At 43.8% G+C, this 1,139,983-nt stretch overlaps 20 protein-coding genes and 4 long non-coding RNA genes across 84 annotated transcripts; 12 read left to right on the forward strand and 12 right to left on the reverse strand.

The window, feature by feature from the left end:
- Positions 1–4,963: 4,963 nt before the first annotated feature.
- DCP1B (decapping mRNA 1B) lies at positions 4,964–45,265 on the reverse strand. The gene is made up of 9 exons (XM_038153878.1): positions 44,984–45,265; positions 43,419–43,459; positions 41,095–41,222; positions 22,198–22,264; positions 20,266–20,401; positions 15,925–16,053; positions 14,334–15,173; positions 7,643–7,891; positions 4,964–5,915 (listed from the first exon to the last, which is right to left on the reverse strand). The coding sequence occupies exons 1-9, from the start codon at positions 45,116–45,118 to the stop codon at positions 5,835–5,837; spliced, it is 1,806 nt and encodes a 601-aa protein (XP_038009806.1). The 5' UTR covers positions 45,119–45,265; the 3' UTR covers positions 4,964–5,834.
- On the forward strand, positions 25,140–489,945 carry CACNA1C (calcium voltage-gated channel subunit alpha1 C). 24 transcript variants are annotated; one of them, XM_038153860.1, is made up of 51 exons: positions 25,143–32,716; positions 102,860–103,181; positions 107,075–107,180; positions 295,990–296,129; positions 303,065–303,204; positions 323,461–323,622; positions 325,254–325,450; positions 343,859–343,962; positions 350,421–350,593; positions 368,745–368,819; positions 370,816–370,906; positions 380,451–380,477; positions 382,417–382,577; positions 383,380–383,605; positions 389,496–389,703; positions 390,516–390,636; positions 392,429–392,543; positions 393,581–393,701; positions 393,829–393,898; positions 399,509–399,641; positions 401,227–401,356; positions 404,931–404,990; positions 408,420–408,526; positions 409,960–410,047; positions 411,097–411,204; positions 412,147–412,199; positions 412,307–412,453; positions 413,311–413,512; positions 414,025–414,183; positions 415,377–415,487; positions 433,155–433,238; positions 433,913–433,996; positions 453,554–453,586; positions 456,478–456,606; positions 460,607–460,672; positions 463,740–463,831; positions 464,597–464,762; positions 465,627–465,754; positions 467,830–467,926; positions 468,541–468,643; positions 470,240–470,341; positions 471,611–471,738; positions 472,778–472,927; positions 473,869–474,221; positions 475,092–475,118; positions 476,427–476,555; positions 477,003–477,112; positions 479,011–479,114; positions 482,120–482,437; positions 482,687–482,819; positions 483,049–489,945. In XM_038153860.1, the coding sequence occupies exons 1-51, from the start codon at positions 32,587–32,589 to the stop codon at positions 483,078–483,080; spliced, it is 6,555 nt and encodes a 2,184-aa protein (XP_038009788.1). In that variant the 5' UTR covers positions 25,143–32,586; the 3' UTR covers positions 483,081–489,945. The 24 variants fall into 24 exon arrangements, with proteins under 24 accessions (XP_038009775.1, XP_038009799.1, XP_038009776.1 ...); XM_038153847.1 differs by lacking the exon at positions 343,859–343,962 and adding an exon at positions 344,339–344,442 and having other exon boundaries at positions 25,140–32,716; positions 482,687–489,945; XM_038153871.1 differs by lacking the exon at positions 343,859–343,962 and adding an exon at positions 344,339–344,442 and having other exon boundaries at positions 25,140–32,716; positions 472,793–472,927; positions 482,687–489,945.
- A 1,705-nt stretch (positions 489,946–491,650) lies between these two features.
- Positions 491,651–514,441, forward strand: IL17RA (interleukin 17 receptor A). Of its 2 annotated transcripts, XM_038153876.1 has the most exons (13): positions 491,651–491,799; positions 498,276–498,300; positions 500,131–500,277; positions 501,127–501,251; positions 502,246–502,372; positions 503,748–503,795; positions 503,883–504,040; positions 505,235–505,312; positions 505,746–505,821; positions 505,906–505,920; positions 507,137–507,238; positions 508,312–508,353; positions 508,951–514,441. In XM_038153876.1, the coding sequence occupies exons 1-13, from the start codon at positions 491,668–491,670 to the stop codon at positions 510,447–510,449; spliced, it is 2,574 nt and encodes an 857-aa protein (XP_038009804.1). In that variant the 5' UTR covers positions 491,651–491,667; the 3' UTR covers positions 510,450–514,441. The 2 variants fall into 2 exon arrangements, with proteins under 2 accessions (XP_038009804.1, XP_038009805.1); XM_038153877.1 differs by lacking the exon at positions 507,137–507,238.
- Positions 512,500–517,460, reverse strand: TMEM121B (transmembrane protein 121B). The gene is made up of 2 exons (XM_038154934.1): positions 517,053–517,460; positions 512,500–516,989 (listed from the first exon to the last, which is right to left on the reverse strand). The coding sequence occupies exons 1-2, from the start codon at positions 517,364–517,366 to the stop codon at positions 515,840–515,842; spliced, it is 1,464 nt and encodes a 487-aa protein (XP_038010862.1). The 5' UTR covers positions 517,367–517,460; the 3' UTR covers positions 512,500–515,839.
- A 6,747-nt stretch (positions 517,461–524,207) lies between these two features.
- On the reverse strand, positions 524,208–530,894 carry HDHD5 (haloacid dehalogenase like hydrolase domain containing 5). The gene is made up of 8 exons (XM_038153882.1): positions 530,764–530,894; positions 530,481–530,681; positions 530,181–530,293; positions 529,460–529,553; positions 528,975–529,008; positions 528,433–528,607; positions 527,973–528,161; positions 524,208–527,366 (listed from the first exon to the last, which is right to left on the reverse strand). The coding sequence occupies exons 1-8, from the start codon at positions 530,842–530,844 to the stop codon at positions 527,009–527,011; spliced, it is 1,245 nt and encodes a 414-aa protein (XP_038009810.1). The 5' UTR covers positions 530,845–530,894; the 3' UTR covers positions 524,208–527,008.
- A 5,025-nt stretch (positions 530,895–535,919) lies between these two features.
- On the reverse strand, positions 535,920–558,018 carry ADA2 (adenosine deaminase 2). Of its 3 annotated transcripts, none has more exons than XM_038153879.1 (10): positions 557,430–558,018; positions 556,112–556,437; positions 553,565–553,790; positions 546,623–546,833; positions 543,350–543,477; positions 542,201–542,291; positions 541,802–541,910; positions 540,734–540,891; positions 539,703–539,905; positions 535,920–539,053 (listed from the first exon to the last, which is right to left on the reverse strand). In XM_038153879.1, exons 2-10 carry the CDS (start codon positions 556,422–556,424, stop codon positions 538,945–538,947), a joined length of 1,548 nt encoding a protein of 515 aa, XP_038009807.1. In that variant the 5' UTR covers positions 556,425–556,437; positions 557,430–558,018; the 3' UTR covers positions 535,920–538,944. The 3 variants fall into 3 exon arrangements, with proteins under 3 accessions (XP_038009807.1, XP_038009808.1, XP_038009809.1); XM_038153880.1 differs by having other exon boundaries at positions 557,426–558,018; XM_038153881.1 differs by lacking the exon at positions 556,112–556,437.
- LOC119708047 lies at positions 545,421–574,299 on the forward strand. Its single transcript, XR_005258946.1, has 4 exons — positions 545,421–545,775; positions 553,474–553,602; positions 565,555–565,683; positions 574,166–574,299. It is a non-coding gene; the product is annotated as an uncharacterized LOC119708047 (long non-coding RNA).
- Positions 574,300–585,457: 11,158 nt separating this feature from the next.
- On the forward strand, positions 585,458–678,394 carry LOC119708041 (cat eye syndrome critical region protein 2). 3 transcript variants are annotated; one of them, XM_038153872.1, is made up of 19 exons: positions 585,458–585,780; positions 634,708–634,802; positions 654,692–654,875; positions 655,563–655,702; positions 656,196–656,300; positions 656,906–656,955; positions 659,233–659,402; positions 660,130–660,207; positions 664,979–665,135; positions 668,875–669,004; positions 669,293–669,330; positions 669,415–669,506; positions 669,780–669,906; positions 671,293–671,726; positions 672,820–672,948; positions 673,033–673,849; positions 675,372–676,776; positions 677,621–677,726; positions 677,930–678,394. In XM_038153872.1, exons 1-19 carry the CDS (start codon positions 585,595–585,597, stop codon positions 677,933–677,935), a joined length of 4,449 nt encoding a protein of 1,482 aa, XP_038009800.1. In that variant the 5' UTR covers positions 585,458–585,594; the 3' UTR covers positions 677,936–678,394. The 3 variants fall into 3 exon arrangements, with proteins under 3 accessions (XP_038009800.1, XP_038009801.1, XP_038009803.1); XM_038153875.1 differs by lacking the exon at positions 585,458–585,780 and adding an exon at positions 610,505–610,523; XM_038153873.1 differs by lacking the exon at positions 660,130–660,207.
- Positions 678,395–696,171: 17,777 nt separating this feature from the next.
- ATP6V1E1 (ATPase H+ transporting V1 subunit E1) lies at positions 696,172–707,392 on the reverse strand. The gene is made up of 9 exons (XM_038153391.1): positions 707,228–707,392; positions 703,522–703,587; positions 702,581–702,690; positions 702,025–702,091; positions 700,155–700,244; positions 698,784–698,852; positions 698,314–698,408; positions 697,377–697,464; positions 696,172–696,793 (listed from the first exon to the last, which is right to left on the reverse strand). Exons 1-9 carry the CDS (start codon positions 707,258–707,260, stop codon positions 696,731–696,733), a joined length of 681 nt encoding a protein of 226 aa, XP_038009319.1. The 5' UTR covers positions 707,261–707,392; the 3' UTR covers positions 696,172–696,730.
- A 1,181-nt stretch (positions 707,393–708,573) lies between these two features.
- Positions 708,574–749,750, forward strand: BCL2L13 (BCL2 like 13). The gene is made up of 7 exons (XM_038153392.1): positions 708,574–708,733; positions 714,724–714,886; positions 723,537–723,647; positions 724,574–724,730; positions 726,717–726,786; positions 732,190–732,333; positions 742,752–749,750. The coding sequence occupies exons 2-7, from the start codon at positions 714,760–714,762 to the stop codon at positions 743,559–743,561; spliced, it is 1,419 nt and encodes a 472-aa protein (XP_038009320.1). The 5' UTR covers positions 708,574–708,733; positions 714,724–714,759; the 3' UTR covers positions 743,562–749,750.
- Positions 749,751–749,970: 220 nt separating this feature from the next.
- On the reverse strand, positions 749,971–768,138 carry BID (BH3 interacting domain death agonist). Of its 2 annotated transcripts, none has more exons than XM_038153393.1 (7): positions 768,067–768,138; positions 758,211–758,319; positions 756,839–756,906; positions 754,396–754,582; positions 752,963–753,105; positions 751,952–752,155; positions 749,971–750,811 (listed from the first exon to the last, which is right to left on the reverse strand). In XM_038153393.1, the coding sequence occupies exons 3-7, from the start codon at positions 756,845–756,847 to the stop codon at positions 750,800–750,802; spliced, it is 555 nt and encodes a 184-aa protein (XP_038009321.1). In that variant the 5' UTR covers positions 756,848–756,906; positions 758,211–758,319; positions 768,067–768,138; the 3' UTR covers positions 749,971–750,799. The 2 variants fall into 2 exon arrangements, with proteins under 2 accessions (XP_038009321.1, XP_038009322.1); XM_038153394.1 differs by lacking the exon at positions 768,067–768,138 and adding an exon at positions 767,421–767,957.
- Positions 768,139–771,460: 3,322 nt separating this feature from the next.
- On the reverse strand, positions 771,461–947,415 carry MICAL3 (microtubule associated monooxygenase, calponin and LIM domain containing 3). Of its 30 annotated transcripts, none has more exons than XM_038154658.1 (44): positions 947,136–947,415; positions 878,864–879,239; positions 873,206–873,413; positions 871,781–871,897; positions 870,983–871,084; positions 870,283–870,438; positions 869,648–869,748; positions 868,424–868,681; positions 867,732–867,847; positions 866,324–866,450; positions 865,715–865,808; positions 864,443–864,590; positions 863,001–863,197; positions 862,002–862,114; positions 861,456–861,518; positions 860,559–860,732; positions 859,482–859,574; positions 854,054–854,149; positions 851,974–852,030; positions 850,027–850,131; positions 847,481–847,588; positions 844,797–844,904; positions 843,972–844,158; positions 840,522–840,610; positions 839,329–839,416; positions 819,792–819,987; positions 814,663–814,889; positions 813,415–813,537; positions 810,221–810,358; positions 808,019–808,081; positions 805,161–805,265; positions 804,445–804,576; positions 803,947–804,038; positions 801,148–803,023; positions 800,139–800,233; positions 798,271–798,318; positions 796,442–796,492; positions 794,748–794,855; positions 793,511–793,604; positions 788,616–788,666; positions 780,036–780,101; positions 777,493–777,592; positions 776,440–776,513; positions 771,461–776,355 (listed from the first exon to the last, which is right to left on the reverse strand). In XM_038154658.1, the coding sequence occupies exons 2-44, from the start codon at positions 879,125–879,127 to the stop codon at positions 776,171–776,173; spliced, it is 6,993 nt and encodes a 2,330-aa protein (XP_038010586.1). In that variant the 5' UTR covers positions 879,128–879,239; positions 947,136–947,415; the 3' UTR covers positions 771,461–776,170. The 30 variants fall into 30 exon arrangements, with proteins under 30 accessions (XP_038010586.1, XP_038010589.1, XP_038010587.1 ...); XM_038154661.1 differs by having other exon boundaries at positions 813,448–813,537; positions 947,136–947,414; XM_038154659.1 differs by lacking the exon at positions 947,136–947,415 and adding an exon at positions 916,014–917,259.
- A 1,909-nt stretch (positions 947,416–949,324) lies between these two features.
- Positions 949,325–954,764, forward strand: PEX26 (peroxisomal biogenesis factor 26). The gene is made up of 5 exons (XM_038154879.1): positions 949,325–949,651; positions 950,033–950,173; positions 950,534–950,847; positions 951,497–951,643; positions 952,031–954,764. The coding sequence occupies exons 1-5, from the start codon at positions 949,473–949,475 to the stop codon at positions 952,132–952,134; spliced, it is 885 nt and encodes a 294-aa protein (XP_038010807.1). The 5' UTR covers positions 949,325–949,472; the 3' UTR covers positions 952,135–954,764.
- Positions 954,765–955,509: 745 nt separating this feature from the next.
- On the reverse strand, positions 955,510–967,906 carry LOC119708436. Its single transcript, XR_005259077.1, has 3 exons — positions 967,763–967,906; positions 955,778–955,831; positions 955,510–955,692 (listed from the first exon to the last, which is right to left on the reverse strand). It is a non-coding gene; the product is annotated as an uncharacterized LOC119708436 (long non-coding RNA).
- On the forward strand, positions 957,234–965,447 carry TUBA8 (tubulin alpha 8). Its single transcript, XM_038154878.1, has 5 exons — positions 957,234–957,441; positions 960,651–960,873; positions 961,952–962,100; positions 962,639–963,319; positions 965,127–965,447. The coding sequence occupies exons 1-5, from the start codon at positions 957,439–957,441 to the stop codon at positions 965,412–965,414; spliced, it is 1,344 nt and encodes a 447-aa protein (XP_038010806.1). The 5' UTR covers positions 957,234–957,438; the 3' UTR covers positions 965,415–965,447.
- Positions 967,907–970,760: 2,854 nt separating the features above from the next.
- Positions 970,761–984,785, forward strand: USP18 (ubiquitin specific peptidase 18). Its single transcript, XM_038155477.1, has 11 exons — positions 970,761–970,873; positions 973,734–973,910; positions 974,570–974,666; positions 976,697–976,842; positions 978,376–978,455; positions 979,238–979,384; positions 979,787–979,882; positions 980,402–980,572; positions 981,698–981,829; positions 982,632–982,681; positions 983,050–984,785. The coding sequence occupies exons 2-11, from the start codon at positions 973,742–973,744 to the stop codon at positions 983,126–983,128; spliced, it is 1,167 nt and encodes a 388-aa protein (XP_038011405.1). The 5' UTR covers positions 970,761–970,873; positions 973,734–973,741; the 3' UTR covers positions 983,129–984,785.
- A 2,573-nt stretch (positions 984,786–987,358) lies between these two features.
- On the forward strand, positions 987,359–998,188 carry LOC119707860 (aldo-keto reductase family 1 member B1-like). Of its 3 annotated transcripts, none has more exons than XM_038153435.1 (10): positions 987,359–987,469; positions 990,350–990,517; positions 991,787–991,903; positions 992,571–992,648; positions 994,027–994,149; positions 994,361–994,467; positions 995,248–995,329; positions 995,811–995,894; positions 996,303–996,385; positions 997,232–998,188. In XM_038153435.1, exons 1-10 carry the CDS (start codon positions 987,404–987,406, stop codon positions 997,269–997,271), a joined length of 948 nt encoding a protein of 315 aa, XP_038009363.1. In that variant the 5' UTR covers positions 987,359–987,403; the 3' UTR covers positions 997,272–998,188. The 3 variants fall into 3 exon arrangements, with proteins under 3 accessions (XP_038009363.1, XP_038009364.1, XP_038009365.1); XM_038153436.1 differs by having other exon boundaries at positions 994,388–994,467; XM_038153437.1 differs by lacking the exon at positions 992,571–992,648.
- A 5,480-nt stretch (positions 998,189–1,003,668) lies between these two features.
- Positions 1,003,669–1,013,050, reverse strand: LOC119707858 (aldo-keto reductase family 1 member B1-like). Its single transcript, XM_038153433.1, has 10 exons — positions 1,012,890–1,013,050; positions 1,012,471–1,012,638; positions 1,011,891–1,012,007; positions 1,010,516–1,010,593; positions 1,009,994–1,010,116; positions 1,006,718–1,006,824; positions 1,006,488–1,006,569; positions 1,005,888–1,005,971; positions 1,005,025–1,005,107; positions 1,003,669–1,004,292 (listed from the first exon to the last, which is right to left on the reverse strand). Exons 1-10 carry the CDS (start codon positions 1,012,953–1,012,955, stop codon positions 1,004,250–1,004,252), a joined length of 951 nt encoding a protein of 316 aa, XP_038009361.1. The 5' UTR covers positions 1,012,956–1,013,050; the 3' UTR covers positions 1,003,669–1,004,249.
- Positions 1,013,051–1,013,196: 146 nt separating this feature from the next.
- On the forward strand, positions 1,013,197–1,022,122 carry LOC119707864. Its single transcript, XR_005258896.1, has 3 exons — positions 1,013,197–1,013,835; positions 1,015,550–1,015,702; positions 1,022,004–1,022,122. It is a non-coding gene; the product is annotated as an uncharacterized LOC119707864 (long non-coding RNA).
- LOC119707863 (aldo-keto reductase family 1 member B1-like) lies at positions 1,018,314–1,026,283 on the reverse strand. The gene is made up of 10 exons (XM_038153439.1): positions 1,026,009–1,026,283; positions 1,024,541–1,024,708; positions 1,024,112–1,024,228; positions 1,022,728–1,022,805; positions 1,022,057–1,022,179; positions 1,020,788–1,020,894; positions 1,020,172–1,020,253; positions 1,019,622–1,019,705; positions 1,018,808–1,018,890; positions 1,018,314–1,018,530 (listed from the first exon to the last, which is right to left on the reverse strand). The coding sequence occupies exons 1-10, from the start codon at positions 1,026,072–1,026,074 to the stop codon at positions 1,018,488–1,018,490; spliced, it is 951 nt and encodes a 316-aa protein (XP_038009367.1). The 5' UTR covers positions 1,026,075–1,026,283; the 3' UTR covers positions 1,018,314–1,018,487.
- A 2,373-nt stretch (positions 1,026,284–1,028,656) lies between these two features.
- LOC119707857 (aldo-keto reductase family 1 member B1-like) lies at positions 1,028,657–1,034,924 on the reverse strand. Its single transcript, XM_038153432.1, has 10 exons — positions 1,034,831–1,034,924; positions 1,034,582–1,034,749; positions 1,034,177–1,034,293; positions 1,032,891–1,032,968; positions 1,032,300–1,032,422; positions 1,031,708–1,031,808; positions 1,031,480–1,031,561; positions 1,030,490–1,030,573; positions 1,029,995–1,030,077; positions 1,028,657–1,029,253 (listed from the first exon to the last, which is right to left on the reverse strand). Exons 1-10 carry the CDS (start codon positions 1,034,903–1,034,905, stop codon positions 1,029,211–1,029,213), a joined length of 954 nt encoding a protein of 317 aa, XP_038009360.1. The 5' UTR covers positions 1,034,906–1,034,924; the 3' UTR covers positions 1,028,657–1,029,210.
- Positions 1,034,925–1,035,042: 118 nt separating this feature from the next.
- On the forward strand, positions 1,035,043–1,052,653 carry LOC119707865. The gene is made up of 3 exons (XR_005258897.1): positions 1,035,043–1,035,318; positions 1,035,840–1,035,971; positions 1,050,319–1,052,653. It is a non-coding gene; the product is annotated as an uncharacterized LOC119707865 (long non-coding RNA).
- On the reverse strand, positions 1,036,600–1,043,873 carry LOC119707859 (aldo-keto reductase family 1 member B7-like). The gene is made up of 10 exons (XM_038153434.1): positions 1,043,683–1,043,873; positions 1,043,150–1,043,317; positions 1,042,074–1,042,190; positions 1,040,874–1,040,951; positions 1,040,069–1,040,191; positions 1,039,478–1,039,584; positions 1,039,240–1,039,321; positions 1,038,275–1,038,358; positions 1,037,344–1,037,426; positions 1,036,600–1,036,886 (listed from the first exon to the last, which is right to left on the reverse strand). Exons 1-10 carry the CDS (start codon positions 1,043,746–1,043,748, stop codon positions 1,036,844–1,036,846), a joined length of 951 nt encoding a protein of 316 aa, XP_038009362.1. The 5' UTR covers positions 1,043,749–1,043,873; the 3' UTR covers positions 1,036,600–1,036,843.
- Positions 1,052,654–1,053,628: 975 nt separating the features above from the next.
- Positions 1,053,629–1,068,779, forward strand: BPGM (bisphosphoglycerate mutase). The gene is made up of 4 exons (XM_038153438.1): positions 1,053,629–1,053,708; positions 1,054,661–1,054,753; positions 1,057,103–1,057,758; positions 1,065,670–1,068,779. Exons 3-4 carry the CDS (start codon positions 1,057,158–1,057,160, stop codon positions 1,065,861–1,065,863), a joined length of 795 nt encoding a protein of 264 aa, XP_038009366.1. The 5' UTR covers positions 1,053,629–1,053,708; positions 1,054,661–1,054,753; positions 1,057,103–1,057,157; the 3' UTR covers positions 1,065,864–1,068,779.
- Positions 1,068,780–1,139,983: the final 71,204 nt, after the last annotated feature.

The following is a 1,139,983-nucleotide window of genomic DNA, read 5'->3' on the forward strand; positions in this document are numbered from 1 at the left end:
TCCAGACCACACTCCAAAGCAGCAAACACAGGAGAAGCAAACAGATCATATTTTGTTTTCCTTTTTCTCTGAGGCTTCTCAGCTTCCCAGGAGAAAATCCTGGTCAAGGAGATTTTTCAGAAAACATGAAGGTGACAGCTCTGTGAGGAAAGGCAGGGGCTGACACTGGTGCCAGTGCAGGTTCAGCACAGGGTGCTGGTGCTGGGGAAGGTGCTGCCCGGGCTAACTTTAGCCCAGACACTCTAATCCCCCTGGCTAAATTAGGTTTGTGCTGAGAGCTGCCCTGGCCAGATCCCATCTTTCCACCGGGTCTGTGCTGAGATTAGGCTCGGGATCAGCAGCTGCCCTGTGGGAGGGGACCTGCAAACACTCCTGCATTCCCAGAGTCAGCCCAGGTCGGGGGTACAACAAAGTCACCTTTTGGTCCTTGTGGCATTTCCCAAGTCTTGATCCATGAGCCTCTGGATCCCAGTTTCCCCAACGCCCCAGGGTTGGGAAGGATGAAAGTTTGACAAGAAAGTCTCACAGCTACGTATGCTTGGCAGAAAGACTTTTGAATGTAGAATCTGAAGAAGGAATAGAGATGGAAGCAAGTTTTGACATAGAAGAAAAGAATTGTTGAGCCAATCTTACTGGGTAACCAAGGAGGCAAAGGGTGTGTTAGTTAGAGGGGGTTTTATGGCTTAGAGCAAAGGATAAACCCACCTCAAACCAGAAGTTTTTAGCAAGCAGAAAGATAGCACAGGCAAACAAGTCAGCAGATGTTGCAAGTAGAAAAAAAGGTCTCAGAATTTTCCACTGCAAGAAAACTGAAAAACAACTTCTAGCTTAAACTGCAATGTACAAACTTGTAGTGATTGGAGAATGGTAACATGAATATGGTAATTATAGTAGTTATGATAGGCTATAGACAAAAGTTAAGGTATAGATGGGTTCTACTGTATTAAGATGCTCAGCAAAGAAAAGTATATCATGTATTTGTAACCTAAGCTAAGGGTCTCCAGGCCTGCCTGCAGCTGGAGCTGACAGCTGTGGGCACAGGCTCTGTCCCCCACGACCCTGGACTGCTGTAACATCTTGGATACAATAAACTGCTTTGTGAAGAGCTGCTTGGAGTCCCACATCCCTCATTTCGGCTCTTACAGATCAGTTCAGTGCAGCTCCTGCCTCTCTCTGCCCTCCCTCCCCACACCCCAGCCCAGGGCTGCAGAACCCATCCATGTCCTGATGCAGTGCCTGGCCTTCCCTCCGAGCCCCACGACATCACACCCAGCCTCGGCATGCTGCATTCATCCTGCTGCAAGACATGGCACTGTGCAGCCATCTTTAAATAAAATAAGAGAAAAACGAAGGGAAAAGGCAGGAAAGACTGGTGTGGGAGCAGGGATGAGCAGCTGAAGGAAGTGGTTGGGATGGGCTTCCTCTCCAGCAGCAGAGCCTGTGGCATTCACATTTTCTGGAAAAATCCCTTTGCCCAGGATTTTCTCCTGGGAAGCTGAGAAGCCTCAGAGAAAAAGGAAAACAATTCTTATCTCATTTGATTCACCTCTGTTGTGCTCATGTGGAATGTGTTTGGAGATTGTTTACCCACAGGTGATTGTTGCATTGGATGCTGCTGTGAGTTGTTTTCACTCTTTGGCCAGTCAGGGCCAGGCTGTGTCAGGACTCTGGAGAGAGTCACGAGTTTTCATTATGATCTTTTTAGCATTCTGTCAGTATCCTTTCTGTATTCTTTAGTATAGTTTAGTTTAGTATTCTTTAATATAATATAGATCATAAAATAATAAATTACCTTTCTGAGAACATGGAGTCAGATCCATCATTCCTCCCTTTGCCTGGGGTACCCAGCAAATACAGTAAGAGCCAGCTCAAAGCATTTGTAAAGCCACAGCCTCTGTTTCCTCAGTGTCTTGCAGAACCCCATTTTCCACTGGCAGCTTGTACATGCCAAGCTCCCTGCTCCAGCATTCCCAGCTCAGCTGTGCACAGATTTACATCTGAAGGCCAGAACAAGCTTGTTAGAGATATTCACAGGAGTTTGGAAAAGGCAAAGACTTGGAAGAGTCTCTTAAAAGTCTTCAGCATTAGCAGTAAAGTTTACTGTAGGTTGACTGAGGATTAAATTTTTAGTGCATTATTCATCTCCAGGAGTGGAATTTTGCCTTTCTCTGGGTTTCATGGACGCCTCTGGGTAAAGCTGCCTTCTCATAACTTTTTTTTTTCATTAGAGCCTCCAATGCTTAATGAAAAATGTCTTTTAATTTTGCCTCTTCCTCAGCAAAGACTTCCAAGTTTGCTGAAATATTGAACTATGGTTTTAATGTCCTAAAGGGACACCGATATCTCCAGTACCCACTGCTTTTATGACTGAAGTTCAAAGCTCAACACATTCTAAACAGGCTGTCAGAAGAGGTGGAGCATCCTGCCTGTTCAGCTGCATCCCTGCTCCTGGGAAATTTTATTTTGCTGCACCATTTTAATTATCCCCATTGCAGCTACAACAAGCAGGAACAACAGAGAGCTAGTGAATAAAAATCAAATGAAGGAGTGGTATTTTCTGTGAGAAAATATTTGGGTGCTTTCAGTGAGTGTTGTGGATTTCCATGATAGACGTGGAGAGAAATGATGCTTCAGTGTTTCACTGACTTTTTACTCCTTGTATTCTCACTCTGGTTTAATAGGTGTGGGATTTTTTAAGGAAGTGGCCAGTGGTTAAGTGGAACTACACTGAAAACTAATATCAACTCAAGGCTGAGAATGGGATTAAGGCATAAAGCACTGCTGCAACTGCTTCTGGAATTCTTGCTGGTCCCAAATGTACAAGTTAGTTAATTCTGCTGGAAAAAAACAAAACAAAACAAACCACCAACCAAAAAAATCATAACTCAAAATGAGCAGTATCACAAGAAGTCTATAAACAATAAAATTACACATGCACACTGTGAAATCATCTAGAGTTGAGTTAATGTGATCCCTATATACTTTCTGATTTTCTGCTTGCTCTCTTTTTTCCCTATTCAGATCAAGAAAAAACAAAACATGCCCAAAGAAAGGAAATTCTAAACTGCTGCAGTCTTTTCTTCTCAAAAGGCCTCGTTAGCCTGAGAGTTCATAGTTCCAACAGTGTCTTAAAAAAAAAAACCTTAAAAAATTGTGAGGAATTCCAGTGTTTGCAACCACCATATTCAGAGGTGATCTACCAACCCCAAACCATCTTTTTTGGTATCATGCCCAGACCTGGCTGCATAGAGACACTCCCAGCTGATACAGAGCTGCTAAAACCCCACAATGCCAAAAGGCAGAGATGAAGTTTTCAGTATTCCACGAGAATCCTCCAGGTTTCCATGACACTCCAACTGTATTTCTGGATAAAGCCTTTTCTGAGATGGGTACTTCAGTCTGCAGTAGAAAGGGACATGGGTCAATTGTACACTCCAGTGTGACCCCAAGCTCCGTCTCCAATTCTCAAATGCACCTGATAAAGCAGATCCTGTCCTCTGAGATGGAAACCTAGACAAGAAGTTTGGCTTCATTTCTCCACAGATTTCTCTCACTACTTTTCCTCTTCTGCTCATTGTCATGAAACTCAGGGTTTCTTTCTGAGCTCGTTCCATCTTCCTACTACTGTTGTTCCTGGTAAGCAGGATAGACATTAAAACAGCACCTCCATTCTTTAGCAACAACTTTTCTTCACTCTACAAAAGGCAAGTTTATGCCTTCTAAATAATCCCGGAAATCCCTTACAGTGCAATACAGTGAGAGAAATCCAATTCTGCCAGCATTACTCGGTGTAGATGTAACCAGAAGAGAGGGCAGTGAAAAGAAACCCTGAATTACCTCAATCCTTGTCTGCTTTAAGATAAGCCTCAGCTTGTCAAGCATAATGCCAATACTACAGTTTCTGTAAGCATCCATATTGTAGAAAATATGCCTTAATTTCTGTAAATTGCTCTTCCAAATAAATAAATAAGAATGTATTCAAAACTTCTACTTACCTTTTTGTAAATAAACTATTTGCCCCATAACTAGAAAATCTATTATCAAGACAGCTTGAGATGCTTAAGGATTATTTTTACCCATCAATTACAGAAGTTTTACATGTCAAATGAGGTCTTAACTATGTGTCCTCATCCTCTTTAAATTGCACTCTCAGATAATCCAACATCACAGACACCAATTATCTATGTATTTAGTTTCAAACTCTTTTGTGTAGATTACAATTTCTTCCACACCAGCTCATTCTGAAATAATACCAATTAACTCAGTAGAATCCCATCAATTATAACGGCTACATAAATTATGAAGGCTTACAGGATTAGAATTTACTGTCTTTAAAGTCTGCTTTTCCCAGTATTGGCTCAACACTTTCATTTCACTGAATCTGCAAGAATCATGAACTAACAACACGCAACCAGAGTGTGACTTGCTGTCTACCAGTTACTTATTGTAGGGAAACTCCAGCAGTTTCTTGGGGTTATTTGCTTAAGTGAATACAGAAAGTACCTCTTGACTTTTTTTTTTTCCCTATACATTTAGAGCTTTAACCAAGAAATGGCAGCAAATCACATTAAAACATTACTGATTGAAAACATTACTACATTAAAACTCTACTGACTGAAACCTGCAGCCAAACTGGCACTGAAGAACTTCCACAGATGAGGCTACAGAGTTGTGCCTGCACCAATGCCCACAGTAGAGAAGACTGAATAATCATTCATGGATTACAGTTTGGGTTCTCTGTGCCCACAGAAGAAATGCCTCCTCAGCAACAACTGTGTATTCCTAAACTGAAGGAAACTGGCACTTCAGCAGCAGATGCTAATAAAAATATACATAAAAATCCTTTCAATCATTTATTCTAGTTGATTTAAAACCTCATGTGTTTTCTGCCAAGTGTAAAAACATTTTCGAGTCATACAAACTAAATATATAGCCCATGGTGCAATAAAATGAAATCAGCACATAGGAGGGATTATCCATTTTTATTTTCTTTAGAAATGGATCAATGAAATCACTGTGCTCCAGGAACACACTTAAAAAAATTACACCAGGTAGCATTTCCTTTAACAAATTTTCACATTGCTTATAATTATGCAGACTGGATCTGGGATAATAGAAAGATGAATCCAGTGTCACCCCAGAGTTCTGTGACAGCCAAGTACATTCACAAACCCACCCCCCTCACCCCCCCAATTCCTCCAACACCTGCGGAATCCCACTTCTACATCTAGCTAAAAATATTCTTGTCAAAATAGAAAAAGATTTTCCTACAAAAATTTTGGGGGAAGTCATGACACTTCATCTAAATTGCTTTGCAGACAGCTAAGTAGGGTGATCAGTCTTCCCGAAAAGCTCTTTTTTCCAAGATTTCAGCCGGATTTTGATGTTCCTAAAAATAGTCCAACATTGCCACCATGTGGTCAGGGACGGGCGCGCTCCCCGGGACAGCTGCGCAGGACGGCTCAGGGAAAAGCAGGGACGAACACCTCGGCAATGAGCGACCACGCTGCAAGTGGAAAAGGAAACTGGATCCTGAGAACTGAGTCCTTATGCCGGGAAACCAACTCGTAAGTATGGACCAGGGTAAGGAAAATAATTTAAGCTATTTTGTGGTGAATTCTTCAGCGTTGTGACGCTCCCCTCGCTAAAGGCACAATCCATTTCTGCTCGCTTTTTTTCTCAGTACAGCACGTATTTGCCAACAAGGAAAAAATCTAAGCGTATGCAAAATGCCTAAGACCATTCATTTCTTCAAATATAATCATACTTGAAAATGTCAACATCTTCTTCCTGGAGTTCAGGAAGCTGTGGAAATTGATTGAAGAGATGATCTTTCACAAAGGCTTCTTCATCGCCGCCTTCCTCACACTGAAGAGATATGCCTCATAAATAATGTTCAGGAAGTTGTCATCATTCTGAAAAACAAAACAGGCACTTGTTGGCAGGACAACTGGAGTAAAGAGATTAAAAGGTTTATTGCATTTTACAGACCTGACACTTTTTAGTCTCTTTTAAAAAAGAGAGCAACAGCAAAGCCCTTTCCTTCACTGAAGATCTGTTCTATTTCCCATTACTGCAACTCAGTAAGGAGCAAGGAGTACACAGCAAGAAGATTTTCTAAACTCACAGTGCATTTAAATGGAGTTATTGTTGCATAATAACTCAGTGACAATACTGAAGTTACAACCCTGCTATTTCTCTTCTTTGCCCTCCTTTATCTAGGGACTTCCTTAAGTTGTGTCCTCTATCAGGTCAGGGATGGTTCCAAGCATGTCTGAAGGAATAATGAAACACTCTGGATTGTGATCCTACACCAAAATCCTACACGGGAAAATCCTTGCATCTTGTTCAGCTCTTATAGGCTTAATGCTCCCTAAGGGATGCTGCTCCTTTTGCTGTGACGCTTAACTTTTTCCTTCTGGAGAACATTTTGCAAGAATGAGTCAGCCCACATTAAGAAAGAATGTTATAAGCAGCTCACATAAACATATGAGGATAATTACAATCAAGATAATATTTAAGGAAAATTAGGTGCATCCAAGATTGTAGTTTTATATAATGGAAAATGACAGCTGACAAATTGGCAGTGAATAATTTCAAGGTAACTCAGTTAATCCTAACTACCCCCAAGAACAGCAGGGTTAAATATATATTTTACAAGTACAAAGTTACAGAGGGTAAACCCCAATTTTCCTTGGCTAGTTTTTCTTCTTTAACTTCATGTATAGTTTCAATAGTATCCAGACACCCCAAGTATATAAAGACAAGATAATGTGATATTTTTTTAATCCCAAAATAAAAGTACAGGGAAAAATGAGAAAGCCCTCCAGCTTGTTAAAGGTAGTATTTATTTTCTGAATTTGTAACTTAAATGACATTTTAAGTAACTTACAATAATGAGTTTCAATTTTATTCCAAAGCCATACAGGCACATAGTTTTGACCTACAAACTGGTCGTGTTTCTCTGCCCCCTGTGTTCTGCAGGTTTTCAGTTATGTAATCTCTCCTCAACTTCAACTCTTCAGATATTAAGCAAGTTAAGGAAAAAAAAAAAATTATGCATCATGCCAAAGCAGTAAACAATCATCTCATACATAACATTGTTAATGCTTTGTCACAATTAAACCTGAAAAACTTCAGCAAAATGAATTTTATTCAATGTAATTCTCTATTTCAAATGCTAAACTGAATTAACATACATTCATGTTATCTAGCCCATATTTTAAAATTGCTCACACTCATCCTGCAATTTTAATCTCCCATCTGAATTCCTCTTACTGCTAACACACATCTCTGAAATATTTGGCAGCTAGGATAATCACCCATTATTTATCCTTGGCTAAAAATATAATAGATGTCTCTCTGGCTCAGAGGCTGACCTTACAATGCTTTCAGTCATCTTTGTTCTTTTCCACCACATTTATTACCTTTCCTGAACCCCAAACCAGATGCATTAATCAAAATGCAGTTGGGCCAGCAGCGTGCAAGGAGAACCTATCGCATCACCCTGGCACAAGCAGCCCAACTTCCAACATTTATTTAATTTCGTTTTGCCTTTTGACAGACACAACAAATACAGGGTGCTTGCATCAAAGCGGGCAGCAGGATTTTAAGCCAAGTGGGAGAACTGCTGGCACCGTACCTGGATGAGGTGTAGAAGCGTTTCCTGCAGCTGCAGCTTGGTGATGGAGGTGCTGCTGGCCACGGCCGCCTCCGGGGCTGGCAGGGGCAGGAGCAGGCTGGCAGAGCCGGCAGCGGGCTCGGGGTTTGCCGCTGCCAAGCGCCCGCTCTCAGCAGCTTTGGGTGGAGCAGGCGTGGGCTGGGTGAACACCATGGGGGACATCAGCAGGGTGGGGCTCACAGTGGCAGGAATGCGCTGAGGGGAGATGACCTGTCCAGATAGAAACACAGGCATCAGGTAAAGCTGTCTGCTTCGTTCTGTGGGAATGGAGCTGGTGAGAACCGCAGAGATTGGCAGTGGGCACAGCTGCTGGAGATCAATACTGGGATGTAAAACTCCAGCTCAACACCATCGACTTCCAGATGAAAAGGTCCTCCATCCAATTTGAGATTGCAGACATGGATTCAAGTGGGATAATTCTATCTGATAGGCAAATGATCTCAGGACAACATCGTTTTATTAGAGGAATCAGACTACTATTAAATATCAGCACTTAGAGAATGCAGGTGTAAAGTCTTCCACACAGGGACAGCAAGTCATGAAGTTTAATCTTTGAGAACATGAGACGTGCAAATATCACTGTTAAAGACTAACCCCTGTACCTCGTTATAACTTTCAAATAAATAAATAAACATATGTGTGTATTTTACCTTCTCATTTTACTTAAGGAGAGAGAAAACAAAACCACAGATTCAGTGATTTAGCTGACGATGCATATTGAGCTCATGGCACTGCCAGAAACAGAACAGACCCACAACCAGCCCACCCTTGACAGAATCTAATTAGCCCTCGAAGAGAACCTTGGTGCTGCAGCAGTACCCTCAGTATCCTAACCACGCTAATTTCACCTTCAAATTTCACAGTGAATCTTGGAACTGTAAAACATGCCTGATTAGCAAATACTATTGGATATAATATTAGCAAATACTATCACACGTAATATACAATATAGTAGAAAGTTAATTCATTCAGCTTGCAGACATCAGATCTCTCTCCAGGTAATTCCAGCAATAAATCTTATCCTGATCAGCCATCTTCTTGCCATTCAAGTAGCCAATCCTTTTAAAGTACATACAAAGGAATTGATACAAGCTCACCAAAGCTCCTCCCTTTTGCACTATTTAATTGCTACCATATTAAGGTGAAAGGCTACTGAATCACTTCACTCTGTGTCCTGGATTACATTTCAATTTTAAAGAAAAATTAAGGTTAAGAAAATAGAACTGAGGTTGATCTCCTAGGTATGCAAAAACACACAGATTAGCATTAAAGAACACATTTTTGTGGCCTGTTTCTCTCCTAGTCAATACTGTTCTACCCAAGACATTTCTGAACAATATTTGTGAGACCATGATATAAAGAGAAATAGAAACAAAGAGAAATAGAAACAAAGTGGACTGAGATTTCGTGCTGTTTTATGGAAAATTTAAGGAGGCAGAAAGACTAGGGGTCAGGAAAGAAAGCATGCAACATACACCTAATACAAAACTCTCGTTTTTTTCCTCCCAATATTTACCCAGTTAGGTAAATATTGTGTCTGTTTCCCAAACACAGAGTACTACAAAACTCTAGACTACAGCCTTCTTCCAACCCTACAGTATGTAATCAAAACAGCAATGGCCAGGTCCATGTTCCAAGCCTCTGACCGAGCAGAGGTATTACAAACTGACTGAAGCTTTGCACACCTATGCTTGAAAAACACCACTTATTTTAGAAGAAAACTAATGTGAGTCCAAAGTGACATCCCTCTGTAGAGTGAGACCTTCAGACTCTGCACGGATCTTGTCCTGCCTGTGGAACACCAACCACCCCCAGATACTCATCCCAATGCTTCTGCTTTACTCATCCACGCTGCTGCAGCAACCTCTCTTCAATTTACCTCCAGCAAAATTGGCAGGGCTTGCTTAAACAAGATGATTCTTCCTAATGGGATTTCAGGAATGCATATACAAAACTGCTCTACAAGGGCAGAAACCTCCTGCAACGGGAAGGTTGGGAGCAGCTGGAGGAGATACAGTGTCCCACTAACAGAGCTTAATCTACAGCAGACTCTGTCAGCCCCAGATAACACAGCCTTCCAAACCCAAAGACGTTTTGCCCAAGGCATACAAACAAAACCTGAGACAAACTGTGCCTTTAATAATACACAGCTCCTCCTGACAAGCACATGTTGTGGTTTAAAAGACTCATGAAGAATGCTTTGTCTTCTCTGGATAGCGAGGTCTGTTAGGTAGGACATGCCAAACATATGGAAACTATATGGGATGAGCAATATTGCCATCTGCTGGTGACACAGCCAACATCTACAGGGTCGTGCAGAACATCAAATACTGTGTCAGAAGAAGAAGGGAGAGTGCATGTGTCTTTTTTCAGTGCAGAGGATTTATGTCTGTCCTCAATGTTAGAATGTATTTTTGCTAACAGCTCAAGCTCAAAGCTTTTGCCATTGAACAAACCTTTACAGAAAAAGCATGGATTGTTTGGGTTTGTTTTCAAAATAAAGCAACGTTTTTATTTGAGATGGAGCTCAGATCACCTTGAGTCACTGGGACAACTGACACCCACCAGAAAACAGGATGCTGATCTTGGCATTACCAGTGCAATTCCTGTAACACCACGTTTTTTCAGAAGGCACTGTAAATGCTCTGTAAGGACACTACAGCCTTTGGACCAATCTTTTAGCTTTGAGTAACTTCTCACCAGTTGTAACAGCCCTTCCAAAATTCTGTTCATCAACCTCTTACCCACAGAAACGGAGCTGCTTCTTCATCCATTATCTCCAGCTGTCAGGTCAACACTTAAATCTCTGAGTCACTAATAACAGAGTAGGAGTCTGCCATCAGCTGTGCAGCAATGAAGAAAGAACAAGAAAAAATGTGCAGAATAACTGGTGCAGTATCTAACACCCTTCCCCTGAAGCCCAAATGCTCACTAAGATATCAGATTGGTGCTCTGTGTGGCTGTTGGCAGCTGGATGACACCACAGCTGGCAGATTCACGTAACACCACGAACCAAGGAGTGCCCTGGGTCTCCTGCAATGCAAACTGGCACCTTCTGTGGCTTCCTGTGTGAACAGACTCCCAGGTGGAGCAAGTGCTCCTCTGGAACATCAGCACCCAGCGTGTGCTGTGGACCTAAACAGGTTTCAGAGGCGTTGCTTAAAACTGAGAACATAATTCTAAGAATGGTTCAGGAATTTTAAAGGCAGTTAATTAAAACACAGCTGGCTACACTGCTAACATTGCTTTGTCTTTCAAGTTTAATTTAGAATATTTTAATTGATGTTTAGCTACAGAAGCTGAAATTACTTTTTGAAACAAGTTTAATGCACTTATTTGCATTATACAATTGCTGAAACTGCAGTCAGGACAACAGAGAAGCAGTGCTGTGATGCTCACACCATGGCCACTGGGGTTTCATGCACATACTCAGAAGATGTAACATTATGTAAAAAATATATTCTTGATGGAAAAAATGCTGCAAGAAATGCAAAAAATGAGCTGCAAGATATGTGGTCTTCTGAAGAAATGATAAATTTGTGTCTGGGTTATTGTAAGCACTTTTAAAGCCATAATTCTGATTAGCATAAACACTTAAGCATGCATGTACCTATAATCAGGATAACACATGCCAAACACTAAACATATTCCTAAAAGCCCATTGTAGATTAATGCTTTCTTATTGTCTCTTAAGCACATGTTACTCACTGTCTGCATAAGGAATATATCACAAAACAGGGCTGGCACCACACCAGGCTGAATGCTTCCAAGTATTATTCTCTGGCTTTTGCTTTTTTTCCTTTTTTTTTTTTTTTTCTCTTTTCCCATTTTTTTTTTGGTAGCTGGTCTCTTCCTTTTCATGTGGGAGATCACAGTTCTTGTACCATATGGAGATGCAGCAGAAGCCAATTTAAACTTGGACTTGTAATGTGTCAGTTGTGGAAAGGACTATTGCTTACATTTTCTTAGTGCTGCTGATGGATTTAGGGTGTTCCTTTAATCTGATTTTCCCAACAACAGACATTGCTCAGATATCTCTCTATTCCTGTCAGACTTTTGCTTTTTCTGTATGCTGAAGCGTAGTAGGAGAGGCAATACCAAAAGACAAATAATTACAGAGAGCAAACCTTTTGCTGCACTTGTTGTCAGAATCTGCTTTGATCAATTTTGCATGAGCATGTGCAGATATATTTGTGCCAATTCAATTTCACTCAAATATCTACTCTGCAGGCATGGCAGCACTTGAAGCCTCTGGTCTACCGCAAGGATAATATTATAAAAAGATTAATGTTGGTTTTAAAAGTTGGTTTTTATCTTCCAGGTTGTTTTTCAAAAGCAGGCATGTTTGGTGTGGCTAATTCATGGCTTCCAAAGGAACAGAGTTCTTCCTTCATTTTTAGCCTCCCTGCTTTTGCTTTTGTGGCAATCTGCTGCACGTGAAAGAGGCCACTCCTCCCAGAATGCACAGCTTCAGGTGTCCTAAGCCATCATTAGTGACACTTTTGTTATCATTTTTAGTCTATGCATTAAATCTCCAAATGTGAGGCATCTAATATTGTGTTGAGAGCAGCTGTGGCAGCCTGGGAAGCCACTCCTCGACAGCCTCAGTCTCCTTGTTCTGCTCACAGCCCTGCAAAGGAAGACTGAGAATCTCAGTTACTGCTTTTTTTTTTTTTTTTTTTTTTTTTAGGGAAACTTGCAGCAATAATCACAGTGAAGGAGTCTTGTTCCAGAGAAGACTTTTCTTTTCTCACAAGCTGCTCTTCTATCCATACTCAAGCAGTCAAACTGTTGCAATTGCCTTAGACCAGACCTCAGGAATTGCCCTTCCATACTGCAACTAATACTGGCACCACTGTCTTTTTCACATATACAAAATAAAGTCATTTGCCATAGGGGCGTCTGTAGGGATTTTTCATCTGAAAAATATATCAGCATATTTCCTTATTTTTTATTCATGCATACTGACTTACAATGTAGAGCCTGGACTTGCCTCGTTTCACTTTTACCTTCATTATGTCCTCCCTCATGCTATCAGTACATGTACCGGTGAATCACACAATTTCTTACATTTAGAGCAGGCAAGTTCCATTCCAAGTGAAAACAAATCAATTTGTTTGACTTTGGATCCTCCTTTTATTCTTTAGCTCTCCACCGGAAAGTCAAAGTTACCATCTGCAAGCAACTGATTCTGAATAATTTCAATGACTAATCCCCAAAAAACTCTTTCATACAGATTCAAATCCTACTGCATTAATTAAAAGAACAAAAATAATGATGGCTATTTGCTGTATCAAATTAATATTCCTCCCACCTCTCTCATGGAATTAGAAAACTTGACCTGTCACAAACTTAGTGACAGATGTGGCTCGTTTATTATTAAATGACTCTTTCAGCCTCTTAGTGTATAGAAGATCTTTCTAGGATGTTGAAATACCCTGTAGTCTTTCAATCAGGTTTTGACAGAATTAGAAAAATAGAATAAATGAGAAAAACAGAATAAAAGAGAAATACAAGAATAAAATAGTCACGATAGAAAAGCAACTTTTCAACTTTGCACTGGAAAGGGGAACACTTGGCATCAGTAACTTCTAGACTCCCATATAAATCAGACTCCAGTACCCCACAGCCTATCCTAAAAAGGAAGCTGAAAAGGGTTTAGATGCATTCTCAAGACAGGACATGTAAAGACATTCTAGTGTAGAAAATCCTACAGAAAATGAAGTTGTTAAAGACAGTAGTTGTTTTAGATGGGACATTTTGTAATGGCACATGTTGCTTTTCTGAAGAACATAAAAATATACTCATCAGAGAGATACAGTCTCTTAACATCTCCTGAATTTTTTAAGACACCAGTCTGACTTCTAGGATCAAATAAACAGAATTTTTTGATGTCATTCAGGCACGAGACCTTTTTTCAAAACAGTACACAGCAAATTAAAGAAAAATAGCTAACGAATATCTAGAAGTAGCAGGTGTGGTACAAGATAACTAACTGACCAATATAAAAATACTTCTAAAATCTGCTGTTAGAAACAAGGGACCTTTCAAGTATCTTTAGCAAATGGCATACAAAAGAATGCACATCTACACAGAGAAAGCTATGACTAATTTTGCAGAAAATAATTATTAAACCCAAAATATTACACTCAGTAGCAAGCAATTACATGTAACTGCCCAAGTATGGCAAGTGAAAACTAGGTGACTTTTCAAAGGGGCCCTGGGACAAACCAGCACTGCAGTATTTCTGGTCATCATTGATATGTAAGAGATGTGGCCTTCAGGATTTACAATATCACATTTGGTAAATCAGAACTTACTCAATGTTGGGAAAATATCACCTGCAAAATGAATCGTGTGCAACATGCAGCAGGACCACGAAGCCAAGTCTAACCTCAGAAAACACCAAGTTTAAAAGACTGCAGGATTTGTATTTATTTATGATGAAGTTCCCCATTTACCTGGAAGAAACTGCTCTGTTTTCTGACCTCAGAAAACACCAAGTTTAAAAGACTGATGGATTTGTATTTATTTATGATAAAGAAGTTCCCCATTTACCTGGAAGAGAGTGCTCTGTTTTCTGACCTCAGAAAACACCAAGTTTAAAAGATTGCAGGATTAGTATTTATTTATGATGAAGTTCCCCATTTACCTGGAAGAGAGTGCTCTGTTTTTCTGTGCCTGGAGCTTTTTCTATCCAGGAATCCAGTGGTTTCAGGGTGTTGGTGTTCTGGGTGACAACTGGGAACTTAGCTGCCAACGTTGGTCTGCTGGACACGTGGAGCTGCTGTTCTTGTTGCACTATCTGGAGTTTTTTCAATAATTCTTGAGGTGAAATCACCCCAGAATTGGCTGCTTGATTGCCAGAGAGAGGAAGCGGCTGTCTGGGAAGTTTGGATTGCTCTTTACCAAGTGTCTGAGCCTCTAAAGTCTGGCCTGGTAGGGACCCATTGAAATACACCAGAGGGGGCTGGCTCATGTTATTTACCGGCGCTGCCGGGGCTCCAACAGGAGCAGCAGTCCTGCTGAACACGGAGGCTGTCGAGTTCACAGGTCCTGTGGCACTGGGCTCCATTTTAGCCACCGACCCAGGCTGACTTTGCAGCTTCTGCAGCAGGCTCTGGGTGCCAGCAGCGTCCTGAGCTCCGTGAGGCGCGGCGATGCCGTGGGAAGCCACGGGCTGGAAGAGGCCCGTGAAAGTCTCCCCCACGGCGGGGACGCTGCCATTTTCACAGAGGCGGCTCTCGGGGAACTCGGCGAGCGGCTGGAGCTCCGTGCCCCGCACCATCAGCTTCTGGATGGCGGGGCACAGCTGCTTCTCGGCGCCGGGGGAGTGCCTGCCGGGCTCCTCGTAGGACAGCGAGCGCACCACACCCTGCCGGACGGGGAGGCTCTCCTGGTGCTGCTTACCGAGTGCTTCTGAGCCTTCCGCCTTGTCCTGTTTGCCAAACAGCGCTGTCAGAGATAAGTGCTGGGGCTCAGCATCCGCGTTCTGCGAGGGGACAGAGGAAAGGAGTTACATGAAGTGGTGACAATATTTAGCCAGCAGAATTCAATGAAAAGCTGAGAAAGCTGCTATGCTCTTTTTTTTTTTCCCCCATGAGGATTTTTAATAGTTTTGTCACATAGGAAGGGCAAGAAGACTGTTGTCAAGCTGCTAATGTGGGAGAAAATCAGCGAATCTGAGACTGAGCAGTGGCTTTGCTTTAAATAACATGAAAGAGCATCTTCTTTTACAGCCATCAGTACAATATTAGTACGAGACAGAAATCTGCCTGTGTATGAAGTAGAGCCACTTCTTGTGCATCTGCTGGTCACAGCTGAATTCAATTTTTAGGATTTTGCACTGTGATTTGGCTTGAAGATATACCAAGATACTTTTCTTTATTTCAATGACTTCCCCTGGGGAGGACACACACACACACACACACACACACACACACAAAAAGCCACAAAACCCCTCAAAAAGTGTGGTCCAGCAATTAACTAGATCAGCTTGTGATCAAAACAGCCCCTGAAATTTGAAAGACCAATATTTCTTTGTTGCATCAGCACAGGATGTCTGTAGTTTATGTGTTTCCACATCACACAGTGAGGGTTAGGGAGCTTTTACAAACCAGATTAGTTGTGCTTTAAAATCATTCCTTACAGTGGTTCCGTCTCAAATTCTTGCAGTGACCTCAAATCAATGTTCCTGTTACTCAGCGCAGCAGCAGCAGTCAGAAAACACCACAGATTTTTACCTTGCTCTGCTGGGAGATTCGCTGCTGCTGATTCTCACTCGGCTTCACTGGAATGGGTTTGATTAGGTTGGGATTGTTATAGATTGCAGAGGAACTGGTTATTTGTTTTGGCTCTGAGCAGGTCTTACACTGCAACAAAAAAAAAAGATTTCTTAGTATGTGTGACAATGTATTTTCGCCTAGTTCCCAACCACAGTAAAATACAGACATAAGCAGGTATTCAATAACCAAAAATACTAACTACAGCACTGATGATGAAGTATTATGCTATTAGAAGAACTGTAGCAACTGCAACCTGATTTTCTAAAACCACAAGACATATGTAAAACTGAACACTTGATTCCAAGATTTCCCTAGTATGAGACTTCCCTCTAATTTAAATCTCAGTTCTCTTCTTGGCCTTTTGCTTTTCCTGCACTTCAAAAACAAAAAATACCTTTTAAAAGCACCTTAAAAACCAAGCAACAAACATGCTTTTCCTGCATCCAACAGGCAGCTAGAAGTAGTTTAGATCCATGAAGGATTAATGTGCCCATAAAGATAATTTAAAATGCTTTTGTCAAAAGGTAGAATAATAACTCTTAGGTCTTTTACATAAATCTTCACATGGTAGGAACTTGCAGGATGCATATACATGTACAGAAAAGCAATTAAAGATTGAATCTACTTGTAGAATCAGTAGAATTTCTTGTTATGAAAAAGATGGTCAGAGACAGATTACTAAAAGTGATCAGGGACAAAAAATGTCATGTGGAGCTAGAAGGGTGTGACATAATTCAGAAAAAGCCACATAAAATGCTCCATGAAAGAGAAATAGTAAATGGAAAAGGAAAACGTGAATAAGATGCTATATATAAGAATATAGTCAATGAAACTAAAAAAGCATTGGGTATACATGGAACACTACTGTCAGTAGAAAAGAAGACAGTCTCTTTGAAGTCACTGTCACTTGATACAGTTGAAACCAAGAAACTGGAAAGATTTTTAAAAGAATTATTTAACAAGAAGTTAATTCTATTAATTCTTCTATTAATTCCAACCCCACTCTCAAATATACAAAGCTGATCACTTAACCCATTTCTGACAATAAACAAATAAACAAAGACATGCTGGTTCCAGGGCTGCCCAGTAAACCAGAACTGGAGCTTTTGTGGGGACTTAAGAGGCTTTAGTAGGTCCTCAGCACTTTCAGTTGTTTGTCAGATTGGACAGGTCCTACATGGACCAAAACTGCACTTCAGTAAGATTAAATAGCTTTTTTTGTTTTCCCCAAACAGCTCTCTTTCTAATGGCTCTGCCTTTTCTTCAATGTATCTTCTTCTCGTTGCTACTTTTCAGCCCAACCTTTTGGGCAAAACCACATAAACTTCTTCTTTAACACCATGGATAACATCCTCTTGAATATTTCCCAGTGAGTTCTGCAGAATTTAAATAATACCCTCATTTCCTCAGGATATTTTAATAGGCTGAATTCCTCAGAAAACTTAAGTACCTTAGATTCCACTGTCATACCCTGCATAATCACAGAACTAAGCCTATAAAAATGAGGTGAGAAGCAGTAGTGTTTAACAGAGTCATCACTATATGAGCATATTTTAGACCAAATTCCTCAGCCAAATGAGCATCAGTACACACAAGAATGACCTTGACCTGACTTGGTATCATTGCTGTGACTTGATAACAAGGCTAGTAGGTTGCTATCAAACACAGAAGCACATGGAAGAGAAAAGAAGCCTGTGGTGATTCCAGAGGCATCTGTAACTATTGGAGCTCAGAATTTAAAGCCATTTTGGCAGATGGGGAGCACAGCCTTGCTGAGGAGTAAGTCAGGAGCACTGGCATGGCATTTTAAGCAACTGTCAGGTAGCCAGGTAAAGAAGATATCAGGTGCTATTATCTACAAACAGCAAAAAGCAGCATGAAAGAAATCCCACCGTTCTCTTTAGTGACAGAACCAGAGAACATCTGGCAATTCCTAAGCCTTGCCTCACAGGTCTGTCCTTTAGTCAGGTGTCCTATTCAAAGCTCTGACGCTACAAAAGATTGCTAAGTAATCAAAAGGTTCTCAGATCAAGTCAAAGAAAGCCTCAGCAACACTGGAGCAAAACTAGACACATATGGTCCATGTGGATGAAAAAGTGCAAGAAAACCACTGGGGAGTTTTGGCAAGCTTGGTAGAGTCAGAGATACTGGAAGCAAACAACTGCTCTGTGCTGTGAGATTCATACTCCACCTGCACAATCTGAAGCTGGAAATGCTAAATGCTGGGAGAAGAACTGTGCAGCACAGAGTTCAACCCAGAGCTTGTGCTGCAGTACAAGACAAGGCACAATGGTTACGGAGAAACCCATTTTGTCATGCTATGTTCTGTACCCTTGCAACTCTTCAACTGCTTTTCTCCCTGGCTGTCAGTGAGGAAAGCTTTTTCGTACCAGAGGTCAAGAGAAGGCAAGTGAATAAGAAGCACATTTTAAAAAAATAACTCAGTGGTTTGGCATCTTAAAGCACCATCAATTAAAAAAGGAAGGGGAAGCTGTGTATTCTATTTTGCATGTAATGTAAGCTCCAAATGTATAACATAATTTGGGAATAAGGGACTTCAAAATTAGTTGCACTCTTAAAAATTGAGTAAAAGTCCTCAAAATTTTGAAAATTGATGCTCTTATTCTACAGCTTCCAACACTTTAGAACACTCTTCACTGAATAAACACAGAATTCAAAAAAGAGAGCAACATATTTCATAACTAATTTCAGCACATCAGACTGTAAGTAATAAAACATAACAGTGACAAGAAAGTAGATGTCATAAACCAGTCAAAAAGCATGACTGCTCTGAAACATATTGACAGTAAACAGAAAAATGGTTGTCATTGCCTTTATTTATCACACTCTTTAGAAATTTATACTACTAGCAATACAAGAAATCATACACATCCTGTTCATAAGAGGTCAGGCATTCCTAGCACTCATGTCCCAGATGAGGATGAAGTTTTTATGTTATTTTTTATGTCCTTGGCAATCCCTTAAATGCAGAAAGATTAAAGATAAAGTAAGAAGCGAATCTGCAAAAGATTCTAAAGGGAAAAGAGTCCAATAAGCTATTATTTAAACAACAGAATTTCCTCTCCTTTGTCTTGATTTCTGTGTGCTAATGCAGAAATGGAAGGTAACATCTTTTAGATTTATCACCCTCTTTTCACAGAATCTGAAGACAGCCTAATATTTCCCAGTTTTCCATTTGCAGCATTTTAAGGTTATCTAATCAAAACCTCATAAAACATTTCAGAACATCTCAAATCATATTCTCTGATGCCAAGATTAGATAGTGATTCAGTATTAAAAGATGGGAAAAATATCAAAAGGTTTTGGAAGTGTTTGTCCACTATAATACATTAAATCTCTACTACAGAAAATACCAAGGCCCCAAGCTTCAACAGAAACTATACACAATAAAAAAGGCTCCATTTCATCCGAGCTCCAACAGTTTGCCATCATCTTTCTGAGGATTTTATTAGTAGCTACATTTCAGAAAAAAATAAACACAAGAAATGTAAGGAGATAAAAAGTTAAGATATATGCACCTTTCCAGACTCTTATGGAACACTTAAGAGCTCTATTATTGCATGACAGCACATAAGCAATACAGGAAACAGCAGCAGGAACCTGCAGGCTCTGTAACCATTTGCAGCTTATATATGGATAGTTAAAATTATTAGATTTTTATTCCCCAAAGTAAAACGTTTTTGATTGCTCAATAATAGAGAACATTATTAGTCCATTAGTTACTTCTTTATTTAGAAGCCTCAGAAGACCAAAGCAGCACACGGGCTGAAATCATACTACATTTCAACCTTTTCATTTCCTTCCATTAGTGCCTGAAAGGAGCTAACAACCACAATTAAAAGCAGTAACTTCACTGTCAAAAGTCTCCTGAACCAAGTCCTTTGTACAAACCACAGAAACTATCACCAGGTAAACACTTCAGCCAGAAAGAGGGCACAGCTTGCAGGTGCTCCTCAACAGGCACAAGCTCTAAGGGTCAGAATGAAAGGTAATTTATACTTGCTCTGAGCCTCTACTATTCAACAAATAATCAACCATATCCACATTCTCCTGCCAGAAATTGTTATTGACAGCATTAATTTGTTTGAATTTTTAGCAAATTATGTCAAAATTTTAGCAAATGACATAATTTTAGCAAATTATGTCAAAATTTTTTTACCAGCTACTTCTCCACAAAATGAGAGAGCACATTGTCCAAAATCACTTTGACTAGAACTATTCAAAACCCAAAATCAAACCCTTTTATGTTTCATAATGTAAAGTGGGAGCAAGTCTCACCTTGGTGTACTCATCTTTGGCCTTGGTAAGCATCCTTAAGATATCCACTTCTTTGTTATTAGCAGAATTCATGATCATGGGGGACACCCCTGTTCCTGTGCCCTGCTGTGCTTTGAATTGTTCCTGCTGAGTTAGGCTGAAAGGTGGAGGATATATGAGAAGAAAAGTACAAATAAAAAATAAAAACTTAACCACAATTACTGTACAATACTTAATTGAAGCTCAAATATTTGTCTTTCCCCGTCTACATTAAAATGTGCCGTAAAAAACATCACTATTAAAAGATCTCTATAAAATCATAACTTGACATAAGATTAATTTTCTCCAAGCTACACTACACTAGACCATAGAATAAAATTTCCATAACTGAGTCACAATTTCTGTACTCAGAAGGAGCAGGGAATTTATAGTGTTATTCAGTTCTGCTGGTGGTGGAGGATGGCAAACACACACACAAATCAGGCATTAAGTACTAGCAAATGACCAATTTCCTGCCCCAGCTGTTTTATTATTATTGTAGAATGCTGAGAATTAAAACACGCAGCCAATTGGCTGAGCAACAGGGTATTTTTTATCTATATGAAATACTGCTATTATAAACCACTACACATGGTTTACATTTGCATGAATTCTCTGAAAACTAGGTTTTATTGTAGTAAATTACCAGTTTGAGAGCACCTAATCACCACCAACTGAAACTTGAGCTAGTTAACTAAAATGAGCTGTCAAAAACCTGGGTTTCCTAGGGTTCATTGTTTATTTCTGTAAATTCATCCCCATCAATTATTTCTTGGGTCACAGCTGACTCATTTTAGAGCTGTAGGATGTACAGCAAAACCAATAAACCCCCCTGAACAAAACCCCACCACTGTCACAGTCTGCATTTCACACTGTTTTGTCACTGCAAAATGAAAAGCAGCAGGTATTACTTCAAAAAAAGGATATATGGAGGAAAGATGGGACTACCTTCCTATCCAGTATTTTATCACAAATCCTATCTGGTATGTCTAACCCTATATAGCACAGGCAGCTGGAATAGCCAATCACTGCCTGTTCCTACCCAGTCCCTTTACTACATCCTCCACATTACAGCTCTAAAAAATGTAGATTGCATATGTTGATAAAATCTGTATGACTTCAGCTCCCTTGTTCTCCAAGCAAACATGAAAACTTGCAGGAGACAGTCCTTAAAAAAAGATTCCCTGCAAACAGTGCAGCAGAATGAGCCCTGTCCATCCTGGACACGAGAAGAGAAGAGTGATACTGAAAAAAAGCTACTCATATGACAGTCTTAGGTTAAAATACAGCTGAGAACACAGTTCTGTGTGAAATCCTCACCCCTGGCTGGACTGCAAAATTAAAGTTCAACATTTATATAAACACATTTTTATGTGCAGGAAATCAATGACTTAAATTGATTGAAGTCTTGCTTTAAATGCCGAAGACAAAGTGAATTTTGTATCTATTGCTAAGAAATGAGGAAGCAGGAATTCAGCCATGATGTACAAACAGGACAAAAGCCACAGAAATTGTATTAGTACAGCATGCCCTCATGATATCCTGCACTTACCTTGATATAAGGAAAAAAAAGAAAGGTAACAATAGTAAAAAATAAAATCTTCCCAAATTGAAAGATATATTAAACCCTCAAAGAATACAATTCTTCAAAATAGGTCTCTGAATCATCAGGAAATAAATCATATCAACTGGTACACTCTGATGTAGCTGGAGAGCTGCACTACAAATTAGGAAAAATTACTGCAATACAGTGACTTATTTATGATTTTATGAAATGCAGGCTTGACACTTGGCAATAAAGTTCGTAAGTTTAAAGTAGAAAGGTATAATAATCCTAAAAACATAAAATGTGCATATATGTACCAAAAACCATACAGTAAAAAAGCACAGAAGTCTTGTTTACCCATAACTTACTTTTTCATGAGCTCTGCAATTCTTTGGCATTCTTCCTTATCATAAAACCAAATCCCGTATATGGACACTGTAAATGCACATCAAACACAAACTATGAGCATCTTCTCAAACAGCAATTCTTCCTGGTAGATATTAAATGACCTGTAAATTAATCTTAAAATTTATTTTCATCTTCTGTTTTCTCCATCTAGAAACACAAAGTGACACCTCAGATCCTGTAAAATCAAAAAAGATCAAAGGCACATCTCTAAGCATTTAAATTACAAGCTCTTAAATATTCAATTAAGGCAAAGGTATTTGATCCTTTTCTTCAGAACACTAAACCAGTGGGGTTTATTCTTTAAAATCTTTTTCTCTGTCCTTTACTTCAGTTGTCATATCCATTTGACTCCACTAGCAGCGTGCTGCAGGGAGCATTGCATGCATATGGAAGTAGGAAAATCTGTTCAGTTTTCAAACAATGTTCAGGTCTATTTTACAGAGCATCAGAGCTGGGAGGAGTAGGATGAACATCTCTACCTCCCTGCTGTAATTCTACTCACTGTTTTCTACAGGAGATCCTGGGTTTCCTCCTCCTTCCCTCCCTACCCTACTGCAGCCAAGAGTTGTCTCTTGACCTTACCAGGAATTGGCAGTTCCTACCTTGTCTTCCAACACGGTGGTGGCTGCATTTCATTTGAAAATGCATTTCATTTGAAATGGGTTGAGCACCTGTTCAAAAACAATTGCAACACTGACCCTGATGATGTAATAATTCCCAATATTAGGAGAGTCCAAAAGCAATAACTCCTTCAATTCCACAGAGCCAAACCTGGGGCATATGAAGTGTACCTTGGCTTTGTTAATGTTTGGAAAGAAAATTAATGTACAGCTGCAAGAAATGAGTATATTATTTTCTCCATCCCCCCCAAATTTAAAGCTGTGTGTTGTCTTCTATAGAACTAAAAATGGTCCCAGCTGTTTAATACACAGCACATTGGCAAAAAGTCTAAAATATCTCACAAATCAGACATCCTGTAGACATACAAAGATGAACTTTTAAAATATGTACTGTCCTTTTTATGGCTATTGAGAAGTGTGATGATTTCTATTATTCACCTAAAAAAGGCAAGTAACATAATATGCACCAGTGGTTCTACAAATGTGCAATGTGAAAGCTGAACTGCACAAGTAATCTTGGGTTTTTTAACAGAAATATTAAAAGATGCATTTCAAAGCCACATTAATATTCTAGCATATTCCAATGGGTGTTCAATAATAAACTGAGGACCTGTAGAAAAGTGTGTGAACAACTCATAAGGTTCCAGAACATCGACCTGTTATTCAAAATTCCACATCCTTCTGATGAAACATACTTGAAAATTTGTCCAAATCACAAGCAACTCCATATTCTTCGATGCAACAGCACAGCAAGCAGACTGAGAATCCCAGACAAAGCAAATTTGTTTTAATCAAGATTCTTATTCTTTATAAAAGAATCTCCAGTGGAGAAGAGTATTGATGAAATTTTGGCCATCTGCTCCATCTTCCCAAATTTCTTTTATGTCTACCACAGCTGGTGGCACCATCAATTATGCAGCACAGGTTGGACAGCTTCACCTTTGGCCAACAGAACAGACATGTCACAGACTACTGATGAATATCTAATAAATCTGAAAGCTGACAGTCCCTTGGAAATGCCAAACTGCTTCTGGCCATTAGAAGCTGCAAGATGAACTGGCTTGCTTCTGCTGGTGATTTACCTCAACTCAGAGGCAAACACAAGTAAACTGATAACCAGAATAATGACTGAATGCAGATTTTACAGAACTAAAACTAATATTTTGAAATACAATTGCAACAAATACAAACCTATGTGGGTCACAGAACAAGGACACTGGGCCTGTGCCACCAAACCACACCACCACCCAACTCCATCTCAACTCCAGTTTTAAGTTAGGATACTGCAGATCCAGAGACCTTTAACCTAGAGTTCAGCTGAACTTCAAACCCACCCCCATTTACTTTCTCCCCTTGGTTAAATGGTATTTCCAACCCAAATTAGGAAGCACAGCTGAAAGCAAGCTAAGACCAAAGCCCAACACCCTCTGAGCTTTCAGCTCACCCAGTCAGTGGTGAAATCTTTCAGAAGTGGACAGTCCTACTGTTCTTCCTTCCACACTGCTCCCATCTGTCCAGAGGAGATGAACACTTGAAATATACTGAGAAACAATCCTTGAGCTTGTGGCAGCACAACACCAGACTCTTTTATGCATGTGAGAATGAGGGACCAGTGAGAACACAGCAACTTGTGGAAATCTGAGATACCTGAAGTAACCATGGCATAAATTCACACTACAGTACTATATCCTTCTATAATCTGTATTGAAGAGAAAAAAGTGTAGATAGTAGTAGTAAGAATGAGTATTGATGGCCTCCATCTTGATTAATGATGAAGACAAAATGAAAAAAAATACTTCTTATGTGTGTGGCAACACATAAAACCCCACAACCAGAATGAGAAGCTAAGCTGATAACAACCTGTAACTGTCTGGGAACCTGGTACACTCACAGACACACAATACAATTTCACTGCAAGCTTTCTACCAGCATGAAAACACTGCCTGTTTTATCAGGATTAAACATAAACAGATTACTTTTATCTGCCTTCCCACTCTGACAGACTGTTTGACAAAATAGAATTCCACATCTAAGTATCATGTGTAGAGTGGTAATTTCATGTTCATGTTAAAAATGAATCGTGAAACATCAGAGACACAAAGCAAATTTTCTACTGCCAAACAGAAGAGGAAATATTAAGGCACTTTAGGCCCAGCCTCAACCATAAAGTTATGTAAGAAGAGATCATTGTAAAAAACAGAAAAAAAAAATCAAAGTCAAGTAATGAATTGATTACATTAAAAGGAAAAAAGTGCCACAATTACAATGTTGTTAACAAGATTACACAAAACTATGACATAATGCAGCTATGAAATCAAGAAGATCCAATTAACAGTGAATGGAATGCTAAATAAATTACTTAAATAAACGGACTGAAATTATTAAGAGTATCAGTCTTTAGAATTTTTAGAATTTCTAAAAGACAGGCCACTCATAAACCAAAAGTGAAAAATTTTACCCAAATCTGTGAAGCTCCTTTAATAGCTCAGTGACTGAATTTCAGGAAGGACACTATTTAAGTTTGAAATCACGACTTCAGAGCCAATTCGAAAGCTTCCGCCTTACAATTTTCATTTTTTTGGCTACGGATTTCTCCTGTCCTCACAAACACTAGAACACTTGATACTATTTATAAGCAGAAGCTGACAGCTGCTATCTTCCAGAATTATAGATAACAATTTCTAACCTCTCAATATTTGAAACATTAATTTAGTTATTACGATAACACAGAATTTCTTATCAACTTCAATCATTCGTGTTAAGTATTCTATTGAAAAGAAAGGCATTCTCTGGAATTTTTTTATTTTTCCCTCTTCATTATTCCAGTGGATTAGATTTTTGTCTTTTGGATAGACATTTCCATTATGAAAGCTTTTGTTTCACTCTACCTGTAACATGTGATTTTTCAGCTGTTCCTCCACAGAGTGAATAAAGTCTTCAAGCTTGGTAAAAATGGATACAGAAATAACTACTGACTAGAGATTCCCCTGTACCTAGGAACTGTTTTATCCTTGCTGGTAATAAAAATAAATAAATAAACCCCAAGTCTGAAATTTTTGTGTTTTATTCTTGATTCCATGCTTGTTAAGGTATTTTGCTCTATGTATAGTCTAGACTCTTGCTCCTGAATATGTAAATCCACACTTGGCTACGTTAAAAAGAAGTTTCTGTATCCATGTCTTGCAAGGCAGGCAGACACCTTTACATGGCTATGTTTAGGACTGCAACAAGGGAAAAACATAAAAAAGCTGAGCACAGACAGCTGCACACTATCCTGGAAAGCTGAATTCCATCCCAGAGATGTTATGCAATGATACACAAGCTGTGAAATGTTATCTGAAGTGGCTGCACTGGCTGTGTGTGCTTCATTTCCCAGTGGCTGAGTCAAGATCCTAGACCTGGGTGCAAGACTTGAGTCTGTGACCTGCAAAAACACCAATCATCCCAATCCAAGTCTGTAAGAAGTGTTTTTGAACGTATGAATAATTAATACACTGGAAAAGCTTGGCTTGAGTAATTAAAGTCAGACACTCCATTCTAATTGTAACTACTCTGCCCTAGGATTTGTGAAACGAGAAGAATAATATTTATAACCTGAGCAAGGTAAAACAGTTCTGTTTGTTCATGAGTTACCAGCTTTTATAGTGATGATTATTGGAGAAAACATGAAAACCCAATAATTCTGACTCCAGTGCAGCACTCCAGTGGCATATAACAAAGGCCATGCATGAGTAATGAGGAAAAAACCAGAATACTGAGTAGCCTCTCAATGTGAACATCACTCCAACTGTTTGATAGCTGAAACAAAGTCCTTATTGCAAAAGAAGAAAACCACACAATATAAAAGTCCATAAACAGAGAGATTGCACAACCAGCCTTAACTTTGGTATTTCCTAGTTTAGGAGTCTTAAAGTTCTTTTAGCTCTAAGCAGGCTTTAAGTTCTTTCAAAAACATAATTTTGTTCTTTAGATACTTAAACCCAAAACACTAGAAAAAAGATTTCAATTGTATCCTGTTATACCATACTGAAAGAAATGTGGCTCATCAACAGGACTGGAATTTTTAGGCCTCTTGCTTCTCAAAACTGTGCAAAGCTGCACAATACAAAATATGTATTAGGTAAATGTATTTGTTTCTAAATAATGGAATTTTCTCTTGGGCTATATCCTGGTATTTCTGGAAGATTTTAAAGAGAAGTCCAAATTTTAATGATTCCTCAGGCATAAAAAATGTCAATAAATTGAAGCAAGGTAAGAGATTTTCAAACAACAAAAATGTGTATTTTGCTATGAGCTTAACCTAAATTCCTAAAAAGCTCTGAAAAGGCCCTACCTGTTAAATTATCAGACACTTGTTCTTTCATTTAAAGGTTGGTACAGCTCCTGATCCACTTATTTGGAGAACTCTTAACAAAGACAGGGAAAAGGATGACTTGGTATTTCCATTATCGCAAATGTTTAAAATATTATATATGAACAAGCAAGTGACAAAAAAAAAAAAAATCCCCTAAAAAACAACCAAACCAGTTGTTAAAGGAGAAAGAATCCTACTCAGAGACATGCCATTGCAAAGCAATGATTACCAGTGCAATTCAACTGAGGAGGGAACTGTTAAAGCAATTTTATCCTAAAATAAAATAACCACAAAATATGCAACAACAAAACCCCTGATAAAATGAAAAAGCCCCTCCAGACCCCTTTCCCCAAAAGCAAATGGTTTGAGAGTGGGCAGTGATTGGCAACATTACTGAAGTCAAGAATAAGTTCGTCACCACCATCTGTTTAATTGTTCTTGGAACTATGCCTTAAAAATCAAGACAAAATTTTTGTTCATAGAATGGACCCTGAAATATTCCTACCATCATCTATCGGTCGTGAAAGTTGGGGGACCAATTTGCAGACTTCCAGACAGAGCCAGTAATTATTTCTGGTTTCATGAGGGAAAAAAGGACAGCACAGACATGGTGCATGGTTTAATAAATCATGTCTGTGACTCTACTGTGCGAGACTGACTTCAGGCACATTCTTAATCCAAATTTATCAGAAATTTTTATGAAGAAAAATCAACTGTGTAGCTGTCAAACAAAATAGGGTCACTGGAAAGCCCCCTAAATGGCCTCAAAGCTGAAGTTCTGTTAGTACTGCAGGAAAATTTAAAGCCCATTGATGCCCTTATTTCCATAAAGCTCAGCAGATGTAAGAGTCCATCAGCAGGTTCTTTACTTTTTTTGGGAAAGAGCCCAAATGCAAACTGTATTTGCAAGATTTCCCTTAAATATGCCTTCTGTTGATGCTACAAGAAATTTTTAGTCCTGACACAGGAATAGCATCTATGTTATGATCCATCTGGCTTCAAGAATTTATTTTTTATCCCCACACCACTGGTTTTCCAGTCACACCTCTTGCCATTGCATCATCAGTTCCAAACAATTTTTAAATCATGATGGTGCATCACACTGAAATTAAGGCAGGAAGGCTGTGCATGCCAGGCTATCAATTTCTTAAATAACAAGTTGTTCTTGAGAAATATTTTTCCTTATAAATAGGCTCTCTTAAATAACAAATGGTTCCCGTTACTATTTCACAATAGACTTCCAAAATGTCCCCGTCAGACAAGAGTTCCATAAGCTAAAAACTACATCCAAATATTCTCATTCAACACAAGCAGGGCTCCAGTGAAATAAAAATCCATCAGAGAAAGGCTTACTGGAAAATAAATGCAACTCCTCAACACCTGGAAGGATTATTTTTTTTAGCTTACCTATATTCTCTGTTAACTTTCTAAAGCAAACAATAAAACATGTCTTCAACACACTGAAATGAAGCCAGGCCCTGATCTACAGAAATCACCTGAGCAGAACACAACAATGCCTTACACAAATCTAGGCTAAATATAAATCCATGCCTTCCATCAGCAGAAAGGCTGATACTAAAAGAAGACTGTCACAAGTGGAAGAGGTTAAACTAGAAGCCTTTTCTTCATTCTCTGCACTTTACTCCTACCTAGTAACAAAAAGCAAAGAGAACACTGCTCAATCAAGAAGGGGAGAACATGGCTTTGCCAACCTAGAGACAACAAAAAAAAATTGCTTTTATTGGGAAGAACAGAAAGGAGAGCTACCTTCAGTGTCTCAATTTCCAGCCTTTTTCTTTTCACTATGTCAAGAAAAGCAGCAGCTTCCTGTGTTTCTTGTGGAGTATCTGGGCTTCCAGTCCCACGGGGAAGAGCTGCTCTGCTGTCTGTGACACACACAGCTGGTAGAGGACTCACCAGGATTCTCACATCAAGGTTTTCATTTATAATTTAGTCCAATCTAAGAATATGTTCCCAATTATTTTTAAAGTGCATCTCTGAGGTACCTGCCAAAGGTACACCTCTAATTCCACAGCTATAGTTAAGTTCAAGGTCAAACTGTTTTCCAAACTCTGACAATGCCATTTCCCAGTATATTAGAAGAGAAGGGAAAAAAAAGAGAAGACTATTTTAACCTCAAATAGGTGTTCAATAGCATGTCATTTTTTCCTGAAACCTGAACTTTTACTATAATCAGTGTGATGAGCTGTCATTCCAAATGGTTTCACTCCCACAAAATAATGAACAACTTCAGAAAGGGCTTCATGAAGAAAATAAGCAACCTTAACTATACATGATGTTTCTAATTCTGACTGTTGTGATCTCATCTCTTATTTCTCCACTGCATACCTTCAGATCCTAAGTAATGGAAATACATTTGCAGATCTGGACTGAGTTCTTAGCCTGCAACAATAAAAGTCTGAGTTACTTGTATATCCTTGTTCTTGTAACAAGAAACACATAAGAAATACCCTAAGATCGAGAGAATTTAAATCCCTCATTTTTGTATTTTTCCATTTGTGTATTCTGTTCACAACATCATTTTGGACAGGCAGTTGTTTAATTTTTCCTACATCATCTCTAGTTCTAAAATGGTTAGAAAAATAATTTTAAAAATCCACACAGAAATAGGCAAAAGCCAACTACTCCTGAGATCTCAAACAGTTCATTGGTATTTACAGCACATCTTAATGCATTCCCTTTTGTTGCTTTGCCACAGCCTGTTAACAGGTTACAGTCCCCTCATTAAAGAGTTCTCTACTCTTCTGTAACCATTCCTTCTCTTGCAGTCAGCTGTTACACTGCCTTCAGTAACATCTGCTTGTCTGTAGGGCTGCAGACAGAAACTTTGCAGTACGATTTTCAGCAATATAATACCATTTCACCGGCACAGAAAGGACGTTCACTGTTCTCACAGAATGACAGGCAAACTGTGGGTAGGTTCACACTGTGTTCATGAGATAAATTTCACCCTGAACCCTTTATCATTCACATATGGTCACTGCATTTTTACATGCTTGAAAGCTGAAGGATCATTAAAGTATTAATATTGTTTCCCTTGCATTTTACTTGTGAAATTGCAATTTAGTAATTTCTTTCATGAAGACAGAAATACACCCCTTTGAAGTACCTTGTTGCTTTTTTTCTTGGATTACTGTAATTCTATTTTAATGTCTTTGTATCTGTTTTAAAATTTTATTTTAACAACTGAAGTTAGTGTTCAGATTATTCAGAAGTTTACTGATTTTCCTACAACAAGACATTCTGTGAGCAAGAATACAGAACATTCTGTGTATATGAACAAAGAGAGAAACAATGCACCCTCGAGATCAAGTTTGACACCAAGAAAATGTAATTTAAGTAGTAAACAGTTCCTTATTTAACCTGTAATTCAACTGAAAAAAACCCCAAACCCTCACATTTATCAAATTCATTTTATATTAGCAGCTAGATATTTCACAGCAGCAGCACTGGGAGGTACCCTGCAAGTCTGAATCCCTGATTATAGACTAGAGATACAGTCATATTTAAATAAAAATTTGGGATTATTGCATGGGACTATTTTCACTGCAGCAACTGTATTGTTTCCATACAAAGTAAAAATATGTATTTCATTTTGCTTCAAAAGTTAGCAGCTTTTTACTAGCTTATGCATAATCCTTCAGGAATAAAACTTAACAGTAATCATCATCTGCTTCCTCAGTCTCTCCTCTCCTTCAGATTTTAACTCTCAGTGTAAATTTGAACATCTACTTTGCTTTCTGTTAAAGAGTGTTAGAAAGAGAAATATTCACATGAGAGAAACCAGAGTAAAAACAACAGGTAACAATACAGAGAAGGCAGCAAAGCCCTGCAGGAAGACACAGCATACTCACAAAAAAATTCCCATGTTATTTCTCTCATTTTTCTAATTATTATGAAATTTCATGAACTTGTTAATTGAGAGATGCTACGCATGCCTGTATAGAGGATTTAACACTGTATGCTGTTTAGGAAGATATTGAAATTTTACAGAAAGGCAGTTTGTTAACAGAGCCAAAAGAATTGGCACAGCTCAAACAGAAAGTCCATATCCTGTGTAAGACAATGGGCAGCAGCAGATGATCCACGGAAAGAATCTTCTTATTCCCTTTATTGCTGACTTCTGACCTGAAGCTTGTGTGTTACAATACTTACTTTTCCCCCCCCCCCCAGCTACGGAATCTCTCTGGTTGGTTTAATGCATGTAAATAATACCTCTGTTATGCAAAAGGATTATTAAACCAGGCTCTAAAAGTCCTGGGCATATGTATGTCCAACATAACGATGCCAGCAGGAAAAACCCACCGGGGTATTTCCTGAGATTGATTTGAAGCAATGCATGATGAAGACTTTATACTTTATGAAAGGAGAAAACCCCACAACTGGGCTGCAGCCACAGCCATTGAAGCAGAGCAGGCAGCAGGCATTAAGCCCAGTGCTGTTACTGGTTTGGAAAGCAGTTAAGACAAAAAAGCAACACTGCCTTTGCAGCCTGAGTGAAATTCCACTGGAGCACTTGCACCATGTTTCTGTATATAACACATTCCTTGTCCTTTAAAGGGTATGATATCTTACACTTGGGAAGGGTTTCTTTCCTCTTCCCTCCTGTAATTGAAAAGTATTCTTTACTGCCGATTTAAGGTTTGTTTTGACAAAGAGAGCACTGATGAGGCACTCAAGAGCTTGTATTAAATCAAAGTTAGACAGAAGTGAGCAGCTTGTATATGTGCTGTGGGATACACTCGCTCACATATTTATCTTCCGTGTTTTGAGAGAAGGTTACAAATATTTTTATACATATACACACACATATAAAAGAGTGTGAGTAAGCAAGCTCACATTCCAAGAGAAGTTTTCTGGCTATGTCAGGAGTGTAGTCCACCCTCTGCTAAGCAAACCTATTTTTTTTCAAGCACAAGAGGATATTATCAGAGGAGCCCGTGTGGATATACAGAAACCAGAGATCGTCATGGCTCGCTGAGGTGATGAGCTGATGGGTGGATGGCGCCCATTATCTTCACTCCTCAATCCAAGTTTTCCTGAAAAACGGACAGGGGGAGGAGGAGGCTCCAACTGAGCATAAGGCACAGAGGACAAGCAAAGGATTAGGAGTGGACAGCAAGAAAGGGAAGGAGAATGCAAAAGATATTGAAAACGTTTCAAAGAGCTAGAAAATAGTTCCTAGATTAGAAGATCCAGTTGTCAGCAACTTAAAACAATATTCAGGTTTTAACTTCTGTACAAGGCTATTACATAACCCTGAAGCAAGGAATTTAACCAAAAGGAATGTGCCTTTACTATCTATAGAAAATACACTTAGCTTCAGCTGCTTCAACGCTCCTTGGAATTTTAAAATGTTTCAAGCCTTGGTTCGGCAAGCGTATCACCCCCTGCCCAGCCACCAGCCGGGGGAACCCGACGCCAAGTACAAGGGGAAGCTGGTGCATGAAACTCAGCTGAACTGCTTCTACATCAAACCTGGAGGTAAGACAGCATCACCCACTCGTGTGCACAGAAACTGTACTCAGAGCTGCTGTAAGTGTTGCCTTCCTGTTTAACTAGAGCAATCTGTGTAATGTAGGAGACTACCCTAATACCTCACAGCAGTATTTGGTGATAATGTACTGGGAAGCCCTGAATGTGTGATCACACCACCACAGGATTTAGATAATTCTAGTAATTCTCAAATCTGGGGAGTTGACTAGATGGACGGCTTCTCTTGGTTACAGATTGTATTTTCAGCATTTAATGAACATTGCTTTCCTGCTTCCACTGTGACATGATTGAAAAAAAGGATTGCAAGTATAAGGGAAATGAAAGAAATAGGTTTTTTTTTTTATTGTAGACAAAGAGGCTAAGAAGTTTAAAACATAGGAAAGCTGAAAATACTAAATACATGTGTGCGTATGTGAAGGGATTAAGCTGCAAAGGCGGTTACACAAGGGATTTGTGAAAAGCAACCAGCTCTGGAATATCCTCGTTTGCAGGGGAAATACACAGGCACTCAACACGCATTTCCCCTGCTCCTGAAACCCCTACCATTTTATGCTGTGCAAGGAGGGATGTGTGAAGCAGAGGGTATACAGGTAGTTACATGAAAATAACCCCTCTGAAAAAATAATCCTTATCTGCTGCAAGCCCAACTCTTGAGCCTTACTGCATCATATGCCTATCTTATCTTGAAAAGACGTCAGGAATGCCCAGCACTGGCACTGCACTCTCCACAGTAAACCTCCAGACAAGCTAATTTGTTGCTTATATGCTGACATCCATAAATGGGAAACAAAGACTGTGTCTAGCAGATATATGCAGCATTACTCTCCTGCCATCCCATACAGAAACTCATCCCCAAAGGTGGGATGTTTGATACATGGTTCTAACTCCATTCCATACCCTTTTCCTACTGATTTGTTTGCCCAAGTTGAGATACAGCTGCACCATGCAGAAAATAGTTACCAGCCATCTAAAAACTACACAGCTTTTTTGTCTCAGCTCCTTAGCCTGTTTCTTCTCACATGGCATACTCTGACTTCCAGATTGGGCTGAAACTGAAAACCTACATGAGCATTGCTGCACTTCTTTTCCTTACTGTTTTAAAGCACCTTCAACACACAACAGAAAAACATCATTCAAGCAAAAAGGTGGCTGCAGTCATCACAGTTACAGCTGCAAAAAGCCACCTGACAAACCAAAACCTGTTTGCTTTGCTCAGCCAAAGGCTTCCACAATTGGCACAAAATCTTCAGGGTAGGAAGGGTGAGGAAGAAACAACTAAAATGTCCTGTTTAGAAAGTCTGAAGAGAAAAGATCTGTGCTGAGTTGGGCGCCGCGACCGGGGACGTGGGGTTACGCATCAAAAATTAAAACTTAAGGCCTTCACGAGTGGTGTCTACAAATTCCACTGAAAAACATAAACTGTATTTAGTTTAAAGGAAAGTATGAATAATCAGGCAGCCCTGGAGAAACTAAATTTAGAAATACTCATTAGTACAAACAATTTTGCTTTAAAAACAACAAACAAAAAGGAATTCTGTAGTTCTTCCTCCTTTTTTTTTTTTTTAATATGAGCTGTAAAAACCTAAATCATAGAACATTTACTCTCCACAATACCCAGAAAAAAAACAAACCCCTAAACACCCTAAAGCTGAGTAATTAATAGCTGCTACACCTAGAGTCACAATAATAGTTTAGTTTGGCTGGGGCCTCTGCAGTTCACTTATTCCAGTGTTCTGCTCAGAATAGTGGCAGCTTCAGTATGGGGAAAGAAGAAATCATGATCAACTACAGGTTTCCATAAAAAACTATATTCTATGGCACTTTTTCAGTTGATTTATTTATAATTATTTTAAAATTTATTTTTATTATTTATTTTAATTATTTCAACTATTATTTTAATTATTATTTCATATTATTATTTTATTTTTATTATTTTAAAATTTATTTTTAATTCATTTTCATGTTCCCTTCCCTAGCTTAAAAATCCACTCCTCCTTCCATGGATTTAAGCAGAGTTTAGGTACAGGTTTCAAACCCTGTAGTTTGTGCACTCCAGAACAGGCAAGCCAAATAACCTGACTGCTAAACCATAATTACTGATGTTAAAACCCACTTTCCTTGAGACAGCACTGCTGCATGTCCATCTATCCCTGACTGCATTATTAACTTATGCCATCAAGTTATAATAATATTTTTATATCTCAGCAGGCAGGCATTAAAGATTTTCAGGTAGCCTCGAAAATTGAGACAGAAAGCATGAAAACCTAACATATAAATGCACATATTTTATGACTTTAGTGATAAAAATGTAAGTTGGTATCTATACTATTTCCAAGGGGCAGTTTATTATTTTCCTTGACATTCTGAAGTAATTTTTACCATTTTCTAAGCACATGAAAATCATTGGTTAGTTGAAGTACAGACCACAAAGGCAGGAGCTATATGGGAAATGCAGTAGAAAATTAGTAATGCCTTTATCTATGTTTTTATAAACTGGTTTATGAACAGGTAATTTGAGTGTAGGTACAAGGAAGTCAATAAACTGAGTGCCAGAGGCCATATTGCATGAAAAAAAAAATCAACACTATGCATCCAATAAATAGAGGCAGTAAGAAGGTTGCTTGCTTCTCTCCAGAAAATTCGGAGATTACAAACTATAAAACAGTTAAGTTGGACAGAAACTTAAATAGGCTTCTAAAAAAATGCATGCAACATGACAAAGTTCATGCTGCATCCTTCATTTTCTGGGTTTCGAATTAATTCTTAGAAAAACATTAATTATTTTCAGTATGTGTGTTTCCTTTGGAGATTTAAAAAAAGGAAAATAATGCCTATGCTCAAGAGTGTTAGTATTCCAACACTCTCAGCAAAACTGAGGTTTCACTTTAAGGCCAGGAACATCCAGGGAAGATAATCATGACCTCTGCTGTTGTTCTGTCTTGCTGGATACACAATGAATTTTTAAAATGCTGATCAAAGGAGAGAAGCTGGAATGGAAAAGAGGAGAGATTTGTTTGTATCTCTGAGACAAAGTGTCTCCAAGGACAGAACTCAGGTAAACCACAAACATTTGTATTCTGCAAAATGGCACTAGTCAGTCCAGGCAGACTTTACAAAAACAGCTTTACCCAAAACTGTTTAGCAAAAAAACAGGCTGAGAAGAATACATCCCTAAGAAGGGCAAGGCCCTCCTGCCAAAATGACTTAGCATTTCTACAGTTTGAGTTTGCACTTTTGTTTCAAATTGACAAACACTTTTCAAAGGGTTTTAAACCACAGAAGTATTTCCTTAAACAAAACATGCAGGCCAGAGTAATAGTTCTGCAAACAAACTAAAGCTCAAAAAGCCTGGTTTTAGGTTATTCAGTTGTGACAAAAACACTGCATTTTGTGTAATGATGCAGCAACAGAAAGCCATGCAATGTTTCTGAATCAACAGACCACTGATTTGGAGACATTTAGAGAAAAAATAATACAGAATGGACTAAGTTAAACACATTTACAGGTATTTGTTTCAAAATTCTGAATTTGGGGAATAATCAATTGAATACACATTTCTATTTTCTGCACTCATCCTGTTGGGGTTTTGATACTGGACCTGATACTGAACGTTGGCAGGACAGAGGCTGAGAAAGAAGGTTCTCTTTTCTAAACTGGTATTTCTTGCCCAAACCAAAAACATCAAACAGAAACTCTGCTACATCATAAAGACAAAGGCTGGAATATCTATTTTGCCTGTCTCAGTTGAGCAAGGAGTAGTTTATTGGTCAATATGCAGAAGGCCAAGTCTAAATATATACACAAGGAAATTTAACAACCAAATGCTGGTTTCATGCTCAAATTAAAAAAAAAATCATAAGAAAGAGGAGGTTTAAAATACTGTATTACACAATAATGTAGTGTAGACTATGAACACATTTCAAGGGGAAAAATGCACTATGGTAGCCAAAAGAGGATTGTTTTTCATCATATATCCTTTTTTTACATCTCACTCTGATTCTCTTCTTGTTGCTTCCTACCTTTTCCCTTCAGAAGTAAATTTGTAAAGTCTTCAAGCTAAGATGTTTTTTACAAGGGAAATGCTACTTGCAGGGTCACTGCAGAGGTGGGACACTCATAATCCATTTGTACTTTTATCAGGATCTATTTCCTTAGAAGGGTGAACTAAAATGTGCCACAATCAGTCTCAAAAGAAGAATGAGTTCTCTATTTGAGAGCGCTCATGGATGCTGTAGCAATCTAAGAATGAAAAATAATAGTTTGAGGAAAATATACACTGTTACCTTTTCCTAAACATTTTACAAGCACTTGCCCCCAGACATATATTTGGTAAAATTTTTATACATAATTATGAACTATGGGGGAAGGAAAAAACCCCAAACCCACAAACCACAGATAAAACCCACTACATTTCTTTAGACAGCTGGCAAACTTCCCTCTCCCTCCCATCCCATTTACCAGATGTCTCTGCAGTGTAGAAATCTGGGAAAATAATACAAAATGTTCAGGGTTCTGATAGACATATGGCAGCAGGTTAAAGTGAAAAACTGAAACAAGTGTAAGGTTATGTACAGACCACGCGTGTCTGGACAGCTCTGCCAAAACCAGGCATGTCTGCTCTGCTTTGGTACCACCTGCTGAACCTCTGCAGAAGCCCAAATTCAGCAGACACCTTTCACTAGGAAGGCTTTATTCCATTTCAGGCTGAGGAGATGACAGGAGCAAAGCCCTTGTTAGAGTGTGGCACAGAAGTGAAAAGTAACTTCTGTGTCCAAAGAGGTGCAGAAACTGTCAGAAATGCTGGTAGACATGTCACACAATTTCTTTCTCCACTCAATATAGCAGAAAAGCACCCAATTAACCTGTATCAGATCACTGTCACAATTAGCATACTATTTTAAGGTAGGATCTTGTGTTCTTGGCAGCTAAAATGCTCAAGGTGAAGCCAGTTCTGAGATAAGCAACTTAATATTCCCCAAACCCCCTGTTTCCTATAAGCATCAAAAGCAGAATTCAGTGATGAAAAGGTAAATGAGTGAAATCAGACATAATTCCCTGACCCAGTACACAGACAAAACACCTGGTACAGTAGAGTTGGGGAATAGCTGCAATTATTATATAGAGAGAAAATTAGGGTAATTTAATCAATAATTTACTGCTATATATTTCTTCTGAACTATCTCATATCAATCAGCATCAAGGCTTAAGCAGCAGGCTCTGACTATTGGTTTTCCCAATAACTATCAGGAAAAACTAATGAAAAAAGGTAATAATTATGTGGTAAAGATTAGTCAAATACCTAACTCATGAACATTTAAAAAATTGTTAGATCATCTAAACAAAACCAGGACTACTGTCCTGCTCTCAGAAAGCAAGCTTCTAAAATTGCAGTTAACTGCAGAAGTTTAAAGGTCACATTGAAAATTGCCTGTTAGAGCCATAAACCTTCTGTTCCTTGGTGGACAAAGATTTCTGCTGGCATTAAAAACTGTAATACGAGCTTCCCTCCTGGCTTTGAAATGAATAACCCCAGCTCTACCCTAAAAGATTTCCCAAAAAAAACTCTGCTGTGAAATAGTGGATCAGAGCAAACATTAACTGGCATGGATCCCAAACACAGCCTGAAAAGTCCTGGAATTAGACTGTGCCTCCCACATGGTGTTCAGACAATAATTCAACTTAAGATGACCAGGATCATATGAAACAATAAAAGAAATATGGAGAAAGAAAGTAAAAAGATTAAATACACCTTTTTCATTTTAAGCATTTCTTAAACTTACATTTATTGTGTACAATTTAGAATTTTTTTTTCCTATTGTGATCATATATTGGATACAAAGCAAGCTTTACAAAAGGATAGCTGCTACATCACAAAATGTTGTTGGGCTTGTCCAGTACACAAGCACCCCCTTTTGCTGCCAAAAAAAATTATTTTAGACTGTGTGATACAACCAGCCACAGATACTCGGCTGGACAAAATGAATTTTGAATATTGGAAGAAACAAAACACCAGCAGTGAAAAATGCAGAGGAAATTGTTCGTTTTGTTAGATGTAATAAGGAGACGTGTATGAAAAGCAGCCTAAGAAGTCACCAAGTCAAACAACATGTTAGAAAAAGATGATTTGTTTCCAGGTACTGTTAAGTATGACTGCCAAACTGTCCACTGTTCTTCAGAGTAAACAGCTATGACTGAGTACTCCCTGTTAGTAAGTGAAAGCAGGAGATAAAAATAATACTACAACATAAGGGCCTAAACACCCCAGTTTTGTAAACTTCATTTAACAATAAGCCTCAAGCCTTAGTTTTGCAAATAAACTATAAAGGCAAGTTGTACAAGAGCAAAAAATATTCATATAGAAAATTCAAGAGGATATTCAGAACTGTGTTGGGATGAGACTCTTGTGAAAACCCATACTTATTGTCAAGGAGATCCCTTTATTTCATGTTGCAAAGGCTCTGAAACACAAAATAAGGAAGAAAGGGCAAGAGGTGTGTGCAACTCAATGAAGAAATCGCTACATGAACTGTAGGGACCTAAAGAAAACCTGGACAACTCAAATGAGTTGGTAAAAATTGTCTTCCAATTTGCTCTGGAAACAGATGTCTTCATGAAAGTCTGAGAAAACAACAGCTTTTGCTTTGAAGTATCAAAATCTTCAGTTTTCTTGAAGAAATAATAATTAACCTATGTAAGAATACTTTAGGAAGGTAAGCAGCTAGGGGTAACATAACCTTAGACCAGAACTCACCTGATACTGATAGAATTTATAGGATATTTTTAGCAAAACCAAACATGAATCTGCTCTCAGACAACCAAAATCTCAATTCAATTAAGAGGTGCAGATTTAGCCATGGTTAGATCAAACAGCTAACCCTGGTAAAAATCAGATCCACAGACCCAGGCATCCTGCTCAGAAGCACAGGCTGCTACTTACATTTGAGACCCTACAAATTTTCATGTCTCTTGTGAAAAAAAGAGATTACACCCCCAACCCCTGATTTGTCTCGTAGTAAAAAAAGAAACAAATTACAATTTATGTGCAGTAATCAGACAAAAAACTTACTTTCTGTCACCACAGAATTATGACAACTTCTAATTACTCATTATACCACTTGTGTCAACAAAAATGGAAAATTAACAAATCAGCTTTCAAAAGGTAGATATTGGTATATACATACATAAACTCCTAATGAAGTTTCAAAATGAGATTAAACAAGATTACAGCTACATAAGAAAAAGCCTTCAAAATCAGATGGAATAAAGAGGGGTCACAGTACTAAAAATCCTAATGTTTGGCCCAGTCTAGGTTAGCTTGGAGATGTCTGCAAGTCTTTTCAGTTTCCCTCTGAATTCCAATTCTTTGTCAGCTTAGAAAATAGTCTCAAAATAGCAGTTTCATTTAGGCTGTTTAGAATGTTCTTCCTCTATTGCTTCTACCACATAGTGTGTGTGAACAACAGGATTCCCTCTTGACATATTTCCCAGCTCCAAATTAGTTTATGAAATAAGAAGGTCTAGCAGATTATCAAATGGGGCTACTTTGCAAGCCATGGATTGATTTTGCCTTTACTTCACCCAGAGGGAACACGAGCATCACAGTTCACATAAACCATTTCTGAAATCTGCATTTATGCATCAAGGACAGAGCCCAGATCAGGTACTACAGCTCTGCTTCCAAGCACAGCTACAACCTGAATTTACAACTGCTCCCTGCACATTGTAACAGTGTGTGCAGATCTGCACGCACAAATAAGCTTCCTCATGTCTTCCACTCATTTCTGAGCTTGCCTGACACTTGCTAATTCTTGTGCAAAGATAATCATGCAATATCAACAGAAAGCCCAAAGGAATAACTTTGTCTTTCAGCAGGGTTTAAATTAGACTCAGCATTATGTTGTCAAGAGTTATGCCTAATAGCTGAGAAGCAACCTGCCTTCCAACATGCTCTAAGAGCAGTGTTCTGGAGCTGGAGCAGAACACAAGGCTTGGATTGGCTGCATTTGTCTATTTTTATGCAGAAAATCAAGCCTACAAATATTACACTGAGACTTCCTAGCAGTGACTTGGGTTATTCAGAAAACACACACACACACACACACTCTTTCTTTCAGCCCATCACATACAGGCAACCACAGACATCCACAATTTGTCAGTTAAATGAGGAGATTACTCCTAATACTTTCTTTAGTGGCATTTTAGGGAATGCTGAGCAATTCTTCTCTTTCAGCACAACAAAAAAGCAAAATGCATTCCTCCAATTTCACCCCTTGAATGCTGCAGTCTAAGCACTTGGACTACCTTAACCCAGAACACACTGAAGAGAACCTGACTCCAGTATTTAAGCCAACGTGTCACATACTTACACCTGGCATTTCTGTAGAGCAGAAAAGGGTCCTGGAGCTGGAAATCGAGGTCTTTAGTAATGGGTTCCGTTCGGTTTTCCATGCTCAGTCTGTTCATGATTGTGAAACCATGCCTCGGAGAAGCTGATCTGAAAAGGAAAGAAGTAGAAATCACATCAAATTGAGAAAAAAAGAAAATCACAAGAATTTCTTTGTTGTGTAGTGCTCCAAATTCATTATTTATTTCTAAGAGATGCTACAAAAATCTAATTTTGTTGCCAAGGAAATAACAATTGACTCTTGCAGTTTTGGTAATCCTTTTAATCATGGCAAAGGCCTACATTATGTACGAGAAATAAACAGACCATCAGCATCACGGGATCCAATGCCACCATCTACCCTACAGCTCCTTGCTGGACTAGAAAGCAGCAATTAAAACAAGTCAGAGCAAGGCAAGTTCTCAGCACTCGGGTGAACAACTGCAGATACTAACAGTCATCAAAGAGAGAATTTTCTGTACCACCTAAAACGTAAGCATAACAGTCCCCCTGTGAGAAACTGGAACAGATAGCCTCAGAGCAGCTGTGAATCCTCCCCCATCCCTGAATAATCCCTGATAAATGATGAACCTAAACCATGCTATGACTCTAAGTCATTCTGCTCATTCATGGAGATTACACTTCAAGTCACTTAGATAAAACTGTTAAACCTGTCATGATCCTGACAGGAGACACTCCTTTCAAACCCAGTTTGGCAATAAAGGAAAAGATGATGGGTAAACATTTGGGAAAAGTGCCACCTCTGCTTAATTGCTGCTGTGTGGATTTCTCTACGAAACCAAAATACAGGAACCTGGATTACAGGATTGGAGTCAACCAAAAAATAAACAAAAGGGAAATCCTTGACAAGAATCCTTGTTTGCAAGGGTCAGTATTTCACTTCAAACAAACAAACAGTCCACTCCCGCTGGTGTTCATCCAGCTGGAAGTCTGACTTTTTGACTGTTCCTCAAATTCACAAAGATGAGCTGGGCAGCGAATGAGTCAGCCCAAGTAAAATGGTCACATCATTTTACATTGTGACTAAGATAATCAGAAGAAACAAAGGCAGCACCACTGGTCTCTAGACTGTCTGCTGGCAATGTGCTTTCCACAGGACTTCATAAATTTGCTTGAAGTCACAGAAAATTAAAGTTAAAACTGATGATGAGGGCAATGCATGCTGTTACTCACAGTTCACAACCTGTTCCAAACTGCTGCCTAAAGTGCAGCCAGGCAGCAAACCTTTCCCTAAATGGAAACTTCCTCGGGCAACAAAAACAACAGTGAAAGGTAACAAACACCAGAGAGACCAGGTTTCATGTTGGCAGTTCTTGAGCTTTGAAACCAACACACCAGGAAACACTGCTTGTGTTTTGCAGCACACAAGTCACCACATCCACCCAGTGCCAACACAACAACGGGCTGCTGCTTTCCTCTGGTGGTGGCAATTTGACAGCATCTGATCTCCACCTACCCGAGAGCAGCTTAGAAAAACTGCTGATGGCCACTGCCACTGCTGGTGCAAGAGAGCTGCAGGGACTGAAAGCAGCATTCCCACCTCCCACTACACTCGCAGGCTCTTGGGCCTCTCTGCCACCTCACACGCTTCTCAAAAGCCCCTCTTGCTTTCTCAGCTCTCCTACCAGCTCCTCTTTGACACAAAAGCTGAAAAGTAACTTTCTGCTTTGGTGTTCCGCCTCAGCAGCTACTGCAAGAGCTGCTGACTGCCTAACTTTCTGATTTGAATAGCAGCCACAGAGAAATGCTGGGGCACCAACGTGGAACCCTCCACAACAAAACAAACACATGTGCTAGAACAAATGGGGTAAAAATGATGCTCTGAAAGCCACAACCAGAGTTGCTGCTAAAAGAAAGCATGAAAACCATCCAAAATGTTGGATGAAATATGCATGAAAAATGAACAGACACAAGTAGTATGAAAGTTCCCTAACTTTAGGGACACAGTATTTCAAAAGCTCTGCCATTCCCCTCCTTTCAGCAATATAATTATTTATTTCACTCTTTTTTGCTCAGACAATTTTAAATTGAAAATCCTATTTAAACCATCACAGAAGATTCCTACAGTTTACCAACACTGGCATTTAAATCACATTTGGAACCCTTATCAAAATGCAAGGTCATGTCTCCTTCAGAGGGTTTTCCTTCCCACATTTTCTTCTGGCAGTTTCAGTTTCTTTTCGCCCTTAAACAAAGGGGAGCATTTTATTTCATTCAGCCGTGCTCCATCCCAGCCAGCGTATCCATATCCACAGATTTCACCTGTTCACGTCAAAAAGTGCTCACCTGGTGTAAACAAACAGCGTTCCCTCCACATCTGTCTTCTCCTGAAGAAAAGAAACATCAAGAAAGTTGAAAACAGGGCAGTGTTTTGGTCAGCATCAGTGTGCCCCCTTTTCTCTGTTTTACCAGTACCATCAGTTACACCTCGCTCACCCAAGCCAGGAAAAAAAATATTAAACCAAATTTCTTGGGTTGGTGGTGAGAGGTTGGTGCTAGCACAGCTCACCATGCAGCGGACCCAGGGTTTGAGGTTAGATATGGAAAGGCTGAAGGCACACCACCATGGCACCAAACATTGCACTGGGCTCATTCTAGGCTACACCCGAGCACAACACGCAGGCAAGAGGCAGAGAGAGGAGTTTTCAAAGGGCACCTGCCCTCTGGGGTGTTGTTTGGCACAGAAATGGGGGAAAACAACACAAAAGGCAGATTGGACAGGTTCTTCAAACGCAGGCCCTGAGTCTCACTGTTACAGCAAGCCAAGAACCACCTGCCAAGAGCCAAAATGTTCTATGACCTAGAGTTGCCCCAAGGTAATTGTGTTTGTACATTTTACAACAATGCTTTTAGCACTGGTAACTGCACCAATCTTTGGCACACATTTGGGTTCCATGAGAGGTGCTGGAAGGGCAGAGGAGTGCCTGAGGCCCAGAGCCTGGGTTAAACCCCAGCCTTCCATGGCCTTGGGATAAAAAACAGACCTGGGTTAAACCTTAGCCTTCTATGGCCTGGGATAAAAACCAGACCTGGGTTAAACCTTAGCCTTCCATGGTCTTGGGATAAAAAACAGACCTGGGTTAAACCCTAGTCTTCCATGGCCTTGGGATAAAAACCAGACCTGTGTTAAACCTTAGCCTTCCAGGGCCTAGGATAAAAAACAGACCTGGGTTAAACCTTAGTCTTCCACGGCCTTGGGATAAAAACCAGACTTGGGATAACTCCAGCCTCCACAGCCCTGGGTTAAACCCCAGCCTTCCATGGCCTTGGGATAAAAAACAGGCCTGGGTTAAACCCCAGTCTTCCATGGCCTTGGGATAAAAAACAGGCCTGGGTTAAACCCCAATCTTCCATGGCTTTGGGATAAAAACCAGTCTTGAGTTAAACTCCAGTCTCCACAGTCCTGGGTTAAACCCCAATCTTCCATGGTCTTGGGCTAAATTCCAGAGCTCTAAATTAAAACCCCAGCCTCCTCAGCTTTAGGTAAAACCTCAGTCTCCCATGGCCTCGGGCTAAACCCCAGCCTACACCCCAGATTAAACCACAGCCCCAGGTTAAACCCTCTTCTCCCACAACTCCAGCCTCCACTGCACGTAGCGGAACTCCTCCATCCTGCAGCCTCCCAGAGCTCGATTCCCGGGCTCGCCGGGGCTCCTCAGGGTGCCCAGGGTGGCTATCCGTGCCACACCGGGGACGCGGACAAGCGACACCGGCGGGCCCCTCCCGCTCCCCCACCCTCACACCTCGGCGGTGGGCGGGGCGTGCCGGCGGTGGGCGGGGCGTGCCGCGGGCGAGGCCCCGCCCCCCCGGCGGCGCGCGGTGGGCGGGGCGGGGCGGGCGCGCGCACGTACCCACTGGCTGGCGCGGTGGCCGAAGGTGTAGAGCGCCACCTGGCTGGCCACGTCCACGATGCCGCTGATGTAGGGGTCGTGCTGCCGCAGCGCCGCCAGGCTGATGTCCAGCCCCCGGCCCAGCGCCGCCGCCATCTTGCGCCCGCCGCGCAGCCCCCAGCAATCCACCGCCGAGCCGCGCCGCCCCGGGAGCAGCCGCCGCAATCGAGCGCCGAGCGGCCGGCGCTCAGGATGGCGGGCGGCGGCGAGGGGCGGGCCGGGGACGGGGTTGGATCGGCAGGGACGGAGGGACGCGGGGGTCGCTCGGTGTGTCCGCAGCAGCACGGGGACACGCCAATCCCACACACGACGCAGGGAGCCGGGCTGAGCCTCGTGGCTCCAGCTCCTCCCTGTCCTGCTGGGAGTGCTGTGGTGGTCCTGCTGCGGCTGGGCTCATCCCTTAGGAGGGGACATGCGGGAGCTGCGCCCATCTAGTCTCCAGCTTTAGGTCTCTGTAGGAAAGAGAAAGCTAAGGGGAATCTCATCAATACATGTAAAATTCGCCAAGGCAGGTGCCAAGGGGAAAGGGCCTCACTTCAGCAGTGCCCAGCGACAGGATGAAGAGCGGCGGGTACAAACTAAAACACAAGGAGTTCCATCTCAGCACGTAGAAGAACTTTACGCTGAGAGCAGCAGGACCCAGGGTGGCCATGGTGTCTCCCCGGAGACATTCGAAGCCCACCTGGAGGCCTTCCTGTGCCTGCTCCAGGTGGCCCTGCCTGGGCGGGGGTTGGACGGGATGATCCCCAGAGGTCCCTTCTGAACCGAACAGCTCAGGGAGTCTGTGTGGGTGCTCTGGTGTCCCTGCAGAGAGCGGGACCAAGCACATCCAGCCCATGTGCCTGCAAGCTCGGGGATCCATGAGGGGTTTGGGGATCCGTGAGGGGCTCAGGGATTTGTGAGGGGCTCAGGGATACATGAGGGGCTTGGCGATCCATGAAGGGCTCAGGGATCCGTGAGGAGCTCAGGTATCCATGAAGGGCTTGGCGATCCATGAAGGGCTCAGGGATCCGTGAGGAGCTCAGGTATCCGTGAGGGGCTTGGGGAGCTGTGAGGGGCTCAGGGATCCATGAGGGGCTTGGCTATCCATGAGGGGCTGAGGGATCCGTGAGGGGCTCAGGTATCCATGAAGGGCTCAGGGATCTGTGAGGAGCTCAGGTATCGGTGAGGAGCTCGTGATCCATGAAGGGCTCAGGGATCTGTGAGGAGCTCAGGTATCCGTGAGGGGCTCGGGGACCTGTGAGGGGCTCGGGGATCCATGAGGGGCTTGGCTATCCATGAGGGGCTGAGGGATCCGTGAGGGGCTCAGGTATCCATGAAGGGCTCAGGGATCTGTGAGGAGCTCAGGTATCGGTGAGGAGCTCGTGATCCATGAAGGGCTCAGGGATCTGTGAGGAGCTCAGGTATCCGTGAGGGGCTCGGGGACCTGTGAGGGGCTCGGGGATCCATGAGGGGCTTGGCTATCCATGAGGGGCTGAGGAATCCGTGAGGGGCTCACGGATACATGAAGGGCTCAGGGATCCGTGAGGAGCTCAGGTATCGGTGAGGAGCTCGTGATCCATGAAGGGCTCAGGGATCTGTGAGGAGCTCAGGTATCCGTGAGGGGCTCGGGGACCTGTGAGGGGCTCGGGGATCCATGAGGGGCTTGGCTATCCATGAGGGGCTGAGGAATCCATGAGGGGCTCATGGATCCGTGAGGGGCTCAGGTATCCATGAAGGGCTCAGGGATCCGTGAGGAGCTCAGGTATCTGTGAGAAGCTCGTGATCCATGAAGGGCTCAGGGATCTGTGAGAAGCTCAGGTATCCGTGAGGGGCTTGGGTACCTGTGAGGGGCTTGGGGATCCATGAGGGGCTTGGCAATCCGTGAGGGGCTGAGGGATCCGTGAGGGTCTCAGGGATCCGTGAGGGTCTCGGGGATCCATGAGGGACTCTGCCCGGCCCCAGCCCCCTGGGCCAGGGAGAGCAGTGGGCTCAGATTGCCGAGCTCACAGCCAGCCTGTGTGTGCTGGCACACCCTCACACACCCCTGCACCCAGCCGAAGGGAGCAGCATTGCAAGCTAAACCATCACACAGCCCTCGTGTGCATAAATATATGCACAAACACATACATATATGTATATATATATATATACACTCGTACGTGCGACAAGCAGCTGAAACCTAAACAAGCATGCTGTAATATGGAGTTATACAAACAGCGAGCAACAGATGGACAAGAGTGAGGATTCAGTTGCCACCTTTTCCCATCAGGCACACATGTTTATTACTAATCTGTTGGTACCGACAGTTTACAGCAAATACATGAGCTTTATGAGGCGTGCAGATAAGCTCAGTACATACTTCCATGGAAGAGTTGCTTAACCCTCCTGCCTGAACCCCCTGCAAGAGCAAATTCTTTTTACTTCATCACCTCAGCCATTCTGGAGGCAGTCACCACCTTCCCTGTACAGAAGCAGCAGGGTGATATATTTGCTTCCAGAGAACTTCCAGGATGCCCTGGAAGAACCCAGGTGGTGCTGTCTTAATTGTTTGCAATATTCCTGACACAGCATTTTCAGAAGGACAGTAGCTGGACAGAGGGGATGAGGTCTGCTCTTTTCTTCCCTTCTTCTTGCTCCAGGCCAGATGGAGCCAGTGGGAGAGAGAGAGCAGTAGCATCTGTTCCAAGAGCACATGGGCAAGCCTGGGTAAAAGATTCCCATTGTGTGAAGTGAGTATAGGAGAAAATTGAGAGTCAGCAAGCTGGGAATTCATAGAATTAAATGTATGGACGGTGAGTCTCTTTGAGTGGAGTTAGGAGTGGCCATGTTGTCAAAAAGGACAGAAAGAAAGGTTTTTGGGACTTAGGAGAGACTCTGTGGGTTTTATTGTATCCCAGAAGGCCGCCAAAAATTGCATCACTAAGAGTAAGGACCTACAGCTTGCTCTGCAAGCATCTATTAGGAGAGGAAACATCTGAATATACTCTGGTTATAATCTGTCTCACTCTCATTTCCTCCTTGTCTAAAGCCACCTTGTTTCATTTGGGGCTGTGATGAAATACAGCTTTAGAGTTTAGAATTCTGTGGGTTTTTGTGATGCTTGTGGTAGGAAAATGGCTCTAAGCAGTTCCACTGCAAAGCTCTGGCTGACCTGCAGATCCTGTAACAGCAAGGAAGAGACATGGGCTCATGGTGGACAAGGAAAACTGCTGTCCTTAGCATGACCCAGAGTGGAGAGGCAAAAAAAAAAACCCCAACAACCAAAAGAAAAAGTAATAAATAGGAAAGATAAGTCAGCTTTTGCTTAAATAATTAACAGATGCACATTAGTTTCTTTTTGCTGATTAAATAGCTCTCAATTCAGTTTCCAGGCACCCTTAAGCACATTCCTCCCCATGTGCTGGGGCTTCTCTTTACAATCATCTTCAATTCTTTGGCAATTCTCCTGCTTACACAAAGTCCAAACTTGTCACCCAGGATAGAAGTGTGAAACTCTTGGAATCTCACTCCTTGACTTTTCCTTTACAGATGCTTTTCCTGCCTTCAACAACAATACTTTGAGAAGAAAGTGCCCTGATTTTTTTTTTTTTTTCTTTTCTTTCCCTTCAAATCTCTTGAAGCAGACTGTCAGATATTTTGACTGCGTGTTTCTGTTTGTAGCTGCTTTTTAGCACCTCCCTCCCAGGTGCCCCTTTCTCACCCAGCTGGACGGACAGTTCCCTGACATTGTGTTTTGAGTCAGCGAACCTGTCAGGCTTCTGCCCAGGCCTTTTTGTATTTTCTGTTACATTCTGAGGTACCTTCAGCGGGTTCCAGCTGTTTTCCTGCATAAGTGGAATGTAATTGCTCCTTCCATTTAGCCTGAAGTAAATATACTTAATAAAGCCATTAGTTCTGCCCTGCTTTATGGGATCACTTGATAGCAGACTAAAAATTTTCCAATGCAACAAGATGCTGCTGAGAAGAGAAACACTGTGAATTCTCTGAAAAATTAAGGATGTTTTAGCAAAAATGTCACAGCTTAAAAACATTGATTACTTCAACTATGGTTCTTTTTGTTACAGTCAGTAATCCAGTAGTTCATGACAACTGTAAAATCAAGTCTGAATGATTTTGCTGTAATTTTATTTATGAAACAAAGTCATTTTCTAGCTTTCAAAATGTCATCATTTCATGCAGTATATAATTAGAATGGAACTTTTTTTTGTCTTCTACCTACCTGGATACTGTTTTGTTAAAAAAAACCCAAACCACATCTTGCTTTTGATATGGCAAGAAAAGGATTTTGTGTAGGTAATACTCAGGCCAATTTAAGGCAAAATCCATGCAGCATGACCTTTTGAAGGTCTCCTTTAATAACAAATGTGGACACGAATAGGCCGAACCTTTTCATGAGGGCTGTTCAAGCAGTTTGTAAACCTTCACATTCAGGATCTGTGACACTCTTAAAGATTCAGGCGTGCTTCCTCCAGCAAATTATTGGCACTGAGCATGTGATTTTCTGTGGATTTATTTGGGGGCACTGCTGAGCATGTGCAGGCCCTGCCCCAGGTCCCAGGCGTTCAGTCCTGCCCTTCTGGCACCTTGCTTCTGGCCTGGCACAGGTGCGTGCGTGGCCTCAGTGTGAACCAGACAGATGGGGGAAATGAACTGTGTGAGAAACAAGTGTTCACAGCCCTGCTGAGCTCACAGCCTCCCCTGGCTGCCTGCCTACCTGCCCACACTCACTCTTTCCTCTGAGCTGCACCTTTTTCTGATAAACAGCAGAAATCGCTTGAGCCAATGTAGTGCTGAGCACCTCATTTGCCTCACTTCCTCTTCTCCAGCCCCTTTGGAGCTGTTATTGCATGGTAGCTGCCTTTTCCTTTTTATTCCTTCCCAAAGGCTGCCGCAATTTTCCTCTCACCCTGGCTGGTGGCACCACTGCTGCCCCTGCTAGAGTGGCGAGTGCTGAGGCAGCGCTCCCGAGTTCCTCTTACTCATCCGGGGCCACTCAAATGCATTTGTGTGAAGCCTTCCAGCATGCTGCTTTCCTGGGAGCAGCAGGTTGCTCTGGTGGAGCCAGAATGATCCAGCAAGGCTTGATTACCCATGCTCCACGTACTCCTGGGCTTGTGCCTTCAGTGCTGCAGCATGGCAGCTCTCCCCCTTTGGCAACCAGTGCCCTGTGCTTTGTGCTGGAGCCTGGCTGCATCCCTTCCCAGGCACAACTGAAATAAGTGGGGTTTTCAGCCCCTCTCCCCTTTGGGAACCAGTGCCCTGTGCTTTCTACTGGAGCCTGGCTGCATCCTTTCCCAGGCACAACTGAAATAAGTGGGGTTTTCAGCCCCTCTCCCCTTTGGAAACCAGTGCCCTGTGCTTTCTACTGGAGCCTGGCTGCATCCCTTCCAGGCACAGATAATTTGAAATATATGCTCTTTTCAGCCCACATTTATTAAGGCTCTCAGTAGCTTTGCACTGGAGCACTTTCCTTGTGCTCAAAATTTGAAATTTTCTGTCGTGCCCTGAGACCACTTCTTAACTCCAGCCCTAATGGTTAAAACAATTTCAGTCTTTTTGTTAGTAATTTATTACTTGCTGGAGGTTCCTTCATGAAGATAGGGTCAGACTATTATGGTTTCATCTGTTGCTGTTATTAAAATACTCTCTCTCTGCACTAAAACTAAATCTGGCTGCTTTCATTCCAATTCTGAACAGCCCCCCTCCTGCCCCCAGATAAACCCCAGCACATTAGGTTCTTAGCAGGCACGTGCTTGTCTGCAGTGTGGCTCTCTGGTGAAGTTTATGACACTGTTTGAGATTTTCTGCAGTGTTAGTCCACACAGGAACGGGATAGTGTTCTTCAGCATTGTTGGATTTGGAATTCTGATATTACACATGCTGTGTATGAAATAATTAACTATAATTTACTGTGATTTGGAGGGTTGCATTTTTCCTGCATGTAAGAGCCTGGGTTTTTTACTAAAGGACTTTTTTTCTTTGACAGACTTACTATCATAATCACTTAGCAAAAATATAACCTTTACTTCTTTTTTGCTGTGCATTTATTTGCAAGGTACTGAGCTTTACCTTTGTATAGGCCCAGTTTCTGCCAGTGGCCTAGCTTGAGAAGGGCTAGAGCAAAGTTACCTACTGTCATTAGTAGAGCTACAATTTTTCCTTTCTAACCTCCTATGTACATATTATAATGGTGGAGAATTCTTTTAGATTAACCTTCAGTCACTTTTCAGAGGGCATTCTCTGAGCTGCAAAAATAAATTTAATGCAAGGAAAAGGCTTATTTCAGGAGGCAGAAGGTAGAGTTTTTACCAATATAATTGCATTTGATTCTAGAGTCATTCAGGAAAATAAAATAAAAAAAATCCTTCTCTACATTTAATCAGTAAAAACTTCTATTTTTTATCAGAGTTACATTTTCAATGTTTTAAGTGACTGTATGATTTCACTGTCTTGTCTTTAGGTTAGCAGAAATGAGAATATGATAAACCCAAAGAAGGTGCGTGGAATATTTTGTGTGTGGAAAATTTTTCCTTTCATGCGTTGCCTTTATCCCCAAAATTTGCCTGACTTCTATAGCTATACATTTGTGAGTATGATTCTGTCAGATCTCTTAATAAAATTCTAGATTTCATCCTCCAGTCTCTCTCTAATGCTGATAATATTCCAAACATATATTGTTGATTTCCCTGCTATAGCAAAGAAAAAATACTGTCAAAACTTACAGAAGGCTTTTTCCTCCTTCTTTATTTATTTAATGTAGCAGAATTCACTAACTGCAGTAACATTTCTCATAAGGTTTAACTTCGCAAATTCCTTTACTTCCACCCCCATGCTACTTTAATTAAAGTTAAAATTTAACACTAGATTTTATCCTGAGAAGGCAACCATTTGGAGCCAGTATGTGGGTTTTTTTCTGTGATTTTGTTACCACAACTGTCTGTGCTAAAGTTCAATAAAATATTATTGATAGCCGTTACCTTATCGCTGTCCTGATAAACTGACATAAACTGCTTTGAGCCATCAGTTTCATTTTTTCCTCGGTTGATTGGCTACACAAGCCACCAAAATATTGAAGAGGATCAGGCAGTCCTGCTATTTCCCATAGGTTAATAAGGTACAGTAGCAATTATATCTCCCCTAAGATGATGCCTTTCCAGCCACATCTCCCTGGTAATCACCATTTAATTTGGCAGAATCAAACACCTGTTGCTCTAAAAGAGGTATTTTCCAACCCGTTCCAGAGAAGATGCCCCTATTTAATTAATTCCTAGTATGGAAAGATTCATTAGATAATTACACTAAGTCAGGACCTTATTTTTATGCCTCACCTGGCAGAGCAGCTCTTGCTCTGTGAAGGGAATGGAGTCATCACGGAGCCACTGCTGCTGCAGAGAGAGCCACCGTGCTGGGGAGCTGTGCCTGTGGTGACAAAATATCTTTTTGCGAGTTCTGACCATTCCCACCAGCTTTTGTTTGAGCGAATTGAAGAAGTAGAAGCATAAAATCTGAATTACTTTATACTTTTAGCTGTTACAATGTTACTTTATTAAGATAATTTGCATTATTTCCTTCTCAACTGGCAGAAGTTGCATTATTTCCTTCTCTTGGGTTTTGTTGGCATGTTTGTTTTTTAAATGAAGACTCTTGGTGTTTGTTAAAGACTGATACAGCATTTCACAGCTTTAGATATAAGTGAATGAAGAGTGTTGCAACAATATTGACTTTTAGAGAGCTGATAAATATAAGAAAAGATCCTTAAAGAAATCGAGCAAATAAAGTGATATTTCTGTCTTAAATATTCCCCCAATGCTTTTGTGTTTTTGATAGCTGCCCATGGATATTGCTGTGGGGAAATTCTTGTGTTACTAATGGCTATTTCATCTCTGCTCCTCCAAGTGGGCAGAGCTGCTGAAGGCTCTCACAAATTCACCTTCTGTAGTTACAATTAGACTTAAAAGCTATTTTAAGTGTCTTTTAAGGTAAGATCACCTAACCTCTAATAGTGTGATTTTGCCACGACACCTTAGGAGACCATTTTTATTTGTTGCTGGCTTTATTTAATTAGAAAATATTTGTTTTAATGTAAGCTTCCTTTCAAACTGAAAGTAGACTTTTTTCCTCCCCTTTTGTTATGCAGCATGTTGCCATAATGATCCACAATTGCCTCTATGTTTTAAATGCAATTGCTTGCAGCTTCTGGAAGAGTAAAAATATTTCATTTTTCTTTTAAACCTACATTTTGGGCTTTATTTGTGTTGCTTTAGGGTTTGTGATAATGAGAAGAAAGGCCTGGGTAGAAAAAGGAGTTCAGATTTGTGTAACCGAACCAGAAAACAAAACTTGGTGACATTTGAATTGTTGCCCTTGGAAACAATAAATGCAGTCTATCCCTGGTTTTTCGAAGGGTTGGATTTAGGCAAAGGCACCTTCCATCAGGCAGCCAATACAAGATTTAAGCACTTTTGAATGAGATTTTGAAGTGGAAACTAAAGGTATTAGCACCACAAACCTCCAGTGAGTGTCTGAGTCTGGGTTTATTACAGTTGTGTGAATTTGTTTCCCTCGGTGGATTCTGAGAGCTGTGAAGGCATTTGGCTGTCCTTCTCTTACAATCTGATTTTGTCATTTTCTGCTGATGCTGTGCTGCATCTTCTGTCAGATTAAATTTACAGGCATATTACCTCGCCTGACAGAAACATGAACTGCATGGATTTTTCAAAGGAAAACTTCCATAAGGAGTAACAGGACAGGGGTTCTTTTTTTTTTTCCCTTATTTTTTTCCCCTCTTACTTTTCGTGCTGGTTTGCCTGAATCTGTTAATTTTATTATCATCCTAAATTAATCTTATCATACTGAGCTGAGCTTGCTTTCTTATCAACAATGAAATTGCTGTGTCATTGAAGCACTAGTAAACCTACCAAGACTGTGTAAAACTAAATCAGGTTCAGGACATTGTTGTTGTTGTTGGTGGTGGTGGTGGTTTTATTTTTTTTTAATTATTTTTTATTTACTTTTGACTTGCTACGCAGCTTTAAGGAAAGATCCTTCTGCAACTGTTTCACACAGCTTCTGAGGGAGTTCTGTTATTAAAAGGTCAGCTGATAACAGCATTTCATGGAGCTCTCAGAGTTGCAGGATTCAGGTTGAAAGGGGAATCTGAAGGTGCTGTTCAACATGAGTAAAAAGGAGAGGCAAGGATTGGAAGAAATCTCCTGAGAGTGTTGGTGCAATACAGAAACATCCAGACTGGGCAGGTGGGATGCACGAGTCACAGCTGGTGTCACGAGGGGACAGAAGGACCAGGAGGCTTGGGATGGACTGCAGGAGGCAGGGCTGAGGTGGAACAGGGCTCGATTGGGAAGGCAGGATTGGTATGCAAGCAGAACTGAAGGAGGTTTGCCACCAGAATGGGACACCTACCAGGAACAAAATTAAATGGAAAGGATAGACTTGGGTTGGAGGAAGGAAAATTCAGGCAGATAATGCAACTGGAAATAGAGTAAGAGGAGTGTTTTGATGGAAGGAAATGCTGAGCACAAGGATGGGTAAACGGTGTGCTGTCATTACCAAGAACTGTCCTGCCATGACCATTTTTTAGGTCACTTTAATCGCTGGTTGTGACGTGACCTAGTTGGAAGTGGCTGCTGCTACAGAACAGAACCTATGGAGAGTCTCCCCTCATGCAGCACTGAGCAATTGGAAAGCAGATACAGCATCACATAGATTTCCTGTCTCTTTGTCTCTGAGGGGTTTCTGAGCGATACAGACCAGCAGACATTTTCTCTCAAGCAAGAAAGAGATGTAGACTTAACAATTGTAGCAGAAGTTGATTTACGATCAAGGAAAATGTTGTAATGATTGAGGAAGCATTTATGAAATGATAAAGGCTGCTAGAAAGCATCTCTGTTTTCCCTACTACTTGGCAACAGTTGCCACAAGACATAGAAGCCCTCTGTATAGTTCCAAGAGAGATGATGTGGTCTAACATTTTCAAATGTCTAAGTATCATTAACTGGAGCTGACAAATAGCAGTTCCATTTTATCCTAAAAGTCGTACTTATCCTAAAAGTATGTCAATAGAGACAATGGTTTGAAATGTGGTTTAGGATATGGAGGGAGTTTGCAAAAATTATGTAAACCAAGCTTTTTTTTTGTCTGAGCTTTAGGTAGTATATGTATGTGTGATTGTAGTAAAAAAAAAAAAAAAAGGCCCAAAGGAGGCTCATTTTACTTATCACTAAAAATTTCAAGCAGTGAAATGATGTAAAGCTTCTCTGAAGTTTGCTTTCCTCTTATCTGCATTGACTCCATCAGTGATGACTCCATTTTCATTCAGTGCAAGTGAATAAGATTGCCTGACTTACGGGTTTTTCCTTCACATGGCAAATCCATCTTGCTATACTGGGAGAGAATGATAACCACATTAGTTTTGTAGTTGCATTGATTCTGAGCTGTCCTGTGGTACTGAGGAATATGATCTTTGTTCTGTGAATGAGAATTTTGTGCTTCAACTGCTTCGGTAACAAGAAAAAGATCCCAAATTTGCCTTTTCTGTAAAAGTGTTTCTTAACAGATCTTTGACTTAAACTAAAGTAGTAGCAACAGGAATGGAGATTCCACAGCATTTCTGGGCAGCCTATTCCAGTATTTTATTAGCTTCATATTAAAAAAAAAATTTCTTTGTGTCAAATTTAAATTCCCTCCTTTATGACTTGTCTGCTGCCTCTCATCCTTTTGCTGCGTACCTCTGATAAGAGACAGGCATCAACTGCTCTGTGCCCTCCTCTTGAACACCTGAAGATAGCAGAAAGGTCTATTTTAGTTGTCTCTTCTTCAGGCTTAGCAAGCCCAGTTCTCTCAGCCTGTGCTCATTCAGCCCCCTCATTCTCTTAGAGGCTCTGGACTTGTTCTTATTGCAGAGTCTCGTACTGAGCAGCCCAAAACTAGATGGGGCATTCCGTTCGTGGGCTCTTAGAATGACTCCCCCGTGACCTGCTGGCAACATTTTGGTGAGGGGGTCCAGGATGTGGTTGGCCTCCTTCACAGCCAGGGGCACGCTGCTTGCTCGTGTTTAGCTTTTTGTCTACCAGGACACCTGGCTCTCTTTTGCAAAGCTGCGTCCCGGCCTCTACTGATGCGTGGGATTGTTCCATCCCAGGTGCAGGGTTTGGCATCTGTCATTTGTGGCACTCCAGGGAAATTTTCATCTTTCTTCCGTGTCTAATCTACAGCTCTACAACTGAGCCACAAAGTTGTATGGGAAACTCTCAGAGGCCTTGCTAAAGTCAAGGTAAGTGTCACCCATTATCCTCCCCTTGTCCACAGAGCCAGTGATCTTGCCATAGAATAGTCAGGTGTGTGTGGCATTGTGTGCCTTTGGCAATGCCAACCTGGCTGTTCCTTTTTATCCTTTGTCTGCTTGGATATGGCTTCTAAGATGATCTTTCTGAGGTCAGGTTGACTGCCCTACAGGAGGAGATCCCTGTCTCCTCCTTCTTGGAGATGGATATGGTGTTTGTCTTGCTGCTCATCAAAAGCCTCACCTGACGGTCGTGACCTTTCAAAAATGAGAGGACAACTTTCCAGTGACATTGGCCACCTTTCTCCACACCTTCAGATACAGCTCGTGCTGTTCCAAGCATCTTGGTATGTCCCACTGGCTTACATGCACCACTCCCAGAGACTGACCCTGGGCTTGGAGACTTTGAAGGCCTAAAGGCAAACCTTACCAGGAACTAAACCCCTTCCCCCAAAACCCATCCCCACTCCAAAAACCAAAAATAAAGACCAGAAAAAGATGTAAGGCAAACCAGTCATTGAATGCCTGAGCCTTATCCATGTCCATTTTCGCTGCTTTTCCTGCCACATTGAGCAGTGGGGCCAAATCCTTCCCAGCCTTCCCTTTGCTGCCAATGTACTTACAGAAGCCCTTCTGCCCTTTAATCTCTCAATTTTCCAGCTACATCTGAGCTTTGGCACTGACCTTCCATCTCCATGTTCTTGAGCTGGGATGGGAGCTCCCTGTTCAAGCGTGCTGGCTTCCTGCCGTGCTGGCTTCCCTCCTGCCTGGCAGACTGACCTGTTCCTGTGCCCTCAAAAGAGGGTCCGTGAGGAGCAGCCACATGTCCGGGGTCACTTAGCCCTGCAGGGCAGGGTTCTGTGGGATCCCCCACAGCCTATGCCTAAACAAACTGAAATATAGTCTGAATTCCTAAGTTGTGACTCCAGTATTTCTCTTGCTCAGTTTCTTCCAGGATGTTGAACTGCAGAATGCTGTGTTTGCTGCAGCCTTGCTGCCTTTGACCTTCACATCTTCTAGCCCCTCAACCTTTTTTTATGAATACCGGGCTGCCTACCTCTCCTAGTCATCTTGTTGATAAGCCACATCAAGAAATTGTCATCAACATATTAACGTGATTATTCATGAGAAGGAATTGATTTCATGAAGTGTCCAGTTCAAAATTATACACTACAGAAGTTTGAATAAGTTTCCCAAACTACTGGGTAATTATCCAAACAGAACCATTTAAAGCTCTTCCACTCCTTGTATTAATAGGAGCCACAATATTCCCATGCTGACTATGAGAGGAAAAATCAATATCAGCAAACGTACATTCATATTGATTTATCTTCCCTTTTGGTTTTCTAATTTAGTAAAGGCTACTAATGCAACATTACATAAAGATTCTCAGGAGAGTAAAAAGGCTAATAGGAGCAGGTATTGCTGTTTGTTCAGGGGAAGTGAACTGACTGTACTGTTCAGAGTCAATTGCTGCCCAGTCTCTGATACATGGACTTCTGAGCTGTGTGTCAGAGAGCATTATTCCAGGAAAAGGGATTAGAAGGAGCCACCAAGATGACTTTTTGGAATGCAGGCCCAGCACACTGTAAGGATTTTTGAAAGTCCTCATATACATGTACAGAGCAGTTAGTAACCTTTGTTAAATGAGGCTAGAAAAGGGTTTTCAGATCACGTTCAATTCTTATGCATGCATTTGATTTTTAATAGATTATTTCATGTCTTGTATGAGAAAAAAAAAGGAATGTCTTATGAAAATGGTGATTTTGTTTCAGTTAATCATTCTAAACAAAGCAAAGGGAAGCAAATGAGGGGACGAAATATTTGGTGTGATTTGAAACCAGAAGTTTATGACTGTCCAGGGCATCAGAAAGTTGTCATATGGGAAAATGAGTCAGCTAGACACCTATATGTTACATCCTCAGAGATTAAATGGGGATGTGATCTAGTACAAACTGTTGCATGTTTCAACTGGTATAAAGCTTCAGAAAAAACCTTTTAATTAAAAAATACTCAATGTCATGTTACAAACATGGAAGTGCAACAGGTTATAAAATAAGTGCATTCTCTGTGCTCTTACTGTGCACCATCAATAGGCACAGGTTCATGATTGGAAGTTTTCCACATGGTTGGGTTTTTTTTTTTCCTCCCCTTTTGGAGGATATGGCACTCATGAGGACACTGGGAAAAAGTAGGACATTTCTTTATCCTACCAAAGGACAAGGAAAACAACAGATTACTGAAAAATAAGACAGAATAATTAGGTCATTGAAGGTCTGGGCTCATAGAGGTATTTAGTGTCCCAGAAGAACAGCTGATAATCTGCAGCTGAAAAATCACATTTTGAGGATGATTGTAAAAGTTGAGTTCTGTCTTCCAAGGCCCAAATTCCTAACTTTTTTTCAACTTTTCTTGAATTTGGCCATCAAGGCATTTTGTCAGAGAAGTAAATGCAAGAACAGCCTTTGTCCCACTCTGTTGGAGAATTAATTTTCCTTAGTCACCTTCATTGAACTGTCAAAAAGTTCTTTTCTTGCTTTGCTGGAATGAAGGAGCATTCCACCTTGATTTGGAGTACCAAATGACAGGGTGGCTGTCTCCAAATGGCCATGGCACCATAGTTAGGAAAACTATGTTCAGCCTGCTCTTTCCTATTGTCCATCAGCAAAGAATCTGACTCCTGCTGGGAGTTACAGTGATACCAGAGTGGTTCACTGTAGAGATCTGCCTTTTTTCCAGGGGAAGGGGTTTCACTGTAAATCCAACCTCTTTACCCAGTCTTTTAGTTCCAAAAGTAGAGAAGAGAAATCAATATCACAGAAGTAAGGGATTCCAGGGTTCTGTCGGGAAGTAGTACTTGAACATAATGTAAATATTATAATTCCATGGAAACAGAGTGATGGTGTTACTCACAGAGGCTTAATTCTTGTATCATTCACACAGTCTTTTCGATCTCACTTTCTTGGTATGCACCTCCTGAAACACATGCTTTCACCCACCCCAAAATTTGGATACACAAAATGGTTTTACTCCACAGTTTATTAGAACAGCTGAAAGATTTCAATTCATAACCCTTATTTTACCTGATAACAAGTGTAGGTGATCATACTCTTATGTCAGCCCTGAGGAGAAAAAACAGGGGCTACAGCTGCTGTAGAGATCCAGGGGTGAAGTTCCAGGTAGTTTTTAGGTTCAGTGCCTCCTGTGTTCTGGGGTGGTTCTGGCCCTATAGCTTGTTCTTTTTCCATACTGAGCATATGGAAGTCACAATTCTTTTATGGAACTTTAACTCGACAAGATTCAAGTCATGTACATGACAGAAGGCCTTGAAATCTGGGCAACATTGCTTGTCAGATTGCAAGTCCCGGCTCTGAAGCATTTATTACCCATTTTCATTGGGAATTTCTAGTGTGTGAATTTTTGAATATTGCAGGATAAAGCACTTCTTACCCTTCTTTTAAAAATGACTGATTTTTTTTTGCTCCAGAAACTTGCAGAATAAATTCAACCTCCACCCTGAGAAATTTCAATCCAAGCAGTTAAAACTTTGTAATCAAAATCTGAAAAGAATGTCTTGTAGTAGCGTTGCCTTGTACTTATGTTGTGCTAAAGAGGGGTTATTTTTAAATGAAAATCAAATGACAGGGTACCATTTAGTAACACTGCAGTTCATGTGGATTTTCAGTTCTTTCATTACAAGGTCTCATACAACTTCACAAATACCTCAGTGAGGTGCAGAAATACTATATTCATCTTATTTTAAATAAAAATAGGGTTGGAAAGGCTGCATTTGGTAAATGTGAGTGAAGAAGCAACACATGTTTGAGGTCAGAGGTTAAATAATTTACCAAGTCCTTCCTGGTAATCTTTGAAACTGCAGATTTAGGGAATACTTGGTAGTTCCATTTTGTTTAGGATGCCTGAGGTCAGCATGGCCCTGTGACTTCAGTAACTTTTAGGTCTCTTATTGTTTGTACAGTCACAAAAATCTTGCTTAGTGGCAAGATTTTTTTTTTTACCCTCCATATTCCTAGGTAATGCCTGTGCATGTCCTGCCCAGGTGTCTGGTAAGTGAATCAAGTAGTTTAGATATTCACTTCCATCACTTTGGTTTTGCCCTGGCTAGGGCAAAACCATGAACACCTGTGATATTTGGTCTAGAAAATGCTTCTCCAGGCAAAGATTAACTTGGAAATAATTATGGATAGTTTCTAATAGAGGACTCTCTTGTTGCCCTTTCTTTAAAGATTTGACTTTAAGTTAAATGGACACTCTCAAGAAAAATATTTTCAAGAGGAAAATTTTTAGTGTGTTTTATCTGTCAGCCTGTAGCTTTTAGAAATATTTTTAAAAAATCCATACTGATACTGTTTGTTTGTATTTTGCTTTGGATTTTTATTACAATGACCAAAAATCCAGTGTCATTCTGAATTTACAATCATTTTTACCTCTTACTTCTAATGGCCAGTAGTCTATCTCATGTGGCTTGGTGAGGCTATTACCCTCTTTACATTCACAGGTTTGCCCATATTAATGAAATACCTGTGAAGATACCTAATATATCCTGTATGGACAATTTTCTGCTGGTGAAAAAATAATGAGAATTCTTATTTCAGAAATATTTCCAGCATTTAGCAAGTTTCCCAGTTGAAATAGTGACAGTGTTGTATGCAAATGATGTAGTTTCCCTCATGGAGAATTTAGCAAGGACATGTCAAGTGTGTGGTCGTTTTTCTGTAAACTACAATAATAAATTACTCTGCACTTACAAATCTTCTCTTCCCACCCTTAACTGGGAGGACACCAGCTTACATGGTGCCACAGGAAGGAAAAGATGGGAAGATGTCAGTACAAACATCCTTACTAACTCTGCGTAGTGGCTGGGAAGTAAAGGGTGGAGGACGTGACAAAGAAACTGAAGAAATTATCTTTCTCTCTTTCTGGTACTTTAAATCTGATCTGAATCCAGAAAGCTAAGGAGGGATAAGAATGAAAAACCACAAGGAAAGTATGCAAAAATGCAATGAATCAATACCTTAAACTGTGTCAAGTATGGAAGAAACAGAAGGAAAATATGTTGCATGTTTTTTCCTTTTTTTTTTGGGGGGGGGCGGGGGGATGTGGAATGGGTTGGGAAGTTGGGACAGCTGTTAAATTTCTTATTTAAATATAGTGTATTTTAAGGTGTACTCTGGCTTATCCTTTGGAAATCAATGACAGCAAGTGTGCAATAGCAAAGGTTTTGAGTGTTTCAGAGGTCATTAATCTTTCTCTGAGGATTCAGCAGTCGTTGTCATTCAGGTATTCAGGGTGACAGCACTCTTTTCCTGGATATTTTGTTATTATGAGAGTCAATTTTTCAGGAGCACCTTCCTTATGTGCTTTAACTTTACTACGAGTTACTTGTAGTAACTTCCACGTGTTGGCCTCTCACAGGCTGACATTTTACCCATTGAGTTCATGGTGGCCACGTGGTTTTCCCCTGCATTTATGGGGGAGCACATGGCTCAGATCACTTGGGGAGTGAATTCCCTGTTCAGAGCTGAAGGGAGGTTATGTAGAGAGGGCCGTGCAGTGTGCTTTGGCTTTTTTTGGATATTCTGTGGCACACACAGCTGCAGGTAAGTGGTACCTTGATCTCTCTTGGAATCGCTTTTTACATTCAGAAGAAATAAGGTGGTGGGAAAGCAGCTTCATTCCCACCCTGCTGCATGTGTGTTTTCTGGTGGGAGAGGATAATTCAGCTGGCAATGCCTTCATGATGTGCACTGTAGTTTTTTGGGTCCAGCTCTGCCAAATGTGTAGATGGTAGCAGGCCAAATGGAGCCTTTTAGTTATGTCTACAAAGAGCTTAATTTGATCCTGGCATTAGTTCTGGTTGCTTAAAGCCACAAAGCAACTTTTTTTTCCTTTCTTTTAACCCTACACAAAGGAGACTGCCGCTAGTGTTGCAAAATAATTGAGCCAGAGCCTCTTGCAATCAAAAGATGATTAGCTTCTTGTGTTAGTGTGTGTTCTGATGTGAACCAATCTATTATGTCTGTTTTGTGTTCCTAGGGATGCACTATTTTTATGTGGAACTTGCAAAAGCAGGCACAGTTCACTGATGTTTGTTAGTGACCTTGTCGTGTCCTCTGAATTATGGACAGTCTGCTTTGAACATGGGGAAATGCTACTAGCAGTCATTAAGTGGATGTTAGGGTTTTTTGTAGTTGTTTAACCTCTCCAAGGCCCTGCTGCAATTCTAGATGTAAAAAAAAAAAAAAAGAGAAACTGAATTATGGGTGTTTAAAGCTGAAATATTTATAGAAGCAGTTTTTTATTTAAAAATAGCATTTGTGCCTGAGAAGATCAGATGTACCACTTCAGTATGAAAAGCCAAACCAGATTTTAGTTCATATTGTTAATAGAAATTGCATGAAGTTGGATAATGTAATTTAGCTGAAAATATTTTCTTCCAGTCTAGGTTTTGGAGTGGCTTTTTGTGTTACTAAATATTATAAAGAAAACTATTTTTAAAAAATTCTGTATTCTTTATAGTTATAGAATGCAAAGACTGGTAGTTTAACTACTGTTTATTAAAGAAGAGAATCACTAAATATCAGAACACAAGCCATAGAGATGAGGTCTCTCAAATTAAAACAAAGGCAAGTGGTACTAGAAAAATTATTTTGCTTACTAAGGGAAGATAGATGGGGATTCCATCACCAACAAAATACAATATATTGAAATGAAAGTGTATTCTCAAAGTAGATTACAATTAAAAGCTGGACTATTTAGGATCAAAAGTTACCTTGATTGCCTGTGAGGGAAACTTATGTGGACTTGAAAATCCATCCTTATTAGAAATGAAAAGCAGCAGTATGTGAAATCATGAAGTTCTTATTGATCAGAAGTCACTATTTAGTCACTATTTGATTTTGATTAACATTTTACCTGAATGAATGTAAGTCCTGCAGGATGTGGCCCGAGTGATTTGAAGGTGGTGGGAATTGTTAACGCTCCAGTATCAAAATTGTATCCAAATTTGGATTGTTTGGAAATGCTTCCTTATTTAAGAAATCCTATACTGATGGGATTGAAAGAGTAAGCAAATATCCCAAATTTCTCTTCTGAAGCTCAGGAAAAGAGTGTAACGTGTTGTGGTGTTTTTTCACCTCAATGAAAGGAACTTTTGCACTTTCTTTGTAAAGTGCTAAATTGTGTCAGGGAGCAAAAGAAATGACTTGTGAGTTGCTGCTTTGACTTTTCAAATATTATCTTAGAGCACAATTTGGGGGGAAGAGAAGCGCCCACGGAGCAATGATACACAACTCCAAATAATAAATGCAAATTGGAATGCATTTTGAAGACAGGTGTTCCCAGTACTGTGACAACTCTCTTAAACAAAAAGATAAAAGTCTGCCTAAAACTTTGGCTACTGACTATAAAAACCAAATCCTGTCTGAACAAGGAGAAATTCCTGCTTCATCTTTCCTTAGAATAACTGATCTCCTTGACTTGGCAGCCTTTCTCCCCAAACCAGCGTGAAGCAGCACTCCTGATTAGTCAAGAGAAGGTGCAAACATTAACATTAACTCCATCACATCACGCTATCTGGTTCCACCAGCTTGGAAAGGATGGCCTTAGTCGTGTAGCTTTCCTTGCTCGTGGCTTTAAGGAAACAGCAAATTGATTGGGAATCCAGTTGTGATTTACCTTTTACCCCTTACTCTAGATCTCCATGGTCTACCATTCATTTTGTCTTTGAAGGGCCTAACACTTCAAAGTGTCTTGTCTGATGTATTAAGAAGAGAGTATTTGTTGTATGCTGGAGCACTGAGTATATGAAGAAAGACAAAAAGTGGGTGGAAGCTGGTGTGGAGCTTAAGTTTTCTTTGAAAAAACCACAGAACTCTTTTTATGCTACAGAGTTGAAGCTACTGTTCTGTGAGGGTCCATTAAGCATTTATTCTCAGAGGTAATTCTGGACAGATAGGGACATGTTAACATCCAGGAATACTGCAAGGCAGCCACCTACTCACCTTTTAACTTCCTAGCACAGGATTGACCTGATACCCTGCTTTATTTGAAAACACATTGCATCTTGCCCCCAAAAGTATCACTTTGCTACAAGTTTCCAAGATCCCTGCAATTTACTCAGGTTGAATCCAAGCATAGAGAACAAGATCTTATTTTCTGTCTTCACGGACCCTCTAAGAATTAATTAGTCAATATTTTGCAATGCTTTAAAGAGTTAAAATTCTATATCAACATGGCAATTTGGTCCTTCATTCCAGTGTAGCCCAGCTTTTAGTTGTCCTACTTGCCATAGTACCAGCAATTGAGCTCTTGCAAAATCAGTTGATCAGTTGTAGTTACTAATCCAATGGGACTTCAAGAAGAAATTAGTGTAACAGCAGGTGTAGTAAAGCTGGTCAGCAGATTCCATTATTCTGGAAGGAGTACCGAGCTAACCAGACCATGGTTTGGGCCTCACTGTGCTGCCTGGTGTGCAACCTCTCTGTAATTGTAACGTACAACTGGTAGCTCAACAATTTATGGTCCTTCTACATCTCACTGAACCTTTTCATATTCATATTCGGACCAAGTTCTTACAACAGTAAATCATTTCCCATGGCATTTTTCAATTCTGGTTTCAAAGTGCGGTGCAGTGTTAATTCAAAACGAAGCTTTAACTCAAATGTCAATTGTGACTAGTAAAATTATTTTTAAACACTTTTTGTGTGCTCTGAAGAATTTTTTTTTTGATGTGAATATCATCAGTGACTGAATTTTATGCTGCTGCAAACTATGGGAGCTTCATCTCAAGGACTGAGGAAACTTAAAACACGGGGAGTCACGAGTGTGTTCTTAACTGGTGCCAGAGCATCAGCTCAAGCTGATTGCTCCTTTGTGTCACTCTTAGGGCAAGAGTGTGATTCATCACTTCCATTCTGCTGAATACTCAAGTGCAGATGCATCTTTATGGGTTAGATTTTACTTCCATTGACGACTAAATGGCATCGTGATCTCATTTGTAATAATGTAAGTTGGGAGTCATTTGGTAAAGGCAATTGACCTACATTGGTATGATTCTTGTGTGAAATCTTGTCAGATCCGACAGCTTCTCTGGAAACAGTTTTGAGCTTAGCAAATACATATGTTTAGTTCCTCAGGAAAGCATGTGGATTTCCCCTGCACTGGGAGCATCTGTGGGTTCTGCTTGTTATTCATCAGTAGAATATTTTAAAAATAAATTAAGACATTTAAACCTTGTGTTCTTCATGTGTGAAAGTTCAGGCATGATGTAGCTTTCAATGAATTATTAGACTTGACCACCAGCTCACTTCCATTTTGACAATAATACCATCTGCCATTCTTTCATAGTGTGCTTGTTCCTCTATCTTTGTAGCTCTCTTGATGACTACATTGTTTTGATATGCTAGGCCAGTTAAGCTGCAAAAATCTAGTTTAAAAATAGCTGTATGATTTTAAAATGATTTTTAAAAACTGGAGGAGCTTAGAAGAAAAAAATGTTTATATATGGTTATAGATCTATTTTTGTAGTTCTATTTCTGGTAAACTGAAGCTGATACACCAGCACAAAAAGGAAGATTTATGTAAGTATAGATATGGAGTCATTTCAGGCTGTGGTCAGGATCATCTTACTGGCATGTCTTTGGGTCACTGGGCCAAGCAGGGTTTGTTTAGGTTTTGTTGTGCATTTTTCTTTCTTGCTTTTGTGTTTTGTTTTTTTTTTCCCTCTCCGTAGCATTCTTCTTCTGTCAACCTATTTTATTTTGAGAGCAGAATTTCCTCCCTAGTTTCTTCCTTCTTCAACTAATTGATGTCTTTTGCTTGTAGACATCCGCTGGGCTGCAAAAACAGCAGTACAGTAGTGTAGAGCTAAATACAGATATTCAAAACATGAAATCTGTCAGTCCATCCCTTGGGCACAAGTCTATGCCTGTTCATGTTAGAACAGCAGACACATGCCTTATTAAATCAGGTGCTCTTTGTGCAGCCCGTGTTCAGTGTATTTTCTCTGCTCTGCTGTTGGGCTCATGCTGATAAGAGCTCCTTCCCCAGGCTGCAGTGCAACCAGCAGCCCCTGTTGTTTATGGTAGCAATTGCCACAAACACCACGGATTCAAATGGGAGAGAAATGGAATCAGAGGGATGTAAAGATCCCATATTATCGTTTTCTACATTCTCAGAATCTACCAGCCTGGAACTTTCAGGCTGCACTTTTCCTTTGGGACTGACAGGCAGCACTGGCCAGTAGAAAGCTCAGGATGTGGATATCTCCATTTCCCTGCCTCTCTCCAAAGTTCAAGCTGTGTTTCTTCAGGAGATGGCAGCAGATGATACAATAATTGTAAAAGTCAGACTCTTGTGACTGAAGAGGAAAGATGTCCAACAGTTACTCAGTTAAGTAAGGAAATGATCAAGCCTTTTGCATTGCAATGATACAGAGGGAACTGAGTAAGATTTTGAGCCTTTTGTGTTCCTTTGAGGTAAGAGAAGAACCCTTCAGACTAAAGAAAGATGGTCCAGTGCCTGACAGCTCACAGTGTGAAAAAAAGTTTTCATATCAAGTTGGATCATGCTGTGTTTTATTTTATGAGCACTCGTGCCTGTTTGTAAAGAGCATGGCTTTGTTTTGCTCTGGAAGTGTAGAAGAAGAAACTGAGGAACTGGATAGAGATTTCTTCTGGGATTTAGTTTGATTTAGATTTAGATTTTGTTAAGGAGCCAGGTCTGAAATGTTCATCTTGCTTTCACTCATCCTGTCTTCTTCTGAAGTCACAAGACTCACACTGTCTAATGGAAACACAGGTAAATGAGATATAGAGGACATCTGAAAAGGCAATCAGGGAATAAAGTGGGAAGTGGAGCTTCTTCTGTTCTCTTTACAGTCTGGTTCTTGTGCAACATTGGGTCAGGCATTTATTCAGTTTTCACCAATATGAAAGATTACCTATGAAAAGTACCATTATATTTTATCAGGATCGAGACCTTCTTTACAATTCCTGGGTTCTTTCTGATTTAAGAAAACAGTGCAAAAAGCTGAGAAGAAGGGGACAGAAAAGGATAGTAATATCAAAGAATGAAATGATGCAATTACATGAGCTTGCCACATGTGTAATTGGCATGAGCTTTCCATTATCTTTTTATTTTGTTTATTTGTTTTTGTTTATTCTTATTAAAAATCATTGGTTTCTCTTCCCATGGTGTAAAGCAAATATCAAATAAAGACTTAAAAATTCCACTGTGCTTTAAAAAAGGGTGAGTTATGAATGAAAGTTGAAGCAGTCTAAGCCAGTGATGTAACCTATTCTGAAAGCTACCTGTTTTCCCAGCACTGTAAAACTATTGCTATTTCAAGTTCAAGCAGAACAGGTCTTTCTCTATTTCTCTCTTACTCTCCCCTAAATCACAGAGGATAATAAACCTGATCTGGAAAACTTATTTCTGGTGATACATTACTTCCAGATAAAACTGTCCCTTCTTTCTCTTCTTCCTTCACTTCTTGTGTATGTTAGGAGCTTAGCTTGGTCATTCATGATCTCCTGGAGTTCTGGAAATGCAACTCTTATAAACTAGTGTACACATTGATGGCATTATGAAATAACTGAACTCTGAACCATTTCTCTTAAGGAAATATAAATAATTCCTTCAGAACATGTGGAATCAGTGAGCAAAGACTTTAAAGTTGTTTATTGTTTTATTTTGCTTGTCTGCATGTTTAGGCAAAGATGGGAGAATTAAAAGTGCAGACATAAATAGACTGTCCTGATTGTGTGTTTTAGAGGTAGTTTAAATAACAGTATAACATTTTTTCTCAGCTTCTACAGCTTCAGATTTTTTTTGAGAAACTGCAAACATAATGAACGTTTCTTATACTATGTCAATTCAAAACCTACTACCTTACTGCATTATCCTCCAAATCAAATAATGCTCCTGACTTTGCTGCCTGTCACTTCACCTATTTTTCTGCTTCTGTTCCACCAAGGTTCCACTGCAGCTGAGGAAGCTTTGGAGAGCTCATATTCAGGCAGCCACCCAGTATATATTGCTACAAGTATTTGGAATTATTTTCAGCAGTGTTGGAGTTCACAGTGACAGCCACACAACCATGTTGAAATTAAAGCTATTTGAATAACTGTTGTGTGCAAGCCCACATCTGTGCAACGGAAGCAGATTTAATTTATACAGTGTTCAGGAACCTTTTCAGGATACCTTAAATATCTCTCCAGCAAAAAGCACCTCTAAACGCTTTGTTTCATGCTTCCAGAACTTCTGTAACGTTTTAAAGTCCCACTAAATGAGTTTTTAGGATGTCCTAGCAGAGGGATTAGCCAAGATGGCACCTTAATGAAATGTACATTTTTTTAACACTGATGATGTTACCAATTTAATTAAGGTTTGTGTAGCATTTGCTTTTGGTGTTTTGACAATTATGTTTTTTGGAAATAAAGAGAGCTCTTTTGAGCAGTCTATTGGAATTGGAGCTAATTTTGTTTTAAAGGGCAGTTTGCAAAAAGTCTAACACAATGTTTAGGTGGTGCTGAGATAACTCTGGTTTGTCTATAGTCTGTAACCACACAATTCTGGAAAATGGGGTTGAAATCAAGAATTGATGTGTGTGGAAGTTGTTTCTGACTTAGTGCCCATTTTGAATTGACCACAATTCAAAATCATTATTCACCTAAACACAATTACCAGTCATCTTAACAGGAGGCATTAGGAGAACTGCAAGCTGTGGGACAGATTTTAAGATCACTCAGAGTTGCTGCAGTTGAAATAGAGGTGGATTGCTGGGTGAGTTGTGTTTTTCTTTATTTTGGAGAGAAATAATTGCGGGGGGAAAAAGCCAGAGGAATACCACAAAGATTGCATTATAACCAGATACACTTACTAAGCAGTGTAGCCCTTCGGCATAGAAAGAGTCGTTGAAGATGAAATGTTGACATTGTGTATCAGGCCAACATCACGGTAACTGACTATTCTAACAAATTAATCTAATCATCTTCCTTGCAGCTGATCCATAAGATGATGTATTTTTAGACTATTTTATCTCATTAGTGATTATTGCAAATCCTCCAAAATCTGTCAGAACTCCAAATTGCTGGCTTCCTTGAGTTTGTCAATAATTTTCTGTGTTGACAAAGCATATTTAAAAGTTTTGAATCTTTAAATTCCAGTAGACAAGGAAGGAACTTGGTCTTACAGCCCACCCCAACATCAATTTGTTTCTCTTTTTTAAACTCAGTTTATGAATTTTATACTTGGCATTGCTTTTCTTAGCTAAATATGTTTTTTCTGCATTGCCTTCTTATTTTCACTTTGTGTAGTTTTCATTGTTTGCTAATTAGGTCCACTGAGGTTTCCAAATGTCAGCATCATGTAATTCTTCTAGTCACTGTCAGGTCTTCCTCAGCAACTTGCAAACATTTATCCTTTGAAGAATCCCTCCCTTCCAAAATAGTCTCTTTGTGCTTGCCCTAAATCCAAAATTCTGTGTGGTTCTTAGTTAAGAACAAGCTACGAACTCCATATTCTGGAGTGTTTTCTAGAACTATGATGGAAGAGCAGAATGGTAGTAAGCTCTCAATTTTGTTGTGTAAGCTGTGGCAAGTATCTGAGATGCACTGTAGAGTTTGCATGATTATTTTCACCAATGTAGGCTGATTGGATTAAAATTTCATTTTTCTTTGTACATCTCCTTATAGACTTTATAAGTTCATGTCTTGTTTAACTCATGATTTCAGACCAGTATTAACAGCAACAATTTTGCTTTTTTCTCTATCACTTTCTCTCTCTCCTTTATTTTTTTTTTTAATTGGCAGAAGCTAATGAAACAATGCTGAGTTTCAATATCTTTGTATCAGTATGTAACCAATCCAGATAGACTCAATTATTTCTTGTTTAAAATAGACACAGTGCAACACTTTTTGTTAAGTTTGGGTCTTTCCCTTAAACTTTTTGGCAGAGCCACCAAATTTTTCCAGACCATACTTTTGTATTTAAATTCTGCAAAGGTGTTAAACCTTCCTCCTGGCCAGGTACCCATGATGATGATGGCATCATGAAAACTGCTAAAAGTTCTTTTCAAGTCTGATAAGCATAGCTGCATTTGTGATTTTACTTGGGACAAATGCCTGTTTTGTTTTTTAGAGTGTTCAAGCAGTTGTTTGCTGCTACACCTTAAAATTGTGCATGGATTCATGCAGTGCTGCACAGTAATCAGACATCAATCCCCTCTTTAAAGGGATAAGTGGTGACTGCTTCCATTCTACAGCTGGAATTAAAAAAAGCACTTCTGCCACCACCCATGGAGTCACAGATCACAGCTGACAGCTTGGATGGCCAGTGAGATTTTAATAAAATCACACTTTCAGACATCCAGGTTACTCTCTAGAGGCTTCTGCAGTCTAGAACACCAAAACCTACTTGAAGGCCATCAATTCATCTACTTCCTTCTCTTCTGTGTCTAATGACCATTTATTCTCCTTACTAGCTACTTTCCTACCCAGCAGTCAATTATTTCTTTCTTTCCTTTTCCCCCCTTAGATCTAACCTTTTCTGTCATTTACCAATACTAGGCTTTAATATGCTTTAGTGGGCCATACAACTACCTTGATAATCTTATCATTTCCCTTCTAACTTTTTATAGTTGCTTGACAACAGTTAAATGCAAATATAAAAGCAAATGACTGAAATTTCGAGGTCAAGTAACCACTTCTTTTAATTTGAATGTGAAAAAATACAGGTAAATTTCCCACCTTGACTTTGAAAATCAATCTTTTTCACTGTATAAAATTTCAAAAGTTCCTGTGTGTATGTAACTGTTCCAGATTTTAAGAAGTGAAATCACCTAGAAATCCTGATTGTTAATCTTCTGCTTCCCATCCATCCCAGACTTTTTTTATCTTGAGAAAGTCTCCTGTGTTCTAGCTAGCTGATAATTTTGAAATGTCCGCAGTTTCCTGACCACACTTTGAATATCTTTAGATAGGATCATCAATTGCTTTAAGTTCAATTAAAATTAAGCAACCAAGAAAAGTCAAATAATGGACATTTTAATAAATCTGTATTCATAGGTTCAAAAAGGTATTTTTTTCCTTAAGAAATAAGTGTGGAGAATGATGCAGTTTTAGATGATACATAGTTCAAAAGAATCAAAAATAACCATGAGAACAATTCTTGCCACAGCATTCCTGAAATACGAGAAAAATTTATTATCATCAATATTTCATTAAAAAAAATTTACATTGTAGTCATGCAATACCAGCTAATTCCCAATATTGATATTTTACTGTGTGTGGACCAACAACGCAGTCTTGTCAGAAATGACAGGAATTGTTAGGAGCATCATGTTGTTCATGCACAGTGATTCTTTAGTGTGCTCAGGCTATTGCTTTAGGCTGGAACGGTCATTTATCTAAAATAATATCCCATAGTCTTCAGTGCAAGAAAGTGCAGATTCTTATGGGAAGCCTTCTCTGTTTGTTGGCAGAGGAGCAAAACCTAAAATCTGCAGGGAAAAAAATACCTTTCAGCAGAGTAATACAGAGCTCTGGCACCATTTCTCTGAGCTGGCCCTGGAAGGAATCGCATTTGTATTGTGAACATTAGTACCATTTCTGGGATAAAATGCTTTTCTTTTCCACTTTTGAATAATTTACCCTTTTCTTTTAGAGTAGAAGGCATTGCTGCCAAAATAGTGTGAGCATAATCTACTGCAATTAGACAGCCTATGCAGTAGGCCCAGTGGAAACCTTACATCATTTTAGAAGTACTGAGACTGCTTGAAAGAACCTTACAAGTAATGTTATAAGTTGTAAAAATAGTTCAGTGCAGAGTTTTTGCACACTCTGGTCTGCCTTCATCCCATTGCTTTCTAGCCCCATAGTTCCAAACAACATGACAGTAACTCCTCCTTTTGGAAGCAGGGAAATGTTCTCCTGCACAACCTGTTCAGGTGATTTCTGTTCTGAAGATGGGTGCAGGTCCCATACTGGATTTTGAAGAAGTTGTTGTGCCCAGTATGCTCTTTATGAGGCTGGATAACAGGGAAGGGCTGCTACATTGCACACAGAACAAAACATTCCTGGCATGAAAAATGGACTCGCATGTTCACAGTGTGTACCCTGCAAGTCATTTTTTTGACACTTTACAACTTTAAATAGCAGTTCTTCAGGAATCTCTGACTCGGTGCTTTATATGGCCCTCATCACGATTGTTCTCAGAGCAACTGGAGAGCAATTATTCTTCTTGTGCTTTTGTGTGGGATAGAAAATTTGTATCTCCACCTTAGAGAGGCCTAAGGCTGATTATACATTGGTCATTTTTCCAGTTTGTCATCATGGGCTTAGGGGAAGTGCACAAGCACCGATGCAGGCCAGTGTGAGCTAGATACCCTTGTGTCTGATCTTTACATGGTCCATCTCACCTCCACGTCTGCTGGCTGCCATATGAGGCGAGGACTAAGAACTTCTGAATTGGTTTTGTATTGAAATAATGATTCTTTCATAATTTTCTTTAAAGCTGATCTCTCCCTTGTATACTCCTCTTTGGGTGTGTCTGTGGGGATTGAACTCTGAAGAAGGCTAATTTTCCTAGTTTTTATGAAGGTTAACACCTCAAGTCCTTACCTGATGGAATCCATATTAAATGTGCATTTCAGTAATCACATTAAGAAAAAAAATCTTAGGAGCAGCTTTACTTCAAATGCCACCTCTTTACCAAGCCTGTTTTCATGGGCTACATCTTTTTGTGTATTTGCACAGTGCAAATACTTTAGGGGAAGTTGTGGTGTTCACTCTTACACCACCTGATTGATTAGCAGGATCTTTCCATCTTAATCCTACAATCAGTTTCTTTCCACTTCTCTGTATGGAAAATTATTTTATTAGAATTGCTGAGTAAGGAAGCCTCAAATTATAGTAGAATTTTATTTATGCTGGAGAAATTAATGCCAGCTAATGGTGTTGTTTCTTGTTCTATTTTTCTTCGGTATTTGATTTTTGGTAATTGGCCCAACTTGTGTCCTACTGTGGGAGCTTGGCAGAGAGAGAGAGAGGGATAAAGAACGGAGGAAAAGATTTGTAGGTGTCAGAGACAGCTTGTGTATGTGCCTGCATACATATGTGAGCTGGCATAAAGCAGGGCTATGTGGATTTTGACTGTTTAAATAATACTGTACATTAATCTTCGGCTAGCTGAGGATGTGACCCAAGAAAGGCAAAAGAAACATTTACAGGTGCTCCAGCAGTGTTTGATTTCTGGGCAGGGGTGATCAGCGTGCGTTTACTTCCCAAGATACCTTGTCCATGCAAGGGTGAATCACGCAAGGCTCAGTTGACTCATGGATGGAAAAAATGGAGTTAGCTCAACTCAAAATGGCAAGGATTTGTGGTCACAAGAGAAAAACAAAATGTACATTTACACAACAAATGTAGGCAGTGAAGTTATCTTCTGTTCAGTCCTTTTTAAAATGGTGAAGGGAGGACTTTTTTTAATCAAAAGAAACTTGAACTGGAAATGAAAGCCAATGTATTGCCATTCTACCTCTAGCTAAGATCTTGCCTGATCTGGTAAATTAAATGGGTAAGTGCATGTGACATTATTAGAGAAAAACTAGGCAAGAGAGGACAGAGTATTTTAATTGCTCAGAGGAACTCTTCCTCCTGAGTCAGAAATAAAGCTGTGCCTGTACATGCTGTCAATGGCAATATGGTGTTGGTTAATTACCCTTTGAACAGCATCTAATGCAGAAGTTGTGATGATCAGTGGTTGTTAGAAACCAAAATGACCTTTATTTAGGACAAGTGATTTGGCTGCATCCAGTTTTCGGTAAGTGCTTTACATCTATTCTAGTTTTTCTTGTCGTTCCAAGTGGATATGTTGTGTGGTGGGGTTTTTTTTTTGGTTTTTTTTTGGTTTCTTTCCATGAATCTGTTAGCTGGTGGAGCTTTCTATAATGCTTTGAGTTCCATCCGAAAGACAGCTCAATTAAAGTGATGCGGAGAAAGCCTCACGAGGAGATGGATATTTGATACTAAAAGGCATCTGTAAAGAAGGCACTAAGTTTGTTCAAGAGTATTTCTTTTATAGGGATATTACAAATTGTAAACACTCTATTTTTTTCTAGTTAAAATGGAAAACCACTTGAAAGGAAATAACCACGGTGTTTTAAGCTCCACAAATACTATTGCACGCGTGTGATATTGGGTGGATACTGGGTTATGGTGAGAATCTACAGCCCTGGGTTTGCACCTAGGACCCGGTATTCCAGGCGTTCACCTCCGTGCATGTCAGAGTGCTTCAGTTCTTTGGGTTGTGGCAGTTTCTGCAGTGATTCTGAGGAGTGTTTTAGGACTCTGCATCTCTTGTTTAACATGGCAGCTCGGAGAGTCCAGATACGTTTAACATGTACTGCATTCGGTTCGCATTTCATTTTAAAGGAGTCGTTTTCGCTCTCCGCGGAGGCTTCAATTACAGAGGGCCAAGTGACAGGCGTAATTAAGGCAAGTGGCGGGATACCAGCGGAGCGCTTCGGCGTTTCCACCAAGGATTTTGCAAATCCTAGCTTGATTAATCTGTTTAAACATCTGTGCATCCTCTCGTCTGCGCAGCTCACCCCCGGCTATCTCTCCCTTGCGCTGCCTGCCTGCCGTGCCCGCTGGGCTCCAGCGGAGCCGCAGCCCCGCTCCGCCGCCTCGCCCGGCGCTCGCACCCCGGCTCCGTGCTCCTTGAAATGCAGCTCACACTCGCGTTCCGTAGCGGAACCGCAGGGCAGAGCCCGCGCCGTTGAGGGAGCGGAGCGCCGGTGCCGCGGATCGCCGCTGCCCGGCCCCTGCCCCGGCCCGGCCCCCGCCGCTCCCCGCTCCGTCCCCCGCTCCCCCAGGCAGCAGCCGGCTCCAGCTCGCCTCCTTGACGTCATGTCTGTGGCGAGGCTTCAGCAGGCGCAGTGGAGGCAGGCAGCGTGTTAAACTTTCAGATCAAGTCCGGCGTCTCCCAACGCCGTGCGCGGGGAGCTGCGTGCAGCCGCCGCAGCTGGAACATCTGGAAGCGTTCAGTGTGTCTGTCTGTCGGCGAGAGGCAGAGAGCGGGGAGCGAGCGCGCTGAGGGAGGGGAGGGAGTAAGGGGCTGGGACTGTGCTCTCTTCCTCTGCAGAAACAGCTCCCTGCCAACACAACGCGCTCAGAATGGCTTTGAAGAGGAGGAGCAGCAGCGTTTGAACATCTTCCCCCCCTTTTTTTTTTCCTCGTCCTCCTGTTGTTAATCTTATAGTTGGTGGATTTTAAAAAGACATTTAACCCTCAGAGGTTTGTCCTGGATGCTTTTGCTTTTTTTCCTTCCCCCCCCACCCCTCCTCTCGTTTCCCCCCTTCCTGTTCTTTTTTATGGTTTAACAGCCAGAGGTGCTGTGCTAAATTCTTGGAAGGGGCCCGGATGTACTGAGGATGCATTGCAATTTCACTAAAGGAGGCAGTAGTGGAAAGGATCAGTTTTTGGTGTTTGATGCAATAATGGGAATCAGGTAATAATAAAAGGGGAAATTCTGCAGCTCCATTCTTCCTTGAATTTTACCAAGCCGATTTTCGGAGGGATTATTCTGGACTCGTTTTAAATGGTCAATGAAAACAAGAGGATGTACATTCCAGAAGAAAACCATCAAGGTAAGCCTGAGATTTACCTCCGAGGACCTAGCAACCGTTCCCTCCCCTGCCCTTTGTCCCTTATCTCCCGGCTCAGCTCAGCCGCCGCCACAGGCAGAGGACAGCCTTTGACACCGGCTTCCATTCGGAGCACACAGCTCCCCTCGGCCGGGCGTGCTCCGCGGAGACCCCCGCAGCCCCTCGCTGAACGGCTGCTTCTTAGGAGAGCCCGGGCAAAGAAAAGTTGCTTTAAGTCGCCGTCGTCGCCTTCTCCGGCGAAGGGGCGAGGAGGGGCGGCCGGCGAGGGGGCTGCGCGCTGGGGCCGGGGGCTCGGGGGAGCCGCGGAGCGGCCGCTCCTCCGTGTCAGGCGAGGATGAGCTCGCAGGGCCGCCGGAATTAGGGGATCTTTCCCAATGAACGTCCTCCCGGTGCCCCTAACCTCCATCTGGGTACGGCTTCCCAAGGCACCGGGAGAGGAGCCCTTCCCTTCTCTTACGCTATTTCCAATCTCTCACACGAAAGGGGAGGGGAAGGGAGAATTATCTGTTTACACACATGTGCACCATACATGCGCTCATACGGAGAGAACGAGGGACACCGTGGGTGCCTGTATTAAAACGAAAGTTGGGTTTTACTTGGGGCAGTGGTTTCTCGCCGGGCTCCTCGCAGGATCGCCTGCATCATGGATACCAACCCGTGCTGTTGCTCCTCGGCATTAGCAAATGTCCCCCGCTATTCCCTGTAGTAAAACTTTGTTTGTCCAAACTCCTGGAGCCTTCCCCCGCCCCCGCCCAACCCCGACCTGCCGTTCCTGAAGTTATTTTTATCCCGTTACCTGCATGGTGTCACCCCCTCCCCTCCCTTGCCTCCAGCCCTGGCTGCACACACACGTCGGTGTTGCAGAGCAGGCAGAGCCATTTCCTCCCCTCGGCGAGGGAACAGCCTCAGCGCTCCGCCGGGAGCAGATGCCGGGGTGTCTCTCTCCCCACAGCAGAACCCCCCAGCCCCGGCCAACTTCTCCCTCATCGCCCCCGCCTGGTCCTCAGGGCAGCCCCTCCCCTCCCTTCCCTTCCCTCGGCCGGCGACAACTTCCCCGCTGCCAAACGTGCCCCCGCCCGCCGGCATCCAACACCTGCTCCGGGGGCGAGCGCGCCCCGCCGAGCCCCCCGGTACCCCCAGCGCCTTGGAGGGGCGGCTGGAGGTGCAGCCGGGGAGGGGCAGCAGCGCTGTGGCGGCCCTCAATGGTGGAAGGGTAGTGGGGGCTTGGAGATGACACCACCCTCCTTGCGATTAAATGTAGATTAAAAAGAAGAAAACCACCCGGCGCCCCCCAGCCCTAACCACTCCATCGAAATGAGGTGGGAGGGGAAAGGAAGCAGCCCCTGATCCGGAGTGCTTCTTCCAAGTGGGAGCGAGTCTGCGGCACATGCATTCAGCAGGCATAATTGGGCTGCTCTTCCTGGTCCAGCGCTGATAAAGTGGATGAAGAGCTCAGCCTCCATAGCAATATGCCAACGCTATGGCAACCTAAATCCAGCTCCCTCCTTATCAGCTGCAGTGATTATATAATTGGAGGAACAGTTTTGCATCTGTCTCTTGATGCGGATTGTCATTACTCCCAGGTGAAAGAGCAACTTCTAAAGCAAACAGAAAATCAGCCAGGTGGAAGAGAGTTCTGTTCCCTGATAGCTCTCGGGTTGCCGTTTATTTACAATCTATTTTTATTTCGTGCAAACAGCACCTGAAAGGTTAAATTGATCAGTAGTCAAGAAAACCTGGTGGTGAGGAGACGGGAGCAAACCAATCACAAGGTAGAATGGAGCCATTAAAGCAGCCACAGATTGCCAGTTGCAAGGTAGTGATAGGAGGGGGGTAGAAGATGAAGCCAGGTCTGGGATCCTGGTCTGCTCCTTGCTCCTGACCTGTAAGGCTGATTTGGATCAGTCCTTGTTCTTGCATCCTGCACAGTTGCTGGCAGCAAGGTGAATGTTCCAGGTTCTTGGTGGTGCAAGGCAAATTTTGATGTCTGTTCTTGAGATGTGAGTGATGTGAGCAGGCCTCACAGGTCTGATATCCGCCAGCCCCTTGTCAGCCCACCTGAGCTCACACTCAGCTACCTGGGCAGCAGGGGAGCTGCTCCAACAGGGCTCACTCAAGGTAAATAAATAAATAAAGAGTAGAGAGGCCATTAGTTACATTGTGAGGGCTGTGGGGACCAGGAATTGTATTTGAAAGGGCTTTGTTGGCTTCTTTACTGCTACTTTGGGTAGGTTTGTAATAATACTTGTTTTACACTTCTGGATGTGACTAGGTATCCTGAAAATATTTGGGCTTAAAGTAAGAATTTGCTTGGTTTTTTGGATGCTAAGCCTGCTGTGCTTCCATTACAGGCTCCTATTGCACGAAGGCAAGTAAATAGTGTGTTATTTGTTGATGCTGAGGAAAACGTTCATTTTTTTTGCTATACAATGGAGTATATTTTTTTAACAGTGATTATTCATTGATACAGCTCACGTTTGTCTAGAAAATGACAAAACCCCGCCCAAGAAGCGCCAGCAAAAGCTTCCAAAAACTAACTACACCACATCTAATGCACATGCGGGACTGGGCGGAATCTTAGACGGGCATCTTCAGTCCGTTCCTTCTTAACGCTGCTGAAAACTTGCTCTCTTGAAATAAAATTGAAAATGGGCTCGCAAGCCCACGTGTTGCAGCCCCCTCGAGGGAGGGAGCGAGCGGAACGAGCCCGGCCGGGGTGGCCGGCGCCGCTCGGGCTCGCATTAAATCGGCCTCTCGCCGCGCTCCGCGCCGGGCAGGTGAGGCAGGAGAGGAGCCCGAGGCCCCGCGGAGGTTTTGCTGTGGTTATCAGCCCCCGGGGTGGGCAGGGGAGCCGGGGTCCCGGTGCCTCTCCCGGAAGGTGGCACTGCAGGGCCGCGCAGCCCGGCGGCGCTGCCGGGGCTCGGCAGGCGGCACTGCCCGGGATGCTGCGGCCAGCCCGGCTCTCCGCACGGAGAGACACCGGAGCCTGTCCCGGGATAAAATTCATTAGGGTTGAAGAGCCCCTGGTAGGTCATTTATTCATGCAGTAATGATCCTCTGAGTGAAAAGCCATTTCTGCTGCCGCGTCTGAACTACCCTGCCTTCAATTTCAAAGAATGCCTTTGGGCTTTGTCCTTATTGCATATTTTGAACAGATTTCTACCTGCTGCTTGTAGAAAGAGAACCCCCTCAGGTATTTGTCAACCATAATTAGGTCTTCTTGCAACCTCCTTTCCTAACCTGCACATACCCTGTTCTTGAAATGTTTCCCTGTAAGACACTCTTTTCATAGTCCTTGTATCTCGTGTATCTGTTAAATTAAGAACTAATTAGTATCCCCTTTATTTCTCGGAAGCCTATTGATAGCGAGAGGGTCAAGTCACCAGCGTAGTCCCTAATGCATTTTCTGACCTGAAATGAGGGTCAAACCCACAAATATTCCTCTTAACTTTGCAGGTATAAATGGAGATGATTGTGTACACTTCACAGCTGATTTCAGCTGAAGAGTTGAAATCTGTCTCATGCTGTGCTACAAAACAAAGCCATTGGCTACAGGCGCTAGAATTTATTGGATGTTTGCTTTAATTTTCTGCTCTATTTTCAGAATACCAATTTTATTTCCTGTTTGTTTTGGGGCACTGCTTTCACGTGCAGGAGAAACCATGCTCTTTCCATGGTGACAAAGTGACCATATTAGTGAACTCAGTCGTCATTTTTGGGTATTTGCTCTTGTGCTCTTGCTTTGCTGTAAGGCTTGGTTAGAGTAGGCATTAGTCATGAGGCATAAAGAATACCTCTGTGTGGTCTGAAACAGCTTATCTTCAGGATTTTTGGAGAAAAAGAGTCTCAATCACTGTTTAAAGATGCAGCTCTAGAATTCCAACCTCCCCTGATTTAACAATAAACGCTTGTGTTTATGAGGTATTATCTTCTGCCTCAAAGTACTCGGAACTTCTGATTGGTGTAAACCACTTAATTCAGTATAATATGAGATAGCAGTGTAAAATAAAAATATTTGACATAGTGTTAAGTAACAGTACTTAAACATTCTGCACAATACAGTGCACTGCATTTATTTGTGAAAGTTGCCAGCAGAGCCTCCAGAAAGGTATTTCAGTGCTTTCAAGTATTTCCTATCCTTAAAAGGAGTATTTAAGTGTCCTGCAAAAGGCATGGAATTTAAAGCATATACTTTTGAAAGGTTTTCTTTGACATTATCTCCAGTCACAGAGACCAGCTTTGGTTAGGTCATCATCAGTGTTCCTGCTGGCTGGATCTTCCTGAAGTTTGCACTGCTGTCCCGAGCACTTACCTGGTGTGCTCTCTGCAGCCAAGGCACCTTCATGAACCCCCTCTTGCTTGCATCTCTAATGTGTTTTCAGGGTTACGTCTGAGTAATTCACTATAGCAGATGTGACACAGCCTTGCCATGTGGAATTAATTTATCCCACTGAGATATTTACTTTGAGTTCTTTGTCCTCATTGTTTTGTTTCCTCAAAACCCTTCAGAGAACATGTTCTGTAACTGCAGGGCTGCCATATGTACTCAGTTTTGGCTTACTTTCGTTCAGTTTTGTGGAAAATGGTTCGACGTCCATGCTTAAAATAGGGTTTACCTGAATGGCAGTCACTCTTAAATTTACTTTGTGTGTGTGTGAATTGTCAATGTGGCCATCAGCTTGCTGGGAAGTGTCTTGTTTAACCATTTCTGGGAAATAAGGGAAGGAACAGAGTCATTCAAGTTCAGCAACAGCAAATAAAAGAGCTCCTCTGAGCAAGTGTTCTCTAAATTTATTGACTATCAACCAGCATAACAGATGTGACTGCGTGCAGTAAAAGTCTCTCTTAAATTATTGAACGCAACAAATCAGATCAACACCAAAGAAAGCTTTTACCAGTGGCAGATATATGCTTTACAAAACATAATGTTATTAAATGGTTCAATTTGCTATATTTTTTTTGAGACTGTATACAAACCCAGTATATTTTTTGTCAATCATTTATCTGAAACTCTGGTTTTATTTAGATAGTGGGGGATAATAGGAATTTGAGAGCAAGTGTATTCATTAAAATGTTTATTACTGGATTTCAGCAGTAAATTCTTAATTTTAAAAAGAGAAAATGCTCTTAAGGGTTCAGACATGTCGGTGGCTACTGAACACTCTTCCTTTTTCTGATAGTTCCTCTATTACCTAAGATAAAATTGGCATTTCTTCTTAGTAATATTACCAGCGGAAGTTTAAAAATAAAAAAATATTACAATTTTTAGAAATTTTCTGTTTTACTGGAGTAAAAGCATCACTGTGCATTTAAGTTATGTCAAGTTTTCTTTTTTTTTTTTTCTCAGTCTTCTCTTTTTTTTCTTTTCCTAATGAGGGAGGGAGTGCCAGTAAGTATACAGTGCAGAGAGGGCAGTGGTGGGCTCGTGGTGCTCCTGCCAGAGAGCAGGTGTGGGTTCGGGTGGTGGATTGGTCCTGTTGGGATCCCTGATATCCAGCAGAGAGGTTTTGTGATGCAACTGTTGTGAAATACATCAGGGTGCAGTTGATAATACATATAAACCTAGAAGAATTTCTGTCAGTTTCTGTGGATGAGGCATAATCATGAGGGTGGAATAAACTTCTTTAAGGACTTGTGATTGTTTCAGGATAGGTCTATTCCAGCTGGAAGTGTCACAGGAGTCTCTGTACCGTGTTTGGAGATTTCCAGAACAAAAAAAAACCTGGCTGAATTTCCTCCAGAAACCCAAACACAATGTTAAAGATTGTATGGCTTGGATAGGTGCCTTTGCTGGTCCGTGAGAGATGTGGGAAGGCAAAAAGAAAAAAAAAAAGGAGAAAAGGTTAATATATGTGTTGTAGAAGGTGACAGAAGATTTGATAGAATCACGTTTTGTCTTTATTTGGTCAAATTGGCAGTTGTCCAGATAGCAAGGTTGAGTTATTGCAATCTAGAGCTGAGAGATTATTAGCACAGTTCATCCTCAGGAGGAGATGAGATTGAGGAGAAGTGACTGCTGATGGCTTTGAAGGTGGGCTGCTCTCTATGTCACCTTCCCAGGCATCCCTCCCAAAAACACAGTTCTGGGGGGTGCAGCTCTCCCTGGCTCAGGTTTCAGTGCAAAAATTGCATTTCTGGGAAGTGAGGATTAAACAAAATGGCCCTGTGTGATAGGAGGGAGCTGCTGAAGCTGGGCTGCTCAGCACCCCACTCCAAACAAGTTCAATTAAAGGGGTTGTTCAGGGCCATGCCCAGGCAAATCCTCAGTGTCTTTGAGGATGGAGCTTACCCAAACTCACTGCAGCCTTTAATTTGATTACCTTCATATCAAACAAACAAACTCACCATGTTGTTCCTGGTATCTGCTCTGTCTATTTCAGTCTGTATCCATGAGGATGGAGAGCTCATTTCCCAATGTCACCCAAGAGCTGAGCTGCTGCCACTTTTCTGTGCTTAATCAGACACAGAAGCTGTTTGAGGGGCTTTTGCCTCAGTGCATCACTCCAGCTTGGGAGCAGTTTGCTTTTTTGGGTATCTCTGGGTTGTTAGAAACTTGTACAGGAATGCTGAAATGGTGTTTGTAGAGGACTTCTGCAGTTTTCCTTTTTTTTCTTGTACTTGTCTGTGTTTTTTTCAGAAAATCCTAAATTTCAGTGGCTGTCTCAGCAGGCAAAACATTCAGAATCCATGAAATAACACCAGCAAGTTGAATGTCCTTAAACAGCTGGGAGACATTAGCAGAGTACCAGTTAAAGCCTTGTTCATGGGGAGGGAGGGGGGGAAGTTATTTAACCTGGCATCTGTCGAGAAATAAAATGAATCCACAAGTCTCACCTGGGCACCAAGAAACTCAACAAATTTAGGAGGGAGGGAAAATCTGCTTCTTTAATAGAAGACAGAAGATTAAAATAAAAGAATTATTAAGGGTGACTGGAAACGTAGTGGTTTTCAAACCAGAAAGAAATCTGATTGCCCAGGAACTCTTTTTGAATTTTGTACATAAACCTTAAAGTGTTAAATGTTGCAAGGAAAATAGTGTCTGAGAACCACCCAACCTTTAAGAATACTCTATGATATATTTAAAATATCCTCCTCTAAATGGCATTGTTATTTATCTGAAATATTCAGGTTTTTAACCCACTCTGAGTATGGTTGCCGTTGGGTATTTTGGAAAAAACAATTAAATATGACTGAACATGACATTATAATTACAAAGTAAATATGCTCTAATTGAGTAATTAACTCAACATTTCTTCCTAAAGGCATTGTAGGAACAAAGTCATGTTACTGATCAGATTTCAGATTCTTTATTCCAAGGGAGGAAAAAAAAGGCTCCCATTCTCCAATATGGCTGGCTGGATGTAAGACTTCTTAAGATGCCTCAGTTTTTAAATTTAATATGTAATTTTGGAAATTTAATATACATTATTATTACATCAGATATTCTTCTAACGCTTTTTGTCAGAAGAAATCATATTTTATATAGACAAAAATAATACTTGTGTCTCTTTGCTTGTAAGTCAGCCTAACTCTTTTAGGTAGCAACTTTTTTTGGTTTCACGTACTACTGGCAAAAATGATGATTTTGAAACTGCAGCTTGTGTGATACAGCTGTTAGTAGTAGAATTTTAGCTTCAGGAGTGCTTCATGAGTAGGAATTTTAGCTAAAATTCCTGAATTGTAGCTCCAGGAATGCAACAATGACCTGTGTGAGAAGCAAATGTAATCTGTATGAATACAGGAATTAAAATTGATATGTCTTGAGGCGAGAGGGAACAGTGAATTGTAAATACACTGCATAGAGGATTTATGTTGAAACTTATTTCTGACGCAGATTGACAAATATCAGGAAGCTGAAAGTTGAGGCTGCTTTGTAATGCCAAACTTTTCTGAGTTTTCCATCTTGTAGCTTCCATTTAGTTCACAAAAGAACATTTTTCATGCGGACCTTACATGTAAATATTAAACATTTGAATTAAGTACGAAGGGGTCTGATTTCCTTGGGATGAATTCGACATGTTGAAAGCAAAGTCAGCAAATGAAGTTGCATGGACCCAAGGGTCATTAAGAAAACAGAGGAAATCCATAGTATTCATCACTCTCTGGAGCTGTGAACAAGTAGACTCATGCAGGGAGGAAAGATTCACCTGTGTGCTGAAATTCATATATGATAATTAAATTGCCTATTATTGCTTTTATAAATTGTATATTGCCTGTTATTATTGCCTATTATAAATTGTGTAGATGCACAGAGTGTTTTCAGGTGTAATTTAAATTCAGACTGGTGTCTTTAGAGAGAAGTAAAAGGCGTTTATGGGGTGAAAATTGAAAGTGATCAGGTTTAATTGTGGGTTTAATGGAACTTTAGTGTGGCTGTATCCAGGAGCAATAGCTAGGAGTGGATTACATGGAATCTTTTACATCACTTTCACCTAAGTGAAAATTTTAAGTGAAAAGCCTGAGATTCGCAGGCATCAGTTATGTTTAGTGCCAGCAGCATCAGAAGTTGAATCATAAATCAGTGAATGGCTTTAGCTGTAGAACTGCAATATCTTGCCTGGCAGATTCTCACTGGCTTTGGCTCAATTGCACAAATTCTGAGTGTGAAATATTTGTTAGCAGGTGTTTGGGATGTGCTGGTCCTGCAGGTAGCAGCACACACTGACTTCTCAAAAAAAATTCTCCACAGTTTTCTTTGGGAATCGTTTGCTATTTGCTCAATGTGACAAAGCTTATTGCTTAAATCAGAAATGAACACATTCTTGAGGGTATAGGCTGGAGAAAAAAAATCCTTAATTTAGTGTTTTGGGTTTACATTATGACCAAGAAGGTAATAGTTTCATTTAAATTTGGAATTTGAAATGGATTTCAGTGAATTGGATTTGCAATGGCACAGTGATGACTGGAATGGAGTAACTCTGAGTATCTCTTGTCTTTTCAGCCATTATGGCAAAAGTGAGAAAAGCAGAGTGAAAGACTAAGGTGAGCATGACTTGAAGGCTTTTCTCTGCTTTAAGGCAAAGGGTGTCAAGAAAGATCATAAGAGATGAAAAATTGTGTCCCAGCTTGCATGCAGTGATAAACGATGTTCTGCATGCCAGGAAATCAGTCAAAAATGACAAGAGGGACTTGCTACTGGCAGTTCTTAAAGACAACCAAAGCATTTTGAAATAAAGTTTGAAAAAATTCAGACATCAAACTTTGGAAAAAAATTGAGCATGGAGCTTTACAGGTGCCTGGCAGAATCCCTGGGAATGTATCATGGCACACGGTCAAATGTGAAGTGCTTAAAAAAGGATCACATCTCCAAGTATGAATAATTCAACAAAACACTGCAGGAAGTTTTTAATGCTGAGAATGCAACTTCTGCTACTTTCTATGAAACGTTATGCTTGGACATCTCCTTAAGTGCTTTTAATTTGCAACGTGGTTTACGCAGCTTGGAGGATTTCTGTGGAGAGAGATGCATTTGACTGCAACATACATCCTGCTGTTTCAAGGCAAAGCTTGTATCTAAATAAGTACATATGGGTCAGCAGTTCTTTATCTATTTTTCCAGTACTTAGCATTCTTAGCGAGAGCTTTGCTGTTGTCTTTGCCTTCAGTTTGCTCTTATTTCACCAGAACACTTTTCTACATTTGTTTTGGGGTGTGCATTCTTGAGATTTTGTCTGTTGTGCTTTAAGGCAGTTTCTGATGGAGAATATCAGTGCCCAGAATACACTGAGTGTATTCCTAAGGATCTTGGTATGCATGCTGTAGGGCCAGAAATAATTTCTCATTATTTATGAGAAATACGGATGGGAAAGCCCCATGTGGAGTCAGCTCTACAAATATCAGAGGGAAGGAAATTTATTCTTTTAGCACGTATTGGTGGTGTTTGATACTTCAAAAGGAATGTGATGTAAGCTCAGCCAGATGGTTTAATACATTGGTGGATTTCATTACTCGTCTCCCTAAGTCGTGTTGGAACACTATTTTAGAATACTATTTAGAGATGGAATTACTGCAGAAGATGGAAAGCCCCACTTGTCATCGTAGGATTTAAACCTCTAGTTCATGTAGCTAGTTGTTCTGATAAAATCAGTAAAAAGTATCTAAACCTGATTCTGTAGCTACAACACGCTGAACAAAGATCTGACAGACTGTCAGGTGCTGTTTGGGAGATTAATATAAAGACTGGAGTATGGACATTTAGAGGATCATTCTAATTTTATTTTCTGTTCTGTTTATTTTCTGTTATATTCTGTATTCTAATTTATTCTCTGTTAGGATGTAGACTTTCATAAGGTCTCATACCTTCACAAAAGCTCTATTTCTTTGCTTTTGGGAGGTTGAAAAAGAAATATGTTCTCCGAAGTTATTTACTTCTCCTCTTATATATTTACATGGTCATGGTCCCTGTAATAAGAACATCTTCCAGCATTAAAAGCTCTCTTCATCTTCCCAATGTGCCAGGTCAATAGGCTTGGAGAATTAATTTTCTCTTTCTTCATCAGCTATGTTGTGTGTGCTTATGTGAAGATATCACCCTAGGAGGTGCATGCAAAGAAATTAATAAGTTATTTAATTTTAATAAGATCCATGTTATGAAATGGCGTTTAGTTACTGATATCATCAAGCCTGGGACAGACACAGCAGTACAGGGAAGTTTTATCCCTGTGTCTGGGTGTAAATCAGAGAGAAGAAACCCTGCCCTGGTCCTCCTGAGTGCAGAAGCAAGTTTGAGTCTTGTGGTACAATTAGAAGGTCAGGCTGGTTAATTTGTCCTGCTCCAGCTCTGGTGATCAAGGAGCAGAGCTCCTGATGGGTGCCCCCACACAACTGTGGTGCCATGATTTGTCTCTTTCCAGTTCTGCTGACCTGCTTTTTCTCTGCCTTTGTGTTTCCCTTGTCATTCCAGTCTTCTCCAGAATAAACAAGCCAACCTTTGTTTTTTTTTTTTTTTTTTGGTCCAACTGCACCAGCTTTTCTACCTCCATACCCAAATTTGATGTTTCTGGTTCTCAGTAATGCTGGCCTTATTTCATATTCCTAACACAGTTACCAGGGCACTGCTGTCTCTGGGATGCTTCCCTATAGGACTCCAGTGCTTTCCTCAACTGAGTGTGAAGTTTATTCCTCTCTGACAAGTCCCTCTAAGCTGTGTGTGGAATGTGGCCATTCCTCACAGTGCCACCTGCAGCTCCTGTCAGCTCCTCACTTTGTTGCCACTCCTGGGGATTTCTCATGTCATGGCCAGTAGTTTTCCATGTCCTGTTTGGTTACCCTGGCCAGGCTGAGTTGCCTGCCTGCAGCCCTAGCACCAGTTATTCTGAGCAGTCTTATCTCCAGTAATGAATGCTGTATATTAATAAGCAAAGAGGATTCTCCTCTTTGTCAGTGCAATCTTTCCCTGGTGATGGTCAGTTTTACAGTTGGGATGTCACAGCCAGGGAAGGGGGCTGATGTCTTGGTGAACAAATGGCCAGACAGGTTTATAAGGAGTCAGTGCACAGACTTGTGAATTTTGAACCGGATGCTTTATGTGTGTGGCTTCCCTCTTGGATGTAAATTGCAGAGACAAAGTCTGTTTCTCTTGAATGCAGATATTGCTGTGATCAAATGGGAATCTGATAGGAAAGGGGGCTGTTGTCTGGTCTCTCTCTGGGGACTGCACATGCTGCTGTGGGGTGTGCACACAGCATACTTGGATAGGAGGAATTAAACCTCTCTCTTCCTCCCAAACCTACACATCATTAGGCACCTCCAGGGCTTGACTAGTAACCTAGATACACAGATATTTCTGCTCTTTATCTGCCATATTTCCAGTGTGTGTATCACAAGGCATTTTTATTTTTTGTTTCCAAATAGCTGGGGAAAAAAATTATCTACTCTTGGGAACCTTTAGAATGTCTTGGAGATGTCTGCAGTTGCACAGTGCCTACACAGTTGTGTGTATATATAGGCAGAAGAATAATTTGCTTAGTGGACCAGAATGAATAAGTGACTGTGATTGGAAGGATCTAGCTGTGTTATGAAAGATTTTGAAAGGCATAGAATAGTATGAAATAGGAGAGAAATACTCTAAGTTTTCATTCTAAGAATTGTCATTGTTCATACAGTAAAGCTGATCATTTGGCATGGGTTTCATTTTACCTCACTGTAGGTGTTTAATTTGTCTCGTTAGAGCTAATCCTTTAGAGCTGCTGTGTAGTCAGTGGAGAGGAAGGCTGCCATGGCCAAAGAACATTGTAGACATATGAAACAGGTGGGGTAGGCTGCTTTTTTTTGGGAGCTACTTAACTCTGCCTTGACTATGTAGCTAAAGCTTTGGTGACTAAGTTAGACTAAATGTCAAAATTCAGATTGCTGGAACTACTGAACTGAATTCTACCTTGTGCATGTGTGTTGCTTCTAATTTTGGTTGTCAACAACAGAAGCATAGTGGGAAGAAAGGAGTTCTGTGACTCTTTTAGTTTTAAGTAACCTGTCTTTCAGGTGGCCTGTGTGAATGCAAATGCATTTAATGTATACTTCCTGCCTGGATGCATGCTGGTAAACAACAGAAATTGGCAAAGAAAAGCCTGATAAGGAAAATCCCAACTTGGGAAAAATCCCAGTTGGAAATTCATTGAGTTCTTGAGGAATATCCCTGCTAAATCCCTGTGTTGTGAGAACAATTCATTTTTCCTGAGATTATGCTTAGGAGTGAGAAACTTTGTGAATGCAGAACAGGCAGCTTCAGGAGGGAGATGGACTTTCCAGAGTCAGAGAGGAGTGTTTAGGGAGTGTCAGAGAGGGATGGCAAGTGTGGGAGAAGACACAGCATCAGAGGAATTATGCCATCAGTTCAGGCTTTGCTTCCTGCTAGTGAGTGTGGCCACGTGAGCTGGCTGGAATGTACCAAATTCACCAGGAAAGATGAATAGCTGGGTGACAGCAATGCAGAGAGGGTTCTCTGCAGTAACCCTTTGGTTTGTGTGGGCTGTGCTTTGGGGTGAGCAAAGGCAGTGTGCCTGGTTTTGGGAGTGCCATTTTTGAGTCACGGAGAACTCCTTTTCTAGCATGGTCTCAAAGAGAAGATAAACAGAGGTGTGACATTCATTTGGTCTTATGAACTTGGTGACTTTATTGGACCTTGGACATGCTGGCAAATGGGATTCTGCCTGCCAGAGCCTGGATTTCCAGGTGGGGCATGCTGGATCCCTGCTTTCAGCCAGAGGGAGAGCCCTTGTTCCCCAGGATGCGGGCGGGGGAGCAATGCTTCTGGTGACATCAGAAGAAAAGGGGAACCTGTCTTGGCAGAGAAAGTTTTTATTATCATAAATAAAGGGTAGCACACTCTTTCTTTATATCTGTGCTACTATATCACCTCAGAGAATGTGCATCTTTTCAAATTTCTCCCTCTCACTGCCACGAGCAGGGACACCAAGTCGTTCTGTATCATATGATCTCTTCAGGGCCTCTTTGCCCAGGATTTGCAGCTCTGGCTCTGCCATGCTGCCCTTTGCTCAAGCTCTGTAGTACCCAAATCCTGCTGTGCCCAGGGAGAAAGGCTGTGCCACAGCACGTAGGATTGGTGAAGCAGCTATTTCAGCTTCCTGGAGAGCACCAGCCAGAGATTCTCCTTGCAGAAACTGGCATCTGCAATGGGATAGACCAGCTCAAAGCAATGCTTGCCCTTCTCGTGAGGTGCTGGGGAAATCATTGAACTTCGTGAATTCAGCTGTGAAATCTGAATGTTGAAAATAGGAAGTAAGGGGATTTGTAAATTAAATAACAACCTTTAAATGAAGTATTTACCATCGGTGGCTTCCAGTTTAATCTTTCTGAAGAAATCACAAGCATATGTTTTGCCTCTTTGAAAAGCTTTTCTGTAATTTTGCATGGGGTTTTCTCTGATGTTTTCTGTCATCGTTTCACCATTTGCTTTTGAATGCTCATTTACTGTCTGTGCCTGGTAATGATACAATGACTCAAAACAAGAGAATGTTTCGGGAAATGTATGGATTTAAGTGGGAGTAATTTGCTTAAAATAATGTAACTGTTTTTGTAGCACTACTTTTCTGATTAAGCCATTGTACTGCAAATAACTTGAAATGAGGACAATGGGGATCCCCAGTCTACGTTTGTGAAAATGTTGCATTTATCCCACTGCAGGCCTCAACATGTTGCAAAAGACACATTTTTAGAGAGAGATTTCCAATTGGTGTACTTTAAAGATCATCCCGATAGCTCTGAGTTTCCTGCTGTCCTTGGGCTGTCTGTGGGTAACAGATTTTTGAGGATATCTGCCAGGCTGAAGAATCTCTACCAGCAGTTTCTGAATTCTGCTGTTTGATTACCAAAAGGGTTGGAAAATTAAGCAGACCTGACCTGGGGAGATAAAGTGGAATAATGTCAGGAAATGACCCCTGACATTTCACAGTCAAGTTTCCACTGGTTGTTGCTCCTCATTGTTACCAGTGAACACCTTATTGGACATCTGACTTTGCTTAGTTACAGCTACCAAATATTGAATATCATAAGGGTTATTCCATTAAGTTGAAAGGGTCGTGAGGTGTGTCAAAAACCTTTCACGTGCTCATTAATTCTGATCAATTTTTTATAACTCTATCTTTCTTACATAAGACTAGATGCTTCAGCTACTTTTAGTCTTCATTGAAGATATTGTCCTGCTCTGCATTTCTTATAGCTCTTTTTTTTTCAGTTCCCTGGACTTTCAGGCTTGCATGTAGGTTAGAAATCATCCAGGGCTGTGTTTGTGTGTTGGTTCGTTCTGTCCACAATGAAAAAAGCCAACAAGGGCAAAGCTGCTCAGTCATGGAAGAGGAGTTAATCTGCACCCACCCCCTTCCCCCAGACAGGGAGGGCACAATACTTATGGCAATTTTTAAACAGGCTGGATGGTTTGAGGCCTTCTGTTATGTTTTTGTTAGTTTGCTGGTTTGGGTTTTTGTGTTTTCCTCTTTTTTTGCTCTTTAACGCGCAGTAGAAACAGGGAATGTCTTGACCAGCATTCAGATGCTACAGGATGAATGGTTTATAGGAAATGTCTTGCTTCTTTTGTGATGCTGATCCCGCAAAGTGTGGCAGAAAGGAACACAAAAGCCTCAGCTTTCACCGTCTTTGGTGAGACCTGGAAATTCCAAAGGCAGAGCTGGAGCAGCAGCAGAGCCTTCTCCCCATGGCAGTGCTGACCCAGGGCCTCCTGGGCTCTCACCAAGTGCTCTGCAGACCTGGTGTGGATCTGCTCGTGCCACCTCTGCTCTGCTCTGTGTAAATTCAGTCATGATCAATGGATCTGCTTTTATACCAACAGGAGCTTTTATTTTTAGAAAGAATCTACAAAGACTGCCTCAAACATTTGTCTGCATCCACTGTAGAAAAGGTCACAGAGAAGAGGCTTAACTATCTTTGTGTAGTCACCCAGTGACTCAAGAACTATTTTGGGGTTACGTGTGACAGCGTTCAGCCTGGGATGTAAAGCAGATGCTGGTTTTCCTCATCCAGGTGCTTGCAAAGATTGTCCCCTGCTGATTTTCCCCACCCCTTATTATCTTTCACCCTCAGCTCCCCTCTTTGCTGCAGTCGCAATCTTCTGATTAGTGCCTTATTTAGGTTGGGAATGCTCACAACTAGCAGAGCAAGCCAAGAGTGCTTATTTTTGCATCTGTATATTACACACGCTTAATATTTAGACTTGGAACATTCAGCAAGAAGATACCAGGAGCTAAAAAAAAAAATATTAGAGAAAAGTCTGCATGCTGGAGATAGAACATATTACTTTAGGTACCAAACAAACCAGTGAAATTATTTTTTCCTCTATGCAAAGTGCTATAAAAATTTGACTCTAAATCTGTTAATGCTATAATACCTCTAGATCACAAAGGTCTAGTTTGAGTAAGTGAATGGTTTTGTTGGTTTTTTTTTTTAAGTTATCTTTTAATATCACCCAGAATATTAACCAAGCCACTGTTTCCCTTTGTTGTATAGCATGGTTTGCATTCATGTGGTTAGTAATTTTCTGTGGGTTTGTTTGAGGGAAAGTTCACAAGGACTTCCTTTTCCTTGGTTTGCAGAGCATGTTGTGTTTACAGCATCCTCCTGAGGATTTTGTGGATGAAAGGAAATAGAGAGAGAATGGAAGAAGCTTTTTCTTCTTTTTTTTTCTTCTTTTTATTCTTCCCTCAATTCAAATTTCACCTTTTTTTGCATGATCTCTTTCAAACACCTTAATGATGCCAAATTACAAAGAGCCCTCCTGTTTGAATACTTTGTCTAAAGTTATTAAAGAATGAGATAACATTATTTAGGTGACTGAAATTAGTAGAAACACCAAAATTTTCTATTTTTACTTACTTAATCCCTAGGATTTGATTGAACCTTTTGTACAGTTTGTTTCAAAACTTTCTTCTTCAGTTGGTTTTGGTGATGTTTTGTTGGTATAATTCTAAGCAGCAGGGGAAGAAAAAAAAATCAGATTTTAAAAATAGAAAAATGTGGTTTTTAGAACACTAAGATTAATAGCTGAAATAAAAGTCAGTTTTGACACTGAAGCATCTTATAAATACCTTCTCCTTTGAACCTGCCTGCATTTCAAGAAGGGAGTACATCTTTAATTTATTAGAACATTGCATGCATGATCTAAAATTAGGTAAATGTAGCTTAAAATAAATTTTTGCCTTTCTGGAAAGCAATAAATAGTTTCTAAGTGCCTGTTTTGCATGTGTGTGCTCATGTCTGGTTTTCACTGAGGATCATGTAGTAGATAGCTCTGGAAATGGGAGAGATTGTGTATTGAGGTGTATTTTTAAAATATATATATTTATATATATAATATGTATTTATAATTATATATATATATTCTCTTAAATTGCATGGCCACTACCTGAATGAATCTTTGATTTGGGTGAATTCTCACCACCCTGCACAGACTCAGAGACAGCAATAATGCTGCCAAGTGTGGGGCTGGAGAGCCAAAGAGGTCGATGAAATTTGACCACTTGGAAGGAGGGGGCTAAAAAAGGAGGAGGATGTGGAGCAGATGGCCTTCAGAGGTCCCTTTTAATCAGAGTTATTGTGTCATAATGCAGATTAATGACTTCCTGGTGTGGGTATGGCCACTGTGAGGGAGGGCTGGCAGCCAGGGCTAATGGCTGGTGTAGGGAGTTTGGATTTACACTCTCCTTCTGTCCACTTGCTGAGCTCTTCCCCACAAACTCTGCAGCTGTCAGGCTGACTCCATGAACAGCAAGAGGAAGCAAAAGCCCTCAGCCTGTCAGAAGTGCCACTGCCTATTGTCTGTCAGGGCTGATCTCCATCTAGATCTGGAGGCAAAAGTTTGATTTCTTGTTTTGTGTGTGCCTTTATTGAAATATCTGTTGTCTGTAACTCGGATACAGACCTACATAGAGATCCCTTTGTGCTTTTTAGCCATCATCTGCTGTAAATGGGAACAGACTGCTATTTCTGCACTGAGTCTACTATGAGTTGTGGAAGAACTGTGATTGATTTTTCTAGGATGAAGACTATTGAAATTGCAGGCTTTGAATTATTTAGATATCATATGCTTGTACATATTTTCCAAATTGTGTCACATGCTTAGGGCCAAAAGCAGCTCCAGAACTGGGCTAAAAGCAGCTGCAGAACTGCTCTCTACCTTGTGCACAAGCACATGTGCATGCATGTGCTCCCCACAAATAAATGGGAGTCATTTAATCTCATTTAATCCACCGAAATTTGTTGTGCAATTAAACTTATGTTTTAGATTACTTCTGCACAGTAAGAGAGATTGGCACTTTGAGCAGCTGCTTTCTCTTGTATTTCAGAAATCTGTCCTGAGGATGGAAGAAATTATCCTCTGCATTGACTGTGGAGGGGGTTTAGACAAAATCCCTTTTTTAAAATGGTTTGGGTAGGGTGAGGCAAATCAAATTAACAGGTTTGTGTATTGGTTTCTGTCCCACTCTGCATTTTCAGACAAGGAATCCGGAGACCATCTAATATGGCGAGGATCATTTTTGAAGTGTAAGGGCTTAATTTCTGTAAAGAAGTTATATTTAGATTGCTCACTAAGTGAAGAGTAATCATTCACCAATAAGAAAATGACAAGCAGTTAAGGTGACAGGTTTTTCAGAAGAATCCAATTTATTGAGTTACAGTTCATCTCCAGAGAAATTTCACTGAAGTCTAGGAAACCTTACCAAAGCTGTGCTTGCACCGAGGATCTGTAATGGTGGTAATGATAATTAGACAAACAGTGGGAAGAAAAATTGCATTTAAGCAAGAAAGCTCTCTCTTGGTGTCTCTGTTTGAGGATCTGTGCCTGGAGTTGGCCCAGCCAGCTTGGTGTCCTTCCAAGCAGCTCACCATGATGTGTGTGCATGTTGCTGCAAAGCTTTTGTGCTGACAGGTGCCCTAAAAATAAGTGTCCTACTTTAAAATGATGTACCAAAGCAATAAACCATGAGAGATGCATCTACAGCTGCCTCAAGGAGAGCAACTTTGGGGTTTATTTGCTTGCGCCTGTGCTCTGTGTTCTGCTGGAGATGGCGTTATCCCAGGAAAGCTGTGGCTTTCTGTAAAAACTACCCTCTCTAGCTGTTCCTGCAAACATGGGGCTAATTGTGTTCTCTCAGACAAATACAAATCCTCTTCTCAGCCAAGAGATGTTTGTCACTGTCCTCCGTTGCTGCTTTTGAGTTTCATGGATGTTTCACTGAGCTGTGGTCGAAGGAAAGCGTTCCCTGGCTTGATTTCTGGTGCCACCAGAAACTCATCTCAAGAAACCCAAAAAGGATTTTTTTTGTGAATTTCTCTGGCTTTTCTTGTAGCTTAAAAGTCACAAAATGTAAAAAATGCAAGTGTTTTGAGGGAAAGTACCCTCTTAACACCTCCTCACCCGAGTACATTTATCTCCTGATAGAATTTGTGATTCAGCTGAGTTTACCTCTCATCAATTACCAACACATCAGGCACTTGTCTCAGGTCCTATTATTTGGTAGGGTTCATGCCTTCCCCCCTCTTCCTTCTCTATAAAAATCCCCAAACCTCACCTCCCAGTCTGTTTCTTTTGAATCCATAGTTACAGAAGAGAATCACCCCAAGCTAGATGGATCTTTGTGTCTCCTGAGAATTTTCAAACTTTGAGCTTTCTAGATTCTCCTGGGCAAGGTTTGAGATGCCCCTCTGGTAAAGGGGCAGAACAGAGAGTTGCTTTAAACCCCAAATTTATCAGTAAATAGGAAAATAATTTGTTTTTACAACAAGTAAAAGATGGTGTCTTTTATTAAAAAAGCCCACAATGCAAAAAAAAAAAACAAAACAGTGCCCCTTCCTTTCTTCCCACCCTCCAAAACAAAAACCAAAACAAAACAAAAAAAAACCCCACAAAGCAAAAAAACTTCAAAAAACCCAAACCACCTTGAACACCTGAACTGTGTTCTTTGAAAATCACAGCATTTTCAAGCAGAGAAGTAAGGGAAATCCTAGAAATTTGTGTCTTGCTGTCTGGATCTTTTGTACATCCCAGATTTATGCATACAGAAGAATGGCCTTTTTTGCAACACCCTCTGAAATATGGCATTTTTGCATGGAGAGAACTGTTTATGTGGTGATTTTAAGCAAGAGCTGTCCCATGCTTTTTTTTTTTCAGTAGGGAATATATTGCCTAGGGAATTATTATTGCTTGTAGTCTTGTGCCTCATTCACGAGCCAGAAATCCATTGTGTTGCCTGTTCTACCAATGTGGAACCTTTCTCAGAAAATTCCAAACCTGAACAGTGTTGGCAAAATGACAATCATTTGCCACACAGTGTCACTAGTTAATTTTCAGGCATAAATATTGAACTTGGAGGCATTTGGTACTGGAAGTGAGGGCAGCTTGTGCACTTGTGCTCTTCATTGAGATGGACTTTTTTCCACATTGCTTGGAGCTCATTGCATCTTCTGTGAGTGGCATGCAGGAAAAAAAAGCCTTGCTTTTGAGGAGGGAAAGAAAGGAAAACCAAGATCTTATTTCAAGTGAAGCACAGTTCTTGAAAATTGAAAATAGTTCTTGAAAATATTAGATTTAAAAAAAAAAAAAGTTTAGTCTCAACTATGGCAAACAAACTGTCTTAAATCATGTATTTTCTATCTGCATGTATGTTCTGAAACCCTCAAACAATTTACAGGAGAAATTCTTAACTCTCTTATCTGGGCTAGAAACTACACTGAGTCTTGGCCTGATGTGATATTTAAAAGTGTATGTGTCAAATAACAAATTTTGTTACAGAAAAATCCCTAGTTCAAGTTGCAATCCAGCTTCCATTGTAATTCCTACCTGTACTTATAGAATGCCTTCAGAAAAACCTTCTATTTGAGGGGAAAAAAGCCCCCAGTATCACTTTAGCTGTTAGATATCAGAATTAATGTCTTGTCAACTTTTTAAAAAAGGCTAATAATGAAAAAAATACCCAAATCATGCTTAAAAGAAAGAGTTTTAGGTGAGTTCAGCCTTGCATTTACTGCAGGAAGGTTCAAGGCATGGCAACTGTGAAGTTACTAAAGATTCCTGGGTAAAAAACCTGCTTTCTCATATAAACAAGTGGGCTTCTTTTATGTCAAGATTTTAAATTTTGCATGCAGCTGGTCATTGTCCTGAGATACGAGGGTTAGTCTATGAGGCTTTTAAAATTTAGGCTTTAGAAAGTCCATTAGGCTAAGATTTAGGCTTTAGAAAGAGTATTAGGCTTTTAAAATTTGCAAAGTGAGGTTTTAAAACTTGAAGAAAGAGTTCCAGGTTGATGGTCCTGAGCATCCCCATCTTCCCCCCCGCAGTGGAGTGATGAACACAGTCATGGGAACAGGACCCTTAGGAGGTGCTGGTGTAGCTGATCCTCTAAAGGCTGGAGTGAAGCAGGGTTTACTCTGAAGAGTCTCTTTTGGTGGACTAACTGAGGAAATAAATACGTTGTCTTTCAGTGCACAGGCTTTTCTTCATGTCAAACTTGCTTTAAACGAGCAAAATAAACTACTGCTCACTAGAAACCTCACCTTGGGTGACTGCAGACAGATTTTTTGCTGGCCTGGACTGGCAGACTTGAGAGTGTGGAAGGTACAGCCTGAGTTTTTCTTACTGCAAAACCCATTGCTTATTGCCGGGAGTTCGGTGAGGGATATGACCTTTCTGTTCTTTGAAGTGCATATATATATGTCTAAAATATATATGTAATATATATTACATAAATAATATTTCATATTACATGCTTCAAGGCTGTTATCATGCCACCCTCCCACCGCCAGGAGCAGCAGGCTGAGTCCTGCCATTCTCATTCCTGTGACTTTGCCTCGTGGCTCATGTTTTCCAGGCTTTGGGTTGGTTTCCTTGGCCACTTCGGGCAGCCTGAGCTGAGCCAGTCTGTCTGGGGTGGGGAAGCCAAACCTGCAAACTCACTGCATTTCAGGTTTGATCCCTGTTTATGCACTCCATGGTTATGACTGCATTTTAGTGGGAAGAAGGCAGTGTGACAATATGAACTTGTGCTCTGTTGTGTGACAATATCAACTTCTCTTCTGTTGGGCATCCAATACAAACCCCCCAAGGCTTTTCAGAAAATAATTTGGGCAGATGATTCATTTTGCTTAAATACTTTGCATTTGTCCCCGCTGAACTCCATCCTATTTTAAAGACTTTTTCTTCAATTCATGAAGTTAATTTTAAATTCAGATCCTGTCCTTCAGTGTATTTGCTTTACCTCCCAGCTTCACAGTTACCTGCTTGTTTAATAACACCATTCACCATTTAATCATCCAGATCATTAATTGAGCAGAATCAAAACATGGAACAGAATCAGATCCTGGGCAGGCTCTTGGGTACCTCCCTGTGACACATCCTCCAGTTTAGATGTGCAGCAATGATAACTGCTCTAAACCATCCACTGGTTTCATATTCATGACATACCATTTTTTTCTTGCTTGTATGTTCCTAGAATTCTTCTGAAACTATCATACAAGACCTCATAGGACTATTAATAAAATCAGGAGACATGGACCTTACTGCTTCCACCTTGCCTGGGAATTCTGTTGCTCAGTTCTGGAAGAAACTGGTTTTCTTTGATGCAGTGTGTTCATGGCAGGTCCATGTCTCTTGCTCGTTTTCTACTTGTCCTGCAAGTACTTGCTGATTCATGTTTATTTTGCTTATTCTTTTTTTCTTTTTTGAAAGTGAAGTTAATCTGGATGTAAATTTGCCCTCCTTCTACTTTTTTTTTTTTTTAACTGGTGATTCTGCTTACCATTTCTGAGTCCTCTGAGATCTCTCCTGCCTTTCGTGAGTTCAAGCCAGCAGCTTGGAGGTTACTTCAGAAAGGGCTTTAAATATTCTAGGACATTCTAGGGTGCAAAGGAGCTGAAAGCATGGACATTATCCAATTACTTGTTTCCTTCTTACAGTTGGAAATGATGCCTGTTTCGATTTGGGGTTTATTTGTGCTAGTCAGCTCTTGATGGATTGTTTTTTTAGTAAAAATTGATGCAAAAATGTTATGTAATTCTTAATCCTTCTTGGAATCATATGCTCTCCCTTGTCCATGGGTTAATGGATCAATATTTTCCACATTCTTCCTCATTAACAGATGATCTCATACACTGACTTTTTTTTTTTTGGTGTTGTTCTTTGTGCATCTGATTTTGACACCTCTCTCTTCAATATTTGATAACATTTTTCCTGCGAGCTTGAACTGGTCTCACACATGATCTTAGCAATGTGACCAGTTTCCTACTTGCTGTTTGCTTTATTCTGAGAGCAGTTAAGACACTGAGTTAACCAATCTCATCTTTTACTGTACCCAGCTCTCCTCTGGGGGAAAACAGCAGTTTCAAGGTGTGCAATTTTAGGATCTGCTGTTTTTGAAGTGCTGGGGAGAAAAAAAAAGGCATTCCACGTCAGGATTGGTCTATTTTTCATTAAAATAATTAATCTAAGCACAGTTTTTTCTAAAATAAATGTATAGCTAGCTAGATGAAGGCAGAAACCCTCAGAAGCTGTGATTTCATTGTGTCATTAACTTGCCCATTTCTTGTACCAAATGATCACTGCATAGCTGGGGATTTTTTTATGATGCTTTTTTGACATAGTAATAGGTGGCATGACAGATGGTATTAGAATTCAAATGCCACCTAAAATGGTCATCACTGTGCATTTTAATAGAGTTTTTGGTAAGGACAATTTTGGTGATTGAGCTGTAAGCTTTCAGCATCAGGTACTTGGTGCAACATGATTCATTTCCTGTTGTAGAGCAACCTCACCTGTTACTTTTGTGACTTAACTCTGATTTTTGAGATTTGTGTTTCTGTTTCTGCATCTGTTTTAGTTCTACAGATCCCCATTTTTTTTTTCAGAAGTGAAAGTCTTTTCCAAAGACTTTGTAATCAAACTTGTTCATATATATGGAGTTTCTGTTTAATTATATTCAGATGCTTAAATTAATGATCCATAGCACAGAAGGGCTTGAGAGGGCAGAATTTTGTGCACCAGCTGGACACAGTCAACAGCACAAATTCTTGCTGAAGGGTGGTGGGGATTAGCAGGATGATGATGCTGTGGATCACAGTGCTTAGTGAGTTATTGCATTTGGGTGGGGGCTCAATCTCCGTTTCCTAGTTCTGGTCAACATCCAGCTTAATAATGGTGTATTTGGTAGTGTGAAATTGTATTTGTAGCGGGGAAATTGAGTAGAGTATTTCACTGCTACGCTGCAAAAAGAAAAAAATCCCAAATCCAGTAACTGCAGCTCTCAGGTTGCAGCAAAGTTTTGTGGTGGGGGAGAAATGATTGCTGTAGGTGAAATTTCAGCATGGTGCCTCACGAGTTCAATAGGGACTGTGTTCTCCTTACTTCCCAGGAATTAACCCTAAGCATTTAGATTATAGGGTGGAATTTAATTCTCCCTGAAACTTTGGCTATGCTGTCTTTGAAAATATTTTGCTCAGTTCTTGAATGCAGCTGCGGGAGCTTCACTCTTTTATTCGAGCTATTTCTGTAAAGTACCTCCAGAACAAGTCTTCTGTCACTGCCATTTCTCATTTGCTACAGATCCTGTCTGCAGCCTCTGAGCGTCATAAAACAGACAGATCCTTATCAGTAATCAATATTTGTAATATTTGTTAATATAAATCTGTCATTACAGACTCATTGTTTGAAATTAATTTGAGGCAAAGCACTTCATTATGGGTTTGCTGATCATATTAGAAGCAAAACCAAAAGCTGGATACCAAAGTATCCACCAAAAGCTGGATACTTAACTTTGCTGGCACATCAAAGTCAAAATGCATGGCTTGGATCCTCATGTGGAACCTAACTAATAAGAAGTAATAATGATGAAACTTGACACGTTCCCAAATTGCAGAAAAGTCTTCATTAAGAAGCAGCAGCTGTTTATTTACAGGAGCACATGGTCTAGTCAGCATGATAAGAACACTGTGGAGAGGGATCAGCAAGTTTGCTTTTACTGGAAAACGCATCTTTCTTCTGCACTCTAATGGGTCAGTATTAAAGAAAAGCTGGAGTTGGAGAATAATTAGAGTGATTGTCCATTTATTTTTCCTTTCCAGCATGCCTCAGGCTAGGGAGGTCGAAGAGATGCTAAGAGAAAAACTGCATCTGGAACAGGTCTGAAAATAAATACGTATCCCATGAGTGGTGCTGTGTACAATTTGCTTAGCCTTGGAAAACTAAGTTTGTCTGCCACTTGATTGCCTGCTTCATCGAGGAAATCTGCTTAGCCTGTAGGATTCTGAAAGCTCTTTTTCTTCATTTTCAAAATGCCAGGGATGTGAATTAACCATTTCCCATTTCTCGTTTCTTTCAGCTTTCCCTTTCACAAATCAGAGTCACATTACTCATCAGCTTCCTTCGGCTGGTTTGCAGCTAGGAGGTTTTTCAGTGAGCAGAGACAAGCTCTGGATTTCCCTGCTCTGTAATGAGACTGTAACAGCCTGAAAATCTCACAGCAATGCCTGACATAAAATAACATCTGACTCTATCATGTCCTTCCTTGTGATTCAGTGAGATGAATTTACAAATCTTGAGTGCTTTCTAGGTAGAGGCATATCCTGTTGCACTCCGTGTGTCAATGTAATTGTATTTATTCCACCTGCTTTCACTCATTTGCAGTGCAGTCAGTGCTGTGCTACCTCGGCACTGCACATCCAGCTATGAAATATGCATCTTGAGTAATTATTTCCATTCAAGAAGAGCTTTCCAAGTCCCTGGTTTTAAATGTCTTTCATCTGATAGTGTAAAAGAAACAGTGTTACAAGTGGTCTTCCCTTTGCTTTGTCTAACAGTCTGCAGGAGCCCATCTGTCCTATTTAATAACTCCATATTTGACACTAATCTCAAGTGGAACATGGTCAACAGGAGGCTTTGAGCTTGCTTTGAAATAGGTGATCTAACTCCTTGCCGGGGTTTCCACTCTCTGCCCGCTGTGTGTGCACTTTTTCTGAAGCGCAGTCTGCTGCTCAGATGTCAGTGGAAGCACCATCCAGGTTCTTCCTGAATCGGGAATGGGCAGTCTCAGGAGTGGGCTGGATTTTGAAGCTGAACTGTGGAGGAGTAAGACCTGTGGACCTCTCAGGCCTCCTTTTACTTGTATCTCAAATTATGGGCCACAGGCAAACCCAGAAGTCCACACAAACAGTCTCTTAAATGTGATACAGAATATGCCTAAACAAGGTGTTCTTCTTAATCCGAGTTTGCTGTTGTGACTTTGTGTAGTTTCTATGTTGCGCTCTTTTAACAGGGTTTACATTTTCTTCTGTAAAGTGTCAGGGATAAAATTCAGTTAATATTTCACAAGTTCTTGCAGAACTCCACTGAAGCATAGTCCAAAGAGTAAAGCAATCTGTTTTGAAATTTCAGAAGTCTTTCTTCATGAAGTGGTTGAGGTTTTAATTTGGGTCACTGGAAAAGCCTCATTGAAGAGGCACAGGTGACTTAGCTGTCTTTACTGAAACACTGGAACAACTGCACTGGCTTGAAAGAGTGACTTTATTTTTTGCACTGCTAAGACCATCTCAACATCAGCCACATGTCACCTGATGTGTATATTCCATTATTAGGATTGGGCAAATGCATATACTTCCTCACTTTTGGCTAAAGAAGCTGCAAAACCTGGGACTGCTAGGTTTTAGCATTGTTATTATTTTAAGCTTTTAAAATAAATGTCTCCATTGATTCAGTAGTTTATCAGGATATGGAATTAGTTCCAATTTCTAAACATGTAGTTGGCCTAAACTCTCTGCACAGGAACATACAGAGCACAAAAGCCACCAGCTGTGTCCTTGTGTGCTGGTTTCTGCTTCACTGTACCTTCTGCTCAAGCTGTCCTTAAACCTGTACATTTGTGTTTTTTGCAGGGAGAACTAAGCCTATGGGCAAAATTTCACCTTACTTTCACGTGATTTCCAAGAAGCATGAAGATTTTTGTGATAGGACTTGACAATTTCATTCGGGTCCTTTGCCATGTACCAGATAGCATGGTGCTGCATGTCTCAGTGAGAAGGTGATGAGGACTAGCCTCAGCTTTGAGCTTTCAGACAGTCCAACTTGCAAAATATGTGGGTGAAAAAGAAAGGATAGTTTCTTTCCTCTGAATGCCTGGAGGCTGCATTGATTGGAGGCACTTCTAACAGCCCAGCATCCATCAGTCTTATTGGGAATCTCTTGAAAGACAAAGGATTGCATAATAGTATTACTTTACAATGAATAATTTGAGTTATCTACAATACCCTACACTGAAGGTTTTGAAAAACCACTAGCTATCTCTTCCACAGTTTAAAAACCATCTTCACAAATTTCTCTGGCTTATTTTATTTTTAATTTTTTTTCCCCCCGCAGGTTCCAACTATGGGAGTCCCCGTCCAGCTCATGCCAACATGAATGCCAATGCAGCTGCAGGGCTTGCCCCAGAGCACATCCCCACCCCGGGGGCAGCTCTGTCCTGGCAGGCTGCCATCGATGCTGCCAGGCAAGCCAAGCTGATGGGCAGTGCCGGCAACGCCACGATATCCACGGCCAGCTCCACGCAGAGGAAACGGCAGCAGTATGGCAAGCAGAAGAAGCAGGGCACCACCACAGCCACCCGTCCTCCCCGGGCACTGCTGTGCCTCACGCTGAAGAATCCCATCCGGAGGGCGTGCATCAGCATCGTCGAATGGAAATATCCTTAACAGCCAACCAGGCCTCTGTGCACAGCAGCTCCTGTCCACGGGTGGGGGGAAATCCATGCATTGGTTTGAAATCGATGCATCGGGTGGAAATCAGTGGATCGGACTGAAATCCACGCGTTGGGTGGAAGTCAACACCTCAGGTGGAAATCCACGCGTTGGGTGGAAGTCAACACCTCAGATGGAAATCCACGCGTTGGGTGGAAGTCAACACCTCAGGTGGAAATCCACGCGTTGGGTGGAAGTCAACACCTCAGGTGGAAATCCACGCGTTGGGTGGAAGTCAACGCGTTGGGTTGAAAGTTCCACCACTGGAAACTTAAAGTACACAAATAATTTTTGATGTCTTAACTGAGGTGGTTTATGCTGAAGGGGGGGGGGGGGGGGGGTCAGGTGAGGAAAGAGGATTAGAAGTGAAATCTTAACTACACCCTGGTGTGAGAGACCACTAGGAGCTTGAATAGCTTGATGAGGCTTAGTGGTTGAATTCTGCTATTTGGAAAAAAGTATGGCCCAGGAAATGCATGGGAGATATTCAAGGTGTCTGAGGTCAGAACTATCAATCTATGGGATTGACAGCAGCTCCTGGCTTTCCCTTTTTTAAATTTTTATTATTTTTTTTTAGAGGTGTCACCAGTCCAAAGCTCTGCTACTTTGAACTGTATACCTTTTTGTTAAACATGTGACATCACACTTTCTACAGTATGGAGAAAAGAGTGGGGCAAAAGGACAAGGTAAAAACCCCCAAAGAGATGCAGTAAGACCCGGAGACAGGGCTGAGAACTGTTAATTACATTGGAACTCTGGTTAAAAGAATAAGGCTCAGTATTTTATGGTAAGGCATAATGGTTATCTAGAAAAAGGAAGAAAGAAATACAGTTAAAGTAACATGTCCAAATGCAGTGCAGAGCCAGATCTGACAGCCTGAACAAGAGACAGATGGTGTCACAGATGATGGATGATAGCCACTGACACAGAGCTGCAGAGTGAAGGGGTCAGTGCTGCTTCCCTGGAAAGTCAGGGAGAGTCTGATCATTGCTTTATTGTGTGCAAAGAGCAAAGCCTTTTCAGTCATCCAAGTCTGATCAGTGCAAGCTGGAATTTGAGTCTTTGGTGTGAAACTCAAACTGAAATGAAGTCTGCTTCCTTTGCATCCTCAAAGAGAAACCAGGATTAACCCTGAACAGTAATCACAAGCTAATGGGGTTCTTCAGGAAATACAAAAGAAAAAGAATGTTTTTAGGGGTAGATAAGCATGTCAAGGAAAGGCAGTGCAGAACTTGGCAGTAGTTAATATGATAAAAAAATGAATTAAGGCATTTAAGACAATGTGATAATATTATTCCCTTGGGTGTCTGGTGGGATGCTGGGTGAAAACAGAAAATGAGTATATCAGATATTGCTGACATGGACATACTTTTCAGATTAAGAACTTGTTAAAAATGCTCCTGTCAATCTTTCCATGTCCTTAAACTACCTGCCTGCCTGTTCCTTTCTTCTTCAGATGCTAATTTTTAATCCCCTGATTAAGTTTGCTACTTTTTATTGCTTCTGACATAAGTCTGATACTTGAAGCACAAGATGATGGGTGATGACTAACAGGATAAAACTGAATATTGGTTTGCTTAGCAGCACCCCAGTCACCACATGTCTTCAGAGTAACATTTGATAGATGAATAAGATCAGCAATAAATGATGGGAATGAGGTGCTGTAAAGCAGGGTACAGCACTGCTCAGATCAAGAGATGACCAAACAGTGCAGTTGAATTTTTACAACACAAAGATGCTGAAGCTTGCAGTTTGGGGTTTTGTTTGGTTTTAGGTGAGCTGATGGAAGTATTTTTTTTCCCCATCAGAACCTCTGATTGGACATCTGGAGTTTGTAAACATGAAACACTTCAATGACAACAAGCAATATCAAAGGGTTGTGACAGGGTTTAGTTTAATTCTATATTCTGACTTCTTCCGCTTGCTAAAAAACTACTGAGAAAGGCTTAGCCTAATTTGTTGTACCACTAAAGTTTAAGCTTAATAGATATTAAACAAATATCAAATAGTACTTCAGCAGTGTTTCTTACCCAAATGTTACAGTGTTAAGAGCCTGAATGAGCAATTGCATTCGAGAAAAAGTGAAATGAAGTAATTACCTTATTTTGCAAGGATTTAGCTGCGTGTTTAATTTTCTGCCTTTTGTGCAGTGTATTTGTAGATTTTATAGAATTTAATGTTTACAGTGCAAAAGGAGAATTGAAGTGAAAGGAAATATGTGTAAACAGTGATAAATTAATGGGTAATAATCCTGCCAAAAGAAACAAACAAAAATTTGGGGGGAAAAAAAGTGATTAAGAAAATGAAAGGCTGTGGAAATCCAGGTCTTTAAGCAATAAACATTATACAAACAGCCTGGGGTAGTACATACGTGAGAAGTCTTAATGATTTCTCATGTAGATTTCTCTTCCTGTCCTGATCTGCTCTTCTGCCTCTGTGGTACCATTTATCTCCTATTATTCAGAGGCTTAAGCACAGTAGTCTGGTGAGTCTGGAGCCCTCTGACTCTTCCATATGTGAAATGTAGAATGCGTGTGAGGATAAACAGCAGCCAGGTGCCTGGAATTTGTGTATCTCTTGCAGCTCAGCTTAACATTCAAAGATCTCCTGTTCTTTCTGCTCAAGCCTGCTGAGAACAGCAGTCTGCTGACCAAAATCATGCATGCTGTGCTGACATTTGGCAGCCCCATGGTAGATAAAGCCATGCTCAAATGCACTCTGTGGCACAGGTTATGCTTGGCATTCCCTCCTGCTCCTCATTCCCCTCCTGAGTCCTGGTGAGTTATCCCAGAAGTAGCCTCCAGGATATTCTTGCAGGCCAGTAAATGTAGACAGACCATAAATCTGGTCTCTAGTCTGAGTTGGGAGACACTCCACAGCAGCAGAGATTAGGGAGACCATTGAAGTGGATGAAGTGCAGTGCCAGGAGACCGGACAGTAGAAAAATGCCCTTTGGTTCCCCTGGACAGCCAGGGGGGCACTGAGCTTGTGCAGGATTTCTTTGTTGAACATTCCAAACATTTGGTTTCTCTCTCTCCCCAACAAAGCTGATGCAAGGTGGAAAGGCCTCTGAACTGTTTCTTTGTCAGAAGGGACTCTCAGCTTCCTGCTGTCCCTAAAATACTGACATTTTGTGCTCCCTCTGATGAAATTTTGCAAATGAAATGCAAATAAGAGAGAAATATATGCTCCCTCAAATGATTTTTAAGCAAAACCAGTATACACGGATTACCATGTGCAGTGTAAGCACATTTTGGACAAAGAGTTTTTTTACCTTAACAAAATTTATCTTTTTTTAAAACATCTTCTAACCATGGTTATTATTGCTTGAGCCCCCCACATTTAACTCCAAGACATGAGAGAGAAACTGAGAAAGGGGGGCAAGAATACACCAACAACAAAAGAAAAGAAGCCCCAAAATGTTTGTTTAAACAATCTGAGAATTTATAAGGGCAGATGAAAACAACCAAGAAAAATAATCATAAAAAGAGCAAGGGCAGTCATTATAGTACAGGTTTCTCTTCTTATCTTATTATGTAGTGCAACCACACTCAAAGGAAAATTGGGAAAATGCAATCTAAATAAGTAAAAGAAGAAAAAACTTTTAAGAAACCTTTGTTTACTCTGGCACGTGACTGGCCTACACTGCTTTTGACATATTAGGAAGAATTTTGGCTGGGAGCTCCTAAAAGCACTTAAAAAGGCATATGTTTCTTTTCAGAGTATAAGAGGCTTGGAATGCTTTCTTCAAACAGAGTTCTTATAAATATTATTTTTTAAATTTCTTTTTGTTTTTGTGTGCTCATTTTGGAACAATTTCCTTAACTCCATTCCTCAGACCATTTGAAATAATTATTTTACTGACTATTTTTGCCAATTGTGTGGCCTTAGCTATCTATATCCCCTTTCCAGAAGATGATTCCAATGCCACCAATTCCAATCTGGTAAGTCCTCATTGGTGTTTAGTCTTGCTATTTTGAAATTCCTTTTGAAAAGTGATTGTGGAGACTTGTGAAGGTAGGGAATGTAAATATATCCACCAAAGATAAGAACATCATAAAAACTGGTTTTGATTGCTATGTCTTGTCAATTCATTTCATGACCTGTCTCAGTGGAGCTGGTTTTAGAGAGGAATATTCCAAAAAGTCGCACAGGTGCTGTATGTGATGTTTAGGTTAACAAATTTCAGCATGCGGCAAAAGGGCTTGGTAAATTTTAACCTGCAGGTATTTGTGGGAGATATCTTTCAAGCAGTGATTATCTGGTGGCTTTTGTCTCACTGTGTGCCATTGTGAAAGTGGTTTTGTCCTCCTCTCAGGTGATTGATGACTGATTATTGCTTGCATTTCAGACACGTGCTTTGATTTGGCTGAACAGTATTTGTGCAGTTGGTGTTTTTTGTTTGGTTTGGTGGGTTTTTAGAAAATTTTTGGTTGTTTTTGTTTTTTTAATCATTCCCTCTTGTTGGGGGAATATAGCTTTTCATCTGTCACCACTGATGCCAGCGTTGGTACTTTGGGATTGAGCTGTCTGTATAAAAAGGAAGAGTGTTTACTTTTAGCTTAGCATGAAGCCATAGCAAAGAATTCTGTTCAGTAAGGGCAAAACACAAACCAGCTCTGGAACACAGTTCACTGAATTAGCAGAAAACATTTTTTTCCCCTCTCAAATATGTGAATAAATCTCTGACTTGTCAGGTTGAATCAGGATGAAAACTTACTCCCAGAGTTTAGGAGCAGGGATGCTATTTCCTGAATAAAATTTATTGAGACTTAAGAAATATTAGAGCAACAGTGGAGGAGAAGAAAAGCCATACTTCTAAAGCAGCAACAACTGGGGTGGCTGACAGACACTGTAATTAAAAAAGATTCATGCTGCTCTTGGAAGTCAGTCATCTGATTAAATCTCTCTTAAAGTTTTAGAAAACACATTGCAAACTTCAGGAATTGCTGAAGCAATACCTCTATGCTTAAAAAAAAAAAAAAGAGTAGTAAAAAACTTGTAGTGTGGTGCATTTGCACTGTAGCTCCTTAAAGAAGTACAGAAAGAGAAGCAGGAGGTGGTAAGTGATGTTAACTACTCTCTACGTGTACAGTACACATGAGTTGGTCTTGTGTCTCTTTGGCTGTTCTTTGTTAGTGTGACTTAGTGTTTAACAATGATGAGTTGTGGTGTGTGTATTTAAAAAAAACTTCAGTAGGGCACCTCTCAAAAATTACTGTGTTTTATTAAATAAAAAACACATCCAGTTGATCTCCTGGTGAGGAAAGCAGGTATGTTCATTGCATGTTGTGACTTGCAGGGTTCAAAGAGGAAAATGAAGCAGATTTGAAGGTTAGAGGACTCACAATTTGTTTTGAGTTTAATTGGGTTGTGGGGATGTGCCTCAATTCAGTGAGGAGACTGCTGGCTAAAACCAGGCTGGAAGTATCTTTGTAATTGAACAAGATTTATTGAAACTGTTCTGGTATCAAGAAATATGTGCACCTTGTGATTTGAGTTTCCACTCTGCATCTGTTTTCCAATACATCTTTTGCATAATTTAGAATGTCTATAGAAACTCTTGTGTTATTTGTTGGTGGAGTTTAAGAAAACCTAGCCAAGCAAGAGTTATCACCTCAGGGAAGTATGGAAACGTTACAGCCTTGAGGATGAGGAGGAATTGTTAATTTACCTAAACAGCTGTTTCACAGAAGTAGGGGAAGAAGAAAGTTAAATGAGTAATCTTCTTGTCTCCACTTTGTTCTTTGAGGCTTCATGGAAAAAATAATTAAATCTGGAAAATGGGATACTTGGTGTGGACTTGTGAAGTCAAGACCCTTCTACATCATCGATAAAAGTCTGGAGCTGTGGCTGCCCAGTAGGCTGTGCTCTCCTGTTAGTCTGTGTTTGCTGTTGTTGGGTTTTGTGTGTTTTGTAGCTGTTTTCTCAGTTCACATACTTATCCCTTGGCACGTGTACACTGCTATTGAGGGGCACGCTGAGTATACAGCATATGCTGCACTCTGTGAGTGAAGTCCAGAGCAAAAGGGAGAGGGGCAAATGGGTGAGATAAGGGTGAAAAAATGTGTTAGTTGTGTTTTGGAATGGAATGAAAGAATAGATCAGTTATTCCATCAGGCAGGAACTGTACAAGAGTGGGACCTTACTGTCAAAGAGCCAAACTGCACATGGAAGAGACTGGAAAGAAGCTGGGGTTAATAATATGTTCCTGTAAAAGCTCATGTGCTCGCTTAATCTTTGAATTTTTTCTACCTGTGAGCCTCTATTTCACAAATCAGATTTATTTTGTAGCCATGGAGTCGAGGGCTGCAAAGGCTGTAATGTGACACAGGCAAGGAGTTTCTGTGTGCAGGGTGTGCACGTGGGTCATGCAAGATGTGTGTACTGTGCAGAAAGGTGATTGATTTCATACAGAATTTTTCTGGCTGCCTGGAACTCTTGACCCATTTTTGTGTTGCAATTTAGCTGTTTTAGGGTTAAAGCTACCACAGGAGCTCCCACATCCCCGGTTTCCTGAGACATCTCTAACTTCTTGAGATACAAGAAACTGTCTACAGAAAACATCATGGGCAGTAGATGTTTTACAAGCTCTGAAAGTGCCAGAACACTTTTCCAATAAGCTGCCTGATTTGCCTTAGGCTCAGAGTATTCCTTCTCCAAAGTTTCATCATAACTTTTCAAATAATGTTTTCCTTGGTGACTGAGGTTAAAATTCAATCAATTGCCTTCTACAAACTAATGCAGTAGAGGGTGGTGAGGGAAGAGAAAGGAATCTTGGGTTATGTGAGTGCCTTCTTTCCTTCTCTCTATAAAAGTAGAAAAATGATGCCTAACTAATGCTTGGACAAAAAGAATTGCTCTCTGTGGATCTCCCAATTGACCAGCATAAGGCACAGGCAGTGCTGTGTGCCTTCCCCAGGTACCTGAACAAAACCAGTACCCTCTTCCAGTCTCCATTTGTCTTTAGTTGCAAGACCTATTTGATATGATGCCTCAGTGGTGGGCATTGAAAGTAGATACAGAAGAGTCCAGTAAATAATTCCTTCCCTTTTGCAGTAGCCAGGAATTGTGAGTAGCCAGGGTTGTGTATTACAAGTTTAGGTTTAACACCACATAGATATTCTGCCTATTTCTCTGCAATCTGTCTTCCTACAATAATAATAAATCTTCAGGCCTTTTTTTTTTTGTCTAGGGACAGCAACTTGGACTGTGAAGCCCTTTCAGTTTTGAAATGAACATTTATTCTGAACCCCACATTTCTTTTTTTTTTATTCTCACTGCAGTGTCTTTGTCACTGGCTTTAAGAAACATGCCAGGATAGTGTAATGTACTCATAAAAATTGCTTGAAATTGGTTCAGCAGTTTTTATGTGTTACTTTTGCAGTGTTACTGCAAAAGTAACTAAAAACTATTGTTACTGGAAAGTACTGGAAAACTATTGAACTTACACAGATGGAGGGCAGTTGTATTAGGTACATTTTTTTCTTTTTTTTTTTTTTTTGTGTTAATGAAATTGCTGAGACTCAGTTTAAATTCACAAATAAAATAAGCTCATGTATAATCCTGTGCAAAGAACAGTTGTGTGTTAATGAAACCAGAAAAATTGGAGCTGGTTTGAGGGGAATTAAAGTCAGTCTGCAGCAGAGGCTGTGACTGATACAGAGGCTTTCTGCTTGTTATCCCTGCAATTATGCATTAGGACAGAGATAACATACGTTTAGGAATAAAACTATAGACTGCCCAAGATAGGAAGCTGAGAGGAAAATGCTTCTGTCACTTTACTGGCAACTGCAAATGGCACAAGCCTGGTCAGTGTCACAGCACGGTGATAACATAATGAGGTTAAGACCAAGGTTTACAGCACGTTCCAGGGAAGGCAGCTCTGTTGGTTGTTTGTGCTTTGGGTAAAGAGCAGGGAAATCTTCCTTCTGTTGCTTTGATAGTTCTGCTTTCCCTTCCTTGTCCTTCTTACAGGAGGGGAAATCCTGTTGTACATTAGTTAAACATAAAGAAAGATCTCTTGTGTTTATGTGTGAGCTTATAATGGGATGTCACCTTCAGGCTAATTTATTAAACCTCAAATAAGAATCTGTGAAAAGAAAGATGGGATTTCTGCTTGCTTCTCAGCTCTTGTGCCAGCCAGTGTTTGTGTCTGCCTATGGAAAGGGGGCTTGCCTTTCGGGAAGTATGGCTGCTTTATTACCTGGGCATTATGGGAGTATCCTGTAGAGCAGGGGATTCCTTTATTAAAAAAAAGGAAGTTTTTTTATATTTTTTAAAAACTATCTATTGTGACTATTTATTACATTGGACTGTCTATCTATGACATAGATAGTCACACCCACATGTCTGTCTATTGCATTTCTATTCACTGGCATAACAAACTTCAGCAATTTTTGTATCAGAGAATTCTGGAGTGGAACAGGCTCAATTTTCCTTGTGTGAAATCAGGAAGCGTTAGAGAGCAAAGTTGGGGGTAAGGGGGTTGGGAAAAGAAAGGATGGCTTTTCTGGGTGAGGGTGGGGAAGAGCACTGCACAAAAGCTTTTGGTTCTGTTGTATCACTGCCCTCACCCTGGTGTGTGCCAGTTCCCAGCTAGTGAGTGAGCAGAGGATGACAACACGGGGGGTGAGGGACAGAGTGCACACCGAGCTAATGAGCTCTGATAGGTTCATTACCTTGGGCCTGATGCCAGCACCGCTGTGGCTGGGGGAGCTCACACAGTCACAGGGCTGGAGCAGGGAGGGCTGAGTGACAGGAGCTGGAGGAACGATGCTGAGGTGGCTGGAAAGGGGCTGGAGTCAGGATGAGAAGAAAGGAAATTGCGCCAAAAAATCCTTGAGGGTTTCTTCCAGAAAGATTGTGAATCACTGTGTGATTCTGAGGAAGCTGAATATAATGGAATTTAGGCTCAACATTTCCCAAAGTTCTCAGAAACCCTGCTTCTGACAGGGTTGGTACTCAGCACCCCTAGCTGCAGAGAAGCACAGGGTGGAAGAATAAGCATGGGGTTTAAGAGGGAGGCATGCAACTTGTGTTCTGGTCCTGGTATTGGCAAGCTGTGTGTGGCCTTGGATAAACTGCCATCTCGATTTTTCCATCACACCATTACAAGAAATGCTGCAGAAAAGACTGTAAAGAAGAAAATCCCTAGTAGTCAATTCCAAGATAGTAGTCACTAACTAGAAAAGAAATGTAACAAGTAGGTGTTTTGTTGTTGTTGCTGTTTTTAACATATTCATGTAATTTCCTAGGCTTTGTGAAGATGAAACTGGCCAAGCAGAGACTGACATAGGTATTACTGACAGGAACAAAACTGTTGGGTTCAGAGTCCTGACCAAATCCAAGCTTCTCTGTACCAGTGGCCCCAGAGTCCTCATCCAGTCTGTGCTTGTTGGTGTTTGCCATCTCTTTATGGGATCTGAGATCTCTCATGGCTGTGTCCCCCTTTTTTTTTTTTTTTTTTAAAATTCATAATCCTTGCCAAATAATTCTCCTTGTTCCAGTGCACATTCTTACAGACTTGTCCCTTTTCTGTTTTACTCCTAACTGCAGTCTCCCTTCCAGAGTGGTTTCATGTTTCCCACCTGTTTTCTCATTTGACCTCAGTGCTCTTACTCAGCTTCCTGACCACTTCTCTTGTTAATTTTACTCTTGAATTCCCTTTCTTTTCCTAAACCCAGACTCTGTGACCAAGTAATTAATCCCAGTGGACATTCCATCTCCTTATTTTTTTAGCTTCATTCTCTACCCATTGATCTCCTGGTCTGAGCCTTTTGCTTTTGAAATCAGTGCTCTTCCCAGTGGTGTAGAACACCAGCAGTAGACATGGACACTTATGCACTGGCAGTAGGGCTGTAAGCTGTGTAAAATGCAAAGACTCATAAACTGTTACGCAAACTAATCCAACTCCATGAAGAGAGCAACTTGAAATTTGTAGGCTGTATGTTTCTGTGTGAGTGATTTTGAAATTTTAGTTGTATGTTTTGGTTCTGATTGATGGCAAGTTTATTGAGGTAGTCCAAACATTAAACCATTTATCCCATTTTTGTAGACAGCTCTGATTACCGTTTTCCTTTTCTTTATGTGTAGGCTTTCTAAATCTTAACAAGCGGGGTTTTATTTCAGGTGGTAATTATTCTTGTTTATCAAGCATCAGGTTTGTGTGTTTCGTTTTGATTTCTTACCACTTATTTTGCCTGTTTAGGAAAGATAGAAAAAATCTGGAGGCAGGCCAAATAAGAGTATTGAAGCAGTGATGTTTTCACTGTAGTCTCATTCCTCCACCACAACAGTAACAGTCTTTTAAAAGCAGTGGAAATTTTCAAAATGGCAGGCCATTTTTGTATTGTTCTTTTTGACACAAGTATCCTTGTCTTTCTGTAGGTCTTTGGGATGTTTGACTTCTGTTCAGGAGCTCTTCAGAATCTTTTAATGACATTATGAAGGAAATAAGCATCTAGAAAATCTAGAAATTCAGTCAGGTGTTTTACATATCACTTTAAAATTCCTTTATATTCCTTTATCACCTTTATATTCCTTTATGTATCGTTTCTATTGTATCACATTCTTGGGTTTTAAGTCAGACAAGCTTCTCATTGACTCCACTGGAGTTTGACTGTCACCAAAAGCCATCCACTAATTCAGTGCATGCCATTGACAAACAATTGCTGGAACATTGGGCTTTGCTGACGTGTACAAAATCATTGACTCTAAAGGCAATGCTTCATGGACTCGTTCAAACTAGGAAAAAACTCTAGAACTTTTCATAGCTCCCTCAGAAGTAAAATAATGGATGTGCTGCTTGCCAAGGGACAGAATTGCCAAAAGGGAGGAATGTTTTGTGTGTTTGTCAGAGTTTTGACTGGCTGTTCCTCTCAAGACCATTCCTATTTTCTCCTATGCTTTCTAACTCCTAAAACATGAGGGTCTGTATGTCATAGCAGCTCTTCAGTCCTCCTGGCTGAATGACAGACAGCCTCAAAACAAAATGAGACCATTCTTGGATTTCACCTTCAAATATTCTGGACAATATATAATTGATGTTGTCTTATAACCTTATGGAATGATATTTCTTTTCCTGCTTGTACAATTCCCATGAAGAGCCTGTCCTTAGCAAAGATACTTCTTGATGAAGAGCATGATGTTGAGAAACCACTGCTTAGGGAAAGACTGTCAGCAAGCAGCAGGAAATATTCATTCATGTCTTTGCAGTGTGTTGCATTTCTGGCAGATGCTGGAGGGTTGGCTCAGCAGGTTATCTCCTGGAGAAGCCCTCAGCAAGTTCTGCTTCAGCTAAGCCTAGGCGAGGGAGCTGGACCATCTTTGGACAGCTGTGTTTGCTGCGACCTTAACAGCTTGGGATGATCTCTGGGGCACCAAGGACTGCATATTTTGCTCAGTGAAGGCACTTTAATGGTGGATAGCTGTAAAGTTTGGTAGTCACAAGATGCAAATTGATGTCTTGGTGCTCGTAGTGAGCTTACCCATACAGAGCACTGAGCAGCCAGAGGAGCACATGTGAAAGCTGCTACCTTCCTGGGGTTGCTGCTGGTGCGGTTCCTTTCCAGCCTCTCTAGCAGGGGTGCCAGCACCTTTAGCCCTGTGTGCTGAATTTGGCAATGGCACGTGTGAAGTGCCCAGCTCCCTCAGCAGAAGCTTTCCAGAGTGGAAGTGAGATGTGTGTGCTCCCCTGGCTAGCTGTGTTGGCAAGTGTGCAGCTGCTTTTCAGGCTGTCCTGATAAACTTGCACTGGTGGAGAGCTTGGGGGTTTTGGAATTCATCATCTTCTGCTGGTTTGTCGTTGTCTGTTGCTTGTAAAATTTATATTTAGGTAGCTTATATTAGGAACTGAAGCAAACGTCTTTTGCATATGGTTATCTTCATCTGGTATGTTGAAATGTTTTTCTACTTAGCAATAAATGTGCTTAATCTTTTACTACAACTCTTTGATCTGTAGCATGGTGAATGCTTTTTATGTGGACATTTTAAAATGTTTCAGTTCTATTACATGGTCTCAAATATAAAACCTCACACAAAAGCGGAACTTGCATGTAATTTTATTATTGTTATTTTTATCCATTGAAAACCTCTTACAGTGCTGTTATCCTTGTGTGGCCTTATTGTCTGAGTCACTTTTAAACAAGAATCCCTGTTTAGATGAGATTATGCAGGCAAACTATGTGGTCACAAAAGATTTTTTCAAGATTTCGTTGTATAATTGTTTCACAATCTAAACTTGTATTTAAAAATAAACAAGCAGAAAGCTTCTCCTCATTATGGTCATCAAGATAATGCCTGAATCTGTAAAAAAGGCACATCAATGCCCTTCAGGAGCAGTTGGCTGAGATGAAAAATATGAATTGAAATAACATCAAAGGCAATGCACAGCTTCTATAGCAGTGGCTAAATCATGACAATGACAAAGGAAGGTGTCACACACAGGACTGGTGTCACTGTGGGGACAGGTATTGGGGCATCTAATTGTTAAGGATTGTTTTGCTGTACAACAAGGAAATCTGCTGCTTCTGCTCTTTAAAATCTCTGCTGTACTCGCCACAAAGGGAAGGAAATGGTGGAATTCCAGCTTCCTGCTTCTGCTAAATGCCTCAGGTGCCTCCTGAGTCCAAGAACACAACTGGGCACTTGCTTGTGCAAATACTGAATAATCATGTACAAATCAATCAATACGGGTGATACTGGAGTTTCATCTGGGGTTTTCTGCAAAATCCAGTGCTGTGTCCACGTAGGGAGAGCAGTAGGTAAAAGCTGGCACCTCCATGGAGATGTCTGGGCTGGATGTGCAGCTGTGGTTTACAGCTTATGTTGTATTGATATGGACCAGCAAAAATCTGATAAATCTCCTTTCACCCAAACCACTTGTATGCTAATTGTCACAAATCATTAGCCGTGATATATTCCTCCCTTATTCAACCTGAACCAAGTTTTAGCTGTGAAACAAGTTAGTGGCTTTTTTATAGCTCTTCTTATTTAATGTTTTCATCGAATCCTGCATCTCATTTGACAATCACACAACCTTTATCCATCTCAGGGGTGTGATGCTTTCCTCCTGACATAGATAAATTCTTGTTTATAGCAGTTCATATTCCAGCATTGCCCTTTACTTACTCAAATTAAGTATTGACTACATTTTACATGCTTAAAAATTACATTCCAGTTCCAGCCTTTTTTTTTCAATAATATTGGATATAAATCTTGATGGCCAGATCAACTTGATCTCCAATTCCATTGTCCCTAGGATAAAACCAGCACTGCTGCTATTTTGTTTTCCTTTTGACACGTCAGGCTGTTGCATGCAAGTATTTGACAGCTCATAGGGGAAAAAGGAAGAAGCAGCTGAAGCAAAGTTGAGTGTTTCAGCCTTTCAGAGGCCATGAATATGATAATGTTTGAGTATTTTTTGATGCTTTTTCTGCACTGAAATCTTACAGAGTGAAAGAAAAAGAGGAGGAAAAATAAATGCAGAAATGTATTTGTAACTTTCAGAAGGTCTAGTTCTGCTAAATGTTGAGCTTGCACTTAACAGTCCTTGTACAGAGGATATGGCAATATGAGGGACTGAGCAGTGCAAAAGAGCAGGAGCTAATTTAGGGAAAATGCAGTGTGGTATTTGAGAGAAGTAACTGCTGATAAAATCCTGGAAATACTTCTGGTAAATAGGTCTTGAAATAAATGCAGTCCTGGCTGAGAGTTCCCTTTGGAAATGTTTACCTTTGCTTTCACATTTCAATATGTATTGAAAAAGGAGACTGAGACAGATCACAGCTTGTATTCAGGCTGCTGCTCATGGGTTTCCCTCAGTTCATCTTAGTTACTCCAGTCATTTTTCATGGTACACAGCTAGCACTTCTGGGCTCTGCTGTGAATTTAAGGAGTGTCTTTAAACCAGGGTTTTAACGGGTTTCAAACAGTGGTTCATTCCCTCCTTCCATCACCCACACATGAACCAGACACACCTGCCAGTTAGTGTGTCCACTGCTGCCCCTTAATCATACACAAAGAAAAGTTTCACTGGACGCAAACAATTCTTAAATAATTAGAAATTTCCCAAGTAGGATTTTTGTATCACCATTTCTTCAGTATGTCTTGGGCTTTATTTTAATATTTTTTTTATGTCTCTATTGAACCATTTCATTCTAGCAGAACTTATGAAGAGCATGGTTCTGCCTTTGCTGGGCTCCACTTCTGAGTTTTGCTGTGGGTGAAGCCTATGATGTTTCTGAGTGATGCTCATAGCAAGTCAGTCACACCACATCTCTCACTGAGAGGCTGTGTAATTATCTGAGCTAATTTCCCTGCAATTCCCAGTCTTTTCCAGAAGCACCCAGTGGTACTGACACAGAAGTTCAGGGCACAGGCACCAGGCTGGAGCTGCTCCCTTGCCTTTGATGCAGACGCAGCAGCAGCTGCATGTGCAGGAGGGGAGCCTCTCTCTGCCTCGCACCTTCCCTCCTGTCTCGCTGGGGTGGGCAGCAGGTCCTCTCTGCAGTCTGGGCAGGAGGGAAGGCTGTCCTTCCTCTGGAGCAGAGCAGGTGAGGCCTTGCCCTGCTCTCCCTTGGGCACTGTTTCAGCTTGGGGCAGGAGTGTTCAGAGCCGCCTCTGATCGATGCAGCTGCATGTGTGGCTCTGAGCACAGCTTAGTTCAGCGGCAGCCACGCTGCTCTGGGTGCCTCTGGCTACAGAAACTCATGTGCCTCTACTGTTCCAGCCCAGAAGGCAAACTGGGCTCTGCAGAGCCTTTGACCTTTTGAAAGCATGAAAATCCATAGGGAGCTGAAAATTATTCCTTTTTCATTGAACTGCTTAAAATAAAGTGGCCTATGACCTCTTGAAAGTATGTCTGACCCTGTGGGACTAGGGAGAGACCAAATGAGCTAGACCACAGCAGGACCCAGAGGTGAGCACAAATTCCAAGTTTTAGGCAAATTCCATAGATCAGACTATATTTTAAAGTGGGAGGTGATGATTTCAGGCCTCTAGTGCTGCTTTCTGCTGTTCATATAAATTCATTGTAACTGCTTTATAAAGAAAAGGAAGATGTTTATAATGTACTGGTAAGAGCAATCTTATTTCTTATTGAAAGCTGTTAAAGGATGATATAACCTGAAAAAATACAGAGGGCTTTTTCCTCCATACATTTCTTTACTTCTCTACAAATTTACACTGAGAATGGAAATTTGTTTCTTAACTCTGTGTAAATTCTGACAAGTTATGCTTGATTGTATAACAAGGGCTGTAACTTTTTCATTGGCTCTCACTATTTCCTGATGCTGATAATTATTTTTGTTCTTTCTCCTGAAAACACTCATCAGCTTCACGTTTGAAGGATAGCCACTGGAGGTAGATAAAGCTTTCGATTTTGCTGTCACCAACACAGCAAAGAAGTTAATAACTCATTGAACATCCTGGAATCTTATTAGCCATGTGATCCAAAAACTGTGTCCTGATGCTGGTGTTCAGTTGACCTTGGATGTGGTCTGGAAGCTGCCCTGAGAAACTGTTGCTCTCCAATGTGTAATAACAGTTTGATAAGCTTGACCTGTGCTCCTTGATCCCAAGCTCATGCCTTTGCTTTTGGTTATGCTGAGAATGATTGTTCAATAGATCCCAATTCTCTGATAAATACACTTTAAGCCTGCTCTGCTTTGGCAAAATTGGAAACATGCAGGTTGATCTCAGTGGGTGAGTGAGCGTCGCTTGAACAGCTTGTAAACAAAATGTTGTGTTTCCTTTGCTGTTTGGCTACTCCTGACATGTCTCTCCATCTTCTCTCCACTGTACCTGCTGGAGCCCTGTACTGCACACAAGTGATTATGGAGTTATTCTCTTCTTCTGTCAGCAAATATGCTTTAATTGGACTACAGAGCAAGAGACTGATTGTGAGCTTTGAGTCTGTTCTATTTGCTTGCCACGTTAAAACCTGTTATTTTAGATCCCCTGGCCTGATTCAGAAAAACAAGGTCTGAAAGCTTGTAAGCAAATCCAGATCTTGCTTGCTAAGACTCAGATAAGAACATATTCTCCCACATCATACATAAGTGAGTAAAGGGATGATGATTGTAAAGTAAACACTGAGCAGAAAATGGTTCACAGAATAATACACAGACAAAGCACTGAGTAAATTTTTTAAAAGCCCTCATGTTATGCTTGGCCATCAAAGATTGTACGACAATTTGTTCAGACACTTAATGCAAGGAAAATAAATTGTTGCTGCTTCAGGATATTTGCCATTTTCTCTACCATAGTGAAATAATGTATACAGGCCTAAATGTTTTGGAATCTAATCTCATCTTGCCCATCAGATGACCATGCTTGAGGTATTTATTGATGAGGCTGGATAAATCTGAGCTGAAGAGAACACCACTCGTCACGGAGTGAGTAAAATCCTGGGCATGATGCCAGACTGTCAGGGACAGTTTTGCCTTGATGGCATATAGTGATTTATACTTGTCTTTGCTTCCATCACTGAGTGCTAGAACAGGGAGAAGAGAGGCAGGAGGAAAACAAAACACTATATTCTCACATGGATGTTTTTTATTTAGAAATAAAAGTCTGCTCATTGCCTCATCATTTTCTGTTGAAAAAATACTCCTAGTTTTGTTCTAGATTATGGAGTCTGTGGTATTTTACAGATACGCTGGTTGTTGAGTCTTTCTCAACCTAAATAATTTTTTTTTGTTGAAATACTCATAATCCTGTGACAGCAAAAGTAGTTTGTTAAATAATCTTACCCTGAACTGCTGATAACTATGCTGGGTTCTGAGTAGGTTTTTTTCTTGTTACTTGGTGATGTTTTGTTTCAGTGAGCAAAAGTTCATTTTCCAGTCTGCTTTCAGTGAATTGGAGAAGTCTATAAGCTTTATGTGTTGGTCAGCTTCCATCTTTAAGCAGCCTTTTATGACTTTCAGTAAAACCTTTTGTTTTGATAGCTTATTAAAATGAGGTTTTGCACTTGGGAGCTGCATGACTGACTTATGCAAGGAGCAGTAGTTCCCACCTATTCCCTGTAGCCTCACAGAAAAATAGCATTCCCGGACGAAAGTTGAGTCAGGAGACAGGAATGACTCATTCTTCCTACTCTTGCCCTCTGACATTACTCCAAGAACAAGCAAGAGGTTCAGTTGGAAGTGTTACTGTTGTATAAAAATGCAGAAAGTTTACATTAACTCCAGAGGAGAGTGGAACAAGAATTTGGAAGGCAGGTCCATTGAGGATTAATAATTAGATAAACTGCATCCAGCTGAGGAAATCCCCTGAGCTGAAAATAATTGGAGGCTGGGAGAGGGATGAAGGAGAGGTACAAGCCTGTCTTGTCGTTGATCTCCCTTTGGCTTTTGACTTTGGTCGCTCCTGGAGGCACAGTTCTGAGTTAGATGAAGTCTTTTGGAGTGGTGGGGGAGCCTGAAAACCAGAATTTTGGGGCTCAAAATACAGAAAGAGTACAATGCTTTTTGCTTCATGGCTTAATGGCCAACCTTCAGTCGGCACGGAGGGGAAGAGAAGGAAAGGAACCAGTGTATTTTGAATATCTGTCTTTTAAGGTCAGCAGTCCTTGAATTTTCATAGAGGAAAAATAATTCGGGTTGGAAGAGGCCTTAAAGATCCTCTATTTCCAATGCCCCTGGGGTGGGCAGGGACACTGTCCATCAGAGCTGGTTGCTCAAAGGCCTGTCCAGCCTGGCCTTTTAGTTTGGCTTAAGAGACCGTAATTATAAGTGAAGCTGAAGGTTTGTGGCTTTTTACTGTAATTAAATCTGAGGAAAGAGGGGAAGGCTCAAGGTTGTCAGCTGAAATGTTCTCCCTGAGACAGTAATGTAGGAACCACCAAACTCACATGGACATCTGAAAATGCACTTTTATCTCAAACTGCTGATTTTGTTGGTAATAACGTTTGGTTTCATACGTATTATGGACTTAGATCTGAGTGAATTTGGGAAATGAAATCTGATTGTGACAGGTAAAACTCTTTACAGAGAATTTTCTACTTCTGCATCCCTTCACATGGGAGAATTCCTCCCAAGAACATGCCTTTAATTCCCTCTCAGTAGGTTTTTAATTAGGCTGGTCATCAAAGCCACATCTTGTGGCAAACCAATCACACCAGAGATTCCTGCCAATGACATTAGCACATTATTCATGCAATAATGCTGATCGTATGTGTATTACCTTGGCATTTCCAAGAGCAAAACTGAAGTCTGTGCTCTCCTGAATCTTTCAGGATGCTGTCATTTATTGTAAAAGTAGTCCTGTTAAATAGGGAAGTGTTTGTTTTGGGAGTTGAGTAATTGTGAAAGAATATTCAGCAAAAATTCTTCATCTCAGAAAGGTACAAAGACTTAAAAGAGTGATATTAAGCTGAAGTGGCACTCTCAGCTAGAATCTAAGGGGCAGTGAGACAGAATTCACTGTTGGTTTGTTCATTTGTGCTATAGCCCTATATTCAAAACATGTATTTTAAAATCTAATTTTGTTTTCGCACTGCAGTTAAGCAAGAGAAACTGGAAATCTGTGAAGTGGCACTGTGAACCCTGCTTCAGTCTTGGCAACGTAGGTTCACAAAGAAGCTGACAATTCAGCATCAGACTTGTGACACTTTGTTATATTCATGATGTCCTTCAGTAGCTTTATTTCAAGGAGCTTTTAGCAGAGAGTCGCACACAAGGACTGTAAAGGAGATGGCAGGACCCAAGACATTTCAGCCTCTCTCCAAGGAAAACAGACCTAGCAGCATGGTCTAGATACTGTCCCTATTTTCATCAATTCCCCAGCCACTCTGAATCCAGATATAAGTGTCCCAGATATCTGAAAAAATGGATCCCTCTAAGGCCTCAGAAACCTTGCTGGAATAGAATCCTCTCAGTCTTTCCAATAAAGTTCCTGACTGGGGAACTTCCTTAGAAGACAGCTTAGGAGAACAAGTTGTGCTCAGTGCTCACACACAGCACCAACAAGTGCCAGCTCTGGTCACACTGGGGTGTCATACCCTGTTCTTACAAGGTTCCTGCTTCCCTGTCAGTCCTGCCACTTCTGTGGAGAGGAAGCACAGCACCAGGCTGATGTTTTGGCAAGGTGGCCAAGCCAGTTTGCCACTGTGCAGAGATCGTACTGGAACCCACCCAAAGCTGACTAGAGCAGAACTTTGAGGGGACTGCATCCGCCCTCTGTATTAGCAATGAAAGGGAATTTCTCTGGGCCCAGGAACCGGCCTGGCATGAGCTCTGTGGCATCTAGGTCAGTCTGTAGTGTTGTCTGGGTGCTGACTCTTTAGGTTGGAAAATATCCTGCCGGTTTTGCATTAGTTTTTGGCAATTCTCAGATTTTCTAGGAAGACAGTTCAGCAAAACTATCCTGAAAGCTGGTAAAAATAACTTGAAAAATTGTTTTAGCCAGCTAATTTATCACCAGGATGCCTTTAGAGTCCAGACCCTGATGCATTTGCAAATGGAGACATTTTTCTCTGTACTTCTGTAAAATTTTGCTGTTAAATTCATCTTTTGTTGATAAGGTTTCTTTTATTGACTGCTATCAGTTGCTACTCATTTCCTGAGGATGTTAAAATACTCTAGTGCAGTTTGGAATTACAGTTGTGAATTTCTTAAGTTGGGTAAGCAAATCTGCTGTGTTACCCAATCTGTGATTGGATCTACTTGGCTTCCAATTGGCCATGGTGCCCTCTGTATCTGCAGACGTGGAGGATGATTAGCACAGGCCACTTGCTGGATCCTTGAACTTCTGGGAAACCTCACATTCAAAACAGGACAGCAATATAGGAACACATCCCACAGGATTAAGAGGGTCCTATAATGGTTCTTCAGGTCACCACATTCACTTGCACTTTACCTGAATTCAAACTCTGTGAAAATGGAAAATGTTGATGGAGCTGCCTTTTTTTTTTTTTTTTTTTTTTTTTTTTTTTTTTTTTTTTTTTACTTTTTATTTTACCAGGATCTTTCTTATAATATCATTCCTATTTTCACAACTTCTCTAAGAATAGAACTGTCATGGGAAAACAATAATCCAGTCACAGCCAATAAGGAAATAGTGATATGTTTGTTGTTTCTCTACATTTGCCTTCATTCCAGAGTCAGGTACTTGGAGTTAGGACAGGTGTCAGTTCCTGCCTGACACTTCTTAAAGACAGCAGTTTTAGCAATGTCACGAGAAGGTCACAGAACCCACATAAGTGTCATCCACGAGGGGTTATAATATTCTGCACTTGTAAATTATAAGTGTATGTATCATGACAATGCCTTTGTCATTTTAGTAATAGTTCATACAGTGATTCTATGAAAAGAAGTTCAGTTCTATTAGGAACACTAATTATACACTTCTGAAAAGACTCTGATAGTACATAGGACAAAGGAGTTATAAAATGGTTATAAAAATCCTTGAGTTGAAACTTTCCGGTAAGTGACTCAGGCTGATGGGCCTAATTCAACCAGCACAAATAAATCCAGTAAAAATATATGTGACCTAAATTAGGTGAATAGCACTATGGGCTCTGAGAAGGTTCTATGTGGTATCACTGACAGGCATTTTTTAAGAGACTAATTTAAAACTGGAGAAGTAAACATTTCTATATTTCTCTCCAAATCAAATTATGTTACTATCAGATAAATAGTCATTAGCAGTAAAATGATGCACTTGTTTCTTGAAAGAACTTTTTTGGAAAAGAGAAGGAAGCTGCCTTTGTTAATATTTATCTGAATTTTTTTTTAAGCAGCATTGAACTGTATCAAATAACACGAGCAAGATAATGTACAAATATGGATGTTGGAATTGTTAACAATTGTGAATCAGTTCACTGTTTGTACATTATGTTGATGCTCTGAGAGGTTCTATGTCCCTTCATTAATGATATGAACATTTTGTGGCTGGCAAAATGTGAGTTCTGCCTGTGGATCAGCGTTTGCTGTTTTGGATGTGCCTGGGAGGGTGGAGGAGGGTCTGTGGCCATCCCTGTTCGGGTGAAAGGAGTACAGCAGCAGCAGCAGGCTTTCTGAATTGAAGCAGCGCTTTGAATTTCAGTGGGCTGCAGCTGATTCTAGAAGCATTTTGTGTCTCCTGCTGAGAATACACAATATCTGTCTTCAATACAGATTGAAGTGAGTCTTGTCATCTCAGCTTTGCTCTCCGGAGTGAAATAACACCGCAGCAGCACAGAGCATTTGCCTCAGCAGTGTGGAGCGTGCACAGATTGATCTGTGTGTGCCATCCCTGCCATCAGCCTGCATGGAAATCATTTGAAGAGCCAAAGCTGCCAAGCCTCAGAGCCAGGCCCAACCCCATTGTGCTAAGCATTGCAGAGAAGAAAGGCTGATCCCTGCCCCAAATCTTCCAGTGCAGTGCTTGGAGAAGCAGTCCTGTGTGACTTGAGCAGTTTTCTCCAAGTTCTAGGTTCCTTTTCACAAGGAGAGCAGAGAATTTATCTGCCAATACAAGCTGTTATCTGAGTGAGCTTATCTGTGTATCAAGAGCTATCTTGAAGCTAGAGACATGTACCAAAGCCAGTGGCAGATATCATAGCAATTACTGCTTTACAAGCCTATTTTTAAGAATAGGCGAGGTTACAGAACATTTCCAGGTTCTTAAACTGTGTAAATTTACCAAAACAGAAGGAGAAGGCTTAGGATTACTCTGTCGTATCACTGTATCTGTCAGTGTAAAACTGAAGTTAATCTTTTTTTTTAAGGTACCTTTTCTGATGTGGTACAGCTGGAAGAAGAGGTGCCTTGTTGCTTCTTGCATGTCTAGAAGTGCAGTAAAGTACTACCTCTAAAGAAAGCATTTGAGAATATAAAAATGTCACTGGATTTTTTTTGTTCTTTACAAAAGTAGCTCAACTATGATAGTTAGGTCTTTCACCTGTATCTAATGAATACAAGACAAAAAAAAATCAGAAGTGGACAAAGTAAATTTAAAACAAGCTAAACCAATAAAAAAAAAAAAAAACAATCCCATGAAGTGAGATTTTGCCATCTTTATGGACCTTTTCCCTCTGCCTGGAAGAAATGTCGTGACTCTGTTGCATTGCTGGCAAGTGTTCAGAACCTGGGTGTTTAGGCCCATTCTGGCTCACTGAGGATTAGAAGGGAAGAAAACGCACCCTATAATTAACCAGTCCATTTTCTGTAACATTTCTGCTTACGTTCTGTGTTTAGGTTCTCCGTGTGCCCAAACCTCCTTAGTTTTTGTGATTTAATACCTTGAACTGATGAATCACCAAGGATCATGGGTGAAGCCACTGCATTTTGTGATTAATTTTTGGGTGATTGATTTGAGACTGTGGCTAAAGGGTTATATTTTTTTAATTTACAGAGTTTCCAATTTTGTGGTGTAGGAATTAAAAGTCAGTCAGGAAACAGAACTAAGTTGAGAGAAGGAGCAATAGACTTAAGGGAAGCCTATTCTCTCAAGGACTCTATCTCACCTCTACAGGTGGATAACAATTCAAGATTGAACGACACACAGTTTTTAAAGAATCACAAGTTATGATAAGTTTGTTTAAAAAAAAAAAAAAAGCTTTTAAGCTAGCAATCTGGAATGGAATAATCATGATAAGTTGCATCCTCATTTTGTGGCCTCTGCAGCTCTGTTTTCTTCTGCCTTTCTTGACCTCTTAAAGCAAGATGAGATACAGACACTAAATTCTTCATACCATTCCCCAAGTCTAAACCTTGGTGAGAGATTTGTTGTTACAGATTTACATGGTATCAAATGTTAGTTTGGGACCAGGATGGAGAAGGAGATTTTTCTTCTGGATCCAGAGAGATTCAAATCAAACAGTGTAATCGTTCAACGTCAGTCTTTGCAGTGAGTCACTGTCCTGAAGACTTTGTGGTGTGACACTGCAGTGGATTAAGACAGACTCTTGCATCTTTTCTTTGTGCATGACAAGTGATTTGGAGAAGCTGTGCAGCTGGCAGAGGAGAGACGTGACCATGTCTATCTCCTTGACAGGCCTGACACTCTTCCAGCTACATTAGGTAAAATTAACTTATTGACTGGGGGCAGCTTCTACTTTGTGCCAGCACAAGGAAGAAGACCTTGAACGTGATTTACCTTAATTCTGTTTTTCATAAACTTTATGGCATGTGATTGCATCAAGGGTAAACATATTTGCTAGGAACACAAGTGTTTTTGTTTTATTCACACATAACTGTGCATGGAAATTTTTGAAATGCTTATAAAGATGTTAATTTGCAGGACTTCTAATAAAACAATGTGATAGCTGGACTCCAGTGAGGGAAATTAATGATTATGCTAGCCTAATTATGCAACAGACTTTGACACAGGAGGTCCCACTGTCTGTGAAGTGGGAGCCAGTGAAGTTCCTCACATCTCTGTACTTTCCACGCGGTCACAACTTTCTAACCTTGTCCAAAGGTATGATGGAGGCTTTGTGTTTTTCTGTGGAATGCTGGAAACTGGCCACTACCCAATATAGATTAACTGACCAGATCAGTGATCTGGCTTATTGGGTGTGAGCTTGTAGGATAATTTTGATTATTATTATTTCTGACTTTTTTTTTTTTTTTACTTTTTTACTGTATCAGGGTAGCAAAACTTTGATCCCATGGTTGTGTTTGAAATTCACTAGGCTGGATATTGCTGTCTTTGATCTGGAATGTCAAAATTTATATTCTGGATAAACTCATGGCAGTGCATTTGTATTAAGACCAAAAAGGAAGACTAAAGCTATTTTTGTGTCCATGTATGAAGAATGTGGAAATGAATTCCAGTATTGATATAAAAGCTTTTATCTATTTAGTCAGGCTGTTCTGCTTTACCTGTTAAATTTCCTAGCTGTATCATGAAAAAGAAAAGAAAGCATGTCAAATAAACTTTGAAAAGCATACTTTCTTAAGGAAAAAATATAAGAACGTCTGTGGCTTTGATGCTTTGTTCTAAAAATTCAAGCAGAAGCAGTATGCTCAGCACTTTTGAGAATTAAACTACAGTTTTAGGTGCTGTAGAACAGGTGTAGAATGCCAGCTTCAAGCTGTTGCTTGACAAACTCTTGCTTTTTGTAACAAATATCAGTGACTACAGGTAATACCAGCAGCAGTATGGCACAACAGGCCAGAAGTTAAAAAATGAAAACTCTGTATGGTCATAGGTTAAAATCTATTTAAATTTCTGTTTCCTGGGCTGATTCTGCTGTGGTCTGGACCAAAGAACTCCTGAGAGGTGGAGATAGGAGGGAGATGACTATTTCATAGAATGATGGGACTTTCTTACCAGTTTATAATGGCTGAAATTCATAGCCCAGTCCTCTCCATAGAATGCTAGTAATATTTCAGTTTTTAAGGGGGGGAACGCAAATTTATTAGCAGAGGTGTTTTGAGACCAATTTGCATGGTTTCTTTTATGAAGCTTGAAGAAAAATAGTTCAAATATTGTTGAAAGTTAGATGGAAAAAAACCAAGAGAAAACTTAAACTGTAAAACTGGAGAAGGCCATTTATGTGCATTTTGCTACAAGAGTAAATTGAATAACAAAATAAAGGTATTAAGTTTGACACAATAAATCATGAAAAAGAACTAATTCATTAGAGCCTAACAAACCTTTAAAAAGTGGAAATTCTATCCAAACACCATTAGTAGATTGGAGTACAATTTATGACACAATCTCAAAATATATTTTTTAGAAGATGGTAAGATAAGTACAAAAAAAAAAAAGACTGAGGATGTGATGTAAGATAACTGAATATTTAAACAGAGGCTTCTGCTTCTAATATCAGATGCCCTAAAGAACTTTATTTTGCAGAAATTGTTCATTAAAACCATTTTTTAATAGAGAAATTTAGTATGGCCTCATGAAAATGAAACTTTTGGAACAGAGTTATGTCTCTGTATTTGTAGTTTGATGTAGTCTCATGTTCTGCTATACTTGCACAGGATTCTTTGGAGTTTTTTGGATTGGAGTGATGGCAATTTGTAGACTTTTTAAAAACTGCTTTTATTTAAGTGCCTATAGTAATAAGCAGAATATAAGGAGGAAATGAGAGCAGCAGAATCAAATTATGTCCAAACTAAACATTTTGAACAGACAGACAAAAACTGAGAAGTTAATATCAATGTTTCAAATCTGGAATGACTAAGGATATTATTTTATTCCCAGTCAGTTTCTAGATCTAAAGCATGAAGAGAAATGACAGATAAGGCTGAGGAAACATCATGTATCCACAAAACCCACTTTGATCAAAGAGCTGAACTTGCAAAAAAAAAAAAAAAAAAAGAAAAAAATCCCCAAATTGTGATAACTCAGAAACTAAATCTATTTAAGGACAGAACTGTTTAAAGATCTGAAGTCTGCTTTGTCTACACTGAGCCCAGAGCCTGGATTGGGTTGGATTACCCCCAGAGATCCCTTCCAACCTAGATTATTTACAGTTCCTTGTCTCTCTCTGCTCTGCTTAACAATAGCCACCAAGAGGTCCATGTTAGCCTGGGCTTGTGCCAGAGGAACTCACAGGGATTGCAGCTCCCTGGCAGTGCCTCGTGGTGTGGCACAACCTGGCACACAGAAATGTCCCTTCTGGGGGCTGTGCTGACTGGCAAGGATGAGTTAGGATTTGGATTCTCACCCTGCCACAGGTGCTTTGCAAGTGAACCACTGAACTCAAGCTCAGGAGGAGTCCTGAATGCAATTTAATCTTCCTTTCCTTGGCAGTTCAGTATGATGAGTGGTGTTTCAGCTGTCGCCGAGTTCACCTATCCGGGTATTGTATCTGTTTTTGAAGATCTGGCTAAGGTGAAATTATTTTGCTTTTTCAGTCTTCTGGTCAAAATTGTTTAAATCAGACCGTGGTTTTTAATGACACTCTATGTTTATTAGAACAATATCTAAATCTGCTTGAAGCTTGGCCAGTAGTAGTCCTCTCTGCTTTGCTCGGTGCCTAGCAACCATCATCAGGGCCAGTATTTTCATCCACTTTTCCTTTGAAGTGTTTTCCAGTTCCTTGTAGCTAGGGTATGAAATAAAAACAGCCTGAGAGACACTTACCTCTGTATGTAATGGCAATAGCTGATTTTATGTACTTCAGGGCAAGCTTCCTGCGGTAGGCAGCCCTCCAGATTATTCTTTATTATTCTAATATTATGATTTGGACTCCTTGAATTTAATCACTTGGAAACCCTTCCCGTGCATGTGGTGGGAAGATGCAAGAATTTGTGTGCTTTCTGTCACTTAAAAACAAAACAAAAGAATCACAGGTCATCTGTAGGGAGGAAAAGAAATAAAAAAACTCTTCCAAAAAAATCGCTTTTCCAAAGTTGCTCTACACATGTGTATCAAGAGGAAATGAATGCTTTCTAAATAAGCAGACAGCTTGCAGATACAAATAGTTTTTCATCTTTGTGCCGTTGAGACGATAATCCTATTTTCTCAATATTAATAACCACAATGTCTTTGGAGGTAAAGCTACTCTTGCAGCAGATGTTAAACCAAAACTGCATAGCCTGGGCCTTGTGTGCAGACTGCTTTCTTTCTTTGCCAGGCTTCAGTGGAAGGTACATTTTTCTGGTACCATCCTTATTTTTTTTATTCTGTAAGGAAGGATACTGTGCCTGCATCACTCGAACAGCATCACAAGACTTGTAAATGCGTTTGCAAGTGCCATTTGTCTGTTGCATAAGGCTACTTTCCCTTGTCCCGGCTTAGTATGATTATTTCTCTTGGCAGCAAAGTAAAAGAAGGAAATAAGGATGTTGCTTTCCTTTAAATCAAGTAGCTTTAAAGAGGCCTGTGTGCACTGCGAGCTGCAGCATTTTGTTTCTTAGGGTGTAATAGCTCAGCCAGAGCTTGTGATTCACAGAGGTTCTGCAGAGGCAGCTCAGGCCCTGCTGCAGAACTCACAGTTCACTTGCACAATAACAATACTTGCTCTAATGAAAACACAATTAAAACCAGGCAGGAGCCTCAGGACTCCTACTATAAGTTATTTAATTACAGCTCATGGATGGCCAGTGAGATGAGATCATTTGTGCCCATATGAGGCTCCTATGGTGAGGAGCTGTTTGTGAAGATGAAGCAGTTTACAATGAAATATCCCAAACAAACAGCGGTCTTAGAGCTGGTTCTTCAGACTGCGTAAATTGGTGTAACCACACAGATTTCAATGAGACTGGCTTTTAACTGCTTGAAAACAAACAGAATTTTCATGTTAAAAGACAAGCTTAACTGTGGTGAGGGTGGGGAACAACCAAAACCTATAAGCTCTTCTTCCCTGGGCATTTCCTTATTTTACTGCTTTCCTGCAGTCTTTCCACCTACAGCCATCTTTTATCTTTAACTGTCACACCAAGGAACAAAATCTATTTGTGCAGTTACAATACATTCTGGGAGACTGTCCTCAGGCACTGGTTGCTGTAGCACAAACATAAACTAAGGGTGTGTTGCTTGAGTCACACGAAGTTGGCTGTTTGAGTGAGAAAAGATGACCTGCAAATATTCCTGCAGATGGTGACTGACCTTTACCTAATGGACATTTGGGTTTTCTTATCTCGTTACCTCACTTTGCTGAAACATTGCACTCCAAACTGGGGCTCAGGATTTCTTTTTAGCAAATTTAATGCTTACAGCTGTGAAATCAAATGTTCTGGATTAAAGTCTAGCTGTCTTATCCAATGAGAAATACATGTCTCATCTCTTGCTGAGCCAAGGGTTGTTCTGTCTCTGATGCACAGACACTGTACTGCCAGGATGTATTTTTACTTCATTTTCTCACATTCACAGTCACGTTCCCAGTGAAATTTTAAAATACTACATTTTTCAGGTTCATTTATTTCCTTTGAAGTAGCAGTTCTGTTTCAGAAGCACCTTCAGATAATAAAAAACCATAGCTATGTATTGCATGTTATATAACGTGGGTAGTGATGTTCCTTAATTTGGTTGTCAAGCTTAGTTTTGGAATGTCCTACTGTCCTGGATTTGGCTGCAGGGGAGAAAGAATTTAACAATAGAGGGATTGGTTATTAATTTTTTTTTTCCTGGTTCTTTCATCTTTGGGCTCCTCAGTGCATGAGGAGAAAGAAGGCGAGGAACATGATCACCAGAGTGTGCTTGTTAAACTGTGTGGAAGGAAGGTGGTTAAACGCATCCAAGATGGCATTATCATATTTACCATCATATTGCTCATTTATGCCAGATCTTCACTTGAGTCATCCAGATTCCTGTGGTAGCCTGTTTACACAGAGATGGAGGAAGCAAGGCAGTGGGTGATATTTTTTTGATAGAAGCCCCATTTTTAATGACAGAGAACCCAGCAATTATGTCCTCTAATTCAGTACCAGTCATGTCATTGCATAAATCAGGCTGGAACATGTGTGTGTGTGTCACAATAGCCACTTTTTATAGCAGTGTACACCACCAGCTCCTGCAGGAAAAGCTAGTTAGTCTCAAAGAGGAATTTATAGTTAAGATGAGAAAACACAGAACCTGAAACAGCCACTGGCAGCTCCGTGTCCAGGGCCCTCACTCGGTGCAGTGGTTCAGATCCACATCTTCAAACAGCTCAGCAGCTTAAAGCAATGGCTTCTCTACCCAGCAAATGCCCTGACCACCAGGCTACAGAATCATTCATGACTTTTTTCCTGCCAGATATGTTCTTGGTGAGCCTAAATACAGTGTGGAACAAGTGAGTGGAGCTGAATCCATGTCCACGGTTAGGACAATCACTAGAGGTGTACAGCAGAGATTCAAGCCTGGTCTGCAGCAAGTTAATCACTTACACATAATGAGATCTCTCCAACAGGAAACTTTGGGAGGCAATGATTCTCTATCTATTTGCTAAGAAATTATTTTAAAAAATTAAGCTTCACCTCCTTAAATAAGTGGAGCAAAGATCTGTATTGGAATTTCCCCAAGCCCTAAAATGGATGCCATACTCAGCTGCAGAGAAGCTGCTTGATGCAGTGAGTAAGAACTCTGTTTTTCCTTCTAGGCTCCAGAATACCCTCACCTGTAAGAAAAACTCATTTCCAGCTCTTGCAGTAGGAACCTAGGGACTTGTTTCATGTCTAGATTCAGTTGTCTGGGTCACAGTCCCTCAGTGTTGAATATGATAGGTGGCTTCCATTTTATGTGTGTATTTTTCTGCTGCTGTTTCATTAGGACTCTCTGTGGACAGAGGGTGTCAATCTATGTGCCAAATTACTTGTAGCTGACTTCTTTGCAGTTCCCCATATAAATGGTCAGAAAGAATTATGAAAGCCAGTAATAAAGCAGTACCGTTTGTGTTATTAAACTGCCTTTGTTGTTTTGCAATGTCTCAAGAAAAACAGGAATAAATTTGGAAAAAGGCCTGTGTATGTTTTACCATGATGTTTACTTTAACCCTTATTCAATGAACTGTACTAAACTAAGTGCTTAAAAGGCTTATAAATTGTCACGAAATTTGGAAGCAGCTTTTTTTGAACCCAAAGCAGGCTAATGAGAAACACTGATTTAAAGGAACCAAATAACTTTGGCTCAAATTAGACATGAGACAAGAGAACATTTTACTTGCTTCAGTAGCTTGTGTGAAATGAATTGGTGGCCCCAGTCCAGTTTCTAGTACATGTTTCTCTGCCACAGTAATAGTCACTATAAATCATCAGTAGTGCCCACATTAGAAAATTCACCACTGGTATTTGACCATAATTGGCTGAGTGATCTTCCTCATGCAAGATCATCCTCAATGCCTTTCAGAGGAGTTCTGCTTTGCCAATGCTAAAAAGCACTGGCAGGGAATATGGAATGTGGGGAGGGAGAGAGGAGAGAAAGTTTGGTGATGTTGGTGCAGACGTTCTTTGGGTCAACCCCCTTGATTTCTAACTCTGTAAAAGTTTCCTTTTTCTCCAAACTAAAATTCAATGAAAATAAAAAGGAGGAACATAAAGAAAGGTATTGAACTATGCAGTCCTGTCTTTCTTCTGTTCTTATGACTGATGTTTCAGTTATTCTTATGCTGCTGCCTTTCCAGTGGCATGGAAAACAGTGTCAGTAGTAATTCAACTTTTGAGTGTTCACAGAAAATGTATTCTGCAATCTTTTACTTTGTTCTAACACTTGCTGCTGTTTTCTTCACCTTTAATGCAGTAAATCTGTTTTTATACTTTAATATTTGTTCTGAGTTGGCTGATAATTTGTTTTCCTTATGGGGTGTACTGCCTTGCCTGCTGTCCCATTGTTTGTCCTAGGGAATCTACACAATATGTGCCCCTTAATGGGAGCCAGTAAGATATGCTTGGTCAAGCTTCCAGTTTGTCAGCATAAAAACCTCTTCAGAGTCTTAAAAACCTGAAGCCTATGTCACAACATTGGTTTAAGATCCACAGGACTGTGTTATTAGAGCACGTAGGACAGCCATTACAAATAGGTGAATCAGCTCAGATAAAATTAGAACTGGCTCTGTCTTTACCAAGTCCTTGAACTAAACCTAGATCAGATTACTTTTGAAGTAACTGTGAAGTCTCTCACATGTTTTTAATTGAAATCACACAGTCAGGACTCTAATGTTTCCATTTTATTAAAGTTAATCCACTTTGGTTCACTTTTAAGAACGCTAAACTTTCCTTGTTCTGGTGAAGGCCTTTTGTTCATGATTTGCACCATGGAAGGGCAACGGTTCCAGGCAGGCCAGGCTTGGGAGGGACCAGAAACTTCCCATGGAATAATAATATTGAATCAACCAAATACAGCAAAGCAAGAAACACAAATTCCCATATCTGTTCTGGCCAGCCTTGTGTGTTAGAAGATCAAAGAGGTTTGGTAAAGGTTTGGGAAATCAGCCATTTGGTGTGCTTTAACAGAACCTCAAGCCTCCAATGGTTTGCATGTCACTGCTCAGAGTTAAAAAGGTTTTCCTTGACTGAGAGTACACTGCATATCTAACAGCCAGTCTCTTTCATGGTATGCTCCAGACACAGCAGCATGCTATTAGCATTAGCGGGCACCTCTCTTAAAGGTCAGATGAAGTCAGAGAAGCATATTCCTCAGTGATAATAAAATTAGGCCTAAGCTGACACTTCAGTAGCAACAAGGAAAATGCGGACTGTTTTTGTGTGCATGCATGCACAGGCATCTGAATCAGAAAGCCAGTTTCTGCATTCTTTTACACCACTACAATAAGTTCATAAGAGAAACAGAGAAACATGATATTGGCTCTCGTAATGAGATTTTTTTTTCTGTTTTCTTGAAATACTAATTAATAAGCATCAGTGAGCCACATGCTGTGGCTAGGAAACTGTGGCCCATCCCGTTTGCATTTGTATCTTTTTTGTTTGTGACAGATTAAAATAATATAATAATCGGAGATCTCTGAAGACTAATTCATTAGGAAGGATAAAATCATGATACTTTTTGTTTTACCTCATCCTACTTTATTTCCAGATGTTATTCAGGATAATCAGTAAGACTGTGGAGTGGCGTGACAGATGATGCTGGGAATGTTACTTTGATTAGGTTTTTTCAGTATTTACTCTACAAATGTATTTAGTCTAATTGGGGCAGTCAGGTAAAAAATCAGACCAAGCAGAGATAAACAAATGGCCCAAAGGCAAATAATTCACTGTTGGACTTTGGAAGGCTGTTTTCTTACTCAGCACTACGTATGAGAAGCCCAAATTGAAGTAAACCACAGCAATCTAACTCAGTCATGTCAACTGAGTTATACTAAAAAGAAAGTAAAAATTTTAGCAAAGCTGAAGACACCTTTGGTCCTCTGAGTGTAAATCATTCCTATCTTTTGTTAAAGGTGTCTCTTATCTCACATACTGCTTGTGAATGCCTCGGCTAGATTCAAACTCATGTTCCTCTGACTGCTGCCCCTACATATCTCCCATTTGAACCACAATGTGGAGATGAATGTTCTACTCCCCTTTGTGGTGCAGATACAAATGTCTGAATGAGACCCAAGCACAGAAGCTCCTGTTCAGAGTTGCACTGGGGTCCCTCCTCCTTCAGGACTCTGAGGTGTGTGAGAGGATGGATGCTCACAGAAAACCTTAGAGGGGCTGGAAATGTGTGCAGGTCTGAGTGATCACTGGCCAGGGTGAGGTGGTCACGCTCTTGCCAGGTTGGTTTTCAATGCTTTGAAACCAACCTGGTAAGAGAGCAGCAGGTGGGACTCTGTGAAGGATCATCACAGGAGTGTGATAACCTCAGCGTGTACTCGTGAGAGTTGTAGGATGCTTCTGTCCTCAACCTGGAAAGGCTGACCTTGGAGAAAAAGTCACAGAATAAATTAGGTTACTGGGGACTTCTCAGGGTCGTCTGGTCTAAGCCACCACTCAAATTAGAGCTAGCTTAGAGGTTACATTGAACTCATTGCTCAGTGTCGTGTCCAGGTGAGTTTTGATTGTCTTTAGGGATGGAGATTCCACAGCCTGTCAATTTGACCATATCTCTGATAGAGTGTTTTTGCTGATATCCTATCAGAAATGCTGTGGTAAGGTTTTATCTATATATAAAGTCTGCTCTGAGTTACATCCTGCCATCACAGAAAACTGATATATATGTAGTTGGATACTGCAATTTATTTTAATAATTCAGAACACTTCAATAATACTATTTTTTAAAAAAAAATAAATTCTATTTTTTTGTGGCAAACTGAATTTGCAAAAGTAAAGGAAATGCTTCCGTTCTAAATAATTTTGAGGCATGTAACACTGGGAGACAAAACAAATGAGAACTTGGAACTCTGAGCAACTAGATAGCTTTTTCTTTCATACTTAGTTTTCAACATTTGTGTGTTTCTTTGGGATACTAAAATGGCAGGCATTATTTCTTGAAGACAAGTTTGGTTCTTTTTCATTAGAATGAGTCTTTTATGAACATGTAAGGTCATGTGATTCCAAAATTGCACTAAAAAGATGAACAAAATCCAGAACACTTTGATGTAATATTTCTATGCTAATATACACCTGTGAAAATCATACTGCTTTCTGCAGCAACAAGGCCTATGTGGATAGAAAATTGCTATCTAAAAATCTTTTCAATGCTACAGGAATTAGATATCTGTGTGTTTAACTTTGTTATAGGCAATGAAGAACTAGAAATGAAATTTTCAATTTTCTATTTCAGACTATACCTATTTATTTGGTTTACAGTGAAGCTTTGAGAGGAACCTGTCAATTTCAGTTGCAATCACATATAGGTAAAAAAAATGCTAAAACATTTTTTTTTTATTTTGATGGTCTTTAACAACATAGCATGATGTCTGCCATTTTTTAAATGGTGTAAATATTACTACATATATGTAGGTATTTCTTCTGTGGTTTTGGTTTCTTCAATGAGACTCTTCTAACCAAACAGCTTTCTTTCCATCTTTTGCACCAGCTCCTTGATTTGACATTGGTTCATCTCTACTTCTCCTTAACCTGACTTAATTATGCTAAGATGTGCCTTCACATTTTGCCCTTCTGTTAGGAAACTAAATACTCGCTTCTTGTTAGTTTTCTTTCAGTTCAGCCCCACCACTGTTCTTGGATGGTGTCCACATCCAGACCATGCTGATCTCCTTTCTGTAAACCTTCTGAGTAGCAACAGTTTTTGTTTCCTGGGAATGGAACTGATTCTTGTTGTTGAAGTAATCCTGAAAGGGAGAACATAATGATGCTAAGTATCATTGCTTCAGGAATGAAGATGGAACAAACAGTGTGAAATAGAATATCTGAGATGATGGCATTTCAGTCATGTGAGGAAAGCTATTTCATAGCTAGGAACCGGCTTATAATCTTTGGCATAAATACATTCACAGCTTGAATATTCCTAGATCTTCCATCATTTCTGTCAGCTTCTTAAATCTCATTAGAGGCTGGGATAGATGTGTCCTGGAAAATCAGGGAGCATGTATATCATATCTAGATCTGATGAAATAGGAAGCATAATTAGAATGCTTTAACATGTTTGTAGTTGCCAGTACATCATCACTCAAAGATTTACCAGGAGTCTGTGGCCAGTAGAGATGGATGTGTGAAAGAGACCCAACCAAGTCTTTTTTAGTGTTTTTGCCTTTTGTAATTTTTTTTTTTTTTTTGAGTAGACAATGAAGAGAACATTAAGAGATTCAAAAATTCTGATTTGGAAATGTAAATTTTATCTTTCCTCGAGGTCTGACATTTTCTTAGGGAGCAGTCCTATTTTGGTCTAACCAAATGAGAATTTGGGTATTTTTTGTTTCCCACTCTGGAAATTCCCTGAATACTAACAATGTTTTTAAAAATATATTATTTATTGTTGTTGATTTTGAATAAAAAAGTTAATAACATGCTGATGGATGTTGCTGGTCACTCAAGTCATGAGACATTAAACTACTAAAGAAGATTTGATATATGAGAACAACTTGATGATTAGACCAAAGTAGCCAAAATCAGATGCAGTCTTGTAGCACAAAATGCCTTAAGGAACTAACAAGAAGAAATGCTGGTATCATCTGGGAGAGCATTTTGGAAAAAGCTGAGGTGGTTATAGTTTGGCTAGAGGGTGAGAGTGAATTTCCAGTGTAACTTAGCTGAGTAGGAGGTTAATGTGTTCCTTGTGACAAGAGAAGTCCAACAGATTGAAGGAGGTAATAACCCCGTTGTACATGATCTTTAATGTTAGATGTGAATGAACCCTAAGGGTGGGGAAAGTCATAACAGAAGGAGTAAGAGAATGAAAACTATTATCTATCAAGTTGATTGCAGTAGTTTCACTAGTCCTGCTTAGAAAACAAAGCTGAAGAGGAGGTACAGTTACTGCCTACAAGTTCTCCGGGAGTAAGAATTACATAGAAAAATACCATGTTTAAAGGATAATTTAGTGGCTTATAGAATAGCTGGGGAAATAGTTTAGCTTCATTTTAAATTTGCATTGATTTAATGTAGAAAAAAATAGAACTTTTTTTTTCATTCCTTACTACAACCCAAACAACCCCTGCATATTTTGAAGCAGAGAAGGTAATAACCACTCAGAGGCGTGAATAACACTGTCCACAGATACAAGTCCAAGTTATGCTTTTGGGCAAGATCCTTGCTGCAAGGCTTGGTGCTAAGTGAATGGTGGAGGTTGAGCTGAGTAAAGGCTGATCATGTTGGTGAAGTAAAAGGAGCTCAGGAATGTTTGGTGCAATCAAATGTTATTTACATTATTTCCACAGCCTATCCATGTTAAATTGATGTCTGTGTTTCTCTTTAGAGCAGCACAAAGACTGATAGTGTAACATCATATACCTGGAGTGTCCCATTCAAATAATGTGGACAGGACCACTGCTTTGGTGTTTTATCCTGATAGAGTCCAAAATCCATTGCATCTGCAGCTGTGAAGTAGGGTTGGCAGGTTTCTTAGGGGTTGGAATAAATGGAATATTGGTCGCAACTGAAATAAGCTCATCATCTAGTAGATGTTGGAGATTTATATATATCCACAAAACCAGCTTGAATATGTTCTCCTTCCCTGTGAGCAATGAAAGCATTCCTGAGGTGCTAAAATCCCATGGTCACTCTGAAAGTTTGAGGTTTTCCTGGTCCTTTCCCATTCACATCTCTTTGTGGAAAAATATGGCCGCAGTTTAACACCAGGAACAACAAAAAAAATCTAAACTTAGCAAAATACTGACTAATGCTTGATTTTGGGAGTCTGTTTTTTTCATAAGGGTCTGCAAATTCCTTAAAATGGTTGCATAACAACTGTGAATAGGGCTGGTAAGGGCTTCTTCTTTTTTTTTTTTTTTTTTCAACTAAATGATTCCATCTGATAGTGAGTTCACTGAAAAGAAAGCTTCTGTAGGAAACTAGTGCTTTTAACAGAACTTAAATCTGGAGGGGTTCTGAAATCTTGGATGAGATTCCTGGCTAGCAGCACTTCTAGCGTGGCCAGTGTTGTGGCTGATGAAGCACTGATTTGGGACGCAGGAAACTGGAGATTGAGTTCTCTTGTGATTCCTTCTGGGAATCTGGGACAGCTCTTCAGCTGGAATGGTTTGGTTGCTGGAAAAGTGTAGCTTTGTTCATTGCAGTGAGCAGGTGAGAGCTGGTTTTCCTCATCCCACAAGAGACTTAAACAGTGAGGGCTACATTTTTCTGTCCCTGTTGCAACTTATTCATACGGAACAGGATTATTACATCAGGAGGAAGTGCAACAGAACAGCTGTGGCTGAGTCTTCAGCTGAGTTTAGGTTGTCTAGGATTTGTTGTCCTGGATGTGGGAAAGGGTTTTAAGATTCCATGTTCTGCATGTCAGAGGCATTATCTGCCATGTACCTAGGCAGCTCTTTACAGTACAGCATTGGGATTCCTTTTAAATTAAAAAAAAAAAAGAAGTATTTTTCACTTTTGAGGCAAGCAGTTTTCCAAATCTTAAAATTTTCTGTGGGAGGAAAGAGATTTTATAAAATTTCTGTCATTCTTTTCAGATGAAGTGTTGCTTCTTGAGGAAGGAATATTTCCCTCTTGAGTCAGGGGAGGGAAATATTCTGCATGAAGCCTGTAGGGACAATAAGTAGTCCACAGGCCAGAGTTTGCAAGTCACAGGTTTCAGTACTGGTCATTGTAGACCTCTTACAGCTGGAGAATGTAACAAGGGAGGAGAGCAGAACCAGCCAGAAAACAGTCATGTACCTGAATAACAGAAATTAAAGCATGTAATACTGTGTCAGGGCTGTTAAAATAACACATTTTTTTCAGAAACTATGTATCTATTTATAATAATAACTATTTTCCACAGAAAATAAATCTCTGGAGCAATGAAAATAGAAGAGTATTTTCATCTATTGCGATTAATCTCTTTTGCATTTGATGTATATACAACAGAAACTTAAGAATAAGGTTGTGGACTGTTTTGCAAGAAGGGGCATAAAAAGTTATGACCTTCTTGTGTGGTTTCATTCAAGATCTGAGGTGCACTATATTCAATCAAAAGGGTCAGTGCTGCATGTTCTGTCTGTTGAAATAGGAGTCACTTATTTGGAAGAGGGAGCATTGTATTTATTTTTAACATTTTGCAGAAAGTTTTGATAGAAAACTGACAGTATTCTTGATTATTTATTAATGTTATAGTGGATTGTTAATCAATGCGTTTAAAGGCAAAATCTCATAGAAACAAAATGCTCCATAATTTTTAAGGGGGGAAAAATCCCATCAAAAATATTGCAGCAGCATTTCAGTCTTTTTAAAAGCTTTCCTTCTGCCACCCCTTGATGAACTGCCTTAATGATTAGAATGGAATACTTTTCAGGCAAGTTTGCCCTGATTTTTCCTGTGTGTTCTTAGATACCCTTCTTCTATAAAGAAGGTGTAGTTCACATCCTGTTAGAAGGACCAATACAAGGCCACACTTTGTTTTCCACCATTGAAAAAAAACCCAAATAGATGATTTTTGACATAGGAGGGAAGCAAGGGAGAGATTGAATATGGAAATAGAAACTAGAATCATCAAGGAATTTAGGCTGGAAAAGAATGTTAAGATAAGTAAGTCCAACTACTAATGTAGCTCTGACAAGGCCATCACTAAAGCAAGTCCCTAAGGGTCACCTCTACATGCCTTGAAAATACCAGCAGGGATGGTGATTCAAACCCTGCCCTGGGCAGCCTCTTCCAGAACTTGGCAACACTTTGGGGGAAGAACCTTTTCCTAATATCCAATCTAAACCTCTCATGGCACAACTTCAGGCCACTTGGACTCATTCTGTTACTTGGGAGAAGAGACTGACCCCCACCAAAACCACCACCTCCTTTCAGGTCTTTCTAAAGAGCAAAGAGGTCTCCCCTCATGCTCTTTCCTTGAGGCTTAATAATCTGGAGTGAGAGTGCAAGTTGTTTTGCAAAAAGCCACACAATTTCTCCCAACTCTGTATGAAACTCCAGCTGAGCTGGCCAAGGAAAAAAGTGTAATGTAAAAAAGGTTATACTGAAATCATATTAGTTATAGCAATCTGAGATGAGTTTTTTGACAAAAGAAAGAATAACACCGCAAATGACAGCTTTTTGAACCATGTTTTTGCATAGGTTCCTGAAGAAAAAAGCATGTGACAGCATTTTCTGTCAATCTCCTGCTAATAAGTTTTGAGTTTGTTGGCAAACTTTAATCAAAATTAGCATGTTGACAGATAACTCGGAGGTGTTGAGTTCCTAAAACAATTATCAAAAAGCATGGCAGGGAAATCCTGTTAATGGCCCCACTGACAGAATGGCAGAGAAAACTCGGCCATTGTCCGTGGAGTTTGGCAGGAGCTGGTCAGGCAGACAGCACAAGGGTGCCAGTCAAGCAACCTGCAGGGCAGGAGACATCACATCAGCAAAGAGCATGCACAGCTCTGGGCAAACTCCTGCCCTGCCTTGCCCAAACAAGGCAGGTCAAAGGGCTTTGGGGCAAATGAGGAATGTTGCTGCCAGGAGATGGGGTAAAGGAACGTGGAGAACAATGTGGAGTAATGATGCAAATTTGAGCATAAGCAGAAAGTGTTTTGGGGGTAGCTGTCATTGCAGGTGTCTGGGGAAGCCTGGAAATCTAATGGAAGTACAACAGGAAACATGGGGTGAGCTGAGCTTCTCATCATGAAAGTACAGGAGGCAGAAGATGTGGTGTAAATCTGCTGGAACAGCCTAAGGAGCCATTTTCCCCCTTTTATTTTGCATGTGTGTGTTTGTGCACTGTTCTTCCTTTTAGGTAGAGCTGAATTTAGTTGTGGTTCAGTGCTTGCATCTCTGCATAAGGATTCTCACCCCAAAGTCAGATTGGAATTGTAAAAATTTTACTTTAAATATTTGAAGACTCCATTATTGAGAAAGAAGATAATTGTTAGGTTCAATTTGACTCTTGGTTGTCACATTCAAGTTTTCTTTGAAAATTGTACATTAGACATTTGTGCTATGTCAGAGAACTTTCAAAAGAGTCAGAAATATCCATATTCAAGAACCTCATGTTCTTTGGATGCTGATCAACATCTCTGTTTTTCCTTTGTGTCTCTTACTAGTTGAAGCAAAAAGGATATGTCATGCTACCTTTCTTTTCTTTTTTTTTTTTTTTTTAAGTCATTGGGGCTATATTTGAAAGTCAGTGTTTAATTTATCATTTCATGTTGGTTTGTTCCTCACCTAAAGTCATAACTAAAGCTGATTAAATCTTTCCTTTTCTTCCCAAGAAGTAAGATGCTTCAGTTTTGATGGCAATTACATAAAATCTTGGTCAGAATTTCAACAAAACAGGTATGGATTAGTGTAAATTAGTGCATGCACAAGGCATGGGAGATGAATGATCAAGTCCTTCATTTCATCAAAAAACAAAAGAGATCAAAGCTTCAAAAGCACTCACTATGTAAATTTGTTGTTTTCCTGCCAGTCTTACCAATATTCCATATGGATATGTTTATTGTTTGAAGGTGATGAGTCTGTTTCAATGAGATGGGCTAGAATAATTAAAAAGTAATAAACTGTAGAAAATATAGATCACTTTCTGATCCAAGCCTTTCAGACGGTGCATCTGGTTTTCAAAATGCATTCTTCCCTCTCTGAGTTGTTTTGAGGAAAAAACCCAACAGTGGTGGATTGCTGTGGGTGTTGTGAAGCAATGAGGGTGGAGCAGCAGGGTGGAGAGACAGGCATGAGGCTGAGTGGAGGCTGACGGGTCTCATGGCCTCTCTTAGGAAGCCATTCTCAGGAAAGTGGTGCAGAACCACTTGAGTGGAGCACAGGATGACTTCTAGCCTGCTTTCCAGATCTTCCCAGGAGATGGGATCACTCATGAAGGACAAAGTTCTGTTCAGTTCTCCTGGCATCTCTGAGGGGAAGCCTCCCTACCAAGGGGCATGTGAAATGATTGATGCGAATCTAAAGGTACCTGCTGGAGCTCTGCATGTTCAGTATGCCCACTTTCAGCTTTCATAACTGACTCAGACCTCAAAACTTGAAAGACTCCTGAAATTGCAGCTCTTCTCAAAATGTGACTTTGTTTAAAAAGAAAAAAGGTGTGATAGGTTGTCATGTTTCTTTCTCTATAACTTCAGATCAAATATATTTAGATTATAGATATTTTTGCTGTCAGCCTTGCAGACTTAGCAAAGAAAGACAAGCCTGATTCCTTCCTACTTTGTGCATCATCACTGATAATATTCTGCAGCATAACTTGACTCTCAATGAAACTTATGCAAGCCCATGGTTTTACAGGTGCCATAAACTTCCAAATCTGGGGTCTCAATGGAAACTTATAAATTGATATATAAGTCCAAAATGAGCCTGTCTGACTTTGATCAACATTTTTTTTCCTCATTGATAGGAGGAAGAAAAGGAACTTAAAGCAGCTCCTGAGGCAATTAGGTATAAAAAAGTTGTGTAGCTCCTGTTCATGTTGATAGACTTGTATTTTTGGGCTGCTTTTTTGAAGAGAATCCTTAAAGAGATTTGTGAATCTTTCAAGCAGATTTGAGTCAATTGTAAGTTTTTAGTGCAAATTAGCTGCAACTCAGTGATTTTAGAGAAAATTTTACTCTACATTTTAGGTTTAAATAGAGTTACACTGGCAAAAAAAAAAAAAAAAAAATGTTCCCACCAAAATGGATATATGTTCATTTTAGGTGTGTATTTTTGAGTCAGAGATTTTGCAATTCTTACCCATTCAAGGGACAAAAGTAGAGAATCCTGTAACTACTGAATTAGCTACAACTGAGCAAAACCACAGAAGAGTCCAGTGAAGAAAAAGGATAAATATATATGTATTTAAGGATAAGGATAAATATATATAGATATATTTTTGTGCTCCTATACACTTGGAAGAAAAAAAAATATTCCCAGATGACAAACCACTTTTACAATGATATATTATGCTTTTACCTTCCAATTAAGGTGACATTTTCTCAAACTGAACAGTGGTCCGGTGGAACTGGGGAGATGAGATCTAGTGCTGCACTAGAATGAGATCTAAGCTCCTTTTGGCTACAGGTCTTATCAGCAGTTTTTTCTTTCACTGTACAACCTCTAAATTTTGGATAAATGGAGAGGTTTGCTGTGTCTTACAAGCTTCCTGCTGTGGAGCTCCAACCAGATGCATTTTCCCATTCCCCTCATTTGTTATTTGAACACAAAGCTTTTATTTCTGTGTTGCAAGGAAACGACTTAATGTTGTGAGAGCTTTCTCATTGTATTTCATGGGATAACTGTTGTTCTAACTATAAAATATAATGTGGATATGAAAGAAAAAAAAAAGGAAAAGAGAATAAGTACAAAAGTATTCTGGAGGCTAGAGGAAGAGACATATATTAAATTTTTCAAGTTAAATTCTATGTTAATTCCAATATTCTGAAGATAAATTAATAACCACTTTTTCTTGAGTGTGTTCTATTTAGCTGATGCTTCTGGGATTTAACTCTCTTCCCCAGCAGATTCATGTGAATGTATGACAATTATTTGTGTCTAAAATATCAATTTTCCTCTTCTATGGGAAATTTCAAAATTCAGGCAGTAAATAATTTCAAGTTGGAATACATTTTTGGGATTGAAATTCAAAATATAGCAATTACTTCAGTGGTATCAAAACATTTTGATTAATTGTACTTCCACTTTTTATTGCACTACCTCACTAAGAATAATATACATTATTTTTACATTTACAATTACAATTAATAGTTTAGTGTGAAAGTAGATTAATTGCTGTGTTCAACACCTGAAGTGGAAAGCTTTGACAATGTTCTATCAAAAAACTTAGTTGACATCAACGTGCTGCAAAAACCCTGCAATTTTGTAAGTTATTTTTATGCAAATTCTCTGCCATTGAGGGTTTTTTTTGGGGGGGGGGGGGTGGGGATTGATGTTTTTTTTAAGCATTAAAAGATGCCAAAAGAAAGACTTACTACTGGAAAGAGAAGCACAGGTAAAAGAAAGGCTCCTGGGGGCAGCACTGTGTCCCTGGCTTAGTTAAGCAGTGTTGGAGGCAAAGGGAGTCTCCAGCATGGCACAGGATAAAATGTCTTTATAAAGTCATCCCACTTGGTGCCCTTCCTCAGGAGAGCTGAGAACTGGCACCTCCATATATGCCAGAACTTGGCTTGGGCTGAGCAATCTCTAGTTGTGCTTTAGAAACAAAGCTCAGCAAGTCAGAGAGTTCAAAATAAACTCCTTTGAACTTCAGAGAACATTGCATCTCTGCAAACCATCCCTGGGATGGGTATTTGTCTTTGCCTAAGGGAGGGAACAAGAGGGAACAATCAAGTCAGATTTTTTTGATAGTCAAGCTTGTGGCTTCCTTAAAGATTATCACCACACTTGCAACTGCTTAGTGTTTTTGGAGGAGTTGAAGCTCATCTGGACAAAAATCAAATTCTAGCAGAGTTCTAAAATCAGCTGAGTTAACACACAGTTACATTAAGAGTTCTGTGTCTCTTCCTATATTTGTATAAATTGATCTTATCTGATACTCAGAAGGTCAAAATGTATAAAATTCAGTCATGGATGCCAGAACAAAAGGAAGAGGATAAGAATGAGTCTCATAACTAGAAGAGGCATTTTAATTTTCAGTCCTTTCTTAAAACAAACAGTCACTAGTAAGAAACACTGCTCTCATTGTTTTAGCTTCCTTTCTATTGTTCCTGTTCATTTTTGGGAGTAATTTTCCACTCAAATTTGGCCTTTTTATTTTTATTTATTTTTTTAATATTTGGTGCCTTTGTTTCTAAAATACACCATGCTGCTATTGAGCTTATTGTGACATTTTCCACTTCCCATTGATTCCTAATATGCACTGAAGAATATACATTATTCATTGAAACATGGAAAAGAAAAAAGTAAAAGTGAGGGAATCATTGTCCTTATAGTGCAATTTAGTGCTCTGCCTTTCTAAACATAGAGTCCCATACAGCTCAGAAGTTAGGGGGGAAATATTTTTCTGGGCTGGGTGCTTGAGATAGAAGAAGACTGAACATCTCCCCAGATTATACTGCTACTGAAACACAGATTTTCCAACATCCAAGATGTTTTAGAAATCACTTTTTTTGTTGCCAAGTTACTCATTTGAAGCAATAATGTTCGAAAACTACCAAATGTTTCATTTTAACATCTTAAGCATTGAAAGTTTACACTGTTCAAATATGAAGTTACTTTCAATTTCATAATTCCTGTTTTGGCTTATGTCATTGCATTTTGTTTTCAGCTTACAAAAAAAGGGAAGAAAACAGTGTTTCCTGATAGAAAGAATTAGTGTTCCATCAAATTGTCCTTACTTTAAATGAAGGGGGGGGGGGAAGTAAAATTCCTTTTTTTTTAGTCGAAAGGAATTGTTTATTTTGCACATTGAAATGGATTCAGACTCAATATTTCATTCATTGTCTAATTTTTTCTGTGAAAGGAGTCAGCCTGACAAGCAGTTTGGCCCAACCCTGCAGTATTTCTGCCATGGGCTTATCCCTTGAATCCTCTAAGGAACGGTTCCTGGGAATCCAGTAGCACAAACGCACGCAGATCTTGGAGTCAATAACTGTAAAACACAAGTGGTTACAATTAGCCTTGATTTCTGATATTTTAGTTTGCAGGGGCTCTTACAGCTTTCTCTCCTTTAAAATACTTGCTTCTGGGAAGAAAGATGATACAGATCTGTCTTTCCATGTGGCCTGTGGTGACCTGTGGTTAGATTTGAGTTTGGTTTATTTTTTTGTTGTTTGTTTGGTGGGTTTTTGTTTGTTTTTCTGTTTTTTTTTTCATTTGTTTGTTTGTTTTGTAATATATCCATGTAGTGACTAGGAAGAAGCAGGAAAGGCCACCTTTGCTCTTCTTTGTGACTTATGCTGAAAAATCTTTCTCTGCAACAGCCTTTCCTTCCTTGGGGATGAGCCTTTGTAACATTTGCTTTCACAAACCCTGTTGCAGTGAGACACAGCACATCCTGTATTCCCATCATCTCTTCGGTATGAGGATGCCAAAGCCCTTGATGTCCTCGGTTGCATAATCTCCTAAGTTGCATATTCTCCTATTTTATAGGGTCCATACGTATATGGAATGTTTAGGGATGAAAATTAAATCCATTTTCCCCCAACCCCTTAAGTACAGGACAGTTCCTGCATGGGTGATGTAAACCTGCAGAGCTGCCACGCTTTCTTACTCTGCTGATGCAGAGATTTAGAAAGGATTTAGTCTTTTATCTGTCAGTTTCTTTGAATATTCAGAACAGTTTATCTCCTTTCCTGCTTTTTAGTCTTATGTTTTCATTGATTTGGAATATCTTCCCACTGTCATGTTTTGGTTGTGTTCGTTGCTTAGAAAAATGTACTAATTTTAAAAGGTGATCAAAGCCTGTGGAATAGAAACACCCCGTAACTGCCGAGATCTTGAGGGAGTTTTATTATTATTTTGCCTGTTACATATGAGCATTTAGGGGAAAAAAAAAAAAACCAACCAAAAAACCCGACGCTTTTATTTTTAGGCCTTGCTAATTCTTACTCTACTCTTAGTTGCCGGCTACCTGGCAACAGCAGACTGCCATGGCAACGGTGCTGCTGCTCTGGGCTCGGCCTGGCCGGGGGCTGCAGGCCTGTGATGGCCACTCAGGGCTACAGCCCTGTAGTGGCCACTGAGGCCATAGCCCCCTGAGGGCCACTTAGGGCCACTGGCCTGTTATGGCCGCTAAGAACCACAGCCCCACAGCCCTGTGATGGCTGCTGTGATGGCCGCTGTGATGGCCACTGAGGGCCACAGTCCCATGATGGCCACTGAGGGCCACAGTCCCGTGATAGCCACTGAGGACTGCAGTCTCATGATGGCTGCTGAGGGCCACAGTCCTGTGAATGGCCACTAAGAGCCTCAGCTCCGTGATGGCCACTGAGAGCCTCAGACTCATCATGGCCGCTGAGGGCCAGAGCCCCTTGATTACCACTGAAGGCCACTGGCCCATGATGGCTGCTTGATTAGCACTGAGGGCCAGAGCCCCGTGATGGCCCCTGAAGGCCTCTGGCCCATGATGGCCACTGAGAGCCACAGCCCCATAATGGCCACCGAGGGTCGCAGCCCCCGGCTCGCTCCTGGTGCTGCCCTGTGCCAGGGCCTCCTATTTGCTGGGAGAGGGGGAAGAAAAAGGAAGAAATGAAGGAACTCATTGCCAGGGAATTTTTTTGCCAGGAAATAGAGATCTACTGCTGTTGAATTCATCTCATCTTTTGAATCATTATCCGGACTCTTGTGCACTCGTTATCTTTGTTCAGGTCACTGCTGCAGTTGCATTGGTACCTGGTTTTGTTCCTTTGCTTGCTGACAAAGCTTTTCCTTTAACTCTCTGTGAATTTTGCTCTCAGCCAGAGGCACCTAGCCCGTGCTGATGGAACATTTCCTGATTACATTCAGATGGTTCATGCCTGGAATTGCACCTTCTGCAGGACATCAGGAGTAGTTTTGTCACTGGTGTTACAGTTTTACCTGCAACTTTAGTGCCGAGGTTGTAAAACAGAGCAGAATTTTGAGCATTTAATGCATTGAGGTAAAACTAGTACAACAGGAGAAAGCTGTATGGCCTTTTGTAAATTAATGCAATGTGTAATGGTAGTTCAGATGTAAGAGTTTTTAAATTTTTGTGCTTATTCTACTTTCACTCAAAGCATAAAAATTTAGAGTTTTTGAGTTTCTAGAATCTTGGCATGAAAGTTTTTTACAGCAAGCTGTGGCAGAAAGACCGTTCTCTCCTCTGGGTGTTGGGACACATTGCTTTGCTCATAAGAGCTGAGAGAGCTGTCCCAGTCATCATGAGACCACTTTTGATTATTTTTTTAATTAGTTTTGATTGAAAGCATCAGTGTGTTATCAACATAATTCTGTACCTGGAACAACAACACTTCACCTGCTACTAAGAAAAAAGGAGCTGTATCCCAGCCAAAACCAGGACAGAGGTATGGCAACAGAGGGTTTCCTGCAGACTGCAGCGTGCTGTGGTTTTTCCCTTTGTAGTGTGAAAATGAAGTGATGCACTAATCATAATAATGGAAGAAAAAGTAAAGTCAGGAATGCCCTCAGACTGGGTATCAGAAGCTGAATTTTGCTTGGTTTTCAAAAAAATCACAACCTAATAAACATTGTATGTTAAAACTAAATCAGTATTATCTACAGAAAAGCAGGCTTGTTTTTCCTGGAAAGTTTTCCAGTTTCAAATTTGATTTTGCTCACAGAAGTTTCTGTGGGGATAGAAAGGCTGCTCTGAGTCATTCTTGTTTGGACATGATACCTGCTGGTTTGCCATTCTTTTTGGGTTGATGTTGATGTAAGGACAGCGGTCAATAAACAGCGTGTCATGAAGGTCTTTGATTTTGTCACTGCCTTTTTGAATATGTAAGGCAGCTCTGAACAAGATTCCTTAGAGCAAAGAAGCAGCCTTGGTGCGTGTGCTGATGGTCAAACACAGAAGGGATGAAGTGGCAGAGAGCAGATCCAGCACAAATGGAGATCTGGGACATCAGGCTCCCTCAAAACCATTTTCAAGGACAAATCCCTCTCAGGGCCTGCTTTCAGAACTGAGTGGGAGTCTCTGCCTTGTACTCATGAAGTGACTGACACCAGCATCTCTTGGGTCCTGCTGAGTTTCCACCAGCACTTTCAAATATTCTTACCTGGGAAAGAAGCATGAGGCTTGATACACTGTACTTGGCAGGTAGGTCACAGGACATTTGCCTTGGAATTTCTCATCTTAAAGATGAATTGGTAGGTCTGGGACTTTAAAAAAAATTGTTTGCATTTTAATGTCTAAGATTTTCTACGTGTTACTATATGTTGGTAAAGGTTTGAGGGTTTTGGTGAAGTAGAAGTGAAATGTTTTTCATTTTTACCCAACAGTACTCAAACATACGCTATTAAACCCCAGGTACACTTCCCTTTGGGGGCCTGTAGTTGCCCATAAAAACACTAATTTGATATACTCATTTCCCTTATCTTTAGGAGGAATAGAAAAGCACTAATTTGATATACTAATTTCCTTTATCTTTCAGAGGAATAGAATACTTTATGACTGGTCTGTTGTTTTAGTAGCTGTCATCTCATAACGTCTGTTAGCAGTAGTAAAATACCAAATGCTAATGCTCAATTCCATAGTTTTAAACTTGACTGAAATTCCTGTGTTACTGCAAACTACAGAAATAATGGATTTGTAGAATACACATCTTGATTTAGAAGAAGTCGGGGGAGATCTTGGATGTGAAGGTATATATATTACAAGGAATGGTGACATCTAGTATTTTTACCAGTTGCTTCTTTTCTGCAGCATTCCTCATTCATGGTTAAAATGCTGTATTATGTGCCATGTGAAATTATGTTGATTTCAAGCAGTTGCACTTATTAATTTGGATTGAGTTTAAAAAAATTGCTATAAAGCTCCAGATAAAATTCTGATTGATACTTTCTGATTGAGAGTATTCTGTTTAGTATCACTGGGACTTATACCAGCTTCTTGGTCTAGGACTCAGCAGTGTTGAACTCCATGACTTAAATGATTTTGTTGTCAAGATAGTGACCTCCATGTGGGAGATTACTTTTCAATTTTGTGAAGGCATGGAGTTATTTTAAATTCCTTAGCTATGTGAGATGACTATCAGTACAGTCTCGTTCCATCAGTAAATGGTCTTAACTCCAAGTCTAGATATCACTGTTAGATTGCTGAGGTTCTCATGCAAAGATTGGTCAAAAGCCTAATAAATATGAATTTTAGAAGAATTTAATTAGTACAAAATAATTTAAATGGGTCAATCTAATATTTATTAAGAGATTCGTTTTCATTTTGATCCAAAATCTACACTGTCATTTAGAGCTTTGAAATCTTTGGTCATAATTTTACAGTTTGTCAATCCTATTCAGGCCTCTGGAAAAGTTAAGTGTATCTTAGGTTAAAGACTTATTTTACTCATGACCTCCAAGAGTCTTACTTTAGCAACTTAAAGCTGAGGTTATGATCTTTGTTGCCTCTACTTCAGGTTCAGGGCTTTGTAATTCACCCTAAGGACTTAACACAAGGCTTGGGAACACTCTGAGTCTTTTTGGTATCTGTAGGAATTGTTAGTGGAAGCCTTAGGCAAACTTTGTAGTGGGAAAACATATGTCTTTTTTACTATTAAGAGTGAGGGAGCTATTGGAAAGAATACATAAACAAAAGAGAATCCTCTAATCACTCAACTGCTCTTCCAGGATAAGGAGTCGGCAGTGCTGGGCTGCACTGTGCTCACAGTGATAAGATAGAAGATGAGTGACACCTTTGGAAGATAGGGAGGAAACGATGGGGTGCTGGAAGCTTTGCAAGAGAAAATTCTTTTAAGGTTGAGGATATTTGTACAGACATCATTCTTATTTTAGCACGTGGCTCTGTTTTGGGGAGAGACTCTGAGCATTCATGTGGGGTTTTTTCCCAGATATAATTACCCTGCTGACACAGTAAACACTTTATTCTCTCAATAACATAATCTGTCGACCACGGTGTTGGCAGGATGGAAAATGCTTTAGAATACATCCAAGCTACAACTCTTTTTGCAATTACTGCATTGTTGCTGGTGGTTGCTTGTAGTTCATCATTCCTTTGGAAATAAAAGCCTTAAAAATTTATAGAAAAATACAGCTTTTACAAATAGGACTATCATCGAGGGGAAGGACTCTGTTTTTCTTGGTAGGCTCTTAAAAATATATACAGTATTGTAATTGTTAGTCGAGCTACAGTTTGTTGTCTTTTGGCACCTCAGTTGCTAAAGCTGGATGATTAAAAAGTAAAAATGCTGCTTCTCTCTCCTTTCTGTAGGTCTGGCAGCACCTTTGGGTCAGGTGTTGCCCCTGCCAGCCACGTGCAGCTTCCTACCAGTTCTTCCCAAATTCCTCTTTGCCCTACCCTCCCTCTCTTACCCTGAAGTTCCTTGCCCCACCTGTGGTGTAACTATATCTTACAAATATGCAGCACTTAAGAGTAGGGTATGGGAGAGTTTTGGGGAGAAACAAAACCTAAGGTGAATTCTAACAGCAGCTTTGAGGGTTGTGCTCGTAGTTTGCTTTAACTTTCTATCAATTGCCTGTAAGCAACAAAAGCAGAAAACAAGAACACTTCTGGAGCTGATCTTTTTTCTTGCTAATCCAATAAAGTTACTGTGTGTGTGTAACTTGCCTGAAGAGAGAAGTGGGATGATTCACAGCGCTAAAAAGAGGAATAAATACTGAAAAGCTTTAGGAGAATACGTCTATGCAACTCTTCATTGTAAATTACAATTATGAAGCAGAGTCTGAATGCTTTTATTTTTAGCTGTGAAGGGTTGACAGTGTGTTATGTAACTTCAAAATATTGCCCTCACGCTTTCCTTGAACATCTTACTTAAAATCCAGGAACAAAAGCATATAAAAAAAAAAAAGAAGTACTTTGTGTTGTGTGCTCTGTAAGCATCATCAGCCTGGGCTGAATATGCAATGCTGTGTAACGTTGATATCACAGATGCATTTCTGCAATCAAAATTTTTCCCTTTCACAAGATGAAAAGATATTTTCTTAATGTTCATTAGAGTGTATTAAGACATTAGAGCTCAGATCCTTTCAGTGCATTAGAGAGAGCATTGTCATTCTATTTTCTCATCAGATGAAATAATCGTTTATCTGAAATTACATTACCTTCAGAGAAAACAGGGAAGGATATGGGCTCAAGCTTTGACAATCAAGGCTTACTTTAGATAATGCAGTTAACCACTTGAAATAGCAGAGTGAGACATCTGAGCCATTGCCATGTAGCAAAACAGCAGAAGATGGGCAAGGCTCTTGACTTGTTCTACGACACTGCATGTCTATTTTAAGACAAAACCTAAAGCAAAGGTCAGTCTACTTGTGATAAACTTTCAGGCTGACTTTGCATTAATAGGTGAGAAAGACAAGAAACTGTTAGGGAAAAATAAGAACATGGTATTTTCATGACTTTAATTTTTTTTACAGAGCCACAGATGTTTGTGGCACTCTAGAGACAAATAAAACAACAGGTCCTGACACTGAGGAATTAATATTACAGTGAAATATTACACAAAGGGATAACAGTATTCACAGGGATATTGGAGGAAAATGTTTTCACTGCAGTGAAGTATCTTGAAATGTGTTTATTGCACACATTTTGATGTCTGTCCAATAAAATGTCCAAGCAAAGATACACTTAATACTGTAACTGGTGTCCCAGAATGAGGATTGAGTTGAAGGTCACTGATGGAAAGATGCCTGAAAAATTTAGAGCCATCAGGTGTCTGAGGATGGAGAGATGAAAGACGGGATCTCAGAGAAAATGACAAGCAATGGGCAGAGCATGGTAGGAAAAACATGGATTCTGCTAATGCCCAGCAAGTGATACTCAAACCATAGGTCTCTGAAGTTTTCATTGTGGTTGCCAACCTGTAGAAATAGATCTGTGCAAGACAAATCAAAGACCCCATTAACTTCCAGCTTCCTGTGAAAAAGTGTCTGTTTTCTCTCTCAGTTTTTTGTGAGTGAAGGGATGGTCTGGTGAAGGTGGTGGAAGTGACTGAGCAGTCAGTGCAGGAAAGCAAGGAGCAGGAGGCAGAGATGACCTGGGTTCAAGCAATCGATGGAGGGAGCATTTAGACCATTTAGCCTCTGTGGAAATGAGAAACGTAAGAAAAGTGGGGGAAGTTTGTAGAACCAACCTGCTCTGCTGATCGCATCTCACAAACTTCAGAGCACTCTGGATTGGGGAAAATGTGTTTTCTTCCAGACAATTTGTAATGGGGCTGTTCTCTGGGTGTTGTGGTGATAAACATGTGAAATTTTGTTGGAGATGTTCTGCTGAGCCCTCTGTGAGTTTCATGACTAGAATGTTCTTGCTACTTTTTGCTGTGAAACAAAACAACAGGGAAGGAATTTTCAAGGCAAGTTTGATTTTTACCTGTTCTCCAGGAACTGAAATAAACTGTGCTCATAGGAAAGAAAATCTTCTGCAAAGATCTGCTGTTTCTTGGAAACACCATTTCCTGTTTGATAGCTGTGGTGTTGAGTGTTTTAAAAGAGACTTCATGGTGATGTGTAGTTTGCTTATTTTCTTTTGAATCCAAATGCATGAAGATCAAAGATTGAATTCAATTTCTGAACGACTTCTAGAGTATTTGAACCTGGACAAAAAGAGAGTGGCATTATCAATTGGCAGAATTTTATGTACCATGAAATTGTTAGTGTTTGTCATCTGCTTAGCAGTAGCTCTGTATTGAAGTGGAGTAATGATTGCATGTTGAAAATAAAACTCTGAATTTAAGTGGACTATGAAAGGCTTTGGGAACTGTCTGCCAGATGTAGTACAGTCAAAATAAAGACATTCATCAGCTTTAGGGGGCTATCGTTCAGGTATGTGATTTTTCAGACAGGAGTGCTGAATTGAAAATAAAAACATTGTTATGGATGTGCTTTTTCCAATTGCATTTTGAACTCAGGAATATGTTAATCTTGATTTTTTGTTTGTTTTTTTTAGTTCTGTTTTATTTTGTTTCGTTTTTTAATCAATCTACCTAGAGAGGCTCCTGAAGATTTTGGGAATAAAACAATGTGCTTTGCTTCTTTGATAAGCTTACTTTTTTGAGTAAATAATTTTAGCTATTTTAAAACTTATCTGAATAAATTTAGCATGACAAATGAGAGCTGGAATGCATATTGTGTGATGCTGAGGTGTGTTTTTCTTAACTAAGAATAATAACAATGTACCAAATCTCCTTCACCATATTATAATAAAGATAAAGTCTAGGGAAGGTCAATTGCTTCCTCCTCCACGTGCATAGGAAAATGATACTTTCCTGATTCAATCCTGAATTCCTTAATCAGTTTTCACTCATTTATTATTTGAACAGACACTTTACCTACTTCACATTGACTGAAGAAAGAATGAATGAAAATGTTGGGAACTTGTAGCTCGAGGCGTTTTCGTGGTAATTTAATACAATGAAAGAATTGGGATTAGGAGAGAATTCCATTGGAAGAGATGATGTGTTTTTGAAGTGAAGAAAATACAGTTAGCTGCCACAGAGTCATTCTCAGCAACAATTTGCATAATAATAAATAGTTTACTCTTCTTTCTGATTCTTTCAGCCAAGAATCATGAAATGCTTTAAGAAAAGGCCACATATTATCCTCACCTTGCAGATAAGAACTTGAATTAAATAGTATTTGAAGTGCAGGCTGAAGGTCTCAAATGAAGCAGGCATGTCCAAGTTCATAAATAAACTTTCTTTTTAAACCACAAGGCCATCCTGCCAATCCTTGTGACACTTCTTTTTAGCATACAAACTTCAGCAGATTGCAGTGAGATTTTTCTAAACTGACAACCATTTGGGCTTTATGAGTGGCTGGTCTTAATTAAGCAAATTTGCAATCCTTGCACAAACTGAGATTTGGGTCTAGTTGGTAATTATATCTTTTCATTGATATCAGGGCAATCATCAATTCTTTCAGCTGACTGAACAGATTCACACTTGGCTGTTAACTTGACCTCTCTATGTGAGCTGATTTTTTCCCCTTTTTTTTTAGGTTTACTCATGAGTCTTTCAATACATATTTTATGAGTTTCATCTCTTCACACACAATTTAATTTAGTTAAATATTTCAGTTGCTAATTTCCACGCAAGAAAAATTGCAGAAATGATATTTAGGAATAGCTGAATCTGAATCTGTCAGAAAAGTTAAATTCTTGCTTCACACTTCCACTTTCCTTCTAAGCAATTGCACAGCACTGGATTTGAATGGACATTTTGACATTCAAGTCTGTGGTTCAATATTAAAGACAAGCACTCTAACTTCCCAAGCCAGCTGAAATTAGGAGTCAAAATTTAAGTCTAAAGTGGACAATATTGTGTATTTGAAGTCTATGGGAATGCATGAGAACAGATTGGCCTTCCCTTCCCCCTATTAGCATCCTTTAGCTCCACTCTTCCTTCTGAAAATCATAATATATATCTTGGGTTTGTGTTCTCCCAGCTCTCATTTTTTTGGTGGTTACTTGCTGTTACTTTTTTATTGCCCTCTGTTCTCTCACATTTTTCTTCCTTGTCCACGTAACATTATAATATCTTTGAGACATGGACTGTCTCAACTGATGTAGAAATATGATCCTAGAAGTGATGGGAATTGAACTGCCATAAGCACTCTCAGCAACAAAAAGATAAAGCTTCAGGTAAAATAATAATTCCTGCATCTTGGGGGATATGGAAATATATTAAACAGACAAAAAACTTTTGCAAAACCTATTCAGGAAAGTACTTAAGCATTAGTAAGACTGCTGCATATGTCTAAAGTTAATGATTTTCTTGAACACTCTTCTGTATCCAGGCCCTGAATTATATTCTGTAGCTGTGTGTTTTTTTTTTTTTTTTTCAAACAACAGCTGCATTAAAATGCAAGTTTTCATTACTGTTACTTGTTGTTATTTGGCAGGCTGCACAGAGAAGTCACTGGAGAAATTAAAGCCAAAGGGACAGGTAAAAGGGCATAATTGACAAACAGTGAGAGAATCCCACTGAGACTAAATGACTAAATCTCATTAACATTGTTGTAGGACTGAACTGGGTAATCTCTTTCCTGATTTCCATCTAGCACGGAGAGATAGTTGCCACTTACATTAGTAGAAGAGAAGAATCCCAGCTATGCAGCTTAAGTATTTTCTTTATTAACCTTTGAGAAAGTCTATTTATGCTCTCTATTGTTCATTTGTACCCAGCAAAGTAACAGCCAGGAAATTCCTTCTTAAAAACAATAAACTTCAAGCAGGAATCCCTCTTCATCCCTGTGGAGGTTTTTGAAGCTGGGGACAAACTTTGTTCTGAAGACAAACTGAGCTGTGTTGGACCTACACACCAGTAATGGCTCTTTGGTGTTACTTTTGCTGTCAGTTTTATGAACTTTGGAAATTAATTGTGGTGGCTACAGGCAGGCTGTAGGATGTGACCATGTGGTTTAGCTAATCTGCTGGTTGACATAATTCTCAATAGTTTTGCCATTCAGCAGTGTAAACAAGGACCCAGTGGTTTGAAATGTTGAAACAGATCAGTATGTAAAAGATCAATGGCACATCTGAATATCAAGTGGATATTGTTTATCACATAGATTTTGAATCTGTGTATGCACGAATATAAAATATGCATGAGACGTCCTCCAAGACTTGCAAACACGAATCACTTTGTCATTAGAGAAGCATTAGAAATCTGCATTCAATTCAGAGATCTCACATCAGATTAGGTTGTTCTTAGGGAGTTGATGGCATCTGGGATTAGGCATCCTTTTTCATTTGTAAAAAACTGAAAAGAAACACTCATTCTTTAGCAGCAAGTATGGCTTCTGTGGACCTGTATTATTATATAAACCTACCAGAAATTAATTCACAAAGGATGCCTGCAGAATACTGCCACAGGAAATGAGGACCAAGGAGACCTTCTGCATGGTTCTGTCAAGTTAGGGATGCCAAGAATCAAAACAACACACATCTCTGCTTGTTTTCATGCACACAAATAGAGAAGCTTCTAAACAGACCTTTAAGTTTTAACATGATCTCTGCCGGGTTTTATTTATCTGTTTCTCTCCAGTTTTCAGGTAGTGTGCTGAAGTGGCTGCTATGGCAACTCCAGATTGAAAGCCAGCATAAATTTTTTTAAAAATATTTCCTTTTGCCTTTGCCATTCTCTACATACATTTATCAGCATCATATTCCAGAATTCTATTAACAAATAGATAAAAATAATTCATTTAAATTTAAATAATGTTTGGGTTTTTTTTTTTTTAAGTGAGAATCAACTAGGCCAAGAAACAGCTGGATAAATTAGTCCAGAGGGAGGAAGGTGAGAGACAGAAATGCTCACTGTACACCTCCAGTGATGTGTTGTTGTGACATTATTGGAGAACAGTTCAAACAGGGTCCTTTCAAAGGTCTGCAGTGAAAAGATGACACTAAGAATCAAATTTGCAGATCACAAGGCTGTCAGTAGGGTCTGTATGGCACAAGCTCCAAATGGCAGCTTACAGGATTGATTTGGACTGACCTTTGTTAACTCAATAAGTTTAAAAGCAGTTGTGTTAGCATCTCCTCATTTGGAGCTATATAATAAATGAATAAATAAATAAATAAATTAAAATGCTCTTTGAAAGCTGATAAAACTGAGAGATTCAATAAAACAAAATTTTGCTAAAAGGGATTCCCTAAACAATTAGATTTTAGGGTGAACTGATCAAGAGGAATAATCCTAATAATATATTTGTTACTTGATAATTCAAAAATAGATGCTGATAAATTTAAACCTGCACTTTCCAGTACTATATGCTCAAATTAGCATGAAATTGAATTGCCTTTTTCCTGCCTCTATTTATTCTGTATTCTCTACAACAAGATTCTCTTAGTCAGATGTAACTTCTCTTATAATGTTTTCCTCTCTGTTGTACAAGTTCTACCCCACTTCACAATGAGGTAGAATTTGCTCGAGTTTTCATTTGGTACCAGAACTCTTACTGGAAGGATGAAGCCTATTTTATTCTGGTTTTGATATATCCATAAGATCAAGATAACTGTGTCCCCAGTCACATCAACTTCATTTATCTTTCTGCAAAACTTTCTGGATATTATTTGACCTGGACTTTAGACGCAATTAGTAGGAAAGGGCAGAAAGACTGTCTCCTGTCCCATGAGATGTCGCAACATTTAAAATATTGACTCAATATGTAGTTGGACAGCTGTTTCGAAGGAAGGAAAGATGCTCCTCCTAGAGCAGTAGGACAGGTATTCATTGTCCTTGATAAATTCTATGCTTACTGAAGCAGTTTTAAACCTCCAACTCTAGTTAGAATATGAGTCCTCTTTTACTTATTTAGATTCTCTCACTGCCAAACTGAGCTTGGTTAAACCATTCTCCTTTTTTTGGCTATCTGTCTTTGTTAATGCAGGCACAGGTGTTCATTTGAAGTCTTGACTTCAATTTATCAACATCTCTTAGGAAAAAGCCAATAGATATATAATTGAAAAATCTTTAGCCAGCTTTCAGAGATCCTATAGTTGAAACTTCTCTCTGGTGATTGGTGTCAGACTTTGGACAGGACTCTTCTCTCTGTAATGGATGTCATAACACCTACCTGCCTCATATAGAAGTTGTGGAGGTGAGGGACTTTATGTTTGTGCCTTGCTGGTTTTCTTCCTGAAGCTAAATGCTGCCTGAGAATGAGAGTCTTGACCTTGAAATTGGGTGTAGTACTGTTATAGGCAAAACTTATCACCGAGAAAATATGCCAACCCTCTATTTATCACTCACCCAGCTGTTCTGCTAAATTACAGCTCCTTTAAAATTACACTGTAATTCATCAATAATTCAGCACTGAAGTCTTATGAAGAAAACACTAGATGCCATTTTGAATAGCTCCACTATCAAATGATAAGCTATTCAGAGGGGGAATACTGCTGAGGTGCTGTGCCTCTGTTACCAGGGGAAATTCATTTTCCCTTAGAGACAGCTACAACACAACAGGGCTCAGGAGATTGTTTCACAACAGACCTTTGGTTGACACAGAGCAGAATGACAGGAGGGGAGAGGGAAGCCTGTGGGGTGAATATATCGATGTGATCTTCTTGCAGCTTTGCAGGCTTCTCTGGGTATTTAAAGCCCACACAAGCCAAGCAGATCAATGCCTCACCCGGCGCATCGCGCATGAGCGCGGGGCTGGGCATCGCTCCAGCCTCGCCAACGCTGCAGTCAGTCAGGGTGTGCTAAACAGATGTGTGTGTGCCGTCCCTGGCCCTGGCAGCCAGGGTTAACCCTTTTGGGGTGCCTGGCACAGCGCAGGGGGCTGCTCCTCTGTGCTTGTCTGCACCTCTGGCCTGTCTGCTGAGGACACCTGCTCATCCTGCAGTGCTGGAGAGGGGTGGGTGCAGCAGCATATCTGCTTTTTTCAGTTTTGCTGTGGCAGAGTCATTTCACCAGCACTCAGCATCTTGGAAGACTGTCCTCTCTGCTGCTCCCTTTTTCTCTGTGTGTTCTACTGTGTGGCAGAACGTTTGTAATGACAGATCCAGACAGAAGCTGGATGTATGCATTAGTGCTGTAGCAACCATGGGTGAGACAGTGCACGGTTGATTATGGTTAGATCAAATGGATTGTATCAGTGCAAATGAATTAACTTGTACAGTCATTTATCTGCCTTCATTTTTGCTTTACACTGAAGTTCTGATGGGCTTTTAAGCTTAAATATAGTTTTGAAAAACATCCCAATATGTTGTAAATTTTCTTCTAATGAAAATATATTTGTGAGATTGGGAGGACTTTGGTAAAAAACACTTTATGTTTGTAGCTCCAGCCTTTTGTATGATAGAAGATGAAGAAACCTTCTCACAAAACAGTTTTCTTGCAAAATATCTGACCCTTGGAACCCACTCAATTTCCTGCAACACTGAAAACTAGCACTGAGGTGGAAGCTGCACCATCCATGACCTGTACAGGTCTGGGTGCTCCCATACAAAATTTTGGGTCTATCAGAAAACAAAATTGTCTTCTGATTGTCCTGATTGTGCTTGCTTGTCCACTTAATCCTTTTCCATTTGATCCTTGATGATCTTCCATCAGGCATATTTTTCTCCATGCCCTCCCCATAGGTTCCTGAAGATTTTAGATTTATCTGCCTTCTCTCACCTTAGGCTTCCAGAGGATTTGCTTATTGTTCCATTCCTTGAAGGGAGCAGCCTTTAGAGTCCCTGGATTGGGTAACAGCTGTGCTTCTTTTTAATGGACTACCCTGTAACTCTAGAATGAGCTGCTCTGTGCAGGTGCTATTCATCTCTTGATTGGAAAAATTCACCTTTGCCTCAGAATCTTGGTCCACTACCAATGTTAGCTGTGGTTATTTATGTATGGTAATGCCTAAGAACAGCAGCCCTGTCCTGCCTAGACAATTGTTCTGAAGCCAGCAGAATTAGAACATCGATTTTACGTTTAAAGCACTCTCCATTTCTTGTTTTATTCTGTTTGTTTAAACAAGGAATCACTCATTTAAACATTAAAATTCAGTGATACTAAATAAATAACGTAGTTTTAAAATGCAAACAGATTAAAAACAAAGGCAGCATCCTACTATCCCTCTCTCTCTCTTACACATCTACTGGCTCAGAAGGGAAGCTGGGAAAGAAACTGCATTAATAAACATAAGGCCAGAAGTAATCATTAAATAAATATAATTTTAAAAATCCCCTTGATATTTCAAAAATGCTGAAGGCTTTTGTTTAATAAAAAATGGCTAGGAATATAAGATGAAATGGATACTGTAGAGCAGTGAATTCCACTACCAGGAAATCAGCCACAATAAAGTACATTTCAACAGGCAGCAACAGAATCCCTGGAACAAGGATGCTGCCAGGTCAGTAGAGAGGTTTCTGTGCTGTAAAGGGTCTTTCCAGCTGGGGTTTCATACCATAGAGACCTTCCAGACAAAATGCCAGTCTGAGCAGCCCCCAGAAAGCACTCAGGGCAGCCTAAATCTGCTGGCTCTTTGTGGAACAGAGGAGCAGATGGGCTAATCCATCCTGAACAAGCTGCGAGCCTGGGAGCTGCTGAATCTCAACCCTTCCGGCCACGTGGTGACCAGGGCACGTGTTGCTGCTGTGAGACTGCAATGAGTAAGGGCACCACAAATGTAAACTATGCAAAGGGAAAAACATTTTCAGTCATATATTCACATCCCTTTCCAGGGAGAGTCAGAATTGATGGCAGGATTCAGCTCAGCTTCTGTGAAATGTTGGGCCACAAAAGAGGGAGCCAGGAAGGGAAGTGGTAAATTGTCTATTTCCAAACTGATGTGTTGACCTCGTATGCTCAAATCATCAGATGTTGTAAAGAAAATAATATCTGTATTTAAAAAAAATAATGCCTTTTTTTTCCGTATACTGTAAGTTGTAGAGTGGGAAATATTTTCCAAATACACACAATGTGAAATCTTTTGGGAATTATAAGACTCAGAAGCAGCTCCTTATTCAATTGAAATAGCTGACAGATCAATGGGAACAATATATAACAGCAGCTTGTGCAAAAGTGGCAGAGCTAGCTTTAAAACTGAATATCTTGGCTAGCAGGAGCTCCTTAATCAGCGCAACAACTCAAGCTAACTGCCCCAGTGTTTTTGGAGCTTCTCATGGAAGCTTTGCAGTTTGTTTGGCACCCTGGGATTCCCAGCCCAGAACATCTGGAAGCTGTGTTCAGTCATAACTGTGGGAATGTGGCTGTTCATAGACTTTGCACCACTTGTGAGTGGGATCTCCAGATATTCAATCATCCCCTTCAGCAAATCCAAAGGAGTTTGTATCATTCATTTCTCCTCCTGTGACACATAAATTGGAATATTTTGCAGTTACCATGAGCTCAGTTGTAGTATTTGAGTTTGGGAATTCAAAGTTCTTCTAAGTGAATGTGTTGGTGGTATTCCTGGCATCATATAGGCAACACTTGATAATGAAGAGCATTTTTGCTCATAGATGGTGTGAATCCATCCATCCAACATTCATTTTTTATGGACCTTTTACATCTAATTGACTTTTATTGTATCTACAAAATGGAAATGCATTAAAGAGCATCTCCATTTCACTTATAAGACTAATAGCCAATTTTCCATTAAATGTCTTTTGAGAATTCTTAATTGTCTTCCATAATTAGGTATTGGGAGTGTAAACAATTATATGAGATCATAAGGGCTCTTTTTTAATACATATTATACTGTAAATATATGAATGTTACGTTGCTGCAGCAGTGTTTCCTTTTTTTCTTTTTGCAATAAATTTTACTGTTGCAGTTCTTGTTCCACGTTGAGTTCTGCATATTTTCTTAAAAGGTGAAGTATTAAAAAGTCTAACAGTTTCTAACACTTGTAAATTGTGTGGTCCCCAGAATTTTTTAAGGAATCCACAGAATATCAAAACACTCCAAAAGGATGTCCCAGTTTTTAATGTAGAATAGTTACTGTTCTGTAGCATCTGGAGACATCACAACCCATATTTTTCCTGGTTTTTGTCTTTTTGTCTTCCCCCCACCAAAAATTCCGCTAGCAAGTTCACACTGCTATACTTTGCAAAACATTACTGACCAGAAAGTTCTGCAAGTGGAGGTGATGCCTTAAGTTTTAGATTTCATATTTTTCAGATTCTGTACTGCCTTAGTGTGTAAATCTGGACTTCATATAAAGTGTTAGCAAGTTCTCTTCACCGCTTAGTCAGACAAAACAATCCTTTTCCAGCCTGATAACCAAGGACAAGGTTGCAGCTTTGGGCCCAAAATTGTAAACAGTGAATTGAGGAGAGCAATCTGGGAGGATGGGACTGCATAACCTGGAGCTGTAATTGGACAATTAACCCCAATATGGAAATGCACCAAAACTTATAAAAGTGTGAAAACTCATGACTAGTCATCCATCTTGGGTGGAGCCACAGCTGGGCTCTTGTACTGCCCCAGGTGTAACCTTTGAAGGCCTTTTAATAAATACTTCCTTTATTCCTTTAATTGTCTAGCCTCTGTTCCAGGTAGACTCTCTAGGCATCAGAGGAATATCTATTTTACGCCCCAGAGCAAAAGCAGGTAAAAGCAGAGCTATGTCAAGGTGTTTTTTATTGATTTGCAAGTTTAGTATTCTTTGGTCTATTTGAATTCATGTAATATTTGGCAAACAGAGAGGTTTACCTCGAGTATTTCATTTGGAATGACAGTGGTTCTCATTTCTGATGTTCATTATGCAGTTGGTGGGAATCATCATTTGGTATCCAACATCACCTGTATTCCTTGTATGAGTTATCAAGTGGAAAGCTTGGCTACCAATCTTATATTTGCAGTATTCATCTCTGCTCATCTTGAGGGACTAGTCAGTCCATCCAGCCTATCCCAATGAATAGATCATCTGAGCTTTGGAGCTGTAGAAAAGTTACTCACATAAATGATCAGATAATATTTGGACAGCCACATGATACCACTTGGTTCTGAAGGACGTACTCAGCTGTAGGAAGGAACTAATTAGCTCAAACAAGCCTTAAATTGGACTTGATGGGCCATAGAGACAGATTTTTGTCCCAAGGTACTTGAAATTGTTGCTGTTGCTTTATAACATTTGCTGAAACATGTGCTTTTGTCAAATTTCCCCTTGGTTCATGCTCCTCTTCCACCCCTGATTTCCATAGTAGTCATTAGGGCATGAACAGGGAATTCTTGGTGTCCCATGATGGATGGGCCTGTACAGTGTGCAAAGCACATGCTATAGATCACAATTCTCTTCCATTTTTTCCCCTCAAGTTCCTTCTTCCTGTAAGAGTTCGACCACTTTTCCCTACAGTTAGTAACACATTTTAAATGCAGCAAGCCCTGCTTGCATCAGGAATAAGACCTCCTTTTGGGTTTTGGCTCTTTTTTTTTTTTTTGGTTGAAAGAGCAGTTTTAATATCAGCAAGTGGCTACTCCTGTGATGTTTTTGATATGCTGCTAATCTTAAGTGGCTGAGGGCCTCCTGTGCCGTGGGTAGTGTGCTTAGCTTCCATTGATTATTGAGGATAATCAGAGCCCTGCAGGACAGGCTGCCAGAAATGCTCCAGAAAATGGGAGCTCACAAGAGCAATCACAGTGCTAATGAAAGCAATAGGTGGCTGTCTGTGAAATACAGTTTTTCCTACTGAGTTTGTCTTGAGAGATTAAAAAAAAAGGTTTTGCTCGAATTAAGTGTGTATAAACAAAAAAAAAAAAGAAAAGGAACAGGAGAGAAGATTATTCATATTTCAGGTTTTTATTCTTAATCTGCCATGCTAGGCCTGCTGAAAGAAGATATCACTGGAGTTCTTAGATAGAATATAGAGGAAAGAACCTTTTCCAGTTTCCTAATAGCACAATTATCTTTACTGAAATAATCCAAAAAATCCCCCAAACTCAGCTTGAAGTATGATGAAAATTTTCTGGCAAGATTTCTAGTATGTCACTAATAAGTAGTGGAAAAAATACATTTCAATATGGAACATTTAACAGCCTTAAACTCCATGTGCTGACAAGAGTTTTGCCACCTATGACAGCTTTTTTGCCCGATAGTAGAGAACAAGTGAGGACATGTTAGAATGGTGTAAATCTAACACTGAAGAGAACCTTTTATAGGGTGGATCTAGAGGGTTAAATAGAGTTAATGACAGGAAATTGTAACAAGTTAATTTTAGATCTGAGGAGAATAGATTGTGGAACAGAGAAATGGTGGGAACCCTAATGTTGACACATTTAAATATAGACTGGACAAAATGTTAATAAATGTACAATAGGGAACAATTTGACATTGTACTCAAGGAGATGGAAAGGATGCAGTAATGACTCTTAAAAAGAACTGTCAGGTTCTCAATATACTTCATTGTGAACCTTATTTCACTTTCAATGTGTTTTTATTTAATATAAGTACAACAATATTTCTACTACTTAATAAAGGAAGCTTTTCTATTTTTCCCTCCCTATTCAAATACTATACTTTTATATTCAACTTCCTGTCCTTGGTTGTCTTGTAGGGCACAGGGCTTTCTGCTGACTTTTACCTAGTGAGTGCATGGACAGTGGTAATTTATCTTTTTGAGTCTTAAAGGCACTAACCAGTTTAAGTAAATCATCCCAGAGAAGGGAATGGTGTTCAGATATGATCCTATGAATCTGAAAACCCACTGGAACAGTGGAAGGGAGGAATGGTTATATGGAAGCAGTCAAAGGATCTGTTAGATGCTGCTCTTTATATTTTCTGTGCCTCCTGTGAGTACCCCAAAGCCATGAATCACCAAGACTAAACTGCTGAAAACAATCAGCATTATCCAAAAAGTAATTTTTAATTTGCAGGCAACACACAGCACAGGAGTGGTGGAGCTGCCAGCTAAGGACCTCATACAGTCAAATGAATATGTCTTTTATATGACTGAGTTGTGTTAATTTAGTTCATCCTTTTAAACTCAAGCAAATCTTCAAAAAATGGTGTTTGCTTTAGTATAACATGTTGAAAGATAATTAATGGTTCTTGACATAAAAGTTCTAGGTCAAACATAAGAACTTACAAATCTAGGAAAAAGTGTCTTTCCAGTGACATATAAAAATTATTTACATTTACTGTAAATTATATTTACTGATTTTTACCCTGGAGGAGGTCCAGCTATTTGAAAGCTACCATATTTGTGGTAAGGTCTTCATTTCTCACTAATAGGAATTTATTGTCTATAAATTGTTGGTATACAGAATGTTCTCGACATTCTATAGATACAGGAGCAGTCAGTCATTGTCCAGAGGGTTTGCTTGCTAATAACACACATGGTGCAGCAAGGGAGACTCTCCAAAATGAAGCCAACCACTCTTAGGGTTATAACATTGTTGAGTGAAAGTGAAAGTCCAGTGAGAAAATATTTCTCTCTGCTATATTTGCCTCAGCTTTTACTAAAATGACTTTAACTTAAGGATATCCTGCTTATTAATTCTCCTGCTGATATTTCACTTCTCAGCACATTCTTTCTGCTTCTCCCTTTCCTTCTGCTGGCCACCAAGCTGGCCACTTCCCTTGGGGTGCAGCCCTTGTTGAGTAACACTACAGATAATATGTGAAATCCAAAATTGTGGAGTTTACAGCATTATAAAGTGTCCTTATTATTTTAATGTTCACCAGAATTCCTCTGCCTATCTGGAAATATATGGCTTTGGAGGTGGATGGGTTTATGAGCAAGCTAGTAAATTACAGATGATACCTCAGAACTTTATGGCAAATCAAAAAGAATTACCTTTCTGTGATATTGTATATTTTGAGATTCATAGTCACAGTTCTTGGGAGGAAAATGTGTTCTCCTGTTTATACATAATGTTCACTATCTCTTAATTATATATTTAGAGATAGTGAACATTATATATGAACTTAAACAGCAAAAACTTATTTTATATATGTCTTCTCTTTCTTAAAGGATTTAATTAGACTACATGATAGGAAACCTGCTTGAAATTCTTATCAGAGATTACATAGCATGATATTAAACCAAGAAGCAAAATAAAGAAACCTAGTATGACACTGAGCTTATCCTTGAAAGAAGAGACCACATACTCACGTAGTTCAGTTTTATAGTTGCACTTATAGACAATCCCCTGGAAGCAATGTAAACCTTATACTCAGTTTCATATTTAAATTTTTCTTTACAGCGCTCTGTACATTTAATATGATCATATTTTTTCATAAGAGGATATTAGATAAGATCCTGTGATTAAAAATAATGGTACCGAAGGGGTTTTACTTCTTTTAAACTGAGATGAACATTAAAACATGAGCTGGTCATCCTGAATGGAAGGTGAATATTCAGCTTTCCTCCCTACTCTGAAAGTGAGCATCCCATGCCTTAGTTCCACAGCAGAAGATAAAAACATTTTTTGTGTTGGAAAGGCTTTAGATCTATAAACACTTAATCTATATTCTGTTAAACAGCCAAGGCCCCATTGATGTCTGAGATAATGGCTCCGGTAGCTCTGTTTTCTCCTGGGGTATTTCAGCACCCAGGGCTGAAGGAGGATCTGCCTCACCCTTGTCTGGCCTGCCTGGTGTGATTGATGCCCTCAAGTGTGTGCTACCCCTGCAGCTATAAAAGCGCTTCTTTTGTGGGGTCGATGGGGTTTTCTACCTTGGCAAGCACGGAGGCTGAGGAGGGGATAGGGCAGGCGGTTTGACCTGCTCCTCAGCAGTCTGAGGGAGCTGACAGTGAGCCTGTGAGCACGTCCTGCAGTACATGCAATCCTTGGTATGGTTGTGATGAGTGAGTGCTGGTAGCTGTGGTTAGGAAGGGCAGGAAAATTGGGGACATCCCAAACTCACAGAACATTGTACCAAACAGGGCAAGACTGGACAGAAGGCTCTCTGTTGCTAAGTAGTGATTTGTGTAGCAGGGACAGAAGCAAGCTGAGAAAAGAGGAAACAAGATTAAATGTTTGTGGGTTTTTTTATTCTGTACTTTACATTCATTCTAAAACAGCATAAAAGCAACCACGCACTAGCCAGTTCCTTGTGTCACCTCCTGTTCACCTGCCCTAGAAATGTTTTCATTAAATGACCTAGATTTATTAATTAAAAGTAAAGAAAGGGAAACATGTGAATTCCTTAGCTGGCAGGATGAGAGGGACCAACAGACCTACAGTGGATACTCAGTTTTGTTTTCCTTTTGTACAAACTGCCATTTGTACAACCTTTTTTGAAAGAACCTCTGTTGCTCTTGAGAACCTTGTGCTAACAGGCTTTTTGTAGCTCAGCTTTGTTGCACTCACATTTGCAGGGTGGCTGACACCCAGTGGAAGGAGACAACCTCAGTCTGCCCGAGCAAAGCCACCACATCTCCCTCTCATTTGCATTCCACACTCCATGTTTCGATTTTCCCCCATTAAACGATAATTTGTAGCACTGTATAATCTTTTATTGGGGATCTCAGCAAGCTTTATGAATATTGTATGAATGAATGGAGCCTTGCAACACGCCTGTGAAGTACAACTAGGTAAGAGTCATTATCGCTGTTTTATGCAGGAGCAAGATAGGATGCTAAAGCTTGGGAAGATTAGGCTCTGAATTTCATCCCCAAATTGTGAAAGCACTATCTCATAGCAAAGCAGACACCTGTTGAACCAGTATGTTTGCAAAAGGCTGATATGGGCAAATGCAGGTAACTTGAGTGCAGCTTCAAACTAAAACCTTTTATCTTCAAGGTCATGTAGCGAGTTTAGTCAGAGGGAGGAAGAGAACTGATGTCTTTAGTCTCCCTGGTCTGTGTTTTAAACCCAGAGCTATTTATCCTCCTTGAAAGACCGAAATTAACAGGAAAGTTGATATATCCCAGTGGGGATTAATCCTCCCCGAAACTTCATGTGGGTTTCTCTTGTTTATTTTTTTGTGTTTGTGAAATACTTGTTGGTTTTTTTTCTTTTTCTCCTCACACTGTCTTTTCAGTCAGAGTGTTCCCCACTGAGTTAAAAATAAATGTCAAACAATATGACTTAAGGGAAAACCCGTGTGTTCCAGAACTGCTTTCCCTAGGAAACACTAGCCAATTAATAGAGTAGAATAAGGGATTTTGCCTAGGGAGCCATCCTGAAATAAGAAGTGTATATAAATACATGTACAAAGAGACACATACAAATACATTAAAAGAGCATTTCATTTGGACAGCATCTACTTATCAGCGTGGAGATTTATGAGGCACTGTAGAACATGGACAAGCAGAAATCACAGGGAGGATGCGATTTTGAAAGGCTAATGAAATTTTTCCTTGTATCTATTTTTTGGCGCTGCAGCAGGAATCATCATGAAGACCATGAAGCTGTTATTGGTTAAACCTCTGCTGCAGAAGCTCTTAAACAGATGTTTTTCCCCAAAACACTTAGGAGGATGTTATAATTCATCTATTTAAAACTACCATTTTCATGCTAGAAGAAATTTCCCTGTCATACAGCTTGAGTGTCTCTCTCTGACAACCTTCAGTAACCATTTTAACTCTCTCTGTGGAGACCTGCTGTAATACCAATTGCACTTAATATTATTTCCTTATAGCTAGTGAGATTTCTGGCTGGGTTTCAAACCCAGATTTTCTCTGTTGTCTTTGTACAAGTTGCCTGTGTTTTTTCTAAGTGATCTGTGCACATTACATACAATATAAATTCATCCTCAGATCACTCACACTTGTCTTAATCTTCCCCACTTAAAGGCTAGTGAATATTCTCATATGGAATTATCCCAGCCATGCCAGGTGGGAAAAAAGAATTCCTAATAAAAGACTCACTATTAAAAATGCCAGACTGTTAAAAGAAATAACTCACTTTCTGAAATCTTAGGGATTACTAGTGGCAGAAGCAATAAAAATCTTCTTTTAAAATCTTCTGTGAATTATTAAATACATTTCCTTCAAACTGCTTTATTACTCATAGGAATTGTATCAATCAACAGTGAGAGCTAAATTACTAGATCAGTCAGAAAATATTGTTGCAGCTAAAGAATCAATGCTAATTGAATCATTAAGGCATTATTACATGAAACACAAATACCTCAGGATGATAACTCTTCGCTCTGCTTGATCTATAGTCTACAAAGAAGACATAATACCAACAACTGTAATGCTTGATTGCCCTCCTAAGCATTGTATTTTCTCAATGCAGCATTTTTCTCTAGTGGTGTCCTTTTGCTTAGAAGTCTCTCACTAATAAATGAAAAAAGAAGAAAAAAAAATAAAAGATGACTTTAGATTAATGCAGTGCAAATTCTCTCTGCAGTTCAAAGGCCAAACTCACTTCAGCCATGCTCCCACTGACTGCAATAAAATTCAGAGCTGGGGGCATTTTTAGCTTGACCTATTTTTGCATTTTTGAAGGGCCTTGTCAGTGCTGCTCTTACTATGTGGGTTGAAGCAAGGTTGGGTCTGATGGAAACTTTTTATGACGTGTAGTAAAACTTATATTGATTAAGGGAACTCAGTGCCTTGTGTCTCCTCTACATGAGTGTTTTGCCCTGGTTCAGTCCTCACTGACAGCCAGACAAGTTGACTGTTACTGCAGGACAGGAAGGCTATGGATGTTGTCATTATCCCTGGATTTACCAGGTTCTGGATGGATTTACCAGGTAACACTGGATGAACAAAGATGATGTGGTACCCACTGAGTGCTGCACAAGCCACCCAGCACTAAACAACTCCATTCAGGTTGCTAGACTTTGTTCCCAGGAGACTCAATGAACATTTCTCTGTCTTCTGGCTGTGGTGACATCACTGTGTCATGGCTAAAGTGTAGTGACAGACCGACAGCCCATGGACTACTGATGTGTATGTGGGTGAGAAAGGGAGTTTATGTGAGTGCTGGTGCATAAGTGCCAGCAGTGGTGATGAGCATCCTATATAGGAGGCTTGCTGGGGTAGATGGGAACAAGAGCATCTATGTGAGAAAATGTGTGAATATGTAGGTTAGAGTAGGTTTGAGATGGTGTTTTTGTTTTGATCTTCCTACACCCTCTTTTTTTTTTCCCTATGAAAAAACAACTTTGGGTTTAACATATGTGCTTGCAGTCATAGCAGGATTTTGATGTATGGGTTATGCTTCTTTCCCATCTTCTCCCAAGAGTAAAACCTGCATACCGTCTGTCTAAGAAAACAGTGTTTCCAGCCTCTTGATCTATCATTTTCCTAGTCAAGGAATATCATCTTGGTGTATAAGATAATTTTTCTCTGCAAATCGACACCTTCCATTCTCATCAAAATTACTGAGTATTGTTTACATACAGTGATCAGCTAACAAGCTCTATGGAGCTGGGAAAAATAATTCAGGGGATCACAAAAGCAACAACATATTCTTTACTTCTAAAGTTCTTTGGCTGCATTAAGAAGATTAATGAATAAAAGGTCTTGGTGCCAGCAAAGGCCTGGAGTGCACCTTTTGAATTTGTGTTAATGTAGTTTAATGGGTAGAACAATATAGACATATAACTTCTTTTCTGGTTAGGGTTTGTTTTTTCTCGTCTATTAAATTAAACATTTTGTTTTGTATTTATGCCAATGGCTCTGCCACAATCTTTCCAGGTTGTTTGCCTGCCAATCCAATCTGGCAGCTGGGAAATTCACAAAGTACTTTCTTCTTTCCCCATTCCTTCCACATTTCTGCTCCTCATTGGTGTCCCAAGCAAGCAGTTGCTGAGTTTTGTAATCACAGGGCTGCAGAGGATCATCATCCCAGGCTGGTGTGTAATATGGAGCAAGATGCAGTGAGGGGAGGCAGGGGTGGCAGCAAAACATAATGAAATCCTTTTCATTCAAGTCATAATATCTCCAAAGATTTTTTTTCTTTCCCCTCCTCCACCATCCCCACCCCTCACCCCCTTCCTGCACTCCAGTTCCCAGGCCTTTGTAATCCAAGGCAATGCAGCACAATAGGCATCTCACCCAATGAAGTTCTTATCTTAACAGATAGCTGGGCAATAGCTAGGTTTTCCTGTTTGGCAAACAAACAAATCCATTAGAAGATCCCTCCATGTTGAAATAGAGCAATTGTGTTAAAATGTCCACAGTTACAGCATGATTTTTAATGAAACATTTCTAGTCATATCATAAAATTAAGAAATAATTCCATTGGTGGAAATTTATCTGGGGTACGAGGCTAACAAATGCACTCTGTGGCTATGTGGGTTTGAGGAGAGACAGAGATCTGATTCAAAGCTTCCTCCTGCTACTGAAAGTGGTCCCTACCTACAACCACAAAATGCTTCAAATGTAGCCAGATTCCAGAACTAATTCACTAACAATCCTTGCAGTCTGTTATTTTTTAGCTTTGGAAAGTCTTCATTTGGAAATGACCTATTCCCATATTGTAGTACCAAGGCACTACAAACTGACAGCAATATGGCTGAATCAGAAGATTCTCTGCCATTCAGGGGATTTAACAGAGATTTACTAGCTCATCTGTCTTGTGCATTTCTTTTTCTGTATTTCAATAAAGGCCTGTCAGCAATTTCTTCAGACCTCTGCAGTTTAGTTCATGGGGTCTGTGGCTAATCCTACTGATGTTATTGAGATTCATTCCATATTTTCAGTGAGAACAGGATTTGATGTATAAAGAGTGAAAGAAATATTCTAAAGGAAAAGGAAGGATCCTAAGAGCTCTTTCAGGTTAGTTAAAGGCAAAAAAAGCTCTAATATAGGGAAAAATGAGGCCAAGGATAAAATGGAAAAGATACTTTACTGCTGAATACTCTAAAAATACCAAGAACAGCATCTAAAACTAAGGATGCAGAAATCAACACAACCTTTTCAATCACCTCTGATTGTGACAAATCTCAAATCCCAAGTTTCTTTTCCAAGTATGGGCTCTAGAGCTTATTAATTTCTCTTCCTAAAATAAGTATATTTACCAGTTGATTTTAAGAGGTTTTATTCCCTCCTGCAGTGCTCCATGTTTGAATATCAGGGCTTAGAAATCAGATATGCTTACCAAGATCAGTGAAGCTAAATCATGTTTTCAATCTGCACCTTCAGAATATCACTCCATGCTCATATTTCAAATGTTGGCTCTTAAGCCACATTCTTAGTATCATCCACAAGAAGGCTGCTGGCAAGAGTCAGTCCTCAGGTACTGCTAGAGATGGTCTTGCCTCCTAATGAAGTCTAACCTCGTGAACTTAATTATCTTCCATTCTCTGTGCTGCCAGGCTTCTGTTCCAGGATACATCATCTGCTCATTCCTGCCTCTAGATGTGTACAGTCCATGAGAACTGGCTTTGGCACAGAGCTGGATGATGGCTAGCAGAGGACTTGGGAATCTAAGAAATGTTCAGAACAGAAAAAGGCCACTTATTTCTCTGTTTCTGTTTTTACCCCGCTTTCCGGATTTTACATTTTGTCCCCTGTTCTCCTCCAAAAATAAATCTGGACATTTCTTCAGTTTCTGAAATGCTTTGATTTTAAAGGCTTGTTCCAGCAAGTAAAGTTAGCTCCCTATAGTAAATCCTAAAGAAATTCTCAAAGAAAACAGATGATTAAATTTTTCAGTGTTGGATCCTCAGAACCTCTTAGACTATCAGCAGATCATCTAGGCCATGCAAATCAAATCTCACATGAATTCAAACCTAGTTTCTAGGTAGCCTGAAAATAGTTGTTGAATTTGCTCACCATTTTTATTTGGGTGGACAGCTTCTGGTCTGCAATTCCACGTGACTTCGCACGTTGACCTTCCCTGCAAATGTTTTCCTACTCTTAAAAAAGCTGTTGGCTGTTGGGATCAGCTGCAGGAACAGACTTCCTGCTCAGTCTGGTGCCAGTAATTGGCTGTGTTGGGATCTGATGGTGTTAAGAAAAGCACAGTGATATCTGTCTGGAAAGTGCCCTTTGGACCAGAGCTGTGACACTTGCTGGTGATATTTGAAGGGAAGGTTTTGAATGGATTGCAAATGAAAAGTAGATTTTCTGAACTGGACCTGATGTGAAATATTCAGGTCAACTTCACTCTTTGTGGAAAGACAGTAGGAAGCATGTTTCCCATGACCATCCCATTCTGGGTCCTGTAACCTGTGTGTGATCTGTGCAGCTTTTGCCCCTTCCTAGATGAGCTGTATTATAGGAGAAGATGTCAGTCCAGTTCCTCTCTGTTCTGCACCCAACTTCCCAGGCTTTGGGAGTCAAAGGGAAAAAGCATCACCTACATCATTCTTGGGGCAGTGACAATGTGCAGTACTTCTCCTCCAGAGACGCCTGGAGCAGCGCAGGATCAGGAAAAAGGAGAACAGGCTGATAATGTGAGATATTGAAAGCAGTTCAAGTGGGATTAGTCAGACCAAGAGTTGAAAAAGCAGCTGGTCTGTGAACAGTATGCTGAGTGTCCTCCCTTCTACTGCTGCTGGCCCCTGCCCAAGTGCTTGGGTGAGTAGGGAGCTCCTGTGTCCTCTGTGTGTGTCCCTGTAGGCTCCCTCTCCCCATCCCTTCCTCCCAAGCCAGATGATTCTGTGGTGGTCTCCATGCTCCTGACTCCCGGTGGCAATCTTGGTAGAGAGTAGCAGCTCTAATGTGACCCCATTAGCTGTGATTTGTAAGGGCTCACACACTGTGTGACCAACACCGCTCATTTCCTTCCCCTCTGCTTGCTGCACCTCAGAGCCCTGGCTGGCTGGATGCTGGCCAGGGTAGTTCTGGCCTGCTGGTGGTTTCCTTGTCTAAATCCTGCCCTGAGTAGAGGAGCAGCTTGGTGATCGAGGATCTGTCTCAAAGCATTTCCTGTGAGCTTTCCAAATCCATTCTGTTAATACTGGGAATTGATTGGCTTTTGCTTTTTTTGCAGGATGGTATGACAGTGCATCATATCGATGTTGGGATGCTTCATTATGCAGAGCTGCATTTGCTGTCTTTGTTGCTGAGCAAATGTGTGGCTGGATATTGGTCACAGTCCTCAAACCCTCCAATAGGTTTTGTTTTGCTTGACCATGAATCCTGTGACAGTATTAATTAAAACTTAGAGGTCCCAATAATTTAGGTCCAGATTCTGCCTTCAGCTATCTGTGTTCTCTCCACAAACAAGTAAGAGTTCTCTGTTTATTTTAGATTCATCTCTCCTCATCTTCCTTTGATTTTTTTCAGAAAGGCATTTGCTATTGAAATTCAGTGCAAAAATAAGGAACAGAAAAATATAGAAACCTTCTTTAAAATTCAGCTTTGAATAAGGCCCTGAGTTTTCTCCTCAGATTTTACTGGGGCATCCCTCACTCACAGAGGCTTGGTTCCTACAATCCTCTCCAAAAAATTCAGACTTAGACTTTAGCACTCCGGAGCTATTTTGAAACCTAAAAGCACCTAAAATGGCTCAGGCAGAGTCTCCATTTGGGGATAATCATCCACGCATTCTGCATTCCTCCTCAGATTGTTTATGCTGAGCATTCTTTTAATCTCACTCACTGTAGTGACATTCTCTTTGTATGAAATAATAATTCAGGCTCGTGGTGTTCTCTCCTCTGCCACCCACCTTTAGTCCAGGGCCCATGCTGAGTGAGCAGACCCAGCTTCAGTGATGGTGCAGGAATGCTTGGAATCTCTCTGATCTCTTTCCAGGGAACATTTCCCCGTGGTATGGCCAATGAGCAAGAGCATTTTCCTTTACCTTGCAACAAAGCTGGAGCCTTCCCTCTGCTCAGGCTCCCCCGTGCTCAGGTTGTGTCTCTGATCCCAGAACATTTCTGGAACATTTGTGGAAGTGCAATGATGGAAGGAGTAATAGCAGATGGTTTTTCTCATTCACTGCCATGTCCACAGAGAGGGAAAAGGCTAACTGGTTCATCTGTACCTCTCTGCAAAGTCAAATATTTGAGGTACACAGATGATGGAAAATTCAAGTGATATAATTAGAAGAATATCTAGGACCAGGCCTTAAGTAAAGTTTAAAGGTGTGATGAAAATTAGGCTTCTACATGTTTCATCATCCCAGGTGGGTATCTACTGAGATCTGTGCTTTTTAAAACCACACTGCCTTTCTAAATATTTAAACATGAGTCAGAAGCTTATTTTCAGAAATCTGGTTATGGAAACACGTAGCAGAGTCATACAAATATTTTTCTTAGTCTTCCTTTTAATGAAGATAGTACTGATTTGCAGCTCTTCAAATTATCTTTTAATGTCCAGCAGCTTGACTTCAAAAAATACTTCCTCAAGTACCACACTGTCTTTAATACAAAAAGCCATATCCCATCCTTGTCTGGCAAATTAATATAATTACTTCTATTTTGGGAATAAGGAGCAGAAGGATTAAAATGATTGGTGCTATCTGCTGAGAAAGTTGGTGGTAGTGCTTCAAAGAAGAAGAAATCTTGGCAATCAATTTTTTAAAGTCCTTGGCTTTTTCTGCCTTCAGGATATTTTGAAGGTAAAATTTTTTGACAAACTAGAATTTGTTTTGTTTGCAGAAATTAAAATGATTTCATTCCTTTGTTTTAAATTGAAATTCTAATTGTATTTACAAGTATAAAACCCAGGACTATTTATGGGTTTTCACCTTTTCCGTGTTGGCTACCAAAGATTCTTTTAGACTAAGAAACAGAAAATTAACTAGAAAATGAAGGTTAAGGATTTGGCAGCAGGGAAAGGTAACTCCCCAAACCTGGACAATGAAAAAAATCTAGGCAAAAATTTTAAAGCTGGGAAAATTAATTACTTTCTCTTCTTCAGTTTGCATTCTTCTGATGATGAAAGTTTGAAAGTTTCTTCTTTTTTTCTTTATATTAAAATTGTTTTTTCCTCACATGGAGGTTAATTCATGAAAAATAATGAAAATACATTTAAATTCTCTCTTTCCAAAAGTGAAGAACCTTTACCCTGCATCCACAAATATCTCCCTGCTACATGTCAGCTGTAGTAGTGGGTTTTCCAAATCTAGTCTCACCAGAGGAGAGAAGAAATGAAATAAATTATTGAAATCTGGGGCAGTAGCAACCCAAAACAATCTAGATTCAAATACTGGAAAATATAATAGTGCTGAATTCAGTAAATACTTCCAATTTTAAGAGGCCTTAAACCAGATTTTTTTGCCTTATCAGATCCCCATCTTCATTTTGTTGCCTGTTGTAGCCAGTCAGAACTTCCTGGTAAAGTCTGAGAACATCTTGCAATAAAAGCAGGTGCTGGTCCAAGAGCACAAACCACATTGATGGAATTGGAAGGGCCATTGCACACCCATAAAAAAACTGGGTTCTATTCAACAGAGAGCAGTGATGTAAAATGCACATTAAGAGACAATTAAAGACAATGTCATTATGAGCACTTTTCCTTTTGGGGAGCCAATGCAGCTCTCTTGACTCTTTCTTATCCTCTTATGTTGTGTTGGAGACCTGATTCTTCTGCTGCCAAAGGATAAAATGCTCGGGAAGTTAGTCTATTTTATCTTCTGTCTCAAGTGCCAGTGCCTGGTTGCCACTTCTCTTTTGATATTTAGGGTTCTGCATCTATGGACTGTTTCAGCATCAAAAGCATGCCCCCCACAATAACTGATAAAACAGGTCCTTGAGCTGGGTACTCTAAGCACTTTGCTAGCTCTAACAACAACATTCAAAAAGAGTTAATTAAAATGAGCTCCCAGTCATTTCCAAGAACCTGCATGCTCAGGGCACTGAGGCAGTGAAACCCACAGCTTCATACCTGGCCATGCTTATCCTCCTCTTTGAGCAAGAACTCAGCTCTCCCAGCTGCTAAAACCAAACCTTGACAAGGGATCTAGGACCCATGTGTTCCCTTGACATAAATTTTGTTTCACTTTTGTCTGTCTGAATTTACATCTGTGTTGCAAAAACTTTCTGGAAGAGCTTCCAGACAGGAGAATGGGGAAATGACATATTCAGGTTCCATCTCTGTCATCTTTAAGAACTGTGTACTTAAACCTGGCCTCATAGGTGTGTGACCTCTGTAATCACAAGGGTCACTGCAGGAAAGGGCTGTGCTCCATTCTAATCAGAGACCAACAAACAAAACAAAACAAAAAGAATAGGAGAAGCTTCCACTAAATGGAGTTTATACTTCCTAGCTGTCCTGGTTAGAAGATGGAAGAAAGTGTCTCATGATCTTAGAGAAGTTCACCTATGTTTAAACATGGTGTAGAAGTGATGTGGAGGGAAGATGATCAATACCTTCTGTCAACATCACAGGCTCTGTAGCTGTTTTGGTTCTCCAAAATGCAAAAGCATCTAAGAAATTTCAAATGCATTTTTAGTTCTGTAAGAAAGTTCCACTGTTTCTCTTAGGAGAAAGGAAAATATTTGGTCAGGACACAGAGAAATAGGAAGGGATATGGAGCCCTTTCCAGAGTCCAAAAATAAATATTTCTGTTCTTTCTGCTCTCAAAAGGTATGTGCTTGCACAAACTAACAAGCACTCCTTTGGGAGAGTTAGGACATGAGGACATTTTTGTGGCAAGCTTATATTTTTTGTCCCAGATTCTGCTTTGGCACCTGTTTGGCCTGGCAATTTAAGCTCCTTTCTGAAAAACAGGGTTTGTCTCTTACCTGTGCTGGAAATTGGAATCTCAGTGGGAATTTGTGATCCCAGCAACTTGTAAATAGCCTTTGTCCTTCTACATCTGTCCTCTTAACCCCTGCAGAATTTAAAATGTGCAGGAGCCTCCTAAGCAATGGCCATTTCACTGACTTCTATCACCATCAGTGACAATAAAAGCAGTGAAATGAAAGATGTAACAAGCTGCTGCTTTGGCATAATAGCTTGGAAGCACTTTATCCATAGTTAATATGCACCTGGTGCACTCCCAGATAAACACCCCAAGCAGGGACCAGATTAAAAATTATGCCCAATACATATCTGAAAACAGTACAAATTATCTTTGACATCTTTGACATCCTTACTACCCTGCATGTGTTTTCCCCACATCTGGAATGTGTTGTCTGTTGGTCATGTTGCATTGAATCTCATCTTTCTTAGACACTTGGAAAAAAAAGTTCTTCCTGCTCACTGGGAAATGTAAAGAGAAGTAGGGATGACTGTTTTTAGATGAACAATGACTGAATTCAATGCCAGGGATCTGTTTCTCCTATATCCTTTATGTTTTAATTTTCAATTACTTTGTAGGAATTGGGAACAATTTCTGAAGAACATAGGCAGGGTATGGCTGGATGAATCATGTCTAATACCCCAACTCCAGTACCTTTACCTTGGAGTGCTGATCATTAGTGGCCTCAGAAGAGCATAGCAAAACCCAAAAACCCCACAGCATTTAAGGCATGCAGAAATCTTTTGGAGTGAGCAGTGAGACTCTTATTCCCACAGAAGTGCATTTTGGACACCAGTAATAGCTTGTGTTGTTCCTGATGTCATTGATAAAGTTATGCAACTTATCTTGTCCTTTGGCTTCTCCGTGTGATGAATTAATTCCTCAAGTTTAGTATAGGAAGAGTAAGAAAAAAATAGATTTCACTTCAGAAATTCAGTTTCTCTTAAATTTACTGAATTTTAGTTTTCAGATGATGTTAGGAGTTGTATAGTTCCTTCTATTTTTATTCATGCCTGCAGTAAGTAATACCTGTGCATCCTCTACTTCAAAATGCAGCTAGTTGAGCTACAGATCTGAGTCCATTTGGATCAGAATTATGGATTTGGTTTAGAAACATTTCTTCCTTGTTTACTTGCATGCATTCTTGCAGGCTTCTCTTTTCACTGTGCCCTTCCTGGCTGCACATTTGAATAGGTCTGGCTTAAGAAATTATTAAATCTCATCATTTACTATAAAGGTATAATTTTGATAAGTAGATTTTTTTAATGTCTAGAGACCTTTAACCTCTTGGTACATTTGGTGTAGACCAGACAACTTAGATAAGAAAACCTCATCTGGAATGGAAACAGAGCCTTTTCTTTCACAGCTGGTACTCTGCAGTTTCCCTCTCTTTTCTCCCTCTTGGAAGGTCATGTTACAGTGTTAAGTGCAAATTTCCTTTTGGTGTTACTTTAATAAGGGTTTTCAAGCTGTTCTGTTTTCCATATTGTCCTTTGCTCGGTGATTTCGCTGTGCTCTGTAAACAGAATGACTCAGATGTGTTGTATTGAGTATAGGCTTGATGGCAAAGCTGAGAAGTTAAGCCATTTTTGAAAATACTGCTTTCAGGCTCTTGCAGGTTATTTGATGAGTCAAACAGAAGTGGAACTCTGACTTAGAGGATCTCCTCAGCCGGTGCTCACAGCCAGCCTGAGGCCCATGCATCACACCCACCCCACTTACAGCACTCACATTAGAGCTAAATATTAATAGCATTAATTATACGTATTAATAAAATAATAATGTATTAAGCCCAAGCCTTATGCTGGGCTTTCACACACAGAATTCATCTCATCCTCCCACTTAAAAGGAAATTTGCCTTGACACCTCCAGTAACCTTGTTAATGACATTACTGTGTGTGAGTTAATTTTAAAAGATTTTTTAAATGGTCGAATTTTCTGTTGAATTGTTTGAGTCTATGAAGGGCTGTGTTAAGCACCATATCAATTGAATTACATTTTCCTCATCCTGCAGAATCACTGCCAATCTTTGGAAAGTGTAAAAATACCACTTACATAAGCTTTTGTCCATTCATAAAATCTGATAACAGGAGTCTTGACTAACATTTTAATATACAAATAAAAGGCCAAGTTGACCTATTTTTTTTAACAATTGCTTGTTCATTTTGTTGCTGTGGTTATTTCTAAAAATAAATAATTGAATGTCTCTAAGGGTAAAAAGTTTTTTTTCAAGCAAGAATACTTTTTCAAATAAGAATATTTTTGATAGATACTCTTTTTATACAGACATCTCTTTAAAAATATTTTGGCAGTTAGTAATTCCCAGGACCACAAATCACTTCCAAAACTAAGCCAAATAATTTCGTTCTTACATACCACACTGTCTTAGCCCATCAGGGTTGAATGCCCTCAGCAAATATTATGGCTTTGTTGGACTGGAAAACAACAAGTTGGAAAACTAACAGGATTGAAAATTGCTGCACACCAGACTGGGAAAATAATATTCCCATTATCATAGGGCATTAGAACAGCTGGGTAGACTTTCAGGTTGTAGAAGTTTCTCTTTGCTGATCATAAAAAGATGCAGGATAAATATGTGTGCATCTCCTCAGGTAGTAAATTTTCAGATGAAAAAAATGTGACCAAAAAAAAAGAAAGTCTGAGTTCACTTTCTGCACTGTGACAGACAAAATAAGTGAACCACACCTTAGAATGAAGTGATGGGCCCTGTGTGACAAAAATACACCCATGCAGTCCTTGCAGTGCTCAGGCCTAGCCCCTTGTTTCCTAGCTCTATGCCTCTCTGTGTTCCACATCCATTCCAGACTCACTCCCATTGTTTAATTATTTATTTCAGTGTTACTTCTTTATTTTTAATTACCCCACTATAGCCCAAATGAAAGGTGGCTTTACCTTAGCATTTTGGTGCAGAGGAGTGGTGCAGTTTTGAAACAAATGCTCTGATTGCCCACACTTACCCCCTCTTGCTACATTTCTCATGTGTGGTTTCGGTTCATGTTAAATAGATTCTTCTGAGATCAGAAGCTCTGCTCTGCCTGTGTGTCCAGAGGATTTAAAATCCTAAAGGGAGGTGTGAACCAGGGATCTGTCTGCTAGAGCACTTTACATCATGTACAGAGTGGGGATGCTTTGATCCAGGAAAACAGATTAGATTTCATCTGAATTTACAGCAGAACATTGTATGGGGCTGAGGTAGGGGCCTGAGTATCAGGTGCTCTGACCTACTGATCCTCTTCTGTTTTGTTAGAAAAATTTCTTCTGTAGACATAGTAAAAATTATGTGGGTTTTGAACCATAGGTTCTCAGTGTTGTGATAAAACTATCACCATTCTTTTCCTCATTCTCCTTTCTACCTCCAAATGATGGGACACCGTACTGCGTTCTAGAGCTGCACTTGATGGAGGGAAATAAGGTGTGCCACAGAATAAAAAGGGAAATATTGTCACAGGACAATAGTTTTCCATTCTTCCAGCTCTGCAGGCAAAGAACAGATATTAGCTGCCACTGTGAAACAAAATTGAATGACACACAAAATGCTAACATGCTTTCCTAGTGGGAGTGCTTGTAGTGCTAGCAGGTAATTGCTCCTACTCCTGCTCTGGAAGGTCACTCTGGATTGAAACACAGATGCTCCCATCTTGTCCTTGCTGTAGGTACAGTTACAGAGAGAAGAAAAGGCAGCCTGCTTTAATGGGAGCCTGCTGCTGCCGAGCCTGCGAAAGGAAATTCAGGATGATATCTTTCTGAGGGTTCTGCTACTATGAAAAGAAGATTAAAGGATAAGTGGCTTATACTGTTACATTGACCCAAGCCTACAAAACAAAATGGCAGAATTTTTTTTCCTGTAGCAGTTTTGATATGCTGGTTGGCAGTAGTGGGATAGCTTCCATCAGCAAGTTAAAGGAACAGATGGGAAAATGTATTTTACTCTGCAGGGAGGAATTCTGTATTCCAGGGCAAGAAGTGTGAGAAACATAAAAATTGGTATTCTAACAAATTGCTCCACGAATTCAGGTAAGTCATACTTTCCAGTATTTTCAAAAAAAAACCTGCCTGAAATTAGGTCATTGCAGTATTGAAGCTTGCCTAACTATATGAAAGAAATGAAGAATGGCCAGAGCCCTGCACACGCATGGAACATTTTTCTGATTGAGAACTTTGCTTGTGGGGAGTCCTCACTATTAGGCAGAATTTGCTGCTTTCAGAAAAAGAAGTGTTCGAGTGCTGCTATCCTCTACGGAAAGGCTTTTAAATCAGCTGTTTGGAAATTCTGTTATAAACATGCAGCAAGTTTCCTATGCAGAAGAAACGTGAAGGAATACCAATTTCTAATCCAGCTTTGCCACCTAATATGAGTAGGGCACTACTGAGCCAGAGGGTAGAGGTACACCTAATTGCCCCAAATCACTGCTGATTTACCACACAGGTCAGGGGCATCATGCACAAATGACTTGTAAATGTCGGAGCTCAAAAGCTCTTTTGTGATGTGCATCAGCTTCTTCTTGCCAGGATACAGGCATGAAATTTCCTTTTCTGCCTGCCTAGTTCTACTCTGCTGGAATCCACTTACAAATCCCTTGCAGAGCCAAGGTGAATTCTTTCTGCTAAGCCACAAACAAGGACTCTCGAGGTTTCATTCTTTGAGATCCAAGCATGCTTTTACTCCCTTCCCGGAGAACTGACTACATATGTTTGCTGTCTTCACTTCTCTCACCAGGAACATAAACATAGATTTAATCCTGCAAAGGCACACAAACTTTATTTTTTTCCCCTATTGTCACTGACCAAAATGCTAAGTGAGTTTGGTGAGACTTGGCTTAAGTCTTCAAGCAAAATTGTCTTAGAGGGTAAGGGCAGCATAGAATTAAATGCTCGTGCACTGTCAAAACACTGACGGCTATGAAAGGCTCCAGCCAGTGACTCGTTGGAGAGCAAGCAATGAGCAAAATTACTTCAATATGCAGAAGAAATTTAGATGCCCTGAGGGAATACTAATTCAGAGAGATATTAATAGGGAATACTACTTGTTTTATGATGTGGCCTGAAAGAAATCAACCAGCCCAGACCTGCTGCCTGTGCATGCACTAAGCCATAGTCACAATTCAGAAAGGAAGATGTTAGCCATTCATCTTGGTTTCATACTGCCTCCTCCGACCTCTTCTGCCCCTCTTCTTTTCTTCCTCTAATTAAACAACTTTGTGACTTCATCTGTCCTTCCCATTTCCACCTTGTAACTTTCTCTGCCATGCCTGAAAACTTACTGAGTTAATAACCTGCAAGTGTTGCCCAGGTGCCTCCTCCTCCAGTCTGACAACCTGTCTGATAACCCACTCCCACCTGCCTTCTTTTTACTCGATTCTCTGATAACTGCCCTCATTAAGGCCTCGGGAAGTTTCTTTCTAGACAAATCTCCTGTCCTCTTTGCCACCCTGCACCCTTTTGCTCGGGTGTATCATTCCTAAGGAAGTTTTCCTCTGCTCTTTTTTCCATTCCCTCCTTCGCATCTTCCAGTTACTCAGAAGTTTCTTCTGGCCCACTCAACCTCCAGTTTGGAAAAGGAAATTGCACTTTGGCATGTTAGCCTGGAAATACTGCTGACCCCTCATTTAATTTCAGCTGTCTGACATGCTCAGCCCTCTGCTCTTTTGCTTTGCAATGTTTCTTCTGCCACATTTTATGGAAGAGAGTCAAAAGATGGAGGATAATCTGTGAGTCACTTGTGCAGTGACGGCTTGCAGATTTTCTTCTTTCTATCCTAATTTTTTTCTATCCTGCCAATCTTTTATTTTAGTTTCTTCTGTAAAGGGCTGAGAATTCATTTAAAAAGAACATTGAATGCCTCTTATTGCGAAGTATTTTTAAAATATTATCAATACTTACAGAAGAATTGCTCCACTTTCATCTGCAGAGTGTATCTAAAGGATTTTTCTTTTTGTCAGAAAACATAATCTTATCACAGAGATTTTAGAGCCCTATTCATGACAGCTCAGACAGGGAGATTATATACCCTTTGAGCTCTGCTTCTCTGATTAGAAGCTGACTTTTTCCTTATGTGCTTGTGCTTTTTCTGCTCTGCCCCATGCCTCCTTCTCCCTCACCCCCAACCATGTTGTTTAAACTCGGTTTGACCATGGAGATACTGTAATCTAATGATTTAGGATACTGAAAAAATATTCGTTTTTGGGGATATAGGATATCTTGGTGGTGGTTGAGTGGGGAGGTATAATTTAGTACTGCCCTGCACAATTTGGTTTTGAAATCACTAAGTACTCTGGAAGTCATCTGAAGTTTCTGCTTGTGGCATACACTTGCCTTGTCATGTGAGTCTATCAGTGACTGTCTAGGCAGAGAAGAGAAACTCTCAAAAGAGAAATGAGAGAGAATATTATATAGTTTTATTTTAATATATTTGCTGATAGCATTGTTTTGACTATATCTTTTGGGTTGATTTTTTTTTTTGATCTGCCCATGAATTAGTTATTGCCATATGTTCTATAAGTAGAATTTGTGTCATTGTTCAAAACTCATCATTGGACTATGAGACTTAACAACATTTTCAGTTTCTCCTCTTTGACATTTTTAGGATAAATATGTTTTTGCAGTGGCTTGGTTTATTATGCAGTCAAAGCTGCTGTCAGAGCTACCCAGGCAGCTCATCCTTGGTTTGTGACGTCTCAATAATTGAAAACCATAATTTAAAATAGGGATAAGGTCACTGATTAATGTAGTTATTAAAATAAAGTTGATTTTTTGCAGATAATATCAGAATTTAATGTGTAAAAGATCCTGTTTTTAAAAAGGTTAGAAAATGAGAAATATATTAAAATATGATTTCAGATTTAAAAATTGTTGGATGACTGATCAACTGACATTTTGTCATTCTTCCAGAGAATACTGCAGCTTTCACAGCTCTTAGAACATAAATCTGAAAGGCTGCACAAGGCTTCAAGATTTCTTTAAGAAAGCAAGCTATCAATAATAAAGGGCAGCCCCCTATTTTGATTTATTTCTGAAATGTAATATATTTAATGAAATTCCACAATACCTATTGCAATTGGAGTGAGTTAATTCTTCATTAGATTTTATTTTTTATAGACTAGAAGTGTTAGTCACTATAATAAAAATGAAATGTGTAATTTCTAACTGAAGAAGCTTAGCATGTTTATGTTGCTGGCAACCTGTGTTTGCATGGAAAAACTTGTTGAAAGCTGACCCCATACTGGAAAAACTGCTAATCTCCAAACAGAATCCTAAACAACTTAATACAAATATTTTACTGCATTTATTTGTGAGATCATCTTGCACGTTCTGAGACAGTATTTCATTGCATATTGGCAATGAGAATGGCTTGTGTGTCCAAAATGTTTTGTTTCCCAAGGAATCTTCTCATCCCTACACATGCCATGGTTGCCTCATTTAATATTTTGTCAAATGAACATGTCAAGTTCAGCCTTTCTTTTTTGGGTTTCTTTGTTGAATTGCAAGAGTCTCTTCCAGCCTTCCAGCACTGAGTGAAATCCTGGCTTTCATTGAAATTGGTGGCAGATGTACTGAGTTCAACACAGTCATGGCTTCCTCACCTGAATGTATTAATATTATATTCATTAACAATTCTAAAACCAATAATGATCTCTTATGTCTCAAAGATGTGATGGCTCAATTTATCATCTTTAAATACCTGAACAGTTTCGGTTGAAGTAGATGTGAAGTGTTATTCTTAATACTTAAGTACATATCTTAAAAATATGTCCCAATTTCTTTTGCATTTACCTAAAGGAGTGTGACAATAAAGTCTTGCAGCCATGGTGAACCTTCACTTATCCCATCTTCCCAAGACACTCTCCTGGAGAATCTGGCTGCCCATGTCTCCTTACTGGGTGAAAAACTGGCCGTATGGCTTACCCAATTCTATTTTCTTTCCTTTTTGTATTCCCTTGTTTTCATATTTTATGAATAGATTCTTTATAAAGAAACTCGATTCTGTGGTGTGTCGTGAAGTGTCTTGACTCCTGAATCTGAATCCAGGTGAGAACTTCATGTGCTGTTACTATAATTAGCAACAGCACATTTTACCAAACGCTTGTTTACTTCTATACTAGCATTTAACACTAGCTACATCATTGACATGGTATTTCTATGAAATTAGCTAAAAAAAAATACTACAGATATTTTTAGAAATGGGAAACACTCATGGTTATAAAATAATGCTCCACTGGCCTGGTGGTCTGCAGCTGGACATGGAGCTAAGCAGCTTTACCACACTGGGGTTGCAGTGGCTCTAGGGCTTATCCCCTTTCTGGTTAGAACATCAAGGCTGGCTGTAGATCTCACTCTTTAATTGTCTTTGAGCAGAGCTGTTTACATGAAGCCCCAAGATGGAATTGTTTTCATGTGCTTCTCCTTTGTTGCATATTAAGATTTAATTAGCAAAAAAGATCTTATTACTTCAACACTTAAAGTGAGACTAGCTAAGGGACCTCCTAAATATAAAATTAAATGCACAGTCAACCTTAAAGCTGGTCATAATGCTGTTACCTAAATATTGTTCTAGCTCCTATCGTAAACTCTGATTTGATTGATTTTGAAATGTTTTTACCCAGAGTGTCTGGCACAACTTGTTTTTGTGAGTACGCTGAAGTCAAAATATCTGAACTAAAGAGACAACTGCTCCCAACAAGCTTTATTTGGGGTTTTCTTTGGTTCAAGTGTCCTTTCTTCAGAATGGGAACTGAGCTGGAATCCAAGTTGAACTTAAACCAAGAAAAACAATTCTCTAAGAGTACTTTAATCACCCATAAATATTCTCATGGCTCTGAGGACTGTCTTTCAGAGGAATCTGTTTCTGAAGGAATAGAAGGCTTTCCCCCTATGGCCCTAGAAATTGTGGGTGCAGAACTAAAAGGGAGGTGCAGCACAGATATATACAGGGAAATAGATTATTTTATTCACTTTTTGTTTTGGGGTGAGAGGCACAAAGCCAAAATTAGATGGACATTTTCCCAGTGGGATACATAAGGAAAGGCAAATGAAAGGACTCTTGGTATATGCAGCTTTAAGCCATTTATTACAGCTATTGTCACAACAGTGAAAAAGGCTTTTGGTAATGTGCCCTCTGCAAAATCTCTTGACTATTTTTTCCACTTAGTTTTGGTTGCTAAGTCCTGTTTCTATACATGACATCTTTCTGGTTGGTTTCGTATTATGATGTCTCAGCAGCAATATTTCATCATGGACACTTGTTTTGATACTCATTTATTAATATAGCAATGGGCATCTCACACATCCCTGTTTGAAATTTGGTTCTCAAAGCAAGCTTTGAGAACACATACTAAGGTTGCTGGGATGTTATAAGGCACACATCTGAACTTTTCTGACAGAAAACAAAATAGATTTGATCCAGCTTACAGTAAAATTTGAGATATATAACGAAAATTTTGATTATGCTTGCTCTTCCAGCTTCCAATTCAGAAACTCTGTTTGTTAGAGAGAATCACACAAGTGATTTGTTTTTATGGTTTAGGAACAGGATATCTCTTGAGAGGATTAGGTTTTGCAACAGTTTCAAGCAGTTCACAAATGAAAGAGGATTTCTTTGGTCTGTGTTATTATTTATTGCAACATTTTCTAGAAACATTACTTGAAATACAACTTGTCTTTTGGAAAACTTAAATTTTCCTTCAAAAAACTGTTACCAGTGTTTTGTTTCTTTGGAAAAGAAAGAAAAATATTTAATTTTGAGTCTGCTTAATCTGAAACAAAATTTTTCATAGTGTTGAACCGTACAGGAACATCTTCCTTTTGCTGTTGATTTCCTGAGCTGATTTAATGCCTCACAAGAGAAATAGTTGAAGTGTCTGCTGCCTCTCTGCTCTGCAGGGATTAGCCTTGGTCTACAACACACTCACAGCCTGTTCTCTGTTTGTACACTGAGCATCCATCATGGGAGATCTGATCCCAGGAATGTGACATGAAACACCCCAAACACATCTAAGAAGCAACATCTCAGGTTGCAAGTGTTCCCACTAATATATTAAACTTTAAAAGTTTTCTTTTCAATGGATAGTGGCAAACATAAATAGTGCAACAATTGTGAACATTTTTTAGCATCTTCAGTCAATTGCTGGAAATATTTAATTATTAAAGCCATAACCTTCAGCATGTTTTAGGCACAACATGGCTGAAGAGATGGTTCTTGTTTGTCATTCTGAGTGAACAGGTATGGAAAAAAAATGCAAGAGGAATTGCATTTACTGGCATGAAATCTTGCAACATGGAATAGAATACTTATTAGAAGACTATAAATATAATTCAAATTCCTTTGACCACCACGCTTTGGCAGGTAGTCTGCAATTTCTGAAGCACACAATTGCTGTCAGTGTATTGATTTTTGTGGTTGGTTCACTGACTAGATACTCGTGGGACTTTTCTCTTTCCTCAGATATTTGCCAATATTATTTTTGTAGAGTATTAATTAGGTTCTCCCGTTTGTTTGAGTCTTTACCTGTGTTGCTGGGACAGCTCTAAAGCTTTTGCACTGGGCAAAAAGAGAAAGTTGATGGAAACTCCTCATTTGCTCTCTACAGCTCCCCGAAAGGAGCTGTAGCCAGATGGGGGTCAGGCTCTTATCCCAGGAAACAGCACCAGGACAGGAGGACAGAGCCTCAAGCTGTGCCAGGGGAAGCTCAGGCTGGATGTCAGGAGGAATAACTTCATGGGAAAAGCTTGTTAAATCTTGGAATGGACTTCCCAAGGAGGTGGTGTTGCCACCATCCCTGGAGGTGTTCAAAGAACAGCTGGATGTGGCACTCAGTGCCAAGGTCTTGTTGACAAAGGGGTACTTGAAGATTGGACTTGATCTCTAAGGTCTTTTCCAACATAAATGATTCTGTGATTCTGTAATTCCCTGAGAATACATTCTCCTCTGCATTTTAAGAGCTGTTTATTAGTTCTGGCCCAAAATGGGAAATGCTGCCCCAACCCTGGAAATGCATTCAAGATTTGCTTGGGGTTGAACCCATTTGATATGCAAGGGGGGGATGTTGAGCCTGCCATGATGCATTTTCCTGCTGTGTGCATCAACAGCTGGGGAAAGCTCACTGACCCTGACTCAAGTAAAGTTCATGTCTCAAGTAAGCCCATGTCTTCTGCCTGCTGTTGTCATGCTGCAGCACCGCTGTGCTGCTCATAAAGGGTGTCCTGTGGTCCTTTTCAAACAGGCCAGGCTCACCTGCTGCAGGGAAGATGGGATTAGTCAGCAGCCTTATTTGGGCACAAGGAGACAGATTTGAGGGAATATGTGACAGCTGCCAGCTGATCCCAGCACTAGCCAGCCCAGGTCCAGACATGCATAACCTTCACGTTTAAACACCAAAGGCTGCAAGTAGGATGGCTCCCCCCCTAAAGAAGATGAACCATTTTAAATGACTTTTGCACACTACAGTATTCCTGAGTTCTATATCTGTAAATATTGTTAGGTATTTGTCAGATTTCCTTATCTTTCTTTGGTCTTGTATGCATTTCACTGCTGCTTTAAATTTGTGCTGTGTTAGCTGTCCTGCTTCCTGCCAATACAAAGTATGTCCTGTGCACTTGTTTTAACACAGCTCTAGTGCAATGTAATTCTTTGCATAGAATTCTAATTTTCCAGTTCTCTTGTGTGAGGTCTTCTTCCGCTATCATGGTGACCTGATTTCACCCTCAGTGAACTAGATTTCTTTGCAAAACTAGAATTTGGGGCCCAGGACCATATTCTTTCCCAAATGGGTTATTTGGAAAAGAATAACTTCTTCTGCCTCCATAAAAACTTAAGAAAAGCAGAACAAACAAACAAAGAACCTCTTCAATCCACAGACAAGAAATTCGTTAGTGCTTGGATATGTTATGTAAAGATCAGATTTAATTTAGATATTTGGAATGAGAACATCATCTTTCAAATTAGTTTAGAAACAATGTCTACTTTGGTGTTACAGCTCTCCAAATGTTCAGATCGGGCAGGAACACCTGAGAGTGGATGCCAGCTTTTTAGTTTCTTTGAGCAAAAGAAGTTAAATTATTAGCCCTCCTCCTGAGAGGGACAATTGACATGTCTGTTAAACCAAGGAAAGCAGACAGCAAGAGGGAGATTTTTCAAGTTGCCTAAAAGATCTGGAGTTCCAGAATGTGTGGCTTTGAAAAACCCATCTTAAAAGATGTCAAAATAAAAAAGAAGAAGGGAAAGGAAAAATAATTGCATGAGCATCTCGTTAATCTAGTCCTTCAGGCTTCACCTTTATATTCCTGACATTCTTAACATATTTTCTGTCAGACCAGCTCTGCAGCAGGACAGTTGGCACTGGAGGTGAAGGAGAATCCCTCAGTGGGGCCTCTTCTGGCTCAGCCTCTCCCCCTCCTGTTTCCTTGCTGGGACCTGAGCTGTTGCATTGCAGAAGCTCCCTCACTGTTCCATTATTAATTTGTGTGCAGAGTTCTAATTACAATTTACCCAAATGTTTTTCCATTTTCCATCTATCATGTTCTGAGTCTATAAAAGAGTGGGTGAGAAGACTTGTCAGTAAGTCACACCTCTTCCATTTTTTAAGCTGTATTTTTAGTTGACTGACTCAGATGGACTTTTGCTGTCAGAACATCAAAAAAGCCTTACCCAGCATGTGTGTCTCCTTCCATGATCAGTCATTTGGAATTTGGGATTTGAGTTCATGAAGGGATGTATTTGTATCCTCAATTTACTGATTTATTTCAGCTTAGATGCTGTTTCAGTCTCCTGAAGGTTGAGGGAAGATTCCTGAGGCTATGAATGTGACTTACTAAAATCTCACCAGTTGTTTCTTCCAGTAGTTCCAGTAGTGAACATCTGCATTTTGTGGCCTGATTGCTGTTGATCCATAACCTGAAATTTAGTTCTAATTATATTGCACATACTGATGAGTCTGTGGTCTCTGCAATGGCAGTGAACTTTTTTATCTAGGATGGTAAAAGAACTTGGAGTGGCAATGGGATATGGAACAGATCCATTGCTGCTTGTTTGATTTCTCTCATGATTCCTCCATATCTAGCACTTTAAACACTTCTACTTGCTTTTAATTTTTTATTAGTATTGTGCTCTTAATAATGATATGTTATGGAAAAACATCTGTAAATTGTTTTTTTTCTAATAATAATTCTTTTTCTTATCTATTTCTTCCCTGCTTGCATATACCCACAGCACTGTGCATTTTTACACCCACAGCAATTGCACCTGCATAAGCACACACAATTCTTTTTGTGGAAGATGGAACTGCCAGAAATTCTTCCTTATCCTTTTTATGTCAGTCATTCCACATAACAGTCTACCATCTTTTCCCAAGATGTATTCTACAGAGCTGCTTCAAGTTCAAAGCCCAGCCTTGAACACCCTGGAGCTGCAAAAAGTCTGTTTCTGATCTGAAAATTTGCAGTTTTGTGTGGTCATCAACACAGAGGCTCAGGGTGAGTCTGTGGTGTGAGGAATTGCTGCTTCCCAAAGCGTCTGTCAGTCTTAATTTCAGTCACTTCCATTATGGTCAGAGTGCTTAGAATGTAAACTTCCCCAACAGGAAACATTTCATTCCTCATTGATCTTTCCTGGCAGCTTGCTTCCTCCCTCCAGTGGAGTGGAGCAGCGCACCTTTGGGTTTTCCTGCCACACAGCTGGCTATTTCAAGCCAGCCTTGTCTTTACTGAGCCTTTATGGAGCCTCTCCGCCGTGGGGAGTTAAGGCCTGAGTGTTTCATGTCTCCTCAGTGGTTGTCACAAAGAGGAACAAAACACTTCTTGAGAGATTGCAGGGACAGCCCTGACCCAGCTGTCCCAGAGAAGGCAACAGGAGCTGTGCAATATCACTGCACCAGCTTTGTTCCTTTGATCTAATCTTTTCAAGGCCTCTTATGGGAGCCAGTGAAATTCCCCCTTTCCTCTTGTTCTGGCTGTGTTGTCAAAGCTGTAGTGAATTTCTGCCCAGCTCTGTACTCTCTCCTCTATGTATGCTTTTTCTTGCATTCACATGTGCTAAGAAATGCCTGTTACTAAAACCTTTGAGGTTATCTTTGTTTCTTCAAGCACATCACCAGCTTTGATGTCCAGGAAAACATGAAAGTGCAAGTCCACTTGCTGCCTTCTGTGGCACAGTATGGAAAGTAGCAAAAGAACTGAAAACCAGGGTGAAGAAACCTGTTTTCAGTTCTCTGCTTCTAGGAATCACAGAAGATCACTGGAGCGACCTTGAGTGGGGTGTGTTACCTACAGAACCTGACTCATTGCTAAGCTGAAAAGGGCACAGGTGTTGATTTGGCCAGCACAGGTGTTGATTTGGCCAGCACAGGTTTCTCTCCTTAGAGCAAATCACCTCTAAGAGGCTACTCCTGTGCAGGACAGGGTGTTGTGGTGAGGATCAGAGGGCTGCCCAGGTGTCCCTCATTACCCCCCATTAGGGATGTGAACGAGCCCCTCTGTGCTCGGGGCAGAGTGGCACATAAAGAGGGGCTCCCTCGAAGAGGAAGGGTCTCCTCAAGGCTGAGCTTTCTTCCCTTCAGACTGGCACCTGCTGAGCAGCAGCTCCTGACCCCCTGCATGAGCAGCCACGTGAGTACAGCACCCAACTAGCCTGTATTTCTTTTATTGAGATTGCTGGTGCCTGTTAGCTATTGTTACATCATTTATGTGTTTCCTGGGCATGTGTGATTTGTGGAGAGCCTGTGTTTTTTCCTGTGTGGTGTTCCCTTTCTGACTGTTCCTTTGCACAGGCTGCACAGTGAATGCTGAGAGGACAGCCTGCCCATGCAGTGAATGCTTGGGGGAGAGGGCACTGCACATACTGCTGAACACACAGCTTGATTTGCTGCTACCTAGTGGCTCTTGCAGCCTGCGTTGAGTAAGATTTAGTGTGCTTGGTTGGGAGAGCTGTGACTGTCAAAAGGCAGCACTAATAGGTGCATCTGACCTGAAAATTGTACTATAAACTGCAGGGCAGTGCATGTAGTATAGCCAATTTTAATTAAATTCTGCTCAAAAGCTATGTAGCTTGTTAAAAAGATGGGATGCCAAATTGTCAACTCGCCAGTCAAGCTAAAAGGGTTTCCATCTAACAGAGTAGACTGGTTTGAAAAATAGAGTTTATTAAAGTTTGGCATCTTTGAATAATTATGCACTAAGTGTGTCTGCCCTGTAGAGCAACACCACAATGGATGGAGTTGTGCCTGGTAGACAGAATCTTCCTGGGCAAGAAAGAGGCTGGGAGATGAATACAGTTTGTGCATTAGGTGTGCTGAGGGCAGAGGGCAAGGAGGGGATACACAGTGGCTTGGCTGCAGGACCATCATTATGTGGGTGTCTGCTGGTTTAAAGAAGTCTTTTCAACCTGTAAGTTTTGTGATTTGTCATAGAAATCAGGGATTTCGGGCCATTTGAGATCACAACTATGTGATGTTTCTTGCTAAGTCACTGACGTGGCTAAATCTGTGTACAGCTAAGGTAATGAGATGCAGGTGTCTCTAGCTGGAGATGCAGCTTAATTGTGGTGTGAAACTGCAAGTTGAGTCCATTACCAAATATTTTAAGTTTGCTAATTGAGCTCCGAGCAAAATGCTGTTAAAACTGTTTTACAAAGAAGGCATTCAACACCATGTCTGAGCTAAATTAACCCATTAGTAAGTGAAAAAATATTTCTGTGTTGCTTTTCCAACATCAGGGTCATTTATAGGTTCTGTGTTAAAAGTGGTGTTCAGAATTCTAAACACTTTGATGTATTTTATCCTTACCTGATGAAGAATAATATTGATAATCTCAAGAGGAATGGGCTCTGGAATGCTCTTGATACCAATAACTCAGAAATAAAAGAGGAAAATGTCCTGTTGTATTTTGATAACAATTTATGCTGACAATGTTTTGTGTAAAGAATATTCTCAGGTTTGGATGATTCTGCTGTTCATTTGACTGAAAGGAAAGCAAATGAGCAGAGGTGAGCAGGAAGGCTCTGCTGCAGTAGAGAAATGCCTTTGGTGTCCTTGATTTCTACTGGCACCACAAGTGTTGGACCTGTTTTCTTCAACAGTACAAACACCAGCCTGTTTTCAGGGCTTTGGTCTGGAAGTGCTGCTCAAACAGCTTCAGCCTATGAAGAACATGTTAAAGATGTCAGCCCACTTGGCATAAGAAAGGTAGAGCCATCACAGCTCTGCAAATAATGAAATTTGGAACAAGCTAGGAGCAGTGTGTGTTGAATTTGCCTTGGCATTTCTTGGATCCATTGATTTCCTACTTGTGACAAGTAGGAGCAGGTTGTATTTTTCCATTAAAAAAATCTGCTATCTTTAAAAAAAAAAACAAAAACTGGGAATGCTTAAGGTAATGAAGCTGTTTCAATTTGCTAACTGCAGCATTTTCACCAATGTACACATTGGTTGCATAATATTGTTGGGTCTCACTCCTTGTGTTTGCAAGCTAAGTCAGATTCTCATATGAACTATGATCCTTGCATGAGCAATTCATGGCCATAAGGCAGTTCCTTTGCTCTCCAAGGTGTTGGAGACTTGTTACCATCTCTCAGAAATGAATATGTTGGTGCTCAACACGTGGGGAGAGCAACAGAGGTGGTCAGGTGTTTTTCTAGAACAGTGCAGCCACATAAGAGCGTGCTGCAATCTTGAAGAAATGCTGAACAAAAAATAATATTCAGGATGTTGGGGCTATGGAGAGGCTGAATATTGCAGGGCTTTTGTTTTCTTTGAAGATAATGGGCAAATAAAAGCAAAACTGTGGTTCAATTATCATTTGTGGACCTTGCCAAGGAGGTGCACTTGCATTTTTCTTGCCTTTAATTACATATTTCTGCACACTTCTTGTGCAGCACTGTGCTGAGGAAGATCAGGGTGAAGGATAAACCTGCAGGAGAGCCATGGCTGGTTTGCAGTGGAGCTGAGGTGGATGGGGAAGTGTCCAGGGATGAGGAGCTGAGTGAGCAGACTGCCCCTTTGGATCCCAGCATGTGCTTAAACATTGGCATTGAGCCCCATGAACGTAGCTGGAAAACTACAGCATTCAACCTATTTATGGTCATGAGTTGTGCTTCTTTGCAAGGTTTGGGATGTTAACCTCTCCAACTCTGGGAAATACATTCTTCTCTTCTAAATCACTCTTTTGGCTGGATAGGATCAGCTTCACATGTTGTCTTTCGATGTTGCTACAAATACTCTCTTCTCCCTGAACTGAGGTGGGGAAGGCTTCAGCAATGGGTGAAATAGACTTTTTATATTTTTTTTTGTCTTCCCTGCTTCTTATGCCAATGATTCAAAGATATTCAGGCACAGTTGAATCTAAAGCAGTGTAGGAAGCCAGAGTGCTCTTAAAAGATGCAAGAAACCTTAGCAATCAAATTTTTGTTTATTTGCCCGACAGAAAAATGGTGGTTGCCCTGCCACTTAGCAAAAATTCAACAGCAGAGTGCTGCGCTGAGGTCTTCTAAAAGCAAAGGAGTCTTAAGTAACAAAAATATGCCCAAGGGCATTTACTATTACCGTAATATTATCATAAATAACCAGCACTATAAATGGCATTTGGGAAATGAATTATCAAAGTACTTTGTGCAATGTGCATTGTGGCTGCTTTTGTGTTAGTGCCATTTGTTACTTAATAGACAAAATTCAAGAATTTCCCTCATTTCATGATGAAGAGCTGTGAAATGGCAATTTAATGTGTAAATTTAGTATCTGAAGGCTATAGTTTGGTCACAAAGACAAAAGTTCAGTGACTTCTGTGAAGTTGTACTTAGTTTCCAACTAATGTTGAAAACATGATAAAAATGGGAAAAATATGAAGAAGATTTTTTGCAATGTAAAAACCAGATGAAAAAGCAAAAATAAATGTTTTGGGACCTGAAAAAATGTTGAAATTTTAAATATGGCATTGCAGGTATTGAGTATTTAATAATTTTTTTTAATTAAATGGGGTTTTTTGAAATTTAATGACCGGCTGAAACATTCTGAATGCAAGTATTTGGACATCATTTTAAAAAATTCTTTCTGTCATCTAGGTTTGGGGTTGGTTGGTGTTTTAATCCAATTATTCATGGAGTATTTTGCCACAAACTGGCTCTACCTTGATCTTCTATCATCTCTTCCTCATCTCATAAAAACCGGAGTTAGTTTTCCTACTTGTGATACAGAGCTCACATGAAAATGCACCTTAGTCTTGGCCTTGTAGCTGAGTAAATATGAACTTTTCATCTCTTGAAGCGAAGATAAACATAATGAGAGAATATCCTAAAAATAGGTGATTTGGACCTAGTTTTCATATTTCATTTGCTCCTCAAGAAGCGAGTTCCTATGTTCAATAACATGTTACAATTGGATGATAAGAAAAAATCTGGTGGCTTGAAAGAGACTATCATATCACTCTGAAATTTGGTAGGAGTATTAAATTCCCTTTCACTTTAAGGAATATGGACATGCAAAATAGAGCAGAAATTTGAAAGCAGAATAGCTGGTCACTGGTGTCATGCAGCCACACACAAATTTGTGTTCTCAGATGCAGTTTTGATGAAAAAATTGAAAAATTAAATTCTCCAAAGAAATGCTATCATTTCAGAGGAGGGTATCGATCCCAAGATAGAAAATATAACTGTGCTTTGGAAATCTGCTGTTGCAGAATATTGGGTTTGGTTCTTCTAAGTGGGTTTTGGGGTATTTTTCTGACTTTTTTTTCCTTTTTTTAGAAATACTGATATCAGCTATTTAGATAACTGGAGACCTTGTTAGCACCACCTATTGGATGAGAAATTTTCCTTTAAATCTAAGTAGCTCCTGTACAAAAGAAAAAGCACAGTGTATCAATTTGAAGCTGAAATATCTCCAAGCAGTCAGCTTTCAAAAGGGCATTTTGTTTTGTCAGTGTTTCAATAAATACAGTAATTTAATAATTAGTTGCGGGAGTTGAGAAATTTCAGTGTTTTGTTGCTGCAGCATGAGGGCTTTTGTGTACTGGGAGAGTACCTAAAGCTGCTGATTGTTCAGAGGCTGAGCACACTAATACTACAGCTGTCACTCTGGGGACAGGAGGAAGTGCTGTGAGCTCCAGGCATCCATTATTTTTTATCAAAAATTGCTTTTTGTTCAACCATTTGTACTCATCTCCTCAATAAATAAAAGGTGTTCAAGGAGGGGTGGAACACACAAGACCACCCTCCTGCCTGAGCTGTTTTCTTTGACAAACCCTTACACTGAAGCGAAAGCTTCAGCTCTGCAGTAACTATATTTAAAGTAGAGCTATGCTTTTTGCTGCTTTTTAAAAATAGATTATTTATCCTTCCATATACACGAACACAACCGACTCGACAGGCAGAAAGAATAGTTACTTAATTCCACTCCTACTCTCTTGTTTCTTCCCTATTAACATTATCTCCTTGGTAACACATCCCATGAATTGTGTCTATGATATGCCAGCTACTGCAGTTTTAGTGTCTTGCTACTTAAATGTATTTGGATTTTCTCGCTGAGGTCCCACCCTAAATGGTAGAATTTTTTTATTGTCTTTCCTGAGTGTATTCTGGGGTATTCTTTGTGTCCATTGACCCCAGGTGTAACGTGACCCCTGCCACTGAAATGAATGACAGGAGCTTAACTGAGCCTGAATTTCTCAGGTTTTCTTTTTTTATAATCCTGTTGATCCTACTGCAATATCTACAACTGCTCAGATGCATATCTTGAGTACAGTAAGTAATATCTCACCCAAATTTCTATTTGTGTATAAACTTAAAAGGAAAGACTGTCATCTTTTTTTCCCCTGCATTGCTTTTGCACCAGAGCCTACAGCCTTTTGTTTTAAATATTTGATAATGTGTAATCAGAATCCATCTGAGCCTAAAGCATTACCACTTTTAGTATCAATTATATTCTCCTTTGAAGGGGGCTGATCAGATGTGTTTATATATAATTTTTTGAGAATTAGAGAGTGCTTTATTTCTTGAATGTGTACATTCTGTATGGGTCTCCCTACAGCTGCTGAAAAACTACTTAACTATCTGGGGTGGGATAATATTGATCTCTGCAAATCTCTGTTGACTTTGACACAAGGCTACTTGAAGTTACTGGTTTCAGTGTCAAAGAGAGAACCTCTTTAACTCCTATGGCTGGATAAAGTTAATTTGCATCCTGGAGATCTTTCTCTTTCACCTATTAAAATGATATTAAATGGCTTCCCAAAGAAATACAGGGACCTAGAAGTTATATCCAGGTGATTAAAATTCTCCGTTGGGAATGAGCTCCCTTTTCTATGAAAAATTCCTGTCTTCCTTCCTTTTATAGTAATGAACAAGGGAAGAGAAGTGAAGACCATTTGTCTTGGGCTCTTTGAAGCAGGAGCTCACCTCCTTGGGTGTGCCCTGTCCAGCCCTGCAAAGCGCAGGTCTCTGGAGCAGTTTAGGACATTTTTATACAATACAGTCCAAATGAGCTCCCAAAATCACTGGTACTGGCAGCAGCACTGTCTTGATGTTTTATAATAGAAAAATGAGATAATATGGAAGTCATCTATGTAAAATACATAAATATGAATAGTCACCAAGTGAAACTCTATGCTGGGCAGATTCCAGAAATGCCAAGTGCCCGAAATCCACAGCAGTGAGCTGGAGGCACCGCAGAGGGCAACTGCTGTAATTTAATGCAGAGATAATCCCGGTGAGATAACGGGGTAATAGCCGTGTTAGGGGAAAGGGCTTGGCAAGAATAACCTGCTAATAGCACTTGTAAGTCTCAGGTGCTAAAAGCAGCTTAACAACCCGCAGCTGAGCGTGTGTGCCCTTCTGTGTGGACGCATCCATGGACCCATGTGTCCTGGTGACAGCCGAGGCACCACAAACACAATCGAGGAGTCAAAGACCTTCTTTGGCATCAAGATGGCTAGGTTATGTTGAGCTGCTCCATTTGTCTTACTTGATTTATTCATTGGTGAGAAAAAAGACACTGTCTGTGGGTGAAGCATCCAGAAACTAGCAGTAGTTTCTTGGCAAATAGGTGAAGAAATCACTCCAGCGTTAAAAGGCTGGGAGTAGTGCTGTAGGAAGTAAAGATGTGCTTAAAAATATGATTTTGAAGGCTTGTGTTTATTTGCTTTGTCATTGTCAACATTTTCTATGCCAGATGGGGCTAAGATCCCTTATTCCAGTAACTTGCACACCTGTGGACGCTTTTCTTGAAGTAATCCTTATTTGCTTTTGAGTTAGTAGAGATATCCTCAAGATATGAGTGCTTTGGTTTGTAAGTCTGATATTCAACTGTCTTTATGTTTTGAGACTGCCAAGGTGGTCTCTGTACTTGGGAACTAGGGAAAGTGGACAGAGAGGAGATAATTTTTATATTTTTAAATAATTGGCTTAAAGAAGATTAATAAACCATCCTGGGGACAGGTATTTAAGAAACCCACGAACCTGCACCCCTGAATAGCTAGGGAGGCCACTATTTTGGCTGGGAAGAGGGATGTCAGATTCTTTTGTTCTCTGAAGGTTTTTGAGATGTATAAACCAGGCTCATGCAACTTGGCCACTCTGAACTTCGAGGAAGGAGTAGGATGCCTAAAAATGTGTCAGTGCTTCTCAGGAATGACTTATGAATGACCCTGTGATCTCGCAAGTAGGAAAGGAAGTGCAATGGAAGGAGAAAAAAATGTTGAAAATTCAATGCAAGTTGAATTTTGTCTGCAAATTTTCTGAACTCGCTTATTTGCTGTTGGTTGAGAAGTCTAAATTCCTGATGGCGATTACCCACAACGAGGAGGAAGGGGAGAAGGGGGAATTACCCCCCACCCCCGGTGCTCTCAGCACTGGGAGCTGCACCATTGACAAGGAGCATTTACCAGCTGTGTTTCAAGGCTGTTTCCTTCACCAGCCAGCTTGGCTGTGCTCTAAATGAGATACAGCAATCGTTCACACCAGCTCGACCTGACAAACACAAAGCCTTTGACGGAAACACGGTTCTAGGGTTACACATTGGTGGCAGGGTTTCCTCATGACGCCATCCCCTATTTGGAGAGCAGGAGGGCTGCCCAGCCCGGCTCAGGCTGTGCTGCCTGTCCCTGCCAGGGCAGGAAGGTGGGAGCAGAGCAAGCCCCCAGGAGCTGGGGTTTGGCTGAAGGGAGCACTGATGTAATGTGTTACTTCAGTCCACCTTCTGGGAACGAGGGGAAGCTGACCCCACAGCTCTGTAGGAGCCCTCTGCGTGGTTTTTTTCTCATTTTTTTGTTTTTTTTCCTAAGTATAAATTACCCTCAAATTGCAAGAGACCCTTTTGGTATAAGGTACAATTTTGGTTTTTATGATTAGCTGCAAGGGAAATCCCAAATGGGGCTTTCTAATTTCATGTGTGTAAAAGGTTTGCTGAGTTGTGTTATTTTCAAAAGTTCCCAGACTGGTCAGTGCTAGGTTTAATTTAAATCTCACCACAACCATTCCAGCTGAGCTGTTGGGCATTATCACAGGCACCACAAGTTTGACCTGTTATAATTTTGTCAGTGTCTAGTAGGAAATGTCCTGTGGACCCGGCAAACAACATTATATCCATACCTGCAGGGTTGAACCTGTGAGCACATCTAAATTTGGCAAGCTCTGTGTGAGTGTGTTATCCATGTGCATTTTGCATGTGTTTTTATGTTAGTCTGGAGCTGCTTGGACAAGTGGAAAAAGCAGAAGCCTGAGAGAGCTTACAGGGGTGCCACAAGATTATAGTTTGCTTGAGTGGCAAGTGAAAGGGCTCATCCAGGTGTCAAGGAGGATTTGAAGAGCATTAAGAGGAATGAAGAAATTGGGTCAGACAATCTGCAGCCCAGGCAACAAGGACAAGGCATTTTGCTGCATTCCAGCTTCAGGAACTATTCTGAAGGCAGTGCTTTTTGAATCAGGGATTTAATCTGGGAAATATAGTTGTTTTTCCTCAGGAGTCCCATCAACATGAATGTACAAACCTGTTCCCCTGGCAGAAATTGCAAGGAAATACTTGACAAAGGCTGACAATGGAAGCTTCAGAGGAACCTGCTGACAAAACTACTTAAGGGACAATTTGGGTCAAGTACAAAATTACAATTGAAAAAGGTCTATAAAAGAAGAAATATGTTAACTTGTACTAAGCCAGAATAAGTACAGTTTTCTTTTTTTGGTTTTAAGAAATTCCTATCCATGTACAGTAAAGCATTCCTTACTCCTGTGGTGCTCAATTCTCTGTTTGAGGGAATTCCCCTGTTAGGTGGCTGTGGCTGAACAGAAAAATAATTGCTTTTTATAAGTATTTTAAATACAAGCAGAAATTGCCCTTTGGTTTACAAATTGTCCCCAGATTACCATCAGCATATGTAAAATAAATGTCCAAAACATTCAGAAATTGTAAAGAATTCTTAAGGTATGCCATGGAGGGCAGTGCAGGCTGGCAATCAGTCCTCTTCAGCTGAATAAGAAAATGCTCAAGAATTTGATACCAAATTTTTCACTAGGGATAGCAAAATAAAATATTGCACTGTTCACCTCTCAGTGCATTGACTACAGATATGTCAGTGACAGGTTTCTAAGGTGCAAGTTAATATTGAATTATTGTCTCTTTGGAGCTCCTTGAGCAGCTGGAGACCTAACAGAACACGGGATCAATTTCTGGCTGTCGGCAATACCTCTGAGCAGTTCACAAGGGTAGGGATCCTGTACACACATGCACGTATATGCCAATCACATTCTAATTCAGGAAGTGATTTTTTTCCCTGTTTCATTTTGTGGCAAGTTACAGCTCTATTCAGTTCTAGTCCTAAAATGCTCTGCAGCACCTTTTCCTGGTGGTGGTTTGTTGCTCTGAGTCCATGCCCTTACTGGGAAGGTTCCCATGTGTAGAGCCCTGCAGTTCCCCTCTGCCCAGGCTCAGCACAATACAGCTGGTTTTGCTCCATTTCCCAAATTCACAAACTTTCTAATGCCACTGCTCATAATATGCTTCTTAAATGAAGATTTTATTTTAAAAAATGAAGTATCATGTAAGAGGAAGATGTTTTTAATAAATTAAGGTGTACTCAATGAACTTTCCAGTGTTCTTAAAGCCCCTTTTCCTAAAAGAAGGGCATGTTCCTCAAGAATTCTCATGAAATGTCTGGGGACATCAGACTGTCCCATGGGAATATGTGCTGGAAAATGCTGTCTGCCAAGATGGAGTTGTTTGTGTTAAACCTACAGCAGCTCTTGTTGGCTCTTTCTATTTCTTTTGGTAGCTGAGCAGGATGTAGGTTAGCTCCACTCAGGGTTAAACCATGACCATTTTGCATTATCGGGTATTTTTTGAGAGAATGTTTTCCACATCCTCCTTACCTGTATGCAGCTCAGTCTGCCTTGAACCAATTCCTTATTTACCTACAGTTAGTTCCTTTACCATGGTCACTTTGCACATCAGAGGGGATAGACTTCAATGAACAAGGCAAGGGTTTCTGGAACTATGTTTTGTTCGGTAATTAAAAAAACTTCTGAAGCAAAAGCTGCTGTTTTTGCAGCTGCAAATGTTACGAACATAAGCTATTAGAAAATTTTCTTTCTTTTCCTTCATAACTTTTCCTTCTGGGCATTACATCACATCAATTTGTAACCAATGCAATTACTGTTTTCTAGGGGAACATAAATTCCTCATATTATGTTTTTTGGTTTTGGTTTTTGGTTGGGTTTTTTTTAGTTTTGAGTACACTGCAAATCAATTCTGTATGAGCACTACTTATCTGAAAACAGGCAAAAATCTCTGAGAATATCTATAAATCCTCCTCTTCCCAGCACTGCTAGTGGGGCTAGAAATAGAAACTGAGAAGATGAGGAGTGTGGTCCGCTAATGCCTTTGTCACTTTGAGAATAGCCTGCTTTGATGAGCTCGAGGTGAGGCTGCATCCAAAAGCTCTTTGGAGGTTGCAGTGATTTGCAGGCAAGAAGAGCTTTTGTTATTTCTTTAATGAAAATGTTGGCCCTGTCCTCCTCAATCCAAACCCTCTTGTTCTTTGTTTGTTTTCTGGGCAAGCTTTCTCTAGTTTGGATCTACTCTTTGAGAAAGTTACTTTGATAACGTTTGAATATTATAGGTAGCAATGGTATATAAAGGAGGAGGGAGTGAGTAAGGGAAGAATCTTGGCTGGCCAGAATTTCTTAGGTCTCTTAATCTTTCTTCATTTGCTCAATTAATGCAGTAATGAGACAATAAGCAGATTATGTATATCTCCTACTCCAAGTGTAAAACACCTCCTTGTGGAGCTTATTTAACTTAATTGAGGTATGCTTTGATGGGGTTTTCTTATGGGCTTGGTTTTGTTTAAAATAAATGGCAATAATTCCATTACTGTTGAGTGACACGATAGACACTGAGGTGTAGATCCCTGACCTAGGATTCTGCTTAAATCCTTAGATATTGGTGTTTTACAGACTGTTGGAAGGGAACAAAAGCTGCAGGAAGGAGGCAAAGCACATAGCCTTTAAAAATAAAACTCAAAGAACTACGGTGAATTTGCTCACCAAAGTTTTTCAGACCTATTTTTGGCTGTTTGAACATGTTGACTCTTACATAAGGTTAATTCAGCATATACAAACTGTTCGGTAAATATTCCCAAATGTGAAAACTCAGATTTTTCACCCATTTTGTTCGTGTCTTTCCCATTTAAAAACAGGCCATGGTAGGATTTCAGATACATTTCTGCAATAGGTGCATGGAGCTCTAGCATGGATTCACAAGCATGTGTCATATATTAATAATGTTGCAGTGAAGTTAGGACTTGAGCAGGAAGAGAGAGATAATTTGTGTGTTTAAAAAAGCTCTGTATCTCGATAAATTCATGTGGTACTCTTATTTTTAATCTTTTTCGTGTCATGTCTGCCACACTGCAAAGCTGGGGCTGTGTTGATGAATTTTGCAATGCAGCTGCTTGATCACAGAGCTGCTTCACGATGTATTTAACCAAGGGTATGTCTGATTTCCTGCTCGTAGCTGTGCTTGGAGATCAGGCTTTGCACAGAGCAAAGCTGACTTTCAGCCAGCTGCCCAGAGTGGCAGAGGTTGCACTTGAGCCCAGCCTTATGTTCCTGAGTTTCTCTGCCAGTACAGGAAAAACCAGAATATGATTAAAACCTGTTGAGGAGCTCTGGTCTCAAGTGCAAGCCTGAGCTCTCTGGTACCATGAGATAACCACGTTATCTCTGTGTTGTTACAAGATGTTGAAGGTGTTTTTGATTGCATAAGTGCAGCTCAGGTCCCCTTGTGCAAGCAAAGTTACAACTTCCAAAAAAAAGAACTTTTTACCCCCCTCCCCACTGAAAACTACTCAATGCATAAAAATATAAATTGTCTTTTATTCAGTTTGCTACTTCTTGGCTCCTACAAATTTTAGGTATGAGTATACATATTGTTGAAGAGCAGGACTTCAGGAGAACCACAGGGGTGATTTGAGGAGGTTTGATGCTGGAGCAAGAGATTTCACTCTGTGGCATTTTATGTCTGAAACACTGCAGTGCAGTTAGGGCTAGCCTGGTCTATTTAGGTTAAAGAAATCTTTTGCTCTACTTTTTCCTATTAAAGTTTACATACCAAAATTTACTCTGGCTTCCTCTTGTTTATGAAAAAATTCTCCGGAACTATTTGGTGACAACCCCCACGAAGGATAAAATGAGTGCCCTGAGACCCATGACTTCCTTTGACAACTATCTACTTTAAAGTCCACTCATCTGGAGCACTGTGTAAGAGTTGTTGCTGTCTCCAGCAAGAAAAAGGAGATGAAATCTCAGGTGCTGTATGACTTGCCTCATGTTCTGCTTCCTCCATGCAGAATTAAGAGCCAGCCCAAGTGTTTCTGAGCATACAGTGAAGAAATGATAGGTAGGGGAAGTGCTGGAGAGGTTTAAAACAAAGCTTTTCCAGCCCTGCCAAGTTAAATAATTTTAAGTATTTTTCCTTTCAAGAAACAAAGTTGAAGATGAGCATTGCAAATAGTAAATATCTACCAAGTATTAATCCCTGCTCCCATTCAAGACTTGTTCAATCAGTGGGCTGATATGATCTAAGATCACTTAAAGGGATCATGACTGGGCAGAAAGCACTAAAGCTAACTCCAACATCAGAGGGTCAAGGCTCACAACCTCCTCTTTTGTAAGCTGTACAATCCAAACAAGTAGTGTCTTGCAGGTTTTCCACAGAAAACACACATGGAAAAATCTTCCTGGAGAAAAAAATGATTAAAAATCTTAAGGCCCAGGATAAATAGCATCTAGTGAAAGCAAGTGTTGAGCAAAAACAAGGCTTAGTGCTAACAGCAAACATCTGACACATGAGGCTTCTGGGTGACTCACAATATGCATCAGAGGAAGCCAATTCCAAGCCCACTTACTGGTGTCTGTTGTGGACTGTTTGAAAGATGATGATTTTGGCTGCAGCAGTTTTGCAGTCACACCCTGGGTAAAGGAGGGAGACACTTTTAGGGGAGATGCTGTGCCTGGAGCTGGCAGCAGCTGTGGTTTGGGTTAAGGATGCACAGTGATGCTCCTCTCCCCTGGAAGGTGAGTTGTTGGGCAACTCTGCAGGCAGGGAAAAGCAACAGCTCCCTTCATGTGCCAGCCCTGCTTGACCCTTCTCTGCCCCCTGCTTCCTTTGCAATCAGGAAAATGTTCTGCTCTGTAGGTTTTTGTGAAAATTATTATGCATGCAGATTATTATAAAATTCATATCAAATGTGTAAATATATATATGTATATACACACACTATTTTTTTCCTGAAGCATTAGCAATTTTCTAATAACATGTTTTCTCACAGAGGAAATTACAGTTTTGCCTATACCTTCTTGATTTTTCTTTTTGGAATGGAAAATGTCATTTTACTTTAGAGGTACAAGCTACTGAGCCAAAAAGTTTTAGGTCAATGTGATGTTAATCCTTGTTCACCTGAATTTCTGTGGTCCCATGTCATTGTTTCTATTGAGGTGGCGCATATCCCTGTCCCCTTCCTGGTTTAAGCCCTTCCTTTGTGCTTTTTCAGTTGTGATACCCTTTGTTTGACCGTTGCAGTGTATTACAAGACTCATAAATTCCATGCAAAACAGAATTGTTCAAAGTATGGCTTTGTGTTTCAATTTGACATTAATGACAAAAAAATTGCCTTTGAAATTTTCTGGTACTTCATGACCTACAAAATGTGCATGGTGTTTTGGCTTTTTGACTGAGTTTTGGCATACTACTTGGATAAAAAAGCCAGTGCTGAAATATCAAGTGACATGCTGAACTTTCCATTTTTGACTAGTTCTTGTCTGTTTATGCTATTCCAGCCTTGGTGTACTCAGTCTGCCCTGCAGCATTACACAACCCCATATTTCACACCAATCAAGGCTTCAGCATGCCAATAGTAATTTCTGTGTATTCCTAGCAGAACAGAAGGAAACCTGGATTGCCCAACTCGTAGTAAACAGTGAGTAGCACATGGCAGGTGCTGGTAGCAGTAGCATGAGATCATCCTCAGGGCAGGATCAGCAGTGGGCCTGAGTGCCTTGATCTCTCTCATCAGATCAGAGAACAAATAATTTCATAAATGTATTTGTTCAATCAGCTTTATCTGCACAATCTCAGCTATTAAAACAAACTGCTGCTGCTTTACCTTTCCCTTTTTTGTTTTTTTTTTTTTTTTTCCTCCCACCCACCTCATCTCACCAGTAGCCATGGCATCCCATTTTCTCTTAACCTCTGTGACTGTCACTCTATGTGACTTTCTAATACTTCTGTGCTGGACTCGTACATTTTCCTGAATATATTTTCCTGAAAGCTGTCAAATATTTCAGCCAAGGTCACGCATTTCTACATTAATTGGCACCCCCTTTTTTTTTTTGAGAAACACAAGTTCTGCCCAGATGGTGCTTTATTTTGTGTATTTGACTAGTACATTTTCTACCTTCCTAATGAGAATTTACTAGCAAAATAACATTCAGCTTCTAGGTTCCATGCAAAATACCCTTGAGACACAGCTGCACAAGCAATAAAATGAGAGATTCACATTGCATTCTTGGTTTCTACTGTATCTCTTTATACGCTGTCAGTTTTACTGCAGCACAGTTGAAAATTGAGATTTTTTTTTTCCTGTGGTCTTCATGCCATTTTATGAGCTTTAATTGAAATGTAACTTGAAAATCTAAACTGTCTGTTGATGCCAGTTCACCACTCAGTTGACCTAACTGTAATATAATGAGACCAGTTTGAAACAAACAAGATCCCAAGGTAATACCTCTGAAAGGTTTTATTCCTGATATTCTAGAAAATTAGTCTCACATGGAACACTTGTCCAGTAAGATAAGACACAAAAATTCAACTGTTCCACTGATCCACCTCAGTTTTTTTTCCTGAAGAATTCCTGAAATCTCAATTTTTTAGCAGCCTTGTTTAAACAAATGGCAGAGTTAAGCATGGATGCATCTCTAATCCAATGCCTCCACTCGTACTTCCTTGGCCAACTCCTTTAGGGTAGGATTGAGCAGTCTGTGTCTAAAATAAGACTCATCTACTTCAAGGTAGATGGCTCAAATAATTGGTGCAATCTTAGCTTAGAACTCTTTCTTATTTGGTGCCAACTTGGAAAATAATTTTTAAACAATCTCAGTGACTATTTCAGATGCAGACTTAATAAAGATTAATCCTTTCTCTTCTCTACCAAAATTCTGGGATTCTCATGATGCATTTCACGTAATCCCCGATGACAAAATACTAGAATACTTTTTCCTGGAGTAAAACATCTATGATCACCCATGCCAGCAGGCCTGAAAACACATCCATCCAACTTTATTAAATTTGACTCCAAGGAGGCAGGGAAACAGTGATGTGAGCAGAATGTTAGCTGAGCACTTCAATGCCTCTTTCTGCCTGAGTGTGCTGTCTGATAGTCCTGTTGCCATTTCTGCTGCAGCCTGGAAGATGCCACTAGGAGAAATGGCATCTCATGGTGTCACCAAGCATTCCTGACAATCCCCAGTGCTGGCAGAGTGACAAAGATCCGCAATGCTGTGGGAAGGAATATGTTTGATTTATGTGCTTGACACAGGGAAGAACAGTCTTGGGAAGGATGGGTTGGATGCTGTGGGGAGAGACTGTGGTTGGAGCAGGGGGTTGGTAAAGGTTGAAAAAGGTGGCTGGGTCTTTGCAGCTCAGTCAAGGAGAAGTTATCTTCCCATTAAGTGAAGCACAACAAATATTGACAGATTCCTGCAGGTTGTTTCTGCCCATTCCTGAGTGATGCTTGCATGTGGGAAAGCAGGGCTGCTTCCCTGCAATGACCTTTGACTGGTGACTAACTTCCCAAGGCATGGATTGATCCAACAGTCAGACACTTGAGGGAATTGTCCTCTTCAGCTGCTGCTGAAAGGATGAAGGCTTTCCTCCCCATCCAAGCATTGTTTTCTTAATCTGGTCAGAGACTTGTAGTTCCTACTGTACATTTGGGGGGTTTGTTAGTTATTAGAGTTTTTTAGGAATAGTTAAGGGGTGTTATTCAGCTGTATATATGTGAGGCTATAAAAGCTTGTGTTGGTGATGCAACAAGAAAAATGAAATTGTGAGTAATGTAGCCATGACCAGTGTTTTGAGTGTGTGCCAAGACTAAAATCCAGCCAACACAGCAAAGAATAACAGAACTCTCAAGGAAAGAAAATCTTTTTCTTACCTGTATTTTGTGCAGCTACTCTTATAGATTTTTCTCTTGGTTCAAGATAAAGATTATAGCTCTGACTTACACATTATATTACCTGTGACACCATTTTAAAAATCTCTTTATAAGCACCCTGTAACAAAGCAGACAACTTCTTTAAGTGCAGAATTGTAACAAAGCAAGACTGTACAGGCCCAGCCTTGAGTGGTAATTGTTTCTTGAAAGAAAATTATGGCCCTCAGGTTTTGAGTGTTAGCAGCCTAATTCTACTTTGACTGAAGTCCATTGCCATTTTTCCACTGAATTCTGTGCAAAAGCAACCAGACTCCAGGTGAATGAGAGCCTGAAGATGAAGAGAGGGGTTTTCTCTAGTGTGATTTCATGAGGGTTTCCTTTGCTTATTTTACAGCATTGTGGGGGTTTTGGCAGAACTCCATGCTGTCTGCTGCCTAACATAATTTTGTGCATTTTTTTTTTTAAAGAATGCATCATAGAAATTAATTTTCCCATGTCACCTAATGCTAATGTGACAGCACAAGCCTTTCATGTGTTTTGGGTTTTGTGGTGGATTTCTTTCTGACTGCAGGTTAGTTTTTCTAAGGGGCTTAAAGAGCAGACAAGCTAAAAAACATTTTGATAACATAGCTTGACAATAAATTTAATCCAATCTCCAGAGGTAACCATCACTTTTAGTAAAAAAAAAGATTTTAACAAGAAATTTATATTTTCTAATGTTAGATGATTAAGTATTTAAAGTTGAATTTGTTTCAGCAACAATTGAGAATTACTTAGTTTCTAAGTAGTTTTGTTATCCAGATAATTAGCTCATACTGTATCATTTATAGGTTATATCTGTACTATCACTGTCATGCTAATTACAGTAAAACTATTCATTCTTTCAGCACTGTCTCCTGCAAGTGAGAAATGCAGATTGGGCATAGGTATAACTTTAAAGTTTGATCATCAAGATGTGTTTTGGATTTGAGAGCTGAAAATATGCTATTTCAGTTTAAAATTAACACTGCTTAGAAGGCCCTGTTCTTTGAAGTCAGCAAATACTGCCACTTGTAACCCTACCCCTGGTTAGAAATAGGCTGTAAGGAAGAGGCTTGTGTGCTATTTAAATGTTTGCAGCTGTCTGGGGTGCAGAGGAGCCTGAGAGCTCCACAACAGCCCAAAGCCACCTCAGCAAAGAGTTTGGGCTGGGAGATGAGGCTGAAGCTGCATTGAGGATTTCAAATGATCAGCAGAGTGTGTGTGGTGACTGTGCTGTCACATACAGGAAATATTGCCACATCCTACACTGCCACCGCCAGCTGTGTCCTTTGAAGGATTCCCATTCAGCAGCTGACCCTGTGGGTGTGGCAGCGGCTGGAGGCTCCCAGGGTATGCTGAGATACCAGAATCTGCAGCAGGGGAGGTGCATGTCAGCTTTGCAATGAAAAACCTGTGCAGTTGTGTGGCTCGGGAGATGCAAGGTTTGCCAGGGCCCCTGCACATGTCCGAGGGGACAACAGAGAAGGAGCCCTTGGCCAATAAACACCGAGCACATTCCTTCTGAGACTGTTCTGCTGGTAGCCTTCATAATTTAGTATTGTTATTTTTGCAATTCATACCCACACAATCAAAAGTAGTTTCTTTTAATGCCGTAGAACATAATTATAGGCCTGACAGGCTCTGACAAGTTGGTTGAGACATTTATTCTTGCAGCCGGCAGATGCTTAAATGATTTTGTATTGGAAAATGCTGTCTGTGAAATGCTCTGTCTTCGGCGCTGTTACTAAACCCAGATTCATAATGAAGTCTAGCATCAAATATTTATGTAAAATTACTTTAATCCGTAAATAGTTTTAGTTATGAAAGATAAAAACAGCTGAGGAAATTAGTCAAGGGGGTTTCAGAAGTTTGTGTTGCAAAACAGTGATGTGTTTCTTTTCTGGTCTCTGAAAGTTGTTACCCAGCTGGCACTTTACAGAGAAAGAAGTCCACAGTATCCATTGCTACATGGAAGATGTTCATGTTCTAAGGTATTAACAGCACTGTAACCTATTCCTCTTGGGTCACTGTTATTAAAACCCTCTACAAGACCCATTTGGAAAAGCAGAAGACTTTATGTAATATCCATGGACCAGTCATAAATAAAACACTTTCCCACAGAGTTGTCCCCAGTCAGATCAGGTCTCACCAGGAAAAGCCAAAGTTGAATGCACTGATGTAATTCTACCTCTCCCTCCTACCTCTGAGTTTAAGCTGTGTTTAAGCAAGCAAACCCTCATTTGCTGTGAACCAACTTCAGTGCTTGTAAAGCCACAAGGAAAAGAGGGATGTCTTCAACTCCTTGAGCTCTTACTCAGAAGTTTTGACAGTGACTGATTTTCTTTTAATGAGTTGAGTCATTATTTGGAAGCTTCAGTAGCTGGCAGTTCATCTGCAGCATGGTTGAGTCTGAAAGTGGCTGCAGCCTGATCCTATGGAGTTGCATATTTTAATAGCAGCAAATATGCCTGGGTCCACTTTTTCTAGCTTGCACTCTCTGATGAAGAGCACTACAGAGGCTCTGCTGATCCCTACCACGAGGGAGGCATAAATCTCAACCACTGACTCTGCTTACAACTTTGTTTTTTATAAGGTTCCTAAAAGTAATCCCTTCCTAGCCACTAATCTGACCTAGTTACTATAAACTGGTTTCTCTAGGATGAAAGGGTCTGTCCTTCCTCTGGGACTACTGCAGTGGGACTCTCACATATTACTTAATGGTTTTTGTACTCTCATCTGTGGCTGTGGAATTTGGATACCATCCACTGAAGTGTTTGTATAGTCTGTGTAGCTGTTATATCTTCATATCTCAGAAATATTTTAAAATTGATGGTCTTGGTCAATTCCTTTCCAGTTTGGAGAAAGGAATTGTTTGTTTTTGTCACAGGGTTTTGTTGTTATTTGTTCTTTGTTTTTTCTTTTTTTTGTGTGCTTGGATAAAAGTGTGTAAAAATTTTTGTGCGAGTAAAAAAAAATTGTCAAGGGAAAGCTCAACAGAAAAAAACCAATGGATTTTGGTCTGAAACGAATGAAACTATGAACAGCTACTGCTCTTGTGAGTGTGATCTTGACTTAGCTGCTCTGAAAGTTGTGACATCATAAGCTGTGTCAGTGAAAATTGGGTGTTGTAGGAAGGCTTGGACAAGGGAAAATGGTAGTTCTACTTTGACCAAAAATAATCCCAGGAAAACTCTTTCTCCCAAGAAAACAGGAACTTTCAGCTCTGCATCAGGCAGAGGATTTTAGTAGGAAGCTGAGTATTGCAGGGAGTCCCTCTGGTTTGTGCCTCCAACTGCATAAATCTCTGAGATAACCATGGCAGCATCTGCAGGTGCTTAGGTGATACCCTCCTCTCTGGTCCTGTTTCTCTCTAGACATGCACAGGATTGGGCTTTCTTGCTACAGTGGCTATTTGGGTGATGTCTCAAGGAGTGCAGATGGGACTAAATAAACCCCAGTTAGAAAATCTGAGGACAAATGTCTCTGAGAAGAGAGAAAAAAAGCTGCTTCTTACTGTTACTCAGTGGTGTGTAGGTTGTTGAGCAGTAGGTAGGTTCTGTGCCTCCACATGCTGTTTTCATAGAGGCACTGAGAAAGCTGAGGGATGGTGCTGTTTACATGTGATAAAAAGCAGCCTTGGAGCTGTGGGCTGGCTCTCAGACTGCCAGCACCGCAGGGTTTGTTCTCTCACTGGCTCTCCCAGCAGCCTGGTGCAGACAGTGCCTACCGTGGAGGAAAGGCTGGATTCTTCAGGACTCCCCCAATGAGGACTCTGGAAGTGAAAGAGCAATTTCCCAGACTACTTCTGCTCAAGTGAAGCAAAACTGTTGCTATTGATCATTGCTCATTCTCCTCAGCAAAGGTCATAAAGTGTGAGATTCAGTGCTTTGATTTCTTTATTGAAGTCTTGGAAGGATTAAAGCCATCAGGTTCTCCTCTACTGAAAAATGTGTTAGAGAGAAGCCCAAACCTTTCCTCCAGAATAGTAACAGTTTTGATTGTTGGGTCTTTCATCTAGCTCTTATTATTCATACAGGTCTCATAAAGCTTTTGGTAAAAAATATATTTTTATATATTATTTTATATATATATATTATATTTATTTATATATAATATACCCCAAACTCACTCAATGGAAACAGTTCCAGCATAGTCCCTTGGATTATACAGGGGAAGAAGAAAGAGGCTTTCTTCTCAGGACTAAAATAAATATCAGAGACTTGAGAGCAGAATTGCAGAATACTTCTTGCAGACAGGAATCAAGCGTGCAACTGCCAGGTTTACTCTAGAGTGCATGTACACTGTAGAAAGGTGTTTCTTTTTATGCTTCATTGCTGTACCTGTGGGATATCTTGGAGTTCCTATATGTACATAGGCTTCATTGCTGTACCTATGGGATATCTCGGAGTTCTTATGTGTCCATAGGCACCTGTGAATTAGCTCATAAAGAATTCCTTTTTTCAGGCATCTGCTTCTAGTGTCTGTGGAATTCACTGACAGGAGTGGGACTGGCCAACCCAAGGAGGAGTTGTATAATTATTGTCATGTTTGCATATGGAATGCACAGCCTGGATTCCCACTGTTACTTGCCCCGTGTGGATGCCCTCAATGCCCCACACTGTTACTGAACTCCCATGGGAAAGCTTTCTTACCGTGCAACTCCTTAGTTCATTTCAGAAACTAAAAAATAATGATTTGGTCATCTCACTGGCTGTGTGTGCTGTATGAAAATTATTCTGGAGTCAGCAGTCATCCTAAAGGCTTGCTCAGGGCGATTGAAACATTTCCATGATGGGAGCTGCAGCTGAACCTCTTCATGTGATAAGGGACATAACAAATGTAAGAGGGCTCCAGCAGGTACTTAAAGCTTTGGAAGGTCTGATTTTACAGATCCATAATCCCATATTCAAAATGCTTAATTCCTCTAAATTAAAGATGTGATAAGCAAAGCAACAGCAACTTTTCATGGAAGTAAAGAGAAGGCAGCCTGCCTCAGCTGGGCAAGAGGCTGTATGGTTCAGAACAAGTCAGGAAAACACTATTTGCTCCTCCTTCTGGGAAACAAAAAGGGAAAGAACGGAGGAGAGAAAGATGTCAGGGAGCAGGGAAAAAAAAAGGAGAAGAATATCTATATCTTGCCAGAGCTCCTGATAAGATTCCATAATGGAATGCAGCAGGTGAGGAAATGTAGAAGTTGTCAATTATAACATCAAGCTCCCAGCACTGCACAGCCCAGGTACTACCTTGCATTTTTAACTAGCTTATCACTTAGCCAAAAAAAAGACACATGGTCTAGCTCAAATTCCCTTGAAATGATCAATGTCTGCATTTCCTAGCAAAATAATGTTTCATATTGAAAAGTAAGATTGTAGCATCCTAGATTTTTAAATTGAATTTTGTAAAAGAAAATGCAGAAGCACTAAGTGTAGCAAACACTTTAACAAGGTTTGCAGCAGGTTAGTCCTGGGAAGTTACACAATCATCATTCTGGCAGCTCTGTAGCCTCTATGCATTTGCCTTCTGTAGATATAAGAGTACAATGGACCCACAGCTGTGTGATTTACCATTTTATTTGCCTTGCAGCTATAGAAACACATTAGAGATTGTCGAGGTTTAATCCCAGCCACCAGCTATGTACCACGCAGCTGTTTGCTCACTTCCCCCCTCCCCAGCCGGTGGGATGGGGAGGAGAATCCAAAAAAAGGTAAAAGCTGTGGGTTGAAATAAGAAGAGTTTAATAATTGAAATAAAGCTAAATATTATAATAATAGGAAAGAGAGAGAGGAATAAACCCCAAGACAGGCAATGCACAATGCAATTGCTCACCACCCACAGATGGATGCCCAGCCTGTCCCCCCAGAGATCAGCAGCTCCCCCCAGTTCATGTGTGGAACCAAGAAGTGCTGTGGTGTGGAATACCCTTTTGGCCAGTTCAGGTCAGCTGTCCTGACCACACTCCTTCCCAGCTTCTTGTGCCTCTCCTCACTGCCAGAGCTGAGATTCTGAAAATCTCTTGACTTTTAGGGTAAGCACTGCTTAGCAACAATTAAAAACTCAGTGTGTTATCAATGTTATTCTCATCCTAAACCCAAACCACAGAGCTGTACCAGCTTCTAGGGAGAAAATTAACTATCCCAGTCAAGACCAGGACAGGAGTTAATGCATCTAGAATCCTGCTGGCTTTTCTGGTACCCAGTGTTAGGTCCTCCACTGCCTTCCAGCTATGCTTGCTTGGTGCTCTTGCAGGACACAGGTCTGTTACAGTGTAGGCTGGGAACTGCTCTGGTCCCAGCATAAGAAGCTCACAGCAGGACTAAATTATATCCCTGAGGATTGGAGCCCCAAATGGCTCTTCTGGCACCCAGGGGTTGTTGAGGCAAAGGCAAGATGCATCTCTGATAGGAAAAGCAAGGAAGTGATATTAGGAAGTCAGAACAAATAGCCCCTTATGGTCTTTTAAGGAGAGTAGATGCAATCTCTGGATGAGCAAGCAGGAAAACAGGATGCAGAAGGAAGGACAGAACCCTTCAATCCTACTGAGCATCGGCAAGGCTTTAGATGAAGCACTGAGGCAGTCCTGGGTAGGACATGTTAAGGGAGGTGTGCAACAGCTGCAGAGAGGGCAGAGGAAGAAGGATCAAAGCATGACTTGCAGCTTAGGAATGTTTAGTCTAGAGACAGGAAATACAGACTAGATATGAGGAAAGAGATTTGAACAATAAGGATGGTGAAGCTTTGAAATACATTGCCAAAGAAGGCTGTGAAGTCTTATTCATTGGAAGTTTTCCAAAAGACTAAGCAAACATCTGTTAAAAATGATGTAAGTGTATTTGATTCTCTCTTGGAACATGTAGAAGGAGTAAATTATGGTTAAAGAGATGAAATAAACTGGTGATTTTCAAACTGTGGGTCATGCTACTCTTGAATTCAAAGAACCTAAAAGTGTTAGCAGTGGTCATATCTAACAGCACTTGACCTTGATGTTTCTGGCCCCTATTCACATAATTGTTGCATGAAGATATATAACCCAAAAGGGAGTTGTGCTTTTCAGAAGATGAAAATCATTGTAATAAATGGCTTCTGAAGGTTCTTCCTGGCCTTCTGACTCTGTGCTCCCACAGTACTGCTGCTGGAGCAATGAAAAGCAAAGCGGGCAGAGCAGATCTGAAATTCAGATTTCAATTTACGTTAATCTCTATCACTTGCTCTTACTGGATCAACAAATATGATAGACTTTGCTGTCAAAAATTAAGCTAAATGGCCTCTGGTGTTTTAAGCTGTAGTAATGTTTTTATAGCTGCTCAAAATCTTTCTGCAGAAAGGCACATGAAAATATTCTATTTTTCTCTTCATATTATTTGTAAAAAGGGCAGAAATACTAGCTAAGTCCTGTGGACAAAGAATAGTTATAAAGTGCTCTCCCCTGCAGATATTTTTGGTAAAAAGGCATTTGTGTAAGACAGAGCATAGCAAAACACAGGAAGTTTTGAAGGTCGACCATGAACAAATCTCCCTTTTAGTTTCACTAATAGAGGAAGGCTGTTAATTCTGAAATTTGGACACAAATGAAAACATCTGTAGAAGTGCAAGAGTGAGCCATGAAGCAGTCAGTTTATTTAGTGGAACAATGCTGGAGTATGATCTACTGCCCATGACTTGGGAAGAGACCTTGTCTTTGCATCATTTACACTTGGGATTTGCAGTAACGGCTTATCTCTTAATGGCTTCTAATATATGCTCAGCAGAAGAAATATAATTTTCTGAGTAGAAAAGCAAAAATCACAACACCCCTGTCCATCCCCTAGTTAATACTGTTAGTTAATTATATGTTGTGCTTTGGTGTGTGTCCAGGTGATGTGTTAACAATTCTGTTTAGTTCTCAAAGTAGTTGAGGAGTGGCCAGGATTCTTTGTAGAGTTGCCTGTTCTTAGCAGCAAAGATCAATGCCTAGCTGTGAAATTTTACTGTGGCAAAAAGAATAGATGTTGAGAATCCATTCAGTCTCATCTCATGGTTAGCCACAAACAACTCCTGTTTTACACACGGTGCTTGGTTGTACTTCTGGCATTGTCAGAGATTTGGACTTTCAGAGGATGTAGTGACAAGCGTCTTCATAAAAGAAAGATGACATCACTACCCCCAACAATACAGAAGTTGTTCTTTCCATTTGGTTCATAGGGATATTCCTGAATATAGAGCTCACTATCTCCCCGTATCTGCCATCTGGTTACTAAGATCCAAAACCTCTAGTTTTATGCCCAAGGTCAGATTTTTGAGGATTTTTTTTCAGCACTTGGTGTTTGGATCCCCCATTATTATTTAAGCCTGTATATTGTACTTTCAAATGAGATTTAAAATCATGTTTTACCTTATTTTCATCGATTCTTTCTTTTCTCTGTTTAAGAAGTCTCTTGAATTTTAAAACTTTTTTCTTTTCCTAAGCCTGTCCTGTGTTTCCACAAGAGTGAGCGCAATCTGTGGTCTCTTATCTTAGATGCATTGGTTGAACATTGCTGTAGTCAGTATAATTAATTCATGGGGCTTTTTATATGTATTGATATACAAAATATCCCAGAGAAACCAGAAGAGATTTTGTATAGAGCTGTGGATGAAATTTTCCTCTCTAGAGGAAAAGAATACTCTCTAAAAAAGCTGATGTGGATAAAACTGAGTTGTTTTCCCCCCTTTTATGCATACCTATCACAAGGTATTTTTGCTTAGCATCTGTGCAAGATATTTAAATAAACTCAGACCCTAGTAATTCTTATTTTTTAACTTCTTCTAGGCAGAGAAAGAAAAACATTAAGTCCTAGTTGAATCAAAGTTTAAGAACAAGCTCTCTGTTTTATTGCAGGATGCTTTTTGTTGAGGTTTTTCCTAAATGTATGTAGATTTTCAGTATGTTTTTGTCCATGTTCTATTGCATTGATAGCTGGGGAAAATAGAACAAGCAAAATATTGCTGTGCTGCCTGGCTCAGCTCGCTCTTTGTGTGGGCTCCTATGTGCACATAGATACAGGAAAATCCAGTAATTAATTGCAGCTGGGGCTTTGCCCAAGATAATTATGGGTCAAAGTTTCTAATAGATGTGCCAGAGCAGGTGTGGAAGCTGCCCAGGGCCTGTCCCCAGTGGAGGGACTCGCTGAAGTGTGACATGTACTGGTGATGGGATCAGGGCTGTCTTCAGTGCAAAATTCAGGGGATTTTCCTCTGAAGCTGTAAAGACCTAATGATGTGAGATGGCAAAAAAATGATTATCACTTCAATGCCGTAAAATTGTGGTCCCAGTGAAGATAGCAGATGTTTTAATTGGCTTGGGACGTAGGAAAGTCTTAATCATTGCACGTGGAAATTCTGGTGTGTGACTAGGAACTGATTGTATTTCATATAGGACCAAGTTATAGCTGTCCAAGCAGGAGCACCTTGAGCTGCATTAGAATCCTGTCAAGAAGAGGTTCATAGTTTCATAGACACACATTTGAATCTTTATTGCTGAGAGTGTGCTTGGTGTAATTGTGTCTGGTTTGATTCTGTGGCAAAGAGGTTTTCTGGAAAATCTGCTCAACAGTTGGATTGTGTCATTACTTGGAGTTGTGCTCTAATACAGTGGTAAATACTGTGAAGACTTCATTATAAAGTGACTTTTTTTTAAAAAAAAAGTAGCCTGAAAGATTAAAATGCACTTGAATAATCTGTTCTGAATTATGCTTAGTATTACTGCTCTGCTTGAGCTTTTCACATTCAATCTATGCATTTGAGAGGATGAAGTATGCAATAGTAAAAGCTATAAATCACAAAGAAATTATCATTACTGGCCTAATAATTCTGTCTCTTGCCAGGACTGCCAGGAAGGTCATTTGGCAACAATGGTGCCTGTTACATGGATAAGGGTGTGGTGGGAACTGAAAGGAGAATAAGAATTCAGTTTATTTGATCATAGTAATATAAAGAGCCCTCAAGTATACTTGTGTGGGGAAATCCTATGTAACAGGTTAGATCTTGACACATCATCCTGACATAAATGATGACAGGAAGTAGCTCAAGTTCCTTCTTCCAAAAGCAGTACAAGTCATGTTAGAGAATGATGGTGCATCTTGCTGCTCCCAGCGTTCACTTTCTGTGCATCCACCAAGTAAGGATCTTCTGTGGACCTCTGCATCCACTTCTTTCATTTCATCTGATCACTTCTTTCAACCAATGTCAAATCAATAAATTTGACCTAGCACCTAGTAGTTTCTACGAGTTTTTTTTGTGGTTGTAGTTTCAGTGTACTCGGGAAACAAAACCTGAAGGGAAAGGAAGGGAAGAGAAAACAGAAATATTTCCAGGTCATTTGATTACCATGCCATGGAGGCTTCAAAACCTCTGAGTGTGTGCTCTCAAGTGTTAACAAGACTGCCAAAATAGGCAAGATTTAATTCCTGCATTTAATTCCACAACTCTATTAGAAAAATGTGTGTTAATTCAGAAGGATTACAGTTTCAACCTAAATTCCATCTAAAGATGATGGAAAGCTGATGTCCTAATAGAGCATGAATGCTCTTCATGACTGTGATATTCTTGCCCAGGGTAGACCAGAGGTTTAAGAACAAGCACCTCAGTTTTGTTACTTGTGACACAAATACAATAAGTTCTGCTCTTGTCAAAGGCTCCATGTCCGCATAGCTGTCTGCTTACATCTCTCCAGAGCCAGTTCAGTGGTGCATTCAATAGAAGCCATTTCAGTCTGTTAGTCAATCTTGGCTCATTTTTGGCAGCCACATTGGATTTTTACCACTCTGTTACAAAGCACTCTTGCTTAGACTTGACAGGAGTTAAGGAAGAAGTCAAACACTGGACAACTGGGGTTGCAGAGCTGTTTTCTGGCATTGAATCCCCGTAATCCTTGCTAATCTTATTTCTTTTTTTCAGAATTCTATGGATTTTTTCCCACTTTTCCTTCAATACCTGTTTTGCAGTTTTACTGGCTGCGCAAGACCACATCCTTTCTGTTTCACCCTGGCCTAGCCTCTTTTAAAATGCTCCTCCAGGGACCAGCAAAAATGGGTTGCTAGATGAAGCATTATCTCTAATTACAGCCAAAAAGTACTCCTTGAGTTAATGTGGAATATGTATTTTTAAAAGGTTGCCCAATGGAAGCAGTGGTGAGCACAAGTGCAAGTACTTAGGGTAAGAAAAATTTTTAAAGTGTTTAGAGACCTATTTTCTTCTCTACATGTTGGGTTGGGGTTTTTGGGCCTTTTTTTTTTTTTTTTTTTTTTTTAGTTCTATTTGGGTTGTTTTGTTGCTTTAGTTCTTTACTTTGTTTTGTTGGTTTTTTTTTTTTTTCCCAAGTTACATCTAGAACCTGATAAAAGCACTGCTGTCTGTTCAGTTCTGACAGTTTCTAAAATCTCTTTTTCAAGCCTAAAATTTTGCTTTCTGAAGCTGGCTGATAGGATTTTTTGGGAGTTCTTATATTTAATTTTTCTTTGAAGTTAGCAACTCCCTAACCTTCCCAGCCATTAAGTTGAGCAATCAGATGCTGTTTGGTATTGATAATCCTGGTTTCTAGGTAACTCACGTGGGGCCATTTTACAAGGCAGGAGTATTCAGACATTGTCAGGGATATTGAAGGTTCTGTGCAAGAAAATGTGCTGATGCAGGAGATCAGAAGTTTAAGTTTCAGGAGTTCTTTCTGGTCACATGTTTCAATTCTGTATTTGATCTGAATTCCTTCATGCTATCAACTCAGGAGACAGCTGGAATTTCAGTTCTGTGAGATTTTTTACCATAAAGGCCAATTAACTTTGTTGGTTTAAATGAATATAATTGAAACACTAATACAAATTCATCATGCTGATGAACAAGTGAGCTGTCAGTCTCAGCATCAACACAAGATCCAGGATAAAAGGCAATATGAATAATCTCTCTGCCTTTTGTGATGAATTTTCCAGGAAATTTTATAGGACTAGATACCAGATTAAGGTGTTTAGTTTACTTTTATACTGTATATCACGATGATCACACCACTTTAAAGAGTTAGCAACCACGTATGCAAAATTTTACAGATACATCATCTTTTTCAGTGTACCTTCATGAAATCTGTCCTGATTAATTCAAGAATGGCTAACTTGCTGGCACAAACCAAAAGCAAGGAAAAAATAAAGTTAACAAAAATACTTCTAACGTGTTTGGGCCTTGGAATGTGGGTCCTGAGGCCTATGAAATGTGCTGAGGTTGGGGTAGTGTGGTAAGGTATGACCCCATAACAGTGATGTTTGGAGATTACTTATTAAACATAACCAGGTTACTTCCAGGTGTACAGGTTGGAAAACACAATGTGGTTGTGGTTGAGATCTCCTTGCTGATGTTTGGAAACAGCAGCAGAGACAGCTTCAGACTCATTTCCCAACAAAACTGAATGCAATGCAAGTGAAGGAGCAGAATGCAAATGTTTGTTGTTTATGTTTCACTGCTTGCAGGTATTCAGAGGAAATGTGTTTATTTCTGCCCACGTTCAGTCCCAGGGTCTATGGCTCCTATTTTTAGTAGCCATGCACTATTATTAATCTGAGATTTTTGACTATCCAGTGAGTCAGAAGGTCTGACTGCCCAGAGATACGTGAGTCAGACAGGCAGGAATAGCCTGTTCTTCTTCAAGACACCAGGAGACATAGATTTTAAAAAGAGGTTTCATACTTAGTGAACAATACAAATGGAAACATTATATATAAATAGAAATCCTTTTACCCTTCACATTGGATTCTTTTCCCAGGAGACTCTTGTCCCAAAACTGTTACTTACTACACTATCTATTTGTATATGAAAATGGGAATCTTGTCACCCTTTTTATTCTTTTCATATCCCCTGTCTATTGGGTAGTTAATGCATTTCTAGGACAGACAATCCTCCCACTGTGACATATCTATTCCCACAGAAAAAAATGTAATATGTAAGAAGCTTAGAGAAGGGGTGTGGGTCAGGGAGGAGAATTTCATAATAATTTAATTTTATATTCTGAAATGGTTTCTCTGCAAAGGGCAAATTGCATTAAAATAGCAAAGACAGGGGTGTATGTGGTCCTGAAGCTTCTTTCTGCACTATATTTTGGATTTTATTTTCATATACTGATACCTTTCTGGGTCTCCCCATGACAGTGGAAAATTATTGGCAGCCATAGAGCTGCACATAACATGTAATCGAGGTATGTAAGAGTAGACTGTAAAAGGATGAATGTTACACATTGATGTTCAGCCCCAGCCTTTTCAGAATTTCCCTGTGGAATGCAGGAATGTCCAACCAGCTATAAAACTTCATGGATTCTGAGCTGGGGATCAAGTAAATGCAAGGTACAAACGCAGACTGGAATGCTTAGTAATGGAATAACAGTGCTTTGGCAGCTCAATGGTTCAGGAATGAAACAAGGATATTTTTACTCAAAGGTCATTGGTGTAAAAGCTAAATTATGGGAGACTAAAATGCAAGGCAGAATTCAGAGGGACAGACATTGGTGATCTTAGGTCTAATTAGAACAGATGGGTAGACAAACAGTTTTGGCTGGCTGCCTTTTGGTCACCTTCAGCAGGGAGACATTGGATAAAGTTTCAATTTATCTATTCTCAGGGTAAGAAAGCACATGAATCTCTAGGAATCCAGGAATAGGTTTTCAGAATGAGTTGCTATGGGATGCAAATAAAATGAATTTTTTTACATGGATATTTAGGGAGAAGTTCAAAAGGCCTCCATGGGCTTCTAAGTTGAGTGAGCTCCTAGTAAGCTCTTCTTTGGTTTTGGTTCAAGACAAAGTCCCATGATGGGATTTGGACAGCTAACTCGTGGAGCTTTTTAGATGTAGTGGCCTGTAAATGAAACAGGAGTAAAATATTTCCAGTTAGATTTTTTTTTAAATGAAAGCAATTGGTCTTTTATGTAGCCTTTATTTCGATGTCTGTAATATTTGTTAAGTTCTCCTAGAACTTGAAGTGGTACATGGATTCTTTAGAGCCAAATATCTTCCAAGTGGCCAGAAGGTTAGAGTAGAATAGAAGGGACCTGCAATTATCATCTAATCCAACTCTCTGACCACTTTAGGGCTGAGCAAAACCTCTTACTAGCCAGAAAACTTGTCTGAGCCACCTGCGTTCTTGGAGCTGTCTGTTCTTAACGCGTCTTCAAGAGCCACCTCTTTTTCTGCCACTTGGGTGCTACTTCCAGCAGCATTTTTAGCTCTGCAGTTGACTATGCAGGAATGTCCAAACTGAAAGGCTGCCTTAAAATGGACATTGTCTTGTAAATGCTAATGAGTACATCAGTTTTTCATTGCTGGAGGTATTAAGATGTATGACAAAATTCATGCAAGTTTAGTACTTTCCCACAAAACAGTAGGGAATACACATCCAGGCTACACTGGATGCCACTCATCTGAATTTCAGTTGTCTCTTCTCCCTCAGCAAAAGTTCTAGAAAGCATTGGCTTTGTTGAGATGACTGATCAGAGCCACCATTTCCATAAAGATGTTGCCGTGTGTGCCAAGTGTAGCAGAAAATCTGCACTGAGTTACTGATGTATGGTTTGTCTTCTCCCCAAAAATGGAACTTCTGTGCATTTTAATACATGCATGTTTTGGCACACTGTTTCATGAAAAGTGCCGTTAAAAATGGCAGTTGTTTGAGTCTTTGAGCAATGGATGCCAATTTTTGATGAGTGATCAAAGTGTGACATGCAGTGATTAATGAAGGGAAATCAAGTTTGTGTAATTGAATGCTCCTTTCTTCAAGTCAGTGATCAACCCATCTATCATCTTAGCATAAATGTCCTCTGACTTCACATTCCAATGAAATGGATAAAGGAAATATTAAAAGTTCCCTGCAGCTTTTGCACTAAGGCCAGTCCTTGTTTTGTCTAACATTTAATTATTTGGTCAATTTCAAAATTATTGCATTCATGTGACTTTCTGATTGATCTTCTCCTTTTTATCTGCTATTCAGTCTCAATCCAAAGCTACTGAAATCACAGCAATTCCCATATCAAAGCCAGGCTTAAGCAAAACCAGTCATTGAAGCTAGGAAAATAACAAGAAATAGTATCTGAAAGTTCTTCTGTGGAATCTATTTGATTTTGATTAGTGCAGTCTCTCTCCTAAACTGTACCTGCTTGTAAATTCATCAAACAACACTGATACTACTCTTTCAGTAGAGAAATGAGGCATCGCTGTCTTGCACTACACCTGAGTGAAAGAAACAATGTGGCCCCTTTGTTTTCTCAGGGGGAAAAATTCTTCCAGCTCCACATGAATGAAAGAAAACCCAAAACCACAAAAGAACCAAACAAACCAAAACCAGGGAAGGAGAATACATGTGAGAGGTAAAAAAGAGAAGGAATGTGTTCAGACCAGGCCTGGGAGAAAAAAAAAGGAAAAAAAAAAAAAAAATCAGGGACTCCAACTGAAGAAATGGAGGGAGGACTTGTGGTTAGAGCTCACTTCCCATCCCTTGGGATCCCATTAGTTGGATCCTTTGGTCTTCTCAGCTCTAGTGCATGACTGCTGCCTGCTCCTTCAGCCTGAATTCAATCCCGGACAAAACTCTTTTCCATCCCAAAGGAAGAAATTTGAATAGTGATAATAGCAGGAACCAATGCATCTGCTAAGGAAAAGATGACCTAATAGATTATTTTCAAATATTAGACAAGTAGAGGATTCCTTGCTATTAAATATTATCGCTTCCATCTCTTCTCTTCTGTCCATCAAGCATTACTTTGTGACAATCTGTAGCTCAGAGATAATTGTTAAGTTTTATTCAAATTACATTACTAACCCTGTAACTCATACTGTGCATAATCTTAGCTATCTAAAATGATTCTGTGGGAGGGCTGGCTTTCAATTTACGCCAACATTTTTAGCATTTCTTTCCCCTCCATTGTGCAAAAATTAGCAGCAAGTTCTAACAGAATGATATGAATTGTGATAATAAAAATTACTGCTAAAAAATGTTATACTTTTCCTCTTAAATATGCTGTGCTACTATTCTTTAGAGTTTGTTAACTAATTTCATTTGGCAAAAGCATCTTCTTGAGGTTTCATTATCCCTTGACTGATGTCAAGTCAGTCTTTCACTACAAAAGCGTCTCTTTTCCATAAGTTTTATCATGATAAAATTAATTTCTTTTCCATGCTAAAAGAGATGAAAGATTTTGGAATTTACAGTTTTGACCATTAATACTATTTTCTTTACTGGAGCTGCCGTCTGCAACATGAGCAAAAGAAACTGTTGCTAAATTTCTCTCACTATCTGCTTGCCAAAAAGTTACAGTCTCCAGCTGGAGTGACTCCAGATTTTCACTAACATGCATAGAATGAGAGCAAATTGCAAATTTTTCAAGATGGAAAAAGATCGTCAGACTTTAAACCTGAAATATAAGGTTCTTATTTTTATCTACAATGATGAAGATTAGGAACACTCCTAATAAAGCTAGCAGAATCAGCACTAGTGAAAAGTCAGTGCAAATGAGATTAGAATCAGGTGGAATGGAAATGATCTCCTCCTGTCAGGTTCAAAATCTGGTTCAGGTTAATTTTTGAGTGGGCTAGGGGCCAAGATGATCCCTCTCATGAACATACAGGCTTTGGTTATGGGTTAAGGGAAGTAGAGGCTTGGCTGTTGGCTGGCAGCAGCCACCTTAATCCTGAATAGTTGTGGTCAGTCTATTTCTTAAATTTGACCCAATAGGACAATTTCTATTGTGAAGGACAATGGGTATCCATCAATACGATTATTATTCAGTTGCTCATCCGGAGAGAAGAAGATGGAAGCTGCAGGCAATAAGGAGGGTATGAAAGACATTCCACATCACATTCAACCCTCACAGAGAGGGAGTTAAATGGGACCAACAAATACATAAAAATATGTAATGAAAGGAGCAGGATGAAACCTTTCAGCCCTCAAAACTGGATTGACTCTTGTTACTGAGGTTGGCTCTGCCGCTGATGATGTGAAAATCAGTGGAACAATTCTGGCTTCCATTTTCACTGTACAAAGGTAAATCACAGCATTGTTTTAAAAAATTAGCTTTTGTTGTAAGCCTTCGTAAATCTCAGCATGAAACAATGTCTAGAGCATTAAAATAATTGTATAGCAAAATCCCTTAGGGTAGTTTGATAAGGTGCTCTGATTCCAGAAGAGTGAAAGTCCTTTGCTTTAGTTCTTAGCTGGTCTTGAATAAAAATCTCAGAAAAAAGTCTGGGGAAGAATTTGTATGGGATGTATCTACCATGTTTTATTTTAGAATCCACTTCAGTGGCCTGACTTGCACACATTGTTCATAAATCCTGATAGCCACACAGTCTACATTTACAGAAGGATTGGTACCATATGGAGAAGATATAAAAGTGGGTGTTAAATGCATAGTCTCATATGATATTTCATAACAAAAAATGTAAAACTTTTCCAGGTAAAGTAGGAGCAGCACTACCCAAGGGTCTCTTAGAATATCTATATTTATATCTATATGCTTCTACTCCAGTCAGCAACTGGGTACCACTTTGATTGAAGTTATTCATTTGGGTGTTTTTAGGCTCATTTGAAGACCAAAATTGGTAAGAACTCTGAGATTCCACTTGGTTTTCCCTTCCCTCTTGTTTTTTTTCCTTACTAATGGGAATAATTGTATAAGATGTCTAATTTTAATTAATCTATTTTGGCTTATCTTCAATATCTAAAATTTGTGAGGTATTTACTGTAGCTTTTGAAATTAATTTGTCCCAAAATTTTTTGATTGTAGTGAGGATCAGCATGATTAAAAAAAGCTCCTAAAGAGGCAAATGAAAGTTTTTTTCAACAAATAATCTACATACAGTTCTCTCAAAGCCAATGTTGACAGTTGTCTGAAAATTTTATTTAAAGATGTTAATTTAAAATTGTATTGCAACCAGGAAATCCTAGTTGCCAGTTATGTAATTAATCCACTAGATCATGCTGCCACTTAGCTCTGCTATTAAGAAATGTGTGTCTATGTAGCCTCTCTGAAATGGGGCCTCCTGATGAGATAATGTATTAGGGAACAATGATGGGTTGTTATGTAATGAAACCAAACTCCTTATAATCTACGGCTGTGCTGGTTAAACAGGAAAAAAAAATACTGTTCAGCCTATTCTTTCAAGAGGTATTATTCTGTGCTTAGTCCCTCCTTTAAAAAACACCCCATAAAAAAACTTTCCAGGATCCTTTTTCCAAGGTCAGAAGCCTACTGCATCTTATGAGAACCTAGATGTAAAGAAGAATAGGCAAAAAAGCAGATAGAAAAGGTTGAATTGTAGAGGACAGAAACCAGAGTCTGAAAGCAGACAGGTATCTGAAGATGCAGATCGGTGCCTAATGAGATTTTCTGAAGTGCATAAGCAGGTTAGGGCTGGGGAGATGGATGCCTGACTTGGTTAGTTGTGCCTGAAAATCTCACTTGGCTCTATTAGTCCTTTTAGTCTTCTCAATAGCTTTGAACATTTGGCTAAGGGAACTGAAAAGCTGTTTTCTCTGTTCTATAAACCTGGCAAGTCCTGCTTGCCCTGGGTGTTGGCGAAGTTCCAGTGATTTCCAATGGACAGATTTTGTTATCTGTCCTCCTGGTTTATGGGCAATGTGTTCCAGACAGCGCAGGCAGTTCAGCAGCCAAGAATTCCTCTTTCTTTTGGGGGGGTTTTATAGTATCTGCTTGATGTGGTAAACTTATTTGTGAGGAACATGTGCTGCCATATGAACTCATCTGCCAGCACAACAAAATGAGGTGTGTTCTTTGTTCAGGAATGCTCAGCAAGTGTGATACACATGAGTTTGCTTTCACTTGAGCTGCACCTCAGCAATTCACAGGGAGTCTAAAACCTGGGCATTCCCAAGCTGTTCCTATGTTGGCTCCCACACACTCCAGGCAGCAAAGGCAATTGTGTTCCTTTGTTTGCCTTCTCCAGTTCTGAGGTTGCTACCTGGTATAAATGAGTTCTTTTTCTATTTTTTGCCTATTGCAGATTAAATTCCGTCCTTCATTCTTAGCACAGGTTTCTAGGTGTCTCTATGTCCTTATAGCTGAAGGAGACCACATTCTTTTCTATTTTAGTTTTTTTTTTCCCTCTATAAATTCTACCTGCAAATAAGAGTAGGCACTACAGGCTCCTAGTCTGGGAAAACCAGCCCAGGAATATCCCTTTGTAAAAGGGAATTACATAGGTGACACAAGTGCTTAATCATTTAAAATAAAAGCCACTAAATAGCGAATGAGAACTGGAAGATAACACAAAATCACTTTTTCTTGGACTTTCTACGAGTTTGCAAGTCAACAAATATAATGTAGCAACTGCAGAAGGCGCAGTGATAAGGCAAGGCTTCAAACCCCCCTTGCTGTTTCATTGTGCTCCGTTTCTCTGATGCTGAGGATGTGCTTCTCAATAAAATGTAACTGATCAAAGGAGACACAGGGAAAGACATGGAAGCTTATCCATAGCTGACCCTGCTTTATACAGGATTTTCTAGCTGATTGGATTCATAGTGAAGAGGCCTAGAAAAAGAAACCATTTAGTAGCAATTAAAAAAATGGGGAGGGAGAAATTGTTGAGGCGCTAACTCTATAAAATTCAAATAATAATAATAATAAAAAAATCTCCCCACCAAACTGAGCACAAGGCACTTGATTTGTTAGGGCTGAATGTAATTATAAAAATTCTGATCAATTCTAGCCCTGAGATGGTAATTGTGTTACCATGGATGCAGAGGCCTGAAGCCAGAAGGTAACAAGAAGAACATATCTGTTCTTTTACCCCATTTTTAAATCCAAACATGTGGCTTAAATAGGTCTTTGGTTGTTTATAATTAAATTTTCCTGAGAAATACATGAGTTGGCCATTTCTCAGCTGTCTGGGGCATCTGTTTTCACATGCTTCAAATACACTAAAGATTTTTGTTGTGTGTTGGGTTTTGGTGGTTTTTGTTTGTATTTTTATGTTTTGGACTTTCCTGTACAACAAAAGTAGGAATGGATGCAAACTTATAATTGGATATGCCTTGTTTGGTACAGACAGCTGGAATAAAAACTGCATGAACCCAATTTTGTCCTAGATAATCTTATGAAGCTTAAATTCTACAGGTGTAGAGGAGAGACAAAACTATTCTTAATTGTTCTTTGTGGAGCAGCTGTCCTCTAAGGAAACGCTACATTAACAATCCTTAACCAAAATCACCTGAGCTCAGAGTTTTTGGGTTTTTTTTCAGTCTGTCTCTGCTGTTTGTCAGAGCTGATGTCAAAATATTTGATTTGCATGTTTTATAATGCCTCTTCTGGAACCTGAAATTTTTGAACACTTTAATAAATTGCAAGTGGCTTTGGTAACATGAAAAACACCCACGATGTTGGGCCACTGGACCGTTAACTATCCAAGGAGCTAAAAGCTCTAAAACTTCTGTTACACATGAACTCATCCTGGCTTGGTGTCACAGGCCCTCTGATTTTTTTTTTTTTTTTCCTGCTGTTTTTCATGAACTTCTGGTGCTTGGAAATGAAGGCTGGTCATTCTTTTCTCAGTAAAGGCATTTAATATCAAGATGTTTATCTTCATTTTGCCAGTGAAATAGAGCTACATTTGTTGTCTATTTAAAATAACTCTGAGCTTCTGATGTTAAATCTATGGAGGAAAACCCTCATAATATTTTATTTAAAGCATTTCAGCAGTATTGTATCCTGCTTTTGTGGGGTTTTTTTTTCCCTCCTGTAATATTTTTATTTATCATATGACTTAAAAATGTATGTTCTGAATGAAGCAGATCTGTCACTATTTGAGAGAGAATGTCCAGTAGCAGCAGAATGCTACCACAGAGGTTTGGGTTTTCTTGTTTGGTTTTCTAAGTATCAGAAATGGTACAACTGTAGTAGGGTACAAGCAAATCATTCTTCAGTGTTACTTTTAAGTTTTAAAGTACTTGATTTTGTGGATTTTTTTTTCAGTTTTCATATTTTTAAATTTGTGCCATTATTTGATCTGTGGCTTCAAAAGGTAAATTTTAGATGCTAAAGTGAGAATTTTTTTACTTTGTTCCAAAAGAGTGAAAAACTGCACAGACTTGGGATGTACCTGCAACTCTCCACTCTACACAGCCAGACTTACCAGTAGGAAGATGCAAATTACATTATCTGTGTTTCATGTTTTTTTTCTTCAGACTTCTGACTTTTCCATATAAAATTTTGTTGGCTTTAGGCAAAGAATCAATTAAAGTCTCAGATTTTTTGAATTTTGTTTTGCCTTTTTTTTAAAGCAGTACAGCTCTTTTCAAAGAATGATTATATTCAGATAAACTTAGCAGGTCTTTCAGAAGAAATAAATGAAGAGTGTAAAGAAGAAACCAGAATAGATGAGTGAGTATATTTAACACTGGGCTAGTTAGTGCAAGGAATTAAATATTGTTTTTATAAACTCTTTGTGGCCCCACATACAATTTGTTCCTCTTTCACTGTGCCTTCATAGAGAGATTGTCTTTAGAAACACAATAATGGAATAATTTCATCTTTTCAGCAGAACTGGAGCAAAAAATAGATGGAAAGTTTTTATATCAGAAACTTTCTTAGGAGAAGGTGGTTGGGCCTGGTATGATCTCTTTTATCTCTTCTTTGCTTCAGTTCCCTGTTGCTTTTATTCCCCTGTTCATTCACATCATTGCTCCAGCTCTGGTTTGAAATTTCTCTTTATAATACAGAATTCTCCCTAGAACATAAACATCAATATTTCTGCCTGGGAGACCGATCTATCAGGATTAGAGACTTTGTTCCCCCATCACTTAAGTATCTGAACTGATAGTTATCTGTTCATCCTTTGCATAATCTTTTAGTTCATTTTGCAGATCCATGAGCACTGGCACAATTTTGATAAGCCATGGAAAAATAAGCCTGTGTTGTATGCTGCTGTGAAGCCTATTTTGCTCGCATGATGTTTTGAATATAGTCCAGTGAGTGAAATTTAGTACGTGAATGGTGCAATAAGTATGGTTAATATTTGCTTTTGTGTCTTTCTGTACTGAGATGTAGAATTATTATCTAGCTATTTCTAGTTTTCCTCATAATCAGATATTGTAGAGCATTGCATACAGTAGTGATTCTTTCCCTTGATTCACTGCTGTAAGACATTATTTCACTACACTGATCATTGTTTGTGACCACTTTCCCCGTCTTTTTCCCAAATCAGTGAAATCTCTGCCAGCACACAAAAATTAATGCAATTCTTCTTTGTTTTGCTGTATTAAAAAAAATGGTACCTAGGAGTTTTGAGATAACAGGTTGGAATATGATTAAGATAGTGTTTGTAGCTTAAAGGATTCGAAGAATTCCAAACAGTCCCGCCATGAAAGCTGTTTAGGGATACATAAGCCAGTTTAGATAAAATAACAGCTAACTGCAGTCCTCCCACAAACCTCAAATGGAGCTGTCTTTGTACTTCAGAAATGTTTGGCCACTTTTTTTCCCTTAATTTTTCACATTTTTCCCATCTCTGCACTTTGAGCAGAAGCATCAAGAAACCGCAATAAAGACTCTTTGGCAGACCCGAGGGATTATGATAAGCATCAGATATTGTAAATGCCCATCTGAACCTTCAAGGTATTTGAGCTTTGCCCATGACTAATTTCTGCCTGGCTCCAGAGGGAGCAGCTCAGGATGACAATTTTCCCCTGGTAATGTACCTGAAGATGTTCTATTTTCACCAAAGAGGCTTTTAAGAAAGTTTTCTTCCCTCTTTCAGGGCATCAGTTTGCAAAGCATTGCACTGATTTTTGTACCACAAGATTAAGGGTGAGGGGGGGGAAAAAAACTCCAACCTACAACCTCTGTAATTTCTTCTCTTTTGGTTGATGCTGCTTATCTGCTTGCTTCAAGTGCTGCTAAGGATTGCTAATGCATAACACAGGGTCTGCCAGTTGCCCTTTTGCTGTTGATACAGCTCTTAAAAGTGCATTTAGAGTAAACAGGTAAAATGTCAGGGTAGCTGGAAAGAAAAGAGCAGCAAATTCAGTTAATTTGATGAAGCACTATGAGTGGAGTTCTGCCCTTAGCCATACCTGACCAAGCTCCAGGGCAGGATTTAAGGTGGGAATGGTAGCAGACTTTACCTGGATGTGTTTTGTTGAAAAGTCAAATGGTAACAGCATTGGGGAGACTGCAGTTACAGGCTTCTGCTATTGGCACCATGATCAAAATCTCCAGGGAGAAAACTTCCCAGTAATAACTTGGGGAATTACCTCTTTGCAAGGAGTTTAGAGTGTTTTGACAAGAGGATTTTTCGTGATGTTTTGCGGAGTATGGAAGTGCAGAAACAAGTAGAATATTCTATGCAAGTAGAATAAACATTTAACTGTAGAATAAAATCAAACTAAACATCTGACTGATCAAAACCTAGGTGGAAAGTTTTGAGATTTACTTTCAATGAGAACAGAGGTGCAGATAATTTCTTTTGGTTGTGGATATACATGCCTATGCTGAAATGACAACTCTTGAAAATGAAATTTTTGTGTCTTCCAAGCGAGTACTATTTTCATCCAGCTTACAAACAATTAGCATTGCATTTAGTCAGGAAAAGAGGAAATGGAGCTGTGAATTCTTTATTGTTATTAATCTTGTTTGTCATTTCTCTTGTATCTGGGAAGCTTTTACTTCTAGAATATTCATAGTAGATGAACTATTTCCCCACATAGCCACAGCAATTCAGGATGCAGAATATTTTCAAAAAGTGTGTTTGACTTTGCAGCATGATAAAGAAGAATGGGTAGCTATTTTCAGAGACAGGCATGCTTCATCCATCTCCATCTGTAATTAAATTCTGAATCTCAAGAAATATAATCTACAGTAGAATACAAGACTTGGTTTCTGTCGGTTCATTAGTGAAGCACAGATCTGCCCTCCCAGCCAATGTTTCAATCTGTACTTCAGTCTGACATGTGCTTAAATCTCTTATTAATTGTCTGGTTTAAGACAAACTTCACTAGCATCCTAGGTAGATAAAAGGAAAGCCACCCAGGATGACAATGTAGTTTTCTTACAGAAGTGAGCATGTAGCTGCACATACCAGAGGATAAACCACTCAAAGTTGTCTCTGGAGTAGCAGAGTGCAAATCAAAGTTGAGATGAGACTGCATTGAAGTGTATTGAGGCATTGTGGTTAAATCCTGTCTTTAGAGCGCTTGTCTCTGCCATGTGGAACCTCTTTGACGAATCTGTTCAAGCACCAAATGCCTATTCCATGATTTTACTTGCAGTGAAGTGTTTAGAAAAGCTTTTCTAAATAAATTGTGCAGCAAATATGAGGCAGAACAGAATATGGGCAGGAGCTGGAAGTACATTCTTGGTTTGCTTTTTCTGCTGGCTTCTTTATAAATTTTCTCTGTAACATGTTGGGATTTTTCCTCTTTTGTTCTTGCTTCTCCTCAACTAGCTGGCTGGTTTGGCATCTTATACTTGTGGCTATTTTTATCATCTCTTGAAAAACTCAGAGATGGATTCCTGCTGCTGATCAGCCAAAGCTGTGTTCTCCAGTAGTTGCCATCAAAATATCTCTGATCTGCTTCCTTGGCACTCTTTATTCACCTATTTTTTTAATTCAATATCCATAATACGTATTTCCTAGCAAGTGTTCCCTCTTTTGAGGGAAGGAGACATATGGATTCTAGCTGCTACTCTGTATGTGAGTCTTTTGCTGAGACTCTTGACTTGCTGAGTAAATACCTGTCAAAAACTTTCTGGGTGTATTTCCATGGTGATTGCAACATGTTTACTGTAGTATCTGCCTTGTATTTTTTTGGCATAAGCAATCCCTCTTTGTCTTTGCATGGCTTTTTGTGATTCTGCAGAAATGTGCCTTACAGAAGTTCTGTCAAAATAACATTTCTTTGTATTTAATGCTATGGGCTTTTTTTATTATTATTGAAGAATAACAATGAGAGAGGAATTGTCTTCTGAACAAAGACTGTAGAGTTGGTTTTGATTTTTATTTTAGACCTACTGATGCAGTAGCTGCCTTATATAGAAACATGAGTTTGCTCACTCTGAGCTCAAAGAAAATGTTCTTAGTTATTACCAGCTGTTTATTAGCAATGGCAGTTTTCATATCAAAGCTTGCAGAATGAGTAGCCTTTTTCCTGGCCCCTCTCAGGACATGTGCTGGGAGCCTGGAGTGGCTGTGCAGTACTCGCTGCTGCATTCCAGAGACATTTCTTGCTGAAGCTTTTGCTAAGATAAAAATGAGTTTGAAATGCAGGCAAACAGGTAAAAGGCAAAACTGAAAGCAAGACAAGATTGGGTTCAGGTCTCCTCACCTGGAGTGCTGCGTGGCTGCCACTGCACCTGCCCAGGTCTCAGTCCACAGCACAGGTATCCTTTTACAACCGGGTCAAACAAGGACACTCTCTTACACTGTTTCAGTAGGAGAGCTCTGCCGCCTACACCACTAAAATGAACATGTTCTTTATTTCTTTTTAACTCTTCTCGCTTCCGAGGCCCAGATTTCCGACCCCCAAAATACACGAGCTGGATTCCAACCAGATTTCTGAATTAGCAGACTTTTCTGGGAGGTCCTGGAGGAGCCATGGGAACGTGGCTGTCTTGGTGAGCTCTCTCCACCTCATCTGACAAAGACAGCACTGCAAACAAGGCAGGTAGCACTGGCAGGTATTCCCCAGGTGTTGCTCAGCCTTTTCAGCATTACCCTGGAGAGTAGATTATTGTAGATTGATTAAGTCCCCTGTGCTGTCCACTTCCACTCTTTCCTACTCATGTGGTAAAGATTAAGCTGTGCTATATTTCTAGCCTGAAGCAGCAGCACCTACAGGCTGCACATTTGCCATCAGAGGATGGAGCAGCATCTTGGAAAACTCATGGTTTATCAGTAGCAGCCTCATGTGCAGAAAGCTCTGGATGTCAGGTTTCACAGAAAGGAGCATGTTTGTGATGCGTGTGCCCAAAGCAGGAAAAGAAGAGGTTTGAAATGCCTGCTGATGAAATCTGGGGGTTTTTAGTTCACAGGTATCACAGAATACTGTGAGGAGAGGGGAAAATCATGGCTCAGTCAAGTGGGGAAGCAGAGGTGCAGAGAAGCCAGGGCTGATTGAGAGTTTTCATTCTCACTGATCAGGGTCTGCATGTGGTTGCTTGCTGTGCCATATCCAGCTGCCATCACAGTTTTATTATGTTTATCTCAAAAATATTACTGAACCCTTATTTATTCTCATCTAGAAGCTCATTTCTTGTACATTTAAAACTTCCAGTGATGTCAGAGACTTGGACATGCAGGGACATACAAGCATGGAAGGGAGGCAGGCTTAGAGCTGCTCAGTCCTTTCCTTCTTATTTGGTATAAAAATATAAAGATGGAATTTCTTATGTGGCAAGATAAGGCTTTTGATTTTCAGAAACAATCAAATGAAGCTTGGTAATCTCCCTAAGGTTTTGTTTTCTTCTGTTTGGCTTGGAAAAAAAAAAAAAGACAGCAACTAATAAGTCTTACATTTTGACAGTGCCTTTCTTTAAACAGCAACTAATTTAACTGAACTCTCAGTTAATTGGTTTAAAAATACGAAACCGCTCAACTCGGGTGTGCAGTCAGCTTTTCATAGCACATCCTGGAGTCAGTTACCATGGCACTGGGAAAGATTTTTGGTCTCCATGGCAACCTCAGGTCGGCTTGTCGCACCTTTTATCTTATGCAGACTGAAAGCAGCAGCGTGTGTGTGGTATCTGGAGTTAATATGTCAAGGAGGAGGCAGATACCAGAGAGGTGTTGGGTTTTTTGGGTTAGTTTGGGGTTTTATTTTCCCCCGCTTTAAGCTCAGTAAGTCTGTTAATTACTGCTAATCAGGCCCATGGCAGGAGCAGCAGTAAGGGGCAGATGGAAATGGCACTGCCTTGTGGGTCCTTGGATAGACAGGGTGCTCCTGCAGCAGGTGAGAAGTTTCTCCTCCTTTCTTTCCCTCCTGGACGAGTAGCTGCAGAGCTGGAAAGTCACAGCTCAGTGGGATTTTTGGGACCCCTTTGCAGCTGGTTGTTCGGGGTGGCTCTTTGCTAACCCTGCCATGAGAGGAGTAGTGCCTCTTGTCCTCTGTACTCAGTGTTTTAGTCAGGTAGCTTCCACAGAATAGTTTGGGTGGGAAGGGACCTTTTAAAAGCTGTCTTGTTCAACCTTCCTGCCATGGGCAAGGACATCTTCTAGATGTCTAGAACTAGACCAGGCTCCTCAAAGCCCCATCCAACCTGGCCATGAACTCTTCCAGGGATTGGGCTTTGCTCTGGCCAGGGCTAATTCATGACCTGGGTGCTGCTGTGAGGTGCTCCAGTGAGAAGTTGTGTCTCCAGACATCAGTCCCTCCTCTTGCTGGTGGCACCAGCTCTTGCAGCATCTGTCATACAGTGCCATCGAGATCCTCTCCTGCTGCCTGCATGCAGCAAGAGGAGCAGGACAGCCCACCCCAGGGAAGGTTGTCATGGCCTTCAGGAATGAAGGAGGGTGAAGAAGGCACCAATTGGGCACTGGGAAATCATGCTTCAAGGTCACAATTTCTCAAACATCACATAAATGTTGGGTCTCCTTTAGCTTTCTGACTCACCTGTGCAGGCTGTCACATGTGCTCATGTGGGACTTTTTGCTTGTGTTTGCTTATCCCTGCTGAAGCTGTGGACGCTACTTGAGATACTACCATTAAAATTGGCCCTCTGCAGCTGTGACATCTGGGGCTGGAGGGAAATCTGCCTCCTTGGCCTTCTGGCAGGACTGCCTGCCAAAGCACAGTGCAGGAGCAAGCAGTGTCAGCACTCCTGACCTCCCTGGCTCTTCCTGTCTCCACTCACCCTTCCCAAGCTTTGCTGTGTCTCTCTGCTGCATTGCCATGGTCAGGGGGCTGTTGTTACAGGAGATAGGGTCAGGTCTGAGGCTCCAGTAATGATCCACCTCTATTATGAAATCACACTGGTGACGTTCAGGCCTTGTTGCTGGAAATCACCAAAAAGCTCCTGGAGCTACAAAAAGAAAAAAGGAATTGTAACTCTGGCAGCCTAATGCTTAGAGCTGCTTGAAGTGGTCTTCTGTACACTCACTACTTGTTTTCCTTGAAATTGTAATGGCTGGAGAGAGTAGGCTGGTTAGGGAGATGGCAATGGAAGCAGGACTTAAGGCACAATTTTCTGATTCCGGGGCAGATTGAAAACCCTTTCTGTTGATCTTGTCTGGGATTTTGTGTGCTCTCAGGGCAGAGGGGCACATCTGACCAGGAGATATCTGTTTAGCAGTGGGTGTATGTGGTGTGAGGTGAATCTTCTCCAGTTATGTTGCTGACTAAAAATAGCCAAGGCATAACCCATGTTCACAGTTATCTTGGAATGTTTGGTCTACCAGGAACCTCCTTAATATTCCAATATGGATCTTCCTCCTGCCTTTTTTTGAAGCAGAACATGCTACAAATAGCAGGAGCAAATAAGTTTTGCTTTCAAGGATAAGTAGACTGTGTTCACAGGAAAGTGGCAGCCCAGAAAAACTTCAGTTTTTCAGACAGACAAATGAGCATCACAATACATTTTAAATGCCCCTACATTTTTCACATATATTCACTTGCATTTACAATAATGCCTGTATTAGCTTTTCATGGAAAGGTTGTGGTAGCAGAGGGACTTCAGGGGTGGCTTCCATGAGAAGCTCCCAGAAGCTTGCCCATGCCCAACAGAGCTGATCCCAGCCCAGCCCTGAGACTGACCCTCTGCTCTGCAAGGCTGAGCACATCAGCAACAGGGGTAGCACCCCAGGGATAACAAATTTAAAAGTGGGGGGAAAATATTGCTGTGCAACAGTAATTGTAGCTGGCAAAAGGAGGGAAAATATGTGGCAGGAACAAATCTGCCAACATCAAGGTCATGGATGAAGGCGGGGGAAGAGAATGCTCCAGGTGCCAGAGCAGAAACTCCCCTGAGGCCGTTGTGCCCCTGAAGCCCTTGGAGGTCCACAGTGGAGCAGAAATCCACCTGCAGCCCACTGGGGACCCCACACCAGAGCAAGTGGATGCCTGAAGGAGGCTGTGACCCCATGGGAAACCCGTGCTGGAACGGGCTCCTGGGAGGATGTGTGATCCCATGGAGAGAGGAGCCCACATGGAGCAGGTTTGCTCACAGGAATTGTGACCCTACTGGGGACCCACGCTGGGGCAGCCTGTTCCTGAAGCATGGAGCTCATGTTGGAGCAGTTTGTGAAGACCTGCAGCCCCCTGTGGGGAAAGATGTGGGAGAACTGTCTTCTGTGGGGGGGACTCCATGCTGGAGCAGCAGAAGAGAGTGAGGAATCCTGTCCCCTAGGAAAAAGGAGTGGCAGGAACCACTGACTGCATCCCTTATTACCCATCCCCCTCTGTTGCTGGTGGGGAGGAGGTAGAGAAAAAGGGGGAATGACGTTAAGCCCGGAAGAAAGGAGGGGTGGGGGGAAGGTGTTTTTAAGATCTGGCTTTATTTCTCATTATCCTATTCTAATTTGATTGGTAGTAAATTAAACTAATTTCCCCAAGTCGAGTCTGTTTTGCCCGTGATGGTAATTGAATGATTTCTCCCTGTCCTAATCTCGACCCATGAGCCTTTTGTTATATTTTCTCTCCCCTGTCTGAGCAGGTGATGAAAAAACCCTCAGGAGGCCCACAGATTTATGCAGGAGGTTTTTGTTAAACCTCATTTGGGCTGTAGAGTTTTCTGCTCCCTTAATATGAAAAGGAAAAACTTTCCCTCCAAAATCAAATCTTTTCTCAATTTTGTTTCTAGTTCACGACCAATGGAATATTTTCAGGCCTCAAAATAGATTTGCATTTCATATGGACACAGGCTCTGGTTGAGTCTTATTTTATCATTTGCTCTTAACTTAATGATGAGGCCAAGGAGCAAAGTTTGGATCCAGTTTTGGAGGAGGAAAGTATGTGTTGCAATCAAGACTGTATTTGTGATGGTGTTAAGCTTTTTTGGCTAAATTTAGCAAGTCTACTTTAAGATTCAGAAATGACATTTTATGTATAAAGAATTGATACAAAAGTCTATATGCTTTTAAATATACGGATTTCATTTAGAAATCTGACAGCCAGAATTGAAAACACTTAGCTGTGACACAGAATTTCTCTGTTAAATATCAGGGAGAAGAATTAGCAAAGATGGGAACCAGATGCAAGAGCACGTTTTAGATCAATCCCAGCATTAGAGGGGAGTGCTCCTTCTCTCACCTGTGCAATGGCTGTTCTGCACTGGAGCTGATCAGCTTTCCTGCAGCTCTCCCAGCAGGCAGCTGCCCTGACAGCATCACACTCCTGCTGCCTCTGAGAAGGCAGAGCTGGAAAGATAAAGCTCCTGTTTACATTTTAAATGTTGCTCTGGCCAATACAGTGACAGAAAAACAGGCATGTTGAATTTGTAAAAATCCAGCAGCTTTTCAAGTTGGTTCTAACATTGGATGCCTCCTTGTTTATTTTCCTGTAGCACATGTGTTTGAGAAAAACCTCTTAGTGCTGCAAGGGGCAATTACTTGCTCTGACAGTGGTGGCTTTCAGTGCTTAAAACAAAGCTTAACAAGCACACAACATCCCTGTACGGTGTTTTCAGGAATTGCTCTGTAGCAACAGAGGGAAGGAACGAGCACAGGCAGAGCATGTTCTGCCTTCTGCCTGACTTGAGATAAATGACAGTAATCACATAGACAGTAATCTGGCCTTTTCTGCTCTGCCCACCTGCTGCTGCTGTTGTCATGCTCTGCACTCTGCTGCCATCCTCCGTGACAGCAGCGCCTCCAGCTTGGCACTGCTGGGAATAATTAGGGGTGGCACAGCTCTGCAGCTGCTGCGGCGGTACGGGGGGCACGGAGCTGGGCTGGAGCAAACCTGGCAGGAAATTGGCTGAGCTGTCATGCCTGCAGCAGTGAGGAGTTCAGCTCTAGCGTGATCTGAGGGCATCAAAGGGGAGTTTTTCCATCTGGGGAATGAGAGGCTGGAGGGCAGCCCTGCAGACAGAGATCTGGGGGTTCTGGTGAAGGATGAGCTAAATCTGAGTGAGCAGTGTGCTGGCAGCCAGGAGGGACATCCCTGTCCAGGGGGCATCAGGCACTGCATTGCTGGGTAAGGGAGAGGATTGTCCTGCTCTGCTCTGCACTGGGGCAGCATCACCTTGAATATTGTGTTTGGGGCAGTTTGGGGTGCCACAATGTTAAAGAGACATTGAGAGTGTCCAATGGAGGGCAGCAGAGGGGGTGAAGGGCCTTGAGGAGAAGTCGTATGAGGAGAGGCTGAGGGCACTTGTTCTGTTCAGCCTGGAGAAGAGGAGAATGAGGGGAGAACTTATGGTGATCTTAAACATCCTCACAAGGGGAAGAGGAGGGAGAGGCACTGACCTCCCTGGTGACAGTGACACAGGACTCGAGGGAATGGCCTGAAGCTGTGCCAGAGCCGTTTTAGGTTGGGTATTATGAAAAGGTTTTTCCTCCAAAGGGTGGTTGGGCACTGGAACAGCTCCCCAGAGCAGGGGGGCACAGCAACAGCCTGCCACAGCTCAAGGAGCATTTGGAGAATGCTCTTAGGTACAATGGGATTCCTGGGGATGATGCTGCACAGGAGCAGCAGTTGGCCTTGATGATCCTGATGGATCCCTTCTGATTTGGGCCATTCTATGAGTCCATCAAGTCCATGACTGTGTTACAGCAGAGAGAACAGGACATCATGAGAAGTCCAGTCACAGTCTGAAGTGTAGATTGCCAGAATGTAGCTCTGATGGTAGGCCTTGGCATCTTTAGGGACAGTCATGATCCTTTAAAATGACCTCTGCCCTGTGCAAGGCGAGCCCTTCACAGAGCAGTCATGGCTTCTGTGGAATTGTCCAGGACAGAAATCCTCTAGTTTGAAAGGGCAGGCACTGTCAGATTTCAACTTGAAGCAGATCTTAAAACTCTTCAATATATCCCAGCTGTAATTAATAAAGAAACACAAGCCTTTAAATGTGGAGTAGTATTTTTCAAAATAACTGTTAATAGGGGATTTAAGAATGCAAATCCTACTGGATGTAGCTAATTGAAAATGTGATTGGGATGTAGAGAATAGATAATGAAGGCGCTGCTAAGGAGGGCAGGGTAAAGAGTAGCAACTTGTAGGATATAGAGGTATCTCCAGGCTCTGAGTTCACAGGCTGAATATTGAAAGACATTTCTAAGAAATATAAATCTATATGCTTGTTCTGAGGATGTACTACACTGTTTTGTGTGTGTGTATATATGCATATCTTTATATGTATTTTTATATACGCACACTTTAACACACATTCAGTGTAAAATTGTACACTGCCATGACAGTGTCCAATCACTTTGGGCTGATGGACTGAAGCACATGTAACACAAAAGATTCATTTTCCAGAGCAGATAAGCTGGAACTGATCTTAAAATATGAAATAAATAGGGACAGTTCCCTTTCTGTATCTTTACTGAAAGTTACTGTTTGTGGACTTCTGACATGGAAGAGGCTTAGGATTTATCATCCATCAGTGCCAGTGCCATGGGTAGGCCTCTGTGGATCATGATTTTGAGTCCTCCCATCGTTTCTATTGCTCACTTTGGACTTGCTGTAATCAGTCCTTGTGTGGCATCCAGAAATGAGCACCCAGACCTGAAGCCTTCCATAGAATGGAGAGATGATTTTGCATGTTAATTTTCCTTATACAAATCAATATTTCAATATCAGTTATGATTTTATTGTGACATAATCTCTAAAACAGCGCTCCTACCAATTTAAACCCTTTTTCATCTAAGTCTAGTATTTGCAGCACATAAGAATGCCTTATGTATGATACTGAAGTTGAGTTGTACAGCTCTAGTCTTTTCTCTCTCTGCTACCAGGTCCTAAAAAGAAAATTAGATTGGTGTGAGAGGATTTTTTCCACAACAAATCTCTGTTGGATGTTGATAATTACCTTCTATATAGTTACAAACATCTCAGAATTTGTTCCAGAAATTAAAGTTAAACTGGCTGTTTCTAATTCATTTAATTCTCCTTTAATGTCTTTTAAGAAATAAAAACCTAGAGAATGGGTAAGATATTAGACATCACATCTACCCTTCTTGATGAGTTATCAAAAACACTCCTGAAAGCTGTATGTCTCATCAGTCAAGCCTTCAGGTTTGGTCTGGAATGATGCTCATTAGATCGAGGAAATTTGAAAACAATTGAATTTAACTAACACTTGTTAATTGGGGGAGGTTTTTTTCCATTCAAAGACTTGGCTCTTGCTCTTCTGTGACTGGAATCAGAGCTGATATCAGTCTGATGAAAGCTTGTCTTTTGTGATGATCAACACACAAAAAAACATTAACAACTTGACCCTTTTGACCTCATACATCAATGACTTTCACGCTCAGTTGCACGGCAGAATACTCTTGAGCCTTCCTTTATTGTTCATCCCTTTACTGAATGATTTCTTGATGTTTCTTGCTAGTTACATCCAACTTTGTACCCTGAACACTGTTAGTAACACTCTGTATTTTAATGTAATCTTGTTGGGCTTTGGTACATTTTTGTGGTAGTCTGATTTGGTTCTCACTGTTGATTTGCTTCCTTCTCATTTTTCAGGTCAGTGAAGAGCTCATGGTCTAGTCAGGGTTACTGTGTCACTTGTCTTTTCTCCATCATGAAACAGCTGGCACATAAGGCCATAAGAATTTTTTCATTAAAGAGCTTCCATCTCTCCTTAATGTCTTTTTTCCTTAGACCATCCTCCGGAGACCTTTCCTGCCAACCCTCTGGGATTGCTGAAGTGTATTCCCTTGAGGTCCATTCCTTTGACTTTCCTGTTGTGCTGCCTTCCTATTCTAGGTTGTTAAGAGTGGAAACAGGAAAAACTCTGAATACTTTTTTCCCTGTGAGCAGTGCCACCAGATTTTTCTGATATTGTCCCAGATTTTACATACAGGAGGATATTCATTCACATCCCCTCCCTTTCTCAGGTGCCCAAGTTCAGAGGTTAGCTTCTGTCAACTCTTGGAATAGTTGATGAGAAGCTATGGGATGTGTGTTTGTGTTAGCAGTGTGGACTCACTTCTTGCTTTGAGTTACAGTCTAGCAGAGCCCCTCGACTGAATGTACCTAATGTAGGGTTTTAAATTTGGTGCTCAGATTTTGACACTTTTCCATGGGATGCCTCTCTTTGTACCCTCCCCAAGTCCATTTCAGGTTTACGCTGCATTGCAATGTCTCTTTACGACAGAAATGGAAGACCTGAAGGCAAGAAATGTGACCTGGGAAGTCACAATGGACTGGGCAATTTTCTGATTTCTGGCTGATAAATTATCATGTCTTCAGTGTGTTCTGGCATGCAGTGCAATTTGTCCATGCAGCAGTGATGATAGGTTGTCCTGAGCTAATAATCAGGATTCCTTTGTTTAGACTCCTCAGCCTTTTAGGGAAGTCTTAAAAAAAAGAGTTCCTATCTCTTTGTCAGTTTTTATTAATGTTTTATCATAAATGGAGAAAGCTCTTAATCTTGAGAGTGATCACATCAAGGGTGATCATGTTAAGAGGCAATCCAAGAGAAGAAAAATAATCAGCGCCCTTTGCAGCAACAGATTGTCCTGTGCATCTCATGAAAACAGATAATGGAATGTTACAAAATGCTTAGAAAAGGAAAGCTGCCTCTCCTGTCATGTATCTGAGACCTTTGTGCCACCAAAAAGCAGCACCTCTGGCTTTGCACTGGAGTTCTCTCAGCCTTTCTGCATCAGTGTGCAATCTCACACTTTGTACCCTGTACCTTCCACCTTGCAGTCAGGACACCACCCAGAACAGGATTCCAGGCTGCTATCCTGTCTCCCACTCTCCATCTTCTACTGGTTCCTCACCAACTGAAAAAGGTTTCTTTCACTTTGAAAACTGGCTGGCAGGATCACAGGAGCAGTACAATTGCCTTGCAGAAAAACACTGAAGAGAACAAACTTATCTCTTCAGCTTTAGACTGGCATTTTTAACGATTTAAGTTTGATTATTTGCACCAAAACTATTGATGGGTAGCCTTGCATTCTTGAGGGACTGGGGCTGTTTTCTGGTGACAGGTGGAACAGGAATTGTTCCATGGCAAAATCAGAGGCTGGAGGTTGGTTGTTTCCTCTTGAATGTTTGTAGTTGTAAAATGTTTTCCATTTCTCAGTATGATCTGTCATCTTTCCCTGCAAAATGTAACGCTCCCTTATGGATGTTTTCATTCAATGTAAGAGTTTCCTTGACTTTGTTTAGTGGTAGGGGTGTTTGTGCTTCAAGATTCCCTTATTCTTGCTTTAGGGATTTGCTTCATCATGTTAGACTAACTTCATGACTGCTTCAAGATCAGTTTTAAGTAATCAAATTAATATAGATGCAGTAGAACATCTCACCTACCTAGAACTTTTAAAGAGGTTTTGCAGCTGATTTCAATGAAAGTACCTCTCAGTTTATTGGGAGAGGCCAATTTAGCAAAGACTTTTTTTCCCCTGATTTTTTTTTCCTGTGTCACTGTGTCAACAAGGTATAGCCCAGTGAGATTGGTGACTCCAGCTCTGAGACACTACAGCATGTTCTGTACTGCTGGGAGCTCCATGGAGCAAGTCATTAATATTTCCATGAAAATGATATTTTATAAATAAGTGGATTCATCAAAACTGAAACAGTTCATGTCACAAGTTAATTTTGATTAATTTTTTCAAGACAAATATTTTTGGGGGAGAAGAAATTTTCCAAATTTGCAATATATCTATTTTGACTTTTTTAGATTTAAAGAGTTCTTTTTCATTTCAAGATGACCTTTCCTTTAGAGAGCTAAGCTAGTTATCATTAAAAAGTTCAATATTTAATTGTTTGAGTAAGGTGAATGGATTTTTTTTTTAAATTCTTCTGGGACAGAAAATTACATTTCTGCACAGCCACAGATGTTGCCTGACACGGACTGGCTAGGGGAGCTAAGGGCCTGAATTGAAGCATAATACAGGGTTTAGTGGGGGTTTCATGGTAAGAAACTTCTTGCCTTTTTTTATTCAGTTACACAGTCTGGGAAAAAAGAGCCCCTTGCTACACAAGATAATTACTGTAGCCTTTTTATAGTTGTATTTATAGTTGTAGATCAGCCTCTCTTTTAGCACTGTTAGCAATTCCTTCAGAAACAAACCTGACCCTTAATTTGGGAATGATGCTTGCCACAACTGCAGCACATGCTTTCAATAAACTTTTTACTCCTCTTCCCCCCTTCTCATGAGATTTTCTTATGTGTTTTGTGAGTGCTTACCAGGCTGTGGACTGAAGTGGTGTACTATTATATTAATGTTTTGAACAATTCCTATGGGAGATCCAAAAGAAGGTCTTGTGTTCTGCTAAGTAAGTGTATCAGAAAGATGTGCAAGTGTTTATTGCAGAAAGAGCTTTTCTAAATGAACTCAGCTATCTAACAGCAAATGCCACAGCTATTTTTGTTAGGCTCTCCAAAATCTTCTATTTCTTAAGGAACATCTGCCAGGGCAAGAAGTGACTTGAGTTTTCCAAAGCACTCTGTCTAGAAAATATAAAATTTCTCCAGCCCATCAAACCATGGGTATTCCTTGTAAAAAAACTTTTATTTTCCTACCAAGCTATGATATCCATATTTGGTTTAAGGCTGCACTGTGTTGATCCCACCACTTAGAGCCCCTCTTTCTTGATACAGAGCTACTGAAGTTGTAAATTCTGCAATACTTAGTGGGTGGAAGTCCACTGTCAACTGATCCTCTTTGTAGCGTGCAATTCATTTGCCTTCTCTCTTCAAGATCAGTGCTGACTACTTATTCCCTACCCTCATCCCTGATGTTTTCTTCCTCTTGCTTATTGATGCCCTTTTCTGTAGCTCTACTTGTGACAAGTGTGGAAATTCACAAGGGGATTTCTGAGTGGCGCATAACGGAGGCACAGAGATTCTCACAGTATCTGTGGATTCTTCACTGTGGTTATCTGGTCTCCTTCTGCACAAACTATCCAGATTCCTCCTTTCTCAGCAAGCTTCTTAGCTCCATAAGGCCTCTGAGCACTAAATTCAGGTCCAGCTCTGCTCCAGAGTCTTTGAACCTCTTTGTTCCTTGCACTCCTCTCAATCTCTGTGACATGTAAGATAAAGGCCCAGTTTCTGCCCTCTTTGTCTCCTTGTGTGGATGTTCACCACTGTTCATGTCTCAGGCTTCTGCACAGTCTGTGAAAAGTTCCTTTTGGCCATCTCCTCAAGGGAAGCATTGAGGTTTAAAGAGTGCCCATTTTCCTTGACTGGGAGGTAGACAATGATTTGAGGGGATGCTCTTGTGTGCTGAAGCATCCCATGGATCACAAATTGAGGCATTTAATAATCTCTAGGTGCACAGATTCCACTTGGTGTTAAGCCTGAAGCTAAAAGTGATTATCAAATAGATAAGAGTCTAAATCTGTGTTTTGGAGGATCTTGGGAGTAGGAGGAAGAGATGGGGGTGCTGAGGAGTGACAATAAAGGTCAAAGCTTGTAAGGGAAAAATGGTGGAGAGGAAGAGGAGGAAGAAGCTGCTGTGAAGTCCCCCTTTCAGTAGCATAGTTAGAACTCATGGCTAGACATTCTAGCTTCTTGTTCCCTCACCCATGGCAGACAAGCCTGAATTAGGGAGCTTAGCCTGCATTTTCTTATCAGCTGTAGTACATTAGCACTTATCTTATAAAGTTAGGACAAAAGCAATGTCAAGTTACAACAGGACACACCAAGATTGAAAGTCAGTGTTTACTCTTCTGCATTTTTTGCATGTGGATGTCATTGAGGTCCATACTGTCCCAGCTGCCACTCTTCATTTCTCCAGCATTGTACCTTCACTCATCACCTTGACACACTTGTTATATAAGAAAGCTGAAGTCACACATTTTTTTCCTGTGTAATCCTTGCCAGTTGTTCCATTTAGGCCTCCCTGCACCTTCCCATGAGATGCTCTATACATTGAGGATCTTTGTGATGAGGCAGACACAACAGCAGATGAAGCCTTGATAATATTAAAGGAGCTATGGAAGTCTTTGAGATGCTTTTGGACAGTGAGGGCAGAGCAAAAGGAAGACCATATGCTTAAAGAAGCAACATGAAATAATCCAGTAGAAGTACATTATATCTTCTTGGGGAAGATACTTATTCTGAGCCACCTGACAGATAATTTAGGAAAAGAGGTAGAGGAAGACCTGCTGCAGTTTTACATCTAATTGCACAACAGCACATCCACCAACAGTGCTACTTGTGAAAGGTTCCTGTATTACTGAGGGGGATCATACAACTGAGCATGTCCAGAAATTATTTCATCACATTTTTATTTCCAGGGGACATGAGATGATTTTAGTGGCAAGAGTCTGGCGCTGAAACAATCGGGTGCCAGGTTTGCAATTAGTTGTGTTCTAGGATAAGACATCTAACTTCTCTGAGCCTATGTTTAACCATCCATGAATAAGAATAATTCTCACACATCTTCCAGGCTGCTGAAATGTTTAATTAATTAGTGTTTCAAAACTGTTCTGGATGATGCAGATAAGAGGCACAGTAAAGTACTGCTATTACTTCTTTACACTTATGTATACCTTCCTTCTATTCTATTTGTAACTGCAAAAAACCCCTTTGCTGCAAGGTGTTTTATTCTATCACCCTATACTGCCTTCCAGCCAGAAAAAAGAACTGAGCCAGACACTGAAACGTTTACAGACACTTTTTGGTAATTGCTGCAGTTAATAGAAACTCCAGTTGCTTTTAGAGAAGTTTCAGTTTATGGCTGTGCTTGAATTTAACATGCCATGAAACCATTCTGACAGGCACAGTGCCTGAAGCTTTTGCTGCTCAAACCTTTCTCCATGAAGCTGAGAATCCTAATGAGAAATGAAGGCCCTGAGCTAAAGATCTCACAACAGGCTGCTGCTGTAAACAGAGCAGAAAATGCCCCCCAAGGTGAGAAATTCTCTTTAAAAGGTTACTCTGCTGTGAAGAGGGTGCAAGGCCAGTGCTTTGGTTAGTGACCAAATCATTTGGAGCCAAGTAGGTGTTTGGCCAGCCACCACATGATAAAGAAGGAAAACCCCACAGCACTTTGGAATGCTTCTGCAGCAGTGCCCAGGCCACTATGAGAGCACCAAAGTAAAACTCCTCCACTGGATCTTCCCTTTCCTGAGAGTATATTTAATTCTTGCACCCACCAGCCTCTTTTTCCCCTCTGAAGCACACACTGTTGGTTGTTGGATGTATTCATCAACAGCGTTTTGCAGAGGAGAGATCACTGTTAACTCTGGTTCACTTCTGGCATCAGGGAACATTTGAGATAAAGGTCTGGCCTCCATTTCACCAGGGGAGTGCTAAGGGCCAGCATGGCCACAGCAGAACCCTGTCCTTCCTCTGCCTCCTGGGCAGGCAGGTGAATCCTGCCACTTGCACTCATCACATTCAGAGCAGCCGAGCTGCACTCAGTCAAAGTCTATTTCTGGTATTTGGGTTATTTACAAAGAGAGATGCAGTGCAATGCAGAAAATTTAGCCTGAATTCTTGGTTTGTTAAGCTCCTTCACAAAGTTGGCTGTGGTCTGCATAGGGCATTTTTAGAGGGGTGGCTGCCAGCAGCCAGATATTCTGGTGTGGCCATGAGCCACTACCCCAACAACACCCACTCTGTGTTTTCCACAGGGAGATCTTTGGACAGATTGAGGAGGAAGAGGGTTAGAAGCAAAAAACTGGTTTATAATAACCTCTGTTACTCTGCAAGATATTGTCCTGAAATGGAACTACATAGTAATACTGTGGAATTAAAAAATCATACATGGTTAGAACATGTCACTTCTCAAGGCAGTAGCAAAAAAATGTGGAATGGGTGCAATCTGATTAGTGCTAATTTAATGAGGGTGCAGAACCTCTAACTTACCCCTGCTGCTTTATGTCAGAAACATTGGGGATGATTCTGGTTTTGCTGAATGAAAACATTTAAAAAATACATGAACATTTATATATAAAATTGCACACAATTATGAACACACATAAATACATAATTTAACATGTACTAAATACATATGAAAGATCTGGAGAGAGACAATTATTTCATATTTGTGTTGTTGTTGCCAAAACTGAATGAACAGCAAATTAAACAATGCTCTCTGATCATTATTGTAATCAAATTGAGTGTAAATATTTTGGCAGACACTCTGATTTATGTCAACAATTATTAGTAAAAATATATTTGCTCTTTTACTGAAAAGCAATTTTCACGTATGTCATCAAATTTAGCTACCCCAGGGCATTTTTTCAGTGTTAGGGGTGTGTGTGCAGTACATCAACTGAAGAAGTCCCAGCTGTCTTTAATAAATTAATGTGAATTATTTCACAGCTGCTTGAATATTGGTACCTGCCTTACCTGGTTGCTCAATGTGGAAAGGTCCTTCTTGTTCCATAATCTTTTCAATTTTGTGCCAATTTGGTAGATTTGGGAGAAGAGAATGCCATACATAATTGTGTCTGTCTGGAAAAGGATTTGCAGTCTCTTGTGACTGCTTATTTGGGGGATTTATTTGTCCTATACACTCGTGTGCTATTTGCTTTGAATGCAGATGGCACAAGTGACAGAAAAAGTGCCCACTGACATTTTGGCTGATAGAAATTAAAATTTATTAATGGTGACCTGCAGCCAGAAACTGTCCCTCTACCTGGGGCCTTGGTCTCCCATTTTACCACACTGCCTGCTCCAGAGCTACACTGAGAATTTCCTCTGCCTGTCCTTGACTTTTCTTAGTGTTTAGATGGTTTAATTCAGCTGGCCATAACACATAATCTCCTCTTCTGTTCTCCTTGGCTCCCTCAGTTGCTTGTCAGGCCAAGAGAGCTCATCAAAGATGTTTGAATTCTTGCTGTCTGGTATAGCTGGCTTTTTGCAAATGGAAAGAAAAGGGTCCCCCAAAATGTTTGCAGCTATTTTTGACAAATGTGTGGCAGAAATACGTTCAAATCCCTTGATTTTTGTACTTATTTCTTGTCCACAAGGAAAGTTTACAGTTTGACAGTCAGTATTACCAGAGGCATTAGTAACACCTTTATGTTTCTGAGGAGGGAGAAATAAATTCAGAATATCAGATTACCCACTGGTTGTGTGGAAGGTCGGTTTTATAGGTTGTTTTTTTCACCCTTTCTCTCATAGAGGGAGAAGGGGGTTTGGAAGGTGGTAGCTTTGAATACCTAAGAAAAGAGTCATGACTCACCTTGTTATTGCTCCTGAGCAGGGCAGGTTGAGTGCTTCAGGAGTGTAACTTGGCAATCAGAAAGGATCTTCTCCTGTCAAGACCATTCTAGTAGCAGGACACTGTCCTGCATTTAGTGACACTGAGTGACAATTTGCCATAATTCCATAAATTCCATGTAATCGTGAGGATCCTTTCAGCCTCATTACAAGTGATAATAGAAGTTGCAGGAATTCTTTTGGAGGACTTCTGAGTTTCTTTGTGCTACAGTTTCTGGGAGTTGGCAGGGGCCTGGCCTATCAAGAAACTTTAAAGTGAGTAACATGACAACTGAAATGGAATGAAACTTTTCTGTTTAGCAATATGAGTTTCTCAACAGATGTGGCAGAGCTGTGCCACAGTTGAAGCTGGAAAGTTGCAGGAGTCTTTACAGGCAGAGCGTTTCTATTTTGGCATTCCTATTTTTTTTGTAAACAATATTAGTAGGACATCTCCGAGAGCAAATAAAGCAAACAATTTGACTTTCCATCACCTATCAATGGAAGTGGAAGGATGTTGTTTATTTGGAATACTGCATGGAGAAATCACTGAGCTCTAAACCCCTTTGTTAGCAACAAACACGAAGCAGATGCCACATTGTTTGTTACTGGTGACACCTTCAGAAAGCAGAGAATAGCAAACAGATTTTCTCTGTACCAGTGGGACCCACATAGCAAAGTGCATATTTGACACATATGAGAAGAGAAAGGAGTGCTCTCCATGTGCCATCACTGAGAAAGGCTGAGAGGGGCAGGGTGGAGTCTGTAAGGAGAAATGGAGGGGAGCACATGAGCCTGGGCTGTGGAAAGGAGCAAGTGGAAGAATTGTAAGGTAATTGCAGGAAAGGGGACTTGTTACAGGTGTAACAGAACGAATCAGAAGATGATAAGTAGTTGGGGAGATCAAATGTAAGCTGAAAAGTGCAGTGGAAAATAGAAATGTTGGGGCATCTCTAATTATTTGTATGACACAGACTGTGTCCTTGCTTGTGTGAGAGATTCCAGGGTAATCCTGAAATTTTATGTAATTTTCTAGGGTATCCTGAAAGAGCCCAGCAGTGAGGGTTTGGTTTGGAATCCTTTCTGCTTTGATTAATTTTAGCCCATTCTCTGGGCCCTGAAACACAGGCAGGCTGCCTGGAGCTTGTGGTATCACATGGCAGCATCCTCACTGGCAGTCTGAATGAAAAAATACGTGGTTTGGTGTCAGGCTCGAATTGGATGTCCTGGCTTAGTTGAAAGGAGTGAAATTTAACATGCTAAAGTAAGACATTTTTCTGTGCAACATGCAATTCAAGCTGTCTTGCAATGGGTAAATAGATTAGAAGACTGGACTTGTATTTGAATAAAAGTAGTGATTAGTCTGCTTTGCATAAAGGTATAAATGTCAGCTCCTTGTGTTTTAAGGAACTTGTAGCTGGCATCAGGAAGAAGTTGTGCATGTATGCAGCTGGTTTATGTTACCAAGAACTTCAAGGCTTTGTGGAGGTCAGGTACTGAGATTTAGGTTTTTCTATAGCTCTTTTTTGGCTTCTGCATAGGAATGTAGGTGACATTGTTGCTGAAGTGTTTCTGTTTGTATTAGTTGTGAAAAGGAAGGAAAGGAAAAGGGAAAGGAAAACTTAAAGGAGAAAAGTAGGGAATAATCCCTGAAGCCAAGTCTCCTAGTCCTGCAGTCAAACCACAGAGTAATCCCTTTTATAGGCTGGTCAAACCCCCATTTTGCAATAGCTCTCTCTTACTTGGGAGGCTCTCCTAGGATCTCCATTCTTTTCTGGTTAAAAATCTTTTTTCCAATTCCTGTTCGAGATCATCGGCACAAGCTCATTCTTGAGCCACGGTGTCCTTTTGGTTAAAAAGCTCTTTTCTCTCTCCTGTATATACCATGATTTGTGTAGAGGCAGCAATGGCATGGTGTGATGCTGTTGCTGGCTAGCCTCAGGTGAAGGGCTCACACAGCAAACCTGCCTTGGCATGGGTGGGCATGCATTCCCTTCCAAGAGAAAATGACGTAGCCTCATGTTTGGGAGCTGTTAGAAGGATTTGAAGCAGCACAACTTTGAGTGTTGATCAAGCCCATGTTTATTCCATTCCTCTAATCAGCAGGGATGAGTAACTCTGCTATGCAAACCCAGGCCTGGGGCCTGGCAGCAGCTCCAAGGAGAGAAGTGATGCTGAAGGGATAGCATCACTTGGGTCGTGCTGCTCGTCTTGCCCGATCCAAAAGCAGTTTCTGTTTGTGAAAGGATCTACACACTTGACAGGAAGATTGTGTCCACTGCGGATGTGAAGCCTCAGTCCTTGGTGGGATGCAGCAGTTTCTTAGCAGAACTTTTTTACTGCCACCATGAGAACAAAGGAGGTGAAGATCAAATTCATTTAAAACTGCAGAGTAGCCTGATGTGTGTTGAAGATGCTGGGCCAGCCAGAGAACTTGCCTTGGCATTGAGGCCTGGGAGCTTTTCTCTCTTTTTGTCATTTTTTCTATTAACTTTGCACTCCCTCAGTTGTGTCAGTTGTGTCTGTCATGTCTGTCATTCCTGGTGGAGCAGGAAAAGGCCTTAATGGCAGGGCTGGGCTTGCTTTCCTTTCCTTTTGATTAATTTAGGCTTTTTGATTAAATGGCAGCTTTCATCACTTTCAGCAGTCACTTTGTGACAAGGCAATTTATAGATGCATTGGCATTATATGATTAGGACAAGCACAGTAAATAACAAGTGAGAGCGGTGATTTATTTTGATATTTAAACAGATCCTCCTCCAAATTCAAAGTTCATGCTGTTTTCATATACAGAAATATCTTTTATTTGTTTGCTGGTCAATCTAATACTTGGTGCACCTTTCAAGGATAACTGCTGCCATGCAATTCTGAACACAAAAGGAAAAAACATTCAATATTTCTGTGAAATTTGGTCTGTATTTCTGCAAAACCCAAGCTAACTAGATAAAGGGAAGGAAAGGTTAGAGTACAAACAACTCTTTCGCTGTTTGCATCTCACACCAAATGTGCTGATAATTAAATGTCATGTTCTGGGTAATCAACAGCAGTTAATCTCCAGCTACCAGTGTAACCATCTCAAACTCAAGGTTTTCAGCCTCTCACTGGGCACATTAACCCAGTTGTGCAGATAGACAAGTGCCAGTGACTGACACAACTGCTGGAGTTGGTTAGACATGTTCTGGCAGTATTTCCCTTCTCCTAAAGTAATTTCAGCAAATTTGAAATACTTGACAGATGTGTGTTAAATTAGACAAAATAAATAAAACAGGGGAAGAACAGAAGCAGAACATCCTACCATTTTCTTTCCAGAGTTTTGGAACAGAATATTTTGATTCTTCATTATGAAACGTTTGTTTTGTTTTCAACAGCTGCATTGATGTTATAAAACAAAAAGATGGAATTCAGATGAAAGATTTTACTCCCTGTGAAGAGAAAAAGATTTGCTTCATTTTTTCTGGGGGAACATTCAAGAACTTTGGGCTTCCTTGCTTCTTTTGAGGGTGTGGTTAAGTGTTTCAGAGTTGGATTCCTCTGGGAGCCACAGGCCACAGCAGCCCTGGCTGCAGAGCAGTTTTGTGCAGTCCCACAGGAACAGCTGAAGGATGAGTAAGATGAGTGAGGAAACTCCTGACGTTATGTGACGTTACCTTCACAAATTCCCGTTTGGACACCTCCTCTGGACAGGCAGTCATGTGAAGCACACAGGCCCTGAAGTGGTACATGTTAATAGGGATGTTTTCAACCAAATGTTGGGAAGGCAGGACAAGAGAGTCACTTGAAGTGCTACAGGTAACAGAGCATAATCAGTGAATTGTCACCTTCAGGTGCCTGATAACAGGTTAGCTGCAGCTCTGGATACTTTCCAGCAGCTTCTTCTTTCTAGCAGCTCTCAAACTACCAACCCAGAACAAATGATAGCATTTAGAAGCTCGTGAAGTTGACAAGGCTGAAGGTAAAACATGTTCACCTACCTAAGAACATGCTATCTTCTCTGGGAATATTTTGAGCGGATCCTGCCCGTCCTCACTGAAACACCTCCCTCAAATGTGGGATTTCTTTGCCCTTTGATTTGTTTTGCATTTCCAGGGGTGCAAATATTGGAGCAGCGTGTTGTTCTCACTTTGTCATTGTCTATAAGAACAGTTCTTGGGTCTTCTCTTTCCTTGTGAGAGACTCTGCAGGAGTGTAATTTTTCTGCTCTCACTTTTGTTTTACGTGTCATACTAATTACCTCGGTTTTGAAAAAGGCTGGTTGGTCTATTAGTCTTCTGCTGGTTTATTTGTCTGAAACCTTTAAGGATGAGATAAAGAAGCAGGCTTCTCTATTTAATGTAATAAATGGGTGTAAGTTTGAACAAGGACTCAAATAGAAATAAAAGGTTAATGGCAGACTACTACCAATAAAAAAGGCAATTTTTAGTAGGGGTTTAAATATGCAAGAATGACTGAAATGTCATGAAAGGACTAAGACATCACACCCAGATGGCTGTACATGTTTGCCTGCAGATGTCTACAAAGGTCACCCAAACTGTCATGCAAAGATCTGGGGTTCTGTGATTCCAGTGTATTTATGCTGATTCATGGGTTAGAATAATGTCTCTGAAATTTCTTGAGATCCCTGCTAATGATAAATTCTTTCTTAAAAGCATTCTTTTCCTCCTAGAGAGCTCTGATGTAAGACTTTCTGGCAGACTGAGCAACATGACGTTTTAACCCTTGTTTGGATCGTTCTGATTTCTCCCCTCTTCAGTCCTGTTAATAATCTTTACTTGATTTGCAGCTATAAACTGGGCAGCAGAATTCATCTTGTTACAGGGAAGTGCACGGTGCACCCTGGGATTACTGAACTGGATACATGCAAATTCTGTGGATGGAGAAATAGCACTTTCTCTGCACTGGGCGGGGATCATGGTGGGGAAATTGACAGTTCCCTGTGGGATTTACCTCTGATTCCCTGAAGGTAAGGGGAGGAACAAAATCTGCCAAGTTAAAAAGTTCCCTGCTGGAGAAAAGGTAGACTTGATGGATAAACAACCTAAACCACACATATCAGGATTCAATAATGCTGTTAAAGATGGAATACTATGGATGTTAGTACCTGGCTTTCCCAGAGTTTAAATGTAAGGGATGGTGTTGAAACTTACCCCTTTTTTGGAACTTGTTGTTTTGTTTTGGTTTTTTTTGCAGATCTCTTCATTCTAAAGCATAAATTCCCTGACAGACTGGGTGATTTCTAGGGAAGATTTATGTAGATGCTTCTCTGTGGCTCACAGGGAAGGGACTAGGAGGTGCCAGGAGCCAGCAAAGCCCTGCAGTGTTCCTGCAGCTTCTGACTCAACAGCTCAGGCAGATAATCCTCCCTCCCTGCTGAGGTGAGGCTGTACCTTGGCTCAGAGCTCTGGCTGTGTCTCCATGAGTGCTTTTTTCCTCTAGCACACACTTTACTGAAGAACTCTGTGCTCCAAGAAGCAATAGTGAACCTCACACCCTGACCCTCAGGTTAGACACTGTAAGCAAAAGCCCTCCAGTTTTTCCTGGTAGCCCTAAGAGCTGGCATAGCTCTCCTGCTTGGAAATGTTAACCCCTGTGGGTTAAACATATGTTGATTCAAATTCTCAGGGAGCTGCAAGTTGAAGGATGCATTTTTGTCCTGGTTTCTGTCTGCCTGTTTAAGGATTTTGCTTCTGTGCTGCTGCTGGTGCTGTATGTGGTGGTTAGAGACACTCAGACACTGAGGCATCCGTGCTTGAGAGGAGAGTGTGGGTGTGTTGATGGAGCTATCAGGAGGTACTATACATGCTGAATCTCAGGAGGCTGGAATTAAAAGATTTTTATTACCACATGAGAGCAGATGAGTTGAAATGGGTGTGCTACTTACAGAGCTCATGCAAGGATTTCTTATTAACCCTTTTTTTACATTACTTGTTCCATTATGCCTGTTTCCTTTGTGAAGAGAACAATTAGGTACAGTTGTAAATATTAATTTTATAGTGGGCATGAATCAAAATCAAATCAGGTTTGAAAATGTGTGCAGGAGGGGTTTTGGATCCGTTGTTAACAGACAATTCTTTTCCCCTTAATGTATAACCACCCTCCCAAATTTAGACAAGCCAGGACTCAAAATAAGAGTGTGTGTAAATCTGGACATTTCCATCCAAGTTCATTTCTGCTTTTGGCACTGACTTGTAAAGTCAGATTTGCAGTAGCTGCCCAAACTATGCAGAATGTCAGTGGATGAACACGTCTGCAGAGCAATGCACAAATGCATTCAAGTGTACATTTGCTCATGAAGAGGCTTTAACTGTCTCTCCAGATACTGGGTAGGTGTAAACAAGTGACAATTTCTGCACACATGAACAGAGAGCATTTATAGGTAGTGCAAAAATGGGATTTTCTGGAGGCTGTAGGAAATGTGATCTTCGGATCCCTCCTTAAGGCAGCACCATCTCTAAGCTGAGTTGACATCTTTTATCTCTGTGAAACCTTACTCCAGGTTTCTGGATCTTTTTGCTTCTGCTTAGGAGGTTGCATTGAAAATCTTTCTCTGTTATCCTCAGTATTAATTATCCTTAGGTGTCAGCCAGAGCAGTGAGCTCTACATTTCCCCAGTTTCTGAGGAGAAGCAAGTCCTGGAGCAGGAATGTGCAGGCAAGAAGAAAGCAGAAACTTTGCCTTGGCTGCTTGATGAGAGGGCTGATCCCAGAGCCAAATCCAGTTCCTAACTCTTGGTTTCAGCCCTCCATTAGTAGCTGATAATCCCATGGACCTAATTTTCCCTAGCACTGACCAGTTTTAAAACACTTACTTTGGGTAGTATTCACATCTAAAGATGATTAAACGTTGCATTGTGTGGGTTTTATTCTGTCTCACAAGACAGTACTGTCTTCTCAAGATGTTTTGATCTGTAAGTGGAGAAATGTGTGAGGCTTTTCTGTAAACGTGATCTGGGAGCCAAGCTGGGCTGCTCTTGGTTCAAGCTGATGTATTGTTCTGAGGCACAGCTAGACTTTGATTAACAGCTTTATTGCTAGTGCTTATGATACAGAGGAATGCAAATAAATGTCCTCCTCTCTTGTATTTTAACTAAAATATTTAATTCAGACTCATCTAGTGTTTCTCATTATTAATACTATTATTATTATTATTTTTACTGCATTTCACTTTCAGGCAGCTGTTTTTCACAGTAGTTTGCTAGTCCAGCTAGCCTGTGGTATGGAGTGAGCCTCGCTGCAAGCAGCTGCTGTTGCTGAAGACACAATGACCCACAGATTTGTCATTGTCAAATGACATTTCTAAGCGCTTGGGGACATTGTAATCAGGCCTGGGATATTTCTTTTTCTGTTTTCTACCTGATCCGGTAGGTAGACTAGAACAGGCTTTGTCTGTTTTGGTCTTTAATTAGGCAGATTTCCTCCCATGGCTGGAAGCAGTCTAAGCAGCAGAGCCTCCAGCCCTGAGGCTCAGTTTTAGAGCAGCTGCAGGTCGCATGCTCCTTCCCTATCCAGGGAGCTGCTTGTCTCCTTGCCACACACAGAAACAGCACATTCCCACACGAGGCAATGCTTTCCTCACTTACAGGTCCTGCTCATGTCTGCAGCCAGCACCTGGCTTTTTATATTGCTGCAAAAGGAGGGAATCTGTACTTTGGGTAAGCAGCTGCCTTCAGTCACAGCTGAACTGTGCTTTTGATAGCTGCGCTGCAGAAGCTGCTGTGAGATTTCATAGATCCTGCAGGCAACCGAGTGGAAAATACGTTGCGTGTGTTTGTACTGTTTTCTGTACTTCTAGAGAAGTTTGGCTCTGTGCATTGACACTCTTGAAGAGAACATCCAGCAGTTTATCAACATCTGGAAAGGAACAGGTGCTCCTCAGGCTGATAACCCTATCCAGGGAGAGCTCTGACATGGTTTTCTACCAAAATAATGCTCATGGGTCGTGTAAGTTTGGCTGGTGCTGTATAGAGGAATAAACATTGTCCAAGAGCTGTATAGGAACAGCTCAGAGTGGGGAGAATCCTTTCCATCCTCACTCTTCTTGTGTCTATAGCTTGGTCTTTGAACCCATACCACCTGTGGTGGATTCATTTTTTCTTCTTGTCACAGCTGTTTTAAAGGAGGACTACTTAGAGCAAGCAGCAAGTCCAGATGGAGTGTACAGGTCTCTAAAAATAATGCCTGTGGAACTGAGCATGCTATTTTAGCCCAAACAAAAGAGGTTCAAATGCGAGTAGTTGTAGGTTAAGGGCTTCCATGGTAAAAATGTATCTTCAGGTACTTTTCTTCCTCACTCATATCTTCCACAAATTCCTCAGGTTTTTTGTATTGATTTTTACAAGGTCAGCAGCTTTACAAAAAGCCAATAAGCCACATCTTGCCACAACCATGTTTCTTGGCTTCTGTGCAGTCAAAATCTAAACTTTATGCCCACATGGGGTTTTTTTTAAGCAGTTACATACATATGCAATGATTTAAAAAGCTCTCCCACAGAGGGTTTCATGTCTGTATTATTGTTTTGTTTATAGTAGTAGTAGTAGCTGACTAAAGATATATATCACTGTCTTCTGGGGAGGTTTGTCCTTTCTGCACATATGTGTTTGTGGATGCATGACAATATACTTTTGTCTTATTTTATAACTCTTAGGCTATTTATGTCATTGCATCTTCAAACCCAGCCCTGGTTTAGAAGCATTAAAAATGATTTCCTATTAAAATTTTTCAAACTTTGAATATAGGTATGGAATTCTTGAAAGATAAAGCTCTTTTAAAAGAAGTGCTTTAAAATTGTGGATTTCTTTACCTAGTGGGGCAAAAAAAAAAAAAAAATCAGCTTTTGTAATCCCAAACAAGTCCAGATTCAGTTACAAAATCAGCAACTGTAACTTTGGCTCCAGTATGCTTCATACAGTTTGTTTCACAAAGAGATGGTTTTGCAGATGGAAATGATTAGCAATGAAATGTATTGCAATAATGGAGTGTGCTAAGGTTACATAAGTTCAAAAATACACAGTAAAAACAGATTGTCATTTGCCTTCTCAAGGAGCTGACCCAATTAAAAATGGTCACTGTGGTGCATCACATGAGCAGCTGTCCTCTCAGTTCTCTCCACTTATCTCCTTTTCTTCATTTCTCCATTATTTCTCTTCTCCCTGCTCGATCTATCAGTTCTTCCCACTTTGTGTTTGATATCCCATCTTAGCCTCCACTCTTGTGCTTCCACAGGAGGTTCTTTATTCCTTCTCTGTGGTTCTCTGCGAAGAGATGTGCAGAAAAGGCATAAAAGCCTGGTGTGATTCACCCCAAAGTGCAACCCACAGCACTTGAGGAGCAGTGCTGCTGTAGGGAGCTGGGAATTTGTGTTGATGTGCTGGTAGACATGAAGGTTGCCTTTTGTATTTCCTCCAGGAATGTCCAGACAGCAAATGAATCAGTGAGAGTAGAGGGCAGGCTCATTTAATGAGAAATCACACTTTTCCCTTCCCACCCAAGGCATGTAAAAGGACCTTTCTCCCACAGCAGGGGAGAGGCACGTGCAAATTTTGGGGCTAAGGAAGTTCTCCTGTGCCTGGCAGTGTTAGGAGCAGCTGTTCCCTTATCCTCTGCTCAGGATGGCTGCTGGGGACAGGAGCACACATGTGCCACCGACAGTGTATTGCATTACAGTTAGCCTGAAAAAGCCATTTTCAATTGGGCTGCATTAGTGAAGGATATAAAAGTCTGCGTGAGGCTGCTCAATGAGGTTTGCAGTTAACAAGGCAGGATCAGCCCACTGAGGAGGGGGAAGATGTAAGAAATTACATTTAGATTGCCTTCCCCCAGCTTGCTTCATCAAGTGTGATTATCTGACTACCCTCTGTCTTGTTAACCATGTACAATAACAAGTGTACAGAAGAAAAATAAAAGCCAACTTGCTCATTCGGGAAAGCACAAATAGGATAAACACAGAAGTTCAAGAAGGGCCTAATCCAAATATGCCTCTTGGTTTTAGTAACTCTGATCAGTCTGACCATCCTGTGATGGGTTGCTCTGCTTTGTACAGTAGTGGCTACAAATTTTCAAACAGCTCAGGGATTTTTTTAATCTGATGAGATTGTTGGAGAATGAGAACATTGACTCTGCCACTGTTCCTCATGGTCCTGGTTCTCTTCTTTTCTCATTGGGTATCTGTCTCTACCTTGTGGTCTTCCACATTTAGAGTGCAATTCAGCTGCTTAAGCTTAGGCGCGTGCCCTTTTAGGTACCCAGACTATCCTACCTGACCTGAGATTGCCTCTTCATTAGGGTCCATGGCAGATCTGCCAGCCCAGCATGGCTGCCTCAGAAAATTTTTCAGGTTTTTCAAAATGTCTCTGTTCAGAAAACTAAAACTTGTCCTTAAAACACATGTTTTGTTTAGCAGTTTTTAGTACATTTGCATTTGACTGTATGCTTCGAATTCCTTATTTCCTTCCTTCCCTCCTTCCCATTTTCCCTTCATTCCTTTTGTGAATTTCCCTTCTTTTCACTTCCTATCAATGTCACCTCCTCTTCATGCCCTGCCCCCTTCTCCAGCTCTGTTCATGTGGTTGTTCTCCATCAAAAAGGCATTTTGGAGTATGGGAGCTGCCTTCACTTTGTGAGCTGAGATGAGCCTGTGGATTGTGTAGCGAGCTCTGCGTGCGTGTGTGTGGCTAGAAACTGTGAACTGACACCTCCCAAAGAGCTAAATGACAGAACAAAAGAAAATCACTTCAGTTTTAGCCGATGACTTGGCCTTCCCACATGCCCACTAGCTAAACTGCAATTGGGATAATTCATTAATGAAATCATCTTCCAATAATACTTGTTTGGATTGAATCAACTGCATCTGTGTACCTTCCTTCTGTCTGCCTTGTGTTGGGAGTGTGACTCAAAGGCTGGACTGCCGGGGTTGCTCTGAGCACCTCGCTGGCCAGGCATGCAGTGCTGGTGGCTGTGGCAAATGCCAGCCCCACCAAGAGAGGTCAGGGCAGCCAGGAGCCCAATCCTTCTTCTGAGACATCCCCTTCCCCTCACTTGCCTGCCTTGTCTCCTCGACCCTGGGCACCAAAATGGCCAAGCACTTCCGAATGCGCGTCACCGAGGAACGGGTTAAAATGGTGAACAGAGAGTGGCTGTGTGTGTAATGCCTGCACAGCCACCCACGGCCTAAACCCCAAAGGGAAAGCCTCAGATCTCCTTATATGGGGATCTTTTTCCTGAAGAAAGTGGTCAGGATTTGGCTGTGCCTGTGCTCAGTGTCTGTGTCAGCACAGTGCTGTCACCTCCCGTGTCCCGGTGCCGCCTTCTCTGAGGCAGGAGGGAAGCTGTGGGGGTCAGGACGGCTCAAACCCTGCTGCTTTTAGTAGTGCAGTGCACTCACAAAGAAACCTGGTGGGTATGATCTTTACTTTTGCAGCCTTTTTTTGAGACCCATAGACCTTATTTGAATATTGTGCTGCTATAGGTTTCCTGCTCCAGCTCTCCTGTCCAAAATTATTCTTGTGTTCTTCTCTGATTTTTTTTCTCTTACTGCTTTCCAGGCATGGGCACGTTTGTGTGCACAACAATACCCACACATGCACTCAACCCAGTACAGCTGGCCTGCACATGAGCACAAGGGTGTCTGAATGTGCTGGGGGCTTGGGACGATTATTTACATTTCCTTTTATGGGGATCTCTGCAAGTGTAGTTTTCTGGTGATTCATGTTTTGGCCAAGGCTTGAGTCTTTTTCAGCTTTTTCATTAAAAAAGCTGTTGTGTTTAGTGATACTTTGCATTTTTTGTCCCGCTGGCTGCCTTGAGCTCTGTGCAGCGCTGCCTGGGGAGGAGAGAAGGAAAAGCAAGCTGGGACACAGGAGTGTCTGGGGAGTGCAGTCAGGGCTACAGACCTGGCCCAGTCATTTCCCAGTGTCCTTCCAGAGTGACAAAAACAGTGACTTCCATCTTCCCTGCCTGCCACCCAGAGCCTCCAGCTTCCTGTTTCATTTCAGTGCTGTAGCCAGGATGAGAGGGGCTGTGCACTACACACAGGCTCATCTCAGAGCCACAGCCACCCCTGCCCTTCTCTCATGGGTGAGTTCCCCTTCCTGCTGCCTGGAGTGGCCCTGGGGTGTATCCTGGCAGGAGCCCCAGGCTGAGCTGGAGTTTGGCTCTCCCAGTCAGGTGTGCACTGGAGGGAGGTTCCTGTGGCAGTGCATTTTGGTGCATGTTCTCAGACTGTGCCTTTCTAGCAGGCTCACCTTGGAGCAGCTGCATGGAATGACAGCAATGTGATGTTTGTCCATCAGGCTCAGCAGGGTGGGGGCAGCCAGGTCCCATGGCTTGTAAAGGATATGTATGGCTGCACGTACTGGGGAAACTGAGGATGAGCACAGGATAAGAGGGAAGTGCTGCCAAGCTGTGTGGCACAACTATCACCAGCCCTGGGCTCTGGTGTGTTATGACTCCAACACCTCAGTGCTTCTTTTTCTCTTTCTTTGATGCAGCAGCTGTAAGTCATGCTTCTCCCTCCACTCCCCATCCTTTCAGCTTACTCTAAGTCCTAAACTGAAGGAAAAGGCAGGTTTTGCACGGACCAGAAAACCTTTAAGCTCAAGCCCAGAGCTTCCTTCACTGGGAAACCTCAGTTCTCAAAGCAGAGAAATGGGCTCTGGAGCAAGGTTCAGCCAGTGCATCCCCACATTCCCCTGAGATCAGCCTCATGCTGGTACAGAGGAGCCAGGGAGCCCTGACTGCCCCTGAGATGGCAGTGTTCCCATCTCCCAGGTGTGAAGGAGTGGCACTGTCCCCTCCCTGGTGTTTTGACACCACAGAAAGCCTCATCTTGTGGCAGTGCATGTGCCACTCTGTGAGCAGGCAGTCACTGCTGCGTATCCACCTGCAGCAAGAACCCAGCTTCACTTTGCTCTTAGAGATGCAGTCACTAAGTTTTATTTCCTAAATCCAGATTGCAGCTGGATCCTGTCTGCCCTGCCTCATTTTCTTAGGATCCTGTGGTAAATTCTCTCTGCCTTAAGCTGAGAATAGCCATAACTTCAGTCTCAGCAGAGGTTTAAGCCACTGCATGAGAGCTGTGGGCAACTGCAAAGTGATCCAGTGGGGTCCAGCTGCTGCCCTTCAGTTCCATCAGTGAGCAGTAACTTACAGCTGATGCTTTCCTTTTCCACTGGTGATGCAATTGCTTCATCCCTTTAGAGGGACTTGAATTAATTTCCGAGGGATTGGACTCTTCTCATCAGGCTGTCTGTGACCCCTGACAGTACAAATACTGCAAACCCAGACTTGATTAATCATTAGGCTTTTAAAGAAGATTTCCAAGCCTAGCTGCCTGGATTATCTGCAGCCATTGCCAACACTGACATGACAACCTTTAGCAGAAAGGGACATGGTTGGTGTTCAGCTATGTAAACAAACAAGCATTGCTATTTCTTCTCTATGAGACTAAAGTTTGGGAAGGGCTTTTTAGTTGCATTGAGTCTGTTTTCAGGACCTCAGGGTAATTACCTCATTTAAGGTCAGAAAGGTCTCTCCTCAGTTCCCCAGTAGCTACAAAAATCACCCAAATATTTCAATGCCTGAATGAGAACATGATTTGTGGATTCAAACTTGGGCGTGTGTAACAGGTGCAATTCTTTTACTTTAGACCCTTCAGGCTAAAGCTAAAGCTTTTGACCCTTCAAGCCCCATTCATTTGAAAGATCCTTGTGGGTCCCTCCCAGCTCAGAATGCTCCGTGATCTGTGAAAAGTGTTGTTAGTAGCTTTAATATAAAAATGTTTGTGCTTCTGTTGTCACATTCCATTCATACAGCTAAATGCGTCCATTCCACTACGTGACTGCTTTGAGCTGAACACCTTTCATTTCCTGTGCTTGCTGCCAGGCTTCTTGGTACCTCTTAGATTAGCTTAGATTTACTGAAAGTACATTTTTTTAAAGAAGAAATGAGCTTTTAGTTGTGACATAAGCATGTACATGATCAAGGGAATCCTGAGTGTCCGTCTTGAAGATACCCCTGGAATCAATTCTTGGCTTCACCATTGCCTAGTCCTGGACTCTGAGGAGGTAATTTAAACTACCATTTCTTGAGTGTGTTTCTGTAGCTGATTCCTTGTGGTTTTTATCCTTCAAGTAGAAAAGAGATATGTCTGTTGAGTTCTCCTTCTTTGTCTCTTTGCCAAGGTCTGCATATTTATCTTTTCCTTCCTTTTAAACGGGTTACACTGAGTTTAGATGCAGTGATGTCAAATAGTATTCAATAAGTGATGTGTAATACTTGTGTAATTTGTGGGACCTCTTGAGCAAGAGAAGATAAATTGGCTTTTGCTATCTTTGTGAGCTAGAGAATCTTATGCTAATGGCTTGTTTCAAAATAGATACTCAGAAGTCAGAGTGAGGAAAAAACTTATTAAATCCTGAAACTTCTCTGGCTCCTAATATGGAATATTTTCCTTATAGAGCACTTTCAATTTTTGTCCAAAATCTTTCGAAATACCCTTAGCAATGGAGCTTTTGAACTTGCTGTTGGAAGACTGCTTGATGTCATACTAGAACTACTTATAAAGACAAATTGATGTTTCAAGGAAAGTTTATCTTTTCATAATTTATTGTCATTACTCATAGATTTACTACTTCTTGCACAACCCAAAATTCCTCTCCTTTCTTAGTGTTTATAGCCTTCAAGTATTTGTCATTTCTGGTTGGATTCTTTTTCTTTGTTGTCTTTGAGCCAAGGTCTGCGTATTTCACTTTCTTAACATCTTCTTTTAAATCAGCCCCTGGATGTTCTTATTTCTCTTCTGCTGCTGCTTTAGCTCCATTTTTGTTTAAGTTAATGAGATGTCTCAAAGTGAATGAAATATCCCTGAGTCTTCTAGAAAGAGGGGCAGAGTCTTGTAAAACCATTTTAATTCATGGGACTGTGAGGAGGTCACAAGATCCCTAAATCAGTGTGGGTATTCCCAGATATTCTGTTTATTACAGGATTTCCCATGTAAAGAGAACACCTCATAAAACAGATTTTTTTTTCCCCTCTGTCTCTGGGCAGCCAGCACTCACGGCTTGCAAAGGCTCCTAATGCACCTGAGCAGATAAATTGTGCAGGTAGAGCAAATCTGGTGGGTTGAATTGAGTGGGGAGGCTGATCTGAACCCTGCCACTTGCTGTGTGACCACAGTCAGACTTGCTGTCCTCATGTGCTTGGGGTTTCCATTTGTCATTCCAGCCTTTAAATCTACGTTCTCCTAACTTTCTGATTTCTGATCTAACTTTTCTAACCATTCTTTTTTTTTTTTTTTCTTTTAGTTTATAACCATGCCATTCTTTGTTAATAGACCCTTCACTTTTTCTGGAGCAGTGATGAAGATGTTGGGTAAAAAGCAGACTAACACACTTTCATATAATATTCCAGTAAGCTAAGTGTGCAAACTTGATGTAGAGCCAAAAACCCAGATTTTGTTTTCTGTCATTCAGCCTGCTTTTGCTTTGGTTGATTTTGTTCCCATCGAGATCCAAGCAAATTAATTCAGTGAGTAATGCTTCCTGAGATGCTTTGTCAAATGCTTGTGCTTCAGATACATCATGTATGCTACATTCCCTACAACCACAAATTTTACAATTCTGTAAAAGATACTCAGGTTTTTCTGGCAGCCTCTATTCTTTAGAACCTAGTACAGCTCAAGAATTTGCTCCATTATTGTGTAGTTTAGAGCTGACTGACTGTGGTCTGCAAACCCTAGTTTTGTGTTTCATGTGGTCTGCAGAGAATTGTCTGGTCACAAAGTGCAGTCTCTTCCCTTGGACACTAAATTTCATTATAGGCACTTAGAGTACATTAAACACATTTCTTAATACTAGTCACATGTATAAGCTGCACTTCTATTTGCTACAGGACTGTGATCACAAATAAAAGGAAAGTAATGTATATAATAGAATGAAGAAAGGGTGTTGTGTCTTAATTAGTTTGCATTAAGCAGTTGACCTCCCTCCAGAACAGAATATACTCTCTGGTAAGAAAGCTCAGCTTTCTTTGGCCTTGGAAGATGTCCACAGAGAGCTACAAAGGAGCTCCACACCTTTTATGTCCTCTGCTTTTGCTGGGAATCGTTGCAGTTCTCTTTATGCATAGAAGAACTACTCCATCAGTGTGCAGCCAGCCTTGACATATCCTTCTTTGGGTGCTGGGGAGTAGAGAAAATTGTAGCACAGACTGCTGTCCTGGCCTCTGGGTGGTTGGTCTGGAGTCCCCTCCCTCCTTGCAGCCCATCTCCTGGTGTTCCCTGGTGAGATGCCATCCTTGTCCTGGTGATTGTTGCTCCCTCCTTAATTTTAGACTTCCTGATTTGATCTGTTCTAATTTGTTGCCAAACAGAACAAACCAGAGTAATCATCAGTGCAGCTTCACATCTTGTGCTTTGGAGGTGTGTAAGGGCATTTGCACCTAAAGGCTTTCAGGCATTATTTTGTTTTCCTGCCCTGTTGAGCCTCCAGTTACTTGTCCATGTCCTGTGACATAGTTCCCCTCCTGCCATGGGCCCTGTGCATCTTTTTGCCCCTTTGCCTCTTATGTCTGTAGTTTTACACCCCTGGTTTTCCTTAGAAGCCAGGTTGTTCCCTTGTCTGTGCCAGGGCTCCAGGGTTTTCTCTCTTTTGTGAGGGGCCCACTGCTCCTTTTTTCCTTTTTCAGCTTCTTGTGCCCTCCATTCATCATGGAGAGGATCTTTTATCCTCCCAAATACTTATTTGCCTCACACCATTTTCCTCTTTCCTTTTCTATCGTGGAGACCAAAGTGGAGCCTTGCAAAGAGTCACTGTTATGATCCCTAGATTTGTCATTTCAGATACTGGAAGTTTTACTTTCTTATAACTTTCTACATGGCCTATACTTTCAGAATGTGTTTAAACCTTTGTCATCTTGACCAAAATTGCTCTTTGCATTCTCATATTGCAGAACATAAATATATTTTATTTTCTTCCTTCCTCTAATATTCATACTTACATTTAATATTTTATTCTATTTCCCCCAAGTGGGATGAGGTTTTTTTGCAAGGTCTATCTCCTGCAAATGAGAAAAATAAGATTTGTTTTACTTTGTAATCTTTAATTTTCTTCATTAAATATAATCACAAAACTGTGAGTGAAGCTTACTGTTGATGTTAGTTCTTTAAATCTCTTTTTAGGACAAATATCAGTACCTTATTGACCTAGGAAAGCCTGCAAAAATTTATTAGATCTGCAAAATAAAATTTTTTATCGTGATGATGAATTTTGGAGCAAAGAGAACTCTTTCTTACTCTGTATTGCATTACTACAAGTACTGCACAAATTCTTTCACAAGTGAAAGTAGATAAGAGAGCCACATAAAGAATATCTTCAGATGGCTCTGACCCAGTTAGCTCTCCTCAGCCAGGAACCAGAATACCTTTGTCTTATTTTTTGCTGACCTGTGTTTTTCTCAGTAAATTTTTCACCTGCTGGTGTCTCTAATTTTATATTATTGTTCCTATTACTGCAATCCTAAGAGATTTATCCAGTGCATATTAGTGTTCTCTCCTGCTGAACTTTTAACTCCTGCTGAATTCCCACTGATGGAAAGAGCCCCTACTTCCCTAGGTTTCATTTGGCTGACAGCTGCCCCATTTACTTAACTCCAGGATAGAAAGAAATCATCCTTACTGCTGTTTGTGCCCTGACAAGTGAATTTTCCCAGTTGTTTGATTATACAGCCTTTTCCCACTCTCCCCAGCTTTCCCTGTTCCACACACATTTCACTGCACAGAGTCAATGAAGTAGGGAGATGCTGGGCAGCTCTTCCAGCTGCCTGAAGCCACGGAGAAGGATATTGCAGTGAGGGTGTGGGATATTGTGGGAAGGACAGAGGGAGCAAACAAGAAGCAGATCAGCAGGATGACCTCAAAGCAAATGGACTTGGTTTTGTTTCTGTGCTACCTCACAGGGTACTTGTGCCCCTGTACCAGTCAGGATTTGGGGAAGAGGGGTAACTGATGCTTTCCAAAGTGCTCCTAAAAGCCTAGAAGGTTCTGATCTGGAACCTTCCAATGCTAGACACAGCCAAACTGGCTCAGGGGAGTCATGGAGGAGAAGGTCGCACACTGGCTTTGGGTCAGGCAAATGGGAGTTAAAAATCTTGGCTCATGAAATGTCCTAGATTTGTTTGAACAGTGCTGAGAAAATTCCCTCTGTTCACAAGATTGGCTGCACTCACCCAGCCACCTTGGGACAGCAAAAGGAGAACAGAGTGCCAGCGTGTTCTGCCAGTGCAGCTGGTGGGGTCTGCTAGCTCTGGTGAGTCCTGCCTTGGAGCTTTCCCAGGATTAAATTGCTGGCACTCCTTGCATCAGCAATGAGCCAGAGGAAAGTCCAGGTTGTCTCTGCTTGTGCTGCTTTGTTTAGATCAACTGAGCTCCCTCCCTCCAGGCTCTACCTTTTTTGTTCTAAAGTTAGAGAGACTTTGCATGTTGCATTTTGGTGTCCTTGCACCCAATTACTTTGTCCTTCCTCCTGCTGACGTAGGCGAAGGTTGAAGAGGAGCATGCCACTCTCCATGTGGGTCACTTCATGTCATCAGGACCTCTGATGATAGGATGGGGTATTAGAAATAATCTGTCTGCCTTTCAGCTGCCTATTAAGAAATGTTGGTACAAGTGTGCATGTTTGGGATTTTAGAGAGAACAGACATGCACTTGTAGCCTTAGGGAGGGATATCATCAGCTGTGAAAGCCCCAGAGGCAGCAGATCCCCCAACACACAAGTTTTTACCAGTGAGGGCCACCAAAGCACCTTCTGAAGCTGGTGAGACAGGTAAAGTGGATGCCTACTTGATGAATGAGTGTCCAGAACAGTCCATCTTGGAGGGGCTTAAGGCAAACCAAATAACTGAGCTTTACCCCTTTTTAATCTCCTCCCAGTCCAGGAGCAGCAGTTTCCAAGTCATAGTGGCTAGTTGTATGACTTTCTCTAATTCCAGAATCTCAAGGTTCCAAATTAAGTGGATTTACAATAAATTTATGACTGACAGCAGCATCTTTTATGGCCTGATGTCCTTTTTGTACAACCTGTGAGGTGCACGTACCTGAGACTGATTAAAATGTTGAAATGCTCCTGCTGCCCACCTCAGAGAATGTCACTTGTCTCCTCCAGACCCAGATTCCTGCAGTCTTTGAAGAGCAGGCTTCAGAAGGAAAAGGTCAATGTGCTTATGTGCAAACTACTGTTTTCATCTGTACATGAAAAAATTTTTATGTTAACACAATTTGTACATACAACAGTCTTCATCTGCAGCTTCATGTATTTTCCACTTAGACTAACCCAAAATAACAAGTTCTAAGTGTGCATTAGTAAAGAGAAATATTTTCTAGGGTAACCATTACTCCAGACTGCACAACAAGCCTTGACCCTGAGGACTCTTGTTCTCTTGGGAATGGAAGGGAGAAGGGAAGTGCACTGGGCAGAATCCCAGTCCTCAGGGCATTGCTTAATGCACATCCATCCTTGTGTTCACTCCAGATATAAACAAACAGTGAGGTCCGAGTGGGCTTTGCACTGTTTGGGTCTAAATGCATTTCCTGGCTGCTTCCAAATGCTGGGTCTGAAGGAGTGCAGTCCTTTCCTGAGCAGGAAATCAGGAATAATGGGGGGACCAGAAGGCTGAAGTGTGGTGCATTGCAATTTAGTTGGAGCCCAGTGATTAAGCCTTGTGTGCTGGCTCCAGGCTGCTCCTCCAGCCTGTCCTGATTGCAGCCCCGTGGCTGGAGGGTGCTCAGCTTCCTCCAGCTGCAGCAGCAAAACCACTTGTGTTTGTTTTGGTCTCGCTTATCCTGTTGCTGATTTCATCCCTACACCAGCTGATAAACCTGGAGCAAAGATGCAATCTGCAGCCTCGCTGCTTGGGCAGCACAGAGATCTTCCCTGGGAGTGTGTAATTGTGTAATTTGAAACAAGGTGACTTTATCACAGCCTACTTCACTTTTCAATTTCAGTTTTGCATACTCTGGGGATGAATCTGTACTCCCTTTCCTGCCCTGGCTTAAAATTTCTCTGATCCTATTTTAGTAGACTCTTCTTCCTAAGCCCTGAATAAAAAAGGGTTGATTTCTTAGTGCAGAAAAATGCAACACTTTTGCAACATACTCCCAAAAGACTCAAAAGAGAACTCCTTGGGTCTGGAAGCTGATTTGGAGAAAGGAGATAGAATAAAAACTAGTAGTATTTAACAAATAAAATGGTGGCTGAGGTATTAGGAAACATTCTGATTGTGAAGCTGTCTGACTTGGAGAAGAAGCTTGGAAATCTAGTGGAAGGTCCATCTGTATAATGTGAGCATAATGAAAGGATTGCAGGGGAGAATGTGCTGTAGAGCCCAGCCCTGTTTCTTCAACTGCCGCTGTTACAATTATTCTGTAATTCTACAATTATTCTGATTTTGCTGTCTGGGCTATTGGTAGCTTTGCTTCTGCCATAATAAGTATGTGTCTCTGTGTGGTATTAACCATCAAATGAGAAAAAAAGGAGGGGTCCTTCAAGGCCAGGGGTGAAAAAAATGAGTAAGTCTCTTTGTTTCTCTGATCATCTCTGAAGGCATTTTGCCTCCCCTTGCTCAGCCTCATTCTCCCCTACTCTTTGTCAACAATAGGAACAGAAATTTAAGTTTTATATATAGCATTTGTGAGGCCTCTGTGCTCGGCAGCACATTCTGTTGTGGTTTTAGGGCTGGAAAACAATTAATGGAATATTGTGGCATTTTTTTCCTATCCTTGGCAGTTATTATCTGCAAAAAAAAAAATAATTTGGGTGAACTGTGAAGTTCTTGGGTCCTAATGACTGTAATACCTGGGCTGAAACGTGAGGGACACTGTGCCTAAATTGATTAGGCATACTAGGACATTTTCCTAATGAAGATGGTGGCTTTGTAAATTTATATCATGAGACATAAGAGTTTTCTTAGCTCTTGCTTATATGCATATGTTACTGAGAGTTAGTAACATTTTTTCTGGCTCCAAAGTGATCTTTCTAAAGCATACAGGTAGCATTGCTGGTGCAGAGCCTGCATCAGGGACTATGTACAAGGCAAGTGTCATTATTTGATTCCAAGAATTTGAAATTTTGGAGCATTTTGCCCCAGCTGTGAACAAAGTTCTAGCTGTAAGCTTGCAGCAGTTGTCTGTGACTCTGCAGTCTGGCCAGCCCTGGAGTGAACAGAACTCCAAATTATTGGATATGCACGTGTGTTTCGCACCCTTGTCACACCGCTGTAGGTCTTTGTGATCTATGACCTCAAGATGCTTGAAAAAGTATTGGCCTTTAATATTAAATTAGTCAGTTCAGATGGGTCACATGACTGAGGGAAGAACAATTATTGATTATTAAAAATTAGATTAGGAAAATGATATAAACTAGATTTTTAAAGTGTTGAGGCAATAAAATGTTCATATAGGCAAGATATTAATTAACAATGAAATGCTGGACTGGGCTCTGCTCTCAATTTGCAATTCCACTCTAGTTTTAAAAAAATCATACTTGTGGGAAAATGATGTGAGGGCTTGGAGGCTTAAGGCTCTCACATCTAATTTCACTGCACACATGTCATTAATAAACTGTGAAGTTGTGAATTGCAATGATATGAATACCTGAGAGCAACTTTCTTCTCACATGACACCAAGACACTTGAAATTCCCCGGAATGCTCTGACAATGGCCTCAAGGTTAAGGCAGGATGAAGCTGATGGCAGGTTATATTTAGCCCAGGTCCTTGACTTCAGGATTCTGTCTCCTCCTGGTGCAGCTGGACCCATCTCCAATGACCTTCAGTTCACATTGTAAGATGGATTTAACTTGGGGGACCTTTGTAAATAGGAATTGGGTGTGAATGGATTCTGGAGTGCTGCAATGGGACGTTGCTTGCACATTTAGTCTAATCTTCATGTCTTGCTAAATCCCATTATTTTACCTTGAGTTTCACAGTAGTTGATTATTTTGTGATAGCCCAGCCCTCTGCAGTTACATTTCTTTCAGCTTTAGTTTTAAAAACATTAACATTCTAGCCTGCATAGTTTTTGCAGTTTGGAAACGTGTAGTAAAGCCTCAGAAATTATAAATCAAAGAAAAACATCTATAAACACAGTTCTGCTGTTCTTATTAGGCCCTTTTAAGGCAAATTCAGGATTTGTGTATTTAAGTGCTGTTTGTTATAGTATGTCCTGGTTTGAAACAGATTCAGGGTTCTTAGAAAAAAAATCATTTGAAAAGAGCAACCAGCAGTATACAAGAAAGTGCAAAAATGGAGTGTGGAAGAGCTGATTTATGGTTTACCCTAAAATTTGCTTGAAAAGGAACAGAATAGGGGACACATTACAAGGCAGGTTGGTTTGTTTATCCTTGTTATCCATTAATCATGCTGGGTGCTGTGCTGCTGAAAACCATAGGAGCTGTGCTGTTTTGTTTTTGTTTTTTTTTAATAAAGTCAGCCTTTGGGAGGGAACTGAAGTGTAGATATCCTACAGGCACCTCTCCTTTCCCGACGCTGTCACATAAAGTAGACTGGCAGGAACGTGTTGTTTCTCTCACCCCGAGACAGTGCACTGCACATTTTGCTCCTTGTTTTGCATTACCAAAGGCTAAAATGTCTTCTCAGCTGCCCCTGGAAATGGCAAATGGAGGTCTTAAAACCATACTCAGTTAAGCTGGAACGGCTGATTAATGTATGTTCCTCAAACTGAGTGCAGTGAGGAGGCCAAAGTCTTCCTGCTGTGTTGTTTCTGTATTATCCATCTCATTCCATGCTGACCCCCACTGGAAGGGAGGGATGAATGCCACAGGTGGCACCTGATCCTGGGAAATTATCACCAATATTCAAGGTACACCATGACCAGGTTTGCATGAGTTTCTTTAGCCCTGCTTCACAGCCTGTGCATTCTAAAACCTTCCTGGGATTGTACAAATGTGATTGCTTTCTGTTTGTGGCAGAGCAGAGCTGCGGCAGATGCGCTCCTGCCCGCCTCTCTCGGGATCCTGCTGGAAAAGAGACAGTCTTGGTGTGTCTGCCTGCACTGCTCCTGCTCGTTCCTTCCACCCAGGCCTGCTGGTGCTTGCTGGCAGCCTGTCTTGCTTGTTGGTGTCAGGAGAATCAGGCAGAGAGCAGCTCTGGGGTGCATGAGAGGAACGTGGGCTCTCAAACAGCTGCTGCAAGCAGCCCACAAGGACCATGGGGGACCACGGAGATGCTTCCTTTTGCCCACACCTTTATAGGGAGAGGAGGGAACTGGAAGCTGTTTGTGCTGGCTTTGATGGCAGACAGGGGAATTGGGTATTGTGCAAGGTGTCCAAAATGCATCATGTCTTTCTATCTGTAACTGGTCTCCTTTCTTGACTGCTCTTTCTGCATCCTAATAAGTAAATCCAGATTGGTTATACTAATAATAATCCACCAGAAGCCCAAAGCCTACAGTCATGGAAATTTACTTCTCCTTTCAGTGTACCAAGATATAAGCAAATAATTACGTTTTTAATATTTGGTAGCTCCACGCAGAAAAATAATATTCATAAATTTCCCAACACTAAAATCAAATGGAACCCACTTAATTACCAACAAGTAAACAATAATTCTTCCTCCTTAAAATACCCAAACACGTTCATAATTAGCTAATTAAACTACCACATAAATGATTATTCAATATAAAAGAGCGACGGAGAGGCGGGCAGAGGAGGAAAAGCAGTGGAATCATTACCCGCAGACACGTTTCTTTCTCCGAGGCAGCCAGCGAGTCGTTACAGGAGAGATGATGAGTAGAAAATAATAGGAACAGCAGCAATAATTAACGTGCTGGCAATAATTAACTTTTGCCAATATCTGCATCTTGAAGCCAGCCAGTGTGTTTGTTTTGCCCGGGGAAGACCACATGTGAGAAGATACTCACCTGTTTCTGAGCACTTTGCCATTTTCTGCAGGAGACAGAGGAGTTGCCCTAATCCAGTGCTGCTGAATGGCCCATGTAAACCATCACTGTGCCTGCTCAGCCTTTGCTTGTGGTGGCCCAGGATAGAAGAAATAGATTTCCCTTCTCTCCTTCTTATTGTAACTTGAGAAATCTGACAGGTTACAAAGATCTGAACATTAGAGAGGCCAATTAGAGAACTAGAATTTGATGTCTCTTCTGCAAATTGTAAGAATTTGATAAAAAAAAAGGAAAGGTCCCCTCTCCTTGGTGATTGGGTGTTGATGCAGAGTTTTTAATGACTCTGCTAACATCCATGCAAACCAGCAAACTCCTGCTGGCATATAATTTCATATAGACCAATAAATTCATTCATAAGGTAATGTTGACAAACCTAAACAAAAGTGTTTTGTAAGGAGCCCCATTGGCTTTTAAAAAAGTTATAGAAACATGGAATAGTTTGGTTGTAAGGGACCTTAAAGATCATCTAATTTAAACACCCCCCACCATGGGCAGAAAAACCTTCTACTAGACTGGGTTGTTCAGAGCCCATCCAGCCTGTACTTGAACACTTCCAAGGATGGGGCATTCACAGTTTCTCTAGGAAACTTGTGTCTCACCACCCACACAGTAAAGAAATTCTTTAACTAACTAATTTAAACCTGCCCTCTTTCAGTTTAAAGCCATGACCCCTTGTCCTGTCACTACATGTTCTTGTAAAAAGACCCTCCAATGCTCTTGAGGATCCACGTTGTATAGGTTAAATTCATATTTCCAAAAGCATAGCAAAGATATTCCTTAATTTCTGCATCTTTTCAGTGTTTCCACTGCCCTTGTCCCTTTTGTTCCTGAACCTTGTCTTTCAGCATCAAGGCAGTAGAGTTCCTCTTTCCCTGCAGGGATCAGGTTGAGAGGATTTGAGGATTTCAGTGTCTTCCCTCAATAATCTTCCCCACACAGCAAATATCCTACAGAGATATTCTGGGTTGTTTAATGTTTGGATTATTTTTTGCCTTTTTTTTCCTTAATTTTTTTTTTTTTTTGATTGAATAACAGTTAAAAAGCAACAAGACTAAAAAGGCTATTTGTTAACCAGGGAAAGAAAAAAAGCTGGGAATAGTGTTCAACAGGATGAAAAATGAAGTTGCCTACTGGGTTATGGAGAAAAATGTCCTTTAGTAATTGTGTGAGTCAGATTAATTCTTTTCCAATGTTGTAAATCAGTATACTTTAATCTTTTTTACTTTAGCAGATTGGTGAACAATACAGATCTGTTGGTTTTCTTTCCTCCTTTATACCTAAACAATTTTTAGAAGGCTCTTTTGTATTTTGCTTTCGGAGATGCTGTTTTTATGATCACTTGTGAACATTTCTGAACAAGCATTGCAGAGCTGAGGTATGAGTTTTGTGCCCTTCAGATTCTGTTTTCAGAGAGAACTGTGTGCATTGCTGGGGCCTTGATAACTTCAATTGGGCAATAAATTGAAGTGATATCTTAATCGCTCTGTGTTTGAGCTTTTCTGCCATGTCGCTGAGATGTTTGTGCTGTTGGAAGGGGAATTTTTGTTTAGAGGCTGCTTAACTAGAAAACTGCTGAGTGGCTAAGGGTAAAAAAAGAGAAAAAAACAAGAAATGAAGCCTAGGGAGAGTGACTAGACATGAGGGATCCCTGCAGAATTGATCAGTCTTGCCCAGAGTACCCAGCAAGAAGCAGCTTTTGGGCGGGTGAACAACTGGACTGAAAACCAAGTGGACCAATTTTGGACAGCTCCTGGCAGTTAAATGTGAAGGGAATTGAAAAGAGTAAGATGCTTATCTGCCACAAAGGCAGTGAATTTGAAATTGTGAAATTTTGTGTAAAAAAAGTACAAAGCTCCTGGCATAGCGGGAGAAGACAACTCTGTATCTTTTCCCATGAAACACAGAGGGTCCTGCTGAATTAGCTCAGGAAACATTGGTAGATGTTTTGATACAGACAGGGAGACTAGAATTTGGATGGATGGCTTTTAAAATATTGGCTCTAATTCACTGCTGTACCCTTTGCAGGACTAACAAAAGTGTGGAGAATGTGGCTGTGGAATTTTGGGGTTTTCTGGGAATTGCTAGGGAGTAATTTTGACCACAATACAGGTTGGAAGTTTAGCAGCTCTTGCCTTCAAAGGTCTGGACCAACAGTTGGGAATTTTTGTTCAGAGGCCACTTAACAAGAAAACAGCTGAGTGGCTAAGGGTGAAAAATGAGGAAAACCAGAAATGAACCAGCCTAGGGAGAAGGACTAGACATGAGGGATCCCTGCAGAATTGATCAGTCTTGCCCAGAGCACCCAGCAAGCATCAGCTTCTGATGTTGTCTCGTTTGGACTTCTCATGCCTCGTTGGCAGCTTCTGCTGATTCCCAAGGAACACATTTTTCTTGTAAGCTTCCATTAAAAAAAAAAAAAAAAACTGGCCTAGGGATTAAAAGCATTGTTACTATAGGGTAATGCAGTGTTTTATCAGGAGCTTGGAACTCTGTCAGAGTGTGACAGAAGTAAAAAAAAAAAATGTATCTAAATAGGGGTGATAAAGTGGGATGAAAATGGGAGAAGTCACAGGTAGGAGGACAAGAGACAAAAGCCATCAAGTGCAAGGAAGGAAAACAAAGGAGAATCGAAGTAACAAGCAATTAATTTGTAAAACAGTTTCCAAGTTAAGCTCTATTTCTGTGACTGTGCTTGCTGCAGTGCTCCATGTTGTCTTGTATCCACAGTGAGGATCCCTGGAGATAGCAAACCATCTCTCTAAAATGGGCATCTGTCCTGTGTGCCTTGCAGAATGCCATTGTCCTCTCTCCTGCCAAGCTGCCTTGACTCAGTCCCTGTGGTGAACTGCCTTCAGGCCTTTGAAAACCACGTTCAGCTGTCAAGTGCCTCCAGGAGAAGCTGGCCAAATCGAATTTTTTTAGATATTGCGTATTCCTTACCTTTCTTAAGTATTCTGAGTTCAAATATCCGTGCTCATATTGAGCATGTCTTATTTCTGTTCATTCCATCTTGTCTATGTAACTCTGTTATTCCTGGGTAAGCTTCACAGCCAAGTAATATTTTTTAGTTATTGTTTTTATCCATAAATAAAAGATACTCACTCTTTAGAGGGGAATCCTTGGGCTAAAATGTTTTCTCCACCATTCTTGGCCCTGAACGTGGTGCTGTGATCCTCAGCTTCACCTAGAGACAGCTTGGCCTCTTTCTGTGTGCTCTTTTGAAAGCTGATGTGCTGACTGAGAGATAAATGCTGCAATGAGGAAGGGAGAGGAGAAAAAAAAATATTTTTTGGATATAGGACATCCTTTTCCTTTCCTTAAGTGATTAGAGGCAGATGTCAACCCTTCAAAATAGGCAGTGAAAGTCATTATTTGGTGCACAGATGGCTTTCCTCATATCTGAAGGGGTTTTAGGGGCATTTGGGAGTTAGGTACTTATGAGGAAAATTTGGGGTATTGAGAGGTTGGCTGCTTTTAGGATAAAACCAGACATTCAGCAAGAAAAGAAAGATACCTTGACCTTAGATTGATGTAATTGAGAGAAGACCTACAAGTAGCCCAACGAAAAAAAAAAAAAGAATGTGAATTCTTTCTTCCCATGCCCTGGAAGTCTGTTTCTCATCGTGCTTTGGTTTATCTTTTCTTTCTCCTTCTTTATTTGCCTGTATCATTTTTGTTTATCGTTCTCTGTCCATTCCAGTTTTAACATCCCAAATTAGCATGGCACAATGTAAATATCATGCACAACTCTCTTACCTAGTAAACAAGTGTACATGTTAGATATTAGAACATGATTAAGCAACTCTGAACACATCCTGTGTCCTAGATCCTGCATGACTCATATGTCATGGCAGTTAATCAGCTATAATTGAGTATAGCAGGAAAAAAGGATAAAACCAAAAAAGAGGGGGCTTGGTTGATTTTTGTTTTCTTCTTTTTTTAAATAGTACAGGAATTCTTTTCTATTAATAAAAGAAAGGAGATTTTTTTGTGTTGCCTCCATTTAAAGATCTGGGAATGCTCTGTGTGTTCCTTGCAGGCAGATTGGGAGTATACAGAGGGATTAAGCAACTCTCCACAGGAATGCAGGCATGCTGAGCAGAGATACAGATTTTAAATGAGGCAAAGCCGCTGAAGAGCTCAGGGTACTGAGTGAAAAAAACCCTCACCAGTCAAATAAAAAGTGCAGAACATGGCAATTTCTCTAATCGAGGTAGACCTTATTTATCTAGCAGAAATTAGTCAAAACAAAGAGTGACACTTCTAATTCACGAGGGGGAAACTGTTGGGATGTTAATATCACATCATATTAAATTGTTCAGAAAGGAAGGTTTCCTAAGGAAACTTGGGGTTTTGTGTTATGGAGCAATACAGATGATGCAGTGCATTTTCAGGTCTCGCTCAGAGGTGGGAGAACTCAGAGGCTAGATATAAGAGAGAAGTGTATACATTAGGATATATGGATGCTCACAGGCTTGCATACATGGCAGCATTTCTCTTTTTCCTTCCGAATGGCTTGAATTTCAGAGAGTGGAAATCAGAAATTAATTGTACCTGTTATTCTTGGGTTCTTTTTTACCTAAATACAAGCATATTCTTAAACAGTTAAGAATAACTGCTAAAGCTGCTGTATTTCTCTCAGAAATTACTGCCTGGTAAAATGCAGATCCATAAAAATTATTTTAGAGGGCTGTAAAGCTCCTCTTGGGAGAGCACAGAGTAGGAGTCCTGGTGAAAGGAAGGGTGTTGTGGGCACAGCTGGGGCTGGAATAACACCACATCCCTCCTTCTGGGGTTCCAGCAGCCCACATCCCTCCTTCTGTGACTCCACCAGTCCATATCCCTTTTTCTGGGGCTCCAGCAGTCTTTCTGATTATCAGAGCCCTGATCTCCCTCCTTGGGAAGGGTTTCCTTGCTAACACTGCAATGCTCTAGAGCAGCACCACCTTGCCCAAAGTGGACCAGCAGGGATTTGTTGAGGAGTGTGGTGAGTTTGCAGGAGGCAAGAATGCTTACTGTCAATAGAAAGTCAATATTCTCTCTTTGTACTTATGACCTGTTCAGAATTTGAGCTGGAATCTCCATTTTCATCAGTAGACCCACAGCATGAATTCTCTTGATTGCCTTAAATGAGGAGTGCTGTTGCAGTGAGCTGTACTGTGCCTGTTTTACAAGAGATACCTCGAGATGTACCCCTTGTTGTGCACTCACTAGGTGCACCATCTTCTTAGATAGTTAGTTTTTATTCTGTTGTTCAAAGGGCAGAGGCTTTCTGCATTACTCTGTCACAGTCCTGGACAGTTCATCCTGTCAGCTGCTGTTTTACTCAAACAGAATCACAATCTTTACTCAAACAGAATCACAATCTTGTGAGGGAACTTTTGGTTCTGCAGAGAAAAGAAAGGATGGCAACAGGTAGGAGGACCAGCAGGTTGGTGCACAGAGTGTAACTAAACTTTACTGGGGCTCTGTCAACTGGTCCAAATCAGGGTTAATAGAGAACAGGAGAATTGTGTTTTGCAGGTAAGTATTGCAACTCCTCCTCTTGGTGGGTGCAGCCTGTCCCTGCTCTGCAAGGCAGCCTCTGCACCCCAGTCTGCAATCAGCTGTGGGTTTGACAGCTAAAACTCAGCTTTTAGCAAGTGAAAGTTCCTACCAGCTGCAATGCAAAGAATTCATCATGCTGTGATATACCGTATCTTCCTGTCAAAATGTTGCAACAAAAGGCTGCTCAACTGTTTTTGGTAACTTCTTGTTCAGATAATTTCCTGCTGAGAGAGAATTTTGGTGCTTCTGGTCCTCATTTGCACTGCAGTTGCATTTGTGAGGTCCTGGTGTCATTTTGATGTTACAGTGCAAATGTCACCAAACAATAGGTATATTCCTAGGGCGCTATGTATTAGATTGCAAAAGTGAGCCAAAAAACCATCCTTTGGGATAAAGAAGTTTCTTTGGCACCTCCCAAACATTGCCTGCTACGTATACCATATCTATGGTGTGGAATAGCAAACCCCCAGGATTCCACCATCCCTCTCCTGATTTTCTCATAAGGTGGTAATCAGGTAGGTCCAATTTCCAAACTTGTCTCTTAGTTTTGAACAGCTTGGTTTGGACGTGGAGATCCAGATGTGTGTGCTTTCAGCTGAACCTCTGGAATTCCCTGTAAAAAAAAAAGGAAAGTGGAGTGCAAAACAAAGCAACAAAAGAGACAGAAGGTTAGAGAGATGGCAGAAACATGAGGCAGGAGATGGAGTCTAAGCAACAAAGAGGGGCAGAGACAGCAACATCTCAGTTTTCATCCACCAGGAATTAATCAGATTTCTAAACATTTAGACAGGGTCTTTTCATGCTTGTCAGAGGTTTGTCTTCTGTAAATTGCTATTAGCTTGTTAGCTGGTTAAATCAGTCAAGTCACTGTGCCAAGCTCCTATCCCTAGAGGCATCATCACTCCAATTAGTCAACAAACCCCTTGGTGTCTCTGGAAATAAAAAGGAGTAAAATCAGGCTGTCATTGTCCTAAAATGGGTACTTATGAATTGGAAGACCTCAAACCTTCAAATACCTTCATCCTATGTATTTCTCAATTTTCCCAATTGTGAAATAGAGACAGTTTCTCTTTTGCCCATGGGTATGATTTGTATTTTAATTCATTCATTACTCTCTGTGGAGTCTTATTGCAACCTTTGGATGAGGGAAACTGTATTTATTCGAGCTGGTAGTATTGCTGCTTTGAAGACTTCTCTGATCTATGGAAATCAGTAGGTTCAGTGGCCTAAGCCAAATTCTGACTCTTTCTTTGCTGCTTGTAACAAGGAAACTCCAGCATTGCTCCAGAGACATAAGGAGTTCAGCAGTCCTCTAATCCCCACATTTCTCTAAGTCTAGGATTAATTACAAATATGCTCAGCAAATCTCATAGATTTCTGCTGCAGAGGCTCTGTGGACCTGAGGCAAAAGAGATCAAAAGAAGACTAAATATTCACGAGATCGTGTTCCTGATTGCCCTTCAGAACCAGATCCATTAAGGAAGAGAAACTCCTGTTATAATTATCACCAGTCTAGATGAGAATCAGTCAGAATGATGGTGCTTGAGAGTCCTTCCAGGGAGGGTAAAATCCTCCTCTTAACTTGGACTCTGCAGTGTAATCTTTGAAAACCCTGAAACTGCTACACAAGAACAGAAAATCTTACTCCATCCCAGCACAATTGCAGTGACATTTCCAAACTGATCAGCCCTGGGGAGAAGCCTGAATTCTGTTTCCCCCAGGAGAGATACTGAGCTCCTTTTTCAAATGATGACACATGGAAGCATTCCTTGAAATCCCAAATGACTAATAGATTTCTTGCCTCGATCTGCCTTAGCTGCATGGGTGTCAGAAACATGCTGAAAGGTTTTTCACTCGTGAATAGAGAAGGACTGTCCCCTGGAATCTTTCTGTCCAAGCCCAACAGACAGCTGCCTCCCTGATGAGACAAATCTGGCTGGACCTTGAGGCCATGGACATCTATTAGAGCCTCAGGAACACAAAAGTTAGGGCTAGAAGATACCCTGGTAGGCCATTTAGTCATCCTATCCCACAAGAGAATTTAACGTCCAGGGATGTAAAGTCTGCAACTTCCCAGCCAGTGTGCTCTGTGACAGCCCTCTCAACAATACTGGCATCCCAAGGAAAGGTTTCCTTGATGTCCATCCTGAACCTTATTTATGCCACTGTAAAGCCATTACTTCCTGCGGTATCCAAAGTGAAAGTGAGCAAATGAATTATTCACCACCTCTCTGCAGCAGTCTAGAGCCTTGTCTTGATTCACCTTCTCTGTGCTGAATGGTCTCACCACAGCTTTTCCTCTCAGGTAATTTTTGTACACCTCAGGACATCCCTGTTGATCTCTCTTGGATCATCCCCAGTCCATCCATGCATCCTTTCATTCACAGAATTTCAGCCAAGCTTTCACCCCCGCTGTGTGGAGCAGAAGGAATTTTTCTTGCATCTTGTGGCTTGTACATTTATTTACACATCCTAGTGTGGCGTTTGCTTTTTTTGTTTTGCGATAGCGCGCCATTGAGTCACATTCAGTGTGTGATTGACTATATAACCCCTGCAGCCTTCTCTGAAAATCTAAAGCACTTACATGATGAGACAAACTTATCCTTTCAGTCTGGCAATCTCATCCTTTCAGGCAGCTCCAGAAGACTTGTGGGATAATTCAGCCCTATTCCTTTCATATCTGGCAGGCTGTACAAGAGATTTCACCGTCAGTTCCCACTTCTGTGCAACAGCCCAGCTAACTCTAATATAGTGCAGTGAATCTAGCAGCACTAGTTCTTGGTAATTGAACTTTTCATGAAGGGAATGATTGCAGAGGGGAAGCTAATTAAAGAATTTCCCTTAATTATTTTATTTTATGGCATTTGCCATAGGCCGGTGGTTTCATAGCCCTCATTGCTTGTGGGGTTTTTTTATCTCCTTGTGAAAGCAAATTGGGTTTGAAATAAAGCAGGGTGAGACAGCATAGGAGAGCGAAACAGAGGACAGGCAAGTGACAGAGTTGTTTGGAATATAAGTTGTGGAAAGTTGCTTGTGGAATTGTGCTCAGGGGCTCAAGACAAGTCCAAGTTGCATGCTATCCCATGAATGTTTTTCTAATCTTCATGAATCCTGATGGATTCCATAAAGAAGAAATTTTTAGGAGAGAAGAAACTATTGTGGAAAATTTCAATTTAGACCAACTGACTAAAATGAGAAGAGTTCAGCAGAACACAAAAGTGTTTGTGAAAATTGAATCATTGGTTCCTTTTCCATTCATAAAATATTCTGTGAATGAATTTTAGGTTGCTGTGTTTGTTCTTGCAGTCTGTCAAAGGATAAGGATAAACTGTGGACTGAGCAATGCTTATTACCTGCAAAACTGGTTCCCCTTCCATCTGTGTGTTACTAACAGCAGCAAAGACAGTCAGAACAGAATGAAGGAGCAATAGCAACATTATTTTTTTCCATGTCTATGTTTGTTCTTTTCACACCCTTTTCACAGTTTCATAAATAATAACAGCTTACTCCATTTAATTATAGTTTTTAATTAGATCCCCCATTGAACTCAAACATTAGCACAGCACTGCCTTAGCACAGTTTGTAGACAACTAAAAGAAAATGCTAAATTCCCCCAAGTCTGTGCAATTTGATTTTGTTAGTGTAAAATATTTTTGCTGTCACTAGGCCAAAGTTTACTGTCCTCAGTTCTTGGTTGTACAGACCTTCTAGAAGTTGGTGGAAATTACATCCATATTAATTAAAAAATCTTAATTTAAAATCTTTGTCAAAATCAGGTCTTTGTTTCATGAGAAATTTCATCATGTTTGTCAAATTTATGGTTTTAGGGGTTTTTTTTCCTGTTCTGGGAGCTGGGTCTTGGCCAGCAGCAAGGCAAGTTATGTGTTTAGTGTGTTGCAGGTCAGTCAGAACAGCTAGTCGGGATGAAAAACTTGGAAGACGTCCATGACAGCAGCCTATAACATTAATAGCATTAAAAATAATTTTCAGACAGATCAATATGAATCCCGTTTGCTCTGAGCCTGAGGGTGATTGAAGAGCAAGGGAGCCTTGGGAACAGAGAGAGTGAAAACACAGAGTGTAACATCTTATTTTCATCAAGTGAACACGAAATCTTTGAAATTCAAGTCCATTTTGGCAGCATGCTTGCCAGCCCTGAGCAGAGCTCTGGCATAGAGGAAATCTGGCTGAATTCTTAGAGCTGTTTTCACCAGGATTGTTCCCCCTGAGTGATGGGTGCCTTAAGAATTTGACTTATATGATAAAGGGAATTCTGGTTGTGGGTGGGATTTAGATCTCCTTTTTTATTTTTTTTTCAGACAGGCTTGTTGAAATCTAATTTTCTCTTTATATATAGAGATCCCACAGCCTGCAATGCTTGCAGGAGACAGAGCTGCCCCTGCAGCCAGGGAATAAAGAAAGAATACACCTTTTTGCAAACCAGCCAGAAGCTAATCAAGCTGAGTTTAATTAAAGGACAATACAGGATATTAATAAGATTCTTGACCTCTCGTTGTCCAGACTGTAATATTTTTCTTAGTTTTTATTTTAAGTTTTTCTGCATGAGAATAAATATTTTCTTAAGGGTTTATCATAGTAAAAGAAAATACAGGTACTTGGGATGCCTCTCCTCTCTTCTGGCATGATAATTAGTGCTCACCACATTTATTTACAGAGTTTTCAATTGCAAAAAATGGCATGGGTGCAATCTCCATTCCTTATTAGTGTCTGAACTTAATTAGAAATCCTTCTTCCTTATTTTTAAATAATTAAATGCATGAGCGTGTATTAACCCATTTCATAGCTGTTTTTCTTTTTCTCCCAATTTTTGCTCCTGCTGGTTTGCCAGTCAGGCTGGTGGAAATCTAGGTATTGTCTGAAAAATTCCAGTATTTCAAAACTTGTTTTTTTTGAGTATTAGAAGGAAAAGTTGGAAGTAGTCTAAATGCAATATTCCCCTTGTCTGTAAAGGGACATTCTCAGAGAGTTTCAGAAAGCGCAGAAATAGCAGAGCCTCATGTTTAGACATTTTTATTGAACAAAAATGTTTTAACATTCCCAGTTCCGTGTGTTTGGCTTGTTTGAAGCAAATCCAATTTTTTTTTTTATGACACAACCTCGTGTTACTCTGCAGCCACCCCAGCACTGCCATGAGCTCTGTGGGGCTGGTGGAGTGTCCTGCAGGCTGGGGGTACCCCAGCCTGGCTGGGTAGGAGCTGCTGGCACCCACTAAGAGTACTAGTTTCTCTTCATCCCCACAATACACACACCTTGGAGGATGAGGCAAGACACACTTGTCTTACAAGAAATGAAAATTCCTGCCTTGGTTTGACTGGGGGAGGCCGGGCAAGAATCTGAATTCCATTTTCCAGCTTCTTGTCCCTGGGTCTATTTCAACATCAGTAGCAGCTGCAGTGAGGGTCAGCAGAGTGGCTCTTGGGAAGCAACCAAGGGACTGAAGAGCTGGCAAGTTTCTTTGGGTTTTTTTGTTTTGTTTTTTTTTTTTTTTTTTATTTCCCTAAATTAGCAAAACTTGCTAAAAACTAAAGCACTTCTTTCACTTCTCCTTGCATAGAAAGTCTTGCTGCTCTGCAGAGCTGCAGCCCTGTGAGCTTTATCTGTTTAAAATGAAATCAATTTCTATTCTCTGGGTACTGCACAGGTCACAGTCATGTTTTTAATTACCAATTAGCTTTCCATTAAGGAAATAAAATGAGTTTTATGTGCTGGTTGTCAGAGGTCCTTATATCTGCCTCATTTCATGCGTCCTGTCTGCTCAAGCAGCAAGAAGCCAAAGAGAAACTTACTCAGGGGTAGTAAACAAAACATGAAAACCTTTGTCCCACGAAAGGAAGGATGGAGCCTGAGATGAAGAAGCTGCAAGGACTTTTCATTTTTCATCCCCTTCAGTTTTGTTTTTCCTGTCTGCCTTGAGCACTGTGAACAGAATGTTAAATATGCTCTGAAGTTACTCATGGAGAGAAAAGTCACACACACGTGCACACTCTCTCCCTCTGTCCCTTTCCCTCTTCCTTTCATGCATGCACATTGTGTGTTTGTATGAATGTCTACAGAGAGACCCCAACCCTAGAAGACTGAGCTGTGGGACCAATTTATTTGCTGAGGAATTTCAAGAGAGAGAGGTTATAAATAGTCATAAATTCGATTTATTTATAAAGCATTCTCTGTCAGGCATCACTGCACAAACAATTATAAAAGAATTGTAGTAGATTAAAAACATAAATTAGAGCATCCTAAAATGTGCAAGAGTGATGGGAGTAAAATGCATTTGACAGAGAGGTTTCAAAAGTGGGATTTGGTGAGGTGTTCTGGGTGGTCAGTCAGAGCAAAGTCAAAAAACAGAGGTCCAGGGCCAGATTGCTTCAGGGGCTCACTTGCAACTCTGGCTCTTAGCTCAGTGGTGGAGAGTGATCCAGAGAGGGTCTAAATATTGCTGGGTGTGTCCATGGTTCATTGAGGAGCCCGTGTTTGCCGAGATCTCTTCCCAGGAGAGCTCCCAAATCCTCCTTCCTTTGGATGCTGCTCCCTTCTGGAAATGTTCTCTGTGTCAAGGGCTCCTGGGGAGGGGCAACACCAACCCTTCTGTCAGCTCAGCATGTGGGGGTGCAACTTTGGGTTCCCCTTGCACGGCAGTCTAGGGACAGGTTTTAGTTTTTTAGTGTTACCTGAGAAGTTGTAAAGACAAAGAAGTGGGCAATTCAGCCAACAGACAAAATTAGTAGCAAAATTCTCCCTGCTTAAGACTCTACTTTAGCCTAATTCTAGCATGAACTAGAATTATTCAAAACTTTGTAGGACCAGAGAATTTTTAAAATGTAAAAAAAAAAAAAAGAACAAAACCCCAAAAAAATCAAACAAAAAACCCCCCCCACAAAAACAAAATAAAAACAGCAACAATAAAACCCCACCAAAACCAACAAACCAAAAAAACACAACAAAAAACCCCAAAAAATCCAGCTTTCTGAGAGAAATGATTCTTCATTATATTAAGGGTATGGATTATAACTCTTCCATGCCTCTTATCTGTGAAGAGGTTGTAAAAATCCTTGGTACATAGAAAGTCTCATTACAGGTATATTTTCAAAAGAAATCACTATCCCCATGTTGAGCTCTGTTGGGAATTCAGTCCTTCTTTTTGGAGCCAAATTTTTGGTCATCTTTTTGGAAAGATGACTGAATACAACCACGAATTTTTCCCACTGTGCCTGTTGATGTGGCAAGTCTACATTTATAAGGCAGACAAACCATAGTTGCCATAAAGTTGATTGCAAGCAGTTAAATCATCAGCTCCTGAAATCATGTAAATTATTAGAAATTTATAAATCTCATGGGGGCAGGGTTATTTTTTTATTTTTTTTTTTTACCAGTCAAATGGTTGGGTTTCACCTTTGTTAAGCTTTGTGCCAACTACTAAGAATTTTGGGGACTCATTGAAAAAGGATGTACTGAAAGCACTGATTGTGTAGTGATAATCAGATTAAAGTGATATTGTGATAAGAACTCCAGACCTGCCCCTTTAGGACTGGGCTCATGTGTGGTGCAAAACAATAAAATCCTTAGAGCTGTTGTTGCTGAGGTCACGTAAGCTGTTTCCAAGAGCAAGTGTGCTGGTGTATCCTGCTTAGATGATGCACTCTCTCTTTTAGAAACTGTCCTAATGAATCATTATTTAATTAGACAGTTCTCTAGAATCCCTCCTTAAGTAGAGATAAATACACACGCACACAGAGCTCTGTCCGGCAACAAAACACTCAATATTTAACACTGGCATGTTTTTTTTTAAGATTAATAATGATTTTAAAAATTAATTAAGTGGGGCACTGAAATGCTTTGTGGCTGCTGGACTTGTGTATTTCTCGGTGTACGTGATTGAGTGCAGACACCTGAGCGTGGTGGGTAGCCAATTTCTCACTTATCTGAGTCATTTTTGGAGCTGGATGAGACACTTACACCTTGTGATGATCTATTAGATACAGCTGTTGTACTGGGGCTGCTCTGATTTAAATGGATGTTTCTGGTACTCTGGTCTGGACCAGTGGTTGGTACATGGAAAAATGATGGGGGTGCTTCTAATGGCTGTGTTAACCTTGGGAGAAGACACTGGGCTGCCTCACTGCCCCAAAAATGCATAAAGGAAACCAGTAAAAGCTTCTTTTCGGGTTGAATTTAATTCCTAGGCATGGTAACAACACCTTGCCACCTTTTAATTTCTATGCAGAGATCCTAAATGAGGGTTTCTCAGTCATAAACTTTATGCTGCCTTCCCTGATTTTGCTTTCTTCTAGAAGGGTAATTTCTTATTGGTCTGAGCAAAATACAAAGTGACAGTTAATTTCAGTTTAATCAGAGTAATGGACCAAAAAAAAAAAAAATTAGGATACAACCTTCTTTGCCTCTTCAGAGCTGTTCAGTTTGGAATATTTCTTCGTGGCCTTTTTGTATGGCTTCAATTCATGGTCATGCAAAAAAAAATCTGAACCCATAAGGAACATATTCTCTGGATTTGACTCATATATAGACAGCGTCCTATTGTTCTATTTCAGTAAAAAAAAAAAAAAATTAATCTTGAGCAACAACGCCCAAGAGATTTCTGCTATTGCTAGACAAAGACAGTAAAGAAATATCTTATAAGTGTTAGACATTGTCTAATTGGCAACAGAGTTCAAGTTTTAAGTTTGAATGGATCCATAATCCTTTACATGAGCCCAGAAAGGTGCATGCTTGACCATCGCTGTTATGAAGAATAAGCTATACCACTGGAAAGTATTGGTGCACAATGGAAAGGAAATATCAAGTTTGTTAGATTATTCTGAGGGCTAGAGGCACATTTAGAGTTATAAAACATGCATTTAGAGTCTCAGAAAAAATACAGGTTGAATAGGCATTTTTGTAGGTTGTCTAGTTCAAATTCTATCTCCAAGCACGACTGTCTTCAAAATTAATCAACCTGTTCACCCTTCTCTAGTATCAAGGTTTTAAAACAATATTCCTATTGTATTGCCATCCAAATGTTGTTGGCATGTCACCCCTTTCTGAAATTTAGGACTCCCAATAATTACATTATTATTACTTGGGGCTTGTTTTCCCACATTCTGTTTAGTCAAAAATGTAGGTGAAAGGATGATAAATCAGAACAGCAGTGGCATTCATCATCTGTGCTCTGGTTTTAGGAGCATGAGGCTGACTGGAAGGGAAAGTGTGTTTGCACTAGGGAAGGAGCACAGGGCATCGACCCCTGTCCTAGGGTGACTTTATGATGCTTGTATCCCCAGCTGTCTGTTCTGTTCATGCTGGATGTTAAGTTCTGCACCTTTAAAATTGGTTCTGAGAGTAAAGGGGTGGAAAAGAAGAGGGCAAAAGTCCACAAAAAGGACTTTCTGAGTTTGCCATCTCTTCAGAACAGCAAGAGGTTTTATTGTTTAATATTCATTTTTTTTATGCTTGTGAATATTTTGCTTGTTAAATAAACAGGTTTTTTCCACTTTTCTCCAAGGAAATCTTTTTCCAAACCAGTTGAGGGAGGCACTCCTTGAATCTGCTTTCTAGAGGGACCCCTTTGGAAGTTTCCTCCTAAACCAGGACAGCCCCCTTCTACCTCAGCTCTGCATTAGGATTGGACTCTGACACACAGCATAGTTCCACTAAACCTGTAAATAAATTCAACTTGACCCTTTCCAAAGTGCTCTAAGAAAAGCTAGGACCTTATAGACTAAATTGTGCAGATGAGTTCTGCATGAAGTATTCATTGATTTGCCAAGGAACCCCCGAATATAGGGCATGTGTATGAGGCCTGCAGTAATTTAAAACTATTTATGCTCTCTCTTCTATTCATTTCAGGGGAAGTTCTTTAAATACATTGTGGGCACGTTGAGTATTATCATAAAGTACTGAAGGCTGGCTTGCACTATATTCCTGTTTTATAATTGCTTCTTTCAGATTAGTGAGAATTCTTTCTTTCATTTATTCTTGTGTTGGCCACCTTTAAGGCAGATGTGAGCGAATCCCCCACTTACCAGGAGTTAATTAAAAGTTGGTGTTTCTGCAGTGCTTGGTATGAATTTAACTCTGCTCATTTGAAAGCCTGACACTGTCCTTGGCTGGAGTGGAGAGAAGGCAGTGCTGATCAAATTTGGAAGTCAAACCTTTAAGAAGCCCTCCTGACTTGTGTTTACCAAAATGGTGGGTTAATCTTTAGTTCAGTAGTAGTCACCCACTTTCTTCTTTGGGCTTGTTTTGTCAGGTAAAATCAGGCAGTGTTCTTCTGCTCTAATTTCGGGGACATTCCTTTTGGAGAACGTGTAGAAGGGATGCTGTGTTTTAGGACCAGAAATAGCAGCAAATGGTGTTATGTTTAGCAGTATGACATCTTATCATCCCTTTCTCTCTATTAAATGGATACAACCACTTGTTGCAGTGAGAGTAAGAAAGTGAGAAATTGAAAAAAAATCCAAACATGTTCTGTCTTTTAAGTTTTATTCCCTCAGGTGCTTGTATATTTTCATGTATACTTAGCTGAAAATGTCTTCTGAGTAACCCAATATATTCACAAGTAACTAATTGCCAACAAACCTTTCTGAACAACTTCTTTATTGAATTCATCCTCTGAGTGCACACATGTGGCTCTTCCTCACTGAAGGTCTCAGTTATTCATGTTAGCAGTAGCCTCCAGGCTAGCATATTGACACAGTGAGGATATCCATATCCTAGATGTGATGGTAACCTGTAATGCAAGAAGCATGAAACCTTTTTCACGGAGTCTCTGGGCCATCTTTCCCAGCACTGCAGCTCAGTCTCCTTCCTGACCATCAGAAAAGATTGTTTCCCCTACAAGGGGAAGGTCTGAGCGCTTCCACTCTGATTCATATCTTTCAGAGCCTATTTCCATAAGCATTGCCAAAACATCCTATATGACAGAGGCCCTTAAAATACTGCTGTTTTCCTTGGATATCTGGTATTTGCATTACTGAAGAGATTCTCTTATGTTTGAGGAAGCTTTAGGGAATAATAATGCAGGCTCAGATGTAGCTGAGGTCAAAGAGGCAGCCCCATAAATGTTCTAACTGCACAGTGCTTGTGACTCATTACTTCAAACATATAAACTGTAGTTTTTGAAACATGGTTTGTAGCAAGCTGGTCAGAGTGCAAGGAGAGAGAGACACAGCAAAGTCTGAGAAAACATTTAGTGACTGAATTTTAGATTGTAAGCTCTTTCGACTGGTGTGTATGAAATGCAAGAACCTGATTGTGATTTAATCTTTCTTGCAATGAAAATGTTAGAGCCAAGCAGGGCTGCTGGATGGATGGATGGAGTTTAGAGAGCTGGGATCAAGATACAGTGAATCATTCTGATGACCATTTCTCAGAAACAGCACTGGTCTACTCACTTTCTGACAGGAGAAAAGCCTTATGACAACCTAGAGTAATTTCCTTGGATTTCCTGTTTTCAGGCTCCTTTTATGAACCCAAGATGACATTAGCTACAGTTTAAAAATTATAAACAACCCCAAACCTATGACTTCTTCGGAAGACACAAGGCATTAGAGGGGTTTCATACATAATACAGTAATCCTCTTTGGGTAATATATCTTACAGCCTTAACAGTAAGTTAATATTTGTTTCTTTGTTATGAGTAAGATGATGTACAGGTTGCTTCTTGGCAGTGTTAGTACTGGCTGATCTATCAGCTAGAGTAGCTGATGCTCATGTCATAGATCTACAAAAAAACCCCAAAACAAAGTCGAGCAGGAGTACAGCCAGCCCCAGAACATGTGTGCTCCAGGGACTGTTCCACTTTCTAAAACTTTTATCCTTCCTCTTCTTCCAGTCATATTTTGTTGGTGTTTTTTCTTTGATTTTCAAAATATTTATGTCCCTATTGTCCAAGGAGGAAGCTCCTGCTTTGTAATTCTGCAGCCTGCAGTATGCTTCATATGCCTCAGCCACATGACCATAGCTCCCATTTCAAAGAGTCAAATAAAAAAATACTGTTCCTTCTTTCTTGCAGCTCCAAAGTTCCCTCTCTTTTGATGCTGTGGTTTGGATTAGTGTTCCAAGGGGCAGTGCTGTTGCTATCTCCTTTCAGTCCCACAAAAGCAGTGCTCAGCTCCCTCCTCCCTGTCAGCAGGGAACTCTCTCAGAGAGAAATACCAGTATTTTTCTAGCTTGGCTTCTTCTAAAATTGTACCAAATTAGCTTCTCAGAAGAGTTGGGATGATGGATACTTTGCAGCGCTGAGTCCCTTGGGAGATTGAAACACTGGGCCTTGGTCTACCTCATCTGTGAGAGCAAAGCTTCAAATGAGCAATCAAAGTGCAGATGCCCATTTAGCAGAGACAAATTCATTGTCCTGTGGCTGCTGAGGGTGAGAGACAATCCTGTCACTTCTAACCTGAGGCAGGGAGTGGCTGAGTCACATCTCTGCCCTCCCTGGGCAAGGTGGCATCAGAACTGGGACTGCAATCCACATTCCGGGGAGCTCGGTTTGGTTATGTCATTACTGAGTTATCCTCTGTTCATAAAGGCTCTTTAGTTTTATAGTATAGGAAGAAAAGGGGACACAAATTATTTGGTAGGCTTTTCAAATTCTTCTTGAGTCTGAGCAGGAGTGGCTTTCTGAAATGGTCTTGGAGCAGCTGCACTGTTTGATCTCAGCAGTATTTTTCCTTCAGTTTTACACCCTGAAATCATTAATTTAAGTGCAGAGGATCATAAAATCTACCCTCAGCTCAACATTCTGTATCTTATTTTAATTTCAGAACCTTTTATAGAACTTTATTTTTTTATGGCTCTTTCCACCTTAGCTGAAGAAATGTAAGGAATTTATTCAAACAGCTTTGTAGTTGCATATATGTGTATATCAGTGTACAGATGTATATGCATGCATGTGTGTGCAATACTTTGGCATATTATTACCCCCATAACATGGCTCAACAAGCAGCATTTATTACAATAACAAAAAGTGTCTGTATTCCCATAGGCATCTTTAGAGACAGAAAAGGTATGAGGCTCCTAAACCCAGCCAAATGGAACAAGTTAGTTGTTGATATATTGTCTGCTCTGTACAGCACTAAATATTTTTTAAATAGTAATTAAAAAAAAAAAAAGTTTCTCCAGAATTTTCCCAAGTCTTTTCTTTCATGGCCTCCTTCTGCTGGCACTAGCACAGGTATTTCAGTGAAATTCATGGAGTGGAAAGGCTGTGCTGGCCTGCAGAGTGCTGTGGCTGTGCCGCACAAAGCCAGACAGAGCTGGCAGCAGCATTTGTCCCTGGAGGCCAGTGACAGTGTCTGCTGTTAAATTGCTGGGCACGGGATCAGCCTTAGGCCTTCCCTTTCACCTGTTCTGCCCACCTGCTTCTAATGGGACCCAGAGCTGTTGAATGAGTGGGTGGGCTCCTCCACATCCCCTTGTACCATCTCAGCTGTGGCTACTAAAAGAGGTTTTAGGGCCTGCAACATTTTGTCACGAGCCTGGGCGTGTTTATGGAGGGAGATGGGCTGCGTGTGCAGGGCAGCCTCCAAGGCAGGGTGAGGAGTAGTTTGGCCCTTTTTGTGAGAGGGGAAAAAGAGCTCGCCCACAACTGTGCAAAGCCCCTGGTTGAAACAGGGAGTGAGAAAGATTAATTGTTGGGTTGGGTTGCCATAAGGGAAATCTTCACTTCCATCCTCAAAGGTGTTCATTTGGCACTAGTGGGGCCATGTCCACCTCAGGCCCAGCACTCCCTACTCCCATCCTCAGTTCAGGGCAGGTTCTTCCCCCTCACAGCTCATTTTCATCTTTCTTTAATCTCTACCCAGGCTTTACCTTGTCCTTGGGGCATTGCTCCATGAGGCAGAGCTCCCATGAGTCGTCTGTGTGGGCTTGGGCCTTGGGCCATTTTGGTAGAGCCATGAGGCAGCACAAAGGTGCAGGGCAGCTGGGAAGACCACATGGACTTCCCATCACGGGGTGATTTTGCATTTCTTTTTGGTTTTGTTTGAGAGATTCCACAATAGCCGGTCTGCTTTACAAATGTGTGCCTGGAGATGGATCATTTGGGTCTGCTTGGCTGTGATTTGTGTATCAGTACTCGTTCAGCCCTCAGCTGTAGTGGAAGGAGAAGGGCCGCTCTGTCAGTCCTTTCACGGAGCCATCATGGAGCTCTTTCCCGTGCTCAAGATCCTGGTTGGACTCCTGGTTGCAAGCACTTACTATTTGTAGAGCTGGGAACATAGTATTGTATGCTGTTGTTTCCTTTTCTGAGTTCAAGGGAAGGGAAATCCTTGGTGTGCTGCTGTGTCTCCATCTGGGACAATGACAGACAAATCCTCTGCTGTGGGTGTGTTCAAAAGCTTTACTACTGGATCAGATAACTGCAGAATGACACTTTTTCTTTTTTTAGGCATTCCTTGTGCTAAGCACTGGGGGATACTGCAGGCATTGGGAAAGCATTGTCTGAGGCAAACCAGCAATATTTTAAAGCACAAACATGTGCCTGCTACTGTCAGATTGAGTTTCTCAGTCTTTTAAAATATCACATTAATGTAAACATGCAGATGAACTAGCAATTGGGTTTTTTTTTATCTGCAGGCTTCTTGTGAGCTGTTAATTACCCAGAGCTGAATGGAAGATATTTGAATGGGCAGCTGTCAAATGATGGAACTAATTTTTTTTTTTTTTGTAATCCTGCTCATTCTATATTGCTGTATAATATGAAAATGTGACACACACATTCAGCTGGACAGAGGAACAGGGCAGTTGCAATTTGGAGCAGAAAAGAAAAATAGTGACCTGTCTGACTGTTGTGCTGGGTATCCTTTAAGATATGTCAGGAATGCCTAGGATGTTTTCATTTGTATTTATCTCAGATTCTATTTCTTCAGTGTGAACTTCTACTGACTTTGTAGTTTAACCTTGTAGGGACTTGGTCTCCTTTTGCTGTCATCTAGTTTTCATGTACTTACCTCCCACTCAGCTTGCCACGCAGCACTTGTGTAGTGATTACCTAATGCTGCAGTTTCCCTCCTACTTAGGTGGAGTTCCCTACCATTTCTGCAATACTGCCATCCTTATTCCACACTGGGGCTAAAAGCCTTGAGGATGAGAGATGGTGAGCCTGTGTAGTGACTCCAAAAGCCTGCTTTCTTGTCCTAAATCAGGCTCTACTGTAACTGCAAGTGCCTTTGTTTGGATATGCTTAATTGCAGCGTGCATTTTGCAGGGATATGTACAATTCTGACAGAATGACTAAAAGCCTCTAGTGTTAGTCAGCCTGATCTGTGAATCACTTATCACCAATATTCAGCCTACTTATTCCCCAGCAGCAGCAAAGGGAATCCCAAAGAAGGCTCAATTTGACACACACATCAGTCTCAGGTGGGCTCATTTAATTTTCCCCATCTCTCTCCACAGTATGGCATGCAGCAACGTTTCCTCTCCAGAGGCAGAAAAGGGCTGGATGCAGCTCATTCTTGATGGCTGACAATATTTGCCCTGAGGGCTGGGAACCTCCTGCCGACCCTCCCCCTTCCTGCTTTGCACAAGCCAGTTCGGGGGTCAGTCCCTGCCAAGAAAAGGGCAGCAAATTTCAGAATGGAACTAAAATTGACTGCCCCTTGTACTGTCAGAGTGACTGCAGGCCATGCAAGGCTGAGGAGCACAGCCCTCTGGCCAGCAAGCTGAGAGTGGGAGGTGTACCCTGGTGGCAGCCAGCGAGCTGGAGGCTGCAGGGATGGACCAGGACAGAAGAAAACATCCCGATTTGTGATTTGTCACTTACACTAACCAGTGTCTCTCTTGTTCTCTTGTCTTCCCCAGGAACGAGTGGAATATCTCTTTCTCATAATTTTTACAGTGGAAGCATTTTTAAAAGTAATAGCATACGGACTTCTCTTTCACCCCAACGCTTACCTCCGCAATGGCTGGAATTTACTAGATTTTATAATTGTGGTAGTAGGGTGAGTACCAACAGCTTGTTTTTCAAGGCACTGTCCACATGGGGATACTGGCAGCTTTTGGGACCATGACAGTGGGTCAATGCTTTGTTACATATGGGTGATATTAGACATTGCTGTCCATCCTGTTCCTCTGGCAAACACCATTTTAATGGTATGCAAAACAGGGAAATTAAGCTGCTCTTTGGGAACCAGAGGTAAAAAGAGAAAGCAGTCCAAAGCTGTTAGATAAAGTCAATTGCCTGAATCTGCTTAACTGCAAGAAAATGCATTTGTTTTTAATCTGTATGAATTATTTTTTTTAATATCTAGGTAATCCCTTAATTAAGATTAGTAGTTTGATGACAGATAAATTCTGCCATATTGTGAACTTTTGCTGATGTTTCTCATTCTGGAAGATGGAAGAAAAATTTAAATCCCAGGTTTTCCTGCTTACAAACAAAAATAAATTCCTCAGTTCAATTGCACTGCTCAGCTGGTGACTTCAACACTTTTAATTTTGACCCTTTTAATCTTTTCACCTTTTTAAAGCCTAGTTTTACTATTGTAGATCAAATTGCCACTTTGAGCTGCAACCTTTCTAATTCTCTTATTCATCTCCATATTTTGAAGTTTGGCATTTAATTTATTTGAATAAAAGCAAAATAATACGTCTTCTGCTTTTTCTGCCTAAGGGTTAGAGATAAGCAGAGAATTGGAATTGTGGTTGTTGAAGGGAAGAGGTGAAGGGTAAACTACCTCTGAATACAAAGGGAACAAGTATTTCTTTGCCTGAATAATTTGTCCCATCCTCCCACCACTCCATTGTTAGAGAGTTTCATCGCCCACAAAAATTTGTAGTCTTTTCACCCCTTTCCCAAGGAAACCCTGCATCAACTCCTAGGGAAAACGTCAAAAGGGACACTCCTAGTCATCAAAACCCCCTCACAATTTCTGCCCCAAACCAATCCGCCTCCCTGACCATTTTTGTGCCGGCCCCAAAATATTTAATCAGCAAAGTGCTGTGTGCTTCCCAATACCTCCCACTTCCTGTCACCATGGATAAGAGTGGGTGGAAGGAGAATTCCCAGTGAAAGAGAGGGAGAACAGGCTGAAGCCTATTCTTAGTCTCAAGACCTCTCTGCCTCCACGTGGGCATAAAGCTTCTCCTTACAGCAACACCCATTGTGCTTATCTTTTTCCTACCCACAGACAGAGGATGCCTTAGCATGTCAGTACCTGAAAACTGGAAAATCCCCACCCCCTCCCCTGGTACTGATGTCCAATTCTATCATTGGTTCTGCCATTGAGTGCCCTCAGATATCTCACCTATTTGGAAACTGCTGCCTAAGTTGAAGAAAGATTGAAGAACAAAACTCCTGTGGATGTGATTATTCCCTTTACATTTTTATGAGAAAGAGGCATTTTAAAGAGAGGACACATGACCTCCTCTTTTTCCAGTGGATGTAAGAGAGCAAGACTCCAGAAATCACAGAGCAGCATTATATCTAGTTTAAGTACAGTCCTTTTCAATTTTCCTACGAGGGCAGTTAATCAGCAAGATGATATTCAGGCTGAAATTAATTCCCTTGCCAATGACACAAGCTGCAGCTCTCAGCTCCTCTGTCTGCTTTTGCCTCCAGCAGCTCTTAGTCAGTAGATGGGGAACAAAAACTGTAACTGGGGAAGGACTACATGAGTATAATAAACATGGCCAAGACCCCAAGGTCTCTGTTAAATAGCAACAATCTCAAGTGACAGATTCCACTTCAAGGCCAGATGGGTTCCTTTGATGTTTATCTGTTTAAACTCACTGGTACAGTACCACAGCCTAGGCTGGTGTGCTGCTTTTCCTCTCCACAGCCCCTCTGCAAAATCTACTTGGTGATACCATCTGTTCCTCTCCTGCCCTGACTTCTTTTCCTAGGGGCTGTCTGAAATCCCTCAGTGACATTATGTTTAAACTTCAGTGTATTTGAATATTTTGCCAGGAAGGAAGCCCCATGGAAAAGGTTTAAAATAAATTTGGAAGAGAGAGAGGGTGGAGGAAGAAAGCAAGTGCTGATAACAACATTTCCTTGTGGTGCCTTTTTCTACCTATTGATGGAGCTATTGGAGAAAGCTGAGTAATTTGAACACTGGGGCAGAAGGCAGAGAGATTTATTTGGTGTGTGGGGCAAAGGATGGTGTGACTGTGGTAATTGCCATTTGTGTTTGCTCTGCCTTACTAATTATCTTCATTTTCAAAGATGACTGCCCTTGCTTCAAAACAGGCTAGGTGGGAAGCACTTCTTAAAGTACTGTTGCAAGTTAAAGGAGAAAAAAAAAAGACATATTTTAGATCTTTCAAATCCACCTATACTCAGTTGGCCACATATAACTTCAATAGAAAATAGCACATCTGGCTTCCTTTACCTTAAAATAAACTAGTCAGTAGAGTAAGAGGAAAATGGACATGTGTAGGAACAGGTATAAATTTTAGAGGGGAGTCACAGTTCCTGTAAAAATGTTTCTAACAATGTGCCTGTATACTTTCCCCTGCTTTCTGAAGATACATCCCCGGGTATCCAAAGGGATTTTAGAGTCAGTGATTCTAACAAGGCCATAGGAATATGCAACAGCAGCAGAGGGAAGCACTGAACACCACTGCTCTGTTTTCTGGTGAAAGGATGCATTTTAGACTGTAGGCTTGTAGCAGCTTATCATTCTTGAAGTGTGGGAGACCTGTTTATTCATCAGCTATGTCTTTTAGAGTTTGAATCTGACTTCTCTTTAAATAGCCTCTGACCTTGCTTTAGCAGCACTTTAAATGCTGCTTTGAAGAATGTCTGTGTGAGGATATCAATCAGAGGCTCTACCAACATTATTAATTGATAGTAGAAACCAGACCCCTAAGCCACTCAATGAGACACAACCCCCAAGCACTAATGGTTAGCCAAATTGTCTCCCACTTCCTTAGTTTTTGCTGTTCCTCTTTAAGAAAACACTAAAACTTTTAGATATCACTGTGATACCCCTTAATATTATGAAATTTCTCTTGAGAGAAGACCAGCTTGACAATATTGTGAGGAAATATCTGTCTTTCCTGGCAGTGCTGTGGTTTGTCTGCCAAGCACAGTCATTCTCCTAGGACCTGTAACTACTGCCAGAGAAAAAGGTGTTGTAATTTGAAAGGCAGTATTATAGTCTAACTTGGGAAGGGAAGCAGATATTTGGACAAAATCTGAAGTCAGAGCAGATGGGAAAATGTGGTCCCAGTTTTTGTCTTGCTGAAGACCTGTGGGGAGTTTCTAGGGGGAAGATCCAAACATTTCCACACTCACAAATCACAGGTGAACTGTAAAACACTCTGAAAAAAACCTTTGTGCTTTACTCTTTTTTATATACCCAAGAGGATTTTTTTTTTTCAGCTGTGTTTTTCTGCTGATTTTTTGCCTTAGAAAACAGAGGCCTTGGTATTTCTTTCTATATTTTGGAGGCCCTTGACAAGTTTTTTTTATGCTATGAAAATCACAGTGTGCTCCCCACAGAGGAAGAGATGAAGAGCAGGTTACAGCCTTATCATGCTGCTGTTGGGGTGGGTCATCTAGCAAAGTGAAAACCCTTTTGATATATCAAATGTCAAAAGGGAAATAGAAAAATACAAGGAAAAAAAAACCAGTGAAGCTAGCTTCTTACTTCACAGGTAAATGTAAAAAACCCAAAACAAAGCATGGAGCATGTCCATCCATGCATGTGATAAAAATTTGGTTTTCTGCTCTTATAGCTCATGTCTGTCAGATGAATTTATTTAAGGTGTAGTCATGTCACAAATGAAAATCAGAAATAAAGGTGATGTTAATTGTGCTTCATCAGTGGAAAGTATGATATCCAAATTAAAATGGGGCATGAATTTACACTGGCAGAAAGTAGTTAGGTGGAAGTAAATAAGGGGAGGAGGGGAAGTTTAATGGTGAGATTTCCAGTGGCCACACGAGATTAGCCTTCTTGCCTTTTTTGTACCACCCAAACTCTTATTTCTCTGTCAGCACAGTGTTCTCACCCTATGCTTGTAGCATGCTAACTCACCTACTGATAAAGAACTGCACCTCCCTCCACCATACCTACTGAAAACTTTCCCAAAAGGTTTTCTTCAAAGAGCAGAATTTCCTATATAAGATAGAGGGGCTCTGGCCTCATCTTTTGTATCAGTAGTTTAACATCCATCCAGCTCTTTTAGTCTCAGAAAACAATTAGCTGATAACCAAAGAACATCAGGTAGCTGGACATCATGAATGTCTGCCCATGCCTGATTAAGGGAGGTGCTGAGGTCAAAGAAAAATTGACAATATATTCTACAAACTTGATGAGTGGAGTAGAGATTCAGTAGGCCACACTGGGCACAGGCTAGGCCCTAATACAGAGAGCAAGGAGAGTGAAATAAATGGGAGAAATAAGAAGTTGTAATGCATTAGAAAAAAAAGCAGGATTAGTACAGGGGAGATATAAAGCATGGAGTAAATGCATTAAAGCAGGATTAGCAGGAGTAATACAATTCAAGTTTAAATGTAGGTTTTTAAATGAGGAGCAGCAGGAATTACTGCAAATTCTTCCTGAAGTGCAAAAGCAGATGACTGTGGGTACCCCAAAGGAGAACATTTAGCACACCAGTGCTGGAGCACAAAAATAAGGCCAGCTGGCCTGCAGTGGAGCTGCACTAGCCTGGGAAGGCAGGCTCTATCTCTAGAGGAGTGAGCTGTCCTACTGGTTGTGTTTCTGCTCCTCCTGAACTAATTTAGGACATTGCTTGGGCAGCAGAATTCTAGAGCAGTCTGGTTTGCTCACTGTACAAGTGGCAGCAGAAACAGCCCTGGTGCCAAGAGGTGCTCTTTGGGAAGACATGGGGCCAGTGAAAATGGAGATCAGGAAAATGGACCCCCAGTTTTGCACAATTTCTGACTCAAAGTTCCTTGAGATTCCTAGTGTTGGAGCTGAAAAACAGTATTAGAAGCCTTTTTGCAGTAAATCCTTTTTCCTTTAGAGGATCCCGGGAGACTGGGTCTGTTGTATAGGTGTGTCACTCATCACCTATTATGGGAATTCTGTGGACTAGAAAGATAGAAACGTTTGAATGTGAAACAGGGCACATTGCTAGAGCTTAATCAGTCACTTACTGAAAATACCTTGGGCCAAATTTGACCTACAGTGTTTCTATTATGAAGACCAGCAGATAATTGCAAGTGTCTAATTTGTGTACACAGCTTAAGAAATACATGCATTCCAATAATTCCCATTCTTTGCATCAACCCTAGTTTGGGTGTCTCTGTGATATCTGTAGTCAATGCAGTATTTCTCATAGGCTCTGCTTTTTCCTTCTCTGTATCCTGCTTCTGCAACACCTACAAACTCAGCATCCAACCTCCTCACACACAGTTTTTCCCATGCTTGTTACCTAGTTGTTAAATCTTTCTGCAGTGCTTGAAGTTGATGCTTTGAATAGATCAAGTTAGGAGTTTCTTGGTCACAGCTGACAAGTTTTATAAGACATTCAATATGAATAAAAAAAAAAAAAAAACAAACAAAACAAAAACCCAACGAAAACCTGCTTAAGAAAGGAATTTAGCATTTGCTGTTCCCTAATCCACGTTTTTGTGTGGATTTAGTGCTGGGGGAATCTGTTGATTTAGATGTTTCAGTAAATGAATCTTCATTTTAATATCCAGGACAAGCTCCCTGTGTTTGTGACCCTGTCAGTAAGATTTATCTGCAGGCTGCAGGCATTGGAGCTGCTTGTTAAGCCATCAGCCAGCTCAGTGTCTGCTTGACCCATGGGCTGGGGGCTCTCTGTGGAATGTGCCAATCAGGATATGGATGAGATCCTGACAGGGGCACCACAGACTACAAAGTCTGTGAGAGAAACCATTGCTGTATCCAGGCTCTCCATCTGGACTGGTTCTCTCATCCCAGGAAGTTTCTTTCAAGTTGTCTGTGGTACCTCCATGGCACCTGACAGACCAAGGGGTCTCTGCCACTCCCAGGCAAGCCTTATTTACAGAGCTCCAAACATCCATTTAGGCTGGAACAGCTTTTAACCTCTACTGAATTTGGCTGGGTTCAAGCTGAGGATTTCAAGGCTGAAAGCAATATCATTAGCAAATTCATGAGGAATCCGTTCTCCCCCAAATGTTCTAATGTTTTACCAGAAAAATGGAAGCTGCTTCCTGAAAGCTAATTTATTAAATCAAGTTCTTATTAACAGATAGGGTGAGCCTTCAGGTTTTTTACAGAAGAACATTGCCTTTTCTTCCTTGCTCTGCCTTTTTAAATGCATTCTGAGTGAGACATCTTCTCCTTAAAGCTTCTACTCCTATTAGCCAAGATAAAACATTAAGGCTGGTATAATAAAACATTCTAATAATAAGACTCCTACAGTTTTGCACTCTCCTTAGCCAGTGCATCAGGGGATTTACAAATGGATCCACAAGCGAGCGATGTGAGCATACACTCTAACTAAAAACTTGCCCCTTGAAGGGTGCTCAAGTTCACACCAAGTTCTACCTGCAGTACCATTGGTGCTTCTTAATTCTTTGTAAAATGGGTGGCAGATAATTAATGATTGGCTTAATTGAGGGTAATGATTTTCTCCCCCAAGGTGGATTGGTTAATAAAGACAGCAAAATGTTGGTAGCCCATAGCTGGCTGTAAGGAGCCATGGAGTAGCATGAAGGAGGAGCTTTTTTGTCGTGTTTATGTCTGCTCCAGAAACAAGTGTTTTGCAAATGTTGTAGACATCCCCAATAGGCTGTTGCATATGGGAAGAGTCTGTCTCTCCTCCACCATATGGGAATGTCGAGAGAGAGGTGTGACACCCTTCACAGGTCTGTGAGATACTTTGGGTGATATGATGGTGATGATCTCTGTTCTTGTGTAGCCCGAGCCTTGCTGCCTGCCTACAGATTGTTTCCTCTTTCTTTTTGCAGGCTTTTTAGTGCAATTTTAGAACAAGCAACCAAAGCAGATGGGGGGAATTCAATAGGAGGAAAAGGTGCCGGATTCGATGTTAAAGCACTGCGGGCTTTCCGAGTATTACGTCCACTACGGCTGGTGTCTGGAGTTCCTAGTAAGTAATGCCTTTGATTTCTTTTCAGCTGTGCCTGTGGTGTGACATGCAGCAGGGGTAATTTTCGTAACAATTTTGAAGACAGAGCATGATACAGGTTATTTTTGGTGTGTGGGGGAAGACTTTTTCCAAATGTACGTATTTCTGAGAAGCGTGATATTAATCAAAGGATGACCAAAGCAGAGCTGAAAAGGAAAGGAAGTCTCATGGTATGTCAGTCTGATTGTGCAACCTTTTTAAATAATGATCCAGGGGGAGTTTCAAGCATGAAATCCTTTAAATGGTGAAGTTTGGTATTATAAATTCTTGACTTTGATGGAAGTTCTGTATGGTCATGTGTGTGGATTTTGGAGGGAAAGGAAGATTTTCATTAAAATTGTATTTTCTTCTTTGTATGTGATGTTCAGATCAAAAGAACAGTTTAGAAGCAACAGAATACAGGAAAATTACATACTCACCCTCTCTGTTAGTCTGATTTGCTTAAACTATTTGTAATGCCTCTGACAAAGTCCTCAAGCAGCCTTTGATAGTCCTTCATCCCTTTTCTTGTTTGCAATGAAGCTATGAGTAACTAAGTCTGGTAGTTCCATTGTGGAGGTGGAATATGGACATGACAATGTGGGAAAATTATATCATTTGGCTTGAGAGTTTGTTATGCATGGGACCTGTTTACCTTATGGAGAGAGAAGTGGTTGAAAACTGTCATTTGTTTCCATGATTATAGCAAAGAGAGATGTAGTGAGCAGAAAATGAGTTAATCTTCTCCAGAATAGCTGTAGGGAGCATTTGGTTTATTTTTATTTTTATTTGAGGATCTTGCTAGACTGGTATCTTAAAGTACTTCTAACCTTAGTCATGCAAAAACCTTGAGTTGAGTTGCCATAAACTCTGTGGTATCAGTTGTTCTGACACAGACTGAGCTTGGCTGTGTGCTCGGTGCTCTTGGAAGCTGAGGGAGCCAAGCCTGACACTGTTCATATCCAATCTCAATCCCAACATAGACTATCTAACAGTCCATTTGTGAGTTTTCTCATCAAGGAGTATTTAATTTGCACCAGAACAGAGCCAGGGAGCCTGGTGCAGACTAGCAAACACTTGGTCCAAAACAGCAAAATGCTAGTGCAGTGTGAAGCAAGCATCAACTTCATCTGACAAGGTACCCTCTATTAATCTTTCTGGCTCTGACTAGGGACATATTTGTCAAACCAGGCTTCTTGGGAGCCAGTGTGGCTTTAAAGAGCCTACTGAGATCTGTAGCTAATGCAGCCTCAATCTTGACTGGGCATTTTTTAATTGTACAAATGCCTGTTGATTAGCCTAGAATAGATGTTATCACATCCATATGTATTAGAGCATAACTTTTCTCATGAGGCCTTTTAGATAAGATTGCCTAAGCTAACCATAAATAGCACATTACAGGATTACATTCTTACATAAGTTTAGTGCAGAGGTTTAGAAGTCAAGTCTCAGGTCCCATTAAAGTTCTGTCCCTGAGGCATCATAAGCACCAGTGGGTGAGTTATCAACATTGCGCTTGCAGTGTTTTGCCTTTTATAAAGAAATGCTTTTTTGCTTCCTTGCCCTTCCAAAATGCAGAAGGCTTTCCCCCTGTAAGGAAGAAAACCTGCACAGATTTGTCCTAAAATTACATGAATGTAACATACGCTGCAATTCCTTCTCACTTAACAGACTCTGTATGGAAGCAGCAGCTCTTTAGTAAGAGGGGATCCTCTGGGTCACTGGCAGCCGCCTTCTGCATGGAAATTCCAACATCTGCTGCTTGGCTTGAGGTCCAGATCTAACTACCACTATTTGGAAAAAAGTGTGTAAAGCACAATGATTCCTATAAAACAAATTTTTGAAACACATGGTGAATTTTTGCATGCAAATCTTAAACTCATTAGAACTGGTCTTGGGAAATAGTTTGTCTGAGGTGGAGAGACTGGCTTGCAGCATGGAATAATTTTTTCTGAGTCACAAGGAGTTTACGGGGATTTTTTTGTCTCTGGCTCAATCCATAGGAAATAATCCAATGTAAGAGGGACATGTTTTGTATTCAGGGTCGTGCATTTAAAGACCTGTCTCAGCATATAGAGAGTTTCCATATAAGTTTGATTTGAGGTGGGGGAAGACATATTAATTGCCCTCTGAAGTAAATCACTGGTGTCTGCATTTTGCAGATTGAGAGCTGGAAACAAAAGTTCAAGATTTAACACTTCCAGAAGTGGCTTCTAATTATTTATGTCTCCTATTGGCTAGCAATGCTAGACTTTTTGGTCAACACAACAATCCAACAGCTTCAGATAGATGGATAGAGGATATTAAGAGCTCACAGTCCCTTTTTTTCCAAGTTCCATGCATGCTTAATTCCTGGACTTGGCTGTCTCTTGCCAGTAAATAGCTCAACAAAGAAATAGGGGACTGTCCAAGCAGTAAGTGGTTCATGTGCAAGCAAAGTCAGTTCACCCATGGGCAGACAAGCAAAAAGGTACCTTTGACAGTCTTTGTTAGGATCAAACTGTCCAAGGCCCCTAATTACGTTAGTGCCTCCTAAAATCAAAAGGGTTTGAGGTCATGAATTCAACAAAGCCCGAAGACTACATCTGGATGACGGTTGTGGGCGCATCAAAATTTCATAATCTTTAGTAGAACAGATGACACTTTTATGCTTTGTGGTTATGTGGACATTCACAAGACCACTTGTCATAAGGAGGAAAACAGACATTTTGTTCAAAAGATAAGACAGACTTTTTTTATCCATGTCACAAAGAGCAACTGTACCATCACAGGAGAAGCCTTCAAAGGCACTGAATTCAAAGTCTTTGAGTTCCCCGTACAACTTTATAAAATAGTGTAAGTATTTACACATTTCCAAGAAATTCCATAGGAATCAATTGGGTTTGTTTTGAGGGATTTTTGTGTGTTAGATTCTTTTTTAAAACTAAAACTCTAGTTTGAGTTCTTTTTCAGAAAACTTTTTTTGAGCGAGAGGTACAGTTCTTATGTGTGACGTGTGTGGCAGAGCAGTAGATCAGATACTTCCCACAGCTGTCATCCCACTGCTGGCCATTGCTTTGTGTACAGAATAGAGTTTGAGCTAATTAAGCAAACTTTTTTTCCCCACAACTTTTTTTAAAGTCCTACTGCTTCTGGAAAAATGGTCCACACTGAGTCCTTCTAGCCTGGCATTAGTGTGTAGATGAACGGTGATTATTTTGCAAAGCACACACATTATTTAGGTTTCATTGTAGTAAAGTCACTTTTGTAAATGAGATCTAAGAACTTGATATCGTTGACACACAGGCCGGATTTCACCGCTCAACTACTCTGTTTTTGTCATATTAACAGAGTTCTTGCAGTGCACACTTTATTTTGGTTGCTGAAAGAACTGTACTGCTGGAGTACCAAAGAAGTCTCCTTGAAGGAAAACTTCACATGTGTTTTAGAGCACCTGTCTTGATGTGGGGCATTAAGATCATTGTAGTGGTTTGAGAAAGGAGAGAGAAGGAAAACAATTCCCTTGATGGACATAAGTAGACAAGTGCAAAATCAGCATGTCTACCAAAACTTAATCACTTTAGTGTCTTGGAAACTTACCCAGTATCTCCTTTGGCAGGAGTGTAAAGTATTGTAAAGCTTTCTAGGGACAGAATCAAGTCAGCCCTTTTGTGCTATGAGTTTTCTGTTGATTACTGTTCTCTCTTGGTTTTATGTTATTACAAATTTTAAAACTTGTTTTAAACACTTTGTGCTTCAGGAGGGCAAAAAGAAACATCCAATTGGGCAATGAAGAAGCATGATCCAATTAAAGAATAAAATCATTCCTGACTATTGGAAAGGGCAATGAGTTACTCCTACGCATGCTAGCTCATGCCCTTTTAATTTATAAAATTCCATTTCTATCACCTTTATTCATGCTGCTCAATTATACCACCTCATACATTCTGTTCATTCTCTTTATGTTGTACTTTGTCTTAATGTAACTGCATTTTTGCCACTGGTTATTGTCTGTCTGATATTTGCCAGACTTAATTGATAAGCTCTCCTAGACAATTTGGAAGTCATATGATTTGAGTAGCTGCTGTGCTCCATATTTGCGTTTTGAACAAGATCCTCTGCTGACGACACAGATTCATGTGGGCAGAAGACTCTGCTACTCTTAATGAAGCTAGAGAGGAAACTTGACTGTTCCACTGGAACAAAAACTTGCCATGATGTCTCTCTTATTTTTTTTTTGTTTTAAAACCACAGAAAGCTAAGCCTGTGATGTGTTCAAGCTTCACTGGAGTCTCGTAGCAGGAGAGTTACTCAAAGGCAGTGTAGGTACCTCTCTAGCACCACTACTTACATGGTCTGCTGGAGATGCAGCAATTGCACAACAGGGAAAGAGAAGGATGAGCAAAAGGACCTAAGCCAAACCTTCCCCATGACAATGCAATGTCCTTCTGTTAGTGACACAGCAGCCTGTAACTGGCAGAGTACATTTTTGAGTTAAATAAGACCAGAATTTTTCATGTGTGAATGCCTAGATATGACTACTTTTGTGTGTATTTAAATAATTCACTAGAACACATAGTTTTTCAAAATTATGCTTATGGTTAAGTCCATGATTACTTTGAGTTTATGAGCAAATTGGGCACCTTCAGACAAGGTGGATGAAAAATTTAGACATTTTTAGATTTTGGTCTGTCACATTGCAATTAGTAATCTGCCCTGAAATGCTCTATTAAATGTATAATACTTTCTCAGTCTCAGCAGTGTTCTCTACCCCATTTTTATTGCAGTGTTTTCTCATTGCCACAGTCATCTTCAATCCTTATCCCAAACTCTCTGGCATTAATCAAAATATTTCTTTGAGCTTTGTAACAGGTAGGAAAGTATTCTGCCTTTCCTTGCAATGTCCTGATAGATCTGAGCCATCCAGGTCTATATATTTGATGCCACATTCACCACAGCAATGAAGATGAGAAGTAAAATACACCCTGAGGGCTCTATGGGGAGAGTCATGCATTAGGAAAGGTTTTGCTCATTTGGGAGATGCTGGATTGGCAAAGTCACCCAGTTGTCTTTATTGTTAATTTGCTATACTATTGCATGTAGATGAAGCAAGGAAATCACAGGTGTGATAGGACTGGATGTTTTCCTGTCTAGGTGTTTTTGTGTGTGGGACTGCCTAAATATATTGTGTGTGCTAAATCACAATCAGGTTTTTGTGGAGAGGTAAGAGGAAAAGCTTTCAAATGCTTATAAGATATTGAGGTTATAGTCTGTATTTTCCAATGGTGACTCTTCCTAACACTAAGACTGGCAATATTTTTTCTCCCCCTTTTCAAGGGATATGTTCTAATCTCATAGTTTGAAATCACAGGGGAATTCTGTCTGTATAGGCTCATAATTCAGTGATACCTCCCCCTGAAAAAAAATATGGGGGGACATTTGTAGCAAAATACAGAGTAACTTAGAGAGTTTAAGACGGCAGAGACATGTCAGAACCATCATGGTCCATGGTCATCTTTCTAATGTAAGATTAAGCAACTGATCTAGCTCATCTTTGATTCCAGGACTTGGAATTTGCTATTGAGTGATTTATAGTAAAATGGATATTTGATGCTTGTTGCCCATAAGAAGAGTTCTTGATGCTGTGAGCTAGAAACTCATGCTATAGCACAGACTTTGTCTTCCACTACATCTGATTTAGAGGTAGTGTACTTAACTGGGGGGAACAGCTTCAAGATTTTCCGTCTTGCATAATCCTTGTACACCTGAATAATCTAGAAGCCAAATTGAACTTGTTTGTAGTTGAAACGTCCTCGGAGCCTCTTTGCTTGGTGTGTATAGAAGGCTGGGCCAGTTAGGAAGGATCAAGCACCATGCAGAGAGCCCAGCCCCTGCTGCAGGCACTCTGCCTCTGGAACCTTCCATTCTGCCTGGGCTGTGTAAAGCAGGGAGATCAAAATGGTGATGTTTAACCACCCTCAAATGTTCTTTCCCAGGGAAAATACACTACTCTCATCTGTACCACGTTTCCCACTGGGGTTTGCCAAACCACTTTGCTGGAGGGTGACAACAGCACCTAGAGCAGCCCTAGATGTTGTCAGCTCTCTCTCAGTATCTCAGTGTGCAGTGGTGACATTCACCCTAGTCCAGGCACTTGACTGTGTGGCCTGGGATTGCCCTCCTCCTTCCCAGCCACTGAGACAGCACAGCTCAACCCATTGCAATTATTCCATTTTGCAGCTGCTGAAACAAAGCACATCCAATGCAATTATCTGGTTTGCATTCGGGATCCTTTTTTTTTTGTCAGTGCCCAATCAAACTTTTCAACTATAATTTCTCCTTATTTTCTGTTCTGTGAGAGAAAATTAACACTATGGCATAGAGTTGAGGAAATAATGTAATTGAGGTAACAAACACAGAAAATTCAAGGAATCCAAACTGGCCCCTCTTTTGATGACCATGTGTTTTTGGCATATGGCAAAGAAATGTTGAGCCATTGACTGTTTCTACATGTTGAATAGCAGGTATTAAGTCTTAAGGAAATGCTCACTGGTGTAAGGAAGTCCACTTTCTTTTAAAACGTATATGCTTCTGGCAAAGTACAGTTGACAGGTGTGTCTTGTATGTGATTTGCATTTATTCACTGTCACTGGTGGAGCAAGGGACTTAAATCTGCTCCCCTGAGGTTATGCCATGACCTGCACACCAGGGCAGGATTGTGGCTTGTCTTCAGTGGGAGGAGATAGGAGAAGTGGCTGGTCAGAGCTCCCCAAGTGTGAAAGGTCTGGGTGTAGGAACTAGAGAATACAGTAAGCTGTATAAGGAGGAAATCCTCATTAGGATCCTTACTTAGCAGTTTACTGTCACCAGACTTACAAGATAAAGGTCCTTGACAACACAGGGAATCATTTCACATATATTTAGGCAAAATTTGGCTTCCAGATATTAGTTCTGCCTTAAATTTTGCTGTTGTTAAATTAAATAATGACAGTTTTTGCCAAAAAAACCCTCCTTTTCTCTTGAGGTCCAGAAGCTGTAGCAAACGTGCTCTCAGGCAGATCCCTGAAGTTCTCCTTCATTCTTGAACAAGACTTCTTAACCCTCTGTGCCATCTCTCCAGCACATACAGCACCGTGAGAGGACAAGTTGCACCACCTTTCCCATGTCCTTGCCTCGCTGTTTTTAATCTCAAGTGGCCAATTTGTTTTGCTTTCATTACAAATGGGGAGGGAGTGGATTAGAAAGGATAGAACAGTCTGAACTAAATGTCCTCATTAGGCTTGTTTTTTCGTGGTTAACTGCAAGCTCTACACATGCTTGAAAGTCCTTTATTTACTTAGGTCACTGTTACTCAAGGGAGTAATTTGATTCCAGTGTAGCATCTCCCTTAGGTAAGGATCATCCCTGTGAGTAGGGATTATGCAACCAGGAATCAAAGCCTGCTTCCCTGAGAGGTACAGCCTGCAGAATGATGTCATTTATGGCAGAAGAAATCAGGTTCTGTGTAGCAGTAGCAAAGAGGGGTTCATCTTGCTAAGGATGATTGCTCACAGAGCCATGTTGTTGCTCTCATAAAGATTTCTCTCACATTTAAGGAACGCCAATGAAAACAGGGGAATATTTATTTGATCTTGTCTATGCAGCTCTTTTAAAAATAACACTGACTACAAATCTACCCAATAAGTGCCTCAGCCTTTATCCTACGAGTTACTGTGCATGCTGGCATGATTATTCAGCATGTCTTCACAACAAAAAAAATCCCAATATCATAATGTGGGACCACATCAGGGTGTAGGCAGTTCCTTCAAAATGAAGAAAACAAACTGAATGCTGACATCAAAGAACAGACTGGGAGATAGTAAAAAATCTCTCTTGGCTTAGTAAGAGAATTTCCAGAAGGGTTCTGGATGGATCAAACATTTCTAGTACCTTTTTTCCATTATTCAAGCAATGCCCAAAGTTACTCAGATTGGGTGTAGGGCAGAGGTCTGAAAGTGAGGCCACGCCACCAAGATGCTTGTCCTGAAGCATCTAAAAATCTGAGAATGCCATCTGCTGTCTCCTCAGAACAGTTTGCATTGTATCTGTACAGGTTGTAGCTAACTGGTACAAACGGGAGCACATTGGGCTCCCAGTTGCTCACTTGTAATTTCGTGCTGCTGCTGTCACCACACTGGGGAGGGAAGATTTGGCTGTTCCACATCAAAGTAGGAAGGGCAAGATCTGCTTTGGGTGTTTCTTAGGTTCTCTCCCAGATGACACCTCTACTGCATCTTGATACTTGCATCTTACATCTGCACAAGTAAGCTTGTTGTCCCAAGCTTCCAACAAATGTCATTGCATACTTTGATTTCAGTTGGCTGAATTTTGCATTGCTTATTAATTTAAGATCTTGGAAGCAACGATTTGAAGTCCTTTGTTCATTTTCTCTAGTTACTGTGTGTCTATTAATGTGTTGCTGTCCTGATGGGACTTTTTAACTTTCTCTTTGTCATCTTGTCCCAAGGATGTGACTGGCACATACACTGGGTTGCAGTCAACTCAAAAGTGGGACACAGGAGAGTTCATAGGTTTTGCTCAGGATGCAAGATGGTACATGGATGTTCCACCACTCTGGCATCATGTCTGTCCAAGCCTTCCAAAAGCCTTGTTGGATGCCTGTGGTCCTTGTTGTGATTTTCACAGACCATTATCAAAATATCAGCAAAGCACAGAGCAGCAGACCAGTCAGACAGTGCTCTCAACCAGTGAATGCATTTTAAGCATACAGATATTTTCTTTTCCGTGATGGTCTGAATTTATAATAATATTGCATCTTGTTCAAGTGCTATAGTAGGGGGAAAAAACCAAACCCAAACCAAATCATGAATTAAGTGCAGGCAAAGATGAGGAAATAATATGTTTAAGTTTCAATGTCTACATAAATCTATAGGAGAACCACCCTCTTCTCTTTAATGTAGATTTCTCTGAAATTAGGTAGTGCCTTCTTCGTTGTGTTTGCTTGCTATTGCTGTGCTAGATGAGAGCACAGGCATGTTGGCTGGTATGAACAACTAATAAACTTTTCAGTGCTTAAGATGTTCACTAATGGAACAAATTTGCTGTTCTGATCATGGGGAAGTATGGAAATGACAGCCCACCTAACCTGCCCAGTCTCTTAACGCTTTATCTAAGTTTTCCTTGTGCTAAGGAATAGGGAAGGAGATCAGACATCTTCCTTAATCTCCCTTTTTTCCAGAAGCAAATCCAATTCCTGTTTAACACATGTAACAATAACTTATCCCATATGTGTTTTGCCCTTTGTTGCAACTATTTTTTATGAGTTGAGTAGCTTTGCCCTTTATTTTTTCAGTTTTAGATTATCTTCTGCTGGTTTGCCCTGCCACATCAATCACAATTCAGAAAACATCTGCTAACCCTCTGCAAAGAATCTTTTTTTCAATTTCTGTACTGCTGAAGCTGCTCAACAGTTTTACATCAGAAGCATTTTTGACAGAAAGTAGCTCACGGGATAAAAGAAATAGAAGAAATTATAAAAATTCTATTTTTGTCACTTCTTTCCATAGGCCTTACTAAATGTTGTTTTCTTTAGCAGTGGAAATGGCTATAGAAATTCAATTTCTTTCCAGGATTTCAAAACATCCTCTCTAAACTTTCTTCAAGCATCTCATCTTTCAACCACACACCCTCCTTGCAGAGGGCTAAGGCAGTGGTGTGAGAACTGGGGCATATCAAATGCTATACATCTTAGAAGTATAATCTGTTGGGGGTGGTTATTTTCTATTATTGCTCACATTAAGCTAGCAGCCTGTCTGACATTTCTCTCTTTTTTTTTTTTGCATTGGTTGATGGGTTTGGTGATTGGTTGGGGTTTTTTCCCCTGCAATAAGTTGTTCAGAACTTTTCTACAGTTGGCATTTTCTCAAAGGTTGTTGCTGTACATTGGCTTTTATTTGTACTGAAAATTACCAAAGGATAAATTTCCTTTTAATCACGTTCGATGTCTTGATCAGAAGTCAAATCAATACATACAGGCTTTACAAAGGCCTGTTCTAAATCTAACAGTTTTGGTTTTTAATGAAAAAACCAAAATGAAAGAATTTAGCATTGAGTCTCACCCTTCCCCTTGTGATATAGGTGAAAATTTAAAGCCTTTAGCCTTTAAAGCCTTTAGCCCACCTTTTGTTTTTTATATTCCAGTGCTGAGATTATTTCACTTTAAAAATTTACTTTGGAGGAAGTCAGATCACTCTCAGATTTACATTTGTAGATTTCTGTATCTGTTAAGAATTTTATTTAAGTGATCAGATTGCAGCAGGAGAGCCTGATGATTCCCCCTTGACAGCTTATTATATGTGAAAGGAAATTTTAAAAAATAAATGTTTAATTCCAGTGCATTCTAGCAACACATACACAATCTGTACAAAAAAGCCTTTGAACTTTGCAAATTGTAAAGAGACCTGCAAAGAAAGTAAATACTAATAAAGAACCATTCTTTCTTCTGAAAAATACAACTTTATGAAAATGGCAACCATTAATTTTTCTGTCCAAACATACTGGGGCTGCCTAGTGAGCTAAAGAATGTCTTGCTTATTATGTCAGAAAGCTTTTTCATCCCCCAAAGCATTTTATTATCTGATGTGTGCAAGAAGAGTTTTAAGTCTAATCAGGTTTATAAAAATCGAAAGCAACAGTCTCACTAATGTGGAAGAAGAAAGCAAGCTGGAGTTTTAGATAGATCTGAGAGGGGACTGATTAACCACTGAGTTGATAAGTCCCTAAATCCACTTTTTGTTCTTAAAACTAGGAGTCAGAGTTGCTCAGATTTGTCTGGCCGTGTCCTTTTTTTTCAATCATTTAGGAAGAGAAAACAAATCCCACATGTGCACCAAGACAGTAACACAGCAATGATCCCACATTGTGGGGTTTGCATCAGCTCTTTAATTACCTGATCAGGTAGCTTTCTACTGTTAGATTTTCAAAATTCTCCTAGAAACCCTCCATGACAGTGATTTGAAAATGCCACACTGTGTCTCTCCAGAGCTCAGTCCCATCTGTGCTCATTAAGCACTATCCCAACTTGAGAGCTTGGGTCAATTTTCCTCTCCAGGGCTATACAGCCTATTATTTGTCACATACAGTGCTGTACTTCTTCACAGTCATCTAAAGATAAAGTTTTATATTTTATCCAATATTTTGTTGTAACCTTTTCTATCATGAGAAGTTCAAACTTTGTGTTGCTCATAGTAAGCCACTTGTTGTTTGCTGGAGCATTTAACCTGCAAGAAGATCGATTTCTTTCATCAATATTATTTTCTCCATATAGTAAAAAAGCTGTAATCTTATCATCCCTGGCTGGACTTCTACATTTACTGAATCCCTGTTAACATTTGTTAACTTTTAAGCTTTTGCCTTTTCTAAACCTGTTCACAAGTGATGAGTTAGAACATCTGGAGAAGGACATCAAACAAATAAAACACTCTTTATTATTTATAGTAGAGAAAGGAGGCTAATGTCCACTTACCTGAGGAATTCTGTCAATAAACTGTAAAAAACGTTAACAATTTTATAAAGGTGTTTGTAACCCAAATGTCATTAATCTTCCACTCAAATGATTGAGACCCAATTGCTTTGAGCCCATTTCTGGTACCATGAAGCCTTAACACTTCCAGGTTTTCCAAGTTCCTTGTTTGCAAAACTATTTCCTTAGGACTTGTGTTAGGACATTTTTCAGAGTTGCATACAACAGCATTTGACACCCTCAAACAAAGCTTTTCCATCATTATCTCAGTTCAGAGGTTGTTTGACTCTTGGCTTGGGTTTTGTTTTTTATGTTCACCTGTCCAGATTGAAGAGAGTACATCGTGTTGACATATTCCTACCCAAGTTTTCTGGTTGAACCCAGTGGCATGGGACTGGACCAAAATTTCCCTCTGTAAATATTGTTCCCTGTCACAGCTGTGCTTGCGTATGAAGAAATTTGAAAAATAGAAATGTGATGGGTCATTTCACTGAGAACTGGGGCAGTCTTTGGGCCAGACTCTCTTTGGGTTTGGATAGCTCTGTAGGAAGAGGAGCCAAGAAAAATTCTTCCTTTCTGTGGTCCTTCACAGTGGTTAAGAACAGATAAAACCTTTACAGTGACCCCATGAATGGTTTTCTCAGTCCATGATCATCCTGTCAGCAGAAAATCAAAGCTATTTCCTGGGAAATAGTGACAGCTGATCCTTGCTGGCCTAGGAACTGCCAGAGCTCCTGAAGGCCTTTTACCTGCCTTAACTTTAATCCATCTTCAGAAGTCTCTGTCTGGCAGAGAGTATTTGACCTGAACCTCCCCACTCTGTGTAAGACTACTTGGCAGCACACTGTGGTCTTTGTTCAAAACAGCTTTGGAGTTTGCTCACTGAACTTCGTTTTGGTTTTGTTCAAGATGGCCTTTTTTCTGTAATGTGGAATTTTCTGTGGGCACTCAGTTGCTGCTTTTCTCTCCATGCTCTTCCTCTATCTTCAGGTAGCTGCATGGGAGGGACACCACATCATTTTTGGGTTTGATTTTTTTTACATTTAAAGTCTGAAGATCTTGTGTGGATCTCCTCCTCAGCTGAACTGGGCGAAAGTCAAATGGTTAGAGAGCAAGTCTGAATTTGCAGGAGCTACCTCTTATGTTGGAACTGGAAAGATGAAGAAAATATTTTTAGTCATCAAGCAACTTTATAAGAAAGTGTACACTTACATACTTTGAACAGAAGGCTACTAAAAAAGTTAAAGCCCCCCAGGAAGAGAGAGGGATGCTTCTGTGGGTGGTACTAGAGGTCTCTTCCAGCAGAGTCCAGGAGCCCAAGCCATGTGTACATTTATCCAGGCATCCTCCTCAAGCTGGGGCTGTGTGCCTCAGGACAAGCTGCATTGTGTGCCCAAGTCAGGTCACTCTGGCAGGCAGAGGATGCTCGAGCTGAACTGCTTCCCAAGAGAAAAGGATCCAGAAAGAAGAGCTGGGGTTTTGTTGTGGCTTTTGGTTTTGTTCTGCTGATCCTTTCTCAGCTCAAAGGATGAGGCAAGGGTGGTATTGCAAGACCTGGCAAACATAAAGCAATTGTGTTCACATCTACATGCCCATTTGCACAAATCCCCTTGTGTGTGACTATTTCAGTTTGAGAAGTCAATGAAGACATGGTTTGGAAATGCAGGAATGAGAACATCGTGAGCAATTGCCAAAACTTTCCTTTTTCTGTTTTTTACAGCACATGGTTTTGAATTGAGTGTTTGTATATGTTTAAAAGGCATTGCCTACTCAAAAGTAGTCACCCTGCAGCTTGAAAATTTTCTTTCCTATTTCTTTTCACATCAGCTAGTTTTCTGTCCTATGTTGTGTCTTTCCTTACTATTCCAAGACCTTCCTTATTATTGTTGAAATATAAATTATATCTGCAGCCCCAAGAATGCTGGGCTACACACACAGAATTTGCTTTATCTACCAATCTGCCTCTAACATTTTGAGAATCCAGCAAGACAGAAAAAGACTACCTCTCCAAACTGCTATTGTACAGCTGTCCTTAAATGAACTGTGTGATATGATTTCCCTTTGCAACACTGGTGAAAAAAGTCCTCAATATTTTTTCTCACAAATCATTGTAGATGTACTTATCTAAGATATCTTGCCATGAATGTGGACCTTTTTGCGCTAAAACTGCCTGTTGTTCTCCAGGCTTCCTTTGAAATTGCTATAAAACCTTTCATATTTATGAATATTTAATATTTTTCAATTTTCTTAGGCAACGTCTACATTTATTAAGTGATAAACATCCACTTTGGGGAATATTACTGGTTATATTGCTTGTGCTTTGGAAATAGAACTGTAGTGGCAGTCTCTCAGTGCATTGTCAGAAATAAATGTGATTTGTGGGTAGAGCTTGCTCGTGGCTGGGGATGGTGCATCAGCTCTACCACTTCAGAGTGGTTCCCAGAAGTGATCTGACTCAGGCCCTGTGCTGAGTCACAAATCCTCCCCTGCTTCCTCCTTGCTTGCACAAAGTAGTAGTTTTCTTCCGAGCTCTATTAGCAGGAAAAGAATTGCTTCCCACACCCCTGGAACTGCCTTAAGTATGAATTTTTTTTTTTTTTTTTTTACATGAGACTGTGCCTGCTCACACCCCTGGTTCAGGCACCCCGTGGGGCAGGCAAAATATATCCCTGAAAAACCAGTGGAAGAGTAGACTCAGGATACGCTTTCTCTGAAGACCTGAGCTACTACCATGATGGGAACAGGAAACTGCCCTGTCCAGGGCAATTTGATCCAAAATTGAAGAAACATGAAAATTGTGAGAGGACTCTGCTTGGCAAGGCCTGAATGTGAGTTCTGAGACCAACATCCTAAGAATGTTTCAAGCTTTGCCTGCGGAACTCAGTCATGACACGGCACTTCCAAAGCAGGCAGCAGGCAGAAGTCTGAGCCCAGAAAATGAGCTCAGATGAAGGGATGGCTCAAACTGAAAGGTGCAGTGTTTGAGTGCCCAAACACACTGCCCCTTGGACAAAAGCTGCTAGCTCCTGATGATTGCCATGGCACTCCTCATGTCCAAATAGCTCCAAAAAGTGCATTGACTGCTTCAAGAGCAGGGCTCCTGATCACTGAGTGGCCTTGCAAATAAAATATATCGTAATTTGATAGTCAGGATTGGATCTAAAAAGCCTTCGGGAAGTTAAGAAATCACAGCTCCAGGTGTGCTCAGTGAGGATGAGGAGGGATGAAGCAGCCCCCGGGGTGCTCAGTGAGGATGAGGAGGGGATGAAGCAGCCCCAGGTGTGGTCTGTGAGGATGAGGAGGGGCTGGCCCTGCTCAGGGCTGCTCTCAGGGGGGCTGCTGTGCCTGCTGGAGGGGGTGATCTCCGGGAATCTCTCAAAGGACAGCAGTGACAGCATTCCAGGGCAGGGGGAGCACCTGGGGGCTGCTGGGGCATTGCTCAGGCGTGCAAAGGGACCATCCCTGTGCCCCAGGGCAGCGCAGGAGAGGGGAGCAGCACACCTGAGCAGGTGGGGCTGCAGGGAAGATCCTTTTTCTTTCTCCTTTTGCTTTTAGCTGCCCAATCCCATCCCAGCATCTCTAGTCCCCTGCCCAGTGCCCCCAGTCCCTCTCTAGTGTGCCCCAGTGACCCCAGAGTTTGAGGGAAAAGTGATTTGAGGGGAAATTTCATTTTCCATTATTGTCTGTGTTTAAATTGCAGGGAATCCCCCTTCATCTGTGATTTTAAGGGTAACAGTTGAAAGAAAACCAACCTTTCCCATGATTTAAAGGTATTACTTGAGGAGGAATTGTTTTCTGGTTTAAATGGAAGGGGATAACCTTTCTGATGCCATTTTATGGATTTGAGTTGAGGGAAAATCTCCCATTTTTATCATCTTAAGGCTTAAATTGCAAAGGAATCTCTCTTCTCCCTTGGCTTTAAGGGTATAAATTCAGAGGAAATCCTCCTTTTCCAATATTTGAAGTATTTAAATAGAGTGGGAAAGGGAAGAAAAAGAGAGAGAAAAAAAATGGCAGGAAATGTGAGGTGAAAAAGGAGAGAAAAAAGGGCAGGAAATATGAAGGATACAAAAGGACAGGAAACCTAAGAGGAAAAGGGCAATATGAGGTAATCAACACTCATGCACTAATTAATTGGGAATTTATGAACACCACTGTGCAACAAAGAAGAGATATTATCTTTTTGAGAAAAAACCTGGCAGAATCAGTCTCAGAAAGAAGATCGGGTCTGAAAGTTCACAGTCTTGAGGAAAAAAAGGCAAGTGGGGTGTTTCTAAGAATTGTCTTACTTTTTATAGGCATGTCTTTCTTGAGAGGAATTCTTTATTGGCAAACCTACCATTAATTTCCTTGGATATGTTTCACAATGCAACAATGCCAAGTGTGTTTTAGCAGCTGGGTCTTTTTCTTGTGCCATCTTGCTAAACATTGGTTGAAATCCAAAAGAGCTTGTAAGTACACAAGGGGATGTGTAGGTAATCCCATTGCTTTAGGTGCAGACACTCACATGCTCACAGATAAAGCTCATTCTTCAATAACTGCCTGAATCAATGAGACAGCAACCAGCCCCTCTCATCATCTTCCTGAGAGAAAAACACAGCACCATACAATAGCTCTAAAACACCTGCAGCAGCCCTAAAAATGCATTTCCCATAGCTTTGAGAAAAATCAATTGGTATAACGTTTTTTCCTTCGTTCTTCCATAGTCCCTCTTCTTCCCAGCTGTATTCTAAATTTTTGGGTTAATGCAGAGGCTAAAAAGGACTTGACCTGGTATAAAAAGCAATGTTTTTCCCATGTAATAAATATTTAAAACGTTTTATCAGTGTAAATAAATGCTAAATTCTGTGAGCCCAGGGAACGGCATTAACATGTTTTGCTTGCTGAAACATTTATGGAATCAGTGTCAGCCAACAGAACAGAGCCAAAAGGATTTCTTTAAAGGTAAACTGAAGTGCTTTTAAAATAAATACCAAGAGTTGTTTAAGATCTTCAATTATTAACAGATGAAAAGTGTGAGCTGAAAAAGTGCAAACAATCCCTTTCGTTGCACTTTCCCTAATCCCTGTGCTGCTCTCTGTGTCCAGCCTGGAGTGAGCTCCTCAAGGCAGATGCTTTACCTTAACAGATGTCTGCAGAGAGTACAGCACACAAACAAGTAGATTTAGAATCCAAATATTTGAAAGCCCTTTATTTTTATATTTACTTCCCAGGACTTAAGTTCAAGACCCTGTGTTTATGGTTGGCCAGTGCTGACATTGCCAGCCTCGGCAAACAGCACTGTAAAATCTGGGCTCTGCTGTAGAAAGCAGTTATTGGCATCACCTCCTTTAAATCCAGAGGCCAGCTCTGCAGTCTGATCAGGTCACCAGGCCCTCTGATTTAATTGTGATTATCAGCTGCACTGATCATTGCTAGGAGTGCAAGCCTTACCTCCAGAAGTGAGAAAAAAATTGCCAAAGATATGCAGTGGTGTGAACACCCGTGTGGGGTGATGCCTATGTATTGCACCATGCAAAGATTAAGAGCACACATGAGCTGGGACAGAGAAATCATTCTTTTATAAGCTGAACTCTCTTTTCTTCCCCTGCATAGAGGAAGAGCCCACAAAACTGTGCAGAGTTCTCATCACTGGTTAGAAAAAATCTTTGTGGCTGCTTATAAGGGGGTGGTTCTCCTTGATTTACTCTGATCAGGAATGCATCTGCACCTCTGGAGTTTCAGAACACAGATTTGATGTGTTTGAAGTGTGTGAGGTCTTTATTAAAATAGTGGCTCTGTTCCACGTACCCATGGCTCCTCCCCTGTCCTTTAATCCCTCCTCATCTGCTCTCCCTGTTCTCCCCCTTGCCAGTACACGGAGTTTTCTGAGTGCCTGTGCATGGTTCTTTGTGCCATTCCTTGCAGCAGCTCTTTGTGCTGCAAGAGGCTGCCTGACAGAATAAAGCAATTTGCAGGCAGCAGCTGTGTTGCAGCAATGAGCTCAACAACAGTGTGGGGAACCTGGTGATGTGCATGGGTCTCTTGCCCCTCTGCAGATAGCATCCATTACATCTCCTGAGGGCATTTGTAAAGTTGCCACATAGTGGCTTTTAGATTTTAGAAACTCTCCGAATGCTTTGATGGTAACATATTTAAGTTTGCCAATTACTGGAATCATCTAGATTTAAAAACAGGCTATGCCCTAAAGGGATACTGCACAGCACACACATCATTTCATGCTAAAAGCATTCAGTACCTCATGTCCTCTTCAAAGTTGGCTTATTATCCTCAAGAAGATTTTCTCTAAGCTGGCTGAAGGTGCTGTACATTTTCTGGTGGTACATGTTCTCCTCAACCATCTAAACATCATCTCAAGTTTATGGTGCAAACCTTTGTTTTCACAAACACTGCTTTGCTAACAGAAAGGGCATTGCTTTGTGCAGATCTTATCTTCTCTGGACATCTGTAGTAGGCTGAAGCACTTTCATGCCATGGGTGTTAATGAAGCTGTTTTTAAAATGAGAGAGCTTTTTAGTTCATCTTTTTGTCTGTCCTCAGTACCCTCTCAAGAGTACTAGGTATAACCTAATTGAATGCTAAAATTAATTAATAATAATAATAATTAAGGGCAAATTACATAAAACCTGGTATTAGAACTCTTAACTTCATAAGCTTGGCTACATTTTGGATTAACAAGACTCCTAATGTAACTGAAAAGGGAGGCCTTTATTTGCTTTTGTGAAGATTTATTTGAAACAACAAATATTTCAGTCTGCAAAGTTTGTGGGGTTTTTGCAGCCATCTGTGTAGTCTTTTAACTTCCTTGCACTGTTGTACCTTGTTTGGGAGAAGGTGAGACATTGTTTTAATTTTCTGGGGAATGTAACATTTCTGACAGATGCAAAGAACTGGAGCAATGCTGCTGTTGACTGCACTTCATTTTCTGTGCATATTTAGAATTAGTAGACTGAAAGACGTGGGCATTTAGAGGAAAAGGTTGCCTGCCTCATGTAAACACAGCCATTTTTCTTCCCCAGAGATATTGCTAATTGAGAAAAGCACCCAGAGGCAACTGAGCAAGCAGAGTGGCCCACTCTGGCACAGGATGTTTTGATGCTGTCAGTAATGCAGTTCATGTAGGAGTCTCTGAGAAAGCCAGAATGTTTCATGCTGACTGGCACTACCTTTGGAGAGATAACTGAACCACCTGTAGACACCTGAAAAAGTGTTCTGACACCTGAGAGATGTTAGAATCCAGCCTATATTTGCCAGCAGCAGTGAGGGATGGTGCTGGCCAGGGCAGCTGATGCCACATTTGGTTGCTTCTGCTGTGTTCCATCCCAGCTGTGGAGCAAAGGCAGTCTCAGCCTTAGCTGTAAGCTGACAAGTGGATTGCTTACAAGGGAAAGTGCTTGTCAAGAGATGTGTCATCCTCATTAGAAAGTATTAAAATTAGTTTGGGAGAAAAAAAAAAGTCTAAGATCTTAGATGATAGATCTTAAAAGTTATTAGTTATCACAAGCTCTCTTGGCAGATGTATAACAGACATTTACAACTCATGAATCACATTTTTCAAAAATCACAGCTAATACCAACTTCTCTGAGGAGATGACAGCATTTGCAGGAGACATTAATGACTTCTGGCTCTCAGTCATTGCAAAATCATGAGCTTGTAATTGTTCTGATCTGGCTATTTGTAGACTATAGATTTCTAGAGGCCTCTCAATACCTCCATCATTAATAACTTGCCAGTGACAGTGATTGCCATCATTCCTACTCAAAGTGATAACTTTAAGATCTTTGTACATGCAAATCCTTACTAAAGGCTTATGAGGCTGGCTTTATTATTCTGGTTTTTCAAAATGAGGAGAAGGAGACAGAGGGAGGCACAGGAACCTGCAGCTTGAGTCAAGTGCATCTGAGGGTACAGCTGCTTAGTGATTTAGAAAACTTGTCTACAAGTCACCTTTCCTGGGCCATTCTGGGAATGTCTGGCTTGCTCATGATTAGGACTTTCAACATTAACAATCATGTAATCATATTTTGCTCATATCCATTTCTGGGCATCCTCTGTTAAAGGGTGATCCATAAATTTTGGGACAAAACCAGAACATCTGGCTCTGACTCTCCCTCTGTTGAGACTGAAGTTAGATGAGGTGGATGTGGAGCACAGGACGATCCAAAGAGGACTGGGAGCTCTCACTCAATATGGGTTTGGTGATTCTTGGGCATCTCAGGCTCTGCCTGGGAGTGGCTTGACTTCTGGAAGCCCCCAGCATCAGAGCAAGGACATGACTTCAGTTTGCCACCTCTCCCCATGCTCTGAAGTGCAGCTCTGAGCACCCCAGCGTTTGCCCCCTCGTGTGCATCATGGTTCTTGTCCCTCTTCAGGCCTGGTTGTTCCTTGTTTTTCCCCTGCTTTAACTGTCCTCAACACCATGTGTGCAACACCTTAGGTCTGCTTTTCAAGAACAAGCAAGCTGGCTGATATATTCCCTCCTCAGGATGGGGGTATTTTGGTGACAAATAAGGTAATACCTGTTTCACGTTGGTCCGGGATCTGGAAGCAGTGGTACATTCTTGAAATGCTGGGGATTTTCTGGAGGGAGGTAATCTGTGAATTTACATCTTTGCATCATCAAGATAATGAGTTCAGGTGAGGAGGAAAAATAAAACTGAAACGCTACTGTGCAATTTATAGCCCCTCTGAATTTTGTTCTCTTGCTGATAAGTGCTTCCTTCTGTTCTCTCTGCAGGTCTCCAGGTGGTTTTAAATTCAATCATCAAGGCCATGGTCCCTTTGTTGCATATTGCCCTGCTGGTGCTGTTTGTCATTATTATCTATGCCATCATTGGACTGGAGTTATTCATGGGGAAGATGCATAAGACCTGCTACCATGTGCAAGGGGGACTGATAGGTAAGGGGAACACACACAAGCATACAAGATGTTCAGAGGGAGGCTTTTCCCATGTGTAACAGGGCATTTCTTCTGGCACAGGAGATGGGTGGCTCTTGCTCACTGCTCATGTACTTCTTAGGGGTTTCACAGTTTCACCGCTGCAGATTGAGCTACACAGGAGATGGTGTCACAGAAATGAACACCTCATATATTTTATTATTAATGTCACACACAAATGCATCTTTGTTTTAAACCAGTATCATTGTAAAGGAATACATAATTCAGGACAGTACTTTTTTTTTTAAGTCACAGGCTGCAACTTTGGTTAGAAGTGCAACCAGAAAGAAAATTAAATCATATTAATGGGAAGAAACTTTTTTACATCAAATCCATCATGAAATTTATTTATTTCATATTATTTGCAGAAAGAAATATTCACATTTCAAAACAATTCAATTGCACTGTCACTCATGTAACCATCTGTTAATTTTTGTTTGATTTCTTGATCTTGAACAGCAGCTCTTTCTCATGTGATAGAGGGTATTAATGCCTAGTACCCAGTTCAGCTCATAACAAAACAGTGTACAGCAGAAAATTTTTTCAAAAGTTCTGCATTTTCTGCTTTTATAATGTTGGCAGATTTCATTTCCTGGACATGATGCTAGAACTATAATGAGCTGTCACTGTGGTTTGCATCTTTAAAGTGGGTGTATTTTTCTCCATTCTGTCTGGAAGTATTTACATTACAGCGTCTAATTCTGATATTACTGTTTCTGGCATTCTTTCGTGATCAGAATGTGATCACAATTTCGGAAAATTACACTGTTTACCATATAATAAGATGAGAAGCAAACATAATTACCCACTCCCCTACATGTACATACATACCTGCTTCTGTTAAAAATGCAGCACTAAGATCTGAAATCTGTATATTTTTTAAAATCACATTGCAGAAGTTACTGTGCTTATAAAGATGCTTTCTGGAGCATTCTTTATATACCAAAGCATTTAGTTTGCTTTGTTGTATAGGTTGTCAGGTCTTTGAAAACACCTGTACAGAATAAGGGGTGGATAATCAAGCAGCAGTCTTAAAGTTCCTGAGTGCCATCGGGCTACTGATAAAATGCCACAAATCATCTAAATGCCAAAAGAGCAGAGCCCCAGACACTCCCTGCTGTAATTCAGCAGTGGCCCAGTGCCACATCAGCCTGTCTCCAGAGCACTGAAGCCTGTCTGCTGCAGGGGCTCAGCCTCCTGCAGCAGTGCCAGTGCTGTGCCTCACAGATTAACCCAGATGCCAGGTGGCTGCAGTAGGAGAAAGCTGGCCATGACACACAGCCTAATGAAACATGATAGGCTTGATCTGATGTTCCCTGTCATGTTGAAAGGCATGAATTCTTCCTCGCAGGAGGGTATGCTTTGGGGGAAAAAAAAAGTTCATCTCTGTTTTGACTATAAAATTTGACAGCTTGGCTATTATTTTTTGCAAAAAGAAAGTGAAGCTCGACAGCGAGCAGTTGCCTGTGTATTCCTGAGAAATCTGTCAAACTCACTGTGAAATACATTTGTTGAAATCTGATATCCTTCACTTACTTATCAGTGTGGCAAACGGTTTCCTTCAGCTGTTTTCTCCCCTTCTCTCCCTCAAGATACACCTGCAGAAGACGATCCGTCTCCGTGCGCCCCCCAGTCTGCCCACGGGCGGCAGTGTCAGAACGGCACCGAGTGCAAGGCGGGCTGGGAGGGACCTAAGCATGGCATTACCAACTTTGACAATTTTGCTTTTGCCATGCTCACGGTGTTTCAGTGCATCACCATGGAGGGCTGGACAGATGTGCTCTACTGGGTACGTATCCGAAAATGACGGGCTGAGAGTCCTGCTCGTGCTCGCAGCTCTGTTGAAACTTGGGGGCTTTAGCTTTCTTGCTTGTTCTCTAGAGTGAAGGCATGGTTGCTAGCATGGAGCTTGAATTAACTCAGCTTACTGCTCAGTAAAGTGGAGGGGTTATCTGGTGCAATGAAACCAAATGTAAATGTTGACTTTCCATTGATATTTTAATTTTGAATTATGGCAGATGGCTTATTGATTTGAAGGTTTGCAATGTACCTTGGTTGAGGAGAAAGTCATTGAAAGACCCTCTCTGCAAGAGTGAAACATCTTGTACATCTCCAGATTACTGATGTAGGAGAACTTGTCACAGCCAACCATGTGCTCTACCCATGGCATTTGTGTTACAAAGGCATTACACTGATCAGCTCATAGGTTTTATAAGAAAGGCCTCACAAATTCCAGCAGTACTGCTGATTATGACTTTTGTCACAGAAGAATTTATTCTAATGCTATTAGCTCTGATACTGGTATCAATCATACTCATACACATGTTTAATCAAAATATGATATTACCTGTAATATAAATGGAGACTCATCTTGTCCTGTAGCCTAATTCTGGGCATTTCCTCAGCTTTAGTTTGTACCTTTTAATTCCTAATGTACTGGGAAATTCGCTACAATACAATTATACTGCTGGAGTTAATATCAGGTTTAACTTTCACCAGTAAATCATAGATAAATGTGTTTCTGGATGCAACTCTGGCCATCAGCTTTTGCAGCAGTATGTTATGACCTAGGGCTTTCATTCATACACAGCACAGTCTTGTCTGTGTAAGACTGACCCAGACTCACACCAACTTGTAAGTCTGGCATGTCATGACACACCTGGATCTCCAGATGGTCGGGTGTGTAAAATGCATGATGCAGTTTGACTCGAGAAGGCTCAAAGCACACAAAAGGATAATCTGGACTGAGGCAGCTTGCACTGTTAGTCAACAAGCTTCTCTCTTACACATGAGCCCAAAGCTGCCTTTTACCCACAAGTGATTTAGAGTTTGCAAGATTTCCCTTTGAAGATTTAGCTTATCTGCCAAGGATGGTCTCTGTGTGGAACAGCTAGAAGTTGTCTCTCTATCTTCTTAAGCTTAGATTAGAATAGTGACTATAGCTTCCTTTTAATGCCTGAGATAAAGGGCAGAGATCAAACCACAAGGGGAGTCTGGGTCTCAGAGAAAAAAAATGACATTACTAGAAAAGAGGGTATAAATTAATAAAATAATGAAGAGCAGAAGTTAAAGTCAGAAGAAAAACTGAGCAAAACTGCTCCACAGTTCAACTATGGCTACATATAACATGCCTGCCTTTTTACCACATTTAGCTCATATTTCTCCATATTGTGTGTGATGAAGAGGATTTATTTACAGGGAAAATGGGAGAGAGTAAATGATATCAGAAGAAGAAATTAAAGTGGTTTTGGCCCTGTATACTATTCAGAATTGTGAAACCTCTCCACAAGTTATAATCAGTTTCTCCAAAGACATGTGCTATGGAAGACCCTTCCAATTCCCACCCTTTAGGACCCATGTGTCATTTTCATGACTTGATATGAATCATGTTTAACTCATTAACAGTTACCTAATAACAGGAGCCAAAAGCACGTACTCACTTCCAAGAGATTTTCTACCATGACTGCAGCAGACAGTCTGATTTTATGGTGTCCCTGCAGCAAACTGGGTTTTACTTGATGGCTTTTGTTTGGTATTCAGCCAGCTTTTTTTTTTTTTCTCCCTAATTTTCTGAGCTGGATTTTTTTTTTCCCCTTTGGGGACAGAATGCTAAACTTAGACCTTAAAGTAATACAGATGGATGGTCATTATTTTTTGGGGCATGCATATAAGTGAGCCTTTTAGATGATGGTATTGTTAGAATGCTTGCTTTGGGAAGAGCAGAAATATTTGTTATCATCAGTTCCCAGTTATTCCTAGACAAGACTACAAAAAAGAGTTAGCACTGCAGAAAAAAAATGTCAGTAATTGAGGAGAAGGGAATTTATTTCATAAAGAAAAAAAAATATCACCTGTGTTTAAAGACCATGAAATAAAAGTTTGAGTAAATACCTGAACACCTGAGCTGGCAGACATTCTTGGTTAAGCTACTGGAAACAAGAATACTATTTCCCATTTGACTTTTGCCTCTTTGTGCTATATTGACAAAGCAGACAGAACTCAGCTCTGATCAGTGTTTGCCTTTTGGTAAGGGAGGTGCCTGAGGTGTTTCCTTCTGCAGAGGGGTCTGTGCCATGCTGGGGGCACCTACTGCAGGGCACACCTAGGAGAAACACTACTGCTTTTATATTTATATATAGAAACAGTCTCTAAACACTCACACTGTCATTTCATGTAATTTCCAGCCATATTTATTGTGGTTTATTCAGTCAGATTTAGAGTCCATGACAAGGTCATTCCAGCTTAATTTAGCCAGATCAAAAGGAAGAGTACTCTGGATAGTAAAGGATAGAAAAGATGCAACATTTCAGTTGCTGAAGGAAGAATTTTAGTGAGATAGGATACAAATACCTACCTTAAACTTACTGTGAGCCACTGTTTCCTCACTGCAGTCTGACTCATACACAACTTTATTCTCCAGTCTTTGCCTTTTTGGCTGAGGAAGAGTGGACTTGTCATAGACAACCCATTGGGAGCTGCATCTCCACAGGGTGCAGAGATAGGAGGCTATTCTCTTCTCAGCTCTGAAAAATCTCCTGAAACCACAGCGAGGTCACAAAAATTAAATTTTGCTTTATAAGGAAGTAAATCTGCACAGTTATTTAAATTAGAAATACAGAGTTTGTTGTCCAGTTTACTGAAAGTATACATAAAAAATCAGTGTAAGAAAATTTTGGCTGCAAATAGGATAGTTTTGCAGACAAAAATTTTAGGTGATGATTTTCAGAGGTCATTCATTATCCTTAGCAATGTAAGCTAATGAGCTAGTATTTAAAAGTGCTGAGAATTCAAGCACTTGAGACTGTGCAGACTGTCAAGTTCTTAGCTCCTCTGCAATTCCGGGTAGATAACAAGGTTTGAATCTGGGGTCCTGCTGGGGTCAATGGCAAAATTCCCATTAATTTCAAAAGGTCAGGATCTCACTTTGTATTTTGCAAAATCTTGATCATGCTGTTGAGATTTCTCACATGCAGTCATAGTACAATGTGAGGACTTACAGATGCTTAATCAGGGCCTTGGTATCTGTTGAGATTAGTCTTCCAAGGTCATATATGCAGATGCAGAGAGTTTTCTTTGCTCCCTTCTTAAACCTGAAAATGTGTGCCTGACCTAAAACTCAGCAGAACAACAGATGAAGCTCTGGGCTGAATGACTTGGCTGGAAGTGTTGTTGAGATGATGGAGGAATTCCCTTGCTTTGAGCTTTTCTATAAGTGCTTCTCAATTTTATCTTCTTATTTAAAAAAAAAAAAAAAAAAAGAACCCAAAAAAACCCCACAAAAACAACCAAACTTTTGACAGATTCCTAGACCTCTGCATTCCTCACAGTGGGAATGGAGGGAGCTAAGCACATTCCAGCATGTTGCCCTGAAAAATATAGTAGTCATTTCATGAAACCAGTGTCTCTTCTGTGCCACAGTTTGCAAGGTTAAAGCTGCATGTTTGAAAGTTAGAAAGCTGTGTGACCTTCCACAAGCCCTAGACTCCTAATTCACTTAATAGCTCTTCAAATTTTAACTTCAGTTTCCTGCTTCCTTCTTCATGCTTCCCAGTGCAGCCTCTCCACCTGTGCAGGGAAGCCTGTCTCCTCTCTCATGGAGTACTATTTCCCAGCTTGTGATCCACATCCTCACAAAAAGATAATCAGAGACAGGAGAGGAATAAACTTTTATTCCCTAGAAGGACTTGACATCACTAAGATCAATACACTTTCCAATCTCCTCTCTCTCTCTTAGCAGATAAGACTTGTGAGTAGATTGGTTTCTTTTGAAATGGGAAAGAAAAATGTCAGGGAAAACAGGTTGACACTGCTATCATGGAAGGTGGGATAATTACCTTAAAAGAGCCAAATTTTTAATGTGAAATAATGATATTGAACAGGATGAAAATCTGTGCAAAACAGCCTTGTTGACTCTTCACTGAAGAATTGATCTTTGTGGGAGGGAGTGTTAAGTGTTTGTAGAAACGCATCTCCTGTACTGCCTCAGTCTTACAAGTTTATTTTGTCCCATGCCAGGTGCCTTTGTCTCCAGGCAGTCAGTCCACAGAGCCACTGAGCAGACAGGCACCTCTTGTGATGTGTCACGTTATAACTTTTCCTATGCATTACAGAAGGATTTGAGGTTATTATTCTCAAAACTCTCCTTCATGTATGATCAGCCAGCATTAGCAGCTCGCTTGGTGCAAGCACCAAAGCCCATTTCTGAAGACCCATCCATCTTGGAAACTTCCAGCAGCAGATGAAAATCCAGATGTTGAAAATTGAATCATTTGCTATTTTGTAATCAGTCTCTGCTGCAGTCCATTATTTTGTATTGTCTTGTTGACTAAGGAGGAAAATTAATCTCTGAGCAGTTTATAACACAGTGTTTAAATATTTGTAGGCATTGTTTGTCTTCCCTTAATCTTTTTCTAATCTGAGGAGATTCAGTTCTTTCAACCTCCCCCAGTGGATCTTCTTTTTTAATTATTTTTAATCAGTTTGTTACTCTCCTTCAGGGGAAGCTTTGTTTCCTAGTTAAATACAATTCGGCCAGTGCCCTGTCTCTAGAAAGGTTTTCATCTTTGTGTGAAATGTGCTCTCTGCAGCTGGAGACCTGTGACACTGCATGCAAATCTATCCACTGCAGCCTCAGTTGTACATGCCTGGTCTCTCCACTGCCCTGCATCTAAGCAATTGTACATATAAATGAAAACAAAGCACAGAGAAATTGCAAAACACAACCATATGTTGTTGTATTGGGCTGTTCACATTGCTGGGTAGTGGAGAACCTGGTCCTGAATTGTTCTGCTTGCCCCTTACAGCTTGAATTCTAGGATTGAGTAATTCTGCTTGATCTGCTTGAAGATTATTAATCATCAGCAACCCTGAGCCTGCCATCAGTTTTGGAGTCTTGGCTCTGACCCATGTCATTTGGACAACACTTCAGAATACTTGGTGCAGTCTCTGAAAATAACATGCAGTGCCTCCAGGAACAATTTACCTCAAGGCTCTGAGTGTAAACTTAAGAGTGTGGTATTATTATAGATGAACTAAGGCCAAGCCTGGAAGACATCCAGGCCACTAACCTGTCCCTGGAAGATATGTCCAAACTGGCACATTATAAGTTGACTCCCTCAGATTTAAAAAATCCTTGTTAGTCTTCCCCAGCCCCTAGGCAAAAAAAATGAGTTAATAGTCTAAAACAGTGCAGAAGAGCCACCACACTGCAGCGAGAGACACAACTCGGTGAGATTAAATCCGTGTAAACCTTCAGGAGCATCACTTCCCCAGGGCAGCAAAGAGAAACACATATAGATATACATATAGGCCGTCCTGGAACTTCCCTCCACCTCTCAGTCTTTGAGATCATACTTTCAAGAGTCACTAAATCAGCTTGAAACACGGGCTTACAGTCACCCTTACAGTTCCCATCATGAAATCAGAATGGAACAAATTGAACAACAGATGTAATTTGCTTTGCTGACAGCATTGACAGATTCTGTGAGCTTTTCTCACCCCCCTCCTCCAGCCTGTTGCAGCCAATGAGGAAGACGTGAGAAATTCAGAGATATTGCCACAAAGTGGAAGACAGTAAACGCAGAGCTGCAACCCCCAATTTTCGCCAGCTGTGTTTTTCCTTCTAACCCTTTATTCTTGCAGCACTTAAGCTTGAATTAGTAAGGCTTTCCACAAAAGAGAATGATCTGATTCTAAGAATATATCTGTCTACATGTTTCCATGGTGTTTATTCCCCATCCACCTCCGCCCCTCCAAGAAAATACTGGGATTTTATTGTTGTGGGGTTGAGGTTTTTTTAATCATCTTTTTGGCAGGGGTTTGCATGAATGTGAAAAATTTACAAAGAATAAGCATGCAACTGTGAGCTGCCCATCACTGTGATTGCAGAGGTTGTTTCATCTGCATCTGCTGTAACAGTGGTGGGTAAGGGGAGAGGGGCCATAGTTCAGAGCACTGAAGGGCCACAGCATCAATGCACTGAAAAAGCAGTTTACACATTTAATTTGCATAAATGCTGACCTCAATCTGTTTTCCTTTTCCTCGTTAACAACTACACATGCAACTGTAATGGTTGCTGTTCCACTGGCTTGAAAGTGAGTAACAGCAGTGAGTAACTCATTGGCACCTGCCACAAAAACCTGCTGCTGAACATTTGTTCAATACACTTGTTGGGTGAAATGAAGTCTTTATGAGCCCTTCAGAACTCAACTTTGGACTTCTCAGCCCTCTTCCTCTATATGAAAAGAAACTCTCTATTAAAAATAAGCTTTTTTGGGTTGGTTATGGGAGGTGTTAATAGAGACCCTCTGCCCAGTGCTCCTGTGTAGGAAGGACCTTTTTAATAGCCCTGTCTTTCTGTTGCCCTTTCACTTTTCTTCCTTCTTTTGTTCTTCTTTAGACTGTATCCTAATTGCTGCTGTCTAATCACCACAGAGACTGTTCTCGTCTTTAATCTTTAATCTTTTGTCCCAGAGCTATAAAATCAAGAGCTAAACTACTGGGACATTTCTACACAATTTAGGATTTTGAGTGCTTCTGTTTGAGGGTGCACTTCTTGAGCCCTAGCACCAGTTTTATCAAGAAATGATGACTGATGCCTTCTGAAAAAAATATCATCAGATTTGTTAGCTGTGGACCCATATCTACTAGACAAAATCACAAATAACAGACTGGTTCATTACCTAGATCCTGGGAAAGAAAAAGACAAGGAAATAGGCCCAAGGTCAGGACACAAGTCATGGGTATAGAACCATTTATTAAATTATTGTTTATTTTGAGTTTAGCTTGTTTCAACATCTTGCTTTTAAGACAAAGGGTGATAAAATTAAATCTTCACCAGTCTTACTGTGAATATCAAGTCCTTCCTGCCTGCAAAGAGAATTGGTCTATTAATATTGGCTTTATTCATTGGTTCCAGAGGGATTTCTGCCTGGGCAGGATTTGAGGGCTCAGTATGATGAGTGGTCATAAGGGTGTAGTTTATCTGCACCCATGGCCCACTCTAGAACTGATATTGTACATTTTATTGAGAATTTTGGATCTGATATCACAACTGGAAACTGGATTAATTATCCAAAATGTAGAATTTTCCTAGGATTCCTAGATTCTGAACTGGATATGGAAGAACTTGGGATACACTGATCAAGTGCAAAAAAATAATTGACAGTCTTGCCTTCACTTTTTAAAGAAGGTAGTGATTATCTACATCTTACAGGGCTGTTTTTCATAATCTTTATTTTTAAGGACTTAATTAACTATGGAAATCAATGAATAGTGTGTGCTTTTATATTCCTGTGCATGCAGCAATCAGTACTGTTCTGATGTAGCTGTGGAAGAAATTGCTATCAGTCTGCACTGAGATAAACAGAAGCATTTATAAAACAGCAATACAGTTATACAGGCAGAAAATCCTTTCTGGATAATCAGCCATGCAAATGTAAACACAAAATAAACAGAGATAGGAAGGGATAGCCCAGAATTCTAAGATGAAATGAAATTTTTAGATTTGGAAACGCACTACCATAGGGGATATTTTTATGCTTGAATTGAGGACTTTATTCTTTTGGAGTGAATTTCCAAAGACTTTAAAGGGCAAAAAGGTTTTTACATAACTGAGTAGCAGTAAGAGACGGAACTGCTGCAGTGGCTGTAATGAAAGAACTGTGGCTAAATAGCCTTTGGGCTCTTGGATGACTTTTCCAAAGCCCAACCTTTTCTTTTAAAGAGAAAAAAAAAAAAGTTGTGGGACACAGATTATGTGGGAATAAGGCAACTCACATAAATCTCTGTGACTTTTACCTCTGGAGCTCTGAATTCAAATCCTGATTAAGTCACACGAGTCCAAACAATTTTTGGAGGTCACTCCATGGCATTTCTGTAAATTGCAAATTCACTCAACAAGCACCCATGTAATCAGTCACGGGAGAGAAAGGAGAGCCTTCATGGCCCCTCTGCTTTGGCAGAACACTGCAGGTGGACCGATGGCAGGAACCTCCTCTAAGCAGATCCCCTGTTCAGGAACCATGGAGAGAAGAGTGCTAAGCAGGCCAAAGTAATACCACTATTGATGGCAGCTGCTGAGTGCAGAAGAGGCAGGGAAAATGATCTGTCGGTCATTTGTATCAACAAGCAGAATGGATCAAGAGCAAGGGCTTGGCACAGCAGACTGCAGGATGTGTTTGTGGAAGGTCCTGAAGACCTGCTCAGTCTGGACCGCACATCTTCAAGAGCCCAGCCTGGGTCTGTGTCTGGCCTGTTCTTTCCACACTGGTCTGTGTGACCCAGACAGCTTCAGAGCACACAGAGTGACCTGAGCCACCAGTGAAAAAAACCAACTAACTTCTGAGGGAACAGTTTCAGGGGAATTTTTTACATCCTCAAAGTGCAGCTGTTTCAGCATGCTCTAGAATTTGAGTTGCTTTATCACTTTGCAGTAATTGAATTTCAATATTTCACTGTTGGTTAGCATGTTGCATGTTAAACTGAATTGAGATACATTCAATTTTTTTTCTCTCTTTTACATATTAAGCCTGGAGAAAGTGAGTGAGGTGGCAAAGCAAGAGTTTTATTGGAGCTTAGAATTTTTTCTTTGATGTAAGGATTTCTTGCTGTGTAACTGATGTTTTTAGTGGGAGTTCAGAATCCCTGTATTGCCCAAACATGCTGCAGAGATATCTAACACCCTCCAGTTTTCACAGAAAAACAGAGAAGTCCCTCAAGAAAGCACAAAATTACAGGTGGGATGGGAGGATGGTAGCTTCCTGATTATTTTTGTTTCCCCTCCCCTAGCTGACTAGAGGAATTTCCCAGAGGTATTGTCCTAACAAAATTTAACATGCTGAGATTTTGTCAGCAAATCCACTCTTGAGATAGCTGATTTGCCATGATGATGCATGTCCCTTTGGAGCACTACTAGCTGCTAATAAAAGTTGCCACTTTGTGAAAACAAAGGCCAGCAACACTGCTGGGATCTTTTAAGTGAAGGGAGAGCTTAATGTTTTTTTCCTCTGTCTTGAGAAGTGTGAAGTCAAATGGCCTTTGCCATCTGTTGAAGTTGTACAGTAAACTTGGGTGAAGGCCATTTGAAACCACAGATTTAACTAGGACACTGCTAAACACATTCAGCATTTCCCCTCTAGTGCTGAACAGGGTGTTGATTCTAGGTTGGTGGTTGGACTTGATCTTCAGAGGTCTTTTCCAGCCTTAATGGTTCTATCCTTCCCTACCTCTCCAGCAAGCACAAACTGCTGTGCTGGAGAAGTATGGGATCAGGAAGCATTTTCAACAGAAATAACTTGCAGTGGAAAGCAGCTCAGCTGAACCACTGTGTGCCACAGACATTTTGACCTGCTGGTATTTGAATGCAAGCTGTAATTCTCTTCCTTACCCTCAGACAGAGACCTTGTTTTTTTTTATAATGGCTGGGTCTGGTAAAGAACATCAGACTGTAAAAAACAATGTGCGCCCAAGCTGAAAACAGATGAAATATGAATGCAGAACTTTACTAATGAATGAAATAATGTTGTGGAGTTCAGTGCTTATATACTGAGAGCTGAAAAACACAGTGGAAGGACTCAGTGACAACATACAGTCAGTATCAGTCATCTGGGACCACATAGATGAAAGTCTGGTCTTTTTCTATGCTACTCTGACTTTATACAGTCTTTCCCAGCTGATAAAATGTGCATATCTGTGAAAAGGGGCCTGTATTTAATGAGTGATGAAAATGTGCTGCTACAAAAAATAAGTGTGGCAAATTCTACTGGTAGCAATGCACTTCCCTCAAACTGCATGGAACTAAAGCAAACATGGTTTGCTCCATGTAACACCAAAATGACTTTCCTGTATAACTTTAGAAAAGCTCATATGAGCTATTTTACATGTTTTCACTTTGCCATCGAGCAGTGACCTGGTTGTGAGGCAGAGCTGATCTCAGATCCCACCTTGCTCTTGAGCAGGTAGCAGCAGGTAGGACCCTCCTGTGGGACTCCTGCCTTTGCACAGTGACCCCAGAAAGCTCAAAGCAGTCAAGGTGGATCTCCTGCAGGAGTTCTCTCATGTTGTTCTGTCCCATGTTCTCTCACGGCTCTGGAGATTGAGCCCAGCACTGCTTCCATTTGTCTTCTGGGCAGGACTGTGTGGGGAAGCTTGGTCACTTCTGGAGACTGCACCCTCTTGTCAGGGAGATCAGGCAGTGTAGCCATGGACCATACCTATACCAAAAGCTTTTTAATTAATAAACCAGAAGTTATGCTTCATCTGGATCAGAGCAGGTGTATTTGGGTGAGGACATTTATAACAGATTCAACATCTTTGAACACCTTCTACCTTTGCTAGGAGAGGTGAAGAAGCAACCTCTGCAGACTTCCCATTCTCACATCTGTCTGCCACCTTGCCCTTCTCTCTTTTGGACTCATCTTCCATTGCTGCAGTTTCTTTGATTCTTTCTCAAAGGTTCTCTGTTGCAAATTAATCTTGATGCTTCTGTTGTCCTCATCAAGGCAGTTCTTTCTCAGTTAATGGCTCCATTTAGCTCCTGCAGAGAATTCTCTACAAATTGCCAATGTTTCTGCCTCAGAGTGAAATTTTAATTTGCTCTTTCCATCACTACAGAGTATACAGAACGATTGGGGAAAAAAAGCTAAACATTGGAGTCCTCTTATTTTTCCTACTGTCCTACTATTTTTCCAATATATGATGAATCTTGCCTAAATTATCCTACAGTGGCTCTATAACAGAATAACCTGTCTGGAGTATTCTCTGCCCTGGTTCATGATCCCTGTGCCCTTGTCTTCACCCAGCTCTGTCTTGCCTTTCTCATGCAGACATTAAAAAGTTATATGTACCTAGAGAATGCACATACAGAATTTGTAAAATTCCATCGTTGAGGTAACACAGTAAGTAGAGCTTTAAGAGCTTGGAGAAGACAACTGAGCTTAAAATTTCCTTTTTCCTTCAGTACTTCAAAACAAAAGAAATGTGATTGTCAAAACAGGACCAGCTGATCAAGTGCTGCTTGTTCTTTTGACTGTCATCTGTTCAAACTGAAGCTGGGTTGAACTCTTTGGTGTCCCCTTTGCATCCACCTGATAGCACCAGCTACAAAATGCAAATTTAGGAACAGTTTTAAGGAGTCCCTGTGGCTTAGAGTCCCTCTAAGATTATTAAGGTGTTGATGTTCAGCAAGAAATTCTACCCAGACTAAGAGCAAAGACATCTAGGAGCCTTTGTCTGTGTTTTCAGCCATTGCTCCTAAGTCATTAAAAGTAAGTTTAGTTTATTTTAGTTTTTATAGTTTTGCTTATTACAAAGTTAGGATTTTTTGTAATTTTTTACCCCCATCTCTCTCTCTCGAGTCAGCTCTGAGACCTTAATTTCCCACTCCTTTTCACCTGTCCTAAAGACTCAGAACATCTGAAAGACTATTCCAGGTCAACAAGATGATAATACTTTTCATGATGCACTAGAATTTATAGATGGAAATGCTTAAATGTTTTTTGTCATTTTTTAGTCACTATGTACATTAAGCTTCAATTTTTTTTCCTGAGAAATTTCTGAAGATTAACTCCTCATCATACATTCCTCCCAGTCCTGTGCCCCAGCCTATTCAAGCAAAGCACTTGTGCATATATCAGCTCATTTCCACTGGTAACAATAATATTGACCATTGGCCTCAATGGAATTATTCATTTATGTGCCTTGAATTATGCACACACACTGGATTAAAAACCAACCAAGCAAAGACAATTAATTAGATTTTAAATAATGGAGGATCTGCAAGGTGGAATCTGCATGCTTATGTAATAATGCACTAAATCCACTTTTCAGGATATGTGCTGGGCAATAGGAAATATGATCCTTTCCTTGCTCCTTCTCTGAATGGTGAGGTCAGATGAATGTGTGTTGTGTCCATAGACTTACTTGAAGTGTATGTGAGCAACCAGGAATTTATCAAGCAAAAGTATTCCTTTTTTCATGTCTTTATTGATTGATACACAGCAACCTCACACCATTCAGGCTCCAAACAAACCAGCAGGTTCAGGAGATGCAGGATTTCAGTGCTAAAGAAACAATCTCATAGTTTGCCCCACAGGTTGGAAAAAGTTGGCTTATTGAGCCTATCATACAGAGAAAGTCAATTTTAGTACTGTGTCCCTTGTAACTTAACCTTTAATTCTGTGTCACCTCATTGATATATTTCTGGGGCTTCTTTTAAGCATTTGCAGATTTGTAAAATTAGAAATTCTGAATAATAATAAGCAACTTCCTTGTTAAAAGCAGCAAGGTTTACAATACATTAAAAATTGCATAGTTAATATAATTACCACAAGTATTACATTAAAAAGTCCCATTATAACATAAGAAATGTACAGCTTAGAAATCAGATAAAAACACAATGTACAGGATTCATTACCAGAGCTAACACTAAATTTCTGCATATTTAGGGGTAGATTTATTTGTGTCACAGTCTCAATAGTCACAATCCCATTACCCACCTACAAGTTAAGACCAAATGAGACAATTCTCAGATGTCTCAGATCTCTAAGCAGAAGTTGAGAGAAAGACAGGAGTCAAACCTTCTCATCACACGTCCTCTGATACCTCCCAAGAGTTTTCAAGGCAAAGACTCAAAGTCTGCAGAGTCAAGGGTTTTAAGCCCAAATCTGGCCTGCAGTTGAGAAGTTAACCAGAAGATATTGTTTTGTTGAGCAAAAATATTTTTTTCCTCGCAAAGCAGCCTCAAAAATCCTGCCGTCACCAGTCATGTTTGTTAGCTGGATCTTGTTAGGAGCTGCCAGCAATATAATTTTTCTCATCTGGGACGAATATTTTCTTCTTCATCTGTTTCTGCTGATGCAATATATCTAGCATGAGGAAAGGTAGATCTTTCAAAGTTTTGCTTCTTCACTGGACAGATTTACAGAGACACTTTGTAGGAAATTCACCCTACCTTAATTATTTCTGAAGGTTCACTTGGATTTATGACATCATTTTTTTGTTCCCTGACATTATGAGTGCAAATTTCAAAACTAGTGAAGTTTCAGAAAAAAAAAAAAAAAAAGATTAAATGATGATGAAGTCAATGTGAAGATACAATGGAAGCCAAATAAAACAGGAGGAGTACTCTACTTCCCAGGTCACATAACCCTAGTCTGAGATGCAGGGTTTACCTCCTGTCAATGAGATAGATATTTTTTTCTTTAATATTGTTAACTCAACTATAGCTGTGAAGACTAAAGCACCATCATTTGTTTATTATATAATGGTATTATATCATAATATATTATATGTAATTATGATATTATAATTCTATATAATTATTATTGTATAACTATAATACTTATATAGAATATCTTATATATTTATTATGTTTATTTTATTTATTATTATTTGAGTTGGACCCAAGTTCTGACTAAAAAGTATGGAAGAGAACATTTTTCCCTTACAGTGCAAAACTGTGCATCATCCTATTAAAAAAAAAGGCAGAGTTTAAAGCTTTAGTTCCATGAGGTTATATGTGAATGAAATGCATTCACCCAAATATTCAGGGGAAGAGAAGGAAAATAGAGGTGGAAAAGGAAAATTTATGTTTGAAGCAAAAGCTCTTTGATAAATTTCCCAATCAATACCTGCATGGCCCTTTCTGCATCCCCTGAGCTCTGCCTGCCAGTAGCCTACCATGAGATCTTTGATCTGAGCTGAGGAAATGACTAGAGATCTTCCTACTGGCCATCACTGTTAGTTTTGGCTAGGTTATTTTCTGAGGCAGTAAATTCCAAAGATGGGTTACACAAAATAGCATTCCTATGCAAAATTTCCAAATTTGCTTCCCTTTAATTTTATTAAATGCGCTGCTCCTCTCAATGAATGTTACTCTGTGAAAGTATGGAATACTACACTTGTAGTACTAGTATTTTAAAAAGGTTATCACACCATTCTGTAGTCATTAGAAATCAATTAAAAATTTATTTGAGAAACAGAAGCCTAGCCCAGGTGCCCTAACTTACTTTCCATTAAGCTGCAACTCTTCAGCATTTCGGCATTTTCATTTTTTTATTTAGCCTGCTGCTTTCCCTTGACTGATTTCCAGCTGCCATTTTCTGTTGGATTAAACTTTTCCTGTGACCCTCTGTTGTTTTTGAAAGACATTCACCACAAAGGGTCACGGTGTGAGTGTGTGAATTGTAAAGTCAGCAGAATTCAGTGAATTGTGCCTACCCCTCCCATTAAGTGACTGAAAGCCTGTGCTTGGTGATGCTCAACCACGATGGTAATAGGTTATATTATATTGTCTTTGAACTATGGTGCCTGTGTAAGGAATGAGACACTTGCAAATGTGCCAGACTATTATCCCTGGGAAAGAAAAAAAAATGACCAAACAACTAATGCATGAATGTCTCCTGTGGCCTCACCAATGGGATTTCACCTGTGTCTCCTGAAGAACCAGAAGACAGAGGCACAAAGGTCTATTAAGAAAGACTTTTATTCCTTGGCCCCTACTGAAACTGCTGATAGTAATCGAGATCAGCAGAACACAGAATTAAAAACCCTGGTGTTATTTCTAGGTGATTACCTGGACCATTGAGAGAAAAGCCTTGGCTGAAATGCTACAGGCTTGATAGCAGTTAAGGGTGCTTGGCAAAGATGGAGCTCTTCCAGGAGACCTCATATGAGCTGAAATGACCTCCCTTTGTCATGAAACTGAGTGGTTGCTTTGACAGTACCCAGTGAGGCAGGGTAGTTTCCCACTTTGCAAATTGGAAAGCTGAGGCATAATGAGCCAAATGATGTCCCCACAGTGCCAGAGAGAGTATGTAGGAAATAATAATGAGAAGGAATCCTTATCTCCAAGCTCTCTGAGAGATGATGCATGAATGCTCTGTAATGTGCCAGCTTCCTCACTGTTGAGAATAGTGACATGTAAGTGCTGAGATGTGAGCTGTGATAGGTCGGGCAGTTTGACTCAGAAAGCAGAATTATTTCCATAAATGACAATCTGCAGCTTCCCACTCATTCTGAGCTTCCAGCTGATGTAACTGTTGTTCCATGCCTGCTTAAGTTGGCATCAGGTTGCAATCACCTGGACTGAAAGTTATAATTTGGACTTCAACTTGTTGATATTATAGTCTTTGTTTAGAACTGTGAATTTAGATGATGATCTACCTTTTCTGTTGGGATTCCTAGGGTTAGTAGTAAACACTCAGGGAGAAGTGTTGCACCAGAAAACTGAGCTGTGTACCAGGAGCTGTCCATCCTGGAGAGGCAACCTATAACTGAGTCAGTTCCTGTTCTCTGGGGGTAGCAGTACAAAATATATTTTTCAGACTTTATTTTCTGCACTCAGGAGGGTGCAAATGGCAACACTCCTGGCCTTGCTGTTACTGTTTTAAGTTTATTCCTATTCTTTCCTCCCCCCGCATTCACCAAACAACCAATTTCTCTGCATTTCTCCTGCAGCTGTTTTCCAGGAGCACACAGTAAGCTCATAGTGCACTGTTTCCTTATTGCAGGGAGGTTTTAACATAATTTAACAAACACTTAACATTGTATGATTATATAACCTACATTCCTGTCACCTGTGGGTCAGTCCCACAGGAATAATCTCACCTCATAATAATGGAATAATCTCACCTTCTACTAAAGAAAAAAAGACATGGGAGCACCAAACATAGGGAAGTCCAGCAAGAGACAGACTCAGCTGTCTGCCAAATACTGGCAGTTTCTCTCTGCTTGAGAAGCTCTCGCTGTCTCTGCCCCTCAGCTTCCCTGTTATGTATATAAATGTGCAATAAAAAGGAGAGGAAAAGCTGACCTCTGAAATTTTCGGTCTGAGAAGTCCCAAATGCTCTGCTGTACCAGAATGCAGGTCTGCTTTACAGGACTAATTTGTGCTGATGCTAGCTGGTGCAATTGTTATGCAATTGTGCAGGCATTGGGAATAACAGAGTACACTATATTCTAGTTATATACTTTACCAGGACATGGTGGAAGCTTCTTGCCATCTGGAAATTTCTTCATACCAGGGAAGGTTTATCCTTCTCCTGATGTGAATATGACCTCTGTACCTGGCACCCTGGCTTTTGCTCTTTACAATTCTCTTGTACCACAGCTTTGAGAAGTTCTACTTTTCCAGCTGACTTTCCCAGTTGACAAAAAATCCCAAACTGATGCTAGATAAATACCATGCAGCTCAGGCTTTTTTTATCACCATCTATCATAATTAGAGGGATGTCAATTCATCATTGTGCCCACAGTGGTAAATTCTTATGGTGGTTTTTCAATGTCATCCCTGCTCATTGTTTGTGCAGATTGCTTTAAATAGAATATTGGTGTTCTTTGTAGGAGAGAGAGGGTGTTAAATCTCATTTCTTGCTTAATTCCAACTTGGGCACTTACATTTTGGCCTCCTGTTTCCCAGCTGGGATCTCAGGTGAATTTTTGCTTCCATCTTTGTACTCGAGGATGCTTTGTTCTCATTAAAGCCCTGATGTGCAGTAGACATCAGGGGTGCTACTTTTTGGTCACATGGGATGAAATGTGGCTTGCAAGCATAAAGAGTAATTAGTATGATTTACAAACAAACTGATAAATTCTGCAAAACTATAAAAAGGGAAGAAGTTTGTTATGCTTAGGGAATGTTAGCAGCTCAGGTACTCTTCTGCCCACCAAATGTATATATCCTGTGAGGAAGGAGCTGATGAACTGTTTTCACAGAGGTAGCTTTTGAGCTTGTTTTTTATGAGTCTACTTCAGTTCAGTCACAGCTGAAGGAGCCCTGAGATGGAGTTCTAGATCAGTCCATTGACTGTGGACTACTGCCAGACAAGAACTTTAGTAACTCTACTTTGGAATAAAAATGGATAACGGGCTTCCATCCACAAAGAACTGATTATATTAGTGTTACGCTTCTGTCTTGTCTTATTGAAGGTCTGAAATTCCTTTCCTGAGTTGTTCTGAATCTTGAGTGAAATTACCTCCCCTGAAGTGTGTCTCATTGCCCATGTATGGAAGGATATTTCTCCTGTGATTCCAACAAATGTTTAGCTTGCAAAGGAAACAGCATTTTCCCGGAAAGAGAAGACAACATTTTCAAAAGAGTGGAAAACAAAGGAATGTAGACTTCTTTGTGCCTTTAGGTACTTTAAATTCTGCAATTTATGTTCATAAATCAATTTAGTGCTCCTGAAAATGTTAAACACCATCTGTTTCTTTAATGGTGCTATTTCTGGATTCAAAGATAATTGTTTATGAAGAGTAAAGAAGGGATTTGGGTATTTTTACAACCATTATGAAAGTGAGATTCTATTAAGGTATTCAGCAACTTTCCAAAATTTTGAACTTTGAAGGAGACTTCAAGATGAAATAGAGTTTATGCACTAGATGCTTTTAGAATATATACAAGATCTTATTATGGGCTACAACTGGACTCCATATAATACAGGTTCTGGTGCTAAGATAATTTTCCCTGCTTCATGTGCTTGAAGTAGTGTGAAATCCATGTCATTCAGTTTACACTCTCAGACTCTCTTAGTATTCTGTTGTGTGGGAATTATGTTTTGATAAATGAATCATCCTTCAAGACAAGAGAATGAAGCTTGTGAGGAAGCTTTAGGAAACACTTGACCAGGTCAGAACATGGTGGGCCTTGAAAAGACCTTCCTCAAGAGAACAAAGCTGCTGCCCTCACTGTGGTAAACTGTGAAGATTCCCAGAGCACTGCCAGGGAAAGATCAGTATTTGCCCAGTTCCCACCTGCTCCTCTCTGAGGTACCCATGCTACACGTGGGATGTAAATGTGATCTGACAGTACACTACCAAAAACTAGAAGTATTTTCCCTGGCAGCAGAGGGTCACATATGTGAGCAGCCAAGTTTAGTATTTGTGGGGTGGACCCTTTGGGGTGCTTTAAGTAAATTCCAAAAAGTAAGTCCATAATTTTGAGCATCCAAGGAAGTGCCAGTAGGGCACATCATTACATCTTAGGCTGTATTAGTCACTGACTAATAATAGGTCAGTGAGGAAATAGATGAAAAAAACAATCAAAGGAGTGGTCACATCAGAAAGAACACACAGAAACACTTGGTATAATTATGTGTAAACCAACCACAGGCTCTATTTACAAACCTTTCCATCTGTTCCTTTGCCTAATCATTTCTGCTTTCCCTCTCTGTCTTCTAACTTTCCTTCGTCTTTCCAGATGCAGGACGCTATGGGCTATGAGTTACCATGGGTGTATTTTGTCAGTCTGGTCATCTTTGGATCCTTTTTCGTTCTAAATCTGGTTCTTGGTGTGTTGAGCGGGTAAGCTGACAGTTTTGGTGTCCTTTTTCCAATGCTACAGGGCAAGACTCCATAATAAGGGTTCTTCCCTGTCACCAGGATACTTTCAGAGGGATTAAAAATCTGAATCCAAGGAAGCTTCACATCAGCTCTGAAATACTTTGACAAAATGTTCAAATATTGCAAATAACAATACAGGTAACAAAAGCGGTGTTATTCCCTGACAGAGAAATTCAACCTCAGGGCCTTCAAAATTATTTATGTCAACCTGTCATAAATTTCCAGAAAACTGGCTATTGAAGAACCTTACTGCTGGTGACTTGGGATCTCTTTGGCTGGAGCCTTGCAGTGCTCAGAATCTGAGCTTGTCTCACTAATTATCATTCCACTCTTCCAGGTCAATGATGCCATAGGAAGGGACTGGCCCTGGATCTATTTTGTTACACTAATCATCATAGGGTCATTTTTTGTACTTAACTTGGTTCTCGGTGTACTTAGCGGGTAAGCAGTACCAGGAAAATGTTTTATTATTGTTTATTTTTAAAAATTTGTATTTCTATTCCTACTCTCTGGTTACCAAAACAACGGTCAGTGGCGGGTTGATCTCAAGAACCTTAAGAGAGGGCCTAGGCTATTGCTGTGCCAATAGCAAAATACAGCATTCCTAGTATCACAGAAGGAGGCTTTTGATTAAATCAAAGGAATATAAGACAATTTTGTGTCTGTGAGACATTCCTCTACCTGTACACTGTGGGAAGAGGACAGTGCTGTGCTCTCCTGTGGGCAAAATAATCCACGCACCATAGAAGAGGATTATAGTAGAGTTTCTGGAAGAGTCAGTAGGACTGAAGGAGGAATGAGAGCATGAGACAAATCCCTTTACATCTGTAGGATGAGATTCCTGCCAAATTATGTCTTCTCACAGGAGAAATTTTCACATTGTTTAGAATATCTAAAGCACAGCCTACCAGGAGACTATTTTCCCTGGAGAGAGTCTTGGGCACATTTCTTCTTCAGTAAGCCCATCTTCTCTATTGTGCAGATTGCAAACTTGGCATGATGCAGGGAGAAAAGATCATTTCCCTCTGACCTTTTCCAGGGATGAACAAAGAAGCAGGAGAAGTCCTGTTAGTGTTTAAGCATTTTTAAGACATCCAGACATTTAGCTGTATGTCAGTTCTGCAAAGCAGAACCCTTGCTGCAAAGCATCATTTTAGTAGCTTTGATTAAAAACAATGGGTATTGTCCCCAGTAGTTAAAAACTTTACTACCCCTGGGGAGACACATAATTTAAGGAATCAAGCCAGCACACATTCCTTGCAAGATTAAAAAAAAAAATCTTCTAGGATTAGGCTTCTAGTACCATATTTGGGCATGACTGGGGGCTACAGACATTCTGTGTACATGGATAAATATGGTATGAGGACTTTTATGCATCCCCTTTTTGTTTGTACCATGCTGCCTCCTTTGATGAGCTCTAAATGAGTTTGATTAGGGCCTCTACCTGTTGCCTGAGTAGGAAGCCCTGAAGTCCTTTGTCTTTTGATAAAAAGAGAGGGAAAATGATCTCTGAGCAGGAGAGAGGAACGTGATGCCTCGTAGAAATGATCTCCTCGGTACTTGGGCCAACAAGTTAGGAAGGGCAGCAGCGAGACTGGGGAAAAAGACCCACCTTTAGCCATCTGGCAAAGAGACAGGTAATAGAAAGTCTGCAGGAGGTATTATTTCTGTCTTCATGACTCCACTGAAGGAGACTAGCCACTGTGACAGCTGCTGCAAGGAGAAGGGTTTCCATGCCATAATGGAAGTGTGGAGAAAATCCTTGGTTATGAAGTGTTGGGCAATAGTCTGTGTTTGCATGTCTGGAGAGTGATGCCCTGGTTCAGTTTTGAAACACAAACTCCTCGTTCCTCCTGGTGGATACTCTGCCCAGCAGGTAAGGATGTCAGCACCAGTGGGGGATGATGATCAGCTGACAGGGAAAGGGATCTGTTCTAGCAGAGGTGTACTCAAGGACCCTGTAGAAATGTTGTTAAAGATTATATGGTATCTGATTGGATAAAAAGTGCCTGTGAGCCCAGCCACGAGGAGCACATAGTATTGAAGCACTGCTGATTCCAATTTACCTGCACTTGGATTTGTACCTGTGCGTAATTAACAATTTGATTTCCTCTCTCTTTCATTTTCAACTCAAGAAAGTGATTTGAAGCCTAAATCTTCCACCTCCTGCCATACTGCAGCTAAACCACCACAGTTAGTGGTAGGAGATGGAAACAGTCTGTAGAGGGAACTGAAATCAAAGATGAAGTTCACCTTGTTTAAGCTGTGAGTCACTCTTTCTGGCTGTCTTCACAGTGTTATGACAGCTGCACTGTTTCTGCAAAAATGTCCCCAACTGGAGAAAAGTAAAAAAGAAACTTAAGAATTTGCATCCATGAAAAAACACAGAAATTATGGGAGAAATGTTCCAAATTTTCTTTGGTCTATATAAGCAGTTCTTAAACAATTAACTTTCTCAAGCAGTTCCAAATTCTGCTGAGTTACAAAGTCTTCACTTTGCAGATTCAGCTTTTTCTCTTGGAGACTTGCTACTGCTATTAGTCTGATCTATGTTGATGATCCACCTGTCTGTTCTAGATACAAAGCAGCATTCCTGGTTATCTCTGAATATCCATTCTGGGCATCTCTGATTTTTTCCTATTTATCTATTTCAGGAGCTTCAGCTGGCCTGTTGTGTAGGTAGACTTCACAAATGACAAATTAGCTTGGGGAGGGGTTTAATCACTTCTGAATACATAAGTGTAATTAATTGTACTCACAAAGATACCTTGATTGCACCTGCAAAATGAAATGCTGGATTCTGCTCTGCTGAAAGAGCTCTTTTGTAATTTGTTTTTCCTCAGGTATGTCATCCATTCATGGTCCTGCTGAATTTACTAATCACACACTATCCTAAATAGCATGTCAGAGTATTTATATGTGGAGCTGTAATCTCCTCCTGACTTGGCTGAGCACAGTATAAAATTCATGTACTCCAAAAGAATTTCCAGTCAGCAGATCACACAGTAGCCCTCCCCCAGCCCAGGCAAAACAATTCCCCATCACTGCTCTGAGCAATGATAAGAAGTCACTTGAGATCAGAGATGTTCACATCTGTGTCATCTGTTTCAGTTAATTAATGAGGAAAAAAAAGGCAGAGGGGGTTCAACCTTCAGACAAGTACACCTAAGACTATAGAGTCCCATTGCCTTTACATTTTGATCCAAATCCCACGACACGGGCCAAACAAGCAGTTGCCTAAGGCAAATGGAGGGCAGGAGAACAGAGGTTTCTTCTGCTTTGAGAGGATCCTCCAAAACACAATTGGCTGATTTTGATGCTTTTACTGCCAAGAAAGAGGTCAGAGTGAACAGGAGGCTGGCTATGGTTGTAGCTCCTCCTTGAGCAGTTTTTTGTGACCTTTCAGGTATTTTTTCTAATCTGTCCCCTCTTCCAACCCTTCCCATTCCTTGGTGTACTTCTCAGGGTGGATGAGATTTGGAGCCTTGTGCTCCACTTTGAGTAGTAAGCACGAGTTTTGAACTGTTAGAATTTTGCTGTTTTGCTCACTTTCCATCTCGCCTCTAAATGTGAGAAATCATATCAGCAAGAACAACCTAAATTCCATCATTGGGATAGGAAAGAGAAATTTTCTTCTGAAACAGCACATGATGCAGAGCTGGGTGTTTATGATCTTGACCCACTCTAACCTCACACAAAGAAAACATCTCTCCAGAATACTCTGCTCTCTGGTATTCCCATTGGCAGGCATTTCTATAATTTTCTGGGAGAAGTAAACCAAAGTGAAACAAACTGAATTGTGGTAAAAACAATCAGATTCACCCACTCTTATTCTGATGTTTTGGGTTCACTGAAAAGAGACAGATTGCTCACTAGTTCTGCAAGCCTTTGTTGACCTTACCCTGCCATGACCGTAAAGCCTTTTTTTATGAAAGCAATCTCTAGACTGAACATGGCATTTCCATCAAAAGCTTCTTTGGTCCTTGGCCTGCCTGCCGGAGCTGCAAACAGTGACCATTTATTGCCAGCTGTGCTGGAGGCAGCAGTAATGTGTGCACCTGCCTGCAATACACCCTGGGCTCAGGCCACCAGCTCCCTTACCACGGGATGGAAAATGGCCACTGATAAGAACTCTTGATTGTGAACTACGTGTGCCCAAGTACAGGCTGCCATTCCACGTGGGAGGTGGTTTGATTTGCAGTAGCAATTTCCTGAGCCACCTGTTCTCAGTGGTTTAGTGTTAGTAGAGCAAGAAATTAAGACCATTTGAACCAGTTGTCTTCTTTGGAGAATCATCTGAGATGTGGAGAGTCAAGTGTTGTACCAAGGGAAGAGACATGGAATTGCAGGTCATTTACACAAGGCAATCACAGTATTTTGCATTGTGTTAGAAAACTCTAGGTTCGGCCCATTTCAAAATTGGACCCATTTGTTTTAGATTCTAAAATAATACTTTATGAGTTAAAAACCTAAATATTGGAATTTGATTCAACAAACAGGCTTAATAATACATTGATTCATTCAGTGTTTATTTTTTTGAGACTTAATTCATTAATTTGGATATGGCAGTGTAGCAGACCCAGGGGAAAGGTGTTACTGAAGCAGAAAATATAACCACCACTGATGGATTTTTTTCCTAACAATCTTTGTGCAGTTTTTATTTATTGTTGGGGTTATTTGTTTCTTTTATATTGTAAATAGTAAAATATCGCTCCCAGTATGAGAAAGTTTCATTTTTCATTTTTTTCCATGCCTTGAGGCTGAGTTTGGACCCAGAGCTGACTGTGGACTAACTTCAGGCCAGAGAAGCCAGTGGTTCTCTTCCTCACCTCCACCTTTTTTATCACACTTCCTTGGGAGGACCTGAACCCTCAGCAGCACAACAGGGGTGCAGATGACACTGCCATACATTGTCACATATTTTGGCTAGAAATGAAGGGATCGTCCTGCTTTGATCCTGCTGCAGTGCTGGTTTCATGCACAGCTCAGAATTCTGAAAACCTGATCCAAAGCCTGTGAAGTTCATGAAAGTCTTTCACCAGGTTTTGGACCAGACAGGAGGAAAGTACCTCACCTTCACTGTTAGAAACCCACCTCCACTTCAGTCACATGGCACACACGAAATTCACATTCTGGCAAGGATTTTCATTATCCTCATATTTTGCCACCAAAATCAGTGGTAGATTTCCTATTCATTTTAGCAGGAGCAAACCTAAGCCAAATGCCAAGTGGAGTAGCAGTTTGTTAAATCCATTCATTGCTGACAGTCTTCAGCAACAGTAATGGATAATGCACTGGGGAGAGTGGCTTTACCTCTTTTCCTAGAAAGAGTGGTCTCTATTATCTGCTGTGTGTGTCTTGTGTAGTGATCTGCTTCAGCAGATAGAAGACTTAATGCTTACGTACTCTTGGTCCAGCAATTTTCACAATCATTAAACTTACTTTTTAAAATACAAGTGTTAAAACCTGGTTTAGAACCACATGAGTCTCTAAATAAGGGAGGTCAGCATTTCTTGAAAAAAATTATTGCTGAAAGAGGAGAAGAAACAGCACTGCAGCCAAAAGGAAGACAAAGCCAAGAACCCAGGATCATAACTAAGTGACAGGGAATTCTTGTTCTTATTCCCTGTTTTAAGTCTATACTCCCAACAGTGCTCTTTCATAAAACTATCATCAAATCTTATGCCCTGTCCACTTTCTGGCAGAATCTATTAGTTTTGTCTATCCATAATTTATCGTATTTGTCCGCCCAGTTTGACATTTTAAAAATATATTTCATGTCAGATAACACCCTCAAATGCTGAAAGTCTTCAGTAAAACTTTGAGGTCTGAGTTTTTAACTATATTTTGCCATACTGTGGATGAAATGGTCCATAATTAAATATGTACAGGATTGTGAGTACCATTAATTACACTTAAACTAGCCCAATTTAGTTGTGATGAAATATAAAATCTTAAACACACATTGAAACCTGGCTATAAATTAGAGCCACCAGCTCACTCTCCAGATGTCAGATTATTGTCAAACAGTTCATCTTTAACCATTATTCATATAGACATTTGTAGATAACTCTTGGAGAATACCAAGTGTTTACAGAATGTTAGAAAATGTCTGGTATTGTACATAAATGTTACATATATGCTTTATTTGAATTGTCAATCAAATGCTGAGAAGGAAATTTTTGAAAAAGGTATCAGTCTTTTCCTAAGTATTGATAGACATGTGGACACTCCAGCTGTTTTACACGTGTGTGCACAGCAAGGATGCTCCATACATGTTTGTCTGGAGAGAATAGAAACAGCTGGATGTGCTACACAGACTGAGGAGACTTTCCGGTGGAAATCAATCTAACCCATTGTTTTTCTTCCATCTCCTTCTTCTTTCTGCCCATGTCGTGTCCCTGCCTCCCTCTTGCTAGGGAGTTTTCCAAAGAAAGAGAAAAGGCAAAGGCTCGAGGCGATTTCCAGAAGCTACGGGAAAAGCAGCAGCTAGAGGAGGATCTGAAGGGATACTTAGACTGGATAACCCAAGCAGAAGATATTGATCCAGAAAATGAAGATGAAGGCATGGATGAGGAGAAGCCTCGAAACAGTAAGCAACTTTCTTCTCTCACTTTCTTTTTATTTTTCTCTCTCTTCTTCTCTGTCTCTCTCCATGTTTTTAGCCATAAAGCCTGTGCCCATCTGCTGTACTGCTGAGGTGGCTTCTAAGGAAGAACAAGTTCTTCCTGAGACATGCAATATGCTTATACATGATTCCAATTTAATACTTGTAGGAAACCATGGGAAGCAGAAACACGTGTACAATAATTGATATTCTGCAGATCAGTGTTTAGTCTGTGATAGGGGCATTAGATCCTGAAATTAAACAGATGAAAGGTTAATACTTGCTGGTAAAGTCCACTACTGAGAAAAGTTTTAAATTACAAGTGTGCCCTCCATTCATTCATTTAATTGTAGCTCAAGTGTTGCAGGCTCTTTGCACATGGTTGGTTCCTTTGAAAGCAAAGGTTTCTCAGGGAAAGCAGAGCTACAGTATGGGGGGACGGCCAAATCAGCTCTGTTGCACCTTAAGTGGGCCATCTGCAACTCCACTGAAATCAGTGGATTTGTGTTTGCTTTTGCCAGGATGGGTTAAGCTCTCAGACATTTCTTCTAAGGGTGTTATTTCTTACTCTTCTTTTTTGGAGTTGACAAGGTGTTTGTACAAAGTGAAAATTCACCAACAACCCCTAATTAGAAATCCTGAAGAAGGAGGGGCTTGAAGAAAGCACTGCTTCCCCAACATTTCATTACCATTATTGAATCTTCTGCCACCTTCTCTTTTACCATCATGGTCTGTGTAACACTTCAGAGCCACTCAGCAGTTGTCATTGCTGGCTGTGCACTTGGGAAATGTCAGACTTGGAACCTTTACACAGCCCATGGACAATGGCTCTACTCTTGGCTTTCATCATGGGAATGTGCATTTTCTTTGTTTGATTTTGGAAGACAAGACATGAAACATGTTCCTAGATGTCACCCTTCTTACCAAACAATCAAAATCTATGGAATGATCCCATCACAAACATATATTCCAGTAACAGGAGGATTGGACAGGGCAAAGTTGAGCTTTTCTGTCTTCAGCAAGATTTTTAATAGATGTTCATGACCTTTAGAATATTAGTAACCACTACTGCTGCCAAAACAATGAAGTTCTTTTAAAAAAAAATTGGTCATTAATATCAGGTTATCCCCACAATACTTGGGTATCTGGACTTGAAGGAGTCACTGTGGTGACTTGCTCAGACTTTTCCCAAATCAGATTATTTTGATTTTTATGCTGGTGTTTTCATAGCTCATATAGTTTACTTTCACAATTCAACCTCAGCAATCATTCAGAAATAACTGTATTAATCATGTCCAGAATTTGCTGCTCAGTGGCATAGCATACATGAATAAATCAGATGAGGATTCACTGCGTGTACTGTTGAGTGTGGTCAATCCATATTTGCAGCTAACAAGCTGCTTTTATGGGTGGTGATATTAAGAACTGAAAGGTAACACATCTCCAGCTTGTTACCAGTTCTTCCTGGTCAATTTGATAAGGTGAGTTTTGTAAGACATGGTTTATCAAAATTAGTCCTCTCACATCTGAGTCAGAAAAACTGAGAAGTAATAGTTTCAGATTAAGATAACATCACAGAAAAGGTACTGTGAGTAAGTGACAGGGCAGGGCATTTTGTTTAGGGTGAGGTTTATTTTTGGTGTGTTATCTCCTGGGTTGAATGTTTTGGCATTCCTGCCAGCAGTCAATCACCAGTAGGGTTAAATTGGAAGAGAAAGATGGCATTATTTCTCTTCCAAAAGCAATCTACAAAATAAGTAAAGGACAGATGGCACAGATGTCAATTCCCTCATGAATCCCTTTGGCTTGAGTGTTCCCAAGACATTTGAATCCCACCTACTCCCAGTCCAAGCTTACATCACCAAGACTCCAATGTCTTCCTTGTTTTCTTGTGTTTAGCTCAGTGGCCTCCTATGCACCTTCAGTGTCTTTTGTTCAAGTGCTCATCAAAGCTCGTCACCTTCTGTTTCCAGTACAGCATCTGAACTCCATGGCTGACTGTTACTGCCCTTTCAAGCACACTTCGTTCAGTGACTAATTAATGTTGACTTTTGAGGTATCAGCCCTGAGAATTTCAAATGACAGATGACTGAAACACGTAGGGCAGTTGACTGAAGCATGCAGGGCAGTTCAGACCTCCTCAAGCTGCTGTGTTAGCTCAATAAACTTCAGGTGTGGCCTTTGCATCAGTGGTGTTGTACTGATGCTCAGAGGACATGTGCTCCTGCCTGACCTCTGACAGTGATTCACACCAATACTTTAAAGAAGTCATGTCAGTTTTTGCTTCTTTGCTTTTCCCTTGGAGGTTGTTTGGGGGCTTGGCTTTTTTTCTTTTTTTTTTTTTTTTCTTTTTTTTTTTTTTTTTTTTTTTAATAAAGAGCATCAAAATAATTCAGAAGTTCAAATTAAAAGTACTTATTAATCTAGAGACTCAGCTAATGCAAGTTCTGAGACTCAGCAGTTTACACCATCTGGGCTCTGACCCAGGTAGTCTACCTAAACTGAATCATCCCAAACACAGAGAACATATGTTTCCTATCTTTTCTTTGTCCTTGGCAGCTACAGAGGCAGATTTTGCTGTCTTTTAACTTCGTAGAGAGTGCTGCCCACTTGTCAGCATGGGCACTGCCTCCTGTAAAACAGAGGACACAAGGTGGAAGGGAAGAGGAACTCACTTGCATCCCCTTTTGGTTTGACTGCCTGTGACAGTCCTTAGGGCATCAGCATCATATTTTGCACATGCTGCTGCTTTCCTGAGGCTCTCAAACGTTGCCCAAAGCCTCACTGGGTGTCTGCAGCCCTTAATGAAGTTACCAAGTCCAAGGATACAACAGAGAGCACCTTAGTGAAGGAAAGGGTAAAAAAGGAAGATAAATGCAACCAGAGTTGGACAGCCTGTGCAGTCTTTAGTCCTTGGTCTGCCAAGACCTCTTCTCTCCATAGCAGAGGTCTTGGCATTTTGCTAGGCAGCTCATCACCACTTGTAGCTCACATGGATTGAGAGATGTTCACAGAGCAGCCTGAGCTAATTCCCTGTCTTTTGAGGAAGCACCACATTTAAGGCAGTTTTTCCATGCTGTTTGCAAACACGGATTTGCCATTGTGACAGATGTGAGGTGGGAAATGTGAAAAGGCTTCTGGGGGCTGTTTGTGTTGATGGTTTTGTTCTGTGCTCTTTCCCTGACACGCCTTCCACACGGCAAGAAAGCTTTAATTTGGTGGAGGGGAGAAACACATCATGTCACAGAACAACTACTGAATTCAAAATTACATGATGGCAAAGAAAACTGCCCCTCCTGTTGCCACAGTTACTGGGAATTTGCACTTTTATTTTCCCTTCCTGAGAGTGGCCTCGAATGCCTCTGTTGCTGTGGTCAGAAGCAGGAAACTTCAGTCCAACCCAGATTCTCCTCCTATTGAAATTAATTGGCAAAACTCCCACAGACTGCAGCAGGGTAACAGATAATCTGTGAATGGGCAGGGTGAATTAATTTGATATTTCTGAGTGCTCAGATTTTGTCCTCTCTCCGTTTCCTCCTATTTCAGTTCTATTTGCTGCCACCATGTGCAGTGAGAGTATGACCTCACTGATGTCAACAGAGTCCATAAAAGTAAAAAAACCCACTGCTATGTAAAGGCATTCCATGATTCCAGACAATCAATCCTTCTTGTTAAGTCATATCCAACATAGTACTGTAAATTCAAGAACTGATTTGCAAGTCGCTTACCCTACTAAAATTAAAAGTCCAATCATTCTTCAAGGCCCTATTGTAATGGAACTGATGGCTGTAGATAATTTAAGTTTTCGTGTAGCACAGCAGAAAAAAACCCAGTACAAATCAATGTGTTGTCTATCAAAATCATATATTTCAGATGGTACATTAAATAATGAAAAGTGTGTGTCTGTACATGCAGATTTATGCCTCTGTTGAAGTGGGAATAGTGCACAATTGAAGACAAAAAGTACAGACGTACAGGCAGGTTTTAAAATATATATTAAAAAATTCATCCATTTAAAAAGAAATAGTACTCAATCTTCACCTTCAGAGCATTGCTGTAGTGCCTTAGTGACCTTTGGAAATGTTCATTAACATCTGAGTTCGCTGCCTCTAAGGAATCAATGACAACCTAACTTTTTGGTGAACTATAGGTTTTGTCTCACTCTTTCAACCACTGTTACTTTTGAACATCTCCGTAACTGGGAATTAGACTGCATTTAGTCACAGGTTTATGAGAGTCTTCCCTGGAAAAAAAATTGTTTTGAGACAAGGAAAGAAGTTTTCAGCAGAAAAAGCAAAATTCAGAAGGAATGGGTACCTCTTTGACCATTACACTTTTGGAAAATCTGTGTCTTTCATGGGAACAATTTGTGCTTCTGCCCATCAGGCCATAAATGAGAACAGGAGAGATGGTAGTTTAAATAGAAGGGAAGAGTTTGAGAACTCTAGAAATAGAAGCCTCAGTAATTTCAATCTAAACAGGGCTTTATTCCCAAGAACTCCAATAGTAGTTTGTCACTAAATTCTGTCAACCCTTTGGGAAAGTTAGTGATGTGGAGCTGTTGGATAGAGCGAGCTTTGTGTACAGATCTAGTCATGACACCAAGGTAAAAGCACACCAACTTCAGTTTGTACATCAGTTCAATTTGTATATATAGTAATTTCATATGTCAGTCTGCTCAGTGGCCTCCAAATCATGTGTTTAGTGAACAGGCTTTAGTGGCTTATTACTTTCAGCCTGAAATAAAAGATCATGGTGCTCTGTGATAATGTCTAAGGTAGGAAGGATTTTCAAAGACTGAGCTACAAGCTAAAATTTCAGGGTGGCCTAAAATACTCTTGGTTCATCTTCTGCAATGAAATTTAATGGGCAAGTGCACAGCTGGGGAATCAACAAGGAAGATGCAGAGGGGAAAATGAGAGAGTGGATATTTAAAAGATAACTATTTTACATCCAGTCTTGACCCTCACTGCCTTAAACCCCTGTCTTCTTACTGTATGAGCAAAAAGGTGCTGTTCTGAGTTAATTTCTGTTTAGCAGAGGACACTTTAACTTGTCTGTCAACAGCAAATTAGTTCATCCTGTATTATTCTAGATTCATCCACAAAATCTGTCCTGATGTATTTTACATACACATCGAAGGACACGGACAACCACCCCTTGACAGGCAGGTACAGATATTGTCAAAAAGCAATTTTAAAAACCCACATAGGGTTTGCATGGAATTTAAGATCATCTAAACAAAAGCTCTAAGAGGCACAGGCTGGAAAATGAAACCCTTATTAATTTAATCCCACCAGTGGTTTGAGAAAGGCATCATAGAATGTGGTTACATTTTACTTTCCATATTTAAATACAAGGAAATCAATGCCAGTCTTGTAAAATGATTTATTATCTGTCAACACCTCATCTAAAGAGGAAGAAAGCACAATCTCTTCTACTTTTATCATTGTCCACTGATGTGGAAAATAATCATCTGGTAACCAAGAAGAGATGAGCTGCAGTGCCAACAATTTGTAGGCATTTCACAAGGGCACCTGATAGGTACTTCACAAGCTTAGTAACTGGGATAGATCAATTATCTTTCCCCTGGAGACAGGGGGACAAAAGAAGTGTATACTGTGCCACCAGGTTGTTCTAGGGGGAAAAGAATCCATGTATTAATGTGCAGAGGTTCCAACATGTGGTTTGTTTGGACAGGAGTGACAGCAGCTCCCACCTGTGTGCTGTGCCCAATGGAAAATGAACCCAGTGGCATTTTCCTACCTTGTCATCTTTTGAAGTAGCTTATACATTGCTCTTAATATAAATACCAGGGTTTGAGGACACCTAATGAAAGGCCTTTGTAAATGATAAGTCAGCTTTGTTTTTGTTGTGTGGTTCTTCACAGAGAAGCTCAGGTTGCAAAATGCAGCATGGGTTTCTGCTACAGATGTCAAGCTTGAGTCTATAATTAGGATGCTGCCTAGAAAAAGCTTCTAGGACATTAGTTCTCACATTAGGCTGAATCACTCCTACAGTCCTCAGGCAAAAATTGTACTGAAATTCCTGGGGATTTTGCCTGGGTAAGGACTTGGGCCCCAACTGGATTAATCCAAGGTCAATAACAAAACATGCTCATGTCAGCACTCAAAAAGGTTGCTCAGTGTGAGGTCTTGGAGCACAGAGGCTTCTCAGTGCTCACACATCACTTCAATATTGTGTAACTGGCATTCACCAAGGGAGAGTGTGAGGTATCTGGGGTCTGAAATCACTTACAGCACTGGGCAGTCCACTGAGTACTGTTTGCCCAGTCTGGCATGGATATGATCCACAGTCACTACAAGCATGTGTTTCCCATAACTATACTGAAATAAATGTGTGATCAGATCCAGAAATCTCTGCTATCCTGAAAAGGAAAAGCTATACATATCAGGAATAATTTAAAAAAAATAATAAAAAATAAAAAGAGCATTTTGAGGCTTTATAGTGACCCTGCAGGTAGCTGTGGTAGCAGAGTACACAGGGCAATGATCTTCAGTGATGGAGGTGAAAGTAAAGTAAAGCTGCCATTTCCAAGCATAATTTTTATTGTGTTATTTCTGTGCAGCTCAAGTAACAAAGAAAAAGATCATTTAGGATAATTCTTCTTCCACCTATCCATCAGTGTCAAGAAAACTGTGATGTCAACATTTGACTTTTTCCTATTAGGATAAAATCAAAACTGAGAGTAGATTTTCTTCGTGACTCTCTTAATATGTTGCTGTCTTTTTTTTTTTTTTTTTTTTTTTTGTGAGTGAAAAAACAAGGAAGCAGTAGATCCTTATCCTTTATTGTTTTGTCCTTCTCCCTTTCCAAGAGGAAATACTTGGGAAAACAGTTAGTCTTCTCAACAAAGTGAAATTTAAAACTTGGGGGTTTAAAATATGCTTTAAAATGCTTCAGCTGCAACATTGGTTCTTGAAATATGTGTATGCAGGGCGATATTTGGAGAGGAATGAAATCTTTTTCTGGACTCCTTTGTCCAATTAAAAAAAAAAAAAAGACATGGGAAAGCTACATTATATTTTCAGGATCACCCACCCCCACAGTGCCAGTGGCACAGGCTCTCACACCATTTTCTACCCTCCACAGCAGAAAGAGCAGAATTTTGATCCTGGATTGCATCACATAAGGCATTTCCAAGTTTGATCAGGGTGGTTTTGAACTATTTTCCTTCTCTGGCAATTCACAGTAATCATACTAATCATTTTAAGAAATACAAGGGGGTTTTTGTTCCCCTGAATGTATGGATGGTTCACTCCATGTAAGTGAATCAAAAAGTCTGGTTTTCTGGTTTTTGTTAGCAATATAATTTAATAACCCAGCCTTTAGCAAAAGCAGCTTTTAGGTTCATTGTCCTGCAGATTTCACAACTTCCCAGTTTTTCTTTCTTTCTGTCTCAAAGGAAGATTTGAGCATAAAACAAAAAGCAAGCAACCATTTGAAAACCTTCTTCTTCCCCTTCTTTCTCTGCTGGTAAGTTACTGCTAGGATAGATAAATCCCACCTAACCCAACAAGATGTTAAAGCAGTTTAGCTCAAGCCTGTACTTTCTGTCAAAGCACAGCGTGGAGAAAACAATGTTTCCTTTGTTTGAACAGAAGGAGCTGCTGGTATTCAGGACAAAGCTGTGGCCAATGCAACAACCTATAATTCAGCAGTAATTTGTTCCAACAGAGGATCAGAAGGCCTGATATAATTTGGTGAAGAGGGAAAAGTGTTCCTAGGAATCAGGGAAATTCCCCCATTTTGGGAAGGTGGGCTACATTCAGGCACATGCCCAATTCCATCAGGCAGCTCACTGAGTGACAGCTCTGAGATAATGAGCTGATCCTAAGAGGGTCACTGTGATGAGCACCAAATCTCTGTGCCACTTCTGTATGGGAGAATGGAAGCCAGCATGGAGACCAAACTCAAAAACTGTGCTACTTTTTGCCCACAGGCTCATTTTTTTCTTCTTGCTGCCTTGCAGGCATCAAAGGTTACAGCAATTAGATAAGCTTCCAGGTTAATGTAGTTTACATCTTGGGAAAAAAACTCTTCCTATAATATCCTCTCTGACTGAAAAAGTTTTGTGGTGATCTCCAGTGCTCTTGCTCTCTTGCAGCTGAGAATTTGGCTTGTCTTGTTCAACTCACAGGTCCTTCCAGTTCCTCCTTTCCCTGGTTCTTGTGTCCTGAAGCACAAAGAACTTTATACTGAGAGCTGCTGGAGCACTGCTGTGTGACCAGCTATAGCATATAGAGACTGACATTAATGTTGATAGGGCATTAAGTTTATCCACTATAAAAGCTATTTCCCTAGCAAAGACTGACTGGTGAGATAACACCTCTGTTTCCCTGCTAGAAGAGAGACTTGTGTTGGTGTAGGAATTCTCTTATAGTACCAGTTTGTTACACAGAAATATCTTTGAAGGTAAGGCTTTAGAGGGAATCCATTGTTCATATAGCTGGCAAAGGCACCTGTGTGCAAATAATTTAATCTCTACCTGTTCTTGTTTCTTGAAGCTGTCAAGATTATCCATTGACACTGGTTCTACTCCTCAGGAGAGGACAGTAGTCTGTGAGAAAGCTGCCTTTGCCACACCTTCTGATTAATTGCTTTATGTCCCATGGTTAGAGAGGCATAGAAAACATTTGGTACCAGCATCTCCACAGAAAAGTTTCTGAAGAAATGCCACAAACCCCCAAGCTGAGTATTCACAGAGCAAGACCATTTCTTATTTCATTTTTTAGGCAGATGCCTAAAGTGTGCTCTTAAATCTTTGCAAGGACACTTACAAAGTGGTTTCAAAAACTGTGGAGTATTCAGCAGTTCCTGCTGAAGTCAGTGAGAATGACCCATGGTCAGTGTTTCAAAGTTACCATTGCAGATGTAGTCTCAAGAGCCTCTTCACTGAGAAGAAAGCCCTGGTGAGCAGGACTGATAGCTTAAATCCTGAGCATTGTTTTGATGTGGTATGAAGAGCTGTCAGGAGAGGGGCTGTGGTGCTCAGGAACGGTAGCTGAGGGACATGAAGCATGTGTTTTGAGTTAGAAACAACTGCTGGGGATGAGAACCAGTTTTATTACAGTAATGTCAGCCAAGATCAAAGCCACAGTGTGTCTGGCACTATATATACAGAAATTAAAAGTATGTTGTATGTATTTCCTTTTTACAGGAAATCAAAACTAGTAAAGATGGGGTTCAGCTGACTAAACACATTAATCTAATGCCAATTTAGACACCTCATTATACCCAAGACCTTCACTGTGCACTGACAAGTCAAGTACAGCAACTGAGGCTTGTACTCTTGTAGTGTGATAGCTGGAAGGAATATCCCAAATGGAGTGTCAAAAATGTCATCCAGTGCCTCAGAAAAGGCAATTGAGTGGTTAGTCCAAAGACATGTAGGAAAAGTTTAGTACAAGTAGAACCTTCAATACTGATCCTGTAAGCTGAATGTCTTAGAAGAGTGTGATGGAACCTGCTGTAACAGAAATTGTTCTGGTCTGATGGTTTTTTTCTTCCTTGTCTAAGTTTTTATTCATAATGACCTAACTTTTTGTCTTCCCTTATGTGCTTTATGTTATAACTTGAAGATTCCTGTGCAGAGAGGTAAATACTGAAGCCCAGACCAAGAGCTCTGTTTGGGAAGGATTCAGAGCAGGAAGTCTGGAAGAGCCCAGGACAGGCTGAGGGATGCAGGAGGTGCGTTAGCAGAGCTCTCCTGGGGAAAATCTCATTTCCTCCACCTTGCCCAGCCCTGACTGCCAGGCAGCTTGAGCAGTTCATCCCTTGTTTAAGTCAATTCACAAGCAAGCGCAGAAGAAGGCAAAGATAAAAGTATTTTGTTTTAAACACAAGTGGGGTTGGAATACTGACCCTGCTGTTGCACAGGCAGTGCAGTGGAGCTGTGCAATGAGCTGTGGCTGACGGGAGATTTGAGGCACAGCTCAGAGACAGGGAGTCTTGGTGACATTACACAGCTGAACTGGCACATATGTAACCAAACTGGCAGCCAGTGCTGAGCAGCTGACAGCTGTGAGTGGCACCCAGCCCTTTTCAGTGCTTTGGGAAGCCTGGGAAGCTTGCAGCAGGACCCTGGTGGAGGCACGGCTCCAAGGGAGCAGCAGTCACACCCTCACTCTGTGCCTGCTCCCTTCTGCTTACTGGGTATCCACTCAGTGCAGTCTGCTAGTGGGATAAAAATCTCTGCTGTGTCTCTTGTGTTTGCTCCTGGGGAGAAAAGCAGGTCTCTCCATGCCAGTTGTCTCATAGACAACATCAAGCCTGGAGAGGTGGCGGGGGAAGGAAAATGTTTCCAACTGAGGAACTGAACTGAAAATAGCTGAGGCACTGAGTCTGCCTGCTGATGACAGCAGCTCTTCAGTTAGCAGGACTGTGGAACAAGACAACAGGTTAGAGAACTGGCCTTTCAGATCTTGAGGCCTAAATTCAAATTCAGCTTTAGTGCCCACAGGTGTCCGTAGGGCTGCTCGCATCCTCACTCTCATTTACAAAGTTCACAAACCACAGCATGATGCATCTCTCTCCTTTTCTGTCAGCCCAGGTTCAAACTGAATTGTAAAAGGACTTGTAGTGAACCCAAGGATAGGAGTCCCTTTGGATCAGGGGGAGGATGTTACCAACTGCATTAAAATCCCTAGTCTGAAGTAGCAGAAGGGTTAAGCATCAGAACAAGGATGCAGTGGCAGAGCTGCTGGATCCTCACAGATGTGCAGATCAAAATGTAAGTGTATTATGTGGCCGCTGGAAGAACCAGAGCTGAATAACAGGGCTATGCCAGGTCATGAATGACTTGTTTTAACACAGCTGTGTGAGGGCAGCTTGCATAACACCTGCCCACACTAAGCTTAACACAAGCTGTTGTTATCAGTCCCTCATTCTCCTGCATGCTGGAAGTATTTGCAAACCAGGAATCTATTATTTCAAGGCCACTATAAAATACCTATTTCTTTGGCTCAGGGTAATTAGCCTATTCTCAATGCCTTGCTCAAGAGGTAGAAAAGCTTTAATCATATGTTTGACAAGCTGACTTTAGAGGCAGGGCTCTCTAACTTCAAGTTTTGCTTTTCTCCTGGCTGCACAGAAATACACAGCCTGCCCAGCTAGCACATCTCGTGCTTCTGACTCATGATATTGTGATGATAGTGTCTAGTATCAGACTAGTGAATATGTTAGTAAAAGTGTCTGAAATACCACATGCAGGAGCAGCACACAGAATCAAAAGCATTTTATTTACTAGGCACAGAAGAAATGTAGCAGGGCAGAGTTTCAAAACAAGAGTTTTATGCGCATTTGGGAGAGGTGAGCTTCATTTCAGGTCATGAGGCTGGACTGAATCTGTTCAGTGTGATGCAAGAACACACCTCCAAGGGGCTGCTGCTTTCACAGAGCCCTGGCTCTGGAGACACCTAAATCTCCTGTATGTGTTGCTGTGTCTGTTGATCAGTGAACTGAATTGCTGGATTGTTTGCCATCAAGGAAAGCATCATCCATAAGCCTTCTCACACATCCCACGTGAATCCTGCTATTAGAAAATGTCTCCACTTGCTGAGCACTCATCTTAAGTCAGGCACTGTCTGTTCAGATGGACAGGGCCTTGCTGCTGTTTTTTCTTCATAAGATTAATGCTTAAATATTTTAAACACTACTCCTAAATTGGGTTTCCCTATATTCAGGGAGCACACAGTACTCTTCCAGCTTGCAGAGCAGTATTCCAGATTAAAATTCTCACTTTTTCTTTCCTACCATCTCTTTGCCTGTGTCCCAGTCACTACCCAGTTGTTCTGCCTGTCCTTTGAAATAATATAGCCCAGTTTTTCCCTCACATCCTCACATTCACTTTTCCTTGTGTGATTTTTTTTGGTTGTGGTTTTTTTTGTTGGTTTTTTTTTTTTGGGGGGGGGGGGGGGCAGTGTTTTGGTTTTTGGGTGATTTTTTCAGGGTTTGGTTTGGGTTTTTTTGGTGTTTGGTTTTTAGGGTTTTTGGGTTTTTTTGTTTGGTTTTGTCTGCCAACAAGAGCCAGCCTCCTGGATAATACTTTCCTTCTTCTATACCAGAGAAGATACACTTTCTCATTGGCACAATTCCTGCCTAAAGTCCCTGGTTGTAGAGGCTTCCTCTGGGGGAAATGTCCATTGTGAACTATCAGGGCATGATTTCCCACCCACTGCACCACCCAAACAGTCTCTGCTGTCCTGACCCATCCTCTTATGTGCTGTAGATCACAAATTGTAGGCCACTCACCAAGTCCTCAGGCATCACCCACCTTGAAATGGCTTTTGACAGGCAGGAATGTCATAAAACAGCCAGAGTGCATCTCAGTCACTTTGAAGCTTAACAGTCCAGGTGTAAAGCAGACACCTAGACTCCCTGGAGAGTTTCTGATGACCTAAGCAGATCAGCTTGGAAGGAGCTTCTATATTTTTATTTTTTTTTTGCTTCTCCCAGCCTCTGCAGGGAAGATGGATTCACAGGGCTGTGCACTGCAAGAACAAAGATGCTGCTGCTGAAGTAGAGATCCTAATCAGAGTTACCACCCCATCATGCAGGTGTACATTTGTGTAGGTGGGCAGATGCAGAAGTTCCCCATGAACAGGAGCTGCAGAATGGGCTGCAGTTGCAGAACCCAGCACACGGGCTGCTTTGAAACCACATTTGTGCTTAAAATCTGTGTCCTGTCTATCTTCATTAATAACAATGCAAGTGAGAAATAGGAATAACTTCATGATTATTAGAGGCACAAAAGGCAGAGGGATTTTTGGCGGTTTTTACTGTCTCCAGGGCACTTCCTTTGCCATTAGTTATTTTGCTCATGATCAATGTTTGTATCACTTTCCAACACATTATCTGCAGGGTTTGCAGCTCTCATGCCCCCATTTCCGAGGCGCCTGCAAGACCAGCCTGCAATAATGGAATCCTTCTGTTTTTCTAGTGAGATGGTCCTGCTTTTTTGTGCCCACATGTAATTTTGTGGGGTTTTTTCAGGAGCATTTGATGGCACTACTGCCTCTGCTAAAAATCATAAAGAATGAGAGAAAGCTTGTAGAGCTTGTAGAACTCTTACAAATGGGCTGTTGTAATTTGTTCACAAAATGCTGCTGAAAGAGTCATAGATCCTCAGTAGTTTTGCCTTTCCTTCATTTTGTCTGTCCATCCTTGAGTTTCTTCAGAATTCTCTAGGGAACCATAGAGGTTGCTAAAAATATTATACTGGCACAAGAAACACTATAAACCATGTCCTGGCAAATAAATGTCTTGCACTTTGGCACCTTAGTTGTTGCTCCTAGCAAGGCAAACAATGCAAGTCATTTATCAGAGAAGAAAATCAGTTCAGGAGGTCATAGGAGGATCCAGATTCAGGAGAGGGACATCTTTCAAGGTGTGTTCTGGTAGCACCTCTGTCACCCCGTGACCCAGCCAATCTGTCCTCCTTCAGCCACAGGGATTGTGAGAGTTGCTTGCACTGCCCTTGCAGGCAGATTCTCTGCATGGAATGGGCTCCCACAGCAGACTCAGGTGTTTGCTCAGCAGCACAGCAGTTATCCAGGGACACTGCCCCTCTTGCCCTTTTCAGCAGAGAGTTAGACTTCTTTCTGCAAAGTCTACTTTTGGGTGAGTCCCATGCCCTGTGCTTATGAGGTATTTTGAGATACCACAGGTTATGCAAAGAAAAGCTTTGTCCTTCAGGCAGGAAATGCAAAGAGATTTTAAGTTCTTCCTTTCAAATCCAGAACAGAACATGTGTGCCACTGGCAAAGGCTGTCACTTGGCAGGGCCAGCAGTTCAACTGTGCCCATTACTTGGTCCTCTGTGCACGTGCATTCCAGTCACTGGCTGTAATGAACAAATATTTATGGAATCCAGCATATTACTGTCAATATTGCTATTTAAAAAAGGGAAATGGCAGCTGCTCAAACTGGCTGAGGAGTTTGTTACAGAAAAATAAGTCCCAGGAAGATTAATTAGCAGCAAGGTAATGCATTTATAGGTGTGCAGTAATCTGCATGTGGTAATGACAGATCTGTTAATCACAGGCCTGCACAATTAATACATTTCACTCTCTCTCCTCTTCCCCTTCTGTAAGATACAGATTTATGTAGCCCATAGCTACATCCCCTCAACATGTGTATGGACATATGGTGACTCTCTGGAAGGGGAGAAGGATGAGTTAAAACAAGCCTTTTATAAATAAAATATACACTTTGCAATTCATATTGTAAAACAGATAATCTATCTGTGAATGAAACATTTGATGATACAATACTCCATCTCAGTATTGGCAATGCTCCTGCTTTGTGCTGCTCCATTAAGTGGAGCAGTGTTACACTGCACCAGCCACTGTGCTGCAGTCCAGTGCCCAGCCTGGGCTTGGTGTAATCTCAGTTCCTGTCCCTACTCAGTGCCTTTCATGGGTGGAAAGATGTTTTCACCAAAAGCCTTTTCCTGTTTGACTGAAGTGGATGCAACTGGCAATGACTTCATGCCTCTTTATTGCTATCCTTGTGTTCTGTGGCTGACCTTGAGTGAGAGTGAGAATCCAGCTCGTTCTCCTTGCTGTATTCATCTGTGCATAATCCAAAATCAGGTTATGCAAAGTGTGTATGTTACATGTGTTTAATGTAATATAGTGTATAATACTGTCCATTATTAGTATTGGTCTCTGAGCCCTTAGAAAATACTTTTCTGAATATTTTCACAATTTTTTACTGTGGTATTTTTACTGTGCTAGATTTATTGACACGTTGTCTAAGTTTGGGAGGCACGCAACCACCAAGATCCTACACATAGTTCAAGTTCCCTTTCTTCTTCTCCTGTAAAAGCTTTTCTGCCACAGAGCTCCTTTTCAAAGCAGAAAACACTAAAGAATTCCCCAGTCACATCTACTATATTTTCCTGACAAAATCGGGACATCCATGGAAAACTAATGTCTTACCTCTGCAATTTACCTTCTGGATGCTGTTTGCATTTAAGAGCATAGCCACTGATTGTTCCCAAGGCACTGCAAGCATGGAGCAGAGTGAAAGCTGTATCTTATTTAAATTAATGAGTAAGATGAATGACTGCAGCATTTTCAAAACAGGCAGAAGAGGAAAGCTAGGCAATATTCACATATTAATTAAAATGAGAGCTCTCCACCAAAAAAAAAAAAAAATTAGTCAATTGATATTCTGCCCATAGACTCATTCATGAAATGATGGGCGTGAAAGGCACCACAGGAAGCAGGGTTTTACCAGAGACAAAGTCATTCACTTGATACACATACTGTTAAAGGAAGCAGCCTGGGTATTGCAATTTATTCATGTTGTGCTTGATGGGAAAAGAAATCTTAAATCCAGCTGGAGAACTCACAGGACTACTTTGCTCTTTAGGTTTGCTTTATAGTTGTGCAGAGTCCCACTTGGGAGACATTAGCATCAGTAATAACTGTAGAACTTAGCACTTACGTGTGTCACCTGCACCTCTCAGAGAGGCTGGCAGGGCAGCTGCAGAATTGCACCTCCCTGGCAGAGAAACTGAACAGGTATGTACAAAAGCTTGGCCATATGGCCAAGGTGACACAATAAAGTGACATGATGGGCATGTGGCCTCAGGTCTCTCTGACCTCAAATGCCAGTGTGGGCAAAAGGGGTTTTTTAGACCCATATTTTGCAAAGTAATTCATTACCAGTAGACTTTGGCATACTGGAGAAATTAGAGTCTGAGTGAGCATATTATCAAAGTCAATCAGATGTATTGCTGGCTTTTTTAAATCTAAAAACCCACTGCAAGGCTGTTTCACTATGAATACTGCTGGATAGTCCCACTGTTTCAAGTCAGGTGCCCAATCCAAGGATGTAAAATAAATGTCTTCTTTAACCAGTCCATACAACTGAGGGACACATCAGCATGGCATTCAGAAAACCTGTGGTTTCTATCTGCCTCTGTAGCCTAACTCAAACAGCTAAATCAGAGAGGGGAAGTCAGACAATGTGAATAGCCTCCAGTATACCCAGTTTTATAGTTAATGCCCAGATCTGCAAAGTCATGTGGTAACATATCCCACTAAAATCTGTGAAAAGTTTGTTTTGTCTGTGTTTCTGGAACCGGGCACCCTTTGCCCAAGCATGATTGCCTCTGAGTCTTAAAATGTCACAGTATAAAAGTGAGATTCAGCAAGAAGTGTGACAGCATTATATAATCCATGGAAAAAAATCTGAATATTAAAATTACTTCCACTGCCAAGATGACAAGAATTTCATAAATGCAAGATGCAACAGTGGAAACGATTTTTCTGAACTGGGAAGCAAATATTGTTCTCCAAGTGTGTGAAGGCAAAATCATCTCAGGACTGCACAGAAGGGTACTTGCTTGTGCCAGTTTTCTGTTTCAGTGGTTGGCTGTCTTTTGGCAACCTGCCATCCAATAATTCATTGCATGCCCATGGGGCATTTCATCGGGGGAGGGACATATGTTAGTGCGAGAGCAGAGCTGGTATCAGAGCTTGATGCCAGTGACATGGAACAGAGGCTCTCAAAGGGTCTTGCACATCTGTCTAGTCAGCCACAGATTGCAGACTCTGCTCTCATTTTTCTCTGTCTGTTAGGTCTCAGAGCTAGAATTAACATGACACAAAGCATTTTTTTCAGATTTGTTTCTAAGGAAGCTGCTGCACAGCTTTTGTTGGTGCTTTAACAGCTGCAGGAATGCTATGTAAGTGATGTGAAAATGGAGTTTAGGTAGTCCAGGAGAAAAGGTCTATGTTCAGTGATGAGCCACACTGTGGCAAGATGTAAGAAGTGCAAAGGCTTCAGAAGGAACTGGAGAGAAATCAAACCTACTGCTCCTATGCTTTGCACTCTGCTAAAACCATGAGATACTTGCCTGCCTTTAATAAGTTGTTTCACTTCCCTTTTAAAGAATTGCCATCTATGCTACCTAGAGAATATGTAACTAATGGGAGATTTCATCAACTCCAGTGGGTTATGGATACAATGATATATCTAAAAAAAGGAGATTCCCATGTAAGCAAAGCCACCATGATTTGTATCAGACTTTGCATATTTTTTGCCTTTGTCTCAATTCCCAAAATTACAGGGAGGAAATGGCCATTGAGACAGCATTGTCTGTATGCCATGGTCCTAAACACAACTCTGGTCTGGACTTGAGCCCACCATTTGGAAAAAACATCTCTTCCTGATTAAAACATTCCTGTGGTGGATTTACCACCAGCATTCTTGGTACATGGTTCCAGTAATTAATTACCCAGACTGCAAAAAATGCCTGCCTTGTTTCTAGACTGGAGCCAGGGTGTGGGCACAGGGTCTGGCTTCTCTGAGAACTGAGTCAGATAAGAAAGCCATCTGGGCTGTACTTGGTCTACTTCCTCTCATATTCAACCCCAGTTTATGCACAACTCTTCTGCAGCATCTTTATTTTCTGGTTGTGGTAACTGGCCTGAATGAACCTTGCAGCACTGCACAAGTGATTGTCCCCTGGCAGCGAAGGTGGTGTGAGCTGCCAGGTAAAGTTATTGTGCTTCTGAGAGCACATGGCATTGGGGAACTCAGCCCTAATGTCCCCTCTGTCCTGACCTTTATCCTCTATTCCTCTAGCACTTCATACCATGCTAATACTTTTGATTGTCCTTAACATTTTCCATCGGCGCAGTGTAATGAGGTGAGGTGTAAATCCTGTGAGGTGGTGCCAGCAAAGTGATCCATGGGGTCTCTTCAGCCCAAGTACCACTGCACCTGCACCTCTCACTTCACTGAAGTTTGACTTTCTGCAGCAGTAAGGTCAGGGAAATATGGGGCACACTCTAAGATGTCTCTGGGATATGACCCATAAACTTCAATTCATTAAGTTCATGTTCTCAAGAGCTGGATATAAAAAAGAGCAGAAAGCAAGTGAGAGTTATGGTCTGACAATCTGTTAGTGATATTTCATACCTCTGTATACCTTTGTTTTGCATTTTGCACTTTAACTCACATGATGAAGTTTTCAGACAGAAGTGGATATCAGGTGTAAGCTGAGTTCCTTGTTTTTGTCTTTTGCCTGTCACTGGCTGCATGTTCTCTGTTGATGTCTTGTTCCTGGTACTTGACACTGACCATCTTGTCTGTGAAAGGAAGCCCTCCAGCTGGTTTGCCTGATGAGAAGAAAGGAAAGTTTGCTTGGTTTAGTCACTCCACAGAAAGCCATGGTAATGTTCCACTGTGCTCTGTGTCCACCCTGCATGTGTGTGTGTGTCTGTGGATCTCTGTGCAGACTGGCCTATAAATCAGATTTGTGTTCTCCTGCATGTGACTGCCTGGCTTTGTCTGTTGCTTGTGCAGTGTCCTCTTCATGCACTCAGGATAACAAGCTGCTCTGCAAATCAATCTCGTGCTAATGTCTTCAGAATAGTTTTCCATTTGCAAATAAGCTCAAATACATCTTGAAAGTGTTTGACCTCATCTTCCAAACCGACTTATGAAATATCAGCATTTTGGTTTTATTCCTGCAAGGCTTACTTTGGACAAAAAAAAAAAAATTAATTACGAATGTTGTTCTTTTTCTTATAGCTTACTTGACTGTTTCATGTATATCAGAACATGAATTCAGTTTATTCCTTAATTTGTCTTTCCAAATAGACAAGATTATTAAAACATCTATCTTCATAAAGGAGCAGGCACCATTAGAGTACAATATTTTATAGTTCTGCCAAAAGTGCTAGAGAGTCCATTATTTCATGTGGTCCATAGAACACAGTACAAGAATTTTAGATTTCCCAGTAAGTGTGTTGGAGGTATGTGAATTGTTGTGATGGGATGAAGGAAAGATAGCTCATTTTGAGGGACATTTCCACCGTAACACTTTCAAAGCAGTAACCCAGAACATTTTTGAAAGAAAAAACATTTCTGATGTCTTTTTAGCCCCTGAAAGAAGACCATGGCCCCATGAACATCAGCCCAATTGAAATGCAGAACCTATTTCTTCTACATTGGCTCATTTTGCACCAATGACCCACAAATAGACATATTCTTACTATTGAGTTACATATTCCTGCAGGTTGTTAGAAATCTCTCCAAAGCTAACAGCACGTGCTCTCAAGCCTCATCTGAGATATGTATCCAACAGCTAATGCACGTCATGTTCTGAAGTTCTGCCAGGCTCCTGGGAGACCTGTTTAACTCCTCCATCATTCACTCTTAAGTATAATATTTTCTCCTTTTTTTTGTGTATTCCAAAATGGGTGAGGAAGGAAGAGGACAAATTTTGGATCCTATCCATTTTCCTACCTTTAAGATTATGTGTAAAGAGTGATTGGAGCTTCTGCAGGAGCTATGAGCAGCTGGGGAAATCAAAATGGTGTGGGTTTGGGGGATTTTTTTTTTTTTTTGGTCTGAAGAAGCAAATAAAATCTTGAGGTTTGAGTACAACTAGAAACAGGTTCTTGAATCTAGATGAGAGAGGTTCACACCTAAGGTTGCTTTCATTTGATGTTTGTTCCATGGTACTTCTGTAAAAGCCTAGAAGGTTCTGTCCAGCTCTTAGCTGTGAGAGTCAATATATACCTGCACCAGAGTCCATATTCCTTAGCTCATTTGTTGGTAATATCTGAGTGAGTCAGAGAGTCTGAATTTCTCTCTTATACCTCTAGGTCCAGTTTCTAGGTGTAAGGTTGAATCACATTTCATGGTCAGCAAATGATAGATGAGCCATCGTTATTCTTCATGTGGTATTTGCTATCAGGCTAACTTTATTTGCATGCATCTCAATCCTGGTACCTTTTATTTGTATTCTAATCATTGCACAAAAGATTGGGGAGGGCAGTGAGGTGGTTGGGCTGCTGCAGGTAAAGAGGCAAATTTTTTTTATATGTTCAGTGGAAACAAACAAAAGCTTCTTATTGGGTTTGTCAGAGTTTTTACTTTCCAGTGGTTCTCATTCATAAAATTTCCAGAAACTGACTCTGAAAGAAGGAGAGCTTCTTCCCATTTCTTTAGCATTTGAGTAACTTGTATGGTCCTGAAGTCTACTAGCCCAACCTGCTCTGTACAGGGAGGCACCAGACTTGCTCAGCAAATTGTTTAATCCTCAGGAGCTGCAGCTGAGGGTCCTTTCATGACGCCAGCTCCTTCAGTCAGGCACTCATTAAGAGGTGTGCCAGGTTCTAATGGCCATCCCTCTCTTTTTCTTCCCTTTGACCCTTGCAGTGAGCATGCCCACCAGTGAGACCGAGTCCGTGAACACCGACAACGTCCCTGGAGCGGATATGGAAGGCGAGAACTGCGGCGCAAGGCTGGCGTGAGTACCCACAGATCGTTCCAAGGAGCCCCCAACAAGGGAGTAACGTGCTCTGACTCCATGATTCAGGAGGCTGAACAACTGCTTCATTAAGCTATACTATACTACACTAATACTATACTAAATTACTTACTAAAGAGATCCTATACTAAAGAAAAACCCGTGACTGTCTGAGACAGTCAGGACACAGCTTTGACCCAACTGGCCAAGGAAACAAAACAACCTTCACCGGTGTCCAGTAACCAAGTCACTTTGGGTAAACAATCTCCATAGCACATCCCACATGTGCAAAACAACAGGAGCAGTGAAGAGAGATAAAAATTGTTTTCTCTTCTTCTCTGAGCTTCTTGCTGCCTTCCCCAGGAAAAATCCTGGGAGAGAGTTGTGCCTGCTACTGTCTGCGAAGAGAGCTGTGGCCACACCCGCACGCAGATCATGTGTCAGGGGCTGGGTTGGACTGGAGGGAAAAGCCAAGCAAGTGTCAGGCTTCTCAAGATGAACAAAACGCACAGGGGGTGAAAGGAGAGGCTGAAGAAGATCTATTGATCCAGGCTCTTATCTTATTTGTGATGCAAACTCACTCTGGACATTAGTGAAGAACTTCTTGTTTTACACAAAAGTAAATAAGGGACAGAGTGCCCAGAATAAGCAGATCTAGTTTTGTATAATATCTAAAAGAGAAACTGGTGGATAAGAGTGTTCTTATTTTAAAATTCCTCTTTTGTGATAGACTTTCAAAACCAGTATATGTAGACTGAAAAGTGGAAATGACTGGTCTGTTATAATTTTTCTTTACAAGAATTCTTGTACAAGAATCTAGAATAAAGATTCTTTCCAAGAATCTAAAAGATTCTTGTACACTTTACAGTGTCATGTAATAGAAACACATTGAGGGTAACTCCCATCCTGCAGACGGAGTTACACCCTTTAAATGCTGAACAGAGTACTGTAGTGAAAAAGAAATACAACAATTAGGAGGGATTAATGCCTCCTTGAAATTACACCATTGTAACAACTGGAGATGCTCAAGAATGTGTGAGATAGCAGTTTAGAAATGCCATAATATGTGGTGTATCTTTTAGCCTCACAGAGAGCAAGTGTAGGCAAGAGGAGTCCTTTATTCCCTTTTGCATTATTTAAACAAGAATGGACTTTATGCTGTGGGGCAATACGTTATTCCCTCCAAATTTCCTTGACACATGAGCTAAACACATCCACACTCATGCTGGAGTATTTTGAGGCCCTGTCCTATCCTGGGAGCTACCTTGGATGTTGCTTGAATGGACCAGATGGGATCCAACCTAGGGTGATGAGGGAGCTGGCAGAAGAACTCTCCAAGCCACTCTTCATCTTTTATCCTCAGTCCTGGCTCACCAGGGAGGTCCCAGATGACTGGAAGCTGGACAACGTGACACCCATCCCTAAAAAGCCAAAAGGAGGATCTGGGAAAGTACAGGATGGGGACAGAGTGGCTGGACAGTGGCCAGGCAGGAAGAGCCCTGGGGATTTGACTGACAGCAGCTGAACATGAGCCAGCAGAGTGCTCTGGTGGCAAGAAGGCCAATGGCTCCTGGCCTGGATCGGGAATGGTGTGGCCAGCAGGAGCAGGGCAGTGATTCTTCCCCTGTGCTTGGCACTGGTGAGGCTGCACCTCGAGTGCTGTGCCCAGTCCTGGGCCCCTCAGCTCAGGAGGGATGGTGAGGGGCTGCAGTGAGTCCAGAGAAGGACAGCAAGGCTGGGGAGGAGTCTGGAACACAAATCCTGCAAGGAGCAGCTGGGACAGTTCAGCCTGGAGAGCAGGAGCCTCAGGGCACACCTCATCACTCCACAAGTACCTGAAAGGAGGGAGTAGCCAGGAGGGGTCAGGCTCTTCTCCAAGGCAACAGCAACAGGACAGGATGACACAGCCTTAAGCTGTGCCAGGGGAGGTTTAGTTTGGACATTGGGAAAAAATTCTTCACAGAAAGGGCAGTTGGACTTTGGAATGGGCTGCAGGGAGCTGCTGGAGTCACCATCCTTGGAGGTGTTTCAGTAAAGACTGGATGTGGCACTCAGTGCCATGGTCTGTCTGAGTGACAAGGTGATGTAAGGCCATAAGTAGGACTTGATAATCTCAAAGATATTTTTCCATCCTGGTCAATTCTGTGTTTTTCTGTGATCTGCCTTAAAAGATGTGGTATGTGGAATATATTGTAATTTCAATTTCAATTGTAATTTCAATTTCAAGAGTCAGCCAGTGACTTACAGGCCCCAAGAGAAATTATTTGTGATCACTTTCCTCCACCTGCCTGCTGCTGGGAACCTGCTGAGTCTTTTAGTTTAGATTATGAGCCCTTTCCTGCAGGAACCAGGCTAGATGTAGTACAGCACTGGGGCAGTTGTAGCCCTTTCTTTGGCACCCCACCAAGCTGCTTGTGCTCTTGGCACTGTACAGGAAGCATCAGCTGGATCCACTCTGGAGAACCCTCTTTGTTCTGCAGCTGTGGTTCACAGAATGGTTCACAGGTCGGAAGGGACCACCCTGGCTCATCTGCTCCAGAGTGGCAGCGAAAGCTGACCCAAACCTTCACAACTCCAACAAGGCCTTCCCTGTTTGTTAGTTTGAGGTGGAGCAGCACATCATTCCTCGTGGGAACCTCCACAGCCTGTGTCAGAAAGCTGTCAGTGTTGCTTTCCAGGAACCTCCTGGACTGGTTGTGCTTTGCTGTGTTGCTTCTTCAGAGTATGTCAGAGTAGTAAGGTCCCTCATATGTGTGGACACAGTGCCAACAAGAATGGCAGCAGTTACTCTAAGGTTTCATGTATTTTTAATATTACAGCTTGCATTCATTTAATGTTCTTAATCCCAAAGGATCCTAAAGCACTTTATGAACTGTAAATGCAGGGATTGTTTTCACAGCATTAGAGTTCAGCCACCTTCAGGGTAAAATGTGACAGGTGTTTAAAAACAACAGGCACAAGTGTTTAAGGGGTTGTATGAGGGATAACTTGTTTTGTGCAGAAACTGCATTGGAAATTTTGGCAACCAGAACACAATTATCTTAGCTGGAATGTGGCCAGGAGGGCTGAAGTTAAACCCAACTCTAAATGTAATCATGGCTTAGGATGGAGTTTACTTAAAATAGCCCAGCGTGCTCACGGGAGAATGGCAGTACCCTGATTTGGCATTAGCAGAAGGGATGGTTAAGTCCAATATATTTTAGGGAAAAAGACATAGGAAAATTACAGGAAAACAGAGTTTCGTTTCTTCTTCTCATGTTGTAAATGTTAAAACAGAGCCCAAAGTTTCAGCAGAGCAGGACATGTATGATTCAGAGAGATAAGCAGTTTCCTTGCCACTTTTCACTTCATCTGGAAATGGGTGATGTATAGTAGGCAAATCAAGATCTGTTATTGAGAAGGGTTTGTTCAGTCCTTACCCAAGGACAGTTGAGAATCCTCAAGGCCTCCTCAGATTGCTTTTCATCTCTCAGAGATGGATAGGCTCCTTCCTCCATGAAAATGAATGGCTGTATCACTGATTATGAAATTGTGGAGTGAGATACAAATTTTGCCAATGCTGCCTGCTTTTGTAAAATATTTGTTTCAAACTTGTGGATTTACAAATGCCTTAGTTATTTGGGCCAATTCAGACCTTCCTCTGATTCGGAGGCTTTGAATCCTTTTTGGTTTCTTTATCACTGTATCACACACTTAGGCAGACAAAGAAACCAGCTGTCATTGTTTCAAGAAGTACTAAGTACTCTTCTTTTTACTGAGTCCTCATTCAAGCCCCCCATAGGTCAATATTCCTTCTGGAACATATAAAATACAAGCAAGGATTTATTTGAATGAGTGTATTCTTTTATTGGAACCTGACTAAGAATCAGAATTTGGCCCAGTGTTCAAGAACAGTGAAAATTCATGTGGGAAGTCAGTTGAGCTTTTAAAAAAGTTCCTCATCAAGCACTAGGTTTTGCATACTAGCATTAATAATATACTAGCACACAGTCATGCCATCCTGATTTGCTCTAGTTGAAGATTAGGCCTGGACTTTTGAGCAGTCTCCTACTCTCTCCTTCTGCAGTTGGAATGGTTAGCCAAGATTTTTGTTTGATTGTTGAGTTTTACCTATTGCAGATGAGTCTTAAGTGTTTCTACCAGCGTTCTAAACTCATCCTGTGAGTCCCCATTGCTTTGCTATGAACACACTCTTTCCCAGAGGGCAGAGGCTGCTCTGGGCAGGCTGCAGCCAGACATGACTGAAGCAATGTGGGGCTTTCAAGTCAAAGGCAATATATTTCTTTATTTATTGACGTCCAGCTGCCCAGAGTGTTTAACCACCCCAGCACCACCACTGCAGTTACAGGCTGAGCTTGCGATCAAAATGCACTCATGATAAAAGGAAAAAGATGCCCAGGAGACTGAAAGAAAATGCTTTTTCATTGAAGGCAACTTAGAATTACTCACTATTCTTTCTGTTCTTTTAAAATCTGTGGAGTTTTGAAGGGCTGGGTCTGTGAGTGACAGAAAGATCTGCTTAAAAAGCCAGGCTCAAATGTGCCTTTTGGAAAAGGAGATCTTCTCTGACAGCCTTTCTCAGCTCCGCAGAGACATATGCTATGTGAGATCAGGAGGGTACCTCTCAAACACAAACTATTGCCTTCTGATAAATTGTCTCAAAGAAGCTTTTACATCTCTAGTATCCATACTACAGAAACTGCCTCTGTCTACTGCCCTGTCTGGAGTAATGCCAGCCCTCAAACCAGCAGGAGTTTCAGGAGGACTCTAAGAATTTTAGACCTAATCTAAGAATTTTAGAACTAACAAAACAAAACACCAACAAAACAAAACAAAAACAAAACAAAAACCAACCAATTTAATTCATAATGATTTCTGGTGTAATTCTGCTGGCAATGGGAGTGCTGTGGCACAGCACTTCCTAAGGAAGTGCACTTTATCAGGCATCTGAATTTGAAAATGGTTTTGCAGGCTTCCCCAGGACTTTGAAAAGCATCCCACAACTTCCACAGTATATTATTCCTGTCATGGCATTGCCTTGTACTGGGCTGACATCTGCCCTGCAGTAGGAGCACAACAGCTTTTATCCTCAAGGACAGCGTTTGGGAGTGGAACTTATCTTATTTTGATGTGTCACAACTTTCACAACCTGTTGCCTCTGGGTACAAAGAAACACATTTCCTCTGCAGCAGGCACCAGTGGGACAAACCCAGACCCAGGAGCAGTGGGGTTCTGTTTGCAGGGTATTCTTACACCCAAAGCTTCCCAATAGCAAGTGATTTCCCTGAGCCTCTGGGGTTACTGCTGTGCAGGACTCAGATTCCTGAGGGCAGGCTATTGCTCACGAATAATCTGTTCTGTGCAGGGTGTCAGCATATATAATCTTCCAATACAAGCAGAATGTTAATTTTCTAATACAACCATACAGATCTGGAGTGCCACAGTGGAGCTTGCTTTTATACATATGCATTAGCTAAAAAAAAAGACCTTTGTGGAAGCTAATGCTCCATAGAGCCTCAATAGAAAAGTGAAGCACTTGAGCTCAAAGGGAAAGAGAGCTTAAAATTATCTGCTTTCATTGAAACAATAACCCACTTGGCATTTTTGCCTTAGCCAGGATTTCCATACATATGGGGGACAGTTCAATTGCTTTTCCACCAAAGACAGTTCAAACAATAAAACAGGATAAACAAAAACTAACAACTTACACTGGCTTTCCAACTGAAAACAGTGTGTCCTGAAAGTTTTGAGCAATGGAAGGTTTCCCTGGCAGCTGAATGATCAGTGATTTTTCCCTTGGTGCTTTTTCTGGCATGGAAATGAATTCCTGTGCAGTTAGCACAGGAGCCAGTGGTAGAGGGAAAGGTTTTCTTGCAGGTTTGCTGTAGTTGTCGCTGGTTTTTACCTTATGAGAAGATAGGCACCTTGAGATGTGATGGAACTGAATTTCCCATCACATCAGGAACAGTGGGAAGAGAAGTCTTCCAAAAGCTCTGAAACCGCTGCTGACTTCAGCAGGAAAACTCACAGGATCAGCCTTATGTGTCAGTCTCAGATACAGCTCTCCAACTTATTGCCAGCAAGGTGCTTTTAATATTCACAGCTAGCTCTAGGTGTGTGTCTAAAGGACAGTAGCATGCTCTTATGGAATAGGAATTTTCTTCCTGCCTCAGATTCTGTGACACGCCTTTCCTGTGACTTGCTACAAGGAGAGCAAGATTTTTTACTGAATGCTGAAATGCTGGCCTGTTTTCCCAGCCTGTAAGAAAGCCTGTTGAATAGCAAACCAACTCAATTTTATGTTAGACAGATCCAATTTTAAGGCTATTCTGTAGATTCTTACTGTGCCACCTTACCAGTTACTGGATAAATGCACCGCGTTGCCCCAAATCAGAATCCATGTCACACCAGGTCTGCCTTCTCTCAGTACTAAAATCTGTAAGATATGGCCAGAGAAGCTCTTTGGATGTTCCCCAAAGTTGTATATAACCTAGAAGCTTACTAAAGTCCAGTTCTGTGCTGCTGCTTTTCTGACAGCTTTTCCTGGTATCCAAAGGTTTTTAGGTGTCCTTATGAAGATGTGGTTGCCTCTAAGTTGGGATCTTACAATATAAAGTAGTTGTGACCAGAGAAATAGATAATGGTCATGTTTGATAATGTCCACACCCAGAAAACAACTGTAATGTGCTCCTTTGTGTCATGCTTGGTGACCTACAAGATTTTTCCAGAATTGGACTGTTGTGCCAATGCTAGAATTGTGTGTTGTGTGTACAATTCCACAGAACCCTCAATCCCTGTTACACAAAACTGTCACATCCTTCACAAATGCCTTCTCTGATGTCCACCATGAACAGGGAAATGAAGGCTTTATCTCTCAGAATGTGGGATATCTCATTAGAGTTATGCTGATTCTCCAGAGTTTATGTTGATAAAAACCTTTAAATTTCACCATCTTATCTGTGTGTTGTACGTAACAATGTAAGGTTGGAGGAGTTCTAGAGAACTTCAAAGTTAGCTAGTCCAACAGAGATCTGATTTTTTTGTGTTTGTTTTTCTAAAAGACAAGCTGAGTTACGTGGTTCCTGTGATAAAAGCACTCAGTAGTGATCTGAAGTGGTTTTCATTAGGCTCCTATACCATCATTTTAAACAAGAGTTTCTCAAGGCATTCCAGAGTTGGACAGAATTGGAGTCACCCTCTTTCTCCCACAAACAACATAAACCTCCCAGGACACCAGAGCTGCAAGAGATCCATGTTTAAACCCAGCAGAGAATCCGGCCCACTCTGAACCCATTCGGTGCCAGCTTGGAGTGTCACAGACACTGTGGCACAATTTCCAGACTAATTCACAGGCCCTAGTGATGCCATAAAAGCATTTTTTTATGTGACATTGGTAACCCAAGTTCTGAAAAAAAAATTTTAATCATAGAGTCATTTGAAAAACGTGTTTCAGATTCGTGCATAATGTTTTCAGAAACATTTATTATACAGTTTATTTCCAAAATTCCATTTCACTCTCTGATTCTACCTCTAAATATAAATCTAATCCTCCTTCCTTGTCCTCTTCCATATATATAGCACACCCACATGTGATAAAGCCTTCTGCCACAGCAGTAAGGCAAGGTGGAGGGAGGGGGATGAAGGCTGTAGGTAACCTGTGGGAGCATTGAATGCACTTGGCTGCTGCTCATAATGCTCCAAAGATATAATTATCACATGCATGATGAGTACTACACCTGCTGCATCTCTTTTGCTTAAATAAATAAAAGATTCCAGTGCTCCCTCACTGAGAAATCATTAAGCAGAGAGGTCACCAGAGGATTTCACACTCCCTGTCCATCCCCTTCCATCTCTCCCTCTTTTTCTCTCTTGCTCTCTCTCCCCCTCTGTCCCTGCCAAACTATTCCTATCAAAATCCTCACCACCTCCTTTCCAGTGCTCAGCTTTCTGCTTCGTTGTGATTTTTACATCTTTTCACTTCCCCTCTTTGAGCCCTCTTTCCTGTTGCCTGTAAATCTGCTCCATTACAGTTCGTAGGTAGTGATCATCAAGCCAGGATTCTCAGTGAGAAGTAGGAATAGCTTTAACAGTAAGGATGTGTTTTGTAGGTGCTTCACTTGGCATCCTTGTTAGAGCTTGCTTTGTCTCTGCAGCATAATTTAGCATTCTGCTCTGCCACTGCATTATTTCTTCTTCCTCAAGAGTCTTGCACGTGTCTGTACCCTCCCTGCTGCCCAGTGTGTGGCCTAGACAAGCTGCCTGTGACACAGCATGAATTTTGTATTTGGGTATTTGGTACAAAGGCTTTTTTCTTTTTTTTGGGCTCAGCCCATCTGCTGGAGAAATGTTCCCCTGACTAAAACCTCTTCCAGATAAGGAACCTGACCTATCACTGATTACTTGTCAGTAACTGATGTCCTCAAGCAGGGACAGGACCATTGTTAAGGCTGCTACAGTAAGAAGTGTGAGATGCTTGGAGAATTCCATCCTCCCCTCTCTACTAACAGTGAATCCAATTTTAGGGCAGTGCAGTAAGACCTCTGCTGACTGCTGTCAACACTGACCCACTTGCCTCTCATACAGGGAACCTTGAGGAATGCTTCAACCCAGCAGAAATTCTTTTTCCATAGTCACTCCCCAGAGTTTCATTTCTGCTGCTGTTGGTAGTAGATTTTGCAGCTCCCTAAGTCACCTCTGACTCACAGCATTGTATCCACATCCATTTATTTCTCTCTGTGCACCGTTATGGATTCACCCAAAGACAGCCCAAGTGTTTAAAGGCCTCACAGGACATGTGGCAAGCAGAGCAAGGTTGTGGTTTAAGAACTGGGGCTTATTTCTAGCTTTGCCTGTGACTTCTCAGAAAGGATTAATGAGATTATGTAGGTGAATAAATCCAAATGCATGGAATTAGATATTTAAACACATATATAGTGGGAATATGGCCAAATTTTCAGGAATGCTTACTTCTCAAAATTTCATTGCTAGCAACAGAATCTATTATTGTACAGACCCAGTGAATGCAAACTGATTTAGACAGATAACCAAGACAAATAAGTGTTAGTATCTAAGTTTGAAAATATTTGCCATGCTCTGTTTCCTTCAGTTACTGAAAAAAAGCATTATTTTTACCATTATTGTTTCATAATGTGTGTGTACATCCTGGAGTGACAGGTGATGTGTGAAAGCAACAAGTCTGTCTGTATAAAGTCATACATATTTTAATATAAGCAACAAATAGTGACAAAAAAAAGTCATACTTGAGAAATAAATTTGAGCAGTTGTAGAGTTCACTGATATCTATAGGTGATAGAATGCCACCATGACTTCTGCTTCATGAATCCCACCAAAACACAAGATTTGGTTATTGGGGAATTCTAGCCATGCCCAGTGCCTACCCTGACTCACAACAGATGGAAGGGAAAACAGCATGGGTTAAAAACTTTATTGAGTTTAACTTTGTTTCTTTCTATTGCTGTTTTCACAAAAGCCTGGGAGATGTGGGACAGCTTTAGAGACTCTAATGGTGATTCTTGTCTTTCAGGCATCGGATCTCAAAATCAAAATTTAGGTAAGTAAAACTGACTTTTGCTTTTCCTTCTTTCTGCCATTCTTGCTCTTTTCTGAAGTGGTTTACAGCAGCATCGCTGGGATGCAGTGGTGATTCTAGGACATCCTGCTAAATATGTCAGATTTTAGTCATAAATTTTTTCTTAGTTTTACTCTGAAATAAGGCACAGTGAGCACTGACTGCTGAAGTACCTATCTGTACCACCTTTGTATCTCAAACCATAAAAATACAAAATCAGAAATAAAACCCCAGTTCAACCACATAATTATACTACATCCATCAACATCAGCCCTGTCTGCTCAAGGCTCTCTGTTGAATTTCTCTGCTTTGCTTGATTGTAAAGATTTAAATGGATGAAGTTGGCATCTTACTTGTGAAATTCTCCCATTCAGCCTGGGACATGGGGAACTTCTCTGACGGTGTTTGGTTTTCTGTTGACTTAGAGCTTTTGGAAAAGTGAAGCAGTCCTAAGAAGGCTATTTCTGGGGTTTCACTTGAGAGGCTGACTGAACTCAAAGAACTTGGTTGTTAAGGTCCATTTCTACCCTTTTGGTAGGATCTCAGCTGCCTCCATAACCCTGAATTCAAAGTCAGGTTCATAAAATACTAAATGAATTTTCAGAATAACTGGAGCAAGCGTGTAACTGAATCCTTCTGCTTACCTAAGGAGCAAAGGGTAATGTCAATTTGGGAGGCACATATGTGACATCCCCATGTAAAGAGAGAAATAAAAGCACAGAAAACACCATACCTTGTCATGTGCATGCACATTTGTGCACAAGTGCACACAAAAGCATGTGAGATTGCAAATAGTTTAATGACAACATTAATGTCTAAGTGTGGTGCCCACTTTGGAAGTTGGGAAGATTATTTCCTGTCCCAAATCCACTGCAAAGCACACAATCTATCTGTTTGTGATAGACTGGGTGCCTTTGTAAATTGCAAAGGTAAAACATCCTCGATTTGACCACCTGTTAAAATACTGTTGCAAAATCCTTGTTCACATTGTGTTTACATGGTCTGGCTTTAGTTCCTATGGGTGAGAACCCTGATCTCAAGCACGGCTATAGTTTGCCCCTGAAAATTATGCACAGGGCAAGAGTAGCCAAGAGAAGTTCTTCCTCCTGTAACATGGTGTACGTGTGTGTCACTTCAGACACACACACATATGTATGTAGTATCTATATAAAACTATTAGATTTATTATACAGTGGCAAGTGTTGCCTGGAAACTGGTTGCTATGCAAGTTAAATTCTGAAGAGTAGGAGGTGTGTAATTAGCTTTAAATATCTTCTGTGGTTAGTAATTACCCTGAGAAATCAGTGACACAAGGGGATGTGTTCATGGAAGGCAAACTTTAAAAACTCTCTTGATTAGGAAATGGTACCCTTAGTTCCCAGCATGAAGGTGAGATGCTGAAGTCCCCTAAGTTTTGGGATTTTTTTCAGAACTAGCCCTTTTATTGGGCTTACTCCTGAATGTTGCTGAATGCTGGAAATGTTCTTTGGATTTTATTTGACCTCACCTCTCCAAAGACTTAATCCTTCAGCTCCATGTGATAGAGTATCTTTCTACTGACTGTCCTGAGGCTGGGCAAGGTGCCGTTGCAGGCCACAAGAATCAAGTACAAGGAGAATATTTATTTTTGTGGCAACTGAGCTAAAAAATCTCTTGAGGTTTCTGCAGTGGATGTCTTACTCAGATAAAAGTATTGCTTGAAGCTCTTGCAAATTGGTTTAGGACAAACTTTATTCCTATAGCTATAGGAGGGATATTCACAAGTGTCGATTTAGATGAGAGAGTGTTTCTCAGGGTGAACTTGAGTTACTCCCTACCATTCTTGAACAATAAATCAAGACTAGAGTCTCCCTTAACAGGGAGCTGCAATAGCCTAAAGATCCCTCTCTGAAAAGAACTTTCCCTTCTTCAATTTTTCAAGTCGCTACTGGCGCCGATGGAATCGATTCTGCAGAAGGAAGTGCCGTGCTGCTGTCAAGTCCAATGTTTTCTATTGGCTGGTGATCTTCCTCGTGTTTCTCAACACCCTCACCATTGCCTCTGAGCACTACAACCAGCCAGACTGGCTCACGGAGGTCCAAGGTGAGGAGGAGCTGCTGGTTCTGTTTATTACGGTCAGTGTCAAAAAAAGGGAGCTGAGAGAAGAGCTGATGCATTAAACCACACGGTGTAAAAGCAGTGTGCACAGCTCCAAGCAGTCCTGTGTCTGTGGAGGATCCTAAAAAATACAATAAACGTATCTGCCTGTGGTGGGAGAAGTTATAGAAAAGATATAAAAACCTCCTTTCCAGCCAAAGCAGTGTTCCATTGGGTGTAAGTGAAATCAGGAGCTTATGCTAAATTTATATTTGCAGCAACTGGATTCCCAATTTATGGGTAGCTACTGGGAACCCCACATTGTCCAAGGTTTCCCCTGAAATGGCATTTATGATAAATTCTAATTAGTAGGGAGGTGATGAAGAATGATTTGTAAAGTTTTTCTGTCTGCAGAACAACTGAATTCTCTCTGGAGGTGAGAGCAGCTGAAAAGGCTTAATTAAGCAACAGTAGGTAGCACAGCAGCTCTTCTATTCCCACTCTCCTCTGCAGATGACGGGTGTGAAGGCAGGTTGTGCAGGGAAGGCGTGTCCCTGCCATTGGAGGTTGTGTAATACATTGCAGCTGTATGTGCAGTACATGAGAATTGCTGTAACCCTCTTGCTAAAACATTTCTGTGAATGAGATGCCCACGCTTTTCTTTGTGCCCATTCTTTGACCCAAGCTATACGAAGTTAACTTTTAAGGCTGATCCTTAAAATGCTTTCTTAGAAGCAAGGGCAAATCATTAGTTGTGATGATCTTTTGACTAAGTTTCCTTAATCTGTTTCTTTTTGCTTTTCATGAGACACTGCCAATAAGGTGCTGCTAGCTCTTTTCACGGCAGAGATGCTGCTGAAGATGTACAGCCTTGGTCTCCAGGCCTACTTTGTGTCCCTCTTCAACCGCTTTGACTGTTTCATTGTGTGTGGAGGCATCCTGGAAACCATCCTGGTGGAGACAAAGATCATGTCACCCCTGGGCATTTCAGTCTTGAGATGTGTGAGACTCCTAAGAATATTTAAAATCACAAGGTACTTTTTGCTTCTTTGGGGCTGGAGGAGGGCTGCTGCTCGATGCACAACATGTATGGGTACAAGTCACTCACATCCCTGTTTACTTCCACTTTTTCTACCACTAATTAGGTAGTGAGAGTGCTAGATTAACAGTCCTCATCTTCTGAAGTCTGAAAGAGGGTGGGGAGGGCTGTACAGACTGGACATCTGTATCCAGTGTGAGTAGTGAGGAGTCTGGCACAGGCAGCTGGAGACACCTGATACCACGTAAAGTGTTACACTGAAATCTGGAATAATGTGAGCTCAGGCTCTTACAATTCTCTGCAAAAGACCAAGAAAATCAAAACAGCAGATAGCCGTGTGACCTCCTCTGACACGTTTTGATGACAGAGAGGAGCCTGAAAGGCTTTCAGCCAAAACTGCATTTGACTGAGGAGCCCATGCCAGCTCCAGTAGACTCAACAGTGACCTGAGTGGGAGGCTGTGTCAATACCAGCAGCTATAGGCAAAGGATGTTGCCAGCTATTCCCCTTCCAAGGAGTTCATCACAAAGCAGCAACTTTATGAAGAAACCAGACTTTTTCCAGCTTCCAATATCTCCTCTTTTCCCTTTTCATTCTTTCCCCTCTCCCTCTGCATAAAGGCACAGTGATATCTATTAAACAGTCACTGCTTGCTGAGCCAGGTACCTTCAAAACACCAGCTCGGTCTGGCAGGGCTTTCCCAGCATGAGGGGAGTTTGCAGGAGAGATCAGCTCCAAACTTACCCAGGGCTCTTGCAAGAAATCCATCCAAGCTCTTGCCCCAGGTAGCACAAGGTCTGCCTTTTCCTATGTGGGCACCAGCCAGCACCTTACAAAATGCTTGACTGAGGTGGTGAAAAGTTCTTTTTCTGCCTGCTCAGCCATTAAAATGTCCCTACAATTCCTATAAAACTTCTCTCCCCCCCCCCACCAGAGGAAATTTCTGACAAATTTGAGATAGAAAACACAGCACATGAGAAAAACAAGTCCAAAACTGGAAGATCGTCAAGATGGCTGAGCTGAGAGGCAGAAAAAAAAACAACAGACTTGGACTTGTGCATCACACAAGATTCGTCCTTAAAGCTTCTGAGGCTCAGATCTCTGGCAGGATGGATGGATCTCAGGGTCAGATGGCAGAGACAGAAAATTGGTTCACAGTCTCAGAGAGAGAGGCCAAAGCAAGCCTACAACTGTTCCAAAACAGGGGGGAAAAAAGTGTTTGAATGTGTGATCACAGAAGAGGGGAAAACCTTCCAGAGGGGAACGTTCCCTCCCAGAAAGGGGAAACAAGAGTTTCCAGCGAGAAAGGCATCTTTGCTCTGTCAGAAATAGTGGGGATCTCTGGTCTGGGGATTGTTTTTCCTGGATCCATCCATTACCAAGTCCCAGGCCTGGTTTCTGAGGAAAGCAGTAGCTGTTTCAGGCACTGGGTAATCAGATACACCCAGGGCAACATACCAATAGCTATAAAAGCATGAGCTTCAACATAGCATCCTGGAGAGGTCATTGTTTTTTCAAGACGTCTCCACTCCCACACGAAATATATAAGCTAGCTAAGAGAATTCTCTAATAGAAAGGCAAACACTGAGAGAATATCACTGAAACTTTAGAAAGCCTGAGCTGGTGGAGTACTCATATATTCCTAAAGCTTCTGGCAGAAATGTGATGATGGAGCCAATCAGCAGGAGGACTGGTTACATTTGCCTTCACTCTGCAGCACAATTAAAATATAATTTTGCCTGGGAAAAGTGTTACCTGGAATATGTCTCCTGTAATTTGTGCATGGGTCTGTGTGTAAAGCACAGAGCTAAGGAAGAACTCATGATGCATAATGTATTAATCAGATTTTTCTTTCTTTCTTTCCTGTTCCTAAAAGATTGACAAGTAGGCTGCAGTAGCTTCAAATTTATATGTTTTGTAATTATTCATAATTTTCTTCATAATTCTTCACTCTGTGGGTGAAGTTCACCCTCATGTGGAAGGCCCTAACACGAGCCTCCAAAGCAGTATTTTAGGCTCACTCATGCCTTACTGCAGGACAGAATACTTTGGCATTAAAGCCAAACTTTTGCTTTCTCTAGTAAATTACACACTTCTCTATTGTTCACTCAGCTCTTAATTAAATGAGGATTTATTAATGACATTATCAGCACTGGTGGAATACCCCACCTGAGTGCAATGATAATTCAGAAAGATACAACTGGAAAGCTGGGAGAGGCAGGAGGAATTATAGAATTATTTGTTTTATATCAAACAATAATTATAGAATTATTTGTTTTATATCAAACATACATTCATGAGCATATGGGGACATTCAGTAGAAGTGAGAATAGTGATAATCTAGAATATTAAAAAGGTACAAAGCAAGAAAATTACTCTGGTGGGAATATATCAGAAGGTAGACTATTCTTTATATATTTGCATAGATTTTCCATGGTAAACACCATGCACAAACAAATTCTGGGTCATCAAGGTGATACAATTCTACAAGAAACACAAATATTGCTCCGTAATAGAATAGAAATTAATAAAGATACCATCAGATGAACAATGCACCATTTTAGAAACAACATTTAGCATTTCAAGACCAAACATTACTTCCAAAATTATAAATACATTAGACAAGCAGACAATGTAATCAGTTTTATTCTCCCTAATTTTTAAAGTGCTGTGCAGAGCATTTCACTTTGCTATGAGAAGACAGATTACTTTCTCATTATAAATAATCCTTTACTGCTTTATATGTATTATAGTCCTTTGTATTTAAAAAAATAAGTCATATAATTTGTGACAGCAAACAGAAATTTGATGTTTTATACCTAATCCTGCCACTAGGTAAGTCACTTTTAATGGGAGGAGAGATGGGGTGCCCCATTTTTTGTACTTTCTGTCAAAAATCACTGTCAAAGTGGTTTTATATGGGATGAATAGGGTGGGAAGCTTTCCAATAATGAGTCTGCCAGCTGTTGCTGCTGCTTTAAACTCTGCATCTGTGATTGCCAGAGATGGGATCATAAAGCTATAGGGGAAGGCAACGGAGAGGGAGGGGAGGGAAGAGAGTAGAACACGTTGAGTTCTAATCCAGTTCTGCAATTGATTGTCGTGTGAGGTGTTGAATAAACCACTTGGCTTCTCTGCATCATTCCTCCACTTTGAACAGGGATCACAGTCAGTCCTGCTCACCTGGGGGTTTGCAGATCCTCGTTCACTGGCACCCTCAAGGGCCCAGGATCTGCACTGGGGCTGTTCACAGGCACATCCATTTCCCCATAAATCTGAGGCAGCAGCACTGCTTTCTGTCATACTTCCCACTGAAAGCTGCCTGGTCCAAACTCTCCTATTCCATCCAGCATCCAGTGCTGTTTTTTCCTTTGCAGTAAGGTGATAGCCAGAGGGGATGAAGTAGTGAGACCCTTCTTCTTTGTCTGGGCTTCAGCCATTGCTGACATGAAACCCTTGTGTTTCACTGAGTAATCCCAGATCTGACTTTGAGGGAGTTAATGTTAATTCTACAACCACCAAATGGGACAGATGCTAACCTCAGGTCAGGCTTTAGGACCCTGAGATAAGACTATTGTTATTTTCACATCCTGATCTGTCCAGCATTTCTTATCCTCTCCTTTTTTTCCTTTTTCTCCTTTTTTTTTTTTTTTCCCTGATTGGTTTATTTACTTTTCTAGTGGCACTGTATTTCTAGCTAGCACTGGGACACAGATAAAACAGCACTGATCTCACCACCAGGCCATCTCAGTTAATTGCTTGAAGCTTGATGCTTATATAAGAATCTGAATGCCAGGTATTGAGCCATTTGTAAGAAATGCAGAGCTGATAGAGTTCTGCATGGTTGTGAGCTGAGACAGCAAGGCCTTTAAGCTTAAACTGAGTCACTGGGACTGTTCAGATTTGTAACAACTTTACTACTTCTTAAGGGTAATGCTAGAAAGACCTAGAAAATGTGTGTCCTGGCTGACATTGGGAGACTTGGAGATATTCTGGAGCCTATCAACCTCTGCTTTAAACATGCTGAATTCATTTGACTTTCATCAGAATGAATTTTTCCCTTCTCCTGTGTCACTTTCCCTTCTTTCCAAAGTGTGAAAGTATGTGAGCTGTGAGCATAACTGCAAAAACAGGGAGCTGTTACATTGCACATTCCGTGTGGGTATTTGGTGGCACTGAGCCCACAGCTTCCATGCCCTTACCTTTGCTCTGTAGTTTTTCATTGCTCATCTCTTTAATTGCAGTTAAACTTTAAAGCATCCTAGTTTTCTCTGAAGTGCTGAAGCTGGGCTGGAGGGAAAACATCACAGCTCTCTTTGAAGCCCAGTCCTTGGAGATGAACCTGCTGCTGAACTTGAGAGGACACGGTGATGTCCCTCTGCAGATCAGATTGCTAATCTTCCTGAAGTGATTGGGCTGTCAGGCAGTCCTGCCTTCCACAGGACAAGAAAAGTATTCTTTTTAGATCAATATTTAAAAAATACTAATTTAACTAGGATTTTAAGAACTCTTTTCTCTAATGAGGATGTAGACTACCTTCAGGAAAAAAATGATGAGTTGAAGGATGAGGCTTCCACAGAAGAGCCAGAGCACCAGTCTGCCATCCTTTTTACCTGGAACTTTTGTATTCAAGGAAAGTATTGTTAGAAACAGAGTCCTCTGAGTGAAGAAAAGGTCAAAGTTGTGGACCTTGGGAGAAGGGACTAGAGGGACTCTGAAATCATGGTGGCAGGCCAGGTAGAACGAAGAGCCCAGGCAGACATTGCTGGCTTGCTGACCTGTGAAAGCTGTTGAGGCTTTGCTAATAATGTGCATCAAAATGATGTGATTGGAGGATGACAGCTAATCTTCAGCCCAGTCTGAAAGCTCTGCCAGCCTCAAAGCACAAAGGAGAAGAGCTCATGACCAGCTAAGCAGTAGATTAGGAGTGACTGAGCAGATGAAAGACCAAAGTGGAAGTTGCTTCATGGGTGATGTGGTGAATTCTTTAGAATTTTTTTTCTAAAGCCTCTTTCCAGCTTGTGACTACTCCGCAGGCTGACAAAGAATGCAAACTTACATGCTGCAGCAAACATGCTGCTGGCATCTCTCTGAACCCTAAAGTGGAACCACAAGGGCAAGAAGATCCTCTCCCAGCATCACACATGAGTCTGAACTGGGCACAAGCCTGAATACACCGAGAGAAAAGGTCTTAACCATCCTGTCTCTTGAATTAAGCCATTTGAAAATGTTCGGCAGCCTGTTTGAAGGAGTAGGTTTGAAAACCAAAAAACCAAGTGATGTTGTGCTCTTCCAAAAGAATCTGGAGTTTGCTTTAGGGTCCTTGTAAAAGGAGCACTGATATCTTTCTCATTCCTCCCAATCCCAGAGAGCTCAGAAACCCCTCAGTGAGTGAGCCCAAGTGCACACTCACACACTCCAAATTTTGGGCAAGTTTGTATTTGCATCCAAACAGTTTCCCCATCTGTTCTTGCTAGTTATTACAGGCCATTCTCTGGAGTGAGGTATTCTGGCTGCCACAACATCTGTGAGTGTTGTAATGAGGTTGGTTAGAATGTAACTCACTGAAGCAGCACGAACTAATCACTGTGTATTGATATAAGATGTGCAGAGCCTTAGATGGAGAGTGCTGTAATAATCTTCTGGGTGTGTGTGTGGAGTGGGGGGTGGAGGAAATTGTGTATGTACACGTGTGGTAGTAAAATTACTCATTAGCTGCAGTAGGTCTCGTTATCTTAGGGAGGCACATCAATGATTCACTGCTTAACAGGGTGTTTGGAAATGCCTGCTTTACACAGAAGGCAGCCTGAACCAACATCCTGTGCAGTCCACGAGCACCTGTCTCAAACTGAAGGAATTTTAACTGCTTCTATTTTCTCTCCCAGATATTGGAACTCCCTGAGTAATCTTGTGGCTTCACTCCTGAATTCAGTCCGCTCCATTGCCTCCCTGTTGCTGCTCCTCTTCCTCTTCATCATCATCTTCTCACTCCTGGGGATGCAGCTCTTTGGGGGCAAGTTTAACTTTGATGAGATGCAGACCAGGAGGAGTACATTTGACAACTTCCCTCAGTCCCTCCTGACTGTGTTTCAGGTAAGGGCACGAGTGCTCCCTGTGGGGCCAACGCGTTGTGTTTTCATGGGGCAAGACAGGTCCTGGCAGTCCCCAAGCTGGGGCTGGACCCTGACAGCTCCAGGAGCAGGGTGCCTGCTTGTGCTGCCCTTCCCAAAGTGGGAACCAAAGATGAAACCTCTGTGTGTTGCAAGGCTGCACACAAAGGGGTCTTTGCAGGGCAGGACAAGAGAGCGGCCATTGCCGTGTCCCAAGGCAGTACCCGCTGCCAAAGCCCAGCCCTGCTGCTGCCCTCCCTGCTCTGGGGAACAAATACCTGCTCGCAGCAGTAATCCCATGGCCTTTAGGCCCTCTGCAGCTTTGGGAGTGGCCCACCAAGAGCATCAGGATCATGATTTCACTGAGATGTGAGGAGAAGGGGAATGGCCTGGAGGGCTGTGCTGAGGGCAGTGCCAAAGGCTGTGCAGCCTGTCTGAAGCAACAGGCATGGGAGGGAAATGCTTGGAACCACGGGGAGACTTGAATGGATTTGTCTAGCAGAGCCATTGCCTTCAGCCATCATCTTCCAGAAGACACTGTTTGGGTTTTTTTCACACTTTGAGCACAGGCCTTCTTTGCATTTTCTTTGTTCTGTGGTTTGGGTTTGTTTGTTTGTTTTGTTTTGTTTTTGTTTTGTTTTGTGTTCTAGATGGACACTGCCAGAGTCTCCATCAGCTCCATGCTGGGGGAGGGGGTGTTCTCTAGGACAGTGGGTATCTTTGTGCTAATGGGGTTTTCAAATTCTCTGTGTGGTCTAACACTGTATCCCTTATTGGTGGGAATGTGTCATTTAGATCCTGACTGGGGAGGACTGGAATTCGGTGATGTATGATGGGATCATGGCTTATGGCGGCCCCTCTTTTCCAGGAATGTTGGTCTGTATTTACTTCATCATCCTCTTCATCTGTGGAAACTGTATCCTTTGATGCTACTCTTTTCTGCAAGAGGGGATGAATTAAAACCCTAATTTACTTTGTTATGTCAGAAAATAGTGAATTTCACACCTCACGTTTTTGCCTTTTCCCTTGGTCTGAATTTTAGCATTACACTGCCAAAAGTTCATTTTAAAAGTTCATTTTGTTTTAGCTGGTGCTAAGGCATATAAACAGTTGTAAGAGCCAGATAAATGCCAGTTCCACATGCTAGCTTTTATTTAGCATCTTCACACATTTAGTGTTTTTATTTTTCATTAACCTTAATTCTCTCATAGGTTTTTCTTTCCTGCCTTCTCCTCAAACTAATCTCTGGGTGTACTCTACTGTACTTACTGCATTTTTTTTATTTTACTTTAATGGCTTTTTTAGTAATTTATTCCATGTGCTTCCATCCAAGCCTTATGTGGAATAAAAATATGTATAATCTGCAATATGCTATATACAAATGCTGTAGTAGGAGTAACATATGTTTGACATAATTGATTTATGTGAGATCATGTATTAATTCATGTATAAACTAACAGGACCTGTGTTCCATTTCAGTCCCTGCAATCTGTGTGTTCTTCAAACAGAAAGTGTTGTGCTCTGTTATCTTCCAGCCTGTGCTGGTCTTGAATAACTTCAGTTCTGTCTGGCTTTAAGGTGAAGTGAGGGCACTGTACTTACCCCAGGAGGCACAAAGCACAGTGCAGGATTGTGCTGTGAGTGTCTCTTCACACGAATTTGCATATAACATAGAGCTGCCATTCTGTTCCCTATCTCAGTTTGCTCCAAATTTGTCCATGTTTAGTTTCTGCTTCCCTAATAAATGGCCCTCCTGTGTCAGAGGTGACATTTCCTTTTATACCGATGCTTCTATAAAGCCACCTTATAGACTCAGCCCAGCTCTTCTGGCCTTTGCCCATAATTCAGATCTCTCAAACCCTGTTATTTGACATTTTGGTTGACCTGTATGCCCTCACTTCAAAGTGAGGTGGTGCAATTCCACTTATCTGAAGGTCAAGGTAAGCAATCTGGCTGACAGCTTAAAAAAAAAGAAGCTACAACTTGGATCTCCTTGTGAAAATGTGAGCCAACTCTACAATGCTGGCTGACTTTGGAGCCTTTAGACCTTGGAGCCCAGGGAGGGGGGGATGTCTAGGTTTCCAGACTAAGCCTTGAACCAGGGTTTGCTTAAAAGTTATCATGGTATAATAAGATCTACACTCAAGAAATGTATAAAACAACCTTCTGGTCAGATTTGTAACATGAGATCTGAACACGGACTGGTAAGACAAGAAAACAGTTGTGATTCCTTGCCCTGCAGCTACATGGGCATGGCTGGCCATGCATGGACTCTCTGCTAGGAGATGGCAGAGTTGTCAGCTCAACCCTTCACTGTCCAAACTAAATTAACCTCAGAGATGCTCCCCAGAGTCCTATGCTTGCTGTCCATGAAATCCACTCGTGCAACCTAAACTGTCAAAAGATGCAAAGGATTCCATACTCCTCTTACTCTTGGGAAACTGGAAATTAAAATGTAAATCTGCAAATCTGCTGGTTTACATCAGCCATTCTGTTGTGAAATTTTGAAAACCCACAAAGTGTGTTATCTGTGTGGAAGGAAGGTGTAGGTTTGTGCATGATGGATATGCAGTTGTGTGAAATGGAAGTTTGGAAAATCCAAGAGATCTGATGACAGGTTGCTAAAAATTTTCAATTAAGAAACCTTTGGTACCATCTTTTTTTCTGCAGTTTTCAAAGCCTGTTTTCTTTAAGTAGCACACAAACAGATATCCTGCTGAATGTATTTTTGGCCATTGCTGTGGACAACCTTGCTGATGCTGAGAGTTTAACATCTGCACAGAAAGAGGAGGAAGAGGAAAAAGAAAGGAAAAAGCTAGCTAGGTAAATTCATTTGCATATACCTATCTGCAAACATTCCTGTAATTACACACAGCATGGATATATATGAATATGATGCCTATTCATACATGTGTGTATATGTAATATATATAATTATCTGTATGTGTATAGATTATATATGTGATTACTGTAATTATATTTGGAGTTACGTATATATAAATTTTTATGCAAAGGAACTCCAACTGTAAGACAAGAAAGTGTGAGCTAGGAGTCCCCCCCCCATTGCAGTGGTGTGAGCTGAGGAAAGGAAGTCTGGGTTACTCTTGAGCTTTCAGAGCAGAGAATGAGGGTGAAATGGTGTCAACTCCATTTGAATCTCCCTACTATCTTCTGATTGCTTTGGGCCATGAGGCATATTTTCTGTCATTTCCACGATGAGATTTAGCAGCTTCTTTTTCTTTTGATGCCACATGCTGTTCTTCCCTTGCCAGTTCTTTTGGTGTTTCCGCAGACACTTAAGGGGCACAAGCTGGATGAGGAGCTTCTCTGTCATTCCCAGCTGCCAACAGCAGGGAAGCCAATCCTTACTGGTTTTCCTATTCACTGTCTTCCAGGCTGCTTGGAGGGGATCTCCTATGCAGCTCTTTCTGCTTCATCCTACATGCAGCTCAGCAGATTTCCCTCTCTCTAGGGGTGCAGTGAGGGGCAAAACATTTGTAGACAATCCAGTTGGAAGTTCACAAGATATGGGTTGAAAATGGTCCATGCCTTTCTCGTTGGGTGAGCAGAGGGATCTCAGCTGACAGACCTAAAATATGCATTTTTACAAACACACACACACACACACGCCATTGAGAAAGCTACAAAATCAGGGACACCATATAAAAATAGATCAGAGCCTCTGCCTTTGCCTGCAGATGAGGACAAGATGGAGCCACTGGTATGGAAGCTGAACTCAGAATGGAGATGCCAGCCAGCTGATTGTTCTCATGGTGTGTGCTGTACTACATGAAGTCCCTGAAAGGGAAGCAGCTTTCCACCTTTGTAACTCTTGGGTTTTTATCTTGTAAAATTGCTAGGACTGCTAGTCCCGAAAAGAAACAGGAGATGGAGAAAACAACTGTGGAGGAAGAGACAAAGGAGGAGAAAATTGAGCTGAAATCGATCACTGCAGATGGAGAGTCCCCACCTGCTACCAAGGTAAGGTCTGCTGGCAGCCAGCACTCTCTGTGCAGGGATGGCTTGAGCAGCTTGGGTTTCTAAGGGAATGAAAACTGTCTGCCTTGTCTGATAAAGGCTTTGATGCTTCTCCTTCCATTTCTGTCAGATCAACGTGGATGATTATCAGCCCAATGAAAATGAAGAGAAGAGCCCTTATCCCACAACAGAAGCACCAGGTACACATCTCCTTCCTTGTATCCCTCACTCAACAAAGCTCCAATTGCAATGTGCACAAAGCCAAATTGTGGTAGCAGGTCTGCTGGAAATGCTTTCATGATGGGACAGGATGGTGTCCTCGCATCTGTTTGCACAGGTGTGCACTTGGCCCTTTGAAATCCCTATCCTGATCAGTCATATTTGATTTGGTTCTCTGTAAAGCTCCTTATTGGAAAATACAGAGTTTTACAGAGGATCAAATCATATAAAAACCTGTTTGAAAATATACATATGACACTGTTTTCAGTGTGCTTTATCAGTACTCAGTGGCCAGGGGAGTCTCACAACAAAAAGTCATGAAAGGGAAAGTGCTGAATGCGTTTTTGCACTGTTTTCTAATCAAACAGGACAATGTGACACAGCATAACTCTAAAGGCATAAGATCTCAGCCTAGAAGTGCAAGAAACAAGCTGTAGCATTAGTTAGGCTGGTTTTCAAGTCAGATGGGCCTAATTAACTTCATTCTCAGATACTTGAAAGATTGGTTGAAGAAATCTCAGAACTTTAAGCAGTGTTCAAGAGACTCAGAACGGGGGTGGGATTGGAGCTAGTCGGTTCAACTTCCATCCTTGGAAAAGTGCTGGAGCAAAGGATTAAACAAACTATATGACCACAAGATAAGGAGATGACCAGCAGCCAACACAATTTGCTAAGAGCAAATCACATCAAACCATCCTTGTTCTCTTCTGAAAGGGGCTGAAAACACTTGTAGACAGGAGAAAATAACTAGATGTTATTCTTTAACTTTGCTAAGGCTTCTCACCATCTCTTACAGTGTTCTCATAAACGGACTAGAAAAGTCTGGTGTAGATGATGGTGAGAGAAATGATCAGACCCTTTATAGGGAGGGTAGTGATAGCCCAAGTGAGTTTGTACAACCTAAAAGCCTGTCTAGAGTTCAGCTCAGTTCATTGTTAATGACCTGAATGATGGAAGAGGCAATATGCTTATTACATTTGTAGATGACATGAAGCTAGGAAGGACAAGAAGTGTGCTGGAGGGCAGCATTAGAATTCAAAGAGCTCCTGAGGTCCTGGATAAATGGTCTAAATAAAATTGAAAGTGCCAGGCTCTACGCATAGACAGGAATAAACAATTCACAAATAAAGGATCTTAGGTGACAGCTAGTTAGGTAACAGTCCTTGAGAAAAGGATTTCAATCTTATGACCACAAGCTCAACAGATGTCAGCAACAGTTTGCTGTCTTTGGAAAGGCAAGCAAGTAGTGAGATTTACAACACAGAGAAAGAATGAGCCTTTTGTCCAGTTATGGGTTTGTTTTAACTGGCCAATGGAAGCTAATCAGAGCAAAGCAATTGTTTTATTGTGCTCACCATTGATAAGACCTCTGAAATCTGGAATACCATATCTCTTTTTGGGGTTCTGATTAAGAGAAGTAGGGCTGAATTAGAAGGTGTATAGGAGAGAATGGTGAAAACAATGCTAGTAGGTAGCAAGAATTAAGACTGGATAAAATTTGCTCATTTGACCTAGGAAAGGCAGGAGAAATGTCTTCAAATGCATAAAAGCCTTCTACAAATAGGAGCAGAATTATGTCCATTATGAAGCAACAGATTTAAGAGGATTCACAGCAGAGAGAATTTTCTAATGTTGAGGCTGTAAAAGTTCACAGGCATGGTTGTGGAAGCCCAGCACCACTGAATGTTGTTAAGGACAGGTCAGAAAAATGCCTCCCAGAAAAGGCTTAGATATAATAATTAATTGAACCTGGCTTGGCAGAGGCATGAACCAGAGGGCCTTTTGTGATCCTTCCCTGCTCTGCTCTTCTGTGTTTCTGTGATTATGTAACAGGCTATAATAGGCTATAAACCACTTTCTCTTCTATTCCATGATTCCTAATAAATAAATGTCTGATAATAGGTTGATTTGATAGGGTACAAAAGAACACAAGAGTTCATTTTGAGTAGATGGACAAGAGCTTCAGACAAGCAAAATGGAAGACTGTTCCTTGCATTTGATTTTCAGTACAAGAAGTCCTCACATATGCTGTACTTGTATTCATAGCAAATTTATCAGGAGTAGAGTGTGGTTCTAACTTTGTGCAATACTATTTTAACACTGCCTGAGGCAGGTCACTCTGGATTTAATCTTTCCATCACCTCTGTAGGCACAGGCACTTACTGGACACACGTCCTCAGTTGCTACAGGGTTTTTGGGAATCTTTAGTAAGAAGCACAAATCAAAACAGCTTGATACAGTTTTGTTTCTGTTTCTCAACTGGCTTGGATTTGTAGAAAATTACATTTTTTTCAAGTGAAATAGCAGTCGTCTGAATGTCAATTTTAAGTCTACTGCTAATAGAATTGGGGTTTATTTACTTTCTGTAGACAGCTTAGAAAGAGTAGCTTATAAATTAAAAATATAGCAAAACACTACATCTACTTTTTTTGCCAGGCATAGAATTAGAGTGCAGAAAATCAATGCCTTTTAATGCCTGCCTCGGGGTGCCAATCCCTGTCTTAGCATACTTTTCAACCTAAAACTTGAATGGATTATCAGGTTTCTCCTGTCTCCTATTAGAAATGCAAAGACACACCATCTTGCTCGCTTGCCGTTGTGTGGCATCGATGCCATTTCTAAACACGCCTGTTCCCTGAATTGTTTATCAATTCTTTGTGAAGACTGAAGATTCAGTGTTCAGAAACCATTTGAACTGGTCGCTTCATTTATTTTTCTTAACAACCTAGGTCCTTTCCTAAGCTACCTTGCTCATTCTTTGATTTCTATCTGCTCCTTAAACCAGTTTTCTCAATAACCTCTCCTGACTGTGCTTGCTGCACAGTGCTGCTCCTCAGCCCCAGAATGGTTGCAACTCCTCAGGTCACCTGGTCTCTTTTTCGGAAGGACAGACTAGTTCTCCCAGAGATTTGTGTACACTAGAAGGATTATTATGATGATATGTTTATTATAGGAAGACAGGGAGCTAGCCTTGCAGTCTAGTACAGAAATAGACAAAGAATTCGGAACGTCAGCTGAAGGTAAAAGCTTGGGATGATTCATGGGAGCTTGAAGCAAAATAATGTCCTTATACGAGAGTTCTGGTCTTTGTACAGTAAAAAAAAACTCCACATCATTGAATTTCTCACTGATGCTGCCCTGTAGCCTGTTTGTGTTTGTCTCCACAGCCAAAGAACATTTGCTTCTACAAATGTGAGCAGCTTCTATATGGAGGTAGATAGCATGGGCAGTGACCTGGGATGGGCACAATCACGGTATTCTTTTTGAATTTGGCCCTCAATGTTTCCTTTCTTCTGTGCCCTAGACTCCAGGTGAAAAGTAGAACATTGCTCTTTATCTATGGCTGAGGAACTGAATGTGTTTTTCAGTCTGAAAGTACTTGGTTCCCAGAGTCATTAATCTATATTTCTTGCTGTATGGCAGACACGAGAAAAAGAGGAGAGGAACAACGTTCTTTATGGTCTTCATGGGGCTGATCCTTCTGCTGAGGGTCTGTTTTCCAGAGGCATTGCTCCATGCCCGTTTAAAAGTGTCTTTTAAGCATTCCTCTGAGTAATAAAAGAAGAATGAGCTTACATTGAAGGCACAGAGCAGGGACCCAGAATACTCTTCTTAAGTATGGGTTTCAAATATCCAGCATGATCCCAGGCATTGGTCTTCTGGCCTGTTAAAGAAGAAAAAGAATTTGCTTACCTCAGTCTTTGATGAGCCTCTTCTGAAGCCTGTAGATAAAAGGTGCACATGCAAAGTATGATTATATTACATAAACCTGCATATTAACCTTTACACCTATTTTACAAGTCCTATGTAAAAAAAGTACTTCTGAAAAATGTCCCTTTAACTAATAAAGCCTGTAGACAGAGTATTATGAAGTTATTACACATAAAATTGAGCTGTTAAAAAATAGACTGACTTAAAAAGTACAAACTCTATGTACCAGCTCAAACATTTATGCAAAGATCTATCAAGCGAATTTGAGCTGAACTCTTGGTACTGGAAGTGTAAAGAAAGAATCCTATTTACATGTAATAATGGCATGCCTTCAAAAAGGGCACTTTTCTCCTCTCTCTGATATCTAGATCAGGATCTGTGCTGATTCATCTGTTCTTTCTGATGTGTCCTGTAACCAGATCAAGTACAGTATCTCACCCTAAAGGAAGACCATTCCTGGAGCTTATCTCCCTTTATGGACTCAAGATGAACCTTTTAATTAGAGTATCCTCCTTTGCAATGCCTGGAAGATGAATCAGTTGTATCTAACATGTCAGGCTCCTTTCTTAAAGATTTTTTTTCCTATCTTGCTGATTAAGTCAGAGGATTGGGATCTTTAAAACAGCAAAACCCTGTCATGTCATTTACAAAACAACATCTGACTTCAGCAGGTAGAAGAAATCCTCAAAGGCAGAAACTTCTCTTTCAGGTACCACTTAGCCTTCATCTCTGCATTTTCTCTCTTGAAATAGAAAATCAGAAAATCTTGAAATCAGTGCCCACTGATCTGCCTGGAGATTACACAGGTTCAAGAGTCTCAGCCTCATTGCCATCTTTCTGACCTTCCCCTCCCCACTAAATTATAAAGGGGGACAATTTTAAGACTTTCTGATCAGTGTAAGTCAATGTGCATGTGCTCAGTGTTTGTTCTGGGGCATACATGTGCTCATCCAGACCCAGCTCCAGATGTAGCAGCAGCTCCATGGAGATGCTCACAAATAGAAGAAAAACAGTCTTGATAAACTGGAGGAATGGTCAAAAGAAAAAAAAAATATGCCCTTCAGTAAGGATGAGGTCTAAGTGCCACTTTTGGGAATAGTCAGCAGCAGAAATGCAGAGGGGGGAGTGACAGGCCAGATTGTTGCTCTGTGGTAAATAATCTGTGCTTTGTGCATAGCTGACACTGATGGCAAATTAATGCCAAAGTATAATGAAAAGTCTCCACGAAGGACATTTAACAGGAAGATAATATCACAAGATATAAGAAGTAATCTAGCTTTCATCTGAAGCAGTAAAACCTCAGCTGCAGGTTAATCCTGCAGACAATGTGGAAGCAAGTAGCAGGAGTGATCAGAGACCTGGGGAACACAGCACCTCAGGAAAGGCTGCTGCTGTTTGCTCTAGGAACCAGATATTCTCCCAGAGGCACAAGAGTGGTCCTCAAGTATGCAAAAGCTTTCTGCAAGAGGAAGGCGATTTTTAATTTTCTGTGTCCATGGAAAATAAGAAAACAAATAATGGATCTAGACCTCAGCGAGAAAGATTCAAATGAGCCATTAGAAGACAAACCTTAGAAATGCCATAAAAAACAAACCTTTCTGTTTGTTTTTTGCAGAAGGAACTGTGAGGCATCTGAGGAGAGTGTTGTGAGAATGTTGTAGGTTTACCAGCACTAATGGTTTTACAGGGAGATGAGGCCAATGTCTGCCAGGGTGAGCACTGGGTAAAGGGCACTGCCTCAAAGGAAGGAAGGGCAAGGAAACTCAAGGCTTCAACATCCTATTTTAATGGTTTTTAGCTCTAGTTATGACAGAGACAAATGCCTCAGCACTTTGGAACGGGTTGTGTTTTTCAATAAAAGACAAAAATGCTTCTTGCAGCAGAGGAAGATGAGGAAGAACCCGAGATGCCTGTCGGCCCTCGACCTCGCCCGATGTCTGAGCTGCACCTCAAGGAAAAGGCTGTGCCCATGCCTGATGCCAGTGCTTTTTTCATCTTCAGTCCTAACAACAGGTACTTAAGAGATTGCTTAGCCAGAAGAAGGAGGTGAAGGGCAGGTACCTCTTTCAAATTGGGCCCCAAAAGTTATGAGATGCAGAGCTCCCTTTCAGCAGTTCATACCAGAGCCCTCCTTTGGCCCACCTCTCCTTTAAGGCATGAAATCCTATGAAACCACAACTGTAGGGAGTACAGTGAAAATATTCAATGGGAGTTCATGGCACGTGCAAGGCTGGTTGAGGACACAAATCATGAAAGCTTCAGAAATAAGGGACAGAGAGGAGAGTCAGTAATTGGAATTTCCTGACACATTCAGGTCCAAACTGCAGGAGAGCCATCATGCAATCAATCAAGTAGGAGGTAGCAGCTTCCTGTCCTAAGGGCTGCCCAAAATCCACTCCCAGTAGGGAGTTCATGTGTCTCTGCTCATTGCTGCACATCAAGGATGAGCATAAAAGAAGAAATGAGAGGGAGAGGAGAGTCCATAGCTCTGAGAGGAGCCTAGGGAGCACAGTCCTTCTCTCACACTTCACCCATGGGCTCCTGCAATGCACCCTCATGCTGTCACACCTGCCTTTCCAAAAGAGATGTGCAGGAGCTGTGGGTGGAGGGCTTTAGGAGACAGGTGAGTTTATCTTTGCAAGGGTACAGCAGTGAGCTCCCTGCCCCATGGTCTGTGCAGCACCAGGTATTCCAGTGTCTGTCCTAAGGACTCAGCCTCAAACACAGCTCCAGAGGAAGGCAGGGCTGTTCCTGCACCACTGAATTCAGAGCCACTTTTGTCCCAGCAGAGCTTGTGCCACTCCTCCTTGGGTATGTGTAACAGGGAGGGACTGAGGATGGCTGGGGCTCGTGGACTGTAATGCTAGCTTTGCCACCCGCCCCCTGTCATTTGTAGAACTAAATTAACCTCTGCAGTCATCTGTAAAATTGCTATAATGGGGACGTGGAGCCCTAACAGCCAAGAGTAGAGCTAAACAGATTAATGAAGTGCCTGTAGAATTATGCACAGAGCTATTATGGGGTTTAACTCCTCACATCCTGCTACCAACATATGGAAAGTGGTGTAATGGTCTCCAGTAAGCAAGTTTGATGGGAGACTGCTCCTTCTTTACCACCTAGTTTCCACTAAGAGCACCAAGTGGGCCTATGTTTAGCATACAACCTGCATGGCATGATGTCTCTCAGAAGTCATTTGTTGCCCTATATCCAGAACCCCCTCAGCTCCTGTTAAGTGACACTCCAGTCCCAGCTCAGAAAGACTTTGGCACCCTAAAGCCTGTTTCTGCTGCCTTCCTCCTGAATGGTTCCATAAATGAAAGCAAGGGATATCATTCTAGGCTGGCAGGTTTCAGGCCCCATGGAAATCACAAAAAGCTCTGTCAGGAGGGAGTGATTGTTCTCCATCCAAGCACATCGAGTATGAGTCCTGTGTGGAGAGCCAGCATTGCCCTGCACACATTAATCCTGTGCTGGGGCAGAGGGAAGATGCTCTGCAGGGCAATCCTCCAGTCCTGCTGGCAAAAGAGGAGGGGGGAAATGTTTCCCAGGTCTTGCTGTTCTTTGAGAGATAAAGTTGTGCCTCTCCTCTCTCTTGCAGGTTTCGTGTGCACTGCCATCGAATCGTTAATGATAACATTTTCACCAACCTGATCCTGTTTTTCATCTTGCTCAGCAGCATCTCCCTGGCAGCCGAGGACCCCGTGCGACACCTCTCCTTTAGGAACCAAGTATGCTCCACATCCTCCTTCCCTCACTGGGTATTGCAAGTGTGGGACAAGCTGATCATGATTTGAAGCCAGGAAAGGCAGAAAAGGCTGCATCAGAGGCTTGGGAGTGCCTGTCTTCCATGAATTCTGCCTTTTGTAGGCTGTGTGTGAAATCATTAGGTTTTTTTGCAGGAAACATGAGTCAGTGCAGAATGTGGCCTCTAGTTCACTTCAGAAGTGCATGTAGGGAAAGGAAGAACAGGAGGCTGAAGCAAAATTATTGTTCCCTGGGATTAAAGCATTGAAATGAGCTTTAAAAACATTGATTGGGGATACAGATAATTCAATTTTGAGGGATTTTCAGGTTCCCTTTGGAACATTTGTTCTGCTGCCACATGCTGTCTTTTAAACTAAAAAGCCCAGGGCCTGATTTTCATTTTATTCACAGTGGTGTAAATCAGGAGTAATATTCCTGTGTTTAATGCTGTCACTCTGGGGGAAATTGATGTCATCATGGTTAGAATCAGACTTTTTGAACACAAGCTGCAAAGCTATCATTAAATTTGAGATAACCCTCAAAAAATATGCTGTGCTCCTCTCCTCACCTGCCTGGGGAGAGAAGAGGAAAGCATTCAGCGCAGAAATACATTCTCACCCTCTTTCCTGACCATTCTTATTTGACTTTTGAAATATTCAGTGCTCCTTAAACTTTGCCAGTGGTTGTTTCCATTAGTCAGGGATCATTGCAGGAATGAGGAGTCAGCAAGGCCTCTGATTTCTGGTGTCTGCAGTGGCATTTCGGTGCCTCGATGCCTGAAGAGTTTGCTAGGATTGAAGAGTGAGATGTTTTTTTCTTGTTTAATAATAAAACCTTAATTTAATGCTCCCTGAAATATCCTGGCCTGAGCATGCATTTGAACACATATGTGCATGCAGAGAAGGTGTTAATGGAAGTCTATTCCTGAGCACATCTCAGAGTGGTTTTGCATTTTGTCCTGAAGGAGGATGCTAAATAATCCAACCTGTGCCACCAAGAACCCACTTGTGCACAAGTGAGGGTGCACACCGTGTAGGGATAACTGAATGCCAATGTGTGTTAGTGCTGCAGCATGTCAGCTGGCAGATGGGCTCCTGACATGCCACAGAAACTGTCACAGAGTCTGTAGCAGAGAGATTTAAATGTGATGGGAAAAAAAAGAGTCAGAGCTGGTTGTCCTGGATTAAAGAGCTGAAGGTTTGAGGCAAAGCATTGTTTTGTGTATGTGAAGCCACTGGTGTTGCATGAAAATCTGTGTTTAATTTTTGCAGGTACAGATGTTTAAAGTGTATCATACAAGGGAACACTGGCAAGATGTTTGGGTTGCAAATGTGGCCTGCCTTGGCACTGTGACAGTAGAACAGTGAGATGGTGTCCTGCCCTGTGCCCACATGGAGGGCTGGGAAGAAAAGGAAGAAAGCAAGCTGAAATCAAGCTGAAGCAAAGCTGCCTCTGCCCTCACTCAGCATGAGCCTGTGCTCCAGGACTTGTGCAGACTGGGGATGCTGCTGGCACAGACCATCCCAGAGCAGGAAGACAGGGACAGAGAGCCCAGCAAGGGCTAGTGGAGAGGCTTGGGCTCTGTTCTTTCCTGGGGCAGGCTGTGTCCTTTTGTGTCACACAGCGCTCAGGCAGAGAGTACTTGGAAGTGCCAGCCCAGTCTGACCAAACAGCCCTTAAAGTCCAAGCGAGTGCTAAGACTGTGCTCACCTTATTCTCCTGTTAGCACCTCGGCAAGGTGCTCATTCATCTTAATATATTCTAGAGCAAGTTTATATTTAGATAATAACAAATATGCCAGCTGACAAATGGGACTGCCTGCACAGGTGGGGCAGTGACCATTTTCATTAGGCATGATTTTTTTTTTGCTAGCTGCACCTTTGGGGCCACTTTCACCAGTGTGTTCTAGATCCTTTGCAGGCCCCTGGTGAGGTAAAGCAGCAACAGGTACAGCTTAATCATTCACTTTAGTCAAGTTTGCAGCTTCTTTATGTTCGTGGAGTCATGCAAAGCAGTTAGAGAGTTCCCATGAATCTGGCCCGTTGATTATAAAATTCTTCCATTGATAAAGTAATCAAATGTCAGGACTTACAAAGCAGCAAGGCAAAAGGATATTTCCAATTGTAATGTATGTAAATTAATATAGGTTAAAATCAAGATCTGTCCCTTTGAAGTATCCCTTTCTTAATTCTCTAAGCTGCAAAAATTGATAGAGCCCCAGACAGCCTTGAGAAGAATTTGGGATTAAAAATTGAGCAGCGACCTGAAGAATTTTGAGTTATATGGGAGCAGTAAGTGATACATCCCCCCATTTGACATGCAGTGTCTACAAATCAGTCCAGATTTGGATTGTGCTTAAATAGTGCAATGTGAAACCCTGGAATTTGCAGTAGCTGCCCCTCTGCATACCAAGCTGTAAGAATTTAGCCACCTATAAATCTGAGTGAGGACACAGGCACTGAGATACAATAAACCCCTGTGGGATGGGAGCAGGCCGTTTCCTGGTTTATGTTTATTAGTGTTTTAGCAGCAAAGGTCTAAATTTCACAAATTATCAGTTTTCTACAGCTTCCATATATTTGCCTTCTGGTTTAAGACATGATTATGGTAAAACCACAGTAAACCATGGGCATGATACTTTTGATATTCAACATTTGTAGTGTAGATAGCACTAAAGTGGATTGGGATGTTAAAATATATTGGAAACAAAGAGTTTAATCCTGGTCCCATAAATCAGTGAGAAAGTTCCCATTTACTGTGGGATGCCAACCTAATGGCAGTGAAGGACACTCCTGTCCTTGATGCTGCTATTTTGAAAGCCCCTTTACACTTCTAGACTTCTCACTGCCTCCTGTGACACCACTTTTTGTGGTCTGCTGTGCATGCCATTTCTCCATCACCAGGCCTGGGTTCCTGGGAATGATGAGCACTTCAGCTGGCTGGTTATTCAGGATGCAAATAGAAAGCTGCAGGATCTAAGTTAGGCACCTTTAGCAAAAGACCAAATTCTGGTTGCAATACAAGGGCTGGGATTCTGTTCAATTGGCAGAGTCTTTGTTATTCATCCTAATCCAGAGCAATTCAGGACAGAGAAGAGAAATAGCTAGCGTGTGATTTTGCAGTTTGCTTTCCTTCCTTTGAGAGAGGCACAGGACAAGACTGAATGGAAGTTAATGAGAAGGAATCTCATGTTTTCCACTGAGGGACCAGGCATTCTTTGTATTCTCAGTTTGAAATCCTATTTGGGAAAACCCTTGAATGTTCTTTATGAGATTTTAAAAAAAAAAAAAAAAATCTATAACAACTGAAAAGTTATTTTGCCTCTATAGTGCTCATGGGATTGTAACTCAGGAAAGATTTCATGTGATGTGCTTCTTGTCCTCTGTGCCAGGACCTACACTGCATTCAACAGGACGTTGTTCCAAAACCATTCCCTGTAGAGTCATCCTCATTCCCTCGTGAAAAGATCTCGTGTATTTGATTTTAACTGTGATTTCCCACTCAAGTGATCAGTCACTGACCTACCCTCCCCGCTCCCTTCCCCTTTTGTTTTTACAGATTCTCTTTTATTTTGATATAGTTTTTACTGTCATTTTCACCATTGAAATTGCTCTGAAGGTAAAGTGCCCATCTTCTCTGCCATTACTTGTTCACAAGCTTTCTAGTTCTCTGCCAGTCTCTGTTGCTAACACACACGCCTGTTTGTTCCTGGGTCACGCTCAGTACCACTAACCCAACTGTGCTTATTTTTCAGATCCTAGGCAATGCAGACTATGTCTTCACTAGTATCTTTACATTAGAAATTATTCTTAAGGTAACCAATCTGAGAAATCCACTTGTTTTCTTCTTTTCTTTCTCTTTCTTTCTCTTTCTTTCTTTCACTCTCCTTTTTTTTCTTTTTTCTTTTTTTTTAACCCCGTTATTATCTCTACACAAAGGGTTGTTTTTCTTTTCATTTGATGTTTCTGTAGTTGCTTTAAAAGTTCCTGGGAAATTTTGATATTCAGACTTGTAATTGAGGGCCTATAGCAAAATAATGCTTTTTAGGGGAATTGCAATGAAAGGATGCAATGTTGGGAAATGTAAGAGAGGACCAAGAAAAAGGCCATCCCCTGATAAATTTCTCCCTCTACCCTGGCCAGTCTTTCCAAAACAGGATTTTTCTGCTCTGCAAGAAACTCTGAATGCACACACCTCTTATACAGGTCACACCTGAAAAGAAGGTCTGTATTCTGCAGAAACCAGCCCAAAGGGTGGCTGATGACTTCTGGGAGCTTACAGGGTGCACAGCGAAGTAGGAGGCAGGGAGCACAGTGCAAAACCTCACTTTTTAGGTGTAGAGAGAGAAGCAAGAGTACAAATCACTGAGACACCAAGGACAGTAGCTGCCAATGAAAATTTCTGCATCAAAACCCAGCTTCCCATTTCCCAGGAACGTGCCCTGTACCAAGGGGAATGCGCAGGAGAATGGTTTAGCTTGGAAGAAAAATAAAAATAGGCTGCCTTGTTCTTAACTCTAATTTTCCCAAATTGGTAGGCTAATAATTTAAATAACAGTAATTGAGCAAAGTTCTGGCTTTCTAAATGCTAGGTTCACTTGGCAGCTGGTTTTTTGTGGTTTTTTTATTTTTTCTCAGCAAGCTAGTTCTAAGTGCTGGCAGGCAGTGCCTTGGAGTTGCTCAAATTTTCAGCTCAAGACCCTAATAACAGTATCTATATGGAAGGCTGGCAAGCAGGGTGGCCCCTGCATATTTTTACAGAGAAACGTGCTTTTTTTGATATGACTGGAAATTACCAAAGCCATAATGTTCTCCAGGGAGATGTACACATTATGCCTGTGTGCAGTTTGCATCTGTGTTTACACAATAAATCTGAATGGGCACAGATCACATGGCAGATCCAAAAGACCTGTCGAGAAAAGGAAAATATCCTAACAGCAACGTTTAAAATGAAACAATAGTTCAAGGTTACCTGTTTGGACTCACAATTACTAATTCTGCTTGCTCTGAAGGAAGCGGTAACACTCCTAATGACTTCAGTGGAAGCAGAACTTAACCCAGCCTGGGCCTTCCCAAGGTCCTCCTGTTGACTTCAGTGATTTATGACAACATCCCTGGATAGTCTCAAAGTTCAAGTGGGAGAATAGTGCAAGGACCATAAGTTTAAGTCACTAAGAGCTTGGTTTCTCCGTGCCTGTTTCTCTGCTGCCTTCACTGAGCACATTGTTTTGCAAAACAACGAAATTAATGTAGGTGGTGAAAACAAAAGAGTGAATGGCCATGGGATGTTCAAGGCTGTAGAGAAACAAGCTTCATCTGCCCCCATATTGCTTATAACAACACCTGCATTCTGGTGAATGTCGGCAAGGTGGCTGCCAAGGATTTTTAACTGGCATCCTAAAAGGCTGTAACTTGGTTTATGCCTCAGGTGGGAGGCAGATATAGATTGTACACTCTCTGAGAGTCTCTTCTGAGATGACAAAACCCCTCAATAGGCTTGAGAGAGCCACAATTTGTACTGAACTTAAACTCAGCAGAGCTTCCCCTCCTGATTTCAATGGTGTCTTTCTTTCAAGATTGCCATACAAAATCTAACCAGTAAAGGGCATCTTTACCACCTTTGTTATGGCAAGAACCCCTCCTCCCTTCCCCAACTGAATGTGTCTACAAGTATAAATTCTAAGCCAAGACCAGAGTTTATACTTCCTCCCCCTCTAATTTCTGTCTGACTGATAGTCAGTTCCCTGATGTCATGGATGTTTGGTGAAGAAAAGAATCCAATATACCATGTGCCCTTCCACCTTGCTCTGAATAAAATTGTCACAGGCTGGAAACTTCCAGCCAGTACACCATCCTGAGCTACTGGTGGGAGCCAGAAAACTCCAGTTTGACTTTCCAGTTCACACTTCTCAGCTGGAAGTCTGGCTACAGCTCAGTCTCACGGTGTCCACCTCAGGTTACTTTAGACTCCTAACTTAGATGAGATTCAGAGGACCAAACTTAGAAGCCTGTAATCCTGGATGGGAATGAGAATTCCTCATGAAGGAACATTAGCACTTGTGGGGATGGGGTTTCTTCAAAGCAGCTACATTAGATCACTCACCAAATCTAAGGTAGGTGGTACAAATACCCCATCAGCTCACCCTCTTTAACTGTGCAGACTCATTCAGTCGCATTTGGTAAGAGAACTCTGTTTACACTGTCACTCAATCCGGCTCTGAAGCTGTGACATCCTCCTCAAATCCAGCTGGTTTTCAATACCCCATCACACCCAGGCAGGGCAGAGCCTCCCTTGCAAAATATGGAACTATTTTCCCTCCCTCTGCCCGGTGATGTTGATAATGGTTACCTCCACAAAGAAATTGCCCTGTTCCAAAGAGTGCAGTCTGGGCTTTGTAAGGAAAACTAAATGGAAAATGCAACTGCATCTAGAGTAAAAATTAGTGGGAAAAAGGGATGTGGGATTGAGCTGAACAGAAGGACCAAGCTGAAGAGGGCAATAATTCCTCCTGTTGTTTCAGTTCAGCTCTAAAGCATCTTATCCCTGAGGGATTCTGTTCTTTTTTCATGAAGGGAAGAGCAGTCAACTGTCCACTGCAGCTGGTCTAAGTACTGAAAAGCATTAGAGAAGAGCCCACTTTATTTTGTATTTTCTATTCAATTTTGCTAGAGAGGCCTTTATATAACACAAGTATCCTCTGTCACTGAAGAAAAAAGGGAAAAGCATATAATTGCAAAGAGTAGTTTTTGCAAACAGTCATTCTGCTGCTTTGCTAATTCTAAATGTTATGTACTCAGTGCACTTAAAGTGCATATTTTCCTCGCTTTCTTTAGTTAGGCCTTTCACAGTTATCTTGCTGTCTTTTTCACTCTCTTTTCTTTCCATTGGGGCTCAGCTTCTTCTTTGGGGTCTGCGGGTAAATTATCTGCCAACAATAGAAATAGAGCCCCCTCCCCAGTTATCCACTCTGAGCACAGCCAGGTGGGTTTGGCTGCTGAGCAGCTGCTGATGGCAAAGTGTGTTTGTGTCTCCGTGTGCCTCCTGCAGATGACCGCCTACGGGGCTTTCCTCCACAAGGGCTCCTTCTGCAGGAACTATTTCAACATCTTAGACCTGCTGGTGGTCAGCGTTTCTCTCATCTCCTTTGGGATCCAGTGAGTGAGCTATTTCCAGCTGGCTGGTTTTGGTGGGGTGGGAATTGTAGGGCTGGGCTGGGAGGGATGGCTCAGGCTTGTTTTATCTGGGTAAGATTTTCCTCCTGAGCCTGTTGGGGTGTTCATGAGGTGTTTTCCTCAGATGGTTCAAGGCCATTAAAATTCATCCTCAAGAGAGGAGGTAGTAACTGGAAAATGCTACTCTGGTGACCTGGAGGGGAAAATCTTTGAGAAAGAGCAAATGAGAACAAAAAATGGGTGTATTGGGAATCATGACACTTAGCTTTGTTCCAAGGCCTTTGTTTCACTGTATCAGTTCAGGACAGTTCAGTGACTTATGGTTCCCTCCTAGACTTCATAACCTCTGGAAAATGAGGTTGATAATGTTTTCCTACTTCCTAAGATGCTGTGAGTCTTAGTCAATGGAAGGCCAGCAAGCACTTGAAGAGTTTTGTGAGACTCTTCAGAGTGGTAGTGGCTGTTCTGTCGTGCTGTTTTCCTTTAGTTCATCTGTTAATTTACTTAGCAATTTATAGATTTACTCAACTATGTGTGGGGTAGGAAGTTCCCTTATTATTTTCATATCTGGTAAGAAACAAGCTCCCAGTTGTTGGCATCATAGGTTAGCAGCTCACTTAAGTTGCACATTAAGTCAAGTAGGACAATTTGTAAGGTCCATTGGACTTTGTCACAGTCTTAAGAATGGCACAGTTCTTGTTTTGACCTGCTGTTTCTTTCTTACAAACCTGAGTCAGACTCTTGGTGTGTTAACATTAAAACTGTTCCCAAAGTCAGTAGGAGAACGTGATGTCATTGAGCACGAGGAAGATTCTCAGTCAGGGTTTTAGTCTTGGAAGGTGCAGAGAGCTCTGCTGCAGAAGATAGTTGTGTTCAGTACTTGGAAGTGAGCACATAAGTCATCCTAATCAATTCAATGGGAGCTTCCACATCCTTAAATTTATGTACACACTTAAATGATTTGTAGGTTCAGGGGCCAGACACACTGTAGGATCAAACTCCAGGTGGACAGTCTGCCTTTAATGCTGGAGTCTCCTGCACTTTTCACTCTTCTACAAATGTTTCAGTGGAGTGCTTCTTTGAGCCTAATCTGAAAATGCCTTGGTAATGACTACATCTTGGCACAATTTCTATATCATAGATATCTACAGAATGTGTTTGCCCTGCTCTAAAAATACACCTTGCCCATGTTCCATTCCCCCTCCACTATTACAGCAGAGATTATGAAATCCAGAACGAGAAGCCAGACCTCTGAAAAAAACATCAGAAACTGGTTTCCTTACCCCTGAAGTGCCATGACAGATTTGAATAAATACCTTGTGCAGTCTCAGGCCATGCAGAATTTCAAAGGCCTGTCCTTGCTGCACACTCCCCACATTGCTGTATCTCTCAAACCTTGCAATACTTTCTTCCAGGTCCAGTGCCATTAATGTGGTGAAGATCCTGCGTGTTCTGCGGGTCCTTAGGCCACTGAGGGCCATCAACAGAGCCAAAGGACTAAAGGTTAGAAAAGTCCCAGTGCATTCGATGAACTATAAATTCAGATTATTTCAGGCTTCAAGGGCTTTGGCAGTGGTTCAAGTAATGTTTCAGCAGAATCACAGTATGGCTGAGTTTGGAAGGGACCTGCTCCAGGAGGGCCACTGAGAGCAGGTTGCCCAGGCTTTAGAGTACCTCCAAGGAGAAAAACCCCACAACCTCTCTGGATGACCTGTTCTAATCCTCAGTCACCCTGGCAGTAGAAGTGTTTCTCAATGTTCAGATAAACCTACTCTGTTTCAGTTTGTGCCTGTTGTCCTGTCAGTGGGAGCCACTGAAAAGAACCTGGCTCTGCCTCCTCTGCGTCCTCCCTTCAGCCATTAATACAAATTGACCAGATTCCCCTGAGCCTCCTCTCAGATGAGCAGACCCAGCTCTCTCAGCCTTTTCTCATGGGAGAGATGCTCCAATACCTTAAGTCATCTTTGTGGCTCTTTGCTGGACTGGACTTCTTCCAGTATGTCCATAGTTCTCCTGAGGAGCCCCCAGAACAAGACCCAGTACAGCAGGCATAGTCTCACCAATGCTGAGTAAAGGGGAGGAATCACCTCCTTCAACTTGTTAAAATCTTGCCTAATGCAGCCCAGGATAGCACTTGCCATCTTTGTAGTGAAAGCTCCACCAGCTCCTTTTCTGACAAGCTGTTTTTCAGCTGAATGGCCCCATCAGCCCAGAGGTAAAATGATGTGGTTTTCTAGGGTTACAGATGGGCCCACAACACTAAGCATAACCTTTTTGTATTAGATAAACTCCTTCCTATGTGCTGGTGGGTGTCCAACTATGCAGGAAGTTTCAGAGAGCTGAGTTCTGGTATTTTCCTACCCCTTTCTGCGTGCTTCTAAAAATACAGCAAGGAATGAAATAGGTTGATCCCCTTTCCTGAGACATTACTTGGGTAATAGGTACTGCTTAAATATTTTTTTCTTATTATTTTTATTCTTGGGCTTCTCCATTAGCCAGAACAGTTGAGAACAATCCCACAAGTGACTTTTGTTCCTCTCTTCATTTTGCAGCACGTGGTCCAGTGTGTGTTTGTCGCCATCCGAACCATCGGGAACATTGTGATTGTCACCACTTTGCTGCAGTTCATGTTTGCCTGCATTGGAGTTCAGCTGTTTAAGGTAAAACCATTGGACCCATTCCTTCCTCCATTACTTTGGGCTGTATTCAGGGATGGGGAGAAAAACAGGGATGGGGATAAAAATCCTGAGGAAGGGAAAATGGGGTCTTTTGTGTGTAACAGGCAAGACATTTGGGGCATTGTCGGTGTTACCTGGGCTTCTGCTACCAGCAGTTCTCCAAAACTGAACCAGGCATATGCAGAACTCTTGCCCATCATCTGCGATCAGAAGAAATGATGAGAAATGTTGTTCTTCCCTAAACAGCTTTACATTGGCATGATGTGGTCCCAGGAAGGTGAACGGGGCTGCTCAAAAGGATTGTTCCTTGCAGGCTCTCTACCTCCCATCTTGCAGAGGAAGGGGCATACCAGATGACCATGGGGGGATTGTTCATTCCCTTCTTTATGTCTGCTTTTATCTTCTTGCCTTTCACCACCCTCCTGACAAATGTTGAGGACAGACACAATTATGGTGTTTGTGAGGTGGCCCGGATGGAGGAGGAAATGAGAATCTGTATCCATGTTCTTAGAAAGCTAATTTATTATTTTATTATATTATATTTTATTAAAGAATGCTATACTAAACTATACTAAAGAATAGAGAAAGGATACAGCCAGAAGGCTACAAAGAATGATAATGAAAACCTGTGACTCCTTCCAGAGTCCTAACACAGCTGGACTGTGATTGGTCATTAAGTTAAAACAATTCACATGAAACCAATCAAACAATGACCAGTTGGTAAACAATGTCCAAACCACATTCCAAAGCAGCAAAACACAGGAGAAGCAAATCAGATAATTATTGTTTTCATTTTTCTCTGAGGCTTCTCAGCTTCCCAGGAGAAGAAATCCTGGCAAAGGGATTTTTCCAGAAAATATGATGGTGACACACATAAAAGTACTGTACAAGCAGAAGCTTCATTCCTCTTTCTTCCTTTCCTAGGGCAAGCTGTACAGCTGCACGGACAGCTCCAAGCAGACGGAAGCAGAATGCAGGTGGGTCTGAGCTTTTCCAACCCCTTCCCTTGGCCGGCCGCACGCCCGCAGCGCCTGGCGCCGGCGGTGCAGGTGTGCCACGTTGTGTCTGCACTCCTCACCCACAGAGGGTACTACATCACCTACAAGGATGGGGAGGTCAGCCAGCCCATGATACAGCCCCGGAGCTGGGAGAACAGCAAGTTCGACTTTGACAACGTCCTGACTGCCATGATGGCCCTCTTCACCGTCTCGACCTTTGAGGGCTGGCCAGAGTGAGTGTTTCTGGGACCAGTGCAACACTAGCAATGCCCTCATTCATTTCAAAGAGAAAATTCAAAGGCAGCGCATAGTCTTTCCCTTTCTAAGTATTTAAATAAGTCCAGAGCTTTAAATGTAGCAATAGTAGCGCTGTAGTATTTTGTACTTTGTAAATTCGTCAGGGCCTGCAGGGATTTCTGTTACTGTATTTGTAAATAGTGTAAAGCACTTCTCTAGTTCTTAAAAGATTATTTCCATTAGTAGCAGTGATACCAGTATTGTTACCATTATTATGTGTATAAATGAATGTAAAATGCATATCAGGTCTTTTCCAGCATTGCCAGGTTTCAGTCTCCCCGTGGAGCCAGCAGGGCAATATGAAACACTTCCTCTGCAGTACTGGCACACATGGGGTGTCTGTCCAGGTCCTGCTGTCTGTGCCACTGGAGCTGGGGACTCCCACAGAGTCACTCAGGGTGACATGGGCATGCAGGGGGCTGACCCTGACCTGTGTCACCAGGTGATGCCAACAGCAGTGTTAACAACTGTTGACTCCTGAGATCCCCTTGTCTCACAAAACTCAGTTCCCAATAACTCTGTTGGGACTTTCCTGTCTTTTGTTAACTGAAGAGCAGGATTTTGTTCAACTACAAAGACATTTCTCCCCGGAACAGGTTCAAATGTAGAATCAGTAAGAGCCAGGTCTTCTCCTTTGCAAGCTTTGCACTCAGATCAATGCAAGTCTGCACATCTCTGAGTGAATTAATTTTTATACAAGTAGAAGAAAATCACAAAGTTAAAATTTATATCACCTATAAGGCCTCAAGGCAGTTGCAGATTTTCTCTGCATTTGGCTCCTGTTTGCTTTCAGGTTGCTGTATAGGTCCATTGATTCCCACATGGAGGATGTGGGACCCATCTATAATCACAGGGTTGAGATCTCCATCTTCTTTATTATCTACATCATCATCATTGCTTTCTTCATGATGAACATCTTCGTTGGTTTCGTCATCGTCACATTTCAGGAACAAGGAGAACAAGAGTACAAGAACTGTGAGCTGGACAAAAACCAGGTAATTTTACAACACCCTTCTGTCAACAAAGCTAGAAAATGCATTGAGAATAAGCTTTTAATAGATAAATGCATACAGAGAGGAAAATGTTAAGCTTGCCAACAAATGCAAACAGAGAGGAAAATGTTAAGCTTGCCAACAAGATAAAACTGTAAGCTGGCTTTGCTGACATCTTTTAGGAGTCAGGTAATGAAAAAAAATCTTGCTGTAAGATTTGCTCAAGGGACAACAATTACTTAAAAATGTTTGCTGTACCATTTGTTTCACTGAGATTAGATGAGCACAACAGCAGTGTCTGGCCAAAGTAAATGGCCAAAGTAATTGCATGTAGAACTCTTTAACAGGTAGAATGTGCACATTCACATTGTGACCTCATAGAAATTCTTCTACTAAGCTTTTTCATTTCAGAAAAAAAAACTTGAAAGATATTGTATTTTTTATTACGTTTGAAGGTAGCTGACCACCCTGATATTTTGGGTTTGAGTTTTAAATGTACCCTGCCTCTCCCACAGCGCCAGTGTGTAGAGTATGCCCTGAAAGCCCGGCCTCTGCGGAGATACATCCCTAAAAACCAGTACCAGTACAAAGTTTGGTACGTGGTCAACTCCACCTATTTTGAATACCTGATGTTCGTTCTGATCCTGCTGAACACCATCTGCCTGGCCATGCAAGTAAGTGAGCAAGCAGAAAACCTCCAGGTGATGAAGTAGTAGACTTTGTTGGGGGAAATGCACAAATGGATGAGGTTGAGACCGACTCTCACCTTCACACCATGTATTGAGGGAGAGGGACAAGCACATTAAAAAAAAAAATTGTACCCTGTTAACTTCTGATGCTATCTAGTTGAAATAAGGAATCTAATTCTCACCCTCTTCCTGCTAATATCTGACACTTTCAACAATTATGTTTTTACTCCTTAAAAACAAACAAATTTCTCATTTCTAAACAGTCCTGCCAGTACTAGAGCCTTTCAGGAAAAATGTTGAAAATGTCTCCACACTGTATTTTTCTCGGCCTTGCATTCAGATGCAGCTGAATTGTTTTATCTGAAACTGCTTTGAATAAATCATACTGTGCCAATATAGATCATGAAAATCCATCCCAGCTGCTTGAAGTTATTAAAGTTAAGCAACTACAAAATGAGGTCTTCTAACATGAACTGGAAGCTGACCTTAGAATAAGGCAGTGCAATCAGTTCAAGTATCATGATCTAGAAACAGGCGTATGAAAAGTGAGGTGGCAACACTTGCAGAAGTCACTGCTTGAATTAATCAGTAGAAGGTGGAGAGCAACTTCATAAGATCTTAATAAAGTTAAGTGAATGGGCAGCATGATTGCAAATTTAATTCAGAATTGACAAATGCAAGATAGTGCATATTAGAAAGATATGATTTGAGCTGCTCATGTACTTTGAAGAATCCTGAATTTAGTGTAATTACTTGGGGGAAAGCTTGGTATCATCATGGACAGCTCAGTGAAACCCCTGATCGCTGTGCAGTCACAATCAAACAAAAAAAGTAATCCAAGTGTGAGGAAAGGCTGAGAAAGAAACACAATTGAAGATTGTATTGTAACATTGTGCAAATTTATCATGAGCCCTGAATTGGAGTGTATGATTTTGGTAGCCACTCCTCAAAAAGATTCTTCTAGAAAGAGGAGATCAAGAGCTAGGTGGCAAAAATGGATAGAGGCATTATGAATGCTTATGTATGAAGGGAAATGGGAATTCTCAATTGAAAAAATGAAACATGCTGGGGTCTTTCTTAGAGAACCTTGGCATGAAGGGAGACCAGGAGGGGTCCTGTGTATTCCTGGCTGCTGGCATGTCCTATCCTCACACTCCTGCTGGGATGCTATTTTTCAGCACTATGGTCAGAGCTGCATGTTCAAGGAAGCCATGAACATCCTCAACATGCTCTTCACTGGCCTCTTCACTGTGGAGATGGTCCTGAAATTAATCGCCTTCAAACCCAAGGTAGGTGCACGAGGAGTAGATTTCCCTGGCCTCTGTGTGCGTGTGCATGTGTGTGGGGCAGCTGTGAGGAGAAGGAGGAGGTGAACCTTTCTGATCTATTACCCCACCAAGAACTGAGCTGGACAGTTGCTCTCTGGATTGGAGTCTCACTTATATTTAATAACATTTTCGCTGGAGAGTAGACACACTTTAAAAAAAAAAAAAAACCTGAAAATAAGTAAAAAAAGGTGACACCTGCTAAGAGAGACAGTTCCTAGTTTTCATTAAGTTATCACAGTGACACTCTGCTAAGGCTGTAACATGTCTTCCATTCTGAATGTTATTCCAATGCTCTCTCTCTGACTTTCCTTATATAATTTAAAAATAGCATCTCATGATTAGTCTCCTGACCCAAGTGAAGGTAATCAAGCATGACTCATTTTGAGTTATGAGCTTTGGAAAAAAATGTTTCTTCTGGGAGGGCTACATCTCAGTGATGGTTCGGATTGCTCTGGTTTTGAATTTAAGACTTCATTGATAATATTCAGTACCCCAGCATGTCCTGTCTGAAAGCATTGTCCTGTGCATTGGGCCATGATATTATGCTAGTTTAGCTGCACTGTGGGGTATGATTAGAACCTCCAAACTCTTCTAGTTAAGTTCTCACAGCTGCTGCAGGACAAGGACAAAGATCCTGACCTCACAGAATTACCCAAGACTTTCTTCTGTGGGGTTTAAATTTGGTGATGTGTCATAAAAAGTTGAATCCAGATACCTAAATATAGGTCCCTCCTGTCATTTCTTATCTTCAGTGGTACCTTGACACATGGAGTTGTGTCTTGAAGGATGCTTTGAAACATTGTGGAGATGGTCAAGATGCTCTCTGAAGCATCAGTTATGAGTTGCTAAAAATGAGAACATTTATGTCTGGCAGTCGTGCTTGTCCTTCATGTTAAAGTTAGGGAATGACTGAATTTAGCTCCTCCTAGGTGTAATCTAACATCTTTCTCATCCTCAGTTCAGAAACTTTGCTCTCCATTTCTACTGAATTTGGCCTTTTTTTTTTTTTTTCAACTCCATGTTGACTTTATTCCCACCCAGTTTATCTCTTTCTTTCACACTTTCTAGGACTTCTTCTTGTAATAGTCACAATTTTATTTTTCACCCAAGCCCAATATCACTTTCCTATCTTGGATGTAGTTCTCTTGGAAGTTGGGAGCATCTTGGCAGTCCTGTTGAAGACTGGGTTTTGGAGGTTTTTTTGTGAGATCTCAAACACTGTCTTGGGAAATTTAGAAGCATTGTTATCTGTTTCAGCAGAGATTTTAATTTTCAGGAGAGATCTACCTTTGATTTTTGAGACTTCACCATGTCTGTTAGCAAGCAAATTTTCTCTCACTTCATAAAAGTTTTATCTGCACAACATGTACCCAGAAATGCATCTCACAGGCTTTATAATACTCTTCTGATTTTGCAGTTCTGCTTCACAGGAGATTCATTACTTTCAAGAAGATTTAAATCTCGGCAGAACTTGGTTTAGAACATTTAGGGGAGAAGTTCTACCAGGTCAAATACTGAGTTCTGTACATATGCAAGGAAGGCTTTACCTGACATGGTTGCTCCTAACAGTAAGGAAATGGCATTGATGATAGTGGAAGTCCTTTCTTCTTCCTGTGGTTTACTTTCCTCTGTTCAATCTCCTTTTCAAGTTCTACTGCAGAACAAAATATTAAAAAGAAAAAAATCAACCGAGGGTAAGCAAGTATCTCTGGATGGCAAAACATTGAAACAGATTTCCTAAAGTAATTGTGGAATCTTTATAGTTGGAGGATTTAGAATTAAGTTGGGGAAATCTTTAAATCAAGACAGTTTAGGAATTGATGATGTGTCTTGAGACAGGCAAATGGAATAGACCACAGGCCCCCTCTCAGCCCAATTTTCCATGATTCTGTAATCTCCAAACTAAATCCCCAGCTGCTCAACTATAGTAAAAGTGAGAGTTTGTCACAAGAACAGTAGAGTCTAAATGAAGTCTTTTGAGCTAGGACTCAGAAAACAACCTCAGGTGAAAGAATAGCCAGCAGTAACAATAAATGTTTTAAATCCTGGTCTGACCTGTATGCCAAGGATGGTACTAACTCATACCACTATTTTAATTAAATACCTTAATGAAAGAAACTCCAACATTTTAAAAATTGAAGCAAAGGCTTACAGGGAAGAAAAACAAGACTGGCCTTGTGAAAACAGCTAACACAGCAAAAACACTTTCCTCCTGCAGCATATTCACACTGAATTATGTTAAGTACCAGTTCAGTGACTCACTTTTGGAAACACCAAATTCCTTGTGCAACTTGTCATTGTTATGTGTGAGGATTTGGCTGCAGCCTTCATTCCCTGCTCTCCAAAGAAGGCAACCCTTTCTCCCACATGACCACTGGGACTGATGTGGACCAGCACTGGGGAGCACCATCTGCTTCTCTTTGGGTTGCACACCAGTACTGCAGATGAACTCGCCTAGAATCTTTTCTAAAGTGGGAGTTTCCAGCATGGAGAATTAAGGTAATTACCTTGGTCTTCTGCTTGGCTAGACCTTGTGGCCAATACCTGCTGGGAAAGTCCAAACGAATTTCTTTGTCACCTGGGCGAACATCATTACCAATGCCCTCTAACCAACCAAGTCCCCCCAACAAAGAAATGAGATGCTGAGTGTTATTAGTGTTTCCCAGATGGGAAATGGCAAGATGAAGTGCTCATCTCTGCTGCAGACAGATTTGCCTGTCATTTCCTGAGCAATAAAACACAAACCAGCCTTTGTTTAAGCTGCTTTGTCTCATTCTGAATTTGTGCCCAAACATCACTCTTTTCTGTGAGAAGAATACCCTAAAATAAAAGAGCTGTAAGCTTTATGACTGACAAAAGAAAGGAGGAAACTTGGTTAGATGAAGGTGTTGTATTCTAATGACAAGCCCCAGGAGAATGTGGCAGAACAGAACTGAGCACAGAATTGAAGCTGTCAACATTCAGTCTGTTTTCTCCTTTTTTTGGGTGCTTAACCCAGTCGTGGATGCTGCAGCTTAACCTTCAACTGCAGCAAGACAAGCAGGAACTGAGTTGTGACTCTGAAGCAGCCACCACAGAGCTCTCCCTTGCACAGCCACTTCCTAAAGGCACCTTGGAATGAAGGGGCTGCAGCAGCAGCAGCAACAGAGGAATGAGGATTTCTCCATCTGCACAAGGTGGAACCAGCTGCTGTTTATTCATACTTTCACAAGGGAAGGTTGGAAAGGGAGCTAGGACAGATCCCTAAGGCATTGGGAGCTGCTATTGTGCTACACAGAATCACAGAAGCACAGAATTTCTAGGTTGGAAGAGACCTTTAAGATCATCAAGTCCAACCCATGTTCTAACACCTCAACTAGATGATGGCACCAAGTGCCACATCCAGTCTATTTTTAAACACATCCAGGGATGGTGACTCCACCACCTCCCTGGGCAGATGATTCCAGTATTTGACCACTCTTTCTGGGAAAAACTTCCTCCTTAATTCTAGCCTGTATCTCCCTTGGCACAGCTTGAGACTGTGTCCTCTTGTTCTGTCTGTTGTTGCCCGGAGAAAGAGACTGACCCCCAGCTCACCACAGCCACCCTTCAGGAAGCTGAAGAGAGTGATAAGGTCACCTCTGAGTCTCCTTTTCTCCAGGCTAAACAACCCCAGCTCCCTCAGTCGTTCTTCATACGGCTTGTGTTCCAAGCCCCTCACCAGCCTCCTTGCTCTCCTTTGGACATGCTCAAGCATCTACCTTCTCGCAGAAGTCACCCCAGGGATGTGCCCATGTGGAGCAGCTGTAGGGGAAGCCCAATCTGCAGAGTTGCTGCTGCTGCCCATGGTGTGGCATCCACGATTACAGACACACAGATTCAGCTGGAAATGGGTTGGGAAATCATCAAGATCATTCAAGATCATCAAGTCCAACTGTTAACCTATCATTGCCAAGGTCCACTGAATACAATGCACACCAGTGCTACTGTGAATTACTTGCATAACAACAGGGTTTTTTTTCCTGTATCCCTTTTTTATTTCTTCATTTCCATTCTGTGAGATGTCCTCCTGACTTGCTACTCTTGATGCTAGAGGTGAAAAAAGCAAACACAACCAGTTGCACAGATAAGAAGCAGGTTCACACATGTGCCTGTCTACAAAGAACCAGCATGGATAACTCAGCTCTGCCCCTCTTTCTTGTGGTGGGAGCAAGGCTCTGCTTATTGAAAGGCCAGCTGTAGGAATAAGGAGCCAAGTCCAAGTCAGGGCTTGTCTCTTAACACTTACAGAAAATATGTGAAGGGAGTAGGAAGACAAGGGCTTTCCTAACTAAACATACTGTTACTGCTGAGATTGTTTGCTCTGATCAGCAAGTCCCTTTGAAACTTGTCCTTTTTGCTGGCCATCCTCTGGGAGCAGTGTTTTGGTCTGCCTGGTCTCCTGGGAGGCTGTAGAGAAGAGGGGTGCATCAGCTGGAGCAGCTGCTGCTGTGGCACAGTCAGTGCATGCCAGGCTGGGACAAGGCTTCTGAGAACCCTGTGGGTTTGTGAGACACTTCTTCTGGTGCAGAGGGTCACTTACCCCATTTTTTTGCAGGATTAATCTAAGCACTGTGTCAGACACAGCTCATCCATGTCTGCAGTTTTGTCAGGAGGGTGTGCTAACAGTGAGCTCGAGCAATTTGGGATGATTAGGGCTGCTGATAAAGAAAACATCCACTACATGCCCTGCATCTCCTTACAGAGTATTAATATGCTGCTCTGAAGCACAACTCTCAAATGGACCTCAGTGCTTGTTTTGGCTGATGCTCATAAACTGATTCAAGACTAGCTACTTCAAAGAGACAGACAGTCTAAAAGTAATGCTGTTGAGCCAAGGCCTTTTGCTGCTTTGTTTTTCTAATTTTATAAATTCTCCAGCCAGTCTGCTGAGCTATTTTCCAATTCCTGCATGGAGAAAGCTGCTGCTGCTGCTTCAGGCTTTTTCCAGAGAAAACTACTAAAGGGAATGAGGTGCTGTGCTGTCTGTGGTGCTCACAGCACTGTTCCAGCTTCTTAGAGAAGAAATCCCCACAAGAACCAGTCCAGGAAGGGCCAGCTGCTCTACAAAACCTGCCTGGGGTTTATCTTTTAAAGTTAAAGACAGTGACTTAAAATTCCTATTCATATGAAGCCTCACCATCTGTCAATGTACATGCTAATGTGAGGATGGATATTCCTCCAGGAATTTCAGATCTTCCCAGCTCCCTGGAATGGGCTGTTTTCCTGATGAGCCACATCTACTTTTTCTTTCAGGAAACACTTCATCTGTCCCCTTATTAGCTAGGGCAGGACCACTAATCCAAGAGCTATGAATTTTCTCCTGCTGTGCCTGTCATCTCGAACTAGGGAAGACATATCCATGGAACTACTGCTATGCATGAAGTAAAGCACATGATCATATATTTTGTCAAATCTGTGCCTGCGTGTGGAAAGGGAATCTTGGAGATTTCCTCTGTGGAATTATGACTATCAGAGAGACTGCAGATCACAAGTCTATTCCATTTACCAGACACTGTCAGCACCTTTCTTGCCTGGGTGTTTATGGATGTTACTTGTAAAGCAGCCTGTAACAAACGCCATCTGTCCTGCCTCAGAGAGTTCCTTCAGTCCCTCATTTATCACTCCTACTTTACTCTGCATTCTTGCCATTCTTACATCTCATTTTTGTGCAGCAGAGTTCGGACTTCAGTGGGCTGTTTCAAACAAGCTTCACACTCAGCACAAGGCACACAGTCCCATGTGATCCCAGGAAGAGCTGTGACCCTCTGTGCTGTGGAAGTCACAAGTGCCACCCATGGTTATTTCTCAGCCTCCATGTACTGATGGATCGACGTGTCCTCAGTGTTTCTTTCTCCCCTGATGCATTTGCACTTCTCTATTCCTCTTTAAGCTCCTCTCAGTCAGCGTTTATCATGCATTTGATGTACAGATATTTCTTCTAAAACCTGCAAAATGACTCATCTGTTTTTGTTCCCTTTTTACCAGTACATTTCTCATGCTTTTATGCCTATAAACAGATCTTTGAGCAGTCTCTCCTAAAGTTACACTGGCTGCTTCATACTACTCACATTCTTCTTTCTCACCAAAACCATAATCTGTTATTCCTTGGTCAGGATAGAGGCTTCAACATTTTCACAAACAGCTGAAATTTATATCCATCAAAACAATGCTGGTTGATTTTGGAAATCTAATGCTTTTTGTACTTCTTCATTCTAGTACATGTGGAAATACCTGTATAGCTTAGGATGCTACCCTGGCATCATTCATCACAGTGTTTTATTTCTCCACTTTATACAGAGAAAGGGAAGTAAAGACTTTCTGCACTGATAAAAAAACATCAGGAAAACTGAGTGTCTTTTGCTCCGAGCTAAATAACACTTCAGCTCCATCCAACAGGAATCATATTTAGTTAAAAATCACATGCTCTGGGATGCAGTATGGTGGCATAAATTAGTGGTTTGAGCTGTGTAAATGTGAGCCCGTGGTGCAGGCTCCCTCCATGGAGTGTGGCCACACGATGCTGTGTGGCCAAATGGGATGGCTGTCAAGTGGCTCTTCCTTTGCAGACTTCCTTTGCTGGTTTTGGCAGGTCCTTAACCTTGGTAGCCACCTAATTGTTTCCTCAGCTTCAGTATTATCATTTCTGTTTTGGAGGGGCAGACTCTACATGTGGAGTATTTGATGACTGAGTCATGTACCCCCTGCAAGAGGAAGGTCAGCCTCCAACCACCACCCTGGCTTTGGGTGAAAGAAATGCTTTAAAAGGCAAAAGAAAGCTCAAGAAAGCTGATTATGTGTCAAAACCTGCGAGTGGGGAATAATGTACATCATTTAACAAAAAGGAAGAGTGAGCTCTGCTTGATGTTGGGTAAGAAGCAGTGAGCATGGAGAGAGCTAGGAATGGTTAGGTAAGATAGTTTGTTAGCTGAAGAAATTACCAACAAAACCAAAAAGAACCAACAGGTCTGAGAGGAAAAGAGAGAAAACCCAAGTCCATGGAGGAAGGAAAGCCATACAGATAATGAAGAGTGAGAAAAGATAAAATATCCTTATAGGCAGAAAGAAAAAAATAAATTGAAGACCTTGAAACAGTAAAGTATTAATAAAATGGAGGAATATGTGATTGGACAAAAAGTGATGTAACTAAAAGAAAAACAGAAACAGGACTGAAAGAAAAAGTAAACATGGGAAGGGACTTTTAGGAAATTAAAAACTGCATTAAAACCCATACCTTTTAAGCTAATGAGCATCTTTTTGTGCTTCTAAAGTTCCCTGGCAGGCATCCCAGGCCTCCATGTTCAAACACATTAGAACCTCAGCCACAGAGCCTCCCTGTGTACTGTCTCATCAGAAGAAGTTGCAGTAGAAATTTGGTACAGTATGGTTTGCTGCCTCTGTGTATTAAACTCAGCCCAGTTTCAAAATGCATCATCAAGTTGCCTCAGAAAGGCTTTCCTTTTCACCCCAAATTTTGTTGTGGTGAAATCTGAATGTCTTGTATGTTCCTCTGGATCTTCTGTACCACCAGTAGCCCAGCTGGAATTAATCTCAGCTCTCCAGGGAGCCCAGCAGCTGCCATACACCCAGAAATCCCTGAAGCCTTTGTCATGCCCAGATAAAGATACCAGTGACCGCATTTTTTGTGAGGTCAGCCTGAGGGTCTCGAGGAATTGCTGAATCAGCCTCAGGGGTTTTGGAAATAAACTAGAAAAAGGGCGGGAAAAATCTTTTCCCTTCATTAATCACTCCTCTATTTTCTCTTTACTGTGATTACCTGCCTGCCAGGAGTCCCACGCATTTTGCACAGTATACACATCATGCAGAGACCTGAGCATGTTATCTTTCATGTCCACAGGTCTGGAAGGAAGAAGGAGCCTCTTTTCTAACCCTTTCTGAAAAAGTAAATACTAAAAGTACTGTGTGTCAGAGCAGCATGTTTAGGTGACTTTAGTGGGAAGAAATCCTTGGAATAATTATTGTGGACGTGGATGACCAGGTCATCCCAGTCCTTTCTGCACATCAGTGGGGTGACACAGTCAGCAGGTAGACCTGCTCCTGGAAGCTGCTTGCTTGACAGAATATCTACCTGCTCAAATGTCCAGGAAAAGGGAGGAAAGGAGAGGCTGAGAAAGAAAGTGAGCCTCTTGCAGCCCAGTCTGTGCCACAGCATTCTCCCAGCAGTTCAGCACTGGGGCTCTCTCACAGACCATGGAAGACCCCTCTAGCCAAGAGCCAAGAGCTGGATTTGTTATTTCAGGGACTTAATTGAAAATACTCAGGAGAGAGTGCTGCCAACATGCTACAAGGCAGTGAAATTTGAAGAAAGAGGAGCTACCTGCTGGTGCTTTAGACTGCTGGCCCATCAAGTAGGGCCTTGATTAATAAATCTTTAAATTTATATAAATAAATACAGAGAAAGGAAATTTGCAAGAGAATGCTCAGGGATGAGGTTGATTTAGTGACAGTTTCTACAAATGAGGAGTTAGCTAGCAGATAGCTGCCTTCTCTATCATGTGAAAGCACAGGGAATCCTCTTTGATGGCTTCTAGATTTCACTGAGCTCCTCACCAGTTCCTGGGTGTGTGTGGGAGAGGAAATCTGGCCCTTCCAAACACTTTAAAGGAGAAGAAAGTAGTGCCAGACTAAAGTTGTTCTATTGTGCATATGCTTATATTCTGAGATGGCATAGGCGTGACTGAGCCTAAACAAGTCATGCAGTGTGAAAAACACTTGCTAGGTGAATGTAACCGAAGAAACGAGATGGATGATGAGAAATGAAACTTTCACCCTAAATCCTAGCTCATAACTCTACTTGAATCTGGGTCAGGAAGCATCAAAGCCTTCCTTGTCAGCACTGGTTGACATCCTGTATAAAGTGGCTCTTTCCCATTTTATTGCAGAAAATAAATATATCTGGTACAAAGATATGAGCAGAGTGCACCTTATTTGGTTTCTTTGTTGCTGCCCCTAAGAAAGAGGCCAATAACAAAATAGTATCCAGAACAAACTTCCCTCTTCAGGAAAAGAACTTGTCCTTTCATATTGTGGTGGAAATAGTTGGTGAGGGACAGAAAGGCTGTTTGATCTGCTGCTCCCTGTGTTAGATCTGTTGTTTAAATGCAGGATGTTCTCCTTCCTGGAGGACAAGGCCAGCAATTTTCTGCAAACAGATCCTCTAATTACTGTAGAGAATGTGTGAAATCTCTAACAAGGATCAGCCAGAGCTGTGCAATCCTCTGACTTTCTGAAGGATCAGTGGAGAATTCAGAAGGCAGAAAAGGCTGTTAAAGGAGCTGTGTAAGAGCTGCAATGATAGAGGACCTTTTCCTTCCCAGCAAACATACCCAGAGAATTTGCATATTGCTGCAACATTATGACAGATGTATTTTCAGTCTGGCACTTGGGGGTTTTAATGTCGTTATAAATGATCAAAAATAATTATATGACTGCACAATGCAACAGTGTGGGAAGCACTGTATTAGCTATTGCACTTAATTATTTAATACAGAAAATTATCCACATGATGTTAAAAGCCCAGTGGGATGGTGAACCAGGGCCTCACTCACAGCAGCAGCAACAGCCTGGAAAGGGAACAGTGCCAGGGAAAAGCAACAGACAAAAAATCCCAGGCCTCTATCACTTCCTGTGAGGTTGTTTAAAAGGCTCCACAGCTCTCAGAGATGTGAATCTTCACTTAAGAAAGGTACCAGATAACAGGCCATGATACAGCACCTGTTAGGAACCATTTGTCATGTTAGAAATGGCAAATGGTCACCTGGCTGACATCTAAGAGAGGTGATCTCCCTTCTCTCATGCATCTGGCTTTTGGAGACCTTGGAAACTTTAGTTTTCTTTGGTTTTGCCTCCCCAAGAGTCGAATGAGAGTAATCATCCTCTTTCGGCAAGTTATGATTGATGGATTACATAAAAATAAGTATTATTTTACTACCTACTCCAATCCATGTAAAATTAAGCCTTTTATGAAGATGAAGTAACTTAAGTAAAAACCTACAGCTCATACCTGCTGTGCTGTTTCTGGAACATTGTGCCTTTGTGCCACTCAGTATCCACTGTCCACTCAACAGCCACACCAGGGCAGTCCACAGCCTCTCCCCATGCTTCATACAGGGCGAGGGAAGCTGTTCCAAGTCCAGCCCCATATTCAGAATGCTTCTGCACCCACTGCTTGCCCCTGTCTCATCCTCCCACAACTTGAAGTGACTCTTCACTCTGAGAGATGTGGCGCTTCTGTTCTTGTAGCCTGAGTTTTCCTTCTTTTGAATCATTCTTGCCTGGGCCGAGATGTCAGTCCTACTTTAGGAGACAGCCCATCTTAAACAATAAAACCCATCCTTTAGCTCTTCTCATAGGACTGTTTCATATTGCTGGGCTGGTTTATTGCCTTCAGGAGTTATTTATTGGCTCTCATCAAGACATGCTGCTTCTAGACCTTCCAAAGTCTTTGAGCACTTGCAGCTTCTTCCAAATGGAATTTGACAGCAAAGTTCTCATGGAATGCCCTTTGTGATGAAAGCTCTGTTCACCCATCACATTCATTTTTCAGTCTTTCTGGTAAAACTGGTGCTGATTTTGTTTCTCGTTGCTGAGAACAAGTCTGGTTTCTGGCTGCAGGGCAGTAATTGTTAACTGACTGCTGTGAGCTTATTGCTCATGAGAAAAAGGGCCTGACTCCTCTTGGGGTATTGCTGTGTCACAACATACCTGTGGGAAGGTCAAGAATGTTTATCTTATTTTCTAGGTGGACAGTAAAATTTATAAGAGAGCTTTCAGCTACTCTGCCACCATTTTCATGCATTTATATCAAGGAGGCCTTAGTCATTATTGTTCAGAGGCATTACTCACCCTTCCTTTAAAGGTACTTAAGAGCAATCCAGGCCAAAAATTACATCAGGATCAGCTAGTTGAATCATCTAGTTTCACCATGCTTTACTGGTATAGTTTCCTCAGGCCTTCTCAGCATATTGCCTAGAAATACACTCTTTGCTATGTCTAAGAGATGCTTTCATAATAGATGCTTCCATCTTGCCTTTTTTCATGCTTCTTTCCCAATCTTTGGAGGACCTGGGACCAGAGATTGCACTTCAAGCCTCCCCTGTGGCTGAGAGCCTGTGTATTTCAACCACTTTACAGTAAATGAAATAGAGGGAGATGTAAGATGACTGTGCCACCAAGTGCCTTCAGCACCTGGGGCCTGCAAGGGGGCTGAAGAGGGTCTTTTTGCAAGGACACATAGTGATAGGACAAGAGGGAATGGCCTCAAACTGAAAAAGGGCTGAGTTAGATTAGAAAAAAATTCTTTCCTGTGAGAGTGGTGAGGCCCTGGCACAGGCTGCCCAGAGAATTGTGGGTGCCACATCCCTGGAAGGGTTCAAGGCCAAGCAGGATTGGGCTTTGAGCATCCCGGGATGGTGGAATGTGTCTCTGACCACAGCAGGGATTGGAGCTGGATGATCTTTAAGGTCCCTTCTAGCCTAAACCATCCCCTGAGTCCATGTAGATGGGCACGGAGGCACTCACAGGGCTCTTTAGAAAATACAGTTCAGGTGAAATGAACTGGATTGCAAAATCTGGAGATGGAAATTCTCCATTCACAGATGTGATACAGTCTTTTCTAGTCATGTCCTCCAGATATTATCAATTATCATTAGGTGTGTAAAGCATAAAAAAGAGATTCTGTATTTCCAGCCTCCATAAATGTTAATAGCTTTGTCAAATAGTGGCTTGGGGACTTTGGTTCAGGCAGTGGGGGTTTTTGGGTTTTTTCCTGTGATGAAGATATTTGTTCCCCGGAAGCACAGGTGAGACCTGTAACTTGCTTTAGGACCTACAGGATCTCAAACAATAATCAGAAGGTGTCAAAGTGGTCAGAAACGAGGTACCTCTGTTTTCTACCAGCGACCTAGAAATAAACATCTGAGGTCTTTTTCCGGATCACAGAGCCATTCACGTCCTCCAACTCTTTTGTTTCTGTCAAGAAGAGTGTTCAAGATGTCCAAGCAGGCCCTCAGACCTCAAGGCACACCTGTCTGCTTTCACAGGGGCCCTCATTGTGAGAGAGAGCATGAAACAAGTGAGGGAGGATAAAGGGAAACATCAACATTTTTGAGTGTCCATCTTGGGCTATAAGTTGGTGTCCATCTTGGGCTATAAGTTGGTCTTGTTTCTTATGGAATAAGCAAAGAGTCATGAGGCTCCTTCAGAACTCACCAGAATAGTCTGGAGTGATGAAATGCTCCTCTTTTCTTTGCCTGTCTGTGAAAAGGTTTGAAGGAGTAGAAGGGAGCCTTGTTTAATTCCCTGCAGCAGTGACTCATTACAGTGACTGGTAGGTGAGCTGCAGGGACTCTGTCTCAGAATTAATCCATCAGTGGATGAGGGTTGATAGATAGTATGCAAATAGATGCTGTTTTCCTGCAGCCTGTCAGGAACTCCAAGCAGCTGCATCCTCCACTTGATTCCTTCTCTATTAACGTTCTGCTAATTTCCCTGATTGCTGTTATGGCTAAATGGGATCTTAGCACAACAGAATTTGCATCTGACACACATCTCTGTTCCATGTCAGGAGCTATTGTAGCTTTGTAAGATTGTTCAGGACACACATGAATCCCCCAAATCTGCTGTGAGAGCATGTGCCAAGAGCTGTGGAACTGTGTAAATGTTCTTTGACTCAGTACTGTCCCTTTTGCAAAAGTACTTTCAGGGAAAGCCTCTTTTAATGAAGTCTGAGAACTGACTCTCACAGCTCTAAAAAGCCTGCAGCATTTTCAAAAACGAGTGCTTGTACTAACTAAATATCAGCCAGACTAGCAGTTCATCTCATTTTGCAAATCCCCAGCAAACTCTGCTTTGCCCTTTACAATCAGCAGGAAATTTTCACTAAGAAATCCCACTGAGTAACAGGGTATCAACCCCTTTCTCTCCTTCCTATGTACTCTCTTCAGCTGATTTAGACTTGATGCTTCCTTTCATTGTTTTAGCATGCAGGATTATTTCAGAGAAGTGGTAGCAAGGTCATCCTGCAGTTTGCCCTCCTTTTAAGCTGTGCAGTTATCTCTTGGTTTCTCCTCAATGCTTTATTCCTACACAAACCTGCATGCATGAATGTCCTTCCCTTTTTTTGCTACAACACTGCACCATCACCTTCCACTGGGAACCATCCCACCTACATTCAGATCCCACCCAGTGAATAGCCTTGACCTTGCTGTGCTCCTCATCTTTAGAGACTTTTTTCTCAGAGGGGTTTGTTAAATTTTGCCAGCTGCCTTAGAAGAGGCAGAAATGAAAACCTGTGACTAAGCAGATAAAAAACTGCACATAAACTAACACACAAGTGAGCCTGCAGGTCCCAGAGGGCTCAAAACCCAGCCAGTTCCACAACTCAACAGCATCCTTCCCCTGAGGACTTCTGTGCTTCAGTGGGGATGCACAGCACTCCAGCTATCACATATTCTTGTTATGGGCTCCAGGTGACTCTGAGCTTCAGACAGACTCTCTTGGGCAATTTTCCCTCTTGTTATTATTGAGGCTTCTTAGATGTCCTATTTAGGATCTCATATTCACAAAAAGTAGAAGAAATGCTGTCCAGAGATGTCAATGCCTCCTAAATAAACCCTAGTTTATTTAACAGCTAATCTCAGCAACTAGGAAACCTAAAAATGATTGGCATGCTCATTTTGAAATGTCTGCTCCTCTCACACAAATGAGATTCCATTCCAGTCAGCTACTGCATATTTATGCTCAGCCTTTCATAAATTTATTGATCATGTGGTGATACACTATCATTTGCTACCTTTGGGGGGGAAAAAAAAAGGGAAAAAATGTGCTCTACTGGTGGGACTATTTCATGCTTCCTGAATATTCAATCCAATCCTCCTGGTCTCTCTCTGTCCTCTTTTCTCCCCAAAAGCTTCATGGATCTCCAAAGTCATACCACAAGAGAGGGTGACTACCATTCCCCAGTAAACCCCTGAGGATGCCATTATGTGGCATGCAATAATAGCTAAATCAGGGTCAAGCCTCTCCCTTTATGGGTAAAATATGGTATTACACTCTAAATTCCTGTACTGCAAAAACAAACAGTGCCATCAATTCATTTCCAGTCAGACCTCCACCCTCTTGGGAAAAGTATGCAGAACTTTCTGGTGGGAAAAAAATATTTTGGAAATACAACCTCTTTATTAGAGTGAAAGCTCTTCCCTCATTCCGTTCATCTTTCATGAGCCACCCTGGTACACCCCAGTGGGGAATGTGGCTTGAAGAGGTGCTTTGAGGTCACAAGAGGCAAGTCCTGGAGGGGTGTAGCTCACTCTCGTTACACACTCATAACTCGTGACCAAGTTAAGAGGTCTGATCCAAAGCCAAGTCCCACGGGGCCATTTGTAGGTAAATGTCTCAAAGGAGGGTGGGTGGCTTTTCAGGGAAGGATTCCATCACCTTGCACCCCAATGAAGCGTCTGTGCTCTCTGTTTCCTCGAGCTCTCTTCCTGTGAATAATATCTTCCTATTTTTCACCCTTCTGTTTGAAACACAGAGGGAGCAGGTGAGGAGGAAAGGAAGGTTTTAAAACCCATGTGTTTCATTAATCCAACACTGGCATTTTGGATGTGGGGTTGAGTAAAACTTCATTCATATCCATGGTTCCTCTCTATCACTCATCTAAGAGACACAGGAGGAAGAGAAGAGCTCTCTGTGGTCACCTTTCAGCCGCACAATAACAGACTGGGATAATGCTCTTTCTGGGATCCCAGAGCAGACCAGCCCGTGACTTTCAAGCAAGGATCTTGCTGCTGAGACTCAGTAGAGCATCCCAGGAGAAAGAACTTGCAGTGTAAATTTGGAGGAACACTGTTGAAGTCAGCAGAGTGACTCCAGATACACTGTGGTGTCTCAGAGGTCCAAAGCTGCTATTTTTGATGGCAATGAAAAAGGGACCTTTTCTTTCCAGGCCTGAATCCCTCCTGAGATGTTCCAGCTCTGTCAGTGCAGTGTCATTGCTTCCACTGAGGTTGTATTACTATTACTGGGAGCAATAAATCACTGACTGGCTTTGGTGGACATCTGAGGACAGGATTTGATGCCACTTTGTCACTTGGGTTCCGTATCAACATTGCTCTGTTTTACCAGAGCAATGATTATTGGGCTCTATGTAAGAAGCTGCTCAGAAAAAAGAAATTGTCAATTTGGTTACACCAAAAACATTCTTTGCAGTATGATGCCAATCATAGTAAAAATACCAAATGTCTGTCACTAGAGATTTGAAAATCATTAAAAGTCATAATCTAAACAACATGTTTTGGATCTTTACCCTCGAAGCTGCCCAAAATCAAACTCTTGGGTTTTTTTGAAGTTGTTTGGATTCTTGCTGAAATTCTTACTTATTCCTAAACTATGCAATTTGAGAGGAAATAGAAGAGAACCATGCTATTGAACACACGTATTCATTTGGCATGTGGGCAGTGCCATTGCCTTCTGCAGGACTGTGCCCACGGACAGGGGCAGGAGGATTGGGTCTGTTGTCTTCTACTCTCTGCTTTGATCCTGCAAGTGCACTGTCTGCCAAGGTCTCATCAGGCTGCAAAGGCACTTTGTGTAACTCTGTATGAACTGTGTCTATCCTTTATTTATTCAAAATGCGTTTGCCTCTACAATTTAATCTGCTGTTCTCTCCCTCCCCTTTCTCTTGGTGAAGTCTAATTACAGTTTTATTCCAGGTCCATCTGGTTGTTAATGATGCTGGACATCACCGCTGAATTCATTCTAATATTTGTTGTGTATTTCTAGGCTGGACGCTGAATAATAATATTTTCTGAATTTGCTTTTGCTCCTGTTTGCTTCCTCCCTGTTGTAGCTAATTGTGTAGTAATGTGTAGCCATGGGATGGTTGCTCCTTCCAGTGTAGATCTGCTAAGAGTTGCCTATTTCAGGCTGCAGAATAAAGGTGTTTTATTCTGGTTTTGAGGAGAAGATTTCAAAGTCCACTCTACCAGTTCCCTTCACTGGCGTGGAACCAGCTGGGCAGTGGCTTTTTCTTCTTCGTATTTTCTTTTTTTTTTCCCCCTGCCCGAAGTGTAATGTTGTTCATAAATGTGAGTCTCAAAGTCTCCTGGAGGCAGTGTTTCAGCAGATAGAAAGACACTTTTTGCCAGTGCCTGCTGCACGTGATGATTGAACCCACAGTAATCTGAGGTTCCCAAGCCTGACTTTGTGCAGTGCCAGTACTGGGATAATTTTTTTTTTTTCTTGTCTTTAATTTTTTTTTTCTTTTCTCCTTTTTGCTTTCTGCACTGCTGCCTGGGAACACAGGCTCACACTTTACCCATGACCTGACTCTTGGACTAAGAATAGCAGTCACAGTGCAGCTCGGGTTCAGTCTCACAGGAGACAAGCTGCAGCTGGGAAACGGGGAGGTCAGGTTAGCCCATGCTCACAAAACCAAACACATGAAAGGAGCACGGAGCATTTTGTATGTTTGCCTCCTTTGAGGGCTGCAGAACAAGGGCTGGAGATTGGCACAGGTGCTCAGGGAGCCAGGATGAATTTTCTTTGCTCGTGACATTGACTTGTTGAGGAAGTTTACATACAGGTTCATCTCCGAGGCTGAACAGGACCTTCTCCAAAAGGGTCCTGTGTCCTTGCAGCCTATCCACCAAAAAATTATGCAGGATAAGGACAGTAAGCAGTGCTGATTAGCATCTCCTGAGTTTTGCTTAGGACAGTGAGATGTTTGGGGTAGTGATCAGCCATCGCTTGTCCTGGACAGCCAAGGTGACAGCACTGCTGTGGCACTGTCCTTGGCAGGAATGAGCAACAGGTCTGGCTCTGAGCAATGCTAAAGCCAGATTTGATCCTGTTCTTCCCCTTCCTGCTGGGACAAGCCAGGCTACATTCACAGCTCCATTTTGTGGTGCAGATGTGCTTTCAGAGTAACAGAGATACCAGTCCTGCTCTGTATTATTGAGACAGGACCTAAAGCATTACTGAAAGAAACTGTGAGGCCAATGACTGAAATAATACTGACTGTGGCTGGCTGTAGAGAAAGGTGAGGTTTAGATAGCACATCCCCAGCTTGACTGTGCTCTCTCCTCCATGGCACAGCAGCCAGCTATTCCCTGTGCCAGCACAGAGCACAGAGCTGGCATGGACTAGGGGATTGATACTGACAATGGGGAGCTATTTTTTGAGGAAAGCACATCACATTGTTCCTGTACTCTCCCTGCTAAGTCAAATGGGAAGGGTGCTGCATTGCCAGGAATGGAGATGTCTGGAGGAGCTGGTCCTGCAAGCCCCATTCCTGCCAGCAGCCATGCTCAAAATGATCTGTGTGACTTCCCTTCATCCCCTGTCTCAGAGTTGGAGGGGAGGGGTGGCTTCTCTGGAATCGCATGAGCTGGAGAGGGGCTGCTCACACGAGTCAGGGAACGCAGGCCTAGGCTACAGCTTGAGACACAACAAGTAGACTTAAGAGGACAGAGTAGACTTCTGCCCCTTGAGGTGTCAGGGCAGAAATTCTAATGGTAATTTTGAACTGTTTTTGTCTGTCTAACATTCCTTTTTAATCCCCATCCTGCCTGCCCCTTCCTTATGTAGGGTTACTTTAGTGATCCTTGGAATGTTTTTGACTTCCTCATCGTAATTGGCAGCATTATAGACGTCATTCTCAGTGAAACTAATGTGAGTATTACTCTACCCTCCCCAGGATACCACCACCTCCTCCTCCTCTGCTGTTCCTTCTCTCTTTCTCTCTTTTTTTCTCTCTCTTTTTGTTTTCTGGTTTTTTTCCCTCTAGTCATGCTTTTATTGAACTTGCCGTCGTCCTTCTCCTTCTCCCAGGGAAAAAAAAAGGAGGGGGGGAAATGCCTCCTTCTTTTTCACTTGTCATAGCTGGCCCCAAGGCTGTGACTGGTGAAAGCGCACAGAGTTTGGGGTGTGTGTGCTTTTTTTCCCTCCAAAAGGTAGACATGCTTGAGTGTAACTTTCTGACTAACCAGGCTTTTGTTGATACCCTCCATCATGTGAAACGTTACAGAGGTTTGAGCAACCAATACTGTAGAGTGGTAAGAGACTATTTAATATGCCCACATAACCTCTTTCTTTTCTTATTTTTTTCCTCTTCTCTCCCTCTTTCATGCTTTTGTTTTGTTTTTATTTTCATTTTATTTTATTTTACTTTTTTACTTTTTTTCCCCTCTTTTCTCCCTTTCCCTCTTTCTCTCCCTCCTCTCTCTCTCTCTCATTCTTTCTTCCTGCTTTCCTCTCTCTCTTTCTCTCTCATTCTTTCTTCCTCTTCCTTCTTTCCTCTCTCTCTCTCTCTCTCTCTCTCTCCTTGGCTTCTCTGCCACATGCAGCACTATTTCTGTGATGCATGGAATACATTTGACGCCTTGATTGTTGTGGGTAGCATTGTTGATATAGCAATCACCGAGGTGAACGTAAGTAGCTGGCGTCTGTCCATGATCGTGCCTGCTCTAACATTCGTCTTTCCCGGGTTCTTTTATTTTTTTTTTTACCCTCCCCCTTCCTCCTTTCTTTTGAGTTTATTTTCAGAATTTTTTGTTTTGTTTCAAAGCTCTTTTTCTTTTTTTTTTTCTTCTTCTTTTTTTTTTTTTTTTGTTTGCATTTTATTTGGTTTGGTTTTCTTCTGTTTTAATTTTCTTTGGAACGACTTAAAGGACTTTTTGACTGTTGCATCATTTTCTTCCCTCCATAATCCGCCTGGCATGAATTAAACTGTATAGCAGGAAAAGTGATGATGGGAAACGTGGAGTGTAAGTGAAAAAGCTCCTTGTGCCATGGGAAGCTGCTCGAAGAGGACTTTGGTCTGCCCAGTGTTATGCTGTGCTTCCCATGGCAGCTCAATACTCTCCACCCCACAGAGAGATAAAGGTCAGTTCTTTCGAGGTGGAACTGAGGGAACCAAAGCAGGAATCCTCCCTGTGCCTCCTCACTCAGGCTTCCTCCAAAAGAAATAAAGATAAAATTGTCTCTGTTTAGAGGAACCTGCTCCTAATGTTCTGTTTCAAATGGGAAAATAATAATAAACAAAGGTAGATAAAATAAAAATAAAGCAGAAATCCCAAAGGAAAACAAAGCACCAGAGTTCCAACCCTTTTTTTTTTTTGTTTGTTTGTTTGCAACCTGATTTGCTCCATCTCCCAAACTGCAGCAGCCCAACTGGCACTGATTGGCCCCACTCGTGCCCATCTCAGCAGGCAGGTGAGGGACTGAGTGAGCCATGGAGACTGAAACGAGCACCTGGTGTGCAGGAAATAAATCACACCAGGCAATTCTTTTCCTACATCTCTTTTTTTGGAGGTAGATGGATATAGAATTATAGGATAAAGAGACAAAGGACAGGCAGGAAACAGATTTCCAAAAGAAAGACTGTGATGGGGTTATGAGCATGGACAAAAATTACACCGAGAAACGCAGCTTATAAAGGCCAGGAAAATAGGAAGATTGAAAGAAAATTGCTGTAAATATGTTAAAGAACAGCAAATCAGTCGCAAATGTTCAAAATTATGTGGCTGTTGAATAAACATCCCATCTTGGAATTGTGTGCTGTAAAGGCAACCCATTGCAAGCAGAAAAGTGACATCACAGTTTTCACTCAGTGCTGTGTTTAGAGAAAAATAAGCAGGCAGCGTTTTGAAAAATGAAAATGCCTCACTTGGAACTTTCCAAACAAAATATTTTTGTATTTTGGTTCTAGTTTAATTTCTGTTCAACTTTTTTTCTTTTTTTTTTTTTTTTTTTGGTTTTTTTTTTCCTTTTTGTTCTATAATTCCAAAACAGGGATATTTATTCAAGCTGTAACATTTTGATTTTGACTAAATGAATTTTTTTTAACTAATTTATTTTCCTTGTCTCTTGAAAGAATGGAAAATAGTTTTTAACTAAAAAGGAACTCTTATTTTGCATCTCTTTGTCCTACTTTCTGGACACAAAAAGCTGCTTACAACATTTCCCACGGAATGTTGTAAATTATTTTGGTTACCCTTTTACTAGGTAGATATCAGTATTAGTCCAGCTTTGTAGAGGGATGTTACAATGAGGCTGAAGTTAATTTCTAAGAGTAAAATTAAAACCTTTTCTCTGCTACACTTGTCACAAGCAAACTAAGTAGAGATCCTGGCAATAGCCTTCAGATTGTGGAAAAGTTCAATTCTCATCCCTGGAGGCAGAGCTGCATATGGCACTGGGGGGAATAAGCACAGTTAACTGGAAATGAATCATATTAAACATCAATAAGACTTCCCTAACTGAGGTCTTTGAATCCACACAAAAGTCTTCTAAGCAGAAAGGAAGGAAATCCTTTTGTTCTGGTACATAAATAGTCAGAAATCCTAGACTGCAGGAAAATCCGACGCGTCCTTTTGAAGAAATTCAGATTCATCTCCTCATTAGCTTCCATTGTCTGAGAGGAAGAGAGTCACAGCCAGGTGACCTCTTGCTGTTAGTGGTGAGGGATGCTCCCCTCCTGGACACATCTGTGACAGGGAAATAAATTGTTATTTGGAGGTGCCCACCGGTGACTGGTGAGTGTCTAGGTTTGTTAGGTTTGTCTAGACACCCAGCTGCCAGACATCAAATTTAAGCAGTATAAATCACATTCATTCCCAGCATCTCGTTGAGACAGTCATGTCTGCTGATGGTTGTTGTGATCTTCAGTCTCCAGGGCTGTCCGTGCTGGTGTGCTTAATTGCCAGCCACAAGGCTCTGTCTCAATTCGAGTTCATGTCAGGCAAGGCCCAGAATCCAGTTTTCAGTTACAGAAGCCTACAAAAAATGAGGGTATGCCTCTGTCCAAACAACCAGCAGCTGTCTTAGGTGAGGAGGCAGCAGGGCTGGCCCTGACTCTTTTAGTAAGGGCTGTGAAGAGCATTGTGTGATGGTCCCTCTGTTTCCTCTAAAGAATCCTTTCCTTCTATACAGTTTTACAGATCTCTGCACACATCTTTTTGTTACCTGGCATGTTTAAATCTTCTCTTTTTTTTATCTAGGCAAGTCCTTTGCTACTAGTTTCTAATGTTTGTTACTAAAAACTTGCACAACCTTTTGATGCACTGATAAATAAGCGGCAGCTATGGATTGAGTTTGTTCTGAAATGTTCTGAAATCCCTTTGCACTTATAACCCGTATTGAATAAGAGAATGTTTTGTATGTTGGTTTGTCCTGTCAGATTCCCTTCCTGCTAGCAGCACTTGATATGTTACATCTGTAGAAAATGGGCTTTGGAAGTAGCAGCCCATCTTGGACGGACGGTTGTCACCTTGCCAAGCAGTGTGAGGCAGTTTATCAGACACACTTCTCCCGTCTCCTCAGGGGCTTGTTGCTTCCTTGCTGTCTGTGGGTTTGAGCGAGCCCTGCCCTGTGTTTCTGTACACTGTCTTGTCTTGTTCTGAGAGACCTGGGGTCTGAAAAGGGCAGAAACAATAAACCCTAAAATGCCAATCAGCTCCACTGATAGGAGATGTTTAGACTGGTCAGGTACAGGTAAAATATTTCTGCTTAACTCCTTAGAAGACGAAGAGTGCTTGTGGTAGGATCTTGGAGGGTGCTGCTCTTGGAGTGAAGGGTCAGTTCTCATTGTGTTCAGTTAGAAGGGAAGATGGACACTCCTGGCCCAGGTCAGTTTGACCTGCAGCCTTTGACATAAGCCTCAAATCAGTGAGGTTCACCACACGTTTGCACTCAGAGGAAGCAAAGCCAGCAGGCACTGAGCTGTAGTTGTGAGGAGAGCCCTGACTGACTGGCAGCCTCCACAGGGTGTGTGTAGGTTTGTGCTTGCTCTTGTCTGTGCAGTTCCCCATACTCTGGTTTGTCTTTCATTTTTTTCCTTTTGCCATTTATTTTTGTTTCTTGAAAAGGAATTTCCCAGTCCAAAACCTTCATTAAAATATATGTGAGTGTGCATGGGTGGGTCTTTGTGTGCGCGCTCCATTAATGGTGCTCCATGTCCCTAAGTGTGTTTGGATGCCTGTATGGGCTACAAAGCCACAGGAGAGTGTCCAGACATAAATCCATGTGTGGGGGGAAAGGAGTGTGAATGGTGAATGCAAGCACAAGAACTCCACGTGTATTTCTGCAGTGAATGGCTGCTGGTGGATTCAGGGGTTGCTGTGTGTGTAGCTGAGCCCTTGTGACCGTCTCACTGTGAGAGCTGGACCTGGTTATGGATGAGTGTGCCTGGGAGGTCCCTGAATGCAGGAATGTTCCCCTGCATGCCCATGGGTGAGTGTGCACCTGGCATGCCCAGCTCATCAGCTCATGAGCATGGCTGTGCTTTCCAAAATAGTGGGAAGCCTTGTGCTTGCAAGGTAGGCCCCCCTCAGCATTTCTGAGTCCTTCAGGAGGCCTTCACATAAAACACCTCCATGGTGGGGAAATATGGCAAGCAATAAGTCAAATCATGTCAAGCAGTAAGTCCATCTTGCTTCCTGCATCCTGGGAACATCTCCCAAGTCCCCCCAAGGAGCTCCACAGACACCCAGAGGCATCTCACACAACTGAGGAAGTGCAAAGGGCACACAGAAGGTCAAAATCTGGTGGGTTTAAAAACTTCAGGGTGGCACAGTTTCTGCCAAATTCACCTTTAAATTACATCACTCTGAAAATGCATTTTCAGAGCTTTCCTCTCAGTGACTGCTATAGAACTAACTTTCTATCCACAAAATGAATTTTTTTTTTCCCAAAAGGTTTTTGAAATAGTCAGTGTTTCATTTTTGGGGCACTCCTATGCCACTTCTTAAGTAACTAAAGAGGCAGGAAAGGACTTTTTAATCTTTTGCTAAAAAAGAACTTCCAAGGCAGAGACCACCTCTACCATGTGTCAGCTCTCTTCAAGACAAAGAATGACTTTTGGGGAGTAAGATGAAAAATGGTATAATGTGTGAGGCCTGGGATGAAGGGCCTGTAGATTATATTCCTTGGATTTTTATTAGATCCCTGTAGCTCAGTCTTCCCAACAGTGGAGACTGTTATTATTCCTTATGTTAAAAAAGTATTGTTATTAGAAGTTACAAAACCCTTTAAGCTCCTTAGAAGAAAATTTTGAGGTGATAAAAATTATTACTCTCTATTATAATTGGAACTAAATTTGATATGAGTTGAATAAAACCCAGCAGGTTTGGACTATATCATCCCAGAAGTAGCTCCAAGCACAGAGTAGCACTTCCTTCCTTTCCACATCAGCAGACACAGCCTGGAGTTGAGTGCTGTAGAGGTGACAAACAGCCTGCTGTCCCCTCCTCCAGGCAAAGAAAGTTTCTCATTATTGTTTGTTGCTCAGTATCAAATAGGAAAATCAAGTTCCATTTGTGCTGTGCCACAGTGCCCAAAGTAATGAAAGAAACACAGTCAGACCCTGAGTCACTGGAAAAGCTGTCCATGTGACCTCCTTCCCCTTGGTCAGAGAGGAAAATTGACTTTTCCTTGGTCCACAGGGTCCTTTTTCCTTCATCCTTCCCCCTGCCAGTGTCAGACCAAGGAGATTTCATGGCTCAGTCCTCATTTGCCACCAAAGCAAGGCTCATATCAGTGCCCACGGAGCTGGAGCAGCCTCTGGGGGTTGCTCATCCAGCTGCAGAGGGCAGCTCATGGTCTGCAGGTGTGTGAGAGCTCCAGAGGCATGTCCAGATGGGAGCACCTGTGTCTCCAGAGCAGCACAGGGACTGTGGGGGTGTTGAGTGTTTGATTCCATCTGTCTGTCTGGAAAGGCTGTCAGGGAGGGAGGGTTTGTGGCTATCTGTGGGCCTGCCTGTGGGGCTGGTGCCTCTGAGCATGTCTGCATGTGCAGGTGCCCCTGTGTTTGTCAGCTGTGCTTGGGAGTGCATGAGGATGACTGAGAAAAACACCTGGCCTGGTCTCCACCCTGCCTGTTCATTCAGTGCCACAGCTGCACAGTGTCTGAGTGTGTCTGTGAACCCTGCAGGAGGCACAGGGGAGGAGGAGTTACCAGCACAGGTACACGAGGCCATGCAGCAGATGGGATGAGCCGGGGGGTCAGCATGGTTACAAGATGAGAACTGTCAGGGATAGGGAACTGGTGACTTGAGGGTTTTTGTGAAATAATGGAATATTTCCGTGCATAAAATGCCCTCCTGTCGCAGCAGCACACGTTTCCCTAAGAGTGAACATTTCAAGTGGTTTGAGATGGAAATGGTGGGGTTTTAATGGAAGAGATGACAGGAGGGGAGTGCAGTGCTGTGTGTGGGCATCTGGGAGACATAGGGTGCCTCAGGAAGCAGCCCCCCTGTGAAAAAGGTTAGGGAAACACAAACCCCACTTTGGTGTATTACTTCCCTCAAAAATGTTGGTCAGGTCTGTTTTGCCCCAGCCTTGTGGGTAATGGTTTGATGTTTGTCCATCAGGCGTTCAGGGGAGCTGAGTACTTTATACCTTGCACTTCTGGAAAGTTTTCCAAATTTTGTTAAGAAGTTGGCAGAGGGTTGCAGCTTGATTGAATCCTGAGTACTGGTGCAGTAAGGCCAGAGAAATACCAAAGCATTGAGCTCCCAAGACTTGGAGACTTGTGCAGTGATTTCTCATTTAGTCTATTTAATTTTTGCTGTAAAGCAGCTCAGGCTTAAACCAGGCGCATGAGGCCTTTTTTTACAATCATCTTGCTTTTGGTGTCAAGAGGCTTCATATTATTTGCCACGGGCTACTGCTCCCATTCTTCAGAATATCTGAAAGCCTATACCTAAATCTCCCTCTCACCCTCTCCTGCACTCCTCCCTTTTAACCCACACCCTGCCTTTCTTCCTTTTCTCCCTCGCTTTCCTCTCCCCCGTCTCCAGCCACACTAAACCCCACGAGTTCATTTGCACTCCCAACCAATGTGTCTGAAGGCAGAGAACCAGTGGCTGAGACCCTGCAGTCCTCGTCCAGGCGCCGCCGCCTGCGCAAGGACTGGAGCGCTCAGCCCTGCCGCGCCCTCCTGGGCACACACCCCTCCAAGGGAGCAAGGATCGCGGGAAGGACGACATGCATCCAGCCTGCACCTCACTTGGGACTGCCATTCATATCTCTCGCTCTGTCTGTCTGTCTGTCTTTCTCTGCCTGTCTGGTTCTCTCCGCTTCCACGCCCTTTGCTGCTCAGATTTTGGCCGTCGGCTGCCGCCACCGGACGCAAATCTTTGTGATTCCCACAACTCGCGAGCTCGTTTAGCCAAACCTTCGGGAAGAGGCAGAAAACATCTCCCCCCACCCTCCTTTTTCTCCCTCTCAAACGCCATCTGGGTAGCAGAGGCCTCCAAATTACGTAGCAAAGGGCTGGAGAAGCACAGTGGCTTCTTTTGACATCTTGTGTTGTCACACCCTTACTGCTGCCATCCCAGAAGTTGTCCGTAGTCCTGAGCTCTCCCTGTGTGCGTGTATATGTATGTGTATATGACTTGTTTTCTTTTTGGAAAAGCTACTGAATGGGGGGGAGGGGGAGGGCGGATTTAGTTTGGCTTCTTTTTTTTTCCCCCTCTTTTTTTTTTTAATCTGGTGGTGTTTTTATCACTGGAATAATTCAGGTAACACACCACGGTGGCCCCAGCTGTAGGAAGCCACGTTGAAGCATGGTTGTGAGCTGTAGCAGTGGCAAGTGTTTTATTTTGCCTTTGAAGAACTTCAGGAGAGCTGCCCTGGACTCTTCCACAGATTAGGCTTAGGTCAATTTGAATTTGATCACCTCCCATGCTTAATCAACAATTTTAGTGCATGTTTTTCACCCTGTATTGGTGAGAAAGAAGTATGGTATGACTATCCAACCACAACCATGTTTGAACAGGGTTATTTTTTGTTTTATTTATGTATATACTTGTCATGATAATGGGGTCTCTTTTTTTTTATTATTTATTTTAATCTCTTGCCTTTAAAATGTTGGTATTTTGAGTGCATTTCCAGAGTTCATAATGTGATTTGCTCTTTAAAAGAGGTGATTTTGGTAACTGCACAACTTTTTCTGTATGGAAATCTATATGAAATTTGGACAATCAGGAAAAAAGTATGTATTTTCTGCAAAAGAAGGGGATAGTAAATGCAAATGACTCCTTCCTCAGTTTACCTGAGCATTTGAGCTGTTGCTAGCAGTGCTAGAACCATAAGAAGAGGGCAGGTAGTTCCCACTTTGAAAGACTCTTCATACTACCCAATTTTAAGGATGTACCTCAATATTGTGATTTCCACAAAACTGTTATTCTTGGCTTCTGACATTGTTCCAGGCCCACAGAAAAAAATCAGAATGTATTTTAATGCAGGGAAGACTTAAGAGTAGCATAAAAATAAATTTGCCTTACTGGAAAAATTTAACCACACACATTCTCATTAATTAAAATAGGAGAAACCAAAGATAGAGAATCCAGGAGAACAAATTTTTAGAAGCTAAATGTGAAAGCAGCAAAAAGAAAGTTAGACAACCCTATGACTGTAAGACCTGATGCATAAACCTGTCTGGAGTCCTTCTGAGTGAAAATGTTTAAAATGGTGGCCCACAGCATCTCACTGACTGCCCCGAGGAGTGAATTGTGCTTTTAATTAGTGCAGGCTTGCACATACCCAAATCCTTGCTGGGTTTTAAGGCCTTTAGAGCAGAAGTCCTGTTTTCTTATTTGACTGTAAATTATTGTTACAATAACAGTAAAACTAATAGTAGAAACACAAAGAACCACAGACCTTGTCCTGTGTTGGTTCAATAGTGAAAACAAGTGTATGACATCTACATTTCAGTACAAAGAGCTCTTTAAAAAGCCTATATCCAGATTTTCTGACCAGTATTTCATTTACTTGTCATTTTTCTATCACAGCACTTTGAAGAAAAAACCCACTACAATATTCTGGCATCAACATCTGTGATATATTACAGTTATATTTCATTTTCCTTTAATTCCAAAGTGTTTTTCCACAAAGCTAGTTAAAACACTCAAATTAAAAAGAGCTACCCCAAGCTGATTATTTTTTTCCATTTGCTTGCTAGCCAGGATAAATCATTCCTTTTGCCTAGCAGAAGTTTCTTTTAACTTTCCCTGAACTCTAATAGAGATTGTATCTTTATATGAATCACAGGAAAATCTCTTGTTTTTTTCTTGACTCTTGATTCCTTAGATCATCTCTAAATATATTAATGTTAATTAACGATCTCTAAGCACCCTAAGTTAGATGGTCAAAAAGGTGCTTGGGTGAGTTCAAATCCAGCTGGTTCTCTCATCTTAGGCAGTTTCCTGAAGCAGTGAAAGATGTTTCTGGCATTTAATTCTCTTTTTTCTCAGACCTACCTTGCTGAGAATGCCCAAGGAATTTTCCAGTGTCGCTGTTCTCCATACACAGGCAGCAGTAACAGAGAGGGCACAAACTCCTGCATTTTATTCACTCAGTTTTGCTGCAAAAGCTCCTGCTCTTCATGCAAATCACAAGAGATTTTAGTATCAGTGCTACAAGACCTCACTGCGTGCACCATCTTGTACATATTTAGAGAAATTCTAGCTCATCCCAGGCTGCATTGCCTGTTGCAATGAAAGCAATGGAGGTGATGGAAGAAGGGAAGACACACACAAGCATTTTTTACTTGCTTTCCTCTTTAACTTGCTCTTCTCCCCCATCTTCTTTTCCCCAGTGATTTTGCTGAAATCTTGGGCAGCAGACATTTGCAGCAAGGCAGTAGGAAATCCCCTTCTATTTTATGTAGGGGTAGATTTTCCTCTCTGTCTTCAGCCAAGATCCCATCAGTCCAGGGGAAGAGCCGCTCCCCTTGGAGAGGGTTTTTGTGCAAGGCACTGGGCAGCCTTTCAGCACGGTGATGGTACCAGTCTGCAAACCCAAATGTACAGACCTCCCATCAAATACACATCCAGTTGTGGGGGCTTTGCTGCTCACCCAGATTTGTAATCAAAGATAAACACATATAAATTAATTCTACCCTTTCTAATATAGTCAATATAGCACCCTCATTTAGCTCTTGCCTTGCTTCCTCTACATTCTCAGGCACCAGCCAGGCAAACGCAAGAGGGGTGGTTCTTTTATTATCTCTTAATAGACATCTGGTTTTTAAATGGCTGTGCTCTTACCTTCACTCCCTGATGTGTTCTTTGAGGAGACTGTCTGGCACAACATGCCAACAAAACCACTTCTGCTTCATGTATCTCCCTGGGCATCTGCTAAATGGGACCCATTCCCTGCTGCAGCCAGATGACCAAGCTGTGAGGACTGGAATCAGCTTATGGTCAGCTGATTGATGGCCAAAAAATGTGACTTGGCTCTACTTGCTGTTGCAGAGTAATGGGACATCCCAGCTGGTCACACCCCAGTTGCTGTCTCCGGCTCCACTTTGAAGCTCTGAGACTCCAGCCAGCAGTGCTGCCTGCTGAGCCTTGTCTGAGTGGCTGGGAGAAAATCTTCTTCATCCAAAGCCAGACATCATTATATAAGATGAACAGGCATGAAGGCAAAGGTGCCTCAGCTGTAAAGAAACTCTTGTTAATAGGAAAACATCAAAACAAATTGATGTTTAGAGACAGAGAATTTGAGACTCAACTGTTTGACCATACTTGAACACAGTAAATCACAGAGTGAGCATTACATATCATCTAAACAGTCCCTACCCTTGTTTTTTGTTTTTTGTTTTTTTACCAAAGAATTCATCAAATCAATAATAATTTATTCTTGGAAAGGTGTGTAGAACAGAAAATGTTGCTCAGTAGCTTTGTAAGATCTATTCCCAGTCTCCATATGACCACTTTTAATGTTTTCTGATAATGCCTGTGATTGGCATTTCAAATCCCAGAATGACACGTACAGACTTTATTGTATCCCTTAATATCATACAAAAATCCAACGAGTCTGTAGGCTGTTTTTTTCCTAGGAAATGTTCTGCATCAACATTAAATAACTTTCTAATCTAAAAGGCAATGAAAAGACACCGATTGGGAATTAAACACTAGCTGCTACAAATCTCAGATGAAAATGGTCCATAACAATCTCTCTGTTTGGGCTGCTGGTATCTCTGGATATCCTCCCTTGAGCAAAGATTAATTCTACAAAACTGGCAGGGGCTGATAGTTCACCTACAGTCATCCAGAGTCTCTTGCAATCCACAGACCTTTGCTTTGAAACAGAGGTGGATTGGGTTTTCTCCTGCTTCCACCAGCATGTGCAGTTCCTTTAAGCACCTTCATCAAAGCAGAAGATGGCTCATCCATCTTCACACTGCCCCAGAGCCTTTGGGCTTCCCAAAGGACGGGTCTGGCAACACTGCATGTGGAATCTTTCATCTGGTAGCCTACCTGCCTCCCTTCCCAGGAAAACCTGCTCCTGGTCCAGTCTCTCTCTCTGGCTCCAATAGTCCCCAGAGTTGTACTGAGGAGTGGGGATTTTGCTGCAGACTACAAGCCTCCTTCCAACCTTAACACCCCCAGTGTAATTGGGACTTGTACAGTACAACAGAGATGCTACTGAAGTTTCCTTCTGGATTCATGTGCTTCTGGAACCCTACAAATTCCAAAGGTCTCCCTCCTCCTTTCAACCTGAGGCTGACCAGAGAAAACCCAGAAACACCCAATACACTGAGAGCGCCAAGTTTCACTCTGTTCTTCATTTTTTCCTTCTTCCTTTTCCTCTTCCCACACCATGAAATCCTAACGGTTAATTCTGAAATAATTAACAAATATCTGCAGAAGTGCTCAAACATCCAGTGCAGAGAGGACAAACACAGCCATGGCAGCAGAAGGACATGCCTCTGGGAGTTTGTTTAATTCCTCAAACCAGTCTACAGGGTTGTTTAATTCCTCAAACCAGTCTACAGAGAAGAAGAAGCCTGTAGATGTCACTCACCCTCTCAGTACCAATGGAGCATTGCAAGGTGTTGGACACAAAGTTCCTGCCTATCAATGGCTCAGGAAGTTCATCTCAGAGAAGAGCTCTGTTGCCATTCTCATTTCCAAGGCAGGCTACAAGAAATGGAAAAATCAGTTCTTACACAGTGCACAACAAAGTCATTTGGACTGGCATGGATGTTTTGAACAGTCTTTTTCTTCTATTCTATTTTGACAACAAAATCGGTGTCATGGTTTTAGTAGACAAGAGCCTGAGCGGGCCAAGTGTGTCGGAGAACATCTCCCAGCTTGCAGCCCTCCACAGCAGCTGTGCTTTCACAACACTGCTGCAGATAAGAAGTCAAGATGATGGATTTATTTGGGTGTTTGGGATGGGACAACCTGGATTTGAAAATAACTGTTACTCGGAATGAAAACCAGATACAGGCTGTGCTCCTTTTGGAAAACCTGTCCCACAGGTTTCTCTCCTTCTTCCCTCCCAGACAATGAGGAAAAAAAAAGGGGAAGAGAATAATGAACAATGTCATTCAGAACATAAATCTCTTTAAAGAAGTGGAGGAAAAGAAGACTGCCCTTTCCAGCACAGTGATAAATACACTGCTGAGTTAGATGTTTAAAAGCCATGTTAACTTTGCCTGAGGAAATGCAGTGAAGCACATTGGACTGCTCAGGAACACAAATGAGGACACTGCTGGCATGGATGGTAATAAAAGTGAGGAAAGCTGGAAAGCTGAATTCTCCCTCTTGCTCTTTCTTCTTGCTCAGTGGCCTGTTCTGTTCCCAAGGTCATCCCCCTCAGGCTGCTCCAGGCTGGGACATTTCCTTTGGGAGCCATTGCCCTGTGAATCAAGAACTGGTCAAATGAAAAGCCAAGTTTAATGCCAAAAAGTTCATCACACATGGCTCCTGGCAGAGGCATTCAAATCAGCAAAACCTCTCCTCTCTTACTCAAACAGAAGATCCTCAAAGTCACTCCACCCATAAAACAAAAAGCCCTGCACACATGTAGCCTTTCAACATTTATTTTCATGGCCTAATTTCTTTAGCACCTTCTCATCCAGATGTTCTAGGGCTTCTTCTGCCTGCCTGTCCCACAGAACTCAAATGATGAAGCACAGGCAGGCTGCACCTGCCTCCCTGAGTCAGAGCAGTAGCTGTACCTGAAGATGAGCACTACATCTCTGGTAGTGGTTAGTATCTGCTTCTTTCTCAGGAGCCCCCCAGGCTTGATTACCATAAGGCTTGATTTCCCAAAGCTAATGAGAAGGATTATTAAAACATCCTGAAAACTAAGAATAATTTGCATAGATATACTTTACCAATTGTTCTGCTTTTCTGAAAGTCATGGGGAAAAAAATAGAGCTTTTAGCTGTGTGAAAAAGCAGCCCTTTCATTACTTGCCCTCTAATTGTCAGTCTAGGGCTGATTACCCTGCATAACCAAATCTGCATAATCTGCATAACCAAATAAAAGCAATTGACTTTCCTTATATTTACCTTAAGCACTTGGATCTATAAGACTCCTGTCTGACAATTTCTTGGAGATATATATATATATATATATGTGTGTGTGTATGTATATATATATATATATATATATATATATATATATATATATAATTAATTAATTAATGAGCTATTCAAATTGCTATGATTTGCATATTAGAAGCCAATTAGAAAAGCAAGCTCCAGAATTTCAAAATCTTAGAATACATTGGAAATGAAGGGGAAAAAAACTGATAGCTGCAGGACTCATTTGCTTAAGAAGTTACCTTGCCCTTATTAACTGCATTCAAAACAGGCTTTTGTTGCATGGGGATATGGTAATGTTTCCCCTGAGGTCTGAGATCATGTGGGATCAGTGAGGTATAAATGCATATATCCTGCATTTGGACGAGCTGACACTCGGTGTCTCTTGGCCCCCATGAGTTAATGCAGGCAGAAATGCGATGGCAAACCTCATTGCAGATGTTGCATTTTCCCTAATCCCCCTCCTTGCAACAAATGAAATTTTAACTCCCTGCTGCAGGAGAGTTCAGTCTCCCCTGCAGAGCTGTCTGAGTATCAGCATTTTATATTGCACTGGAGCACCCTCACAGCTTTTTCCAGGGAAAATCCAGGGAAATCCACAAGGTGTTCACCATTTGCCCCAGTAAAGGCAGCATCACACCCCTCAAGTCCCTGTTTTCCTGTAGGATGGTGCCCTTTTCTAACAGGCATTAAATGATCCAAAAAAAAGCTTCCAGTGCTTCACCCAGATTAGAAAAGCAAGCTCCAGAATTTCAAAATCTGGATTAGAGCTATAGGGAGGCTCGATTTTTTTTTGTTTGTTTGTTTCCAAAAGCCCCTTGTAACATTTTTTTCTGTTTTAAAATAGAAGGAAAATTTAAAGTTGAAAAACTTTCAGAGAAAGATCATTTTTATTGAAATAATCAAGATTCAAGATATATGCTTAAGTAAAGTAAAAGTAGTTTATTCTGGCATTGTTTTTTTTTTCTCAGTTATATATGGTTTATAATGGAAATGTAAACCAAATTAAAATGTTTGAGGACAAAATGTGAGATTTCAACCTTACATTTCTGAAATGCCTGTTTCAGAATTGGCATGTTTCTACAGAACATTTGACTTTCTGCATCAGCATTCTTCTAACAGAAAATATATTTGCAGGAAAAAAAAAAAAGGTGAATTTTGGCTAGTTTTATTCAAAATGTTCCCAGACATTTTCAAAGAACTCCATACTTAAAGGAAGAATGCACAGTTTGAGAAACTTTTCTGATTTGTTGTTGTGGGGTGTTTTTTTTTTTTTGTGGTTTTGTTTTTTGGGGTTCTTTTTTGTGTTTTGTTTTTTATTTTTGGTGGGTTTTTTTGTTTGGTTGGGTTTTTTTGCCCTGCTAATAATTTGATAATTTTGCCCTGCTAATAATTTGATAATTTGATTTCACTGTAGCGTTGTGGGAATTTACAATTATGCCATCTGCAATCCAGTAGTATTCCCTGTCAGAGAAATACCAGATACATTTCTGCCTGGCCTCATAATAACCTCACAGACTTTTGGTGGCTGGGGGGTTATCTCCAGGGCTCTTGTGGTTAAAACCTCAGACAGCAGTGGCAGACAGATGCCTCTGGAAAGGGCTGTGTAACTCCCCAGTGGAATGGCAGACTATTACCTGCCAGCAGTCAGGTTGATTTGAAGCCCTGACTTTTTCCAGCTCTCCACAAAGACTTGTGCAACTCAGCCTCCTGAGCTCACTTCAGATTTTTGGCACTACGAATACAAGAGGATGTCTAGTGTCTTCTTTTACCATGTCTCTATGGCACAGATAACTTCTAAACCCCTTTTTTCCCCCCATACTTTGGTACATTCTTGTTCTTCTTGAAACTCACAACCTTGCAGATCCCATCTCAGTGTAACCACATGGGAAGGAAACATCTCCAGAAGAGCAGTGGGGTTTCTCATTGCCAAATGTGTGCTTTTAATTCCCCTCCCCATCTTACCTATGGCTTTGATGAGTTCATTTCCCCAGAATGTCTCTGGCCACACTTCACCTTGTGTCCAAAGTCACAGATGCAGCATGGCTGAAGTAGGACTCGTGGAGGAGACCTAAAGACCTTCACCTAGAAAAGACCAATATCCTACAAATGCAAAGGGACTACACAACACTTCAGCCTGCCCAGGCAAGCTCTGCAGAGCAGATTCTCAGAGGCACCCTTCCTGCAGTGAGGAGAAAAAAGCAAGAAGTGAACATGTATCACCCCCTTCCTCACGGGACAAGGCTGACAGACCAACTATCGAGTTTCCAACAGATATGGCATCTTCACAGGTAACTTTTCATTCTCCAAATTCAACAGTCAAGGAAATACCTTAGCAGACATCCATCAACCAGCTGCTCTCAGTGGGCTCCCAGAAGCTTCATCCATGAGCCATGATTTCCTCAGTGGAGAAAGGCCATTACAGATTGTTTGTCACATAAGGCAGCATAAGCACCTGACCACTCGTTCTCCTGAGAAGTATGAAGCTACTCTGTCATATTTTGGTGCCAGCATCTCAAACACACATTTCCTCTCATCTCTTCTAACCTCGGGCTATCAGGCATAACTAGGAGGCTGCAGTTGTACCTCTGCATTGACTGAGACAACTCCAGTGAAGCAATTAGAACATTGTGCATTCAGCTGCTTAAATGCTCTCCACAGCACAAAGGCTGAATTATCTCTTGCAAAAAAAGAGATTCCTCCCTATGAATGAAAGTGTTGTTAAAAAGTAAAAAGCTATCAGCAAGGAAGTTCTGCTCCTCAAACATCAGGAAAAAGATCAGTTTGGACTTCCTAGCAAAGGCTAGATCCACTCCAAGGGAGTTGGACTCATCTTCAGTGTGTCCTGTGGTGTGAAAGAATTGCTGCCATCAGCCATGGGAATGCTGCCTGCCTGTCCTGTCAACTCAGTGCAGTCAGGCTTCAACAGCTACTGAGCAGCTACTGATACTTACCCAGCAGTGGAGGAGCCTCCATGGATATATGGATTAAACTCACACTGTACAGACCTAATGAAGGTCCCTTTCAGGCGTTTCCAGGTGCTGCTTCTCTGGAGAGTGATTACAGCTGTCAGCAAACCAGCCAAAAGGAGCTCAAACCTCCCATCACAGTCCTCTGTCTCCAGTGTTCCACAAGGATGAGGTGGGATTAATATCTCTTCTCTGGAATTTCCTAGTGAAACTTTCATTTGAATCTGCCTATTAACACACTTTCTTTTTTTCTTCCAAATCTTTATCCATAAAATATTCTAAGCCATGGATATTTCAGGGAACTTTGTTACTACTGTGAATATACAAAGCTTTTTTGCTCATATTTTTGCTGCTGTCTTTACAGGCCTGAAAAGCCACATCATCCCTTCTCAGAATTTCAGAATGGATTGCATTACAGCATAAATATCCTGCTATATTGACTCTGTTACATATTGCTCTTGAAAGATTGAGACTGGTTCTTCTGGAGTGCAAACTTTATCCCCTCCTACCTTCCAAAGCACAACCCATTAGAAACTTTTTCCTTGACTTGATGGCAGTATCAGACACTAAGTTGGATTTGTGAAATTTTATGGAGGATCAACAGGACCTGGAGGGTTTGTGTTCTTCACAAGTAGTTCCCAGTAAACCTCACTGCCACCAACCCAGGCAGAGCACCATTACCAGGAGCACAGTTACCTTATCCAGTGCTGTGGCCTCTGAGATTTTCAGTATCTCTCCTTTGAATGAACCTGGCTTCTTTCCCAGAGGCTTCCTTACCTGGGATCCTGACTTCATGATGGGCACAAGCTTTGACTTCCTCTTTTGTGCCTGTAGGGGCTCTAAGAATGCTCACAGGTTTGCAGCAACTGAAGCAATTTACCTGTTTAAAAAGTTGGTGCTCTGCTACACACTGAACATGAACAAGATGTACGCAGGCAACAATATTCTGAGGAGGTTTTCATTCATGTTTCAGGGATCACTCAGTCTTTATCCTGCTGAATTTTTACTTCAGCTTCTAGAACCTTCTCTTCTCTTTCTTGTACTCTTCTGCTCCTTAACATCACTGTTGCCTTTTTTAATATAGTCGCATAAAAAGAAAGTACCCAAACAGTTCTCATTGCACTCATCCCCCTGAGTGTCTTTACACAGGTGCATCCTGCCTCAGATAGTTCTTTTCCCACTCAGCCTGCAGGTTCCCTTCTGTATCACTCTTAATATGGCCCTGCACTTGTGATTTATACTTCAGATCCCTTTTCTGTATGAGGGAAACTGCTGGGAACATCACCTCTGACTGATCTCCCTGCTGTGGACCTTTCCCATGCTGTATGTTCATGCTCAAGGAGAAGGGCAGGACAGAAGGCCTGAAGTTCCTTTGCAGGTTAAACCCCATGCAGGAGCAGAGACAGCTGCAAATTAAACACCACAGCCAAGAGTGCTTTCTGCTCAGTGGTGTAGCTTCTCCAAAAGCTCTTCCAGAGACATCAAACAGATGAGGGTTTGTTTTTCCACATTGTTCTGAGATTTGGAGAAATGAAATCCTGTCCACTTCAGATGGGCAATAGAGTCTGGCTTTAATTCCAAGTACTTGTCACCACGCCTCCATCTCTGGGAACTGCTGTGACCACTGCAGTCTCAGGTGCCACTTGCCTGTCCTTGTCCTAAAATTGGCATTCCACATCACTGGCAAGGCTGAAGATTCTTGGTTAATCTAGCAGTAGCTCTCTTAGCTTTAGAGCTTGGAATGGCCACACTTGAGAGTCCCAATAATGGATTCTCAGATAGCTGTGCTCAGGTCCATGGGGTGCCCCTTTGGCACAGGTTGGGAGATTCCCCTTTCTGAAACCTTTGGGGATATCCAAAAATGTATTCAGCAAGCCAAAGCTGGGGGTTGATTTCCCCCTCATGAGAACAGCAGGAATCTCAGCCCACAGTGCCACAGTTTGTACAAATCCCACTCCAGCATTAGCAGAACCTTCCCTGTGCTGCATTTGAGCCTCTACCAGAGGTAGTGATGTAATTTGGTACATTTTTGACCACAGCTTAAAACACAGCCCAGTTAGGAAATAGGAGAAGAAATGACAGTGAAAGCAAAATACCCCACAGCCCCTCAAAAGGCTTCTTCAGCCTGTCAGTCACAGATGCACAAACACCATCAGCCAGGAAGGATGGAGAATCATGGAAATTTTCAGGCCTCCTTCATTTATTTTGAAGGGCTTTTGTACCTTCTACCAGGAATGCAGCAAGCAGCAGAATAAGGGTCCTTCTGCTGTTAGAAAAGGTGATTTGCAGAACTAGAAAGAGGAAGGGGGATGGAACAGAGAAAAGCTTTGCTGGAAAGATGTTTGCCTAGCAACACAAAATCAAAATCTATGCCTGACCTGTAAGAAATGTCTCTGTGGGCACTGCTTCTTCATTTGGTATTCAAACCAACTTTTGCCTGTATGTGATCTGAAAACACAAGAGCAAACATGTGAAAGAGGAGGATGAAAGCAATGAAAGCTGATACTACCAAACCAATGAATTGACCCAAATTATTAAATGAGTTGGTGCACCTTGGGTTTTTAATTACTCTCATTTGCCCGTATCACCAAAATAGGCTGTGCATCCAAACTACAGGGGGTTTTTAGGTAATACAATGCCAGTTTGATTACTGCAGCATCCTTGGAGAGCAGGAGCATGCTGCAGGAGTCCTCCATGGCACTAGAGGGGAATTCTGACACTGGCAGAAGAAGAAATACATCAGTTCCCACTTAGCTAAAGTAGCAGACAGGTTTGGCATATGGTAGAGGTTAGGCCTGAAGGATTATGTTGCTATTGAACTGAAGGACTCCTAATAAAGACAGTTTCATTTAATTTACCATTCTGCTTCTTACATCTAAGGATACTTGCAGCCTTGGGTATATTTTAGAATTGCTCTCAGTATTGGAAATGGCCCCAGAGGTTAATCAAGGAATATCAGGCAGAGTGTCTGCAACAATTTGACTCTTCCAGGCGTGACCAAGGCTGGGCTCAGCTCAGCCTGGCCTCCAAGAACACATCCACTGAGTGCCTAGGGCTTTGCTGTGAGGTGGGTAAAGGTAGAGTGAGCTAATTAGCTGCACCAGCCCACATTCCACAGCTGGTGCTGGGTGTTGCAGGGCTGCCAAGAGCCAGTGAGACTCTCCCAACCCACTGCCTCACCCAGAACTGTGTGGAAGGGAATGGGGATCTATGAACAGAAAGTGTTGCTTTAGCACTGGGATATTATGGGTTTACAAATCAGATGGATGCACTGGAAGCTGGCTGGTCCCTGTGCAGACATGGCCTGGATCTGAGCTGGAGAGCCAAATCAGCCCTTGTACTGAACTCATAGTGCTGATACAAGAAACATTTTACCAGTACAGTACCTCCACTGCCAGGGTGTCCAGCACTCAGGAGACACTGGGTGTGACTCACATGTGATGGTAGTGGAGAGAGCTTACATCAAATTCAGAGGCAGTTGTACCCACTTCTGCCACGGCCAGCCTTGATCCTGGGCATCCTAGGGAATAAGCCCAGCCTCTTGTGCATTTCTTTCAAATTCCCTTTTGCCCTCTTCTGCCATTTTGTTGCTCCTGTGTTAGCCAAGACCTAGTTTACTAGGGCTCTTGATTGGAGACTTATTACAGCTTATTTCTGTCTGCCTTTCTTTAAAGCCAGCTGAACATACCCAATGCTCTTCCTCTATGGTAAGACCAAAAATACAGACCACCCTCCCAGCTTCTGTGACACTCTTTCTAACACACTCCTTTTTTCTCTTCTCCGTGGTCACAAGTTCTCTCTCCAAGCCCAGCCTAGTGATTTGTGCATGAAGCTGCCATGTCATGTATTGGTGTGAGTCTGGTGTTCACATGAGCTGTGAATATGCTGCACATGTGTATCTCTTGTGCATCCTGAGCTTTCCTTTGGTCAAGTTAACTGTTGTTCTGCCTTCTAATGAACCACCAAGAGAGAACTGGACCCGGTAAGATTTCTTGTTAGCCACAAACGATGTCCCTGTGTCACTATCAATGTGACAGTGAATGAGTTTGCAGCGTGACTTCATGTCCAAGCCTCCAGAAAAGAAAGGGTTGGGACTCTGAAGCTCCTCTTCAAAGAGGTGATTCATTATAACACTTGAGTTCATATTTTGCACAAAAAAAGAGTAACTGGTGCAATGGTGCACAAAACACTGCTGCCTTGGTGTGCGAGGCAGTTCCCACACCACCCCCACAGAGCTCCAGTTTCTGGATTGCCACTCTGCAGAACCTCCCTCCTCTGGCAAGGATATGCCTTCAAAAAGCTGGACGAAAGCCAGGGGGATGTAAGCAGGGCTACTCAAGCATCAGCTAATCTACAGCCACCTAGTTTTAAAATGACCGTAATCTTCTGAGGCATCGCTGAGTTTTTGGCTAAGTGGTTTGATGCCAGTAAGTTGCAGATTTGCGTCAGGGAGGGATTTGTTCTATTTTATCTGCTGCTTAGACTTTGCCTGCTGCAGGACACTAGGAGGGCAGAGATAAATTTCTGCCTACAGTAGCTGCCTCCTCTCAGCGAGGAAGGACAAAGGAATACTAAAACCTCTGTCCAGACCCACGTCCCAACTTGCTGCCACCTAAAGAGCCAAGCCATCCAGAAGAACAGCAGGTAGAATAAGAAAACACTGGTTTTTTAGTCACAACCACAGCATGATTGCTGTCCGTACAACCTCTAAATTTGGACCTCAGCTCTGCTTTAGATGGTATTAGAGCTTGGCTTGTACAGGACTGGAAGAGGTATTTGACCTAACAGTTATTCCTCTGGGTCTGTAGCACTGAGAGTATTCAGTGCCATGATTTTTGATTCCCTCCTTCACCTCAGAGCAATTCCCTCCAATCTGCTGAAGCCCACAGCCTGATGTCCAAGTAATCAAACAAGGATGATGTGAGGTGTAGGGAGCACTCAGGCTTTTCATGACACAGCCTGATTCCCTAATCTTTTTCACCCAGTTACTCCACGGGCAGTGAGTGTCAGCCTTTGGTACAGCCTGGAGGAAGTTACCTGGTGACAGACACACCACAGGCAGACAGACAGACAGACAATCTGCAGCTGGGTGCAATCCTGGTCTGTTGAACATGGTGCTGAGCTCTCTGTGTGAGCAGGGGTCACACCCAGCACACAGCTACGGCCCCTGTGTAGGGACAGGGACAGAGCTGAGCTGAGCTCACCGTGGCTCAGCAACAGGAGCACACCCAGGTACACATCTGCATCTGGACATTTCATCCCAGAAACATCCACCCAGGCTGCTCCTGTGCCTTGGGTTTTGTCAGAAGCAGACAGACAAGCAGCTGCTGTTTTCACTGCCCAGTGACAGGAAATCCAAAGGGTCTGTTCTCTCTTGGTTTACACAGTGGTGAGTAGTTAACAGCAGGGGTGATCTGCACTGTTTCTTCCTCCTAAATGCTGCTCTTTTGGTGGTGTTTAGACTCAAACTGCAGTCTTTGCAGCCTGGGTGGGGACAGAGAGGGGGTTTCCATGCACTGTGCTCCACAGCAGGTCAAGTGGCAGGGTGACAGTGTTATCTCCCCCGTGACAGGAGGTCACATTCCCACAGTGCTGCTACCGGAAGGCACCAGCTCCACGGGCTTGGCACAGTATTTTAGGGGGTTAGTAAACTGGAAAGCTTGGCATTTGCTGTGCCCTTGAGCAAGGCAGCAAGTCCTCTGCCAAGGCCAGGTGAGCCTGCTGCTACAGCAGCCTTCAGATGGATGTTGCCTTCACACATGTGAAGGCTGAGGAACGTCAGAGCTGGTTACAACCCCAGGGGAAAATGCTTAGGGACAAAGCAGATGCTGTGAGAAAAACCAGGCCAGAAGAAAGACTATTTTAAAATACTCCACGCTCGAACAGTAGCAGCGAAGCCAAAATAAAATGTTTTTTAAAAAACAAAAGTCAGTGAGCAGACTGTGGGAAATACAAAGGGGTCATGAGAAATGAGAAGGGCCCAGCAGTGGGAGTGAGTGACCAGGGGCCAGCCTGCAGGAGCACGGCCACAGCAGCACAGGGACAGCCAGGCTGGCAGTGGGGCCAGTGACACCAGCACACACCATGGAGTGCCCCCATGGGCTTTTGCAGCCAGGGGCAAATCTGGGACTTGCTCCTGTTTCCCAGCAGAGCAAGCAGCTCAGGGCTGGTGCCTGACACCAGATTCACCAGAACGGCTGGCTGAGACACCCACTGGGGTGAAACACTCAGGACAGGCCAAAAGGGAAAGTGTCTTTCTCCTCCAGTGCAAGGTCAAAGGGGAATTGCCTCTTTCTGATGTGAGGAGATGTATTGGAGGGGTATGAGCATATATCCCTAATCCCTAAAAGCCCAGGCAAATTGAAGGGAGAGGCTGATGGCTTTGAGAGGCCCCATGGAGCAGCCTCCCCACCACGGGAGACAGGGCAGGCTGGAGCAGCCTTGGCCTGTCCCTGGGGTGCCGGGGAGTGGAAGCCCAGGGAGCAGTGGCAGGACAAGGAACAGTGCAGTGAACCCTCGGCGTAGCCTCCTCTGTGGCCCAGGGCCCTCGTTTCTCTCGTGCTGTTGTAACTCCTGCCTCTGTGCCAATGGCTTCCAGAACGCAGAGGAAAACTCTCGCATCTCAATCACCTTCTTCCGACTCTTCCGCGTGATGCGCCTCGTGAAGCTCCTGAGCCGAGGGGAGGGCATCCGGACACTGCTTTGGACCTTCATCAAGTCCTTCCAGGTATTCCTTCACTTATCTCTAAGAAAGACCTGTCTCCTTTTGGTTTCCCTTGGTGGCCTCTGGGGGAGAGGTTTCACCCCAGTGCCTGAGCTCAGAGGTGCCCAGGGAGAGGTGGCACAAATGGGTCAAGTAAATGGAACTCGCAGGGAATGACTGCCTGGGTATGAGCTTCATTTTTAAAGCATGAGTAAGTGCTTGAGAACCTCCTGAACAGCCTCAGTAGTTCAGTTCAACTCAATTACTGCCTGTCTGTAACCCTTCGATCTCATCTTTTATTTTTTTACCTTATTTGAGCTGTATTTCATATGTGTAACTCTAAGTGAAATACACAGCTATGGGGGGAAGGCCTGTGTCTCAATTAAATTTCCTTTAAGCCTTGTTTTGAGGATTTCCAGTGAGTATTAGAGGTGTGTGGCCTCCATACTTTCATCCAGGAAGAATTCACCTTTTTAGCCCTACTCTTTTGAGCTGGTAACAATGGCAAGTTATTAAATTGCTGCTGCTTTTTTCCCTGGAGACAGGTTGCATTTCAGTGGTAGGTAAAGTTCCAGAGTAGATAGGAGGAAGTAAAGAATATCAGACTGGATAAGAATCATCACCTTTGGAGGAAAACAAACACCCCAGTTATTTGCTAGAAAAAAACCTAGCCACACATAGTAAAATAATAGTTAGAGATTAAGCATGGCATATTCCTGCATTCTAAAAGTACTTGACCTGGATTTACTGGACCAGCACAACCTGGATGTTAGCTGGGGCTTACCCAAAGGAATCAGCAGGGAAACACAGCACAGGAATACAAACGGTGGTCTAAACATGAGCAAATATGCAGAGCAAACCACTGGGCAAAAGCATGAAAGAGTAACTTGTGCAACACACAAGTCTTGAAACAGCACCTATAGAGTCCTCAGACTGAGGCTGTAAAGGGCCAATAGCTTTGGTATTGACTCAAATGGAAAAGGAACTGACCCATACTTTAAAACTTAAACCTCGCCAGCGACAACACAAGCTGGGACCAAAGCCTGCAGTGCTGCAGCTCATTGCAACTTCTGTCTCTTCTCAGCAGAAGCAGCACATGTGCACACCAGGGATCAGCACGGACTTATTCCAGTGCAGCTCTCAGGGGTCCCAGTAGCCAGACCACCAGGCTGATGCAAAGGACTCATTTTGCACACTCCTAGACTGCCAGAGGACCTAACCCTGCACAGCAGGTTTCTGGCACACCCACACCACAGTGACTTTTTCCATTGCTTGCAGAGCTGCCAACTTCCAGGTTGTTATTTGAGCAGTTCCACTGGGAACCATTTTGTCTGCATGCGTAGGAATGAGATTCCCTTGGCACAGCTCAGCCAGCCCTGATGCAGGGGACAGAGTCACACTTTCCAGTTCCTGCTTCTCTTCCCCTTGCCCCTGTGCCCCTCCAGCCTCTTTGGCAATAGCTCGCCCTGAGCTGAACTTGTCACAGCTCATGGCTGGAGAGGAGGAGATGGATGGGAAAGGGAGCACCTGGGACTTCCCTCCAGTGACCTCCGACCTCTTCAGCTGGAGAGTCCCTTCAGGCAGGGCTGTAGGGTGGTGGGAGAAAGGATGAAGGGAGGGATCTTCCACAGCAGGGGAGGGGAAAAAAACAGGCAGCATTTCCCTTGAAAGCCCTTAGCCATTTATAACATGGAATTCTCTGCTCCAAGCTCCTCCTCTTGCAACTACGGGGAGGCTCCTTTGGCAGCTAAGAATAGCCACTGTGCCGCTCTTGATTCAGCCACTCCCACCTTCAGAATGTGGGATCCCAGCAGACTTTGGCACAGGCTCTTCAGTGTCCCCACATGCTTCCAGGAAACATCTCTGCTCACACAGGGCAGCCCAATAAGCAGGGAACCCATGGAGTTTGGTCCCATGGTCACTTCCACGTGCCCTGGGCACGGCATGAAGCGCTGACGTACGAGCTGGGGCACCGGTCAGAGCAGTGGGAAAATGCTCCGCAGGGTTTCCGTCTGCAGAGACAGCGACGGGGTCAGCCTGGGGAGTGGGAGGAGTAGGAAGCGAGAGGGTGCTGAGGGCACAGCAGGGCCGTGGGAATGACAAGGACAAAGTGGTAACGCCAAGGAAGGACAGAGCCAGAGGAGGACAGAGACTGAAATGTGGAATATGGGAAGCTGAAGGAGCCATGGGGAACAGGGGGCAGGGATGAGGAGGAAGGTGTGTTAGTGAAGAAGAATGGACTGAGCAGAAGGACATGAAAAGGAAGTGAAGGGGCAGACAGACAGGACAGAAGACACTTTCCTGTCCCCATTTGGATGGGAAAAACAGAAGTGCTGTCGGAAAACAGAAGTACTGTTAAGGTTATACACCTCAGGTCCTGTCTGGACACTACCCCAGGAGCTCTTAGGTACTGTGAGTATCAAGTCCCAACTAAATCATCACAAAATGTTTGGAGCCCAGTTCTGAGCTGGTGGTCTCTTCAGTGACATTGTGAGGTAAACATACCAATTTGTCTGGTCCCCTAAAAAGCCAGAGGAATCTGTCCTGAGACTCAAGGTGATGATTACAGACATTGTCCAAAGGATTTGATTATTTTTTGCCATTTTAATATTCTGATCTGTTTGAGATGATTTATGCTGATCTTAGTAAATTTCCATGGCGGCCAGTGAAAACATTCCCTTGCTTTTTCCTGCAGGATTTAGTTGTTGAATTTAGTAGTTGATTTTAGGATTACACAAAGGTTTGGGTTAGAAGGAACTTTAAAGATCACCTAGTTCCAACCACTCTACCATGGGCAGGGACACCTACCACTAGACCAGATTGTTCAGAGCTCCACCCAACCTGGCCTTGAACACTCCCAGGGACGGGGTAGCCACAGCTTCTCTGGGCAACCTGTTCATGTCTCATCCACCCATATAGCAAATCATTTCTTCCTAATATTTAATCTAAACCTGCCCTCTCTCAGTTTAAAACCATCGCCCCTTCTCCTATCACTGCATGCCCTTGAAAAAAATCCCTCAATGTCTTTATTGTAGGCCCCCTTTAGGCATTGGAAGGTACTCTAGAGTCTCTCTGGAGCCTTCTCTTCTCCAGGCTCAGCAACTCCAGCTCTCTCAGCCTGTCTCCATAGCAGAGGTGCTGTAGCCCTCTGATAATGTTGTAAGCTCGTTATATTCTGTGAAACTGAGCGTTCAAAATCTAGATCAGGGACTGTGCTCACATTTTCAGAGTGAATGTGTCCATCTATTTCCTCTGAAGCAAAGTCTGAGAGTCTCTGGTCTGAGCACTAGATATTTCAAAAGGTTCCTGCTCAAAAAGCCTGAGCCCATGAGGTCCCGAGCCCTTGATTCCTGTCAGTGGAGGAGGAAACCAGGAGCACTCAGCACTTGGCTGATTGCACCAACCCCTTCCTTGGGAGGCAGCTCTGCCTGTCAGGGCTCTGCAGTTCCTCTTCAGCAGCTCATCACTGACACTCAGTGCATGGCAGACGCCATCAGGGACACCTAACACTCGACAGGAAGGTGCTGATGCTTTAGGTACTTCGGGTGGTACCAACCATTTAGGTACTTAGGGTGGTAGCAGAAGGTGCTGATGCTTTAGGTACTTAGGGTGGTACCAGCCATTGCAGCAGAAGCCTTGAATTAAGATTCCAGCAGCTGTTGCATCTTTTATTTCACCATTCTGGAGGCAGGGCAATATCACATTGCCATTAGTACCAGAGCAGCGCTGCCTGTGAGAGCTTTCTCCTCCTGGTAAGCAGGTGTAGACACTGGTTTTCGCTTTCCTGGTTCGGTCAAGGGCGGGAGCGACAGGAGGGCAGCGGAGCTCCATCCATCCATCCCCCATGGCACAGAGCCGAGCCGGCTGGGCTGGGCGGGCAACCAAGCGTGGGCTTGTAGAGGCATCTAGTGGCGTCCTGCCCGCACTACAGAGCCACGCTGGGGCCAGCCGCGCCCCGTGTCCCACAGCCAGCGACACGAACCAGGCACAGACACAGCGCTCTCTTCTTTTCTTTCGTTTCCAGGCTCTCCCCTATGTGGCTCTTTTAATAGTGATGTTGTTCTTCATCTACGCTGTGATTGGGATGCAGGTAAGTGATGCTTAAAAGAGCTCGGGTGTGTCTGTCTTCTCCTGCTAGAGCATGGGAACAGGCTGACAGGGTAACTGGATCAGTGTGTGGTTGTGGGGGTTTACAGCAATATTTTCACCCAGCAAGGTGAGATGGAAGCTAACCTTGGCTGGAGAACATTGTCTGACTGGGTACTTCCAACGTGGTCCATGAAAAAAAAGCAAGCAAATAAAAAAACTGACCCATTTAATGGCAGAACACAATATGCAAACAGTAAAAGGAGCATGCCTGCCCTCCACATTCTCGAAGGAATATCCACAAAGAAGATTTACTGCCTTGCTTGTTGGTTCAAAACAGTTTTTTAAGTGGGCTTATGGCCATGCTGCACTGAGCAAACCAAAATGTTCTATTGCATCTCTTTCACACTGGCACAACTTCCACTGAGTTGTAAAGAGCAGCTTTTGAGCTACACCCATGAAGGTAAATATGGGATCAGACCCAATGCACCAACACTCACATCAACACAACATCTTACTCAGTTTGCAAAATGCACTTGGACTCATCCTGAGCATTCACCTGTGCAAGGAACTGATGTTGCACAGACACCACTGAGGACAGCACGGGATATGGGCACGGTCTGTGACAGTCCCAGCCTCATTTGCTGTGCTGCTTTTCAAGCTAAGCTTCACTTTCCAGGTCCATGTTCATCAAAGTTCTCAGACAAGTCAGCCATCTGGGATCAGAGGCCACAGTATGGAAAGGCATGGCATAATTGTTTCCAGAGGTCTTCAAACATGACAGGCTTCTTGGTTTCACAATGACAACAGAATTTGTAATGAAATTCGTCTGACCTCTGTGACCTTGTTTTAATTTGCTTCCTGTTATTATAATCACATGTTTTCACAAACTCCATCTACCCTGACCCACCATGAAAGACAAAATTAACATTTTCTTGAATTATCACAGGTTATCTCAATAGCCCCAGTAATCACAGGTGTCATTTACTCTACTAAGCTCATACTGTAAACTTGCCAGTTTTGCCTTTAATGCCTAAGATGGCCAAGATCTTACAGAATTACCTGTGCTATAGAGAAAATCACTTCAGAGTATTAAGCTGGTATTACATCACTGCTACAAAGCATTATTAGTGACTTCCAAGCACCCACACAGATGGGGTCTACAGTGATCAGGGCACTGCCAGGGCCAGATGCTTTATTCTGTAATTCTACTCCTTTTTCTTTCAGCTAGTTCCAAGTTACCTTTTTAACCCTTGGCTTATATTCAAGCCTCTGTTTAAATCATCTCAGCAGCCTGAAGATCATACATCTGCCTTTCACATTGATCCAGATTACTAGGTCGCTTTGTGCCCTCATATCTTCCAATAAGAAAACCAACTTTTTTTAATTTTCCCTGTTTGCCCAGAATCACAGACCTGTGATTATCACTTTTTGTCCAAATGGCATCTCAGACATTTTCTGTGCAGCTCTCTTGAACGTGCTGACACACAGAGTTCCCTCACACACAGGGACACATAGGAAGGAGAACCATCCCTCACTCCATTAAGCAGCTACCATGAAAGACTGGATGTACCAGAACTGATAAAAATACCAGAATTGCCAATATAAAGGAGACCTACTACTTTATGTCAGCTACTGCCACAACCTGGAGCGTAACAACATTCAAGCCTCGCTACCTAAATGTGCTCAAGTGGAAAAAATCCAGGTTGATGCTGATGGATGAAGCTGCTCTAGGATGGCCCAGGAGGCACAGATAGGAGAGGCTGTGAGGGAGGAACCTCCACTTACAGCTCCTCCCAGGTGCCTAATGCAAAACACCCACAGCAGCTGCTGCCTCCTGTGTGAGGGAAGCTGTAGGGTCGAAAGGAAGATCATGGGAAGCTCCCTTATCTACATTTGCCTGAAATGATAAATATGGGCTGCCTCGGCTCAAGCTCAGTGCAGTCAGAGCTGCCTGTGGCATGGGGCTGGCCAGGCAGGGGAAGTTCCCCATGCATCCATGAGGAACCCCTGAGGAAAACTGCCATGTGCTGATCCTCCCTCCCTCTGGCAAAGCCATCCCACCATTGTCCCTGTGCTCCTTTCCGTGTCATTGTTTCTCTGGGGGTGCTAATTATCAGTGCCATTTCCTTGAAAAGAAGCCGGGTGTTCTCTCAGAGCTGCTCTGTTCCTGCTGCTTGTTTTGGCTACAGAGAGATTACAGCTCTCAGCCCCCGAGATCTCTGCCACCTTGTTATCAGTGGGGAATAAATAGTCCTGACTGTGCTGTGTAGAGACCTTTCTGCCACACAAGGTTTGTTTAAGCTCTCAATCTCACTGCCTGGAAGTACCACAGCTCTCCAAGATTTTTTTTAAAGAAGCGTGAAACTGCTGCACTGGGGACTTCACACCCCAAGACAGGCCCCTAAAAAGGTTTGCTGATGGTTGCAGGCTTCATGCCAGGGCTAGATGAACTAGTTGGTGTGGCATGGGAGGAAGCTCTAGGGCATCCTTGTCTGGGCAGATCTGGTCATCATCTTCATGCTGCTGCAATCTGGGAGGACCCCCTGAAACACCTGCTGCTGACAAGCATGACTATAGAAGGGCAGGCATTTAGACAATTCCAGATCCAAGGCAATGTATTTATATTGTTTTGTGAAGATCCAAGGCCCCCCACAGAGATGGAAGCTGAAGGCTTTGCAGCTGCTGGTCTTTTGCTATCGTTTCATCCTGACAAAGATAGATAAGCAATGAAGGAAAGAGCCTTTTCTTCTCTGTTACAGATTTCTTTCAGCTGGACTCCCTTCCCAGTTGAGTGCCTGTTAAAACAAGTCCCACATCGTGTATTCACTGTCTGAATAAGGAAGGACACCTTGTTTTGACACAAGATGCTTCTTATTGCAAAATTAGTGCTTTTCTGGTTATAAAGCAGAAGCCAGGGAAGCAACAACAAAGACACACAGAAAAAATTCTTCTAATAGAAGAGCAGATTCCATTAAATATCAGAGTCAGGGTGAGGCCAAAAGCTATGGGTGATGGGAGGTTTGAGGATTTTGCAGGGCTAATCTGAAAAGACCTCTGCTTTCTGCCAGGTGTTTGGTAAAATTGCGCTGAACGACACCACAGAAATCAACCGCAACAATAACTTCCAGACCTTCCCCCAGGCAGTGCTGCTGCTTTTCAGGTGGGTACACGACAGCTCTGCATTGTGTCAGTCTGGGAGCACCATCCCTCTGCTCTCGGGCACAGCTTATCTCCTCCCACTGTGTCATGTTCCCGGGGTGAGTACTACTTCAGTGGGGGAGCCTGGGAATGATGTCAGATGGAAGGACCAGTCCATGAAGTCTCTTGTAGGCCAGCAGCTCACCCTGGTAATGCTCTCAGTGCTGGAGACGCGAGTCTTCCTGCACAGAGGAAGGTAGCCAGTTTTCAGTGTTCTCCAAGGTTGATATGCATCAAAACCTTCTTTGGTTCAAATCTGGCCAGTGTGACTTCTAGCAGGGAAAGGGACATGATGAACTCATGCCTAGGCATGGCCATGCACAGCTCAGCTTAGCACATCATCCTACTCCAGCTGGGGCCAGGGAGGGGTGCTGAAAGGGTGGGAAGTTGGCACAAATTCAACACTGTCATAATTTTGAAGGACTTCTTTAGATGCAATCCACAGTCATGTCACACTTATCTCCATGATTCTGCTTGGAATGTGAGAGCCCCAAACCCACAGCAGCCGAAGCCAGTCAGAAATGATAAGCTGATGATGGCAACAAAACCAAACAGAGGAGCAGGATATGCCAGGGGATGTCCAAGCCACCGGCCTAACTTGCTCTTAATTGACCTCAGTGGCAAAACTCTCATTAGTGTTCATGGGATCAGGAACAGGTTGCTAGTGTGCCAGTCCCTGTCACAACCAAGGTCACTGCTGTCTCCCCCTGCCCTTTGCCTTGCCCAGGTGTGCCACAGGTGAGGCCTGGCAGGAAATCATGCTGGCATGTCTCCCGGACAAGAAGTGCGACCCGGAGTCGGAGCCGGCCAACTCCACGGAAGCCGATCACTCGTGTGGCAGCAGCTTCGCCGTCTTCTACTTCATCAGCTTCTACATGCTCTGTGCCTTCCTGGTGAGTCCTCCAGCCCAGACCTTCCCTCTGTCTGACAGCCTCTGCTTCCCCAGCAATGCACAGCACAAGATCTCAAACAGGGGAAATCTCCCCGTGGGTCCTTCCCAGCAGAGCCCTTTCCGTGACAACGCCCCTTCCCTGCCTCGCTGCAGCTCTGGGGGATGCTCTGCTTCCAATCCCTGCTTCCAATCCCTGTCTTTTGTGCACAGCAAAGGAGTGCTCTTCCCCCTCCCCCTAAATGAGAAAACCAAATTAGTCTGTTGTGGGCTGTGCTGAGGCTAGCAACGCCTCAGCCACACTTCCCACCTTCCCTCCTACCTTCCTTCTGGCTGCTGAGCAGGTTTTCCCTCCCCTGCCAGCAGCAATGACTGTGAGAATACACATATCCCACTTGCATCTGCTCCGTGTTGGCAGTGCAGCACTGCTCAGAGCGACAGCACACGCTCTGCAGCTGGCAGCAGTGCCCAAAACCCTCCCAGTGAACAGCAGCAACATTTTTAAAGTTTTGGTCTTGGGCCAGAAGAAAGGACTTTTATCTCAGCCCCACTGCCTATCAAAGACAAATCCCACCTCATTCTGCCAGGCAAAGAAACAAGTAAATAAAAAGCCACGACAGCACAAATAAGAATTCAGCAAATTTGTGCCTCATCCATTTAGTAGGAAGGAGGAAAATGTAACCAGCTGAGAATATTCCACCTCTGGGCTCTTCCCATTTAAACTGGGGGACTGGCATGGGGGAATAAAGAAGCTAACCCAAATGGCTTCCTAGTTTTGTGAGTCCAAATCCAGACCTTAAATGGAGAACCTGGTAAAATGTACTGTTCCTTGCCTCATCCATCACATCATCTCTGTCCTTGTTTGCAGATCATCAATCTCTTTGTAGCTGTTATAATGGATAACTTCGATTACTTGACACGGGACTGGTCCATTTTAGGACCACACCACCTGGATGAGTTTAAAAGGATCTGGGCAGAGTATGACCCTGAAGCTAAGTAAGTAACCCAGCCTGGATATCAGAGCTCCTGGGGAGAACAGGCCCATTATTTTCTGTTCTCTAGACTCAGTGCAGTAAGTGCCATGTTCCTCCTGCAGGAACACCTTTTTTTTTTTTTTTTTTTGGTACAAAACACCTAAAATAGATATCACCACCAGGTACTGCTGGTGAATCCATAAGCCCAAAATGCAAAGATACTCACAGAAATCTCAGCATTTAGGCTGCACTGTTCCCTGTCAGGCCATTGCTTTACTTTCTGTCAGGGAGATATAGACTTAGGGGAGCAGGAGACTGAGAAAAAGAGATTAGGGGATTGGTTTATTGTTGTATTTGTTTGTGATATTGAGCTGTGACTCTTCTGCTTGACTTTGTACTCACAGCAGAGCTGCTCTGCTCAAATCTCTGATTTTTCATATGTCACATATGCCCACCACAACCTGTGCATTCACATGGCTGCATTACATTGTCTGCAGGGTTATTCACAAGAGCAGACTTGCAGGGATATAAAATTACACTACAACAACTCACATGAGGGCTTAACTGGCATTCAGTATTATATGCTCTGTTTGACACATGCTTAGGCTTAAAGTGCATTTAGATCCCTGTGGCATTACTGTACAGTTGACAATTGTAATTGCAAAGCCCCCTGCATAATGCAAAAGCCATGGAAAGAGATTTGGGTATAAACTAAAAGCAGATCTCTTTAGGAGACATAGTGTTGAGATTAGTCTGGGTTTAGGTTCTGCCATACATGAGGATGTGTCACATTCTGGGAGTGATACATGAATTTAAACACTTCTTCACCTTCATGGTGACTTCCTGGGCTGGGGACTTTTAGTATGGATGGGGAAGAAGCACAGATTCTAATAAATACACCGTTTGTTAACAAAACAGATGCTGCTATTTGTGCTTCCTTGAAGGCCAGACTGCACTGTCTGCAGCCGTATAATAGACAGCCACTCAGTTCAGATGGCATCCTGCTCCTCCCTGTTTATAAATGGGAAGCTCTTTTATTCCTCTTCCCCATCCGTGTCCCATGCCCCTCCTCTGCCTCTGCTAACTTTCCCCCCTCCATGAGAGAATTCTTCTTTTGAGGTGCTATTTACCACACTTAAGAGAAACCCAACTGCTGCTGTGAAGGAAGTTCAGTATTTTCTTTTGTGCTCACTCTAGCCCAAAGCATAAACAAGTATTAAAAGGCAGTGGCTTGGGGCTATTTATGTGGGAGATAAACCACAAAGAAACAGACCCTTTACACCTCTCTGCCTGCTATAAGCCTCAGCCCAACAAGTAAATCAGCAGATATTTATTTTGAGCAGGTCAGTGATGGGAAGAGAACCCCAAATTATCTGTTCCACTAAGAAACTGCAAGGTTGAAAAGGCTGAGGTCAATTCTTGCTGGTATTGACTCAAGTATGACTGACAGCTGGGATTTCTGCACTAGTAGAAGTTATATGAGTGTTGTATTTTTGGGGTGCCCCATTGCAGGAAGGAATGATGAATCTGACTCCATGCTCTTAGAAGTCTAATTTATTATTTTTTGATCTATATTATATTAAAGAATACTAAACTAAACTATACTAAAAAATACAGCAAGGATACAGACAGAAGGCTAAAAAGATAATAATGAAAACTCGTGACTGCTTCCAGAGTCCCGACACAGCCTGGCCATGATTGGCCATTAAGTCAAAACAACTCACACCAGAAACCAATGCAACAATCACCTGTGGGTAAACAATCTCCAAACACATTCCAGACAAGCAAAACACAGGAGAAGCAAATGAGATAAGAATCGTTTTCCTTTTTCTCCGAGGCTTCTCAGCTTCCCAGGAGAAAATCCTGGGCAAGGAGATTTGTCCAGAAAATATGACTGTGACACAGGATGCCAGGCAAATCCTGCAGAAGGCACCAGAAGCAAGAGGCCTGAAACAATACTTTAGGCTATGCCTGGGCTACAGCTGGGAGCAGCAGCGTGAGGCTGGAGGGACCTTAGTGACACCGTTAGCTGATGCTGCACTCTGCAGGCAGGCCATCCTGGTCAGGATGTAGCCCTCACTGTGCTCTCTTCTTCAGGGGACGGATCAAGCACCTGGACGTGGTGACGCTGCTCCGGCGGATCCAGCCCCCGCTGGGCTTCGGGAAGCTCTGCCCTCACCGGGTGGCTTGCAAAGTAAGGCACGCTGCTGCTCTGGGAGGCTGGGCTCACAGCAGCTAAACCAGAGAATACAGAATGGTTTGGCCTGAAGGGCACCTTAAAGACCATCTAATTCCAGGCTCCGTGCTTGGGCAGGGCTGCCTTGCACCAGGCCAGTTGTTTTACACTAAACAGCCTGCCGTGGCATCTTCCAGCTGATCCTGCCTCACTCACTGGGCACAGACAGAGCCAGCAATAGCCTGTCTGAACAACCCCTGGGCTGCCCTGTGCCTCTCACCAGCTCCTCTGGGCTCCAACCACCCAGTCCAGGGCTGGAGGGTCACCAGCAGGCGGGTTGTGCACTACTCAGGGCCATCAGCCTTTTGTCTGGTTAGGAGAACACATCTGTGCTAAATACAACTCTCAAGTACCAGGAACACACCTCTGCTTGTACCATCAAACACCCATGCCCAGACAGATTAGGAGAGGTAGAAATAACAGGGCATTCTCGTTGTGTAAATAATCCACAGGCCATGGATAGTCACATGAGAGGGATGGCAGGTCTGGAGGGCATCAGGAGGACATAAGGAGGAGCATGCTTCAGTCCATGTGTGCCAGTGTGATTGTTCTTTCTCCTCTTCATCCCACAGCGCCTTGTCTCCATGAATATGCCACTGAACAGCGATGGGACCGTCATGTTCAATGCCACTCTCTTTGCACTGGTCAGAACAGCACTGAGGATCAAGACAGAAGGTGAGAAGCTTGCTGACTGCAAGGACACAGAGGTGTTCATGCCAAGATGTCCTGAGCTGGAATAAACCAACAGGGACAACTTGTTTAAAATGATCCAAATTACTCTTATGCAGCACGTGGGACAAAAAGCTATGTAAAGAGGTTTGGAGGAGTAATATCTTCTAGGGAAAGCACAGTGTTTTCCACTACCTAGGAAGCTGGTGCTGCCTGTAGTATCATCTCAAATTACTGATCGCATTCTTCACAGTGGTCTGAAAGTTTAAAGTTTTAGATCAATGCTGCTCACACAGCAATTAGAAGGGCAAAGAAGTCTCCTTTTTGTACCCTCTGAGCTGAGCCACTTCTTGACTGCTGTTGCCACTGATCTTCCAGTAAAAGGGAGAAAAAAGAGCTTGGACTCAAGGGTCTCTTCTCACAAAAACTCCTCCTGTGCTTCCATTAGCATGAGTGAACATTACATTATAGTAACAGTGGTGTTGTAAAGAGAGATGAGGAGTAAAGGGACTGTTAATAGCTTTGCATAGACAGCAGGTATATTTGAGGAAAGCAGACAAGATTTGGGGCTCAGCTTGTCCTCTTTGTTGCTCTCTGTCACCTGCTGTAATGAAAGATATTGGTCCTGAGTCAAAATCTGGCTTCATGTATTAATGAGATGCATTGAAAGAGAGTGTAGGTCTGTGATTCACAGCTAAACACCTCTGCCTCAGGAGTGGCTGCATTTCATTTCAGGCATGGGGAAGCAGGGACCAGCAGAACTCTTCCTTACAGTGCCAGCTGTATACTGCTGAGCCAAAAAATAGTGGCAAAAATGAAAAATTATATTAAGGCCTTGAAAATTGTGCTAAACAGAATTTGACTGTAGCACAAGAGACTCTCCTGAGGAAAAAACCACCCACAATCCCTGTAAGATGTCTTGTGTCTTATGAAACAGAGACCCAAAAATGATTCAATTTTGTCTGTCTGGGCCTCAAACTCTTGGAGTCATTGCCTGTGAACTCCTGGGAAACCATCTAAAGCCTCAAACTGCTTTCTTTCTTTCTTGCCTTAGCAGGAACTTTTAAGTGGTCAGGGCAGGAGTTTAGAATTAGCCCTGCTGAGTCAGATTTCTGCCTCTGATGCTGTCCATGTGTTGCATCCTCAGCAAGTTATTCCATGTCCCTATCTTCACTGCATCCTATTAGAAGAACTACTGCCATGCAACACCCTCAGAAGCCTCAGTGCTGGAGAGAAATAAGAAAAACTGCAGGAAAAAGACCTTTAGGAGGACAAGACACTGGTTTCAGACACCTAGAGAGAGAGAAAAGAGGGGTTTGAATGTACATAAATCAAGAAATAAAACTGAAGATGACTCCTTTGAGAGGAAATGGGTATCTAGAAGGAAAGTCACCTCCCTACCCAGAGATGACTATGCACATTTAGGACGAAGACCTCTTGCTGTGAGGAAGCTTTAGGAATGGTCTGAGCATCTCTTGGCCCAAAACTTTCCACTACTGTAAACACTCTGATCTTTACCTCCTGAGATTTCCGTGCCAGACATTAAATTGCTCCTCTGCAGGGTCTGCTTAATTCTTGTCTCTGATGATTTTCACCCTGCAGGTAACCTGGAGCAAGCCAACGAGGAGCTGAGAGCAATAATTAAGAAAATCTGGAAGCGCACCAGTATGAAGCTGCTGGACCAGGTGGTGCCTCCTGCAGGTGGTGAGTGCAGGATCTTGTCCCTGTCTCTAAATATCTCTGGGTTTTTTTCCCCCACCTGTCCTGTCCTACTGCACCTCATGGTCATCAGGTGGAATAGGGGGGACAGGCTTTCTTCTCAAAGCTATCTGTATTTCATCAGGCTGAGGTCTGTTCTGTATTAACGTGAATATGCTGTTCTTACTGCTGAGAAATCAGGGGAAGAAAAAAAAGTGCCTAAATAGGAGTTGGTGCGTAGGCATCCAGTGTGGCATTCAATGACTTTCCAGGTGGCCCCATGGGTACAAAACAGCCTTGGCAGTCAACCAACAGCAGCAGCCAGGTCCTGAGCCTTGTTCAGCCTGCTCTGAAGTCAGTGGACCATGTCTTCTAAAATTTCCAGTGAGTTTGCAGAAAGGAGGAGAGCTACCTGGAGGAAAACGTAGTGCACATTTTGGCTGGCTGACAGTTTTTATTGTGTGGGATCACAGCTGTGACTGCATTTCAGGGGAGAGGTGATCTTCTGTGTTCACTCACACCCATGGTAGGCACAAAGGGACAGACTTCCAGTGCAGAGAAGGGGATGGATGATCAGTCAGAGGCTGTTGGCAAGCCAGCCTGTGAATAAGTCTTACCCCAGGCTGTCACAAGACAGCAGCATGTGTTGACCCAGACTGGGAGGCTGCTGCTATAACGAGATCCTTTGTGGTTAACCAACACCAGAGACTGCAAAGGTTAGATATGTGTCACCCTTGTGTAGGGAATAACACAGGAAAAAGTAGGAGGTAGTATTGTAGAAAGAGTAAAGAAGGTTTTATTTAAGAGAATCCTGTGGTTTTTATAGAGTGATATGATAGATTTTATTTGATTGGCTAATTAACAAAAACATCTTTACACACTGTCTTTGAGAAGAACAGAAAGAAGATGTAGAAAAACACTACTTGCAGATTGTTTATACTTAACAAGTTATCACATCCTCACAACTCCCTAAAAATTCTCACAGCCACTGTGAGAAACGCTTGCCGTTTCTCTCTCTCTGTCCCGTGGCACCCACAGATGTGCTCCTGCTGCAGGTGCCAGCAGAGCCAGGCTGCCCCAATGCCACCTGCACCTCTGCTCCTGCCTGTTCACAGCAAGCTCTGGCCGCAGAGCAACCCCTTCCTTCAGCCCTGCATCCTGATGCCATAAACAGCAGAGATGAACTGCAATGCCCAGTGTTTCTGCAATACAAGAGCAAACACACCAATAAATCAGCAGCTGATTTAATTTATTTTTTCACCCTCCCCTTTGCAGATGACGAGGTGACCGTGGGGAAGTTCTACGCCACTTTCTTGATCCAGGAATATTTCCGGAAGTTCAAGAAGCGCAAAGAGCAGGGGCTGGTGGGGAAGCCCTCCCAGCGCAACGCGCTGTCCTTACAGGTGACAAGCGGGCCCCGAGAGGACAGGGGTGGTACAGTAGAGACAGGTGGCCCCACTTCCCTCTTCAACCATTCCGGGGGTTGGAATGGGCTATCCCTACTGGAAAGGAGTTTGTGGACTGCTTGAATTATCACACCAAGCCTTTTGGATAAATACCTGTGTACCTGCATAGTCACAAGTTATCAATCTGCCAGTAATATTTGAAATTTGGGGTCCTTTGAACTGGTATGAAGTGTCCTATGGACATTTGCTTACTCCCACATACATTTGACCCATTCTGAGTGCACGTTGCCAGGAGACAAAATCACTTAAAAAGCAAAAAGCATACCTGGATGCCAAGGCCATCCAGTGGACAGTAAGGACTGTAGGACTGGGATTTGTTCCCCACTGTGATACGTGTTCACTCAGCAGATTACCAGGCTGTGTGACAGAAAGAGAAAACCCTGTTGACTGTACAAGCAGTACTATTTATGTCCCTCGAGGATACTTGGAGAAAAAAGGGTGGCTCTGGAGTTTCAGCAAGCTGAAAAGTGCTGTGATGTGGGTACAAACACAGAACAAGGCCTCAGCACACCCACAGCTTACCACCCTGGATGGACTCTTTGGAACACACTCCAGTCAGTGAGAGATTTAGCAGGTCCAAATGCCAGAAGCTTAGTTATTAAATCCTTATTTAAACTGCTGATTAAAAATGAGAGATTTTCTGAGGAACCAGAGTACATGGTTCAGCCATGTGGCTGCTCTAGAGCTTCTGGTTGTGGGTCTGAGAACCCAGAGTTGAAAGCACGCAGACCTGCTTAGTGAAGCCTGTGGATTTATGTCTATGTCCTGCTGTGATGAAGCCAAGGACTAGCAACAAACATTCCTTGTTTGCATTGCCAAGAGTTCCTCTCTCCCTGAGGTGGAGATGACAGAACCGGGTTTGTTGGTGTTTCTCTAGGAGCTGGGGGTGTTAACTGAAGGGGGCCCACAGTGTTTAGGAAGCAATGGCAATGCTGCTGTCTCTCCAGTGCCCACTCGGAGATATGAAGCTCTATAGTTTGCTGTTTTGCAGGCTGGTCTGCGCACGCTCCACGACATCGGGCCCGAGATCCGGCGAGCCATTTCTGGAGACCTGACCGCTGAAGAGGAGCTGGACAAGGCCATGAAAGAAGCTGTTTCTGCTGCCTCTGAAGATGATATCTTCCGGGTAGGTTCTGAACAAGTTTGCAAGCTGAGGCTGAGCTCAGACTGCTACATTCTCTTTTGTTCATTCTGCATTTCAGCTGGGCCCTCCTTGTTAGGTGGATCTTACTAGAAAACAGTGGTGGACCTAGGTCCTAAGTGAAAGGTCCTAAGGTCTTTGCACAGTTTTATCCCAATTCCTTCTCTCTTTCTCTCAAGGGAAACTTCTCACTGGAAGATTCCCTCATGAAACCTAAATTAAAGAACAGATCAGTGCAGCCATCTTGCAATCTGCAGAGCAGCAGCCAGGCACACTTGAGTGTTTTGTTCAGTCCTTTCAGTGGCACTGGTAGTATCCTTCCAAAAAGTACACAAAGACACAATAGAGCTCCTATGGAAAGAGAAAATTTTCTGAGCAACTTAGCTAAAACATTTCTTTCTTATTTCATTCCTGTTTCTTATAATTGTTTTCTTGGTAACTTTTCCTCTCCTTTGGCATTTTCCTCCTTTCTTTACAGAAAGATGCTGTCAGTCCCTTTCATTACCCATCTAAACAGTACATAACTGGCTCATTAAATTTCTCTTCATTTCTTCCTCCAGGTGCTTAATAGTTTTTGGTGCTCTTCTCATATTCCTCCTCATACCTAAATGTTCCTTTGTAACTGCACTGGGAAAACCAGACAGCAGCTCCCTGGTTCTTGCATCCATACCCTGTCCTGGACTCCCAGGACTGGTGGGAGGGGTAGAGACATACACCTTCCAGCCCTCTGAAGTCCCAGCCTGTGTGTAGCTATTCTCTGTGACAGAGAAGTCCTCACACTGCCTTCTGGAAGAGAGAGCACCAGTGCCATCATGCTCACTTTGGTCCTCACTTTTTTTTCCCTCAAGAACAGTCTAAGCAGGAAAACACCGGGGCCCTCGCACATCTCACTCACAAAGGAAAAATCCTTTCTGTTTCTCTGACAGAGAGCTGGAGGCTTGTTTGGAAACCATGTGAGCTATTACCAAAGTGATGGCAGGAGTGGGTTCCCCCAGACATTCACCACCCAGAGACCTTTGCACATCAACAAGTCTGGCAACAACCACGGCGATACTGAGTCTCCATCTCACGAGAAGCTGGTGGACTCCACCTTCACTCCCAGCAGCTACTCATCTTCAGGCTCCAATGCCAACATCAACAATGCCAACAACACTGCTCTGTGTCGCTTCCCCAGCCCACCCAGCTACCCCAGCACTGTCAGCACGGTGGAAGGCCATGGTACCCCCTTGTCACCCACCATATGTGTGCAGGAGGCTCCCTGGAAACTCCCCTCCAAAAGGTAAGTGTCCCAGCAGAGAGGGTGCCAAGGGAGCAGGTGTTGGAAGGTGCATGCAAACACCAGAGCACTGCTGCCAAGCCAAAGTCACTCCTAGACATTGCCCAGCCTGCAGCCTGGATTGAGCCTTCTGGTTCTCCACTTGTGCCAGAGCCCACAGTGCAACAGATATGCACCAACTGGCCACTGCGAAGCACCAGCACTCTTACTGACCAGCACACTCGATTTCTTTGGGATTTATCAGGAAGAAGTCTTTGTAAGATCCAAAGGGAACCTTATTTATCCCTCCTTCACCACAGGGAGGTGTTTTATCAACTGGTAACTGAAGGAGAATGCTCTTCATGTCTTAATCACCCAGTAGGGAGCTCTGTTGAAGTCAGTGAGTTTTCATTCAGCAGGTCACATCCCTACAGAGGTCACCAAAGACATTCTGGGAGAAGGGAGGCAAGATTCTCAGAAACAAAGTGAAGAAAAACCCCTTCTCTGGACAGTTTTCAGGCTCTCTACACACAGATGACTAACACAAAAGGAATATAATTTTTCTCAGTGGGGGATTTCTTTTAATACTTTCAGAAACAGCAGGAAAGAGATGGATCTTTTTTTTCAGTGCAGAGAGTGAACAGTGTGAAAAGGTGGCCAAATGCTGCCCCCAGAAAGGAGAGAATAAGGCAGAGGAGCTTCAGTGGGTGCAGAATTGCCCAAGTGAAGAGTCCCATGGTTTTTCTATTTCATGCCTTCCTGAGGGAGGCCACTGGGAGTTACACAACATGTGTTCCCTTCTGCCCTGCTCCCCGCTGAACTCGTGCTGCTGTGACACTGCTAACGGGGTGTTCTTTTCTCTCCTTGCTTCCCTGGGCACGTTCCTTGAATTAGGACACATTACTACGAGACACTGGCACGGTACGTGTTCTCCATACCCCTCTCATGCTCCTGGCTGTAAGACCCACTATCTTCATCCTGTTCAAACTCCAAATTCCCATTAATGCTGAACTTGACCTCTCCTTTTTGGTGTCAGTAGGGCTGAAATAGAGATACTGATCACCATGACAGCTCCAGAAAATACTCCCCACTCGGGGCAAGTAGCGATCCATGTTCTGGCTATTTTCTAGATTTGGGGTTTTTTAGAGATTCTAGCTGGGCTCACACATTTCCACATCCTCTGAGTGAATGTAGTGAAGTGTAGTGAAGTACACCCTGGCATGTTCATGCAAAAATTCCGTATGGTTTTGGCTAAACACAGGAAATGCCAGGTACTGATTTTTTTTCCCTCTGCACCTTAGCAGTTTTACTTGCCTCCCATTTCAGAGGAAGGTCACTGCAGCACTGTCCTACAGGCTCTTTTACACAATGCATACCCACATTTCTCCCAATGGTTTTTGCTTTAACCACATAACAAGATAATGTTGCCCCTCCAGTCCCTAAAATATGAAAAAAGGGCACCCTGCTCTCTTCTGCAAATTCTAGTAAGAAACTGAAATAAGTTTCCACTACCTCCATGTCCATACCTCAAGGATTCAAGCCACTTCAGATTTTACTTTACTCCTCAGAAAAAGCAAAGTCAAAATTCAATGAAATACAAGTGCTGAAATGTGAAGCAGGGGGACAGAGAGGAGGCAAGCAGGGAATTAAGGGCTGGCACACCTAAGGCTTGGAACAGATCCTACTGAATTCGGTAGAAGCACTCTGCAGTTAAAAAAGGGACAAAAGGTGGAAAAGCCAGCAAGGATGAGAATATGAGCAGGAGGCAGAGGGCAGAGCTGGTGCACACTGAGGGATTTGGGAGGCAAAGGCCACACATCACAGAGATGAGAAGGTTACTGTGAGTGTCCAGGAGGCTTCTCTGAAATCCATAACCTTTTGCAACAAGGGAAAAAGCTTATTTCCGAGAGGCCATCCCAGATTTTCCTGTGAGTTCAGTGAGGTGTATGGCTGGAAATGATCAGTGTGAGGTGCACGTTCACAGAGTGCAGGTAGGCACAAAGGACAAAATACATTTACAGTTTAAGAAACTCATCCTGTGAAAGAGGACACAGACAAAGATTGTTGCCTTGTATTTGTGAACTCTGTAGCTCTGCTCAGTCATTGATTTTCCTATGAAGGCTCTTCAGCATTATAATAAACTGGGACAGATGGAGCCTGTCATTCTTGTCTTTGTAACAGGTTGTCTTTACCATCTCCATATCTTGACTTGTCTTTTTTGCTCATTAGCTCCAGTTCCAGAGACAGCCAGCTGGCAATTGTTTGCCAAGAGGAAGTGTCTCAGGATGAGACTTATGATGAAAATTTGAATGAAGACATTGAGTACTGTAGTGAACCAAGTCTGCTCTCTACCGAAATGTGAGCTTTGCAGCTTTAGTCAAGGTGTTTGGGTGGTTCTTTAATTAAGGGGGAGAGGTGGGAAGAGGTGACATTTTTCTACAAAAATTTCAATTTGTGGGAGAAGGTCAGAAAATTTTAGACAACTCAATATGAGAAAATAATTCCAGTTCAGCCCTTGAAGTAACATTGAAAAGGTTATTTTTCACCTAGGATTTTCCTTCTCTGAATGAGATATCTTCAGAGCTGCCCCCCACATTCACTTCTACCTCCTGATTTTCCCAGAGCTCATTTCTAGAGTTCTCTGTCTTGTGGTCTCTTGTTACTGCTCCTGGACCAATAATAGTTTGAACCTAGCTTGCTCTTGCATCCCTTTGCTAGCATGACCTTCCTGGCTTCCTTGCTGGAAGAGGGCTTTTTCTGCCCAACGTCAGCTGCTTTTCTAAATCCCTCTGCTCTCCTCCCCAGGCTTGCATACCAGGATGATGAAAACAGACAACTCACTCCACCAGAACACAGCAAAGGAGAGGACACCCGGCACTCTCCGAAGAAGGGGTTCCTGTGCTCCTCAGCTCTAGGTAACCTCCCAGCAGGGCTGGGCTGTGTTTCCTCCACCTTGATGGGTACCCACATCTCCCTGGAGGAATCCCAGCCTGTGTGGGCACGGGTGTTGGTGTTTGCTGCTCATGAGAGCAGGAATCCCAGAGCGTGCAGACAATCCTGATCAGGCACATGGCTCTGCTGGCTTCAGTCAGCAGATGAACCTGTGGCTGTTTGGACAGTCCCTGTGATCTGTTTGATCAAGCCTGCCTGCAAATTAGAGCAGTTTATTTGAGAGCTGTAGGTTCTCCAAACAGTCACCAGGGAGTCATGAAACAGGTGAGCCTTGAGCCTACAGTGTTCTGCTCTGTGTGTATTCAGCAAGGAGAAATGAGAGATTGTCTCCTTTGTCTGCTGCCAGGAGCACACTGGATGCCAGATTAAGTTAATACAACATGCATTTGCCTTCTGCTCTAATTGTACCTGGAGATTTTCAAGTGCTTCACTGGGAGATGAAACCCATGAATCAACAGGTTTAATGAAAGTATCAAGAGTCTGTGGCAAAATGAACTCTTAGGTATAGCATTTTTCAGCCTTTTTCTGAGTATTGCTGTGGTGGAAAAGGGCATTGAAGGGAGAAACTAAAAAGAATCATGTGTATAAAATACATTTTTACAGAATAACAGTGACAGACTAGGTAGTGTCACGTTTAAAGTGAGGCTACTGAGTCTTCACTGAAATCCTTCAGGATGCTTCACTGTTCTAACGGTGAACATTTACTTTATTTCAAATCTTTAAATATTAGGCAATGACAACTTCTTTATCTATCTGTAAGGCAGTCAGCCCTTGATTCAATGCTTCACTAACTACATTCTAGTGAATATTTATATACTGATGTCATACTCATTTTAGTAGTTGGGTTTTTTTCTCTTGAAAGAGGAAATACTTTTAACCTGTATTGTAACATTCATTCTCTGGGTTATAACATATTTTCTCCGACCCTGAGAGGGCTTTTTTCTCAACAATCCAATATTATAGATACTTACTATTTTCAGAATTCTAATTTTCTTTCCTTCTTTAGAAAAATGTCAACAAAATATTTTAGTATGCCATGAATCTTTAATACTGAATTTATCTGCTATTTTCAGAAGTAAAGCACTTGATAATAAGCATACTTTTCAGTAGTTTTTAAATCCTCATTGGGAGTACCTTTCTCATATTTAGAGAAGTAAAGTTTAATATAATTAAATATGTTAAAATATATAAAACCTTAATTATATATTATATAATATATAATTAAAGTTTTTATAGCAAGTAAACAACTGTGACTGTCTCAGCAGCTCCCTCTAAAATGTTTTTTCCTCTCTTCCCTTCCTTCCAAATTCCAAAAATGCTTCGTTTCTATCTAAATCACCTTCCATTCACCAGTAAATTCCCCATCGATGGATTCAGTTGCACTTGGCCTTGCTGTAGACACAGTCTCACAAAGTGTGGTGTGTCTGGCAGCTGAGGGACACAGATCACATGCAAGCAGGGTGCCAGTGTCACCTGAGCAGCACAATGTCCCTGCCCAGCGCCAGAGTCTCAGCTGTCAAATCCTGCTGAGGGCTCTGCCTCAGCCACAGAGGTCTGAGAGCACTGCCACTGCTGGGGAGGGAAATCAGCTGCATGTTTTAGAGGAGAAAAGTGTTCAGAATCCCACCTTGCAGCAATCCTACCTTGCAGCTTGCTTGGAAGGTGGGGTTGATTGGTTTGTGATGCCTGAGAGCTTGCTGTAAATACATTTGCTTTGGAAAGGGCACAGTGTTGAGGGGAAGAGCCTAAAGGATATGTGTCTTTGCTGTGTGTCCAGTGGGACTGCACTAAAAGAAACTGAAAACAGATTTCCTGTGGTGTGTTATGAGTGATGGACACGTTGTGTGTGTTGCTGTTTCAGGTCGAAGAGCATCTTTTCACTTAGAGTGTTTAAAAAGACAGAAAAACCAGGGTGTGGATGTCTCACAGAAGACAGTCCTGCCTTTGCATCTGGTCCATCATCAGGTGAGTGTTAATAACCAGACCTGGCCCTGGCCACCTGCAGTGCCCCCCGCAGCACCCAACCCACTGTTTAAAAACCATTTGGGATAGATTCTCACCCACACCAAAGGCCCAGGTTTTAGCCATCAGGATTTTTATCATTCCCAGATTGCTACAGGAATATGTCCCTTGGAGTCAGCCACAGTTATCATTGCACGATGCTCATGAAAGAATAAAATAAAATACCAGCAAAAAGATGAAAATAACTACCCAAATTGCATGCTGCAGTGCAATTACCCTGGCTTTGATGCACAGTGTGTGCAGTGCAATTACCCTGGCAGTATGCACATGAATAAAGTGTGCACAGTCTACTTCAATATTAATTAAAGGTAACCAGTAAGTGTAATTAACCATTTTAAAACAGAAACTGATTACGTGTCATCGATCAGCTTCTTAAGCCCTTTGTAACTGTGTTCAGCAGCAGCAAATGTATGCCTAAACACGTACCTGGATGATTAGCCAGCTGTCAGGCTCCAAAGGAGAGCTGTGCCTTCTGGTTTGACGATGCCACTTTTTGTCACCCGTAAAAGAAACAGGCGCAGATGGCAGTGCCAGCCTTGCAGGTGTGGCATCCTGCTCTGTGCAATCCCCCCAGGCAGGGCAGAATGGCCTTGCTGCTTCTTTAGGCTGCCACAAGGGCAGAAGATGCCACACAGCAAGAATAGGAGGAGTGAGAAATCAGAGTGGGGGGGGTGGGCTTGAGGCTCCCTGGCTTTTCTCACCTCCACTTCCAGAGAGTTATCCTTTAATTCTGGAGCTCCAGAAAGCAGTGGTCTGCAGAGAGTTACAGCTGTGGCAGGGACAACCAGAAAACGTGTTGGAGCAGGGAGGGTTGGTCAGGAAACAGATTCCCATGCTCACCACAGCATCAACAGCCCTCCTGAGACTTCCTGCCTTCCAGTGGCAGGCCAGGCAGAGGGAACACAGGCCTTCCAGCCCTCCAGCCCACACAACTGACAGAATCACCTCTCTCCAGCCTCTACAAATAAAGATGGAGCTACTTCACCCTTCCCCATCCCACCATTCAGCCCAAAACCTGGAGGGATGGGGCTCTGCCCACACAAGTGTCACTCAGGCAGACTGAAGGGCTGCCCTGAAAGAGGCATCTGGCTGCCAGCTGACAACACTCAGCAATGTTCCTGTTTACAAAAATGTTAACCAATAACAGTGCCTAAAATAAGACCACGGAATGGAAAGGTTGCCTCTGCCAAACCTAATGGATTCTGTTGCTGTGGAGGCCTGAAGAGGTGTTCTCATGGAATACCTGTACATCATGATATGTAAATGAGTTCAGCAGAAGCTCAAAGCAATCCTACAGAGCTTCCTTCAGCTTCCTCAGAACCTTACGTTTTTGATAAAACATTTTGTGTAAGTTTCTGTCAACAAGCTGGAAAATTGGTTCTGTTGTCCTGCCTGACAGATCCAGGTCTCTCCTTGAAGTCCTGGCAGTTTAAGGGATGTGCTGAGGCCATCATAGCCTGCAGGGTATGACTTATTCAGAAGTTTTAAGGGCTTTCTTCCTCATTGAAATTTGATACGAGTCTGACATCTAATTACTGAGAAAACCTTGGTGAACTTGCAGGTGACTAAGAATTAATTATTTTTTTTTTCAGAAGGAAAAAATTCTTTTTTTCTGACACTGAAGTCACCAGCACAACATAATTATCAGTTCCCAAGGATTTCAGTGGCAGATGGCCTGAGCTTCACTGAACATTAGATAGCTTTAAGTGAGCTGTCTAGTTTAAATTAGTCAGCTCAGTCCCACTGTGGTCAGTGGAGGGAAGGAGCCTAAACTTGCCAAAGGGCAAGTTTAAGTCTTGTGTAAGTCATGTCTTTGAGGCAGTGTTTTCAGGCAGGCACTGAAGAGGAGGGAGGCTTGCCAGGGCCTTTCTGCAGAGTTAGCTTGGGCTGAACACAGAGCCTTGCCCCAGCCTGAACACAACGCAGTCCACACCCTTTTGTAGTTTCTATGCATTTATTTCATTGCTCAGCCATGATCTCTGTGAGATGAGCTTATGACTCTGACAGTCTTGCTTATGGAACAAGGAAGCAGTCACCATCAATAAGGCATCAGATCAGCCCTGTGCAACAAAAGGCCTCTTGAGGAATTTGTTTTAAGAGGAGCTGAATGACTCAGAGGTTGTGTATATGATTACAGGAAGGACTGGATGGCTGAAAGTATAATCATCAGATATTGATCCTCCCACCAACAGCAGATGCCTTAAAATCCAGTGGTGGATTTCAAGTTATTGCCAGCTGCACACACATCTAAAATTCATATCTGGTATCTGTTCAGGTTCCTTGGCAGACACTTACAACAGCAACTGGCAATAAAATCCTGTGCTGTGTGTGGTGTCAGTGGTGGAAAAATGAGTAGCTGTCTCCCCCACTGGAGAAGAGGTGGTGTTTCTGGCAGAACCCTGGGGAATGGGACTGCATCCCTCCCAGCAGTGCCATGGGAATGGGGCTGCATCCCTCCTGGCAGTGCCATGGGAATGAGGCTGCATCCCTCCTGGCAGTGCCATGGGAGAATGAGGCTGCATCCCTCCAGGCAGTGCCATGGGAAAGGGGCTGCATCCCTCCAGGCAGTGCCATGGGAAAGGGGCCGCATCCCTCCTGGCAGTGCCATGGGAATGGGGCTGCATCCCTCCTGGCAGTGCCATGGGAATGGGGCTGCATCCCTCCAGGCAGTGCTGTGAGAATGGGGCTGCATCTTCCAGGCAGTGCTGTGGCTCCCAGGCTAAAGAGCTACGGTTCTGAAAATTTCCAATCCAGTGCTTGGCACTAGCACTGGATACACCATTTAAAGGGAAGCTTGCAAAATGAGTTTGCAGCACGCATCCAAACCCTTCAAGGAGCTGTGTTCACAAGCCGCGAGACTCTCCAGGCCTTTCTGGGATGGTTTCTCCAGCACCTCCTTGTTCCAGCCCTGCAAGCTCTCACTCACGTTGTCCCTCCTGTGTCCGCAGGCATTAGCAGTGGCCGGCCTGAGTCCCCTGCTCCAGCGAAGCCATTCCCCCACCATGTTCTCCCGGCTGTGCGCTACGCCCCCGGCTACGCCCTGCAACCGGGGCTGGCCGCAACAGACCATCCCAACGCTGCGCCTCGACGGGGCCGAGTCCTCGGAGAAGCTCAACAGCAGCTTGCCGTCGGTGCACTGCGGCTCCCGGTACCCCGAGAGCGGCGGCAGCCCCAGGAGAGCCCGGCCGGTGTCCCTGACCGTGCCCAGCCCCACCGCAGGGAGCAGCCGGCAGTTCCACGGCAGCGCCAGCAGCCTGGTGGAAGCGGTAAGAACGCACAGGCAGCGAGGATGCTGTGGCACGGCCAGCTAGAAACATGGCCCTGGAAGAGCGGGGCAGCAGATCCACTGCTGCCCGCAATGCCGGGAGTAGGAGAGCCCTTCTGCCAGGTTTAGAAGCATGAATGGGAGAAGGAAACACAGTGGTGGAGAGGGTTGTGTTGGAGGTGTGGCAGGGTTGGTGCTGCAGGGTACTAACACGTGTCTTTGTGTTCTGGTTCCCCACCTGCTTTTGAAGGTCTTGATTTCGGAAGGACTGATGCAGTTTGCTCAAGATCCAAAGTTCATTGAGGTCACAACCCAGGAGCTCGCAGACGCCTGCGACATGACGATAGAAGAGATGGAAAATGCAGCAGACAACATTCTCAATGGTAACAGCAAGCAGAGCCCCAATGGCAACCTCTTGCCTTTTGCTAACTGCAGGGACCCAGGGCAGGACAGTGCAGGAGAGGAAGAGGAAGAGGTGCAGAACCCGGATTGTAGGATAAGTCAGGAGGAGCTCAAGGACAGCAGGATTTATATCAGCAGCCTGTAGTTGCCAGGGCTGGAAGCGATGCTGGTTTTTTATTTGTTTCAATGTTCCTAATGGGTTTGTTTCAGAAGTGCCTCACTGTTCTCGTGACCTGGAGTAACCGGAACAGCGTTCTTCATTCATTTCTGTTGGGACGAGTCGCAGAGTTGGGTGGTGTAAGAAAGCTTTTCAGGAGCGGATATAACCCCAGCACGTGTCCATGAAGGAAGAGTGAGGAGGAGAAGAAGAGGAGGAGAGCCAGCTCCCTCTTTTTTTCAGTCCCTGTACAAGGAACGACAGCTGCCTCCGGAGCACGAAGGGGAACCTCAGCTTCCTGTGGATTGCCCTAGCCAAAAGGACCCTGCGCCAAACGGGTGTCTTTCAACCTTGCTTGTAAAAATCATTTTGCACATATTCTGTATGAGCCTCACCGTCTCCATAAAGCCAAGGCCCTTTGATTCGGAAGGAGAGGAAGACTTCTGCTGTGGATTCCCACACGGCCACGGGGAGGAGGAAGCAGGAGAAGCCCGAGGCGCGGCCCAGCCCTGCCGAGACTCCGGCAGCGGCCCCTGCCGGCCAATCAGAGCTCGGGCGGTCACTCGCCAGCCAATCCGAGTTTAGGCGGTTTCCTGCTGGCCAATCAGAGCTAGCGCGCCAACTGTGCCGGCCAATGGGAGAGCAGGCATGGCGGCGGGGCTGAGAGGCCGCCAGGCCTGTGCAGAGTTCTTGTTTTGCAGTTTGGTATTTTCTTGAAAGCATGTTGCAGTTTTTATTTTGACTATTTTATTATTATTATTATTATTATTATTATTATTTTGAGGGAGAAGGGAGTGTTTACAGCGTTTTGTAATCACCTACCTTTTTTGTTTTGGTTTATTTTCACCTTTGCAGATGTTAAATTGGTTTGATCATGTTGTATTATTATTTAAACTGGGGTGGGGGTGGTTTCTCCATTGGAATTTGGTAGAAGTATAACGATAGATGAGTTTTACCAACCATTATGTACACCGAGGATTTGTAATTTTATTTACTAGCAACTGAAACCTTTTGTTGTTGTTGTTTTATAATTTAAAGATAGTAGGCAATGCACTTGATATAGTCTTGCACATTTGAGTGATTGATTTGGGTTCTTTTTAGTGCTAAGTGTATCGGTGAGTGTGGGAGCGATAGGAGCGAGCGTGTGTGCACGTGTGTGTGCGTGTGTGTGTAAGAGCAGCTCTCCACGTCCTGGTTTGAGCTGCTGGAGATCTGTATCTGGGGCCATTCGAATGCAAAAACAAACCACTGTCTCTGCTTTCGAAAAGGGAATCAGTAACTTTGCATTTTCTGTTCCACAAGATATGCAAAAACAATGCAATAATGTTAATTTTAAAATAAAATTGTAAGTTGTGTCGGCATTAAAACTGTATAGAAAAAAGAAAAAATTTACGGGGGTGGGGGGAAACAAAAAAAGAAAAACAAACCAGAAGACGTTACGCTTCGATATATTCCGTGTGATGTTTTATTGCATTGATAATGTTTCTGTTGAAGAAACCGTTATACTTGAATTCAGGTCAGTTTCAGTATTTTTCAAATATTTTTTTAAAATGAATTGCAATTGTGCCAAGCAAAGATAATGAATTGAATTAAGTTTGTTTAAAAAAAAAAAGAAAAAAAAAGAATCACTTCTTGTATATTTTGCTGCATGTCAAGTGAGTCATTTCGTATTTGGAATGTGCCAAGCTTTACCTTTGAACTTTTAAGTGCTTTTTTACGTGTGGTTGGGGAAAGGGTACTACTTTATTTTTTTTTTTCCTTTTTTAATTTGTACGATGAACAAAGTGTACCTGGTGTAAGTAACTATTCTGCAATCCACTGACAGGTTGAACGTTACTGATTTTGCATATCTTGTGTTCATTTTCCTTCTTCCTCACTCCCTTCTAACGTGCACGATGACTTTATTGGTAGAGAATCTTTCTTCCCAAGACTGGGACGTTTTATTCAGGCTTGGTTTTCTTTCCTTTTGCTCAGTTCCTCTACAGGTCTTGTCCCACTCAAGGGTGACAAGACCCCCAAAGCCCATTTGGCAGATCCATCCTACACGTTCAGCTGGCACCAGCAATTTGAGGAGCGGGGCGGAAAAAAATCTGGCTTCAAAATTATTTTATTAAATTGCTGAACCCTGATCAGTTTTAGCAGGATCCTGGGATAAGAAATGTGAGAATCAGAACAGTTGGCAAAGTAAAGTTACCTAACCCTGGTCTGGGCTGAAAGCAGAGGGAGAGAGCTGTGGATCTTTATTAGGAGAATTGCTGCAGGCTGGTCAAGATGCAGGTGCCAAGTGGCGTTTTGGTGTTCCTATGCGTGGTCTCCATCCTCTTCCCAGACTTAAAGGAGGGTACTAAGTCACAAAACATCTGGCAGCACAGCATGTCCCAGCCACAATTCCTGACTAGTAGGTGTGAAACTCTCACACTGAGGGTTGGCCCTAACCCTGAGAGAGGCTGAAAAAACAGGCAGGTATTGTTAGATTTTATGCAACTGGTTTTTGTCTAGACTACTGCTGGTTTTTTTTTTTCCTCCTCAGGATGATTCACAAACTTGCAGATCAGTTCTGAGGTGTGATCTGACTCAGAGCTAAACTTTGATTCGAATCTTGAGCTTCTGCAGATGTCCAAGAACACCCTTCACTGCGTACATTGATTACATTATTTTTGTGACATTCTTGTTTTTCTTCTCAGTTCTCTGGGGCATAGAGGAGAAATAGCAAAGGGTATTTTTGTCCGTACTTTTTAAACTGGCCAGAATCAGCTCAAGATACCTTGGAAAAAAACAAATACTAGAGAAATATGAATCCATTTGTACAAGCATCTGTCATCAAAGTCATAATTCCAGGCTTCCCTGGAGAAAGTGACTAGCTGGTGTGGGTCAGTCTCATCCTTTCATCCCTGGTGCCTGTACAGAGATGGGCACACACGTGTGTCTCCCTGTGAGTTTGCTGCTGCTGCTGATGATGTGCTCCAAAGGGACTTGAGGGAGAATGCCCGTGCCTGGCTGTTCCTGAGAATGCTGTGTAAGGGCTCCCTAACTCATTTTCTTTCACTGCAAAGTCCATCTGACCCTGCCAATGGAAGACAGGGGTTCTTCACTCCTGAAAAACAGTGCTTACCTAAATTAGTGGTGACAATAAACATTTTGGATGCTTGACAGCACATCTGTTAGGATTTTTCTTGATGGGAAGGAAAATGGCAGGAAGCATAGTGCCCCAGGCAGTGAAAGCTGTTGCTCCCTCAGGGGTCAGAGCCTATGGCCAGGGGAAACCCCACTCTCTCCTGGAAGACCCTGTAGGTGCTACCGAGTGGAAAATGCATGGCTAGCAGACAATGCAAATTACTTCTGCAGTTTGAGGGGTCGCTGTTAAATTTAGTAATTGCTGGTGCCAGCTGTGCAAACTTCTCTTTCTGGGGAGGGTGGCTTTTTTTTCTATTTTTTTTCATTTGAGGTACTTCCAATGTGCACATTGTGACAGGCCTGAGCAAAGAGCTGCTGCCTCCTGTGAGTGAGGCAGATTCTGGGGGACAGTGGGAAGGAGGGGGCAGGTTTAGTTCCTGGAGTGTTTCCCTGTGTATGGGAGTGGATGGTGGGTACAATCCTTGTGCTGTGGATGGAAGCTTTGAAGGAACCGATGGCTGAGAAGCGGCGTGGAAGGAAAGAATGGGGAAAACGATCTGCTGTTTGCCTCCGAGCATCTCTGACTCGCGAGAGGACACTGCAGACTAAAGACATTTCCTATAAAACAACAAACCTCCTCCCTGTATCACTCCTGCTCATTAGTCCAGACAGTACTGGGTCAGCCACATCGGGTGCATTTCTTTTTTTCTTCCCTGTTTCTGTGTGGCTGACATGATGGGAAAGCAAGTGGAACTCATGATCCAGAGCTGGAGTTTCATTGTCCACAGACCTTTTGTGCATCATCTGCCTCTTCAGCTGGACATGTGGACGATGATGGTGTAGATGCTGCTGCTACTGCAGGGGTCCCGCCTGTTTTCTTGCCCTGCCCACCACACCCCAGCACGGAGGGACAACCAGAGAGGCGCCATGTACAGAACCGCATCTATTTCTGCTTTGTTTTCTGACTCACAACCCTGCCCCAGTGACTACGACGACAACAACAACAAAAAAAAAGGGCAAATGCATTTTTTACATTTCTTGATAATTTCCAAAGCAATGTATCATTGCTTTCTTTAGACTGACGCCAATATAACAGTTGTATGGGTCTCAGCCAGGCTCCTGTGTCTTTTCTGCCTGAGTTTCAGATTGCTGTATGAAATGTACGCGCGTTTGCACACAGACACAACCAGACGAGGTGGCAGCACCCCCAGCCCGTGGGGTTTGGTCACCTGTGTCACAGACGGAGTTGGAGGCCTTGCTTTGTGTGAGTAGATGAGAAACCCCAACCCACTGGTCCAGGGAGCTGAAGTGAAGCAGCCCTACTGAGACAGAACTGAGTATCCTGAGATACATCCATGGTCCTGCTGTGACTGTCCCCACAGCAGGGGCACTCGGGGGGAGAGGAACACTGAATGGGGAATTTGGAGCACAACAATATTGAAGTAGAATCCAGTCAGGGGTTTCTGGTAGCAGGGAGATTTTACCAGTTCTCATAATGAAAACTGTAGTGCATATAAAGAAAACATTCCAGGCCATCAGAAGCCTCGAGCCCCATCTTGCTAACATGAGGCCGGAGGGCATTAGAGGCCAAGGAGGTTGTATTGATGCACAGGATGTGGAAAACAGAATTGGGCCCTGAAAAATTTAATTACATCTTTCTGCCATTTATTTTCTTCTTCAAAGGAGTCTAAGAAATACAATTCTTAATAGCTGCACAGGGTTTCTTTTTTTCTTCTTTTGAATGTTGTGAAACTTTAAAGTTTTTTTCTGGGTGAGCAAGCCCGGGGGTCCAGAAAGTTTCCAGTGGGATCTCAGTCCATGGAGCTTTTATCTCTGTTCCTGCTTTGTTTCTGGAAAGCTGAAACCACTCTGGCCTTGCTGCTACAGCTCCCTGAGGTTGGGTGGGTGAGGGCAGAAGCAGAGCAGGAGATATGTCCTGTTCTGAAGACAGATTGGGCTCCAATTGCTTTTAGAAAACTCAGTAGCATGACACTGGAATGGAAAAAAAAAAAACCCTCATCTGATACAAACTTTAGTGTTCTAGTTAAATTCTCCATTCTTCTCCTCCCCCTTACGGGGAACTTCTCACTTGAGCATAAAAACCAGGCCTTCTTTAGGGGCACAGGGCTCGACTCAGTTGCCTAACCGTGGGTGTCCACTGTCATTTGAGATACCCTACAGAATCCTCTGCCAGGTCTGCTGCAGCTGCTGGGGAGAGGCACAGCTCTGGCCCAGGCAGGGCTGGTGTCACAGCCCCCAGCCCCAGAGGACGGCAGAGATCTCAGGTGGCAGGGGACAATTAGGCAACTTAATCAAGTCCCTTTCTAAAGGGCTAATTGAGAGGAGCAGCACCAATGACAGATGTAATGAGGGAATCTTCATTAGCATTACCAAGGGCTTAGTTAGGCAGGATCAGGAGCTTGTCTCCACAATCCCACGCTGTTGTTTTTCTAACCCATGTCAGGCACTCTGCCTCCACTCCTGCGGCCTGAAGTTGGCAGCGCTCTGCCTGGTCCTTTCCTTAGGCCAGGATTAGAGGCTGCACCCCAGGCCCAGGGGAGCTGGGACAGGCCCAGGCAAGAGCAGGCGTCACTCCACTCAACCACAGATTTTTCTGCCAGCGTTCCAACAGCCCCTTTCCAAAGCTTTTTTCCTATTTGAGACAGAACCACAAACTCAGACACCATCTGCTGGCATCATCGTTCAGGTGATTAAATACCTGTGTTTTTCTGTTAGTTCTTTCCCAATTAGGCTGAAATGCTTTCAGTATTTTAGGCATCCTAAGTCAGTCTGTTCCCATCTCAAGCACCGAGGTAGACTGGCAGCCAATACTATCTAAGCATCATCAACTTTATGATTGCTCATAGAAATGATTGTTTCAAGCTTATTTAGTCTTAACAGTTTGAATGTGGGAAGATTTTGGAGGAGGAGGAGTGACATTGTAAATATCTCTGACAAACATTGCTGCATCACACACAAAAAAAAGGGGGAGATACTTATAAAACTGCCTTAAAAATCAATTCCGAATGATGAATCTCCCTCCAAACAATTGCCGCTTGATAGAGCAAGGGATGAGTCACTTTGGGTGAATTCTGGCAAGAAGAGGTTGGAATCTAGTCCGGTTTCAGGAGCGAAAGCGTAATTTGGGAGCTGATCTCTCACTCAGTCTGAAATCACATCAGCACCAAGGACTGAGCACTGCAGGATCCAAAGGGTTTAAGGTCTGGGGGGTGCTGTCTGTGCATGGTTTGGGTCTGGCCCAGCAGGTACTGCATACCAGTGTCTCCCAGTGACTTCAGGGAAGATGGGGTTCCTCAGCACCTCTTAAGTTCAGGCCCTGGAGCACCACTTCCTGCTCTGATCATCAGCTATAAATGTTGATAAATATAAGTGTTTTGCCTTCATTTGAATTGCCCAGAGCTGTAAAATGACCTCTCTCAAGTATAAATCAGTCCAGATATGAACCTCCTCTCCTACTCTTCCCTACGCTCCCTGCCCACCTTCCCAGCCCTCCCTTGCACCTCCACCCAAGCCCTTCCCTGTCTCAATTCTTTACCTCCTTCCACACTTTTATATCTAGTTTTCATGAACCCACAGAAATGCTTTTGTAAATACTGCTGTACAGTTTGTAACCGTCATGTAAGCCTGTCATCAGTGCCAGAGTCCGTCTTGCCCTCTCGCACGTTTTAAAATCAACAGAGGAAAGTTAGAGCGAATGGCCCGCCAGTGAGCTATAGGGTCATCTCTGTGTGGGACAAATGTATATTCCTGTAAGATTGCATTTTTATCTAAGGAATGATGTTATTTTAAAATTGCTAATAAATTTCTAAACAATGTCCAGATTTGTTCAATATTGTAAATGGTATCAAAACTCCTTTGACGTTGCTCCCTCCTGCCAGCAGTGGCTGAAAATTAAAGACGGCTTCCTGCACCCCCTTATTTCCCATCAGTGGCCCTGCTGCCATTCGGGGGCTCTTGTCCCTGTTTAAGGGGCTGCAGGATGGTCTGGACAGCCACAGCCTGCCCCAGTAAACAGCAGCTTAGGAAATCCAACCGCTGTGTGCAGTGCCGTCACCACAGAAATTCTGCCGTGTCACGATGTCCAACGTGTGACTCATGTGCAACCACACGCTTAACATTTTCTCTACTGGATTCCTTCTTGCAAAGCACAGGCAGCAGAAGATGAATGCCCTCAGCTTAAATACAGTGCAATTAAGTATATACATAAGCCATGAAGCTAATGGGATGATAACAAGTAACGTTCCACACATTTGCTTGCCGATTGAGCAAATTTGTTCTACCACGGTTATCAGGAAATTAGACCGCAATGCCAGCTGAGCACTGTGTTTGTGTTGCAGCATTAGAAATCACAGCGTGCTCAGCCCAAGTACATCTGCCTCAGATTCAGTAAAATAATGCCTAAAGAAAAAAGAACCGGTTTTTTTTTTTTGGTTACACGTGTATATATAAATATTTTGCCCTGATTTGCACACAACTGTCAGAACTGCAGGCTCTGCTGCTGCTATTAAACAGTGGTGGCACAAAACGTTAAAAACCCAGGAGGTGATGAAAACCTGTAGGTGTCATCAGTGCAGGGCAGAAGGCTCACCAACAGAAACCTCATTATCTGCAGGCTCAGACTGGCCACCAGTTAGACATTTGCCACCGCAAAACCATAGGAAACCACCACGCTCACGGCTGTTGGTCAAAGCCCAGCAAAGGGCTCAGCTTTGCTGGAAAATCCCTGAGCTGGCAACTCAGCTGAGTTACAGCTCTGTGTGAGACCATTAGGTGAAATCCATGGCAAAGAACAGGTGAAAGTGGCTGTGGGCGTGCTGCAGTGTGAAAACAGTGAGAAACCTGGAGTGAAACCTGTGAGACAGCTGACACGGGGTGAGCCTCAGGAACGAGTAGCAGGTTTGCAGAGTCCCCTGTGAAGTGGACGCATTTAGAACAGCCCCTCAGCTGGAAGAGCAGAGCATACACCTGTAATGCTTGTTTGTTCGGCAGCTGCAGAGCGCTGCTGCGGTCAGTTTTTAATGCTCAGGGCGTTTGCCCGAAATCAGAGACGAGCACTGGGAGTTCCACCTCAACCCGAGGAAGAACTTCTTGACATCCAGGGCGGCAGAGCCCTGGGGCAGCTGCCCAGGGAGGCCGTGGAGTCTCCCTCTCTGGAGACATCCCGAACCCACCCGGACACGTTCCTGTGTCGCCTGCTCCAGGCGACTCTGCCTCGGCAGTGCTGCTGGCATGGATGATCTCCAGCGGTCCCTTCCAACCCCAGCGATTCTGTGACCAGCACGCAGACCTTCGCCGACCCGCGAACAGGAACACAACCCCCGGTTCCACGCAGGTTTGGCTCTTTAACCCCAGCCTCAGCCCACGGACGGCGCTGCCCCCGGCGGGGAGGAGCCGCTGGGCGCTCCGCGGCCCGGCCCAGCCGCGCTCCCGCCGGCCCCACACGGCGGGCGGGCCCCGCTCCGCGCCGCCCCGGCCCCTCCTCAGGTGCGGCCCCGCCCGGCCCGAGCCCGGAAGCGCCGGGCGGCGGTGCGGGGGCGATGGCGGCCGCGGGCCCGCGGCTGCTGCCTCTGCTGTTGTTCCTCCTGCCGCTCCTGCTGCCCCGGCCGCCCGCCGCCGCTGCCCTGCGGCTGCTGCTGGACGCCGCGCCGCCTTTCACCTGCTCGCAGCCGGTAAGCGGCGCCGGGAGCGCCGGGCCCGGGCGGGCGCGGGGAGCCGGCATGGTGGGACGGGGAGCGGCCGTCCCGCTGTGGGGCGCGGGGCCGGGCGGTGCGGCTGTCCCGGGGCGGTGCGGTTGTCCCCGGGCCGTGTGGCTGTCGCCGGGCCGTGCGGCTGTCCCGGGGAACGCCGCTCTCCTCGCCGGGCTGCCCCGGCCACGGGCACCTCCGAGCGGCCGGGGCTGAGCCGCGCTGGAAGCGCCGCCGTCCCCGAGCAGGATGTGAGTCTTTGCTCAGAGCTGGCGTTGCCCAATGTCCTAAAAGTTTTAACCGGTTCCTTGCAGAGGAGGGGGGTTTTTAGGAGTGCGCGGGGAATTGAACGTTACATGTGCCTGAGGTTTTTGAGCAGGCGGGTTTTGGTTGCCTGTTCTCCCTGAGAAACCGGCCAGACAGGAGCTGCCAATGCAGTGGCGCTGTAAAAAGAGAAACAACCAACCTGAGCGAACTTTGAGTGGGGACTCCTAGCTGGTCACTCTCTCTGGTGGCATTTGAGGATTGGTTTGGATTTGTTTTGTTGGTCGCTTTTTTGTTTTGGGGTGGTTTTTTTTTGTTGTTGTTTCAGATTCGTATAAAGAGCGTATAAGAGGGGAGGAGATCTGCTTTTGCTTTTCAATTCTGTTAACAATAGCAGTGGGACAGGAAAATGGGCAGTTGTTGTCTATGCTGGACAGCTTTATTTGCCGTGGTGCACTTTCAGCAGTCTGAAAAAGGTAGATAGTCAGGTACAGCTATAGAAAAATGTAAAACAAAATGTGTCCTTTGGGGTGAAAGCTTCTCTAATCTTTTCCTGTACACATTTCCTGTCTTTTGTCTAGTCTTACACTTCTCCTAATGTTTGACTATATCCTTACCTGTGTTTTACCAGACCTCTACTCTGCTGCCTTCTCTCCTATTTAAAGAGACCCGAGAAAACAGACCAGTTCTGCAATTTCATTGCAGAGTTACAAAATGTAAACTTTGGCAAAGGAAAAATTACAATATTGCTTAGGCATCTCACATAACCATGGTATCCCAAACCCTGTTAGTCACAGATTGACAGTCATATATTAAAGAGTCTCTGCAATTCTTGGATGGTTGGGCTCTGACTGACTTTGTCTTGCTGTCTGTCCCTCTTGTTTTAGGAAATGTGGCCACAGTAACTGAGTGAGGGGTTCACCAGAACACCACCAACTTTCACAGAGGAGCTGTGTTGCCCTGCACTCTGGCGTGCATGCATGAATGCTGGGCTCCTACATGCTGTGTGGAAGGGCTGCTATGCTGGCCCTTTCTATCAAAAAGCCAATTTCCAAAGCGCAGATAGACTTAAGAAAAAGGAGTCAGCTTAAGCCAGGAGCAGCCTCTTGAAGCATTTTGAAGCTGCTGACTCATGTAGGAAGAAGCCCCATCAACCGAAGCTGTGACAGTTGAAAACAGTTCCCTCTTCCCTTTCTGTGGGTTTTGCTGTTTTCAGAGGAGGAAAAGCAGAGCTGCAGCTGAGCAGGGTGGGTGAATCCCACTTCCTTTGTCTGACCCACCGTGCTCAGGCTGCTGTTGCTGAGCTTTGGAGCAGGACAGGCTGAGCCATGGCAGCTTCCTCAGCAAAACCCTCATGAGGCTGCTTGGGAGATGAAGTGGTGGAGGGAAAGTGTCATATCAGTATCGATAGACACCTGTAAGGAAAACCAAATGCTTGTTAACAGCTCATCTTATTAAAATGCACTTGATGGGCGTTATTCACCACCACTCCCTCCAGCGTGCTCAGCTGTAGGGCTGAGTAGCACAGCTGCAAATCCAGCTCTTACCACTAACCATTGCTTGTACATGTCATCTGCAGGGGCTTTTTTCCTATGTGCAGGGGAAAAAAACATCCCACAGCTTAAATACCCATCTGTTTTTTTCTCCATCAAGTGTTAAAGCACTGCGTTCAGTTGTTGTGCTGTAACTGTTCTGGGATGTGGCATGCCTGGGGGTCCTGGAGGAATGCAGTGGTTATAACCCTGTGTCTTGGAGGGGCTGGATAGCTGTAGTTTGCTCTCTGAAATTTATCTTGCCAGCTTGCCTCACTGGAAGCTTCTGGAGAAGAATTGATGTAACATCCCTCATGAAGATGAGCCATGGTGGTGCATTTGAGGACAGCTTTTCCCTGGTCTCCTTTGCAAATGTGTTCTTCTTGCCCTTGCTAGTGACTGAGTTCTGTAATTTCCTTCTGTGGCATCTTTCTGCTGTGTAGGATGTTAATAATAACCCATGATCAGCCCGTGAGTGCGGTTAAAATGATTCTGGACTCCTTAGCATGAAAAGGATTCATGATTAAAGCTACTGAATTTCAGCATAAAAAGGGTTACTGATCAAAACTATGAAAATGCTATAAAGACAGCTTTAAAACTGATTATTGTGAAGAAATTCTAACTTTTGAATTTGGATTTGGTTTTGCTGAGAATTATTTATACGAGGGCAAGATAAAAAGTTAAATGCTGTAGAGAAAAATGCTTTAAAAAATTAAAACAATTTTGTAAAAGATACAGCTTTCCTAAAAGCCTTAAACAAATCATCCTTCAGCATTTATTCCTGTAATGTGTTGATCTCTGCTTCCTTTTACTAAGGAGTTAGAAAAGGGAAACTGCAATGAACTTCAAATAATCCAAGCCTCAGAAGATACATAGAATGGTTCAAAGGTGAAGGGCAGATTTTGGAAAGCTGGAGCCCTTCCCATTCTCTTAAAGGAAAACTGGACACTTGCCTGGCTCACAATGGTTTCTTTAGTTACCACAGCATCCTGCTGGGAAATCTTTGCCTCCCATTACTTTAATTGAATTGTTATGGGATGGTGCTGTTAATCAGTTTCCCAGGTTTGTTTCAATCAGATTCTTAGAATTCTCCACGGCATATGGTCTGTTCTTTTTTTTTTTATGTCAAAAGCAAAACAAAAATCATTTCAAAAGAGTGAAACAGTTGCTTACCTTTTTGTGAAAATACAGCGAGTAGACAAGAGTTGACTGTGCCTGTCCTGCTGAGAATAGTTTCAGCACCACCTCAAAATCATCTGCTGCTCATATTTATGCCTCCCATGTCTGTAGCTTTGCTTTTCAGGCCTGTTTTAAGCTCACTTGGTAAGTAAGCCCCACATGGCCCCTCACTTCCCCTACCACGGGGATGGGGGAGAGAATCAGAAAGGTGAAAGTGAGAAACATTGTGGGTTGAGATAAAGACCATTTAATAAGTAAAGCAAAAGCCACGCATACAAGCAAAGGAAAACAAGGAGTTGTTTTGTAAAAGATACAGCTTTCCTAAAAGCCTTAAACAAATCATCCTTCAGCATTTATTCCTGTAATGTGTTGATCTCTGCTTCCTTTTACTAAGGAGTTAGAAAAGGGAAACTGCAATGAACTTCAAATAATCCAAGCCTCAGAAGATACATAGAATGGTTCACCACTTCCCCTGGGCAGGCAGGTGTTCAGCTGCCTCCAGGACAGCAGGGATCCATCGTGCATAACAATGACTCCTGAAGGCAAACGCCATCACTCTGAACATCCTCCTCCTCATCTTTCTTCCCCCAGCTTTATGTGCTGAGTTTGATGCCTCACAGTGTCCCTGTGGGTAGCAGGGGTCAGCAGTCCCAGCTGTGTCCCCTCCTGATTCCTGCACCCCCAGCCTGCTGGCTGGCAGGGGAGTTAGAGAAGCAGAGGTGGCCTGTGCAAGCCCTGCTCAGCAAGAACAAAAACATCTCTGTTATAAACAGTTTCCAGCCCAAATCCAAAAGACTGCCCCATACCAGCTGCTGGGAAGGAAAATAGCTCTGTTCCAGCCAAAACCAGCACACTCAAATAGGGAAACTAGGTTAAATACTTCTGCTGTCCAGAGCTTTGCTAATGTACTCTGGATGAGCCAATGCATCAAGTAAGGTTTTGTGTTGGTTGGACCTTTACAAGGAAAAACCAGCAAGCATTCCCTCGGGTGCTGAGGAGGGAGCCAGTGCAAATCTGACAGTGGTTAACTCACTGTGCTGCAAACCAAACTGGTCTTTTGCTCTAATTGCTTCCTGGCTGTTGAATGTCATGGTCTGGAGTTAACACTTTCTGCTGTAAAGTGTGCCCTCAGCTATGCCCAGACCTGTTCACCTGGGTACTCTGCAAAAAGGACATGGGGTTTTCATGGCAAGTGCTTTCTAGGACTTGCCTTTCCTTGAGCTTCTGACACCTCTGCCTGCAGTGTGGCTTTATCTTTGCTTCCTTATGCCAATAGTGAGGACGTCCTGTGTGGATGAGTTGTTCTTAAAAGCATTTTCAGCTCTTGGGTCATCCCTGTAGTGCTCTGGGGACTGGGAAGGGAGAGGACCAAGAAGTTAATTGTTGCCTTGTGGTGGGAGAATCTTTCCCCTCTCCTTGAGCAAACCTGCTAAATGCTTGACTAACTGATGGCAGCTTAAAACACTTCAGTATAGTCAGCTACACATAAAAAAAATTGCTGGCACAGCAAGTAAACAGGTTAGTGCAGGGTAGGAAAAACACATGTGTAGGTAGTCCCTTGAAAACTCTGAGTGGGGTTGGGGAAAGGTGATAAAATACTGTTGGTGATAAAATACCAGATAAAATACTCTTGTTTTTCTCCATAGAAACCCAGTGTTGAAAAGATAAGACAGGCTTTAATTACCAAGTGTCAGTGAATCCTCATCGCCAGACAGATGGCTCCTCATTGAGCTCTGGAGTTTTTAATAAATGTCAGAAAGGGCACAACAGCCTCATCAAAGCTGGGAACATCCTTGTGAACGCTTCACCTGGGATAATAGACCTGGAGGAAGAGAGGATCCCTTTGTGTGCTGTGCTGGATCAATATTCATATTGATCATGAAACAAAAAAGGGGAAATGCAGCATTTCCTCCCTCATGTTGTCAGCTATGACGCAGAGCACCAGCGCTCAAATGAAAGCAGATGTTGCTGCTCTTCAGGCTAATAATGCCTTATATCTTTTATAAGGGCTTTGTTGTGATGCCATGTGCAATAATTACTGATGACTGCAATAGAACAAGGACAAAATGACTGAATTTTAAGTGATAGGCTTTAGCAGAAATCATTACGTTAGAAAAAATCCCTACGGTTAGTTGCCAGTTATTTTTGTTTCCTCTTGAGGGTTCATCCCAGAGCAGCCACTCACTCTTTGCCCTCAGTGGAAAGCACCATAGCAGTTGCTGTGAGGAAAATTAACTCCATCTCAGATAAAACCACTGCACCTTTTTACATAAGGGGCTTTGTCAGGCCACATAATTTACCTTAAAAATTCTGATTAAGGGTTTGAAGTGTTAGGACGAATTTTTTTCATAGCTTAATCCGTTCTTCCATACAGGTATTCACAATTTTTATTTTTCTCTTTTTCAGTGTTTGTAGTTAGCCAGTTTGGGTTTGGTTTCATCAGCATTTGCCTCTTTTATTTTTAATTTTTTTTTGTCCATTAATGAAGGACAGGTTGCAGGTGCTATTTTTCAATATTCCTCTATCTTGGGTACATTTGTAGTACAGTAATTGGAGTGTGGATGTGTTTCTTGTGAAGAGTGCCTGAAGGCTGGATTAATACCTGTGTGTATTGTTGTGACTTGTGTAGCAAAAGCCTGGAAGAGATTTTCAGGTTTTATTCTTTATATAAGCATTGAGGAGCTTAATGCCAAATCTTCCTGCTTTCCTTCCAAGGAACAGATACGTGAGCTGAGACGTGAGCACTGATCTCTGAGGAATTTTCATTACCAAAAAGGCACAGCTGGCTTGTTCAAGCACCCTTCCCTAAAAATGTAGAAATACTTTTGTACACTAAGCCCCAAATGCATTTGCAGTTGACCTTAGGAAGAGAGTTTAAAAACCCAGCTGCCTTCCCTGCTCCACTGAAATTAATTATATTGTGGCAATGGTATGACAACAATATCCTGCTTTATTTATCACGGCATAGGAAATGAGTGAGAGCAAACCTAGCCCTCCTCTTGATTTTCCATGGCAGTGGCAGCTTCAGGCTTCCTTCTCACTGCCTTTTTCATCACACTGACCAAACAAGCTGACATGCTTCTCCCTGCTGACCCTGGGGGCTTCCAGTATAAACAAAACATACCTGGGAGAAGCCAGGCAGAGCCCACCTAACTTCTGCTTGCTTCTTTATGATCAGAACATCTTTATTCTTAATAAAGAAGTGTCTAATTCTAATTAATTTTTCTTTCCTCAGCGCAGTGGTGTTTGGTCATAGGTTGGACTGGATGATCTCAGAGTTGTCACATAAATTGTGCCCAGGTTTATGTGCCCTGTGTCTTTGTTTTTTTGATTAACAGCTCAGTCCAGTGTTTCCATCATGGTTCATTCTTCCAATTGGTGTGCATCACTGAAGTGCTTTTTTCTGCCCCTTTCCCAGCACTGAGCAGAAGCAAGTTGCTGTCAGTTTTATTCTGAGAGTAATATTCTTGTTTCTTTCCCCCACAGGATTTAAACTGTCTCGTAAGAAATAGTAAGTAATTTTTTTCTTTGTTGCAGTTTTCTCATCAGATCATAAGGGGTTTTTTTTCTTTTTTTTTTTTGTTGTTGTTCTTTTTTTAACTGGGTTCATACAGCATGTTTTTCCTGCTAGAATCAGAGAGTTGTAAAGGGAAACATGCCTTTCTTTGGGATTTTACAGTTTGATCCATTATAAGCTCCAAGTAGAAGGGGAATGGAAACTTAGGGTTTTTTGGGACAGAGTTTGGGGGTAGGCAGTGGCATGAGTAAAACCCAACCCAACTTGTCTAGTTTCTATTTAAAGCTGGGATCATCAGCTTTTAAAGAAATGGGAATTTAAGGACAAGTTTGCCAGTAAATGTTCATTACAAGCCAGTATGGCATTGATGAAAAATTAGTGTATGAACTAGAATTTAAAAAGGGGCACAGAGGGGTGCAATTGAGCGCAATTAATGTAAATTATTTGGTGTAAAGGGTCAAGTCTCAGCAATGGCATGCATCTGAAAGACCTTAATGTAATTATGGGTAATGCTGTGGAAAATGTTCTTTAAAAAAAAAAAAGGAAAGTGTTCTGAAATTATCCATTTGGAACCTGGAGGCAGCTGGGCAGCGCTGCAGAGCTCCATGGCTTTTCCTTGCAGCCCTTGTTCTAAGCAAGCTCATTCCTGCCTCAGTGCCCAGCCCTGTGCCATACTGACACAAGTGGTTTTGTACCCAGTAGTATTTTTTGCAATATTTTTGTTTGGTTTGCCTGATCGGGGGGAGGACTATGCTGAAAATAACCAGATTTAAAACTTCTTTGGCAGGAGAGGGTTTGGGTGGGATCAGGTTGGATATTTCCCACTGGCACACAGCCACTGGAATACAGCTTGACAACACGGCTAAGCCAAACTGCAGCACCACCACTAAAATGCTGCCTAAGTTAAATATTTGGTTTAAATTCTGCTTTATGGCTTTTGTTATGTTTTTCTGCTCTAGGGGAAATCTATTTTTTTTCAGTGTTTAGTACACTCTTTGCTGAAAGGTACTTCATTCTTGTCAGGCTTTTTGTAGATATTTTTTGTAAAATGAGCATTTGAGGATTGTGTAATTAGTCCTAAGCCCACTTTCCACTGTTTCTATCACATATCCATCAAAGTAGACCCAAAGTGTACTTCAGGGAGACCTGGCTGTGCTATTTTTAACATGCTCTGAGAAGTGAAATGTGTTACAAAAGCCTCAGTAGATCGTGTCTGTCTGATGCCTGTCATACCTGATTTCACTTTCTGATGACTTCACAGGACCAGTTCTCCCTAACACTCTGTTGACAAGCATAGTTTATTTTCCTGTCCAGGGAGCTCATTAATTTAGGCAAGGCATAACAGGCAGTTGTTGGAAGCTGAATTCAGATGGATATTCAAATTTGAGGAGAAGCAGTTTGGTAATTAACCAAGGTAATTAACTATTGGAAGGTAATTAACTATTGGAACAATTTCCCTGGGTATCTGACAGATTTCTTATCATTGGAAGGCTGGAAATTAGCACTAACATAGGTCTGCTTCAGCAGAAAGTTTAAGGAAATACTGAGCAATCTTCCTTGACCAGTTTAGCCTGACTACACTGATTGTGACAAGCACTAACAGATTTTAGGGAAAAGAGGAAGGGGGAATTATAAGAATAAGTTCAGATTATCACAGGCAATTTACAGAGTACTTCCATAGAGAAAACTGCCTTTTTGAGCTGGAAGCAGTCTGTCACCCAGTTTTCCCCTCAGAATAAACCTGACCCAAAGAGCAGATCATAATTGCAATTAAGCAGAGCTTCCTCAGCCCCACTCTAAATGTGGGTTTCATTTGCTGGGCAGGCACTTGCATGGAGTCGAGCTGGCTGAAGGTTGCTGCCTGGACTCCCTCTGCTCCAAGCAGTCTCCACGTTTCTTCTGATGTTTTCCGTAAGGAGGATGGAAAACTGGTCCCTGTGCTTCAGATAGAGTGGAAAGTGGCCACAGATGGTAAGTGGTGGTTGTTTAATTTGAGCATGGAGCAGAGGAAAAAGGCATGATCTAGTAAGGATAGAGAGAATTATGACTTCAAGTCATGAAAGCAGATCTTTGAAATTGGAGAGGTTGGCTGCTTAATTTTGTTTGGTGGGTGTAATCTCGTCTTTGTGCGCCTTGGTAAAGCAATAATTGTCTCATTGTTGGAGCCTAAATGACTACCAATAAGTCACATTTTCTCACTCCCCAAATATCTTTGATTGTTTGTCTGTAAACGATGCTTCCCTTGCATACTCGTGTCCAGAGTTTTGCACTGCTTTAAGAAAGGATTAAACTCATTCCTTTCTTCCTTCTGCAGGGGCTGTGTCTGAGGGCTGTAGAGTTGTGATCTCTAGCTATGGTAGTGTAGAAGCAGGTGTGACTCAGGTAACCCAGTCGTGGAACTCACCTGTGCTTGTCAGCTCTCTCGCTGGGGCTGTGTGTACCAAAATAAAGGCGTGTTTGCTTTGGCACCCACCCAGGCTGCAAGAGGCAGCTTTGAGAGACAGAGCTCAGCACCATACCCCATCTGTGCAACTGCCAGGGTGTGTGGAGAATGCAGTCACCTTCTCCTTTGCTCCTTCATTTGCACAGGTGTAGCTTTGCCATGCAGGACAGCCTTTAGGCCGAGAGCGCTGTCAGTCAACCCTGCATGCTCGCTTTTCCATGGCCAGTTGTCTTTATGTTGGGATCCTCAGCACCTCAAAGCAGTCAGACTGGGGCAAGGCTAGGCACAGCAGTGCTCTCTGTGGGGGCTGCAGCCTCTCCGTGTGCAGAGGAGAGGGGAAAGTGAACACTTTTGTCCCTGTGTCCCTGTGCCTGCAGCCAGCATCCGCTGTCTGGAAGGGGCCGAGCTCGCCGTCATGCAGGTCAGCAGCAACCAGCAGATCTGTGCCCAGTTTGACTTCCAGAACAATTTGCCTCTTCAGGTCCGTCCGGATGGAGGCCGGGTGAGTGCAGAGGGCTCCAAATTACCTTTTCTAGTCTGTGGAATTGTTTCTGCTCTCACTGTTTTATGGCAAGGTTATTGATTAAATAGTACGGACTGCTCAGAGTCCGTGTTGGACTTGGGATCTGCTGTCATTTCCCATTCCTCTTTCACTCTGCCCATCCTTCAGGTTTTAAGAATTGCTGCTTTTAGTTGCCTGGCATGTGTCATCCCTCGGGAGGTTGCTTAAAGCAAATAATTGTAGGGGTTCTTGCATTCTGCTTGAGAGCATGAGATTGTATAGCTTTTAAACTCAACTCTTACTATTGCTTCCAGTTCTTTCTTGTACTCTCTTGTTGTGGAGGAAAGCACCAACCTTGGGGGTGGTTCTTCAGCTTACACTTCTTCTAGGAAACTCATCAGAAAAGTGCTGAGCATCCACAGCAGTAAGGAATATAAACATTAAGGAGTTCATTCCTTAACCACACAGAATTTGGCCATAGTTAGCTCACCACTTACCAAATACCACTCTCCCAGAGTGCCTCTCCCAGAATTTCCACAGCATTGCTGATGCAGAAAACAGTATAGATTTAAGAATATATGTATTGAATGGCCAGGTACAGAACTGCATATGTATAAATGCAGTTCTAAATGCTTAGCACTTGCAAAGTCCTACAAAATTCATACTAGACTGAAATTTCCATCTTGAAACTGCATATTTTATTCTAGTCTCGTTTCAGTTCAGAATGTAGTTTGGTGAAAATTCCACACAATGGTTTGGCATAAAACTGTTGTATCAGCTCAAAGATCACAAGAAAAAACTAATTCTAAACAGAAAAATTGAGACAGACAAAGAGATGGGTATATTTAATACACTTGAGTTCCAATTTTTCACAGTCAAGCTTCAGTTAAAGGGTTACGTGGGATGAGGGAACACGGCCAAGTCAGGTGGTAATTTCAGTGCTTAAAGAACAACATTGTCCTTTAAAGTCCTTGTGGATGTGTTTTGTTTCCAGTGGAATTTCACTTTTGACCGTTTTGAAGTAGAACCTGGCCAGACTTACCAAGTGACTGTGTATCACCTGCCCAAACTGGGTGTAAATGGAGACTACAATTGCAAGTCCACGTCTCTCACAATGCCTGGTAAGAGGTGATTTAGTTCACTTAGACTTTGAGTGCAGGAATGTGGTGCTTTGTGGACCTCTGGCAGGAATTTGGGGGTTTGTGGACCTGACATCACTGCTGCTTTTATTTAATTTAGAATCTTTCAGAGCTGCCCCTCTGCTTGTGGCAGCTGGAAGTAAGGGCCAGAATTTCCAAATCAGAAGTTTGGCTTCTAGCACTAAATCCTAGACATGTGAAGTTCAATTTCAAAGGCACAGTTAGGCATAATTTACCAAGGAACTTGGTAGTGCTGGGTGCCTGACCCTTTCTTGTCAATGTGAAAATTTTCCCATGACTAAAAGAATTTTTACTGCGTTCCCCAAGGTTGCTGAGCATCTGCAATCCCTCTGGCTGCACTGACTGCTTCATAAATATTTGGTGCTTCATGCAGATCTTGAAAACTGGTTCTTAAATTTTTTCTTAACTTGCTTGTAGTTGTCAGCCTGACTTTGTAGTTTTAAAATGGCAAAGTGTGGAGTGTGTCAGTCAATGTGAACTCGAAAAAGAGAAGGGAGCACTTCATTTTCAGCCCTCATACCCTTTCTTCTGCCTGTTCACACCAAGACCTTCCTGGCTTTTATCTTCTACTGTTCTCCAGAAACCTCATGTATGGTGTTAAGCTCAGCAGCTGCAGGGAGCTTTGCTGTTTAGACCTTACACATGAATTACAGAGACACTGGAAATTCGTAGAGTTTAAATTGGTAACTTTGAAAGTTGGAAATTTGAGATATGAAATGTTTTATCTCAACTGTCTAAGCAGGGAGTTGTTCCTTTTTCTTTGTCCAAACCCTGGAGGAGAGACATAATTTAAGGCTGAGAGTTGTAAATCCCACATTGCTAGATGTTGAATATGTAACTCTGGATTTAACTCTGAAGGAAGTCCCAAAAAGCAGGGCCAATCTGCTAAATAAAGGGAATTAGAAATGTGGAAGAGTGTTTTAGATTAAGGAAGATTCCAGCCTCCTGATTTTCCTGTGTCAGAATGCCTTTGAAGGACTCTATTGCTGAGATAAAATTACAAGGTGTGGGGATGAATATGAGGATTTAATTCCACTATTGTGACCCTTTCTGCACCAGTGTTACATTATTGCTGTGCTATTAAGTGTGGTATGTTTTTAGTCCCATTCATTTTCTCTGTTCTGAGAAGAAAAAGAACCAAACACACCATGACATCAGTGAATGGACTGGAAACCAGTACTGTTCTTCTCCAGAATTTTGCCACTGCTTTAGAACAAAGGTGTCTGCTCATTTAGGAGAGCTTGGTTAGGTCTCTGACTTCTGATAAAAGAATGTGGTTTTTTTCCTAAGTGGAAGGACAATGTTTCTGACTGGCTGCTGATGGTCTTTCTTGCAGACTGCAGTGATTCTCTGATGAAAAGAACCATCCCATGTATAAAGACAGGTAAAAATCTTTAAGTCACATAGATGTGGGCGCTCTGTTGGAATATTTGACAGCTGAGAAACGTGGGAATATCTGCCCTACTTCCAGGCAGCTTGTGGGAACCCAGGATCCAGGGTGTCAGTCTAGATGATACAGCTCTGCTTGTGAGCTTCCAGCCATGGATGGAGCCAGCCCGGTACCGAATCCATGTGAGCAGTTACCTGAATGAGAAGAGGTGTAAAATGATCACACAGGATTTCACTGAGGTGAGTCCCTTCCCAAGTCATACCTGCTCTATAGATTTAGGCAAACATCTTAAATGCTTGCTAAACCAGGACATTTGAAAAACAATTTTCAAAGGATTACTTTTTTAATTGTCTTTGGAAAGAGGAATTTGATAGGTAAAAGATCAGAAAAGAGGTATTATAATGCATGAAGCAGTCTATAAACACCTGCAAAGTCAAATTTTATATTTGACTATCTGGGCTTTATTACCTTTTTCAAGCCAGTGCCTGGGGAGCTAAGACTGAGCAAATTAACCAAAACTGAGATGCAAAGTTTCCATAAATCATTGAAGTACTTTATCAAAGATGATCCCAGGAAGGTGTTAATTAAATCTTTTATATAAGAAATGAGTGATTTACTAACAGATGCTTCATTCAAGCTGAGAATCAATTTCTGTAGGTCTTGCAGTCTGTGTTGCTGAGAAGCTCAAAGTGTCCAGACTGTGCTCTGATATAAAAAATGTTTCCCTTCAGGCATTTGAGGGAGGAGAAATACGGAATATTTGGAATCACTCTCCACCCTTCCTTGGGTGAGGGCAGATATGTTAGCATTCAGTTTGTTTAATCTTTCTATTCCTTAACATTTAAAACCCTTAGTACTGCATGCACTGATCTGTTTGAGCTATTACTGACACAGGTGGGAGAGCTGTGTGAGTATTTCCCTGGTGGAAGGGAGTACACCTCATTTTGGAGTTTGTGTCTGCTAATCACTGCGAAGAATTAGGTTATCATGATTTTGATTGTGTACAGCAGGTAGCAAGGGCAGCTCACTTGCCTGTTCTAGTGTCAGAAGCAGTGTTGGCAGCTGCTTTTAATTAAACAAGGAAGCCTGTTAATGTTTACACATTAGAAAGCTGAAGACATCTACATTGTTAAGAAACTGTAAGTTTAGCTCCTTTGAAGTTGTACAAGGTACATCCCTAATTATTTCCAGTTACCTGTGCAATCTTGGCCTGCTGTCTTAACTGCAGTACCACGTCTGTCACACAGGACAGCTGCAGAGGTGGTGGCCAGGTCCTTTACACATTCTGTTCTCTGTGGGCTTCTTGTTCAAAAGGAAAAACCCAGCTTCTGCTTCTTTGGACCACTGCATTTTTTTCATGTCAGCTTTTTCCTTTTTTCCTGCTTTCATTCAGTTTTCTTCATTCCCTTATAACTTGCATCTGATTTCTGCAGGATGGACTACAACAGCAAGTGAATGTCACAATCAAATTAGAGAATAACATAAAAGCTTGCTGCAACTACAAAGTACAGGTGGGATCACACTGTTGTCCCTGTTGTCCCTGTGTCCTTCCTTCACAATCAAGGCTGTGAGCACCTTAGGAATGTCAGGGTTTTTTTCACACTGTTTTGTTCTGACATTGGCTAATCTGTAATTACCTGCATTGAAATATTATGGCTGAAAGAATTTTTATATAGGTATTCTCTGTAGTCAGGGGCTTTTCCTTAGTACAGGGCAGCCAAGTCAGAGATTCTGGGAGTGAGAATGGCAAATGTGCAACCTCAGGAGCTCACAGCCTTTGTCATGGTGTAAGAATTCGTGATTAATCTTGTTTTCTGAAGGGAAATGGGAACTCTGTGTCTCTGTCCTAAAATACAAGGAACATTGAGGCAGGGAGAAAGTAAATCAGGGAGCAAAATTTCTTTTAAGAATAACTTCTGTTTTCTGGATTCTTTTCAATTGCAGATTCAGCCATTCTTTGCAAACTGTGGCACAGACTGTCTGAGACACTCTGCTTCCATCCCATGTGAACCAGTTCCAAGTGAGAACCACTTTTCTGTAAATTAGATTCCCATTGTTTTACAGCTGAGAACTGAATTTTTAACATAATTCTTGTCTTTTGCAGGTACAGAACCATCGGGTAAGAAGTTCTTCAATATCCTGAAACTTTTTTTGCTGCTCTTCTCCTGTTGTGTAGAATGAGAAATTATCTTTCCTGCGAATGACCCAATGAGCAGGAAAATGTCCCTGTTGAAATTTTTTTATTATTTGAAAATAGTGGACAGCCCATAGGTGGTGCATGAACTGACCAACCATACTGGGAACCCACCAAAGCTCCCACTGGAACCTCAGAGGATGTGAAGATCAGCACGTGGCAGCCACTTGGTAGCAAAACACCAAACCAACAAAGAGCAAGGAAACCCCAGAGCCTAATAATGCTCTTGGTCTGGAACATCATGTGAGGGATGGAGAGTTTAGCTCATAAGGGTTTAATTGTTGAGAGATTTCTTTTTTCAGGGTCCCTCTTTGAGCCACCAAGCTCACCCAGCCAGGTATCAAAATCAATATGTGCAGTAAATCTCTCGGATGGAGATGAGAGCCTGGTGTCTAAAATTTCTTTAACAGTCCCCTTGTAACACTGAGTTCAGAATTAATTGTGCTAAGAATGACTTCACCATGATTTAATGAGGCAAGTATTTGTATGCAGTGTGAACCTTAAAGAGCAATTTTTTTGAGAGACACTTCACTTGCATAGAATTCTTTGAGAAGCAGTTTTGACAAGAAGAGTCTTAATATAAAATACTTTCTGTCACTTTGCTCAGTGTTAAAAAATTTGCATAATATAAAGCAGCTTTTGGAGAGAATAGCATGCATATATTCATTTTTATGAATGTCAAGATAACTTTTGCATAATGATTTGACATCTTTTTTTTGGCTGCAACACCTGTGAGGATCTTTTGTCCAAGATTAAAAAAAAATTTAAAAAAGGAAAAACACCTGTAAACTGAAATTCTTGACCCAAAATAGTGCCATTTTAATTTTTTTAAGCTAGATTACATGAACAGGCAGGACATGGGTGGCATGCCTGTCGAAGCTGGGTGAACATTGCTGTTTAGAGGAAGGTTCTTGATCTGTGTTTGCAGTGTGCTGCACGTTATGGTTCTTTGTGTGGAGCAAGTTCATGGTGTACAGCAGCACCATGCAAGCAGGAATTGGTTTGGAGAAGTGACTGTGGATTGCAAGGGGGAAGTACTGGTCTACTCAGCAAAGCCAGGGTCCTCCTCCCTTGGCTTCTGCTGCTCAGGGACCTTCTGCTCTTTGGTGAAACTCCGCGTCTGAGTGGTTTTGTTTTGCAGATGACATGATGATATGGCTCTACTGGTGTATCACTGGGATCTCTGTGTTGCTGGTGGGGTCAGTCATAACAGCTGTGCTGTGTATGACTAAAAAACAAGCAGGTGAGACTCATACCAGCCAGGAAGAAAAAAAATCCAGTGATAAAGAGTATTTTTTTTTCTCCTTCTGTATCTATTCCTGTTGTGGTTTTGTTCCTTGCTGCTTTGATACCTTGCCACTTAGATAATGCCTATGAAAACATCTTCTGTTTTTCCATTGTAGCTTGCAATGTCCTTATGCCATCCTCTAGATAAGTGAAGCCTTCCAGAGGTTATCCTCTCTGATGCTCTATGTTCATAGCACTTCAGAATTCCTAAGGGGAAAAAGGAATTTCGTAGTTCAGCCCTTTGTTTCCTGCAGATTGCTGCAGATTTTTGCACTTTTTTTTCCCCTGCATTGCATAAGAGTGTTGCAGAACAGAAGCTTCCTGTTTGTCCACACTGTAGTCTTCTCCCTGTTCCCCAAAGTCTCTGCAAAATTAATTTTATACTATTGTGAGATTAGATAAGGTTTTTCAATTGAAGTGGAAGGAAAAAAAAAAAAACACAGGACAGAGACTGACATCAAGCAACTTGGAAAATTGGGTATTTAAGGGATAACTCCTAGTTTTCTGTGCTGCAGCCATGAGGCAGTTATCTCAGGGAAGCTTGTAACTCACTCACTGCTTGTTTTGTTTTTACATGAATCTTTTGGAAAATTTCTTAACATCAAATTTGTCTGTCAGATGCAGCTAGGGACATTTTAGTCACCTCTTCAGAGGAGCTTGTTAAGAAAAAGACATATTTTAAAAGCCCCTTCTCCTTAAAGAGAGGTCACAGAACAGTTCTGGGATTCTGTACTTGAGACTGCCAGGATTTGGGGAAGATGCTGAAAGTTCATTTTGAGTGCATTGTCTCCTCTCAAAGGAAAAACACAGCAAGAACTGGCTGTAGAAGAGTTTAAATTGGTAACTTTTTCAGTATGCTTTTTTTATTAGGCTTCTCCCTCCTTACAGCTTTATCTCCCTATACAGTAGGGAGATAAAGTTAGTTAAAGATTTTTTTTTTTTAAGCTAATCTGTGGAAGGTGGTGTGATTTTTAAGCATTTAATCTTACTTCGTGTTTTCAGAACTGACAGTGACTATCTCTCTTCCAGGGCGCCGGCGAGGGAAATGCAACCACGAGAATTTGCAGGCTGGTAAGATGCCTCTGTGTTTTGTCAAGCACCCGTCATGCAGGTCTCACACAGTTGCCCAGAAGGGGCTTTTGTAGGCTCTAACTGCTCCATAGATGTTTCTTGAAACCAAAAGCTTAGCCTCAGGTTCTTCCTGTGTAGCTAAAAGAAGCTTTGTATGTGGAATTTGAAATGCTGTATTTGTGAGATGGGAGGTAATTGCTGTGGAATGTGGGGAGATGTTTGACCCAGCCAAGGCTGTACTAGCAGAGGAAGCTTTGCTAGTCACCCAGGCCATAGCAACAGCAGATTGGTTTGGGGTGGGTGCACTCAGCTCTCCACAAGAGAATACAGCAATATTTGCAAACCTCTTGAAGCTGCTGTAGTGTTTTTGTGAGGTGAAAGTTGATGAATCATCTGGGCATTACCATAAATCACAGCTTCACCATGTCTGTACTTTCATACTAAATTTACACAACGAGATGTTGTCCACATACGTTGCCAAAATAGCATTAAAGCTTAAAAGTTTTGTTAATACCCTCCTATGCTGATTAGTGCTGACTCACACCATTACAATTTGAGGAATGTGGCTGTAATTAATATTTTTCTGTCTTCCATCAGCACCGTACACCGAGCTGCCCCTGCCGCCCTTGAAGCTGCGGAAGGTTTGGATTGTGTACTCTGCCGATCACCTGCTCTACGTGGACGTGGTGCTGAAGTTTGCTGAGTTCCTGATGACAGTGTGTGGCACTGCGGTGGCCTTGGATCTGCTGGAAGACCACCACATCTCGGAGCTGGGGCCCTTACCCTGGCTCACGCGGCAGAAGAAGGAAATGGAAGAGCTGTCTTCAAAGATCATCATCTTGTGTTCTCGGGGCACCCAGGCCAAGTGGCAGGCCATGCTCGGGAGCGAGCCTGTGTGCCTCAAGCAAGATCAGCAAAAGCCAGTGGGAGACCTGTTCACCCCAGCCTTGAACCTGATCCTGCCAGATTTCAAGAAGCCAGCCTGTTTTGGAATGTACATAGTTTGCTACTTCGAGGGAATAAGTAGTGAGAGAGATATACCTGATCTGTTCAATGTCACATCCAGATACCAGCTGATGGACAAGTTTGAGGATATTTATTTTCGGATTCAGGATCTGGAGAAGTTTGAACCTGGGCGGATCCATCGAATCCAGGAAATCACAGCTGAAAATTACATCGAAACCCCCAGTGGCAGGAAGTTGAAAGAGGCCATAGAGAAGTTCAAGAACTGGCAGACTGAGCACCCCGACTGGTTTGAGAGTGAAACCATCTGCTTGGATAGTGATGAAGAGTTGCATTCCCTGAACAGAGAGAGCCAGGTGGATTCACTGCTGAGTGAGCCGGGTGGAATTGTGAAACACCAGCTGCACCTTCGTGAGCCCGACCCCGGCTGCTGTTACACCATCAGCCTCCACGTGCATGAAGGTGAAAGTACAGGCTGCAAGCTGCAGCCTCAGCTCAATCCATGCGGGGATCCCAATTCCCAGACTGTGGTCCTTCCTATGGATGTTCCTCCAGTTCAGGTGGTGGAGCCAGTCTCTTCCATGGAAGATAGAAATATACTCAGTCACCACGTGCTGAGCAACGAGGACTGTATGGAAGGAGTTCCTCTTCTGGAGACAAGCTTTCCAATGAGGAATAACCTCATCCTCCACGACGGCTCTGAAGCTGCAGTAGCTGACCAGAGTCCTGCAAACTTGTCAGATGACCTGAGTGACCATCTGAATGGACTCATGTACCCCCTTTATCAACAGAGTGTCATTCCTTCAGAGCCGTATCTCTGCCAGGGGGAGGCTGACCAGCAGCACCAGCTGGTCTTTGATGACCAGTGCAAAGACCAGAGACAGTCAGTGCAGTCAGACCAGGGCTACATCTCCAGGTGCTCCCCTCTGCCTCCTGAGGACCTTCTAGAGGAGGAAGAGGAGGAGGAAGAGGATCAGGAACAACAGGGGGGCTTCCATGAACTCTCTCCAGAGGTTTTGAACAGTCTGAAGAGCCTCCAGAAGCAGCTGTTTTTCCAGGACATTCAGAGGCACTCTAGCTGGAGCTATCCAGCAGATGTGATGGACATTGACCAATCTTTGGAGGACTGTTAGGCTCTGCCTGGGACCTGCCCTGTTTGAAATGCAGGGATGGAAGGTGGTCCCATGCAGAGTAGTACTGAGACTGCATTTCCAGCACTATCCTTGTCCTTGGATTGTAAATGGCTTAGTGTTGGGCCCTTCCTGTGCTGCTGGGATGCAGCACTGCCCAGCAGACGTGATATGTTGCTTCCAGGCTCTGTGGAGAGAAGCCAGGAGTATTGGCCACCCCTGTGAAAGAACAGGCAGTGGTTCTGTTCCTTGGGAAAAAGCATTACACTGAATTCTCACTGATGGATGGCAGAAAAATTACTGTGGCTCATCCACTCGTGCCTTCAAAATGCCCTCCAGCTGTGCTGATTCTATTGCACTGGATAAAAGTCACAGGCAAGGTTTAGAAAATAGGCTTAGATAGCATGGTGACATTTGCATTGCCATTCTAAGACACATTTCGAACATTTCCTTGTAAATACTGTATTAAAGATGTGTGCCTTAAATTTCAGCTAGATTAGGGCTGTCTCTACCTGGTTGATAAATGTGCCTAAAGGTTGGTTTTTTTTTCCCCCACTCATCATTCATGTGCAGCTGCATTTCCGTGGTCATTCAGAGATCAAGTGGAATAGCTGAGGATAAGTGGGATAAATGTTTAAATTGAGAGTGTCCATAACTCTTCCTGCCTCTCTAGTGGGAGAGAGCAGCAGCAGTGAAGGGGGAAGAGGAGACCAAGAAATGGAATCTGGGATTTTTTTACAGTTCTAAGAAATGTGGGGCTGAATACAGAATCACAGAGTCAGGGGAATCCGGTGTATTCTGTGACACACTGCTGCAGTGCTGTTTGCTTTTGGATATCTTAGCACCAGGAAGATGTGAACTGCAGACAGTGACACACAAGGAATTAAAGGACTAATTTGGAGGAGGAGAAAGTGTAGCCTCAGCAGATGCTGTTTTAGAGTGGCAGTTGTATCTGAGTTCAGGGAGGCTGAGTGAAAACGACTGTAAGATGTACTTGTGTGGGTTTAAGCTCAAGCACAGGTAGTTCAGGTTAACCACAGTGAAATGCTGAGCAGACTGAGGAATTCGTCTTCCAGCAGCAGCAGTGGTGAGGCTGGCATTTACCCTGTTTCTTATCACTGGATAACAACCTGTGAAATGTAAATACATCCAGGCCTTTCTCCTTTGTTGTCTTCCCATCCATCTGAGTTTACTTGTCAAAAAATCTTTTATCTCAGCTTTTTTTAAAATCTAACGTCTCAGAAAAGAATCTATTCTTTTATCTTGCAATTTATTTTGTATTGTGTGTATTTCATAATTTTGTGTCTAACCTGTGGGGTTTTTTCCTTAAATTAAAAATGAAGAATACTTTTTTATATATATATATATTCACTTAAATACTTCTGTGTCCTCAATTCTTCCTAACTCCTTATGTTATGTTGAGTTTGTTACAGAAATCTGAGGCAAAACTGAGCCAGAACTGAACTGGCTGACACAAATGTCAAAATATTCCTGCAAAGCACAGTATGGAGACAAGCTGGACAGAGCTGAGGGCCTGCAGCCATGGGAAGCATCCCTACATCCCTTCAAAAGGGTGGTAAAGGAATTGTTTGTAATTTCCATGCAGGACTCTTGGGACAGCTCAGTAACAAAGGGACAGTCCCTGCAGAGATCCAAGCTCAAGGCTGGGAGCCTTCCTGCTCCAGGAGGAACGCAGTCTAACCCAACGGGAGCTAAGCAAGAGGCAGCTGTGATCTCAATGCTTCTCCAGTGAGAACCCATTTCCCAGATTATGTCAGTAATTGCCATCTTGATGATCCCACTTCTAAAAGTTTCTTTTATCTTACAGCAATTAACATGTAAATCTGTTTTTTTTTCCTCACGAGTCTTTTTCAAGTGGTATAAATTCCTATAAATCACTTAAATAGGAAGCTCAGAAGTGTCATCTGAATTTCCTTGCCTTAGTCATTCCCTTCTCTAACTCCCTTGGTGTTACCAGCTCTTTGAATTTGCTTTCACTTACAAAAAGTTTGTGTGAAGGGAAAATCCAGACACTATTTTAGCAATCCAGCACGAGGAAAACAAGTAACTTTAACGCATCTGTTGGTCCCCATTCAATACAAAATTGAACAGCCCAGCAAGAATCGAGGAAAAAAAAAGGAACAAAATCAGTCACAAGTTTCTAATTTTATTTTAACAATCTTGCTTTTTAAAAAATACAAGTTCTGATTAATGCCAGGGGGATGCCAAGTGTCCATCAGCCACAGGCCTTATCTCTCACTTCCGTTTCCCCTCCTGGGAGTCAGGATAGCAAACAAAGAGCAGGAAAATGCTAAATAACTGAGTTGTGTAACAGAATCCCAAGGGACCTGTGTCTTAGTATGGCACAAATTCATTCAGCAAAGTGTTACTGACCTGGACCAGTAATTTAATGTTGGCACAATGTACAGGAGTTGTGCAAGGTGCATCAGGAGAGGTATTGTTTGCATTTCCGTGGTACCACCAGCTCTCTTCTGCAAGCAGAAAGGTTTAAGTGGAAGCAAGAGCTCAATTACCAAAGAGGAGGGAATTCAAGAGGAGGAGCAGGTTTATAAACAAGACATTGAAGATCTTTAAATGTTTTTTCATAGTAAGTAATTGCAGGAGCAGCAGAGCTGTCCTTTTAGTTGCAAGGGGGCTTCTGTATAGGCAACTACAAGAGCTTCAACACTCTCCAAACAGCACATTTCCTAACAACCTAGAAACCATGGCACCACAAAGAACAACTTTTTCTACAAAGGAATTCTATGCAACACAAGTGTCATTTTTGCAGGGTCACGTGTCCCGGGCAACCTTTTCATCCATGGAAAAATCTGAACTGTGAGTTCACTGCCAATGGGTTAAATATGCCACGGCCAGATAAATTTCAAATATGCCATTTTTCTCAATAACATCCTAACTGGAAAAAGGCACTCACTTTTGAAACAGCAACTTTGTTATGGGCTATGAAGGGGTACTGAAGTAAGACTCATTAATAATTGTGCTGTGATTCTTCTGATGTCTCAGCTATGCTCATGCTTCAGTGTATTAGGGATAAGCACTTTGGTGCTGTTGGGAACTTGGCCATAGGAGCAGCCAAACATAGTTGGTGATGAAAAGCAATTTTTTTTCCTTCAGCTTGTTTTTGGCAAAGTTGGTTGGGGATTTCTTTTTCCCTTCAGTGTTTTGACCGAAGAGTGGAGTAGTCCTAGGTTCAGGTATCACCTTATTCTCTCCTGAATATTTTTTTCTGAGCTTCTACTACCTATTTAATGCTGAAAAAGGAAGGTGCAAGGGAACAAATATCTCTACAAGCATAATATGCCTGTAATAACACCTCCTTTGGCCAGGAACTTAGCATCCCCTCAACACATTTCACATCACATAGGAAAAGTTCACAGTACCAAGTTTTACAATCACAGTCACTCACAGCACCAAGATTGTCCAGACAAGAAGAAGTTACCGAAGAGAAAGGCCACTGGCCAAAATTCACACAACTGCCCACGTGAGGGCTCAGGTTAAAAATAAAGCACTGGTGGGAAAGTTAAGCCTAGCTTTTGCCAACTCTCCGTTTGGCATGAGGAGAGCAGCGGGCCACCCATCCTAGCTGCACTTCTGAACAGAACAGCACGATTGACCCATCTTTTCTAGGGGCTTTTCCAGCCCCTCAAAACCCATCAGCCACCGAGAGCTGGGGGAGAAGAGCCCCATGGCAGCCCCACTTCTGCCTCTGGGAGCTGGAAGTTACCAGACTGTAAACATTTTGTTGTAGCAGTCCACCGGAGCAGGCAGTTGATCCCACTCTGTGACAAGGAAGGTGGGACAGAGGCTCTGAAGCCCGAGCCCTGAAGGAAAGAATGAATGTGTGTGCGGAAGAAGTCTGGGCTGCACCTGCAGTTCTGCTGTGGGTAGCAGTTGGTTGTGCTTTATTTCCCCTTCCCATCAGGACAGCTTGAAAAAAAAAAGAAAAAAAACCAAAAAAACAAAAACTTGTGACAGGAAACTGTTGTTTTTCGCAATTATTGCAGCCTTGCCCAGATAACAAAATATAAGCCTGGGAGGGGCAAAGTCCTTCCTCCAGACGTGGTCTGTGTGCTCCTCCTTCCATGGGGCTGGTTTCAGGAGCAGAGGCAGCCAGGCAGAAGAGCAGGCCTTAACCCCACCCAACATCCATGGAGCTTAAAACCAAAGAAAACGGTGTTCCTATGAGAGGTTACTAACAATTTTTCCCCACCTACCCTAAACCACATGCACACAGAGGACAGGATGCTGATACATGGGCTTTCACCAAAGCTCGGGAGCCCCTCTGCCTCGAGGGCTGCTTGCAGCACTTTGCTTTCTGTGCTGAAATGTTTGGTTCACCGAGCATGGAGCCCACCCCGAGCAGTGCCAGCGTCCTCTGCTCTGCTCTTGGAGAGGGGGCACTCTGCAGGCTTAGCCCCATCTCTGCTCTCTCAAGCAGGCATGGAAGGGGGCCAGAGGAAATTTTCCAGCCTTTCTGGCTGTGTAAAGGAAGACCCTACGCTCCGTGTGAAAGAAAACCAACGCTGATCCCATAAACATGCATATTCACAGAGAAATGAGAGCCCCAGCACCTGGGGATGCCAGCAGGAGGCTGCTGTAAACCCTGTTCTCACCAGAAATAAATGTCTTGGTGGTGATGAAATGGGGCCTAAGCCCTGCTTTGTGTCCATGCTGGACTGGTTTCTTTAGCATGTGAAGTCAATGTAAGATGCAAAGGGTTGAAGCACAGAGGTAGACATTTTGGCTAGGAGAAGGTGGCTCATGGGCTTGAAGTGACCGAGTGGCCAGCGTGCTTCCAGAGGTTCCTTAGCTGGTACACAAAGGCCTGGGAAACACAGGCAGCAGCTTTGCAAGACCTAGAGAAACCAAAGCATGCTTCCTTCTGTCCTTCCTGTCCCTGGAGGCAACATCTGCTGGTCAGGCCCCTCTTGCATCTCATTATTGTGGTCAGCAGGAGTTCTTAAAGGAGGGGACAAAATGCACTGGTCCCTGTTGAGGATGAAAAGGAAGAACTGAACCTTTTCGGTGACGAAGCAACACAATGTCCTGGGAGGTGGGGGAAGAGTGGGACCCTCCAGACAGTGGAGATGCAGAAGCACTAGAAGAAGTCTTGTCACGAAGGACCGGTGCGTTTTCTCGGGACAAGCGTCATCCGTAGGCTCCCGCAGGTAGTCGGGTTTGTGCGGAGCTTCCGCTGCTGGATTTGTCCGTAAGGAAGGGAGGAGAGGAACGGGAGTCTGACAGGGAAACCCACGTCCCCTTCCCCTGCTCGGCCACGGCGGAGGGAACCTGAGCAGAACGCAGAGACCGAGACTCTGCCGGGAGCGGGCCCGGAGGCGGCGGGAGCCCGTCCGGGGGGCGGCCGGGGGGGCTCAGCCCTGGGCGGTGACCGCCAAGGCGTTCACGTACCCGTGGGGACCCACGTCCACGTCGGAGAGCCCGTGGGCCAGCGGGGCGGCGGCGGGGGCGGCGGCGGCCGGGCCGTACTTGGCGGGCGGCGGGGCGGCGGCGGGGCGGAGGAGGCAGCAGGTCTCCAGCGCCTCCAGGCCGCGGCAGGTCAGGAAGAAGAGGTTCTTCAGCATGAAGAGGGACAGCGGCTGCTGGTAGCGCAGGAGCAGGAGGCAGCGCAGCGCCAGCAGCGGCGCGTCCAGCAGCCCGGCGGGCAGCAGGAGGTGCAGGGCGAGGCGGGCGGCGCCGGGCGGGCGGGCGGCGCTCAGCTCGTACAGCCACAGCACCGGCGAGGCCAGGCAGAGGAAGTAGACGGCGATGAGCAGGTAGCGCAGCGGGGCGGGCAGCGGCGCCGGCCGCCCGGGCTGCAGCACCAGCTCCAGCAGGGAGAAGCTGTCGAGCAGGTCGAGGCAGGTGGCGAGGAAGGCGGCGGCGGCGCGGTGCTGCGGCGGCGGCTGCGGCGGCAGGAGCAGCTGCCCGGCGCCCTCGGTGCCGATGGCCCGCAGCAGGCAGTACAGCAGCGGCGCGGACAGCGCCAGGGTGATGCGGAAGCCGGTGGTGCCCAGCGGCAGGCGCAGCTCGATCAGCTCCAGGATGGAGGTGCCCAGGATCAGCGCCGCCTTGGGCGTGAAGGCGATGGAGTAGATGAGCCAGGCGAGGTGCGCGTAGGCGAAGTCGCCGCCGCGGGGGGGGACCCCGGCCCCGCGGCCCCCGGCCCCGCGGCCGCCGGGGGGGCCGTGCAGCAGCAGCGGGTGCGGCGGCGGCGGCCCGGGGGGCGGCGGGGGCCGCTCCCGGCGGCGCGCCCGGCTGTTGCGGCAGAAGAAGATGCCCCAGCCGGCCGCCAGCACCAGGTCGGTGGCGATCCAGCTGCACCAGTACAGGTCGGTGACGGCGATCAGGTAGAGGTCCAGCAGCGCGCCCTGCCCCAGCAGCAGCACCAGGGACAGCGCCTGGAAGCCCCAGCGCCGCCCTCCCCCCGCCCCGCCGGGCCCCAGCAGCGCCCCCGCCGCCGCCCCGCCGCCCCCCGCCCCGCCGCCCGCCGCCGCCGCCCCGTACAGCTCCGCCGCCGTCATGCTGCGGCCCGGGCTCCCGCCGCCGCCGCCGCCGCCGCTGCTGATGCTGCTGCTGCTGCCGGGGAGCGGCGAGGCGGCGGCGGGCAGCGGGGTGGCGGGCGGCGGCACCAGGGGCTTGCTGATGCTGCTGCTGTCCTCCTCCTCTTCCTCCTCCTCCTCCTCCTCCTCTTCCTCGGCGCTGCTGCGGGGGCTGCGAGGGCGGCGGGCCCGCGCCGAGCCCGAGCTAGACCCCGAGCCCCGCCGGCTGCCGCCGCTGCTGGAGCCCCGCTGGAAGAGGGGCTGCCGGTCGGCGGCGTGCGGCGGCAGCGGCGGCGGCGGCGGCTGGAAGGAGCCCGAGGAGGAGGAGACCGAGCGCTGGTTGGAGGCAGCGCGGTGCATGGTCCTCCCCGGCCCCCGAGCCGGCGCGCCGGGCCCGACGGCCGCGCCGCGGCCCCCGGCCCGCCCCCGGCCCGCCCCCCGCGCCACCGCACCGGGCCCGGGCCCGGCGGCGGCAGCGGCAGCGGTGCGGAGAGCCCGAGCGGCGGCAGCCGGCGGGGGAGCCCGGGGGCGGCGCCGAGCAGCAGCCGCAGCAGCTGCCGGAGCCGGGGCGGGCGGCTGGCGGCGGTGGGTGGGCTGGGGCTGGGGGAGAGGCTGCGCGGCCGGGGAGGGGAGGAGGGGGGCGAGGACGGGAGGGTGAGGAAGGCGCCCCCGCCCTGTCCCCGGGGATGCTCCCCTTCCACATCTCGGGGAGCATCCTGCCTCCTGCCCCGCAGGAACCCCGCGAGTGGGGCCAGCCGCGCCTGGGCGAGTCGCCCACGGACGTGCCACAGCACTTCGGCACCCACTCCGTAACATCGGAAGTGCTTCAGCCTCCCCTGGTCTCTCAAGGCTGCCAAGACAAAGACCAGTTGGCCTGGCACAGAGCCTACAATGAAGCGCTCATTTGTGGCTCATCTGTGTTGCCGGACATTCACCTGCCCCTACATTTGGCTCTCGTGCTCATCAAAGTGTCTTTTATCCCGTCAGTTTTCTGAGTTGAGCCAATCCACATGCTGAGGGCCCTGCCGAGTTTGCCATGATGGGACAGAGCCTTTGAGCTGATATGAATAGCTCTGGAGTTCTTACTTCTACTGAAAGCAGCAATCGAGACCTTTATTGACCCACTATTAATGGCCTTGAATCGAGCTTAATAGCTGGCTGCATCTGTTTATCACCAGCAATAAGGGCTTGGCATGTCATGTTCCAAAGTGCCTTGGAGCTCAGCATCACCAGTTCCTCACCTGTGCCCACCAGTGATGAGCCAGGTGCTGCCTGGCAGTGATGTGGAGCACATCAAGTGAACTGTCTCCACAAACATCTGTATTAACTACACTTTGCCATAAAGATCCAAAATAGCTTCACGTTTTCAGCATGTTGCTGAATCAACACATGGCACTGAGCAAATGCTGCTTAGTGCTGCGAAAGGACATCCAGGACAGCAGTGACAACCGTCTAATACATGTTGTTGCAGGCTCCCTGAGGAGCCCTGCTCCAGTCAATGTCCCTGGCTGCTCTTGGCTACAAGGAGAAATCAGTCTGGGCTACAAGGAGAATTTACGCTTAAACTTGAAACAAAGAGATGACTGAGTAAGGGAAAGGGAGAACTTGGGGTGGATGGACACAAAGATTTCTTTGGGCACACAGCAACAATCAGGAGCACAAGCAGGGGAAGAGAAAGTCACAGCAAAAGCATTGCTGTCAGTGGAGACTGGAACAAGGGGGCGCAGATAAATTAGTTTTCTAAAAGCGTGGTCATAACAGAGGGGAAAGAAGGTAACTGGAGGCTGTGCAAGCTTTAATATGGTTATTTGGGCAGCATGGAAGTGAAGTGGTACCACATCTAGGGATGGCAGCAAGCACTCTTCCCATGCTCCCTTGCACAGGTTGCTACCCTGCTCCTAAGCCCATGCTGCTGCATCCCTGCTGCCACACCCTGCTTGGCTGGGCTGCAGCTCAGAGTGGGGACATCTATTTTCTGCTGCACTCACACTGTGTTTGCAGTGCTGGGATACACTTGCCAAGATTCAACCTTGTACCAGCACCACCTGTGTCACTGCCTGCCTCTCAGTCCCCTTGTCAGGGTCCCCGGCAGCAGATGAGACTGAACATGCCATTCCCTCCTTGCTGAGGGATTTCTCCCTAACTCCACGTTTCCATTAGCAAATAAAAACAATTAGGTTTAAGAAGAGCACCAATTTTAGCCCTCCAAAGAGGGCTGTTGCCATTTCTTTTCCAGCAGGTGACTGACTGCATGACAGCCTGAGGCTGAAGACCTCTCAGAGCAGCCCTGTCTGCTTTTAGTGCAGGCATCACACCTCTGGCACCCCCTCTGCCCTCTGCCTTCCCCAGGGGCTGCTCCCGTGAGCCACATCCCACATCAATGCCTCCCCATTGAATCTGGTGCTGCCAGGTTGCTGCAGCCACACAGGGGCCATCAGTCCCTCTGCGTTGTGGGGGCCCACAGCCACCCGTGACAGGAAAGTGGCACGGTTCTGTGTGCCTGAAGCAATGCTGCACAGTGAGCAGCATGGTCTGAGGTCATTCAAGATGCAGGAAGACAGAGAGCAGTGGTTCACTTCCCTTCCTCATCAGATACAGTCCCATCGTGTTGGCTTGGCTCTCCAGCCTCCAGAGTTGTGTGGATTGTCAGGAATGAGAGCCTGGGCAGGACTTTCTCTCTTTGACTCACTTTTCTGCCCAAGAAAAACTCATGGCCAAACAATTGCTTAGACTTTTGTCTACAATTTTTGTACAACCCCACAAAGACTTCACCGAAGGCTCTGTGGATGGGCTCTGTTTGAGGGAGCAGGAGGCTGGGGTCCGTGGCCAAGGAGGATGATTGCTCTCCCTGGTGCTCTCTCATGTTCCTTGGCAGGTGTTGGGAGTTGCCCAGCTCAGGACAGCTCAGAGTGGTGAATGACACCAGCTGTGCCTCCTCATTTGGTTTCCACAGAAAGGCTGGGTTGGATGGCAGTGTAAGCCTGTGTGGCCCATGGTAGAGGGTAAAACTACATCCTTATGTTCTGGATCCTGGCTTTTATCCAAGGTGGGTGGGTGCATTCACCTGACTCTTCGCAGGTAAGCCATGATTCATGCGTGGTCAGCCCTCAGCATTAGCTAAATTGGTCTTGCTCTTGCCACACTCTGCTGCAAGGGGAGTTTTCCACTTCTACAAGAGGAAGTGGAGTGAAAACCAAGCATCCATCAGGGCTGCTGAGGGCAACAGCCCTCATGCAGAGAGGGCTGCTCCTGCCCTACCTGGGCGGCCGACAGCGACAGCTTTGCCTCGTTGGCTGTCGTGCTCTGGGTTTCCTGAGCAATGCAATTCCCCGTGTGCCATGGGCTGGACACGCTCACGTGCTGCCCTGGCAGCCTGCCACAGGCACTCGTTTCACAAAGAAGCCCCACTCCCCCAAGCTTTGGGTGGCTGTGTGGTGTCCCACCTGCTGGGGTGAAAGGAATTGGGTGGGGATCCCTGGGCTTTGGGAGGGGGTGGGCTGTCACCCACAGCTGGTGTGCAGAGCTGGGAGATGGGCACCCTACAACCCAGGTGACGTGGGGAGCTGGGAGCAGAGAACTGAGGGAGCTGGGTGCTCAGGGGGCCTGCTGGGCTGAGGCTGTGTGAGCAGGGCACGAGCAGGCTCGTGGAAATGGTCCTCCAGACACCACAGGATACCTGCTGGGGCTGTGAAGGTTCCTGCGTCCAAGGTAGGTGGGTGGGATCAGGGAGAACCTGGGGTTGTAGGCAAGGGGAGCAATGACAAGGAATGGGGGAACACCAGGAAGGAGGGTGGAAGTTCAAGGGCTTCCTTGGGCTGAGCATGGGCTCCAGCAGTGCAAACACAACACAAACAAAGAGGTGAGGACAAGAAACGAGCTTATTTGTAGGAAAGGAAGCAGAAATTGTGCCTCTGCTTTAAAATGGGAATGAGGGGGAAAATGACTTCTACTTGAGAAAGCACTGAAGAGCTTTTTGTAGCACACTGTAGGATGGGATATGACAAGCTGATGCTTCCCATGTGATCCAGTTATTTAATGCAATGTGCAGTCCTCGGATGTGTTAGTGCTTAACCATTGCTGTTAAAACATTAAAAAGCTGAACTATAAATAGATTCTACTCTTTAGTAGCTCCCAAGCCATGTTTTTGGCTTTTTTATGTATTGATGTGTATGCATAGAGATGTGCGTGTATACATATATTTAAAGGCAAACAGCAGACAGAGTTGTGTGCAATAGTCATACTGAATATCTAAAATGCTACCATTTTTAGTTTACACTGCAAGTGGAAACAAGTGTGCCCTCAAAAATACCCCTGCTGGGGGAAGGCAAAACTTTCTTGAGGGCTAAACTTGGGAGAAAACAAAATAATGACTCAATTTCTTGGGGGGAGGAAAAAAAAAAAAAAAAAAAAGAAAAACAGGGCAGATATATGACTTAAAGAAAGACCAGAAACTAGATACCTAATTATACCCTGCAGTAAGCTGTCAGAAACTGGCAGCAGTGGGAGGGAAAGAGGCAAAGCTGATCTCAGGGAGTTCAAGCATAATCTGCTCCAACCATACTTAAAATGCCTTTTGTGTGGGAAAGGAAGCTTCTGGGATTCTCTGACACACACTTTGTGCTGCACTTATCTAACCCATTCAAATGGTCAGGGCTGAAGTGCCAGATAAGTGCAGACAAGTTTCACCTGACCAGCACCAAAATTCAACGATGCCTTGGCTTCCGAACGCAGCCTTTGTAACTGAACTGCTGATCCTGTGTTATGGTTCAGGGAATGCAGATCCTCTTCAGAAGGATATTGAAGTGTTAACAGTCTATTGCTTGTAATTACATTTCAGTTCAAAGAGCTTTCAGTACCAGCAGAAAGTGCCAAGACATTTCTTTTCTTGCTTGTAGTAGGGGAAGGGGCTTGGAGTGGATTTGGGGATCGCTTTGAGTATTTTGTCTTTACTCAGTCTTAGCATAGAGCATCTATTGATCTGACCTTGAGGAGAAAGTGAAAGCTCTTCATAGTTTAGATGACTGAAAAGAAGGTTTTATTATTGTGAATTAAGAGAAGTGTTTTCTTGATAGAGGTTTGGTTCCTAGAGAACACATTGCTGCCCTGCTGGTGCAGGGTTTTAAACTGTTGCAGGCTGAATCTATGAAGGTCTGTAAGTGCGTCGTGTTCATCGAATTAACTGCAGCAGTAAAAAAAAACCCATAAAGATTTGTGCTTTTATAATTGGGGTCAGGAAGGCCTGGCAACAGAAGGGTTTGGACAGGCCCCTAAAGGGACCAGGACAAGCAGGGACTGAGCACTTCCCAAGGGTTACCCTGGCAGGCATTTCTCACAGCATTCCCCTGGGAGCAAACTCCTCCAGGGCTCTCGATCCTTTTGTTCAAGTTGGTTCTTCAGTGTTTAACTCTGCACCTTAGGCTGGGTAAGGATTTCAGCCTCTCCTACAAGGGACACCTTAACCCTAGGCTGCCCCTGTGCTCTGACTATAGTGATTAAAAGCATGCACCTGGGAGTTTCAGGTTGTGACCTCTCCCTGCTTAACTAAACCTTGATTAGCCCCATCTTGGGTGAGTGCTCCAACTACCAGAGCACTGGATAAAAGGAGGAGGCTGATTAACACTTTTGATCATTATTTCTTAGAGCTTGGACCTGTAGGTCACTTCTCCAGGATGTAGAATATAATTCAGTTCCTCTCTCTGCTGAGATTGGGAATCCTCGTCCCCAGACTGCTTTATGATTGTTGCTTTCAACATCAAGTTCTCAGGGCTCTGCATCACTCTTGTTTTTTGCTGCCTAATGTGCCTCCTGTGAGCTGTGAGCTTTGTAGATGGGAAACTTTCTGATAAAATATAAAAACAATGCAAGTGGATTGGCTGCTAGATTATTAAAGATGATGGTTTCATCTAGCAGGATCTTGAATTTTCCGTTGAAATCAGGGGAAGCTTTTGGTTCTAGTCTGAAAGTTTGCCAGTTGATTGCTGAAGGGGTATCTTTCAGAGTGGTTCCCTCAAGAAAATCTGGTAATAGCTTGAAGAACAGGGAAAAAATTAAAAAAAAAAAAAAAAGAAAAGGCAAACAGAATTCGCCCTAATAATCTTCTAGGGCAAAGATGTGAAAGAGAGCAGGACAATACCCATTAAATGTACACACAGAAAGTTAAAATTAATTTCAAATAAAACATATTTTATTATTTTATTATTTTACATATGTGGTTGAACAAAGCAGCAACTCTGTAACTGCACTGAAATTAGTATGAAATCTAAAATAATCACAGTTTGTGATTTCTCTGAATGATATATAATCACTCTTCTACAGTGCACGTGACACAATCTGAAACATTACCATTTCTTGGAGGGGGAAAGACATGGCAGGATTAGGACTGGAAGGAAGGGGACAGTAGTGTTATCTGATGCCCTGAATGCCAGGTGAGCAGTTGCATGTGTCCTGTGGAATAAAGGAATTGACTTCTCTGGCCACCATGTTATTGCATGCCATAGCAGCTCTTGGCTTCAGATCCAAAACAAGATCTATCCCTTGGCTCCTTCCTGCTAGCCTCAGCTGCAAGCTCCCTTCTGGCTTGACTGAAACCTCTTCATCTTTGGAAGATGGAGTTGTTGGGATCAGGTCTTTGCCCTGTTTGTTGTACAGGGCAGTGCACCATGTAAGTATTAAGGTATTGGATCAGCAGTGAAGTCCCCTCTCCTGCTTGGTCCCACAGTCTGCACAGAAGGATGACAGCTCAAAGGACAGAAATACTGCTTTGGAGAAACCTCTTCTGAGCAATACATGAGACAAAGGAAGAGCTCCCTTCCAGCCACGCTGGAAGCTAATTCCAGGAAGCTGCAGTTCCAAGGAAAAAGGATTTCACTGAATCCTGGCAATAACAGATGTCCATAAATTAACTGGACATAAGCTACAAGCCTGTACAACACTCTAGCACAACTCATGGAACAGAGGAGACCTGCCAAGCAATGCCATTAACAGAAACCTTCCAGAATCAAGCCAGCGTCCAACAGCAGCTGGAGAAGCCAGATTTCCTACTCCATCCAGTGGGTCCACGCAATTCCCAGGCAGGGACTTGGACAAAGTGCACTGTTTCAAGGAGCTAAGAAGGGGAAGAGGGGAAAGGTCTTTGCATTGCTCAGACCAAGGGCAGCCCATCTGGCAAATTAGTGCAGAGAGCAACAAAGCAGAGTTTTTTATGCAATCTTACTTGGTACGGATTAGGCAAAGGGTACAAGATATTTCTAGATTCCTTCTCCTCCCTTCTGCTCAATTTCAACTCGCAAGCAAAGCATTTTTTTAAAATTCCTTATCACTGAAGTTCCTCCTACACATTTTTAAGACTGGTGGGGAAAAAAAAAACCCTAATCCAGAGCTAAAAGCAGATTTGGCATCTGAAGCAGATTCACATCAATCAGCTCACCTCCGCTGCTATTCCAAAGATGGAGAAGCCTGGCTCCCTCTCTGTGCAAATGCAAACCTCTTCCTTCCTTGGAAGAGGTGCCACAGCCCTCAGGGCACAGTGGTTCAGCAGCACCTTTTCTCTGAGTAACTGGCACCATGCTCCTAACAAGACAGAGCTCTGCCAAAGGCTGGCTGCAGATGGACAGACCTCAGCACTTCTGCAGGCAGCACTCACCACGCTGAAGGTGTGGCTCCTTCCTGCCCGCAACCAGCTCCCTGAGGTCTGTCTATGAGGACCATCCCAAGGAATCCCATGGAAGTTCCCACCCGAGTCAGCAAGCACTGCAAGCAAAGGGAGTGTTCCCCTTTCTGCAGTGGATGGCACCTCTGAAAAGGGACACTGGAGCCACCCTAGGAATAAATGGGGTTTGGGCTCCAGTTTCAGGCTTTGTATGCTGGGTGCACCGTGGAGAGGTGCTGCAGCTAAAGGATCTTCCCTGTGTTATATCCCAAGCCCTTCCCCGTGCCTGCTTTTCTGGGAACTGGAGACAAGCCCTTGTTTAGTGTAACGAGATGAAACGGTGATTTCCTTCTCTCCGCAGCGAAAGCAAAAGGATTCAAATCCGTGTTCCTCCCATTACAGCTGCTTTTAGAAGCAGCCAAGCAATTCTTGTCCTGATGAGACAAAGGAGAAGAACCCCAAGTAATGGCAAGAGAGGAAGAAACTGCTTCCCATTGTGGATTTCACTGAGGGAAACACATGCAAAGAGGTGTTTTTCTGCTCCTATTCATGAAGGGAAAGATAGAGAAGCAGAGAAGGAACTCCTTTGCCTGGATAACTGAAAGAGCACCTGATCTGCTTCACAAACAGAGCCTGGCACAACTTAAGAATTGAGCCTATGCTGCAGTGACCTTCCTAGGAAGATACATCAGTACTGAGAGGATGGAGAGCTGCTGGAGCAGAATTTCAGTGCACGTGGATGCTGAGATTTGAATCAAGAACTCAAACTTCTGTGCAGAACATCTCCTGTGTATGGAGCTGCCTGGTAAAGCAGCAAGGAGGAAAGAAGAGGCAGAGCAGACCCGTTTCTGATACTTCAGTGTGGTGTGAGCTGACTTTAATCAGGAAAATCAACTCGGTTGTGTTGGCTCCAAGGCTTTTCATCATATACACAGGCTGATTTATGCTTCTAAAATCACAGTGCTCCTCTGGAATTAAGACACTCCTTGCTAAGCCAAATCTTTCACATTAATTTCTCATGCAAAATTTGCTTATCTTCTTTGGAATGTCTATGGAGACACAAGTCTTATCTTTCTCTGGGCAGGAGAGCTAGGAGAACAGAGGCAATAGAAGGTGCATGTTGCTGGGGAAATGTTCCTGGGCAGGCAAGTCCCAGCTGCTAATTCAAGTCAGGGGGACTCTACCTGCATGGTAAAGAAAGAGGAGGGACCAGGGGTCAGACTGTATGGGGTATCCCTGAGCTGCAAACCACATGAGGGATGAGAGGAACGAAAGAACTGGAAGACACCGACATTTGAATTCTAAAAGATCAGGCCTGGGGATCTGGGGCTCTGGTACCATTCTGGCTTGACTGCCCTTCTCTTTGAATCTTTGCATGCAAGGAAGGAGCAAAGGTGGACTGTGGCTCTTTTTGTTTGGCCCTTGTTCCAGAGAAGGGCCCCTCTTGCAAGCTGTGCCAGCTGGAGCAGGTGGATGTTCCCTGCAACAGTTGGGATCAGAGTGGGTGCCAAAAAAGCCTCTTGCTGCAGCACTGAGTTCTGGGCACAGACAACTCTGCCAATTCAAACTCTGTGGTGGTTTCCTCTGCTGCTGAGCACAGGCTGCTGGCTCCCTAGTGGGATGTGAAAAGGCAGGGGTGTTCACAGAATGCTAAATAGGGGAGAGGGAACAATATAACTTTCACCTCAGCCCTGCAGCAAGTTGCTCTGGCTACTGAAGCTTCCTTTGAGGGGCCATGCCTCTCCACAGCTGCCAGATGACTGCAAAACAGAACTTTGTTTCAGGCTGACAGTGATGCAGTGGCAAATCCCCAGGCCAAGAGAATTTGTTAAAGTCTGTAGGCACTTACTCTTCACGAGGAGAATGTTAAGACTTAAAGCCTTCTCTTGGCACAGAGCCACCAGAGCCCAGCTTCTGGTGTGCTCGAGTCACAGCCGGGACAAACAGCACACTCTACAAATGGCTCCTTGTGTGGGGAAGAGCTTCATCCTCAAAGACCCCACAAAGAGGAGGGTGGGCTCCCCTGATCTTTGCACACAAAGTGTGGAAAAGAATGAGCTGTGAGAGCTGAACAAAACTGGGATTGCTGGGACAAGCCTACTGCTTATACCCTGTTTCCATTATGGCTCAATTATGGCTGGCAGCAATGTACAGTCACACTCGAAAGTCTGTGGGCAGCTGTCAGGATGGCAGATGAGTATCAATAAAATTAAGGGGCTTTTAGTGCTGCAACAGGGAGTTTTCTTTAAAGTTAGCTAGATTAGAAAATCACCCCAGGTCCCTCCCCATTCTTCCCCTCTTTCCAGTACATAAAACCCTTTACAGCAGATCTTTAGGCACACCTGTCTGAACCCCTAGCTCCAGTTTTCTTTTTTAAAAGCAAGTTGTACAGCATCATCCACATCCTGCACTATGTGAGATGCCTCCACCAGGCTGGGGTCGAAGCAGAAGTCCCGATGTCCATGGAACACCGTCTCCCCTGTTTTCTTGGGAACGGTGCCGTTGTGCTGGTAGACCCCAGTGCAGACCAGAATCGACTCGCAGCTCTCCACTGAGTTGTTGCAGTCATTGCCCAGCTCCAGGGAAACCTCAGCCTGGGGACTGGCTGCCTGTGGGCTCCTCTTCAGCCCAGCCTGGACCTGGCTCTGCTGAGCTGACTTGAGGTAGTTGTTGTAGAGGTTTGCCCCATAGATGTCAGACATAGGGTTATCCCTGGATAAGGTCACAGTGTGAAACAGAAAGCAGAAACAAGCCCATGAGAATGGGCTCAGAAATGAGAAATAAGCCCTCTGGTTCTGGGGGACTGAGATTAAGACAGCACTGAAGGAAGAAGGGGTGTGAGATAGTTGCTAACATCAAGAAGAGCAGCTGGAGTGGGCCAGTGAGTCCTGCCCAGGACACGTGCCCCTTTCAAAGGGGAGACAGCACATCCCAAGCACCCAGAGCAGTTTCAGCCACGACTGGATTATATCCCTGGATTATATTCCCAAAGTGTTTGGCCAAACTGAGCTAACAGTACTGCATCTGGATCTCTTCATTTTGTCTTTGAGTCACTCTATGTGCACTCTGCATCCTACAGTCCACAGCTTTGCTGTGTAGGGTAGAAAGAGCCAACAAGCCTCTGTTCCAGGATGCAAGGCTCCAGAGATACCATCGGAATTTTGGTATTAACTTTAGAAATACCCAGAGGGGGAAAAAAACCCAGCAAGTAAGCAAAAAAAAACCAACCAAACAAACAAAAGAAAAAAACCCTACCACCACTAAAGAGCAGTCAGTTTGCAACTCCCTAAGGAAACCAGCAGGAAAAAAATCTCTTACCCAACTGCATAGAGACGTCGGATGGGAGCCTTCCAGCCCTGCTTCTCTGCCTGCTGTTGGATCAGGTACTGGGCATAGCGGTAGGTGACTGGGCTGGGTTTGCCAATCAAGGCCTCATACTTCAGCTCCTTGCCTGTCACCTTCTTGTAGATGCTCTCCAAGCAGAGAAGGAAAGTGCCATGGCCAAACCTGCCCCAGAAAGGAGGGCATCAGCACCCCCAGGAACAGCAGTGAAGCAGCAAGCACTCCTACACACACCTCCACAGACAGTGGTCTGGCTTTTGCTGCTCCCCAAGTTTTAGCCTTTTTTTCTCCCGCAGTTTTCACGTCTCTGCTGCTAATTACATCGCACAATCAAGCTCTTAAAACATTCAAGTGCTAAAAAAACAAAGTAGGAAAAGATCATCTGCACGAGAGGAGTATGAAATTGGCTAAACCAAATACCACACGTGCTTTTCACCTGGGCATCTTGGCTTCAGCCATCCACAGGAGGTCCATGTTGCAGGCAAGGACAGGCAGATGAGGGTATGGCACATCCTGCCGCTCTGCCCCAGGGTTCCCATTGCTCAGGAGTACATCAGCAATGAGCTGCAGGCTCGTCTCCCACCTCACTGGCTCGCCAAACAGAATCACCCCTGCAAGATTTTGAGAGCTGTTTGGAAACTCATAGCATCCAAAAGCCACCTGCTAACAAAACCCCTCCTGTGCTGGGCTGCCCTGGCAAGTACAGCCACCAGTGAAACATGGCTGGTGCCGGGGCTCCAGCCTGCACATCTCTGCACCATGGGCACCTCTGGTTCCAGATACTGGCACACAGCACAGGGAAAATTCGCTTTTATCCAGCTTTTTCCAGCAGCGAGGCTGCCTCCTGGCTGTACCCTCTGAATGTGCTGCCCATGGACAGCATTGAGCTGACAGCACATCGTCAGCTCCCATCCCAGCTGGCCTGCCTTGCTCTCAGCCCTGCTTGCTGCCCATATGTAAACACAGGCCACTGCTTACCTTCTATAGTGGGGAAGCCAGTGGTAGGAGGAGGCTGCCAGAAAAAAAGGAAGTCTGGATTAGTAATGCAAAACTTAATGCCATCTCCAAAACAAAACTAAAAATGCCTCCTTTGAACCTGCCAAGGCAGTTCCATAATAAGGCAGGACAAAGCCACCTGGAATCCTGAAGGAATATTTTCCCCCCTCTCCCATGCCAGATGGGATTTCACAGATCTTGTACTCCTGTCTCAGAGCTGGAGATGTCAACCAAACCATCTTACCCCTCAGTGCAAGGAACAGCAATGGAAGGCAGAGAAAGGAGAGGGGAGAGTCATTGCCCTTCCTGCAGGAGCCAACACTGGGAAGAGCAGAGGGCCTGCCTGCTCAGTGTCAGTGCCAGGCTCCAGCTAAGGCACCTCACTGACAACTGCCCTGTCCCTTTGCTGTGTGCTGTGACCACCTCTGCACCACAACACCCCTTCTGCCGATGCTTCGGGAAATTACCAGTTCTTTCGGCCTCCGGCTCAGGTCCACCATGTCTAACAGGGGATATGCCTTCCTCAGGGCCTCTATGGTGACCACGTGCTTGAACCCCAGGCTAGTTCACACCATCAAGGAATGTTGTGGAGACTGGTTTGTTTGGGTTTTTTTTTTTTAAGTGACAGTTTTTCTGTAAGTTACTTGCAGAAGCATCTATAGGATTAAGGAATGCAAGTTCTAGTAACAAAGCAGTGTGGTAGAGCATAACCTCAAGGCTTTCAGCCAGACAGGGACACCTTCCACTAGACCAGACTGCTCAAAGCCCCATCATATTTGAGTTCCTTAAACTGCTGTCAGATTCTGGGGAAAACCTTATCCCTGAGACAGTTGGGAGTCATCTCTAATGGGCTTTGCCATGAAAGAATGGGAGGAGCACAACTTTATCTCAAAAAATGAGACACCTAAAGCTGCCGGAGTCCTCATGGTCACATCCCACCAAGAGAACAGCAATCACAGGAGAAGTCACGAGCGTGAGAAGCCAAACACTGAACAGGGGAGCCAGGAAGTGACCAACATGGAGATCAACAGCACCTGAGCCTGTCCTTAAGGACGCTGCCCCATAAGGTAAGCCCGGTGACCTTTGTGTCTCCTTGTGCTTCAGAAGCCGAGCAAGCGAGTGCCAGGGGCAGGGCCAGGGCAGGAGCAGCAGCGGGACGCACAGAGCACCCCGAGGCACAAAGGATACTTGTGGGCGTTCTCCTCCACGGGCCCCTGCCCGGCCACCAGCATGCACTTCTGGTGGAACTGGCTGAAGAGCTGCAGCGGGCTGTGCGACAGGATCACCTGCTCCGGAGACACCTGCGGGGCGGAGGAGAGGCCGGCTGGGACCCGCCGGTGGGATTTCGCCCCCTTCTCCCGGCGCCCGGGCGGCATCGCTGCCAGCTGCCCCTCGCCAGCCCCTCAGGCCGGGCACTCGCGGTGCCTCCCCGCCGGGGACCGCCCGGGCTCGCTCCTGCCGCTGCTCCCGCCGCCCCGTCACCATTACCTGCAGCCCCAGCGCCTGGGACAGCTCTCGGGCCTTGGCCGAGCGCAGGCAGTTCCCGGCGTTGGTCAGGAACACGACGGGCACCCGCAGCCGCCCGCCGCCGTCCGCCAGCCTCTGGAAAGCGCGGCGTGCGGCGGGCACGGGCTGGCTGCCCCGCACCAGCACGCCGTCCACATCGAACAGGAACCCGAAGGCCGGCGGCTGCAAGGCGAGCGGAGGGCACGGTCAGCCGGGAGCCTCCCCGCCCGCCCCGCGCCCGCCCCGCGCCCCTCCGCGCACGCACCCGGCTGCAGAGCCCCCGGGCGGGCGGCCCCGGGGCGCGCAGCAGCGCCCGGCCGGCCCGCAGCGAGCCGCGCAGCGCCATCCGCCCCGGCCGCCTCGGGCACGCCGCCGCGCCCGGACTACAGCTCCCGTCCGCCCCCGCGGCCTCGGGCACGCCGCCGCGCCCGGCCTGCCGCTCCCCGCGGGGCGGGGTGCTGCCCGCCCGCCCGCGCCGTGGCTCCGGGCGGTGGTGCTGCCAGGGCAGGGTGATGCTGCCCCTGCTTCGGGGAAAAGCGGGGCTGCGGTTTGGCGAGAGCTGGAGAGCGGAGCGGGTGTTGGCGGAGCCGGAGGGAAAGGGGGTGCGCTGGCCACAAGCAGCCCTGCCGCGGTAGAGGATCGCCGGCGAGGAGAGGTTTGGGCAGGAGGGACAGAAAGGCTTTGACCCCTACGGTGTAACCACAGCGGGTTTATCTCAGCCCTCCACGATGTCAAAGAGCGGGAGGCTCTCGCTGTGTGAGCGGAGCTGCTGTGTGGTGAGGCAGGCGTCGGGCCGGGCGCGGCCTGGCTGCGGTGTGGCCCCTGCCAGCCTGCCCTGCGTGCCGAGAATTGCACCGCAGCCTCTGCCGGCCGGACAGGGACTGTCCCTGTGTGCCAGGCACTGGGGAGATCCCGCCTCGAGTGCTGTGTCCAGTTCTGGGCTCCTCCCTACAAGAAATTGAGGTGTGGAGCGAGTCCTGAGAAGGGCAGCGAAGCTGGTGGAGGGTCTGGGGTACTATGAGGAGTAGCTGAGGGAGCTGGGGCTGGAAGAGGAGCTCAGAAGAGACCTTATCCCTCTCTTCAGCTCCCTGACAGGAGCGTGCAGCCAGGTGGGAGTCGGGCTCTTCTCCCAGGCAACAGCGACAGGACAAGGTGTGCCAGGCTGGACATCAGGAAAATTTCTTCACTGGAAGTGTGGTCAGGTATTGGAACGGACTGCCTGGGGGGGTGGTGGAACCAGCATCCCTGGAGGAGTTCAAGAAATGACTGGATGTGGCAATTACTGCCGTGGTCTGGTTGACGAGGTGGTGGTCGGTCAGTTTGGACTTGGTGACTTCGCAGATCTTTTTCAACCTTAAGAATTCTGTGAGTTGCTGCCCTGCCTTTGCTCAGCCTTTTCTGTGCAAACCCTTTTTCCTACAGATAAATAAGGTTCTCTAAAACTCTGGTCACTTTTTTTACTCTTTGACAGACTGCATCCCTCTTTCCTGCGCCCTGAAACAGAAATCTTGATGCTGAATTCAGCTGAGGCCCTTCCAAACCTGGGGAAAGTAAAAGGTTCATTTCACATCCATGAAGATAAAACAATGTTTGTTTGCTTTCTGACTGGGCTTAGGATCTCCTGCGTCCCTCGACAGGGCAGGTTTAACACGTATGACTTTAGGCATCAATTACACAGTGTAATTGTTTGTTTTTACGCTTCCATTGCCATGAACACCAACCTTAATTTGTTTTTGACCCACTTTAACACCCAGAGCCCTATTTGCAGAGCTATTAAAGCACTGGCAATTCAGAGATATACATTTGTACAGATGGTTATTCCTCCTTAAGTGCTTTTTGCCTTAACTGAATTACCTACTGTTTATTTTTTGTAATTTCCTCAATTTGCCAGGATCACTTTAATTTCTCAGAAGTGTTTGCAGCTCATCCTGCTCTGGCAAAATTTATGCTGGCCTTGGAGACATTACTGAAAATATTTAGCTCTGTGAAGAGCTGGGCTTCAAACTTTCTTCCGTCAGCACACTGCAGCTACTCTGAAGTGTGCTTCTCATCTATGTACAAACCAGAGGCCTCCAACCCTCACCATCCCTGGCTGTCGATGAAAAATTGTCAGAAAGAGAGGCAAAGACTTTTTGAAATTAATGACAAACACAGGAGCCTTGTCTCGAGTGCTTCTCCCCGTCCACCAAGGCGGTCCCTCCTGGCAGAGTGAAAATGTGATTGATTTGCTGTGATTTCTGCTTGGGGTGTTTGCTAACGTGGATTTATGGCCTTTTAATGATACAGCCACTTGCAAGTTAGACGGGTTGGGTTGTTTTGCTTGCTGGTTTCGGTGCCTCTAGACTGAACTGCATTGAGGGAGTCTCACAGTCCCTTTTATTTTAAGTGTGGGGATACTTTTGCCCCTTTCTTCCCGTTCCCAAGGTGTAAAAAAGAGCTGGGAGAGACATCCAGCCTGTTCTCTATTGCAGAGAAGATTTCATTGCTGAAAAAAGGAAAAAAAATCAGTATATTAAATATCCAGGAGTTATGGTGGGGAGGAGAGAGGGGGACAGGTTGGGGGTTTTGGGAGTGGGGGTATCGGAGGTGGGAGTTTTTGGGGGAGAAGGTTTTGGGGGTGGGGGTTTTTGGGGATGGGGGTTTTGGGGGTGAGCGATTTGGGGGTGAGGGTTTTGGGGGTGGATTTTTGGGGGGTGAGGGTTTTGCCAGTGGGGGTTTTTGGAGGTGGAGGGTTTTGGGGGTGGGGGTTTTGTGGGTGAAGGTTTTGGGGTTGGGTTTTTGGGGGTGAGGGGTTTGGGGGTAGGGGTTTTGGGGGTGAGGGTTTTGGGGTTGGATTTTGGGGGTCGGGTTTTTGGGGGTGAGGGTTTTGGGGGTAGGGGTTTTGGAGCTGGGGGTTTTGGGGATGGGGGTTTTTGGAGCTGGGGTTTTTGGGGCTGGGGGTTTTGGGGATAGGGTGATCCCCCCGATGCGGGTTGTTATCCCGGCGCATCCCTGCGGGAGGCGCTCCTGCTCCACGGCACGGGCGGGCCCGCAGCGCTCACCTGCGCCCGGGCTCGGGGGGCTCCGGGCACGGGGGATGCGGGTGGGGATGGGGGATCTGCCCGGAGGGAGGGAAAGGAACGCCTTGTTCTGCTCCCAAGGGGACTCTGGGGGTATCCGCCCTTGGAGAGCTGTCCCCAAAGTGTGCGTGTGCTTTCCCCTGGGGCTGCCAGCGCTGCCGTGTTTATTTTTCCAAGGAAGGCTGTCCAACAGGCTGGAGCGCTTATTTTTAAACCGACCGGGGGGGACTCTGCCAGCGGGCGGGCACAGGCTGAGCCTGGCACCGACAGCGGCAGGGCTGCCAAGCCCCGCGCTGTGCAGAGCCTGCTGAGCCCCAGCACCCGCAGGCAGGCTTTAGCCCGTCACCCCTGCGCTGAATGCTCGTTGTGTCTTTTTCCCTTCAAGCGCTGGGAATATCTCTGTGTCTGCTTGGAGCTTCCCATTCCGCATGCTGTACATCGATGGACCTCGTGATTTCCTCTGCAGGCACATCTGGGAACAGCTGTACCCCAAATACCCCCAGGGATCGTCTGTCTGCCCTTCTCACACCACCCACAGGAGACTCCCTCTTCTTCCCCTGTCCACGCCGTGCTTGGATGTCTCCCACCCCCTTTCACGGCTCACCACAAGGACAAGAAAAACAGGCAGTTACCCGCAGCCTTCTCCCGTGGGTCCCTGTGTAAACTTTGCAGCTCTGTTTTCCCTGGACTCACAGCCCTGTCATCACCCCCCTCCTCCTGACCTTCTCACACCCCCCTTGAATGCAGCCGTACCTTCCATCTCTTTCCTTACTGCAGAGGCTCTAATGGCCTGAACCAACCCTCCCCCCACAGTTTATCTCTCCTCTTCCCATGCTGCAGCCTGCTCGTGGAATGATGGACAAGCTAAAGGTTGAGAAAATACAGTAAAATGCCTTTCTTATCCTGTAATGACCAAGGGGGAGGACACAACCTGATAAAAATGACAAACCAGGAGAATTGAGAGCCAGACCCTTCACCTGCCTGTCCCTCAGTGCACAGAAAACACTTGATAGACCTGCTGTGATTGCAACTGCTGCAAGCCTGAAAAGAAAGGAATTAAGGACTGAGCCAATTAGAGCTACAGGTTTCTGACCAAAGAAATGTCCTTCTGCTACCTGTGAAGAGGCTAATTCAGAGACTTAGGTAGGAAGAAAACCTGAAGCAGGCTGATCATTTGGAGCTGGTGGAAAACACATCTGCAGCCCTGTGTTTTATGGCCAGAGGGCTTTGCTTAGCATCTGGCACCTGCAAAGTCCCACTGCAGTGATGGAGGCTCACATGACAGATAGATCCAGCTGCTTGCTTGGGCCTATCTCTGTTTTCAACCACTTACTTTGCTCCTCTGTTTTTATTGGCATGATTTTTGACAGCAACCACTAGTGCTGGATCAGCCATTCTGGCAGGCAGTGACCAGGAGGCAAACATTTCATCCTCTAAATTGCCCCAAAGGCAGTCTAAGATGCTCTGCAGCAAACACTTGTGCTGCAAACAAAGCTCCATCCACCTCCCATTTAAACAAATTGAACCTGAAGAGGCCACAGGGAGTGACAGATGGGGGAGATAACAGGCATAAGGCTTTAAGTATTGCTATGGCTGCTTGAAATAACTCCGATAGAAACTTCCATGGATTTTCTGCTCTCCTTCCTTGCTCCTGAGTCTGGATGGAGACTGAAGCAGGCTCTTTTTGCCTCTTTATGTTTGCTCTACTCAGCCTCCCACCATCCTTGTGGCTGCCTCCTCCTCTTTCAGTCTCAGATACTGAAGCTCTCTCAAGCTGGCACTGTCTTCCCATGCCCACCAGCAGTACTTAGGGCAAAGAGCCTCACCTCTTACCCTGTAGTCACCTGGTGCTCCACAAGGCAATTATTTGAAAAGAATTCACTTTCTTTTGAAAAGAATGGGCTGATCATTTAGTCTTCTCCTCACTTCCCTCTATTCTCTTCCTAAAATAATGCTAAAAGGAGGTTAAATGACCTTCAGTCATTCTTTTACTTTCCCATGCTGTAACCAGCACAGAGATGGCACAAAACTGTGGTGGGAGGAGAGGCAGCATGAGCAAATCCTGTCTGTCAGGTGGTCTCTGTATCAAAACACAGCCCTGAGCTGGATGCAGCTGCTGTGGGGCTTGGGGAAGGGGGGACAGGGGTCCTGTGTAGTGTCTTGGCCAGGTGACTCGGGCTTAACACTGTGTCAGCTCTACAGATCAAACTGCCCTTTGCAGCGTGCTGAGAAGGCATTTCAGGCTCCCTGATCACTCCAGGCTGAGTGATGTGAGACATCCCCATCAAATCTGGGTATCCGTTGTTCTTTTTAACAGGGAAATAAAAGGGAAAAAAAAAAAAAGGAAAAATAACCCCCACGATTAAGACAGGTTTGAAAATTTAATTATAGACTATGTTCTGAAAGAGACAGGCAAGAGAGAGCATTATATGTGATGTATTTGCCAACAAATGTGAGCAGGGAGCCAAGGTGCTGGGCAAAAGGGAGTAGACTGGCAGCAAAACCCTTGGAATTTTGCTACTAAAAGCTGAGTCTCAGTGAAGCCCTGAAGCCAAATTTACCCAAAGCTTGAATGGAGCTGAATGAATTGATCTTTTAGAACTGCTGTGGTCCAGCCTAAATTCCTCCTTTTTTGCACACCTGGAGTTAAGAGAGGTGAGGATGCAGCCTGGGCTTCTCAATTCGCACCTTTCTCCCAATTAAGACATGCTGTAAGGAAGAGCAGATTCCCAGCAGCAAGGCAGGCTGGCCCTCCCTCTGCCACACATTTTTGAGGGCTGGATGAGACCTGTGCCATTTTAAACCCCTGTGATTTTTGCAGAAACCTGATTCTGCTGTAATCCTGAGCGGCATCACACACCGGTGGCTCCAGGCACTTGGCCCCATCACAGCACAGCTGTGAAGTAGGCAAATAGCCAATGTGCACAGCAGGCTACTCCTAGGAAAGCAAGAACAAAGTGGACACAACAGGTAAACTGGTTCCAGCAAGCATTTGGCAAATGGAGGATCCAGCCCTGCAACTCCTGCAGGTAATGAGGAGAAAGGAGGACTTCAGGTAAGCAAAAAGTGGTTCAGGACCTCAAGAGACCATGTGCAGGAAGAGCTGAAAGCTTTCTGCTGTGGTGGAAAAGGAAGGGGCATGGGTCAACCTGTGTGTTGACGAGCTCAGCTCCTCCCACAATGGCTCTGTAATGATTAGCTTCACCTTGGCAGCAAAGAGGCTTATTTAAGGGAGAATCAACTCATGGCAAATAAAGATCTTCATCCATCCACATATAGCAAAGCTGAGAGATCAGGTTGCTGAGAGGGACAGGGCTTTGTGTTGCTGGTCAGCTGCCATTCTGCTTGTTTGCAGTGGTTCTACTCAGCAGCATTACAGGTAAAGCACTTCCCAAGTCAGCATTTATAACCTGGCCATGACAGAAGCCTACCCTGGGGACTTTAGTCTGAGCTCTGTATGCAACACCCATGCAGGAGGAGGGAGGGTGGCTCTGCTCTGGCTACTCCTCCAGTATAAAACTCCTTCCCAGGACCAAATCTGTATCAAGGCCCAGGAGAGGTCAGTCTGCAAAAAAAATAAAAAGCATCAGGATGCTTCAGAAGAAGATGCTGGGGGTGTGGGCAGAGAGAGCTGGAGTAGAGGTAGCTGTGGCTGGAAAGGGCTGGGGGCGTAAGACAACACTCCCCAGTTAGTGAGGGGTGTGAGTGGGTTCTCACTTTTTCATTTCTGTCGTTTGTGTGGCTGCCTTCTGCATTGCACACACGTGTGGTTTGCTGTGATTTTATTTGTGTTCTGTGATGGGGTCCATAGTGTCTTTGGTTTGGTTGGTTTTTACTTTCTCTGGGATAACCAGAGATGAAGTTGAAGCCTGTGAACTGTGGGCAATTTCACACAGGGCACACAGGCTGTGCAGCTTGCTCCACTTCTGTAAGAAGTGTGTTTGCCTCCTGCTAAGGTGTTCCAGCCAAGGTCAGTGGAAATAAACACTACAGCCAAGCTGCTTGAGACAATTAACAGAAAGCACAGAGAGAGTAAATTGGCCCAGGCTGGTCAGATTAGGAACAACAGCCTTTGCAAGTCTGTGTTTCAGAGGAGGGAGATGTCTTTCATTAGGAATTTTTGTCAATTCTCCCTTGACTGATGCAAAGCAGCATGATTGTACTGAAGTCAGGGAAAGATGCTCTTTGATCCTGACTGCATGCTTGGCATGTGTGTGCTGAAGGATTTTTCTGAATTTATTTAGCAACCTGCTTAAGATTTCTTTTATCTGGTTTGTTTCTTTGGTATTTTTTTTTTTAGTCTCCCTGCAACCAGTTCTCCTCCTGATATTTTTGATGATGTTAAGACAGGGAATCAGCTTGTCAAGAGACTATTTCTTGTGTAGGATTTTTTTTTTTTTTGCCAAGGAGCTGGAAACCACAGAGGTCCACATGAGCCGTGTGGATATCCACAGCAGTTCTGTACCAAGGTGAAAATCTCTCTGACAGGCTGAATAAGGCCACGTTTGCACGATGAGTGCAGCAACAAAGGCTGGTAGTGGAACTCCCTGAAACCAAAAGGTGTTTCCTATAAATGTCTGTATTAACACAGCCTTGTGCAGAGAGATCGTTTTAATCAAGCTGGGTCTGGGAAGCCAGGATGTTTTTGACTTAACCTGAAATGTGTTTTGTCTTCCTATTGACCAGACGACAGGAAAAGACTTTGTAGTAAAAAAACTGCTGGCAACTGAGGCACCTCTCTTCTGGCTTTATGATCACTGTGCAACCAGGCTTAAATGTTCTGGGAGCAAGTTCCACCAGCTTGTTTCCAGCCATGGAAGGTCCTGAAATAGCAGACATCAGACCTATGACTGGTTCCTCGACCTAGCAGTGCTATTTTGGCAGCAGGCCCACGGTTAAACATAACAAGAGTAATTTTCAGTCCTTGCTCTCTTGAAGGTCAGTGGCCCAAATGGTTGGATGTTTGTCTTAGCTGTTTCCGGACAAGGTCTGCATTTTGTAATGATAAAGCAAAATTCAGAGATCCTCCTGTTGGCAATCTCCTGCTGACTCTAATTGGAAAGCATGTTTTTCCTGAATATGGATGTCAGGATTTGGTCATTGGCAGTTTTTAATTGTGTTGACTCTTTTTAACAGGGTGACTTCTTGTGGTTGCTCTAAAGGCTCAGTGCTCCCTTTTACCTCCAGTCCATGAGTTTCACAGGATAGTGCAGCTCCTTCTTAGCTTTAAGCCCATCAAGCCTGGCTTAGCAGAGTCGCTGCTGCCAGGTGAGACTTTGACGTCCATTCATCTGCTCAGGTCACATGGAAGAAGCAGTCTCCCTCTTAGCAATCAGTCTGGCTCACTCTAGCTTGCCAAATGCCTTCTGAGATGAGCCTTGTCCTCTCTACAGCTCCCTTAGAAAGCTATCAGAGAGGTCAGCCACAAATTGGTCCCATTTTTTCTGCCAGAGCTCTTTGGCCTTGGCTTTCTCATCCGGTAGCATGGCACTGTATCTGTGAGGAGGAGGGAAGTCAGTGTCAGGCAGGAGACAAGGGGGCAGCTATTTCAAAAGCAGCACTGAAATGAAAAGGCAGGAGGCAGCAAGAGATTAACCCTTGCAGGACATGCCTGCACCACACGCAGTAACATGGTGTAAAACAGGCAGGAGCCGGGAAAAGTGCAGGAAGACCCTGGGCATCACATCCAAGCTATTTTTGGGCATTCAGAACTGTCCAGTTAATAGAAAAAGGGGTTAAACACACCCAAGCAAAATGCTAATTGTTTTCCTGTGTTTCCCAGATGGGTCATGGCAAACACTGCAGCAAGTCAAATTTTGGCAGAAATAGACAAGTGGTACAAAGACATACAATTTCTACCAAACCCAGAACCAGGTGGTGGAGGCAAGTTCCCAAAGAGTGGAAAAGGAGGAATCCACTGGAGCATGGAGTCAGAGAAAGGCACTTGAGAACACAGGCAGAGGAGCCTCTGGGCCCCCTGTGTCCTGCCTTTGGACAAGACACACAGAGGAGATTTTGGATTGACAGAAGCCCAGCTCACGTGGCAGAGGAGACTCCGGAGCCAAAACCCAAATGCAAGCAAGGGGGGAAAGCTGATAGTCTCCTTATGATTACTATGGCAAGGTGAGAGAGGTGATGAACTTACTTTATGGAGTTGAGTGCAAGCTGTTTTAGGGTCCTCAGGTCAGCATTCATCCCTCCAATGGCCATGAACACCTCATAGAAGTCATAAGAGACTCCCTTTGCCCCAAAGATGGGGGGATCATCGGGGCTGATCACAATGGGGTGCCCTTCAGCCATGAGGTCGGCTGCAGGGTGACTCCTCAAGTCAGCTACCAGCAGCAGGACCTGGGTGGGGAGGAGTGGGAGACAACACCTCAGCAGGTTATTGCTGCAGCCGTGTCACACTGACACCTGCCAGGGCTGCCTGTGACAGCAGGTAGGGAGGGGTCAGGGAGGGACAGGCTCCAGAGGACTGTTCAGAATGTTTTCTGCTCTGAACTGCTGCAGGAGGAAGCAGCTTGTCTCCACTGACGGTACAAGGAGATTAATCTCTTAAATAAATCACGTTAATCAAGTCCAGTGGGGTGAATAACTTGTGCTTATTAGAACAATTTGACTGTGAGCAATTCAGGAAGAGTCTTTTGGTCACACATTTGCTGTGGTGCTTAGCTTGAGGTGTCTGGAGATGGTATCAGGGTTCTCTCCCTTAAGGCTCACACCAGTAAATCTCCACCCAAAGTATCCTTTCTGCTGCACCCAGGGGACAATGGCACCACGCTAATGTGCTGCAAAAGAGTTCCCACTGGTTAAGAATTCTGCAAAACCAAGGACTTCCAGTTACAATCCCTGCTTCTCAGCCTCTGGCCCTCCTGGTTTTGAAGTATTTTCAATTATGTCTCTTAAGGCACCTCTGTGTCTCTGGGCCTCATCTCCACTAGGAAGGACTGCTTTCCCGAGTTCCTCTGGATAGGAAGTTAAATTATTTTTTTGCTGACTGGCACTACAAGCCTTATATCTATTCACAGTGTACATCTGCATAGCAAACTGCAGTCTAAGGTGCTGCGAAGGAAACTAAGCCATCTAAGTGTGTATCAAAACTTGTAGGTGCCCCCCAGCTGACCCTCACAGCAATAGTGAACCCCTTTACAGTGACCCAGCCACATAACAACATACCTGGTTGGAGATGGGACAGACTTCTACAGGAACATCCCTCTTCAGAGACAAATTTTTGGCTACTGGGTGTTTAATGAGAGCAAGTCCGTGGCCAATCCTGCTGGTATTCAGTAGCAATGCATCCAGAACATTATTGTCTACAGAGGTGCCCTGCCAGTCTGAGCGAAGACAGACAAGAGTTATTGCAGTGCTGTGAGGAAATGAAGCTTCTCAAACTGCCAGATGATTTTGTTAATAGATGTCCCAGTTGTGAGGTGAGAGGGTTGCTCATGCTCAGAGTTTCCACTTGCATTTTCAGTGGAACAGGGATCTAAATCTGCCCAGGATAGAGATACCCACTTATCTCACCTGGCTTTAGATGTTTACAGTACTGCTCTTGCAGCTGAGTTTATTATGCTGGACTCCATTACTTGTCAATGGAGAGAAGTAACAATTACTGGGGAGTGGCCTGTGCATTAGAATGAGATGTATTGTAGCTTAGAAGTGCTTGCTCCTGCCTGTGGCTATAAAGGGAGCCCAGGGTAACCACACTTTTTCTGTTGATGTCAACATGCAACACACAAGGCACAAGTTAGACAGACTCTCCTGGTTAGGATAAATCCCACCAGTGCAGGCTGAATTATATATTGCCAATAATAATGCACTGCCCCAGGAATGAAGGGTACATCAGTTACTTTGATGAGCCTGTTCAGTTAAGACTCAAGTCTGGCTCAAACATTATTTCACCTTCAAATGTAAAATGACGGCTGGGGGACTCTGCTGCTGTTGTGGATGGGAAGTGAATGCTGTTCCAAGGAAGAAACTCCTACACGTGACTCCTTGTCACACCAGGTCAAAGATGCTGAGCAATGTGGCACCTACAGCCCAAAGCTGGGAGGGGTCAGTGGGAATGCCACAGCCCCAAACTGATAAGGGGAGAAGCTTAGGGGAAACTGGTTATGTGCACATGTATGCACATACATCCTCTTGATACAGCCAGCAAGCAAGCCAGGCTTGCTGTTTCTGCTCTTTGCAAGATTTCAGTCTTGCCTCTGCAAGCAGTAACAAGCCTTGAGTCCTCATGCTCACCAGTCTCCCCAGCATGGAAGAAGTATGGCAAGTTGACCCCCATGGAATATGGGATGGTCAGGGCATCCTTCAGGTCCCATAAAGAATGACCTTTGTCCTCATCACCAACCTGGGGGAAAGCAGAAAGGTATTTTTGAGCGTGCTTGGGAAGATGGTGGGACTTACAGCTCTGTATAAATGAGGTGCCAGCTGTGCTGAAATTACAATGCTGTGGGGTAGGGAGCTGATTCTTTCAGGGGATTTTGTCAATTACCCTCAACAAAATCCTTAGCTGGAGGATTTGCAATTCATTAACACTGATTTCAGTACAGCAGCAGAGGTTCTGGCTCTGGTATACAACATATGCTAGGGGTTATATCAGCAGGGGTTAATGTGAAGCCCCAGAAGAAATACAGTTACCAGGTCGAAGCCTGACAGGGTGTCTGGGAAGCGGGCTCTGAGTGCCATGGCAGTGACGATGGCTTCTTTAATCTGGGAGACATTCAGCATCCTAGAGAGCAAGAAAGAGAAAGCGCTGCAGAAGCTGACTCCCACGGGCCTGCCTTCTCAGGGTTTGAGTTGTGAAGTGGGGTCCCCAGGGGTATTTCCAAAATGCAAGCTGCTCTTGAATCTGACAACCAGCTTCAGGTCTCTAGAGGAACAGCAGTAGAGAACTGATATTATGAAATGAAACCCATGAATGACCAAGAAATGCCTGGCTAGACCCTGCTGCCACTTGAGTTGAGGCATGCTTGTCTAACTCATTGCATTTCCCATTTACCAAGAGGGAAGAGAACACAACAGTGTGGAGAGAAAACGTATAATTATTTTTTTCTTTCCTCCTGGCTGTTTTGTTGTGAGGTGAGGCAGTAACTGCATTTCAAGAGAGTTTTCCATTTAGGTTTCTTCCAGCCCTATCAGACTTAAACTCCTTGGTGCATTCTGCAGACTGTGTCCATACTCAAGCCGGCCAGAGAGGCAAGCCAGTTCTGAACTGGAGAGGGCATTGTGCCAAACCAGAGCAAGTCAGTGCTGCTGAGGTCTGCTCTGCTTGCTGAGGATCACCTCACATGACTTCATGGCATCTGGCTGCCTTGGAGGGCAGCCTTGTGCCCGCCTGCCTGGGCAGCAGCACGAACATACCGTACACAGGCTGCGGGGAGCGGCGTGTGCTGGGTCCCAGGGGGACCTCTGACACACCGAGTGCCCATACTCGGGCACTACTGTCACTGCTTCAGTGTCTGCAGGGCTGGGGAGTGCATCCAGGCTCAGAGGAGAGCGGGCATGGCTTGGACACACACACAGGCAGCCCTGCCCGGGCTCATTCCTGCTCCCAGGGCTCACAGACACTCCTCTGGCGCTCGCCTCGCACGTAGGCAGACCCATATGGATTCTCATCCTCAGCTTTTCACACGTGCCAGGGAATGTCTCAGGAGTCAACACCCCGGCTCCAACAACCCATGTGGACATTGCCAACCAACCTTGGCACTCCAGCCCAGCATTGCCTCTCCCAGCCCTCTGCCCACCTCCGACGCGGCACGGCCGCTCTTAGCCCTGCTCAGCCTCTACCTGTGTGCTGCAAATATAATCTTGGCTCCAACAAAGTCTGGGTGTTCCTTCACGAACTGCCTGGTCACTTCCTGGTAGGCTGCCACAGACCACGATTTATTGTGCTTGGTGCCATCCAGTTCATACACCTGCAGCATGGAAAGCACGTGACAAGCAGTAGTTAGAAGAGGTGTTTTACTGGAAGGTGGGAGAAATGAAGTGACAAAAAGCTTGGGAGAAGCAGAGTGCTGTGGTCTGAGAACAAGGCAGGAAAACAAAAGTGGTAAAATCTGTGCAGAGCATTTCTTCAAGCCTTTACCAGCTGGCAAGAACCAAGGAGTGGGTTTCCCCCCTCCTATGTGATACAAGTTTCTCTGTGTTCAGACGTGGCAAGCAAATGCCCTTGAGAACCCCGAGGAGACCGTGACCTCTTACTCCTGTCTGTATCCAACACTGCAGCGTTTTGTCCAGCTGTCTGCAGCTCACACATGCTCTGTGCCTTGCAGTGGCAATCTGTCAGCCCAGGCAGCCCCAAGGCACAGGATGGCTGAGCTCCATAAGCTACCAGCTGAGCTGGGCTCCTGCTCCCCTCTGCCAGAGGTTTGCTTCATGACCTTGAGTCAGTCATTTAGTCTTGCCATGCTTTCCCAGGTCTCTGGCTGCAAACTGGGAAAAAAAAATCCTTTTGGCATGCTCTGTCTCTTCAGCTTTCTCTGGAGGTTCCCCATGACCAGGGCTGTTTTCAGGGCTTTGCCCTGATTTCAGCAGGGGTGGAGACCCTGAATCGATACTAAAGCACAAAGGCCCTGCCTGGAGTAGCTCACAGACAGCAGCTGAAACCACTCCATCAGTTCTCCTCTCACCCTTCTCACCATTCTTTTCTCCGTCAACTTTCTCCTCAGCCTTCAGCTGCTCCACCTCACCCCCTAACTCCCTCTCTGGTGCTGTCCCTGGCAGGGATGCCCCTGCAAAGCCCCACACCCCGTCACAATGCGGTGTCCCCCTTGCAGGCACCAGCAGCCCTGGGGCAGCTGCAGATGCTCAGAGGGAATTTTCCCCAGCTGCAGCCCATGGGAATGTGAGACTTTACACAGCTGAATCTGCAAACACAGCTGGGCTTAGGGGGCTTTTCCACAATGTTTGCTGTTTCACACTAAATCCCAGTTTCATTTACTTTACCTCGGGGCCGCTTCTGGCAGGCTTTGCTGCAAGGAGAGCTTTTGCAGCCTCAGCGCTGCTGCGGAGCCTTGTGGAGGATCTCCAGCCACACGAGCATCTTGCTATTCCAGTCACACCCTGCTCACCTTGACTTTCCCCATGAAGCCTTTCCCTGCCCTCTCACCCCAGCTTCACCCTGGCTGTCCCTTCGCTGCCCACGCTGCCCTTCCATCCCAGCATGGCTGCAGCTCCTGGCATTCCCTGCCATGGTACCCGGGCTGCAGGGAGCCTGCCTGCAGCTCACAGCTCTGGGGCTCAAAGCACTGGGGCTCACTGCATTTGGGCTCACAGCACTGGGGCTCACAGCTCTGGGGCTCACAGCTTGAGCTCACAGCTCTGGGGCTCACAGCACTGGGGCTCACTGCACTGGAGCTCACAGCACTGGGGCTCACAGCTCTGGGGCTCACAGCACTGGGGCTCACAGCTCTGGGGCTCACAGCTTGAGCTCACAGCTCTGGGGCTCACAGCACTGGGGCTCACTGCACTGGAGCTCACAGCACTGGGGCTCACAGAATTGGGGCTCACAGCTCTGGGGCTCACAGCACTGGGGCTCACAGCACTGGAGCTCACAGCTCTGGGGCTCACAGCTCTGGGGCTCACAGCACTGGGGCTCACAGCTTGAGCTCACAGCTCTGGGGCTCACAGCTCTGGGGCTCACAGCACTGGGGCTCACAGCTCGAGCTCACAGCTCTGGGGCTCACAGCACTGGGGCTCACAGCTCGAGCTCACAGCACTGGGGCTCACTGCATTTGGGCTCACAGCTCTGGGGCTCACAGCACTGGGGCGCACAGCACTAGGGCTCACTGCACTTGGGCACACTGCACTGGGGCTCACTGCACTGGGGCTCACAGCTCTGGGGCTCACTGCACTGGGGCTCACAGCTCACAGCTGCCGGCTGCGGGCGAGCCCCAGGGCTCTGCAGGCTCCCACGTCTGCCGCCAGCATCAGGAGCTGGATGGGAAGCAAATCTTCCCTGCCAAGCCTCTCTTCAAAAGGACTTACAACCGTGTCTAAGGGCTGATGGTAAAGACAGGGTATTTTCCAGGCAGGCCCACGCACTTGTATCATGGCAGATACTCTTGGCCTGGAAACCTGTGTGGCCTGGGGGGACGCCAGCGCTCAGGCTGCCTCACAGCACAGGCATTTTGACATTGCTGTTATTTTCTCTTTCCAGGTACTCCAAAGACAGGTGGTGGCTTAATTCAGCGCTTATGGCAACCCGCAGCAAAGTAAGACTCATGTAAACTTTGTGGACTTCTCCATGTCATTCTTTGGTTTTTCTCCCTTTTGCAATACATCCTTCTCCTCTCAGGCATGACAGACTGACAGAACTCCCAACCCCACAGAGTCCTGCATGGAGCTGGGCTGGAGAATTGCGTGGGAAAGGTGTGTCTGCCGTGACAATACTGTCACTGGGAAAGTGGGAACACTTAGGGTGGTGCGGTCTGCTGGTGCTTAGGGGGGCATTAGGGCAGAGTGGGCTTGGAGGACAACCAGACCAGCTCTGGGTGAAAGGCTGACCCATTACCAGATTTTGGTGTTAATAGCAATGAAAGGAGCAGTTTATACTTCATACACACAGCCAAAAATTTTAGGTTGTCTGCAAATTGTGGGAAGTTGTGTTTTGCCAATTGATTGACTCACCTATTCAGAGTAATCATTCTGAAATAAGCTGAGGATTTAAAATAACATAACTATTCCAGAATAAATCTCTATCCAAGACAGGAAATTTGTGCAGAGTAGCTGCCACAGAACAGGTGATTCTGGTGCAGACAAAACTGAGCTATCTCTTCCCAATGAGCAAGATTTTGACCCAGATCCCAGTCTGACTGTACAAGGTAGTTTTGTGCCCATGTCACAGCAGGTATCTCCCTTAGCCATTTAGAAAAAAGAATCTCTCAAGCCCTTGCCTATGCAAATCTCCAAGAAAGATGTTTGAATATGATCAAGGTTTTCCAGCATCCTTAGAAGAGGAGGTATGCAAACATCCAAAAACTAAATTCAAGATAGGGCTTGAGAAAAGCTATGGAGAAATAAGGATTTAAAAGACTACTAGAGAAGCCAAACCCCACGTACCGCAGGCAGGATAGCTCTTATCTCAACATACTGTATGTTATCTTCATAGAGCTCCAGCAGCCCCTGGTAGAAATAGGCCTTGAACACAGGTGCATAGCAGATAAGTCCAGAGGCAATGAGAAAGACTTCTTCAAATCTTTTCCAAATGAAAGTCTGAGAAGGGTAGGCCAGCTCAGGGGCATCTGTCACCAGGGTCAGGTTTCTCAGCAAGCTATAGAAAAGGAAGAAGAGAAGGAATGAGGAGAGCAAACAGAGCCTGTTGGCACTGCAGTACAGCAGTGACTGCTGCAACGAGGAAGCATGCAGGTCATTTTTCTGCCACCTGTATTTACTCCTCTAATGGCTGGCACAGAATTTGTATGATACATGTTGAGCTGTAAGCAGGGTAGGAGTAGGTGCTTAAAACCTGCCCCGTCCCTTTTTCAAGGGACAGAGTTACAAAAGCAAGTACAGTGCTTTGATATCAATTATACTCTGCTATTCAGGGTATCCCTAACCTGAAAATCTTTTATATCAATCTTACTCTGCTACCCAGGGTATTCCTAACCTGAAAATCTTTTATATCAATCTTACTCTGCTACCCAGGGTATTCCTAATCTGAAAGCAGGCATGCATTTTACTCCTGCAGACAATATGTTTTCCCAAGAATCTTCAATGCACATAAGATGTCACAACACTTGGCCTTTTGTTCAGTACCTGAAAGGCAGACTGAGTTTACAGGACATGCCATGTACTGGGCCAGCACCAGCCTGCTTGCTGAGCCCATAAGTTGTCCCGGTACCTTTGTATTGTCAAAATATGCCACCCAAAAAAAAAGCAAAGGGAAGACAGTTCTGAATCAGAAATCATTTTTCCCAGCCACTGAGAACAAACCTGCCTTGCTGATAGCTACTTCAGGGAAATAGCTGATAAGAATCTCAGTCCTGGCTTTTCCTTACTGTGATGGAAATGTATTTATTTCCTCCATCCACTCAGCTGGCATATAAACCTCTTTCAGAAATCCAGAGAGAGAGTGGGTAGTTTTATCAAGCAGACTTTAAGGGAGCCAGTAAATTGCAATATCCAATTGTGGGTGACAGCTTGCATTTAGGACAGGGTGAGCATTTGTGCCACACCACCATCCTCTGGCAAGCTGATAGCCTTCATCCCACCTGAAGCCCTGCCTCTGGCAACAGCCCTCCTTCTTCCACCTGAAGAGTAGCTCATAATAAATTTCTCCTACCAGTGGGCGAAGTCTAAATGGCAATGCAGGGGTGCTTATCTTCATTCCTGGGTGGACAAATGGAAGCCATCACAGAAACCTGCAGATGTTTTCTTGCTGGCCCAGTGCTTATCTCGTCAGGGGCTTAGTCAGGGCCTAAGCAGGTTCAGACAGAAATACCTTCAGCCATGCTTCAGCTTTCATCTGGGTATATTGTTTCCCCTGAGTAACAGCTACTGATCTTTAATAATGTTTCCTGTTTGATGTCTTGGCCCCCATCCTCGTGCAGTGCTCTGCTCTGTTATATTGGAGGTGTGGCTTTGATTTGTGATCTTATTATCTTCATCCAGGACACTTCTGTGGATGGAATTAAACCCCCACAGCCCCCCTACAGATGTAAAATGTGATCTGGTCCCAATTCATGAACTAAGACATCCTGGGCAGATATGCCTTTTGAATCCCTCCATCCTGCCCATAAAACAGAGCCCGTTTCCCCAGGATTCGCCTGCTGTTTCACTCTCTGAGGATTCTCTTCCAGGGCCTGCAGTTTCATTTCTTCCCCACTCTGTTAATTTCTTTGCCAGCAACAATTTTAGAAGCAAACCTGTACATAAAAGAGATGCTACTACTGTTAAGGATGAGACTTTAAATGCTCAGCAGTCTGGAAAATTCAGAGTTAAGGTTTCCACAGCAACTTGGGCTCTGCCCTCCCATGCATTACAATAGGGGCTTTGGTGGCATTATCGAAGGACACTGGGCAACCCCAGCTACTGTTCAGTAATCCATGCAGCCAGAGAAGACCGAGCTGGACCACGGAAGGGGCACGTCACCCTGATTTTTTAAGTTCTTCTAAGCCTTCTGATGTTTACATTCTTGTAATGAACTTTCTCACACGCTTTATGTAAATAACTTCTTGTTTTGCATTTTTTTATGGAGGAGGAGAAATTTGATGGACTGTTGGTTTGTCCAGTGTCACTGGGGAGGTGGCACTTTCACCCTCCAATCCACTGTCACTTTTAGAAATCTACAAATGTCAGAATCAGAATTAAACTTCCCTCTCTTTTTTTGCCTTAGAAAATCCAGTATCGGCGTCTTTCTGTGTCGTGTCCTAGAGTGACAGGGGCGGGCAGCGAGCAGACAGCCGGGCATCACCCTAGAAACCAGGAATGCAGGAGCCAGGAGCATCCCGATCCAGCTGCCCGAGCTGCGGAGGGGGGCAGCCGCCGGCAGAGAGGCTGTGCTGCTGCTCATCAGGGAGGTTTCGTGTGGGAAGAGCTGGGGGAAGGAGCATTTTCCCCTTCCCTCGTGGCCGAAGGGCAGCTCCCCTCCAGCTCGGCACCTGCCCGCAGCCGGGAGCCGAGCGGGGCTGTTCCCAGCGGCGCTGCGAGCGCTCCGGGAAAAACCTCCCCGTGGATCAAAAGGCCGTGCAAGCCCGTTCTCGCCGCTGCAGGCAGCTCCCTTTCAGATAAGGATGGGTGGTTAGCCGGGCTCCCACCACTTTCTCCCCTTGTCCTGTGAGAACTCGGCTCCTCCAGCGAGGAGCACACGCAGGGCTCCCTGCTCTAAACCGGGCTGTACAAACTCCTGCTTGTTTACTTAGCCTGTGCTCTTGGGCTAGAAACAGCAGTAAATCCCCACACCACCCTGCTCCTAAAAGCACATAAATCAAATTGTACTTCTCTTTATAATCCCCTTCCCTTTGAGACTGATTATTGATCCTTACAACTGTTGAAGATTTATTGCATAATAGTGATCCATCCTTGATAACCAGATAATCTCCTCAGGGTTCGGGGGCTTTTGCCATCAGAAGCTCATGCAGATGAAGCGAAGCTTCATAAAAACATTATTTTTTTGCTTCTTCTCTGGAATGGGCCTTTGCCAGTGATCAGGTGCAGACTACAAATAGCCTTCCATGTCATGTCATATATGCACTGAACAATGCTATTGCAATGCATATGCCCAAAGGGGCACAGCTAAAATGACCGGCCAAGGATTATTTATTTTCAACTGTGGGTTTGCTTTCTCTTTTCCTGGGTTTTTTTTCCCCTATTTTCCTTTCCTGTGCTATATAATACAGAAGTGAAAGGTTTTGTTGTTTGTTTTTAAAGGGATTCTTTTTCCTGCTCCTTTTTCTGTTCTCGATGGGTAATTATGCCCCTCTCCTCACCGTAGTATCTAAATGTCTTCCAGTGGTGCATTAAATAGTGTGACTAACATCTGTCACATGTGGTTCATTCGCTTTCTCTCGCTCTCTCTCATCCCCTCTTCTTCTCCCCAAGGGGAGACTTGTGGAGGGAGTGGAGTGCTTTGTTTCTGCAGTGGATTTTTATTTCTTTTTTTCTTCCTCTTACTGCACACACTGCCCTATTTTTCTGTGAGATAAGGCAGTCAGAAGACACAGAGGGGAAGGTGATGGCGGCCGGGGCAGCCGCCAGTGCCCAGGGGAGTTGTCCCTGAAGCCTTGGCCGTGGTGTCAGCTCCCTCACAGATGACTTCATCCTGGTGATAGAGAGCTCTGCTGGGCACGGCCTCAGTCCTTGTGCTGCTGGTGGGGGGTGTGCAGTGGTATTTTACAAATATCTGGAATGTCAGTGCTGCTTCCCTAAATATCTGGGGGCACGCTCTCGCTTTGGAGGTGGCAGCCATTATGTTGCCTCTTGAGGGAAAGAATGACATTCTCCTGTATCGTAATTGATTGTGAAGAATATAAGTGAGGATTGTTTTTCCTTTTAAGTATGAAAGCGAAATCCCCTTCCTTTCTCTGTCCCTTGGCCCGTGGTCTCCTGGCTCTCCTAAGAGCATCTTTTTGGACTCTCACCAGTAACACAATACTCCAGGGTCTTGGCCCACGAGATGTGTGCTTTGAATAGGAATGATTAGACCTTCTCTTGAGGGAAACAAACAAAAGGAGTCACTTCCAAAGCACACACCTAAAAATGCAAACAGCAAAAAAAATCTTGCAGATTCCCCTTTCTTCCACCCGTTCCTGGTCGGAAACGCTGTAAGGTGAAAGAGGTGCAGCTTCTCCGAAACATTTCCATTGTTCCTTCACATTTGCTGATCCACCCTGCCTTGCATGAGAGCCCTTCCCTGCTGCCATATTCCCTTGACACTTCCTTGAAACCACCCAACTATCCATCCGTTCTTTCCTCTGACATCTGCTTTCTCTCAGCTTGTCAGTGCTCAAGGGCAAAGAGGAGTGCAGGAGAGAGGTAGCCTGGGATGCACATGTTCAAGAGACTGGGAGAGGTTCCAGAAACTGAGAAGCAGAACAGATTGGGGCCTATTCCTGGCTAGAGACCTATTTCCAGACGGCCAAAAACATTCCTAACCCCCAGACTAGTGCCCAGGGATTAGATGAGAATAGGAGGGGAAGGGCCTCAAGTGTGGCTGTTGTTGGTGTGTTTGCACATTATGCCTAATGACTGCTCTGTGATTTTGTGGTGATGAGCACGGAAGGGCAAGAAATGAAGGACAACATACTCAAATAAGATAACTGAGCACCCAGAATGCCAGAGATCCAAGTTTGTTCTTGGCTCAGGCACATGTTTGCTGAGGAAAATCACTTCATTGGCCTCGGCCTCGGTTTCCCCTCCACATTTGGGGAGACCCTTGCAGCGAGGCTCTGTCTTGTGTCCCTGTGCAGTGCCTGCCACTCTGAAGTCCTGCTCTGACTTGTGGCCACTAAACACTGTCAGACAAGTACAAAAGGAGAGGAATGTGGCAGTACTGCTTCTGAAAACAAGTGTTTCCACACAGGAACAGAGGGAACCACACAAGGCACAGCCCCAGTCACCCAGGTGTACAGGGGGTACAGGATGCCCTGCCCTTCAGCCTCTGCCAGAAAGTGGCATCATGCCATGGAAACACAACTAAACACAAGTGCAGTGAAGGGTTGCTCCTGAGACACTTCTAAACGCCCAGTGCAATTGCTTGGGCTTTAAGGAAGTGAAGCTGTTTCAAAATCCAATCTCTTGCACGCTATTTATGGGTCTCCTGGTGTGGTTGAAGGGAGCTGGTGCTGTCATCTTTCCTTCCTCATCACTCCCAGCACAAATGGAAGGGAGCTAATGGGGAACCAGTTTTCTCTCTGGGAGACACAGATCAGTGACTTCTCACTGGATCTTGTTTTGTCCATCACACGTCAAGGCAGTTGAACCTCGGGATATAAAAGATCAAGAGCCCAGGGTCTGGCATCACTTTCTCCTTCCCTTCTGGACTTCCATAAGAGAGGGATGGTGGATGCCCTGGCGACTCAGACCCCTCTGCCCTGCCCATTGCTGTTTTTGGGGAGGAAAGGCAGTACCATGCCACAAGTCTGGAAGCTCCTCAGCTTCCCAACCTGCCCTCCTTCCCAGATCTGCAGGGTACAGAGCCCAGACAGCTTCCACGTGGAGGGGACACCAGCTCACTGAGAGTTAAAAGGCCTCTATTTAAGAGCACACAACCTCACTGAAGAGCACTGCAGCAAAACCCACCAAGTTTCACTTGGGAAATGCTGGAATTATCATCTGCACTGCCTCACTCCAGCCCTCTCCTTGTGTGTTGGCATGGCAATACTGTCTGTCATTACACGACACCCCACACGTTTTTTTTCTGCAGGACCCCAGCCCCCGGAGCGCCACGGACAGCGGTGCCCTCTGAATGGATGGCTACTCAATATTTTCCTTTGTCCTCATCGCTCAGTGTCTGACTTCATGCATTATTTAGCGCACTCTCTCCAGCCCCCCACACACCACGGCAGAGCTGCATGCTTCCTCTTGGCCTTTTCAGCAGGGCTTTGTCCCGGGATCAATGGCCCCTGGATGGGGAGATAGGACTCTGTGTTCCCATCACCACTGGCTAGAGGGGGAGCCAGGCTCTCCCCAGCCACCTGTAAGTGATTAAATGCCAGGTGGTTCAGACCAGCCCAGGCCTGATAAAAGGCTGCCAGCAGTGAAGGCAGGAGCTGCCTGCAGGGAGAGGAGCTCCTGCAGGAGGGTGAGTGATGCTCTGGGCAGCCAGCTGAGCTGTGAGCAGCTGGACAGCTGCAGGAGCCTCGCCTGTAAGGGCAGAAGCTCTGCTAGCAGGAGGGTGTTCGAGGGGAAGGAGCCCCCAAACCAGGCAGGGGTCCTGTCTGTGGGGTTCCTTGGCTCAGCCAGTGCCCAGGAGGGTGAGCCACAGCTCCTGGTGCCCTTTGGGAATGAGTGCCTCATGCTTCCAGGTGGTGGGTGTCAGTGGGGTTTCAAAGGCAGAAAACAAGTTTGGTGTTTGGAGGGACAGTGGGGTTTCATTTTGGGACGTTTGAGGGGTTTTGCTAGTGCAGTAATTAACATAAATAGTTTGCCCAACTTCTTGCTCCAAATCAATACAATGACTTTGCAAAGGACTTTTCTGCTGTTGGGGAGAGCCTGTTCATCATCTGCCTGGCTTCCTCATCCTGTTTTTGGATACCTCACAGGATGAGGCACCATGCAGCCCTGTCCCACACTGAGAGCCCCTTCAGCCTGAGTGCCGAGGAGAGCTGGGGCCAGGTCTCATCAATCTACTTCAGCTGCTGTCCTCAGCATTTTGTGCACAGAAAAAATCAGTTTTTATGGTCCCTGACTCTGCTGTACTCTATGCAGCAGCCTTCAAACTCTTACATTGTTATTTGCTTTTTCACACACAGCCTTAGACGGAATTCCTGACTCGCAGAACAGCGAGCAAACGGGAAAGCTGGACCACAACGGAGCACCACCAGGCCACCCCTCTCCACTCACCCTCTGTCAAACTCGGCCACGTCGCTCAGCTGTCGCCGGTAGGTGTCCAGCAGCAGCCACGGGGAGCAGGGGGCCGGTGGCGGGCGCGGCGGGCCCGGCCGGGAGAAGTGGAAGCGCACGGAGCCCACGGGGGTGAAGCAGATGTAGCAGTCGGGCAGGTAGGAGGCATTGAACACCAGCCAGCCCACGCTCAGCATGGCGAAGTCGTGCAGGTGGAGCACAGCACCTGGTGGGGGACAAGGATGTCCTGATGAGCCCAGGCAGCTGGGGAGGAGGTTTGATGGGGTAGCAGTGTGCTTGCCCGGGTTTGATGGGGTAGCAGTGTGCTTGCCCGGGTTTGATGGGGTAGCAGTGTGCTTGCCCATCCAGGGTGTCTGGAAATGCTCATAGAAGGCTGTCAGTGAATTCTCCCAGCAAGGACTGCACGGCTGCTCTGCCTCCCCCAGGCTGGAGGATGTGGCCCCCTCCTCATCAGACACTGGGCAGGCAGAGCGTGACAGCTCCCTGGGAGCACAGGGAGGGGGAAATCAATAGGGAGCTCTGCTGCTCCACTGGGATGGAAAATGCTCCGAGTTATTAAAGGTCTTTCAGGCAGAGTTTGCTGTGAGCTGGCTCAGGCCCCACTGTTTTAAAGAGAAACTTGCATAGGAGGCAGCAGATCACAAGGCATGCTGGCTAAAGCACACCTGAAGCAAAGCTCTGTATCTGAGATGTTTGGATCCCAGCTTCAATTTTTGTGTCTAGTCCATATCTCTTCTTTCAGCTCTCTGGAGCTCTGGCATACACCAAAATCCCAGACCACATTACTCTGGGGAATTGCACTCAGATGCAGAAGTTCGGTTTACTTCTGTGCCTTATCAAAAGCATGCTTGCTTACATTGTACATCTGCTGCTGGCCAGCACAGAGGGCCTCTGGGGCGCTCTGTTATTGTGCAGGATGTTGGCAGCTGCCAGTCTTCCTGGCACAGGAAGCATCCTCTGTATGCTCACCTTCCTTATCATTTCATGTTGCTGAAATCTCTCCTTTTCCAAAGACTCCTGGTGTTATTGGTGCTTGAACTAAGCCTCACCTTTGTAAAGGGAAGACACTGTGAGAGCTGAAGCCTTAGATATGTATTTTATTGGTCTAGGGGAGACCTCTTAGTCAAAATAGCTTTGATGCCCTCAAGGGTAAAGGGAGAACATGAATAGCAAGAACAAGATTGGTATGTATTTGACATTAGATTAAGTTCCAGACTATAATTTACAGTGGACTAATCTAATATAGACTCATGTCTATGATCTCCCTCTACAGAGGGCCTGGCTGTAAAGATGCTGAGGAGCTGAGGTTGCTGCTCTCAGCAGAGGGGGTGCACCAGACTGGGCATGCTGCAGCTCTCTGACCCTCCTCTGCCTGGCAATGTCACCTTCCTCCCTACGAGAGCAGCAACAGACATTACAGCAGTGCCTGAAACAACAGCAACTCCCAGGGGCTCTGAACAAATCCTACTCAAACAGCTACAAGGATGTGATCTTGGCCCTAAAAGCTTACAGCCCTTGCAAAGATTCCGAGAGCCCATTTAAACATTGCCAGGATTGAAAAGTGTTAATTATTTGTTTTGACTCCCACTTGGTATCAATGACACTGGAGGTGAAGAGGGGAGTACTTCTGAGTTTCTAACTGTTCAATTCAGCCATGAAAGGATAATGACATTTCTGACACACTAATTGTTTATGTTAATGGATTGGGATGCTGCAAGACTGGGATCTGCATCCCACAGCGGAGACTGGGAGGGAGAAGGTGGGAAGATTGCTCAGGGCCACATCCAATCTGGCTGTGAACACTTCCAGGGATGGGGCAGCCACAACTTCTCTGGGCAACCTGTTCCAGTGCCTCACCATCCTCTGAGTAGACTTACTAATATCTAATCTAAATCTCTCCTCTTCTAATTCAATACTGATCCCCCTGGTCCTGTCACTACCTGTCCCTGTGAAGTGTTGCTCTCTCTCCCTTTTATAAGCTCACTTTAAGTGCTGGAAGTGACAGGCTTTGACTTGTACACAACAAGCAAAGAACATAAAGATTTCAGTGTTAGAGGTAGCCCCTTCCTCCTCTAGTGCCCCCAGACTTTCCAGCACACTTCCAGGTCTGCTACCACCTGCAGAAACCCTTTTTGGGGGATGCCACACTTTTGCCTGAGATACAGAATAAGGTTGGTAGCCTGTTCATGGAATGTGTCTGGGGGAAAAAGAGAGGCCCTGGCTGGAACATGCTGAGTAAATGGGGATGTCTGTTATTTCTTGTTGTCTTTGCTTCCCCTGCCTCTTCTCCACTCTTGAAAGACTTAAGGATCCATATTGTAAGTTAAACCAACTGCCACAATTGCTGGAAATGTGTATTCACCCAATCCATCCCCCTCTTCCTCTCCTCAGGGCTTTTCCTGAAACCCAATGAGCACAATTTACAGCTCTCAGAAGCTTGTCTCCCACATCCTGTGTTTTGTCCCAGCTCAGAAAGCAAAAGATGAGAAAGGATGAGTAAGATGAGACTCCTTAAGCCAAGCCTACCTTTAGGCATGCGCTTTAAGATGCTGAACACCTTGCTCTGGTCAATGAGGCTTTTTGCCCTGAAGAAGTGCATGCTTGGAGGAAACTGTCCTGTAGTTATGGCTGCTTCCACTTCCTTCTTCTTGAGGTTTACGAGCTTTGTACTGAGCTGCTGCTCCTGCCTACTCAGCACCAAGTTGCCACCTGTCTGATGGGCTTTCTCCTCCTGCATCAGGGAGTCCCTGTCCTTCCAGAGAGGGCTGGGAAGGCAGGGAGCAGCCAGGCTCAGGAGGAGGTATGCCAGCCTGATGCCTTGCCCAGATGGAGCTTTCATCTTAGAGCTGCACCTGGACAGGGAGAAAAGACTGAGGCATTAGCAGAGGGCAGAAGGGAGCCCCTTGGCAGTGGGATGGGAAGTTGTTGGCCCGTCATGCAGAGGCAGGGGGTTAATGGGATGCTCAGAACTGGCAGGGACGCCTGGGACCAGTGTCCCCTGAGTGTAGGGCTAATGGAGCAGCACACTCCCTATGGCTGCTGACTACACACAGCAAGGCTGGGTAGGGTGAAGAGATGTTGCTCCTTGGATCAGACTGGCAGCATAGTAGGGCAAAGGGCCAGCTCTGGAATGGGGGATTGGTGGGGTCAGGATGCTGCTTCAAGCTGGGATGGAGCTCTCACTGAGTAAGGGCTGCTGCTGCCAAGGTGCTGGCTGTGCTGATGATGTCCAGCTAAGGGGCTTGGCTCAAGCTGATCAGATCCCCATTCCCTCCAGTTGAGAGAAACTCCTGTTGCACCCTTTTAGTATATTCCAGCTATCCCAAGGGTTAATTTACAGGCTGGATGCCCCAAGGCTTTCTCTGCAGTAACAGAGGTGTGTCCTTTCCTTGCAATCCCAGAGGAAAGGGGATGGAAGTGAGACCACGGGAGTAGTAAGAGATGACAGGAGGCAGGCACTTGTGAACTCTGAGCACTCTCCCTCCCCCCTAAAAAGCACAACTGCAATTTAATCCTTCAACACCAGGCTTTAGTGACCCTCCATGCCAATCTCTGCAGAGCAAAACAGGCTGGAGAAGAGCTCAATATTTTTCAAATAAGCCTATGTGAATTACATAGAAAGGTGCACAAGCAGGGCCTATCTTCTCCTTCCAGCCTCTCCTCCACCTGTAGGTCCAGGAAAACATCCCCAGCCCCTTGAGTGGGTCCCGGGGGTTGAAGGTGTGCTGGGGAGCAAACAGAGCAGTGGTGGCTGCAGCCCCACAGCAGGCCTGGATCTGAGCTTAGAAAAGGAAACATCCCGCAGAAAGTGTTATCTTACCCGTGCAGAGACTGACTCTGTTACTGTTAGCTCTCCTCCTCCTCCCGGCATCCAGAGCTGAGCGGGGAGCGGCGCTGCCTCCTGCGCCAGCGCTGTCCGAGCGCGGGGAGAGATAAAGGGAAAGATAAAGAGCAGGCTCCGTCCCGAGCGGGCACACGGAGTTCCTCTTCCTGTGCGGCCGTCCCGGCTCGCCCGGCTTTTATTTCACCCCAGCTGCACAGCTTCATGAATATATAAGGAGGAGGAGGCAGCCGAGGTTATGAGAAAGTGGGACACGGGAAGCGGGCTGCCAAAAAAAGCGGGGTCACTCGGGGAAACCCCCAGATCTTTAACCCCTCAGTGCCTGACAGCGAGGGCATCTCCGGGGGTTGGTGAGTGCGGCCGTGCCGCGTTCCCGGGCGCGCTCCTGCAGCTTTCCAACGCCCAGGGAGAAGCGCACGGGCGCGTTCCTGGCGCAGGGAGGCTCCGAGCCCCTGCTCGCTGTCCCGGGAATACACACGAGCTTGGCTAGCTAATCCTAATCTGCTGCGGAGCCTTTAATGCCGGCGACACTGCGAACTCTGCTCGCTAATGCTTTTACATCTGAGAAAGCAGCAACTTGTACCTCGGAATGGTCCTGCCCAGTCTGTGCCAGCTCTGGGAATGGGGCGGGCATCAATGCGGGCGGCTGCCCTCGAGCCTGGGAAGCAAGTCAGGTGGAGGGGGGATGGATTTATTTAAAAAAAAAAAAATCAGTAAACAAATACTTTAATTTCAGTATTTTATTTCATACAGTTCAACGGGCTGGAGTTTTAAACGACTTTAAATTTAGGAGTTTTAAACTGCTTAAAACAGATGTTACATAAACAGCTTCCAGGGGAGAACAAAGTCCATTTGGTTTAATTTAGTCCAAAAATTGAATCATTTTAAATATTAAAACAAAAAGAAATGTCTTGCGAGTTAAGAACTACTGAAAACAACCCACAGCGGTCACAAAGATTGTATTTGAGGCAGAGGCAGTAGAGTCTGGTCAATAATATGTTAAATTTCATTAGCTGGCACAATGGACTGAAAGCAGGGTGCTCAGGCTGCCCTCCCCGACTGTCCCAGCCAGACACCTGCCAGCTTCTCCTCCTCTCCTGGTCCCTTCACTCTCTGCTGTCACTAAGATCAGCCCCAGCATCCATGCAGGGATCAGCCAGGGATCCCAAATACTCCCTAAGCCCTGTCCATGGCAGCATGTCCAGAAGGTGGCTGTGCCCCCTCGCCTGCCCCTCAGCAGCATGGGTATCCCTTGAGTTCCTAGATGGTCCTGCTCCCAAAAAGGGAGATCAGTGGAGTGGGAAAATGACCCCAATATGCTCAGCAGCAACTATTGGTTGATGAAAGCAGCTCAAGGGTGGGAGGTGTGAGGAGGGAAGTGCATGGAGTGAAAAGGGATGGTTCCGTAGGGACAGGAGTTCTGCCTCCAAATACCTTCAAGGGAGCAATATCAGTGAAGGAAGGGAATTGCTTTAATTTTCTTGTTGTAGTAAAGCCTAGCATTAGTTCCATAGAACCAAATTCAGGCCAGGCAGTTGGAAAACTGGCTCTGCAGTGAGAAATCAAGTGCTAGAGACAGGTTCCCACTGTGGAGCACTGAGGGGGGTTAAAATGCTGTGTGAGGGATCTCAAACAGCTTACAGCCAGGCAGGGGTCTTGGGAATGCCTGCCAGAGGGCCTCAGAGGTTTGTAGTGGTTCATCCTTTCAAATCACATTTGAAAAACAAAACCAAAGTCCAATGCTCATACACTTCTTTGATGGAACTTTCCCACATAAACAATTGCAGACATTGCAAGGAGAGCTTTGTACAGATGTTGCAGGGGTTGGACTAGGAAATAAGCAGGTGTTTGAGAGGCTTTGCTCTCTATTGGAACATGGTGCATGCTCTGAAAATAAAAAATCCTGGTGAAATGGGACCACAGCTGCTTTTAGGTGGGATCTATGTGGACATGAAAGGTGGAAAGAGGCAGAAGAGGACAACCAGGAGGATTGGGTTTATCTAGTGCCTGCAGGCAGCCAAAACCCTGGCTTCAGACTTCCATGGGAACTGAGGCAGGGTAGAGGAAGGCTTGGCCTGTCTCAAGGACTAACAAGGAATGTTACAGTTGTCATTTCCACACCAACCCATCTCTCAGCTTCTTTGCATTCTTCCTGAGAACCAAGTAGCCTGTTTGGAGGTTTTGCAATAGTTCTGTGTCTGTCCACAGGAGCATGATTGCAGTTCCTGTCCAGTCTTGTGTGGCCCCTGGAATGGTCTTCAGCTCCCTGGCTCTGGTCCCACGTGCTGTTTAGCCAGGCATGGCTCCTTCATCAAACAGCCCAGCTCTTCCTTGGTTTCTGGGGTGGTTCCTAGCAGTGTTCCAAAGCCCCTGTCCTGGGTGTGTCTGTGCAAGCTGCAGTCGTGCCCCCTCTCTATACCCAGCTGCACCTCAGAGGCATCTGAAGCTTTAAATAGCTGGTGGCCAGCACCGAGTGCTCGCAGCCAGTTCCCCCTGCCTCAGTTTCAGTTCCACGTGTGAACCGCTTTCCTTCAAGCCTTTTGAGCCTCTTCAAGGTGACAGGTACCATTCCCGGAGTGTTTCCCCAGCTCTCCCTCCTGCCTCTCCCCTGCTGTGGCCACAGGCTCCCACCAGCCTGCTCCTGGCAGCAGCAGCAGCCCTGCACAGGGAGCCTGGGGGTGCAGCAGGGGGCAAGGACCACAGAGGCAGCAGCAGCAACAGGCTTGCAGATGTGTGGTTCTCACTTCATCTTTCAGCTCAGGTCCTGCAGAGTCCCTCCTGCTGCCGTGGAGGGTCAGCTTGCAGCGTGCCCCTGCAGCTCCCAGCCCCAGTTAAAGCCTGGCAGCGTGCAGGTGACAGCAAAAGCCACAGTGCTGAATCCAGCAGAGGCAAGACCTAGGGGTGCTGCAGACCTGGCTGTGTTTTCTGTGGGGGACACCCATTTTTTGTGTGTGCCAAATGCAAACCAAGGAGCATTTCTGAGAGCACAGAGGGTGGGGCTGCCTTTTAGCTTCCTAGCCTCTCTGAACATGTTGTAATCTAAGCTGCTTTCTGGAAATATCACTGTAAGGCCGGGAAGGGAAGACCGGAGCTGGGAAATGTGTTCCTAGCTCACCAGTTAGCTATTCTTTCTGTGCCAGCTGCCTCATTTGTGAAATGGAACCAATTCCCTGCCTAGCTGTGATGGTTATTTGCTGCTGGTGCAATAGCCATGGTCCCTGGGCCAGCAGCTGCTGTAAAGAAAGTGTGCCTAAGAGACAAAGTCTAGTTTGGAGAGGGAAACCATGAGTGGGACAAGGGGCAGGAAAACAGCCAGAGGTGGCAGGTGCACAGGGGAGTGAGGGCAGGCTGTGGAGAGTCCCTGCCTCTGCTGGGCCTGGGTGAGACCACAGTGCCAGTCCCTGCTCTGAAGCAGTCCCTGCCTCTGGTTCATGCCTGCAAAATGCTAAGAACATGTAACAGTGCTAAGTGCTATAAATTATTACTAAGAATAGACTGTCCTGGGATGTCTGGGATCATTAAAACCTCCCCACTGGACTGCTATATTACCCCTGCTTTGGTCTGGCTGGGCACAGGTTGGTATTTTTATTTCTTTCCACCCCACTTTGTGCCCGGCCAGGCAAAAACATGGACCATTCCCGAGCCCTGCAGCACAGAGAATGCTGGTGTGCCCTGGGTCTTGCTGGCAGCATTGCTCCCTAGTCTACAGCCAAGCTCTGCTGGCCCTCAAGGTGCCCCATGCCCCTTCAAAAACCATCCCCTTTGCTGCCTGACCATGTCTCAGTGCATCTGTCCTTCCACTCCTGCTCAGCCACATCCGTAACTATCCAATGATTTAAAGTGAATCAGACACTTGAGATGCCACGGGAGCTGCTGATGGAGAGAGCCAGGGAAAGGGCTAAATTCCCAGGTTAATGATGAATCACTCTGGGAGTGGAGTCATTGATTTGTAATCATCGCCTGGCTCCCAAATATAATAGCCATGAATTCCTCTGACCAGCAACCGAGACAAGGTGCTTTGGGCTATTCCCAGCACACCTGCAAAAGTTCAAATCTTGCTCACAATAGCAGGGCTCAGAGCTCCAGCAGCCACACAGCTCCATCAGCATTTGCCCTCTAACAAGGGGGGCTCAGCAGTCAGCACACACACACCTGGCTGTCACTGCTGCTGCTGGAGCTCAGCATGCAAACAGATCAGTGAAACTGCATCATTCCCTTCCAGCCCTCCACACGCGCCCACCTCAATTCCCTGCTGCTGCCACCCCACCCTGGAGGTCTGGGAAGGGGAAGCACAAAACCAAGGGAGCCGGTGTGTATTAACACCCCGCTGCTTTGGGGGCAAACAGCCTGCCAAGGGCTCCCAGGGCACGAGCTGAGAGCCTTGGGTATTTGGGAAAGGGGCTCAGTGCCATCCAAGGCAGGTCCCAAGCCATCACCCAGCTTTCTGTGCAAAGAGTCCCAGAGCCTCCAGTTTATTATTTGTGTTCTTGCATTGTCTTCCTCTCCTACCCACAGGGACAAAAACGAGAGCAGACTAGGCGACCAAAACATCCTGGATTAGCAAGTGAACTTGACTGTCTCTCTGGGGGATGGCTTTAGGGAGGGTGGAAGCCCAGTGCTACCATGGGAAGTGTTTTCTTGCTTTTTGTGTTAGTCACGTCAGGTTTCCTGCCTGACCTTTGGTGTCTGTCCATCCCTAGGCTGTGCTGGGGGATGGATACAGAGGGGTTAGTGTGCTTTTGGAGGGATTTGCCCTAGCACAAAAGCAGGCAAAATTCCTGTTCCTAGGAGCTATATTCCGTATAAACATCCTCCCCACTCCCAGCCTCCTACTCCACTCACCTGACTTCCCCAGACAGAACCAAAAGCCAACCACACCTCTGTCCTAATCCCTCCACCTCTGTCCCTGGGGTCCATCACACCTTGACACAGAGGATCTGAGTTCATCTGTGGTCACTCTGCAGCTGTGAGCATCCCCATGACCTCTGCCAGGACATCCTGTGTCTGCATGTCAGCCACCCTCTCATCTCCCTGCCTCTCCATCTCTCTGTGTCTGCGTCACCCACGCGGCTCCACCATCACACACGCTTCAGGCCCAGTCAGTAAAAAGGGCAAGGCCTTGCAGTGACACTGCACCATGTTTCTCTCTCTCTCTGACCCCAGCCTCTCATGGAAGTCTCACCAGAAGAGACATTCTACACTGCATCCCAGAGCTATGGGCTATGGCTCTGTCTTATACTCTAAGGCTCCAGAAATGTTTTGGAAGAGAGGATAGCAAGGGCTGGGGAGCACATCAGCAGATGCACCCAACCTTCAGCTGCTCAGGAGTCACCCCATTTTGTGCTATTTCTTTTCCTCCTGTGCATGGGACAAGCAAGTCAGCATTTAGAATGGGTTTATACTAAAAAATTAACAGTAGTGAGGAGCATTTGGGTTAAAACACGACTGGCCAAGAGTGCCTGTGTTGTAGCCAAGCTTCATCCTGCCTAGGCAAACATCCAAACTTTATTAAAGCCTTGAGATGTCAAAACAAGGCTTCTGCACGGTTCCCTTTAGAGGTACCTCCTTTTACCATGCTGCAAATGCAGACACTGGCTTCCAGCCAGTCAGCACTAGCAGCCCTGCCAGCAGAACCTCATTCCCCCAAGCTCCTTAGGCAGGGCTGTGCTCTGCAGGGATTTGTGTTGCTCTCAGCTGTGGCAACACCTGAGCAACAGAGTTTAAAGCAAGGTGAAGGGTGCTCATCCCAGCACCAGCACACCCTGAACAGCAGAGCCCAGCCACTTGTGGTGGTTACAGACAAATCTCAGGGCATTTCTGGCATGCCTAGACTTGTTCATCCTGTTCTTCAGAGGCATTTCAGCCCAGCCCAACACACTCCTGTCCCCTGGCACCTCCCAGCCTTACCCTGTACGTAGTGATAGGTACAGTCTTACCTTTGGCTAAATCCCTGCATCTCCCCGAGAGATGCTCTTCCCCTGAAGCACTGCAGCACTGTCTGCCTCACCACAGCAAGCAGCCAAGTCCCCAGGGCACCCACCCTGACAGGGGACAATGGCATGGAGCACATAGCCAGGGCCACTTTTACAAGGCCTTCAGCAGCAAGCTGCAATGAGATCACTGAACTCACAAAATTCAGGCACAGACAGAGACTTTAGGGAGGCTTCTGGGGGTCTTTTACCCAAAGAGCCCTTGTCATTTGGTAGCCATGAGAATGCAACTACTTTTCAGCCCACCCTAGGAACAAAGAGGTCAAGTCCACCTTCTTTTAGTGTTGGTGAGCAAGCCTTGTCTCTTGAAGCTCACTGCCAGCTCTGAGAGTGGCTCTGCGCTGCTGCAAGGCTCTCGTGGAACCTGAGCTGTGGGAGCCAGCTCAGCTGCAGGGCACAGCCCACCCTGGCACCCCAGCCCACACCTGGCACAGCCCCTCCAGAGTGGCACGCTGGGGAGCCATTGTTTACAGAATTCACTGAATGACCAGGTTGAAAGAGACCTCAAAGGTTATTGAGTCCAACCCCTGCCCTAACACCTCAACTGAACCCTGGCACCCAGTGCCACATCCAGGCTTTGTTAAACACACCCGGGGATGGTGACTGCACCACCTCCCCGGGCAGCCATTCCAGAACTTTATCACTCTTTCCATGAAAAACTTTTTCCTAATATCCAATCTGTATTTCCCTTAGCGCAACTTGAAGCTGTGTCCTCCGGTTCTGTCAGTGCTGCCTGGAGAAAGAGACCAACCCCACCTGACTACAAACACTTTTCAGGGAGCTGTAGGGAGTGATAAAGTCACCTCTGAGTCTCCTTTTCTCCAGGCTCACCATCTGCCTGAAATTCCCCTTTCCCATGGCCTCCTTCAGTTTCAGATCTTGGTATGTGGCACGTGGGTGCAGGAATGCTGCTGCCCGTTCCTGCTTCGAATTATAACATGGGAGAGCTTCTTCCTTTCTGTTCTGCCTGACCAATATGTCCTCTGCAGCCACAGGGTGACTGTTTCCAGCTCTGGTTTCACTCTGCTGGTGACAACCCAGGCAAAATTACAGGCACCATCAGTGATGCAGGCATCAATCAGGGTGTCACCTGCAAGGTTCCGTGGAGGAAGGTGAGCCTGGGGCTGGGGGTGGCAGAAGGCAGGCGTGGGGCAGTGGCCAAAGTGGCAGAGGTGCAGGCACACAGTACCCAAGCAAGAAGAGCAGAGCAGATCTGGGGATGGTAATCAGGTTCAGCCACGGCCCAGGGGCTGCCAGGCCAGTCCACAGTGACGAGACAGATCCGAGGGCAGCTCAGGGACTGAAGTCCACAGGCCAAGGTCCACCCAAACAGGGTGCATGGCACAGCTCTAGGTGCAAGGCAGCCCAGCTGGGCAGCAAGGGCAAGAGCCTCAGCCAGTGAGCAGCCTGACAGGCCCTCACCAGGGCTTTTTGCAGAGCTTTCTTGCACAGCTCTCTTGGACATCAGGCACTTGTGTGATCATCTAAGCCAGCCCTGAACCCAGGCAGTCAAACTCCCAGGGGATGATCTCAGAGCCCTGGCACAGCTACCATGCTGTGTGAGCCTTCTGAAGGCAGGTGGGGATGCAAGGCATGAATATAATCTGCTGCCAACCCCAGGCTGAAGCACCACAGCTCCTCAGATGCTGATGGTAACAGCAGTGGGCATTTTAAAGGGAAAGGTCTTTACCAGGCAACCCTCTGCCTTCTGCAGCAGTGAATATCTCCACTTTTATAATGATATAATTTCTCCACTTTTATAATGATGTAATTATAATGATATCATTATAATATTATATATCATAATGATAATTACATTGAAAGAATGTGGAAATTTGCTGTTAAGAAAGGGAGCAAATAGTGACATTGTAAACTGCTTAAAAATAACTGTTTTGACAAACTTTTGAAACTGAGCTGGGGACAGAAATCAGTGCAGTGCACAGGAGGGATCATTGTCTCAGGGATAACATGTGTGTACACAGACCTTCTTAAGCTAAAACAATATTCACATTTTCACTCTGGAGAGGGAGAACTATCAGCCAAACCAAGCTTCTAACTGAGCAGTGGTTCTGGTATCTTCTGTTTGTTCACCCTGCTAAGAGTTGACCTGAACCAGATCCTGTCTGCATCTCTTTCAGGTGTTCAAAATCCACTTCTGGGAGACAGCAGGAAAGATGAAACACTCGGCATCCTCACCAGTCCCTGAGGAGGAGAGATGGCTAGCAGCCACCAGCACCCTTTCTGGACCAAGATGACGATGTACCAAGGTACAAAAGTGTGCTAGGTTCACACTTTAGCCTAAATAGCTGTAATTCCCAGCACGGGATGGGGGGCAAAGGCAATTCACTGGCTCTCCAGCAGCCTGGCACCTTCTTGGTCCACAGTGGAAATTAATCACTGAACTCAGGGAAGCACACCTTAAATGAAAAAAAAAACAAACCCCACCAACTTTGCTGAGGCACCACCTTAAATGGAAAAATCAAACACCACAACTATGCACGTCCAGCCTGTTGAAATGACACTGTAATTAAAACTTAATGAAAAGCACCATTTATCAATGAGCTTTATTAACCTTGTCTAAAACCATTTGGACAAATTAAAACTCCTCTTGGTCTTTTCCTGCCACGCTAAAAGCAGCGAGTCAGGAAACAAATCAATAATGCTGGCCACATTGGTTCTTTGTTCAGGGCAGAAGAAAGCTTTGCTGCTGGAAAGCTTCAGCTGGCATGGCTTCAGCCACTGGGATGCTGCTCCTGGCCTCTGCCAGGGCCCCTGCTGGCAAGCCCCAAAAGAGATTGCCAGGGTACTTACATGGGCACATAAAGAATGCTCCCAAAAGCGCTACCGGGGACCAGCTGTCCCGCTCCAGGGGACACTTCCAGGTTATTTGCATGAGCAGATCTCAATCCATGCCCCAGAGAGCACTGCCAAGGCCCCTGCTGGCACACAGCAGGGGCTGCTGCCAGGGTACTCACCCCAGCACAAGGGCTGTCACACATCCTGTGTGTGCCCCTTGCAGGGTGCTTCGTGGCACTACCCCTCCCGGGATCAGAACCACACAGGGCCCTGCATCCCTGCTGGATCCCTTTCTGCTGTTCCTGTGCTGGCCACAGCTCTGTAAAGCAGAAGGACTGCCAGACCTTGAGCTCTTCCCTTCCCTCCCCTCACCCAGCTGTGTCTGTCCCTCTCCAGCCACACGACAGCTGAGCAGCTCAGCACTGTGCCACCTGCTCCCCAGGTCCAATATATCCCCCTGCAAATCCCAGGCACAGCCACCCCAGGGATGCTCAGAGCTTTGTCTCTAGCTCTTTGCCCTCCTCCTGCAAGGCTCCAGCCCCACAGCAGCCACAGGGCCACTCAAGCTGTGTGCAGTGGCCAGGAAAGAGGTGGAAACCTTGGAAGGAGCTAAATACACCTGGCTGAGGCAGGCTCACACGTGTTGTTTGGCTTGCTTAGGCTGCAACCTTTGTGCTTGCCCTGAGGTCCTGCTGTGGCTGGGGGCTGCTCTTCTCCCCTTTCACTCCTCTGTGTGGCATTCACATTCTCTGAAAAATCCCTTCGCCCAGGATTTTTCTCCTGGGAAGCTGAGAAGCCTCAGAGAAAAAGGAAAACAATTCTTATCTCATTTGCTTCTCCTGTGTTGGGCTCATGTGGAACGTGTGTGGAGATTGTTTACCCACAGGTCATTGTTGCATTGGTTTCATGTGAATTATTTTGACTCTTTGGCCAGTCAGTGCCAAGCTGTGTTGAGACTCTGGAGAGAGTCACGAGTTTTCATTATGATCTTTTTAGCATTCTGTAAGTATCTTTTCTGTATTCTTTAGTATAGTTTAGTTTAGTATAGTTTAATATAATATCGTATCATAAAATAATAAATTAGCCTTCTGAGAACATGGAGTCAGATTCATCAATCCTGCCCTTATCAAGGCAGGATACAATACCTCTGCTGTGCTTGGCAGCCCTTGCCACAGGACTTTACTTGTGTGGAAACCACTGAGAGCATGGATGTGGTGGGGTAACTCCAGTGGGTCTCACACAATCAAGCAGACACCAGGCTGGGCCCTTTTTGGGTGCTGACAAACCCTTAGTCTCCGTTCCAGCCCAGGGGAATTGTGTCACTGGGCCAGCAGCCCTTCAGCAAATGTACACACTGCAGGGGTGCTCAAACAGGTAAAGCACTTTTAGAGAGAAAACATTCAGGAGCTTTCTCTGTGGAAGTGCCACTGCTGCAACAGAGCCAGTGAAATCAACCTCTGGGAGAAATTAATAAGGAGAAGGTTTGCCTTTCTGCTTCCCACCTAAGTAGTTTAGCTGTGGAACTCGCTGCCCCAAGACATTCGTTTAAGGCAAAGAATTTTTTTGCACCTTTTCATAAGTGCCCAACACAAGCCCTTAAGGGGGTCAGGACTCGGGGGACACCACCCCTCCAGCATTGCATTGTCCTTAGGAGTGGTCAGGATTACAGTGATTTGATGCTCAGCAGTTCAAATAAAACAGAAAAACTGATTTGTGTTAGATAAGACTAACTCTTGCTCTCCTCTAGATCTTTGTTTTTTGCCAGGGATCAGCATCATGGGCAGGGACACAAAAATCTTCAGTAGGTACGAGCAGGAGAACATCCCTGCCGATGAAACACTTCCCAAACTCCCCAGGGAAAGGTTGAATTCAGCTTTGGCAAGCAGAGCTTACATCACTAGCAGCCTTTGTTACTTTAATTATAGCTTTTAATATTGCCTATAAAAATGTTTGAGACCTGCTGAACTCTTTTCTGAATCCTGCTGAGACCCCTGGGCTCCATCACACGTGGCAGAAGCACATTCCATAGGTAAATGTGCACAGTGTGAAAAGGGATTGCCTCCAATTGCCCTCATATGATTTCTAACGTAATTGAATATCTCTGGTTTCCACACAATGAAACACAGAGATGAGTTCCCAGCGAATCTTTTTGAGCTGCTCATTCTTTCATGGAGTTTTATCAAGCTGCAACCACAATGACTTTTACCCAACTCTGTCTGGGGACTCTGCTTTTGTTTTTACTGTGGGGTTCTGCTTCCTATTTGCATTCAGAATTATAAGTAAGTACTCTGTCTAGTTGCATTCAGAATTATAAGTACTCTGTCTAGTGTCAAAAGTGAGTTCTTCTGCTCTTACCTTTCCTGCACTTTGGGTTTGTCCAGTTTTATTGCAATAGCAACACCAGTGCAGGAGATTGATCTGAAGTGCTAGCGAGCAAAATTTGCCATGCTGATAAGTGCATATGAAGAAAAAAACCCCACTAAAGCCCCAGGCCTCCTGTTTAATTTGCAGGGTTGCAGAACATAAAAATCCCTCCCTGTTTAATAAATTGAGCCAACGTAGTCCAGAGCAACTAAGAGACAGATGTGGAACCCTATGATGCCAGCACTACAGACTGGCTTTTCAAGCTGGAACAATACTTTAAAATGAACAATTCATTACTCAGATCTGTGAAAAGCAAATGAAGCTCAGCCTTTCCTAACCTTGACATTTTCCAGACTACTGGCCAAATCCATGGGTAGAACATTTCATGTTGGTAAAATAGAGGAAATAAGGCAAGAACTGTTTTTCTGCTGTCAGTCATGGTTTAAAATATAATAGGATAAAAGCTTTATTTTATTTTAAGTGCTGGAGTCACCAAAGGAAGCAAATGCACATCTTGATTTTATACAGAACTTGCTCTGTAGGATGGCATTGTCTTTAAAGGTAGTTGAGCTTCCTGCTTTCTCCCTCTATTTGAGGTGGGTTTTTTAAAAACAGTAGTTTCAAGGAATTTGTTTGCGCTAATTCACTCTTCACAAACATTAAAGCCTTTCATTTATCTCTGAGATCCTTTGTCAAAGTTCTGTGGCTGTGAAGAGCATCAGAGCTTGCTCCTAACAGGAGAAAAGGTGTGCTGTTGTCTTGTCTGTGTGTCTCTGCAGGAAATGAGCCCAGGAGTTGAACTGTGGCCTGGGTCAGTGTTGGGTGTTCTCTTGAGTGCAAGGCTTCTCCATTAAAGATGTTCCTCTTTCTTCTAACATGGTTTGTTAGCTTTCTCAAAGGAGACCTAAGGGTGTGACTTAACCTTGCAGAAAGAAGGAAACCTCAAATTCAGGTTGTTCTCCCATTCTGAACTTACAGCAAATCTTTGCAGAGGGTTCAGTATTCTTGCTCAATCAATACAGAACCGCTGTAGTGTGTGTGGAAAATAGGGAAAGCCTGGCTGTGTGTGTATTTCCACGTCTGGGGTCACCATTTATTACCGTGGGTCTTCTGGGCAGTCTGGACTTGGTGAAGGGAAGGAGAGATCTTGACTCCATTTCAGAAGGCTGGTTTATTATATTATGATATATATTACATTAAAAAAGACCACACTATAACTATACTACAAAGAACAGAGAGAAAAGAATCATCGGAAGGTGAGTCAGGAATAGAAAGGAATGAATAACAAAGTTCTGTGACTCCCAGAGAGTCCGAGAGCTGCTGCCTCCTGGATTGGTCACCAAGTAGAAACATCCCACACTGACCAATGGAGGAAGCACCTGCTGCATTCCACAGCAGCAGATAACAAATTGTTTACACTTGAAGCTGAGGCCTTCTCAGCTTCTCAGGAGAAGAAAATCCTAGCAAAAGGATTTTCATAAAATATCACAACCACATGTGTGAGAGTTCCTTGCTTTATGGAAAAGACATTTGCTTAATGACATCTCGCATGGAAGTAAAACACAACAGCAACCTACATGATTTCCATCATTTCAGTCCAAAGGAGCACAAAATCCCCTTCTTCCCTCCCCACCTTTCTTAGGATGTGGGACAAAATCCTTGTTGATACACAATGGAAAATTGGTCCTTATGGCAGGTGGCTGCTAAGGACTCTGGGGTTGCTGCCTCTGGCCCTCTGATTGGGGTCCCCTGGGATGGAATGTAAGGCTCCCCATGTCCCAGCCTGGCCCCAACACCCTCCCTGACCCCTCAAGGGATGGAAAAAGGTTTGGGGGGCAGGGGGTGGCTGATGGCTGCTGGGGTTGGCAATGCCCTGGGCTGGAAGTTTTGGCCAGTTCCCAGAGCGGGGCTGTGGATGGCAGTGAGACTTGGGGGAATGAGGGCTGTGGAGGGTGATCAGCAGGACAGAACTCCTCTGCTCTAAGGAGCGACTGAATTGGGATTATTCAGCCTGGAGAAGGCTCTAGGGAGAAGATATTGTGGCCTTTTAGTACTGAAATAGGTTTTTATAAGAAAGATAAAGACACATTTTTTAGTGGGGTATGTTGTGATAGGACAAGCAGCACTGGTTTTAAACTAAGAGAGACAAGATTTAGACTAGATAATAAGGAGCAAATTTTTTTTTTATGGTGAGGGTGGTGAAACACTGGAACAGGTTGCACATAGAAGTTGTTGATTCCCCATCCCGGGAAACATTCAGGGCCAGACTGGATTGGGCTCTGAGCAATATGCTGAAGGTCTCCCTTCCCACCGCAGGGCAGCTGGAGCTAAATAACCTTTAAAGGCTCCTCCCAACACAAACCTTTCTGTGGCTCTGTGACCCATGCGTGCACATGCACACTCCCCCTTCAGAGGGCTGGCTGGTAGAGAATGCCTTTCTGACGTGACTGATCTCTGCTGAATGACACCACAGAGTCCCAGAGCATGAGGCATCTCTATTTTAATGACTAAAACTGGCCATGGGAAAGGCTTTATGGCTCTGAGTGTTCTCTTTTCTGATGCAGTCCCCAAAGACACAGACCAGAGGAAGACTGAGTGAAAGCAAAGTGCAACAATTAGTAAGTTCATTCACCAGAAGGCCATCTGCGTGTCCTATTGCAATTGCTGCTCCTCTTAGCCACTGCAGGCTGTCTGGGCTGCCAGGGTCTGCTCACTGGCATAGCTTAACATCCTGTTTGCTGTGTGCTTTGTCCCTGTCCTCCCCAGTTCTGCCTGTTACGTGACAGTTTCTGCCAAACTGTAAGTGCATCAGCCACTTTTCAAAGGATTGCTTCCCCATTGGGCAGGGTCTCTTCAGACAGGACGATGGAGACCACGAGCCTCTCAGTTCCAGAGAGATTTTGCCCCTCTCCAGTTAGTGGTATTCCCTGAGCCCTGCTGATGAAAGACACAGATGTGTCTGCAGAGGAGGAGCTCTCAGTGCCTGCCTCGTTCCCCAGAGTCCTCTTCAGCCAGTTTGATGTCTAAGTGGAAGGGAAGAAAATAAGCTGACAGTGGGGTTACCACCCAGATGATTCTCTGAATTGATTAGCTGCTTTTTCGCAGGTCTCAGAGCCACACAAACAGCCACCCTTGGATCTCCACAGCTAAGTAATGACCTGGGCTGGGAGAGCCCTAGAGAAAGACCAGCCATAATGATGTGCTGCTTCCTGTGAAAGAAACAAAGAAAAAGCCAGGGGAAAACAACATGAAGGGAGCTAAATAACAGCTAGAAAGAGGCAAGGGAAATGCAGCTTGCAAGAGTGAGGTGAAAAAGAAACACCTTTCAGCAGCAGCTGAAATTTGTAGGTGAAGGGCTGGGCAGGCAAGGAAAAGACAGCTCAGACCACAACTTTTTGAGGTCAAGCCTGTGAGCACAGGGCAGGCTCCTCAGCAGCTGAAGGCCTTCTTTGGGTGTGTTATGATAGAGGTGATGTTGTAATAAAACCCAGATCCCTTTGAGCTGTCACGTTCTGGCCAGCCCACTGCCACACGTGGGACAGCCAGGAGCAGCCTTAGAGCTCTGGCCATTATCTCCCTGACAAGCATCACCCCTGCTCCTGCACCCCAAAGCTTCCCTGACAAGCACCACTCCCTAACCTGCACCCCAAACCTTCCCTGACAAGAATCACTCCCTAACCTGCACCCCAGACCTTCCTGACAAGCATCACCCCTGCTCCTGCACCCCAAACCTTGCTGACAAGCAGCACCCCTGCCCTGGGCTGCTGCACCCCAAACCTTCCCTGACAAGTATCACCCCTGCTCCTGCACCCCAAAGCTTCCTGACAAGCATCACCCCTGCCCTGGGCTCCTGCACCCCAAAGCTTCCCGAGCGGGCGATTCCAGCCCTGCCGGGCATGGTCCATGATGCAGAACCTCCCACCAGCTCTGCCCTCCATTCCCAGTCTCTGCCCTGCTGTTGCAGGGTGGGAACACCATGCAGCAGCGCTGGCTCTCGGTTATCAGTCCGTCCGTCTGTCTGTCCGTCTGTCTGTCGGCGGTCTTGCACCCCAATGGCAAAAACCTCTGGGATGTGCAGACGGGAGGGCCAGAGCAGGGCAGGAGTGCCCAGCCCAGCAGCTGTATTTGCCCAGTTTCCCCCAACATTCCTGCTGAGGAAGGCTCTCCTTCAGCATCCTCGGGCAGCACCACTGAGAGGAAGATGCGTCGCAGGTGGGGAGGGAGGGTGAAGCCCCTGCAGAACACTTTGGGGTCCATAAGGGTCTCACAGAATGCCCCTGGGCAGAGTGCAGGCTGTGCTACACTCTGCTGAGGTCCGTGAGTTGTGCAAGTGGGGAGGCTTAGGCTGGCCTTTGAAGGATTTAGATCACACATTGGAAATCTGTCTTTGAAAGGGAACAAATGGTCCAGCCTTCCTTATCCTTTACTCCTGCCTCCTTCTCATACCACAGAATAATGCAGATTAGAAGAGTGCTCTGGAGCCTCCTCCCTCTGCTCTTTCCCATCTGTGCTGTGCTATCCTGCCAGAGGTTTTTAACTTGACCACAAGGAAAAAAAAAAACAAAAAAAAAAAACCCCTCAAAAAACCAACCAAAAAACAAACAAACAACAAACAAAAAACACCAAAAAACCCCAAAGCTAGAAATAAACCCCACAGCCTCGATATTTCCTCTGCAATATTTCCCAGCCCAGAGCTGCAGCCTGCTGCTCTCAGTGCCTCTAATTAGCTAAGCAAGGCAGGCACTCATCAGCCCCACCTGGGTCACTCTGCAACTGGGAAAGGGAGCCTTGACCCCCCCACAGCTCCAGAATAAAGAGGAGAGAGGTGGATTTGTGCCCTGTGCCAGCCCCTCCTGGCAGCCTGGCCCTGGGTGCCTTTGGGTGGTGGCGGTGGCGGTGCTGGCGGGGATGTCCTGCAGGGAGGCTGGGTGTGCTGACACCGCTCCTCTGCAGAGATTGGAGGTGCTATCAGCTCAGATTTGGAGAGGCACTTCGGGAGGGGCAGATGTTTGTTAGAACACTGCAGTTTTAGCTGTTCTCGTGCTGTGAGTGCCTTGCTGGTGGTGGCTCTGAGGGCAGATCTCTGTGGGGAGAGAGGGAGACTCTGGCACGGTGGGTATGACTGCAGTGATGGAGTTTGGCTTGATGCTGATCTGCTGTTTCACAGCCACAGCTTCAGGAACAGCTAAGCAAATCCATCTGCCAGCTTAATTTTAAAAATTAGATGTGGGGTTTTTTTTTTTGGTTTTTTTTTTGTTTGTTTGTTTTTTTTTTTCTGAAGTTATGGCATAAGGCATAAGTGAACACCAGAACTATTCCCTGAGCTATCACACAACTATTTCTGTCCTTCTAGATCAAGGTTTTTTCTCAGATCAGCTGTTTTATTCAGCTGTGGTTGTGCATCAAAGCCCAGTGTAGAGCCCAAGGTGATGGGTAAAACACATACATGTGGGACAAATCCATCAGTCTCAGGCAGTTTGTAGACTTTAAGTAAAAGCAGTTACAGGCTGGATTCACCCAAAATGGGCAGCTGGAATAAGTTTTAGAACAGAAATAAGTGTTTGGTTCCTTGTTTATTACTATTTTCAGGAAATTGGTGCTAAACCATAAAAGGCACCTGACTAGGAAAGGGCAGGAGAAGGATGGGAATATCTGCTCTGCCTGGAGTGGTGAAGAACACTGGTAAGTCCTCAAAAGAAAATCTGCCTCTGTCCTTCCCCCTCTGTTACAAACAAGCAGCACAGGGCACAGCAGCTGCAGCAGCCAACAGCAGGGAAAGGATGGGGGCTACCGAAAATACTTCTTGGCTCTGACCAGATCTTGGGACTCTGACTAAATCTTGGGACCTTCCTCTGTGTGCCCCACCCCAGAGGTGGGAGGAATTTGGTGCTGAGAAGGCCAGTGGTGGAGGCTGGCATGAAGGACACTTCTGTCAGAACTGGGATTTTGGGGCAGAATGATCACTGATACTAACAGCACTAAAAAACCCCCAAAGGATACTATTTTTGCTAGCTCTTTCCCTCCTGTATTTTTTTTTTCTCAGCTGGATCAAATGAATTAGTTTGGCCGGTTTCTCTTTTATTTCAAGTCGTCTTTGCTTTTCTTTCTGTTTGTTAATCTTCCCCAGAATGGTCTTCAAAGTTGGGGTTGGGAAGGCTGCAGGGGAATTTTGGTTGTCTGGTTGGTTCATAATTAATATCACTGTTGTAATGGTATCTGAATGTTTTGCTAAATGAGTTTTTGCTTTGTTTTGCTTTCAACTGGATTGCTGTGATGCTGCTTCAGACAAATGGTAGCCCTCTCTCATGGGAAAGAAAAATCAGTTGAACAAAGTACTTGGTCTGGAAAAATGAGGGTGGAGTTGTGATGGCTGTTCAGAGACTCTGCATCAGACTGATAAATCTGCACCATCAGACTGATAAATCTGCACCATCAGACTGATAAATCTGCACCAAACTGATAAATCCTGCACCATAAATCTCCCACCCGAGGTGGGTGAGAGCACTTCTCTGCCACATCTCTCACTGTGCCCAAACACCACCAAGGAGATTTTAACCACCAGGACTGGCTAAAATCTATGTACAACATTGCCTCTTAGAAGATAGGATCCCTGAAAACTCCATCCCCTTCCCTCCCCAAGTGCACATTTTCCCTGTGGAAACTGAGCTTTCCCCCCATAGACTCTAGGTGAGGTTGCACATTTTGTGCCACTGGTAGGAGCACAAACACCAGCTGGGTGTTGGTGGTGGCAAGAGGTGATGGGAGGATTTGCTGTTTGCCTGATGTGCTGGTTCTCTGATTGTAGTCTCTTGGCCTCCTCAGGCTCAGCTGGATTTGATCATATTTTCAGGACGGGATGAATTATGCTTTATTGCTTGTTCACATAACAGACCAGTATCATTTAGGTTGGAAAAGACCTTTATGATCATCATGCCCAAGCATTACCCAGCGCTGCCAAGCCGTGTCCCCAGTGCCACATCGACACGTCTTGAATATCTCCAGCGCTGGTGACACAGCCACTTCCCTGGGCAGCCTGTTCCAGTGCTTGACAAACCTTTTGGTGAAGAAATTTTTCCTCATATCCAATCTAAACCTCTTGAGGTACGACTTGAGGCCATTTCCTCTTGTTACATAGTTTGTTACCTGGTAAAAGAGACCAACACTCACCTTGCTACAACTTCCTTTCTGCTACTTGTGGAGGGTGAGAAGGTCCCCACTGAGTCTCCTTTTCTCCAGGCTGAATACCCTCAGCTACTCCTCATCAGGCCATTCTTTGGGGGAGGGAGGGGGTGTGCCCTGTAATTTAGTGACCATTCATTCTAAATGAGAAGGTTAATAGCTTGGCCACTTCATATTTTAACCCTAAGCTTTTTCCCTCTCTAATTGTAAAGCATAATAGGTTTTATTTCCATATGGCTGTTCCCTGTGGGGCTTTGTCTGGATGTATAAATCAAAGCCTTCCCGCCACATTTTGGGGCTTGGGGGCAGATTCTGTCCTCGGGAGAGCATAAAGTAGGGTCACCCAGCTGCCAGCAAAGTCACCCCGTTTTTCCTGCAGTGCCTGGGAGCAGGCAAGGCAAAGATGGCCACTCAGATAACTGCAGGCTGCCTGGGTGCTGAGGGCTTTGCAAGTCGGATTGTTGATCTGGGTGATTAACTCGGAGTGGTTGGGCTTTTCTGGTGCCACGGTCTAGCAGGGCAGGTGGTATCCTAGGGGCTGGGGCACCCAGACAGAGCTGCTGGCTCTCATCCCTCTCCTCCCAGCAGGAAAATGAGGCTTAAACATGAGGGCGAACCAGGAAGGGTGTGGGAAACCAAACCTCGAAAGCTATTAAGTGCAGAAGGAGGAATAAATCAGCTGCCCCTTCTCTTGCCAATTCCTCCTTTCTCCATTGCCCGTTTACTTGTATTTTCATGGGGTCACAGGTTTAAAACAAGCCAGTGCTTCCACGGTGCAGCCGTTCCACCACAGGCAGGTGGTTTGCAGCAGGATCCTCATCTTGAACTCAGGGAAAAGCAGAAGTGTACTGGCACAGCTCTCTGGGGAGCTGGGAACAGGAACCTAGAGGTTCTTCTGGCCAGGGCTGTGATGTGTTTATCAGATCTCTGTTCAGGAGCCTACAGCATCCTTCCTGCCTAACCGTAAGGAGCAGCAGCAGCTTGTATCGATATCCTGCCAGCATGGGAACCTCTGGAGCTGAGCCTCAGGTGTTTGGGGAGAGCTGCTGAAAGTGAGCCAGCTGCAGGAGTCAATGGATGTCACAGTGTCACAAGCAGGTCTCTTCTTTCCACCTCTGCACTGCTGGTTTAAACTGGGCTGGTGACCAAGAGAGCTGAGCGGCCACTGTCATTGTGTGGCTGCATCCAGCCCTGGGGAGGCACTGAGCTGATTTTCTGAGCTGAGTACAGGCTGAGGTACAGGGGTGCGCTTCTGGTGCCTTGGAGGATGAGAGCGGTACCTGCAAAGTGTCACCATTCCCCAGCCCCTGTGGAAAGGCAGTGGGAGGAGCAGCCTGCCCCTTCCAGGCCACTGTCAGCCCTTGGCTACCCAGGCCCCCTGACACAGCTGCTGGAGAGGCTGGGGTGAGAAGGGCTGCAGGCAGCCCCCTGTCCCACTTGCAGCATCTCAGGTCTTTCCAACAGCCCCTCAGTTCAAGACTGTGCTCCTGTGGGCATCCAGGCTCTCTCTTCACCCATGACAGAAAAAGCTGAGTATCTCAAAACTCCCCAGTTACAAGCAGGACTGCTCTGGAGATGACTCACTGGATTAGTCACTAGCTCTTTTATTTTGAGGCTGGGCACCTAAAATCCCTTCGGTCCATGAATCTGCCAGCCATCCCCATCTCGAGCTGCCTACAGTCACTTTCCTCCGAGTGATTTGACAGGTTTTAAAAGTCTTTATGGACCTTGTTCTGTTTCCCTGACACCGAAACCAACATTGTGTCTAAACCAGTTTAAATTACGTTTATCCCGGGTGAATTTATTTACACATACTGAATTAAGTAAACCAGTAATAGTGCAGCTTAACTGTTTCAAGAGCAACTACATTAGGAATCTGGAAATAAATAATTTTTGTTATATGTCAGGGAGATTTTTCTACAAGTAAGGCAGACATTACACTAAAACCAATACTGGGAATGTCAACTCCCTGCCCTTGGTATTTACAGAGAAACTGGATTAAGTCACTCCACCTCATGCAGAATAATAATGTTTAGCACGTAAGTAGCATTTTACAATTTCGGAGCGATAAACACAGATACCATGGTAATGAGAACTGACAAGGCACCAGCATTAACTAATTAAGTCTCACAGCTTCCCTGAGGTATCTAAATATGACCATTCCCATTTTATAGATGAGGAAAATATACCTGCATTGATTTACTCACAGTCACAGAGCAATTCAGTGAAAGAGCTGGCACCATGACTCAGTCCTGCTCATCTTTGGATGGCTGCTCAGCCCTCTGTGAGGCTCTGCCTTATCTCTACACCCATGCATCAGCACAGCCTGGTATCCCATCCTTAGCAAGATTTAGAGATCAATCTCTCTCAATTTCTGCTGACTGCTGTGGAAGGAATGGGATTTGAATATCTCTCTAGCCAAAGGCAGCAGCAAAGTGTGGAGGTATTGGTGATGTTGGAGATGGATGCTGCTGAAGCCACAACAAGTTAGCACTGGAGAGCTGCCCTCCCCACAGGAGCAGCACAGCAGGAAAAGCAAGTGGCAGGTGGGTGTCAAAGGAAGCTTTGGAAAGGCTGTGTTGGCTGAAACCACCACGGGCTTTGCCTTTCCAACCCAACCACAGCTGCAGGAACTGGTGTGCACACAGCCAGACCATTTCTGATCTGTATGGGCTTAGTGGTTTACACCAACACTGCATCTGGCCCAGAAACCTCTGTGGGGAGCACAGCCCTGGCACCAGCACTGAACGGGAGCCACGTTGCTCTGTGCAGAAGGTGCTCAGCACTTCTCACAGCCTGTGAGATCAGCAGTTTACACAAGAAACACAGCTTTCCCTCACATCACCTCTTCAGGTCCAGACTACAAAACCTGGGTACCACAAAGAGACTTTCAGCTGCTCTGCTCACACCCCACCAATCCCCCTCTAGGAAGGTGTTGAACAGAGAACTGAGTTGCCGTGGCTGGTAAGCAAAATGGAATTTAAATTCCCCTCTAGGAACATCCTCTGTCTGTGCTGGAGTGGCCGATGAGGACGCTGCTATGCATGGAGCGCTGCCCTGCTGTGCAGCATCCTCTGCGTTTGCCTGGGGCTGCTGCCTGTGCCTTCACTCCAGCACAGCGAGCTGCACCTGAGCTGGAGGAGCTCCACTGAGTCCCAGCGAGCCTCTCACTGCTATTCAAGGCAGGCTGCAGGAGCCAGTCCTGGAACACACAGCACACACAGCAGCACCACTAACTGCTGCTCTGGAAGCAATTAAACGTCTCCTTGTTTATGCCCAAATAGCTGCGGACAGCAGGAGCAGAGACAGCAGACCTGGGGAGGCACAGAAGCCTAGGGGGGTGTGTGTCTCCACTCTGCTTCCCAGTGAGGTTTCCAGGGCAGATCACTGGCTCCCCATCTTGTTTTGTGGCTGTTCAAGCCAGCCTGTGTCTGACTCATCTCTCTGCCAGATGTACCCAGCAAGAGCTGTGAGCATGGATGACCATAAACAAGCCCCTCTGCAGCAGCAGGCCCCTCTCTGCTGCTCTTTGGGGTAAGATCCACATTCCCTGGCTTTAAATCCGTTGCCACAAATTATCATTTGCCTGTTGATTGCTCTCTAGGGGACAAAACATCAAGTTACAACCTGTGGTTTTCAGCCCCAATGGGTTAGGAGGAGAAAATCTGTTGAGACCTAAGGCTTAGATCTCTTGGTTTGATATGTAGCTCAGTGAAGCACACAGGAGATGTGCCGTGATGGAGGGTGCTTTGCCACATCAGTGCTAGCCAAATTCCCAGGAGGGGGATGCTTTTCAAGGAAGAGAGTCCATGCAAGCTAAAGAGGCCCAATGCTGCTAGTTTTCTGCCTAAACCAACAGTGATGTGTGCAACTGCTGCTTTGCTTCATGGAAAGTGTGGCTCCACTTCAGTAATGTGAAATTACTTCTCCTTTCAGCTGAAAACAGTGTTCATTCAGCTGAAAACAGGGCTGTGGAGTAAATATCTGGGGTGTTGCAAAGAGAATCCATCAGATTCTGGGATGCGAGGCCAGGTTCTCAGAGTGGCTGCTTTCACATTGGACAAATGGGATGTGTACATCCAGGAGACAAAAGAAACAGATCTTTCACAACTGCAGCGTCCACAACGCAACAGCTGGGTCTGCACCTGAGGAGCTGGAGAGTGCATTGCAGCCAAGCAACAGGTTCTTCAGCAGATGGACCTCAAACCCACACTGCCCAGGATGCAGGCTGCAGGAATCATGGAAAACCTTCTGGTGACTCAAAGCTGGAGAGAATGTTTGTGTCCCAAACCTGCAGCCCTGTTGGTGGTAGCTGAAGTTTAAGTGTATTGATACCACATATCCAACTTCAGCACCAGACCTGTGCAAGCTGGTTCACTACACCACAATGCCAAAACCAGTGGGAATGCCACTTTTCTCTTGTTCTATTTCTGTTTCCAGTTCCTGTCTCCCATGCTTTCCAGCACTGTCCCTGTTCTCTCTCATGCCTCCATTTCACAGCTGCTGTCTGTGCCCACCCATCTCTTTTCTATTCTCTGCCTTAACAACTGGCTCTCCTCTTTATTGACTCCCTCATCTTTTCTCTTTATAACTTAAAACTTCGCATTGTTAGGCTGTTGAGACTGCACATTTTCTACCTTCCTCATCTCACCTTCTCATGCAGCCCTGCAGCATCCCACTCACCAGCAGACCTTGCCTTCACTGTGCATTTCTTGGTTTATTCAACTTATCCCTCCCTGACTGCCATCTCTCAGACATTTCCCCACTCTCTTTCTCTCCCTCACAGTATTCCAGCTTTTTCCATTCCACATGCATTAGTGACTGCAGACTTTTCCTTACTCCTTGCTAATCAGTGTTAGTATTTACTTCCCCCTCTCAGAGTATTTACCAGTTTCCCTCATCCCCTGCTTCCCTTGCGTCTCTCTCATCCTACACAGTCTCTTGACTGCAACCCTGTCCTCTATTTCAAATCTGTTTTGCTCTCTTTCAACCACTGCTCTTGGCTTTCATGCCTCTTATGTCAGCCCCTTGTGTGCTTTCCCTACTTCTTAGGAAATCGTAACTAGTGGCTCAAAAGAAGTAATTATCAAAATTATTCAACATGACTTTTTTTTCCTCTTGACTCTCCTGGTTTAGTTAAAATTTCTCATCTGCTTCCACACCTCTTCTGCGATCCCTCTGGCTGCCTCCATGACTCCAGCTCTACCACTACCCAGAAAAATCTGTGCCTCCATTTTCAGTGTGTGCCTCAGTTTCCTTGATTTGCTGCTTGAGAAGGAAAAGCAGATCCAGAGGTGAAAGCCAGACCTCGCAGTGCTAAATACTGCAGCCTCTGCTCTGTTCAGGAACACTTTTCCACTGTGCTATGGAAACCAAAAACCTCTCTGCTCAGGAGGCATTGAAAAGGGAACAAGGAACTTGAAGATGGATCAAAATATGAAGAATCCTAGAAGGTAGAAGTAGCTTGGGGAGAAAGTAGGTGGCTAAATCACATCTGTCTTCTACTTCATAACTCAGCAAAAAGAAGCAAAGGCAGTGAGATTTGCTGGTGTTAGATTGTTGAGGGAGGTCAGCATGAAGAAGGAAGCAGTAAAATTTGGACAGGCTAGGAAAGGGAGATGAAACTCTTCACAGCCAGAAGTGCAAAAGTTCTATTTTGAAGCAGCAGAAATTTTAGGCTTTATCTATTGTTAAATAATTTCCCCTGCATTAGGAAAGCTTGAACTTCTCAGAGCCAAGTCCTTCTGAGAATGTGGTGCCAGCAAGAACAGAATCTGAGGTTTGGTTGGTCCTTCTGCAAGTTTTCCTTCCTTTTGATTCCTTACAAGGGAAGACTGCAGTTCCTCCTGGACCTGGTTTATAGGAACATAGTCCACTGGGCTTTAGCTCAAAGCCAGCTGGGGGAAACGCAAGGAAGTTAAGAGTTCTTTTAAAAGAGCTCCTTATTAATGATAATATCACTTCAGCTGGTGAGGAACTGACCTGTGCCTGTCAGTAATCTATTCTCTTTCAGAAGCAGCCTACAGGAGATCTACCTGTCATCAACCTAGCATTACATTTAAGCTTTAGATCAGTGTTTCTGGAGAAAGTGGAAAACACTCCTCCCTTCTTTTTTCTTTCTAGATTAAATGATTTGCCATACAGAAATGGGGACGTGCAGTCCCTGCACTCTGCAACCTTTTTTAAAATTTGCTTTTGGCACTTTGAATTCGGTTTGTTGTTTGTTTGGTTTTTTTCTCCAGAAAGTGAGCTCACAAATCCAGAGATGACTGGAACAATGAAAACAAGAGGCTTTAATTTGGTCCAGCAGCCTCAGTGTGGCTCTACAGGGTACAAGGAGTCAACCTTCAGCCAGTTTGGGAAGAAAGGATGAGAAAAAGCACAGAAGACAGAGGAGGAGGGTAAGTATGGCAGGTAGTGAGCAGCCAGGACTGGATGTTGAGCTAAAAAATCAGTGATAGGGTAAGTCTTACCAGCAGCCTAGGGAAAAAAAAAAAATCAGAGCAAGAATATAGCATACTTGATACTTGGAAAGGACACTGGATGGAGCAGGCTTTGGTTTTGTTAGTTATGGACAGGGAACTCACAACCAAAGGTGGCTTGGAAAAGAAGGAGCACATGGATCAAAGAAGAGGAAATGCCACAGTGTATTCACCAAGTCTCTGCCTACTGTTGAATAGCAGTGGGAGAGCAGAGCTTTTTGTGCTTGAATAAGAAGTTTAAAGAAGTCTTTTAAGAAGAGTGTAAGAATCTAGAAAAAGGAAACAACCTGAAGTGATTGTGGGCACCCCTTAGCATCCTGGAATAACAAGAACAATGTAAGAGAAAGCACAGTCCAACAGAAATAATGGGGACGATAGAGGGAGCCAAATTAATTCAAAAAAACATTAGGCAAGATTGGTACCGTAGCTCTTCTGACAAAAAAAGAGAGATTAGGAGTCTTCATTTAAAGTTCACAAAGCTCTTAGCAGGGTAGAGAGTGGGGATACTACAAAGCTGTTTGACCCAGTGTCAAGAACAAGCAAAGATGCAGCAGGGAGATAAGCCACAGCTGGACATTACAGGGATTCCGGGAGGAATGTCAGCACAGAGCAAGACAGAAATGCAGCATGAACTCCCTTTCCACGGCCAGGGCACCAAAAGTTAGCTCCATGGAAGATCTGGGCATTAGGTAATCCTGTAGAATTCTGTAACTAGCCCAAAGGAAAGTGTGCCTGAGGATTTGTCACCTCTGGATCTTTCACACAGAACTGCTGGTACTTCATAGCGATCCTGCGTGTTGACAAAGTGCCCTGAGCTGGCCTGCCCTCTCCTCTCACAGTTTCTGCAGGGAGCTGGAGCTGGCTCAATCCAGCGCAGGCAGACACAATACACAAGAGATCAGATTCTGTCTTGCTCAAGACCAAGTCTTGCAGTCATTGTGCCTTGAAACACAGGCAGGGTTTCAGTATAGCGTGTTGGTCTCCTTCAGACAATAAATGAACCGAGTCAAAAGCTTTTAGGGAAAACAGATGCAAAGGCTGAACTTAGAAAGATAACTAATAAACCACTTAAAAATAGGGCACATTTTGGCAAAAACCTTGGTGAGGAAGGCATAAGAAATCTATTTTCTGTGTGAAATTTACAGTGAAGGAAAGCAAGGTCTGTGTCTGAAGAAAAATCAGGAGTCTGATGACACCTCCTGTGCCATCCTCTTTGCCATGCCATTTTTCAAGTGACCCTCTCAAACCCCCAAAAGCACAGCAGTTGCCACACCAGATGAGCCTGGTAGCCTTCCTAATCCAGTCTTCTCCCTCCAACAGTTGCTACCCTCTGATACTTCAAAGAAAGGTGCAAGAAACCCCATAGTGGACAATTATAGAACAACCCGCCCACAAGGGAAGTTTTTCCCTAATCCCTCGCCATCAGTTAGTGGTTATATTGTGCCTTGAAGCCTGACAGTTTATATCCCTTCTAAAATTTATTTATATCCTGTCTAATGTGACCATGAATGTTCTTGGTATCCATATAAATGTCTAATCCTTTTCTGAATCCTGCTAATCTCCTGGCCTCAATGAAACCTCGTGGTAACAAATGCCATGTGTTAATTACACATGGTACAAATATTTCCTTGCACCAGTTTAAATTCGCTTCCTTCCAATTTCACTGGGTATCCCTTGATCCTGCAATAGGAAAAAGGGCAATGAAATTAGAGCTTGTTCATTCTTGCTGAGCCGTGCTGCTGCTCCTTGATTTGTTTCTTCTCTAAACCAGCTTGCTCCCATCCTCAGCCAGTTTTCCTTGGTCAGGCTGTTAGGCAGTGGCCTGAGACACAGCACAGAGCTTTTACTTCACTTTACTCTCCGTTGATATGTTCATTTTGAGTGGGAAAAGGGAGAGGAAACCCTGGAGATCTCAAAAGGGCGTGCTGAAATCGGCCTGCTTTATGCCAGCAGGTGTTAGCAGCAATGCGATGGCACTGACTGATGCCACCAGCCTTTCCCTCCAAGTCACAGACAGAGCAGGGTATCTGCAGTATATTTTCCCCTTGGAGCTTCAGGCTGCTCCTGAGAGGGGATATTCCCCTCTCGCTCCAACCCAGGCATTTCACTGCTTCCTCGCATCCCCGCTAGTTGGGACCAGGCTGTGGATTAGTCCAGTTCGGAGGGAGTAGCCCTCGGGCACAGCCTGACCCTGCTCTGCCGTGGCTGTGGGGGAACTCCAGTGTCGCTGGAGCTGAGCCTAAGCTGAGGCAGCTGGGCACAGCGATCCTTTGTGGCTGTTTTGAAGCTGGCCTGCGGTGGCCACGGAGAGCTTGGCAGGTGCTGCAGTGACAGCACACGCAGCCACAGCTGCTCGGCGTTTCGCTGGAGCTCTGTCCCGTTAAGGCAGCTCTACAAGCAGGTAATTAATCCCTGTTTGTCGCCGAACGTTTTCCCGTAATACAATTCAAAACAGGGCAGCGTTGCTTCGTTTCCGAGCCAGGAGGAACGGGGGGACCGCGACTGTGGGCGGAGAGGTGGCACAGGAGCGTGTCCGGCTCCTCGTGGCAGCCGCATGCGGACAGCAAGAAGCGCCGCTTGGGCTCCCTCACTCAGAGCAGGAACCCTGGGGGATTCCCAGGGATCGCTGCACCAGGAGCCATCCCCGGCAGTTGCCGGAGCCAGCCAAGGGACCGGGACCGGGATCGGGATCGGGATCGGGATCGGGACCGGGACAAGCGGAGCCGCCGCGCGCGGGAGCGCCGCGCCCTCTGGCCCCGCCCCCTGAGCTGGCCCCGCCCTGGTGGGCGTGGCCGGGCGGGAGCCGGGGGCCTGTTGTTGTGATGAGCGCGGGCCCCGCCCCCTCCTCGTGCACGGCCGCGCGCCGCCCCGCCCTCACGCCTTTTGTCCCCTCCCCGCGCCCCGCCCCGCCGGGCACGCTCCGCCCCGCCCCCCGCCCCATCGCGCCTTCCCATTGGCGCTCCCTCCCCGAGACACGCCCCCCCCCGGCGCGGAGCCCCGCCCCGCCCCGCGCGGCCCCCCTCGCGCCCATCTGTTCCCGGCGGCGCGGGCGCTGCTGCGCGGGGCGCGGGCGGCGGCGGGGAGGCGGAGGGCGGTGAGGGCGGTGAGGATGGGCCCGCGCAGCGGCGGCCGCCCGCGGTAGGGGGGGCAGCGGCAGCAGCAGCGCCCCCGCCGGCCCTGAGCCGCCCCGTGCGCGGGCGGCAGCGAGGGGGCAGCGCGGGGCCGCCGGGGGGCGGCCGCTGAGCGGCGTGGCGCCGGGGGGCGGGCGGGGCCGCAGCGCCGAGCGGCGGCGGCACATGCAGCCGCCCGCGGAGTGAGGGAGGCAGCGACCGAGCGGGCGGACGGCGGCCGCGGGAGATGTGCCCGGAGGAGGACGGCGGCTGCGGCGGCGGCGGCGGCGGCAGCGTGGCCGGCACCGGTGGCCCCGAGGCGGCGGCTGCGGTGGCGCTGGACGAGCTCCGCTCCTGGTGGGAAGTCCCGGCCATCGCGCACTTTTGCTCGCTCTTCCGCACCGCCTTCCGCTTGCCCGACTTCGAGATCGAGGTGAGAACCCGGCGGACGCCGTGCCGCGTCCCGCCGGACAGCCCGCGGGCCGCGTCCGTGCCGCCGCTCTCGCTGCGACCCCCGCTGCCCGGCGGATCCCGCTCGCCTCTCCCGCTGCCCCGCGGTGCGGCGGGGGGCACCCTCGGCCCCCGGCGAGCCGCCGCGTTCCGCCGTGATGCGGCGCGGGGGGTTCGCTCCGCTGGCGGCGGAGCCGGCAACTTCCCCGTCGCTCCCGGGCGCGCTCGCAAACTTTCGGCGCGCCCGTCCCGGGCGGCGGCGGGCAGCAGCCCCCCGGCTCCGCGGGCGGCGGGGCGCACGGCGGGGGCGGCCGCGGGCGCACAGGGGCCGGGCCGCATTGTTCCGCCGGGCCGGTGTCCGCACACAAAGGTGGCGGGGGGACGGACGCGGCACGGAGCCCGCGGTGGGTTCCCCGTGCCCAAAATGGTGGCGGCGAGAGGCGGGCCCGGCCCGGTGACCCCCCAACTTCCCCCGGGGGTACCAGCCGCTGCTCTCGGGGGGTTCCCCCAGCCCGCTCCGCTGCGCCCGGGTTGGCTCCTTTTGTTGCGGGTGGGGGTCCCCACCTGGCCGGTGCCGCCGCGGGGCGGGGGGCGCGGAGGGTCCTGCCGAGCCTTTCTCCCGCATCCCGGCGAGGCCGGAGGGCTCCGCGGGGCACCGCGCCGCTCATTGTGCGGCTCGGCGGAGCCGCCGGGGGATCGTCGGTGCCTCCACCACCGCCCCTCTGCCCCACGGAGGGAACGCTCTCGGCTTTCGTGCCTCCCGACCCGTTTTTCCCTTGTAACTTTCTCGTGTGGCTTGTTCGGGTTTTAGTTTGCTTGGTTTTTGGGTTTTTTTTCCTACTTGATTTTAATTCTTATTTTCATGCGCGCCGCTAATGTCCCGTAAATATTTTGTGCGCCGGCTACAAATGTTACAAACAAAGTGTGTCCTGGTAGGAAATCTTTTGTGCTTGCTGTGAAAAGCTATTCTTGCCAGCGCGTTGGCAATAAACCGGGTGAATAACGTGGTGGCGTGTGTTTTTTAAAGACAGTAATTGCCCCGTGAATGCGAATTCCAAAGATGCTTAAAAGTTCAATGAGATGCGCGAAGCCCTAAAGAGCAAAACTCCTCGAGCAGGATGCGGATTTCTGAAGAGGGGGAATCCCTTATGCGGTACGAAATCTTGAAAGGGGATAAGATCTCTCAATGATGCAACTTCTTGCGAAAGAGAGCTCCCCTCCCCCTCCTATTGATGCCAAACCATTAAAGGGGGAGGCTCTCCGGGCCCGGCAGCGTAAAGTCTTGAAGGAACCTGAATTTACAATGATAAAAGGGCCAAGGCACTAGCCTTTCACCTTTGGAGGCAATTAGCATCTGGCTTGCTTCACAAATGAAGTAAATGTGGGCTCCCCTTTGGTTCCCGGAGCACGCTTAGGCTGGGGGAGTTAACATCATCACTCGGAACAAATTAACTCGCTTTTTTTTGGGGGGGGATGCCCGGGAGGAGGAGGAGGAGTTGCGGGCGCGTTGGTGCTGGGGGTGTTGCAGAGCAGAAGCAGCACACCGAAAAAACATCCTCCGAAAAAACTCCGTGCACGTGGATGGCCCGCAGCCCTTGGCAGACACGGGGTTTAAAGCATGGCGTTTGTCCCAGGGTCGGTGGAAATTGCGGTCGAAGTCGGGATGCTGTGAGAGGAGGGATGCGGCTGTCAGAACTCGGCTCCTTTCGGGCACGTGGAGTAAATCTCCTTCTCCGGCAGAGCGTGAGCAGCTCAGGCAGTTTCAAAAGTTGCTGTTCCTTGAAGCTCACCCGTCTCCCTGGTGTAGTTGTTCCACTCTCACCGCTGGTTTCGGGGATATCTGGGAACAGATCTTTGCACAAAGAGCTTGCTGAAAGAGTTCATGTTTTGAAACCAATGGCCAGCGATGGGAGCTGCACTTTTTTCTAAGAGTATTGCTCTATGTGTTTTTTTATTATTATTATTATTTTTTGTGCTTTATTTAGCTGCATAAAGAAGATTTCTTCCATGGTTTTGGACCTAATAATACCAGTGCCCCTTCTGGCTGTTCTCACTGCTACCTCTGTGACATGCTTGAGTTTCAGGGGTGTCTGAATAAAATTGAGGTGGCTATTCTTCTAGGGGTTTGTGGAGGTGATATGATTTAAAACACATTTTCGGGGCAAATAAAACCGTAGCTAGCCATCCAAAAATGAATCTGTGCTCACATGTGAATATTTTCTTGCTTTAGTTTTGGAAATTGTGGAGAGGTGTGCTTGGGGCTGAACAATGTCTAGGAGTATGCCCCTTCCCTCAAAAGTTACTGCCCCTCATGAGTAACCGTGGGGGATTGCCCCAGTCCATTTGGGCACAGAGTAAAACGGGTCCTTGGAGTGAATTTGAGAATGCAGAGGAAAAATGGAGATCTCAAGCTCAGAGGGTTTCAGCTGGAGGATGCTTCTGCTCAAACCCCTTGAGCTTCACAGCTCATGTTTGTCCAACTCTGCCCAGTATGTCTAAGGGATGGTCTTACACTGGATGCAGCTATCTCTTCTTGGATTTTCTCTTCTTCCTAGGAGGTGTGAGCTCCTCTGAGCTTAAATTCTGGCTGGTGGTGCTTTTCTTGCTGTTTTCCTGATACCAGTGTATCTCCGGGGGGGAGTCTGGTGCTAAGTCATACAATATCCTTACAAAAGGCAGAAGTTTTAAACAAGCCTTAATTCTGCTTGAAACAAATATCCCCTGCTCTCACTCTCCCTCCAATTTCAGCAGGCAGGTCAGGTTAAGGTTTCACTGCTGCCATCCCTGCAGTCCTCAAATGAGACAAGATCTTCCAACTTGTGGTGTTCTGTTGGTCATTTTTAAAAAGCTCTGGGTATTTTTTATTATTTTCTTCCCCTCATACCCCCCCTGCCCCTTCCCCTCTGTTATTTTTTTTCTTCTGGCAGGTTTCTCCATAGCTAGCTGGAAGGCTCTGTAATGATAGGCCATCTGGACCTATCCCTCCTGTGCCGAGCAGATTTGATGAGGGTATTTGAGAAGTTTGGGGCCTTTAGTAGTTTAGAGAGACAGAACAGAGCTCTTCTTTTTCTTTTTTTTTTCTTTTTTTTCTCCCCTTCCTTTTCACTTTTTAAATGCAAGCCCTTTACCCTCTACTTATTGGCTCGAAAGAAAGTGAAGCTTCCAGATGTGGGACTACCATCAGCAGCTGGATGGCAGAAACCTGGGAAGTAAACATGTTTTCATTTTCTTTTTGCTGGACCCGTGCATAGCAGAGACTGCAGGGGAAGGGATGTCCAACAAGAAAGAGGCACATCCATCAGGCTGGACTCTGGGCATTGTTTGGGGAGGGGGTGGGCACAGCTGGCCTTCAGGCTGGCTCTGGCAGATGCAGGCGCCTGGGTTCCTCTTTTTAAATCTCTGCTGCAGCAGCATCACCCGGCAATGGGCTCAGGAGGGGTTCAGCTACCGCCAGCAGGTCAAAAGTTCAGTGGGACAGAAGCGGGTGCTTCGGGACGTGTTCAGCTTCATGCTGTGTTTTTACACGGATCTGAGGATGGCAGAGAGCACTTCTGCCTTCTGGGGTGGGTTGGCTTTTTTTTTTCTTTTTTTTTTTTTTTTCTTCCTCCCCTTTTAAATGGCTGCCTTGTCAGCCATCTGCTGTACGAAACTTGCGTGCCACTTCAGAAGTGGTCTTTTGGTCATGTTGGCTTGGTTGTCACGGCGTATTTCTTGGTGGTTTGTAAAATCATAGAATCACAGGATGGGTAAGGTTGCAAGGGACCACACTGAGTCATCTGATCCAGCCTCCCTGCATCACACTAATCCGCATCAGGGAGTTTGTCCTTACCTACTCTAAGAGCACTGCAGCAGGAGGAGGTGTGGCTGTGTGGGGCATGTCATTTTTTTTGGTTGTCATTGCCTTGATGGACAGAGAGGATGCTTTCCACAGTCAAGTTAGTGCAGGTGATGATAGGTAGTGATTTATTTCCCTCTTCAAGATTGGACTGTAATGTGGGACACCTCTTGTATTAAAGTATCTCCTGGCCGTGTGCCCTCCCCCTCTGCAACTGAAATGTCCTCCTGGCAGCTGTGGGGATTGTTTGTATCAAAAATATTGGGAGAATATTTAACGTTTTCAACCGTATTTCAGCACAGCTTGAAAACGCTGGACAGGAGCCAGTGTGGCATGGCCACCCAGCTCTTTGGCATGTGCTCTCAGGAGCTGTGGACTCCAGCGTTTAGGAACTTCTACCTGGGTAGGTCGAGGGGTAGGGTTGACTTTCCAGGACGTGCTTGAAAATAGTCAAAACATTGTTGTTAACTTAGTTTATTTGGAAAAGGGGGAAAAGCCACATTACACGGGGAAAACATAAATCTTTTCCTGTGGTTTTTAAAAGCACCTTTGGGCAAATTGCCTCTGCTGTTAACTTCACTACAGCTTTAAAGATGCTTTTCCTTGCCTCTTGCCCCTTTCTAGCACTTCAGGCTCTGGCTCTGCCTTTAGGTACATTCCTCCCACCCACAGGCAGGGAGGGCACTGCTGCTCTTGCCTACCTTTTTCCTTCTCTAGTGTGGGATCTCCGTGCAGGTCCTTGAACAGGCTCCTTCTGTCAGGAATATTATGTGGCTGTTAGAAGCCAGCAGCTGCTGCTGCTCCCCCAGGTCCCCCAGGAGGAGGAAGAGTGTGGAGAGAGGGAGAGCTGGGGAAGGAGAGAGCAGAGAACAGGGTTTCTTCTATCTGTGCAAACTGGATACAGCTTTAAAAGAAAAAAAATTAATGTGTTAAACAGTGTGTTAGAATTTTAGTGCTTTGAAAGGAATTTTTCCTAGTGAGGGCAGGATGGCCAAATATGCTCTGACCTCCACTGTCGTATCATGTTAAGTCCTGCTGAAAATTCTCTGTGGATCCCCTTGCTCTGCCCTTTGGGTGTGTCCCTTGAGATCCATGACACCAAAATGGCACAACCTTCCTGTTCTGTCAGTGGCTTGATGGGGTTAGTTACACAGACAGTAGGGTTTGGTGCCCAGGTACAGCCTCCACCTCTCTGTAGCCATTCGGGTCTGGTGCTGCATTACGATTGGTATGACAGTAGCATATTCAATATCTACTGGTGCCTCGTCCTGCTCTGTGGTAGTTGAGATAGCCAGGTAGTTTCTGATCAGAAGAATTCAAAATCTAAGTAAGATCAATGCAGCCAGAAGGTGCTGCAAGCTGATGAAAGTGCTGGTGAATTCGTGTAGGTCAGCTGTGTTCATTGAGGGTAGTTCTGAGTTTAAATGTCTTTTCAGTAGAATAGTTCGGTCATTAGGATGTCCATCCCTCCTGCCATTTGTCTGATCACAGTAGGCAACATTAAAGTGGAAGGGAGTGGGCAGTGACTGAAGCAACAGCTAACAATAGATCTGCTGACTAAACTTCCCTCTCATGTGAAGCACCTTGCTTTAGAAAAAACCACATTGTCTGAGGAAAGGTAGAGTAGCTGGCAGTGCAGGGAGAGGTGCTGCACAGAGAGCAGACAGGGTTGGAAAATATCATGGAATTCACATGTACTAAAAAGCTAGTGTTGGTCCTGTTGTTTGGAAGGACCCATTTATGGACCACTGTGTGAATATGGGTTATACACTAAGGTCACTCTGATGGCTCTGCTTCCCCTGGGAAGCATCAGCTTCATCCGAGGGTGTGAGCTGGGTGTTTGTTGTTTAAAAAAACCAAACAAAATCAAAGGCCAGTGCTGGTTTCATTCTTCTTTCTACCTGTCCCATCTGCTGTTTGGTGCAGTTGCTGCAGTGCCCCATCCCTCTCCCCATGTTTGTTCCAGCACCACTCCTCGCATTGCTGCTTTTGCTAAGTTATTCTGTGTGTAATAGAATCATTAACACTCTACATGGCAGTGCTGGGCTCTAGAGCTCATTGAGATTAATGGAGGGGGGAGGCAGAGAGATTCTTCTCAGAGCTGTTGTTTCAAGTGGTCTGCAAATTGGAAAGCAGTTTCCATTTCAAATGCAGGTCACATCTTTCCCAACTGTAGATCTTAAACTTTTACACAAGATGTTTGCATTTTATATAATAATACTCTAGTGTAATCGGATACAAAAAATAAATTAAAAAACCCCAACAAACCACAAACACCAACAAAACCACACACCAAAAACAAACCAGAAAAACCCCAAAATAACAACACAACAACAACAACAAAAAAAAAGAATAGGTAATTCAGAGGCTGATACCTGAGTTAAAATGTTATCTTAAGCCTGTGAAAAGAAACAAGTAGTGACCGCACGGAGCCAAAGGGTGTCTGAACAATGGGTAAGGAAGGTTATTTTGACAGCAACATTTTGAATGGATCTGAGTTAGGTGACAGGGGAGTTGGGGAATGACTGTAGCAGTAGAAGGCAGAAGGGAAGGAGGAGCACGATAAGAATTTCAGAGATTTGATGGAGCACATGGAGCCTGATATTACAGATTTTATGTGGTGTTGGTATAGGCAATTCTTCTGCTGGCACAGCTGACACTGAAAATCATGCCTGGTGTTAGCTGAAGTGTTTGTGTACCCACAAGTTTAACAGTTTAAGCTGAGTTTATTTTAAGACCGATTTAAGATAATCAGGTACAAGTCTTTCCCCACTAGAAAAAAAACATAATAGCTTGGGCAGGAACTTAAATATGACTTTGCAGTTTGCTTTGTTTAAGAAGACCCAAATACCACAAACAAACCTGTGCCAATTCAATCAACCGGTTTAAACTTCTGCACAGCACATCTAAATCGGCCCTTAAAAGTTTTTTTTCGTTGTGGAATTTGCTCTAGCCAAACCAGCTAAAAGTAACACCTTTAAAGTGTTGCAGCTTTATATGTAGACCTGCTGTGGTCTTTCTCTCGCAGTGCATAATGCCGGCAGAGCTGTGCCATTCTGCCCCTGGCATCTGTTAAGTGCCTGCATGAAGGGTGAAGAATTAACTTTTGTAATGGCAATGGATGCTTTCATAGACTTCTTTCAGGCAAAAATCTCCTCCAGAAGAGAGCTATGGGTAGAAATGACAACAGCCAAGGAGTTAAAATTCCTGAATTAAAAGTTTATCATGTAAACATTATTGTAGGTATGTATGATTTAAAAAAAAAAAAAAAATTCCCCCCCCTCCTCGTTACCAGAAGCAACAGCATCTGCTGTGGTGGTGGGAACAATGCAGCCTAGTGATTCCTCCTTCCTTACAGTAGAGAATCCTGTTAAACACACAAGGCTGTGCCTCAGAGTGTATCCTTTCAGCAGGCTTGTTCCTTTTAATGGGTGCCCATTCCTGGGGTCTCCATTGTTTCACCAACAATAGCACTAGGGGCAGCTGATTTGGTTGACAGAAAATGCGTTAATTTAACAGATCTATTCCCTTTAGCCGGTCTCCTTCCTATTGTGCCCCAGTTCTCCCCCAGTTCCTGGGGAGGAGGGCCTCGGGAGCAGGGTCTGTTAGGTGGAAGGCTCCTGCAATTAGGAGGGGTTTGCAGCCTTTTGTGTGAGGAACAGAAAACAGCTGATGGGGAGAAGTGGGGAGAGTGCAGTTTGCTTCCTGCCAGAACACTCATTTTTCTGCTTTTTGGGGAGGGCTTTACAGACTGCCTTTACAGGGGATGGGGGAATAACTCGACACTAGGAGCTGATGGCAGTCAAGGTCTTTGCTGTGCTCAGAGGTGGTCTTGCAGCCCAATGCGGCAACGCCTTTCAGTGCTGGCTCAACTTCTTGACAAACTCTTAATATACTGTAAATGCCTAGCTAAAACACCAGCTTTCCGCTGAAAAAGCAAAGCTGCTGCTGGTATAATCCGTGGTAGGACTGCAGAGAGCTGGCTGGGGAAGGCAGTATGTAAAGTTAACACCAAATTACTCGAAACATGAGGGGTGTAATGGTCCTCAGGGCCCCCTACCCTGGGCTAGGCCACCAGTTTGGTGTGGTTTTAGGACTGGTCTGGTTTAAACAGCGCAGGCTCTTCACCCTTGGGTGCACTCAGACAGGTTCAGCTCTTCCCTGTAGTGACTCCTCAGTTCAGTAACAGAGGGGGTGTCCCTGCTGCTTTTTACATCAGTGTGGTCAAGCAGCCTCATCCAGCCTGGTGGGAAGGAGGGTGCATGCACTGCTGAGGGGGCAGTGAAACATGAAGCTCTTCTGCTCCTGGGGGCTGCCGGCTGCCAGAAAGATCTTGGCTGCCAGAAAGAAGATCTCGCTCCCTTTCAAGCCCTCGCTTCAGCCACGCTTCTGGCTCTGTGGTTTGCCCCTTTCCTGGCAGCATCCCAGCTGCTGGCTGGGTCCTGGCTGGCTTTTTTTTGTGGGGGTTGTTGGTCTGTGGTGGGAGCAGGACCTCCTGCTTTTGGTGGCTGGGAGCTGCTGGGTCAATCCACTGTGGCTCTTGAAACTCTAGCCGTAGTTTAGTTCTGGTTGCTGGGGCTGGTGATGTAAAAGGAGCTCTGGAGGGTCTTTTTCCTCCTCTTTGGCAAAGCTGTTAATTCTCTGGCTCTTTCTCTCTAGCTAAGCCTGCTGTAAAGGGACCAGAGCTTTGTATGGCCAAAGGGTTGGAAGGCAGACCTGGTATTCTCCTTTCTGGTGAGCCCTGTATGTAGGGAGTTGTGTGGCAGCAAAAATATTTATATATCCATAACACACGGCAAAGAGGGTTGGGGTTGGAGGGTTTTTAGGTTTTTTCTTGCTTGGTTTTTTTTTTGTTTGTTTTAGGAGGCAAAGGGTGAGAGTTCACTTAAAGAGCTTGACTCTTAATAGAGCTTGTCATTGTCGCTAATATAAAACAAATGATGAGCATGGGAGAGGAGTCAAAGGCTCCCTCTTCTGGTGTTCTGGGAAGGTTCAAATACTGAAAAATAAGCAAGGAAAAAGACCCCTTCTGTGCTTTCTTGTGGTATTTTGTAACCTCTCTTAGGCCTAACCCTTACTGGCCCACCGCATAAGTCTCTTCATGTCCCGTAAATCTGCAACCTTAATGGCTCTCTGTGGAAGTGAACTGCATTTTAAAATGCAAAATATGTTGCACTTGTAAGTAAAAGTGGGTCCTGGATTCAGAAGGGTTCCCGATCTGAGCATGGAAAATGGCAGCCCTGCATGTCCCTGCCTGTGACGTTTCTCCGTGCTTCCCTTTGCTTCTCCTCTTCACTGCACCTCCTCTTGTGATGATAATGTCATTTGTGTCCCGTGCCTTTCCCAGGTCACATGTGTGCACTGGCATGTAAACATGTTTGGGATGGTTGGAGTGGCCAAGTATGCTGAGCACTCCCTCCAGGAAAGCCTCTCCAAGGCTCTGGCACTGCTGTTGCTTTAGGTTGAGTCAGTGCAGAATTCAACACTTATTAGTGCTTGATTGATGGAGAAATGTGCACAAGGAGTAATAGTTTGTTGGGAATTTTAGATGAATTTTCTAAAAACCATTATATAAAGTGTAGTACCTCTGAAATTAACAGGATTTCAGAGCATTAGAGAAGGGACTTTTTTTCATATTTTTTTCTTCACTGGAGAGCTGGCTGTCATGAGGCTTATTTTTCCCCTGTGGTGTTAGTGTAAGCAGTGTCTGGTGGAACCTGAGGACATCAGTTCTCAGCCTGCCTTCCAGGGCAGCAGCTCCTGCCACTGTCACGGCCAGCAGTAAAACTGCTCACCCGGATTAAAAACTTCTCTCCAAAGTGAGCTGTGCCTCAGCAGAAGCAGTTCCCCCAGCCAGCTCCCTGCACAGCCCCAGAAAAGGGTTGTACCAGCACGACTGAAGCAGTGGCACAGGAATGGAAACAGGCAGCAGGGAGGGGAAGGGCTTTTTATAGCTGACACTTCTGCTGAAAGAAACGCTTATCTGCAGCCCTGGGTAGCAGGTGGAGTGAGCCTGCACAGGTAACAAAAGGTCATGCAGCAATGAGGGCACCTGGAGAAGAAACCTTATCAGTAAGACCCTCCCTGAAACTGTTTTGGGTTATATAATTTCTTTTTTTCAAGTGAACATTCTGGTTAGAAAAGTTTTAGTTTGGAGTTAGGTGGTGAGCCTTTAAATTTGTTGTTCTGCAGTCAGTCCTGAACGTGCAGCTGAATTGGGTTAAACTTCTCTGTAGCTGAGGGTCTTGCACAAAACCAGAGTAGTTTTCTCTTTTTGAGAAAATTCAGGCTTTCTATTAAAAAAAAAACCAAAACAAAACAAATTCCCACAGAGAAAAAGGTTTCTCTGTGGCTCTGGTCGCCCAGCAATGCAGATATCTATCCATCAGGATTTGTTTGCCTGTGCTGAAGAGGCTGGAGCAGATTGCCTTGTCGGACAGGGCAGCCATGTAGAATAAACAGGGAATAGCAGTCTCGATTTCCTTTCTTTCAGCCTGATACAAGGTGCAGAGGCACTGGAGACTATTTTGCCCTTAAGATAATTGTGAGTTGGAGAGGATCAAAGGGCTTGAGGGGGCTTTTTTGGTTGAAAGGGGATTTTCTCCATGGACAGCTGCAGTAGTGCATTAGTAGTGCAATGGATTATCTTTCCATGATCTGTAGGATCTCAACCAGCTATCGAGGGGCCCCGCTGAAGGCTGCTGCTTGGGGGAGGCAGAGTGAAAGTCTCCTCTAGCAGGGAGACCTGTAATGCCTGGCAGCTCGGACCACTTGACTCCCCCTGCCCCAGCAGGGTGGGTGGTGCTGGATATTCTTAGACTGCAGATAGTGCTGGGAGCAGGAGGAAAGGGAGCCCAGCTCTCAGCCATGACTAACTGCAGCTGATGCCCTGCATCCACCCTGCTCTCCAGTGGAAGTGCTTATTAAGGAATGTGAGAAGCGAGCTGATTCCAGCTGCTGTGGCATCCCGTAAAGGGAAATGTGTAATTTGGGAGGGTGTTGCGAGTCCCTTGGTGGAACAAACTGCTCTCTGTAGTAAACATCTGACCTGCCAAATGCCTGGACTTTGTCATTTTGGGAAGTTTTGGATGATGGCTGATCTGCAAATAGCTGTGCCATCGAGAGGGTGTCCCTGCACATGTCTGGATGGGGATCTGCATCCTTGCTCTGCGCTTTTCGTTCGCTGCGGGGAGGCAGCACATCTGGCCTGACTGTGGCGAGGGTGGCAAGAGGGGATGGGACGGGGCTTGGTGCTATCAGAGGTGGAGATCAGGTCACGCTGTGCCTCCCTGACCTGGTTTCAGGGCCCGGGGATGAGGGGGCTGGAATGTGCCAGAGCTGTCAAGGAATGCGGGTTCCCAGGTGGCCGGGTCCCCAGGTGGCCACTTGAGTGGCTTGTGCTTGGGCTCAAATTGCATCTGTGCTGGTTAATGAGTGCCGGGGCCCTGCCCCGCCAGGTCCTCCTGTGCACACCTCCTCAGGTAGTGAGTGGGATGCCAGCAAGAGAAGAGTGACCGTAGCATCTTGTGGTGTTAAACTTGCCCTCCCAGCACTTTCAGAATTCTCTGTTAACGTTAATGATGGAATAATGACGGCTTTTTGGTTGGTTGGGGTTTTTTGGGACTAGTGAAACACAAGGAGGGATGAACCCAGCCTTGGATTTCAGAGCTGAGGTTTTTTTGGGACAGGGAGTTAGAAAGCCTTGTCTTTATTTGTGAGCAGGACTGGTTTCAGAATTTAAGGGCCGCCATATGATGTTGTGTTGTTTTGCCTTGGAGTAGCAACTACAGTTTATAGTCATTGCCTAGTCCTTAGCCAGTTGGCAGGGAGACTGCTGTGAAGGAATTGAATATTAGTGGATGCTTCATTGTGCTGTCCAAGCCTGACTTTCTTGATCTAACCAGTTTCCTTCGGCTGGAATGGCTGTAGGCAGCAGAGGGAAGAGAGGGAGATGTGTCTCTTCCCTCTCAGCAGCGCTGTTTCTTGTTCATGGGATATGCTCAGGATAAGAAGGGTCAACAAAAAGTGTCAACACTCAAGCATTCTCATAGAAAGCCAGCTGGCCGGCTGGCTGCTGGGGACTGCTCGCAATTTTTCTGCTTCCTCTTGTGATTCTCTCAGTGTTTGTTTTTGGAGTGGTGACTTAAAAACTAGCGCTGTTTGGTGTGAGCATCCTGGAGGCTCTGCCCTTTCCTTGGGAGAGGCACGGACAGAGTGGAAACATAATCAGGAAGATGATCTGGGGCTCAGAAAGGCGAAGACAAGCTGGCAGCTGTGGCAATTGAAGATGAGTTAGTGTTTAAACTGGCAGTGAGGACGCACACAAGTACAGAGGCAGCAGAACAGGCTGGAGCTTGGGCAGCAACATCTGCCAGGCTCCTTGGATAGAAGCTGGGATGGTTTGGTCCTGCTGAACCACATCCTGCTGCAGCTCCTCTGATAAACCTGGGCTAGCTAATTAGAAGCTAGGATGTGTGCAGCTATGCACAAAGCAGCCGTGCTCTACTGGAGTAGCTGTTTGGGAATGGGCAGGGGTGGTTTGTGAGGAAGGGGAGGTGTGTGTCAGGCTTGGGCTTAGGCTGAACAGCAAGAACTGGAAGAGGACAGCTGAGCTAATGCCTAAAAGGCGGAGGGATGGAAGACTCCACCCCAGGTCTTGGAAGTTTGATCCTAACCCTATGCTTGTCTCCCGCTTTCCTCCCCCACTCCCAAAGCCCCTGTTGGGCTGTGTGGAAGTGTCCCAGTTCTTGCAGCTGTGTTAGTTGTAATGGGTCATTTAGTCCTGAAATCCCTGTTTGAAAGGGGCAAGTCCTTGCCTCGTGTGACAGCTGCCGCCTTGCACTTTTCCCCAGGCTGGAAATAACTGCATATGACACAGGAGCAGCTCGTGGCATGGGGGGAGGGAGGGAGTTTTCTGGCTTCCTCTTAGTGCTGTAATGGCTTTGCTGTGTGCCTCTTCTCCCATGTGGACCGTAGCAGAGCCATGCCCCACATATTTAGCAGATCTCTCAGCTGGCAGTGCTCAGGCAATACCTTAACAGCCTGGCACTCTGCAGGCTCTGTAGACTGGAGCTTTCCTGTGCATCTGGGAGCAGGACAGAAGGGATGTGAGGTGGTGGTGGTGGTGATGCTTGCCTGGAGCATCAGGGAGCCTCCCTGTTCTGTGCAGAGGCAGAGACAAGGAGAGGGAAGGTGGGAATGTTTCTGCTCCCTGCTTCTCTCTTCAAAATCCAGAGCCTTGAGCCCATGGAAACCTGGCCAGCTTTTCCTTCCAGCTGAAGGGCTGTCTCCTGATTGGAATGACAGCTTTGAACTGGAAGACATTATTTCATTAGCGTGCTAATCAGATACAGAGATTACCTGATTGGCTACTTAATAATTAAATGAAGTTGCCTGTAATTCTTTGAGCACACACAGAACTAATTAAATTAACCCTTCACTGCCCTGCATGCCTGGGATGCACTTGTGTGAAATGGAGAGGGCAGCTTCCCCAATGTGGGGACTGTGATCAGAAGGGGGTGGTGGTCATGAAGTAGACACTGCAGGACTGCCAGAGTGGTCTTATCAGGAGCCTGGAGAGGAGAAGATGATGCACTCTTATACCCTTTCACTTTAATTCGGCACACCTGGTATGTGATCAGTGTGTCTGGCAATGGGCTACCAACAGATCCTGTGTCCAAATAGCCAAAAGAATTGCACTGGGCTCATGGAGTTGACGCCAGGGCATGTGCTGTAACCCATCCCATCACCTAGGATCACCTGGTGAAAAGCAGAGGGAAGGAAAACCTGCACTTGACACTTCTTGAGGAGACAGTTAAAGAGAGACCTGAAGATGTTCTCCTGTCCTTTCGAAGCATTATTCTTCCCTGTCCTCACTGGCACGTAGGCACAAGCCAGGTTCTTTCCTTGCATTTGGCAGGATTCCACCAATTCAACTTCTTGTTGACCACATATTTCTCTACTCCTGCAGTGTCTGCTCCAGGAACTGCCCTTAGCCCATGCTCACAAGGGTGTATTTCCAACAGCTTGAGGAGGACACAGAAGTCATGTCAGTGCCATAACTTTCTTTTATTATAGATTGAAACAAAAATGTGAAAAGAGTAATAAACAGAAAGTCTCCTTGTGTTCTTCAGCCCCAGTGCTACGCCCAAGCTTTCAGCTTCTGTAATGCTAAGAGGTGTGGCATTTTGAAATTTATAGTGAAAGGCTGATTTTTATAATGTGTGAGAGAATTGTTACCATGTTGAAGACACTCTGTGTTTGATCATTTCATTGCTAGGGTGAGGAGTTAGCATCTATAATTTTTTTGTATCCATTTTTAGTGCTAAGCACTGGGTTGAGGCAACAGAAAAGCTACCTTATAATAATCCAACTCTCTTCCCTTGCTGCTGCCACTGTCTCCTTCTAGACTTTGCCCATACATGTTAAAATGAAACTGTCAAATTAAGCACATTTCACTGTCATCCAGAGCTAAACTTGGCAGAGAAGAGCCCTTGGACCTTCTGGCCTAAGTTAACCACGGCTGGCTTCAGCTACCCCAGTAAGGAATTGCTGTGGCATGCAGAACAGTTTTCCCCTTCCCCGTGGTCCATGTTGCTGACTCTGTCCTCTTTTTCCCTGAAGATTGGTTGTAGCAGCAGTGTCCTTGGAGCCAGCAGAGGGATAAATATCTCGAGCCACTGCTTTTGTCTTTAAAATCTGGCTTCCACATGACAGGCAGCCCAAAATGCTTTCGAAAACAGGTCAGGAGACAGAAAAAAACAGGGAGGATGGGAAACAAAAGGGCAGCTTTCAGGGTAATTAGATGGTTTCAGTGCTCCTTCTGGCAGGGAGAATTCGCTGGTGAGACATGACCCCCTGTGCTGCCTCCCTACAGATGTGGGTGTGCTGGCAGGGTTTGAAGGAAGAGCAGAGAGAACAGCCAGCGAGCCTTGGGATGTCCTTGTGTCCCTACTGATCTCTGAGATTTAGCATCTCCACTTTCAAGCCCATGGATCTGCTCTCCCCACCAGCCAACCTTCGCCATCCTTCCTCCAGTCCCCTCTGCCTCCCTGGGTCAGACCCAGGTCTGTGATTCCCACCTGTGATTCCCAGCCCGAGTCTCTGGGAAGGTGCTTGCCCCCATTTTATGAGCCGTGGGTCTTGAAATTGTGGGTTTGGAGGAGGCAGGGAAAGTGGGTACAATGCATGCGAGGTCAAGCTGGAGCCCAGATACAGCTAGGCTTTAGTGTCGTTAATATTTGATGGTGTCTGTTGTAAAAGGGCAGTAAGTAAGGGCTGGCAGATCTGTGTCTGGGCTGTTGCTGCAGTAGAAAGCTGTTCTCAGAGATTTCTGAAACAAAGGGTATTCCAGTGTGTGGTGGAAGTGGCCATTTAAAAACATCTGACCGTGAAGATGCTCCCTTCGAGCAATTTCGATATCAGAGCTTGTGGACTCACTCCTGTGGGCAAAATCCTGCTCCATCAGACAGAGCCTGAATGCTGGAGATTGGGTTTGGGGATGGAGTTCGGGGAGGCTTTTTACCTCTTGTGTCCTCCTCTTTGTTTTTGTTTATGGGTTTACAAAGTCAGATTAGCATTTCAATGTTGGAGGCAGAGCCCTTGGGCAGTGGTGGAAGGCAGCCTGGTTCAGCAGGTTTGGGATTACTGCTCCTTTCCCAGCAGCAGTCAGGAGCAAAGCCCGAGGCTTCTCCCTGCTGGGAATGCACCCAAGCTGCAGCTACCCCTCCAGCGTGTCTGAAGGTAGATGGGCAGTGTCACCGGGAAGGGTAATTAGCCTTCTTTTCAGGCAAGGATAATTGTTTTATTATTTTAAATAGTAGCACAAGTTCTGGGGGGATAAAAAAAAAAAATAACCCCCTAAGAGCTCTCAATCCAGAAGCTCTTCACTTTTTCTGGTTGTAGCTGCTGCTTTAATAGGTGTGTTGCCTGTCCACAAGCTTGGCTTTGCTGTAATCCTGGGAATCTCAGAATCCAGAGCCCTTTTGCTTTAGTAAAACAGTGTATTGAATAAAAGAGAAGTCCATGCCCCTTTCCTCTCCCTATCAGGCATAATGCTGTACTCAGTCGCACTGGTGCAAATTTAGGAGGCAGGTTCAGTGGCTTCAAGTCAATGCACTCCAGACTCATGTTTTAATTGCAGAAGGTAGTGTCTCTTCTGAAACCAGAATTTTCTCTTTGGGCTGTTCTGTGTTTGTGCACCAGAGCTGGCTGCTGCTCCATGCAGTACCCAATCCTTGTGCTGAGGATGCAGTGCATGGGAACAGGCTTGGGTACTCCTGCAGTGCAAGACTCTTGCATGTGGGTTGAGCTTGCAAACTTGCATTCACACAAGAAGCTTAAATAAGAGGTATATTAAGCATAAGAACTTACTTGTTTTTATTGCTTCTTTTAAAATGTGAAGATCTTTTTGTAATGTTCCCCCAGTTTGATTAAATTGTTCATGTGGCTTTTCTCCCCATGTGCAAAGATGGCACTGTGTTCTTTCTTGGAAGACTCTGAAAAAATCTTCTCAGCTTGTAGCTATTAACAAAAAGGGATGTTAGTCTATGTAAAAAAAAAAATCTTTAGATTTGTTCCACCTGCTCAGGTGCCTCAGGTCAAGTTGTGATTTCTTTTGTTCTGATATATTTTATAACCGCCAGTACTTTGTGCTGCCTCACTCATACTGGGACACTGTGCACACACCTTCATTCCTCACTCCCCTGCACATTGCTGTTTGTCTGCTGTCTGGGAGAGGAGTCGTTCAGGGTGCCAATATGTTAAGCTGTTGAGAGAATGGGGAGAGATGAGATGAGATGAAGGTATTGTTATGCTGGAAGGTGTTAATTGGTGCTATCAGCCACTTGTTTGATTTCTAGACCATTACAGCAGTCCTTGAAGTTGTGTCTGAGCCAAGCAAATGGCAGGGGCTCTGCAAGTCCCCAATCTTTTCTCTTTTTTTTAAATGCTTATTTCCCCACTGCCACTCACAAAAATTAGCAGGGCTCTCTCTGCACGCTTAAGCAGAGAGGATGTGCCTGGGTGTTGAGGAGCTGGCTGGGGGTACTGTACAGAACTTGTGAGCCCTGACCTGGCACCCTGGCTCGGCAGGGGATGGAGAGGAGATGCTGAATGGTGTGGGGATATTTCTGGGCTCCTTAGAAGCAGAGGAACTCGTGTACTTGGGGGATGTGGTGTTTCTGTGGTGTTTCCTGCTTTAGAGGCAGATGCTTGGTATTATTTAGGGCAGAGCCCTCCTGTAGGGCCAACACCCAGCTGCCAAATAGAGCCTCTTATTTGTAGTCCAGGATTTCTGCCCGGACAGAGGACAAGTGAGAGTCTCCTTTCCTCCCCTGTAGCAGGGACAAGATCTGCAGCAGAAGAGTGGCTGGCTCCTCTGCAGCCAGGGAAGAAATCCTCTTTACAGCTGCCCTTTCTCCCATAGATGGGAAATAAGGAATCATCCTGATTTATTTTTCTACTTTTTTTCCCGGGTGCAATTAGAAGAGGGATGGGGAATAGCACCTGCAGAAGCTTGGAGACAGGGTGTATTAATGCCTCCCTCTTCCATCCAAAGGTTCAAAGTATGTTGAACATTATTTAACCATAACTTTGTGGACCTCTTGGCATCCATAGAGACACACAAATCCAGCCCCAAGTGCCTGCTCCTGACATTCCTTTGGTCATGGTGTGTAGAGTACTGCCACCCTGGTGTCCTGCCCTGGTGTCATGGCTTTGCTTCCTGCTTTTCCTGGATGTTCGTGCTGTGCCCCTGGCTTTGTGTCACGTCATATGTGGAAAATGGAGTGAGAGGAGGCAGCTGAACAGAGAGGTGATGCTAAATGGAGGCTCAGAGCTTGAAGGTGTAAATGACCAATGAGGACCATTATGAGGGGAAAGTCAGTCAAGACTTGATTTCAGAAAAGACTGATAAGGAAACCCCAATATAGAATCACAACAATGTACAGTCAGAGTGGACCTCTGGAAGTCTCTTATCCAACTTCTTTGTTGGATTCAGGCTGTCACCAACGGTAGGTCAGGATAACCATGGTCTGAAGAGTGCATCATTTCTCTGTTCTTTTCTATTCTCTGAATGCTTTTCTTTCCCTTTTCCCATTCCCCCAAAAGAGAGCAAAATTGTGAAAAGAGTTTAGAGATTATTTAGCAATGCATGGTCTAAAACTGCTGAAATTCAGCTTGGGCAAAAGAGGAGCTTTTAGTTCTGAAGCAGGGATACACCTTTTGCTAGTGTTTTTTTGAAACCCCTTTTGAGCTGTGACTGACAATAAGTCAGGGTTGGAAACTGCCCGTTCTTTTTTCATTCTGTAGGGAATAGTTTGCCTTTGAGGGATGGTTGTTGCTTGTGCAGGAATACCTTACTTCGGGAGTCATTATGCAGGCACTCCAAATGGGACCTGTGGGTAAGCAGCACACAGAATAGCAGCTGTTGCCTTGAGAGAGGTGCCTTAGGCCAGACAGGAAGATTTTTATTTGTTTTATTGCTGAGAACAGATAGCCATGAGTTCTGGCCTTTGGTCTTTTAATACACAGCTTGTTTTCATCCACTCCTGCATGCCTGAAATCTGTGTGATTATCTAGTCTCTAAATCCCTATCAGCACCTCCACAGGTGTTCCAGTGCAACTCTTTCTGGGGCTGCATTGAAACAGGTCAGGCAGCTGATCTGGACAGTGGATAAAAAACCTAAACCACCTCAACTCCTATTCCCTCCAGTTATTTTTTGCCTGGATTAGTCTCATGAGCTGGCTTATAGAGTGGCCTGGCAAATAGTTGTGCCAGCCATACCGTGGTATGGAGTTTGGATAAGCAGTGGGGATGAGCAAAGGGGCAAGAATAATTTAGTGTTCAGAGTGGACTGTCATGTCAGACTGATCATGCGGGCATTTATCACTGTCAGTGGAAAGAAATTGAACTTGGAGAGATGAGAGGAGTCTATTTTAGAGTGACATGAATCACTCCGAAGGTGTTCCCCTCTTTTCTCCATGGATGATGATGGGGAACTGAGTGTACCAGCTCTGACAAGACATCAAACTTAAACCTCACTTTTTGACTCTTATATTTAATAATGAAAGTATTGGCATGCCTGATTATTGTTCATAATGCTTCACATTCAGCGCTGTTGTAAATACAGAAAATGTCAGCAGCTGGAAGCAGAATCCCAAACTTCCTAGCAGGGCAGTTGTGAGCAATAGTGATGCCATGAAAATCCAGCTGCTAATCAGATAAGTGGTTGAAGAGCTGAATATTAGCTTTAGGGGGGGAAAAAAAAGCACTTTAACCACTGCCCATTGCCTCACCTTTGGGTAAGGTTGCCCAGAAAATGGTGGTGTTCCTGCACACTTTTCAGCATTTCTGTCCTGCAGTGCCGCATTCAAAGACCAATATTGTCTGCTAATGTAATTTATATTTGAGCTCAAGTGGTGGTGATGGTACAGAAAGTGCCTGCTTCAAATCACCACTGTGACATGAGAGTGAAGGGTTTGTTGTACATTATTGGGGTTTTTTTTGGTGTTGAAACCGATGCTAAATGATTACAAATTCAGTTTCTTGACAGGAATCACTGCAACCCTCAATTCAGTGCCTTGTACCTGTAGATGATGATTGGTTTTAATTACAGGGTTGTTTGCTTTTTCCATGGGCTTGCTCTGTGTGGTAGGTGGTGCTGAGAGTACAAACCAAGGCTGTGCACTGAAGGAAGCTGCTGGCTGTTTGGTTCTCACCTTGTTTGCTAAAGAAGCTGGGAAGTGGGCAGGATGTGAGAGATGGAGGCTGCCACAGGGAAAGAAAGGATGTCTGTTGGTTACATGAGGGTGTAGTGCTTTATCTGTCTAGCCAGAGGCAAGGCAGATGTGAGGTCCAGGGCTTTCCCCTCTTCTGCCCTAAGAGATCCTGCTCCTTTTCATCCACCAGTTCAGCTTTGTGGGGCCGTGCCTGTGGAGGGAGGAGAGGGAATGATCTGAGCTTCAGAAGCTAAATTTTGAAGGGATTTTTGGTTTGTTTCTCTTTTCCAACTGAAATTACTTTGGTTCTCTGGCTTACAATAAAGCCCTAAAATGAGTGGAATAGGAATAGAGGAATAAGGTTAGGTTTTCCCATCTGAAACCTACTGATGTTAAGTTGCATTTTCAGTCTGAGCACTCATTCATTTGCAAACTTATGACACCAAGTGAGTTGCTTATGCCTCATTTCTCACAAGAAATCTTCGTTTATCTGGCTGGATAGTGGTGCTCTCCCCCAGAGCAGCTCAGGAGATGTTCCTCTCCTCAGATGTGGAAACAAAATGCTTCACAAACTATTGTAGGAGCTGGGAAAGAGCTTAGGTGAAGCCAAGGGAGGCTGGGATAAGTTACTACATCAGCTGAAGCACAGAGGGCAAGGGCTCCTTCACCCACCATTTGTGCTCCAGAGCTCCAGCTTGGGCCCTGGCTCCTTCCATGTGTCTCCATTCCCTGCAGCTGGTCATCCAGATGATCCAGTCAAGGACATGTTTTTCATTTGCTGAATTAGCCAGCTGAGGAGCAGCCGTGGGTATTGGCCAGCACAGGGAGCCAAAACAGGGAGATGTGTTAAAAATGGCAGAGTTGAGTTCGTGTCAGTACTGCTCTGGCATTTCTGGTTCAGCCTGAAACATCCTAACTGGCCAAACTTCAGCTTTAGGAAGTGTTGGCTGTTTGGTGCTGAAGGTGGGATTGGGAACAGTGCCTCAGGGATGAGCCAGCCTCTGTCACAGCTTCTCCGGGTGGCCTCGGATAAGGCACCACACTCCTCCTTGCTTTCCCTGCCTCTGGGGTGTATTGCTGCCTACCCACCTTCTCCCATCCCTGGGAAAAATAACAGTCGAGTCTCTGTTGTGTTTTAAATGCTGCCATAAAAATGCCAGGGATGGGGCTTGTGGGGTTATTTTTGAGGGTGGGGGGGACAATCTCAAATAGAGGTGCACCTCTTAAACAGAGAGGTGAATTTTGCTGGTGTCGATCAGTCTTTTCCCCACCAATTTCTCATTTGTCAAATCAGATTAAAAATCATTAATTTCAGATAGATTGAGAAAAAAGTGATTGCTTATTGGATTGAGATGCTGTGGGGAGGCCACCCCAGAAAAAGGTCTGTGAAGCGATTAATAGCTTATTTGGTGGCCAGGCAAGGAAGCAATGTGGCAAATTAGGCATAGGGATACATAAAGAATAAGAAGGATAAAAATCAATATTGAACAGCTGTCTTTACTTCCTAGTCTCACACTCCCATGTACTGAATGAAGCGTAATGGGGATGTGATTACTCATTTTATTACTATTGTCAAGGGTTTGAATAATGGGACAGACCTCAGGTTGGTTTTATAGTCCTGAATGTAGCATTTCCCCCTTCACACGCTGTCACCTGAACCATTGCAGAGAGTCAGCAGCCTGCACAGAATACATGAAAGTAGGAATAAGTGAGGCTGTGCAGCAGTGTAAAACCTGAAATACACCACTTAACGAGTGAAGAGTGGAATAGAGCTTTGCTTGTCCTCATTTGGGGGAGGACAGGAGGGAACAGGGGGAAAAAATGAGTACCGAGGCTACTGGAATTGAAGGAGCTGAGAATGGAGGGAGTTGCCTGGATCAGCAGTATGCAGAGTGCCTTACTGGTTGTTGGTTTGAAGTGTCCTGGTATCAGATGGTTTTCTGACTGTATGATTACTAGCAGACTCAAAATTTTCAGATATGCAGCTCAGATTTAGAAGACAGATGATTTTTCTGGTATGCATCTGTAAGACCTAACTTTTTCTTTTTAATAACCTAACTATTGTAGTCTCAACAGATCCGTGATTGCAAAAATGCAAATTTCTGTATGTCTGATGAGGTCGGCTGTATGGGGTGGATGTTGTCAACAAGCTGGCTGGTGCTGCTGCTGTTCCAGTCTCTTCAGGGATAATAGAATCTGGGAACAATTAAGAGGCAGAGTAATCAGTTCCTGGGGGCAGGAGCATACCCTCTTGCTTTTCAGCATTCCCTTGGCTGACTCATGAACTCTGTTGATTGACTTGGGAAGCAAATGAATCCAGCTCTCCTCCACAAGGAAGAGTTATGGAGGCAAGGTGGTGAGAGGAATAGATCAGATCTCAGGCAGCTTCTGCCCTCTGTGCTGTGAAATGTGTGGAATTTACAATGGTTACTTAGCTGCTAAGCAAGTGGGATTTTTTTTTTTACTTTGTTTTTGCCCTTAAGCCCTGTCCATCCTTTAAACTAAGGATTACAACAAGCTATAGCTGGGAAATGCTCACACATAAGCACAGAGGACAGTCTTGGCAGCTTGCTAGAAAACAAACTGTAACTAACTATAATTGTCCAAAAATATATGCAGCCATAAGATTTGCAAGCACTTTGGTAAATGAAGGAAGTGGTGTGCTTGGATTCCCATCTCTTTGTGCTCTCCTCTGTTATTCAGCTGTTCCCCAGCTGGCAGCTGAGAACTTTGGGGTGCAGGTACACATCTCTAATGCACTCTGTTTCCACATTTCCCTTCCTCCCAGGAATCCTGAGTGTCCGTGGCCGGTTAGTGAGTGCAGCCAGGCAGGATCCCTGGGAGCCAGGCAGGATCCTGCTCTCGCAGGTGTGGTGCAGAAGGGTGAGGTGACGTGCCACAAGCCCGCTGCGTGACCGTGGGCAATCTGCAGCACAGACCAGATCCTCCCTCTTCCAGCCCTACATGTGGGGAACACAAGAGCACTTAAAGGAGAGAGTGCTCGAAAGGTTTCTTTTTTTCTTTTAGCGTTACTTAGTTCTTTTGCCAAACGGTCTCTTCTTTTTCCTTTTGATTTTTAACTACTCTGTTGTGATGGTGGTGTGCTCTAGGTAGTTACTCATCTCCCAGGCACATGGGGAATAAAAGCTTGCGATACACCAAAGCGTGTGCAAGAAAGGGATGGGCTGCATGAGCAAGACTTGCCCCTAACCAAATTTGGTTTATGGTATCTTGCATTCTAGGATGAGAAAAAGGCCAGTGGTCAAAAATCCTCCCGGAGGCTGAGTGTACTGGTGACAGGAGAAGCCGCTGAGGGAAGGAGAGGAGACAAGCCCGTGGAAAATAAGCTGCTGCTCCCTCAAAGATGTGCATGCAGAATGATAGCGGGGTGGGTGTGGGGGCGTGTAAGCAAGTACCATCCCAGAAGCTGGAAGAATAAAATGAAAAGGCAGCAGGATCAGCCCGCAGATGAAAGGCAGCCCCTTTAACATTTGCTCCCGGACTCCGGCAACTCTCAGCAGTTGGCTGGAGACTAAGCTGGACGGTCCTGTGGAGCTCCAACAAAGGGACGAAACAAACCCCCGTCCCCCGGGGCCCCCCTCCCCGACAACGCGTGAAACAACTTGATAAATGATTGCTCTGTCAGGGGACGAGGGGATGGAGACGTCTGGGAGTGCAGGGGGAATGTATCTGATTCAGGCATCAGGGGAGCCCATGAGGGGTGGGAGAGGGGAGCGGGCCAAGGGGCAGTGGGGTGGGAGCGTGAGGGTCCCCTGCCTTGGCAGCGAAATTAATAAATACGGCAGAGTGGGAAGGGGTGAGTGGCTCTCTGGAGAGGTTTCTGGGGAGCAGGGTGTCGGGGCTTGGGGGGCTCGGGTGAGCCCTGCCCTGCCTCCAGCCCCCATGCTCGCATTACCTCATTTACTGGGGATGGCAGGAAATACAAACCTCCCCCCCGCCGCTCCCAGCCCAGCCCAGCCCAGCCCGGGCTGCTGATAGCATTGAAAGCTGCAGAAACAGGAGCCCATGCCCTGGCTCTATTCAAGGGAACATTAATTACCCTAAAACAAAAACAAGAGGAGTTCACAGCTGGGGCCCAACACTTCAGATTCCCCCTCCCTCTGTCCCTCCCTCTCTCCTTCCCTGCTGCTCCTCCAGTTCGTGCACACCAGCTATTTGTACAGTCTCCCCTCCAAAATGACTGAAACTGGGCCTGAGCATCCTTGGTGCCCCAAAACCCTGGCAGTGGGGTTTGTAGGGACTGTGCAGGCGTCTTGCAGGCAGAGATGGTCCAAGGGCTGGAGCTGTGCTGTGAGAGGGGTGGTGTGCCACCACCACCCACCAAAAGCAGGCTGTGTATTCTGTGAAAAGCCGTGGCAGCTGGGATAACGAGCACGGTCCTACATGGTCCGGATGGCTGCCGGCAGAAACCAGGCCTTGGGTGGCTTATCCTGGCAAGTACAGGAGGGAGCATTGGGGAAACTTCAGGGAGTCCTGCTGGAAGAAAATAAGGATTTGGTGGTGGTGTATTTTTCTCCCTCCCTCTCTCTGGGAGTGGAGCAGAGAACTTAATTTAGAGCCCTCCCGAGCTGCTGGTTAATAGACGCTTGATCCAGGAGGCAGCTGCTGCCACCACTTGCAAGGTGACCCAGAGCCCTGTTCCAGCGTGTCCCAGGCCACTATGTCATGAGCACCAGTTGCCAGGAATAGAGAGTGCAGCAATGTGTATAAATAAATAAAATAAGGTTTGAGTGTACTTCTGTGTTTGGCTGATGCAGAGGTGTTTGTTATCATTTTGGTAGCTGTCACCCATCCAGAGAAGTTGGCCCCAAGCCTCGCTCTTGGGGCACATCAGCAAGAAATGATAGCAAAAATAGGTAAAACGTGAGGAGGAGTGTTCTGAAACATGTGGAGGGCAGTGCTTGCCAGCTGTCAGCTTCCTGTCTTCACAGGGGAATTTGATCTCCCCGCGAGCTGCCCTTCCCCTTTTCCTCTCTGCTCCTGCCCTGCCATGCTTTGGCACAGGGTAAGGTGGCTTGCCTGCAGTGGAAGTGTTGTGCTCCTTTAGGTTGCTGAGCCTCTGACTGTGCACTAAAGGCTGAAATTTCTGAGTCTTCAAAACCTTCTAGGACCTCTTCTCGTGTCTACGGAAAATCGCCAAATACCCCAAGGTTTGTCGGAAAATAATTTTTTAACATCTGCAGTTGTGGTGTGAAAGCTGTGAGAGGAGCACCTGGAAGTGCTGGGGTGAGCAGCCCCTGCCAGAATCCGGCACCTGGAGTGTGTTACTGCAGGGTTGCCACTGGCATTCATTTTGGGTTAAGTGAGACTGTGTTCAGCTCAGTTAAGCAGACCTATTTATAATGTGGAGTGGCCTGGTTCAAGCAGGGCTGCAGATTAGGAGGAAAGGAGATAGGGAATTAGTCAGCCCTGTTAATGCTTTACCTGGCAGTGAGGAGGAACTGTGGATGGCTGTGCCTGCTTTCCTCCTGGCAATGCAAAGGCCACCAGTGCTTTGGTTTGTCACAGAGATTGCTGTCAGCCCTGGTACCCCCTCGGACTTCACTTTTACAGTTTGCCAAAGCTGCCCTGTGTCAGAAAAACCCAATGCGTAGAAAGATTCTTTGTGCTATTTGGATTGTTGGGAAAGGAGGGGAGAGTAGAAAGAGGTTTACAGAATATTGTCTCCACAGTCTTTTTCTGTACTTCGGTTTATTTCTTGTGGACCTGAAACAGTGAGAATAAATATCCACTAAACCCACAAAAAATAATTAAACAAGCAAGGCAAAGTATGATGTTCTTTATGATCACTTGCATTGGGCTGCAGCACCCACAGTTATGCAAGTGTAACAGAGGATACTTTTTAGAATGCAAGACCCTTTTGCAGTCTAGCAGGGAACAAACACTGGATTTTTGCAAGTGTATACAACAGTTAGGAGCGTAGGCAGACTTTTTTTTTCACCCTGGGGCAAGTTGCCAACTCGTTTAGACCATCATCCACCATCATGATGTAGAACTCCACCTTTTTCCCCAGCACCCTTGTCTAATAGTCTGGGCAATAACCTTTGCAGAAGGCCAGAGGGGACAGCTGATTGCAGTGGTTTCTTCTAAAACCCTTGCAAAACTACCAGAACTTGTAGTCTTACATAGTGATAGTTGTTGGTTGATGGTTTTGGGGGAGGTTTTTTTGGTGTTTTCTTTTTTTTTGAAGGAAGTAATTTCCTTCACAAAAGGGAAGTATTTTTTCATGCAAGACATAATTAAACTGGAATTCGTTGCCACAGGATGTTGTGGATGCCAGAAGTTGAGATAGGTTCAAAAAGCAATTAAACAAATTCATGGAAGCGAAGTTCATCGAGGGCAATTAAGCACAAAGATACAATCTCTGGCACAGGAAGTCTTAAGCCACAGCTTGCTGGAAGCTGGTAGGGGGGAAGCCTTATGGTATGCTTGCACCATTCTTGCACTCACCGAGCATTTGCTGCTAGCCCCTGTCTGGGGCAGGATACTGGGCTCTGTGGACCTTTGGTCTGGCCTGATCTGGCAGATAGATTCATCTGTTATGCTTGAGGCATCCCGTTTTTGCTGAGGAAATGCTAACAGCATGTAGAGATGTGAGTGATCCTTCAGAGTCCCTTTCCTGTGTCTTTTCTTGCCAGCAGAAAGCAGAATCAGGACCAGGTCTTCTGGTGGCACAGGGAGCTGGGCTGGCAAGCGAGGGAGGGGGGCAGTGGGGAAGGAAATGAAACCAGGCTGCTCCACCACTGTCCTGCTGGCACATGACGTGGTCTGCAGAGCTCTCATGGTGTGGTGTTCGTGGATGAGCTCCAGACCCTTCATGTGCTTCCAGAAAATTTGTCTGTGTGAGTCCTGTCTTCCAATAACCTGCCCTCATCAGCCAACTGCTTCCTCTGGTGTGCCCAAAACGCAGGGCCTTTGAAAGTGGACTTGAAATGAGACTTCATGCTGATTAATAGCATGTAAATACATAGAGTAATTCTTCAGATGGAAGTTAACTTGACTTTTAGCCTTTTCTTTAATTTTAGGCTTCCTGCTTTGCTTGAGAAATTTAAGCACTGCTAATATGACATTGTATTAAGTGGTGTCACTCAACGTAGATAACACATGATTATAACCTAGTTATTAGAAAACACCTGATTTATCTCAATTGTGCCTCTTAATTTATACTGAGAACCATAAAAGCAATAATCAAACCCCCTCAGGTCCTCCCTCCCTCCCGTTGGCAAGCCTATAACTAACCTGTGCTGTGAGAGGATATTTATCAGGGTGCCACAGGGCCCAGAAGTAGTTTCTGTCTCCAATTCACTGACAATTCAGAGGAAGAAGTAGGCAGTGTACTAATTCATTGATATAAAAAAAAATGCTAAAGGAGTACTACTCAAAAGTACAAGAACCTAGAGAGGGATTAAAAGTATGGATAAAGAAATTCAAGTTGGGAAGTTTTATGCTGTCACACATGGGCATAAATAATACAAACCAGAGGTAGTTGTTGGGAACATTCTGGATGTGAGAACAAGCGTGCCATGTGTTGTGACTTTTAGCCAAAACCAGTATTTCATATTTGCTTGAACCTTGCGTTCTTGAAGGCACTTAGAGAACGTGATCCAAGTGTATTCCCAGTTCAGAGAACCAAATTGCACCCAGTATTTATTATAATTTTTAAAACATTGTGAGTCCAATGGGTCATGTTTGTGTTGTTTTAGAGTGAAGCAGATCACGGGATGGATCAAGAGAGGTAGTAAAAGTGTGAGATTTTTCTTCTTAATTGTAGCCTCTGCCCTTTTGTGTAACTTTGTTTCTGGATGTCTTGGTGCAAAAAACACTTATAAAATTGTGGAGAAGTCACAGAGTATCAACCAGAATAACAATATTAGAATGATCCTTTTGGAAAGAAATATTGAAAGGCATGAATATACTGGATATTTACCTCCATCTGTAGGACAGAGACACCAAGAGAGACAAGGAAATCAGATGATTGAAATAATAGGAGAAAGGAGAACAAAAATAATTCTAAACACCAAGAAGTGTTCCTAAGCAGGAATAGGAAGTTCTGCACTTGAAACACTTGAACTAGACAAATACATTGTGTCTGGCAGAGAGTAGCCCACAAATAGTCCTGGGTTAGAAATAGAATTTTAATTTTGTATGCCTTTTTTGTCCCTGAATTTTATGCCAAATAAAGTGGATTGGAAAGCAGGGGATGGTTAATATCATGGGTTCATCTCAGTAGCCAGTACCAGAATTGTTTGAAAAAGTAGGAGAACAGGGACCCTTGAGATGTGTATTCTTTTGGCAGATTCAGGCTAGGTACTGAACAAGTGCCTCGGGATTTATTGGAAAGTCTAAGAAGGAATTAGATGGCACATATACAATGGTTTTGCTGTGCATGTCAGTGCTCTGGAAGTCAGCCAGCTGTGCTCAGAGGTTGGTTTTTGATGGAGATGTTTTCCCTCACCACAGGGAGAAAAGGTTGGCATCTCATTAAATACTGGGTTTTTACACTGATGGTGGATGGCCGTCAGGTTGGTAATCTCACACCCACCTTTCTCTTTGCCTGAGGTGGGCCATGGTACATGACTTCCAGGGCAGAAGTGCAGCCCTCCTCCACTTTGACATCACAGCCATGTCCACTCCAGGTTTGGTCTGTGCACGTTGCAATTCAGCAACAGCTATTCTGCTTTTCAGGCCTTACTCTAATCTGAGTGGATAGGAAAGTGCTGGGAAGACCTGCAAAAAAAGTCTCCCTTTTGATTTGGATGGCAGAGTTGGTGGTAGTAACTGCAGAGTTGATATTTGCTGCCAGCAGTTTTCACAGAAGACTGAATGTTTTAAAGATTTAAAGCTCTGTTTCTCAGCGTTTTTTTCCTGCTGTTCATGTGGTGACTTCAAGCATCTTTTCCTTGAATGTAACTCACACAATGAAGCTAAAATCACGTCTTCCCAGTTTCCTTCCTCTTTCATTTTGAGCTACTTTCATGTACAAACCATCCACCTCCTCAGAGTGAACCCTCTGAGCAGGTTCTGGATGAGGCCACTGGCCCAGCTTGTTCTCATTTCTAGTCCCTGGTATGACTTATATTAGGTATAAGTCATACCTAATATTAGATACCGTGGAAGAAAGAGTAAAATCCTACAAAGACAAGTGAGAAAACTGCAGAATTCTCTTGACTCCAGTTGCTAACACTGTTGATGTTTTGGGTTTTTAATCTCATTAGTATTATTGCTTCAATAAATACCTTGCAGAGAAGAGTTCTGTGGGTTACTTTTGTAAGTGTGGGTGCAGCAATATTTTCTTTCATCACTTCTACATCTATTGTCTATTATTTAGTTGGACGACTCCTTGCTCCTGTCCTATTGGGAGAAAAAGAGGGTGGGAATGGAGAATAAGTGTGTCCAAATGGCTTTCTCTGACTGTTTTATGTTATCATATGGTTGGATTGTTTCACCTCTTACTTGCCGCCCCTTGAACGTAGCCCAGAAATTTGAAAATCATTAGAGTTCCTATTCAGCAGAGTTTTTAATGGACTGTAGGCCGACCAAAGTCATGCTAACAAGGGTTCAATGAGTCTTGAGTTTTGTAATGTGTGTGTTTTGTAACTGCATTCTCAGATGAGCATCTTACTGGGGCTGTAAATTTATGTCAGCTCCTTCTGGGCTTTTAAGTTTCTGAGGTTTTGTTTTGTTACAGAGGCTAATGGGTTGAACGCCACGTTTGAGAGAAAAACTGTGTTTTCCATATTATTCTTTATCTCTCTCTAATACAAGCTCCACATCTGGTTTGTGGTTTTGACGATGACTGGAAACTAAGCAGATGTTTTCCCTGTGCTGTCCACAAGGCCACTTAGATCTTTCTCCAAATGGTTACAATTAATGTGAAACCCATCCGTGTCTACAATTAGTTCAAACTCTCCTTGCCAATTTGCATAACCTTGCACTTGTGTGCAGTAACATTTATTTGCTGTAACTTGGGTGGATGCTTCAGATTCATACTAATAGTTCTTGCTGGTTTTATTTAATTTATAGAGCGGTATCATCAACAACTTTTTCCCCCTATTTCACATTGTATATGCCCCTTTCCAGATCATTTAATATATTAAATGTTGATCATAGTATCCACCCCTGGGACTTCCCCCATTAACCTTCTTGAAAACTGGCCATTTATTCATGCTGTTCGTTTTTCCTAAATTAGCTTTAATCTATTGACAGATGTTTACCTCTCACCCCATGACTAGTTTCCCTAATAGACTGTGGTGATTAATATTACCAAAGGCTGTTTGAAAATTCAAATTAATTATATCTACCAATTTTTCTTTACCTACTGTCTTGGCACTCCTTAAAGAAAACACGGATGTGCCCATTTTTCTCATGGAAGCACCATGCTAATCTGCGCCTGCTGTATGGCATTAATCTAACTTTCATAACTACCCAGTTGAGCCATTTTACCAGGTACTAAAGTAAGGTTTACAAGTGCCTGTAATTCCCAAGCTCACTGTTGCTTTTTATACACAAATCCACGGTATCACCTGCCCTGCAGCTTTGCCACTTCCTATTTAATTTTAATGACCAAGCTGCCAGCAGAACGCCTAACGTGCCGCTTAGCTCTCAACATCGCTTGAAACTCGCGCGGGCGCTACCCGGGCCAGTTTGTTTCCAATTTAAATTAATTTTATGTGACTCCAGGCATCAGTGGCAGGCTGCCCTGGGTTTTTACAGCGCCTCTCTTGAACTGCTCGTTACCGGCGCCCGCCAAGGGCCCCTGCAGGGCTGTGCTCTCCATGCCTTCTATACCCTTCCTATACCTCTCCTATACCCTTCCTATACCTGTTCGGTGTAGCCAGCCCAGCCTCTCGCTGCAGAGATGTTCTTTGAAAAGCTCTTCCAAGTATCTTGACAAACCCTTACCCTCAGACTTCTGGGAAGCTCAACCAGCTCCGTTAACGCTAGAGTTTTTAACTTTTTAATTCAAACAAGCAAGCACTAGAGCATCATTTGAGTATGGTTTTCATGATTTTTGCCTTTAATGTTAGTTAAAGTTGGAATATTTCTGGATCTTGCTGCAATCTGGAGGTTTACAGCCAAATTAAGTCTTTACATTCAAGTCAGTATTTTCTTCTATGTATGTCTGAGCAATTTATGGCTTTAATGTTCATTTGCTTGAATTTGTCTTTAATGTCTTAAGTTACAAAATCGTAATTGTTTCTTCCTGTTTGCAGAATGAACTGTTTCTTTTGACCTGTATTAAAGTGGTTTTGGTTAAAAAATTGAGTTGAAAAATGCACTGCAACTTTTAAAAATTGGTTTGATGATGAAGTTTAGTATTCCATTGTCTTAAATGAGATGCTTAGCACTTACACCTGATTTGGTGCGGTTAGCCAGCTGTTCTGATTTGTTTCCAGTCTTTAGGGGTCTCTGTGGCCCATCTCAGCATCTCACCCTCCCCTGAGGACTCAGGTCTGTGGTCAGGCTGTGGGTAGGTGCTTGGTAGCAGACAGGGGCACTGTGAGATGGGCAGAGATCCACTCCAAGGGCTGATCCACTGCAAAATAACACAGCAAAGGAAATGCAGCCAGATAATCAGTTTAAGGATTAAAACCTCTAAAACCTCCCCATAGCCTGGCCATCAGTGGTGCCCATGGGTGTGAGCAAGCACAGGGGTCGTGCAGGTGGAGGAGCTGGGCAGTGTTGTTCTAAAGTTACCCCTGAAATTTCATCCAGAGTAAAGGGAATAAACAGAAATGAAGCGCGTACTCCTCGTCGCTCGCAGATGGGCTCCACACATGTCAAGGCTCAATTTATCCTATCAGTAAGGTCTATTCTGGGCTCTTCTGTGTTTTCTGCCAGTTCAGTCTGGGAGTTGTTTTACACCTCTTGGCAAATATTTGGTTTGGGAGTTTCTAAGTATAATTTAAGTGATTGATTAAAAGGCAGGGAAAGCTTCAGCTCTTACAGTTAATTTCAAATTTACCATTAGATAAGTTTTAAAGATATCAGTGTATGTTAAGCATTTAAGAGCAAAGCAGAGGATCCAAACAGCCTGCACGGCTGTTCTTGAAGACTTTGTGCTGCTGCTGGTATTTCAAGTTTATATGCGAAGTTTATATTTGCTTTAGTAAAATATACTTAACTGTATATTCAGTTAAGTTAATATTCAAATGATTAAAGGTTTGTATTCCTGAGGGGGGGAAGGGGGTGGGGGGGAATCAGTAGAAAGCATTGAAAACATTAGGCTAAGCATTGATTCTTTATTTCTGAGTACTCAAGTGTATCTTGGATGTAGACAGACACTGCAGTACTTCGTACATGGTACCAAATTATCCTTTTTATCTCTCCTCCTGTTAGTGTCAGGCTGATTCCTTCCTGTAGTTTGCAGCATTGTCCTTCAGAGGCATTGCAAACTTGCCAGCTCCTTAAGCACACTCCCTGCATCTTATATTTTGACTGGCTTGGAAACCTGTTCCCTTCACACCTTCTTGGGTTTAATTTCCCTGAGCTGATTTCCTGCTGTGGAATTCTTTCCCCTGTCCCTGCCGCTGTGGTTTTTCATCCCACGCTGGGAGTGCTGGGTGTTTGCTGTGCTAACTGTGCTTCTTCAGGCCCCACAGTGCATCCTGGATATTTTAAGAATTCGGCCTCACAGCTTTCCTGTGAATTAAGAAAATATTTTCTTGGTTTTGTGGAACAGCAAAGTGAAATGCAGAACGTTGTGAAGGAAGTCTGTGGCTCAGCTGGGGGATGAACTCTGATCTTCACGTGTCTGTCCAGGACCTTGATTACGTGATCATCTCCACTGCTTCATCTCAAATTCATCTGTGGAAGTTGAACCATCGTGTCAAACTGCATTTTTCATCTCTTTTCTCTCGGCTCTGCTTATAGCTTGAGGCACTGGAGGAGAGTGGAGTTTTTACATGTTGGGAGTCTTCTTCAAAACTGTTCTTTTATCCCCTCTTTTTGCCTCCCTTCTTGCATCTCAAGTTGTGTGAAATCAAGTCTCTATTCCCTTCTACATCTGAAATGCAGCTTTCTGTATTCATGCACATACTTGCCATCAAAAGTTTAATCTCTGTCCTCCCTTTTAATGCTGTAACAAGATTTTATTATTTTTTTTTAGGACCCTCACATTTTCCTTCCTCTATGACATTCAACCTTAGACAACCAGTATTTTCTGCATTTAGCATCTAAGTCACGTTCTTTCCTGGTCAAATTTTAGTATCTCCAGCCTGATTCAGCATGGAATAGAAACCCTTTTCTGCCTTGTACACAGAAATGGATGTACAGGGTTGGATCAAAGGTCCCCCTAGCCCAGCATCCTGTCTCATGCTGTACAGCAGATCCCCACAGAAGAGTGTCAGTTCAGGGCAATCAAGCAATGATACTTCCCTAGACTGTGCTTCCAGTCTCTGACTCATTTGCAGCTCAAAAACTTCATTTTGTACTTAACAGCTGTTGATAGATTCCCCCCCCTTCTGTTAACTTGCCTTTCTTCTGTGAACCCATGTACTCTTATAGCATCCATAATATTCCATGGCCAAGAGACAGAAGAATTATTGCTTGTGCAAGAAGTGTCTCCTTTTTGTTGTTTGTGTCCTGATAATTTAATTTGCTGTCTGTCCATTCTTTTTTCAGAAGGCACTACAAGCACTCATTCATTCTCCGTGCCATTTCTGGCTTTTTATTGTTTTGCATAATTGTTTTTTCCTGCAGAAGCTGTTTCATGCATTTAATCACTGTTGTTCTCCTCCAGCTTATCAGTTCTTCTGTGTCTTCTTCTTCCCCAAATCTGGGGTCCAAAACCGTGTGCAGTGCTTGTGGTGTAGATTCACTCTGCATTCATACATAGATGTATTGATGTTTTATGTTCCTTTCCTCAGCATGCCCACTATTATTATTTCATTTTTGACAGCTTCCACTAAATTGCTTCTACTTTCAGGGTTCTGCACACTGCTGCCCAAGCTGCATCTCTGCTTCTTGCACTCTTGCTTGTGATCTGGACCCTGACAGTTACTCTTCCTTCACCTGAATTTTCCTTTTCCTGTTTTTTGTGCCTTTTTATGCTCCCGCCATATCTGAAAGGGCTTTTTTCCTCCAGTGTTCCTTCCCACCTTGATCTCTAAATTTCTGTCAAAGAGTCATACTACAAAGCCCTTCAAAAGCATCTGCTCTTTTTTCCTCCCTTATCTAGTCTACCAGCACTGTCAGGCAACTTTCTATTATGCTGGAAATAAAAAATGTCTCTAAGATGTGTGCCAAGCTCACAGAATGTAAATCCACATATGTATATCCAATCCACTCTTCTTTTTTCTTCTTTCCTCTTCACCATCTGTCTTCTAATCTGGTTTCTGTGGGCATTAAGGTATAATTTTACACCAGTCCAGTTAATTCCAAGTTTAGTTCTAGTTTCTACTGTTCAAAAGTGTCTCATGCTAATGGAGCTTAATCTGCCTGCACCATGCACAGCATCTCAAGGAAAGCAGCTCTGATTTTCAGAAGCAATCCAGGAAAGTCTGGGGCCTCCTCTATTCCTGTCTGGGAACTTTTGGATAGAAATCACTCACACGATGCATGTAAATTCTGCCTAATAAGCCTGATGTTCCTTCGCCGGGTTGGACCTGATGTGCAGATGTGCAGCCTGTTTGTGTCCCAGGCACGCTGGATCGCACACAGACGGACTCTGTGGGCAGGGAACACGCACGGCTCAGGCTGGAGACACACCAAGAGCATCCTGGTTGTTGCTTGTGCTGAACACTGGGTCAGCACGTAAGCATTTGTCCAGAGTTGTCCTGGATTAGCAGTGCTGGCCCTGACCAAGGTATTGCAGGGAAACTCTGTTTTTGTAGCAGTATAACCCACAGTTATACTGCTATATGCATCAACATACAGGTGATTTCTGTATGCAATCAACATTGCGGATGATTAAATTGCCCTGATTCCCTCTCTCTGCCCTAAGAGTGTAGAACCTCTTCCAGAAGGGACTTGTGATGGGCTCTGAGCATTTGAAAAGTTGGTTGTTGTGTTCAGTTGCTCCCATAAGGACTTTGGGCCTTGGTCTGTGACAGGGATATACATCACCTTGTGGATGCAGTGATCAAGGAACAGTGCCCTCCTTCCCCTCTCCTCCACAGTTCAGCTGCAGTGTGATTTGGAAGGCCAGCAGCATGTCAGGTCCTCCATCTGTGGAGGTGCTGAGGATATCCTTTAGGCTGCATCATTACATTTACATGTCAAGATTTGATTCACAGAAAAGCCCGGATCTCCAATGTACAGCTCCACACAACCTAATAGTGGGTTGGCAGAAATCTGTTAGCTGAACATTAAGTTCAGTTAAACTAAATCAGAAATTGATTCATGCTGCAATGGCCAGAGGTCTGGCCTGAGAGTTGTTGTGCTCAGTTTTAGTGCTCTGCATTTGGCTTCCTGTGTGATCTTGGGCAAGTCACTTAGCTTGTCTGTGAGAAGCCCACATGGGTGTTGTGAGGTTAAATGCCATAAGGATGCATGAAGTCTTCTTGTGTGTCTATTACTGGGCTCACAGAGAGTTTGAAGATGAAGTTAGCAAAACCAGTTCTTCTTTTTCAGCCCTTTCTGTGTCCCAAATGGTTTCTGTGGTTGGAAAAAACCCCACACTTAAAAGTTGCCATATAACCAAATTTCACAAATCCACTTGCATATGTACCTGAACAAATGATGTCAGCACTTCAGTGATTTCTGCTGAATCTGATGTTATGGCAATATTGGCAGTGTGATCTGCTTCTGCAGTGAGTGTGGCTCAGAGCCATTCTGATGGTAAAAAAGGGACAGAAACAATCAGTAACCCCTGCTGCCAGGCAAAGGAAGGATGAGGGCTGGAGCAGACAAAAGCTTAATCTTTCTCTTTCTCTCTTTTTCTAACAGTTGGAGCTAATCGCTGATAACCAACACTAAAACATCTGAATCATAAATCTGTTCAGCTGCTGTGTGACTCACAACAAACAGAGTACGAACTGTTTGTGCCTTAGCTATTCTCTTCCCTGCTGAGCTCTACCATGAGTTATCTCACATATACCCCCTTCTCGTCGTCTTTGCAGGTTTAAAGCAAAATTCCTGTAACGCTTTTTACATTTTAAGCCGCTGGGGCACTCTTTCCATGCTAGCTCCCTTTTAAGGTAACTTTAGGCAGAAGATGAAATCACAGCAAGGAAGTCCAAAGACCGGGGATGCAGCCTACACACTCATCTTTTTCCCTTCTCCCCCACTCACCCCCCCAAGAGCTGGGACTCCTGCTTCCCACTATTGTCAGAATTAATCCTTTAGTGCTTCTTGCTGCTCTACCTTCCATATAGCCAATAAGCACAGAGTGGCTGAAAGATTGGATCTGTGTCCAAAGGAATGAATAGCAATGGATCACGCTGCTCTAGCTCTTTTGCAAGTGCTGTTAGGAAAATATCATTTGGTTTTGTTTGAAAAATAATTAAGATATCTCAGTTTATACAAAAGTGAGTCTGAACATCTTTGGATTTTTTTTTTCTTTCTTTCTTCTCTTATCAATGGGCTGCTGGGGAAGAGGGGGGAAGGAAATTCCTAACTTTGGACCCCAGCTGGAAATCAATACAAAGATAGTCCTGAATGCTATTCCTTGACTGCTGGCTGTGGATGTGCTCCTGTGTTGACTGAGGCTGCTCACAGTAAATTAATAGGTGAACTTTTTCAACACTTAAATTTGTTTTGGAGGAAAAGGAAGTGACGTTACTTTGTTGTGGTCGCTTAACCGTCTACTGTGCAAAAAACCCTGGAATGAGTAAATTTTGTAGGCTGCAGAGGAGGATGTGATTTTTTTTTTGTTTGTTTGCCTTTTCTTGTTCTATTTTGACTGTGTGGAAATGGTGTGGAGGTTATTGAGTTCAAACGACTTCCTGAGATTTCTGCATGCTAGAAGGGAATGACTTGGGAAACAGTCTGTGGAGTTCCTCTTACTTTATTATATTAGCTAGGCTGAGTCAGAGGAAATGTTGCCAGACATCAACACAGTGGGACTGAGTTCCCTGGGAGTGACCAGGTCAGAGTCACCTGAACTCACGGGCAAGTAGGTTTTTTAAACAGCAGCAGCATGTGAATGCATTGCTCTGAGGGCAGGGGCGGGCAGAAAAGAGCTGTGCTCAGCCTTGGAAGATGTGACTCTGAAATGCTGCAGTGCAGAGCACAAGTAAGGCTCTCCATGCTCTCTTTTAAGGAGCTTTGGAAATCATGGGATTGTTTCATGCTCATATGTTTTGTATGGATTTTATTTAAAAGTTTGAAGGAGGCTACTATAGGGACACTGAAATATGAGGAGTATGTAACTATAACAGTTTGGAAGGGATGGCAGGCACCTGCTGAAAGGAGACTCTAAGCCAGTATTGCTTTTCACAGTGGAGATGCCCGGGATGAATTTGTTAGGAAGGAAAGTAGTGATCCTTGCTCACAGCACTGAATGTTCTGTGTCATCTCACACTTTTGTTATTTTTTTGTATTGTACTTTTGAAATCCTTCATTATTATTTTAATTGAATTTATTTTGTTGTCCTTTGAAGTTGTTTTTAACATTCTTGCAGTGAAATCAGATCCGCGGAGGAAAGCTGTTTGTTGAGTTGTCCAGGCAGCAGCATGGCTTTTCCTTAACTTGAACTTTTCCTAATTTCTCAGTTTTGCTCCTTTTGAGCACCTCCTTTGGACAGTAATGCTGGATAGGATAAGACATGTCCTTCACTACTGAAAAAAAATGTAGTTGATAAAGTTGTGACTCAGGATTCTTGCCCATATGAGGTGCCCAGTGCAAGTGTCCTTTTCTGGTGTCTGGACCTTCTGTCTGGAGAAGTTTGAGCAACCCTGCTTGTATGGAATGGCTAAACATCATCTGCTTGGAGGGGTCTGTGAAGAGTTAAGCTGTATTCAGCCTCATGGGAGGTTTAGGTATTTGTCTCTGCTGTGCACATTGAGAAAGAGCAGAGAATAGTCAAGTGGGTTGCCTGAAGTCATCCAGCCTGGCAGAGCTGGGAATAGGTTTCCTGGCTCACAGTACTGTACTTTAAACCAGTTTTTTGAAAAGGATAATCTGTATGTTCAAAGAAGGCTTTATAAAGCTCCCATTAACCCCGGTGCCATACCTAGCGAGGAATCTAATTTATGTTCTGGCAAATGAAAGCAGTTTCAGAGACCTTGGTGCTGCAGGTCACTGTCAGACCTTCAAGGTTCGTTGCCACCAGTTTAATTTTTCTCCTGGTTGGATTCGACTCTGCTGTTCCTGAGAAAGGAGGAGCAAAATTTGCTCCCGAGGAAAGATTTCCAGAGACACCCAGCTGTGGCTAACTGAGAACAAGGTCCATGCAAGGGTTTTTGCTCTGCTATGCATTTTAATGCATAGAATGTCTAATGTTCCCATTCCTTCCTTGAAAGAAAGGGAGACCTTCTGGCAAAGCTGTCTCTTTTTTATTGCATTTTATCACTTAGTCAGGATCTCAAGATCTGAATTCCAGTAGCCAGTGACTGGAAATGTCCTTTCAAACTAAAATGTTGAACTTTGGAGTTTACCCCTGAGTCCTCAAGCCACCTTATCTGAACAGCAGGGGAGATTTTTTTCCAGTTTTCTCTTCCGTTATCAAGGTGGAACACAGCATCTGAATGTTAGAGGAGTAGCAGTACATTAACCTCAGCCTTGCTTTTACTCAAAGATTGCAAGTGTTCTACAGGGTTGGCTAAAAATTATCTAACGCTTGGGTGGGGGAGGAGGGAGAGACGGACAGAGATTTAGCTCTCATCACTGTGAATGCATGAAGTGAGAATAAAAGCCAGGCCTTTGCTGATCCCATGCCCTACTAATAACACTTTTACAAGCTGGTTATATAATTATCTGTTATTGCGAGCTTTTCCCCCCCACTTCAGGCAGATCAGCTATTTCATCCAAGCAAAGTGTTTTGTGCAGATTTTTGGGTAATCCAGTGTCATCAGTTCTGCACTGAATTGCAGAAACAAAGCTGGCTATTACAGTTTATGAGATGCAACAGACTTTTGGGTCAGTTTTTTTGTTTGTTTTTAAGTATAATGAAACAAGTCTGGGGATTTTTTCCTTTGTTTCATATTCTGGATGTCAGGAAAATTTGGAAGAAAAAGGTACTCCAATTAATGTCTGTAGAATAAGTATTATAGCAATAGAGCTGGTTTCCTCTGTGTCTGGGCAATAGTTTGCTGCCCTTCTCTCAAATTACGACTCTTTTTATAATATGTGTTTTAACAGTGTAGTTAGCATTAACATTTATGAACATCATAATAATAATAATTATTTGCTGTTTCTGGCAGATATAACTATTATTGTTTAAATAGCCAAGTGTTTGTAGCAATCTGCAAATTTATTGGCTATAAAGACAGCTTTAAATTAAGCTGGAGAAGAATTCCTACATGGCGTGTGTGTTGAAGAAGATTTTTATCCCGTGCTCTGGAAGGAGAGCCACAAGCACTCCATCACCTTTTTTATGGAGCAGCCCTGCCAGATGTGGAGTAAAGCGCAGAGCACGACTCCTAAGCACGCAAAGGGCTCTGTGCTGTTTCCCTTGGCAAACACACGTGTGAGCCAAGCTCCTTCCAGATGGGAGTGGAAGTGGATGGTGGTTCATGGTCACCTCGGGCCATGGGGAGGAGGATGTTGGGTTGCTCGCAGTGTGTTGCAAGAAGCAGCTCCTGAGTTTTTGCACTTTACTCCAACTCAAAACCCGGGGACTGCCAGCTTTTTGCTTTGTTTTCTGGAGCACCTCCTTCTTCCCTCTGCCTTTGCCCAGCTCTGGGGAAGGGAATGGGAATTCCCATGGGACTCCTGGCTGCTCCTAGCCCCAAGAGCAGTCACAGGCAGCCCTGTTGGGTCCTGTTTGGGCTTTCATTAGGGCAGCGCCCCTTGTTCCACAGGACATTCAAGCAAGCTCTGGATGGGGAGGGTGTAATAGCCAGCAGTTGCTGGGATGGAGGCTTTGAGCCCAACCAGGCTCTAAAAGCTATGGCAGGGTGGTCTTTCCAACGTATCCAATGAAATACAGATCTTTTTGGACAGGGCTGGAGATAGGGTGTGAATTGGGAGAGATAAGTTCTTGTATTTATTTTGACATTGGATCCTGCAGTGACATGCCTTAGGAAGCCAGCTCTGTGTGACTCGCATTCCAATATTCAACTGCCTGGAAACACCATTTCCTATTTCAAGCCTATCCCTTAGTGCATATACATCTCATTAAGGTCGTAGCATCTGTCTTTGTTGTAATAATTTTTCAAAATTGTATAAAAGCCATTAATTTTTATATTGAAGTATGTCTGGACTGCATAAGCATGGAATAAGTTCAGAAAGTCTGATAGATATCCAAGATGATGCTTTTGGCAATCCAGAGGAGAACAGACATAGATCTAAGAGTATGGAAAAGACCCATTAGCTCTAGTTCTAGCAACTGTTATGCCACGTGTTTTTAAAACTTATTCTTGGGCTTGAGACTAAGCCTGTTGCAAAGAAGCAGCTCACACATCTGAGTAGCTGCCTGGCTGCCTCATCAGGGTTGATAGCAGTAGGCAGCTATCTCATTCTTTTTCAAATCCTTCTTTGCTAAATTATTATGAGAAAAAAATGGTGCTGGAACTTGGAAAGGTGGAACTCAACCACCTTTCATCTTGGCAGTGGCAGAAACACGTGTGGCAGAAACACCTGTGTGTGGCTGCTGGCTCCCTGTCTCTCAGTGGCTTTCCTTTTGTCCCAGCCGGAGCAAGGAAGAGTTTTCAGTGCTGGCAGCACTTCCAGGCCACCCTCCCCACTGAGCCCCAGGCAGGGTTTGTTTGTGGTGTGTATGCTCTGGGCTGCACTCTGCACAGCATCCAAGGAGAGGCAGAAGAATGGCTGGCTGTGGAGATCAGAATAAAGGGAAAAAGCAAGCCTTTCCAGCCTGTTTCTACCTGAATGTGTTTTACTGCTTCACCCTGCTTTTTCAGACAGTGGTGAGCGAGGACCTGTCTTCCTCTGTCATTGTTTTTGTTTGAGGGGCAGAAGGGATGTGGGGAAATCACCTGACTCCTTAAGGGATGATCTGGACTTTCTGTTTATCTCCAGGCTCGTGGAGATAAGTTGTTTCATGGCTTGCATATCACCTGGCAGCTAATAACATCCTGGAGGGGGGAGCAATGTAAATGCCAGAGGAGCAGCACTGGTTGCTGTACAGGAGAAGTTTTGTGGGGAGTTTTGCAAACCAGCTGCATAGTTTGAAATCCCTGGTGCCTCATAATGGCAGGGAGTAAATCCCCTGAGAGTTTTGGCCAGTGCAGGAACTACAAAAGTGGATGTTGCTTAGACAGACCAGTCCAGCTGTATCAAAAGCAGTAAAAATTCCCTTAAAAAATTATTTTCCCAGTAAGTTTTGAAATCTTTGCAGAAACTTTAGCCAAGCAATCCATTCCAGATTTTGGCACTCATCCTTCCCCTTCCCGGTGCTCATGCTGAGCAGATGAGTGCAATGGCCAGACCTAAAATGAAGAGCATCTACAGTCTGATCTCATCCTCCCTTGCTGCCTTTGGCTGGAGAGGAGGAGGAGCTTTGAAATCGGATTATTACTTCGAGCCTCTTGGCTTTGGAGCTACAGACTGTTCCCCACGTTGCCAATGGGCTTAAGAGCTTAGCAGAACTCCCACTAGGTACCCAGGAAGCCTCTTACCACAGGAGATGGTGACACGGCAGGATCAGCTGTTCTTTATTTATCGAGCAGCTGAATTGTCTGGGGAGGGACCATCGTTAACCCGCTGCTATTGTTTCCAGAAACAGCATCAAAACAGGTAGAGCTGGTGCTGTTTCCCACCAACAGGACTGTGCTCCCAAAGTGCCCTGTAAAACACTTGCTACAATTTTTAGTCTTTAACTGCTGGTAGTACTTAGCCCATAAATGAGAATGTTAAATTCAGCATCTGTGGAGAGAAAGAGTTTGGGTTTGTTTTGGTTGGGTTTTACCAGCAAGGTACTGCTGGCATGGGACTGCCAGAGCTTAGTGATGTATAATCTGTACAGTATTTTGGGTTAGTTTCAGAATGGTGCCAATCTCTAGGTGCCTGCTCACCACTTTTCTCACCCTGTCTTCCGAGGGGAAAAAAACAAAACCAGAATCCTAAACCAGGCCAGCGAGTAGTGATCTGAATAATTCTGATACTCCATACAAGCACAGCTATTGGGAGAGGGCTTTTCTAGGCAATAATAAATGATACCTTCATGTCTGAGAGGGAGGCAAACAGGATGCAATTCTAACAGACTGTGTTTCCCCTCACTCTGTTGTGTTTGGAGGCTATTTTCAGCTGGAGGAGTTGAACTTGTGGCTTGGGCAATAGTAGTCTGTCACTTTGGGATTGGGGGGAAGATGGCAGTGTTTTGTTTTGTTTGTTTTTTAAAACCACAGTGCCAATACTTTTCCCATAAAGGCATAGATCTCTGATTAGAAATTTAGGCAGACTGGTGATAGGCTTGCTTTTCTTATTTGCCCTTCCCAGGCCTCTTGAAAGTCTTCCATGGGGTCTGCAAGAGGTCTGCAAACCCGAGGCTGGAGGTTGAAATTTGCTGTGAAGCCAGCTCAGTGCCCAGTGCGATGCTTGCCTCTCAGCCAGCATAACTGGCTTATGGTAAATGGCATAGATTATCTGCACTGAAGGAAGAGGGGATTATTTTGAAAGGGAGAAATTATCCTTTGGAGGGAAATAGCATGATCTCCAAAGGCTTTGGCTGCTCGTAAAACTGCAGAAAAAGAAAGATTATTGCAGTGGCATCAAGTGTCAAGCCTTATGGCTTCTCTGTTAGCCCCACCATTGAGCGATGCATACCCATGTGTGGATGCTGGGGCTTGTGTCAGCTGGGCCGTGTAAAATTGCTCTGCATGTGGGTGTGTGCCTCCCCTTTCTTCACAGGTGCTACAAGGTTTTACTGAATGGTCTTGAAATGCTTTGATGCTCTGGATGCTCTGCAACTGCTTTAGAGGCATAAAGTACTAATATCTAACTACTAAACAGAAACTAATCACTTGTTACTTCAGAGCTTCAGATGCACCCTGTCCATCTGAAAAGGTTCTTTGCCAGGAGCAAGAAACGGAATGAGTAGTAGTTTTACATCTTTAAAGTGATGACAATGCATACATTCATAACAAATGTAGTTCTCAAATCATTGCACCGCAGGCAAGATGAGCTAGGAGGAGAAGAAGGCATTATTAGCACTGGTAGATGGCTGTGGGGCATGAGGGAGACTGGATTGATCAGTCTGAAATCTCTTTTCAGTACAGTTTTTAGCCACCCAACGTGAGTGAGCTGCTCGTTTGTGTTTGTATTGCACAGCAGTGAAAAATTCCACTTGGAGAGCAAGGAGCAGCACTCTGTGCAAATAGGGGAGGGTTCCTGTCCCAAGGGAGAGATCAGGCAGCAGGTTAGTGTGGATGGAGAACTCCAACTCTTCTGGCAAGTGGGATAGATGGCACATAGAGAGGACGGTGGTCTCAGAGTTTTAATCCTGATAGAGGGGGTAAAGGAAAGCACAATGTAAGTTTGCCTATAAACCAAGTCAAGAAAATTCTAGCCTGACCAAAACGTCCACTGGCATGGCAAAGAGTTTGCATTTGCAAACCTGCTTAGGCTGAGCTGAGCAGAATTCAGTGTCTGTTGCATCCCCTTTCATAGCTGGAGGGAGCTGCTGGAGGAGAGGATGGCTGACATTACCCCTTGTGCTGCTGGCACCAGCGGGGAGCATGTGGGATCTGTACTTTGCAAACAGCCATACCGTGGAGGCAGTGTGACAAATTCTCCCTGGCTTTCTGTTTATAGCCAATCTCCCTCATACAAAGCTGTCATCTCACACCTCAGCCTAGCCCTGGAGTAACATTATGCTCCTATTTTACAACATGTTTGAAATAGCCTTCAAAGTCTGCTCTCAGAAAGTCGAGGAAGGTATACATTTCAGAAGGCACCGACAGACATTGAGGGGGAGCCTGAAGAAACAGGAAAAGGGAATACCTTTTCTGCTCTTTCTTTGTCCCCCTCCCCAAATGATAGCTCCCTTCTGACAGGACAGCTTTTTCCTCCCTCAGGTATTTGCCCTTCATCCCTTGACCTCACAGAAACTCCAGAACAGAGGCTCAGAGAGGAGCTGGGACCACGGTGGTAATGAGTGTCATTAACCCCTTCACCTCACACCCCAAAGCTGCTGTAGAAGGCCAGCTTGGCTCCCTCTGAGCTTGTGGTCCTGAGGGTGAGGTGAAGATGATGGCTGCTGACTTCATCCCCACTGCCAGGAGCACAGGGAGGGCATTTCAGCACCCATTTTCCTTGCTGTGGAAAGGCAGAGTGAAAAGATTGGGGATCCTTTTAGCTTAGGAAACCTTAAAGCCCTGGAGGATCATGGGGAGAGAGAGGGCAGTATGCCGGCTCCTGCAGGACTCTGGGGAAGGTGGGAGAGGTGCATCCAGCTGCCCACTTGGATAACACATGGTGTTTCCAGCAGCCACTTAAGATGGCACGTCTGGGAGACTCCACCAGGACCAGGAGCCATAACTTCTTTCTGAATTGATGGCAGCCAGCTAAACCCACTGCTGTTTGTCCTTGTAAGGTACCCTGGCCCTAGGAACACCCCTAATGCCCTGCAGTGCCCTCCTGACTTGTCGTGCAGAGCACTCTCAGTAGGCTTCATATTTTGGAAACTATTTCCATATGATGGCAGGGGTCCCGGGCAGGGAGAGCACAGCACTGGGCTGCAGGCATCGTGCTGGGTAGGGGCTTGGTTCCCTCAGGCATTCTGAGAAGGTGCTGGGGGCTGAGCACGCTGACTTTACACCAGCAGGGATAAATGGTGCTTCTTGGAAGCATTTCAGGCCTGCACTTGACTTTCTATCTTCCTGCCCAATCCCAGTGCCCCGTGGCATGAGCTTGCCAAACTTTTGCCCAGATGCCTGTTGCCATTCATTATCTGTGAGGGGAAAGGAACATCCTGACTTGATCCATTGATGGCATTGAAATTTCAGAGCATGGGCTGGGGCTGGCTCAGCACGTCCCGCTGGTAGCTTTTGGTGATCTCCTAAAGCCTGTTGAGTCACTTTGGAGCATTGCAATGGAAAGCTGATAACAGCAGCTGTATGGAAATAGAGCTGAAGGGATTGGGGTTTTTAAACTGATGGCTAACTTGGACAAGGCTTAGCTGTGCTTAAACTCGTTATGTCCATCACATTCAGCTATAGATGATTCAGCTCCAGCACAGAAGAATCATTTAAACTGTAGTCCTGTACCTCAGCACCCAGCCTGCTCACACTGGGCCCTTGCAGGTTTGGAGGAGTCTCTCTTCTGAAACGAAAGCCCCGGGCTTTGTGAGGCCGCCCTTTGCACAGTCAGCTTGCTGGAGCAGGAGCTGGAGGCTGGCTGGCTGCTTTCCACAGCTCAAAAAGAAGCGTGTGCAGCAGCCCCGTGGTCACCCCATGCCGGCTTGGTGACAGTGGCGTCGCTCTTGTGGGCTCATTTGTTTACTTTCATCACGAAGGTTGACCGGCCTCCCTCTCAAAAATCCGGGCAGATACCAAAAAGGCATCCAAAGCAGTGATTGTTTCAGCCCCCAGCTGGTGGGGTTAACCATCCCTGGCCCGGTGTGGTGTGTGGGGTACCCAGCTCCTCTGTCCCAGCCCTCTCTCCCAGGGAGTGGGGACGGACGGGCTGGTGCCTCTTGCCGCCCTGCTGGCCCCGCTTTGGGCCACTGCTCCTCCTGGGAGAGGTGGTCACCCTTGCTCCCACCCTTGCTCTGGCAATTGCCTCTTCCCAACAGTCCTTGCCTGACTCAGGGGGGATTTAGTACCGGGCTGGGGGGAGGGAAAGACGTTAAACAGGCTTTTCCCTAATGAGGTGTGACGCCAGCTGGAGAGGGGGAGAATCCTGCTTTTCTCCTGTCTGTTGCTCTCTCCAGCTAGAGGAGGAGGAGATGTGTGTCCCCCCCTCTTCCTCTGCTGATTTGCTGCCTCTTCTGTTTCCTTTCTGTGCTGTCCCCAAAGCGTTTTGGCAAGGTTCAGATTTCTGTGCTCACAGCTCAGTGCTCAAAGAGAAAAGAGGAAAAACAAAAGGATTGGAGGCGTGGGGAGGATGGTGGCGGGGAGGAAGCTGAGCTGCTCGTCCTGGCCAGGCTGGAGGAGTGTGGGGATGGGTGACCGAGGCAAGGTTTGCCCTTAGGACCAGGGCGGGTTAGTGGCTTCTTTCTCCTGAGAGTCCCTGGCATCAATTCCTCTCCCTCTGTTTGGATGTGCTGCTTGAGCAGTGTGCTGCTTTGCTGGCTGTCCCTTGTTGGAGGGAGAAGGCTGGAAAAATCCTCCTGCTAAATGTGGGCTGAAGCATTAGGTGAAATCCTGAAGGGATACTAACTCTTTGTTTGTGTTCCTGAGATGTTCAGATTTGCATCACATCCTCCTAGTGTGTGTCTGTCATTCCCACAGCACTCTGAGTGTGTAGGAAGAGTCTAGAATTTAGGTGTTTTGGGACCAGAAGCTGGAGAATCCAGTGGGATAGAAAATAATGACATTCAGATAAACAGGGTTGATGGACCCAGCCCTGGGTTCATTGTTCAATCCCTGTGTTCATTCATCAGGTTCCTCTCACTGCTCTTACTCTTCTGTCACAAGCAGCAATAGTTGAAGTTTAGACAGAAACATTACAGGACAATGTCAGGAACTTTTTTCCAAGACAAATAATCACAGTAATACTTGGACTGTGCCTTTACTGTCATATTCTGGCACTGAGTGCTGCTGTTGGCAGGGAGCAGAAGATCAGGATGGGCTCCAAGGAAGCACCCATGGCATTGGGGAGCATGGGGCATGTGTCTTTCTACAGAAGCACTGACAGCCTCACCTGCCAGGGATGGACCTTCATTGGCCCCATGCTGTGTGTGCTGATGAATCTTGGCTTGTTCCAGAGCCCCTTAACCCAGCATGGCACTGGGACTCTGCTCCCAGCCCCACATTGGTCTGCATGCCCAGACCCCCCTTTATCCCATGGCTGTGAGATCCGTCTGGGTCGGGTCCCCAAAATTTATGCTACACCTGCCATGGAGACAAGGACAGGGAGCACCCTCCTGGGAGGGAGGAAGCAGGAGGAGAGGTGGGGGGAACTGCCCATCCAGGTGTTTTAGTCCCTGTCCAGAAGATGGCATCTTGCCCAGTGCCCCAAGAATGCCCCCCTGCTCCTGGGGGGACCTGCCAACTCCAAAAATGTAAAGGTCACTCTGGGGCCTGGAAAACAATGGCTGCAGAGAGGGGCTATCTGAGGCAGTTGTGGCCACTGCTCAAGGAGTGTTAGTCAAACAGCAGGCTGAAAAGGCTCACGGGAAGCAGTTTAAATATTCCTTCATACAAAAGGTTGTCACATCCTAGCAGGGGCAGACTGCTGACTGACAGCTTTAATGAACAAGTGGATGTGGATGAGGGAGAGGCTGAATGCAGGGAGGCATCCTGGAGACTTACTTTCCCCCTGCCCATCATTCTGGGTTCTGACATGTCATTTTTCACAAGCTGCAGGTTTATTGTGGTAAGTGGTAACACACCTGGGATGGTTTAGCATATCATGTGCTTTAGGTGCTCCCTGCTCCCCTCTCCTCCAGGGATATTTATAGAAGGCATATGTCCACTAAAATATTTTACAAATAAAGTAAGTCAACACTTCTAAAATACTAGGCACTTATCAGGTAGTAAGCAGGGCCAGGAGCAGGACTCAGTCCCTGTGGGTCCCTTCCAGCTCGGGACATTCCATGATTGTCAGTGAATTCACTCAGTAATTACTCTTTATATAACGTGATTACTATTTATACAACAATAATATCACTCTGTCCAAGGGATGGCAAGCAGCAACTGCAGATTTTGTGTTAACTTGTCATTAAGCAGGGTGATCATCTAGAGGCAGGGAACAGAGATTCCTGGTCCTTTCCCTATCTGTGGCAGGCACATCAGGCTTTGGCTGCACGCTGCCCTTTCCTTACCTCCAGTTCCCACGTGGAATAGATGTGTTTAGTACATTCTTCACGGGGCAGGTGTCAGGCTTCCGCTCCTCAAGCACTTTGCATGTTGCACCAAGAGGTAAATAAGAGCAGAGTTGGTAATGAAAAGATGCCATTAATATATTTCCAATAAAAACTACAAGCAGCGTTTAAGCTGCAATCTGTTATCAATAATTTTATTACTGCAGTTACTGCGGTCTAATAAAAAAAGCACTTTCTCTTCTTTATTGGTTAAGTGCCAAAACGTTTATCCTTTATTCTCTGGCCATTAACCTTTATTCTGTAGCCATTAGCTTAGCTATTTGTGTAACAGTCTGTTGAGTAACATTCAAGTAGGAATTTGTATTCAATCCATTATTTACTCTGAAACCCAAAAAGAATAGCTTCTTCTGCCTATATTGTTTATCCATATTAAGTCTTGTTAAATGCTGTATGGTAGTGATGATAAGTCTTAGAGAAAGTGGATCTGTGAATAATTTTCTGGCATACAAATAAAACTGTAATTAACCAAATGATATTTGGAAAACAAAGCTTGAAACTGCTAGCTGAAAAAAATATGTTTCTCACAATACATGCAAAATTCATCATAACTAAGTTTCAGGAGTTTATCCTTTTTGTGGATCAATTTCTGCATCACATCTTTGTGAACTCTGCTGTGCTAGAATACCCATGATATTCTCCGTCAAGAATTGAGATTTTGGGCCACAAAGTCTGACATCCCTCCTTCCTTTCTCTCTTACTGGAGTTGGGGAAAAAAAGGAGCTGAATAAGAAATAAGTCAAATAATCAAAATGCCTGCTTTTCTTTGAGGCATTTGCTTGCTAGCTTTCAGCCATTTCTGGCAATCCATCTGAAGCTGCTACTTCTGGGTTGTAAGTGGCTTTTAGTGCCCTGCCTTCTGAGCACATCTTTTAAATTGAGCTCACCAGCCTCAGTGAATGGAGGTAAAGCAGAAGAATGAAACTGTTGATTCCTGACCATCAGGTGAACACGGGAGAAATCATGCCTTTCTCATTAGGCTGTAGTGTGTCTCAACCTCACTGAACCCTGTTTTTCTGCGTCCAGACAAAAGCATTAGTCTTCTGGCTGGAGAGTGACATTCAGTAAAAACCTTTCAAGGTCTTCCCATAAACTCTTGCAATGAAGAGGTAGTAGAAGCAGTATTTTTAATGATGAGGAAGGTCAGTTTACCCCACGTGCGCTTTGCTGCTGTACACACACATGAGGCTGTTTGGGTCTTTTTGGTCCAGATGAGCTAGCAGGAAATTTTAAGGAATTAGTTTAATGGTTGGAATTTTTTTTTTTCTTCTCTCCTTTCTGCTCATTAGGAACTGGAAGCTGCTCTTCACGGGGATGATGTGGAGTTTATCAGCGACCTGATCGCTTGCCTTCTTCAAGGTTGCTATCAGCGCAGAGACATCACGTGAGTCACCTCTCTCTATGGCTTGGGCTCTTTGCGAGGGGAGCTAATTAACACGGTGGCGGGATGTTTCACGGCTTTGGAGTGATGACATGGCCCTGATCAGCAGCCACCAGCAATCAGGCCAGATGCTTCACAGAGTGAAAGGGAATTCGAGTTCTCTTGGGTTGAGTTGTTGGCTTTTAATTGTACAGAGCCGTTAAGCAAACTCCTTTGTTCAGATGCCGTGCTTTTGATGCTCTGCTGTAGCACACGGTGAACATTCACATCTGCTGTTATGCTCTGCACTCTGTTTGGTCAAATTAGTGATATTAAGTCATCACATATGTTTTCAACGTTTGTATGTATTGCGTAGCATAAAACTTGCTGCTCTGCCCACACCTCACCAGCGTGAAAGATCCCATTTGCTTTACATAGGGCCAACAATGATTATTTTCTTAGAAATAAAAGTATTGGAATCACTTCAGCTGCAGGATGTTAGAAAGTGATTTGACACGTTCTCTTGAGGTTTTGACATCCAGAGACACTTTGTCAGTGTCCACTAAAGCAGCCTCCCAAATGGAGACATCTGCAGAGCATCATTCTTTAGAGGACTGCCACTCGCACAGCAAAATGTGCTTCCAGTGATAGCAAAGGCTTGTTGCAGTGTGTTTTATTTGTTCTTTTGTGAATCATGTTAATAGCAAAGCATAATTGTGGGGACAAAGACAGCTTGGCAACACATGCAGTTGCTTGGAAGCAGTCCTGCTCCCTCAGATCCCCCTGTTGTGGAGAGGCTTAGGCTGGTGCATAGGCAGAACCATAGGTGCTTGTATTGAAAGCTCTATTTCTGATTGACTGATTATGTTCAACAAAATCTATATAGTTGATTTATATATGCATATGCCACTTAATTAAGTTCTCTTTCATTGCTGCATAGACATTCAGCATCAGTGGGTATCAGGAGCTGAACCAGGCAGCTGCACTGCTTTTACTATCTCCAAAATGATTGATTGTAAAGGGTCTGCAGTCATGTGTATCATCTTCTTCATCAAAATAGCCACAGAGCAATATATACCTGCTTGTAAACATGCAGCAAGTTTATTTCTTCATACCAAAGCCATCAGAATGTAGAGGCTTAAGTATTTTGCCCACCTGAACCAGTTTAACCCTTATAGCAGCAGTGGAAGATTTGTCTTTGATAAAATTAATGAATTTTGTGAGGTTCTCCAAAACTCTCCAGATCTAAGAGAGTCCACTGAGTGATTGCACTGTGTAATTGCCTCCCCATTTGCAACTCTTTTGACTAAGAAAATTCAGGGATGAATCATGGGTGAGTCCTTGGACGCTGGCAAGTTGTCTGTCTGTCTGTCTGTAACCCAAACACACCAACAAACAAAACACACAACCAAACTCCCAAACAGAGGTGCTGGGGAAAGCCTGAGGTGCCTGAAGGAGAAACCAGCTGTACCATTTCTGCAGCCTCCTGTAGAAGAGGAAGGGTTACCCTGTGAGCATGGGGATAATGAGGAAAGAAATTTTTGCAGAGGAGATGGCGAAGAGGGCACAACAGGAGCGGTGTGGTGGGAATGGCTTCAGGGATATATCAGGAAAACTGCCAGGATGTTAAAGAGCTGAGCTCTGAAGCACTGCAGAGGAAGCAGTGGGGGAGGCTACCTGGAAACAAGAGGGAAAGATGCTGTATTCAGAGGGATGTCGTGAAGGAAGAAGCATTAAGATGTAGTCTAAATATGAAAATCTGAAGATAAATAAGAATAAAAGGGATGGCTTGGATATACTTCTCAGAAACAAACTTGCCACACTGTTTCACACTTAAAACCAGCTGTGAAATCCAAAAGCCTAAAATTCTCCATGTTCCTTACACGTTTCCTTGCAACACCTTTTTTCCCCTCTAACCGCAGTTCAGGAGGCATAGGCCTTGGCTGATGCACAGCTTCCCTCCTGTACCTTGTTTTTCCGCAGTTAGTGGTAGGAAGCTGAGCCTCTAATTGATATTTTGAGTGCTCAGCAGACAAAGCCATGCAAACGTGGCACAGGATTTGTGTGGGGTTCAGACTGGGATTTTCACAGTGGCCCAGGACTCCATTCTTCTCTGCTGTGGACAGATAAGAGGTATCAGTCTTGGGTGGGAAAAATCAGCAGTGTCACAGATCATCCTGCTGGTGTTACTGCAGCATCTCTCCAGGCATTTGTGCCCTGCATCCTGGTGCTGAGGCTGTGAGCTGTTACTCTCAAGGCTGTAAATTTCTGTTCCTTGTTGCACCTCAGAGAGGGAGGCAGGAGTTTGTTCTCATTCCTGCTCTCGGGCTGGGGCACTGCAGCTCAAGCACGGGATGCTTCATAAAACCTCAGTTTTCCTACCTCTCCGAGGGGTTTTGAGGTTTAATTAGTTTTGTGTCGGGTCTTACATCTTTGATGGCCAAAATGTTATCTGCCTATGCTTTCTCACAGTCTGTCTGGGAGCAGCTTGCAGTTCTTGTCACATCTGTTTTGACGGTGCACAGGACTGGGCTGCCTGGCTTTAATCATGCATCATAGAGGGGTATAAAACTGTCACATACCTTTGCTAATTATAATGTGCTCTCAAGTAATTTTGGAAGTGGCTGAGAGCCCTTCTAATGCTCAATTTAACATGCTGTAGTTTGATTTGCTTTCCATTCTTTGAAAAAAAAAGAGATTATTACTTTTGTAGGCTTCTATGATCCTTGGTTTTGAAGTAGAGCAACTTTGCCTTGATTTTGATATTATTTATGACAGACTTTTTAACAAAAAAAAAAAAAAGAAAAAGAATCACATACAAGAGAGACTGCTTTTTACCCTGCTTGATGTCTAAGGAGCGTTGTCTGGTAACATAGGACTTTCTTTGAGTTATGGATATCTGTGTTTAACTACAGAGACTACTTAATGGGATGCTACGTGATCTTCTCCAAAGTCTTATTTATCATAACCTATCATAGCTGTTAGGAACACTCCATTGACCCGGTTCTTGCTGTGTTAAGTACTGTAGAAGTACAGAACAAAAACCAGTTGCTGCATTTCTGCATCTTTAGCAACGACCCTGTAGCTGTCTTTGCTTGGCACCAGGTAGTTTGAGCACTTGGCCAGGACAGTTTCCCTGTTGCTCTCCTATTTTTACTCTGAGCCAAAATACTTGTGTGTCATGATCTGCAGCTTTTGTTGTTTTATAAATACCCCTCACAGTATCCATATACCATCTGTACCATCTGTATGTAACCACTGTGGGTGCAATAGGTATCCAAGGCATGCTTTGGTTTGATGCCAGTGAGATTGCCCACAGGTTTTTCCTGCTCCCAGCTCTTTTGCACAGGTCTTAAAATGTCTGTGTTTTCTTGTAATGGCTTCAAAAGGCAAATGCCCAGAAAAACTCTTATTAGAATTTGGGGGTTGCAAAAAGATAAATAAAAATTAAGCAGTTAAAAAAAAAAAATCCTGGTGCTTGCTTCAGATTCTCTGTGATATAAATTGGGTAGCTGCATAGTCCCTAGGGGCTGCCACTTTAATTCCAGCAGGAAATGTGGCTTGATGACTTGTATGAAGACAGGAAGATCAGAGCTTCAGCTAACGGCAGCGGCCACAGCAGGAGCCTTCTGCAGCTGTTTTTAAGTAAGAAGTGATGGTGTGACATGGATGTGTACACTCAACTAAAATATTCCAGAAAAGCTCCTGCTGTTCAGCTTTTCTTTGGGTGAAACTCATTCTTCAATGTTCTGTTATTGCACTTTTGCTGGTTTTCTCGTGTGATGTCATAAAAAGTTTTAATAAGTTTATCATGTTTCTTGTTGGGAGGCATTTTGTATGCTGCTACTTTGTCTCAAAAAACATCTTTGCTGCTTTTTCTTATGTTTTATTTTTTTGACATGCACAAAGGCCAGAATGTGAGGAGGAAGGAAAACAGTATCTCATGCTTTTTTTTCCCCCCCTATGCCCCATGAGATTCTTTTCTTTTTTTACACCTCAGGGGATTGGTCCATCAGTATAGCTGAAAACTCTCTTTTTGACTTGTGTGCCACCAGAGGGGATTTGCTTCCCTAGAAATCTCAATTGTTTTTTCCTTTTTATTCTTCCCTAATGCACTGGAATTTTTTTCTTCCCAAGGGGATCATTGGTTTTGCACCCACCTTGAGCTCTTTTGGGATCCCTAAACTATCCTTGGAGTCTTTGGCTTGTAGTTAGCACCTTTTTTTTCTGATGGGGATAATAAGAGGATATTCCTTAATTCCCCTTCGTTGCAATTGTTTAAATTATTTCTGTCCTATCCTTAGTGGTGGCATTGAGAAATACTCCCAGTATGGCATCTGAGAGCTGTATTTCCTACTTGCTGAGTTGCCACTCAAGGACACTGTGTCCATTCTGTATATTTTCTAACACTTGTTCTGTAATCACTTATTTGAGCTTTCCTCAGGAAGAGAGAGAAAATCTGCAATTTTCTAACCTACTGAGGAGCAATACCTGTTTCTGAGGACTGTGTTTAATAGCTCTGGATATTTTGCTTCTTCCTTCTGCTTTGTCACTTTTGTCCAACCTTGTCCTTTATTCTGTGCAGACTGTGTCCTTACAGGTGCTTTGGGGGTTACCCCAGGTCTCATATTTTGGTAAAAGAGACCTCAGTAAAATGCTTAACACCTTGAAATCACCCTTGTGCACGTGCCTAGATGAGCTGTGTCCTTCCAGAACTGCTGTTTGTCAGTCTGGTCTGGGGGATGAAGTGGCAGGTCAACAGGAATGGCGAACCAGTGCTGAGATTTCAGTCTCATGGATACTGTGTGAACTGGGCTGTGGGAAGAGCTAAGCCAAGGTACTGAGACTGAGCTGAATGAATTCACCACTTCAGCCCATGCCATAACCTCTGGGGCAGCCAGCCTAAGCTCAGTCACAGCAGACCTGGTGCCCACCACCTTTGGGAGGAATTTTAGCAGCTGGCTCTTGCACCAGTGACCTTGGTTTTAACAACTACTTCCATGCCTGGCCACAAAGCACCTCAGTAACTCAGAGTCATATTCATGAATGCCAAGTGAATATCAACAAGATCAGCATTATTTACAGTCTGACTTTTAACAAGTGCTGCCTTGCATACATCATGGATATTGGTGGATGGCCTCTGGAATCAGCCTGGTATCATCAGCACAGCAGATACTGTGAGGGGGCAAGGGAGATGAAGTGGCTGCGCTGCTCGTCTTGAATCTAATTTTAATATTTATTATAGTAATAGCCAAGCCATGCAAGGTGAGCCTTTTAAAGGGTAAAAAGTGAAAATGAAGCAGCTGGCAGGTGTTGGCAAAGGAAGGATGAGATTACAGCAGTAAAATAACACGGTCATTCAGAGATTAATGAGAAGCACAGTGGAATAAAATTATAGAGTTGAAATATAACTAAAGCTAAGTAAATGTCTTTGATTCTCAGATGGATAAAATGAATCTCTAAAGAAGAATTTGAAGAAAAGTTGGTAGCATGTTCTGGAAGTGCTATTCCATGGATGTGGTGGAGAATAAGGACTGAAAATGGGGAAAGAAAAAGAGGAAAAGCTGTGCAGTTATTGTCAGGGCAGATGGATGAGAGACAAACAGATTGGATTGCTGGGGAGAGGGAGTTATGCAAAACATTGACAGGGAGGAATAGGTGGCTAAACTTCAAAGGAGGAACAGGGAACAGTCAGCAAAGGGTCTTGGAGACTGCAGTGATGTCATCATGCCAGTGTCAGAGCATGAAATATGAAAGAAACAGCTGTATTTATAACTTCTTGATGTTGCAAACCAAGTACTCTGGAGAGGAGGAAGAAAGCAATGATGAAAAAAGAAACTGAGAAGGCAAGTGAAAATATGTTCTCCTTTCAAGGAAGAAGGCAAAGGATTGGGTAGAGAGACAGATGGGGTGTGGAAGTTTGCCTGATGTGAAACCTTTGCCCTTACTCTTGAGGCTTGCAGTGATGCTCCAAAACACTGGTGCAGGATTTTGGCTCCAGCACAGTTGGTTTTGCAGGCCACTTCCCAGCACCTCATCCAATTTCAGAAACCAATGTTTAGTCCAAGGGTGAATATTGGAGAAGATCTGAAGTAATTTTTTTGGAGCCTTTTAGGCTCAGTAGGCTTGAACAGCTGGAATGGCTGCTGGCCAGCTGCTAGGCCACTGTGATGATGTGGTGTGTCATGTCAGTCTCTGTTCTAAGTCACGTATGCTTTTACTTTTTCTCCCATTTTACCTTCCAGCCTTCCTCAGTTTCTTTCTGCCTCAACCAATGTACTGGTTTAAACTTTAGAGAAAAGAAGATAAAAGACCTGTTCTGAAACAAATCCCAAAAGGGACTTCTTTAGGACCTATATATCTGTAAAAACTTAGGTTTAGCCATGGTCTCCAGAAACTTATAATGTGTGGGGCTGATTCTAAGAAATGAATTTGCTAAGCTTATTTTGTGCCTCACAGGGGACTCTTTTCTCTGACATTGTGTACTTTTCTATGAGCAGTAAGGCACATAAGGGCTTGTTTCATATGGATTTGTGCTGTAATACAGGCATGTGTCCTATTTGCCCACCATCATCAAGACAATAACTCCAGCTTCTTCCCCACAGTGCCCATCGTCACTGTAATACCCTAAGGTCCTCTCTGCAGCCCCCAAACAATCAGAAGTGCTTATGGCACTGCAATACTGTTGTCTTTCCTTGTGGCAGTGAATTGGGAGCATGCTTTCTGTTGATGGGCACTAGGAATGAACAATGCAGCATTAAGCTGGCTTCACTTGTTCTTCAAGGATCCAGGAATGAATAGTAAGTAATGATCCTCTTCCAGTCTCAATGTGAAGCATGTAAGCCCCATTCCTGTTTGCTCCTTCAGAATATAGGAGATGTATTTGGGTCTTTTGTAAGTTAATCAGCTCCAGCCCCCAAGGAGCTTCTCAAAAAGAATCAAATAACAGCAGTAGAAAGGAAGAAGCATGTGGATTAAAATTGGCAAGTACATATTGGAGCCTGGCTAGATGCAGGTGAAGGTCATCGATGGGAGAAGTGAATTGTCATCGCAGAAAAACCAAAGCCCTTGCTGTTCAGTCACAAGGTGAAATTTGGGCCGTCCATACATTTGTTTATTCTGGACCATCCAGAAGACTGTGCTCATCCCTCCTGAGATAAAGGGTGCTGTGGCTTGATCTTCATTTCATCATGTCCAGAGTAGCTTCTTGTTGGGGCACTCCTTGTGTGCTTGGTTGTTGAGGTCACACAACACAGGACAATAACCAAGGAAATAAAAGTCAAAAACACGCACGTGAAGCAGCGTGTGGCAAGAGCAGGGAGTCCAGCAGCCGTTCTCACCCTTCATTTGTCTGTGTGGCCATCAGCATCCCTCCCTGCACTTTTCCAGGTCAGAGCAGTGTGTGCTGGCTGTGAACCCATCCTGCAGGAAGCCAGGTGTCCCTCAGCAGAACCCCTCCAGCCTGCATCTTGCCGGTGCATCACCCCCCACCAGTGTTACCCAAATCCCCCCCAGTCACCCTCCCCAAAGGAACTTGCTCATTCCTTTTTGAGCGCTCAGATCTCTCTTGCTCCCTTTTCTTTTTCTATCAAACCACGAGTAACTAGTTCGGATTCGTTAATAGTTCTGACACGGGCTCTTTTTGTTTTGCCTTTGGATCCTTCAAGAGGTTGCCCTTTGTTATTCAAAGGCGAAGGTACTTGACGCAGCAGCAATGCAGAAGCCCCCGGGCTTCAGGCTGTCCTGGCTGTGTGATCCTTGTGCCTATGAGCCATTCCCATCCTCGGTGTCTGATAAGCCTTGGGGAAGAAATGGGAAAAGAATGCAGCACTCCGAATTCCTGAGGGCTGCTGGGAGGCATCCATCCCTGTGGAGACTGGAGGATGTTCACCTGCTGACCAGGGCCTTTCAGATTCAGCATTTTGCTGAATTCAGCTGCCAGGGGACCCTCCTGCCTTTGACTTTCTTTACAAGGCTGACAAAAATCTGGCTTCTATATATTAGGGAGAAAGGTACCTTGCCTTTGCTAAGTTGTTTGCAGAAATGTCCAGGTCAGATGGTTTTGTGTTCAGGAATTGCTTTTTGAGCTCTAAAACTGGCCCTAGGAGCTGCTGTCTTGGATTTACTCTCCTGCTCTCTGGAGAACCCAGGCTTTTTGGTTTTGTGTCGCATCCAAAAAGTGGCACAATTTACTGATAATGTTTACTCTGTTGGCGTCATCCAGCCTGCTGATGTGCCATTAAAATCTCCAGTTTGGCATCTGCATGGCTTAATCTTCTCTTGGTGATCTTAAGCTGCACCAGGGGACCAGCTGTGCTCCACAGGTCAGAGCGTTGTTTCTTCAGTCTCACTGTGCACGTCTGCCTTGTGCACCAGCACCATTGACATCAGAACCTGTCATGAAAACATCTCTTTGCCATTATCTTCCCATCCTTTGGTACCAGTGTTTATCTTGTGCCTTTAGCACACAGCTCCTGTTGGCTCTGAGGCTCAGGACCTCTCTTCTGCCTCCTGCCATTCTGCCTTGGCTGCTGGTCTCTGTCACTCACTTTCTGATTTTGAACATGACAGAGTTCTCTCTGTACCTCAGGGTCTTGGGAGATTCTTGTCTCTTGTTCTGAACATGCTCTGAGGGAAAAATTCATATTCCTGGAATATGAATTATGGTGAATATGAATTAGCTGTGGTGATAGATCTCGTTGGATAGGGAAGTGTTGGGCTCCAGCTCTGCTCAGCTCTCCAAGCCTATTCACCAGCATGCCAGGGAATTCATTGCTTAATGAAAGCCATTTTCCCTGCCATCCCCAGCCAAGATCAATGTCACCACATGGCAGGAGATGGCCTACACTTAGACATCTCCCTTGTGTGTTCTTGAAGAATCACAGCTTGTTGTTGACAGCAAAGCTTTTTAGGTGTGCTAGGCATTTTCAGTTCTGTTGTTAATTTATCATAGGTGATGGTGTGAGATAACTTCTTCCCTTGGTCCTTGGCACCTCAGATGTAAAATGTGATGGCATCAGAACTGGAACCACCCTGTTGTAGTACCTGCTGTGCTTCTCTTGCTGGGGAAAGCTTTCATAACTGATATTGCCTCTTTCTTGGTCTCACATGGCTCAGCAGGTTCCTCAAGGCAGGAAAACAGTAGCTGACCCTTCTGGGGACACTCAGCTTGCCTCCTCTTTGGTTGCTGAACTGTTCAGTGCTACCCCCACCAAAGAAGCAGAAACCTCTTACTTCTTGACAGACATTGGAGTTTTCTTCCCATTCACACAGGCAGGATGTCTGACCAACCTTCTCTCCAGGAGTTTTCTGGAAGTTCCTCTATATTTCTAGATGCACAGTATTTTACAATTTCAGCCATATCTCAAGGAGCTGAGGTCTCTATTTTCAAGTCTTCCTCCGTGCTGGAGCTGTAGTGCAAGTTTCAACATGGTGGCTGAAAATGCATGTCAGTGACTGATTAGAGAGCTGTTTTCCTCTTGGAGTTTAAAGCTACCCTTGCTGCTTTCGTGGGCTGTATATCACATTGGATGCAACTGATTTGTTCCTGCACCCTTTGACTAATGGTTTCAGGGTAGTGCCCTAAAGGTAAAATTGAATAAACTGTGAAGTACAGAGTACCTGTGGGGTTAGTGTGTCAGCAAAGCTGGGCAGATGTGTTTAAACACATGTTTGGTGTGAACATGGTCACCCTGAGTCAAAACCAGCAATGCTCATGGAAAATAGCATCATCACTCTTAATTTATTGTATTTATGCAGATGTAGTTAAGGGATAAGACAGTTTTAAAAACTGTCTGGAATTGTCTGTTCTTTCTATGCATTCAAGGTAAATAATCCTTTCTGTTGATCTGATTAATTCATGTTTTCACAAATATATATAGCAATACAACTTGCTCAACACAGTGATGTTTCAGGATCTTTTAGCAGAATTCTCTTCCCCCTCTTTTAATCCACGTATCCAACTCATTGATTTGTCATTATTGGTTTTCACTCAAATTGCAGCATCAGTAGTGGGGGGTGGAGTTCCTGCTTCTCTGTCCAAAACCCTGCATGTAGTGAGAGCACAAGTCATCGCTTGCTGGAGATTGTGCAGAGACTCACTGAGTTTGAGGGAGGGGTTGAGCTAGAATTGAAAGACAAAAAAAATTTATTTTAGTCCTACTAATATTCCCTGAATCTGTCTGGGCAGTGCATGTATCCCCCTGCTTATCCCCTTTCCCCCCAGGATTTTCTCTTCCTGTGGTACCATGTACCTTCAAGTGTTGTTTGGGGTGTTTCTGGCTGCTCTGGTTTCATTGATACCATATTCCTATTTCTTCCTTTCCCTAATCAAGCAACAAAAACACTGAAGCAGCCCTTGCTCCTACCTAAAAAACATATGCAGGCCCCTGCATGCAGCATGCATCTAGTTAGCAATATGTGTCTTCCTCATCCTCCAAGAACTGCATAATCCACCAGGCTTGGCAAATCCATCCCCTTTTCCCTCCAAGGTTTCACATCTTCCCACCAATCGCTTTCCTTCCCTGGCTCACTTGGCCATGTAGGCTGCTGGTCTCTTGGGAAGGGGAGATGGATGCTGGGCATCTGCTCACTCCTTCCTCTATTGTGGTGATGGGGAGGGTGAGGGAGAAAACAGCAAGGCAGATAAGGGCAGAGAGGAGCAGCTGGGCGTGGGTGAAAGAAGGGCCATCAGTGCCTGCAGGTTGTGTTTCCTTCACCTAAAATTACTTTCACCTTCTCACACGGAAGGAGAATCAACAACATGCCTTTTTGTTGCCTCCCTGTACTTTGAGGTGTTGGAGGCAGGGCCACAACACAAAACACTTGTGGCCCCTCCTGCTGATCTTGGGGATGGGGATGGAAACAGAGCAGCCCTGGCTCACAGAAGGGTGCTTGGAGCTGCTGCAAGCAGGGAGACAGAATATGACAGGACAGTTCAAAGTAACAGGTATGTGTGATTTCTCCTGCCAGTGCTGCCTTTCTCTCACACAGCCCAATTAACAGGGGTCACAGAGCACTGATTAGCTGCCTTGGCGTTTTGTGAACATAAAGCAGTGAAAAACCCAGGGTGAATGGGGGAAAAAAGATCAAATAGACACTTATCTCAGCGCTCCTGCCTCTCCCTGGCATTTGCCAGCCTGAGGAAAGAGCCTTTCCAGAGGAGAGCAATGCAGGAGGGTGCTGTATCTGTGCTGATATCTCTGCTGCTTTTCTGCCTTTCCTCAGCAAAATAACAAACAAGGCAGCCCCAGCAGCTGTGTCATTCATAGGGTTGTTGCTAGATAAGAGCCAAATCACTGGAGAATTGTGGGCCACAGGCAGCTGGGAAGATCAGAGCATGCCCTTTTGCCACACTGGTGTGTGAGATGGCTTCAGCTCCTCCTTGGGAGGAGTGGACTTGCTGCCTCCTGTCCTTCCTGTGAGGGAAAAGGGGTGGGAGGCAGCACATAGCAGCTCAGGGGAGGTAAAAGGGCATCTCCATCTAGTTTGAGACTTGCTGAGCGTGGTCTAGCAATGCTAAGGAGCCCAAGCTGGGAACTTCCACGCTTGCTCAGGCTGTAGCTGGGTGAGAAATCTGGACAAGCAGACCTGGAATGTTCCTGAAGGGTGGGCATCTGTGGTGACCTCGTGCCTTCCCCTCTCTTCCTTCATACCCCCCTTTTTTTGGGGGTGGCAAAGCAACGCTCCCTCTTCAGCTGTCATAGCCAGGTTAAGTGGCTGCACTTGCTTCTGTCAAGCCAACACATGCTCCTGTGGTGTGATCCCTTATTAGAGCAGACAGCCCACATCAGCTCTCCATTCTCCCTGCCTCCCCAGAGACACTGCCTCGCTCCAGAGCTGTTCCTATTCTGCTTCTCTGTGGGATGCAGCATGTCTGCCAGCTCCCCCTCCAGCTCCCCCAGGGTTGATTGCATGGAAGATGGAGGAAGACAAGGAGCAGGAAGGTCCTTATAGCTGCTGGCAGCCATGGGTTTTCATAGATTTTTCCCCCCCTCTCCTAAAGAAGAACGCTGAGTTCAGGTGGGAAGTCCACCATGTAGATACAACCATGTAAATTAGATCCAACCATGTAAATTGGATTTCTTTAGCAGGATTGTGCCACCCTTCTGCTGGTGAACCTCCTGTCCTAGCTTAGTGTTACTGTGTTGGAGGAAAGGTCCACAATCCTGATGTCTTGTCTAAGCATCACTTCAGCATATTCTTGAGGTGGTCTCTGCCACATTTGAGTTCTGGAAGTGAGTTATGGGGTGGACAAATGAGGAGCAGGGAACAGGAATTGCTAGGGTGCTGAAATTACTCTGCTATCCTTTACTTTTGTGGGAGACATGGGTGTATCTTTCATGGATGTGGAGGCCTCCAATTGGTCACATTTTGGACTGCCAAATCCTGGAGTTAGGCCAGATTGTTTTAGGGAAGAGCTGCTGCTGCTTAACATTTGCTAACTAGGTAATCTTTTGTCCTTCTACTTTGAAATAAAACAGTGATTCTGATGTAGAGAGATTGTATTCCCATGTTCAGCAATGGTGAAGACAAATGTCCTTGTGTGGAGAGCCCAGTGCCATCCACCTGCTTAACTCTTCAGATGTCTTTCTCTTCCCTTACCTGATGGCCACACAGGTAAGCCACAGAATTACTGAGGTTTGGACAATGTCTGCATTCAAAAAAACAGTTCTAGCTAGCCGTGGAGCACAAAAGGCAGACCTGAACATGCCTTGTGATGGTCTTGTGCTCCAGCAATCTCTGCTGTCTTTACAACTCTAGGAGAATCTTCACTCTGGAGGTCTGATCAATGTAATTTGAATTTTTCCCCCCCTAATTTGTGACCTCTTTCAGGTCCGTTAATGTCAGCTGTATTCCTCTTGTTCACAGCCACTAGCAGACCGGCAGGTTTTCTCCAGGCAAGATTCAAAACAGTCACTGACAAGCAGGATGTGTCTGAGTGTTTGTTTCCTTCATCACAAGAGCTCTGCCTTGTTGGACCATGCCGAGGTCTGTCACAAGTATGGTGCGGAATTACTGCTCCCTCTAGACTGTCCTTGGCTGCAGCTTTTGAAGTCTGTCCCCATCAGTGGTGCAGCTAGTGGCACTGCTAAATGTGGCTGGTAAAGCCCGAGGTCATGACTCCTGGATCTTCTTGGTCATTTTGCTCTGCTGCAGGGAATGTTCTGTGGAGAGACCCTTCAGGGTGCTCATGTCCCGTGGGCCTCAGGCAGTTTGGTCACCCTGATGACAAATTGGCCCCTGGTCTGTGCTCCCTGTTGGCTTCCACAGCTCCTGAGCCAGCTGCACACACAGGGCTTGGAAGGATTCCTCTCCAACCCTCTTCTCCCCCTGGAGGATGGGGTTGCAACTCTTCCCCCCTGCATCATACTTGACTTAGTTTCTCAGTAGGGTAAATTGAAGGTGAAGTACAAGCTGGTCCATGAAGCTTCCTCCCCCACCTCAGATAAGAAAGCTCATTAATACAGTAAAAAAAGGTCTCCATTGTTACATGAGAGCTCAAGGTCAGGCTGGTGGTAGTAACTCATATTGCTTCTAAGGTCAGCCTAGGCTTTCTCTTTCTGACAAGCCACGATAGATTGATCATGGGGGCCCTTACATTATTTTTTTTCTTCTGAAATAGGCTTTGCTTCTCCTGACCCTGTTAATGATGTTTGACTGAGGTCATCCCAGCAAACCCTGAATCCTTCCCGTTCCCTTCCAGAGGGCTTGCCTTTGTGCCAAAGCATTGTATGCTTGTTAAGAATTAAGCTTTCCTGATCTCTGCTGTAGCAAAGGAGCTGTCTTCATTGGAGAGGCGAGAAATATCTTGAATGCCATCTGTCAGTTAATGCTCTCATTAACACCTGAGTGACTCCCAACACCAAGCTGGTGCCTTTTTGCCAATTCAGAACTTAAAAGGTGCCAGCCCATAAGGTGAAATATCTTCAGTCCATAAAATTAATTCCATTATAAAACGTCTGTTCTGGTAAGACCTAGACTTTTGTTGTTTTTTTAACTAGAGAGCTCACAGAGGCAAAGCCAGTTCTCTTGTGTGCTGTGAATTAGATGCCCAAGAAGTCTTTTTTCATTTAGTACTGAGAACCTCCTAAAATCCACACTTGTGCTCGGTGGCTGAATGCATTTGAGTCTTTTTCAGCTTTTAAAGCCTTTACTGGACTGAAGTATCACCTCTATTATTTCCCTTAGTGGCTAACTCTGTAATAGAAACTTCAAGAGTAATTACATTTATGTTTAAATGGTCTTTGGTAGAAAGGCTGAGCTCTCCCAGTCTTGTTTTCCATGTTCCTCCTCCATACAACTCTTGGACAGGAGTTGGAAGAGGTCTGTTGTTCCTGCTCTCTGTCATCCTCTGGTTTTGTCAGGGTTCTTGGTGTTAATCTCAAGAACAATATACTGTCTGGGATTAGATGCAGGTCAGCCTTGCCTTTTGCCCAGCAGTTTTAGCTCAAGAGCATGCCAGTATTTACTCTTCCATTGCATTTTGTAAATTAAATGAAACAAGAGACTTAAAACACTGTCAGCATGATAGATATTCTAGCTAGTGGGTCCAGGCAATTATTTGGCATCTGCACTTTCAGAAGGCTTATTTGTGTGTGCCAGCAGTGTCCAAACATCGTTGGTAAATTTTTGTCTCCAGTACTTCAGCTCCTTACCCTAATGTTTCCTTTAATCCCATATTTGCTCCCATAGGACCAGAGATTTTGTGAGGGGTGGGTTTTAGGGGTTATTTTTAAGAAATGTGTGTGGGGGGAGGGCTTGTAAAAAAATTGGCAGCAGTAGACCAGATAGGGCAATGTGCTGTGACAGTAATTCCACACTTGGGCCATGGCATGCTGCCTGCAGGAAGCACAGATTGACACGGGGACTCTCTTACTGAATCAGTGTTTGGTTTAGCTTTTGTTTGTTTGGCTTGATTTTGTTTACAGTTTTCCAGCCAAGATTTGATTTACTTTGGAGACTTTAAAACTAAAAGCACAAGTGACTCCGCTTCCTTTGGGCATGAGGATAAAAAAAATAAGCATTGTGTGCCTGTACACATAATTCCAGCCCCAATTTGATCAGAAGGAATTTCATATTGAGTTTGCTCCTACAGGGCCCCTGTGGGGCTGGGGTCTCTAGGTGCAGCTGTTCCCTGCCAAACATGCACACCAGAAGCTCCAACCAAATTTGTCCATATATCCCATCAGCTCTGTGAAATTCTCCCCCTCTGTTCCTGAGGTCTCCAAAGGAGCCCCTCTAGGAAGCCGGGCACGGTGACGAGCGCAGTGGCCAAGCTTCTTTTTGCTGACAGCAGAGCATGACCCCACGCGTTCAAAGCCGGGGAGATGGGAAGGGTGCCTCTCCTTTGAGCAGGGGAAAACACTGGGATCGCCAGGCAGGGGGAGGAGTCCTCAGCTCCCCTCTCTGGAGCACAGAGAAGCCTCCCTCTTTGGGAGGCAGCCGGGCAGCAGATGGCCGGGCTGCGGCGCTGAGCTGTCAGGGCTGGATCATTTCTCTGGCTGCTCTGGGCGCTGATACCCATGGTGGAGAGGAGCCCCTCCCTCAACTTGCTCCATCTTCTTTATGCCCTGATTTTTTTGCAGCTGCTACTAAAGATCACAGGCAACTTGAGCTGCAGCCTCGGTGGTACTCTTGTGGATTGTCTGACGCCGTTCCTCCCCTTTGACACAGATGTGCTAGGTCGTGTCCTTCCCTGTGCCCCAGATTTCTCTTTGTATATGCACATACGATTAAAACTTTCAACCACAGTTGCAATTCAGCTTCGACCTCCTTTCTAATCTTTGCAACAAAAGATAGGGACCTCTGACAACAGCCCTGTGGTTTCAGAGTGTAGCCGGGGATAAGACTAAGAATTGCACTGGGCTCTTGAAAAATCATCTGCATCCATGTGGGATGTACCACACAGATATGCATGTACCATTCCACCACTGCCCCACTACAGCTATCCAAATTGCTTTGCACATCAGGGGACAACTGCAAAGCGAGGGGTGTTTTGACAAGTGAGGGACAGTTTATCTGTTTTATGAAACATTAGTGGTGCTAGTCAAGTTGGGAGAGCTTTAAGAGTTGCAGAGTTCTTCGAGGTAGCTTTTCTGATCTGTTGTAGCTGATCTCTGCAGTACTTTTCCTTGGTTACTGAGCTGTGTGGAAGCTGCCTGTGCTACACATCAGGAAGTGGGTGAGAGGTGGTGAGAGTTGTGGCCCATGGTCTCACACTTTTCTTGTAAATTGTTTCTAAGACTCTCAATTTACTTTCAGAAGAGGGTTGGTTTTCCTTTGGATAGATGCCCTGGGACAGAATGTGCCCATGGACCAGTTCAACCTCCTTGGGAATGCTCCAGTTTGTAGAGAAAAGGACACTACAGCCCTAACACTGCCTCCACTTGCTGAGTGTTTTTACACATCTCAGTGATGCTGAGAACCTCTGGAGAAGTGATACATCTGTCTCCTCTGCTCAGTGATTTTCTTCCTGCCCCCTTCCCTCTTACAAAGGAGTTTTTGGAGGTTCTGAGCTGCAGCAGGGACTCTGTAGGACTTTCAAGTGTGTTGATGTCCTACTGCTGAGCTTGAAAGAAGGGTATTTAACAGACTGTATCCAGGTTAATTCCATTCCTGGATCCAGTCTCTCTGATTCTTGGGTTGTAATTTTATAGGTGATTCTAAACAGTTATTCCTGCGCATTTCTGCTTTGAGCAGGGAAGAACCCCAAGGGCAGGGTTGTCACAGGTTGCTGTCCTCCCTGCATATTTTCTTTTCCAAACTAAGAGAGCTGTTTCAGAAACTTTTCCAAAGGGAAATATAGGAGATGGGATGAGTGAAACTAACTGTAGGTGTGGCAGACAGGGCGAAGACGAGCACCATACGTTTGTCTGGAGAAAAGAGGTCAGTTCCCATTAAGAAGGAAAATATAAATTGGGTAAGATTGAGAGTGATTGGGAATGCCTTGAGACATCTGTTTCCCATCTCTGGTTCTTATTTCTATCCTTATTCAAAGCGACAAATGCACAGTAGCTGTCTTTGAAAATTGATGGGGGTAGGAACTCAAAAGTACTCTTAAGAACAGAGCTTGTAATGCGCTGAACACTGGGTGGACGGCGGAAATTTCTAGTGTTAGCCACTTATGTGAAAGTCAAACTAAAACCAAATTGGTTAAATCAACAGAGCCAGTCCCTAGGGGGAAGGAGAGTTACATAGGCAAAGATTTCAAATGATCTTCTGGAATTAAACAGCTTCCTGGATCAGTTTTCTTTGAGAGCAGCCAAAATGATAGAGCAAGATAAGTGAACTCATGCAAGTGGTAAAAGTATCTGCCTGATCCATGGCTTCCTGCTTTTTTTTTAAGGTAGGAAAATTAATAGGAGTAAATAGAACCCTTTTACTTTTGTGGTTTCTTCCTGGCAATCCTTTTCATCCACTCGTTATTTGGGATTCTAGGGAAACTGCTTTTCTAGTCCATTTTATTGGAAATAGCCAGAACCTCTGTATCAGATTTGATGAAATAGTCTTCTACCTTGAGCTCTGGCAGAGTTGAACAACTGAACTTGTGGGGCTAAAACTCGAATGCTGTCTGAGAGCTTACAATCATTTGCCTTCTGGTTCTGGACTAAGAATCCAAATGCAAGTGATGTTTTACAGCTTTCAGGAAAAGATGTTTTAGTCACTATTTCTGTTCTGGGTAGACAATAAAAGCTGTCTTTCTTTCTTTGTTTCTTTCTTTCTTTTTCTCTCTCTTTCTCTCTTTCTCTCTTTTTTTTTAATCTAATGGTTTCTGTAAATATCTGACATTTAAGATATGTTATCAAATACCACTCTTAAAAAATCTGTAAAGGGAATCTATTATTGCCCCCTTTCTCAAATCAAAGTCCTTGCTGGAAGTTAGATCTTGGGATATTTGAGAAAGACCATGCAGGAATGCACAGCTACTTCAGGTCAGTGTACTGTGTACTGAATATTTCACTTTAAAAAAGGATGTTTGGTGTAGTTTTCACCCTAAAATTCCTACTTGAGGCAGTTCTGAGGCATTTCATAAAATGTCAGTCCTCCCTTTCTGACTGAACTTTGTCAGTATAGGGGGCTGTTCCAAGTTCTATTTGTCTGATTGCTGACATTAGTGAAACAAGGATACTCGGGAACACTGATGCTTTGCTTGTGTCATGCAGATGGAGCAAACTCCAGGTTGCAGAGGGCACTAGGTCCACGTACACTCAAGCATCTGTTGTTAAATACAACCAGAGGGCTGGAAACAGTGGTATGGTGAGAGCAGATATCTCTGGGAGGTCAGCTTGCGTTTGACGTCAGAAAGAAGCAGGCTGGTGAGGAGAGATCTGCAGGGTGATCTGTACTTCTCTCTCCCCAAGGAGGAAGGGAAATGCTGCCAGGTGGACGTGGCTTGAGGCATCTGTTCCTTCATTCTCGCAGTCACTGTCCACTCGTGGTCCTTGCAAAGAAGTCTGGTCTTTACCAAATGTGTGAAGACCCCTGTCTAATAGCTAACTTCTTGTTGACTTTTAATGATCTTTCTTCAGCTGGATCACACTCCTCCACCTCTTTGTTAAAATATAATAGCTTTTGTAGAAGTTAGCAATTTCTCAGGGAAATGCAATTCTGTAGTGCTGGCGCTGTTCCATTAATCATATAGAGTAATCTGCTTGTGCCAAAAACCTATCAAGTGGAGCTGCCTTTTTGAGAGCTGGTGGGAATGTGTACCCAGTGGTGTTCTTGCTGGCATATGGACTTCCCGTGTGTGCAAAAATGGCTGGGGCTTGGGGGGGTCCCCTTTTGCTGTGCTCAGGGTACACAACTCGAGCAGGCTGAGCAAGCCTGGCAACTCTCAGGACTCAAAGTCATATGGACAGATCTTCAGAAAGTTCTATATTTAGGGACATGGTCCCTTTTCCTGAAATTTTGGGCACTCAGAGTAAAGGCTTAAGTCGCATTGAAATATAGACAGGAGATCTTTTAGCCTTAAGCTCCATCAGTGGTCTTATACGTGTCAGATGGGGACATTCACTCTCAGTGCTAGATGAGGGTGAGAAATATCTGCTTCCTTGGGTTTTATGATGAACTACTGGCAGTGAAAGTAGGACTTAATGTGACCCAGCTAGAAAATTGGAAAGATCATTTCAATAATAATGTTTATGAAGAGCTCAAGTGTTCAGCTTGATGATCTGGAAGAGTACAGGTGGGGGAGTCCTCTGTACTGACTCCTTTTTGTGAGGTGCACTCCTGCTGGGGATCAGCCTTGTTGTGTGGCAGTGTCCAAGCCATGTGTGTGAGGTGGGCTGTGCAGATGTCCTGCCAGAGCCACCAATGGAGGAACAGGCAGAAAGTGGCAGCACCTGTGGGGACAGAGAGAGAGGAGGCCAGGGACCACATACAGCAGCAAAGTGGGGAGGAAGCAATCAGCTATGCAAAGTCTCAAGCCACTGAACCAGGGCGTGAAAACTTCTTTAGAATAGAAGTAGAGAAGAGCAGGGCTTGGCAATGACAGATGTAAAGGGCAAAGGGAAGTCCGAAGAAAATTGTCTCCACATCAAATGGGAAGAGTTTGAAGGGCAGCAGACTCATAAATTTTGTTGCACCCCATTTTGGTTAAGGGTGGCTGTTGATGCTAGCACAAGGCACTGCCCGTTGGGGTAGAAAGGAGATGAGTTGCTACCATGTTTGGCTCATTCTGCTTAGAAAGAAATAGCAGTCTGTGTATAAAAAACTGTCTGTGACATGACATCCTGTGATGTTGCAATGAGATTGCTGTGTTTTGTGAATGATGGAGCTGCACCCAGCCATAGCCAAGTTTTCCTTCAGGTGCTCTCTGTCTCTGCATTGTGTTGCAGTTGCTTGGTGCCCCAGGTGTTTCTGGACATGGCAAACTACAGTAAGTGTGTGAAATTCTTTTCTTCCTTGGTTAGATCCCAGACGTTTCACAGCTACCTGGAGGACATCATCAACTACCGCTGGGAGCTGGAGGAAGGGAAGCCCAACCCTTTGAGGGAGTGCACTTTCCAGGAGCTGCCCCTGCGCACGCGGGTGGAGATCCTGCACCGCCTCTGTGACTACCGCCTCGACGCAGACGATGTCTTCGACCTCCTCAAGGTGCTTTGGGCAGCAGGGATGAGGGAAACTGTGTGGCCACAGGAGCTGGGCCAGATCAGAATCTTCCTGGGACAAGAAGGGTCACAGTGGGTCAGCAGTTCCTTTTGCCCTCCTCTGCCTTGCTCAGAACGTGGGCCCTTGTCCTGTGTGGATGTATCCATAACATGGGAGTCACTAAGGAAGTTGGCTTCATTGGCTACTCTTTCTGCAAAGAGTGAATTTGGAGATGTTTTAATGGTAATGGCAGGGCTGTGAGAGCAGAGACTGCTGCCTTGCTGAGGGATGCTGTGAGATGAAAGGATGGGGATGAAGTATACTGGGGGAGCTGGGGGAGGGTAGAGCAGGGGAGGGGGGGAGGGAGCTTCTCAGGGCTGTGCGTGACTGTCGCCAGCACTAATTAGACCTTCCCTGTCAGGAGCACCAGAGATGAAATGTTAAAACGAGAGAGGCCATTCAAATTAGAGATGCCAATCTAAATCCCTCCCTGGACAGAGAGAGAACGTCATCTTCCCCCTGGAGTAACATTTTCCCAGCTCGGCCGAGAGGAGCAGCTGTACTGCTGCTGTGGCATGGTGGGAGGGAAGGAGGGAGGGAGGTGTTTACGGAGGGGTGTCATCATGTTTTGTGTGACAATGTGGCCGCTTTTCAACTTGTCACCGTCTGGCGGGGGGCTCCCGGTGGGCGCAGGGCTTGGACGCCGACAGCCTCCGCGTGGAGCCGCTGGGCGAGGACAGCAGCGGCGCCCTGTACTGGTACTTCTACGGCACCAGGATGTACAAGGAGGACCCGGTGCAGGGCAAAACCAACGGAGAGCTGGCTGCAGACAGGTAACGGCCCCGCACACACCCCCTCCTGTGTCTGGGTGCAGGGGCGAGGGGGACACGGCCCAGCCAGCCCGGCTGGAGGGGGCTCCGCCTGACTGCTGTTGTGCCGGGGGGAGCGGGGCCTGGAGAGGGGCAGCGCGGGCGGGACCCGAGTTGCCAAGCAGACTGGGAGCTGCCCGCGCCATGCATTGTGTCCGGGCTGCCTGCAGCCTTTGTGGCACCGGCAGAGCCTGCTGTGGGAGCGATGCTGCCTGCCCCACCGCATTCCTGCCTGTCTGCCCCGCACCGGTCACCGTGCCGTGCCGGCGGCTCCCAGATCAGGCTCCCAGCCAGTGGGAATCCCTCCTCTCCCCTCCCCGTCCTGTTGCTGCTCTGATTTAATCCCTCCTTTGGTTGGGATCCTAGCAGCTGTTCTGATTTCCGTGCCCTTCTCTCATCCTGCCAGCCTCGGTTCCCTTGCTGGCAGATATTTCATGGTGGTTTTGCCATTTTTCAGGGGATGTGGGGGGCAGACAAACACCCCAAATGTTCCTGGGAAAACGGGCAAGAGACGAGGGCGACCTCCAAAGCGGAAAAAACTACTGGAGGAAAATTTGCTGAGGTATGGAAGTGTTCTTCCTGCAACAGACATATAATACATACATTCCCAGAGGGAACTATAATGTATTTCTGGGGTTCCCCCAATAACTATGTATATACCGTGCAGCCATAATTTCAATGCAACTCAGAAGTGAAGCAAGCTCAGACTTGGTGGATGCTTTGATTACTCTCCAAAGCGAATTCTGACTGAGCTGGAAGTTTGGTGAAACAGTGGGCATCACTCTTCCAACCACCTCACTTCAAATGCAGTTCCACCATGCGGTGCTAAGGAATTTGCTCCTGATAAAGAATACTTTCCCTGTGTGGCTTGAAGCCAGAAATCCTGGCCACTTGAGTCCATATAGATTTTGGGATGCTTCCCTTAAGAACTGAGATACTGTAGTTGCCAGACTTCATCCTGCACCCTTCACTTACAAAAACTTTATGAAGCTATGATAAATATATATTTGAAAATATGTATCCAATGTGTGTTCTGCAGTGTTCTTCTCATGGCTTTGCTCTGCACTGAATAATTGTGGTGTTCCCTGTTCTTCTCCTCAGAAACACCTGCATTTTGGTGATGTGAAGTAATGTACTTATCGTATCACTCCTTCTCTTTTTTGGTAGGGAGAAGGCAGAAGAAAGCTTGCTTATCCACGAGACTCAGATAAGAAATGGTAAAGAGATTTTGCAGTATTGGGGTTGATACCACCTGCTAATAAGGCTCTTAAATTATCAAAACCCACAGAGATGCCTGAGAGACAGCCCAGCCTTTCTCAGGAGAGTCTTTCTGCTGTGGTCGGGGCCAAGTTTGGAGGGAGGGGTTTGTGTTACAGACTGCCTGGCATTTGGGAGCCTGGGCACCTGCAGGCTTCCTATTTTGTCATGGCTGAGTTTGGGATGAAGAAACCTAACCTGCTGGGATACGCTGGAATTCAAGGGCTCACCTAAAAAAGCAGGCTGTGAATGGTCCTCAGTCTTCCAGGGGTAAGGTAAAAACACACCCCGCTTGTTAGCAGGCATGTTTTTTCAGATGGGGAAGAGAGTGGAGTCAGTGATGCTAAGATAGGGAAGGAAGAACCCTTTTGATCCTCTCACTTTTCCTTCCTCGTGGCCATTGGGTGGCTGAGAGTGGTAAACGATGTCTTGGGGGTACCCAGCTAAGGGTTAACGAGGCAAAAAGCGAGTTAGCAACATGATGTGAAAGTGAGTTCAAGGGAGCTGGGACTCATTTGTCATACATGTTTATCCACTGGCTTCCACAAAACCCAGGGACTCGGCCTGCCTGTTGCCTCACAATAAAAGGCAAGGGTGGCATTGTCTTTTCCATGCCTCCTTCCATTTGCCCTTTGTCTGCAGATTTCCTGGCGGCCACTCCGGCTTCTCCGGAGCCGGGCGGCAGAGCCGGAGCGATGCGCGTGAGGCGCTGGGGTTTTTATCAGATCATTGTCTTCCAGCAAATTGTGTCACTTCAGCTGCAGAGTAATCTTCTGCTGGCACAAAGCAGTGCCTCAGTCCTGTTTGCTATTGAAATGAGTTGTCCGTGGGCAGCTGGCAAGGGAATGAGAAACAAGGATGCAGGCTTTGGGGGCAGGATGCAGGTAAGCTCCCTGCTGCATGTGGGCAAGGGATGGATGGATGGATGGCTTTGTGTAGCCAGAGCAGCAGAACCAGCACATGGCTGGACCTTTGCTGTCTCAGTTACCAGTCCCCAGTGCATTCACAGAGCTGAAACTTTGTGCCACTGCACCCCAGGCACCTGGCAGAGGGCAGGTGCTGGAGGGAGCCTGCAGCTTTCCAGCCTTCCTAGGACAACCTGACAGCTCGCATGTCAGAGCCACTCGCAGCTCAGATCCACAAAGGGCCCAGAGTCAGGTTCAGCTTTTTCACTTCTTTTTGGTTTTCATTGTTAGTTTGCTTGAAAATGTGTTCAGAAGGTGCATGACACCTGCCAGTGGTGCTGATGACCATTGCTTTCTTTCTGGGAGCCAGTGGTTAGCCCTAGAAAAGTCTGGAGGGAGCTGAGAACCCCTCAGCCTGAAGGTGTTTGATCCAAAACTTTCCCCACTCCAAAAAAAAAAAAAAGGCAACAACCTTTTTCTGCTCAGAGAGCATCCTGGGGCAAAAGCATGCAAGTTGCTTCCCTGCTCTGTGTAAACATTTGTGGAGCAGGAACCACATTCCCTATCTCCAGGTGGGTGTTCCAACCACAATGCAAGAGAGTCCTTCCTTTACAATTAATATTCAAATGTTTCACACAAGGTGGAACAGCTCTCAAAGTGTCTTGGTGGTTGGGACATGCTTCAGAGCAGTGGGTGATCTGCTTCAATCTCACTCTGGATGGAGCAGGGATGGGATGTGAACTTTTGGAACTTCCCCCTCATCTGGCAGCCTGATGAACCCTGTCCTTTGCTTCCTCTTCTACTCTTTCAAGTGCCTGCAAACAAAATATTTCATTTGCAGGGAGCAGGAGGATTTGTTTCACTGCAGAAATGGTTTGCAGTGCTTTAAAAAAAAAAAAGCTTATTTCAAATTACATTATTTTTTATGACTTTATTCTGCTGCCAGACTAAATCAGACATTTGCAGTTCCCTATGTCCTGCTCTGGCTGACAGCCACCATTACAAAAACCAAATTAAATTCTTTTCTCCAGTCTGCAATAACTGGAATGTGGGCTTGCTACAGGGATGTCACACTACCTGTGTGTTGCCATGTGGCACCAATATTTCTTCACCTGTGTACTTCCTCTCTATCTTGGCATCACTCTCAGAGGTAGCAGTGCTTCTGGTGCATGAAGAAAGCTTTGGGTCTACAGCAAATGGAATGTTTTCTTTAACAGCGGCCATCGCCAGTGTCTTTTGCTCTTCCTGAGCCCTGAGGAGAGAAGAGAAGGGATTGAGAGGAGCTGTTAGTCATAACTGCTGTGGAGATAACATCCTTTCATGTTTTTGAAGGGTCCCAAGGGCCTGGCCGTGGGACATGGTGGTTGCTGTGCCAGACGGAAGAGGAGTGGAGGCAGGTCACAGAGAGCTTCAGAGAGAGGACTTCCCTTAGAGAGAGGCAGCTCTACAAACTCTTGAGTGAAGACTTCCTGCCGGAGATCTGCAACATGATTGCACAGAAGGTGAGGAGACATGACATCCTGTTTACCTCTCTTTGACCACTTCCAAGAGCATGGATGCTTGCTGAGTGAAGGAGAGCTAAATCCAAGCAGCCTGTTCTGCTCCCTGCACCTACAGCCTGCGAGTGTCATGGATGTTTGGGCTGTTGAGCTTGTGGATGGGGGGAAGACTCCCCCATGCAGTGGCAGTGCTGGAGTCGGTGCTCGAGGATCTGGTTGCTGATTGCACAGCAGTGTAGGTAGGGTGGCTGAAGGGGTTACTGTCTTCAGCCATGTTCCGTGGCCCTTTCCTGCTAGCAGGGGATCTCCGTGCTTTTGAACTGCTGCGATTTACAGCCTGGCTTTTCTATGCAAACTGCCTGTGATTCCACTTTTACTGCTGTTTCTCTGCTGGCTCTGCTGAAGGGGCACTGGCTGCTTAGCTGTCCTAGCTAAGTCTGCTTTGAGTCAGAGCCCCAAAACTCTGAAGTGTGTTGTCCGTCAGCTGAATGTTTCCAGGTGGGACGGATCTGGAAAGAAATCCTTCGGCTATTTGGCTTTGTAAAACAGGCTCTGCAGTCAGCGTGATGTTCTTGGATGGAGTTCAGTTTGCTTGTTTGCTACCCTTGTAAAGCTAATAGGGATTTCATGGTCACTTCTAGCCCTCAGAGTTTCTCCTGCCAGTGTCACCGATGTGCCCTAATTTCCTCCACTCTCTTTTTCCTTCCCTCAATTCTCAACCCTGTTTCAGGAGAAGCGTCTGCAGCGGACAGAGTTTTCTCCCAGGTGGATGTCTGACCATCAGCCCATCAAACCAATCAAGCAGGAGGTGAGGGGGGGTGCGAGGGGGAGGACGACGGAGGGAGGCGAGAGCAGATGCCTCCTGGGGGAAGAAATAAACCACAGCATCGCCATTCAGTGGGAAGGAGTCGCTTGAAAGTGCCTGTGCTGAAAGAGAGATGGGTGGTAATGCCCGTCAAAGGCAGGCTGACACCCGGGGTTTCTATGGCGAGCAGGGAGGTGCTGCCCTCTGGATCGCAGAGGGAACCGGCCTCGCCGCAGACCCCGCTGCAGCTGCATATGGAAATCTGCGCTCAGTCTGGGGAATTCCACTTCAATGAAAGTGCTGGCACATTCGAGGCAGTTCAAAGAAAAGTTGAAGAAGGATGAGAGGGCTAGAAGAACCGGCTTACAAAGGGAAATGACAGAAATTCAGCCAAGGGGAAAACGTGAGGCTGCAAACACATGAGGGTGTAGATAGCGCCGAGGGAGAGAATGACTGATGCAGTATGGAGCTGAGCTAGGCGGGGGTCAGCTGGAAATGGAAGTCACAATTTAGGCTACTTAAAGAAACGCTTATCAAACTGCAGCCTTGTGGGCTCAAACGGCGCTTTCCGCGCCTCCTCACCCTCATCTCCTCTCTACCCCATCAGTGCAACAGCACTGCTGCTGCTTGAGGGTCTGTGCAGTGAACCAGACCCAGGAAAATGACTGGAGTTAAATATAACCTTTTTCTTTGGTCGGGGTTATTTTTAACGTAGATCAGTTTTCCGATCCAGTTCACCACACAGCCCCTAACAGTCGCGCCGACACGGGGCCGTGGAGATGGGGGGTCTTTGAACTGACAACTGCTACCCAAAGCAATCGGTCAGACAACACCAGATTAGCTTTGGAGGAAAAAATTGTCTCCATTCTATCAGGCTGAGGCATAATCTCTCACTGTAGATGTAATGGAAACGTAGTTACCTGGTGTTTTGTCAAACCCTGGGAAATTAGGCTGCAGGGAATATGCCATGTGAGCTGGAGTCAGGGGTTCCCCCAAAACAAAGGAGAAAGTACAGGTCCCTGTGCAATAAATGTAATTACTTAGAAACAGATGAATAAAAGGAAGGAAGAACCTCTCATCATGCTGCAGATAAAAGCCTGCCGAGAGGAAAATGAGACCCCAGCGATGGTCAGTTTGGGGCCAGAATTGCTCTCTGCAAAGCCCACCATGCAGGAAGCACAGGGACACGTGTTTGTTCACAGGCAGCAGAAATCCCAGAGGAGGAGGGGAGTGGGAAACACATGGAGCCTGAATGATGCTAATCAGTACCGCAGGTGCTGCAGGTCTGCAGCGGCAGAGGGCTGTTAATTGCTGCCTGTGGGCCAGTGAAACGTTTCCAGCGAGCAGGGGGCCCTCCTGGCACCCGCTGTGCCGGGACACGGGGAGCCAGCCAGCACCAGAGCGGTGATGGTCACACTGCTCCCCAGCAGGATGTGGCAGCCGTCCCTGCCATGGGACAGCCAGGGAAGGTGCCAGCATGTCTGATGGCTTGTTCCTCAAGCCAGGGTGGGCAGCCGGCGAGCCTGAGGGAAAAAGCCTCAGCCCGGTGCAGGTGACCTCTTTCTCCTGGCTGCTGCTTGAGCTGGAGATGGAGCTGCTCCATGGGCTCCTGATCCTGCGGGGGATTTCTCAACAGGTGGTTCAGATTAGCTCCTCATTAAGGGCCGCCTGAGCAGCACCCTCATTAGGAGAGCGCTGGGGAAACCTGAGCGGGGAAGGTTTGGTGGATGAGGGGCCAGGGCACTCAGGGCACCCGCGCCTTCTGCCCTTCTGCCCCTGAAGTCTGATACCCGCTGTCTGGAGAGCAGAGCTAAAGGCAGAAGTTTGGCTCTTTCAGAGTCCCAGGGCCAGGGGACAGCAGTGATGTTGTGTCCTGGAGTGCTCTCTGCCGGAGGGAAGGAGGCGGTGATGCCTTGGTCGCTGTGGTATTTATCCTCTGAGTGAGGAGGAAGCTGGAGAAGCATCCTTTTGCCACCTCCTTTTGCCGCCTCCGTGGTCAGGAAGGAAGTTTAACTTGTGCTTGGTTCTTGCTTTTGTCGTTCCAATAAGCGTCTGCTTCCACCGATCCAGTAGGAGTTTACTGGTTCGTGTTTGTGTATTTTTTTTTTAACACTGAGTTAAGCACACTCATCCCCAATGGGTTTAGGTGGGACACCAGGCAGAGGTGCCCCTGAAAGTCAGGTTGTTTCTGTGTCTGAAGTGTCTCAAAGAGCCCATGCAGCACTGTTGCTGCCCTGCAAGTGCTGCAGGGAGTAAGTGCAATTGTGAGTGTCTGGTGCAGTCCTTGGGGCTCACTGCACTGTGTGGTTTCTGCTTTTCCCTTTGCTTTCTAGATCTGGTAGGCTGACACCCTCTGCTTTGTTTAAAAGTGCTTTGTTGATGCCATATTTGTGGTGGGTTGCTCTGGAGCATGCTGTGGATCCTGTGTCATGCCATTAAAGCTGAGGGTGCTGAGTGTGCCCTGCAGGCTTGGAGAGGTTCTGGTGTGAGCACTGCAGCTTGGATGTTTTGTTCCTTTTTCCATAGGGCATGAATGGTGGAAGTTGTATTAATCCAGGGAAAGGGAAGGTCTCCCCCCTGTACCAGCAATCAAAGAAATGTTAACATGCCAGGTTGGCTTACATCTACTGGTTTGAGAATGTAAAGGCTGATGGTCACATCCTCATTAAAATATCTTGGCATACCAAGTTTGGTGGCGGGTTCCTGCTCACCTCTTTCTGTTTACCTGACTCTTTTGTTTCCTATTGCAATTTAAAGATTTATCAAGAAAATGAGAGGAAAACTGTTTGACAGTGGTCAGGATCAGGTCTGAAAGGAAGCTGTTTGCAGCTCACGAGTAGCAATTCAGAGCTTTTGAGGAAGGGATATAAAAAGAATCAAAAGTGGAAATGTAGAACCCAGTTCTCTAGGTTCTTGACCTGTTGTTCTTGTCATAGCACAATCCAGGGCCATCCTGGTGTTTGGATATTGATCAGGGAGGAAAGGTCTGAGAGACAACTGGAATAATCATGCCAAGGAACTGAAAGGATTGCTATATAAGAAAATGAGATGATTTAATCGAACTGTAGAAATGTGGGAGTGTTGTGTACGTGTCTGAGGAAGTCTGTAAGGTAAAGGCTGGAATGTGACTGAAGAAAAGGAGAATTTATGTTCTGCCAGAAGAGTGTAACTAGGAATTATTGGATGGAATGAGGGGTTGGGAAAAAACTTCAAACTGATGGTGAGGAGAAGCTAGCTAATCTCAAGGCACCTGAACTCACAGAATTATTTCCTTAGGAAAGAGATAGACGAGTAAAGTGATAACATTTTGACAAAGATGTAAAGTGGAAAAGAAGATAATGGTTCCCTCATGGTGAGATGAAGCTCTGGGTTTCACCTCAAAGGATCAGCACAGAATAGGTGGGGTTTATTGCCCATATCCTAAATGCAGGATATGGTCCTAATTTTGTCAAGTGTCCTGTGACCCTCTCTTGGACACTTCTCTGTGACTGTTGGTGGTTGAAGCATAATTCTCTTAATGTATTGTTTCTGCTGGTGATGATGCATGGTGCTCATCTACAGAAAACTGGAGTGGGAGTTTGTAGGGCAGCACAGGGCTGTGTAGGGGAAGGGGAGGCAGAGAGGGAATGAATGTGCAGTGAAACCAGACAACATTTCTAGGCGTTCATCAAAACACCCCCAGGTTCCATTCCTGGGCAATGAAACAAGGACAAAATAGTAATCATGGTGCCAGAATTATTTTTTTTTCCCCCTGGGGATTAATAATGGGCCTGGAGAAGTTGATGGTCTGAGCAGCAGCCAGTGGACCCCAGCTGATTGCTAATCCTCAGGAAATGCCTTCTGCCTAAGTGGTGGTTGCTGGTTATTCCCTGAAAATGAAGTTGGAGCAAACTGTATGTACATTGTTCTTTTCTGGTTGATATTCCCTGCTGATAAGGCAGACATATCTTGGTCACAGGGGTAGGAGTGGCTGGTGGATGACTGATGCATTTGTCTTAGAACTAAATTAAGGTAATAAAGATAATTCCACACTTCCATATACATACCTTATACTTTACTGGAGAAATAGGAGCAGGCAGTCCCTGGTCAGGGAAGCCTGAAGTCTTAAGTAGGATGAAACACAGCCTTGCAGCCTGCTGGCAGTGGGGAGGTGAGAAAGTGGGGCAATAAAGAGCCAGGTGTCCTTGAACGAGAGAACTGGTTTTGGGACCCAGCAGGAAAACTGTCCAAACAAACAAATGAGAGCCAGTTTCAGGGGAGATTAGCACACACAAATTTTGAACAGGAAAGGAAAACATTCCTAATGATACCTTGACGCAAGGCTGTACCAGACGCTTTTCCTATTGAAGTATTCTGTGTTTTGCAGCAGAGACAGGTTTGGCAAAGTAGTCCTTCTCACACTTTCAGTCATAGCTCTGCTAGCTGGAAGAGGTAGAGGTGTTGTGTAAGGGTGTCAACAGCCTGGATCCTTTGCCCAGAAGGGAAGAGAAACGCGCGCGGTGCATCCCTGACAGAATGGCAGCTTGTCTAACCCATCGCTTCTCCTTCCATTGTCCTTGTGTCAGTAGGATTTCATTGCTTGGCAATTAACTTCCCTTTCCATGTTGCTTTTCATCTAGGAAATCGTCCATACAAATCCTTTTTTCCCCCTTTTTTTTTTCCTCCCAGTCATTCATCGTAGGTGTGCTTTAATATCTCCTCAAAGTAAACCTGCCTCTGCTCAGCTTTCAGCGAGCCACCCCGTTACAGCTTTTGGTGCATCATTCTGTTACAGGTGAACCCGAATGTGCTGAGCTCAGTGGAGAAGCAGAGGCGCAGAGAGGAAGAGGAGGAGCGCCAGATCCTGCTAGCAGTGCAGAAGAGGGAGCAGGAACAGCTGCTAAAGGAGGAGAGGAAGAGGGAGATGGAGGAGAAGGTCAAAGCAGTGGAAGGTAACGTGCAGCCAGTGTGGAGCAGGAGTGGAGGCTTTCAAAGTCAATACTGAGATCTTGAATTAAAGTCTGCCATTTGCATTCCTCCTCTGCCAGACTTGCTAATGAGAATCTTTTCTTGTGCTTACCTCTGATAAATTGGTCTGACTGTAGTTTATTTTCCTTTGTCTGTCCCCTCAGTGTTGGTGGCTGTTCTCTAGGGCACCTTTAGACTGTGTTGTCTTCTTCAAATTGTGCTAATTTTCTTCCTTGCCCCAGCTGTCAAATTTTTTTCTCCTGCTATTCATGTTGTTTCTCAGTTCTGTCTCCCCACTTGCCTCCTCATGATTTCCCTGTGTGCAGGATTAGCTCGCTTTGCTCTCACTGGGATAGCAGTTGGTTATTTTGGCCCAATGCATGAGGAAAGAAGAATTCCCTTTGAGGTGGAAGGGAATGGGATAACATGGGAGTAGCAAGAGCAGTATTTTTATATTACTGCTGGCCTTACCAACTGGAGAACTAAAGATGAAGGGACCAAGCTGCATAGAGCACCAGAGGTGGCAATTTCAGGTGTTGGTCTGAAATGTTTGTTGTTATGAATTAAATGTTGGTTTAAGCTGTTCTGGAACAAACAGCCATGCTGTGTTGAATACATCAGATCAAGGCACAGACAGCAGGCACTCAGCCAGTAGATGTAGCTGTGGGTGTCAGAGCAAGCTCATTTCTGACCACCTTCTCTCTGTTAGCCTCCCTTGTGGGGGATTCCTTTAGCTGCTGCTTTAGCCACAGTGACTGGCTGGGCTGTTGTAGTTTTACAGAAAGGCTGAATATCCTCAGAGAGCTGTGGCAATGTGGGGTAGTGTCAGTATCGTGAGTCCCAAAGTGGATAAAGAATCAGAAAAGGAAAAAAAAAAAAATGTTAAGTTCATGCTACCCTTGTAAACTTTCCAAAATGAAACAGTTTGGTACCAGATGTTTGGTAGGAGGCCAGATATTATCTAAGAATAGCTTCTTTTACCTGCTTACCTTTCTAACCATTAGAAAAACCAATTACTTCCTTGGCCTTTGTGTATTTCTGGTTGCTAGTCCTGGCTTATCTGATGCCTTAAATCGAGACTCATCCAGCTTCCATATCTGCCACAGATGTCTGTTTCCTTTGGCAAATTGCATATTCTCTGTGGTTTAATGCTTCATCTTTATAGACAAAATTAGTCTTCAAGTTCCACAAGAACTGAAAAGATAAATGTTCCTGTAAAATGGTTTTGGTTTGGTATAAGCCACTTCCTTTTCTGGGTAAATGCAATCATTACATCACTGGATTCAAAGGCATCAGAGCCATGCAAAGAAACTGGCGTGAGGTTGAGCAGTAGCCTCTTTTAAGCCAAGTTAGCATACATTCTTGCTTTTATTGGCACAGGTGTTTTAATTTTGTTTTGTGCAGTTTCTTTCACTTAGTTTAAACTCTTTTCTAGTCCATTTAGGCTTAGTCAGGAGAAGTCTTCTTTTAAGCTGGTGCAAAGGTTTGCAAAGGTTATATTGACTTTTCAGTTCAATCACTACAGTATTTTTTATCCCTAGAACCAGCAGCTCTCCAGGTAAAACTAGCTTCTTAATGATCTTTTCTTAGTACCAAGCACACCCACCACTAGCGTTTGCTGTCATGACAATTCTTATGATTGAGGGGAAATGATTTGAAATGATATGAGGGGAAATGATTTGAAAATTATGTCATTTGTTTTACTTGGTTCAGACTTGTTAAAACCAACATCCAACAACTTCCAACAACATAAATTTTAGGGTAACAAAGATTTTCTTCTAATTTTCAGTCTATTTGGAATGTAATATTAATTCTATATGGCCTTCTGTAGAGGGGAGATGTGAAATATCTTCTCTGTGATGAATTTCACCTTCTTCTCAGTTTTGGATGGTATTCCTGTTTTAACATCACATTCCTGTTTCCAGCCCAAGATTACACTTCCCGAAATCCAACACAGCCCCCAGGTAGCAAGTTTCCTGCTGGGCCCATCTGTACTCTCCTGAATTTATAAGTTAGGGAAGCTTTCTAGATTTCTACCACAACAGCAGGTTAGTTTCCCAGTTCTCTTTCCAGATGCTGCTTCAACAAAATCTATCACATATATGACTTTCTAACTGGTTGAGGTACTTTTTAGGGCATTATTTAAAATCTGAAAGCTGCTGGGTGAGACTCGACCCAGGCCAACAGTATGAGAATGAGCTCTCCCAGTGATCTTGAACACACTAGAGGCTCCTGCTATTAATCCTAGCTGAGATCTGGTACCAGGGTAGCACTCCTTGATTCCTGTCAGTTTACCAGGTCAGATCCTTGGCAGACAGTGGTGGATTTCTAAAATCTACACAATCTTTACCTCTTGGCTGCTGTTGTCACGAGATTTTCCATTTGCTGCCCAAATAATCACTTCATGTTCTCCTCAGGTTTCTCACTTAGGCATCCACTGCAATGCCATCTAAGGATTGCTAATTTTATGAAAGAAGCATGAATTCTGAATGGTGCTTGGACAGACTCAAATATTCTCTGTTACCTGAAATGGGGTGTTGGACTTCTGGCCATGCAACTCTCTTAGATTGTGTAGGACACCTTAGATGCAAGTCCTATAATCCCAACTTCAGTGCTACCCTGAGTCTTTTAACAAGAAATCTGGGCTTTCTTTTACCAGTCTTTGACATATCTGCCAATGAATATCCCTACAAAAACTCACCTTGTAGCTATTCCTACTTTTCTTGTGTTCTCAACCTCCATCCCAAATTTATTTTCGACTGACAGAGTAACACTTTAATAAATATTTTTCCACCAGAGCTGGTATCTCTTGAGTAGCTGGCATTTTCCAAAGGCAGAGCCTCTGCTAGAGGGTGTTAGGCAAGCCTCCCTCATCTTTCTTTCACTCTGGGTGTTCCCTGTTGTGGCCTGTTCCTGTGACATCTCTCCCTGAACATTACTTTCACAGAATTCTGCTCCTGCAGAAGGCTGGTCCAACCGCAGGTGCTTCGCAAGTCAAATGAATTCAGATTTCCTATAAGAAAAAGGAAATGAGGTTCATAAGAGCCCATAAACTTTCTATTATGAAGCAATCTGTTGGCCAGCTGTCTGGTTGCAAACCACAGGTTATATTACCAGCATTGCTTCTTCCTGTGTCTCACTTCTTTAAACGAAAGCTGTCCCAGTGGCCCTCGTGTGTGGCAACTTGCTCTCACTGGCTGCTGGCCATGGAGACCTACCTGAGCAACCTTCCCAAAGCCAGCCACGGAGGATAATAATGACCCCAAGTACTCACTGCCACTCAGCTGGTTGAACTTCCCTCCCTCAGCACTGCTCTTCATCCCATTCTGTGCAAAGGCAGCTGCCTCAAGTTCACCTGCCTGAGGTGAAGCCCCTAAAGGAAGATAACTACAAGCCAGCTCTTTCCATAGTGCTGAGCTGTGCCTAGGGCTGGGTGTTGAACTTCCCACTTTGTTCCACACCACCTCTGGAAGTTGCCTAAGGCAGCATCTGTGTCACAGTGGTGCTTCAAAATTGATGATTGTAACCAAGGAAGCATGATGAGGCGTGGTGATGGTGCACTGTATTCTCACCTCACCTCACCTGCCCCTGTGCTGGTGCTGCTTTTGCTGAAAGAACAAGAGCATCTCACTGGAGCTCTTCAGATCTGCAGGAGTACCTTCTGTTTCTGTGCAAAATGTGGGCAAAAATTGCTGAAAGGTTTTTCATCTCTTCCCACTGCAGAACGGGCCAGAAGGAGGAAACTTCGTGAAGAGCGGGCCTGGCTGCTGGCACAGGGGAAGGAGCTCCCCCCTGAGCTTTCCCACCTGGATCCCAGTTCCCCTGCCAGGGAAGAGAGGAGGACCAAGGACATGTGAGTACACAATGGGGCATTGCAGCACACAAGTGTATTGAAGCAGAGTAAGTATGGCAAGAAGAGGAGTGTGATCATTCACAGGAACGCAGAGGGAGAAGTGAGGCTGGAGAACAGTGAGAGGAGTAAGCTGAGAAACATCTGGGTCTGGTCCATATGAGAGGAGCGTTTGTGAGGAAGCCTGTTGGCCAGCATTATGGCACTGCATGGGTGGAGGAGAAGATGAAGTACAGAGCATGTCTTATCTGTCCTAATTTTGCATATTCACTGTGGTGCTTCCCATTACAGCTTTGAACTGGACGATGAGTTCACAGCCATGTACAAAGGTTAGTCCCACCCCAGCTTTCTCAAAGTGAAATACTTCTTGTGTGTGTGAGGGTAACCATTCACTTTTCTCTTGCTCCTGCCAGTTCTAGATGTGGTGAAAGCTCACAAGGACTCTTGGCCCTTCTTGGAGCCTGTTGATGAATCGTATGCTCCCAACTACTACCAGATCATTAAGGTATGGAAGGTGGCCCAGCCATCTTGACTGATGCACTTTGTTGGCTGGGATGCAGTTTTTTGGAAGTGTTTTGAAGTTTAAGGAGCTGTATTACTCTCACAGTCAATCTCCATGATTCTGGCAGTCCCTTCTAGCCTTACAAGTCAAGGAAACCAAAGATGGATGGCTGCCTGTCTGGAGAGCATCCTCTGCTGCCCATGCCCTCTCTGAGCTCTAGTTTTGTAAGCCCCACTATGCTTTCTGTAACTGAAGGGAAGTTTGGTTTTATTCCAGGCCCCCATGGATATCTCTAGCATGGAGAAGAAGTTGAATGGAGGTCAGTACTGCACCAAGGATGAATTTGTGGGTGATATGAAGACCATGTTCAGGAACTGTCTTAAGTACAACGGTGAAGGCAGTGGTAAGAGCAGTAAGATGCTAAATTTGTCTATTTGCAGTGCTCAGCCAAAGCAAGCAGTGCCCTCTTCCTCCTAACCTGTACTTGATTTGTGATTCTTCTCTTGCAGAATATTTTTGGGAGACCAGCTAAAAGGGTAATAGTTACTGACACCTGCATTGGGTTTTAGTGAGGCTTTTAGCACAGTTTGGTGATGCTGAACTGGGGCATGGCATACTGAGGACTGCCACGTTGGTAAATGGTGAAGGCAGAACACACAAAGAGGGGAGAGTCTGTTTCTTTCTGAGCTCATTCCTTCCTGTATTTATGTGTGCCTGTGTGCCCCTTTTCCTCATAGTAACTAATACAGACTTTGAAAAGCATTGGAGTCTGGTTAACTGCCAGTGTTTGTTGAGTACCACAGGAAAGTGAGGAGTGAACCAAGCCTGTCCTTTGGATGGAAAATGTAGTTTTTAGCTTCCTTGGCTATTGAAGGAACAACGTGAGTGTGCAAATGGGAAATCCTGGGTTTAATTGCCATGCCAATTAAAATTCTATGTGTTGCTTAGATAAGAAATCAGTTCCCATATGGTGGGTCATCACTGCAGACTGTCTCACCAGCAACACCTGGTGAGAAAGGGAGAGCAGCATTAAGAACAAATCAGCTTGTTGCTGTTGGCTGCAAGTGAAAGCATACCTGCACTGCCACTGGGAGAGCTCTGTTCCTCAAGGAACTTCAGGGCTAGTTTAGTGGAAACTGGAAAGTCGCTTGCTTCAAGGCCTTGTTACCAACACCTCACACATGTCTTTTCCTTCCTATCCACTCAACAAAAAGTAAAAGCTCATCTCAGCAGAACTGTCCAGTAGAAATGATGCAGTGGGGACACTGGTGTTGGCAATAGCTTTTGTGTCAGGGTCAACAAGTGCTTTGGAAACTACACAGATAAATGTGTTTGCTGATTTTCCTCTGTCTTGTGGCCCACAGCAGAGACCTGAACAAGTCCAAGAAAAGCCTCTGAAAGTAATCAAATAGCATTGCTGGAAGTTCACATTTCTTCTCTCAGCACTCCTGCTGGCTAACTGTGCAGGTCACACATCTCTGTGAGCAGAGGTGGTGCTCCCCTAATGTAATTCTTGGCACTAGGCTGGAACACTGAGTTAATGCTGACTCTGCAGGCCCTGCTGCCAGTGGTACTTTGTCATGCCTGTGTGCCTGTCCTCTGCTGGGGTTACTGAACAGAACTGATGCTGTGTTGCTTATGGAGTTTAGGAACCAAAGCCAACTAGTTAAATACAACAGTCTTCCTTGGAGAAACTTGGCAGAGGGGAGGTGATTTATCTGATGTTGCATAATTGCTTAATTGCTTCTCTCTACGAGGCTCTGACGTTTTTGGGGGTTTTTGACTGCAGAATATACAAAGATGGCTTACAACCTGGAGAGGTGTTTCCACCGAGCAATGATGAAGCACTTCCCTGGGGAAGACGGAGACACAGATGAGGAGTTTTGGATCAGAGAGGACGGGAGACGAGAGAAGAGGAGCCGGCGGACCGGCCGCTCCAGCACAGGCAGCGTCTGGACTCGATCACGAGACCCAGACGGGCCTGGAAAGAGACAGCAACGTCTGGAAAATGGAGGAAAACCTCCACCATATCGAGCTACTTCCAGGGCTCCCGCTTCTTCCTCCTCTTCCTCTTCCTCCTCCTTCTCCTCGTCCTCTGTGGATGACCCAAGTGGCAACGCGATGCAGACTGCTCGAGAAGTGGGCCCTTCCAATGGGCGAGGCTTCCCCCGCTCCCTGCAGTACGGTGGCATGCCCAGCCCTGTGCCACATCCTGGACAGATGGTAAGGAGCAGGTCCTGCTGTCCTTTGCCCATCAGGCTGAGGGAGGGAGGCAAGGGGGAATGAAACTTCCTACCATGAAATCATTAGTGCACGTCAGAAAACTTTTCCCAGAGATAAAGGGTCAGAGCTATGGTTTCTCCAAGTGAAACCTTTTCAGCCCTTAAATTTAAACTGTTGAAATTTAAGTCTTTGCCACGTTAGGTGGAGGCAATCTCCTAATGTTTCTCATGGCTGGCACGTCCCAGTGTAGGTTGCACAAACTGATTCCCCCAGCTCTCATGGAAAGCTGTAACATTTCTTCCCTTACCCCCTAGTTTTTGAAGCCGAACAATCTGGTCTTCTTTTGTCTCAATTGTTTGCAGATGCCTGGTAACTTCGTGCCATCTGTGTACTACTGCATTTCGTGCTTGAGTATTTATAAAAGCAGTAAACTAAATCAAACAAAGGCCACCCTGGACTGCAGCAGTGACCTATCTTTAGCCCAATGTTTCTTCTCTGAATGCAGCCTCTGTTCTGCCTCCCTTCTGGGCTGTTCCTCACCCATCCTTCACTGCCTTTTCCATTTTAAGCAGTGATGGCTTGTGGTGTGATGTATCCGCTGTTCTCCTGAGATCTAGGCTATCCCTTGTCCTTTTACCTAGAGATCAAACAAAATTTTTAGAGTGATTCTTGTGCTGCAGATAGTGGGAGGCGGTAGGAGAGCTGGAGGCATTGAGTGTTTTGAAGGAAATCCAGCACATGCCCTGTTGTCTTCCTCCTTCCATACTCTTGTGGTCCATTCCTCTTCTTGAAGCAAACCACTGCCCCCTCCAGCCTTCTTTCTTGCCCCCCAGTATTTGGGTGGCAAGTGAGTGTATTGCAGCCTTAAGTTCAAGGGTGAGTGGCTGAGGTGTGACAGAGTGGCTTTGATAAGGCTGTGTCACCTCACGGAAGAGAGTGTGCAGCTTTTCCACGGTACCTCCAAAACAGTCCGGCTGCTTTTTTGTGTGGTTACTCCAGCCTTGGCTTCCCCTCACCTGCAGTATTTCTGCTGCTTTTATGCACTTCACAAATTGTTTTATTTCTCCCCGCTTCACCCCTCCCCATCCCTCAGAGACCAGCGGTGCCAGGAACCTTTGGCCCTTTGCGTGGATCCGATCCCACAAAACTGTACGGCTCTCCGCGAGTGCCCGAGCCCCATCCCGGAGACCCGGTCCAGCAGCACCAGCACTTTGCCATGCAGGTGAGCCCCTCCCGCGTGGGCTGCAGCACCCCAGGCCCCGCAGGTGCCACGGCTCTCCCTGAGACCTCCCCTCTCTCTCCGCAGCCGGCCGTGGGACTGAGCGAGCACCGCGGGCACCGGCTGGGCACTCCGGAGAAGCAGGCGTGCGCGGCGCCGGCCCACGTGGCCGGGCTGGGCCCCCGGCTGGGCTCCCTGCAGCTGGGGCGCGTCGGCGGCCCCCCACCCGACGCCGTCTACCCGCCGGCCCAGTTCCAGCAGGGCTTCCTCCCGCCGCGGCACAACGGGCCCCCGGGGAAGCCGCCGGAGGGCTCGGAGGTCCCCCCGGGACACATGTACCGGCCCTACAAGTACCTGAACCGCGCCCATCCGGCCCTGTGGAACGGCAGCCACGGCCCCGCCGGCCAGGCTGCCGTGGGGCCGGAGGAGAAGGCGCCCGTGGGGCCGGGGCCCTCGCTCCAGCCCCGGGTCCTGGGTCATATGATGGACCCCCGGGCCATGAGGCCGCCGCTGCCTCCCAGCCAGTGGAGCGAGCAATCGAATTTCCTACCTCACGGGGTGCCTCCCTCAGGGTACATCCGACCGCCTGGCAAAGGCACCGGCCAGAGGATGCCGCAGCCACCGGCCGCTCTCTTTGGGGGACCGCCTCAGGTTCAAAGAGGGTGCCAGGGCGGGGACTCCATGCTGGACAGCCCCGAGATGATCGCCATGCAGCAGCTGTCGTCCCGCGTGTGCCCGCCGGGTGTGCCTTACCACCCTCGCCAGCCGCCCCCGCCACACCTCCCCGGGCCCTTTCCCCAGCTGGCTCACGCTGCCTCTGCCAGCAGCCAGCCCCCAAAACCCATGGGAAACGGGAGCTCGCAGGATCCAACCGGCCAGACCATGGACATGGACAGCAACCAAGGTAACGCCCTGAGTGCCCGCTGGTAGCACTTGAGCTTCCCTGCCTGCATCTGTCACCTCCACGGCTCAGAAAATAATTCAAATCTTGATTAAATATTAGAGAGGACAGAGTTTTTACACATAGTTTTATTTTTTTTTAAACTAAGTTGGAATACATTTTCTACTCAAGGGATTGCTTAGATTTTTCTAGGACTGTTTTGTTTCACTGTAGCCTGCCAGAGGTCCCCTCTGTCCCAGCTTTACCTGCAAGTTATCAGTGTGCCACGAGGTGCAAATGCAAAGCATAGTCTGTAAAGCTTCTAGAGCTCACCTGGAGTTAATATAAAAATTGGATCTGCAGAGAGTTAGGTAAGGAGAGGAGATGTTATGTGAATAAATCCCTTAAATATACTCCTTTGAGTGTGTATAAGTATAGCTTCTCCCCCGAAATGCACATCTGCCTTATGAGTTCTCAACATCTTAAAATCTTCACACACCAGGGCTGCCCAAAAGCCCCTGAGCAGCTGTATCAGTTCAGGTGGGATGGCAACATGTCATGCATGCCCTTACCAGTTCCTTTCTGGTTGAATTTCATTTGTTCTATCCGGTAAACTACAGATAATAAAAAAAAACCTTAAAAATAAAACCTAATGTAGAGATCAAAAAAATTCAGAGATCAAAAAATTTTTTTTCATTAATTCTAGCTGGTAAACTAGAGATCAAAACCCTTGTATCTTTTATCAATCCCTTGTGTGCCTTGCACTAAGAGGAAACTCTTTCCTTGTGTGGCATTGCTTAAAAGTTATCATCATAATTTAGCTTGCTGGATATAGAACAGAGACAGGGGAGAACATTGAGTGATTGCAGGACAGAGCAGTCTCATCTCCAAACCACAGTTGGTTAAAATATGGCTGTGATCAGCTCTGCAGTATCTCAGGGTGTCGTGGTGCTTCTGCCCAAGCTGGATGCAAACAGGGTTTGTGGAGGGTGGGCTTAAATTTGATGTTAAGAAGAAATTTTTTTCTGTGAGGGTGGTGAGGCACTGACACAGATTGCCCAGAGGAGCTGTGGATGCACCGTCCCTGGAAGTGTTTAAGACCAGGATGGAGGAGACTTTGAACTATCTGGTCTAGTGGAAGGTGTCTCTCTCCATGGCAGGGGGGGTTGGAACTACATGATCTTTAAGGTCCCTTTCAACCCAAACTATTCTATAATTCTATTACCAGAAGGGATAAGACAGCCTGAAATCAAGCTGCCAGTACACCAACACCTTATGTTGCTGTCATGTGGACCCCAACTCTGCCTCTCCTTTAGGCAGCCTCTGCACATCTGTGTCAGAGCGAACACGTGTGCCACGTTACTACAGAGGGGCTGTGACTTAGCAGTGGCTTGCAAACTGCAGTGGCTACCCGTGCCGTCTTTCAGAGAGAGATGCAACCTCGTGAGCAGTTTTTAAAAGAGCACTTTTAAAAGAAGCAGCTCTTAAAGATCACCCAAAGTTGCGAAAATTAGACATGTGTTTGACTTTCTTCCCTCTCTTTCAGTGGACGCACTGGCAGGCATGGACGAGAAGGCTCAGTGCATCAGCATTCCCGACGGGGCCTACGCCAAACTCCTACCTCATCCCAAGCCCCCGCTGCCCATGGAGTGCCCGAGGCGCGCCTTGCCCCCGGATGGGGAGGGGGATGGCCCCGCTGGGAAGGGCGACCTGAAGGCAGGGCACGGCAAAGGCACGTGGTCAGCAGAGAGCAGCTACACTGGCGACCCGGGCTGCGTGAGGGACCTGGTGCCCACCTCCGAGAGGGGGGGTCCCCTGCCTCAGAATGGGGCGGCGGGCGAGGGGCCGGCAGCCGGCCCCGAGGGGAAGGGGCTGGCTGCCAACCTGCTGGAGAAGCCCCTCTGCGGTGGGGGAAAGGCTCTGCCCGAAGCAGCCGTGCCTTGCATGGGACAGGGCACCGGCCTCCCTGGCATGGATGCCACCTCCATGGGGGCCGCCCCCAACCAGTTTCATCCTCTCTACATGTCTGGTCTGGAATACCCGAATTCAGCCGGCCGGTACCACCTCAACCCAGGCCTGCAGGGGTTCAGCCCCGTGATGGGGGGAAAGCCACCTCCTCCTGCCTCCCATCCCCAGCATTTTCCCCCGCGGGGTTTCCAGCCAAGCAGCGCCCACCCCGGCGTCTTCCCGCGGTACCGGCCGCCCCAGGGAATGCCGTATCCTTACCAGCCGCAGCCCCAGCCCTCCTACCACCACTACCAGCGACCGCCCTACTACGGCTGCCCACAGGGCTACTCGGACTGGCAGAGACCTCTCCACCCCCAGGCCAGCCCCAGCGGGCACCCCGGCGCCCACCCGTCCTTGGCCAGGCCCCCTTTCCCAGAGCGGGGCTCCGCCGGCCTGCAGGGCTGCGAGGCACTGAGCGCCGCCCTGGCCTCTCCCAACCGCGTGGACGTAGCAAGTGCCAAAGAGGTTTCTCCAGGCGACGGGCAGGAGCTGGGGCCTGAAGATGAGAAGTCCGAGGAGTCCCAGGAAAGACCGGAGAGTCCCAAAGAGTTTCTTGATTTGGACAACCACAATGCAGCCACTAAGAGGCAGAGCTCAGTGGCAGCGGGGGAGTTCCTCTATGGAGCTCCCCCGCCACACCTGGGGGCGGGGATGGGATTCGGCCCGGCGGCTTTCCCTCCCCACGGGGTGATGCTACAGACTGGCTCTCCTTATGGATCCCGGCATCCTGCCAGCCACTTCCAGCCCAGGACGTATGGATCGCCCATGAATGCTCACCTGTCTCATCATCCAGCCTCCAGCCAGGCCAATGGCCTCTCTCAGGAGGGCCCCCTGTACCGCTGCCGAGAGGAGAACGTGGGTCACTTTCAGGCCTTGCTGATGGATCAGAGAGGCAGTGGAGGTGGCATGGGGGGGCCACCCCAGGACTTGTATAGACCCTCGGGGTAAGATCGTGTTTTCTGCAAGGAGGCAAAGCGGGAGGGGGGTGATGCCTGGGTGACCATCAGTGTTGGATATACCCTTGAAGGGATATGGCTTCAAGTCACAGGAGATGGTGAGTCAAGTTGAAAGGCTAAGAGGTGACTCTTGGACTCTTGGAGTAAAAGTGCTAAGATGGAGAGAGAGTCTCTCGTTAAAGCAAAGAGCACTCGCTGTCATGGAGAGCCTGTTAGCCTGCTTCATCCATCTCCACACCAGTGTTGAGTTTCCCCTGACAGTGTTCTGCTAATGTGTCATCCAGGGTTGAGCATCTCTTAATCACATGGACTCTTGCCATTTTCTTTGCAAATGTTTTATTTCATCTTGCTTGTAGTGGGGCAGAGTCACTGACTAAAGTGGAAGTTTGCTTCTTGTTATGAACATCCTTATGTTGCCCTCTTCTTCCCTCCTCTTGCTTTGCCCTTCTCTCTGTGTCAAATTTCCATCACAGAAAGTTACTTCTCACTGAGACTGCGTATCACGTTTTATTCCCAAGTGGAAAATACTGCTACCCCAACAATTCCCTGTTCAGTTTTTATGAATGTGCCTCAACTATTACTGTTATGTCATCATCACAGCATCAAGTCCTTCTTTCTTCTAGTATTCAGGGAACTTGGCTTAAAGCTAAGCCTTTGGGGAATGGCATGGGTTGAGGGCTGCATTTTGGGGGGAAGCCAGACAGGATATACAAGACAAATGCTTGTATGCTAATGTTGTATGTATGCCTTCAGTGAAGTAGTTTTAACCAAGAGTGGGGATTTGCTCCTGACATTCATGTGCTAAAACTCTCTCCATTCAACCTGACTCCAGAATGCAAATGCATCAGGCTCAAGTTCCTTTCCCGAAGATGCCTACAGCAACCATGTCCCGGGAAGATTTGACATCACAAAAACCCTCAGCGTTGCCTCTGGATCAAGTAAGGGCTGCTAGAGATAGCAGAGCTGAAATGCAAGTCTTTCTCCTCCCAGTGGTTAAAGGATTGAGGTGTTTGAGGGTGGGAAGAACTGGAGGAAGCTGTGAACTTGGGCAGATCACTGGTGTTGGCTTTGAACTAGTTGCATGCAGTCACGAGATTAATCCTTTCTAAAGCTGCTCCAACTCTTGTTCTTCCTCTTCCAGAGCTAGTCCAAGAAAGGACAGACTTCATGAAGACGAAAGCCACACGTGATTTGGACAACGGAGAGGAGGGGCAGGCCTTGCTCCCAGCCTCGCCTCGCCCCAGCAGCATGGAGCTTCCCGGGTCTGTGGAGCACGGCGCCGTGCCGGATTTTGTGCTGGAAACCCGCAGAGGTGCTGGGCCCCAGCCAGCCCAGCAGCTGGCTCGCCACGCAGGGCACCCCAAACTAGTGGCTTTCTGTGACCGGAGACTGCGTCTCATTCAGGGTTTGAGGGATTTTTCGGGTGGGGAGGGCGGGGGTGGGGGTGGAAACTTTCATTGACTGCTAAACTCAGGTATATTTTTCAGGGTGGAAGAGGACGATGATGGAATTTTACTTGTAGTATTAACGTGTGTGTTTTGGAGCTGGATCCAGTTTACAGAATTTAACCTGTTGCCTTTCTAAATAAATTTCTGTTGTTGGTGAATGTATTGTACATAATGGGGGAGGGGGTGGGCCCAGCTTGTAGTGGGCTTAGCACTGGAGGAATCGTTAACTGTTTACAATCATATCACACTGAAATCTTTCAGGATAAGGGTGAGGGACTGGGGGGAGTGGGGAGAGGTGAGGAAACGTGCGATGGATGACTTGGCTGTCCTCCTTCCTGTCCTCTGCAACCAAGACACAACCCCATGGCTGGTTAACTTAATAGCAGGAATTGCTCAGGAGCATAGCATGTCCTCCTCTTTCTCTTGTCTTCTTCTTCCTTCTTCTCTCACCCTTACCTCCACCCCTCTGGATCCAGGGCCTGAGTGCACTTCCAGCTCCTGTCATCATGGGGGAACAAGGAAACCAGGACCAGGAATTGAAACCAGGGCAGGACACCCACGGCGTTGTCCCTTCTGCTAGTATAGTACCCTTCTCCCTGCCTTTCTGATAGAAGAAATGTGTGCTCTAGGAAACTGAAAATGGCATAACTGGTCATCTTAAAACTTATTTTGGTGAAACCAGTGCAGCTGCAGGTGGAGCAGCACCTGTCCAGTAGAACAATTTTGTGCAAATCTGTACTGCCCTGCTGCCCAAGAAGAGGAGACCCCACCTCTTTCTCTGACCCTGGGCTAAATTCACTTCTTAGCAGCAGTGAAGCAGAAAGTGCCACAGGCTTCCTGAGCACTTTTGCTGAGGAGGAAGAGCAAGAGGCTGCCTTGGGGGAATGGTAGGATTACTGCAGCGTGAGCTATTTGTTGGATTTGGCATTTGCAAGTTGCAGGTGAATTAGGAAGCACTCAAGCACTCATTCAGAGTTAGATGTTGAGGTTGATTGGCTCAGAAGCTGAGGGACAAAAGGGCTGCACGCTGGAGTTGAGTTGGTTTGACTTTGTTGTCAAGCAGCAGGTCCTGCAGGGCCAGTGGCAGTACTGCACTGGGAAAAACCCTCTGTGCCAGTGTTTGGACAGCCACTGCTTGTTCAAGTGAGTTCTGTTGGAATTTCATCTGCATTTATTCCCATCTTAAAGCTAACAAGCAGTTGATTATTCTCGGGGAAGCTGGAATAAAATAGGGGAGTTGTTATGAGACTGGGCAGCAAGAGCTGCTGGGAGCGTAGCTCTTGTGAGCAGGCTGCTGGTTGCACTGGGAGAGGACAGGGGTTAAAAAGAGGATCTGCCAAGGAGTGGGACAGAGTGTGGCAGCAGCAGAAGGACAGAGCAGCATGCCCTTTAGCCTGTGTGACACCAGCTAGAGGAGGAACACTGTCTCCAGTTTCTGGAGGATTTTTCTGTCTGCTTTCTTGTTTTGGATGGTGCCATCACTCATATCTTTAGCTGGATTGCACCAGGATGCATGACTGTACTGCCTTTGTCCTGCTGTGTAGATCTACCACAAGCTGGCAGAGCTGCTCAGGTAAATGGCAGGTAGCATCTGACTGAGCCATTGCTCCTTCTGTCCTAAGCTTTTGGAAGAACAAAAAGCCTAAAAGGTGAGAAATATTCTTTCCTGAAATAGCTGAGAAAAGGAAGGGCTGCCATGTTAGTGCCCAATGAGCCTCACTTCTCTGTTGCTACAGTACTTTTGCCTCTGATGAGCTGTGTAGGGCCAAGGCATTTTCCAAGCCTAACAGGAGTTAAAATTCCTTGTGTGATTGCACAAGTGTGCTTCCAGATGCAGTTCTTACCCACTGCTGCAGCCAGCCTGTGAGCAGTAGCTGCCTGGGACATCTGTCAGTGTACTGTGAATGACTTCCAATGTCTGTCTACAGATGCCATTACATTAGGAAAGGGAAGGTGGGGTTTTGGGTGTGGGGTTTTTTTCATTTGTATTTGTCTGTCAGTTGTGACTGGTGGATTCATCTAAACTGGAAGAGATGATCCTGAAGATTGACTATTGACTGAGAAATAGGTGACTGCTTTCCCCAGCCAAGAACATTATGTTATGTCTCTTCCAAATTTGTCCCAAAGCTGACAGTGGCTTTCAGAGGTGCCCCATCTGCTCCAAAAGGCAGGCCTAGATCCTTCACTGAACAGAGCCTTGGAAGTAGTAGTAGATATTAATGAAAAATTGTGCAAGTATAACTCCTCTTTAAGACAACATCTCGGGACAAACACAGTTGCTTCTCCTTGTAAAGCAGTCTTTACTTCACTGTAGATAGAAAAATAATTGGAAATAACAGATTTTAAAACAGAGGAACTGGAAAATATAACCTGTAGCAAAGCATTGAAAACTCTGGGAATGTGAATGTAGATTCTGCAAGGAAGCCCTGCCATTCTTCAGCCTGTCTTCTGTGTCCCAGCCAGCTGAATATTTGAATGGGCCTCTCATTCAGCCCATTGTGAACGTTGCAGAGCAGGAGGTTTTTAGATGCTGTAAAAACTCTCCAAGCAGGCTGAAGCACACTTCAGCTGGAACTGGCACTGAAAACATGGTTCTAGTGGGCATGGCCTCTGGATGAGTACCAAGCCTCAGTCAAAACAGGAGACAGCTTAGGAGGGCAAGAATTGCTTGTGGTCTGCCTGGAGAGGGTAGTGCAGTGTTAGACAGTGATAGATACCCTCACCTGACATGAGGCAAATCTGGGAGAAGGTGACTTGCAGATGTGGAAAACAAAACCAAGTAGTGAAGCTGACTCCTGGAGAGTTTCTTGGTGAATGGCTTTTGATGTAGTCAGTAATTTTTATTAAAGTGGCTAACAAGCTGCTGTTGTGAGGGCAGATGGTTTTTGTTAGAAAAGTACTTATAAAGGATACAGGGAACTATGGCTGGGCTTTCCTGAGGACAGGACGTGCTGAGGTGGAAAGATGCTGCTGGAGTCTTAGATTGGAGTTTCCAGACTTTCAAATGCTTTGTTCATAAGTGAGGGTTGGAGGTTTTTCTTTCCCTCTTACAATATCTAGGGATCCCCTGAAAATCAGGGCCTAAGCTCGCTAGGTACAATCTGAGCAAATCACTGAAAACTGACTCCCCTCAGAGGGAACAGCCCTGGCAGAGGATTGCTGGGCTGGAATACCCTTGCAAATGTAAGGAGGAACAGATAATGTGAATTTTATGATTTCCAAACCATGCTGCTTTGTAGATATTGTGGAAGATAGGTTTGAGGGATTTAGAAGAGTAGCATTGCAGCTGTTTATGTACAGAGTGGTGTTTTGTGCCACGGGTTGGATTGCAGTGCAGGAAAAGTGTAGCTGCACTTTAAAATAACATGGCTTTTGAGTGCCATACTTGTGCCAATATCTTAAATTTTGAACACCATACAGAGAAACTCCAGTGCATTCCCCTGCATTGTTGTAGTACAGTATATTACCAGGTGGTCCTTTTTCAAAAAGCATCCTGAACTAGTGACTTTGCAAAATTTCCTGTAGCTATTACTTTTCCCACCTGGAGGATGTGTTTTTGCTATAATTACAGATTTCACGTTAAAAGAGATTGTATAATACATAGAACAATTATGAAGTTGACCATGCCCAAGCACGACAGAAATTTCCAATGTTCTCAGAAGAGCTTTGTGTGCTACTCTACATTTTTAGCCTCTCACTCTCCCCACCACTTCCACCTTTCTAAGTGGTGTGTGTGGTGTTCCCAAGCTCCCTGGATGTCAAGTTGCCTTTGCAAAGGCTGTTGTATAAAATCCCCCTGAGACTCTGAATCTTTGGGCATCTCAGGTGATACAGGCCCTGACAATTCAACTGGAAAGGGCAGTCACTGAGGCTTCACTGGGACTTTTAGCAAACTTAGAAGAAGTTTGCAGTCTGTCAATTCCATGGTGTGACCCACCAAACCACTCAGTAGCAATCCAAGGCACCAGCCTGCAATGAGGAGGACAAAAGAGGAAAGCAAATTTGAAGCTTCGAGGCCCAACTAGTTTGATTTGTGACTTTGAGGAGACACTTTTCTTGAAAGCTTCTGATTCTTTCCTGTCTGCCAAATGCCTTTTCCATGCAGACTTTCTGAAGCAAATCGCCTGTGTATATTTTTGTAAGTGTGGTTTCTCAGGGTCTTGGAGAGCTATCAGCTTTATGATGTCTTATCTGAAAGCAAGTCACAGAGACTGTCTTTCATTCTGCTGACTGAGGCAGCTCCCCTGCAGGTTCTCACCCCAACACTTCTCCATTTAAAAAGAAAGTATAATTAGAAAACAACCTTTATTTTCTCCACTGATCCCTGTCAGGTTTTTGTTCATCTCTCTGTTCAACCAGGGTGGTTTCTTTGTTCTTGATGGCTTCATTCTGCTTTCCTTTTCTGAAAGGACTGTGTTGCTGTATGCTCTGTGGAATTTCAGAGAAGGTGCTGAAATGAGTGACAGGGAAGTGTCATCCCAAAGGGTGGCTTGGAGAAGACCAGCAGTGCAATCTGTGATGGTGTAGTTGGTCCTGGTTCCCCTTGCTGCAGAGCAGCCATGCAAGTGGCTCTGTACTTGATCAGAGCAACCCCTTAATAAGTTCTTATTGTGGTGCATCAGTGGAGGAACGGAGGAGTTTGCTCTTGCAGAATTCCTGTTTGGCTTTAAGGCGGGTGCTGGTGGTTGCAGGGCAGTTGTGTGAGTGCCAGGTCCTTCCTGCAAGGAGGGCTGCAGCCCCTGTGAGCTTTAAGAGCCTGTGCTTATTGTGAGGGAGAGAGCATCTCAGAGGTTGCCCTCGCAGCCTCTCCCCGTCTGTACCTGTTTTCCATGGTGGGGTGAGCGTGCTGTGAAAGAGAACTCTTTTAACCAGCACATAATGAACTGCTCCTGCTGGTTTTCACTCTGCCCGCCTCCCACCCTGACAAAGAGCTGGGGAGGGACCCATTTCCAGCTGTCTCCCAACAGGAGCTCCTGCGGACAACCAGGGCAAGGCTCAGTCCAACCCTAGGCAGGGAAATTCAGGACAGGGTTTAATGGATTTGAAATTAGATAGTTAGATCCAAGTGTACCTTTGAAGTGAGCTCTGTTGTGCCCTTCCCTTTTTGATCACTGTCTCACCTTGGCTGGCATGCAGGATTTGAGAGACCATGGAGCATTTTGTAGTTCTAACACTGCTGGTCTTGCATTGACTGAGGGCTTTTTCCTTCATTTGCAGCCATGGCCTAGATTTCTTTTGGCAAAGGCCTTCCTCTTTTTGAAACGTGGATATCAAAGTGAACAGCGCATCCAGGAGAGAGCTGCATCCACCAGGGAAAGAGGGGACAAAGGATTAATTAGGACTGAGGCTTAATTGGGATTTTCACCAACTCTAGCAACTCACTCTGTCCTTTGCCCCTTTTATTTGGAAACACTTGGCTCACTTAGCATAAGGGCAGTAAGTGGAATATCTTCTAAATAAAAGCAGAACTGGCTCTGTGTGAGCACAATTCCTGTGTTGTGAACAAAGTCAGACCAGAGAGCCACTGGGGACTCCTTTGGGCATCAAATGAGTCAGAGACCTGCAGACACGTGGTGCACTCAAGCACTGAAATACAGGGGAGTAATCTCCCCTTCTGAAGCCAGCCAGGCAGCTACAGGAGCCCCCTCAACTCTTAGTCTGGAAAGTCCTCTGCTTCCCTTTTGTATCATATGCCAACCCTTCCCCTGTCCTTGCTTCCCATCTTTCAAGCCTCTTTCCCTCTGCTGGCTTCACTGCAGTCGGTGGCTGTCAAGTGCAGAGATGAAAGCTCGCTGCCCAGGCGGGCACAAGGGCACAGGGCTGGCCTTGCCAGCTGCCTCCTGTGCACACACACAGACAGCAGCTGGGGAGGGCACATTTACTCCCCTCATAAAATCAGGGTGTCCTCAGTGGCTCACGAGTGTTCTCTTGTGTGCCCCTGCGGTTTGCCACCCAGGCACAGCAGTGTGTCCATCTGCCAGTGCAAGGGTTTGCTCCTGGTCCCAGTGCAGGGCTCCCACATGTGATCCTGGCATGTCTACCTCCAGGAGGGTTTAGGTTAAAAATGCCTGTGCGTATACTGTGTACAGCTGTGGAAACTCTTGTCTCTCCTCCGTGATGGATCAGTGAACGCTGCTGCCTGATCTTTTTCTGAGCAATAATAACATGCAGCAGTGCAACTTTGACCTTCCTGTACTGTTTTAGGGCTAGGGTGGCTATGGAACACACTGGGGGGTTTTCACAGTCTCAGTGGGAAGCAAGGTGCTCTCTGTGGCCCTACATTTTATCATGCCATGCTCCTGCTTTCCCAGAGACTGGGGTGTTGATTTAGGTGGTGGCTGTGAGAGAGCTGGTTGCTGCTTCTGTGTTTGGGAAGGGAGCAGTTTGGTAAAGTTGAGCCTCATCCATCCATCCATCCATCCACAGAGCAGAGCACATGGAAGAGGGGTGGGTGGACCACTGATTTAATGCCTCTGGGGGAGGACAGTGACCCACTGCTGCATCACTTGGCATTGCTGGGGAGGGAGTGGGGGGGCCTATGCCACTGCATCTGTTCATTTTCCTGAAGTTGGGTAACGTTGGGGTTGCTTTTGTATTATTGTAAGTTTGTAAAGAATGTAATCTGTCTGTCGGGGGCACAAGGAGAAAACGGGGGCCTTTCTCTTTTTGGGTGAGGCTGTTCTTATGTTGCTGTGCTTTTTGTTGTTGGGCAGGGAGGGGTCTAGTGGCCGTGGGGGCAAAAGCCTGGCCCTTGTCAACGGCTTGCAGCTGTCCCAGGGTGACAGGAGGGTGAGCTGAGGCTGCTGCAGAGACCTCCCACACCAAGCTGTGAAAATGCCTCTGCCTGTGTCCTTCAGTGGGAGAAACCTGACCTCTGCAGGGGGGCTCTGCACTGGCACGTTTTGCTGGGTGTGCTGGGATGTAACACCCGAGGACTGGGCTTGCTTGTCCTCAGCTCAATTGGAAACTGGGCTGAACAGCTGCCCGTGCTGTTCAGGAAGGGTTGGGCTGGATGGGCTCGGTTTATCAGCTCAAGAAGGAGTTCATGCTGGAGCTGCTCATCCCAGCACTTCCGTCCCCAGCAGGGCCTCAGGGGCTGCACCTCTCCATCACCTGTTGCCCAGGAGCCCTCTCCTTCCTCCCCATCCTGTAGAGCACAGTGTCAGGGATCCTCTTCTCTCTCCTGCTGCTGCAAAGTTGTGTGAACTTTCCTGGTCAATACTGGAAAGGGGAATGCTATTTATTTTTATATTGTGTATATTTTGTCTTGGTCTGCTGATTACCTTTGTTCCCCAAGAGCGACAGTTACCTCAATAGTTAGTTTAATACTGTGTGTTGGGTAATTTTTTTAAAGAACTTTTTTAAAATCTTGATCCTTGGAGGTCTGTAGATTTTATTTCCATATGAATTGGTTATTTTGTATAAAGTACGTTCTTAAAATAGCAATCACCCTTGCTGTATGTGTGTTTTCTTGTCTCCTGGATGGTTTCCCTCTTCCTTTGCAAGGGGAAGCGGATGGGGGTGGGAGGATAACACAGAGGGCTCTTTTTTTCAGAGAGACAAAGCCCTGGACTGCAGTCAGACACCGTTGTACCACCTGTAATCCATTTACAAGAGAGCACCTGGAAAGCTAATCGGGATCATTTCCCGTTCGGGAGCACAGCTGTCTGCCTATGAACAACCCAGCTGTGGAAATGAGATGGTGTCACTGCTTTCCCCCCGAAGTCTCTGGTGGGCTGTGGGTTTTCCTGCAGCCCAGGTGTGCAGGGAAGCCTGCCTCTCTCCCCAAAACACACCCTGCTTTTGGGGCACAGGTGAAACACCCCACACCCACGCGAACCCACTCTGCTTTGAATGTGGTGTCTGCCCTGAGTGGAGCCATGGAGTGATGCTGCTAAGGAGGAGCTGATGTAACCTCTGTGACTCCCCTTTGTGCGGGTTAATGATGGCCCTCAGGGGCTGTTAGAGGAATGGAAACCCTTTGGAGCCCATGTGTGGTGGTCCAAATGAATTTTGGGCCCAAAAGGGCACTTGCTGTTTATTCGATCTCTGGTGTGACATGGGGCAGGGGTTGCAGCCCTCCCACCAGGGAGGTGTTCAAAGACAGCTTAGCTCTTCCTCACCAGGTGTCAGCACCACAGCCAGGCACTGGCCATGCTGTTTCATGCTGGAAGGTGCCTGCTGTAGGTGCATGGAGGCAGCTTGCCCTTGGCCATTGCACAGCTGCTCCCTGAATAAATAACTTGCTCAGTTCTGCTGATTCTGCAGCTTTACATCAGGACAAAATTAAGGTGATTTTTCCTTAAAAGCTGGTGCCAGCAAACTGAGGCATGTGGGGACGAACAGCAGAAGGATGGGGGCACAAAGGCTCCCAGGTGCATGCTGCAAGCCTTTTCCTTCTCCTCCTCAGATCCATCCAGTGAAATCTCCCTCTGTTTCCTCCAGGGCTGGTAACAGATGCTCATATCTGCTGCCAAAACAGCCCTGCAGCGTAGCCTGCTTGCTCTGTGGCTCCATCTGCCCCTCCTGTGGGATCTTCACTTGGGCTGGGGCCGCTCCCAAGCTGAGCACACTCTCCTGGCTCTCAGCACCAGAGATGCTCTGCAGAGATGCTCAGGAAATATTTTCCCATGGTGCAGGACTCCAAACTCACTGGCCAAGCCAGGGGCCGGCATCTTTTCTGGCCAAAGAAGCTCACAGGAGCACATGTAGCCAGCTTCCCTTGCTGGGCCTTTGGAGGAGTCTGAGATGTGATCTGCTGCACCCTGACATCTTGAGTACCCCAAACCCAGCAGCCAGGTGCCAGAGCTGTCCAGGGCAGGCAGAGGAAGTCAAACATCCTAGCGGGGCTTTTCCAGCATGGCTGCAGCTCCAGGCCCTGCAAAGGCTTCTGAGGACCTTGGTCCCTTGCTCCTGGGGAGGATGAAGGGCTGCTCTCTGTCACATATCCCCCCCTTCCCCTCTCCCTTCCACCAGAGTTTGGGGAGACAAGAGCAAGCTGTCCAATTTAGGAAGGGGAGGAATTTTGTCCCCCTGTCAGTCCCAGGAAGTGTTTGGGTCAGAGGGGCTTGGCACGGGGAGGGTTTTAAACCTGGGGCTAAGCCGGCACAGAGTGGGGTCGGCCCTAATTGGAACCAGTCCTGGGGAAGGGGCAGATGGAGCTGCTCCTTTCCGAGCTGCCTTGCAGCCCAGGCAAAGACAAAGCTTATCTGTGCTATAGGAAATGCCTTGTCCTGATCTTGACAAAGTGTCAAACCAAGCCACATGTCCCTTTATTTATTTTCTACCTTTCCTTCTACTGCTAGCCACAATTGTTGATTCTTCTCTTTCCTTTATTCCATGGGCTGGCAAAGCTACTCCCATCCCCTTGTACAAAGGGAGCTTCCCTGAGCTCTCAAGCTCAGGCTTTAAACTCTTTCTCTCTCTAGCCTCCTCCCTGAGAACAGGGATGCTTCCCAAACACAGCTTTTTTTTCCCAAATAAAAGCCATTTCAAAGCAACTCACTTGTTCACTTGCTTGAACTGGGGAAGGATTCGATGAATCAGTTTCAATAGGGATCAGTTTAGAGGATGCTGCAGCTGTAAGGGAGCTAAATGCAGCATTCTGGAAATGCCTAATGGTGGAGGAAGAACCAGAATGTCTTTGGCATGATCAGTGCTTTTTTTGGGGTTTTCTGGCTTTGGGTTTTGCTGGTTTTTCAGGGTTTTTTTTTGGTTTTTTGTTTTGTTTTGGTTTGGTTTTTTGTTTTGTTTTTTGGGGGGTTTGTTTGGGTTTGTTTTGGTTTGGTTTGGTTTTTTTGGTTTTTTGTTTCTTTGTTGTTTTTGTGGAGGGGGTGTTGGTTGGTTCTGTGTATTTCTCTAAAACATAAAGGATGTTGCAGGTAAAGTTCCCATCTTGAATTTTCTTGTTAATCACTTAACACTTAAGTGTGGGAGAGTCTACCTCAGAGTAAGGCAAGACTAGGACTTTTGGGATAGCTCAGGAAGACTCAGGTTTAGGCTAAAACTAATTCTTTTTAATCATGGAAATGTTCACTTAGAGGTGTTAGAGGAAAAAAAATGCACTCATAAGTTAAAATTTTGATTTTTTTTTTCCCCATCATTGAGATGTAAAATGCAACTTCTCCAAGCAGACGGGCATCTCTCAAAGGGTGGGACCCTGCTGTATCTCCTCCAGCCCACAAAGCTGCAGTTTTTGCTTGGTGGAGAAGTCAAGCACAGGAGGGCAAAGCAAAGCCACTGGCCTGGTGGGATGAGAATGTACCTGAACCCCTTGTTCCCAGCCATGAGCTTGGTCTGAGGTGCAGTGCTGGTGCCTGGATGTTTATACACTCACAAAACGAGTATTGGGGTCTCCCAAGTGCTAAAATAAAAATAAACTTGTTCTGGACCATAACGACATCCCCCAAATTGTGATTCCCAAGGCAGAGTCAGAGAGGTTTTGCTGGAGGAGAGGGAGGAGGTGGGAAGGGGCAGGGGCTGGGGTTTGCCATGGGCTGGGGCAGCGTTTCAGGGCTGCCCCCTCCTCTCCTGTCAGCTCCCGGAAGCCTCGTGGCCACTTTTTAAAATTCCTTTCCCAAAGAGGCTGCCAGGGTGGAGGGATCATAAAAAGTTCACCCCCTTGTCACCGACGCTCCCGTTCTTCCGGGGCCGGTGGGCAAAAGTTGTTAGCAATTTCCTCGGGCCGTGACCTTTGTTTTGACCATGGCAGAGGAGGATTGCAGGATTGCAATCCATCAAAGCCTGCCTGGCCTGGGGAGAGGGCTGAGCAGAGAAGGGGGAGCCTTTACGAGGGCCAGGGGGCACCAGGACACGGCTTTGCCCCTCAGGTTTGGTGAGGAGGCAGGGGGGAATGCTCAGCTGGAAACTCAAACTTCCCAATGTGGGATCCAGTGAGGGAAACTTCACTGTGTGGGCCACAAGAGAAATTTGAGAGTTTGCTTTCATTTTCTTTCCCAAGAGGGATACTAGGTTCCAATTTACTGCATCAGTAGAGTGGGGAAAGATGTCCTGCAGAGCTTGTGCCCAGAGCCAGCCCTGCAGACCAGGCAGCTGCATCAGCACCTAATTCCAGCAGGAGCCTGGGCAAAATGGGAGATGCCAGCAGATTTATAACCTCTCAAGTCCCAGCCCATATTGATCCCTGGCTTTTCCAGGCTGCATGGGCTTTTGGAAGATCCCACAGGACTGTGTTTTGTTAGGGAAATAAGTGGCAAACTAGAACTCCCCCCTGGGAAAAGGCTGGCTCCCACAGACACCTGCCTCTCCACTCCAGTTCCCAGGGGGGCAATTCATCCCTGGAGCATCCCTGGTGCTCCCCTGCACCCTGGTGTCCCCTTTGAAGACATACCTGCATATGAAACAAACCTCCCCCGAGGAAATGCAGCCTGTGCATACCAGTCTACTCTGCTTTCCTTGGCTGCCTGCCCCTGCCTCCCTCCCTGTGATCTCTGCTTCCCTGGGGAAACGCACCGATTCCCTTGGGAAGTTCCTCTGTCAGTTATCCCCCTGTTGAGGCCCTTGGAGAGCACCTAGGTTTTGGGGTCAGCAGGGAGGGCTGCAATGTTTCACCTGTCCCCTTTGTAACACCAAGCATGGCTTTGTAACACCCAGACCTTCCTTTCCAGCCCAGTCACTTTCATGACAACCAGGGCAGTTTTTTTCCCTAGGAAGCAGCTGTGTGCTCACTTCCAGCCACAGCAGAGCATGGTAAGGAGAAGTGTCCTGCTTATTTCCTTGTTTGACAAGGATCTGTTGAGCTTGGGGAGAAGAAGAGAAAGGAAAGAACTTTTCACACCCCAAACTGAGAACCTTGGGCTGTGTGAGGTAGCTCCTTGGACTGGGAGGCACACAAGTGCCCCAGAAAGTCTGGAGAAGGCAAAGCAGACCTCTCTGTAGGAATGATCCTCTGTTCCCATGCCAGGTGATAGCCTGTGTGCCTGAATGCCCACCCCACTTCCCTCTGCATCTGTATTTTGTCTGCCTGACTCACACCAAGCCCAAACCTCTCTCTGTCTGTGCCATCCCCTCACACCATGATCAGTTTTACACTTTGCACACTCTGTACACTGGGTGTTGACCCCAGGCCTGTTGGTGTTTAGCACCAAAACACTAAACACACTCCTCCTTGTCATCCTGTGCCCATGCCCATCTCAGAGGCACGTCGTGCTGTCTGGGCTCAGAGCACCCATTCTCAAATCAAAGCCCCAGAGGCCGCTCTCCTTCGCCCAGGCCCTGCTCTGCTGCTCTCCCTGCAGCCCAGACACCCCTCCACGCCATGGCCACAGGCCCACGGGGCTCAGAGAGCTTTGAGGGGCACCACAACCCTTGCCCCTGGCATGGGCACGGCGAGGAGCCCGGGCCGGAGCCACAAGCAGCTGCCTTTCCAGCAGGGCTGCTGCTGCCTGGGTGCTCTGAAGGAGAGGGGCTGTGGAGCATGGGAAACAGCAGCAGCTTTGGGAGTGCAGCCCCCTCTCCCAGGCTCTGGGCCTGCCCCGGGGCGGGTGCCCACCAGCAGATGTTCTGTGGGATCAAAGGGGCTGCTCGCTGCATCCTCCCGCTCACGTGTGCGCACACACCCCCAAGAGACTCCTAATGCTCTCTATCTTCTCTCCAAGATATTTTCCTTCCCTTCCTTTGTTTGCTTTCCAAACCCCCGTTTCTTCTTTGGCGCTCCCAGCAGGGGAAGGCACCCTTCGCTCCCCCTATAACCACATCCAGCCCCGCGGGTTCTCCGCCCCGCTTCCCTGCCTCTGGCACTCGCTGCTTCTTGGGTGGGAGGCACAGGGACCCTGTCAGCGATCCCTGTCACCCAGGGGGTGTTTGCAGCACCCCTGAACCTCCTACCCACCACGGCTGGGAGGAGCTGAGGGGTGTCAGCTTCCCACAGTGACTAGGAAGCAGCCTGGAGACGTCTGCCTTTGCCCCCTGCAGATTCCTGCAGCTCTCTTATCCCCTCGGAGTCCTGGGGGAGTTTCTCTGCTGAAGTCCTGAGACCCCTGTGGATGCACCAGGGGTGATACAACACCTCTAGCACAGGGGTTACTACTATTCACCAGCATGGAAAGCCCTTTTGATACAAGGCTCCAAAGTGAGGTGCATGCAGAAGAAAACACTGTTGGGGTGCAGGAGGAGAATACAATTTCCACTATTAATAAATAAAATTATTTACTTCATATTTACATAATCATTTTTAATTTATAGTTTTGTTATGCTTTATAATCTAATTTGTACAGTAGTACCTGCATGTAATTTATAAATCAATGCATTTATTTCGGGCAGATGCCCCTAGTATATGTTTTTTTACTTTTACCAATGTGGGTGCACAACCAAAAGGGCTGGCCTAAATTGCCAGCCAAAGGGTTGAAATCAAAGCAAAAGGTGAAGCCTGAATGCCAGAAACCCACTCAGCAGCATGGACACCTCTTTATGGAGATAAAGTAGCCAAGCTTTGGTGAGATCTGACGTTTTGCTCCAAGGGTTTGCCTCTCTCCTCTTTTTCCCCCAGCAAAACACAGCCAGACACCTTCCAGCCACTACATGTAGCTGGTGCTCCATGAAGAAGGGAAACAGAGGATGAAAAATGAATGCTTAGCACAGAGCAATAAAACCATTCAGATGCAGGGAGATATGGTAGCAACGTATTAAATGGGGAACAGAAAAAAAAAAAAAGCCAGATGGTTGATCCAATTTACTTTACAACTCCAGATGACTTCACAAAGAGGTCACTTGGTGCAACTGAAAGGCAAATGCTTCAGCTTGGATGAAAGCAAACAGCTCATGCCTGCCAACGTAACATGGAGGAGAGCGAGGAATGTCCCGCTGCAGAACAGCACTGACAGAGCTGGAGAAGGAACATTTTCGAGGGTTTTTAATAGGTTATCACCTTTAGCCTGCATTGCAGCTGTAGCCACTGTGATGCTGGGATTAACACTTCAAATGCCAGGATTTTAGAGCGTGAGTGATGAACTGCTCATGCTCTTTGTCAAGAGCACACAGAACAGCAGCATTTCCTGCCACACAGAGGTGGGATGTGGATGTCTTCAGTGCTAAAATTCTCAAATGCCCATTCCTAAAGTCCAGCAACTCAGCAGTCCTATCCCACAGAGCCCACCAGCGGTGGCAAGGACACCTGGCAAGTCACCCAGGCAGCAGGGGAAGGGAGCCAGCTCAGGCTAGTGATGATAGCTAACACTTCAAAGTGTTTGGAGCTGAGAGCAGAGGCACGGAACGACTGTCTGTGCTTGAACTGCTTCATTTCTTGGGCAGGAGGGGAAAACAATCATAATTTATTTTTTTAGATATTAATAATTTTCTTGTGCTGCCACCCAAACACTGCTTTGGGATTCATTTCTGGCATATTGCTGCTAGAAGTGAGGCTCCTCTCTGCAGCCCTCTGAGAAGCACCAGCCTTTCTCCAAAAGATGTTCCAAAAAGGTTTTGTCTGTAACCAACCGAGTAAAAGTGGCCTTTGCCAGGAAAAGGAGTTACAGTGGCACTGCAGGCAATGGATAAAGAAGTTCTGCAAAAGGTAACTGCCCTTTTCACGACCAGGAGCAGTTCAATGTGTCCCTCTCTCCCTCATTTGTGCTCAGTTCTCCAGCTATGACAGCTGCTCCCTTCTCCTGTCCACTTCCAGTCGAGGTGCTGCCTCTGTGTTTGGGACTCTGCAGCCACAGCACAGAGCTGGGCAGCCCCAAGGCTTGCACTGGACTTGGGTTTGTGCAGTCACTTGGGGTTCAGGCAGGGCACACGTGGCCCAGGGGCTGACTGGGAAAAGGAGCTGATCTCCTGCAAACCCTCTTGGGCCACAGGAAGGAAAAACAGCCTCTGGAAATGCTGGGGGGACCACCCTTGATGGTTTCTTTGCAGTCTCTCCCAACAGATCAACGCTGAGCTACCTAAAATAACGTGGTAGCCTTGATTTCCACAGCTTTTGATTTCCAGCATGTAACAAGGGCTGGGAAATGACATTTTTGGCACACTGTCAGTATGATTTTAACCCGAGAATGCTCCTGTACAGATGTTTTTCTTGCTTTCTCTAAAGCAAAGCCAAAGAAACAGTATGGGATGCTCCGAATGAGATGCCTAGGAAGACAGATTTGGGGTTTCCCAGCCAGCTCTACTTTGGCTGAGAGCAGCAGGAACGTCCCAGCCCTGGAAGGGCCTTCTTGTCACGGCCTGTTCCCTGCAAACATGTTTGAGAGGCAGGATGGGGCCCCCACCTGCCTCTCTGAGCTGCCTGTATCAAACAGCACACCCAGCCAAACCACACTGAAGTCTGTCTGGGCTCTTGCTTAGGGCTAAACACCTTTTGCCAAGTTGCTTTAGTGCACTATCAAGCCTTTGCTCTCCAGAGTAACAGCTCAGAGTTCACTCAACTAAAAAATTTTTTTTGCTTTGAATTTTCCCCTGGGGTGGTTCACTTTTTTTTTTTCCCTCCTTCACTGCACTTTCTTTGGAAATGAATAAATGGGTAATTTTCTTTTAACCTCCCCAGCTATTTCAGGCACAGGCTGAAATGTGTGTCCACGGAGGTGGCCCCAGCCTGGCTGCTCTGTGTGGGCTATTTGGCTGTGTGAGGTATGAGCTTACACTTTCCTATTTTCCAGGAGATGCATATTCTGCTGGCTAACATCAGCAGGTCAGGACAGGGGCATGCAACAAGCAAAGCACCATCCTTCTGCCAGCTTCTGGGTTTTTTCCTCCAGGCTTTCTCTCTTCTGGACACTTGCATGCACTTCCAGGGATCATTCACACAGCCTGATTAATGTTAAAGGTGTGAAAACTGCCTTCTAAAACAGGGGCTTGACTCAGATGTGCAGGAACATTTCAAGTCCTCTGGTGACCACTTAAGTGTCAAGCTTGCTCTTAAATTTCCCACTGCCAACGCTGCAGAACAAGTGCAATATCATCCATTTCCCTAACTCCTTCTCCATTAGGCTGAGCCATCTCACTGTTAATCTGCAGTGCTTGCCTCTCCCATCACAACCTCACAGAGAACTTTTTCCTGATTTAATGCCTCCTTTGTTCCCTGTGTTTGTCCAGTTTCTTAATGTGCTGATCTGGCTTAGGGCTTGTTTACTGTGCCCAATTGGACTATTATGCATGCTTATACAAAGATGAATAAAGATCAATATTCTCATTGATTTGCCCTGGGTCATCAGGCCACTTTCAGCAGCACAGTTCAACTTACAAAACTGTGCTGCAACAATGCTCCAGGAAAAGCTCTGAAATTGTCCTGAAGTGATGCTTTTGTTTCACATTTGACTTGCAAAAATCTGTGTACAAACACTGAAGGAAGTTTGGATGAAGACACAGCAGCGTTGCTAACTACCCTAGGTACAGCTGGATGGGATCTCCCATTTTCCTCTGCATCTCTAAAAAACCTGGAAATAGTTACCTGGAATAAAGGACCAGGATGTTCCAGATAATGCCTCAGACAGCTTGGGGGGAGCTACAGGGGGTACAAACCTGTCCTGGATTCAGCTGTGAGGTACATAAACCTGGGGCCCTTTCTTAAAGACCTGCTTTGAATCACTGCTGTCATTGACCAACACTGAACACACTCCTGAGGACACCAATTTTTGAATCCAAGTATAACAAGCTTCTTCCTCTTTCCTGAGAAGGAAGATACAAAACTAACAGAGAAAGGTAGAAGGTAAATAACTCCAACATCTTCCAGTGAGAGAATCACAGTCAAACGCTTATCTAGTTATTATTTTGCTTTTCAGAAGTATGCAAGACCTGGATTTGTGAAGGTCTTGCTACCTTCATGAAAGAAACAGACCATCAGATCCTGCACGGTCTCATTTTGTCACAGACCAGCAACTGCAGACGATGAGCTGAACCCACCAGAAAGGACCAAAACACTTCTGCTTCAAGAAGCACTCTTTGAATCAAGAAACACAGCTAAGCATGCACATGCAAAGGCTCATCCATCACTACATGTGTGCCACAAAGCCAGAGCCCAGTGCTTCCTCAGGAAGCTGGATCAGGGACCGGTGCCAAGATAAAAGCTGTTAACAGGTATCCAAAATCTAGAAAGAAGGGGACTTTAATCCAGACACACTTACTGCCCAGTCACAGAAACGTGCTGAAAAGCACATGAAGAAATAAATACCATCAGCATCTATGTGGAAAACAAGAGCTGGCCCCTAAATGCAGCAGCAAAGAGCAGTAAAACCAAAAAATCCAACCTTGTTAAATAATCTTAATTCCTAAGAGCAAATTTAAAGCATTTCTTGCAGAAACAGATTAAATAAGCATGGGATCAGGATTTCCTTAGCAGTCAATCTCCATTTGAGAGGAATGAGACAGTAAAAGGCTTTTCCAGCATTTAGAGTCTACTTTACAAGAGGGCACACACATTAGAGCCTCAGGTTAAAAACACTGCACAAAACCAGTGCTGCTGCAGCTTGGCAAATGCTCTTCATGGCACAACGTAAAATTCCTACTGTTCCTGATTCACTGCAATACTTAGAGAAGGTGATTTCAAAACATATTTAAGTTGTGATTCATCAGTTTCTCTTTTCCATGGAAGAAATCTTAGAATTGAGCATTAGGAAGAGTCAGGGTACAGTCTGGATCTCCTGCACAGAAGCAACAAACTTGTGATGGGAAATGGATTGTGTTTGTTTTATCCAAGCAGCACAGTTGTGTTACTGTAGTTCTCTCCTTTGACAGAGGGTAAGAGAGAGCAGAACTACTGACCCATTTTTCAGGGAGAATGATGCTCCAGAATCCTGGAGTCCCACTCAAAAGCCTTGCCTGCAATCCAACATTATTCCTGCAAACAGCTTGACACTGCTCCTTGTCCTTGAATTCCAGCTTCAGAGAACAGCTCATACACAGAGCTCAGGTGGGAAGTCCTTGCACAAACAATCCCACTTTCCAAAGGCTGCTGCCAATGCCCCAGAGAGAAGTGACAAGGAACTCCATACACACACACATTTTTATTTCAATAAATAGAGTTTTACAGGCTCAGGCTTTTTTTTTTTTTTTTTTTAAATCACATATACAGAACAGGAAATGCCTGACCAAGTAACAGGAATTGAACTACTAACCTTGGGAAGGAATACATGCCCTCTAGAACACTGAAGACCATAACTGAAAGGGGATTTGACATCAGCAGCACAGTAATTTACTTCACAGATCAGACAACTTGAGAGAGACATGGCCAAAGCAGAGAGAGTGACCCTAAATGCACCACTTGTCTTTACAGAGTCACAACAGTGTAAGGAAAGCCAAGAGCCCAAGTGCCTCCATCTCCTAGTGCCACTTCTGGATGAATATGTATGTCTTCACATCCTCTGAGCAATGCATTCTAACCACAAGTAGAGAGGCTAAGCACAGCAGGTATGCAAAATTATTCGATTGAAGAACAGATACTGGATGACACAGTAATGTTAAATTTCAAGATTTTAAATCAGCAGATGCTTTTGCATCCCCTTCAGTATGGCAGTGGAACAGATCCCACCTTCTCTCAGAGAGGTTTAGTCCAAAAACTTCCTGTTGGCATTAGCACCAAAGAGAGCCACTCTGATTTCTGGCATCATCTGTAGAGAAAGAACACATCAGTTATGTGAAATGGGCAATAAAACTGCTGCAGGTTCTTCCTGCAGGCACTGTGGGGTACTTAGGTTGGCTTCAAAATTAACAAGTCAGTTCATCTGAGCTTTCTGAAGTCTTTCTCTGATCACACATTGCCTGCTACTCCACAGACTGAAAGCACTGCCTGTACTGCAGCATGAGAGAGATGCCAGAGCCAGGGTTTTGTGCACTTGGATGTAATAGGCCAAAAACTTGTACTCAAGCTAGCTTCAGTAATTCAAGTTAGCCTCAGCATTTCAGCATTTGACTGCAGTGCAGTCATAACCAAGGCCTTCAGCAGCATAACTTAGAGGGTTTTATGCTTGAGCTTAATTCAAAAGGAATCATTCTGGGGATAGCCATGGTTTTTTTGCTGCACAAACAACAGGTAAATTGCTTCTTTCCATTCAAAAATAACTGCCTACTTTGTCATTCCCAATGAAATCTGATGCCACGCACTATTGTGACACTTTGGAAACACGAGGATTTCACTACAAGAACAAACTAGTTAATTGTATTTTGTTTACCCAGGTTGTTGGAGAAACTCACCTGCTGGGCTACAAGGTCCAGCCGACTTTCCAGGGTATTGGAAACTTTAATTTTGCCATCACTGTTGTAGATTTCAACACCTCCAGCACTAAAGATGGACAACAAAAAAAAAAAGAAATAATTCAGTGAAATCCACAGTCAGGGTTAGAATGTGGCAAACATATCCCAAATCAGCATTTATAGACAAGTCAGACACATGGCTAACTTTCTCTTTTTTAAAAAAACAACTGTTTTGATCATGTCTTAATAGGAATCAGCACAAAGAGATCCAGAGAAGCAGCAGCACAAAGCATCTTTGGGGTTATTAGGGGCCACATCTATGTGCAAGGACCCTCATTAGGATGTTTTAAATGGAAGTGGAGCTTTGCAATTTGTCCCTTCAAAACAGCTTCTGACTCTGTGTTATTAAGGCAGCTGTCACACTTTGGAAAGTGAGGAAAAGAGCTGGAAGTGCTGTTTGTTGGCCCATACATGAAGATGACAGAATATACAGCTTTGTCTATGGTACCTCTACGATACCATATGGAAACAGCTTGCAGACAGAACAGACACAAACCCCATCGAGTGATTATCCCGCAGCACTTCAAGACTCAGTTTGCTTCATCTTGAGACAGAAAGCATGGCTACATCCATATTCTCCCTCCTTAAAAGACCAGTGGTTCAGCTCCTATGCACAGTTATTCCCTGCTCCAGTACCGTGAATCAGGCTGGAGATTGCACAAAACTTTTCCTCACATTTTTGGTGGAGACAGTGCTTGTCTGGAGAAAACTGCAGTGTGTGTGTGTCTGATAAACTCAAAGAAGGGCCAGTCCCACAAGAACAGCAGCAGCCACTTTGAGGACATTCCATACCTAATTTTCTGACACTAATGTGAGCTGTGGCTTGAAAAGTTGCATTAAGTTAGTGCTCTGTACAAAACAATCCCATTTTCCTTACATATCTTCTGGCAGGAAGCTGTCTTGGTCGATATGAACATCCACATCCCTTTTTATGGCATTTTTGTAGATGGGAATGCTCTTCTGTACAGCAGTCTAGGACACAAGATGAACCTCCAGTTAGCACTGACAAATGCTACCGCAGCACCTGGGTTTGATCACTCAATCACTTGTACTAATAGAAAAAAGGGATTAAAGCCTCTTTCTTTCTTTTTTTTTTAATTAAGCAAATGCATTTCAGTTTGGCCCTTCAGCCAAACCCAGTTATTATTCTTAATACTGCAGCCATGTCTAAAGTTTCCAAGGTAATATCCAAGCAGGAAAATGAGCCCCAACTTTGCACACCCATTGTAGCTGCAACAGAAGTGCAGCAAGCAAAACTTGTTTCCATTTCACACAGACAGGGGGATCTGAGCAGCAAATCCACGCAGTCAGGTCTCAGCCACTGTCAAAATATTCCAGGTGTCTCACCTTAACCATGGGGAGATCCTGCTTCCTGCATCGAACGACTAATCTGGGCTCAAGCAGCTGGTAGAACCCCTGCAAGGAATAATCATTGCAGTTTCAGGAGGTCAGTGTTTTCTTTGTCACAATTATTTAACCCCAAGAAAGGAAAGAAGCTGATCAATTTGAAACCCAAGTCCCAACAATAGCAGCCTCATTTATTCACATCTTGGCTCGTGAGTTCACCTCACGCAGCCATTCTGAGAGGACAGACCAACATTTGGGCAAGAGCTCAAATATGGATGATGTTTTTGGAACTCGAGTGCAACTGAACACATGGAATCTCAGGACTGTGGTGGCCAGCTACACCTAAGGATCCCTGCACACTTAAGGACCACTGCTAAGTAGACAGAGCATGCAACCCAGGCCTTGAGGACATGCAGCAGTCTCAGATGCCTGTTCTAATAACTCCTGCCTTGCAGCTCCTGTGGTAATACCACAGGCTAGAACAGGATAAAATAAGTTTTATTGGAATAAAATAAGTTTTTATTGGAATAAAATAAGTTTTATTAACTGTAGTTCCAGTTTGAAGGGACCTACAATGATCATCTGGTCCAGCTGTGAGCACAGATCCCTCAGTGGATCTAACATAACAAGCCAAGAGAAGTGTGGCCAATTTGCAAGAATAAGAAGGTTTTTTTTGATGTACTGCAACACCAGACCTGAGTGTGAGAAAGGAACAAGGTGGAGGCACAAGCTGGTAGGAGACTCTACTGAGAAAACTCTGCCCTCAGGTGTGACAGGAGAGCTCGTGGATGGCTCCTGGGAGCTCACAGCAACAGCACCAGGGCTCACAGGACTGACCTGGCCAAGGCTCACTGGACTTTCAGCTGTTCATTTCTGGGCTTTGAGGGTGTTCTAGGCCAGCAAAGCTCTGGTTTCTGCTTTCTGTGCCTGCTTCTGTCACAGGCTCATTCCATACTACAGGAAATTTGTCAAGGCTCATTAATTAAAGTCTCAAATGCTGAAAAGGTTTTTGAAGCAGACAGGTATTGACTGACTTGTGGGCTTGGAGGAACAGCCTCTGACAGAGGTGCACTTGATCCAACTCATCACTACAGCAGCTTAATGTGTGCACCCTAAAGTGAGTGTGTGCACATCTGCAGCTGCTCTTACAATGCACCTGCTGCTGGTATCCCAGATTCTCCACCTCAAAATAGCCAGCATCCTTGTCTGCTCAGAATCCAAGGCTCAAAGATATTGAAGTGATGTTTAGAATTCAAGGATCGCCCAGCAGCATTTGGTCCAGACTCCAACACAACTGTAACTTTCAGAGGGTATTTGTGACAAAAGAAACCCAGGGGGCTGGGGCAGCAATGATCAATTTTTTGTATTTACCTGTAGAACTAGTCCATCCAGCAGTGTCTGGTACCTGGCAGTATCCTTCACCACCTTGGCAAGTCTCTGCTTGGCCTCATTCAGCAAATCCTACATTCAGAAGAAATCAGATCAGCAGAGCCCATCTGTTTGGCATTTGGTTTCATGCCTACCAACTTTCTGTACTTCTATTATAGCTCTCACACCCTGCCAACATGTAAATGTACACTCCAGCTGGTGTTCATCCAAGCTAGACCTCCATCTCTGTGCATGGCACTCTATCCCTGCCCAACACTTCCCTTCTTCCTGCCCTGGGCTGACCTCATTACAACCTGACAATAATTCTTTTTGAGTGAAAAAGGGAGAGCTCAGGAGTAAAAGGGTGGTACTTAAAATGTTAACTTAGATAAATTAAATATGTAGTAAATAATTGCTTAATGTAAAATAATACAGTTGTCCAAATAAATTTTTTTTCAGCTTCATGGTTGAGCAAAGAAATCCAATCTATTTTTCCATCAAACAATATTCAGGTTAGGCATTTTTTAATTGTAAGTAAATACAAATCAAAATTTAAAAGAGAGAGCTTATTTTTAATTTGAAGTAGCTCTCCCGATTATCTTTACTCAGCAAATCAGTGTTCGATGGGATTGAATTTTAAAGAAATTTTTAAAAGAGTCAACTCAAAGCTCCTAAAACTGAACCATCAGAAATGCATCAGATAGAGAAACTCTCTCCTGTCCTACCTCATGGTGTTTAGAAAAAGAGTGCACAGTAACACAATCTGTATGAAGATCTAAAACAACCACAATTTACTGTCATGGTCAAACCTAGTTATTCTGTCCTCCCTAGAGTAACACTGCACTGCTGGAGCTGCTCATCTCTCATGAAAGAGGCCAAAGATCTGATAAGGAAAGAAAGAGTGAGCAGCATGTGACTTTAAATGTCTTAAAATGAGGAAGACTGTTTGGAATTACTCAGAAGCATGAGGTTGAGTCAGCAGATAAATGAGGAAGAGATTACCCAGCAGAGACTAACACAACAGAGTTAGCCCTTGAGCAATCCACCTTCCTCCTCTCAGGGAATACAATCTAAAGTTTGAAACTCATTTTAAAGAAACAATAAACTGGTGATTTTCTTCTGCTAACTCTTCTTTTTCATGGTAGCATCAACCTGAACATTTCTCCCATCTCTTTATTTTTGACTTCCACGGGCCTCCCAAGCTTTTCCAGCAGCTCAACAGCCCCATCTAGCAGAACATGGAACACCCAAACTCTGCGTGAGGTGGGAGAGCACAGCAAACCTGCTCACTGCTGGGTGAGCAGAATGGGGACACGCTGCCCGTGGGGAGAGATACACACAGGAAACCCAGACAAGCCTGCTCTGATCAATGATTGCTCACCCTCTGTGTCAATACACACAACGGCCAGCAGAACAAGAAGCAAAACTTTTCACAGCCTGTGGGCCATTGAAGGACACAAAAAAAAATCCCAGTTAGTGGTGTTTTAAGCCTCCTTGCTTACGCCATGCTGAGTTTTTCATATAAACATTGCTTTGGGCAAACAGAATTTCAACGTTCTACCAACTGTGCAAGAGAGAGTTGCTGCTCTTTAAAGAGAAAGCTACTGTGCAAATGACAGATACAACACTGCCTGCAACGCTCCTGGCAGACCAATGGACTTCCCTAAAACAGCAGGTAATGGAAACTGTGAAAATAAGGAGATAGCAAAGCTGGACTAAACCCTCCAGGCCTTTTCAGAGCAGCTTGGAAAGCCATTTTTGTATGTTGAAGCTAATGTCACTCAATCAAAAATCGTATTTCCTTTAGAGAACAGTTCCATCTCCTAACATATGGCAGAAGCAGAGCTTGTGTGTTTACTTCAGAGATACTCACTGCAATAAGGTCATCCCTTGCCTTGAGGACCTTCAGCCTTGCTTGATTCATCAGGTTGGACATCTGACTGCAAGTTACAGGATAAAGTTCAATCAATCCATCAGCCTCTGACAGAAGAGCTGTAAAATTTAGCTGCACGTTTTGCATTTAAAGGTAACAATTCCACAACACCTAAAAACAAGGTCTGTTCACCTGTCTGAACCTGTTTCTGGACTTGCACAAAAGATTTCACTGCAGAGCCCCTTTCTTGGTGAAGACCCAGCCAAACTAAACCTGACATGATCATTTGGCCCAGGGTAACAGACCAGGGTAGAGTTCTAGAGGTTAACTACATAAAGAAATGTGAAGGATTCTTTCATCACACTGTTATACACTGTTATTGTAGCTCAGCTTGGATAATTTCTCCCCAGAAAAAAAAAAAACAGAAACTCATAATTAGAACTACATATGTTGTCTACAATTTAAGTCTTTGCATGGGCAGAAGAATTTTGTATAAAATTAACAACAAAATGCAGGCTCAGACTCTGAAGTCAGCTGTCTAGCCCAAGCAACTTACATTTTCTTTTGCTGTTCTATTTGCTTCTCCTTCTTTTCATAATACTCCATGATTTTCAGCCTCTGTGTCTGAACGAGGCGACCCTTCTCAATGTTGAATTCTTCTTCTGCCTACAGTAAAAATTAAATAACTGAAGTGGAAATTGATTCCTTGGGCTGAAAAAAACAGAACCAAAATGTAACAGAGCACATGCACAGACAGGATAGGATGATACAATTTATGGTTCCATATAAAAACCCTTCACCTCTTTAATTCTTACACAAGCAGAGTGACAGCACAGCTTTTAATTTTTGTTTTTGTAAAGCCTCACCAGACAGAATGTAAAAACACATGGATAGTTCTCCTACTTATATCTGAGAATCCAATCTCAACTTCTGAATTCTGTTTGCAGGATTAAATATTATCAGCAACACATATGCTGAGTCCAATACCAACAAGGCATTTCACCAGTGGTATAATGCAGATCGTTGGGGCTGAAAGGCACCATTAATCCTTCTTCAGTAAACACCTATACTCTAACACCAGGTTAATATTAAACCCAATCTCTTGTGGCTCAACCTAAGTGAAGCATTCAGCAAGTAATTCAACTCCTGCCTTAAATACTAATTTAGTGGGGGAAAGTGTTCTACTCAATCCAGTTGAGTCACGTTACCTCTCAGCTCTCCTGACTGCTCAAAAAAAGGGCTGAACTTTGATATGAATATATGTATATTCAAGAACCACCAAAACATTGACCAAAACCAGCTCTGAGTCATTTTCATTTGTCAAAAGCTGAGAAATGCTACTTTTGTTTGGTAAAACAATTTTTGCTACGTAATAACTAAAAAGAAATCAGCTGTAGCTGACAAAAGTTTCTGGCTCTCTCTGACTGCAACTTTCAAAGCAGGATGTGGGATGCAGTTTTCCTTTTGCACTTACTGACAGTGAGCTTCCATTTTTACCTTTGCATCTATTTCTTCAGCCTTTTCATTGGCTTCCTGCTCGATGAAAGCCATCATGTGCTTGATCTGTAACAAGAGAGAGGAAATGTTTTCTGTAGGAAAGGACATTGACCAGAGGAAGTAGGTGTATATATATATATCCTCTATATCCATTTACTCTTTCATGTAATATTGTTTTGCAAGGAGATTTCATTGAGCATACACAAGAGTCAGTTCATCTTGACATATATTACAAGAAAACTGTTTTCCCCAATAATTCTATATAATGCTGTAGCTGCCATTAGAAGAATGCATTTCAGGTATGCAACCATAAAAAAACCCAAACCAAACCAACCAAGCCCAAAGTAAATTTGTGTAAATGCAAGGCTGGGTATTTTTGCTCTTCATTAATAAGCCCAACTTTTTCACCCCTGGGATTATTAAACCTCCCAGACTTCAAAAATCCTCTCACAGCAAAAGGAGTCTGTTTGTTATGGCATTTACATGAAACATGAAGATTAACAGAGATGGCATCACCTTCCACAGGAGAACAGTGAAGCAAAGCAAAGTGCCACTGACCACTCTGGTCAGATCTGTGCAGCCACAAGTTCCTTTGAACAGCAGAGAGCCTTCTCTTGGGAAACTTGTAATAAATTCTGTAAAAACCTCTAAGGTCACTTTGGAGGGGCTGGGGAAGGAGACAGCAGCAGCAGCAACGCTCTGTGACCCAGACCACATCAAGAACGTCACACGCTGCCTCAGAGCCCCACAGGAACCAAGAAGTTCTACTTGAAAAACATTCTCTGCAGCCACCTCAAAGCACTAGAAAGCCCAGGTGCAGCAGCTTACAGAGCAGGAAAGCAATCCCACCAAGTTCTGTCCATCCATCACATGCCCCTCTGTGACCAGACCTCAGTTCAGTTCCCATCTGGGGCAGACTGGAAGGACTCATTCCCAACCAAACTGCAACTGGGATGAGGTACAGACACTTCCACAGCCAGATGGAGCAGACCCAAAAATCTACTGACTTTTTGCTTGCACTTAGTGATGAGACACATTTTGCAGAAAATCCAGTCTGAATAAACTCACACAAAAGACTCTTATTTGTAGAATCTCGTGTTAAAATTAAATGTTTTAAAGAGATTAGAAAGGTGCCAAGGTGAAAACTGAGCCAATGTGCAGCACTAAGCCCAGAGAGATGAAAAAGCAGAAGTGAAGAAACAAGTGGAAGATTTTAAACATGTGTTAACACAGTGGAAGAAGTGAACAGTAACATCCTCAAAATCAAATCAGCGGGTTTGCTTTTAATTTGTGTCTGCAAAGACTCTCAAGTGCTTGTCTACCTAGCCTGCACTTCAGAAAGGACAAGAGAGGCATTTAAAATAAGGATATTATTTTGCTGAATAGCCTATTGTTGGAGAAGACAGAACTTAGCAGCAGCAGCCTTTATGCTACTGAGTCACTTCCTCCAGTGTAATCTGGTTTCTGAATTTTGGAAAAGCACTTTTAACAGTTCTGGGTGCTCAGGAAACACCCTTTGTGTCAAGAAAATAAATGAGATTGAAGCAAGCTAATATGAATCCACTTCTCCTAGACTGGTGAGACTGAACAGTGTTACTTCCTTCAAAAACTGCTGCACTGAAATCTCCTCTTGCTTCTTCTACAAATGAAGAGAGATCCAAAGCGAGATTGTCACATCCATAAATAGGATTAGTTTTGATAACAGTGACAAAAATGTATTTTGAGAGACTTATTTTAAAGCAGTATTTGGTATAGAAAGGAAGAAGGGGTTTTCCTGTCAGGAGCAGTGTGATTATCCTTTCCAAGGGAAGTTCCAGATCTTAGATGGGCTTCAGAAGTGACTAGATGGAACAATATACTAAATATCTCTCACAGAACAACAAAGCAAGTCTGACAGTGGGAAAAAGTCTCAATCAGAGATGATTTTCAGAGTGACAATCATGGGAAATGTGGTGGCAAGGAGTTGAGAGGACCTGCTCAGATTGATCCACATGCAGGACTGCCAGCCACCAGCACTGTCCAGTTAACAGGCTGATCCTGGGCTCAGGAGTGCAAAGCACCGACAGGAATGCTGCAGATGTGAAATGCTATCAATATTACATGTTTGGTACATCACCAGAGCCTGAACTGACCTTTGAAGTTCAGGTTTCAGGTCCATTCTGGCTGAGCAAGACCACCCTAATGTCAGCTTTATTTTTATTACCTTCATAAAAGAGGCAGGAAAAAAAACCACCCAAGCTTTGCAGATAAAAGGAACACAATGTAATGCTACAATCCTCCTCCTGGGGAAAGGCAACCCACCGATTTTACTTTCATTGTGATGCTTCCTTGCCAAGGGACTATGTTTACTGAATGAGAAAGTGAGACACGAGCACTTGTGATGCAGAGGACAAAGGGAACTTGCCTGATCTGCTCATCACCTGCAAGAAACGACCCAGACCAGTGCTGGCTGGATCCCCACGGCCTTTAACACCACACGCCAACTCCAACCCAGCTGAAAGCAGTTTTTTTAGCTGAGGGCAGTGTTTACTGTCAACAGGGACAGGGTGTCCTGCCTCTGGAGGAGCGTCCACAGGCAGACTTCAGGGCTGGAAGTTTCCATTGCAAGCCAGCCCCAGGCTGCACCACTCTGCTTAGGATGCAGACCCGAAAAGGGCACTCAGGAACGCTGAGCAGCCCACCCAAATGCTAAAGCACAGCTAACTGCAGGTAACACAGCTGCAAGCAAAAAAAAAAGATGGAAAATCCTTAGGGAAGCAAAGAATCATTAAGATTGGAAGAGACCTTCAGGATCACCCAGTCCAACCATCAATGCAGCACCACCACTGTAACCTTTAATCCACTAAACCACTTCAGATCCAGCCGCCTGCAGGGATGCTGATCCCACCACCTGCCTGGGCAACCCATTCCAATGCCCCACCACCCTGACAGTGAAGTGTTTTTAAATAATATCTGACGTGAATCTCCCCTGTCTCAGCCTAAGGCCACCTTCCCTGGTTCTCCCGCTGCAGGCACGGAAGAAGAGACCACTAAGCATCTACCCAGCAGCATGTAAGAACACAGAGCTCATCTAAGGCTCTGCCTTTAAACCCTGCAGACACCACCCAGCCTGCTCGGGAACCCTCTCGTTACAGCCTGGCCTAACACGGCACCAAAACGCCTCAAGGAAGTTCCCCGCGGGGCCCATCCACCCTGCCAGGGGAAAAATCGCCTTGACCGGAGACTCCTCTGTCCAAGGATCCTTCCCCTGCACAGATCGTCCTTTCGCAGAGCCGGGCCGAGCGCTGCAGAACGGGCCGGGTGCGGGCAGAGCCGGGCCGAGCGCTGCAGAACGGGCCGGGTGCGGGCAGAGCGCTGCAGAACGGGCCCGGTGCGGGCAGATCCGGGCCAAGCGCTGCAGAACGGGCCCGGTGCGGGCAGATCCGGGCCAAGCGCTGCAGAACGGGCCGGGTGCGGGCAGATCCGGGCCAAGCGCTGCAGAACGGGCCGGGTGCGGGCAGATCCGGGCCAAGCGCTGCAGAACGGGCCCGGTGCGGGCAGAGCCGGGCCGAGCGCTGCAGAACGGGCCCGGTGCGGGCAGAGCGCTGCAGAACGGGCCCGGTGAGGGCAGATCCGGGCCGAGCGCTGCCCCGCGGGCCCGGTGCGCTCAGCCCCGCTCCCCGCGGCCCTTCGGGGGCTCCGCTCGGGCCGGGGCTCGCGGCCCTACCTGCTTCTGCACGTCGGCATCGCTGAGCGCCATGGCGGCGGCGGTGACAGCGGCGGTGACAGTGACGGTGGCGGTGGCGGTGGCAGCCGCAGGCCCAGGAGACGCGGCCGGTGCCGTCGGTGGCCGCGAGCGGAATCAGATCCGGTTCGGGTCACGGCCGGGGCGGGCTCGCCGCACGCCCCGCCCACAGCGCGTCCGGACAAATAGGAACGCGAAGAACGAGTGACGTCACGCCACCATATATGGCGGGGCGGTGTGGCGTCACTGGCGCTGTCACGGAGGCGTTTACGGGGAGCTCAGGGCGCAGCAGCCGCGCTGAAAGGCGGGGACGAGCTCGCCTGCAGGCCCCGCTGGGCTGCCATGGCAGGAGGGAGAAGCAGAAGGATGCAGGAAACAGCCGGGCTAAGGGAGGGCAAGGAGGGCCTGGCAGAATTCCGTCACTGCTGCCGTGCTTTTCTAAATTCAAACAAGCTTCATAATTCGTGAATGATGGCAAAACTCAAACTTCAAATTCAAACAAACTTCATAATCTACAGTAGTACTGGTTTGTTCTAATCGGCAAGAGGCTTCCATTTCCACTCTGCAGGAAAATTCGGTGGAAAAGACAAAACTATTCCCTTACAATCAGCGTCAAATGTGGTATTCATCACATCCATGCATCTTCCTCATTTATTTCCATTTCCTTATTTTTTTCTGTGCTTTCTTTTTTTTTATTTTATTTTCCCTGTGGGGAAAAGCTCGTTATAAAACTCTGTGTGTGTAGCTTTGCTGTCTTTTCATATTGCCTTTACAATGCTGAAAATCAGCTTGTACCTTGGGTCTGGGGAACGCTTTACTATTACTTCAGGCACCATCTAAATAATATCAAATCCAAGTTTTAATAAAGAAAAAATAATATATCATAGCAAACGATAATGATGCCTGTGATTATAAAATAAAAGCCTATGATTATAAAATAAATATTACTAAATAAAATAACAAATACAGTTGGAATTATATCCAGGCTCTGTTTCTTTTCCGTGTGCTCCCTGCCTGGCCGGGAGCGTTCGCTTTGGGACTCTGACCCACCGAACCCACACCTGTAGCCAGGTGCCCCGGAGGTCGGGGCGGCGGGAAGCGCACTGCCAAGGGCTCCTTTTCCTCCGAATCCACGAGGAAAAGGGGACAGGTTGGCACAGAGCCCCCCGCCACCCCCGTTTTTTCCCGGTGACCGCCCCGAGCCTCGCCCTGTTACGTCACGCGGGGGCGGAGCCCCAGCCTGGCCCCGCCCCCTCCTCCCGGCGCGAGCCGTGACGCGCGGCACGCGCCGCGCCGCGCCCCGCGCGCTCCTGCCCCCGCCCCCCTCCATCATGGCGGCGGCGGCGGCGGCAAATTAGGGCAGAGCCCGCGCACCGGGCGCGCGCCCGCCCGCCATTCCCCCCCCCCTCCCCTCACCGCCCCCGGCGGGAGCGACCCGGGAGCTGCGGCCGCTCCTCCGCCTCCGGTTCCTCCCCGCGGCGCCCGCAGGTGAGGAAACGGGCGTGGGAGCGGGCGGGCTGGCTGTTTATTTTGTGTGTTTATTTCTTTCCCTATCTGTCCGTCCGCGTTTACTTATCAATTTCAGGGTGGTGGGGGCAGCGGGGACCGCCCGCTCCACCTCCCGCGCGCGCACCCCCGGCCGTGAGGGAAAGGGGGGGGGGGGGGGCGCGAGCCGGGCGCGCGCGCGTTTCGGCGGGGGCGCGGCGGGGGCGGGCGCTCCCCCTGGCGGCCGGTGCCGCTCCCGGCCGCGCGGACCCCGCTCCCCCGGGACACCCCCGGGACACCCCCGGACCCGGCGGGCAGCGGTGGAGAAGGGGGGTGCCGGGCTCCCCTCGGCGGCTCCCCCGCTGCAGGGGCCGCGGCAGCGCGCAGGCTGCGAGTCGCGCTCGGCCCCGCCGGTGACTCATCCCGGCGCCGTGCCCGCCCGGGTATAAATATCCCATTCATCGCCGTAGTAACTGCGGGGCTCACGCTGCGCTCCCGCCGGCGGCTCCGGCGCCGCTGAAACTTGGAACGGCTTTTTTCGGCTCCTCAAACCCAAACAGGCGCGTCAGGACAGAAGGTGAATGGGAGCTCGTTAATGAAAGCTGTGTTTGTCATAGTTTAATGCTGTGGTGGATTGGCTTGAGGCTGCAAAGGATTGAGGACCTCTGTAGTGGATAACGCATGCAGCTTTCCCTTTTCTTCCTAGAAGAGAAATCACCCCGTTTGCCTAGAATGCTCACTTAATTGCGTTTCTGTCAAAGGTCAGCTACAGCCACTGTCCAGAAAAAGAACAATTATGTTTTCCAGTATTTCTACCCATTAAGTGCCACCAGAGGATCAGTAGTGGCTGCAGTATTGATTCATTTCCAGTAGGAACTGACATGTTTGAACTGAGCAGTTCTCAGTGTATTATAAACAATCTCTTAGTCATACCCTCATCCACACTTGGAAAAGTACTCCGGAGAATTTATCTCCCAAGCTGATCACAACTGGATGCTTTGGGTAGTCCTGCCTGTGATGGGGAAGTGTTTTCGGAGACAAACTGCTGCGAGGTTTAACTAGTCCACACATGCAGGTCTCACCCAAAATCCCCACACAAGCCTTCTGCTGAGGCTGCAGAGTGCCTGAACGTTTTCCATCTTGTCGATACGGGGTGTGGCTTTGTAGACCTGCGGCTCCTTGAAATTTGGCACCTTTGGTAAAGGGCACTGTGGATGCAGCTGAGCTGAGCGTGGCTGCCTGTTGCAGGGACCGATGTCAGGAAGACAACCCAAACCGTGAGCACGTCGAGGTCAGGAGGCCCTAAAAATGATTTAGAGCTGCAGCGCTGCTGTCCTGCCCTTGCTTGGCTGGGGCTGTGGGTGCGCTGCAATAACTCAGCAGCAGCAGGGGCTGTTCTGCCAGGGTGACTGGGTTTGTGGCCGGTGAGCGAGGCCTGGGCTCTAGGTGGGGAATGCATCCAGCTCTGGAATGTTTCCATTCTGGAGTGGAAGCTGAGGGCCGTGGTGCTGCTGTTTGGAGGAAGCTCCGGCGGCGCTGATGTTTCTGGAATCCGTGGGTGACGCTGGTCGCCTGCGTTTTATCTGTAAAAACCAGCTGAACTGCTCTGGGCACTAGAGCGGTGGTGGGGCGTTTTGGGGTTTGAATGATGCAAGTAAGCCCGTGGTGAGGCACAGTGGGGTTTTACAGATAGGGGCTGAAACGCAGCCCGGCCTCATGGCTGGGGATTATATTCGCTGTATTCATTGGTAGGCTTGTGCTGCCCATTATCCAATTTATAACTCTGCTGTGGATTAGGACGTGACAGATGGGGAAATGTCAGTCCTGCTGCAACTCCTGCTCTCTCAGGTCGCTTGAGCAGCTCAGCCCACATGAAACAAGTGACAGCAGGGCCGGAGGAGTCACAAGCTAAGTAAGCTTCAACAGGTATAGCCTTCTATCCCCCAAGGGTGCAGGAGCTGGGAAAGGTGATTTTTTTTTTGTAGGGAGTAATTGGTAATAGTGTTGATCTCTGTAGCTTTCTGAGGACAGTATTCCTGCAGAGATCTTGTTAAACCAGAAGCAGCCCTCTTGCCCTGGCTTTGAGACTTAGGGAGTCTGTGTAATGCCTTATTTTCTCTGCTCCGTTGCATCTCCTGTACAAGCTTGTCATTTTATACACTTTCTGGACTCTCTTCCATTTTGCTCCTTTAATGGAGAGCTCTCTTTCCTCTGATCTGGTCTCTCAAGCTTGTGTCCTTTTTCAATCCCCCTCATTCCTGAAAAATGGCCTTTTCTGAGATGTTTTCAGGATCTGAGTCAATATTTCTGTGTTTGTCTTTGTAAACAAAACCAGTCATTCTCAATCCTAAACGAGTCATTCAGTTACTGTGCTGTGGGCTTCTCTCAAAGGAGGACCAGTGATTCTCAAGTGCACTTCCACTCATGACATTCTTTTATGTGAATTTGAGGATTTCTTCCATTCAAGTTCCTAAGTCTCCTTTCTCATTTAATGATAAAACTGCCTCTCAAAATATATCCACCAAGGTAATTTTTGAATCATTCTTTCCCCAGGGAAACATCAGCCACTATTTAAATAAGCAGTGGTCTCATTCTCCCCCTTTCTCTGTTTTTTTTTCCCTCCTCCCCTCAGAAGTGCTGAGCTGTAATTTTTGTGAATTAGGCCTCCCTGTTGTGCTGCGCTGTTTTGGATATCATGCTTGTTTTGATCAACTTTTTTTATTTCATTTTCTGCATTGATTTGGAATTATATTTTGAAGAATAATCTGTTACATATCCAGACTTGTTCTTTGGTCCACAGCACAGTTTCTGGATGTCTCTGGACCATCTGTCAGGCTGATTTTTTTCAGGAGAGATCAGTTCAGGTTGTCTGGAAGGGCTCCCATTCACTGTGTAGGCATTGTGAGAAGCATTTGGATTTCGGGGTTATGGGTCTCTGCTGAACAAACCTGAACTGAAACATGCTGGGGAGCTTTTGCTTTTTGGGGAGCAGCATCTTTCCCACCTGGTGATGTCAGCATGTGGTGTGGTCTGAAAAGCAAATCTATTGTTAAAGGATTCTGTAGTCTTCGGAGCAGGTTTTTTTTTTTTTTTTTTCAGATCTTCTTGCTCTGTAAAAATTTCAATTCCAGAAGAGGCTCAAGGGTAGCTGCTGTGCAAAAGCTGTGGCTCTTCTCTGCTGTCGTTTCTTAGGTTTCTGAAGCAGGATGTGTTGCCTGTGGAGCACTTTGGGATGGAGGAGGCAGGACAGATGAAGTGTTGACTCCAAGTTTATTGTTTCCTTTGTGTATAATGTGCTACTTTGGTCCAAGCTGCAGCCAAGACACAACCCAATCTTTCTGGTAAAGGCTTTCAGGCATTTTTAATACGTGGAGCAGGAGGCAGGGCTGCCACAGCATGATCTTCATCAGAGAGCCCTTTTCTGTTTTCAGTACTGAATGAGTTTCAGAAGCTAGAGTTTCTAAAGGGAATAGTCAGCCAGTTTTACTCCAGTTCTTCTCCTTTTGCAGCTTTTAGTTTGGTGGTAAATTTTTCTTTGCCAAGCTACCTGCTCCCACGGCAGCAGTTCTGGTTCTGTTTATCCTCAGTAACCAGTGTACAGCTGCTGGTAATCTGAATTCCTTCTCAGGGAGGAGGGATTAGAAGTTAGCCCAGGCATCTTGAACAGCTAGACAGGCAAGTGCTTTTCGTTTGCTTTCTCGGTTTATTATTATTTTTATTATTTTTAATCTTGAGGCTCCATTTGCAGGTTGTTCTTTGGTTTTGGAACCTGATTCTTTCTTTTAGTCCCAAGGCATTTCCAGTGCAATCCATAATTCTCTTGAGAGGGTCCAATTTCTCTTCCTTGTATTTAGCATTTTGCTCATTCTAACTGCTTTAAACTTGATAAAAAATCTTCTAAATATAACTGCAGCTCACATTACTGAATTACCTGGCTCTTTCAGTGCCTATTCAGTAGCTGTTCTGTAGCACAATCTTCCTGGTGTGCTTTTCATTTACACATCCATTCTGGTGGCCAAGAATGGGCTACTGCTTGTTTGGGAATGACTCTTTGAAGTCCTGGAGAACTTCACTTGAAGAGTTTGTCAGAAACCCCTGGATAGAATTGTTTGATCCATTAAGTTGCCAGCATGTTGGAAGTAGCTATCCAGATTTCGCCAAACAAAACCAGCTAAAACATGTTGATTAATCTCAAACATCCTCTTAATCTCTTGCATGGCTTTTCTCCCACTTCCATGTTGTTGTTTGAGATTTTACTTTTTACCATGTTGTTTTTAATTTCCCTCTACTTCAGTTTTTCCTGCAGGTCTTATTTGGATATTTGAAAAAAAAGCAACAAAACAATTAGAGTGAAACAGGGAGGAGTTCTTTGGCCAGATGTTGCTGTTAGGTGTGGATTTCTGGTTTATGCTTAATAATGTCTGGGTGACAAATCCAGGACAAACAACCATCTGTTCTTCTAATCCCTCCAATGAATGTGGAATTTTCGCTGTTGATCGTATGTTTTCCATTTGATCTGTTGGAACAGTAAAATTAATTCCAGGCAAATTTGGTCACTTTTTCTGCATTGCAATTTTTGAGCATCACAGTAGCAAATCTGGGAAAGCGGAGAAAATATTCATGGGAGGCTTTGGGAAAGGGAGTCTCCTCAGAGCCTGCCTTCACCACGTGTTGTGGTTAAGGAAATGTTCAGAATCTGTCAGAACATGAGACTAATGGTCGAACTTCCATAAAAATCCATAGGCTCTGAGCCCTGACTTACCCTTCCAAGCATGGGATTTATTTTCTGTGGGGTGTTCTCCAGCTGTTTTGTTCTTGTAACAGCAAGGAATTAAGAAAGGCTGTGGAAAACTGACCCGTGCCAGCTGTCAATTTCTCTCCACCCTACTGAGGCTTGCTTCATCCTGTTTTTGGGCTACGCTTTCAGCTCGGGGTGTAAACTCAAAATCTAATATAAAACTTCATCAAAATGAATTAAATGCCACAAATATTGGGGAAAATTAACTGTGAAACTTACTGTCACTGAAGAAGCATCAGTACATCTCCCACCAGTGTGTTTAAATGGAACCACCCAACAATGGGGGAGCATTTCAGTCAAGGAGATGAAGAGCTAGACTCTTTGGAGAATGGCCACTCTCAAGTTTAGCACTCCTGCAAATATAACCAATTAAAACACAATTTAATCTAACAGAAAGACACTTGCCTGGTCTCTGACAACTTCTGTCCTTTTCAAGATTGTGACTTGGACTACTAAGATGCTTGTAGAATTGAAGGTCAGCCTTCTAAACACATTTGTGGGGGCAAAAAGTGCACTTTTTTGTTAGTCCACGACCCAAAGTAATTATAGACTCAGGATAATTCTAATTCTAAATGCAACTTTTTCATGTAAATGATATAATAGACTCAATAGTCCAGATTATTTAAAAGGAAAAAAAATCAGAAAATAGAATTACCTTTACTATCACAGTGAAAACTCTTCTATATCATATACACATTTTTTTACAAGGAACAATTTTTGATAATTCTTTTTTGGGCCCAAATAAATCTCTGCAGCCACACCAACATGACAAAAACCTGTGCTGGGGGACTGCTGGTTTTGCTTTCATGGGAGTGTGACCGTGGCAGGTCAGCGATTTTTGATAATTCTGTTTTGGGGCAATGGATAGCCCAGATAAATCTCTGCAGCCGCACCAACTTGACAAAAACCTGTGTTTGACAAAAACATGTGCAAAAACCCATGCTCATTTTGCTTTCATGGGAGTGTGACCGTGGCAGGAGTGAGAAATGCCACTGCTGGCAGCAGGCAGGAGCTGCGCTGAGGCACAGCTGGGCTCCCTCCGCATGGCTCTTATTAAAATAAGAATGCATAGGATATCAGGGCAAAAACCTGCCTGTTGCTTCAGGATTGTTACATAATTCCTTGTTACGTGTGGGTTCGTGACCTGTGGCAGTTACAAACCAACCAACAAAACCCTTTTCCTGTTCCCTCACAGCCTTCCCGGCTCCCCGAGCGCAGCACAGCCACCCCGATGGCGTCCGCTGCCGCCGTGCCTGTAGGATTGCACTATGAAACCAAATACGTCGTGCTCAGCTACCTGGGCCTTCTAGCACAGGAGAAGCCCCAGGAGCATCCTCCTCCTCCTCCTCCACCTCAAGGTAATGTTTGCATGTTCATCTCTAGCCACTGGCGTGCGCAGCTGGATTTGCAATTCGTTCTCGGGGTGTTTCTGCAGGGGCGCAGGGTGTGAGCCCGATGTCCGGTGTAATCAACCTCTGGGTTTATTCAGTGAAAAACCAATAATTTCAATTGAAAGATGAGAGGTGCTGATGGAAACAAAGCAGTTGGTGTGTAGATTGATGTTTTAATTTGAGCTACGCCAGGGCTGACTGGTGTTTAGGAAGCAAGTAAGTGGTTTTAGTCACTAAAAGAAGACATTCAGTTGTTTATGATGACAATTCCCATTTATTAAGCAGCTTGTGTTTTGTTTACATAGCTGCAATGAAAATTTGGAAGGCAATAGAAGCAGACCACTTGGAGAGGAAGTTATGGTTTTAATACGTGTTGATAGATATTTATTTTGTAAGCATTTGAAACTCAATAGTGCACACACACATATATGAAAGTATGTCTTGTCTGTTGAGCAGATAGTTCAGCTGGCAAGAGAAGAGACCAGTTGTTGTTTTAGTGACTAAAACCACTTACTTGCTTCCTAAACACCAGTCAGCCCTGACATAGCTCAAATTAAAACATTAATCTTGATGCTAGGATATATATTACCTTTGAATGGATATAGATATTACCTTTGGATGGATATATATTACCTTTGGATGGATAGATATTAACCTTTGTTGAGCCAGCATGAGAATTTCAGCCCATGCTTGCTATTTTTTTGGGACAAAGTGGAAGTAAGCAGGGGTGAGGTGATGTTTACTGGCATAAACTGAGTGGTGTCTTGAGCAATCTCCTGTGCTAAATAGTTTTGCCCTGTTGCTTTGAGGCTGCTGTTGTTGTCAGTCACTGCTGGTGCAGAGATGTGGCCTATGCTACTTCTGCTTATTTATTTATTTATTTATGCAAAGCCAAGGACTGCACGGAGTCAGATGTTTCTTCCAGGACAGGTTTATGGATAAAAGAGGGTAAATAAATAAATAGAAGGCAGAAAAAAAAAGAAGTTTGGTAGATTGTGTTTCACATAAAGCTAGGAGGTAAAACTGTTCTTTATTTTGTGGTGGCAAGCCTTTAAGCAATGTTGTTTGTCAGGATTGCCTGGGTGACTTGTCACTTCTTAATGATGTTTTAGTCACTACTAGTTCTGTGATTCAGAACTTATTCTGATGAAAGGAGACTTAAAAAAAACCCAAACCAAACAGAGACAGTCTTCAGAGTCCTTGTTTTCTTTGAACAATCATTTAAAAATGCATATGCTGTCATTTACTGAGCTTACCTGTCGTGAAGTGAGAAATTTCTGAAAAGAAAATATTTCAGCAAGGTAATGACAGAACTGCTTTTCAGTTTGATGCTAAATCACATTTCACATGCTGGTTATATTATTTATAATTCATTCAATTAATGTTGTGTAATTCATAGACTGTAATTCATAAATACCTTTGTGTATTTAAGGTATGTTTGCTTCTTCCACTTTGTCTGCATCTGTGGTCCATGAAAGGAGAGGCACCTTAGCTGTTTTGTAAAACCCTTTGTTGAAAAATGTGCTTATTTTAGCAATGACATCTCCTTCTGAACATCCCACCCGTTCATAACTGGAAATGTATTGAGAACACATAGAGGTTCAATGTGTGAGAGTCTGCTTTGTTCTAGAAATAGAAGATTCAGAAAGGAAAGTGCTAGTCTTAAAGCTTTTTAAAAACGATTTGGCTGTAGTCACCTTTGAAGTATTTGCAAATTGAGGTAAAACCTTTCATTTTCAGAATCAGTTGATTCTCATTACTGAAACCTCTAAGCTTCTAATCTGAATGACAGAGATATATTTAAACTCTCTAAAGAGGAAGCTACAAATTCTTAAATGAACATTTTGTAGTCACTTAGGAGGACTTTGCTTCTCAGGTATTGTTTAGATGTGTTAGCTTGTGTCACAGCAGTCTGTAGTTGGATTTGCTGCTAAAATACTCTATAGCGTTCATACTTTACAACTTCTAAAGAGGAAATCTTCCTACATTTTCCCCACCTCACTTCCCAAACCAGACAGTGACCACAATGTCTCCTCTCCTGGTCATGTTTCACTTTAATTAGGTCTGTCTTTCAGTGGTTTTGCTGCTTTCTGATCAAAGCCTTGGGATTAAATAATTTTGCCTCACTTTTAATTTGCCAACTTGTTTCTCACTCTGTTTTGTAATGCTTTGAATGGACTTCATGCTGTACTGAGCTAAGCAAACGCTTTATCCTTCTGCCTCAGGATTTGTTTCATTCTTTCCTAACTCTTCCTGGTGCTGATTTTCTGCCTCCCATGCTTCTGAGAGGTTTCTTTTGTCTGCTAGCTACATTTAAAAAACCCTTCCTCCTACTTTTCCTCGCCTTGTTTGTAATTAAGCAGTGTTTGAGCTGCTCTGCTGGGCTGTGCGTGGTTATTCCAGAGTGCTGTGTGCATCCCCATTGACCATGGAGCAGTTTCTGTCCATACCCAGTGTGTATCTCCTTGTTTGGCTCCTGGCTGATGCCTGCTTGCTGTAATCTGCAATCCCCTGGGAGGGGAGCACAGTCCATAATGGATCTTTCCTGCCCTGCCTAATGCACTGCTGGGAGGTGTAGCTGGGTGTTACAGTCCCCAGTGGGAGCTGAGAAACCTGTTAGAGCAAGAGATGGGAAAGCTGGGAAATGGAAATGAGCTGTTGTTGTCTGGAATCCCTTCTTGAGGAGGAGACTTCTGGGTTTGGTGAGACACAGGAAAGGTGACAACAGCACAGCATTCCTGCTTGTCAGTCTCTTTCCCAAGCACCGTCATCAGTTGTTGACACGGCACTTTGAGTGATCCCAAATTCCTTGCCTTGTAGGAAGATAGATTTCTGTGGCACTTCAGAACGCTGGTCAGGAATCCTTCTACTCTATGGCTGACCACTGATTTGTGAATTGAGAGGATTCCAATCAAAACCACCTGTCCTTAATCTTGTTTTGCTTTGAGTTGGTTATTGTGCTGACAGACTTTCCATGGGAGGCAGTGAAGCAGCAATTTTGCCTACTGCCTGTTTCCTTTCCACCAGCAGAACAAACTTCTGTGTTTCATTCATTGACTCTGCTTTGCAGTACTTTCTCTTCACTTGTTTTTATAGATCCAAATAAGACTGTGCTCCTGGTAAGTTTTCTGAATCACATTCAGTGTCACGGGAGTATCCAGGGAGACAAGTTTTAGCTTGCCCTGGTGGAGTTCAGCTCCTTGTCTGCCTGAGAGGGAGAGTGAGGGACTCCTCTAGAGGGCAGTTCAGTGCAGGAGCCCAGTTCCAGCCACCCTCTGTCACCCACTGGAGCATCTTCTGCCTTTCCATTGCATGTGTCCCAAACGTGGGAGATGAGGAAAAAAGGTGCCCTAGGTGGTGTTAGGATTTCTGTATTCCCTTGAGTCTCCTTCTACCGCAGTGTCCCAAATTTCAGTGAAGTTTCAACACTCCAGTTGAACTAGAAGGGGTATCTGGTGCATCAGAAACACCCAAAAACACCCAAGCAGAAAAGTGATCCTTCCCAACAGGAGTGCTACTGTATAATCTCTGCCAGAACTGCCTCTGTGACCATCATCTCCCTCTGTTTTCCTGCATTTTGTACTAGTTTTTTTTTTTTCTGGTGTACATCTTTCTGTTTCAAAAACTGAGATAAGAATAAAACTTTAAGATAGGTTGATAGATTTCCAGTTAAAGCTTCTCATTTTTTGCAGGCCTAATGTGCTTTGCAAGACTGATGGTTTTTGGAGGGTTTTTATTCAGTGAATAGAAAATTCAGAGAAATTACATAGAAAATTACATTGCTGGGTTTCCTTTTGGGTCTCTTGGTTGGTCTTGGTTTTGTTGCAAGAAGGATGGCTTCAATAACAAGCACTAAAATCACTTCTGGCTTCAAGCAAATAAGGTTGATATCAATCAACACCTATGAGGTGTTGATGAGGACTTGGGAATTTTTATTTTGCTATCTTCTTTTCAGCACAGGGACTGAAGAGAGAGCCATCCACAGTATTGCAGGCTCCTGAAGAAAAGAGTTTTACTGGGCAAGCCAGTCTTTAAACATTGTAGCTCTACAGTGTTCTGTAATGGATTTCAGTGTCTCCAGAGGTAAACCCAACAGATTTAAGTGGCCAGTGCTTTGAGAGATTTTTGCTCTTAGTTTTGCCAGAATAGTGATTCTGCATAACAGTCACTGCAGTTTATTTAAAGCCAAATCCATTAGCAGTATGTTCTGTTACTTTTTGGTAGGTGAACAAATCAGATGAATTGATAAAACACATAGAGTAGCATCACCTGGGTAATTCAGTGTGGTTTAAGGCAGCAGGTGAGTGCCTATATTTAAAATGTGTGCAAGCTCTCAGCTGTCTGTTCATTAGATGTGGAGACATGGTTTGTATTTTTTTCAGAACTCTTTTTCATACTTATAAGTACTGGTTCAGGCATAGAAAATAATTATTGAGTATTGGAAAACATCTTTACACTTTCCCCCTGAAGTCACTCTCATTACAGAAGCTTCCACTGTGCTGCAGTTGTTAGCATTACTAACTTGTCCAGTGAGTCAGAGTACTTTGGTTTTGTGATTCAATGGATTTGTATTATAAATGTTTCTTTATATTGTATCAAGGAGTGACTTTTGATGTATTTCTCTATTTTAATCTACTTCCCCATTGCTTGACACCTTCCCATGAGATTGTGGCTATGACAAACGCTGTGAAGAAAAGTAGATTTTTCTGTGTTTTTCTTAACAGAATGAAAAATCTTAAATAATCCCTTAATTTACAGAGCATCTGAAAGATTTATAGTCACTGCCACTACTGCATGGTGACATAGGTTAGTCAAGAGGTGAGCAAGGTTTTGACAGTTTTACAGTTTCCCTGAGGGGCATGCTATCCACAGCACTTTAATCCAATTACGGTGCACAATGTCCTTTTGGCCATTTGTTGTCTTTTTGGAATTACCATCTGAAGAGCTCTATGGAGTTAGTGATCGAGCCATTTTCCTGGCTTCCCACGCATGGTGCCTGCTGTTGGCTTGTAGGAAACTGAGTTTTTGAGGTTGGTTTTGGGCTGTTTGGGCTGTAAAGATTCACATTGTAGGTCAGAGCAGTCCAGTTCATGGTAATAAGGAAGTTATTCCTTTAAATGAGGCAGGGAAAAGGAGCTTTTTAGGGTGTGAATTCCCACTTGATTAAGCTTCCTCTCTGCCCCCCCCCAAAAAAAAAAAAAAAAAGGTGTTAATTTGGAATATCTTGTATTTTTTTAATATTTTAGACTTTTTCAGTTTCTTTTAAGCTGAGCATTCTTATGGTTTATAAAGAGCTTCTTTTAAACATTTTTGAAATCAAGGGCTACATCCATTTGTGGCAGTCCATGGTCTGGAGTTTGCTGGTGTAATGGATGTATTTTCACTAAAGGAAACAGATAAATACATTTGTAAAGAGATTTTGTATATCTTTGTCACTTCTCAGAGCTTACAGTAATTTTAGAGTCTTACTTAATGTTTTAAAAAGTGTGAGATGTTAAAGAAATCTTACTGTCATGCTGAAAGTAAATTTTTAAGTCAACTGGACAGAAGTTAATATAGAGACCTAGGAGAACATAAAAATTAAGATCTTGCTAAATTAAAATTACAGGCATGAAAGAAAAAAATATCAGGAGCAATCTGTGGCATCAGTGGCTTTCTTTTCCAATCATCCTTCATTCTCTTGAACTAAAAAGGCATAACGTCTTTTCAGTCTCTCCCTATGGTCCCTGTTGTCCCTTGTTAGCTGAAATTTTGGCTCAAGCACTCTAGAGTGAGATGTGCAGACTCTGTAGCTCTGATGAATGACTTCCACCCCTCCTCCTCCTCCTGGCCTCAAACCTGGCAAACAGGTTAGTCTTGTATTGTTCTGAGCTCCTGCAGTTTTACTGAAGTATTACATTTATTTTAGTAGTCAGATGCTCCCTGATGCAGTGCTTGATGGACTTTCAGAACACATTTTCCTCTGCTTTTTAGGTTACTTCCAGATACCAATGTTCACTTTGGCACAGTTATGTTCCTGTTAAGATTTTGGGTTTCAGGTATCTGGAAGTAACAGAGGAAAATGTGTTCTGAAAGTCCATCAAGCACTGCATCAGGGAGCATCTGACTACTAAATGAAACCCAAAATCTCAACAGGAACATAATTGTGCCAAAGTGAACATTTATTCCATAAATAGAAAGCAGAATGCACTGACTTGGTTGTGTAAGAACACTCAGCAGAGTGCCTCTGGGCTGGGAAGAGCCTTGCAGGGTTGCTTTACCAAAAGCCCAGAAGATGCAAACCCATTTCTTGAGCTCAGGAAAGCATTCGGTGCTTCTTATGTCTCTTGCAAACACTATTTCTGGTGTGACCATTTGCATCCTTGATAATGAAAATATATTCTCATCTAAAATAAGCTGGTTTTACTGTTTTCTTCTACCTGTCTGTGACTTGGAAGTTGGGTAATTGAGACAAAGATACCCCTCACTTAGGACCTTTGCTGTGTGCAGTGTTTGCTGGTAGCAGTCAATGTCCAGGAGATGCAGAAAGCTGGAATCCATTCTGAATGAGGGGAATAAACAGTGCAAAGTCACTGCTCTGGGAGGGGTGGGGTTTTGATGTTCTGGCATGACTGAACAGTCAGGTGCTCTCAGAATCAGCAGCTGCTGCAGAGTTGTGGGTGTTGGGAGATGGAAAGCATTGAGCGCAGCGCTGATTATCTAAACAGCTCTTTTGTACACGGGCAGCAGTGGAATTTCTCCTCCTTCCATTTTCTGGGTGACTTCTTATCAGGTATGACAGCCTGTCACGGGTGATCATTGTCACGTTAGTCCTGTGAGAATGGGTGCTCCTCTGTCCTTCCAGGCTCAGGGACAGCACAGGTTCACACAAGGGGTGCCACTTGCACACACTTGTTGCACTTGACTACTTCAGAGAAGAAGCCACTGACAGGGCCTGACAGGGCATTAACCAAAAGGAGGAACAGTTTGCTCCTGTCTGGAATTCATTACTCAGGCTGGCAGAGATGCTGCTTGGGAAGGGATTTAAGAAGCTCAGTAAAGTTATTCTGAACACGTGTGGTTAAGTCAAATGGAATTAAAGTGACTGGACACAGAAATATATGAAAACCTTTTATACTGACTTAAGCATACTTTGGTTTAGAGGGATCCTTGTGCTGAGTTTTTAAGCATTAACACATGTTCAATGGGTTGATACTGTGGATTTTTAACATATTTTTCAATTGTAGGAGACCTTGAAAGCTTATTGTCTAGTTGTTTTAAAATGCACAATGTACTTCACTAGTGTGTAGTTATCTACACATCTGTGTGTGCTAAGTGCTTTTACAGTTTTCACACACCCTTGTATGAACTTTAGTGATTATATGTGTCCATTGTGGAAGAAACAGGAAAGCAAGACGACACTTAAAGTGAGTTCCAGCAGAGGAACAAACCAAAGGAAGCGGGTCACAAGGCTGTCATTCATGAGACCCCCAAATTATGATTTAGTGCCTTCAAAACAGGAATGAAAAAAGATGTGCCAGAAAGCTCCCCTGGCTGTCACAGGACTTACCCGAAGATCTGGGTGTGAAGTGAAAGGAGGAGGAGGAAATTGAGTCCGATGACACCAACGTTACAGATACAAATCTTTTCCCTTTTTACTTTCTTCAGCTGAGTGAAGAATGTCTGTAGAGCAGAACCTCGTCTGGATGTCTGGGTAGCCCTGAATGTATGTGCAGAAAGGGTGGGAAATTCAGATGTCCTGAATACCTGGGTTTATTTGGAAACAGTTTTGTGTCTCTTGGTACAGAATAATGATTCAGATGACCGAGAGTCTGTGTAACCCTGAGTGATAAGGCTGAAACAACTTCTGTTATCAGTATCTAGAGTCAGCACATAGAAAATGTATTATTTGTGATCCCAAACTATGGCATGTGACTTCTGGGGATATGTAGCCATTTGAAATTCCTAAATTTCTTGGTTAAGAGAGGAGAATTGGCAACTGACTGACAATTGTGAGGTCTTTTGCCTCAAGTCTTGTGAACCCAGTGTTGAATCGTGGCCTGTGGACTCCTCATGGCCAGGGAAATGATGCACACTTCACAGGCTTCAGGATTCCTCATTGATGTCATTGCATAGTTGCTCTGAGAATGTTGTAGATTTTGTAGGCATCAATATAAATTTTATATTTTGCTGCTAAAAATCAAGCTTATGCCAGCCTGCTTTGTTTTGGTGTAGTTTGATAATAAATGTATTAGGTGTAATGGCTGATTGTTGATGTGCCTTGGTTTGCTTTCGGTCTTAAATTGAAGATGTTGCTTTTAAAGTTCCCATGTATCCTGTTTGTAGCTTTACGCTTTACAGTTCTTCTTCTTTTTCTTTCTTTATTTTTTTTATTTTTATAATTTTATTTAAAGCACCAGTTCCACCTTGAATAGGCCTGGAAATTTTATCTGTTTCTGGGTTCATGTAATAAAACTTTTGTAATAAGTCCTCTGGAGGGATCATACTTGTTGCTGTCTGAAATCCAACTTTCACCTCAAATTCCTTTATATTTAATATTTCAATACCATGTTCCATTACCTACCTTGTTTGAAACATGAAATTAAAACAATTGAATGATTTCTCTGCTTTCTTTCAGGGACTCAACAACAGCTTATGGCACAACCTGCTCTGGAGAAAGAGGCTTTGGAGAAGATTAAAATAGAAATCGAGGAGGAGCTAAAACGTCTCGATGAAGAAATCTTGGAAGGTGCTCTTCAGCTTTTCCAGTTTCAATCCATAATCTCTATGCACTGTAATGGTGGTTAATTTGTAACAGGTACTCCAGTTAAAGAGATTTTTGAATGCCTTGAATCTCTTTATCCTCCTCCCCCCACAAGATTTGTACACATTGCCACATGGAGTAAAATAGTTAAACGTTACCATTTGGAGTGGTGGAGCCTGGCCAAAGCAAACAACTGGATGACATTTAATAGTCTACTATAAATAATGAAAAGTAAGCAGCCCTTAAGCTGCTGTGCTTGATGGCAGAAGTCCTCAGGAGCTAATATGTCAAGGAGTGTGGACTTAAACCTTCAGATTTCTCCCTTCCACCAGGTTTATTTTTTGGGATATGCTTTGACCTGTAGATGTGGCTTTTATAGGACTCCCAATCAGGAATGATTTCAAACCCATCTTTGCTTTGCATGTGTGTTGCAAATCAGAAATCTGAAATGGAAACACTCTAGAGCTGTTTAAGTTCTTTCATATGAGCTTTCTTAGAAGTTTTAAACTGAGAAGGGAAAGGTTATATGAACAAAATAATATTTAAAAAGCAGATACTCTAGGACTGCTGCAGAGATGTGTGTGTGGGCCAGTTTCCTGTGAGAAGATGCCAGGGTTGGCATCAGCTTAAAATGGGAGAATAGCTGCATATTCAGCAAACTGGCTGGTTAGGATGCAATTGTGAAACAAGAGCTGGTGGGGGAACGTAGCTCAGTCATCTCTGCCTTGTCAGTAGCACTTTCAGAATGTATTTGGACATTTTTTACTGTGATTTGTTCATTGCATGCTTTGAATACAGAGCTGTGATTTTTTTCATCCCTTATGTAAACTGTGTAAACTGCTGGGATAAGAAATCTGAGACTGTTGATGTTCTTCTGTGAATCTTTGATTTTGTGTACCTTCTTCTCTCAGCCTTTACCACGACAGGGTTTGACTGCCACACTTCCCCAGTGTTCAGCCCTGCCAACCCAGAGAGCTCAATAGAAGACTGCCTGGCTCATCTGGGGGAGAAAGTGTCCCAGGAATTGAAGGAACATCTGCACAAAGCACTGCAGAGCTTGCTTAGCAAGTGAGTTTCCATTTGCTTTTCCAAAGGTGTTTCCTTTTGCACTGTGACTGCTGCTGAAATGCTGAAGTTGGGACTGCATCTTGTATTGCATTTCTTTATTTTTCAATCTTCCTTTATCTGGCTGGGGGCTTTTTTTGTGTTTTGTTTCGTTTTACAATGCGATGTGCAAATACTTCTTTCTGGTATTTGCCCTTTGCAGCAGTGTAAGTTCTAAAATTTTTCTAAGCTTTGGTTGCTGAATTTTTGAGGCTGCTTCAAGCAGTTTGAGTTGCTGGTGAAACTGGCAGCTGCCATTTCATGAATGCTGGGCTGTAGCCACATTAATGTCCTTAGCCTTATAGCTAAGAGTGGAGCTGAAGGTTTGTTTGTGGTCTGGCCCATGGTGAGAGTTTCCTGGAGAGGATGGTAGTCACAGACCTTGTGACCACCCTTCAGGTGCACCTCTGAAGCAGCTGTGGGCCCCTGGGCTAACCTTGGTGCCTTAACAGCTGTCCTGCCAGGTTAAGCTTATTGTGTAACACATTGCAGTTGGCATGCTGGTATCTTAATTAATGTCTTTGCAAATTGGTACAATTGTTGTGGTTGCTTGGTTTTCTGTTATAAATTATGAGCCTGAAATTTAATGGATCTACATGAACTATTTGAGGCTTTTCTGAGTGACCTCCAGAATGTGTTGGTAGAGAGCTGGAGTGGGAAGGTGCTGCTTTAGGAAGAGTTGCATAAATGCAGCCATGCATTTAAGTGATTCCAGCCTGTTGATGGTCTGATGTTCTAGGCTTCATATGTTTTCTATAGGAAAATACTTACTTTCTAAATAATTTTTTGTTTTTGCATGTACATACATAAAGTCAGAAATGCCCGTGAAACCGTGTTGCCTTTTTCTGAGGCAAACTAGAGTTACTGTTTAATCTCTTTATAATACCCTTCCTGCAGCTGTTCCTGCTCTTCTCATCCCACTGATTGATTTAGATTTGGTTTCAAAGAATTAATGTGCCTAGCAAGTCAAGAGAATGCCCTTAAAATGACAAACCCAAATTATGTTTTCCCCACTGTGCTTTAACTCAGTTCCTTTCCCCCTGTTGCTAGAACAGTGCTATTTGATGCAATACTAATAACTTGACTTTTATTTTCCTGCCCTCTGATATGCATATAAACAAGTGTTAGGGTACAGTTGGCTGTTAGATCACGACAGGTTCCTGGAGCTCAGTAAGCAGTTTTCTGTCCAGTGCCAGTTACCACTATTTCCATTAAACTGAAGTCTGAACTTGCCTTTTGTAATGATCTGGGCTGACAGCTGCTTTTGAAGCAGTGCATCTTCTGCTGTCACTTGGCAGAAAGCCTTTGCTGTTATTGACTCTTAGATGCCAAATGATCTTGGAGAAAAGAGTATGGAAGAGAGGAATTTCATCATCCCAATTCGGAGAAGTAGAGATGTGGTAAATCTAGAATAGAGGTACCTAGTGAAGTATGAAGGGTTTTGTGATCAAAAGTGCTGTTTCTTGCAAATAAAGGTTTCAACTGTGACATGTTAATGCAGTCAAACAGTCTGTGTTAGTCCATAGCCTATACTATTTATAAAATATTTCTCTGCATTGGCCTCTAGCTCAGGTACAAATTTCTTAGTGGAATTTTTCTCTTTAAAATCTTAGATTATAAAAAAAAAAAACATAGGCAAGATCTTAGAAATTTTCTAGCATGTCAGAGAACCTACTTATGGAATTTCTTTTAAGTTGTAGAGTATCAAATTATTAGGAAATTTACTTAAGTAGGTATATCAAAGTGTGTAAGTGGGAGAAAGGTGATGCCTTCCTGACCCTGTCTGGTGCTGCTGTTTTATGTCCCGAACCACAAGACTTGTTAGCTCTCGAAAATGACTTGCTGTAATACATGTGCAAATATTTTGTTCTCTGGAAGCTGAGAACTTTCTTTTATTCACGTTCTTTTGTTTCCTTTTTATAACTTTCAGTGTTGGTTTAACTTCTGCAGGCCGGTGACGTATCAGGAGTACCGGGAGCGCACGCAGGAGGCGTCTGCTCATGCCAGCGGGTGGAACAAGGTACCAGATCAGTCACCTGCACTTGGATGTGTCTTGTGTCTCCTTGATGTCCATATTGTTGGTACTAGCTACAGCTGTGCTTCTCAGAGGGCCAGAAATAGAAAGAACTTGGTTTTAGTGAAGTAGAAATAGAAAGAACTTGGTTTTAGGATGAAATAAATGGCACTCTCAGAGTGGTAGATGTGCATTTAGTGGATAGTTTTATAGATAATTTAGCTAGAAGTTACTGAATGGAAGGTTTGGTCAACCTACCTTTGAGTGCAAATATAGAGTTCATAAGAAAGCATACACATTTTAGTGAACTAATGAAATTTGATCCTAATATCAATGTACAGTATGTTGCCTGTATAAGAGCAGTAAGCCCATTTTTTTGGCAATAAGCCAGGCACTGCTGGGTAAATTAAAATGCAAGCCTTTCATCACTGCTTGATTTAGCAATTAGTTGACATCAAACTAGGAAACATGCACTAGGCAGAGTACAGAATGTGATTTCTCCATATCAATACTCTAAACTCTTTTATTGGATATCTTCCTTTAGTTTGGTAAAATGGAAAGTTAGACATGTTGCTTGACTTATTTTTTTTTTTAAATTCCCAAGAGAGGTTAATTCATGCAGCAGTTTTGGAACGAAATCTGAGATGTTTTTTTCATAGCACTTCTCTGCTCTTTCTCTGCTCCAGTGTCAGGTTTAAAATAAATGTAAAAAAGAGTGCTGAACATGGTGAAAATAAAAATTTACAGTATCTTTATGATATTTAAATTGTTCAGAAAACATAGGGATGGTGTTCTTACCTGGTTTCAAGAGTAGTTATCTCAAATGATAGGAATCTTCTTTTTTAAACAAAATGCAAATCTGTAAGTGAATTTTCTTGAATTACTTTTAATGTAGAATGAGTAGATTACTCTTCCCAGATTCATCTTTCATTAATCATTCGAATTCATCACTGTAATCATTCTCTGATGGGTTCAGTGGGCATCAAAAAAGAATGAAAGAATGAAATAACTACTCGCAAATGTAGTCCCAATTTGAGTGTTAAAATGTAGTCTTAAATTCAAAATAGAAGAAATCTTTTCCCCCTCTTTACATTTTTTTTTCCAGAAAAACTTTTTCTTGACCAGATTTCCCTGCTTACTTCAGAAACTGTTCATCTAACCAAGGGTGTGGGCCCTTGTAAAGCAGTTTAATAAACATTGCATGACAAGTTACTGCCCATGGCTCCAGCAATTATCATTGCTTTATGTGTGTGCTCTTTCAATTTGTCATCTTGTGATTCACAGCATTTTGGTTTAAACAACCATGAAATCTGATTATCGAGAAGGTGGCTTAAGCTAGCACATTTCACTTTTCAGCTGGTGAAAGCTAAAACCAAGCAGAAAACCAGTCATTGTGGCTCAGCTGGCAAGGGAGGAGGTGCATGGGGCTTCTCAGGTCAGTGTGCTTTGGGTCCCCACCTCCTGAAGATGGATGAATCCTCCTGGCTGGATAAATGGGCTGCATTTGAGGCTTTCTGATCCAGCCTTCATTGCTGCTGCATTCCTGCAGCCCCTGGGGCTCAGGATTTCAGTGGATTTCAGTCCCCATCAGTTGTGCTGGAGAGCATCATCCAGAACATCTTTGTTCTGCTTGCCTGTAACATTTGCTGCTACAAAACACACAGTCCATATGAAAATGCCATAAAAGCAAACCTTAGTAGAAGTTCTGTACCCCAGCACAGCATCTGTTTGTATTGTTTTTCTGGTAGCTTGGAGCTCCAGGAATGCCCAGCAGTTCCTTCAATAAGCCTTGTTTTGAGGACATGCATTAAATTTGTGTTGGTTTCATTTCCTTTTAATTTCCTTTATCATCTTAATCAGAATTGTGTTTTGTAACAGAAGAAATCTAGATGCCTTTCCTGCCATCTCAGCTCAGCCTAGTTTTTACTCTAAAGAAGCTGTTAGAAAAACATGTTGATGTTGAATTCTGTAAAGGACAAGGGTCTTCATCTTTTATTTGAAATAAGGCTCTCATTTAAAAAACCAAATTCCAAACCACCTCAGACAGGGAAAATTAAATTTCTGTAATAAAATGAACATAATAAATTTTTAAAAATACTGCACTGCTGAGTTTTTACACTTTTTGCTTAAAACTGAATATTATATAAATATATCCAGAATGCATAATCCCACTGTTGTGCATCATCTGAAAGGATAACAGATATTGGTATTGAGAGCCAATTGAACTGGTGAGTGGGATAGCAATCATCTTAGTGTCCCATTCTTACTGATTAATGGGGGCAAAGAATAGTGCAACAAAAATATAAGAAATAATCATGTGAAGAATTGGATTGATTTTAAGTTGAAATAGTCAAAACGTACACAGAACTGCAATAATTTTGAATATAGCTTCCTCAAAAAAATACAGCTTCCTCTGAACTTTCTTTGTGTCTTTTTTGTGTACATTTAAATTTGTAATATTGTACAATGGCATTGCAATAGTGTAGTGGACACAGGAGTTTCATTTACACAGTCAGCTGTCTTCTGATGGCAAAGTGGGTTTTATAATGATTCTTTAGAAGTTTTCTCCTGCCAGCTATTTTCTGTGTGTGTTTTTCTTCAGTCAAAATATAAACAGCCCCTAGCATTCCGTCCCAGGCATCCTGGTGGAGGGAGTTGCAGTTGCTTTGAATTGCAAAGGCTGTATTTTTACTTTGTTCTGCTTAAATCTCACCACCATTCAAACAGCTGCTCTTCTGTACACAAAGGTGCTGTTAACCTTCGTGGAAATACTGTGAGGTGGTTTGTTTTGTGAATTCAGGGCCAGTCTCTCCTGTTGGTGCTGGTCTCAGAGGCAGGAGTGTCAGAAATTTCAGCAGGAAGGGAAAGCTGGGTGGTGTTTGTTGGTCTGTGTGGGACTGGATGGTAGAGTTTGAGTTTGGTCCCTCACTCTGAGCCCTGAAGAGGCTTGCTGAACTTGGTGTGAACGGGTGGATTAGGCATCATGTTGGCAAAGGGAGAAGGCAACAATCATTCACTATGCCAGCATTTTAGCTCCCTTCCTTTCCCAAGCCTTTCTTTCTTTAGCCTTCAGCCTCATTAAATGTCAAATATGTTGAGATCTCAGTGTTCACGCTGCTGTAGAGTGATGTGGGCGTGCCCAAAGCCTCTGAAAGATCCCCAGCTTTGAACTCGAGTTTTTTTGATTCCCCTTGACACCTCATCTTGACCTGTTCCTTATATCTGTGCACTGTGATCTTGCACCTCTTCTGCCTCCGAGTTGAGATTAGTTGTCAGAAACTCAAAAACCCCCAACACTTCTAAAAGTCAAACACTTTTAAACTTGTGGCACCGTGACACATCCCTGGTGAAGTGTTCACAGTTAGCAGTGTTAGCTGTTCAGCACAGAACAGCAGTACTGTAACCTTCTTGTAGGAAGTCAGCTGAGACTCCATGTTCTTAATGCAGGAAAAGACAATTCTTTATTCACACAACTCATACAGTTTTTAGAGGCTTTGTGTGCAACTTTAATTTGTTAACAGCTTTCTTGCCAATTACTCTGTTAGTAAGAGATATTTTACTTGTCCATCAAATCTCTATTCTTGAATCGTTTCCATATTTTCTTCACTGATTCCCATGGGACAGATTTATTGTTTATGCAGGTGCTAGTTGTTTTTCTCCCCAAGAATTGGTTGTTGTGTTAACAAACTTCTCATACCAAGATTGTTTTTGCATGGGAACTTACAAAGAGTACTTATCTGCACTTAGAAGTGACAGGTCAGCTATTAATGACCTGATCTTATGAGGCCTGCTCTGCTAAATTCTTTTATAATATATTCTAAATATAATAAATGAATAAATATAAATTCTTTTATAAATTATTTTATAAATTATTTTATAATTTTTTATAATTTCTCTACCTGTCTGCAACATAACCTGCTCTTGCTAAATAATTTTATAAAATATTTGAAATATAATAAATATATTATTTCAAAATATAATAATATATTCTAAATTATTTTATAAATTCTTTTATAAATTTCTTTTATAATTTCTCTACCTGTCTGTGACATAACCTGTCTGCCACACTTTTGGACTCCTTTGTTAATCAGCTGGAGCATCTTAAATGTATCACATTATGGGCATTTTTAGGCCTGTCTGGTTTTAGTATTCAATCTCAGTGTGATGCCACCATGAATTTAGTACAAATCTCAATTTCAGCTTACTTTGCCTATTCATCTTCCTCCAGCTTTGCACACTGAGGTGTGATTGCTGGTAATAGTAGTGCAGGAGATTTACAGAAGAGAAAACCAGGCTGATGGGGGAAGAGACTGGAGAGGGAAGGAGGCATTAGGAGTGAGTATCAGCAGAAGCTGAGTAGAGCCTTCATCTCCCTTGTGCAGCTGGGAAACAGCATTCCAGTCTGCACAGTGACTAGATGTGCAGTGCAGTTGCCTCAATTAAAATGCAGTAAAACAAATATTTTTCTCTCGTGTCATAATAATGCTCTTTCAGATGCTAATGACTTCAGTTCATGCCAGTTTCCTGACCTTGAGGAGGTGCTGCGTATGAACAAAGCCCAGAGGGCCACTTGCGTGCTCTGTGAGAATCAATTTAGAGTTGAAAAGTTCAGCTGCATGTTGTTTAGGTAAACAAAAACATAATTTCAGAAGGAAGTGTCTGGAACCGTATAATGTGAAGGAGGTGGATTCACAAAGTCTTGCATCTTCCAGAGCAATTTAGGTTAAGGCTGAGCATTCAGTTTAAAGGTTTCTAAAGAGGAATGGGAGCAGGAAATGAGGGAGGAAGATCTCTCTGTTCAATTTGGCATCAGCAAGAGAGTTTGACATGGAAAGGGCTTTGTGCTTGTCATTTTAAACATGTTTGTAATGCTGTGCTGCTGGGTGGAGGTGTTTGCTTCTGTCCTGCCTCAAAGCTGTGTGAAGTTCTAAAGAGACTGTCTAGTGCAGTGTCCCTGTTCAGGAATGTGTATGAGTTTGCTGTTTGCTCGTGGATGCATATCCCTTTGAGCTATTTATGATGTTGTGTCTTTCCACCTCTGGGGTAGCAAGTTCTGGACCTGTTCTGCTTCTCTACCTGAATCCTGTGCTGGGAAAAAAGTGGGGCTTAAGAAAACACTGCAGTGGTGTTCTGTGAAATTCTCTTAGATTAATTCTAAATGTGAAATTCTCATAGTCTAATTCAATTAGACTGTGGGTTTTTGCTTAGCAGATTAAGTGTTTCCTTTTTAATGCATTTTATTGTGTGTTTGCCTTGTGTCTTCTCAGAAATGAAGTGTATCCTCCCTGGTACATTTGGACTTGAAGGCTCAGGCCTTTTCTGTGGACACTTGAATTCTGTTCTAGCTGCAAAGTAGTATTGATAATGCTTTCTGTATTTATTTATTCACTCTTTTTTTTTTTCTTGAAGGTCTTGGTGCCCCTGGTTCTGTTACAACAATTTCTGATGGAGCTGACCAGACGGGGCCAGGAACCACTGAGTGCCCTTGTGAACTTTGGGGTGACATATCTAGAAGATTATTCTGCAGATTATATCATTCAACAAGGAGGATGGGTAAGAAGACCTCATTCTAAGTGTGATCCTGGTAGGAGTGAAAGCTAAGAGGGGCTGCTAGAAGTAAGCAGATGCAAGGAGGAATGACTCAGAAAAAGAAACAAAAAAGTGCTCAGGAGATCAGGACCAGAAAGGGATCTTGGGCAGTCATCTATTTCTCTTCTCTGCCCCGAGGCAGAGCTTTCTTTCACCCATTCATTTCTGATGTTGATATCAAAGACCTGAGTGATTGGACTCCACAATTCCCCCAGGCGGTCTGTTCCAGTTCTTTGCACAGTTTGTTGGATCGCTGTTGAAATTGGAGAGGTCCTTAGGTGTCAGATAACAATTACTTTTCATACAGTGTGTGTTAAGGTGCTAGTTTGTTGCAGTATGGTAAGCTTTGTGCTGCCCTGTTAATATACATGGAGCACTGCATTTGGAAGCAGAAACCTGTAACAAGAGGTTCTATACCTGAGAAGCTCCTCTTTTTAATGGTGTCTTCATCCTCTGGTGACTGCTGCAAAAGGCATATGGGTTTTTTCTTCCTCTTAAATATCAGAGAGTTTCTTAGCAGGTAGGTAATTGGGGAGCACTTCATACAGAAATGTCAACAGGTACTAATTTGTTTTTATAATAAGTGATAAAATAGCTAAAGCATATTAGAGTTTATAGCTGTATAGAAACACGCACAGAGTAAGCAATCGGGATTTCTTTGTGCTGCATTTTTCCTTGTAGAAATCTTTAATTCATGGTAACCAGTGTTCCTGAGTCATGGCATGCTGAGAAAGTTTCATTTAGAAATACTTCAGAAAGGCAGCTCACAGCTGATGAGCTGGGTCTTGAAGGCTGAGCCTGAGATTACTGGGTTTGGGAAGAATGCCAGGTTTGAATGGAATTAATCTGGGATTTGTGAAATGGCTCCAGCAAGCTGATTTTTTTTTTTTTCTAAAAAGAAAAGCTGTTCAGGAAAAGCCAGTGATAAAAAAGTACTATTAGGAAAAAATCTCTTTCAACAGTTTCTTATATTTCAAGAGTTTACCTGAGGGGTTTTTTGGAAGAGTAGCTTGTTCCAGAATTTCTGCACCTTCTTTACCTGTTCCCTTCCTGGCAGCTATGGAGAGCAGTTCTCAAGGCCTGTGGGAGGGATTGTTTGTCTTCAATGGACAGAAGCACTAACAGCACACAGCCAAATGACCTTAGGTCATTTGATAAATGCACTCATATCTCAAAAGTATTTTCATCCCAGGGCAGGCCCTTACTTGCAGCTTTTTTTTTTTTAACACAGATCAATGTTAGTACTTCTGTGCTTTTCTGCCTTGTGTTTGACCTCCAGAAGGGCTGTGCTGTGTTCTCCAGCCCCTTTTTGAGGCCTGCTGTAAGCACACTACTTCATAGAGGTCAAAGCTTCTGAGAACAAGCAGCTTTCCAGCACGGCTGTCTTGGTGTCTGGCTGGCTGTGCAGGGATGTACAGATCCGGGTGGGGGTGTCCAGTGAGCTCCCAGCTTGTCTGTGCACATCCAGCCAGGCAGAAAATCAGACTGACACGGGCAGTGCAGCAAACAAGCCAGAGCTATTTTTGAAACAGCACAAGAGGCGAGGAAAGAGACTAGGTGATGAAAATCCTTTCCAGATGAATTAATGTAGCTGCACTAATCTTTGTGAGTTGCTCTGGGGATGGGCTTGGGGACCCACTGGGCATGTGGCTTTTTGTGGAGGAAGGGGACTATATGGTTATATTTTATTTTTTCCTTCCTGTAAGAAAAAGGTTCATTTTCACCCTGTGGTGTGTTTCTGGGTTTGTTCCCAGTCTATGGGATGGCAGTGCTGGGAGCAGGGCATGGGGCCAGGATGGGAGGGCTTGTGTTCTGAGGAGGGCCAGGAAGAGCCTGGCAGGCTGGTAGCCACAGGGAACTGTTGGAGTGTTTGCATTTTTTCAGATAAGCATCTGCCACAGGGGCTCTGTGTGCTGGATCAAGTTGACAGTAATTTGCTTGAGCCATAAGGGCAATGTGTAAACCTGGGAGTCTCCAGTGACTCATGTTGCTGTGGCAGTAAGAGGTTGAATTTTCGTGTTATTTTGGAGCTGGATGAAGTTAGGTCTTTCCTGCAGCAGCTAAGAGCTTGCTTAAAAGGGAGATGCAAGAATAGCCTGTCTGGCTCTCTGTGGATCTGGAGCAGAGAGCTTCACAGGAGTCAGCTTTTCAGGGGCAGACCTAAAAAGCTCTGTAGTGTCTCTGGTGCTGTCTCATCCCTTGGCACCATTTGAGATCTTCCTCAATTTTTGGATTGAAGTCAACCTTTGCCAGGAGGGGAGTGAGTAGCCAGTCAAAGGCAAGGGGTCAGCTGAGCCCTTCCTGTGCCTCCCTGCAGATCTGTGGAGTCAGAATTCCATCGAGCTGTGTCATCCATCTGCTGCATCATTCTCTGCAGCCAGGATGCAGCTGGAGGAGCTCCCAGGGTTCTGCACGTGTGCAAGACTTGAGGCTCTCCTGTGAGCTCAGGAGGCCTCTGGGTCCAGGAAAGCATCTGACTGAGGATGGTAGACAGCTAACCAGAAGCAAAATTTCCAGCTCAAGGGAATAAAGGTTTACAAATTGGGTAGCTATGCAGCAGGTTTCAAGAAATTGGCATGGCTTATGGGAAATGAGAAACTTGATATCCTGGAGGATGAGAAGTTGCTTTTTTATTTTCCATGCCAGTCCCACAGAGATATGGTGCTGAGATGGTGTGTTGAAACAATGAGTGTTCCCCTCCCATTCTCCCTTCAGGCACTAAAATAGTAATTTAGCTGACTTTAGATGACAGTGTGGGACTGGAATGTACTGGTGAGTTGGTTGAATTGGTGAGGGAATGGCTGGCATCGTTTTATGTTCCCTCGTTCACTGATTGCTCTGATGGGTTTGGCTGCAGCTCTTGCATTTACCTGTTTGGCTCTTTAAGTTTTAGTATGACCTCTCTTTTGGAGCAAAAAGCATGCTGGGCATTCCAGGTTCTTTATTCTGCTTAAATGTTCTTTAAACACACATTTCTTCCTCTTGACTAGTGGGTTCACTGGTCCTATTCAGGCCTTCTTCCTTCATCATCTTGAGCCATTTTAAAACAATTCCCAGCTGGATTTACAAGTAGCTTTGTTCTTTTCTTTCCCAAAAGCAAAGCTAGGGCTCTGCAGGCGGGCAGTGTGTGGAGCATGCTCTCCCCTCCCCTTTCCTCCTCTCTCCTCCCCTTTCCTCCTCTCCCCTCCCCTCTCTCCTCCTACCTCCCCTGCCTTTTTGCTCTCTCTGACTTCTCCAGGGCTGAATGCTGCTGCATCAGAAGCAATTCTTGGTCTCCTGGAAAAGTGCACAGTAAGAGCAGTCCGTTGGTAAGGATTTTTTCCCCCTCTTCCTTTCCCATCCCTTCCCAAATAATTTATTTCTTCGCAAGTTCTGCAGATCCTGTTTTCCATGGTTAGATTTCATCTTTTTAGAAATATCTGGGAATGTCTATAAGGAGGAAAGAGTGTAAGTTTTCTTGGAATCTGCCTTTTTTTTCCCTCTTTTGGTTCCCATTCCTGTTACCAGCCCCTTTGCTTCCCCCTTGTTTGAGCCTGTTTATCAGAGTGCAGTTAATAATACCTTTCTTCTCAGCCTGGGAGTTATATTTGTGGCAGAAATTGTCTCTACTTTCCCAAGAGTCTTGTCTCATGGAGTTCAGACCTGGATTTGCATTTAACTAGTTAACTACCCATGTTGAAGGGAATAAAAGTACATTTGCTTGAAATTTCCACAGTGTGTACAGTTTCCTATCTCAGCCTTAGAGGAGCTGTTTTCTCCGTGTCTCCAGTGTTTTGTCTTGGGCTCCGCAGCTGGTTTAGTTGTTTTCTTTGCTGCTGGTGATTGAATAGTACACATATTAGAGAGTGTTAACAGTCTGGAGGAGAAAGAGAATAAAGAGGCATTTGTTATCTTAGGGAGGTGAGGTAGTCAGTTTGTGCTTCCCAAGATGAAAATCTCCTTCTGCAGCAGTCCAGGTGTCTGCCCTGGGAATGACAGTGCAGAAATAGAGAGACGTGCTCTGCTGGAGGAGGGAGAAGTAAGTTTAATGTGGCAGAGATGCAAGAAAAGGCAATCCAGTTAGAGGAGTCCTAGAAAGGAGTTTTCCTTTCACAATAATTCTGCTGTATGCTTGTGTCATGGAATACTGCAGTGAATTGTCCACTTTTATTTATATGTTATTTCTTTGGTACAGTAATAGATTTTAAAATTTTTAGACACTGTGTCTGAAGGACATTTAACAGTAAAGGAGCAACTAGATCTCCTTTCTCTTTTCCCTTCCAACAACTTCAAATCTGAAGAAGTGGTCTATAAATGACTGAATTTACCTCATTTTAAACCCATAAGACTGAAACCTAAAGAGTGTTGCTTTGATGCTGGCTTTCTGCAGGTGGTAGAGGTTGTATTGGAAGGCAGGGATGGAAGAGGATCATTTCTGCAGGCTGTTCTAGCCAAAGCATTCCTTGAAGGGAATGAGAGCAGGGGCTGCAATATCACAGTGCTTTGATGTGGTTTACTTGACCTTCTTTTCCTTTTTTTTTCTTGAATAAAAAGTGCAATCCTATTTGTAAGAACTCTGCTCTCCTTTTCTTGGCTCCACCTATCTTGACAGTTTCAGAGGGATGAACAGAGAGGCACAGTAAGCGCCTGAGGGCTTTTGGGGACTTCTTTAGATTTTAAAATGTTTTGTTCTGGATCTGAGTGTTGTCAGAAGCTCCTTTATAATCCATTTCTCTGAAGGATTAGCTGGGTGATACTGTCAGATCTGACTTCCACGAGGGTCTGAAAAGGTTTGGTGTAACTGGGCAGGGCATGGAGACAGCTAGCAGATGGAGCTGCAGCTGGGCACACCCAGGTGGGAGTGAAGCCATTCCTGGGCACAGGCAGCCCTGCTCCAGCACACAGCTGCTCCTCTGCCACAGCTACAGATCATGCAAGGAGCACATTCCCAGCTCTAGGGAAGTTTGTTGTTGTGGGAGATGTCTTAGGATCCCTGGACATCGGCCAGTTCTTGCCTCCTGTTTTTCAGACAGTGGATTTTAAGCACAAATGCATTTGATGGGTTCCTAGTGCTGTGACCCTGCTGCTGTGGGGAAGGTGGCCATAGGGGCATGGAGTATCCTGAGTTGGAAGGGCCCACAAGGATCCCTGAGTCCAAACCCTGAACCACACTGTGTGCCTGAGAGCACTGTCCAAGCACCTCTGGAACTTCATTTCTCTCTGGGATAGGTCATGTTACAAGATGTATTTCTTTCATCTAAGAAACTTCCTAGCTGAGTTAAACGGTCAAAATTTCTGTCATAGCCAAGATTGCTCCCCTGGGACTCTGTGTTCTGCAAGCATTTCCTCTTAAACCCCAGGATAGTCTTTTTCTCAGGGATTTTACGTGGCTCTGTTTAGGTTCATGTTGAGAGGTTGAAGCTCAGGGAACACAGAGATTTTTTCCTCTGGTGGCTGTCTCTGACCTGTACAGAATTTTTACCTGTGTTGGACGAAATCAGGATCTAGGGGGTACAGGTGGCTTGCTGGGCTGTATATTTTTCAGGTGGGCTTTTGTGTGTCCAGAAATGAGTTTTGTGTGAGATGCCTATCCACATCCTTCTTTATTTCTACTTTAAGAACTGAACCAGAGAGACCAGTTGAGCTTTTAAGAACACTTAAAACCAAACCCTAGAAGAAGCTTCAACAGCAGTTAGACACAGCTGGTTTGCATTTTCCTGGTCTTTGGAGTTTACAGGGCAGGCCATTCAAAGTCTGCTCTAAGATGCAGCAAATGCTCTATTGGACACCTTAATGGGGATCTCTTCTGTTCTAATCTCATCTCTATTACAGATGCAATTTGTGTTACTACTCCTACTATTTTTTGTAGAGAAAAGAGTTGCTTTTATCTTTGAGACATTCCGAATTTTGATTTTGAGACATTCAGAACTTTGATTTGAGTATCTCTTGGCACCAGAAGCAGCTTTGCATAACTTGTGCTGAAATTATTATTTTGTTAAATAAGGATTTTTTTTTCCTTACGTGTAGTTAAAGGTTTTCCTGTTTAGCAAATGTATACTGTAGGTAATGAGCCTGTTTGTTTGTATACACTTAGTAATAGACATATTGAAAAATTATGAAAGATAATATGGGCAACATAAGAGTCAGTTTCTATTTTTTGGGGGAGGTTTTGTGATGTTTGCTGTCTTTAAATCGTAATTGAAAGTTAACAGGTGTTTGTAAGTAGCAGTTCTGTACTATATTATTGCAGGAGCTTTCAGACCTTTTTTTTCATTCTTTTGTTACCATCTTGCTGCTGCCCAGTGTGGCTCACCCTGTAGCATTCTGGCTGGAGCCTCTGCTGAGGGCAGCTGTGCCACATCTGTTAACAGAGCCTCTGCTGAGGGCAGCTGTGCCACATCTGTTAACAGGGCTTCCCGTCACTGGTAGAAGTGGAGCTTGTAGCTTGTGGAACATTCCTGGGTCCAACCCCCTAGGCTGAGGACAGTGACTGACTGCTGTAGCTGATCTTTCCCCAGGACTGCCTGATGGGCTGTGGCCGTTCTTGCTGTGTTCTGGCCAAGCAGGGAAATGCGCAGTTCTCTGTCTCCTCCTAAGTTGTGCCAACTCTTCCCTCAAGTGGCAGTGGTTGGGATCAGGAGTGGCAGGAGCTGCAGTGAGGAACTCCAGCTTCTCTGCCACACCTCTGCCTCTAAATATGCTGGATGAGGAAAAGCACTCCCAAGTTTGCAAGTTTCCAACCACAAACATGAAAAAGAGCAACTCTGATGTTTCTGGTTTGAAGCACTGTACTGTCTATTGACAATAAACAAAGCAGATAAAGAAATGTTTACATACATTCCTTACTTCCTGTTAAATCTAAAGTGTAGAGCTTATATAAGGCAGCCTCAGGTTATTAAAAATCCTTCCACATGTTCCATCCTGTCCTGAAATAATCTGCCTGTTGGAGCTTTGCTTCTGGGTCACATCTGTAGATGAATCAAGAAAATTGTCCTAAATGTCATTCAGTTTTTATCACAGCTGCTTTAAAAGGAAAAAAACCCACCAAAGTGCAAACCTCAACTGAACCAGCACAAAATCCGAGCTTTATCCGCTTGACTTTATGTATTAAATCTTAATTCAGCTCAAGAAATATTAATCATGTATCCTAAATAATGCCTATTACTGTCTGGATTTTCAATTAAAGCTTCATAAGCTTTTAACGAAAAAGTGCTGGAACTGCCAGTGTGTCAGCTCTGCCCCAGCCTTCCCAGCCTGGGGAGCTGTGGCCCTGAGGCACTGACACGGAAGGTAAATTGTCTGCAAAGACAGAAAGGAATCAGCCAGGCTGCAGAAGGCTCTGATTTATAGGGAGCCAGCAGCTGATAACTCTTTTGAGGTCAGCACAGTTTGCATGAGAAAAGGAACAATAAAACTCTTGAGTGCCTTTGGCCCTCCTGCTGAAGGCAGGCTGCATTATTAACGAGGTATTGGAAATTAGGAGGATGGTCCGTGTTCCTTGTGTAACCATCCCTTCCTTTCCTTACCCTCTCCAAAGCAGTTTATCCTGCATGTTACCCTCTGCATGTGCCCAGATCTTGCCTGTATTTTGTGAGAAGCAAATCCCCAGTGGAAGTATGTATTTAGAAGCATCAGCATGGCTGTGATTTCAGTCTCTGTACCCGCTGTCCCCACGACTCCAGGTGGCTCCGTTCTCCCCTCTGTGGGCTGCTGAGTCATGGCTCAAAGCCTCTTGTCTTTCACCAGCGCACAGTGTGCGACTTCAGGGGAATTCTGGCCATCTCAATGTAGCCCTTGTTGGTGGTTTTTATTTGCTACAATCACCAGAGCTCACCAATCCTCAGCAGCATAGTGTGTTTTTGGAATATTTTTGTATATGCCTCATGCTGAGTGAGTCAGTGCATGCGTGCATTCCACTGGAATGTTAAGAGCAGAGCTGTTATCAGTGGTGTGTGTCCCTGTTCGTTCTTCTAATGTCACACCCCAGACATGGTCTAGTGTGTTGTGATGTGGTGTGGACAGGAAATAAATTCATCCTGATTTGTGGGAGTGGAGAGCTGAACAGAGAGCAGGATAGAGGTTCATGAGACTGCAGGTTTTACCCCTAATTATTTTGTTGTTTAATTGCCATTTTTTCTGAGTCTGTGTCACCTGTGGAAATAAAAAATTTCCTTTGATTGTAGGTGTCTGTTAGTGGCTTATATTCCAGTGAGAGTATTTCCTACTTAAAATCCAGGGCAAAAGCTGCTGGTCAGAGGAGTGAGTGTACAGTCTCAGAGTGCGTGGGCAGCAGGCTGCCTGTCCATCCTCAGCAGAGGGTGGTGGAAGCCAAGGACAGTGACTGACTCCCTGCTGTGCTGCTTTCCAGTGTCTGTTGGAACAGGACAGCTTTGGAGTCCTGTCCTCCCACGCTGCCCTGGCCCTCACTCAGTGCTTGGTCTCTTTGGCTCCAGTAACCTCTGCCTTCAGTTTCTTTGCTCTTCTTTTCCATTGCCCTTAATTTGCACTGCTGGTTGCTTCCTCCTATGTGTAGAGCTCTGTTTTGTTTTAATGGCCTGAGTGGCATTATAAAAAAAAATAAAATTAGTTCTTTGCTGGAACATGACTTTCAAGAGGGTGCTGGAGTCTTGAACTGTCAGTGACTGCTTGCAGAGCAGAGCTTGCTTTGGGTTTGGCATGTGGTTGGAGTCTGAACATTTTCACAAATGTAATGCTTTACTCATTTTTATTGCATTCTGAGTTAAGACTTTGTGGTGATCCTCAAATGGTTAGTGAGCAGCTTAATTGGTTTTAACCCTTTCCCTGAGGAACTCTTATCAAGCTGGATGATGTTTCCCACATCCAAGCAATTTAAAGGCATTTATGAAGAAAAGTTCCTTTTCAGGTGTTCTGTAATACTCCTTTGCCCACATCCAAATATCTTCCAGAATTCCATGGGCTGAGGGTTAAAAACATCTCCACAAAATAAGAAGTGTGTTTGTTTTTAAGTGGGATGAGTTCCTGACACAGGTCACCGCGTGGATCCATAAAAAGCTGTGAAATAACCAAGGAGGTATCTTGGAATGGGAAACTAGGATTCAAGCCCCAAATTCACAGGTGTTGGGAAGGGTTTAAAAAGGGACAGCTGCTCAGAGTGCTCTAGGAGAACCATTGTGTGTGGAAAGGAGCATGGAGAAAGAGAAGGAATGGAATTTTTTGTTATTATGATGGACTGTAAAGTTTGGAATTTGCACGGAAGGGGCTCCCAGCACTGCAGTATTTGATAGAATGTTCAAATCATTCTTGTTACAAACAAGGAAGTTACTGAATCTTTGTTAATTACTGTACAGACTTCTCTTATATGGCATAGGAAACTTTGGAGTTCCTCCCTGCCCCCATCTCTTGGTGTTCGTTTCAGCTGGAATCAAGTTTGTTTTCTTCCTAGCTGGTACAGAGCTGTGTTTTGGATTTAGAATGAGAGTAACATTGATAACACCCTGGTGTTTTAGTTGTTGCTAAGCAGGGCTAGCCCTACATCAAGGACTTCTCATGCTGTGCCAGTGAGGAGAGGCACAGGAGGCTGGGAGGGAGCATGGCCAGGGCAGCTGACCTGAACTGCCAAAGGGATATTCCAGCCCATGGAGCATCGAGCCCAGTACACAGACTGGGCTGATTGCAGGGAATCAGTATTTTACACTTGCAGTTTCTCCAGCTGAAACCCATTGTCAAATTTTTAGGATGCCTACAGATTTTTCCTAGCTAAATAAAAGCAAGCAAACCCTGTCACCATCTCTGGGTGTCTGTGCTTGGTTGTTTGTTTCAACTTCAGTTGTGTAGCCAAAGTTATGATGGCAGTTTTTGAAAGTGAACTTATTGAAGAAGAGATAAAATTGTAGCAAAATACTAGAATTATTGTAGAGTCCAACTTCTTGGTACAGAGTAGAAATTCAGGCTTCACATAGCACTGGAAATGGGATAAAATTAATGTAAGAGGAGCACTGTTAGATGAAAGTGGACAAGCAATAGAGAGCACTTGCACAGGAAGGAGTGGGGAGTGGTATTCAGCTGGGATCATGTACTTGCGTTTGCTTTCTTTTTCTTTGCTCCACTGCAGTCTGGTTTCAGACTTCAGTGTCTTGTCAGGTTAATAATGACCATGTGGTGCATTTTGGTGATGTCACGGTGACAAAGTCAGGGAAAGGAGGAGCTCCCAGCAAAGCTATGTAAGGGGTTCCATTCTCTGGGCACACCAGGGTTCTGTAATCCCTACTGAAATGTAGGTCAGGCAGCTGCTGCTCCTGCAGAGGCCCTCTCATCTTTCTTCCAGCTCACCAAGTTTCCAGGTGTCCTGTTCTGTTCTGTCCCATATGAAGGGAATGCTGAAGGAATCGCTCACGTGTTGTGTCCTCCTTTTTTGTTTGTAGGGAACAGTCTTCACTTTGGAATCCGAAGAGGAGGAGTATCCCGGGCTCATTGCAGAGGACAGCAATGACATCTACATCCTGACCAGTGACAACTCAGGGCAGGTGAGCCCCCCGGAGTCCCCCACGGTGACCACGTCGTGGCAGTCGGAGGGCCTGCCCGTCTCCCTGTCGGCCAGCCAGAGCTGGCACACGGAGAGCCTGCCGGTCTCCCTGGGACCTGAGTCCTGGCAGCAGGTGGCTATGGATCCCGAAGAAGTCAAAAGCCTGGACAGCAACGGAGGGGCTGAAGAGAGGAGTGAGAACAACTCTTCCAACTCTGACATCGTTCACGTGGAGAAGGAAGAGATACCAGAGGGGATTGAGGAAGCAGCAGTGCCAGCTGGTGCTGCAGAGACCATACAGGCGGTCTTTCCAGAAACCTCTGCTTCTTTACAGGAAATAAAACCTCCTGAAATCGCTGCTGCTGAAAAAGCACATTCCTCCTCACTTCTACGTACAAAACAGGAGGAAAAGGGAAAAGCAGCTGAAGAGCTTGTTGAACCTGAAATCCCCGTGTTAACTAAACCTGTCCCCAAGTTAGCCCCGTCAGAAGAAAAGGCTGCGCCAGAACCTGAGAAAATACTGCTTCCGGGGGAAAAAAAAGCGGGGAAAGAGGGCCATTTGGAAGAAATAGAAGAGAAATCCTCAGCTGCAGAGGAGAAGCCTATCCTGTTGCCAGAAGGGAAATCGATACTGCTGTACGGCGGGGCTGCCGCGGTCGCTATCTTGGCCGTGGCAGTCGGAGTGGCGCTGGCGCTTAGGAGAAAGTAACGGGGCTCTCTCGAGGAGGAGGGAGGAGAGAAGAGAGCACATCCAAGTTTTGTAGTTGTGTTACCTAAAGGTTGAGCTGCCTGCTGTTGAATTGGACATTTGAGTAACTCAGTGGTGATGAGGTGAGGTCATTCAATAAGCCTCCAGCTACGGACAATCATGTTTTTAGTAGAATCGGGGCGGGGACTGGTTTTTCGTGATTAAAGTATGGGGGTATTTTTAAAAAAAAAAACAAACAAAAAAATCTGCAAATTTAAGAACTTAAAGTGCAGGTGCTGAAGAAAGGGGTGCTCATACTCTAGGAACTGGAACAAAGAATCCCCAGGGGAAGGGGAGAGCCAGCTGCTGCCAGCCCCTGGAGATTCTGGCTTCTCAGATTGACCGCTATCGCAGCTGTGCTGTCTTGTCACTTCCCGTTGTGCCCCCGAGCCCCTCCTAACAAACATTAGCCAACCTGAGTCCTGTAGCGAGAGGCTGGTGTCCCTTTTGTCTCAGCTTCCTCTCAGGTACAGCACTGCTCCTCATAACCTTCCAGGTTCCTCCTAAGCCCCAGTGGGACAGTGCTTATTCTTACCTCTTGGCTCACACTGGTTTTGGCCCCTAACGTTTACTGGAGCCCCATCCTGTGAAGATGCTGCCTCTCTATAGCTGTATTATCTCTGAGCATCCTGGTGTTGCTGGGGCAGAGGTGCTGCCCAGGAGGGTGGGAGGGACACTGCTGTTTGCTGGTTTGAGAATCCATTTGCTCTGCTCCTGCCCAGCTCACTTCACTGCAAACCCTTCAGTTACCAGAGGTACGAAATTGATGCTGGGCACGGTGCCCTTGGGATCACTGCTCTGATATCTGGGGTATATTCAGCAAAAATACAGCAAACCCGTGTGGAAGCAAGGCCAGTGCCTCAAGTGCAATTCAGATATTAAATGCTCTGCTGTCCTGTGTCACGCTGCAGTCTGCATTATCTTTCCCAAGTTAAGCACAGAGTGTATTTAGTCCTAACTTGGTCTTGCCTGTGACAGAATCCCAGATATATAAAGCAATGGATTCTAGTAACTGAGCAAAAGAGCATTAAGCATCTCTATCTGCTTGTTCCTGACCTGGCCAGAGTGCTGTTCAGTGCGAGTTCTTGGCGAATCTGTAATTGCCTGAACTTACAGGTTCACACATCGCGAGCAATCACCTTTGGCAAAAAAAGGAAATCCCCCTTGCTGCAGTCACAACGCTCGAGGCGTGTGTGGAGAGAAGCCTTTCAAGTATCCCCAACCCTAACCCTGCTCCTTAGTGGGATCCAGCCACAAGCGTTCCCCTGTCAGCACGTTTGTGTGTCTGTCCTTGTCCAGCTGCAGCGCAGCACCTTGTGCTTCCCAGGCAGAACCGGGACTGCGGAGCTGTGGATGCCTCTCTGAGGGTTGGTGCTGGCACTGTGGCTTGGACCAGGTGGAGGAAGGTGAAAGGGAACGTGTGGTAATGTAAAAAATGAAACATGAGCTTGTGGGGGAGTCTTCACAAAGCACAAAGACAAGGTACTTTTATTTCTAAATAACCATATCCAGAGTGCATCTCCTGATGAGCCTGTCTCTTAAGGGATCTCAGAATGAAGAGATCTTAGCATATTCTCTATTTTAGGATATTCTTGCTGCATTTTCCTATCCCAGGATGCTGGAAAGTTAGTCAGAATGTGTCAGATTCTGAGGAATTATTTTTGTGTAAGCTTTTGTGAAATGGATTTTCTAGAAAACTTACTGGATTTTGAGCTCTGTGTGTGTGAAGTTGAGCGTTAAGAGGAAGGGTTGTGTGTATACTGCTGCTGTGGACTGAACTTGGGAGCTCTGGAGTTCTGGACTCTACTGTTGATCACTGATTGCTCTTCTTCCATGTACAAAATAGCAGGTTGGCCTTATCAGAAAAAAAACCCAAATATTTTATCATATTGCACAGTGGAATTGAGTGGGTTTTTTGCCATTTTCTGGTGCCCTGCTGGTACTCATTGCAGTGCTGTGTCCCCAGAAGGGATCACTGGGACCTCCTCAAGCCATGGGCTCCATGCTGTCTGCCTCCCCACCAGGGCAGTTCCCTCTCCTGGCCCCTTGCAGGAGCTTCCCCCACCTAGAGGAGAGGTCTCCTTATGCTCTGTCTGTCACAGACATGCAGGAACAGCTCTGCTTTTGGTACAGCCCCACCTCCAGGCACACAGCAGGGTACTCTGAGGCAGGGATGGAGTCTCTGGACACTCTGGATAACTTGTGTACCAGTGGGGGAGGGTGGAGCTGGTGTTCCTTCTTCTCTGTAGATGGGGTTGTTTCAGTAGTAGTGTGGAGATGGGTGGAGGACAAACAAGAATAAATCCAGGCTGGCAAGGGAAGAAGTTAAAAACTTATTGCCACAAGGAGCCCAGTGGGGCATGAAATAAAAAGCATCCACGCGCAGCAGCGAGAAGGTGGCAGCAGTAGTAAGGAAAATTAATAATTCTGTTAGGCATTTTTGTGGTCAGGCAGAAGCCTTGAGTGTCTGGTGTGTTGCTGCATTTCATGGAGCATCAGTTGCACCGTACGTTTTGGTTGCTCGGTCCTTTCTTTATAATGTTCTTTCCCTTCTGGGCTCTTTTAGATTTGGCAAGTCAGCGAGACTTTGAGCTGACCACGTGTTCAGAAAATGTATTGATGAGTCTCTTTCCTCTGGGAAACTCCACTAGTTCAAAAGGTCAGCTGTGGGGCTGAGTTCTGCAGAGTTTGGGGTCCTGTGGTCAGGCCTTGTGGAAGTCACCAAAGGGGGCTGAGCTCAGATGGCACTGTTCCTGCAGACCTGAGTGAGAGGCTGCTCTCTTAAGAGGTGTGAGTTAAGAAATGGAAGTTTTCTTCCCCCTGTCTTCAGGTGTATTACAGTAACCTTAACCTGCAGGCTCGTTACCCTGGAAGGTGTGGGGCAGCCTCTCTCGAGTGGATCTCTCCTGGCTGGCAGAGGGAAGGCAGGAGCTGTGTACTTGCAAAAGGGCATATAGGATTACTTGTGTCGCTCATCCCCTTCCCAGAAGTGCCTCAATATCTGTCCTCTAGTGGCCTGTACTTTAACAAAATATCTACCTTAGACCCGTTCTGTCTTCACTTTATCCTTAGCATACCCTAAAGCTGAGATGCTAAAACAGCAGAGGGCTGGATCTGTGAAAAAAAGTGGGAAATACTGAAGGAAGTGCAGTGGGCAGCATGCTCCATAAGGAGCTGTCAAGGTAAGGTGCAACTTAAATTCAGCTGTGTTTAATTCTAAATATGTTTAGTTGGGCATTGTGGCTGGGAGCTGGGCAAGGACTTTCTTCAGCTGGCACTGCAGGAGCAAGAGGCTGAGAGCAAAGACAGAATTCTTCTGTTGCCCAAGTGCAGATGCAGAGCCCTGTCCCAGGCAGATGCAGCTCCTGTGTGCTGGGGGGAGCCTGGCGGGCTCCTGAGGCCCCTGAGCTGTGGTGTAAGTCAGCACTACAGGAATCCATCCTTGCCGCTTGTGAGGGCTTCGTTTTCCACTCTGGCTGTGCTCAGGCAGCTGCAGCTCAAGTGCCAGGTGGAAGCTGCAGTGCTGAGTGCTCTTACACAGGACAAGTTTTGCTGCCAGAATCCCATTTCCTTCCTTCCGCCATAGCCCTGATCACAGCTAGGCTAAAACTTTGGACTGCATTTTTAAACTAATCAATGCTTTCTAATGGTCACAAATGAAAAGTTTAATTGGTACTAAACAAGCAAGCTGCTGAAGTTTGGTGTCCTTTCATTTTAATTATTTTAGTAGTTAAAATAATCTGGGGTTATAAACCTTCCCTATATTTGATGTCAGTTACAGGGTTGTGGCAGTACTGGCAAAGCCCAGTAAAGTAGATGTTGCTGTTCTGGCAAAAAACTAGAAATGCTTCTGGCTCCACAGTCACTGATTCCCTAAGCCAGAGCAAGTTCCTGTTAGAGAGTTTCAGAGTGTAATTACTAGAATCTTCTGCTGTGAAATGGGGCAGTGGGGTGGAGAGGTGCACATGGCTGGCCCAGGTGTGATGCCTGCAGGCATGAGAAAGCCCAGGGCGGCAGTAGAATGTCATATTCTGGCTCTGTGTCTTCTCATGGTGGAGCACACTGGGAAAGTGTTTCCCAGTGAAAATTTCCTGGTTATTATCTCTATTGATGATCTGGATGAGGGGATTGAGTGCGACAGTAGCAGATTTGCAGAGGACACCAAGCTGGGTGCAAGTGTTTGTGTGCTGGAGAGTAGGAGGGCTCAGGGAGGGACCTGCACAGGCTGGATGCATAAGCTGAGTTCAGTCATAGGAGGTTCAACAAAACCAAGAGCCACATCCTACACTTTGGGCATAACAGAGTGGCTGGACAGTGGCCAGGCAGGAAGAGCCCTGGGGATTTGACTGACAGCAGCTGGACATGAGCCAGCAGAGTGCTCTGGTGGCAAGAAGGCCAATGGCTCCTGGCCTGGATCAGGAATGGTGTGGCCAGCAGGAGCAGGGCAGTGATTCTTCCCCTGTGCTTGGCACTGGTGAGGCTGCACCTCGAGTGCTGTGCCCAGTCCTGGGCCCCTCAGCTCAGGAGGGATGGTGAGGGGCTGGAGTGAGTCCAGAGAAGGGCAGCAAGGCTGGGGAGGAGTCTGGAACACAAATCCTGCAAGGAGCAGCTGAGGGAGCTGGGAGAGTTCAGCCTGGAGAGCAGGAGGCTCAGGGGAGAGCTCATCACTCCACAAGTACCTGAAAGGAGGGAGTAGCCAGGAGGGGTCAGGCTCTTCTCCAAGGCAACAGCAACAGGACAGCATGACACAGCCTTAAGCTGTGCCAGGGGAGGTTTAGTTTGGACATTAGGAAGAAGTTCTTCACAGAAGGGTGATTGGACTTTGGAATGGGCTGCAGGGAGCTGCTGGAGTCACCGTCCCTGGAGGTGATAGAGAAGGGTGGATGTGGCACTCAGTGCCGTGGCTGGTTGGCAAGGTGATGTTTGGTCATGGATTGGACTCTATCTCAAAGGTCTTTTCCAAACCTAGGTGAGTCTGTGAAACATGGAGGGGTGAGGCACAATATCTGCTCTACCTAACGAGGGCAAAAGCTGTGGCTTGTACTGCTTAATTTTAGCACGAGGAAGGCTGCAAGAGCAGTATTATTTTGACTTCATGTATGTACCTGTGCTTAAGAGTGCAAGCTCTGTATTGCCATAACAAAACAAAAAAGGAAGGGAGGTGTTTATAAAATTTAACCTGGCACTAGTTGACTCAGGTAGAGCAAGCTCTCAGGCCCAGAGGGAGCAGGGACTGCAGGGCCAGGTCTAGGCAACAGAATTGTTTGTGTCTGGTACAGTGAAGGTACCTGACCAGGACTTGGCTGGGGAATGACACCAGCTCAGAAGGGTCAGAAGTGTTAGTCCAGAGGAGCCACAACACAGCACTCAGCTCCACCTCCTTAAGCTAAATAACTTTATCACTTTCTTTTTCTACTTAGAGCTGACCTTCTCTCAGTCTCTTGGGTAGGCTGACTTGCTTCCTCCAAGCTAGAGGGCTGTGGTCAGGCTGTAGAAGTGGGGGAGCTCCTGTTGGCTTCCAGTGGAAGCTGATTTTGATCTCCCTGCAGTATCTGCAGGGCAGGCAAGGGACACTGTCGATGTGGACACAACAAACTGCAGAGGATGCATCTTACTGCTGTACCTTTAGGGGCTTTGTCCTCAGTTTTAACTTGCAGGATAAGCTTTTATTCAACTGTAAACCTAAAAACCCACTCAGACCAAAAGAATGCCACTTGGTTTGTTAAGTAGTAAAGACTAATGGGACTGACTCTGAAGCTGCAGGTTAGGGGATCTCTTCTGCTAGGCTCCTGCTGGGTGTAAGCAAATAGTGACAGACTTGCAGGGATTTTGGATTCTGTTCTCAAGAGGCCTGCCTGGGGGAAGAGACCCTGACTGGTCCTCAGGTCACCCATTATCCCAGGAACTCGGCATACTGTTCCTTCCAATGTGCAAGTGCAGCCCTTTTGGGGAAAACTGTCTCAAGCTTCTTGTGCCATTTGGTTAATAAAAGTGTTTCCACCTTGACAAGAAAGTTCTTTCCAGCTTCATTGTTCAATATTCAGTTCAAGTGAAGGGGTATGTACATTCTTTCCCTCTGCTAATGGGACACTGCTGTAAGACCATGCCCCCAGGTTGCACTTTAATAAATGGTACAGTTTTCAAAAACAACGTGTAGACTACTTCTGTGCTTCCACTCTCCCCCTGTTTTCATGCAGGCACCAGAAGAAAAGGTGGTTTTACTTACAGGAGTCTTGCTTATGCAAGGCACAGGGACAGAACCAGAGTGTCTCTACTGCTGACAGCCGCATCAGGAGCCATGGGGAATTAGAGGAATGCCATGAGTGCTTGCACAAAAGGATTTCAGGTGGAGACTGAAAGTCAGCAGAGCTGTAGTAGCCACGAGAAGTGAGATTTTTATTTAAGTTAAAAAACCCTACAAAATATTTACATACTTGGAAAAGTCCTGAGGCAGCTGGATCAAGGCGACTCATTTGCCACCTTGTCTGGCTGTGTATCAAACAACCTGAGTCCAAGTTTGTTCAGCCTGAGATGTAACTACAAGATATGCTACTTTTTCTTAAGCATATTCAGGTTGCATTCTCAAAAAACTTTCCTTGTGCCCTACCCCGCTCTTTTCTTTACATTTTTTTCTGTCAGTTTTATTTTTCAAGCAAACACAGGTGGATGGTGATTGATACTGAAGTGTCCTCGTGTCACACTTCTCTGGGCACACCCCACCATTTCCCTCAGGGCTCTGTTCCTTCTTGCTGACAGCTTCTCATCAAGATAAACCCAATTCCGGCCCACCCCGCTGATGAACCACCCATTCCACAGCCTGAGGCCTTCCTGGGAACAACATTCAGCATGGCTCAGCTGCAGGAGCAGGGCTGGGAAGTGAATAAAGCAAAATGGGACAGCTGCTTAGAAAAAACACAGAGCCTGTGGAGGCACAAGGCGGGCTCTGCACAAAAGCTGCTGCTGCTAAATTAAGAAATATTGTGAAAGGAGAGAGGCAAGCACTACTCCCTACAGGTACTGGCAGAGCTGGCAGGCAGCTCACACTACTATTACTGCTGTGCTAGTCTACAAAAGCCTATCTATGAAGCTCTGCCATCCCTTTCACAGCTGCATTTCAGAAGTTAAGAGTAAACCAAATCCTCTTCATTCATTTAGGAAACTCTTCAGCGGGTTACATGCCCCACGCAGGCCTGGAGAGCTCACTCACCCAGCTGGAGGGAGAGAAACAGAAGGGGCATTATGAACAGCAGCAGGGTTCTTCTCCCGCGCCAAGCCCTGCCCTGTGCCTGCCCAGGAGTGCCGCGAGTCGACACTGCCACCTGCCGTGCTCCTTCCCGAGCCAGCGGCGGGACACGGCCACGGGAACAGCGTGGGACAGCCCCGGGGCCCAGCTCCAGCCCCCTCCCTCCCTGCCCCTGGTGCTACCCCCAGCTGGGTGACTCGTGTCTGGCATAACTCAGCACCCTGGAGCCAAACTGAGCGAAGGGAAGGGCAGAGTTGAAGGACATGGCACAGTGACACCGTGCCCAGGGTGAGGCAAAGGGACAGCACGAGCCAGGCCCATCTGCTGACTGCTGCCAACACTGTCCCTGGCGAGGCTGCAGTGCAGCACCGTCCCACAGGCCTGCAGCACAGCACAGCTGTGCCACCGCTGCTTCACAGGGGGGCAGGATCACAGCCCTGCTCACTCAGATCTCATTCTCCAGGACCGCTGAGGGTTAGCAGCAGTGTGTTTGTCCCCTCCCCGCCCCAGAACCCTTAGTTGCTGGAGCTGGGGCCCCTAGCCTGGCTTGCCTGCGAGCTGCACAGCCTCCCCACCTCTGCTCGAGTGCCAACAGACAACAAGAGCAGATGTGACTATTTCTCATTGCTAGTGTTAATTCTCAAGAGCAATTCCTTTCCCCTTCCAGCTCTCCCAAGCTCTGGGGAGCTGAGGAAGACAAGAGCAGAGACCTCATGGTCAAGACACTGGGGAGCCAGCAGAGCTCAGGTCAGGCTTTCTTTCCCTGAGGGAATGAAAGAATCATTAACCAGAATGGTACTGGTAGAGCTGCCGGAGGAGATTGCAGCAGGAAAGAAGCAGTCACAGCTCTCTCTGCCCGACAGAACAAATGCACTCTGTTCACTGGCTGCTCTGAGATGGGGACAAGCAGATGTGACATGACCCCCTCAAGCACACTCATTCCCAGAGCTCTGCAGGGACTGACACTGCCTTCTGGCACAACCTCCAGAGCACTACAGGGAAACCAGCAGGCCACAGGCAGTCCAGAGCTAGGCCACCTCTCAGGGAATAACCCAGGACAGCTAAAAGGCTGGCTGTGTCTCCCACAGAGCTGCCTGACAGCACTCACCATTTCAACAATGTAGTTGTGGAACTGCTGGTTCATGTAGTTCACAGTGGTGTTAAAGACACGGCGTAGAAGGGCGGGCACTGTATTCACAATTTTCTTCGTCAAGACCATTGCTAGCACCAGCATGGCCTTCTCCTGATCCATGTCTGAGGGGATGGCTCGTATAAGCTCTCTCACTGCCCTGGACATCTGCCGGGTTATCTCCTGTGTGGAAGGAGAAAAGGGATCTCGGTGCAACAGCTGTGGCAGCAAGGGGTCTCAGCACAGCCTGCCAGGACTGTGCTAATAACTGATGTGCCTGTTGCAACGCTCCAGGATGCTGCTCCCCTTCCTCCCAGCCATGGCAGCCAGCCTGCTACATAAAAAACACCCCCAAAAAACGATGGCACTTGATCCAGATGTAGATCTAATCCTTGGATAGCCTTCCTCTTCCTTTTTAACACAAGAGACCTCAAACTCTACTTCCCTTGCACAGCAGCGAGGCATGTTAGATGCTGGGCCAGCTGCATCTAGGAAGAGGCCTAAACCCACAGCTACTCCCAACACTGCACCTATAAACACACTCACAGCATCAGGAAAGGGTCTCATGACTTGCTGTCTCTTTGGTGCTCAGTAACCAGCACAAATTCAGCTCCTGTCACTAACCTGCTCAGTTTTTACTCTTATGATGGTCAGCAGATACAAAGGACTTGGCACCAAAGTGCAAAGATCTTAAGTGCTAAAACTAAGCCTTAGCCAGACCATTCATTTTCCAAGATAAGCCATGAGGCCATCAAAAGAAGGACAAAATGCCTCACAGTCAGTCCTTCTCCACAACCACCATTTCACTTATCAGAAAGGAGATAAGCCCAAGGAACCAAATTTACACATTAACTTCTGCCACAGAATCACCTCTAACAAATCCTCAAAGGTCAATGTTCAGGATTCATTTTCAGATGCCTTCAAAGTCACAGCAGGAAGGATGCAGAATATTTAAAAGGAGAACTGCTTATCAGGCTGCTTTTCACTCACCTCATTAGACAGATTCTCATTCATGAAGTGCTGCACTAGGCCATTTACTACTCTTTCTTGGATTTCCCTATCAAACTGATCTCCAATCTCAGCGAGCTGAGCAGCAATGATCCGGATAACCTCTTCATTTGCTGGAGCCAACCCTGCCAACACAAAGAGCAGAATTCAGTTCACAGGCTGTGGTCAGATCAGGTTCAGTACAGGTCACAGCATTTTGCTAATCTCCATTAGCAACCTCCTTTCCACCCCTGAATGTATTCATGACAGGTCTAAGCACAATTTCTTTAAGTGTACCCAGGTTGCTTACCAGGAATTGTGGCAAACAGAGGTTTGTATCTGTAGTTTAGGTAAAGTGCAGCCTCACCCTGCCCAAAAAAATCACTGCAGGGCATGTTAGAACATCTCCAACCAAAATTTGAACAGGACAGTTACAGCCAGCATCCAGCCCACGGAGGGGAACTGAGAAGCTGTGCATAACACTGAACATTGGTTTGCTGTGCATAACATGGCATAACTCTTCAAGCCTAATGATTCTAGACTTTAAGTGACTTGTCAGGACTTGTCTCCTAAGCACCACCTAAAATACAGCACCTCATAGAACAGCTGGAAGGAACCTTGAAAGGCCATCTCATCCAAACCCCCTGCAATAGGCAGGGACATCTTCAACTAGATTTGACTGCTCAAAGCCCAGCCAAACTCACCCTGAATGTTTCCAGGGGTGGGGCATCCAGCACCTCTTTGGGCAACCTGTGCCAGTGTTTTACCACCCTCATTGGAAAAATCTTCCTTACATCTACTCTGCATCTGTCCTTTTTCAGCTGAGAGCCTTACACCTTGTCCTACCTGCTTTTAGCACGAGACCTATGCAAATGTGTGCGAGAGGGCTATTTACTGTGGCAGCTCCTCCTCGCCCTGCTTCAGCTGAGGCCAGGGTGCCAGCTGACACACCCTGGGCAAGGGGCAGTAGCCACCCTGCAGATGGCTAGCAAAGCAGGAACACGACCAGAAGCCACTTGAGGAACAGTTTTCAGCAGATTGGTAGAGCAGAAAGGGACTCACCCAGTACCAGAACTCGAGTTGTTCCAAGATCCTAGCCCAAGTATTGGTACTGCCTGAGGAGCAATGCAAGGCCTAACTGAACTGCTTAGTATCACACTCCTTGAGGGCAGCTATCACCAGGAGCAGCTTTGTGCCTTTGCCTGATGAGCTGCAGACAAAACCCAGTGACAGGTGCTCTAGAAATCCATGGAGAGAGAAAGTGCTAAGCACCAGTTGTCTTAACCTAAGTGTTAAATTCCCAGCCAACACCACCAACAGCCACACAGTGAAGTTTCTCAACAGAAACAGACAATAAAAACAAACAAAGATAGGAAATGGGGAAAGAAAACCACAGTGTTCAGAGAGGCAGGTGGGATGGGGAATAGCTTGCTCACCTAGCTCACCATTCCGGAAGTGGCCGCTCCGATTGCCATCGGTCTGAAGCTCATCGTCATCGCTTCCTTGGTACAACATGATCTGCTGGCTTTGCAGGCAATGCAGCTGGTCTTTGAACTTGCAGTCAGAGGATACCTCCAGGAAGGTGAACAGCAATGCATGCTCCATCTGAAGAGGCCCATTGATCTGAAACACAGGGAAATCACTGTTAAGGCCATACCTAGAAATGTCCCATTCAGAGCATCCCGGCACGCACTGTTTACCAGCCCTGACGCGTCTCTGTGGCCTCCTCCGGGCACCCTGAACAGCAGCAGCCAGGGGCTCCACAAGGCCTCAGCAAAGGCAGACTGACTCCTGGATGTGCACCCACACAGGACTGTCCCATGGGGAATGACAGAACGCTCTGCTCTTGCAAACTGGTGTGGAAAACCCAGCTCACCTTCTCCTCACCTTTCCAGCTGTGGCAATGGCAGCAAGCCCGATCCAAGTTCCTCTTTGGAAACAGGTGTGAGTTCAGCAAAACCCATCCATTTCCCTTACTCAGACACCTGTGTTTGGAAGGGTTTTACCCTGTATTTGGGAACTGGGCATTCCACTTGCTGTGCATGAAGAGACAGGAGCTCCCCACTTCCATGTAATCAGAGCAGAGCAGTAACAAGGTGGGAAATAGAGATAAGAGCATACGGCTGCAAAAACCCCCAAGGTTCACATTTCTTCTCCCTCTTCAAAGGAACCTCATCCAGCTCCATAATAAACCTGTTTAGCTCCTTGTAGAGACCCAAGCAGCTGCTCACAAGAAAAGTGACATGAGGTGGCAGATCAGTGCCACCTCCAGTGGCATATTCACCCCCGGTAAATGGGCACGTGCTGCTTCCATGGCCACACAATCTGCAGCCTTCAAGCAAGGCAGCATAGAGTGCCCAAATTAATTAGGCTGAGGAGGTCCATGAGGCAGGCAGACTGATGGGAGCAAGAGGTCCTACTGGGACACCAGGCCTCATAACCAACTAAGGCCTCCAGAAAACCAGGAGACTCTCCAAAAATTTTAGATAAACAGGTAAGAGATCAGGATGTGATATAAGCACAGAAATAAAGTAAGAAAGAAAATCTTGACTCTGGTATGCACATGGTCTGCCTGTAAGGAAATACTTAGGCCTAATTTTATCTAGGGAGAAGAAATATAGTTAAATAAGAATGGTTTGTTATGCTGACAATATGCAACAGGATGAACTTGGTAACTGAAAGGGAGTTTTGGGGAATGGAACCTTGACATAACCATATCTGACTGGGCAGACAAAAGGAGGAACAAAGCCCACAAAAGGCAGGGTGCAGAAATGGAAACAAATGGAAAATGAAGGATATGATCAGTCAGAGATGAGCAGAAGGCACACCTTCCATGGAGCACGCATGTTTGCAGACAGCAGTGCAGGTCACCTGGCACCCGAGCTCACAGGGGCACCAGTGGCAATCCCCTTCACAGCCCTCGGGCTGGCCATTGGCTTTATCACTGACACTTTCTTAATCATATTGTGTTCAAAAGGCTTGTGAGAGGGCAGAGTAGGGGGGTAGAATTGTATCCTAACACGAGCTGGGCTGGGGGAGGATGACAGACATTTCAGTTACAGTTCAATGTGTAAGATTTAAGCGTGCTAAGTAACAGCATCACAATTGTGTTCAACATCACGAAAACCAACGCAATGCATTGATCACAGGGCTGTGCCCATTCCTGTGGTTATGATATTTTAGGAAAATCCCTTTGCTAGGATTTTCTTCTCCTGAGAAGCTGAGAGGGCCTCAGCTTCAAGTGTAAACAATTTATTATCTGCTACTGTAGAATGCAGCAGGTGCTTTCTCGATTGGTCAATGTGAAATATTTCTACTTGCTGACCAATCGAGGAGGCAGCAGCTCTCAGACTCTCTAGGTGTCACAAAACCTTATTATTCATTCCTTTCTATTCCTGTCTCACCTTCTAATAAATCTCTCTCTCTAGTCTTTGTAATATAGTTTTAGTGTAGACTTTTTTAATATAATAGATATCATAATATAATAAACCAGCCTTCTAAAATAGAGTCAAAATCTCTCCTTCCCTTCACCAAGTCCTAACTGCCCTAAAAACCCCCACATCAAATTCCTTTATTAGTTTTAGCCCTTTTAGCTTTATCAACAAACATTGTAGTCTCTTACATAGCTACATCTCCAGCTGGCAGTCCCAAGGGGAAGTGTCACACTGAGAGCTGCAAGGAAGCAGCCTGCAACCTAACTGGTTCCATCCACTTCCTTGTATTCAGAGCAGTGCCAGGAACACTGCAGAAATTCTGGGAAATTCAAGGAGGACACCAGGCAACACTGAGACTTATCCCCTTCAACGTATCTCAGGACAAGTGTACCAGAGAACCACTGCACACTGTGAACAGCTGACTTCAGACATGTTTGACTCTAACCTGTTCCATAATGGATTCAGGGGCAGAGCAGCTCAGGTCACCCTCTGCTTCAGACACAAATCCTCGTCCTGTGAAAGAGTAAGAAAGAAAAGTGTGAAAGGAAAAAAATTCCCATAAATCCACATCTTGCAGCTGTACTTATGTGTCTGGCCATGTCTCATAGTAAATGTCCCTTTTAGTGATGCATATCCCTATTTCTGCAGAGAGCTGCCCATCACACACCATCAGTCATGAAAAAGGGCTGAGGAAACGACAACTGCCTCAGTGAGAGGGGCCTCGTGAATGAGAGGCACAAATCTCCCTCCTGCCATCGACATGTGCCAGACAGTGGAGTCACACAACTACAAACAGCGCCTGAGAGCCAAGAGCTGCTGCTGGGTAAGGGGGGAACAACCCTCCATGAAGAGCAGGGTGATCAGAGAGGAACTCCTGAGCACCTCCTGAGGGCAGGTGAGCTGACAGGTCTGCATGCACAGCAGAATATTCTGGAATGAAAAACCCAGCTGGCATTGCTACACATCCACAGGGCCTTGAGGGTGCCTCTCCCCACCCTCCATGCAAGAGATCCACGTGGATACTCAGGCTCATTTCGATACTGCCCAGCAAATATCTGTGATGGGGAAGGCTGGATCAGGTGCCAACAGAGGCTTCCAGTCACATGAGTGCAACTCTGCACGCCTCCAGGGAGGATAGCTAGAAAGGAGGGAGAAAGCAGGACAGAGCCCAAGGGGAGATGGAGGAGCACAGCGCTCCCTCCTCATCCTGCCAGGAGCAGCTGACGGGTGGGTCACAACCTGGCACTGGGTGCCTTGCACACAGCAGTCCCACAGCTGCACACACAAATCGCTGGTTCAACTCTTGGTGAGCAGGGCCTGGCTGAAAGGGGGCACTCCCTCCCTACCAAGCCTCCTTCACCCAGGGCAACAACCTGGCTGTTATGCAGGCACTTTCTGAACCAAAAATGGGCTGGAAGCACTAAGAAACCCAAACAAAAGGCCTGCTAGTCATCCAAGACCTGGGCTAGTGATAAATGACTATTTCACAACAATCCCTCACATCTGTGTTTTAAATAACTAAGCATGCTGGTAGGAAAGAGGGAAGTGAAAGCAGAAAGAAATTCAAACTCTGAAGCAAACCACAGTCATATTTTAAGAGACCATGAATCTCCCAACTTTTCAAAGGCTCTTAGAAGTCCAAGACCAAAACATAATCTGCAACATGTCTGAAACACACAGCAGCCCACAGGAAACCTCTTAACCACGAGCTCTTCTTTTCATGGAATTATGTCAGACTAACAGCTACAACACAGGCTTGCCCCCTGCTGCTTTGCATTTTCCTCTGTTCCATTCAAATCCCTATTGCTGCTACTCACCTCTACCCTAAGGAGTGTTCTGGCTGGGGAGAGTCCTCTGTCCTGCTCTTTGGGACCTGAAGGGGCTCTGAAACTGGTCACGGTGACTTTTCTTCTGGGCTTGACTTTGCTGGAAGAGACACAGATGTTAATTTTAATAAATTGTTCATTTTTTACTTGAATTCACTCATTAGACAAATGAACTTTTTGAGAAGCTCATATTTCTTTGTGAGAAATGAGAGGACACATTTCTCTGCTTCTGAGAAATCACTAAATACCTTGAAGTGTCCAACACATAGGACTACAACCATTTTTTACACCCTGTTCTTTCTCTCTTTCTTAAAAAAAAAAAATGAAGGGGGTACTTTACCTGCAAGTTTAAGACCCTTAAATCAGTTCTACAGAATCAATGTTCATTCCAACTCAACATTGCATGGGATGCAGGAGTGTGGGAGAGGCATATGGCAAGAAAACAATTACAGCTGGAGAAGCACATCCACCAGCAGGCTGTCAGTGCAGTAGGAAAGACCTCCTTCCACCCACACACAGCAGTTTTCACAAGTGAATTCTGTGATTTTTCACAAGTGAATTCCGTGGACGCTTCCTCCAAGGCAATCACAGCTCTTTAGATGGGGCTGAGCACACCCTGAGGGATGGGACTTACTGCTCTCCAGCAACACAGCTCCTTCAGGTCTGGCGTCCCATCCTCTGTTTCTCTCTCTCATCCCCAAGTTACACTATCCTTTAAATCTCACGAGGAACTCACCAGAGTAGCTTTTCCCATCTGCAGTCCACCAGTGAGGGGTGGCATCACTAGAGGCAAGAGCAGGCAGGGCCAGAACCCCCTGACTCCAGCGGAAGGAGAGATGCAAGCTTGCAGGGTGGAAAAGAGGGAGCAGCAGGGACTGCAAGACAACTGGCACTGGTGCCGCTCTCCCACATCAAGCAGGGAGGGATAATCCAAAGGAAAAGCCTCAAACACTGTGTGACACCATGGTTACCTGCTGGGGGAACTCCCCACAGCTCTCAGGGCTGCCATAGCAGCAGCAGGTCCCAGAATCCCTGCAGCAGTGCTAAGTCACCCTACAAATCAGTTTGCACCTCCACACTTGTGCTGCATCTCCAAGACAGCTCAGAAAAGAAGCCACCCCACAAGCAGTGCCTCTGCTCACCATCACTTCCCCTCAGACTCTTCACCTCTCCTCACACCCAGCCTGGCAGTTCCTATTTCAGCTCCAGCAGATATGTCTGGTCAGGAAAACACTGTTTTCAGCAGGGAAGGCACAGGCCTCTAAAGACTGACTCCTTTAATGCTGTGTCTGGATTATGGGTCAATGGACCTGCTGTGTGAGCTGTCAAGATGTTTATGCCTCACGTTTGAGTTAGGAGCAACAAAATCTCCAAAGCAGAAACAACAATAAAGCATCGTTTGACTTTTGCAAAGTCAAAAACTTCCAATCTGAGCATTGCTTTCCCCGTGGGGCAGCTGAAAGAACTTTGGGTGTGGCAGACAGGATGACATCACTATTGGGAGAGGTAGAACAGTGACTATTTCTCCCTTCCAGGGCCTGGTGGCACTTACCTGTCCTGTAGGCAGATTTTCACTGCTGAGCTACAGAGCAAGGGCATCATTTTACAGGCAGGGAAACCAAGTATTTGGTATGTCCTGACATTTTAAATCCATATATGAAACCATAACCACTCAATTTTACTGTCTGCATGAGAACTTGCCACAGGCACAACTACTTTGCATGTCCAGTCACTACTGGAAAATAAAGAGAAACAGCATCACAGACGTAGGAAGTTCCTTACTTGAGGATATTTTGAGCTGTGCCACTGTTGCCAGCAGCACTTCAGGTCAGGAGAGTGTAAGCAAATACCACATCACAGAGCCCAAAGTCACCAGAAGCAATGCTCCACTTCTAGCCCATAAACCCAACAGGAACTAAAGAGCCCAGGGAAGGTACCTTCTTGGTGTGCCAAACCAACAGTAAATAGGATGTGATCATTACCACAGGAAACCTGTCCCCATTGCTCCTTACCCTGCAAAGGATTTGCCAGCCTGTACCAGTGCTTAGAACACCCCAGGATTTTGCCTCATTTGAGACTCGCCCCTAAAGCAGAATTTGCTTCTAGGCTCTGGAAAGAGCAGCAGCGTGGCGGGAGAACAGAGACATTGCAATGTGTAAGCCAGGTGAAGGATGGGCTCAACAAGACCCTCTGGGCACGTCACACACAGAGCTGTGAAACTAAAGGATGGTTTGGTGCATCTGGTAACACCAAAGCTACTGGCTTGGACAGTGACAGGACTTTCCCAGCCACAGGGAACACTGCTTCCAAACTAAGGTTATTTTCCACCCCTTTGACTCAGAGAGGATGCAACATCAAGAGCTCGTTTTGGAAGTGGCAAAAACTGACAAGCTGTGAGGAGCATTCTTGGAGACACCAGCAGCTCAGCGGCCCAGAGCAGGACACACCTCCTACCCCAGTCACTCGCAGGTTATTTGCTTGGCTCTTGGGAGGAATGCCCTGTTAGACAGGAATCGTGAGACTAAAAATCCAACCAGGACAACCTCCGCCTGATAGTCCTAAGCAGGACAGCTTGAGGTTTCCAGCTTTTGTTTCTCTTCCTTTCAGCTTCAAATTGCCTCTTTCTTTAGGATGTAAATAATGCCACTACCAATCTCTCCAGCAAGGGAAAACAAAACCCAGCACCAACACAAAGCCATTTATTCCTCATATTCTTGATGCAAAACATGACAAATACTTAACTAGTGCCTTAGCTGGGGCATTTTTACTTTTGCTTCTTTATGCTGCTTTAGTACAGAATTATCATCTCAGCCGGGACACCAAGCATTCTCAGCTGTGTATTTTGGCTTAGAAATACATTTCACTTTTTGTTTAAAGGGGGCTAACCTTCCTCTTTGGAAGAAAAACTTTATTAGAGACAATTCTAAAAAGAAGCTCTCAGTAGGCTTTTTTGATAGAAATTTATTTAAGTTTCTGAAGGTCGTTCGTCTTTTCACAATTACATGAATTGCAGCAATCTTCCAGCTATCAGGGCAGTGCTTTGACTTCTTAGGAAAAAAACCATCCAAGTCCCTTATCAACCACCCTTCTCATTTGGCTCAAAAACCTCTGGTGACCAGCCCCCACGCAGCACATGAATGAGTAAGGAGGAGCACTGCCATGTTACTAACGCTCTTAAAAAACCCAGGTAGGCAGGAACTTGTCATCAGGGTGGTTTCTCTATCAGATCAGCCACAGAGGCAGCACGACAACATTTTAGTCAGCAGCCAGCCCACACACAGCTGAGCTTAAACTGAGTCAGCAGGAAGCCTGCAGCTGGAATTTGAATTCATCTAACTACATCTGGACTCAAATGGCTGTTTGACCCAATCTCCATGTTTTGGGCATAGCCATAAAAGAGGCAAGGGCAGCACTTGGATCTCAGCTGTCAGAGTGCGGGCAGTTCCTTGGATCTGGCACTGGGCTGTTTTTCCCCCCTGCTGTCGAGCAAAAACAACTCCAGCCCGGTGAGCTCCTCCTGCACTTCACCTCCTCAGTAAGGTTAGGGAAATACTTCTGTCTTTCCTCAGGACCTGGCTGGAGGGAGCAGAGCAAACCCTGATGGAAAAGCGTAAGCAGCTCTTACGTTTGCCTCTTAGAAAGGATGGAAAAGCAGGAAGCACTGAGGAATCACAGTTGCAGCGTTCTGACATTATCAAGGAAGGACAAACAGACAGAGCAGGCAGCACTGGGACAAAGTCCAGCCATCACCGGTGATGTGTAAGTGACGGCGTCCAACCAGAGGAATGCAAGACTTGATTCCGGATTTAGAGCATGCCCCAGCTGGGCCACGGGCACTGCACTCTGGCAAAGCTGTTTTTACACTGCAGCAGTGACAAAGCGCCCCGTTCCTGCAGCAGGCACAGCCTCAGCACTTGGCAACAGTGCTCTGAGAGCTGCAGGTGCCACTTGGACAGGCTCTGCCAGCCGTGAGATCTCAGAAAGTGGGACTGGATGCAAGAACTGCCATGCCATCTACAGGACAACAGAATGCTCCTGATTTTAGTTTTAATACCTGTAACTACTGTTCAGTGCCAGCATGAGCACGGACCAGCCGTGAGTCAGAGAATCAGGAATGCCAGTTCATTTTGGAACTTGGATGCATTTCACAGCTGATACCAGCAGTAAAGAGGAATGTAAATCTGTCTTTCCTTTGCCTGACTGGCAAGTTAGATAAGCAAAGCAAGAAACTGGTCAGAAGTAATTAAAAAAAGAATTCAAAAAGACAGCTTTATGGACACAGGTGGCCCCTAAGAGTAGCATTCCCTCTGCCTTTCAGGCCATATGAGTAGGCAAGAACTGCCTTTCTAGCCTGGTAAGGGATACCTGCACTGCTTTCTGCAATAAACAGAAGCTGTAAAGATGCTTCAGTGTGAAGTTTAAATACTGAATCAGAGTGGCCTGTAGAAATGACACATCCAAAGAACAACACTCCAGCACTCCAGGAGCTCCCTGCTTGGCTCAAACAAGGCTGCTGATGCAACAGCCAGGACTGCACTCATGGAGCTACTAAGCAATGATTCAGTGCACTGCACAATTTACTGTCAAGGGAATTCTCACAGCAGGCATTCCTCAGAATTACTTCAGTGGAGCCTGCTCACCCTCTCAGGCTCTGAACATTCATCATAAAAAAATCCAAAGCATTTCTAGAGGAAGTGTACAAAGACAAATCTTCACAGCTGCACACTCGTGTGCTCTGACAGCATCCACAACCCTGCGTCAATATTTGACATCTTTCCCAGAACATGAAAATGAGTCTTTAACAGGCTCCCCTCCTCCTAAACATCAAGAGCATCAGAGATGTAAACATCTCTTACATGCCTCAGTTTTATGAAACAACTGTGCACAGCAGAGACAGCCAGAGGTGATCCCCAGAAGGAAAGTCTGACACAGATCCTTTGATTCCCTTCTCCCACTGTGCTGCACTGCAACCTCCACTCCCACCATGACAGTTAAACTGATGATGCCAGTACAAAAATATTTTTAAAAAGTTATCACGGTAATCTTGAAGGAATCTCTTATGACAGGAGCCCAGAAATCCTCAAGAAAAAAGAAAGTTGTGCATCAAACCGGGCAGCCAAAAATAATAGTAACTCCAAGCAGCATTCATCACTGTGATCAAAGCTGTTTGACAGCAGCAGCTCATACACTGTCAGCATAAAAGAAAGCATCATCTCTTTTTAACACTTTTCACAATGACACAGAGCTAATAAAATACTCCTTCCCAAACAAAAGCTGCAGGAGCCACTTGGGAACTGTGACAGGAAAATTGCAAATAGGTGCCTGCAGGAGTACACATTTCCTAACGGCAGGCAAACAGGAGATGCCTCAGCACATTGCTTCTTCCACTCAACACCCACGGGCTCTCTCAGCTGTTGGTCTACACACACAGTGAGAAAACATCTGTTCTTCTAGGAGAAAACACATGACTGTGCATGAAGCAAAGCAAAACCATTTCACTTTCAGTTCTACCTTGGGAGGAATAGGTTGATGTTGAAACACAGGAAGAGCTTACAAAGCCAAAATAGAGCAACTGCTGATCTAAGGGGTTTTCCTTCACGTGGCTGTCAATCCAAAGGTATTGCAGCAATTACACTGAACACCCAGAAGCCACACTTACCAAGGAACATATGTGTCCTTTAAAGATGAAGAAAATAGTCCAAAATATGTGAGAGACCTGGGTATTGCCCATTCTATAAACAGCAGTAAGAGCACTAGGAACTGGCCAAAGGTCACAGTGTCACATCTTACCAGGAAATAGAGCAGGTTTGCAGACATTTAAACAAGAATCCAACATCCGCCTGTGCCATGACTGCACACACAGCCCAACTCCTCTGCTGACACTTCAGTGAAGCTGAATAAAAGCTCTGAGAGTTTACAGGACAAGCTACTGAGGTAGGAGGAGTTTAAAGCCACTCTAATGACACTGTCCTCTCATGGGAGAAAGAGCAGGATCCCCATAATGCACAAAGGGCTACAGCCCCTTCCTCATGTTTGCCAGCAAGGGCAGTCCAGCCAGAGCCCACCAGGGCCAAGCAGTGCCATGGTGCTGCAAAGAGACAGGGAAAGCAGCACACTGGATCAAGGGCAGAAGTCACCAAGTGCCCAAGGCAGGGCTAACAAGGCTCCAAGCCATGGGGCTACTCAAGGGAAGGGGCTGAAGGATTCTTGGAGCAGCTGTTGCCAAGAAGGGCGTGAAAGTGACATCAACACAGCCCTGTGCTCTGCATGGAGCACCTGCTTCAGAATGCAGACAGGAGGCAACCCCTGCCGCCTCATCCAGGTGCAAGGAGGTGCCAAATCCACACCACCAGCAGCTCCAGAGTCCTGTTCTCTTCCCAGTACGGATGAGCTAACAGCAGGATGTCAGGACATGGCTCACTACAGACATCTGGTACAAATCAAGGCAATCACGGAAGCTTAACAGATTGCTACCAAACCTAAAGAATGACACTGGACACTGTGTGGCTCAACACTTCTTTCTATATTTTATCCCTCCTTTCCCTATATCCTTCTTATCTTGTCTGGGTCAAAAAAATCAGACTTGCAAAATACCTGAGGAAGGGACCCTCCATGCACATACCATAATCATAACTGATAAGCTTTAGTTAAAGCTAAACTCAGCACCCTGCAACCTCTTCCAAGCCCAAGCAAAGCCATCCAAAACTAAAAGGGGCTCAGACCTCCAAGAGTTTTGCATCTTTGGCTAAGCCACGAGCTCCACTCACTAATTGGAAATACTTTCATGTACTTGGCTTTGCACAGTACCCAGATATGCAGGTAATTCCAGCCCCCAAAACTCTGTAATCTGACACAGACAAAAAGCCACAGCATGCCAAGAAAAAAAAAAGGAGAAGGCAACTCCTTGAGGAAAAAAAAAAAAAACACAACAAAAAAAACCCACCCAAAATTGATTGTAAATTCTGCTCTTTCACTCATCTAGGAACTGCTAAGCAGAGAAAATGAAACCTGCCCATCTGCACACAATTCCCCTCAGCAGAGAAACCGCAGACCAGGCTGGCTATTTCCTGCTGGGGAGTTCATACCCAGCGGCCAAAGGAGCTGCCTTATCAAGGAACCAGCATCTCAAGGCTGTTCCTGCACAGTCACACCAGCACTCCTCGCACCAGGCACAAAACCTGTTCAGAGTCATTAGAGACAGTCCCTTCTCCCCACTCCGATGACTTCCAAGCACCGGGCTGCCCCAGGAAGGTCTCCAAAGGTGACAGTCACTGGATTTATGTGTCTGCCTGCTCCCACTCCAAACAATTTCATTCTATTACAGAAAAAAAAAAACAACAACCCTGTTTGATCTGTCAGCTCCTCAGACTCCTGCTGAGTGTGGATGACTCCTGTCATCCTGTTACAGAGGAAAAACACAACACAGGGAAACATGGCATAAATGACCTCGGGTGAGAGCGTTCAGTGAATACACACACGCCCCATACAGCTCCCTAATTAAATATCACAGTTCTTACTGGTTTAGGATCTAACAGAAATAAAAAGCCACACTGAGCACCTCTGCAAGGCCCGCACACTACCCAGAGGTGTAGTGCGCTGGTTCTGGGTTCAGGCATGCCCAAACCCCAGGAGCACAGGCTCCAGGTTTGCACAGGCAGCCCTGGTGGAGTGCTGAACACGGTTCTGCTGCCCGTGCACGCTGAGAAACCGAGCTCAACTCACAGCCTCAGCTGGCCTAATCTGGTTTTAAGAAACTGGAAGGGCAGGAACCCAAGAAAACCACCTAACCAAAAATCAGTCGCGTTTTTTCTTCTTAAATTCAGCAAATGTCACCAGATGCAAACTAGAAGGTGCTGACAAATCAGAAGGGGAGGTTTGTCACACCAGCCTCTCTTGTACAGGGCAGCCTATCCACAGGTTTAAAATCACCTGTTACATTCTGCACACGCACAATGCAAGTGTTTCACCTCAGCAGGTCCCTAAGCCCTGCCAGTTCCCTTTAATGAAAGACAAGAGACTAAGAAAGGAAGACAAGAGAATGGGAAGAGACAGGCTGGAGAAATGCTAGGGAATAACAGGGTGCTAGAATGCTACTTTTTACACAATGCATTTCCCCCGGTGTTTCTGTGTAACACCAGTGGCACAGACGAGATCTCCAAATTTGGGTGTTGCAAAGTTATCCTAAAGACACTGAACAGCACTAAAGTCATGTAAAGAGGTTACAAAGGAGAGAAAAAAAAAAACCCACACAGAAAACCCCTTCTTTTTAAATAACACCTTTTAAGATGTTATGCTTCCACAGGCAGGTGAAAACAGTTTCAGTCTGATTAGTGACAAGAAGTTACAACAGAACAAAAACCACTCTTCCCCACAGGTGGACTTTTGCAAAAAGTCCTTTACCAAAAAAACAAACCAAAACAAAAACTTCAAAAAACAATTTCCTGTCGGGGAATCACTTTGCTCTTTCCTCCACCAAACACTTTAACCGTTTTTGAACAGATAACAAGTATCCCATGACAAGATTATGGCACACATACTCCAAGAGAAATAAAAAAAATGTTCGCCGTTTCTAAAATGAGCGCTGACTTCCTGAATGAAGACTTTAGTGATTTAAATGACTCTGAGGCTCTATGCCTTTTTTTTATTATTAAAGCTACAAAATATTGTTTAAAAGAAGACAAGAGCATCCCCCCTTCGCCAAACCCACCCGTTTCAGAGCCAGTGCCACTCCAAGGCACAGAGACCATCGCCACAGCATGTAATTACAGAAATATTCTTCTAAGGAAGGAGACCTGCTCACTCCGTTCCCTCCCACTCCACACACACCCCGCAGCCTCCGGCTCCAGCCTCCACTCGCCCTGAGCCCAGCACATCCGTGTGTCACGGGGAACGGGAGCGCCGCTCACGGGAAACAAAGGGCCAGCCCGAGGCGCTCAACAGGCAGCCACAGACACCCACAGCTCCGGGGAAGGCAAGGAGCAGAGAGAAAAGCTCCGCCGAATAGCTGAACTAGTCAACTGTACAAATCACCTGCTCTTCCTAAACACGTTAGGTTAGCGCTATTATTAGAAATCCTTGCCTTTTTGCAGGAGCTGCCACTCCCGCATCCCTCGCTGCTGGAAGGCGGCGGGGTCGCCACCACAGCATTAACTCTCTCTTTCCACCGCCCGGCCAATCCCCCTCGCGTCTGACAACTCTCACCAGAAAGGGAGGGCGAGATGCTGCAATTCACCACGCAGTCCAAAGGCAAAGAGAACTTTCTGTGGTTTCAGGAAATGCCACCTGAGCGGGAGGGAGGCCGGCCCGGGACAGAAGCGGGGACGGGAGGGAGCGGCCCGGTCCCCGGGGGAGGCAGGAGAGGGGCCGGAGTGGATGGCAGAGTGGAGAGCACTCGGCCAGGAGGGACGAGCGGGACACAGGCAGCGACCGAGCAGGAAACGGAGTAAAGGAAGAAACAACCGCACCGCCGAAACGCAAGGCCGGATTCCGCGGGCAGAAAGGAACCACGAGACCGGCCGGGAGGCAGAGGAGCTTCCAGCAGCCGGGAGAAAAAGCACAACGCGCACACGGCCCCCCGCAGGGTCACTTCCCTCCCCAGGCCTGGGGGGCTGCGAGCTGCAGCGGCACCTCCGGCCCCGGCGCTGATGCCCCGCGGCCCAGGAGCCGGCGGGCCCGACGCTCGCCCCAAGCCCGCCACGGCCACCGGCGCTTCCCGGGCGGCGCCGCGCAGCACCGCGTCTCGGAGCGCGGCCGGGACGCCGCCCACGCACACCCCACGAGCTTCCCGCCCGACGCGGTGTGGCCACCGAACCCCTCCCGCGGCTGGGGAGCCACCCGCGGCACTCACCGGGCTCCGAGCGGGTCTCCGGGGCTGAGCACGCTGCTGTATTTGAGCGCCCGGCCGGCCCCGCCCCGCGGGCAGGCGGGCGGGCGGGAAGGCGCGGCACGCGGCGGCGGCGGCCCCGGCGCAACGGCCGCGCGGCTGAGGGCGTGAGGGGCCCTGAGGGCCCGGGACTGCCCCGGAGCCGGGACCCGGCCGCTCCGGGCTCCGCCACGCTTCTCCCGACCGCGATTCTCCTCCTGCAGCGCTGATGGGTCCCCGACCTGGTGCTGCTTGGCCAAAGGCTCCTCATACCCCGTCTACAGCCGCCTCTCTCCCCGCCATATAAATGCAGATTTTCGTTTAAGATCGTTTTATGGGCTTAAAATCACAGAACCACAGAACCAATTGGGTTGGAAAAGACCTCTGAGATGAGCGGCTCCAACCTGTGACCACACACCACCTTGCCAAGCAGACCATGGCACTGAGTGCCACATCCTTTAACACCTGCAGGGATGGTGACTCCACCAGCTCCCTGAGCAGCCCATTCCAATCTAATCACCTTTCTGTGAAAAAATTATTCCCCATGTCCAACCCGATTCTCCCCTGGTGCAGTTTAAAACTTTGTGCTCTCATTCGGTCACTTGCTGCCTGGGAGAAGAGGCCCCACCTTGCTGCAACTGCCTTTCAAGTCTAGTAATACAGTCCTGCTTCAACAAATTACTAATTAATACAGCCTTACACTTCAACATAGCTCAGCTTAGCTGGTATTCAGTACAGGTGTCCTTCCTGACACATTTTCCTTCCTCACACGCCCAGTCACGGTGCCAGTGCCACGCTCAGGCTTTGGATAGCCCCACAGGGTCATCCCTGACCTTAGGGTGCTTGTTAAAGCTTTTTAAAGTCTGGGATTCTAAGAAACAGACTGAACCAATTCTGATTCATGCTTGAGTCATGTTGGCTTCCCACTGGGAATGGCATTGGGGAAAAAAAATGACACGAAAATATGTAAATTTCAAGGAACTGAAGAGAAGTTTCTGTTTCCTCAAATTGCTTCGCTTTGTCCCACAAAGTCAGCATTGCCCCAAGCAGCACTGTCCTCCTCTCTCCCTTCAGCCCAAAGTGTGTTTTTTCCTTTGAGAAATCACTGTGTGCTTTTTTATATCCTTTTGTTTCTGGTATCTGAGTAATATGGATGATATATTTATATAGAATAACAAAAAAGAGATGTTATCTCTTGCTTACAGAAAGGCATGTGATTTCTGCACCTGAGACATTCAGGAAAGCACCACACACTCAGCAGGTTAGGAAATACTAGTTTATCCACTTTCCTAGTATCCACAGGCATGCACACTGTTCCCAAGGTGCCAAGGCAAAATAGCACTTTTGGGTTAGGGGGTTTGTTCCTTATTTTGAGTGCTTATAAAAAGATGCAGGCTAAGGAAGGAGGCAACTCTTCATCATATCTCTCAAGTAATATTTCTAAAATGAAGCACGAGGCCCCTTCTTCCCTGTGGCTCCAGGAGGAGATGCAGCCACATGCCAGCACTTGATTTCACCCACTGTAGGGTCATTTTTCTGCTAACTGCTCTATTGCTGCTGATGCTTAGGATTTAAGGCAGGAAAATACACTCAGAACCTGCTGGAATTCTTAAGAGATGTGTGGCCAGGTAGAATCCTTACAGGATTAGGTATTAATTCTCCAATACGTGTGACTTAAGAATGCAGTTGCTGATGTAAACAGCCATTTCTAATTGCTGTCACAGCACTGATGGTGAGGACTTTTCAAACAAACCCTATAAAAACGTGAGGGAAGCCAGAATGGCAGCGGGTTGTAGGCACGACTTTCCCTTAGTTATTTTTTCTGTGCAGTCACATTCATTGTCTTTAGCCAGGGCGAGTACAGCCAGGAGGGCTGTATCAGATAAAATATATCTGCTGCTGGCAGAAAGAGGCTCTGCACACTTCTGAATGAAGCCACTGACAACCTCCCTGCTGTGCTCCCGAGAGCTGAGGGAACCTTCACCCTCCCACCTCGGTAAGTTCCTGCTGCTCCACACCTCTGCCCGGGAGGGGTTCTGTTCTGCGCCAAGGGGAACACGCAGGGTGGCGAGGCACAACGCGTGGGCATGGAATGCCACCTGTGGAAAGGTCAGAGGCTGCTGGAGGCTACTTTCATTATCAAGGGAAAAGGAAAGCAGCAGCTGCCACCGGGCTGAGCTCCTGGGCTGGGGTTTACCTGTTAGAGGGTCTTTCACTGGTGCAATTTCACAGCTAATCTGTGCAGGAGCACTCATCTTGAAGGGCTGGCATAGGTCTTGCCCGAGCTAGCAACAGATAAAGCTCTTCCTTGGCCCGTTGTTCCATCCACAGTTTGTAAAACAGCAGAACATCTTTGTTCCTAATTGGGATTGAGAACTAACAAATTTGCAGTGTAACTTAAAAAAGCCATGATGAGTTGTTGCAAACTATGGATGCGAGCCAACCTCCTGTGTCCCAGAGTCCAGCAGTCACTTTCCAGACACTCATTTTTCTTCTGGCATCAAGTGAGAAATCCTCATGGATTGGCCTTTTGACAGCAGACAGATCCCCCATCCCTGGGTAACCCCAGCTTTCTCTTACTACTGGTTTTATTCCCACTGCTATGGGGGAGCGAGAGACCAAAAGAACAGGAAGAATTGTAAGGTTTGAAACGTACTTAATGAGATCTGCACAAATGAGGCAGCGAGAGCTGTCACTCCTGTCACCTGCAGCACAGCCTGCTCACCCAGCCTCCAGGCAAGGGGAAATCCAAGGCGTGTCATCCCTCCTGCTGCAGTAACAGGTTTTCTTTTATCGCACCACCATAGGAACACCAGAGTTTATCCTTTGTTTATAAAAATGGTTGAGCGGGCAAGAAAATGAATCACATTGTTTGGGAATTCCCCAGCTGGGATTTCCCCCACCATCCTGGGTAAAACTTCTGCTTCTTGGAAAAAAGAAAAAAAAAAAAAAAAAGTCAGCACAGAGGCATTAATGTATTAATGTAATTCTGCCCCTATTTTACTGAATGCTGCTACACCAGCAGCAGATGTCCAGGCTAGTACTGCAGGCTGAGGAAGTGAGCTTCAGCTACAGAAATGAAATCCTAGTTTCTGCAACACAATTTATATTACCTTCCTCCCTTCTCGGCTACTTATAGTAACTTCACGGAGAATCTGAAGAAACAATGTAGAATATGCGCAGGTACTGGGGGTGTTTGTGGATTGTTTCGCATAATTCAGCGTGGCTGAGAGTGAGTCAGCAAAAGAGCAATTGAAGCCAGGCACTTTAACACCCAGATTCATCTCTAGATCACCTCCCCTCAAGTCCTCATCAACCATCAACCAGGGAAGTGACACATCTGAGGAAAGAAACAATAGCGCGACCAACAAAAAAGAAAAAATAATTAATGACTTTATTTTTTTTTTTTAGTTCAGTTGGCCATCTGAGGTGCTAAAATCTCAACACCAATGAAGCAAGTGTGCATAAAAACAAACGGTAAAACACAACCAAATAGAAGAAAACAGGCTGGAACAGAGTTGGTTTTTTACAGGTAGGGTATTCACTTTTCTGTTAACGCTCCATACATGCCAACCGTAAAAGCCTTGAACAATCTGAATATCAGAGTTCACGTTCATACAAAAGGGCAGATGCCAAAGCAACTCCCTTTGCCTGGATTAGACTGCACACACACACGCATGCACCCACAGATACAGAGTATTTAAGTTACTGCAATGCCATCAGAACATGGCATCCTCCCCTTCACACCTGCTGTCAGTGATATCCTCAGCTGCCTGCTACCTGGCCTACTACCTGCCAAGCAGGCACGTACAGGCAGGGTAGCAGGCTTGGACAATCCAAAAAGCAGGAACTTTTGGAAAGCTTCCCATCTCTGTTACTTTGCAAAGGTCAACAGCCAGCGATCTCTTTCTCTGTGAACTATATACAGGCTGGTTTTTAGTATGCTTTAGAGCTCTCTTCCTTGCAGACAGTGACAACTGAAATCCCCATGGCAGCTTTTCAGTTTGCACATGGGAGATTTTACAATGCAACACCTCTCTCAATCCACTGGTGTGTGGTGTAAACACTTAATGGCAAACTTATTTTAGAAGAATGTTAACCAAACAAGGTGTAGCTGCTCACAAAAGGGAACTGCCGGCTGCTCTAGATCATGCTGTCTAGACCACTTAGAATACTTCATAACGTTCAGGATTAGGATGTATAAAAATATTAAAACCCACCAGAGTGCACACAAATGTGGTGACTAGCTCTACGCAAGCACCGTGTTCTAACAGAGGCCTAGGCATTGCACAAAACTCAGATTCTTGACCGTGGGGGTAGCCCAAGGATCCACTGGTGCCTTTACATACAAACGAATATTTACAGAAAATGCAGAGACGCAGAGAGAAGGACAGACTTTTAAAACTTGCGGTTTGCTCTAAAATATGTTCAGCAATGCAGTTTATAACATGCCCTAGTGAGACCAGGGGGTATTGGTTAACTGAAAGAAGGAATATGTCTGAAAGTTGGAACTGAAATGTCACCTTCCCACACATTAGTCCTCCGTAGTTCAGAATTTTACAGCCAGTTGTGACTTTTAATGAGAATATGGTTAAAAGGAACAGAACAGTTTAAAAAAAAGGTACTGTGAAAACAGCAGATTAGTTGTTGTGGCAGTCCTCACTCCCCCATCTCCATTTACCTCCTGGGCGTTTCCTTCCAGGAGCTGGTGTTCCCCTCCCTTCCCCTTAGGGGGCTGGAGGGCTTGCCCCATCCTCAGTGTGCCCATTTCAGAACAACACGGCTCAGGTTCCAAGCTCGGCTCTCTTCCCACCTGCTGCCGGGATGAAGCACGGCCAGCCCCGGGTCAGGACCACGTCACCTGGGGACAGCCACCCTTGCGTGCCCACGTCTGGGGAGCTGAGGGTCCCTTGGCTCTCCTCACGCGTGGAATGGACACACGTCATTGAATGCACGTGGCTGAGCGTGCGCTGCGGGCAGCGCAAAGAGCTAGAACATCCTGCTCGGATTCGGATACAAATAAGGAATCTTGTGCTCACAAGAACCTTCTTCAGCTTTAAAAATACAAAAATTTGAATTAAAAATATTCAGAGAGTAAAAAAACCCACTATCTGATATGCAAGTCATATTCTTAAAGTGCAACTGAACAGCAAATAACAAGTTGTGCCTTTTACAACCATTTTGATATAAAAAGGCCTTTTAACATTCCCTTTTGTGTATTTTCAATCAATTTGTGTGTGCGATGTTAGCTCTTTGTTTTCGTTCTCGCTGCTGGAGGCCTTCAGCACAACCCAAAGAGTTTAGGGTTAGAATATGTGGGTTTTCTGTGCAATAAGGTATTACACCCTGAAGTGATCTCACTCTTCAGCATTGCAAAGATCTGGCCAATGTCCCTCAGCATGAAAGGGAAAAGAAACCATCTCCTGTTTCTTCTTCAGGACTTTCTTCTGTGATACAGCTCACATTCAACGACCTTCTGTTTCAAGCTAGATGTGGTCCATATACCCAGTGCACTATAAAATGGACTGAGGCCAATTCTCTACACAAGACAATTTACAGTAAACCTGCTATCTTTCTTCCCTCTTCCTGCACTCCAGCTTCCAGTGGCCCCTCAAATGCAGACTGTGTAAACTACCATTGCAGCAGGCCCTGCACCAGCAAACGGGAGGGAATTCTGTTTGTTAGACATCCTGCTGGTGAAGCCAATACTCTGGGATGCTGGAATGGCAGGTGCCACTTGCTAATAAACACAGTTATGAAGTAGCACTGCAGCTGCCTGTCTGTCTGGTTGGTTTCACGAGTATCTGGATTTAATTTGTAATGCCTTAGGTGGAATAAAGGGAGAACGCTTTGGGTGGAAAACACAGGTTTCCACAGTTAGCAACCAGCACTGCTCAGAGTCCCCACGGACACTCCTACTCATTCTCCCTCAGCCTGGGGCATTCTCCCAAATCAGAGGTGAATTCGAATCACAGGCCTTGGCTTACAGGAGACCCCTCTGAAGGAGGTAGAGAGCCAGCGGCAAGAAACCATGCAAACTTCTGTGCCAGGGCAAAAGACTGAAGGATGTTCAGCCCTGCTGGGGTGCCTCGCACCGGCAGTGTCAATTCCAGCTGGAAGAGTCAGTAGGCTGTACACATGTGCTTGGGAATGGGACACGTTCTCAGAGACATCAAAAGCAGCCTTGGTACTTCTTTAACAGGAAAAGAACACAGTCAGCATCCCAAGGAGGGAAACCCTCTGGACACATCATGTGAAGGAGGGAACACATCCCCAGTGCACGGTGCTGCTTCAGCTCTGCAGGATAGGTTAAGGACACGGCTTGCCCAGGGAGTCTGTCCCACAGGGAGTGGGGCTGAGCTGCTCAGTGCACATCCTGCTCATGGGTTATCGTGTGGTTACGGTCAGGACCCTCCTGGCTGAAAAGCAGCAGATTCACTAACTGGGCCAAAGGAGCTTCTTCCAATGGATGCAGCAGGAAATGTGCTGGTTTTGTTTTCATGGAAATCCCTCGAACTGTATCAGGACTGTGAGGATCCCCTCTTTCAGTGAGGAAGAGACATATGGGATATTTCTACCTCACAGTTTTGGCTTTCTTGTTATAAAAATGTAAAATTTAAATAAATATATGTTTGTTAGTCCAAAAGAGAGAATGTGGGATGTGGAAGAAAAGGATGCTAAGAACACAAAAAAATTCTTAAACTCCATGAGTGCACAGGATTTTTTCATAGATGAAAACTCCTAGGGCAGGATGCATCCATGGGTACATAAAGGCTGCCCTTGCTGTGAAGCAGGGACCAATCCGCAGTAGTGTCTTTCTCTAACAGAGTTAAAACACTCCCTCCACAATCAAATATGTGTAACAATCAAATTATTATTAAGAACACTAATAAATAGCCACAGGTAACAACGTCCAGTAATTTTGAAGTGGAAGTTGTAGGATGCAGCAGGCACACACACCCATCACTCGTCCATTTGTTTCCTAAAAGATACAAAAATGAATCTTCTTTCAAGTATTAAAAAAATAAGTTAATTGACATAAAAGGGTCAAAGTGACTGAGGGCCCAGGCAGGTCTTAAGCTTTGTTTCCAATGTGCAAAAACAAAATACAGAGGAAAAAAAAAAATAAAAACACTGAAAAGTCTTAATGGTGGTTCGGTCACTTAAGGGCTTCTCCCTTTTAGGGGGCCAAATAACCAGGGAATGCTGCCTGGGAACACCCCTGCCCCAGCACACACTTACCACTGTCCCACAGCAGTATTTTCCAGTGTCAAAACAGTCACAATAAAAACAGAACAAGGAAGCCCACCAGCCTCTGAGCTGTGGCCATGAAGACTAAGGCCAGCAGTAGCTGCCTCTCCAGTGTGTAGCAAAGCAGGTGGGCATCTTCCCTCTCTCTTCTGCTCCCCTTGTTCCCCACAAGAAGATTTAGGAGTCTAAGGTAGGGAAAGAGTCCACTGATGCCCACTTCTCTCCAAAAACCAGGAGGCAGAGAGTTCCATCACACATAGCAGTATCTTCTCTGTCTGGTATTTCTTCATTTCCATGCATAAGGATCAACTGCAGGTTTCTTTGGTGGGGAGGAAGACTAAAGCAAAGAAGGTGTTGCCCTGGGCTTCTGCAGCTCTCTTGGACAGCTGACTCCACTGCTACAGGCTGCTGTGGTTTTTCAGGAAAGGTTGCCACTTCCCTCCCTTTTATTAGAACTGGTGTAGTAAAAATGGGAAAGGAATGGACTGCCTTAAATCCACTGTAGTTAAGGGTACTTCTTCCCTTAACCTCCTTCCCCACACGTGGATTATTCCCCCCTCCCTCCTACCACACACAAAATACGGTCCATCGTACAGGACCTCAGGGAGACTCCACAGTCTCAACTCATTTCTTCAACTTGGCTTGCAGACATGTAAAACTTAAGCTTCTGGAACCAACACACTTATCAAAAGGCTTCAGAGTGCTTCAAACCAAATCCCTGCATGCTGTTGGACCCTTCAGAGGTTTCCCCTTCAACATCTTCCTATCCATGTAATTCTGGCAAACTCAGGGTAGGCCAACTGGACAACACAGACCAGCAGAGGTAAATGTGTTAAGCTCAGGACCAGTTCAAGCTAAAACCTTTGGAAAGCATGACTGCCTCCAGGTCCTTGTCTTCTTCTTTTTCTCGAAGCCGCTGCTCCTCAAGGAGAGCCACAAGGGAATCTCTCTGCTCTACTACTTCAAGCATTTCATTCAGGATCCTCTTCTCCTCCGAGAGCTCCTCATCAGTCTTCAGATGATCTACAGAGATATCAAGAACTATCAGCATACACAAGGCTAGAAATACACACATACAATCCATGAAATATTCCCTTTTGCTCTCACCTTCTACTGCCATCCTCTCACGCAGTTCCTGCTGCAGTCGACTCTGCCTGTCTTCCAGTTCTAGCTCGCGAGCACTAAAAGGAAAAGAGCAGAAATCCAAGTTCCAGATGTAATAAAATACTGCATACATTGCTTCATATTCATTCTCAGTTTCTGCTCCCTCTCTAGATATCTGCTGTGCATTTTACCTATCTTGGTTGGAACAACTCTTCAATAACTTAAGATAAATAACAGTATTTTTAAAAGATTTAATTGCACTTGTAGCATTTCAGGTTCTTTGCCTTCAGCTAGGAAGTGCAATGCCAAAAGTGGAGCAAACTAAATATAGAGCAGAGTCAAAGAGCAAATAAATCTGCAATGCCTCTACGTATCCCCTGCTACTTCCCACTCTAAAACCGAAGTTACTTATTAACAAATTACTTATTACTTAAGGACATTATCAGGTCATTGCAAACACCACCTTGGGACTTTTCTGCCACTAAGGCCATCAGCTTCCACCTTGCTGAGGTGAGCTGACACACTCTGAAATTAATTTCAGTGAATTTGCACAGAAATTCACTTAAACAGAATTTGGGGGGAACAGAATTGGGGGGAACAGAAAAACCTCCCAATTTCATTAACAGGAAAACACCTTTACCATCTGAGCCCACGTGAGAGGCACTGGGGTCCCACTACAGGCAGAAAGGAGGGCCACAAGGCAAGGTGGCCGAATTAAATGCTTTTGGCTATGCTTAGAAGACAACTTCACCAAAACCAGAAGGAGTCCCACGTTATTTCTTCATAGCTCGAAAACATTTGCACAAACAGGATGTGTTTTACACAGAACAGCATGAGAAGGGCTCACATACCTGTACTTCTGCATGTGCACAAACAATTGGAACTTTCATCCCTTACCTCTATTATTCTTTCTTCTACCACTCCTCTAAAATGAACTTGGGATTCCTATCTCAGCCTCAGAGGCTGCTGACCTCCTGGCCTTACAGGGAAGACAATCCTGACAGGTCTTCCACTGCTATTTATGACAAAATCCCCAGTTTTTCCACATTCACTCACAATATCATCAGTTCAGACTCGTAGCGAACCAAGGCATTCTTCTCCTGCACCAGCTTGAACCACTCCTGCATCAGCTTGGGGTCATCCTTCTTACCCATGCCTGCCAAGAAAGAAACCTGGTAAATTTTCAGGTAATTCCCTGCAATCCTTACAAACCGAAACTGCAAAAACAACAATGGGGCAAAATGTGCAAAGAAAGCCGAGCAAGATGCTGCCAGAGCACTCCCAAGCCGGGTCCGTTCAGTTTGCCTACAGCACTCAGTTGAGTGGAAGTCACCTCCAAAAGGATTCTCTTCTCTTTGGAGCCTACTTTTTTTTTTTTTTTTGTCTCTGATATTCTTGTGATTACTTGTTTATTCCTCACTCTTACTGCAGAAAGCCCCAATTTCTATGACTATTTAACTTTTCCTTTCATTAGAAGAATTTTTATAGATGCTCATGCCAGCTACTTAAACATACGCTCATCACAAAAGAATTCAGTTGCCACTCCATGTGTTTTACTTTTGTTTTCTTCAATTGCATATCCTCAAGTTTATCTTTTACTAACCAAAAGTAACATCTTGTCTCTTCTTTTTTCAACAGTTAAGTAAATCTTTTCTGACTGCTCCTCCTAGCCACACATATCTATTTGTCTTGAAGATCCCCCTGCACAGTGAACACAGAAACTAATTCTATTGTACTGCATACCAGCACTAGAAAGAAAAGGAACCCCCAGACACATTTGCTAGTATGAAAGAAGAATAAAGAAACTTTGGGCCTTGACCACCCAGTACAGAACTCTTTGCTGGTCCATTTATTTTAGAACAAAACTCCTAAACTAACTCAACAGTCCACTGATGAGTCTTGTGTCTGTCAGGAGTTATGTGGAATAAGTGCAGAATGCTGTTCCCAAAGCCTTCTGTTGATATTTAGCAAACACAAGAACTTATCAAGGAGGCTCCTCCTGGCAAGCTCTTGGTCTGGGCCACTTATTCCACATTGAACCACCTGCATCTGAAAGCTGTGATTTACATCAGACCCCATCAAGGCCAGTGGCAACATTCCTGCCTGTGTGGAAGCAGAAGCAGGAGCGAGGCCTCAAATCAAGTTGAGCGGCACTTTTGGACTGCTGCATCCCATCAGCTTGCACTGCGCGTGACCTGGGCATCCCCAAGGTAACTAACATCCCTGTCTCTGCTTGTTATTGTGGATATGTACCCTCTGCATCAAGAACAAAAGCTCCCAAACAATCCACCTAATGCTAAATTAATCAAGCAGCAAGCTTACTATTCAAACTCTACGACACAGACACAGCACAAACACCACATTAATGGCTACTTAATTCAGACCCATACCACATTAATGGCTACTTAATTAATTCAGACCCATACCACATTAATGGCTACTTAATTAATTCAGACCCATACCACATTAATGGCTACTTAATTCAGCCCCGTGCCCTGCCTCATCCTCAGTACGTCAGAGAAGCGCTGCCCTGCAGTTACACAAGGGAGAGCCTACAACTCCTGGTAAGCTGCAGCTTGGGCTGCTTTTGGAAACGTGTCATTCCAGCCCCTCGGGGAACACCAGGCTCGGTTGTACCACCCTAAGAGCCCCTGGCTCTGAGGACTTTAGACCAGTGTGTGTTGCTCAGTTCCAAGCATTCCTTTCTGAGCATCTCTGCACAATATGCCCACGTGGCGACAGGAGAGGGAGACCGTACATGCAGATGTCCAGTGCTGTGGCGCCATGAAAACACTGGGAAGTCTCCCCTTCCTTTCCGATGCCAGGATGTATAGAAAACAAATGCCTCTAAGAAAAAGCCAAAAACACAATGCTACTGACCTATGGAATACGTAAGTATTTTTAAACAGCCAATGAGTAGAGGAATAATGGGAGGACTGGAAAGGGAGCACTGACAACTGATGTGAGGGAGCACTATGGAAAGCAGATAAGTGGTTAGCAAAATTACACCATGAACACACATAAAACAACCCCTTCCCCATGCCTTGGCAATGGAAACTCTACAGCAAACTCCATTTGGGATAGTTAAAGAATGCACTTGGCAAGACAGATGAGGGTGAACTAGTCTAACTTAAGGTCTGTTGGTTTTTAAAGTTCCCGGATGTTTTTCAAATCAGTCCTTATAAAGACACAGTATTCCTTTAATCCCTATATGCTAATTAAAAGGCTGTATTTAAGGAAACAGATTGTCATCCCTTACCCCACCTTCCAAACATCTTTGAGGAGGACTAGAGTAATTGAAGCGACCAAATGAAAATAGAAACTTTTGAGTGCGACACTTCTGGTCCCACAGCTGCTGCCCATTGTCCCCCCCAGTCACTGCACCTTCTCTTGCACAGCTGGGACTAGCAAAAGGGATACTGTACCTTTAACAGCTTGCCACAGGCTCAGAGAAGCTGGTTACCAGGTAGCTACAGACAAGGCTGGTTTGGGGACACAGCAAGAAAAGGGCTGGGGGCCTTGTGGTCACTAGCTGACTAGTGCTGCTATGAGAACCCAGCTGTGGGCAGGGAGGACAGGGGTGGGTGAAGTTACGTTACCTTCATGGGCACAGCAAGGGCAGAAGGAGAGAGGTCTACGACGTGGTGTCCCGGCATTGGGCTCAACTTCAATAGGACCAAACGAGGAAGAGGAAGAGGCAGGAGAGGAAGAGGAAGTTGGAAGTGGAACGGAAGAGGAGGAAAGGGGTGAAATAAAAGACAAGCAAAGGACAAAAAGCATAAGAGTGAGAAAGAAAGGAAACACAAGAAGAAAAAGAAAAGAAAAAATACAAGAAATGGAGAAGCAGAAACAAGGGATACAGTCTACAGATGAATAATGTCCCTAATAAGCACAGATAACAGGTAAGAGGTAGACTGAGGTACTGGTGAACTCTTACTGAGCTGTACAAATACCAGGCAGGAGGTTACTGTTACTGCACTTTTCCTAATGTACAGTTTTCAGGTGCAAGGTCTTTAACCAAAAGCTTTGTGACCCAGATGTCAGGACGAGTAGAGACATGTATTTGACTTCTGCCGATAAATGTCAGATTTCAAGCAGGGTTACAGTAAGTCTCCCCTGCATGAATAAGACAGCAGCTGTAAGCAGCCACCCTACCTTAAGCTCTATCAGGACCATGCTCTTATCACCGTGGCAGCATCCACTGATGGTAAAAGTGTCCTTTGTAATGGAATAGAATGTCTTCAGACAGGGAACATCACAGGGAGAATCTGATCAGCATGGAACCAGCCTGCCAGCGTCTGCTGTGTCAAGTATGGTGAGTACACATGTACCCCACCAGATTGCTGTGCTTAGGGGGGAAAAGGCTTTTACACAGATAAAGTGATTCACATCAGGGTCTGCAGGGGCAGTGACCAACTGAGGACTGCAGAGTTAAACCAGTAAATTTAAAGCTCTCCCTTGGCATTCTCATTCCACAAAGCTTAAAGCTTACAAGTCTTGTTAGTACCAGTGACTTACTGAATCTTTATCATCTTTTCCATCAGCCAGTGAAGGACAAGCATTTCTCATCTCTCAAAAGGTTCAGCTTCTTTAACACCAAGAATTTGCTTTTCAGGGGTACTTAACATTACAGAGATAAACAGCAGGCAGTAACCAATATCAGTAATAGTTACAGGAGAACATGCACCAGGGAGATGATGAGCTCTGAAACATCAGAGCTACCAGAACAGAACACTTACTGGGCTCAGGGTACAACTGCATTTATAAAGAGGAGGCATTTCTGTGCTGGGAAAAGGCATAAACTCCACAACAACTGTATGGTAAGAATAACACTCATTTTGGAGAAGTCAGCAGAGTTTGTGGTTCACAGAAAGCTCTACAAAATCAGAGTACCAGTGAACTGGGAAGGCTTTGGAAGGGACCATCACAGAACTAGACCAGCACATGGATGACACACTGGAGCAAGAGGGAGAGCACATCAGCTTCAAAGCCCATGACTGAGCAGCACAGCTTTCTCAGAAGAAGAAACCCACTGGAAGCAGGAAGGGCAACATCAGGAGAGGTGCCACAGCTGGCCAAAGGACAGTTACAAATAAAGCCTTGTACCAACAACATTGAGAAAGTACCAGAACATTAATTACAGCTGTTCTGAATGTTCCAACTTCTTCATTTAAAATAGAAAAATACTAAGGCTTTTTTCCTACAACTGCCATTTCACAGATCAGGTTACAAAAGCAAAAAACAAACAAGAAAAACCCCAAACCACAAAGGTAGAGTGAGGAATATGCTTCCACACAAGGCAGAGCATTTAGTGCATACTTGTTAAATATTTTTTATTTCCCATCCTATCTTATTCAAAATTACATCTTTAAGCTAAAAGCTTTAATATTCTAACTTGGTCTAACCACTGTTTTGAGACTGGCCAGGGAGATGGAGATTTAACTGTACAGAAAAATTCACTTCTTTCAGGGTTTGAGATTTCATTCAGAGCTGGGGGCTGGGGGAATTTGATACATTTCAAGCTGTGGACATGGGGACTTAGTGAGGAACTCCCAGTTTTCCATATTTGAGCTGAGAAGAAATACCCAGTATGTGAAAACGTCATTCATCTCCTTGTGACATGGCCACACACTGCTAGCTTTTGTCACCAGTAAGCAAGTGTCTGATACGAGGAGAAGATCCCATCTTTGGTCTCCAGTAAAAAGCCCCAGGGGTCACACAGCACCTGACTAATATGGAGCACAACTGCACCTTCCTCCCCTGCTCTTAGTTATCTTCCCACTCTTGTCTAAAGAAAATTTGTCCTTGAATCAAGTTACAAAGTCCATGGTATCTACACTAGCCCTGCCTCTAGAAAAGTCAACATGTTTTTTCAGTAAGATAATAAACATAACCTTTGCAATTAAGATCCTTTCCAGCTACTCTAGATGTAAATTACAGTTAATTACCCTGGTGAATACAGGTTATGATCATTGCAATTCTTTGGAAACAATTTCTGTCCCAAGTAGGATGATTAGCAAGGCTTTAGAAAGTCCTCCTTATGTACTGGAGGGTCCTTAACAGCAAGAACAAAAACTTAGTGAAAACTTACTTCCCATGGTTCTCTAAAGCTTATTTTATGGCTTATGGCTCCAAAAGCCATTAATAATCCTACAGTAAATACTATTATTATAATAATTATTATTAATGTTATTGCATTGTTTAGATAAGAGAAATCACCACCTCCCAGTCACATTAAATTGTAAATAGGTTGATCACTGCAAGACAATTTTGCTGGATGAGAAGCCAGGGCCAGATAGGGAAAAACCCACTTGTTGTGCAAATTAAAAAAACCTCAACAAACTAACCTCCCTTTCTGTTTAAGCCTCCTTCACCACCAAAAATATACTGACACAGCTATTCACCCACAACATGGAAAGAGTTCTGGCAGCAGCAACACCCACTGAAGCAGTTTGTTTGGAAGGAGCTGAAGGGCAAGAGAAGAAGCATTCCTGTGACTTCACTTCTTAGGTCTCTCCTGTGCTGCCAGCAAGTAAGGTGTGGCTATAGCCTCTGGACAGAAAATTACCATTTTTTTCACCAGAGGGATACAGCTGCCAACAGACTATGTTAGTCACGAGTTGCTCCCTTTCAGTGCCACAAGCCAACTCTTCTTTTGTGTAAAGCCTTGCAAAGCAGTCCAAGCTGCTGGCAAGCCAGAGCACGGTTTGGAAGCAGGAGCTGCAGCTTATTAAGGAAAGGAGTTCCTGAACATTCTCAAGATGCAGAAGGCTCTGCCTTGCACACCAGACACATCCCGTCAATAAAGTGACTGGAATTACTTTGCTTCCGTGTAAAAAAGCCACAAGAATGATCTTGTTTGTCACAGTACTCTTGAGAGACTACAGACTTTGCTACAGCAGTGGAAACCAAGAGCCAGGTGAAGAATAAATACCATAGCTTCAAAGTCTCTTCAAAATAAGGACCAGAAATTGTATAGCCACTATGCTCATTTTCACTGCACACTGCTCTTTGTTACACAAGCTACACTGGACCATCACATTCTTTTCTAATCTTTATTTACCTGTTGAGTAAAGAGCAATTCTTCAGACTGGCTTTGTCCTTTTCCTCTCTAGCTCCATAACACTTCTTCACAATCACAAGCCCAGTGTTCAAAATGATCGATTAGGGAGAAGAAAGCACTGCACAGAGTTTGGGGTGGCAGACCCCATTATCCCCAAGCTACAGCTCACACTGATCCCCTTCACTGTTTGCCCCTGGTTTTTGGTATGAGAGCTGTGATGATTTCTGAGAAGTGGTGAGTCATTGGAAGTTAAATTTACTTGAACAGATATAGCACTGACCAAGTGGGCTCACATCCTTTGTAAACTTTGCATCCAAGACTTTATTTTCTATATTGTTGACTAATCACAGTGGTTTGGAAAACAACAACAATAGACAGGAAATCCAGTTCTGAGGCCAATCTCAGTTCTGTGGCACTTGCCCTCACAAATTAAAAGCATGACATTTTGGGAACTTACTCTGCTAATAAACACCATCCCTTTATTTATCAGGAATACTGAAAGCTCTGATTTTAAATCAGTGCTTAAAATACAGATCAGTCCAAAGGAGATCAGTAAGTGAAAGGGCACTGATCATAGTAAATGTCCTCTTTTCCACCCTTAAAAAGATTAGGTTATGATCAGAAATCCAAGTACTGAAAAAAGAAGCATTCTAATTTTACTATTTGGTGAAGTTGTTCAACAGCAGCATTGTTAAAACCCAGGGATACAGAAAGCCAGCTCTTGGAGAACAGCACTCACAAAACTGCAGGTTGAGAGCAAGGACACTTTGACAAATGTCCCACAAGCACATCACAGTTTATTAAATCTGAGTCAAACTCAATATCCTCAACAGTACAATCACTAGAAGAAACCTGGAGAAAACTCACAGAGAACCAGATTGTCATGCAAACTGAACCACTTTTATTTATCCAGCAGAAGAGGGTGGGGGAAAGGGAGAGAAGGGAAGGAAAAAAATGAGGAAAGCAGTGGTTGGAGCAGAACACACACACAAATGACTCCAGAGAAGTCTTCTGCTTCTACTAGACCTTGAAGCACTTCAGAATGCACTCAGAATGAATACAGTCCTGCACTGACCCTGTCTCCCAAGACTGTTGTTTTTGTGTGCAGAAAAAAGCAGGTAAATGGCAATTGCCTTACAAGTACTGGTACTTAACAAGTTCTGCTTATCAGGTGCTCTTTCCTGCTCAAAATTTACAGCAAACAAGTTACCAATTCACTTCAGTGTCAAAAACGGCTGCAGACTGCAAAAACAATGTTTATCTTACAACTCCATTCCCCTTTCAGAAGAGCTGTGTTTGCCAATCACAAGAAATAGGACTGATCCCACTTGAATATATCAGACTGCAGCTTTGCAGAGTTAGACCTGCAAGACTTTAAAGGACATAGTAAGCTCAAATGTTTTAAATAAGTTTAAAAAAAAAAAGGTGAAGCTGTTGTAGAGTGTGCTTTAAATAGAGTACAAGGATTTAAAAAAAACCCAAACAACTGCACTTCCCTGCCCTGTTTACCTGATGTCATGAGGCTCTTGTCAAGAAGGGAAAGTATGTGTCTGAAATCAACACTATCAAACACACCAGCTCTCTGCCCTACATCCTTCTTGCCTCTCTTGGCATACTCCAGCCAAGAAAAACAGCATGATGGGAGTGTTTGGCTGTTTATTTAATGATTCCCTGCTGGGTGCAAGGAAAAGGAAGCTGCTCGTTTGACAACAGAGGAAACCATGCAGGTACTTTCCAGAGGCAGACAAGGAGCTACTGGGTTAGGAGGAATTGAGGCTGGGACTAAGGAAGCAAGGTAACTAATGGGGAACAGACAAAAGAGAGGGAAAAAAGGGTAAGGGATGAAAGGAGAAGGCAGATTTGAGAAGAAGGCAGGACATAAAATTTATTTGTCCACAGACAAATAATGTTGGGCAGATGAGGAAGCAGAGCCCCAAAATTTTGGAAGTCCAAAGGCTGGGATTCAGACTGTGTCAGGGGGAAGACAAGACCAGGAGTAGCTAGTGGAGAGAAATAGGATGGCTGAAGGGTAGAATGCTAGAATTTCTTTGTCAAGAAGGCAGGATTAAAATTAAATGCCTAAGAATAAAAATGGAAGTGGGGTAAGGAGCTCTGGATGAAATAAGACAGGATCAGGACAAGGACTGTCTCAAAAGAGGTAACAAAAGGACAAAGAGTATATATCCACCAGACCAATTCATCCTTCCACTGTCTGGCTCAGAATCCATATTTTCAAGTCTCACTATTCCACAGCTGCCAACAAATATCTATAAAATCCCCTGATTGTGTCCCATTTCCTCTCCATAAGGATCTACCCAGAAGATGACAACCCAGTGTTGCTACCAGTTATTCCAGAAGGACACGATACAGCTCTCTGTGGTGGATTTGGAGGTTATAAATCTGTTGATATATCAATATAATACGAAGCCTTAATTTCAGTTGACTTTGCAACCTTTGTAATGCTCTTTTAACCACACCACGCACACAATATACACACAGGAATAATTACTCAGAATTGAAATGTGACCATCTGTAGCGTGAAATGAAACATCTGCGTTACAGCAACGGTACAAAACATTTCAGAACAGGAAGAGAGGATTATGACATCTGAGCAGAGCAACAGAACTAGTTAAGACAGCAATCTGTAATCCTACACACTGGAAGTTGACCAGGATGTCAGAAGTTACCACTCTCCTTGCAGAAGTTGTTGTGTAATCTGTAACAACTAAATATTACCAGTTTACGGATAACTTTCCAAAGTGCTTTGCAATTTTTGTTAATATTCTATAATTTTGTTAATATTCTATTGACTAGAGCCATGCCCTTGCCTCAAAGACATGGGTTGCTGATAGAATAATTAACTGTGCAGTATCCAAGCTGCCTGCAGGGCTCAGCAGAACCTCCAGGGATTTTAATGGCTCTCTACTCAGACATGTTAATCTTGAAGCTGAGCTCTGTATCTGCCACTTGAGCTGACAAGTATCTCCAGAGCAATGCATCCCTTCTGGCAAAAGTGTTCTGGCAGCCCGAAAAGCAAATATAAAGCAAATTACACGGAGGCAACAAAATAATACTACAAAGCCACATACTCCAGGCTATGCTGGCTGATTGCATTTAAAGGGATACTGCCCAATATGGTTTCTTTAAAATTTGTTTTGAAAACAGTGTTTTTGAGACAAACAGAAATTTGATAGAGTTTTAAGATGTACCATCCGTTTTTAAAATAACCATGAGTATTGCCTCTGACTGTTGGAAGCCCAAGTGACTGAGTCACCACATAAATAAAAGCTGCCTGTTCAAAAATGACCGCTCTGAGATGACTGAGCTCAGAGAAACAGAAGAGCAAACACGCAAAGAGATAAACAAATTCCATTTCCAATGAAGATTTTTTGCAGCATAATGCATTTTTTTAAGTGACAGTGTCCCTTTAAGTGAAGACTATTTTGCTTTTCTTCAAGCCACTATTAGTGATTTGGATGGGATCGCTGTCTCTAAAGAGGCATTAGGAGCAGAGGCAGGAGGAGGGAGAGGTGTAGTGGAGATAGCATTAAATAGGGATAAGGGTTTGTTAAGTGGGATTCAGCATCAACCCTTTTACAGCTCCTACTCTGTGCACATCCTGAGTACAGGCCAGCCCTGGTGGATACAACCAGGAAGAGGATTTCAAAGCCTCTCTGCAGGAGATAGCCCAGGAAAGAATGCCAGAGGGACTGAACAGTGAATGAAGCACCGGGCTAGCAGAGGACTATCACATCAAAATCAGCACAGGGGAACTGGGCAACAAGTTACATCTAAGGAGGAAAGCCTTCCGTTCTGAAACTTGCACTTGGGTGGATATTCTGAACTCAGGTGGATGTTCTTCAATAAAAGTCTATTGTGCCACAAGTAATTCACAACAGGTAGGTACAGGCAGATACTATGTGGGACAGCCTCCCTGGAGCAGGAGGAAAAAATGGCTGTTAAAAACCTGGGTAAGATTACATTTGAAGGATCAAATACAGAACACAATGAAATCAGGGAAGACTTCCAGGGATGTGTCCTGGATCAGGCCTAGAGCGAGTGGATCTCTCCCTCTGCAGGGCTGGTCTGCAATGCAGTCCCTCAAAAAAACACAGCTTAGATCAAGCAACTTTCTACAATGAAAGATAAATTAAATGAGACCCTCAGATAACAAGGCAACTGAGCAGAGTTTGCTTTCTATTGGATCTGCTGACAGACAAACATGTTCACTTCATAAGAATAGATTTTGGGCGGTTAAACTAGCAAAGGAAATTTTAATTTTCAAGATAGGCAAAGGCTAATCAAGTGTCATTTGCAACCCAAAAGTTAATCCCCTACTAAGGGACTCAGGAAGTAATATTAATTAAAGCAAGGACAGAACCATGGTATAGAGTGATGACCAGATTCTTAAGTGAAAATGAGAACTAAACACTGTAATGTGTGTTTAGCACTAAATAGGGTATCAAAGCAATAGCATAGCAAGAAGCTTAATAGCTGCATAATGATGTAAACTGGATTCCAGCAAAAAATGACCGGAATTCTTAACAGCAAATTCTTTTTTAACCTTACAGTAAGACAAAACAAGAAAGAAGACATGTGCCATCTGCAAGTTTTCCAAGTCACTTGAGGGAGCATTTTTGTTTTGTTAGATCAACAACACACTCCAGCTTCTTTGGAAGGAAAAAAACAAGTCTCAGAGGGCAAGATGGAGGCAACAGCATGACTAATCCTTGACAGTGCGCTGTTTGCTCTGCTCTCCCCCTTAAAATAATTTTCTAAAGAAAACTTCAGTGATAGAGCTGGACTTTTCAAAGGAGAAGCAAAAAAACCAGAACAACTTTCCACTGCTAGCAGGGAAGGTGGCTGGAGTGAAAACAGTAAGCAAATTTATAAAAAATCAGCACTGTGAAAAATAGAAGAGGGAGCCTCACACATGTTCTGTGGAACACGCCAGGATCTCCTGTTCTTGAGCTGGAAAAGGGGTTCTGCTATCATCAGTCATGTGCAAGGGCTGTTTCTTCTTGTTTGTGAGCCAAGGATGGGAGAAGTAGGTGAAGGGAGGGTGGGGAGGAGTGTCAGCAGGGTTAGTGTCAGCAGGAGGTTCAGCCATACATACCACCCAGATGCAAGTCGATGAGGTCACTGTAATAAGACTCTCCCCAATAGTCTACAACAAGGAATTGGTGAAGACAGAGTTATTGAGTCAGATACCCACCCTAGCCCCAGACCATCAAAGCAATATATGAGAAAGACACAGGAACAAAAAATGGGCAAACAAGAGACAGGCAGCTACACACGTGGGCACACACACACATATATAAACAAACACTATACGTCTCTCTTTCTCTGTATATATACATATATGTACACGCACACAAAAATATATCACAAACATATATATTGGGAAGATGAAGAGAAAATTTCCAGGAGGCAGGTGAGGACTTCCAAGGGGAAATTCAAGAAGTTTACACAGAGACACTTCACCTATTTGTGTTTGCAGCAGTACCTGTCACTGATGTCTGTGCTGTTCTTGCTGAGAAAAGCAGAATTAATCCTGTTGCTTTGGAGCTGAGCAATGTGTCAGAAGGAAACTGTAATTTCTTAGGACAGCTGCAGGAAAGGTGTAAGGGTTGATTTCTTGGAGGTGAGTGAGTGGAGGATGGCGTATGGCACACAGGTGAGGCACTGACTGAGCGCCAACACGAATGGCAAACAGGGTGCAGGAAGATGGGATTGTGTGCTCCTGCTGACGCAGCCTCTGTGCCAGGGAAGAACTGCACAGCAGTTTTCAGGACAGAGATGTGCATTTCCACAGCTGCTAGAGTCAGGGGCACCATGAGTCTAGCACTGTGGAACATTTTGTTGGGAGGAGACAGATGGAAGTACCGAGAGCAATATTTCTCACTGCATTTGATTCATTTGATGTAAAGAGGTGGCTCTTAAACTTTTCGGTATTGATCTGATAGGAGATGTTTTGCAGGCTCTTAAAAATGACTATCAAGGTTTATGCTAGAGGGGATAAAAGAAAGGTTCCGAAAATTTCTGATCTGACATATTTTTAAGTGAATGATTGACAAAAAAAAATTCACAGAGGAAATCCAAGTCATTAGTATGTCCAAACAGGCGAATGCACTATAATACAAGTACACAAATGCACAAAAATACAAAGCACTGCTGCATTAGTCATATTGTATTACTCATTCAAGGTGTCCCTTGGGACACCACAGAAAACTGGGAAAATTTTCATTCATGATGCAATAGGAAATGGGCAGAGAGGGAAAGAAAACAACCTGTACCTCTCCCTGAAGCAGAGCTTACACTGCCACTTGAAATAGAGCTTACCCTCCTAATCATTCATTCTTGCTATGAATGCAGCTATCAAAGGCTGAGATTTCCAAAGATAATCACAGACAACACACGAAGGCAATTAAGTAATAATAGGCTGGGAAATTTTCTGGATCAGAAAATAAATCTATTAGATTGAGAAAATAAATCTATTAGATTGAGAAAATAAATCTATTAGATTGAGAAAATAAATCTATTAGATTGAGAAAATAAATCTATTAGATTGAGCATTCAGCTTCTGAAAGACTAAAAGAGCAACTGTGCCATGCCTGAGGCTGAGCTAATTGAAAAAAAGAAAAGACGAGGAGGTAGCCAAGAAGGCACAACTATTTTGTCAGAATTAAAGCTCATGGTCACCTCCAAAATGTTTCTGAGTTTCATTAGTTGAAGAGCAAGTATGACCTTATAAATATTCCACTTTGACAAATAGCAGAAAATGTGTGAAAGTCCTGGAAAGAATATTGAGCTGCCTGTATTTATTGCTAAGATCAAAAGCTGTAATCTCTCAGGAAAACAGCAGGCCATCACTGTGAAAAACAGATTAACAATCTTATCAGTATAAGTTACTTGCCAATAACATACTAAGGATGATGCAAAATGGATAGAAAGCAGAAACAAAATTATTTCAAGTAAATAAAGATTTATCTATAGAACTGGTTTTTGTTCTTACCAGTTGAACAGAAAAATACTTTTTTCTCAAAAATGGAAAGTGGTCCAGATGTGAGAGATTTGAGGAATTAGTTAGTGGAAGACCTCTACAAAACAAAAATTTGCAAGACGAAAAGATGACTGAGAAGCAATAGTTAGAAGATGATAAACTACACAGAAAACTAGTTCAGATGGTCTTGTCTTCTTTTATAATAGAAGAAAAAAAATCATTGCAAGTTACAGAATTCTGTGTCTTCTGACTGGATTTTTAAGTAGTAAGAAACTACTATTAGCATTACCCAAAACTTCATATTTAAATGCTGATCAATAAGTGGTTTTTTCTTTATCTGCATGGAAGGAACCTGAAACTCCCACTCATTACAGAGCCTAATAGATTGTGCTGGAACAGTTAATACTGGCTGCTCCTATGGAAGAGCCATTATTTTGATGCTCTACTGCAATCCTTCTCTGTTTAAGTGCACAGCAGACACACCTCCCAAGCTCCCCCATTTTTTCTCCTTGTACAACCTTATAAAGAGATTTTTTTTTTTAGATGGCAACACCACTTTAGACACTGCCTTCCCCTTTTTGAACTTTTGTTTTCATGGTTTCCTTAGGGGAGGGACTGATCAGAGACAAGAGCATGACTCCACACCTTTACACAGCAGTCCTTGCTGATGGAGTGGTCCTGTTAGGTCACAATGCAGATGACAGAAAAATTCTATTTCCCTCTTGAATAATTAGTGGTTATTGCAGAAATTAACTTTATGGAATGTGGTATAGATCTCAAAAAGAAGGAATTCAGTTATTTTTATTGCAAACATGTAAAATGTCTGGAAAAGAAGAAGTTGAAGGGAAACCTTATTGCTCTCTGCAACTTCCTGAAAGGAGGCTGTAGCCAGGTAGGGGGTGGTCTCTTCTTCCAAGTAACACAACAAGAGGAAATGGGCTCAAGTTGTGCCAGGGGAGGTGCAGATTGGATATTGGGAAACATTTCTTCATGGAAAGGTTTGTCAAGCCCTGGAACAGGTTGCCCAGGGCAGTGGTGGAGTCCCCACCCCAGAGATATTTAAAAGATGTGTGGATGTGGCATTTTAGGGACGTGGTTTAATGGTGGGTTTGGCAGTGTTGGATTAATTGTTGGACTCATGATATTAGAGGTCTTTTCCAACTGAAATGATTCTATGGCCATGCAAGAGGACCTAGAGAGGTGAAGCATGGAATTGATTTATAATCTTGTGTTTCAGTCAACACAGATGAGAACATGCTGTTTTTTCCCACCCCAACAGTGTGTTTCCAGCTAATCCCCTGAAACAGGGGGAAGAATTTAGGATTTAGGATTGTATGTCAGAGTTAAGCTTCTGCAAACATAACATATGACCTGTTGATAGAAATATTTTGCAAGAGCAAAGCATAGCCTAGAGACTTCCTGAAGAAAAGAGATCCCTTTTGCAAAGCAGGACCCACAATTTCACAGTTCTAGGAAATTCACAAACACACAAGCTCATCTAAGACTGTTTCCATTTGGGAGAGCTGGCAATGAGAAGCTATTTATCCAAATTCTGTAGTGTCTCATATAAAATTGTAATTCTTACTCTTGGTCATATTCTGTCCTCTCTGAACATATTTTAGGCATTCTTTATCTGTAAGAAAACTCTATAATGAATAATATTCTCTCAGCTGCTAAGATTTCCCCCTCGTGCTGGCATGTCTTACATGAAAGTCATTCAGCAGCTCAATAATCAAGATTATTCGGACTTCCAGATGAAAAGAAGCAAATTAAAAAGAACCATTGAAACAATGGAGGTGGCTTTAGTAAGTCCAGTAAGTGGCAGGCCAGAGAACAGAGTGGGGCTACACAGGAACACACAGCATAAGGAAGGAGGCAGCCCCACAAAGACAGCCATTCGCACAAGCCTATTGTTTTATCTCCCAAATGAATAAAGACAGCCTGATCATAAACATATTGAAGTCCTCAAGACTGTGTTTCACACTTGTAGTACCTATCTGCTCTGCTGAGCACTCAGTCCAGCTTCTTTGGCACACCCTTATGGAGCAGCAGACATACCTAATTCTGGCTGAGTAGTAACTGGCAGGAAGCCACAACAGACTTTCTCTGGTGCTTAATCAAGCTCCACTGCTTAATCAAGCTCCATCTTCAGAAGCATAGATGTGGCTCTTCAAGCAACAAGCAAACGTATTGCAAACTTCTGTTCCACTGTTGCCACTTTTGAACTCTGACCCTTCTGATGTGATCAGGCACATCATCCTGGCCTTGTCAGGTATACACACACTGCATTTGCCTGTTGGATATTTGACTCCTTGCAAATTGAGATTTTTTTTTCCCAAATTATTATATTACTATCATAGCATTATCTGAACCAGGTACTCCTCCACTGATATGCTTGCCAGATCAGATGATACTCATTTAATTTAATTTCCAGTAGACACAACATTTGTTTTAACAGCTTGACATGGATACCTTTCAGTACACATGTGCATTTCTGCTCTGCACAACTTTGTCAGAAGTAGCCAGTGTGCTGGGCTGTGCAGTGAGGAAGATGTTCTGTGATGGTCCCTTGTAAGGACACTACCTTGATAACCCAACACAACAGAGAAAGCACACACCATTCCACAGTTATTTCCTTAACATATAAACAGGGTTGTCTCTCTGTGACAACTCTGTGTGAATGGCAGCTGCGAAACCCCTGCGATTTTCCAGCTGTAGGATCCAGTAGTATGCAGAAACAGCCATTAGTAGTAGCTGGATAATTACCTCTTACACCTCAGGCAAAGGTAAATTATCTAAGTCTCTGCCAATAGGGAAGTCCCAGAATTAGAAGAAACACAGGAAAAACAAGGCCTCAAAAAGATAGCAGAAAAGGGAGAAGGGGTTCACACTGGGATCAGTCTCTAGGCTATAAGGTCCAATTGCCTCTAAAATCCAAACAGCTACAGGTTACTGCACAAGCACTTGGTAAGAAAACATGAAAAACCAAACCAAGTTGTGATGGATACCTGCTTCTCCTCGAAGAGCCTTCTCCACAGCAACTCCTCTCTCCTCGAGTTGCCTCTGCTTCTCTTCCACTTGTTCCAACTGCCGCTGGATAATCTGTTCAGAGAAGAACGGAGCAGAACCTCACCAAAACAATTCTCCTGCTCTGTCTGCAGCACACATCCAGCACTAAGAGACTTCAGTCAGATTTGCCTTTTCAAAATCAAGTATTTGTATCCAACAACAGCCTGCTTTGTAACTGCAGCTCTCTTCATAGAGAGCAGGCAGGCACAACTTCCCAAGGATACTTCCTGGGAATCGCAGCGAGGAACCTCAGAGAAAGAGAAAACAATTCTTATTTGTACTTGCTGTTGCTGTTATTTTTGCACATGTAGAATGTGTTACGAAGATTATTTACCTGAAGTGATTTATCAATTAGATTCTACTAAGGATTATTTCGATTCCTTGGCCTATTGGGTCAAAGCTGTGTCCTGGCTGTCAAGAGACAGTCACGGGTTTTTCTTTAGTATTCTTTAGTATCTTTTTAATATTCTTTAGTATAGTTATAGTATTAATGTAATATAGTATAGTTTTATTAAAGCAATTGTCCAGCCTTCTGAATCAATAGAGTCAGATACCACTCATTCCTCATGCTGGGGGCTCCCTAAATTCAAAACTGCTTCAACAGCAAGGATCACAGATTCCGGTGACAGCATCCTCCCCACCCTGCTGTAGCTTAACTCTTAAATTTGCACACACCTTGATATTCATTTATTTGCTAAAACTCCTATCACCTTCCTGAACATTGAACTGAAAGGTGATGCTACTCAGACAGCTGAGCCCCCTGCCTTGAGTTTTTGACAAATCCCATCAGCTGTAGATGATGTGAACAGTTTTCCAGCACACTCTCTGGTAATTAAAGTTTAATTTGATAACACATCACCCACCAGCATAACCTAGCAAAGCAATGATAGGTGCCTCTCCATCAGGCATGATGTGAGTATCACTGTTCCATTCAGGGCACGGTGGTTGCTAGAAAGGTGCTATGGGCATGATTTTTCTCTCTGCAAAACTCTCGTGATAGGTTTCAGCCATCATTCACTTCTCTGTGGCGTGACATGAAATTAGAAAGAGGGAGCAGGAGCACTCATGCAGAAAGAGAGAATTCTGTTCTGATACCCTCAGAGGAATGTCAGGATCAGGGTGCTTTGTCACACAGAGCTGTCTGTGTGCCATGACAAGAGGCTTGTGAGACACTACCTGAGCTCTGTGCAACCTCTTTAGCTCCTCTTGCTTGGCTTGTCTGCGGGCAGCTTTCTGTACTCGCCGCGTCAGCTTGGCGTTCAGCTCCTCTTCTGTGTAGGCTCTCTGAAGGAAGGAAAAACAGCAGCAGATCTTATTTACATGCTCAGGGATATGAGGGCAGGGATGACCATTTTCTCCTCCAAAAATCTCAGAAGGGAGGTGTTCTGTCTTTGCCATGGCTGTGTCAAAAGTCAAGCTTCTGTAGGCAAAGGTGTTCACAGTGCAGTGAGCAACAATTTCAGGATCAAATCAAGAGTGAAGAAGCATTTAAGCCAGCTGCAAAGCTGTGATTTTATATGACATCCCATCCCCGCCTTCCACTGCTGTATGAAACCTCTCCCAAAGATCAAACCAGTTTTTATTCTCAGTAATTCTCATTTCTCAATAAATTTAACCAAATGGATTTAGATAAATCAATGAGCACCATGTAGAGGGTTCATCTTGATAGGAGTCCCCTTGATTTCATTTTAAAAGAGGGTAAAGGCTTGTCTACATGAACAGTTACAGCAGTGTAAGCTAAGAAATTACTACACACTAATGTAGAATACTGCACCACCAGAAGCCATCCAAAAGGGGAAAAGCTATGTTTATAGAAATAAAAGGACATTCCCTCTTCTTTTCTGTCAGTGAAACTAGTTCAAGAATATGTCTTTCTAACATTACTGAAATTTGGTTTAGGATCTTACCAGATACACTAGCTGGATATATCGTAGCCTAGAAAGGCTTTCTCTCAAAGAGATTTAAGAGTGTCAAAAAAACTTGACAACTGCACTAAGTAAACTACAGTGAAGAAAAAGCCTCTTTTCTCATGTACGTGTATGTAAGCTTTAAGGGGCTGCTGTAAACATGTGTCTTCCACTTCTGGAAAGAGATCTCCTCCATGGACAGTCAATTCCAAGAACAAAATGTTATGTCAGACCACCCTGAAATTTGCTTGATCTAGTTATTGTGCTGCCACATTGCTCAGTCTACCTCTGTTGATGGTTCTCAGTAAACAGAGTTTAAGGTAGGATCACAGCTTAATTAAAAATCCCTCAGGTAGGTCACTGGCAAGCACCACTGTGCAAAAAGCTCACACTTTACTCTTTTTTTTTTGAAAACACAAATCCACGATGGTACTCAAATTAGAAGGTAAGGAGACAGAGCACATGACCTTTCTATACCATGTAACACTGTTGTGACTGCAAAGACAAGACATTAGGGATTTCAAAAAGCAGCAACTTCTGCCTTGATTTAAGCTTGATACAGAATTTCACTAAGATTTGAGCCAACTCAGCAATTCTGAAAGCTGCTGATTGAAGTGTGATGATTCATTTGAACTCACACTCGAAGCATTAAAAAAGAAGAACATCCAAACATATTTAAGTGTCTTGAAAACCAATTTGTTCTGAAGCTCATAGACAATCCACATCACTGCACAGTGGTGCACTGATAAATGCATGCATTCCAAACGGACATTTCGGAGCTTAATGCATTTTTGGGAGACATCCTCTACAAAGAATTTGCTGCCCATGTCTGCTAACATCTCAGGCATGCACAGTCAGTGTTGATGTTAGTGCACATGTGGTTGGAGCTATGGATTCAATGGGTTAATGTACAGGGGGACATGCAATGCAACAATGGCCAACTAGTGGGAAGGGAGACACTACCTTTGACGAGTATGATCTCTTGAATGCCAAGGCGTGTGGTACATAGATCGACTTTAAAGGGGGAATGGTAAAGGGAGAAAAATAAAAAAAAATGCACAAAATGAAGCAAAATCAGTTCAACATTGAAAACAGATGCACAGTAATAAAACAAAGTGGTTTTTACATGAAACAGAATTGTGCAAATGCTGAACGTGACCCAGACTGATGGAGCACAATGGAACTTCTGGCCACAAAATCAAGTTTCTAGCACTTTGCTGAAGGCAATTAGTTTTGGCAGCCTCCTTGAAGATATAGTCAACTTGGAAATACCTTTTTCTAGAGGAATTATTTGGCCTTTGTCTACCTGTATGAGTATGAAATTCTAGCTTAAGATTTGGAATAATGGCTTATTTCTGGAACACATTTGGTTTGAGCTAGCTTGGCCAACCATGTATTACTCTGTCACACAACTCTCCATTTACATTCTAATTTACAGTCTCTCCTAGGAGTTGTGTTTATTCCATACTTTAAAATTATCTCTATTTCATAGAAATTATAATTGACATTTAACCAACATCATAAATCTTATTTACTGCTTCATGAACTAAGAAACACCAGATGGGCTCAGAGTGGGTTATGTGTCCTGCAGTAATGGAACCTCCTTGTCTAAAAGAAGAGCCCTCCAAAGATCTTGAGGAGCTAAAATTGAAGGGGGAAAGGAGCAGGAAAAGGAGGGAGAAATCACTACTTCCTCTAGCCAAGGACATTCTATGCTGGCCTATACTCAAATATAAGGCAAGTAAAGCACTTAGCTTTATTTGCTAAGAAGAAAGGTAAATTTCCCTTCATGTCATGAAGTCCAGAAGGCATTGTGCCACTCTGGGCAAACAGACAGCATTTTGCACTCTTACACTCAATTAACTAAAACCAGTCACAAACGAGAAGCCAGAGAACAACACCAGCATGTTTGCAGGCTCCAGGACAAAGCAAGCTACCTGTGGTGGTGAACACCTGAGCACAACACCACAGCTGTACAGGAACAATGACAAACACACACATGGTGACAATACACCTACAAACACAACACCCACGGGGCGCTCGGGAATTCTTTACAAGATGCTTCTCTTGAGAGACACCACATTAAACAACACCAAATTAATTCACTGCTGATCACAAAGGGCAGGCTAAACAGAGCAGGCTGGCTGGGAAGCAAGCTCACTACATTACCAAAAAAGCAGCACAAACAGGATTTCAGTTTGGAGAAGGGGTTCACATAAAAGTTAAGTAGCAAACAGTAAGTCAGCTCTTACCCATAGAAAGTAGCAGGCAGGTTATAACTTAAAAAATACAACTCCCACCCCAAAGCAGTACAAACCCAGCTTGGTCAGACGCGAAGTTTGGTTACATTTCTTTTGACAGCAAGGCATTCCAGTGTTTGTGTGTATATTCTACATCCTTGGACAGGATGCAACAAAATGAGGTAGGTCAAGTTTTCAGATCCATATCCTCTAAATAAATACATTCTCAAAACTGTTCTTAAGAGAACAAGATGCTGAGTAAATAAATCCTTAATGTAACTTCAGCAACAGCAAATGAGTGAAAACAAGATACTACCACCACACCCTTGGCAGAGCTCATGAGGTATTTTCAGTATGAGGATTCCAGGCATCTGCCACTGTCACCTATCATCCCCTCCTGTGCTAAGAATGTGATCTGTCTTTCTGCAAAGCCATTTTAAATCTAAGTGGCCCAGCACAGAAAATATATGACCATCAAGGCAGACCAAAAACTCTGTAACTCTTATCTGAACCCCAGGTATTGGGTATCTGTCCTCTGCTGGCCCCAGGTACCTCATTCTTCTGCATCTCTTGGAAAATGCAGAATTTCTCATGAAACGCCTTGAGGGCATGCAAGGGGGAATGGAAGGGGGAGAGAAAAAAGGGAATAAAATAAAAACAAAATAATCTTCCTCTCAGATGAGATCTAGACCAACTAGGGAAAAAGATTAAAAGAGAGATAAGTAAATACAGAAAATTCCTATTTAGTTCATCAATTTCTTCCACCAGCCTTAAATTCATTCATTAGCTATTCTAGTTCATTCTACCATATATACTTAGAAAGCATTTCATATGACACTTCAATTTGTAGTACTTCCACACCTTTGCCATCTCAGCCAAGGATCAGCTTGGCATCTGAGAATGATTTATGCACATGGGATGACAGATTTGAGACAAGAGGCACAGGCCACCGTGCCTGTGACATTTCCCTACCAGAGGCTCTTTTCTTCTTGAGCTTTTTTAACATGTGTACCAGGCACCACCAGGGAAGAACAGTGGGAACACAGTTTTCATCTTGGTGTACCAGAAGAGCCTTAGTGTTCTCTGGGGTCAATTAAATCTCTACATACTTTTCCAAACCTTGCCAATTCTGTCTAGCAGAGCTTTGAGGCTCTCAGAAATTAAAGCAGGATTCTTCATTACTATGATCAAACAGTGCCTTAAATTATTCCCTTGTTTTTGCATTAATAGTGACATTCTAAAAATGAATCAAATAATTTAAAAACAACTAGCTTTGAAACTTTGCTTTCACTACACACTTTCCACATATTAATATGTGCAATTAAACTAAATTCTTATACTAGATCCTTAGGCCAGTAGGGAGGGTGCACAGCAAGCTCCCTACCCTGGACTTCAGGAGAGCAAACTTGGGCTTCTTCATGGATCTGCTTAGTTGAGTGCCATGGGATAAAGCCCTGGAGAGAGGAGGGGCCCAGGAAAGCTGATTAACATTCAGGGATTGCCTCCTCCAATCTCAGAAGCAATGCGTCCTAACAAAGAGGCAAAAATGCTGGGAGGTCTATGTGGATGAACAAGGGGCTCCTGGACAAAGAAAAAGAAAACAAACAGAAACAGGAAGTCTACAGAGGCTACAAACAAGGGCAGGTAGCCTGGGAGGAATACAGAGAAATTCTCCACACAGCCAGGGATCAGGTTAGGAGAGCTAAGGCCCTGACAGAATTAAATCTGCTCAGGGACATCAATGGCAACAAAGAAAGGTTCTGTAGGTATGTCAGTGATAAAGGAAGACTAGGGAAAACATGGGCCCTCTCCAGAAGGAAACCTGGTTATCCAGGATATGGAAGAGGCTGAGGTGCTCTAACTTTGCCTTGATTTTCACCAGCAAGTGGCACCAGCCACAGCATCCCAGTCACAAAAGGGGTTGGGAGAATGAAGAACTGCCCATGCAGGAGAAAGTCACATTTGAGAACATCTAAGGCACCTACAGGTGCATAAGTTCTGAGTGAACTGGCAGAGAAAGGGCCTAAGCCACTACCCATCATATTTAAGAAATTGTGGCAGTCTGGTGGAGTTCCCATTGACTAGAAAAGGGGAAACAAAATCCCATTTTTTAAAAGGAAAAAAAGGAATACCCAGGAGACTAGAGGCCAGTCCATTGCCTTTTAGTGCCCAGTAAATTAATGGGACAGTGAGACAATGGGTCCTTCTTACAATAACAGTGCAGAGTAGCTTGTAATCATGAAAACAAGTGAAACCATCTTATTTTAGATAGGACAGCCAGCCGACTTACAGGAAAACCTGCTCCATGGGAGAAAGAGTAAAAACAACAACATTAATCACCTAAGTTTCTGATGTGATTCTCTGAGTCTGTGATCTGACGGGTGCTAGATCCATCTAAAATGCATTTCCCACCTACATACCTCTCGTTTGGATTTCTGGGAGGAGCGCTCCAGAATATCGTCACTGGAGAGGTCGGAGTCCTCTGAGAAACTCAGGTGTTGACGGAGCTGTAAATCTGTCAAGTTGGGAATAAAAGGGGCAAGTTAGAGAAGTAGTAACAATCATTTCTGTAAACTCTTCAGAGCTCAGTAGGTTGTTTGGTTGAGTAGGTTGTTTGATTGAGCACCAAAAATACTCAGTCCTTTCATGTCAGTGTCAGTCGTTTTGCCTGGGAGGGATCAAAGAAGCCCTGCTCCACAATGACCAGCATGAGTTTGAGCTGTTCTAAGAGAGCATCACTTTGTCCAAATGCTGTTAGAAATAATGATTATAGTTCTCTTTTTGTGCTGTATCAATGCTCTTAGAAAAGATACAGCACTTGGAATGACAGCAGCTGGCTCTATTTCGGCTGTTTGTACAACGCCAGAGAAATACAACATGTTTGCTTTTAATCACATTTAGGGGTAACTTTACTTTATCCCAAGTGACATTAAACATCTCTGCCTGCAACTGGTGGGCATGTGAAGGATTTACAGGAGGCTGTCAAATCCCTCCTTCAGAGATCAGCAGACAGCCACCAGATTACTGGGAACAGGAAGAACAGCATCTCTGCAGTCTTCAGCTTCTGTGGAGCCATGTGGAAAGAAAGAAGAGAGATCAGCCAAAAGAAAAAAATGAAGATCAGATTTAAAGTAGGGATGAAACGTCACAAATTCCAACAAATGATGCTTATTTCTCAAATCTAAGACAAAACAGATGTACCTTGTACATATTGAGACTTAAGCTTTTAGTTAGAGTTCCATTTTTTCCCAGAGGATTCTGTCAATATCCAGAAACACAAATCCAGTCCCTAGCACTTACCCCACTCTGCCCATCTGACACTGGGGAGCAGCAGCATTCAGCACAGTAGCTGAACAACAAAGCAAACCAAAACTACTTTCAAGGGCACCTCGGAAAAGTGCACAGTGCAGAGGCACTTAGCTGTTATACCTGCAGCTGTGATCAGTGGAGAGGGTTTGTGCTTGCCAGAATCCACAGTGGCATTACTTGAGGGAGTACTTGGGCAAGATTTCTCATCAGCCTTTTTCTTCTTGTCTTTCTTATAGCCAGAGAAAACAGACTTCCATAACGACCTAGGCTTTGTTGCTTCCTCTGTCCCACCACTAGATTTGTCAGAAAGTCTGCTATCGTTTTTGGATTTCTTCTCCTTTTTGTTCTTACGAGGGGAGAAGAGGGAACTTCTTTTCTTACTCTTCCCACTGGAGCCTTCTGAAGAGCTTACAGACCCTTCAGGTCCAGCCATATCAGCAGGAGGAGTGGAGTACTTCTCAGTAGCAGAATTATGTTTTCGTGCAGATCCCTCTGCTAATTTCAAGGCCAAATGTTTTGGAGACTCATAAAACAACTCTTTGGTCTTCAAGGGCATAGAAGATGCCTTTCGTGCCCTTGTGGCCCCAGTAGCAGCAGCAGCAGTCATCTCCATATCTTTCATCTTACACAACTGTTTAGCCATGGCATCACGTAGTGCTGGGCTCTTGACAGACTTCTCTCTGGCTCTCATTCTTTCTTCAGCAAGCTCCTTGGCCTCCACAGAAATGTCAGGGAACACTCTCTTCTTATGGTGAGCCCCTCCTTCCATGGAGGGTGGACCACCATTTTCTTTGACCAAGGGCAAAAGATGTGGTTTCTCTGGCCTTGGCCTACTGGTAGGAGGTGTAAAGAACTTCTCGTGAAGGCTCGAGTCCTCTGTCCTGTCATCGTACGTGTCTTCCACGTCATCAGCAAACGGAATTTCATCCACGCTCTCTGCGAACGACTTCCGCACGTCGTCCCTCTTGGCCGGGGGGGCCTCCTTGGCAGGAGGGGCTGGCTCCTGGTGTCGGGGAGCAGGAGGTGTTGATGCTGGTGTCGGAGGTGACCTGGCTTCCACCTCATTCTGCCAGAGTGCCTGGTACCTCTTCCTGCGCAGCGTGGCCGGCTCCTCGTTCTGAGGAGGTGGTGGTGGCGGGCTCGATGGAGGAGTTAGCATGGTGGAGTCGGAAGTGTTGAAGCTCTGGCTAGCCATAGTTCTCATGTTAGATGAACTCTCCTGAAGGCCAAGCCCAGAGCTGCTGGATACATCTCCCCGTACTTCACTGGAAATCTTTAGTTCCTTTTCTGATGGAGACTTTGGAGTGAGCAGAGAAATCTGCTCATTTTCTAACTTGGATAGTCCCTGCCTTCTTGGGGCAGGCTGGGGTTTCACAGGATGGATCCTTTCATCCCCTGAAATATTCCTGCTATTGAAAGTCTTCTGAGGAGTTGTCTCCAGAGCAGACACAGTGAAGCTGCTCTCTGAGCGCTTGTTTCTGTCCACGGGGGTGAGCCCCAAGCTCCGTCGGATTTCAGCGCTCTTCATCCAGAACTCTTCCACGAGGCTGCTCCGTTTCAGGGCTTCTTCTGCAGTAGTGGGGCTCCCCAGCTTTTCCACCTCACCATCCTGGCCCCTAAGGGCCAATTTGGCTAAAGGAGTAGATGTTAAGGCTGGGACAGGTTGGAAACATACTGGAGGCTCCACTGGGGATGGAATGGATGTTTCAGCAGAAGGCAAAGGCTGGGAACAGATAGGCGTTTGAGCAGATGCTGGGGATGAGGCCAGTGCCGGTGCTCCTGGCTGAGACTCTGCTAGTGATGGGGGTGCAATGGCTTCTGGTGATGCAACAGGCTGGGACAACACTGGAGATGGTGGCACCAAAGGGCTCTTAACTTTCCTGTCTTTGGGAATTTCATCCTTTGGTCTTTCTTCAAGAATGAAAGGCTCAGGAAAAAAGTGTGGCTCAGGGGATTTTATTGCACGGCACACTTCAGCCAGGGGATCTTCTACATCCTAGAGAAAAATGAAAAGGGGGAATATTAATAATGACTGAGCACAGGAGAATACAATTTGTTTTGTTTTGTTTTTAACAGAACTAGAAATAAGGAAACCACCCAAGTATCAAAATACTAATTTAATATCCCAAAGTCTGCCTGCTAAACAATAACAGTGTCTGACAGAATCATTCGATGGCCATCAAAAAAAAAACAACTTTATTTTAATAGAAAGTGAATGCTGTCAGCAATTGCTGCCAGCAAACCAGACTCAGCCCACTGTAAAAGTAAACTGGTTTATGCCAAAGCTCTCCAAAACAATATTTTAGCAATTCCTTAAAAAAAAAAGAAAAAAACCCAAAACATTTGGAAGGGAAAATTTGAATGGAACATTTTAAGGGTCAAGTGCTTCCAGCTCTTACACACTGCAGCACACTTGCAAGCTGTCTCCATGGGCTGACAACATGACAGTACTACACTGACATGCCTCACTTCCTTAAGCTGAAGTGTGTTGAGCTCTGGAACAAAGAGGCACTGCTTTGGTTACTACTGTTATTTTCAATTGTAACTGCACAGAATCTGCTTTTGGCAAACCAAAGACAGCCAGACCAGGCTAAACAGGAAACACACAGCTCCCTACATTTATCACATATACCTGCTGCTAGCTGCTCACTGAAATTAAAATACTCTGTGTTATTCTGCCTGGGGCTTTGTGACGGGAACTTGTGTGGCTGTGATGAAGCCACTACACTCTGAAGATAGGAAAAAGAGATAGTATACATTATATTTTAAGCCTAAATGAAGTCAGATTTCAAGATCAACATAAATATTAGAGACAGGAAAGGAGAGCCCCCTGCTGTCAGTCCTTATTAGTTTATCCAACAAACTGTTTAATTGAACTACGGGTGCTAAGTAAAAACTGTCAAAGACTCCCTTTCTTACCTCTGCTTGTTTTGCTTTGGGACTAGCAGCTGGAGACAGAGGAAGAACACTGTCATTAGAGGGCTGGATAGGGATGGGTGGCTTGCATGGATCTAAGGAAAAGAAAAATGTTGCAAAAATAATTAAACCATTACTATTCTAGCTTTTTTTTTTAATGTTACACACAGAAAGTAGTGACAAATTTCTCAGCTTTTTACACAAATTTTAGATTGGACATCTGGAACACAACAAAAATTTTTAAATGTCCAAAATGGTACAAGCTTTTTAATAACAACTTTTACCACAAAAAAGCAGTTAGAAGGGTTCTCACATTTTACAAAGCTGTAATTAATGGATTCAGATCATTCTCCTCAAAATGTTAATGCAAGCACAGACCTTGCCACTGAGAGCTGTAAGATGGTTCAAATCCAAGAGACTCTCTTCTCCTAAATCCCATAACTGTATAGACTATCTCAAATGCAATGAACATCATTCAAGCACTAAAGAGAAAGTGATTACCTTCAGTCACACTGTGAGAAGCACCTTCTGCCTCTTCTTCTTCTTCTTCTTCATCCTCAGAGACTTTCAGTTCTGCCCCTTCTGCCCCACTCTGACGCAGGCGAAACTCGGCTTCTGCATCAGAGGCTATGTCTGATCACGGATGGGAAAAAGCAAGACAACTTGGATACGAGTCCATCAGGGCATAATGCTTTCTATTCACATGGTGCTAATCACTTTCATAACCTGAACACGTAAATGTTCACTCATTTTTTGGTGATAATTAGTCATTTAAGCAGTAAATGTAAGCAGTAAATGATTGGACTATTAGTACAAAGAGTTAAATCAGTAATTGAAGCCCTGCTTTATCAGTTCTTTGGAAAATTTTCTCTGTTTTCTGCCATATGCAGTTAATTTTACAATAGCACAAGAAGCATTCTGACAGTATTATGGACCTTTCACAAATTTAATTCTATTTCTGTTATTGATCAGGATTAGTATTGAATACAGACACAAGCCATGTAGTGAGAGGACATGAGAAATTCATTACATAATCCAGGACATTGAGGTTCTTCTCTTTCTTTTTGTCCCTCACTCCTGGCTCCCTCTCAGATATTTGAAACAAACTCCCACACCTCTAAAAACAAGACCAGGTTTAAGTACCCTCATGCAAAATGTTCATTGCCAATACATTCTGTTCACACAACAGGTTTAAAGGCTGCACAGTGGTACCCTACCATCGTCCAGCTCTGCACCCGTGTCTCCCTCTTCACCTGCCTGCCCTTCTGTGTCTGCAGGCTCTGTGCCCAGCTCATCCTCCACATCATCCTCCTCACATGGAGCTAGAATATATTCAAATATTGAGGGGAAAAAAAGAAAAGAAAACAAACACTACACAGTGAAAAAGTTCTATATTGAACTGTACCAACAGTTTATACTGGAGATGTTTATCAGTTACTGTCAATACAAGAAATCCTGAAATGTGTCACCTGGAGAGACGTCTATGATGAAGTGACACTTCCAGACTCCAGTGAATAAAGGAAAGCCTGCCCTTGGGAGTCTCCAAAGCAATTGCAGTGACAGCTGCCAGGGCTTTTCTGAGCAACAGGTGTTGTGAAAAATTAAACGAGAGGGGGACTGGGAGGACATCAAACCAGAATAAAGGTTACTGTTCTTCCAGAAAGACTTTGTTTTTTTCTTTACCACAACAGAACAGTTACCATCACTTGATAGCATATGTGTATTACGTCAAAACTGGAACCTCACAATTAACCAGGACTGTTCATCTTGAAATTGAAAGTGGCTTTGAGGGTGTGAGTCAAAGACAGAGTCTGGGTATGGGATTTACCATTATTACACTTGGAAACTGTTTAACTCTGTGCAGCTACAGCAGTCTTTGGTAATAAGGTCTAAGAAAATGCATATGCTCTACAAGTGACTAGTGCACAAATTGAGATAATTTAAAGTAATTAAAATAACATATATAAAATCTTTTTTCTGTTACAGATCATTAATTGAGACACTTTTAAGTAATTCAAATTACATATTCAAAACTTTTTTTCCCATTTAGAGACCACAATTTGATTTACTAGGTCAAAATAAAGAAGAGATTCTTGAATTTGTAACTCTAAAAACTATGACATCTGACACTACTGCTTTTGACAGCATTTAATTACAGGAGGAGAGACAAGACCAAAGTGTGGAATATAAATCTCATTATTAAATGATACTTAAAAAAAAACAAAACCTGTGCAATGGATGATTTGCTGCCTTTTTTTTTTTTTTTGGTTAAACATTTCCATTAAATATAATTTAAATATTTTTTAAAAAGTGAGCACTTCCAGTTAATGATCCTTTTTATTTACTAGTGATGATGTGGCTCTTGGAACTATTTACATCATTGCACTGCTAATTAAGACAGTCTTGAAAACAAACTAACCCTCCCTAAAACTGAGGTCTTGCAGCCTCTCCTTTTCTACAGGTCTTTGCTTATTTCAAAAAACAGCCTTCAGCAGGTGGTTTGTCTTCTTCCTTCAACCTGAGGATTTCCCTTTTTCCATGCTCTGTAGTGAGCATGGATTAGTTTATTTTCTGTCAGCTACTGTGGAATGCAGTTCCACTCATGTGTGATAATGTACAGGTCTATTCCTTTATATCAGAGGATTATCAAATCCAGACCCTTACCTATGTCAAGCACAGGAAAACTGAATCATGTGGCAAAGGCTGGAGTGCCCACAGGAGCATTTATAAATCTACTGAACAAAATCAAACCATGTCCCAGTCTGATCATCGCTTAGGTATGCAATAGCTTATGTTATTTTGGAAATGATAATGTCATGGAATGGCTTTATGGCAACAGCAAATGTGAGTAATCTTAATCCAAATTTGCAAAAAAACATAACCAATGTTAAGAATATCTGAATCCAGTATGTATGTGTGGGTTTCAGATTCAGAAACCATGAATGGATGTGACATACACGGATTATGTTGGAGAGAGAGGAGAAAATCAGGTTTCAAACAGGTTGGTACAAAAAAACTCAATGGAAGATTACAGATGCATCAAAAAGTAACAACTTGGTGCAAGGGTGGATCCCATCCTGAGGGAAGCTTGCAGGTGGCTGGTTATATGATACATATACTGTGCATATACACATATGCAGTTAGGATGAGGAGCAAGAGGCCAAAAGCTGTCACACAATAACTCAGAAGTTACACACTACGGCAGCCAGAAACTGGGATCAGCACTTGGTTCATATTAGCTGGCAGCTGTGAGCAGCCTGCATCGTGTGCAGACACCTTGTAAACACTGCTGGCTTGCCAAAGCAGCAGCAGAAGCGAAGTTTTAAAGGCAAGCTGGCTATTCTGATGTGCCAAAGCAACTCAGCTGTAGATCAACTACCTAGCACAGACTGCTCCCCTAATTCAGACACCTTCACAGCTTTACACAATGTACTCCCTCACTATCATCCCAGAATCTTCAGGCTCATCGGTTTGTGATAGAGCTTAGAGGACCACGCAAAAAAAATCAGCTGAGCTCTACCACCCTTCAGCATTCCTGAGGCTTTCCTGAATAATGTGAACATCAGGTCAGAAGAGATGCAACAACCACCAGTATTCCTAAAGATCTTAGCTTGGACTTATTCTTCTTTGCTGTTTTCTTCACCACGTAACTATGGTTTGCAGCTGCTACAGAGAAGTGCAATTGCTTTAAGCACTCTCTGTCACTTAACCCTTCAACTGCAAGGAAGCCCCATGTTCTTTTAGTCTAAGGGTTGGGGGAAGAAAAGCTGGCCCCATCTTCAGTCGACTGAGCAAATGGAAGTGCTCAGCTGGATCCCTCCTGCACTGCTGCCCCCAGGAGAAGCTGTCCTTGGCCTGCCTGCCGAGGGTTACGGTGGGTGTGGAGCTCATGCGAGAAGGGGCTGTCTGAGCAAGGCGGACATGCACACTCCCCGTCCCCCCTCCACCTCCACTCATGCAGTAGCGACAGGGCCGTAAGTTCCAGGGTTAAAGGACCAGCTCAGCTGCTGAAGGCATGGAGAAGAGAGGGGCAGGGTTATTGTGCGTTGGAAGACATAGAACATCACCAAACTACCTCCAGGGACCGTCTCCAGCCACGCCTGTACCGCCTCATGGCGTACGGAGGGAAGGTCGGATGCTGAATTTAAAAAACAATAAATTGTAAGAAGTCAAAATTAGACCAGCAGTCAGCGTCTAAAACAGAAGAGTGACAGAGGGAAATTTTTCAGTAGCAAATACAGGAATAAAACCTATGAAATTTCAATCACCCGATTCCAGGCTTGAGAATTAAATCGAGATAACACACAAATGGCAGGGGCCTAATGTTCCTTTGGGATCTGTAACGTTAGAGGAAATATTCCTGCATGGCACAGTGAGAAGAACACTGCCTCAGACCGGCAGGCAGCTGCTACCGTGCTCTCCTCGGAACTCTGCAGAGGAGGAAAACTGAGAAAAGGAAGAGCTGAGCAATGACAGAGGGGTCCCACGTGTCCCAGAACCTGCACTGCCCAGCAGAGGAAGAAGAGCTCCCAAAGCAGAATGAGAGGGATTTCTGGGAACTGTGACACTGTCCCAGGCTGTCACATCAAACCTTATCACTGCTGCTGCCAATGGGCTCCCCAAACACCTCGGATCACGGAATACAGCTCCTCAGCCAGGAACAATCTGTCTCTTGAACTCAGGTTGAAAATGTACAGCATTGCCACAAGCACATATTGGCAACGGCCTTTGACATACCCAAACTGCTGATAACACCTGCACACACCTCTGCCATATGACAGAGCAATAGAAGCAGCTGTTCATACATCAAGATTGTCCTAGGTTGGCCCAGCTTCAGGGAACAGAAAGGAAATACTGACTCCCGTCCCAAAGGAATTCTGAAAGATCACGAAATTGATTTTGGAAAGAATCACCTGTTGCTGGCAGCTGTAATAGTACCCCATAGAAAAGTAAGGATTGAACTCATGACCTACAGATTATGAGAATAAAATACAAATTAAAATAAAAATCTGGAAACTAGAGTGACACAGACCTCCCACGCAGAAGCACAAGTAACCTTAATGGTTGTAAACTTAAGAAACATTGTTAACAATTTTTACTTAGTGCTTTTTAAACATTAATCAACCACTCTAGCAATACTGAAAGTTACGGAGAGCTGGACACAGCCTATTTTAGTGGCTGCAGTGGGAATAAAATACCCATCTCTTATTTGTAGGGAGCTGATTTCACACCAGGAAATCCCAGTGCATTCTACAAACTGCAAATGTAAGTACAGCCAAACTGATCTGGAATTGTGTACCAAGGTAGACCAGGATTAAAAAAGCCCCAATACCAAACATCCAAAACTGTAAGGAAAAGAGAATTATCTGGAATAGAAGAAAATCAAGTATCATGAGGTAGAGCTCTGTATTTTTAACTTAATTTCATTTTTTCTGTGAAAGACACCCCTTCTCACAGCAGATATACTCCCTCTACAATTGTGTCATCATGGTTGCAGACTGAGAGAAGACCACTGCTCATCACCTGCATGGTGAACTTTGATTTACGCCCACAGATAAGGCACTTATGACATACTTACCTTAAGACATGTTGAACATAGCCTAGAACAAGGTCAGCAGGGACTGCTGGAAGGTGCTCGCATGAGATCTAGGCTATTGGCATTTTCCCCCCCTCTAAAGTTTTCCTTTGAGTAACTGACAACTTGCACATTAGAGGTAGATACACTGTCAAATCTTAAACACAGGAAGTCAAACCCACCATTTGCAACTCCCTTGACTCCCTGCTAATACCAGATGCAGTTACTAATACTTGGAAAAGAAGCAGCAGAGAAACATGCTCGATACAGAAGCTGACCCTGTTCAATCTTTGCTCTGGTAACTACACAACACAGCCCCTCAGCTTTCCCTAAAAAGTGTAGTTTTCCCTGCCACAAAAAAAGCATGAGACTACTACTATTAGCATCCCTAGTCAGTTACAGAGGGCTGACTGCCAGCACTACCAAATTGTGTGTGGTGAGGAAAAATGCTACAGAGTCAAAGCAGGCAGACAAATAGGTCAGAAGACTCACAGAGCTGAGAAAGCAGCAGTTTTAAACAGACACTGACCTGAAAAGCAAAATGTTTAACCAAGTGTAATTTCAGTGCAATTTGAAGGCAATTCCTTTCAATCACTGCTGCCCCTGCTGAAGTCACTGGTCTTGAAGGGCGCAGAAGCAACAGAGTTAAACAGCTGCAACTGGGATCCAAGAACTGATGGTATGGGGCTTGGGGGAGATTACCTCTGGAGGTGGAGGACTTTGAGGCTGAGACCATTTTTTCCTCCTCCTCTTTCTCACGGATGTGTGTCCAGTGCACATCTGCCAGGATCTCCAGAGGATCAACCGGATTTACAATCTGCTGCAGCCTAAGGTTTCCAGCTAGCAGGAGGAGGGCATGGCATAACAGGTTGTAGGCAGGGTGTATGAAGGGGCAGGGAGGAAAAGATGGGAGAACAGTGGAAAGGAAAGGTAGCACATCATAGGAAAGGAAATAAGAAAAGAAAATATTATTGGCTAAGGTCAGTTGGCAAGACAGACAGAAAAAGCTCAGCACCGTGTGCGCACGCATCCACCAACAGAGCTCCTCACGCCTCCCATCCAAGCTGGGTAACGCCATTCCAAGGGCAGAGGGATGCCATTAAAGCATCATCAGACATCATGTCTATTGCAAGAAGCTTTGCTGAAATGAAAGAAGTTCTCTGGGTGTCCAACAGAATGTGGCAGGTAAATACCAATTTAGCAGAAATTCCCAGCTCCTTCAGCCTATTCATTATGATTATTGCCAAAGATGTCCTGCTGTTAAAGGTGAGGAACAATCTCCACCTGATTGATGCATCAAGACAAAAGGTTTTTCCATTTCCTACTATTGGGCTAGGCACTTCTTTCTGGGTACACACACTGTGAATTGAATAATATGATGGATCTGAGAGTTTCACGTGTGTATGTGCGTATGCACACATGGGCACATGCTAATTTTAGCACCTAAAACCGCTTTGTTTACTCCTGGCTCTTTTGTACTGACTTATTCAAAGGGAGATTTTTTTTTTTTCCTGAAGGATAACAGCATTTTGGTTGTGACTTGACAGCTCCCCAGAAGGGAATTCCTGTCACGCAAATTATTCTGTTTAAGAGAAATTGCATTACTCTTCAATTACCTGCCTACACAAAGCTCAGCTACTTATGGAATGTCAAAGAGAAGAATGGGCACCCTAAGCAATTGATGAGCTTGTTTAACTTCTGCAGAACACCTGCCCTGGGAGCACTTACTCTGAGGTATTAAATTTATAGACCCTGTCTCCATTGCTTGTCTGCTCTGGTTCTGGAACTCAGGCTTCAATATCCATAACAAAAAAAACCTGGTTCTGCAGGGGACAGGTGTTCAGCTGTACACTGTCTGCAGGAGTAGTCTTAAAAAAGCAAACATCTCAGCCTGAAAGGAAAATGCCCACTTACTTTATAAAGATGGAAGCCAATTTTCACAACAACTGGATTACCACTGAGTAGGGCAAAGCACTGTTGCAGGAGTTTAGAACCTCAAAAGCAGTTAGATTTTCACATGGTGCTCTAACGTTTGAAGGAAACAAGACACATTAGCAGCATTTAGAGCTTGCACTCATTATTTCCTGCTGTCTCATTTTAACAAGTTCCTCTCTCCCAGCCATGTTTTTCCCAGACATGACAAAGTGTTTGGGATTTCCATTTCAGGAATGACCACGTGTGAGATTTGGCATTAAAACCGCAGAAGAAACAGGCAGAAGGAACTGCAGGAAGGACAGAATCAGCAGATGGTCATTAAAGGGAAAGGGGCTCAGAGGCACAAACCCAAATGCAGAGCAGGATTCACAATGTAGCCAAGGTTTCCACAGCTTTATGTCTCTGTTGCCTCACCAGAGTGTTTTTGTATCAATTACATGACCACAAGGGTTACCAGAGGTGCTGGCCATCCTGCAGGGACAGGAACCTGGGCTGTCCTCGCTCCGTCCCAAAGCGCTTGCATGCAGCCCCCAGGATGAGTAGAGTTAGCACTTGCATCGCCACACAAAGGTCTGTGTTAAAAGGTTTAGGTTTGCCAGCAGGGGCTGAGAAGTACAGAGTCACTCAGCAAGGCTTGGAAAGAGCAGGTCCCACATGATCTGCAGGTTTTCAAGCGGATTGTTCTGGGATTTAGACCACTGTAACCCACACACCTTCAGTTTTTCCACAGAGGCTTGAGCCTGTGCTGTCCCTCTGACCTTTTCCCGTAAATAATGAGCAGCACAGCCAGACATGAAGGGCTGCTGCTTGGCCTAGAGGCAAACCTAACACTTCTTTAATGTCTAATAAGTGCTTGAGAATTTCAAACAACACGTGGCACAGCCTTTCCTCAGGGCTGCCTAATAAGCTTTGCAGGAAGCTGAACATTAATTGCACTTAGATTTGGAATGGTAGCTTTCCTCCATTTCCTCTGCAGCACCAGCACTTTATAAGCTGTGGGCAGGCACAACATTTTCCCTTTATTGGCTCAATGTTTTCACTTTATTGGAGTAAGGAGCCACCTGCAAACCAACTCCTTGAGAGTCAGGTCTGAAGCACCCTGGCAACTGCAACAGGGGGAACTTCTTCAGGTATGCCCTTCAGCCACCTTACTAATGCTTCTCATTTTTATCACAGAAAAGTTAGGTGGCAAAAAAGTTATAATGCTTCTTCCATTTTTATTTCCTCAGGGGAAAAAAAAAGAAAGTTGGAAGCTAAGCTACTGTGGTTATTACAACCATCAGCTGTAAAATATGCAGCTTGACAACTGAATATGCCCCCTTACATGCAGGAAGGCACTTGGATTTTCCTCTTATATATTCTGGCTCTAATGAACCACATTGAGGGAATAAGGGGTTAACAAGCTATTGGGACCATGTGCTACAAAAACCCAAAAATAAACTGCAAGAGAATGCATCATGGAAAATGACACAACCAGTTAGATTTGAATGTCTGATTAATTTTATGACCATTATGTAACTGTTTGAAGAATCTTGAGGGATTGCTGTAGCTTGATTAGTTTCCTTCCAGACTCTCCCCACAGACAGACACACACACAGAGGACGACAAAAAAAGCAACTTTGCTGACACAAGCAGTCTAAAGGCAATACTTCTGATGTGTCCCATGTGTCTGAGATAATGCCCAGGTGCCAGTAGTGTGCATGTATAGAAGAATCTGATACTCCTTATTACCTGGAAGTCACTGTGCATGCAAATTACAGCAGCAAATTGTCCAGGTTTTCTAGAAATCCTGAGGTACTTGGTAGCTTTATCACCTTCCTAAAACCAGTGGCAACGACGGATCTGATTTATGGCACTTGAAGCAGGAGATGAACAAGGGCTACTGAATCAGTTTTGAGGGAGCTGGTAACACAATGAAATAAACCACAGAAACTCTTCATGTGGGACCTGCTCTTTAATACCTTCCCCTGGAAGTGGAGACAGCGTACGGGTACCTTTATGTGTACCCGAGTCCTCTTCATCTGAGAGACGTTGGAGCCAGAGGCCTTGCTGCAGCTCTCTCTCCCAAGGGTTATACTCCCCCTCTACAGCAGAGGGAAGCACACATCCACATTTAGCACCAGGCACACGAGTACACACACAAGCCATGGAGAGAGGGAAAGAGAGAAAGAGAGAGGACAGGATCAGAAAGAGAGACTGCCTGGAAATGCTGCAGCTCCCCGTACTCCCGCTGTGTTCCAAGTGCCTGGCAGGAAAACTGCTCGAATGAAACAACATCCGCCCAAGAACACCACTGCTCAGCAGGCTGAACACACAACATGCATGTTGCCATACTCATAAAGAAGTTTTGATTTCCACAGACTTCACTCATGGACATTCAGCTCCTAGGTTGAGAAAGAAGCCAAGGAGCCTGCTGAGCTCATCAACGACACTGCCACTAAGACTCAGAACACCGGACCTCTGCTGGCAGTAGGCAGCCAAAGACCTTTACGAAAAAGCTCTTTGGAGTCTACAAGTCTCCTCAAAAAGGAAATGTGAGTATAAAGACAAAGACAAGAGCAGTGAGAAATTTGGCATGGTGGTGAAACACTGGAAACATGTCTATTCTGAGCACAAACTTTGCATTTTGATGACTGAGACAAACACAGGGGAAGGAGTCTTTCCCTAAGGTTTTCCACAGAAATCTTTCAAAGCTAAAATGGGAACTACCTGAACTCCCTTATTTCCCAAGCCCATCTTTTAACCTGGGAGAGCTAGAAGCACCTCCTTGAGGAATGCCCTGCTGACAGTGAAAGGGCACTGCCCGTTGGTGAGGCACTCTAAAACTGAAAACACTGCAACCACAATGCTTCCAGTTCCTGCTGTCAGAGAACAAAGGGCACATTCAAATCTAATTCCAAATAATTCTAAAAACCAACCGTAAGCCAATACAGCAGCACAAGGCTGTGAACTGACATGCTGGCATGGGGTATGGGAAGCATATTGTGTGAGTACTAGTACTCTAAACTGTCCTGTGGGCAAAGTCCTTCAGTAACCAGAATGAACCACCTTGAGCTTTTCTTGACAGTAACTCCCTCAAAAATCAGAGCAATAAAGAAGCAAAAGAAGAAGTAAAGTTTTCCAAGGCAAATCTTTCTTATTCTGCATGGCAAATACTCAACTCATTTTTCCCTGCTGGCTGGCAGAAAGAAAGGATGAACCAAGCTAACCTTCACTTGACTCCTCATCTTCTTCCTCTTCGTATTCCTCCTCATCCTCATCATATTTGTACTCAATCTCATGATTTTGCTCAGCCTCAATCTCTTCTTCACTCTTTCCCTTCAGGAGGGCGTGGATACGCACGGCCTCCTTCCATGGCACACCACCCAGGTCTGAAGGGGGTTGCTGTTCATCATCTTCTTCTTCATCTTCCTCCTCCATCTCAGATTCTGAACTACTGTAAGGTTTTAGAAAAAAAAAATTATGTTGCTAATAATAAATAATAACATTAAAGATTATTAAGTCAATGTTTTCTTGATCAGTCTTAGATTAATAACAAGTAATTTCAACACACATAAGCCTAAAACATAACACTGATTTTCAGCTTTCAACATTTCATAGGCCTTTTAGTGGCAGCATCATCTGCAGGCTGCAGTATGATCCTTGCCCTGCTTTTTTTAAAGAAGGAGAGGCAGCAGAAAAGTGCCTCTGAGGCCAAGTCCAAATATTTGTGCAACATTGTTACAGCTCAAGACAATTGAATACAACAGAAGGAAACTATTTTCTTCATATCACATTGCTCCTGATAAATGGGTGCAGGAGTTCTTCACAGTGTCAGAATGCAGAAGGCCATGGCTTTTGATACAGCAGCTACTGCTAAGATACCCAAGATGATTTTGGCACTTGTTCCTGCAAACCACAGCAGTCTTTGGGAGTAGAAAGAACACAAAACACATCAGGCAAAGGATATAGCATGTGAACTAAGGAGAGACGGAGGAGAAAACCCAAAAAATCCTCACTTTTCTGCATCAGAGACAGAAATATGTATCCAATTAAGTACACAGTGTACATAGTGGCAAGAAACTGTAGGAAGCAGTGCAAAGATAATTACAATAATGAGATTATTATTCCCACAGCAAAGTCTAAACCGTGCAAAGCAATAAATCATTAGTGCCTTTCAGAAGTCACCTCTGTTTAATTCTAACAGTTCCTCAGCATATGCAGCAGGGGCCAGAAATGTAACCACTCATTCAGGGACATTAAATCTAGCTCACTCTTACATGCCAGACTACCTAGAGAGACTGAGGAGAAAGATGACTGCATTTGTCACAGGAAAATGAATGAGGACTATAACACACTCACGGATCCTCTCTGCGGGCTCAAAAGGTGCTCCAGCTTTTTTTTACCTGAATAGACCTTTGCCATAACATTGCATTTATTAGAGCAACTGTTGGATACTTCCCCTATAAATCTTAAAAGGCCCAATTCATCTCACTAAAGGAGAAAACTGTTTGAGAATAATTAAAGTTTGGGTGAATAATCTGAGAACAGTATTTCTGCTGCTTCCTTATGCCCACTATCACACTGGCTTTGGCAGAACCCATTCCATATAGACAATAAAAGGGAAAACCAACAAGTTGAAAGTAATGAAGTTTACACTTCATGTAGGTCTATAAAATACAACTTGTACAGTTGTACTATCTTATCTACATAATTTTATTCATCTACTAGTCTGAGAGCCTATTTTTGATAGCAAACCTAATAAGGAAAACCCTTTGTTCATGCTCTGACTGTCACACACTTCTTTCCATAGGCTCTTAAATTCTTCTCACTGGTCTGCATAGAAATAACACTATTTTGCTCAAATTACAAGCCACTTTTTCACAGCATAAACTCAACAGTTATTTTTAACATGCTGACTGATTTTCACATGTGAAATACTGAATACAAACACTGTTGGCAAGCCATGGGCTTGGTGCATGGAGACCAGAGCATATTCCAAAGGCTTTATGCAGATATTGTCACAAAGATAAAAAGTGATGTTCCCCTTCTCCCTGATTTACCTTCCCACCCTTTGGTATGGAAATAAACCTGACAGGTGCTGCATGCTGGGGGCTTGGTGTGCTGTCAATAAAGTTTACTGCTGCTCAAATTGTTGCCATGGGTGCTGAAGGGGATGAGCTGCTGCTCTTCCACCAGCCAGCTTATCGCATGGAGGAGTGACGACACAAATTCTTCACCACACAGCTCACTTTACCTTCTTTGGCTTTTATTTATCACTTGGCTTTTGTTTGACCTTTGAATACTGAGAAGTGAGAAGCTGAAAGACAGCAGTGAGAGATAACCTGGTATAGTGAACATTCCTTTCAGCATGGAAACTCTGTGCCGTAGGAATTCATTCAACAGCTAAAATTTTAATTTTCTATAAAGCAGAAATCAAAGACTGAGGTAGAATTTACATAAGCAGAATTTACATAAGCAGTTGAGTATCTCATTAGGAAAAGGTGAATGTACAGATTTAGTGCTGAGGAGAGGAATTGAAACCTAAACTGTGGCAATGAATCTCTCCCCTTGCCATACAGACCTATACTGCACAAGCTGTCCTACAACACTCTTGTGAAAGGCCATAGGACATGACAGCAAAACTGGAGATAGCACACTAGGGATTACTGCAACTTAAAGGCAATCAATAAGGCACATAAAAGGTTTCCCACACCTCACACTAGCGTGTAGTCTGGGTTTAGTTGCTTAATTTATATTTTTTCTTATTGAAACTAAAATAAGATTAACTCTCTTTTGAAAAACTACACTTTAAATGCTGTTACCCATAAACTTTCTCTGCAGTGTGTGCGTGATGGGAAGCTGTGCACCAAAATGTGAGGTGTCTGCCTGATTTCTATCTGCCACCTAAGTGAACCCTGAAAGCCCAACCCATCCTTCATAAGACACGGAGAGAACAAAGAGTTCCCCATCTCCTCTGCCTGCTCCTAACCCTGCAGCGCTGCACCAAGACAGTGAAGATGATTAAATCAGGGCTTTGCTTGGCTTGTTGCAGGAGTCAAAACTTTTCTTTTTGTCGCTGAAAAAGTAGTCAGACTCCTCCCATCACCTTTTTATTTTTATTTTTTTCCAGTCTTTTTGTCTTCGCAGTCTATCCATGGAGTGGATACAGCTGGACAGAGAATACCCAATAGCTACCCAACAGCAAAATCCTCTAGAAAGTTCTCCCTCTGCTCTCTCTGATAGTTGGCCCATACAGCCTTGTCCATTTTCTGAGTAAACTGCTTGCCATATTAGGATTTGGAATATAAATTCTTCCAAGTCAAACTGACAGGGAATTTGATGTATTTCCTCTTTTCTCCGTATGACAGAAAGTGAGTTACCCACACTGGTTCTCACATGGAAAATTATAAAATGCAGTCTATTACAGACAGAAATACTCACACTGATAACAAGCTACAGGCATGAATGTAGGACAAAAGGAACTAAATGTAACACCCCACAAGACAAAAATCAAATTTGCTAACCTAATAATGCACTGCCCTCAATCTCCAGAATCTCACAAAACACCTCTTGGCGACGACCATCAGCTTCATACCAAAATGACAAAACTCCACTTTTTTAACTAATTCTTGGCCTTTGAAAGTTTTCTGCCATTTATTGAGCAGGCCTATTGTGCCTGATTTATTGAAATCAAGACAAAGAGTAACAACAGTCAATGCCTCCACACTTCTGTTCTAGAGGTAGAAACATAAAGGAGTAAAAACCCCTGAGATCATCAATGCTTATATTGTCCTAGTTGATATAATTCCTAAACCTGAGCAGGTAACTACAGAAAGTTAAGAAAATATAGTTTGGATCTCCCAAAAATAGGCCAAGATTATTCAATTTCTCACACAGATCTATATGTGCAGGCAATTCATACATAGAATATGACTGTAGGATCTAAGTTTCAGGAAACAAAAACCAGCATTTTCTGAGTTTATTTCAAGACTACTGGACAGACTTGGAGAGGAAAAGGCAAGAGCTGCTATTGCTACAAAGTAGATGAGAAATTGTATTAAGAGACCAAGACTCTGCAAAAGTGTGTGATTGACTGCAATGTTTATGAGCATTCTTGCTCAAGGATTTCCTCTCAATGATGCTTGCAAAAATTGTTACCACTAGCTCTGCCTGCATGGATGTGGATCCTGGTGAGCTTGCACAGAATTTTGCATATAAAGAGAAATTCATGAAGGTACAACACATTTATATACCTTCATTTTTATTATCATGAAGGTACAACACATTTATATACCTTCATTTTTATTATCATGAAGGTACAACACATTTATATACCTTCATTTTTATTATCATGAAGGTACAACACATTTATATACCTTCATTTTTATTATCATGAAGGTACAACACATTTATATACCTTCATTTTTATTATCATGAAGGTACAACACATTTATATACCTTCATTTTTATTATCATGAAGGTACAACACATTTTTCAACAGCCACAGCTATTGCTTCCCATTAATACCTCTCAGGCATTGCACCAGCATTCAGTCAGGATTAACGTGTCTGTGAAGCCTAAATCTTGAAACCAAACATGGTTTTGAATTGTAATGCAATGCATACAGAAAAGGAGGTAACTTTGGGATCCCCTTCCACTTGAATGCATATTCTGTTTGCTCAAAAGACTCACCTTTGAAACAACTGCAAAATTAAATTTAAAAATCCCTTCCAATTTAGAACTTAATTGTTGTGTTTGTAGGCAACCCCGACGAGGGGAGAGATGAGTGAATTTGACTCCATGTTTTTAGAAGGCTAATTTATTATTTTATGATATGCATTATATTAAAGAATACTATACTAAAATGATACTAAAGATTTGAGAAAGGATACAGACAGAAGGCTACAAAGAATGATAATGAAAACTCGTGACTCTCTCTTTTAGAGTCTTGACACAGCTGGCTGTGATTGGTCATTAAGTAAAAACAATTCACATGAAACCAATCAAACAACCACTAGTTGGATAAACAATCTTCAGACCACATTCTAAAGTAGCAACACACAGGAGAAGCAACCAGATAATTATTGTTTTTATTTTTCTCTGAGGCTTCTCAGCTTCCTAGGAGAAGAAATCCTGGCAAAGGGATTTTTCAGAAAAGATGACAGTAACAATCTCCTGGTATTACAGTGCTATAGGTGTCTTCTGAGCTATTTAGAACAGAAAATACAAGATGAAAAGTCTGTGTGTTTCAAAAGCTTTAGAAAGCGCAACGTGGTAAATAGTTAAAGAAAAAGGAAAGGCAGGCAAAGCCAGCTGGGATGGGTGTAGAAAAAGCTGCTGGGCAATGTGTGCTGACCTGCTGGGCACATCCTCTTCTGTCCCTTTGTCCAGCACGCTGCTCAGGTTGTGCTCTGCCAGTGTCTCCTCGGGGACCTCTTCCAGCTCCTCCTCGCGCTGCAGGGACAGCCGGTAGTTCTCCAGCTCGATGCGCTCCGGAGTGCCCCGCAGCCGCTTGGCCAGGCTGGGCTCCTCCAGCCCGTTCACACTGGAACCTGAGGACAAGCCAGGCAATAAACAACAAATGCAACAGTCAGAAATTCACATTTTTGAGAGAACTGAGCAACTGGGAGAAAAGGGGCACGAGGCAGAGGGAGGTAAACAAAGCAAGAGAATACCTTACGTCATTATCCTGTTCGCCACTACTGGGAGGCCAGACTGCAAAAGGGAATCTTAGTGGTTTTGGCTAATAGATGCTAAAAACAATGTTAAATGTCCTAGTTGAGAGAGGAAATAGGGCCATTTTAGCTGCAAAAACTAGAGATGCAATGAAATCTGTGTGGGGAAGGCCTGGGCCCAGGCTGGATGGATTATCTGAGACACAGAAGGAATGCTACGGGGCAACCCTGCTGCGTGCTCAAACTGGCACCAGCTCAAGGGAAATCTACAGAGTTCATGAGCAAGACAATATTGGTATTACTTAAAGATGAGGGAAGGAATGAAAAAGGCCAAATTTTAAAACTTTTAACAGACTTTAATTGATTTACTTTTCAATCAGAATTTGTAATGAAATGAATCACAGGGACAAATCTCAGAGAGACATTTGCAAACAAAAATCCCAGAAGTCTCCTAAAATAGCAAGGATATGTGAAACACACAGTTGTAGAAAAGTATTGAAAGGCTTAATTCACAGCAGCACTCAATGAATTTTATTCTATCCTGCTTTCATCCACTTATTTTTAAAATTGCAGTATTTTAGCTTGAATACCACGCCACTGTTGACCCCTTACCCATATTTCCATGCTTTTGTTTTGCTTTGCTAAACAAGCCACACCTTCTTCTCACTGAAGATAAGCTCCTCAGTGCTCTGACCATCCCCTAGGTCTCTGCACCTGTCCCAGTTTGGATTAATCTTTCCAGAACCTGGGTGATTAAAAGTGAACGTGGCTTTCCAGATGAGGCCTTAGCAGCATAACAACCCTGCCACAAATCTCTCATCTGATACATGCTGAGAACACACCTGCCCATTTGTATGTCACATAATACTGGTGGCTTTTATGATATTTAGATCTTCCTCCTTCTTTGCTTTCAGCTGATAAGCACTTTGTTGGTAGCCAAAATTCTCAGCATCTTCTTAGTGCATGACCTGCTACTTTCCACTATTACATTGCTAAGTTTAATCTTACAGTTGGCAACATTTTGCAGTTCTTAGTGAATGATGTGCCTGTCCTCCTCTGCACTGATGAGGGTTTGAAATGTTGCCTCAGCACTGAATTTCATTAGCAGATTTCTTCCTTGGTTTTGTTTTTGCATTTGTTTTTTTTTTTTTTTTTTTGGCTGGGTACCTTAGTGACAGTATTACAAAGATCAGACCCCAGATCACTTTTTGGGACACAGCATAGTCTGTAGGTGACATCCAACCCCGTTATTTCCTCCTTTAATAAAACCTCTCATTTCTAATTTAGGCCAACTTCTTAGCTACTCACACTTCATGTACTACTCCCCCATTTTATCCAGTTCCAATAATTATTTCCATGTGTCAGCATTCCTGTGCTTTGCTCAAGTCCAGACTGCTCAAATGCACTACAATTTCCCTCGTGGATGTATCAGTTGTCAACAAAAGCTGTCAAGCCAGTCCAGCAGTCTCTGGTGAACCCATGCCACATTTTATAGCACTTACCTGCACGAGGTCAAAGGACTTCCCTTGCAGAACTAGCAGGTTTTAGTTATTCCTTAAAAGATGTTACACCTACTGTTTAACTGATATGTACTTGTTCAGGTCACTTTTTAAAGTTTTTTGTTTGTTTTGTTTTCTTTTTAGTTTATCTGCAGGACATACTTCTGTTACCCAGTGGTCCATAGTATTTCCTGAATGAGACAGTCCAAGTACATCAGGACAGCTTGACTTAATCACAAATTGTTACCACAAAGCTCACAATTTCATTTTACACTTCTCCCTCTCTTCTGAGACAAAGACTATTTGCCTCATTGTATTAGTCTTCATTTCCCAATCCTGCTGCCCACTGACTCTTTGCTCCCATGTCTGTCTGGATTTACTATACATAAAATTGCATTTTGTCAGCTCCATCTTCACTGTGAACACACTTGTGTTTTTCCTTGCCTTGCTTTTACCTACATGCTTACAAAACAGAGCTCTTTGCTTTGCTCTCCTTTGCAAAGTCTAACCCAGCAGAGCTTGGGCAACTTTTACTTTATCCTCACCCATTTTAACCTCCAAGACAGTTTTTGTTTCCTTTCTTCATCCTTTTAGTTCCTCACTTCATTCCTAAGAATTTCTGGTTTTTTTCCAGGACATATTTCACCTTCATATTTCACACAAAACTACACAGGTCTTTACATAATTACTGGCATCTATTTCCAATCCCCCTCCTCAGAGATAAAATCTCAAAGACAACTTCCAGAAGTGTTTTTCTCTCTTCCTTAGTATGATTTAACCCTTCCATGACATGGGCAAGTGGCTGCCATGCCTTCAGCTGGAACTCCAGAGCTTCTTCATGGTATAAACAAGCTTGGTCAGATGGCAACACTGCCTTGCATTTCCAGGGATACTGTGGTCTCCACCATTTTCTGCTGCTAAGCCTTCTGTGGTGCTTTGCTTAGCAAAGTTAGGTGGAACTGAACTGCCTTTTTCACTGGGATTCACTCATTTTCATACTCTCTCTCTAGTGACATCAACTCAGCCAAATCTATTTTTGCAATCCATGTTACATTACCTAACCCTGAGTTCACAGTAACAGGGGAACGACCTCGAATTTTGCTCTGCCACTTTGGGTAACATAGTAACACCAAGGTCAGGGAAAACAAACAAGGAATATATTAAAATAATGATTAAAAAAAAAGGTTTTGTACTACTCAGAACTTTTTATACACATGGAGTCATCAGCAAGGCTCAGCTACTTTAACGGGAATGTCTTTCCACGAACTGTTTTGAACTTGCTGTCTTCTGATGCAAACCCTGACACAGCTGCAAAGTTCACCAAAAAAAGAATTCTGAACACCAAAGAACAAGAAGTTTTATTCACTCCTTTTGTTTTTTAATCATCTTAGGGGCTTTTTGTGAGCCTTTTCAAAAGAAACCAAAACAACCAACAAACAAAAAACCAAACCAACCAAACCCAAACAAACAAACAATTGCCACAGAATTAAATTGAGTTCTTTAAAAAAAAGGCTCTTTCAACATTCCAGTATCTAGTGTGGGGAGAAAGACTGGCAGCAATCACTGCTAGGTAGAGAAGGACTGAAAATCAAGCTGACACCTGTTTACATGCATTTCATGAACATATATGATCCTTCAGGTAAGTTTTTCAAAACACAAAGCATCACTGCCCTTCTCATCACAAAGACCCAGTGTGAGTGGGACACAGAGAATCAAACAAATCCTGTCACAGCACAGACTCTAAGTGGGAGTGACTCAATGCAGCTTTTGTTAAAAAATCTTAGACAGAAAATCAACCTGAACTTTAATGTAAAAAGATGTGGTCAAGCCAAGATGTCCTGCGAGCTTGACAAGCACTCCATGCCTCAGCATCTCAAAGTAGAAAGGGAATTCCCAGCACTTGCTCTTATTAATTTATACATCCATATACTTGAGATGGTCACATCACTCTGCCAAGAAAACTGCTCTGCATCAGAGAATATGATACAGAAACTCCACTGACTGCCAGTTTAAGCATGGGATTTCTAGGAATTTGCACTACACATATTATTGAGTTTACTTCACATATTGGTTTTGCTCCTAAAAGATGTCTGTTTCTAAAAGATGCAATGCATTAAGCCAATCTGGCTGTCTGCAAAGCCCCTGTGCAACTTATTAACAAATGTGACACAAGAGAAATGCTACTGATAGCCATGCACCAGGAAGCCATCAACTCTCAGAAGGAAAAGCACTGCACTTCACAAACTTATACAAGGGATGAAAGTAAATATGAGATACAAGCATCACTGAAGTGTTCAGATGATGGTCAATTTTCCCATTTTATACTCTAAAGTTCACAGCAACTAATTTGCTGCTACAATTAAAAAAAATACTACAATAAAAATATAAATAAGACCAAACTCTCATTTCTCCCTCATACATATAGGGTGCTAAATGCATGGGCAAAGTCTATTCCAATGCAGTTCTTGTAGACCTAAAGTCCTCTGGAGGGGAAAGCTGCATCTGTAACTCTCCTACAGTTAATACACTGTATTCCCCAGACTGTTCAGCAGCTTGCTGGCAGAGACAGCTGCAGAGTGCACCCAGCCAGCACCTGACCTTCCACTTGGTCCCTGCATCTGGGCCCACAGGGACAAAAGTCAGCAACCATTCACAGGTGAGAAAAAGGGCTCACATGGCTGCATTAGCCAGGAAGAAAAGCTGTGTTGCTACCCCGAGAGGGGAACTACCTCAAAGCCAAGCGTAGCTTCTTGAACAATCAACTGATCAGCTAAAAATCCACAAACAACATCCAAAATAGGACACGTTTTAAAATCTGACTCTTTACTTTGGAAGAGTCAGTGGGCCATGAACATTACACAGATCATCTGAAGGGAGCTGTTTTTCTTAACAGGACAGGCTGCTTAGCTGCTGCATGAAAGCTGCCAGAGCCCTTAATTTATCTCAGCTTTGACAGAGCTTGCCTCCTGAAATGATAAGTGTCTGATCAGAGATAACATTCCTAACAGAACTGCTCCTTGCTTGCATGACTGTGTCCTATTCCAGCAACTCTGGCAATTCCTGGAAGGCTTGAGAAGCTCCTCTTGAGAGAGGATCCTATCTCAACTCACCTCCAGTACTACCTTGTTGCGTAAAATCTGCATGTTATTGCCACAGGCTCGATGAAATCCTGCCAAGATTACTCCTTGACACAACACTTCCATGCTGAAGATGCAGGAGAGAACTGGGAATCTGAGAACAATGAATTCTTCCCAAAGGGAAAATACCTGTCTATTTTACTAGAAGATGTTTTTCAATTACTATTCAGTACCTCTAGACTTGCTTTTCTTAGCTTGCTATCTCAATATCTGACTAAGGTGCATGTCATCTCTTGTCCAGTATTTTGCACAGGCTTAGCTGTGGCCTTGGGGAATTATGGAAATTCAAATAAAGGAGTCTACTTTGAAACACGTGCAACAGGGGGAAGGAATTAATACACTCTCAGGAAAATCTTCATTATGGATTTCCCAAAGCTTGTGGTTTTGTGGTAATGTGAAACACTGTACCTGTTTGTTTCCACTTGTCTTTTCCAAACACTACAATTACTTCTCTACCTTCAATTACTTCTCCCTCCACACAATTGTTTGAGAACTGTGTCAGATAAAACAAACCCTATAGAAACAGCAGCATATTGCCTGTGACCAAGTACTGAAAAGGAAGATGGGAACTTTTCCAGGGGAGTTAAAAAGTGATGCAGTGAGCTCTGAGTTTGAAATGCTAGAAGCCCTCATATTCCCTTGCAATTAATTTCTAAGAAATATCTTTTGTGGTAAGGTTTCTGAAGTGTGCTATCAATTCAGCAAACATTACCACTGAGGTATAGAGAAGGCAGCAAACAAGATCCAGCAGTATTCTTAGCTTCTCATTTTTCATCTGTGTTCATGCCACATTGAGTTTCAGGATTTTTCCTAGAAGTTTCACCCTCACCCACTTCAGTTCCACTAACTGCCTGTTTGTGTTCCAGCTCCACTTCTCATCCAAGGGCCTCAAAAGGCTTTACAAGTACTAGCACACTGAAACAAACCTATTTTGGAAGAAGGTAAGTGCTGCAGAGGCACTGCACAAGTCCAGACACAGAGATTAAATACCAGCAAGGCAATCTCACAACAGTTTGGTGGCAGTGCCAGAAACAGGATCCAGAATGCACAATGCCAAGCGCTTCACTCTCAACTTCAGCTCAAGAAAAATCTTACTTTGATGTAAGGAAGTGCCCAGCACTGTGTGCACAATAAAAAAAGGAAATCTTGGTATTGAGGCTCATTGTTAGATGCTGCACACATTCAAACAGTAAGTCAATTAAGACATTCCATTTAAATAAGTGCAACTGATTTCTTCTGAAATCCTTTCCTTAATCCTCTCAAAAATTATTATCTAGACACTGCTAAAAATTTCTGCACAGCACAGCAACAGACACATAAACCATGTCCATGGCAATTCTGAACTGACTGCAGAAGGGTGACAAACAGAATGGATTTTCTAAGGGTTAGTAAGAAGGTCAAAGTTTTAAATCTGGATTCATCTGCCCTTTTATGTTTTTCTTCTCTTTTAGGAAATTTCTCCAGGAAACCCCTGGCAAAAGCCCAACAGACCTGCTGCATTCTTGTCAGTGCTTGTTTGCACAGCCTCACATCACAAGCTGCAGAACTGCACATTTCCTGGTGAGAGGCCCTGAATTTGGATAAGCACATGCTCAAAGGCAAAAGGGGCAGCGCAACACCTCCTCAAATAGACACAAGAACAAATTGATTTGAATCTAAATACTTCATAGTATCCTGGTTTGGGCTGGGATAGAGTTAATTTTCTTCCTAGTAGCTGGTCCCTTGTTTTGGGTTTGGTGTGATGTAACACTGGTGACATGCTGATGTTTTGGCTGTTGCTAAGCAGTGCTTACCCCGGGTCAAGGACTTTGCAGCATCTCATGCTCTGCCAGTGAGCAGGTGCACAAAAGGCTGGGAGGGAGCGTGGCCAGGGACCCCAAATGGCCACAGGGATATTCCATCCATAGAATGTCATGGCCAGAACATAAACTGGGGGGAGCTGGCCAGGAGGGACTGATAGCTGCTCAGGGATTAGCTGAGAGCCAGTCAGTGGGTGGTGAGCAAACTGTATAGTGCATCAGTTGTTCTTTGGGGGTATTCCTCTCATTCCTTCCTTTTCATTACAATTATCATTATTATTGTTATTAATTGTATTTGCTGGGGATGCCCCAGCAAAGGCAGGAATGATGCATCTGACTCCATGTTCTCGGAAGGCTAATTTATTATTTTATGATATTATATTATATTAAAGAATACTATACTAAAAATGACAGAAAAGATATTTACTCAATGCTAAAAAGATAATAATGAAAACTTGTGACCCTTTCCAGAGTCCCAACACAGCTTGGCCATAACTGGCCAAAGAGTCAAAACAACCCACAGCAGAATGCAATGCAACAATCACCTGTGGGTAAACAATCTCCAAACACATTCCACACGAGCACAACACAGGAGATGCAAATGAGATAAGAATTATTTTCCTTTTCTCTGAGACTTCTCAGCTTCCCAGGAGAAAAATCCTGGGCGAAGGAATTTTTTTCAAAGAATGTGAATCCCACAGTTATTATTATAATATTTTACTTCGTTTCAATTATCAAATTGTTCTCATCTCAACCCACCAGTTTTACTTCCTGATTCTGCTCCCCACAGCTGTGTGGTACTTAGCTGCCAGCTGGGGTTAAACCATCACAAGCAGTCATCAAATGTCAATGTTACTTGGATACAATGCCTCAACTTTCTCTCTTACTGTGGTAGGGTGTTCCCTAGCCCTCAGGAAGCTTGAATTATTCAGCTGTACTGTGCAGCCATTACATCTTGAGTTTTCTGATGTTTCCCATTTGATCCGTAACACATTCTGCTAAATATAAAGGGCCTGAACTCAAAGAGGACAGGATGATAAGAAAAACAAATTCTACTCATAAGCAAGATACCCAGTATCCATGCACAGCATTCAAAATGTGCTCAAACCTGAAAATAGCCCTCCTGAAATTGTTCTGAAATGCACATGTACCAATCCTAACAGTAAATAGCTACAAAACTTTCTAGAAGATGTGTTCTACTGAGTCAAAGCTCTTGGGAATTGTAAATGCAAACTTGCTTATGCTGGACCTGATCAATAAAACTGTCCTTAAATTGACAAGCAACCAAGATTCTCAAGACTTCTGCTACCATGTCAGGCTCCATCCTTACACCATCAGCCTAGAAATTCTCCCCAGCAAATTGGAGACCTCAACAGAGAAATGGGGAGATTAAGCTGTACAGACAGAAAGGCGTTTAATCAAAAAACCAGGCTGGTGCAGAAGTACCCAGTAGAGTTATCAAAGAACCACTTCTAGTGCTGGCCAAGATGTTTTACAGCATTAATTCAGCAGCACATGAAATAAAAATCAGTGAGATGTTCATATCTACTGGTCCCCTGAGCAATGAAGAGCAGAAAGCCCCCCCTGCCAAAACCATTATAATGTGCATAGGAACTGCTGACAGCTAAAATACTCAGGGTATTCTGAAACAGACAGCCCAGAAACAAACATATGAAGGTGTAAGTCCCCCTCCACACATTCCACAATGACCAGCTAGAATTAAGTTCTCCATTCTCAGATACTGTCTGTAAATGTGGAGGCTTGTTCTCCTCATAATAGTGAACATTAACAGGACTGACTATTGAATGAAATTGAAAACTCACACATTTGTCTTATGAGTGTTGCAATGTTTTGCCCCACTCCCACCCCCCATTATTTTAATTAAAACAGACTTCTGGAGTTCCCAAAACAGACACTGACAAAACAGTTGCTTACTGCATCAGCAGGGCTGAGTTTAGAACCAGCTGGCAATTGCATTGATCTGACCTTTCTCTGGTTTTAGTGGAAGCAACCAGAAGTGAATGTAATTAGCCAGTTTAAGATCAAGGTCATCAGTAAGTTACACTTCTGTCTTGCTTGGAAACAAGTAGAAATTAATCTAACTCACAGTGTCAGTTATGTTTGAGGAATAGTGTTCCCCATTTGCAGATGCATGCATGCAGTAGCAGCATTATGTAATGAAGGTCAGGAGTTCAGTATGTGGCTTAACAATACAGAAAAGTTGCCTTCCTTACAGCAGAGGTATAGAATCATCCAGGAGTGTGGCTATTTTTGACTCCTGGAAAGTGGCCAGTGTTGTCACTAGTGGGTGGAGAAGAGAATCAGGGGAAAGGAGGTATTAGGTCACCTAATCCAAGCCCCGGGGAACACTGTTAAACTCAATATTCCTTATTACATCTCTGCTGGCAAGAAAATCTTTATGTTTGTACAGAATTCACTTTTATTGCTGCCCAAACAGGTTTCAGTCCTAGAGATACAATATAAGTTATGTAGGGATTTTAAGCCTGTTAATAACTCAGGAGCATTGGTAAGCCAGGAACCTATTACCAATCATTCTCCATTTTCCTGGTATCATCCAGGATGTCAGAGCTCTCCCTGGTATTTAGATTAGCTCTATCATATGTTGCCTGGCCTCATTTCCATTCTCTGAAAGAAGCTGAGTGTGGGAAGGCTGAAGAGGATAAAATAACATTACTTTGCAGGCATAAATTTTGTTCTGGAAGCTATTCAAGGCATAGTACCTCAAAGAACCACCTGGGTTCTTCATGAGACACATCCAGGGACTGGCAGGGAGAAAAAAGAAAAGAAGAAGCCACACTAGATTTTAGAACCACCACGACCTTGGTTAATGAGATTTCCCACTTTTTGAGTGAAGTATTCTTTCTTTTTGTTAAGTAACTTAGAAATTAACATTGAAGACTGATTGTCCAGTTATGAGCCAAACAGTGACCCCTTGTATGTTGTTAGAAAGCCTCTGCTATTTTATCTAGTACATAACACTTGGGATAATTTATTCATGGTGGCATCGACCTCTTGCCACTCGCCTGTAGCACAAGTACAATCTGCAATCCTCTGCAATCTCCCATTTCACTGCGAGGATCAGACAGGGGATCCCCAATGTGCAAATCACACCAAGCTAAATCAAAGCTATTTCCACCTAAAAGCAGGAGTGGAATCTTCACTGGCAAACACTGCAAGCACACAGCCCAAATCACAGAAGGCAAAGGGAGGGACCAGGAGGATGAAGAAGCGCCCGATGCAGGAGAAGGACTCAAGAAGCTCAACATGACCTGTCAACCTGCACTCACACCCCTAAAAGCCAAACATGTCCTGAGCTGCATCCAAAGCACTGTGGGCTGCAGGGCAAGTGAGGGGATTCTGCCCCTCTGCTCTGGTGAGACCCCACCTGAGTGCTGCCTCCAGCCCTGGGGGCACCAGTGTAAGAAGGAGGTGGATCTGTCGGAGCAAGCCCAGAAATGCCACAAAGATGATTAGAGGGATGAAACATTTCTCCTATGAAGAAAGGCAGAGGGAGTTGAGGTTGCTCAGTCTGGAGAAGTGTCTGTGGAGGCCTTGGTCAGCACCTAAGGGGGCCAGCAGGAGCACTGAGGATGGACGTTTCACAAGGCATGGAGCAGTAAGAAAACGGACCATGGCTTTAAACTGAAAGAGGGTAGGTTTAGATTGGATATCAGGAAGAAATTCTTTACTGTGAGAGAGCCCTGGAACAGATTGCCCAAAGATGTGGATGTCCCATCCCTGGGGGGGTTCAAGGTCAGGCTGGACAGGACTTTGAGCCACTTGGTCTAGTGGAAAGTGTCCCTGTTGAGGGCAAGGGGTGGAAACTGAACGATCTTTAAGGTCTCTTTCAACCCAAACCATTCTATGATTCATTCTATGAATCTTTCAGTACAAATTTTGCTTATTTTTTATAGAAACGGGTACTTCTAGTTCCACAAGGGACAATGGAAAATATTTTGATCATTACAGAACAACCCACCAGAAACCTGAAATTTTATCACACATAATAAAAGTGTGGAACGTAACCTTTTCAGGCTCCTGTTCAATTTGTGACCAAATTCAAAACATCACTGTGAACAGCTATCTTCCTTCTCTTTACTGAGCTAAAAACTACTATATCTCTTCTGAGGCAATGTCCTGGAGCTTTCCATAATCACTGGATCTCAGAATCCATTTAGATACTAAGCATGTCTTTACCTAATTTCTACCATTTGTGTCAAGATTATCAGGTGCTGCAAATGGAACAGGCTGAAATCTTAGGCTGGCAATTACAGCAAAATATAGTGGGGAATACTTGTCACAAGGAAAAGATCCACATACTCCAAAAAGATTCAACATCTGCTCCCTCATTCTGTTGCACACTTTTCTATTATCTACACTTATACCACATACTCTTGTGTAAATATTACAAAGCAATTGAATATTCCAAGCAATTCAGAGCTTCACACCTTAGTGGAATTTTTTCCTAAAACTAGGAAAATTCTTGTAATTATTTATGTAGATAGTTATATTAAAAATCTGGCAGAGTTCCAGGAAGCAAGCTTCCAAAAGACTTGTAACTGATTAAAAATAGTTTACACATCAGTAATGATGCATTTTCACATCAGCCTGGAAGTATTCAAAACATCTCCTGGGTAAAAAAAATCCTATTTTTAAACACTTCTTCCCTCAAGCCATCAGATAAACGTCTATAACAGCAGAAAGGAGGATTATGAAATTCTCCTAAAAAAGCAAACACAGCCTTCTGGGATGACAGCAAACATAAGAAATGTCAGACTAAACATACATTTTTGAGAGCAGATGTAAGCAACCAAACGGGGCACAGAAGTGCCATCTCATCCTTAAAGAGCATCTGCCCAGTTCTGTTCAGAAAGCTCAAGCTAAACCCTACATTTAGGGAAGGATCAGCTCAGCTAATTCACCTTCCTTCATAAATACACATCAAAAAAGCAGGAGAATAGCTTTGATGTTGACTCTGGATTGTCTGCTCTTTCCCTTGAGATTATTTCTATTTGTTTTGGTTTTGTGGTTTTTTGTTTTGTTATTTTTGGTTTGGGTGCTGTTTTGGTTTGGGGTTTTTTTTTTGTTTTGTTGGGTTGATTTTCAAATTTGGTTTTCTTCCCTTATTTCTTGCACTTTAAGAAACATCACCAACTACATATCTTAATAAATTACACTGCTGATCACAAGCAGGTCGTAAGACTATAACTTCTTTGTTTTAATTTGTACTCCTTTTTATTCATTCATTATTTTAGAAGTACTTTCTTACACTTATTTATCCCTGTCACAGAAGCCATGACACTAGAGAAGAACCACAGGCACAGAAAGTGTGAGGTGTAAACTTAAAAGGGAGTTGAGGTGAGGGTTGTCTCTCCGACCACTGCTACACTTGGTTACTCCAAGTTTTAGCTGAAAAGATGCCTTCCTATATTGGTACAGCAAGGAAGCCTGATTTCTACTCTGATGGGGCAATCTCTAGAATGCACCTCCTTTCATCCTTTATTTTTTTTTCTTCTTAATTCATGAAGCAAACATTTGATTTCTGGAGAGCATATACGCAGCTGCAGAGTTAACAGCTCTCCTGGTACAGAACAGTGGAGGCTGTTGCAGTGGTATATCAAAATGACATTTCTAGCTCATGCACCAGCACGTGAAGTTTTACACTGCTCATGGCTCCTCCTCAGAACTGAAGGCCCATCTTAACCTCAAAACTGGCACTGCTTAACACAGTAATGAAAAACTACAGGGAATTTCAAAAGCATAGAGCAATTACCCCCCTCCAAAGAAGGGAATTTTACGTAGACCAGAACTGGTTTGTGGTTGTAGATCTGTGACCCTACCATTTAAATGTAATCACTCTGGCCAAATATCATTCACAATTGAACTTTCAAAAATCATCTGCTCTAACAAGCTTTTAGCTGCAGATGGTGGAGCAGGAAGCAGGAGAAGCACGTGAGGAAAAAATACAGAACAAGTCCCTAACGTAGACTGACTCATTGTAATTTTTGAGAGCAGGAAAATGTAGCTCAGAACAACAATTGTTGTGGTGAGAACATCACAGAACAAGCTCTTAAGGGTCTTGAGGAAGGCAGGTCACCTCCTTGTGTGCAGTTCTCCTCAGAAAAGACAACAGTCCAGCTAAAACACGAGACACAGGATTTGGCCACAAAACTTAGTATTTACTCATTTTCTGTCTTTCCATCACACCAAAACATCCCACCACACAGCAGATCTACACCAAGCAGAGGAACCAAAGCCTGCCAAGACTCTTCCCTGCCACACTACAGGTCCCTGCTCTCCCATGGGTGTGAGTGCCTTGGTCACAGAGCATGACAAAGACCTCAGGCCTGCAGCAAGCCACACAAAACAACCTCCTCGAGACACCAAACTCTGTGAAGCCACAGTGCTGAGAGCACATCCATCCAAAGTCAGCTTTGCCAAGGCAGCAGAATACCTGGCAAGGAGGTGCTCAGCAGGTCATGCTGTCTGTGCAATGTGTGCCCTGCACTCCTAGCAAACCACAACATAACAGCAACGTTTAAAATAAACACCACAATACAGAAAGAGCCTGAAAAGCAGCACTTGGCAGCGACAGATGGCACCTGCCACAGAGCTCCCCAAATGCCAGTTGTATTTGAGCTTGCTAGATCTATTCATTCCACTGTCCCCCAATTCTGTATCCCCTGCAGCATCCCCCACCTGGAACCAGTGGAGGGACAAGGGGGAGGGCAAAGAAAAACTCAGAAACCTGAAGTTTGTTTGGAATTTATTCCCTTGAATATTTCACACAGTTGAACAAAAAAAAATCTCAATTTCACAGCAACAGGGAAACCACGTGTTACATAATTCAGAGACACACACCCAAAACAAAAACAGGTTAAAAACAACTGCATAAATCAAAGTCTTCAAAGGGACTGTACAGTGGAGACATGAAGCCTTTCTGAGCACTAAATCATCTCACTTCAACATTATCTGTCACTGAAATTATTTTATGCACAGTCCCCTCTTTTTCTCTGAGGGAAGCAACCTCAAAATACTCAAAATAGTATTACTCAGATTCCACTTTTCAAAAAACCAGACATTTTAATTCTGCAATTAAAAAAAATCCAACTCTTTCACACAAACTTAATACTATTTTTCTAAGACACAAAAACGTTCAATGAAGCTCTTAAAGTGCCCAGAAAAATTCATATCACCCTTCAGAATATACACATACAAACAACAAATATTCCAGTGGCACAAGTCTACAGGTCTGAAAGCTAGAGAGAGAGAGAGGAGGAGTTGGGAGCCCAGTAACTCCCAAGAAAAAGTGTTCTTAGCAGGATCCAGCCATGAGCACAAACTCAGCACATGGTTGTTTTGTATATCCTTCTCAGTCCTCATCAGCATTTTTCAGTGAAACTCCATCAGGTCAGCTGCATCTCCTACTCTTAAGAACAAATAAACCTTCCCACCACATCTTTTCCTTTCCAAATTCCCTGGGCTTCAAATTGCCAATCCTTTAGCATTCTCCTTTCCTTCATGCCAAAGCCACCCAAATCCTGATAAGAACACTGAAAAGGAACATGATGGACTGGGAACAGTCAAGCACTTATCCTAACAGATTCCTGGCTTGTTATTGAGAGATGATTCACTGGGCACTGAACCCTGCTTCTAATCAGGCAACCTGTACACTCTCCTCAGCTTCCAAAAATACAGGGTCTGGTTCTTAAGTTTGTGTTGTTAATGTTTCAGAGAGAAGTCAATCTTCCAACAGATCTCTCTGCAGTTGTGTGATACCCCAAAAAAGGGTTCAGAATCATGTGCCATGTCTTGCTAAACACACCACCATGGCTCCTCCAAACAGGACAGACAATATTCAAGGCACACTAGTAGAGGAAATAGCTTTCGTCCCAATTTGGTGGTGCATCCTGAAATATGAATGCTTTCCTTTTTCTTTTTGGCAGGGAAAAGAGTGGGATATATTTGTAAACCTTCATTGGTTTAAAATGAAGGCACATCAAACAGAATGTCATGTCACAGAATTTGTTTGCTGTTATCTTCCATAATTTAATGTTTAAACTAGACCAAATTAAAATAAGAACAAAACCCGAAGGGGAATAGTAATGAAAAGAAGTGACCAAGTAGAGAATTTCATCAAGATGTTTGTTTGCACAGCAAACAAAGCAGTGTTGCTTTGAGCCAAATCATTTTCACAAGTAAGGCATGTTTAATGTATGCAGAACGGTGAAGAGGCAATGCTTCTGAACAACAGAGGCAATGTTTATGAACAAGAAGCTTATTCCTAAACAGAAATATATATTTGTATTTTGTCAGACACAAAATTGAATTGTGCGCAAATAATATTGGATGCATCCAAAAATACTTGCACAGACACTTTAGATCCTTTTCCCAACGTGGTTCAGATCATTTAAAGAACATGCCCTTTAGAGGAAACAGCCACTCTTTCCCAGCTCTCCAGGTCAGCAAAAGAACTTCCTCATGTATATTGTTTGCTATATAGAACAGTACTTGTTCAAGGGTCTACTGTGAAGGGCTTTGCTCTGAATATTTCTCCCTGAAAACCATTAAGGCACATCCATAGGAGGATTTTAACTTTTCAGACTGCGTACCTATTACCATAAATACTATGTATTTATGTGATATTAAAGCACAAGTCCTAGTACCTCTAATTTGTATTGCATTTTAGTTTTTCATACTATTGCTTGTGTTTGATTTCTTAATCTTTCACAGGTCAAGTAACTAAAGCAAAAGATTTCATGACTTGCCTTTTATTGCTGTACAAGTATGAGTTTCCCTAGGCAGTCTTTCCTTTAGCAACTTCCTATTGCTGATAGGGACAGAAATGCATTGTTATGAAAACATGAGCCTGAAATGGGAAATATTTTACAACAAAACATTGCTGGCTAACACCACCCCAAGGAGCATATCATAAAGCTGATAGGGGTAAAGACTGTTCCAAGTCCATCTGTCAAGAAAGAGCTGAAATTTCAGAAACATTCTTACAGACCTTTAGAACAAACAGAAGAACAGCATTTGCATTAAAAGCACATTAAAACCATTTAAAGTACTGTAAATTATATTAAAAAAAATTCCAAGACACAGCAGTTACAGATTATCAAAGGCAGAGACAGTTGAAAAGCAAAAGTATTTTGTTCAGTTGTTTTTGTTGTTTTTTTTTTCTTGGCAATAGCAGCATTTTGGCACAAAGGCAAATGCAGAAGATAGAGAAAAACAGGCAGACAAGGTACAGAGAAAGTTACAGAATCTACGACAAGCATGCCACAGTTCAGCAGGACCAAAAGCACAGTAAGAGCTGTCCCCAACTTCCCTTCCCCAGAGAGAATGGCAGCCACTGCTCAAAGCTTGTTGCCACTTCCCACTCTGCAGGGCTCCAGTTTGGCCATAACCTCCCCTGGGAGCAGCAGGGCAGGAGCCACAGGCTCTGTGCAAACCCCCCACAAAAAGGGTGATTCCAGCTGACTGCTGAACAAACCTCAACCTGCTGATCACAGACTGCACCCTGCAACCACTGCTGGACAAGGGACACACAGAACTCACTCCATGCCAGCCAGCACTGCGGCCACCCAGGCAGGGACTGACATCTTTAGCAAGGTTAATCCATGCCAAACAGGTTAGTGACAGCACAAGAAAGGGCTTGCTGTGACCAATCTCATCTCATCTGACTAAACCTGCTGAAAGCTATTCTGTGCTTGAATATATTTTAAGCTTTAAGCTGGCTAAAAAAGGTTTGGTGATATAGCAAAGGGGGCAGCGATTGTAGGGAGAAAACCCATGCAATTTACATCCATGTGGGATTTCATGACAACTACTCAAAAGCAGGTCTTGCATGAGCCACCATTAATGTCCCTGAAAAAAGCACTTTTGGTAACTCAGGGCTGATTTTAACTGCCAGGTATAAAATTTTTAAATGGCTGCCTTTTTCTATACTCCACAATGGATGCTACTGTTGTACACCTTCCCTTTGCCTTCTAAGCTATATTTACACCTCCACCAAATATCAAACCTGAGCATGTTACACACTTTTCTGCTTTTACTTAATCCTTTTAGAGGCAACTAACACTCTACACCAAGACCCACCTCACCACTGAGCATTAGTTCAGATCTCAGGGCCTGAAACTGCTATTGCAAAATTCCCTTTGGTGGTCTTGCCCTAAAGGAAGTAAAACACTTTGAGATGTAAGACCTGCACTAGGTGAGTGACCAGATGGATGAAGTGGAGGCTGGGAAACAGACCTCTGCCTCTGTCTTCATCTCACACAGGTTTTTGCTCAAGGTATTTGTCTAGGCTACAGTCAAAGCTTGCAAGAAGGAATATACACAAACAGTTTAAATTCAGGAGTTACACTGAGATGTAATCTTACAGACTCCTTTTGGTTATTCAGGAATAATATCCTGTTCTTCCAGTGTATAGGTAAGCTTGGTAGTTCAAAAAGGTTTGGTTTTTGAAACCCTAAATAACTGTAAAACCCACCACAGGTTTCCTGACCTAGCTACCCAGCAAGAAGAGGAGTTGAAAGCAGGTACCTACAGGACATGACTGTGACTCTAACAGAGAGCTGACCTGCCTTTAATGCCACTGTGGATCCTTTCTGAAGTACACTGCATTTTGCTTCCTCCTGCTTCTTAACCATTGCTAAGTCAGTCAGTAGTTCCAAGAGTTACTTAAATCATACTGCACAAAGAAAACAAAACTCAGCCAAACAACTCACTAAATGTATTTCTTTAGCACAACAGAGGCACTGCTCACCTCTTCTACCACTGAATGTACTTCTGCCATGCACACACGAGAATGCACCACAACACCCTGCCTGAAATACCAGCTAAGCTGAGCATGTCCTAATGCACCTAGGGCACGGCAAGGGGCAAAGCTTTAAAAGGTCCAAAAGCTCTGAACATTATGCTGCAGTTATACACTGCTCTAAAAAGCAGCAAGCAAACAGAAGGAGCCCTAGATATCAAGTTTTGCCATTAGACAAAATGGTGTCTGCTCCATCTTACTCCTCTGGAAGTACTACAGTGCTGCTACAGGATTGTGCCACCACTACAGGAGACAGCTGATTTTTTGTCTGATTTATAGAAGTTTATCACAAACTATGCCCTGTTGTTTACTCTACTTAGTAATTATTTAGGTGCTACTTGCTGAATGTTCCTTTGTAAAAGCAATTAAATTTGATTTGTTGGAAGGACGAAACCAAAGGAGATTTTCTGTCATCAGTTGCTGTGATAAACTGATAAATGTAATTCAAATCTCCTCCTTCCAATTATCATCACCTACAGCTTCACTCCACAAAACCCCTTATGCTCACATCAGTTGCCCTGTGTATCAATAAATATTTTTTCTATTCATCTTTAAGAATATGCTCCAAGCTACAAAAAAACCAAAGTTTTTTCACTTTCAGAGAAAGCAGTTTTAAATCTATCCAGTTATGCAAAAAATGCTGCAGTTCCCACATCTGTCCATTGCATTTTGCAAATATTATTCTTCCCTACCCTTTTCTCACTTTTGCCATATGGAAATTGCACACACACAAAAGAGGAAATCTTGAAAGTAACTACACTCCAAAAATCAACACACTAAAGATAAATTTCTGTCAGATTGCATTCAGTTGCAATCTTAGAAACACTTGTATAATAACATGAAGTCAAAGAACACCATGATTATTATCTGCTCCTGTGTTGTTAAAGTCTTCTCAACTGGTACTACGCAAACATTCTTTTCTCAAAGAATTGTTCTAAGTATGTTCCCTTTCTAAAAGCAGTTGATTTAGCTTATTCATAGTCTTCTGGAACAAGTACTAGAAATTAATATTTCTTCCTTTTTCTGACATCACAAAATGAGCACTTGGGGGCTGGGCAAACGAGCATTTGTAGCACAGACACTTCTCTCGTGTTAGAAGGAATTAGAATTTCAAGTTAAAAGGGAAAACTATGTCACAGTAAGACACACACATTCACCATCCCATTTCCAAAGCCACGGCCAGGAGCAGCACAGATGCTGGCAGAGGGAAGAGCACCATGACCTGCCAGCACCACGAAATTCGAAGGGTTTAAGGAATCCAATCCCATTAGCTGTCAGACACCCAGAATTCCAAAGGAGACACAATCCAAAGATAATGGGATCTTTCCCATTCAAGTACCAGATTAATAAAGAGAAGCTTGGGAGAACGAGAAACCACACCCAGAATTCAGGAAAACACAGAAATCCAGTTTGTGAGCTATTCCAGTGCATCATAAAAACTTTCAATTTCACTGACATTGAGCTCCATTTCTTTCAGGGCTCCTTCTCTGGGGTGACTCAGAGGAGACCCTCAACTGAGCATCTGTGTTTTCCTGGTATTCTTTCAAACAATGTCCTTGAAAGAACTGAGAACATCTAGGCCCCAAAGCCACAGTGCAAAATAATATATTGAGATTTCCACGTAGCACACAAAATTCACAAGGCACCGCAAAAACCAAACGAGTTACACAGCTCAAAGTTAGGTGACATTAATTCTTACTGGTCAGCAGGCTGCCCACAGAATTCCCCTAGGATCTGCCCGAGAACTTCTGACTGGACATAGAGAAAGGGAACCCCAAATGCCAGCAGCTGACACATGAAAAAGGAGTCCAGAGGGTTCTGGGCTACGTGGTGCCCAATGGAGGAGACTGTGCTGTGCAGGCGCTGGCTCACCACCCTAACTCTGCCCACGAGGCCGAGCGAGTACTGCACCACCCTGCTAAAGAAGGAAGCGGAGCTACCTGGGGCCCTCTCTGCTGAGGTGGGGATGCTGCTGGCCCGTCCGCTCCCATCGCTGGCCATGGCGTCCTGCAGAGCTCCTTTGGTGTCCTGGAAGAAGGTGGGGAAAGTTAAATTCATGTTAAAATTGGAATTGCTGTGTGTACTGAACATGCCAAGTGAAGAACTGAGAGACCCCAAACCATCATGTAAGGCAAGGTCTGAAAAACAAGGACATTCCTTCTCAATTTAAGGCTTTATTAAAGCTCTGAAAAACAAACTGGATAGCCAAGAAAGTCAAAGCTGTAAGAGCCCTCAAGTCTGCTCCTCTGGGAAATAAAACAGGTACCATTTTTAGTCTTTATTTTTGGCAGGAAGTATGGCACATACTGGGATGGATCCGTTATCCTTCCAGAAAGGAGAACAGCTCCAGCTTGTACTAATAAAACCTGAGAATCAGGCAGAAGGACTGGCACCACTGCTTGCACAAAGGAAAATATAATTAAAGGGACAAGGGTAGTTTGCAGCATGCAAGCTTAACAGAACTTAAGAAACCAGCATGTAGCTTGCTCAGAGTATGTGAAAATACTGAAAAGGGGCTTGAGGAGAAAAATTAGGTGCCTTGGATTATAACAACAAAAGCTGAGGGACTTTTCTGTATTACACAGTGTCTCTTCATCCTATATTTACAGCACAAATACTCCTATTGTGATATTATAGGAAAGGGGATAGTCTGTCTTTTCATGCAGGTTGCTGTTAACACACAGCAGACCTTCAGAAATGAAGGCATGTGATCTACATAGCTTATGCAAGAGGGGTAGAACTTTATGTTGCAAAGGAAATGCAAACAATTTGTTTCATCTTAAGTAAAACCATGGAGAAACAAAGCAAAACCAGAACTGGTAATATTATTAATTTGGTCTCAGCATACACTGAGAAAGCATTTCAGCTGACAAGAAAAACAAATCAAAATTCTGTTTTGAACAGGATAGCACATTATTTTATAATAAGTACCATGAAAAGAGCAGTACTAAGTAGAGGAATTGCTTTTAAATAAGATTTAGTTGAACTGTAAGCTTTCATGATAGATAAAGCAACTAAATGCATTCTGAATTTTTCTACTTTCTGAAAAAACCCCAAACCATCACACATACTTTGTCAATGTTAAGAATCCAAATCTATTAACACGGCACGTTAGATGAAAATAATGAGTTACCTTTCCTGACAGAGGACCCACTGCTGGCCTCTTCCTCTGAGCATAACCAGAGACTCGGTAACAGTAGTGAGGTTTACAGTAGAATTTACCTGCAGATAAAACACAAATGATGGTCAGCAACAGGAACACAGGAATTTAGCACAATATAAACATCCATCTCACTGCAACTTATTTTCTGCTGCCACTCCCGTTGCTCTAATTTCTTCACTATAGGCAGAGGCAAACACTGGCTGAAGTTTTAGCTCCAGCCCTGCTCTCTCCCCTCGTAACTAGGCTCTTTTCCATTGGGTGCCTGACAGCCATTTAGTTTAAAATCCTATCAAACACCAAAGCAAAGCTGTGAGGCTTGTGTGGTATCACATGCTAACAATGCGGCAGTGTGTGAGGAACAAAGAAATCATCACATGAAAAGCTGGCAGAAGCACTTTTGGAAAAAGCAAGAATGAATACAACCAGCAGAGGAAAGTGGGAGAGGACAGTGTTAACTCCCAAAGAACCATCTCTCAAAATGCACAGTGGCTACTTGTAAAAAGGACAATGACTCATTTTCACAAATAAGACCTTTTGTGATCCTGCTGGTTTTACTAACACCCCAGAAGTCTAGAGAGGTTTGTCACTGGTATCTGAGCACTGTCAGGAAGACAAAGCAGCATTAGCAATACCATCATGCAAATACTACTGGTACTAATAAAAGCAGCAAACTGATGCCTCATAATTATCTTCCACTGCACCTTTGTCAGTGTATCCTGCTTGGCATATGCAGCCCACAGCCCTCCCCACTGCCATCCCATTCCTAGAGCTTTGCCAATGCATTCCCAGCACATATTCTGAGCTCTGCCTCTTCCTCTACTTTCTCTATGCTGGTATTTGCAAAATGCTTTACAATGGAAAAGTGACAAACATCTTTCTAGAAATCTTTACTTCAATAAGTATTTATTAATATTTGCTCATACCAAAACTTGCTTTTTGAGGTTGTCTGAAATGAACAACTGAAAAGCTCTTACATAAAAATTCTCAGACTCTGAAGCCTAAAACCAGACACTGACTGCAGAAGGCTGCAGAATGCTTGTCAGCCCAAACAGCTAGATGAACAGCAACAATGTGTGCAGAGCTTTGGGGTTTTTTTTCTCTCAAAGAAAACTCAGAATGAAATACAAGCTACATTTTCCCAACGATTATATTAGAGAGATACCACAGATTTCTGTTTAGCCACATCTGCTTCATATACACACACAACTGTTAGGCATGTAATATTTCAGAATGAATGCTATAAGCTGAATCTCCAAGCTTTGTGTTTGCTTCACTGAGAACTGTCTGGCCATAACTGCATACACAAGCATGCTTGCAGAGGGAATCACTAAAAATCTTGTGGTAAAAATTGTTTCAGCCCATACAGCTGACAGAGGACCTCAGTCTGTTACTGCTTAACAGACAGTCAGATATTCAGTTACTTGTGAGTGCTCAAAAAATGCTTTTCCCCAACTTTGATTTCTGACAAAGAGGTTACTTTTATATGTTGATTTCAAAATTACCACTGGCCCCTTTAAACTTGCATGCCAAGTCTGTTGACCTTCCAGAGAAGCAATAAAGGGGTTTCTATTCCTTACTGGGAGTCTGGTTTGACAATTCTAAGTTTCCCCAACTCTTCACAACCCAGCAAAATCCATTACTTAAAGTCATTACATAATGCATTATGAATAGACAATTTTAGTTCTTTTTGCCCCTTAAACCAGATGGTGTTTCCACAGCCTTTTTTCTACCCAGTATATATTAAAAGATTCTTCTTAGTTACACAGAATGGAAACCCATCAATTTCAATCTGCAGTAGAATATCTTGAAGTGTCATCCTATGACATCAATTTAAAAATTTTACTTCATCTTCACCTCAATCAATGGGAAAAATACAGGTACTAACACTTTTTTCTTGTTATTCTGTTCCCTACACCATTATGTCTGAAATAGAATCCTTTGCACCTTACTTGTCACTAGTTTTACACCATTTTGCACTTATTTTCCTACTGAGATTGGATTAAAGATAGGCAGCTGTGTAAAAAAATAAATGCATACCTGCTGATGTGAATCAACATTTACCTCAAATACTTTCTCATACATTTTCTTCAGAAAATGTGACAGTTTTGTCAATCACTGCTCAAACAAAGGTTGCAATACATAGCTACCCTTACAAGGAAATCACTTTTCACAAGTGATGGATGATCTTAAATTATTACTTTCAATATGCACACTTTGTTGATAAACTGAGTTCCACCTCCTGCCATATTGTCTGGTTTCTCAGACTGGTAGGGTATATCTGAAACTTCCCTTCATTCTTAGCATGTTAGATTTTTTAAACTGAGACATCAGCAAGTTTTGTAATCATATTCTTTTCTCCTTAGTCTATCAGATACAGAAAATAAGTCATTACTGAATCTTCCGTAACTACTGCTACAACACTCTAACACTGACTTACCTCTACTCAAACATTCCATATTTTCTGTACAAACAGAACTTAGCTTGTAATGAACTGTTATCAACAGCCCCTGATTATGAAGTTTCTATTTTATTACATCTCAAATAAACATACAGAGTTAGACAGTTGTGGTATCTTCAAGAAGAACAGCTGACTGCATTTCTCTCCAACTCGTTATTTTCTCTTAAGTGGTATTAAACACTCAGAGGTTTTATTTAAATACTGTCAGATGTGGACAGTAAAAAGTCTAGCCCTCAAACTCAGCCTGGGAAGCTTTTTAAAGCCTCCAGTTATTATTTGTTTACCCTGCATTCTAGCAGCTGTTAATGATGCCCTCAGCATTAGATTTCATATTTTCCAGATTCTGTACTGTCTTAATGTGTGACTCTGAACTTCACATAAGTGTTAGCAAGTTCTCTTGACAGTTTAGTCAGACAAAACAATCCTTTTCCAGCCTGAGAACCAAGGACACCGGTGCAGCTTTGGGCCCAAAAGTGTGAACAATGGTGAATTGAGGAGAGCAATCTGGGAGGATGGGACTGCACAACCTGAAGCTGTAATTGGACAATTAACCCCAATATGGAAATGCACCAAAACTTATAAAAGTGTGAAAACTCATGACCAGTCATCCATCTTGGGTGGAGCCATGGCCAGACTCTTGTACTGCCCAGGGTGTAACCTTTGAAGGCTTTTTAATAAATCCCTCCTTTATTCCTTTAACTCTGTCTAGCCTCTGCTCCAGGCAGCCTCTCCAGGCATCAGCACAATGTTGTATTAACTCCTATGAGTCTGGCTGCTCTGCTGCCACCACGACCTGGCATGACCACAACCACCACAGGAAATCCACAAAGCTCCAACAGCTTGAGAGACGGTGTCTGGGGAACAGAAGTTACCCTCTTCCCTAACTCACCAAACAATTTTTAAGCAACAAAAGAGCTTCCAGGACAGCGAGGAGCCTGGTGAGCAGAGGGCCGTTCCCTTACCGTCCTCGATGTCGTAGGCGTAGGAGGACAGGCGCAGGGTGGTGGCGCAGTACTCGCACTTGAAGCAGCTGCGGTGGAAGAACTTGCCCTCAGCGCTGAGCCTCTCCATCACGTAGACCCGCTTGCGGCAGAAGTAGCACACGTCGCTGCCTCCCAGGTTCTGGGGGAATTCCTTCTTGAGAGAGCCCTGGACACAAACAGGGATGGCTGAATTTGTGTGTGTCCAGCCTCACTGAGATCACACACCAAGGTCGTGTTTGCTCTTCGTTTATGTGGATATGGGAGCACCTGGGTGCTGCTGCAGTTCTCGGATACAACTCACGTTGGTTTTAACCAGGACCCCAAAAACTAACCTTGCTGTCCAGGAAAAAGGCTCCTAGGATGCCATGCCTACATACATCAGGAGTAAAACAAGTCTGGGTAGATGAGTGGACACCAGTACTATTAATGAGGATCCTGAAATCAGTAACTTAAGGAGGCATATGAAGAAAGGCAAAACCATACCCTCAAACAGCAATTCTTACACCTACATTACCAAAACCAGTGTCTGCTCCAGAAAGCAGCAGTGCAGAAGTGTTATGAACTGTTTCCTCATGTCATTATGCCCAGTCTTTGGACTCTGGGATTAGATTAAAATATGTGGCAAAGGAAACGAGGACAGGAGTGAGGGTGGATGGAGAAAGGGAAACAAAAATCTCTCACAAAGCTACAACAGATTCCATCAGTGGTGTAACAAAACTCACAAAACTGGTGGACACTCACAAAACTCGAGATCTACACGACATCTAAGCACAAACACACTTCATCTCTGGCACATTGTCTTACCAGTTCCTTCTTGTCTAGAAGGGTTTTGGGTTGCTCTTTCCTTTGAAGCTGATTGGCTATCTGCTCAGCCAATGAGCTCACTCCGCCTGTGTACATCTTTATGTACTTCTACCAGATGGGTTGAATAAAACAAGAGTGATGTGAGAAAAGAAAAAAAGAATCAAATTAAAAAAAACAACTAGAACGATGAGAGGTTAGGTGGTGAAAAGGTGCAGAGAGGTCAAATCATGCCAAGACAGTGGACAAATAAAGTGACAAGTAGTAATAGCAAAGCCAGTGTCCTCAGAAATCACCAGTACAGTCCAGGATCACCTGTAGGAATAGACAGGAAGGCTTGCATTTTGCATTTTTTAAGTGTTCCAGAAATACTATGATGATGAAGGGAGCAGATCTTGTTTTCATCTGTGGGGTATTTTGTCCCTGGAAACTTGAGAATAGACAATTCTAAAAGATGAGGCTAAATATAGATTAGATTTTAGGTTCCAGGTAAAATTGACATAAGAAACAAAGATCTTTTAGAAGGCATGTTACCAAGTCTAATGCAACATGCTGATTTACAACAGTATATTTGTATACTCTGCACGTGGAAAGAATTAATTTATAGAGCATTCACAGAGCAGGGAGCAGTCCTCAACTAAAGAACTCACAGTGAGTCAAAAGTATTAATTCTTCCAGTGCTAAAAATACACAGAGGTTTAGATGGAAAAAGATGGAAGAACCTTCATCCAATGCATTAAAGCCATACCTGCACACATCTGGAACATATATTTGTTCAACCCTGAACACAGCTCTATGCCTTGGCTTTTCTCCATCATGGGCACAGACTGACTCCATAATTCTGCATATCTAAAAAGCCTCCAGTATTTTCAGCAGTCTAGGCAAGTTGGCTGTTACCTTAGATGGTACCAAATGAGTGTCTGCAAGCCAAATTCAATCACTGCAGGAGTGGAGAAAGCGTTTTTCACAGGAAATACAACCACTAGCAATAATTACATGGTTAAGAAAATGAGGTGGTTACATCCATGTTAGCTCAATCACACTGCAAACGCCACGGATTTGACTCGGAGCAGCAAAGAGCACGCCAAGCAACTTCCCTTTTCCACTCTTAGCATCATTATGAATGCTTCTAGCTGGATTCTCAGCTAATACAGGATCAGAGAGCCACTCAGCTTCTAGCAAGTGTGAAATGCCAAGGATAACAAAAGGAAAGTTGTATCTTAAAACCCCCTTTACTTATAGCAAAACTTGCTTGAAGCACAGTAGTTATTTCCCTCAACTAATAACTAATTTTATCTGTGTGGTTACTAGCCTTTCAGGAATGCTTAAAACCTTCACAAGTTCAGACATGAGAACAGCAGGAAGCATCAGAGAAACTGAAATTCAGCACAGAATGGGTACTTCTTTGGGGAAAAGATTATGAAAATGGAGTGCTCAGCCAGAGATTACTGCTGCTGTCACTACAGTCCTAATTCCTCCTTAAGCTCTCTGTCACTGCAGTAATGAGGGGAGGGTTTATTTCTACCCAGAAAGAATTTATACCTGTCTACTGATTCCATTCCAAGAGGTAGAATACTTGGAGTATTTACGTGCAAGAAATAACAAATGATTTGTCTTTGAGTCTCCCAGGTTCCATGTGCTTCCAAGTTCCACATACACATGTATAGAGTTGCTTTTCAATGACATACATCTTGTCAAACATTACATTTAAAATGGTGCTCACTTCTAAAATTTTCTTCAGCATTGATTTTTAACTGGCAATCATAATAATTTGACCAAGAGTTTTCAGTTTCCTCTGAATGATCAGAGCTTTTGAGGCTTTTTGAGTTTTCTTGGAAGAGAGATCAAGCATTTCCAGGGCAAAAACTTCCTTTTAACTGAACCAGGTTTCCCCTGATCAAGTTTTGATTTGAAACTTTCAACTGCAGATCCTTCAGGATATTTAAATTTCTACCAGCACATAAGAAGTTCCATGCTAAAAAAATGAATATGTTAATATTAACTCACAGTACCTTGGACTATTTAGTGTGAAAAATTCACTTGCTGAATTTTTAATTTTGGCTTGTGTCTTTCTGATTTGTTTTCCTTTTGCCTACATATCACATTTGGCCTAATTATGGGTATTAAGTGAAGCATTTTATCTTGCTTTCCATGGTCTGCAAGATATACAACATTCTGCAACATTTTCAAAAGGAGGCAAAGAACCTGCTCCAGCAACTTCAGCCAAGTTCCTGCTGTTTATGTAGGACAACTGTAACTAGAGTTCAAATTCTCAGTGATCTTTCAAAAAGCCAAAGCATTTTTAATTTCACGCTGTCCATTAACCACATATGCACAAACACATTCTGTTGTTTAGCCCAAAACTTCAACAAAAGCAGCAAGCAAAACCAGAAAGCTTCACTGCAAAGCCAGAAGGACTATCAGTGCTCAAAACCCCTGGTTTGAGTGAGAGATGCACCACAAACTTCTCACAGACACCAAATGTTAAAAACATTTAGTTTCAAACTGCTTTATGGCTGGCAACACCCGAGCTGTGCCGGGCACAGGCTGCCTCTGGCTTCTCCTTTGTGCACAGATAAGCACAGAGGCTCTGCAGGTGAAGCAGGGCCAGCCTGGCTGTGTCCTGTGGGGTGTCCTTGGCAAGCAAAGGCAGCTGAGTGCACCTGGAGTGCTCAGGTGAGGGCTACCTGTCGCAGGGAGTCGGAGGAGGGTGAGGAAGGGCGGTTGGAAGAGCGGAGGCTAAGGGAGAGCTCCCACTGGTCAACAAAGAATCGGCGAGACGGCTCCGTCTCGGGCTAAAACATAAAATAAACATCAACACAATCATACACGTGCTCTTCTAAGAGAGATGAGAAGAGAAAATAAAAAACCCAGCCCAGGCTTTTCTGGCCACCATCAAGAACAATTTTTAAGGACACTTACAGGAAAACTTTGAGAAAAATACCCAGGGTATCTTTACTTTCTCCCTAGAGAGGCAGAACGGTTCTAAATTTGCTCTTTATTAGGTTTTACATTATTTAGGACCATTTGGAAGCAGTTACCTACTTCCACAGATGTCCAACCTCCTGTAACCCAACCAAGCAAGCCACTGGCAAAGACCCCAAATCAATTTCCTCTGCTCCTTCTGGATCTCCCATTGTCCTCTATTACTGGCCCAAGGCAATAAGATCATCTTTCAGGCCATGTGAGACCTCTTCTACATTTTAACTATATAAACCAAAAGTCTGCTCTCCTGGGGGACAGAAGAGAAAGAAGTTAGGTTGTATGAATTTCCAGTAATTAACAGCAAATTTCCAACCTAAAGTTTACTGTAAACAGATTAAAAACACTGAACAAAATAAAGAACATAATATAAAATAATCTGCTGATCTTGATTATCAAATGGCAAACAATAAATCACAGACTGAGAACCTGCATCCTTCTGAAACTGGTTCCTCACAGGAGAACCCAACATTTGGTCTTCTAATATGTCCTTGTCATTATCTCTACAGATGATTATGCCCATCTCCCAAGAAATATTTCATGTAAGTAGGAAAAAAAGTTGAAAGCATCAGACAAACAGCACTGGAAGAAACTCTGCATTCCTAAAAATTATAGTCTGAAAAGAAAAAAATATGCACATTACAAATAACTGGCTTTCTTTGTAAAATAAATTACGGTTTTTGTTATAAAAAGGAAAACTAAATGTCATGTAACTGCATGACCCATGAAAATAGCTACTTCTAGCCACTTGGAATAGACTAACCTCAAGATTAAATTTATGGAGCAAAATGCAAAAGAGCTTAGGTTACACAATTTCCCCAATTTATGGAAATATAATTGTTCATATAAAAATTTTCTGTACATCAACATTTAATCAAGTTACTTCTCAGAAAATGTCCTTACTTTGCTAAGCCTTCTCTCTCAGTATTTTTCTTGTTTTCTTCTCTTAAATCCCACATCATAATCCATTACTGCTTGCAATGTTCCAACATCTGTTTCCTTTTTCTCCTCTGCCCTACCCACTTTATGCTTTCCTCTACTTTGTGTTCTCAGTCTCTTCTCCTTTTCAATTCTTCACAATACAGAAATTAGACGATTTCAAAAATAATTTCTATCTTTGCATCTCCATGCTCAAAATTGCCAGAGAGCACTACGAAAGGTAGGAGCAAAGTATTTTGGTCTAGATCTTCATTTCTGTGTCATCATTTTAACTGAATAAGGAAATGCACACAAGCATTGTGGACCTTGCTTGAGATATTAAGGCATGGCACCCATTAACAAAGAGGTGCCACCTCATTTAAAGTAGTCTTCTTATTCAGGCCTTCACAGCTAAAATCTCAAATCTAGCCAAAGGTTTGCTGTTCCTTCTTGGGGAACAGCTTCTGTGATTTTAGCCATCAGAAAAAGATGGCATCCCAAAAAAACCCAGCAATGTGAAGTGACCTAGATGTCACAAAATTCTTTTTAGTAGGGCTTGCAATAATTCTGCCCACCAGCAAAAGTTCTGGGAGTGTTTATGCTCCAGCTCAAGAAGACAGTTTGATCTGGGATGGTTAACTCAAAACAGTTAAATTATGGAAAAAATCACTTCTGTAGATGTTGCTTTCCAAAAAAGCACTCTGCAGTTTGCCAAGCACTGCTGAAGATAACTGAAAACAGAGAGCAACCAAAGAAACCACAGTTCAAACGGGCATGCTCCCATAGCCCAAAGACAACAGACGGGAGAGAAAATTAGGCACAAAAACGAAACAAAACAAAAGTGTACAGTGCAATCAAAGACAATCTGCACAAACTGCCAGCTCTACCATTGGAAACAACTGCACAGGAAGGATGGACACACGAGTAGTACTACAGAGCCAGGGATTAAGCTTGGAAAATGTGAATATTCTTGCTTCCAGAAGCAAGTAAAATTTGCGAGTGACTGACTGCTAAAGGACCACTGTGAGATGACTTGATCCAGAGCCCAGCAGGTCTTCAGCATTTATTCTGAAGTTTAGTGGCTGCTTTTTACTTCATTGTTTATATTCTGTTTTGAGGAACAGAAAGGGTCACTCACCAAACAAGGAGACAGCTAAGAAAAGGCAAGTCAAATAAAGACAAAAATAGTCTTGACAGTTGTTTTAACCACGTGACTATAGAGCAGTGGCCATGATATTTTGGTGATTTTTTTTCCTCTCTCTGCCCCAAGATTTCACCTGTACCCAGAATCCCACACTGCTCCAGGACAGCAGATAGGCAGGGCTGTAGTCACCTGATGCCTCAGTGCACGTCTGGACTCCAGGAGGGCAGCCAGCTGACATGCCCTTTGCTCAACACTCATGGGCACTTGGTCATGAGAAAATAAACGAGGAGATCTCTGCGAGACGAGGAGGGAGGCAGGATGTAAACAAACCAGCACAAAAAGGAAGGGACACCAAAATGCCAGCCAAAGGTATGACATTCACATGCAGAACAGTAACAAAAGCTCTCATGTGAAAACGGGGCTTTTTTCCCCCCAGTATGTACTTTTCTAATGAGGTGCTGCATTTTGACCCTCAGGGGCAAGAAAAAAATTGTTCCATTAATTGTTATTCACAACTCTTCCTAGGACTGCTGCAGCCAAAATCAAACAAGCACATGGCCTTTCTCTCTGGCATTACCATCAAAAAATAATTTGAAAATGTGGCTTTATCATGCACAAAGGGCCTTGTCAGTTTATTTCCCCACAGTTCTGCATTCTCAAGTATTTCCTCTAAATATCTCAGCCTGTACCTATTTGTGTCTTAGATTTTGTGTACAGAAACATATTTTAGGGTAATGTATTTCAGTTGTCATAAAGAATGAATTATTTTCTTAAAGATGGTGGTATATGCAAAGTAAATAATACTGCACATGCCAAAGAGAGCATGTTTAATGAGCCTGTCTAAATAAAGCAAAGAACAGCAAAATCAAACACTCACAGAAGCTGCCAGTTTTACTTATGCAACTTCACTGTCCTACTTGTTCTTATTGCACTTCGTCGTCAATACACCCCAAGCACAATATTTGACACCTCTGCTATTCTGGTCTTTCATTTCATTGTTCCTAAACTGTTGTGTGATGCACTTGGTGACATGAAAAAGACCTGGCAGGTGGCCTGTTACATAAGTCAGGACTATCACTGCAGTGCCACACAGCCTTTAGCTAATTTGTTTGTGGAGTACAAAAGTAAATGGACAGGAACTACAAACGTGTGCATCAAGAAATCTGAGGTTTGATCTGTCCAGAATGCCACGTGCTGCTCTGTATTACTAATTGTCCTCTAATGCAGAACAGAAAATTGGGTTCACACCCAGTTTACAGGAAACACTTTCCCCATTCAGATGCATTAATAATACTCTCTACTTTCAAGCTGCTTTCTGTTCCACCTACTCCTTCGTCCTAGATCATTTTCACCAAAACTGGGGCCTGTTATGAAGCTGTGGGCTTCTGTGCCATTGCAGACACGTGTATTCATTTTCTACTGCCTGTCAGAAAACATTCAGCCCACAAGAGGCTTTTGTTAGAACACATTCTGGAAGTTGCAACAGTTTTATTGCTGGCTCCCATTTATGACTTAATTCATTCAAAGCCTGTACTGGAATGTCAATTAATTTGTCAATATGAATTCAAATCAACCGGTCCTTTTGAGTGCCTATCTTTTATTTTCCCATGCTTCTGTATAATACTGAGCCATTCAGACAGACTGTTGAATATTTCATTGTTAAGAAGGCTTCAAAGTCTCTATACTAAATAATGCCTCATCATTTTTCCTTTTACTTTGGCCTGTAGGAGGCAAGATGGAATGCCAGTTGTTTAACCATCCAGAAAGCAAGCGGTGAACACAATGCAACCACGTTCGCATCAATTAGCACAACACATAACTCTTCTTGCTCTGCTACAGCCACAGCATACTTCCCTAAAGAGGTGTAAGAGACAAAGAAGAATGAGAAGAGCTCAAGTGCTCGACCTAGGGCAAAACAAAAGCATATAGCCCACTGCTGCTGAAGGCTTGTTATGCATTCATGTGGGTGTCACACAGGAAGGATTGCTCCTGACTGACTCTCAGCAGTTGCAGCGTGTTAACAGCAGCGTTAGGATAAGTGTGCTTCACCACCCCCTGTATTTGAGCTCTGTATTGCACACATCCACCACAGCTTTGTGTCATCAGCACCCATGCCATTTGTTCATGCTTTTTTACCCTTTCCTGTCTGGGCCTCAGCTCCCCGGGATAGCCAGCACCAGGTTCCCTGAATCTCTGCAGGCAACAAATGATGAGCTTAAAAACAATCACAGACCAACTTCCTAATCAGAACACACTTTATCTGATTTTTCTTATGATGCAGGCAGAAAAGAAGCCACAACAAGAGCAGAAGTTCATTAAGAATATTCTAAACCTGCCAGTAACAAGTTGGCTCCTGTAGAGAATTTTTTTAAAAGTATATATTCATATTAGGTCTATAAACAAAAACATAATACCACAATGTAATGAAATTAGTGCAATAAAGATGGTAAGACAGTATAACTCATACTGTGATGTTAGTTCAGAGGGAGGACATGGAGAGTTTAAAAGAAGTGGCAGAATAAATGCAGTAGAAGAGCAGAATTTAAGGTTTTAAAAGACATCAGTGTAACATGGATACAGATCCATCTGACTTGCTATGAGACCTGGGCCAAGACAATTTTAGGGGAAAAAAAAATCATTCCTAAGGAAAAAGAATGCCTCCAAAAGCAGATTACTCTAACATCAGTTCTGTAGGACAGAGGGAAAAAATTCCTGAGTTAAAGGAAGACTTCCATAAAACACAACATAGAAAATGGTCAAAATACACTTGGCAGTAGCTGGCCTTCCATGACTGAACTAGGCAACCAAAAAGACACAGGACAAACAAACACTTGGAGAGGTGACAGAAGGAAAATATAGAGCCACAAGATCCTTAGTGAGTGAAAACAAATTCCTCTACATGGAAAATGAATCCCACACTATAGATTAGAAGGTAAAACTCAGCATTTAACTGCCTTAGTTTCTCCATCTGTAAGACTGGGGAAAACTTTTCTTCTTTCATAAAATGTATCCCACAAAATTTCCAGAGGATTTTGACACGAGGCAGGCAGCTAGCTATCACATCAACTGATAATATGACACTGCAGTGTAAATGCAGGTTTTGCTCATGAAAAGGGCTTTCCTCACCCATTCTACCCAGATGTTCTCTCCTGTATCGTTCTTGGAAAGGCTGCTGTTCACAGCATGGCAGAAAACCAACCCCTTTATTGTTAGGACAGTTTCAAATGGGATCAGTAGGCAGAGCTGATCTATCTTGCAGATGCACACACCACAGAGGCAGCAAAGAATGTGTGTCCTGGAGGCTGACAATAATTAGACCAGATAAGCTGCAACATGTAATTAAAATTTGAGAAATCAGCTATAAGGCAAGTCAAACTTTCTGCCAAAGAATAAAACTTGTCTACTCTGCTAAAAGGTTATGCTCCTTCACAGTTTATGGGCTCAAGAGCTCAGCTTCACCTCTGGGGAAATTAATTTGTACAATCCTTATGTGATGTCATGACAGCTCTATGGGACTGCAACTGCCTTTTCAGGACCTCTAGCTCGGGACTGATCAAGAAGTGGATTTGAAAATAGGAAAATGAAACAAATAATTTTAAAGGATACAACTCCAAGAAGCACAATGACAATATACAAGAAGACAGAAATATTAGGATGATTTCAGGTAATATTTAACTGGGACAACAAACACATGTGCACAAACATCTGGACACACATTTATACAGTGTGCTCAGAACAGCTCTGAGACAAGAGCCTGCTGTGGGAGAAACAGAAGGACCACAGTGGACATGTGAAGGCCACTACAACACTCAAAAACTTCAGATAAGCAATCCTAAAGAAGTTTAATGGATACAAGAGTAAATTTTCAGTCACATCTATTTAAATGGAGAGTGGAGATGGAACAAAGTTTAATTTTCTTTCCCTGCATTACTCCAAACATTTAATTTCTACTGTGCTGCATCTCAAAACTGAGAAAGGGTACTGTGATAAAAAAATCTCCCTACAGGCAAATCTCAGTCTCCAGTGGAGACCCTTCATGCTTCCAGGGAGTTAATGCTGCCCTATCTTCCTAACCTAAGAGGTTGAGAAACCCCTATCAGCACCTGAAAGAAAGAAAACTGGAAGTGTATTTGTAATTAAGCTGTTTGGTAACTGAGCTAGTCACTTGTACAAGCAGCAATGAAGAGAAAGGGACAGAGCATGCAGAGGGAATCACCTGCTGTCTGGGATACGATGGAGAGGAGGATGGAGTGGAAGAAGAGAGCATGATCACTTTTTTGGGGCAGGTCCGAGAACGTTCCTTATGCCTCATCTTTTTTTAAAACAGAAAAAGAAAAAAAAAATCATAATAATGGTAGAAAAGAGGTAACATTACCAGTGGTTTGGTGAGACAGGCCAGAATGCATGAACTGAGACCATGATCCTAAGCTCAGACCTCTCTCAAACCAGCTAAAGCCACAGTGCATCTGAAGCTGAGAGACTCGAGGTTTTCCCCAGAGCCACACAATCACATTTGACAGTCAGTGAGCACAGATTTGTATCAATCAGCAATTAAACTGACAGCTTTTGAGTCAAGGTCTTACAATCAGTTAAAGGCAAACCTTGGAACTCTCCATAGCACAACTGGACTGCTCACTTTTCTTCATGAAAAATTACTTATTGCTGTGCCTTTAAATGCTTTAAATTATCCATCCTGTTGACCTAATTACTCATGCTTGCAGCTCATTATTAATACAATTCAAGTCTCAGTGTTCTGCTCCCAGCTCCAGATCCTTCCTAACTTACAGACATTACACCATCTCAGGCAAACTAAAATGTACTACATTCTATTAGAACAGAAATCCAGCTGGTTTACAGATAAAAGGGAGCTGTGTTTAATAGTCTGCATATTACACAATGCACATACATGTCCTCAGTTTAACACACCAGAGAACATGCCCTTCTAGTGCTGTACTCCTTGTTATGCAGAGTCTTCTCTCCACCATTTCTTGTTTATTAATGAGCCTTCCGCCTGATTTTTCCTTTCCTTTTGAGTTCTCACCAGAGCATATCTGGAAATGGTTGCACTGGGAAAAAACAAAATGCTGTGTACCCAAAGCCAGTGTTAGATAAGTCTAAAAAACTGCACGTGGTATGGAGATATTACAGTGTACTGCCCTTGCAGATGAGCTGGCACTAACATCTGTTTGGGTGCTCTCTTCCTTTTCAGCAAAACAGTTTGATAAATAATACACTCCTCTATCTCAAACAGATGCTAAAAGCAGCTTAAACTGAAGCATATGACTTTGCACTGCAGTGGATGAGGAACATTTATATGTTTCAAAAGGCTTAGCTATTAAGTCACTTATTTCTAACTGAAAGCATGGCAACTTTCTCAACCAGAGAGCTGCTCATGGATTTTCATCTGTCCACGGCCAAGTTTGCATTTCAAATGTCAAAATTTTCACAGACTGGCTTATTTTTCCAAGGAAAATCTCAGAATATAATATCAGATGAATGCACAAAGTACATCAGTCCTCCAGCAGAATGTATTTCTGAGCACACAAACAAAAGGATGACTATAGGAAAGTAGAAAATAATCAACATATTTAAATAAAAAAAATTAAGGTAAAAAAGCAGTATTTGCAGAAGTCATTGGTGTTTTTAAGTTCTCTCCTGTTGAGGTTTCAGCTCTTGCTGCCTGTGGTCATCTCAGTCATCACTTATCTTTAAAAAACACAGTTCCAGCAAAATCACTGCAGAGTTTGCACTTCTGCCCCTTGTCACACTTCAGGGAATGGTCTCAAAAGAATAAGCAGATAATAAGAGGCAGAAAAGATGTGCACCAAAAGACATGAGATCTCCATCTTACAAGTATCTTTGTACACACCAAACATAATTTAAGCCTATGTATGACATGCAAAAGCCGTTTCTGACAGGAGACCTACGGAACAATAAAAGACTGCTGAAGGCTACAAGATGGAAATCCAGTTTAAAATTCAGTTTAAAAGGCTTGTCTCTCACATCATGCCCAGTCAGATCCTCTTCTGGACAGACCATATGGCTTTCAATGGCTTCATGATGCTGGATGGGATGCTCTTTCCCAAAAGCAGCCAAAACAGCTCAGAGAGCACAGAGCACATGATGGAAGATGTTCTTATACCAGCAGGCATTCATTTGAGATTAACCATCACACCATGAAACACAATCCAGCCTTTTAAGATGATACTGCCATCATATAAAAAATATATTTCCACTGTGCACATTCACTTCATAATATCTTTGTGCATCATTAGATGCTGCTGTGGTGCTCATAAGAGCACAAAACCAATTTTGACAACACAGGTCAACATCCTCAAAGTGTAACTCAATAAATTTACCTTTATAATCCAATTCACAAGGGATTCAAGCCACACAGAATGCTGTGAGGAGCAGATTGGTGAGGTTTTTAACCCCTTTGCTCTTTGGAAGGTATTGCCTTTCCAAGAGAGACAGCATTAAAAGTACTGTGGTGAAAGTAAAAACTGCTTCAGAGCAGATTCTGCCAGGATTTCACTCTTTTTAGGAATTCTCTCTTAGTAAGCCACCTCTACAACACACAGACGTATCCTGCCTTACAAGCTCAAGGAAACTGCTCACCTAATATCTTAAAGCAAGGGTAAAGCAAGATTCTAGATTTAAACTGGTAAGCAAGTACAGCTAAGGAACTCCATCTGACAGACACCAGCAGGCAATACCCCAAGGCAGATGCCAATTTCTCATCAGAACTGTGGGTCCAACCCAGACCACCTCCTGTGCAACTCTTCCTTGCAACCACTCTTATGCTTTTGCAACATACTTTCCTCTTCCATGCAGTTTCCAAAAGACAGGAAGAACCAAACCTGTCAATCATATAACCACCCTTCTCTCAAAGAGAAGATCTCAGCTTCATTTTGCCAGCTAGTAACAACATTAGGCAACCTGTGGTTTCTCTCAGTAACACCCCCCTCTGCTCTTTGCCTCCCTAGGAGCTGCTTTGCTCCTCTTCAAAGCACTCTCCACTAGAAGGTAATTGCTATGTGATATGTTCAGTCAGTAGCAGAAGTTTCTGCTCATGAACTTCAACACCTGTGCCAAAAGAGAAATCTTTTCAAAAGCTTCATGAACAGCCCTTTCTAGCAAGTATATATCATCCCTAAAGAGCTTGTCAAAAGGAACAGGAATCCTCTACAGCTTGTGCAGTGATACAGTTCTGGAATGGCTGCCCAGGGATGTGGAGCAGTCACCATCCCTGGGTGTGTTTAACAAAGCCTGGATGTGGCACTCGGTGCCATGGTTTAGTTGAGGTGTCAGGGCAGGCTTGGACTCAATGATCTTGAAGGTCTCTTCCAACCTGGTCATTCTGTGATTCAGTGACAGGTCCTGGCATTCAGCAGCACTTCTCTGTTGCAGTCTGTCACCCAGGGATGAGCTACAAAGCCAGAGTGACCAATGTCACCAGTGAAGGCCAGTCCAGCACTATCAATAGGTGCAGTCTCACAGCTGTCAGGTTCTGCCTGCCAAAGCAACCAGAACCAGCAATCTCAGCAGCCAGCTGAGGTACTGCTCCAGCAACAACTTCCTGCAGCAGGGGTTTTCTGTCCAGGCTTGGCAAAGCTGGCTGCTTGGCTCAGTGGCCTCAGCTGATCTCTGTTCAGTCAAGAATAAGCGGCTCTGTGCACATCCATGGCCTTTGAATAAAGGTAATCCATACTCTTCCCTTCCCAAAGAACACAGTAAGGAACCTTTGGAACAGGGACTCTGTCTGTGGGGTTTTGATCCTTCTGTATCCAGATTTTGCATCCTTGAGACTCAGTTTTATACTTCCTCATTACAAAAGCACTGCAAATCCTGCAAGACATCTGGACCCAGGAATCAACCATCTTCTGTTGATGCAGTAGAACTAATCAAGGAAAGATCATCTCCATGTGCAACACTGAGAGGGAAATCATCCACGCAAGGCAATCACTGCCAGTGTGGAAAAAAAAAATTTAAATCCTCTGAAAGTAAAACTGTTGCAGAAAGATTGTTCAAAGATATGCCTTAGACTGCTTCCTATACAGAGATGCTATCAACATCAAGGAAGAGCAGAAGGATTTTTTCTTCCTTTTTTAAAATTTCTTTTGAGTTGTGTAGTGCAGGTATAAACAAGAACAAAGAAGACCCAAAAAATTGCTCCATGGTGAGGAGAAAAATCCTCAATAAAATTTGTCCTTTTTTTATCAATGACAAAAGAATGACAATGAGAACTTTTGTGTTTCACTATAAAGGCTTAATTATAAAGCCTTCATAAACTTTCAGGAACAGATTCAAAGAGAAATCTCAAGAGTGCAGGAATGTGGCCTTTTTCAAGTGCTAGAACAGAGAGACAGCCAGTGCAATCCAGTTTTGCTTTTTCTAGGAGGTAATATAAACAGTGCTCATCAACTCACTTAATATTGTACAGTTTTTTTGCTTCAGGTTTGGTTTTTTTCTGCCTTAAGTATTCTTGAGAAATAAAATTTGTCTTAATCATGAAGGATGTGAATCCATCTCAAAATGCTCATTAGCCTGCAAAGAAGATTTTGATGAGACAAAAGGTGGAAGAACAAACACTGAGTCAGGAAACCCAAGCATCCTGACAATAATTCCCCTGGGCTTAGGTCTTCTTCCTTGAAGAGAAATCTTCTAGATCAGGGCACCAGTCATGACATGCAGCATTAATTGTGCTGAAAGCCTCAGACACAAAGATCACCAGGAATCCATATTCATCAAGAACAGTGAATTTCCAAAGCAGTGTCATCTTCTTCCTCTTGACTCCAAAGTATGCTCTGATTAAACTACAGCCAGAGAGAAGTAGGTGTTTCTCCAAATTATGGCTGTCAGCAAAATACCTCTGAGCACTCTCAGAAACACGAGGAGGCCATCAGCACAGGGAAACAGTGGAAGCAGATGAAGCCAGTGAGGTAGGTATCATAAAATACCTGAAAAGATCATCTATCACAAGCCTTAAGTTTTAGAAAGGACATGACTGAAAGAAAAACAGCAGCAATGACAATGGCCCAAAATGTTGGAGAGAAAATAAAATTTGATACCTGCTGATTTTTCTGCTGTTGGTCCCTATTCAGTGGAAGAAAACCTAAAATGTACTGAATTCACAGTAAAACAGGAGTCTGCAAAGCAACAAGTGTAAGAAGCTGGCAAGGAAAGTGCAATAAAGAAAGGGAAACCACAGGAAAGTCTCCTGCAACTACAGAACACCTAAGATTTCACATAGGAATAGCACAATTGATAACCAATTTTACTGTTTATGTCAAGGAAGAGCTCTAATATCATAGTTAAGTCATCTTTACCTCATGAGTTTCCATAATTGCTTACATGTTTCCTTTATTTCTAAAACAAGAATCTTGAAATTCTATAGCAAAAATTTCTGCTGCAACATCCATGAAACTCTTGGTAAGTTGAAACTAGCATGAGAAGGCAGGGAAAATTTGATTAATTTTTGAAACATTAAACCATACATTATCACCGAAGGGAGACGTGGACGTTATTCACTGGAAGTTATTTAAAATAACAGACTCAGACAAGGTGCTGGAAAAGGACTGGCTTAAAACCACAACAGTGCTAGGTGGTGTTGGGTGAGAAGTGCATTGGATGAGTTTCTTTACCTGTTTCCACTGGGGTATGGGAGCAAGCCGGCCCTGCTCTCGTCTGCTGGATGGCTGGCTGTGGACACGCTCTTGGTAAGGCAGGACAGGTGGCTGCATGCAGGTTGTAGGGAAGGTGGGACCAAGGAGGAAAGATAAAATAGTGAAGGAAACTCAAAGAAATCCATAGGAATGGAATACAGAATAAGACAGACAAACATTTAAGAAAAAAAAATATAGGGTAGGGGGGAATTCATTTAGCAAGTAAAATATAAAAAGGAAAAAACCATCCAAAAATGGGAAATTTCATATATTTTTGGACCTTTCCTTTCATTTCATTGTTTCTTCAAATCATTGGCTGAGTATGCCAGCCAATGTGCAGCAGCTGAAGAAACATTTTATTGTTATGTTACACTACAAATGCTGATATGTAGTGTGGCAGAGACAAACTTGACCTGGCTTTCCAGCAGCCAGGTCAGGTCCCACTCACAATGTGGCCACGGCAGCACAGAGCTTGGCACAAGCTGTGGGGATGGACTCATGCAGCAGAGCAAGGACTCTGGCACTTAAACCACACTGAGCCTCATCCTGCTGACACTGCACTGCCAGCAGCAGCTTGAAGTGACTCAATCTAACTTCAAAGACAATGAGGCTGCAGTTGCAGCAGCTCAGATACCATCCTGGAGAACAAACGAGCCTCACTTGGAATGGCACAAACACCCTGATTGCCAAGAAACTCCCAGGCATTTATCTGCTGCACATACACACACGTACAAAGCTTAATCACAGTTCACAAGAACAAACAGATGTAACCTGATATGAAAATGTTCAAATCAGAAATCAAATGGTTGTTCTTAAAGAGCATAAGCAGAACATTCCTGGAAAGCTTTTAAAGAGCAATAGTAGTCATAAAAAACTCAATTGCTGGTCTTCACTCTGTACTTGTAAAATTTAAGCTTTGGGTAAACTTCACTTTTATTTAGTAGAGCCTTTGCAGTAGAAAAGCAACACTAGCACCCAGTCTCGGGGAATGCATGCTATCATCCATAGTTTGCCTCTACATTTCCAAAACAAAGGGGTTTATTATCCATCTCCTACCTGTCTTCGTAAGTTTGAGGATGGCACTGGTGCATTCTCTTCAAACTTGGCCAGCAGCTGGGTTGCCATGGACTTGACTTTGTTCTGATTCCCAATGGCAGCATCAATTCTCCTCTCTGTCAGGGCACTCACCAGTGTGGGCCTTTCTTCTCTGTAGCTTCGTGGGAGGTCCTCCTAACAATCAGTGACATCAAAATTGAACAAGATGCAACCAGATCACCTTTTCCTTTCCACCTCTTTGCTGTGAAAAGTCTCTTACACTATAGATAACAAATCTCTTAGCCTCACTTGAAAGCTCAGATTTTAATTTCCTTTGGCAAGTCATCAAATGTTCTGTTAAACTTTACTGATCTTTTCAATCTTATTTGATAGCTACCAAAAAGACCTCAGCTGAAACACCCCTGTGAAGCCCTTGACATAAACCAAAGGCTCATCTTCAAACAACAAACCCAAAGCACTGAATTTTATTTCACCTGTACCCATTTGGCTACAAACACTGAATATGAAAGACTGCCTTATGGGCATACTGGAAATGCATGCTTTTTGCACAAACCAAGGGTAAAGTTGAAATATGCATCAAGCTTCTGACAACACCACATGACTTTACTAAGAAGTTTTGAGTGTTGATGTCCTCATCAAACCATAGTAATTTGCAATAAAAACAGAACACCAGGGAACTGCAACATTTCATTTGTTATGTAGTATGATTTCATAATCATTAGTAAAATATTTGCACTAAAGATACCATGAAAGTGTAACCTCTGAAGAAGAATTAAATTTATCTTTAAAATTCTGTATAATCTCTGCCTGGATACTAAAAAAATGGAAGAACTGAAGTGGGGACAAAGGCACCTACCATTTATTTTGCTCCCTGACATCTCTCACTGCAATACTTACATCCTCAGATTGGCTGGTTTTTCTCCTCTTTCCTGCACCATCCAGTTCCTTTTCTTTTTTGTCCTGAAAACAAAAGGAATAGGGGAAAGAAAACAAAAATAACTCTCATACCTCTCTGGGCTAAATGTCATCAGTGCTTTTAATCAGTTTAGTTGCAAAGCTTATTTAATTCCCTTTTGCTCATTCTCTATTTGTTTAAGAAAAGAGGTTTTTTTCCTAGATACTCCTTAGGGGATTGTAAGCTTCAACTGGACAATTCTTCAATGCTTTCAAATCATTAAAAACTGAGCAACTAGCTAAGTTCCAAGAGAAAATACATGCCCAAATACTACCACAAGGCTAAGCTTTTAAGACTGAAATACACCACTGAGAGTACATACTCCAGATGTAATTCTGCAGTCATAAATGTCATGTATTGTCCCATACCAAGAGCTGGTGAACACACGGTCTCCTGCAAACTAACAAACACTCACACCTGCACTTTTAGCACCATGCTTGGACAGCAGGCTGCCAGATCCAAGTGCTCCCAGGGCTGTGCCTGGTTACCTTGGGAGTGCGCTTCCGAGAGATGCTTTGTCCCAGTTTGCTGAGGAAGGAGATGGGAGACTTGGTACTGGCAATCAGGGCAGCCTTTTCCTCTGCATTCAGCTCCAGGCTATCTGTTAGTGACGACAGGCAGAACAAGGGAATGCCATGGAGTTTTTTTCTGTGCTGCTGTTATTAAATACACAACTGAAGGACTCGCTGATTCTTTTTAACATAGTAGTTTTTTCTAAAATTCTCTGTACAAAATTCCTATTGTCTAGAATTAGTACCTTTCTCAGCTATTCTGCTTTTTCACTGTGCCCAAAGCAGTTCTTTCAGGGTTTATAACCACCCATAACAGACACTGTGTCTACTATATTTACTTTTACATTTAAAGAACATGAACATCAGTATTCTTAAAAAGAGTCCAGAGTTTTAGAAATAATACATGATACATACTATACTTTTAAAAGGCTATTAAACCTAATTTTTCCCCCTCACCAGAGAGATACATGCAAGTTAAGACCATCAGTAATAAAGAGCTGTAACAACATTATCAATATTTAAAGGCAGGCCATATTGACTTGGGTTAGGTAATTACATCCTTCAGTTCTGATCAAAGATGTTTTGTTCCTTGGTGGCCTGAAGTTAGTCTCACCATTCACAGATGGTAAATATGTATAAAACTCAGCTGGTGATTTGAAATTACCTGTTTAACAACTACTAGCAAGGAACAATAGCTAAAACAAACAATAGTAAGAGAGCAGAAAATTTATCTAGTAGTGCTGAAGTGAGTTTAAAACTTTTGAGGACATTATTTTATATTAACTCCTTATTTTGCTCCTGCTGCTGCTAACATGGTCTTTCTCAGCACCATAAAAAGTCAACATTTTGTAATGTATAGCTACAGTGAGTAACCACTCAATGTGCTCATGCAGAAGCAGCATGAAGGTAACTGAAGCACACACATTCACCCTGCAGCAGTCTTTAAATCCCACACAAGTGCCCCAAACTGCTTACCACTAGAGGGGATGGTGTCTTTGAACATCTCATAGAACTGTGTGAGGTACATCACCATGGACAGCTTATCTGGCTCTCCAACAGATGCCATTTCCTTTCCAGTCATAATGGGAGAGATCCCAAACTCTTTCTCAGCGATGTCAAAGGCCAGTTGGTTGTTCTTCTCCACATCGTGCTCATCCAAGGAATCAAAGTCTCTGCAAAGGGCAAAAAGAGGCCTTGCACTGAACCAAGCAGAAATCAGTCTTCTGAAAGAATTCAGACATCCATCATCCTTTTTTCACTTGAAATCTTAATTTTATTTGCCATCAACATGCAAAGTTGATGCTAGTTAACTACAGCAAACTTTGGCTCAAATACATGCTTTTAAAATTTGTTTGCTCTTCCCAAAAACCTAGACTTTTCTTCTTAAAAACCATTATCCTCTGAAATACATCTCCACTTCCTTCTTTGCTGAAAGACTGTACGTTGTCCCTTACATAAAATCTTCCATGTGTTTAGAACTAAATTAAATCTTGACTTTTTGTCCCTTTTCTCTTGACCAAACCATATTTTTGTCCTGCTGGCTTTTTCCAAAACTTGTATAACTATATAAAAACTACAGCTTGTAGAGAGTTACATGAAGAACTTTAAAAGCTCTTTGAACTCTCCACAAGCTATAAAGCTATTAAACAGTGTAGCTCAGGTTAACTCCAGTACACCAATACAGAAGTAATCAGTGCATATGGACTGGAATAACTCCACGTTTTTTCAGTATGTTTTACAGTGGACTGTCCTCAAGTACAGCTCTAGAATTTACTTTTTCTGATGTCTCTTTGGGAAGCTGGAGACATTTCAGATTAAAGTACCAGAGCCTTTGCTATCATCACTTTTTGCAGGCAGCGTTTTCCCATTCCAGAATCCGGGCACTGTTTTACCCAATATATCACTGAAGAGGACACCTCTGCCATCCACCCAACCACCAAGTCAGTGTGCAAACAGTAACAACTTCTTTATTTAGGCTGTGGGTCACTACTTCTAGAAAGAGCAGCCTGAAAGTCTTTAGAAAGAGCTGCTTTGTTAAACAGGAAATTTATAAAGGACCATGCAGAGACTTGTTCACAAAAGATTTAACTGAAGCTGTGAAGTGTTCCTTACTCACTTCACACATAAAATCTGTCAGTCAATAATGCTTTCCAGTCAGTACCAATTTGAAGCTTAATTCTGCCAAATCATCCAGAAGGGAAAATGACAACACATTTATTTTCAAATTCATCAAGCTATCATGACCTTCCACTCTGCTAGTGAATCACTGGATGTTGGTTTCTATCAAGTTTAATTGAATTAATTTCAATCTATTTCTTCATAAGTCACAAATGCACTGCCTCCAACTCCACATTATTAGTTCCAAATACCACTAATTTCCTGCTCCTCCGGGTTATTTGAAGCAGCCAGTTACTCACATTAGGTCTGGACGGTATCTGTGGATAATGGCACACAAAGCTAAGCCACTTTTCCATGACATTGTCAGATCTGTCACATTAACACCAGCATATCCATCAGTCTGCCTCTGGCACCAACTGAGCAATTTACTAGAACGAGCTACAGACTCTGCAAAAAAAATAGCACATTTCAAAATAGAAATTAACAACAGTTCAAATTCTAAATACAACAAAAACCCTATGAATCAACAAGCAAAACCATAATATAAAAAACAAGCTCCTTCTACAATGGGTAATGGAGTACAGGATTCTTATTTTCTTTTAAAAATACTATCAATATCTATTTTAAATCCAAGAAAGTATTTTTAATTTACTGAAAAGTAATTATCTAAGTTGTAACTTGCCAGACTTTTCACCCTAGCTATTGTAAAAGAGCCCCAGGAAATACAAAACTGTTGCAAAGGCTTGTTAAATATGATCAAAAGGACATACAGTAGCGATGCTCTCCAAAGCCCAGATATACTATTTCTAGTGGAAGAACAGACAAATGTCCTTCTGTAACTACTTCTTCTCCCTTGGAAACTTTCCTTTAAAAGCACTGACCTATGCTGACCTTGTCTTACCAGAAGATCTGATGAGATTGCAGCCTCAAGGGACGTGGCTGCAGGGCAAAGAGCAGAGACTACACAGCTCTTCAGCAGCCAAGAGCCACCCTGGGAATCCCAAAACACTATCTGGGCATCCAAGACAAGGCGTGCAAAGGAAAAAGTCTGACATACCCCTCGGGGCAGAGACAAGGAGACAGCTCCTGAAATGCTTATCACAAGGCATCTAGCTCTCAGAATAATGCAAGCAAAGTGAGGTTTCATTTAGTTGAGAGATGAGACAAAGAAAAGGAAAGCAGGAACACGCAAGACTGCACGAGCAATATATTCTGATACATTTGTAAGAGTTCTGAGTCTACTGTTAGAGTGAACTCAGGCCAGGCTTCTGCACTTTAAGCAAGGGCATTGTTAGAGATAAAGGAGGTGAAAAGAACTGCCTATACAAACAAATATGCTTAGAAAACTAACAACATTATAAAGCAAGGGAAATTAGGCAAACAAAAATAAATTCCCATGCTAATGGAAACTTGAAAAATTATAAGCTCAGACTGTTGACAAAACAATTACTGGATACATTTTCTACATGAAGAGAATGGTTAAATAATATCCTACAGCCCTGCTGCTCTCTAGTTCCTGCACTGATCCAGCTCCAGAATACCAGAAGGCATAGGACAGCAGCCAAGCCTACCATTTCGAGTCAGCTTTGGTGTCCTGGAGTTCACAAAGTTCTCTATCTCCAGGTGAATGTCTTTCAAGTCTCCTGTATTATACAAGTGGCGTACCTAAAATGACACACAAAAACATTTAAGAGATCAACATGCCATGCACCCCAGACACACAGAGAAATAACCACAAGACAATAAGGAGACATCCCAAGGTATAAAAAGGAAGATAAGTACATGTAGGCAGCAAAAATCCTACCCCAAGAACCTCACAACAGCAAGGAGCAGCTCATCAGTGCTGAACAGTCCAGCTGACTGCTGCTGCTCAGTGGACACCAAATTGCAATGACAGACTGCTAGACTGGATTATTACAAAGAAAATGCACATGCACACATAAAAAACACAAATTTATAGGTTTCTTGTATCATTATATCACAGTTAAAATTATCAAGATCAAACATTCCTAAAAAGGAATTTGATCAAGTACAAAAGTCTACTCTTGACTGATGCAACTGCCTTTCACTGCTTCCATGTTACACACACATCACCCTCTGTTCTCAAAACACTGGCAGAGCTTCACCTGAGGAAAGCCACAGCACATTGCAAGCACTCAGGAGCACCATTTGTGACTTACCTGCTGTGGCCTCAAGAAGTTGACGTTGATATTGGGATATCTGGTGGCAGGATCAATGCTGTAATGGCTGAAGTTCTTACTCACGTTCTCTGGGGTGGTCTGAGGCAGCAGCCTATAAATGCTTTCCCTTGGGAAAATAACAGAAAAAAAAAGTTTGGGGTTTTGTTTTGGTTCATCTGTTTTGTTTAGGCTTTGTGGTGGTTTGGGGTTTTTGGTTTGTTTTGGCTGGTTTGAGGTTTGTTCTGTTATTGTTTTTTTTTTTTGAAGAGATGCATCACTACTACTATGGCTAAGTAAACTCTGGAGAGATAAACATTCAAATCAGAAATCTAACCACTTCAGACACTGCATAGCTAACAGCCAGCATAACCATATTAAAATCTGCACTTTAATACAACTTCAGAGTTCCACAGGAGGGAAGAGAACAACACATTAAGTGAAACTGAAGGGGCAGCCCGATACGATAAAGACACTGAGATACAGGAGGGGCTCAGGAAGAGGGCCACCAAGGGGACTGGAGCATTTGTCCTGTGAGGAGAGGCCAAGAGAACTGAGTCTGTTCAATATGTGGAAGACAAAGCTCAGGGAAGATCTTACTGCTGTCTGAAGTGGCTAATGGAAAGGTGAAGTCTGGCTTCAACAGCAACATTATTTTCCTCACTGTTTTTTTAAATTCAAACAAATTGAACTTTAAGTATGAATTGTGCCATTGTGCAATTTTAGAAATTCTACTATGGTTCCTAATGGTCAGAAGCTGCAGTTGCTGAAGTTTAAAATAGGACCTAAAAACTGTTGCTTTTACTCACTCCATCTTCTAATTACCTGAGTTCTGATTTCCAAGAGAGGCCCTTGAGTCACCAAAACCACACTCAGGCAAAGCTGATTAACACATCAAGAACTCAATACTTCAAAAGAGACCAGATGGTGTTTGGCTCACATGAAACAAAGTGACCAAGGACAATATGAAAGATAGCAGGTCACGGCTTCCTTACAAGGAAATAATAAAAAGTATTCACAAGATAATAGGAGACAGCAAGAACTTTTGTATCTGGTACTTTAAAGGCACCTACATCTTCATCTGGTTTGCCATTGAAGGGCTGGTGACAGTCAGGCTCACTTTGTCCATGCAATGTCAATAAGCACCCAAAAAAAAAAATATTCCTAATCTAATCTTTTAAAACTAGGACCAAGAATAGCAACATTTCTTCCTCTTCCATATATTTCAGTTTATCAACTCCTTTGATATTTTTTTTCTTTAACTGAATTATACCCTCATGCATTCTCTAAAAACAGTGGGAGTCTGCATCTCCCATTCTGTCTACAAATTTGTACTGAAAGAAACTGTCATGAATGATGAGATGTTGGAGGATTGGATTAGAACTGTAAATGTATTCACTTTCTCCATTACCTCTCTGCAAGGACTTCCAAAGGACTGGCTCCAAGTGACCAACTTCGTACCATCCAAGCAGAGTCCATCGCAGCCAAAAATCCCCTGGCTATTCCAGTTCCCATTGGCCAAAAGGGCTGATATTACAGGTTACCAAAGGAAAAAAAAAAAGCAGAGAAAGGAAAAGCATCACTTAGGGAAAATCTTCAAGAAGTATCAAGTACATATTCAGGCAGTAATCTGCTGGGAAATTATAACTCAGTAATTAGCTTCAAGCTCCACTCCCACTGAGCTAGAGGAAACCAGATGTACAGTGAACAGCTCATGAGCTCTCCCAAAGCCAACGTCCCTCTATTCCTATTCCCAACAGTAATTCATAGCCTGGGGTGCCTTAACAGCTTCTATTCAAGACAGGACTTTTTAAACCAACTACAAAATGCTAACTGCTAGCAGGCCTGCAGAGGGTTCTGAAGAGAGTCAACAAGAAGCAGATGGAACAGACAGAACTTCAGAAAAAACTCTGCAAACATTTTCTTAAGCGCGATCATTACCGTGGTAAAAATTCTGTTTTCCCAACACTCCCACCCTTCCTTCCAACCTCCCACTTTCTCCTCTAACAAACAGCAGCTTTCCTTAGAGTGCCTCTCTGTCAGGCAGCACGTATCTCAGTGCTGGCTGCAGGGGTTTGTGCTCATTCAGAGCTGAACACCAACCTCCAGGAGGCTGTCCCCGACCAATGCCACGAGGAGCTGGTGGCCGTTCTGCTCGCGCACCAGGGCGGCGTTCTCGGAGGCGTACATGCACGTGAAGTCAAACATGGCCACGTCGGGCTGCCCGTAGTGGTTGATGGCAAAGTCCAGCGAGGGCAGCTGCTGGTTAGTAGAGAAATCTGCTGCCTCCCTGGCGTAGTTGAGCAAAGCCTCCTGGTCCACGTTCTCCCGGGAGAGCAAGACCTCTGTGTCAGCATGGTCCTGCCAAAACCAGCAAAGGTAAAGTGCCGTGGTCAGACCCACAAATTTGTTTTAAGATTGGTATATATTGTAGCTGGCATTAAAATTCTGACAAATCCACTCATTTGGATTTGCCTGCTAATTTCTTTCATTCCTGTGTTAATGCTTCCAGGAGAAAATCTATTGTATTTGCGGGGTGCCCTGTGGCAGGAGGGAATGATGAATCTGTCTCCATGTTCTCAGAAGGATAATTTATTATTTTATGATACTATATTATACTAAAGAATGCTATACTAAACTTTATTAAAGAATACAGAAAGGATACTTACAGAAGGCTAAAAAGATAATGAAAACTTGTGACTCTTTCCAGAGTCTCGACACAGTTTGACCCTGATTGGCAAATAAGTCAAAACAATTCACATTAAACCAATGAAACAACCACCTGTTGGTAAACTCTCTCCAAACACATTCCACATGTGAGCACAACACAGGAGAAGCAAATGAGATAAGAATTTGTTTTGCTTTTTCTCTGAGGCTTCTCAGCTTCCCAGGACAAAATCCTGGGCAAGGAGATTTTTCCAGAAAATATGACAGTGACAAAAATTTATAGATCTTTTATTGCAAACAGTAATCAGTCCTGCTTGCATTGCTGACTGTGAAAGGGCTAAGAAACTTCTGAGCATTTTTCATTCCCATAAAATAAGGGAAGCTCAACTAAACTATTAAATGTTCCTTCAGCATATTTTAGTATGAGCAAAACTCCCAAATCTACAAAAGGAGACAAATTTGAAAAGGACAGGTTTTGTAACACTCATCCGATGGTTTAAAATACTTCAGAAGGGCATTAACTGCCTTTTAGAACACAATTACATTCACGTTCTAAAATAACAACTGTAGAAAAGCATATTTTCCTACTTCCACCTTACCGAAAGTAAATTGTCACCACAATTTTAGCTTACAGAGAATACAGGAGAAGTCAATACCCACATGCCGTATCACTCCTTTATCCAGCAAGCTCTGCTTTTTGGCAGTCATGACAAAGTAGTGTGTATCATCCTTGTAGTAGACAATGTTCTCCAAGTCAATGCCTTGTGACAGAACAAAAGACATGGTAATGAAGGAATAAGTTAGGAGTTATGTGCAAAAGAAGTTCTACCAGAAGAAAGCAAATTGAAACTGCATGGTTAGAAAAAGAGAGAATGCCAAGCAACTTTCTACCATGTTCTGGGTGACTTTAAAATCTGAACTGTCAACAAAACCACAGCACATTTCACCTGCATAAAGCTATCTCTTTTAAAAAATCCATTTATCATCGCTCTAAGTTTTGCATTCAGATGTGCAATGCAAAAAGCAAAACTCTGGATTCATGACCTCTTCCCATTAAGGGCTTTGATTTCCTGAAAACCATATATTCTCCACTTCTGAATCAAAATGACACACATCTGCCTTGTACAGCACAACAGCTATAAAATAGGGAAGTCCTATTTCAGAGGCAGCACTGACTGACTGCCTGGCACAAAATGCTTGTTTCTTGATTAAACACACAAACCTGAGCTGCAAAATTGTAATTATAAAAACAAATAGTTTATATTTCACTGGATATCTGTCAAGTGCCAGCACACCTGTGGCATCCCGGAGATCCTGGAAGAATTTCTGGTTGAAGATGAAGGCCACACCGCTGATCTCTTCTACTTTGGCTTCAGCTGTGGTGTTGCGATTGATGAAGTTTGCTGTGATGGCAATTGCAAGCTTGCCACGGAATTCCTTTCGGCGAAACCCTACAGGGAGGATAAAATTCCAATGCTGAAGAACAAACACACCTTCAGAGAAGGCTCAGTACGAGTGCACTCACAAAGTAAAGGGAGAGAAGAGAATTGATGAGCTACAAACTCCTCCAAAGAGGAAAGAATAATTGCTTCATCCGAAACATGTTAATGGATAAAGCTCCCCACCGCTCTGTCTCTCATCTCTGTTCCTAAAGCTGCAATTTCCAATTAAAAAAAATAAATAAAAAAGGGATTCTCTGCTACAGAGAATAATACTCAACACCTCAGTTCCTACACCCAAAGGTAGGAGTGACAACACTACTCAACTAAAGAAAAAATGCAGGAAAAATGATCCAGATCAAAAACTCTTATATCTATTAGTTTAGAGGAAGAAAACAAAGACCACCCACATCTCTGCCACAAATGGATTTTTACATGGACTTTTAATCTCCCTGTCACTTGTCAAGTGTCTTTCCAGATGTTGACTGGCATGCTAAAGGCCACTTTTCCTCTAACAAATCTAAGTTCTGCTTAAAGGTGAATTATGAACCATTACCTTCTAAGGTGTTTCTCCTGCCATCCCCTCCAATGATGACTTCAAACTCATACTCAGACACTGGATGGGTTTTGGGATGGACCAATGCACGCCAACCTATTCCTGTAGATAAACTCCAAGTTAATGGCAATATAAATGGCAAAATAATAGAAAAAAATAGATTAAATCAGTTCTTACTATCAATAAATCCTTCAATGCATGATCAGTCAAGAAACCCTGCAGGACAGCTACATTGATGACAGGGCTGTTCCTGAACGGTGCAGCAATTCCACATGAATCAGACACAGCTCTGCTAAAACTCCCCTAATTCCTTTAAGGGCCCCTACAAACTTCTCGACTGCTCAAACTTCTCTACAATTAATAAAAGGCCAAACTACAAGTAAGCTACATCTCCTGTGGTGATCAGAGAACAGGTTTCACAGGGATACTGAAAGCATAACAAGGATCATTCACCAATATAAATATGCTCAGTGAATGCAAAGAAAGGAGTTGTTTCAAAATGTTATCAAAATGTTACATAATAGGCTTAAGTATTTTAGAAGCAATTACAATTTACCATGTCTTGGTCTATTTCTGCACAGTCCTTCTGGTGACTTTGTTTCATACAGTAACTAATTTGGATTTGTCACTAGAAAAAACAAATCCTACTAAAAATCCGAGCAAAAATGGATTAACAACTATTCTTATTAATGGAGCACGAGGAAAGGACTTAACATCATAAGCAGAGTTAAGGAGTAGGAGCCTGTGTATCCCACCACAACTCCCCCCTTCTCTACTGCCCATTTCAGTGCTACTTGCTTTCATTCTCCTGGTCCTCTGGAGGGTAAACGAGCCCCCGGAACTCCACATTGACATGGATCTCTATTCCCAAGATCAAGGCAACCTTCAAAAGGATCAGCTGGAGCTGACGGATACCTACAAGAAAAAAAGCAGATTATAAAGAAATAGAAGGAAAAGAAAAGAGCACAAGTGCCCATGTGTGTCTGACACTACTGATACCCTGACTTAAAGGCCAGCTGCTACTTTCTTCTTCCCCACAGAGTTCCCAGCACTTCATCCAGGCACCATCGGTGTGTGATATCACAGCATGCCAAGAAAATTCTACACAGCTGAAAACCCAACCCTTTTCAAAGCATAAAAAGTAATTTTTTAGTGTTTCAATGCCCTACTCAGCAACAAGGGTAACAACCAGGACACGAGCTGCAGGAGAGGGAGGGAAGACAGCACAGGCAGGACTGCCTTTGTCACAGATGGCAGAGAGCCACTGGATCAGCCTGGCTGTAATACTGACCTGCACCTCCATCCCAGAACCTCTGGGTTAGTGAGGGCATAGAAAGCTCCTCACCACCTCTCTCCTCTTCAGGTAGCTTTGGCAATGAGAATGAAAATTATAGTCCTTCAATTAATTCGAAGGAAAAGACCTTACTGTCATATTTCAGACACTGAAATGAAAAAATCCTTTACCCAAACACTAAATTTTAGCTGTGCTGATACACAAAAAAAAGACAAAATGCATAAATACTGGAAGAATAAAAATGAAATTAGAAGGAAAAAGCAATCTGCAAGGCTGAAGCTATGAAGAAATCTTCCAGTTTTACCATTTGTTGCCAAATTAAAAAAAAAAAAAAAAAAAGAACACAGACTGGTAGCCAACACCTGGCTGTGCCATGTACAGTCAATTTTGGGGAAGAAAAAAGAAAAGAAAAATAATTCCTGCTCCCCCAAAGCATTCAGTTTTCAAAGAGGACTGATTTAACAGAATATAAAAATCATCACAATTATTCTCAATTTTAACACATAAATATCTATTTAATCTTCATCACTCTTCTGAAAATTAACAAAGCCAAAACTGTTCCTCCTTTCTCTAGAAGTGAAATTCACAAGAATGTTCAAAAGCATGCACTAATTTTTCTTTACAAGTTGCTCAAGAGAAACAGAATAATGCGGCAGCTGCAGGAATGTATCAGCAAAACCAGAAAAATTATCCATATAAAAAAAAGTGAGCTTTAAGTGTACTTTTCAGTGTAGGAAGAAGCTATGCCTTAGGAATGTCTAAGAGATGACAGATGAACACTGCATGTTTTAATCTCATGACTAGCCCAGAATGCACAATGCAAAAGTAACACTGCACTGTACCATAAAGACTTGAGAGCAGGGACTGGTGTAGGGTGAATTTTGACCCTCACCTTCCCCCCAGGAAGAAGAGTGCATTACTGTACTCACTGATATGGTCTATGGATCCTGCACAGAATTTGCCGTAGAACTTTTTGGCGCCGAGGCCCCTGAGGTCGTGGATGGTGAAGGGCCAGAGGTGCAGCACGTTGTTGCGGGAGAAGGCATCTCTCTTCTCTATCACCACCACCTTGGCTCCCAGGAAGGACAGGTCGATGGCTGTGCGAAGGCCACAGGGTCCAGCCCCAATTATCAGACACTGCAAAACAACCAGCACTTAGTAACTGCACGGTCCTTGGAGGAAATGGGCATTTCTGCAGCAGCTTCCAAGCGTCCCACGGCTCTTAGGAATAAGTGCTCTTTGTCTGAAACATAAGCTGAAATTTCAGATCAGTCTCTGTTTCTACCTGCTAAGTTCTGCCATTGATAAGCAGAAACCACGACCTGAAAATGAAGTATATTGCAGAGCAGTGAAGACTCAGGAAGCAGGCAAGTAAAACTGTGTGCTTGCAACCCTTGCTCTAGGAAGAGCTGCCAAGGCATGCTCTCCAAGCTACCTGGAGAACAGCAATATTTCTGAAGGCTTCTCCCTCCCACATTCCATTTTTTTTCTTTAAAAATAAACAAGCAAAAAATCAAAACAACCCCCAAAAAACAAAAAACAAAACCAGTGACAAGTTTTCCTCTCATCTTCCAAACACTGAGCTGGCCTTTCTTAAGAATACCCTCAGCAGCATTGCAACAGCTACAGCAGACAAACACAAGACACTAATGTTTTTATAAACACCATCATTTAGAGTAACAGAATAAAAGCCCAGTCAAGTCAGAGCACAATAACTTATGCCTTTGGTGGTGCTTTGGGGCTTCCACTACTGCAGCAAAGGAGACTTCAGGGAAGTGAACATCATGTAAACAAAAACTTTGTGCGACCAGACCTATCTTTTCTCCAACCTAACCTTTGTCACATGAAAGGTCTTTCACCTTCTCTTATCTTTTTCCACTCTACTCACAAACACCATCAGATGCTAATAAACAACTTGAGAATGTAAAATACGTGTCGAAGGACCTTCTGAGAACAGAATGATGCAGCAAAATACTTTCAGATTAAAAACCCAAGATAGTCAGGAGACACTTTTTACCCACAGAATCCGAGGTCCACAGAGAAAGTGTTGGTATGTGCAGTCACATAAACACAGTACACAGTCCATTTCTTCATCATTTTTGTACTTTGATTTCTACCGAGTAAACCAGAGACCTTGTTTGGAGGTGGCTGCTGCTGCTGCCGCGTGATTCTTTTCCAGATTCTTATGGCTGCACAAGAAAGCTCTTTGAGAAACTCTTAATTATGCCAAAATCTAACTATGAGCCAGCATCCTGATAAACAACCAATTGCAAAAAGCAAAACTTTGTGTTCAGTGGTCATCCCCATCTGACAGTTTTTACAGGCTGCCACATTCTCACCACTTACTCACTGGGGCATAAACCCTGCAAGCACCATGAAACGGCAAATGTAAAGCCTGAATGATGGAAACCCAATTACAGCAATGATGACATCGCTATTGACATGCAAATTCCACGGAGGACTACTGAACAAGATAAGAAGTCACATAAATCTGAGGGCAGAGATCCAAGTCTAGAGGAAAGGGAAGGAAATAATAACATCACTGCTTCTTTAGTGGCTTCAGGAACCTGAAAGTATTTGGGACAAAAGGCACATCCAACCTCTGAGCTAATAAATACCTAAATAAAATTGTTTATTGAACAGGTAATCTTGAACAGGATCCTCAGTTAGGTCTATATTCTTCCAGTTTTAAGATTGCTTTCTTTGTAGGTAAGTGTAATTCCCAAACACCACCCGGTCTTTCTTTCTTAAAACTTTCAGAAAACCAGCTCACCATATCATACTTATTCAGGTAATAATTTTACTTGGCTGACAACTACAATCTTCAAAGAGCCTGGATTTCAATAAGCAACAAGAACACACTGAATCGGGTGATTTTCATTCTTGGACAAATTTCCACATATGAAATATTTATGATGGAGTACACAACAGGCAAAGGAATTGCACTAAAATCAGACTATTCAAACTCAGATTTCATTAAATTTTAAGCTAGTTGCCTGCAACTTTGTCACAGGAACTTAAAAGGTTTTTTTCCTCTCTATCCTTCCTTCCTCCCTGCTTTCATAGTAGGATGTGGTTAAAAGCACTTAGGTTATGATTAAGATTCTAGATATTTTTAATATAAAATACTCAGACAAATAATTTATGGTCAAAGTTGCCTTTTTTTTTAATTCCATTACAAAACCATTAAATTATGTTGTTGTAAAACAAATTCTAAGCACAATTAAAATCAGAAAATATTCTTTTCCACTTCTAATGCTTCTTCTAGTATCAGATATCTCATAAAAAGCCACCTTCTGGTACTTTCAGTCAGCAGTACCTCCACGACATGCCAAGCACAGCCAAATAAAGGCAGCTACTGTTATTCCTTCTTCCCTTTCCCCTCAGTGACTCCAAGCAATTGCTGCAACTCCCTGCACTGAAGCTGTCTCACCCCTCAAAAACACTTCTTGCTCAGGATCTTTCAGACAGATTATATTAAGTTTCCAGTAACAACGCCATGGTAATGGAACATGAAATGCAAACTGAAATGCTGTATTCTCTGCATAACCAATGGAGAGAGAGCACCATTTGTAACTATTTACATTTGAACAACCCACCACGTCCAGGACACTTTGATGAACTCTGATTATCTGGATTCTGGCTAGCCTGGATGCTGGCCATGTGCACAAACTGCCCAACTCCAGGCACAGCACCTCATCCCTGAACAATTTTTAATGGGCAATTACGAGCTATCCTACAAAGTATGAAAACTTCAGAACTGGTTTATGTTCGAGTGTACAGAAGCCAGGCTTCCTAAAGAAATTACTGACTTCTGTTCTGACGTGGATAAAACCATAATCTTTATTTTACATTCTATTATCTCCACATATCCGCTTAAATTTCTGTACCTTTTAATCAGCAGTTTGCAAATTACATTAAACATTTAGGAATATAAGAGTGAGTTAGGAAACATCAAATCACACATGACTCAGTTCTCAAAAGGCCTCTGCTTTGAACAGTTATGATTATCTCTTAGGAACTACATTTAAACATTTAATGGCAGTTACTATTTGGGAACAAGAAATTAATATAAACATATATGAAAAGATAAGAGGAATTCATAGTGAAATTTGGTTTAAAAATATGTCCACGGCAGTCATTGCCCAGTCCCATCACCGTGGTCCCTTCACACCAACACCAGCAAGTTCTGAGGTTCTCTCATCATTCAGCGAGGGACAGTCCCACATGACCTCATGAGACTCTGTTTATCTCACCATCACCCCACCACGTGCTACTTCTGCAATCACTCTCTTGATCCCAGCTCTCCAGTGCCATTCCCACTCTCTTTAACTTGGCTCTGGTGTATGAAATAGGTTAAGCTTTTGAAAGACACAAAATCCCTAGCAACCTCTCCAGTCAAACATCACTCCCAGGATGCTTTACTCCTTCTATCCACTTTAAAACTGTACTTGAAGAGAGGTTTGAAAGACACTTGGTTACATGTATTTACTCAAAGCATACCCTCTTCTGATGACTTTTGAGCCTCAGTACTCCTCTGGGTCTACAGTTACTCTTTCAGAGCACCATCTAAAGGACTCCATTTCTCTCAGGGGGCTTCACCCATGATCTCGTGTGATATTCCTCTATAAACTGTTTTTGCATCACTTCAGAGACATTGGTTTAATCAGCTTTGTCAGAGCTGTCAATTCACAAAACCTCCAGCTCAAGAGTTGGCTAATTTTTGGCCAAGCTAAAATCTCTACCTTTCTGACATCTCCTTGTGGCTGCTTAATTGTTAATTCAAGCCAAATACAACCAAACAGAGCTCCAATGTCCTTCTAAACTCAGCTCACCACTTCCCATGGATATAAATGTCATACTTGGTTTTCTGAATGCCTTTCAGAGCTAGATGCCACCCTCCACTCACATCTGGTTTTTTGTATGCTCTCACTATCCACTTATCTGCCCCTTAAATCCCTTCTTTAATGTTTCATCTCTGTTATTGAGCCAACCTTTTCCACAGTGTTAACAAATACAGTCAGAGCGCAGATGCACAAATCACTCTTACAGTCTGTTATTCAAATAAGTTAAAAACCTCTACATCGTGCTCCTTCCATCTCTTTGTCATAAAAACATAAACCACATATCTTCATTTCACAGACTTAAACATCCTAGCTCAGCTCAACCCATTATGTTCATTCAAAGTAAGAGCAATTCCTGAAGCTAATGAATGCATAAGGTGATCAATTTGGCAGAAAATTTAGAATTTTTCCCCATGATCTTGTAGCACTTGGAATATTTACTTCTAACCATACACAAAACCTATTACATTCATCTTCTGGTAAATCCTTCCTTTCTTATCTTAATGTTGCCTGAAAAATGTAAACTTTAATAGTGGTTGGATTTTTGGAGTGTTGAAGCTGCTGCCCACTGTGACTACCAACAGTGCCCAATTGTTTGATTTTCAGAGTTTACCAAGTTACTACAGTATTTCATTAGAAATGCCTCCATCCTTATGAAAATGGCCACTGGAAAGTGAAACAAGATAAACAACTAACAAGATAAACAACTAACAAGATAAACAACTAACAAGATAAAGAAACTAACATAACTTTTTAATATCCAGTTTGGGGAAAATATAAGTCCACAGATCTGAAATTACATTCTCTAAACAAGATATATTTCTCCCTCAATTTCATATTGAGGAATTAGTCATAAATCATTCCAATTAAAGTATTTCCTTCTCTCAAAAGCTTACTATTCAAGAGAAAGAGCAGCATCTATTGTCCTCAATGAAGGAGAGCAGAACCCTGTTCTAATTTTATCCTATTCTGCACTATTTGTCTACTTTGAAAAAAAAAGAGTGCTTGATTATTTACAAAACCAACCTATTTTATTCACATTTCAATAAATGATATAAAAACTGCACTGTCCAAGGGGAGCAGCACATAAATGCCAGCTCACAATAATTCAGGTTAAAAAAAAAAAGTAAAATGCTCTGTGTATGTGTAAAAGCAGGAATTCCTACAGTAAATACCACACATACCAACCTTTCAAAAAGAATTGGTATGACCTTCCACAACATATTTTTTTTCTTTGAACCTAGAATAAAATCGATCACTTTCTAAATAATGAGAAACAGTTTGTATTGCCAAATTGGCAGAAAAGTTCAGTTCTCTTGAGAGACTCATAAGAATTTTCAAATTACAACTGGAAATTTCCAAACATGCATATTTTGTATCCTAGACTCCGACAGCACACATTCCTGTTACTGTCAAAATGCAAAAAGAGTCAACCAAGATTAAAGGTTTACCAATAAAGATTTTCCAAGGCATCTATCTATAGGACTGATGCCACAAAAACTTACAATGTAAGAACTTGCTGGCTGCTCCTCCTGAATAAAATACAAACATCCAGGTGGGCAGTCACATCTGGTGTGACAAAAGGAATTTCTGATTGCTGATCAAACGCTAAAATTGTGAAAACTTTCCTGAAACTTCCTTGGCTTACACCAGGCAATATTCTTCTACATCCACACCTTTTTACTGCGTCTTCCAGAAGGATTGGGAAATAGCTGCCTGGACCATGGTGACTGAACCTCTTACCTTCGTGTTGGCGCATGCTTTCCCCTTCTTGTAGTCCTTATGGCTGCCTCTTTTATCCAATTTGGCCCACAAGGCTTTGGCTTTCCAGTAATTGAGCTTGGACTTGAGTTTGTGATAGAAGGAACGATAGTCCTTGGGCTTTAGCTCCAGGTAGTCACAGAGCTCCTGGAAAGCCTTGAGAGTCCCCTTGCAGGTGGAAGCCTGGACAAATCTGTCGAAGAGAACATGAGCCTGGTTCACCTTCTCGTTTTTACTTTCCTCCATGCTTCACACGTGGCAGCTGCCCAGGGGGGCAGCTGTGCTCTTCCAGTCTGCCAGATTTCCTGATGTTCTTCTGCTGAGCCACTTTCACCTCTGCCTTACAAGCATTATTAACCTATAAAACAAAAAGAAGAAAGCTTAACTGAACTTGCTCTTTTTCATTCCAAAATTTTGTCTATGCCTGCTGAACTGATAGCCCAGATTCCCAGTCAGTCTTCAGGTGACTGATATCCCAAGGATTCCTACCCAAGCTGACTGAAGAGGAGGCTTCCAGAGTTCACTGAGCCTCACTGCAGACAGCAGCACATCTCACATTTCTGTTAAATCACAAAACACTTTAACCTGAGCAAGTGCCTTGGAAGTTTTATCCAAACTCACACTACATGAAGAGCAGAGAAGTTACAAGTAAACAGGCAGATGTTACACCATGTCTGGAAGAGGGCAGAGGCTGTAAAACAGAACAGGCAGCCCTACTATGTTGCAGTTACTGTGTAACACCACAGCAACAGTTATGGGCTGGTGTTAAAAACACTACTGCCACAAAACACTTCAAGAGTCTGCACTCCATCAGGAAAATAAGCTTTTGTGCCTTCATTCTAAAAAGACAAGTCTTTGGTCATGATAAATAGAGATAAGAGAGGATGGCATAGCAGGAGCTGATAGACAGTCCTTGCCAAGACTGGATTTTGCACAGTGATGCTTACTGTGATCTTAAAAATAAGTTAAACCTGCTAATAGCAATCCATTTCTTGGAAAAATAAGTCAAGGCTGAAAAAAGGAAGCCTGTCTGTGTTGCATAAAGCAGTATAAACACATATAATTACCTAAAGCCTACACATATAATTCTGTCAATAAATGAGCAGCATAAGACTGAAATTGGCTGGTGCATGAGCCTTCTAAGATCCCATACTAATGCCTCTGTTCTGTGGTTCTCGATTTCTTTTGATATGCAGGTCCATACAAAATTTTAGGTGGTAGCTGAGATCTACTTTAATCTGCTGCTTGAGCTGCTATCATGGGCTCTGCTGCTCATTCCTGGGATCCTTAGAAGCAGGCTGGAGACCTACAGAATTAATGGTTTGGATCACAATTAGAGATTGTGTTTAAAGCATAGCTATCTGCTCTTCCTCTCTCTCTCTTATACAGAACAAACCTTTTTCTTTCTTTTATACATAACAGTAAGTATTCTCTTAATTACCCTTCTTGCTGAGAAAGAATAGTTCTGTTTGCCTTCAGATATGAAGGCAGCATGGAAACATATGCACAAACTATGGAAGTCAAAGCACTTCTGAGGTGCTTTTTGCCCTTTGGTTTTTTTTCTTTTTTTTTTGCGAAGGGTATTAAGGCAAAAAGGGAAATATGTGGACTTGGATAAAACTTTTTAGATTCTCAGCAGCTCTTTTCCTGCTTCCAGCAGACAGGAAGCCAAGCCAAACATTACAGCTCATGTCTCTTCCCCTCCCATATGACAGCTCTCCAGCAGTTTATTTGGGCACTCCTGCTTTTCAGCCTAACATGGTATTTATTGTTTATGTTTAGAAACAGCAAAGGAGAGCTGGAAACCTTTACATACAGCCACAAACTGGTAGTCTTTAAAAATAAAAGTTCCTACAGAAGTCAAAGTACAACAGCAGGCTATAGTGCAGAATGCAATTGTAACTTTATTAGGACAACCACCTTAGAGGACTCGCTACCCATGAAGCTGTTTTTCTAACTGGTTGATAGTGGTGACCATGCCCATATCAGTACTGCTCACTAAGCCAATTGGAACTGCTTTCCTTATTTCCCATCTTAATTTCACTGTTGTGAAACTGGAAACATGCTCCAGGCTTGCACCTCAGGGAAACCACTGCACTGCTCCAGAGGCCTAAGTCACAGAACCCTAAAATGGTTTGGTTTGGGAGGGGGACCTTAAAGGTCACAAAGTACCAACACCCCTGCCATAGGCAGGGACACCTCCCACTAGACCAGGCTGCTCAAAGCTCCATCTAATTTGGTCTTGAGCACTTCTAGGGATGGGGCATCCACAGCTCCTCTGGGCAATGTGTGCCAGTGCCTCAGCGCCCCCACAGCAAAGAACTTCTTCCCAATATCCAATCTAAACCTGCCCTATAACAGTTTGAAGCCATTCCCCTTGTCCTATCACTCATGTCCTTGTTAAAAGTCCCTCTCCACCTCTCTTCTGGCCCAACCAGGTACTGAAGTCCTGTGTCCCCTCTTTTGTTCTCAAGAAGAATATTATAATGCACCCCAACAAAACTCCTCTAGCACTGAAGGAGTCATTTCAGTGTCTCTGTGTCATACGAACACAATAAAATACCCACAGCCTAAAGTCATATGCCTCATTAATCAGCACAGCATTCCAAGCTGAATACTCTCATGTTCCCCCCACTTCTTGCACCCCTACTCTACCACCCAAACACTCACTTGACACCAGTGCTTTGGGTGACAGACTTCTTCAGAAAAGCAATACAAGTTCCACGACCTAAATTAGGTGGAGTCACAATCCAGGTCACAATCAGTCCACACTCCACTTCTGATATACCCAGATGTAAGGGGCAGCACAGGGATCATTTCTTACTCTTGCTTCTCCCATAGCTTTTCACCAAGGAAGTGAAGCGGCATTGGTTTTGCACTGCTCAAACACCCCAAATTAAAACCCAACCTCTTCTTGTCACATTATATCACAGTACAAGCTGGCTTGTACTGGGCAATTCATTTGGCTATAAATAAGAAAACCAGCTGGCTCCATAAACTGGCCCCTGGGTTGAAAGAAAGGATCCTCAACCAATTCCGTTCCATCCTAAGCTGCAGACATCTCACAGGTCCGGGAGCTGGGTGGTGTCAAGGAACACACCAATAACTGGGTTTTTCAAAACCCCTTTATAAACAGGGCTTCGCACAATAAACTTGTTCTTTTGCCACATGGACATCAGGGTGTGTGCTGTCCCTGTCTCTGACCACTGACCCCACAAAACACGTGGATATTAAACATAATATCCTTTCACTCTAGGAACTTACTGCTGTGTGTCTGAGCTTTGCCAAGCTGCAGCCAAACCTGGAAAAAGCAGGTCATTTGAGCCAGCACATTCCAAGGGGTACCTCAGCACGGCAGCTCTGCCCAAATCCCGTTTCACACAGCCTGGGAAATCAGTTATGCCCACGGGTGAAACACCGAGGCTTCAGTCACCACATTAGGTCACTCCCTAGAACTCTGCATTCCTGATGTAAACACCCTGAGCCCTTGGAACCCAAGAGCAACACGTCAGAGAACATGGAAATTACAGGAGGAAAGCAAGGGCAGGCAAGAATTATTTGCTAGGTTTCCAGGGTACTTGTGTGCCTGGCTGGCTGTTCTGCAAGTCTGCAGTATCCTGCATGTTTTGTCTCGAGGCAGCTGATTGCTGACTCAGATGCTCTGCGAATTCCTTGGCTTCGGAGCTGGGTGAGAACGACAAAGCCCGTGGAAAAACACATGCAAGAACAGTGTTCACGTTGCTATTTACAATAATAGCAGGAGGTTGTCACTGACTCATGGCTCCACGTACCCTCAGGATCTCCAGTGCTCACCCAGGACAAAAGAAACCAATGGAAAACACAGAGATGCAGGCAGTGAATAATTCCAGGTGGTGGTTCCTTCCCACAGTCACCACAGATACAGGAATATGAATATTTTATCAAATGCATACACGAGAAAGAAAGCCCAGTGCCCTACTTCTGCCAAAGGCAAGAGATAAGAGGAGATTTTGCAAATTCTACACATTATGAATTTGGTTGTACAAATTGAAGCTCTGCAGCAAGTATTGCAAATGCAGGACTTATATATTCCAGGCAAATAAATTCCCATAATACAAGTCACCACCCTCTCCACATTTCCATCCTAATTTTGTTCAAAGTGTTCATTCAAGCAATAACTTGAGCCTAGGAAAAAAATAAAATACTACAGGAATGTATTTTTCAGCCATCTCTTTTTCCCCATCAGAAATTATCGAGTTAATTCCATCTACATTCACAGCTTGTCCTCTCCACCCCAAATCAGGAGTGAATAAAACATTTGCCAAAGTAACTGCCCAGCTGCACTTCAGAATGCTGAGTTTCTTTGAGTACCATGTAGAAGCTTTCTTACATTTGAATTATTTCACAGCCAGGCCAACACCACGGATGCACCCTCGACACACAAACCTCTGAGAAGTCAGGCATCAAGCAGAAGCGGTAATGCCGTATGGAATTTGAAAGCAAACTGGCCCATGATCATAACACCACTCTCCAGCAACATTCCCAATGCCCTTGTCTCCCTTTCATGGCTCCTTCTGTAGCTTGTGCCTAAGCAAGGCTCAGCAAACAGGCTCTGCAAACCCCAAGATTGCTGCAGTACCCAGGCAGCCAGGACACACTTGCGACTTGGCTAGCAAAAGCCTAAGCACAGATTATAGTTAAGCTCATGCTACAGACAGTGGGGACACCTATTTTTGTCTCTCTCCTCCACTCAGCATCCAGTTTTCTCAAAGGAAACCAATTACCTTTGAGAGTCCTATTCCCCATTGAATCTGGATGAAATTGTACAAAAGTTATTAAGGATGAACTGAAAAGCAGATGAACAAATGGCTCAATCCTATAAGCCTCCCCTCTTTAGGAAGCCAAACGCACAAAAAGAATCTTTATTCCAACAAATGAAAAAGCCCTGTTTTAATTTCTAAGATTTACATTCTTTTACTTTCAGCAAAAACTGAAAAAAATGGATTTTCTACAATATGTTCATGACTTTCTAAGTGATTACAATACCAAAAAGTGCAGCTTCAGGGCAGTGGTAAGACTGTGGAACAGATGGCAAAAAGAGGACAATTTTGACAAGAAAAGCTAAAGCCAAAACTGGCAACTGTTTTAGCTCCATATGATGCAGACCAAGAAGGGGAGAGCAGGAGGACAAAGGCGTGGTTGCCATTGTTTGCAGCTTCCCTTTCACAGCAGATGGAGAAGGGGCATGTCAGCCCTGTCCACAGCACCTTTAAAATGGGATTTAGATCTGTTCCTGTTCATAACATTCAAGACTCGAGCAAATAAGCTGTCAAAAACCTGTGCTTTAATACACCTTGATCTGGTCACTTCTGCCCTCCCCGAGGGAGAGAGTCTTTTGGGTCCCCACCTCTTTCCTGCCTACCCTCCCTCCCAAGCTAGGCCAGAAGAGAGAGAAAGAGAAACCAAGGATGAACTTGGCTGCAAATACAAGAACCTGTTCTTAGCACACAAACAGCTCATAGAATGCTCCTGTCAAGAAAAACTCAACCCAGTACTCACTTGAGAAGAAATGCTAATTATACACAAGAACACAGACATACCAAGAGAGAAGCAGTTATAGAAAATATTTTGGTTCCCAAATTCACATCAAGGTACAGAAGGAAAAATGTGTACGTTGCTTATTACTAACCATTTCTTCAATGCCACAACACAGCTACTGAAAGCATTTGACCTACAAAATACAACCTCTTCTCTATGAGAACTCAAAAAGCATACTTTGCTGCTGCTGTCATACACAACCCTTTGATCATAGCACTCCCTACACTGAATGAGCACGAACAAAGAAAGAGACCAAGAAACAGATCAATGCTTTTCTTTGGAAGGGGAAAAAAAAAAAAAAAGGAAATTATACCAAGGAAGAGGTAGCTGTTCCCTCAGAGGATGATGAGGGAATAACAGTAGGACACCTGGATAGGTGTCATTCTCACACCACGATGTAACAGAGCAGCACAGTTGAATTCCTTCATCTGAAGTGCTTTGAAGCTCTTCCTGATGTTACATTTCAACACAGAAATGCATCCTAAGGTTAGTTCCCACCCAGTTTTACAAGCTGGATTTCCCCAGAGCTCTGCAAACACTATGTAATAACCCTTGGAAAGTGCCTATTAAAAAAACAAAACAAAAGAAAGACTCCTAAAATTACCAGAATGACATTTTCACAAAACTTTATTTCCGTGACTTCAAATGGGGATAAAACAAATTGGTTGCCTTAGCACAGCAAGGTACATCAGCTTTTGACACCATGCAGGACATGGACCCATTCTTTTTTCCAAGCTAAAATGCTGTGTACACCACAAGAAACAGCAGAAGCACCAGCTTTGAGAAAAGCTTTACTGAGCACTAGAGAACAAGAACACTGTTCTGCCCCAAGTAGAAATTCTGAGCAGAACAAAGAGTGGAGGCTACAAACACACTTTAACAGCCCCTGCAGCCCAGAGAGCCAAGTCCAGTGAAATCTTCAGATTCTGCTGGTGCACTGATCACCCCAAACCATTCCATGCTACAGGGAGAAAACAAATAGAGCCTGTATTTGTATTTTGGGGGGAAAAAAAATCTCATTAGGGAAACTCTCTAATGAAACTCACATGAAAACATTTGCAAAAAATTTATCTAAGTGCAAGCTTACTTAAGTGAAAGTGAAATGCCAGAACCTAACACCAAAACACAGACTGCATTGATCACAAAGGAGAAAAGATAACAGGAACAGAGAAACAGAACCATAGGATCTGCAGCTGACAAGAGGATAAAAATTACCAATCTTTACTGAGCACATAAAATGGTTCAGAGACCCACAGAATGAAGAGGTCTAGCATGCTCTGTAGCATGTGCTTGCTTTCTCTGTATCTGCACTTGTCTCCACTCCTTCAGTTCTCCCTCTCATTGCCTGATTAGCCAGGGAAGAGAACAAAGCCAGAGAAGGGTCTGAAGCACAAGTCCTGTGAGGAGCACTTGAGGGAGCTGGGGTTGTTCAGCCTGGAGAAGAGGCAGCTCAGGAATGACCTTATCCCTTCTCTACAACCTCCTGAAAAGAGGGTGCAGCCAGGTGGGAGTCAGTCTCTTCTCCCAGGGAAGAAGCGAGAGGACAGCGAGAGTCTTAAGCTGTGCCAGGAGAAGTTCAGACTGAACATCAGGAGGAGTTTCTTCAAAGAAAGGGTGGTCAGGCACTGGAACAGCCTCCCCAGGGAGCTGGTGGAGCCACTATCCCCGGAGGTGTCTAAGGAAAGGCTGGAGGTGGCACTGAGTGCCATGGCCTGGCTGACACAGCGGTGTTGGGTCATAGGCTGGACCTGGTGATCTCAGAGTCTTTTCCAACTTAACTGATTCTGTAATTCCCCCTTATATAGGTCAAAGATTACTTGTCACCCAGAGATCCAAAGGAGGCTGAATTTACCAAATTTACCCTTCATTTGCAACAGTCATTAAGAGAAATATTTAGCACCTCAGAAGCAAGCTCAAAGACTGGCCATTTGTGCCAGCATTTATTTTAATCACAGCAGATAGATGCCTAGACTTCCAAGCCCAGGACTCACTCCTCTGTGGTCTGGTAAATCCAGACTCTCACAAAACATTCCAGTTACAGACAGTAAAAAATGAACATGGGAAAGCAAGTTTTATTTGTGCTGCTTCCAACTCTCAGCTGTAATGGGTATGGAAAAGAGGAAGGCACTTCCTGAAAGGAAGTGGTGGATGACAAGGGGGCTAGAAAACAGGATTAGAAGATTCCTGATTTCACCATTTTTACACAGTCAGCTACGTATGGCATCACAAATCCCCTGCACTGAGCAGTTCAAACAGATTACAGATTATTTAGTGGATGTACAACCATTTTCTGTGGAAGAAGACTGATTACAGAAAGCTGAGGAAGTTTAAATTTTTTGGAATCTTCTTCCCTCTACACATCTTGCAAGACTCTTCTGGGAGCCAAGAAATCTAATGTAAATAGACATTTGAATAAAAGAGCTGTAAAGATTTCTCCAACCCACAAACCACCATTTAGAGATGGCTGAACTTTAAACGAAAAAGAAAAACAAATCCCAAGCTTTATTCTAGGACAAGTTCAGGAAGGGTTGGGCTCATGCTATAGCCCATGGGTGCAACCTTACCTGTGTAATTACCATGTAAAAGATACATGCAGAATCAAAAACAAAAAAACACCTAAAAAAAAAAATCAGACCTTAAACCCAGACCTCCAGAACTGCCACCTTCTTCCCCTTTACAAGCAAAGTCCAACCAGGAACAGCATCTCAAGACTCGCCTGCAGATGAGGTCACGGGTGATTTGTCACTCTGCATCCCAGCCATTGGATGCTCCAATCTGCCCCTGTTCCCAGCAGATGAGGTCACGGGTGATTTGTCACTCTGCATCCCAGCCACTGGATGCTCCAATCTGCCCCTGTTCCCAGCCCATATAAGACCTAAGTTCCCCCAGGGCAGGCTGACACCCACAAACTTTCACTGCTGCCAAAGAAACCCCACAGTGTGTTTATAACCCCCATGGGTGTACCCTGCTCCTGTAACTCAAATCACTGCCCCAGCCTTCCTTTCTCCCTCCAAGTTATGCACACAAATATGTGCTCTGCAGTCTGTCTGTACACCTAAAATCAGAAATGGCAACGACAACAAACTCAATCTAGGTTAGATCAGGCTGTTTCTGAACACCCCACAGGCTTCATAGCCATGTGCTGTCCTCCCACAGCAGTCACTAGATTAGACAATAATATACAATTAAGCAATTTCAATTTGTTTTGCAGAGGTGGAGAATTACACATCTCAGCAAGAGCACTACTGACTGAGCAGAGTCTGAACAGAGCACCAAGCAGGATTTGAAACAAACCAGGAGATGACTTTCCATCATGGCTTATCTTTTTGGTCAGATTCACTATGGAGTTACACCTCATTTTTACAGTAAAACTTATTTATTAGGCTCTAAAGGCATGGGGCTTCTAGATAACAGGGGAGATACTGAACATGTTCAATGGACACAGTGTTAAATCCCAATTTGCCACAGGAGGAAAACACACCCACACATTCATCCTATAACTTTTATTTCATAATTTAGATCATTTGGTTGAGGTCTATTCCACACAAGCCACAAACCTCCTCTGTAACCTCTCCCAGGCTGCATTCCTATAGACATGATTTTAATTCCAGAGGGAAAGAAAGTCTTTACCCCATCCTTTCCTCACAATACTCTTACTATGCTCACATTTTGGAGTTCTTGACAGGATATTAAGCTTAGTTTAGTATTAACCCTCAATAAATTTACTCATGCAAATCTTTCCTCTTTCCAAGATAAGAATACCAACCCTTTGCACTCTGGCATGCTCCACAATCCTCAGTAAGGATAATAATTCTAAAAAACAAAGCAAAATCCAACCTTTAGTGACTAACCAACTGTGAGACCATCAAATGACAATGATGCAATCTAGCAACTTAATGAAAGTCTGTCTCTGTTACACAATCTGTTGTGTCTAATGCTTCCCCATCATTCGTATTCCTCACAGATTCAAGGAAAGCTTTTACCAGGAGACAGGAATGTATTGTAAGCAAATAACCAGCTCAACACTTTGGCTCAATCTTGACAGACAGAATAAAGAGTTTGCATTTTCTAATGCTACAAAATACACCAGAATCTTGAAAAGTAATCCAAACTGTACACAGAGAATGGCAAAACCAAAACCCACAACATCCAACCTTCCGTTTGGCTCCGGATATCAGATAATACCAATTGCACGTATTGTACACAGGTTATAAATAGCAACCAGGCAGCACCTTCCCCACTTGGCTGGACATCTGACTCTCAGTAAACACTGAGCAGTTTCAATTGCCCAGATAGCAACTTCCCTGCAGCCCTAGAAGCCGCAGGATGCCTCTCTCAGCAAAGCCCATGCCAAGCTCAGTGCCTGGAGCAAATGAAAATCTGTTAGGAAATCAGTTGGAGGAAGGAGCTGGAGGTGGTTCTGTGATTTACTCTCCTCTCCCTGAGGCTCTGGCAAGCAGCTCCTGGAAGAAGATGGCAGTCATCACTTCCAGAGGCAGACATTACCAATCTCCTCAAATACAGCTGCACTGGTGGGGGCATGAAAAGACTTGGTATGAATTAGTCAGAGATTAAATCCAACCTAAGCATAAAAATGCCATTGGCAGAATTTATTCCTAGTAGTGAGGACACACATCTCTTTGCCTTTTATCCTCAAGGACTGCTCTGTCTAGCCTTTTTAATTCCATCCTCCTTTGGCCATTCCTCTGCAAGGATATCTGTGGGTCTGAGGAAGACAGCTCAGCTGAGGCTATCTGGCAGAGAAAGCAGCACTGTGAGGGGGCACAGGCATTCCCTTTGCTTAATGTGGGTCTGAGAGCCCTCACCAGGGGAGCTATGAGCACCTTTTGTGCAGCACATCTGTGTGCACTGCATTAACAGGCAAAGCCCACCATGCTCACAGACTGCCCTGTGAAACAATGACTGCCCAGCACGGTTTGACAGCACTGAGGCACTGCTTTGCTCCTGTGCTGCTCACAGGATCTGTCCTGTAGGGCAGCTCAGTATTTCCACTGGCAGATGATTCAGTTTTGAATGGACCTTGGACTCAAACTGTGTTATTTCCATAATCTCCTATTCCATAACATCCTGTATTTGAGCACTAGCCAGAATGACCCTTTTCCAAAATGCTTTTAATGCAGCAAGAAGGAGCACAAGAGACTGCAGGTCACTTGTGACTTTCTCAGTGACAATACCAACAGGCTCTGCTGTATCTGAAAAGAAAAATGCTGAAATTAAGAAGTATTTTCTTCAACTTCATTCAACTCCTGCTTTCAGGCTCAGTCAGCCAGAACAGACTGGTAGCAGAGCACAGCTCTGTAAACTGGGAATGACCAAGAGTGGTGGCAGCACCACAGCATGACAGTAGCTGCTTTCCTGGAAATCCATAGGGTGCTACTGGAGAGCATTAACTGCACAGAACAACCTGGGGTCTTTGAGACCTGAAAACTACCCTACCCTCTCTCTAGTTGTTCACTGGCAGTAAACAATTTAATATCTATATATTTACTATTAGTTTATGCTAACAGAAACAAATATTGCTATTCAGAAAGTTTACTTTTCTCCTATTTGAGGACTGAGAAATGTAAAGAGTTTGCTTCTTGTTACACTGGGAGCTAAATCCATGTCTGCTCTCCACTCCCCTGTCATTTCCCATACATACCCCCCAGAAATTATCATGTGTTTTTTCCACGGACCTGAAAGATCTGGCTAACTGTAGAGAAAAACTTCTCATTTCCTGGGGCAAACCAGAAAACTCTTCAGTATTTGATTCTTGAAATACTTGGGAGTGACCACAAGTAATAAGCAATGTTTGCTTTTAACCTTTCATTTCTGTAACACTCCTGTTTATTTTCTAGGATAGAACAAACCATTCCAGTTGCAAGAGCCCTACAGTGGCCATCTGCCTGGCTGAACAAAAGTTGAAGTGTGTTGTTGAGGGCATTGCCATCATGAAAGTTCATTTCCCTTCCTGGCTGACACCAGTGTCTGGGCACGCACATTTTGTGGTAACTTCTGCATTAGGTTCTGTAACTATAGGGAATAACAGGGAAATGCTCATTTGAAGAACAAAAGAATCTAACGCTGATAAAAATGGGTAATTTCCTACCCTTATCACACTGTGGCCAGTGAGATTATTACTGCTTTATGTCTCATCCCTCTTATCAACTCAGACATTTCTTCCTGAGCCAGTTGTTTTTATGATCAATAGCTTTCTTTTAATTTCCAGGCCAAGTTTATACCTCTCTGTTCCTGTGATGATGCTGACCTATGCATTAGCTTTGCCTCCCTTCCCACTTATATTTATAGACAATGCCACATCTCCCCTTGGCCTTCATTATGCTAAGGTCAAATCAAGCTCTCTTGGACTAAGATAGGCTTTCTTTTCCCTCTCCTGCCCATTCTGGGATTGCTTCAGCCTCTTCCACCTCTACAATCCACAACTAGCATACATTTTAGAGCAATTCCTGTGATCAGTGAGTACATTTTCTCCTTTTTTTGGTTATTTCCAAGTGAAAGGTTATCAGATTATCTCACACTATGGAATTTAATTTCATGTGCATCCTGTAAGTTCTAGTTCTCTCTACAGAATACCAATGTAAAGGTGGAGTTGGTCTCACAGGCAGAGAAATGCAGCCCTGCTCCTTTAAGAGCAGGAACAGGAACCCTTCTCCCCCAAACTAGTTTCTTCCCCTTCTAAACACAATTTGGTCTTTTTGTGAAAGAAACAAATAGGGTATTTGGATGCAGCAGTCTTTTCAGATGCAATATCAATGCCATGGGCCAGGAGCTGGTGGAGCTTCTTGTGGAGGATTCCCACAGGCTGCAGTCAGCACCTGTGATCAGCCCTTCCAGTCTCCTCTACTTCCTGACCTACTTATACCAATATTAAAAAAATAAGGTAGAACACCTCCAGGAGTGGCAGAAGAATGTGCTGGCTTTTGTCCTGCAACTCAGTATTTGAAATCAGGGAAGTGGGGTTCTAGAGCACTCTCCAACAAGAAAAGTCCCAGGTGATTACTCAGTTTATTACAAGAATACAGTTTTCTGAGACTGAAAAGAAACAAACCACATGCTAAGATTTGCCTCCAAACTAGTCCAGGGCTTTGATATTACTGTATAGATGTAGACATGACAACAGGAGCACAGCTGATGTGCCAAGCCAGAATCACATGCTGCTTACCACGACTGCAAGGATGTATGCAAAGCAAAACAGCTTTATTGACAGTTCATGGAAGGCTGTGCAAAATTATCAGGTTCAAGGCCTTCAGCCGCATGAAGCTGAATTTCTGTGAAAGCAGCTGATACTGTAGCCATTTCTGTAACCCTCTGTCCTCTGACAGAGCGTGTGGGGTGGGAAGAAACGTGAGGGAGGTGACCCTGTCATTTGAAACTCCGTTTCCTTGACAGGATGGATGGAATTTTGCTTCTTCCTCCGTTTTAAAGAATTACAGCCTTGAAACCTGAAGGTGGCAAGAGACTTCCAGAATTTTGCCTGTGTGCATAGAGCTGCCAGAAACAGTGTTGATAACAGTGTTGTTTGGAAAGGCTGTTCATACAATTTCCAGAAAATTATGCTTTTGGTAGAACAGCTTACTAAAAGCTGCTGGTATGCTCCTGCGTGTTGTTTAGTTTGGAAAATGAAATTTGAATGTTGTTTTCCCTCAACGGCAAAGCTATGCTATGCAAAGCAATACTTCAGGCAATTTATGCCACATCTGGTCCTCACAGCTAATAAAGGAATGTAAAATGACTACAAGCTATGCAGGTATAATCACTTCACCAAATTACATAAGAGAATTTAAGAGATAAGTACCGTTCTAAATGCTTCAAGCATATATTATATGTTGCTCAGGAGTCCATTACCCCAAAAGAAGAAAAATTATTTTGTGTCTCTGAATTGCTCTTAGAAATATTTAAAATACCCCAAGTGTGTGGTTGATTCAGCGTTGCTCTAATCTGATCTTGAACGAGCTTGGTTTTCCCTTTTCCACATATGCTATGGAACAGTAACTTCACTTTCATTAGTCCCCTGGCTAACTCCTTAGATCTGACAGTAATACAGCCACTAAGCAGATCAGCAGGGTCTCAAGTTTAACAGAAAGATCAGTATTTAGACATGTCTGACTTCAGTCCAAGGTTGCTGGCACATTTATACCCGGCCATAGATTGAGACGCGGTGGTATCTTAGAGAAACAGAACAAAGCAGCAAGTTTACAGTACCCAGCTGCAAGGAAATGTGAAACTCTGCCCTTGACAAGCATAACACAGCACTGTTCACTGGACACAAGAGGTGCTCCCTTCTGCAGCTTGGACTCCTACCTGTTCCAGTGCTTCCACATGCCCCTACACCAATCACCCTTGCTGGTTTTGGAGAAAAGAACCTGCTAGGGTATTGCACAGAAGGTCTAGAGCACATCTCACTGCAGACCATCTAGGTTACTCCGAGGTTATTCAACATTGTGGCATCTCAGTAACTCACAGGACACGCTGGAGGAAGCGTCTGTGGTACCCACACACCCTGTCCATGGACTCACCCAGCACTTGCTGACTCTGTGGGTCCAGATCTAAGTATTAGACTCCACATTCCCCCACTCCAGAGGACAAGGCAGTTCACTTCTAGCACAGAGCTGTTTATTAGTTACACCACATGCTACATTAACACGAGCTTATGTAAGCAAATTCAGAGCAAGGTAACATCTAATGAAAATGGCCAACAAAAACCAGGTACCTAGCTATTAAAGGCTGCTTTCCCTGGAAGAATTTAAAGCCACATAGGGAATGTGTGGGAGAAGCTGACAACACCGCAAAGCAACCTGCAGCAAGGCAGGTGAGGATGCTAAACACCTGCAAACAAACCCAATCCATTACTAAAGGTGAGTTTGACTTTCACCTAGAACTGAACCTCACACACAATCTGAGCCCACCTCTGTTACAATCCCAGCTCAGGTCAGCCTGACAAGTGCTGGGTGTGCTGTCCACACACACACACAAAAAACTACCTGAAGTGAACAAGAGCAGCTTGCACTCTCTGTAATGGAATGACCAGGCTGGCTGGCTTATTCTCTCAGCAGTCTTCTCTACAGAGTGGAGCACAGAGAAGCTTCCAGCACACTCCTCTCCTGGCTTCCTTCACTGAACACAAGTAGTTAAGAGTTCCTTCATGGAAAAACACCCATGTGCATGCAGAGAAAAACTAGGCTGTCCTAACAGGGCTGCACTCAACAACTGCAGTCAGTACTAAGGTGACCCAGACAGGATTAAGCTGGAGGCCTGCCACACTATTAGCTTTCCTCAGATCAGTATTCGGCTGCAGAAAAAGACAGATCATTTCTGGGGGATAGGCATCCATGTTTCCTTTTCTCTTCTCGGTTAAGAAACTTGATCTGGCTGTTGATTAGGGAAGTACACCAATCCATATTGTTTAAAACTCTTGCTTAAGGAGTAGGTCAAACTAAGAAATCGTGAGTCACAGAACCACAGAATAATTAAGATTGGAAAAGACCTCTGGAGATTGCCTAGGTTGATCCCACTGCTCAAACAGGTTATTCAGGACCGTGCCCAGTCGGGTTTTGAGTATCTCCAAGGATGGAGTCACAAGGGATGCTTTAAGCCTAACATAATATCTCTTGCAACAGACAGACCTGCATATTTAACCTCCAGGCAGATTAATTTTTATGTAACCAGGCAATACAAGAGAGGATAGATACTCAAGTCCCGGCACACATCACCCTAAAAGGTAAAGTCAAGGGTGCCAAAAACAGCAAGTCACTTTTTCCCCTATATCCATGAAACTCATAAGGTCCTCAGATTTCCTCCTTACCCTGAAACAAACTCAATTGTTTATTCCCAGGCCTAATGGAACATTAAACAAAAGAAAGCTTAACCCATGAAGACAACACACAAATTGGAGCTCTGAATCCTATTTTACGTTCTGCTCCCTAAACAAAGGCAACATCTAGTGCAAGGGTTTAACTAAACTGCCTCTTCTCTCCTTGGAAACAGTTCTTACTGGCCAAGTCCGGTGACATCTGAATTTGCAGTGAACAAGCACTGCCCGAATCAAAAATAACATTTAAGAGAACCCCAAGAGGTGATTAAGTGTCATGTTGGTCCAGATGTTGACCCAGAATATGTGATTTTCTCACAAGCTGCAAGATGGAAGAGGTACCTAATGACATCAAAAAGGATATTCACACCTAACAACAAAAAAAATTAGGATCAAAAAATCCATGCTATGTTTTCCAAAGGCAGAGTGCAATTCCTGGCAATAGGGCAACAAGGAATAGCTATGCAGCTGGCAAGTGAACCACAAGGTTTTAAATAGATAGTTCAAAGCCAAAGATTACTCTCTTATCCTGCACTGGGGGTGTTACAAGGCTGTGAGGAAAGACAATGATGTACAGAGAAGAATCAAAAATGTACCACTTCAATCTTAAATTATCTACCACTGCCTTTACAAAACTACTTTTTGGATGACTTGCAATGTGTCAATATGATTTAAATCAGCAGCTGTATGTAGAATCCAAAGACCCCTGATTCAGTTTTGGTGTAATCAAGGGGCTTTAGTTCTTGCAGGGTTACCATTTTAATTTTGACATATAAAGAACACACTCAATAAAATAAAGTTCACCTCAGGGATGAGAAGCTGTTTCTAGTCTCAGGTCATGGTGGCTACTTAGAAATACTCAGGTAAAAAAGCGATTTTGTTAGGAAAGAAAAGGTCACTCATGGTGGGACAGACAGGATAAGAAACCAGCAGAGCAGGCTGACCCTACAAAGAGCAGATTTTTTAAAAGCCTTGTTCAGAGGGAATATACTACACACGTGCATGTGGGACTGGAGATCCTCCAGCAGGTCAGCCCTCTTACACCCAGGGTCCTTCCTTCCTCATCCCCTAATAGGAGGGTCTGGCGGCAGGATTTGAGAAGATTACCAGGGCAAAGCTGGAAGTGCCTTCCCGCCAGCAGTCTAAAAGTGAAGTTAATCACCTCAGCACTTCTCAAGGGGCAAGGCCTAGGAAAGATTGAGTGAGACTGCTTTCAGCAACTGGCCTGAAACCAACCACCAGCCACGTAAATACCAAGTCTGATCCTGTGGGCAAACAAGTCCTGAGCAATGGCTCCTTGAGGTAACAGGCTGGGTGATACAGAACACACTTCACAGAATCACAGAATTTCTAGGCTGGAAGAGACCTTTAAGATCATCGAGTCCTGCCCATGTTCTAACACCTCAACTAGATCATGGCACCAAGTGCCACATCCAGGCTTTTTTTAAACACATCCAGGGATGGTGACTCCACCACCTCCCTGGGCAGATGATTCCAGTATTTGACCACTCTTTCTGGGAAAAACTTCCTCCTTAATTCCAGCCTGGATCTCCCTTGGCGCAGCTTGAGACTTCTTTACACTGTTCCAAACAGAACATTTCAGCAGGTCCCACTGGAACACTGAGGCTCTCCAGACAAAGGTCTGTACTACAAAGAACTTTTGGTAAAAGAAAATAAGCAATAATTTGTGAGTGCTTATTTAGAAAACAACCACCTCGACTCAAATCCTCTGGCAAACAGGGAAAGTGGCACTGAGTCTGTTCCAGGGAAAAAAACTTCAGTCTAGACTTAGAAAAGGCTTAGTCTAGACATGGATACCACAAGCACTGAAAATGTGAAAAGTTTTCTGGTGTCCTCAGTGCACAGGACAGGGAGTGTCTCCCTGTGTCTCCCTGCTACCAGCAGGCAGCCCAGGTAGGGGTCCAAGGCTAAATTCAGCTACCACAGTCCCATACCCTGTCATGGTGCAGACTTGCTTGAAAATTTAGGATTTTATGCTGAAACTTGGAAGAAAATATCCCAGCAAACAACTTTCAGGAAGAACTTGAGTGGAGTCTTTAGCATAAAGAGGTCAGCTAGTGATTGAACAAGTATTCACTCAGTTTCTTCTGCATTTCATACATACATCCTCATCCTTCCCTTTGCATAAAAAGGAAAGTCAGGGATTCTATTTTTAAAACAAGCTTGTTTTCATTTAAAGAGAGAAATATGCACATATGCAGTTTCAATATCAACTACTCCAGATTTTATGGGAAGTTTTTTCTTCAGTGACCTGGCTCCTCAAGTAGTAAATCAAAAGCATATTCCAAGGAGACACATTAGGGTTCTGCAAATTATTGCTACAATCCTTCAAATTAAAGTCTTCAAAGTACATTTCAAATACAAACCCCAGACTATAGCTTTAAGATTTTGGAAGGAACAGAAGTGGCTAATTTTAAAACATGCTACCTTACCATTGTAAAGTTTACATAAATTAATTATTTCAATGCATCCTTGAGCTTTCCAGTTCACTACTTAAAGAAAGAAAAAGGAGTGTAGATTTCTTTAGACTTAAAAGATCAAAAATTCATTTTAAAATTAAATTAACTTTTTAATTTTAAAATGAATTTAGAACACTAAAAATTATTCCATCTTGATATCCCTAGTAATAATTTACATATTGTTATTATATGAAATTTTGAGATAAGGCAAGCAAAACTGTTTTAATTCTTTTGAGGTTTGAATCTGCCACAAACAATGAGCAGGAAAAGCCACAGTTGGTGGTTTTCTTTTTTTCCCCCCTTTGTTTTTAGATCCTTCCATGAAGAGGAAACCCTTCTAGAAAGAAGAGCTATTCCCTGCAGTACCCCTCTCCATTCCAAATTGCCAAGAACAGGGCAGGGAATATTTTCTAGCACGGGGACAGAAAAATCTTCTTCCAAAAGTTTAAGGACGCTCTTGTCAGACTATTTCAGTCACCTATAATTGCACTGGAATGGCACTGGAGATTCCAAAGGGAAAGCTGTTATCCATCACCAGCAAGTCAGCTACACTCAACCCTGTAAATATATCTCAGAAGAAACAAGTGTTAGACTTTTCCTACATTGAACAGAACAAGGAATACAGTCTGTTTAGCTTTTATTTTTCTCTTGATATGTTTCCATTCTGAATTTCAAAATGTATTCCTGTCACTGAAGAGTACATTTCTTAAAACTGAGAACTTTCAATGCAATCTCAGGCAAAAATGACCAAGAGAAAATTCAGTACCTACGTCCAAAGAAGTGCTAACAGATATTTCCACCTTGGGAAAGGCCAAAGACAACAAGCTTGTTCATCAAAACCAGTTCCTCAATTTTACAACTTTCTCTTCCAGTCCTGTGGTTTAACTGGGTTTATTAAATCACATCAGCTGGTATTATTAAGTACTTGATGATAATGCAGAAAGGAACAGCACTTTTGTGGTTGGAAATGCAGCCACACAACCTTCCTGTTAATGCGTAACTGGAGGCTGTAACAGCAGATGCACCCAGATCTCCATACATATGGATCCATGCTTTGCTTAAATCTATTTATCTAGGACATCTATTTCGTGCTACCACTGAAAGGTATTCCTTTCCCTTCCCCCTGATTTTGGGAACGCTTGGAAAGTTGTATTTTTCAACTGAAGACCGTGCTGGAAGCTCCCCTGCCTAACCAAACACGAGCAGCCTCTTCAGTCAGGTCAGAGATTTGACCTGACTCCCACATGGCACAACGATCACAAGAGAAATGGAAGAGGAAAACAAACACAAGGTTTGTGATGAGATGAGATCCATTCCTTAGGCAATTGTGGGATCTTCAGCTGTTTCATGCAAATCATGAAGATATCCATATATTTATAAGTTAGGGCAGAGGCTGTAAGTAATATAAAAACCTCCCTTAGTTTTCAAAGTCAGCGAAAGTTGAAAAAAACAAATTTAAAAATCAGCAAGATCTTGGCAGAAGAAAAGATTTATGTCAGTATTTTTAAAAAAATGCAGTTTCGATCACCTCAGTATGACATGTCTGGGAAAACATGTTCTTTTTTTTTGTTTGACTTCTTCTTAAGTTGCATTACCACTAAGTTTAACTAGAAATTGCATGAGCAAAGCCAAGAAGCCAGCCTGCTTAACAGCCAAAGAAAGAATAAAAATTATTTGTCTGGACCTACCCATTACATCTTCTGCATGCTTTAAGGACACACCCCTTAAAAATGCAGACATATTTCATCTTGCTTACCCCTTTAAGACTCCAATTGCTCTTATAACATATTTAACGTCAGTTTTTAAATCTTGTAGATTTATCACTGCCTTTTTCTTGCACTCATAGTAGCTGTACACTAAGCAGAACTTTGCTCCAGGATCTTAATTGTACTTTTTAGGGCTACAGCTTTCAAAAAAATTCTGGAGAAACATCAATTAGAGCAGTCTAAAGGGCTGCCATCAGAAACTGTGACAAAGCAGTACAGAAAAGCTCTTACCCACATCAGGGCTGTTGTGGAACAGAGTCCAGCTCAATGTTTGCTCTATTATCAACTTGGCACACTCAAGGGAAGTTGTGGAAGTCTGTTGTTCAAGTAATTTAAAATTAGACTACTTAAAAAAATAACAGGAGGAATGAGCCTTAGCTGTCTAGATTATGTTTCCTATAATTTAGCAGGAAAATTATACAAATAGCCACAGATTTATTTTTGTGCAAGGGTAATAAGCTCGTGGGATGTAAATTACCATCAGTTTGGCGCTTAAGGACAGAACATTTGAAGTGCAATATTCCTCCCACTCTCCATGAGTGTCCTCAGAGCTCTTGGTGGGGTGTGCCTGACAAATATATTTGTCCTACTGAGGTCACAGCTCAGCACCTGAGACCTCCCAAGTGTCCCAAGACAGTCCCCCTCAAGCCCACTTCCACACAGCTACACAGCAAGGCAAGAGGCAATCCTGATCCTCTTTCTTCTGGAATTCAGACACAGGGAACGTACAAAATCTGTGCCAACTGATTGCCATGTTTCCTTGCACAGATTTCAGACGGAGAGGCAGAGATAAGCACAGGGGGGAAAAAAAGGCAAGTACACAAACAAGCCATAATTACAGCCTGTCTGTAGTGGCAAACAATACATTGGGTGTTTTGTAGCTTGGAAAAAATCAACCTTTAGGCTCTGACGCCTGCTCTGTTTTAGGTGTGATCATGCAATTATCTAAGAATTCAGAGCAACACTTCACAGGCTTTCATACCTGATTTACACTAGAGAGTTTCTCTCAATGAAAGAGGTTGTAAGCTACTAATATGGCTCTGAATCAAAAATATGGTCAAAAATCTAATTTCCATAAATTACTTCAATTCAGCTTGAAAACCTGTCTGACTTACCATCTTCAGGTAGCAAGCTGCACAAAGAACAGAGCTCCAGAAGATGCCTACTCCCCTGGACTATGCTTTGTTCAGGAGAATGTAAGCCAGCTGTGAAGTTGTGTTTCATGGGGTGAAGTTGCACCACAAAGCAGCTAAAGATATCACAATTATTATATGCTTGCAAGAAAGCAGTTAATTAGGCCTTGCCTAAGCAGGCAGAAAGCAACCACAGCTTAAACAACTACCATTTTTACAACGGTTTTTCATCTTTCTTTCCAGAGCCAAAATACAAAGTTCTCCAGAATCTCTGAAAGGTTATGACTCAACCAGACAACCCAGGCTAGACCTTACTTTTTGAAATCAGCAGGGATTTTCATGTGGCATCATTAAATCTGAGTTGTACAGGTAACAAGTGCTCCCAAAGGTCCGGAAGGGAGACCTTTGAGAGGAACAAGTTTAGTTGGAAACAATCCTACAGCCACAAAAGCACATAGTGTCCTCACTATAAAAGCTATTTACTCTTCAAAGCAGCGAGATGAAAGATTACTGAAAAACTGCTGGACAAGATAAAGCAACAATTAATCTCAATTAGCGCCATTCAGTTTGTGTTCAGTCTCAAGTCTTTAATCTCCACCTTTTTTAACTCCCACTTTTTTAAAGGAGAGCTACGACAGGATTCACAGAACCCTCATCATGGGGAGGTTTATTTAATTGCAACACAAAATCAGGCCATTTCCAAGTAATTCCCAAATCCTCAGCTGAGGCTGCTGTCACTTAGGTGGTGCAGCAAAGCAGCTGCTCCTGCATTTTTGCTGCCTTACTTCAGTGTTCCCCTAGAACAAGAGCGCATATCCTGCTGGCTGAACGGCCTCTCCACGCTGCACTCCGGGGAAATGGATGCATTTCAGTTATGCACACTTACATCACCACCTCCCATCCAGCAGGACGGACAGAGTTCAGCTCCCCCATTAAACTGTGCTCTCCTTGGCAGCCAGGGAAAGAGGCGCAGGTGGAAAGCAGGAATCCCATCTGTGGTTTGAAGGGCAAGGGTAAATCAGCTACAACAGCGGGCAACTGGAATAGCAGCGAGGCACAAGACTGAGCTGAAATTCTGAGAGCACACACTGACACTTCAGCAAAAGCTGAATGCTCTCACTTTTGTGTCCCCGTCACACACACACACAGGGTGGTGGACAGACAGAACCCTGGTGATGTGGCAGCTGGTTTCTCTTCTCTCCCTAAAGCAGATGATTTCATGTAGAATATACATGGGTTTTGGTCAAAGAAAATATCCTGTCAAACGTATTTTAAAAGCATTTCTGACCACAATGTGGCAAGATGGGGCTAAAAAGGGAGAAGACGAAAAAGCAGTTTTGTTTGAGAGCTATTTTAAGTTCACATCTCCAGGCAGAACAGCTTTTAGCATTGCTATGCTCGGTAAGAAGCTTCAGGGTCAGTTACTTTCATTTGTTGTTTCTTCCCTAAGGAATAACTAGGTTTGCATGAATAGCAGTGTGGAGCTTGGCTTAGACCATGCTTGTGGGGGAAGGTGGAAAAAGACATGAGAGGGCTGGAAAAGACACCAAGAAAATTGCAGTGCAAAAGCTGTTTACAAATGCTGCACCACACTGAGACAATTTCCTCAGCTGCTCAGGCAAACCATTACGTTAAATCCCAAGCAATGGCTACAGAGGTGGAAAAAAGCCTGGTAGCATCTCTTCCTTCACACCAAGGGTAGGTGGAAGGGCAAGGATGTTCCACATAAAGCTTCCAAGAGGACAATAGAGGAAATTTTTAGTTTTGCCCAGGAATTAAGCACTTAGCTGTGGACTCCAGTCAGACTCAATTTCACCACAGCAGAACAGCAGACCTCTGATGAACAATATACACAAGAGCTAGATAGGACTCTGAAAAAGCCACAACAACCAAAAAGTTGTGGTAATTTCCTACACAAAAAAAAGGAGACTGAGTCAAAAGGAACTCAAGAACTGCCTTTATCAGACCATGGAAGCACAGATTTGCTGGGGCCTGGGCTACACAGGTTTCTATTTTTATCTGGATAGTGAAAATGAAGATGATGTAATTAGAAGTTTCTCACCACTTTACTGACTAGTTTTTTTTTATTTGAAGTTCATGAAGGAATGGATAAACAATCCATTTATCAGCTGCACAAGCACAAGTGCTCAATGCCTGATACTCCCTGTATCCCAACTCCATTTCTCTGGATTATCATGGACACCTGTTTCTTTCTTTGACTCCAAGTTTATTTGCAAGTACCATTTATGGTCGTTTTTCAGAAACCCATGCCCTGAGAGCCTGACAGACTGCCAGCTCACTTGACTAAAAAAACCTCCTGTGGCAACAGCTTTCTTCCACTGCTGACCAGGGCTGTGTTTGAACAGATGACCTCAAACTGAAGCGCTTCACATGTCGACTCTCAGCTTTGCCAAGTCAGCCTGTAACCCCTGAACTGGGGAATTCTTAACGTGGAACTTCTTTAACTGTGGCATTTCTTATTCCCCCAGAAAAGCAGAAGAGCTAGTAAACATGCTTTTACAGTCATCTTTAAGAAAGGAGAGTCAGAAATTACTCTCCTTTCTTCGCCTTGACATGCCTTTCCTCCTCTTGAAAATTCAGAATTTTCTATTACCCCAGCACATTTTAGAATACATTCTTTAATCCCTTTGTTGATTGACAACTTCACTTAAGATTTTATCTTCACCTTCTTGGGATTACTTACATGGTCAAACTCTGCTCTTCAAATAGCTTGTAAAGTGAGGATTGAACAATAAGGGGTGGGAGAAATCAATTTAGCATTAGACAGAACAATTCTGGCTCCTAGGGTTGGGCAAGCCTTGGAAAAGACAAGACTTCTTGCCATCATACTGCAGATCATCTGCCAAATAGTAACAAAAACCCCCCAAAAAACCAACAAAAAACCCCCCAAACAAGTAAAAATACCACAAAAAAAATCCCAACCACTTTCAGATCCAGTTACCACCCTGAAATGCAAAGGAACAGGCAACTCCACAGAGCTGATGGCCTCCACCCTTGCTACAGCAACAGAGGCTGCCAACCAGCTATTTATCAAGAATCCACAGCCACATGGGCTGGAAAACACTCCTCTCTTCAGACTCTTGACAACTGTCCCAGCTCAGGTTAATACCAAAACCCCAGTTTGGTACATGCAGAACCTCTGACAGGCTTCACTACACTGAGAATGTGACTAAAAAGGTGCTGCTTCAACACCTCGTCAACTTAATACTTGTGTCAGGTCTAATATTAGACTACTCCAAGTCCATTAGGGGTAACTGCTTTCATTAGCCTTTAAACAGTTTTTCCATGGCAGCATCTCTGAATTCTCTCTCAGTCCTCAAGCACTGGGGCACACAGCTGCCTCACTGTTTCCTGAGGATGGCACAGGGGGAAACACTAAGGACAACTAATAAAATACAAAAGACAAAAGGTTCTGCCAGCATAACACTGAAGAGCACAGAAATGTCAGTGTGCACTGTGCTGCTCTCCTGGTCAGGTTTTTGCCACAATATCTGGTCACATGCTGAGCTCTGCAAAGGCACGTGGGAATGCCATTCCTTTCCTTGGGAGTACCAAGCTCAGCAGGTCCTGCATCCACAACAGGATTCCCAGAGGTTGCCACAAAAGCTTCCTCTCCTGCAGATGCACCTCAGAGGCACAGAGATGGTTAGCCTTGGGTGTTATTAAGAGAGGAAGCTACAATTACCTTCATTCTGTTCTATTAAAGGTCTTAGGATGAATCATGTTGCACCAGCACCCTTTTTAACCATTCTGGTTAAAAAGAGGCCTCTCCAAGCAGTGTTCACACATGGACCTGCTCCCTCCAAAGCTGCTGCGCTACAAACCTGGAGTTCCTCTTCTCCACAGCTGATGTGCTCCAAACCTTGACAGAACAAAACAAAATGAGGGAAACACACAAGCCTTTCAAGTCTAATTTCTGAAGCCATTTAGACACTGAGAACAAAACTGTCTGATCAGCAACAAGCAGACAGGAATGGCTCGGTCCTGAAAAGACTCTGAAGGGAGAAAGAGAACACAGCACAAAGATTTGTTTCACTGCTGCTGTTCAAGGACCTAAAGATAACTAACACCTGAGTATATCTCACTATGTGGTACCTCACATGCCCTCTTGACCAATTCTTGACCCAGAAAAAAAAATGCCCTGAAGGGACAGAGAGGAAACTACATGAATATTTATGCTCTTTAAGAACAATAATATTGGGTATCCAAATATGTAATACATAAACAGTTTACTAAGGGTCAGATTTTGAGCGTTGCATTGTCCAGCCAAAATTTTTTGTTTATAAACTATTACATGAATCAATCTTTTAAAAAATGTGAGTCACCTGCTGAAAACAAGCAAAGTATTAGTCCTTGAAATCTCACACAAGCAGTAATTATTTTTAGACTAAAGGATACTCAGTGAAGGTTATGAGGTGAGCAATGTCATTTGCAAATAAGCTCTCTGAAGCAGGAAACATCTGAATTTGGGCCTGTGGCTGTTCAAAACAAATTATCTAGGGTTTCTAGCCAAAGGCATATTTTACATACAAAAAAGTGCTGGTTTCCAGAAACAAAACAACTGACACCCTTGAGCACCTGTGTTAGACACCAAGCCTCCAGAACATAAGATAATGACAGAAGACAGACCACCCCTCCACCCAATTTGAAGTTCAGAATTACTCGAATGCTTTGAACAGAGAAAGGGAAAAGAGGCTGCATCCAAACTAAGAGGAAGAAAAAGGAGGGATGGCTTCTTTTCAACAACAAACAGGTACACCCACGGTTTCAATTCATGTAATGAGACCACATGAGCTCAAACACAGCCCTCAGCACAGACCAGTGGGGCAGGAGGAATAAAATTTACACTGGCCATTCCTATTCCTCTCCCATCCAACAGACCACCAGGTGACCAGTGCTCTGCTTCCCATCACTATTGGTGCAAGTTAGGAGCAGTCAGACTGTGTAAGGATGAGTGGCCTTGCTGTGCTCTGGACAATTTGAGATTCAAGGAATAAATATTGTTTTTTTCCAGCTTTCAAATTAGATTTCAGCAGAGGAAAAGAGACTGGCCTGCATACTCCACATTTTTGCACCAGCAAGGAAGAACAGGTCAGTACAAGAGCCTCTGGAAAATATCCTGTCAGAAGCTTCCCTGTACAGGTCATATTTCTGGGCTTGTTCTCTTACCCTTGACAAAAGCTATTCCACATAGCTATGTTCATTTCACCAAAACAACTTTTTGGGAGTGTGGGGAAACCTACGAATATCAGAAGTACTTTTTACGGGTAGGTGGATTTCCACCATCACCACCCTCCCATGTATATTTTATTTTCCAGATTATGAAACATGAGCCTTTGGGTACTTCATATTCAAAACCAGTTATTTTTTATATTTTAAGTTCCAGCCTTTTTTACTGCTGTTGCTGTTCCCCATATATACTCCTTCCCCTGATTTAGAGGACTAAACATCAAATGCAATAGCATTTCAGGACTCGAGATCTTGCCAGACCAGAGTTCTTCATGATTTATCACACACAGTCTCTCACATGAGTTTTTACACATTTTATAAATGGCTGTGTTACTTTTTAAAACAATTGTTATTCAAGAAAAAAAAATATTTGGTGGTGTGTCTTGAGAAAGGCATAATATCTGCAGCTGTTGTTCATTTGAGACAAACCCAACTTCTTCTAGAGCTGAGGTCAGTACATGGGCACCACGAAACTCCTGAAAGGAGGAGCTAAACTGAAAGGCAACAGCTCTACCATCTGACTTTAACACACAGCTTCAGTTTCTTCCCATCAATCATGAGTATTCACATTTATGGCTCAGCATTTTCTTCAGTATGGTATCTCCACATCAGACAAATTCTAGATTGAATACATTAGAACTGGATGCAAACTTTTAAGCCTTACATATACCCTCAAACAACCAGAAGAATAACTGATTTTAGCCTGTTACTCTGCATTCTAGAGCAGTCTGAAACCATGACCAAATTTCTGAACCACAAAGTTAACACACTTGGCTAGAAAATATTTTGATTTTTTAAATCAATTTATTCAACAAGAGAGTTGTCATGACTTACAAGTATTTATACCAGTTGTGGCTACCAAATTCTGCAAAATGGAAAAAAATGTTGAAGTAATACTGCTTGAAAAATCACAGAATTGGATCACCCATGGTTTGGGTTGGAAGGGACCCTAAAGATCTCCTAGTTCCAAGCCCCCATCATAGGCAGGGACACCTTCCACTAGACCAGGTTGCTCCAAATCCCACCCAACCTGGCCTCAAACACTTCCAGGGATGGGGCATCCACAGCTCCTGTGGACAGCCCCTGCCAGAGCCTCAGCACCCTCACAGTAAAGGTGTTTTCCTTATTACCTAATTACACAGGAAAGGGAAAGATCTACTGCCACTCCCCTACATCAGCCCGAGCCCAACTCCAGCTGGGAAGGAAAGAGCACCAGTGACCAGCAGACTTACCCACACTGTTCTCCTGGCCTATCTTTTCTGGTGGTTATAAATAGACTACTTTGAACAGCACAGTTTCCCTGACCAGCGCTTCCTGGGGGCTGGAACTAGATGATCTTTAAGCTTGCTTCCAACCCAAAACCATTCTGTGATTTTATGAATTCCCAAACATTTCCCTCAATTAAGAAGCACCACAAGCACTCAGTGAACTCGGAGAGCAAACCTGTTGCTCTCCTGCACAATAACTTCACTATGCCCTGAACTTCAAAGAGTCCTTATGGAAATGTTCCTGAATCCAGTAGGAAGGCTTTACAGTAAGCACTAAACAAACAAACTACTTGGGGCGCTTTTAAGACACTACTTCACTTGATAAAGTGATAGAAATATCACTGATAACAACCTACAAGGATGAAGGCCCAGCTTATCTTAACAACACAAGTGGCAGTATAATCTTCCCTATATTCCTACTGCTTTAAGACAAGAGGAGTTGAGGAAGGCAATAACTCCAAATGTCCCTGAACTCACCACAGAAAGATAATCTCCCTTCAGGGCTACAAACCAGCTACTCACAGTCTTCAGAGAACTCTTAGCTAAACCAGCCAGAGGAGCAGCGTGACCAGAAGTTGCCTGGGCAATGGATGGACAAGGGATTTGCAAATTTGCTTCATTTTGTACTGAATCACTGTGGTAGTTTTATAGCAGGGAGGTTATAGAATTCATAGCCAGCAGGCCAATTCTAGGGGACACTTCAACTTGCATCTTATAAATCTCCATCAAGACATTTGTATAACTGTGGATTATCAGGCTCTTAGACAAGGAAACACCTTCACTTAACAGTCAGTGAATAGACTCTACTGCCAATATTTGAGACCCAACTGCTTGTGTTATGCGCCTGGTAAATCCATGTGTAAATCTTGATCAACAGGGACCAACCTCAGAGGGAACCATCTCTAGGTTTACTGTGTAAGTGAACAGATGCCAAGGCTTAGTCTCTGCGCAAAGCTGGAAGAGTTTAGTCCTAACTCTCACACAAACAAAAGCGTTCTTCAACAGGAACTTTCAGCGTAGAGGTCTCTGTGTCCATCCCACATCATCATTCCTTTGATAAGTCAACAACTTATTCCAACTAATGGAGACTTATCAGTAAAATATTTTGTTTCACACAAAGCCACAGCAAGTGAAGGCTGATGAAGCAAAGTCCAAGCCTTTGACCAGTGAAAGAATATTACCTTAAGATACAGATGGGGACCACCAGCACCAGTGCTGGAAAAATTAAGGGAAACACAATATAAGCAGAAAAAGAGAAGTAGGAGTTAAAAGCGAGATCTTACAGCCCTCTCTCTATCCTCAACCCTGGAACCCCTGTGATCACGTTTATTTTCCAATAAACTGATTTGTCCAGTCACTGGTTTTCAAGGATTCAAGCTTCTTATCATATGGTAGAATTTAACTTCAAGCTTATTCTTAGGTCTACCAATTTATTCCCTAAAAATTATAATCATGAACAAAAAGAAAAAACAACCTAACACCGTACCCTTTATTTATCAAATTACCCTAACCACATTGGCAGAGCTACTAAATGACATAACAGATGGCTGCATGACACAAAGGCATCCAAATTTTAATAGCTGGTACCTTGGGTTTATGGCACTTTACTTTTTAGTACTTTTATAATAACCAAAGTTTTTTAGTCAGTTCTTCAAAAATGCACATCTCTAAGCATTTGTTTTGAGACAGGCCCTCTAAAGGTCTAGTAGATGAGCTCTTTTCAGAAGACTTTGTTCTGCACATCTAAGTCTCACTCAGCTTTACAACAGTTCGAATCCTGTTTTCCTCAAGCCCTCCAGGAAGCCCTACCAGAAACATGCCATGCCACAAAAAGCCAGCTGTTCCTGCTGAGACTGTTCCTAAATGCTAGAAAGGCTTCCTCGGAGACTGGGAGCATACCTAGGAGTACAGAGCATTACATCCTCACATTTTAGGATGACATCAATGTTCTTGATCAGTGTAAGGACAGCTTCCACTCATACAAGGTATCTACATGGAAAGAAACCTTCACAGTAAAACAGCAAAGCCATAAGCAAGGGCACTTGCCACAAAATCCAAACTAAAGAACGTCCTCAGCCAAGTTCTGTGTGCCCTTTCCATCTGCCTCAGCCCATGCCACCCACCTTCCTTCCTTATTCCTACAGATGCCAGTGCAGACCTCCAAACCAGCAGTACAAATTCACTTTACAGTTAAATGCCGCCCTCCTCAAGGGCAGGATACACACACACAAACACATTCTGTGTGCACACAGCTCTCCCCAGCCAGTCTGCAGCACTTCAACACAGGGACACAAAGATCTGGCTCTTGGAGAGCACTATCAGTGCTGTAACAAAGTCCAGGGCAAGCTGACAGCAGCTGGCGATAGAGCCAAGCCCTCTCCTGGAAACAGCGACTCCGTGGTTATCTGCCTCGCACAGCGCTTTGTGCTCCTCCAAACATGGAGCTCTCCTGACAGGAGAGGAAAAAGGCTGAGAGAGCAAGAGCCAAAGGGGCTGGTTTGGTTTATGGGCTGTGGCCCAGACAAGCAGATAGCCCTGGCACACGAGGTAACAGCACAAACATTGGAGCATTCCTCGGGAGCAGAACGGGAAAAGGTTTGTTACTTGTACAGTCAGAGAGATGCTGCATTTCTACACCTCACTGCAAACTACAAAAAGGAGTTGTGCCCTTCCCATTTAGAGGGAATATAGTACCCAGAAGTTTTCTTTAGGATTTCCTAATTCCATCCTACCACATTCAAAGCAATGTTTTACTGCATGCTTCAGAGAGGTCTTCCATTTGTAGCAAACAAGTTTTATTTGGACAGGATTTATGTGCACATTATTGCAGAAAGCAATATCTAAAACCAGTTTTTAAAGGAGAGACTAGAATAGGGCACCTGCGTCAGGACCGGGCTAGTGTCAACAGGCCTGCCCTCAGCCAAAGAGTGCAGCAACGCCACCAAGCCAAATGTTACTATTTGGCCCCTCTGCTTCTGTTTCATAGGAGAAAAACAGCACTGCAATAAATTTAGTTTGTGAAATGAAAAGCTCTCCTCAGCTGTCAAGTCTGAGCTCCATAGGCAGAAGCATTCCTACAAACCAGACTGCAGGCATGCCCTAATACCTATTACACTTGTTCAAATACAGTGTGTTCTCTTGTTCTAGTAAAGTTTATAAATGTCTTTTCAGCACAAGAGAAAACCAGCCATGCAAACAGAAAATCTGAACATGACACACTGTCAAGCTGACAAAGATAACACTGAAAATTCCCCTCGCTCTGTCAGCACAGCACACACTTGAGTAGAAACCTGTAAGCAGTAAAGCATTTTCAAGGAAACAACAGTCAAGATAAGGGCATCTCCTCCATCTGCCAAAATGAATCTCCACTGCTTAGCCATAACACAACTGATGAGCATAAACCTGGAAAAGAGCAAATAAATTAGAGTTCAAACCGTAACTGTTGCTGCAGATACACAAACAGATGAAAAACAACTAAAAAATTCTATTAATGCAACTGCAAGCATTGGATAGTGCTGCTCTAGACTCTGTGCAACAATAGGAGGAAATGGAAATCTTGCCTCTTTCAGTCAAAATATACAAAACACAAATACACCGTGAAACACTAACCATCTTCCAAGTAACTGCTCTTCCAAAGAAAAGCAAAGAAAGTTTTCACCTCTGATAAAACCTCCAAAGTCAGAGCTGTTTCAGTAAGATCTAAGCAGAACCCTTTCCTCCCACAGTTCAGATCCAAACCTCTGCTTCCCACCATCAGAAAACTGGCACCTACTGGAAAAGCACAAAGTAAATGATTCACTTTCCCTCTGATAACCACACAGCAGATTGCTGCTACAACACACCAGAAGAGAATTGGGAAAACTTGGTTTTACTGGTCCTTAACCAGAGATCTGGAACACATATGAGGGCTGAAGGCACTGCTCAATCCCAGAATAAATATCTCCTAGAACTCCAGTCAGGATTTATGGTTCCAGCTTAGATGTGTGAGCTCTGCTCTAACCACCAAGGAGGGGATTTCTGGCTTTAGGAGAGAAGTTAAACAGCACAGGTTAATATCAGCCAGGGCACAGAATCTCTTTATTATTATTTTCACTACTGCTGTTTACCAACAAAAGCCCAGGTTGTGTCTCCATGTCCAGCAAATAAACCATTCAAAAAAATCCTGCCTGGATTCTGTGAATGTACCTCAGATGAAGCTGTGAAAGAACTAGGCAGACCAGGGAAAGGAGCAAGTCATTTGCTCATTTAAGTGTTTTAAAACAAGTCAGAACTGAGCCAAAAAAAGCAACCATACACACTTTCTTCAGCTGGTAAACCACACACTCTCACATTATTCTCTTACGTAAAAGAAAATAGTCCAGGGGTTGTTTCAATTTCTTTTCAAGCTGCATCACCAGTGACAATACTGATCTAGGAACCATTCACCGATTATCCTTCTACAAAATAAAAAGTGAGGCCTTCTACATATATGCAGAACATCCCACTCATCTGGAAGTGTTAAATACAGTTGTAAAATGTGGACTCCTTCAAAAGCCCAGTAAAAATATAAGTCAGGTTTACTACAGTGAATAATCCAGCATAAGAAGACAGAAGCCACATGAGGCTGCTGGGCTCACTTCCCTTCTCAGGGCACTAGTACTAGCTTTTCTTTTCACTGTTATTTCATCCTTATTAGCATGCCAAGCAGGAGCAGGAAGAATTCCACAAGTTCCCATACATTAGCCCCGGCAAACTGAGCTGCCTCTTTTCCATCAGTTAACTTGAAACACACAAAGAAAGGTCTCTGAGACGCTACCTGACAACTTGTGAAGTTAGTTTCCATAAATTAATCTACAAGCAAATAACTCGCTGTGACCAGGAATTTAAACAAACAAACAAAGGCACACAGGAACAAGCAGGGAAGAGATGATCTGCAGTCAGACTGGCCGATATTAAAAAAGCACACCCGAGGGCACAGTGATTTCCAGGGAGGAAATCCACCCACATCAGAACTAGATGGAGCACATACTCTCATGCCAGAAGCAGAATGTAACATATTCCAATATGAACAACTGCTTCACTCACTGCATATTGATCCTGGACTATTTATTCACTAGTTTTCACTGTGTGAAACAGCTTGGGCATTGATTTTCCCTGCCTCCATTTTTTTTTTCACCTGTTGTGGCAGGACACCTTGAGAAAGACCACAGGTATGACTGGTGCCAGAACCAGAATTATAACAAAAATGCTACACTGTGTATTCCAGTGCAGCTCCCAGGACTGGCCAAGTCCTATAAAGTTCAGGCACTGATTAGTCATGTAGTCTACGTATTTTTTTAAAAGGCAGTAGTCGGGATGTTTGCAGTGAAGAGCCCAAATTTAGTCCATACTCAAGATCTGTGTTCATTACATTGACAAAGCCACTAAACAGCCATAAATCCTGTTTATTTCAGGGTTTTCTGAAAAAGAACACTTAATGTTACAAAATTACAAAATAGGCTGGTTAATTAACTCGGCACTGCCCCGAGGAACAGAAGGCTTGAACAATAGAAACTTCCAGACAAAAATGATAAAATACACACTGAAACAGCAGTTTAAAAAAAGATCCTGTGGATGCTAAAAGCAAAACAGGCTGCCTCCGCTAGGTCAGTCCTCTGAAAAGGTCAAACACCTTTTAAAAACAAGAGTACAACAAAAGAGACGACAACAGAGCAGAACACGGTATTCTTATTTCTCAAGTTATCTAGACTGCAGTAAAATAATAGAATGTGTGTTCTCTCCTATGAATCAGGACTCTTTCAACATTTAATTCAGAGTGATAATTCCACAAATAAACATTTCAGAATCGAATACTGAGGCTCTTGCTATAAAACTGTTTCGTTAAAGGAACAGAAGTAGTTCATGGGGGGCCATCAGGTGTGGCAGACATTGCAGAAACACTGCAGGAGTCACAGAAAGGCTTCTGGAACACTGTTGGTAGGTAAATAAAACACACTATCCACTTCAGAAACAAACATTCTGGTGACTAACCTCCAAATTTAAGCAGGTCAGATTTTGTAACATATCCATGAATCACCAATCTCTTAAAAACAAGCGAGCACAGAAGGAAGAGGTACCTTTGTCACAGAAGGGGCTCAATGCACACATCCCTAGAAATAACTCCCAGCAGGCAGTCCAGTGAAACTGCCAGCTTCACCACCAGCCACCCAAATGTTAAATGTCACAGTATAAAAAGGGTTTCTGGCTCACTCACACAGCATTCACTTTCCCCCAAGCAGCGCTACCAGGTTTGCCTACTTGGGGAAGCCAACAGTGGTCACACAACAGTAGTTCCCATTCAAAAAGTCACCAGAGACAGGAAGTACAATTAATATTTTCAGCGAGGGATAGTTATGCTTAAAAAAAAAAAACAAAAACCCCTAACGTTCATGACTCTTTTGGGAAGGGACAAGAGGGTAGCAATTTTTTTTTTTGTCTTTTAATACTGTTCTGCAAGTAGGCATTTGGACACACGGTATGTGCCAAGTGGCTCAGCTACAAGCTATCACAATTTTCCCAGGCCTGCATCTATTCACACCCACACTGGTATCTTGCAAGTCCATACCCACATGCATCTGTAAAAACAGATGTAGGACTTCATTAGTACCTGTATAAATATTCATTAGTTGCTATTCATGCCCACAGACACATCTATCACATCTGCAAGATAGCAAAAGGTTCCCTCTTCCTGGGATCAGTGTATTAAGAGCCCTGGATTCCTATCCTAGCTGCGTCTACACTCATGAAGGTCAACTGCAGAACAATCCTGCTGCATTTCATTTATCTCCCTTCAGAAACTGAGGGGACAAAGCCCATTACCCATTTGGGAAAGGGCAGGGACACTTAGAGATGAAAGAATTTCAGTGCAATGTTAGATCAATAGTATTTTCACCACTTGAAAAGGTAATGCTGCTTTCCTAGATAAGGACAGACTACAGACAGAAACCCCGTCACACTGCAAATGCCTGATCTCACCTAGGGAGCAAAGTACAGGAGACAGGCAGACAAGCAGCCATCGATGTCATCAATGTCACACTCCTGAGCAGTACAGAGTGAGGACAGTGTGGAGTCCACCCCATTCGTGTGCAGGTGGAAACTGGGTCCTTTCTTCCCAGTTTTGCTTCCTTTCAATTTCTTTAGGCTTTGTAAAGCTGAATAACATTCAGACCCATCAGGGTTAGACCCTCTAATTTTTCTCTAGAATTTGTTTAAAGACTGCACTGGCTCCACCTGTTTTACACTTCTTCTTCACAAGGCAGGCAGGGCATCTTATTTCAAGTTTCTCTGCATTGACACAAGAAACTCCATTCCCGAGGGTGGCTGCTCATCCTGGAGCAGTGAGACAGGTCACTTCCCATCATTCTCTGAATACAGCCAGGATTTAAGTCAATTCCATTCCAACGCTTCACTAAAGTCCTGGCATAGTCTGCCCCTCCTTTTTACACGAAATCAGCATCCCAAGACTTCACTACAGTAAAAGGTGCTCTCCTGAATCAGTGCCAAGCCCTTGGAAGGAAGCATGAAAGAGGCACTACATGGGAAGACATATCAAGCTAACACAAACGGGTACTTAAACAGCCACCTGAAACTAACTCTACAAGAAAAAAAAACCCAAAAAAACCCCAAACCCCCCCAAAAAAAACCTCCCCAAAGGCCCCCCCAAAACAACACCCCCCCCAAAACAATAAAAAAACACCCACAAAAAACCCAAAACAAAAACTCAAACAAACAAAACCCCACAGCTTTTTAAGTGCCAACTGCTTTTCACCAAGCTGCTCCTAATCACTAATCAACAGGAAAATGCAGTCATGTGTTCAGTTATTAAAAGCTTTGATTTTTTTTTACATATTCAGTAGTAATTAAGAATGAGCAAATGGAATATATTTTGATAGTAAAAATATTATGAGGTCACATAGAGGAAGAGGCAAATTTCGTTACAGAAACAGCTGGTACAGGCAGAAGTGACAATGTTCACAAGTGTCCAAGCACTCCTGAAGCAGTTGGCAGAGCTAAGAGGAAAAGTAGACAGCAGCTAACAGAAAACTACAGTAAGTACTGCTCCTTTAGGCTCTCAGCTGGGGCCCTGGACACATAGAACAGTCAGAATACCAGCCTAGGAACCAAAACCCTACATGGGAAAGGAATAATGGTTCAATAGAAATGGGGATTTTATGGCACCTCATCCAACCACTGGTTGTATTTCTCTCCTTTATTAATTTGCATTTCTCGCCTCTTTCTTTCATAAAAGCTTGTAATACTTCTCTTGGAACATTCCTCCCTCTTCTCCACAGGCACTATGTCCTCCCAAATCCAACATCATTAAGCAACAACTTTTCCCTGTCATTCACCACAAAATCCTCCTCCCTGACTAGCAATGCCACCGTGGCAGTTATGGATCCCGCAGTAAACCCGCCCTGTTTCACATCTTTTATTCCAACAAGGCTATTTTTAAACCCAGATCAGATTTCTGATAAGACTCTGTGCACTCTCAGACAGCTGTGCTGTGTGACAAGAGCAGGCAAAGAGGACACAGAACCCCAGGATTTAAAAACCAAGCAACTGGAGGGCAGGGGCACTGCCCAAGACACTCCTAAAAATCCTCTAATTGTTTTTTCTTTTGTATTTAGTTTTAGTGATTTCTGCTGTTGTTTCAGACCTGAGGGCCTTAAAGCCTGTCTGTTTACTGAAAAGGAATGTACTTCACTGCACAATGTAGTCATAGGAAAGCTGTATCTAAAGCCTGTTTAGAAAACAATGAACAATTGTCTTGTTTTAGTGTCTTCAGATCTGTAACTCCACTACTATCAATATTTAAACCAAGGGTAAAAAACAACTTCTCATAACAAGCACTACATACTCACTTTATCCCACTGGCTCTGCAGCAATAAAGCTTCGCTGAGAAAAGTCCTAGTTCTAATAATGCTGCCATATCAGGAAAGGCAGGAAAATCGTTTTATAAAGGAAAAGCAGAAATCAAACAAGAAAGGAATTTTGTTTGTTTGTTTCTAGAGCTGCCTTTTTATTTAAGAAAACACAATGGAAAGCATAAAAACCTCAGAAGAATGAAGCAGACAACAGTGCCCTAAGGGAAAGAGAAAGAACACAGATGCTGTGTTCCAACAGCAGGCAAGAATTATTGGGCTGTAGATCGCTGAGTGCTGCAGAACCAATGCCCCCCAAATGAAAAGTATAAATTTATTATTATACCTGGACTGCCTTCTAAACAGCTGCCCTGCTACAGTACACCTGCTAAGCACCTATTCCAATCTGTCTGTGGGTTTCCTAAGTTCATTTGACACCCTTAATTTAATACCTCTCTCTTTAAAGGGAGCCAGCACATCTTGCAGAAGCCTGGGGATAGCAGCATTTACAAGACCATGCAAAAAGGTGACAAGCAGCAGCTATTACACTTCCATTGAAAAATCAAAACACATCTCTGAACAAATACAGGACATTTCAACTGCTTATCCCCTAACAAAAGGGCCTCCCAGAAAATATTTTCCTAAATACCAGTCACACATGGTACTGCTTCTTTCACTAGAGCACACATTCAAGGTCACTCAACCCCCCAAATCCTACTTCTTCATTTAGCTGTTTTCTGTGGATCCTCAGATGCAGAACCCTTAAAAGCTTTTTCTCACTTCAGCTCATCCCGTCCAAGCCCTAGGAAAGCCTGCTACGTTCAGCAGACTCCAGCATTAAACAATGCTCCGTCCTACATTTCCCCAAGTTCTCTCTACCAGCAGGGCTATTTCACGCATTTCCCCAGCAGCCTCGTAAAGCGCATGCCATGCACCAGATGTTCACTCACCCAGAAGCTCACAGCCTGCCACCAAGGGGAAAAAAAGGTGGGCAACAGCTCTTAATTCTTCCTGTCTGGCTGAAGAGTGATCTCCCTCCTGCGTGCTGCATTCCGTAGAGCCACTGCAGTGCTCGGAGCAGGCAGGCTTGCAGGAGCAGCTGGAAAACAGCCGTGCTCTCCTACGCTGAGCAGAGGTGGCCATCCCACAGCCAGGGTGGGTTTTGCTCAGCAAACCTGTCTTCTACGACCCCCTGACCACAGGGTGGGTCACACTGACAAGTGGCCATTGGAAGGTGGTCACCAGGGCAAGAGAGGATAATAAAGGCAGAAAATTTGCCTATCTGTGTGTAGGAAGGGAAAAGAATAAATGGAGCAAATAACGAGTGAAAGAATGGAGTCAGTATGCAAAGAAAATTATTTACTGAACAGACTATCCGTGCTGCTGACCTCAGTCCATTCCTCTCCAAGTTTTAACTCCTCAGAGTCAGGGCTCTGCCTGGGAGAGGAGGTCACAGCTCATCTCCCCCACGGCCCTGCCATTAACCATGGTAGGATGTAACCACCAGATCCTGCAGCGAGACTCTAGGAATGCTCTGCTGCTCCGTTTCACAGCTCTAGGAAGCTCTCACAAATCAAAACAAACACACCAAAAACCTGGTTGGTCCATCATGTTCCCCTCCTATAGCTGGCAAGAAAAGCCCCTCTAACCCCAGAGCTGAAGAGGCTGGCCAGAGTTCATATCACCACCATTTCTAAGACCTTCACAGAAAGAAGAAATTTTCTGCAGCATTTGAGCATTATCAGGTTTTGGAAAGTTGATGCCTGCCAAACATTCTTTTCCACAACAAGAAGTGCTGTATGCAAGTTAATCTCACACCCATGACCTTGTTCTTGCCACCTAAAGATTTTGCTGTCATAACAAACCCCATAGACACTGCACACATTTAACTGTGGCATAAACCTCAATATGCCACAGCAGTTTGTATTTCACACAGCAGCAGCATCCCAGCAAATGGGAATACTAAATCTTTTGCATTTGTTCTTGGGGATACAGAACAAAACAGTTTTTTATAACTGAAAAGAAAAAAGCTTTAAGTCATGACTGCATTTGAGAACAGGCTTACAGAATCTACTTGGCTCTCAGATTCCCTGATACTTATTAAGGATATTCTCTCCATATTGGAGCCTACGTGGTGAAGCAAGCAGGAAACCCCATCGATACCCTGCAATATATAATGTAATAACCCAGCATTTAATTCACAGCACTGGAAACACCTTCTACCCCACACCATTGTAAAGAATCTTTTCTAAATACATAACAAAGCCCCTGACTTTGTAGACAGGTTGAAAGCTGCTCCCATTCTTCTGTCATCTGTCAAATGACTCCATTCAATCAAGTCAAGGATTAACACTGAGCATTTGCAAGTGCCATCGTGGCTTATGAAGCACCATTCTAGTAAATAATCCAACCTAGCTTGAGCTAAGGCAGCTGTTAGAAGAACCAAGCTCAGCTACCCACTCTTGTGAATCATTTCCTGAATTGCCATAATTAGCACAGCATTGTAAGGCAATTCATGCTCAAATCCAACAGAAGTCAACGCTCATCTTAATGTACTATGCTAATCTCAGAGCACTTGGTTCCCAGTCCGTTCCCTTCAAGATGCACCTCAGCTGTGCCAGCAGGAGAAGGAAGGACTGAGACCAGTGTGCAGCAGGCAGCCTGCTGGGTCACATCTGACCTGAGCATCTGGAACCTGCTTGGCCTCATCCTTTCCTCTCTTTTTGTGACTCCCTCTTTCAACTTTGGTGTGTGTGTCAGGTTTCTGAAATCCTCTGCTTTCTCCACAGCCTAGATCCAAAGCACTCTGCTCAAGAGTGGAATGCACAGGCAGACCCTGACTGTGAGAAAGCACCGTGCCCAGAAAGCACCATCGCTGCTCGCATGAATGCCAAGAAGGATTCACCAACGTTTTCCACTGCCATTGAAAAAGTCTCGACTGTCTGGGATGTTTTCCTGTGTGCTGGTTGATCCCTGCAGCTTTATGAAATCTGTTAGCTTCTCTCACCCTTGGAGAGGCAGACTTTTGATATTATAAACCTTGAGCTCATTGAGAGTTTGATGAAGCATAAAATAAGCATAGTTTAACAGTCAAATGAACAACAAAGGGCCTTTTGTGATAGCTGGAGAGCACAGGACTGGAGCAGCAAAGGAATTAGGACTAAGAAAAAGACAATCCCTTATGTGGAGGTGACATCCTGAAACTTTTGAATAATAATTTGATTTATCAGTGACATTATATATTTCAAATTAATACATTAATTCTTTTCCTGACACAACCCATCTGAGGACTTTAGATCTAGACAGAAAATTATATAAAATAAAGGAGTACAACGTGATAAGGAAATCTGACCTCTGGAAAAACATTTTCTTTGAATTTTTTTGGCAGAGCGTAACCAGTAAAGTCCCCAGGTTTTTGGCACAAGGAAGGAAGACTTACAAAATGCTTCTCTTTAAAAAAATAAATTAATTTTTCCTTGTGTAATAGTACCTTACTGCTCCACAGGAGCTACAGTTCCAAGGTGACTATCTCAAGATGAAGCTCACCTTAAGATGGCAGAATTCACCACAGGTGAAAACAAGTCATCTTTTTATAGCAGAGAATAAAGGACATCGCACAGCAGCCCCTGAAGTAAAACATTTGGTTTTGGCAACATTTCATTTTGGGAACACACAATTTAAACTAGAGGAGTTATGATGAAGAAAAATACAAAGTAAACAAGTCATCTTTAACACAGTTTCAAACAGCCTTAGAGAACGGAAGATACAAATGTATTTTTTTTCAATCCAGACTTTCAGAGGCTCACTAAACATTTTAATTCCTTCTACCCTAACACTGCAGCATTTTAGAAGACTGTTGCTTCGGTAACTTTTTAGAAATAAACTCTCCAGAGAGCACACGGCACTAAAAACAAGCCACTCCAGACTGATGAGACATCTAGACAATGGTCCAGAAAGGGCACATTAGCAGAAGAATTCTCCTAAGGAGGAAGCAAACATCTCAAGTGACACTCTGCAAGCAATCTAGCTGGTGCAGATCACAGCTGATACTACGGCATCTCTAAATTAGCATTAACCAATTCCTCTCCAAGAAAAGAACACAGCAAAGTGCTCAGCTAACCCAGCCCACGAGGCAGGTCCTGGACACACTCCTTGGTCCTAGTGGCTCATGGCTATTGCCTCCAAAATGTGTAAGCAGCCCTACTACCCCAGGGAAGCCTCCAGTGTGTTTAGATTCTGTTTATAAGCAGCAAATGACACAAAATCTGGAAGAAACCTGAAGTACCTGGAGCGAGGCACCAGCTTTCCCAGGCTCACCAGGGAAACCAGACACAAAGGCTAACTCCAAACCAGTCTTCCTCTACAATCAGCACAGCAAGAGACACAGCTCTAGAGAGCTCTGAATGGGAACCTTGCCTAATTAATGAATTAGTGATTTAGTGCAGCAAAGAGAATCATCAAAAGCACGGTGCATTCTCCAAAGCTGTTTACCCTTCCTGACACAGAAAAACCATATTAGACTTCCTCAAATGGAGCAGAAGCAGAACTCTGTTTAGAACTCTGTTTATACCAGATGGAGTGCCATACACCATGTACACAGACTGCTATTAAAGAAATTGCTTTCTGCCACAAAACAAAGCGACCTAATAAAAAAACAATCTAGTGAAACATTGTTAGATTTAACTGTTTAAAGCATGATTCCCAGACAAACACCTGCCCCCATTCCTCATTTCTGTGCACACCAGCACAGAAGAGAGGAGATAAAGCCTACTGTCCTCCCCTTCATTCCTTCAGTCACATAGCCATGAAGTGCTGGAGGACACTGCTCAACACAAGATCCAGAATAACCAATCCCGTGGCTATCACTGCTGGATATCAATTGGGTTTGTGCTCTTCAACTGGGTTAGAATCACATTTGCCTTCTGCTTGCCTTTAGACTAAATCCTTTAATGAACCCTAAAAACATGTAAGTGTTAAATGGGGAAAATAACTTCAAGCTGTAGCATCTCACGAAACAAAGCAGATTTGGTACTGTCCTTTACACCCAACACAACAAGACCTTTTAACAGTTGTGTAAGTCTACACAACATATTTAGAAATACCAAGAGGAAGGCAAAAAGGGGCTCCCAACCATTTTGTTCAACCAGGGCAGTTCCATCAGGCTCATAAAGAGATAGAAATATTAGATAGGACTCACACAGCCACAAGCACTTTTATTTGTATAGCAGAGATAAGATCCCACAAAAATGCTGCTGCTCTGCCTACACTTCCAGTGAGAGCTCTCCCCACAGACTCAGAGTAAAGAGATCTCAGTTAAAGGCAGGTCACAGTAAAAGTTATGCTATGCATTGTCACTTCAGTTCAGAAGCTGCTTAGAAGACTGGAAGATTATACCCTAGGACTTCATCAGACACGCCACCCAAAGTTCCTTCCAAAGCATCTTACAGCCATGAAAGTGAAAGATATAAAGCTTGAAAGAGTTTTATTAGAAGCCTTCAATGCACTACAATGTCCTCTTCCCTCAAGCACATCAGCCCCCAGCAAGCCTTGCCTCACTTCAAAGCACTGCATTTTCAGAGGAATTATTTCCAAACAGCAGGGCAGAGAACAGTAACACAGAACAATTTTCCTGCTGGCCAAAGAGGAAGTTGATTAGGATGGGCTATTTCCCAGATTTTAATTAAGCTGTGCGACTGGAATCCTAATGCAGGCAAACACAGCACAAGACCCACAAGGTAAGACAACTATTTCTGGACTGAGGTTGGAACAGAGAAAACAGCAAGATTTTACCTTTGTTTTGTATCCTACAATAACATTTGAGATCATCAGTCTAAACCAGAACTCCACAATGTCATATGCTACACAGAAGCTGAACAAGAAAACATCTCTTGCACAGAGAGATGAGATGACTGCTGGACAAGTGGATCCAAGGCAAGAAGAGAACATAACAAAAAGACAAAACCACTCAAGGCATATGAGCAGGGGGCTGTTGAGTCCACTGCCAAGCTGTTCTGGTTCAGTCAGCTCATGGCAGGTGAGAGCAGTGTGAACTTCTCTGAAGGCAGGAGAGCAGCAGAGATATCTATGGGACCCCTGTCCACGATGGGTGAAAAGCATCCATCTGCCACTCCTCCTTCAGCACTAACAAAGCAAAGCAGGGCCACAACAAGGCTTTGCTGAATGCCTCAAAGCAAGCAGCATCGCCAAGTGGGACTACGTGTCTAGTGCTCCACAGCACTTCAGTCCAGATGACAGTAGAAAATTAGCTTACATCTGAGGCTCTATAACCCCACATATTAATGACTTTCAGTAAAAATAGTCATTGTTTTGAACAGCTGAATGTCAAGAAGAGATCCAGACAAAGCAAGGGCAGCCTAGACTAGCTTTAACCATGAGGCTAGACACAAAAGATCGTATCTCAAAGACTCCGTGGAGAAAGAATGAAAAAGGTTAACATATAACAAGGATAAAGATCTGGGAAGAAAGAGATGACAGGCTGAGAGAGACAGGAATGTAGTAAAAAGGTTTTCCTCACAATTTCCATAGCTTTCTTCAGTGTCCCTTCTCAAAAATGAAAGGCAGTTTCTCATGTTGTCTATTGCAAAATGACAGGTTCTGAACAGTTGATCTCTATCAGATCAACCAAGTTCTTGTCTTCAGCAAAAAAGCTATGCTGCTACTGCCCACCTTCAGCAGAAAAGTTATGAACTCCCTCAGAAGTGTGGGATGAAATACATTCCTCTTTCCTGAAGCTGAAATAATTCTGTTGTTAATTTACTGCTGTCTAGGAAAAGCAAGAACTTGCATTTCCTTTCCTTGTCTTATTTAATACTTTTGAATGGAGTAAATTTCAGTGTCTAAAAAAAAGGAAAAAAGAAAAGAAAGAAAAACATCCTTCGGTTTCCTCTTGCTACCAAGGCAAATGATTGCTGCTTGATTAAACTTTCAAAGGAGAAAAGAGAAAAAAAAAAAAAGTATCAGAAGTGAGGCTGCCCACAGAGGTGAGCAACCTCCTCTTCCTTAAACTGCTGCCCATATCTGGGCACTCCATTTCCATCACAAGTCACTCCATACACCAGAGTACCACAGTGCCTCTTGAAACCAAGATACAACACATGAATGAGAACGAGAAGAGCGTATCTGCTTACTGTTAACACAAAGAAACCAAACGCTGTTAGAGTCTTATCAACTCATTAATCCATATTCCAACCACCTCAACATCAGAAGGAATCCACAGGTACAGAAAACAAATAATTCACGGAAACGGAGCTCATCGTGTGCCCCAAACACTCAGCTGAAATCCAAATGTTTTCACAGCATTCACAAACACTGTCTATTGCAGCTCTCATTCCTCGGTGTGCAGATGCCCCCGGGTTCCCCTGGATGCACTTTTCCCTTTCTCCCTCTCCCCTGTGCAATTACAACAGGAGATGTCATTCAGCTGGGGGAGGGAGGAGGAGAAAAAGGAAGGAAACGGTGGTGAGCTGATGTTCCTATGCTAGCTTACCTCTTGCTCTATCCCCACGGTTTTGGGCTCCCCTGCTAGTAAACAAACAGTGCCTGCCTCTTGTATCTTATCACATCATTTCCAACTAGCAGCACGAGCTCCAGCTCGGTATTGCTGCTATTTTATTTCCACCTCTCTCATTATGAGCAGCAACCCTGGAGCTGACATCTAGGTTACATCCTGCCGTAGTCTGCGAAGGTCAGGTCAGCTCCAGACTCTAGTGCTGCTGGGAAACCTTAAAAACACCTAAGAGCAAACACAGCTCCCAGGGGAGCTCACACGAAATCCCCCTTCCCTGCACGGACCAGCAGGAACTGCTCCCTCCTCCCCTTTTTGGATAGAAAGCTGAGATTATCATTAGGATCTGTGACAGTAAAAGCACTCCCAGGAAAGCTCTCAGGGATCACATCCACACCAGGAGCACCTCAGCAACACAGCACCCGGGGAAGCTGCACTTTGCACCCCTGTTTAACATCTCAGTGTAAGAGCAGCTGCCAGGGCAGTGTCTTGCTCCTGTGTGATGTCCCTGCAGGCAGCAGGCAAGCCCCAGCTACACTGCACTGATGGGCTTTCTTTTACCCCAGGGTGTTAAAACAGAGCTCAACGGGCAGGGAAAAGACTCCTAAATCATCAGGCTGTACGAGCAGGTGCAGGCTCTGCTGCTGCTCTCGTGGGCAATTTCCAGTGCCACAGCCAGAGTGGAAGTTTCCTGCCTCTGCCAAGGACAGACAGCAGCAGCACAGACAGCTCTCCCTTCACCTGCAGCTACCTTGAGCCACTCGAAGATTGCACCAGCAGGACAGCCCTGTGTTTGCAAAGGAGAAAATGAACAAAATCCTAATCCATCAGTGGATTGCCCAAGTGACTGAGAAGTAACTGTTAAATCCTGCAAGGAAAGAGGAACACGTCCAAGTTGTGCCTCGGCTTTCTCCAAGAAGCGACATCAGCTCTGCATTACCATGTGTACAACAGGAATTGGAGTTCACTCACGGCAAGGTAACTATGCCAGAGCCCTTATCAAGAGACCTGCACCTGCAGAAGAACTGAGATTTCTCATGTGAGGCATGTTCTCAGGATATCTGAAACCCAGAGAGGCAAGAAAGCTTACAATAAAATGTCATCCCGACCTCAACCAGCTGCATTTAGGTTTAGACCAGGAATATACAGTTACATACTATTTACAGATCCTTTCTTAATGCACAGGATAGTCAGAAACAGGACTCGTACTCTAATTTATTGAATATTGAAACTGAGATACATGTAATTCAGCAGCAGCATAGCTATTAGTTCTTTCTTCTGCACCAATACTTAGAAATAACTGGTAAAAGAAAAATATTTATGGTTGTCCTGTAACACTCAAGAGGAGCTCCCCATCCATGAATACAATAATTACAGGATTACCAACATCACAAATTAGCTGTAAGGTGTGCCTTCTGTGTAATTTAAGACCTGAATGAATACAAGTCCAGCATACCTGGTTAAGCCATCTACTTAGACACAAGTGTTGTGACAAGCTCCAAGCTAAATACAAACATACCTCTTTTCTTAACTGTAGTGTGATTTTTGCAGCTGCAGATGAAAGTGCTGTGGACTTTTGGCTGGTTTAAAGGGGCACTGCCAACTTCAATCTAACTCTAAATCTAGTTTTGTACCAGTAAGCTTTCACAGACTCTCAGGCCGGCAGAAATATTCCCATGATTGAAGAGCTTGATTCCCATGCAGGGAGTTATTTTTACTGAACATATCCCTGCAGTGCAACCAACCCAAACACAAGTACTGAAAATGTGACAGCGAGGAATAAATAGAATATGTACATTACAAGAAATACAGAAAAAGATATTAGCATAACATTCAGTAGGAGTAGTATATTTCAAGCAAGTGCATAATTACTCAAAGAAAATCTTGTTTATTTCATTTTTCAAAGGTCAGTTACCTTGTATCTTTCAAAGTTTCTAGCCAGAAGGAGCCTCGTGGATAGTCAGTTTCTGTATATCCAGCTTGTCCACTGAGAGGCCATTTATTTGCTCAGCTTCCCCTAAGTCCACTGCACTAGCACAGCCAAAGTTCATTTAAAGTGCAGAATAACCAAGAACGCAAATTTTGTGTCTAACACTCAATGATTGCCTGTATATTCTTCATTTTTTTTTCAACTTTCAAAGAAGCACAACAGGACCAACAAGGGAAGCAGCATTTTTTTGTCGTGTCAGACTTAACAGTAACTTTTATCGAGATGGAGGGATCGTTTCCAGGTGCTCCGGAGCACTAACCTTAAAGGGATGAGGTAAGAGAGGACTGCATGAGGTCAGAGAGATCTTCTTCAGTATATGGAATTAAGTCACTGCAGTGAATGGATAACCAGGTTTTCATTATCATAAAAGAGGAAAACCTATGTTTAGAAGCAGCTACCCTTGTTAAATACTAAAAACCCTTAAACACATCTTAGGACAACAGCCCGCAGAGATCAAGAATGAACCATAACACAACGAATGAAGGAACAGAGGCGCAAGTACTATAATCCCTCGCACTGCCTTTATCTCGAACGACAATAAAAAGGCTAAAGGCAAGACAAGCAGCAGCCTGTGCGAGCTGCGGGCGGTTTATGCCATGCCTCACGTAGGGGTGCCGTAAGCTCCGTGTGACGGCAGCACCGGCAGCGCTTTATGACCCTGTGGCAGCCGCGGCCGGCGGGCGCTGCCGGGCACCCTCACGGCGCTCCGGGCGGTGAGGCCGAGCCGCAGCAGCCCCGCGGTGCCCTCGGGGCTCGGCCACCGGCTCCGGCCCGCGTCCGTCGCGTTCCTGCCGGGCGCCGAGCCGTGTGAGCGGGTCACGGAGCCGGCAGGGACGGCGCTCCGCGGCGGTGCCGCCGCCCTGCGCCCGCCGCCGCCGCCGCCGCTCCCCACACGGAGCGCAGAGCCCGCTCCGCGCGCCGCGCCCGCTGCCCGCGCGGTGCCGCCGCGCGACGGGGACCCTCCGCCGCCGCCCCCGCCCCACCTGCCGACCCGCAGCCCTCCCTCCGCGCCGCGGGCACTTGCCTTCGCTTCATGCCGCTGCTCGGAGGCGGCGGAGCGCGGCTGGGGCTGCGGCCGGAGCGGAGCGGGACCGGCCCGTCCCTGCCCGCCGCGGGAGGGGCGGGTGCAGCCGCGGCCGCGCGCGCGCACCTTGGCAGCTCGCGCGGCCGTTGCCCCGCCCACCGCCCACCGCGCGGGCAGAGCCCCCTTTCTCCCGGCGCGCCGGGGAAAGGGGAGGAGCGGCGAGAAACGGCGGCTCCACGGCCGCTGGGAACGCGGTGGAGAGGGGGGACGAGGGGAGGAGAGCGAGGGTAACGGGAAAGCAACAGGTGTGGCGGGGAACGGGCACCATGCCCCGCGCGGTTCTCCCCCCACAACCCTTGAACGCTCCCGCTCCTCCCCCGCCCCGCGTGGCAGTGGTACGCTCCCACCGCTCGAATTGCAACAGGCCGGGCGGGGATTGGCGGAGATCAAAAAAGGAGGCGGGGCTAGGCAGGACCGTTTAAAGCGCCCCCGGGCGGAGGGGTGCGCGCCTCGGGAGCGCGCACTGCGCCGGAGGAGCCGAGCGGTGGCACCGAAGGAACCCACGGGGGGAAGGCGGCAGATAAATCGTATCTAAGGGTGGCCGCAGACACGCTTGTAAAGCCGTCTTGAGAAAAGCCCGGAGATGTTTTTGGCTCGGGGGTGGCCGTAGCAGCTCGTCCCGTTGGGATCGGGATGCGCTCGGGATGCGCTCAGTGCCCCTGCGCTCGGGGAGTGTGGGAATTGGATATCTTCTGAACAGACAGAGACACAGTTCTCCCAGGAAAATCCTGGGAAGCTGTGTAGAAGCTGTAGGAGACTTAGAAGAAAGAATTTAAACAATTATTATTTCTCTTTCTGTAGCTGTTGTTTCCAGATCTAGTTCTCTAGAGTGTACTATTCATAGTTCATTAATAGCGTGAGAGAAGATTCCTAAAGGCCAATCAGGTCTTAAGTCCACCATTGTTTCTATAAGAACTGTAGATTTCTAAAAATAAAGTGTCTTTTCATGCCTTTTGATGATGGAGTCTCACCTTTGCCCATCCCCGACACCCCTACAGCGACAGGGAAGATGAGCAGCGTTGCAGCAGGTGGATGCTGCTGCCATCATCCTTGTGTCCTGCTCACCAACTCAGCCTGGGATCCCCAAATATTGGCTAATCCCTCAGGTCACACCGAGGTGACGGTGTTGCTACTGGCTGGATTGGGGAATGAGCCAGCCCTGGTCTTCAGAAAGCACTGAGAGGAGCCCTGAAATGTCCTACGAAAGCCACAGCCTCCCAACCCTACCTTCAGAGAAGTTTTGGTCTCCATAGCATATGAGAAAATCTGGCATGAAATGTAGTCAGGTATTGTAATAACACACAACAAAGCACCAAGCAGATATCATTCATAAGAAGAGACGCATAAAATGAGTTAATGATATGGCTGAGCAGATTCTTACTACAGTGGGGTATGACAAATATCAGCCAGAAGTGCACAATTCCCAATTCACTATCTGTATCCATGTCTGAGAACAGATGGAGGAAAGCCTTTAGCTGATCTAAACTTGGCTCAACCCACCCTGTTTACTGATGGAGTTTCCATGAGCACAGAAATTAGAGCTACTGGTTGCAATCGCTGGAGAGCCTCAGCCTGCTGATTCACCTTCCATTATCTGTTCAAAACCAATATTTGCAGGTGTCCTCCCCCGCAAAGATGCAGGCTGGGGGTGTGTTAATTATTGGAAAATGAGAGCAGATGGAGGAGAGGGTTTACATACAGGGATACAGGAGATGTTTGGAAATGCTCTCCCGGGGCCCCACTCGCGCAGAGTTTGCAGTGATTGCTGGCTGAGCGCTCTGAGCAGTCAGGAGGAGAGCTGGCAAGTTGAACAGAAATCTTTGTAAAGTGCTAATAAGGACCCAAACAATTCCCATTAGGGAACTGCAGAGCCATCTGCGCTCTAGCATGAGGCTGCCTATGGCATCCACAGCAAGACTTGTATGTCTTGGCTCGCTATTTTGGAATCCAGCACCAGAGAGGCTAAGTCATATGACAGGGTTATTTGCATCATTATGCTGCTGGGTTCCCAGAGAATGTGCAGTAAGAGGAAGGGTTTAAACAAGTAGAACTCAAGCAGAAACAAAGGACTGTACTGCCTCTGCATGTCCCTTGTCACTGTGTGCACGTGGTGGGCAGAGTGGGAGGAGGGTGGCAGGCAGTACTGTACAGAACTTCAGGCTAATAAATAAAGCACGCTCACAAAAACTGCAGCATCAGTACAAAACGGGCTCTTTTGCAATACAAAACCAAGCTAAGACAGCTGAAATCCTGCATCACGGCTCAGTTAGAAGCCTGATGTTCCAGGCTGGTGATGTGCAAGGCAAGCCCAGCGCCATCATCTGCCCCGAGGATTTTACAGAACCGCTGGTTTGCACCGGGCTGGGGAACAGTGTACTCGCCCCAGGCAGGCAGTGATTGATTGATTCCCTGTGCATTCCTGCCCGCGGGCACTGTAAAACCGGGTGCTGGCACTCCAGAAGTGACCTCTAGTGAGCGCAGCAGCTGTTGAGGAAGCAGTTCCAAACCAACCCAGGGAAAAACACTGTGGGTGCAGATTGAGCTTTTTCAAGGAGCTGAGCTGCTACTGCTCAAAATAAAGTCAGAGTATGGCACAGTGTCCCGTTTTCAAAAGTCCATACAGAAAAATATGGCCTGGATTTTTATGTATTCCAAGAGAAATTATTGAAGGCTCGTAAGGCCCAGGTGTTGCTCCCAGTCAGACGAGGATTCTAACAAGGAAGACAAGTTGCAGAAGAAAATTCAAGAAAGTTTTTTTTTTCTATCTCTATGAAATCAAAGCTATTTTCACAGTAAAAATAGCCAAGGAATCTTAAATTCCATTTTGACAACCTTCCAAGGTTCAGGACTTGCCAGGTGCATGCTCCTGTGGGAATCTGTAATCTCTTTTAACCAAGAGCACCGAATTCCACGGGAAGCAGACTGTCCCAGAGCAGAGTCCCCACATCTGGAAATAGGAAGTAAGAACACAGCAAGCAGATTTTCAAACAAGGAGGTGATCACCAAATTACAGCACTGGAAGGGACACTGAGAGGTCATCTAACTCCAGCCCTGTGAAAGCATCTCTGTCCCATCTGTTTCACCTCTTAAAGACCTCCCCAGTGCAGACACCACAGTCTATCCAGGAAAGATGTTCTTTTCTCATGATTCACTCTTTTTTTGCCTTTAGAAAGTTTCCCCTAATGGTAAAGCTGGATCTCTCTTACCATAAATTGCATGTAGTACTTCTCATCCTACCCAACAGAGACAAAAAAAACCCCCATTTGTTCCTCTCACTCCTGCAACAGCCTTTTAGATGCATGAAGATTTCTCACGTCACTTTTCACATTCCCCAGACCTAGAAGTCCATTTCTCCTTGTCTGTCCTCCTAGTTTAGACTGGGTGAGGCTCTGCTGATTAATAGTGCTCCTCTTTGGTGGCTCTCGCTTTCATCCATGTCTTTCCTGAATTTCTCTCTGCAGGAAGAGCAGACAGTGTGATCCCAGCTGAGGCCTTACCCGTGCAGTGCAGAATGGAAGGAGCACTTGGTGTGCTCTGCAATCATCCCTCCTGTTTTTACATTTTAGTGTGACATTTACAGTGACAAAGGATTTTTTTGTTGTTGTTTTTTGCTTCAATTTGCAAAAGTCAAGGCCACAACATGAAACCAAACTGCCACTGAAGCCCCTGAGATGCTCTCCATTAGCAGGAACTCTTTTCTCCCGTGTACAAGTGTTTCTGTTAAAAGTCACTGTATTTGAACTGCCATCTGCTGTAAGCAACTCAGCTGGGATCTTGATGAGTTATAGTTTTGTTTTCTCATGCTCACACTTACTGGGACAGCTAAACTCCTTTTTTTTTTTAATGCTTCCAAAAGAAGAACTGTTTTCAGAAGAAACTGAAGGACTGGTCTAGTCTACAGAGGTTTTTAAACTGGCTGTTTTCTGTCCAGTTGTTCTGGAGCACTGACTTCCTAAGCAAGAACACAAGTGTTCAATCTGTGGTTCAATCTGTGGTTCAAAGGCAAGGCAGAAGTCACCAAGCACCCAGCATTCCCCTGATGCAAGTGATTATTCACAGCACAGGCATTTGAATAGCTGTAATGTTTATGAAATGATGTATTCAACCCCCTGAACACACATGCACACCCTAATCCTGACTGATACTGATGTTGTGTGCTGAGCTGGGAGCTGAGTTTCAAACAAATGAATTGCTGGTGTTGTTTGGTCACAAGGAAACAAATACAAGTCTAATTCCCTTCAAAAAAAAAACCCTATATCTTGGCTCACTAAGTAGAAACTTCTGTAGGTAAAAAGTTCTGCAGTAAAAAAGGAAAATAAAAAGCCAGCCCATCAGAGCCAGTGAGTTTTGAACATGCAGATGGACGTTTCTAACTCTTCATGCTGAAAAAAATAAGTGTTCTGATGGGAACTCATAAGGAAGGTTTCTCTGGGGCTACATGCAAATCTGCTGAGTGTTCAGTATAGACTTCAGCATTTGGAACTATTTTAAGAATAAGAGAGGTTCTGGGTCTGTGCATATGCACTGCAGACAATTTCACTGCTCACAGATTTTGCCAAGCAGTAAAATATAAAGTTGCAGCTTTGGGTTTGCTGCTGTGAGTCAGGACCGTGGGCATATGAGAAGCTGATGAGAAACATACAACTTTCACTTCACTATACTGCAAATTTTAAGTGGAATTAACACAAACCAAAGGCTACACAAGTGCAGAAAACTCCCTCCCAGAATGGTACAGTATGCCAAGGCTGGGAAGAGTAGCTCAGCTGAGTTCCACTTCATGCTTTAAGAACAACATTTCAAGTGTGTAAAGAAGTGTGAGAACATCCAAAGCAGTAAGACAAGTGTTTGCTAAGGAAGAAAATATAGATATTCAAGGAAGAAATATGGATACTCAAGAACACCATACTCAGATGAAGAACTACTAGACTGCTGGCCTACAATTAATACACCAACCAAAAAATCACAGGTACAGCATTTCCTTGTATTCACACAGTCCCCAAGAAGGACCAAAGGGAATGGATTCAAGTGTGCCTTGGTGAAATGTAATGGCAACTCCTGCAGGGTCATTACTGAGACCCTTCATCGGCTCTTCATCTAATTTGGACTGTAGAAGTTCCCCACAAGAGCTGAGATTGGTTTACTCCACAGAGCATGCATCAAGGTCTAAAAGGCATGTTTACTATTTGGAGTTTGGATTAAGGGAGAGCTTGAGCTATGTTTACTATGCTTGTTTTTAAAACAACAGCTTTTTACTCTTTTAAGGAAATGTACAGAGCAGCTGCCTTGTGGTGTTGTTGTGGTGTTGTAGAAATAACTGACAGTCTCTTCCAAACAGATTTGGAAGTTTCCTTCAAACTCTTAACCATGGTAGGTTCTCTTTAGCTGTGTTGTCCTGGTTGAGAAGCTTATTTCTTTATTAGAGCTACTGGAAATGTTCTTGGACAAGTTATTAAAAAGACTCTACCTGCGTTCAATCCAAATTCATCACTGTTTAGAGAAGTACTAATATAAAGGGAAAAGTAAATCAATGAAGTCACTTTATTGATCTTGAGAATGTGGAACTACTATTAATAAAACATGTTGATGTTGTTTTATGGATAGGTCAAAGTCCTGGTAAGGGTGTGTTTGTCATTCTAATTTTTGTGCAGTTTCATCAACAAAGTATTTGCTATTGCAGTATTGTAGTTATTCATCTCCTGTTTTCCTCCCCCACAGCCAGAACATCTGCTAAATGTTTCTGAATCCGAGCTTGTTGGGCTAGGGCCCGTTGCTTTTCCATATTTATGAACTGTGTGGTACACTGGCACTCATTCAGCAGCCTGCTTCCCCAGGCTCATGCACCAATGACATCAGCTGCTGTGGGTTTGTGTGCAGCAGATCCACATGTGCAGGGCTCACACGGGGGGCTGCAGAAATCCACTGGCCTCCAGAAGCACTCCAACTCCACTGCTGCCCAGGAACAGAGCTATCAGCTAACCTTTGAGCCATGCGGGGACGAGGCAGAGGAGCTAGAGGCATTTGTGGTGGCACCTGGAATTGTAATGAAGAGTAATGGGCTAAAATTGAATGAAAAGAGTTCTATCTGACTCCAGAAATATCATCCAAATATTTTTCAGTTTGGTCCAAAAGGCCAACTAAACAAAAGCCACTATGCTTGTGTTAGTTGTTAACAGGCGGGACAAAGCAGAACACAGGAGTGGTTCTGGGGATGGAGAAAGGAGCACATCTTTAATTTCTGACTTCTGTTTTCGCTCTGTAGTATCCCAGCCTGTCACGCCAACACCCGCACAGGCACAGCTTTATGCTAGTTACACACTGAGGGGAGGGTGCTGTGCCATTCTTGTGCCCACACGTGACTGCCATCACACCAAGAGAAGCCAGGCTCACAAACTGCCCTTGTGTGCCCAGGCTCAGTGGACCTGTCCCTGTTTGCCTTCCCAGCTGCTTTGCAAACAGCCTTTCCAAGGCTGAGGATGTAGGATTTACAGACCTCGTGAGAAACAACGGACCCCCATCTCCTCTCGACTGTGAGAGCTCTGAGGATCACCTGTCTGCCCAAATGCATGCCAGCAGCAGACCACAAGCACAATCACAGCCTAATAGTCTTAATGAGATTACAGCTAGAGATGCCCCAGTGCTGCTGTCTGATTAAGGAACAGAACAAGCACCAAATTCATCTGGAGAAAAAGAAGTCTCCTTGCCTTTCATGTGAGCAGGCTGCAGGTTGATCAGGATTTCGGATCTATGGTGCACAACCTTTGATTTCTTTTCTCTCGTAATTCCTTACAATTGGTTTTTTTTTTTTTTGGTTTTTTTTTGCAATGCATTACTTTCTTTGCAAAGCAGTGTGTTTGTTTCACAGATGAGTAAGTTACATTAATATTTTTCAGGACATGATTTAATACTGATGGTCACACTGCTCAGTAACATGACTACATTTATAGATGCCTATTGTTAGCCATGGTAGATTGATCTCACCCAGGGCTACTGTCTGTGCGCTTGCCTATGACACCCATGTGCTACAGGGGAACGTGGTGGATCTTTGCCAGGATAATAATTCCTTTTATCAGCAGTTTATCTGGAGCATCTGTTTGTCTCATCAGAATGAAACTGCTTGTAACTCTATCCTACACAGGGCAAATACTCTTTCTGCACCTGTTCAAGCATTTGATTTACTTACTGCTTCAATTCTTAATCTCAATGAAAACAAGTAAGTCAGCTTGTACAACAAAGGCTGAAACCATGAATTAAATGGAAAAGCTGATATAGGACCATATCTGCTGGCTAGAGCACAAAACCTGGCATTAAGGTGTGGATTGTGCAGTGCTCACTGCAAACTGCAGATCTCATCCAGCTTCCTGCAAGAAACCTGCCGCTGATGGCAGGGCTGCAGTCCCTGCAGGAATTCATGCCTAGGACAAAAAGCCAGTAGCAGCGCATCCACGGATTTTGCAAGAAGCCTAGAGCTAGCACAAAAGAAAATTCCTCCCCTTAGACACAAGAAAGCCCAGAATTTCCTAGTCCGTGACAAACAATAAATAACATTTGCGGCAGAAGGTAGGAGAGGCTGGCTGGCTCGGTACTCACGGAGCTGCGGGAATGACCTTCTTCTCACATGAGTCAACTCCTCCCCGACAGGTGCTCCCAGCTCGCCCGCCTCTGCAGGGCCAGGCACCCAAATTCGAGCCCCTCGCCGCCCCCCGGGCCCTGCCTCCACACGGCTTCTCTTCGCAGGGCTCCTGGCAGCGATCTTCTCCTTCTCTAGGCTTGCGAGGCAAAGCCAAAATTCAAAAGCGACGGGATCTCAGATGCGAATCTCCTTGTGTGAGCCCTTTGCCAGAGCATCTCGCAGAGTCTCGGGGAGGCTGTGTGATGATGGGCCTGGCTGCCAAGTCGTCACGGTTGCCACAGTAACGGAGCAGTGGTCCCCCGTGGCTGGCTAAGGCAGCAGCGATGGGAGCACCGAATGGATGCACTGCCTCCTCCTTCGAGGGTTCCTCCGACCTGGGTAATCCACCCATTTCTTTAAAAAGGCTGTTTTATACAGAAGGTGTTTCCCTCACACCCCCCACACACCCCCCCTCCCACCTCGGTTACTCGACTCGCAGAGCTCTACGGCATCTTTAATCTTGTTTGTGTGGTGTAGGAAAGCTGGCATAACCCCGAGAGAGCTGCTGGCTTCCCCTGAGCAATACCACGGCTTGTGAAAAGAGGAGAAAAGGAACCTTGTTCTGGTGAATATCTGAACAGGAGCGCACGCTCACCAGTGTTGGAAGAAGTGCTGGGACGGCGCGATATAATCTTGTCTCTGTGAGCAGGTGAATGAGCAGTGGAGAGAGCAAGAGGGGATTTCCCTGCCAAGAGTTTCTCTGCCAACACAGCCGAGCACAAGTGTGTCTGTGAGGCCCTGTTGCAGCTATGGGGAAGCTCAGGGCCGGCAGGATTCCTTTGTTCCTGTCCCCTCAACTGAAAAGTCTCGGCGCTGTCATTTCTGAGCCTTAATATCGCCGTTTTCTACTTATTTTTATTATAACATCGACATAAAAATTACCAGTAACGTCAGGCAGGACAGTCCACCACAGTGGAGATCTACAGACTCTGGGCTGTAGTCAGAAAAGCAGCCAAGGCTGAAGAAGCAGGCGTTATTTTGCTGGACAATGAACAATTCAGCCTTGTTTTGGAAAGCAACTCCTTGGATAGTTAAATAATACCACTTGTTTATGAGACAGACTATTTATCTCATCTTCTTTATAAAATGTTGCTAACGGTTCTTTGTTGCTTTCCTTATAATTCTCTCTTAAAGCCAAGTGCTTCTTTTAAAGTAATGGGTTTCCTCTCTCAGGGCACCAGTAACAAACACAGCTCTGTGTGCACCTAGGTGGTGTGGACAAAAACAAACACACAGAAGCAAAACCCACACATCTTCTTTCCTGACTGACTCTCCTGTCCTCACTTTCAACCCAGGTGGCTTGGGCAATCTGTGACAGTGGCTCATCCCGACTTGCTAGGTAGGGACAGGCCTCCAGGGGCCAAAATCCAGATGTTAAAGATCCCATCATGACAAGGGGTTAGGTTCCTTTTTGCTCCACTCCATAATCTGCAGCAGCAGAGATGGGACTCGTTAAGAACAGCAGTATCAGCCAGAAGGGCTAGAAAGAATTGAACTAGAATTGAACTTGATTATAAAAGCTGTGAGCAGGCAAAAAAAATTCCCATGTGTTAAAAGAAGTAAAAATTCTAATCTTTTTTATTTATCTTTGCCTCTGCCTTCAGACTGAGTTTTCCAGCTTTTCTCCAACATGCTGCGAGATTAAAATTTAATTTGATTTAGAAAAAAACCTTCCATTGCTCCTATGTTTACAGGATTCTTAAATATGGGACTTGGAGAACATCACCAAACACGGTGATGGCCATGACAACGCCGCTGGGCTTGGCAGTGCAGAATATCTCTGTAAAGCAGGAAAATCCATCTAGGCCCAGCCTAAGGGAGTCTGGAGCCTTCTGATTACAGGTACTGGATTTAACAGCATCACCCCCACACACAGACACCCTCCCTGCACAGTGCCTTGTTCAAAATATTAGTACAGCCAGATTTAGGAGCACCCAGTTCCACTCAGGAGTGGGGTTACTAAACATATGAAGGCATCTTATAGAAATTCAAGTTATCGTGGGCATTTTGTGCCTGTTTCCTCAGTAACCTTAAATGAGAATGCAGCAAGATCAGAAACTGCACTTGGTCTCACATAGGAAAGTGTTGCTTGGTACATATAATTAAATAAATCTGTTTTGCTGACACTCCCTCCCCCACCCCTTCCTTCGGCTATTTTTACGCTTGGCTTAGTGGAAAAGACTTGGTGCCTCTGGGTGTGAAGCATGAAGCCATTCAAAATGAAGCTGTCCCCTGAAGAAGACAATCCTGAGAAGGAATAATGCTGGGCTCTCAGGGAGTATGAAAGCAGCAGAGGAATGCAGGGGAGAGGAGGTGGCTGGGCTTGGCCTGCAGCACTGAGAAGTCTTTTCCATTTGCAGCTTTCTCCTCCTGCAGTCAGGGCTCTTTAATGGGATCACGAGGGCTGCTGTAGCATTACTTAGGGAAGAGGGTATAAAAATGACAGCAGCTAATAAGCACCCATTTCTCATCAGTCGCCTCATAAGGCTAATTGCACAAACAGAACGTTTCGAAGGCTAACGGGCTGGAAATGACATTCTGTCTGCTGGATCCAGACCAGCACAGAGAGACTGCCTCCCTGTGCCTGGACACAAACAAAGAGAGGGCTATCCCTAAATGTATGTCCACAGGAGACTTCAGGATCTGGGCTGGAATGCTGAAGACACAGCACAGTCATTCTTCCTGATGATCAGGAGGCAACGGGAGCAGAAACATTGAGTGTTCCTTTGTCCATAAATGTCCAGACCACATTCCTGGTTCTGGAGTTCCCCCACAGAAAGGAAGGCTTGGTCTGGAGCTCACGACTGAGGACAGCAAAAAAGACTGAAAAAAAACCTGAAAAAAAACCAATCCAAGCTTGGTGGACCAGGGTGGAAACACACCTTGAACTGAGGCCTTGGTTCAGAGGAGGCATCCACGCTTCCAGAGAAGAGGCTGGCTGAAAGGGAGGGCAGACACTGGACAGAGCTGTGTGTGCTCTCAGAGCAGCATAAAGGCAGGGAGTGTGTGTTTGTGTGTGTAGGAAGGGAGCTGTTGGTAGTGGGAGTGCAGTCCCCGCACGTGAATTATAGATGTCAAAGCTGAAAAAGTGCTTGTTGGCCTGTTCACTTCCCCTTCTTTTGTCTGCTGGAGATTTGACAAGTTGAATCTTCCACTCATTGCACCAAAGGATCTAATGCAGTATATTTGCCCTAGTGTCATCAGTCACTAATTAGATAAATCTGACCCAAAAAATACTTGACAAGATTGGTTCTTTCAAACATCCAGGTTCATTTTGCTCTTAGTATCACTATCCAGGTTTAGTTTAAACGTACATTTAATTTTTTTTCTCACTCTGATCTATAGTTAGGCTTGTTAGGAAGTGTCTGTGCTGTTTTTTCTATTTTTAAAATATGGGCCCACATTTGATGGTTTTTTGCTTGAGATTCTCTGGTGCACTGCTGGTAAAATTAACTCACAACCAGTTTTCAAGGCTGTTGGAAAGCTATGACCACATTCAAATATATTCTGTTCTAAATGATTTGGATATGCTAAGCTTTTTTTTATCCCCAGTATTTCCACACCTGATTTTCATGGAGATCCATGCTCCTGCTTGTTTACACTCCTATTAACTGCTGCTACGGTCATGCATGTTATTGATGGGTTTGTGGAAAGCTCAGCAACTCAGCAATTTTATAACTGCATTATAAATAATTCAATCAACTATTCTTCCCCACATCTCCATCTCATTTATTAATGGACTTTCTTTCTAGGCAGTATTTTCTTATCTCTCAACCCCGTCCCAGATATATAAATATATATATATATATACTTGGAGGAGGAATTTAATTAGTTTTGCTATCCTTGTGCCAAAACTTCCACTGACTTCAGCCAGAGATTTGCCTGAAGAATGCCTGATTACAGCCTGTAGGAGTTGGTCCTATTTCTGTACCCCAGGAACAGGCTGAAGTGAGAGCACAGAGGTGGGCACTGGAGTCCCGAGGGGGTTTGATCCCAGAGGCATTGGAAGAGAAGGACAAAAGTGTGAATTTATGTGTACAAGAAAAAAAAGGTGAAGCACACAGAGGGGAGCCAGGCAAACTGATTGAGGACTCTGTAGTACAAGAGCAGGGAAAACGGAAGATTTTACATTATTAATTAATGTTAAGCTTTGTTTGTTTATTTGTTGGTTTGGTTTGTTTTAACTTTTCAAATAACAGAAGAGTGGATTTTCTCTTCTCCCCCCCTTTTCTGTCATCAGACAGCTGTGCAAATATTTTAGCATGTGATTGTGGAAGCACAACACTGCAAACTTCTGCATTGTGCCAAGAGAAAAGTACAGGAAAACAAAAGGCAAAAGCCTGGGGTAGATCTAGCTGCCAGGATCTTCTGTCCCCAGGGGAACCAGAGAGAGGAAAAGGGAGAGAAAAAAGGAGAACTGTGATAGTTTTCACTGCTGACAGTGACAGTATCCCAGGTCAGAACTAAACACAGACTGGAAGGAAGGTATCAGAGCAATTAGCAGTCATAGAACCACATCTTTCTTTTTTTTTTTTTTTTTTTTTTTTGTTGGCTTTATCTGCATCACCAACTGCTTGTATTTTACCTGCCCTAAGAGACTGAGCTCTCAGGTTGCAGGTGAATTGAAAACCCAACTTACACAGCACAGTAAATCAGTCTTTTAATTTAGGAAATCAGACCTACATGCCTGGTTTGTGGTTATACTGGTTATAAAGCAGGTCTTTTCCAGCAGCTTGAGGGGTTCACCAGCAAAGCAGTGATTCAGGCCAGGTGACTGAAAACCCATCTCTTCACAAGTTCCCTCAGGAGTTTATGCTACACAAGTGTGGGCAGTGGGTGATAACACAAACCTAAATATGCCACAGCCAGGAATCGAGCTGACTGATTCTCTGCCAAAGAATCCTATTTCGTTACTGTAGGGGAATGAATTAATCCCTAAAAAATTAGCTATCACTTGCAACATTCTCAGGGGTTTGCCAGACTCATTTCAGTGATTCCTCTACATCAAATGACAGCACATCTTCATCTTTCATCTTCATCTTAAGTGAAAACAATAGGTCACTGTGTAATGGGACTCCATCTCCCAGCCCATCCTGCTCGTGAGAAGCCAAAGGATCGAGACTCATTCGTGAAGCTGGTCATCATTCTGTGCCCTGAAACACAGAGCTGGGGATACTTCTCTCTTTTTTTTCCCCTTTTTTTTTAGGCCCATAAAACTGCCAAAGTTACTCGAACAAACAAGAAACTCTTGTCTGTACTGCATGTAATCTCCCATCCCAGGGAATTAAACAGGTGGTTATTAAAACTGTAATAACACCCACACTGTGAGAGCATTTAAACCCTAAAGGAAGAAATTCTCCCTCCATCAAAGAGAGCAAAATCATTTAATGGTTTTTTCAGGAAGCCTTCATACTCCAGCTTCCTCTAACCATTTGCATTCCACTTCCATTTAATTACCTGAATGATTAATTAACATCTACCAGCTAATGTTTTGCACAGTGCTTCAAATAAGTAAAACACAGTATAAATCCTTGATAGGAATTGTTAATTAGGTTACAATTTATGCCGCTGTTGTTCTGGGCTCTTCCCCTTCCTTTCCATATTCTCTTCCATAGGCAGTGGTCAGTGCTACCCACCATGGCTGTTATTTCCAGCCCAAGTTATGGAGTCAGCACCACCATCCTCCTGGAGCTGTTTCAGGAATATGTAGCTTTTCTGGCCTTGTCACATGTACTTTTACAGGACCTGAGCCCCTAGCAAAGACCTTGCACCCTGATATCTGCTTTAACAGCATTTTCCCCTCCCAGGTCCAGCCTCCAGCCTCACAGCAGCTCTCCCCTGCCCAGGTATGCACAGAGTGAGGATGGAGGCTCCCTTCACTCAGGGACAGCACAAAACAAGGGTGGGTACAGCTCCGAGGATGGAGGCTCCCTTCACTCAGGGACAGCACAAAACAAGGGTGGGTACAGCTCCTCCCTACAGCACACCAGTGTTCCAAACGAGCCCTGGAAATATCTGCAGCTCCATCCTTCCTTTAGGAAGCCTCAGCAGGGTTCTCCTGATGCCATAGGGGCTGAGCACAGACTCCAGCAGAGTCCAACGTGGCCTCCCAGGGCAGAGCAGAGGTTTGTCTGTAACTGGAATCCCACCCACCTCCGCGTGGCTCCCCTGTGACTCTGGGCAGGCCATTTACCATCAGGTGTACAAGTGCTGAATTTGGGTGTCTCGAGTTGTAGTTGTCTTGAGAGACCAGAGACATGACTTTTAAAACCAGGACATATCCCTGCAATTGAAAGCAGTTGTCTCTGTAGTTATTGTCTCTGCAGATCCTGTGAGATAAGCACACAAAATACTGCATTCGTTTTCTTTTCCTTCAACTGTCAGCCATACAAATTCTGCTTTATAATTGAGCATCAAGTCAAGTTCTTTCCTTTTTACTCATAAGTAACATTCAACAAGCCAAAACAGGCCACAGGAATGCCAAAAATATAACCCTTTGGAACTCAGTAAACACTTTTGTTGATACTGCTGGAAAAGGAGCAGAATCATTTTGTCTGAGTGCACTCAGAGGTAATGAGAGCCCGTTGCTTTGAGTCACTGAACTCAACCTGAGTGCCAGTGGGACAGGCTGAGTGATGAATCTCATGATCCTTCCCTTATGTCTCAGTTTATTTAACTCCTTCCAGAGTCTCCGAAGGAAGGCTTAAGCTCAAAGGTACTGAAGCAGCAAAGGACAAGTGCAGAAATAAATTCCCTGTAATGTTCTTTTCTTCCTTGCCTAGATCAGTGCTAGACAAGCACAGGGCTTTCTAAGCAGAAAGGTCCATGGAGAGAAGGGAAAGAACCTCATCATCCCCTTTCCTTCTTTATCCTCACACTGTTTGCAGCTCTGGGTTTGTGGGGACTGTGAAACCCTGCTTTCTTCTAATCTTTATTGTCTTGGTCCTCAATAACTCTGGAAGTAGACTGCTAACAGCACAAGTTTTCCACGTAAGTCCCACAGAGATGTCCAAGGGTTTGCCCAGCACAACTGCCTGTGACATTCTCCAGTGCTGAGAAATGATGGAATTTGCACTAAGTCAGCACTGGAGGAGAAAAGAGAGAGCAAAATGGAGGAAGAAATAATGGAGGGTAAGAAATGGAGAATGCAGAAAAGAAAGATGCAAAAAACAAATCAGAACCACTTAACATGGGTTAACTCCTTCATGGCTGGCATCTCTAAATCCCAGGAGAGCTAGTTCAAACCTCTGAGACCTGCATGCACATGCAGATATGGAGACATGATACAGGCAGTATGGAGAGTCCAAAGGAAGGGGGTAAAAACTGTATGCTAATGTGGGTATGTGCACGTTCCATGGTATGCAGCACCAACAGCTCTGGGAGTAGAAAATCACAAGCCAGGCCTTACATTATAACAAAATAGGCTTTGAAACCTTAAGATTTTGAGCTATAAATAAAAAAAAATAAATTAAAAAACCCCAAAACAACAAAAACAAAACAAAAAACCCCAAAACCAAACATACAATCCCACAAAAAACCAAACAAAAAACCCAAAACAAAAAGAACAGCAACAATAATAAAAACAAACAAACACAAACAAACAAAACCCCAGGCCCTACAAACAAAAAACCCGAACAAACAAAAAAACCCAAATCAGGACAGTGAGCACTCTTTTACTAGAATCCAAAAATGACAGAAGGAGGTGAGGATGATCAGAAGTGGTTGCTGAAGTTTGTCTGCCAGCCCTTGGTGCCTGTGCTGGAGAACACACACAAACCTGCTGGAGCGTCCCGCACCCCTTGGCAGCTTTGTGCCCAAGCTGTCCTGACTGAAGGCTTTCTCTGAGGGGTGTAAACAAAGGACAAACCTGGAACAAAGTGCCACAAAAGGCTGATGAACTGCTGCCCCAGTGACCCACGCAGAATGTAAGGAGCAGCCTTGTGGAGAAGACTGGACAGAAGGAAGAAAGGGTCTATGAGGGGTTTGATTTTTTTTCCCACTGAATCGAGATGGAAACAGTGAATGGGTCTTGCTGCTCTTTGTGACTCTGGGGAGAGCAGAGGGATTGGTTTCAGTGGCTCATTTCCCCAGGCTCCTGCTGTTTCATGGAGATCAATGTATCATTTAATAGGGAGAGGCTTTCCAGCTCTCTGAGATTTTATCTGCTGATGGCTTCCATGATATTTATAGACATATCCATCAGCATAACAGCAGGGAGCAATTCTCCAGGGGTCAAATTGGGTGGATTTCCCCTATTTAAAGTGCATTATGGATGCCGCTTTCTGTATAGGATTAACCACTTAACTCACTGAATCCCGAACATCATCAGCTATTGTTCACAAAAACTGATGATCTCCGCGGCTTAGTTGTGGGATGGTCGACTTGTTTTCAGCCTCAATTATCTTTTCAAATAATAAGGTCCTTTGTTAACCTCTGACTTGCTGAGCACTGTGTGGGCAGCCTATTAAGTACTTCACAGTCCTCTTTTAACCCTCTGATTCAGGCAGCTCTAGAGATTTAGTCCCACGATTGTCCTATTTCTGACCAGTCTGAACCTTCGATTGCCACATGAACAGCAACACCAGAGAACCTGCTCTGAGCATGGCAAATAAGGAAAATAAACCACAGTGGCTTGGAAGAGCGAGGCAGAACCTACTTGCTTATTATACAAAGTGTTTGAATGCTTTCAGCCTAACTTTTGGTAATGATTTACAGAGCATGCTTCCCTGTTCAGGCTATTTAGAGAGTCAGCTCCTTTGGGGATTCAGGATGCAGTGATTCTATCTCCTAAAATTATTCTACTAACTTTCTAGTATTGAATTTCTCCTTGTGAGCACACCTTTTGGAATGAGACAGCCTTGCACGGGGAGCTCAGAATAGATGTATTGTTCCAGCAGCTCAGAGTGCATTGGAAATGTGAACTGCTGTGAACTGCTGCTTGATTTGGCACAGAAAGATGGATGTAGGGTCCTGACATGGACAAGTGCTCTTGAATACAAATTTAAGTTATTTAAGGTTTTGTTTCCAATCACCAGAGCTATCATCAGTCACGTCTGTCCGTCCATCCACTCTCCCTTTCAAATTCACCATGACCTCCTCATGGCCTTATTTCACTTAACCTTGCTGTGTTTACAGTGACCTCCATCCTCATGGCTTGGTTGTACTCTGAGTGCCAGGCTGACACACCGGCATGCAGCCCTCTCACTCACAAAGACAATCCATGAGAAATGGAAGGGCAGCTGCTGTCTATCCCTGAGAGCAAAAATTAAGTCCCCAATCCCTCACAGAATCCACCCAATTTTCCATCCTTGAAGGTCTGGTCAGAGTTCATACATTAATCCCATTTCCATTGCTTTGCTCTTGAGGGATTTTATTTTGCTGGTGTACACAGCTGCAGTGAACTCTTGATCCTTTGCTTTACCCTCCTCCATTTCATTCAGATGTATCGGAACACTCCACAAATACAACTGAAATTACAAATCAAATAAGCCCTCTGTCAGGCAGGAAAGACAATGACATTATGCTCTCTGTTCCCCTGGCTGCATCTGCTGAAGGATGGTGGCAGTGGGAAACAGGAGAGCTACAGCCTAAAGTTCACTTTGATAAACTAAAAATATTATAAATACAACTTGTCCCATCTACAGTGTAGTTCCAAAATATATTAATTACAGCTTGGTAGCTTTTTTGCCATGTTTCAAGCAAGTTCTTTCAGGCTGTCTACACTGAGTCATTCTTTGGAAATAAACTTTTTGGATCTAACATTAAATGAGAAATTATTTCAGATTTGGTAATACAGACTGGGTTTTCAACTTCTTCCTTGAACAGGCATCTGGAACAAAAACGTGTCTAGAAAATTTTGGCTTGCCTTTCGAGTCTGCCTGGGCTCAGGCTGCTCCCAAAGCTGAAAACCTCACTGAGAGACCAGGGCTGGATTCCTCACGGGCTGCCCTTCCCCCAGGGCCAAGAAGTAACCGCGTGTTCTAAGGCTACATAAACTAATTAGACATCTAATCCTACCTTTGTCTGCACCTGGTATTGCCAAGAAAGACGAGAAGGAGCAGCAAGTACGGGAGGTACAGAGGGTAAGGGAACATCAGCTCGTCAGGGAAACAGGGCCAGTACACTGCTTGAGACATTAATCCTACACACAGCATAAGCACACCTCTCAAACAGGTAAGACCCTGAAATAGCACACAGATGTTCCAGAGGATGGGAGAAATCCTCCCGGGCGAAAGGTGCTGCACATTCATTGAGTACGTTAAAAAAAAACCTCACACGCCGTTCATAAAATGGCAATTACCAGTTAATTACTGTATCAAGTTCACAGCACAAACAGCAAGCAGGGGAGTTCTGCCCACCACAGCCAGGGGGGCATGCAGGGGGTGCTCTGGGTGAAACACAAGACACAAAGGTTCCACCAGCATCGGTCCCTTCCCTGGGGATTTCTCCCGAGGCTCAGGCACTGCTACCATGCAGTGCAGCATTGCTGGCTTTCCTAAAGCAACCTCGCATCACAGCTTTTGTGAGCACCTCGAGACCTGGCCAGGCAAGAGCCAGAAGACCGAGATGGAAAAGAGTTTGTTAACTTCTGCAGTATATTCTGAAATGTCCAATTCGAGATGCAGAAGAGGCATTGCCTGCTTGTAGAGATAATTAAGGCAGATCACAGTAAATGTGCATTCAGAATGAGGGACAAACGACTGACAGACACCATGAAAAGAAACGCTGATATGTCAGGAAGTTAGGTTAAAAACGAGAAGAACCATTTTCTCAAATCACCTTGTTTGCCTTGTGGTACAAATAGTTCCAGGATTCACACTGTCAAGCCTTTCTCCCAGTCATGAGAGCACAAGGCTCGCTTTTGAAAAAAGAGGAAGGGTGGAGACTAATGGATGAGAGTTGATTTTGGCAAGCTGGGCCTTGAGAAGTGGCATTAACTGTTAGAGGGGTTGTGACTCTAAAGTGATGAGCAAAGAGATGCTCTGTGCTAGGCAAACAGGGTGTAATTGACCCACAGAGATGACAGGCTTCAGTATTTTCTCACAGATAATAACCAGCTGAAGAAAAGAAGATGCCTTAGGCCTCTAACCAAATTGGTCACCTTACCGCTATGAAATGCCCCACCCAGCACTAATTATGACTATTATAACAGTAACAATTAAATCAAAGTAACTGCTGCTATTCTTTGACAGCAGCCTTGCCAAGGCGAGTATTTTGTTTGATTACGAAGCAAAGAAAGGGACTTAACTTAAAATTGCCCTTTGTCTCAGAAAGCTTTTGTTATTACCTGAGTAAAATTCAAGTTTTGACAAGTTGTGAACACAACCCTGTGTTCCCAGTTTCCCAATTTCCAGTGTTTACACCTCACGCAGCGTTTGTGCATCTGTGATGAAGGTTGAGAGAGAGATTGGCTCTTCTGTTTTATGCGATACCCCCCAGCTGGACTGTGGCTGTGGCTGCCCCTGTAGTTGTCTTTTCTGCCTTGTACCATCCTGCTTGCTGTTTACACAGGGTTTGGATATAGCCAAAAAATCAGACATCAGTGCATTTAAACACACTGACTAGGAACATCAGCGGGTGGGCCCAAAATCAGGTGAGCCTCCTCGAAACAGTTCTATTTTTGAAACAAACCCCAGGGTTGATGCTGTGCCACAATGCTCGGTGAGATAAGAAAGCATCACCAGGGGCCATCTGTTCCAAGCACAGCCGGAGAGCGTTCACCTTCCCCCAGCCCCGGGCTCTGCAGACTGCCTGCCAGCAGCCAGGGAAGCCCTGAATCTGGGCTAATTGAGGGGATCTGCGGCCAGCCAGCTTCATATTTAAGAGGGATTTACTGCTGATGGAAATTACAAGCGAATTACAAATTCCAGCGCGTCGCGGTCTCGCCAGAGTCAAACAAAAGCACGTGGTGATAAGAACAGAGTGCTGCACTCTGGGACCTGAGGTCTCCATGGACCTCACTGCTCTGTTAAAGCATTGCTGATAAGCTATGAGGTACTACATCTTTCCCAGAGACTGTGCTTTCCTCAGTTGTGTTTATAATGCCATTTTTCATTTCCAGCTCTTCTGTTTGTTTTTATAGCAGTGTAGGAGGGTTTCTTTCTCTTCAAATCAAATCACAGGGCCTCACCATTTCCAGCTCAAAGTCTCCCTAATGCTGCTAATCTCCTATTAACAGCCTACTGACACAGAAGAGACAACAGAAAAAGACTGATTGCCAGCCCTCTGGCCCTGTGACCGTGTGCTGGTCAGATCTGGATTAATAGTTGAGGCGATTTACCTCAGGAGGCCTTGTCACAGGTGCCTGTAACTCTAAACTCTCCTCGAACTGCCTGGCAGGAGAGGGAGGAGGGGAACCACTAAATCCACAGATGATGCACACACAAACAAGGCCCTGCTGAAAATCATTTTTCTTCTCCCATACAAATTCAGGATGACTGTGGGGAAGAAATATCCTTGACTTCATATGAAAGGTAACGAGCTGGGCATGGACATTCCACCCAGGATACAAAACCCACTGTGGTACTCGCTCATACTACCTGTCACTGACAGTAGGTTTGTTTAGCTTTCCTGGTCACTAGAAATTGTTATCCAGGAGCACAGGCAAACACCCTGCTTCCCTCCAGCGCTTGTGTACTAGGATAGATTGCCCTGCTGCGTAGCTGGGACCCTTTCAGCTTTAAGACAATTTAAGCTGCTCCCATTCAAGGAAAGATGGAAAAACAGCATCATTCCTATTTGGCAACAAGTATCCATGTGACAGTTCGGTTCAGCAGCCCAAGCAGTCTCAGGCTCCCCTCCCGGGCCGGACTGCACCTCCTACATTTGCCGTGCCGGCTGTGCTGCTCCATGACCCTACATAGCAGGAGGAGGGTGCTGGCAGGACGGGTGCAGCTGACCGGCTGCACTTGACGTCAGCCAGCAGCAGAGTGTCCACACACACAGCATCTGAGCTGCACCAGGAGTCTGCCTGACTGCCAGCCAGAGGAACACAGGCAGGAGCTGCTGCTGCCTGGGTCCAGGTCAGCCGCCGGGGATTCACTCGTGCCCGGCGATGGAGCTCAGGCATCTCTCATCGCCATGAAGATGATTGTATTTCAGAATGATTTCATTTTGCTTGTTAACAAATTGCCGGTAAAATAGGTAATTGTTCCTGGCCTGTAGTTAAACAATCCTGTTACTGAGTGTTATTTGCAGGTCAGAGAGCTGCAAGAGGTTTGGTCTTTAAGGCACCACACTGTCCCCTCTAGGAAGAGGGGTGAAGTACAAAAACATTCCACCATGCCTTACAGAGAAATTAATTTAACCTAGAATCACTGGTATTACAAGGCTGCTCGTCCACCTCGGCTTCTTACACATCCACACACTGCATCTCATACGGAGCTGCTGTTCAGAGCAACTCCTTCCTCTCCCTGACCCTTCCCAGCCTCTAACACAACTGCATCAATGTTGCAGCTCCCTGTCTTTCCATAGGTCTTTATTCATCAGACTCCTACCTCTCCCTGACCCTTCCCAGCCTCTAACACAACTGCATCAATGTTGTAGCTCCCTGTCTTTCCATAGGTCTTCATTCACCAGGTGCATCTGCAGGGAAACAGGATCTGACTCACGGCGCAGCTGCTCCTGCTGCTTGCTCCCCCACCTGAAACAACAGCCCCGTTCCAAAAGCTGCCACCGTGACCACAACACCTACTGCAAACATCACCAGAGCAACGCTGGGCTGCCCTCCTAAGGGGCACAACGCTGCCAGCTGCTCCCCGTGAAAGAAATCCTCCTACAGCATCTTTGCGTAACACAAACTTACCTTGTTTTTGTGCTGTCTCGCTCCTTTTCTGAGTCTCAGTGAGGAGCATCCAGCCAGTGTGGGTCTTTTTCAAACTTGATTCCTTATCCATATTTGGGAATTTGTGCTGGGCACTAGCTGGTACGAGGCACGTTCTTCCCACAGTGCACTTTGGGACTTGTAGTTCCCAAAAAGGAATGTTGTTTTCCAAATTGCAAGTGCCGAGCAACAGAAACAGAAGTCTGAAACGCCTTTACCTCTGCCTTCGCTTGCTGCTGGGCCCTTCCTTTCACATGTGTCTGTGCAGTGGTTTCACCTTAATCCTCCAGGAACCTCTTCCACAGTTTAGGGCGGTGTGCCAACCCCTTGGATGCAGCACCGTGTAAAAGCTGCTACTGCAGAGTGCTCCTGCTGCAGCCCAGAGGGGCAGGTACATGCTCCTGCCTCCTGGAAACAGCTACGTAGAAAAAGAGAGCTCTGATCATGTTTTTTATCGTATTCGCCACACTGAAATGGCATAGTAAATCCCCTTTGAAAGATGTGTTTCACTCTTTAGCATGTTTTGTGTTAGCCCATTTGATTTTTAATTTAATAATCACAGTAGAGGGACAGATAAATGTGTCAGTTGTTTAAAAAGGTTACAGGATAAATCAATCCTGTCTCTCCTGTAGAGATCCATTTTTGAAGAGCGTTTGCGCTGACTGCGGTAATTACCTTGTAACCAAGACACCCTGTTGTTTTCAAATAACAACCAAAGGAGAATGCGAACCGCTGCCTGCCGGCTGCTGCGGGAGACGCTGTTATTACACCCGAGCTCCATTAACAGCGTCATGAGCTCAGAACTGCGGGCCCGGGGAGCCTGAGGACAGGTGCCCGGAGGATGAGGCGGCCGGGAGCGGAGAGCATCCATCACCCGCCCGGGCGCTGCTGCGGAGCGCCGGGGAGCGCTCTCCCGGCAGCACCGCTCCTGGCCGGGGTGACAGGAGCTGGGACAATCGGAGCTCGGACACTCTCGGAGCTGGGACACTCTCGGGGCTGGGACAATCGGAGCTCGGACACTCTCCGGGCTTGAACACTCTCGGGGCTGGGACACTCTCGGGGCTCGGACACTCTCGGGGCTCGGACACTCTGGGAGCTAGGACACTCTGGGAGCTGGGACACTCTGGGAGCTGGGACACTCTCGGAGCTGCGACACTCTCGGGGCTGGGACACTCTCGGGGCTGGGAGCTGGGACACTCTGGGGGCTCGGACACTCTGGGGGCTGGGACACTCTGGGAGCTAGGACATTCTGGGGGCTGGGACACTCTCGGGGCTCGGACACTCTGGGGACTAGGACACTCTCGGAGCTGGGACACTCTCGAGACCGGGACACTCTCGGGACTGGGACACTCTCGGAGCTGCGACACTCTCGGAGGAGGGACACTCTGGGAGCAGGGACACTCTCGAGGCTGTGACACTCTCGGAGCAGGGACACTCTCGGAGCAGGGACACTCTCGAGGCTGTGACACTCTCGGGGCTGGGCTGACGCCCGGCGGCCGCGGGCAGAACAGCCGAGGCGGGCTGTTCCCTCGGCCCCTTTCCCTGGGCAGCCACACGAGGAAGGAGATGAAGGCAGCGCGTTCTGGCAGGGATGGGCACCGATCTCGGTCTCAGGGCTCAGCGCCCCCCGAGTGCCCGCTTGCCACCGCTGATCCCCGCAGAGTCACAGCAGGGGAAGGGACCACAGTGGGTCATCCTGTCCCACCTCCCTGCTGAGACAGGATCATTGCAGAGCACACGGCACGGGAATGCATCCAGGCGATTCTGGAATATCTCCATAAAGGGAGACTCCACTCCTTCTCCGGGCAATCTGTTCCAGTGCATGGTCACCGCACAGTAAAGAAGCTCTTCCCCATGTCCAGGCGGAACTTGTGCATCACTTTCTGCCCATTGCCTCTGGCCCTGGTACCTGGTATTGCTTGGTACCACAGAGCAGAGCCTGCCTTTATCTTCTAGCACCGCCCTTTAGGTATTCATACACATTAAAGAGGTCCCCTCTTAGTCCTGTCTTCCCAAGGCTGAACAGACCCAGCTCCCTCATCCTTTCCTGGTAAGAGATGCTCCAGCTCCCCAGCCATCCCCGCCGCCGCCCCGGCAGCCCTCGATGCCCTCCTGCAGCCGTGACTACACGTCCCGGCGGCCCGCGGGGCCGGGGATGCTCGCCGGGGCGGCCCTTCCGCTGCCGGGCGCCTCCATCCCGGCTTTCCGGTGCCTGCCCGAGCGGAGGGGAGCCGGGCCCCGGCGGGGGCGGTGGCGGCGCTGGAGCCGGAGGCTGAGCCGGAGCCGTGCGGGGCCGGGCAGAGCCCTCCCGCCGGCGCCATGAGGGCCGAGCCGCCCGCCTGGGCGCCGGGGCCGGCGCAGGCCGCCGCGCTGCTGGAGGAGGCGGCGGATCTGCTGGTGCTGCACCGCGACTTCGCCGCCGCCGTGGAGCGCTGCGAGGCGGGCTGCGACAGCCTGGGCCCCGGCCCCGGCCCCGGCCCCGGCCACGGCCCCGAGAGGTGCGGGCGTGTGAGGGGACGGGGTGGCGCTGGGAAGCTGCTGGCAGTGGTGCCGCCTCAGCGCCGGGCTGGCTTCGAACTTCAGGCCGTGCCTGCGCTGCTTCGGGGTTTCTTTTAGCCCTGTCGATATTAAAAGTGTTTCACCTCTGCGTTTTTGAGAGAAGGGCAGTGTGCCCAGCAGCCTTCGTTCGTTCTCTCAGAAACAGAGTCACAGTGCATACCCTCGGAGGTCGAGTTGGTCTTTTTGTAGGGGGCAAGTAGAGGGGAAGCAGAGAACTGTGTGGTACCTGGGCTGCACTGAAGCTCACTGGAGGGGATGCAAGGGGAAATGTGGCTGTTCTTACAACCACAGCACTTATTTGGGTGTCTGTTCCTTACCAGTTTTGCAGAAGTGAAATGCTCCCTTTGTGTTGTGGGGATTCAGGCGCTGGCCGAGATGAACCGGTGGAGAGAAGTTCTGTCTTGGGTCCTACAGTACTACCATGTCCCTGAGCATCTGCCTCCAAAAGTTCTGGAGCTGTGGTGAGTTTCTGTCTGTTGCTGTCAGATATACACACGGGGCTTGCGTTAGGTTTAACTGCAGGCCAGGCTTGGGTATTGCGTGATATTTCCACTTTGTGTGGTGTGAGTGAGATCTGGGACAGGCCTGTTCTGTGTGTGCTGGAGCACGCCTTCAAGATTGCTTCATGGTGATCAAGTCTAAAAGGGCTGAGGCTGAGTAACATCAATAGCTGGACCTGTTGCCTGCCTCAGAATGCTCTCTGTGCTTTGATGTTGACCCTGACTGATACCTCATGAGAGCTGCTTGTGGGTAATAGCTGTCAGTGATGCCAGCTTCCACAGACACTCAGGGTTTTCTCATGCTTCTCCCTTGCATCTCAGCATCCTGCTGTACAGCAAAGTGAGAGAGCCGCAGGTGATGCTGGAGGCCGGCGGCAGCTGGCTGAGAGCCCAGGCTAACCAGGGGCTCCCCGAGTTCGGCTCGCTGCTGGAGCTGTACCTGGCGCAGGTGCTGCTGCCGCTGGGGCGCTTCGAGGGCGCGGAGGAGCTGGTGCGGGGCTGTGCCGTGTGTGACAGCGAGCAGCAGCTGCGCTTCCTCGCCACCATCGGCGAGAGCCGCCGTCGCTGGACGCAGCGGGAGGAGACGCGCTCGGCCGCCGAGGAGCAGCAGGAGCCAGCCACGGAAACTCTTCTGGGTGGGCTTTCCCTCTGTTGTTTGTGCTCCTTTCTTACGGTTTCGTTTCAAGTTGGTCCCTTACTGTATTAACTAAGTATTAACTACTAAGAATATTGCCACGGTAAACAGGCCATGAGGGAGTCCTGTTGTGTATCACAGCAGGAAATAAAAGACTTGGTGATACTTCTGCTGAGAATTGCAAAGCATATTTAGTCTCTGCCAACATCAGGAGATGATAATTAATGCGATCAAAAGTTTGGGTTTTTGGGTTTTTTTTTAAAGTAAAAAAAGGAAGACTAAGACTACATGGCAATCCTTTAAGGGTACGTTTTGTTGGCTCTGTGTACAGTTTGCTTCATTTCCATTTACAGTTGAGTCCAAGTAGAACAACGCCTGCCTAGCATTTAAAGTACTGCTTCTTCTGTAAATCATTGGATGTTTTCTCCCAGGACAGAAGCTGGCACTACTGTGGTATAAGATCATACTGTAGCAAAGTAGATGCCTAAAAATAGAAGTATAATGAAGTGTGTTACAAAATTGTACTGTTTCTCTGTTGTATAAAAATCCAAACCCAACCCAACTCTCATGCAATCAGACTTCCAGTATCTTAGTTTCTTGTTGTTTAAACTTTACTTTGCCCTGACAGCTTTTCTGTTCTTGTTTTCCAGGAGTGCTGTCCCAAAAGCTCCTGACCATGCTGACATTGCTACGTAGAGCCCTGAGGTCCATGTCAAACCACTTCTATTTACTTCCTTACAAGAAGATGCTCTTGGCTACTTTTTTGCTCTACCTGGTGGTGGTGAGATTAGACCCAGGTATGGGATTAAGATTTCCAATTTTTAAAATTCCATTGTGGCTATGGAGAAGAAATGAGTTATTTTTAATAAATCCGGTCTGTGTAAATGTCTCAGGGAGACAAAAGATCTGGGTGACTAGGAACTTAATGGGTTTAATGTTTCCAGCTGAAGTGCATGTAGGAAGATGAAGCTCCACAAATGCCACTCTTTCCAGCAGCCAGAGTAGACTGTGGGAGGCAGGCAGAGCTGTCCTAGACTCAGCCTCTTCCTCATCGAAGGAAGGCAGAGAACTAGGTTTTTATTAATTCTAGCTGGGGGTAGTTCTTTCTTAATATGTTTAGTGTATGTTAGTTTTACCTAGCTTGTTTTACCAAGTTAGTTTTACCTTTTTGTTCTGCTTTGCAGCTTCTCCCACGTCACTGCCATTCATTTACAAACTGGTGCAGCTCTTCCGACAGGCTTGGGCAGCTGTGCTTTCTCCAATCCACAGGCCTCCAATTCGAGACTAAGTGTCTTCCTCCACTAAAAGTGGCACCTTGTCCTGGGCATGCCACCAGGCTCTTCAGGGCCTCTTCAAATCTGAGATGTGGACTCCTGGAATTTCTTCAGACAGGGAATGGTGGTATATGAATTTAGAAGCCACAGCAAGTATTCCTGACGTTTTGCTTGGTCCTGTCCAACACTAGGGTACAGCACTCCGTCCATATCTACAACTGAATAAGAATCCTCCTTTTCAAACCCTTTGCTTGGGATGTGGCTCTTGAGTGAGGGTTGTGTAGCCAGTTATGAACTATGGAAGAAGCTCTCATCCTTGCAAATGCTGAGCAGTTCTCTGAACAAGTGCAATTCCTGAGGGACCAGTGATTAGGGGAATATTCTGTTTTCCCCGAAGACGTCTGAAAAGCTCAGTTCCTGCAGCATGGGATTTAGGACAAGCACATGGAAGAAAAACATTGGAGAAATGAAAGCCTATTGCATTTTGAAAGCCATGGTTTCTCTTGTGACTGGTGCCTCTTTGGACAGGCACACTGGATTGTAATCATATTTAAGCCAGAAAGATGAGGGGGTGGGCCACAAAGACTGTTGTGTTGTATCTACTCTTCTTAAATGCAAATTACAGCACTCAGTGCTTGCCTGATGCATAGTCATTCCTAGAAGCACTTGGTGGTGGTGGTAAGGAAATAGACTTATTTTTTTAAATTATATTCTGTGTTTTTGTCCGGTTGAACAACTGAAGTTGTTGCTTTGTTTTGCTCTTTCCCTACCTCTTGCTTTGTTTATGTACATGTCAAAAAGTCTCTCTGTCTATCTAGAATTGCTCCCCAAGTCCCCAGTATCCAAAGTCCTGGGTTAGATGGGAGTCGTGTAGCAATGCTCTGTCATTCAGAACAAAGTTTATTTTTTATAGAAAGAGATACTTCTCTGACATCACAAAACTTTCCCCAGATCAGTGGCAAGAAAGTTGTGCACCTGCAGGTCTGTCACCAGACCAACTCCATTTCTGACCACTTGGGGCAGAAATTGGAGGTTTGGGGTGGAACATTAATTTCTCCTCCATTCATTCATTCATCTATCATCAGCTGACAGAAGGCGAATTCCAAGGAGGGAGCAGTGATCTCACAAAATGCAGCTTTTAAACTGTTGTGTACTGGAGGGGACAAGTTAAAAGTGAGAAGCCAGGGACAAATTTGCCTCTGTCATCCCAGCACCTGTGCCAAAAGGGTGTAAACTCACTGATGTCAGCCCAAACTACAAAATGTTGTCAGAGCAGCCTTTTTTGGTGGGACCACACCAAAGCCACGAGCAGCAGCCAGTGTAGATCCCAGTGTGGTGTCTCACAGCAGTAGTGCCCTTTGTCTCTAGCAATAACCATACTCCACGGTGGTGGCTGTTGCTGTTTTCTTCACACAGGGTGTGTTGGTAGCCTCAGACTGCGTGTGATCTATTGCTTTGCTCCCCGCTGGGGCACTTTGCAAACAGTCTCATCTTCACTACTAAAAACAGTTGTCTGTTTCATCCTAAATTATCCCAAAAAGAGCTACACCCCAGCATTATTGTCAGACAAACTCAGGTTATTTGTGAGTGTAATAATGACCTTGCCTAGTTGTCTCAAGAGATTTTAAACCCCAAACCAATCCCATATGCCTCCCCAGAGTTTTATCTCTGCCAGGACTCTACACCAGGTTAAGTAGCCCGTAGTTTTCCACATGAAAAAGTAATTTTTTATATACTCTGCACACACAGGGAAGAGCAGCCTTTGATATTGCTAAATGGTTTCTGTAATCCAGCTGAAAGTGTAGTTACAACACTGAAACCAGCACTTGATGTGAAATCAGATAGAATGAAACAGAGAAGCTCTGTCTGGAGTTTAGCTCTTCCAAGAAATGACCAGGACCAGTCCTCTGCCCCCCCTGCTTTATAAGACCTCAGGTTAAGTCCTTTGTAAACCAGTTAATGAAATGGCAAACTTCACTCTGAAGTCAGGCCAAATTCTTATCAAAGTGACTGTTAGGTAATGAACAATTGTCGCTGCAGTCTTCTGGCATCATTTTTAGTTGGATGGCAGAGATGCTGTTTTGGAGGTTGGTTTGGAGCGGTGGTTTCAGCAGGCCAAACATAGTTTTTAGAATGCTGTTCAGTGTCATTTACCGAGACTTTTAACATCCAACTTTATTTTAAGTGTAGGCTGGTAACCCTGACTTTATTGGAGTACTACTGATTTAGAATTTATATTGTTTTTAATTCCTCACGAGAGAGCAAGAAGGCAGAAATAAGCTATCGGGGTTCTTTTTGCAATATATACTGAAACTGCAATATCTAATTTTTATAATAAAGTGACTCCTGATTTACCTCTGTAGAGTTGCTTGTTCATGCTGTGATTGAGTATATGAAAAAAGGTGTTTATTGTATTGATACACTACAAAGTATATCACAAAGTTTTTATTTTTATCACAAAGTATATTACAAAGTTTTCAAGAATTGTTTCATAGTTTCAGCATGTTTGAATGTAGTAGAGAATGTCCTCAGTGTGAATCTGATGAGATCTAATCCACTGATGATGCTGGTAGTGTGTAAGTCTGCATTTCGGCATGGCCAAGAGCAATACTACCAAGAATAAAGTACCTGGTATTCATCATTATTAGATGACTGTGTCTTTACATTAGAACTAACTACAGGTCTGACCTTGCTGTATTAGGGGAGAAAACTCTGCAAATAAAAAGTAAAAATACATAGCAGAGTTCTCTGTTTCAGGGATAATGCCTGAAAACGAGTATTTTGTCAATGTAGCAGTGTTATACAGGTACTTAATTCTAGACTTTGGAAGTTCAGAAATCCTGACATGAAATGCTGCTGGTTCTCCCAGCAGGTGGCAACAGACCAACAGAAAACAGTTACACAGGGAACACAAGGAAAGTGTTTGAATCTCCATTCACCTTCTGAGGAAGGTATTACAGTGTGGGAAATGCAAAGACTTACACCTCCCAAATTAAAAGGAATAGAGGATTTTGAGTGATCACCTAAGAACTTACTAAGAGTGCACTGTTTTGTAAAATGGCATAATAATGTTCTAGAACAATCCACGATTCTGACACTGTTGGTGAGTTGTTTAGGTAACCAGCCTGTAGGGAGGGAGTGATGTACATCCAGTAGAGGAGAAAAAGCATTTAACTATCCTTCATTGGCCTCTTGATGTATTTCAATCTCCAGCATATTTGCCCAGCACATTGAGCTGGGGGAAGAAGGAGAAATCACATCACCTTCAGAGTGGTGGAGCTCTGCAGTCCTGGCTGTGCAGAACACCCTGCTGCCCATGGGAAGTGTGAATCCACTCCTTGCTTTGCTTTGCTTTGCTTTGCTTTGCTTTGCTTTGCTTTGCTTTGCTTTGCTTTGCTTTGCTTGTGTGCACAACTTTTGCTTCGTGTGCTAAACTATACCTCAACCCACAGGTTCTCTCTGACTCTTCTGATTCAGTGCTCGGTTGCCAGCTGGGGTTAAACCAGTACAGCAGTACTTCTGAGTTCTAGATGATTCAAAAATGCCATTTTCAGAGATGTGTCTATCTGTAACTAGAGAAAAAGGCTTTAGGTTTCAAATGGCGGCTCACCATCTGCCCACAGAGGTTGAATGCCAGCATCCATCAAGATGACTTACTTTCCAAGAATCCAGGTCCAGGCCGTATCTGCCTCACGTCTCTGTGGACTCCCACTAGCAAAGAAAATGCCACAAAGGACTGTTGCAAATCATTCAGTAATTCACAGACCTCTTCTAGATTTTGTCACTGCCAGATCTGACATGTTGACTCAAAGTGTGCCTAAGAGGTTTTGGGTGGTGGACTGCTCAAAGTGTTTGCTGTTTGACTTTTCCCTCATTCTCTGAAGCTGTGATCATTAACATTTCAGATTGTCCAGAGCACCAGAGCTCGTCTGGAATGTTACCACTTCCACTAGAAAAAGAACTCTAGAGCAACCTATTCCTTAGTCTCAAAGCAATGATCTGATGGTTTTCTGATAACTCTGATACTCAGCTTAAGCAAAGCAGCAGATGGAAATTATCATGGAAAATCTTTTGTTAAGAAACAGTTATGGCTCCAGAAATTATGGCTCTGTAGCTTTTCCCAGCCAAAATCAAAGAGTAATAGTTCACAGGTTTATGTAAAGAATAGCAAATGAAGACTATACCAAAGTGAGTTTATAAAAACCAGTATGAACTAGTTCTCACTGTTAAAATGTAGGTGTTAAAGAAGATACTTCTATGCTGGTTGCCAACAGTGGCAGAACAATCTATTAATACCATGACTGAGCAGATGTAGTAATAGATGTAGTAGTAAACAGACAATTCCTAAAAATGTAACCTACATTTTAGGAATTGTCTATTTAATGTCTGCTGATTAAACATCATCATGAACAGTACATTTATAAAGTCAGGGGATACATGATGCAGACTCAAGCAATTAAATGTGCCTTCCAACCCTCTTAAGGGTTGCAGCCACGAGGATTTCTCTACTGAGAGAAGCTGCTGCTTTCCAGTGGTGAACTTCTGCTTTCCAGTGCAGAAGGAGCAAAGTGGAGGAGGCAACTGCACTAATTTGGTGTCAGAGTGTTGGGGTGATGCCTCCAGATCTGTCCTGCAATAAACACTGCAATCAGAATCAAATTTCTTTCTGTGTTTGGGCAGAGAAGTGAGAGTCTGTACTGAAAGCTGTCCCATACTGCTGACAGCCTGAATGACTGCACATGGAAAGAGAAGTAATAGAGGTAAATTGAGATGTTAGTGGAGAAGCCAGGAGATCATTGAAAAGCGCTAGTAGAGCACACTCAAGAATGGCAGTTGTGTTTACATTCCAGATCTCTATTTTTGTTTTTCTTCTATCCTTCTCTCTCCCATTCATTTGCTCTCTCATGCCTTCTGCACCGGAATTCAGGCGTGATTTTCATCCACAGAAGGCTGTGCTGGCAGAACAGGGAACTGGGATGGTGTGTGCGTTGCGGGTGATGTAAAACCCCGAGGTGTGAGAAAGCACAGCGTACCGTGTGTTACATGGCCACACTCCAAACCAATAGGCATGCCAGCCCTGGCTGCGCTGAGTTTGCAGCCTGGGGTGTCTCTGAGCCGGGCTGTGTGGGTGGATTAGCACGGGAGGGGTGCTGCAGGCAGCAGGGTGACCTCGTCCCGCGGCGCTGTGACGCTGAAGCGCAGCAGCAGGTGCTGGCTGCCCGGCCCTGGGAGCCTCCTGCCCTGCAGCCCGGAGCCAGGCTCCAGCACAGACCTGCCACCAGTGACCCCAGAGGGGGGGAAACACCTCTGCAGACACCATGGTAAGGGGGATGGGGGAGCACTGGGACTGGGAGGGCTGTGGGCAAGGGAAGGCAGTGGGGTCTGCTGTCGTTATCAATAGGTTTTGCCACCAAACCCTGATCTCACACACCACTCACCACGTGAGAAAATGGGAAAGGAGTGCAGAAAATCTCACTGAAGCATTACAGCATTATGTTTCTTCAGAGAGTCCCTAACTAGTCAGATTATAAGATAAATTAGATGTGGAGTCTTAGCTGTTTGGTACTTTCTGTAGTAACCACATTTTCTCAACACCACTTCCTTTTCATACAAGACAATTCCTTTTAGAAATAAACCAAAAAAGTTATTTACTTTTGTGTCTGTTTTAAATTCATTTAGCCTCAATGGCTATACTCTCCACAGCTATACAGGATATGCATGCATGTTTCTGGAGTCCATGAATCCTTTTATATATGTATGCATTTCAGTAAGTGAAAAAATGCCCTTTAAGTTTTGGTGGTTTGTTATAAATTCGTAGAAATCTCTCAAAACCTCCTAGAATGTGAAAAAATCCATTTCACCTTGTACCCCAGTATATCTCTAGCACTGAGTCTAATTTTGGTGCAGAGGAAGAACTAGGTTACTTTCTGCCAGCTCATCTCACAGGCAAAATACTTCCACGGGCTTCCCGGACCTAGGGAACTGAGCGTGTTTGTGGAACAGCTGGAAGACTAAAGTCTCCCTTCTGCAGTAAATCCTGGAGCAAGTTTGTTTTTTTTTTTAAGAGTCAAAGCTGTCCCAGGTTTAGTTCCACAAAGGATCTGGTCCTTTCTACTGTTTCTTTGTTGGACCAGTCCTGGGTCTACAGACAGTAAGCGGTGGGATGTGAAACATGAGTTTGGAAGAGGCTCCAAATTAAAATATCACCTAAAGATCAGTTTACTCTGACTGTGACGCTGAAGAAGGCCCACCCTCTTCCCTACTAAAAGTCTGGCATCTACTTTAATGCTGTTCACTATGCAAAGTCAGAAACCTCTTTTTCACTGTCTTCTCCCCTTGGCAGAATATTTCCAAATTACTGCTGGGGAAGGAGAAGATGAAACGGCTCAAAAAGCAGGGTTGAGATGTGGTTTCAAACTAGTGCAGCTGAAAACTCAGTCTGAAAAGTCTTCAACTGCAGTCCTACATGAAGTTTTACAATACTAACTTCCTAAGGCAGCATTTACTTGTTCTGTCTGTGAAAAAACAGACCAGTTCCTCTACAGGTCTGAAGAAATGAGCAGAGCAGCTCATTAGGTTTAAAATACTTCTAATTGTAGTTTTGCTTTAAAAGATATCCTTTTAAAAAGCCAGCTGGCTTCACTGCTATGTTTGAAAAGAAAAGAAACCCTTATTTTTCTTGCTGCCTGCTGGCCTCAGAGTCACAATGGGATTGGAAAGAAAAGGCAGGAGCCTGCCCTGTGGAAAGTCAGCATTAATTGAATTCTCTAAGCCCAAATATGCTTTCAGTGTCTCCTGAGTAATTCCAGATTGCAACACACTGACTTATGAAGCCCCACTGTCACTCAAATAACTCAGAGACTTTTGCACAACCCAGTTGACAAGAACAGGGTTGTGCAAGTACACTTGAGAGCACATGCATTTGCAGAGTCAGCAGAAATTTTCAGCTTAGAAATTAGTACTGAATAGAAAGAATTTGTTTTGTTGAATAGAAGATTAAAATTGAGCTTTCGCGTTCATTTGAACTTCTGGGGATGACTAGCTGGGGCAGTGATAACTTGTGAAATTCTAGTTGCTTCTGAAAAAATGTCTTTAGGTATGTTTCTTAAACCCAAATTTACATCAATTTGTGAAGAAAACACTGCTCCAGAGATGTTGCTGGTCACACATTGTGACTGAAAATTTAGTTTTTGGGGAGGATGCATTTAATTCTCAGGTCACAGAATGATTTTGCTGGGTAAGCAGTTACAGAATTTAATTTAAAAAAAATTAACTGGTCAAATCTGATAGTGCCATTGGTTATCTCTAAATGCAATATTACAAAACAAGAATGAGTGAGGACCATCCTGACCATCCTCTGCCCTTAAAGCCAGGCCTGCTTCACAGCTGGGCATCTCAGTTCTCCTTCCCTCTCCAAAGCCTGGCAGTGGTCAGTGAGCTGCTCACTGGAAACCATTCTTGACAATCAGTTCTTTCCTGCATGGTGCCCAAGCATTGTCTGGAAAAATATTGCCTGGCCTAAGCCAAAACTCTGCCAGTTTTTTGGAATTATCAATCAGCACAGGAGATCACAGGCCAGTGTTCAGTGCTATGACCTGACTTTTTTTTTACTCCCTAGTATAGACAGAACCCTGGGGATCACAAAAGCAGAGCTCAGGCAGCTTTAATTGCTCTGAAAAAAATCTGAAAAAATCTGAAAAATCCACATGCCTGAAACCACTCTCTCCTCAAAAAAATGCCTTTCACTACACCCAGTGTTGCAATTGCTGGGACTAACCCAGAAGTATTTGCTTTATAATTGTGAACTTATGAAATCCAGCACCAGGGCCTTCATGCTTCTTTACTTTTAAGTGTGCAGGATTTTGGAGCAATTGACACCTGCCTACTTTAGCCTGGTGTTACACAGTTTTCTCTTCCTGGCTGCCACAGAAACAATGCTGAAAATCATGCAAATACACTTCACTGCAATGGCACTGCCTGACAAGCAATGGACCAGTAAAATTAATGGCTGCTTGGGAGCTGGAAGGAAAATTTGGTTTTGACCAAGAAAATCTGGAATAATTTCCTTAGGTGAAAGCAGCTCCTCCAAGTTTCCACGCTAGCCTGCTGTCAGAGGGTAGAAGGATCAAAAAAGACATCACCTGCCTTGGGTTACGTAAGGGTGAGGGATGCCACATGGCTGTGTCAGGTTCCAGCCAGGAGTAAAAATAAACTAAACTGGGATGTGCCCCTCAGCAGAACCAATCCAAGAAGAAAGGTGGGGTTTGTGTAATTAAAATTAATTTTTCCTGACTGTTTTAATATACTTCTGTAGTACAGCACACAGATTTCAATTTTTCAAAGAACTGTCCCAGAATCTGGCATGTGCAGTCTCGTTGTGGTCATGGGGCTGAACAACCAAACGAGCAGCTGACAGTGACAATTCACTGATTTTTTTGGAAAAGCAATACACTGGGAAAATGTAACCACCAGGAATAAGGAGGGCTAAGGTACACTGTGTTTTCTGACGCTGCCTCCTCTCTCCCCGCAGCGTGAGTGCATCTCTGTTCACGTTGGCCAGGCTGGAGTGCAGATAGGAAACGCGTGCTGGGAGCTCTTCTGCCTGGAGCATGGCATTCAGCCTGACGGCACCTTCAAGGACCTGCAGGACAAACTCAGCTCTGATGACTCTTTTACCACATTTTTCAACGAAACAGCCACTGGGAAGCACGTGCCACGGGCTGTAATGGTGGACTTGGAACCAACTGTGGTAGGTCAGTATAGAAATAAACCTGCAAAACGGAGATGAGATTGCTTTTCCTCACATCACCATGCTGTGCCACCAGTCTTCACTGGCACAAAGTGGCCCTTTGCACCTCAGGCTACCACTAGGTAGCATGAAATTCTTGTATTTGCTAGGTTCTCCAGATGGGGAAGGAATGATGCAGCTGACTCCATATTCTCAGAAGGCTAATTTATCATTTTATGATACTATATTATGTTAAGGAATACTATACTAAACTGTACTAAAGAATACAGAAAGGATACAGACAGGAGGCTTAGAGGATACTAATGAATCTCGTGACTCTCTCCAGAGTCCGACACAGCTTGGCCCCAACTGGCCAATGAGTCAAAATAATTCACAGCAGAAACCAATGAAACAATCACCTGTTGGATAAACAATCTCCAACCATATTCCAAAGCAGCAAAACACAGGAGAAGCAAATGAGATAATATCGTTTTCCTTTTTCTCTGAGGCTTCGCAGCTTCCCAGGAGAAGAATCCTGGGCAAGGGGATTTTTCCAGAAAATATGACAGTGACATTAAATCAGTTTTCTTGTGACACAGGATGCCAGATTCTGTCACAGGTGTTACAAACATAAGAACAAGAGGATCCCCAGCAGTTTAATGGCTGGTACACTTGGTGTGTACAGCTCCTCAATTTAATCAATATTTAATTTTTGGGTTTGTTTATCATGATATTTTTGCCATTCAAGTTCTGCTTTTCTTCAGTTTGGATTCAAAGCAGGAGCCTGATCACTTCCCTCCAACAACAGAAGAATGTCTAGAAACTGGGATACCTGAATTTCTTCACACTTTTTTTTTCTGGGGACTTGTGGATGCAGGCTGTCACCGACAAGCTCATGAGAAGATAAGTGGCTGGACTGAAGATGCACAATAAATCAAACAAATGCAGCAATGGAAAAATGCTCCGGAGACATTTCCCTTCTCCATCAGCATCTGTCTTTTGGCATCATGAGCTCCCGTGACTGAGAGCGTGCACTGATGCCAACAACAACCAGAATTTGTTGGCACTGGAGCATATTCTTACAGTTTCTCTTTCTTCTTCAGATGAAGTACGGGCTGGCACCTTCCGGGAGCTTTTCCATCCAGAACAGCTGATCACTGGGAAGGAAGATGCAGCCAATAATTATGCCCGTGGCCACTACACCATCGGCAAGGAAAGCATTGATATGGTGCTGGATCGTGTCCGTAAGCTGGTAAGTGCCAGCAGTTCTGAAACAGCAGTTTGGACTCCGCAGAAGAAAGAAGGGCAGAACTATCAGCTTGTTAATTGCAAATGATACCAATGGTTCAGCAGAGAGATTGCAAGTCATACAGATGGTATCTCAGACACAGTATAGAAGAGAGAAACCCAGTAGTTCACTTCCCAGCTGCATGCCTCCAGGCATTTTTATAAAGTGGTTACAAATATGTAATTTTTAATTATTAGCACAGCCCTTCAGCACCAATACTGACCCTGAAGGGTGGATTGTGCAGTTGCACATTGCTGGTTTCAGCTAGAACAACAGAGCAGTGTGAAGGTCAGATAGAGAGAGGCCTGGGCAGATCCCTGTGTCAGTGAGGAAAGCAAAGGTTGGAATTATTACCAGCCCTTTCCCAGGAAAACTTGACATGAAATCTATCCTGTATACTGTCTATGACTACTCACTCCTCCAGCTCAGGACAAGCTCACATAGCAAAGCCTTTTCCACCTTTTTCAGATGCTGCTGTTTCACTTCCTCTTTTGCTTTCCAGACCGATGCCTGTTCTGGGCTGCAAGGATTCCTGATCTTCCACAGCTTCGGTGGCGGCACTGGCTCCGGATTCACCTCCTTGCTGATGGAACGCCTCTCCGTGGATTACGGCAAGAAGTCCAAACTGGAGTTCGCCATCTACCCAGCCCCTCAGGTCTCCACTGCTGTGGTGGAGCCCTACAACTCCATCCTGACCACGCACACCACGCTGGAGCACTCGGACTGCGCCTTCATGGTGGACAACGAGGCCATCTACGACATCTGCCGCCGGAACCTGGACATCGAGCGCCCCACCTACACCAACCTGAACCGCCTGATCAGCCAGATCGTGTCCTCCATCACCGCCTCGCTGCGCTTCGACGGCGCCCTCAACGTGGACCTGACGGAGTTCCAGACCAACCTGGTGCCCTACCCGCGCATCCACTTCCCCCTGGTGACCTACGCCCCCATCATCTCCTGCGACAGAGCGCACCACGAGCAGCTCTCGGTGGCCGAGATCACCAACGCCTGCTTCGAGCCCAACAACCAGATGGTGAAGTGTGACCCGAGGCACGGCAAGTACATGGCCTGCTGCATGCTCTACCGCGGCGACGTCGTCCCCAAGGACGTCAACGTGGCCATTGCTGCCATCAAGACCAAGAGAACCATCCAGTTTGTCGACTGGTGTCCAACAGGCTTCAAGGTGGGTAGGGCTGCTTTAGTAGATATTTTCGCCCGACGTCCGGGAGGAATGATGCACCTGACTCAATCTTATCAGAAGGCTAATTAATTACTTTATTATTCTATATTATATTACACCCATATTACATTACATCTAAATTGAATCTGCATAAGCACCCAACTGCCCAGAATCCCGTGACTGTCAGCTGACAGTCCCGACACACACACACACTCGGATTCAACTGGCCAATGAATCAAAACACTCACACCAGAATCCAATTCCCTTCAGGCAAACAATCTTCCACAATGCATTCCACTTTGGCACAACACAGGCGCAGCAAATGAGACGAGAATTGTTTGGATCATTCTTTTCTCTGCTTCTCTCAGGTTCAGAGAATGTGAATCTCACAGGGCTGCCACAAGCCTCTCTTCAGTATTGAAAGGGGAGGTTCAGTCTAGTAGAAGACTTGTATTTTTAAAGTTTTCTAGTAGAAAAGTTGTATTTAAAGTTTTCTATCTTGACTATTTCTCCCAGAACATGGAGTGTGGGGATACCAGTTGTTAGTTCCTCTGGGTCTGGATTGAAGGCACTCGAGACAGTAATTCATGTTCAGACTCAGGTGTTTATTATTTCTTATCAGTAAAACAGTCTCACTACTGTGAGTTCAGCAGCTTTTCATTGGCACAAAATGGCCAACAATCTCCTGTTACAAGGTCTTTTAAGACTGAACTATCCAATTAAGAATTGACACCTAGATTATTTTCCCTTTTAACCCAACAACTGATCCCAAAGAGCCCTCAATGCAGACTGTTCTGCCCAATTACAAAATGCCACCCAAACCCAAGAAAAGGAAGGAAGAAGAACCATGAAGAAGAAACCCAGGACGACACCCTGTGCCCTCCATCTTGCTTCCATCCACAACAAAAAATACTAAAAATCCCAAAACCTCAATTTCTCAGCAAGTGATGCACCTGCACTACTCTCTATAATCTATTTCACATTTTTGTGGATTCCAGTCTATCTTGAAGTCTGGGAAACTTTCTCCATGAATGAGGGTCAAAGTCAGTGCTGCCCTGGGGGTCAGGGCACCCCAGAGCAGACACAGAAATATTCCCGGTGCCCTGGGTTTTCACCATGGGGGAATATAGATATTTCCCAATGAACGTAAGAAGGATGCATTTATATGAAATGTTCCTTTTCTCCTTTGGACATCCCATTGACACAGGCTCTTACATATATAAATAAGTGGAAATTCAAAGTGTGTATGGGTTAAAATTGAAAGAAGTTTTAATTTCAGATCTGACCTTTGGAACAGCCAATGAGCACTGCCTCTGAGGCACGATCTAAAGCTGAGGAAATACCAAAAATAATTAATAAAGGAAATGCTGACATTAGGGAATCTCTTAGTTAACCTAGAAATACTGTACAGCCTCTCCCCACTGGTTACACAGCAGTGTCTGGAAATACATTTTCAACAATAATACAGACATTACCAGTGGAAAAGTATCTGTCATACAAACAGCTCCTTCAACGGTGGAAACTTCCAACTGGGAACCAACTTTTATGAGTATCTAGGTGAAAACTCTGTGTTCAGTGGCTGTTAAGAAAGCTACAAACTCGTCAGTGTGCATTAAACAGTAGAACAGTATAGATATTAGAGTGAGTTTCATTTGCAATGGCATTTGCCATCTGGCACCACCCTACCCCAGCATCCATAACTTCACTCACCTTTCCCCAGCTCTATGACTGCCTCCTGCTCCTGCTGTTAAGGAAATAATCTGTACATGTGAATAAGTTGTACAGCCTTCTCTCCCATCCCCGTTTCCAGGTTGGCATCAACTACCAGCCTCCCACAGTTGTTCCTGGAGGAGACCTCGCCCGAGTGCAGCGGGCAGTCTGCATGCTGAGCAACACCACGGCCATCGCCGAGGCCTGGGCAAGGCTGGACCACAAGTTCGACCTGATGTACGCCAAGAGAGCTTTTGTGCACTGGTATGTGGGAGAAGGCATGGAGGAGGGAGAGTTTGCAGAGGCCCGAGAGGACCTGGCTGCCCTGGAAAAGGACTACGAAGAAGTGGGAACTGATTCATTTGAAGAAGAGAATGATGGGGAGTAATTTTTAAAATACATTTGGTTCCTGGTGAGCACAGAATTGTCTCTGCATCGCTGTACTGCGCGTGTCAGCAATTTGCTCAGGTTTTCTGTGTGTTGTAAAGATAAATTTAGGAGAGGACATTTTTTTATTACATAAATGACAGGCATATCATCAGCTGTAGTGATGCCCCACCTCTCTCAGTAATGCAAGAAGACTTGCTCTCCCTTGCACACTTAATGTGAGCCTCTCTAAGCTCCAGGGTACATGATGAACTCACCACATTCCACCTCCCAAAAAGCTGCAGAACCCTGCTCCTGCACAAGAGCAGCAGGGCCAGCAGGGACACCACAGACACCTGCCCAAGCCAGGATTCTGTGGAATCCCCAGTCAGCTACGACACCCTGCGGGATATTTGAAAATATCACCCCAGTCAGTTGATGTCCCAGGGGACTGGAAAAAGGGAAACATGTTCCCCAGTGTTAAAAAGGGCAGAAAGGAGGGTCCTGGTGGCTGCCAACCTCTTGGCCTCACCTCTGTGCCTGGGAAGATCATGGAAGAAGTCCTCCTAGAAGCTATGCTAAAGCATAAGGAGGGTAGATTTAATTGGATGCTCATGGAAAAATTAATTGGGCACTTATTCCTGAAGCACCTAAATGCTCATGCATAAATTAATTGGGAATTTATTAACACCTTTGTGCAACAAATGAGATATTGTCTTGCTGTTTGATTGGGTTCTCCTACATGCATTTGTGACCCCCCCTTGCTCATTTCAGAACCTGGATTTTTTTATGATGCTAATACAGAATTCCTTTCATGAAGGACCTGCTATAAAAAGTAAGGCAATTCTCAGAAATACCCGAGTTGCCTTTCTTTCAAGACTCTGAACTTTCAGACCTGAAACCTTTCTGGCACTGATTCTGCCAGATTTTCTCTCAAAAAGTAAAACAATATATCTCCTTTGTTCACAGCTGTGTTCACAAATTCTCAGTTAATTACTGCATGAGTGTTAATTACCTCACATTTCCCATCCTTTCCCCCTTCTATTTCTCATCCTTTTTCCACCTCATGTTTTCTGCCCCTTTGTCACCTCACATTTCCCACCATTTTTCACTTCACATTTCCCACCATCTTCTCTCTCTCTTTTTCTGCCCTTTGCCCCCCTCTGCTTAAATATTTCCAATGTTGGAGAAAGGGGGATTTTTGCCTCAATTAAACCTTAAACAATGGAAAAGGCAAGTTTTCCTTTAATTGATACCCTTAAAATCACAGGTGAAGGAGGGTCCCCTTTAATTCAAACACATACAATAATGAAACAGGAGGTTTTCCATTTAATTTAAACCCCCTTTCCATCAAACCCCTCTTTTTTCTGGGGTCACTGGGGCACACTGGGGAGGGAGTGGGGGCACTGGGCAGGGGACTAGAGACACTGGATGGGACTGGGAAGATGAAATCAGAAAGAAAAAGGATCTTCCCTGCAGCCCCACCTGCTCAGGCGTGCTGCTACCCTCTCTGCGCTGCCCTGGGGCACAGGGATTGTCCCTTTGCACGCCTGAGCAATGCCCCAGCAGCCCCCAGGTGCTCCCCCTGCCCTGGAATGCTGTCACTGCTGTCCTTTGAGAGATTCCCGGAGATCACCCCCTCCAGCAGGCACAGCAGCCCCCCTGAGAGCAGGGCCAGCCCCTCCTCATCCTCACTGAGCACACCTGGGGCTGCCCAGCCCCTCCTCATCCTCACTGAGCACACCTGGGGCTGCTTCATCCCTCCTCATCCTCACTGAGCACACCCGGGGCTGCTTCATCCCTCCTCATCCTCACGGACCACACCTGGGGCTGCTTCATCCCTCCTCATCCTCACTGACCACACCTGGGGCTGCTTCATCCCTCCTCATCCTCACGGACCACACCCGGGGCTGCTTCATCCCTTCTCATCCTCACTGAGCACCCCGGGGGCTGCCCTGCCCCTCCTCATCCTCACCGACCACACCTGGGGCTGCTTCATCCCTCCTCATCCTCACTGACCACACCTGGGGCTGCTTCATCCCTCCTCATCCTCACTGACCACACCTGGGGCTGCTTCATCCCTCCTCATCCTCACTGAGCACACCTGGGGCTGCCCTGCCCCTCCTCATCCTCACTGACAACACCTGGGGCTGCTTCATCCCCTCCTCATCCTCACTGACCACACCTGGGGCTGCTTCATCCCTCCTCATCCTCACTGAGCACACCTGGGGCTGCTTCATCCCTCCTCATCCTCACGGACCACACCTGGGGCTGCTTCATCCCTCCTCATCCTCACGGACCACACCCGGGGCTGCTCTGGACACGGATTTACGGGGGGTTTCACCAAACCCCGCTCTGAGCCTCACTCACCAGGCCGAGCACGCCTCGCTGCCGCTCCCGTTAAACCTGAGGCGGACCGGGATGAGGAAAACCCGAACCCACCGGGAATGCAGCGACCCAAAGGAACCCGGATGGGCCGGGATGGGGCACCCCGGAAAACCCGGACTGGATAGGCACGGAATATGGAATGGGGGAAACCCGGGCTGGATAGGCACGGAATATGGAATGGGGGAAACCCGGACTGGATAGGCATGGAATACGGAATGGGAAAAAACCCAGACTGGATAGATACGGAATACGGAATGGGGAAATCCCAGACTGGATTTTCACAGAACATGGAATGGGGAAAACCCAGACTGGTTCTACCCAGGATACGGAATGGAGGAAAACCTGGACTGGATTTATACGGAATACGGAAAAACCCGGACTGGATTCTTTTCCCTAGAGTACGGAATGGGAGAAAACCCAGACTGGATTTACTTGGAATATGGAATGGGGGAAAACCCAGACCGGATTTTTCCCAAAATATGGAATGGAGAAAAAACCAGACTGGATTTTTTTCCAGAATACAGAATGGGGGAAAACCCAGACTGGATTTTTTCCCAGAATACAGAATGGAGGAAAACCTGCACTGGATTTTTTCCCAGAATACAGAATGGAGGAAAACCTGCACTGGATTTTTTCCCAGAATACAGAATGGGGGAAAACCCAGACTAGAATTTTTTCTGAGAATATGGAATGGGAAAAAACCCAGACTGGATTTACCTGGAATGTAGAATGGTGGAAAACCCGGATTGGGATTTTTTCCTGGAATATGGAATGGGAGAAAACACAGACTGGATATTTTTTTCCTGAAATTCAGAATGGGGGAAAACATGGACTGGATTTTTTCCCAGAATATGGCATCGTGAAAAACCCAGACTGGATTTTTTTTCCTGGAACATGGAATGGGGGGAAAACCCAGACTGGATTTTTCCCAGAATACGAAACGGGGAAAAGCTTGGACTGGAATTTTTTCCCAAAATATGGAATGGGGGAAAACCTGGACTGGGTTTATCTGGCATACGGAATGGGGAAAAACACAGACTGGATTATTTTCCCAGAAAACAGAATGGAGAAAAATCAAGACAGGATTTTTCCCGGAATACAGAATGGGGAAAAACCTGGACTGGATTTTTCCCCCCAGAATACGGAATGGGGGAAAACCTGGACTGGATTTTCCTGGAATATGGAATGGGGGAAACCACGGACTGGATCTTCCCAGAATACCGAATGGGGGAACCTGGACTGGATTTTCCCAGAATACAGAATGGAGGCAAACATGGGGGGAAATAGGGTTTGATCCCAGTTTTTTGTACAGAGGTACGGCAGAAACAATGTTCCTTAACCAAGAAACCCTGTTCCTAAACCAAGAAAACCAAATTGCTCCAGCAGTTCGTGCTGCTCAAACACTCAGCCACGACTGGAACAGCCCAGGAGCTGTGAGAGACCGGACTGCTGGTGCTCACGGCTTGAGCAGTCGCTGGGTGCTTCTCCAGAGATGCACCGAGGGGCCTCCCAGGTGCAAAAGGGCGTGCACACCTGAGGCTTCAGCCGGGGTTTCCAGATAAAGAAGGGGGTGATAAGAGATGAATCCTGCGGAGGGATAAGTCCTTGTCATGCCTCTCTTACACAACGACTCAGCTGTGAAAACTCTCTGAAATACTGGGACATCCACACCTCAAATGAGGCAATTCATGTCGGCTGATGGGCCATAACCCTGGCTGTGGATTTCTTAACTTCCCGAAGGCTTTTTAGATCAAATCCTGACTATCAAATTACGATATACTTTATTTGCAAGGCCACTCAGTGATCAGGAGCCCTGCTCTTGAAGCAGTCAATGCACTTTCTGGAGCTATTTGGACATGAGGAGTGCCATGGCAATCATCAGGAGCTAGCAGCTTTTGTCCAAGGGGCAGTGTGTTTGGGCACTCAAACACTGCACCTTTCAGTTTCAGCCATCCCTTCATCTGAGCTCATTTTCTGGGCTCAGACTTCTGCCTGCTGCCTGCTTTGGAAGTGCCGTGTCATGACTGAGTTCTGCAGGCAAAGCTTGAAACATTCTTAAGATGCAATACTCCTCCTGAGTGTCCAGGCCCTCACAGGGGTCATTACCAAAAGCTGTTCTAACTGCACTCTGCTTTACTAACTACCACCTGGCAGATCTAGCTCCTGTTTAACCTCCAGCTCCTTTTGCACTTTGCTCAGGTGGTTTCGTTCTGTCTGGGCAATTTACGGCTTAGAGGTTCTCCTCTCTCCCTTCCTTCCTTCCTTCTATCGGGCAGCCGCCACACAAAGCCAGTAATAGAAAGGGAACATCACCAAATTTAAACCATTGCTCAGAGCCTCTGCCAAAAGCCACGACGCTGAGTCATTTGTGCCCTTCTGCTCAGAGGTCCCTACAGATACCCACATCCCCTCCGTGACGATGCAGGGCAATTTTCACTGTCCCTGTGCCCCGACCGAAAACCTCGGGCTGCTAAGAACTGAAGAGACGCGCTGCCTCCGACAGAGCCAGGCGGTGCGAGCGGGTTCCACATCACCTGCCCAGAGGCTTTGCAGCTGGGACCTCTCCGCAAGGGCAGCTCTGAAAGGCTCCAGATAAGCCCTGTGACAGCCTCCCGTGCGGGTCTCCTCCCCACGGCTCAGCGAGGCCGGCTGGGGGCCGCACAGAGGCACAGACACCGCGCTGCCAGCGCCGGCTCTCCCCGGTGAGCTGCGTTCAGCCTCACAATGCTCCTCCCAGAGGGCACAAGCCGAGCGATCCGCACTAAGCGACAAACAACCAGCACTGAACTCCCCTCTGTCCCTTTCTCCCAGCCCCCTCCGTGCCGGGAGGCGGCGCAGGGCGGCTCCGAGTTTCACTTTCTGTGCCGGCTCCGCGCCGAGCGGGAAATGAAAACTGCGCGGCGGGGCGGGCGCTGCCGCTGCCGCTGCCTGACGCGCCGGGGCCGCTCCTCCCGGCTCCTCCCGGCTCCTCTCGGCTCCTCCCGGCTGCCCTGCCGGACCCTGCAGCCGTCCCGGACCCCGCAGCCGTCCCGCTGCCCCGGCTGAGCGGCCCCTCCGCGGCGCTGCGGTGCCAGCAGCTGGGAGCGTGAATCGGTAAGAAGCCGTCTCGCTGCTTTGTGAGGTTGGATGCCGGAGGAGCAGCGTGTCAGGAGGGAGGGAAATAATAAGGGAGAGTGGTTTGGCAGCGAAGTGGGAAGTTTCAGTCGCATGCCTGGATGTGTTTAAAAAAAAGACTGGATGTGGCGCTTGGTGCCATGATCTAGTTGAGGTGTTAGAACATGGGTTGGATTCGATCTTAAAGGTCTCTTCCAGCCTAGAAATTCTGTGGTTCTGTGATCCCGTTGAAGTGTGGGGGTGATGCGCTCTTAGGTGCTTCCTCCCCCTCAGGGGTGGTGGTCGCACGGAGTCTCTGCTGGAGCCAGCACCTCAGGGGGACCATAGATATATGGAATACTTTGGGTTGGAAGGAACCTTGAAATCATCGAGTTCCAGCCCCCTTGCTGAGGGCAGGGACACATCCAGCCTGGCCTCCCTGCTGCAGCCCACCGCCTGCCTCAGCATCATCGGCACCCCATGATCCCCGGGAAGGAAAAGGAGCTGGCAGGGAAGGGACGAGGGCCAGAGGTGGGAGCCCTTCTCGGGTACAGGGTGCGGGGAGCGAAGGGACAGCTTTGTCATGAGAAACCGGTGTCCTGGGAGGGTGGATGGAGACCGGAGCAGGCCAGGGAGAAAGGGAGGGCGCTGGACGCTGGTTGAGGGAGAGGAGTGTGAGGGTAGGTGATGATGGGCTGGAGGGTACGAGGAGGGCACCACTGCTCCCTGTCCTCTGCCCAGTGCTGCTGCCGGCTGGGGCACTGAGGTAGCAGTCCCACCCCTGACCTGCGAAGGAAACGGAGAAGCAGCGCTGCTCCTCCAGTGAGAGAGGAGAATGGGGGGCAGGAGGAGACCCTGCCGCTCAGTTCCTTGCCTCACTCACCAGCTGTTTATCTGCAGGGAAAAGGAGGTCAAGTGCAAGTCTTAGGAAGGCTGTATTTCTGATAGCTGGGACGAGGAGGTTCCAAGGGTTGGGAAGTTCTGTTTGTGTCCCTGCTCCCACAACAGGATCCCCGAGAGTGGTGACTGGGAGACAATTCTATGGAACCAGAGACACAAATCCTCCTGTATCCCCCTGCACCTTCCTGCCCTACGATCTTTTGAGCCATCCGAAGCCATTCAGCCCGGTGCTTGCTCTTTAATCCCACTCTTAGTCCTCCCTTTCCTGACAGAACCTGTGTCTTGCAGGTTTTCTTTATCCCCAGTACATCCCTAGCCATGTTTAGCTACCCCTGTGCTGCCTGCCCCTCTCCTTTCTGCCTCTTTCAACATCCCCACTGCTCCCCTTTTCAACATCCCCACTTACCTCCTGGCTGATTCTACACCAGCTAAACTCCAGCTCAGCTTTCAGAAACCCGAACTCTTTGTTAAATCATCTCCAGGAAAACAGGCAGTCTGTGTTCAGGCTCTATTTTGGCAAGAGAGAAATCAGATTAAATTTGTCTTTTCCTGCATAGCTGTTCTGATCACCTTTTTTGGGTATAAAAAGTAACGCTCTTCAATCTGTCTTTCGGAGTTTGTTTTTTTTTTCCCCCCCAAAAAAAACTTCTCAGGAAATTCGACAATATTTGGTGAATCTTAGTGTGTGATACTTAGAGCTTAAAAGTAATCTTCAAAAGTAAACTTCAAAAGTACAGTTGGAAACAAGTATACTTAAGCTTAAAGGTAATAATCAGGGAAAAAAATCCATTTTTAGCTTTTCTGCCTGAATCTTCAGTAACTTTGATATTTGACCCTATTAGGCATTGTTAACCCTAACCCATGGTTGTAAAATATTTTCTTTTTTTTTTTTTATTATTAAAGGCAGAACCAGGATTTTGCTTATTTCCCTTTCTTAGTAGTTTTTCTTCATTCTTTCAGTGCTTGACCTTAGGTTGATTTTATGTGCTGTTTAATATTTGTAGAATAATAATTTCTGAGCATTTTTTGGGTCTCTTCCCCGTGAATATCTACTTTTTTTCTGATTCTGTCTCCATGCTGGCCGTGGGAATTTAGAAAGTTTCATTTTTGCATAGTTGCATTTGAACTTTTATCAGATTGTTTTGTTTGTGTAATTTTATTTTGCTTCAGTAGCTGAGTTCCAGGAGATTTGCAGAGTAGTAGTCTGTTGAATACCCCCTCAAAAATCAAGGCATTGTAATGGTTCTCTTGCACGAACAGTTACTTTGCCTGTGATCACTTGAAGGAATAGAAAAAGAAACTGGTGAGTTGGTACTTAAATATCTTTCAAAATTACTGTCCAAAGTGCCACAGTAGTGCTGTGACTCAGGGCTTAAAACCAACGCAGGGAGCCCAGTACAGAAACCAAAGGTGCTTATCTGGTTAGAAGAGAAGGTGAAACTTGACCTTTTCAATCCTTGGGCTGCTTTATTTTTTTTTTTTTTATACAATAATGCTTTTTTCCATACAGAGGAATTTTGCAACATCTGCCTTTGGTCAATTTTAATCATCTTATTTACCAAATCTTCCCAAACAAGGATATGTGGAGTTCCTTGGCTAGGTGAAGCTGTTTCTGTGGAACTGAAGGCTCATTTACTTATTTATTTAGCCACAGGAGGAAGACAGGAGGAGCAACTGTCGTCAGACTCCGTTTCTGTTCCCTTAGCAATAGCCTGCACACTTCAACACCCATGTTAATTCAAATATCCCACATGCAGTAACCTTACTGATTTTATTGATATTCCAGCCTGGGCTGGGTATTCCACCCCTGAGCAGCCTGATCTAGTGGGTGACATCCCTGCCTGTGGCAGGGGCTTGAAACTCGATGATCTTTACGGTTCCTTTCCAACCCAAACCATTCAATGGTTTTTTGATTTCACCTTTCTTTCATAATGAAAAGGTCTCTTCTGTCCTTGAGCAGTATTGTTGATGGGACAAACGAGTGGACGTCAGGAAAGAAGCAGGAAACCAGAGGTGGCACCGAGCGAGATCATGGAGGCAGAAATTGAAGTGCACAGTAATAAAGAGGAAACCAAAGAGGTGAAGGCCAAAAACCAGAAGCTGACATCAGTCTTTGGTCTGGCAGACTTAAAAAATGGTAATAATGTTTTGCCTATTCTTCTGTCATATTTTCTATTCACTGTCATATTTGCTATTTCTCATGCCTGCTGTTCCCTTCCCTGTCCATAGGCTTAATTTTCTCCTATTCCTTATCTCTTCACTGAGGAATGTACAGATGCTTCTCATTTTGCCTCAAGTAACCATTTTGAGTTTTTTTAGAATGGAATACATGAAGATCTCAGCTTTTTCCGTACTTAAGTCCTCAAATTTGCCATTGCAGCCAAAAATGCTTAGCTGCTGGCTCTGTCCCTCTCCAAACACAGCCAGCATTGCTGGATTTGCTAAACCATGGACTAGGCACAGGTTATTCTCCTCATACAGGCAGTCTTTGCCTCCTTTTGTTCTATTTTATGTTTAGGTGTGTTATGAGAGGACTGAAAAAGAAGAACTGGGAGAAATCTGAGAATCATTAGCCAGGTTTACTTGGATTTTTTCTGTCAGTTGCCAAACAAAACCAAATTTTACCCGCTTGATCAACAGAAGATGAGGTTGAACACTTCATCAGGTCTGACCAAGACGCTGAGCCTGTACACTGGATGACTGAATATGCACAAGAAGCGTTTGCCCCTTTGAAATAACTTCCTTTCCTTGTACCTATCCCCAGGCCTCTCACCTGGTCTTTTTCCTCCCCTGCAGAAGCTATTGGACTGTACAACCTTGGGCAGAGCTGCTGCCTGAACTCTCTGCTCCAGGTGTTCCTCATGAACATACGCTTCACAAGGATACTGCGGAGGTACCTCCTGCCTGACCTCCCCGAGACCTTTCCATCGCTGCCCTCTTGTCTCCGTCCTTCTTTTGTATGGGATGTGCTTTTGAAGGCTTGGATCACTGAGGTGCCACCAGGATGCTTTTGGCCCCTCAGCAAGGTCTCTGCCTTGTCGTGTCTGTCATGCACTGACAGGCCCTGCAAAGGTAGAAGCTGCAGTGTTCAGACTTGTAAATCATCTCTGATTCATGTCCTGAGCTGAGTCTTTATGGCTTGTGTCTCTCTCTTTTCCCTAACAGGATATATATAATTTTATATATAATAATTATAGCTATAGTAACTATATTTATTTATTGTATATAATTTTATATATAATAATTATAGCTATAGTAATTATATTTATTTATCATATATAATTTTATATATAATAATTATAGCTATAGTAATTATATTTATTATATATAATTTTATATATAATTATAGCTATAGTAATTATATTTATTTAATATATTCATATATTCTATAAATATATTATAATCTATAACAAATAGATATATAATTTATAATTATATAGAATAGATATTATATAGAGTATATAAATATGTTATTTAAACATATATAATCTTATAATAATTATGATATAAATATATAATTATTATATTAAACAAATATATACATTCATAAGTTCTATATAATATATTATTTATATATATTCTATATAAAATTATATGTATGTATTTTATATATTCAATATACATATATAACATATATGTATATATTTTTATATATGTATATTTTTATATATTTTATATATATGTATATATTTTATATATATATAATATACATATATAACATATATGTGTATATATTTTATATTTATATTTATATATATTTAATATATATATAATATACATATATAACATATATGTATATATATTTTATATTTATATTTATATATATTTAATATATATATATAATATAATATACATATCTAACATATATGTGTGTATATATATAAATATATAGAAATATATAAAAATATATATAAATATATATAAGTATATAAATATATATAAATATACATAAATTATATATATATATATATATATATATATATATATATATATATATAAAATTTTATTTCAGGTTTACTCACAGATCTTTTGGTAAAGGATATGTCATGTGTAGCCATATCCACTAGGAATTTTGTCACTTGAGGCCTGTAGACACAAACACACCCTAACCCCTGGCCTCTGGGCCCTGACTGCCCTGGCTAGCCCCTGACAGAGAAGTGTTGTTCATGAATACCTAGCATTGCTTTGTTTTGCTTGACTGTTGTCCCTGAGTGTTTTGAGGAGGGTTTGGGCTTCTGTCTCCCTGCTGACCACACTAATAACGGGTTTGGTTTGTTTTCAGTTTACTCACTTCACTGCAGATTTAATCATCTAAGTGATGATTAAATAATAATTCCTGTTCAGTCCTTTCTTACATGCTCACTGCTGAGCAGAGGAGAAAAGACAAATTTCACACATGCAGAAACGAGAAGCGCCATAAATGGGCAAAGCTAAATAATGTAGACTGTAGGTTACCATGCTTATTTGAAGAAAAAAAAAACAAACCCGTGGGGTACAGTAAATGTAGGGAGAATTAAGAGTTTTTGTTGGCATATTGTTGAAACATTAGCATTATGATATATGTGCCCGTGAAATTTTGGGGGGCATGTTGAGAGTGAGAACATCAATGGGTGGGAGGCAAAAAAGGTCTGGAATTGGCTGTAACTAATGTTGTTTCTAGAGGCCAGAAGGCACCTGAGGTCCTGCTTGGCTTGTCCCTTATTCAGGAACATGCCAACTTAAAATTTTGGCCTGTTACTTTAGAGCTGTCACCCTGCACTGTGGGATTCCCTTCCCCTTTTCCCTTCTTTTGCTGAAAACGTTCCCATTCTGGTTCCTCTTGAGCTGCTGTCTCTGCTGCTGGCCTGTGCTCCTTCAGGTGTGCTGTCTGACATTCCTCATGGAACCTCCAACCACCACTGGTGTTCTTTCTCCCCCTTGCAGGATCACAGTGCCATCGTCTCCTGCTCAGAGGAGGAGCAATGTCCCGTACCAAATGCTCCTGCTGTTGGAGAAGATGCAGTGTGGCAAGTGCAAAGCTGTTGGTCCCACAGACCTGGCTTGCTGCCTTTCGGAGCACAGAGTGGAATGTAAGCAGCCCAGCCTCTGTCTGCATTACCCAGCACTTACAAGCAGCCCAGACTCCAACATCTCCCCCAGGAATGCAGAAATGCCAGGAGTTAGGTACACAGTGACACAGTGCTCCTTGTAGCTGCCTCCCAGCTGAGTGCAGTGCCGTGTCTTACTTGTGAAGAGAGGAAAAAAAAAACCAAAAAACTGCTGGATGTATTTGCTGATATCCCAAGGGTGGGAGGACTATCAGGCTGCTGGAAGATTCAGCTATGAATGCTCTGCAGGGCAGAGAGCACAGTTCATTGTTTGATTTGTCTTGCTCCACTGTCATCATGATAGTGAAATAGCTGCTGTTACTTATTAGAAGAAAGGGATAGTGTGGAAAAGAGAATCAGTTTGCACAGATCCCCCTCCTGCTCCTTCTAATAAGGGCAGAGAGGAGAATTTGCAGGCTAAATCTCCCAGCTGATCAAAGTTCTAAGAGAGGTTTTTTTAATGTAGGAATGACAATGGGATGCCAAGAATCTGTCTGTGTGTACAATACACAGGATATAACCAAATGCCCTTATCGTTGTCATATAAAAGGCCAAATGGCAGTTTTCAGAACTGAAAAGGGAGGGGCTCTGACCTTTATGAAAGAGGAACACGAGAAAAACTCAGTATCCCTGTTAGCATCATTTTTCTCCTGACTCTGAGTGGCTTTGCAGTCAGCCACCTCTCTTCCAGTTAAAGAAAGATAGGGATCAAGGGGTTTATCCTATCTGGTGTGTGAGACATATGGATAGGCCCTGCTGTCATTTTCATCTCAGCACTCAGGAGCATTTTAGCCTTCCTGAGGCATGAGGAGATGGGGAAAACAGGTCTGTGGAGTAATTAAGGTGAAAAAGAGAACAGAATCTTCCCTGTATTGTTTCTGAGGAGGATTCGAAGGGGACTGTTTACAAGGGCGTGGTAGGACATGTGACACAGAAGTGATAGGATAAGGGGTTATGGCTTTAAATGTAAACCAGCTTGAGAGCTGGTTTAGATTAAATACTGGGAAGAATTTTTTTACTGTGGGAGTGGTGAGACACTGATGCAGGATGGCCACTGTGGATGCTGCATCCCTGCAAGTGCTCAAGGCCAGATTGGAAGGTGTTTGCTGCAAGGTGTCTTTGCCCGTGGTGGGGGACAGTTGAACCAGACGAAGTTTAGAGCTCCTTCCATCCCAAACCATTCTCTGATGCTATGAAATGCAGACCCCAGCTCACTGAGCCATCTGAGCCCTCCTCTGGTAGGTATTGAGCATCCTCTTGTCCCTGCATCTGGTGACAAGGACACAACTTTTGCACTGGGTGGGACAAACACTCCTGTCTTTTCCCACTGCCTGCTTAGGTCACATGGAGAAACTGCAGCTGGTGCCCAGTCTAAGCTCTGTCTCTGCAGGGAGGAGCAAGGGACAAGAAACTGGGTCGAAGAGGGGACAAGAAATCTCCCTTTGCCATTTGTGGGAAATCTGTGCCTGGTGCTGTTCATGACACTGATTGAGGTTGTGTTTTCTGCTCGTGCAGTGTTTGTGCAGCATGATGCTGCTCAGCTCTTTCTGACTCTCTGGAACTTGTTAAGGAAGCAGATGAAAAAGCCAGAGCTGGTAAGGATGGTGACTGAAATAACCCTTGCCCCTTATAATGTGTGGTTTCCTCTGCTCCTTGAAGGATCCCATTCACTGGCAATTGTCCTAAGCTAAAGTTTTAAAATTATGTCTTCTTTCATTGCATCTTTCAAATAGGACAGAGAATCTTGGTTTCATGAGATTTGACATTTTGAATCACAGTTAAGTTTTGCTCATCCTGCTTTCAGGGAATGCCAGTCTCCATTCTAATGGGAGAGCTGATTAACTAAGAGGTCGATCTTTTTGCAGCATTGTATTTAGTTATATTTAATTTCTTTTCCCCCCCAAATTTCTGTAAGCATTTATTGGTGTATGTTGACACAGCTTTTTCATTCTTTGAAGTCAGCCACGTGCATCTCACTCTAATTAGTCACTGATGGTATGTGATGTATATTGCAGTTCCTCCCATGGGGCTGGGAAAAGTGCCTCTTCCCTGACTGACTGTCACAGTTTTATTAGTACTGAAGACAGGCTTGTTGCAGTTTCAAGCAAAACAACAATTCTGCATCAAAGCAGATATTTAACTCCCTGATCTTACAGGCTGTGTCTTTCCCCTCTGTTGGGGAATGAGGGGAAGGACTTATTCTTTAAATTATGGGAAGTACCCTGTCCACATAAGTCATTGTCACATCTTGGTTCTAACCTCAAAGGAACAACCTTGCTTGACATGTGTGACCTCAGGGGCTTTCCCACCCACAGGGACACAGCTCAGCTGTCTTTTTCATAAACCTTGTTTTGGCCTTTTTTTCTCACCCCTCCAGGTTGGAGAGCTGCGTGACTTGTACACGATCTGCATACAGGAGCATCTGGCCTGTCAGAAATGCTCTTTTGAAGTGAAGAGCAAAAGCACCATGCTAACCCTTCCGCTCCCAGTGCTGGATGCCAATTCTCACAGGCTGAAGACTCTGGTAAGTTTAGCAGCAGCACTTTTTCCTTAGGAGATGATTCCCCCTGTTCACAGTGGATTTTCCAAATGCCAGTGGACTACTGGACTGTATAGATTCTCTGACCACTTTATACTGTTTCAGCATAAAGGAGCTGCTTTGGAAACCTTTAAGGCTTTGAAGCTGGTGTAAAAGACATTTATACATCAATCCCTTCTTGGTGGAATATGTGTACCCCTTTTTTTCCCAACTGTTGTAATCACAGCAGCAGCTAGGAGAAAATGAGATACCTCTTGTTTCAGGCTGCAGTCTTTTGTCCTTTGAATAAAACATGCCTTCTGGCTGTTTGCTTGGACCCTCTGAAATAATGTAGAAATAAAAATCCAGCTGAAGGATTTCAGTTGAAAGAAGTCTCTTTCTTCTTAGGAGGACTGTCTGCAATACTTCTTCCGTCCAGAGGAGCTGACGGGACAAAACATGTGTTTCTGTCAACAGTGTGGGAGGAAAACAGCTTTTCTGCAGGTAATTGGAGAATTATTTCCCCATGTCTCATACCCAGAACTCCCTTGGGGACTGGGGAGGGTGGGGAAAGGACTCAACCATATCAAGTTTAAGATGAGATCAATAACTCAGATTTGCCAGCACAGCAGTGTCAGTGAGATATAAACCACAGACCCCTTTCCTCTGTTAGGAAGGAGGTCCTGTGGTCTGATGTCTCAAGGAAGTTGATCTGCCTCTAGTGCTACCAGCACGGGGCTAGGAAAGCACATGAGAAGTGAAGCAGCCCTTGAGACAGCCAAGGCTGGGTGCTGATGACACTAAAGCTGAGAAACCTGGCTGTCACAGCTCCGTTATGTGGCTGTGCCTTGTGTGCACATGGGCCACCAAGGTTTGGCACCTGCTGACCCTTGGAATTGGCAAATATTCCCTGGAGCACTGGCTGTTCTCCATTCTGCACACTCCAGGTGGCAGTGGCTGTTTGCACCCCACCTCCCCAGGCTTTGGCCCCAGTTTTCAGTGGCATTATTGGTTGCTTTACAGAGCATGAAGCTCGTCCATCTGCCACAGACCCTGACCTTGCACCTGAAGCGCTTCTGCTTTGAGAGATCCTCTCGCACGCACAAGCTGAGTCACTACCTGCCATTCCCACAAGAGCTTGATCTCAGGCAGGTCTTGACAGAAAATCAGTGCCAAGCAGATGACAGTGAAAAGGTGAGATACTCCTGTTCAGAAAGGGCAGATTTTCTTCTCCTCTCTGCTCCGTTCTCATAAAAATTTGAGATCACACCAGTACTTGTCTCAGTTCAAAGTACCTGTCTTAAAAATTTGTGTCTCAGGCTTTACCTTTGCCTGCTGTTGTCTCACATCCCATAGTTTTAACTGATTCAGCCATTATTTAACATTCTGTGCTTAGATTAAATCATCAAAGGCCCCATAACCGGAGCCTCCTGCCTTAAAGACAAAAGCCAGGCTTTGCAGATCTCACCTGTCCAAGACAGGGGAACTCTGTTCTGGGTATTTCCCATGCAGTATTGTTGATATTTTTGGCCACAGAGTTTGGTACTGTTGGCCACAACAGCTTTGCTAGGCAGCTGAGATGGGTCTGTTTCTCTTCCTGGGAAATAACAAGGGGAAGTATGGCAACAGCAGAAGTCACCGCTGCAGGGCTGGCTGTGGTGAACCTCTTTGCTGCTCCTTTGCAGTCCTGCTGCCTTTTTCACAATCCTCTGGTCTCCAGGGAGGCTTCCAGCCCAGAGATGATGGGCAAAACTGAGGGTAAGAGCAAAAAAAGGCAGGATTCTCAAGGCCAATCTGATCTTTCTTCCTTACAAAATGCACATCTGTCACGTTCACATTCTCTGAAAAATCCCTTCACCCAGGATTTTTCTCCTGGGAAGCTGAGAAGCCTCAGAGAAAAAGGAAAACAATTCTTATCTCAATTGCTTCTCCTCTGTTTTGCTCATGTGGAATGTGTTTGGAGATTGTTTACTTGTTTCATTGGATTCTGGTGTGAGTTGTTTTGACTCTTTGGACAATCATGGCCAGGCTGTGTCAGACTCTGGAAAGAGTCACGAGTTTTCATTATTATCTTTTTAGCATTGAGTAAGTATCCTTTCTGTATTCTTTAGTTAGTTAGCTTAGTATTATTTAATATAATATAGTATCATAAAGTAATAAATTAGCCTTCTGAGAACATGGAGTCAGAGTCATCATTCCTTCCTGCCACGAGGGTCCCTGCAAATTCAATACACGTCCTTGCTGCCCTGGCTGCTGCTTCTCTACAGTCCATGGCAGATGAGGATTGCTCTGGAGGTTGCTCTTTGTGTCTCTTTGCAGGCTACCTGGCAGTATGAGCTCTTTGCTGTGGTTGCTCATTCAGGATCAGCCAGCTGTGGACATTACTGTGCCTACATTCGGAGCCTCACAGACTGTAAATGGTATTGCTTCAACGATTCTGAGGTTTGCCAGGTGAGCAGATCCAGCCACGTTTCCTTGGTGCTGTCCTGGCCACCCCTCCAGCTCTCATCCAGTCTGGTGCAGGAAAGGAAACTGAGGCTGCAGGGCTTTGTCCACCTCTGCTGCAGGATGCTCTGGGCTGAGGGCTGAGTGACTCTCACTCTGCACCAAACAACGCCTCGGGTTCTGTTTTGTGTGGGATTCACATTCTCTGAACCTGAGAGAAGCAGAGAAAAGAACGATCAGAACAATTCTTACCTCAGTGGCTGCTGCCGTGCTGTGCCAAAGCAGAATGCAATGTGGGGAGTGTTTATCCAAAGTGGTGTTTTGTTTCCGTGGCCTGTCGGGGCCAAGCGCGTGTCCGGACTGTCAGCAGACAGTGACAACGTTTTGTTCCGTCGAGTTGGGTGCTCGTGCAGTTTCAGTTTAGATGCAGTGTAATATAGTATAGAATAACATAGTATAATAAAGTAATTAATTAGCCTTCTGATATCGTGGAGTGCTGCTCATCATTCCTCCTGCCAGTCGGGTGAGAATTACACCGACAGTTCTGTGCATTGCAGAATGCAGAAGCATTCTGGACATTGCAGAACATTCAGGATATTTGCTGAATATCCTACTTGATGCACCCTACATCTGTTTAATGTATGCATTCAGAACTGTTTTTCCTCCAAGAGTAAAAGCAAAAAACCAATTTATTGAAAGGTGTTTAGTTCCTGGAAGTGCCACCTATACCACTCCTGTGAGAACTCCTGGAATTTTCCATCTCCTAAGAGTTTTTATCAGCCTTCTCCTGTGTGTTTTTCTTCTCTAGGTATCGTGGGATGATGTTAAATGCACCTATGGACATTCCAACCTCTACTGGTATGCAAATGTATCCCTGATTTTTCCTAATGCTGCTCTGGACTTTGGAGTGAGGGTAGCAAAGAGAGGGGAGACAAACTGGTTTGGGAATTTGGAAATATTCCCCGGGGTGTAGTGGGGATGCAGGAGATGTGCCAGTCAGGATTTCTCCATGCTTTTTTTTAATGCATTGTAAGAAAATGAGCTTACAGGAGGGAGATAATGTCTCCTATAAACCACAGCACTGCCAGCAAATCTTGGGAACACTGGAGAGGACCAGCTCAGTTGACCTACAGCTCAGAAAGCTGAGCAGGAGCAATTCTGGGATGTTACCTGCAACCTAGATCTTCAAACAAACCTTGTGATGTGCTTTCTCTTTGCCTCCACAGGAGAGAAACAGCCTATCTCTTGTTTTACATGAAAAAGCACCCTCAGCAGCCCTGGCCAGGAGTATCAGAATGTCTCTGACAGCTGTGCATCGTCCCTGGAGCTCAGCACCTCTGTGCCAGTGAGGACATGCACAGATGTTTCCCAAGAAAGACATTCTGCACTCAGCAACCTCAGGCTTCACTTTTTGTGAAAAAAAAGTGCAGCAGACACTCAGCTAGAGAAAGGATCTGGGAACTGTTGCAACTAGAGAACTTTTCTTTTGTGGTTTTTTTTTTTAATATTTATGTGACTCTACACGTTCATTTCCTCTTGAAAAGATGGTGAAGTTAGCCCTTGTCTCTGCTGCCTTGCTATTTTCCTTAGTGCTGATGCCTGGATCCCATTCCAGGGGAGGTGTTTGGCCTGAAAGCCTGTGTGATGCTCCAGGGAGGTGTGTGGTATGACCAGAGAGCTCTGGTAGCCATACAGAGTAGTAAGAACTTGAGATGTACTGTCCTTTTAGCACCATGTTAGGCGCTGGCAAGCTGGGCAGGAGACCCCAAAAATCACCCCAGAAACAGCTGGGGGAAGGATCAGAACCCTTATGGCACACACCCCCAAAACCTCCCTGAAAATGAATCCCTGCAGGGGCTGAGATGTGTCAAGAGGTGTTTTAAATCAGGAGCCACTGGAGCAGTTCTGATTGCCAAGATGAGTTGGTTTAACTTGGTGCAGGTGATTATTATTTCAACAGGCTTATCAGGCTTTTAGATGCATTTTCTTTCCTGTCGAGGAAAACAATCAGAGCAGCAGAGATTCTGAAGCTGGTTAGTGATTTTGCACAGTACAAGCCATACCTGGTGATAAGGGGAGGGAGATGCCTTGATGTGCTTGAATTTTTGGGATTTTTGGTTGTGTGGCTTTTAAAACACTCGTGGTGTTAACTCTTGCTGATCCTCTGGGATTGAGGATCCCAGCAGTTTGGGATCTGGAAGTACCTTCACCCTAATACACCCTATGACTGTATCTTTACAAAGGTGCTGTATTTGTGGGACTGAGCAATTATGAGATTATATTAAAATTATATTAATTATATTAAACTATAAAACTAATATAGATATATTGCCATCTATGTATAACCTGATTTTGTTTTGGTAATGATGGTGGAGTTCACAAATCATGTCCATTTTCTGAAGGTAAACTGAAAAATCTTGGAGCATAGCTGTGAAATTACTCTTTCATGGTGAGGCAGGTATTTATTTCGCTGTATTAGCAAGTCCATTAATCTCTTCAGCTCTGTATTTGTATTATTTATTCTGTGGTTAAAAAAATCCCAGTGTATTATTTGCCATCAGGATGAGGAATTTTCAGCCTGTTCACCTTCAGGAATGCATTGCACCCTTTCTAAAGCATCTTGGAATGGGTGAGTAAGAAAACAAAGTTTGTTTGCTTGTCCAACACTTTGCCTCTGTGAAGGAGCTGAAAAAAGCTGCATTTTTCTTAGCTGAACTGAGAAGTTAATGGGATAAGAGACTGACATTTCTAATTAGCTATAACTTGAAATTTAAAAATTTATGGTTATGAAAAATGCCTTAAATGCATCCTAACCTTCCAGGAATGTCACCCATCAAGGAAACAATTGCAGAGATATATTTAAGAATCTTTTCAATCCATGAAAAAAACCACATTTAATTCCAATAAAAAGTAATCAGTGGGGTTTTTTTTTGAATAAAATATTATGGGATGCATCCCTTAAAATCAGTCTTGTGGTTTATTCTTCATCTGTTCTTCCTAAACACTGAGTGCAGGTCAAGTATTCAGGGTAGAGCTGCTGCCAATGTTTATCTTCAAGAGCCATGGTGTCTTGGTTTGAGAAGAGAGGTGTTTGTCAAGGAAGGCAGGAGCCTTCCTTGAAATGGAAAATGTAAACCCCCTCCCTCTGAATTGCTGTAATTTTTGAAACTAAGAGACTCTCAGGCAAAGATATGGGAATAGGAACAACAATTCTTTACCAGGAAAATTAAAAATACAAATGCAATAGTACAAACAAAAAAAAAAACAACCCAAAAAACCACTGCCAGAGTCAGAGCAGGAGCTGAGCCCCTGTGGGTCAGGGTGGTGGCAGCAGTGCCATTCCATGGTGGCTCAGCCCTCCTGCAGTGCCAGCTGTGGCTCTGCTGGAGCAGGGATCCTGCACAAAGGTGGAGTTTTCCTCTGGAGCTCCAGGGCTGCTGGAGATGGGCCTGGAATTCCTCTGGGGAATGCAGGGCAGGAGAAAGCTGCTCCTCTGGGGAATGCAGGGCAGGAGAAAGCTGCTCCTCTGGGGAATGCAGGGCAGGAGAAAGCTGCTCCTCTGGGGAATGCAGGGCAGGAGAAAGCTGCTCCTCTGGGGAATGCAGGGCAGGAGAAAGCTGCTCCTCTGGGGAATGCAGGGCAGGAGAAAGCTGCTCCTCTGGGGAATGCAGGGCAGGAGAAAGCTGCTCCTCTGGGAATGCAGTGGCAAAGGCTGCTGTGCTGTTCCAGGCTCAGATTGCATCCAGGTAGGAATGCTTGGCTCCTGCCCTGGGCAGAGCATCTCCCCATGGGATGATGGAATTGTATCAGCCATGCAGGGACACTCAGTGGCCGATTAACAGGAGATAATTAATAATTAATGGCCCATTAACAGAAAATACCTCCTGGAGGGAGGATTGGCTGTGGAAGAGATAAAGAAAACTGCCCCATGCACAGAAGGTAACTGCCCCACCTCCGACAGATGGCAAACAGAATACCCCCAAACCATATCTTACAACTCAGGACAGGGAAAACCAGCTAAACCTGGATGCTTCACCCTCGTGCTGGAGGCACAGTGAGTTTTTTTCAGGTTTGCTGTCACATGAAGGCTTAAATTGCTTCCACGTGGAGATGGGAGAGCAGGAGGGTGAGTGAACTACAGGACAAAACCTCCGGTTAAACACTCCCAAGCTGAGCTGCTTCTGAAAAAAGGCACCTTGGCTGTCCTGTGTCCCCAGCAACGCCCAGCCTTGTGCTGGATGAACTGCCCAGGGAGTTATTTTCATTTCAGTCCAGTGCCTGGGGTTCAGTGCTGGTGTGCTGCAGAACAGGAGAGTGGTGGGAACCTCGCCTGGGGCTGCTGACGTAAAACAGCTCCCAGAATTTCTGCCAGAAACACCTTCCTACCCAAAAACTGCCCCAAAGCAGCTGGGATTGTTTGTCCTGCGTTTGAGTCACTGTGCAAAGGTAGCCCAGCACCAATGGCCAGGGTTTTGAAAAGCCAGATAAAGCCAAGAGGATGTGTTTGGAGAGATTATTGCAGGGCCTGGTAACTCCTCGTTCCCGTTTTTTGTTTGGTTTAGGATTACCATGCAGTAGCAAGTTCCACATCCTCTGCTCCATCCCTGACAGGCTCTTCCTCAGATTCAGGCATTCCTCACCTTCAAGAAATGCACAGAAAACCATAGAAAAAAAAAAAAAGTAAATACATCCAAGAAATGTCTCACAAAGGTATTAATTTCTAAAATGTCAATATGTGATTTACAGAATCACTGTGGGACAGGGAAACAATAATTCAGAGTCATGGTCATCAAAGATCTCTCCTCTGCATAATCCCCTTTTCTCACAAATAAGGAGAAAATCCATGTAGGGGAATGAAATCTCTACCTAGCAGCCCTGGGCATTACAATTGCTGGTTAAACCTTGCTTTCATTGCAGAATTCAGGCCAACAGAGCTGATCTTTTTGAAATAAACCTGATCCTTCAGAAATAAAATTAAAAGGGTTCTGAATGGAGTGACCACTCATCATACAGTGGCTGAGAGCAAAAGCTATGGAGAGCCTTGAGATCAAACATATATGTATATAAATAAAAGAAATATTAAAAAGTATAAAAAGCAGGTGCCTGATGCTGTGGGGATGAAACTATATTGCAAATTTTATAAAAAGTATTTCTCCTGTGGACGGGTTAATGCTTCCTCCTGAGACAAGCAGCTATCTGGTATCTTCTGGTGATGTGTTCAGGGCAGAAATGGTGAGATGAGAAATGGTTCTGGGGCATGTGCCACCTCCCCAAATACCACTTTTCTTGCAGAAAAGCAGAGACCGTGAGGTTTACAAAAACCTGCAGCCTCCACCAATGCAAAATTGTCATGATGAGCTCGCTCAAGAAATTCTTGAGGAGCCAGCAACCAGTTTTTAAGCTCTTCAAAAGGTGAGATAAACCAAAATCCCTGCCTCCTCTTATTATTCTAGCACTCCTGCCCATATTTTCCTTGTCTGCAGCCAGTCAGCAGGCAGGAGGGAGGGGCAAGGCTGATTTAAAAGGTTTTGCAAGAGCCCAGAGCCTCTCCTTGCCTGCGGTGCTGGGAGGAGGCTGCACATGGCCACGTACCTGGAGCTGCCTGCTGGTGGGAGGATGCCCATCCTGGGACTGGGGACCTGGCAGGTACCTGCTGCACCTGGGGACCTCTGGGCAGGCAGGGGACACCAGCAGGTTGCTGGGAATCACACTCGATTTTTTCAGCAATCTCCTCTTCAGGTCGGGAGAATGCAGCAAATCCTCTGTTGAAATGTGTCAGGAAATGCAGGTATTTATTCCTGGCCTTCAGGACATCTTAGGGGTGAGTGGAAGTAGTCAGCTAGGTACAAGATTTTTTTCTTAGCTATGGAAAAAAAATTACATGCTGGAAAAGTAAAAACTTCTACCCAGATAATTTTTCTTTGGATTTTTTTTGTTTTGTTTTTCTTTGTTTTTGTTTTTTTTTTTTGTTTGTTTGTTTGGGGTTTCTTGTTTTGTTTTTGTTGTTGTTGTTGTTTTGGTTTTTTGTTTTTTTTTTTTTTTTTCTTTCAGCACTGAGTGTTAATATCCTGGCATGTCATGTAGCTGTCATCTGTGATGAGTGTGTGTAGATATAGGAATTTAAGGGGCAATAAGTAGTTTTGGAAATGGGAACTCACAATAATCCCTCAGAGACTTGAGGATAACTTATTTTTATTGGCAGCAGATGAGTTTGCAGGAATAAAGTAGTGGAATGCAGGACTTTGCAGGAATATAGTTTGGGTGGTTCTTTACCTGCAAATGTTACCTAATGGACTTATGGTAAGAGAGAGTTGGTTAAAGAATATACTGAATTATAAATGTAAAAGGAGTTTGGAAATGAGCTGAAAATTTTAAGAAACTGATCTTCTTAAGAAAGATAAAAAGATAAAAGATTTTAAAAAGTAGATTTTCCTCTGGATCTGAGACAGGAAACAAAATATGTCAAATCACAACTTCCTAGCTCCATGAAACACTTTTCCAGTCACCATAAGAACATCATAAATTCTTGCCATATTTTTGGGCCAGTTGATCTAATCAGCATTTAACTTTATGTGCACAAAGGCAGGTGAGTTGATTTAACCCTTTCAGTCTTTATCTTTCTGATGACAAAGGACACTAAGAAGAATAAAGTAATTAAAGTGGGCTTTAAAAACCAAAGTGTACCTTGGGGGGGCCCTCTTGGAACCCAACGCTGTGATGGGGGAGCTCTCTGAAGGAACTTGTTAAGCTGCTAATAGAAACTGGTGAGGAAAATTTTGGCCACATGATCCCTGCCACCACAAAACAATGTCTTCTGTTATGTAATGAAATCAAGGCCCAAGCCCGTGGTGATAATTTCATTAAAGCTCTTTGGTTTCAGGGTTCCCACAGCAGCCTCCCCTTTACCCGCAGCTCTGACTGGAAGCCGAGCTCAGGGAGCGCCTTGGCAAATGAAACAATGGATTATTTTCTCTGGAAAACATCTCACAGGGCAGAGTTTTATGCAATCTCAAGGGCAGGTTGTTGCCTTTGCTCTCCACCCCTCGGTGATACCGATTGCTCCTGCAGGGCAGCTTTCCCAGGCTGCAGCAGCACCAGGGATGAGGGGCTCCCAAATGCCAGCACGTGGCCACTGCTGGCCCATGCCTGCTCCCTCCTGCTGCCCTGGCTGGCTCACATCCAGGGAGGAATGGATGGGGAAAGGGACTGCAGAAAAAGAAAAGCTATAAGGCTTTCAACTGGCTCTTTAGTTGAGTGCAGAAAAAAAAAATTGCTGCGTTTTCTATGTTTTTGTTGTTAATTCAGGTGAACCAACTAAACGCCCTTTGACTGGAAAAGCTTGGAGAAGTGATATAATTAAAAAAAAAAAAGAAGTAGGAGGTGGTCATGGTTTTGAATCACATTTCTGTTTGGAGTGCCATTTTCTGGATTCAGTCATCAAACAGCTCTTTGGGGTGTCCAAGCCAAGAATCTGAAGTGATTTATTTTGCTGTCAAGTACCGAGTGTGTATTTTACCCAGGAGGTGGCACTGTCTGTAGTGTTTTGAGTCCCCTCACCTCCCTGTCCTGTGTCAACAAGAGCCGGGTTGTTTTTGTGCAGGGCCAGGGCACATTCCAGAGGCGATTGGTTTCCTCATGTCACCAGTATGTCACACTAAAGTTGCTTTTATTTCTGAGGAAATTAGAACTTATTTCAAGATAGTCTCGTGTCCCAAGGTGAACTTCCAGTACTTAGAAAAGGGTGGATCAGCTCAGGCACCTCATCAGTGACTCCCTTTGCCATTTGACCTCACAAAACTAATGAAAGCCAGACCCAGGCTGGTGTTGGAACCCTAAATGCTGAGGATTTTAAACTTTCTGTGCTGAGAGGCACAGACTTGCAAGAGGACACTACGTTTGACCTGAGGCTGAGGAGAAGGCTTCCAAAATTGATTAACAGCGCTGGGATTATGGGTGTGTAGCTGGTGAGAAGTGTGTAATATCACAGGGTGGAAAACTCAGAGTTTGGAGTTTTAGAATATAGAAATAAATATGAAGCAAGATGGAAGTTTTAGGGCAGAAGCAGCTTGTTCTTCTTTAGCTTCTTCTTCCTTCTTCTTCATAAGTTTGGGTGCTGTTTTGTAATTGAACAGAAAAGTCTACAGTGCAGACTTCGAGAAATCAGTTATTAGGTTAAAAAAGAAAATAATTTAGGTATCATTTCTCAATTAGATTATTTAGTCTTAAAAGACCTTGTAACAAGAGATAGCCATTTTGTGCCTTGCTAATAAAAGACTACAGAATTCATTACGGTGAGACTATGACATAAATAAAAAACAATAAACACCTAAATCTAAACAGAAACTATCATTTCAAATACCTTCAATCCTAACCCAAACAAAAATAAAATTTAAAAAAAAAAAAGCAAACAAAAAACCCAGAGCTGGAATATCTCATGTTTCGGGGGCTTAAAACCACCAGATTTGCAGAACAGCAAAGCTCTTAATCTTCTGTTTAGCAAATCACTGGCTTCTCTTGTGGTTTCAGTCTCTCCAGGGGGCAGCAAGGGATGCAGTGAAGTTTGCCATTGACGCTGGGTACCGGCACCTGGACTGTGCCTACATGTACCAGAACGAGAGCGAGATCGGGGACGCGCTGCGACAGAAGATGGAGGAGGGCGTGGTGAGGCGAGAGGAGCTCTTTGTGGTCAGCAAGGTGTGTCCTTGGACATGGTTCTCACAGGGGGCCAAGCTCTAGAGGAGTGCTGGGATTCTGTGATGACTCCTGAGATGTTAGAAAGTCCTTTTTCTCCCAGCCCCGCGGCTGAAGAAGCTGAGACTCGTTGGTTCCGCTCCTCGAGGTTGTTTATTTTTTTTTATCTATTACATTCTTTCTCTGACCTGCTGAGATCCATCCAGCAGGTCGAGCTGAGGCACGGTGTCCACCCTTGGGGTGGTGTTAGTTTTTTATACCAAGATCTACATGTACTTTATTTACAATCATTTTCCAGTACCTATGTTAGACAGTCTGTCTCTACTCTAAACCAATCCAAAAGTGTCACCATCACTGCAGAAGATGGAGGACAAGAAGAAGGAGCAGGAGGACAGGACACGCCCAGATTCCTCCATCTTGCCTCTTGAACCCCCATTCAAAAACCCCAAAATTCTACTTTTACACCCTGTGACAAATTAACCATCATTCTACTCAAACTCTTGTGGCTTGTAAATCTCCATTCAAAGTTGGTGATTTTTTCCCATGGGCTAAAATCGAAGGCACAGGTGTTTTTGACTTCATGCCAAGGTCTCTGAGCCCCTTGCCAGGGTCTCCAATCATTCAGGGCAGCCAGAGGAATGTCCTGGGTTCCGACAGAGGAGAGACAAAGTCCCAACATGGAAAGTGCCACGGGATGAAGCTGGGAATTACCTCCTCTATGTCAGGGTAAAATGGATGGTGAGGGGAAGGAGTAGGTCACCCCCTGAGAAACAAAAGGCTTGGTTTGAGAGGGGTTTTTTTGTAGTCCATGTCCATTGTCAGCCATGGAGACAGGAACTGAGGCCGTGCTCTCGGTGGCCTCTGGGATAGGAAGCAGGGCTATTGTTTTTGTGGTCACTCCCGCTGCGCCGCCGGCCTCAGCCTGTCAGCTCCTGTATGTTATGCTTTGTTTTGTTTTTTCCCCCAACAACAATGGTAGGAAAAATAAAGTAACTTCTATCTGCTGGAAGCTGGCGGGTCGATTTTCACCAGGTTCACTTATTTTCTTTGTTTTAATTGCTGCAATAATTGATGGAATTTCAGAGTATCCCTTTCTCATTTTAGTTACTTAACAGTACCACAGATAAATTGAGGTGCCTCAAGTGGCAGTTCCTCAAGATGAGAAGATGTGCCACACCCTGAGCTGCCTCTGTGCCCTGTGTTTGCCTGCCAGGGATGCTCTGCCACTGTGAGGGCAGGAGAGCAGCTCCCAGGCTTTGTGTTTCCCCACAGCTGTGGTCCACCTTCCACGAGAGATCCCTGGTGAAGGAGGCGTGCCAGAAAACACTTGCTGCCCTCCAGCTGGATTATTTGGATCTCTACCTGATGCACTGTCCCATGGGATTCAAGGTATCGCAAGTTTAAGTGCTGGGATCCATCTGTCAGGGCTCTGCCCCTCTTGCCTTTGGGACCAGACATCTCTTTAGTCCTCTCCAAGGAGGAGTGTTGGTAATTCTCATTAGGACATCATGATAAACCTCTGCAGGGAGAGCCCAGGAGGAAAGGAAAGGTCATGGCTGCTTAAACTAGGTCGGTCTTGTACAAAAATCACCTTATCTTTCCCTGCACAGCATTTTCAAGTCATGGATCAGATTACCATCCCGATCACGTTCCTCTTGCAGTGTGGGGTTTGGCTGCCATTTCCTTATCAAGAATCAAACATGTGAACTACTTAGTTCAAAAGAGATTTTTCTCTCCTCTCTCTACCCCCAGGTTAAATAAATCCTGGTTTCCCCACCGTGTCCCCTCCCTGGCCTTCTCCCAACCTGAGGCACACACAGAAGTGCCTGCCCTTCCTCTGCCTGCAGGACAGAGTCCCAAGAAACAGATTTTCTTGAAGCTTTCCCTGTTGATACAGGCTGGTTGCTTCAGCCATGTCTCACCCCACCACAAACAGAACTCAGGATATCCAGCTCAGTGTCTCCAGCTCCGCTCACTTGCCTAAGTTTCTAAATGATTTCTTGAAGTACTCATAATTCAGCTGACCTTCACGTTGCTTTTCCTTTTGTCCCGCTAGGCAGGAGAGGAGCTGTTTCCTGCAGATGGAAACGGCATGATCATTCCCAGCGACACAGATTTTCTGGATACGTGGGAGGTACATTCATTTGCAGGCCAAAAATATCTTGCTAGTTTGAAATAACAGCCTGAAAACTGTGAGTTTTCCCCTGTGGGAATTGTTCTGGGAGAATTTCTAACATGAAGTATTTGAGATCACCGATTTCTCTGCGTCCTTGGGCTCCTTTTTGTGTCACTGTGCCAAAATTTAGGTATTTTTATAACTACTGCTTACTAAACAGGCTGGGTTGGCATGACAAGAGGAAATCTTTGATTGTGTGTGTGCCCTGCACTGGCTTGAGCTAACAAATGCTCTCTCTCTCATCCCTACCCTACTCTGGGCAATTTTGGGTGGCTTTAGTTGTAGCCATGCTTCTCTCTTGTTGCACCTGAGCTGTCCAGACCCCAGCAAAGCCAACACGCCTGTGCCAGTGTACCACAGCACCCAAATTTCTGTCTCTGGAAGGCAGTGGGACTTGGCCAAAGTCCTTTGCTAAGCTCTGAGTGCAGCACAGGCTGAGCAGGAGGCCAGGCTTGGGCACAAATTCAAATTCCTGCTTGGCCGAGACTTTGGGCTTCCTTTCCCTTCCACTCCCACTGTGTGCTCGGCACAGCCAGGCCAAAAGCAGGTAAAAAACTCATCAGAGTCAGAAGAATTCACTGGTGCTTTTTGCCTTCTGTCAGGTGAAAAATAAGGGACATTTTTGTTGTTCATTTGAGGAGAAAAAAGTAGAAATTTCAGGCCGCTACTTATGACAGCAACTTTAAACTGAAATTATTTCTTCTTTAAAACAAAGGTATCTTCTGCTCTAAAGGCTGGTAGCAGATTATTTCCCCATTTCTTTTCTGCTGGGTGTGACAATCTAATTAGGGCTGTCTGGCTGTTTTATCGCTCATTAGTGTGAAAGAAAATAGGTGATGGAAGGGGAACACAGTGCTGCTTATCCTATAATCCAACTGCTAAATGGTACATCCCTCTTGGGAAATTAATCAGTGTTGATCAGCAGTATCCATCCTGTTCCAGCTGTCCTGTAACAGCTCCTTGTTGAGCTGCTCTGTTCCCAAGAAGGTGCTTTTTATTAGGGGATGATTATTTGGTTAGCTGAGGAATCACTCTGAAAGAATCTCTTTCATCTATGTGAAGGTGTGCCTGGGGATAGTATTTCAAAATAGTCACATTTTACTGAAATAACAATAGTTTAGGAGCTGTGTGAACATTGCTGTGATTTGTCTGTATGGTGACAGAGAATGTGAGATCTGAGTCTGATCTGAGTCTACCCCACTGTTCAAGTACTGTTCTCACAGCACAGGAGGAGTGCAGCCAGGAAGATTTTTACCACTCCAGTTTTTGTGTGGGCATTTTTTCCATATAAAAATGAAAGAACTTAGTAGGAAGTGTGATTCTGTGGTGTTTCTAGGCTATGGAGGAGCTCGTGGATGTGGGAATGGTGAAGGCTATTGGAGTCTCCAACTTCAACCACAAACAGATCAATCAGCTCCTGGGCAAACCAGGCTTAAGACACAAACCTGCAAACAATCAGGTAAATTGTCCTGCAGCTCCTCAGCACTGACATCACACCTGCCTGGGCTGGTGCACTGGATGGAACATCTCCTAAAAGTCCCTTAAAAACCCCACAGCTGCAACAAGAACACCTTTTCAAAGCTGATGTGGCACAGTGATGCTAAACCTTGAAGCACCTTCTGCTTTTGAGAGGCGAAAGATAATTTTTGTTTTGTTTTGTTTTTTTTGAGATTGAGAGTCACCCCTATCTTCCTCAGGAAGAGCTGATTAAGTTTTGCCAATCCAAAGGGATCTCTGTCACTGCATATTGTCCCCTCGGAGCACCCAACTGGCCAGGGTAAGAATGTTTTGTGAGATTTCTCTCTTAGATGCAGATTGGAGTCAATGCAGTAAAGCAGTCTTAGGATGTGGATGAAACCTCAGAGAAAAACTGCTGTAATTAGAAAAAGACTCACTAATTCACTAAAAATCACATCCACAGAAATCTCACACTTATTGGGATATTCAGTCCACTAGTTTCATATTTTGAAGAAAAATGATCAATTGGTTGATGAAAGCAGAGAAGAGAGTTCTTAACTGAGCTTTGGTGAGCTTATTAAACATGTAGGAGAATTTCTGAACTAAAAAAAAACCAACCCACCCACAACAAACCAAACAAAAAACCAAAGCAGCAGATGCTTATGAAAATAGCAACTTTGCAGTCCCGCTGAGACAAAGGGATTAAGTTTGTAAATGGGGAAGTTGCAGAAATTTTGCTTTTACTCCCATCCTCATGGCTTTCTCTGACCTGGGACAGGGCTTTTGCCAGAGCAGCTGTGCTTGTAAAGGACAAGATGAAATTCTTGGGATCTGGATCAAAGAAATTCCCAGCCTGGTCTCAGGCTGGACATAAATGTGTTATAGTGACCTGTTTTTACTAGAAAGTACAGGCCTCTTCTCATGTGCTCACGTGTTACAGAAGGGGAGAATGAAGGCAGGAACTGAAGCAACAAGATGTTAAAGTGTGCAAGATTAGGCTTTTTAATAATTTAAACAATATTCCTATGACACAGGGCTTGAGGGAGAAGACAGTGGGTTATTCAACTACTGAAGCCTGTTTTGTTTTTTATTTTCACAGGTCCAAGCCTGACCATATTTCCCTTCTTGATGACCCTCAAATTAAGGAAATTGCACTCAAGCACAACAAAACCCCAGCTCAGGTTAATACTGGTTGTATTTAGAGTAGATGTGGAGATTTTTTCCCTGCTGATGTGTATTCTTCACACTTGTGCTGAAGTAACTACTTCCAGAGGTATTATGGAATAAGAATATGGAGTTCCAGCTGTGTCTTATGCACAGTTTAATGCTTTAGAAAAATATTCTCTCTACCTTAATTTTAGTGATGGACAGAAGTGGCTTTGGGCTTGAACTGGCACACTGGCTGCCTCTCCACACAGCATCCTGCCAATCCTGAACCCTTGCTCAATGCACTCCCTCGTTGTCATCTCAGCTTCAGAGATGGATAAGGATTCAATGAGCTCATGTAGTAATTAGGAGGGGTTTAGGCAGTGCTTCTCCTTTGTGAGCCCTCTCTGGTTACCAACAGAGCTGCTCTGGGTAACCATGCAGACACCTTTGGTTTTCAGCTTTCAGAAGACAGGCAGCACTTCTCATCTGTAAATTCCCTGGGTGTTCCTGCAGGTGCTTATCCGGCTCCAAATCCAAAGGAATGTGAGTGTGATTCCCAAATCTGTCACTCCACAGCGTATTGAAGAAAATTTTAAGGTAAGAGGGCACCTTACAGAGTGCCTGTGTTAATGGTGTTAAACTACACAGGAAAAACCCCTACTCTGCCAATGGTACAAACCACCCCCCTCAACCTTAGAACTGCCAAAACTTGATACAGGCCATCGCTCCTTTATGAATGCAAGAAGTCACTTTGAAAGTGAGGAGCCACATCTTCATTAGAACACATCAGGCAAGAGCCAAACTCTTCCAGCTTGTGGTACAACTCTGCTGCAGGCAGAGCCCACCAGCACTGTAACCTTCCACCTTTATTCACTGCTCTCCCTGCATGGGCGTCCCCTGCACACCTCCTAGTGCTTCAGCCTGCTTCTGCGGTTCTTCCTGCAAATAAACTTCCTTGTCTCACTGCAAACTGAAGCAACCCAGCTGTTTGGGACCTTCCTGCAGGTGTTTGACTTTGAGCTGACCGGAGAGGAGATGGAGACCCTCCTTGGTTTCAAGAAGCGCTATCGCATCTGTGCATTAAGCCAGTGAGTACCTCCTCCTCCTCCTCCTCCTCCTCCTCCTCCTCCTCCTCCTCCTCCTCCTCCTCCTCCAGGCTTCAGCAGAACTAATTTCCACTGGATAGCTTGGATTACCACTGGATGGCCTCTTAACAGACACTATTTGATAGCCCCTTAACAATAAAAAGAGAGGGAAGCTCAGCCAACACTGGTCACATCTGCTGGAATCTCACCCATGGGTTTATCAGAGCATTGCCCACCCTGTACAGGTTGGGAACACTGGGATTGCTGCAGGCACAATGTTCCTAAGATGTCCTGTACTGGATGCATACCAAACTGCTGCCTGAAAATCAAAATCAGCTGGAAATTCCAAAAATAAATAAGCAGCCATTTCCCCCCTCCGTTTTCTTTGGCTCCTTTACATAAGGGACAGTCAGAGTAAATAAACTCCATTTTAAGAATGAGAGTTGTAAGTTTTTTTTTGAAGGGAAGAGCTGTGCCTATGTACTCCTGCCAGTGTTATCTAGATAACAGAATGGTTACAGACTCACCAAGACCTGCATTTTATTCAGTTTTCCCAGGTTACCCACTTGTCTAACAGCACCCTGGGGGCTTGGGAGTTTCCAGACAGAGGTTTAATATCTCAGGGAACTTTGGCAATTTCAGCTGAGCATAAGATACATTATCCTTTGAGAAGGAGGGCACTGATACATGCAAATGTTACAGAGAATTCACTTTCCCAGCCCGGGTACACGAAGCAGACAATGTGTTTTTAATGTAGTTGAATTTCAGTTCTTTTACCAGGGGAAAAAAAACCCCTTTTCTCTAAACTATATCCTTAAAATGTTTTAATCACGCTCTCTTTTTTCCTAGATGCAAAAATCACAAGGACTATCCTTTTTTAGAAGACTGACAGCTTCAGATCCTCTGGGGATCCAGACCATTTATTGTTATTTCAAGCAATTTGCAATACTTCGTGTATTAATTCACAGATAGAAGGGGAATATGTATTGAAACTTGGGAGAAGGTAACTCAGGCATTCTGAAGAGTCAGCTTTGAACATGGATACATTTGCTTCCCTTTTTATTAGCTAGTTGTTTTTTATCTTCTCTTGTAACACTATTTGCAGTTGCAGCAAAATATATATTCTCTCTTGCTTTAGTAATGATAATGAAGTTTAATCAAGCCATAGATTGGGATTAGGGAAAAGCATTTTTTGTCATAACTATAAATCCTGACAAAGTTCAGAGAAAATTTAAAGTCTCTGATTAGTTATACTTTTGGACAAAAGGTTAATACATCAACTATCTTTTAATTCTCACTACCAGACAGTCCATTTAACATCAGAAGATCTCAATTACATGCCATGCTGCTTGAGATGCCGAGTTCAATAATTTCAGTGTAGCAGACTGAAAGCTCTTTAGAGGACACTGCTGAATTATGATTCAGGAGCTCTTTTCTTAATGAGGTTTCCTATTTATGAACTGCTAAAAACTAATAAACTACTAGGAGATTTGTATGTTTGGTTTATAGTGTCTGCAAGAGTATATAAATACTGCTTTTATCAGTAGAATGGCTGCAGTTGAGACTGAAAATCTCAGAGAAAATCCAAAGTCTGATAAAGGAGACACACAGGAATTATTTTGTTTGGCAGCTGTCATATTTAGCAAGCAGAAAAGCTGGGCAGCTTCACAGAAGCCAACAGCAGATTTTCACTCTCCTGTACTGTTCCCTAGGTACTGTTTGCTTGTGTTTTGACTCAATGGATGTCTCTGGATGCTGTTATCTCTGGTGAAAAAAAGAAATTAAAGTCAGTGCTGCTGCAGCCCATGCTGGTGTTTTAATGAGGTGTCTGTTAATTAATACTTGCTCTTTAACAATTGACTCAAAACTCCTGTACTTGCTTTAGGCTCTTGCAGATCAGGGTAAGAACAATGTGGCTCGGCACTGCATGCAGAGAGAAGGACAACATGTAATTAAGGGTCAGGACTAGGATACACACTTCATGGATATCCTTTTCCAACTGATTTTCTTTGTAGTTAACAAAGGAAATGATGACATATCTGTGAGCTACTTCAGATTTTTCCAAGATGTTTGAATAACAGGTACCTTAGAAACAGCAGAGCAAACTCCCATCAAACTGGAAATTGAAATTTCAAATCAAATTTCCCACAGCAACTCTTCTAAAGAAAGAGGTCTGAAACATCTACCAGGAATTGACAGTGAACAGTTACACTGCAGTGATTTGGACAGGAAGGTGCCTGTAATGGGCATTCTCTTTTTTTCTCCTCCTGAACATGCTGCATTTACCAGGCCAGTTGCAGGATTTCATCCTAGATGCAATTAGAAAGTGAACTCTGTGGAAGGTGCTCTGCTGCCAGGGATTCAGCCCGTGGTCACTTGTCACTCCACAGCAGTGGCAGAAATCCCCACTCAAGGCTGTGGCACACAGCCCGTCTTGAAATCTTCTCTACTTCATAGGAATTTTCTAACCACATTCCAATTTAATCACAGCTATCAGACTTGAAGCTATTTACAGGATGTTTATAGACTGTGGTGGGCAGGAAGTCAGACTAGATGATCACAGTAGCCATATAATAGTAAAAAATTCAAAACAAGTTAGAAGCCAGAGATTGTGCATTTGTTTCAGAGACAATAGATCTTTTTCAGCTGCAGGGACTTTAGTAAAGGTAAAAGGAGAAGAATTTGGGTGGTGTCAGTTGCTGGGAAATAAAGCCCCCCCTGTTTTGCAGCAGAGCCACAGCCCTATTTACAATGTGCCTTTCTAGAGAGTTGCTGCCTCACAGCAAGCACAGCCCTGAGCCTGCTGCCAGGAGCTGCATGGAAAGGTTTATAGCATCCCAAATTAATTTTCAGTTTCTGTCAGCTGTACAGCAGTGCTCTTGCACCACACACACATCATTCCTAGTCAGCAGTGACATTATGTGTGCCAACAAGCCCAGTAAAATGAAAACACCTTAGCTTAGCATTTTGTCTTTGTAGCACAACACATTGTCCCATGTGTTCAGCTTTTTATTGTGGAGCTCATCCATTCTGGTAGAGTCAAGCCTCATGAAAAGTTCCAAAGGGGCTGGGTGAAAAAAAAGTAAAGTGTTATGTCTGTGTTTTGGAGGGAAAACTGAACAACACAGGTAAAGAACAACAGGCAAAAATCCAAGACTCTTTGCTGATCATTGCTGCTCAAGTTCTCCATCTATTGGAATTCCAAGCTCTCTCATATTGTTCAAAAGAAAACTGACTGAGAAGCCAAAGACAGACACAAACCTACTTCATTAACTTTTTGTGTGCAGTCCTACACAAGAAGCACTGGTCCTTGCCTTCCTCTAAATCTTAAAAAAAAGTCTTAAAAGATTGATTAGGATGGCCTAGGAGTAATTTATACAGATGGCAATTAAGCAGACTAAGATTTTCCTTGACCTGACACCTGTACAAGGAGCTGTGCCAGATATTTATCAAACCTGCAAAGTGTTGCTGGAAACAGACCAGCTATTATTTCCTCCACTGTGCAAACCAGTAGAATCAAATGACTCTATCAGCAAATCAGCCCAAAACAACTAAGAGATGGCAATTCTTCAAACTGTGAGTGTGAAGCTTCATTCCCTTGGAACCTAAACAGATTCAGAAGGTAACTGAACAACAAAGAGTTAACTGATGGCCGTTAAACATAAAAGAACAAGCTGCTGTCAGAATATTTAAATAACACTCTGCTGCAATGCTCAATTTACTCATCTTTAGCAACTTATTTTGACCACAGCTGGAGACAAGATGCTGCAATGTGTAGATACTTAGTCTGATTCAGTTCAGCTGTTCTTATGAGCAACTTCCAGCTGGCTTGTCATCAGGCCTGTTTCAGTTTAGAAAAGCTTGATTTTGCAATCAGCTGTTGTTTTTCCTTAAGAATTGGGGGGGAAATGGAGTTTTGCAGCTGTTTGCACGGGTGGTTCTGTACCATGCACTTGAACAAGTTAAAATGCAAGAGCAATGTGGCCCATTTAAGGGTTTTAAGAGCTGCCTCACAGCTAAAATAAACAAGGTCCTGCCAGAATAAGACAGGGCTCTGTACTTTTAAAGAAACCAAGGACAAGGCAGAGGGAGGGATGACAAACAGTTTCTGACAGTTTGTAGGGGACATACTAGGGGAGTATTAAGTGACTGAAATGAAAATAATTTGTCCCAAGTTAAGTGTTCTGTGCCACAGTTAAGCAAAAGACTCCAGATTTCTAGCTGTATCTTCAACACAGTGAATACAGATTAAAACCCAAAGACAGGATTTTCTTTTCCCATTTTGAATACTGGAGTTTCCTGTGCCCCAGTTTTCACAAATGAAAACTGAAACAAGTGCATTCCATAGCATCTGTGCAGTCTTGTGAGCTGAGCAAGGGGAGAGGTCCTGTCTCCTTTTTCCCTGAGGGAAGCAGACACCAAGATAGAGAGCATCATTTGAAAAGTGATTCCAGCCAGGCAGGCCTGTGTTATTTGTGTTCCAATACCAGAAGTAAAGCTATTTTCTCTCAAAGGAACATCAACTGCAACCTGAAACAAACGTGCTGTGCCTGTCAAACTGTCTGTGCTGTCCTACCTTCAACCAGCAAGATGCCAATTCCAAATAATTCTTGTATTCTCTTCTACTACACAAAAAAACCTTGCAAAAACAGTACCTTGCCTTCTCTAATGAGATAATTGCTGGTTTTCTCTACCTGTTTTCCCTGATAAATCAGTTCACCACCATTCTTTGCCACCAAGAATATGGATTTGTCCTGTGAGAGCCATTTTCTCCTAAACAAGAAATAAGGGCCTGCTAATCTGGTATCATTTGGAGCAGTGAGTGCAGCAAGAACTGCTTTTACCAGTTCCAAGGACATGTTTTTTTCTGTTAGCTGCTCTTAATCTTTCCTGTAGGCTGGAAATCCTCTTCCCAGGGTGTGCTACAGTATCACAGTAGCTCAGCTGCTGCAGCAGAGTCCCCAGAATGTCTAGGAAGAGGCCGACAAGGTGGAGCTGAACTACAAGTTCTTAAATTAAGAACACAAAACAAAACACAACCAACTTCTCATTGGAAGAGCTACAAGACTCTATTTGTCCTTAAAAATGTCTTTGATCAGAAACCCAGAGATCTGTCAAATCACAACACAAAAACAAATGCTGTGAACAGCTTCAGCAGGAAGAGCTCAGCTGGCAGCAATGCTGAGCTCCGGATATTGAACTCTTTGATCTTTCCACTTCACCTTTTAGGAGATGAAAGGAAATCTCTGCTCTTGTAGGCAGAGAGTATGGCACAAGCATGGGGGTGCAAGAGACTCTATTTTACTGTAACAATTCCTAGATCAACCTAGACTAAAGGAAGACTGCCTCTTCCTCCATCTCAGCCTTAATTATATGCTTGGAGAAGCAATCCAAAACCATTAATCCAAATCCAAAACCATGAAGGGTGACAGGGTTTCCTGTCACTCCCTTCCCAAGCTTTCTGACAACAGCCTGCTTTGTGTTCAAGCTTGTGCATCATTGCCCCTGCACTCAGGTGCTTCTCTGCCTTCCCTCTATTCCCACTCTGACACTTCAAGATCCAAGCCCTCTGCCGGCTCAGTGCTGCACCGTGTCCCAGAACGACCCTTTCCAAATTCCTTCCTACTAAGTCATCCAGTGAAATACAGAGAGAGCCTGTTACAATGCCACTCCACCCTGAGTGCTCTCCCTTCTGCTGGGGAGCAGCCTGTCTCCAGTAAAATTCCTACTTCCAGAATGGAAAATTTCATTTCAAACTTCCACAAAGTTGCAGTGAAATGAAAACAGAGGAAGCTAACAGAACCTGATGTACTATTTTGGAAACCCTGACCCTCAATGTAACTTCTGGCCAGAACACACTTGTCACAAAAACGTTATTTGCAAGCAAGTCAACATTGCCCCAAGCAGTTTTCTGTCACAGCTCAGACTAAGCAAAGAACATCACCTCTTCTGGCTTTTTTAGGTGCCTTAGGGCTTTTGTTTATCACATTAGAGATTCCCAAAAACACTCGCAGAGCTGAAGCTTTCTGTAGGTGCTTTTAAGCCAGAATTTAAAGTGATTTATAATCAATTTATATTAGAAGAACCAGCATTAGAGGAGCATATTGCTTCAAGTCAGACACTGATTCTTTCCTCCTGATATTTTAAGTTAACTCAATCTTGTTCAGCCTATTGTAAATTATTGTGACCAAAACCATGTTGCATGCTAATTCTGGTGTTAGCATTACTGGAAAGATTTTTAAATACTTTCAAAATTTTTCTTTCTAATAAATACTAACCATTACATTGAGAAAGCACTTTTTTTGGGGTACTTTTTAATCAGTATGACTCCTTAGACTCCTTTTGCTCAGAACCAGGAAACAAACCAACTATTCCACAAATAATTTGATATCAAATTGCCTTCATGCTACATTTTAACCTGACCAAGTTCACTTTAAGGTTTGCTACACAGTTATGGAATCACAATCCTACATTTATGCATTAACAGCCCTGGTGTCTCCCTTCTTCCATCTGTTCAGAGAACCCCCCTTTTCTTGCCAGGCCTACACAACCTCCTCAGAGGGACCACTCACATCCCAGATCTACTCAGACATCTGAAAAACTCTCCCAGCAATATGCAAGAAAGCCTCCCAGCATTAGCCACTGCTTTGCCCAGTGCACAAATGCATTTTGTGAACAGTCTTGAGCAGCTCTCAGGTGGCAACACCTTTAAAATCACGACATGCAAGTATTGTGAGAACCACAGAGGGACAAGCACACCTCACAAAACAGAAGTTCAGTACCAGCCTGTTTTTCTGTGCTCCCTGAACAAAGCTTTACACAGGATTTTCTTGGAAACCCATTTTTACTGTATTTGCCAATGGTCTCTTGTACAATCACAGAATTCCTTCCTGCATCACGTGCTCCCTGCTGGAGAGGGCAAGTTTTCTACTGCTTATTAAAGCAATGCTGTGTGGGCTTCAAGTCTTCAGTGGAATGAGTTTTCTACTAGCAAAAGCATACTATCACCTCAGTAAGATAAAAACTGAATTAAACGTGACTGTATTGCTTGTCAGAACCAAACCAGTTCTATTTAAAGAGAGACACAAACAACTCACTGGCCACAAGTTCAGCCATGAGAACAGCAGGCAGCTCCCAGGGTACACTAGGAAGTCAACATCAACAGATGATTTTGTGGGGGATGGTAATTTTCTTGCCTTTGTGTAATCTCTAGAGACAGCTGATATTATACAGCTGCTCCAGCATTACCACCATTAGAGCGTGACTGAAATAACCATCTCATTACACACAGTAATGAAACTGTATTTTATTATAAGCAAAACAGCTTTTATATCACCAAGAAACCAAGATCTATACACTTTTCAAAGAGCTACCCACGTAGAAATCACTTAGAAATCAACTTATACTTCCAATTAGAGGGAAAATAAAAAGGTATGGAGTGTTACAAAGAAACAAAACCAACCAAAAAAAAAAAAGAGCAAACCTCATTATGCAATATCTGCCAATATGCTGGTCCTTCCAGACAACAACAGTCACTAGTCCAAATCACAGTATTCCAAAATAAAAGTGACTGCTTGCTCAAACTTGCTCAATGCTTTCTGCTTACCAATTCCAGACTTGCTGTTTGGCTAAGAAATTCTACTAGTCCACACAGTGTGCTCTTCAGAACCATTTCAGCATTTCCTTCTTCCAAAAAAGAAAACAGCTCAAAGTCACAGAGTACATATACTGCATCTTTGTGGGGAAAAGAAAGGAAAAAAAACGGGGTGTGGAGGGGTGTCTGATGCAGTAAAAAAGCTACACAGACAACTCAAAGGCAACAGCAGAAGCATATCTGGGAAGCCTGGAGAAAGGCAGGGAACCATCTTCAGTACTCTGCATTGAAAGGGTAGCCCTTGTGAGTTTTGCACCTGGAGGAAATCAAAAAGCAAAGATTATCTCACATCCCAAAGGCATTGTATGCATCTGTAACCACTTCAAAGAACCACCAAGGGAAGAGATGAACTGCATAAAAGCAAAGTCTGTTTCTCTTTTCCTTGGTGACATGCTGCATTTCCAAACAAAAAGACTTTGAGTGCCTCCTGTTGCTTGAGTGATGGGACCTAGAGGTGCTTCGTAGACAACTAAGTCAAGTTTTTGCTGTTTACTGACAGCAAGACCTTTTTTGCAGCCTTCCAAAAAAGATTTCACATCTGGATCTACACTTCCAAGCAGCAAATCCTCACATTATATTTTCAATGTTCATCTACCTTCCCAACAACTCCTGAAGAGCACACAGATTTTGTAATGTACTTCAGACAAGACACTGCAAGCAAAGCTAATCAAGATTTTAAGTCTGCATCATGCTCATTCCTCCAATATAGACAAAAAAAAATGACAAATAAGAAGCCTCCTGTTGCAATGCCAGCTACAAAGAGTTTCTTAGCAACTGAACTGAAAGTGAAGTGTGCTCAATGCTCATCATGTTTTGGTTCATAAAATGAACATTTAAAGAAGTCTTACTATGGAAAGTTACTTAGAAGATGACCCCTTTGAAAACTGGGTTTGCATATCCTGAATTTCAGTCAAGACTACCATCTGTAACTTCATTTACTGAACTATGTGATAACTTAATAGTTTAAAGAAAAGGAAGTGCCACTTACACAAACATTTCACAGGCTCTCCAGTTTCTATTAAAGCTGAGAATAGTTGCCATCTCCTCTTTAGTCAATTCAAAGTCAAACACCTAAGAGGAGAAAAAGCCAGAAATCACCTCTGAACTAATCAGTGCTTGTAAGCAAAAAAAAAAAAAACCCAAAATTTAAGAACAAGTCCACAGTGCTTGTTAGAAGTGACTGCTTCACAAGGGAAAGGAAAAAGACAAGACTCCCTGGATTTGTGAGCCTCCTCTAGCTGGAGTGGGAGAGGAAGGTGAGCAGGGACAGGCAGGAATTACAGAATCTCAAGTTGCAGTTACCCATGCCAGTTGCTTGAAGAAGTTTGGGGAGCACTGTGCAGCAGAATGCCTCCATCTCCCATTTGCAAAGAATGCATCTTGCTGTGCTACGCCAAAGTAGTGGCTGCAAGACCTCCATATTCCACCTAAAGCCACTGAGTGTTAGGAAGCAAAATCCTAATACTGAATCCAGAACAGCAACACAGTTCATGGACACCAGGACTATTTCCTTAAAAGTGCTCGCTTTACAGAAGTCTTTTGGGGTGTGCTACTGCACTCAGGCCGCAAATAAGCTGTCAAATGACTCATTCACATGACACAAAACAGGAAGAATCACAATGTGACTGCTCAGATTATCAGGATATAGTGTATCCTAAAGCTCTGGTCATTCCTGCTCTCCCACTGTAAATTCAGCCCTCAGGAGACTGTAAGTAAACACATGGAGAAAAAGCCCAGTCCTCTTGTCAGAAGAGCACCTGGGAAGGGTGAGAAAGGATCAGTGCTGGCTGTGCAGGGAGAAGCCAAGCCATCCCTGGACATGCCATGCATCAGCTCTCTCCACTGACTCACCTGGAAGTTCTCCACAATGCGCTGCGGGGTGACAGATTTGGGAATGACAACCACGTTTCTCTGGATGTGGAACCGGATGAGGACCTGCAAGAGGCACATCACTGCATCAGAGAGGGGATGGCTCCTGCTCCCTGCAAGCAGAGCCTGCTCAGCAGTTACTTACTGTAAATTGTACAAAATTCAGCAGAATTTACCCACCCTTTGGAGCTGCTTTACAAATTTTATCTGAATTCTAAACAGCACTTCCTGAAGTGCATGTAGAGGAGTGGTGGAATCCAAACAAGGCTTCCTCTCTCCTCTCCCCTGCAATTTAGTGATTCCTTTCCTTCTCACCCAGATTTTGAGTAGGCTATTCAAATGTTCCCTTCTTTGCAACAACACTTGAGATGGCAAGACAAACAAACACAGCAGCATCTGAAGATGGGTCAAGAAAATGTTCCTTGTGATGATCAGTGCACCCTTGCAAGCATGGAAGGCCACATAAAGAACAAACCTGCACTGCTACCTAACACCACAGGTGACAGGGGATGGAGAGCCAGCCTGTCCACTACATTGTCATTAGCTTGTGCTACAGGAAGCGGTACTCTGGCACCTACCCACCTGTGCTGGGGTTTTGTTGTGCTTGGCTGCAATCTCTTTGATCTTGGGGTCATCCAGCAGGGAAGGATCCTCGGGCTTAGCCCTACACAGAAGAGAAAAGATCAGTGGCAAGAAACCTCCTCAGGTCCAACCTAGTAAAGATCTGTATCTGGATGAAAAATTAATGCTGCACACGTAGTCTCTGTGCTTCCAGAATAATCCACACCAGCTCCCAGGCAAAGCAGTCTTACCATGGTCTGTCAGGAGAGCCCAGGGGGCTGTATGCTGTCACAGCAATCCCTTTGGATTGACAGTACTTGATCAGCTTCTCCTGGGTAAGGTATGGATGACACTCCACCTGCCAACATAGAACGTACAGAGACTGACAGTTAACTGCTTTACCATGTTCCAGGGATTAGTGTAATCAAAGGCTGATTTTTGTGCTAACTCAATAGTCTCCAAGCAATATTATACAGTCTTTATTTTCTCTATGCCCCACCCCCTTTCTACTATTTATAGTAGCTCTCTCCTTGCAGTGAAGGGTCCAAGGACTGTGACAAAACTCCTTAAAACTTTGCTGATCCAGATCATCTCCAGCATATGAGTGACCAGCTACACAATTGCTTCAATGGGACAGTAAAATGCACACCCAGGAGAGCTGTGAAATCACAGCAATAGGTTTGCAGACCGAAGTTCTTTTTTCACCCCTAATTAAACATCCCATAATATTTTTTACAGCTACCATATTAACTTCAAGGTCAGCATCGTTTCATTAGCTTTTATTTGATTTGTGTCAATACTCACACTAAACACCTTTAGTCTGAAAGTGCTGAAAGTGGTTGCCTGCTACAGATTTTAGAGCTTCAGCTCAGTGCCTATCACACACCTTTTACAAACACACATGCACTTAGCATAAAACAGCTCCATAATGGAACAGACTCCTTCCCAGTGGGTGTGTGTTCTGGCAGGCACATGCACAGACAGGGAGCATGGAACAGGAACTGTTCACGTGTCAGGAGGCAGTGAATGAGCATGAATATTTGATACTTTGCACAGAGGGGCTTTCAGGGTAGCTGCACACCAGGGAGCACTACTTCTCTTCCAGCAGGCAACAGCAAGAACCCTTTGGACTGTGCTGCCATTTGAGCCTCCTGCAGCTGCACTCTGAGGGCAGTCCCTGGAAACTTGTGCCGCTGGCAGGTGGAGCAAGGCAGTGCAAAACATGGAATCAGTTTACAGCCTCGAGCACTTTATTTGTGGTTCTAGCTGCCTGCTGTTATCAGAGGCCTGCATGCCTCTTTCCCCTCCGAGACATGCTGGAATATTAAACAGAACAGAGAGCTCCATTTTTAGGACATATTATACATATTTATTTTGCTTCAGCAGTTGCAGAAAGACAGCTGTTTAAGAGTAACAGAGCATCTAGTTTTCAACTACTCAGTAAGTAGAATTTATGCAACATAAGCAAGGCACAGTCATCCTCACCTCTCCACTGGCACTCAAGTTGAAAAACTAAGTACCAGCATCATTGTTATGTAATTACTACCTTGCCCAACTAATTTCTCACTACAATTGAAACCAACACAACCTGGCTGCAGTCAAATAAAAAACAGAAATGACAAGAAAGACAGGGGATTACACGTGAAATATCTGCAGAGAAAGTGTTTTCAGGAAGCACTCTCACTATTAGCCCAACTGGTGTTAGTAACAGCAAGCTTTCAGGCTTGCAAGCATTTCTTCAGAAGCAGTGGTTTATAAAGGACAGGAACCAAAGACCCAATGCTTTGTGCCAAACTTGATTATAGTCAATAATCATTTAGAGCCTGAGGGCACTGACAAGTGTGAGAGGTCCAAGATCAGTGACCCCTATGCCAGAGAAGGTAATTGATATGATAATAATGATATTAATTATATGATATAAATTATAATAATGTAATTGTCATATAGTGATCATGGCAATGAGGTAAGGCAGAAGTTGAAAGGTTACCATAAATCTTACACTAAATTTTCTGAAAGTGCTTTGGGGCAGATAATGCTCAAGTTACCACAATAAATGACCCAGTTTTAATAATCAGTAAATGATTAGAGTCCTTCAAATGCCATGAGAGTCAAGGTCAGCTCTAGGCAGACCCCACTGGGGTCTATCCTGGGACGTGTCTTCTTCAGCAACCTGTGCCAGTCTATAATCATGTCAATCTTGAAGATGATGTCAAACTGGGGAACAACCAGCCAACACGCCCAAGGGCAGGACTGCCACCGCAGCAGGACCCATTCAGGCAGAAACAACAGGCAAACAAAAACCTGAAGGAGTTCAACAAGGCTGCACACAAAGCCATGCACCTGAGAAGGAAAAGCCCCTGGCAATAGCACAGGCTGGAACCTGACTACCTGTAAAGCAGCCATGCTAGAAAGGACTTGGGGGTCATAACAGACTGAGCGGGACATGAGCCAGCAGTGAGCCCTGGCAGCAGGAACACAGCCAGTGAACTGTGAGAAGTGATCATTTGCCTCTACTCATCCTTGCCAGACCACCTTCATAATACTGTGTCCAGTCCTCCTCTTCCCAGCTCCCCTCAGTAGCAGAAACATTGACAGAATGCCATCAACTCAGCAGAGAAACTGCAGGATGGGTAAGGGCTGGAGAACCTGCCAAACTGGGAAAGGCTGAGAGAGCCGGGCTTGCTGTGCCTGGGGAAGGGAAGGCTTCAGGCCTCCTAGTAGCAGCTCTGCAGTACCTAAAAGGTCATTCAAAGACAAGCCAAGCTCTTCAGTGGTGCTTGGAGGAAAGCAAGCTGAAAACAAGAGAGGCTGAGACTGGATGCAGGGGAATTCCCCCTGCCTGTCATACACTCAAGGGGGTCAGGGAGCAGAGCACACTGCCTGGGGAGGCTGTGCTGTCTCCATCCTCACAGGTTTTCAAGATGGATAAAGCCCTGGACAACCCAGTCTGATCTCAGGGTTGATGTTCCTCTGAGATCATCTCCCAAGGTCTCCTGCCACCTGAATTTTCCTAAGATTTCCTTCAAGTGCTGTCTACACAATTTGTACTCTATTGCCCACCCTGCAACTCCGTCTCCTCGTAACCCTCATTAACTCTTGAGTCCATAAAGCATGTTCCTGATCAATTCCCTCAATCATCTGCAACAGGAACTGGCTTCTCCACAGAAGTCTCATGAAAAGTTCATCCAGTTCTCTCTGTATACATACACCAAACCTTACTCTACTGCTAGGAAGTTTTTAGAGCTCATCTGAGTTCCCCCCTCCTTTGCTCCTACAAGGAGGGATTCTGCAGCTGCTCATTGCCAGATTTCCAAGCAGTGGCACAGAGTTCATAAAAAAACAGCACCTCGGCATCCAGAAGCAGCTGGAGGGTGAGACTGAAGAATATGTAGTGTCTACTCCAGTCTTTTTTCCTATAACTTTATTTCAAAATAAGATCTTTGTAATTTTCTTAAAAATACCCACAACAAATGACCACACAAAAAATATCATCACCAAACATTTGCCTCTGCCACTTTGCAGCTCACCTGATTATTTGCAGGTTTGTACTTCAGTCCTGGCTTGTTCAAGATTCTTTCAATCTGCTCATGGTTGAAGTTGGAGATTCCAATGGCTTTAACCAGGCCAGCATCCACCAGCTCCTCCATGGCCTGGCAGAAAGAAGCACAAAGTCAGCATCTAATATACAAAGGCAGGGCTTGAGCAGCAATATGCATCCTGACATACCTTGTTCCCTTCATAAGAAACCTGAATGAAGTATTTAGATTTTCAGAGTTCAAGCTTGAGGAAAAAAAAAAACCCAGAACACTGCTGTATATGTGCCATACTTCCCATACTCAAAGGACTCATTCTGTTTGATTATGGATTATGGAAATTCACAGCAAGTTAGAAGTGGAAAACAACGAATTGATACATGACAATTTGCTATTGTACCAGTGAGTCTTTCCAAGTAATTCCAAGTACATGAGATTGCCTTCTGTTCTCAGCAGTCTCTGATGCTCTCGTTACCTTCATCAGTCTAAACTTTCTCCTGCTGTGGCTGAACTTACCTCCCATGTGTCTAGAATATCTGTGTTGCTGGAGATAGCAATGCCTTTGTCATCTACAGGGAACAGGTCCTCTCCTGCCTGTCAGTGAGAGAGAAATTGCTTGAAACACACATCACTGGGAGGTTGGGTTAACACTAGCTGAAGACCATGACCCTATAAACATTTATTACCCTAATTATCTACATATGGATGAGGCTTTAATACTCACTATCTATAGTCTTCAGTCTTTTCTTTTGTGTTCTCATGGCACTGCGGTGGTTTTTTGCCTACAGTCAAGCCAGTAAGGACAGATACTCCTGATGGACACTGTGTCCCCTGGCTCATCAAAGGCCGTATGGTGAAACTTAAGTCTCCACTTGTAATACAGAAAGTAGAATTATAGCCAGCTTACAAAAAATACACAGTTGTTACCTGCTCATAATGAAGTGTTTTAGTGAAATGTGTAATAAGGACCCACTTAGGACTTGGAATATGTTCACCTTATACTGGAAAAGATTTCCTGGCCGGTCTTTCATGGGGAGTGTCCTTGTTTAAGTTGCTGGCACAGGGAAGGTTAGAACACCCTGTGTCCCTGTTAGGGCTATCTGCCAGGTATCAGCTTCATTCAAAACCAGTTATTTTCTACTCATTCACTATTTACACCACAACACATTTTCACTTTGATAGTTCTGTCCATGTGAAACTAATTTTAAAAATACTGATGTTATAAAGAACAGTTCATCTTGGTAGCAAGAGTTAGAGAGAAAATTTTGATTAAATTCTCACTGAAAGCCTAAGCTTGGACATATTCAAACTGAGACATCAGGTCTTTTTCATGTAACCACTGGAAGAGTTAGGAACTAAAAAGTTTAACTCTGGAGCCTGTGGAATGCTAAAGCTCCTATAGCAAAGGTCAGTTCAAGCTGGATTGCATTTAAGGACTCAGTGATTAAAGACAGAAATGAAAGACAAGCAATCCCTTATTCTGTAACATACAGAGGAAAGAACTTCAGTCAGACAGCAAAGTATAGCCTTCGTCCCACAAAGAGGGAACCACACTGAGTGTAACTTTGGACTTTTAGAAGACAACATAAGCATTAATAAAAAGGAAAGAGATATAGCTTCTGTTTCCAGCAGGGAAACCCATCCCTAGGGTTCAAGGTCTGCCTCTTCCATAACCAAAAGGGCAGCAGATGCCATGCAAGCAGGGATCTCAGCAGCAAAAACCAACAGCCTGGCTCACATGGCCACAGCAAAGCTGAGCACCAGAGCAGTGCTGTTACACAATACACATAAGATGATCTGTGCAACTGAAGCAATCACTGGGCTATAAAGCCATATAGCTCCTCATAATTGCCACTCACTGACAAAGCCAAGGGCACTGCTGTTACTGTACCTTCAAACCAAGAGGCCAGTGGATGAGGTACAGATCCAGGTAATCCAGTTTCAGGGCAGTAAGAGTCTTCTGGCAGGCTCCCTTCACCAGATGCTTCTCATGGAACGTGCACCACAGCTGGAGACAAAAAGCCAAGGCACATTGTGACCTCTCGGGTTAAAGCTCTTGGAACTCTTCTGTACTGTTCAGCAGGGTGCCTGTCCCCTTGGGAAAGTGATGTGAAACCAGGTCATCCTACAGCTCTTGCAGTGGGACTGTTCTGTGAGCAGCCCTGGCCTGTGATACCGGGCAAAGTGTGCAGGGGCAGCACACATGACTGACTGCACGCTGTCCTGGCAGACAGCAGAAGTAGTCTTGTTTCACTTATTAAGACTTAGATTGAAAGTTTCACCTAAATTTGTGGCATAGACCCTGCATAATTCTCAATACAAGATGAGGTAAAGCAGGAATCTCAGGAATGGCTTAAGTGATGCTCTGAATTGTTCCACACTGCACAACAGAGTAGGTAAGTAAAGAAGTGGGGAGTCACTTTAAAATAAAAAGGAATCCCCCGGTATATCCTGTATCACCAGACCCCTACCTTACTGACGATAAAGAGGTCCTCTCGTTTCACAACGCCTTCCTTGATTTTCTGCTGGATCCCCTCCCCAACTTCGTTCTCATTCTGGTACACATAGGCACAGTCGAGGTGGCGGTACCCGGCATCGATGGCAGCCGTCACCGCAGCTGTCACCTTCCCTGGCTGGGACTGGAAAAAGCGATGGCAAAAAAACCTCTCATCAGCACAGCACCGAAGACCTTTCTCACGGCAAGATAAAACCGAGAAAGCCACCACATCCAAAGCAAACCCCAACTAAAAACAAAGCCAAATCCCGGCGGCGGCCTGGCCGGGTGTCGGTGGCGCGGGCAGCGCTCGCAGGGCCCGCGCCGCGCTCCTTCCTTCCTTCCCCGCTCCCCATCGCCCTCACGCCGCCAGCCCAGGCGAGCGCCGCCCGGTACCTTCCACGTGCCCAGCCCCAGGATGGGCATCTTGGCCCCGGTGTTGAGCTGCACGTAGCTCGCCATGGCCGCGCCAGCAGCAGCAGCACCGCTAGGGCTGCGGCTGAACCCCGCGCCTTTAATAGCGAGCGGCGCCGGGCCCGCCCCGCCCGGCGCGGGGCTCTCGGGGCGGCGCCGAGCCCGGGGCCCGGAGCGGGCCGCGATCGCGGCTCCGGCCTGGGGAGCGCCCCGCAGCCCTCACCGCACACGGGCCCTCCCCCAGCGCCTCATCCCCGGGCCGGGGGTGACACAGGGGACGTGAGACACAGCTGTCCCCGCGCCCCAAGAGCTGGGGCGCGCTGAGCCCCGCGTCCCCGCCGCAGGGCTGGTGGCCCGGGCTGGTCCCCCTTTCCGGAGTCTTGTGGCCCTGTGTGGCGATGCAGCGACACGACAGCAGAACCCTCGGTGGTTTCTGAGAGCCGGGAGAAGCTGTTCCTGCGCCAAGTGGGACAAACGCAGCTTCCACTGCGAGCTGTGGCTTAGCAGTAATTTTTAGGATACAGTGAATCTAAAAAAAACCCCAGCTTTATTTTGAATTTTGGAAGGGGTTTTTTGAAAGTCTCAGAAGAGGAGCGGTAGCTTTTTAATGAGTGACATAATAATCGCGTTGTCCTTCTGTCCTTAGGGAGGTGCTGAGGACACGGCAGAATAAAATGCACGATTGTAATCCCAGGCAGCAGTGGCCAGCAGTCTCCCATCACAAACTGGCTTTGATGCTCCTGCAGACAAGCATTTGCTGTTCTGCTGAAGACGTCACAGCGCAATGGAAAAACCCAGACTTGCCTGGGAGGCTTTGCTGCTTATTCACATGTGAAGAGTTTCTTCAGGTGCGAGCGTTTGCTCTGGGTGCCTCTCCCTGCTATCTGCAGCTTCATATTTTTTGCTCCATTTAGCTAAGGACGGCAAGGTAATTGGTTTTTCTCTTTAATGTTCCTCCTGTTTCATGTCAGCGCCATCAGGCACCCCTGGCAGGATGCGATGTGCTTTCACTTGGATCACAAAACCTTTACACATCTTGCTGCTTACCTCTTGCTGCTTGGGTTGAATTTTCCCTCTTGGTTTCAAGTCAGAGAGATGTCTCCATCCTGCCACAAGAGGCTTCAGGCAGAAGTTCTGTATTTTGTTTTTGCTGTTAGCTCTTGTGAGCTGGAGCCTTTCCCCTCAGAGCTGTAAGGCCAGTCAGCTTTCCACTGTTTGCCTCTTCTGAAGGTCTGGTGGGGGCCTTGGGGGAAGATTAAGTACTGTACATGCCACCTTGTGACAGCCAGCCTGCTAAATTTTGTGCCCTGTGTCCTTGACAACATGGCCATGTCTTTACAGAGAGCGCTGACATTGAGGAACTGCAAGGGGGAGGAGGGTCTTGCTTTCTTTATTTTTTTCTTTTTTTTTTTCCTTGATCCACGTGCACTGGAACAGGAGGAGTAATCTCATGAGTTTTCAGTTTGTTTTGCTGACTTTGCATTTGGCAACTGTAATTTCACCACAAGTTGTGACTTTGGTGACCAGCAGTGTTTGGAATCTGAGAACAGGGCCCAGAATAAGGGAAGTGGGTATGTCCTTATGGACAGTGTTCACCAGAGAGACCCAGTGGCCCACTGAGAACATGAAGGCAAAGTTCAAGTTCATGAAGGCAAAGGTGACAGTGTTGCAAGGTGTGATCATCTCTAGAATGAAGGGGAAGAGCTGCAATGGTCTGTACAGACACAGGCACAGCTTAAACCAGGGTTTGGAGGTGAGGGCATGCAGGTTTCATGCTTGAATCACTGCGAAGCACAGCAGGAATTTCTGCTTTGCTTGGAGGGGAGATTTATCTTGCTCAGTGGGGGGTTCCAGTTCCATCTCTCAGGAGGCAGATCTCAGGGGCTTGGCCACCCCTGACTGTAGAAGATCTCGGCCTCTTTTTCACTCTGAGCTCAGATCAGCCCAGGAGCATATCTTGGTGGATCTCCCTTATTCTCAGAGCTGATGGAGCTTTTTGTCCTCATGCTTTAGTCCTTTAATTGCACCTGCTGAAATAACAAGCTCAGGGCACAGCCAAGGATGAGGAAGTGATCTTGCCACCCCTCTGTGGTGATTATTGTGTGGGAAGGGCAGGTTTAGTGCAGCAAGGGAAGCCTGGACAGGGGGAAACCATGAACTGCCCCAGACTGGTCAGGACTGATTCTGGCTTGCTCTGAAACTGGTGCTGTACCTGGGGTGACTGAGTTCTGGCAGATGGGAAGCACCTGTGTGTCCCCCACAGTCCCCCTGGCTGCTGAGAAGGAGGGCAGCACCTCACTCCAAAGAGGGCTCCTGTGGGCTGGGCCACCCCTGCTGGGCAGGACAGTGGCAGCCCTGGGGACAGTGGCAGCCCTGGGGACAGCAGACTGCCCACCCAGGAATTCTAGGACACAGTAAGCAGGACTGAGTGGTGAAAGGAAGCGTCAGGTACCCAGATCACCCTCTGAGCCACCCTTGGTTCCAGGGAGGAACAGGGATGGCCTGGATGTAATCTGTGGTGACAAAGGCAGGATGGAGAGGAGGACAGGGGGTGGATTGGTGTTTGGCTTAAAGAGAGGCTGGGGAAGGGGGAGAAAGGTATTTTCTCATTTGTTCTTCTGTGTTCTGTCTTCTCTCCTCAGTTACCCTGAGTCACAGCCCAGAAGTGGAGTAGTCAGAAGAAGTCTGGAAGCAGCAATGATCCTGGCCCTGGGAATACACAGTCCTGGAAGTGGAGCAGCCAGTGCATGGCCAGGGGGGAGTACACACAGTGTGCAATTGCCTGAAGAGAGGAGGTATTGCCACATCTGGGGTCACCATTTATTACTGTGGGTCTTCTGGGTAGTCTGGATTTGGTGATGTGAAGGAGAGTTCTTGACTCCATTTTAGAAAGCTGGTTTATTATATGATGATATATATTACATTAAAAAAGACCACACTATAACTATACTACAAAGAACAGAGAGAAAGGTTCATCAGAAGGCGAGACAGGAATAGAAAGGAATGAATAACAAAGTTCTGTGACTCCCAGAGAGTCCGAGAGCTGCTGCCTCCTCGATTGGTCACCAAGTAGAAACATCCCACACTGACCAATCGAGGAAGCACCTGCTGCATTCCACAGCAGCAGATCACAAATTGTTTACACTTGAAGCTGAGGCCCTCTCAGCTTCTCAGGAGAAGAAAATCCTAGCAAAGGGATTTTCATAAAATATCACAACCACAAGGAGGCACCTGGGCATAGCAGTGCTGGGTGGGAAGATGACTTGGAAGAGAGAAACAGATGCTTTCTGAAAGCTGATGGCAACGTGAAAACAAAGCCTCTTCAGGCAGCTCGAGTTGCAAGGTTAGGTAGGCCTGTGGAGGTGGGAGTGCTGCTCCCCAGAATCTGAGTGCTCTCTTGACAGTCCTTCACTCAGAATGAAACTGCAGAAATATTGAACTGTCCCTGCAGTGGCTGTGTCCGTGCTCAGAAACTGAAGCAAATGGGATACAGGTTTTTGCCTTGTAAGAGCAGACTTCTGGGAAGTTTGGGGTCTCTGCTACTAGCAGGCATTGTCCTTCCCAAGGGAGGAAGGCTTTAGGACCCACCAGTGACGGGCTGTGAGGGGAAATAATCTGATTCTGCTGATCCCACAGGTGAGACTCCCCTGCAGTTGCTTGGACTGCTGGGTTGTGTTCACAGGCAAGGGGGAAGGGACCCTGGAAAAGTGGTGATCACTGATGCTGTTGCCTGAAAGCTGCAAGGTCTGGGCACAGTTACTACTGGTATCACTTGATAAGCTGTGGGGACATCAAGGAGTAACTTTACACGCCTTGTTCTGGCTGGTGCATGCCAGGAGATGGGCAGAGTAGTGGCAGAAGCAAGGATAGTGCTGGGAGTTCAGCTTGGAAAGCATTTTAGAAGTGGTTGGAAAATATGTTGACTGTTGCAGTGTTGATCCTGATAATTTTGTCTGTGGGAGAAGGGGTGGGTTTGGGATACGTGTCTTATGTTTGCCTGCAAGGGCAAGGGGTGGAGTTTATAGTGAACATGCAGTAAGATGATGATGATGATGTTAAAGGTGGAGTTTGAATAAGGGTGAAACATTTCTTAACATATCTTTCAATTAAGTGCAGGGTGGAATGTAAAGAACATAAATTGCAGGTGGTATCAAGGGATGGCAGCGGTGACCTGTGTGGAGACCACTGAAACAGATATAAACACCCTGCCCCATGCCAGAATTTAAGCTCACAGTTCTGTCATTCAGGAATCCTTCTGGAGACACAGGTGCACTTTTTGAAGGAGATCCATGCTGAAAGGAGTTAATTCCAAGGGCACTGGAGCTGGTGGATGAGTTATGCTTGAACAAGGGAACCACTGAGGGCTCTATGGGCACTGGGTAACCTGGGCTGGAGAAGGTATTCTCTGAGAAGACAGTGCTCCAAACTTCTGCATCATAGTAACATTGTACCTTTATTGTTCAATAAAAATGTGTATTTGATCTCTGCAGAGCTACGTCTCACCTCAGCCTGAGGATTACAGAAGGTTTTATGGGTTGCTTCCTTTAGGAAGCTGCAAAGCAAACATTCTTGGATTGCATTTTCGTGAATCGAAAGTGGAAATTTTGGAAAGAAGTCCCTAAAGTGCTCGTTTTTTTCAGCAGAAGTTTTGATCTATTGCCTTGAAACCCAGTGTGCAACTTCATGATTGTGTTTGGCCACCTGCCCAGGTGCTGGGAGTGCAAAGATGCCACAGCCCCAAAAGCAAATACCTGCTGGTGTCACCTGGGGCTGTGGGGCCAGGGGCAGTGGCAGGCGGTGGCCAGGCTGAAGGGGGAGGTGGATGGAGCTAGAGGGGCACTGGGTGAGAAGAGAGGAGAATTTGGCCCCGAGGCTGACAGGGCCACAGGGGATGCTGGCACTTTGGGGGCTGAGCTCCTCGTGCCAGCAGCCGGGCCCCCGGGCTGTGTGACATCAGGGACGTCCCTGCACTGCCGGGTGGCTGGGGGATGGCCGCCCTCTGCTGCCCGCAGGGAAAGGGGAATGTGCCCTGTCCCAGGGAGAATCCACACGCTCAGGAGGAAACCTGGCTGAGAATACTGCCGACCACACACCTGTGTGGTTTCTGCTATTGAAATTGTGGGGTTTTTTTTGTTTGTTTGTTTTTGTTTTGTTTTTTTTCTAAGGGAAAGTTTTTCCTAAGTAGGAAAATCTGCTTCCTCAGTTACTTCTGGAGTGATTAAACTGCTGGCCTTAAGTTCACATTTCTCAGATTTTTCTCCCAAAACTGCCAACTATCCTCCTCAGCCTGTTGTGTTGAAGCAAGAGAAATTAAAAATGTGAATGTGTAGCTCAAAGCCTGTCGCTCACTAAATGTGGATTGCTCAATCCACATTTTGACAGAAAATGATTACAGCCCCCATTTTATTCTTTTGTAACAACTTTACTGTTTCTTTCAGAAAGAATAAACAAAAGATGATCACTGAATACTTATGCTGTGACTTCACTGGCTGCAGGAGGAGAAATGCGATAAGAAAGCCAGATAAATTGACAGGAAGAATATCAGAACAAGCTCTGAAGGAGGGCAGGATATGAGCATCTTCAGTATTCTGCATTGAATGGGTAGTCCTTGTGAGTTTTGCCCCTGCAGGGAATAGAAGACTTCATTTTAGTAATAATTTTCCTTTCTAGTTTTGCTTTAAGAAGCCACTAAGGTGGGATCTGAACTCTGAAATTGAAGGATGGGTTCAGTCCAGATTTGTTTTCCTCTATAGTATGTCTTTTTTGTGTACTTGCAACATCCCAATTACTTCATCATTGAGGCTCTTGGCATTCTAGGCAGTATTTAGATGTAAAACCTCTGTGTATGTAGTATTCTTAACTTATAGATTTGGAGAAGAATACTGAATGCTACCACTTACATGCTCATTGTATAGACTCTCCAGTTTCTGTTAAAGCTGAAAATAGTTGCCATCTCCTCTTTAGTCAATTTGAAATCAAACACCTGAAAAGAGAAATAGCTGGGAATCACCTCTTTGAACAAACTGTAAGCAAAATGCACAAAATTAAAGAACGAGTCTGCAAGGGAGGGTAGCTGGTGAGAAGACATGACTGCTTCATGAAAAAGGCATCTCTGTGCCACCAAGAATGCACTGGCAGGGGGAATAGAAAAATTCATCCAAAGTTGCAGTTACACATGCCAGCTGTTGCAGGGCACTTGGCAGGCTCTTGCATCTGCCACTTGTGAGAGATGCATCTTCCTGTCCTATTCCAAAGGCACATCTACAAGATTGCCATATTTCACTTAATCTGCCTAGGCTTTTTGAAATCCCAATGACCAGTTGCAGTCAAAGACCACTGAATTAACAATAGAGCAGCATGGTTTGTTAAACAAACAACTGTTTTCTTAACACTGCTTGCTCTACATAAGCCTTTTGTGGTGCTGTACTCAAGTGCCAGTGAAAAGCCGTGTGGCAATTCATCTGCAGTCTGCAGAATACAAGACACCACGTAAAGTGACTGCTACAATTATCAGCATACTGAAAAAAGACTTGGTTCATTCCTGCTCTCCAACTGTAACTTTAAGTTTAGCCCTTAGCAGAGTGTGTAAACAGACAAAAATCCTGGTGTTCTTGCCTGAGCAGAGAAGAATGATAAAGGATCTTATTCCTTGCTGTGCAGGGAGAAGCCGAGCCATCCCTGAGGGGCAGCCCCTGCTCACTCCTCACCCCTCACCTTGAAGTTCTCTGCAATGCGCTGTGGGGTGACAGATTTGGGAATCACAATCACATTTCTCTGGATCTGGAAGCGAAGGAGAACCTGCAAGGACAGACAACTGAATCATTCCTCTTGCTCTGGAGGAAGCAGAGCCTGTTCCAACAGCTGTTATCCCTGTTTCCAATCATTCCTGTCCCTGCAGCCCTGGGTGCCCTGCCTGAAGAGCAGAGAGGGAAGTGGTGGAGCCTCACATGAACGGCCTCCTTTCCCATCCAGGTTTTAGGCTAAGCCTTCCTGCTCTCCCAAACTTCTATCAAGATTTCATTCTCTGCAAGAGGACTTGAGATGAAGACTGAAACATTCCAGCATTTGAAGACGGATCAAGAAGAGGTTTCATGATGACAGAGCACACTTAGAGAGTGTGAATTGCAGGCCACACAGAAAACAGACCCTGCACTGCTGCCTCTCACCACAGGTGACAGGGAACAAAGAGCCAGCCTGTCCTCTACATTGTCACTAGCTGTCCTGTGTTACAGGAAGGGGTACCCACAGTCTGGCATCCATGTACCTGGGCTGTGGATTTGTTGTGCTTGGCTGCAATCTCCTTGATCTTGGGGTCATCCAGAAGGGAAGGATCCTCTGGCTTAGCCCTACACAGTGGAGAGATAACACCAGAAGTCTGTTTTGAGATCAATGCCTAATTGTCACAGTGATATTTTATGAAAATCCCTTTGCCAGGATTGTTTCTCCTGAGAAGCCTCAGAAAAGAAATGTAAACAATAACTATCTGATGGCTGTGGAATGTGGTCTGGAGATGTTTTACCAACAGGTGCATCTTTGATTGGTCTCACATGAATTGTTTCTACTTGATGTCCAAGCATTGGTCCAGCTGTGTCGAGGCTGTGAGCAGTCACGAGCTTTTGTTATCATTCCTTTCTATTCCTTTCCAGCCTTCTGATGAATCCTTTCTCTCTATTCTTTTAGTATAGTTTTAGTATAGCATTTTAATATAATATATGTAGTAAAATAATACATCAGCCTTCTGAAACATGGAGTCAAAATTCTCATCTCTTCCCTTGTCCTGGGCACCCTCGAACACAACCACAGCTAACAGTACACTCACTGTCTCAGTGCTCCAAGTGTTCTCCATGCCAGCTCCCTCACAAATTGCAAAGCAGTCTTACCATGGTCTGTCAGGAGAGCCCAGGGGGCTGTAGGCTGTCACAGCAATCCCTTTGGATTGGCAGTAGTTCACCAGCTTCTCCTGGGTAAGGTATGGATTGCATTCGATCTGCCAGCAGAAGAGTGCAGAGATTGAAGGAACCCAGCTGGAACTCACTGCAGGGATTATCTCCTAATATCTGTAACTCACTGCAGGGATTATCTCCTAATATCTGTAACTCACTGCAGGGATTATCTCCTAATGCTCTTGAAGGCTCCTCTTTGTCCTCATGGGCCAGTCTTATCAGCTGTAGTGTTCTACAGCACCTGCTCCTACAGTGACATTTCTTGTACCTCTGGGTCTTTGCTCTGGGGAAGGAGCATTTCATAAGGCTCACCTCTGGGTTCTTTGGCTTGTCCTGAGGCCCTTCTCAGATTTCTAAGCAGCAGCTTAGCAAATATTGAAAACCCCAATGCCCTGTATATTCAGCAATAATGTGGAGTGGGATGAGAAGGACATGCTGCATCTACCCTGTTCTCTCCCCATCTGTTTTAGACATCAAAGCTCCCTTTCTCATGAATTGGTGCCCCTTTCACATGTGCTGTAGGTTAGGAAAAAGATGGTTTTGTTTTTCTTTTCAGCATGCTCTTTTTTTTTTTATAACTACATGCAGAGGAAGGACTGGCAGGCTCTGGAGACTGAGGGAACTCAGTACTCTTAGTGAATATGCAAGGAATTCTGAATTCAGAACTGTAAGAGACATCTGAGTCTGTCCAAGACCCCTTGAGGCAATAACTTCTGCAGCTCCTGCATATAAAGGGGCAGTGGCTGGTGTATGCAGAAAAGACTAGGTGATTTTTTAAATATATATGTGTATAAAACCACTTTATTTTATATTTTACATAAATTAGGGTAGATACCAGGAAGCCACTAGTGTGTCAGAAAATGCTGCTTCTGTATAGAAGTTAAAACTGCCCTCCCTTTCCAACTGGGTAACTGAATTGTGCATGTCCTGCATGACAAAAAACATACGTTGTGTGAACAATTATCTTCTATTAATAGCAGATTGATGCCATTACTAATAACAGAACAAGCATTTTAAGAAGTTCTTATTGTAATTTGTGTACCACAACTTCATTCCCTATCAGAACACAGATCTACAACATCTTTATGAGTACTCAGAAATAATCACAGGGCATAATTGTGCTGTGTCTGCTTTGTTCTTCCTCCTCATGCAGCTGTAATTGGATCTTTATAATCTCACAAAACCTGCAGTCACTTGGCAGCTCACCTGGACATTTGCAGGCCTGTGCTTCAGTCCTGGCTTGTTCAAGATTCTTTCAATCTGCTCGTGGTTGAAGTTGGAGATTCCAATGGCTTTAACCAGGCCAGCATCCACCAGCTCCTCCATGGCCTGGCACAAAGGGGAGCACAGTCAGCACCAGTGTACAAGAGATTACTCCTTGTGTGGCTTCATTTCCCTTCATGGGCAAGGAAAGGCAAGTGTTTGGAGCTGCAAGGATTGTCTCCTGGGGGAGAGTGACCTCTGGTGTATTTGTGGCACGTCTTCCATCTCACCCAAACCCGAGGGCTCCTTTCTTGAGATGGCAGAAACTCACTCTCAGTTATTTTCACAAGGGAAATAAGGACAATCAGTGATGTGCTCTTGAGCCAGCACCAGAGGGCTGTAGTGCAGGCTGTGGGTATGATCACAGCCTAATTTATTTCAGCAGAGTGTATTTGAGCAATTTAAGAACAGTGGTGAGGACAATTCTGTTATAGTCAAGCAGTCTTGAAGCTTCACTAAAGAGTATCAACTTGATTGAGCATGTATGTTTTGAAAAGCTACACTGTATATGGTGCAATAAATACATAAGAACTTTGTGGCTACTGAAGGCAATGGAAACATGGAAAAGGCTGCCATTAACAGAAAACATGATTTCCCACCATGGCTGAACTTACCTCCCATGTATCTAGAAAATCTGTGTTGCTGGGTATAGCCATGCCTTTGTCATCTGCAGGAAACAGCTCCTCTCCTGCCTGTCAGTAAAAAAAAAAAATAAAAGAAAATATTTAAACACTCCTTTTATTGTCAAATTAATACCAAGACAACTGAAGACCATGATGGCTTTAGCTACTAGTACAGAAAATATTAATATTTTTCTACATTGTTCCTGGCAGTTTTGCCAGCAATTATTCCTAGTAGGAATGATGCAGAATCATTCCCACTAGAAATGTCAAGTGTATCTCCTAGACCAGGCAAACGGTGACTCACTAAAACACACACAGATAAACACTTGACTTGTTTATAGTGGAACAAACAAGCTTCCTGTAGTCCTCTACTATTCCTTTCAGAGAGAACTGGGGTAGTTTTTTTTGAAGGATCTGTTAAGGTCCCAGGAACATTTAAGTCAGGTTTAAGCTGAGCCACATCTACTGAAGAAGGTATTATGTAAACACACAGGTGTCTTGCGAGGGGAGCCTCAGCTTAAGTTGGTGGCAAATCAGAACTCCCCAGATGTACAAACTCAGGAACAGAACCCCACATCTGTTCTCAGGAACAGAACCCCACATCTGCACATTGCTCCACATCCAGTGTGCAGCTGACAGAGTACTATGCCATGACGCTTCTGCTCAAGCTCTTTGTTCACATAAAACTAACCATGACAGCTTTGCAAGTGTGACAAACAGTTGACAAGCTCAAGAGCAACAGATAGGATGGAGGTCTTAACCTGTCTGCAGCAGAAAACAAAAAAAAAAGCCAAGACTAGACACAGAGTGGGACATCAGATCCTTTGAAGTACATGAAGGATGAGATGTATTTCATGTACTTCTGACATGGATGCCAGAAAGTCTCACCTTTTGAAATCCAAGGTCTGTGGAACAACTTTAAGGCTCCTACAGGAAAGGTCAGCTCAACCTGTACTGTATTAAGGACTCAGTGATTAAAGAAAGAAATAGAAGGAAGACAGAAACATTCTCTTGTTCTGTGATTCTGTAACATGCAGAGGAAAGAATTCCTGTCAGGCAGCAAAGTACATCCTTCCTTCCCTCGAAGCAGGAGAGGATGATTTAGCCCAAAGTTAAGCAGCATGAGTCAGTCCTGCAGCCAGAGGCCTGACCTTGCTGCTGGGGCTGCCTCTCTGTTATCAGCAGGGCAGAGGACGCTGTGCAGGAGCGCTCTGGGGCAGAGATCAGGGGCACAGCAGGGCAGGGTGGGCAGCACCGGGGCAGTGCTGGCACAGCAGGCACGGGCTCTTTCTGGAGCAGCACTGGTGCTGCAAGTGCTTCTGGCACTGCTGGGCTCTCCCAGGAGAGAAAACCAAGGGCCCTGCTGCTACTGTACCTTGAACCCCAGAGGCCAGTGCATGAGGTACAGATCCAGGTAATCCAGTTTCAGGTCAGCAAGAGTCTTCTGGCAGGCTCCCTTCACCAGATGCTTCTCATGAAAAGTGGACCACAGCTAGAGAAAAAAAACAAGGCAGACTGTGACCTCCTGGCTTAAAGCTCTTTCCTGGAGAAGGAAAAAAAACTAGCACACTCTCAGGGACCATTTCTGCTTAACATGTATTTTGAACAGTCCCATGAAAATGGAGAATGTGGAACACATCTTAAATAACACTCTACAAAATACAGTGACAAAAAGAAGATTTTACCCATATGGGCTTGAGCTATTCTCCTAATTACTCCACACTATAGCACACAGCCTTTCCCTGAATTTCCCTTTATGCAAATGTTGTCACAAAGCTTTCCCCTGGATCCTAGGTAACCCTACCTTGCTGACAACGAAGAGATCTTCTCTTTTCACAACACCTTCCTTGATTTTCTGCTGGATCCCTTCCCCAATCTCACTCTCATTCTGGTACACGTAGGCACAGTCAAAGTGGCGGTACCCGGCATCGATGGCAGCCATCACCGCAGCTTTAACCTGCCCAGCCTCAGACTGGAAAAAGAAGGTTAAAAAGATCACAAATCAAAGCATACAGGCCATTTCTCAGTTACCTAGCAACTAAAGAGACACATACAGTGGGGGTTTTAAGTAGAGTTTTTCCATGCCATGTTCTTAAAGCTCTCTTCATCTCACAAATGCAGGCTGCTGGGTTTGACGCCAGCCTCCCGCCATTGATCCCTAAGTCCAGTCCCAAGCAGGCTCAGCCAACAGCCAGGTAAAGCAGAGCCCCCAGCACTGCCAGAGATGGACCAGGGGAAACCAAGCTTTGTGCCAGGGAGCTCTGCAGTGCCCCTTGCTCAGTGCTCCGCACTTCCCAGTGCTGTGTCTGAGCAGAGAAACAGTCAAATGGCCCAGCTGGGAGAATTTCAGTTCTGTGGGGAGGCCAGCGGTCTACACCTTAGTCATCCACATCACTTTGGAGCGTTGCACTGTGCTCTAGCCCAGCTTGTCCTGGGGTACATCCCACCTGTAATTGGAACTTTATGTCAGCTGCTTCCTTCAGAGACAGAGGAGGTGTGCAATTCTACGTGTTTCTGTACCCTGCAAGGGCGTGTAAGAGCTGTGCACAAGGAAATGCTGGCATATCTTGTTCACACAAATCCAGCAATGTTTGTTTCTAGGCATTGTATAGATCAGTGGTTTTGTAGTCATCGTAACAACAATGCAAACCTCTTCGTCAGAACTTGCTCAAAACGCGTGAATGGTTTTCTAAAGCCATCGGATGATTCCCGGGGACCTCGCCCGGATTACACAGCACGGAAGCAGCAGGGAGGTGCTCCAGTGCAGTGGCACGGGAAGGGGCAGGGAGAGGGGTCCGGGGAACCGCGGGAGCCTGCTCGGGATAGCAGGGGATGGATGGATGGATGGAGGGATGTAGGGATGGATGGAGGGAGGGATGGAGGGAGGGGATGGAGGGAGGGGATCCGCGCATCCCTGGCGGCTACGGGAGGGACGGAGCCGCCGCTTCTCCCAGCCTGGGAACACCCAAGGGTCACCTCTCCCCCGCGGCAGGAGGGGCACGGCGGGGACAGAGGGCACGGCAGGGGCGGAGGGCACGGCAGGGACGGAGGGCACGGCAGGGAAAGCGGCTTCAAAAGCAGAGCGGGGGCTGTGCCTGTGGAGACCACCGGAGGGACAGGGCATCCCCGGCAGCATCCCGGGCGGGATGGCAGTGGGGACGTGTCACCGAGCCGAGCTGTCCCCGCTCCCTGCCCACCCCCGAGCGCTCCGGACCCCTCCGAGGGAGATGGCACCCGCCCCTCTGCGAGCGAGCGACCGCTGTCCCCGTTACCTTCCATGTGCCCAGCCCCATCAGGGGCATCCTGGCCCCGGTGTAGAGCTGCAGGCAGGCGGCCATGGCTCCAGCCGGGAATGCTGCCCGGTAGTACCGCCCGCGGCCCTTTAACGATGGCAGAGCCGTGCCCGCCTCGTCCGGGCCCCGCCCGCCCGGGACAGCCGCGGCCCCGCCAAGGGGACACCGGGCCGGGCCAGCGCTGCTGCTTCCCGAGCCCCCGCAGCTGCAGTGTGGGCTCTGGGCTCCCTCCGAAGGTGGGATGGTGTTTATGGTAAAGGAGAGGAAAAGTGACCGCCTTTGTAGGGGTAAATTAGAAAGCAGGTATTTTAAAAAATGTTATTTTTGGTGTTGGGAGAGGCTTCTTTTAATGTTTTTTTTGAAAGATGCTTAAGAATAATAGATGTTGTGTTGAAACTTTGCTGCATGCTCGTGCTTGGAGAATCATTCAGTTGGCGATATAATAGTGCATTTTTCTCTGTGTGCCTTTCCCACTGCAGATGCCCAGCTGCTTTTGCTCCTTTCTGCCCTGCTTACCTGCGGGCAGGCAATAGTTTGTCTTTGTAATCCTCCTGGTTTCTGTCAGCAACATCAGCCATCCTCAGCGGGATGTGATGTTTCAGTTAACATCACAAAATAGTTACGTTACACAGTGTTTGCCTGTTACTTTTTTTTCCCCCTGGATTTCTTCTCTGTAAATCTGCTCTGAGCTCAGACTCCTGGGGTTTTGGGGGTAGTGAAATCAATGGAAAGATTGTGATATTAGGAGACCAGTATTAAAGCCAAGCTGTTTGCATGAGAGGCCTGCTGCCATCCTAGTCGGGGGGTTTTTCCCCTAATTTTTTTGACTAAGAGGTCTCTGTCTTTGAGAAAGGATTTTGGGCAGAAGGTTTGCATTTGCTGTAAGGTATCCGAGGTCCATGAAATGCTCAAGCCAAAAGCACAAGTTTTTTTTCACACCTCATTTAAGAACAAAAGCTTCTTTCTTTTTAATTACACACAAAGGCCGAGTTCTTTTTGCATCTGTCATGGGGTAGGGGAGCACCAGACAGTGTGATAGTGCTAAACTGGATTCATCAAGTGCATCAATGAAGGAAAAGCCTGGCTTAGAGAATGTGACATATGAACTGAAGGAGTCTTGGTACATATGAGCTATGGGTGATAAAGAGACAGGAGAATGCTACCTGGAAATACAATGTATAATAATAGTGTGTGCCACTCATGGAATACTGCAGTGAGTCAGGGTGCCCTTACCTGGGGGAAATTCAGCACTCAACCCTGAGCTGTGTCAGGCTCTGGGCAGTGGCTCATCACTAACACATGCTCTTACACCTCGTGTCCTCATCATTTGGGATATCTGCATGGGTGTAGTCATGTTTGCCCACGGTCTCTTTTATTGAGGGCTTGTAAAGCTAGGTCAATGTCAGCACAGCCTGGCAGCCAGAGCAGTCCACACTTTCACCACAGAGCTTTCCAGAACTTCCAGTCACTGTTCTCCTGGCACTTTCACACCATGTGTACCAAGCCTCCTCCCACGATTCTTGTCTGCACCAACTGGTCAGTCACGGTTCATTATATTCAGTTATTTTAACTCCTAATCACAGCAAGTTCTTGATGCTGCTGTGACATTCAGTCTCTCAGCCTTTCTGTCATCTGTCAAGCACCTTTCATCCATGCACTCACACCTGCAACCCAATGATGTACAGTTCCAGCAGCTCAAGCTTGTTTAAGTGTACTCACTCACTGCACAGAGTTAAATTGCAGTACAGCTCAAGCACCGAGTCAGTCAGCATTGGGCCCTAATAGTATTAACCTTCACAAATGCTGTTTTTTGTTAAGCATCTTGTTCTCAAGGAAGTCTCTTGAGCACTCAGTTGCTCAAGACACAGCTGAAACTTCACATGCCTTTGTGAGAGCCCACAGCTTGCTCTGGTGTGGATGTTATGGATCAGAATGCAGATGTTCTGCAGGTGCCCCGTGCCCACCAGCCCGAGGCACACGTGCCCACCTGAACTGCCACAGTGTCACAGCACCTCGCAGCTGTACTAGCACTGCCCAGCCAGGCTCAGCTGCACCCTCCACCAGGAGGGAGAGGCTTTGTCAGGGGAAGCCTTCACTCATTGAGGTGGTTACAGTGAGCAGAGACCTGTCCCAGGCACTCAGCACAGCCTGAAGGGAACATAGCCCTGCTGCAGAGGCAGGCTCGGGGCAGCAGCTCAGCATTTACATGCACCAGTTCCACCAGGCACCCTCTGCTTCTGTGCTGCTCCAGGCACCTGCTGAACACTGCTCATCTCCCTTCTGCCCCGGTCTCTGGTACTCTGGGCTTGTAATAGCCAGACACCAGCACTGGCTACCAACCAAATCAGCCCACAGTGATACCAGTGCAGTTTTCCAGCAGTTTCAGGTGTTGGTCTCATGTTGCTTGTTGATCCACAGTCCATACTTGTCCTGTTAAACTGTTCTTTTCAGCACTGCTGTGTCAATGCTTGTTATACCAAATTATTCAACTTTTGATCAAGACAAGATCTCAATGCTCTTGTGACATAATTGAAAATTGAATAGGGATTATTATTTCCAATTACATCGTTAATGCAAGCTTATTGGTTCATTAATTTTAACATTAGAAGAGAACTTCCAAACCAGCAGTAATTCAAATATTTTTATTTTGGTCAAGAATGAAATAAAACATCAATCTCTGTCCAGTTGCAGCCTGTAAAAAAGTGACTGAAATAAGGCCCAGTATGAGTTGATATTTATCTATAGGTCTGGACATTTCTCTCATTTATTCTTATTTCCCAGAAAGCTTTGGGCTGCACTCTAGAAGTTAATTTTCTCTTTTACCTTCAGGCAGTGATTATGGGAGATAGATTTTTCTCCTGCACTTACATATCCTTAACCCTGCTGCTGATGCAAGACAAAATCAGTTGCTAGTTCCCTCTTCTGTTTTCTCCTTTGCTATTTCAGCCATGCAGAGACACTCACGTAATGAGAATTACCATAGCCCACATTTTGCTCTTCAGAATAACTGTACAATTTCCTTCCACCAAAGAAGGAAACCCAAAGTCACTGAGCACATACCCTGTGCCTTTGCTGGGAGGAGGGATACAGTGTGTCAGCTACACAGTGCACAATTTGAGGCAATGGTAGAAGCTCATTAGACCCTGGGGGCCTGAGAGAGGGCAGGAAAAATAACCCATCTTCAGTACTCTGCATTGAAAGGGTACTCCTTGTGATTTTTGCACCTGGAGGAAATCAAAGAGGAAAGATTACTCAAGGCTAAAATAATTAGTTAAAATAACATTAGTTAAAATATTTAACACTGTTGCTATGTAGAGCAACAGTGAGTGTACAGAGGAGCCTTTAAAGGAGGCTCTGAACTGAGTAACTGCAGAGTGAACCTAAGAGATCTGACAGTACAGAAACAGCCTACAGGACCATCAAGTTCCAGCTTTTTCTCTATTATTCAGGCACTGAACAGTGGTGGGACCAAGTTACTTTCTAAATAGAGTTAAAATTCACACTGCTTACAGAGACAGCAGCAGTTTCTGTGGCCTTGCAGCCAAGACTTTCTGTCTTGGTGCATATCTGCAAGCAGCTGTGCTTCACACTGCACAACATATGGTCATTCCCCACCACAACCACCTGTGTAAGAGCTGACACCAATTTATAATACCCCACAGAAAAAAATTACCCTAGGTTTAAAACTGCCTGGTGCTCATTTCTCCCATATGGACACAGCCAAACTAGAACTCTCATTTTGGAATTCCAGGCATACAAAGTTTCCTGGAGAATGGATTTACAATGAATATTACTTATACTCACCTTTCAGTCAATAAAGTGGAAGTATAACAACAGATGCTTCATGCCCAACATTATTTCAGATTTCAAAATATACCCAATTTAACAGCTATACCAGTTCCTGTGAGATCAGGATAAAGATCATTGAAAATGTAAGAGTTTGAAGGACACAAACTGTCACTTACGTGACCATTGCACAGATCCTCCAGTTTCTGTTTAAGCTAAGAAGGGTGGCCATCTCTTCTTTAGTCAGTTCAAAGTCAAACACCTAAAAAAGAGGAAACCAGCTGGATTTAACTTCTTTGAACAAATCAAATCAGAAGCAAGATTCACGAGATTAAAGAACAAGTTCATATCAGAAAGGATGCTGGGTACAAGTGATGGATTCATGAAATACAGAAAGGAAAAGAAATCTCTTTGGATTTTCCAGACTCTACTTCCCAGGCAGAGGGAAGAAACAAAAGAACAGGAGACACCATGTAAAGTGCCTGATAAGGTTATCAGCACACTGTTTCCAGCAGCTCTGTCTATTCTTCACTGTAGTTTTCACTGTAGCCCTGACTTCCAGACAGAGAAAAATCCCAGCCCTCTTGGGCTGCAGGAGGCCATGGCAAGGGTGATAAAGGATCCCTGCCAAGCCATCCCTGAGGGGCAGCCCCTGCTCACTCCTGATCCCTCACCTGGAAGTTCTCCACAATGCGTTGTGGGGTGACAGATTTGGGAATCGCAATCACATTTCTCTGGATCTGGAAGCGAAGGAGAACCTGCAAAAAGAGACAACTGAATAATCCCTCCTCCTGTTCCAACAGCTGTTTTCCCTGAGCTATCCCCACTTCTGCAGAGCTGCATTTCAAATAATCCCTGACCTTCCAGTCCAGGCTGCACTGCCTGGAGAGCAAAGAGGGAAGGGGTGGAAGCCCCCATGGAAGGTTGTGGTTTTTAGGGTAGTTAGGATAAGGGGTGAGAGACAGAGAAATCTTGATTTTATGTTTCAGAAGGCTGGTTTATTGTATTATGATATATATTATATTAAAAATGTTACACTAAAACTATACTAAAAGAACAGAGAGAAAGATGCATCAGAAAGTGAGACAGGAATAGAAAGGAATGTATAACAAAGGCTTGTGACTCCTGGAGAGTCTGACCCAGCTGCCTCCTTGATTGGTCACTAAGTAGAAATACCTCACATTGACCAATCAAGGAAGCACCTGTTGCATTCCACACCAGCAGATAATAATTGTTTACATCTTGAAGCTCAGGCTCTCAGCTTCTCAAGAAAAGAAAATCCTGACAAAAGGATTTTCCTAAAAATGTCGTAGTGACAGAAGGTCTCCTTTCCATTCTGGCTTTGGGCCACTCAATTCCTTCTCTTAGCACCCAGAAGTTGTGCACTATATACAAGGCTTTCATTCCTTCAAAAGGACTTGAGAAGTGACAACTGAAGATGAGTCAAGAATGTTTTCTTGACTGATGGCCAAAGTTAGTAGTAGGCAACAGAATGGACAGCCTGCACTGCTTGTTAACAAGACAAAAAAGCAGCATTGTTCACAGGCAACACCACAGGGGCTGTTCCTTTTCTTCAGACAGTTTTTAAATTGCTGTGTTTAAATTGTTTTTTTTTAAATTGCTGTGTTACAGGAAGGGGTATCCACTGTCTGGCACCTACCCACCTGTGCTGGGGTTTTGTTGTGCTTGGCTGCAATCTCCTTGATCTTGGGGTCATCCAGAAGGGAAGGTGCCTCTGGCTTAGAACTAGATAAAGTAGGGGAGAAAAGGATGAAACAACATAGAATCATCTCAGAAAGATTCTACCTAGCCCCATTAATAAAAAAAAAATAATATATATACACCTGCACCATTACTCAGTCATAAATCACATGAACCCACTTGGAAATTACCCATCAGGACGTCCAAGGGGACAGTATGCTGTCACAGTGATCCCTTTGGAGTGGCAGTAGTCAATCAGCTTCTCCTGGGAAAGGTATGGATGACACTCAATCTGCCAACACAGAAGCACAGACTGAGAGCTGTAAAACTACTGTAGTTTTCCCTTCCTCCAGAGGTTTTTCTGAATCCTAATTTCCTAATTAGAAGTTGCCTTCACCCCACCCTGCAGGTGGCCTATGTGACAATACAAGTCTATAATTCTACAGGGCACCGACTTTTATACTGAGTCTTTATGTGCTTTTTGGATTTTTTTCTGAGAGGCTGTATAAGAGTCAATCATTATGTCAGAATGATCCCTCATATGTGGACTCTTCATGCCTCCAGAGAGAACGGTTCCTAGGAAAACACTCCAAAGTTAAGTGTTTCAACAAGGTGAGACAAAAAGGAAATATTCTGGTTCTGTTCATATGAAGAAATGTCCAGAGAGAGGGATTTAGAGTACAAGCTCTGTCTACTTTGTTCTCCCTTTTCCCACCTCCGCATTCAACTGTAATCAGTTATAATCCCTGAAAACTATTCCCCTGCAGTCACTTGGCAGCTCACCTGATTATTTGCAGGTTTGTACTTCAGTCCTGGCTTGTTCAAGATTCTTTCAATCTGCTCACGGTTGAAGTTGGAGATTCCAATGGCTTTTACCAGGCCAGCATCCACCAGCTCCTCCATGGCCTGGCACAAAGGGGAGCACAGTCAGCACCAGTGTACAAGAGATTACTCCTTGTGTGGCTTCATTTTCCTTCATGGGCAAGGAAAGGCAAGTGTTTGGAGCTGCAAGGATTGTCTCCTGGGGGAGAGTGACCTCTGGTGCATTTGTGGCACGTCTTCCATCTCACCCAAACCCAAGGGCTCCTTTCTTGAGATGGCAGAAACTCACTCTCAGTTATTTTCACAAGGGAAATAAGGACAATCAGTGATGTGCTCTTGAGCCAGCATGCAGTGGGTAAGACATGACTGAACACATTTTTCCTGACGTGCTCTGTTTGTCTTCAAGGGAAGCACATTTTTAAAGGCTACCATGTGCTTCCGTGATTTCTTTCCAACTTATTCTGCATCCATGGCTGAACATTGTGCAGCTGCTGAAGCCAACAGCACTGCTGAGGACAGGAGATGTGACTCTTCCACTGGGGATTAACTCACCTCCCATGTCTGCAGGATGTCTGTGTTGCTGGGGATAGCCATGCCTTTGTCATCTGCAGGGAACAGCTCCTCTCCTGCCTGTCAGGGACAGAGAAAGTGCTTGAAAATCTCTTGACAAGTCCACTTGAGTGCTCACAGCCACAGTATCTTAAACTTCTAGTGCAAGAGTGCTGATTCTTGTCTACACTCAGTCATTTCTTCTGAGAAGTGGAAGGAATTTAAGGCATTTTTGCCAGTGACCATTCCCAGCAGAACAGGTTTTTCTGCTGGACCCTGGAAGTGATGGCTCACCCAAACAGCCACAGGGAAACAAACCAGTCCAAACTGCAGCCTCCAGTCTCACATGTGCTCCCTTCAGGGGCTGTTCTTTAGTTCCCACTTAGCAAGAACTGTTTTGTTCTTTTTCCAGGGGTAATCAACACTTTGGTCTACACAACACCAGATCTAATGAGAAGAGCTCTTGTGTGCCCTGATAGTTCTTCCATGACAACACTCAGGGTAAAGCCACCAACACCAGGAACGTTAGAAGAGCCTTTGTGTACAAGTTATGAAAAGATGCCAAGACTGAACTGTCTTTAGCAGCTGTTTGCTGCTGTCACCGTGAGACAGTTTCATTTTCATGGCTCTGTTCATAAAATGTTAAAGCATGCAAAAAAGATGAGTATCTCAAAGGCAACAGGTAGAATGGGGAGGGGTCAAACTGAGAGAGGACAGAAAGAAATAGTCAAACTCAGACATCAACTCCTTCACTGATCTTGGGGGGCCTAAACACTCTCACAGAAGTTTCACCTTTTAAATTCCTGTCTCAGTGGTACAACACTAAGGCTCCTACAAGCTAAGCCAGCTCAATCTGTACTGCATTAAGGACTTGGTGATTAAAGAGAGAGATGGGAAACAGAAATGCTTTCTTTTGCTCTCTGATTCTGTAGCACACAAAGGAAAATTGCAGAGAAGCAGCAAAAAGCAATCCTGTTCCCACAAGGGGTGATTTTGAGATGAACACATACTGGATTTGCAAGAGAACAGGAAAGCAGTCTGTCTTATGCTTGAAGCTGGGAGAGTTGCCTCTAGTTCCTCTAGATTTCAGGCCATCATTCCCAGGATCAAAGGGGTACACAAACAACTGCCTCTGGGGCACAGACCAAGAGCCTGAGCCACACCGGGTCAAGCTGAGCACCAGAGCAGTGCTGGCACAGATAACAGGCATGTAACTGTCAGCCAGAACAATTGTTGTGCTGTTAAGCCAGCCGCAGAAAACAAAGTTAAGGGCGTTGCTGCTACTGTACCTTGAAGCCAAAAGGCCAGTGGACAAGGTAGAGATCCAGGTAAGCCAGCTTCAGGTCGGCAAGAGTCTTCTGGCAGGCTCCCTTCACCAGAGGCTTCTCGTGAAAGGTGCACCACAGCTGGAGACAAAAACAGGGCAGACTGTGACCTCCTGGTGAAAGCTCTCGAGTGCTCTCCTGCACAGCACAGGAATGCTCCCTGTTCTTTGGAATGAGGCCTGCTCAGTGCTCTTCACACGCAGTGAGGCTGGGCTGTGTGGCAGCACAGGAAACAAGAGAACAGTATCAGGAATTAACTCATTCACATTACAAACGTCTCCAGTGCTACGGCGTTTAACTATGTTAAATGTTAGACCTTCCTACTGTAAAAACAGCACAGTCCACAATCCACGACCATCTGATCCATACCTTACTGACCACGAAGAGGTCCTCTCGTTTCACAGCACCTTCCTTGATTTTCTGCTGGATCCCCTCCCCAACTTCCTTCTCATTCTGGTACACATAGGCACAGTCGAAGTGGCGGTACCCGGCATCGATGGCAGCCATCACCGCAGCCGCCACCTTCCCTGGGGGGGACTAAAGGGAAAAAGGGCAGGACAGGTCTCGGTGAGGGATTCTCGGGTGCTGCCCCGTCCCGCAGCGCGGTGCCCACCTCACCTTCCATGTGCCCAGCCCCATGAGGGGCGCGCTGGCGGCGGCCCCGAGCCGCACGTACCCCGCCACGCCCGCCATGTTTGCCCCGCGCCAAGCAATCAGCGCTCTCGCTCCGCGCGAGCCCGCCGCGCCAACCAATCAGCGCTGCCGCTCCGCGCGAGCCCGCCGCGCCAACCAATCAGCAGCGGAGCCGCAGCCAATGGCGCCCGCAGGGGCTGTGGGGGCAGCCCGTGTGGGAGGGAGCTCGGACGTGAAGGAGCCCGGGCAAGCTCCGGGCGTTCCCCGGGAAAAGGGTGAAATTCCCTACGGAAAAATAAGGGCTGAGTGCTGGGGTGTCCCGGCCCGGATCCTGCAGGGATCAGCTCCTGCAGCGCCCTGTCCCTGTGCCGCGAGGTGTCCGTGCGTGTCCCCCTTGTGCCATGTCCCCGGGTGTTCTGACGCCCGCTCGGTTCCCTGAGAGTGACACCAACATGGGACACTTTCACTTTGGGGTGAGTTTGCGAGTAATTTTCGGAAATGACCAGTACAAATCACTTCCTTTAAAATGCTGAGGGAAAGCGTGCTTTAGTGTGTTTTCCAAGCTCCTGGAGAACGCTGAGTTTACAGCGATCGCCTTGTCTCTTTAGGGAGGCGCAGACCATATTTCAGAAGGAAACATAAAGTGTAGGAATAAACAGTATGGCCTTTTAATTTCACTTGAGAAACTGACTTTGCAATTTTGGAGAGCCAAAATACGCGGTGCAGATGGGGTGTTGAAAGTGCGATGCAAAAGAAATTAATTTATCAACAGGATCCTCCAAGTGCTCCCTAATAAACTGTCAGGGCTGCTTGGGAGGCTTTGCTGTTCGCTTGTGCCTGGAGAATTCCTTCAGGTACAAAATAAATCTGAAATGTGTACAATGGTGTGTTTTCCTCTAGATGTGTCTGCTGTGGGAGAGGCACCCAAGATTTTGCTGCTTCATGTAACTGAAGGCAGACAAGATAATTAGTTTTCCCTTTAATCTTCCCCCAGGTTTCTGGCAGCTCTGTCAGCTGTCCTCTGCAGGATGTGGTATTGCAGTTGAAGCACACAGGAGAGCTGGGCTGAGGAATACAATTTGCTCTTTCTCTACTTTCTTCTGTGAGCTGGTGTTCTCCTGTGAAGGTTGGTGCTTGTTTTTCCCAAGGCATACCGAGAGATACACTTTGGTGTTTTGAGAGAGGATTTTGGGCAGAAGGTTTTGTATTTGGCTTTGTTTGCCTTGCCCAGACCATGCCGATCCCCGGGAGGTGACACTTGCTTCTGTCCTGAAGGTGTGGCTGGGGTTGTCAGATGATGGCAGGGCCTTTGAGAAAGGAGCGTATGTTGGAACAGAATGTTTACGTTGCTAAATGGTGTGCATTGGTTCAACTTCCAGATGCTTGTTAAGGCAGGAATAAAACAGGGGGGGTAGAGATTTAATCTGATTTTAAGACATTGGCCTCTTTCTTACACTGAGTTCAGATCAAGCCAGGAGCATCCTCTGAGGTCCCACCACTCTGTCTGTGTCCTCTCAAGAGGCTTTTTTGGAAGATCTGTGATAATTCTTGTATTTGTCTGTTAAAAACAGGGCTGTGGCTGGTGAGGGGGGACAAGGTGTGTGCTGAGGGATGGCAGGGGAGAATGCTGAGTGCCCCGGGCAGGATCTGTGTCCCCACAGTGCAGGTGACTGCAACCCACCCCTCTGTGCATCTCTGAGTGGGAGGGATTTGGGTTTTTCCTACAGTAGACAGAAAACTTTCCACCAATTAGGTTTTTGCATTTTAAAGTTAATTTTATTGAAGATGTGTGACACCTCTGATGAAATTGTGGATCTCTGGGGTGTGTTTGTCAACATCTGGTTTCTGATGCAAGACTGAAGGCAACCAGTGAATAGCGGTGCTGTAGAAAATACTCTTTCCTTCTTCCAAAAACCCCACATGTTGTGGGATAAAGATGCCACGTCTTCACTGGCAGATGGCACCAGAGGTCTAATGAAGGTCATGTTACGAGCACCTTCAGTATTCTGCATGGAAAGGGTATTCCTTGAGGTTTTTGGACCTAAAGGGAATGAAAGTGGGAGTGTTATTTTCACCCGTGATCTAAATGTGATGCAGAGATATGTGGTGTGCGTGGAAGAGCCACCAAGGGAAGATCTGCATCACAGAGTTACAGCAAGAATAGGTGGAGAGACATCTTCCCCTTTCTCTAATGCACACAGAGATGAGTTGAACATCCCATTTTTTTTTTTGTAATTCAAGAGAGTTTCCTGAAAACTGAGAATTAAAAATTAGAATGTAGTTTCGTTTAAATTTTGTTTTGTTTTTAAAATGAAAATATTAAGCCCTCTCCTGACAATGTTATTTTTTTGGGACAAACCAAAACCAGTTGGAGTTTGAGTTGGCGTGACTTTAAAAAAAAAATGGAATTTCATGTTACCTGGAAGCTGTGGCACAAAATTCCTGGTAAAGAATATTCAGAATTTAAGATTTAGAAGAAAACAAGCAGCATCACTTACACGTTCATTTCACAGATCCTCCAGTTTCTGTTGAAGGTCAGAATAGTTGCCATCTCCTCTTTAGTCAGTTCAAAGTCAAACACCTAATTAGAGATACAAGTGGAAATCAATTCTTTGAACAAACCTAAGAGAAATACAAGAGCAGCTCCACACTGGAGAATCCATTTTCACACATGGACCTGAATGATGGAGAACAACTTGTTTTATGGACATCAGGGATTATTTGATGAACATTGCTGATTCTAGATGTTTCTGGCATGTTCCTGTGTGGTGATTCCAAGCAAGCTGTGCCTGCCCATCCATCCACAAGCCGTGGAACAGGGAATGATGTCATGTAAGGATTACTGATTAAACTCTCAAGGAGTAGGCCTGGGTTAACACTCAGTAGAGTGGAGTTAAGCAGGAAGAAGCCCAGCCCTCGTGCTGCAGGAAGCCATTGTGGCATTCACATTCTCTGAAAAATCCCTTTGCCCAGGATGTTGCTCCTGGGAAGCTGAGAAGCCTCAGAGGAAAAGGAAAACAATTCTTATCTAGTTTGCTTCTCCTGTGTTGTGCTCATGTGGAATGTGTTTGGAGATTGTTTACCCACAGGTGATTGTTCCATTGCATTCTGCTGTGGGTTGTTTTCACTCTTTGGCCAATCAGGGCCAAGCTGTGTCAGGACTCTGGAGAGAGTCACGAGTTTTCATTATTATCTTTTTAGCATTAAGTAAGCATCTTTTCCGTATTCTTTAGTTTAGTTTAGTATTCTTTAATATAATATAGTATTATAAAATAATAAATTAGCCTTCTGAAAACATGGAGTCAGATGCATCCTTCCTGCCTTTGTCGGGACATTCCCAGCAAATGCAATAGGCCATGGCAAGGGTGATAAAGGATCACTGCCAAGCCATCCCTGAGGGGCAGCCCCTGCTCACTCCTGATCCCTCACCTGGAAGTTCTCCACAATGCGCTGTGGGGTGACAGATTTGGGAATCGCAATCACATTTCTCTGGATCTGGAAGCGAAGGAGAACCTGCAAAAAGAGACAGCTGAATCATTCCTCCTGTTCCAACAGCTGTTTTCCCTGAGCTATCCCCACTTCTGCAGAGCTGCACTGTCGCATTCACATTTTCTGAAAAATCCCTTCACCCAGGAGTTTTCTCCTGGGAAGCTGAGAAGCCTCAGAGAAAAAGGAAAACAATTATTGTCTCATTTGCTTCTCCTGTGTTTTGCTTGTCTGGAATGTGTTTGGAGATTGTTTACCCACAGGTGATTGTTGCATTGGTTTCATGTGAATTGTTTTGACTCTTTGGCCAGTCAGTGCCAAGCTGTGTTGGGACTCTGGAGAGAGTCACGAGTTTTCATTATGATCTTTTTAGCATTGAGTAAGTATCCTTTCTGTATTCTTTAGTATAGTTTAGTATAGTATTCTTTAATATAATATAGTATAATAAAATAATAAATTAGCCTTCTGAGAACATGGAGTCAGATTCATCATTCCTCCCTGCCACAGGGCACCCTGTAAATACAATACTGCATTTCAAACCATCCCTGGCCCTGCAGTCATGGCTGCACTGCCTGGAGAGCAGAGAGGGAAGTGGTGGAGCCTCACAGGAAACCTCCCTTCCCATCCAGGTGTGGGCCAGTCCATTCCTTTTGTTTGCACCTAGGATTTTAGCAGTCTGTGCAAGGTTTACATTCTCTGCAAGAGGGCTTGAGAGGGAAAGTGACATCTGAAGGTGGTGGAGAATCTTTTTTATGGCCAAAGAGTTAATAGTGTGTCCTGGAGGTAATATAATAAAAAAATCTGCATTGTTAGGGAAAAATCATAGGAGTGCCACAATTCATGGGGAAGGGATAGAGGTTCTACCCTTTCTGGAACTCTGTTTTCCTACATTGGGAAGGAGAACTCACCTGTGCTGGGGTTTTGTTGTGCTTGGCTGCAATCTCCTTGATCCTGGGGTCATCCAGCAGGGAAGGATCCCCAGGCTTAGCCCTACACAGAGAGAACAAATCAATGGCAAGAAACCTGCACAGAAAGATTCAGCCCAGCAGCACAGACCTGTGTTTAAATAAGAAATGAGTATGTGTAGTCTCAGTGCTTCAGCCATAACCCCCACCAGCTCCCTGGCAGATGGCAAAGCAAATTTACCATGGTCTGTCAGGAGAGCCAAGGGGACAGTATGCAGTCACAGCCAGCCCTTTGGACTGACAGTACTTGATCAGCTTCTCCTGGGTGAGGTATGGGTGAGATTCAATCTGCCAACACAAAAACAAAGAGTCTGACAGTGGCAGAACTGCTGCAATATTGTCGTGCTCCATAAATCATCTCCAGATCCAATTAGCGGCTGCTTTTTCCCCTAATTTGACAGTGGCCTGCATGATTATACCCATTCTTAGTATAAGATCACCTATTTTGGTACAAAGTGCTTATACAGTTTTTGCTGGGGGGGTTTCACAAAGCTCATCTCTGGGTTCTTTATTATTCCAGAAAGGCTGTTTTCAGGGAAATTCTCCAGCATCCTTAAACAGTGCTTGAGCAAGGTGATACAAAAAAAAAAAAAAAAAACCAAACCAAAAAAAACCAAAAAACCATATCCAAGTGCTGTAATCTGAAATATCCATAGAGAGGGATTTAATTCTGTGTCTACTCTCTTCACCCTTTTCCCATCTCCTCATTCCACTGTAACTGGATCTTTGTAATCCCACAAATCCAGTCACCTGCAGTCACTTTGCAGCTCACCTGGACATTTGCAGGCTTGTGCTTCAGCCCTGGCTTGTTCAAGATTCTTTCAATCTGCTCGTGGTTGAAGTTGCAGAATCCAATGGCTTTAACCAGTCCACAGTCCACCAGCTCCTCCATGGCCTAAAACAGCAAAATCATCATCCAGTGTGCAAGGCAGATGATGAAGAAGGAAAATGATGGTGATGAAGATGATTAGGGAGAACATGATGATGTTCTTCCTAATGTGACTTGTTTCCCACCACAAGCAGCACAAAAGAACTGTTTAAAGTTGCAAAGTTCTCTGAGGGAAAAGCAGGTGCTGGCACATTAATGCCACCTCACCCAAGCCCAAATTCTCATTCCCTGAGTGTGTAAAAATTCACACTGAGTTGCATGAGGAGAAGAATGATGATACTCACTAATCCACTGCTGTGCAAGCATTGGAGGGCTGTCCCACACATTATACCTGATCTCAACCTAAAATTTCTTATTTATGTGAAATCCGTTTGAGGAACTCAAGAAAGGCACAAGAACTGTGGTGAAAACAATTGTGCAGTTGTTATTGTTCCACAGTGAACTTTTTCTAGCTTCAGTCTGGTGTGCAGCTCCACTGGAAGTGCTTGTGCAGCTCCACTCAAGTAAGACACTCAGGAATAACCAGGGACAGGTTAAGCATGCACATTATGAAAAGCTATTTTGTACTGCCTTAAGTTCCTTCCAGCTAATTTTGTGTGAGCAAGACAACAGTTCTGAAGGTATGGAAGCATGGCAAAGGCTGATGAGGACAGAGCACACATTGCTCTTCTGCTCTGGCTGAACTTACCTCCCACGTCTGTAGAAGATCACTGTTGCTGGGTATGGCCATGCCTTTGTCATCTTTGGGAAACAACTCCTCTCCAGCCTGTTAGACAGAGAGAAAAGGCTTGAAATAATCTCTGCTGAGACATTAGCTGTGTACAATCACCCAACAAGGATGTAAGGAGCTAAAGCTAATACTGCATTAAAAAAAAATCAAGTAATTCTCACCATAACTTAACTAGTTCTTCAGTCACTTCTTAGTTCATGCATTTTTGTCATCTAGTACCCCAGTGAAGGTTTCTACTGGACCCTCTGAAGTGATGAGCCACAAAGTGCATGCAGGGAAGTGGTTAAATAACAGAGCAATATTCTGGAGCCTTACATGAGTTCACTTCAAGTATTGTTCAAGTAAGTTTCTTTAGCTGTTTTTAGAAAGCTCTGTGGAGGATTGACTTTGGCCCTGTGAACACAGACATTTATACTGGAGTGCATCTGCTGACACATGTCCCATGAGGAGGCTCACTGGTGAAATTGCTGTATTAGAAAATTTAGAACAGCCTGTAACTAGAGAGTATGGCCAAAGTATTTTGAATTATTGGAATTATCTAAATGCCACTATATTGTGCAGTTTCACTTGACAACTTTGTCCACATAAAGCTAACGAAAAAAATATTGGAGGAATGGAGTTGAGCTCAAAAGCATAAGGTAGAATAGAGATTTTGATAGGTGTATTTTTGAAATCCAAAGTCTGTGAAACAACACTAAAGCTCCTAACAGGCAAGGTCAGCTCAATCTGTACTGTACTAAGGATTTGGTGATTAAAGAGAGAAATGGGAAATGAAAGTGTTTACTCGCACCATGTGATTCTGCAACCTGCAGAGGAAAGAATTCCTGTCAGGCATCAAACTGCACCCCTCTGTCCCAGGGGCTTTTCTTTCAGCAGAGCACTCCTTGGGTTTGTAAAGGAAAGGCAAAGAGGCACAGCTTTTGTTTGCAGCCAGAGGCCTGACCTTGCTGCTGGGGCTGCCTCTCCGTTATCAGCAGGGCAGAGGACGCTGTGCAGGAGCGCTCTGGGGCAGAGATCAGGGGCACAGCAGGGCAGGGTGGGCAGCACCGGGGCAGTGCTGGCACAGCAGGCACGGGCTCTTTCTGGAGCAGCAGTGGTGCTGCAAGTGCTCCTGGCACTGCTGAGCTCTCCCAGGAGTGAGCCTTGCTGCTACTTTACCTTGTAGCCAAAAGGCCAGTGGATGAGGTACAGATCCAGGTAATCCAGCTTCAGCTTGGCAAGACTCTTCTGGCAGCCTTCCTTCACCAGATGCTTCTCATGAAAGGTGCACCACAGCTGGAGACAAAAACAGGGCAGACTGTGACCTCCTGGTGAAAGCTCTCGAGTGCTCTCCTGCACAGCACAGGAATTCTCCCTGTTCTTTGGAAGGCGATGTGGAATGAGACCATCCTAGTGCTCTTCAGCTGTGGCAAGCTCTGGGCTGGGCCTGGCCTGTGACTCTGGGGGCAGTGTCAGTGCCAGTCTCTGGTTCCATGAGTTCACCCATCATTTGTGCTACCCTTTTTCCCAGGATCTGCCTTGGCAGTAGAGGGCTTTCAGAGGCACTGCTGTGTCTGAGTGTTGTTCTTGAGCATGCACAGACCTCTGCACTGCATGTAGCAGGCAAAGCCAGGAAGGTATAAGACAAACCACAAAGAGTGGTTGCCACCAACCTCAGGTAAGAAGTAAGTCCTGATTCGTGCTAAGAAGCCTGATTTTTGTAATAAGAAAGAAAACCCACCAACCCCACCTTCCCTGGGACACATGCTGAGCAGATTACAGTGTCCCAAGGTGCCCAGAACCACTCCTCCCACGGCAGGGACACCCCTTTGGCAGTGCTCTGAGCCCAACTGCTGGAACAAGCACCAGGCAGGGACAGCCTGTGTGCTCTGCTGTGCCATAGCATCACCAGGGTGTCATTAGCAAGCTGCTAATGACACAGAGTGGTCTCTCACCTCTGCATCACTACCTGGTCCTCTCTGCCTTTTTCTGCTTCCCTTGTTTTCCACTAATCCATCCCCCAGGACTGCTGGGTCACCACAGCAGGATGCAGACACAGTGTATCCTTCCTAAGCCTCCCTGCAGGATGGGGTGAAGCTGTAAGCTTGTGTCAGGAGAGACCTGAATGCTGTTCTCATTTCTTTTATCCTGCAGCATAAAGTTTGTCTCCATTACTTACCTTCCTGCTAGGAGAACACTCTACACAAAGCATTCCCTCAGCTGTGCCCCAGGCTGCAGGATCATTGGATCCTTACCTTGGTGACAATGAAGAGATCTTCTCTTTTCACAACACCTTCCTTGATTTTCTGCTGGATCCCTTCCCCAATCTCACTCTCATTCAGGTAGGCGTAGGCACAGTCAAAGTGGCGGTACCCGGCATCGATGGCAGCCATCACTGCAGCTTTTACCTGCCCAGCTGGAGACTGGAAAAAATGCATAAATATTAAGAATCTCAAAACAGTGCTTGTTAAAGACCTGTATTCTAGCAAAATAAAACCAGGGAAACCATGTTAGGGAAAGCAATTCCCCCACCCCCAGTCCAGGTTGGTGGTTTTTTTTCCTTTAAAAGAAAGGAATGTTTATATCTTGCAGTGATAAACATGGACTCCAGGGCTGGAAATCAACCTCTAGCCATTTAAATGTTCCTCCACTCCAACTCACTCTCAGCCCGACAGCCAGGCAGAGCAGAGCCCCAGGCACCAGGACAGCTGTCCAGAGCTGGACCAGGGGCACTGCAGTTTGTGCCTGGGAGCTCTGCAGTGCAGGTGCTTCACCCCGTAGCTCTTACCTTCCAGGTGCCCAGCCCCACGAGGGGCATCTTGGCAGTGGTGTTTAGCTGCACGTAGGTTGCCATGGTCCTGCTCTCACTCCTGGTTGCCTCACCACAGCTGCCTCTTGCCTGTCTGGTTTAACAGTGGTCACTGGCCAGGGCAGGGGACGATGCTAGGGCGTCACCGGTGCTCTGGGTCCTCCCATATCTGGCAAACAAGGCTGTGGCTTTTTCCCTGTACACCCGGCTCACAAAGGTTAATGTGAAAGCTGAAATCAATTAAAAATTGACGGGGTGATTTACTTGGGGCGTGGCAGCGGTGCGCCCTGCGGACTTTCCCTTATCAAAAGATAAGGCTTGAGGGCAGGTGTGTCCTGATCAGGCTGGTGTTTCTGCTGGGATCAGCTCCTGCAGTGCCCTGTCCTGTCCCCGTGTCTCTCTTGTGCCACGTGCTGAGGTGTTCTGACACCCTGATGCAGTTCCCCCCACAGATTTCCCGAGAGAGAAGGTTTCGTTCAGTGCAAGAGCCCAGGTTTCATTCCTGCCCAGTCCCAGGGCAGGCTGTGATGCAGAGGCCCCTCGCTCCCAGAGCTGCTCCCTCGCTGCTGGGTGTGTGAGGGTGGGCTGAGCTCTTGGCTGGAGCAGCGTGTCCCCACCACAATGGTGGTGGCCTGGGCTGGTCTCCCCTTGATGGAGCCTTGTCACCTTGTGTGCTGATGCTGGAGAAACCTCAGGGTGAGGTTGCAGAGGAAAGAGTTCCTTTTCACCCTCTCCAAAGGTGTTGGCAACCACTCCTCAGGCTGAAAAGTGAGGCACAGTGTAGAACAGGGAAGTTCACACAAGGCATGCATGCCAAACGTAGAGAAGTAAAATTAAGTCCCTGTTTTTCCCCATTCTTAACAGGATCATCCCCCTGGTAAAATTCCAGAACTGCCTTTTCCTTTTTTCTTTTCTTCATTTCTTGTTTTATTATTGTGGGCAGCAGGCATATCTCTATGGGTTGTTTTTTTAGCAGCCAGTGCAGTCATAAAGGAGTTTAATAATGCAATGACACGTGAGTGTAGAAGAGAAAAGGTGTCCTGTAGCCTCAGGATCATTGTGGATGCCATATATCATTACTGCCACAAGCTAACACACCCTTTAGCACAAAACCAGAGCAGGATCCAGGGTGGATGGATGTGATTTAATGTTTGCACACACGGGGGCAGAGTTAAACTTGTGTGTGGCCACTGCTTTTGCATTTCTTCAGTCTTAACTCAGCAGATTGAATTGGGTATTGTATTCCTTGGATTTTGTAATAATGAGAAGCTGGAAAGTCTCTCTTCCTCTGCCTCTTTTCCTAAAAAAGGATAAGAAGAAAAGAAAAGCGAAAGGTGGCTTACATTTGTAATAAATAGACTTGAAAATTTTCTGGTAGGGACTCAAAAGATACAAACCTGGGTTTAAAGAGGAAATTAGCCAGTTATCACTAACATATCAATTTTCTGAATTGTCTGATCCTTAAATTAAAGACACAAAAAAGAATTTCCTTTTCCCTGCTGTCTTTTGCACTGAAATCTATGAGACAATCTCCTGTTTCAACTCACCACTTGTCTCAAAGATGTTCCAAAACTTGCACTTTTAAGTACTGTTATGCACGTGGAGGGGAAATCAAGTCTGTTTTCTCCCTCCTGTTAACAAGGCACTTACCTTCAACATTTATGTGCGGGGAGAAGCAGGAGGACTATCTAAAATTTAATATGGTTGGATTTACTACACCTGGGAGCACTCTGCTGTGCTCAACAGCTCCAGCTTGTTTTTGACTGCAGCTGCCTGTGGGGACTGTGGGCCATGTGCAGCTGGTGGGAAGCAGTGTGCCGTACAGACCTGGGTTGTTAACTGCACATTTGCAGCCAGAGGCTGCTTCCATTGGGAAGTTTGCCATGGATTCAGCAGCATGGAAACCAGCCATTTGTTAAAATGTCTGCCAACAGTGCCAGCTCTTTGTTCTGCCAGTGCAGCACCAAACTCTGTCTAACCTATTCTGCAGGTTGGCCCTGGTGTGCTCGGAATGGCTGCACGTTGTGATTTCAGCACTGTTTCCCAGTGCCTCATCCCCAGAGATGCCCTGTGTTCCCCCTGCAGCTCACAGTGCAGCAGCAGGGGTGGCTCAGCAAAATGGGGAGAGAAAATTCCTCAGCTCTGCCTCCCAGTGTTGGCCTGGCCGTGCTGGACTCTGGGGGACAAACCAAGAACAGAAAGAGGAAGAATTGACCTTTTCCTTCTTCCCAAAGACACTCCCCAGTCTGTAGTGTAAACCAGTGAGCTCAGGAGGTGCTGGGATATCATGCAAAGCTGAGAAAGTAGCTGTTCAAAATGGACTTTTTATACTTTTTCTCACTCACTGCACGCCACCCTCTGGAGCAAGATGGGCTTTCCAGAAGGAGTAGTCACAGTCTGACCTTTCCAAGCAGTGGGCACACCAGAGACCTGAAACAACATATTTTGGGTTCTGAGAAAACCCAGCCAGTTGTGTTCTGAAGCTGGAGTAACTTTTACTGTTACAAATAGAGGAAAGGGGAAAATCTGAGGAACATAAAGTTGAAACTACCCTGAAGAGGAACCTTTTAACTTAGCAGAACTGCAGGAAGCTACAGTTCTTGAGAACTACATCAAATGAGGTGGTGGTTTGGTGATAAAGAGAAGTGTAACTTGCCAACAAGTGGGTACCTGAGGGTAAACAGGACAGGAAGATAGAATTAATAAAACTGTCAGGCAGTGGGGAGCATACCCCTGGAGGCAGTGGAGGAGGTGTTGACAGCAGACAAGGGCAAAACAAGGCATGTTCATGATATTCCCAAAGAATAATATAGTTACATTTTCTTCTGAGTCTTGTCTACATGAAAATCTTGCACTGTTTCATTATGCTGATGCAAATGCCTTTTTTGGACACATATCAGTTGAAGTATGTTGTGTATTGATTTAGCTTAAATCCCTTCCTTACCACTTCAGTTAAAATAGTAGAAACTACTCCAGCAAAATAACATTCATCCTCCTAAAGACTTCACATTAATTTAACAGCATCAGCTTTTGAAATGGTTTAATTAAACTGCAACTTCCTTGCACAGGCCAGGACTGGTTGCTGTGGAAGCAGAAACATGTCAGTGTCTTTTGTGTCTTTTCTTTAACTTGTAAAAAGAAACCTTCTGATCGCAGGCTGGAGAGGTGGATTAATGTGGGACTGGCAAATACTTTGCTTGATTTTCTCTAGGTCAAGCCCTGTAAAAAGAGCAGGTACCAAAGCATCAGCCCAGACCAAACCTTCTCAGTTGTTTCTGTGGGAGAATGGGCTTTGTAATGAGGGGATAGGCAACCTCAATTAAATAGGAAGAACACCGTGGCCAGCATCCAAACCCATCTCATCTATAAATGGAAAATTTGCCCATCCCAGACCTACATTCCTGTCCAGTTCTGTTGGTAGGCATGGTTATCACAGGAATGGGATTTTCCTTTCTCCTGTATGCAGACTGTAGGTTTTCCAAAGCTCACAACTTCAGAGAACAGTTGACTATTTTTCTTGCCAAGTAGAGGCTCTTGTTCTCATGGAAAAATATTTTCATGCTTCCTTTCAAGTTTCAGCAGTAAGCCATGTCTGGTTTTGACAAGGAAAGGGATGCTTTGAATGTTCTAAGAGTGGAGGAAGAGATATGTTTTCCTTTGAAAAAACACAAAAATTTTGAAAAACGTTGGAAACATTTTCCTCATGCTTGAAAAACAAAACAAAATGAAGCACGCAGTAAAACCAATGAGTTCATCTTGATTAGGAACAACATGAAAAATACCACGGTGGAATCTGTACAGCTAGAGCTGAATAGAAATTGCTTTATAACCTGAACTCGTACACAACAGGGGAGCCAGATTGTTTTAGCTGACTGAGTTACTCAGGAGCAGAACCTCATGTGGTGTTTCTCCCGTCACATGGCAGGACCCGTGGGCAATCTGGACATTTAGCGGGGATGTGGAAGGTCCAGTGATTGCCACACAAGTTGGGCTCATTGTCCTTCACTAATCCATGGCTGTGCAGTTACTGCGCTCTGTGCTCTAGGTCTGCTCTAGGGTTGGTCAGATGGGCTCCTGCACTCTCAGCATCTGTCATTTCCAGAAGGAATTCAGGATGTGCAGGGAGGAGGCCGTGAGCTGAACACTGTTCTAGCACGACGCTTCCAGCAATGGTCTTGGCTGGGGACTCTGCTTGTCCTGCAAGCAGGACCTGTGTGGAGCCCCAGGGGCTGGGAAGAGATGGTGGCCACGTGCGGGCTGCTGCAGAAGCCAGGACAATTGGTTTGGCCTGTGTGTGCTCCCAGCTGTGCCCCCAAAACTACGTGCAACCATAAGAGCAGATAAAGTGGCTTCTTCATCTCTACAGTTTCTGTATCTTGAGAGGGGCAAGAAGCCTTGATCCAGCAGCACGGGCCTCATTTTGTGGTGTCTTTTAGAGACATTATACCCTTCCCCAAAAAGAACACAGGTTGTTGCCAGATGTTATCTACTTCTGCAAATTTCTTCTTAAGAAGAGCAGGACCTTAGTGCCCATTTTGTCCCTCACACATCCCTTGTATTGATCTTGGCTCAGTCCCTTGTTTGACACATTACAGATGCAGACTTGTTCAGGGAAGAATAAGGACAACAATATTGAATGTTTAAACAAGTACTTGACCCATCCAAAATGTTGCATGTTGGATGGTGCTGAAGCAGAAAAGTCTCTTTCTTTGTAAGATAAAAAGGAGATGCTGAATTACAGGCAAAATATTTTTTTCCTGGCCCTTCCATGGATAGCTAGATCTGGTGACAGTATAGAGGAATAGACTAATTCTGAATAGAAAAAGAGTGGAAGTCAGGCACAACATTATTTAAGTGAATGGTTTTCCATGTAAGTAAAACAGATGAAAATTAGAATTGAAAAGCTTTGGGAAGTTGGATATTCTGACTCCCCATCATGCATGATTTATTAGTCCTGTCTGACTTTCCACTCATGCTGCTTTTTTGTTAAAGAAATGAGGCAGGGTGGAGGGGGAGGAAGCATGAATTGACTTGTGATACACAGCTATTTATTTAGCAACCTAACTCCTAAAGTTTCCTGGGAAACAATCCTGTAAAAGAGAGGCCTGATTTTGTCGCTTTTTACGGTCAGGAGCAGCCCCAGTGAATTCTGAGGAGTTACAGTAAAAGTAGAAGAACAGTGTGACTCAGTCCTTCTCTTGAGATTATCAAACCATGACACATGGGACAGACTTTTTATGTAGGAAGCTCATTTTTTGTGCTCCATTCAAAACCAAACTGAACTTCTGCCAGTCTAGTTTTGTAAACTGCTGTGATGCAAGGGAGCCACATACCATGGACAGAAACATGAGAAAGGTCTTTGTGATTTGTAGAGTGTTTGTGAGAAAACAAACATCATAAATGCAGAGATAACTCTACACACACATCAACAAGGTGTTAGTTAACCCATGGTTCATTGTAACATGGAAGTAAAAGACTAGAGAGCAATTTTTTTTTGAGGTGAACCAATCATTTTTCGTAGCAGGACATTAATACACATGAACTGGAGTATGTGTGGTGTGTGTTTGTTGTTCTCACCATTCTCTGCAATGACACTGAAGTTCCCATTTTTCCCTTTTTGGTTGTATTTGCCCAGATTGTTATGTGCTGTCATCATGCTCTAGTATCAGCACTATCCAGTCTGTTTTCAAAATAACTTATCATGACTAGACACCACCCTGCTGCTTTCTTTTTTTCAAAGCCCTTTAAAATTATCTCTTCCCAGACAGTTCCTTACTGACGTCTGGTGTCTGGAGCACTTTGTTTATCATGGGGGGAAAAAAAGCAGATTAATCACAGGATTTTCTTTGCTTTTGATGCTGCTACAAGAAGTTATTTTGTACAATACTGTGACTAGAAACCAGTGAAATGCTCCAACCCAAAATCTGAAATGTAAACCCCTCCCAACCCACAAAGTTTAAAAGTGAACCTTGTAAATCTTCAAATTGTGTCTCTGGCTCTAGAAATGAGAAAACTTTTGATTGTGAGAAAGAATTTTGTTTTCTCAGCCATTGATACCTTGTAAAACTTTTTTTTTTAGAGGCATTTTTGAAGACTAGAACTGTATTCTTGAGGATTTCTTCAGAACATTGTGTTCCACACACTTTTTGGGGTGTTCTAGGCACCTGCTGTGCTGAGGTGTTTATTTGAAGATGACAGTGTAATGGTTATAAGGGCATGGAGAGTATAAGCTTTTTTCCCATGCATATGTTCACAGCTTGGGACATGCAGAAATAAAATAATTTTTTTTTTAGTTAATATTTCAGAAGACATGACAGAGGTCACCTTTTTTTACTTCAGAATAACATTACCAGTACCTAGCCATTGGGATTACATAAAAAATTCAGTTCCCACTTCAGGTTTAGAATATGATGCCTCCCAAAGCAGCTTCCCTCCATCTGTTTTGCATATAATGAGGGCTTTTATGTATTTTCTTCCTCCTTCTCAGCCATTTATTTTGTATTAACGATTCAGAAAAACTTCTGCACTTACTTAAAGACTAAAGCTCTGATTCTGGTGACAAATGCAGGGTTATTTAAATGCTTACATACTCTTTTTTTTTTTTTTTTTTAACAGATTTTCCCTCCAAGTAATGCAGTTAGAGAGAGAGAGAGGGAAAAGAAAAAAAAGGTAGAGTATTTCATTTTCTCTTCACATGGACTTACACTTCTGGTTTTGATATAAAGAGAATCGACTGAAGTAGTGTATTGCCTCCATACCCAAACAGGATGAAAGCCCCACTGTGTTAAAACACTAAAGCAGCATTGTATTACTATTAAGCAGGTGTCAAACAGTGCCTAAACTAGTAAAACAAAAGGTGAAAAAGGGGCTTTGCTAAGGAGCTTCAATTGCAGTTGGGTGGCTGCCTGGTGTGCAAGGTGTGCCTCGCTGCTCTGTCAGGTGCACCCCCAAGTTTGAGGTAATCCTAGGCTTGGTTTAAGATGTGGTGGTGTGATATGTTGACAAGTAGGGGTAGGTGTGTGATGAAAAATTCCCCAGGCACAGGCGTGCTCGAGCCAAGGAAATGCTGAGCACCACGTGTGTGGGTACTGCAAGAGGGGTGAGAGGCTCCAAGAGAGGGGAGGGAGCCTGGCACCTCCCTGCCTGCTCCTGCTCCCCGAGCTCTGGTGGAAAAAGGTTCACTTTCCTTGTGTTACAGACTGAGCTCTGGTGTGGAGACATGTGTGAAGAGATGGGTTTAGGCAGGGTCATTTTACAGTGTTGTAATTCTGAATGCTCAGGAGGCAATAAGGGGGTTTTTCTCTTTGTAGTGTGTTATACTCAGAGCTTTCTTCGGCAGGTGGAAACGGGCCATCATCAATAGAACAGGAATGTGAGACAACAGCGTGGATAGCAGACAGTATCTAGGTCTTCTGTAGGGGAAAAAATGTCAAGTGTTGAAAATGAATGGGTCTGCACCCCAGAAAAAAGGTGAGGGAGGATTCCCCATCTGGGTGGCAGAGAGAATGGGCTGGGAAGGAGAAGGGAGGGTTTAGAAAAGGAGACAAATTCATGCAGTAGGAAAACACACAGGAGAACTTACAGAGAGAGGGCTTCAGCGTTATTAAAGAGTGCAAGGACTTGATTACAGAACTTTATTTTGAGCATGAAATTATTAATGAAGACAGATCATGCATCAAATAGTTGTAAACAAAGAACTCGGGGTTTTCTGGAAATTAAAACGGGTATGTCTGCAATGCTCTGCGGCAAACACTGCATCTGGCTTTGAACAAAGTAACTATTCTGTGAGACAGTTCCAAGGGCATAGTCAGTGAAGAACTGCTCCTGTTTGCCACAGTTTTAATCAATCATTAATCAGCCTTTCTTCTTTCCAGTTCTGTTTTCTTCTGCTTCTGCCTTGCTCAGCTCCAGGCCTTTATTCAGAGTGGTGCAGTTGCACTGGTGCCCTGGCATTGAGGAAAGGAGTTTCCGGGACTAATTCTGCCACAAACATTCCAGCTAAATGCAACAGCCTGGAAGGGCTCCAGAGCAGAGACCCTGAAAAACACAACCCAGCTGGTCTGAGAGATAATAGCTGCCAAGTGAGTGTAGCTGTCTGCGAGGAGTCACGCACAGGGATGTGGCTTTGACTCTTCTGTCCTTGGATATTTTGAAATGTGAATCAAAGTCATTAGGCTGCTTTTGCCATGCTAATGAAATGGTCTTGCCTAAAGACTAAAGGAGACACAAATCTGTTTTTAATGGCCATAAAGGTTCTGGATTGTGGCATGGGTTACTGTCTACTCACTCACAACTGCATAGTGGCATAGAATGTTTCTTTCTGCTAATTGCATTCTTACAGTCCTGATATTCAAGAAAAGACATTTTTCCTTCTGTCTCTAGGAATTTTGCCTCTATTCCTTACAAAGTCAGTAGACCAGTGTGCCTGAGGGCATGGTGACTGCAGGTGTGTGGTTGTGCACAGCTGGGTGTGGATATGGGAGCATTTCTCTTCACCAGCTTGAGCTGATGGGTGACAAATCAAACTCTTCTACACTGTGAATTTGAATATTGCTTTGATTACATAGGCTGCACTGGTTTATACTCTAAGTTTTGGTTTAGACAAACCTGACAGAAATGAAATGTAGTTGTTAATATTAAAGTTGGTGGATGAGGTAAAAAGGATTTTATGTATAACTGTAAAGAAAAATGCACATCCAGTAGAAATATTCTGCAGAAGCAGCAGATTTTATTGTGATTCTGTGGTGAGGTCAGGAATAGCTCTATCAGGAAAGGCATTGAGAGTGTTCTCCCTGAGATGCAGAATGCTTTCTGGAGCTTCCCAAATGAATGAGGAACAAAGTGCAGCAGCCACCAAAGAGATGCAGATGCTGCTCACCAGCAGCCTGGCCACCCCTACCACACAGTGCTGTGAGCCCGGCAAAGCAGGTTTCATCTGGATTAGCCTTCTTTCCCACTGACATCTTAGGATCTGGATATCCCTGTAACTGTAAAATTAAACACCCTTTCTCCTCACAGCACACTAGAGACATTATTTTAATACCTCTGCCCAGTCACTTTTTCCTATCAGAATCTGAATCCCCCATCTTTTATTGTCATGCTCTATCTTTTTAACTTATTAGGAAGGGAAGATCTTCTCTATCCTCTGTGGGGAAGGATGACAGAGCACATTTGGTGTACATCCAGTTTGTGGCCCTCTGAGCTTTACCTTGTGGCTGTTCAGGGGTAAGCATTTAGGGAAGAAAATGTGACTGATGGGGTATGAAAGATGTGCCCTGCTTCTTTTTTAGAAATAAAATCAGACCTATGGCAATAGAAGGAATATCTTCCCACACCGCTTCCCTCTTGTTTTGAACCAGAGCTGCTCCATCCACTTGTTTATAACTTCAGATTGGGATTACAGCCTGTGGGAATGAGGGAGCTGGCATGATCCTTAAGAACACTCACGTCTATTTATTTTTTGGGTTTTTTGGCTCCTGATTTCATTATGAGTAATTAAAATTTGGCCCCCTGCTTTTCGCCAAAACCAGAAGGTCCTAAAGCGGTTTCGGGAGAAGGTTTGGACGCCTCCGGCCGTGCTCTGCGCGCGGTGGCGCGACGCCGTTTCTCCGTTTCACAAAGCGCCGCCTGCATGCCCGGCCCCGCGGGGGGAGCCAGCATCTCTGCCGGGATCCCCGGCGGCAGAGGGGCCCGCTCCGGGCGGCTCCTGGCGGCAGACGGGCCCGCTCCGGGCGGCCGGGGCTACCGCGGCCGGCACTCGGGGCGCGATGGCCGCAGCATCCCCGACCCCGCCGGCCACGGCAGCGCCCGCCCGCGGCCCCGCGTCACCGCCCCACGCCGCGCCCATTGGCTGCGGCCGCTGTCCATCCGCCTGGCCGGCCAATCGGGGCGCGCCGCTCTCGCGGGCGCGGAGGCGCCGCGGCCGCAATAAGACGCGCGGTCCGCCCCTCGCCCGGCCCGGCCGCGGCTCCGGCGCTCCCCGTGAGGCGGCGCGGCTTCAGCCCGGTAATTCCCGGCGGCTCGGGAGCGGGGAGCCGCCCTGCGTTCGGGGGGGTTTCCTCGGCGGGGCTGTCCCGGCGCTCCAGGGAGGGGTGGTGGTGTTGTCCCCCGGGCGAGGCGTCGCGTGTGCCCGTGCCCGTGTCTGTGTCTGTGTGCGGGTCGCCGCCCCGGCGGGCGGCCGCGGTGTTTGCGCGTGTCCGGGAGGTGCTGCCCTCCTTGTGGCCGAGCCTCGGTGCTCGGGGAGGGCTGGGACCCGCAGGTGCTCCCCTCAGGGACGCCTTAGCGAAGGGATGAGCAGGGCTGAAGCAGGAGCCCTGGAAGTGGCCGGCTCTGGTGTTGGAGCTTAAAGCTGTGCTTGGCCCAGAGAGTGGCCGGTGTAAGGTGTTCTCCTGAGCACCGTGCGCTGCTCTCCTCTGCTGAGCTGCGGCTCTGGGGTTCTATTCTCTCACAGAGAGAACCGCAGAATGGTTTGGGTTGGAAGGGACCTTAAAGGCCATCTAGTTCCACCCCCTTGCCATGGGCAGGGACACCTTCCACTAGGTTGCTCCAAGCAGCCTGGCCTTGAACACCTCTAGCGATGGGGCAGCCGCAGCTTCTCTGGGCAGCCTGTTCCAGTGCCTCGGTGCTGGGTCCAGGTCTGCTGCCTGTGTCCTCCGTGGTGTCCCAGAGCTTTTGGTGGATTTCTTCACAATAGAGCTATGGTAATTGCAGCCTAAACAAATCTTAGGGAGCAAACGATGTCCTGGGGCATGTGGAGACCAGAAACTTTCCCTTAATGGAAATGCAGAAGCTGTGCGTTAGCATCTTTTTGGAAGAAGGTATTTGGTAGCTTTCCCAGCCCATACAAGTGGTGTGTGCTCTATTTTTTTAACAGCTTTGAGGGTAAATGGTGGCTGGCATAGCCATTTGCACTTGTGGGCTCTTTCTGTGAGCTCTGGTGTTTATTCTTTCCCTGCAGGTAACCAGCCAGGAGTGTGTGCTGGCCTCTGTATAAAGCAGCTCTTGAGCCTGTGCTGGGATTTGTGGAGGTTGTTCCTTTGCTGTAGGAAAGGTGAGTAGGATTATTTCCATGTGTTGCTCTAAGGCTTTCTAGTTTAAATGCTTCCAGAAGTGGACTGATATTTAAACAACACTGTGACTTGCTAGTTCTTTCTAAATTTGTTTGAGAATTGTGCTTCTGCCTAACATTTTATATAACTGAACTAGAATTTGTTGCACCCAGATATTATTTGGTCTGTGTGTAAGTGTATCTCTTATGCCAATTAAATTTTTTTTTGCTTTTGGCTGAAATGCCAACTAAACTTTGGCTAAGAGGGGCATCACTCCTATTGTTGGGTCTTAATTTGGTTTTGTAGATTATGTAATCTATTCCTGTGGGTAACAGAATCAGTTATTCTAAATAATGAAGTATTTGCAGAGACAGAGCTTTCTGTGGAGTTATTCTATGTGTAGTAGCTCATGCTGTGAACAGGCTGCAATTTTTTCATTGTATCTGTGGTATGTTGAGTAAGGATCAGTCGCTTTAGGTGGAAATGCTGTCAAATACTTGTTTTTATTATAAACCTAGGACCTCACAGGGTGCAGCTTAGTGTTGGAGCTGATGTGGCTAGACACCTGAATCCTGGCAACAGCTGATTTCTTTCCTTAAAGTGCAGCTCATTATTGGGAGGGGAAAAAGTGGACTCTGCAGGGGATTTTGTCTGAGATGTTTCTTGCCCTATGCAAATCTAAGGCTGCCTTTGAATGAAATGAGACTTTCTTCTGTATTTTTCAGCTGTCTATTGGGTGTCAAACAGTACCTCCTGATATTCTGTAAAAATCCCAGTCCTCCAAGGCTTTTTAATCCTGAGCTGTGCCATTAGGCAGAAGTCAGCACTGGGGGGTTTTGCAGGGTGCCCTTGTGTGATGTAGACTCTGCCTCAGCGTGAGATTAGAGGAGCTGCTGTTACAAGCAAGATCAGATTCCTGAGTCTGTTAATGAATTCAACTTTTCTAGACACTTTTTTTTTTTTGAAAGCCTGGCAAAATGAATGCTGGTATTGTGCTGGGTGTTTCCCAAAACCCAGAATGCATGGGCCTACCCCATCCTGCTGACCTAATTCAGGGTCACAGAGGGCCTGAATTTGAGATGCTTGGAGTGTGACTGAAGCAGCTCCAACTGATTTGAGATGAGGGGAGCTCCTTAAGTGTGTCATGGAAATCTAGCCCAAGGCTGGGAGTGCCGAAATCAGAGCTCAGTCTCCCACTGGCCATAGTTTTGAGAGCACTCAATATTCATCTGAGGTTCAGCAGTCCCCCCATGCAGACAGTTGTATTTTTATATTTTTTCCCCTGCTCTGTCCATTGCCATCTAGCCATGGCATCTCTGGGATTTTCAGAGTTGCAGTCCTGTGTTAGATGGGCCTTTCAGGCATCCCATTGTCTGCTAGCAGGTCTTTGACCACCTTGGCAGACCCTCGGGTGTGTGGTCAAAAGGTATCTGCCATTGAAGACAATCCAGAGGTGATGCTTGGTGAAGAAAAAAGAGAAAGGTGCAGTTTGACCTTACAAATGTGTAGCTGTCTGACTTAGTGAGGAGAGCAAACAGGCTTTTTGTGCCCGCTCCAAAAGTAAAAACATTAATCCTGGTGCCTAAAAATCTGGCATTGTAGTTCACAGACAGGAGAGGAGAAATTGAAAAGTCAGGAAGAGCATGGGATAATCTGTGAGGTCACTTGGGGATTCAGTGAAATGAGGACTGATTAGTTGTACATTGCATCCCAGAGTATCTGTGTTGTCACACTTGAGTGTGGAGGAATGATGGAGGAGGTGGCCTGGGGAAGAAAATCAAGCAGAGACTGGCATAATTAGCAGGACAGGATGGGGATATGAGGAAATTATGCAGAGTGTGACTATGTTGACACCTCGTTGGAGAAAAGCTGATAAGGTTTTGTGTATTGCCAGTTGCAGTTCCGTGGCTGAGGGCCGCAGCTGCTCTCTGTGCCTGCATTCCCTCGGAGCAGGGAGGATCTGGATGGCCCTGGTGGGCTTGAGGTACATGTGGCACCTCAGAGCTCCCCAGTGGGGGAGATCTGCTGCTCTGGGAGCCTGTGATACTGAGCGAGCTCTGTGTAAGCACTTGAGGGAAACTGCAGGCTGGAACAGCTTGTACAAATCTGCTCCTAATCAATTGTTGTAGTGGGCTAGTTGCAACAGGCTGGGTGAAGGATGGCACTTTCCCTCCCACGAGGTCTCCTGGTTTGGAATTCCTCCCACTGTCAATTGTAAAATCATTCTCAGCGGACACTTGTTTCTTTGCTTGTTTTGATTCTGATAGCTGTTTACTTTTCACTGCCTTATTGCTCCATGTAATGCATTGTCTGTGGGGTGTTTGATGTGTCTGTCTCACGTCTCTGTCCAGATGTATCGCTATTAGATGCCAGACCAGCTGCCCTCTGTGCTGAGCTGCAACCAAAATGGCCAAGTATAGGCTCGTTCTCCTGAGACACGGGGAAGGGGCCTGGACCAAGGAGAATCGCTTCTGCAGCTGGGTGGACCAGAAGCTGAGCAGCGATGGGATAAAGGAAGCTCAGAACTGTGGCAAACACCTCAAAGCCCTGGGCTTCGAGTTCGACCTCGTCTTCACCTCCGTGCTGAGCCGCTCCATCCAGACTGCCTGGCTGATCCTGCAGGAGATGGGCCAGGAGTGGGTCCCCATCCAGAGCTCCTGGAGGCTGAACGAGCGTCACTACGGAGCGCTGATCGGGCTCAACAGGGCAGAGATGGCTCTGAACCACGGCGAGGAGCAAGTGAAGATCTGGAGGAGGAGCTACGATGTCACCCCGCCTCCCATCTCCGAGTCTCACCCCTACTACGCAGAGATCTACAATGACCGCCGCTACAAGTGCAGCGATGTCTCCCAGGAGAATCTCCCAAAGGCTGAAAGTCTTAAAGATGTGCTTGATAGACTCCTTCCCTACTGGAATGAAAAGATAGTGCCAGAACTGAAAAGTGGCAAAATGATTCTTATCTCTGCTCATGGCAACAGCAGCAGGGCATTGCTGAAGCACGTGGAAGGTAAGGGCCTTTATTCTAGCCTTCCCCTCTCCTCCTTACTCAATGCCTTGGAGCTTTGTATCTTGTAGTGTATATTACTTACCCAGGCAAGGTAAGAATGTCTGTGGTCTCCAAGGAGGAAGTAGAAAGTTGGTCAAGGAAGCAAACTGGGAGATGTGGAAAGGGGAGAGTGTAGTAGAAACAGGCAATCCCAGCCAGGGAATAATGTGCTCTGACTTCATGATTCAGGAGGCTGAACAATTGCTTTATTGAGCTAATTACACTAATACTATACTAAATTACTTACTAAAGAGATACTATACTGAAGAATAAAGAAAAACCCGTGACTGTCTGAGACAGTCGGGACACAGGAAACAAAACAACCTTCACCGGTGTCCAGTAACCAAATCACTTTGGGTAAACAATCTCCATAACACATCCCACATGTGCAAAACAACAGGAGCAGTGAATAGAGATAAGAATTGTTTTCTCTTCTTCTCTGAGCTTCTCACTGCCTTCCCCAGGAAAAATCTTGGGAGAGAGTTGTGCCTGCTGCTCTCTGAAGAGAGCTATGGCCACAGGGAGAGAATTTGTTAGGTTAATGTAGTTAAGGAAAGGGCCAGATGCTTTCATTTTATTTCTCATTGTTCATTTAAAACTACTGTATTCAAACAAAACTTGTAGTTGGTTTAGATAGACAAAAACTCTGCAGGATCACATTATTTTTGGCTTTTTTCAGCTGCTTTGTCAGGTTTGTGATAATAATCTTTTAACTAAAAAAGCATTGCTGTAACACAGCAGAATAAAAGCTTGGCTGGGGTTGTGGAAGATGTTCTTGTTACTTCAGTGGGTCACCCTGATAATTTTAAGTATAAGTTCTGTGACAGAGAGTTCTGCAGAGAGTAGGCACTTGCTAAAGCTTGTGCCAGTACTGCACTATATTCTAATACAGAAAATGCATCCCAATAAACAGCCAAGTTGGTAGCTTAGCACAAGGTTGTTGATTTGCCACAGAATGGTTTGTGTTGGGAGATAGCTTTTAAAGGCCATCTAGTGCAGTCCCTGTGAAATGAGCAGGGACATCTTCAACTGGATCAGGTTGTTGAGAGTCCTGTTCAGCCTGGCCTTGAATGTTTCCAGGAATGGGATATCTGCTGCCTCTTTGGGCGGCATGTTCCAGTGTTTTACCAGTCTCATCATAGACATTTTCTTCCGTATTTCTAGTCTGAAAGGATCTTTTAGTTTAAAACCATTACCCCTTGTCCTATTGCAACAGGCCCTGCTAAAAAGTCTGTTCCCATCTTTTTTAGAGGTTTTTCTGGAACCTCCTCTTCTCCAAGCTGAACAGCCCCAGCTCAGTCTTTCCTCACAGGAGATGTGCTCTGTCCCTCTGTTTGTTTTTGTGGCCCTCCTCTGGTCCTGCTCCAACAAGTCTTACCTGGGCTGAAAATCCCAGAACTGCTCTTGAAAATTACTTATTTGGGGCTTGATGATAAAAAACATCCTTTTCATTGTTAGATTCTTCCCTCCCTTCCTCTTTCATCTCCTGGCTTCTAGGCCATCCTAAACTGGAAGTTGAACTATATTAATTTTTTTGTGAGTAGAGCAGAATTCAGTGATTATATATGTGTGAATGCAGCCTACTACAGCTGTAGTTACAAATGTGCACAGGCTGGATTGTGTCCACTCGGGGATTTCTTAGTTTTAAAATCCTGTGGTCTGTGGCTCTGCCTCCTGATTGCTTTTTGCATTTGGCCGTGCTGGAACAGTCAGGACACCAGGAGTCTGACGGCTGTGAAATGAGCAGGTACAAATGGCTTCTGGATTAGAGAGGCTGTGAAACCTGGGGTGCAGATCATGGATGAGGGAGGAAGGGCTGGTTCAGTCAGCTCCATGATGTGGTCAGAGTGGTTGTCCACACTCAGTGAAATGATGAAGGAAAAAGGGGAAGAGGGATCTGCGGCTGTGGTGGCTCCCCTGCCTCCCAAGAACGGAACCAGCTCCATGAAGCCGTGCTGGCCAAGCCCTTTGGGGGTGAAGTGGTGACAGCTGAATGTAGGTGCCAGCAGAGATCCTGGGCCACCTTCTGTGCAGGCCTGCAGCAGGGGCTGGGAAAGGGTGCTTTGGAGTTATCCTGGCTAACTTGGATTTCTGCACTGAGACCAGGGAGGAGCAGTGCTGCAGAACTTTGGGACAATTGCTAACCCTGTGTAATCTTCCAGCACTGCCCACACTCAAGGTGTAATAAAGCTGTCCTTTGTCTTGCAGTATGCCTTCACCCTCCCAGCACATGCTTACACAGGGGATGTGAGCAGTCCTTGGCAGAGGATCTGGTTCTGTGACCAAGGCCCATTGCTCAGCTCCCCCAGCTCCCACACAGGAACTACTGGCAGGTACCTGCTTGGCTCTCCTGCCCTTTATGTAGTGGAGAATGAATTTCTGAAGAACTGGCCTGAAGGGTAGCATGGACAGAGCTTTGAGACCCCTGGTGTTACAATCTGCCTTTGTTTTAGGTTTTTTTTTGGTGGTTTTTTTTTCCCCTTGGCCTAAATCTAGCTGCCTCTAGGAGGTTCCTTGTCTGCATTGCTGTCTCTTCCTTTCTCTGCTGAAAGGTTGTGAGTTGCTCTGGAACCCTGCTAGGCTTGGACCTGACTCAACAGTGCTTAAACTTTGCCAGTCTACTGTATTTATAGCCCCCACTGTGAGATGGGCTGTGTTTTTGTGGATTTTTCTTTTTTATAAGCTTAGTGTGTCCTGCACTTGAATGGAGTTTTTTAAGCCCCTCCAGCTCAGCTGGAGCCTTTTTTTTTTCTTTTTTTTTTTGGCATTTTGAAAACTGGGTTCCAAATGCCTCAAGCAGCAATCTTGTATGGCTGCTTGGATGTCTTAGTCATGGTGTTAACTTGATCTTGGAAGATGTAGATCAGAGTTTAAATGGCAGGAAATAGGAATTGTTTTAGTGACAATTTCTTTTTTTTTTTAAAGACTACAGAGTATCCCTTGAAGTTACTATTTCAAGGAGATATTTTCTTGAAGCAGGACTGCAATTCTCTGAATCCTGTGTTTTCCTTGTTCTGAGTAATTTATAAAGAGCTGGAAGTGTAGTTCTGCTTTCTACTTGCATGCAATCATCAGAGCAACAGTATCATGCTCAAAAGGCTTTGATTGTGGGCTTGGATTTGGTTCTTGTTTTTTCATTGCACAGAGTGGACCTCATAAAGGTGTATGAGATATCTGTAGAATCTGTCATGCTAAATGAACATGCCTGCACAGGATCTGTTTGCAGGTGTTTTTTTTCCTCAGTTCTTTGAGGGAGGATAGTTTTTGCTTTATCTGCTAACCAGTGCTCCATATTGAACCCTCTTGACAGTGTCCTTTTATGAAGATATTAGTGTAATACTTGTGACCACCTTGCCCCATTTCTTTTGAAGTGCTGCTGGAGACCAAGTCCAATGGACTGATTGACCAGATGAGGGATTGGTGTGCTGTCTCAACTTGTCTTTCTTCCCAACCATTTAACCCTGGGCACTGGTGTCAGGTTCTTCAAAACAGGGTTTGTGGAATGCCTGATTGTAGAATTCCCAATAGTCTCCCAATAGTTTACATGCTGGAGCTGCACATTGTGACCTGGTGGGGATTGTGTGTTGAGGGCTTCTTAATAAGATTATTTCACTGATTTTGCTGCTTAGCCTTCTTAAGGAAATACTACTTATGTGAGTTTGGTGTTGTGAGTGCAGTTGCAGGAAACAGCTTGAGATCTAAGGACTCAGTGGTCTTGAAATGAGATGGTCTTGCTCTCCCTGTCATTTCCACCAGTCTTTGCTCAGTGCTTCTGCTGCTTATTTCTTGTGAGCTTGCTGGGCCTCTTTACAAATCACCTTGGCCTGTGTTTTGGCCACTGCTAAGCAGTGCTCCCACAGCATCAGCAATGTCTCTCCAACATTGTCCCCAAATAGCCGGGGGTCAGGCAATCTCTTGGGAGGGGATGTAGCCAGGAGAGCTGACCCAAACTGACCAAAGGGATATTCCTTAGCCCTTATGATGCCTGCTCAGCAGGAAAAGCTGAGAGAAGGGAGGAAGGGCATTTGTGATGACATTGAAGCAGTAGCTGTGCACACTGAAGCCCTGATTAGTGGCAACTCATTGGATTGCCTGCTGATGGGGAATAGAGAATAAATCCTTTGCTTCTGTGCTTGGCCTCTACTTGTGCTTTAGTAAACTGCCTTTATATTGACCCACAAGTTATTTTTGCATCTTTTCTCCCCACCCATTGAGCTGAGGATGGGAGTGATAGAGCAGCTTGGTGGGCACTTGGTGTCCAGCCAAGGTCAACTCCCCACAGTTCTTTTTTGGTGCCCCGCTGTAGCCCCCTACTACTAAAGCCTGGCTGTGCAAACCTAGTACAGACAGAAAGTCTTGGCAGACGTGAGTGAAACAAATGCAAATTGCATACTACACCCATGGTTGTAGCCCACCCATCTTTCTTCCCTTAAAATTTGCACAGCAAGGTAACATTCTGTCAAGATCAAAAGCCAGATTCTAACTCTGTGCTTGTTTCCCTCCTGTGCCCTGTTGAAGTTACATCTGTCTTGCAGGGAGGGCAGAAAGTGGCTCTGAATATTGACATTACTAGGCTAAAGCTTTAGTGTTTTCATTAAGGATATGGGATGCTATGACCTGATTTAGAACTCAATTACAAAGCACCAGTATTAAACAAGCTTTTGTGGCTGAATTGATGCATTTATCTTGTGTATGATCTTGAATTGGATGAATCACCTGGCCTCAAGTGCAGTGGACATGCAGAGAGGAGGTGTTGTTATTCTCAGTAGCTCTTGTGGGTTTTGGGTTCCTCTGACCATAAGAATAGGAGGGAGGAACTTGGTAAGAACAGGTTAGAGGGAAGGAGAAGCTGAACCAGCCCCTCTGAAAGGGCTGTAGGTGCTCACAATCAATGGGGGTTGTCTCTGTAGGACTTTGCAAGGTCCAAATATGTCAAAACACTCCATGGGCTACCACATGAAGGTAAATTCTTAAGCTTGCCTGGAGGTATTTCCAATTTGTGTGTTTGGTTACCCAGTTTGGTTAAATGGAGGATAAGTGAGCTGGGGAGGAATTCTGAATGTGATTTTGAAAGGTCTCTTTTATAACAAGTGCTGTACCAAGTTACTGTAGTGTTCCTGTACCTGACTGCTCCCTGCTGTGTAGGTGAGGAGCCCTGCTCTCAGGACAGAGCATGGGACATGGCCACTTGAGGAGAGCAGCTGCCTAGTCAGCATTTTTTCTGGGCTCCTCAGGAAGTCATCCTGAGTACTTCACTAATGTCTGTGGGTTCTCACAACTGTAAGTAGGTAGGACCTGGGTTTTAGACCTTCTTGGGTAAAAACTGCTTCCAGCAGCACAATATTTCTGCAGTGCTGTGAGATCCAGGCTTTGGTATTAAACTGGAGAGAAGCATGTTACTTCTTCAGTGGTCTTATTTACCACTGCACCTTGGAGTCAGCAGTTGAGGTCTTGCCCTGATTTCACCCTTCTTCCCCGTTCCATAGGCTGGGTTGTGACACAGGCCAGCTCAGATGGAGCTCAGGAAAAGGTCAGCTGGTTCTAGTTACAGCACATGGAGTAACTGGATAGCAGTTAGCTCACACTGCAGCCATAGGTGTGATCCCTTTGCTGTCCTCCTGGCCCGCTGGCTGGGGACTGCTCTGGTGAGCTCTCCTGCAGCCAAAGAGCCTGTGTGACCAGCCTGCTCAGCTTCTTGCTTCCTGAACTATACACAGCAACAGGCACTGTTGTTTCTTCAGGGTTTTCATCTGACTTCAGCTTGTGTTTCCAGACTTCTGGCTGTGGGGCTGCACTTGTGTATGAGGAAAACTCCTGAGGAGAAAGCCATCGTGTTTGCTGCTGTGTGTTTATCCTAGGCTGCACTGTTTTGCTTTGTAAATCAATGCTAGTTGACATTGTGGTCACTTTGTGTTCTGTAAAAACAGTAAAATGCATTTCTGAATCCGTGTAGCTACAGCCAGTTTTGTTTCATCCATCTCCAGAGGAAACTTTTAAATATCATGTCTCCTGACCACATTATGTGGTTTGCCTAAACTCTCCTGCATGACTTCATCTGCTCTGTGTGTATATGAATGGTTTAGTCTGGGAGACTGAGCTTAGGAGGTGGTCACAACACTTCCTAGGCATGGATTCTCTGGGAATATATGGTGGTGTGGGTGTTGTTAAAATCTCATGCTTCAGAATCCTTGAAATAAGAGCTCAGGCTGCTTGTTTTGCAAACAAAGTTCTTGAGAACAGTCCTTGTGCCTGGTGAATGGATGCAGTATTTTTCCCTTCCATTTCTGTGCCATTTTAAAATTTTAGGTAGTCTTTGAGGTTTTTTCCCTGTAGGTCTGATTCTGTGGCCCACACCAGGTGAATTATTTGTCCCTTGTATGCAAGAATTGCTTGAGCTGTCTGTGACTTGTTTCAATGGACTGATGCTCCATATGTAACAAGGTGTAAGTTCTTTGCCAAGGCTTGTTTCTGGTGCTCTGTGCCCTTCTGAAACTTAGGGCTCACCCAAGTGCTGAGCATAAAGCAAGAATAGGTCACTGCAAGAGTTGGGTGCTGGTGTTGGGGCATATGATCCTCACCTCATGAACAGTTCTGTTTTTTCTGACCTGTTGTCACCCCACTGCTGAGTTGCTCGACTCGTGTGTGTTTTCCTGTTCATGTGATGGCTCTGCTTTTCTCCTTAATGTGAAAATCTCTGGTAAATTTACACTCCTGTGTTCTGAGGACCATCTGTTTTGTCAGCTGCTCCAGGAGGATGTTTGCTTGGTGCACCTTGGTCTAGTTCATATGGTATCATCGCTTCAGGAGCTTGTGGTGTGCATTTTCTGAGTCAATTACTCAAAGCTGCCCTGCTCCACAATAGCAGGCTGCTGCTGGCACCTCAGAGCTTCTAAAAAGGGGGGAAAAGGAAATCTTGACATTCCCAGTGACACCGGCTTTCTTTTGCCTGAGTTTTTGGAGGGATAATGTCCTTGCAGTCACTGCTTTTAATGCAATTATGTAGACTTTGTGTGGAAACTTTACTAGGATGTTTGATCTTCAAACTCACTTGGAGGCTTTGGATGTGTGTTCAATGTAAAAATAACCAGCAATTTCATTGAGATGAGAGCCCAGAATATTTTAATTACATGTCTGCATAACATAAATATTATTTTCCAGGTTACACATTCCTTTAGTTAAGTGGAAAAAAGAAGAATGCTTCAAGCTGTACAAGTTGACTTTCTGCCTCCTTTTTCTTCCCCTCATTTGAAAGTGGAAATGAATATCTTACATGTAGGAATTCTGAGAACAGTACTGTGGACCCTGCTATAAACTTGCTTATGAGAAATCAGATGTGAGCAAGGCAAGGTGTGATTCTCACACAAGCAGAATTAAATACTGATTTTTATGACAGTTTGTGTGATAAGAGTTGCCCAGAAAATTTAAGAGAAAAACTAACCTTGTTACTCTGCCTCTTTAAAGAGTCTGCATGGGCTGTGTAGCAGAGGTTGTTTCATGCTGGAGTAGCACATGGGGACTCCCATCTTTTGTGATGTGTGAGTTGGGAAGTGATGGAGGGGAACCTATTGTGCTCCATGTCCTGTATTAAAGGAACAGTGTAGTCTCCGGGGCAATCTCTTCCTGTTTATTTCACACGTGTGGGCTGAAAAAGTGAAGAAACTCTCTTCACCTTGATGGGAATTCTCTCCTTCAGCTGCTCCTAAAGGACTTGCCAAGCTGTGGCCCTGCTGGAAATTGACCTTTGAGTGGCTGGTGGTGTCCATGGAGGCTGGAAGGTGTCCTAGACTGTTTTGAGACTAGGTAACCTCAGAAAGAAGGCAGTAGGCAGTGAGGAAGCTGGAGGTGTAACTCTGTTTTGTTTTTCTTTGGCAGGCATCTCCGATGAGGACATCATCAATGTCACCCTCCCCACCGGTGTGCCCATACTTCTTGAACTTGATGAGAATTTGCACCCTCTGGGCCCTCACCAGTTTCTGGGTGATCAAGAAGCTATCCAAGCTGCCATCAAAAAAGTGGAAGATCAAGGGAAAGTAAAATCTGCTGAGAAGTTAAATCCCACTGTCTAGCACAGCTGTGTGATGATGTGTGTATGACTGCTAGGTTGCACTGTGTGAATGTCTCAATTTCAAGCACTAAATAATTGGAAGGGACAATTGTTGAGTCTCAGGTTGGTAGTTTAACCCTCTGCTTTTTCAAAAACTGGAATTTAGATTGCAGCGTGAGGTTTTTGATACTGGAAAAGGAAGAGATGATTCAGGTAAAGGAAACTTGCAGGGCAGCCTGCCCCAGATCACCACTGAGGATGGCCCAGTAGAGAAATAAAGGGATGTGATATTGGTGTCTACCAGCAATCAGTCCTGATCTGTTAAGGAGAAAAGCACCAGCTTACTGGACTAATTTAAGTCCAGGATGTTATAGGCACTAAAACTGTCACTGATAAAATGGAACCAGATAACTCTGTTACCAACTATGATTTTTCTGTGTCACAGTAGCTGTGTCAGTTTGTTCTCAGTGGATTTCCTTCAGCCTTTCAGAACACCTTCAGCTGGACAACTCTCTGCCTTTGTTATTTTGAGTCTTCTGCGGCCAGTTCACGGTCCAGAGAATTTTGTAGAGATGTTCTGACTACTAGAGTTACCATAGTTATCTTTTTTTACACTGTATTTGGTTTTTAAGGAGTGCAGATGGAATCCCTTTTCCTCCACCATCTTTGCAAAGCCTAGCATCACTGCATTTCGCTGGCTTGCAGTAATAGGATTGAAGTCAGACTTCAGTCCACAAAAGAAGCACAAAGGTTTTCTTCTGCTCAGTTTTTAAATTATGTAGCTCCTAGTGAGGGACCTGAGTACCTTTGAAACACTTTGGTGAGGTGTACTAGAGGTTTCATCACCCCTTAGGCAGTTGATAAATAATTCAAATAATTCCTGCTCATCTCAGCCAAAGTGACGTGGGAAAAACCCCTCCAAGCTTTCCTGAGTTGCAAAGGTATCTTGATAAATGTGTTCCACAGTAACATTAATGTGGCATTATCTGCATCAGATTCTCTGAAGGGCTGGAAGAGATGCATGCAGCATGTCAGAAGTGTTGCTGGGTGCAGCTCATCCAGCCATCCTGCTGGAAAGATATTCTGCCGTGCCTGAAAGAGTTCTCCTGTAAACCTCTCCTGACAATCACAGCTTGATTCCTGCTGAGTGTTTGGCACTGGATTTGACCAGTTCACCCCGTGGCTGGATGCAGTGCCAGGTGTGACAGCCTGGTGTTCTCTTCATGTACACGAGCACCAGGGTAATTCCCCTTCTGAAGACTTGCTCTTGATCTTACCTGCAGATATGAAACTGTTATAAAGTTTACATCTGACCCACTGTCTCAACACCTGAGCATCTGATTCTGACCTTGGATATCAAGAGGGGTGACACCTGTGTGTGTGCTGCTTGAGCTGAGTATGTTCTCAGCATGGCCCAGCTACAAATATCAGTGTTGATGGGAATTTCCTTGATATGAGTATGAAGTTTTAAAATCCTTGAGGAGCTGTTGCTTTGCAGTGAGCAGCTCTGTAGCTTGCTTTGTAAGTGTGAGAGGAGGTTTTTTTCCTTTTGAAGAGAGCAGTGTGACAGTGTGGTGTGCCTCTGATCTTGCTGATGTGTGGAGCGAGATTTTGCAGGTCTGATGCCAGCTCACATTAGAGTAGCACATACTCCATAAAAGATTTCTTGCTAGAAGGTAGTTTCTCATGCATGAATGGTGCTTGGGCTTCTCTTTGGTTTTGTTTTTGTAGCCCTTGCAGTAGAAACGAAGTTACACGTTTCTCTTTTAAACATAAAGCTGGTAGGTTTCATCTTTATTTATAAATTTATCATTGCTATTAGCAGCTTCTCTGCTACTTGATTTGATACTTAGTTTCTGGGGTTTTAGTTTCTGTGCTTAGTGTAACCCTGAATCTTAGCTGATAGTTTACAAGTGAGTGTTGCAGTGTTAGATTACTGATCAGCAAAAAAACCCTGTGAAAACCCTGCGAAGGGTCACTGGCACTCAAGTGAGTAAATTCTTCCCCAAACATTATTTCATGTGTGAAGCTTAATATCAAGTAAATGTTACTGTAGGCTTGTAAACAAACTGAGTGCATCCAGGTGTGTGAGCACACAGGCCATGTCCACATCCCTTTGGCATTGTGGAATTGTAATGTAGAACTGCTTCAGGATGTGACACGCAGCTGGAATATCCTTGGAAGTGAACCCAGCTGAACTGGGAGACAGGCTCTCTCCTCCCCTTAGAATCCATGATCTCTTCTGTGGGTGGAGAAGGGAATGGAAAGGTGGATGAGGGAATTTAGGGAGCATTAATTGCAGCTGAAATCATCCTTTGAGTCGTGGCCAGGAAGAAGAGAACACCAGTGTGATGTTTGCAGGAGGTGCTGTTTCTACAGTGCTGCTTGGGATGTGAACAGTGACGGTGCTCTGGGAAGTTTGACTTAGTTTGCTTGGATTGTGGCTCCAAAGTGATGCCAGGATTTTATGTGCACATCTGGCACCAATAACACCTTGCAAAAGTATCAAATGGAACCAACTGGGGATTTCATTCTGCTCTTTAGGATTATTTTAATGCCTTGCAATTCCAAGTAACCTTTTATTTAAAATCCTGATCCATTAGCCGTGTCTATTGAAGAACAGACACCAAGTTCCAAGGTGTCAGACACCAAGATCTTCAGGCATAGCTACATCAGAGGGAGAAATGAGAATCTTGCTGTAGAGATCAGTGGTTGGGAAGCATTTTTCCCTGTGTTTGAGTATGCCTCAAAGTCCTATAAGGTAAATGGTGTTTTTACAGTTAATGTAATGGATGTGGTTGATTTGGTTTGTTTTATGCATTTTTAACGTGTGGTTCAGTAGCAGCAATAGCTCTAGATCCTCTTGAAAACCTTTGTAAATATGGTGGAGCTGGCAGGTTCTTTATAACTCAATAAATTCACCTGAAATAGAATTTAATTTGGCTTCAGTCTTTTTTTTCCCTTCTACTCCTATCCCCTTTGTTTCCTTTTCAGGGCTGATAAGTAAATAAAACTGACCTTCAGGATTCCAAAACTTCTCAAACAGTTGTTTATCACACATCATGCAGTCAATTAAGTTAAAACAGTGCTGGAGCCAACACTTCCTCATGCTTACATGTAAAGAAGCTGTGCTGGAGGGAATACATACCCCTCCAAAACTATGGGGGCATTTACTTAGGAACAAGGAACTTTACTTCCAGAACAGTGCATCTAAACAAATGCTCACTGATTCCCATGCTTGCTTTTCTTTTAGTAAGAAGCATTGTTTTTTGATGGTGTGTTTAAAGCTGTGGCTTTTGGAGACAAAGCCAAGCCCTTCACTCTCCAAAGCACTTTGATGCCAAGCAGAGTTGGATCTCCAAGGACAAGCACGTGGAACTGCAGGCCTGTCTCTTACTGCTGACCTTCACACAGCAAGCCTTGGGTGCTGGGGTAATGGGAGGCAGTGTGAAAGTCCTAAGAAAAGTTAGGCATTCAGATAGAAGTGGGGAAAACACACCTGTGGGGCTTAAAAAAAAAGCATACTAAAGAAACAGACTTTTTAAAACTTGGTCTTGTGATTGTGTTGTGGTTGGGTGGGGAATGGAACAGATCTGTCTGAGCCATTTGTGTACTGATGCTTATAATTTTGCAGTCAATGTGGCACTGCTGCCAACCAATTCAAAATTGTTCTGGTATTTTATGGTGCATTCCCTCCCTTTCCTCCAGTCACTTTTTGTACTTTGCTTTAGTAACACCTCGCATTGTTCCAGAGCCATGCCCACTGTTTCCTGTCTTGGGAAAACACCATCTGAAGACCAGCTTGGTTTTTCTGCCATACTTTTGTGCCAAGGACTTTGCTATGAGCCTGCTTTGCACAGCCTGAGGAGAGACTGACTCTACCTAGTCACATTTTCAAAATTTCAGCTTTGTTTTCTTTCTTTTTTTTTTTTTTAATTTCAGTTTTAGTTTATGGAGAGTGCTCATTCTCAAAGTTGCAATAAATGACACTTGCCTTATCTGTCTTTGCATCTCCTCAGCTTTAAATTCCCATGGGCAGGAGAGGAAGTTGACATGACAACCCTGCTGCTCAAGCAAGCTCAGAGCTGTGGTGGGAACTGAGTGATGATTCAAATAGAAGGTGTTTCAGAGACATCTGACAAAGCCTGAGAACTGCTGTGCTGAGGTATGGATTTCCAGCTGGATCTCATTTATAGAGGGTGGATCCAGCTGGGTCACAAATCGAGGGTGCAGAAGGCTTTGGAATCTCCCTTTGACAGCTGTGCTGAACAGGTGTTGCTGCCTTTTCCTTGGTTTAAGGTGGCCAGAGGTTCTGGGTGTGGGAGAATATAAGAGGGAACTTCACAGAGAGCAGGATGGCTGTGCCATGGCACTCCTCCTCCCACTGCCTCATTCCTTGTTACCCAGCAGCCAAGGCCTCCTTGGGGCTGTTCCAGCAGAATTGAGCAGCCAGGTTGTGTCTCCACACTGCAGGAAAAAAAAGGGGAGCAGGGGAAGAGGCTCCCTGTCCTTGCTCTTCCCATTCTGCTGCCAGAGCAGGGGAGGGCAGCAGACACCAGGCTAAGGCTGTGGCTGTGCTGTGATGTCCCTCCCTGTGCAATGAAGTGGCCTGAAGGTGACTTCTGATGGCTCTTTTGAAAGGAGGGGCATTGACCCACAGCTCAGTTGGAGATGGCAATGTAGCTGATCCTTGTAGGTGCCTTCCAGCTCAGATTATTCTGTGCTTGTTGCTGTGGTGCTGCAATTACTCCTATCAGGCTTCAGAAAGCAGTTGTGGCCCTAGTGGGACCCCAGCAGTACAAATGCTGTGTCTGCAAGCATTATTGCCTCATTAACGCAGCCATGTTCCTCCTCAGCTCTGTCCCAGCTTCCCCTTGGCACAGCAGGTATTTCCTCACCTTTGGTCTGGTACTTGCAAGAAATTTGGGAAAAGAAATTCTCTCTCTCCCAGTGTGAATCCAGAGACAGCGAATACACTTGGGCTGCTGTTGGCCTCACCAGGCACTACTTTGCTGCCATCTTCCAGCTCGGTCGTGTCTGCCCATGAGGAGCAAACGGCACACCTGAATATGCTCATGGAGCACCCTGGTGCTGCCAGAGCTGCTCAGTGCAAGTGCCTGTTTCTTGCAGTAAAAGCCATTTTTTTTCTCCTTGTTCCTGGTGATAATCTAGCAGAAGAGCTGGAAAGTAGGAATGTGCATGTGCTATTAATCCCTTAAGCTAGACTGGGGATGCCTTGCTGAGTAATTAACTCCCCAGTGCATCCTGCTTTCCTGACAGACACTTACTAGGCTCTATGATTATTATATGATGATTATTATCATTTAACTATGATTAAACCTGAGTTAGACCTCTAAGAGCTGTGGTTCTTCAGCTGCCCCTGAACTGCAGGTTGTTTTCATCCAGAATCTCTATGGAAGGCAGTGCAACTGGCTGTGCTAGGGGTGAGAAAGCAGGCATCAAGATCCCTGAAGGCAAAGCAATTGCAGAAATTGCAGCTGCAGATGGACTTGTAGAAAAGCAAGTGGACAACAGGTGGAGCAAGTGCATTGTGGTGAAGGGTGCACAGGAAAACGGGTGGATTTTACACTCCTGTGAGCACATGGGGACAGCAAGGTGTCATCAGCCTCTCCTGAGAGGCAGCACATTTTATCTGACAGCCAGAAATGTCCCGTGGTGTAACAAGTGGTGTGAGGGTGAGTTAGTTCTGCTGGGGAATGAATTGCAGTCATCATCTAGGGTTGCTTGTGCAGATTAATCCTACTCTAGTCTGACATCAGCAGCTTCACCAGAGCACTCAGTGCTGCATGAGAAAAGGTGCTCAGCAATGAGCAAACGCCAAATTAAAAAGAGCATGAATTGGAAGGTGCCTTGGATTTCAGGGATCTGATTTCAGACACTCTTGTACCAATTTTTTCCAAGGGCTCTTGTATTCTTCTCTCTCCCTGTCAGTATTTGTGGAAATTTATAAGTATTTTGCATGCATGCTATCAAACTGAGCTTTGAGAAAGACAGTTCAGACTCCCCCCCTCTCACCTTGCCATATCTTGAAATATGTGGACTGATGTGAGTTGTCCAAGTAGAGTGAGCCTGTAGGTGTAGCTGATAGAAAAAGACTCCTGCAAAGTAAATTCTCATTCTTGTTCTGCAGCCTTCCCTAACACATTAGTGTGAAAAGTGCTCGTTAGTGATGCAAAACTCATGAGCTTTGTGTTTGCACTTGGTGTCTATTTCAACCAATATCTCCAAAGGAATGTTAAAGTAACATACACATTTCAGTTTCATGAGATGTTGTGGGAACAGATATGTAGTTTTTGTTGGACAATAGCAAAACAGAATAAACTTTCCCAGACCTCATTTTCTCAGGTGAAAGCTTTAGGAGGCCCTCCAGAAATGAAAAGTACTTTGTTTCAGTACTGGAAATCTTATATTCTGTGCTTTCCCTTCTGTGTGGTTGGCTCGAGTGTTTTCCAGATCCAGAAATACCTCTTTTTAACTAGCACCAGTACTTTGTATCCTATTGTCCTCCAGTTCCTTATTTAACTTCTCTGCCCTTCCCTTCTGATAGCTTAGAACACAAATTCCACAGGAGCTTGGATTTTGGTCTTTTTTTTTCAGCTTGGAAACCATGAGTCAGATTTGGTCAGAATCCACCAGAAATACTGACATCTTTGTTCAGAACAATGAGAAAAAGAAAGAAAAAAGAACACTGGCAAGTGCCAAAATGGTTTCCATAGAAAGCTGCTGCCTGCACAATAAGGAAACAAATTCCATTTGGCTGGAAACTCACGTGGTCCTTCATGTTTGTTTGGGGGCAAGAGTCATCACTTGGCTCTGGGTGATGCCTTTGGCTACTGTGTTTCTCACATCTTCTCAGGTTTATGGTTTTTAACCTGTCCCCTGATGTGGCCCTGCCCCGAACTTCTCCATCCAACCACAAAGTACCCTCCAGGTGCTCCCACACAGCCTTCTTCCATGACACCTTCCTCCATGGTGTGTCCTGCCAGCTTCAGGCCGCTTATCAGAGGTGCCGAGATGGGGGGAGACAGGGTCAAGTGTGGAAAAGGTTTGAGAGGGAGATAGATCTGAAAAAAGCCTGAGAACTGCTGTGCTGAGGTATGGATTTCCAGCTGGATCCCATTTTATATTTTACAGCCCTGTCTGCATTCCAACGATGCACAGGGGAGAGCAAGGATTTTTATATTTGAGCTGGAAAAAGCCACCCACGTGAGAGTGACCTGTTTTCCTCTTAACAATTTTTTATCTGCTTGTTCTGTTCTCTCTGTTCCTCCAGTGGAGCTCTCTCCCACCATGGTGCCCAGCAGTTTTTCACAGCTGACAGTGGTGGAATTGGTGCACAGCAGATCTGGTGAGGCAGCAGGAGGGCTCTGTGGCCCCGGGGGCTCTTGCAGTGTGTTTGTTGTGTGTGGGATCAATGGTGCTGCATGACAAATGACTTCTTACTGCTGTGGCTGGCCAAGGACCAGTGTGTGCCTCCACCACTGCTGGTGAGATCTGTGCTTGTTCATCACCTCATGGATCAGGTCTTTTGTTAATGATACCCCTCAAAACAAGCATCACACTTAACAGGCACTGCTTGATGTAAATTCATTCAGTGTCCAAGGGTGGCGTGCCAGGAATGAAGAATTGGTTGAGTTAACAAATGGAAAAATCAATTACAGAAATATTAGGGGTGCTATATTAGGTATGCCTGTACTCCCCAAAGGATCATCTAAAGGCTGTCAAAACACTGGGCAATCTATTTTCCAGTTTTATGTAGCTTTGACTTGGTTTTCATGGAGATGAGAAAAAAAGGCTCCACAAAGCCTGGTTGTTTGGTCTCGGTTCAGGAGGTGCTTAATAGGTTTGCCTCCTCTGTCCCTGTTTTGGAGTGTCATGCACAATAATTTCCACTGGACTCAGCATTTCTGTAAAAGCAGGTCACCTCAAGAGCTGTGTCAACTGGATGCAGAGAGTGTGAATGTTTGATGCTGTCCAGCTCTGAGACGGCATGGGAAAAGGAGAAAGGAGCCTTTGGGATGCAGGACCAGCTGCTGGGTAAGTGCTCAGCCCTCGTGTGTTCAACGAGTCCACTGGTGACCACAGAACTCCTGACTGGAAACACAGGACTGAATTCAGCTCTTTACACTCTCCTTTTGTATGTATGGTCTTTCAGGAAATACCTTTTATCTCCACCTACTAATATTTTGCCTTATTTTATGTAGAAAATGGGGTTGTTGCTGGTGCAGCTTGCCCCTGTCCCTGATCTATTTTGAAGCCCCCTATGTTCCTGCATGTGGCCATTCCAAGTTGCTCCTCATTATCCTAATTAACCTCTGACTTTGAACAAAGCAGCTCCCAAGCATAAATCATAGAATCCCAGAATGGTTTGGCTTGGAAGTTTAGGGAAAACAAAGCCTCTTTTCCCGGGCTCCCACCCAGAGCTCAGCCTACAGCAGCTGCACCCCCTGCCCCTGTCCTGAACGTGGTCCTCAGCAGAAGGCACCTTCCAGAACATCCAGTTCCAGCCCCTGCCATGCTCAGGGGCACTTTCCTCTAGACCAGGCTGCTCAAAGCCCCATCCAGCCTGCCCAGGGCATCCACAGCTTCTCTGGGCAACCTCTTCCAGGGCCTCACCACCCTCACAGCAAAGAATTCCTTCCAGGTATCCAAACTGAAGCTGCTCTCTTTCAGCTTGCAGCCATTCCCCCTTGTCCTGTCACTACATGCCCTTGGAGTCCCTCTCCACTTTTCTTTTGGGCTCCCATCAGATATTGAAAAGCTACAATGAGGTAACCCTGGAGCCTTCTCTTCCCCAAGCTGCACAATCCCAGTTTTGTCTCAGCCTTTCCTCAGAGGAGAGGAGCTCCATCCCATCTTGGTGGCTTCCTCTGGGCTTGCTCCAACAGGTCAATGTCCTTCCTGTGCTGTCTCCACTGTCTCCCAAAAACAGAGAGACAATTGAGAATTGCTGTCAGGGAGACTGGAGCTTCATGATTTGAAATCTCTCTTACCTGTTGGTTATATACAGCAAACACAGACTCAGCTGTGCAAAGGAAGGAGTCCTGAAAGGGTCACTGGGGTCAGGATTGAGCTCTCAATGATCAGATGCTTCCAATTAAACTGACTGCAAAGTAATGACTGGATGCTGACATTAATACTGTAAAATATGTTTTACAGTTACAATTGCATCAATGAGAACCGTAATACACTAATTTCCTGAGGCTGTTTTATTTACTTCAAGTGGTTTGAGCTGGAGAAACATAACTGGGAAAGCATAACAAATGCCTGTTTCTTGGTGGTTTGCCTAGATTTGTTACAAAGCTGAAATCTAGACACTGGTCAAATGGTTCTCTATGGATATTGGTCATAGGTCTTTCTTTTTTACTTTAATTTCCTGTTACATTTCTATTTAGAATTTGAAATTGTCTGTCCTGAGAATTTCCCTTGTGGTTGCTGCACTTCAATCAGAGAAATTCATGTGGGCATTTTCTGGAAGCTAAGTATGCAGGTCTGAACTTTTTCTCAACTGTTCAGATTGCAGCTTTCAACATCAGAATTCTGCAAAACATTTAACACTCCAATAATGAGAGAATAGAGCTCCCTCCACCTTGACCCTTCTCCCCAGCAGGACCTGCTGGAGCCTACAGAAAATTAAAAGCAAAGTTCTGTGGAGCATTTGACTTTCTAAGAAAAGATGTGGATGTGTTGCTCTCCTGAGTCACACTGCACTGAGCCTGATGAAATCCTCCTTGCTCGTGCAATCGCGGCCCAGAACCAGCAGCAGGGTCACCTCCCCAGGATGGCTCTGGACACTGGATTTGCCTGTGCTGCAGCTGAGGAGCAAAGACATCAGTCTGCAGACATCCTCTCAGGGTGGTCTTGGGCAGCACAGGACACTGCAGGGCACGCTGGAAAAGCCATGGCCCTAAATGGGGTGGAAAAGAAGCTGAAATCATACACAACACCAAGTTTGCTGGGTCATCTCTATGGACAGCAAAATCCAGCATTGGGACAAATTATTTAAAAGGGTATAAATGTATAAATCCATAGTGTTGTTTGCATGCTATGTGTATCACCTACCAAAATCAACTCTGCAGCTCAGAAACCAATCCAATCAGGCATGGTGATGCCTCTGTGCAGATAGAGGCATCTGTAAAACACATCCTAAATCAGATTTAGTCACACTGGAGAGAAGAAAATAGTGGGAGGTCACTATTAATCTCACTTACATGAAATGTCTAAAATAGGTCTGATGATTCACATCCTAAAAAGGACTGCTAGTCCTTCTTATCAATGAAAGGAGCCAAGGGAGATCCTTGCTCAAGAGGGGATATTTATACTGCAGACGTGTCCAAGGAGGTGAGGTAAACCCTGTCCCATCAGTCCCCCTTGGTAAAGAAAACAGTGTTATCAGGGGCAAGCCTTGAAGTGTTTCATCAAAAAAGGCAGGAACTCTTCCTCCACTTCCAACGTGGCATCATGGTTGTTTAAATTGAACTTGAAAAACTTCCTGGCCATTTGCAACAGCAATACAAGGACTTGTGAGAACGATCTTCATGCCTTTTGCAGAGCTGGAAGTGGCCAGGCTGTTTTTGGACATTGATTTACTTGCATGAATGAACGCTTGCAGAGACACCTATGCCATGGTTCTACCAAAGTGATGTAAATTGCCGCTGAAGACTTCTGGGCTCTAGTTTCTCTACGATTGTTAAAGAATAAATGCTTATTAGAGCTCTTGTAGCATGAGTGAAGAGGCAGGGAAACACCATTTTAAAAAGAAATGGATCTTTTAAGCACACTGCAAAGATAAAATGCACAGAGCTGTTGTCAATAGAAGGTAAGGTAGAAATCTCAAGCTTTCCCAGAAACCTAATTTTATTACTCAGAGCTCCATTAGGTTGATGACCAGGCTAGAATTCAGGATTATTCATGCTTTGCAATGTCTAGCCCTCTTCCTGTCTGTCCATGGAGGCTGCTGTCGTTAAGGGCCCTCCCAGGAATCTTGCAAGAAATACACTGACAAGATACAAAGGTTGCATTTCAAAGCCTGCTCTTTATTTCTGCATCCAGGGAAAAAAAAGAGCTCGTGGGGAGTCTGGCCCTCTCCCTCTGCAGAGCTGGACCTGCACAATTTACTGCAAGGAAAACAAGGATCAGGATCCCAGGTTATAAGAATCAAGGTGAACACAACATATAGCTTTTCAATATCTGATGGGAGCCCAAAAGAAAAGTGGAGAGGGACTCCAAGGGCATGTAGTGACAGGACAAGGGGGAATGGCTGCAAGCTGAAAGAGAGCAGCTTCAGGTTGGATACCTGGAAGGAATTCTTTGCTGTGAGGGTGGTGAGGCCCTGGAAGAGGTTGCCCAGAGAAGCTGTGGATGCCCTGGGGAGGCTGGATGGGGCTTTGGGCAGCCTGGTCTAGAGGAAAGTGCCCCTGAGCATGGCAGAGGCTGGAACTGGATGTTCTGGAAGGTGCCTTCTGCTGAGGACCACGTTCAGGACAGGGGCAGGGGGTGCAGCTGCTGTAGGCTGAGCTCTGGGTGGGAGCCTGGGACAAGAGGCTTTGCTTTCCCTAAACTTCCAAGCCAAACCATTCTGGGATTCTATGATTTATGCTTGGGAGCTGCTTTGTTCAAAGTCAGAGGTTAATTAGGATAATGAGGAGCAACTTGGAATGGCCACATGCAGGAACATAGGGGGCTTCAAAATAGATCAGGGACAGGGGCAAGCTGCACCAGCAACAACCCCATTTTCCACATAAAATAAGGCAAAATATTAGTAGGTATTCCTGAAAGAATATTCCTGAAAGACCATACATAAGATAATGAATAGATGTACCTCTTCCCCATGCAGGACCATAAAGGCAGCACAATTTTGACAGTGAGAACCCAAGCAAACCTGAGTCAGAGACCTCAGTCTCACTGTGTGCACAGATATTTATTGGGATAAAAGAGGTCATGCATCAGTTTGAGGTGTGCAAGCTGCCTTCTGCTGCAGAAATCCTCTTGCCACCTCCTGTGTGACTTGGGAGTCTTCCATCTAATGCAGCAAGGTGTGCCTATCTCTATATAAAAGAAGGCAGGAGCAAGCATGTGCTGCTGTTGTGAAGAGTTGGTTATAGTTTTATTTTCCTCCTTAGAGTATTTCAGAAGACAAAAGTGTTTTTTTCTTCTTCTTTTTTTTTTTTTCCTCCACGAATTAAAAAAAATGAAATGAGAAACCACAACTTTGGGGTAAAAATATTTTGTTTACAAAAACTGGAAATTATTTTGGGAAGGGTTTTCATTTTTTTTTCAGAATTCTTTTTTAATAGAAAATCGTCTAAGAAAACAGGAAAAAACTCAGCTTTAAGTGTGTGCTTCTTTGTCCAACAGGAAAACATGGAGGGGAAAAAAAGCCATTGTAATCTGCTACAAAAATACTTGGCATTTAAAAAACATTTTATGCCTTTGTTTGCATCTTGCTCTGCCTCTTATTTGTTGTAATTTAGCCTTCTCAAGATGCAATATTATTTACCCAGGCATCTTGTGAAATACGTCACGCTCTGAAAGGAAGGTGGCAAAAAGGACAGTTCCTGTCCCAAGGCAGCATTCCTGGGGGAAAATCACTGTGCTGCAACTCTCTGGAAGGCAGAGAAATATGTTTCAGAGGAATTTCAGCCCACTAAGAATGTTTGCTGTGAGTTGTCTTTTCCTCAGAAGTAGGGCTCGTACGTCATCTCGCCAAATGATTGTTCTCGCATCAAGAATTAAATTAATATAATAATTCCCGTGTTGAGAAACTGCAAATCTCTGTGTAAAACTGCAGCTCCCTCGAGGCTGAAAGTTCAGGGTGGGGCTGGGTTATGGGGTGGTTTAAGCTGGGGAGAAAGGGGATTTTTTCTCCTCATGTTGCACCAAAGGCTTGTTCTAATCCTTGGTTATCAAACACTGGGGAGAAATGATCCTTGTTGTATGATTTGTTGTTAACATGAGGCAGTTTCTGTAGGACTTTGTAACTTTCTGTGGCTGTATGTTGGATTTCTGTTTGTCCTGTCATTTCCTCTGGTGGCAACAGGGTTGATAATTGAGGTTGCCAAACATTAAAAAAAAAAAAAAAAATCCTTGGACTTGTCCACATCCTATTTTATTTAGTTAATATTTTTGTTGAACTTCAGCCCTAGAGAATGGTGGTGTTACTGTCCACACCAGAAGCTTTTCTCAGAATAGAATATCAAATGCCAGATCACAAAGGACTCGCTGAATCTCCAGCTGGGAAATAATCAGGCTTTGCCACTGTAAGGTCTCAGGGAGGAGGAGAGGATGCACTTTGCCTCAAAAATGCAGGGGCTGGCAGAGAGCTGGGGTTAAACTGTGACACTTTGCCACAGATCTAAGGATGTGGGAAAACAGGAATAACTCCAGTGGTGGATTTAACTGGAGCTGCCAGAAAACCTGCAGAAAATATCACTCCATCAACCAGCACAACCAGCAGCTCCTACCCCAAGAGACCCTGCAGCCCTCCAGGTATTTCTGAACCGGGGGAACTCTGTGATGACCCTCTGTGCAGGTAATACCCAGGAGGAGTTTTACCAGGGACTGAAAATTGCATTTATTTCAGCAAGGGAGATCCAAAAGTGGCTACAAGAATCAAATCAGCTTCCTGCCAGCTCCTTCCAGCAGCCGAGGTGTCCCTGCACTATTGTATTTGCAGGGTGCCCTTGTGGCAGGGAGGAATGATGAATCTGACTCCATGTTCTCAGAAGGCTAATTTATTATTTTATGATATGATATTATATTAAAGAATATTACACGAAACTGTACTAAAGAATACAGAAAGGATACTTACAGAAGGCTAAAAAGATAATAATGAAAATTCTTTCCAGAGCCCCGACACATCTCGGCCCCAGTTGGCCAAAGAGTCAAATCAACCCACAGCAGAATCCAATGAAACAACCACCTGTTGGTAAATAATCTCCAAACACATTCCAAAGGAGCAAAACTCAGGAGAAGAAAATGAGATAATATTGTTTTCCTTTTTCTCTGAGGCATCTCAGCTTCCCAGGAGAAAAATCCTGGGCGAAGGATTTTTCCATGAAATGTGAATGCCACACCTGCACCACTGGTAACTCAAACCTGCCCATGGGGGCTGATCTGGACAAGAGACACCAGCACTGAAAATGACTGTTCCTCCAGAAACAAAGGAGCAGGAGCATGGTTTTTCTGGGCCTGTCAGCCACAGCATTACTGAGGCTGGGAACCAGGGAAGAATTGGGTGACAGGAACCCCTCTCAGTTTGAAGACCTTTACCATACCAGGGAATTCCCCCTGATTTTTGATTAGTGCTCAAATCAGGGTAAATGCCCCTGATTTTTGAGTATTGCTCAGCTACTGAAGCAGAGCACTGACATTGCTGGAATAAAAGACAGGAGCTCTGTGGTTTTCCAAGGCCTGTAAATGGAGTTGGGCAGTCCCACTTCTGAGAGTCCCATTACAGAACTCTGGCATTCCTTTCACTATCTAGATGCTCTTGCTCCATCTAGTGAGGAAATTTATTGCTCATCCTGGCTTAGTGTTGGCTGTGGAGGAGGCCTGGGGAAAAGTAACATAATTTATGCATTTGACCTATGCAAAGATGGGAATTACCCAGGAAGATTCTAGTTTTGATTTTGTTGGAAGAGTGAGAATGACAATGATTTTAGCTTACAGCTGCTCATTGACATATCTATTAAATTATTAAAAAAAAAAAAAAAGACTTGAGGGTTTTTTTAAATGAACTTTCCCATGAAAATCTATTTATGTTTATGTTCAGTGGGTGGATTTGCTTGTTATGTGAATTGAATGGGGGGGGAAGGGCAATGAGATAAAATGAAAAAGTGTTGGTTTAAGGGGTTTTACTGTATCTGTTACAACCCATCTTTACTGTTCTTGTTCAGCAGCCAAAACACGTTCCTCTTTCATAAAAGAAGGAACACAAGGGCACCAGCTCCCAGATCTTTGGTGCAATAAAGCTGTCTCTGAAGCCTGTGTCCTGCTGGGCACTGAGGAGGGAAGAGCAGGGACAGGGTGAGGAGCACAGAGGTGCTCAGGACCCTCTCTGGTGCCTGCCAAACCCTTGGTGAGCTCAGAGGGGTCAGGATCCGCCCATTCCTTCCTCTACCATGCCTTGCCAGACATATTTCATGTCGTACTCCCCCTTTCCTTTGCCCTTTCTCTCCCCAAAGGACATTTGTCCAAACCACGAAAAGCAGAAAGAACAGCTGAAAAAGAGACCATGGCATTTCTAGCTGGGTACACTTGCATTTTTGGGTACACTGGAGTGCACAGTAAGTGCCATTTCCTTTGGGTAGGAGTTTCCTGATTTTATTTGAAAACTCCTGTTATTGCTTCTGAGTTTGTTTAGGCTCATGCAATAGATGCCATACATATATGGTGTGTGTGTATATATATATATATATAGATATATATATATATATATATATACACACACACATGTACTGTATCTATACCATATATATCATATATAAAATATATACACCATATATTAAAAAGTATGTATATATTCTGCAAGCATACAAGCTGAAGACACAGGGATGCCATATCGAAAGGGATTTTTTGCTTTTTTAGCAAAACCAGTTTTTTTAGTTTAAAAAAAAAATTTAATAAAGAATGTTCCCTTCCTCCACAAAAAAAAAAAAACTACCAAAAAAAAAAAAAACAAAACCAAAAAACTAAACAAAAGCCCAGCCAAACAAAAACACCAAACCAAAAAAACAACAAAACCAAACATGAAAAGATATTATCTTCAGAGATAAGATATTACCTACAGAGGGCCTGATGCACTGCTTCCCTCTGTACAGTGCTCTGCTGTTAAATGCTCCTGGTATAATTCTTTTTGCACGGTACCATTTTCATGTCTTCTGGCTGTCATCTTCAATGCCATCATCAAAAATTCACACCTGACCCAATGAGCAGAATAATGTTTGCAGGTAAAATTACAACAAAAATCAAAAACTGGCCTAGGGGAAATCAGAATCTGCTTTCCTGAGCTAAGGAACACATACAGAAAGGCAGAGGGAAAGGATACAGCAGGGGCAAAGTTCTGGGTTGATTAGAAATTGTAGAAATCTGACAAACCAGTGTTATTTTTCCTCTAGGGCAATGCTAAATGCATTTAAAGGGCAAAAGACAGCATAAAACAAAGTGACTGACTGCTGATTTTTTGACACCGTGGAAGAAGAATGGATGCACTTTGGTGAAAAACAGATATTTTGGAGCCAAAATATCTGACCTTGGAGGCCTCTGATGAAGTTCAGGAGTTGGTGAGTGCCCTGTGGAAGATCTGTGCTGGTCTTAACCACTGCTGCCCCTGGGAGGGTCCTGAAATATTGCCATGGGATTTAGACAAAGGTAAAGACACTCTGTATTAAGGAAATGGGACGACAGGACTGGACTGAGAACTGCTTTTAAAAGACCAAAAACTGCCCTGGAAATTTTGTGTTTAATGACTCAGTTTACCTACCAGATAACCAGGCATTTCCTGTCATGAACACGAGCAAAGGCTTTTAGCTGTGCCTGGGAAAATGTGGTTGAATTAAAGAAGCTCGAGTGGTTCCTTGACAGAAGGAACAAGGAAGATGGATTACAAGGAGAGGACAGTGAATTTACAGAGCTCCTGTGGAGAAGAAACAAGATGTTACAGTGGGGTGGCAGCTACTGAGCAGACTTTTGGGGTGGCTAATGTATGTAATTTATCAAAGGCAAAAGAGACTGTCGAGGTTTTTAAAACATACCACAGTTTCCTGAGTACAAATGAAGCAGCCCTCTGATTAGTTTTTCAGATCTCTGGTCCTTTGGAAGTTTCATGTTGGAGGACATTCCCTTCCCTAGAACTGCTCTGTGTGTGCTGACTGGAGTCCTGCCACGGGGGAATGGGAATAGGGACAGGGACAAAGATTCCTCTGGTGACTAAATTTCAGAGGGCAGCTTTTTATGGACCACAGTTCCATCTTTGATCTCTTGTGAGAGACCCAGTTTCTTAGCTATAAGAAGCTCTTGATCCACATTGTCTGGGGGATCACTGCCATGGAGTCTGCCAACACTTGTGGTTCCTCTGGGAGACTCCCAGCAGGGCTGTGCTGCTTTCCCTGAAAGGAAAGGAAAAGGCCGGTCTTTTCCTAAGGTTTTCCAGCCCTATCCCACAATTCCTGCAGGATCTGGAAAGCTCCCAGGTGGGATTTGCCCATTTTAGGATCTTTTCCTAAGGTTTTCCAGCCCTATCCCACAATTCCTGCAGGATGTGGAAAGCTCCTAGGTGGGATTTGCCCTTTTTAGGGCCTTTTCCCAAGGTTTTCCAGCCTGACCTCACAATTCCTGCAGGATGTAGAAAGCTCCCAGGTGGGATTTGCCCTTTTTAGGGCCTTTTCCCAAGGTTTTTCAGCCCTATCCCACAATTCCTGCAGGATGTGGAAAGCTCCTAGGTGGGATTTGCCCTTTTTAGGGCCTTTTCCCAAGGTTTTCCAGCCTGACCTCACAACTCCTGCAGGATGTGGGAAGCTCCCAGGTGGGATTTACCCTTTTCAGGATCTTTTTCCAAGGTTTTTCCATGGCTGATGTGATGGAATCACAGCCCAGATTGTCCAGAGCAAACTGATTGTTGGCAGAACCCAGCTTAGTTCAGACTGTGCTTTAAACAAAAAAAAAAACCAACTCAAACCCCCAGATACTTTGCTTTTCCTTTTCAGCACCCTTGCCATCTATTTTAGAAAAATAAAATTAAAAAAAATTATATATAAAAAGACATTTCCACAAAAATCCAAAGACACTTTATGGAGTTCAATAGCTTAAAGGCCAAAATGTGCATTAAATTAAGATGATTTCTCTTATATAGGGTACGAGTGGGCACCTCAGAGCACCCCCTTGCCCCCTTTGTTGGTGGGCTCAGCCTGAGCACCAGCTCTGGTCCATGCAGGTCTTCATCCCTGTCTCAAGTCCCAGCTGGGGCTTGGCTTTCAAGCTTCAGAACATACAAGGGATGGGCTGATGTCTCTGCACTGTTTCTAAAGCCCTAAACTTGGTTGTGCATTTTTATTCGAATGTTCCTCTTTCAAAGAGTGAACAGTGCAATTCCACACAGTGCCTTTGGATGCAATACAGAAGTACAAATGATATTGGCAGCCCACTGCTGTTATTTTTGCAGTTTATTTTAATTAGTAATCAAATACAATTTTTCAACTCTGTGGTTTTTTTTATTCCATGTTTTTTAATGTTTTCCAGATCCACTCCAGGTTCACTAGACTGGGTGGTAACAAAGTTTTAATTTTGATCCAGAGGAAACTGCCATGCCCACTTTGAGCTTTCCTTATTTGCTTACTTTTGCTCTTTTATTTTTAGCTGTATTTTGGACTGCATTTCTTTCTCTCTCTGTATTTAAAAATTATTTTAGACTTTTCATTATTATGTGGCATTGATTCTTGGCACTGAGGTTAAAGTCTGGAACTGAACAAACCATGAAATTACTGCCTCAGCACAACCACATGAAAGCCTCTGTCATGTACTTGGCACTGTGTTTGTCAAAGCTCTGCTCTTTGTGTAGCATCCTACAAAATGTATTCCTCAGCCTGGGAAGAGGGAGGAAAAGGGAGGGTTGAGAACACCAGTCACTCATCATTTACCTGCTCCAGGATTTGCCTGCTGAGCCCCAACATGAAAAGTGTTCAAAGCTTTTCCTTGTTATAAGCAAAACCCTCTTATTTTTGTATGTTCTGCACCCACCAGTGCTCCACCAAGAAATCTGCTTTACCAGGAGGAAATGCAGCAGTAATGGCTGCTGATGCTTTGTTCAGGTGTGTTTCCCTCAGCAATGCCCAGGACGGACAAAGTTCTGGGCTGGTGACTGATATTCCATGCATGGAAATACCATGACTTTGTAATCCCATTCTTTGCATCTTTTTGAGAAGCTGGAAAAAAGGAGAAAAAGTCTCTTTGCATAGGGAAGAGAGGTTCTTCAGTTTCCTGGTTACACTCTGAGCTTCAGGAGAACAGTCCAACAAAGCTGTGATATTCCTGCTTGGCAGAGGTGTTACAGAGAACTTGCAAAAGGCTCTTTAGATCATCAAATCCAACTGTAAATCCTGCACTGCCAAGCCCACCACTAAACCACATCCCTAAGTGCCACATTTACATGCCCACTAAATCCCTCCAGGGATGGGGGTTGAACCACTTCCCTGCTCAGGCTGTCCCAGAGCTTGCCAAGCCTTTTGTTGGGGGAATTTCTCCCAAAATGCCACAAGCAGAGGTGTCTCAGCACAGCATTTTTGCCATCCCCACTGCCATTTTGCCATTCCTTCACAGCACTGGCACGTGCCTGTGGAGCAGCCAAAGGGCTGCAGGTGGCAGGGTGGAAAACCCAAGGGGTAACACCACGTGCTGAGGCAACAGGGACTATTTCTAACCCTGAAAATCTCCATCAGTGTCATGGAACCGTGGCTGCATCCCTCCTCTGGAAAGGGGGTGTCTCCCCTGGCAGCAGGGTGGTGTCCCCAGTGAAGCACTTTGGTTTCTTGTCACTGTCATATTTTCTGAAAAATCCTCTTTGCCCAGGATTCTTCTCCTGGGAAGCTGAGAAGCCTCAGAGAAAAGGGAAAACAATATTATCTCCTTTGCTTCTCCTGTGTTTTGCTGCTTTGGAATGTGGTCTGGACATTGTTTACCAACCGGTCGTTGTTTGATTGGTTTCATGTCAATTGTTTTAACTTAATGACCAGTCATGGTCAGGCTGTGTTGGGACTCTGGAAGGAGTCACACATTTTCATTATCATTCTTTTTAGCCTTCTGTAAGTATCCTTTCTGTATTCTTCAGTATAGTTTAGTATAGCATTCTTTAATATAATATAATATCATAAAATAATAAATTAGCCTTCTAAGAACATGGAGACAGATTCAATCATCTCTCCCCTCATCGGGGTTGCCTGAAAATTCAACAGTTTCTCCCTTCTCAAGGGCTGGTGGCACAGCAGGCTCCAGCCCCAGAGCTTGCTGACCCTGCTCTGGGAGTGCTCTTGGCCAGGAGCAGAGCGAGGAGGGGGAGAAGCCAGGCTGGCACAGCAGGCAGCTGGCAGCAAGGAGGCCTCATGTTCCCAGAGAACTGCATTTTTCTTGATGTTAAATTAATACACAATGGAGTGTTATGGATGTTCCTTCTACATCTTAGCCACAGTTAGTTGGTAATGCCAAGTATAATAAAAATGTTTACTAATCGTGATGGAGTCCTCCCTGACATCTTATGTTTCACTGTCTTTTTTAACTTCCAGCACTTCTCTTTCTATCAAGATTCTTGTGTGTCTTGGCTTTCATAGTCCCTGCTCCTTTTTAGGGCTTTCTTTAGTTGGTTGCAAAGTTCATTTTGACTTTTTGCTCTTCCTTTGTTAATGTGTTTGTTTGTTTACAGTGAAACAGTGAGAGAGTGCTGGGGGAGGATTTCTGCTTCTTCCTTTTGATTTAGTTTTCTGTCCATCATTTCGGATCACCTCCTCCTTCCTGTGTTGTGGAAACCTGTCAGAATCTCTGGGCTGATGACAGCACTGCCTGACTCGTGCCAGGTTCCCCTGTCCTGTGTCCTTTCCCTCTGATTCTTTGCAAAACAGAATGAATTGAGCCTTGCAGGTTATTGGATGTGCAAGGTCCTAAAAAGCAGCAGGTGAATCCGTCCAAAATAGAGATATTTCCCTAAAATACAAGCCAGAGCTGGGTAGGCACTGCTTCTGCCAAAAGCACCAAAGCAGCAAAGTCAGAGAATTATAAAGGGGACAGCAGTAAAATGGGGGTTCTCCACATCTTTGTGGAGGGTGATGAGAGGGGGAAGTTTGAAAAAATACTGTGATTAAAAATAGCTTATAAAAATTCCTTGTCCTGTTATAGACCCAAATTGGTCCAAATCCTTGTCTTTTCTTACTATTTTCTCCTCTAGTGCACAAGCTCAGGGAGGCTTCAAATAAACTGGAAAACCTGGAAACATTTTTCCTGAACATTTTATGTGAAAACTTTCTGGTGGTTTTTTTTTTCCTTTTCACTGCTGCTGACTAGAGAAGCTTTACCCATGGAATAATGACGTGTGCCTTGCCTCGTGCAAGTTCCTGAGTCACTCCTGAGCCCATATATAGGGATCATTCCCTTTCCTCTGCACAGGAGGCACTGCCACTTGGACTTCTCTGCAGAGGGGAAGTGAAGAGGCATTTTTGCTCTGGAGTGACAATGGAAAGTCTGACGTGGACAGCAATGTGATTACCTCAGCCATAATTTACAGGAGCACCCAGGACTCCCTCTCAGAAGACAAATGTGCTCCAGAGTGTTTAATGAGCAGAGATGTTCAGAATGTCTGTGTAACACGTGGGCTGCAGGACAAGTCTCCTCTTTCCCCGAGAAGTCACCAGGAGGTTGATTTAAAGTGGCAATAAGCATATTGGGAGGCAATAGGAAGATCAAAAGATGCTAAATATAACAGCTGCTTTCTGAGGTATTTTGCTCACAGGGTGAGCAAAATATCTGATATAATATCTGATATCTGATCCTCTGCTTGATGGAGCTGATGGTCACACAAAATTCTGCTTCATGGGTCACTGGGGCCAAGGTGCTGGAGGTAACTTTGGTATTAGACTTTCTTGCTAACCATCTGTCTGTCATCATCAATAACCCTCCCAATCATTTACCATCCAGGTTCTTGCTTGATCTCCAACCAAAATTGATTGTTTGAAATGTTAAAGTCATTCATCAGCCATTCCTGAAGCCAGATTTGGGGAAAAAAAAAGAAAAAAAAGAAAAGTGTAATGGTTTTCTTTGTAAGAAAGAGGCTGCTGAGACAGCAGGGGCTGCCTGAGAGTGTCCAGGGCCAGCAACACAGCTTCAGTGTGTGTCTGAATATAAAAATGGGCTCTGGTAAGAACAGAGAACAAGGAAGGAGCATATCTAAAGAGCTGGTTCACCTCAACCTCTGCTGTTTCTTTATTTGCTTGTTCTTTCCTCTCAGACCAGGAGCACTGCTCACTCCTTCCCTCTCCAGCTGTGATTCTTGTCCTTATCATGAGGATGTCACTTGTCCCCTGCCCAGCAAACACTGCTGTGGCAAAATATCTTCAGGGAAGAGAGGGACAACTTTAATACCTGCTTCCTGTGGAGGTTTTTTATGAGCAGTGCTTCCCCTTTGGACAAGAGGATGCCATTTTTGGCTGCAATCCAGAAGCACTCAGATACTCAAAGGTGAGACAAACTCCCTGTCAATAGGAGCATCACACAAGTCTGAGTGAGGAGGGGACAAGAAAGGAGACTGGGAGGTGAGGTTTTGTGGCATTCACATTCTCTCTCTCTCAGGGTTTTTTTTTTTTTCCTAGAGAAGCACAAAGAGAAGAAAGAGAAAACAATTCTTATCTCTACTTGCTACTCCTGTTGTTTTTACACATGTAGAATGTGTTAAGAAGATTGTTTACCTGAAGTGATTTGGCAATTAGATTCTGCTGAAGGTGGTTTTGTTTCTTTAGCCAATCACTTGAAGCTGTGTCCTGGCTGTCTAGAGACAGTATTATTTATTAGCATTATTTACTAATTAGTATTCTTTAGTATTCTTTGTAGTATGTAATTTAGTATAGTACAGTATAGCATCTTTTTAATATAGTATAGTATAATGTAACACAATAATGTTTAATAAAGCAATTGTTCAGCATTCTGAATCAATGGAGTCACATCAATCCAATCATTCCCTGCATCAGGGGCACCCTGTTTTTCCGTAGGGTTTGTGGGGTAAGAGGCTGTAAGCACTGAAATGAGGACAGGACAAGGAGAAGCAGCACGCTTCTGGTTTGGTTTCTGTTGTCTGTTTTGGTCAGGAAAAGAGTTCTGTGTTTGGAAGATAAAGCAAGCCCTGAGGAGAAGGAGCTGATCCAGGCTCCATGGGTGGTGTCAGCCCTTCCCTGGCTGCGGAGCTGGGCCAGCCTTGTACAATAGGGTGCATTTTTGTGCGTGTAAACCTTGCCATGTGCTTTGCCCCGAGGGATTCATGCTGACTGCACTGCAATGATCAGCTCCCAGAGCAGACAGCCACCAGTGAGCCCGTGTGTGAAGTGCCCTGCACAGCTCTGGCCTGGCCGTGCCCAGCAGGGCGAGCAGGTTCAGCTCCTGGCTGTACATGCAGGTCTGCTGGGAGGGGAGCTTTGTGCTGCTCAGATGCAGCTCATGGTTTGCCATAGTGTAAGGCCCCCCTGGATAATTGTTATGGGGGTTCCTTTTCTGTTTCTGTGTGTGTTCTTTAGCTCCAGCTGGCAGGGGGGTGTCTGGTTAGTTCAAGTCAGGGGTACACACTGCCTGGATTTCTCCCAGCTTCTTTTGGAGAGTTGTATGGAACTGTACTTTCAAAATACTGCTCTACAAATTTCTTTCAAAATACTCCTCTGTGGCAGCAGCTTCTGCTATTACAGTGTGTGTGCTGTAGCCACATTTAACTAATAGCTTAATTTAAAAGCTGATGAGCAATTTATTTCACCCTCTGTAGCCAGGAAATAATGATGATCAGCAGTTATATTAAAAGGATGGGATGGACTCTGACTCCTTTTGCTGCAGGTTGTAGACTTGCCAGCCCAGTTACTTTCTGCAATAGCTGCTTGTTTTTCTTGGCAATTCAGTGGCCCAGCCAGTTCTGGACATCTGGCTGCTGCATAATTCCAGATCAATTGGTGCACCTGCAATAGCCCAGCGTGCTCAGGTTTGAAAAGTGGCTGCTGCACATTCATGGGGATGCCAGGGTGGATGTTTTGGCTTGCTGTGTGTGATCAGGCTGGTCCTGCCTGCTGGTAGCTGACTTCCTGGGGGCTAACAGGCCTGAGCTGGGTGGGTACTGTGAACAAAACTTCTGCTGCACTGTGCACACTGCTCAGGATTCCAGCTGATGGAGCAGGAATCCAAAATATTGCATCAGGACAGGCTCAATCAGTAATACATTGGCACTTCTGCTGTTGCCATTCAGCTCCGGCTTTGTGCGTAGGTGAAAAGTGATCCAGAGCTTGCTAATCCTCCATGAGCACTGAGTGAAAATTGTCCTTCATTAGAATATCAGATGTGTTTCCTAATGAGATCTTGCAGGACAGGATGAACACTCATTTTCTAAGTGACACAGTCAAGAGATACGAATCTTTTAATGCCTGTGCAGCTCAAGCTCAAAAGCAGATTCCAGTCCCCAGAATGTGATGTGTTGCCATCTCAAAGCCGTGACTTCACGTTTCCATCCATTGTGTTGAAAACCTGTCGCACTGTGGGACAAAAAACACAGCTCAGGAGGAAGAACAATGCTTGAACAAAGACTTTTTTCCCCTGCTGTCCTTAAGTAAGCCAAACCTCCCATCCAGGACACATTGAAGAGCTCCAGCTGAATAGAGAGCAGTAACTGGTGTTGTTGTTGTGTTCTGTCTCTCTGAGAGCCCTGGCACTCTTATTTTAGGTTGTGCCACTGGGGACAAGCTGACTTGCAAGTAAGGAGGACTCAGTTTAACACGGTGCAGGATGGAAAAAGCAAAAAATCACCAGTCCCCCTGTAGCAGTCCTGTTTTATGGAGCTGGCAGAGGAACAGGCTCTCTATGAGCTAAAGAGAGCAGCGCTGCTGTGGGAATTTCTCTCTTGTTTTATATTCCCCAAATGCACTTTTGGCACCTCTGGAGTTGGAGGCATAAAGGCAGCTCATTAGGGGCCTTATCCAAACCCTGTGGATGTCACTGGGAGTTTGTGCCAGCAATGAGACTTTGTTGAGTTTAGTTGTGAGCTTTTGTCTTCTCTCCACATGTGTGGAGATCTGGGATGTGAGTCCAGGTGAGTCTCACCACCCGCTCCTTCACTCTGGGGTGGCTGCTGGGCTCAAAATTGTGAGTTTAAGCTCCCCCTCTCTCATAAAGGCTCATCCTTTGTTTCTCTCTGCATCCATCAGCCAAAAAGACACTATCTCAAGTGAAAACACATTCCATCATTGTAGTCTTGCTCCTTGGAATGTTATGACACATCCCTCAAATATCAGCCTTGTTAACTGTCAACAAATCAGTGTCCTTTCACTCCCAGCATGTGCACTCACAGGTCCTCTTGGCTCCTGCCCTTACAGAGAGCAGGACCAAGGCTGCTGTCCAGGGAACACTCCCTCTCCTGACCTTCTGTCCCAAAATTCACCTTCTTGCCAGCTGAACAGTGGGACAGCATCCCATCGGCTAGGAAAGCTTCCTCTCCTTCTCCAGCATCAGGAGAAAATGGCTGGCACTGCATTTATTCACTGTTGCCAGCAGAACTTGAGGGAAAAGCTGAACCAGCCTGGTTGTCCCTCCCATCCAGATTTGTTTCACATCCTCATTAAAGCAAATAAGGGCCTTGAACAAAACCACTTGGATGGTACTTGCAGCAAAAAGCTTATCTGGGTGCCTGACCCAGCAGAGAAACTGGCGTTGATGGGGAAAACCACAGCCCACAAAGGCAGGGGAAGGCAAAAAACCCCAATTTATCTCTGTTTTATCTCTAACCTCGTTGGCTTAGACAACTGGAGAAGAGAGAAAGTGAGATTTCTGGCGAGTTTTCTGCACCATCCTACTAAGTTATGGTTGGACAAAGGCCTGAGCCTGTTTTGCCTCAGCAGATGTACCACAGGATCACCTTTTCCCCCTCTCAGTGGCCAGAGTTCCCCTTGGAAACCTGGTGCCATCCAGGCAGAGCTGGAAAAGGCTGAGGGTGGCTCTGCTCCCTGCACTGCAGCTCCCAGCCAGAGCTGGGGCTGATCCCAGGGGTTAAATCAGTGGCAGAGATCCCAGCATGTGGGCCCTTGTGCTCTGGGAATGATAAACCAGTCGTTTTTAATCACATGATTAGAATTTAGGTAAACAGCCAGGGAGTAACCAAGGCAGGTCCCCCCAATGCAGTGTCAGCAACACCATTTATGGGAAATGAGAGGGAAACAGATTAGTTCCAGCCCAAGGCTTGTCCTAAAGGTGTCCCAGCCCTCAGCTCCAGGCACTGGCAGGAGAAAGTTCAGCCTTGCAGGCTGCTTCACTCCATTCTGCCTGCAAAATAATGGTGCAGCTTCACTCCATTCTGCCTGCAAAATAATGGTGCAGCTTCACTGCTGCCCCAGGGTGTGCCAGGCAGCTGAAGCAGCTCCTATGTATGCCCAAGGTCAAGAAATAGTCATAAATATTCCAATATTCAGTCAATAAATATTCAACTGTGTGCGGGATCTGCACTTTCTGCTTGCTCCTGAAGAGGGTAAGCAGCTGAACCAGACTGAAAAAAACCCAACCAACCAACCCCCCCCTTAAAAAAACCAAAGCAAAACAAAACAAAAAACACAAAAAAAGCCCCCCCCCCCCCCCAAAAAAAAAAAACCAAACCAAAAACCCACCAAAAAACCCCTCTGAATTTTCTTGCTTAGAGATCTGAATTTTGGAAGCAGATGCACCATATCTGAATTTCTGGGGGGCCTCCAAGCATTCAGGCTGACCATAACAGTTCAACAGAGCAAATGAAGGGGAACTGGGCACGCTTGTTAGTTAGCTCTGCTTTTCCACCCTCCCTCTGATTGTCCATCCTGCCTTTTGTCTTCTTTTGAAAGACAAAAGGTAAATTCAGGGTGAATTAAGGCATGGAGAAAATGGGGGTTTTTTGAGTTGTGGTTTTTTTTTTTAATTTAATTTTTATTTTTTTAATTTTAATGCCAGTCTTGCTTTTAAAGTATAGAAAATGCTGCATGGTCTCCTGTGAAGTCAGTTTACACTAAAGTCAAAGCCTTGCAAATATTCAATTAGGAGACCAGTCAAGTATGTGGGATTAAGTTGTTTATATAAATGTTTGCAGAACCAGAGTGTGAGTTCACAGGCAGGCATGGGAGCTTTGCTTTCCCAGCTGATCCATAAAAAGGGTCAAGCACAGTATACTGATAAATGCAGTATACTTACAAAAAAAAGCCAGCCAGCCTCAATCCAGTCCTGACTGGAGCTTCCAGTACCAATTCCCAGTTGTTTATCAAAGTTAAGTTGGAGGCTGATGAGTTTGCAGGATATGTAATTTAAAAACAATTTCAGACCTTTCCCTGGGCAGCACTGCACATCTCCACACTTCCACGTGCAGTTGGGAGCTAAAAGCAGATTCTGCTTTAAGTAAACAAAGAGCTCCCACTGATTACCCAGAAGCAGCTCTGGTGTGAGCAAGGGTGGAAGAGGCCCCATGGAATGAGGTCTGAAGATACAGGGTAGCATCATTCCCTGGAATTTTCTGCATTTCCTCCTCTTTGTTTCTGCTTCTGGCACCAGATTCCTGAGAGAAGCTAGAGAAAAGGCCTGGTGTTCAAACCCGTGGCTAAAATGTGGAGGGGAAAAAATACTCATTATGAGGCTCTCAGAATAAAAAACATGGAAAAGGTGGAAGATAGAGGAGAAAATTAACTCCTCTTATGAAGAGAAGCAAATGCTTTCTCAGCTCCAGATAGAATTTTGGTGAGCCCTGGTGGGACTGGTGGAGAGCACAGTGGAAGGAAAAACTGGGCAAAAGAGTAAAAGGTGAAAAGAGGAGAATTTCATGCAATTATATTTCTAAAATTTGATTTGGGAGTGGTGTCAATTTTGCAATAAATTTCTCCAGTCTCTCAGGAAATAGAGAGAAAGCAAGGACTCCAGTGCTCCGAAAGTGCTTGGTGCCTGGTGCCCTGATCTGCATTCTGTGCTGATCAGGACAGGGACACATGAAGCCATCAGCAAACAGCCAGGAATTTACCCAACCCCAGTGGGCCAGAAGGAGGAGTGACTGAATTATGTCTGTTTTTTCCCCCCTCTGCTTAACTGGCATGAAATCAGGAAGTCCCCTACACCCTCCTGTTTTTTAGGGTCGTTTCTTTAGGCAGGTTATGCTGTTGAGAGTGTGCAGCCGCTGTCTTTTGGGATGAAAGGTGCTGTGTCAGTGCAATATGTTGCTTTTTCCCTTGAATTTAAGTACTGATATCTGTACTGGGGTTATTAATAGACTGAATTGTCCAAACAGGGATTCTTCACCACTCCTGCTGCAGAATACAGACTGTGTTCCTGTTGCTACAGCATATACTGCTAAGTTACAGCTAGTACAGTCTGTTTTTCACTAAGTGCATCAGTGAACAGTTTAAACAAAGTTAAAAAAAAAAAAAAAGTACTGGCAACAAAGAGATGACTTATCATTTGCAACTTTAAAAAGGAGCCTGCAGCTATACGAATCTGGAAATAATATAAACTTAACCCACACGACTGTTGCATTGGTTTTAGAAGAGCTTACTTTAAAGCTGGTATGTGGGCTCACTAAGAGACTGAGTGGTTGGCAAGGATGCTAACAATTTATGGAATGTGTCTTTGGAAAGGATTAAAGCAAAAAACATGTTGCTTCTTACCAGCTCTGAGCTGGGAGTATAGCTCTAAGGGGCGAGTGTTAAATTTTAAGCATCCAGTATGTAAAGCTTTTAGAGAATAAACTTCTTTTCTTTCCTTGCCCTGCTGCTTGGGATCAAATTGAGTCCAGACCAGATAGACTAAAAATCATTCCCATCTGACGTCCAGGGAAAGGTCAGGAGTTCCAGCAGAGCTGGCAGTGCTGGAGCAGTTCCCAGCCTGCGTAAGGACTGTTTGTGAGCTGCCCAAGATAACAGTCAGCATTTTAGCCCCGAGTGTTCCAAGCCTCATCGAGCTGTGCCTGCTCATTTTGTCCCTCTAAGCTGCTTTTTGAAAACTGCTCTGTACCCAAGTAAAAGCACAACTAAAAGTGAAGCTTGAAAGCCCAGTTAAAATGCAAAATCTCTATGACTTGGCTGGGAAATCTTTCATTTTCTACTTTCATTGGCCTGGTTATGACTCTGCCTTAAATACTCATGGTCCAGCCCTTCTTCTTCCTGTGGCACTCCCTGTGCCAGGCTGTGCTTGAAAAGACAGTGAGGAACGTCTCTAAGTGGCACCATTTTCCTCTGACAGAGATTCCCTGATGAAACCACTCCATATTTTCCCCGTTTGTGGGTGGATGTGCTGCTGCATCTGCATGTCTTTACAAAAAACACTGAGAGAGGACTTGCTGCCAAACCCGATTTTGTCCCAGTGTGGAGGAGAAGAGAAGCAGGGTGCTTTTCTCAGCCCTGACATCTATCAGCAAGAGCAAAGATCTGCTCTAAGCAATCTGTCTGTCCAGCTGCTGCCTCCTTAGCAGTCTGGCAATGCAGTGGCCATGGTTATTGGGCATCTCAGAGTCCAAAATGTTTGCAAGCCCACAGCCTACAAGGTGAGGCCAGCTTCTGTTTGGAATAGGACACAGAGGCCTAAAAGGTGTTGGAATAACTTCCCAGGGGGACAGTGTCTCTTTTTCTGCCACCCCCTGCCATCTGCTCTTTCTCCTCGTGCTCTGTGGCTGTGCAGGGACAGCCCAGGTTCATGGGGCAGCACTGGGTGATGCCAGGGTGTGTTACCTGCTCCTTGTCAACACCTTGGGGGTGAAACCATGGGTGAGTCTGGCCCTCAGGTGCACAGCTGGGGGCTCTGGATGTGGAAGATCACATCAGCGGGTCACAGTCGTTTTGGAGAGCTTCCACTGACTGTGGGAATTTCTGAACAGGATCCTTCCCTTAAGAGACTTTGTGGTTTTCTTTTTCTCCAACTATTCATGAAAGCCAGAATCCAGTCCTGTACCATGAGGATGTGAGACAGGATAGGCTCAGTTTAGGAGTGATCCTTGTTAAAGCCTTCCTCTAGGATTTGCACCAAATGGCTGGAATGTCTTTGTAGGCTCGCTTTGAAATCTTTGATGTCTTACTACAGAAACTGGCTGTGACAGGATTTGTGTGTGACTCAATTTTATCTGTTTAGCAAACAGTCTGACATGCTTTATTTGACAATGAATGTGTACCTCAGCGCCATAAAAGCACGATATCACATACTTATTATGAGATTCTCAGAAAGAAAAACACAGCTAAAATGGGGAGGTGAGCACCTCTTTCTTCTTTAAAGTGAAAATCCTAAAATTCTCCTGTTGAGAATAAGTGAATTTCCTTCCAAATGAATTCTATTCTATTGAATGCTCACCTTTTTCCCCGTATTGCTTATGCTGATGAAGTGCCAGAAAAGGTAACTCCAGCTGCTCATCGTGAGGCCCTAATAGGCTCTGATGTCCCTGATCAGCTTCACCTGAGTCCTGCAGCCACTCCCCTGGCCACAGGAGCCCTATTTAAGCTCAGCCCCAGGAAGGGGCTCTTTGTTGCCAGCCTTGCACTTGGTTCTTCTTTGTAGGCTGCTGTTGGCCGTGTGGTTTTGGTGGCTGTTTTCTGCAAGGGCTTCTCCAGGGTGCACTGTACCTTTCCAGCTCTCTGTCTGCTGCTCTAGAGAGGATTCCTGGATGCACCATGGGCTTGCTGTGCCTGCAGCTGTTGATGGGCCCTGGGCAGCATCCCTAGAGGCTGCCTGATCTGTGTCCTGCCTCCACTGCCTTGCCCTCAGCATTTGGGGAATTTTGTGCTCGAGTGCTTCACAAAGGTAAGAGGAAAATGTGTAGCTTGAAATTAACCTGGTAATGATAGACTCAGCAAAGCCTGGTTGTATTTTTGTCCCCCCTCCTCTATAATCCAATAATTAGGGTGTTTTGAAGCTGGTTCCCATTTCCTTCTCCCACACAGCACACCTGCCTTTGTGCATCCCTCAGTTACTGGCTGAGTGAAAGGCAGTAAAATGTCTGGTTTTAAATTGGATGTGTGCTCTCAGCTACCTGAAAAAGGTCAAGCAGCACCAGATAACCTGTGCTGCAGTCTTGCCCTTGGGATGGGTGCAGGTAACTTGCAGAAATCATCATCATTGCAGTTGCAAGGGTGTTAGGAGGAAAAAGGGACGCTTTGGGATGAAGTTCTTTCACAAAGACTTGCACCAGAAGAGCCTGAAGAGCTCAGTGAGATGAGTAGCTGCAAATGTCTTAAAAAATACTGAATATAGGGCTGGGGCAAAGAAAGGAGCTTTTGGGGAGCAATCATCTTGCCTGCACAAGAAGGCAGATGGAGCTGAGGATGGTGCAAAGCATTGATGGTTCTGGAGCATTACTGTCCAGGTGCCCCCACTGCCCTCACATGAGTGGTCCTGGATTCTTTGGATCTCCTGGGCTTCTGTAGGAGGAGTTTCCCAGGTTGCCCTGGATGTGCAATCTCATCTTTGTGGCCCCGGTAGACCATTTTGGGAAGGGCAGTGCAGGAAGGCTGAGCTGGTTCATGTGGAGTTCTGGGTTCAAGGACCAAGCTGTTCCTCCACTTTTTCTTCTGTGGCTTTACTGCTCTTCTGACCCCTAGTAAACTTTCTGGAAAAGAACCTGAAGCTAATTAAGGGGGTCATTTTTGTGGCATTGGCTAAATGGGAAATGGAATTTCTTCCCATTTACATAAACAGAGATCTGGCAGCAGTTGGAGCCCACTGCTGGAAAATAAAGGGGAAGAGGTCTGAAATTGGTTTCAGAAGAAACAGATTTGTTTAAAATGAGGGTTTACAGATCTGTGTGCCTAGATAAGAAATATGTGCCTTCACGTGTTCTGCTCTGGCCTCTAGTTGTGAGGCAGGTCTTCAGGCATCTGACCCTGTGGGGGATTTTCAGAGCTGTGCAAGGACACTGATTTCATGTCCCAATACCTTGTCTCTCCTGTTGCTGCACAACTAATAATGAGCACTTTAATTGATTGGATGCCATCATTGCCTCAGGAAGGGGATTCTTATGTTGCCTTTTGTGTTATGATGTAACTATAGGCCTTCTGGTTTATTTTGGCAATGGTTTGGACTTGAAAACCAAGCCTGGTGTATTTGAAATTAAAACAAGTGGGTCCTTTATGCTATTTATAATTGGTTTTGCAGTAGTTGCTTACTTATAAAGGTGATTTCATTGTCCATTGGGGTGGTTCATAACTGCATGGGTTGACATGATTAAATTTGATCATTGATGGATTTCTGGGTTCCAAATCCAGATCTGTGCTTAATTCTGTTGTCCAGACTGAGAGGTAGGAAGGTGTGGCAGTGGGTTTATTCAGTATTGACAACACTGAACATTCCAGTACCATGAATCAGACTCCTCCCAAATTCTGTACTTGGTTTAAGTTAATGAGACTTAAAAAATATAGAGTTTCCATTTTTTTCCCCTCTGCAATAGTCTGACCATCATTTCCAATGAAACCTGTAATTCTCCCATGAGCTTTTGTCTCCAGGTGCTCTAAAATATTGCCAATTATAGAAAAACTTGAAGTAAAATGTTATGAGTCCTTCTGTTTTTAAGCTGGAACAATGGACCTGTTAAAATGTTTAATGTTAGGGCAGCCTGTGGGAATTGGGTTTGAGAGTTTCATTCAGACTTTTATTTCATACATATATTTATGTTCTTACTGAGTAAGCAGTGGTTGCTGCAGAGCTGGGAGATGGGATAGGTCTGATACCTCTGCATTTTATTGGCTTAATTTTGAGCTGTGGCTTTGAACAGTAAAGAATATTTCAATTTTTTTTGTTTAGCATAGTGTACATCTGATGGTCTGGTAAATGTTTCTCTGCTGGTTTCTCCAGGCAGTGTTTATGCCATGGTACTTTTTGCACTCTTGCTGCCCCTGTCCTGAAAGCATTACCAGTTCCCCACTTTTAGTTCTGTGAGGACAGGAGATGCTGATTTCATTTGAAGAGAAAACCTAGAAGCCTCAGATGGCCAGGATGCTTGCCCAGATCATGCAGTAAGGTTATTTTATTTTTTTTATGGCAGTGCAAATTGTGGGAATCCTGACTTGCAAGGTCCATTTGTGCTGGGAATGTTTCTGTTGAAGTACCACAGGAATTGGTGAAGGCTTCCCTCAGCTGTTTGTATCTTAGAGGATGACTTTTTTTCTAAGCACACAAGAATTTTGCAAAAATTAGGCAGGACCTAATCAGATAATAAGTAATTCTACCTGACCCAACTGTAACTTCTGTGAAACCACGCTAAAAAAGCAGTGTTTGTTTCTCCTTCTCTACAGGAGAATGTGTCCTCACAGGAAGAGGACACTGCTGTTTTCAGTTTATCAATGGAGTGTGTTCAGATGCTGGTATTTTTTTTTTACATGTGAGTTTTATTTCAGAGCACTTTGCTAATTCTTCAGTCTCTTTCTTTTCAAACCAGACAAACCCATGTAATCAATCTCAGATTCAGTGTTCTGCTTACCTGCTGTTGCCCAAACCCATAGACTCTGTTTGCCCTCGAGCCTTTTTGTCTTTTGGCAGCTGCTCTCATTCCAATTACAAAATATCCTTGGAAATTCAATACCTCATTTTTCTATTATTTAAATTATGGCTCACATTGTAGTTCCATGAATTTAATTAAAGCATTTCCTCACACACGTGGCGTCCATGTGGATAGGGAATGAGAACTTTTAATCCTTTTAATCTTAAAACTGGGCATGTGTAATAGTTACAGCACAAGAGATCATTCCTTATTGCATCCTTCAGGCAAGATGAATGTTCATGTTGCCTGGAGGAAGACATAATCTGCATGAGCTGGCTTTAAATCCTTAGGTAGCAGAGGGAATAACCTGTTTTAAATGACCATGTTGTAAGAGGTGCCTAGATCTTTGTGGGATATTGGTGGGCTGGACCAGGACCTACAGATCTGGGGGGTTCCCCAGTGGAGTTTTGGCTCTTGCTGCCTCAGCCCTGGGGCTCCCACCAGAGTTATTGGCTGCTGGAGGGGGGTTGTGAGCAAAAAGTCTCGCTTCTCATCACAGTGAAGGTTTGCAGATCTGAGTGTTAATTTTGTGGTAGTTTGTCTTCAGAATATCCAAAGCTGGCTTGTAAGCTTTCTTTTTGAAGAAGTTGTTATTTTTGCTAAATTCCATTTCTGATGCACTGAGGAGGATGCTCAGCTGACATCAATCCCTCTCTTTCTCCACCATCCTGCAAGCCTGTTGGTTAAATTGGGTTAAACTTACAATCTTTGGCCAGCTTCAGTATCTTTTTTTTAAAGACAGAATTCCAAGAGAAAACCAGCATTTGTGTGTAAGAGAAATTATAAAGAGAATCATAAAGAGAAATTCAGACAATACATGCAGCATGGACTTGATGTGAATTTGGTTGTCCCAGCAGCTGAATGGTCACCTGTTGTCCCTCAGCCCATGCTGCTTCCCTGGAATCTGTGCCTTGGCTGCTTGGTGGCCCCTTATCAGGAGATGAGGGTGCTGAAATGTTTGTTCCCAGGGCAGGGGGAAGTGAATTTGCAAGGGGTGAAGAAGCTGTCAATATTTTGTGCTGCTGGGAAGTGAAGCTGAAGGATGTGGGCTATAACCCATGTGGTGACTTGTTCTGCTTCCACTGGAGTGGGAGAGCTGTCATTATGGGCTGAGCCAGTGGTCTGCCCAGTCTGTAACATCTCTGAATGACAGCAGCATCAGAAGCGTCAAGGGAAAATTGTAGCTGGCAGTTGTAGAAAACTCCTTTGGACTAAGCAGCTGCTGCTGCAAACCCATCCTCCTTCCTGGGGTGCTTGTGTATTGCTGCTTCCTTCAGGAATAGAAGGCTCTGCTGTCAGGGCTGGGTGAGCACTGGGGGTGGCAGACAGAAGTTGATATTGTGACTCCACAGTGGAGTCTCTTGGCTCTCTTGTCAAGCCTGGGGTGATTAACTCTTTTTTCTTCGCTCACCATTCCATGTGTTTTCCTAGAAAAATCACAAAGTAAATGCAAACCCAGCTACTGCATATTTAAGATAACACATGTAAACACATGCAACAAATTAATTGGTGGTTGTATTTGGTATACAGTAAAGTCTTGTAAGGGCAGGAAATTTGAACATTGTGAAATATGCAATTTCACCAGTTTCCAAACCATGTACTTTACTGGTTTTTGATGCTTTTGCAAAGAGGTTTTCTCAATCCCTGTCTTAATGTCAGTGATTTTATTTTACCATGGTCATGCTGCTAGATGGGGTTGACCTAACAATTTAGCATTCTAGTGAGATGATTAATTCCAAATGTAACCAACTGCTCATGTTAAAAACCCCTTTAATTTACCAGGTTCTTCCCTTGGTCATAGCTCCAAGCGTGGATATGGAGACTGCCTCTTCAACTTTAACACAGGCAGTTGGTTTGCATAATTTGGAGAGCAGTTCAGCAGCTTCTTTTTGGGCAGGTGTTGCTAAATGAGAGAAAATATGTCCTTATTTGAAGTTTTCAGTAACTGTGGCAGTTCTGGTATGATGCTGCTCACACTCCTGGGTGCAGAGTAGTAAGAGGCACATTCAGGACACAAACTGTGTCGAGTGTGTTCTTAAACAAGGGAAGTGCTGTGCAGTAAATAAGATTATAACACCTCCATGGTACCATCTGCACTTGACAGCTTGTGATAACACTGAGTTAAACCACTGCTGTGGCTGTACAAACCAAGGAAAAGTAATTTTTAATGATAAACTAATTATGTACACAACTCCAGGACCTCTGAACCTTAGAAATGAGCCAATTATAACATTCTTCTTTGTTGAAATATCCTAACAAGGAAGCTAATTTAAGCTAAATGTAATCCATTGTTAGCTTATAGCTGATTGCTTGTTTCCCAAAGCATCAATTTCTGTAGCTCTTCCTTCCAAAATGATTTTAAAACATGTCTCAATATAGTAACTGTTTTCAGCTACCAAGGCGCTGTCATCTCTGAATGAAGCGTGGTGCCAGTGTGACATTGCCATGTTTTAATTTCTCCTTTGCCTTTCCATGATATCAGTGGGAACAAATGTGTTGCCAGCTGCACTGGGCACAAACTGATTCTGGTTGCATCTGGCAAGAATTTTGGGGAAATCTACTTGGAAGAACTGGCTCTGTTTTAATAGCAAGAAACTTCCAAAACAGGGGTTTCCTGAACCCTTTGGATGTGAAAACCATCACAAATGAGTGATTTTCAGCCAGCCTGCCTTTCTTTGGAGGGTATCCTAAGCAATGAGAGCCTGTGCAGAGTGCTCTATTTATAACTCAGCAGACACAGCTTGTGCCTAAAGTGTCTTTGGCCACTTTTATTGTGTTTGCAGAGCAGTTACTAAGATTCTCTGTTTTGGAAGGGCAAAAGAAGCTGTGCAAGCTCCTAAATTTCAGCGGCTAAAGGCTGAGGGGATGTTTTGCTTGTCTCTGCAAGCTTGGGATAAACACAGAGCAGGGTTTAGTGTTTCTCTGCTGAGGCTGGCTGTTCCTGATGGATCAGTAGGATTAATTACCTGGGTCTCAGTCTGCCTCAGATGAATGAGCTCTGCCACCTCCCTGCTGAGGGGTGAGACCATTTCTCAGCTTGCTGCAGCCCTTGAGGCATGTTACACCTGCAGTGCAATTAGCTGTGCCACGCTGTTAATTCCTGCTGGGGATTAGCAGAGGGCACCACGCTCGTGTTGTCCTCTGCCAGTGCTGCCTGCTGTGCTTGGGCTCCCATGGACCACCTGGCAGGCTGGGAGGAAACTGTGTGAAAAATATCACTACTGCTCAGCTGGCTCATTGCGAGGGAAAGCAGATCCTGGCAAGAGTTTCCTTCCATTCCCCTTGTATGGAAGGAATGGCTTGGGAAGCTTGGAATGGCTTCTTGATTCTTAAGGAATGCATGGCAACCAGCCAAAGGAAAACCCAAATCCTTTAAGTTGCTTATTAGTACATGGAATGCCAAAATTGGCATTTTTTTTCTCTTTTGTTCAGGGCTGGTAAACTCCATAACTGCCTTTCCCACTCTCATAGGTGTATGGCAAGAGAGGCTGAAGTTTGCCTAAAAATTAAATGTCTCACAAATGGGAACACTTCTTCTGTGCAGTTTGAGATTCTCAGTGACAAGGAAGGTTAGGACAGATGCATGAATGAAACTTATATGTAAATACAAATCACAGAGGGAGACTGTGTATGGTTTACATCACTGTGTCTTAAAATCAGTCCAGTATCTCATATTTCTGATTTTAGGCAGAATGAAAGGCTTTTTTAAACCCCCAGTTAAATCACTCAGTAGAGGGATTACCTCATGCTACTTTTACAATGCCTGAATACCCAGATTGAGGCAATGACCCAAAAGATACCAAAAAACCAAAACCAAACCCCAACCAAAACAAAAACAAAATCAAAAAAACCAAAAAGCTTCTGCCCACCATTTTTTTTGGTTTTTTTGCCACAGTTAGATGCTTGTAATTTTGCTGGAGAACTGGAAATCAGAAAGCTGCTCACAGTAGTCCAGACAAGAATGTAGGCATGTGAATTAATGCTGGATAATATCTTCTTGAGTGCAAGAGCAAGTATCTGAGTTAACTCCTTTGATTTCATGGAGCCTTGCATGGGCTTTGGGCATGTGCAAGTTGGCACACAAGGAGCCACAGAATCCTTTGGCAAGGATTGAATTAGTCTTGGGGAGATCCTCTGAAGGCATTTATGGTCACACCCCAGTTGCTGTGGCAGTCTGTGCAATCCTTGCAATGTGGTACAGCAGGACTGCCCCTAAATCAAGCAAGGGGGCAATTCCTCCATGTGAAAGAGCAAACAAGCTTTTTGGTCACCCCTTTGAAACTGTCTGCTCTTGACACAGAGGAGTCCTCAGGTTCTATTTTGATGAGTGCTTGAGCCTTTTAAATGGCAGTTCTTTTCATCAGTGGCTTTAACTAAGTTGCATTACTGAGCTTAGGCACCAAACGTTTAATTTGGAAATCAAATTATGCCTTTTTTTCTGATTTTGCAGCACATTGTTATTAAAATTATCTTTTCTTATGATCCCATATGTTTTTTTCCTCTCCGAGTCCTTGGTTGGTTCCAGCAGGTAGTGTGGGCATTGCCCATAGGTGTCAGTTTTGGAAATCAGCCTATTTGTGGTGCACTACCTTTTTGTAGATATGAGTTTTTTATTTTTTAAGGTTCTATATCTATTGCCTTTGAATAACAATTCCTGCTGTTCCAGATCATTTGTTCCCAGCTTTGTAATGACTAGCTTTTATGAAGAGTAATTCAAACAACTTGAAGAAAAACAGTACACATTATAATGAAAGTCTGGACTGATCCCCACGTCCTGGACTTCAGCATAATTAGAAAGCATTTAATCTGCATTTGATATTCATTTTGGGTATCATTTTTCTAGCTTGGGAACTGTAAGCTGTTACTTTATAGCAACTTGAACATTTTGGAGAGCTGGGCTCTGCTGAGATTTCTAGTCTCAAGTTCTTTGCCACTCTTAAAGTTCAAACGAGTTTATTAGAGAAAATGCTCGCAGTTATTGAGTGTTTATTTCCACAAACTTGTTCAGAGCTGTGGCTGCATGAGGCATGGGTTTGATGGATGGACTGCTTAGTGGGTAAGGAATTGCCTGGATGGTCACACTCAGAGTTGTGGTTGATGGTTTGGAGAGCAGAGATGAGTGATGTTCCACAGGGTTCAGGATTTACAACTCGAGGGGGCCTGCAAGAAAGCTGGAGAGGGGCTTTTTACCAGGACATGCAGTGCTAGGACACAGGGGAATGGGCTCAAACTGAAAGAGGGAAGGTTTAGATTGGATATCCAGAAGAAATTCTTCAGCTGAGATGTGGAAATACATTGCCCAGAGAAGCTGTGGGTGCCCCATCCCTGGAAGTGTTCAAGGCCAGGGGGGCATTGAGCAGCCTGGTGTGGTGGGAGGTGTCCCTGCCCATGGCTGGGGGGTTGAATAAAAGGGCTTTTAAGGTTCTTTTGAACAGAAACCAATCTGTGATTCTGTGTAAATGGGTATTTTTGTTAGCAGTGCCTGGTAACTCTGAGCATTATTAATCTGTTAAGGCATTTTTAAGGTTGCTGATCCTGTGGAATTTGCTTGATGTTCTGTGACTGCTGTATCCTTAGGAGACCAAACATGGTTGGAGGTATCTGGTACTTGAGATACTATGAACCAAATGTTCCCCACTTATCCTGGAACTGCTGCAGTGCATGAGCTGCCAGGTCCCAGAGGGAGCGTTTGACCTGTGCTTTGTGTGTGTGTGCTGAGCCACAGGAACTGGGGAGACCCCACTCTGCTGTATATCACCCTGGACTCTTTAGGGAGATTATACAGTATCCTGAGTTTAAAGGGATGCACAGACACCAAGATCAACTGGTCCTGTACAGGACAACCCCAAGAATGTCACCGTGTGCTGCTGGAGAGCATTGTCCAATGCTTTTGGCACTGGCAGCCTTGATGCCAGGACCATTCTCCTGGGGAGCCTTTTCTGGTGCCTGACTACACCTTTGGGGAAAAACCTTCCCCAATATCCAACCTAAACTTGCCCTGCCACAGCTTTGTGGGGTTTCCACGGGTCCTGCCTCTGCTTGATGAGGTCAGGGCCTGCCCATCCTGAGCAAGTTGTAGCTGCAGTGAGCTCTCCCCTCAATTTCCTCCTCTCTGGGCTGAACAGACAAAGTGACCTCAGCTGTTCCTTGTATGACTTCCCATCCAGACACTTCACCACCTTTGTTGCTCTCCTTTGGACACTCTCTAATGGCCCAGTATCTTTCTCACTTTGTGGCACCCCAAACTGCACACAATATTCAAGGTGAGGCTGTTCCAGCCCAGAGCAGAGTGGGACAATCCCTCCCCTGCCTGTCTGATGCTGTTCCTGATGTCCCCAGCACAGGGCTGGCCCTCCTGGCTGCTGGGCACTGCTCACTTGTGTCCATCTTGTCATTCAAGAGCACCAGACCTGAAATGGAGCCCTGCAGATCCCCATGGGTGACTGGCTGCTGGGATGTGATGGTGGAGATTCCCAGGGCATGGCTGAACCCCCATGGTCTTTCTCATCATTTGCTCCAAGAAATAATTTCACATTTTTGGAAGGGAGTTCTGTCTCTAAAAATTGATAATTTCTGGATACCTGCCATTAGAATGACCTTTTTTAAACTCACAAAGAGAAGATGTTAGGTTCATTGCTAACCAAGCATCCCCACCTTAGGTGACAAGTAAAACTGGTTCAGCTGGCCAAAGCTTAATGGAAGATGGAATAATACTCACAAATGTTTCCTGAAATCAGTATTGGAAGTTGTCCTGCTGTTCTGAGGTGTGAACCCCAAGTTCAGCACTCCCCATCTTTCAGATTCAGGTCTCACAGGTGCATACAACTTTTTCTAAGTAAGTGGTGGCTGTATTTTTATATTGTTTACTGGAGATGTACATGATCCCCCTAAAGGACCAGAGTAGCATAAAATGCTCCTATAGATGTTATGTAACCCATTCTGGATTTCAATTAATGCTATTAATTTTGTTGTTTACAAAAAAACTTGGCACCTCAGAAAGGAATGTGATTGATTTGTGGACAGAGGAAAGCATGAAATCTGGTAGCAGAAGCCTGGCTCTTTCAGTAGTTGTGAGAAATGGCAAGAAAGTGGCCATGTTTATTTCTCATTAATGCAATTACCATAGCCCATCAAACATGTGCTGATAAATTTGAGAGGCTTACACTGTTCATTAGGCATATACATTCATTAGTGTAGCCATCATAAAATAATGAGGGGAGTGTCCAGCTTGGGGAAAATGGAGAGGACAAGAGCTCACATTATACAGAGCTATGATGATAAATCTCTCCTGTGGCATAATTTTAACTCTTACCATCTGTGATTGCCTGTTGCCGTAGCAACTTAAAATAAATATTAAAAATAGTCTGAAACCAGGAAAAGCACAGCAGGGAATGTCTGTCCTGAAAGAAAACAAACCCTCAATGTTACCAGGAAATAGCAGGGAAAAGGACTGATGAGAACTTCAGGAGATTTAGCTGGGAGAATTTTCAATATGCAGGGCTGGGTGAGAGAAGGATCCCAAACAATGTTTATAAGCAGCTGTAGCTGGGCTACCAAAGCACTCTCAGATGCTCAGTTGCCATCTGTTTTCAGCTTTGAGCTTGAGAAGTAATTTTATTTTAACTGTTAGAAGATTTGTGTATATATGCATAAATATGATTTTACATTTTTGAGAGTTTTTTTGATTTTTAAATTATTTTTTTTGTAGCTGAGCTAGAGGGCCATGAGGAGCTGTTCTGATGCAGTCTTTGTAATCTGTGAGCATTACACTGGTGTTGATCAAATGATGCCATTCAAATATTATTAGAACTGAGTGTTTAGGCCAAAGGCAAGGCTTAAAAGGAGAGCTTCACTTTCATGCCAGGCCAGCACAGGAGCTGTTTCCAGAGGCTTCTTTCTGGAAAATACAAGAGCAGGAAAAGCTGAGTTGGGAAAGAAAAGCTGAAAAGAGTGCATTTAGTGTCAGGGCCATGAAGAGTTGTTTAAATAATTGCAAGTTGTGAAAGAACAGCAGTTCAAGAACCTAGAAACTTTACTCTTTTTGGGAGGAGTAAATTATTTGGGGATGCCCTGTCTAAAGAAATCCTTGGTTGGGGGTGCTTTGCATGGGAAGAGCAGCCCTGCCTGGGGGACTTGCCAACTGTTCTGGGTGGGTCCTTGCTTTAGTCTAATTATAATGAGGATTTAACTTTCTTGGTGAGTGCTCCTGTATGTTTTTTAGCATTCTCTTTCATTTGTTTGGCAGTCACTTCAAGAGTGATTTATGATAAGAGATGAGAAAACAAACTGAGATTTGATGTTCGGCAGTAGCCAGGGAACTTGGGAGTAATGGCCGCTGCAAAACATCCTGTGCAACTCTGTGAACAGCGTGTGCACCATGGACTCAAGGCACAAGATCTCATTTGAGAGCTCACAAACCAGGACAGACTGGAAATACAAACCAGCCTGGGCATCCAGGTGCCAGCAGTGCCAATTAAGGGTCTGTGCATGGGACCTGAGGAGCACAAATCAGAAATTTTCTTTGGTCCTGATGGCCTGATAGGCAGCTTTTTATCTGCAGCCTTGTGGTTTGCTCTGTGACAACAACAAATGCAAATTCTAGAAGGCAGCCAAACATAGATGCTTTGATTTGCAGGGAAGCTCTGACCCACCAAAACTGTAACCTGCAGTGATAAAAGTCATCTGAGCTCCAGTTACAGCCACTGTATGTCTGAGTTTTCTTAGAAATGCCTTTTCTCCCCCTCTTCATCTCTCTGCCACCTCAGAAACCTCGGTGTAACCTGAGAGTTGTCTATATTTGGCCAGAGTAGCAGATCAGGGCTGCCCTCAGCCTGCTCTGTGTCTGGGAGCTGTGGACACTTCCATGGCACAGCACCAGGCTGCTCAGCTCCTGTGCAGCGAGCCAGGGGCTCTGGGAGCTCTGAGACCTCTGTTCAAAACAGCTGCTGGAGGTGTTTAATAAGCTTGATGCATCTCAAAAGCCTTAGGTTCACCCCCAAACCAACTGAAGGTAGGTCCAAGGTTTCTCACAAGGCTTCATGTTCTTCCTGATCAGTTCATCGTGCCAGAAATGAGGCATCTCATGTGGGGATATGATCTGCTAAAATCTTTCCTGGTCTTGCTGTGATTTGGGAGAGTCCTGGAGCACTTTGTTCTCACTGACACAGCTTTTCCCTGCCTTGCTGTCCTAGTCTGAGGTGAGATGGCTTTTTCAGAGACCAGTTTTAAGTGGTGATAAGGGAGCCAATACTGTTAGGATATGACATAAGATGGTTTCAGTCTTTGTTGGCACTCCTCTTTGGCCATGGTGGACTCTCCTGCCCATCATAAGCTGAAAATTCCCCAAATCCCATCTGAATCTCCTTCAGCTGATCAAATAGTTAACCTAAAGCTTCATTCACTTTATCTGCACTTCAAATATTAATTCTGCAAAAGGGTTTCTGTGGAGCCTTTAGAAAAATATTGTGCAATCTTCTGAACTTTACTCTTAATTTTTTTTTTCTACTCCATTCCTCTCTGCTTATTTTTGTGGGGAATCCAGGCTCCTGCTGAAGTGCTTTCTGGCATGCTGCAGGAAGGAAAGGGTTTCCCAGGAGTTCTGGGAACAATCCAGTTACTTGGAAGTGCTGCTGGAAACACTGCTTGCAAGATGCATAGAAAATAATAAAACTTTCCTGCCTTCTGCTCAAAATGGGCTATTATTTAATAGCATATCTAGTTAGATATGGTGGAGGGCTGTGTGTGTGTGCTCTGACTGTGCTCAGTGTGTGTGTTACTTAACGCAGACCTTGTGCTTGGCGGTCTCTTCTTACTACTGAAGATAAAATGTTTCCTGCTTTGAGGAATTTACAGCTTGGATGGACACTCCAGGAAGACTGAGAATCCAACAGCAGCTTAAGATGGAGTAGTTCATTTTAGGAAGTTTATCTCTATTTCATGATGGTGATGACATAATTTTTACTTGGAGGAGTAGGATTTATGCTGATGGACTTTCAGCTTTTATGCCAATCTCCTTATGTATTGCATTAGACAGCCCCTGCTGCAAAGGTTTGAAATCTCAGCCAGATTAAGATATCTGATCTCTGCTTCCCAAAAATTCCACTGTGTTGTCAAGTGAAAGCAGAAAGCTGATGGAAGGCATGAAGTGTGCAAAAGGCCTGCCATATTTCACTGGGATTTACTCTGACATCTGTATGTAGCTAGCTGATTTTTTTCCTTTGACCCGAGTCACAGTGTGAGTTCAGCAGTCAGCAGCGTGCATTCTTTAAAGCAGCTAGAGAATTCAAATTATTGTTTTATGGGCCAAGTGATAGCCATGCAATTAGGATTTCCCTCTGTGCAGTCCTCTGCTTTGGAATGGTGGCAAACATGTAGCATGAAATCAGCTTATTACAGCTGTGGGAAGAGAGCTAAGGTTGAACTTCCCTGTTTCCAGTTTGGCTGTAGAATTTTACTTTTTAAGGAACTTTGCAGATGTTTACAAAACTTCCATATAGCTGCTTCCTGAAGTTATGCCTTGCCTTTAATCAGAACTGAATGCTTAGATGGCCCAGAAGTTCCCTAACTCCCTATTGGCACAGAAACCTTGTTCCAGTTAGCTCTGAACTTGTGCTGTCCCCTCCATGAAAAGCCTTTGCTGTGTCCTCTTGTAGCCCACTCATTTACAGCAGAGATTGTCTAGGTTTCCAAGCAAACCTGAGCCTTGTTTTCAATGAAATGAAGTTTAGTTTGAACGCAGTTGAAACATCTATGCTCTTTGGCGTTTGTGAGGGATATGTGGGTTTGTATTTATTGGAGAAACTTGTTCAAAGTTTTAGGTCAGGGTTTTTTTGACCGCATCCTATTTTGCAGTTAGCAGCCATGCTATGCTGTCTCTGAGCTAGAGATGCATCATCATATTGTAGCTTCCAAGTTGCAAAAGGCATTTCCTTCCTTATTCCATCCCCTTAGCTTTCTTTTTGTGCAGGCAGCAATAGTTTCCACTCTTGCTGTCCAAGATCCCATGGATCTGGAGAACTCATGGTGACTATCATTTTATTCTGCTGAGCACTTTAAAAGTTGTACTGAGACTGTGTGGTAACGTTAATAGAGCCTCCTGGTTGTTCTCACAGTACTTGTTAAAAATTACTTGGTGTCATGACTTCGTATCCAGATGACTGTATGAAATTAGGAATACTCTTAACGCTTGTTCTCTGATATATATATATATAATTTTAATTTATTGGTGCCATGAAAATGCAATCATTTTATCAGGGAGATAACTTGGAACTTTCCAAATGCTGATGGATAGCAGGCCAAATCTTTTCAGTGTTCAATAATAAAGTTCAAGGCGTAACACACTGGACACATGGGAGAGTTCCCTTTTGCAGATGATTGATCTGCCAACCTTTCACTCTGCTTCCAGCATCCTTGTGCTTTGAGATGCAGAATTTTTTTTTTTTAGGCTACAGGTCTTCTAGAATTTTTTCTTACTTATGCTATTTAGAAACTTCACATTTTAACCACTAAATTGAATGAAAATTAAGTTTCATGTTGTCCCTCGCAGGATAATCTTTAGGGCTTTGTGGACTAAATGATTGTGCTCAGAAAATGTCATCCACCCAGCTTGTTACCCTGTGGTCTGTAATAATTAGATTTGTGTATAGGCAGCTTTCCTGTGGCATTGTATTTTTAGTTAATCAAGTGAGAGGTGGAAATGAAAGGCTAGCATGGTTTTCATCAAGAATGGCCTTTATTCTTACAGGTATTTACTGCTTGCAGAACTTTATACCATTATACGGTTTTGTCAGCTCATTTCAGGTCACTTGTTATGGCTAAAAAATGATGGGAAAGGCACTCACCTTTATTTGGATTTATTGAAGTGTGCACCCATAAAAAATGGTCCCTTCCTTGTTTATAATCTCTCCTGCAAGGCCTCTCTAGCTCTTCCTTTGCCATCAGCCTTCATCCTTTTTTTTTTTTTTCCCCTCCTGAGAAACTAAAATGGAAAACACTGCATTGAGTGTACCTTTCTGTGCTGAAATGACCGTGCTGCAAAAATCAACCTCTGCCTGCAGCTGGCTTTAATAGTCCCACACTGAGGATAAGTCTGTTCTTACAGAACAACAGTAACTGGGATATTCTTGTGTGCCAGCAGGGAAAGAGATGGTTCTGGTACCTGATGTCTAGGAGCTTTGGATGTAACCCTTCAGACACAGGTTTTCTAGAGTCTGGCAATGATTTGTTGGGTAACACTGGAAGAACACTTTTTTCTTTTACCATGGCACCTATGAACCCCTGTGACAAATGAGAGAACTGGTTCTTTCAAATGCTGGGGTGCTGCTGGTGAGGGGTGTGGCACAAAAACCAGGTACCATGTGTGTCTTCTTCAAGTGCTAAATGCAGGGCATTGTGGAGATGTTCACTGTCTGGGGTTGAGCAGTTTGAGTGGTAAGTTCCAGAAAATGTGGGTGCTTTAACAAATAGACTTATTGGACCCGGTATTATCTGATTTCAAAGTCTATTGGTGGAATCAAAACAAGTATAATACACAAAATTAATTATGCATGTTGTTCTGAGATTAGCTCAGCTGATTAGGGCGTGGTGATGATAATAAATTCCAAGGTGAAGGGTTTGATCCCCACATGGGCCTTTCACTTGAGAGATGAACTTGATAATCCTTGTGGGTGCCTTCCAGCCTGGAATACTCTGTAATTCCTCTTTAGCTATTGCACAGGAAACACAACATGCATGAGTTAAAATCATAAGCAAGTGTAATTTATGCTTTGAATAAGGTCATAAGAGGCTACTGAAGCTGATGGGAATTTTTTGCAAATTTGGGGTTCTTCCCAGGGTGGCTCCTTGGCTCTGTAGCGTTGTTGGAGGCCTCATGGCATGTTTTATTTATCTTTAGAAGTAATGTCCTCGTGTTCATTCCTCATGAAAGATACATGGCTACAAGTGAGAGGTCTGTACCTGGGCAGTGTGACTCCTTCCAGAATGGAGGACCCCCAGTAGGTGCCTGGTGGGAATGTGGCTGCCAGCATCAGGAGCAGACATAAAGGGACTGAGTGTCCATCCACAGATCTACCAGGAGTGGCATTTTGTCACACAGGCCACCGGGTCACCCACAGCAAGCACAGAAATCTTTTGCTAATCCCTGTGAGAGCAACAGCTCATCCCTCCCAAAGCAGAGCAATACCACTCACTGACAATTCTGACTTGGCTTTGCTGTCAACATCAGAAACTGGTGGGGTTTTTGGATGGGAATTCCTGTCCCTTAAGGATGCTTTTTACCTCTAGGTGTCTCTCCATGGCTGGGTTGCCATGGTGGCCCAAAGGAAACTGGTACAGTGTTGGCAGAGCCTGCATGAGCTGTTGCAGGGGGAGGTGGTGCATGCTCTGGCCATAATAGCAACTTGGTACCTTGACTACCTAGAGAAGCCAGGATGCTTTTTTGGTTCTTTTTCCCCCCAAGAGGACTAACTTTACAGTAAATGGGATAGGCTCAGCATTTCTGCAATTTATTAATTGTCATATGAATAAGTTCTAAAGAAATAACCCTACATTTTTAGATGTTGGCCACATGTGATTTTGTAACTGAGGCCAAGTAGTTTTGTAAAAGGTCATAAGAATGTTCCTCTAAAAACTCATAGTCACATTTCACTATAATCTTTGGATGATATGAATGATGCCAAAGAATTACTGAAGAAAAATAAATGCCTGGGGGAAAAAAATCCTTAAGGCAAAGAGTACAAATGGCACCTACAAATGTCTGATATTTCTTTTTTTATCTGAAAATCTAGCTTGCATACTCAATCAAATGTTCTCTTCTAGAGATGCAAAACCATGTAGCTTCTGGCTCATCTGCCTAAAATACAGGTTTGAGAGCTATTTTGCAAGGTCCATGTTTCTGCTAATTGTTAATTTGGCAAGCTGGAGATGATTATCAACAGCATGAGAAGTGACAAGAGTTATCTTTGACCCACACAACTGCCTAGACTCAAGAATTCTGCAAGCACTCTGAAGCTGCTCCCTCAACATACCTCCCTCTATTAATTTGTATTTTAATTCAGCCCTCAAAGGTGTGTGTGAGAGCTGTGGAGTATTTTACTGCTGATATGATGTGCCTGTCAGTTGTATTCTGTGCCAAATGAAGCAGCAATACTTCTGTATGGAATATCTGTAATTAAATATGGAGCCCAGGCCTAATGTCTGACCTTAGGGAATTTAATTCAGTTGATTGTAGCGTTGGTGAGAAAATGAATTCCATAATTGAGGCTGAGATCTGATGTCCCCCACGGTATTTGAGTATTCAAATGCAGAGTTTTGGGAGAAGTCCATTTCTAATATTCACGCTAATTTATCATTTCAACTGACATATTTGGATTCCAGAACAATTGTAGGTTAAACAAAAGGAAAACAGGATATTAAAGGATCTGATGGGTCCCATCCAAGTTTTGTGTGAGTCTCTCTCTCTACTGGCTTTAATGGAATGTGGTTTGCTCTGTAGAAATAGTTCTTGAATTCTTTTCACTGGAAACACTGATAAAAATTAATATGGCCCTAAAGTGAAACAGACCTGGGAAACAAAACTCAGCTCTTGGAAATGTCCAAGCCAGAGGAAGTGCAGAAGCAAAACAAATACCATGAGAATGTAAGAGAAAATTTATTCTTGCAGTTTTAATATTTAAAGTATGAATAGCAAAGATAAGGTAATGGTGGTTTATCTGCTAATTAGAATAGTGCTGCAGGTATAGGGAAAATGCAGATTTTAAATGTTCAGAGCCTTACTGGAGTTGAGAAGTGGGTATTTGAAAGACATGCTTTTTAGGATGGTAGCAGAAAGGAAGCAATGAATGTACTCTTCATGTTTCCTTAAATGCATTGTGTAGTAAACGTGAAATGAAATTAAAAAAATTCTGCTGTGCATAGTTGTTCTGACTTGTAGCAGTGTTTGTCTAGACATTGGCTTTTTCTAGTAGAAGGGAGTACAGGTGCTTGGAAAATAGTAATCCCCTTAGTGGCCTCCTTCTGTCTCAATCCCCCAAATTCTGATGGCAGAGAAAAGAATTTCACTCTTAACAAGAAAATTCTCTTGCAAGTTTAATTTGGTGGAAATGAAAGAAACTTAACCATAATTTTTCAAAGTGAAATAAAAACATTGTGTTGAGTGAAGTTCTCAAAATTTGGCCACTGCCCTCTGCAGTCCCTCACAACCCCAGGGTATAATTCAGACTTTTTTGTTAGTTGGGCCACCTGGAAGAACATCAGGACAAGTCATAATGATCTGAAAGACTAGGTCTAAAAATAATGGTGTTTAGAGGCATTGGTCCTAGAAGTCTTGAGAGGCTGTGTCCTAGCACTTCTGAAATTAAAGATTATTTTTAGATAAAACAAAAAGTTTGTTTCTCTTTTGAGATTGGTTTGGTCCAAAAATCTAGCAGTTCTCAATGGAAAACATTATTTTTATGGGGAGGAAAAATGCCTGGCAAAATACTTGGCATTTTATATCAATTTTCTGGACTGGGTTTTTTATCCTAAAAGGAAAATTTAAGCAGCTTGAAATCTTAATCTTATTTCTGCTGCTGATGTGAATCCTTAAAATCAATTTATTTCCTCTCATTTTTGAATACGAATATGAAGCTGCTGACTGGAGGAAAAACTGCTATGAAGATTTAACTTTGGACCTTTGCACGCCTGAAACACAGTAAATAAGTTTAAATACCTCTGCTATTATTTTGGGCCAAAATTCTTTTTACAATATGATCCAAAACATGAACAGAAAGATAGTTTAGGAAAAAACGCTGTAACTGTCAAGGCTTTAATCTACATTATTAGCACACCATGTGTGGTTTCCCTGAAAAGCAAAAGCAAGCTGAAAGCTTTGGCTCTCATAACTCCCATGCACTGTGAGTATGTCCTCTGGTGTATGTTTGGTAAGGTTTTTGCCAGTCCTGAAAATGTTGAAACTTGCAAAGGTTGCAAAGGAGCCTGAGGCTAGAAAGAGTTTTCTAAGTGAAGAACAAGTGGAAATTCAGAGGGAGAGAAGCAATCTGATCCTGGAGAGCTCTCTGGTAATGCAGAAAGTCTGAGGAGGAAGAGCTGTATGCCTCTTCAAAGCCATAGCTGCTAGAAATTAACTATGCAAAGTGAAATTCTACTGGGCAGGAACAGACCTGATGTGAGGGAAGAGAAGGAATATTTTGGTTTTTGGTCAGTGGCTGGAGGGACAGAGCTTGTGCTGGTCCTGCAGAGCCTGTTGTGGAGATCCTTTCTGTGATCAAGGAGGTGAAAAAGTTGCAGGGATAGGTGGCTGTCCAAGAGCAAGGAATGGGAGGTCCTGATCAGTGTATAATGTGCACACCAGGAACAATCTTTGTTTATCCCTGTTGAAAATACTCTTTTTAAAGCTGGGCAATTAAATGCCAGCAGCTGTCACTTATCCTGAGCTTTGGGGTTTTGATGTGTGGAAATACAAAATGAGGATCACAGATATAGTGGAAGATTATTTTGTCTTCCATGTGCTGTCTGTCCTGATATGAGGGGAAACCCCTTTTCAAGGCAACAGGGTTTCTATCCAGAAAGTATGAGGAGTTTTTTTAGGAGTTTGTTTAGTTATAGGGGGGGAAAAAAATGGCTCATTGATAATATAAGCTAAATCTTGTGTCAGCAATGCTGCAAGCACTGAAGACAAGTATGTTAAAATTACAAAGCTCTCTGTAAAATCATAATATTGGTTGTAAAGCTCAGCTTTTAAGGCCAGATGTCCCTGGAGTTCAGCCATTCCAGTTGGGTGGGTGACTCTAAGTCTTGAGTCCGATGAACTCAAGGAACTTGAACTTCAGTGGAGCAAAAATTCCTTACTGCTGCATGAGAAACTTTCTTGGCAACCTACGAATGGCTTCATTTCTGTCCTGTGGGATGATCCACACACAGAAAAACCTACAGCCTGACCCCGTTCTTTCTGCATGGAAACAGCAGAGTAGGAGTGTGTTCATGGCTGAAAGGATAGGCCCTGATTACAGCAGATTTCCACGTGCTCAGCTGCTGACCTGTGAGGTGGTGCCACAAATCTCAGGTCTTCAGAAACTCATCAGAAGTTCACTATCTGAAGCTGCATGGGTGGAGACAGCTCAGTGACTGGAAGCACTCCTGGCCAGCAGGTGCTGCACTGGTTTCCAATGCAGAATGCAGTATGTTGTTGAGGGACAGGCCAAATCAGACCTGGTGCTGTAGGAGAATGTCTGTGGGCTGAATTTTAACACTGAGCTTATAGCATTTTTATCTGGCATAGTGGTGGAATGACTTGATGAAGAGAGAGAACTTTAATTCACTGACTTATATTCTACCTAGCTAAAATTGTTCCTGTGTTTTCCTCCTCCCTGTGCTTTGACTCTGTTGTTTGGTGCTGTCTTGCTAAACAATTCCTTTCTTTTGCTCTGAGTTGCATCTATTTCATTAGTGACTGAGCCAATTTTTCTGTTTCTGTCAAAAACCTCGACTCTCCCTACAGTGAGAGGTAATGCATAATGCAAGATATGTTTAGATGTGTTTGTGTACTTCCAGCTCAACAGGCAACTCCTCCATTGCAGAAATTCCATCAGTTCAGGTTCCTACACTGCTCAGATTTGAACAGCTGGTTTTGTTCCTTGCCACCCCAAACCCCTTTTATGTATCTTACACTTACATGTCAGTCATTATTTCCTTTTGGATTATTTTCAGAGGCCTCAAACAAGAGAAATCAACTGTACTGCAGACATGTGCCTAGCAGGAGTTTCACTGAGACCACCAGCTCATTTCACATAGGTCATCAAATGGTTTTCCAAGCATGTGCTGGCTTGGACTGGTTTTGAACCATTGACTGAGAGTGGAAATATTTCATATTCCTTGCTAATCCCCTGAGCCCGCTGGCCTCCCACCCCTGTGACCATTATTTTTAAGGAGAATCAATTAAGCGCAGAAATTCAGCTTTGTGCTCTTTCACTTAGCTCTCCAGCATTCTGTGCTATGTCAGGGAACTTTTATGAAGTCTGGGACAAAAATGTAAAATCAGGAGATTGCAAAGGAGTGAGGCTTGCTTTTCTTTCTGAATGGTAACAAAAAAAACCCCAAACAAACAACCAAAAACAAAAAAACAAACTTAACTATAAAGAGATGTCAAATAACTTTGCATGCTAACTACAAATTTCTCAGCAGTCTCAGCAGAGTTTGAATCCTGGTGCTCCTATTTGGACAGGCTGAGCTACTTGATTTCAAGGAATTTTATGATTTTGGTTTTTCATTCTTTGCAGAGACAAGCAGATCTGATAAACAATGTATACATCTTGAGTCTCCTTAAGTGCTTTTTCTGCATTTTCTTCCCAATAAAGATTGTGAAACTGGCACTTTTAGTCACCACAGTATTTCAGGGAGCTACATCCTTGACTATGAAAGTAGAGGAGGAGCTGCAAAAGTGTGTAGAACAAAATTATGGGAACTTGACATACTGTCTGGAAAAATATGTCTGGAAAGCTGTGGGTTTCCTCTTTACTCATATGCCTCTAAGTGGATTTGCTTTATTGCAATGCCAATAAATAATTTAAGCCATTTATTTGACAGCTTGTGATCCTGTCCATTAGGCTAGTGTGTTTTTGTTAGAGGGTAGAAATTTCCTTGGTTTTTTTTTCCTGCTGGTTCTGTCATGGATAGCATGGATAGGTCTACAGCTTTTTTTTTAGTCTTAATTGCATGGGTGTCTCTTGTTTAATCAATGCTATTGTAACCCCTGCAGAGTAGAGCACTGATAAAATCTGTTGCCCTCTGTGGAAAGAGATGAATAAGCTCATTGTTGTGCTACACACGTCAGCAAAGTGATGGCTTCTTTCCAGTTCAGGAGTCATCTTTAAGCTCTTTCAGGACCTGAAGCTCTTGAATTGCAAAATGAATGTGAAATTCTTATTTTCTAGAAAATTTAGGAAACATTTCCAGAGAAAGGTTAGGGAACTCTTCAAGAATGCTTGCTCTGGGAATTCCTCGTTGTGAAATAAGTTTTTTTGATGTTGTTACTGCTTAGATATTGACTGTCCCACATTTGTGTGTTTGGCTGTATTTTTTGCCTTTTCCCCCCACTTGGTAACTTCTCTGGGCTCAAGTGTTAACAGTATCATCCCTGGTGTCTAATTTTTTTGGTAGTTCTGTTTGATACCAGGTCAAAAGAAAAAATTTCCCTGCCATCATCCTTCTTCAGCAGTGGCTGGTGGCTCTGCCTCTTTCTGAACATAGCATAAAAACCTAAGATTTGTGGTGAGCTAATTAAAGGCAGTATGGCAGAAAGTGCTAAAAACACGCCAGCCCTAAGGAAGGGGAAGTTCTCAGTACTTGCAGAGTTCCTTGCTGCTCCTTTTTGCCTGGTAACTCTTAATGACTGAGTTAGGGAATTGTTTGAATTCTGAAGATTGGCTTTAGAGCCCAGCATCTCAGTGAGCTTTGTGTAAGTGATAGATCCTGCTACTTCACAGAACTCTGAAGTCCAAAGGCTCAGCCACATCCCAAAATAACCACTTTGCTGCCAGTTCAAGACTTCTCTTAGTTCAGAAGTTCTGAAAAGCTGTTTCTCTGCTATCCTGATGTAAAAGCTGTTTGGTGATTGTTTCTGTCTTACAGAATCTTACTTTGTGTGTTTTACCTTCCCGATGAGATCCAAATGTGTTTTTCCTTCCAGTAAACTCCTGTTGGGAGTATTTTCTTTAACTGTTGTTTTAGTTCTCTTCTTTGAGTTTTAGTTGAGCAGGAGAGTGGCAAAAGTGTGATCAGGTCTGACTTGGTGAATTCAGTGTGCTGCTGTGCACTTGGGTTTGAAGAGAGGGATGTGAGCACTGTTGTGATCTCACAAAGTTTGTTCCAAAGATCACTGAAGATAAAAAATTATGGATTTTTAGTCAGCTTCTGCCAAGATCAATGAGAAAAAAATTGAAGTCTTTCTCCTATAAGAGCAAGACCTTTGTAGAGACTGTATTTTAAAGTTTTTCCCTGATTTTTGTGGTCAAATGCACTAAGATGCCCTTCAGGTGAATATATCAGTATATCCAGTCTCTACATGGCAACCTGCAACTAAAAGAATAAGTGGTAGGAAGGAAAGGTTGTACATCTATATACAGCAGCTTTGGTCTCTGTGTCTCATTTCCATGGAAAAATCCTTCTCTGTGCAATTTCAGGTTTTTCTCACATGCAATCAGAGTTAAGATCAAATCCCTTCCAGCTATCTCTGCTGCAAGTAGGCAGTGGGAAAAGCTCCAGCTAGCCTGAAGAAAGCATTTTGTACATGTGTTGGTTGTCAGCAGCTTCCTTTGCTCTGACACTACCCCCTCACTCCTAGAAAGCCCTCTTCTGGGTAAGTGGTAGTGTCTGCTCTCAAAGCAGATGCAAATCTTCTCAGAAGCCCTGGGAGGAAGATGATGCTGCCTGTTTGCCTTGATGGGCTGTTGGGATAAGTGGAAGGAGTTCCTCTGGAAGTCACTGTGGCTTTGCTGATTTACATGCAAATAATTTGTTGACATATTTTTATAGACTATTTCCATGCTGTCTGGAAATGAGAAGGATTAATGTGTCTCATACTGGCTGCTGGTACTTGCTGACTTGACCTCTTCTGTCCCAGTTAAGCTAATCTTCTCCCTGCAAAACTAACTTATTAAAAAACCCCTAACTTATCATAAGAATTTCTCTTCCCCTTTGAGTTTAAATGATCATTTACAGTAAGGGCAGTAACTTTCTGTTAGTCCTGACAAATAGTTTACCCTTTGTGTTTTATGTTCCTTCCAGAAGCTGCTGATTTATGTTCTTAGCCTGTCGCCTCTTCCCCTCTTGGTTTATGCCTGCTGAATCCCACTTTGCATCACTGTCATGGAACACTGGAAGTTGTGCCTGTTCTCAAAATAATCACTGTTGTCCTCTTTCATGGCATCTTCCAGAACACCGTAACAAAAGGTGGGAATTTGTCAGCTGATGTTTCACTTCCATCAGTAGCATGGGGTCCATTGCTTGCTCTGATGTTCTTCTTGCTGAACTTCTGGAGCCCAAATCAATACCTGGGTTGACTTTCCTGCTCCAGCATTTTTCTGCAGTCAGAGGGAGTTGTTATCACAAAGTAGGGTTAACAATCAACAGCAGGTGTCTATCTTAAACTAAAATCTAGGACTAAAAGCTTGGGCGAGAGGTGGGGCAAATGACATATCTGGGATTTCACAGGGCAGGAAAATCTGCTGGCAGCTGTTGCCATAAGAAGGGAGTGAAGGACCAGAGGGTTCACAGACACATTTCAACTGCTTTTCCAGGATTGAGGCACTTCGTTGTCTTGGGAAAGGTGCTTTCCTTGAATATGAGAGTTTTGTGCTGCTCTGCATGAAGCCTTGCACATAACAAAGATTAAAATGCAGGGAGGAATCACTGGTTGTGTAGTCTGGAGTTGGAAGTGCTGAGCTCTGGGGTCTCTTTGCTCCCTGTGACACAGAAGCACTGCTGGCCACAGGGTGTTACTGGGTTTGGGCAGTGTGAATAATAGTGGGAAATTAGGAACAAAGAGCATTTGAACTTCTGATCAGCAGTTCAGCTATGCACCAAAATGTAAACATTTGGCAAAACTCTCTGGCACACATGTTTTGTATTTCAAAAGATGAGTTAAAAATTTTCTGGAAGCTTAAGGGCTTTGATGTTCTCCAGTTCCTTCAAAATGAATTCCTCCTAAATGAATCTGTGAGGAACAGATTCTCTTGTCTAAGAATTCATGAAATGTTTTGGAATTTTTATTTTTGTCTTTAGTAAAGGAAAGTGTGGGGATGTATTAAATGAAAAAATAGAAATACAGAGACAGTACCCAGGTTAAGGCTTACCAAAAGTTCCAGAGTTCTTGGCTGAGGACAGCTTCCTCACAACAAAAAGAAATTAAAACTTAGTGAGACTGTTAACTCTCCAGGATCACTGTCCTTGTTCAAGTAAAACCACATGTACAACAATTCTGCTGAACGAGCTATGCGTGCATTGAGCCCTGGAGAGAAAGGCCAACCCAATGCTCATGAGGAAAAACAATCCCAAAAATATTTCTTATCGGCTATTTTTGCCATTTTGCGGAAGAACTTTGAGGCAAAACATCCAACTAATGTTGAACAATTAGGAAAGACCTTGGATGCAGGAGAAGCATGGCATGTACAAGTGCCAGCAGCACAAGGGATCTGCCACTTTCCATGGGGAGCTCACACTCAGTAACCTCAGCCTGGGCTCCTTCCTCTGCCTTTCAATTTGAACAAAACCCTGGGAAAGAAATTCAGTTCAATGTTCTAGTGCTGATTCTTGCCTGCAGTGTATTTCCAAATGATTAGGGAAATCAGGATGTTGGGCCTGGGATACCAATGTTTTTTCCCCAAATCTCCAAAGCTGAATAGATGCAGAGTAAAGTCTAAATGTGGAAAGTGCTTTGCCACTTTATTTGGTGCAGGTTGTGTTATGAAATTAAGGGTAACTCTATCATTGTTGATATGTTCCAGAAACAGGCAGTAAAGATACATGGCACCCTTATATTTTTACCACCAATCTGCAGATATCACAGTGTCAGACAAAAGCTCAGGGGGCTGCAGCCTGAATTTTGAGTGCAGGCAAGCTGGTTGACAGAGGTGGAAAAGACTAAGCATGCTTGGAACTTGCAGCCCAACTAAGATGTGTCTCTTCCTCTGGCAGAAACTGCAGATTTTACCATTTCTAGTGCTTTTAATCACTACTTATAATAATAATTACATAATAATCAATTTAAATAACTACTAAATAACCAACTGACCAAAAAAAAAAGGTGTTCAGCCTACCTCTCTAGTTTGGAAATGATGCTGGTTCTGTGTGCAGTGATTGTGTGAGGGTCAGGATTTCCACGGAGGGGTTGCACAAAGGAATGAATGTTCAGAGAGTATTGCCCAGGACAGGCTAGCAGATATCCTCTCCCTTTTCTCTTGAAAGTGTCAGAGGTCATTTAAACCTTACAAGAACCCCAAATCAGCAAGAACCATTCTGTTTGGCATCATGTGGTGAGAACCACAAAAACGGTTTTTTAATTTTTTTGCTGGTGCTGAAGTCTATGAAGAATCTGCCCAGAGTAAAGGAGATGTGGAACAGGATATCCACAAGTCCAGGTGTTTAAAATGCTGTGGTGTTTTGGTTTTTTTTTTTTTTTTTTTTTCCTAATAGGCTTGGGGTTTTTATTTTTGCTATAGATTTGGTTTTATAGGTAGGGGAAATGTAGAAAAAAGTATAGAGCTGCTCTTGTACAGGTCCTTATGCCCAAAAAATTACCTCTTCTAATTTAGATACTGCCCAAGCAAAAGAGCTATTTGTATTTGTGAGCACAACACCTGATACTTAGTCAGGCTCAACTCATCAGCTCAGCACCAGCATCCTCTGAATGCAGCCCAGGCTCACTTTGCAGGCCGGGCTGCAGAAGCAGATTCCAGAAAATTAGTTTAGCATGTCAGTCCAGCCCAGACCTCCAGGCTTCGGGAGGAGGGATGAATGGAGGCACAGTTCTCATGCAGACCACATGGACTGGAGGCTGCCCTCTGATTTACACACAGGCTGAGCTGGGGGGAGTGCACAGGTGTGTGTGGAGGCAGAAAAAGGCACATTTGTTTGTTTTTTTTAAAAAAAAAAAAACTGTGCAGCCAGATCTGTCCCAGTCTGGCACATGCTTTGTGTCCATCCAGTAGCTAACCTCATACCTGAGGCTAGATTACAGAATCTGGTGTTAGTTCAAAGTGACTTTGTACTGCTGCCAAACAAGGAACAGGCTCATTGCTTCTTCTCCCAATCAAAAATACATTGTAAAAAGCAGCATAACACAGAATTAGGGTTGCATGGTTTAAACATTAAACAGCCAGCAGAACCAAAGGGAAAGGTTTCTGTGTCTGCATCAGCCCTCAGCCAGGCTATTCCTATTACTGTTTTTCCAGCTAGACAGGCAGCTTATGTGAGCAGTGCTTGCTCTTGATGAAAGCAGTGACATTTTTGTGGTGTGGGAGGCAAATGGAGCCTCTAAATGGGCTGGTATGAAGAAGTGCCAACTGTGCTGTAAACCTCCCCAGTGCATCTGGGCTATTTTTCAGCCTGAACTCACCTTAAACCTTTTCACAGAATGAGGGGTGTCTTGAGATGGTGTTTGCTCAGTGTGGCTGGAGGCAAGGCCATGGCCTGGCTTCCTCAGGTAGATAATTGTAATATCTGGTTAACTGAGCCCAAAGGATGAGTGCAGGTGTGCTGCAAGCTCCAGAAATTTTCCCCTTTTAAACAGGTATAATTTGGAGCTATTGAAACACAGAGTAAGTGTGGTTATGAGTGCTGCATCTTCCTTTTCCCCTGCTCTGTGTTATAGAAGCACTGAGTCTGGAAGAAGGTTGAGTCTATCAAAACCAGGCTGGTTGGGAGAGCTAGTCACCCAAGAAAGATTAAAACAGCACTTCAGTGAATTTAGTTGTTCTTACACGTGTTAACACAACTTTGTGACACTGACAGTTGTGAAGTATTTCAGGTTTTTATCAGTGAGCAGCCAGCCTTGCCCATGAGCTGTTTAACATGCTTCTGAGGCATGTGGGCTGTAAATTGGTTTAAGAAGCTTGAGCCACAGATTGTTGCTATCTCTCCCCAGCCACTGTAAATGCTTGTTGAAGTATGCAATGTATGGATTTGCAGCTGGAACAGTTGTGAGGGCTGGGCAAGAAAAGCAAGAGCGCAAGCCTCTGTTTGGCAGACACAGCCAAAGGTTCCACTTCACTGTTATTTGCAGATCTTGTTCCAGGTTCAGGCTCAATGGGTTTGACAAACATCATAGTTTAAGATTCCTGATTAATGGCCCAAGAAATAAAGCTTGTGGGGTTTTTTTTCCTGTGTTCTGTTCCATACTGCCTAATTTTCATTTGGAGCAGATATTTTCTTCTTGGGAGGGGTAGGGATGGCAGAGAAGTCCCTGTTAAAGTGATGGCTGCTGAAGTTTGAGAGGTTGCTCATGGACATAGGGTTTGATGCTGCAGGACTCCAGTGTGGGGAATGTAAATCCCTTCAGGAAGCCAGCAGGCAGTGTTGGGTTGATGCAGAGGCTGTCTTTCTATCAAATCTGAAGCTTCTGTGCTCCGAAACCTGGAAGTTCTCTGTGAAACATCTGTAAGAACATTTTTCACATGCTCCAACATTTTACTTTTAACTTCTGTAAACACCCAGGAAAAAAACCCCAACCCTTAACAGCCCCCCCAGACTCATCAGGTAACACAACCCAAATGCAGAGCACAGAAACTTCTATTCAAACGCTTCACACTGAGCAAAGCTAAAAGCTGCTGCAAAGGGGGGGTCCTGTAATGGAAAATGTTATGCAAGATGAGCTAGAGGAGAAGCTGCCACTGGGATGTGAAGCTGCAAAGCCATGGGTGGCTTGTTTTCCTTCTGCCTCTCCACCTAAGTTGTGTAAGCAGCATCTGCCACCAAGGTTATTTTTGCATTAAATTTCAAGCTTGAAGTAGAATTTATGAGCTAGTTTATGGTTGTGTTAGAACTTTTTTTTATTTTTAATTCATAAATATACACGCTTTCAAGTAGGATCTTTCAAACTTAATGTTGGGGGAATCATTCATACTCAGATTCTGAAGAAGAAGATTTTTTTCTCTGAACCAGTATGTAAAATGGCAGCTGATTCCCTGGTTTTGCCTAATCAGGAATTACTCTCCAAGCATGGGGTCACCTTTTTAACTTTTTTTTTTTTTTTTAACCTCCAGAGAGAGACTTGGTAGCCTGTTTTTCTGGCATAGCAGCCTGCAGCTTCAGCCCCTTCAGCCCTTGACTGTGTGTCCTGACAAACTGAACAGTCCAGGGCTCAAGGATGCTCTGATCCTTTGTGCCTCTCCTTCAGCAGTTCCCTTCACCACTGCACAACCCTTGTAGAGAAGGTGGTGCAGGAGCCAGGCTGAGGGAAAAGAAGTCCTGGGGTAGAGTGGAGGGGCTGTTTTATTTGCCAGAGAATCTGAACAGGCTCTCAGCTGCTTCTACTTCTTTCTTTCTTCCCCCTCTCCACCACAGAAGATGACATAATTTCTCTACAAAATGCCACAGTGGCCATTTTTCCAGCCCAGCTCCTTCTGGGAATTTTTAGAGGTAGTTTGAAGACTCATAAAGGTTCCATTACTCTTCTAATTAGGAAATAAAGAAGGCTCATTATTTTGTGAGGGGCAAAGGACTTAAACCTTTAAAGCAATTATTTCCATGGTGAAATCCTACCCATAATTGTGAAATCAAAATGGAAGCCAAACAGATTACGATCCCAACAACTCATTTGACATGAGAAGGGTGGGGGGAAAGCCTCCAAGATTTGATTGCCCCTTTTGTAGTAATCCTTCTTGCCAGAATGCAAAAAAACTTCCAAACATCTGGCAGAGTTAGGTTAGCAAGAGAGAATGAAAGAATTGAGACACACACAAAGGATTACAACAAGCTGGAAGATGATTTGTAGAAACTGGGTGTGCAAAATCCCCTGTGCCTACAAACTGGGAAGGAGAAGAGTAAGAAACCAATGACCCAATTTTGCCAAAATCTTCACATTTTAGGAGCTGAGGAGTACAGATCTTCTTTAATACCCAAGATTTCCCAGTTGATTTCTACCACTGCACTAGGTAAGTCTGGCTGTCTCTTACTGCAGCTGAGGCCATTGAGTTACTTGTGCAGAATTACCATGAGCCTTCTTTATTTGAAGGGCACAGGAGAAGGCAGGAAGGGGTACAAAATCTGCAAGATGTCTCCAAGCTAACTGTCAGCTTGCTTCTTGATTTTATTCTTTTTTTGTACAATGTATAGTTTAAAAAAGGAACCAGTTTAAAATCGGGACAATAAACTGGTATATCATGAACCATCTATTTCAAGAAGTCTTCCCAGTTTCCTGTCTAAGAAATAGGAGTTTGGGGATGAAAATGGTTTTTCTAGCCAGCTTACCTCACAGTGCAAGCTGCACAAAAACCTGCACCAAAATCTGTAGCTCTTTAGTCAAGGCAAGGCTTGCACTTATCTCTGGGTGCAGCTCATGTGAAATCCTAGCTCTGTGTCACTCCAGTCCCCTCCATGCACTCTGGGGTCTGCACTGAAGGCAAACAGGTCTGGGTGTGACAGAGGAGGAGCCAGCAGAGTGAGGATGAGGATGGTGGATGGGACACAATAAAAACTGGAGATGTTTGGGGAGCTGATCTTTGCCGGGGCAGGATGCACCTTTTCACAAGAGCTAAATGAGGTTTCAGTGTTGCTGTCTCAATTGAAGGGCATCTGAAAAGCCCTATAAATCACAGCTGCTCATCAAGGTGAGTTTGAAAATACATCACCTTCAGGACCTGGATTTGCTGTTGATTTAATAGGAGGAGGGTACTGTACATAGAGAATTGGAATTAGTGTTCTCAGCAGTGGTTATGTTTGGGTGTGTTTTATAAGGAGGGAGTTAGAGCTGAAAATAGTCTCAGAAGACTCCATGCACAAGGGTGGGGGTTGATAAAAATCTAGCTTTCCATGTTCTTTGGAATATTCTGCATATACAGAAGAGAGAATGTGTCTTAAAACAACAGGGAGAGTTCACTTCCTCAGAGTTTTAAAATCCTTCATCACTCACTACTGTCCCACTTGATTTATGCTGCTTAAGGTAGGCCAGCCACACATGAGCACCACAATAGCCAAATACATAATAAAAAGCTAAAAAAGTCATAAAAGTTTTCCAGAGAGGATGTGACCAGCATAAACAGCTCACAACATGTGTCTAACGCACAGTATAGGTGTCTGTGGAGCAAGAAAACAGCCCTTGTTTAAAAAAAGAAAAAGAAACCTTGTGTTACACTAGACAGCCTCAATTCATAATAGCTCTGACCTGCTGCCTCCCTCTGTTTATGTGCTGGGATCTAGCAGAATGAAACAATTTTGCACCAAAATCTTGGAATGTTTCCATTTTGGCAAAAAGTGCTGTTTGGGGCAGACAGGCAGCATTGCTATGGTACAGGGATGTGGGAGAGACTGATCCAAGTCTTTGCTTCCTTCCTTCAGGTCCCAGTTTTCTTTCCCAGATTTCTCCTGGCTAATCAGGGTAGGGGCTGGAGTAGACTTCAGGTCAGGGGTAGTGGTTGACTTCTGCTGCAGAACAGAGGCAACCCAACAATATTAAATGGAAATAAAAGTGCAAGCTTCAATGAATGAAGTGATAATTCATCTGAGAATTGCCCTTTTGTGCTCATTCCCACTGAAATTCATTGTACAATTATGCCTTCACCCCTTCCTTTCAACACCTCTTGTTGAAGATGAACTTGCTGTTGGTGAAAAGCCTTTACAGGGGAATGACCCCCGCTCTCCAGTGTTATCTCTTCACTCATCTGAGCAAAGCCTGCTGGCTTGTGGGATCTGCTGTTGCCCTCTAGGAAATATTCACTGGCTGGGCTTGGTTTTTGAGCAAGTTGGCTTTGAGGTGAGGTCTGGAGTGCTTGACCCCTCACTGAGGGCTGCACTGAGCGAGGCACGGGGCTTGCTGCGTGTCTGTGCTGACAGTGCTGGACACAGAATATCCTCAGCTGCTCTGGGCTGCAGGGCTCTCTGTGGAAAAGGAGATGCAGTGGCTGAGCACTGATGACAGCAGGAATCAAGTACTGTTTTTTTTTTCCTACACTCTATAAAGTAAAGCTTGGCTATAAAAAAAGGGAAGGGTTTGGAAGTTGCCTGACTGGACTGATTTATTCTTGTTGTGTTTGAGGCCTTAAGGCTATGGCTGTAAACACTGTCTTGTATCCATCAGAGATGCTGCCACCACCACCCTATATACCTGATAAGTTCTCAGTAATGGACCTACAGTCTTACACATCCAGCTGCCACCTTGAGCTTCAGCAGCCCACTGACCTTTAAGCCACTCATTTCTGGATGATGTTCCAATTTCTTGGGTCATGTGCAGCCTTTCAGCAAGTTTCTGGGGTTCAGAAACTTGAACTCCAGTTCCTTTTGGGGGACTTACAACTCTGATGTGGAGTTTCCTCCCACTTTGTACAGACTCATCTCTCTTTGTGCTATTTCCAGACCTCTGTCTTGTTCTCTGGATTGCTGTTTTGTCCTGTTGGGGCTGTATGATGAATGGTGAAAGCCACAAACATGGATATTTTACGAAGGCCCTTTCAAACCTCATGTACACTGCACTCATGGGCACAGCCTGTGATAGATGCACGACGACAGAAAAAACCAAATACTGCTTTGAAAGCCTGGGTTTGTTTTCCTCCTGCCACTGGACAGGCTCCTCCAGGGAGTGCACCCACCTCCTTTCTCTTCCTTCTTTATCCTGGTTTCTGGTGGAGGTTTCTCTTTTGACAGCTCTCACTTCTCTTAGCCTTTTCTCCTCATCTCTTCGTAGCGTGCTCCTCCTCTTCCTGGGAGTTTTGCCAATGCTGAGTGGAGGGCTGCAGGCCAGCAGATCCTTTGGGGCAGAGACAGCAGAGCAGAAGCTTTTGACAGCTGCTGTTGCTCTCTGAGGTCTTAATGACTGAGCCATCTGCACCTGCTGTGCACCTTTCCCCAAATCCTGGAGCCTGGATGAATTCCTGTGCCTGTGCTGCTCACACCATGGCAGCAGAGTAATGGACAGGAGGACCTTTAGTATCAACACTCCAGGAGATTTCTTCTGCAGGTTTAGTAGGTGTTAAGGCTTTGTAAATGCCTTTTCTACCCATGCTCTCCTGATTGTATTATATGTAAATTTACTACCCTTAATTGCCAAATAAGCTAAAAAATATTAGGAGTTGTCCTTGTTGGTGGGAACCCTGAAGATCCTGTTTGGGTTTGAGTTTGTGATCTGAGTGTGGTAGGAAGAGATAACCAGATTTAAACAGGTGTGATCCATGGGAGCCCATAAAATATAGCTAAAATGAGCAGCCCTATAATAACAGAAACTTCAGCATAACAGGATAGTGAAACAAATGATACTGGAAAGTTTTAAGATGGCTTGATGACTGAACTATTAAATACTTGGACTAGTGGAGCAAACTATTTACTTCTTGTGTTTGTGCACTCCTTCAACTGATATTTCTATCTCAGAGAAAAACAGGCAATGGATGGAGAGAGATCTTGTAAGGCTGGGTTTGTTTGGAGCTGGGTTTTGAGGCTTTCCATAACATTCCCATAAGTTTGCTTACAGGAAATGGAAGGAAAACATGATTTTTTTGGTACAGGAATTAAAAAATGCCTGACCTTTTTAAAATGGAAATGCTTCTGTGTGAGTCAAGGCCTCTCTGATGGCATTGCCTTGCAGCTGAGAGAAGCACAACCGTCTGGGTTGTTTTTGTTTTGTTTGTCAAACCAGTCTCTCATGTGATACTTTCTGAAAGCTGCCAAATCCTCCCAAATCTTGGGTGGCCTGGGCCTGAAACAATAAAGTTGTCTGATTTCCCATACTTTTGCAGTATGTAACCCCCAATATGTTTTTATTCCTGATGAAATTTGGACAGCGTTTATAGAAAATACCCTTCCCCTTGGAGAAAATGAATCAAAATGCCTTTTATTAATCCCTTTGAGCATATGAAGTTGAAGTTCATAAGACAGAACTTGTACTGTAGGAATTTTCTAATCAATCACAACTAATCTGGAAGATAAGATGAAAAAGCAGTAGGGAAATTGGTCACTGTGTCAAAAAGCTTAAGCTCAATATTTTTCTGGATATTTCTCTGGGCTTCTTCACACATCCTTAATGGCTGCCAAGAAATCACAATAGAAAACAATGAATGAATAATATCATTTCAGGAGCTGAAATTAGTTCTGTTGGAGTCTTTATTTACAGATTTGCTGAATATCACTGGACTGTATTTCAGAGGAGTTATTTTTTGGGGTTTTTCATTAAATGTTATTGAAGGGGCTCTGAGAGCAGTTAGTTGTTGCACATTATTGGGGCATTCATTTCTACTTCTGGCAATACTTTATTATAAAGTACTTATTACAAAAATACTTTATTATAGAGTTCAGTGGAGAATTAGAAAGATGTCACTTGACATGAAGATGAGATACACATCAAACTTAACTGGATTTTTTTTCCTTTTAATTAAATAGCAAGCTCTAGGAGAGTTCTGAAATGTTGGAATCCCCCACGAGACAGGCATTAGGGACTCTGACCACCCTAGTGAAGGGCTTGAATAGAACTTAGGCTGTTCATAGCATTGTGCAAATTCTATTTAGTGCCCAGTGTGCCTCTGGCACAGGTGGGGATGGAGCTGTGGGAGGGAGAGGGGGACTTCCCTCGGATTTCCCAACAGCTCCTGGTGCCTCCAGGCGGATGCTGGGGGCTGGTGGGATTCCTCTGCTGAGCACAGTGCAAACTGAGGAGTAATCCCTGCTCACGTGGGCTGAGGGGAACCAGCAAATCCTCTCTCTGTGGTTTTACGAGCTCCTGACACGCACTGGGGGCGGGATGACAGTGGTTTGAAATATGGAGCTGTGCATTGCAGCCTGTGCAGCTGCCCCACTGCCTGCTCCTGCAGCCAGCAGCTCAATGGTTTTGTGGCGTGGCTGTCAGAAATGGGGCTGGTATCTCCCTGAAGGATGGGGAATGTTATCCATGATCCAGTCAGAAATGGGAGGTGTTGCCAGGAGGGCCAGGCAGGGACTTAAGCTGTTTCTCTGATATTTGATTTGCATGCATCTGCATATGAAAACTCTCAGTGATTTTGAGGAAGCATTCAATTGTATTTAACGGCTCGGAAGCCAAATTCAATAACCTGTGTGATGTTTTTAAAAATCAAATATGAAATAGTGAAGACTTGTTTTGAACACTGAAAGTTGGCAACTAAACCCCAGGGAGCTGGGGGTGCTCAGCGTGGAGAAAAGGAGACTCAGGGGTGACCTTATCACTCTGCACAGCTCCTGAAAGGTGCCTGTGCTCAGCTGGGGCTGGGCTCTTTCTCCAGGCAGCACTGACAGAACCAGAGCACACAGCCTCCAGCTGCACCAAGGGAAATACAGGCTGGAGATTAGGGAAAAATTTTTACAGAAAGGTGATAAAGTTCTGAGATGGCTGCCTGGGGAGGTGCTGGAGTCACCATCCCTGGGTGTGTTTAACAAAGCCTGGATGTGGCACTGGGTGCCAGGGTTCAGTTGAGGTGTTGGGGCTGGGCTGGACTCGATGATCTTTGAGTCTCTTCCAACCTAGGGAAAAAAAAAGGCAGGAGTGTGTTTCTGAACCCATAATCAATTTAAAGCCTCTTGAAAAGCTAAGGACACTTCTTAGAAAAGCTATCAAATATTACTCTTTTTTTTTTCCTTCTTTGCTTTGCTATGTGGTGTCATAGTGTGCTAAATTCTAGAAAAAGTCAAATTTGTGCTATTTCTTCTTATGAATCCAAACAATGGCTGTTAGCTAGGAATTCAACACACATTCTGACACTCAGAAGCAGCTCTGACTCAAAGCATGTGTGTGTTTATCCTGATGGTTATAATATCTTGTGTGGTAGATGCTGGCAGGGACACCCCTTCCCTTTACCCAAAAGCATTTAGCAGTGGTGAAAAGACTTTTGTCAAGGCAGGCATAATTCTTTCCATATTTGTGCTTAAAAAAAAAAAAGTTCACTGATTATTTTTTTATTTATGAATGTTGTCTCTGTGGCTGAAAAGAATAAAGATGTTAACCATGAGCCACTGGTGACTGGTTTATATCATCAGTATCTAAACTTGCAGCACTGGGAATTGCTCCTGATGACTTGTGAGGCTGAGTGCTGGAAGTGAGATGAGTGTGGTGATGGGGCTGCCTTAATGAAGGGTAGCATATGATAATCTAGAGAGTTTAATAGGAGAAAGTATTTTCTTTTTAGGAAAAATGTAATGAATCCTCAACCAAATGCTCTTAAAGATGTCTTTTCGATGTTTAATAGGGAAAAGACTGCTGCTTTTTGTGAGCTTTGTATCCCAAGACTCTTATCAAGCCAGCTCTGAGGTCTGTTTTGTGAGGGATGCTCTGAACACGTGTCACAGACATACCCATGTTAATTTTTGTGGTAACTCATGAATCAGGAACACAAAGCCAATGAAGACCCACAGAAAACTGAGCTGCTTGTGTTGCTGGTTCCCTCTGATACTGCTGAAGGAGATAAGCAGTGATTCCTTACAGACATTATTCAAGATATCTGGAAGCGTTTCTTGTATCCATTGTTACCAATGCAAAAAGATACAGGAGCACTGCAGCTTTTCCTGATGATAAATGGCTTCTCTGAGGAGGTGGCATCTGAGGAGATACCTTGTCTTACAAAACAACTCCAGACAGCCAGTTGGGAGCACTTGTATTGCATCTCCATTCCTCTAGAAACAGAATTGGAGCAAGGTCATGAAAATGACTTTAAAAAGCATTTCAAATATAAATTCAAGAGATGGAATGCCAAAGGGATGGAATTATTTCCCCAGCATGGTATATTGTTAATTGATGTGAGTGTGCTTCAAACAGCTGGCACTTGGTGCTCAAATTGCTGTGAAATATTCTTGGAGGGACAAGAGAAAATTTGATTTTGTGACGTTCACCTGTGTCAAAGAACAGGAAAAAGATAGGATGTTTGCATTCTGTCTGCAAATATCAGTACACTGAAGGTTACACTAAACTCCAGGGCTGAAGAGCTTGGCACAGAAGGCAAACTTGTGTCATTTTGGTAAAGGAAGGCACAAATAGAGATTAGAGCCATTCAAAAGATCAGATATTTAAGAGTATTTGATGAGCACTGATCATGGGAGAGCTGCAAGATCATAAAGTATTTCTTTGAGTAAGTGTGATCCCTGTGTAGACAATTTATTTCTAATACTTTCAATTTCACTGTCTGACCAAAGGGCAGGCCAAAGTAGGTTTGATATAAAGTGCAAAAGCTCTGTTCTCTACAAACCTCAAATTTGCCATAAACTATGGGTTTAACATAGTTCACACCTCTTGCACAGCAAAGCACAGGGATTAAATCTCTTGGAAGCAGAGCAATTTAGAAGTGCAGAGGAACTGTAGGCTGGAACAGTGGGAAGCAGATGAGCTGTTAGTCCTCTTTTCTGGGTGCTTCTATTACCTCATCAGATATTATGCCAGGGATGTAATTTATAAAGAGAAATAGCAGAGCTGTCTGCAGTGCACATCCCCAGCTGCCCCCTGAGGAATTCTGCCATGCTGCTTCATCAATGCTAATGATTGAGATGGTCTGGGGATATCAGTGGATAGAACAGAATGAAATGTAAAGCTGTACAGCATTGGAGGCTTCTGTCCTGGTTCTTTTTTTTTTTTAAATTAATACTTAATTTCTTTTACTTAAATAAAGCCCTTGCAGGAAGTTGCCAGTGAGGGGACATAACCCAGAGCACTTCACAGAAAGCTGGGTGTATCTAGATTTGAAGAGGATGAGCTGAACAGTTGGCACAACCCCACTATTTCCATGTGAGAGGGGACAAGCCAAGACATTCCACTATGTCCACTATTACACCAAATGCTGCATCTTTAGAGAAACTCCCTTGGGGGGTTCATACATTCCTAGGATTTCTGGCATGGAGTCCTGCCTGTGCACAAAGGGTTTGGCACATGGAGATCCCACCAGTGCAAGTGCCTTCCACATCCTGCTGCTGTGATATAAGCAGAGGGACCACATCATGGGAGCCTGAATCCCAGCTGACACGACTTGGTGATGTTGCAATAGGGATAACTGTAGTGTCAGTGGGGCCCCGCAGCTCTGCAACAAGATGCCTTGGCAGGAAATGCTGCTAGATGGATGCTGGGGACTTGGTGCACTCCCATATCCAGTTCCCAAATTTGGTCTGTGGTATTCCAGGAGCCACGTTGCTAATATTTCTTCATTTGCTTCCTCCTTCTAATTTGCTTCTAATAATTTCTCTTGAGGCAGATGTTGCAGTTCCTCTTCTCTCCATTGGGTAAACCCAAGGACAGACAGGGGTTTTGGCTTGGCAAAATCATGGGACTGCTGTTCAGGTTCTGTCTGCTGTGCCTGCTCCTCTTCCCTATAAATTTGCTGTCTTTGGCAAAGACAGAAATTTGCCCCTTCCAAGGAAGTGGCAGAGGCTTGTCCTGTCCAGAGGGGACTGCAAGGCTGGCAGATTGAGGGAAGGGTGTGCTTTGATGTGTAGCTCTCCCCACAAATCCCTCGTGTGACTTTGGCCCAGCCACAGGCTGCTCTAGCTGCCTTCCAGGTGTGCCTCTGCCCTTGCATCCCACAAGCTGAGAGGGTGAGATGCAGGGCACTGCAGAGCCTGTGCTGAAAATGTCCTTTACTGAGGTGAGTGCTCAGAGAGTGGCACAAAGCTGCAGTTTGCTCTGAGCTGGGCAAACACAGCTCTGTCCTCTGTGTGTGAGAGCAGAGACTGGGTGTTTTCACCTCTTCACTGGCTTGTTCTTGCTGTCTCTGCTGAGATGGTTCATACTGATACCCAGGATGAGCTGAATGCTGAATGTCTGAACAGTGTGGATCTAAGCTGGATCTGCCCTTCAGTCCCTTGTGTTCAGCCTTTAAAAAGGGAGCAGTCCTCTTTGCTTCCTATTGTTCTGTGTTTTACCTGTAAGGCATGGAAATGCAGCAGTGTGCAGAAAGAATTTAGGTTTTCTACAGGTGTGTGGTGTGACCTAGAGTGGTTGAAGCTTTTTGAACCTGGAGGAGATACAAGGAAATATGACAATAAAATCAAGTGTGAGCTGGCTGTTAAGTGGTGACTGTATTCACACTGTTCCCCTTGGGCAGTGGTGAAGTGTGGACAGTAATAAATTCACTGTTTCAAGCAAATACTGGCAGAATCAGGTATTCCTGCCAGCAGCTACCTCTGCTTCATTTTGTTGAGTGAATTCAGTTGCTTGAGGTGCCACCCTTAGGGATGTGGCCACTGAGAAGCCAATTGCCAGTGTTGAATTCTCTTACAGCAGGCGAGCTGCACAGGAGACCTAAATGAAGATCACAAGGATTGTTTGCAAACATGGGCATGTGTGGGACTGAAATGGGCTTTGCCCGTGGAAGCTGTGCTTTTCATTCGAGTCCAAGTTAATGAGGCTGCCCTAACCTCTGCTCACTGCCTGAGCCAAGCTGCTGAAGCTGAATAGCTCATTAGCATCAGAGCACAGAGGGGGCTGGTTCTCACATTGCTGTAACAATGGGAGATGTCAGAGAACATTGATTTGATTAGGCTGATACTTGGTGCAGCCTGCTCTAAGTGAGGGGAGAATCAAGGCCAAGGAGTAGGGCTCACCCTCGAGATGCCTGCACCAGCAGCTCTGTCATTTGTAAGCTGGTTGCAAAAGCAGATGATGGCACCATCTTTTCTGCCTGGATAACAATACTCGAGTGAAAGCCAAATTTACAGGGAGGAGTGTGTACTGTGCAATTGTTTGGGGCAAAGGCACTGATTTGTCTCAAAATAAGGCACGTAGAGACAATGTGTGAATTTTTGAGCACTGCTGCTAGCACTGTGTGTAATTTTTCATGGCTGCCAGTGGAAAATGGAGGTGTTTGGAAAATGTTACACATCTGCTGTCCATAGTTTGTACTCTGTGTGAGAAGTGGGCATGTTCTTTAAAAAAGGGATTCCTAAGAGCAGACTGCCCTTAGCCTGTGTTCACCTGCAGAAAAAGTGTGTAAAATCCCCACTTTTGGAAGCAATGCAGAAGAGCTCTTTTTTTAAGCTTTTCTGCTAGTGAGTTAAGGTGCTGTGAAGTCTGTGTTCTTTGGGGGGCACTGTGTACTAATAGCTAGTCTTAGTTTTGTAGTGGAAAAGCGCAGGTATTCTGTTTTCTTTGGAATATGGGCCACTATGTTGTTTTGCTTTCAGTAAGGTAAAGTCACTGTGACCATGATTAATTCTTTCTTGTTGTGGGCAAAATATATTTTTACAGCAAGTTTTTTGGGATGTCTTTTAAGTTTTGATTGTTTTTAGTGTATAAATGTGCTTTGCACGTATTTAGTTGTCGAAACTCAGAGAAATAAAATACTTCACCTAGAAGAAATGGGTAGGTATACCCCACCAAAATGAATGGCAAAGTGGTATAATTATATGCCAAACTTTTGATTACTTTAATCCAAGGTGAGGAAGTGCTGCTCATGGAAACACTTGACTAAATCCTACTCTAGGGTGTTTAGTCTATTCCCTGTAGCCTGGGGGCTTTTCTTTCCCAATATCTTTAGGAAAGCTGAAAACTGGTACCATCTATTCCTTGCTTGATTTTCATGACCTGCTTTTTGATTGCTGCACCTTCAACAGCCTGCAGTGTTTATTCACTGACTGCTTTTGTTAGCACTCTGAAGAATTGTGTTTCTTAGGTAGAAGCAGAGCATAGTCCTTGCTGTTCATGGGGGGTTGGGGGCACTTGGAGTGAGAGGCTTTGTGCCCTGGGTTCGTGCTAAAAATCCGTGATGGGAGTAGCTCCTTGCAGGGATCTGACTCTTCCACTGGATATGATTGAATTCTAGGAAGACTGAGGCTGAAATTTGGGTTAGGAAGTGCCCCCTTCTCAATCTTTACATTCTAGTCCCTCTTACTGTGTTTGAGCAGCACTGTTTGTTTTTTTTTTACTTTTAGCTGACTGACACTGTACTGCACACAGCCCCGTGTTTGAAGAGATGCTCATATTTCTCTGTTCTCTTTTGTGTGGTAGGTTTTACACCCTCTTTGAGCACGCTGGTTGCTTTGAAGTCCTATGGATTGTGCTGTTTCAGGCCAAAAGATATTGCCTGAAGCAGCATGTGTAAAACTTTCCTAAAAAGTTACCTCTGCCTGTCTAACATAGAAGCAGCTTGTCTGTGCCCAGGAGGTAATTATGGGGATGATCAAACCTGCTCGTGGTGTGTGGGCTTCTCCCTCGTGCCCTCAGCAGCAATCCCCCAGCCAGAGCTGCCAGCTGGGTGGCTCGCTCACAAATCTCAGCTTCCTCACCTTCATGTCAGAGGGCCACAGCTGTGAGCTCCAGCACCTGGGAGATGTGTGAGAGGAGCTGTGGAAATGGCACAGCCATAGCATCATTTACAAACGTCTGCTGGGGCGGGGGAAACCCACACTGGGCTCTCTTTATGCTGTCAGGAGGTTTGAGAGAGCATGCAGAGCCAAACCACGCTCTCTGAGCTGGCTGGAGAGGGGGTGTGAGCAGGCCTGGGGTGCAGGGCACATTTCCTGCCTGCTGCTCCTCGAAGGAGGGAAAAGCCAAGGCTGCTGGAGAGCCGAGTGTCAGCTGCTGCTGACTTTGCTCTGGGTGTGCTCCTCACCCAACCCAGCTCCCGAGCTGATTGTGTCCCCTGGGAACCAGGGGAGGGTTAGTCCTCCTTCTTTCCATCCAAGCAAGAGACACAGGTACCACCTACCCTGCTACAGGCAACGAGGCCTCCTGCAAGATCTGGTTAGCCTGGACATCTTGTGTAATCTCAAAAAAAGGCCCCCTCATCTTTGATGCTGAAGTTCCACTTAGTATTTCTATTCCAGAGGGGCTGAAAGTGAAGGATGGTGCAGTTGTGCCTGGTTTTTCAGGGGCTGAATACTCCAACAGGTAGTGAGGAGCAAGAGGAGTTTGTTTCATGTTGCCAGGGAAGGGAATCCTGTCTCTCCTCTCAAGACCTCCTTTAGCTCCCTGGAGGGTTTACAGGGTTAGGACCAAGCTCTGCCCCAGCCATGTGACCCTCCAGGGATGCATTTTGTCATTGGGAATGTTAGGATTCCTTTCCATCCCTGTTGTGCTCAGAGACAAAGGGTGGCAGAGTTTCACAGTGAATCCTTGCACTGCAGAGGTGTGAAGGGAACTCAAACCTGTCAGGTAAGAGCACTTTCTAGAGATTTCTGTGTTTTTGCTGTGAGCATTAGGACAGTTTGACCTGCTGTTTTCTGTGAAGACAACAAAAAAAAGGCAATTTGGGGGTGAGAGGCAAGAACCAGATGGTGCAGATGGGAAGAATGGCCTTCCCTGTGGTGTATCTGATGCTCCATGTGCACCCTGCTGTATTGTGGCAATGTGCAGGTGTGGGGTGGTTCAGGCTGTGTCTCTGGAGAGGTTCAGGCTGTGTCTCTGGAGAGGCAGCTGAAGACATTGCAGTGACAGTGGTGGACAATGCTGCTCAGTAGTGATCACCTGCACCGTGTCTAATAGAAAAAGAAATAATTTTGGGAAGTTCAATAATAGAAATGACTTCATTTTGAAAAGCAAAATGTTGTCCCTACATAAATACGCCAAAGACTTTTTCCAAGCAGGGATCACAGCTCTGTCAGCACAGCTGCTTTGGGAAGAAGGCACTCTGAGGCTGGACCAGCCATGACCCAAGTGGACCCTCTTGGCCCCTGCTGTCTGCTGAGCCTCAAGGGCTCTGTGGTGCCAAAATGCAAATGGTTCAGGGTGTCTGTACACAGCAACCAGAGCTGCCCCTCGGGGGGATGATATACACTGGATTTCTAGACCACAGATTTACCTCAGCTTTCAACTGTCAATTTTGCAGGAAGATTTGATAAACCTGGGAGAGCCCCAGTCTCGACAGAGATTTCCAGGTACTTCTAACATGATTCTTCTGGGGGAGAGACTGGAGGCTGAGGGCTCCAAGAATGCACTAACCACCCAAAATGTAGAAGTGCTTTGACTCTTATCACAAGCAGTCTCACCCTTGCCCTATGTTATCAAACTTCAGAGCTTAGCAGTGAGTACTTGCAGGGCCCTTCCCGACTGTGATAAGGTATTGATATCAAAATTGTACTTGATTGAGGGGTTTCATTTCTGCATATACTATTTTTCCCTATTTCCTACATCTGCAATCGTAAACCAGGATTTGGGTTATTCCAGTCCCAGAAATATTTTTAGGTTCGGGCTGTGGCACAAAGGGTCTCTCACTGTTAAAGCAAAGGGGAGGGTGTGGCTGTCCTGGTGGTGAGGGCAAGGACTACCATGGGAGTTCCCTAAATTGCTACAACTGTGGATTTAGAAAGGTTATAACTGTATTTACAGCAGGCTCCTGTCATAGGATGCAGAGGAGCACCCACCAGAATTTAACTTTGCATTCTTCAAAGCTCAGGTTTCCAGAAGTATCTCCAGGAAAACACTGGGATCTGTGGCATTTTATTGGCTTCACAGCTTCAAGTCATGGAATTCAAAAGTTCCTCTCAGTGAAGTTCAACTGTGAGCGAGAAGGATGCAAACTTTACCTTTCATGATGTAATTTCCCCAAAGCAAAATTGGGGATTTTTGGTGGAATTTAGTTGAAAAGGTGACTTGAAACAGAGTTTAGGATGCTTTAGCAAAGGAGTGTCAAAGTTGTGGTAAGAATAAAAAAAAAAGCTAAAATACTACAAAACCCCCCAGTTGCTTTCAGCTTTAGGTGGTGCATCCCTTCTGGCTCCCTGTTGCAGTGGACACTGAGGTTGCAGGGGTTGATGGCTGTGCTGCAATGAGAACCTGAGGGTACTCCTAACCTTCAGTTTTCCCTTTTGAGAGTCCACATCCCTTAGTCCTGCTTTTTTCTTGACCTGGATTCGTCCACATTTTCCACCCTAAAAATCTAGGAGATGCTAAGATCCAGCAGAGATTTGTAATTCCTTCCTGAATAATGTCACTACCTCTTTTTATTTGGTCATGGATATATAGACTAATAATTCTTGCAGTTAATGGAATGACTGAGAACAAGGATTTTGTTCTCTCTTGTCTAGTAAATCCCACCAAACGAAGTTATATATATGCTGTAGGTATTACTTTTAATATTTAAAACTGTTGTAGCCACATCATGGGAGCTGTGTGGCATTAGAAGAATTTTCCAAAGGGTTGTTAAAATGAAGGGAAAAAGTGCCTTCAAAAAACAAACACCACTTCTTGCTCCATATAATAAAGCAGTGAAATTTAAAATGGCACTGGAATAATTATGATTTCGTGCTGTAAATCTGCATAGATTTGGCTTTTTTTTTTA

Source organism: Motacilla alba, chromosome 1A (assembly GCF_015832195.1).
Source record: "Motacilla alba alba isolate MOTALB_02 chromosome 1A, Motacilla_alba_V1.0_pri, whole genome shotgun sequence".
Classification (NCBI taxonomy): Eukaryota; Metazoa; Chordata; class Aves; order Passeriformes; family Motacillidae; genus Motacilla; species Motacilla alba.

Excerpts from the sequence above, each read along its gene's own strand:
- LOC119707863 (XM_038153439.1), bottom strand. The coding sequence starts at position 1,026,074 with ATGGCCGCCTGCCTGCAGCTCTACACCGGGGCCAGGATGCCCCTGATG. Across the intron at positions 1,022,180-1,022,727 it reads ATTTTCTAGATACATGGGAG|GCCATGGAGGAGCTGGTGGA; the intron begins GTAAGTTCAGCC and ends CCTTTGTGCCAG. Across the intron at positions 1,020,254-1,020,787 it reads GGCTCTCCTGACAGACCATG|GGCTAAGCCAGAGGATCCTT; the intron begins GTAAGACTGCTT and ends TCCACTGTGTAG.
- MICAL3 (XM_038154658.1), bottom strand. The coding sequence starts at position 879,127 with ATGGAGGAAAGTAAAAACGAGAAGGTGAACCAGGCTCATGTTCTCTTC. Across the intron at positions 850,132-851,973 it reads TGAGGCCCAGACAGGAAAGG|AGATCTCCTCGTTTATTTTC; the intron begins GTAAAAAAGCAT and ends CTCGTCTCGCAG. Across the intron at positions 814,890-819,791 it reads GAAGAGGATGTGCCCAGCAG|TAGTTCAGAATCTGAGATGG; the intron begins GTCAGCACACAT and ends AAAACCTTACAG.
- ATP6V1E1 (XM_038153391.1), bottom strand. The coding sequence starts at position 707,260 with ATGGCGCTCAGCGATGCCGACGTGCAGAAGCAG. Across the intron at positions 700,245-702,024 it reads CAAGGGATGACCTTATTGCA|GATTTGCTGAATGAGGCCAA; the intron begins GTGAGTATCTCT and ends TTCTGAATGTAG. Across the intron at positions 698,409-698,783 it reads AGGATCTCCCCATGGTTAAG|ACTGCTGTACAGAAGAGCAT; the intron begins GTGAGACACCTG and ends CTTGTGTCCTAG.
- BCL2L13 (XM_038153392.1), top strand. The coding sequence starts at position 714,760 with ATGGCGTCCGCTGCCGCCGTGCCTGTAGGATTGCACTATGAAACCAAA. Across the intron at positions 714,887-723,536 it reads TCCTCCTCCTCCACCTCAAG|GGACTCAACAACAGCTTATG; the intron begins GTAATGTTTGCA and ends GCTTTCTTTCAG. Across the intron at positions 732,334-742,751 it reads TCATTCAACAAGGAGGATGG|GGAACAGTCTTCACTTTGGA; the intron begins GTAAGAAGACCT and ends TTTTGTTTGTAG.
- USP18 (XM_038155477.1), top strand. The coding sequence starts at position 973,742 with ATGGGACAAACGAGTGGACGTCAGGAAAGAAGCAGGAAACCAGAGGTG. Across the intron at positions 973,911-974,569 it reads TCTGGCAGACTTAAAAAATG|AAGCTATTGGACTGTACAAC; the intron begins GTAATAATGTTT and ends CCTCCCCTGCAG. Across the intron at positions 980,573-981,697 it reads AAGCAGATGACAGTGAAAAG|GCTACCTGGCAGTATGAGCT; the intron begins GTGAGATACTCC and ends GTCTCTTTGCAG.
- BPGM (XM_038153438.1), top strand. The coding sequence starts at position 1,057,158 with ATGGCCAAGTATAGGCTCGTTCTCCTGAGACACGGGGAAGGGGCCTGG. Across the intron at positions 1,057,759-1,065,669 it reads ATTGCTGAAGCACGTGGAAG|GCATCTCCGATGAGGACATC; the intron begins GTAAGGGCCTTT and ends TTTCTTTGGCAG.
- LOC119707859 (XM_038153434.1), bottom strand. The coding sequence starts at position 1,043,748 with ATGGCAACCTACGTGCAGCTAAACACCACTGCCAAGATGCCCCTCGTG. Across the intron at positions 1,039,322-1,039,477 it reads GGCTCTCCTGACAGACCATG|GGCTAAGCCTGGGGATCCTT; the intron begins GTAAATTTGCTT and ends CTCTCTGTGTAG. Across the intron at positions 1,036,887-1,037,343 it reads AGGATCTGTGAAATGAACGT|GTCCAAAAACCTCAAGGAAT; the intron begins GTAAGTGATGCT and ends CATTCCCTTTAG.
- LOC119707857 (XM_038153432.1), bottom strand. The coding sequence starts at position 1,034,905 with ATGGCGGGCGTGGCGGGGTACGTGCGGCTCGGGGCCGCCGCCAGCGCG. Across the intron at positions 1,032,969-1,034,176 it reads ACTGGCCTTTTGGCTTCAAG|GCAGGAGAGGAGCTGTTCCC; the intron begins GTACAGTAGCAG and ends TGTCCCTGACAG. Across the intron at positions 1,032,423-1,032,890 it reads ACATCCTGCAGACATGGGAG|GCCATGGAGGAGCTGGTGGA; the intron begins GTGAGTTAATCC and ends CCTTTGTGCCAG.
- CACNA1C (XM_038153847.1), top strand. The coding sequence starts at position 32,587 with ATGTTTCAAGCCTTGGTTCGGCAAGCGTATCACCCCCTGCCCAGCCAC. Across the intron at positions 103,182-107,074 it reads ATCAGCATCGTCGAATGGAA|ACCATTTGAAATAATTATTT; the intron begins ATATCCTTAACA and ends TCCATTCCTCAG. Across the intron at positions 471,739-472,777 it reads GCAACGCGCTGTCCTTACAG|TTTGCTGTTTTGCAGGCTGG; the intron begins GTGACAAGCGGG and ends GAAGCTCTATAG.
- HDHD5 (XM_038153882.1), bottom strand. The coding sequence starts at position 530,844 with ATGGCGCTGCGCGGCTCGCTGCGGGCCGGCCGGGCGCTGCTGCGCGCC. Across the intron at positions 530,294-530,480 it reads CCCAGGCGCTGGGGCTGCAG|GTGTCTCCGGAGCAGGTGAT; the intron begins GTAATGGTGACG and ends TCCGCCCCGCAG. Across the intron at positions 527,367-527,972 it reads CGACGTCTCTATGCAGTTGG|GGATAACCCTATGTCTGACA; the intron begins GTAAGAGATTTT and ends GACCTTATCCAG.
- TMEM121B (XM_038154934.1), bottom strand. The coding sequence starts at position 517,366 with ATGCACCGCGCTGCCTCCAACCAGCGCTCGGTCTCCTCCTCCTCGGGC. Across the intron at positions 516,990-517,052 it reads CCCGCCGCCGCCTCGCCGCT|CATGACGGCGGCGGAGCTGT; the intron begins CCCCGGCAGCAG and ends CCCGGGCCGCAG.
- PEX26 (XM_038154879.1), top strand. The coding sequence starts at position 949,473 with ATGAGGGCCGAGCCGCCCGCCTGGGCGCCGGGGCCGGCGCAGGCCGCC. Across the intron at positions 950,174-950,533 it reads CCAAAAGTTCTGGAGCTGTG|CATCCTGCTGTACAGCAAAG; the intron begins GTGAGTTTCTGT and ends CTTGCATCTCAG. Across the intron at positions 951,644-952,030 it reads GGTGGTGAGATTAGACCCAG|CTTCTCCCACGTCACTGCCA; the intron begins GTATGGGATTAA and ends TCTGCTTTGCAG.
- ADA2 (XM_038153879.1), bottom strand. The coding sequence starts at position 556,424 with ATGAAAGCTCCATCTGGGCAAGGCATCAGGCTGGCATACCTCCTCCTG. Across the intron at positions 543,478-546,622 it reads TAAGAGCTATCCTGCCTGCG|GTGTATGAACTGGATGGCAC; the intron begins GTACGTGGGGTT and ends TCCATGCTGCAG. Across the intron at positions 539,906-540,733 it reads TCTGTCCCATCTCCAACCAG|GTCCTGCTGCTGGTAGCTGA; the intron begins GTATGTTGTTAT and ends CTCCCCACCCAG.
- BID (XM_038153393.1), bottom strand. Across the intron at positions 753,106-754,395 it reads CTTCCGGAATGGTGAGCTAG|GGTTGGCTCCAGCAAATGAA; the intron begins GTGAGCAAGCTA and ends TTGTGTTGGCAG. Across the intron at positions 752,156-752,962 it reads ATGAGAATCTGTCTAATGAG|GAGATAACCCGGCAGATGTC; the intron begins GTGAGTGAAAAG and ends CCTTCCACACAG.
- IL17RA (XM_038153876.1), top strand. The coding sequence starts at position 491,668 with ATGGCGGCCGCGGGCCCGCGGCTGCTGCCTCTGCTGTTGTTCCTCCTG. Across the intron at positions 504,041-505,234 it reads TCACACAGGATTTCACTGAG|GATGGACTACAACAGCAAGT; the intron begins GTGAGTCCCTTC and ends TGATTTCTGCAG. Across the intron at positions 505,313-505,745 it reads GCTGCAACTACAAAGTACAG|ATTCAGCCATTCTTTGCAAA; the intron begins GTGGGATCACAC and ends TTTCAATTGCAG.
- LOC119708041 (XM_038153872.1), top strand. The coding sequence starts at position 585,595 with ATGTGCCCGGAGGAGGACGGCGGCTGCGGCGGCGGCGGCGGCGGCAGC. Across the intron at positions 659,403-660,129 it reads GCAACATGATTGCACAGAAG|GAGAAGCGTCTGCAGCGGAC; the intron begins GTGAGGAGACAT and ends ACCCTGTTTCAG. Across the intron at positions 673,850-675,371 it reads GGACATGGACAGCAACCAAG|TGGACGCACTGGCAGGCATG; the intron begins GTAACGCCCTGA and ends CCTCTCTTTCAG.
- LOC119707858 (XM_038153433.1), bottom strand. The coding sequence starts at position 1,012,955 with ATGGCGAGCTACGTGCAGCTCAACACCGGGGCCAAGATGCCCATCCTG. Across the intron at positions 1,012,639-1,012,889 it reads TGGGGCTGGGCACGTGGAAG|TCCCAGCCAGGGAAGGTGAC; the intron begins GTACCGGGCGGC and ends CGCTTTTTCCAG. Across the intron at positions 1,006,570-1,006,717 it reads GGCTCTCCTGACAGACCATG|GGCTAAGCCCGAGGATCCTT; the intron begins GTAAGACTGCTT and ends TCTTCTGTGTAG.
- DCP1B (XM_038153878.1), bottom strand. The coding sequence starts at position 45,118 with ATGGCGGCGGCGCTGGGCCGGGGGCTGGACATCAGCCTGGCGGCGCTG. Across the intron at positions 20,402-22,197 it reads ATTGCAGAGCTCATGAAAAA|CCTAACTCAGCAGGAACAAT; the intron begins GTAAGTTATGGG and ends TCCACCTTTCAG. Across the intron at positions 7,892-14,333 it reads AACAGAGCACTCTCTTCCAG|GTCATCTCCCCTCAGCGCAT; the intron begins GTAAATGGGGAA and ends CTATCTGGACAG.
- LOC119707860 (XM_038153435.1), top strand. The coding sequence starts at position 987,404 with ATGGCCACGTACCTGGAGCTGCCTGCTGGTGGGAGGATGCCCATCCTG. Across the intron at positions 987,470-990,349 it reads TGGGACTGGGGACCTGGCAG|TCTCTCCAGGGGGCAGCAAG; the intron begins GTACCTGCTGCA and ends TTGTGGTTTCAG. Across the intron at positions 994,468-995,247 it reads GGAGCACCCAACTGGCCAGG|GTCCAAGCCTGACCATATTT; the intron begins GTAAGAATGTTT and ends TTATTTTCACAG.
- TUBA8 (XM_038154878.1), top strand. Across the intron at positions 960,874-961,951 it reads CTTGGAACCAACTGTGGTAG|ATGAAGTACGGGCTGGCACC; the intron begins GTCAGTATAGAA and ends TTTCTTCTTCAG. Across the intron at positions 962,101-962,638 it reads TGGATCGTGTCCGTAAGCTG|ACCGATGCCTGTTCTGGGCT; the intron begins GTAAGTGCCAGC and ends TTTGCTTTCCAG.